Source organism: Leopardus geoffroyi, chromosome B2 (genome assembly GCF_018350155.1).
Source record: "Leopardus geoffroyi isolate Oge1 chromosome B2, O.geoffroyi_Oge1_pat1.0, whole genome shotgun sequence".
NCBI classification, from domain to species: domain Eukaryota; kingdom Metazoa; phylum Chordata; class Mammalia; order Carnivora; family Felidae; genus Leopardus; species Leopardus geoffroyi.
This window is the reverse complement of record NC_059332.1, coordinates 53,534,359-54,657,709: the sequence shown is the minus strand read 5'-3', so window position 1 is coordinate 54,657,709 and position 1,123,351 is coordinate 53,534,359. Positions and strand designations below refer to the sequence as shown.

The following is a 1,123,351-nucleotide window of genomic DNA, read 5'->3' as shown; positions in this document are numbered from 1 at the left end:
TTTAGCTTTACTGAGATATAATGAGCATATAAGATTGTGTAAATTTAGGTGTACAATGTGTTGATTTGATATACTAACATATTGAAGAATGATTGCCACCATAGAGTCAGCTAACATTCTATCATGTCACATGATTATCATTTCATTTCTATTTTGCGGTAAGAACATTTTTTTAATATAATTTCTTTTTTTTAAGTTCATTTATTTTGAGAGAGAGAGAGAGAGCAGAGAAGCGGCATAGAGAGAAGGAGAAAATCTCAAGCAGGCTCTGCCCTACCAGCAAAGAGCCCGACTCAGGGTTCAAACTCACAAACCATGAGATCATAACCTGAGCTGAAATCAAGAGTCGGACACTTAACCGACTGAGCCACCCATGCACCCTGTGGTAAAAACATTTAAGATACACTCTCTTAACAACTTTCAAATAAGTAATACAATATTATTAACTATAATTACCATGCAACACATTAGAGCTCCAAAACTTATTCATTTATAACTGAAAGTTTGTACCCTTTACCAACATTTCTCATTTCCCTCACATGCCTGTCCCTGGTAACCACCATTCTACTGTTTCTGTGTGTTAGGCTTTTTCAGATTCCATGTGTAACTGATATCTTAAAATATTTGTCTTTCTCTAAATGACTTATTTTGCTTAGCATAATGCCCTCATGGTCCACCCCTGTTGTTGAAAATGACAAAATTTCCTTCTTTCTCGTGGCTGAATATTATTGCATTATATGTATGTTTATATTGTCTTTATCCATTCATCCACTGACAAACACTTAGGCTGTTTCAATGTCTTGGCTCTTGTGAATAATACTGCCATGAATATGAAAGTACATATATCTCTTCAAGATACTGTTTTCATTTCGTTTGGATTTATACCCAGAAGTGGGACTGTTAAATCATATGGGACTGTTTTGGGGGAAACCTCCCTATTGTTTTCCATAGTGATTGCACCAATTTATTTTCCCATCAATAGTGCACAAGTCCACATCCTTGCTAACACTCGTTATTTCTTGGTTGTTGTTGTTGTTGTTGTTGTTGTTGTTGTTGTTGTTTTGATGACAGTCATTCTAACAGGTGTGAGTTTTGTAGTTTTAATTTGCATTTTCCTGATGATTAGTGATATTAAACATCTTATCATGTATCTGTTGGCCATTTATATGTCTTCTTTGGAAAAATACCAATTTGGTTCCTCTACCTTTTTTTTTTTATTGGATTTTTTAAGATATCTCTATACCCAACATAGGGCCTGAATTCACAACCTAAAGATCAAGAGTCACATGCTTTACCAACTGAGCCAGTCAGAAGTCCCTGGGCTTTCTTTTTTCTATTGAGTTGTATGAATTCTTTATATAGTTTGGATATTAACTCCACATCAGATATATGGTTTGCAAATATTTTCTCCCATTCTGTAGGTTGCCTTTTCATTTTGTTGATTGTCTCTTTTACTCTGCAGAAGATTTTTATTTTTTTAATTTTTTAAAATGTTTTATTTATTTTTGAGAGAGAGAGAGACAGAGTACAAGCCAGCGAGAGGCAGAGAGAGAGGGAGACAGAATCTGTGAAACAGGCTCCAGGCTCTGAGCTGTCAGCATAGAGCCTGACGTGGGACTCGAACTTGTGAACCGCAAGATCATGACCTGAGCCGAAGTCGGAAGCTTAACCGACTGAGCCACCCAGGCGCCCCTGCAGAAGCTTTTTAAACGTTTTTGTGAGTGTTTATTTAGTTATTTTGAAAGAGAGAGAGAGAGCTTGGGGGGGGGGGCAGAGAAAGAGAGTCCTAAGCAGTATCTGCAGTGTTCGTGCAGTGCCTGACATAGGTCTCCATCTCACAACTGTGCGACCATAATCTGAGCTGAAATCAAGAGCCGGTTGCTTAACCTACTGAGCCACCCAGCACCCCAGAAGCTTTTTAGTTTGATGTAGTCAGAGATTACTTTATTGTTTCTTGGTAAATGCTTGTTGTCTCAAAAACTCACCTTGAATTACAAATAATAATACACAAAAACAATAACCAATTAAGAAAAAGTACTATCAACATTTGACAGATAAATGGTTAGTTTCTTTAATGTAGAAAGGACTCATACATCAATACGCAAAAGACCATCAGCTGAATAGAAACATGGGCAAAGACGACACGTCGAATATGAAAAGAAATACAGGAAAGTGTATTAATATCATACACAATTAAGGAAATGAAATTAAACAATGAGGATATATTTTTCTTGTATCTAGTTGACAAGGATTAACAGCATAACACTACTTAATGTGAGTAAAGCTGTGGGGGAAGAGATATGTAGTTATCCCGTTTTTCACAAATTCTCATTATGACACCTCGCTTGTACAGAAGACCTACATTAGTACATGTTTTCACAACCAAAAGAAGTCCAAAGAGGATTTTGGCTTTTACAAGACAAAACAAAACAAAACAAAACAAAACAAAAGCAAAAACAAAAAGCAAAAGATAAAAATAGAAAATAGCATTGAGTGTTTTGCAGCGGACTGTTATAGTACAAGCAGCGGGCACCTGAGCAGCGAGAGAGGTCCTGCCTAACTCCTTGAGATCCACACCCAGCATCTCAGCATGACTGGCCACAGCGCTGAACTGCGCCTGTGAGCACCTATGCTCTGTGCTCTGTCTCCGTTTATTTTGTGCATCTACTGGCAAGATGTGTTCTAAGATATTGGAAAAACCTAAGAGAAGTTATTGTGGGGGGGCGGGTCTGGGAATGATGAAAAGTTTTTCCATGTAAATTAATGGTAATTGCTTCTTTGCTTGACACCAATTTGACTTAGAGTTTATTTATTTATTTATTTATTAATTTATTTATCTATTTTTAAGTAATCTCTACACCCAATGTGGGGCTTGAACTCATGACCCAGAGATCAAGAGCACCATGCTCTTTTGAGTGAGCAAGCCAGGTGCCCCTGCTTTATGCCATTTTGGCTAAAGTTTTCATAGGACGGCGCTACTTTTAGGAGTGGGCGAAGCCTGGTATGTTGTTGGAAGAGAAATGAAATCAATCCTTTCAGAGAGCAATTTGGCAAAATATATCAAAAGGGTAATCTTGTATTTCCCTTTTTAAAAATTTCATTTACACTATATTCTATAAGGGTCCTTAATAATACAAGTACAGTGAACTCAATTATCTCATACTTTAAGGTCAAATGGATATAGAGTTTGTGAACTGAGCAAAGTATTAAATGCTTTTCTCTCTATCCCAAGTTATAGTTGGTTCCTTCTAAACATACAGGCTTGGGGTGCCTGGGTGGCTCAGTCAGGTTAGGTATCTGACTCTTAGTTTTGGCTCAGGTCATGATCTTATGGTTTGATGAATTTGAGCTCCACATCAGGCTCTGTGCTATTGGGTTGAGATTCACCTTTTCTCCTACCCCTCCTCTGCTCACACTCTCTCAGTCTCTCTCAAAAATACATAAACTTAAAAAAATAAACAGGTTAATTTGGGCGTTATCAAGCCTTCAGAGATTCAGAAATTCTGCTATAAAAAAAATGATAGTCTGTCTTGAATTTCCTCCTAAAATATTTTTCCCTCACGGGACATAATTTAAATGTAGACAGAAAAAAAAAACAAACCCAGAAAGAATGCAGGACAAAACAAGTGTTGCATTGATGATGAATTGGTGATAATTACAAAGACACCTCTGGGTGCTTTTAGGTTGCTTCAGGGCCACATGGCAGGTCCAGATTCTACTCCTCAGATTTATATGTTTAAGAATCGTATTCTACCAGTTCACTCAAGGGATGATTAGGGAACGGGAAACCAATCATCTTCCAAGAAGCTTATTATATACAGAAAGCAGAATGTTAGTCTCATAAGTAGGATATATACCAAGGATGATAACCAGACCTGAAGGTTTCTTCACAAAACATGATCTCTTGCTTAAAAAAGCAGAAGCCTCCATTTCATGCTTCCGTCTTTCTCATTTTTCTTTTTTTCTGAATTTTTTCTTTCTTGTGGGTATGTACATTTAGGAGACCAATTTGCAAGTCAGAAGGCTGCTGAGTAAGCACAAAACTAAAGCAAATAGAATTGGATGCTTTCTGAAAGAATTTCTAGCAAACTGAAGAGAAACAATGAATTGTTCTTACACATGTTACAGGAATTTCTTTCTAAAAATTTGGGCCATGAGTCAAGAATCAGAACACCCTTTCTTTTGTCAAATGAAGGAAAAATACAGGCTCAGATACACAGTTGACTCTTGAACTGCACGGATCCACAGGTCTACTTATACACATTTTTTTATACACAACAGTACAGTACTGTAAATGTATTTTCTCTTCTTTATGATATTTTTTGGAAGTGTATTTGAGAGAGAGTGTGAGCATGCGCGCGTGTGTGCACAAGTGGAGGGGGGCAGAGAGAGGGAGAGAGAGAATGCCAAGCAGGCTCTGTGCTGTCAGCTCAAAGCTTAACATGGGGCTCAATCTCACAAACCATGAGATCATGACATGAGCCAAAATCAAGTGCTAGATGCCTGACTGACTGAGCCACCCAGGGACCCCGAAGTATTTCAGCACTTTGAAGACAGTTTTTGGGACAGTAATCTGCTGTCTTCTGTGTTGGCATCATTGAAATAAACTCTTTCTTGTTTCATCGCCTCTCATCCCTCTGCCTTTGGATTTTGTCAGCTGCGAGTGGCCGATCCTGGTCTGTTTGGAGCCCCTGGGGCCAGGTGCTCTTGCACCCCAGCACCCCAGTTACGCCATGTTATACAAGGGTCAGCTGCAGTGAAACAAAAAACCGGGCCAAATGATTTCCTTTTATCTGCCCCCAAATGATAGCACACATGCTGCTTTTTAAAAATAAAGTAAAGCACTACCAAAAAGAGGGTGAATACCTTTCTTCACTGTGGAAGGAAGTTATGTGGTTGTTTCAAAAGTTGGCAGTGTGTTCCATGATAGGGAGTTATATGCAAAACGACTCCAAAAGCAAAAGGAGCCACAAGACTGAAGAAAAAAGTGGACAAATCCAGCTTGAGAGAAATGGTCTGTTAAGGGGAAGTAGGGACAGAAGCTGTGTCTTTGGCGTCAGGAAGGCAGTAAGATGAGTAGATCGCTGCAACCTCAGCTCCCGTTAGACTTGTTTTGATAGCCTAGAGGCTGGGGAGTATAAATCGGGGACTACCAGGAGGACCACCTCTGAGGAGAATGTTCCGGAATAGGTGTCTTATTTCTAGAGCAGATCAAGGACATTTTGCCCTGAGGGTGTGCTTAAGGGCGTGGTTAACAAAAGGAAAGAAGGTGGTGGTGGTAGTGGGATTGCTGTACCCCAAAAGGCTTCTGGTCACAGAATGCAATGCTTAGAAAGAACTCTCAATGATGTATTTCACAGTGCCTGTGACTTTTAAGGACTGGGATATTTTCTGAAGACCTTAGAATGAGCAAATGGCCTCAGCACCTAGTGTCTACCTTAAAGTGACTTTAACGTAAAATGTTAATTGCTAGCATCCTTTTCCAAACCTTTTAAATAGTTGCTGGTAACTTGCTGAAGCACTCCCATTACTCTATCGTTAGGGCATCTGTTTCTCTGAAAACAAAATGACTGGTGAGGCGAAAGTTTGTCCCACACTGCAGTCATTTAATTAAAAGGTAGATTTATTCAGTTTTAACTGTTACAAATATCATGTATACCATTATAATTCTTTACGTTTTCACCCTAAAATACATAAGCCTACTATATAAGTGACTTTATTTGCTAGTAGAAAGTATTTAAAACCACAGTGGACTCTGAAATGTCCAGTCACCTAACTCCTAGGTAACTATGTTATTTGGCTGTAATAACTTTTATTACAGGGTGCTCCTTTTCTTCTCTCTCTTGAAATATCTATGTTAGGATGTTGGTAAATGTCCCTTAAAAATAAAAACATTAGGGGTGCCTGGGCGGCTCAGTTGATTGAGTGTCTGGTTCATTTTGGCTCAGGACGTGAGACTGATCCCTGCCTCTGGTTCTGAGCTGGGTGTGGAGCCTGCTTAAGATTCTCTCTCTCCCTCTTCCTCTGCCCCTCTCCCCACTCATGCCCCCCTCCTCTAAACAAACAAACAACCCTTTGGATTAAAAGGAAAACTGAACCCCTTATGTATTTTTGTTACTATTAAATAATGCTTTTGTAAATTTGAGTGGAAAACCACCTGTATGTATTGCAATTGGGTTGGAGTTAAAGTTAAGCCCTTGTTTAATTTAAAATATACTACTTAGGGGCGCCTGGGTGGCTCAGTCGGTTAAGCGGCCGGTTTCGGCTCAGGTCATGATCTCGTGGTCCGTGAGTTCGAGCCCCGCGTCAGGCTCTGTGCTGACAGCTCAGAGCCTGGAGCCTGTTTCAGATTCTGTGTCTCCCTCTCTCTGACCCTCCCCTGTTCATGCTCTGTCTCTCCCTGTCTCAAAAATAAATAAATGTTAAAAAAAAATTAAAAAAAATAAAATATACTACTTAATAAAAATTTCACGAAAGATAAATCCAATAATCAAAAAATGAATTTCAAAACTAAAATTTTGTGTAACGTGCATCAACAGTGTGGAACAAAGCAGTAAAAGATATAATGTAACTTTTTTATTAAAAATATTTTTTAATGTTTATTATTTTTGAGAGACAGAAAGAGACAGAGCACAAGCAGGGGAGGGGCAGAGAGAGAGGGAGACACAGAATCCGAAGCAGGCTCCAGGCTCTGAGCTGTCAGCACAGAGCATGACATGGGGCTTGAACTCACGAGCCCTGAGATCATGACCTGAGCTGAAGTTGGACACTTAACTGACTGAGCCACCCAGGTGCTCCTATAATGTAACTTCTTTAAAATTTGGAACAACTTGGGGTGCCTGGGTGGCTCAGGAGGTTAAACTTCTGACTTCACCCCAGATCATGATATTGAGGTCAGTGGGTTTGAGCCCTGTGTTGGGCTCTGTGCTGAGAGCTCAGAGCCTGGAGGCTGCTTTGGATTCTGTGTCTCTCTCTTTCTCCCCACCCTCCACTCATGCTCTGTCTCTCTCTCTCTCTCTCTCAAAAATAAACATTAGAGGGGCGCCTGGGTGGCTCAGTCGGTTAAGCGGCCGACTTCGGCTCGGGTCATGATCTCACGGCCTGTGAGTTCGAGCCCTGCGTCGGGCTCTGTGCTGACAGCTCAAGCCTGGAGTCTGTTTCAGATTCTGTGTCTCCTTCTCTCTGACCCTCCCCCGTTCATGCTCTCTGTCTCAAAAATAAATAAACGTTAAAAAAATTAAAAAAAAATAAATAAACATTAGAAAATTAAAAAAAAATAAAATTCTGAACTTAAAAATTTTCATATTTATCTAATTATTTATTTTAAAAATGTTTATTTATTTTTAGAGAGCGTGAGTGGGATGGGGGGGAGAGAGGAGAGAGAGAATCCCAAGCAGGCTTATGCTCAGAGCACACACCAGCCCGTGGCTCATCTCATGACCATGAGATAATGACCTGAACCAAAATCAGGAGTCAGAAGCTTAACCAAATGAGCCATCTAGGCACCCCTATTTCATGTTTTAGATACTCTGCCAATATTTAGCATAGTGATTTTATTGATAGTGGGGTATTTAATGCAATTTAGTAGCACTGTGGCTTAAATAATTTTGTCTTAGAAATGAAGTTTGTTTTAAAGAAATAAAATAGAGTCTATTTTAAAGAAATGTTGTTTTGAGGCTTTTGTGCTCCACCCTCAAGTAATAAATTTACTTTTCCCTGTGCAAAATAACTGTAGCATTAAAAAATATATAAATAATCTCTACATCCAGCATGGGGCTTGAACTCACAATCCTGAGATCAAGATGCTCCACCGACTAAGCCAGTCAGGAGTCCCCTATTCAAATTTATTTAGCAAGTGCTTTCTATGTTAGCCACCATCCTAAGCACCTTGCATATGGTATCTCATTTAAAGTTCATAACTCACAGGAGCATTATCATCCTGACTTTACAGCTGGGGAGGTCAGGGATATTCTTTCGGCTCTCTGCTGATAAGAGCTGGGGTTAGGAACTCAAGTCTTCCTGCAGCAAAGCTTAAAGCCACTATGTGTGTTCTGTCCCAGGGCTGTATCATCTTCAGACCTGAGGGCTGATGATTACACTTGAATATGTACTTATAATACTCTCTGGATCCAAATTCTAGGTCAGTTTTCCAATGCCAGGTTTTTCAATCTTTTCCGACAGCTTCTGTCAAATTCCTGCACAAATCATGCCCAAATTAGTTGCATATTAAAGTTGGACTAGAGGGGTGCCTGGGTGGCTCAGCCGGTTGTGTCTGACTCTTGATTTTGGCTCAAGTCATGACCTCACGGTTCATGAGATCGAGCCCTACATTGGGTTCTGTGCTGGCAGTGCAGAGCCTACTTGCAATTCCCATTCTCTCTCTCTCTCTCTGCCCCTCCCTCACTTGTATTCTCTCTTTGAAAAATAAACTTAAAAAAAAAAAAGCTGGGCTAGATACTGAAATTGGCCCTCACCAAACAGCTGTGAGTGAATGCCATAGTGATCTGAATGCCAACTACATGCAAGGGAAGCATGTTTGCCACAATGTTTTGTTTGTTTGTTTGTTTGTTTTATTGTTTTTACATAAGCTCTACACCCAGCGTGGGGCTTGAACTCACAAACCCAAGATGAAGAGTTGCATGCTCTAAGGCCTGGTCAGCTGGGCACCCCCAATATTTCAGGTGGGTAATTAAAGATTAGTGTGACCCAGTTCAAGTTGTTTACTCTTTGATCATGATTGAAAGCTTAAGAATGTAGTCATGTCCCTAAACAGAGGTCCATTTCATTTTGCTTGCTTGTTGTGAGTAGATACACACAAGTCCAATTTCACTATTGTCCTTGCCTTTTCTAAAATTCTCAGCTTTTACTTTCATTTTTGTCTTTGAGGAATTTCAAAATCCAGCCTTCAAAAATAGCATTATCACATATGTGTCCTCCACATGTATCAGCATTTCTCTCAGTCATTTGAAAGGGACACATGTATGGATATTTCCTACTTAAAAATCATTGCGTGTAATTGTTTGCCAGATCCTTACTCTGTTCCTTTCAGGGGTTGTTAAATTCTTTCATGCTTTCCAATTGTAACATGTTTAAGCAGAGTTCTGTAATTAATTGGTCATCTCCTTAGAGTGAATTCCAAGCATTTTGAGTTGGAGTGCTAGAGTGAGCTGCATCAATGCAGAGGACCATGTCTGTACTCACTATTGTGTCCCTCTGCATCATACCTCACTTGCTAATGTTCTAGTCACAGGATACCATTCCCATAGAATAGCGTGAATGGTGCCCCCTAGTGGAGGCAGTACTGGTACTGGGAGGGCAGCACAGCTGGAAAACCCAGTTCACATTCATTACTGTTAGCTCTCTCCTTCCTATCCCTCTGAAAGCTTTCAGGATTTTTATTATTTTTTAATGTCAATGATTCCTACATTTAAATACCAGGAGGGACAATTCTACATTTGTCAGACTTTTCACGGGGTGGCAATATCACTCTGTCCTCAGTTGATGCACATTGAATGCTCTCCCGTCAACTCCTTGGCTGGTCCTGCAAGCTGCGCTCTTAGAGCCAGTGTAGGAATAGGGACACTCTACTGGGAAGCAGTCTCATGAAGGATGGAAGCAGGGCTGTCCAAAAACTGTATGCTACATTCAGTAAATGGTAAGAAACGATCTTGCAGTTCATGAGTCTGAACGCCACTTCAGGGTCTGTGCCGACAGCTCAGAGCCTGGAGCCTACTTTGGATTCTGTGTCTCCCTCTCTCTCTGCCCCTCCCCCTCTCAGGCTATGTCTGTCTGTCTCTCAAAAAATGAATAAACATTAAAAAAAAAAAAAAGGAATGGGGCTTTAGGGAATGTATGAATAAAAGACAAATAATATACTCTGAATTCCATTGCAGTCCCAGACTATTATCTATATAAAAGATGACAGGGGTGCCTGGGTGGCTCAGTTGGTTGAGCGCCCGACTTCAGCTCGGGTCATGATCTCACGGCTCGTGAATTTGAGCCCGGTGTTGGGGTCTGTGCTGACAGCTTGGAGCCTGGAGGCTGCTTCGGATTCTGCGTCTCCCTCTCTCTCTGCCCCTCCTCTGCTCATACTCTCCCCCGTCTCTCTTTCTCAAAAGTAAATAAACATTAAAAAATTAAAAAAAAAAAAAAGATGACAGATGAAGGTTAATGTGACTCTTGGTAGTTTCATCATTTAAAAATGAATTGCACTTCTACTCATTCTTATAATAAATAAAAATGTTAAGAATCAACACACTGAGGTCCTTGCCCCTGGAATGTGGCTCAGGCTGGAGATACAGAGGGCTACAGGTGCTGCAGGCCAGGGACTGAGGCAGCCTGGAGATGGCAGACCACAGCTCTTCAAGTCCGTGATAAGGACTGGCCTCCAATGAATCTCCACTACAAAAAAATGGGGAAGAAACAACATGAAGAGCACAAAGGTTGAGGAGGCGGGGCCCAAACATGTGGTAGAAAATGTCCTAGGCTAACATGGAGTGAATGAGTGAATGGGAAGTGGGAGTATCTCCCAGGGTGGAAGGGATTCAAAGATGCTGACAGTCCTTGAGAACTGGAAGAAAACTTGATTCTTGTTTCTTAATTTTCAAAAAGCTGGTAAAGATGGCACAAAAAGAACATCTTTATCTGACAGTGAACCTGATGATAGCAAATGAGAGTCAACTGACAAAATCAAGCGGCTTTGACCACAGTTATCAATGAGAATTAATGTTCCCCATGAAATGGAAAGATTTAAATGAGGCCGACTTAGCAATGGCAATCAAAACCATAATGTTCTCAGATTGTAATTGCTTTTTATGAAGAGAGGCTAATTTGACATTTTTGCCCAGAAAGTGAAGCTCAATATTGTTTGCATTGCAAGCTATAAATATATAAAGCTAATCTGGATCCTGACTCTCTTTCTCCCCCAGCGTGAAAGAATACCTACATTCTCATGAAAATTGAGTTTGATGTATTCATTTTGAAGTAGTATTTGAGGGGGAAGTCGAGGTTTTTGTGTATCCACAACACTAGTTACTTCTAACAAATGAAAGTGTTCTACGGTTGTTTCATTTATCACACATAAAAGAATAATCAATATACAGGTCAACCTTGTTAGTAAACAAAATGCAAACCAAATTCAGGTATTTAGTCTAGTGTCTAATGTTAGAAAAAACAATGCTCGATTCTCGGAAGCTTTTAGTGAAATAGCTACATTTTAATTACTGAAGACAGTATAAATTGATGTAACTCTTATACCAAAAAATTTGGAAATATGTCAGGTCATGAAAATGTATATACCCTTTGACCTGGTAAATTCCACTGCTGGGAACTTATACAAAGAAAATCAAAAACAAAGAAAAAAGGAAAAAGCTCTCTGTATATAAATATGTTGCAGGAATAAGAAACAACCTGGAAACAACCTAAATGCCTAGTTAGGGGAATGGCTAAGTAAATTATACAACTATACGGAATAGAGGTTTTAAAGTTGACAATTAGCAGACTTTATAGCAGCATTTTTTTTAAAAAAAGGCAAGTTACAATACCGCATTTCAATAATGAGTACAAATTGAGAGAAATGATGCATTTGGAAAAAGATGAAGTGGACATAGAGTTGTTCACAGTGGTAAAATCAGGTGAATTCTCTCACACTTTATGCCATGTTTTCACACACAGGAAGAAATATATTCATATTATCAGATGCATAAATCTTAAGTCAAAATTGATTCAGATGTCCAAAAAAGGTGCTTTATGAAAAAGATGGAGGGAAAGCTTCTTATTTTGGGATCCCTTTTAAGCACACTTCTTAGTTAACAGTAGATGTGTAGTAAGTGTGTGTGCTGATTAAGTAAAGAATTTCTAGTCAACCAAATGCCCCATGTGCCCAAGTATCTCCACTCCAGATAAAGCCCAGGAAGGAAACTAATGCTTTTGCCCCAGGCTGAGCACTAACTCTCTCCTATATACTAAGTATTCAACCACAGAATAGTAAAAAAAATATATATTAGGTGCTAGATCCTAATACAAGACAAGAATTCAATCTAAAAATTTCTAGAAAGATAATTAAAATACTTCTAGTTTTAATTATGTTAATCACAAAACTGATGACACTGGGGTATTTTCCTCATCTGAAATAATCAGTATCAAATGTTATGCCTAACATAAAGAACTAGTATTTAACCATTTTTACGTCATTATTTGTAAGTGCTCTTCTGTTTCAAAACTAATTAAATTTGCCTTCAGCATTTTGTTGCAGAGTTTTGGAACCAGCTCCTTTAGAATGCTCTAACAGCTTGATGGCCTTGTCAGAGTTTTCAATATTTCTAAGCAGAGTCTCTAATCTTCTCTTAATTTTCTTCTGATCTTCAAGAGCACAGCCAATCACTATGGACTGAAACTTCTGGTCAACAGGCCCAGATGGCACCTCAGATGAACAAGCACTGTACAGTGACATCAAGTGACTCTTGGCATTTCCCAAATCATCCAGAAACTTACTGACCACCTCATCAATAATCCTGGTGGCATGCTTTAAGGATTCTTGCTGCTGGGGATTTCTAATAGTTTCTACTGAAACTTCAACGGTGAGCGTTCTTCCCATCAAACGGTTTGCTGTCAGATTTAATTCTTCTCTTTCTCCTAAACGTAGAAAGTTTAAAGTATCAATCAATATGAGATATAAATTTATCGATGTTGAGAACACAAAGGCATTCTTTTGTGGCTAAAGCTATTTTCTGTAGTGCCTCTGCTATGAAATTTTTAGAGTAAAAGTTAAAACTATAGCACATAAGATTAACTATGTGTATTACAAAGAGAGGTTGCAGAATACCTTTCCCTTTAAGTCTTTATACATGGGATACCAGATGACTTCTCAAGTGGTCATGTTTGAAAACGTTTGGGCGGGCATGCATTTGTAACTGGGATGGAGATCAAGTCTTAACACAGAGTGAATAGTGAACATAACCAGGGCTTTGTGCTGGGTAGACAAGAGATCAGATACGGTGGATCTCTCCATACGGATGTGCACGTAGGGGAAGAAAAAGAATATTCCCTGTACCTTTCTGAGCTCTTGGCTGAGAAACGTTGTAATAAAAGACAGATTCACAAGAAAAAAAAACCCAGAAATTTATTAATATGTATACTTCAAATATACATCAGAGATTGCCAGGGAAACGGAGATGGTCTAACTCCCTGAGATGGCCTGAGCCACCACCTTAAAAACCATCTTCAGCTAAGGACTAAGATGTTGAGGGAGGTCTTCCCCTCCTGAGGGAGGTTACTAGGAAAAGCAGGATAAACCAGGCTAAGGCTGTTTTGCTGATGTAGTAGGTGATTTCTGCATAGATAAGAGTTTCTTGTGACTTCCAGTCATCCTTCTTTCTGGTACACAGAGTTCCTTACAAATTGTAAATTCCTTTGTAAATTTAAACTTCCCTTATAAAAGAATGACTTCTACTCTGTTTTCAGAGCTTCTCCTGTGTCTGCAGTTTCTCAGAAATAATCAGCTTGAAATAATTCTCATGCCAAGAAGTATACTTTCGGATGACATAGTCTGCACGTGTATCAGAATACAATGACCCAATTTTGGCTGACAAAAACTTAGCCACAGTAGTGGAGAAAAAGCTGGCCTCAGAATGAGACACTGGCTTCATCTTCTCCAGCCAAATTTAAGCAGGCCAGTAGTATAAGTCTTCTAGCACAGAGAGGCAATGGTGGGGAGAGGGGTGTTGGGTCAACATTTCATTATTTATATGAAAAAGTCAGCAATCTTATGTGTGTTCTGTTCTATGACTTCCTTTCTAATTCATGGATCTTTGGCCAGGATGGGGAAAAGACTGGCTAGGTCTTAACCCTGCTGTGCATGTCTAACATTTCAGGGTCTGGAGTTAGATGGCACATTCATGGCACCAGCTGCTGGCCTATTAGCTTGTCCCGGGAAGCACCAGGGCAACCAAATTAGGAAGACCCACTGCTAGTGAAAGGAAATTACAAGTACCCTGTTTCTCCATGGGCAGTCATGCTTTTCGTATGGAAACAATAGCACATTTTTACATTAATGGGGTTTTATCGGGTCCATAATTTATTTCCCCTGCATTTTCTCTCCTTCCTCTCTTTAAGTTACACCTCAACCCCTCCCTTTGTGTCTTCTCTGCTTTTATACTTCAATGGTCCAATAACTTCTGAGGAGCTGAAGTTAGAAGTGTGAGCCTGAGGTCAAAGCCACAGCCTTACTGCTCAGGGCTACCTCTTCTGGAGCTTAGAGGCCTTTTCTACCATTTCCCATCATGTCCCTGAGGTAGGGGGTGGGCCAGAAGGGTGACCTCTGGGTACGTGGCTCTTGTTGTAATAGACTAACAGCTGCAGCTGCTGTCTGCTGCTCACGGGAGATGCCAAAGCCAGGCGTGCTCATCCCTCAAGTCAAGCGAACATGGACACATGTGTATCCCAAATCCCTTCACGGAGTGGAAAAGATGACCTCCCTTCCATGGAAATGCTCTCACCATCGCTGATCTGCCTCATGTCCTGGCTATTCTGGATGCTGTGGATCATCTCCAGGAGGATTTCTTTCTCTTGCTCCACAGCAGTTGCCGCTTCTCTCAAAGCCTCCACCCTGTAGAAATTGGGAAAACAAAAGTTACCATATGGAAGTTTAGTTTTCCTCATCTCTATCATGTGCTCCAAATCCAGTTTCAAGATCACTAGGAGCACCTTTCAAAAATTCTTTATTCCTTTTTAAAAAGTTCTTTAACTTTTCTATTGTTTTAAATCCACCTACCCCACTCCCATTTTCCTCCCTGCTTGTATGGCGACCATTCTGTTCAGTGTTTATCTATTTTGTATTTGTTCTTAACAAAATGTGTATTTGTGTTTTCACCTATTTTCAATTTATATCTCACTCTGTTTCCCCTCAGCATTATTTTATTAAGAACCATCCAGCTTCCTATGTGAACATCTAGTCAGTAGCTTCTGATTGCTGCATATCATATACTTCATGCATATCCAGCTGGTTTTACATCCACTCTCCCAGTGGAGACACCCACCTTATCCCCTCACTTTCCATCACCACAAAAAATGCTTACACGAATACATACCCCCTCATGGACTGAATGAGAATCTCCTGAGGATGTATCCCAGGGCAGGATTGCTGAGACAAGGGTACAATTGTTCTCTGGAATGGCTATGCTAGACCACTGTTCGGAAGCAAGAATTCTTGTCCCCTCAAAGGTCCTTCTAGCTGGACCAAGAATTAAATTGACATGAGACAGATTAAGAGGAGAAAATCAAATATAACAGTGTACATTGGAGGAAATTCCAAAGATGGTCAGGCAAAATGAGGTGTATATGTCATTCTGAATGAAGAAAGAGGGAGTAGGGGTCTGGGACTTCGGACAAAAGGAATATACTTCACAGGGTGAAAAGAAGAGCAGATGTTTGGTAATTAGATGTTTGACTTACCAAAAAGATGGGCCATTCAGATAAAATTTATCTCTGTTTATAACCCTTATTTTGGGAAAGACCCCTAATTTAGATTCTTCTGTGTGGTTAAGGGAGGGGTAAAAGTTTCTCTTGAGCCTGCAGGTTCTCAAGTGCCTTCAGCTCAAAATAACCCACATGCCAAAGTGGCACATTCTGGGGGGCCCTGTCCTGAACTCCTTGACAATATTCCCAGCAGCAAAGCAGAGGAATCCCTGTGTACCCAAAGCCCTACCAATACTCAGCATTTTCCAACTTTCTACTTGTTGCCAGTCTAGTAAGTGTGCAGTGATATGTTCGTACCTAACTTGCATGTCTGTCATTACTAATAATTTTGGACATCTCTTTGTATTCTTGTTAGCTTCTTCATAGCCTGTACCTATTTTCACTTCATTTCATTTTCTTTTTCCCCCTCCCTTGTTTATCTTTTTTAAACAGGGGTTACTGTCCTCTTGTTGATTTGCATGTTCAAGCAATTAATCCCACGTTAGTTAAAGACATTATAATTATCTTCTCCCATCCTATCATACATGAATTTTGTCTGGGATATCCTTCACCGAACAGACATCCTTACTTTGAAGTGATCAAATTCATCTTTTCTTGCTTTTCTTTTGCCTTATGGTTTATGCTTTTGAAGTTTTGCTTCAGGATCTTTCCATCCTAAGTCCTAAGATATTTTCCTATATTTCTATTAACTTTATTGCTTTATCTTTCTCATATTTATGTTTTAGTCCATCTAGAATCCACCTTGTATGTGTTTAGGTAAGGATTTTGCTTTATTTCCTCCAAATAGTGAACCGGCTTCTCCAACATTCTATCCACCAAAAATCTACCTTTCCTCCAATGATTTATAGATTGTCTACTCTTAGAAATCTCTATTTCATTCACTAGTATATTTGTTCTTTTTTAATGTTTTTATTTATTTTTGAAGGAGAGAGACAGAGCATGAGCGGGGGAGGGACAGAGAGAGAGGGAGACACAGAATCCGAAGCAGGCTCCAGGCTCTAAGCTGTCAGCACAGAGCCCGATGCAGGGCTCGAACTCACAAACTGTGAGATCATGACCTGAGCGGAAGTCGGATGCTTAACTGACTGAGCCACCCAGGTGCCCCTACTAGTATATTTGTTCTTACACCAACACCCATTTTTTAAAAAACAGCAACAGCCTGGTAATATGCCTTAATATTTGGCAGAACTAGTCCCCTAATCTTAAATATAACTTAGCTATTTAGACTTTTAATTCTCCATATTAACTCTACAGTAAGTTTATCAGGTTTCTCAAAGAACTGAGATAAATTTGGCATCTTTAGCATACCGCCATTCTATCCAGAAGCATGATGTGTCTTTCCATCTATTCAGATCATCTTCTATCTTCTCTATTTTTATTTTTTTATTATATTTTTAAGATTTTATTTTTGGGGGGCACCTGGGTGGCTCAGTCAGTTAAGTGTCCTGTCTGACTCTTGATTTTTGGCTCAGGTTATGATCTCACAGTTAGTGAGTCCGAGCCTGGCATCAGGTTCTGTGCTGCTGGTGCAGAGCTTGCTTGGGATTCTTGCTCTGCTCAACATGTTCTCTCTCTCTGTCTCTCAAAAAAATAAACTAAAAAAAAAAAAAAAAAAGATTTTATTATTTTAAGTAATCCCCGCACCCAATGGGAGGCTTGAACTCACGACCCTGAGATCAAGAGTCACATGCTCAATTGACCCAGCCAGCCAGGCACCCCTCTTTTATATTCTTAGAGTTTTGAAGTATTCTTTTAAAAATGTTTTAATATATTTTTTAAAGCTTATTTATTTTGAGAGAGAGAGACAGAGAACATGAGCAGGGGAGGGGCAGAGAGACAGGGAGAGAGAAAATCCCAAGCAGGTTCCACACTGTCAGTGCAAACCCTGATTTGGGGCTTTAACTCACAAACCATGACACCATGACCCGAGCCGAAACCAAGAGTCGGACACTTAACCAACTGAGCCACCCAGGTACCCTGAATTTTGAAGTATTCTTAATGGTAGTCTTTGTGGACTCTTCTGAGTGCTTTGATCCTTTGAGGATACTGTTGTTATTGTGAATATTTTAAATTATAATTTCTTGCTGGTTATTGCTGGTTGGAGAAATGCTTTTAGAAGGTTCATCTTGTACTTGGTAAATGATTTATTTATTAATTTTAATAATTTATCGTTTGATTCAGTGATTCGTCTAGATTGGTGGGCATATCATCTGCACAAAATGACAGTTTTAATCTCTTCCTTTTCAATCCTATCAGCTCCTATTTTAATTTATTTTTAGTATTGACTAAAGTCCTCTGTTACTTTATTAAGCAGTGGTGATTAGACAGGGCACCTGTGTCTTTTCCTGAATTTAAAGGAAATGCCTGTTTAGGTTTTTGGTATAAAGACCAGATCAAGCTATAGAAGCACTACTTTTCCTAATTCCCTTGAGTATAAATAAATACACATGCGCTCTTATTACACATACACATGAACACACCCAGTCACCAAAGAACAAGACTGTGGAATTATGAGAACAGAAAAAAAGAAAATCCTGTATGTTTAGGGTGCTTTGTTTTCAGGGCAATTTCTTGCTATACGTTATCCTGTAACTAAGTAAGTTGCCATTTCTGCAAAATGAACAGTGACAGACTTAGATCCTCGGTATTCAGATGGCCTGAGAATCATGAGATCATGAAGATCTAATCTTGATTGCTGCCTTAAGTGGGCACAGAAGGAACAACTTCACTAATGTTTGAACACATGTCCACTCCATATAAGGCTTCCCCTACTCACCCTAACCACACATTTGCCTTTTCCCCAACAGCCATCCACCTGTTAGACCCCAAAATAGCACTGATAGACTATAAAGTCACACGGTCTCTTTGTTCATCAAGATACTAAATATATGTTGAACTTTGTGTTCATAAGAGCCAGAAAAACAAAGAGCTGGTAAGAATCTTATGTGACAAATGTGGCTGGAAAGCACAATAAAACCAATATTCTATAAAACAGCAATAAGGCCAACAGCAGGCCCACTTCCAGCACCATTCATTGCGTACTTCAATATTTTACATTAGCAAACTCTCAGGCAGATAACCTAGGGCCCAGTACATAGAAGAGAGATTGAGTAGGCACTAATATGAAATATTTATGCAAAAAACACAAACCATGACTATACTGTTTAAATGACACAGATGAATCATGTGATTAGTAAATGAGAAGATGCTGAAAGAAGAGATTAATTTTTCAACACTCTTTGAGTTTGTACTCAAATGCACAATGATAGAGAATTAAATGTTACTCTAAAAAGGAAAGCTTCATTTACATCAAGTTATGACAGTAAGTTCATGGAATTGTTAACAAGAAATTGGTTTAAGAGGAGATGCTCTAGAAAAAAACCCCATAAATATAAGGAAGATATTTTGTCATTAAATGAGACCAAATGCAGAAGAAATTATTGTTAATGTTTATTTATTTTTGAAGAAAGACAGCGAGCGAGAGAGCGAGCGTGAGCTGGTGAGGGGCAGAGAGAGAGGAAGACAGACAGGCTCCGTGCTGTTAGCACACAGCCTGACATGGGGCTCAAACCCATGGGCCATGAGATCATGACCTGACTCAAAGTCAGACCTTTAACTGACTGAGCCACTCAGACGCCCCAAATACATTAGACATTAGATGGAACTTTTAAGGGTTGTGGGGTTTTTTGTTGTTGTTGTTGTTTTGTTTTTGTTTTTCTCCCCAAGGCTAGAAATTGCCAGGACATTTTTCCCTGTGATAAACAGACTTCACTTTTAATGGAACCTCTCATATACATTTTTATGTATACTTTTTTCATTTCATAGCAAAGGTAAAATGCATTCTTTAGAATGTAAATATTTCAAGGTTTTTTTTGTTTGTTTTTTTTGGCACCATCGACCTTTCATGTGCAGTTCCCTCTAGCTGAACCTAGACCTCTACTTAAATTTATGTAAGTAATATTTGCACTGTTTGTCAGCTACTGAGATTCTTAAATTCATCTCACATATAAATCTTTCTGTCTACAACCCTTCCATTTAGTTCTAGAAAATTGTTAGTCATAGTATCTTCAAATATTCCCTGTCCTCCATGCTATTATTTTCCTCCGGGACTTTGGTTAGACAAGTGTTGGACCACCTCACTTTACCCTTCAAGTTTTTAAACATCATTTGACAACACTTCTCTTGGCGGAGAAGGGTGGTTCTGTTTTTATTAACAGATCCTAGAAGAGCTACATGTCCAAAATTGGGAAAGAAATCCTCATACCATGGCTGGCCTGGGTTGTACTCCTGGAAAACTCTCTGCATAAAATCACAACTAAGCAGGCTTAACACAAAGAAATTTTAGTCAGAAATTCTTAGGAGGGCGAAACTTGAAGTGCCCACATCCTCCACTAGTGTTCGGGTCTCCTGCACCTCACACATCTCTGCAGCCTAGGTAGCAAAATGATACACTTGTGAGGCCTGACAGCGACTTCACCAGACTGAGGCTACTGTGGATATGTCCACTAACACAGCATTCAGTGAAGCCACAATGGCTTTTCAGTCACACTGTTCAAACCGGCACCGCCGATTACTGGCTGTGTAACCTAAGTTCTCTTTGCCTCAATTTCTTCATTTATGAAATAGGGATAATGAGATGGTGGTTGTGACTGAATGAAGTAAAGCAGGTAAAGAGTTTAACACAGCTAACTGACAGCACTGACTACAACAATTATGTTTATGAGTTACTACATGTCATGTGTCTAGAATTGGTGCTGGTAAACATTAGCTTCATGCTATTTATTACACACTTACCATTATGGACTCAGGCTTATAAATACCAAGAACTTGTGCTTTCATACAAAGGAAGAGAAATGGCAAATGCTCCTATCATGAATTTAGTTGAAATAAATAATTTCTAAAATAGGTTCTTAAAATCATAGTCCATCTCTTATTAAATACTCATATCCAAGAAACAAGTGTTGGTAAGGATGTGGAGAAAAAGGAACCCTTGTGCACCGTTGGCAGGAATGCAAACTGGTGCACACACTGGAAAACAGTATGGAGGTTCCTCAAAAAACCAAAAATGGAATTACCCTATGATCCAGTAATCACACTACTGGGTATTTACCAAAAGAGTACAAAAATGCTGACTTGAAAGGTTATATGCGCTGTTATGTTCATTGCAGCATTATTTATAATAGCCTAATTGTGGAAGTAGCCCTAGTATGCATCAATAGATAAATGAATAAAGCAGATGTGTATATACATATGCACACACATAATGGAATATTATTCAGCCATAAAAAAGAATGAAATCTTGCCATTTGCAACAACACGGGTGGAGCTAGAGTGTATAAGGCTAAGCGAAGTCAGTCAGAGGAAGACAAATAACATATGATTCTATTCATATGTGAAATTTAAGAAACAAAACAAATGAACAAAGGGAAAAAAAAAAGAGAGACAAACAATAAAACAAGACCCTTAATTATAGAGAACAAATTGGCAGTTACCAGAGGGAGGGAGTGGGTGGGATGGGTAAAATAGGTGAAGGGGATTAAGAGAAAACTTATCTTTTTTTTCTTCTTAAGTTTTTTTTTTTAATGTTTATTTTTGAGAGAGAGACAGAGCGTGAGTGGGGGAGGGGCAGAGAGAGAGGGAGACACAGAGTCTGAAGCAGGCTCCAGGCTCTGAGCCTGACGCCGAGCTCGAAACCCACAAACCCTGAGTCAAAGTCAGATGCTTAACCAACTGAGCCACCCAGGTGCTGCTTAAAGATTTTATTTTTAAGTAATCTCTACACCCAATGTGGGGCTCAATCAAGAGTCACATGCTCTACTGAGCCAGCCAGGTGCCCCAAGAGTACACTTACCTTGATGAGCTCTGAGTAATGTATAGAATTGCTGAATCAGGGCACCTGGGTGGCTCAGTCGGTTAAGCGGCTGACTCTTCAGCTCAGGTCTTGATCTCACGGTTTGTGAGTTTGAGCCCCTCCTCGGGCTCTGTGCTGACAGTGTGGGGCCTGCTTGGGATTCTGTCTCCCTCTCTCTTTGCCCCTCCCCCATTTGCTCTCTCAAATAAACTTAAAAATATATATATACTTAAAAAAAAATAAGAATGGCTGCATCACTATATTGCACACCTGAAACTAATATAACACTGTATGTTAACTATATTGGAATTAAAATAAAAAATAAAAATTAAAAAAATACCCTTGTATATAAAGAATGCTACAAGGATTACTTATATTCTAGGCAGCGTAAGATTTTGAGTAAGTTTTCCTAATCATCACCAAAATATGAAAATACACTCACCACTGCAACCCTGCAGTGTGAAGATGGAACTGGTGCTTAGGAGCCTCTCATCAGTACTGCGGCCTTAGGCAAGCCACTCAATCCCTCTGGACTTGGGTTCCCTCATTTCTAAAAGAGATAACATTCTTGTGCCCTCCTCTGCCTCAAAGGGTTTTGTAAGGTTCAAATGACAATGTATATGAGAAGTGCTCTTTTAAATTATAGGCTGTTGTTCAATATTAACTCTGAGGCCACTTGTTTTGTGACTCGTGGGACACTGGCACACCCTAAGAAACTTCAAGCAACAGGAAACTTTCAGCCAAATGATCCATATCACTCCCGGCCCCAACCCTTCATTCTCTGGCTGTCGGGTAAGTCACTGGGCAGGGGAATGACCTACAACGTGACCAGTTTTGGGAAAATTGTGAACAATCTTGCAGTCCTATCAATTTCCCCTCTGCCACTCTCCACAACCCATATCCCAAACATCTTCATTACCATCGAGAGCCTTCTAGGAGCCACTCAATACTTGGCATCAGTAGGTGTTCAGTATTTACTGTATTCAACACCAATTTAAATGTAATTTTTGGGGCACCTGTCTGGCTCAATTGGTGGAGTGTGTGAATCCTGATCTTGGGGTTGTAAATTTAAGCCCCATGATGGGTGTAGAGATTACTTAAAAATAAAATCTTAAAAAAAAAGGGATTTTCACTTCTTTCAGTAAAGTCATATATTCATCCATATACTATTCCTCCATTTTGAAATACTGTAAGCAGCAAGAGTTAGGGGTCCCTGGGCAAAGAAAGACAGACATAGCTTTCTTGATGTAAGAGAAGTCATTTTAGGCCCCAAACCATCTTGTGAAAGAATGTGAGAACAGCCACCATCAGGCCAGGAGACAGTCTAATCATAGTCAGAAAGCAAAGACTGACCTGATGCACACTCCTGAGTTATCTCTGCAGGATTTAAACCCCTTTGAGTACTCAGATCCCAGACCAACTGACACCAGGGAACGGATGCTGCTGACCCTTTCCGGCCCTTGTGACTTTGACTTGGAATCAGTCACCCCATTGCCATGCTGTATTCCCCACTGTGCAAGCCTCTTCCTGAATATGTATGCACCCTTAGCTTAAAACTCCCCCAATCTTGTTGATCTGGGACACACTGCTTGGGAAAGATCCCCCATGCTCTCCTTCACTTGCTGCAAGTAAAACCCTTCCTTTTCCTATTCTTTGCCTTGGTTGTATCTTTTGGCTTGACACCCACCAAGAGGCAAACCCAGCTTCAGGTAACAGTAAGACACATCTAACTTTAAGAGAATTCAGGCATGAATTATTAAGCTCTATTGCCAGTCTTGCTGGGGGACCCTGGACAAGTCATGTATCTTCCTAAGCCTCAATTTCCCATGTGGAGAATGGAGGTAATAGTAACTTCCACAAAGGAACGGGCCCTGGTATACAGAGTCAGTGCTCATTTAATGAATCATTGTTAGCATGTATTATGCATAAATTACAGTGACTTAAAAAAAAGTAACAATAATAAGCAAGGTGTCTTGAGCCACTGATGAATGTAAAAGTCAGATGCCATTTAGAATTGGTCAAAAAACTGGGAGAGAAAGGAATCACCTTTTCAGGAGGAAGCAAAAAAGGAGAGGAGATGGAGTCAAGAAAGAAAGGCCAGTGTCATGGTAAAGTATTAGAAACAAATGGAATTCCTTTAATTTGTAGAATGCTGCCAAACATTTTAAAGCATTTAAAAACTCACATACGCCACCAGTTCATACTCTAGCTCATAAAGCATTCAGCAAATTGTTTTCAGTTTCATATGGAAGACATTTTATCACAAATGACACAATTAGTATGGCTGGGGAAGAGTAAATGCAAGCTTCTAAGTACAAACTACAGTGTTTTATTCTACCTAAAACACTGCCTTATGAGTCATCCTTAATATAAAATTAAACTATTAGAGCAAAATTACCTTGAATATGTTTTCTTTTACAAATAGATCTAGGCATGAGGCTAATTTTTAATAGTGCGGTGCTCTGTGACACTGCTCGTGTGGTTTCAAAGGAACTTTAAAGCATCAGCATTTGCATTTTTATTTTCACTACCTTCTAAAATACTTCCTTAGATCAGTATTACTTTTTATTTTAAGGAAAAAACAAAGCTTACAAAAGGCTAAAATTACTAGATAAGTCCTTAAAATGAGTAATTAGCACATTTTAATCAGTCTTTCTTCCTCAGCTCAAGGGTTAATTAACAAGTTATAATGTAATCACTTGTATACAGTAATCAATTTACATTAATCAAACATTAAGAATGTACTAATACTCAGAACAGAGGCTTTCCTTTAAAGATAAGTACTTGCCTGCTTTTCCACCTACCACACACGAGGTGTTAAGTCAAGTTTGAGGAGAATGACTCAGCTTGAAGAAGGGAAGGGCAAAATCCTCCTCATTCCTTTCAGGAAAAATCGTTTCTGACCAGGAGGGAGAGAGCCCTGAAATAGTTAAGAACTTGCCCTCAAAGTTCTAAATACCTGGGGAGATGTGGGAGTTACTTGTTTTTTTGTTTTGTTTTGTTTTCAGTGTCTTCATTTCCTCATCTTTTATTCATTTATTTTTATGTTTACAATTTTATTTAAATCCAAGTTAGTTAACATACAGCGTAATAATGGTTTCAGGAGGATGTGGGGAGTTACTTGTAGCGCTGCCACATAAAAAGAAGTATTATTCTTCAGAGGGGTATTAAGTAGATTGAAGCTACTGATCAGTCTTGTTCCACTTTCTCCGGGGGCTGAATGCGTCAAGCTCAACCATGGGGAAGCCTTAGTTTTCTTTTGTTCCATTTGTCTCATTCTGAGCCGAACTCTAGAATGTGGTTTTGGCTCCAATTTCCCTATGTGTTGCCATCCATGAAATCATCCTGGAAGGAGAATTTCTCATCTTTTGACTCTTTTCTCAGGATAGTAATAATAATTGCCTCAACTGCTGAGATATACTGTGGTTATGAATGCACTTTGTTGGCAAATAGACACCCCTTCTTATTTTGGTATATAAATCCAGGGAGATAAAGACATACATGCACTGCTTCCTAAAATTTTTGGCTTACATACTTCTTTGCTCCGCCAAAACCTGGTGAAAACTATAGAAAAAAAATTCGGTGTAGTTTCAGGGGTTGCAGAGCCTTAATAAGATTTTCATTTAACTACATCTGCACACAATTGTCACAGTAACTTTGGTGACATAAACGTTTACAAGAAGTACATAAAAGTTTTAATACACTAAGGGAAACAAGTATTTCCAAAATTTATTATAAATTACTTAGAGATTGTACATAAGCATAACTCTGTATTACTTAATAAAATCTTATTCAGTTGAGAAGGAAAAAAAACGGGTGACTATCTTATGCTTTTGGGCCAATGATTAGCACTTTCAAGAAGGTGTCAGTCAGTACAGTCAATGTCTTCTACGTAAAGAGGTACACAAATACTGCGAAACTAACGGAAAGGCTGCATGCAGGGTTAGGAGGAAAACGAAAGCTGCAGGGTCTTATTACACCAAGTACCCAGCCATTGTTCTCCCCGCAGCCCCTCATTTGTCCTACTCCTCCCTACTCCTTGCTATCAGACGGGTCCCTGGATTTTTAGGTTTTTTGCTCTGCTGGGTTTTGGAGCAAAGAAACTGATCACTCACCAGTAAACTGCTGCCGCTCTTAAAAATGAATAATAGGAAAAGAGCAAGTTAAAAAACACTTGGGAAGACCACACACTGGCACTCAGAAGGTTCTAGAAGTTCTGTAGACACGGAGTGTCACAGTCTGTAATCTCAAATAACGCCACTCTAACTTTTACCTTCTCTGGTTTTTCTCCGTTCCCAAACGCTCAGGTCTGTTAACGAGAACGTGGCCACCAATAATGCGCTCACAGGTTCTTAAATCGCATGCGTTCTCTCTCCGACGGAGAGGAAAATCCACCAAGGGCGAGAGAAAACTGCACCATCCCCATGAAGAACAAATCTCAAGCAAGCAACTTCTGTGGCCGCAGCCTGCCCCGGGACCGTGCCGGACCGGCCCGCCGCGCACGGCCTCCGCCCGCAGACCGCCCCGCCGCTCACCTGAGCTCCAGCTGGTCCAGGCTCTCCAGCAGGCGGCTGGAGCGGTCGGCCATGGAGGAGGAGCGGCAGAAGCGCCCCTCGTTGGCTTTCGCGTTGATCTTCGCCTGAGCCATCTGAACCTCCGAGGCGGGGCGGCCAAGAGGTCACCGGCCTCTCCGGCGGCGGCGAGTGGAGAGTCCCGCGGCCGCAGGCGTCGCCGTCACCGCGCGGGGCGCCCGCCTCCCTCTGACGCCCGCGGGGGGCGGCCCGGGAGGATGCGCCGACACCGCCGCCGCCGCGTGGCCAAACAAGGGCAGGCGCGCCGCCCGCTGGGCTCAGGGCTACGGTCCCCGGCGGGGAGCGACTGTGGCTGCGGGAGGGAGCTCGCTGGCCACGGGGCCTCGAGGGTGGGCAGCCAGGGCCCGGGGCCGGAGGAGCAGCCTCCGAGGCACCTGGAGTGGCTGACGAAGGAAGGGGAGGACCTAACTCGATCGCCCCTTCTTGCTCTCCAGACCCGGAAACAACCGAAACCCCAGAGGGGGCTCACAGAACAGCCCTCTACCCCTACCTCTGGGCGCCCCCGACTCTGTGCAGCCTGGATGTAGCCAATTCCCCACACGCCAGGGTACCTAATGGTAGGCTGTGGGTATTACCCAGTGATGGCTTCGCTTAGTTTCTCCCAGCTCTCCTAATTCACGCCCAAACCAAAACCATTAAAATCCTTTGATATGGGGAGAAAAGGTTCCTTTGTGGCACCGATGGCATCTAAGTACGGATCCTTGGCAGTCTGTACTTGCCCGACCCTGTCTCAACATTTCCTTTCCTGAGGTGGAATAAATGAAAGCCTGGATAAAACCACTGAAGCTTACAGAGGGGGGTAAAAAAGGAAAGAAAGAAAAAGCTACCCCATCTTTCTTTGTCTTTCACACCCAATTGATTTAAATCTCCTGTTAAAAAGATACGGCAAGTCACTAGGGCAGACACTATAAAGGTCAGTGAAAGAACAGGACAGGGAATACAAAGATTTATGTACTTAAAAACTTGTGCTTTGCTCCCATCTCATTATAGCTGTCCGCCTCATATTGCAAGGATGAGAATATATATACAGGGCACATTAAATGATAGATAATAACAGTTTAAAGCTGAATTACCACCTTTAATCTGAGATCAAAGACATTTAAATACCTGAACAGAGAGGAGTGCTGTAAGCCTGGATTCCAGTTCCCTCTGAACTCCATCTAAATACTAATAAACTATTGGTGTAGGGGATTATTTGACCTCATTAAATATATTTTGCCATTATCATGACACAAACTTGGAATCCAAAGAGATGTTGTGAATGGTTTGAAAGTCTATCATGGAAGTTTAGAATCATCTTGGACTCTCTCTCTCCTATCCTGTAGATCCAATCCATCAGTACATCCCCTTCCCTTTATTTTTAGAATATACCAATTCTTCTCTCCAATTCCACTGCTACCACCGTGGTCCCAGCCACCATCAGTTCTCACCTGGATTACTCCCAACACCTTCCTGTCTGGTCTTCTCCTCTTGTCTCTGGTGTATATTCTCAATACAGTAATTACAGTAACCCTTCTAAAGGCAGATCACACCATTAATTCTCAGAAACAGGATCTTTCCCTTCTTTATTTTTCCTTCTTTAGTTACCACCATTGGATACACTTGTTTATGATAATGGATAACACTCTATCCAACCCTCTCTTCACCAGTTATGCGAATCATAAAGGAGTGTGGGCTTTGCTTTGCTCACTGGTATATCCCAGTGCTTAGAACAGTCAGTGGCACATGGTAAGTACTCAACAAATACTGTGTGAGGGAATGCATAAAGAAAAATAAATTAATGATGTAATGAAGATAAACATCTTTGTCAATGTTAGAAACATATTTACTTTTGTTTTTTTAATCACTTACTTTTGATAATAATACATATAATTTTCTGTAATACCATCTAATTACCTCTCCTCTTTGTGTCTAAATTAAGTTCAAATTATGAAGTAATTTAAAAATGATTTTTTAATTGCTTAACAAGTAGAAATATAATCAGTGACAATTATTAAATAAAACATTGAACCACCCAATTATCTTTTTTTAATGGTCATGATTAAATATCCCTTTACTGTCATATAAAAAACTTCATTTATTCTTTACCATACACACCACAAAAACTTCTTAACAGAACATCTGTGTGTGGCACCTCTGGCAGAGAGGTGTTGATTTCTCTTTCCCACATCTGCTTCAGCACTCTTCTTTCTGGATCATCCTTTGTGCTCCTCACTATTGAGCAAGCTCCTGGAAAGGTCTTTAAGGTCCAGCTCATGACTACCTCCTAAAGCCTTGCTTGATGACTTTAACATACAAATGAAAAGTACAATGTGGTCATTTTGGAAAAATGACTGGTAAATTCTCAACCTACATGTCTACTTAAAAAAAATAAAAGCAGGTAGGACAGAACTGACATCTTAAGAAATAAAAACACAAATTGTTTCCAATGTAGATTGGGAAGACTATAGTAAACAAAAACAAGCAGTAATTGTATTTTACACTAAAATATCTAGTTGCAAAGAAGAAAATTTTAGCGATGATTTTTTTTTTGTCTTAAAGAAAAAATTTATATTTATAGAAAATGTTAAGTTTTGTATGGAATTACTACTCAAAATTTTTAGGAAAGACATTTCTGGTCATGAAGCATATACACAAAGATACTGTGATAAGCCCTTCTTAGTCTTCTAATTATGTAATGTTTTTTATTATTCACAATGGAGCCTGAACATTTAAAAATTAAATGGGTAATATGAAATGTTCGAGACTGACAATTTAATGATTAATTAAAATGAAGACACTTACAATGAAATAAAAATTTTAAAGGGTTAATTAAGGAATATTACTCCTGAGTAGACCTTTAACATTATTTTTTGAAGATTATGTTTACACAAATATATATAGAAAAAGACTAATATTATTAAAAATACATTTAATTCTATGCAAACATTTTGACATCATTCCCTTTAAATAGTAGATAATACAAGTCACATGATAGTCTAAGCAGGTAAAAGGAATGGAAAGGTTTTTTTTAATAATTTCAAAGAAATTAGGGTTTTGTTTTTTTTTTTAATTCTACAATGTGCTGCCCCAGTTAAAGTAGGAATATACATCTGAGTGAAACCCACTGCTGGTAAAAATTTTAATCTGTTTCCATGATCAGTTTTCATTACTTTCTTCTAATAATCATAAACAAAGATCTCAATGGTATTCTATACTAGTGCCACATAAGAAATGGAATTTACAGAAAAACTGTTCTATGACAGCTTTATTTATATTCATTTTCACTCTAAAAAAATAAACTAGAATCATTGTACAGTACAAATAAAATTGAAGCACTAATGCTATTTGGGAAACATATAAACAATAGTCAAGGGCTTCTCTATTTTTTAATTCTTTTAACCTAAATATATAAATTCAAAGTTGACTGGAAAACTGTGATAACTATATTAGAATACATGATTTATATTTGCATTAACATGTATTCTACTCCTCTGTACATTTTTGCAAAATAGCACAAAAATACAAAGCAAGTATCAGATGCAAAAGCAAAAAAAGCGTGTTTCCAAATACATTTGTACTAACAGATTTCTGGTCTCCTTTAGAAAACAAACTCAAGAATTCATTATTCTGAGTCTCTTCAAGGCCACTTGATGTTGTGTGGTAATATCTTTATAATTACATTTCCTCAAGACTTCTTCTAATAGCTTCTTCTAATTCCACATCTGCATTAAAAGACAATTTTAATATTTAGGGCAGAAAATAAATACATGATTTATATAAATCTCATCAACTACACTTGGGATGATTTAACAGTTTCTTCATAAAATTTGAGTATTTCAAAACAATAAGAATCTGGATATAATCTCAGGCTGAATTATAATAAATATGAGCTTAATAAGGAACTTGCAAGTTATTTCCATTTAGGGACATGGAGGGTCAACAACCTTCTAGAATCACTTGAGGCGATGCATATAAGAGTTGATATAAGCAAAACCACGAAATGCCAAAATCTCAAAGAGATTAAAAATTTAGTTTGCAGTGCCTGGGTGGCTCAGTAGGTTAAGTGTCCAACTTCGGCTCAGGTCATGATCTCACACTTTGTGGGTCCGAGCCTCACATTGGGCTCTGTGCTGACAGCTCAGAGCCTGGAGCCTGCTTTTGGATTCTCTCTCTCTCTCTCTCTCTCTCTCTCTCTCTCTCTCTGCCTCTTGCCTGCTTGTGCTCTCTCTCTCTCAAACATAAACAAACATTAAGGAAAAAAAAAAAAAAAGCTACAGGCTAGTGTATAATGTGTGTTAAGTTAAAGCTAGATTCTAGGTCAGGGAGTTGCCCTAAGATGAATTCAAAGGGATGAGGAAATACAAAGAAAACCCAAGTTGCTTCCTAGCAAAGAAAAACAAGGTGACAACACTTATAAAAAATATGAAAACTTATTATAAAGTTATAGTAATTAAGAGTGTGGTCCAGTTTCTAGAAGATAATTCAAGGGGACAGCGTCAAGACCTTAGTGTAGGGAAATATTTATTAAACAGAATTTAAAAAAATATTATGGAAAACTACGGTAATTTGGAATGTATTAAAATTACTTTTATTCATTAAAAGACACCATTAAATGAGGAGCATGGGTGGATAAATCAATTAAATGTCGACTCTTGATTTTGGCTCAGGTCATGATCTCATGGTTTGTGGGTTTGAGCCCCACGTCTGGCTCTGTGCTGACGGTATGGAGCCTGCTTGGGGTTCTCTCTCCCTCCCTCCCCCTCTTTCTCAAAATACATAAACATTAAAAAAAAAAAGACACAATTAAATGAGTAAAAAGGCAAGACATACAGTGGGAGAAAATATTTACAATACATGGAACTTGTACCCAGAAAGTATTAAAAAATTTTCAACCCTGAAAAATCAATAAAATAATCCACAAGAAAACTGTTAAGAAATTTGAAAAAGCACAAAAGATTATGTCAAAATGGTCAATAACCTTACTCATCAGAAAAATGTAAATTAAAACTACCAAGAAATAACAGTATATATCCATCACTAGCTAAAATTAAAGAGATCAAATAATTTAAATGATTAGTGAAAATGTACATCAATGGGAACTCACATATGCAACACAGGACAAAAGAAAGTGGCACAACCACTTTGGAAAAACAATTTGGCATTACCTTCTGAAGTTGAACACAAGCAATCCCACTCCAAGGTATATATTCCCATAAATGCACACATATGTGTATTAAAAGACATGTATGGGGGCGCCTAGGTGGCTCAGTCGGTTAAGCATCCGACTTCGGCTCAGGTCACGATCTCGCGGTCCATGAGTTCGAGCCCCGCGTCGGGCTCTGTGCTGACTGCTCAGAGCCTGGAGCCTGTTTCAGATTCTGTGTCTCCCTCTCTCTCTGACCCTCCCCTGTTCATGCTCTGTGTCTCTCTGTCTCAAAAATAAATTAACGTTAAAAAAAAAATTAAAAAAAATAAAAATAAAAGACATGTATGAGAACATTCACAGTAGTATTACTTGCAACAGACAAAAAGTACAAAGCAAATGTCTATAAATAGGTGAATTGAGATATATATGTAAAATAGAATATTATTCAGATATTAGGAATGAACAAACAAAAGCTACATGCTAACACCTGGATTAATCTATAAAACAACTCGACTAGAAGACACCTAGACACAGGAACACCTGGGTGGCTCAGTCGGTTTAGCTTCCAACTTCAGCTCAGGTCATGATTTCATGGTTCATGAGTTTGAGCCCCACATTGTGCTTGTTGCTGTCAGCACAGAACGAGCTTTGGCTCCTCTGTCCCCCTCTATCTCCCCCTTCCCCGCTTGTGCACTCTCTCAAAAATAAACATTAAAAAAAAAAAAAAAAGGCACCCACACACAAAAGAATATATAGACTCTGCTTGTGCTGTCCAATATGATGGCCACTGACTCTATGTGGCTATTTATATTTAAATCAATTAAAATTAAATGAGATTTAAGATTCGGTTCGTCAGTTAAGCTACATTTCAAGTGCTTAATAGCCACACATGAATATTAGCAACCATATGGGTGCTGGTATCAAGTATTTTCGTCACAGAAAATTATATTGGACAATGATGATCTGTATGATCCCCTTTAAATAAAGTTCAAAATCGAGCACTACTAAACTAGTATTTCAAGACATGATAGTGGCCACTAACCTTTTTTGGGAAGGAGTGCAGGAGAAGTAACTGGAAGAGAGAAATGAGGGGGACACTTCTAAGGTACTGGTTGTTGTTGAATTACGTTCCCCCCAAACATGTGTCCAAATCCCTAGTACCCAGGAATGTGACCTAATTTGAAAATAGGGTCTTTGCAGATATAATCAATTTAAGATTAGGTCACTAGGGTGAGCCCTAATCCAACATGACTGGCGTCCTTATAAGAAAAAAATACCATGTGAAGACAGACACGCAGGTAGAAGATGGCCACATGATGACAGAGGCAGAGACTGGAGTGATGCATTCATAAACCAAGGAATGCCTATGATTGCCTATAACAACTAAAAGCTAGGAGAGGGACAATGGCCCTGCAGACAACTTGACTTTAGTTTTCTAACCCCTAAAGCTGTGAGACAATAAATCTGTTGTTTTAAGTCATCTAGTTTGTAGTATGTAGTTATGGCAGCCCCAGGAAATTAACATGCTGGTGTTATTCCATTTTTTTAAACTGAGGGACGTAAGATCTTTTGTACAATTTTTGTGTTCATTATACTATACACATTTACACTCAGAGAACCAAACACTGGAGAATACCAGCATCTAAGTTGTGAGGAGAGGATCAGAATTGAAGGGTTTTAGAGTCCTTTTCTTGTTGCAGAGGCAGACAGCATGTAGATATACTTTAGTTTTTAAAATACATGTAAAAATGTGGCAAAATGCCAATATAAGCACAAAAAAATAGAAATAAGGTATATAACTTACAAACCAATTAAAAGAAAACAGAAAACTAAAAATACACAAAAACAATTAAATGTTTCCACTTCTAATAATAGTGGAGTAGTTTATGTTGGATTAGCCCTCTCATAGATAACAATTATGAACTATTTTAAGGCACTGGAGAACAAAAAAATCAGGTAGAAACAGGACAGAAGCCGATCACTGAAAGAAGCAAACTGCACAGGGTTCAATTTTCAGCTTTATGGTTTTATTGCCTCAGGGTATTCCTCAGTCCTTGTAGAACAAGAATAAAACTTAACCCAGGAAGTGAAACTGTGTGGCTTAAGGCATCATAGACAGAGTTTGAATCATAGAAGCTAGAAAGTGGAGCTGGGGAAAGGAAGTTTTGAAAAAAGAAGGGTATTCCAGAAGAAACAAGAAACCAACAGAAGGAGGATCCTCGAAATCTACAAATTCTTAGTTGACTTCTAAACTTTGCATACAAAGGAGACGATCTAAGATTCTGAGTGAAAAACAACAGTTTGGAAGTAAAAGAAGTAAGCAACTTTAGTTACTGCCTGCTGTGGAGGAGGCAGAGGTTGGAGATTAGGTCTATCAGGTAACTGCCTTCAAAAGAAAAAAAAAAAAACAAAATCCAAAGAATCTGCAATGTACATCCACAATATCCATATACATCAAACATCACTTGATTTGCAAGGGGAAAAAGAAATGTAACCCAACAGTCAAGAAAAATAGCCAATTGAAACTAATCCCCAAGATAACTGAGCTGTTGGAATTAGGAGAAAAGAATTTTAGAAAATTTGTATTTTCAAGGATTTAAGGATGAATGCATAGAAAATCTCAACAGAGAAATGGGATCTATGTAAAATCAAAACAACTAGGAGCACCTGGGTGGCTCAGCTGGTTGAGCGTCTGACTCCTGATTTTGGTTCAGGTCATGATCCCAGGATCATGGGATGGAGCCCCACACCATGCTCTGCATTGAGCATGGAGCCTGCTTGGGATTCTCTCTCCCAATCTCTCTCTCTCTCTGCCCTCCTGTCCCCACATCTCAAAAACAATTAACACTTAAAAAAAAAGTTCGTTCCTTGAAAAAGATCAAATAAATCGATAAATTTCAAGTTAGACTGATCAGGAAAGACAGGAAACAAAAATTACCAATATCAGTAACAAATGAGGAAATATCACCACAGATCCTACAGAAATAAAAAGTACATTTGGTGTATTTGACAATTTAGGTAAAATGGACAAATTTCTTGAAAAACACAATTCTCTAAAAACTGACACAAAATTAAACAAAATCTGAACACCTATATATTTTAAAGAAAATAAATCTATTATCAAAAAACTTCCCAGGAAGAAAACTCCAGGCCTAGATAGTTTTACCAGTGAATTCTCTAAAACATTTAAAGAAGAAATAAAATCAGTCTTGGAGTGAATTCAACAAAATGGTGGAGTAAGCAGCTGCAAACACCCATCCTTCCACAGAAACACTGAAACACGCAGAAACCATCAGAAACAACTTTGTCCAAAGTCTGAAAAACATTCAAAGGTTCACAGCAACTAAGCAAACATTAAATCAAGAAAAAGACAACATAAAAACAGTAGGAAAGGGGCACCTGGCTGGCTCAGTTGGTTAAGTGACTCTTGATTTTGGCCCAGATCATGATCTCATGGTCCTGGGATCGAGCCCCAAGTCAGACTCTCAGTTGACAGCATGGAACCTGCTTGGGATTCTGTCTCCCCCACTTTCTCTCTGCCTCTCCTGCCCATGCACATATGCTCTCTCTCAAAATAAGTAATAAATAAACTTAAAAAAGAACCAGGAGGAAAGCCTACTGGTATTTTTACTTGCCCTTTCTTCACCACCTCCTTGACTTGGCAGCAGTCTTGAAAACAACAGAGAATGTTCCTGGTATGGGACTCTGGTCCCTAGTTCCAGATGGAGTACAGTAGAAATTACAAATTACTGTGTTTGTTTGTTTTAGTCTGTCTGGGGGCTCTGGGGGCTACAAAAAGGATGGATACAAGGCATATGTCTCTGTTTTGCCTTGCTCAGAACCCATTTACCAAAAAGCAGCGGGCATTGCTCAAAACATTTTAAGGTGAATAATAATAATAAAAAAAAACACAACAAAACATAGCCTGGAGCAAAAGATTATAGTTGAGACATACAAAAGACTGCCTAATAAACACCTAGAAGGAAAACCCCCAGAAACTTTCTTCGGGAAATTAGGGCATTCAAAAGCACCTGCACATGCCCTAGGACAGGATGCACGCTAAGAAAATACCTGAAAAGACCCTAAGCTTTCACCACTGGCTGATTTGTAGGCCCAGTGCAAGCCTGGCTAAATGCCGAAGAGCTTCAGCACAGAGCCAAACTGCAAACACTAAGAAAGGTTGTTTTGTTTTGTTTTGAGCTTCTGGTAATCAAGGCAGTTTCTGGTAAAACACTAGCTGAACACAAGCTAAAAGAACAGAGATTCAGGAGTGCCTGGTTGGCTCAGTTGGAAGAGCATGTGAGTTTGAGCCCCATGTTGGGTGTGGATACTATTAAAAAAAAAAAAAAAATTAAAAAAATAGAGACTTAGATACTTTGATGACCAGACATGTATTTTTTGCAAAAATACAGTTGATCTTGGAACAACACAAGTTTGAACTGTGTGGGTCCACTTTTATATGGATTTTGATAAATACAAATACAGTACAGCACTATAAATGTATTTTCTCTTCCTTATGGTTTTCTTCATTTTTTTTCTGTAGATTATTTAAGGATATAGTATATAACACATATAACATACAAAATATGTGTTAATTGACAGTTTATGTTATTGGTGAGGCTTCCAGTCAACAGTGGGCTATTAGCAGTTAAGTTTTTGGGGATATAAATTTCTGAATGTGTGTTGGGTGGTGTCAGTGCCCCAACCCGTTGGGTTTAAGGGTCAACTGTAGTTTGGAAAAGCAACCAACCAAACAGACAATTACAACCTTTAATAATAACAGCAAACTGTGGGGAAGAGATATAATCTGATTTCCAGAGGTACTGTAGTATTTGCGTACCCAGTTTTCAACAACAACAAAAACAAAGAATACAAAGAAACAGAAATGTATGACCCATTTGAAGGGGGAAAAAAATGAATTAAACTGTCCCTGAGAAAGCCTAATATTGGACTTCCTGGACAAGGACTTTATATCAATTGTCTTAAATAAGTTCTAAGAGCTAAAGTATATTATGGACAAAGAACTAAAGGAAACCAGGAAAGCAATGTATGAACAAAATGAAGTTATCAATGAAGAGATGGAAATTATGAGAAGCCAGCAAATAGAACTTCTGGAGCTGAAAAGTACAACTGAAATGAAAAATTCATTATAAAAGTTTAACAAATTTAAGCAAACAGAAGAAAAAGAATCAGCAAACTTGAGGGTAGGGCAATGTATCCAGTTTGAAGATCAGAAAGAAAAATGGAGAAAAGCAAGCAGAGGCTAAGAGACCAGTGGAGTACCATCAAATGCAGTAAGGCAGGCATTATGGGAACCCCAGAAGGAGAAAGGGGCAGAAAGAATATTTGAAGAAAGAATATTTGAAGAAATAATGGCAAACAAATAGCCCAAATTTGATGAAAGATATGAACCTATGCATCCAAGAAGCTCAACAAACTCCAGGAAGAAACTGAAAGAGATCCACATTGAGACACATTATAATCAAACTGTCAAAAGCCAAAAACAACAAAAGCAGCAAGAGAGAAGCAATTCATCATGTATAAGAAATTCTCAATAATAAAATTAATAGCTTAATTTTCATCAAACCATGGAGGCCAGAAGGCAGTGAGACAACGTATTTAAAGTGCTGGAAAAAAGACCTATAAACCAAGAATTCTATATCCAGCAAAACTAGTCTTCAAGAATGGAGGAGAAATGAAGACTTTCCCATATAAACAGAAGGTAAGGGAGTTTGTTACTAGCAGACCTGCCTTACAAGAAATGCTAAAGGGAATCCATTTGGTTGAAATGAAAGAACATTAAACAATAATGGAAAGCTATATGAAGAAATAAAGAGAATTTGTGGGAAGTAGGTCTTTGCCTTAATTTCATTCTCTTTGAAAAAGAGGTAATTACTGCAGAATAGGCAAGAACTCAGTAATAGGAGTTAGGATACTTATATATGAATCATGCCCCATCATTTTGAGACGGAGAATCTGGAGGCAAATTACTTAATGTTTAGAAGACTACATTTTTATGTAAAATGAAGAGAATATTCTGACTGTCACAGAGCTGTTGAGATTAGTGTTTTCTTAAACATTAACTGAATTAAAAAATAAACATATTATTCTCTCTTATTCTGTATTTGTTCATTCAACTAGCCACAATGTTTTACTACTTATAATATTAATTATATGATGACTGCTATTAATTGAGAGCTGAGTTTTTAACCAAGGCAGTCTGAATCCAAAGTCTGCACTCTATACCACCATACTATGTAATCCCTACTTCCCCTGTCTGGTATACAAAATAGATTACAGAAGATATTTATGATTGGCATGGGTAGTCAGAGTCTGATACTGGTCTATAGAGAACAGCAGCAAAGAATGAGACAAATCATCATGGGGGTACGTAGTGTGGGTAAGGAAACTACCATTCCTCAAGGCAAAAAGTCACAAGATTTATCCTGCCTTTTGTCACTATTTGTCAGGCAGTTACAATGTTGTGCCGGAAAGAAAAAGAATGAAAAGAGGCTTGAGAAGTTATTTAACCTTTTTTTTTAAGTTTTGCTAATAAGTCTGCACTAAAATACCACTTTGCTTCCATGGTGCAGGGTCAATAAATCACCCACTCTTCTCTCACCCAAATGGCCTTTATCTTTTTTTTTTTTAATTAAAAAAATTTTTTTGAGACATGGGGAGGGGAAGAGAGAGAGGGGGACAGAGGACCCAAAGCGGGCTCTGTGCTGACAATAGCGAGCCCAATGAGGGGCTGGAACTCATGAACCTCGAGATCATGACCTGAGCCGAAGTCAGATGCTCAATCGAGTCACCCAGGCACCCCCAAATGGCCTTAATCTTAATTTCCCTTACTTAGCTTTAGAGAGATGGGTCCTGCTAGCTCTAACATATTCTGAGTTTGTTATAAGTATATTCTTCAACAGGCAATCATTTTAGTGCCAAACACCAAGAGCTAGGTGCTATTGAAAAAAAGACCAACAACAAAACACATGATCCTACTTCTCAAGGGGATAATACACAAGCAGATAAATATGTTTGGTATGGTACAGAGGGAGGCTAGAGGAGGCAGCAGTTAGCTCTCTCTAAAAAGGGTAACTCTAAAAGTAATGACCAAACAACAATGCCTACAAAATGTCAAGTCTCTACGGTTCAACCTAAGAGATGATATTTGAGCTAGTTCTTGTTGGGTGAAAGGGGAAAAAGAAGAGTATCAGAGGAAACTGCAGAGGAGACCAAATTCCTTAACTTAACATGGAACACTGTGGGCTGTCAAACTTATTTATATAAAGCATCAGAAAAAAAACAAACAAACAAACCACGCACATAACACTTTGATTTTTCTTAGAATTAGAGCATTACATTCTTACCTCATATAAGTAGTTTAAAGTTTAAAGTATCTTTTCCTGAATTCTTTAATAGCAATCCTTTTGCCAAACTGAAGAATCACAAAAATGTAAAAACTCTCCAAATCATAAAACAGCCAGAGATAACAAAATGTTAGAAACTCTGGTACACATTGCATTATACATATCTCAGATTTCCTGGGTCAGCTAGGAACCATAAAAACTGTGAAAGCTCCTCAAGGGTGGTTATTTAAAAGTTATAATTTTGTGTGGCATTTTCCATGGGATTAAGTCATGAGTGGAAAATAAAGACTGCCAAGTCTGAACTACTTAGATGCTCAGTGGTGTTTATCTTTTAGTAGTCTTGATAAACAACTAAGGTGGCAGGTTTTTTGTTTTTGTTTTTAAAAAAAATTTTTTTTTCATCGTTTATTTATTTTTGGGACAGAAAGAGACAGAGCATGAACGGGGGAGGGGCAGAGAGAGAGGGAGACACAGAATCGGAAACAGGCTCCAGGCTCTGAGCCATCAGCCCAGAGCCCGACGCGGGGCTCGAACTCACGGACCGCGAGATCGTGACCTGGCTGAAGTCGGACGCTTAACCGACTGCGCCACCCAGGCGCCCCTTGTTTTTGTTTTTAACTCACAAAAATTCTTTCATTTGTTTAACTCATTATTATGTGGCTGCTAAGCAGTGAGCTAGACCTTGAAAAACCATGTTGGGAAAACAAGATGGTCAAAAAAACTTGCTTCCATTTAGGTTGCAGGTTTACTGCCAACTTTATTTAACCACTGAATTTTGGTTATAAGACTAGAGTTTTGATGAATCAAGTCCACTGCCAGACTCAAATTCCTAAACTCCTAATAGCACAGAGTATGCTCTTTTAAAAAAATTTTTTTTTAATGCTTATTTATTTGAGAGAGAGAGAGAGACAGAGAGAGAGAGAGAGAGAGAGAGAGAGAGAGAGCATGAGTGGGGGAGGGGCAGAGAGAGAGGGAGACACAGAATCTGAAATAGGCTCCAGGCTCTGAGCTGTCAGCACAGAGCCCCACGTGGGGCTTGAACTCACAGACTGAGAGATCATGACCTGAGCCAAAGTTGGAGGCTCAACCGACTGAGCCACCCAGGAGCCCCCAGGGTATGCTCTTAAACAATTGCATTATGTGAGAGATCAAGCAAATACACAGAAAATAAATCAGCTGGGCCATTCTATGCTTGTTTAGCCACATTTTCCTCCCTACATTCTAGTCTCCACATTCCCATTCTCAAATCTCCAACAACAAATACTTTATTGGAATATATTAAGACTTCTGTTGTCCTTTAAGGTTAAAGATGTCATTGAAATAGTTAAACTTCTTCAGTGAAGCTTAAACCATTTTCTAAAATCACTGTTTTGTTTTTCCCTATGGTTATTAAAAAGCACAGTCTGTTATGGAAAAACCAAAATAAAAGCATATGACACAATTAAATAGTGGTACAGCCAGGAAACTATTCGATGTGAATAAAAAAGTTCTCTTTAACCTATGGAAGAAAACAGCTTTTCCTTTAAGAGGGAAAGACTTAATTTATAGAAACAGCCCATTCATTAATAATCAGAAGTGCTTGTTTTCATAGTTCCACGTTTAACTTGTAATATTCTTGTTTTTTGACAGAGAGAGAGAGAAGGAGAGAACATGTATGCACAAGGGGGAAAAGTGCAGAAAGAGAGAGAAAGAGAGAATTCCAAGCAGGCTCCGCACTAGTGGAGGATTTGCAGGGCTTGATCCCATGAATCGTGAGACCATGACCCTAGATGAAATCAAGAGTTGGATGCTTAACTGACTGAGCCACCCAGGTGCCCCAAACTTATAATATTCTTAATTTAATACTACTTGAAATAAAGAAAAATTAGAAACCAAAATCTTCTCCTAGCCTAGGGTTAGAAAACTTTTTCTGCAAAGGGTCAGAAAATAATTATTTTAGGCTTTTGTCCTTGATTCAACTTCCGTAAGAAAATGCAAACTCTCAAAAAAAAAAAAAAAAAAAAAAAAAGAGAAAAGAAAAGAAAATGCAAACTCTCCTTTAAACAAGGAAACAATATTTCTGAAACTCAGGGGTAGGAGGTTAATAGGAGGGAATAGGAGTGGATGAAGTGGTAAGAAGGGGAGCAATTAAAAAATACAGATACAGTGAAGTAGGAAAAGGATTAACTCCATTAGGTTACCTTCTGTGGATGTGAATTCTTCTTCTATTGAAGTATTTTTTATACCCAGGTTATCATCACTATCACATTCTGTAAGGCAGAATAAATACAAATATATTTCTGAAACAGTTATTGTGCCATCATTTATGTAGTCTCAAACACTATTATTTTCAATCACTTCTACCATAGCAAAGCTTACTAATTACAATTCATTAGTATTATACCACTTTTCCTATAGGTTTCCTTTTAAAAAATGCTTACCAAATACTACTTAAATAAATCAAGGGGGAAAAAAGGCTAATGAAATTAATTCAATTTCAGCTCTATATTCAAATTATTTGAAAAATTTATTTTAGCACAACTGTTAATGAATATAAAATTCTATGATTAAAAAAACCTAGAAATTAAGAAAAGCTAGTATGCTTGTTTAAATCTAGCAAATAAACTCCCAAGTTTAAGTTACATGAAATCATCTTAAAATTTCTAAAATGATGAGATAAAGTTCTTCTATATTTTGACTATCATGCATCATTGCTATAGAGACCACAGGCTTAAATTAGCAATACTTCTTCATGGCACAAACTCACTTACCTGATGTCTTATATACTTTCATAATGAAAAACCTAAGTCTATATAAAAATGATATGACTGATCAGGTATTGCAAAAGTCACTTAAAATTTGAACCAGTGAGCAAATACTTGATTTATCACTTTAACTACATTTAAATCAATATATACATCATAGTGACTGAATCAGAAATTAAATACCTGAATATAAGTCATATGGACATATTTGCTTTTGTGGAAAATAGGTAAAAACAAATATACATTTAAAAATTTAAGATTTTTAGTATTTATAAATAAAAATCACTATATTTCACTTATATTTCTTTGTTGCAGAAATTTGTTGTAAGCCACCTTTTGCCATTCCAGCAAAAATACTAATGCTGTTTTTATAATCTGTTATGTACACTTACAAACTCAAATATTTCAAGCTATGTTTTAGGGAAATAAAACTTTACATTTACAATCTGAAGAACAACAAATTAAGCCTTAAGACATTAGGAACAATGAGAAAGTACCCAAGGTTTCTGTTATTTCAATTCAAAAGCAATGCCAGTCAAAAGCAGAATGTTTTAACTGGACTAAACAATTCATCATTGCATACAAGGCTTAGGCAAAAGTGTAGGTTTGAATCACAAGGATTAGCATGACACTAGGTTGCAAAAATTAAAAAAGGTTTTCTTTGCCTCAGTCAGCCCCACCTGTAGAACAGAGAAAATCATGAATATTCTTTCCTGTTTTCATTACCTTACAAAGAATTAATTGTATCACATAGATTTTTAGGATGGTGTCCTAACCAACAACCTGTGGATAGTCTCAGTAACAGGCTGAAGAAACAACTGGCAGACTTTTAGAATTAAGTTCAACAATTATTTTATATAATGACTACTGGATAGCATGATGCTACTTCTGTCAGCCACATTTTCATGACATGGGTGAACTTTTATGTTTCATACTTAAGATGGCTTTAAAAATTTGTGTAATTGGGGGGGCGCCTGGGTGGCTCAGTCAAGCGTCCAACTCTTGATTTTGCTCAGGTCACGATCTCATGGTTCCTGAGTTTGAGCCCTGCATCGGACTTTGTGCTGACAGTGTGGAGCCTGCTTGGGATTCTGTCTGCTTCTCTCCCTGTCCCTCCCCGACTTGGTCTCTGTATCTTTCTCAAAATAAATAAAAACTTAAAAATTTTTGTGTAATTGGTATGATTCCATCGATACCAATGATACTTAATGCTTCCTTCCATCCATTCATTCCAAAATGATGACATACACCAAACAGATATGACAAAGTCCTAGGCCCTATGGTACTCAGATTGAACAAAAATTATCTTGAAGCATAGTAAAATCTGCTTTCAGACTGAATTAATTCATAATATCAAGTTCAACCTTGAAAAAATATTCTAGGGAAGTTAATACTTTACATAAAACTCAAAGATGTTTAATTACTAAAGAACTATAAACAACTGAACATACAAAACTATGTTTTTAAAAAGAAAATTTTACATAAATCAATATTCTTCAACTAAACTACAAGATACAGCTAAGTTCTGTTATATAATTAGATCTCTAAGAGCCCATAGAATTCTTTTTTTTTTTAATTATTTAAAGTTTAGTTATTTAGAGAGAGAAAGAGCAAGTGGCGGGGGGGGGGGGGGGGTGCAGAGAGAGAGGGAGAAAGAGAATCCCAAGTGGAGAGATCATGACCTGAGCCAAAATCGAGTTGGAAGCTTCACCCACTGAGCCACCCAGGCACCTCCAGAACCTTTTATATAAGCAATTGTCACCAATGGAGAAAGAAGAAAGAAAGAAAGAAAGAAAGAAAGAGAGAGAGAGAGAGAGAGAGAGAGAGAGAGAGAGAGAGAGAGAAAGAAAGAAAGAAAGAAAGAAAGAAAGAAAGAAAGAAAGAAAGAAAGAAAAAGAAAGAAAAGGTAATGTAGAAATCCAGCCATTATAAAGTATGGCTAAGATAGGGGTTTGTTTTTATGAAAGATATTAGGGAACTTAGAGTGCTGATCACTTTCCTTGGCTGTGTTTGATATATAATCAGCAATACCAAAACTCACAATCAAATCTTTTAATTTTCTGTCCACCCCCATACATCTTCCTAAATGTTATTTTTGTTAAACTCTCATATTTGATATCTTTATACAAACTCTGCAATTGTGTTGTCAACACTACAGCAAAACGTCTTTATCTTTTTCAAGGAGATGGTTAGAGTCAATAATTTGCACTGGATTCGCTACATCATAAAATCAGATATTTGTATCAGTAAAAGGCTCAGCCTTACCAGGAGATACTGATAAAGAGAAAAATACTTGCTGTGTGGCCACCTTTCTGGACCTCCACGAAATGGGATGATCTTAACACATCCTACCTCACAGTGTTGAAAAGGTAATTAAATAACATGTGGAAGTTGTTCTTTAAACATGTTTAAACATATTCAACCACTACAAATATAAAAAGCAGCTAGGAGAGTGGCTGGCACATTGTAGGCCCTCAATAAAGATTAGTTCCTTTTCTCTCCTTAAAAACATTTAAGTGACAAGTTATATTTGCATCTTCGGAATATGAGTCTTGAGTTAGAATGAACATATATTTGGGAATAAAATGTAAAAAAAAAAAAAAAAAAAAAAGGTCTAGAGGAAGAGAAAGTATACCTGGCTCCTCTGATTAGGATTACTAGAAAGGATCCATGTTTCTTGGCAAGTTTTTTTTTCATTTTATTTTTTAAGTATGCTTCACACCCAGCATGGAATCAATGCAGGGCTTGAGCTCACGACCCTGAGATCAAGACCTGAGTAGAGATGAAGAGTTGGACACTTAGGGGCACCTGGGGGGGCTCACTCTTGATTTCAGTCAGTGGACTGACTCTTGATTTCAGCTCATGTCATGATCTCATGGTTCCTGAGATTAAGCCCAGCATTGGGCTCTGTGCCGAGAGCATGGAGCCTGCTTGGGATTCTCTCTTCCCCTCTCTCTGCCTCTCCACTGATGATTTCTCTCTCAAAATAAATAAACATTAAAAACTAAAAGTGCCAGATGCTTAAATAATTGAGCCACCCAGGCATCCCCTGTAAAGTTTTAAATGAGTGAGAACAACTGGGGCGCCTGGGTGGCTCAGTTGGTTGAGCGTCCAACTTTGGCTCAGGTCATGATCTCGTGGTTTGTGGGTTCAAGTCCCATGTCTGAACTGTCAGCTCAGAGCCTGGAGCCTGCTTCAGATTCTGTGTCTCCCCCATCCTCTCTGCTCCTCCCTTGCTTGTGCTCTCTCAAAAATAAATTAATAAACATTTAAAAAAAGTGAGTACAATATAAAATAGAACTGATGAAGGATAAGAGGGCCAAAGGTGTCAAATTAATAGATGTTTTAAAATAGCTCTACAGAGATTTATATATTTATCATAGCTGTAATCAAAATGTAGGTGATTGAATCCTGAGGCTTAGGAGGAGACAGAATTTAATTTACAGGGCAAAAGCCATGCCACGTTCAAATATCAAATTTAGTCTAAAGGGTTATGTTGCCAGAAAGAGTAAATGACTTACTCTAAGTGAGAGACTTTTTTTTTAATATATGAAATTTATTGTCTAATTGGTTTCCATACAACACCCAGTGCTCATCCCAAAAGATGCCCTCTTCAATGCCCATCACCTACCCCCCCCCCCCCATCAACCCTCAGTTTGTTCTCAGTTTTTGAGAGTCTCTTATGCTTTGGCTCTGAGAGATTTTAAAAAGTACCAGTAGTAAAGCTACTTAGCTGTTCCCTCCCTACCAAGCAAAAAAAGTAATATCTTATGGTGAACTGACTTGACATTTATATGTCAAGCCACTCAGACTGTATTTATTTCTATTGTGAAAAATACTTTCTGAAAAAAACCTTCCATTAACTGAAAAACTGGCAAAAACTAAAGATACAACATTGTCACAGATTCTCATGACACTATTCAATAGATTCTTCCTTGTTTATATAGGAAGCTCCAGTTCAGTAATATCACTTTCTGGTCCTAACAATAGAAAATTTCTGAAAAATTATAAAGAAATAACACGTTCAAACTTCTATCATTTGTTTATGCTATGATGGAGATTTACAAAACCTGAAAAATCAGCAAACTGTCTATAAAATAATGACTAATATGAGAGAACTTCTCACTGTATGTTACTTGCAGTATGAACTTTTGTCATATTCTGAAGAGTTTTGTGGGTTAATCAGTAACTGGGAGCCTTGAGACCACAAAGCCCCTGAAATTGTATTTGATATTGCATATACAAGTTTTTTTGTTTTTTGTTTTTAATTTTAGAGCGAAGGGGTGGGGCATCTGGGTGGCTCAGTCAGTTAAGCATCCGACTTTGGCTTGGATCATGATCTCATGGTTTGTGAGTTCGAGCCCCACATCAGGCCTTCTGCTGACAGTGTGGAGCCTGCCTGGGATTCTCTCTCTCCCTCTTTCTCTGCCTCTCCCCATCTTGCACGTGTGTGTGCTCTCTCTCAAACAAACTTAGAGAGAGAGAGAGAGAGAAAGAGAGAGAGAGAAAGAGAGAGAGCATACAAGCAGAGGAGGGACAGAGGGAGAGGGAGAGAGAACCTTAAGCAGCTTCCACCGTCAGTGACTAATCTCTTGTAGGGCTCAATCTCAGGACCCTGAGATCATGACCTGGGCCAAAATTAAGAGTCAGATGCTCAACGAACTGAGCTACCCAGGTGCTCCTATACCTGTTCATTTTTGAGGAAAGAAACATAGCTTTTGTCAGATTTTCAGAAAGGTCCAATGATTTCCACCCCAAACGGTCTTATTTTCAAATCTGAAGATAGGAACACTGTGCTAATAAGCTAGGAGGGAGGAGTTACCCTGGCATTCTTGTGGTAACCAAAAGTACCTTAAAGGCCTAAGAAGAATAACAGTATTTGTGGACACTGAGAAACTTTCTAAATCCCAATACATATCAAATATCATTTTTAAACAAACGCTTTTATTCTGTTTTTCAAAGCCATTTATTAGGAAAGGTGATGGAATAAAGTTATCCAAGGACTGTTCTTTTTCTTATTATAAAGTTCACTACTAGTCAATTTGATGTCTTTAAGCCTTCCATAAAGAAAAAAATTTGTCTTCAACTGAATCTGAACATATTGTGATTCAGTATACCTTATTTTTTTGAATTTTTTTGAATTTTAGAGCTAGCTACGTAAGTATCTTTAAATCTAGGTCTAAATGAAAACTCATGATTGAAGGATTCTACACATCTTTGACCACTTAATTTTAGTAATTTTCATTACTTTTAAAATGTAGTGGCTGTAGCACATGAAAAGATGCATGGGCACCTGAGTGGCTCAGTCGGAAGTGTCTGACTCTTGACTTCCACTTGGGTCATGATCTCATGGCTCATGAGTTCGACCCCCGTGTCAGGCTTTGCGCTGATAGTGCGGAGCTTGCTTGGGACTCTGTCTCCCTCTCTCTCTGCCCCTCCTCTGTGTGTTTGCTCCCTCTCTCTCAAAATAAATAAACTTTAAAAATTTAAAAAAATTAAAAGATGCTCAACATCACTGTTAGGGAAATGGAAATCAAAACCACAATGAGATCCCACTTCATACCAATTAGCATGACTACCATAAAAAACAAACAAAGCCTAGAAAACAACAAGTGTTAGCAGGGATACAGAACACTTGGAACCCTTGTACACTGTTGGTAGGAATGTAAAATGATACAGTCACTATGGCAAACAGTATAAAGTTTCTCAAAAAATTAAAAATAGAATTAGCATATGATCCAGCTATTACACTTCTGGGTATATATTCAAAAGAAATAAAAAGCAAGGTCTTGAAGAGATATTTGTGCATCTATGTTCATAGCAGTTATTCACAACAGCTAAAACATGGATACAATGTAAGCATCCACTGATGGACAAACAGATAAGCAAAAAACAGTCTGTGGGTTCAGCTTTTGGCTTTGTCCAGCAAGGCTGAGGATGGCAGAAAGGATTGCTCAAGATTCCATGCAAGTCAAGAGAGGTGAGAGGGAGGCTTAGGGAAGTCTCTCCAAGCTGCTCTCAAGCTCCCATATTTATTGAGCAGACATTTAGGATAACATTGTGCAATACTCAGTGGGCTACATGCCACTAAGAATGTACAGAAAACGTGCAGAAAAACAAGTTAAGACAGGGTAAAATATTCCATGTGATAACATGGTCTAAGGAATTTGTGAGCATAGGCAGGACCTAACCCCTAGGTATATATTAACAAAGCTTGGCTGCTGTTTTCAGCAAGGCCAGAAAGCAGTTTTCTGCTTTGCAATGTGTTCCCTTATAATTTCTTAACCCAGGACATACCTATTTGATTTCCCACAAAAGTCTATACATACAATGGAATATCATTCAACCTTAAAAAGGAAGGAAATTCTAACATTTGCTATAACCTGGATAAAGCCTGAGGACATTATGCTAAGTGAAACAGGGCAGCCACAAAAAGACAAATGCTGTATGATTTCACCTATATGAAGTACTTAGTCAAAATACTGAAGAATGGTATTTGCCAGGGGTTGGGGAAAGGGGAGTGCGAAGTTACTGTTTAATGGGTATAAAGTTTCAGTTTGCAAGATGAAAAAAGCTCTGAAAATGGATGATGGTGATGGCTGCACAAAATGTAAATGTAGTTAACACCAGTGAATTATATACATACACTTCAGAATGGTTAAGACGGTGAATCTTCCATATATTTTGCCACAATAAAAAATATTAGAAAAAACAAATAAAAAGTAGTGGCTAGGAATCATATTTTTTTCTTATGGTAGTAATAATAAAAATAGCTGCTATTAAATACCCACAGTACTTTATACGCTGTGCTAGACATTTTATACATATCATTAATTCTTACGACTTTATAGATATGAAAAGTGAGGCTCAGAAAAAGTTCAGTAACTTGCCTGAAATCACACAGCAAGGAGGCAGCAAAGTTAGCATTCAAACCAAAGCCCATGCCCTTCTTTTATGCACTGTAGTACAATCTCTGCATTTAATAAAAATTCAGAATAAAGTACACAGGTGCCCTCAAAGAGCAGTAAATTCATAAGAGCACTGATTATGAACGGATTAAAAAAAAACAAAAAAACCACACACCTAGAGCATAAGGGGCACTGAGAGGGGAAAAATCAGAATATAATAACCTATATCTTACCTCCAACCCTAATACACCCATGCAGACCTACTTATATGCAGCTCTCATTCCAAATCAAGTTGGTAAGAAAGGCAAACCGATAATAAGTTTCACGTTGGAAATTACCAAAGAAATGTTTCCCAAATCAGCAGCATAAGAAAAGGGAAAAAAGGTGGTCTAGGGTGGCAGAAGGTAAAAATTTAGGTATTTCACAGGATATTAAGTGGATGTTGTTAAGGACTAGGGACAGGATGGCAAAAAAATAAAAGAAAAAGATTAAAAAAAAAAAAAAAAAGGAGCAGCCAGAGATAGAAAAAGCAAACAGATGAAAACAAAAATTACAGAACAGGAAGATAAAATTCAGTACTAAAGAATGACATAAATGTGCAAAACAGAGTTGATTTTCCTTTAAAGAGCCAAGTTGGGCTAGTCGATTAAAGATTCCTAACTTGGCAGAAGTAAACTGATCCACTGTAATGAGTGATTAGAGCAAAATTTTTCAGAATGGGTTTTCAATCAAAATGTGGCTCCAAAAATGTTGAAAGAAAAAAATACCTAGGCAGACAGCAGAGTTGGAAAATTTAAAGCATATAATAAAGGGGCGCCTGGGTGGCTCAGTCGGTTAAGTGGCCGACTTCGACCCAGGTCATGAACTCACAGTTTGTGGGTTCAAGCCCCGCATCGGGCTCTGTGCTGGCAGCTTACAGTCTGGAGCCCGCTTCAGATTCTGTGTCTCTCTCTCTGCCCCTTCCTTGCTCATGCTCTGTCTCTGTCTCTCAAAAATAAATTAAGTGTTAAAAAAAAAATAAAGCTTATGATAAAAATGCCAAAGATACGTTTTCATTGAGGTCATTCATCAATATCTTCAAATCTTATTCATGACTGGAAGCCATTAGGATATTTAAAAATTATTCTTTTGTTCTTCTATTCACATTTACTTCAGAAATTATGAAAAAAACTCATCTGATTCCCTAGAATTACATCCTTTCTTAAATGCTTGGTAGTGAAAGTGAACATTAGCACATCCTTTCATTGAACAATATCAGAATGTCAGAGAAGAGAGTTTAAGTCCTGCGAATAGGACAGGAAGGTACCTCTTTCAAGGAACTAAACCTCTCTCAGGGCTTCATTTCATCCCTGCCAATCTCTTAAAATGATCTTTTTTTTTTTAAATTGCCATATTATTATTTATTCTTTCTGGTTTAATCTATAAGCAATTAGCTTTCAGAAAAATTGAAGATAAAATTGGAATTTCAGAAATAGGGAAAATCTGGATTCTGAGCTTTGCAAAATTATACTAACATATTTCAAATCATGAATATATATTTTATATACATGAACACAGATTTTATCTATTAGATCAGAAAAGGCTTCAGAAAATTATGAAATCATCCTTTCTCTAAAACACTAAAAAATGAAAGGGAGAAAAGGAAAAAATAAAAAAAGTATGAGAGCATGATGCTTTAGTGAGCAGCCAGTAGTTCACTAGTGGACAGCAGTTTATTGATTTCTCTCAGCAGTGAAGTCTCCTCCTCTTGGGTGGTTTGCACTGTGACTGCAGCTGCGTACCTTTGGTAGTATCAGATATGCTATTTAACAAGGCACACATCATATCTCCCTCTAAATGGTGAGGGTTTAGTATATGTGCTGGCCTCTGAGTCTTCTTAAATTGGTTCTCTAGCTCCAGAAAACCTTGATCTCCTGAGAGGATGGTGAAAGGAATCTGCTTGGGTAGTTGTTCATCTAGACGGCCAGCCTAAGTTGGAACAAAACGTATATGTTGATAAAAATCAGTATTTGAGTTTTAAACCATTACATCTATTTCAGTATGAACACATACCTAGAAAGGTTTATTTATTTATTTTAAGATTTTATTATTTTTTTAAAGTAGTCTCTACACTCAACATGGGGCTCAAAGTCAACCTCGAGATCAAGAGTTGCACACTCCACTAACTGAGCCAGCCAGGCACCCCTAAAAAGGTTTATTTAACTTGTTCTCTAGCTCCCACCAAAGTATGATACAAAGATCTCCTTCATAAATAAAATATAACACATTTAATCAAATGTAAACTGCCACGAATTATAAGATAAGCTATTTTATGTGCCACTAAGAAAGAAAAAAAATACCAAAAGAAGTCAAATAAGAGGCTGGAATGCTACAAGGGTTACACACTTAATCTAAGGATAAATAAGAAATAAATCTGCCATAGAGAGAGGTAAGCAAGGTAATCTGCATAATTCAATCTTAGCACTGAATAGATGGAAAAGAAAATGTTTTGTGGTTTAAAATGTAAGCAGGAGTTAACAAGGTTACAGAGTAAATTCATGTTATCAGTGCGACATGTAAACTGACTTACATTTAAGCAGAGAATTTAATTTAAAATGGGTCTCAGGTTGGTAGTTTCTCTAGGTGACTGGCAGACAGAGAAGCAAATGCAAATTTCACCTAGGCCAACAGTGATTGTTAAGGTGTCTCCCAATTTCAGAGATGTTAAAATGTGAAAGTATCTCAGCATACATCAAATACACTGTCATCTATTGATCATTATTCTATAAATAGTTGAGGGTCTACAATGGGTAGCTGGGAGTCTGCTAGGAATTGGGGAAAGCAGTAAATAAGTATGATATGGGTCCTTGCTCTCATTAGTCATCAGCAGAATCTTATGTGGAAGGTTTTATACAAAAATATAGCACTGAAGAATGCTCCATACTGTCATTACGATTCAAGTGGAAAAAAAAATTCCAAATGGGTCCTAGATTCACATTAGATTTTGAATAAAACAATCACTCACATGCATACATATGGCAAAATCAGCAGCATCTTTTCTTTTACTACAACGAGGATGAAGGAAGAAACATCCAATCCTATTCAGGTAATTATAGATCTTACAGTTGAGTGGAGGCTTCCAGTTGGTGTTTCCTCCTATTATTTTTAGAGAAGGCATAAATGATAGTCAAACAGAGACAAAAAGAGAACTGAACATAGCTACAACTGAAAGCTCTATCAAGAAAAAATACACTAGAAAAAGATTGTTTTAGAGGGCAAGTACTAGATTAGAATGCAGAACTCAGTTCTAGTATAGGCATCACCATCTTGTTGCTTTACAATCTTGGCAAAGTAGGCCACCTTCCCTGCATCTGCCCATTAATCTGAAAACTCATAGGTTATGTTAAGGAAAATCAAAAGTAATTATGTGTAAGGAGTCTCTGACTGGTATAATTCCATATAAATGTAAGCATTAATTTTGTTTTGTTTTGTTTTGTTTTTAACAAATATGTCAAGACTATTCAGTGGATAGAAATGATAGGCAATCAGCAAAGCTAAATTTACTAAAAGGTTGTACTAGAGTATTTATCCAGGTCAGTACGTTTCTTTTTTAATTTTTTTGCGGTCGGTATGTCTCTATCCTAAATCCAGTTCTCCTCTTTGTTTTTGTAAAATTATTTTTAAAATGCTTATTTACTTATTTTGAGAGAGAGAGAGAGAGAGAGTGTGAGGTGCGGGGGAAGGACAGAGAGAATCCCAAGCAGGCAACATGCTGTCAGTGCAGTGCCCAACACAGGGTTCAATCCCACGAACCGTGAGATCATGACCTGAGCTGTCAACTGAGCACCCAGGCACCCCAAATCATCCTCTTATATGCTGTTGCCTATCAAACATAAAGTTTATTGGATGCTCACTATACTAAACTTCTGTAAATCATAGTCATCTCTCTCCCTGTTTGGTCAATGGTTTGTAAAGAAATATTTAGATGAAGTTGCGTATTTATGAACTTCAGTTCAGTAAGGATGAACTGAAGAGGCAATTATGGCAATTTGAAAATCATACTAGTTCTGTAGCCAAGCGGTCCAAGTTCAAAAGCTAACTCTATTATTTATTAGTTTTACACTTTGGAAAAAATAAACTTCTCATGCATCCTGCCTTATGTTTTAAGAAGGAGATAAATATAATAATCAGTAAGCATGGGTTAATACCAAGCATTAGTACCTGGCACATGGTAGGTGCTGAATAAATGTTTTTTCAATATGTATCAAAAGATCCACAAACTTTAGGTCACCAAAGAGAGCTAACATTCACCACAAAGAAATGTAAAGAGAAAAATATTCTGGCAAAGTAGCTACAACGCAAAGTGACAATATTGCAATTATGTTTGTATGTTCTATTCAAGAAGGTTCAAGAGCAATCCTTTTAATGTGGAACATATTCTAATGGAGAAAAGAGGAGAAGGTATCAGATGTTTTCCTTATCAATCATACCTTGAAAGCCCCAGATGAATGTTCCTTGGTTAAGATGCCCTGGTAGATGACCAAAAAAGTTTGACCAGTTATCAAAGTCTACAAAGACTATATGAGTCATGGTTCGCAGATAATCCAAATCTGGAAGTTCAACAACTTCTTCATCTGAAAAGAGAAACATTAACATGAAATTGGTAAGAATTAGCTAAAACGCTTTAATTTCTCAAGTTTAAAAGATACTAGAGAATATGCAAAAATATTAATCTTGAATATTATTAATTTCTATTTAAACCTTTTCATGAGATCCAAACCTATACATGATACAGTATATTTACACCAGATAAAAAATATTCTGAATACTTCCAAAATTTTATTATTCTTTCTATAAATACATGCCATTGATGCTAAGCCTGTCTTTCTCTTTTTAATTAAAAAAAAAAAACAAAAAAAAAAAACAACTGAGGTGGCTCAGTTGGTTGAGCATCCAACTTTGGCTCAGGTCATGATCTCATTGCTTGTGGATTCAAGCCCTGCATTGGGCTCTGTGCTGACAGCTCAGAGCCTGGAGCCTGCTTTGGATTCTGTGTCTTCATCTCTCTCTGCCTCTCCCCCACTTGCATGTACACTGCTCTCTCTCAAAAATAAACATTAAAAATTTTTTTAAAAAATAAAAAAAACCTGTCACACAATTAGTAAGAAATACAGTCCTCAATTTTTTTGCCCATACACATGAATATTGCCTAAAACATGTCTTCTTTGTATGTAGCAGCTAGGCTCTGCCACCAATATGCTGGTCTGAGTCCACAAATCCATGTAACTTACACCTTCCCTGTCACTTCTCTGGCTCTCCTCTCCTGCTAAGCTGTTTCCTGGCAGTAATTGAAATCTGCCGCTACTATAGCTACTGCTGCTGCTGGAACTGCCATAGCCATCTTAGTTTTGTAGATTGGCAAAGTATTGGCCTGTACTACCATAGGGGCCAGAGCTTCTGTCTCTTTTCTCTTTTCATGGGTCCCAAATTTGAAGACTGTTATAACTGCCAAAATCATTATAGCTTCCACCACTTCCAAAATTACTTCCATCATTACCAAATCTGTTATAGCTAAGACTTTCTTTAAAAGTTGTTTATAATAATAAAATATAATAAAATAATAATAAAATAATTGATAATTAAAAAATAATGTACTGGGAGCACTAAAAGACCAAGTTTTAAGGCTGAAAAACCAAAAACTTGCACCATCCATCAAATAAAATTTCAAGGTGGGGCACGTGGGTGGCTCAGTCAGTTAAGCATCCAACTTCGGCTCAGGTCATGATCTCACAGTTTGTGAAAGTTTAAGCCCCAAACTGGGCTCTATGCTGACATCCTGGAGTCTGCTTTGGGTCCTCTGTCCCCCCTCTTTCTGCCCCTCCCCTGCTCATGCTCCCTCACCTCTCAAAAATAACTAAAAACATTTAAAATATATATATTAAAATAAAATTTCAAGGTTACCTGGTAAGAACTTCTCCCCACCAGAATTATGCTCTTTTCCCAATCTAGACTGATTTATTAGTAACCTGCTAGCTATGTGATTAAAAACCCTACATAGCACAAATGAAATAAATGACAACCCTCTACCATAAAGTGGTGCATAATAGGTGCTGGTGGCACATCAGCACCTCCTACCATAAACACATCTTTCTTGGTTCTCTTAAGTTCTTTCTTCTTCCACCATTCTCCAACTCTTGTTCTCCATCTCTTTCACTTCTTTCATAATTTTCTATCTTGATAAGGCCTTAAAGTTTCTAGTGTACCAATGCAAACCTTAACATTTTAAATTATTTTCAAAATGACTAGGTTCTGTTCCATCTAATACAGCCTCCCTCAAATATACTGCACTGCCATCCTCTCCCATTTCCAAGCCACCTATCTTCTTTTATCTTGTCTTAAAATTCTTAGTAATTGTAAGGGCCCCTGGCTAGCTCAGTCAGTGGAGCATGTGACTCTTGATCATGGAGCTGTGAGTTCAAGCCCCACACGGTGTAGAAATTACTAAGGAAAAAAAATTTCTTTTAATTCTTAGTAATTGTAGATTTAGATACTACAATCATCTATCAAACACAGACCGACATAAATTTCCAAAAGTAATCGGGAGAACAAGAGAAAAGCACAAGAGAACATAAAAACAGTGTAATCACTGCTTCACTGTTAAAAGTAGAACTGAATGAGTTGATAGTATGTCATGTAATCATTTCTTACATAAAACATGCCATGACTAAAGATGATGCTAAGATCTACAAATGCTATATACAGCAAGCCTGTATAAACTCAGTAGGTCATAAAAATAGTTTATAAAAAAATTTTAGCCAAAATTTTCACATATCCTCATTGTCCCCTCTCTACACTGTGTAACTTACCAAGAGCTCATATTTATTTAAAAGAATATGGACTTAAAATTATATTCTAACCATGACAAATTATACTTCTAAACAAAATAAAACCATTGTCCTCTTCTAGACTTACTCTTTTTTTTTTAAGTTTATTTATTTATTTTGAGGGGGGAGGGGCAGAGAGAGAGGGCGAGAAAGAATCCAAAGCTCGCTCTGTGTTGACAGCACCTAAGCCACCCAGCACACCTACACTTAGGGAGTCTTATCTAGATTAAGTACAAAGGGATCTATACCTCAATTTTCTCCTTGGTTTCCTGCTACCATTTGTAACTCTACTTCTAATTGCTATTTTAAGTCTAAGTAAAAGCTCTGCTTTCCAGAAAATCATAACAAAAATATATAAATTCTGAAGTGAACATTAAGATTTCTCATAATTACGGAATAAAGCCAAAATATGAGGATGTGGAGAAAAAGGAACCCTCATACACTGTTGGTGGCAATGCAAACTGGTACAGCCACGATGGAAAATATGGAGATTCTTTGAAAAATTAAAAATAGAATTACCATATGATCCAGTAATTCCACTACTAATTACCTGAAGAATATGAAAACACTAATTCAAAAAGATATATGGACCCCTATGTTTACTGCAGTATTTACAATAGCCAACTTATAAATACAACCCAAGTGTCCACGGATAGATGAATGGATAAAGAAGAAGTGGTGTATATATACAATGGAATATTAGCCATAAAAGAGAATGAAATCTTGCCATTTGCAACATGTATGGATCTAGACGGTATAATACTAAGGGAAATAAGTCAGTCAGAGAAAGACAAATACCATACGATTTCACTCATGTGTAATTTAAGAAACCAACCAAACAAAAAAAAGACAAAAATCAGACTCTGAATATAGAAAACTAGTGGTTATCAGAGGGGAGGTGGATGGGGAGGATAAGTGAAATAGGTAAGGGGATTAACAGTACACTTATCATGATAAGCACCGAGTTCTGTATAGAACTGTTCAATCACTATACTGTACACCTGAGATGAATATAACACTATGTTAACTATGCTGGAATAAAAAAACAAGTTTAATTAAATAAAAAAAAAGAATCTGCCAACAACAAAAGAATAAAGTCAAAATATAAACACAAAGAGTTCACTGGATTTATCTTCTTAATGAACCTTCTAAATGATAAGAAGAATCTAAATGTTAAGGATAACATTTATATATATATATATATATATATATATATATATATATACATACATACACATATATATATAAATTTTAAATCTGACTTTCAGAAAGACTATCAATTTTCTTCATCTCTCAAAATTCCCATGCTTCTTATAAAAGAAAAGACAATGTTATCTTAAATACATAGTGTTTAAATCTAATATATACTCTTTGTTCCCTTAAGTTTAGAGTAGTTAAATGAATATTTAAACACTAGTATGTATTCGTATTTAGGAATACATATCCCTCAAAAGTATATGCTATAATGATTACTGTATCATCCCACCATGTTTCTTACTTCAAAACTGAATCATTATTAGCTTTCACAAAAATGATGGCCACAGGTGCACCCGGGTGGCCCATTCGGTGAAATGTCAACCCTTTTTTTTTTTTTAATGTTTGTTTATTTTTGATAGAGGGAGTGAGACTGGGTAGGGCAGAGAGAGAGGAAGACACAGAATCTGAAGCTGGCTCCAGGCTCCGAGCTGTCTGCACACAGAGCCTGATGCGGGGCTTGAACTCATGAACTGTGAGATCATGACCTGAGCTGAAGTTGGACACTCAACCGACTGAGCCACCCAGGTGCCCCAAGTGTCAACTCTTGATTTGGGCTCAGGTCATGATCTCATGGATTAGTGAGATGCAGCCCTGTATTGGGCTCTGCACTGACAGTGCAGGGCCTGCTTGGGATTTTCTCTCTGCCTCCTCCCCGCTTGTGTGGACACTCTCAAAATAAATAAATTTAAAAACAAGGATGGCTACAATACATGTATGCTTCTCTATCAGTATGTGAAATCTGCACAGACATTAGAGTTGTAATGCCATACCTATATTCTGACAGCTTAGGTCATTCTCGGCTCCCTTCTCCATCTCTGAATTTTTTGGATGGCTTACTGCCTGTTTTAGTTTTCTCTCTGGACGTGAGGCACTGGCAGCAAACTTGTACAGGCTTGTTTTCTCAGATCCGAAATGAGCCAGACTGGGTTTCCGTAAAAAGCAGTGTTTTCTATGGAAGTGCTGCTGAGCACTCTCAGGATCGTGAAACACTTTGGTGCAAGTGCCACACTTGATGACATACCGTTGCTCCTCTTCCTCCTCACTCTTTTCTTCTCTGTGCACTTCATGGATGTGAGTATTGATGTCAGTTACATTCTGTGCTGTTGCTGAACACAAGGTGCAGCGAAACCACAGTTTACCTTTATCCAGCATGATTTGGAGACATCTACCATAATCTTCCTTTCTGTTAACTTTACAGATGTAACTCTCACGGCAACCACAGGTTAACAGGTTACTGGTCTCTATTACTGGAAAGTCATTCTCAGTTTTAATTGAAGTTTCAGTTTTTTCTGACACAAACACATAATCTGTGCTGTGGTGCTCCTTATAATGACTTAAAAATGCTTCTTCCACATTAAAGGTAAGATCACAAAGCCCACAGAAGTACTTAACTTTTATCTCATTGTTATGCTCATCTTGGCAATGTCGGTACAGTGTTTCTACCTTGTGAAAAGTCTTTTTGCAATGGGCACAGCTGTATCTATGAAACTGGTGACTTGCTAAAGACATGCAATGCTGTTTTACACAGTCCTGGGAATCAAACATATCTTCACAAATTCGGCACTGCCATTTACCCCTTGGAGGACTATTTGCTGGAGAATGATCAATAATAGTAATAGTTGAAGAAGGATTCTTAGCAGTCAAATTACTCACCAATGTTGCAGAGGATGTTGGCAAAGTTTCACCTTCTACTTCATCCGTCTCATAAAAATATCTGTGTCCATTATGAAATTCAGTCACATGTGCCATGATAGTCTCTTTTCTTGCTAACTCCTTTTTGCATGTCCGACACCAGAAAAGAAAGTTATTTAAATGTGCCCCTCCATGAATCCGGCTCATATGTAAACGGATGACCCCTGAATCTTCACATACCTTTCCACAGACCACACACTTATAACACATTGTGTTTGCTGAGAAAACATGTTTTTCCACTGCATCTTCACTTGGGAATTGTTGATGGCATTCACAAAACCAGGTTTTAACAAATGACTTTTCTTTCTGAACACAAACTGTACCTTCGTGGCTTTTACCTTCTAAATTCATCTTCTTTTTTGGAACAGTGGTGCAATCCTGTGAGTTAGATTCTTGAACAGACATGGTTCTTTTAAGTGATGAAAATTTTGATCGATCTAGCAAGAGATTCAAGTCAGAAGAAGGTTTGTTCCCTTCACTGCTATGGCAATAAAGTAAGACTGATTCTTCCATTGAGGTAATGACTCGGACTTTGTGCCCTGAATTCTGCTTGTGATTTCGGGTACTGGTTTCATCCGCAAAGACTTGGTTGCAATTTGGACAGTAACCTCTTAATACGAATTTTTCTGCAACTTGGGCAATGCTCTTCTCAGCCAAAGCTACAGGACCAGCATTTCGACAACGAACTCTAAATTAGATGAAAAAAACCTCTTTTGTAAGTACTTTCTAAATACAGTATCTCTGCTTTTTATAGGAATTATAAACAATGTATACAAAAAGCACTAAAAGATATTTTTCAATAAAAATGCAGGTTACAGAATAATTTTACCTCAGAGTACCTGAGTATTACCTATATTTTGTCTGTTTCTAATCCATGTACAGAACAGTAAAACTAGAATCAAAGGATCAAAAAAATTCATACAAATATTTGGAAATTGAATCCCTAATCTTTAGAAGTTAAACAACAAATTTCTACTAAATCTATGGGTCAAAGGAGAAATTAAAAGGGAAAAGGGAAAATATTTTTAAATAAATGAAAAAGAAAACAACCTATCAAAATCTAAGGGTAATTCAATGCTTAGAGGAAAACTTATAACTTTAAATGTTTATACAGAAAAAGAAGGTCCAAAGTCAATCTAAGCTTCTACTAGAGGAAGCTAGAAAAACATAAGCAAATTAAACCCAAAGTTTAATTTTTTTAAATGTTTATTTTTATTTTTTTGAGAGACAAAGCATGAATGGGGGAGGGGCAGAGAGAGAGAGAGAGAGAGAGAGAGAGACAGAGACAGACAGACAGACACAGAATCCAAGGCAGGCTCCAGGCTCTGAGCTGTCAGCACAGAGCCCAACATGGGGCTCAAACTCACAAGCCATGAGATCATGACCTGAGCCGAATGCAGACGCTTAACCAACTGAGCCACACAGGTGCCCCATAAACCCAAAGTTTAAACAGCAGAAATCAACAAAGTAAAAAATGGGCAAAAAGCAGAGAATCATCAGTAAAATCAAATGCTGGTGGTTTCAAAGATCAGCAAAAATTTGTTTTGAGACAAATTATAGAAATAAACATAAACGCTAAAAAAACCAAAAAGCTTTAAAAAAGCTGACATTCATAAAAGTTGAAGTAAACAAAACATATTCCTGAAGAATAAGCAAAGGATACTTAGGAAAGAGGATGGACAACCACAAAAGACATAATTAATATGATAGCAAAGTCTAGACTGGGACAGAATATAATCACATATTTCTGACAAAATATTTATATCTAGAATATATCAAGAATTCCAATTCACTATGAAAAAAGCAAACAATCCAATCTTTAAACTAGCAAAAGACTTGAACAGACATTTCACAAAAAAAGATAAGCACATGAGAAAGTGCCCAACATCATTGTTTATCAGGGAAATGCAGATTAAAACCACAAAGAGGCACTCAAAGAACAGCTAAAATGAAAGACTGGCGATACCAAACCTTGGCAAGGATGCAGAGAAACTGTAACTCTCATACCTTGTTGGTACAAACACTTTGGGAAAGTATGTAGTAGTTTCTTATAAAATTAAATATACACTTACTTTTTGATCCAGCAATTCCACTTCTAGATATTAATCCAAGAGGAATGAAAACATATGTCCATAAAAGACTTGTATAAAATATATACAGTGGCTTTATTTATGATAGCTACAAACTTTAAATCCAAATGTCCATCATCAGGAGAATGAATAAACAAATTGTGCTAAGTTCATATAATAAAATACTACTCACCAATAAAGAGGAACAATGTACTAAGCAACATAGGTGTATCTCGCAGATATTAAGACAAATACAAGAGAGTACATACTACATGATTTCAATTACATGAAGTTCTCAAGGAGATGAAGCTAATGCAAGGTGGAAAAAATATCTAGAGCAAGAAGGGTAAGAGGGTGGGAAATGACTGGAAAGGGACACAATGGAACTTTCCACAGACAGGTAACATATTATGATAAAAGCATAGGTTAACAGATGTAGGTATCTATCTGTGATTTTATGTCAAAATCATAAAAGTTAAGATGTGTACACTGTGATTAATTTAATTTGTATTTCAAAAACAAAGAACTTTTAAAAATAATTAAGGGGCTGGGGCGCCTCGGTGGCTCAGTCAGTTAAGCGTCCAATTTCAGTTCAGATCATGATCTCTTAAGTTGTCAGTTTGAGCCTTGCATCAGGCTCTGTGCTGGCAGTGCAGAGCCTGCTTGGGATTCTCTCTCTCTCTCTGCTTCTCCCCTGTTGGTGCACACACACACACTCTCTCTCTCAGATTAAATAAACTTTAAAAAAAATAAGGGGAATAAGGAGCATAAAGATGTATAGAATAAAATGGGTAAATGGAGGTTCGCTAGACTATTCTGCTGACTTCATACAGTTGAAATTTTACATAATAAAACATTAAGAATAAAAATAACAGGTAGAACCAGGATTTGAACTCACGAAATATAACTCAGAACCAGGACTGCTAACCTTAGTAGTTACACTGGGTATATACAGAGTAATTATATTCTACTGCCTTGTTTATTGAGAACATATTTTACTCGAAGGTTTGTGAAAATAATTGTTCTATTTAAATGAATGCAATTTAGTAGATACGAACTTTTAATATATTTTAATGATATAACAGGAAAACAGAGACCTAAGAGACAGAGCACCTAAACAGAAAATATGTACAGACTTTGTTTGGATCATGATTCCAAGAAACCAAATGTAAAACAAAAAACTTTATGAGATAATCAGGGAAATTTTATAACTGATTAGGTATTTGATGCTATTAAAAATACCAGGTTTTTAAGTTGTGATAATGGTATTATAGGATTTTTTTAAAAAAAGGAGTCCGTATCATTTATAGTTATATATAGAAGTATTTACAGATAGAATGGCATGATTTACCGCAAAATAATAACTTGCAGGGGGGTGAGAATATAAATGAACACGACTGCCATGTGTTGCTAAATCCTGAAGCTGGGTAAAAGGTATACTGGGGTTGTACATTGCTTGATAATTTCCATTGCAAAGACAAAAAAAAAAAATCACACTTGATTATTTGATAAATTTGGTCTTTCACTGAAATTTAATTTTCATATATATGTTATACTTTCCATTCCGGTTGACTTAAAAGCAAGTCACACTTAAAGGCAAGTTAACCCACTCCTCCCCCCATACACACACTCTTCACAAACATACAGAGAAAAACACAAATAGAACTGTTGGTTTTACATTCACAGCAGTATCAATATATCCACTTTTTCCACACCTTTAACTTCTCTCATTATGTTAAATTTGATTAATTTCCAGACTAATATATAATCTCATTTTAAAAGCAGAGGAACATGAAATAGAAAAACATCCTATTGAATCCTCCTGCTGGTAAAGAGCTTCTTGGGCAGGATTCCCTTACAGCCCGACTAGACCTGTACAAACCTGAAGTGGGCAGTGAGCTCCATGTGAGAACGTAGTGTCTGGTGGCAGGCCACACACTTAACTTGAAATGGGACATCTTTGCAGAGAGAGATCAGAAGTTTCTTTGCAAAAGATGGAAATGATATTGGCTGTGCTATTCCCTTGTCATCTGAAAGACAAAATACACTATAACTTGCAAAGATTTAAGCAGATAGCAACCCAACCTTCCTCCCCTTTGCCTTTCTCAACATTGGCTGGAATATGTAAAAGATTGTTGTGCTAAAAAAACTAAGAGAAGTCATTTTCCAGCCGTAAGTACAAAGGATGCTGAACTCATGCTCAAAATTTGAACCTTTAATGCAGAGAAACACCCAACTTCCCAGATATTATGGATATATAAAAATTATTATTACATCAAAAATTATTGTTTATATTTATTATATAAAGAAATGTTTTCTTTCCAAGTTTCTCTTCATTTCTCAAAGTAACTAAACCTTACTGCTGGTACAGATCAATGTTGAGAATCTTTTTTGAAAAATAAAAATTAAGACAATCTTTCACTTTGTTTCCAATCCAATGTGAGGATAAGTTACCTCAAGAATTATCTGAGAAGTATGGTAAATCAGCAAAGATTAAAGTACTTTAATAATTTTCAGAACAGAGTATTAACATACCACTCAGTTTAAAATTCTGATGGAAATGATTCTTTCCAGACATATGCTTCAAACACTCATCCTTGCTGCTAAAAAGAAGGAAGCAATTTGGACACGCAAAACACTGAATAATCTGAGGAAGAAGGTTGTTTTTATGTCCATCATCTGCAGCTTCCTAAAATACAAGCAAACCTGTATTACAGACAACTAAAATCAATATTCAATTTTTAAAAATCAACTTTCAAAATTTCTGATTTGGAATATTCTGTACCAGTTTTTAACAAGAGAACTTTTCTTTACTCAGTGTGAACTATGGAATTTTTATCATTAAATTGCCTATGTGGATTAAAAATTTTTTTTCTTAACTCTTGACCATCTTTTTGTGATAATATACAAGTAAATTTGCTTTCTATATATTTTTCTTTTATATACACATCTATATTATGTTAGTGAATAAATGTTTTCATATCACATATACTTTTTCTTCCATTTTGCTTTATTCACTCTACTCTGCAATATAACCTATGTTTATATATATGTATTCTTCCACAAATATCTCCATGCTTAATAATCTACAAAAATATATAGAAATAAACACACAGGGAACTGCCACTGTTTTACCAAATATTGTCATCTTACAGACTCTTCTGCTTCTTAGTTCTCTTATTCCACAATACCTAATGAAAATGCCTAAAAAAATCAACTGGAATACCTCTAATTCATTCTTCTCAATGGTTGCAAAGTTCTCAACTGGTTGTAATCCAGTGTAGGTTTACTAAGACTTAGGTAACTATTCATTACCAGACTTTTTTTTTCTTGCCACTATAAACAACACAATGGTGTTACAAACTGATAAGAACATATACTACACTTGATCTTAGCCAAAAGGCCAAGAAGCAATAACACAACGGTGTTATAAACAACCCTGAATACATATCCTTATTTACAGACGTATTTTTCTCATTATTAGGAGTGGCCCTATTGAGTTAAAAGGTTTATTACTTGAATATTAAAGGATACTGTATGATTGTTTTTCAAATAGGCTCTACCAATTCACACATTCCCTAGCAATGAATGAGCCTGGTACAATAGCTACTATAGATTTTTTTTTTTAATTCATACAATTCTATGGATATTCCATATTCTGTGGATTGCTTACTCATACCCTTTGTCTGATGTTTCAGTTGGTTTTGTTTTCTCCCCTGCCGGTAAACTTGTATCATTTCTTCATTATAAAAATTAACTTTCTGTCTGACGCTCCATTTTGCAAGCATTTTTCAAATATCTATGAATTTTGATGTGGTCACTTTAAAATTTTGATATAGTCAAACAGGTATGTCTTTCTAGGTGTCCACTTGGTTAAGAGGCTCCTCTATCTCAAAATTGAAAATGTTCTAAATATAAAAAAAAATTTTTTTTAAAGTAAACTCTACCTCCAATGCGGGGCTCAAACTCATGACCCCGAGTTTAAGAATCACATGCTTGGGGTACCTGGGTAGCTCAGTCAGTTAAGCATCTGACTTCAGCTCAGGTCATGATCTCATACTTCGTGGGTTTGAGCCCCGTGTCAGGCTCTGTGCTGACAACTCAGAGCCTGGAGCCTGCTTCTGATTTGGTGTTTCCCTCTCTCTCTGCCCCTTCCCTGCTCACGCTCTATCTCAAAAAAAAAAAAAAAAAGAAAAAAAAGAAAAATTTTAAAAGAGTCACATGTTCTACCAACTGAGTCAGCTAGGTGCCCCAAAGCTGAAAATACTTTAAAGTATCTATATTTATGTCTGTGTATGTGTGTTTGTGTATAAATATAATTTGACATCTTGTTAATGGTCCTTAGAGTAATAGCCTTAGAAGTTGTACTGTGTCTTTTTAAATTTACAATCATTAACATTAGGGATATAGAAAGTTTATATAGTGCTAATAAGATGCAACAGAAAGAGGAATAAGAAATTTACATTTATATTGAGCACATGTGAAGAAGCACATTAGGGTTCAAAACGTGCTTTTCCATTTAGTCCTTACGATAGTCCCATGAAGTACTATTTTCATTATTTATAAATGAGAAAACTAAATTTAGTTAAGTCAACACTTCCCTCCAATCAAGTTGTACCCTGGGAAGAGACAAAATAACCATTCAAACAGTCTTATACCTTTGATTAAAAATTCTATGCTCTTTCCACTATACCTTACCCCATTTTAATTTAGTGAGTGCCCTGCAGAAGATCACATCTAAGAAGATAGTTAGAAAGCTCTAAATAAGAGCACTAAAGGCATTTCTTAAACACCAATTTATAAAAATGTCCCTAACGTGAAGAATGCTAACAAAATAATTCTTAGTTCAACTGTGAGTTATAAATGGATTCAATATAAAGCTTGTTTAAAATATTTGCTCAATAGAACAAGAATGTGATCCTACATAAAATTTTATTGAAATATACCAAATGCAAAAGCATAGCATATTAGCTCGTGCAAACTAGGGGAATAAGTGGGAAATAGTTATTCAATTCTTTTCTACCACTATATTTTCAGCTATATTAAAATAAAATGCACCATACACATTTGTGTATCTAAACCAAGTTAAACCACAATAAAATACTACTTTTTACACACTAGGATCTAGGCTAGCTTAAAAGGCACATAAGTGTTGATAAGAATGTGGAAAAATTGGCATCTGCATATATTGCTAGTAAGAAAGTAAAACGGTACAGGGTGCTGGATAACAATTTGGCAGTTCTCCAAACAACTGAACATAAGTATGATATGATCCAACAATTTAACCTGTTAGACAAGTAAAGAAATATTCACACGAAGATTTATACATTTATTTATAGCAACATTATTCACAATAGCCAAAAAGTAGAAATAACTCAAGTGTCCATCAAGTGATGAAATGATAAAGAAAAAGTGGCATATAGCCATATGCTGGAATGTTACTTGGCAATAAAAAGGAATGAAGTACTGATATGCTACAACATGGATGAACCTTGACAACATTATGGTAAATAAAAGAATCTTGTCACAAAAGGCCACATACTTTAAGATTCCATTTATATGAAATGCCCAGAAAAGGCAAAACCATAGTTTACAGGTTGCCTAGGGCTAGGGAGGATGGGCTAACAACAGGGAAAAATAACCTTAAATGATAGGCTGGCCCCTAGGAAGAGAATGAGAAAGAGTGGTTGTGCCTATTGACCCACAAGTGACACTGAGGTACACTGAAGCTTACAATATGTCCTCTACCACCTGCATTAAACGGAAGAAAAGCAGGAAGCTATCTAGTGATATACCACTCATTGAATGGCTTTAATGTTAAAAACCACTAGACATTGGCTACTACTCAAAGTGTGACCCAAGGACAAGAAGCACTGGCATCACCTACAAGCTTGTTAGGAATCTTGAATCCAAGGTCCCACCTCAATTTATTATCAGAACTTGCATTTTACAAGATTCCCAAGTGATTAGTGTATTAAGTTTAAGAAACATTAGCAGAGACAGAAGAAATTGGAGACGAAAGGGAAAGAGGAGGGAAGCAAGGCAAAAAATGCAAATTGTGGTAATTTCATTCTCTTTCACCGAAGAATGCCATCTTTACAAAACAGAATTCACAGGTATACAATCTGCTAGTGACCTCTTCTGGTTGATTTAAGATAGGCAATTATAATTAATGCATACCAGTTTCCTTTAGAGTTCTGGTGACGGACTCTCCAAAGAATAAGCAATAAGGAGCATTTAATGAGAGCTGTTTGTTAAGGCCTAAGTGCTTTAGAAAGAATTATATTTTCTCTCAACATTCTTGCGTGTAAGTATAACAATTTTATTTTAGAGACAAATAAAGCTCAGAGATGTTCCTTAACTTGCTGAGTACATACAGCTAATAAAAGCGACAGTAGAATCCAGGTCTGTCTGGACATCAAAGCCTTTGCTCCATTTTACCATAATGCTTCTCAGAAGGCTAAATATCATAAATTTACTTCCTGGAGACCAGGCAAAACAACATGGAATAAGTAATTCTCAGACAAAAAGGGAACAAATTAATGAAATTTGGGAAAATGCAAATGAGAGTATTAATTAAGGTTAAAATACCTATTCAGATTTACTAAAGAAAAAAGATAAATAATTTGCTCACTAAAATAGACAAAACACTTACAGCCTGGAATAGGGAAAGAGGCTATGAAAGAACTCTAGTTTCGAAAAAGGAAGAATACTAGTCACCAAGTGAAAACACCAAAAAAATTTATGGAACGCAGTCCTCTTGTATCATTTTTCTCTTCTCTCCTTAAACCTTTGTCACAATAGGAAGCCCTGTCATTTCTTTTTGTTTCACTTTAAGGTCTTTATTCTAAATGCCATTACCTAAGCAAAGCCTTTTTTCATCTCAAAGTTAAATTATTGCAAAAGTCACCTAAAGCAGTCTCCTTTCTACACCTATGAATCCACCTTGAACACTGCTACCATCCTAATACCACTCGACCTCTTTGGTATACCTAAGAAAGAGAAGGAATTGGGTTCTAGAATTAAAAGTCCTTCTAACTCTAAAAGGTGTAAAGCATTATTTTCATCATGTCACTGTCCTATTACAATAACCTCTTGCCAGTATTAAGGTTATCACTTGTGTTGGGAGTCCCCCAAATCATCCCCAGGTTTGATGGTTTGCTAGGATTCACAGCACTCAGCATATAGTTGTATTCACAGCTATGATTCATTATAGGTTTTAAGCTATCAGGATATTTAATGTGGTATTGTTTTTAATAACAAAAAAATGAAACAACTGATACATCTAAGAGGAAATTAAATGAACTATAATATATTCATACAGAAGAATACTATTCATTGACTTAAAGTGTATGCATCGATTCAACAAATGTTTAAGCACTCATGTTTACAACACACTGCTTTTCTCTTTTTTTAAGTTTATTTTTGAGAGAGAGAGAGAGAGAGAGAGAGCGAGCACGCATGCATGCAAGGGGGCAGGGAGTGGGACAGAGAAAGAGGAAGAGAGAATCGCAAGCAGGCTCTACACTGTCAGCACAGAGCTGGGGCACGAACTCACTAATCGTGAACTCATGACCTGAGGCAAATCAAGAATCAGACACTTAACCAACTGAGACACCTAGATGCTCCTAACACACTGATTTTCTTAATTACAGAAAAACTCACACACCTGATCTTACATAAAAATATTTATAAGTGTTTTTGATGCAACTGTAAATCATTTTTTCTTAATTTCACTTTCTGCTGCTTCATATTAGGGTATAGAATTGCAACAGATTTCTGTACGTTGATTTTGTATCCTGCTACTTTACTGAATTCATTTATTAGTTCTAGTAGTTTCTTGGAATCTTTAGGGTTTTCTATATATACTATCATGTCACCTGCAAATACTGAAAGTTTTATTTCTTCCCTACCAGTGTGGATCTTTGTTATTTCTTTTTGTTATCCAACTGCTGTGGTTAGGACTTCCAGTACTATGCTGAATAAAAGTGGTGAGAGTGGACATTCTTGTCTTGTTCCTGACCTTAGGGGAAAAGCTCTCAGTTTTTCACCACTGAGTATGATGTTAGCTGTAGGTTTTTCACAAAAGGCCTTTTTTATGTTGAGGTTATGTTCCCTCTAGACCTACTTTGTTGAGGGATTTTATCATGAATGGATATTGTACTCTGTCAAATGCTTTTACTGTATCTATTGAAATGTTTTTTATCCTTTTTCTTATTGATATATCATCATTGATTGTTTTGTGTGTACTGAACCTGCTGCACCAAAACCAATAAAATACCTAGGTATAAACTTAGCCAAAGACGTGAAAGACCTATACTTTGAAAACCATACAACACTGATGAAAGAAATTCAAGATGATGCAAAGAAATGGAAAGATGTTCTATGCTCATGAATAGGAAGAACATATAGTGTTGAGATGTCTATACTACCCAAAGCAATCTACAAATTTAATGCAATCCCTATTAAAATACCAACAGCATTTTTCACAGAACTAGAACAAATAATCGTAAAATTTGTATTGAACCACAAATGACCCTGAATAGTCAAAGCAATCTTGAAAAAGAAAAACAAAACGGGAGGTAACACAATTCCAGACTTCAAGTTATATTACAAAGGTACAGTAATTGTAACAGTGGGGCACAGGCATAAAAATAGACATATTGATCAATGGAACAAAACAGAAAACCCAGAAATAAACCCACAATTATATGGTCAATTAATCTTTGACAAAGGAGAAATGAATAGCCAATGGGAAAAAGATAGTCTCTCAACAAATGGTGCTGGGAAAATTGGAGAGCAACATGGAGAAGAATGGAACTGGGGACACCTGGGTGGCTCAGTTGGTTAAGGGTCCAATTCTTGATTTCAGCTCAGGTCACGATCTCCCAGATCATGAGTTTGAGCCCTATGTCAGGCTCTGTCCTGACAATGTGGAGCCTGTTTGGGATTCTCTTTCTTCCTATCCCTCTATCTCTCTCAAAATAGATAAATAAACATTTAAAAAAATAGAATTAAAAAAAAGAAACGAAACTGGACCACTTTCTTTCACCATACACAAAAACAAACTAAAAATGGATTGAAGACCTAGATGTGAGACCTGAAACCATAAAAATCCTTGAGGAGAGTACAGGCAGTAATCTCTGACACTGGCCATAGCAAGAATTTTTTAGATATTTCTACCAAGGCCAGGGAAATAAAAGCAGAAATAAACTATTGGGGCTTCATCAAAATAAAAAGTTTCTGCACAGCAAAGGAAACAATCAACACAATTAAAAGGAAACCTACTAAATGGGAGAAGACATTTGGAAATGACATATCCGATAAGGGTTAGTATCCAAAATATATAAAGAACTTATACAACTCAGTCAAAAAACAAATCGTCCAATTAAAAAATGGACAGAAGACATGAACAGACATTTCTCCAAAGACATTCAGATGACCAACAGACACATGAAAAGATGCTCAACATCACTCATTATCAGGGAAATGCAAAGCAAAACTATAATGAGATATCACCTCTTATCTGTCAGAATGGCTACAATCAAAAACAAAAGAAACAAGTACTGGCGAGGATGTGGAGAAAAAGGAACCCTTGTGTACCGTTGGTGGAAATGCAAACTGGTGCAGCCACTCTGGAAAACAGTATGGAGGTTCCTTAAAAAGTTAAAAAATAGAACTACTCTGTGATCCAGTAATCGCACCACTGGGTATTTACCCAAAGAACACAAAAACACTAATTCAAAGTGATAATGCACCCATATATTTATAGCAGTATTATTTACAATAGTCCAAGTATCCATCGATTGATGAATGGATAAGGAAGATGTGGTGTATATATACACAATGGAATATTACTCAGCTATAAAAAAGAATGAAATCTTGCCATCTGCAGAGAAAGACAAACACCCGATAAATTCACTCATAGGTATGATTAAGAAACAAAACATGAGCTAAGGGGAAAAAAGAGAGACACAAACCAAGAAACAGACTCTTGACTATAGAGAATAAACAGATGGTTACTAGAGGGGATGAGTGAAATAGGTGATAGGGATTGAAGAGTATACTTGTCATGATGAACACTGAGCGTTCATAAAGTAAAAACTTAAGGGGCACCTGGGTGGCTCAGTTGGTTAAGTGTCCAACTTCGGCTCAGGTCATTATCTCATGGTTCTTAATTTCAAGCCCCACTTTGGGCTCCCTATTGTCAGCACACAGCTGGCTTTGGATCCTTTGTCCCACTCTCTTTTTTTGCCCCTCCTCCACCTGTGCTCTCTCTAAACATTAAAAATTTTTTTTTAAAAATGAAAAAAAATTTTCTCCACAGTGAACATATTGCACAAGTAACATTTTGTAACGTTAATAAGTCATTATAGATATATAATTTCAAATACAGTAAACACACACTACAGAATCATCTATTATACAGATTTGTGTATGCCATGAATCAACCTGTCTCTCTTGAGATTTAACACTTAATGTGAGTTACATAAAACATTTCTTAACACTAGCATTAATAAAGGAATTGTTATTTAATTTACTAGATGGCTCCAACATTTCAACAGGCAGTGAAAGGCAGCAGACTTAAGATTAAAGTTCTAGTTCTCATCATAAGCATCTTGAAGAACGTTAATTCCACAGAGCAACTCCATCAAAGGAAGGGCTTCGATGATAATCTTTAGGAGTGCTGGCTTTCAGTAATGAAGTTTACCTGTCCACAAAAATTTAATGTTCCAATCATTTTACTCTTGACCCTATGTGCACCACTAGTGACTGCAGGCTTAAGAGCAGCAAGAAAACACTTGCATCAAATTCCATGGTTCTCTAGAAAAAATACCTACTCTTAGGACATCCTCTTACCTTAGCAAAAAGATGATCCCTATATTGCTGTTGAGTAACAAAATTTTTGTAACATACTACACAAGCAAAGGAATTGACGAATGGTCCATGTAGTGTAATTGTCGGATCACATGGAGAGTGATCAAACCTACTCGGCAAAAGAGAGGTAGCATTAGAAAAGTCCACATTTTAGGAGCCAAACTATGTTGCTTCATTTGTTAAGCATTTGCTTATTTGTTTACACACACATACACACAACACACTCAGAAATTTATACTCTTCTATTGAAATATTAAAAACGTTCTTCATGTTCAAGAAATATCAAATGACTCCTAAATGCCACACAATCCCTTCAAACAGTGACCAACAGTTAGCTCAAGATTTCATAAAAGTATCTAAGATCCAATAAAATGGATTTAAGCATGTCTTGCCAAACTGGTACAATTCTAGTCTGAAAGTTATAGAGCCATCATCTTTTCCTTTTTGCCTTATTTGCCACAATATTTACTAATAGTTGTAAATGAATCAACAGAATTATAATCTCATGTCAAGATTTCTGGCACACACCTGTTTCCTAAAAATGGCTTTTAATCCTTTTAATGTTCACTTTATTCATTTAATAAGTATGTGTCATTTTAAACTGCCTCAAAGACTTTTAAAAACTCTTTAGATATAGTATGCTACCTAGTTATTTATAGAATGCTGAAGACCGTACAAAAGGCTCTATAGGTAGGTTAATGCATAAGTAGGGTGAGACATCTAGAAATGAAAAAGGTTGTGAGACCCCAAATTCTCAATTTCCATCTTTAACTTTTAGAAGGAGAGATTATGAAGGAAGGAATGTTTAATACCTTTAATACTGCTTTTCCCTGATATTTACTTTCTCAAGCTCTACTATTAAAAAAATTCAGTAAGTTAATAAGATAGGTTTATAAATAGAATATTTATTAATTTTGCTACATTTGGTTTGCTCTTAACATTTCTTTTGTAATACCATATTAGCTTTCTTTAGGCTAAACCAAATATTTGTAAGTGTTTTGTGTCTCTTGAAATTTGCATTTATGGGCTGGATTTCTCTACAACGGATTCAACTGCATATCAGTGTAAAAATCTGTTCAAAATTTTATGAGACATATTAGGATAAATACATACTTAAATGCTACAAGTCTTTAAAGAAAAGAATATAACTAGAGAAATCTGACTTTAGGCCTTCTAGGAAACCTAAGAAATATAAATTTAAAATAACTATCATAAGAGTATAAAACAATTTGTCTGGAATATAAAGCTATGGTTACAATGGCATGAGTGCATCATGCTTTCATCACATGAAATCACTTTGTAACACATTTGCTCTTCAGTATCCACTATGCTGAGTACCACACTCACCTTTTCAAATGTCCTAAGAGAAGGTGTCCATTATCAAATTCCTTGTTACAGTGCATTATGGGACATAAAATTGGTTTCCCAGACACCTGCATCTGGCCTCCTCTTCGGAATGAACTTTTTTTCCCAGAATTAATTGTGCCTGTTTTGAGTCCTGCATTATTGGAATACAAATTCTTAAGTTCCTACTTCAGATATTTGTCCTTTGGACAGGTAACCAAAATTATGGCAAAACAATAAATACTATGAAATAGCATCAACTGGGTGATCCTAATTATAATTAAAAATTTCTTGGCTTTCTAATAAAACATATGATAACCTAAAAATAAATAGTTATTGGGACAAATAAAGCTGTTAACATCTTTTTTTTGTTTTTTAAAGATTTTATTTTTTTAAGTAATTTCTATACCCAATGTAGGGCTCAGACTTCCAACCGGAGATCAAGAGTCACATGCTCTATTGACTCAGCTAGCCAGGTGCCCTTTCTTTTTGTTTTTGAAATAGGTATAGGGATTAAGTTTGTTTGTATGTTTATTATTGCTACAGCCAGTGTGGGTCTTGAACTCAAGACCCTGAGATCAAGAGTCACGTGCTCTGTTGACTGAGCCCGTCAGGAGTCCTGAATGCTGTTAACATCTTTAAGTAACATTCTCTGGGGGAAAAAACTCTATTTTCTTAAGTTCAACAGCCAAGAAATGTCAAACATTAAATACTGATTAGAAAAGCAGTTGCTCCACAGACCCCTACCCTTCTTTCTCATTTATATAAACTGGCAAAGATCTTCTAATTTTTTTTTCTCTTGTAACGATCTTAAACACATTAGAAGATTTAGCTATATTATAAAAGATTGGGGTTCTCTGAAAATTATGTTAAAAAATACAGCTGGGAGAGCAGGGAAGAGTGGAGAGTTCAGGGAGGCAAGGAAAATAAGAGTGGTACTTTCTGAAGAAACCAGCCATTGATCAATGAGTTCCAACCTGGATATCAAATAATGCAGATCTCAGTAATAAATTTACAGAACACAAAGCAGAGATTTACTTATTGTTACTACCTCTTTCCTTTCTATTTATTCTATTTTGTCCCTCTTCTTCTCCTTTCATTTAAAAAAAATATTTTTAAATCTTATTTGAGAGACAGAGAGAGCGAGAAAGTAAGTGCCAGTGGGGGAGGAACAGAGACACAGAGGGAGACACAGAATCCAAAGCAGGCTCTAGACTTCGAGCTATAAGAACTGAGCCTGACACAGGACTTGAACTTAGCATTTGAACTCAAGAACCATTCTTGAGATCATGACCTGAACCGAAGTTGGACACTTAACTGAGCCACCCAGCCACCCCTCTTTTTCTCCTTTCAAAGTTTGCCTATCACTAGTTTCTCTCTTTTTAAAGTAAACTCCATGCCCAAAGAGGAGCTGGAACTCACAACCCCAAGATCAAGAGTCACATGGCTCTACTGAATGAGCAAGCCAAGCACCCCTTTTCATCACTTCTTTTTCTTAATTAATCTTCCTCTATCCTGATCCATTCTTCATCCCCTCTCTTTCTTTATAATCACACAACTCTTGTAGACAAATACCCCTGGCCAAATTTTGTTCCCAGGGAAATTCCGAATGCATGATATATGATGGAAATTTTGTAGTCACACTGTATAAACCATGAAAGGTAAAACTGCCAGGAGGATTCTGACTGTATATCACATGATTATACACAGACGGTTTGATTATTGACTCCCTTTTATAATTATTTGTGGACTGTTTCAATACCTTGAATATTTCATACAATAGAAAACTAAGTTATTTATCTTTATGGCAGATTTAAAGATTTAAACAGCACTTAAAGATTTAAATAGAATGAATTATTCTTTTAACATCATCTAGTTTTAAGATCTAGTTTTAAGATCTCCAAATGGTTATTATACAAACTTAAGGTTTCAACTGCTTTTCTGTTTTAGTCCTCATGGGGGGAAGGCCTCCATTAAAAACTGCCAAAATGCTTATCAGTGTGTTCTGCCAACACTGAACAGCATAGCATTAATCATATTTTAATCTTAAAGAGGCATTAAATGACAATGCATTTTTTTATCCTTAATTTTCTGATGTAGTTGCAATTACGACAGTTTTTATTTACCGTCCATCCACATTCTAGATGTTGCTCCATTTTGATCTTTATTTAACCAAATAAAGGCTCTGGCTAAAAATAATAGCAGAAAACAATCAATTGAAAGAAAATAAGCTTTACTCATGGAAAGGCAAAATACAGAAATTTTTTTTCAAAATACAGAAATTTAAACAACTCTTTTCCTTAAATAGTATAGAGAGTGTTGTTTTGGGGGCGCCTGGGTGGCTCAGTCAGTTGAGCGTCCGACTTCGGCTCAGGTCATGATCTCACAGTCCGTGAGTTCGAGCCCCACGTCGGGCTCTGTGCTGACAGCTCAGAACCTGGAGCCTGTTTCAGATTCTGTGTCTCCATCTCTCTCTGAACCTCCCCCGTTCATGCTCTCTCTCTCTTTGTCTCAAAAATCAATAAAGGTTTGGGGCGCCTGAGTGGCTCAGTCGGTTAAGCGTCCAACTTCAGCCCGGGTCACGATCTCGCGGTCCGTGAGTTCGAGCCCCGCGTCGGGCTCTGGGCTGATGGCTCAGAGCCTGGAGTCTGCTTCCGATTCTGTCTCCCTCTCTCTCTGTCCCTCCCCCGTTCATGCTCTGTCTCTCTCTGTCTCAAAAATAAATAAACGTTAAAAAAAAAAATTAAAAAAAAAAAAAAAAATCAATAAAGGTTAAAAAAATTAAAAAAAAAAAAAAAAGAGAGAGTGTTGTTTTTAACTTATGAAGTATTCAAATGCATACAAACTGGCCTAACTGTAAAGATCTATAAAAGATTAATTTCTAGTAGAGTAATTATAAATAAAGTACTTAAACTACTTTTAATCAAAGAACTGAATTACAAAGCTGGATACTTTGGAATAGATTGAACAAGTCCCTTAGCGCTACTTTAAAGTAGAATCTCACTTTCTGTAATTTAAGAAAACAATGACTCATCTCTGTTTCCCCAGCTATACCCTATCCAAATATCTCAGCACTTTCTAAAGATAATTTCTGGAATAGCATCATACCAAATATAGTCAGTGCTGAAGCAGCTGTTCTAGAAATAGATCCCAAACTTTCATTTCATAGTATTTTTGTAGGGAGCAAGCAAAAAAAAACAAAACCATCATATAAAAAGAGTATAACTAAAGACCTTAAATCCACGCTTAAGCTCATCAGCCACCAATGAATCAGGTGTGACCTGAAGATATATACAACAAGTCTTACCAAGACATGAAGACACAGCTAAATGACTCATTTGTTCCCCCCTGACCTGCTCCGACAGATCCATAAACAGATGCTCATGAATTCATTTTACAAGGAATTAAAATATTGTGCCAACCTGGAGGCTAGGGGTATGCCTAAAAGGGCATATTACCAGGCCAACTAGCATTCTAGACAGGACTTGAAGGTGTTAGATTCACATGAGATAAACTATTTTTAGAGACATCTTATAGATGAAATAGTCCATTTCTCTATCAAAATTACCTAGGAATCTTTCCAAAACTATAGATGTCCTAGAATTATCTCTGGAGATGAAGCCAAGGTATGTATTTAAAAGCTCCCAGGTGACTCTGATGTAGCTAAGGGGAAACCAGTGAACTAAAGTCATTAACTTGCACTAAGAACAGAATGCTTATCAAGAGGAAGTTTTTATTACTCTAAGCCTTACAAAGAACAACCCAAGAGGCAAAATCATTTACCACAATTTCTAAGTATCTTTTGCTAAAGTAGGTCTGGAATGCCAAACAATTCTTTTGCTTAGTTGAATGACAGTCACATTTGGAACTCAAGTCCTAGGCTTCTTTCTGTATTCATATGCAAATGATTATAGCCTGCTTTGGCTAATATTCAACCAGCATTTATTATCTCTATGCTGAGCATTCTTTTTAGACACTCATACAAAAAAGAATTATAAACCTTGGTCTTTGTCCCCAAAGAGTGTGGAGTCTGACAAAGACAGACATGCAAACGTTTCAATTCAAAATAACAGGGTAAAAACCGCACTAGAGAACTTTGGAATTATCTCATCAGTGGTAATCTGATTCAAAGAAAACCCCTCTGAAATCAACTTCAGAATAACAAGATATCTAGGTTCAAGTTGAGTACTGCATGCAGTTATTTCTTTTGTTTGTTTATTTATGTTTAGAGAGAGAGAGACACACACACACACACAGTGAGAGGTGGGGAGGGGCAGAGAGAGAGAATCCCAGGCAGGCTCCACAGTGTCAGCACAGTGTCCAATGTGTGGCTCGAACTCAAGAAACCGTAGGATGACCTGACCCGAGATAAAGAGTCAGATGCTCAACCAACTAAGCCACCCAGGCACCCCTGCATGAGCAGATATTTCTAATGGCTTTTTCAATGAAATCTTCTGTGGATTATATCCACAGCTAAGATTTCTGTGGATATCCCAAGCCTTTAAAAGGCTCACTGTTTTGTCTACAAGACAGGCTAGAAAAGCTGCCATGGTGTGACTGTCCCACTGGCTCTAAAAGATTCCATCAAATTATCTGTTGGGGGGAAAATGTTCCATAGTGACTCTTTCAGGAACCTAAGGTCTGCAAAGAGTGAAGAAGCTACCCAATGCTTTAGATGAGACTCTCATGTGGACACTTCCTTCCAAATATCTATACAGGCTGCATTGATGAATAAATAAATAAAACATGAATTCTTTAGATCTCAGCTTAAAATCCATTTCATTAGAGAAGCCTTTCCTAACCCCAAATAATCCATTAAAAATCCTCCCCAAAACACATGCACTATTCCATGTAACAACTATAAAATAACACGAATAAATACATGAGCAGTATCTAATGAGATCAAGGATGGCCTATTATAATCAAAATACACGTTTGCCAATGTAGAAAGACAAGTGGTAAAGTAGGCCATTATTAATTACTGAAACTAAATTTCAATACTTTATGCACTTACTAGCAACTGAATAATACAGACATAATGCATTAAGGCTTTAGGGAAGCTCAGTAACCTCAGTGTTCCACTCTGATCTCTAAAGAATACCTGGCATTTTTAGCCACTGGTCCACACACAGTCTTGCTGCTTCTGTATCAGAATGTCCTCGAATAAATTCCAATTCCTGTAACCCATGAGCATGCTGAAAATCGATTTTTTCCTAAAGATATTAAGAAGAAAATTAATTAACCTATGATTACTAACCTGGTTTCCTTAAGAAAAAGATTTTAACATACTAGTGATCAGAAAATACTGATTATCCTTTGTCCCTGTAACTCCACATCTGGACATCTATCCCAAAGAGAAAAGTCAAAACAAAGGTTCATGCTCTAAGATACTGATTCCAATGTTATCTGTATTTACACAAAGTTTGCTACAACCTACATCTCCAACAATGGGTACTGTTTAATTATGTATATATATTTTGTGAAAGTCAATTAGAAACATTAATCAAACTTTTTCAGTGAAGTAGGAATGTATTTTTATATCAAGTAGATCACCAAATAGTATTAAACAAACGAGGCCAAATATAAATAAATATTAATTTCAAGCTATATGTAACTACATCTGCTGCAGAGGGGGAACAAATGCTGAAAGTAAATATACAAAATGTCAATGACTATCTCTGGGAATGGAAATATGAATGATTATTTTCATTTTTAAACCAGTATACATTCTTTTCGAATTTTCCACATATGTTCTGAAGTATACAGAAGCCTATTCAATATCTGTTCAGTGAATAGTATTAATAAGAGCAGATATTCATTAGTACTGAGTATATGCCAGTATAAAGCATTTATTACCATCTAGATCTACAACTGGCAAACTTTTTTCATAAAGGGCCGGACCAGTAAATATTTTTAGGTTTTGCAGACCATACAGTCCCTACTGCAACTACTCAACTCTGCATGAAAGCAGCCATAGATAACATGTAAACAAATGGGGATTGCTATGTCCCAACAAAATCTTATTTACAAAAAAAGGTGGCAGGCCAGGACCAACCATGAAATTAGACTTGTGCTTTAGACTGTTAGTTTCTAACTCTTCCTGTATATTACCTGTAAATCTTTTGCATACTGTCTGATCATGCTATATCTAACAATTAACACTTATTGATGACTTATCATGCCATTATTCTAAAAGCATTTTAGATTTTTCACAATAACTTTGTGAGACAGGTACTATTACTGTTTGCATTTTATGATGGGAAAACTGAGGTACACAGAAAGGTCAAATAAATTGCCCACGGATAAATAACAATGACAGGATTTAAACTCTCACAATTTGATTCTAGAATCCATGCACTTAACTAGTATACCATACTGCATCTCAACAAAGTTGTTCTTAAAAAGAAATCACAAAGTCACAAATGCTAGATTTGTAAGAGACAGGCCAGAATAATCAATGGCCTAGTTAGCAATACAACAAGATTTTCTATCAAAAAGTAGAGGAACAGGGAGATTCAAGATTTAAATCTGAAAAAAATCTTCTATACAACATTGTTCAAAGTACAGCCATACAATACTAATTCTCAAAGATGTTAACAAGCATTATATAGAGATTTTAAAAATTCCCTATAATCAAATTAAGTAAGTATAGAAGCAATGGTTTAAATACAAAATTTAAAAGTCTCCTTTAGTGCAGGACTTCCAAAGCCTTCAAGCGTCAATGTCTGTGTGATTTTCCACACAGAGAATATGCAGTATCTCAAGAAATTATCAAATATTTTTTTTCCAAAGTATATCCTGCAGTATTAGTGTTCTGAGTAATATGTTATGGAAAACAAAGCTAGTTCATCCAAAGAAGCAATATGGTAAGCCTCTGATAGAATCCAAAGACGTTTTCTAATGTACAAAATTAAACTACTTATCATAGTTCCTTACAAAAATTTATCACAATAAAAACTCTTAGATTAAGATCAAGTACAACTACATGCCAGCCAACAGTCTATTTATTTTAAATTGTCAAAATTTAAAAATAAACAGATTTTTAAAAAGTTCTGACATTTTTTTATAACAGAATTTGAACTCTCTGGTGATAGTCAATGCTCAAAAAACACTTGTTGGCTGAAGTCATCCCCAAATTACCCACTACTTTTCCTTTGTCATGAAGCTTCTTCCACAAACTTTAGGGTTATACCCCTTTTTGTAAGTCATCTTAACTCTTACAGTATAGCCACAAGCAAAGCTGGTAGCTGGTCAACTAGTCAACACATTATCTCTGAAAGTAATTTATCTAGTGAAGATTTTGAAGTTTATTTACTTTGAGAGAGCACGAGAGCACAGGTGTTTGCACACAAGTAGGAGAGGAGAAGAGAGAACAGGAGAGAAAATCCTAAGCAGGCCCTGCGCTATTAGCACAAAGCTCCATGTGGGGTGTGAACCCATGAACCATGAGATCATGAACTGAGCTGAAACCAAAAGTGGGATGCTTAATCGACTGAGCCACTGAGGTGCCCCAAGATTTTTTAAAATTTCTTTTTAAGTAGGCTCCACACCCAAAGCGGGGCTTGAACTCATGACCCTGAGATCAAGAGTTGCACACTCTACTGACTGACACAGCCAGGTACCCCATATGCAGTGAAGGTTTTAATGAATTTTCTTTTTTTCTATAAAACCACTCCATCACAAAAGATGAACAATTCACCTTAACAGTAAAACATCAATAATTCACAAAGGCCTAAGAATAGTTGAAAGATATTTTCTACTATATCTAGTTTTAGTCAGAGTTATCCACTAAAATTCCTCAACAGTTATTTTTATTTTCGTTTCATTATCTTCCTTTCTGGGTACTTTATTTTTGTTTTCTGTCATCTAGTTAAAACAAAAAAGAAGTTATCTATACAAACCAAATTAAAAAAAATCATGAATGGATAGTAAACAGTGAACTAAAGCATCTGTGTTACTTTCTCCCTTAGAAAATGAAATCTTAGGGGCACCTGGGTGGCTCAGGTCATGATCTCAAGGTTCACGGGTTTGAGCCCCATGTCCAGCTGTGTGCTGACAGCTCAGAGCCTAGAGTCTGCTTTGAAATCTCTGTGTCCCTCTCTCTCTCTCTCTGCCCTCCCCCACTCTCGCTCTCTCTCTCAAAAATAAATAAACATAAAAAAAAAAGAAAGAAAGAAAGAAAAGGAAAATGAAATCTCGGGGCACCTGGGGCTCAGTTGGTTAAGCGTCTGACTCTTGATTTTGGCTCAGGTCATGATCTCATGGTTGGTGGGTTTGAGCTCCATGTTGGCTCCATGCTAGAGCCTGCTTGGGATTCTCTCTGCCTCCCCCTCCCCAAAATAAATAAACTTGGAAAAAAAAATAAATTTTAAGAAAAAAGAAATTTAGATACATTTATTCTTCACAACTGATTAAACAAGAATCTCACAATTTCAAGAAGTTCATTCAATGCTGAGGTAAAGTCTTTAACAGAATAAATCAGCATTTATATGGGTAGAAGCTGAAACCACCCTTGAGAAAAGCACCAATTATCATAGTGCCTATAAGATTCTGAACTCATCACAGACGCTTTATTATCCATATGGGAACACTGCCTGGGAAAAGAAGCTAGCATCATTCAGGAAATCTGTGGAAAAGGACAGCTTGCAAATCACCCCTCTCTCAAGATTTTCCCCATGACCCATAAACAATACATTTAACATAGTTTTGGGGAAAAAAAATCTTCCTTAAAATTGATTATTATTTCTGCCAGGAAAGAAATGATCCTATTTTTTTTTTTTTATATCTCTATGCATTAAACATTTTAAACATACAACTAGAATACTATGCACTAGTTTAATTGGTATTACATTATGAAGTAAAAGTCCCCAAACAAATCTATTTCTAAATGTAAAGAATATTAATTTATTCTATACCAAATTAGGAGATACTAAAATAGAGGCTATAGAAATATACAAATTCCTTTAAGATAACCAATGGACAAGCAATCAAAACACAGATGTTAAAATTATAAAGTCATAGTGCTTATCCCAACCTGGGAGATTATCTCCAACTCTATCCCTACCAAATTAAAGTACAAAGTCTATAAAAGCTAAGTGACCTCCTGAAACCCAAACAAGCAGCAGGCAGTGCCATGATTTCAATTTTTCTTTTTTTTTTTTTTAAAGTAAGCTTTACATCCAATATGGGACTTGAACTCATGACTCTGAAATCAAGAGTTGCATGTTGTAGGAGTGCTTCGGTGGTTCAGGTGGTTAAGGGCCTGACTCCTGATTTCAGCTCAGGTCACAATCTTACAGTTGTGAGATGTAGCCCCACATTAGGCTCTGTGCTGAGCATGGAGCCTGTTTAAGATTCTTTCTTTTGCTTTCCCTCTGCCCTTTTCCCTTACATATGTGTGCTCTGTCACTCTCTCTCTCTCAAAAAAAAAAAAAAAAAAAAAAGAGTTGCATGTTATACTGAGTGAGCCAACCAGGCACCCCTCAATTTCCATTGCCAAAGTCCTAGTATGAAGCTTTATTTACCCAACTCATCAACTTTCTACTCCTAACAGACATTTGTCAGCCCTGAGGGATTCTTTTTTAATTTTTATTAAAAAAAAAAAAATTTTTTTTTTTTTTTTAAGTAAATTCTACCCTCAACGTGGAGCTCAAACTCATGATGCTCACATCAAGAGTCACATGTTCCATCGACTGAGCCAGCCAAGTGCCTCAGTATTGAGGGATTGTTTAAGTAATTCATCCAGGGCCTTCTAAAGCAAGTGAAGAAAAAGATTTACATCATTAGATATTCTAAATTAGGCTTCATTTTCCACATAGCAGCTTTTTGACAAACCTGATTCAAAATTCCTTCCTTTTAGTAATAGATTTAATCTGAAGGGACAGGCTCAAGTTTGAGAAAGCGGTCTGATTCTATTTAGTAGTAAAACCTTTCTTTTAATAGCTTTCTAATAACCTTTCTTTTAATAGCTTACATCTATGAAAGCACCAATAAACTCTTTTCACCCTTGTGATACAGTAATCAGAAACCCTTAATTGCTTATCTGCTGTAAGAAATCCCATGATTTTTAATTCCCAAAAATAAAGCCCAATTTTTTCTCCTGTATACATATATGATCAGAATCTAACAAATTAAAACAGAGATATAAAAAGTTATTATGAATTACTACTAAATTAATGAGCTATCTAGAGTCCATACTGAACTGGATTCAATTACACATTTTTTGATGACAAGTTTCTCTTTACAATTGTATTCTAAACAATTCTATAATTTGGTAAAACACCAACTAAAAACACCAACCACATACCCTGAATGCTCTATTCTTCTCCTCTTTCTGCTGTTTCTCCACTTCGACGTGGCGGGCTAGACGAGCCAGAGTTAAAGCAACTTTATCCTTCTGATGGTCAATATAGTCTTTATGCTTAACATTATCCTATAATTGAAAAAAACATTTTCATTTTTTTTTAACTAACAAAACAAGCCTTGGGATAACGAATCCATTTACCAAAGCGTTATTGTACTAAAGAACCATTTACCTTTTTTTGTAGTTTATTTCTTTGAGTAATCCCTACACGCAACATGGTACTCAAATTCATGACTCTGAGATCAAGAGTCACATGCTCTTCTGAGTGAACCAGCCAGGCACTCAAGAACAATTTACTTTTATCATCAGCAAATTTCTAAGAACATGTCTTGTGTATTCTGTATTTCATGTAGTATTTTATAGGTTAATTATCCACCAACATCTTTCATTTTCTAAAAGTTAGATAAACTAGCTTCTAAGGACAATTTATCATCTTTATTTACTTTATAATCATCTGGATATTGAAGAGTTTGGTGTTGCTTTGTTCTTCTGATCTATAAGGTAATGCCATTAAGCCATTAGTCCACCTCTAAAAGGTCTAACAGTACAAACATCCTTGATTCTGGCTTTTCAGCAATGCCAGAACAATATTTATTTAAGAGAAATTATTGATTAAAAAAATAGATCTAACTTCCAGTTTCCAGTCCAACATGTAAGGAGCTTATAAGCTACCACTTCATTCTGTCAAGTAAAAAGCTGAAAAAACCAAAAGTGAACAACTCTTCTTAGATCCACCAGAGAAGTGAGGTCACAGTATAAATTGGTACTCCAAAAAAGACAGGGGGCAAATACAGAGAATCCCAAGTAAATGGAGCAAAAACCCATGAGTGGAAACCTCAGCAGGAAGCAATAAAGGCAAAAAACCTCAACTGTAACTGATGGATTGCGAGAGGCTCAGTGGGATAAGTCTAAGAGTTAACAACTGCAGGATGACCCAGTCATGGAGAGCCCTCACACTTTTGTGAGTTTACCTCCAAGGAGTTCTACCAGGTTCTCACAGTAAACACTGGAGAAAAATCCCTTCATGCTTCCAGCAGGGGGAGAGGAAAAGTAAACATTTTGAAATATGCCAGAGCATTCTGTTCTTTTTTTTTTTTTATTTTTTTTTTCCAACGTTTATTTATTTTTGGGACAGAGAGAGACAGAGCATGAACGGGGGAGGGGCAGAGAGAGAGGGAGACACAGAATCGGAAACAGGCTCCAGGCTCTGAGCCATCAGCCCAGAGCCCGACGCGGGGCTCGAACTCACGGACCGCGAGATCGTGACCTGGCTGAAGTCGGACGCTTAACCGACTGCGCCACCCAGGCGCCCCTGGAGCATTCTGTTCTTTTTTTTTTTTTTTTTTTTTTTAACGTTTATTTATTTTTGGGACAGAGAGAGACAGAGCATGAACGGGGGAGGGGCAGAGAGAGAGGGAGACACAGAATCGGAAACAGGCTCCAGGCTCTGAGCCATCAGCCCAGAGCCCGACGCGGGGCTCGAACTCACGGACCGCGAGATCGTGACCTGGCTGAAGTCGGACGCTTAACCGACTGCGCCACCCAGGCGCCCCTGGAGCATTCTGTTCTTAACAAGGTCTGCCCTCACCAACAACTATTTTACCAGAAGGTAACCTTGTAGGAGTTTTATCAGAACCTAACCAACCTGGGAAAATGGAAAGACCCAATCTAGCTCCATTTAGCCTTCCACATGAGGGAAAGGGAAATACCCAATTTCAGGCCACACTAGCCATCCTTCCCGATTGAAAGAAGGGAATGAGAAGCACTGCTGAAGGTCACAGTCCAGGGGCAAAGGCTCAACAAGTCAGAGACTTAATCACAGGACTATACAGTGCTACCATGCCCCATTCTTTACTATCACATTATAAAGGCCCATTTACCACAGTTCCTTTTACCTAACACATCTTATCTACCTTTCCACCGAAAATTATAAGGAACACTAAAAGGCAAAAAACACAGTTTGAAGAACCAGAGCAAGCACAGAAAGGCAGACACGGCAAGGATGTTAGAATGATCAGATCAGGAATTCAAAACAACTATGATTAACAACATGAAAGAACAGATGCGTAATGTAAGTAAGAGAGAGAGAAGTCCTAAGAAAGAATCAAAAAGAAATGGTAGAGATCTAATACACTATAAGAGAAATGAAGAATGCCTTTGACAGTGCCCTTAGTAGACTGTACTCTGCCGAGGAAAGAATCTCTGTGCTTGAGAGTACAGCCACAGAAACTCCCAAAACTAAAAAACAAAACAAAGACGGAAAAAAACACAAAATGGAATATCCAAGAATTGTTACAAAAGATGTTACACATACATAAAAAAAGTACGAGGAGAAAGAACAGAAAACTTTATGCAATGACTAAAAATTTCCCCCAATCACTGCCAGACAAACCATAAATCAAGAAATAAAATCCTCTTTGTTCACAGATGACATGATCTTTCTTAAAGAACAACATGCAGGGGCACCTGAGTGGCTCAGTAGGTTAAGCGTCTGACTTTTGATTTTGGCTCAGGTCATGATTTCCCAGTTTCAGAAGTTTGAGCCCTGTATCAGGCTCGGTGCTGCTGGTGTGGTTCCTGCTTGGGATACTCTCTTTTTCCTAATCTCTCTGCCCCTCCCTGCTAGTGCTCTCTCTCAAAATAAATAATTAAAAAAAATAAAAAACGAACACGCAAATATATAGTAGTTAGGGGTGAAGTAACCTGTGTAATTAGATATTTGTAGCAGCTTTATTCATAAATGCCAAAACTTGGAAGCAACCAATATGTGTTTTAGTAGGTGAATGGATAAACTGTGGAACATCCAGATGATAGAATATCAGTGCTGAAAGGAAATGAGTCGACAAAAAAAAAAAAAAAAAAAAAAAGCCATCAGTTTATGAAAGGACATGGAGATTTAAATACATATTACTAAATGAAAGAAGCCGATCTGAAAAGGCTATACATAGTGTATGATTCCAACTATATGACATTCTGGAAAAGGCAAAACTATGGTGATAGTAAAAAAGATCGGTGGTTGCCCAGGGTTGAGGAGAGGGGAGGATGAGCCGGCAGAGTACAGATTTGCAGGGCAGTAAAATTATTCTGTATGATACTATAAAGGGGACACCTGTTATCACAAATTTTTATAAACTCACAGAATGTACGTTAATAGTGAGCCCTAGTAAACTATGAACTTAGTGATAATGATGTGTCACTCTAGGTTCACTCACTATAACAAATGTATCATTATGCTGGGGGATGTTGATAATGAGGGAAGCTGTACATGTGCAGGGGCAGGAGGTATACAGGAAATCTCTGTATCTTCCTCCCAGTTTTGCTGTAAACCTAAAACTTCCCCCCAAAATAAAGTCTATTAAATTTTTTTTCTACTAGAAAGACTGGGTTACTCTGTATCACTCTGTAGGCAAATCAGTCATTTATGTACAACCCAAATTTTATCTACAGTGGGATAGAGTTGCATCATCAACTATGTCAAACATCAAGTGTGACTTTCCAAGTACACAAAAGTTACAGTGAAGTGAGTATACATAAAAAGGTCAAAATGGTATTTTCAATATGAAGCTGCATCTTTGCAACAAGAAATGCTCACAGAATCACTTTGGGTACAAGTAGTTCCAGCTGACTTCTGACCACTTGGCCAGCCTACATATACCCTTGTACCAGGTAATAGATGACATTCTCCTAACTTCACCAAAATATTCTTTTACAAGGCATAGAACAATGCAGCTTATTAGAAAAAGAGTCACAAAAATCTTTATCAGAGCTCTGATCCTTTAGTAAAGACATATTTACCTGTCTTAAAAACAAAAATTTACTCTTTGGGAAGACAAAAATAATACCTCTTTATTTAAAATGTACATACTACCTTGAGAAGGAAATCTAGAGTAGATTCTAAAAGAATTTTTTAATTTAAGGAAGTTAACGATAATCAAACATGGGCCTAGAGTATGTTAGTTTTCCTAACAGATACACTTTTTAGGTTTTAAACTCTAGTAAAAGTTGTGCTTGGAAGGTTAAGTAAACCAAGGTCACATGAACACAAGGTAGACAAGGTATAAATTAGGGTTTACCTATAAAAATATGTTGTTGGACCACAATTCTGGGGACAAAAAGAAGGCCATGTTCTGGATTAAGGTAATTCTAATGCAGGAAGAACTGCCCTTGAATTGATGGTTCACTATCATTTTACTTTTTCCTAGGCCACTACAAAATAACCATTCTGAAATACTTCTGAAGTTATACTCATTCAGGAAGATTTTACATAATATTTATTCTTCTTAAAGTTTCCTTTAAAGCACAATTAAGGATTCTCTGCTTTACATTATAAATTATAAATATACTCTCGGGGCACCTCGGTGGCTGAGTTGGTTTAAGCATCTGACTCTTGGTTTCAGCTCAGGTCATGATCTCATGATTTGCGAGTTCAAGCCCTGATCTGGCTTCACATTAACAGTGTGGAGCCTGCTTGAGATCTCTCCTCTCTCTCTGGCCCTCCCCTGCTTGTGTGCTACCTCAAAATAAATAAATAAATAAACTTAAAATTTTTGAACATATGCTGGGCAGAAAACTAGCTGAAAATTAAAGTCTGAAACAGATTATATATCCAATGGGAAAAATTTTTAGTAATCCATTAGTCACAAAATATAGGTAAGAATTTTACTCCATTCAAACTATACTCATAAGCTAGGAAGATAAATTATTTAGTACCTTTAATCAGCACTTATACATTTGTTTAGATCTCTTCAACCTCATTCTAAAGTTAGTCTCTAGTCCTAGAACATTACCTTTTGGAGAACAAATAAAGACTGTTGGTATTATTGTTTGCTAAAATTATTTTTCCTATATTTAGTTATCAGTAGCCTACGTTAACACTTAATGAACTAGCTGACTATATCAATCAAAAGATTACTTCTGTGATTCCCAGCTAACTCTGATCTGTTTATTTAATCTTTCATGACTTTGAAGGACTCAAAAGACCTAACAGCTCTGATACTGAAAACAAAAGACATTTGAGTTTATTTTCCTTCTTTCCCTCAAAGGGGAAAGTTTCTATTTTCTTCTTAAAAATAAAAAACAAAAACAAACCCCAAGCCCCAAAAACCCCACCTCTGGCTACCTATATTGAAAGCACATAAGTAGATATGAAAGACAATCTGCTAGGAGTAGCTAAAAAGGAATGAATGGCAGCCAGAGAAAGAGTGAACTTCAACTTTGAGACTTCTGCCATTTAAAATGACAAAAATTAATTATATGAGGCAGGGGATGATACTCATATATTTTTCCATCACAACTTAGGTTTGGGGATCACGGTTGCTGGTTTAAGCCAGGCATGAGTAATGGGTTATTTATGAACACACACTCACTCCAGGAAGCCAAATCCTTTGAATTTCCATTTTTAGGGGTTCAAGATGAGGGGCAGCCTCTAGATCTTACTGAATTACATACTTCTATGGTTCTGGGAAAACACATGCACTGGAAAAACAGAGATTACTGATATTAAAACACATACTAGGGATTTTGCCTATTAGGTCGCAGAAGACCTTATTTTGCACAAAAATAGAACAGGTAATTCAAAGAATCAATATGTTCGGAAATATATTTTAACTTATCAGAAAGAAGCAAGGGGAAAAAAACTTACTGCAGGCCACCTTGTTACTGATTCAAAAGCAGAATCAAAACTATAGTGTTATTTGTCAGGAACACGGGCAGAAAGTGAACTCATTTCAGGAAAGACGAAAGTGTATTAAATGTTTCTGTAGAATTAAGATGAAAAGGGGCCACTATATTCTTAGGTGTGGGAGTCTCCACCATTCCACTAGTGACAAAATACTGAATTGTTATTTAACGTGAAGTCACAAAATTCTAGGAGTGTTCTTCTTAGGCCAGATTTGCCAATCTTCCCCAAAGCCTGTAGTATTAATAAGCATTTAGGTCCTTAGAGTTTCTCTACGGTCAGACTTTCAGATATGTAAATTCTCAAGCTAGAAATGGAATTGGCTCTAAAGGTAAGAATGGTAAGAATAAAGACACAGAGAGGATGATGCCACATGAAGAGACTAAGTCACGCAGGGAGAATGTCATGGGAGACAAAGGCAGAAATAGGAGTGATGAAACTGCAAGCCAGGGACTGCCGGCCACCGCTAGAAGTGAGGAGAGAGGTGAGGACCCTTCGCTAGAGTGGTCAGAGAGTGCATGGTCTGGCCAAACTTGGACTTCTAGTCTCCAGAACTGTAAGAGAATAAATATCTGTTGTTTTAAGCCAAAAAGAGAAAACAAAAAGAATAAAATGTTAGCAGCTATAGGATCTTCAGAGCCATCTTTCTTGAAGCACTTGCTGTGCTCACCCTGGATTAACTTCCATATTAGAAACTATTAAAGAATACTACTGAGTCCATGGTTACAGCAAATAATCTGCAAGAAAATGCTACCCACTCAGTTATTTTTTGGGAGAAGAATATGATGGTCTCAAGAGATACACTGGGGAGGGGGAGAGTCTGTTTGCCTCTATTTTAGATCATTCTCTGCATCAGTTTTTCTTCCATACCCTCTCCTCTCCCATTGGGGAAGTTGTGTGGGGTTTTCATAGAATTAAGAAGAAAGTTGTCAAGTCAGAAAATGTTAAAAGGCATATCCTAGTTCAGGGACCATGGAAAAAAATTTATGAAGAATATTGTTTGTTTTTTAATTGGGAACCAGAGGTATGGTTAAAATCCCAGTCTGACACACACAAAAAATCTGTGGGTGATCAGGAGTCGGAAGGTTACAAAATAAGGGACACACTGGGTACAGGAAGAAAAGGTGTTTCAGAACCTCAGAAGCCAGGCTAATATGGCCTCTCTCTGTGATCCTGTTTCTGCTCACCCTGGACACTATGAACTCCTTATATCCTCTGGTATATTCTTTAGATTTTTATCGAAGACTTGGGTTTTATACAAAGCAAATTTGAGTTGTGTCCTAGAAATGGCAGTCAGATTAAGAATACGGGTTAAATCTGAGTACACATATCCATGAAAGTTAAGCACAGACAGGCATACCTCATTTTATTGTGCTTCATAGATACCACGTTTACAAACTGAAGGTTTGTGGCAGCCCTGCATCCAGTAAGTCTATCGATGTGATTTTCCCAACAGTATTTGCTCACTTTATGCCTGTCACATTCTGGTAATTCTTTCAAAATTTCAAAATTTTTCACTATTGTATTTGTTATGCCGATCTGTGATCTTTGATGTTACTACTATAATTGTTTTGGGGTGCCATGAACTACATATAAAGACTGCGTAAACGTTGTCTGACTGCTCCACTGACTGGCCATTCCCTTGTCGCTTTCTTTTTCCTTAGGCCTACTCCCTGAGACCTAAATATTGAAATTAGGCCAATTAATAACCTGATGATAGCCACTAAGTGTCCAGATGAAAGGAGGAGTTGCACAATTTATCACTTTAACAGCTAGAAATGATTAAGCTCTGTGAGGAAAGCATACTGAAAACCATGATAGGCTGAAAGCTTGGCCTCTTGGACCAAAAAGGCAAGTTGTGAATGCAAAGGACAAGTTCTTAAAGGAAATTAAAAGTACTACTCTAGTGAACAAACGAATGATAGGAAAACAAAACAGCCTTATTGCTGACATGAAGACAGTTTTAGTGGTATGGACAGATCAAAGCAACCATAACAAAGTAACCATAACATTCCCTTAAGCCAGAGCCCAATCCAGAGCAAAGCCCTAACTCTCTTCAATTCTGTGAAGGGTTAAGTGAGGAAAAAGAAAAGCTAGTTTGAAGCTAGTTGATTCACAAGGCTTAAAAAGCTGTCTCAGTGAACAGTGAAGTGCAAAGGGAAGCAGCAGGTGGCTACACTAAGCCACAGATTTTCAATGTGGATGAAATAGCCTTCTATTGGAAGGAGATAATATCTAGCACTTTCATAGCTAGAGAGAAGTCAATGCATGGCTTCAAAACTTCCAAGGACAGGCTGACTCTCGTTAGGGGCTAATGCAGCTGGTGACTTTAAGTTGGAATCAACGCTCATTGACCATTCTAAAATCCTAAGGTCCTTAAGAATTATGCTGTTTACTCTGCCTGTGCTTTATAAATGGAATAAGGCCAGGATGATAACACACCTGTTTACATCATGATTTACTGAATTTAAGCATACTGTTGAGACCTACTGCTGAAAAAGAACTCCTTTAAAATATTACTGCTCACTGACAATGCACCTGGTCATCCAAGAGCTCTGTTGGAGATACACAGTGAGATTCATGTTGTTTTTATGCCTGCTAACACAACACACATTCTATAGCCCATGGATTGAGGAACAACTTCAACTTGCAAGTCTTATTATTTGAAAAATTTATTCTGTAAGGCTATAGTTCCATACATAGTGATTCCTCTGAGAGATCTGGGCAAAGAAAATTGAAAACCTTCTGGAAAGATTTACCATTCTAGTGGCCATTAAGAACATTTGTGATTCATGGGAAGAGGTCAAAATATCAATATTAAGAGGAGTTTGGAAGAAATGGATTCCAACCCTCTTGGAGGACATTAAGGGGTTCAAGACTTCCGGGAAAAAGGAAGGAAGTGCAGGTGTGGTGGAAATAGCAATAGAACCGGAATTAGCAAGTAGTAGAGCCTGAGGATGTGACTCAATTTCTGTAATTTCATGATAAAACTTAAATAGATGAGGAGCTCCTTATCAATGAGCAAAGAGATTTCCTGAAATAGAATCTACTCTTGTGAGGATGCTGTGAAGACTGCTGAAATGACAACAAAGGATTCAGAATATTACCCCGCTTAAGAGATTGTTTCTGAAACTTAATCAAAGCAACAAACCTCACTGTAATTTTATATTAATTGCCACAGCCACCACAAACTTCAGCAACCACCAACCTGGTCACTCAGAAGCCATCATCATCGAGGCAAGACGAGAAAAAAGGTTAAAACTCACTGAAAGCTCAGATGATGGTTAGCATTTGTTAGCAATATTTTTAAATTAAGGTATGTATATTTTTTTAGACATACTACTACTGCACACTTAACATCTGTGCTATTGTGGTGGTCTGGAACCAAACCTGCAAAATCTCCAAGGAATGCCTGCACAGGTGAAAGTAAGACTTCTTTTATTTTTGAGGACAAAATGTTTATGTTTTAATGTAGTAGAGTTGAGTTATAGCAAAAATTCCAAGCTAGAAGTAAGGTATAACTTGGGCAGGAAAGGAAGAATCTCTTATGAGATCTAATCCGTAATAATGGGATTCAATGTGTCAACATAACTGGGGGCAGAGGGAAAAGCAAAGCCCGGGATAGGAGTCCCTTATTTTGTCAACTAAGGACATTTTTTTTTTTTTTTTTTAAAGTAGGCTCATGCCCAACGTGGAGCCCAGTGCAGGGCTCAAATTCAGGAACCTGAGATCAAGACCTAAGCTGAGATCAAGAGCTGGACACTTAACTGACTGAACCACCCAGGCACCCCAAGTAAGGGCATTTTAAAGGAACTAATATCAATGGTCACCATTTCTTACGAGTAAAGACACAACCTCAGGCTGATCCTTTAAAATTTCCCTTAATAGTCTCATATTAAACAAATTTAGCCTTGTGAAAAACTAGCTGCACTATCCTGATTTTTCTTTTTGCTACAGGCCAATAACCACCTCAAAATCAGTTCAGTTGAACTTCAAATTAGTTTTGATCATGAACTCACAATCCTGATCATAAAAGATCATGAGGAGTCACATCCAGGGTGACTACTATTTAGACAAAATTTTCACCAAAGTAATTAATACTTTCACTTACTAGTCAAGTTTAATGAGCTAAGATTTCCTGGATACTATTAAAATTTCTAACATTCATGTGAAACATCTATGTGAACTATAAAATCATACAGTATCATTAAATAGGCAAATTAATGACAAAATGGCACAATACCGCCGATCAATGAAGTTATCATCTATATATATTTCAATGTCTTTTTTCCCTAACTTGTATTTAAGTGAAAATAATTTTGTCTTTTGTTAAATAAAATATGTTAAGTAAGATCTAGAAAGCTATAAATCAAATCTTAATAGCAGTCGTTTCTTTCTGTCTGGAGAGTTTTTTTCCCCCCCTTTTTATCTCTATTTCCTAATATTTCTACAGTGAGCACATGTAATAAAATTATTTACAGAATTTCAATTTTTTTTTCAGTAGACTTCACACCCAGTGCAGAGCCCAACATGGGGCTTAAACTCACGACCCTGAGATCAAGATCTGAACCTGATCAAGAGCAGGATACTTAACTGACTGAGCCACACAGGTGCCCCATGAAATTTCAATTTTTAACAAACAAGACAGCATAAAGACAAAAAGAACTGAGGATCTCACTCTTTTGTTTGGGAATGATAGATTTGGTTTAAATTAATCCCTTACAAAAACAGAAGTTTAACATTTATACTTTATAAAGGTAGATGGAAATTCTGTATCTAGAAGCAACATAATCTGTTAGTAAATTGTATTTAACTTTTCTTTTCCTCCAGATTTTTCCCTCTAAGAAATCCAATGACAAGATAACATTATTTTCCAAACCTAACAGAAAAAGATACTAATCATAACTAAGGTAAGTCATATGCAATTCAACAGACTTAAGGGCTATCAGGAAAGTGTATTTTACACAGTTTTGATGTCAAACACCATTACTATTTTAAAGCAAAAAGCAAAATACATGTATGCTTTAAAAAATTATGAAGTACCCATACCCATTTGTACTTTTAAGTGTACTTAAATTATTAAAAGTATATTTAGTCAAATTAAAAATACTAGTTTATTTAGCCTAGACCTGACCGTCCTCTTTTTCTTTTTGGAATATAAAAATAGAAAGCAACATTCTTAACTTTTCCAATGACCAAGGTAATTTCTAAATATACATATTTATTCACAAGAAAGCTAACAATGTCCCAAAAGTAATTTTAACTATAACTTGAATTTCACAGGTGGGTTTTCTTTCAAAATTCATCTACAAATGCCCATTTCTTGGACCATTCACTCAATCCTTCAGTGTATTATAGTTTAAGAAGCCAAGTGCCATATACTTGCCAACTCCCCTTTGGTAGTTAAGAACTGGACTTGGCACTGAATGCTGAGAAAACAGGCTATAATCCATTTAATAAAACTTTTCTAAAGTCTCATGAATAAATGTTTTTAAAATATTAAATACAGGCAGATTTTCCATTTTACTCTTCACTCATCTGCTCACCCAAAAGTTGAGCTTCTTACTGCCATTAAGTCAGTTTTCTAGAAATATTTGCCAAGATTAAGTTAAAGGAAATACAAAATTAAAAGAATAAATCTGCTTTTGTAAAGCATTTTCTAGAAACAATACTGAACAAGGCACGGCTTCACAGAAGAAATTATCATTTTATAATAGTTTGTGGCATTATATCATTTTGAGGCTTTTTTATAATGAGCAACTGACATATTTTAAAATCACCAATCTCTTAAAGCATTTTAGTTGTTGAGTAACTATCAAATTTGGCATTATACAAAATTACTTTTTTAATGGAAATAATGAATATAGCCAATGGAGTGCTCTGTGAAATGGACTAATTCTCACTCCTTACAGGATGATGTAAGCTAGGAGAAAGCACTGTAAAAATAGTTATCCAGAGAGGTGATCACAATAACCCAGTTCCCTATCTGACACACCAAAGGTGCTTTTTTGGCTACAGAAAAGCCAGTAATAAGGAAAGATGAGCTTTGTAGGAGGTGGGGGGGGGGGGAGGGCAGGGGGAAGAAGATTAGGGAGAGGGGATATAGAGAACAATCCAAGGGAGAGGTTTATTTGTTGTTACAGCATCCTTCCTGAATACCAGCTGGCACAAACTAGTCAGAGGGGTGTTAACTGGAGAATGATTATTCTGGCCATTATCCTTATCCTCTATAAGGGATTCCAAGTTTAAAAAAAGCTCAAAGGAGCAATCAAATGCGAAAGTGTAATTAACTTTGTAAATCATATTATCTATCCATCTGACGAATGCAATTAATTTTAAAAGAATTCCTGAAACAACTGCATTATTTAATACAAACTCAAATTCCAAAGCCTGCTTATTACTGCTCATTCTAAAGCCGGGGTCCCCAGTTCGGTCTGAAGTTTGTACTCCCAGAAGTTCTGTTTACCAGTAGCCTCTTCTGCCCAACCTATGGCTCAAACCATACCCCAAAATAACATTTTGAAAAGTAACAATTTTTCTCAAGAATTTTATATTCAAATACAGAGAGAGCAGAAGGGATAAACACAGCAAAGCAGTACAATATTTATTTACCATCTCCAGCAGCAAAGCTTTGGAACCAGGAAACAACCCTTTTATACAAAGCAATCATCTTCCCACCCCCAACTGGTTATTGTTTACAAATACAAAGTACACAGAACATCTGCTTTATATGAGCAAACTTAAAAACATACATACAGATATACCCCATTCTGTAAAGTACTTTATTCATTTAAGAAGGCCAGTAACCACCAAACGTGTTAGGTAAGATTCTTCTTCCTGTATCGTCTTTTCGGTAAATTGCCAGTATCTATACTTATAAAAATCCCTCCTGGGAAGAATGACATTGATTCTCCTTCAGCACAGGACCACAAACAAACAAAAAAACAACTTTGGAACTCAGGAATTTTAAAATATCTCTGAAGCTGCAAAGGGGGAGTTATAGCTTTAACCCTGAGTGCCACTGCTATATCTCTGGCACAGAAAGAAAAAGGATGAATTATGAAAAGAGAAAAGGTGACAAAGTGGCAACAAAATCAAGAAAAGAAACTCCAAACCAGAGAAAAAACAAACAGGAAGTTGACAAAATGTGTTCTGGGTGCTGCTGGAGATACCACTGGCACAAGGTTCACAGGTCTTTCTTCAATACAACACCTCCAAACTCCAATGAAGCAACATTTTTAGAAATATCTTCATTTTCCCCAAATCTACCCTCAAATTATCTATAAACCAACATACAGGGAGATTAGCCACATTTAGCTACACTAAGGACACAATACCAATAGGAGGTCATGAAGTATACAACTGTATACCCATAATGTAACATTCCACTTCAGTGTCATCATCCTGTTCATCTTCAAAGTTGTTCTCTACCGGTGCCTCAGTTCTTTCTCACTACTTGAGCTGTCTATCCCTGGGGCTGGTGGTGCACTGACCAAAAACCCTCCTTTGGCTCAGTTCAGAGAAGAAAAAGAACTGTTCTAGATGTCCACAGGAGACTATGGTACAAAGCGAACTCCAGACAGACTACTTCTATAACCTTACAAGTAACGGCTATACAAACTTGGTACACTTTGAATAAGTAGGAACCAATACATTTTCATGGGTAATTTATCCTTTTTCTTCAGCTGCATCTCAAACTGCGCCCCAAAGGCTGTTCCTTACAATTCTGAAACCAGATGTGATGTTCCACATGCCTTTGTATGCACTGATTCATTTCAATGCCTGGCTCCTGATTCTCCATTAGTCCAACTGGCTCTTCTCTAAGCATGTTCCAAACCCCAGCTCAAGTATTTACTAAGTAAGAAAAGCTTCCTTGATCCCTCTAGATGGCCCTCTCTTTTGTTCCAACCTCATCACAGACAATCCTCTAAACAGGACAATTACATTGTATTGGTATTTGCTTCTCTTAAGAGAATACACCATCTCTTATGAACTCCCAGTACCCCCAGACCTTCCTCAGTGCCTGCCTGCACATAGATATTGATAATGATGATAAAAGTTTGTTGCCAACATAGACACAAAGTGACAAAACAGCATCCATCAAAAACTGTATACACGTACCTACATATCCTAGCTTTTCATTCTACATTCTTTTATTTCTTATCATAAGCATTTCTTAGCTTGCACTTGAGAAAAGCAACTATTTTAAATATACCTTTCAATGACTTAGTCCATTGATGGGTTTGCAATATAGCTTAATGGTTGAGCCTTAAAAAACTGTAAACAAGGGGAACATGATCTGATGACAAGAACTATTACATGCTATTAAATATACATCTTAAATGTACCTGTACTTATACCCAATACCATCCCACAGTTATATCTAGGAACGTGTGTAGAAACAGCACAACTATGAAAGAAATCTATATTTGACTTTTGAGTTTTCAAAGTACTTCTGCGCATTACCTCATTTGAGAGTAGGAAAACTGAGGCTCAGAAAATAAATGACTTGCTAATACTCAGATCAAGGTCTTTGAATTTAAATACCATGTGTGTTGCACCATTCCACCTTTTCCCCTAGCCAATATCCTAAAGATGCCAGCAAAAAAAATAAAATTTAAGTGTGTATCTGAAACAAAATGGATATAACAAAAAAGGTAGGAAAAAAAACCATGACTAAAATGATCAGTGCTGAAAATGAATGGAATACATGAAACAAGCCAATGACCATGCATCAAGAACAATCTTAGTCCCACACAGTGAAATCTCAATGGGAAAACTAAGAGGTTAGGGTTTCTCGTCTGACACATGAAATGACCAGGAATTAGTTAATATAAGACATCAAATACTAAGGGATGAGAGTACAACCATAAACACAAAGTTTAGGGAAGAAAAAGATTAGTGTATGTCAAGTTAGCTCATCAGAAAAGTTAAGACTTTAGTAGAGCCTTGAAAAATACATAGAGGCAGCCTAGTATAATGCTGATTTCAGACTATGGAGGAAGAGTCTATATTCAAAGCTTGGTTTCACCAATTGAGCAAGGTGTTTAATGATGTTTCATTTCCTCATCTGCAAAATCAGAATGAATTTCTTCCTCAAGAACGCCTTGTAACTTCTAGCACACAGCCTAGTAAATGTAAGCTCTATAAATGAAAATTTTCTCCTCTGCTTGCTTCCCAGGTAGGAAGACAATAGTTAGACTCAAGGCTATCAAGGTGCTTTCAAGATCTCAAAATATATTTTTGCTAAATGTAAATAGGAGTTGTTATAAGCCATTAGACAAAGACCAACATGCATGCAACTCTTGCTAAGAATCTAAATGAGGTTAATAAAAAACTGACTAGAACCAAGGCAGAGAGGAATGGGCTGCACACCTAACAGCTGGATATTTAATGTAATTAAATATGTTCAAAAAAATGTAACTGAAAATTTAAGACTATTTAGTGACTTGGAAAATGTTTTCCCCCAATCATCCACATCATTGTTGCCCCACGAATTAAGTGGTATAGATAAAAGGGACCACAAACATGATAGTTCTTATAGCACATTAGTGTTAAATGCACACTAAGTAGTGTAAAACAGCCATCACAGATAAAAGTGGGAGTTAACAAGAGGTCTAACTGTAGCCCTTCAAACTCAATGACGTGATAGAGCTACTCTTATGGGCAATGAAAGAAAACAGAAAACATAGATAGCTCATGGGAAAAAAACAGTATCAAAGTAGGTCTTGTAAGAAGACTACTAACAGAACTCATAATAACACCTGAAGCATTTAAGATCAAAGGAGAAACTTAAAATACCACTAGATATAAAGCATTTACTTTCACTTCTACCAAAGAATATAGTTAGTTAGGATTATTAGAAAACTCAATACAACTTGAGAGATCTCCAAAGTCCTAAAAGAAAGTACAGACAACCTGAGAATTCTTGTTGAATTCTTGACAAGGCATCAGAAAATCCAAGAGACCATTTAAAATAGACAGTTATCTCAATAAAACATGTAAAGCCCTTAAGACCTGGAGAAAACTAGTTAACTTTAAGATACACTATATGTCAGCACTGTTCTATAACTCCATGGTAATGGGCTTAAAATTTTTATGAGAGGATGCAATTAGCCATAAACCACATGTAATAATACATTTGTGTGAAAATTATAAAATGAGAAAATACTACTATTAAATGAGAAAGCATTTAAAACTGATGCAAGTTCAATAGCCAGAAAATAATAGTTCCAGAGACTGGACTGGCTACTTTTAAAAAAAAGGACATTAAAAAAGAAGACTAGAAAATCTCTTACAATAATGCTGAAGGCTTTGTATTTAAGTATACAAAGCCACATCAAAATACTGGCTAGTAATTACTGGTAGAATAAAAAATATAATCTACATCAAAGAGATTAGGGGAAGATCAGACATCCTTCCAGAAAGATGTGTTACATAAGGGAGAAGATCAAATAAAGAATGAAATAACCGATATGATAACATCAAATAAAGAATGAAATAACCGATATGATAACATCAAAAGGACATGGTTGGACTGTGATCACTTCCAGATATATCCCACTGGAAGCAAACATAATTTCCAGTAATAACATAACTCAATGATACCGAACACGACTATAAAGTTTTCATTACTATAAAGTCAAGCAAACAAAAAAGACAAAAATATTACAAAAATATTGTCCCACTAATCAGTAAGAAAAAAAAAGATTTAATAAAACAATATTTCATCATTCATACAGGACGGGAAATTTCATAAAAGAATTTCTTAATGGCTTACAAAACTCTTTATTTCTGGAAAAATAACGAAAAGATTTGCATTCAAAAGCGATCATCAGTTAAATAACTTCCACCTGTATATCTTAAGTGAAAAATGGAAGGATTGGTTTGTGTATCCACAAATGAAAACTATACAGAATGGACCTGGCGAACTGAATGGCATGCATAAGATGTACACAGATATCACAATCCATTATTGGACTAGCCACTAACATTAAGAATGGCAAATTTCAAAAGACGAGGAAACATAAGCAGTGCAAGTCTGGGGCAAGATATGCCTCACGTTAAAGAAAAAAAAAAGTTTTCAATTATTGCAACCTTTATAAACTATTCCTACAAAGACCTAATCCATGATTTCTAACCTTCATCAGAATCCCACTAAATTACTTCCTCAAGAATAGTGAATGCGGCAGTTAAGTCTACTCATCCATGTCATTTAACTCTGTATCCAATTTTATAGCTAGAAGGGATTCTGGATTGTGTCTATTCCAACCTCCTTGTTTTTAGTACCTGAGGTTATCCTGGATGTACTGGACCCTTAAGGACATTATCAATCAGGTCACTTAGGTATCATTCAGTAAATTATTAGTATAGTACTAATGTAACATACTAAATAGTATCCAAGTATCCTGAAAGACTTTATGCTCCCCTCAAAATGTCATTTTGAGGGCTACATAAATAAATGGAATTATTAAGAAGCTGCCACACAGTAAGAAAAAAAAAAGTTTAAATATAATTACATTGATAAGGAAGTTGTCACACCATCTGAAAACAAAGGATAAAGTATCAGGAAATCTGCTTTTCCTAAAGTCCTTGTTTCTTCTTACCAAGCAAACACTTCCACTCATCAAATATAAGTTGTGTTACCATGGCTTAGAACAAGGTTAGATAGACAAATGACTCAATCAGAAAACCTAGAACCTGCAGAAAGAAAACAAAGCTGCCTTAATGCCCAGGAAACTGAGCCAATCATTAATAACTAAAAAGAACTACCATAACATTATTTAAATAAGGGGGAAGGGCATACTCTATAACCTTCTGAAATGGATCAACAGTGCTATAAAGAAAACAAATGAACATTCAGAAGGAGAGTACATTTAGATAGTGCAATTGTACAGATGATGAATAAACTACAAGACTCCAAAAAAAAAAAAAAAAAAAAAAAACTGTATAGAACTCACATAAATACCACTAGCAACATATGCAAGACACCAAAATGTTAAGTTTTAAGCAGGGTGAAATTTAAAAAGGCACTTCATATAACAATGGAAACTGTTTCTCTGTACACAGTAACTGCAAGAAATCATATTGTCTTCACATATATTTTATGTCTAGTTGAGAAAAAACATTTTGAAGAAAAAGGATCATTAGACACATCCCTTTTGAGAATACCAAATCATTAAATTTGCAATTATCCCAAAGCTTCCCGAAAACCTAGAGATATTTAAACAGGTTCACCTAATGGAGTATTTTTGTGGCAGGCTCTGCCCATGGCAGGCACAGTAAGAAAACTTACTATCTAATTGTGAGTTCCATATGCTATTGGGGTTGTCTCCCTACAACAAGTCCCCATTTTTAGTTTTGTAACACCATTATCATTCAAGTATGCCAGAGAAAGATTTTTAAGTAACAAGTTAAGAATACTGTTTCTTCTGCAGTCAAGAGACTGATCTATAGCTAAAAGCTGTTCCCATTTACTGCATTCTGACAATCCCCACTCAACTGCCAAATCCAAATCCCTTTCAGAAGTTACCCAGTCAACAATTCGGGGATTTCTTTTCACTTTTAGGAAAATTGTCTGGAGATGCTTGAGTCTATCAACTGGAGAGTGGTAATGCAATTTTAACTTTACTACTGAGCAACATAAATAACACAAGAAGAGAACACCAATGCTGTTTTATAAAATATTTGAGGAGCTATACAACGTAAATAGAGCTAACACAAGTGAACTGTACACTTAAAAATGGTTAAGATGGTAAATTTTATGTTGTCTTGTCTCTAACCACAATTAAAAACAAAAATTTTAAAAGGAGGCGTGTGTTAAGTGGAAGTGCAAAAGCAGTTTCAGAGAATCCCATCTTCACGTATCATTTTTTGATTTGGATTTTGGAAAGTAAGAGTACCTCAAAAATCATCAAATTTGTAACCCACTATCTGATTCAGGGGAGGAAAGGGGAGAAATGGACAAGTGGGAGATTAAAGTAGCCTTAGCTAACTCGGAACTATGTGTAGCCATATAGAACAGTTCCAAGGTCTCTCTCTCCACTGAATTCAACTGTGACTAGTCCTTTCAAAAAAGAAGCTATATAGTGCCATGTCAAGGGCACATGAGACCACTTAACTGATGTGATACATATCAAACTATAAAAATCTTTATGATTTCTTAGGCCCTTGTGTCTTTCAAGGTAAATGTTAAGTCTAGATATGACCAAATGTGCAAGATCATCTCCTCTATCAAGTCTGTTAAGCTTAATCTACAAATGGAACCAATATAGTACTCTGAAATTATCTGACAAAATAACTTCTTCTAAGTAGGGATTTATGAGTCTTCAACCTCTGTTGCGTCTTCAACAATCAGACAGAGGAAGAAAAGTAGTAAAAAGGGTACTGAATATAGTTACAATGGAGGGGGAATGAGCTTCAACTATTAAAAAGTGGGGCACTAGGGAAAATGTAAATCACCACTGTGCAAGAACTACGGCAGAAATAGAAACCACACGAACCCTAAAAGTTATATTCCACTAACAGTAGATCCAAAATATTTTGACCAAGCAGATGAAAAAATGCAGATGTTTTACAAACTAAGAAGATACAAAATGTTAAGTCTGTTGATAAAAAAATTTTTTTGGGGGGCTGTCAAGCAAATAATACTAGGTGATGGACTCTGACCCCTCAAACTTGACACTTCTTCCATTTTTGAAGTCATGCTGCGAAAACGAGGATCTAAGGACTGGTATACTGCACAGCCACTGCCTTGAGATTAAAAAGATACTGTGGAATATACAATTGAGGTATCTGCTGCCAGTTCCAGAATTGTGAAGAACTATTAATGGAACCAACATGGAGCAAAAAGATAAGTCATCTCTCATGATTAAGAGTCTGACTAGAATAAGGGACCAATAAACCAAGAACATGTTACTGAAGTCTTGATTTCAGACTTTTAAGAAATCATTACTGGATGTTATCGTTTAAACAGATATCCAGAAACAGAACTGCATGAGATGTTCTCTTTACTACATCCATAGTTATACTCTAACACTTAAGGATTCTCAACATCATCTATTTGATGGCATCCCTCTTTATTACAGTAAGAGGACCAGATTGTCAGGCATGTTTGGAATTCTCCTATAAGAGTTCAGATTTGCATGCCTGGATTGTAGAACATCCTTTATTTCCAGGACACTAATGCACATTTCCTTTTTGTGTTTAGAGTGATGAATTATCAAGCTCAAAAAGTTTAACTGTTTAGAAGGTAGGTTTGTTTAAGAAGGTCATCTTGGTGAAAGGCCTAGAATATCCTGAGAGAACACCATGATGGGTCTCACAGCTTGTTTATATGTAAGAGCTTGACAGGTCAAAGACTTAGGCCATGATGATAACAAAGAATTCTCTCACATGTAGCTTTGAGTGGTAATGACACTGTAGCCATCAGTCTCAATACGAACAGTTACTGTGAAAATTGTTAGAGATGTTACAAGAAGGAAAGTCTTTTTCCAGCTGGTGTCCACAGTAGACCTGTAACATCTAGCCATCCTACTGGAAGCAAACTGGATTTGGCAAAATTTGATTTGTATTCCAGTTCTTGACAGAGTTGCACGGTTGATTCTGAAGTCTCAGAGAGCTTGAGAGTAGTATGGACTCTTGAAGAGTCAGATTGTCCTGACATAAACAGAGCACAACAGATTTGTCATTTTGTGAAGATCTGACAAGGTGAAGCCCGAACAAGGAAGCACTGATGACACAAAAATGAAGGATTTGCCTCTGGCATTAGTAAACAGAGACCTAGTAGCAGGTTATTTCCAGGCCCCAGATCTGCTAGTCCTCAGTTTACCAGTAAGATTTTCCTGAGGAACAAATCATTTATATTTTTTTAAGCACAAGAGGATTCAGATTCCTGAGTACCCTCCTCTGAACTTACTTTGGACCAGAAATAATGGGTAAACGTTTGTCCAACCCTACTCAGATGGAAGTCTCTACTGTCACTTGGCCAATAAAACAGAAGTCTCTATTTCAAAAGTCTAGAATTACATGTTAGCTGTGATAATTCCAGACATGCATTTATTTTCTGAGGTGACCTCCTACCTGTAGATCCTGTTTGAGTGGGGAGGAACAAGTAAAATAGTTAGGGTCTTGGATGACTACACTGCTGAATGCAAACAGGTTATTAATTCTTGTACCCATGGCGTTCTGGAGATTCTCCCTTTTTTCTATATCTATAGGGGTGGTTTCGAGGTTTGTACCAATCTCCTTTGGAATATCCTCTATTGTGATAATGTGCTTTCTGATCATGACTATAAAAGTATCGATGTTGGTTATAGTATTTGTTGTGGTCTCTATAATCGTTTTCTTTTATACTGTTTTCTTCTGCAACAACAGCATTTACATCTTGTCCAAAGAGAGAAGTACCATCAAAGGGTAAGTGTGAGATCTTCTCCTGGGTTTTCTTAGTGAGAGATGTAAGTCGGAGCCAGGCTTGTCTTCTGTAGTCTATTGCCATGGCCATAACTCTGACTACAGAATCCATTATGTCCCTAGTAGTACAAAGCTGCCAAAGGCCAGCATCCATACCATCCGATATTATACATCTTGCTTTTCCACGATCAAACTCTGGGTCATGAACCAGATCCTCCATGTCTTCCCAGAGTTTACGCTGATATTGAGTCATATAGGCCATGTAACTAGCAGCTCGGGCTGCAATGGAAGCAGCATGGTAGAATCTACAACCCATGACCTCCATTTCTTTTGAGGTAGAATCTAGAGGAGATGTTGTGCTTCCTCTTTTGCTGTGCTCTAGTGCTTCTACAATAGGGCCCTCGGCTGGTGGATTTGGTTGGAAAGGAGAGGTATCCTTGGCCACAGGATATACTCTGTGCCCCATGAAGGAAGAAGGATGGCAATCAGCAGGGTCTTTAAAAACCTCAGTGGTGGCAATTCTCAGAAGAGGATGCAATGGAGGAACCAAACGTTTCTTAGAGGTCACATAATCAGGTTTCCCTTCACATGATTCTGCTTCAGATTGTAATGTTACTCTCTTTATAACACCTCTTTGTTCCATTCTTTTCAAAAGACCTGTGAAACTAGACTGACTGGGATCAGTTGGCTGCCCTTTGTCATCAGCTGAGGGGGACTTGCAGTCAGCTTCTTCATCAACCGTAGATAAATTTTCATCCTTGGAGGTGGAGATGTCCCACGGAACTGAGGAGTTCTCACTTGGCCTAGAATGATGGAATCTAAAACAGCTCCTAGACTGCAGATCACGTATCACTCGTGACATCTCAGCTACCTGTGTCTGAAGATAAAGGATGGCATCTTGTCCATGCTGTGAAGCTGAAGAAGACTCTACAGGTAAATCCTCCTTGACCTCCGAAGAGGCCAAAGATTCTTGGGGGACCAGAACTGGAGATGAAGGCAGAGTCTGATAATTTTGTGATGGTTTAAGTGTCTCTGTCTCAGAAATCTTAATATCTGAATTATTTTGATCATTTTTCTGGTTCTCCAATGGGTTCTCAACAGAAGAAGGTTGAGAAACTATCCTTTGTGGACTGCTGGTGCAACTCCCAGAGGAGGAGCTGCTGTCTCCAATGGGAAGAGGAACACTGCAGCTAGAGCACATTTCTGGGCGATGATTCTCAGAGGATGGCACCTTAGACTCAGGCATTCTCTGGGTTATCCACATGAACAAGAAAACCAAGGAAGAAAAAAAAATGCTTTTAATATGTTAACTTTCAAGTGCAGAGATGCATGACCAGTAAGTAGAACTCAATTTTTTAAATTATTATAACAACAATGAAAGATGCAATCCACTACAGGTCTGCAAGGGGATCATAGAAGTCAAAGCCACAAGCTTCACTACCCCCAAAACCCAATACCAACTACTGGCAATAATCTGGCACTCTATTAAAAAAGAGAGTAAAAACAAGCCCAGTTCAATTGGTGCCATCTTAGCCTACTGCTCAGTCTTCTGCTAGGACAAGAAGAGGTGGTGAGACTACTGGTGATTAACAATCTTTTTTTTAAAAATCCCATCCAATGTATGTAAGTCAACAAGTAGAAGTTTATAATAGTATAGAGAACTTGGGAAAAGTTCCACTGAAAATCACACACACAAAAATATTTCTCAAAGTCCCCACTGAAGAGTCACTTTTAAGTCCTTTAAAGATTCTTGTTCCCTCTCCATGAATAACATAAATGAATAATGATAAAACTTGCCAGTTGCATAGTCCTACTTTATGGTTTGCAGTTTCCAAGGAGCTTACATAGTATGTATTTGTCACTTCATTTTGTCCTCACAACAACCCTGTGAGGTAGGTATTATTATTTGATAAAGAAATTAAGATTAAAGGCTACTTAATTTATCCAGAGTCACAAAATTACTAAGGAGTAAAGCTCAGGCTAAAACCTAGGCATACTGATTCCAAGTCCAAGTCTCAATCCCTTGTAACATAAAGCAAGAAGTATTCCGGCCAGGAGTCTCCAACCCATCAATCCATCAAGACAATAGCCCATTAATAGAAACTTGGGCTAAGACAAAAGAAAGACAAGGTTGCTACAAAGGGCTCAGCTAGTTTGGTTCTCAGAGTAAGGGAAGTATTAGTTTAAGGGTCAAACCCACAACCAATAAATCACAGGTAAGAGAAAAAAAAAAAAACCCTAAATATTTGAGGAATAGAGAAGGTTAAAAGGAATGACAACTGAAGTACTATACCACCTATAACCCTTCCCCACATTCCATTTTCTAAAGGATCTTCACACATCCTCTCTTCCAAGATAAAACAAACTTTCTGTGGCCACATGGTTCTGGAAGAAAAGGATCCAGTTATACATGGCACCTAAGGAGAGATATGAAAGGAGAAGGGCACAAGGAGCCAAAACACTTGCAGTTTTTATTCCATTTCCCTTTTATCAGATACCATCTTCAAGTTTTAGAACTTTGCTGTATCATGTTATCTTTTCACATTCTCACTGAAAGTAAAAAACAAAACTGGAAGTAGGAGATGTTCTGGGCAAAGGACTCAATGGATACCTTCTATGGCTCATTCTATAGAAATGGGCCATTCACTAAAGTACTACAGCTCCTAAACACAGCCATCATTGATTTGATAATTGTCTTAGACAAGGCCTCTTAAATGACTAAAGTGAAAGAAATGCAAATCAAATATAATGTACTTACATCACTATGGGAGGTGCTAGGCTCTTCATCATCACTGCTGATCAGATCAATGTATTCCAGAACAGGTCTTAATGGTCCTTCCTATGAAAGAATCAAGCAAATTAACAAGTCATGTAGTTATTCAAACTAAACCAGTTACTTAAAACAATCACTTTTTTGTTGGGACTGGCAAGAATTCCTCTAAAGAGGCGGCCTATGGGCGCCAGAAAATAATTAGAACACACACAGAAAAATATTCAGAGTACATGAGTAAGAAATGATATTGGGGCACCTGGGTGGCTCAGTTGGTAAAGTGTCCGACTTCGGCTCAGGTCATTATCTCACACCTCATGAGTTCAGGCCCCACATCAGGATGCTAAGAGCAGCTTGGGGCCTGCTTCAGATCCTCTGTGCACCCCCACCCTTGCCCCTCCCCTGCTTGTTATCTCTCTCTCTCAAAAATAAAAAATAAACATTAAAAAAAAAAACTAGGGGCGCCTGGGTGGCGCAGTCGGTTAGGCGTCCGACTTCAGCCAGGTCACGATCTCGCGGTCCCTGAGTTCGAGCCCCGCGTCGGGCTCTGGGCTGATGGCTCAGAGCCTGGAGCCTGTTTCCGATTCTGTGTCTCCCTCCCTCTCTGCCCCTCCCCCGTTCATGCTCTGTCTCTCTCTGTCCCAAAAATAGATAAACGTTGAAAAAAAATTAAAAAAAAAAAAAAAAAAAACTAATGACAAGATCTAAAAGGAAGAGTTTAAACCTTGGTAGAATATTAAGACAATGTTATTCTTTGGGGAAGGATTATTAATAATAAAGGAATTAGTGCTATAAGGACACAGATATGATTCAATGTTTTTTAGATGGGATGAGTATTAATTACCTGTTAGATAACCACACTCAAAAACATGTGGTTCTTTAACAGCTTGGCTTTATTTCCCACACCTAGAGTCAAACATCAAACCTGATTCTTTTCCATCCTGCTTCCAACCATACTAACTGCATCATATATCAGGCCTTGAATACTAGGCCTAAAAGCCTAGATTTTATTCCATAGGCAAGAGGGAATCAATAAATACTAAGATAAGGAAAACATGAGTACTGTGCTTTAAAATTAATCATGTAGATGAGTATGGAGAGTGGGAAATGCAGGGTAATTAATCAGTCAAATAATGCAAAAAAAACAGCAGCAAAGAGAATAGTGTTGTAGTATATATACAATACATGGATATTAAAAAAGAAAAAAAAGATTGGCTATAAAAAACAAAATTCCAACAATAAAAAGCAATCAAAGAAGTCCCTAAGGTTTCAAGCTTGAACAACCAGCTGGATATATCTGGAATTCAGAAACAGGAAGCCGACACTCTTTTGAACATAATGGGTTGATGTACCAGTGGCACACAAAGTTAACTGGCAGAAACCAGAAATGCAGGGCTGGAATCTGGATGTACAAACATAGCTAGAAATACAGATTTAGGAGGGGTTCCTCTAAAAGACTAAATTGAACTATGATATTGCTAACAAAGAAAACAATGAGGAAAAAGAAGAAATTTAATGAGGCTCTTGAGGAAATGCTGGAATTTTAGGACTCAAGAAGAGCTAAGCAGGTAATCAAAGACTGAAGAAGAATCAGGAATGGATAAATTCAAAAACACTAGAGAATCCTCAAAAAGTTGTCAACGCAAAATGTAGTCAAAAACATGGACAACCAAAAAAACTGCCACTGAAATTGGCAACAAGATTTTTAAATGCCTGAAAACAACTTTCAAGAAAGTAGCAAGCATATATATAAAAGCCAGGCTATAAAATATTAAGTAGAACATCAGGCAATAGAGGCGCCTGGCTGGTCAGTCAATGCAGCATGCGACTCTTATCTTGGGGTTGTAAGTTTGAGCCCCACGTTGGTTGCAGAGATTACCTAAAAATAAAATATTAAAAAAAAAAAAGAGGCAGTAAGGCCATGAGTAAAGAATATTATTTTTAAAATTCTAATATGTTGAGAATAAGAGAAAAGAACACAGGAAGAGAATATAGCTGAGGGAAAGATTTCTTAGGATGCAGAAAGCTGACTGTTGGCAAGCCAAAGCGATCTATTCAGTGGATAAACTAACAGAGAAAGACTAGAGTCAGGACACAGAAGCTAAGATCTTTAAATATCCTCTTCCTTAGAAGAGACATTCCGTCTCAAAGATAACTTGTTTCTCCCTTAGGCTACAACTTCTCCTCAAGCAGAAAATTGCTATCCTTGCAGACAGGTTTTATCTAGGCACTACGATAAAACCAGAGACCAGAACTTCAGGACAGGGATCATGTAATAAGTAATTAAGATTTTTGCCTGAGCTGTAAAAATGGAAGTTTAAAAAAATGTTTTTTATTTTTTTTAAATGTTTACTTTTGAGAAAGAGTGAGAGAGCGAGCATGAGCAGTGAAGGGGCAGACAGAGAGGGAGACACAGAAGCCAAAGCAGGCTCCAGGGTCTTAGCTGTCAGCACAAGCCCGACGCGGGGCTCAAACTCCCGAACCGTGAGATCATGACCTGAGATAAAGTCAGACGCTTAACCAACTAAGCCACCCAGGTACCCCTAAAGATGGGAAGTTTAGAAAAGAGGATACTCTCCAATTATGGTCAACAGAGAAGATTCACCTACCTTTAGACTACAATCTACCACTGTTATTGTCAATGTTATACATTCAATTCAAGGAAGTAGAAGAAATAAAAATATGCTAGCTTCTCCTGTTCTAACACCTTAACTTTGGGCTCTTCAAGAAATGTGCATTAGAAATTGTTATTACATGTCCATAGCAACAGCCCACCAAGAAAGTCTCCAGGTTACCAGAAATACACAGAGGGAGGAGAGCTTCCATAAACAGAGAAAAAAGAGACGAAAGAAGGTAACAGAGTACAAAGCAAAAAGTAGAAGAGGAACCCTCCCCCCCACCAAAACCCCCAAAACCCAGGATAAAGAAAATGGTCACAGATGGGATTTAAAAACAGCTGCAGAAATAGCAGAAAATAGCAGGAGCAGGAAATGATGAAAGAAGACTATTACAAATTTACTGCTAGGGTGAACCATTAGACTGATATGCAACCAACTATTCCTGAACTAGCGAAAAATGACAACTTCATATGATTCACACTAATTAAAAGAGTAAAAACAATCTGGGTAGGAAATCCAAAAATGAGAAAAACCAAGAGTCATTTAGAATATTTATTGATTCACTCAGCAAAATAATTATGGGTTTATACGTGAAAGAATGGTAGATGACGATGACATGTATTTGAGACCACCAAAAAAAGCAGAGGCTGAGTTAAAAAATAAGAGAAGTATCCCCAAGGAAAATATTACTTATATGCACACACTCTAAACTTTAGTTATGGATATGGAAAAAATGCCACCATAACGAACTTAAAGAATCAAAACATTTTAGTATTCCATTAATTTTACTACTCATCAATAACATTTGTCTTTGAGCCCTATACAGGAACTGTACTAAACTTTTCATGTAAATGATTCCATTTAATCCCCAATTACTTTATAAGGTGAAACAGTGAATTATTATTGTTCCATTTAACAAATGAGAAAACTAAGTGAGGTACACCTGATTCTCTAAATATATAACCGGCTGTGTGGTCACTATAATTCTGAGGTTAAGTTCAAAGTATACACACTACATTTTTTTTTTAATTTTATTTTTAAGTAATCACTACATCCAACGTGGGGCTTGAACTCACAACCCTGAGATCAAGAGTCACATGCTCTACTGACTGAGCCAGCCAGGTGACCCTACATGCTTTTTTAAATCAATCCCTTATTACCTAAGTTTTCAAGAGACTTTGTCTTCCTTCAAAAAGAGAAAAAAAGACTTCTTGCTATTGCCCTCAAATCTGAATAACTCATAACGCTAACCAAAAAATAAGTGAATTCCCCATAAGAATGTGTATTATGTCAAGAAACATTTCTTAAAATGTTTACAGTGACTGCCTATGTTCTTAACAAATATAAATGCATGTTGTCCTCCAATTAAAGGCATTTTATTTGAATTTGCTCAATTCATCAACTAGTAAACCATCATTCTCTTCAACCCTTTTGTACCAATAACAAAATCAAAGGATTCTACTCCCGAAGGCCGCACAATTAGGGCCAGGAGCACAGGCACAAACAAAATAGTTTAGTAACACAGCTGAATTAATATTAATATTCTAAGTAAAAAAAAAAAAAAAAAAAAATTTAATGACACAAAAAGCTTTCATTCCTGTTACTAGAAAAATGATTATCATACAAAACCAAACACCAATTACCTACGACAGTTGACCCTTGAAGAACATGAGGGTTTGGGCTATGACCTTCCCTTCCATTACGGAATTGAAAATCTACATACAGCATTTGACTTCCCAAAACATAACTACTAGAAGCCTACTGTTGACTGGAAGCCTTACCAATAACATAAACAGTTGGTTAACATGTATTTTGTATGATGTTATTATATACTGTATTCTTACAATAAAGCCAAAAATATTACAAAAATCATAAAGAAAATACATTTATAGTACTGTAAAAAAAAAACTACATACAAGTGGATCCACGCAGTTCAAACCCACTGTTCAAGGGTCAACTGTAAATGGAAAATAATGTCAATACACTAAGATATGGACTGTAAGAAATGTTGTTTACCCAAGTCTAAAAGAATATGGATTTGAATACCGGTGCAAAACTCTAATCTAAAATTTTAATAATGCATGTGTTTTTTCAATAGATTTCCAGTTACAGGATCAGGGATATAGTTTACTTATGCAATCCTGCCCAGTTCAAAAATTCCAAGTGGTTCCCAACTGCCACTTTTAGTCCACAATTCAAAATCTACACTATCTGGCCCACCCTTTTCTCTTTCACTTTAAAAATTTTTATCCTCCAAAACTACACAGAATCTTCCCTGCTTTCCCATTTTGATGCCTTTCCTTATTTCTTTTCAAAATGCTCTTTTAAATACAAATACTAAATGTTACCTAGGCCAAAAAGGCTTCCTTTATTTTTTTATATAGCAATGGGTACTTTTTATAAAATAACTACTTTCTACAACCATTTACACAGTTCTCATAACCTATATTATCTTCCACATTGAAATACGGGCACTTACAGGTAGGACCTATTTTCAATTAATCTTTTGTAGTTCTAGAGTACTTACTTCATGACTTTGCATATCATGAGCTCCAACATTATTTTTATTTACTGAGCTAATTATAGGTGCAAGACACCCAGTCAAGATACCTTCACATTTGTGCCCATGACTCTTACCTACTGCAGTTTAAGTATTATCACTTGACCTATGTGCTTCAGAAGCTACTGATGAAATTATACCTTGATTTCCTTCACTATTTCCATATGTTCAATGATTCCACATTATACCAATAATCTTGACTTAAACCTAAATCTCATGTGCTATTACCAAGATTATAATAGGTTGCCTTTGTGTCTCAAGTAGCACTGTGAAAAATCATGTCATCAGCTCTTGGCTAAAACCATTTTCTGGGAGTAAATTAACTAAAATATACAAAGTTTCAAAGAAAGACAGAAAGATGGTGGCTGAATAAGGGATCAGAAAAATATTCTCAGTTTTCAAAAGCTTGTGTTAACACCATTTCACTTTTACGAAAGACCTACATTGGTATCAGTTTTCACTAACTGAAGTAAATCTGAAGATTTTCTCTTATACAAAAAAACAAAAAAAAAAGGATGAAAAACAGAAATACTGTACAGCATTTGTTTTGCAGAAAACCATTACAGAGGCAGTGTACACCCCAAGCAGCGAGAGTACCACTGCCAAGCTGCTTCCCTGTGAACTAAACTCAGCATTTCACAGCTTTGGATTATGTCTGTAAACATCTGTACTTTATCTCAATTTATTTTGGACATCCATTAGCAAGATGTGTTTTAAGGTATCAGAAAAGCCAAAAAGAGGTTATTTTGGGGTTCTGGAAATGCTGAAAATTTTTCCATATAAGTAAATGGTAACTGCTTCTTTGCTTTAGACCCTCTTAGCTTATAAAGTTTTCATAGGTTTCAAATGTTTCTACTTTACAATAACTGGGAGTGGCGGAGATACACCTGTATTATTAAACTAAACAGAAAATGAGAGCAAAATCCTTAAATAAAAAGTTTTTGCTATGGTAACATTCTGTTTGAGATCACCCAGGTATTGGCTTTGCAAAAATCAAACAGTACACTTATAAACCGTGTAGTTCTCTGTACGTATATTTCAACATAATTTAAATGAAAGGGATTTATTATCCTTATTATTTCTTTCCTTCAGCACACTGTTTGGTTTCAGGCTCTATATTTTGCAAACCCCTGAAAGACTGCTGTGCCACCATGTGATCAAAGACGGGAAAATTAGATTAATGAGCGTGAATTAAGAAATCCAAGCCAGAGTAAATCAAGAAGCAACATTACAATGCCATTTTTGTATCTGAAGAAATATTAAGCAGAGAACAATTTGTTATCTTTACTGGATGAGCATCACCTAAAGGAGTCAAGGATAAGATTAGTTTACAGAGAGAAATAGAAGGCTCTATCTCAATTTATTTTAAAATAGAATTAAGTTATCATTAATTATCATTTAAGTGTTATCACTAAAAATGTAGAAGCAATGTTTTTCATAGATCTCTTCTAAAACTGTAATTGTGCTTAATACATATCATTCACTTCTCCATTTGGAACTATCAGAACTTTGAACCTGTATTTGCCAACAGGGATAAATACAAGGTGTTGTATCAAGCTGCACACACAATACATTATATTTTTTAATTTTTTAAAATGTTTATTTAGTTTTGAGAGAGAGAGAGAGAGAGAGAGAGAGAGCATGAACAGAGGAGGGAAAGAGAGAGAGGGAGACAAAGAATCTGAAGCAGGCTCCAGGCTCCTTGCTGTCAGCACAGAGCCCGACGTGGGGCTTGAACTCACAAGCCATGAGATCATGACTTGAGCCGAAGTTGGATGCTCAAACAACTGAGCCACCCAGGCGCCCCTGCACTACATATTTTTTATTCTTGACGCAAAGATGTAAGATATTCTCTACATTTAAAATTAAAAGAATATTTTTTAAAAGTTTTTTTTTTAATGTTTTATTTGTGAGAGAGTGAGTGAGCACTTGCAGGGGTGGGGCAGAGAGAGAGGGAGACATAGAATTTGAAGAAGGCTCCAGGCTCTGAGCTGTCAGCACAGAGCTTGACATGGGGCTTGAACCCATGAACCGTGAGATCATGACCTCAGCTGAAGTCGGATGCTTAACCAATAAACCACCCAAGGGCCCCTAAAATTAAAACAATATTTCAAAAATAAAGAGTATTTTAAACTTCAGCTTAATACATTATTATGCTTAAGTTACATACATGCTATACCATAATTTATTCCACAAGTACCAAAAAGTTTTTCAAATCTTATTTTTATAAATTCCATCTATGATTCTCAACCCAACACCCATAGTTTATAAAGAAGTATATCATTCTTTCATATACACAAATATCAAGATGAATATTCTCCAAAACCAATATTCAGGAACAACCTGAAATATTTGTCCTAAGAAGCCATAGAATCCTGTTACCAACATACTTCAGTCCACTGTTAGGGCACCTGGGTGGCTCAGCTGGTTGAGCATCCAACTTTTGATTTCGGTTCAGGTCATGATCTCAAAATTCATGAGATCGAGCCCTGCATTGAGCTCTGAGCTGACAGCACAGAGCCTGCTTAGCATTCTCTCTCTGCCCCTTTCCCTGCTCCCATGCTCTCTCTCAAAATACTAAATAAACACTTAAAAAAAAAAAAAAAAAAAGAAAGAAAAAGAAAAAGTACATCTGAAACTAATTTAACACTATGTTAACCACACTAGAATTAAAATAAAAGGACAAAGGGCACCTGGGTGGCTCAGGTGGTTAAACATCTGACTCTTGATTTTGGCTCAGGTCATGATTCCACAGTTTGTGAGATCAAGCCCCACACCAGGCTCTGTGCTGATAGGGTGGAGCCTGCTTGGGATTCTCTTTCTCTCTCTCTGCCCCTCCCCCTGTTGCATGCTAACCTGCACTCTCTCTCTCACTCTGAAAATAAATAAAAGGAAAAAGTACCACATGCACTAGCAATGGTGAAGACAGCCAAAAAAATGATCTCGTGAAAGACTCCTCAATAAACCAATTAAAGACAATACAAAAATGGTTTCACCACAATGGCCCTAACGTTGGGGTATGTAGAGGATATCATTTAATAACCAGCTTTACAAACTGTCCCAAACCAACAAACATAAAAACACTACAATCTATTAAGAAAAACTATACACGTTTAACAGCAAACCTCAAATAACTACAGTATTCAGAAAATGGTTTAGAGTAGAAGTATTCTCTAGCTAACTATGATACCACTTTAAGCTGAGCCTTTGCAACTCTTGACAGTTTTGGGTGAAAATCATCTCCAAATACGTCATAACCCCCACTCTGCCTAAACCAAGGCTTTACAAACTGTGGTTCAGAGATTCATATGTCCTTTCATCTTTCCAAAACGAAGACTCCTAGGTCCCACCTACAAATTCTGAGTCAGTGGGTATGGAAGGGTGAGGCCCCGGAATCCGCACATGTACGCTTGGTAATGCTTAAAGACCACTGACCCGAAGGGACGAAATTCTGAAAACTATGTGTGTTCCTCGTGATGCAGGGATCTCCACATGAACATCAACTCCTGCACTATGCTGTAACAAACACCATGATCTCACAGGTCAGGGAAGTCTTCAAGCTAGTCGCCTTCATGTTATGCAGCTACATAACGCTCAGATTTTGAGTTCTTGCAAGCCTTCTTGTTCTCTGTCTCCTTCCTCATCATCACCTGTCCTCTCTCCCTCGCCTGCATCGTCATCTGTTACAGGACAACCTTGTCCCTCTTGGAAACACGCCTAGACTAAGCATTAAAACAGCGCTAAGTAAACGCACGAGAAGCGTGATGGAGTGAGCACCACGGACTTTCGGCAGTGGCAGTCTTTGTGACGGCTACTGCAGCTGCTCAGAGGCCTCTTTGGGTAAATTTCCTAATCCTACGCCACGCTCCCCGGTGTCTAGTACCTATCAGACGTTCATACACAGCTGCTCAATGAGGAGTGGACAGGTGCAGTACAATCACATAATGGCTTACCACGCGCAGTCTTGGAACTCTAGGAAAAACCCGAATGTCGTTGCTACTTACACTAACAAACTGAATGTCATCTTCATTTTCATCCGTTGTTGACTCAGATGCCTCGGGCCCAGCTGGAGGGACAGATTCTATTATCTATAAAAATAAGCCAAAACACGCTTATCTATACAGCCACGTACTTGGTGGAAGAGACTTTCCCAAAAGGAACGAAAAAGAGAGCTTTTTAAAACAACGAGCTCTTGAGGAAACCTAACAGCACAACTGCATGCAAATCCGACTAAGAACAGAACTCCATGGAGTCGCGTTCTGCCTCTGCAGACGCCGAGCCATGGGGAGCGGACGCCGAAAACGACTCCCCAGCCCCTGCGAATTCCCCTATCTGCTCAAGGAGGAGGGATGCGCGCTCACCGCCGAAGAGCGATCCTGTCTCAAAATGTCGCTCTCGCGGGCAGAGCGGCGACAACAGGGAGCACCGGGGCCGGCGTAGGGGACCGGGGGCGGCCGGGCGGCCATTGTTACCGCTGGGTCGTCGTTAGGACCCGCACCAGGCCCGAACGCTGGGCTCGGCCCGAGACGCCGAGGCTTTCGCCCCGCAGGCGCACAGCAGGCCGCACACTCAACAAAACACAAAGCCCTTTCGCGGCGCGGCTGAGAACGCCGCGGCCCGACGCTCCACCACTCACCTCCGACCCCGGGTCTCCCATTTCTCCGACGGCCTAACTGACAGCACCACCGCTACTGCGGTCTCCGCCGCCACCGCCGCCGTCGCAGCTGTCCCCGCCGCCACCGCCGCCACGACTTCCCTTCCCGCCCAGCACCGCTTCGCGCCGCCGTGACCCGCCCCTGCGTGAGCGCCGACGCCGCCGACGCCACCGACGCCGCGGGCGGAAAGAGGTGCAAAACCGCTTCAAAAGGAGGAGCGGCCGGCTCTGGCCCGCTATCCCCCGGAGTCTCTTTCGCACAGTCCCGGCCTGCCTTCTCCGCGCCGCGCAGGAACCTGGGAGTTGTAGTTCTAGTGCCGCCCGAGACCGTCCCGGCGTCAGTAGCAAACCGCGGAAAAGGACTCCAAAGCATGGCGCACACATTTTGCCACGCTGACGTCAGCTGCAGCTTTGCGGAGCCGGGGGCGGGCTAGGTTCTGTTTCATGGTGAAGGGCAGGAACAGAGATGTGGAGGTGTGTTTGCAATTGGGTATTATATGGGTGTGGAATCGAAGCTCACCGGTGTCAGTTTTGGCCTAATGGCGGATGATGGGGATTAAATTCTCATATTCCTTTTTTATTTTTGTATTTTTTGCGGTGGGCCCGAAATGTAAAGGTGTAGTTGAATTTTGAGATAAAGAAATCCGAGGTGTCTTTATGTTACTCACCTGTTCCCTAGCTTCATTCTCTCAGCCATAGCATGTGTTAATACACCGAGTAGGCAAATTGAGGACCAGAGTTCCAGTCTCCAGGTTGGCCTGAAGAAAACTGGCGAAGCAAGAGTCCAGGGAGCCGAGGCCTAGCTAACTATCATTAAGCTCTAGACCAGTGAAAACATGCGCTGTTGAAAGATATTCTCAGAGTATTACCTTACTAAAATAGCTTACTTTTTTTTTTCAGCGTTCATACTCAAAAAGCAGTCTTTAAAATAGTTGACTCATGTTTACTTGTGTGGTTTTTCTCACTTTAATGTCATACAAAACTGTCCGGCTTTTTTTTTTTTTTTTTTTTTCTACACCAACAATTTTGAAAAGAACTTTTGAAGTCGGAAAATTCTTTTAAATTTTCAGATGCCTGTTTTTGCCTATGTCCAAACCTAGCTGATTATTTATGCCTATGATAATTATTCTTGGTATTTGTTATTTTCTGCTTTTCCAGCAAGTGCTTTATGACTTCATTTGCTTTTCTGCCTAAGTTTGAAAATTCTTGAAAAAATTGAGAATAAAAGACTGATTACAGGTAGGAGTTAATGGGTAAAACTATTGGAAAACGAGCTTTCTCTGGCTGGAGCTCCCAAATTCTCATGTTCTTCAATTCAGTTGTCAATGCAAGGCTTTATCCTTAGGACATATCTTAGTCTGTAGGAAAATATGTATGCAAAATATTATTTATGACAGGTTTGTAATAGAAAAATTGTAAAACATTTAAATGTCTAGTGACTGGAAAATGAAATGGTTAAACTTTGGGATGTATTCTGCCAATATAATTCTATAGTGTTTTCATCTCCGTTGAAAATGTGTAGCTAAAATTTCTAAAATCCTGTTTTTCAAAAATGCAAGATAAGTAATATGATAAGAACCATGTCAACTGCCAAGAAAACCATGCCTGAATTAGGAAAACTACTTAATCAACAGTAATTTTCTCTGGGTAGCTAGACTATGTGTTTTTAAGAAAATCCTTTGCAACACACTAACAGAAGATTAGAGATATGCCTGTGGTTACCACAAAACCAGGTTTATTTAGCTTAGTGTAGCAAAGGAGAAGAAACCACAAAGTTTAGGAGTCTCTCAATCTGAGGAAATTAAGAGATTGGTTTGCGTGATGTTAAGGCCACCGTGTGAAGTAGGGACTGATTAGATTTGGAAGAAGCAGAGTTATTTCCTGAATGGTTCAGTGTTCAAAATGGAGACTTTTTAACTATGGGGAAATGTTTTCTGTGTGGCTATTTTTTTTATGTTTTACTTGGGCCGTGGATCCATTATTTTGCTTTATGAGTTTAGATTGGGGAGGGAGCCTACCACTGGTTTTGGTAACTCCTCTAATTTAGTTCTCTTAGACTGTATCCTAAACAACATAATAGATTTTTTAGATCTAGATGAGTGACATTATTTTGATACTATTCTTTCTTTCTTTTGGTGGAGAATATTCGTATTTTATTAGTTTTTATTGAGGCAAAAAGCACATAACATGAGCTCTACCCCGTTAACGAAGTGTATAATACAGAATTAAGCATAAGCGGTGTCTAGAACTTGCTCATCCTGCATAACTGAAACTGTAAACCCCAGTGAACAGCAAATCCCCGCTCTCATTCTCTCCAGCCCTTGGGCAACACCATTCTACTTTCTGTTTCTATGAGCTTGACTACTTTAGGTACCTCGTGTAAGTGGAATTGTGCCATATTTGTCCTTCTGTGACTGGCTTATTTCACTTAGCATCATGTCCTCAAAGTTCATTCATGTTAGATAGACCACATAACAGAATTTCCTTTTTTACGGCTTCATGATATTCCACGGTGTATGTAAATCTCCTTTTCTTTACCCTTTGATCTGTGGATGGGCAGTTAGGTAATGTCCACACTCCACACTGTCTATTGAGAATAATGCTGCAGGTAACATGGGAATGCAAATCTCTCTTTGAGATTCTGATTTCAAATCATTGGGTAAATGACTGGAAGTAGGATTGCTAGATCATATTTTTTTGTTTTTTATATAATGGTCATTCTGTTAAGAGGTGATATCTCATTGTGGTTTTGATCTACATGTCCTTGATGATTGATGTTGAGCATTTTTTCATATACCTGTTGGCCATTTGTAGGTCTTCTTTGGAGAAATATTTTCTTAAGTCCTTTGCGCATTTTATTTTTATCATTTTTTTAAGTTGATGAAATATCATTTTTAAATTTACATCCAAATTAGTTAGCATATAGTGCAACAATGATTTCAGGAGTAGATTCCTTAGTGCTCCTTACCCCTTTAGCCCATCCCCCCTCCCACAACCCCTCCAGTAACCCTCAGTTTGTTCTCCATATTTATGAGTCTCTTCTGTTTTGTCCCCCTCCCTGTTTTTATATTATTTTTGTTTCCCTTCCCTTATGTTCATCTGTTTTGTCTCATAAAGTCCTCATATGAGTGAAGTCATACGATTTTTGTCTTTCTCTAATTTCACTTAGCCTAATACCTTATCTCCAGTTCCATCCACGTAGTTGCAAATGGCAAGATTTCATTCTTTTTGATTGCCGAGTAATATTCCACTGTATATATACCACATCTTCTTTATCCATTCATCTATAAATGGACATTTGGGCTCTTTCCATACTTTGGCTATTGTTGATAGTGCTGCTAGAAACATGGGGGTGCACGTGTCCCTTTGAAACAGCACACCTTTATCCCTTGGATAAATGCCTAGTAGTGCAATTGCTGGGACGTAGGGTAGTTCTATTTCTAGTTTTTTGAGGAACCGACATACTGTTTTCCTGAGTGGCTGCACCAGCTTGCATTCCCATGATACTATTCTTTAAACTCACAATTTAACAAAGAAGTTTAAGCTTCAACTTTAGTTTTGATCAGTTTTTTGTTGTTGTTGTTGTTTTTTTAAAGAGCACAAGCAGGGCAGGGGCAGGGAGAGATGGGGACAGGGGATCTGAAGCTGGCTCTGTGCTGACAGCAGAGAGCCTGGTGTGGGGCTCAAACTCACAAACTGTGGGATCATGACCTGAGCTGAAACCACGAGTTGGACGTTTAACCGACTGAGCCACCCAGGTACCCCTGTTTTCATCAGTTTTCTATTGACTTGCCTTTTTTGTTGAATGATTATTTATAAATCATCTGTCTGAATATTGGCTGCACAGCAGCATTTAAGATTCTGGAGACCTAGTTCTTAACTAAGAGAATGCCACCAAGAGGCAAATTAAATGCATTAAAAGGCTCAAACCCTCATTGAGCATTATACAATATTTTCATAAGTCTGAAAAAAGGGGAAGTATCATGTGCCTGTAATTTACTTAAAGAGCATTCAATTTGGGCCAAAGAATTCATGTATACACAGAACCAAATCTTACTATACTTTAGTAAAAGCACAAATACTTCTAATGCAATTCTATTATTAAGACCATATTTGGTTTTGATTAAATGCTCTGGTTTTAAGACCTGGCAACTACAATGGTCTCTTCAACAAATGCTAATAAATAAATGGATTTATAGGCATTTATTCCAAAACAGAATTTTCTTCAGGGAAGAAGATGGCTCTTAGAATAATACAGAACCAGTTGACATAATCATTTCCTGGGAGTTATGGGATCAGAACAAAAAGCATTTGGTTCTGAAAAGAGTATAAAAGACTAGCCCATAGGTCTCTAAGTGCAACTTCTTTTTTCCTGTCAGGTCTAGAATTCTGTACAAGTGTTGCACATAAGGAAAAGAAGCCTGTTGGAGCACAGAACAAAAGAGGGTTTTTCATTTCTATGGTTCATTCAGAAGTACAAGCCACTTTTTTCATTAAAGTAAGCTGTAATTATTACTTCTTTAAAATGTAGACATTTCCCCCTTCAAGCAATGATGTATTTGCCTGTATGAGGAAACTGGGGAGAGTAGTTTTTGGTGCCATTATTACACATTTTGAGTAATTTGCAAAACTTCCTACCCCTCTGTAGGACTATTTGAAGGACATTTTTCACTGTGTTTGCATCATAGTGACATTATTCCTCCATGTAAAGCCAGTGAACAAAACTTTCAATGGTTCAGCTTGTAGTGGGTCACAATGGTTTTGAAAACACCACAGACAACCAGAAGTATTAAAATTGTTTTTTATTCAATAAAGGAATTGGTCTTGTTGCACAGCATAAGTGTAGATATAATTGTTAACAATCTTGCTAGCCAGTCATAAGTATTAAGATCTCTCTAACTTCTATGATAATGTACATGTTAGAATAGTTGTCAAAGTCTATTTACCAAAGAGAAACTGTGGAGGAATTGAAGGCATTTTTAATATTTGTTTCTTCACACAAGCTAAAGGAGAATGAAAAATCCTAAACAGGAGCAAGATATCTCTGTATGATTTCACACTTAAAGAAAAACTGCAGGAAAAATATTTGTTTTATCATATTGTCTACACACAGAGAGACCTATGTATACACATATACTTTTCTAAATCATCAATTTTATCATATTGTCTACACACAGAGAGACCTATGTATACACATATACTTTTCTAAATCATCAAAGAGCAGGTTGCATGTATCATGCCTCCTTACACCTTAATGTTCCAGTGGGTGTTTCTTAAGAATCAAGGATTTTCTTTGACATAACCATAGTACTTGTTTTAGTATGCTTGGGCTGCTATTAATAATTTACTACAGAATGGGTGGCTTAAATAACAAACATTTATTAGTCTTGATTGGGAGGTTGGGAAGTCCAAGATATATATCTTATATCTTTACAGGATGGAAAACAGCTCTCTAGGGTCTTCTTATATGGACCCTAATCCCATCATGAGGGCTCCACCCTCAAGACCTATTACCTCCCCAAGGTCCCATCTCCAAATACCATCCATTGGAAATTAGGGTTTCAACATAAGAATTCTGGGGGACACAAAAACATGCAGTCCAAAAAAGTAGTAATATTAAAAGCTGGAAATTTAACATTTCTATGATACTGTTTTTTTTTTTTTCTAATCTATAGTCTTTATCACATTATATCAATTGTCTACTCCAGGATCATGTAATGCATTGAGTTGTTATGTGTGTATTTTTCTTTAATTTGGAGCACTTTTTCAGCCTTTGTTTTTCATGCTATTGATGTTTTTGAAGTACAAACGTCCAGTGTCGTATAAAATGTTCTTCAATTTTGGTTTTTCATATGTTTCCTTACTGTTAGATTCAAGTTTTGCATTACCAGACAAAATACTGTAAGTGATGTTGAAGTGTTTTAGATTACTGCATCTAGAAGCACATGATGGTTAACTGCCCCTCATTGAGGATATTAATTTTAATCATCTGTTCGAGGTGTTATCCAGTATTATCCCTTAAAACTAATAAGCAATCTGTGAGGGTATACTTTCAGACCACATAAACTTATTCCTTTATAGAGAGCATATTCTGATTATATCAACCTTTACTATGATCGTTACAAAATGATAATGTCCCAACTCTACAGTCTTTCAACTTTTTTTTAGTTGGCAATTTTTCTATAAGGAAGAGTCTTGCCTCCTCTCTTTTTAAAAATTTTAATTATGAATTCATTGATTTCCTTAAAAAAATACTTTTCATGGTTAAGTCGGTTAAGTGTCTGACTTTGGCTCAGGTCATGATCTCGTGGTTCATGGGTTTGAGCTCTGCGTCAGGCTCTGTGCTGACAGCTCAGAGCCTGGAGCCTGCTCTGGATTCTGTTTGTGTGTGTGTGTGTGTGTGTGTGTGTGTGTGTGTGTGTGTGTCTCTCTCTCTCTCTCTCTCTCTGTCTCTGCCCCTCCCCCACTCACACTGTCTTTGTCTCTCAAAAATGAATAAACGTTAAAAAAAATTTCATTACATGATTTCTTGATGTTTGTACACAGAGTACAGATACTCAGAATCATGTCAAGAGCCTTCCTTGCATGTTACCTGGTGATCACTTTGTAGATATTAGGGGTTTAGAATATCAGAGATAATTAACTACTTTTCTTGTCGGTCTACTTTTTCTACTGTAAGACCTATAACACTTGTCTTAGATGTAGTTTAGCCATGCTACATATTTATGTTCTGATTTATTTTCTTTTGAGATAAGTTTAAATTCACATGCACTTGTAAAAAATAATTCATAGTACTTCTGGCATGATCGTGTGAAGGGCTAGGCTGACCTGTTCCCAAAGTGAAACTGGTGAAGATTATATCTAAAAAAACACTTAAAGCCTATGGAAGCAATCCTGAGGACAAACAGCAAATGAAGAAACATCTATTTAAGAAAATCTAGGAAAATTCTGTAACCAAGGGAAGAGTCTGTGGTATTCAAACCAAGATCACTCCCTACCACTCCCCTCCCAGCTCAGTGAGGCAGAGAATCTACTCCAGATTGCTGCAGCCAAAAGCACAGGGCTCCCTCTCTACTCACTAACCCCTAGCTCCTGGTTAGAGAGAGCTCTTTTCCTGGAACGAGCAGGATATCAGCATTTCTCATCTTGTCCCCAGCTACCTGTTGCTGAGGCTATCTCAGGTGAGTGCAGTTGAGAAGTAGTGAGTCTCGTTTTCCGTACAACTGATACTAATGGAATAGAAGTTCTGCCTTGAACACAGCACACTGAGAATACTTAGTCCTTTGTCACCCCTGACTCACCTGGTAAGGCAATGTCTGTGCAAGAAGAGAGAAGACCAGAGGACCTCAGGCTGATGCCCCCATTCCTCCACCAACTGGTTAGCTCCTTGAATGAGATGTCACTAAAAGAGAAGCTTGCCAGTGTCCAGAGCCCTAGTTTAGAAATTTTACCTCAGAGGAGAAGCAAGCTGTGCAACACATGGCTCCCAACCTCTTCACAAAGGAGCTGACTTCATTGCAATGGGTGGTGGTTAACTTCAACCCTACAGATACTTTCAAGAACAGTGGAAATTGTGGTGAAAGGCAATTGGGAGGACATTCAAGATAAACTGTAGGCTGCCTAGTTTTCATGAGAAGCATAGAATAGGATATCTAAGACAACAAAACAAAACAAAAAAAGGTGGACATAGGAAAATCAAAAAAAGGATCTAAATATTTCTGAGGTTCAAAGAACTCCATCTAAATATCATCCATGCCAGCAAAGGTAGTAGTAGCTGCTTAAAACAAGAGAAAAAGAACATGGAAAAATACCATATACCCTCTTCCCGGTTTCCTCAATGTAACATTATTTATTATTCAAAATTGTACTACACTATCACAACCAAGATGTTGACAAGTGATACAGCTAAGATATAAAATCTGTCTGGAGATTCTTCTAGATTTTTTATGTGTAAGGATATTTTGTATGTCTAAGGATTCCTCCTGTTGCCCCTTTCTAGCCATACCCTTTTTCCTCCCAGCTCCAACTCCTCCTTAACCCCTGGCAACCACTAATCTGTTCTCCACTTCTATAATTTTATCATTTCAAGAATGCTATATATATCTATATCTATATATAGAGAGATGATATATAGATATAGATACAGATAGCGCTATATAAATGGAATCACACAATATATAACTTTTGGAATTGGCTTTCTTTTCCACTCAGAATAATTTTCGGGAGGTTCTTCCAGGTCCTTTCATGTAGCAATACTTCATTACTATTTATTGCTCAGTAGTATTGCAAGGTATGGATGTAACACAATTTAACCATTCAAATGTTGAGACATCTGGATTGTTTCCAGCTTTTGGCTGTCACAAATAAAGCTGCTATGAACATTCTGTAAAGATTTTTATGTAAACGTAAGTTTTCACTTCTCTGGGATAAATACCCCTAAGTGCAATAACTGAGTCATATGGTTTAGCCAAACTGTTTTCCAGAGTTGCTGTAACACTTTACATTCCCATCAGCAATATATGAGTGATCAAGTTTCTCCACATTCTTGCTGGTATTTGGTATTGTCACTATTTTTTATTTTAGCCATTTTAAGTGTGTAGTGCTGTCACATTGTAGCTTTAATTTGTATATTACTAATGGTAAATGATATTGATCGTTTTTTCATGTGCTTGCCATCTGTATGTTCTGTGTGTCAAAATGTCTCTTCATGTCTTTTGCCTATTTTCTAACTGGATTTTTTTTTTTTTTTTTTTTTTTTTTTTTTTTTTACTATTGAGTTTGAGACCTCTTTATATAGTCTAGGTACTAGTCTTTCATCATATATGTAGTCTGTAAATATTTTCTCAGACTCTGTAACTTGTCTTTCATCTGTTAACAGTGTATTTCACAGAGCAAAACTTTTAATCCTGATGAAATCCATTTTACCAATTTTTCCTTTTATGGATCATGCTTTTGGTGTTAACTCCAAGAACACTTTGTCAAACATTAGATCCCAAGGATTTTACCCTGGTTTTTCTAAAACTTTTACAGAAACCTTTATAAATTTATAAAAAATAAATTTCTAAATTTCTAAAAATTTTTATAAATCTTTAGAAGTCTATAGAAATTTCACATTTCACATTTTAGTTTATGATCGATTTTGAGTTACTTTTTATAAGGTATGAAGGTTAGGTTGAGGCTCATTTTCTTGGACTATGGATGTCCATTTGCTTCAGCAATATTTGTTGAAAAAGCTATATTTCAGCTTTTTCAGCTATATTTTCAGCTGGAAAAAAAATAGCTGGAGATGTTTGTGTTGGTCTATTTCTAGGTTTTCCATTCTGTTTCATTGAGCTATGTCTATCCCTCTACCAATATCACACAATCTTGATTACTAAGCTTTATAGTAAGTCTTGATATCAAGTAGACTGATTATTCCCGCTTTATTCTTCTTTTCCAAAATTGTTTTAGTTATTCTAGTTCCTTTGCCTTTCCATGTGAATTTTAGAATAATCTTGTCTAAATCTACAAAATTCTTGCTGGGATTTTGATTGGAAGTGCATTAAAGCTGTATATCAGTTTGGTGAGAATTGACATTTTTGCTATATTGAGTACTCCAATCCATGAACACATTTCTCCATTTATTTAGGTCTTCTAGGATTTCTTTCATTTGCACTGTATAGTTTTTAGCATATAATCCTATATTTAAGGTTTTTTGGTAGAAAGATGGTAAACAGTTGTATTTTTACCTTTGGTGTCTATATGATTATTGCTAGTATACAGAAATACAGTTGGGTTTTGTATACTGATCTGGTGTTTGTAACCTTGCTGAACTCACTTATTATTAGTTTTAGCAAGGTTTTCGGTTGGTTTTTGTTGTTGTTGTTTTGTTTTTTTTGAGACTCCTTGGGATTATCTATAAAGTCAATTGTCTGCAAACAGGGACAGTTTTGATTTTTTCCTTTACCATCTGTATGCCTTTTATTTTTTTTCTTGACTCCATGTACTGGCTAGAATGTCCAGAACTAAGTTGAAAAAGTGATGAGAATGGATATCCTCGTCTTGTTCCTAATCTCAGTATTAACTCTTATAGCACTAAGTGTAATGTTAACTATAGGGTTTTTGTGTTTTTTAAAAAACTTTTTAAAATTACGAATAGGCGTTGAATTTTGTTAAATGCCTTTTCGGTGTCAATTGTTTAGTACAATGTGATTTTTCTTCTTAGCCCCATGGGGGAGGAGTGGGTTGAGCACACCTGCTTACAGGCTGATGGGGGAAGAAATCTGAACTCCCTGGTCAGCCTTTGCTGGCATGGATGATGTTTAGATGGAGTTCTTTAGACCTCAGAAATATTTAGATCCTCTTTTTTTAATTTTCTATGTTCATTTTTTTTTTTTTTAAGTAGGCTTCATGCCCAGCACAGAGCCCAATCAAAACCTTAGCTGAAGTCAAATGTCAAACTAACCAACTAAGCCACCCAGGTGCTCCTATCTCCACCTTTTCTAACAAAGCCTTAATTCCTTAGGGACATACTAATAAAAATGCTATTTGGTATAATTCAGGGAAGCCAAGACTTAAATTCTCCAGATTAATTCAAAATTTACCATCAAATATATCTCTCATATGCCCCTCTGAAATGTACAGTTTTGCTCATAAAGTTCCCCAAAGTGTCCAACGTAGTTCTCAATTGCCTTTGGTAAAATTGTGCCATTTAGAAAGATAGGAACATTAGTTATGACAGTAATGAGAAAACATAAAAAGAAGCACGTGCCCATCCCAATGGAGGGCAGACTAACCCATGAAAACTCAGAGAGTGGTTTTTGCACCTTTTGTCTCCATATTCTAACTAATGGCTGACTGTCATTAACTGTAGGCCTGACAACTTGCAGTCCCAGTTCAAACAGGTGAGGATAATCAAGTCAGTTCTAAGCGGCAAGGAAACAATACTTAGGAGAGTTTTTATAAGATTCTGAAAGATGACCCTAGTCAAAGTTTGTGGAAAGGATGACACTCTAACAAGACTTTGTTTTTTAGTCCTTAGGGCTAACTCAAATGGTAGGCTTATCAGCCCTATGCTTTGTCCGCTACTCAAAGATTTTCTTTTACAAAAAACAACACAGAAGACATCAAAATGAAAGATAAAAAGGAAGAGGAGACAATGATACAAGCCAAATTTAACCAAAAGGCAAAATAACACAAATTGATCAGAATCTAACATTTTATTCTTAATCCTAGGAGTAAAAATAAACTTATGTTGAAAGGCACCACGAAAGCTTAAAGCTCAGATTCAGTTATGAAAGTACCACATCATTATGGGCAAATAGATTTCAGGAGTCTCAGATATGCAGAGCTACCATGTTGAAGTTCCTGGTCCATGGTAATAAGGATCTTAACAGAGTCTCTGTGGGACCTCACAACTGCCAAAGCCCACCAATGGAAGATCAACAGTGACATGCCAAAGTAACAATAAGCCAATTATACTTCTCTTGCTACATCAAGGGAGAACCCCTACCTCCCCCAACACAGACACACACCAGGGCAAAGTTTAGGAGAATCATAATTTAAGAAGGTTAGGAAGGGCCTTTGAATGGGTATTAATATTTGTGCTGAGTGGTTTTAATATAGGTCCTAAATTTGAGTAACTGACAGGAATAGGCAGGTTTGGAGAAGCAAGGTTATTTATTGATTGATTCAGGCTTAAAGCAAGATTTTTTTTTTCCTGTATTAGAATATTTATTTTATTTTTTGAAGTTTTTATTTAAAATCCAGGTAGTTAACATACAGTGTAATATCAGTTTCAGGTGTACAATGTAGTGATTTGATTCAACACTTCCATACAACACCCAGTGCTCATCACAGCCAAAGCAAGACTTTTAATTAAAAAAAAAAAAAAAAAAAATGTTTATTTTTAAAGACTTTACTTTGAAGTAATCTCTACACCCAATGTGGAGCTCAAAAACCCAGTCTTGAGATCAAGAGTCACATGCTCCACTGTCTGAGCCAGCCAGGTACCCCAAAGCAAGATTTTTGAACTGGAGGAAGATGTTTCTTATGGCTTTACTTTGGGTCTGTTAATGTGGCCCGAGTTAAGAACTTTAAGGGGATACTTGGGCCTTGAGTCTGTTACTGTAGTTTATGAGTTAAGATCTTCACTGGGTACATAAGCATATTTCTCAATCCCTTAAGTTAGCTTTTGATTCATTTTGGGTTTTCATGTATAAGTACATCTCATTTATTTAGAGGTAATGATTCTGGTAGCCATTATTATCTCAAATACAATAATATCTTGTGATATAACTTTGCTTGGAAAAATTTACATATTTTAAAAATGAAGGCATAGGGGTGCCTGGCTGGCTCAGTCGGTGGAGCATCTGACTCTTGATTTCCGGGTCATGAGTTCAAGCCCCACATTGGGTGTGGAGCCTATTTAAAAATAAAAAATAAATAAAAATAAAAATGAAGACATGGAGGAGTGCCTGGCTAGCTCAGTGGGTACAGCATGCAACTTTTGATCTCAGGGTTGTAGGTTCAAGTACCCACATTGGGTATGAAGATTACTTAAAAATAAAAACTGGGATGCCTGGGTGGCTCAGGTGGTTGAGCGTCTGACTCTTGGTTTTGGCTCGGGTCACGATCTCATGGTTTGTGAGTTTGAAGCCCACGTCTGGCTATGTGCTGATAGCGTGGAGCCTGCTTGGGATTCTCTCTCTCTCTGCCACTTCTGCCCTCTCTCTTTCTCTCTCTCTCAAAATAAATAAACTTTGGGGAAAAAATTTAAAAAAGTAAAATCTTTAAAAATATAAAAACAGAATACAAATGAAGACATGGGTTCCTTTGTACTCTTTTTTTTTTAATTTTTTTTTTAACGTTTATTCATTTTTTGATAGAGAGAGACAGAGCATGAGTGGGGGAGGGGCAGAGAGAGAGGGAGACACAGAATCCAAAGCAGGCTCCAGGCTCCGAACTGACAGCACAGAGCCTGACGCGGGGCTCGAACTCACAGACTGTGAGATCATGACCTGAGCCGAAGTCGGACACCCAACCGACTGAGCCACCCAGGTGCCCCTCCTTTGTACTCTTAATATCCTATGACTTTCAGTTAAAAAGTAAAGAATATGAAGACTACTCACAAGAAAATAAGATGCCTCCTAAACATATAAGAAATGCTTACACTTATCCATAAAGAAACATGTAAAAACTAAAAGTACACATATTTTTCATCTATACATATTGTAAAGATAAAAATTTTAGAATATGCTGTACAAAGCAATGATGTGGGGGAAGAGGCATCCTATAGGATTGCTAGAATTATAAATTTATTAACAAAATGCAATTCGGTAATAAAAAAATGTGTAATACTCTTTTCTAGGAACTTACCCTTCAGATGTATTCACAAATACTTGAAACAGCACATGCACAGGGATACTCTTAGCAGGACTGTTTGTAACAATAAAAAACTGGAAACAACCCAAACATCCAACTCAAAGTGATTTCAAATAAAGTAGGATATACCCATACAGTGGAAACAGTTGCAACCATACAAAATTGGCTATTAGAAATTTGGATTGGGGTGCCTGGTTGGCTCAGTAAGTAGAGCATGAGACATTTAACCTCAGGTAGTGACTTCTAGCCCCACTTTGGGTGTAGAGATTACTTAAAAACAAATTAGGGGGGCGCCTGGGTGGCGCAGTCGGTTAAGCGTCCGACTTCAGCCAGGTCACGATCTCACGGTCCGTGAGTTCGAGCCCCGCTTCAGGCTCTGGGCTGATGGCTCAGAGCCTGGAGCCTGTTTCCGATTCTGTGTCTCCCTTTCTCTCTGCCCCTCCCCCATTCATGCTCTGTCTCTCTCTGTCCCAAAAATAAATAAACGTTGAAAAAAAAAACAAAAAACAAAAAAACAAATTAGGATCGTGGTTATATTTGGGAAATTGTGGTTGAATAGTGCTGGAAGGGGCACAAATGACCTTCTGGGGTGATGGTTACACAAGTATGTCCAATTTGTGAAGATCATCACACTGTACACTTACAGCTAATACATTGTTTTGTATGTATGTTATGCTTCAAGAAAAAAAATTCTAATGAATAAAGCAGTGTTATGTATTTATATGCAATTATCTTTATGTTAACTAAAAAAACACAAAGATCAGAATAGTGTATATAAAATCCTACAATTTGAAAAATATATGGGCATGATTGTACACGCATAGACAATCTAGAAATATAGGAAGGTGATAGGAGTGGTTGCCTCTGGGCCATGTGTTCAATATAAGACATTTTTCAACGTTTATTTATTTTTGGGACAGAGAGAGACAGAGCATGAACGGGGGAGGGGCAGAGAGGGAGGGAGACCAGAACCGGAAACAGGCTCCAGGCTCTGAGCCATCAGCCCAGAGCCTGACGCGGGGCTCGAACTCACGGACCGCGAGATCGTGACCTGGCTGAAGTCGGACACTTAACCGACTGCGCCACCCAGGCGCCCCTATAAGACATTTTTCAATATGGAAGCATTTGGATCTTTAAAATATTTTACTGTGTGCATGTATTACTCATTCAAAATTAATATAATTTATTAATTTAAATAATTTTTGTTAGTTCTCTAGAACCCAAAATAAATTTGTCACTACCTAAAAATTATTCTACTAATCATGGGGGGTATCCTCAGACCTGTCATAGCCTATTTACTTTTTTTTTTTTTAATGTTTATTTATTTTTGAGAGAGAGAGACAGAGACAGAGCACAAGAAGGGTAGGAACAGAGAGAGAGGTGGACACAGAATCCGAAGTAGGGTCCAGGCTCTGAGCTGTCAGCACAGAGCCGGACGTGGGGCCGGAACCCACCAACCGTGAGATCATGACCTGAGCCGAAGTTGGATGTTTAACTGACTGAGCCACCCAGGTGCCCCTAGCCTATTTACTCTTTAATTACATTAAGTGGGTGTAGTGCATTCTTGAGTCCAGGATGATCAGTAGCAGATAACAGAAACAGAGTAGACTTACTACATGTAAGCATACTGAAAGTTATAGGAAAAGAGAACAGCTGGAAAGTGAGTAGACAAAAATTAGAAAAAATGTACATGAAATAACCCACAGAAGTAATACAATCAAGGTCATTTGGTTAAGGAGCAAATGGCTCTAACTATTCAACAACTTTTTTTTTTTTTAACGTTTATTTGAGAGAGAGAGAGAGACAGAGAGAGTGTGTGAGCGTGAGCATGAGAGTGGAGGAGGGGCAGAGAGAGAGGGAGACACAGAATTCTAAGAATGCTCCAGGCCCTGAGCTGTCAGCACAGAGCCCACACGGGGCCTAAACTCACGAACCGTGAGATGGTGACCTGAGCCGAAGTCGGACGCTTAACTGACTGAGCCACCCAGGCGCCCCTCAACCACTTTTGAATTTATGATGTAGCAACTGCTGTTCACATGTTCAACTTAATTCACAATAGAAAAAAATAATGCCAAATAGATTACTTTAAAAATCATGAGGTATAGTCTTCACACCATTCTAGTGTGATCATAAAACAGAATGACATGGGAAGCAAATGATCCTGGAAGTGCTATCAGGATTGTGTGGCAGGTAACTCCAAGGAGCTAGACACAGTTCCTTTCTTTTCCTTTTCCCTCTTTTTCACCTCTGGCTCCTGTCACTCAAATATAAAATGGTCTATTTTTTTTTTTTCCTCTGAGGACAGAGCTTGATTATTTACCACAAAAGCCCCAGATATTAGAATCCCAAATAACTGTCTTCCTTTAATGAAAGTTATGTGCGAGATTTGTGCGTGTATGCACATGTGTGTACTTTCTGGTTCATTGTTGCTTAAAGCAGCAAAAGCAAAATACGAATCAATGGGACATTTGTTAAAGAATGTCTTGTCTCCAGCCAAAACAAGTAACCAGACATAACGCTAAAGACATTCCTATTTAAGAGAGAAAATAAACTTGCCTGTTACTACTACTCCTATGTCTAGAAGTCACAAGCAATGCTCCAAGGAAAAGAATGGAGCAAAAAGCATTAGAAAGAGGAGGTAAAATAACCATTATTTGAAGAAGAAATCTGCCCCCCCCCCCCCAACTTGGAAAACTAATGTGAATCAAAAGGGTAATATGGAGACTTAAAAGGAAAACATATTGGGGCACCTGGGTGGCTCAGCTGGTTAAGTGTCTGATATCAGCTCGGGTCATGGTCTCATAGTTGGGTTTGAGTCCTGCGTCAGGCTTTGTGCTGGCAGCTTGGAGCCTGGAGCCTACCTCAGATTCTGTGTCTCCCTCTCTCTCTGCCCCTCCCCCACTCACATTCTGTCTCTCTCTCAAAAATAAGCATTAAAAAAAATTAAAAAAAGGAAAACATATTAATATCACTATTTTTCTATATAACAATGACCAATTACAAAAATAAAAATAATGTTCCATTTGGAGTAGCAACATATAAAAATATGAAATGCAAAAGAATTAAGTTTATGAGTACATAGGACCTATATTTTAAAAATGCAAATATTTACTAAAGAAAAGAAAAATTATAATTTAAACTGTCCATGTACTTGAATTGGAAGAATCGGTTTTGTAAAGATACAACTTTTTCCCAGATTTGAAAATTACTTAAGTGTAATTCCAGTAAAAGTTCCAAGGGTATTTTTGGGGAAAAGGGAGTTGGGGAAGACCAGATGATTCTAAAACTCATCTAGATTAATAAATTTATGAAAATGTAATAATATTCTTAAAAAGCATTGAGTTATAATTAACTATCAGATGCTATAATTTATAAATCTCTAGTAATTAAGACACTGAAATGGCAGAATTAAAGCATGAATTTATTTTACTTCTCTTCCAATTTTATTCCCTAGATGAATATACAGAAATTATTAAGTCCACAAAAACAGCAACAGAGATTTTTTGGGCACTATCGTTTAGGGAATTAATGTGAATAGGACTGTCTGGGATTTTGAGAGGTTTTATAACACTAATAACTGCCATTTGTAGAATGATTGCTTCAAGTTCAGTGCTCTGTTAGGCACATTACATATGTAACTTCATTTGACTCATACAACAACCTTATGAGGGATTATCTGATATTGTTTCCATTAGACAGTTGAGAAAACTATGGGAGACAGAAAATATAGTAGTAACTTACTTCAAGGGAAGAGGAAGCAAACCAGTTTGCCCCAGAAAACCCAGGAGGGGCTCATAATTGATACCAGATATAATGGATAATGGGGATAAGGTTCCACATATCAAAGAGAGTTTGAGAGACTGCATACAGGAACTATAAATCTCTCCTCCTACACATCTCCACATATCTATTCAGAAGACATTTTCTGCACTTAGTCAAAAGCAGACATTCAGGGCCCAAGGCACTGGGTATAGGTGTGGACATGAGTGAGAGCTGAAAAGGGAATTCACACAAAGTCTGTCATTGAAACACTGTTACTTCCAGTCCCTTTTCTCTGTCCTGTATGTAAAATATTATCAGCCAGGAGTACCAAAAGATCTGGACAGCAATTCAACACCAACCACAAGATTCAGTATCAAACTGATATGAAGGATACCCCCCCCCCCCCAAACAAATGGCTTTCTACCCAGTGACTCATAAGTGAAGCTACCCAGGTAACAGATTAAATATGAAAGAACATCCAGGATTCAAACAGAAAGGCCTTGGAAAAGAAAAGTAAATTTAAGAAAATGAGGAAAAGGGATCTTGAGTGAAACAAATAATGCCTACAAAATAATTTATTAAAATTTTTTCATAAGGATAAAGGAAATCCAGAAATAAAGTATTTTAATAAAAAAGAAACTTATCAGAGAGTAAAAAACAGGTCTTAAAAATTAGAGTTTTAGGGCGCCTGGGTGGCTCAGTCGGTTAAGCGGCCGACTTCGGCTCAGGTCATGATCTCACGGTCCGTGAGTTCGAGACCCGCATCAGGCTCTGTGCTGACAGCTCAGAGGCTGGAGCCTGTTTCAGATTCTGTGTCTCCCTCTCTCTCTGACCCTCCCTCGTTCATGCTCTGTCTCTCTCTGTCTCAAAAATAAATAAAACGTTAAAAAAAAAAAATTAGAGTTTTGACACATTCAAGTTATATAGCCAAGAAATCTCCCAGCTGAGATTTAAAAAAAGCTGAGACTTAAAAGAAAAATTGTACAGAAATGATAGGAGACCTAGAGATTCAGTCCATAATGATTGGACTTCTAGGACAACTGGAATTCCAGAAAGAGATAAAATGAAAAATGGGGAGGAGAACTTTAAAAATTATATAATAAGTAATAAAATAAATTTTCCCAGAATTGAAGAAATGCAAGTATCCAGATTTAAACGGTCCATCATGTGCCCCAAACAATGCATATGAAAAGATACACAACAGGCACATTTTCATCCAATTCTAGTATATAAGAGAAGACAAAAAGAACCTTAAGGAGTATGAGGAAACAGGTTCTGAATAAAAGAGTGAGAATCAGAGTTGCATTAGGCTTCTGAACACTGGATATAACTGGATGTAACTCTATGGTATGAACACATTGGTAACCTAACTTTCTTTCTCCTCCTGAGAAATCAAAGCAACAAGAAAAAATTAGAAACAACAAAATGAAAGAGGATTAAAAAAATATTGCCCCACTTTTTCAGCAAAGAGGTATCAGACAAAATCTGTGGAACCCAAAAGAAAACCAATTAAAATTAAATAGAGGGGTGCCTGGGTGGCTCAGTCAGTTGAGCGTCTTGACTTTGGGTCATGGTCTGGCAGTTCATGGGTTTGAGCCCTGCACTGGGCTCTCCGCTGTCAGTCAGAGCAGAGCCCGCTCTGGATCCTCTGCCCTCTTCTCTTTGCCCCTCCCATCACTTGCACTCTTTCTCAAAAATAAATAAATGTTGAAAAAATAATAAAATTAAACAGAAAATGCAAAGAGAACATCAAGGGACCTCATGAGTAGCAGGCCTCAGAAAGTAGCAGCAAAGCATACTTCCTGAAATGAGAAACTCATCCAGAAATGCAAACGCTATAGCCTATAAATCTAATAACTGAGGAGTAACATAAGCTGAGCTTCAGCAGAAGTCACAAGTTGGGATGCAGAGAAAATGCACAGAGTATCTATCTGAGAGGGCTCCTAACAGCACATCTCAGAAAGATCCAGCAGAATCTTACTCCATGAAGGTCAAGGGCTCATCGGTAAGTGCAAGGGCTCTGTCCTGTTTGCTGCTGCTGGTGAAGGGCCTGGGAATGCAGGGCTGGGAACAGAAATCCTTTCAGACTCAGCTTGGGTCAGAGGACCAAAGGGAGGAAGGCTACACAAAATCTTGTCAGAGGAGCCATGCTGGCTGGAATCTGTGGTCTCTGTGACTGCGAAGAGAGGGCTTCTGAAAGGTCTGATGCCTGGCAGGGAACCCTGGCCCCTCCACCATCCATGAACTCACCTGCAAATAGCCGGACCAGGAAAAACCATGTCATTATAAATTAATGTTGAAGAAAGGCTATGGCAGGACATCAGCACAACGATTGTGTAAGAGAAAATGTGAAAAGAGCTATAAAAATTACAAATGCATCAAAGACATTTACAGGAAAATGATGTCATAGAACAGATGAAAATATTGGCCACACATTCTACCACAAAAGAAGTCTGCAAAATACACATGTAGGAACTCATACATTAGTTTTTCCTTTGGCCCTTTTGCTGCATCTTTTATATTAAGACTGTTCTTTCCTTTTAAAGAACATAAAAATATTCACCAATGTTAATTTTTCTTTTATAGCTTCAATTTTAACTCTTAATTCCATCTTTAATTTTTTTTCTGGAATTTGGTATGAGGTAGGAATGTAACTTACAATTTTTCCATATACCAATTTTATTTGGGGATAGAGAAATGCATATTTCCAAAGTAAACATACCTCATGCTTATCTGGCTACTAAATTCTCTGGCTTGATCAATCACTGATAATTAGGGTAGAACATATGTACAGCTTCTTCAGCAAGTTTTTTGCCCCATGAAGAGAACTAGTGATATTACAGACATCTCCTGGCCTGTCACTATGTCTCTGTGCTCACTGCCAGGGAGGCTGCAGATTCTCCAACAAAATTCAGTTAGATTCAGAACTGAAAATGCCTTGTTTCAGGTACCTATAAAAAGCAAATTTTTAAAAATAGGGCAAATTTATGGCACTGTTTTGTAATACCTTTAATAGTTGTATGTTATTTTTGCATCAACAAGTTTTTTGCTTAAAAATACAAATTGTAAAGAACCATTATTCATAAGGTGAGTTGGGAACTGTATAATTTATTAAGAATTCCAGCATAGGGTCACCTGGATGGCTCAGTCGGTAAAGCGTCTGACTCTTGATTTCAGCTCAGGTCAGGATCTCATGGCCGTGGGACTGAGTCCTATGTCAGGCTCTGCAATGATAGCACAGAGCCTGCTTGGAATTCTCTCCCTTTCTCTCTTTCCCTCTCCTGCTTGCACACACACATGCACTCCCTCTCTCAAAATAAATAAGTAAACAAGATTCATTAGGGAAGTTTAAAAACACGAAGTAAAATGAATCCTCTCTCCCCACACACGCAACATTAAAAAAAAAATTATCAACAATTCTGTCATTCTTCAGGTAACATTTACTGACTCCTTATTAAGTGTCTGGAAACATCCCAAGCCTGCCTTACCTCATTCAAAACTCAAGAAAACCCAATGAGGGGCGCCTGGGTGGCGCAGTCGGTTAAGCGTCCGACTTCAGCCAGGTCACGATCTCGCGGTCCGGGAGTTCGAGCCCCGCGTCAGGCTCTGGGCTGATGGCTCAGAGCCTGGAGCCTGTTTCCGATTCTGTGTCTCCCTCTCTCTCTCTCTGACCCTCCCCCGTTCATGCTCTGTCTCTCTCTGTCCCAAAAATAAATAAACGTTGAAAAAAAAAAAAAAAAGAAAACCCAATGAACTAGGTCAGTGGCAGAATTAGTACAAAGCTAATAGTTTCTATACATGAATACCTTCCAAAAAATGGGCCCTATCAATATCTTCATGTTTATTATGTTTTTGTAAAGTATGTAAAAATGTCTGTTTCTACCATAGTCAGTTAAGACTACTGTCTCTTTCCATTTCAACTGCCCCTTATTTGCATTTTCCCTTCCTGTTGTAGCAGAAGTAGAGGTGGCAGTGGGTATTTCTGAGATTTTGTTAAGGATTGACTGGAAATATTTTTTGTGCTTTGCAATCTCTCTGCCATATCTAATTACATTATTGCTGGCCATCTCCAGTTTGGGATGTCTTCTAAGAATACCCTGAATGTGGCCAATTCAAAAAATATTTAAGACATTCATTCTACAGAAAATTTGAAATGCCATAAAATCTCATAGCTCAGATATATCAAAGAAAGTCAATAGAGGTTTCCTCAAATTTGACAACAATCCTAAAAATGACACTGCATTACTAGTTGAGAGTTGAGAATTTGAAAGAAACCTCTGTGAGCTATCAAAAATAAAAGGCAAATTTCCATCAGCTTATGTTAGAAGATACTCCAAGTTAGTTTCCTGTTCCTCCTATAGAAAATGATAATTACATGGGGCACCTGGGTGGCTCAGTTGGTTGGGTGACCGACTTCAGCTCACGTCATGATCTCGTGGTTCGTGGACTCGAGCCCTGTGTCGGGCTCTGTGCTGACAGCTCGGAGCCTGGAACCAGCTTCGGATTCTGTGTCTGCCTCTCTCTTTGCCCCTCCCCCATTAGCGCACCCTCTCTCTAAAAAACAAACATTAAACAAAATTAAAAAGAAAATTATAATTACAAAGTTGTTAAATGAAGAGAGACTCCGTGAGTATGATTTTCTTGGCCTAAGAAATACTTCAAATTGTATGTAACATGGTAGTCATAATTTTGTGGGGTTTTTTTCTTAAATAGAGCTTGCCAAATTTAGTAAGCAAAACCTACAAAACCTAGAACCATTCATGAAGTTATTATATTATTTTTGTTGAAAGGTTAATAAGTTGAAGTTCAGAGAGATCAATCAACTCTCCAAAGTCATGTAGATATTAAAAGGTGAAATATGACATAAAATCACATTTTCACTCCCCAAAATATTGAATAGAACCATAAGATAGTATTGGTTAACTGTTCATGACAAACTATGTGGCCATGGCAATTTTGTTGGCCTCTGGAAACTTCAGTTTCACTGTGTACAAAAAAAAACAAAAACAAAAACAAAAGAGAGAGACAGATCCCACTAGGTCATCTTTACGTTGCCCTTCAAAACTAGGTCAATGGCATCTACCTTGAACTTAGTAGTGGGTGGAAGGCCCAATCTATCACAGGGTATGCAGTGAGGGTTGCTAGGCTTCCTGCACACATTCAAATTTATAAAAATTTGTTGATTTGTACTAGTATGGTTTTGCTCATAATGAAAATTCGCTCCCCTCCAATAATATATAGGAGTGAATCAGTGTAATTGCACTTAGGTTTCTGTTGAGTTTACCAACCTAGGACAAGAGAGAAACTATAGCTGTATACTACTACTACTGACTACATCATCAAACATGTCTAGACTGTTTTTAGTTTAATTAAAATTTTCTTTTGTGGGGTCTGGATGGCTCAGTCAGTTAAGTGTCTGACTTTGGCTCAGGTCATGATCTCACAGTTCATCGGTTTGGGCCCCGCGTCGGGCTCTGTGCTGACAGCTCAGAGCCTGGAGCCTGCTTCAGATTCTGTCTCCCTCCCTCTCTGCCCCTCCTCTGCTCACACTCTGTTTCTCTTTCCTTGAAAAATAAACATTAAAAAATATATATTTTTTATTCCCTTGGATTTTCTTTCTTGATTTCACAACTTGACAGTTATTTGAGAAGTTATTTTTTCATTTATTTTCTCATGGATTCATCCTTAGAAAATAACTCTAGGGGCACCTGGGTGGTGGCTCAGTTGGTTAAGCATCTGACTTTGGCTCAGGTCCTGATCTTGCATTTCATGAGTTCAAACCCCACGTCGGGCTCTGTGCCGACAGGTCAGATTCTGTGTCTCCCTCTCTCTCTGCCCCTCCCTCGCTTGCACTTGATCTCTGTCTCTGAAGAATAAATAAATGTTTAGAAAAAAAATTTTTTTTTCTTTTGAGATAACCCTAGATTCACATGTAGTTTTAAGAAATAATAGAGATACTATGTATCTTTTCCTCAGTTTTCCCTTGGTGAATCTTATGAAACTATAACACAATATCACAACCAGGATACTGATAGCGATATAATCAAGATGTACAATATTTCCATCAGCACAAGATCCTTAACACTGCCCTTTTATAGACACACTCACTTCCCTCTTATCCTTAACTCCTGGCAACCACTAATCTGTTCTCCATTTTTAAAATTTTGCATTTTGAGAATGTTACACAAATGGAACCCTACATTATGTAATCATTTGAGATTGACTTTTTTTTATTCAGGATAATTATATAGAAATTCATGTATGTTGTTTTAAATAAGTTTGGGATGCCTGGCTTGCTCAGTCTGAAAGTATGCACTTTTGATCTCAGGGTCATGAATTTGAGCCCCACGTTGCGCATAATTTACCTTAAAAAATAATAATAGTTTGTTCCTTTGTGTTGTATAGTATTCTATGCTGCACATGTACCATAGCAATTTGTACATGTAGATATTTGGTTGTTTCAGCACCATTTGTTGAAAAGATTATCCTTTCTTGTTTTTGCTCATATGTTAAAGATCAGTTGATTATATGTTTATGGGTCTATTTCTAGGCTCTCTACTCTGTTCTGCAAATTTGTCTATTCTTTTGCCAATGCTAAACTGTCCTGACTGTCACATAGCAAGTTTTGAAGTCAGGTAGAGTTAATTGTCCAAAATTGTTCTTTTTCTTTAACAGTGTATTAGCTACTCTGGGTTTCTTCTGCCTTTCCATATAAACTTTAGAATCAGTCTGTTGATACCCACAGAATTATCTTGTGGGGATTCTGATTGGGATTACACTGAAACTATAAATAATGCTGGGAAGAACTGATATCTTAACAATACTGAGTCTTGCTATCCATGAACCTGGGATAACTCTCAATATATTTGGGTCTTCTTTGCTTTCTTCCATCAGATTATTATAATTATTCTCATATAGATCTTTTACATATTTTGTTACATTTCTACCTAAATGTTTCTTGTAGACAACATATGGTTGGATCCTGTTGTTTTCTTAAATCTATTCAACAATCTCTTTTAATTGGTATATTTAGAACATTCACATTTATCCAAAGGATACAAAAATGCTGATTTGAAGGGGCACATGCACCCCAATGTTTAACAATAGCCAAATTATGAAAACAGTCCAAATGTCCATGAAGTGATGAATGGATAAAGAAGATGTGGGGCATGTGTGTGTGCGTGTGTGTGTGTGTATACATATATATCTATATGTATACACACACACATATATATGTGTATATATGTATACATACATATATATGTATATAATGGACTATTGGTGATCAAAAAGAATGAAATATTGCCATTTGCAACAACGTGGATGGAACTAAAATGTATTATGCTAAGTGAAATACGTCAGTTAGAGAAAGATAACTATCATATGATTTCACTCATATGTGGAATTTAAGAAAGAAAACAGATGAACATAGGGGAAGGGAAAAATAAGATTAAAACAGAGAAGGAGGCAAACCATAAGAGACTCTTAAAGACAGAGAACAAACTGAGGGTTGTTGGGTGGGGGGATGGGTTAAATGGGTGATGAGCATTAAGGAGAGTACTCGGTTGGACTGAGCACTGGTTATTACACATAAGTGATGAATCACTAAATTCTGTTACTGAATTATACTATATGTTATTATTACACTGTATATTAACTAACTTGGATTTTAAAAAAGAACATTCACATTTAGAGTGATTACTGGTATAGATGGATTAATATATACTACTTTTCTATGTGTTAGCTTGCTCCTTCTTTTCTTTTGTGTTTCAGTCTTTTTTTTTTTTTAAACCTTCTCTGGTTTTAATTGAACATTTTATATAATTCTATTTTATTTCCTCTCTCAGCATCTCAATTATACTTGAAAAAACTTTTAGTGGTTAGGGCACCTAACCTGGCTCAGTTGGTTCAGTGCCTGACTCTTGTTGATTTCAGGTCAGGTCATGATCTCGGGGTTCATGAGATGGAGCCCTGTGTCGGGCTCTGCACTGACAGCATGCAGCCTGCTTGGGATTCTCTCTCTCTCTCAAAATAAATAAACTTTAAAAAAAAAATTTAGTGGTTACTCTAGCATTTGCAACATACATCTACATACAACGAATCCACTTTCAAATAACATTGTTCTGCTTATTTGCCTTTATTGTTACTTACTGTATTTTCTTCCTTTCTAATATTATTCTAAGATTCCTTCTTTAATGGCTTCATTTGTTTATAGAACTTCCTTCAGTCATTCTTTTAGCAAAGCTGCACTGAGTCCAAATTTTCTTAAAGAAGTTTTCCTTCCATCTTGAAAATATTTTGAATTCTTCATTCCTCACGGGTATTTTCTCTGCATATAGCACTCTTTGTGGATAGTTCTTTCAGTACTTGGAAAATGATGTACCACCACCTTCCTGCCTCTTCCATCATTCAAATTATTTCTTCTTATACATAAGGTGTCTTTCTCCCTTAATGCTTTCAAGATTTTTGTCTTTAGGGGCACCCGTGTGGCTCAGTCGGTTGAGCGTCCAACTCCTGATTTTAGCTCAGGTCATGACCTCAAGGTTCATGATTTTGAGCCCCGTGTCAGGCTTTGCGGTGGCAGCACAGAGCCGGCCTGGAATTTTCTCTCTCTCTCTCCCCTCACCTCCCTGTCTCTCAAAACAAATAAACTTAAATACATACACACACACACACACACACACACATATATATACACACACACACATATACACACATGTGTGTATATGTGTATGTGCATATATATATATATATATATATATATATGGAAAGAGATTTTTTCTTTAGTTTTCATAGATTTGATTCTGATATATGTTGTTTGGATTTCTTTGATTTATCCTGTTTAATGTTCTTTTTGCTTTTGTTTTTCTCCTCCCCATAGCCAGCTTCTTGAATTGAGGTTCTGTCTTTGCTCAGTATGGGAAATTTTCAGGCAATATATTTAAGATTGTAATTTTAGGTAATCTCTACCTAACGTGGGGCTCAAACCTACAACCCTGAGATCAAGAGTCGCATGATCAGGGGCGCCTGGGTGGCTCAGTCGGTTGAGGGCCGAACTTTGGCTCAGGTCATGATCTCGCGGTCCGTGAGTTCGAGCCCCGCATCGGGCTCTGTGCTGACAGCTCAGAGCCTGGAGCCTGTTTCAGATTCTGTGTCTCCCTCTCTCTGATCCTCCCCCGTTCATGTTCTGTCTCTCTCTGTCTCAAAAATAAATAAACGTTAAAAAAAAAAAATTAAAAAAAAAAAAAAGAGTCGCATGCTCTGAGCCAGCCAGTCACCCCATCAGCCAACATTTCTTAATACACTCTTTCAGCCCTGCCCTTTCTTCTCCTTCTAGCTCTCTGATGACATGAATATTAGATCCTCTGTCATCCTCAGCCTCTATGGCTGGACTCATTTTTTTTTTTTCCAGTCTATTTTCTGTTGTTCCAATTGGGTAATTTTTGTTCCATCTTCAAGTTCATGGATTCTTTCCTCTGTCTCATCCATTCCAAGCCTATTCATTTAGTTTCTTATTTAGGTTATTGTATTTTTCAGTTTTAAAATCTCCATTTGGTTCTTTATAGCTTCTATTTCTTGGCTGAGACTTCCTGTTTCTGTGCTGAGACATTCTGTTTTCATTTATTTTAAGCTTGCTCTTAATTGCTTGCTTAAGCATTTAATGATGGCTGCTTTAAAATCTTTGTCAGATATTTCTAACATCTCTATCAACTTAGTGTTGCCATCTATTTTTTTTTAAGGTGTTCCTGGTTCTTGGAATGACATGTGATCTTTTATTGAAACCCAGACAGGGATGCCGGGGTGGCTGAGGCAGTTAAGTGTCTGACTCCTGATTTGGACTCAGGTCATGATCTTATGCTGTTAGCGTAGAGCCTGCTTGGAATTCTCTCTCTCCCACTCCCCTGGCTGCACTCTCTCTCAAAACCAACCAACCAACCAACCAACGAACCTAGACATACTGCCATACTGGTTGTTTTGAGATTCTACATCATAAACTTTCTACTTTAGTTGTTCTTCTCGGACACCACTATAGGAGCAGAAAGGGGATGTTGCTGCCATGTACTCCCAGGTGGTGAGGATGTCCAGGCCCCCTAGGTAACTTCTGTAATACCTGAGGTGGTGAGGGAAGGGCTTCTTATACTGGGCAAAGGTAAAAATCATGACTCTCCATTAGGCCTCCCCTGACACATCTCAGTGGGAGATTAGGATTAGGGGTACTTCATTGTAAATTGGCCAGGATAGGAGTCCAGTCTCCCCACTTGGCCTTGGTGGCCTTGAGTGGGAGTGTGGCTACTGTTTTTCCATAGTATTTGCCTGAAATAGAGACGTTATTGTGTAAAATAATACGTTTTGTCTCGCTAGCCTGCCCTTTTCTGATCCTTTGACCATGACAAGGCAGGCATTTTTTTTTTTTTTTTTCTGTCTGCATCCATTGGCATTTCCAGATTGCTAGCTTGTTCAGCTTCTTCAGCCTGAGATATATGAGGCAAACAGAAAACTCCAGAAACTCACCACTCTGTGGTTCTATTGAGTTCTAAGGCCCCTCCCTACCTGGTCTGCCTTCTCTCCATCTTTCAATCTTCTTATGTGTTTATTTATATATAATGTATTCAGGGTTTTTAGTTATACACAGCAGGAGGAACAGGGCAAAGTACATTTCTCCATCCAGGTATTTTTGACTTGTGATTTTACCTAAAATCGATTTCTAGCGGACAGAGGTAGGTATTGCTATTTATTCATTTTGGCAATCTGCCTTATTTATTGGTACGTTTAGACCATTTGTAGTTAATGTAATTATTGCAATGGCTACAATTGTATTTTGTTTATTCTGTTTTTTATTCTTCTGTACCTTTCCCTGCTCTGTTTTTCAATATTTGAATATTTGACAAAGTTCCATCAATTGCTTTTTTAGTTGTAACTCTGATTTTAATTTTATTATTACTAATTTTGTTAATGTTTACTTATTTTTGAAAGGGGGGGAGGGGCAGAGAGAGAGAGAGGGAGACACAGAATCTGTAAAAGGCTCCAGGCTCTGAGCTATCTGCACAGAGCCCGACATGGGGCTTGAACTCAAGAACGGTGAGATCATGACCCAAGCCAAAGTTGGATGCTTCAGTGACTGAGCCACCCAGGCACCCCTAAAATTTTATTTTAGAGAGAGAGCATGCGAGCAGGGGAGAGGGCCATACGAGAGGGTAGAGAAAGAGAAAGAAAGAGAGAGAGAGAGAGAGAGAGAGAGAGAGAGAGAATTCCAAGCAGTTATTGGATTCTTAGTTATTCTAAGTAAGTTAGTTATTCTAAGAATTAAGATGTACATTCTTAACTTTGTTTCTACTTAATTAACATTGTATCATCTCATGTAATACATAGAAACTTTACAACCAAATACTTTCCTATACCATCACCTCCACTTTTTTATGCTCTAGTGTATATGATGAAACAATGTTATAATTTTTGCTGTATTTAATTTTTCTACAAATTTTAAGTAATTAACAATTTTAAGTAATTTGCACACAAACATGGGGCTCAAACTTACAACACCAAGATCAAGAGCTGCATGCTCTACCAACTGAGCCAAGCAGGTGCCCTAATTTTGCTATATCTTAAAGAAATTAACAAGAAAATGGTCTTTTATATCTGCTTATTTACCATTTCTCATGCTTTTTTGTCAAATCTGCACCACTTCTCAAAACTACTTGAACTTAAATACAACCAAAGTATACCACTGTCCCCCTTTGGGGATAAACATATAAATTATATAGTAAGACTGTTCTTGACCTTTCTCATTAACTCATAACAAGTATCATTTGGTACCAATGTGACTGGAAACTAAAACACAAATTTAAGTCATGAAACTGGGCAGTACAGATGAGAAGATGTTTGTGTTTCTGTTTCACATTATCAGTTGCAATTTTTAAAAAATGCTAGATATTGAAATTCTTGCTGAAAATTCTGTCTAAAACTGTTAACATGTCTGAAATATTAAATAAAACAGGCAATGTTTTCAACTCATTTTAAAGAATTACCCCAGTATGTCTTCAAAGTAAATGTGAAATTTTAGTTCATACCAATATGTCTAGTATTAAAAACTGTATTTTATTTCCCTTAGAAGTCCACTGGGAAATAGGAATATTTGGTGAGATAACCAATTCATAAAAATAAATTCATATGTATGAAACTTCATTTACTGAACTTTCCTATGTGCTTGACATTGCTACTAACCAGGATTATAGACTCCTTTTAAGACACTCACTAGTAGGGGACAAAGGCAAAAACATTGCCTTCTTATAAGTGAATCAGAAAGGTTGAACTTCACTATCTTGAAGAAAGTGAGGAACGAGTGAAGGATTTTCAGTAGTAGAGAAATATGGTAACCTAACAGACCGGCTAACCCAACATCCACTCCCCTTTCTCCACTGTCTATATTTACTAAAGAAGCTAGAAAAGGTAGAGGTTCATATTCCAAACCTCTCTTGCAGTGAGAGATGGTCATGTTGACAAAGTTCTTGTCAGTAAAATATAAATCTACTTGAAAAGGCTTCTGGCAAAGCTTTTGATTTCCTGATGACTACACAGGGCTTGCTCCACCCCTTGCCGCCTTGGCTTAACTCCAGCCTGTCTACAACTATGCCAGCCATCCTATAACCTGAAGGGGAAGACCAAAAGCATCCTAGATAACACAGCAATGAGGCTATTGAGTCTGCAGCCATCTCCAGATTTCCTATTCAAGATTATAAACCCATTTAAGTGATTTAAGTTTGGTTTTCTGTTATCTGAGTCTGAATGTTTTTCTAACTAATAAAAATTGTAAGAATAAATGTGTATTTTAGAATGTCCATTCCTGAATTAGTGTGGAGGATGGATTAAGAAAGGGGCAAAATGACTCTGGAAAACAGTGTGGAGGTTCCTCAAAAAATTAAAAATAGGGGCGCCTGGGTGGCGCAGTCGGTTAAGCGTCCGACTTCAGCCAGGTCACGATCTCGCGGTCCGTGAGTTCGAGCCCCGCGTCGGGCTCTGAGCTGATGGCTCAGAGCCTGGAGCCTGTTTCCGATTCTGTGTCTCCCTCTCTCTCTGCCCCTCCCCTGTTCATGCTCTGTCTCTCTCTGTCCCAAAAATAAATAAACGTTGAAAAAAAAATTTTTTTTTAAAAATTAAAAATAGATCTACCCTAGCAATAGCACTGCTAGGAATTTACCCAAGGGATACAGGAGTGCTGAGGCATAGGGGCACTTGTACCTCAATGTTTATAGGACCACCTTCAACAATAGCCAAATTATGGAAAGAGCCTAAATGTCCATCAACTGATGAATGGATAAGGAAATTGTGGTTTATATACACAATGGAATACTACGTGGCAATGAGAAAGAATGAAATATGGCCTTTTGCAGCAACATGGATGGAACTGGAGAGTGTTATGCTAAGTGAAATAAGTCAAACAGAGAAAGACAGATACCATATGTTGTCACTCTTATGTGGATCCTGAGAAACTTAACAGAAGACCACGGGGGAGGGGAAGGAAAAAAAAAAGTTAGAGAGGGAGGGAGGCAAACCATAAGAGACTCTTAAAAACTGAGAATAAACTGAGGGTTGATGGGGGGTGGGAGGGAGGGGAAAGTGGGTGATGGGCATTGAGGAGGGCACCTGTTGGGATGAGCACTGGGTGTTGTATGGAAACCAATTTGACAATAAATTTCATATTAAAAAAAAAAAATAAAAAAAGGAAGGGGCAAAATAAAGGTACTGAGACTTGTTAGGAAGTTATTAAAGAATTCTAAGCAAGAAAAACAAGGGCCTGAACTAAGGTAACTACAGTGGGGATAGTGAAGAAAATATAGATTACAGAGATATTTAAAAGATGTTAGAGATAGGGCAAAATGATGAAATAATTTCAAGTGTCTTCTAAGTTTCTAGTTTGAGCAACAGGATGGATGTTTGTGCTGTTCTCTGAGACCAATATAGTGAAGGTCTGATAAGTTCAGGTTTAGACATACTCAGTTTGAGATACCTATGGGACAAGGTGAAAATGATGAGAAGGAAGTTGACTATGGATCTTGAAGTCAAGAATGAAGTCTGGATTGAAGGAATCCTTACTTGACAGTAACCATCATATAGAGTAGTACTGTCTAACAGAATAATGTAAGCCACATATACAATTATAAAGTAAAAATAAATGGATATTAATTTTAATATTTTATTTACCTCAATATAACCAAAATATTTTTCAACATATTACCAATAATTATTAATGTGATATTATACATGCTAAGTCCTTAAAATCTGATGTGTATTTTACATGTAAAGCACATCTGTGAATCTGAATGCCTTTTTTTATCACAAATACTTAATTTATATATAAATTTCATAAAATTTAGTTGAAAAATAGATTCATATACTCAAATTATTCCAGTTTTCTAATAACTGAAAGAAAATAATATTTTCCAAGAAAATAATTACATCCATAATGAAAAAAATCCCATTCATCTTTTTAAAAAGAATTGATTTGCCTTCAGAGCAAAAGCATACCAATTTGAAGACTGTATTTGTCTAAGTAAATTCGATTAATTTTGGGTCAGCTCAGTACTGTTAACATCGAATTCAGAATTATGGAATAAATTTAAAAGCAAATTAATCAATAAATAAAACATTTTTCAAATTTTCTTACAGTTTACATAGTAAATTACATAACAATGTCAAATACAGTTAAAAGTTTGTGCATACGGACTCATATTAGAAAAATGTGTGGAATTATTTATATTTATTTTTAAAAGTTTCTATTTCAAAATAAATTTTAGTGCTTGTCTAAGTAGGACACAAATAGGCTTTTTCTTTTCCTTGCAGCTTCAAATTTAGATCACTGGGGAGATCTAATTTAGATTCAATGGGGAGAAAACCACCATTTACTCTTTTTTCTTTTAACTTTTTTTTAAAGTAAGTTGTCTAACATGGGGCTTGAATCCATGACCCCCCGATCAAGAGTCACATGCTCTGCCAACTGAGCCAGTCAGGTGCCTCCACCATTTTCTCTTTTTAAGTATTAAATATTTGGCTAGCATTTTTTTGTTGTTAAAGACAATCCTGAACTAGTGTTAACATTACAGTAAGTTTTTACTTCCACAATTCAACCAACTGGCAGAGTACATAAGATCACTAAATTCATTCTTCTAATTCTTTCAGCAATCCTTTAAGCTGATGTTGATTCATAGTGTTTGCACTCATACAATGAATATTTAACTGTATCCATGACACCTTTCATGGAGACCATTTCAGAAAATTGACAACTATCTTCAAAATGTATCATATAGGTAGAATGAACAATAAGGGAAATGTCTCATCTAAAAATTTCAATAAAGTATGACATTTTACCTAACCTGGCTGGAGTACCATTTACTGTGATAGAAGTAATTTTTTTCTCATCTAGTTGAAACTCCTGTGACAAATGTAAAAGATTAAAAAATAGCTACACAGGGGCACCTGGCTGGCTCAGTCAATAGAGGAAGCAACTCTTGATCTTGAGATTGTGAATTCAAGCCCCACATTGGGCACAGAGCTTAAAAACAAAACAAAACAAAACAAAAAGCTACACAAGGGTCATTTTTTTAGGCCACAAATTCAAACTATTGCTTCATAAACGTTTAAGTCCTGTAAGACAAAATGCACTCCAAGTTTCACCTGAGTTGCATCTATTACATAACTCATCCAAAAAAAAGGAATTTTTCAGATTTTAAATCAATTTATCTTTTATATGTAAGAAAGGTCTCGTATTCTATACACAAGTTTGGTTACTTAACTAAGGACTCTGCACTTTCCTAATAAAACATTTTTTAGGCTTTACCTCATAATTTTCTAACACTTTCTATTACTAAATATTTCACTATCTATCCATCTAAAACCAGTTCTATTTCATGTAAAAATTTAAGCTGTTTTATAGCTAGCCAAACTTACAAGCTCAACTCGTTTAAAAATTGATAAAAAAATTTTTTGTTCAACATTTAATTCTGATTTCAAGTAGCTAAATTTCAATTCTTTTTTGACTTTGAAAGATTTCATTCAGTCATTCTGCATTTGCTGAAACAGTCTCAATATTACCCAGTCTACTGTCTTTGTTAAGTAACAGCTTGTTTTCCTCTGCCCACAGCCACTGCAATTACCTTTCATCATGAAATCTGTAACGTACCTTCTTCCATCTTGTTTACTGTTCCAGTTGTAGTACTAGCTTCTGCATCTCTACTTCTTTTTCAGTATGCCTTCATTTTAAATTTAAAAATGTGTTCATATTCATGTCTAAACTAGAAAAATAATTACAATTAAAATAGGTATTTCAATCTAATTACCAGTATGATTTATATAAGTATCACTAGTTCCTGTTGTCTATATAAAATACTCAGATAAAAATGCTATGTTATATCAATTCATAGAAAAAAAGTTATGTGCACTGAATCTGTTGACACCAATTCAGTGATGTGTTTTTATGTAATACTAGACATGACACATGAGTCTGACAGGCACGCTACAAGAATCATAAGCAAGGTAACAAATGTATTTCTAAAAGTTGAGTTTTTAAAATATTTTACACTTTTTTATATTTAATTGAAATTAAAAATTTGCTTAGTCCTACTGAGCTCATTTCAAGTGCTTAATAGCCACACGTGCTAGAGATTACTGTATTAGCACAGATACAGAAATGAGAAAGAGCCAAAAGGTTTGCAATTTTTATTTCATTTTGCATCCATATTATTTCTAGGGCTTAGAACTTGACTGGGTTGTTATTCTTTTGCATCTTAAGTAAAAAGTAAGACAGCAAAAGTGGAAATGGCTGGGTGTTCTGTACAGAATATATATCATGGCCCTCTAGCAGACGTGGGCTAATCTCTAACTATGTAACTCCTAAAAACAATCAACTTTAGCTTTTTGGAGAATGCCTTTTAAACATGTTAATAAAAGTTTAACAATTGACTTTCAAAGAATTTTTTATGTATAAGAGATGCATAGCACACAATTTACAAATGATAAAAACATATACAATACCCTTTATTGTAAGTTCCATATAGCCAACTGATTCTCACAGAAGGCTTTAGCTGATTTTTGCCTAACTCTTTTATCTGTAGCCAACCTATGGTTACAATTTGACCAGGACGTTACAAATGGAGTTGCATCCCAATCTGCTAACTCCTTCCCCAATAAATTTATTGTCATTAAATCTGATATGTGATCTACTGTTAAGCTATTTCTCACCCTTGTACAAATTATATTCATTAAATTGAAACCTCTTTCAGCTTCAGCATTATTGATTGCAATAGTGTTAACTATCTTTTTAGCTTTTTGTATAGCTATAGGAATTGAAACATTGTTTGATTTTATATTATCATGTACAAATTCTCGAAAATCATTCAAATCAATTTCGTATTTTAAAATTTCACATAGATGAAATAATTTTTTTTCACCAGCTATCCATGGTGAAGTTATTTCTTCATAAGGCCATGTAGAAGGTTCTAGCAAGTCAAAATAATTAAAAATACTTTCGTCATGGTTTCTGTCAGATAAAAGACGTAAATGCATGTGTTCAATTATATTTTCTAGTAACATACTCCTTGGAAGAGCATTAAATTCATTGTTTTTATTAAATGGAATATCTTTAAACTTATCTGACTTAATCAAACCCTCAATTTGAGACTCATGCTTTCCAGTACTGATTTTTAAATTTTCCAAAGCTCTTATGGTGCGTTTGATCAATTTTTGTGCTTTGTGAATGTTAGTTGATCTTGACTGTAATGCAGTTGAAAGTAGTGAAAATTCTTCAAGAATGTCAATCATTAAAGCAAGGTCTTGTAAGAAATTAATGTTAGATAATCTCTTTGCCAAACCAGAACAAGAATGAGAAAAATGCATATATAATACAGGATATGCATGCCATACAGCAGTAGTAGCTTGTAAACTACATGCTGTCCATCTTGGTCCCATTACCCGGCCAATTTTAACAATTTCAATTTCAAGATCTTTAGCTACATTTTCTAAAAGCTTGTTTTGATTTTTATTAGACTGGTGATAAATGGAATAAATTTTATCAAGAAATAGTTTAAAATGATTAACTTGTTTTATTTCAGATATTGAATCATCAAGTGACAACTGTAATCGATAATTTAAACAGTTCCAAATAATGATTTTAGGAAAATATTCTAACAACTTTGTAGCTACTCCAGACTTTCTTCCCAGCATTGTATTAGCACCATCAGAACAAAATGCAATTAAATTTGCTTTCAAATATTCATTAGTAAACCCACAATCATTTAAAGTATTCAATAACGTATTGACAATAAACTCTGCTGTGGCGGAGACCAATTCTTTTAAAGCAACGAACAACATAACTGGTGCGGGAGCCGACTGAACTGTGCATTGGAGATAAATCACTAGAGTGCTTTTCTTTGAAACTGTAGATGCCTCATCAATTATGATGCAGATTTTGGCATTCTCTTCTATCATATTCTTAAATATCTTCATTTTAATTTCTTTTGCAATATGTTCTGCTATTCTTCTTGCACTGTATCGTGTATTTAAACAGCTGACCTCTCCATTTTTCTCTTGTAATTCTATTGCCCCCTCAATATCAGACAAAGGTCTATTATGTTTTACTAAACTATAAACTGTATTGAAAACTTTTATGGTAGCATCAATATTTTTATTTTTTTTTTTATGCACTAAATTAGAAATTGAGTCATTAACGGATTCCTTCAACAGATCCTGAATTTTACCATGGGCTTTAGAAACATCGTGTTCCCTAATTTTTTTCCGCAGAGAAGCTTGTCTAGTAGTTTTATTACTGCCATTAGGGGTTACTAAATATGCAATCCATTCCTTGGACACATGGACATGCTTTTCTGCTTTTGATCCCAAATGCCGAACTGTTGAACAATCCTTACATCCTAATTTACCTTCTTTTATTTCAAGCCATTTGTACTGTTCTGTAAACATAAATGCTTGTTTTTCATTCCAACAATCTGGAAGCACAAGATTATCTGTTTCTTCCTTTGATGAACATGATGGATTTTCTTCAATGACTGGTTTTTCAACATATTTGAAATTTGATTCCTCTGACTTAGACAGTCCACAATGATTTCTGTTATCATTTCTTTCTGTGTCTGTTTTCACCTTCTTCACATTTAAAAAATGCAAAAAATCTCCCTGTCGTTTTGGCATTTTAGGGAACAGAATCTGAAAAATAATTTTACATATATAAGTCAAGTTCACGATAACACTTTTTAAGAGTTGATATAAAAGTTTCTGTTAATGGGGGCGGCTGGCTTAGTTAGTTAAGCGTTGATTCTTGATTTCGGCTCAAGTCATGATCTCATAGCTCATGAGTTCAAGCCCTGAGTGGGGGCTCTGTGCTGACAGTGTGAAGCCTGCTTGGGATTCTGTCTCTTTCTCCACCCCTCCCCTGCTCACATGGTCTCTTTCAAAATAAATAAACTTAAAAAAAATTAAATAAAATAACCTGAAGGTGCCTGGGTGGCTCAGTCAGTTAAGTGGCCAGCTCTTGATTTCAGATCAGGTCATGATCTCATGGTCTGTGAGTTCGAGCCCTGTGTCGAGCTCTGCGCTGAGTGTGGAGCTTGCTTGGGATCCTCTCTCTCCACCCCTCCCCCACTTTCTGTGTGTGTGTGTGTGTGTCTCAAAAATAAATATAAATAATAATAAAAACTTACAGGGTGCCTGAGTGGCTCAGTTGGTTAGGTGCCAGACTCTTGGTATAGGCTCAGGTCATGATCTCGTGGTTTTATGAGTTCAAGCCCTGCAATGGGCTCTCCATGGGCAGCGTGGAGCCTGCCTGGGATTCTCTCTCCCTTCCTCTCTCTGTCCCTTCCCTGCTTGTGCTGTCTCTGTTTCTCTCAAATAAATAAACTAAAAAAAAAAACAAAAAACAAAACCCCCAAAAAAAAACTTTAAAAAAGAAAAAAGAGAAAGCACTCTAGGTTGAAGTAACAGAGCCCTATATCTAAAAAACCAAAAATAACCTCATTAAAAAAATTTGTTAATGATTTTAGAAATAAATTTTAAATTACTTACCTTGCCTTTCAGTCTGTACCTATAACTTCAATACGACTTGCTATTTGTTGAAAAATTCACTACCATGTTGTTTTCTTAAGTTTATTTATTGTTTATTTTTTAGTAATCCCTATACCCAGTGCGGGGCTCAAACTGACAACCCTGAGATCAAGTCACATGCTCCTCCAACTGAGCCAGCCAGGCACCCCAGTTTTCAAAATTTTATAACCAATAATGTCATGAAATCTGACTACAAATGTTTATCATCCAACAAAGAAGCTGCTCATATGATTTAAAAACGAGTATAGTTCCAATATGAAAAGTGGTTAACGTTTTCATTTAACGAATAAGGTAAAAAGTGAAAAAAATGAAGATTTATATCAGAGCTCCACTCAGTCACCAATGATATCAACATCTTTGTTGAATCAAAGGAGAGTTTTCAAATAATGCAAGTTTTCCTCAATTGTTCATATTACATACAGTTTAGTAATTTACATTTTTTGGCTTACTCTACATTAACATTTTATCCATCACTTTCTGAAGTTCAGATAATCAATAAATAATTAATCAAGCCCCAATTTTGAGTTTGCTGATTACCGTGGTGTAAATACTCCAATCATGTTGCAGGAGGAGTATGCAATATGGAGTTGTAAAATATTTCTATCATACAGATACAACAGACGTAAATAAATAAAGATATGAGGAGTTTTGAGTATTTACTACCTTAAATGTAGTAATTTATTTCCTTGTAGGTTTATACACTTTAGTTTTTAATAACGGCTATGTTTAACAAATCAGCTCATAAAACTCCTGAAAATCTAACCATCAGTTCTTGCAAGCCAGTTCAAGCCACCTCTAACACATTTTGCACTTGATGACAGAACTGAAAAACCACAGATATAATGTACTTACATCACTATGATAGATGCTAGACTCTTCATCATCACCACAGACCAGATCAATGTATTCAAGAACAGGTTTTGATGGTCCTTCCTAAAAAAGGATTGAGCAAATTCACAAGTCATGAAAACCATTCAAACCAAACTTGCATTTACAATCAATAGGTTTTTGTTGTTGTTGTTGTTGGAATTAGCAAGAATTCCTCCAGAGAGGAAGTCTTGTAGGTGGAACAGAATAATCAGAAACAAAAGCAGCACATGAAAGACTCAGAGGAGATGAAGAAGTAACGATGACAAAACCCAAAGAAAAACTAAATCTACATAGAGGAATAAAACCATGTGGATTCCTTTGAAAATGGGAAGAGTACAGGGATGGTATTAAAAAGACAGAGACAGACTTCATGGTAGTGTATTTTTTAAATGTATGACTTTCAATAATCTTTTAGTTATCTAAGCTCAAAATCGCATAGTTCTTCAATAGCTCTGCTTTATCTTCCACATCCTACACAAGCAAACATGAAGCCCTGATTTTCTCAATTCTTTCTTTACATACATACTACCTGCAACACACATGAGGCCTTAAATACCTGGCTCAAAAACCTAGATTTTATTCTATAGGTAAATGAATCAATCAATAGTGTTGAGATAGGAACAACAATTAGAGCTCTGTTTCAAGATGAGGAAAGTATGAAGTGTGGGAAGACTAGTAACAAGATAATCCAGACAAATAGTAATGTAGTACTGAAATAGAGTGAAGACCAACAATGAGGAAGTACAGTCTTCTGTATATATATTACAGTAAAATTTATAACAAAGGGCTCTTTTTGTACCCCCAAATTTCTATCATTCCTTTCTTTCAGGATATTGTGTTTTTTTAGCTGCACATACATATATATTTATATGGCAGAACACAAAGGAGATGCTCTAATGCAGAATGAAGGCTGGAAAGAAATTTATATGAAAAGACTAAGGAATCCATACTAGAATACATCAAGTGGTAACATACTTTTTTTTTTTATGTTTATTTTTGACAGATTGCAAGCGGGGGAGGGGCTGAGAGAGAGGGGGACAGAGGATCCAAAGCTTGAATGTGGGCCTTGAACTCATCAACTGTGAGATCATGACCTGGGCAGAAAGACACTTAACTGACTGAGCCACCCAGGCACCCCAGTAACATACTTCTTGATAAAAGATATAAAAGGAACACAAAAAAATGTTCTTTTTGTATCTGAAGAATCCTCAAGCAGAGAACCATACCCAGCAGCATTTCATCTTTACTAGATGGTAATACAAAAAACATGAAGAAATAAGCACATCCTGGTGGAGCCCAGCACAGAATGGGGTTACAAAGGGAAGTAAATTCTGTTTCTGAATGTATTTTATTTAATTTTATTATTTTTATTTAAAGAGTTTTTTAAGAGCTTATTTATTTATTTTGAGAGAGAGAACGTGCACACAAGCAGGGGACAGGCAGAATGAGACAGAGAATCCCAAGCAGGCTCAATATTGTCAGCACAGAGCCTAACTTGGGGCTCAATCTCATGAACCGTGAGATCATGACCTGAGCTGAGATTAAGAGTCGGACACCTAACCTACTGAGCCACCCAGGTGCCCCTCTGAATGTATTTTAAAGTAGAATTAAATTAAAAAATAAAGTAGAATTAAAGTATCATTGTTTTGTGTGTGTGTGTGTGTGTGTAACCATTTAAAAGCAACAGAAATATTTTTACCCTCTTTTTTCTTAGATTTTAATGTTATTTATTTTGAGAGAGAGAGAGAGTGTGTGAGCAGAGGAGAGGGGCCTAGGAAGAGAGAGAATCCTAAACAAGCTCCATGCCACCAGCGCAGAGCCCAACATGGGGCTCAAACCATGAACCACATGATCATGACCTGAGCCAAAATCATGAGCTGGACATTCAACCAACCAAGCCACCCACGCATCCCTACTCTCCTTTCTGATACTGCAATTCTACTTAGATCCACATAAGCATACTTCCAAAATACTGCCAGGAATGATATTGTGAATATCACAATAAAGTGGGTCAAATGAATTTTTTGGTTTCCCAGTGCACATAAAAGTTATGTCTATATTATACTGTAGTCTTTTAAGTGTGCAATAGTGTTATGTCTAAAAAATACATACACAGCTTAATTAAAAAATACTTTATTGCTAAAAAATGCTAAACATCATTTGATCTTTCAATGATTTATCACTGATCACAGATCACAACAAAATAATGATGAAAAAGCTTGAAATACTGTGAAAATTACTGAACCATGACAAAGACACAAGAGTGAGCAGATGTTATTGGGAAATTGTGCCAACCGACTTGCTTGACACAGGGTTGCCACAAACCTTCAACTTGTAAAAACCACAGCATTTGTGAGGTGCAATAAAACATGGTATGCCTATATAATTCACTTCTCCTTATGGAGCTGTCAAATATTTGATCAATTTTTGGAAACAAGGCCAAATGATAAGAGGTTCTATCAAGTTGGAGGTACAAAACTCTGGATGCAAAGATACAGGGGCGCCTGGGTGGCTCAGCTGGTTGAGCGTCCGACTTCGGCTCAGATCGTGATCTCACAGCTCGTGAGTTCGAGCTCCACGTCGGGCTCTGTGCGACAGCTCAGAGCCTGGAGCCTGTTTCGGATTCTGTGTCTCCCTCTCGCTCTGTCCCAACTCACTTGCATTCTGTCTCTGTCTCTCTCAAAAATAAACATTAAAAAAAAAATTTTTTTTAAAAAGACACAAAAGATTCTCTGTATTTAAAATTAAATTTAAATTAAGAGTTTTAAACCTCAGTAAGCAACTCAATCAGATAGCAACTCAGTAAGAATTTAGAATATAATACTTTAATCCACAGAGTGTTACATAAACCTGTACCTATTCATTTTTCCAACCTTAACTTTGTAGAGTCCTTCCATTTCTCAAAGGCACGTGTCATATAACATCTATGCCACTCCTAGTTCTGGCTGCACAAAATATCATGAAGATCATGTCCCATTCGCTTTGATTTTTATACCACAGTCAGGAGGAACCAAAATTATTTTTCCTGAAGACCCATGAAATACTCTTTCCAAATACTTTTCAGTACAAAAACAGACACTGTGGCTCTTCAATTTTCATAGTTACATCATTTACTCCACAACACAGGGAAGGCAGAGTTAGCATATAACCTCTCTTTGTACCCCCAAATTTATAAAGTACCAAGTATCAAAAAAAGGGGGAGTACCATGTGTACAATTAATGGGCAAGAATGTCACAGAAATAATCTTGTAAAGAATTTCTTTTTTTTTTTTTTTTAATTAATTTTTTTTTTCAACGTTTATTTATTTTTGGGACAGAGAGAGACAGAGCATGAACGGGGGAGGGGCAGAGAGAGAGGGAGACACAGAATCGGAAACAGGCTCCAGGCTCTGAGCCATCAGCCCAGAGCCTGACGCGGGGCTCGAACTCACGGACCGCGAGATTGTGACCTGGCTGAAGTCGGACGCTTAACCGACTGCGCCACCCAGGCGCCCCTCTTGTAAAGAATTTCTATATGACCCTATAAGAAACAACATGTTAACAACGTTTAAAGATGAGATTTTATTTGATTTAAAAAACAATTTATGAAAAAAAAGTGTGGTTTATCAGGTTGCCCTAAATCTATAGCAATTCAAGAACAAACATACATTAAACAGGCACTCATTTAAAAAAAAAATTATACACCTTTCACAGCAAACCTCAAGTAATTACTGGTTTGGACAAGTTTTTAGGTAGCTAAGATACCACTTTAAGCTGAGCCTTTGCAACTCTTGACAGTTTTGGGTGAAAATCATCTCCAAATACGTCATAACCCCCACTCTGCCTAAACCAAGGCTTTACAAACTGTGGTTCAGAGATTCATATGTCCTTTCATCTTTCCAAAACGAAGACTCCTAGGTCCCACCTACAAATTCTGAGTCAGTGGGTATGGAAGGGTGAGGCCCCGGAATCCGCACATGTACGCTTGGTAATGCTTAAAGACCACTGACCCGAAGGGACGAAATTCTGAAAACTATGTGTGTTCCTCGTGATGCAGGGATCTCCACATGAACATCAACTCCTGCACTATGCTGTAACAAACACCATGATCTCACAGGTCAGGGAAGTCTTCAAGCTAGTCGCCTTCATGTTATGCAGCTACATAACGCTCAGATTTTGAGTTCTTGCAAGCCTTCTTGTTCTCTGTCTCCTTCCTCATCATCACCTGTCCTCTCTCCCTCGCCTGCATCGTCATCTGTTACAGGACAACCTTGTCCCTCTTGGAAACACGCCTAGACTAAGCATTAAAACAGCGCTAAGTAAACGCACGAGAAGCGTGATGGAGTGAGCACCACGGACTTTCGGCAGTGGCAGTCTTTGTGACGGCTACTGCAGCTGCTCAGAGGCCTCTTTGGGTAAATTTCCTAATCCTACGCCACGCTCCCCGGTGTCTAGTACCTATCAGACGTTCATACACAGCTGCTCAATGAGGAGTGGACAGGTGCAGTACAATCACATAATGGCTTACCACGCGCAGTCTTGGAACTCTAGGAAAAACCCGAATGTCGTTGCTACTTACACTAACAAACTGAATGTCATCTTCATTTTCATCCGTTGTTGACTCAGATGCCTCGGGCCCAGCTGGAGGGACAGATTCTATTATCTATAAAAATAAGCCAAAACACGCTTATCTATACAGCCACGTACTTGGTGGAAGAGACTTTCCCAAAAGGAACGAAAAAGAAAGAGCTTTTTAAAACAACGAGCTCTTGAGGAAACCTAACAGCACAACTGCATGCAAATCCGACTAAAAACAGAACTCCATGGAGTCGCGTTCTGCCTCTGCAGACGCCGAGCCATGGGGAGCGGACGCCGAAAACGACTCCCCAGCCCCTGCGAATTCCCCTATCTGCTCAAGGAGGAGGGATGCACGCTCACCGCCGAAGAGCGATCCTGTCTCAAAATGTCGCTCTCGCGGGCAGAGCGGCGACAACAGGGAGCACCGGGGGCGGCAGGGCGGCCATTGTTACCGCTGGGTCGTCGTTCGGACCCGACCAGGCCCGAACGCTGGGCTCGGCCCGAGACGCCGAGGCTTTCGCCCCGCGGGCGCACAGGAGACCGCACACTCAACAAAACACAAAGCCCTTTCGCGGCGCGGCTGAGAACGCCGCGGCCCGACGCTCCACCACTCACCTCCGACCCCGGGTCTCCCATTATCTCCGAAGGCCTAACTGACAGCACCACCGCTGCTGCGATCGCCGCCGCCACGACTTCCCTTCCCGCCCAGCACCGCTTCGCGCCGCCGTTACCCGCCCGTGCGTGGACGGCGCCGCCGCCGCCGCCGCCATCGACGCCACCGACGCCGCGGGCGGAAAGTGGTGCGAAACCGCTTTAAAAGGAGGAGCGGCCGGCTCTGGCCCGCTATCCCCCGGAGTCTCTTTCGCACAGTCCCGGCCTGCCTTCTCCGCGCCGCGCAGGAACCTGGGAGTTGTAGTTCTAGTGCCGCCCGAGACCGTCCCGCGTATATTTGAAAAGTGGAAAGGAACTCTGAGATGTGGCGGTTGCGTTCCTCTAGGCTTTTACGGTACCAAAGTAGTATTAATAGATGGCTTTTCTTTCTTAATCTGTCTCCCTCTCCCCACCTTTCTTCTACTTTTTAATTTTTTTCTTCTCCTCCTCCTCTTTCAATACAAATATCGTTCTAGATAATTTAGATCAGTAGTGTTAAAATGCTCTTTCGTTGTTTGCTCAGATACTTCCTTACTAAATAGTGGCCAACTTTTTTGTTTTCAGTATTTACACATTAACGAATGTGAACAGATACAGTTTATGAAAACATGTGTTAACCGAGAATATACTTTTAAAGCTTTTCCTCCTAGCCCTATCAGACCAAGATCACCTAACCTATCTGTGGTCCCACAAAATCCCCTTTATGATTTTGACAGTGGTCTACAATGCGTGAGGTCACACAGCAGAGGAACTAAGGCATCTCACAAGACAAAGCAATAGAGTAATTAGCAAATTTTTAGGAAGGTAGAGGTAGATGAAATTTAAATGAAACAGTATTTTGATAGGTTCAAAGCCAGTTAGGGCTGTGTGTAAGAGTTCAACGTCACGTCTGGACTACAATTTGGATCCAGAGTCCTGTTAACTTAAAAAGTACAAAATTAACATACATACTAATTGTTGTCCCAGAACCCTCTTATCTGTAGCCTTGCACTTGGTTTGATATGTGGCTTGTTCTCTGTGTGTCAGTGACTAGCCAAGGAAGGGCTATTTCATTCTTACTGATAGATTTTCAAACAACAATGTTGTTACTCTACCAGTTTGGGAACAAATTTTCTCATTGTGTAAATAAGATAGTAGTAGTCACCAAGGTCACCTTGATTCTACAAGTGCAGTATTTCTTTGGGAGAAATACTGTCTGTTAATTTTTCAGCTGACTTTATCTATGTCTGTTATTTATGCCCAGCAGATATTTACTTTCTCATTTGAAGGCTTGTTTTTGCTGGTCTAAAGGAGAACATGGTGTTTGATTACTTACATCCTAGCTAGTATTTGATGAATCTGTTTGCATTTCCACAAAGTGGACTAAAACTGCAGGTGCATTTGTACCAGCTAATTTGGGACTTGCAGATGAAAATTGAGAAAAAGAAACATCTGCCAAGATGATAGACTCAAAAGCTGTATGTAAATTAACCATTTTTAAATCTCTTAAAAGTCTAGGAGAGATTTGCATTTAAACAATTTCTTTAATGTGCTGGTGGGATTTCAGTGGAACAAGTACTTTGAAAGGTTGCAGGTGGGAGTCATTTAGTTACATTCTTGGAAAACAGGCAGTGATTATGTGGCTGGAGCCCAAATATGGTTATGCCTTTCAATAACCATATTGAATTGTTGCAATGGATAGTCTTTTCCATTTTAGATATTCTAATAGGTATGTAGTGATATCCCATTGTGATTTTAATTTGTATTAACCTAATTACTAATAATGTTGAAAATCTTTTTATGCATTCATTTGCCATCCATGTATCTTCATCGGTCTTGTCTGTTAAGATCTTCTGCCCACTCTGTAAATTATTTTGTTGTTACTGAATTTTAAGAGTTGTTTATTTATTCTGGAATCAAGTCCTTTAACACATATGTGATTTCCAAATATTTTCTTCCAGTCTGTGGCTTGATTTTCCATTTCTTAAAATTGTCTTTCAAAGAGAAGTTTTACTTTTGATTGAGTTTAATTTGCCAATTTTTTGCTTTTCTTGATCATGCTTTTGGTGGTATATCTAAGAAATCTTTGCCTAAACAAAGTTACAAATATTTTCATCTTTGTTTCCTTCTAGAAATTTTACCCTTCACACATTTTCAGTAGTCATTCTACTATAAAAAAGTCTTCCCTACTCCCCTACTTTTTGATTTATCTATCCATTATCATGATTCATAGATTTCTATTTTTATTCAATGGGTTATGATTTTTGATTGTTCATTGCTATTACAGAAATAAAGCAATTTTTTCTCTAGCTTTATTGAGGTACGGTAAACAAATAAAACTGTGTATATTTACATGTACATGATGTTTTGATATTATTATACATTGTGAAATGATTGCCACAATTAAGTTAATTAATACATCCATCACAAAAATAGTTACCATTTTTGTGTCTGTGTAGTGAGAACACTTGACATCTACTATCCTGGGGCACGTGGCTGGCTCAGTTGGTACAATGTGTAACTCTTGATCTTGGGGTCGCAAATCCAAGCCCCACATTGGACATGGAGCTTACTTAAAAAAAAAAAAAAGATCTACTCTCAGCAAATTGCAAGTATATAATACATTATTATTATAGTCACCACGCTATACACTAGGTCTCCAGAACTTATTCATAACTGAAAGTTTGTACTCTTGGACCAACATCTCTCCGTTTCCCTCATCCCCACAGTCCCTGGTAATCACCATTCTGCTCTCTGATTCCTTGAGTTCAGCTTTTTTATATTTCACACATGAAATCGTGCAGTATCTTTCTGTGTCTGGCTTATTTAGCTTAGCATAATGTCCTCCTGGTATACCCATGCTGTTGTAAATAGCAGGATTTCCTTTTTTAATTTTAATTTTCGTATCTGTTTATTCTTCTTTAATTTTGAACAGTTTCTCAACCCTTTCCTTTTTTCATGACATTGATATTTTTGAAGAATATGGGCCATTATTTTATAGAATGTTCCTCAGTTTAAGTTTGTCAGTGTTTCCTCATGATCACATGCAGGTTATGTCTCTGACCAGAATACTACATACATGATCTTGTGTTGCTTTTAGGGAATCACATTCAGAGACACATGATATCCATCTGCCCCTTATTGATGATGAAGATTATTGGTGATAATCATCCGGTGAAAGTATTGTCCACTTTCTTCTATTTTTTTCTACTGCATAGTTAGATTTTTCTCCTTGCAGTGTATAATCAATCTGTGGGATAATTCACTGAGAATATGCAAATACTCTTTTCTCATTAAACTTAACACTTTAATATTTTGTACCATCTGATGTTCTTGCCTGATCAATCTTTACTATTATAGTTGTAAATAGTAATTTTCCAACTCTACCACCCTTCCCATATTTTTAATTGGCATTCTGCTATATAATAAAGGGTCTTCCCTTCTCCCTTACTTTTTAATTTATCTATTATCATTATGGATTCATGGATTTCTGTTTTATTCAATGGGTTATAATCCATTACAGTCCTAATATATTTTGATGCCAGTTGGTCCCAAATTTGGCCAGTTGTAGTCCCTTTTGCAGCCTCACATGGCCATCATTCTTTGAGCAGTCCCTTACTTTCTGGCATAACATACCATGTTCTAAGTACATTTGGTACCTTCTCTGCCCCTACCCTGGAATCAGCTATTTCTATAAGAAGCCCCTTTTCCTTTGGTGGGAAATGGTATTTAACCAAGATCTGGGTGTTAGGTGTACTCATTGTCACAGGAACATTTACAAAAGATTCTGACATTTGTTGTAGCTTGGATCAAGGGATGATTTACCGCACACAATCTTTTGTTTACACAGCTAACTTAAAAATTCACATTTTGATCCATTTCTAAAGAAGATGGACATGGTGTGGAAACATCTATATATCCGTTCCAGAATACTGCCTAAAAATTCTTACTGGGTGATACTTTATATCCTCATTGGATTCTCCTTACCTTTGTTTACGGGACTGGATCAATTTCTACTCAATTCTAGAAACTGGGCGGATTTGAGATATAGCCTTAAGAAGATTAATGTAATTACTCCTGCATTTTTTAAAAAGATTTTTGAAAAAGTGTTTATTTATTTAAAAAAAAATTTTTTTAATGTTTATTGATTTTTGAGACAGAGACAGAGCATGAAGGGGGGAGGGTCAGAGAGAGAGAGACACAGAATCTGAAACAGACTCCAGGCTATCAGCTGTCAGCACAGAGCCCAACGCGGGGCTCAAACTCACGGACCATGAGATCATGACCTGAGCTGAAGTTGGCCGCTCAACCAACTGAGCCACCGAGGCGCCCCTTTTTATTTAAGTAATCTCTATACCCAACAAAGGGCTTGAACTCACAATCCTGAGATGAAGAGTTGCATGTTCTTCTGACTGAGCCAGCCAGGTGTGCCCCTGATTACTACAGCATTTTTAAGTATTCTTGAGTTCTATGGTTTTTCAGAACACTTAGGTCATTTTCTGGCATTCTCCAATTCATTTTTTGTAATCAAGTGTTTTTTTCCTTAGGGGCATATTAATAAATGCACTAATTAGTTTAAATCAAGAAGATTGAGATTTTGAGTAGGTAGGAGCACTCAGAATTCCTTCTTAAATGTATCTAATTTTTCCTGAGGTTTTAGAAATTCTTTAAATATGGCTTTCACATCTGCCTTCGTCTTGGTTCAAAATCTACTCTTCATAATTTTAAGTGAAAATTTCAACTTTACAATTACAAGTTCAGGTGGGAAAGGAGATGACCTTTGTGTGTTTAAATGGTAGGTGGAACATAAAAAGAAGAGAGATTGTGTATGTGAATAGAATTGTTTACAGATGCCTGGCTGGCTCAGTCAGTAGAGCATGTGTCTCTTGATCTGGGGGTTACAAGTTTGAGCCCCACGCTGGATGTAGAGATTACTTAAAAAATAATAAAATCTTAAAAAAAAGGAATTGTTTAATCATTATATTGTACATCCGAAACTAATATAACACAGTAGTCAATTATACTTGAATTTAAAAAAAGGAAGGGAGATTGTATAATGAAGTAGAGAAAGGACGCAAGATGAATAGGGAATTCCCAAGAGTGAAACAATACTAAATTTTTCACATTTTTTTCATTAGCTTTAGCCATAGACTCTTTTGGGAAGCAATTCTATTGTCAAGACTAAGCTCTGATTCTTTCTGATGGCAATCAAAGAAGGCTGACCTTCTTGGTTAGGTATTTTGTTACCTTATTGTTCTAAGTCCCTCTGAAAAGGACAATCAGTCATAATTAAAGATTCCCCCAAGATGCCACTGTCGTTCTTGATTATTCTTAGTGAAATTGTGCCATTTGAAAAGATGGCATGGTAAGAACTGTAGTGATGTAATGGAGAGGCAGAGAACCCCATGAGAACTGACCTGGATGAAGCATTGTTTATGGTTTCTGTGTCTCCATATCCTAACTAATGGCTTGCTGTCATTACCACTATGCATGAAAACCTCTGGTCCCAGTTCAGGCATTGAAAATAATCAAGGCAGTTCTCAGAAGCACAAAGATAAGATTAAGGAGTGTTCTTACAAAGTTTTGAAAGATGACCTAAACCAAGTTTGTTCAAAGGATTCCATTATAATGACTTTTTTTATTCTTTATTCTCCACAACTAATTTGAGTGGTGGGCTTACCAAATATATGCCTGCTTTCTCTCTATAGACTTCATAGAGACAAACCAAAACAAAAGCAAAAATTAAACAGGTAAAAAATACAGGCCACTTTTAACAAAAGGACAAAGGATAACAAAACAGAACCCAAAGTTTTATTCTTAGTCCTGGGAATCAAAAATAAATTTAGTGCCAAAGAGCTTAATAAAGCTCAGAGCTTCATTCAGTGTGAAACTTACCTCATTATTATGGGTCAAGTGAATTTGAATGGGTGCAGACCCAAAGATTCTCAAATTTGCCCCCTCTTACCGTATCAAGGAGTGTGGAAACGGGGATCTCAACAGAATCTAGGCAGCACCTTCAGATTGTTAAAACTCTACAACAGAAGAACATCAGTGACCTGCCCGTGTCTTAATAAACCAAGTACATTTAGCTTTCTGCAGTAAGACAGAATGCCCCATAGGCACAGTTTAGAATCATCTTAATCTGGGAAGGTCAGGGAGGACTTTTAAAATGAGTATTGCGGGGTGCCTGGGTGGCTCAGTCAGTTGGTTAAGCAACCAACTCTTAATTTTGGCTCAAGTTGTGATCTCACAGTTTGTAACATCAAGCCCTGTGTTGGGCTCCATGCTGACAGTGTGGAGCCTGCTTGGGATTCCCTCTCTCCCTCTCTCTCTCCCCCCAACCCCTGCTCGCACGAACGCACACTCTCTCTCTCCCAAAATAAATAAATAAACTTAAATATAATGAGTATTAGGTGCGCACAGAGCAGAGTAAATGTCTTTTCTTCTAGGGCAAAATACATACATACGTACATACATACATACATGTATATTCATGCTTGGATCAAGTGCTTGTAGTGGGTGTTTTGTAAAGTAGGGAGCTGGTTAGAATAGGAAGATTGGAAAAAGAAGTTATTTGCTGATTGGTTCAGGGTTCAAAGCCAGATTTTCTTTTCTTTTTTTTTTTAACTGTGGGGAAATATATCCTAAGGTTTCACTTGAGATTTGGGTCAGTTATATAGTGGTTTATGAGTTAAGATGTTACAAGGGGGTTATAAACTCAGTTCTCATTCTCTTAATTTATCTTTTCCCTCACTTTGGATTTTCCTGCATAGGCTGACCACACTTATCTGAAGGTAATGAATCTGGTAAACTTACGTTTCTGAAACACAATACTTGGGCCCTTAACTTCTGGATTAACTTCCACATCTGTAAAATGACAAAAGAGACTCCATGATCCCTTCTAGCTTTTAATGACTTGAGATTTTAAGTAAGTTAACTATGAAAGACTGTTTACAAGAGAAGTAATACAGATGTCCCCTTATACATATATGAATAGAGAGATGCAAACTGAACTATAAGAAGATAGATAGCATCCATCCCCTAACATGTTGTCAGAGACTAACTGAAGGATAAGATGAAAATGCCTATTATCACTTATATTACTTAACATTGTATAAAATACAGTATCTAGGCCTTGAAATATGTGTAAGATCACCCTAGTATCCTCCTCAGTGGGGGAAACTGAAAGCCTTTCCCCTAAGATCAGGAACACGACAGTGTTGGCCACTCTCACCATTGTTGTTCAACATAGTCCAGGAAGTCCTAGCCTCAGCAATCAGAAAACAGTAAGAAATAAAAGGCATTCATATCAGCAAGGAAGAAGTCCAGCTTTCACTCTTTGCAGATGACATGATATGTGGAAAATCTGAAAGACTTCACCAAAAGATTGCTGGAACCAATACATGAATTCAGCAAAGTCACAGGATATAAAATCAATGTACAGAAATCTGTGACATTTCTATCCACCGATAATGAAGTAGCAGAAAGAGAAAACGAGGAATCAATATCATTTACAATTGTGCTCAGAACCATAAGATACCTAGGAATAAACCTAACCAAAGAGGTAAAACTATAGAAAACTTATGAAAGAAATTGAAGACACAAAGAAATGGAAAAAACATTGCATGCTCATGGGTTGGAAGAACAAATATTGTTAAAATGTCTACACTACACAAAGCAATCTACACATTCAGTGCAATCCCTATCAAAGTAACACCGGCATTTTTCACAGAGCTAAAACAAACAATGCTCAAATTTGTATGGAAACAGAAAAGACACCAAATAGCCAAAGTAATGTGGAAAAAGAAAACCAAAGTCACAATTCCGAACTTCAAGCTGTATTACAAAGCTGTAATCATCAAGACAGTATGGTACTGTCACAAGAACAGGCACATAGATCAATGGAACATAGATCAATAGAGAACCCAGAAATGGACCCACAACTGTATGGTAAAATTAACAACTTAGGAAACAACGAATGTTGGTGAGGATGTGGAGAAAGGGGAAACTTCTTACACTTTTGGTGGGAATGCAAACTGGGGCAGCCAGTCTGAAAAACAGTATGTAGTTTTCTCAAAAAGTTAAAAATAGAGCTATTCTACAACCTAGCAAAGGATTTGTATTTATCCAAAGGATACAAAAATACTGATTTGAAGGGGCACATGCATCCCTCTGTTTATAGCAGCAGTATCAACAGTAGCTAAATTATGGAAAGAGCCCAAATGTCCTTGAACTGATGAATGGGTAAAGAAGATGTGGTACATATACATACAATGAAATGTACTCAGCAATCAAAAAGAATGAAATCTTGCCATTTGCAACAATGCGGATAGAACTAGGGTTTGCTATGCTATGTGAAATAAGTCCGTCAGAGAAAGACAAATACCATACGGTTTTAATCATACATGGATTTTAAGAAACAAAACAGATGAACATAGAAGAAGGGAAAGAAAAGTAAGATAGAAACAGAGAGGGAGACAGACTGTAGAGACTCTTAAATACAGAGAAAAAACTGAGGGTTGCTGGAGGGGAGGGGAGTGGGAGATGGGCTAAATGGGTGATGGGCATTAAGCAGAGCATTTGTTGTGATGAGCACTGGGTGTTATATGTAAGTGATGAATCACTAAATTCTCATGAAACCAATACTACACTATATGTTACCTAACTTAAGTAACATATACTACACTATATGTTAACTGACTTAAGTGAAATAAAGTCTTAGAAAAATTTTTTAAAAATATGTGTAGGGGGCGCCTGGGTGGCGCAGTCGGTTAAGCGTCCGACTTCAGCCAGGTCACAATCTCGCGGTCCGTGAGTTCGAGCCCCGCGTCAGGCTCTGGGCTGATGGCTCAGAGCCTGGAGCCTGTTTCCGATTCTGTGTCTCCCTCTCTCTCTGCCCCTCCTCCGTTCATGCTCTGTGTCTCTCTGTCCCAAAAATAAATAAACGTTGGAAAAAAAAAAATGTGTAGGAACTATACGGAAAAAATAAATGTAAGTATATAAATATAATCCCAATAAAAATTACAGCCTTTCTGTTTTTGAGAGTAGAAAGTTGACAGAAGTATTTTAAAAATCATCTAGAGGAAGAAATTTATGATTATTATGAGAATAATCAAGAAATTTGTGAAAAATAATAGTTATTATATTTCACTTTTCTCCTGATTCTTTCCTAAGAAGAATACTTACGGGTGCCTGGATGGCTCAGTTGGTTAAGCATCTGACTTCGGCTCGAGTCATGATCTCACAGTTTGTGGGTTTGAGCCCTGAGTCGGGCTCTGTGCTGACAGCTCAGAGCCTGATGCCTGCTTCGGATTCTGTGTCTCCCTCTCTCTCTGCACCTCCCCTGCTAATGTTCTGTCTCTCTCTCTCTCTCAAAAATAAATAAACATTAAAAAAATTAAAAAAGGATATTTAAAAAATTAATAAATCCCAAAGGACAGCAATGTGAGGAAGAGTTTGGGTGGAAGAAGGGAGGAACATGTGTTATCTCCACCATCATTAATGGAATTATTATAGCCAGGACCATCTGGGACACTGAGAGTTTGTGTAACAGTATTTAATATAATATAAATAATATAGATATCATATCATATATACTTAAGTATACTTTATATTTTATGTATAAATATATACTTTATAATTTATAAATATATAAATTTATAAATTTATATTTTATAATATAATTGTATTTATATTAATTATTAATATTATATTAATTGTATTAATTATATATGTCCTATATATATTTCCCAGAATTAAAAGCTAGAAGTATCCAGATTGAAAAGGACAAGCATGTTTCCTGAACAATGAATAAAAAGAGATGGAGAACAAGACATATTTTCATAAAATTTTAATGTATCAGGGAAAGACAAGGTCAAAAGAACCTCAGGGAAGATGGGAAAGTATATCATGAATAAAAGAATGAGAATTAGAATCCCATTATGCTCTTGATAGGCTAAGGCTGCCAGATTTGTCAAATAAAAATAAAGGACATCTAGTTAAATTTGAATTTAAGATGGATGAGTATTTAGTGTAAGTATATCTTAAATATTGCAAAGGATATACTAAAAAATTTGTTGTTAATCTGATTCAGATTTAACTTGATGAATTTAATTCTTCCAGCAATCCTACAGTGGCAACAATGGATGTAACTCTGGTAAGAACATCCAAGTAAGCCTTATTTACCTTTTCCTTACTGTAAGAAATCAAATAAAGCAACAAGGAGGGAAAAAACCAACACCTGCAAAACACTCTGTCCTGCTATTTTTTTTAAGTTTGTGTATTTATTTTGAGAGAAAGAGAGAAAGAGAGCATATGAGCATGTGCACGCAGGGGATGGGCAGAGAAGGAGGGAGAGGGAATCCTAAGCAGGCTCTGCGCTGTCAGTGCAGAGCCCAACGCAGGGCTCGAACTCCCAAGCTGCCAGATCGTGACCATAGCTGAAACCAAGTTGCTTAACCAACTGAGCCACCCAGGTGCCCTGTCTTGCTATTTTTAGCAAAACAGGCAATGGATGATACCTGCAGAAACCAAGGACTTAAAAGTTGCTATTAAAGGTTAAATTGTGCAGAAAAGGCAAGGACAATCAATGTCAAGGCCCCTTATGAGTAGCAGGCCTCAGAAAGTAGCAGCAAAGCATACTTCCTGAAAAGAGAAACTCATCCAGAAATGCAAACTCTATAGCCTATAAATCTAATAACTGAGGGGTAATGTAAGCTGAGCTTCAGCAGAAATCACAAGTTGGGATGCAGAGAAAATGCACAGAGTTTCTATCTGAGAGGGCTCCTAACAGCACATCTCAGAAAGATCCAGCAGAATCTTACTCCATGAAGGTCAAGGGCTCATCGGTAAGTGCAAGGGCTCTGTCCTGTTTGCTGCTGCTGGTGAAGGGCCTGGAAATGCAGGGCTGGGAACAGAAATCCTTTCAGACTCAGCTTGGGTCAGAGGACCAAAGGGAGGAAGGCTACACAAAATCTTGTCAGAGGAGCCATGCTGGCTGGAATCTGTGGTCTCTGTGACTGCGAAGAGAGGGCTTCTGAAAGGTCTGACGCCTGGCAGGGAACCCTGGCCCCACCACCATCCATGAACTCACCTGCAAATAGCCGGACCAGGAAAAACCATGTCATTATAAATTAATGTTGAAGAAAGTCTATGGCAGGACATCAGCACAACGATTGTGTAAGAGAAAATGTGAAAAGAGCTACAAAAATTACAAATGCATCAAAGACATTTACAGGAAAATGATGCCATAGAACAGATGAAGACACTGACCACACGTTCCATTACAAGGTAAAAATCTTCTTTTTTCTTTTCTTCTTTTTCTTTTTTTCTTTTTTTCTTTTTTATTGTTCCATCTACTAGGTAAAAATCTTAAGGAAACTATCATCTCCATGTAGGAAGACAACAGAAAATCAGCCCAGAAAAAGATTTTTTCCCTGGATTTTATACATTAATAAGAAACAAGCAAATACTGTTTATGTTTTCAATGGGATTTATTTATATTTAAGTAAAAGTAGCAAACGTTAACATAAGTTATTTCCTTTATCCTATTTATTTTGTACGACCACATTTTTATCAAGCAGCATTATGGAATGTTCCCTGGGTCCACAACTCTGAACTTTCCAACTATTATATGCATCCTCTTTTCCAACTTTAAACATGACCTTGTACACTGAAGAAGCATGGCTTGTCATTGCAAAGTTGTCATGTGTGACAACCTGACATCAAAGTAGAAGCCTCTTGATGAAGAATGTTTTATCTTTCATTCATTTAAAAAATGGTATTTTTCTTTTTGTGTGATTATCCATCCCATATGATTTTGTTTTCAATTCTTTTTTCTACTGATACTATGGAATCAAACCAGTTAAAACTAAGGAGTGTAGCAATAAAACCAAGCAAATACATATGATGTAATATCTTATATAGGATATTTTAGATGGTGTTTATGTTTTATATTACACATCTGTATTTAATATACTTTGGGCAATAAAAAGTTAGAAGCATGTAAACAAACAGAAAAATTTTTCTGAAATCAATACATTGTTTCAACAGTCACAAAAACTTGGGTTTCTTTCTTTCCTAGGAGTGCAGTGGAATAGTTTCATATTAAGGTAAAAAGGTCTTGTTGCTTTCACTTTTTTCGGATTCCTGTTTTATACATTTTTAGGTAACAGGGAAGAATAACCCTGTAACTTCATTGCGAAAACACCATTACTTGGTTAGATATGATCATCAAATTTTAGACTAACTTTGCTGTCCTCACATTCATGTACATTGATTATTTACTATTTACTTTTCCAAGCATGCGCTTTTGCTAAAGATCCAAACACTAAACTGGGAAGTCGTTGGCTATAATAAATGTACAGTGACTGATTATTTAGGACAATGACAAATCGTAGGGGTTGAAGTTTTTGTTGCTGTGGTAAGAGCTCTATTGTGTTAAGTTAGCTGTGCAGAGAAGCGTTTGGGGCCAGGAAAATGCATATTTCCAAGAAACCATATTGCATGCTTATTTGACTACTAGAAATTCTCTGGTTTGATGCATCACTGATATTTATGGTGGAATCTACATGCAGCTTCTTCAGCAAGCTTGTTGCTCCATCGAGAGCCAGCGATATTCCAGACATCTCCCAGCCTGTCACCATGTCTCTCTGTGCTCACTGCCAGGGAGGTTGCAGATTCTCCAACAAAATCCAATGTTAGATTCAAAACTGAAGATGTTTTATTTCAGATACCTACAATACCTAGAGACAGCAAATTTCAAAAAAAAACAAATTTATGTTAGAGTTCTTACAGTGCTTTTAACAGTTGTATGAGTTATTGTGCCTACTATAAATTTTTGCCTAAAAATACAAATTGTTAATAGGAACTATTACTACTGAGGTGACTTAGAAATTATTTTATCATCTATTCAGAGAAATTCCAGCATAGACAACAGTTAAAATATTTTACATATGTTTTTATCTCAAATGACTTAAAAAAATCTTTGTATGGGGTAAAATTTCAAATCCACAAAGTAAAATGAACCATCCCCACATACCCATCAATCATCCTAAAAAAATTATCACCAATTCTGTTTGTCATTCTTCAGTAACATTTATTGACTGCTTAAATAGCAGGCAATTCCCCAAATCTGGTTTACCTCTTTCAAAAGTCACAAAAACCAAATGAGCTAGGTTAGAGGCAGAATTACTATAAAGTTAATAAAGATTGCTTGCAGGAGTGCCTTCCAATATGTTCACGTTTATTTATTTTTGTTAAATTTGCAAAAGTTAGATATTTCGACTATAATCAGTTGAGACCACTGCCTTTCCCTTTCAACTGCCCCTTAGCCATATTTTCTCTCTGATTGTAACCATGGGGTGGCAGTGGGTATTTCTGGGATTTTACCACGGATTGACTGGGATATCCTTTTGTGCTTTGTCATGTCTCCGATTTGTAGTTATATTAATGGTGGCCATTCCAGTTTGTAGTATCCTTTAGCAAAAATATGACTATGGTCAATTCAGAGAATGTCTAAGAGGACTCACTCCATAGAAAGCTTGAAATGCCCTGAAATCTTATAGCTCAGGTATCATAGAAATTTAACAGAGGTTTCCCCAAATTTGACAACAATCCTAAAATTTATATTGCTACAAAAGAGTTAAGAATTTGAAAGAAAACTCTTAAAAATGTCAAAAGGAAAAAAAATACATTTTTAATCTACTATACCAGAGGATAGTCTAAATTATTTTTTTATTCTTTCTGTAGAAAAGGCTATTATAAACTTGTCAAATGAAGAGGCAATCAACATGTATGCAACTCAAAAAAAGTAGGACGAAAGTATTATAGAGCTGTTAGTAAAAATATTATATAATTTCCCTTACATTATGTGATATTTGAGAAATTTGTTAACTTTTAAACAGTATGTCATTTTGGGGCGTCTGGCTGGGTCAGTCAGTAGAGCATGCAACTCTTGATCTCGAGGTCATAAGTTTGAGCCCCACTTTGGATGTGGAGCCTCTGTGGAATTTTAGCTGATTGTGTATTCATAATTTTGTATTTCTTAAAGTGAGTTCTCCAAATACTATTAAGCCTTAGGTCCCACAAATCCTGAATCCATTCCTAGGTAGGTAGTATTATTATCCCTGTATAAATTGATATTTAGAGAGTTCAAGTGACTTTCCAAAGGTCACACATTTATTAAGAAGTGGAACAGTCTTCAAAACCAGACTTTCTGACCCTAAAACATATAATTTTATATGTAAACTTGGCTAGCCTATGATACCCAGTTGTTTGTCCAAACACCAGTCCAGATATTGCCATAAAGGTATTTTTTAGATGGGATTAACACTTAAAGCAGTAAATTTTCAGTAAAGCAGATTATCCTCCATGATATGGGTGGGTTTCACCTAGTAAGTTGTAAGCCTTAAGAGAAAAGGCTGAAGTTTTTTGGGGAAGGAGGAATTCTGCCTTCACACTGCCTTTGAACTCAAGACTGCAACATCAACTCTTCCTGGGTCTCTAGCCTGCTAGCCTGTCTTGCAGATTTCAGACTCACCACACCTCACAATTGTGTGTGCCAATTCCTTCAAATGTCTCTTTATATACATCCTATTGGTTCTGTTTCTCTGGAGAACTATGACTAGTGCAATAAGAAATACAAAGGACTATAGTACTACATCCAAATAAAAAGCTTTTGCACGGGGAAGGAAACCATCAACAAAAACAAAAAGGCAACGTACTGAATGGGAGAAGATATTTGCAAATGACATATCTGATAAAGGATTAATATCTAAAATATATAAAGAACTGATACAACTCAACATCAAAAACCAAACCAAACCAAAACAAAACCCAAACAATCCACTTAAAAAAAATGGGCAGAGGACCTGAATGGACAATTTTCCAAAGAAGATATACAGATGGTCAATAAGCACATGAAAAGATTCTCAACATCATTTAATCATCAGAGAAATGCAAATCAAAGCCACGGTGAGACATTCATTATCCTACACATGTCAGAATGACTAAAATCAAAAACACAAGAAAAACAAGCATTGGCAAGGATGTGGAGGAAAAGTAAGCCTCACACGCCATTGGTGGGAATGTAAATTGGTACGGCCACTGTGAAGAAGAGTATGGAGTTTCCTCAAAAAATAAAAAACAGATACCATATGATCCAATAATCTTACTGCTGGGTACTTACCTAAAGAAAATGAAAATAGTAATTTGGAAAGATATATGCTCCTCTGTGTTTACTGAAGCATTATTTGCAATAGCCAAGATAGGGAAGCAACCTAAAAGCCCAATAGACTAATGGATAAGGAAGATATAGTGTGTGTGTGCGCGTGCGCATACGTGCGCGTGCGCACACACACAGGAGTATTATGCAGCCATAAAAAGGATGAAATCATGCCATTTGTGACAACATGGATGGACCTAGAGAATATTATGCTAAGAGAAATGAGTCAGGCTGAGAAACACAAATACCATATGATTTCTCTCATATGTGGAATCTTATGATAAAAAGAATAAACAAAAGCAGAATTATACCTGCAAATACAGAGAACAAACTGATGGTTGCCAGAGGGGAGACTGGGGGGAATGGGCAAAATGGGTGAAGGGGATTGGGAGATACAGGCTTCCAGTTATGGAATGAATAAATATGGAAATAAAAGGCACAGCATAAGGAATATAGTCAATGGTATTGTGATAGTGTCATATGGTTACAGAGGGTAGCTACCCTTAGGGTGAGCATAGCATAATATATAAACTTGTTGAATTGCTATGTTGTACACCTGTAATGTAACATTTTGTGTCTACACTCAAATTTAAAAAATGATTAAGAAAAGGTTCTTCAAAAAATACAAAGAACTATGTGCTCGTGTTGCCTTTCTAATAGTTACTAATCAGATCATCTTGGCAATTCACTTAACTTCATTTTGGCTTTAGTTTCTTTATCTGCAAAGTAAAGAAATCATTTTAGACCAGGATTTCTTAATCTTGGCACGATTCACATTTTGGGTTAGGTAATACTTTGTCATGAGGGGGACTGTCCTATGCTTTGTAGGATGGTTAGCAGCATCTGTGGCTCTGTCCACTAGATGCCAGTAGTATCATCCAGTTGTGACAATGATGTATATCTCCAGACATTTTCAAGTATCTCCTAGCTGGGAGGAAGGGGACGAAAATCCGTCCCATCCTATTTGAGCACTGCTATATTGGATCATCTTTAAGTTATAATAAATGCATATGTAATGTTATTGTGGAGATTATACAGGCTGAGGCAGCTTTGGAAATTTCAGGAGAAGGCTGTTTGATCATTTAGTGGGATGTTATAGAGGCGATATGCTAATATTCTGTAATTCTTATTTGCCTCAGTTCCTATAAGAAAGAAACAAAAAAATGGAGGGAGGCCAGAAAGGTTGGCAACATAAAGCTCTTGGCAAAGCATAAGCTGCAGGCAACTTGAGGGCAGTCATAGGAGTGAGAGAGAATAGATAAAAAGGGAAGAACGGTGGAATTTAGGGCCTATCTTCTCAGAAATAAATCTTATCTGGGAAACAGTTGTTTCGAATCCAAGCCACCAGTGGCAACCTTGCACTCAGTACTGGGTGGAGGGCATGGTCTACCACAGGGCCCGTGGGTGGGGATTGCTGGGTTTTGTGGATGCACAGGAATTTGTAGAAGTCTACATGATTTTGCAGTGCATATTGCCTTGCTAATAGTAATGCAAAGAAAGTTATTTTTCCAAAGAATACTTTTGGGGGTGGGATGAGGAGGGAGTATGGTTTGCCTGAGTAAGTGCAGTCATCTTCAGGCTCCTTCCTGTTAAATGATCAAGAAGAGAAAAACATAGCAGCATTCCACTAGATGGTGCTATATCAGACTTATTCATGAAACATGGCTAAATTAAGTTTGATATGACCCTGTCTTTCCCAGCATGTTTTCTCAGTCCTTTTGAAATGATTTAGATTTAGCTATACTTTAAATGAAAGATACCTGCCAATTAATTTGGATTTAGCTATACTTCAAATGAAAGATACCTGCCAATTAAAAAAAATGTTTCCATTCTAGGGTTAATCTCCACCTCTGATTCAAAACATGCACATTTCCATTCCAAGCAAGTTGTCAACAAAGTGAGGCTCAGGCCCAGAAGGCACCAGAACATGCTGTGTTCTTAGCAAAAGATTTGTTCCTTTTTTCTATTTTAATCATTGCCATAGTCAGGTGATTAATAACAGTACTACTGGGTTGCGAGTACAAGCAAAATTGATATAAAACCCTTTTAGCTTTAATTTCTTTAACACTTTGCTGACTGTTAGTCAGAGTTGAGTTTTGTGCCTACCCTTGGCAGGCTGAGGCATTAAAAAGGCAGAAGTTGGGATATTGAAATACTATGCACAGCTCTAAAATATAATTGTGTGCTCCAAAAGGTAGCCCTATATAGCAGACCCTTGGAGTTCTGGTTACATGGCATTTAGCAAGGGAACTTAGCTACTTGGATAACTGGGTAGCCTCATGTCAAAACAAGCAGTTCTAAGGGCTCATTTAAGCAATTATTTCCCAACTGGGAAGTTGTGGGATTCACAGCCTACTGAAATTTTTCATCAGAAAAAGGATACAAATATCCTATCTTTTATAAATCTGTAAGTCAGTCTACCAGTATGGATGAGCCAAGGGAAGGAACACCCTGCAGTCGTTATAAGTGGTTTTTTGTTTGTTTTGTTTTGTTTTTAAGGAAGAGAAACTATTGTTGACCCTCATCAGAGTGAGGCTTCAGTTATATAGCAAAATAGTAAGGGGCCATGAAAGGCGGTGGGGGTAGTAGTCAGGGTGGAGGATAGGTGGGGAGAATTACTGCATTACACATGGCCCAAATCCCATTTAAAACACGGACAGAAAATAAAGGCAAAATAAAATGGTGTCAAAGGTGGCTCGAGTTAGGCAGAGAACAAGTAAAGTCAAAGTCAAAGATAGAAGTCAAGAAAATGGAAGAAAAACCTGCCCTCATGTATTTCCCATACACCTCTGTTTATCAAAAAATATTAAAAACATAATACTGCATTTTTTTCCCACATATTTTCCATCAAAATAATGGAGAAGAAAGCTGAGCACAAGTGAACCAGCTGGGACACTGGGTTGCTAAAGCAAACACAAAATTCCACTTGAACAGTTTTGCCTAAGGGCAGGGCCTGATCATGAAGTGTATTTCCTTCAAAACTCACTAGCAATAATTCTTTCTCTTAGTATAGTAGAAACATCTTGGTAAAAATCCTTATCAATTACAAACTATAACAACTGATTTAAAGATTTAAAGACAGCGAGAAGCAGAAGGAAGGATGGCAGAGGGGACCCTTCAGGACTTCCAGCCAGTAGCTGGTGCATGAACCACTGTTTGGAGTTATAAGTTCAGTCCCATTGATGTACCTCAGAGATCTCCCTGGGGTCTGTGTCTCCCCTGTTCTAGAGAAACAATTCTTAAATTATCAAGTGTCCCTCCTCTGGCTCCTTTTTACCCCCACTCATAAGTTAACATACATTCTGTGAAAAAAAAAAAAAAAGAAAGAAAAGTTTCTCAGTAAAACACATTTGAAAACCATTCATACTCTATCTCCATTTTAGAGATTTCTGGTGCACTTGGGCATTTTAAAGAGTATAAAATATGCTGAGAAGCTCTGGGAAAGGAAAATCTGTATCTGAACTTAGCATTTCCCAAATTGAAATCCCCTTCCCCATCTTCACCTTCACCCCCACGAATACCTATTAGTGTTTCACAGGCCACTAGTATTCTCTAGAAGAGTGTTCACGGAATGCTACTCCAGGGATAAAAGTATTACATCTTTTGGCCCCATTGAGAGGATTGTGAAGATTGAGCAGACTTACCAAAAGGATCTACTTAATATCCTGAGAGTTCAGATTTTTGCTTAAATTTGGCTTCTTGGTACAGTTGTTTAGCTTTTGCCCTATCATTCTCCTAATTGAAACATCATCTGTGTTGGGAAATAACTGTTTTGTGACTCCTGTAAACAACAACAACAACAAATACACAAAAACACTTTTTGAGGCCTTTGCATCATAAGGTATGAACTGAGATAAAACATCAAACAATTCACATTATACTTTTGTCTCCACTTTGCAAAGGCAGCCCAAACACCCATGAGATATTTAAATAGATGAGTATATAGGCAGGGTTTTCAAAGCAAAGCAAGAGATATGGAAGGTCTATGTCTTCCTATGGTACCACTCAACTTTAACCTTGCTACTTGCTCTTAATTCTAGATCCCCTTGCTCCACAATGTTAGGAATTTATTTTTATCCATTCCCAGCAAACAGTTGAAGCAACTAGATTCTGACTGATCCTTTTGTAGCTAAGAAATGGTATATTAAAATACAGAGAGCTCAGATCCAGTGATTTCCTAAATTTGTTTGATATTTGCAAAAAAAATTATTTGGTAATCTAGATTATTATATTTGAGGAGATTCATTAACTTAAAAACCATAAATAGGAAATTAGTCTCTATTTTTCTAGCATAAAAGGTAAGGGATCTACAACCAAGATAAGAAACAGAAAATAAGATATAAACTGCTACTTGAAATTTTGTTTGAAAGGATTTTGAAAAGCATTTTTCTAAAGCTATGAATTTAAAAAGTTCAAACATGTCACTGAAATAAGATTTAGTTTTATTTTAATGACTGCTTTAATATAAATTTTTTCTGCAAAATATACCATATTTAATAAGAGGTTTAGGCTATCTTGAGATTTTCCTTTCATAGAAAAATAAACAACAAAAAGACCATGAAACAATGACTTAACTTGGAATGATAAAAGAATTTCAAATTAATGTGACAATGTACTACAATTATATTATCACCTATGATTTCTTGAACTTCATTCTGATTCATAGCTGGTTTTACAGCTTTGTCCCTCGAAGTAGAGGACTTTGCGCCCGTCAGGCTGTGTGTGGCCATGTATTCGTTCGTGTAAAGTACTTGCATTAAATCATTAATAAACTTCTGAGGCTTGCTCTTGTTACAACGGGCAATCTGCCATTTTTCAATCTTGAACTAAAAAATACAAAATAATAATTGAACCTGAACAAAGAAAAGGAAAGTATCTGCAGAAATATATTACTGATTGAGTTAAGACACACTAGAAAACACAATTAACGTTCTTTAAGGTGATGAATTTACTTTAAAAAAATTTTTTTTAAGGTTTATTCATTTTTCAGAGACAGAACATGAGCAGAGGAGGGGCAGAGAGAGAGGGAGACACAGAATCTGAAGCAGGCTCCAGGCTCTGAGCTGTCAGCACAGTGCCCGACAAGGGGCTCGAACTCACGGACTGTGAGGTCATGACCCTAGCGGAAGTCAGACACTCAACCGATTGAGCCACACAGGCACCCTGGTGATGAATTTACTTTTAATATGTATTTTACATTTCAGGGGTTCAAGTTCAATGTTATCTTTGATATAACTCCCAATATTTATGTAGTGTTTGTCCCAGAGTACATACAAATTCTTGTATGTGATCTGGATTTGATGGTTTAAGAATGAGTCCCATCCCCAACACGTCCTACTAAATGTGGTAGGCAGAATAATGGCCCACTGAAGATATCCCCATCCCTGGAGTCTGTGAATATGTTACCTTATAAGGGAAAAACAACTTTATAGGCGTGATTAAAGTTAACTACCTTGAGATGAGAAAATTATCCTGGATTATATAGATGGACCCAATTTTATCACAGAGCACTTAGATGCAGAAGAGGGAGGCAGAAGAGTGGATCAGAAAAAAGATGCAGGGGGCACCTGGGTGGCTCAGTCGGTTAAACGTCCAACTCTTGATTTCGGTTCAGGTCACGTGCTGACAGTGCAGAGCCTGCTTGGGATTCTCTCTTTCCCTCTCTCTCTGATGCTCCCCCCACCTCTCAAATATAAATAAATAAATATTAAGAAAAAAATGCAGAAGAAGGAGGACAGAGTGGAAGAGTGAGAGAGGCTTTGCCTGTCATGGTGGAATGGACCACAAACCAAGGAATATGGTTGCCTGTAGAAGTGGGAATGGACTCCAATGTATAGTCAGCAAGAAAACGGGAACCCAGTTCAACAACCACAAGAAACTGAATTCTATGATAACCTAGATGAGCAGGAAACAGATTCTTCCATAGAGCCTCCAGAAAGGAATGCACCTGCTGACTCCTTGATTTTACCACACTTCTGACCTATAGGACTCTGAGATAATGCATTTGTATTATTACAAATCACAAAGTTTGTGGTCTTCTGTTATATAGCAAAAAGAAACTGATATACCAAGATTCAAATATTCTCAATGTTAGATTGGTAGTATTTAATTATTGCTCTGGAAGGCATATTTTCAAAGCTGATACCTCATTCTAATGAAACTCTGTCTTTTCAGCTTCTGTTACTTGATGAAGAGAAATTAGGGAAGTAGGAAAAGAACTATGTTTATTCAGCATGCAGAGGCTGAAATTTACCTTCTCCCAATGATGTAATTTTGTAATCCTTAATGCAAAGTTACCTATCACTGGTTTAAGAGTTTTCTGGTTGGCTCAGTCGGTTAAGCATCTGCCTTTGGCGCAAACCATGATCTCATGGTTTGTGAGTTCAAGCCCTGGATCCAGCTCTGTGCTGACAGCATTGGAGCCTGCTTGGGATTCTCTTTCTCTGCTCCTCCCCCACTTGCATTTCTCTCTCTCTCTCTCTCTCAAAATAAATACATAAACTTAAAAAAAAGAGTTTTCCAGTTTAATAACCTCATCATTGACCACAATTTGACTTTAGTTTTCTAAATTGGATATTTGTGAAACAAATGTTGTTTTGATTTATTGTAAAAAAATTGTTTTATGTAATTGCAGTGTTATGGTCATGACCTAAAGTTACCTAAAGTTATCTGATAAAACAATGATTATTTTGTAGTCTTTTTTTTTTTTAGATTTAATTTTTGAGTAATCTCTATACCCAACACGGTACTCAAACCGAGTCCATGGACCATGGACCGAGCCAGCCAGGAGCTCCATCATTTTGTAGTCTTCTTTTAATTTTTGTATTTACTATATCCCAGAAAAAGAAAGGGCAAGTATTCCAACTCACCTGTTTCTCATCAGTATGATGCTCTTCTTCAGCCTTCAAGGAAATTGGTGAACTGGAATTAGAATTAGAATTACTGCATGTTGAGGCAAATGAATCTGGTGAGGAGTTGTTTGTTGCTCTCCAGAGGGTGGACGCAGATGTAGACATGGTTCCTCCACCCTTAAGTAGGGCCTCTGCCATACCAACCAATTCTTCAAACTGGGTGACTGCCTGTGGTAACACTAAAATGGCAAGAAAAAGTAACAGTTTACAAATACTTTTAATAACAGGGGCATGTATTCTTATTTTTTATCATGGTATACGTATATTATATTGCGTGTATAGAAATAGGTGGGACAAATTGTTAACATTTTCTACTTTTGGAAACTAAGCATGGCAAGAAGAGTGATTGGGACATACTCACTTTTTATTATTTAATTTAACAATGGCTTAATAATAGTAAATCAATTTAAAAACATTTGGTTATTGGGGGTGCCTGGGTGAGTAAGTCAGTTAAGCGTCTGATTCTTGATTTTGGCCCAGGTCATGATCTCATGGTTTGTGGGTTGAAGCGCCGTGTTGGGCTCTGTGTTGACAGTGTGGAGCCAGCTTAGGATTCTCTGTCTCTCCCTTCTCTCTCTGCCTCTCTCTCTCATAAATAAATAAATAAATAAATAAATAAATAAATAAACTTAAAAAAAATATATGCATTACTTCATAACTAAAATAACTAAATGAATTATAAAATAATGAAAATGAATTAAAAAGTTAATTCTTTTTTTCTAATCGTTAATAGTATTATCTGGAAGTTTTAAATCTCATTTGGAGACATTACTGATTCTATTATCAATCACCTTCCCAATATATCAGGCCAATTTAAGTGACCAGTAAAATAAACCATTTCTATTTGAATTTATTAAAATAACATTTCAGTGATGCTTGTGTGTGGTTTTCCAAGGAGTCAAATTTCATCAAATTAATAAAAATCTATTGCCATAATTCAAAACTATGTTTTCACATATTAAAGATGAATTTTGGTAATCAGCTGAATGTTATCTTTGTTCCTTTTTAAATGGAAACTTACACATTCAAAGGTGATCATGTCTCCATGTAAAATGGTCTTCTCTGTTGTTATATCTAGTTTGTTTCCTAAGGACAAATAACATTTTGTTGGAGTTGGAAGACACATTGAACCCTATCTAATTTAGCTTCCACTCTATGGTTGAGGGTACTGGATGTTGGAGAAATAAAAAGACTCTAAAGCATTTTTGGACTTTTCTTAAGCACATTATTAAGCCATAATCTTTAGACCAATATTTGATTTGAAAGCTGAAAACCAGCATATTGATAATATGTACAAATCAATACACCTGGTACCATATTAATAGAAAAATAGTAAAATCTACTAAAGAAAATCTTCTTTTATATTCTTTCAGTTGATATTTACTAAGCATCTCTCATGTGCCAGACACTAATTTAATAAGCATTATTTATTGAGCATTTAATAATAAACATTTATCTAGATTTTACTCTGTTCCAGGCACTATTCTGAGAACTTTACTGATGTTCATTCATTTAATCCTCATTGCTCTCTGAGATAGATATTATCATTACCCCTAGTTTACAGATGAAGACAATTAGGCAGTGAGACAGGTTAAAAAACCCATCCAGGGTCAACCCAGTTAGTGAAAAGAAGACCAAGATTCAAATTCAGACTTAGGCAATTCCATGCCATAAACAACTATGTTATGTAGATTGTCAACATTTGCTAAACACCATATTAAATGCTAAGACTGAGACTGGGAGCAAAACCAAATGTGATCCTGGCCTTTTGGAACTGAGGTGGAGGAAAGAGGGGGAGGAGCACTATTTACCCAACCATGGTGTGGAGTAAGAATTTGGCCTGCTTAAAGAGAGATCTGGCCTCCACCTAACCACCTAGTTCCTGAAAGGTAGCCTGTAAACCCTTGGAATTTCCTGAGTGACAGGAGGCATGTCTTTGTTTTTCAGGGTGAGCCTCTCAGCCCACACCTGATAGTTTATGCTAAGATATATCTCAGCATGTGGACAATCACACCCAATAGTCTTAGTGTAGAAGCAGACCACAGCCAGAAAGCTAGAATAATTTAGAGACTGAGTTCAACATATGCAACCAACCAATCAATCAATCAATCATGCCTACACAATGAACCTTCAATAAAAACTCTGAACATTGGAGTTCCAGTGAGCTTCCTAGATGGACAATACTCCATGCATATTGTAACATATAAATGCTAGGAGGGCAATGCATCCTGAAGACAACAGAAGCTCACATTTGGAAGCCACCCGGACTCTGCCCTATGTGTGTCTTCCAACTTTGGCTGGTTCTAATTTGTATTCTTTTCCTGTAGTTTTCAGTGAGTCGTGAGTTTCTCTAGAAAATTAATGGAGCTGAGGGTGGTTTTGGAAAATGTCTGAGCTTATAGTTGGCATCCGAAGTGTTAGGCAAATGTAGCAGTCTAGAGGGCAGTGCCCTTAACTTTGCAGTTGGGTTAACTTGAGGTACATACAAAGAAATGAAAAATTACAATTGTTAAGTGTCACAAGAGAGGGGCATAATATGTTTAACTCAGCCTGGGGAGGGGAGGCATATGGAGGGCTTCTCTGGGGACATCAAGATTGACCTGAGAGCCAAAGGCTGAGCAGGGATTAAATAGCTGGAGGAAATGAGGAGGTCATCAGAGGCAAAGGAAATGCAAGTTCTATACCTGAGGAACTGTAAGAAGGCAGCTAGAATGTAAAGAGAAAAAGGGAGTTTTCTATAAAGTGAGGTTTGAAGAATATTTACTGATTTTTTCCTAATAATGAAAGTTGGACATGTTCATTGGAATGTAACCTTCTTGTCATTTCTGTGTATCTTCACCCATATTCATGTATTTTCTTTTACATAACTAGGACTGTACTATATACATAGCATTGTGTCATGGTTCTTTTTTCCAATTAAAACTGTAAGTTTAATATTTGCCTATTTCACTAAATCTTCTTGGAAAATATGATCTTTTGAGGTATAATTTACATAGACTCAAAGGCAAGATCCTACACAAATTGTGAGCAGAAATTAAGTAGGTAAAAGGGGATAAGTTTGACAAAGTGATATACCCAGTTAATGGACACCCAACAAGATATAGAACATTTCCATCCATCCAGAAAGTTGTCTCTTGTCCCTTCCGAGTCAATCTCTAGACTTGCCTTAGAGGCAACCACTGATTTGACTTTTTGGTCAGAGATAAGTTTTACCTGTTCTAGAATTACACATAAATGGTTTCAAATGGTATATTCTTAGTTTTTTTGGTCTGACTTTTTTTTTTTGCTCTGCATAATGTTTTGAGATTCATTCATGTTGTTGTATGTATCAGTTATTCATTCCTTTTCATTGCTAATATTTTAATATGTGGATACTCCATAATTAAAGTTTTCATTCACCTGTTGATGGGTTATTTTCCACCTGAAAACATGATTTTAATGGTTCCCTAATATTCTGAGGTATTGATGTTTTATAATGTATTTAAATGCTCCCTTTTTTCAAATTTAGGTTGCTTCCAATTTTTCTTTATTTCAAACAAAACTTTTATGACTTGCCTAGCACATACATCTTCATATGTATCTCTGATCACAACAATGCTACAAATTCCTGAAAGCATAATAATAGGGTCAAAGGTATAAATGTTGTCCAACCTCAACTAATACTTGCTCTTGAGAAAGATTCTTCCAACTTACCCACTAACAATGTAAGAATTCAGCATTTCACTCCAGCATCAACAACAGGTGTTAACCACTAACAATAATCTTCACTATTTAGATAGGTTGAAATGTTAATAAAATTTAAATTGCAATTATTTTATTATTGTGAAGTTAAATATATACTTATTTATTGATTATTTGACCTTCTATGAATTATCTGTTAGACCATGGAATATTAGTTTTTTTTCTTTTTTCTAATGTTTATTTAATTTTTGAGAGAGAGACAGAGACAGAGCATAAGTGCAGGAGGGGCAGATAGAGAGGGAGACACAGAATCTGAAGTAGGCTCTAGGCTCTGAGCTGTCAGCACAGAGCTCAACTTGAGGATTGAACTCATGAACCACAAGACATGATCTGAGCCAAAGTCAGCTGATTAACCGACTGAGCCACCCAGGTGCCCAGTACTTTTTTTTAATGTAATCTCTATGCCCAATGTGGGGCTCAAACTTATGACCCTGAGTTCAAATGTTTCATGTTCTACCACCTGAGCCAGACAGTACTTTTTCTATTTTTGATAATTCAGTTTTTGTGAAGTGCTTATAATTGTGCCTAATGTGTTATAAGCACAGTGTGTTAGCTATTGTTATTTACTCCCTTATATGTTAAGCATTTTAACCTTTTGTCATAAGTTGCAAGCATTTTTCTTAGAGTGTTTATCTTTTAATTTCATGATATTTTGAAAGCATACACACATTTTTAGTTTTTATTGTAAAGTAGCAGTCTTCTTCAGTGTATTATTTATTTTATGCTTAGAAAGTCGTTCACCTTTCAGATCAGTAAAATAGTCATATATTTTGTATAGTTTGAATATTTTTTTACAAATGAGCTTTTTCCACCTGGATATAATTTTTAAACTTCTAATGGATAGTTCTGAACATAAACAAAAATTGTAAACTCCCATATATCCATCCTTCAGTTTCATCTCATAGCCAGTCTTGTTCTCTTTAAACCCCCATCCACTTTCTCTCCATCCCCAAGAATACTTCCAACAAATCATAGGCAGCATCTCATTTATCTGTAAATATTTCCATATGTATCTCTAAAGGCAAGAAAACATATAAACATATATGTTTAAAATATAAAAATATTACATAAATATAAAATAGAAACACAACACCATTGTGACAATCAACAGTTCTTTAATAATGTTAAAAAAAAACTAAGAAATGTCCAAATTTCTCTGATTTTCTCATCACTGTTGTTTTTTTCTTTATTTGAATCAGGATCCAAATAAAGTCCACATGTTATGATTAGTTACTGTCCTTTTATAAACTATAGATTTTTTTCTCTCTCTGTCCTAGTTTTTTCTTTGGAATTTATTAATTGAAGAAATTGGGTTGTAAGTTTTACAGGGTTTCCTGCAGTGGGATTTTGCTGATTGTATCTACAAGTCATGTTTAACTTATTATTCTGTTCCCTGTATTTGCTCTAAATTGGTAATTATATATAAAGTCTTGATAAGATTTAGGTAGTGTTTTAAATTCTATCAGGTAGTGATAGAATGCATGGTTAATGTTTCTTGGGGTGTTAGCTGTCACTGATGGTCACCATTTATATTTCATTACATCATAAGGGGTTGAAAAATGGTGATATTCTAATTCTTCTTCAATTATTGGCTAGAATTCTTGTACAAAGGGAAACTTCCTCCCATCAACTGTTTGGTTATGCTTAGGTTCATTTCATATAATAAATAATGACAGGGCAAATACTTGACTTTTTATCTATATTTGCCAGTTTCCAGATGATCATTAAGTTTTTTCTTTTTTGAATACCATTATGAACTCATGCATTTAAATATACATGATAACCTGTTGCGGGTATCATTATTATTGAAACTCAAATTGTCCCATCTTTGGCCAGTGGGAACCTCTTCTGGTTGGCATGTCTACATAGTCTTTGCTAACTGCCTTGCTTGCTGGTATGACAAGATTTTCATCTATATTTCCTGTTCTAGGCCCCAAAAAGGCTCATTTTTTTTTTTTCTAAATGACAGTTTATTTATTTATTTATTTATTTATTTTATTTTTTATAATATATGAAATTTATTGTCCAAATTGGTTTCCATAAAACACCCAGTGCTCATCCCAAAAGGTGCCCTCCTCAATACCCATCACCCACCCTCTCCTCCCTCCCACCCCCCATCAACCCTCAGTTTGTTCTCAGTTTTTAACAGTCTCTTATGCTTTGGCTCTCTCCCACTCTAACCTCTTTTTTTTTTTTTTTTTTTTTTTTCCTTTTTTCCTCCCCCTCCCCCATGGGTTCCTGTTACGTTTCTCAGGATCCACATAAGAGTGAAACCATATGGTATCTGTCTTTCTCTGTATGGCTTATTTCACTTAGCATCACACTCTCCAGTTCCATCCACGTTGCTACAAAAGGCCATATTTCATTTTTTCTCATTGCCACGTAGTATTCCATTGTGTATATAAACCACAATTTCTTTATCCATTCATCAGTTGATGGACATTTAGGCTCTTTCCATAATTTGGCTATTGTTGAGAGTGCTGCTATGAACATTGGGGTACAAGTGCCCCTATGCATCAGTACTCCTGTATCCCTTGGATAAATTCCCAGCAGTGCTATTGCTGGGTCATAGGGTAGGTCTATTTTTAATTTTCTGAGGAACCTCCACACTGTTTTCCAGAGCGGCTGCACCAATTTGCATTCCCACCAACAGTGCAAGAGGGTTCCCGTTTCTCCACATCCTCGCCAGCATCTATAGTCTCCTGATTTGTTCATTTTGGCCACTCTGACTGGCGTGAGGTGATACCTGAGTGTGGTTTTGATTTGTATTTCCCTGATAAGGAGCGACGCTGAACATCTTTTCATGTGCCTGTTGGCCATCCGGATGTCTTCTTTAGAGAAGTGTCTATACATGTTTTCTGCCCATTTCTTCACTGGGTTATTTGTTTTTCGGGTGTGGAGTTTGGTGAGCTCTTTATAGATTCTGGATACTAGCCCTTTGTCTGATATGTCATTTGCAAATATCTTTTCCCATTCCGTTGGTTGCCTTTTAGTTTTGTTGGTTGTTTCCTTTGCTGTGCAGAAGCTTTTTATCTTCATAAGGTCCCAGTAATTCACTTTTGCTTTTAATTCCCTTGCCTTTGGGGATGTGTCGAGTAAGAGATTGCTACGGCTGAGGTCAGAGAGGTCTTTTCCTGCTTTCTCCTCTAAGGTTTTGATGGTTTCCTGTCTCACATTCAGGTCCTTTATCCATTTTGAGTTTATTTTTGTGAATGGTGTGAGAAAGTGGTCTAGTTTCAACCTTCTGCATGTTGCTGTCCAGTTCTCCCAGCACCATTTGTTAAAGAGGCTGTCTTTTTTCCATTGGATGTTCTTTCCTGCTTTGTCAAAGATGAGTTGACCATACGTTTGTGGGTCTAGATCTGGGGTTTCTATTCTATTCCATTGGTCTATGTGTCTGTTTTTGTGCCAATACCATGCTGTCTTGATGATGACAGCTTTGTAGTAGAGGCTAAAGTCTGGGATTGTGATGCCTCCTGCTTTGGTCTTCTTCTTCAAAATTCCTTTGGCTATTCGGGGCCTTTTGTGGTTCCATATGAATTTTAGGATTGCTTGTTCTAGTTTCGAGAAGAATGCTGGTGCAATTTTGATTGGGATTGCATTGAATGTGTAGATAGCTTTGGGTAGTATTGACATTTTGACAATATTTATTTTTCCAATCCATGAAAAAGGCTCATTTTGTACATTTCCTGTGCAAGTTCTGGAATCAGCCATTTCTCCAAGGAACCCCCCTAGCTCCTTTTAGAAGGAAATGTTATTATAAGACCATATCTAGGTGCTAGAAGGGCTCTTTGCTCTTGAGTTCATGTTTCTAGGCCTATTCAATGAACAAACAGTATTAGAAAATACGTATTATTAATTTTTAAAGATAAATTTCATCATGTGTTTAAACCAGTACTTCCCACTCAAAATTCAGAAGATGGCATTTTTATTTAAACTGTATAGCTATGATTTTAGTGTGCCATATGGTGTGAAATGACCACCTAATTTGAACCTGCCCAACCTTCCCCCCAACACGCACTGGAATATCAAGTTCCCCAGGGCCATTTGTTGAATAATTTATCCTTTTTCTGATTAACTTGCAGGACTTGCTACATAAATTGCCAAGCCCATTGCAAAAATGAAAATGCAGCACTCCTTGTTCAAACCTTTTTAAAAATTTTAATATGGTGACAGCAGAGCTTTTAACCAGTATTTGGGACCTTTCTAAGAGTAGGGTTGTCAGGGACTGTACAGGTCAGGCATCCATGAAGCTGGCCCTGATGATTTGTGATAGTGAACCCTGGAATAGCAAATACTTACACAGCCAGGTTCTGTTCTGAATGCTTCACATGTCACCCAGCTAAGTACTTTTATTATTTCTAGTTTTGAGATGAGGAAACTGAGGCACAGAGCAGTTAAATAACTTGCATATGGTTACACAGCTAGTAGGTGGCAGAGCAGGGGTTTGGACCCAGGTGGTTTGGCCCCTCTAAATCTATACTCTTTACCTTTACGCCATATGGCCTCTAGGATAGTTTCTGTATCACATATAAGGTTCTGTTTGGGGGATATGCATTCTGTTCCACTGATCTGCTGATCTTGCACTAGAAAGTCATTTTTAATAATTGGAAATTTATATGATTTAATGTTGATAGGTTATACACTCATATTCTTTTTCAGAATGGTCTTTATTGATTTTGCCTATTTATTTTCTCAGGTTAACTTTATAATAATCATTGCCAAATTCCCAAAAACAAAACAAAACAAAAAATCATTAGTATTTGTATTGGAATTCCACTCAAAGTACTAGTTATTTGGGGATGAATTGGTATCTTCTCCTCTCATCAATGAATGTGACAAACCTCTCCATTAATTTAGGTTTGTATATTTCTCCAGTGAGGTTTTGGGTTTTTTTGTTTTGTTTTGTTTTTGTTTTTGTTTTTATTTTAGAGAGAGAGAGAGAGAGAGCACAAGCTGGGGATAGGGGTAGAGGGAGAGAGAGAAAGTCTTTAGCAGGCTCCATGTCCAATGCAGAGTCCTGACGCAGGGCCCAATCCCATGACTCTGGGACCATGACTTGAGCTGAAATCAAGAGTTGGACATTCAACCGACTGATCCACCCTGGAGCCCCTCCAGTGATTTTTTAATTTTTCTTCGTTGATCACATACATTTCTTATTAGGGTTGTTAGTAGATATTTTATAGTTGTTTGTAATTAATGTGACTAGATTTTTTTTTTCTTCTAGAAATATAACTGGCAATTTCTGACCTATAAGGAAATTACTGATTAAAAAAAAATGATAGCTGCTAGATTTGAACACCTATCATGTACTCGTTATTGATCAGTTTTTAAGTAAAATAAGGCTCATAATGAATAACAGTAGTCCTCTGCCCTGTCACTCACCTCTCTTGACTAACACTCTTAGAGACCACCAATTCCAATCCATTTACATGCTTCTTCTGGTACTTACCTTCATAGTCTTAAATAATAATATGCATATACAACTATTTACTGTTTTTTTCAGATCCATATAATTCTTTCTTTCTTTCTTTCTTTCTTTCTTTCTTTCTTTCTTTCTTTCGTAAGCTGTACGTGCAATGTGGGGCTTGAACTCATGACCCCAAGATCAAGAGTCACATGATCTATGACTGAGTCAGCCAGGCAACCCAACTTACTGATTTTCAGCTATGTAGTATGACAATATTGCTCTCTTTCAAATCCTCCCCCAGCCACACAGAAACACACACACCTGCTAATCACATGCAAACATGTACACACTCTTCTCATCACCCCAGAATAGTGGTAACACAATTGTTAGTTCAATAGATATTGTGCTTACATTATTATAGTGATGCAAATATTATTCACGATTCCTTTTCTTTAAAACATTTTTTCATAGAGTTAATAATTACATTATTATTATTATTATTATTACTATTATTATTTTACACTATTTCTCTCACTTATACATCTCTAAACTTCCTGTCGGAGGTGTAAAATCCCCTTTCATTATATTTGGATACATCATGTCATTTATCAATTTCATATTTTTCTTGGAGTTCTCTCCCCTGGAGCCCTCCATACCCCTCCATAATCTGGGCTAGCTGCTTCTAGGCCACTGTATACTTGTCATCCTGGAGCTTCCCTTCACTATCATTCTATGGCCCCTCTTTGTCTTTCTCCTGAATTGGACCACCAATTTTCTGGATATCATGTTTTTATTTTTCTAGATTTACTCTCTCATTTGGGAGGAGTGCATCCTCTGTTACCTTTGAAAAAGAAATCATAGGAAGCACATTAGTGAGATTTTATAAGTGTGAAAGTATTATTATTCTACCCTCAAACTTGGCTGATAAATCACTGGGTATAGAAGTCTAGATTTGGAAGGCATTGTATAATTATCTTGGAGCTTCCTTTGTTGTTGGTGAAAAGGCCAATGCTATTCTGATTTCCAGTCCTTAGCCTGGGACATGCTTATTCTCTCTGAAAGCTTTTGGGTCTTCCCTTTACTTCTGGTGTTCTAAAAGTTCACAATGTTATGACTTAGTCAAGTCTTTTTGCTTTTGGTGGTATCTTTTAATCTAAAAGTTTGTGTTAGTCAGTTAGCTTCTCCTTCTTCTTTCATCTTTTAGAATTTTTTGTCTTTGGGGGCACCTGGGTGGCTCAGTCGGTTAAGCAACTGACTTTGGCTCAGGTCATGATCTCGCAGTTCATGAATTAAAGCCTCGCATCTGGATCTGTGCTGACAGCACAGAGCCTAGAGCCTACTTCAGATTCTGTCTCCCTCTCTCTCTCTGCCCCTCCCCTGCTTGCACTCTGTCTCACTCTCTCTCCCTCTCAAAAATAAATAAACATTAAAAAAATTAAGGGGTGCCTGGATGGTTCAGTCTGTTAAGCCTCCAACTTTGGCTCAGGTCATTATCTCACAGTTTGTGGGTTCAAGCCCTGTACTGACAGCACAGAGCCTGGAGTCTGCTTTGGATTCTGTGTCTCCCTCACTCTCTACCACTTCCCCGCTCTTGCTCTCTCTCTCAAAAAGAAATAAAATATTTTTTTTAAATTAAAATAAAAAAGAACTTCTTCTCTTTGAGCATTCGACTTCCAGGACTAATTCTTTATTTTTCCTAATCTTCTCTATTTTCCTTTTCTTGGTCTTCTTACTCTAATATCTACAAGATTTTCTTAACTTTAACTTCCAGACATTTTATTGAATTTCTAGGTTTCTCCCCGCTTGGTCTTTGGATATTCATTTCTTTTCTTTTTCTCCTTTTATTTTAAAAATTATTTTTTAATTTTTTAAAAATGTTTACTTATTTTTGAGAGAGACAGAGACAGAATGCAAGTGGGTTAGGGGCAGAGAGAGAGGGAGACCCAGAATCCAAAGCAGGCTCCAGGCTCTGAGCTGTCAGCACAGAGCCCAATGAGGGGCTCAAACTCATGAACCATGAGATCATAACCTGAGCCAAAGCCAGATGCTTAAGGAACTGAGGCACCCAGGCACCCCTGGGTGGATATTCATTTCTTAAATTACCCTGTTCTTATATCATGTATATTTCTTCTGCTCCCTGAATTATCTGTTTCCTTTGACTTTATTTTTCTCTTAGTTTAGTTTGTTTTGGTCTGTTTTCCATGATAGAAGATTTCCTCAAATAATCACCTTCCCTCAGGTGTGCCCAGTGTCCCTGAGTTCATAGCTCTGGTTCAACCCCTCCTGAGAGAAAACCTCCATCTTTTGCTGTGGTGAAGAGTGGTAGTTGCAGACAGCATGGGAAGAATATGTAACTTTGTGGTCCCAAAGTGTCTTTATGTAGGTCTTTCAGTGACTCCTCCTTTCAGTGACCTCTTCATGTAGGTCTTTTCACACTACCAGCACTATCCTAATCCCTTTCACACGGACAATTCCTAAACCATTTATAGTTCTGTGGTGTGATATGACTTATTTCTTTTTAATTTCTCTACCTCTATCCCCTCCTCACCCCCATCACAGACACTGAGTTTTCAGATTTCTACAGAGTTAGTCACTACTCATCCATCTGTTTTTCAGGTTGTAAAATTTTATTGGTATCTTTTATCTCCTGTGGTCTTCTTTCAGGTTTTCTTGTCATTTCCTTTTATGCATTTTAAGTTTATTTTTAGCAGGATTTCAAGAAAGAAGGGAGAGTCACACATATTTCACTTAAGCTTTATATCATACTTAAAGAAATCTGGGCAAAAGTTAACTAATTTTTTATTCTTCACTGTAATCTCATTAGTTATGAGACTTGAGTTTTTAGTCAATGCTTTCCTTTTTATGGTACACATTCATTTTCTAAAAATAATGACAAAATAAATGGATACCTTCTATACAATAGATGTGTCACCGTTTTCTCTTTTATATCTTCTTTTTTTAGTGTTTATTTGTTTATTTTGAGAAAGGGAGAGGCAGAGAAAGAGGCAGAGAGAGGATCCCAAATAGTCTCAGTGGTATCAGTGCAGCACCCGATGTGGCACTCATTCCACAAACCGTGAGATCACTACCTGAGCCAAAATCAAGAGTCAGGTGCTTAACCAACTAAGCCACCTAGGTGCCCCTTCCTCTTATATCTTATGGTGTTAGTCAGTTGTGGTCCACAAGATAAGTTTCAAATGCTTAACACATACATATATAGCACAAATACATTTGCCATTCTGAATGTCTAAAGTGGCATATATATTCTGCTGTTTTTCTTAGTTAGTAGGCTTTATAAGTTGAAAAAGATCCCTGATTATTAGTTCAGAGAGTTTTAAAGAATTACTGAGCAAAAGATAACCACTTTGCAGTCTGCTCTTACAGGGTAGTTAGATGATCATTGAGAAGTGGATTTCGAGGCTAGCAATATGTAATGTTATGGGTTGAATTGTGTCCCCTCAAAAAAGAAACTTTGGAGTCCTAAACCCCAGTACCTCAGAATGTGACCTTCTTGGGAAGCAGGGTCTTTACAGATGTAATCAAGTTAAATGAGATCATTAGGGTGGGCTCTGATCCAGTATGATTGGTGTCTTTATAAGAAGGGGGACTTTTAAACATGATGAGAGAGAAGCATACAGGGAGAACACCATGTGAAGACTAGCATTATGTGGCCTCAACCCAAGGAACAACCAGAAACTGAGAGAGAACTTACCTGGCACCTTTAGTGGGAGTGTGGCCCTGTTGACACCTTGATTTTGGAATCCTAGCTTCTAGAAGTGGGAGACAACACATTTATGTTGTTTAAGCTACCCAATTTGTGGTACTTTGTTACTAGCAAGCTTATATATGGAGGTTATTGCTGATCAAGAGAAAAGAAGTTACAATAGAAGGAAAAGGAACTAATTGAAGTGGAGCCAGAGACAATAAAAGGGGAAAAACTGAATACAGTGTGTAGTGTCAAGTCATTTAGGGAGTTCTTCCTCTAAAGGGAAGGAGACAAATAGGGTGGAAGGTGGAAAAGCAAAATGCCTGAAAGGGGTTTTGTTTTGTTTTGTTTTTTAAATGGGAGAAATAATGGTATGTCAGATTTTAATGGGAATGATTCATTAGAGGAAGAAAATTTTATCTTGTAGCAGAGAGCAGGGAGAACCTCCAGAGCTCTGTTCTTAGGTAAAAGAAGATGGTATCTGATGCACAGATACTACCTTTGGCCCTACAAGAGGATAGGTCATCATGAACGACAGGAGAGAGTGAAGCATTAAGCATGGGTGCAAGGATAGGGCATCCAGCTGACTCAGTTGGTAGAGCATGGGACTCTTGAGATTGAGGTCATGGATTCAAGCTCCAAGTTGGGCAGAGATCCTTACTTAAAATATAAAATAAATAAATAAATAAAGCATGTGTGCAGGGAGATGACAGTCTCTTTCATATCCTCCAATTTCACAGTGAAGTTGGAAGCAAAGTCATCACCTGAAAGCGAGGATATGGGAGGAGGTATGAGAAATTGGCAGAGAGAGAAGAAAATGAAATGGCATTTGGGAGTATGGGAGAGAGAAAAAACTGGTCATAGTGATTCCTTTCATATACTATTGAGACTCATTTGCTACTCTTTCATTTAGAATTTTCTCATCTAAATGTGTAACAAAGATTGGTCTAATAATTTTCTTTTTGGGCTTTATGTGTCAAGTTCTGGTGTTGATAAAAACAGAGACAATAATAATAATAAATGCCATTACTGACCACCTATCATGTGCTCTGGGGAAAGCATTTCTTCCAATGATCTCTTTTAATCTTCATAGCAGGAAGGACATGACAGATTACCCTCATCCCCATTCTGTAGATAAGAAGATTGAAGGTGGGGCCGAGGGCCCAGGAAAGTGACATGGCCAAAGCTGTATAGCTAATAAGCAGAGATGGGATTCAAACTAAAGTCTATAACTCAAAAATCAATACTTCGAACCAGCAATTTATGCTATGTTTATAAACTAGCTTTTAATCATACTCTAAGTTCTGGAACAGATTAAATAAAAATGAAAATTATCTATTCTTTGAAATTTGCAAAAACCTCACCAGAAAAAAACATTGGTTACAAAAATTCAATATTTAAAGTCGAAAAAATAAAGAGATAATGGCTTGGTGATGCAATAAACATATTGCCGTTTCTATATAAAATTATGAAGTCTTCAATTTAATAAATATACTTAAGAAAGCATGTGAGTCATTACTTTGTAAATCTAGCTCATCACCATGTTCTATCTGTCTCTGATCATTTCTGCCTCCAAAAATATGTGGAACTATCCTCTTTGCATCCGTGCTATCACCCTGGGCTAGGCTGCCATCTTGTTAGTCTGGATGACTGCAGTACTGTTAGAGAGTGGTCCTTCTTCACTTTCTTCCTTGTGTTATTTGCACTCATTTTGTGCAGAAGCCAGAGGGATTTATTTTCAAAATGTTCTGTGTATTTACTGTTTTACAACAAGATGCTGCCTAGCATAGCATATGATTGCCAAATATTCAGCAACACAAAATAGTGCCTAGTGCTGAACTGCAAATGGAAAACATAATTTTTGAAAAATAAATACTTAAATACAATATAAGACCATACAGAAGGCATTATAGCAAGTGGTTTTTAATTTCCAAAGATGGATCTTTCTCATTTATCAGTCTTCAATGGAATGTGATTATTTCTCAATAGTTTGTGATTATTTTCTCAAACCACTTTTCCCAATTCCAAAACTACAATTTAATATATGGGATCTTTAATTCCAGTAATTCTGTAATAGATGATAACAGGCCTCATTTTCTAGTGCTTTCCCTGGCAGAGGGGAATGAGATCAATACATCATAAACACCTTAGTGTATTTGTTCTGTCTTAGTAATCTTTTCTTTCTGGGGCCTACCACAGTGAGTAGCCTCTATTAAATGCTCAGTAAGTATCCACTGAATGTTATTAAGTGAATAAAACATTTGGTATTTTGTAGGAATAATCTAAAATTGTCTAAGCTATAAATTAAAGGCTTCAATAGAGTGCTTAGAAAATCACAGATTTTTTTTAAATGTGATGTTTGATTTTTTTCTCTAAGGTAGTGATTTTCTTTTTCATTCTTGACAGGTGATTTGCAATAATTTTCATTTATCATATATTTTCCCTTTCATCTAAAAATGTCAGTTTTCTCAAAGTTTACCTTGAAGCATGACCAAAGACTGTCGAAGTCGGCTGTTTTCTTTCCGGGTGTTTGTTAGTTTTTGTTTCAGGCTTTTTATTTTCGTGCACAATTCCTCCTTTGACAATTCTGCTAAAGGCTCTTCTTCCTCACTGGAGCTCTCACCAGGCAGAAAGGCATTTCCTGAATATGGGTCTCTCTAAAATACAAGGCAGGCACAACAAAGAAAGCTTCAAAGTGACTTTAATGGTTTATCCCATGTTCTGTGTGCTGAAGGGACCTACAAAACCCTCATCTCCTGGGCATTTCCTGCTACAGATGTCTTACCTAGTGAACTAGCCTCAGCTTTGTCTTCCTCTCTCCAGGAGAGCTCAGAAAAAGGTAAGACATCAAAGTTTCATGCACACATCTCTCACATAGCAAAAATCAGGATTCTGTCTAACTTCAGTGAAGAATATAAAGTAGGAAAATAGTATAACAGAGAAGGATCAACCAGACTGCCACTCAAATATTTGTAACTCATCCCCACCCTCCATTTTTCCCCTACCTCTTCACTCACAGTCTCTCTGTTGAGACTGTTAGAAATTTTGGGGTTTATTGCATCAGAGAAAAGAGAGAGAAGATTCACCTAGAACAAAACATTCATGCTTTCCTTTTAGTTTTAAAAATAATTTTTAAGATCAATAGCAAGACAATACTCTGAAACATACACATTTGAGTTGCAAAACACAGGCTGCGTTGAGACAGAAAAGGATTTCCTCAAATTACCAAATTTGCCTTGGTAATGAATTTATAAAGATCCAAACCTAAAAGGCTGGAGTATAAAGTTTTTAAGAATAAACTTTAGAATATAAGAGATAAAGGTATGACATAAAGAAAGTTTCTGTTGTACAGGAAAGGAAGAGACATTCTGGTGCCAGGAGGAGCCTAGGGAATAAGTAGCTGGAATGGCAGGAAATCAGATTCAAGTGTCTTTGCTCTTCCTGACTCCACTATTTGAGGGGAAGGGAGAAGGATCACGGGGTAAGGGTATATGTTAGAAACATCCAGATAAATGAGGGGCAATCTTAGAGCAACAGGATTGGCTCCTTCCCTCTCAGTGCATTAAAAACTCCCCAAAGAGGCATGATGTCCAGCATTAGCATCATGTCAACATGGTCTTTCTCAGGGTCATAAATCTGAAATGGCCAATATTAGTATCTAGACAGTTGGACCAGAGAGAGCAGCCAGACTCTCCAGAGTTCTTACAAAGCAGCTAGAGAATCCAAATGGTCCCTTTGACCTTGTCAGGAAACAGGTAAGTGCTGAGGAAACTGGTGAAACAGAAATAGTTCAGTGTGTAGACAGAGACACCACACAATTCCAGAACCTTTTAGAAGGTGGCAGTGGGCCCCACTCATGCTAGGGACCAAACAATGCCCACAGTAAGCAAAGAAAACTTTTGCAGACAACTGGACTGAAGGAAGAAAAGGCCAAGATTGAACAGCAGAGCACATGCAACACACATAGGAGACACTCCTTGAAGTGTTAGGCCCTGGGGAATAGGGAACACTGCAGTACAGAGCAATAGAGGACCTCTTCTTTGTAACGTTATTATTGTAAATGGCAAGAGAAGTAGCTGAGTTTTCTAACACAGAGAAACAGACACAGAGAGTTAAACAAAATGAGGAGATGCAAGAATATGTCCCAAATGAAAGAAAAGGAACAAATACTAGCAAGGGACCTAAGCAAAATGGATATGAGTAATATGTCTGATAGAGATTTTAAAGTAATGATAAGGGGTGCCTGGGTGGCTTAGTCAGTTGAGCATCTGACTTTTGATTTCAGCTTAGGTTATGATTCCAGTATTGTAGGATCAAGCCCTGTGTCTGTGCTGAGCATGGAGCCTGCTTGGGATTCTCTCTCTTACTCCTTCTGTCCCTCTCCCCTATGCATGCTCTCTCAATCTCTCTAAAAATAGATAGATAGATAGATAGATAGAGAGATAGATAAAATAATAAAGTAATGATCATAAAGATACTCACTGGACTTGAGAAAAGAGGGCAGGACATCAGTGAGACCTTTAACACAGAGATAAAAAAAACAATCAGATCAAGACCAAAATAATTGAAATTTAAAATACATTTGATGGAATAAATAGCAGTCTAGATGAAGCGAGGAATGAATTAATGACCTGGAAGACAAAGTAATGGAGAGTAACCAAGCTGAGCAAAAACTAATTTTGCTAAGAAAAGCTCATTTTCTTTCCTTCCTTTTGCTCAAATTGAGAATAGTCTTAGGGAACTCAGTGACCCCCTCAAGCATAATACCATTCATGTTATAGAGATCTCAGAGGAAGAAGAGAGAGAAAAGAAGGCAGAAAATTTACTTGAAGAAATAATAGCTGAAAACTTCCCTAATGTGGGGAAGGAAACTGATATCCAGATCCAGAAAGCACAGAGATTCTCCTAAGCCCCCAAATTCAACCCAAGAAGGTCCATACCAAGACACATAGTAATTAAAAAGGCAAAAAGTAATGATAAAGAAAAAAATTTTAAAGCAGCGGGAGAAAGGAAGACAGTTATATACAAGGGAAACTTCATAAGGCTATCAGTGGATTTTTCAGCAGAAACTTTGCAGGACAGCAGGAAGTGGAATGATACATTCAAACTCCTGAAAATAAAAAGCTGTAGCTAAGAAAACTCTATCAGAGAGTATCATACAAAATCGAAGGAGAAATAAAAAGTTTCTCAGACAAAAAATAAAAGAGTTCATAACTACTAAACAAGCCTTCAAGAAATATTCCTTTGAATATAAAGGAAAGACCATAAAGGAGAGTATGAAAAGTAAAATATACAAGAGCAGTAAAATTAAGTGTTTTTGTAAAAACCAGTCAAAGGTATTCATAAAATGAAAGGATGTAGAATATGACACTATATACCTAAAACGTTGGGGAGGAGTAAGAAATGGTTCCAAACTTAAGCAATCATCAACCTAATATAGACTACTCTATGCAGAAGATGTTATATAAAAACCTAGTGGTAACCACAAATAAAAAACCAGGAGATATGCAAGGAATAAAGGAAAGGTATCCAAGTATATCACTAAAGAAAGCCAACAAACCATGAAAGAGAGCAAGAGAAGAAAGGATCAGAGAAAATCTACAGGAACAACTACAAAGAAGTAAAAAAATAAAAGTGACAATAAATACATATCAATTAATCATTACTTTGAATGTAAAGGGACTAAACACTCCAGTCAAAAGACATAGGGTGACAGAATGGATAAAAAACAAGACCCATCTATTTTCTGCCTATAAAAGACTCATTTCAGGGGTGCCTGGGTAGCTCAGTTGGTTAAGCATCTGACTCTTGATATTGGCTGAGGTCATGATCTTGTGGTCATGGGACTGAGGCCCAGTGTTGGCTCCTCCATGCTGGGCTTGGAGCCTGTTTGGGATTCTCTCTTTCCTTCCCTCTCTGCCCCTACTTTGCTCATCCTCTCTCTCTCTCAAAAAATTAAAAAGTCTCTTCTTTAAAAAAAAAGGACACCTGCAGATTGAAAGTGAGGGGATGGAGGGCACCTGGGTGGCTCAGTCAGTTAAGCATCTGACTCTGGCTCAGGTCATGATCTTATGGTTCATGAGTTTGAGTCCCACATCAGGTAAGCTCAAGCTCCACTTCAGGTGAACATGAGCCCCGCTTCAGGTGAGACCCACTTCTCTCTCCCTCTCTCTCTGCCCCTCTGCGCCTCTCTTATACAACAACAACAACAGCAGCAAAGAAAGTGAGGGGATGGAGAAACATTTATCATGCAAATGGATGTCAAAAGAAAGCCAGGGTAGCAATACTTATATAGGACAAAATAGATTTTAAAACAAAAACTGGAACAAGAGACAAAGAGGACACTATACAATAATAATGGGGACAATTCAACAAAAGGATACAACTGTAAATAATTATGCATTCAAGATAAGAACACCCAAATACATAAAACATTTAATAGAAAACATAAAGGAAATAATCAATAGTAATAGAATAATAGTAGGGGACTACTATGGTAACTAATGTAACACCCCACTTATATAATGATGGACAGATCATCCAAACAGAAAATCAATAAGGAAACAGTGGCTTTGAATGACACCCTGGACTAGATGGGTTTAACAGACATATTCAGAACATTCTATTCTAAAATGGCAGTATTCACACTCTTTCCAAGCGCACATAGAATATTCTCCAGAATAGAGCACATATTAGGCCACAAAACAAGTCTCAATAAAATAAAATGAAAATCAAAGTCTCACCATGCATCTTTTCTGACCACAATGCTATGAAACTAGAAATCAACCAAAAGAAAAAATCTGGAAAGAGCACACATACATAGAGGTTAAATAACATACTCCTAAATAATGAATGGGTCAGCTAATAAATAAAAGAAGAAATAAAAAATTACATGAAAACAAGTGAAAATGAAAATGCAATGGTCCAAAATCTTTGGGATGTAGCAAAAGTGGTGTTAAGAGAGAAGTTTATAGCAATACAAGCCTACCTCAAGAAGCAAGAAAAATCTCAAATAAACAACCTAACCTTACATCTAAAGGAGCTAGAAAAGAAGAACAAACAAAACCCCAAATCCAGGAAAAGGAGGGATGTAATAAAGATTAGAGCAGACAACGTCACTCCTCATCAGGGAAATACAAATCAAAACCACACTGAGGTACGACCTCATGCCAGTCAGAGTGGCTAAAATGAACAAATCAGGGGACTATAGATGCTGGAGAGGATGTGGAGAAACGGGAACCCTCTTTCACTGTTGGTGGGAATGCAAACTGATGCAGCCGCCCTGGCAAACAGTGTGGAGGTTCCTCAAAAAATTAAAAATAGATCTACCCTATGACCCAGCAATAGCACTGCTAGGAATTTACCCAAGGGATACAGGAATGCTGATGCATAGGGGCACTTGTACCCCAATGTTTATAGCAGCACTTTCAACAATAGCCAAATTATGGAAAAAGCCTAAATGTCCAGCAGCTGATGAATGGATAAGGAAATTGTGGTTTATATACACAATGGAATACTACTTGGCAATAAGAAAGAATGAAATATGGCCTTTATAGCAACATGGATGGAACTGGAGAGTGTTACGCTAAGTGAAATAAGTCATACAGAGAAAGACAGATACCATATGTTTTCACTCTTATGTGGATCCTGAGAAACTTAACAGAAGACCATGGGGGAGGGGAAGAAAAAAAAAGTTAGAGAGGGAGAGAGCCAAACCATAAAAGACTCTTAAAAACTGAGAATAAACTAAGGGTTGATGGGGGATGGGAGGGAGGGAGGGGTGGGTGATGGGCATTGAGGAGGGCACCTGTTGGGATGAGCACTGAGTGTTGTATGGAAACCAATTTGACAATAAATTTCATATTAAAAAAATTTAAAAAAGAAAGAAAAAAAGGACATCAATGAAAAAAAAAAAAGATTAGAGCAGAAAAAAGTGGTATAGAAACTAAAAAAAACTCCGATAGAACAGATCAATGAAGCCAGGAGCTTGTTCTTTGAAAAGATCAACCAAATTGATAAACCCCTATCTGGACTCATTAAAAAAAAAAAAAAGAGAGAACCCAAATAAACAAAATTACTAATGAGGGGGCACCTGGGTGGTTCGTTTGGTTAAGTGTTCATCTTTGGCTCAGTTCATGATTCTGCGATTCGTGAGTTTGAGCCCCACCTCAGGCTCTGTGCTAATAGCTCAGAGCCTGGAGCCTGCCGCAGATTTTGTGATTGTCCTCACCCTCTGCCCCTCCCCTGCTTGTGCTCTGTGTTTCTGTCTCAAAAATGAATAAACATTTAAAAAATAACTAATTAAAAAGGATAAATATCAACCATTACCACAGAAATAGAAACAAGTGTAATAGATTATGAAAACCTATATGCCAACAAATTGGACAACCTAGAAGAAATGGATAAATTACTAGACACATATAACCTACCAAAGCTAAAGAAAGAATTGGTCTGTTCAGGCAAATTACCAGGAATGAAATTGAATCAGTAATTAAAAACTCCCAAAAAACAAGAGTCCAGGAACAGATGGCTTCACAGGCAAATTCTACCAAACATTTAAAGAAGAGTTTATACCTATTTTTCTCAAACTATTCCAGAAGATGAAGAGGAAAGGAAACATGAAATTCATTCTACAAGGCCAGTATTATCCTGATTCCAAAACCACATAAAGACACCACAGAAAAAGAGAACTACAGGCCAATATCTGTCATGAATCTTCAACAAAATATTAGCAAGCTGAATCCAGTGATACATTAAAAAAGTCATTCACCACAATCAAGTGGGTTTATTCCCAGGATGTAGGAGTGGTTCAATACTTGTGAAACAATCAACATGATACATCACATCAATAAGAGAAAGGATAATAGGATCATTTCAATAGATGCAGAAAAAGCATTTGACAAAGTACAGCATCCATTCATGATAAAAACCCTCTGCAAAATAGATCTAGAGGGTAACCCCAACATAATAAAGGGCTTATATGAAAAACACACATCCAACATCATATTCAATGGTGAAAAACTGACAGCTTTTCTCCTAAGGTCAGGAAAAAGACAAGGATATCTGCTCTCACCACTTTTATTCAACATAGTACTGGAAGTCCTAGCCACAGCAATTGGACAACATAAAAAATTAAAAGGCAACCACATTGGTAAGGAAGAAGTAAAGCTCTCACTATTTGCAGATGACATGATACTATTTATAGAACACTTTCAAGACTACCAAAAAACTACTACAACTGATAAATGAATTCATGAAGTTGCAGGATACAATATCAATGGAGAGAAATCTGTTGCATTCCTGTACACTAATAATGAAGCAGCAAAAAGTAAAATTAAGAAAACAATCCTAGAGGTGGCTGGGTGGCTCAGTCAGTTAAGCATCTGATTCTTAATTTCCACACAGGTCATGATCTCAAGGTTTTGTGGGTTCAAGCCCCATGTCGGGCTGTGTGCTGACAGAGTGGAGTTTTCTTGGGATTCTCCCCCTCTCTCTGCCCCTCCTCCCACTTACATTCTTTCTGTCTCTTTCAAAATAAATAAATAAATATTTATTATTGAGAGACAGAGAAAGACAGGACATGAAAATGGGATGGGCAGAGAGAGGGGGAGACACAGAATCTGAAGCAGGGTCCAAGCTCTGAGCTGTCAGCACAGAGCCTGAAGTGGGGCTCAAACTCACAAACCACAAGATCATGACTTGAGCCGAAGTTGGACCTTAACCCACTGAGCCACCCACGCACCCCTCAAAATAAATCAACTTAAAAAAAAAAAGAGAGGCACCTGGGTGACTCAGTCGGTTGAGCTTCCGACTTCAGCTCAGGTCATGATCTCACGGTTCGTGGTTCAAGCCCCACACGGGGCTTTGTGCTGACAGCTTGGAGCCTGCTTCGGATTCTGTGTCTCCCTCTCTCTCTGGCCTTCCTCCACTCATACTTTGTCTTTTTGTCTTTCAAAAATAAACATTAAAAAAAAAGAGAAAACCATCCCATGTATAATTGCGCCAAAAACAATAAAATACCTAGGTATAAATTTAACCAAAGAAGTAAAAGACCTGTACTCTGAAAACTATAGAACACTGATGAAAGACATTCAAGATGATGCAGACAAATGGAAAGATTCCATGCTCATGGGTTGGAGAAACAAAATATTGTTAAAATGTCCATACTACCCAAAGTAATCTACAGATTTAATGCAATCCCTATCAAAATGCCAAAAGCATTTTTTACAGAACTAGAACAATCCTAAAATCTGTATGGAACCACAAAAGACCTTGAATGGCCAAAGCAATTTTTTTTTTAATGTTTATGTACTTTTGAGTGAGTGCAAACAGGGAAGGGGCAGAGAGAGGGGGACAGAGGATCCTAAGTGAGCTCTGCACTGACAACAGTGTGCCCCATTTGGGGCTCTAACTCATGAACTGCGGGATCATGACCTGAGCTGAAGGCAGACGCTCAACCAACTGAGATACCCAAATGCCCCAAAAGTAATCATGAAAAATAAAAATAAAACTGGAATTATCGCAATTCCAGACTTCAAGTTATTATTACAATGTTTTAGTAATTAAAACAGTATGGTACTGACATTTAAAACTAGACACATGTATCAATGGAATAGAAGAGTAAACCCAGAAATAACCCCTCAGTTATATGGTCAATTAATCTTTGACAAAGGAAGAAAGAATATACGATGGAAAAAAGACCATCTCTTCAACAAATGGTGTTGAAGAAGCCACATGCAAAACAATGAGACTAGGCCACTCATTTTCACCATACACAAAAATAAACTCAAAATTAGATTAAAGATTTAAATGTGAGACCTAAAGCCATAAAAATCCTGGAAGACAGTACAGCCTATAATTTCTCGGACATTGGCCATAGCGACATTTTTTCCTGTGACAAGGGAAATAAAAGCAAAAACAAACTGTCAGGGCTACAAAATAAAAAAGTTTCTGCACAGCGAAAGAAACAGTCAACAAAATGAAAAGGCAGCCTACTAAATGGTAGAAGCCATGTGCAAATGACATATTCAATAATGAGTTAGTATCCAAAATATATAAATAACTTATAGTATAGGAGTGCCTGGCTCAGTTGGTTGAGCACCTGAGTCTTGATTTTGGCTCAGGTCATGATTCCAGGGTCATGGGATTGAACCTTGCGTCGGGCTCCACATTGAACATGTAACCTGCCTAAAATTTGATATATCTCTCTCTCTTCCCCCCTCTGCCCTCTCCCCCACTTGATTTCTCTCTAAAAAAATAATAATAAAAGAAAAAATAATTTATACAACTCAACACCCCCAAAAGAAATAATCCAATTAAAAATGGGCAGAAGACATAAACAGATATTTCTCCAAAGAAGACATACAGATGGCCAATAAACACATGAAAAGATGATCAACATCACTCATCATCAGGGAAATGCAAATCAAAACTACAATGAGATATTACCTCACACCTGCCAGAATGGCTAAAATCAAAAACACTAGAAGCAACAAGTATTGATGAGGATGTGGAGAAAAAGGAACACTTGTGTACCATTGGTAGGAATGCAAACTGGTACAGCCACTGTGGAATCAGTATGGAGTTTCCTGAAAAAATTAAAAACAGAGCTACCCTATAATCCAGTAATCATACTACCGGGTTTTTACCCAAAGCATACAAAAACACTAATCAAAGGGATACATGCATCCCTGTTTACTGTAGGATTATTTACAATAGGCAAATTATGGAAGCCGCTTAAGTGTCCACTGATAGATGAATAAATAAGTAAGATGTGGTATATATACACAACAGAATACTATTCAGGCATAAAAAAGAATGAAATCTTGCCATTTACAATGACATGGATGGAGTTAGTATAATATAAGTCAGTCAGAGAATGACAAATACAATATGATTTCACTCATTTGTGGGATTTAAGAAACAAAACAAACGAGCAAAGGGGAAAAAAAGTGAGAGATAGAAACCAAGAAACAGACTCTTAACTATAGAGAACAAACTGTTGGTTACCAGAGAGGAGGTGAGTGGGGGGATGGGTGAAATCGGTGAAGGAGATTAAAGAGTACACTTATCAAGATGAAAAAAAGAATAAACAAGAGTATGGCAGTGGGTGCCAGGATGGCAAACTTTACCTGCTGTGCCAACAGAACCCTCAAAGGACCTGGAAGTGACTGAAACTAAAAAACTAATAGTTCAAAGCGACTTTTAAAAACTAGGAAACTCTAAATGTAATTCACTGTGAATAAGCAAGTTGAAGCTTTTTTCTTTCTTGTTAAGCAGGGATGGAGAAATGAAAGCCCAGTAGGATCAGTTATAGAAAATACAATTACATTTTTGCATGATTTATAATGTATACATTCAACCTCATTCCTTATTTTATAAATATACAAGTACATGTATATGTGCATGTATTTCATTATTATACATATGCATCTATGTGACATATATAATATATATAAGGCTAATGAAAATTACTATTATCATATGTAGGCAAGTAGCTAATGTACTCACATTAGCTATATAAATCTTAAAGGAAAAAAAATGATGGATTTAGCTAAATAAAAATGAAAGATTTTTTTTGAAAACTGAAGGATGCCATAAATCTATGGAGAGAAATTTGAAAAAAATTAGAATCTGTGGTCTAGTTCTTACCATTTTTAGCAAATTCCTAAAAGAAATAAATGAAATGAGGCAAAAGCAAATCTGTTTGTAAACACCAATGGAAAATATAAAATTACCCCGTTCATGCTCTGTCTCTCTCTGTCCCAAAAATAAATAAACGTTGAAAGGTCATGACTTCTTTAAAAAAAAAAAAAAAGAAAATATAAAATTAATAGACAAATATCAGATTGGGAGAAGATATTTGCAAAAACAAAAACCATAAGAGACAATTTCTTCAGTAGAAATGGTATTTGTGCAAATCGATAAGAATAGAACAGGAAACCCTCTAGAATAGACTAAAAAAACCAACAGAAAAGATAAGAGTCCAATAGAAAAGTGGACAGTGACAGAGACTACTACTTCTCTCCAGGTATGTGTTCTTCCATTTTTCTTAGAGTGATAGGTTTTTACTTGGGCAGGTAGCTGTCAGCTAAAGATTACATTTCCCAGGCTCCTGTGCATCTCAGTGTGGCTATGTGACTAAGTGTCCATCGATAAGATAGAAGTAGAAGCAATGTGTACCACTACTGGATCATGACCTTAAAAGGAACGGGCATGTCTACCACCTGTATTCTTCTTCTGTTGTCAGAGAGGAAGGCATGATGGTGGAAGCTGGAGTAGTCACTTTGGACCCAGAGATAGAGGCTCTGTGTTGAGTAAGGTAGACCAGCAAGATAAGAGAAAGCCCCAACTTTGTGGAGCTGCCATAGTAAGCCTGAACTGCCCTTGTTATGTGAAAGGGAAGTAAACTTCCATCATGTATAAAGCCACTGTTATATTTGGGCCTTGTTACAGCCTTTGAAACATGCATCATAACTAATACAGATTTTGGTACCTAGAAGCAAGATATCCAAAACCTGACATACGTTTGAATCATTTAGAGATCAGGTTGTCGTCCAAAAAAAGCAGAGATATAACGTGTTGGAAAGCTGTTGACTCTTGTCAGACCTTGTGACATATTTGGTAAACCTGTCATCTGGAATACTTTGGAAGGCAGACCAGGTGTTTACTGAGCCTGGAAAAAGAAATGTTGGTGTGTACCAGGGACTTCTTGTCAGTTAACCAGTTTGCAGAGAGGAAGGTTTTCTCTTTCTACCTCCTTTCACCTGAATGTAGCCTACAATCTAAATTTACCAATAATCAGTAATGTTAAATCTTCAAGGTTTGAAAAGCCAATTACTGCCATATCTAAACGCAGGAGGTAAGACTGACCTCGAGGCTTTCTCAAGAGCTTCTCTTGATATCTGTTGAGATCTGTCCCAATGGTAAGTATCAAATTCAGTGTGTTACCTTTGAGCTTATTGTTTCGCATGGCCATTAGATAACTGCCATAAATTGGAGAGAAAAGAGGATGAACACATACCATAATAAAAGAGGAGAGTTTTCAAGCTTATTTATGACCAAATCTCTGGTCCAAGATCTCTGGCTGTAGTTACTAACCATGGAATCAAATAGAAATAAGCAATCTGGAAAGCTATTAACTTTCTGAAGAAAATAAATTGCTAAAGAAATCACAACACTGGCCTGCAAGATCTTGTGACTTTTCTACTTCTCAGTGAACTACTGAATCCCCGAAATCTGCACCAATAAATTGAAGAAAGATGTCATTTTCTCCCATCATTGCCAGAAATATAAAATATGAGTATAAATGTTAAGTGATGGTAGGGAAGTACAAATATAGGAGTCCCTCGTGTGCTGCTTCTGGGCATGTGGACTGATGTGGACATTCTGGAAAGTAATCTTCTTTTTTTTTTTAAATTTTTTTTTTTCAACGTTTATTTTATTTTTGGGACAGAGAGAGACAGAGCATGAACGGGGGAGGGGCAGAGAGAGAGGGAGACACAGAATCGGAAACAGGCTCCAGGCTCCGAGCCATCAGCCCAGAGCCTGACGCGGGGCTCGAACTCCCGGACCGAGAGATCGTGACCTGGCTGAAGTCGGACGCTTAACCGACTGCGCCACCCAGGCGCCCCTGGAAAGTAATCTTCTAATATCTGGTCAAATGAACTAGAAACAAACATATAACTTATAAGCCATAAGTCATCCTTCCTATGCGTTTATTCCAGAGAAACCCTCACATTGTTTCTTAAAAGGACAGGTATGAGGGTATTTTTTTTTTTCATTGTTTGTAGTAGCAAGATGGTGCAGGAAATTTAGGTATTCATCATTGGAGAAAAGGACAATGCAAGTAAAATCTGGTGCTATGCAGTGGTTAGATATGATGAATCAGATGTATAATAGCAATATAGATAAATGTTAAAAACAGTGCTGACTGAAAAATCTGACACAGGTTGAGGTATATATTATACCAATGTAGTACTGGTAAGTAAAGACTGGTACATAGACACAGTGGAATAATATGGAGTTGTGAAAAAGAGAAAGTTCTGGGGCACCTGGTCGCTCAGTTGGTTAGGCATCTGACTTCGGCTCAGGTCATGATCTTGTGGTTCATAAGTTCCAATCCCGCATCAGGCTCTGTGCTTTGGATCCTCTGTCTCCCTCTCTCTCTCTGCCCCTCCCCCACTCTCTCTCTGTCTCAAAAATAAATAAACATTTAAAAAAAAGAGAGAAACTTGTTTATGTACTAGTGGAAAGATCTTCAAAAAACATTAAATAAAGGGCTCAATTACTCATTCTCTCTCTCTGAAAATAAACAGAGGTGCCTGGGTGGCTCAGTCGGTTAAGCATCTGACTTCAGCTCAGGTCATGATCTCACATGGTTCATGGGTTTGAGCACCACGTTGGGCTCTGTGCTGACAGCTCAGAGTCTGGAGCCTACTTGGGATTCTGTGTCTCCCTCTCTCTCTGCCCCTCCCCCACTCATGCTCTGTCCCAAAAATAAATAAACATTAAAAAACTTTAAAATAAATAAACTAAAAAAATAAAGTAAAAAAGCAAAGTACTAAGCAGCATGTCTGGTAAGTTACTTTTTTGTACAAAAGAGGGGATAAAAATATCTATGTTTATATTTGCTTTACTTGAATAAGAAACACTGGAAGAGTAAACAAGAAAGCAATAAATGTGGTTTACCTATAGTGGGTGGATGGGAAGTGGGAACAGGGTGGATGGGAGACAGGGATGTGAGGGAGACTTTTCACAGTTCACCTTAAAAAAATACACACACACACACACACACACACACACACACAAATGTGTGTATGTTTACATATATATATATATATATATATATATATGCCTTTTGATTTTTTTAACTCAGAAAACCTTTATTATTTATTTCGCTTTCTGACTCTTCCTGTGCCCTCAACACTTTCACAACGACTTTCAGCTCCTCAATAAAGAAAGCGCGCTTGATCCTGTCAAGCACACATTTGGCAACGCGGAGCCACCATGGGCCCTGCTGACATGTCTTTTCGTTTTAGAGAACCTCATAAGAACTTTAGGTCTTGTGTCACAGCACAAGCTCCTTAAAGATGGACCGAGCACACTCCACAGGCAAATTTTGGTGATTTGCTAACTTTCTTAGTATAAAGGTAAACAATTCCATTACCAGGGTTTTGGAACAGCCTAGTTTTGCTAGAGTCTGTGTTGTATGCCTATGACAGGTGTCAAATGCCAGACCATCCTGAATGCCCCTAGACACCATCCCCGGAAGACCAAAAAATATTTTAAACTATGAGAATGTATAGTATGAATTTAAAAAATTGTATAAGAATACATGCACATAAACACTACATGTATTATAAAGGCATACACAAATATATATATTGCAAAGATACACAAATAAAAAGATCCAGAATAAACACACTGATGGATTGTCCAAAGCATAAGAGGAGTATGGGAGTGGGGAATTCCAATCAAAAAGGAATAAACGAATAAAAATAAAAAAGGATCCTAGACCAAACCAGTGATGAACGTGGGCCACAAATTGTAGTTACAAAAAAAAAGAAACTGAATCCTAAAGAGAGATCTCAATTTCTTCAGTACTTTTTGAGAGGAAAAATAGTTTCTGACAGTTTGCTCCTCTTTCATTTCCCAGAATATGAGGGGAAGTTTGAACAATGGCATAATTGGTCATACTTATATGGAAGGAGGTAAAATGACTTTTGAGTAAGTTTTTCACTCAACTTGTTCAACATCACAAAGAGAACAGGGCATTTTATTCCCTTAGTTGAATAAAGAATTAAAGGGAAGCATAAGTTAATAGAAGATGGGAAAGTACTAACTCATACATTATGCAAAGAATTATGGAATTGTGCTGGAGCTAGATACAAAAATGACATTGAGGTAACAGAACACCAACCTGTCCTTTATCCATATCACTATTTGCATTCTCTGAGTCCATTGTCTCTGTCCTTTTCCTCTTTCCTTTTCTAAGAGCTTGGGTATTGGTAATGTCATCTGTTTGCAAGATCTTCTGCATTTTCTCAAGTAGTTATCAAATATTTTCTGAAATTGTAGGAAGAGGGAGTGCCCATGTAGATGATGCTATTCTGGACGTAGCCCCAACATCAATGTTTTTCCTTAAAAACAAAAACAAAAAGGGATACATAATATATTTAGCAACTATATGTTTCATAATGGCACTAGCCACTCAAGTAGTACTTTTACTAAATGCTTCTTATCTTTCTCCCACTGACCAATTTATTACACATTTTCATTTGATTCAAAAGTCTTTCAATTTCATCATCACGAGGCTGTCATGTTTCCGTGATGTGACTGATATGCAGTGAGCTGTCACTTATAAAATGAAATAATGTAAGAAAAATTTCCATTTTTCCACGTTTTTTCTTGTCAGTCAGTTATGAGGAGTCTAAAAACCAACGTAGAAACATTATAAATTTATGCAAACAGTATTGCACAGGATGAAGTTGTAAAAGGCATTAATAATAGCAGATTTCATCAAGATCAAAATATTCCAAAGGAAATCAATAAGAATTGCTTAAAGGTTTTTTCTTTTCCTGAAAACCTAGAGTTTTGACGTGGAATATTTTCCTTGGTGTAACTTTAAGAACTGTACCATAAAGAATGGAAGAAAAATATATCTCAAAGGCAAAAATACATTTCAAAAAAAATTTTGAGGGATAATCATTTTTTAAAACCTGATAAAGCAGATGATAATTCTTAGGTAGAACAGGGTTGAAGTGTTCAAATTTAATTTTTGCTATACACAGATGATACGGTACATTTGGTCTTAGCATCCTTATTACTTGCATATATTGGTTTATTTCTATGAAAAGATATTTAATTATAAATAATAAAACTTTAACTACAGAAGGAAGTGAACTCAAAGGGACTTCAAGAAATATGTACACTGTTGAGCAGAAGGTAATATATGCTCCTTACCAAATCACACTAAATAATCCTTTTATAATAAATATGGTACTTGTACCTACTTTAAGAGAAATTCATCATTCTCTACTCCAAGTGTGAAATAATATGTGGGATGGTCTTGCCAAAATTGCTTATTGTGACTCTTTGAAAACTTACTTTGTGTTTTCAAATATATGAAGAATTCTTAAGCTCACACATGGGACTGGGCTATCATATCTGAGCCACAAATATCAGAGATCTTATCTAGCATCAAGCTTTATTAACAATTTCAATTATACAAGCAATCAAGAGGCACAGGTCAAGTAGGGTGCACTCTAGGGCATTTTGTTGGCTTTGTAGGTCCTCTCTTTTCAGATCACATAGGTACTCTGTGGTCTAGAATAAGTGAGGCCTCTACATGAGGTTTGAGGGTCATCTCACACAGTGAGGAGTGTTTAGGTTGTGACACATCACCATTTTATAACCTCAGAGTTCTATACCTTGCGTGACCTTTTCCAGGAAGTTATAAAGCCATAGATTCTAGGTATGTTTGCCATAAGCAATCCTAAATCAAGGATATACAATTAAGAGCATTCCATAGATAAAAGTTCCACTGCTAGCAAATATCATTAAACCATTTACCAGGAGCAAGTTTGACAAATATTTTCTGTTAAACGGGTCACATAGTTTAGGTTTTGCAGGTCAAGAGGCAAAATCGAGGATATTATGTAGTTCTTATATAGCAAAAGGAAAATAAATTTTCACAAAATTTTTATTCACAAAATTGAAAATATACTAATGATAATTGAATACAACTTTTTGCATGACAATTCTAATGAGAATAGAATTTTTAAAACTAAGATCTTGTTTAATTGGGGTTCAAAGTTTTCCTTACCATCAAAATCATTTGCAGGTGTTCACTGTTAATGCTGACCTGCAATGAGATTTTATAAATTCCAGATCTGAAAATGTCTTTTACACCAATAGTTGCTGTCATATGCCGATATTAATCCATGAGTTTGTAATTTTCTTAATAGAGGTAAAATTCACTATTTTAATCATTTCAATTGTATGTTCACTGGTTTTTTAGTATACTCACAATATTGCACAATTATGCTAGGGAAAGATAGGATTCGGTAGGCAGAGAGGGAAAGGTTACAACCTGAGGTCCCTGAGTGGGGAAAAACACATTTTAAAACATTTCTTCTGGGAATGTCTGACCTCAAGCAAATTCCCTCAGCTGTAAGGTTCCTCTTAAGAATGTAACAGATACCACCGACTCCCCCTTCAGGTTGCCCTAAGGAATTTGACAATGACAATACCTAACTAAAGGGCTCCTGGGTGGCTCAGTCAGTTAAGCATCCAACTCTTGATTTCGGCTCAGGTCATGATCTCACAGTTCAATGGGTTTGAGCCCTGTATTAGGCTCTGTTCTGACAGTAAGGAGCCTCCTTGGCATTCTCTCTCCATCTCTCTGCTTGGGATGCTCTCTCTCTTCTCTTTCTGCCCCTCACCAGCTCCCTTTTGCACTCCTCTCTCTCAAAAATAAATAAACAAAATACCTAATACAAAATGCCTAACTAAAATAAATAAACCATAAAACTTATGTTATATGAAGGATGGTATAACCATAATCTGACTCCTCACACAATGAAGTCGAGCCAATCAGGAATGAACAACCCACCACCTAGTTATCATGCCATTAAGGGTAGAACCTGAAAAGGAACAAGGGAGAAAGGAAAAGGGAGGTGACCAAAACCTTATAAAACAAGGGACCTATAGTAAGCAAGGGACTATAGTGGGAGGGTATTCACTTTCAAATGTCCCCTCTCTGCAAAGAGAGCTTTCATAATATTCTTATTTATACTTATATAGGTAAGATACTCTTAGTTAGGATGTTCTTAATCTTATACTCTAATAAACTTTTGCCTACTGTTCATTTTATTTTGTGTCTACTTCTTCATTCTTTGAAGCAGCAAGAAAACAAATCCCGGGTATTGAGTTAAAAAAATCATGTAACACAATCATCCCCAAGATAGTTCATACCTCCCAATATAAGCAAATAATTTTAATTGAGGATATTCATCTCCTAGTAGACTTAAAAAAATTTTTTTTTAATGTTTATTTATTTCTGAGACAGAGAGAGACAGAGCGTGAGTGGGGGAAGGGCAGAGAGAGAGGGAGACATGGAATCTGAAGCAGGCTCCAGGCTCCCAGCTGTCCACACAGCGCCCGACGCGGGGCTTGAACTCATGAACTGTGAGATCATGACCTGAGCCGAAGTTGGTCACTCAACCGACTGAGCCACCCAGGTGCCCCTCTTAGTAGACTTTTATAGAATTCTACTAAATTCTTTTGATATTTGCCTTTAGTGTGTGACTCCATTGCAACAATTAATTACTTCCAATTAAAGGTTAGGTGGAAGCTCCTCGTTGCACAGTTAAATGTATTTTGAAATAGGTTTTTGCATTTCTTTGCATTTTCTTTGCATTCATTGAAGTCTGAGACACAATACTGGAACTGTAATTTGAACTGGAAAATTACATCTGGTGTAAATCTGAATGGGGATGAACATCTCAATTCTTGTTTTAACTTATGGCAGCAGGGGAAGTGTATAAAGTAGCTGGAGACATTACTTATGAGTGACATATTTGTTGTTATTGAAATGACTTTACCTGAGTGTAAGTTTTGGATATAAGTACATGTTTTGTCTTGCAATTTTCTCTTGTAGTTTATTAACAAATTCATTAAGAAACATTAAGTCTGCAGCAAAAGCTAATTTCCATTAGCCATTCAGGATTCCAAAAGCCATTCAGCCTTCCATAGGAGTGGTTGAGGGCAGTTCTCATTCACAAAAAATTTCAGTCTTGGCCCTGAATCTAAACATTTGCAGTGAAACTTCACCATTGCTAAGGTTACTGAAATGCTGTACAGCAGGGCAAGTTAGAATATTCAACTTCTACTTCTGAAAAAATTCATGGAACTGATGATGGCCAAGTCCACAAGAATGAAATTCACCATTGACACTATTCGTTCAATAATGATAATGATATTTTCAGAAATTGCAAAATGATCTTAAAATTATAAGAAAATGCAAGAGATTGGGAATGGCCAAAACAATCTTGAAAAAGAAGAAACTTGGAATATGCTCACTTTCCAATTATAAATCTTACTACAAAGCTACAGTAATCAAGACAGTGTGGTACTGGGGCACCTGAGTGGCTCAGTCGGTTGAGCATTCATCTGACTCCTGGTTTCAGCTCAGGTCATAATCTCACAGTTTCATGGGTTTGAGCATTGGGTCAGGCTCCACGCTGACAGTGTGGAGCCTGCTTGGGATTCTCTGTCTCCCTCTCTCTCTGCCCCTCCCCTATTCATGCCGTCTCTTTCTTAAAGTAAATAAACTCAAAAAAAAAAAGTGTGGTACTGGCATAAGGATGGACATATAAATCATTAGAGTAGAATTGAGAATCCTGAAATAAACCTTTTACATCTATGGTCAATTGATTTTTGACAAGGAGGCAAAGACAATTAAATGTGGGAAGAAGAGTCTTTGCAGCAAAAGGTACTGGAACAACTAAAAATTCATATGCAAAAGAGCGCATCTTACCTCACACAATACACACAAATTAATTCAAAATTTACATTTAGATCATAGACCTAAAGGTAAGAACTAAAACTATAAACTCTTAGTAGCAAACACAGGAGTAAATTTTGTGATCTTGGGTTAACCAATGATTTTATAAATATGAAAACAAAACCATTATCTTCACCATCTTGATGAGACCATCAAGAAAGTAAAAAAGGCAACCCATGCAATGGAAGAAAATATTTGAAAATAGATCTCATAAGGGGCTTGTATACAGGATACATAAATAACTCTTACAATGCATTTATAAAGAGACAATCCAGTTTTTTAAATGGGCAAAGGATTTAAACAGGCATCACTTCAATGAATATATACAAATAGCCAATAATCACACAAAAAAGATGCCCAATGTCATTAATCATTACAGAAATGCTCATAAAAACTATGATGAGATGTCCCTTCATACCCACTAAGATGGCTATAATAAAGACAGCAAATAATAAGTGTTGGAAATTGGAACCCTTATACACTGCTCGTGGGATTGCAAAATGGTGCAGGCATTTTGGAAAAGTCTGGCAATTCCCCCCAAATTTAAACATTGAGTCATCCTGTAACACATCAATTCTACTCCTAAGTATATACCCAAGAGAAATAAAAAACATATATCCATACAAAAACTTGTATCCAAATGTGCATAGCTATATTATTCATAATAGCTAAAAAGTAAAAAACAAAAAACAAATGTCTATCAACTTATGAAGAAATAGATAAAATGTAGCATATCCCTAGAGTGAAATATTATTAGGCAATAAGAAATAAAGTTCTGATGCTGCAACATGTATGACCCCTGGAAACATGCAAAGTAGAAGACACCAGTCACAAAAGATCACACATTATGTGATTCCATTTATATGAAATCTCAAGAATAGTCAAATTTATAGGGACAGAAAATAGATTAATGGGTTCTTAGGGATAAGAGATTGTGGCAAGGAAGGAGATATGATTGCTAATGCATATAAGAATACCTTTTCATGTAGAAAGAACAAAAATGTTTCTTAAAAATTGGATTGTGGTGATGGTTGTGCAGCTCTGTGAATATACAAATAATATTGAATTGTAAACTTCAATTGGGTAAATTGTAAGGTATGTAAATAATATTTTAATAAAGCTATCTTAAAAAGCATGGAATATGTTCAAAATATTTTCTGTGAAGTACCTGCTGATAAATTATACAATGAATGACAGTAGCTTTAAACACCTTATATTTTCACAAGTTTTGTAAATATTTCCAGTGAAACCTTTTTCTGCTGCACACACATTTCTACCACCATCAATTGTAACACATCTTAGTAGATTCCACTTCAGGTTGTACTGAATCATTGTTTTCCCAGCCTCTTTGAAAATATTCTCTCCTGTGGTTGTTTCACAAAGAGTATTTATAGAGGCTAATTTGTCAGTCACTCTAAATTCAGCAATTCCTCCCAAATAAACAAGAACTGAGCAATATCAATAGCATCTGTTGAAATCATCAAGTGCCAAGAAAAACTCAGTCATTGCCTTGTTTTTATTTTTATTTTTTTAAATTAAAACAATTTTTTTTTGAGAGAGAGAGAGAGAAAGAGAGAGAGCATGAGTGGGGGAGGGGCAGAGAGAGAGGGAGACACAGAATCCGAACCAGGCTCCAAGCTGTCAACACAGAGCCTGACGCTGGGCTTGAACTCACGGACCGCGAGATTATGACCTGAGCCAAAGTTGGACACCCAACCAACTAAGCCACCCAGGAGCACCTTATTTGCCTTGTTTTTAAATTGATTATGTTGTCCCCAATGTTCTCAGTTCTTTGAACAACTGTTTTTTGCTGAAAGTCTAATGGTCTTAAGTAAGTTTAATTTCTGGGCACATGTCTTCAGCTACTGGCATGACCTGTAAATGGTTTTCCTTGCCTGGCTATCAAATGAACCACTCAGAAACTAATTTTGTTGCATTTTCACTTCATTTTGTTTCATTTGATTGTTTAGTAAGCTTTATGCCAAATGTGGGGCTTAAACTCATGACCCCAAGACCAAGAGCTGCATGTTCTATTGACTGAACCAGACAGGAACCCCCCATTTCTTACTTTTGTGAAGAAATTCTACTGGGATGAGATATTTCATTTTACATTTTCTAATTTTTCTGACTGTTGCTGTCTTGTGAATTGTGAATATTGGGAAGAATGCTTAGTTTGGTAACGTTGACATATATCATGTTCTTTTAGCACACCTATGGTGTCACTGTATCATAAATGCAATGCTTTGCCCAATATGATGAAACACCTCTCTGCTTTAAAAGCATGAAACACCTGGGGGGGCTGCTGGGTGCCTCACTTGGTTAAGTGTCTGATTTGGGCTCAGGTCATGTTCTCATGGTTCCTAAGTTCAAGCCCCTCCTCTGGCTCACTGCTGTCAGATCCTCTGTCTCCCTTTCTCTTTGCTTCTCCCCCACTCATTCTCCCCACCCCCCTCAAAAATAAATAAGCATTTAAAAAAAAGCATGTAATAATTGGGGCGCCTGGTCAGTTAAGCATCAGATTCTTGATTTCTGCTCAGGTCATGATCTCACAGTGGTTAGATTAAGCACTGCTTAGGGCTCTGCACTGAGTGTGGAGCTTGCTTAAGCTTCTCTCTCTTCTTCTCCCTCTGTCCTTCCACCACTTGTTCTCTCTCTCTCTCTCTCTCTCTCTCTCTGTCTCTCAAAAAGAAAAAAACCTGAAATGCAGTTTTCTCTCTTTTTCTTTTTTGACATGATTGTCATGCACTGGTAATAAAAAATAAATAAAATAAAATGCCTTGGTATGACAATATGCATGACACTAAAACACTGTGAAGTTATTGTAACTGCATTACTGTGATTTGTGGGGTACTGAGCAGCAGTACAAAGTGATGAGATTGCCTCGTATAGTTTCTGTCACAACAACTCAACTCTGTCCTCATAGCATGAAAGCAGCCATTATAATACGTAAACATGTAAGTGTGGATATGTTCCAATAAAACTATTTGTGAACACTGAAACTTTAATTTTATATGATTTTCACATATTATGATATGTTATGCTTATCTTGATTTTTTTAAACGATGTAAAAATGTAAAAAGCATTCTTAGCTTACAGGGTGCACAAAAATATGTGGCGAGCAGATGAGCATTAGTTTGCTGAACGCCATAGGGGTTCAGTTACAGTATTTAAATGCAGTTTAAACTGTGTTACCTGCTTTCTTTTCTTCCATCTTCACTTCTTTTCTTTTCTTTTTTTTTTTTTATTTTTAAAAAATTTTTTTTCAACGTTTATTTATTTTTGGGACAGCGAGAGACAGAGCATGAACGGGGGAGGGGCAGAGAGAGAGGGAGACACAGAATCGGAAACAGGCTCCAGGCTCTGAGCCATCAGCCCAGAGCCTGATGCGGGGCTCGAACTCACGGACCGCGAGATCGTGACCTGGCTGAAGTCGGACGCTTAACCGACTGCGCCACCCAGGCGCCCCTTCACTTCTTTTCTTGTAGAACAAGCCAGCTGCTTTAACTTTTCTCTCCTCAGTGCCTTACTTCACTGTACATTATTACTAATAAATTAAGATCAGTACTTTAGAGACATAATACGTACATAGAAGATCCTACGGCAAATCGTTATTATTTGATAAAACTGAATTTTGCCAGATATAACTGATACAGACCTGTTAAGTATCATTTAGTGATGGTAACGGATGTCAGACTCCGAGGTCACTGGGGTTGAGGATAACTTCAGGGTGGAGGGAGGGGGAATGGGGAGTTACTGTTTAATGGGTATAGACTTTCAGTTTTGCAAGATGAAGAGTTCTGGAGATGGATGGTGGTGATGATCACACGACAATGTGAATGTACTTAATGCCTCTGAATTATACACCTTAAAATGGTTAAGATGGTAAAGTTTATGTTATGTGTTGTAAACACAATAAGAAAATTGGAGAAAATTAGTTTACAAAAACGTTGCTTTTGTAATAACCCTACCTGTAATAAAATTTTCTCCTGCTAATATGATTTTTTTATATATAATTTATTGTCAAATTGGTTTCCATGCAACACCCAGTGCTCATCCCAACAGGTGCCCTCCTCAATGCCCATCACCCACTTTCCCCTCTCCCCCACCCCCCATCAACCCTCAGTTTGTTCTCAGTTTTTAAGAGTCTCTTATAGTTTGCCTCCTTCCCTCTCTGTAACTTTTGTCCCCCCTTCCCCTCCCCCCTGGTCTTCTGTTAAGTTTCTCAGGATCCACATAAGAGTAAAAACATATGGTATTTGTCTTTCTCTGTCTGACTTATTTCACTTAGCATAATACTCTCCAGTTCCATCCACATTGCTACAAATGGCCAGATTTCATTTGTTCTCATTGCCAAGTAGTATTCCATTGTATATATAAACCACATCTTTTTATCCATTTGTCAGTTGATGGAAATTTAGGCTCTTTCCATAATTTGGCTATTGTTGAGAGTGCTGCTATAAACATTGGGGTACAAGTACCCCTATGCCTCAGCACTCCCGTATCCCTTGGGTAAATTCCTAGCAGTGCTATTGCTGGGTCATAAGGTAGATCTATTTTTAATTTTTTGAGGAACCTCCACACTGTTTTCCAGGGTGGCTGCAGCAGTTTGCATTCCCACCAACAGTGCAAGAGGTTTCCCATTTCTCGACATCCTGTCCAGCATCTATAGTTTCCTGATTTGTTCATTTTAGCCACTCTGGTGTGAAGTGATATCTCAGTGTGGTTTTGATTTGTATTTCCCTGATGAGGAGCGACATTGAGCATCTTTTCATGTGCCTGTTGGCCACCTGGATGTCTTCTTTAGAAAAGTGTTTATTCATGTTTTCTGCCCATTTCTTCACTGCATTATCTGTTTTTCAGGTGTGGAGTTTGGTGAGTTCTTTATAGATTTTAGATACTAGCCCTTTATCCGATATGCCATTTACAAATATCTTTTTCCATTCCATCAATTGCCTTTTAGTTTTGTTGATTGTTTCCTTTGCAGCGCAGAAGCTTTTTATCTTGATGACGTCCCAATAGTTCATTTTTGCTTTTAATTCCCTTGCCTTTGGAGATGTGTCAAGTAAGAAATTGCTGCGGCTGAGGTCAGAGAGGTTTTCTCCTGCTTTCTCCTTTAAGGTTTTGATGGTTTCCTGTCTCACATTCAGGTCCTTTATCCATTTTGAGTTTATTTTTGTGAATGGTGTGAGAAAGTGGTCTAGTTTCAATCTTCTGCATGTTGCTGTCCAGTTCTCCCAGCACCATTTGTTAAAGAGACTGTCTTTTTTCCATTGGATGTTCTTTCCTGCTTTGTCAAAGATGAGTTGGCCATACGTTTGTGGGTCTAGTTCTGGGGTTTCTATTCTATTCCATTGGTCTATGTGTCTGTTTTTGTGCCAATACCATGCTGTCTTGATGATGACAGCTTTGTAGTAGAGGCTAAAGTCTGGGATTGTGATGCCTCCTGCTTTGGTCTTCTTCTTCAAAATTCCTTTGGCTATTCGGGGCCTTTTGTGGTTCCATATGAATTTTAGGATTGCTTGTTCTAGCTTCGAGAAGAATGCTGGTGCAATTTTGATTGGGATTGCATTGAATGTGTAGATAGCTTTGGGTAGTATTGACATTTTGACAATATTTATTCTTCCAATCCATGAGCAGGGAATGTCTTTCCATCTTTATATCTTCTTCAATTACCTTCATAGGCTTTCTATAGTTTTCAGCATACAGATCTTTTACATCTTTGGTTAGATTTATTCCTAGGTATTTTATGCTTCTTGGTGCAATTGTGAATGGGATCAGTTTCTTTATTTGTCTTTCTGTTGCTTCATTGTTAGTGTATAAGAATGCAACTGATTTCTGTACATTGATTTTGTATCCTGCAACTTTGCTGAATTCATGTATCAGTTCTAGCAGACTTTTGGTGGAGTGTATCGGTAATATGATTTAGTTAAAGAGTAAATCCTCAAGTTTCCTCAAAAACACACAATTCTTTCAAGACCAACCAGAAGGGACATATCAAACCTCTTTTAGAATGACTACTTTTCAGGAGACTTCAGGCCAATATTCTGTTACACCATCTACAAACAGATGATTCAATGTTTATATTACCTGCCAATTAGCAAGTTCAGAAGGAATATTGCAAATTTGGTATTAAACACTCTTAGTTCCTGATAGTAGAAGATTCACCTAGTAGTTATCTACCCTTCTTTATTTTTTATTTTTTGCTAGAAGAAATCATTTCATTAATTCCCTAGATAGTACATGTAGAATGTGAAGTTAAACATAAGCACAGCCATGAGTACACCTATGATATGTGGTTGGTTGAACAATATAAGTCAGCGGCTTTCAACCTTTTTTGGAGGCTTTACATTTTGTTCTGGGAAACAAACACACAAAATTAAAAGAAAATTTCATGAAACATTCTCACCCTTACTATATGTTATACACTCTCTCCATTTCTAGTCTATTTACTATATTGTTTTATTTTTAAAAGTGCTGATCATAGCGTATTAAATTGATTTCACAGCTCACTAATAGGTTATAGCTCATAGTATGAAAAACAATGTTTTAAGCAACATCCAAATTATGAAAAACATACTATCTACAAAATGAGACATAGAGAAAGGGTAGCTTTATAACTAAAGAAAGCAAATGAAGTTAATAAAAATATAAACTCTTAATGCATTTAGGTTTACTTTTAATAAGTTGCTATAGTTAATATCGGAATTCAAAAGGCAAAAGCCCACCTCTGAAATTGTAATAAACAAAAGTCACCAAATTTAGGAAAAATAGATGAATATCAAAATATAAGTCAATGTAATTCTCATTGGCCTTTGAATCGCAATATAAATTCTCTATTATGAACTGAATAAAAAATGTGAAAGGCAAGTATAGCACTATAGTAAAGCCTAGTTGCCCTTGCATAATTTTCAAAAGTTTCAGATTGTTTTCTATACATATCAGTTTTGGAATGTTCAGACATAAAATGTCCTTTGCACTACCCAGGTCAGAATACAGGCTGAAGAGTTCCCTCTAAATGAGTTCCAAAGTGCCAAGAAAATGGTGCCAACATAATTCTAAATATTCACAGGTCAGTTTAATGTTCTCTGTGAAATGGGCTCCCAGTTTCAACTCAGCCTCTAGTAAAGTGGGACATAGGGGAGGAACATCCATAGTATTTTTAGAAAATTATATATATGCTAGAGGAAGAGAAATCAAGATCAGAATGGCTTCTCCTGCAATACCCACAACACTCTATGAGCAAAACTGGGGCTTGTATGACTTTCTCATCAAAGTGCTCTTGATTTCTGCATAGAAATTACTAGGTTGTACTAATGTCCAATAGGGAGCTTTTCAACTCACTCTTTTTACTCCTTCCATTTCCAAAGAACATCTAACCCATTTTCAATTTCCAAGTTATTCCAGCAATATCCTGATTAAAAAGATGATCAATATACTTTAGGATGATTCAGCAACACAGCCAAACTATAATGACATTACTTAGACTAGACTGAAGACTACGTGTGAGCCTAGGAAATGTAAAATATGTTTGAAGGACTATATACCTGAAACATTTTTAACTTTCCATGATGGGAAAAGAAAAAGACAATCTTACAGGCCCAGGGTTTGCAGAAATACTTTTAATAAAACTAATTTAACTAGTAAGCAGTGATACCATGCAATGGCATCTATGTAATCACTATCTAGGAAAGGAATTAATTTTGGTCACCCTACTGCCCTATATGACATCCTACCCTATATGACATTTCTCCAATCCTGTCTCCTTCATTTAATAACAATAAAAATACAGCTAACATTTACTGAGTGCTTACTATACATAAGGTACTGTGCTAGCATTTTACCTCTACTAGCTCATTTAATTCTCATAGTAGTTCTCTAGGATATGTACAATTATAATTCATACTTGACAGATGAGGAAACTGGGTTTCTAGTGGACCCTGACAACCACTCCTAATTGCTAACTCGTAAGCAGGCTAAAGAAGGTCTCCAGAGCGAGAACTTAGAAACTAATCATCAAATCACCTTGCAAAAGATTCCGTTAACTCCAGTAACTAGGTTTTTCGCTTTCTTCGCTTGACTAAGTCCCTTAAAGTGTCCTCCTTGCTGAAGTTTCTGCTTTGTAGTCCCATTCCCTGAGAGACAAGTCTTGACCTGCTTCTTAGGACTGCAGTCCTGCTCAGACACAAGTTCTGGAGGCCCTCCCTTTATCCCTCCATCTCCCTTCTCTAGCCATCTCTATTCTGCTGCCTAATTAGGAAGCTGACCTGTTTGGGCTTCTTATCCTCTTCCCAGTTGGATTTAGCCAGTGGGGTGTCCAAGCAGGAGATCAAAGGGAAGGAGGACAAAGAGTCAAAGAGAATTTAACCTCTTGCCTCCTTTCTTATGGGGTCATCTCAGACTTTTATAGTAGCTTTGTCTATATGATCTTCTCCTTTCATATTGGAATACCATTTCTTTTCCTTTCCCTTTGAGCCTATGTCTGTAAACATTTCCATTATGACTAACCCTGGGGTACAGCATTGTTCCTCTTGGTTTCCCCACACCCAGCTGTTATGGTCTGAATGGGTGCCCTCCACATACACTCTCCCCCCACCCAAATTTGTATTTTGAAATCCTACCCCACTCAGGTCACGGTATCAGGTGATGGGGCCTTTGGGAGGTGATTAGGTTATGATGAGGGAGCACTCCTGAATGGAATTAGTGCTCTCATATAAAAGGCTTCAGAGAGATCCTTATCCCTTCTACCAAGTGAGAAGTCAGCAGTTTGCAGCTTGGAAGAGGGTCTCACTAGAACCTGACCATGTTGGCCCTCTGATCTTGGACTTCCAGCCTCCAGAAGTTGGAGAAATAAATTTCCATTGTCTCTGTAAGTTACCCAGTCTCTGGTATTCTGTTATAGCAGCCTGAATGGACTGACAGTAGCCATCCACATTAGCTTCATCATCTATACTAGAGTTTCTCTGTTTCTCTTGATCTGGCAAGAGAGCCAGATGCTAAATTATCCAGCTTTTGTCTTACCTGAAGTTAGATAGCTTACTTTCATCTTAATGTGTTTAGGAAGAAGACTTTTATAGCAGAGAGGTATTAGCACAGAAACCAGAGACTGGGAATGGTGGAAGACAATCTTTACCTCCTCTACAATGTTACTTATCCCTATCAATTGTCTATGAAAAGCTTGTAGCCATGCATGGAGTTATTTGAAAGCCTGCACAAGAAAGTATATGCAAAACTTAAAAGGACTCTGGACAAGGCTTCCTGTCATTCCAGGGCCTCCAAAATCTCTAGGAAACATCAGTTTTTGTGAGAAGTTGTGGCTATTTTTCTGTTACCATCTTCCCTGCACCCCCACCAACCCTTGGTATTTATGTGACTTTTTCCCATTTATCAGAAACAGATGCAGAGTTAAGCATAAAGGAAAGTAAATCAATTAAAAGTTATATTTTAGAATAACTGTAAGTCATGTAAATCATCTTCCATTTCACATTTTTTTGATTAATGCAGAACATTCTATTCATCTTGAAAGTTGAGGGCAAGATGAGATCATTATGCTTTTTACTTCAAGTAATCATATTCTAGAACATTAAATTTTAGAACAATTTCTAAAATTCACAAAATATAATAATTCTGATGCAAGAATAAATGTCTATGCATAAAAATCAGGAGTGATTCAACTTTCAAATATTAATTTATCATATCAATTATAACATGAAAGGACAAAGTAATTTCTCTTTGAAATATCTGCCCCATTATACCCTATATTAATATCATATATTAATGAAATAACTGGTTAGCATTTACAATGTCTCTATTAATTTTTTACTTTTATGGTCTCAAAAGTTGAGGTCTAAACATAATTAATATGCTGAGTCACATACTTGAGATAATTTACTTAATAAATCACCTTAAGTGGTTTGCCCCCTCATCTGCTACCAATAACTTTCTCATCCTAATATTTTTTCATACCACGTTAAAGCAACATTAAAATTAAAAAAATGATCACCTACATTTCACACTTTTTATTAAGTTATTTCCCTACCTCCTATGTATAGGTCATTAGAAAAATGCATTCATCTGTCTTTACAACTTATAGTATTTTTCTATCAATAAATTCATAGAATGATAAAGAGGGAAGGAAATATAAAGGGCCATGTCATCTCTGTTACTTGTATTGCCAAACCTGGGTGTGGGCAGCCATAGGGCAAGTCAGGACTAGGAAGTTAGTTAAGGGTGGAGAATGCAAGTATTGATCAAAGAAGGAAGCCCAAGGAAATGGAATGGCTCTACTCAATCCAGCTAAAGTCTAGAGAGCTATATAAAAGCAAGGAAGGGTAGATGGGTACAGTGAATTCAAAGTGTGGAAGTCAACTTCAAGGTTCAAGAGTGTCAAAGATTGAGAGGAACAGGGGGCTCAATGGTGGTGGCATTTTGGGACAATGTTGTGAATCCAGGATTCTGAATTCCAGTAGAGAAATTGCTCAAACAGCCAAGGGGGGACAGAACCTCAGGAAGATGTTCATCCTATTCCCCCTCACAGCAAGAGGGGGAAGACTAAACATCCTCCTACCAAAGGATAGAAAGCTGACTGAAATACCTTTTTCTGTTTTTTTTTTTTTTTTTTTTTGGTAGAGGTAAAGTTTTGCTACGTATGTCATTTGAGAGAGTTTTCCAGTCTGAATATCTTCTAAATATATTAGATAATAAAGCAGTGTCACATAAGCAGTCACAAACACAGGACCTAGAATCAATCAAACTGTCTGGATCCATAACCATAGATCCAATACTTACTAACCATGTCACATGACTGTGCCTGTCTCCCCATCTGTGAAAAGGTGATAATAACAGTATTATGTCTCATAACACCATTATGAGACTATATGTTAGGTATATTAATAGCATATTTATTAATTTATTTATTTAGTTTAGTTTATTAATAGTAGCATTTTAATTCTTTTTTTTTTTTTTTTTTTTTTTTCAACGTTTATTTATTTTTGGGACAGAGAGAGACAGAGCATGAACGGGGGAGGGGCAGAGAGAGAGGGAGACACAGAATCGGAAACAGGCTCCAGGCTCTGAGCCATCAGCCCAGAGCCTGATGCGGGGCTCGAACTCACGGACCGCGAGATCGTGACCTGGCTGAAGTCGGACGCTTAACCGACTGCGCCACCCAGGCGCCCCATTAATTCTTAATTGAAGGAAAAAGACCCAGATCCTCTTCATACAGCTTAGATTACACATATAGTGTGTGTGTATTTCGTGAGTGGTGGCTTACAAGGGGCAGCAGTGGGGGAGGCATTAAGAAACATAGTTAATTAACTTGGATGCCTATGAACTATATGAGACAAACCACAATCTTACTTAAAAGTATAAAGAAAAATTATTAGACCAACCCCCCCCCCCTTTTTAAGTAGGCTCCACAGCCAATGTGGGGCTTAAACTCAAGACCCAAGAGTCACATGCTCCACCCACTGAGCCAAACAGGTGCCCCTTTTATGAAAGACAGAAAGATGGTCTCTAATAGAGGCCCTTTTCCAAAGTGGGACTCTGCTTGGCCCCCCAAGCCTGTTTAGCTTCCTGGAGGTGCTGATTTGAATTTACCCAATGATGGGGCAATGAAATGGTAATTTTCAATAAAAGAAGTCTTGCTAGACTGAAGGATAGAGGAAGTACTCTAGGAAAATCCCTAAAGGGGAGGAGAAGATCTCTTGTGTGCTGGGAAACAGCTGATATACTGCTGGAGTATCTGGCTGGCCCTCATTGATCTGAGTTGGGTTAGCCTAAGGACAGTCAGATGAGAGAAAGGGTGGCTTCCCAAACCTAACTGGGAGGAATTCCTTCAGGGGAGGGGCTGCAGTGGGCAGGGAGGCAGTGTAAATGAAAAGCATGCAACAGAAACCATATGGTTTTTGAAGTGCTGGAGAATCATGGCACTTGCTGGCTGTGTGATCTTGGTGGAAATTCTGTTCTCTATGCCTGAAGGTCCTTATCTATAAAATACAGATGAGTAGTACCTATCCATTGTTGCTGTGAAGATTAAATGAGTAAATGTATGTAAAGAAACATTTAGCAGAAGTATTAGCTACTTACTAAAACAACTTGGTTGTCCACCTCAGGACAGCCATTCAGTAATGCAAAAGTCCAGGACATGTTGTCTCATGCCCTTTGAGTGAGAGGGACAGATGAATAAGATTGGACCAACCAACTCCCAGGGTGCTGCTGGTGGTGTCTCTTAATCCAGGCACTGAAACCCAGACTTCAACAGCTCACAGAAGGCAGACCACCAGGGGGTCTGGTACACTAACTGCAGTCCTATCGTGTCTTCTCAAGGTGGATTCCTGCCTTGTTTCAAATGGACACAGAAAGCAATTGTGCTTACTTGCAAAGAATAGTGCCTACTAGACTCAGAGCGGGCTGGGACACTTAAGTAAGTAATGGCATCAGTTCAAAGTCTGTGTGGAACACATAAATGTTGTGTCACTAAACCCTTCACAGTCTAGAGGGTCAGAAGGGAACCTGGAGGAAATAGAACCAGCCAGACTGAGAGATCAGAACACCCCTGGAAACTGGGCCTGTCCACTGGAATGAGAAAGTCAAATGGTGAAATAACCAGCCTCGTGATTTGGCAGAATGGGATCACAGTGATGAGACATTGGGGCCAAGTGTTCTGAAAATATGGTGATGTTGGGGGGGGCAGGGGAGTCAAAGTTCATAAGCATGGCAAATGTGGGAAGCTAGACGTATGAGTAGATGGAGCTGAGTGCTTGGTATGGACAGGCAGTCTTCTATACCAAATGAAGGATTATCCTTATTGGATTGAGGGCCCCAGTTACCAAGTTTCCACAGAAGGAAGAATGTTGAAAAGCCTCAAAGATTGTGGGTTGAGGCAGGATTTAGTAAGAGTAATTGCTACATTCACCAGGATGTCTAGGAGTAGTTTTGGGGAGCTGGATACTAAGTCCTTCTGCCTTTCTTTTAAGCCTTAAGACTATGGAGATCCTTGCAGACCCTGAGCTCAGAACTAAATTTTAGGACCAGTGTTTTTGGCTCAGAATAGACTTATCTATCCAAACATCTAGCTATAAATTGGGATACTTAACTGGCCTGAAGACAGCTCAGGAATCAAGTTAGCCCTTCTTTCCATGATAGAGGTCTATGGAAGTGGTCCTAGATAGTTAACCCAGTTCCCTATCAGTGTTAGAACTGGCATCTCAATGAAAATTACCTTAGGGAACTCACTTGCCTCTTTCCTAACCTGTTCAAAGTTGTAAGAGGACAGGAAACTCACAGCAGATCATGTCCAGTTAGTCTCAGGGTGGACAGCATTTGCCTGCATTTGGGAGATGTCCCTGAAATTTTATAGGTTAGAGTTGAGAGTTTCCTCAACTCATCCTAGACTGACAGTGTTTATGACACTTCTCCCAGTCTCAGAGGAGGTACTTAGGTGATGCTAATGTCGATGAAACGAGAGAATCATTTGATACTGCAGAAACGTGGTATCTGTATGGTTCTGATGATTCTCTCTCTCTCCCTCCCTCTCTCTTCCTTCCTCTCTCCCCTCCCTCCCCTTCTTCCCTCCCTTCCTTCCTTTCTCTTTCTATCTCTCATCTCTTTCTCCTTAATAACTCTTTAAGAACCTGATGAAAACTATGGATCATGGTCCCTAAAAGGGACCCACATTTTTATGCATAATTTCAGGACCCTAGAAGTCTGTTTATGAATTCTAAATTAAGAACTTCTGCAGCAGATAGGACCAGCAAGAACAGGCTTTAGTTTCTTGGCTTTCTTCATTGAAATGCAAACTTTACTATATTCTAATACGGTGTGTTTGCTGTTTTGTTTCCCTATTTTACTCCAGAAGGTGTGTCGAGGTTAATCAAGACATTTTAAGATATACTTTTCTTTCTGTTCTAGATCTGTGGGATGTCATTATATTGGGATAATTTCAATAACCTGTGGAATTGTGTGTCACTGAAAACAGTTTTTCTAATCATCAGTTACTCATTAAAGTTCTCTGTTCTTCTAGAGTGTATTACGCTACATGAAATAAGTCAGTCAGAGAAAGATAAGTATCATATGATTCACGCATATGTGGAATTTAAGAAATGAAACAGATGAACATAGGGGAAGGAAAGGAAAAATAAGATAAAAAGTGAAGGAGGCAAACCCTAAGAGACTCTTAAATACAGAGAACAAACTGAGGGTTGCTGGAGGGGAGGTGGGTGGGGGATGGGCTAAATGGGTGATGGGCATTAAGGAGGGCACTTGTTTGGATGAGCACTGGGTGTTATATGTAAGTGATGAATCATTAAATTCTACTCCTGAAACCAATACTACATTATATGTTAACTAGCTTGGATTTAAATAAAATTTAAAAATAAAAAAAAAAATGAAAAAAAAAGTTCTCTGTTCTTCTTGGGATATTTGTTACCTCGGCTTAGTGACATTATTCTTTCAGGCTATCAGCATGCTGATAATTAGCATATAAATCTATTAGCACAAAATATTTAATGCAAAAAGGCTACAAAATATTATTATAAGAAATGGAGGAAATTTAGCTGGAAATGTTGCTATCATTTCATTAAGATAATACGGGATTTTATGCAGAAACATTAGTCAAGATTTTATTCATCTCAAGGCACCTGGGTGGCTCAGTTGGTTAAGTGACCTACTTCGGCTCAGGTCATGATCTCATGGTTCCTGAGTTTGAGCCCTGTGTCAGGCTCTGTGCTGACAGCTCAGAGCCTGGAGCCTGCTTTAGATTCTGTGTCTCCCTCTCTCTCTCTGTCCTTCCCTCACTATCTCTCCCTCCCTCCCCCCCTCCCTCTCTTTCTCTGTCTCAAAAATAAATAACATTTGAAAAGATTTTATCATTGCATATTTACTATGCAACTATAAACCTCCTATCTTTTTTTCTTCTTTCACTTGAGAATGCAGTACAAATGCTTGTAACTTATATGACAAGCCTTACCTTGGAACTCGAAGGCACTAACTTCAGCTTTCAAACTTGCTTTGTAAATTGCCCTTACTTAGAAATGGTGGAAATATTTTACACTCTCTGAATAGTAATGAACAATGCTGCTCAGTGATTTATAACTCTAAGAGCTTTATAATTTAATTTATGAACTGCTCTCAAATTTTCCATTGGCAGTTCATACAACTATGAGTAAATTTTCTGGCCAAATGACTTAGTATTTTGCTGCATGACTAATCCCACACTCAATGTTAGAAACTACATAAATGAATTCTATTTGCTTGTGGATAATAAATGATTACTTTCCAAAAACTGTCTGCAAAGCATTCTAGAGTAGATGAATTCAATTACACTGACATTTTTAAAAAAACTCTCAGACTCCGTAGACTTTTTTTTGAGAAATCTGTAATGTTCACAAAAAATAACTTTCCCCCCATGCCCCAACAGCATTATTCTAGATTCTGTAACCCACAGGACAATAAATCCTAATTAGTCTCTAAAATTCCTAAAATGTCACAAGAACAATTTGGAATGATTCACTTGAAATATTTTCTCTTACAATGATGCCTGTAAGTTATTTCAAAAGTTTTTATTATGGCAAGATGAGTCCTTTCCCATGTACTGAAAATAATATTTGATATTACTGCAAATAATAATTTTTCCTTCATAAACACAAATTTTAAAGAGACATCCACCCACATGATGGCTCCCTTGATTCTGGTGGCTAGAAATTGCCTCCAAGATTACATTAGATGATGTAGGTTCTTCTAGATAATGAAGCTCCTTTACCTTTCAACACAAGAACATGTGCTTTGTTGGCACAGGTCTTGGTCTCACTCTGTCATGAAAAGCCATTTGTGAATAAATAGGTGATACAACACATTGCCTCAGATACCTCTCAATTTTCCTTTTATGTCATTTAAATTCTTTTTTTAATTTTAAAAAATGTTTATTTATTTTTGAGAGAGAGAGAGAGCACGCACAGGAAGGGGAAGGGCAGAGAGAGAGGGAGACACAGAACCCAAAGCAGGCTCCAGGCTCTGAGCTGTCAGCACAGAGCCCCACATGGGGCTCAGACCCACAAACTGTGAGATTATAACTTGAGCCTAAGTCAGACACTCACTGACTGAGCCACCAAGGCTCTCCTATGCCACTTAAATTCTGAGAGTAAAAAGCTTCGCCAGTCCAAACTCAATATGATCCATTTCTAAAACTTTGTTGCTAGAGCCATTCTTACCTACACTTTTTGTTTCCAAAGGGGTCATATTTTTATGTAGTGTCATTGTGTGATTATCAGTTGGGTAATACACTCACTTCCATTTAAGTTGTAATAAAAGCTTACAGATAACCTGGGCTACATTCCAAGACATTCCTTATCTTTGTCTAAAAAAAAATCACTCTCCTAGTTTGAGTGTTAGTAGTCAGGGATGGTGGGGAGGAGACCATGGGCAGGGAGCCATCCTAATGAGTCAGGGTGAGTGTTAACTGCAGAGTCAAAAGCAGCTGGAGAGCAGAAAGAACCCATGGGGGTGGGGGTGGGGAGAAGACTGCAGGTAAGTTAAAACAAACAGCTAAACCACACCTGGCCAGAAGAATGCCTTCTTCCCTCCTCTCTTTAACTCTCAATTTCCCCTCCCTCTGTTGGTTCCATTTCTCAGGTTCCCTGGAAACTTTTTTAGGTACCCCTATCCTGACCAAAAAAAACAAAACAGAAACAAAACAAAAAACAAACAAAAACCAAAAAAAACATTACTCAGGCTTTAATCCAGCTCTCTCTACTTGTCCCTTTTAGATGAATTAACTTTTAGAGTTAGAATTTAAGTTTTCTGGTTAAATTTCTCCAAAGATTGTGGACAGAGGTTCTCTACTGTTTTCACCTCCTACTCCCTCTTCAACATGTTGATGTTTGGTTTTAACCTCTCCCACCACAATGATTCAGTACTCTGGAAGGTCACCTCATCACCAGTCCTCAGTCCTTGCACACCTTCCCCTCCCATTTGTGCCTCTGTTCTAGTGTGCCACTAAATTGGAACACTTCCTACTCTGGCTTCCGTGGACTTGCCTTCTGCTGTCCTCTGCAGTCCACAAATGAAAGTTGTCTCCAAAGTTCTGGTTCCAAAGTTCTGGTTTCCTAGTTTCTCTTCCTTAGTCATTTTGTCCATCATGACCTCAACTATAATTCATGTTCATGACTCCCAGTCTGTCTCCGGTTCTGACTTTTCTACCCATGTTTCCGTGGGCTTGTTGGATAATTTTACATGGACATTCTGGTGCCTCTATCTCAATGGGTCTAAGATTCAGTTTGTCCTCTTTTCCTACAGAACTGTCCTACCACCCTAGCTCAAAGGTTGAGTCATCTTCATTCCTCCTTTTCTCTAAGTTGGTCACCACAAAGCTTAGGGTGGAGCCTCCTTTTCTTCCTGATGCTTCTCCTGACCCATGAATTAGGAATTTGTGCCACAACTTCCCATCTCTTAGAGAAGTACCACAGAGCTTCTATCTTTATTAAAGTCCGTTACTCACTCTTACTTTGGGAGGCAAATGACTCAGTGATGGGGGAAGTTGAGGAGGGCCTTCCAGTTGATATATGAAAGGTCCCCTTCTCACATATGGTCCTGTCTCTTGTTCACTAATGCTGCAAACCTCATGAGTGGGAGAGTGTCATGCTCTTTTTGGCCTCTGGTCTCCTGGTAAGAAGTAGAATCCTAGTGCCCTAGCGTTGGGAAGGCCTGTAGTTCTTCAGCTGTGACCGGATGGGTGTGCAGAGTTAGGAGAAAAGAAATAAGATATCTCATTTTGGCCTTGAATCTAAGCCATGTTCTTCAATCTGACTTTACTCTGAATAAAGTTAATATTTTTGTTTCCTTTTGGTTCCTCATGTGTGTTCTCAATCCAATTTGGCTGAGAATCCAAAGGGAAGAAGGGCTGCGTGATAGGTCATCTTCTACATTCCTGACACCAAACACTCCTATTTTTATCAACTCATTTGTCTTCTCTTGGGTAACCGTGCTAACTCACTATCATAAAAAGTCAAAATATTATATACACTTTTCCATCTTGATTGCTCATTTCTTCATATGAAACATTGACCAAGGACCTTCCGCCTCCATTCCTACCGCCAAACCTTAATCTTTTTGTGACTTTGATACAATGTCAATTATTCTTTGTAATGAAAACCTAGCAGAAAGAAAATATACGAATTCTATTAAATTAACTTCCAAAAAGGATTGATTGGCTAATTTAATATTTATTAAATTCCACAATGCATTAGCATTACATAAACACACAGAAAGAAGCAATTAATAACATGCCATTATTTGGAGATGGAAATGATAAATTAGCAACAAATCAGAAAACAATGGAACCTAAATACTAAATTCTATCAATGATCTGGTTTCCTTATTATTAGTATCCTTGAGGTAACTGATGTAAAGAACAGACACAAATGCATCTAAAAAGAAATATCTATAATCCTACTGCACGCAGTTAAAGCATTTGTCTGCCAGAGAGATAAATGATGTTCTTGTGTATACTTGAAACTTATAAATGGCTGCAGCAAGACACAGGATGATAACAATTGTGCTAAAGTAATAGCTCAGAAAACCATAATTGCTATTTAGTTGCTTTTTGTTGTTAAAAATGCAGAGTTTGGAGCAAATTGGTTACTATGCTGTGTTTGTGGTCTTAGACATGTTTCAAGGATATTTAGACCATTTTAGCTCACTCACAAATTTTAGTCAGTGAGAAGTATCAAAGTAAAACTGACCTTTCTAAATTCTATTAGTCATTTCTCCCAATGTTTGCAAAAGGTTAGTTCATTTTTGTTGTTGTTTTAAATTACTCTACCGGGCCACTGGGAGTCAATGCAGTAAAGAATTCTTCCTTTCCTGATGTGCCACACATTGTGGACAGTCTTCAATACTCCTGCACAATGGACAGGAGTACAATCTCTCACTGCAGTGGGCTGCGGTAGCAGGAGACCTTTGAGCAATGTGAACATGAGGCTATCCTACCTGTCAGACCGCGAATGCCAGGGGCCTCTGAAGCCTATCCTGACTTGTAGTATATAGCCTATTCTCTGACGTTCAACATTCCCATATACAGCATCTTATACAGCATCTGCAAGCAAGGTCCTTGCATCTTCAAACCCAAAAGACCGAATGTGATACAACATGTCAACAACTTGACTGTTTATTTTGTTTTAGGAAACATGTTGTACATAAGAACATTTAATCCGTGGTTTCCCACGTTTATGAATCTGGCATTTAGGAAATGCATTAGCCAATGCCTTTTGGAATTTCCTTTAATGCTTACACATGGTAACGTGTTCTAGGCCTTAAGAACATCAATGGTTAAGCTTTTATGCAGAGTTGCACTCTTGATTTTGTATAGTTAGAAAACAATACTGATTTTAAATTCCTACACGCAAATAAAACTTAAGTATTGTCATCTATTCTTTGAATGCTTTTCAGAATTTTACAAATTACTTTTCTATGACAATTTCTTCAGTGTCTCAAATGTTCCAAAGTAAGAGTCCACCTTTGTAGTTATTAGAAACTCCACAAATGCAGTAATATATTACTTTATGTCACTATAATTGCAGTTGCCTTATGCGGGTAAATAAAACAAAACAAGTTAAAAACAGCCCCCCACAGGAAACGCCTGCATTGCCTAGGGTGCAGCTTAACGCGGTATAGGGAGCGCTGGGCCTGCCAAGGCCAACCGATGCCGCAGACTGCAGCCGCAGCGGCGTCCGGGCCAGGTGGCGGTGGCTGTCCGCAGAAAGGCACACTGCAGCGCTCCCGCCACACCTTCTGCGTTGGCATTGCACCAGCGACCACTGTAAAATCTCCCGGCATCAACAATATACTTTTTGCTGGTTATGAAGAAAGGGGAGGGGGCCGGAGGGAATGTGTTCATTTTGAGTGTGACAGATCATTATTTCCTCACACTCCCTGAAATATTTCTCCTCAAAATATTTGCAAGCCAATCTCCAACTTCCTTTATCTGCCAGGTCCCTAAATCTTAAATTGCCTCTCTCTCCAAACGCACTAGATGAGTCAGGGCTTGACGGTAAATGCATGGAAGTGCCCGTTTCTCGGCTGCGAAATAGCACCTAGATTGGGGGTGTCACAGTTCACGTCTGCAGACCGGAGCGTTCTACCGGGGAGCGCTCCCACTTTAGAGAGGCTTGGAGAGGGTGGGCCTCCCGTTCTTGGAAAACCCCAATTCCCAGGGAAGGCCCTTCCCGGCATTCACGCTTCAGCGTGCGAGGAACCCCCCGCAAGCAATAGCTCACCCGGCTGCATCCTCCAAAGCCCCAACCTCGGGGCGGGGCGCGGGGAGGTGGGAGGTGGGGGTAGCACCGCCTGCAGGCTCCCGCCAGCGCCTCACGGTTTTCCCCCTGGCTCCTTGGCGCCCCCTGTCGCCGGGCTCCCCAGCAGTTCGGCCCAGGGAGGCTGGATAGGTGGAAGCCCCAGGTGTCGGGGAGCGGAGAGGCGCGCGATCTGTGCACCCGCGGACCGCGTGGACTGGCGGGCGGCCCCGCGGGAGGGCGCTGGGCGCTCAGGCCCGGGCGCAGCCCGCGGCCGCCGCCGAAGCCGCCGCAGCCATGTCCGCGCGCCCGCGTTGCCGCAGCCCGGCCGTGATGTCATCAGACGAGCCCCCGCCGCGGCGCCCCATTCCCGCCCCCCGCGGGCCGCCGCCGCCGCCGCCGCCCGGGCGCCGAGTCCCCGCCCCGACCCACGTGCGCCCGGCTTGTGGGATGCCGAGGCCGGCGGCGGCCGCAAGACGATGCGCGGGACCCGGGTGGCCGCGGCGGCAGTGCTGCTCCTCCCAGCCCGCCGCGTCCCTGGCGGGGCTGCGCCCGGGGGCTGCGCACGGACGGGGGCGGGGGCGCCTGGGGAGAGAGGGGGGAGGCTCCCCGCCGCCAAGTCCCTGCCTCGTCGCCGTCTGCTGAGTCATGGCAAGCGCTCCCCGCAGCCCTGGATCACTCGCATAGCGCGGCTGGCGCGGGGTGCGCAGCCATTGGGCTGGGCGCGGGGCCGCGAGCGCCGGGCATGACGCGCTGAGCCGCGCTCGCCCGTGCCCGCCGCTCCGTGGTGCGCCCGGCGCGGGTGCCTGTGCCGCCGCCCTCCAGCCCCGCCGCCGAGCCGCCCCCGCCTCGCCCGCACCATGATCGCCGCGGCTTTCCTCGTCTTGCTGAGACCCTACAGCATCCAATGTGCCCTCTTCCTCTTGTTGCTTCTGCTGGGCACCATCGCCACCATCGTCTTCTTCTGCTGCTGGCACCGCAGGCTCCAGAAAGGGAGGCATCCGATGAAATCGGTCTTTTCGGGTCGTTCAAGGAGCCGAGGTAAGACACGCCGCGACGGCTTTCTTTCGGGCTAGGAGGAACATTTAAGCCGATTTGGAGAGTGAAGCGGGGTTCTCTCTCCCTTCAGCGCTGCGGTCCCTACCCCCATCGCTGCCCACTTCGCAAGCTGAGTACGTTTATGTATATAACGTTCTTTGCTTGCCCTTTTTGCCCTCACCGCCTTCCTCCGGTCTCTGTTGGGATACCCACGGTGATGCCCAGAGCTGGGAGGGGAGGAGGCACCGACGCCAGTTCTTAGCGGCAGTTTGCTAGAGCCCTAAGGGTAATTGGAGCGGAATCCGGGGCTGCGGCAGCCTCCCTCCACCCATCCATCGCTGGAGCTTAGGGGTAAGAAAGTAAGGCACGGAGAGTTCGGGGCTCCCCAACTCTCCCAGAACTTTCCCTGAAACTTCTCGCGGAGAACTCACCTAGAGATCGATGGCCTAGTAACCTCCCCGCCCTATAGTATGTCCCCACTGAATTTAAGGCGTCCGGGATGTGTCTTCCCGACCCTTGTCCCTCAGGTAAGTCCTTAGTAACTCGGCAGGTGAAGAGCAAGGACTTAAATGAAGTCTCGTTTTTCTCTTTTCTCCCCAGATGCTGTTATGAGATCCCACCACTTTCGTTCTGAGGTAATTTATTTAGCGCGCACGCTCAAGGTCAGAAGAAGTTCTCTTTCCTGAGTACCAATATTAATCATATGCGTGTTAAGAAACCAGCAGGGCATTGAATGGCGAGCATGCTGCCCCCAAGCCTAAAGTGACGTTTCTTTTTAAGCGATTCCCCACCGTTGGTGCCCGCCGAACCGGCGGTGTTAGCGGATTTCTTGTGTGGTGGAGCCACTGTACCGGAGGGAGAAAGACGGCCCTTAAAAGCGCTACAGACCTTAGGAAACTTCGCCACGGGGTGGATCTCAGTTTCGTTTACAATATGTAATTTGCGGGTGGAAGCTGTCTGGGTGCTGTGAGCTGGCTGTGGTGGTTCCCTTGGAGAGCCAACGACAGAGGGGAGCTCTTAGGAGGTTGGTGCAGAGTAATTTGATCCATATGCATTTCATTTTAGTCTTTCCAGTGTACATTCTTACTCACTCATAAAGCTGCCCATGTTTTATTCGGGCCATCTGATGCTTTTTGCAAAGGACGGTGGTTGTGATCCGGCCTTCTCTGATCCCGTGCGCTGGTCTTTGCTCTCCGAATGCGGACCATCCCTACGTGAGCAGGTGATGTGGGTGCAGTGATTAGGTGGGGCTGTTATAGGACCAGCCCCACTGAAGGTAGGACAAAACAAAAAGCACAAGCTCTCCCAGGCCCAGCATTCCTTTATGAATTTCCAGGCCAACCCCCTACTTAGTGTGAGACAATTTTCCCTCTTTTTAGGAGAGTTTCACACAGCCAGGCTTGGAGGTTACCAGTAACAATGCTTGCTGTGGTTTACTCATTTTAGCAAAGACTTGGTAGTTAGACACCCTCCATTTACTTGCTATTTACCTGAGACGTTATTTCACATTTCGTTTCACTAGTTAATCAGATGTTTTATTGCACCATAGATGTTTTCTTGGACTCTGGTTGCTTGAAAGCTTTAATTGAATTATTACAACATCAATATAATGTTGCACAGTGAGTAATCCCACTGCATGTAGCCCTGGAGGGTGGGTGAGAACTCTCTTCTCAATTTAGGATACTTAAGAGAATAAATTTACCAGTCAGATAATCTAGAGGTTCCATTTCTGTCTTTTCACTAACTAGCTGTGTGGTTCTGGAAAACTCTCTTAACTTCTCAGCATCTCAGTTTCCCCATCTGTAAAATAGTACCTTGCAGGGTTACAGTGGGAGGGGAAATTTACAAGTAATTATGTAAAAAAAACCAAAACAAAACCAAAAAACAACCCACTTAGCTCATAGTAAATATTCAGTAATGGATAGCTACCATTACAGGTTATAAAATTGAATTTAAAAATGTGTAAAAATAGGGGCGCCTGGGTGGCGCAGTCGGTTAAGCGTCCGACTTCAGCCAGGTCACGATCTCGCGGTCCTTGAGTTCGAGCCCCGCGTCAGGCTCTGGGCTGATGGCTCAGAGCCTGGAGCCTGTTTCCGATTCTGTGTCTCCCTCTCTCTCTGCCCCTCTCCCGTTCATGCTCTGTCTCTCTCTGTCTCAAAAATAAATAAAAAACGTTGAAAAAAAATGTGTAAAAATAAAAATCTTTGCACAATTTAAATGAAGTCTTAATTCAACTAATTAATTCAAACTTAAAGGAAACAACATAAACTCCCTGTTATGAAGCAACATTTTTGAATATCTGCTTAATTAAATAGAATAACTCATTTAGATGTGACAAAAATAAATAATGGTCAGGGTGCAAACATCAAAATTTAGGATTTTTATTTTAAGAAGAGATTACCAGCTCCATACAAATAAGTGATAGAACCAAAATAATCTTGTTATGAATTACTTTATTTACCATTAGGCATTTTAGCTAAAACACAAATGAAAAAATGCGATAGGACTATGTCTTGTTTAGTTATCTCTCAGTTAAGCATTTATCCTGTGCTTGCATTTGGTTAGGAAAGCTGGGGACAGTTGTTTAATGCTTTAACTCATTTCACACAATTCCTAATCCAATTTGACATCTTGTCTATACTTCATATTTGCCTAATCTGCTAGCATATGAACTCTTTGAGGACATGAACCATGTCTCTCCTTTTAGGGCTGTATCCCTACTGCCTGGTATATAGTGGGTTCTTAATAAATATTTATTGAATGAATAAAAAATTTTCTCAGTGTGTGCCAGTTCTCATAAATTGGCAAATAGAACCCAGAGTTGGGCAGAAAAAAAAAAATGCACATTCTCAGGATATTGCTTGGAATTCAACATTTGCTGAATCTCTTTCCAGCTTTTAAAATTGCCCTGGAGTTTGCATTAAAAATGTAAGTCACTAATTATAACAAAATGAATTTGGTTAGAATGTTTTTTTCTCAGGAAATTAAATACAGTATTAGCTTAATTTGTTGATGGGCTATCTGTGTGTCTTTCTGTACCAAGTTTCTTTGGTAAACTATTCAAAGAAAGTTATGTGAACATCCCAAGTGCATGAGAGTGCCACATTTTTTCACTGATTTATGCTTACCACAAATAAAACATTTTCCTTTAAGGAAAACATTGGGAATTATTTTTTTTTTTACTCCTTTTTTATCAAAATGCCATTTCTTGCAGGATTTTCTCCTTGAGAAATACCTCTGAATTTTTTGGATTCCAGCTTTTCAAAAAATTAGAATTTGAGTAGCATAATGGATATTCTTGTTGCTTTTTAGCAGTAGCTGCTGCAAAATATTTCTCAAAGAAAATGTTTTGAGTGTTTGACCAGTCATAATCATACTGAACTAAGAACTTAGTGCCTTCTTCATTCCAATCTCAATAAGTAGATAATTCACTTTCAGCATTTCCATTGTGGTCAAATAAGGAAAATGAGTTTAGGATATGCTGACTCATTTGGAAATGTGAAAGAGCTTTGGGAAAGCCCGTGAACATGTGAAGAAGTTTGTTAGCCCTGTGCTGCTTTGCTTGGCAGAGGTTATTGCTTCTGCTACCTACATGCTCAGGAAGGAGTCCAACTGGACAGGAAATTTCAGGATGTTCCTTCCCAGATAGTCATACTTGTCCAGAGGGGAAAACCATGGCATCAAGACCCACTTTGCTTTATGAAGAAAGTCACATCCCTCACCCGAGGAGCTCCAGCTTTGTTTTTCTCACAAAGTATATAATAAACAAATTTCTTCAACAGGAAGTTAATTTCTTCCTCATGAAGCTACAACTAAATAACATAGATGTTTATAAGATGTTTTGGAAGTGTAACCATCTACCAACACTTGCAAATTCATCTTTACTGGCTTAATAGTCCTCTAAATTTTTCTTATTGAGAGAGAGAGAGAGAGAGAGAGAGCTCAAGTGGAGAAGGGACAGAGAGAGGGGGACAGAGGATCTGAAGCAGGCTCTGCGCTGATAGCAGTGAACCTGATGTGGGGCTTGAACTGATGAACTAGAAGATCATGACCTCAGCTGAAGTCAGATGCTCAACTGACTGAGGCATCCAGATGCCCCAACAGTCCTCTAAATTTTAACAATAGTATATGAAAATGTGAAATTATTAAACCAGCCAGCAAGGTCTGAACACTATAACTCCAACTTACCGACAGATATAAAGACCCAATTAGATAGAAATGTGTGTTTTATGTCTGAATATAAAGAACTTGTGTAGTTTTTGTTTTCATAGCAAATGAAGAGAAGTGATTTCACATTGAAGTAGGACACAGTTTAGAAACCCAAGCATTCAATCTGAACATCTAAGAAGTGTACTTTTCCTGAGGATTTATAATGTTTTATGCTGTGACTTTACACAATGGTTAACTGTTACACTGGATTCCTGTGGTAAAAATCAGGCAGTGACAATCCTGATTTTAAGGAAATTTCAGAAAGTGATATGGGTAATTGAGGTACCATGAGATTTCAAGAAAGAGCCTTGGGAGTACTTCAATAGGATGAAGACAATTATAATGCCCTTTGAGAATACCCGGAGTGAACAGTGGTAAATGATCCCTATTCATCAGCTCAGTGGAATAAGGGGAGCCTTGTTTCATATAAGGAAGGGGACAAGTGTGTTGTGTGTCTATCAGGATTTGAGTAAATATCCTCACTTCCCGTTTCAGGTTAAGGAACCAAAAGAGTTAACTCAAGCTAAGCAGTTCTCAAAGAGTCACATAGCAAGATAAGGACTGAGTAAGACAAGAACTCCCTGGCTACATTTTGTCTGCCCTATGGTGTTTAACTGTGTCACTCATAGCTCAGAGAATAATATGCTCAACATTCTCAATGAAAGAGACAAGCTAAATTGAGTGAATTTCTTACAAAGCTGAATTAGGTAAATCCTTTAGACTTCCAATGATCATCCAAGTTATCGTAGATGAAAGGATAGTCCACACAAACTCTCTTGGCCTCATTATGTTCTCAGAGTGTTCCTTTAACAAACTGTGCAAGAATAGTCAGCAAAATAACCATATTTCATAGCTTCTCGTTAAACTTGTGTATTTCATTGAGAATTACCCAATTTAGTGAATTAGAGAAAGTGATAGTTTATTATTTAGCTCTCTTTTAAATTGGATTATCTTTATAAATAAATTCTTTGCTTAGAACTAAATTCTAGGTCTAAATTAATTTATACTAATTAAATCAGTCATAAATTGAAGTCTACACATGATATGGTATTAATTTAGCTTCACTCAGTTATTTTCAAAATAAATACATTTACATTTTTGTTCTGTACAAAGTGTGACGTTAGAGAGTAGGGCTAACCGAAGGTCTGAGGTATAGCCCTGTCCTTGACGATTGCTTCTAGGTCATTTCCAATATCAGTGCTGAAATTGTATAGTTGCTGGTTTCTTCTGTTACGGTAACTGAACTGCTGTGCTGTTTCCAACTATGAATCACAAATGTGGCAAGAGCATCAAAGGCTAGGGTGTACAAGTACAGCCAATACGTTTGTAAAAAAAGACAAATTCACCCTGTTCACAGAGCTTTATTATGCCAGAGTCACCACTACCATATAATTTACCCTTATATTAGCTACATGGCAACCAAACAGAATGCTAAAAGAAAAAAGAAGGAGAAAGAATAGAAACCCATTTTTCCCCCTTGCAATCCAAGCCAGTTAAATGCATCTAGATAAAAGTTGTACCAAAAGCTTTTCCAGAGAAGTTTGAATGTGTCTCTAATCTTAAGGCTCAAGAGTGACTCTTTTTTGAGATTTGGATTACAAAATAGAACTAGGCTAACAACAAGTATTGGTTTAAAGAAAGGAAGGTAAGTGTAGAGTTTAAAATCCTGATTTGGGGTTCCAGCTGTGCCACTAACTGGGTGATCTTGGTCAAGTCTCTTAGTATCTCTGAGACTTAGACTTGGTGTTCACTGGTAACATGAAGATGATATCTGAAGCCCCTCCAGAAGTAATAGGCCATGTTTCTGCTATGTGCAAAGCATCATGCTAAAAAGGCATCATGGAAAACATGATTCCTGCCTTCTAGGAGATTAAGGCAGATGAAGATAAAGATATAATTAACAAAAATACCAAGGAACAAATTATGTATAGAAAAGGAATGGTTGGAATCGTCCTGGTGAAATGACTGCTTCTAGCTAGGGTGATCAGAAAGGCCTTGCAGGAGGCGGTGATATTTACACTGAAGCATTCAGGTTGGGTAGTATCTGGCAAGACAGAGAGGAAATGAGAGCAATCCCCCAGCAGAACACGTGAGGATAGGCAAAGATTTAGGAAGGCATGTGCCTCTTTTCAGAGCTCAGAATATGCTAATATGATTAGAAAAAAGTGTTCCTGAGATTGCAAAAAGAAGTGTAGAGGTAGAAATATAAGTGGATGCCAGCTACAGTAACAATATTTTTTGCATACTACTTGACAGTTAGCAAAGGACATTGACATAACATTATTTTGTTTGAACACTTTAGGAAGGCACCTGCTATGAGCCCTCTCAAGAGAAGCAAAAAAATCACTTTTTGATTTCTTTCCCAGCAACTATAGCAAAACAGCCCTATCACTGTTTTTTTTGTTTTTTTTGTTTTTGTATGCTCAGGGAGAATGGAGAGTCATGTCCACTGCTGCAGAGGGCCTGGGAAAATGAGTGGGTATGGGCTTTTCTATCACCCAGAAGCTGCACTTTTGCAGGATAACACGTTTTTCAGGTCCAGTGCTCAAGTATCACTGGGTTGTATCTTAACTGCAGATACCATATGTCCGGGAATTTGTGACATCCTACTCATATGTTCAGTGTGGTCATTACAAATCCTAATGCCAAGTATAATAAATTTGCAGGTAATTTGTTATGTACAAGCCCATTTTGAACAGCTTTTGAAATATATTACAGTTTTTTAAAGTATTCAAAATATGTCTCTGCTTTTAAACTTCTTCCTTGCAAATATGTCTCCCATAGGAATTATTCTAAGTGTTTATGTTTATGTCCTCCTTAAATCCTCAAGCCTACTCCTTCACCCTCGGCCTGTGACTTTTGTCTCCTCCTAACTCACAGAGAATATCAGTGCCATCAAGCAATAAACTTTTTGGCTCCTACAAACAAAGTATATCTTAAACTTTCCTCCTAGTCCGATAGACAACCCATCTGTCCTCCTTTCTAGTATTTCATGCTTATGTGGTGAGTTCCTTTTCTTCCTAGCTCTTGGGGGATGTTGGTCCATGAATCATCCCCTCCTCTGTTAACTTCTTTTGCTTCCCCTTTGTAGGCTCCTTTCCTTAACACATCAGGATCATTTGTACTGCCTTTTTTGTTTTTAAGTTTATTTATTTATTTTGAGGGAGAGAGAGAGAGCATGAGCGAGGGTGGGGGGGCGGAGGACAGAGAGAGAGAGAGAGAGAGAGAGAGATCACCCCAAGCAGGCTTCATGCTTGGCACAAGGGAGTCCGGCACTGGGCTTGATCTCATGAACCATGAGATCATGACCTGAGCTGAAATCAAGAGGCAGTCACTTAAGTGACTGAGCCACCCAGGAGCCCCTGTGTTGCCTTTTGAAAACAATACAAACCTCCCTATACCACCAGCTCTTCTCTTGGCAAGAAACATTTCCTGAAAAAGATTCTTTGTCACCTTCTGTTCCTCACCTCTCATTTATTCCTCAACTTTGTGTAATCTGGCTTCTGCCACTGCTACTAAAAATCACTTACTCTTGGGGCACCTGCGTAGTTCAGTTGGTTAAGCATCTGACTCTTGATTTTGGCTCAGGTCATAATCTCACGGTCATGATATCACAGTCATGAGATAGAGCCCCTGCATTGGGCTCTGTGTGCTGAGCATGGAGCCTGCTTGGGATTCTCTCTCTACCTCTCTCTCTGCCCCTCCCCTGCTCATGCTCTCTTTCTCCCTCAAAATAAATAAATAATAATAAAATAATAATAAAAAAATAAATAAACAAAAAATATCACTCATTGTTAGCTCATCAGTGATTTCCAAATTGTTAAATATTTCAGCCAGTGGGTTTTAGTGTATCTGCAAGGTTATGCGACCATCACACAGTTTACTTTTAGAACACTTTTATTACCCTCAGAAGAAACTCCATACCTGTAAGCAGTCACTCCCCACTCCCCCTTCCTAGTTCCATCCCCAGCCCTAAGCCACAACTAACCTACTTTTTTATCTTAATAGATGTGTGGGGCCTTAGTTTTGCCTGCCCTATTCAAACTCTCCTTGCAGGATCTAGCCATACTTACTGTTCTAGTTTACTTACATATAATGGTTACTCTGAAATCTGTACCTCAAATTCAGACTTCACTCTTGACCTCCAGATACAGACAGTCAATGACTTTTCCCTCATTTTCACATGGAGGTACCATAGGTATCTCAAACTGAACAGTGAACTCATCAGTCCCAAACCCTAACTGCCACTGTTTTGAAGAGTGGCACTACCCTCACCCCTACCCTCTGCAGCTGCTCAAACTAGAAATCTGGAAGATATGACAGATCCCTTCCTGTCTATCCTGTCCTCTTTTAAATCTCTCTGGAGTCTATGCCTCCTTTACTACATCCACTATGGTTACCTTAGTTCAGTCCCTACAATAAGCCTCCAGAGCAGCCTCCCTGCCTCCTCATCCCCAGTCCATACACACTAATTTAATAAGGATCATTCTCAAATACAAATTCTTAAATTTTTTTTTAGTCAGGGAGACAATCTTATTCAAGTAATCCCAACATAAAAATGGATTATTAATAAACAGGGATTTGTATTCTCTCATAGCAAGAAGTCTGGAGATGCTGCAGCCTTTGCTTGAGCTTCATGGTTGCAGGATGGCTAGCATGGCTCCAGACATCATGGCCAAATTCAAGGAAGGGAGAGGAAGGGACAGGAAGGATGTTCATCAGGATCAAAATTTTTGCCAGAAGCCTTTCACATTAAGTTTTTTCTTACACTTCACAGGTCAGAACTGCGTCAGAGTCCATCTGAAAGGAAAGCTTGGGATATGAGCTTTTATTTTTCCTAGTTTCTGTAGTAGAGGTAGTCAAGGGAGGAAGGTTGGATAAGCCATATTCCTCTTCTATTTAATATCTTTCAGTGGCTTCCCACTTCCTTCAAGGTAATTCAACTTTTTTTTAGGTTTATTTTTTATTTTTAAGTAATCTCTGCACCCAGTGTGGCTCTTGAGCTTACAGTCCTGAGATCAAGAGTTGCATATTCCACAGACTGAGCCAGCTAGGAGCCCCAAGTTCGACTTTCTTTATTTCTTTTTTTTAAATTGTTATTTATTTTTGAGACACACACACACACACACACACACACAGACACACACACACAATCTGAAGCAGTCTCCAGGCTCCACACTGTCAGCACAGAGCCCAACATGGGGCTCGAACTCATGAACTGTGAGATCGTGACCTGAGCTGAAATCAGATGGTTAACCGACTGAGCCACCCAGGTGCCTCCCAAGTTCAACTTTCTTAATATAACATCAAAATGATCCCTATACTGATGTCCTTGTGATAGTTCTATTCTAACCATTTGTCTACAGTTACAATTCTTGAAACAGACCATGACCTTTTAGGATTATTGTTTTTGTCCGTATTATTTCCAGCTGAGAAAGCGTCTCTTTCTCTTCCATTCCTCTCATTGCCCACTCACTGCCAATAAAAACAAAAATACTCAGGCACGAAAGGCTAACTTCTGACTTTCCTTAAAAATTTAGTTCATAAGTCATTGCTTTGAGAAACTTTCCTAGCTCCCTCTTCATAATAGTAACTGAGGTTTTTTTGTTTGTCTCTTCTGCAAGATTTTGAGTATCTTGAGGGTAGTGTTAAGTCCGTAGTTCTTAGCTCACTGTCTGGCACAGAATAAAGCTCAGTAAATGTTTGCTAAATGATTGAATATTTGATGTTTTCTAAAGTCAGTTTAACTCTCAGTTTTCATGGATTCTGTAACTTTCCAAATATTCCTGTTTGGAATATTTGGAATATTTCCAAATATTCTTGTATTTCCAAATATTCATTTTACTTCAAGAGAAATATATGGTTTTCAGTTTTTTAAATGATTTTCATTTTTTATTTCAGATAGTTATGCCTTAGTTAACATCGTGTGTTTACTTTGAAAATACAGATTCAGGCACTTTTAAAAATGAATTGAAAATATTCCCTGACATTTTTGTTTGTTATTGAAGGGATTTGCATACTTTGATATGGGAGTTTTGAACAAAAATTTTAAAATTTAATGTTTTTACTCCAATTTATAGAATGAAAAGTCAATGTAAGTATATTCTGAATTGTCTTGTAATCAATATACCTTATCACCAGTATTATCACTCAGTTCCAGTGCCTGAATTTTATGTTTTGTTTATAATCACATTTGTGTCAAGTGGTATTGTTTTTTTTTTTTTTTAACATTTATTTATTTTCAAGAGACGCAGAGCATGAGTGGGGAAGAGGCAGAGAGAGAGGGAGACACAGAATCCAAAGCAGGCTCCAGGCTCTGAGCTGTCAGCACAGAGCCCAACACGGGGCTCGAACCCACGAACTGTGAGATCACGACCTGAGCCGAAGTCGGCTGCCCAACCGACTGAGCCACCTAGGTACCCCTCAGGTTGTATTGTTTTAACTGTCATGATCTTAAGGGAAAAGATTAGGGCAGTTTTAATGTGTAATTTATGTGTTCATGCCACATGAGGGCCAAATGTGGTTTGGTAATCTCTGCTCAACTAATTTTGAGAAATGTGGTGCTAAATTTGAATAAAGAGCATCAGATCAGAAATACCAAATATATAATACTATTTCATTCCTCTTAATTTCTTTGAAATACATTGTTTAGAGCACAAATTGTAACATTGTATTGTGGGATGTATGATGTATATATAGAGATTTGACAATATAGTATAGACCAGTACAGGGGAGTAAGTGGACTCCCTATATGATTGTAACATTTCTACATTTTATATTAAGGGGCATATTAACTCTAAGTAGAGTGAAAAGTTAAGAATGCACATTATAATTCACAGAATAGCCAATAAAAAACAATGCAAATCTGATAGATAAACCCAAATTGAATCCTAAAAGATATCCAAATGATCCAAAGAAGGAAGGAGTGAAGAAACAAAGGAACAAAAAAACAGAGAGGACAGGCTGAAAATAAAATATAAAATGTTAGACCTAAATCCATATTAATAGTTGCATTAAATATTAGTGGGCTAAACACTCCAACTAAGAGACAGATTATCAGAATGGATACATGGTAAGATCTGATTGTATGCTGTTTATAAGAGATTTACTTAAAGACCCAGTTAGATTGAGAGTGAATGGATGGAAAAAATAAATGATGCATATGATAATGAAAAGAACGTCACAGTGGCCATATTAATATCAGATGAAATAGGTATCAAGGCAAATAGAGATAAGTAAAGAGGGATGTTCCATAATGATAAAAGGGCTAAATGTTCTGGGAGACATAATCATGTATGTATCTAATAATAGAGCCTCAAAATACATGGAGTAAAAATTAGCAAATTTAGAGGTAATTTTAGGGGCACCTGGCTGGCTCAGTCAGTAGAGCATGTGACTCTTGATCTCAGGGTTATAAGTTCAAGCCCCATGGTGGGTGTAGAGATTACTTAAATAAAATCTTAAAAAAATATAGAGGGAGAAATAGACAATTTTGTAATCATGCTTGATGATTTTAACATTCTTTTCTCAGCAATTGATGGAATATGCATAGAGTAAATCAATAGAAATATAGGTGATGTTACTAACCCCATCAACTATCATTAACTAACTGATACTTATAGAACATCATACTCACATGACTCATTCACAAAGGCAGACTATATTCTGGGCCATAAAATATTTGGAACTAAATGGTAATGAAAACACAACGTCTCAAAATAGTGGGATGCAGCCAAAGCAGTGCTTAGAGGAAAACATATAGCTTTAACTGCTTATATTAGAAAAGAAGAAAGATATAAAATCTTAACAAATTTTCAATTTTAAGTAGCTAAGGGATAAAAAGGACAAAGTAAACACAAGGTAAGTAGAAGGAAGGAAATAATAAAGAGCAGACATGGATGAAATAGAGAAAAAACATACAACAGAGAAAATAAAGTTGGTTCTTTGAAAATATCAACAAAGTATTTAAATGTCTAGCTAGACTGATCAAAAGAAAAACAAAAATCACTGTTGTGATACATGGAAGAGAGTTTGTAACTATAGAACCCACAGACATTAAAAGACTAAGAGAATATTCTATACAATTTTATTCTACACAACTTGACAATGAAGATGAAATGGACAAATGTCTATATATAGCCTTCAGTTTTCCATCCTGAGCATATTTCATTATGTCTTAGAACTGCTGTAACTCCCAGATCTTGAATTCTGAAATATCTCTGATTACACAACCTCCTTTCTCTGTACTTCATCACATATTCCTGATGAGTTTCTTCCTTACCTTCATCAAGACCTCTGGTCTCAGTCTCTCCTAACTTTCAGCCTATCTGACTTAACTTCACTTGCCCTTCTGCTCAGTACAGACCCTTAGCTGACGGTATAAAGAAGTTTTTACTGTTATTCTCACTTTGCTCTTGCAGTGACTTGCTCTGCCACCAGTGACTTTGACAATTCCCAGACCTGAGTCAATCTCATTGACCCCTTTTCTATTTCTGTGCCTAGGAGGTAGAGGTTGACAGTTTGGGCTGTGCCTGGCTGGGCAGTGGTTCTGGTCTGAGTCAGGCTTGGCTCATTGCAGCCAGAACTCCTGTGTCTTTGGTCTGCCTCAGGCACATTCAGTTTTCCTCGACAGGTCTCTCCTCTTCCAGTAAGGCAACCCAAGTTGGTTCACTTGTGGCTAGATTTGGGTTCCAGATGTGGAATAAGCGAAGCCTCTTGAGGTCTAGGCTCTGAACATATGTAGTGCCTCTGTTCACACATTATTTTGGCCACAGCAGGTCACAGGGAGTGGGGGAAATAAGAGTCCTGATGCAGAGAATTGTGGTCACATTTGCAATCTACCATAGGTAATCTTTTGATTTCTCTCTGGTTTGCTTGTGTACTACACTCCTCAAAGCACTCATTTTAAGGTTTTTCTGTTGTTTTCCCTGGACAGCCGATTCCAATATCTCAGATTTCATATATATGTAAATTACTTCCACCTGAAATTTCTAGCCCTGGCTTAATTTTTCAACATTTTTTGACATATAATTTCCAGTTTTAGAATATTTTCCATCACCTCAAAAAGATTTCTCATGCCTGTTTGCATTTAATTCCTTTTCTCACCTCTCACCCTATAGTGGTTCTTTTTTTTTTTTAATGTTTATTTTTGAGAGAGACAGAGAGAGAGAGAGATGCAGAGAGAGAAGGGGACGAGGGATCTGAAGCAGATTCTGCACTGACAGCAGTGAGACTGACGCGGGGCTCAAACTCATGAACCTCAAGATCACGACCTGAGCTAAAGTTGGACACTCAATCAACAGAGCCACCTAGGCTCCCCAACCCACCCCTCACCCCATAAAACCTCTGATCTACTTTCAGTATCTATAGATTTGCCTTTTCTGGACATTGAATATAAGTAGAATCATATAACATGTAGTCTTTTTGCCTCTGGCGTCTTTCATGTAGCTTAATGTTTTTGAGGTTCATCCATGTTGTAGCATATTTTAGTACTTTGTTGTTCATTTTTGTTGCTGATTAGCATTCCATTCTATGAATATACCACACTTTGTTTATCCATTCACCGGTTAATGGATATTGAATTCCCCCCGCTCAGTTTTTAGCTGTTTATAAATAATGCTGCTATGAATATTTGCTTAAAATCTTTGTGTGGACATATGTTTTCATTTATCTTAGGTAGATACCTAGGAGTAGAATTGCTTATTTATACGATAAAGTTATGTTTAATTTTTAAAGAAATTGTCAAACTGTTTTCCAAAGTGGCTATACAATTTAATATTCTCACCAGCAATGTATGAGGGTTCTAGTATCTTCACATCCTTGGCAGTACTTATTATTGTCTGCCTTTTTAATTTTAGCCATTCTAGTGGGTCTGAAGTGGTATTCTACAAATTTAATTTGCGTTTCCCTGATGACTAATGATTTTGAGCATGTTTTCATGTTCATATGGTTCAAATCTTTGGCCATTTTTATTTTATTTTACATTATTTTTTAAAGTGTATTTATTCATTTTGAGAGACAGAGAGAGAGAGAGAGAGAGAGAGAGTGAGAGCAGAGGAGGGGTAGAGAGAGAGGGAGAGAGAATCCCAAGGAGAGAATTCCAATCCCATGTGGTGGGATCATGACCTGAACCAAAATCAAGAATTGGACGCTCAACTGTCTGAGCCACCCAGGCACCCTGGCCATTTTAATTTTTATTATTTTATTAAAATACTGAGTATTTCACCTGTATTTTTTTGTCTCCCACCATTTCCATTTTTCTGACCACCACTACTACAATATCCTGTTGTAACATTCCATACATACTTAAAACCAAGCAAAGCATGGACTTCCATCTTTAAAAATTAAACAGGCATTTTGGGGGTGCCTGAATAGCTCAGTCAGTTAGGTATCCAACTCTTGATCTTGGCTCGGGTCTTGATCTCAGGGTTGTAGGTTCAGGACCCGCGTTGGCCTCTGCACTGGGTGCGAAACCTACTTAAAAAAATATTAAACAGGCATTTTGGACAACACAGTCTTGGCAATAGAACCTGGACTACATTTATCAAACATAGTAGGGAAAGTTTTCACTCTGCATCATAAAAAGGACAGCCAGATAGAAACTTTCACAGCAGTGAAATAAGATGGGAGAATTTTAACAATGGTTTAGTTTATTAAAAAGAGACTTCCTGGGGCATCTGGGTGGCTCAGTCAGTTAAGCGTCCCACTTTGGCTCAGGTCATGATCTTGCGGTCTGTGGGTTCGAGCCCTGTGTTGGGCTCTGTGCTGACGGCTCAGAGCCTGGAGACTGCTTCGGATTCTGTGTCTCCCTCTCTGTCTCTGCCCCTCCCCCGCTCATGCTCTGTCTCTCTCTCTCTGTCAAAAATAAATAAACATTTAAAAAAATATTTAAAAAGAGACTTCCTCAGGGGCGCCTGGGTGACTCCGTCAGTTAAGGGGCTGGCTTTGGCTCAGGTTATGATCTCACGGATCTTGAGTTGAGTTCGAGCCCAGCATCAGGCTGCTGTCAGAACAAAGCCTGCTTCAGATCCTCTGTTACCACTTCTCTCAGCCCCTCACTGGCTAGTGCTCACCCTCTCTCAAAAATAAATAAACATTAAGAAAAATAGATTTCCTACAGTGCCAGAGATCTTGAATATGCCACCTGGCCAGTCATCCAAAGCAATTCTTCTCATAATTGATGACTTTGGCTTCCACTTTGGGAAGATAACCACCTTTTTCTGAACTTATTTGCATTTTGCATTATTTAATGTCTTCTATGGAAGTAGGTCCTTTCTGTGTTTTAAGGTTTTTTTTTTCTTGTTTTTTTGAAGGATTCTTAACCTTTTTTTAAAAAAAAAATTTTTTTTTAATGTTTATTTATTTTTGAGACAGAGAGAGACAGAGCATGAATGGGGGAGGGTCAGAGAGAGGGAGACACAGAATCTGAAACAGGCTCCAGGCTCTGAGCTGGCAGCACAGAGCCTGACGCGGGGCTCGAACTCATGGACCATGAGATCATGACCTGAGCCGAAGTCGGACGCTTAACCGACTGAGCCACCCAGGCGCCCCTCTTAACCTTTTGATCTTGGTATTAATGGTCTTGAGTTTTTTCATTCTTGGTTTGATTTCTGTGCATTTTTGGCTGGAATATTTCATATAGATTTCTTTACTGGGGTTTTCCCTTTAGCTCTCTCATCAAAATCATCATCATTATCATCATCTTCCTCCTCCTCTCCATCATATCATCATCTTCATTAGCAACAAGTTTTACCTTTTTCTGTGGAACTTTACTACCACTTCCAGGGGCACATCGCTTTCCAGGTATATTTAGGAGTTTCACATCTTCCTCCTCTTCATCTTCTGACTGTGCATCTTCCTACATAGTACTAAATGCTATCCACAGAAATGCACAGCCTTGAATCACAGACCACAGGTGGTGTTATGCCAAAGCACCCAAAGGAAATCATTGACTGTACAGACATTTTCAAAGTTGTCAGTGTTACTGTAATTGGGCTGCCTTCATAATTCATTGTCTCTGTCTCAACATTGTACAATTCATCTTTTTTTTTAGACTGAAGATCAGATATATTTATTATCACATACATATAAATTAATGAAACATACCAATGAAAAGGTAAAAGGCTATATAGGATTTAACAAAAAATAATGAACAATGGGTTATGTCCTACATATAAGAATCAAACATTTATATAATGTTCTCAAAATAAATCAATTGTGTAGAGGAACAGATTAATGACTTAACTTGATTTTATTATTTATTTAATGTTTATTTTTTGTGAGAGAGAGAGAGACAGCACATGAGCGGGGGAGGGGCAGAGAGAGAGGCAGACACAGATCTGAAGCAGGCTCTGACAGCTCAGAGCCTGACACGGTGCTGGAACCTACAAACTGTGAGATCATAACCTGAACCAAAGTCAGATGCTTAACTGATTGAGCCATCCAAGTGTCCTTTATTTTTTATTTTTAAGTAGGCATAATGCCAAGCACGGAGCCCAGTGCCAGGCTTGAACTCATGACCCTGAGGTCAAGATCTGAGCTGAGATCAAGAGTCAGACGCTTAATCGACTGAGCCACCCAGGTGCCTGTTAATTTGATTTTTTTAAATTGAAAGACAATTGACATACAACATATTAATTTCAGGTGTACAACATAATGATTCAATATTTATATATATTGTGAAATGATCACCATAATAAGTCTAATTAACATCCATCACCACACATAGTTACAAAGTTTTTTTCTTATGATGAAAACTTTTAAGATTCACTGTCAGAGCAACTTTCAAATATACCATACAGTATTATCAACCATAGTCCCCAGGTTGTGTATGACTTCTCCTTGGCTTATTTATTTTACAACTGTAAGTTTGCATCTTTTGACCCCTTCCCATATTTTGCTTATCCTCCACTCCTCCTCCTCTGGTAACCACAATCTGTTCTCTGTGTTTATGAGTTTGATCTTTTGTTTCGTTTTGTTATAGATTCCACATATAAATGGGATTATAGGTACAAGAAAAGAAAGCTCTCTGTTCAGATCTGCCTATTTTTTAATTGGGTTGTTTTCTTTCTCTTGAGTTCTTTGAGTTCTTTATATATTTTGGATATTAATGCCTTATCAAATACATGATTGTACAGTTCATCTTTGCCCTGGTCCCTAAACTGACCATTCTTAAAGATAACTGGTGTTCATTTTCATCATTATCCATCTTAAACTGATAATTTTTGTCGGCTTGTAGTTCATACCTGGAAAGATAGTTCTGGGGCTTCAGTCCATACGCAGGTAGGAGAGAAGGTGGGTGGAGATAAAGGACTGCTGCTCCAGAGAATAGCCACACAGGGTAGACTCATACCAGGGCTGATCTTTGCCCATTTTTAAGCTGGGTTCTGTGTCTTCTTGTAAGAGTTCTTTATATAATCTGGATATAAGTCCTTTAACAGACATAAAATTTGTGAATGTTTTCTTATGGTCTGTGGTTTGTCTTTTCATTTATTTAGTGCTACCTTTTTAAGTGTAAAATTTTAATTTTTTTGTTAAGTCTAATTTATCAATTATTTTCCTTTATGATATCATATCTAAGAACTCTTTGCCTCCTAGAGTCATGAAAATTTTCTGTTATTTTTTTTCTGGAAATTTTAGAGCTTTGATTCTTACATGTAGTCTCTGATCCATTTAGAATTTTTATTTTATATGAATTATTGATATTCTTTTATAGGAATTTTTAAAAATTTTTTTTAACGTTTATTTATTTTTGAGACAGGGAGAGACAGAGCATGAACGGAGGAGGGTCAGAGAGAGAGGGAGACACAGAATATGAAACAGGCTCCAGGCTCTGAGCTGTCAGCACAGAGCCTGACGCTGGGCTCGAACCCACGGACCGCGAGATCATGATCTGAGCCGATGTCGGACTCTTAACCGACTGAGCCACCCAGGTGCCCCAATTGATATTCTTTTAAATATTAGTAGAGTTCATCTGTGAAGCCATGTGAGGCTGGTGTTTTCTCTGTGGGTCTATTTTAAGTTATCAATTTAAAATTAAATATTCAATTTCTTTACTTTTTATATGCCTACTCAAATTTTCTATTTCTTCTTGAGTCCGTTTGATCATTTGTATCTTTGTAGGAATTTGTTCTTTTCATCTAAATTGTCTAATTTGTTGGCTTAATAGTATTCCCCTTTAGTTCTTTGTCTTTCTGTATAGTTGGCAGTGCTTTCAGATTTCTTTTTTCTTCTATCTGGTCACAAAGTTGGGGCTTTCATTAAAAAGTGTGTGTTCTGTTGCACACTTCTGTGACTATGCCTGCATCCAGGGCTAAATGGCAGGAAGACAGAGAGAATATAAAGTGGTGAGAATTGACCCCACTCTCTTGGGATCAGAGAGGAAGGTTTCCTTCCTAAGAGTTTTAGTTCCTATTCTTTTGGGACTTCTAATGTCATTGCCAGTGGGATTGCTTGAGGGCTGGAAGTTAGGAGAAAAAATGGGGGAGATTTTTGCACTCCCTTCCTCACTCTGCAAGTCAGAATAAGGGGTCTTCTCTTGGAGTTCTCTCTGTCTGATCCTCAGTACCTAGCTCTGGGTTTCAGGGTGTGCGGCTGCATTGCATTCAGTCTGGGGAATACTGGAGACGAAAAATGGCAAACTCATGATTAGTTTGGTGATACTTCGAGTTCTGGCAGTTTTACTTCAAGTTCCTTGTTACTAGTTGCTTTTCAGAATCCTCAGATAGCTAGTTGCTCTGTGCATTCTGTTCAGTTATATAGTTGTGTTCAAGGGGAGACATATGCTTATTCTACTTTACTGTACTCAAAACCCTGATATGTTTTTAATTTGTCTATCCTCCTTCCACCTTAAGCCTGTTGCTTTTCTCCCTTTTATTTATTTGTTTTTTGGAAAATCTTGTAGAATTTTGCCATCTAAAATGAAGCGTGTATTGCTATGTATAACTCATGTAACACTGCAGATTCCATTTATTTAATCATTATACAGAATTTTTAGTAACTTAACTTTAATATGTTTTCATTTGGAAAAGTTTCTTTTCTTTTCTGATCAATCTCATCATTCTCCAGATTGATGTGTTCTCTAGATTTCCTTCTAATTTCCGGAAACGAAATAGACTGAGATTAAAGAACACCCCTCAGATTTTGGAGAAAACAATATACATTTTATCATGTTATTGAAGTTATTTACACAGAGAATAGAATTCTCACATTAAGAATTAGGCAGTACCATTAACAAGCTTTAAGTAACTAACTGGCCAACTCTGGAGAATCATTAACAAACGTTAAATCAGTAAATTCCTGCCACTACCCATTCTGCAGTGAACTGTATGGAGGAGGAAGCAGACATTTTCAGGCATTTCAGACGGATGTAGAGTGTAGCTAACTGCCTTTTGTTTTAAAAGCTGCTAAAGGGCATCCCCAAGGAATCCCAAATATATTTGAGAAGATTTGGTGAAACTATCTAGTTTTTGTTTGTTTGTTTGTTTGAGTTCCTTTATTTTGAAGGAGAGAGCAAGTGGAGGGGAGGGACAGGGGAGAGAATCCCAAGCAGGCTTCACACTGTCAGCACAGAGCCCAATTCTCCTGTGAACCGTGAGATCATGACCTGAGCTGAAATCAAGAGATGGATGCTTAACCAACTGAGCCATTCAGGCGCCCCAAAACTGTCTGGCTTTTCAAAAGTGATGTAATATAACAGAAATTTGCAATGAAAAAAGAAACTTAAAAGTTTAATAATTAATTTAAAATCATGAGGTCTGTTTCTACTGTTCTGAAGTCCTCTTGTGGGATGTCAACTTCTGAGGGACATTGTAAGAATCTGATGAATTCTATGGTCTATATCTCCAGAAATGTTAGGGATACATAGACATATACGTTTGCATATACTTTGAAGTGACTAAGGAGGCCTTTTTAATGCTCATGTGTGAATTCCTAGGGCAGAGATAGATTCCAGTTAAGAAATCCTGCAGTATTGGGGCACCTGGGTGGCGTAGTCAGTTGCGTGTCTAGACTCGTGACCCCAGGGTTGTGGGATCTAGCCCTGTGTGGGTTCCATGCTGAGTGTGGAGCCTACTTAAGATTCTTTGTCTCTTTCCCTCTGCCCCCTCCCCTTGCTTGTGCTTGCTCTCTCTAAAAAAAAATAATAATTAAAAAAAGAAAAAAAAGAAGTCCTGCACTAAGATAACCAGGTATCTTTGTCTAGTTAGGGTTGGGATCATTTTCAAAAATCTCTGCCAGGTAGAAATGTGTCCTGGGTAATGCCTTTGGCAGGGTGAAGTGAGTTGAGCTTTAATTCCCACTATGGTTCAGGTGTGAGATGTTGTAGATAACTTCCTGTATATTATCAGTAATGCTTGGAGAGATAGTAATTCATAAAGTTATTCTCAATCTATAGTGTACAACTGGAAATTCTAGCTCACATCTTTTACTTACAGCATGGACGCTGATGTGCTCCAAGTTTGTTTAACAGTGAAGACATACATATTCAGGGAATATAAGGGGCTACAAAAACTCCCTGGGGCAATGTGTCTCTGCTGTCTTTACCATGCTGCAGTAATAGGGCTGCAGAAGTCAAGTGGTATAGTGGAAATGATCCCAACTTAGTTGTTAAAAGACCTAAGGACAGGGGCGCCTGGGTGGCTCAGTCGGTTAAGTGTCTGACTTTGGCTTAGGTCATGATCTCACAGCTTGTGAGTTTGAGCCCCGAGTCGGGCTCTGTGCTGACAGCCTGGAGCCTGGAGCCTGCTGCGGATTCTGTGTCTCCCTCTCTCTGCCCCTACCCTGCTTGTGCTCTCTGTCTCTCATAAACGAACAAATGTTTAAAAAAATAAAAAAGACCTAAGGACAAGTCCCATTCTTTAGCTTCCCTAGCATAAATCACTTAATATTGCCAACGCTTACTTTCTTCTTTGGTAAACCAGAAATAGTAATAACTGTTCTTTTTGCAGGATATCCTGAGGATCCATGAAAATAGTACATGTATGTGATTTTTTAAAATCTATAAACCTATCGATTGAAACATAAAGAGACACATAGCTGTGATGAATGGAAACTTCATTCATTCACCCTGCATTTTTTCATTAGCAAGTACCTACAAATCTAACATGCATAGGGAATTTTTTTACTTCCTTATACTCCTGGATGGAAATATGGCCCTACTATCTCTCAGATACTTTTTAGAATCTGTCCATCTTGTATAGTAAAAATAGAATAAAAGGATGCTTAGTGTTAGAGAATGAGGAAGTCAAACGATCTATGTAATATTTGAGTTGAAGAAAATCAGTAATCAAGTAGTTTATATTAGCTCTTAAATTGATAGTCAAAAAGATCAGGGTGATTTTAGGCTTTCCTGGAAATAGTGAGATCTTATCCTGCCCCACATCCTGGGTCAGAGATGGGGAAATGATAATAGCTGCCATTTCCTGAGAGCTTTCCTATCTTTACATATGTTCTATCTCATTTAATCATCACTTGCCTAAGGTCCTACAGAGGTTGTTCTAAGTTGAAATTCCAACTCTGGTCCTTTTACCTGCATAGTCCATGCTCATAGCTACCCATCAGAGGAATGGGGCTGAATTAGAGCAAGCTGAACTGGCATTTTTCTCTTCTAAGATTCATAGGGATCAATGTTAATTCACATTTTTTAACCTTGAAAGCTCAGAGCAACCTTTGAGCTTGCTCTTTAGGACTTACAGACGGTGATAACTGCCGTCTGAAAACAAGATGGGATTCAGATGGGATCAAGTTTTAGCTTTAAGAAATATGGATCTCTGAGCTCCATTTATTAATTTTTTAAATTATTAAATGAGTGAATTTACAATATTTAATCTATTTTCTGAGAGGTCGTTTTCAAGCATATTGGAATTTAAATTTCTGAGTTATTAGAATATATGAAGCAATATGATTACTTTAACTTGTAAATATAGTGCATTTTGTCCATTATTATTAGAAAGAAAAATGTGCTGGTGTTTTCCACAGGTGCAGTCAGATGCAGACTGAGGGGCTGAATTCCCCCTTGGTCTGCTCTTTTAGCTGTAGTCTGCTGGTTACAATACTGATGTGGCAGAACAGAAGAAACCAAAGGCTGAATTTTAAATAACATCCTTAGTTGTTTAGACTCTCTTAAAATATTTAGAATATCTAGCTATATGTCTGAATCATATGCTGTACTGGGTGGGAGGTAAAATTAGGAAATTTTGGCTGGCTACTGCTACATTATAATTTCTCTAGAAACCTCAAGAAAATAATGGACTCAAGCATGCCTTGAGCTGTTCTCTGAGAAACTATGGCAACAGGCCTTTTAATTAAAGCTGAACTAGTGTGTGTAGCTTAGAAAAACAGATAGTGCCAAACTGATAGCAAGAGTGTATGGGAATAATCCAGGAAACTAAAAAAAAAATTCTTTTTAGATATATTTGGTAATTCTTTGTTATCTATATTGTTCAAAGAAATAGTAGGAAAAAAAAAGAAACAGTAGGAAAGTCTTTTAGTGGATGTCAATATTTGGCCTTTGAATATCCTGTATTGATTTTCTGTAAGCAAATATAGTTTCCTAATTATGCTTTTTAAGGTTAGTATTCAAATTATGTTTCCTGAGTGCAGGTTAACTGACCTTGGAAGGGCCAGCCTGGAGGCATCCTCCTTTGCAAGGGCAACCAACCCGGGATAGTCAAAAAGGATGATCTTTCCATTTTGATAACGGAGACTATATGTGTGCCACAGTGAGACAGCTCGTGGGCTGTTGATCAACAAATTAGTAAACTAGCCTCCAGCTGAGATGAACCATTTACAGCCAACATGCTAGAGTTTGTAAACTCAGAGCATACCAAAAAGTAGTTAAAAAACCCCAAAAAGTAAATGGAAGTCAAGAGTTGCCATTTTTCTAGGATCAAAATATGTGTTATTCTCATAACTCCCAGTGATGGAGAGATTTTATCACCTTCTTTGCCATGGAAAGTTTGAGTTTATGTCTATTGCTTTGATATCCCACCTGATTAGTGCTCCCATTCACTCTTAAAAATGTATGTTGTTTGGAGCATAAATTGTAAATCACTCGGTAAGGGCAATAACAGAGAAGATGAGCCTCTAATGAAATAAAATGCAATGGTGACAAATGTAAAGTTCATAAGCCAGAGACAGTGTAGGAACTGGCTCTTAAAATAGTCTGTTATCCAGTCTCCTTGGTTCTGGCTTGCAGTTTACCTTTTATTGTACTGTTAGCAGAGTTAGCTAGTATAGTATAGTATAGTATAGTATAGCTAGTAACAGTATAATCAGATCTGATCTTCCACACTTTTTGCTTAATGGCTTCCCATTGCTTACAGTATACCCTTTCTCAGTCTCAGCTCCACCCTACCTCTAATGCGTACATTACCTAAACACAAACAAGGCCCAGCTGTTCAATGTTCCCTGTCCTCCTCTGTGTGTTCCTACTTTTCCCAGTGCCGGAATTCCTCTACTCTTTGTGTGTGTGTAGCGAACTCCTACTCATACTTAAAAACGAGGACTGAACATCACCTTTTTCCTTCCTTTATCTCACAATCCCCACTTAATTCTCTCAAACATTCTCCTCTGTGGGACTAGGTGTAGGGATTTACACATCTGTCTTCCTAAGGCAGGTGCTATGTACAGTTGACCCTTGATGCAGGGGTTGGGACATCAACCCCCACAGCAGTTGAAAATCCACGTATAACTTTTGGCTCCCCCCAAAAACTTAACTACTAATAGCCTACTGTTGACCGGAAGCCTTACCAATAAAATAAATAGTTGATTAACACATATTTTGTATGTTATATGTATTATATACTGTATCCTTATAGTAACATAGAAAAAATGTTATTAAGAAAACTCAAGAAAGAGAAAATGCATTTATAGTACTGTGCTGTATATAAAAAACAAAACAAAATTGTATGACCTGTCAGAATGGCTAAAATCAACAACTCAAGAAACAACAGGTGTTGGCGAGGATGTGGAGGAGGGGGGAAACCTCTTGTACTGTTGGTGGGTGTGGTCACTATGGAAAACAATATGGATGTTCCTCAGAAAGTTAAAAGTAGAACTACCCTATGGTCCAGCAAAGGCACTATCAGGTATTTACCCAAAGAATATAAAAATACTAAGTCTAAGGGATACATGCACCCTGATGTTTATAGCAGCATTATTACAGTAGCTAACTTATGGAAACAGCCCAAGTGTCCATGGATTGACGGGTGAATACAGAAGATGTGGTATATACACAATGGAATATTACTCAGCCATAAAAAAGTACAGAATCTTGCCATTTGCAACAACATGCATGGAGCTAGAGAGTATTATGTTAAGCAACATAAGTCAGTCAGAGAAAGACAAATACCATATGATTTCACTCATATGTGCAATTTAAGAAACAAAACAAATGAACAAAGGGGGAAAAAAGGAGAGAGGGACGCAAGCCAAGAAACAGACTCTTGGGGCACCTGGGTGGCTTCTTCGGTTGAGTGTCCTACTTCAGCTCAGCTCATGCTCTCGTGGTTCATGAGTTTGAGCCTTGCGTCGGGCTCTGTGCTAACAGCTTGGAGCCTGGAGCCTGCCTCAGATTCTGTGTCTCCCTTTTTCTGTGCTCCTCCTTCGCTTGTGCTCTGTCTCTGTCTCTCTCAAAAAAAAAAAAAAAAAAAAAAAAACATTAAAAAAAGAAGAAGAGGAAACAGACTCTTAGCTATACAGAACAAACTGGTGGTTACTAGAGGGGAAGGAAGGGGAGGAATGGGTGAAATAGGTGATGGGGATTCAGGAGTGCACTTGTGATGAGCCCTGGGGGTTGTATGGAAGTGTTTAAATCTCTGTATTGTATACCTGAAACTAACATTACCCTGTGTTAACTAACTGGAATTTAAATAAAAATGTAAAAAAGAAAAATCTGCGTGTGGACCTGCGCTGTTCAAACCTATGTTATTCAAGGGTCAACTGTAGTTTTTATCTTGTCTCCACAGCCTTGTGTGGCGTGTGGCACAGAATGGGTACTTACTATTTGTTGAATATTTGATGTTTGGTAAATATTTGATGAATGGATGAGTGGGCTTAAGTGGGTAAAGTAATTGGAGTCACTGGGGCATATTTGAGAAAACACAGAGTAGTTGAAATTTGGTTCTGCTGTTTTCCCTCTTCCCTTTTTCTCATTCTTCTGCTCCTCCAGGTGTCTGTTTCTTGGCTTCTCGGAACACTTTCTTCAGGGTCTCACCTGGGCTTGCCTTACCCCTGAATTCCCCTCAGCTTCTAAAATCCCTTTTGCCTTTCTTCCCCAAACTTCTATCTTCACCTCCCATCAGAATGTCATTTCCATACTGAAGAATGCAGCTGGATATAATTAGAGGATAATCACTTCAGCTTAATTCATTCCAGGTTATAAAAGACTGACAGGGAGACAGCAGGAAGTGTCTGATATTTGAATTCCACAATAGAAAGGCTTGCTTTGTCTGTTCAGATTTCTGACTGTGTATAACCTTCCCTTTCATATAGTATATTAATGCCATCGCTAAACAGGTTTTCATGCCAGGGTTTCGGATTATGTCATTCAATCTTGACAAAGGAATATTTTGAGAAAGGCCTGACTGTAACCAGTTTCAGCAATATTAATGTCTTTGTTCAGCAGCATTTGTGCAATTATTTGGATATTTTACTGCTTTTTTTGGTATTTTTTTATATACATGAACGAACATTGGAAATACTAATGATGGTGATAAGGAAATTAAGTTTTATTCAGCTAATGAACTTCAGGCAAAGATATAAAAAAATCATGTGAGGCAAGAGTTGATTCTTAATCTCAAATGGATGCTCACCAATTTTAACCCTCCGTGTAGTCTTTTATTATTTGGGAAAAAAAAAGCAAAAGTAAGGAAAATGTATGGAATTCTGGAACTCTACTTCAAAATTGTATACAAAAGGGGAGCTATAACTAAGGATTTTTTAATTTTATATTTTGGTTTCCAGGCCAGAAACCTAAGTCTCTCAGTGTGACTTTGCACATTTTATTTCTTCTGTGTTTTCAAAAAACCGTTCGGTACAATTGAGGGGCCACCTGTAAAAGGGAAGGAGATATGCTTGGGTTTCCTTCAAGCTGCCCCTTCAACGTTGTTAGCTCTTGCTTTAAATCCTTCTAGCAGCTGAAATCTAGCTAATCGATACCTTTGCTGCAACTACTTTAGTAGATCCCCAAATCAGAGCCCTGCAAAAGCAGGATATGACACAGGCCCCTGGACTGGGTACTGAGATTTATGAGATGAGGCCAGAGGTTCTGAAACCATCATCACTTCCCTTCCCTGTTTTCCTCATCCATCCAGGAACCACCAGAGCCTGGAGGGCAGTTTACTCTGGGCCACGAATTCTGAAGGGCTCGGTCTTACTAGAAGAGTGAATTCAACTGACTGAGAGAGGCCTTTCTGTCAGAAGCTTAAGTGGAATAAAATCAGATTGAATAAGACCTACCCTTGCCTTTGTGGAACTCTCTTTCCTCCCTTCATCTTATAGTGATGTATCATTCGCGGAGAAATTTGTCATTCACTGAAGTTAGTGTTCATGTTTTCTTTTTTCTCTTCTTTGGCTATACCTGCATTTTCCTGAGAGTTGCTATACTTGTGCATAGAATCAAAGGGTAAATGGGGTTTGTTGTTGTTTGTTTTTTCTGGCTTTGCACATGGGATTTTAGTAATGGGACTAGGAGAATGGAAAAAAGTAACCGGAAAAACTTTTTGTATGCTGGTATCTCTTCTCTGTAGAACTTAAAGATTTAGTTAGGCAGTATTTGTGGTTATTGCCTATTTGTTTTAATTTTTGTTTTATTTTTGCATGTAAAACATTCACATGATTCAAAAATTAAAACATAAAATAAAAATACATCAGTGAGAATTCTTATGCCATTCTTGTTCCTCATATATAAGGAAATCTTAGATTACCACTGTTCTAAGTTTATTGTGAATCCTTTATTATTTTTCTTTTTACAAGGAAATAAATATATATTTTGTTTTTCTCCTTTTTCATATGCATAGTAATGTGCTGTATTCACTGTTGTGCATCTTGTTTTATCCACTTAATGTATCTTGGAGAACTTTCTATAGAGAGTGCTTTAATTTTTTTTTATAGGTGCATAGCATCCCCTTTGATACAAATATAATTTAGTTAATCATCCCCTATTTATGACATTTGGGAATTTTCTAATCTTTTATTACAAACCATGCTTAAATATAAAACACATTTCACATGTGTGCAAATGTTGTCTGTAAGATGAACCCCCAGAAGGAGAATTATGGTGTCAAAGATTTATGTATTTCAATTTTGATAAATACTATCATTTGGCCTTCCATAATGGTTTGTCTTAATTACTGATGCTTCATAATATGTCCTCTCTTATTGGGATGTTCTTTTACTTGGCTATTTTTTTTTAAGTTTATTTATTTATTTTTAGAGAGAGAGAGACAGAAAGAGAGAGAAAGAGAGGTGGGGAAAGGCAGAGAGAGAGAGGAAGAAAGAGAATCCCAAGCAGGCTCTGTGCTGTCAGTGCAGTGCTGGGCTCGATCTCAGTAACCATGAGATCATGACCTGAGTGGAGATTAAAAGTTGGATACTTAACCAAATGAGCCACCTAGGCACCCTTTGCATAGCTGTTTTTATTTTTTCCTGTTTTATATGAATATTAGAACAACGTTGTCTAATTCTAAGAGAAAGATTAGTATTTTTATAGAGATCATGTTAAATGTAAATTTTGTTATAGGAGAACTGAGTCTTTGTGATCTTGAGTTTTCCCATCTAATAATTGGTATGCTTTTCTATTTTAATTTATTTTTTAATTAATTTATTTCGAGAGAGAGAGAGCACGAGTGGGAGAGGGGCAGAGAGAGAGGGAGAAAGAGAGAATTCCAAGCAGGTTCTATGATGTCAATGCAGAGCCTGACACAGGGCTTGAACTCACGAACTCTGAGTTCATGACCTGAGCTGAGATCAAGAGTGGGATGCGCAACTGACTGAGCCACCCAGGTGCCCCTATGCTTTTCTATTTTAAACTCTTCTTTTGTGGAAGAGTCTTTTTCATGTATTTTCCCCACATTTCTTGTTAAGATTATTTCCAGTATTTTATCTTTTCGGTTGTGATTAAAAGTGGGTCTTTTTTTCATTATATCTTCTGTTTGTAGTTTCTATATATGAAAACTATTGGTTTCATTATCTTAACCTTATAGTCTGCTTACTTACCTATTTCACTGTTTGTAATACAGTGGAATCACTGTAGATTCAGTGGAATCTTTTGTGTTTTCCAGGTATACAGACATATCATCGGGGGTGCTGTCTGGCTCAGTCAGTAGAATGTGTGGCTTTTGATCTCAGGGCTGAGCCTCCTTGGGTGTAGAGATTACTTAAAAATAAAATCTTATAGTATATGTGCTGCCGAAGTGAGCACTAAAAATAAAATCTTAACAAAAAACCCCACAAAACCCCCAAACATATCACCTGCAAGTAGAGATTATTGTACATTCTCTTTTCCTATTGTGAATTTATTATTTCATTGGTATGTGTGGACATCCAGGAAAATGTTAAATAGTAGTAATGACAGTAGGTATCCTTTTCCAGTGCCTGACTTTACTGACGATATCTTTGGTATTTCCCTGGTAAGCATAAGCTGGGTATTGGGTTTAAATAAATACATTTTATTACGTTTCAGGACCATCCATCTGTGCTGGTAATTTATTCTCTGTTCTTTCAGCTCCACCTTGACCTTACATACTATAGTCCCTGGAGTTGGGGTCCGGGACTCTGCAGGCTACTTTTCTCAGATGCCTTTGACAGCTGCTTCCTATTGGGATCTGTCAATAGGGGGCACTAGAGGGAGTCTGGAAGTTGGGAGGAGGGAGAAGCACTTCCTGTCTCTTGTTGTTGCTGTCAGAGGTGCCCTTTAGTAAAGGTAGTTCACCTCAGACCTCCAGCTTTTTCTCAGGAATGCCAGAACCAGCTTCATCACCTCCCCTCATAGGTATCAGCCGAAGCCAGGCAGTGATCCCTCTTCAGAGGAATGAGCCCCAACTGAGAGGCACTTTCCTCCTCTGAGCCCCTGAGGAACTAATGGCCCCTGAACAATGTGCCCCTTTCACCCTCTGAGCTCCAGCTTTGTGGAGCCTCTCCTTTGAGCGCCCACATTCATGTAACCTAATCTCTTCCCACCCTCACCCCAACTAATGGGTGGCAGCTGCATTTATTATGTCTGGGTTAGCTCAGTGTCCTCCTTTTGCTCTTCCAGTCCTCCAACACCTGTTTCACCAATTCCCTTTATTCAGTCCCCTCTGTTGAGCTTGCTGATGAGCTGATGAGCTGATGAGCTTTCTGCTTTCCTGAAAGGACCCAGTCTGTGACTCATCTATTCCTGTCTTACTGAATGTTTTGATCCAGATTGTTTTCCGAATCCTTTGCCCCAGTGCTTTTTCTGTGCCAATGGGGATGATTGTGTGGTTTTTCTTTATAGACCTATGAAATATAATAATGGATTTTTCTAACTAACACTGGACTCTTCTTGAATTTCTCTAGTAAGTTCCCCTTCATCATGTGTTCTTTCACTGGGCTGATCCTTCTTGATGATATTTTCATTATGATTTTTGCATTAATCTTTATACATGAGATTGGTCTGAGGTTTTCTCTTTTTGGGTAGCCTATGTCAAGGTTCTATTTCAATGCTGTATTTGCTTCATAAAAGTTTTAGGTTTCCCATTTTTTTTTTTCTGAACTCTGGAACAGTTCCTATAGCATTTTACATCAGCCTTTACAAGTTTCTGTTGTTTGGTGGCATCCCTTTAGGAGATTCCCTGATACTGGTGCTAGTTTGGTATCATATACTAGGAGATTATTTTATTAAATTAATCCAGAATGACTCAAAAAATGATGTTTGATGCTCCATTAGCTGGTCTGGTTGAGAAAAGCTGGTCCAAACCAAACTGAAATAGGCAGTGTGTCTCTGGTGCCCTTTAATCCCATAATTATTGTACTATGTCTTTAAGTAATTCTGCCTCTTACCTGCTCCTCTTTTCCATCCTATTCTGATGCCAATGCCTGCTGAGGTTACCTACTCTGAACTGATACAGTTTTTGTTATATGACCCTGCATATATCACATATTTGCATTTTAATAACAGAATCATAAATATGTTCATGACAGAATCTTGGGTGCTGGTAGTTTATGTTTTGTGTCTCTTGTGTCTTCTGTTTTAAGTTCTCCAAGTGCACTTACATCTGAGGTGAGACATAACTGTACTGGGTTGAGGAGAGTGTATCTTCCCACTGACTCAGTTAAATAGGTTTAATAAACTTAGCACTCAGAAACCTGAGGGGGGTCTCTAGCCTTCTTTTAAAAAAATTCCAAAAACATCAGGGTCACCTTGGAGTGAATAAGGGAAAAATGGAAGAATGCCTTATTTAAATTTCTGATCCCATCTCTAGATTCGTGGCTCATCATTTATTTTCAGTGCTGTTATGCATCCTCCTTTCTCTGACCAGTGGCCATTTTCTTGCCCTTGACCTTGTTGACTGCTTTGCTGTGACCCTGGCTTTTCTTACACAGTGGATTCTCCCCTCCTCCCGCCATGAGCAGACCACCTCCTCCATTGCCCCATAATGTCTCCTGAGCATACTTCTTTATGTCCCCTTCATTGCATCACTTGTTTTTAAGTCTGTGTTCTCCTTTGGACTGGTTGTTCCTGAGGCTGCATTGTGTCTATTCATTTTTGTTTTCAGTGTTTAGTACAGTGCTGCACACATAGGAGGGTTCAAAAAATATTGGTTGAATTATTGAATGAATAAAGCCCAAGTAAAAGTGGAGAAAAAAGAAAAATAAATGGCGAATGGCTACATGACTTCAGTACTATGTGCTAGATGCTAAAAGGTGGGTCCTGAGTAATCTACTTGCACTGTATGAAAAGTAAGCATAATGCTTTCATTCAGAGTGGATTTAACTTGTATTTGATTTACGCTTACAGTGCAGATGCTTTTCTGGCAACACACCTTTCTAAATCTGCTTCCTCAGAAGGTGTATATCAGAATAAATCAGAAAGACAGTTTTCAAGGCTATGGAAGTCTAAAAATCCTCTGGTAGCTTTATAATAATCCACCTTTTGTATCAGAAAATTTGTGTTTATTTTCCCTGCATCAGGAAATTTGGTCCTGCTTCAGGAAATGATAGTAGAGATAAGAGAATGAACGGGAATAATAAGAGATGCTAAAAATAGATCCCCTGGGAGATTGAGATGACCTGAAAGCAGAGGATTAAGTTGAGGGGTTTGAGGGAAATTAAAGCTCTTTCCATGGTGCCTCCACCTGGAAAGTATAAATATAGAGCATGGGATTATGTTTAGCTTGAATGTTTTTCCATCTTGAGCAGCTAGAAAAATTTTAATTGGCAATCTGTGTTTGGATGACAACGGGAGGATTTAGACTTCTTTGGACCCACTTTAGCTACAGAAGTTATTCATGAATATATAAATATTGTTACCCTTATCTTACTGCTGCACTGATGCTACCTGCCCAAGGTAGACCTTAATGTACTTAGGTATTCTTTATTCTTTATCTCTAGGTAGATATTTTATGTTTTAGTTTTCTCTTTCTTATCAGTGTACTAAATTATGTTTAGTTATGCTGAATTGTGTAGGGAGAGTGGGACAGTTTTGGAGAAAATTTACATATATGTGCTTACCATTGAATTACATTAAGAGTTAAAATTAATCTTTGTAAAGAGTTTAGCATTACCCCCAAATAAGGAAAAATTATTTGACAGGGATGGTATAAATTCGCTGATTTTATAACCTTACTTCAGAAGTGTTTATTCCTTTTGGTGAGACAGTTTGGTTTTATCAACTGTGATATAAGAAGGCTGATTCTTACCTCTAAATCAGTATGAGTGCCTTCATTCCTATCCCACAGAGTTAGTTTCTGTCTTCCTTTAGGGAGTGGGGAATGTGAGTGGAGGAGAGAAACCAAGGGGACTCTATCTTATGGTTTCTCCAGCTGGAGTGTCCTTCCCAGGGAAATGTGCCTCCTCTCCAAAAGGTACACAATGTGGAGACCACTGCTGCTGCCTTTACCTGAAATAAATGCACACTGGATCCCAGTAAAAGTTTTACCAGTGTAGGGTTTAGGTGAATGCTCCAAAACTGTGGGGGTGGTGAAGGGAAGGGCCAGGGCTGTGTCAAGGTCAGGCCAGAACTCTTGGCCCAGGCTGTTCTGTCTCTTATTCTTTAACTCTTCTGTTTTTCTTCTTGGTCTCTCTACATCCTAAGCAGAGGAATTTTCTCTTGTTTCTCTGTGCTAGACTTTGCATCCTGCTCCTTCCCACCTCCCACCACTAGGGTGAAGGTCGGTCCCTTTCTCCTTTTCTGCCATCTCTGAGAAGGGTAGGTGAACTTTGACTTGTGACTGTTGGCTTTGCCAATCTCTGCAGGATCTAGATGGGAAAGTAACATCCTTCCTATTTAATGCTATTTTGACTATGTATTTTTGTGACCTGTTGCCCCAGCATGACTATGCTAAGACAACTTTTTAAATTAGCCAACCATTAAGGTGCCCAAATCAGTGATCCCTATGAAAAAAAAAAAAAAAAAAAAAAAAAAACAAAACAAAAAGCCAAAAAACAGGCACAACTATGTTAGCCAATTCAATCAAAGTTTGGCCTGAAATAGAATATTGTAATCCATACCTTCTCCTACCTCATAAAATTAAATAAACATTTTTTTTTTTTTTAAGCAAGCATTTGTACTTTAAACTCAAATGACCACATCCAGTACTTGGTAGCTTCTTTGCGTGTGTTTCCCACAATGCTCGTGGATATGTAGTTTTCACTCCTTTATTGGAAGTATTCTAACCACAAAAGGGGTAAGCAAGGTCAAGTCCCTTTCCATCTTGCAAGAACATTGCCTCTCATTTTAGCTTACCTTTTTTTTTTATTAAAAAAATTTTTTTATACTATGAATGAGAAGTTATTTAGGAACATTTTAGGGTACACAGGTGAAATGAGAGAACTTTCTTGCATTGTGGAAACAGCTTATACTTCTGATGGCTAAATTAAAATAAGGGACATGTTTAAAAATGAGAAAAGATGATTTTGTACATTTGGTGCTAAAAATGTCTTCCTCTCTAGATATGTTTAATTTATTGCTTTCATCAAATATCCTCCACCATAAAAGAATATTATTAAAAACCTTAGATGGCCAAAGCTGAGATGAAATAATATAAATTATGTCAGCCATCCTCTTAAAGCATGTTGACCTTAAAAAAAAAAGCCAGCTCTTTTACCAGCAAAATAAACTTTTTTGGGGAATAGCAGAGAATGGCATTTCAGGACAAGCAAACCATAGCAAGTCTAGAGAACAGGAGAGAGGGGCTTGCTTTTATAGGGGAAAGAAGGAAGCTGGAGGGGCTATTATGGCTTCTCACTGGCTTAATGTGGCAGTTTCCCATTGGCTGGGCTGTTGCTGGGCAAGTTATTCCTTCTTACTGCTGGGATAGGTTAAGTAAGCTTTCTCCTGTTGAGGTATGCTTCTTAAGGTGGGTAGTAGTGCATGAGAACTCTCCTTTCAGGGTTTCTCAACTCCATTTTTAATGAAATTTCCTTTATTTATTTTCACATTTCTCCCTTTGATCAAGATCTTTACTTGAAAGCATTGCTTGCTGATCAAGAGTTGGGGTTTTTGTATTTAGTGGTTTCGAACACTAAAGTGATTTCATCCCTTAGTGCCAAGAAGGACTTTTCTTCATTGTTATGTCCCAATTGCAGGGAAATTGTGCAGACTGAAATCACTGAGGTCACATTTCAGTAACAGGGAAGGGTAGAAGGGAGAATTCTCAGGCATTTCCCATCTGAGGTTTGTATCTTAAGCGTTTGAGATCATCTTGAAGCACCAAGCTAACATCACCGTATTGGGCATGTCATTTTTACAAAAGTTTGACAGTCAACAGGTATAAAGCTTAAAAACGATAATACAGAACAGGATAAAGAGCAGACATTCTGCAGGGAACTATCCTAGCTTAAAGGAGTCTTTTCTAAAAGCCTTGCAAAGTGGAGTTAGCTCGTTTACATTTCCCTTAGATGCAGGGGAACAGATAGAAGACTGAGGGATCTCCAACATCATGAGCAGATCAGAATTCTTGGTGACAGATCCAGTAGACAGAACGGTTTCTCCCTTTTGTGATAGATTGGGCTAAGAAAGAGAGGGAAGAAATAAAGTAAAATGCAATAGTGAGAAAAAAAGTATACATGCTTGTTCCAGTCATCTTGGGAAAATGGTCTCTTTCAGCTATTAACCTGCTTCAATTCCTGGAAATCTTTATTTTCAGGTCACCACTTGGTGTGCAGGTCCAGTTAGGGTTTGGTGCTTTCTTTAGATGTGACACATGGATCCAAGAGGCTTTTCCTTGGGGTTTGGCAGCACAAGCATTGGTTCCTTTGCAACATGGTTGAGAAGAGTCTTTGTGAAGATATCTTTTCCAATAGCTGAAATCTCCAGGCTGCAATCTGTGATGTTGTTGGTCTTTGTCTCCAGGGAACATGCTTTTGAGAGACTGTTCTGCTAAAGTATGGTTATTCTCAATAGAAACAAATAGAAGTATATCCCTCTTAACCAGCTATGGGTCAGAAGAAGCATGACCCAAGTGCATTGGGCATCCTGTGATTATCTCAAAGGGTGAGAGTTTATGGGTTCCAAAAATGGTAGACCTGAGATTCAGAAGGACTAATGGCATTGCTTTTGGCTAGCTTATTTGGAGAGTCTACAGATTTTGCCGGTTGAGTCTTAATGCTGTAGTGTGTTCTACTAACCCTGAGGATTGAGAATGAAAGTAAGACTGGCCAAATGGCACAGGCTTGTTGAAGCATTTGGCTGGTGAAGTGAATTCCCTGGTTATGAAGTTTCAGGGGCATTCCCCAGGTAGAAGTGATATTTTAAAACATACAAGCCATTGCCAAGACATATTTATATCCATGAGACAGGGGAAGGTGTATAAAATCCATCTGCCAAACCTCAAATAGTTTATTGGGAAATTTAAGGTGTCCGGGGGCAGTGAGGACAGGGTTTCTTGAATTGTATTTCGGGCAGGAGGTGGTAAGCAAAGTAGGCACTCTTTGTGGCCTTAATATTTCCCCAACCAGTATTGGTTCATAAAGGTTATCATTTCATCAGTAGACCAATGATTCAATGTCTATTTAGTAGTCAGTAATGGAAATTTTAGTCTCTGGTGGGCCTGGATTATTATTTGGTCCAAGTTTTCTTTCTTTCTTTCTTTCTTTCTTTCTTTCTTTCTTTCTTTCTTTCTTTCTCTCATTCATCAAACCAATGGTTATTAGCTTTCCAATGTTGTTTTTCCTTCCTTGGGCTGATTATTGGATATCTGTAGTTGGTTCTTCTACATTATCATTTGGGGGAGCATCCTTTAGGATCAGGACAGAGATATGGTCATTGATTCCTTTGAGAACAGAGTTCTCTGTGGAAATATCTATTAGGTTGTTTCCTTTAGCCTCTAAAGAATCAAATTTGGAATGCCCAGGGACCTTGATAATAGCTAATAATTCCTGGACATAAAGGCCATTTTGAATTTTGTCCCCACTGGAAGAGAGGAAGCCTCACTGTTTCCCATAGTATTCCAAAGTGATGAGCTACTCCAAAGCATGCCTGCTTCAGAAGGAATTGCAGTAGTATGCTCAGAATAATATTTATCATTTTCGTGTTTTAAATAAGAACTTTTGGTAAGCCATGAAAAGTTAGCATTATCAGGAGGCAATTTGTCAGATTAAGGCAGTCATGAGGATCATTATTGGCAAAAGAGGGAAGAAGGTTGGCAGGGTTTTCAGGAGGGAAAAGAAGAAAGAAAGTTAATGTTCAAGGGCAGGGGTATTTAACATTCTTTCCTTTAAGGCTTTAAGGCTATGTCATCCTGATCTTCCCAAATGATAGTGTCAGGTTTGTTTTTTTTCCCAAAACTTCATTTTGGGAAGTTCATGATGCCATAATCTAAATGGCATCTTGGGAAAGTGCCATTCCTGGAAATGACTTTGAGATCATGTGCCACAAATATCAAATCTGAGTTTGAGGAAACTGAAATTTTTCCTTGGATTCTTTGTGTACCTTTAAGTTTTAACATTGGCGCACCAGGCTCAGTTGGTTGAGATTCTGACTTCAGCTCAGGTCATGATCTCACTGTTTGTGAGTTTGAGCCCCAGACCGGGCTTGCTGCTATCGGCGCAGAGCCCACTTCAGATCCTCTGTCCCCTCTCTCTTTGCCCCTTCTCCGCTCACACACACTCTCTCTCAAAAATAAATAAAACATTTTTAAAAAGTTTTGGGGTGCTTGGGTGGTTTGGTTGATTAAACAGCCGACTCTTGATTTCAACTAAGGTCATGATCTCTTGGTTCATGAGATCAAGCCCTGCATTGGGTTCCATGCTAACAGTGTGGAGACTGCTTGGGATTCTCTCTCTTTCTCCTGTCCCCCTCCCTCCACCCCTCCTCTGCCTGCACTCTTACTTTCTCAAAAATAAATAAATAAACTTAAAAGAAAAAGTTTTAACAAGTGGATACTGTCTTCTTGTGAAGGGGTCTGAGCATCTAAGTCAGTCTTTAAAGGCTGGGAGAAATATGAAGGACTTTTTTCCCTCCCAAATAAAGACAAAGAGATATTGGCTGCCTTATCCTTAGGGATGGTAAGAAAGGTGCTACATAAATTAATTACAGTGAAAAATTTGCTTTCAGTGGGGATGTATGCTGACAAAGTATGGGCATTTGGAATAATAGGGTGACAAGGGATACTAGTACAGAGGATAATAAGGCCCCGAGCCTTATAATCTGTTGTAGGCTTTATGCCTTATGGCTGATCCAATAGGGACAAATAGTATCTTTAAAGTTAGGTGTAGTGTTGTCAGGAGTAGAACACACAAAATATGTTTAAAGGTCATTTGATTCACCTGCTTGGCTATTTTGGTTCTTGGTATCAAATTCTAGAATTACCTCTTTCAGGAGGAAGAAATTCTGGCATGATACTTCCCTAAGAAATCTTGTCCCAATAAATGAACAGGGGCAGAGGAGCTAAGAACTGTTTTAGTACTCGGAGGCAGGGGCTTTTTAATGGCAGTGAGGCTGAACACCTAGAGTGTAGCTCTGGTGTTGATAAGATTCATTCCCCATCCAGAGAGTTGTTTCTCTAAGCGGAGTAAGAGGAGGGATTGAGAAAAGCTCCTGTGGTTGCTCAGGGCCCCATCATTGGGAGGGCACTGGAAAGACTGGGTAGAGGGCTGAAGGGACTTGGTGTGCTTGAGTTTTGTAACAATCCTTTTTCCAGTGTCCTGGCTTTTTGCAGTAATGAAAAAGGCAGGAGAGATTTGGTTTTGTTTAGGGGCTTCCATTTGTTGGAGCTGAAAATTAAGGGTTTTAGTGGTCTTCCTTTTAGTTGAATCACCTAGGGTGTGGGCGAGCTGATTTACTAAATTAAAAAGCTGGAGTGGAGATGGTTTACCATTCCATCCCAGTCCTTTTAACTAGAAGAGGAAGGTCCTGGTTCAGCATATTGATGAACATAGAATTGAAGGCTACCTGAATGGATTTGACATCTATAGGAAGGCCAGATTTTTTCTTGAAAACTCTTTCCTTAAAAACAACAGCTATAATAATAGTAATAATAATTCAAGGGCTTATTGACTTTTTTTGTTTATTTATTTTTTGAGAGAGAGAGTCAGAGAGCCAGCAGGGGAAGGTCAGAGAGAGAGACGGAGAGAGAATCCCAAGCAGGCACCGCATTGTCAGCACAGAGCCCTACGTGGGGCTTGAACTCACAAACTGTGAGATCATGACCCAAGCCGAATACAAGAATCAGACGCTTAACCGACTGAGCCACCCAGGCACTCCTCATTGACTTTTTTCTTAATGGCCAGAGTATTTTATTTTATTTATTTTTTTTTAGTTTTAATTTATTTTGGGAGAGAGAGTACAAGCTGGGACGTTGGGCAGAGAGAGGAAGAGAGAGAATCCCAGGAAGTTCTGCACTGATAGTGCAGGGTTCAACGTGAAGCTTGAAACTACAAACCATGAGATCATGACTTGAACCGAAATCAAAAATCGGACGCCCAACCAACTGAGCCACCCAGGTGCACCTCATTGACTCTTATTCCAATGAACAGGTTTTGAGAAAGCCCTAGGGATTGCCAGGTGAAGTCATTTAGTGATTGCCTGAGCCTCATTATATAACAAGGCAGGGGATTGGGTTCCTATCTGCAATTCCAGAGATTTTTCAGCATCAACCCAATTATCTGTTTTCATCCAGTTGGTGGGCTTGACCTTCACCAAGGAGCATGTGAACCATCTGGGTAGAAATCTGAGAAACCTGCATGTAAGTTTGAAACACTATATCAAATTCCTCAGCAAATCTGTGGGGATCCTTAGTTACTTTGGGAAATCTTTCACTATGGCTCATAGTTCAGGCTTAGTCCGGGGGACATGGGTTTCGTGTTGTTGGGTCAGCCTCTAATAACTGGACTAAACTCTATTTAGTCTTGGGTTATTAGTATTTTAACTCACTGCCAGCGTTTTGGTAGGGTTTTATTTGGAATCTCTTTATCTTCAGATGTTAGATTGGTCTACAGTTGCTTCTCTTGGATGTATCAAGGTTTATTTTTAGGCTGTGGTAGCATCTTAAAATGAATTAAGACATTTTTCATCTTATTCTGTTTCTTGGAATACTTTGAGTAATAATTATCTGTTGTAAGCTTAGATAGAACTTGATGATGCATGCATAGCCCTTTCCAACTCCTGGAAATGGCAGTGCTAACTGAGTCAGTGCTGTTGGGATGTGTTTCCTGCCAGTGTGAGTTGGCAATCATTCCCCTCTTCTCTTCAGATTCTGTGGAATGAACTATTTGTCTTAGCCATTCTTCTAGCTATAGTTCATCAAAGTGTTGGTCACTTTTTCTGTCAAGGATCTCCATAAAGTTGCAGTTAGTTTCAAATCTTTGTTTCCTATTTTTGCAGTCATTTCTTTGAGGTTGCCTTGAGCCATTGTGAAACTCACATTTTGTTGCTCAGTGTATCCTGCTTCCTTTGTTTCTCTTTGGCATACAGGGCTAGAGCTATCACTGGCACACTTTTTCGTCAATAATTGTGAATCAAAAATTTTAGCCAGAACTCTAATTAAAAACAGGCTAGAGTGGAGTAATCATTACATGTTGCAGCATATGCTCGATATACAACAACATGCTCTTTGGAGGATTTGTGGTAAAGGGCACTCGTATTTGTTAGCTTGGAGTCCATTTATTGTCTGAGAGCTATGCTGGCATACAGCATATGGGAAACACAGGAATTTTAATTGTTAATGGCAATAGGAACTTATATGTGTATTTTTAAAGGGATTATATATGATAATAATTTCCTTAAATACATACATACACATATATATGTATAAAGGGATATATATAGATGTATATGCATATTATATATGTAATATATAAATATATAATATATAGCATTATATAATTGTATTATGTAATATACAATATGATATTGTGTGTTATATTGTATGTTATATATTACATAATATATGCATATATATAGAAAGGGATATATAAGATATATGATATAATTATATATAATATAATGTACATATAGATGTATGTGACTATATTTTTGAGGAAATTAATTCAGAAACAAACTGTAGTATAATAATTCGGTGCTGTGTAGTTGGCATTAAATGGGGGCTATGTGTGTAATATCTTTGTGCCTAGAACCATTTTTCATGTTAGAGCTTTCTTTTACCCTCTTTAGTACCTTCTATGATTACTGGTCCATTTAGAGTTCTTCCTCTTTTATATGTTAAAGACAAATACACAAATAATTGAAGTCCTTTTCTATGAGCAATCCTCAGTTTTGATTGTATATACCACCAGTAAAATATCAGCATGCACATTCAACATATATATGTATTTATTTCTAAATTATATACTATATCCCCATATTAATTTATTATAACAAATTTCACTCTGAGAAAAATTTAGTTAAACGTGTTTAACCTTAAAAAAAAATCTTTGCTTAACACTATGATTTAGAAATTCAAATATTATTTTAAGCTCCATTTATTTTGATATTTGGTTTTAGCCATTGTCATAGCTGTAAAAGATAACTTAAAAAAAGATTCAAGTGGAAAAAGTGCATTGATGACTGCTCTTACAATTATGGCAGTTTTCAACTTTCATTCATTGATTATGCAAAATTATTTAAAAATAAAATTTGGTAGTAAATTTTCATATTTCTTGTCAGTTGGTTTGTTATGAACTAATCTGAAGGAATTGATTTTATATATTTTTTTATTAAAAAAATTTTTTTAACGTTTATTTACTTTTGACAGAGAGAGAGACAGAGACAGAGACAGAGAGAGACAGAGCATGAGCGGGGGAGGGGCAGAGAGAGAGGGAGACACAGAATCTGAAGCAGGCTCCAGGCTCTGAGCTGTTGGCACAGAGCCGGACATGGAGCTGGAACTCACAGACCGCGAGACCATGACCTGAAATTGGACGCTCAACTGACTGAGCCACCTAGCCATGCCTAATTTTATATTTTTAAACAGGATTCTAAAACTCACTGAAAATTTTTATTTGGGTGGTTTTTAAACTGACTAAAGAACTCTTTTCAAATTTTAAAATCTTTAAAATTAGCTTTTCTAGATAATGAATTTACTTTTTTTTAGGGGAACAAAATCATATGTTAGTAGAAATATATTCAAATACCCATTTTCAAAACACCCTTTTCAATCCACAAATTTAAAAAACCAATTACTTTCCTGCTAATTATTCAACCATCACTTTTATTTGTTTGGTTTATTTGAAAATATCTGCTACTGATGGTCTCTTGTCACCACTGAAAGTTAGCAATTTGGGAATTTTGGACTTCTTGTCTTTCTATAATATAAAGCAGCATAATTTATTTCTATATTTGACAACTCGTTTAAGTGCCTTTAAAGATAATCAAACTCTGTGGTACATAAATTTTTTACACTCACTTTTATAGTAAAGACTGTGAATTTTTCCTCCAATTTCAATCTTCCCCTATTTTTGTAATACAAATACTCTATACTTATGAGTGGGCATATGGTGAAACAGCTAGAGCCTCCATTTCTCAGCCTCTCTGGCAGTACTGTTAAGTTCTGTCCAATTGGATATAAGTGAAAGTGATGTATGAACATTCTAGGTCAAGTCCTTAAAACAAGCTGCTTGTCTCCACAGTCCCTTTCTTTCTTTCCATGCTTGGAAAGGAATTGTGTGGTATGTCAAATGTATGGACAAGGAATACCTGAGGGGAAGGTAGAGCAGTGATAGGATAGAATCCTGGCTCCTTATATGACCTCATGGCTCCGAGCCACCTATCAACTGTGAACTGGCCACAAGAAAAACGAATTTCTATCTTGTTTGAATCACTGTAGTTTTGGATCTATTTGTTATAGTAGTTGGTCTGTATTTTACTATATTTTTTATTTCATTAGAATGCAGTATAAAGAGTATATTTGTATTGTTTTTATGAACAATTTATATTTATGTATGTATCATTATAAAAAAAACACACTGACTCAAGTACAACAGATTGTTCAGATACATATCCAAATATATGTAGAGGTTTAGTAAATGATAAAAATGGCATTTGAAACATTTATTTATTAAAAATTTTTAAAAAATATTTATTTATTTCTGAGACAGAGACAGACAGAGCATGAGTGGGGGAGAGACAGAGAGAGAAGGAAACAGAATCAGAAGCAGACTCCAGGCTCTGAGCTGTCAGCACAGAGCCCGACACAGGGCTCGAACTCACAAACCGTGAGATCATGACCTGAGCCGAAGTCGGTCGCTCAACCGACTGAGCCACCCAGGCACCCCTGAAACATTTCTTTAAAGGTTTATTTATTTATTTTGAGAGAGAAAGAGAGCATGCAAGTGGGAGAGGGGGAGAGAGGGAGAGAGAGAGAATCTTAAGTAGGTTCTGTGCTGTCCGTGCGGAGTCCAGCATGGGCCTTGATCCCATGAACTGTAAGATTATGACTTGAGCCGAAATCAAGAGTCAGATGCTTAACCAACTGAGCCACCCAGGTGCTCCCGAAAATGGCATTTTAAATCAAGAGGGATGGAATGATATGATAGTTCTTGAAGCTGGGTGGTGGGTACTTAAAGTTCTTTATTCTCTTTTACCTTCTTTTTTATATTCTGAAATTTTTTATAATAAAAAATGAACACATTTAAAAAATAATGGTAGAAATGGTTGTACATTTTTAAGTTGTTTTTTTTTTTTATGTTTTGTTTATTTTTGAGAGAGACAGAGCGCGAACAGAGGAGGGGCAGAGAGAGAGGGAGACACAGTATCTGAAGCTGGTTCCAGGCTCCCAGCTATGAGCACAGAGCCTGACACAGGGCTCAAGCTCACGAACCGTGAGATTATGACCTAAGCCAGAGTTGGATGCTTAACCGACTGAGCTACTCAAGCGCCTCAAAATGGTTCTACATTTTTGGAGACAAATCTGGTAGTATCTTTGCAATGTGATTTTTCTGAGGCCTGGCCATTCCATTTCTTTCTTTAAAAAAATATATTTTGAAAGAGAGAGAGCGCAAGTGCACGTGGGGGAGGGGCAGAGAAAGAGAGAGAGACAGACAGAGGGAGAGAGAGAATCCCAAGTGTTGATGGTGCAGACCCCAATGAGGGACTTGATCCAATGGACTGTGAGATCATGACCTGAGCCAAAATCAAGAGTTGGACAAGATGCTTAACTGACTGAGCCACCCAGGCACTCCCTGGCAATTCCATTTCTAAGTAGAGATGTAGTTAAAGATACAGAAGTGTCTTGTTGATTGCACTGTTTATAATAGAAACAAACAGAAATACCCCAAATTTTAATCAGAATAGTTAAAGTATGGCATACCCATATACTAGAAAATCAGTTGTTAAAAATAATGTACTATCTGTATAATTTTGTTTTCGTGTTTGTTTGTTTTTTAATTTATTTTTGAGAGAGACAGAGTATGAGCAGAGAGGGGCAGAGAGAGAGAGGGACACAGAATCCGAAGCAGGCTCCAGGCTCCGAGCTGTCAGCACAGAGTCCGAAGTGGGGCTCAAACTCACAAATTGTGAGATCATGACCTGAGCCGAAGTCAGACGCTTAACAGACTGAGCCACCCAGGTGCCCCTGTATAATTTTAAAATCTATATCTATGTTATTGTTAAATGAAAAGAGCAAGGTATAAAACAATATATATGTATATATAGCAAGATCCTATTTCTTTTAAAACTTTTTTGTACATCTGTAGGTATCTCTGCAAGCATAGGGACAAAATCAGGATGCTATTTACTAACTTTGCAGTTATTACTCTGGAGGGATGTGTTTGGAGATACAAAACAGGCACATTCATTTATTTATATAGTTCAGAAAGAATGTGGTATGAACTCTTTTTGGTAGGTTCAGGTTTCCAATTTGTTCTTTTCTGAAATTTTTAGGCAAATGCATCTTTGAAAAAGGAAGATCAAACCCAAAACATATTAAGAATATACTTGTGCCATATCTATAAGTAGGAACAAAGAAGGATACAAAGGGAAATGAAGCATGCCCCTGCCTTTATATCCAGGAATGCATTTTAGATAAGTCAAACTGTAATAAATACTGTGAAAAAGCCACATTGAAATAAACACCACTCAAATCAATCAACTGGGAAAAGTCCACAGGATCATATGATCTAGGTTAAAAAGTTGATAGCTCTTGCCCGAATAACTGCAAGAGAGAGTAATACAATCTCTTTAAAGCTTTTAGCTACTATATCACCTTGGGAAAAAGGTGACCTCTAACAGATTTTTGCTGATGTCCATGTGATAGATGTCAAAGACAGAGCAGAAATAAGCAGTAAAAGATGTCATAGCTACCCTTGAAATGGACTAGCCACAAACATTTCTCACAATCCTCTGATTAACTGTCTTTGTTTGGACTTTGGTCCTGTTAGCTCTCTCTGCTCCTTCTTCTCTTTCTCTTTACTTAGTATAAATTATCAGAAGATTTTAGGTCATGAAACTTTTTTTTTTTTTTCTTGCTGATAAGTATGTCTTGAGAGTAAGCAGATTTTGAGAGGGCATGTGCTGCCAGAAAAGCATTAAAGACTTGAACACAGACCAAATACACATTCAATTAGTATCATCAGGGCAAAGGTTCAGCTTTCAGACTGGGGGCAGAAATGGCCAGTCCTTCCTGTTCTGTGCATCCTCAGTGGGGACAGTTTCTGAGACTTGTCTGATCAGAGCGGTGTTTGCTGGAAGCCTCTGCCCATGCTGTTTTTAGGCTTGCTTCACAGGCGTTGTGCCTGAGGCTTGCTGCTGGTGAGCTTGGCAAGCATCCATCTTGCCACTTCTTGCTTGGGGGCTCAGTAAATGACTATCCCACTTTACTGTTTTAGTCTGTAGCTTACCATTGGGACTTGAAATCCTGCCCTGAACTCAAACCCAAAAGCCCAAATAGCTTTTGTTAACTTTATACATTGTCAGGGTTGATGTTCAAAATTCAAAATATTTAACAACCTGTAGAAAGTAGGCATTGACTAATCAGAACATTTGACAGCTGAAGGGCTAATGCCTTTTATTTGCTAGATCCTGGGCAGGGTCAAGAGTGCAGTGTGAGGCTCCTGGGTGGCTCAGTTGGTTAAGCAATTGACTCCTGATATGAGCTCAGGTCACGATCTCACAGTTCTCGGTTCTATCCCCCCGTCGGGCTCTGTGCTGACATGTGGAGCCTGCTTGGGATTCTTTCTCTCCCTTTTTCTCTGCCCATCCCCCACTCATTCTCTCCCTCCTTCCCTCCCTCCCTCTCTCTCCCCCCCCCCCCAAATAAATAAAGTTAAAAAAAAAAAAGTTCAGTGTGGAAGGGAGGCTGACAACAGTGAGGACGCTTATGGGTCTTGGGGCCTTTACCCATTATGGCTACCCAGGTCCTCTGCCTGAATCAGTCACCTAGTGCCTGCTGAACTTTTGAGTATTTGATGCCTGAAGCTCTCACGGTTGTGCCAAACCACTGGCTCTTGTCTGTTCCATACTCATAACTCTGACCAGGTCTGGCTTGCTGCTTGCCCCCATTACCTGTCTGCCCCTCAATCTAGTGAGACTCTATTCATCTTGTGGCTGAATTGGCCTGAGTCATGATAGAATCAGCCTCAACTTAGGAATTTCTCAAACAATACTTTATTAGGATTGTTGTTGGATTTTAAGACTAAGCTATTACTTGAGAATAGCTGGTTGGGGATGATGCTATTGATGTAGCTGTAGTTGTAACATTGGTTTAACCACCCATTCTAACTTGGTATAGAGTGTTAGCTGTTCAGCTTGCATATACGGTTAGGTCTTCATTTTGTCCTTTCTTGGGTCTTGAATTGTTTCTGATTCACAGTCTGATAAATTAACTCCATATTCTTAAAGGCTTTGATTTTACAATGGTATTCAGGATGTCTTTGAAGACTTAGTGACCATGTCAGGACTTTGTTAGGACTTTGCTGTGACCTGTTGCAAATTAGCACACTTTTCCTCCCTTCTTTGTCTCTTGTTTTCTTTCCTTCCTTCCCTATTTTCACCCTTTTCCTTCTCCCCCATTTTCTCCTGCACTTATGGGCTGCACAGCCTCACCCATCTCTCTTGCCTTTCCTCCAGTGCTTTTCCCATGGCTCCCTTTTTCTCTCCCCATGCCCCTTTACACTGCTTTCTTTCTTATGATTGGTCTTGTGGCCTTTGCTTGGTGTGAGTAATGGTCTTTGCATGGTGTGGATACCATTTCAGAAGTCTTGCTGTTTGGGGGGGGGGGCGCCTCAGTGGTGGCTTAGTCAGTTAAGCCTCCAGCTTCAGCTCAGATCATGATCTCTCGTTGATGAATTCAAGCCCCACATCGGGCTCTCTGCTGTCAGCACAGAGCCTGCTTTGGATCCTCTGACCCCCTCTCTGTACCCCTCCTCTGCTCATACTCTATCTCTCTCTCTCTCTCTCTCAAAAATAAATAAACACTAAAAAATAATAAAAAAAAGAAATCTTGCTGTTTGGGTGGTATCTGGCTTCTTAGCATTTGCAACTGGGAAGTTGTAAACACCTCTTAAAACATGATTCCTTGTTTTATATTTCCTTGCTTCTTATCTTGAAAAGGACATTGTCTCTGACATAATCATGTTTTAAACTGTGACTCTTTTTGTTTTGTAGACATGCTGTTAGTGATGATGTCTCTGAGTAGGTAGCTCAGAAAAGAGCTGCATGCAAACAGATTGTGCTCACATTTAAAGAATCATCTGTAGGACCTCTTGATCTGCAATTATGAAGGCTAGGTTATGATTTGCTGGTTGCTCTGCTATTTATAGAGCCTGTCATTGCGCATGACCGTCTGTGCCCAGGGCTGGAGCCTCGTTGCCAAGAGGCGCTGAGCTGAGCTCTGGCTGCAGCGAGAGCAGATTGCTCTGACTGCTCCTGTTTCCCAGGCAGCCTTCCCCACTTGCCCTCCTTAGCTTTGAGTGGAGCTTCAGCTTCTCTCTAGGACTCTGTCTGCTCCCTGCTTCACTTCCCAATGACTGCTGCTTCTGCATCGTGTTGCTACACTGATGTATATACACTGCCTGATATTTTGCTGTTACTCTCATTTTTTGTATTGATAGATTTTCTGTCTTCTGGGAAGCTCTTTATTGCTGATTCTTTGTTTTCAGTGAGTGTTAAATATGGCTCATAAGTTATCGATGGCACTGTTTAGGAAATCAGTCTCATGTTTGTTGCACGTCAGCTTCCTAGGGAGAGACTTGGAGATGGAGATTATATGCAGGGGATTGACTGGGGAGTGCCCTTGGGAACAACACTTAAAGGGATGGAGGGAAGCAGGATGGTCAGAGAGAGAAGTAGGATTGTGATGCATGTGCAACAGAGGCCTCAGCTGATCCCACAAGTTCTGCAGCTGAGAGGCCCTTCAGAAATGTCCCTAATTGAGGCGAGCACTCACCTTTCCACTGACCAGCATTGGCCCTTGGAGAGGGGCGTTGACTCTAGCTAAGCTGCTAGCTTTCAAGCTGAGGGCAAGCTGTTTCCACCATGGGATTCTGCTAAAAGCCAGGATCTACCATGACTCCTGGCACCTGGGGAAATAGGCATCTGGCTCACAAATGTGGGATTTGGGTGGTGTCCCACAGCATCCTTTAAAATGTTCTTCTTATAGTTCCGCTATGGTGGATGCAGTTTCTACCCTACTTCTAACTTGATTTTAATAACTAGTGCAAGGCAGGTTTCATACTCTGAGAGTCTCTTAAAAGTTAAGATACTTATTTTCTTCTTACGGTTTATTTTGGTAAAAAACATGATGTTGATGAATCCTAAGAGAAAAATGAGTATAGGCCAGTTTCAACAGAATAAGCCTTGCCTTACTGGATTGCCATTGCCCACAAAATTCACTGTCACTCTGTGCTGATGGCTTTATCTCTAAAAACTAAAGCAGGAGGTGGGAATGCTGAAGGATTGAAACCTGTTGTACCAAAAACAGCTGGGTTGATAAACTTGTATAAACCTTTTGTTTGATAGTTATAATACTGATATAAAAAATATCAGGGAATAGTTATAATCTTTATTAGAAAGATAATGCAAATGCCTCCTTGGGTAGTATTGTTTATATGTTTGATGAAACAACATAACAGATGTTGTTTAATCTGCATGTGAAACCACAAGCAGATGGGGTAGACATGGCTGCCAGAGGGAAATTAGACGGACCTTATATTTCACAGACCAGGTTGTTGATGGAGAGCACAGATTAGCAGACTAAAACACCGAGTCAAAATTACTTTTTTCTCTGTGTTAGAAGCAGAATGCTTAAGACCCTATAGGATATGGTAGAGCAGGGGTTGGCAGAGTTTTTCTGCAAAACCCCAAATAATAAAGATTTTTGACTTTGAGGCCATATGAACTCTTTTGCAACTATTCACCTCTGCTTTTGTAGCACAGAAGTAGCCATAAACAATACATACATGAATGGGCATGGCAGTATTCCAATCAAACTGTGCAGAAAAAGTGGGTCAGATTTGGCCATAATTTGTCACCCCTGATAGAGAACATGGGTCAGGTTGCCTGGGTTTCAACCCTAGGGTAGATACTAAATGTCCATTTTCTTATCTGTAAAATGGGCATCACAATAGTATTTACCTCCTAGGCGTATTATAAGAAATAATGAGATCATGCATACACAGTGTCTGACAAATAGGAAGTGCTCTATGACTATAAATTATTATTATTTATGTAACTGTAAAGAAAGTTGGAAAAAAAAGAATTGAAGTTGGATGTAGTTTACAGCTGAACGATGTTGGGAAAAAGTTAAATAAATGGGGCTCAAATTATGTTTAACTATGTAATAAGAGTAAATGGAAGTCTTCTGGCCTGAGTTTACCCTGAGAGATGTGGTTGGTAAGGCTCATGTTGCCAGAGACAAGAGCTAGACCCCTTCTACAGGACTTGCAAAGGAGGTGGCTCTAAAATGGGTTTTGCCGCTAGTGCTGTGGCAGTTTGCTGTTCCTCACCAAGATCTGTGCTCTCTTTTTCTGGGCACATGACCTAAATACATTTTTTACTTTTCTTTGCAGTTAAGTGATGGCCATGTTACTGAGTTCTAGTTAATGAAATGTAAGGAGAAATGATGTGTGCCATTTATAGGCCTGGACCTTTGCAACCCTCCCACACAATCCTGGTTCTTTCTCCACAAACTAGCAGAGTGGAGAGGACGTTGTGGATCTAGAGTCACAACATGGAAGGTGCCTCGTGCCCTAAATGACTCTCTGGAGCAGAGCACTTATCCTGCTTGCTGATCTGTGAGTGAAACAAACTTTTATTGTGTTGGTGTACTGAGATTTGGTGTCGCTTGCCTTGACAGTTAGCCTACACTTCAATTTATGATCACCCATCACCAGTTTTGAGCTAAATGGATAAAGGCTGAGGATCAAGTTATGAAAGGTTAGAGCAGCTATTAATAGAACCTTCTGTGATAGTGGAAAAGTTCTATCTGCATCATCTGGTACCACTAGCCACATGTATATTGAACAATTGTAATGTGGCTAGTATGCCTGAGAAACTGAATTTGTAGTTTAATTTTAATTAAAATTTACATGCAAATAGCCACATGTGGCCAGTAGCTAGTGTATTGGGTGGCTCAGGATTAGAGTCTGGAAAATTGCTTAGCAGTGCACCCATGTCTCGCCCTAAGCCCTCTTAAGCCTAGTGAGAGTGAATTTAGGGAGACCATGGGGAGAGCTTGACTTGTGTCCTCAGAGTGTATGTGCCAAGGCTGGTGCCAGACCACATGGGATGATTTCAAAGATTGTGGCTGGCGGGATGCTCTAATGATGGAGTGAGCAGAGTTGGCTGCATTGGGAATAGCCTACTTTCCCAGAATGTGTTGGGGCAAAGGATGCATGAGAATTTCTTACGGATCTCTTGGGAAAAAGAGCCTAGAGTCACTTTAAACTCTGTGTAAGAGGAAACCAGGAAGAGTGATATGACCTCATTGAAATGGCACTGGTTTTGTGACTAGAAGTGGCTAGAAGACTTTTTAAAAAAAAATTTTTTTTTTCGACATTTTATTTATTTTTGGGACAGAGAGAGACAGAGCATGAACGGGGGAGGGGCAGAGAGAGAGAGGGAGACACAGAACCAGAAACAGGCTCCAGGCTCTGAGCCATCAGCCCAGAGCCCGACGCGGGGCTCGAACTCACGGTCCGCGAGATCGTGACCTGGCTGAAGTCGGACGCTTAACCGACTGCGCCACCCAGGTGCCCCGAAGACTTTTTAATTATCTGAGAATGACCAGAAAAATTATAGAGTCCATTCAAAATTTTGCGTAGCATTGGGAGAAAACTAACTCTTCATCGTGGATTTGAAAGACAGCAGGGAGAAAGAATATAGTTGTTTTCTGAGTGTACCCTATGATCCCTGCTTAGGTTAATCTAACAGTTATAATTAAAAAGCACTTTAAGCTCCTTACAGGAGACGTATTTCCAATAGTTTTAACCTCAAAGTCTCCTTTTATTCTCTTCCCTGCCCCAACCATGGAGGCCATGTTTTGTGTCTTAGGCTCATTTGGGTGCAGAATCAGAGACCAACTGTATTTTAGGGTATGTTGTAAGGATGTATGTGTCATTTAGTGGAATTTAAGAAAAAGATTCATAGTTGATGCTGGCTTCGAGGGATGCGTGGAGAGCTGGTGGTGGTTTCAAGGCCTCACTCCTCCCTGTAGTGAATAACAAAGGTGGGGCTCAGAACTACTCCATTGGCTTCAGCTTTTCCTTCTGTTATCAACTGATTGTTCTCTCCTCACCATGGTTTCTATGCCCCATTCCTGTCAGCCTAGACAAGAGCCACAGAGTTTCTATCAGGCTTCTACAACCTTGTGACCCAAGGTTAGCTCTGCAGATTAACAGCATTAGAAGCTTGGAAGCTTGTTAGAAACTCAGAATCTCAGGTCCCACAATCTATATTTTAATAAGAATATAGGGGCTCCTTGGTGACTCAGTCTGTTGATTCTTGGTTTTGGCTCAGGTCATGATCCTGGGGTTGTGGAATCGAGCCCTCAGTCAGGCTTCACACTGAGCATGGAGCCTACTTAAGATTCTCTTTCTCTCTTCCTCTGCCCCTTGCCCCCCTCTCTCTCTAAACTAAAAGAAAAGAAAAATAAATTAAAAAGTAAGAATCCTAGGCTATGCATGTACATATTAGAGTTTCATCACTTGTCTACAAATGATTTTTTTTTTTTCAGTTTTAACTTCTGTGCTAAGTGGTCCAGGCTCTTGGTATTTCTCTCTCAAACTCTAAGGAGAGGTACACAGCTCAAGTATCAAGACCCAGCAACCATGACCGAGAGGGGTGGGATGCCATGGTACAAAACATGCTTTCCCAGGCAGCATGTGGGTGGGGCATGGGTCCAAGAAGGGTATGATTGACATCTGTAAGATATTTTAAAAGATTTCTGTTTACAAAACTGCATTTAAGTTAGAATTCACTTGCAATTAGAAAAATTATCAACGTTCTCTGTCCCCAACCAGAGCTTCTGATTAGCAGGAACTAATAACCAGTTGATAGCATATAGTCAGTATAAAAGAAACACTACAGTGCTAATCTGGGAAACCTTATCTAAAATAAGTGTTCAATTCCTTAGACTTTTTAAAGATTAGAAACTGACTTCTTGCTATCACCAGACCTCTAGAAACTATCTATGCCAAAGAATGATTATTAGAAAATAAGACTTTAAAAAGGTAATATTTTGCCCCATTATCCCTTATTTGTTAGAGAATACATTCTCTGAAAACAAAAATGTAGCTCTAGATATATTATTTCTTACCCAGCTGATAGAGTGGCCATTCTTTCTTTCTTTTTTTTTTTTTTTTGAGTGTTCACTATTTTTTCTTTTTCTTTTCTTTTCTTTTCTTTTCTTATTTTCTTTTATTATTTTTAAATTAACATCCAAGTTAGTTAACATATAGTGCAACAATGATGTCAGAGGTAGATTCCTTAGTGCCCCTTACCCATTTAGCCCATCCCCCCTCCCACAACCCCTCCAGTAACCCTCTGTTTGTTCTCCATATTTAAGAGTCTCTTATGTTTTGTCCCCCTCCCTGTTTTTATATTATTTTTGCTTCCTTTCCCTTGTGTTCATCTGTTCTGTGTCTTAAAGTCCTCATATGAGTGAAGTCATATGATATTTGTCTTTCTCTGATTAATTTCGCTTAGCATAGTACCCTCTAGTTCCATCCACATAGCTGCAAGTGGCAAGATTTCATTCTTTTTGATTGCTGAGTAATACTCCATTGTATATATATATATATATACCACATCTTCTTTATCCATTCATCCATCACTGGACATTTGGGCTCTTTCCATACTTTGGCTATTGTTGATAGTGCTGCTATAAACATTGGGTTGCATATGCGCCTTTGAAATAGCATACCTGTATCCCTTGGATAAATACCTAGTAGTGCAATTGCTGGGTCGTAGGGTAGTTCTATTTTTAATTTTTTGAGGAACCTCCAGACCGTTTTCCAGAGTGGCTGCACCAGTTTGCATTCCCACCAGCAATGCAAAAGAGATCCTCTTTCTCTGCATCCTCACCAACATGTGTTGTTGCCTGAATTGTTAATGTTAGCCATGGTCATTCTTTTAACGTAGGATTATTAAAACCACAAATGACAAAGTTGCTTTAATCCTGACGGTCCTACTGCACATAGTACAATAAGGAACAGTGTTATCATGACCAGCATCGCTCACTGATGATACAGCAAGGGGCAGGAGCTGGTATTAGAGCAGGGATTCTCAGAGTATAGTCATGGGATGGCAGCATCAGCACTACCTGAGGATGTGTTAGACATGCAAATTCTCAGGGCACCTGGGTGGCTCAGTTGGTTAAACTTCTGACTTCGGCTCAGGTCATGATCTCATGGTTTGTGGGTTTGAGCCCTGCATCGGGCTCTGTGCTGACAGCTCAGAGCCTGGAGCCTGCTTCAGATTCTGTGTTTTCCTCTTTCTCTACCCCTTCCCTACTCTCTCTCTCTCTCTCTCATTCTCTCTAAAAAATAAACAAACAAACAAACAAACAAACAAAAAAAAAGAAATGCAAATTCTCAGCCCCCATCCCAGATTTACTGAATTGGAAGATCCAGGGGTGGGGACCAGCACTTGGTGTTTTAATCAGTTCCTGGTGGTTCTGATTGTTGATAAAGTTTAAGAACCACTGAATTAGGGTAATGCAAGCTTCCATAGCAAATATACACTTTAATAGCTCAAACAGAGTAGAAATATGTTTGTCATTCATTTAAGGGTGTAGTGGGCGAACAGTTTGGCAAAGTGGCTTCCTCCACGCAGGTATTCAGGTATGATAAAGTCACTACTGTCTTCAATATGTGACTTTCAAATCTGCTCTGAAGGTCATCTCAGCCCAAAGAGAAGAGCATGGAGAAATGGCTGTGGGAAGTATTCATGGGCTAGTTCCAGAAGTGGCATAAATTGGGGTGCTTGGATGGCTTAGTCAGTTAAGTGTTCAACTCTTGATCTCATCTGAGGTCTTTATCTCAGAGTCGTGAGTTCAAGCCCTGCATTGAGCTCCTTTCTGGGTGTGAAGTCTACTTAAAAAACAACAGCATACAGGGTGCTTGGGTGGCTCAGTTGGTTATGCGTCCGACTTCAGCTCAGGTCATGATCTCGCAGTTTGAGGGTTTGAGCCCCACGTCAGGCTCTGTGCTGACAGCTCAGAGCCTGGAGCCTAGTTTGGATTCTATATCTCCCTCTCTGTCTACCCCTCTCCTGCTCATCCTCTGTCTCTCTCTGTCTCTCAAAAATAAATAAATGTTAAAAAAAAATTAAAAAAGGCATACATTACTTATGTTCATATTTCATTGGCTAGAACTTATTTCTACCTGCTGGTTCTACTTAAGTGCAAGGGAGGCTGGGAAATGTCCACCTTAGCTTGTGCCCAGGAAAAAGAGGTAAGCATGGGTTTTGGTGAGCAGCTAACATATAACAGTATTTGTCATAAACTCATTTCTGAGATTTTCTCTATTCTGGACCCATTTTATGCCATAAACCTCTTTGGCAGTCTAGTGAAGCCCAGGGACTCAGTTTCAGAATGTTTTAAATGCATGACATTGTGTGTGTGTGTGTGTGTATGTGTGTGTGTAATTATAAAGGGATCCAATTATATTGAAAGATCATTATAAATTATTAACAGTTTGGACAGAGCAGTATATGTACTTCTTTATTAATGAATTAAATAATAAGTTTTAGTGGCAGGTATGTTGACTACTGTGGTTTTGAAGTAATGATGATTATAAATGGTATTTCAAATACCTGCAGTGACTATAATTAAATATGTAAATATATTTGATTCATTTTGGTGGCAAAAGTCACCAATACTGCTAATAGTATCAGGTTTATAGCCTACATTCACAATTGAGTGATATGGCAAATTTCAAGTAGCAGTCAGTGAAAGTAAAGACATGATTTTTCCCTATCCAAGTAAATAAGTTGTCCTCTTGATTTGCCTAGAATTTTATCCATGGACCCAAGAACTTCTGCTATACACTTTATTTCTAGCTTGAATGAAGAGAATCAAAGAGTTTTTATGAGGAATTACTATATACTTTATGAAAATATACTTTATGAATATATACTTTATGAAAATATCAGCTTATTGAGTATCATAATATTTGTATATGGTCAATTTGTATCATGTATACTTAGCTAACATATAGTGCAATATCGGTTTAGGAGTAGAATTCAGTGATTCATCACTTACATACAACACCCAGTGCTCATCACAACTAGTGCCCTCCTTAATACCTATCTCTCATTTTTAACCCATACCCCACCCACTCCCTAACATCAACCCTCAGTTTGTTCTCTATCATTAAGAGTCTTTTGTGGTTTGTTTCCCTCTCTCCTCTTTCCTCTCCTTCTGTTTTTTTTTAATGTTTATTTTTGAGACAGCGCAAGCAGGGGAGGGGCAGAGAGAGGGAGACAGAGGATCCAAAGTGGGCTCTGTGCTGACAGCAGTGAACCTGAAGTGGGGCTTGACCTCACGAACTGTGAGATCATGATCTGAGTCAAAGTTGGTCGCTCAACCAACTGAACCACTCATGTGCCCCTCATCTGTTTTGTTTCTTAAATTCCACATGAGTGAAATCATATGGTATTTGTCTTTCTCGTCTAACTCACCTCGCTTAACATATTACCTTTTAGCTCTATCCACATTGTTGTGACTGGCAAGATTTCATTATTTTTGATGGCCGAGTAATATTCCACATGTGTACCACATCTTCTTTATCCATTCATCAGTTGATGCTAGGGCTCTCTCCACACTTTGACTATTGTTGATAATGCTGCTATAGACATTGGGGTGCATTAATCCTTTGAATCTGTATTTTTGTATCCTTTGGGCAAATACTTAATAGTGCAATTGCTGGATTCTAGGGTAGTTCTATTTTTAGTTTTTTGGGGAACCTCCACACTGTTCTCCGTAGTGGCTGCACCGCTTTGCATTTCCACCAACAGTGCAATAGAGTTCCCCTTTCTCCATATCATTACCAACACCTGTTGTTTCTTGTGGTGTTAATTTTAGCTATTCTGACAGGTGTAAGGTGGTATCTCATTGAGTTTTGATTTACATTTCCTTGATGATGAGTGAGGTGGAGCATCTTTTCATGTGTCTGTTTGCCATCTGGATGTCATCTTTGGAAAAGTGTCTGTTCATGTCTTTTGCCCATTTCATAACTGGGTTATTTGTTTTTTGGGTGTTAAGTTTCATAAGTTCCTTATAGTATTTTGGATACTAACTCCATATCAGATTTGTCTTTTGCAAATATCTTCTCCAGTCAGTAGTCTGCCTTTTAAGTTTCATTGGTTGTTTCCTTTGCTTTTTATCTTGATGAAGTCCTAATAGTCCTAATAGTTGTTTGATTTTGTTTCCCTTGCCTTTGGAGATATGTATAGTAAGAAGTTGCTCAGGCTGAGGTCAAAGAGGTTGCTGCCTTTGTTCTCCTCTAGGATTTTGATGGTTTTCCTGACTCACATTTAGGTCTTTGATTCATTGTGAACTTATTTTTGTGTATGGTGTAAGAAAGTGGTCCAGGTTCATTCTTCGGCATGTTGCTGTCCAGTTTTCCAACACCATTTGTTGAAGAGGCTTTTTTCTATTGGATATTCTTTCCTGCTTTGTTGAAGATTAGTTGACTGTATAGTTGTGGGACCGTTTCTGGGTTTTCTATTCTGCTCCATTGATCTATGTCTTTTTTTTTTTTTTTTGTGCCAGTACCCTGCTGTCTTGATGACTATAGCTTTGTAATATAGCTTGAAATCTGGGATCATGTTGCCTCCAGTTTTGTTTTTCTTTTTCAGGATTGTTTTGGTTATTCAGGGTCTTTTGTGGTTCCATACACATTTTATGACTGTTTGTTTAGCTCTGTGAAAAATGCTGGTGGTATTCTGATAGAGATTGCATTAAATGTGTAGATTGCTTTGGGTAGTATAGACATTTTAACAATATTTGTTCTTCAAGTCCATGAGCATGGAATGCTTTTCTATTTCCTTGTGTTCTCTTCAGTTTCTTTCATAAGGGTTCTCTAGTTTTCAGAGTACAGATCTTTTACCTCTTTCATTAGGTTTAGGTATCTAGGTATCTTATTGTTTTTGGTACAATTGCAAACAGGATCAATTCCTTGATTTCTTTTTCTGCTGCTTCATTGTTGGTGTATAGAAATGCAACAGATTTCTGTGCATTGATTTTATATTCTGCGACTTTGTTGAATTCATGTATCGGTTTTAGCAATTTTTTGGTGGAGTCTTTTGGGTTTTCTGTATAGAGTATCATGTCATCTGCAAACACTGAGGGTTTGACTTCTTCCTTGCTGATTTGGATGCCTTTTATTTTCTTTTGTTGTCTGATTGCTGAGGCTAAGACTTCCAGTAGTATGTTAAATAGTAATGGTGAGAGTGTACATCCTTGTCTTGTTTCTGACCAGAGAGGAATGGCTGTCAGGTTTTCCTCATTGAGGATGCTATTTGTTGTGGGTCTTTCGTATATGACCTTTATGATGTCGAGGTATGTTCCATTTATCCCTACTTTGTTACAGGTTTTTATTAAGAATGGATGGTGTAATTTGTCAAATGCTTTTTCAGCATCTATTGATTGGCAAGATCATGTGGCTCTTTTCCCTTCTTTATTAATGCAGTGTATCACGTTGATTGATTAGTGAATATTGAACCAGCCCTGCAGCCCAGGAATAAGTCCCACTTGATCATGGTGAATAATTCTTCTAATGTCTTGTTGAATTCGATTTGCTAACATTTTATTGAGTTTTTTTGTATCTATGTTCATTGGGGATATTGGCCTATGATTCTCCTTTTTAGTGGGGTCTTGATTTTGGAATCAAGGTAATGCTGGCTTCATAACCATTTCCTTTGATTACTATTTTTTGGAACAGTTTGAGAAGAATAAACCAAATTCATTTTGAACCAGCCCTTCGTTTTCATTGATCTGTTCTACTGATTTTTTGTTTCTTTGTTTCTGTATCATTTATTTCTGCTCCAGCCTTTATTTAGGCTTTCTTTGCTGTTTCTTTTCTAGCTCCTTTAGGTATAAGGTTAGGTTGTGTAATTAGAACCTTTTTTACTTCTTGAGGTAGGCCTGAATTGCAATATACTTCCCTCTTAGGGCTACCTCTGCTGCATCCCAAAGGGTTTTCACTGTTTTTTCATTTTCATTTGCTTCCATGTATTTTTTTAAAATTGTTCTTTAACTTCCTGGTTAACCCATTCATTCTTTAGTAGGATGTTCTTTAACCTTCAAGTATTTGTGGTCTTTCCAAATTTTTTCTTGTGGTTGACTTTAAGTTTCATAGCACTGTGGTCTGAAAATATGCATGGTATGATCTCAGTCTTTTTGTACTTGTTGAGGGCTGACTTGTGACCCAGTATGTGACCTCTTCTGAAGAATGTTCCATGTGCACTGGAAAAGAATGTGTATTCGGCTGCTTTAGGATGGAATGTTCTGAATACATCTGTTAAGTCCATCTGCTCCAGTGTGTCATTCAAAGTCATTGTTTCCTTGTTGATTTTCTGATTAGATGATCTGCCCATTGCTGTAAGTGGGGTGTTAAAGTACCCTACTATTATTGTATGGTTATCAATGAGTTTCTTTATGTTTGTTATTTATTGTTTTACATATTTAGGGGCAAGTTGGGGGCATATATATTTACAATTGTTAGACCTTCTTGGATAGACCCCTTTATTATGATATGGTACCCTTTTTCATCTCTTGTTACAGTCTTTGGTTTAAAATCTAGTTTTTCTGATATAAGTATGGCTACTCCAGATTTCTTTTGACATCCATTAGCACTGATAGATGGTTCTCCATTCCCTTCTTTTCAATCTTCAGGTGTATTTAAGACTAAAATGAGTCTTTTGTGGGCAGCATATAAATGGATCTTGGTTTTTTATCCATTCTGATACCCTATATCTTTTGATTGGAGCATTTAGTCCATATACATTCAGAGTGATTATTGATGGATACGAATTTAGTGCCATTGTGTTACCTGTAGAATTGGTGTTTCTGGTGTTGTTCTCTGGTCTTTTCTAGTCTTTGTTGCTTTGGTCTTTTTTTTTTTCTTCCCTTCATAAAGAGTCCCCCTTAAAATTTCTTGCAGGGTGTTGTAGTGGTCACAAACTCCTTTAGTTTTTGTCTGGGAAAGTCTTTATCTCTCCTATTCTGAATGATAGCCTCCCTGGGTAAATAATTCTTGGCTGCGTATTTTTTCCATTCAGCACATAGAATATTTCCTACCACTCCTTTCTGGCTTGCCATGTTTCTGTGACAGATCTGCTATGAATCTGATATGTCTTTTCCTTGTAGGTTAAGGACTTTTTTCCCTTGCTGCTCTCAGGATTCTTTCCTTGTCAGCGTATTTTGTGAATTTGACTATGATATGCCTTGATGATGATCTGCTTTTGTTGAGTTTAATGAGGGTTCTCTGTGCTTCTTGGATTTTTATGTGTGTGTCCTTCCCCAGATTAGGGAAGTTTTCAGCTATAATTTGTTTGAATAAACCTTCTGCCCCCTTTTCTCTTTTAATCCTCTGGGACTCCTATAATACAAATGTTACTATGTTTTAGTATGTCACTGAGTTCTCTAAGTCTGCCTTCGTGGTCCATAACCTTTGTTTCCTCTTCATTTCAGCTTCATTATTTTCCATAATTTTATCTTCTATATCACTGATTTGCTCCTCTGCATCATCCACCCTCATTTTTACGGCCTCCATTTGGGATTGCACCTCAGTTATATAATTTTTAATTTTGGCCTGACTAGATACTAGTTAATTTATCTCTGCAGCAAAGGATTCTCTAGTGTCTTCTATGCTTTTTTCAAGCCCAGTCAATATCCTTACAATTTTTGTTTTAAATTCTAGTTCAGGCAGCTTATTTAAATCTGCACTGATTGAATTTCTGGCTGTCATTTCTTCCCGTTCTTTCTTTTGGGGTGAATCCCTCTGTCTTGTTATTTTGGAGAGAAAGAATAAGAAAAATAGAATAAAACCAAATAAAAATTTAAAAATCAAAGAAAAAAAATTAAAAATAAAATGAAATATGTATCAGAAGCTAAATCCTAGGTATGTTTTGGGTGCTTGTTATGAGAAGCTTGACAGAAAAGAGGTAGAAAGAAAGAAAGAAAATAAAAGAAAATAAAAAGAAAATTAAAAAATTAAAAAAATTGCTCTTTCTGTATCAAACAAGCAAACAAAACAAACAAAAATAAAGATAAAAACAAAAAAACCCAAAAAGAAACAAACAAAAAACCCAAAGGAAGCTAGATCCTATTTCCCCTAGAACTGAAGCTTTGCAGCACTCTATCATCAATACACTTGGTATGCATGAGGGGTTTGTGCTGGTCTTCAGGGAGAGGGGTCTGCTGCTCTGATTATTATGTGCAATTGCTCTTTGGAGGGTGCAAGGGGGTGGGGCTTGGTGTAGCAGCTCCCTTCTCCACTAGGTGACGCTGTTTAGCTCACTGAGGTGGATCAAGCTAGGGGGCAGGAGAGAAAACGGCTTCACCCAGTTCTCTGGTCTTGGGAGTGGGAAATGGGTGGCCACCCCTGTTAGGTAAGCCCTCACAGCTGGGAAACAGTGACTTCACCTCTGTTTCTAGTTTCAGTCAGATCCCTGCCTTCATCCTGTGTCTGAGCTTTCCACCTGCCAGATGGTGCAGGACTCCTGTGTTTTAACTCAGGCACAGCTGTGTGTCAAAACCCCACACTTTAGAGACCCCCATGGCATGGACCCACACTGATCTTCTGGGGGAGGGTCTCTGCATTGTGTTGGGTGTTGGCTTGTTGCAGAAGACGGCTGCGCGACCATGCAGTGGTTTGGATTTTATGATAAATTGCACCACAGAGCTGGCACTAGGGATTGCTGCCCTCAGCTGGTGTGTTTGTACCTGTACTGGTGAATGGGACAGTTGGATGTCGGCTGCAGGGTCCTTTGCTGGTGGAGAGGCTGTATCGCCTCTACCAAATGTACTCAAAGCAGGGCAACCGCTTCTCCCTGTGTGACCCTGGGGATACAGAGCACTGCTCAGCTCCCCTGGGGGTGAAACTGGCAATGTCACAGACCTTCCAAATGTTGGAATCTGAACTCCGCTGTTTATAGAAAACTGGTGATATTGTAACCCTCTCCTTTTTCCTTGTCAAAGGTTTTGGGGAATAGTTTTCTCGTGCAGTCCCTCCCCTGAGTGTGTTTTGCTCTTCCCACCACCTCCATGCTTTTTCTCTCTTTGTTCCCTGTCACTGTCCCTACCATGGTCAGGGCTCCCTCCTCTGGCTGCTCTTTTCTCCCACAAACTCTGCAGTTTCTGTCTTCCATGGGTCTTTCTTCTGGTTTGTAGATATGCAGTTTTGTTCTCTAAGACCACCAATAGATTTCTTGGCTGTTAAGAATGATTTGATATTTATCTATCTGTGTTCGAGGGAGGGGACAAGCTTCTTACCTCCCGCCCCTCAAAAGAAATTCTATTTAAAAATTTTTAATGTTTATTTTATTTTTGAGAGAGAGAGAGAGAAGAGAGGGAGAGAGAGAGAGAGAAGAGAGGGAGAGAGAGAGAGAGAGAGAAGAGAGGGAGAGAGAGAGAGAGAAAAGAGGGAGAGAGAGAGAGAGAGCACAGGTGCGGGAGGGGCAGAGACAGGGAGACATAGAATCTGAAGCAGGCTCCAGGGTCCGTGCTGTCATCAGAGAGAGCCCGATGTGGGGCTTGAACTCACAAACCATGAGATCACGACCTGAGCCAAAGTCGGGTGCCCAACTGACTGAGCCACCCAGGTGCCCCGAAAACAATTCTATTTAAATGCTCAGTGATTCAATGTGTTAAGTTTCCATTTGTTCAGTTGCTTCATCAGTAAACTAGATGGTAGTTTGATCTTATCCAACAATAATTCTCACCTGAAAATGTTAACTTTTTCAATTTCTTCTTCACTTATCTAAATTGTTTACAGACCTTTTTTTGTTTTAATCAACCTGCATATATTTCTGAGCACTTCCTTGGTGCTTAGTCCTGAGAATATATGTAGAACACTATCTCTGAATGCATTACTACCCTATATATAATCTGTGCTTCATAGCAGAATGCTAAGGGCACTGGTGTTGAGTTGGAATTGGATAGACCTGAATTATGATCTGGGCTTTTCTAAGAAATTGCAAGTTTTTGCCTTATGTAGATTACTTAGCCCTGATAAGCCTCAGTTTGCTTGCTTAAGAAAGGCATATCATAGGCTTATCACCTAAGTGGTGTTAGTAAATTATTACTGTTAATGTGTCCTCCTTTTTTATGCCAGTCTACACAACTAAACTGGGTTAGTTAGAATACTCAGCCTTCAAGGGAAAGAGCTAACCATCTAAAAGCATAACAGAAGAGTATACACTGGGGTTTTTTGTTTGCAGGCAACAGAATCTGATGTAAACCAAAAGAGAATTTATTACAAATACATGATTAAACTCACAGGCAAGACTGAATGATTGGAACAGATTAAACCAGGCAGCTTCAGAAGGTCTTTGGCATAGTCACTAGACTGATGAATTCCTACTGATTTTTTTTCAGGCTTTACATCCCTCAATTTAATATTCATTGTCCAAGCAGAGAAACTTTACTTGGTTGAGCCTTGGCCATGTGTCTACCTATTAACCGTATAGGTCATTAAGAGGCAAAATCTAGAGTGGGCTGTGGAGCATTCTGTATCAAGACTGCATCTCTTGAGAAGTTGTTACCCAAAAGGTGCTGATAAATTGGGGTAGTCTAAAAATGGCAGACATTCACTGCTGAGAGACTTCCAAGTGTTTATCACCTACTGGTTAAAGTGTATCCAGGCAAGATCAAGTGAGTAGACAAAAATGGACTTTATACTGACACCATCACGTCCTGTTAACATCTGTAAAAAACCTGCTGTTTTAAAATATCTTTTATTTTATTAATAAAATAGTATTTTTCAGAGTATTTAGGACAAGCAAATCTAATAAACGTACAATCCTAGAATCCCAGGAAAACCATTAGGGTGATTGCCCAGTGATGACTCCATGTTGTTTATATGTTTGTAGTCATAACTGTGACCTAATTATGTGTGAATTGCTGCTGCAACGTCTAGGAAAGGATATAGTAATAATAATGGTGATAATTTTTTGACTTACTGTATTATTTGTACTGTTGTGAGTACCTAATATAGATTATCTCATTTAAGCACCATCAAACTCCATGAGAGAGTTATTATTATATGTATTTGACAGATGAAGAAATGGAGACACAGAAGTAATTTGCATACCTACTCAGTGACACAGCTTATATTCAAACCCAGATAGTTTGACTCACTAGGGAGTAAATGCTCTGAATTCTCTGGAGAAAAGAACTCTCCCCTAATGATTAAGGGTGATTGGTCTCTCAGCCGTGCCTCATGTGTGGCAGTCAGTAGTGCACACCTGTGGTGTGATTCATTTTCCTGTTTACATCTGATTAATAACATACTTTTGTTTTCAAGAATATCTTGTATTCATGCAAGTGAAATACATAATAATCATAGCAACACTTACGTATCACTATATGCCAGACGCTCTTTTTTTTTTTAAATATATGAAATTTATTGTCAAATTGGTTTCCATACAACACCCAGTGCTCGTCCCAAAAGGTGCCCTCCTCAATACCCATCACCCACCCTCCCCTCCCTCCCACCCCCCTTCAGCCCTCAGTTTGTTCGCAGTTTTTAAGAGTCTCTTATGCTTTGGCTCTCTCCCACTCTAACCTCTTTTTTTTTTCCTTCCCCTCCCCAATGGGTTTCTGTTAAGTTTCTCAGGATCCACATAAGAGTGAAAATATATGGTATCTGTCTTTCTCTGTATGGCTTATTTCACTTAGCATCACACTCTCCAGTTCCGTCCACGTTGCTACAAAGGGCTATATTTCGTTCTTTCTCATTGCCACATAGTACTCCATTGTGTATATAAACCACAATTTCTTTATCCATTCATCAGTTGATGGACATTTAGGCTCTTTCCATAATTTGGCTATTGTTGAGAGTGCTGCTATAAACATTGGGGTACAAGTGCCCGTATGCATCAGTACTCCTGTATCCCTTGGGTAGATTCCTAGCAGTGCTACTGCTGGGTCATAGGGTAGGTCTATTTTTAATTTTTTGAGGAACCTCTACACTGTTTTCCAGAGCGGCTGCACCAGTTTGCATTCCCACCAACAGTGCAAGAGGGTTCCCATTTCTCCACATCCTCTCCAGCATCTATAGTCTCCTGATGTGTTCATTTTGGCCACTCTGACTGCCAGATGCTCTTCTAAGCACATATGTTAATTCATTTGTTCTTCTCAACAGCCCTATGAAATAAACTCTAGTTTTAATCACTATTTTACAGATGAAGAAATGGCTAAGTAACTCTCGAAAATCGCACAACTAGGAAGTGACAGAGGCAGTATTTGAACACAGAGAGTCTGGCTGGTGTCTGTGTACTGTATACTGTAGTGCTTATAAAGAGTTATTTAAAAATAGTGCAAGTGTATTTGGCTATAATAGAAATCACATGGTGGTGCTCAGATCTTTGAAATAATGTGAAGGTGTAAATAAAATTATGAAGTTTATGGAAGGATGCTTTAAACTTTTTAAAAAATTTTTATTATCACAAATAATATGATACCTTAAATACCCTCATACTTGTTAGAATTTCTCTAGAGTAGATACAGGGATGCAGGTTTATTGGATTATTGCTGTCTGGAATGACTGCACCAACGTCCAACATATTGAGTTTTTTTTTTTTATTAAAGTTTACTTATTTATTTTGGGAGAGACAGAGAAAGTGTGAGTGGGGAAGGGGCAAAGAGAGAGGGGGAGAGAGAGAGAGAATCCCAAGTAGGCTCTGTATGGTCAGTGAAGAGCCTGAGGTGGGACTTGAACTCATGAAATCATGAGATCATGACCTGAGCCCAAATCAAGAATCTGATGTTTAACCAATGGAGCCACCCAGGCACCCCTGCAACTACATGTTTTTTCTTAAACTTTTTTTGAGGGCATCTCATTAAGGGAGTTTTATGGTGCTTTTTTCCCAAGTGTTTTTAGAATTTGTAGGCCAGCAAGAAGTATTGGTAATAATACAGGTTAAACAAAATTTGGTTGCTTATTACTCATAGAAACATAAGAGAAGGAGGATCTACATTCTTACCAAAGAAATATACTCACTCACCCTCTATGACAGAAGTTAGTGTATTAGCAAGTACTTTGTTAATTCTACCAGTGCACTCATTTCTGAACCAGATTGCAGCGGATCTGGAGGTTAGTGCCACCTTGTGGTGAGACTGAGCTCTGACTCCTAAAGGTTCTCAATCTTCAAAGCACAGAAAAATTACCAGAGGAGCTTGTTAAAAACAGAAATTCTTTGTGCACTTGAAACTAATGTAAGGTTGTGTGTCAGCTATACGTCAATAAAAATAAAAATAAAAGAGAAGGAGAATGACCAAAAAAAAAAAAAAAAACCCAAACCAAAAACTGATGCTCTTGGCCTCACCCCTGCAGAGTCTAATTCAGAAAGAAGAAAGGAGAGGGGAGAGAGAGCATGTGCGTGTGTTCCTGTGTGTGCCGGGGTGGGGGTTGGGGGGAAGATGTCCATGAACTTGCATATTTAAAAGGCAGCTTGCGTGATTGTTGGTTCTGTTTGGTCCTAATTCTGATCTAGAAGGCATTTTAGTGATTGGCCCAGCTCCCTCTTTGTAATCCTCCTCTCTCCTAGCTGCTGTAGTATCTCTTGGATTATGTGAGAACTGTAGCGATCTTCTGGGACTATTTTGGACACAAGAGGACCCAGCTGAGCTTGCACACAGAGAAGGGATGGGAACTGGCTAATGTGTTTTGCCAACTCCATTTGCATCTTCTCCTTATTGATTTTTGATGACCTCAGTGCTTCTTTTGACTCTGTGGGTCACACCCTACTTTTGTCTTTTTTCTCCTTGTTCATGTCCTTCAGTTTGGTATTCGGGGTCTCCATAATCAGACCTCAGATCTTCTCCCATGTCTCTCACCAGGAATCCCCCATAATTAGCCTTTCATACTGCTTCTTCTCCTAAAAATCTTACCCTCCATCTTTTATGCTTTTACTGCAGTCTTTAAGTAGTTTTTATAAATCTTTTAAAAATCAGAAGACCTGCAACCCTCCTTGAAGCATTTAGCACCCCCTACACTCTGGTCTCCCACCATACTTTGTGCATAGCTTACTTATATGGTCCTCCTGGTACATCATGAAATAGTGTTTCCTATTGCTGCATAAATATGTTATCCATCCATCCATCCATCCATCATTTTACTTATTCATTCATTCCTTATGTTGTTTTCCTTGCCTGGAACGTAAATTCTATTCATTCTTCAGATGCCACCCACACAACTAAGCCAAATATAGACTATCTTCAGCTTCATTCATTGATTCCTCCTCTGAGATCTGCTAGCACTGAGTGTCCTCAGTTGCCTACTTTAACTCTTAATTATACATGCCAATGTATACATGCACTTCTGTTCTTCAGTAAATTGTAAGCTACATGAGGACAGAGACTATTTTATGTAATTCTTTGGTATTTTCCAACATTCTATATTCCCAGATGCATAATATGGTTTAGCTAAACTTGTACTCTTTGCTTTACTGCATTGCCTCCATTTAGTTTTAAATCTTTATGGTGTTTTATAATGATGTTTTATATTCCTGCTTTCTTACCTTCAGAGTCTGCTCTCAGGAATATAGAGTAACACTTGGCCATGTAACAGTATTCAGTCCTGCTCGTATGCCATGCTTCATGCCTGAATGGAAAGAAATATCCTTTTTCACATGCAGTCTGACTTATATACACAAAAGGAAATCAGTGTGCTCACTTGCTAGTTTTTTTTAAACTGAATTAAAAGCATTTCTTTTTTTTTAATGTTTATTTGTTTATCTTGAGAGAGGGGGTAGGGGCAGAGAGAGGGAGGGAGAGAATCCCAAGCACACTCCTCACCGTCAGTGTGGAGCCCAATGCGGGGCTTGATCCCATGAACCGTGAGATCATGACCTGAAATGAAATCAAGAGTCAGATGCTTAACTGACTGAGCCACCCACTTGCCCCTAAAAGCATTTCTTAACATAGAGTAACTCTGGGCCCTGAGACCCTGAGGTGCTTGACAGAATACACAACGTTGCAGGTTGAGCCTCCTTCTACATATATACTCCCTTTGGGAATGTAAATGACCTCCTTGAGCTTGGTGACTTTTGGAGCCCTTTGTGTAACTAGCCCCAGAGGATCACCAAACTAACTCAATACAAATCTGGATTTGTTTGGGTTTGTTTTCTGCCACAGGGATTCAGAGCAAGCCCTCGGCATCTTAGAAGACGCGCTGCTGCGGCCGCAGCTGCTCGCCTGGAAGAGGCCAAACCTGTGGTGGAAGTTCACCATCAGAGTGAGCAAGAAATTTCAGTGAGGAAACGAAGAATCAAGAAAAATAGCCGAGTCCAGCCAGAATTCTATCACTCCGTTCAAGGTGCTTCAACCCGAAGGCCTGTAAGTAGAGAACTTTTAGAAGATTATTAAATACATGGCGTGATTGTTCTTTGAGAAAATTGCCAGAATAACTAATCAGAGTACTGTCTTGTCATCCTCAGCAAGTGCTATGAACCCATACGAATTCCAGGGAGTGTGATTTCACAGAAAGCACTGGGCCGGAGAGTTGTCAAAGAGGCCAGAGTTGATCACTGCAGATGGAGTGATTTAAAAACTGGTGGATATTGAGCCCCATTAGAGCCAGGGTCTAGATTTAGAGCAGGCACCACAGAGTCAACAGGCTGAGGTTCAATAATGACAGGGTCGGAGTTGGTGAAGAGGGGCAGCAGCCAACCTAGTATCAGCAAAGGAGAAGCAGTGCAGGGAAAGGTGGGGCTCCTCTCCAGGAGGAGGCTCTTGGGCCACTCAGGCCTGTGCTGCTCTCTGCAGCCAGCCAGGGTGATGGTAAGGGTGCTAGCCTTCTCTGGTTTGGTCTTCATTTGGGTCCATGACAGCAGGCAGCGTTGTCCTCTTCTAACTAAGTGCTCTGCATCTCTGTTGGCTGCAGTGCTACCTTATCTGGGAAAAGCCCTCACCTGGGAGCCGGTCTCCACCTGTTGACCCCATTGTTCTATGTGCGCTGATATTTTTTCTTGGTTCAGGTTCTCACACGTGGACTTTTGACCAAGGCTGTGGCAGTCAAGGATTTGGGGCTTAGAAATACCACATGAAAACTTTGTAAAAAATATTTCATAACTGCAATAGTTTTACATTGCTTTAGCATTTAGAAGAAGTTTCCCTGTGGTTCGCTTTTATGTTGGGGGGAGCCTATTTTTGTCGTTCCTTATGCCAACCTAGGGGAACCATCAAGATTTGACTTGTTAATAAGTTTTTGTACATTATTGAAGTGGAACTGCCCTTCTGTGGAGGTAACTGCATCGTGGGCACATGCGGAGATTGCTAGAAGGCCGGGAGAATGTCTGACTCAGTGAGCAGGCCAACAATGATGGCAAGAAGCTAAGTTCCTTTACAGAAAAGGTCCTGTTTGTCTTTAAACAATTGTAAAATAAGCACATATTTAGAAATGAGAGTCTTCTTTTCATGATTTAGTGAAACAAGCTATTAGGTATCTATGTGGTATCTAATATGAAGTGGTAGGAAAATTTATTCACTCTCAACAAATATAAGCTTGTTTATTTGGAAATAAGGGATACACAGTTATTTATTTATTCAAATAAATAATTATTTGAATAACCAACAGTTACTTATTTTAATGTTTACTTATTTCTGAGAGAGAGAGAGAGAGAGAGCGAGCAGTGGAGGGGCAAGGGAGGGAGATAGGATCTGAAATGGGCCCCACGCTGACAGCACAGAGCCCGGTGCATTGCAGCGCTCAAACTCATGAACCACAAGTTCATGACCTGAGCCTAAGTAGGATGCTTGACCGACTGAGCCACCTGGGTGACCTGAATAACTAACAGTTATTGAGGGCTTACTGTATAATAGGACTCACTTGACAGCCCTATCAAGTAGATGTTGTTATTATTTGCATATTATGGGTAATGAAACTGTGGCTCAAAGAGGATAAATAACATGCCTACATTTACCTAGCTGTTTGCAGCAGAGTCTAGGATTTGGATCTAGGCAGCCCACTTCTGGAACCCAAGCACTTACCTCTCCAGTCTGCCACCTTGCTATAGTGCATGGTCTCTAGGAACGCACAGCTGAGTCCATGGCCAGCATGCAAGCAAGTAAATATGATGCATGTCTGTGTTACGAAAATGCTATTGTAGAGTTAAGGACAAGGTACCATGGAAGCATGTTGAGCATCTTGGAGGGCCAGCAATATTTACAGAGAAGCAGACACCTGAGATGAATCCTGACAGAGGAGTTTGTATCTCTGATGAGAAGCACATGTACAAAAGCACAGAGCTGTGACAAGGTGTGGCGTCCTCAGGGAACAGCTGGAGGTGGTGCTGGTGGATGAGACTGGTTGGGTCAGGCAGGGCCAGATCATCAAGGGATTGTATATTATGCTAAACAGTTGGGTTTATCTTCTGTGATGGGGATCTGTTGAAGGTAGGAAATAGGCACATTGATTCTCTTGACCGGAATATAGTGAATTCTTTGTTGCTTCTAATCTCAGATTTCAGGTTCAGGTTGGGTAAGTGAGTATCATCACAGTTTTGAAACCCTCAACCACCATTATTCTCTCATGAGCACTGTACATAACTGCCTTTGGTAATAAGACCTATTCCTCTGTGACTTTTTTTTTTTAAATGTTTATTTATTTTTGAGACAGAGAGAGAGAGACAGAGAGACAGTGCAAACAGGGAAGGGGCAGAGAGAGAGGGAGACACAGAATCCAAAGCAGACTCTAGGCTCTGAGCTCTCAGCATGGAGCCTGATGTGGGACTTGAACTCACGAACCCTGAGATCTTGACCTGAGCCAAAGTCGGATGTTTAACCGACTGAGCCACCTGGGTGCCCCAGCTCTGTGACTTTGAAATTGGCATCCATTTTGTCCTTGAATGCCTGTCTTCCCTCTTAAGACTGACCCATGATCAAGCAACTTGTTCAGAAAAGGCTTTTCCAGTCCTTCCTATCACAGTGAGATACCTTTTGTTTTGATCCTCAGCATTTTGTACAGATCTCCTGCGTAGCAATTATCTAAGTGAAAAATGCAGGCATGGGGCACCTGGCTGGCTGAGTCAGTGGAGCATGTGACTCTTGATCTCGGGGTTGTGAGTTTGAGCCTCACTCTGGGTGCAGAAATTACTTAAAAATAAAAATCCTAAAAGAAAAAGTCAGCCTCTGTAGTAAGAGGGACATGGGTTCAAGTTCTTCTCTGTGTACCTGGCAGGAAACAGGTAGCACGTAAGATAATTTAACTGAAGAGAATTTAATGAAAGGACTGTTTACAGAGGTGTGGGCAGGGCTAAGTGCATCACTAACCTTCCGGTGGAGCCTGCCTACCTAGTATTCCTAGCCTGAAGAGGTGGCAGATGGCACTGGTCTTCCTGCATCCTGGTAAGAATTGCTGGGGCCATGAAAGAACCTTTCATAGGAACTGGGATGGAGGAGTGAAGTCACAGCCAGAATTCAGTGAGTCAGGAAGGGAGCAGGGCGTGTGTATATAGGTTGTAGGTTTCCATTGACCTACCCTAACTAGAAGCCAGAGGGCAAAGGGGCTTGGATGATTCGAAGTACAGAGATCATCGTCCCAAAGAGAGAGCAAGGGAGACGTGGGCAGAGAGTCTGAGAGGGGTCAGGGACAGTGGAAAATAAAAACAAAAAACAAAAAGCGTATTAGGTAATCTTTGCCAGGTTGTTTAACTCTCTGTGAGACTCAGATTTCTTATTGTAAAGTGTAGCTACCTCAGTGAGTTGTGAGGATGAACTGAACTGACACATGGAAATACATGGCACAATGACCTGCTTAGAATAAAGAAAAATTGGTAATGTCTTCTCTTCCTTTCCTTTCCTACACCTTGACTTATTTGGGGGCTATGTCATCTGTCTAGAATATCTCCTGGAGAATGGCATCTGAATGCATTTTAATGAATACATGAATGAGTGATATTTATATATGACATATAGCTTATGCAATATAGGAATTCAGAGAACAGAGAGCGTCCACACCCCGCCTAGGGTGGTCATGGGATAACTGTTTCACAGATTGGGCTTTAAAATATTGGCAGGACCCCTGCGTGGTTCATTCGGTTAAGTATCTGACTTCGGCTCAGGTCATGATCTCACGGTTTGTGAGTTCGAGCTCTGTGTCAGGCTCTGCGCTGACATCTCGGAGCCTAGAGCCTGCTTCAGATTCTGTGTCTCTCTCCCTTTCTCTACCCCTCCCCTACTTGTGCTTTGTCTCTCTCTCTCTCTCTCTCTCTCTCTCTCTCTCTCAAAAATAAATAAACATTAGGGGCGCCTGGGTGGCGCAGTCGGTTAAGCGTCCGACTTCAGCCAGGTCACGATCTCGCGGTCCGTGAGTTCGAGCCCCGCGTCGGGCTCTGGGCTGATGGCTCAGAGCCTGGAGCCTGCTTCCGATTCTGTGTCTCCCTCTCTCTCTGCCCCTCCCCCGTTCATGCTCTGTCTCTCTCTGTCCCAAAAGTAAATAAACGTTGAAAAAAAAAAAATAAATAAACATTAAACAAAATAAAATATTGGCAGGAATTGACTAAGCAGCAGAAGTTAGGTGTGATACGTGGAATTACTAAAAGTACTGAGAACCGTTGGACTGGATTTGGGGATTTATATGAGAGAAATATAAGGTAGAGCTGGAAAAGAGGCTGGGGCCAGAACATTCTAGATAGCCGCTGTGTTTAAACTCCATTTTTTGTGCTTGTGGAGGTCTAACTAGAAGAGGTATGATTAAAGCACAATTTTAGGAAGATTAAACATGAGCGGGGTAAGTCTGTGGGGAGCAGGACAGGGGTCAGGTAAGTACTGTAGTACTGTACGTATAATTAGGGCCTGGACTTGGGTCTAACAGGTGATGCTATGCTGGCATCTGGTGATCACTGCTTCTGGGGAATCAGATGATGACCTTGACTCTCACTTCTTCAGAAGGAATTGGAAGGGAGAGAGATGAGAGGCAGGAAATAGCAGTGGAAGCTACTTGGTTGTTTAGGGCAAAAAAAAAAAGAAAATTCTGGAGAGGGTTCTTTGGGGGCAGGTAAAGCTCACCTCCCCCCTCTATCTGCAGCTCCTAGGGTAGCTTCATTTAAAAAACTTTTTTAATGTTTATTTATTTTGAGAGAGAGTATGCACAAGCCAGGGAGGGGCAGAGAGGGAGAGAGAGAATCCCAAGCAGACTCCTCACTGTCAGCGCAGAGCCCAACATGGGGCTCAAACCCACGAACTATGAGATCATGACCTGAGCCAAAATCAAGAGTTGGACACTTAACTGTCTGAGCCACCCAGGCACCTCTCTAGGGTCGTTTTAGAGATTGGAAATTGTCAGAGTTGGTGAGGAGGCTGTTGGTATCTTATGTCACATGATTCCTGTTCAACCTTCTGGAAACTTAGGGCCTCTGCTGACATGTCCATGTTTTTATTACCATATGTGGACTTGAGCTAAGGCCTTGTGCCCTCTTCTGGATTTGGTTATAGGTGCAGTCAGTAGTTCTTGCTAGAGCCACCCTATTCAACATGTGCCCAAAGCCTGCCTTTTCTAGTTAACACATTTGGAGAAAGTCATGGGTTGCCATCAAGTCAACTCTGATTGTATCTTGGAGATGGAATAAAAATAAATCAGCTGTGGTGATTCAGGATTATTTCAATGACTTTATATGAAGCACTCTAGGCATTTCTAGTAGCCATCTGAATAATAAACAGCCCTAACAGTGAGAAAGCCTGAAATAGGATGTGGCTGTGAAGGATGATGTGGAAATATTGGGGTTCAGAGCAAATGGTAAAGAAAGAAATCTTGAGACGTCTTTGGTGCAAAGAGGTGGTTTTATTAAAGCATGGGGACAGGACCCGTGGGCAGAAAGAACTGCACTGGGGTTGTGAGGAGCAATTGATTATATACTTTCAAGTTGGGAGGGGGTTAGGGATAGCGTAAGTCTCTTAGGAATTTTGGAAGCAAGGTTTCCAGGACCTTGAGGGGGCTAGCTATTGTTAGGAAGAGGTGGGTCATTTATTACTGTCTAGTAAAACCTCAGTCAAGAGATCCTTCAGATGTATATCAGTGGGCCATATGCTTAGAGGATGATTGCTAACATACATCTTGGGGGTTTGAGATAAAGAAAGTTTCCAAAGGTATTTTTATATATTAAAGGAGACTTACAGGATCCTGGAGGTTAGGATAATATTAAGCTAAGATTGCCTTTTGCCCTTAGCAAAGTATTAACATCGAGGCACTTGAGTTCTTAAAAGAAGGTCACTCTGCCTGTCTCAAGGACTCATCAATGGGCTGTAAGTTGTAAGGAAATTTAAAAGTTGTAAGGAAAGTTTTTATTTTGCCTTTGATTCCCACATCAAAGGAGATGGATCAGAAAATGTGACAGTACAGTTTCAACCTGCATTGGGACCAGCCCCTTGATGAAGTAGGCCACAGGCCACATGGAATACATTATACTTTTGTATCCTTGGCTTCTCTAACCTATTTTTCTGATTCTATAATTAAAAAAATTTTTTTAAATGTTTATTTTTGAGAGAGATGGACACAGTAAAACCAGGGGAGGGACAGAGAGAGAGGGAGACACAGAATCTGAAGCAGGCTCCAGGCTCTGAGCTGTCAGCACAGAGCCCGACGCAGGGCTCGAACTCATAAACTGAGACTACGACCTGAGCCGAAGTTGGACACCTAACCGATTGAGCCTCCCAGGTGCCCCTCTGAATCTATAATTTATACTCAAATGTGCCTATATGAATTTGTAATAGAGATCACTAATATAAACTTAATTAATAATATATGTGCATTTTATTTCACACCTTTGGAATGTTTCTAAGAGTGAGTTAGCTAAAAATTTATCCAGATTTTTCTCTTAGTTAAATATGTCTTGGGACTTATGTTAAGACATGTCACTGGAATACTTAGGAATTTTCCACCACTTTGGAGCAGGAAAGATACTTAGCACCAGATCTCCATTTGTCCTTTAGTATTTTGACATTAGAAAACTTTTGTGTTGGAATCCTAGAGTTTTAAACCTCCTTTTCATCATGATAACACACAATAGCAAGAGCTCTCACATTTATGGCACGTTTACCATGAGTGCACACTTACTACCACGTGGGCAACAGTGGGCATTGTTCTCCTGTGTTTCCCTGTTTTTTCTCGCTTAATCTTCCCAGCTGTTCTCTGGGGTAGGTGCTCACTTTCCAGAAGGGAAAACTTATCAAGGTCACACAACTGGTAGATAACAGAAATAAGATTTAAGCCTAAACACCCTGACTGGACAATGGAGAAATTCACATGATCATATTTTTAGTGCTAGATGTTTATCCTAAGGAACCCTCCTCATGTATTTTAATCACTTTGAGTCTCAGTTTTCCTACCTGCACAGGTGGTAGAAATGGTATCAAACCGTAGATAAACTCCAAACCTCATTTTCGCCATGCATTTTATTGAATCTCCCTTTTTGTGGTAGGGAGTAGTAAGAGTCTTTCTGCCTCTTGTCCTCTCATAGGAACCCGTTAATGTATAACAACACTCAGCCCCAGGAGGTATTTATGTGTTTGTGTTGGGGGTGGGATGAGGGGAAATGAAAATTTTACAGCACTTGCAAATAATCAGGCACACTGAGTCCATTCTTGTTACATTTCGCTGCTTCTCATTTTTCGTACACTACAACAACATCGCCTCCGTTTCCTTGTGACTTAAAATTTCTGAGACTTCCTCCCGGAGGTGCAAGAATATCTGATTAAAAATTGCTGGTGTTCCCAGGTCCCAGCCCAAGCTGTAGCTTGCTCCCCCTGCTGGCAAAACTTTGGCCCATGAGGCTTGCACGGCAAGTAACTGAATTATTGAGCCTGATAATATTGCAGGATTTCTTTTACCACAATACCCGGGATTCGTTGTCTCGCCACTTTGAAGAATGAAGAGGTGGACACAAAATGAGCAGCAGGGCAAAAGTTTATTAGAATATAAGATTAGGAAAGAAGAATAGTAGGAACGCTTTCTTTCAGAGAGGGGACATTCAAAAGTGAATGCCGGAGGACTCTAGGCAAGGGTCCTTGTTTTATACGGTGCTGGTGAGCCCTCCCTCTTCTTGCCTTCCTCCCTGTTCCTTCTCAGGTTCTACCCTTATTGGCTGGATAGCTTGAGGGGCTGGGTTATCCATTCGTGATTGGCTCGTTTCCAGTATATGAAGGGTGGTCTATGGCCATTCTTAGGTCTTGTGTCAAATTCCAGAGGTGAAACCTGAGGGGGAGTAGGAAAGGTCTGTTACATTATTAAGAGGAACCTTATGCCTGAGAGGTCTTGCTGTGGTCAGACACTCCCAGCATTTTTCAAAAATAGGTGTTTTTCCCCACCTGGGGACCTCAGGCCCTAATCTTTCCCTTTCTGCCTACTGACTCCTGTATTGTCCTATCATAATAATTTTGGCTCAGGAGTTAGATGGCAGGTGGGCTTAGCACAGACGATTGGTGGTCTGGGTTTCTAAAATGGTGATCACTGAAGAAGAAGCAGGTTTGGGCTGATGGGTGGAAATCAAATTTCTGATTTGGATATGTTAAGTTAGAAAATATCTATTAGATATCCTAGTGTCTGAATTTCATGGAAAACCTGAGCCTGGATTGGGGGTCATGAGTACAGAAACGTTACCAAATTCATGAGACTGGATGGGATGACCCAAAAAGTGAATGTTGATGGAGAGGAGACTTGAGGACTGAGCCTTGGGGTTCTCCAGTATTGAGAGGTTGGGAAGAGGACTAAGGTTCATTTATAACTTCTAACTCTTCCTCAGAAATAGATGTAGGGGCGCCTGGCTAGCTCAGTTGGGAGAGCATGTGATTCTTGATCTTGGGGTTGTGAGCTCGAGTCCCAGATGTGGTGTAGAGATTACTTAAATAAAAAAAATTTTAGAAAGGGGGCACCTGGGTGGCTTAGTCAGTTAAGTGTCTAAGCATCTGACTCTTGATTTGGGCTCAGCTCATGATCTCACAAGCCCCATATTGGGCTCCTCACTGGTAGCAGGGAGCCTGCTTGGGATTCTCTCTCTCCCTCTCTCTCTCTCTCTGCTCCTCCCCTGCTTGTGCGCAGGCATGTGCTACATTCTGTGTCTCAAAATAAATTAAAAAACATTTAAAAAAGTACTTAAAAAAAAAAAAGAAATACAGATACAGAGAAAAGATTGGTAGTTGCCAGAGATGGGAGGTAGGAGATTAAAAAAAAGTACACACATCTGAATACAAGTGTTATTTTCAGTGACACAGAAAAGTGAATCTTTGTGATATATACACACACATAAGAAATACAGATACCTTAAGGAGAGATGGGTTTAGGGCCCTTGAATTTCATTTAAGGATATTCATTTTTGGCCAAGAAAAGGCAACTCAGGTAGAAACTAGAGAAGGTAGCAGAAAAGGATTTCCCAAACCTACTGATTATTCTTTCCTGTTCTTTCTCCTACTAAACTGCTTCCTTGACTTCAGCCTTCTGTTGTTGGATTCTGGTTTCCAGCCTTGGGGAAATTTTCTGCTTTTCTGATTGCAGTTCAGGTTATTTTAAGGCTGCAAAATATTTTGGAACATTGCATGGTTTTCATTTAAAAAAAAAATAGTGTTAACAGGATTTCAGGTCATCTTTGTAGTAGGGAGCTTGCTGCAGTGTGGAAAAGATTAACCACACATCCTTGATCTCACTGAAAATATAGTAGGATGTTTCCCTGTTCCTTTCCTGCTTAAATTATTAAATGGTCTTCCTTTTCCTTTTCAAATATGTGGGACCAGGCAGCTTTATTTGCATAACCTCAGGACACTTCCCTTTCTGTGGAAGGCTTGACTATACAGCTTATACCTTACTTTGCCTTAATTAATTGGCAAGTATGAAGCTTCTAAAGGAAATGTTTGTTTTCTTTTTCTCTTTGGAGTTCTAGAGAGTGAATTGAATTAATAAAGTCAAATTTCTTTTGCTAACTGCCTCAAAAGGATTTTTTGAATTATGCCCATGCAACTTACTGAGTCTGCTATATATTGCTAAGCCTCCCTTATGGTATCTTACAAAAGATTTTATGTACTATAAATTTGCTAACAACAGGTGAAAGAATAATTAGCACACAGAAGCATGCCAGGTAGGTGGACTATGTTGAATGAACAGTGCTCATACAGGTAGAGTTTAATTTCTCAAAGAATTCATGAAACCAAGATTAACTTGGTGAAGGGATTCATGGGCTTTGCTTGGAGAAGAATAAGTGTATCTTTCTAACTCGTGATTCTTTCCTAGGTCAGCATTTTGACGACATCAAGGGCTGTTGCCATTCCGTTTAAATCTTTCTTGTACTCTGGGTCATCTGTTCAATTCTTTAAGCTCAAGCAAAGGACATTTGAAGAAAACTCAAGTGTCAGAGTCTCTGTTAGATAGCCACTTAAACTTTCCGAGTTTTCATGAACAACTGTGGATCAAAGGACTGAAAAGAAAGCCCCTTCAAAGATGGTCTAGTTTATTACTTCTAACCAGAACAATCTTTAAATTGTGCTGGGAATGTGGGTGGGGATAAATTCCTTTATTTTAAAGGACACACTCCAGTAGCTTCCTTTGGCATTTAAAAGCCCTCTTTGCCTGAGGTGACTCCTTGATCTTTGTCCTCAATCCCATGGGTTACAATAGAAGATCCTTCCCTGTTTGTATTGTTTGTAGAGAGAGTGAAGGTAGGCCCACCTGCTACTGTGTTACTATCAGCCCTTGTGGAATCAAAATGTTTTGAGGGGATCTTAGAGTTTAGCTGATTCAAAGGTTCTCCTAATGCAAGATTCTCCTTTGCTCCAGTCCTTTGAATGATAAGATCTTCCATTGTTAGATACCTCTAAAGTAACAACTTAATGTACTTGGAATCAAAAAGCTGTTCGTTTTCTAGGCTCATGGTTACATCTCTCTGGACCTTTTCTCTTTTTCTCAACTTTTCTACATATCACTTTCATTGCACTCCTCCAGACCATCTCCTGGTGAGTGACAAGGATCTGTTTGATTTCTCTCAGTAGTGTGCCCCCCTCCTCACCCCCCCCCTGGGTGTGAAGTGATAAGTGTGGTTCAGGAAAATCAAACTATAGAAATTGAACATAAGCAAAGAGAGCTTAGTTTGTGCCTTGGGAAAAGAGAGGTCAGTTCTGGAAATGAAAGTAATGTTTCTGGAAAATTATTGTTTTGCAGTAGCACTTTGTCGGTAAGTAGTACTTCATATTTTTTAAAAGCATGTTCATATTCATTAGCTCATTTAATCTGAACAATCAATTTATGCATTGAGTAGGGAATATGTTAACCGAATCTGACAAAACTGAGCCTCAAAGAGTAATGGACTGACCCAAAGTCATAGGTCTAAATAGAAGCAGATGTCCCTTATCCCTGTAATCTGTTTGGGTGAGCTCTAACTCAGATAACACCTGAGGAATTAGGTGAGAAATTTCAGGGACAAGACTATAGATTCCAGTAGATTGTAGGAATTAATCATTTTCTCTACCTGATTCACTCCTAGGGCGTATTAGTTATATATTTTTGAGAGCCTGCTCAGTCTGCATTGTCTGTACCGGCTATCCTAGGGCACCAATGCATTGGCAGGTCTGCCTTAGACTAATAGTACCTAGTTCGTGCCTCAGCCTTCACACATCCTGCTCAACTATCATATGGTAATGTAGGCAATTGACTCTGCTGCTAGGGAATATCACTGACTTATCAGCATTGACCTCCACTGTGTGCAGCTCAGTGTCACTACGATGAATGAAGATTAGATACATAATTTAATCTGGTGTTAAAAATTAGGTTGAAATATTCTTGTGCATTGTTACTGGAAATGTAAAATGGTGCAGCTACTATGGAGAACAGTATGGCAGTTCCTCAAAAAATTTAAAATAGACTTACCATAGGATCCAGCAATCCCACTTATGGATATATAACCAAAAGAATTGAAAGTAGGGTCTCAAAGAGATACGTTTATACCCATGTTCATGGTAGCATTATTTATACTAGTGAAAAGGTGGAAGCAACCCAAGTGTCCATTGACAGACGAATAAATTAACAAAATGTGATATATATGTACAGCTGACCCTTGAACAACGGGTTTGAACTGCACAGGTCTTCTTATATGTGGATTATTTTCAATAAATACATGGGGAATTTTTTTGGTGGTTTTTGACAATTTGAAAAAAATTTGCAGACAAACCTATAGCCTAGAAATACGGAAAAAAAATAAGAAAAGTTAGGTATTATTGTAAGAATACCTTATATGGTAGGTACAACATATAAAATATATGTTAACTAACTGTTTCTTATTGGTAAGGTTTCTGGTCAACAATTGGTTATTAGTAGTTAAGTTTTTGGGGAGTCAAAAGTTATACATGAATTTTGATTGCGTGGGAGGTTGGTGCCCCTAACTCCTGTGTTGTTCAAGGATCAACTGTACAATGGAATATTAGCCTTCAAAAGGAAGGAAATTCTGATATGTGCTGCAATATAGGTGAACCTTGCAGGCATTATACTATATGAAAAAAGCCAGTCAGGAAAAAGAATCCATACTGTATGATTACACTTCTATGAAGTACCTAGAGTAGTGAAATCATAGTGATGGAAAGTAGAATGGCGATTACCCGGGGCTGAAGGGAAGAGAGAATGGGGAGTTGTTTAATCAGTATAGAGTTTTAGTTTTGCAAGATGAAAAGGTTTCTGGAGGTGGATGGTGTTGATGGTTGCACCACAGTGTGAATGTACCTAAAACTGCTGAACTGTACCCTAAAAAAGGTTAAGATGAAAAATTTCTTGTGTGGTGTGTTTTACTACAGTTAAAAAAGAAATTTAGTTTAGGGGCGGCTGGGTGGCTCAGTCAATTAAGCATCCGACTTTGGCTTGGTTCGAACCCCATGTCGGGCGATGTGCTGACAGCTCAGAGCCTGGAGCCTGCTTTGGAGTCTGTGTCTCCCTGTCTCTCTCTCTGCCCCCTCTCCCCCTTATACTCTGTCTCCCTCTCTCTCAAAAATAAATAAACATTAAAAAAAAAAAGAAATTGAGTTTAAACAGCAACTGCAGGCAAAGAGGCAGAAGAATTACAATAAAAGTTAATGGAATAAGGACTTGAATGATAGGAACATCAGAGGAGATATACATTTAGCTTATTTTAAATAAAATTATCACGAAGTAGGAGAGACACAAGGTAATAAGAGGTAATCATAAGTAGCAAATGCTCGGAAAAGGACTTAATTGCTAATGGGAGGATATGTCCTTGTAGGCACAGTGTGGGCATGACTGTGGATCGAGTATCAGGTGGCAAGACATATTTCATATAAGTGAAGTGACAGTTGGTAGCATTACTCTTAAAAAAAAGAGAAACTACTTAGAATGTAAATTCTTAGTTGAGGTTTTAAAGGCTACTGTATGATCATTTGCATATGAATTAAAACATATTAGAATAAGCAATATTGATCTAAAACAATGTAAACCTGATATTAATTTCAAAGATTGTATTCTTTCATGATTGACTGATGTTCTGTATTGATAAACTTGAGAAGCTTTATTTAGCAAATAGCTATGTTGATGTTGTTCATTGGGAGAGGGAAGAGATGCAGGTATCATAACATCAGAGAAGTAAACCCTTATAATCCTAAAATTGAATTGGAAATATCAGTTTGAACTCATAATGAATTTTTTCATTAAAAAAAAGTATTTCCTGGCTCCGTCCACTGAACAGGTCTAGAGACAATGACTAATCCAGTAGTAATGCCATATTATAGTTTCCTAAAGTCATTTCTTATGTAAACAAACTAATGGTAGGGTTTTTCAAGCAGATCCTGAGGAGGGGACATCCTTGTGAAAGTGATTTATTGAAGGACAGCTCTCAGGAGGAGAATAAAGAAAGCAGGACAGGCCAGAGAACAAAAGCTAATAAGCAAGGACAAAGGCTTGGCGGCAAACTAGTTACAACCTGGTCCTGTATTAGAATTTGGCACACAAATTGCACTCCAGAATTAGTCTCAACTGGAAGTGACCCTTTAGTCCCCCACTTCAGTTAGCCACTGGCCATTGGCCACCAAGGTGGAAGTGGGAGGAAGCTGAGTTTAGCCCAGGGGAGTTCTTTGAAGAAGGAGCAGCTGTGAGCCATTAGCAGTCAGCACCAGCTGCAGCTGGGAGTGTACTGGCTGGGTGGAGGGGATCCAGTTGGGGCATCCTCAGCAGCCTTGGAGAAATGGCTGATGCAGATTTGGAGCAAGAAATATAGAGTGAAAGTGGCACGTCCTGTCAAATCAGAAAGCAAGGAAGCATCCAAGATTACTGAGGTCTTGTCAGAAGGACCAGGAGTAAACTTGGAGAGGTTCCTACTGCCTGATCAATAAGAATAATGATCACAGTGGATTGACACACATCAGTATATTTAGAATCCATGAATATATGATATAAAAAAACCCCCACCTGATTAATGACCTTTGGAGAATGCTAAATGAACCAAGTCATTTTTCTGAAAAATGGTAAAGGGAAAGGAATCAAGCATTATCTGGTCTTGGCTATAAGAATTATTCTATACAGTAAATCAGATAGCTGTTGAGGGAAGAAAGCATGATGAAATTCCAGTGTCACCATTTTGCAGACCCTAATGAAATAATGAACTGAAACATTGATCAGCATTGACTGCTAACCCCAACAATACACATTAGGTGCCTTATATAACCCTTAAGATTAATATTCTTGTGAAAAACATTGAACCTACACCAGATCAAACTACTATTTCTAATTAAAGACTTACACAAAATAAAGAGGACAGAGGAATATGTTGAACAATTTGCTGAAGATACAGTTAGTAAAATCCAGATTGTGGGAAACCTTAGGATGAACACTCTGATTTCTTCAAGAAACAAATTGTAAGAAAAAAAAAAAAGCAGGAGGGGTAATCTATAGATTAAAAGAGATTTAAGAGACCTATCAACTAAATGTAATGTATAGGCCTTGTTTGGATAAACAAACCACAAGTAAAAGAAGAATTCTTGAGAAAATTGGGGACTAATGAGATATTTGATGGTATTAGGAAATTTTTATTAATGTTTGAGATTGGTAATGGTATTACAATTTTGTTAAAAGTAGTCCATATCTTTTAGAGAGATGCACTAAAATAGTAATGAAATATTAAGATCTCTGGGATTCACTGGGAATCCAATGGGGTGGAGGAGGAAAGGTATGTAGGAATATAATCCCAACAGCACTGACCAAAACTTGTATTGATGAAGGTGGACAATGTGTAAATGGTAGTACTTTATACTACCAAATTTAAGACATTAAAAAAAATGAAACACTTATTTGTGTGAAATTTATATCATCACCACTTGGCTTTATTATGTCTGTCTTGTGACTTTTGTTTTCCATAGAGTGAGCCTAAAGTTTTGTTAATAACATTTCCAAATTTTAGATAATTTACTATTAGAAGGTTTTTAGAAAGACAGAAGGGGGAAATATTCCTATGGCCATCTTTTGAGGCTTTTTATTTCTTTTTTCTTTTAACAAAGGACTATTGCTTATTTGTCAGCTTTTTTTTGCTCAGAAAATTTTATAATAGCATGTTGGTGAATGGTGTAAAAGTGTGCTATTATTTAAAACTTGAATAAATAATGTAAAACAGGTGAAGAATTATATAGGCATATTCTTTCATTTTAATATCTAAAAACTGATTTTGTCTGAGATTGCTGTTTTCATTCTTCGTAGATTTATTGATATGAAAATAGAATCATTATTAAAACAAAACTGACTCAAAAGGCAACATTACTTGACTTTGTCTGGCTGAAACTTAAAGTGATACCTCATCTTAAAATTTTTTCTTGGTAAACAGAATTCTTCTTTTGCAGTATTACCTTCTTCCAGCAAATTGTACTTCTATCTTCTTATAGAGCTCATGAAATTTTGATGATGGTGGAAATGCAAGCTATTGAACTGCCTAATCGATTTTAGTTAATCTTTAATATTGACATTGCATTCCATTATGTGACTTTCTGTTCAGGAGATGGTTTTCCTGAAGTAGATTCTTTACTTTCAGTTGCTGCTCATACTTTTATTTTTCTGTTGTTTAAATCGAGAGGCAAGCTGATGATTTACACATTTCTAGTTCTGTTTAAAGCTTACTTAAGAAAGCTTGAAACTATTTTAATTAGGATGCTTTAGAATTATCTGTGAATTTTACTTATATATTAGCCCTATTAGAAGTATAGAGCATGGATAATTGAGAAAAGATTATAATTTTTAGCTGCTGTGCTAAATGCAAAAAAAATAATGACTCTGTTCAGTTTTGCAGAAACTGGACAGCTAGGCATGGATCTTTAAGAAGCAATGGGTCCTTGGGGCATCTGGGTGGCTCAGTCGGTTAAGCGTCTGACTTCGGCTCAGGTCATGATCTCACAGTTCATGGGTTTGAGCCCCGTGTGGGGCTCTGTGCTGACAGCTTGGAGCCTGGAGCCTGCTTCGAATTCTGTGTCTCCCTCTCTCTCTGTTCCTCCCCTGTTCATGCTCTGTCTCTCTCTCTCCTTCAAAAATAAGTAAAAACGTTAAAAAATTAAAAAAAAAAAGTAGCATGGGTCCTTATAGGGCATGTGCTTTCATGCTATCAATTTTTATCACCTGCAGAAAAATTATTTTTAAATACCTAGCATAAGTGTTGAAAATGAGCTCCTTTTTCTTAGCTATCAGAGTAACCATGTCCCTTGGACTGTGGTTATAATCAGTTGTGACATATCAGTTTCAGCCTTTCCTGCATTCCAAGAAGGTTAAACATTATTTAGTATGATTCTTTGTCCCAGGAGTTCAGAAGGGCAAAAGTCATACATTCAGCATTCAAGCTGACCATATACTTTAAAGTGGAGCGTCATGTGTTCGTTCAGCTCTTTGGAGTTTAAAGAAGAGATGTTAAAGAGTCATTAGTCAAGATTCTTGGCACCACGTTCCATCCTTTTGCTTGGTCCTATTTCGTTTCATTTCCTTTCATTTCGTTTTGTTTCCTTTCCTTTCCTTTCCTTTCCTTTCCTTTCCTTTTTCCTTTCCTTTCCTTCTTTCTCTTTCTTTCTTTCTCTTTCTTTCTTTCTCTTTCTTTCTCTCTTTTTCTTTTTCTTTCCATTTCTTTCTTTCTTTGTCTCTGTGAAACAGCATGTTAGTCTCCCATTTAATAAAGTGTGAACGATAGTCAGACTTGATTTCTTCCACTGATGACAAATTAGAGAAATTTGTGATTTTCACCAATAAAGAAAAACCACCTGGATTAAATATATCTGATTGGTGATGTCCTTTTGAGTTGTGCTATTTTTAGGAGTCTATTTTTTAGGAGTGAAAGACAGTATGGTTGGAGAGTTTAGAATTCTGTGGCCCATGGCCTACTCCTAAAAACTTAGATGGTTCATTTTGTAATATACATATAAACTCGTGGTTTGAAGGTGGGAGCTGGGGTGGGAAGATGAGTAAATGGGATATCAGATATTGTCTGATTCTTTAAAAAAAATTTTTTTTTTTAATGTGTATTTATTTTTGAGAGAGACAGAGCATGAGCAGGGGAGAGTCAGAGAGAGCGGGAGACACAGATTGTGAAGCAGGCTCCAGGCTCTGAGCTGTCAGCATAGAGCCCAATGTGGGGCTTGAACCCACAAGCCATGAGATCATGACCTGAGCTGAAGTTGGACACTTAACCGACTGAGCCACCCAGGTGCCCCAACATTGTCTGATTCTTTTGGCAGTTACTTAGTGTTTGCTTTATATTCTCAGTTATTTTTGCTGGTTCTTTTTATTTCCCTAGGTATATATAACTTTGAGTAAGAGGCGTTTTTATTACAAGGCACTGTAGAAGTATTTCATTAGTTGATTTTTTAAAATATCTCTAATTGAAGAGCCAGATAAGTCAAAAAATAGAATTGCACCGCTTTCTTAGAAGCGTACTAAAATTATTTTTCCAAAGTAATTTCTTTGTAGTAGCTCTGTCTCATGTTTTGACTTTAATAATGAGAAGAATTATGTTCCCCGAGGAGAAAGAGACTGTGCTCTGTGTTCTAACCCTTAGCCCTAGGGCATTGTGGAATTTCAATAAATTTTTAATAATGAATCTCTGGTCTACTTTTTTTCCAGAATAGTTATGTTTAGCCATCATGGAATAGGAGAAAGTCGTACGGTGAGAAATCAGACTGAAGAGGAATAGAAGAAAGGGAAGTCATAGGCTCAATTATTGTGGCAAATACCAGGTTGGATTGTATTTTATACATCCAAAACAACTGTTCTTGATACTCTTTTGAAAGTTATTTCTCATGGGAACAGAAATTAAAATCTTTTTATGTTACATGCTATAAGAGCACCTGGTTTATTAATGGGTTGGGCCCAACTTATTTTGCTTGGGCTAAGACTTAACCTTTCTGCAAATATAAACATTATGATGGAGTGGCTAAGAGTGCGTATTCTGGAACCACACAGTCTATGTGAGAGTAAATTCTGGCTTTAGCACATATTACCTCAGTGCCTTTGGGTACTGTGAGTTATTTAGCTTCACTGTGGCTCAGATTCCTCAACTATAGAATCGGGGTCATAACTTCATAATGTTATTGTGCTAATTCATCTTTTTAAGGTGCTCAAAACAGTACTTGGCAGATAGTGGGTGTTATATCTGTTTACTATTATTACTTACATAGAACCTAGGTATGGAATAAGGTTCTAGATGTGTTGGAGATATGGAGGTGAATAACATAAGGTCTCTGACTTTAAGGATATTATAATCTTATGGAAGGGGACAAACAGATGGTTACCATGTAGTGTGATAGAAGGTGTTCTAAGAGAATATTAGAGAGTCACTTATTTCAGAATAGGAAGTTCAGAGAAGGCTTCCTGGAGGAAGTGTGGTACTGAGCCGAGTATTGAAGCACTGTTGAAGAAATAGGGGAAAGCCTTCCAAGCAGAGGGAGCAGCATGTCCTGAAGGAACAGTATGAGAGAGCTCTGCTCCTTTTGGGGAACTAGAAATAGTTCCTAACGAAGCAGGTAGAGAGTTCGAGGCTGGAAATGGGTAAGGTCACAAAGGGCCCTGTTTGCCCTGCTAAAAAATTTGAACCTTTATCTTTTGGCATTGAAGGCCCTAAGGACAGTGAGTAAGGGAGGGTTATGACGAAAATTCCTGTTTAGAAAGATTAGTGCCAATGTACCAGTTGGATTGGAAGGCTACAGGGTTAGAGTCAGGAAGACTAATACTTTGGTCCAAGTAAGAAATGATTAGGGCTTGAATTGAGATAGTAATAATGTAGGTGAAAAGAGGAATTAATTTGAGAGCCATAAAGGATTAGATTAAATATAACTTGGTAACAAATAATATGTGGGATGAGGAAAAAAGAAAAATCTTTTAGTTGGTGTCTAGCTTTAGCAAATGGGTAGATTCTGGAGTCTCACTAAAGTGGGAAGAAAGCAAGATGAGAGGAACAGGGTGTGGTGTAGGGGAGGGGAAAGATATGTTGGATTCTGTATGTGTGGTATATGAGGGTTAAATGGTGGAAGAGGAATCCATCAGGATGAAACAAACAGAAGACACAACCAGAGAAGAAAACCAGAGGAGAATGGTGTCACAGAAGCCAAGAGAAGACTGAATTCCAAGAAAGGAGTGGTAATGATGTAAAATATTGCCAAGGAATTAAGAAGGGTGAAGACTGAATTTGTGTTCTGAATTTTAAGCAGCAACAAAGAGGACATAAGTGTTTTTGAGGGGAGAACATTTTAGATGTATAATGTTGGGCAGAAACTAGATTTCAGCGTATTAAACGAGTATCTGGGACTTTTGATTTCAAGGTGGCAAGTAGATGGATTTCAATTCCTGATTCTTCTTGCAAGATTGCTCCAAAATAACAAGGAGAACAAGAAACTGAGAGACAAAGTCAGTCTTTGAGGAAAGTGAGAGACATTTGTAACCTTGAACCACAGTACGTGAATATGAAAGCAAATGGAGAAATGTAAATGACTTAGCCAAGGTTATGTACCTAACCTCTGTTAGGTACAGAGAATCTAACTATTGCCCCCTTCTGAGCACCCGAAACATGGTTAGGAATAGGAATCACCTTGTTTTGTTTCAGGTGGAAATGAGGTGAGGACCACAAATAGGCACTGTTTGAAAGTCTCCATAAGGAGCATTTTGACTAGGCACGTTTTTTATTCATTCAGACACCTTCTTCCTCACTCCTACAGGAGATGAAAAGTATAATTTCTGAAGAAATTCGGTCAGAGAGACTATGGATTTGGGAATAACAGGCATTAAAGAGGCAGGAGTGAGATGTGGGGTGTGTAAATGTGATAAGACTTCTACACCTCAGGAACTTCACTCCCCTCCAAAATGCCAGCATCCAGGCTCATAGTTCCTAGGCAGGAGACTGGAAGACCCTTCTCTGAAGAAATCAAACCACCCTGAAGAAGGCAGATTTTAATGGGTATCCTATGAAAAAGTCAACTGCTATCTTATTGCTTGGTAATGAATCCTACCAGTTGACAGATTTCATCAAATCATGCTTTGGCCAAGCCCACTAGTTGGACAAACCTAAATCATGTTTCCAGAGTTTTCAGTGAGTTTTTTAGTATCTCAGTCCTGAATGTGAATGGGTGGCTAATCATCACCAGATATCGAAGAAAGCCTCCAACATAAAGGAGAGAAAACAAAAACCCCAGACTAATAAAAAGAGGAACTCAGAGGAGATAGTGATAATATAGAGAGATGAAGAAAATTCTTTTTTTTTTTTTAAATTTTTTTTTTCAACGTTTATTTATTTTTGGGACAGAGAGAGACAGAGCATGAACGGGGGAGGGGCAGAGAGAGAGGGAGACACAGAATCGGAAACAGGCTCCAGGCTCTGAGCCATCAGCCCAGAGCCCGACGTGGGGCTCGAACTCACAGACCGCGAGATCGTGACCTGGCTGAAGTCAGACGCTTAACCGACTGCGCCACCCAGGCGCCCCAAGAGATGAAGAAAATTCTTAACATCTTTGAAAGAGTAAGAGGTTATATCTATTTAAATATAATTAAAGAATTAAAAACATGACCCTCCATAAATATAAACTGAGCATGTATTAAAGATTTTATTCAACTTATTAATGAATTAATGCAGGAGCCTGTTAGATAATAAGGTAAATTCAGAGGAGAGTCTGAAGGAGATATATAATTAGTCAAGACTGCAGAAGTAAATTTGCTAATAGATGCAAAACAGATTAATATTTTACTGGTGAGGGGCGCCTGGGTGGCTCAGTCGGTTGAGCGTCCGACTTCAGCTCAGGTCACTATCTCAAGGTCTGTGAGTTCGAGCCCCACGTCGGGCTCTGGGCTGATGGCTCAGAGCCTGGAGCCTGCTTCGGATTCTGTGTCTCCCTCTCTCTCTGCCCCTCCCCCGTTCATGCTCTGTCTCTCTCTGTCTCAAAAATAAATAAATGTTAAAAAAAAAATAAAAAAAAAATAAAAAAAAATATTTTACTGGTGAATAATATGTAATATTGGGGTTGTCATTTTTGCTGGGTGGAAATTAAATCAATTGGATCATTGGACAAAATTCATTTGCATTGCTATGGACAAGAATCATTTGTTTAAGGGGCGCTTGGGTGACTCAGTCGGTTGAGCATCTGACTTCGGCTCAGGTTATGATCTCAGGGTTTGTGAGTTCCAGCCCTGTCTCAGACTCTGTGCTGACAGCTTAGAACCTGGAGCCTGCTTTGGACTCTGTCTCCCTCTCTCTCTGCCCCTTTCCCGCTCACGCTCTGTCTCTGTCTCTGTCTCTCTTAAAACTAAATAAACATTAAAAATTTTTAAAAAATAATAATATGTTTTATTACAAGTTACCTTTACTCTTACAGGGTTATAAATAGCTTGATCTAGTGGTTCTCAAAGTAGTCCAGAAGCACAGAATCACCGGGGAGCTTGTTCTTTGTTCTGATCAACTGAATCAGAAATTCTGAGAGCAGAGTCTGGCAGACATTTTAGCAAGCCCTCCAAGTGCTACTGATTGATACATTATTAAGTGGGACAACCACTGGTTTAGTCAATAAAGTCAATCAAAGGTGCCCACCCCTATAGAATTAGATCATTCCCTGAGGGTTTGCTAGGCAGCACTCAACGCTCCATTGAAAGAACACCTAATATGCTCTTTTGCCCATTTCCAAGTCTTGAGCAGTTTTTCATGAGACATGCATGAAATGAAAACAATATGTAATTAAAAAATAATAAGGAGCAAAGCATAGCAAAGAGTTCTTGGAAGTTAAAAATGAGGGGTGTCTGGGTGCTCAGTTGGTTGAGCATCCGACTTTTGATTTTGACTTGGTTCATGATCCCAGGGTCTTGGGATCAAGCTCCATGTCAGGTTCTGCAGAATGTGGAGCCTGTTTAAGATTCTCTCTCTCTCTCTCTCTCTCTATCTCTCTCTCTCTCTCTCTCTTTCTCTGTCTCTCACTCCCCCCTTCCCCCACCACTTGCATGCTCTCTCTCCCTAATATAAAAAAGGAAGAAACTAAAAATGATAGCACACCCACTCTCTTGAAGTTTATAGTTAATGAAATCTTTCAGAAAGTAGACAGACAATTGGAGAGAAAAGATAACTTTATCGAATGGTTCCAGATTGTCCCACATCTGAAAAAAGAAAGAAGAGGAAAATAGTGAGGAGAAAATTATCAAAGAAATAAAACAACAACGAAGGTCTCAAAACTGAAGGATGTGAGTCTTTAGATTAAAAGGACCTACAAATGGGGGTGCCTGGCTGACTTAGTTGAACATGTGACTCTTGATCTCAGAGTCATGAGTTTGAGCCCCACATTGGGTGTAAAGATTAATTAAATAAATAAATAAACTTAAAAAAAGACCTACTGAGTACCTAACACAATGAATGAATAAAAGACATTATGCTAAGGCATTTCAGTGTATGATTGCAGGACACTAGGGATAATAAGATAATCCTATAGAAGCTGAGAGGAAGAGGGAGGGATCAAGGGAGGGGAGAGGGGAAGGAGAAGGGAAGGAAGGTAGAAGGGAAGAAGACCTCACACAGAATGACTTAAAATGGGTATATTTATTGTATATAAACTATTCCTCGGAGCTGACTTAAAAGAGAATGAGGAAACAGAGTGTTATTGGACTTTAGAAAAATATCAGGAGCTTTAAGACAGTGGAGAATTGCTCTTAAAATTCTGAGAGAAAATGACTTCCAATCCAGAAAGTTAAGCCCAAGCTGTCAATAAAATGTGAGGATCAAGACATTGTCACATTTGCAGGGATTCGCAAAATTTATATCAGGTGAATCTTTTCTTACTTGACTGGTAGAAGATCTGTTCTCTCAGATGACATAATAAAACACGAAAGAAAAAGATGTGGGATCTAAGAAACTGGGGATTAACACAGGAAGGAGGTGAAGAGAATCTGTAGGATGGTATAGAAGATGGTCCCAAACTCTTATCTGTGTCGCAGAGGTAGGTAACAACTGGCTGAGATGAGAGGATGGGAAGTCTCCTGAAGAGATTTTTACAGGAATGACAGAGGGTCAGATTTGGCCATATGGAAAATCTGCACTGAGACGAGTTGTACATAGCTCTTGGTATGTGTCAGAAAGCATAGTCAGAGCGGCAGGCGAACAGCGTCTTTCTGGGATGGGTGTTGAGGATGGCAGTCCAGGGGGAGACCTGGCACATCTTTGAAGCCAGTGTGGCTGCAGGTGAAAAAGATGCCAAATTAGGGCATTGCCTGCTCTCCTACCTCAGCCTGGCCACTGTCTTCCTGGATGGCAGAGGAATTGGGTTCATTGGGTCTAGGCGAGTCTCCTCTGGGCATCATCCTCCAGTGCTGATGGGGCAGTTCTGCTGTGATGCCCTCACCAGGTCCCCTGTAGTTTCCCTGAGCCTCGCTAGTGTCTGGTTGGGCCTGATCCTTCCCTTCCCCATCCTGCTTTGGTACGCCATCACCTGAGCTGGGGCCCTGGAGCAAATCTTAAAGACAAACTGGAAATCATAGAGATTAAAATAAAGAAAATAGAAATAAATGAGGCAATTATTAACTGTAAGAAAAATGGAAGTTTGAATAAGCAAGGAAATTTAATCATGATATGCACTAGATTAAACCGTGAATAATATCAACATGAAATCAATCATGAAATCACTGAATGTGGATTTAAGCAAAATTTATGTAAGAAAGGTATAAGTTGTCTACTATGGTAGGAACTCAGTAGATAATACCTAAAACTAATGAATCTAGGGGTGCCTGGGTGGCTCAGTTGGTTAAGTGTCCGACTCTTGATTTCGGCTCATGTCATGATCTCACAGTTCCTGAGATCAAGCCCCGAGTCAGGCTCTGCACTGTCAGCATGGAACCTGCTTGGGATTCTCTCTCTCTCCCTCTCTGCCTCTTCCCTGTTCTCTTTCTCAAAATAAATGAATAAAACTTAAAAAAAATAAAATTAATGAATCTAGAGATACCACTTTGTGCATATTGTTCTACAAACATGTAGAACTAAAAGACAAATGTGGTAAGAACCAAAGATTTGGAAGTGGTTACATCTAGGAAGAGAGGGAGGAGAGCCCAAGACCACCATTTTTGTGTATAACCTGTTTATTGATTAGAATAGAAAGAGAAATCAAACTTATTCCTTCTTCCCAATATCCATTTAAATCACCATCTGCTTCTATGGAAAAATGTAAGACAGGTTTCACAACTTATTTGCAAAAGTGGAAAACCCCTGGGTTTCTTTCAAACATTAAAGATTTTAGCACAGTCTAGTAATAGCATAACCCCAGTCTGGTCTTGTGCATGATCACAACTCCTATTTGAAGTTAATATTCCTCTTTTCCCTCAGCCTGAGCCAGAATTGGGAAATGGCAAAGGACATAGTTGGCTTCTCTTTTCCTTCTTCATTTTCTCCCGTACTGTCCAGTTGTTGCTCCTGACTGTTCTAGGATTGGCCCAAGGAGAAGAGGGGACAAGACTAGGTTTGCACAGCCTATGTAGTTAAGATCTGGCATCGGTACACTCTGCCTGTGTTGCAGTTCCCTTCATTGTGGGAAATATCTTTACTTCGCTTGTGTATTCTCCCTTGGCCCCCTGAGCTTCTGATAATTCACCTCCTCTATTTGGTCCCTTCTTCCATCCACAAAGTCCTTTTGGATAGGATCCCCTTGAATAGGAATCTAAATTAGGTTCCTCTCCCTTGGGACCCATGTTACGTCCCCAAAAAGCTTGTGCCTTTTTCTGTCAGGATGGGCAGCTCAATCCCAGGCAGCTTTTTCACTCCAGCCACAGTCTTCACCTTTAGACTCTCTTGGTGAGAGTTATATTGTAGTCTTATATTCTGTAACCCCAGGGAGACATGTTTAGTCCTTCAGGAGATCTCCTTGTACTCTTTCTTATTATAAGGTGTAGGGTAAGCACACCAACTCCTTTTCCAGGAGGCAATGCTCAAGGCATCACTAGCTTCCTCCAAGGCAATTTCTCTTGGTTTCTGGCTTTGTCCGCTCTCTTGGAGTGGATGATGGACTCTTGTTGCTCTGATTCATATTACAGTGACTTAACATGGCTTTCATAGATGCTCTAGCAAAATACTTTTCACACACTTGTGGGGAAGGATTTTTGTTTTTTAATTTTCAATACATTGAAGATCGACATATGGTCCTTTAATGCATGACTGATTGTCAGCTTATGTCACGGGTGACTTACCACATGAATTCAGCAGCGCCTGAAATGATCTGTTCAACAAGGCAAGTCTACTGACCATTTGTATTTGCCGAGCAATGTCAAATTATTGAAAAAGTTTGTAAATATTCTCAATTTCTGTATTTACCTTGTAGCAAACTACTAAAATAGTTCTCAGACTGGCATCATCCCATGGGAATATTTTTAGTTGTGCTGTTCTAGCATTTTTCTTTAGGATCCTTTTAGGATTGTAGGATAGGGGTCCTTATGTATCATTGCTGGCCTTTGGGGCATCAGCTAACACAGAACAAAAAGTTCTAGTTTAATATCTTATTACAATTATAATGTATCTTCATTAATCCCACTAAATATATTTTACTACATGTCTGCTCTGTGACACAGATCTTATAAAAATAGAGTATGTATTCTAAAAAGGGGAGAAAGATAAATAGCTAAATATACACTATGTTAGGAAATGATAAATAGTATGAAAAAAAGGCTTGAGGTAAGCGGGGGGAAAGACGGGGGTAGAATGGTGGGCTGAAAAGTTTTATATTGCATGCTCAAGGAACATTTTTTTTTTTTTAATTTTTTTTTCAACGTTTATTTATTTTTGGGACAGAGAGAGACAGAGCATGAACGGGGGAGGGGCAGAGAGAGAGGGAGACACAGAATCAGAAACAGGCTCCAGGCTCTGAGCCATCAGCCCAGAGCCCGACGCGGGGCTCGAACTCACGGACCGCGAGATCGTGACCTGGCTGAAGTCGGACGCTTAACCGACTGCGCCACCCAGGCGCCCCTCAAGGAACATTTTTTGATAAAGTTACATTTCATCAGAGATTTGTATTAGTGACAGAAGCATATATCTGCATAAAAGGCTTTTAAGCCAAATACTTTTTAATGTTATTTGCTTCCTAGATTATGGGCCTGTCTTACTTTGATAAAGATGAAAGTAAATTTAAAAATGAATGGGGAAAATGAATGGGAGATGAGGACATGGAGAGAGCATTTGTAGATTACCTAAGGAGGGAATGAGGAATTTAAACGGTAAGCTAGGGGAGGATGTAGGATTCAGAAAGTTCTTTCTTAAGATGGGAGACATCTGAGATGTTTTGGTAAGAGGAAAGGGAGGCCTTCTTTGGGCCTACACAGAATGAAGGTGGAGGTAAGAGCAGAAATAGAGACATTTTGGGATTGATGGAGGTTGTTAAATAGGAACAGTGCTGACGGCCTAATTTGACATTAGAAATTTGTACACTTGTCAGGGGATCAAACTGACTGGTTGAATAATATTTTCAAAGCAGGTTTTTGCAGTTTAGGATCAGGAGTTAAGGTGAACATTTTGGTTGATACAACATGGAGGATGGAATTGATAGCCCTAGAAAAGGTGGCTAGGATATTGATGTCAAGAGAATGCTTGAAATGATACACCAGGAGATGAGGAAGATGAAGAAGAACAGGAAATCATAAGGGCAGTAATGGATCTGATGATGAACAAAGAGGGTTGGAGGTCTGATTAACCTGAAAAGTGCAGAGAAAATTAGCCAGAAATTTGAGGTCATCTTGTTGGATTGGAATGAGAAGTTTCAGAGTTGGTTCAGTTCCAGTGATGTCATCCAGAATGGGGCCATGGGTCAGAAGAGGAGAGAAGGTGAAGATTATTTGAGTTCAGAAGGTTAGGAACTTTTATGATCGAGGTGTTAGATGGCTCATCCAAATGATGTGGAAATCTTCCTGGATGATGATTACACTCAATGTGGTGATGAAGCATTGAGTCAGATGCCAAAGTCCTTAGTGAATGAGGAGGTGTGGCCAAAGGTTGGACAATTCAGAAAGGAGAAGGGAGTGGCATTGGATGATACTGGGATGTAAGAGAGGGGCAGGCTTTTGATGGGATACACGGGAAAAGGAGCAGCCTCTGGTAGAGGAATGCAGGGATGCCGAGAGTGGGCGCTTAATAAGTGATTAAGGTAAGGCAAGCAGTGGAATTGGTATTTTTCTGTGAGAAGGTGGAGTTTGTTGACTGTGAAATGGAGGTTCCAAAGGGCATCTAGAAAAGTTGACAGGGAGGGCAGTGGTGGAGGAGGTATAGATAGGCGGATGATAGTCTTTGAGAGGACAGTTGCCCATGGGGCTTGAATTTGAGGCAGTAGCCAACGATGGCAGAAGTGAGTGAGTTCACCTGTACAGAGATGTCAGCGGCTTGAGAAATGGACCTCAGTGAAGTCATCTACACCAAAGATCTTCAGCCTTGGTGCAGACCAGAAGGCCAGGTGGTCTGTCCCTTAGATTCTAGTCTGTTCGTAGTCTGACAGACTTAAATACATTATTGGTTCTAAAAAGGTTTGGAGCTTGAACTTAAACAGTCTTAAATTAAGTGACTGCAAAATAAATCACTATTTCAACAGGCAGCTGTAATTCAACGTTTATATAATTGTACGTAAATGAAATTTAAAATCAATTCAAAAAGTTATTTTAGCAAAATTTATGGAAATAAAGCTCTTTCAAACATTTGATGAAAAAATATGTAAAATGTATCTAATTGTAAGTCTGATGTGATATGGGAAGAACTTCTAAAACAGTCATAGGCCTGTAAACATCTCAAAACATCTCTGGCTTGGTTTCTAAATATAAGCTCCGTGAGGAGTTGTTCAGAAGGTGTTAGTAAAGATAGGAAGGGGATCCACTAATCTGAGGAATCGTCTCTCTCAAACACGTTAATTTTGGTATCTGCCTTTGGTGATTTGGAGGCTTAATTTATTTCTTTGAGATCTTTTCAATGTCATGTGATTTGCAGTGGGGGTGGGTGGTGAGAAAGGTTAGAAAGGGCAGGTATTCTTCAGGCTCATGTAGGAAAGGATAAAGAACTAGGAGTTTTAAGACCTAGATTTAAGCTAGAACAATCACTTTATCTCTTTGAGCTGTAGTTTTCTTAGATGTAGAATGAGAACAACAGCAATATATATACCTCATAGGATTGTTGCAAAGAGTCAGCAAGATAATATTTTGACAATATGAGCTATAAAATGCCTCACAAATGTAGTTATGATTGACAGGGTTTTGGGTGGCATGATGGTAATAAAGAGGGGTAAAAAGAAAGTAAGATGACTAATACCTGACACCCTCTTATCACTGGCTGCATGCCTGGCCTGGTTTGCCTTTCTGTCTATCCATCTATCATCTATCTATCTATCTATCTGGTACCTACAACCCATCGTTCAAAACAAAAGCTAGGATCTTGGCTAAGATCTCATCTCTGTCTAACCATATGGTCTCTCCAGCCACCTGACTGTCAGTACTCAAGGTAGCCATCATTCAGAAATATTTATATCATTCTCTTGTGTGCCTTTTCAGAGTTTATTGCCTCTCTACGTATTCTTAAATAATTCATATTTAAAATATTTGGGTGTTTTTAACTTAATAAGAAAGATGACCATACCTTATGTAATTATTTGGAATGCACTTTCACTTAATATTGCGTTGCCAGTGTTCAGCCATGCTGTTGCATGCCATTGCAGTGTATTCATTTCGACTTTTGTGTGAATGTGCCAGTTTGTTCATTTACTCTTGTAGATGGGCATTTGTTCCCAGGCCTTTACTTATTTCAGTGCTACTCTGCGTTTTCTGGCATATGCCATTTACACTGCATGTGTAGGTTTTTCTTGGATATATGCTTAGCGGAAGTGCTACATCACAGGGCATACATGAAAGTTAAACAGTGAAATGATGTCAGACTGGTTTTCAGAGTATTTGTACCACTTATACTTCCATCTACCATGGGTAAGCGAGCAGGAGTAGTCTTGATATTAGACTTGAAACATTTTTGCCAACTGAATTCATGTAATGTGTTATCTCACTGTGGGTTTGATTTGCTTTACTCTGATCAGTAATGATGCCAAATATCTTTTCATATGCTTAGTAGCCATATACGTTTCCTCTCCTGCAAAATGTCCATTTCATTTGCCCCTTTCCCATTTGGTTGCTAATGTTCCTCTTATCGATTTGCGGGAGTTCTTTATATATTTCTGTCCACTGGGTTTTAACTTAAATTATTATATTTTTCATTGCTTTGTTCTTTTTGGTAATTTCTTATACCTAACTCCTATTTTTAATGTCTTTTCTACTTTCTTTATGTGGATAAAATACACTTGTTTTATATTTAGTGTCTGATAATATACCTGAAGTTTTTGTCTATGGGTTTGTGTCTGTATGTTGTTCTTGTAGTCCCACCAGTGGGGCCTTGTCTCATTATGCTTTGCAGCTTTTATTTACTTATTTACATTTATTTATTTATTCATTTATTTATTTTAAAATATTTACTTTTGAGAGAGAGAGAGAGAGAGAGAGAGAGAGAAAACACGTGCAAGCAAGGGAGGGGCAGAGAGAAAGGGAGACAGAGGATCCAAAGCAGGCTCTGTGCTCTCAGCAGGGCTCAAACTCATGAACCATGAGATCATGACCTGAGCTGAAGCTGGACCCTCAACCGATTGAGCCACCCAAGAGCCCTGTTTTGCAACTTAAAAAAAATTGAGGTACAATTGACATACAACATTATATTGGTTTCAGTTGTACAACATAATGAGTCATTATTTGTGTATATTACAAAATTATCGCCACAGTAAGTCTAGTTTAAACCCCCCTCCCCTACTTCCAGAGTGACATTTTTTTGTGTGATTAAAGCTTTTAAGATTTTTTTCTTAGCAACTTTTTCAAAATATGCAATACTATATTAGTAACTATAGTTGCCACGCTTTATATTACATCAACATGACTTACTTTATAACTGGAAGTTTGTACCTTTTGACTCCATTCACCCATTTCACTCATCCCACCTATCCCGGCTTTGCAACTTTTTACCATGAGCTTTCCTCTGCTGGAATTTTGTGGGAGTTTTAGAGTCCTGGATTGAAGGTACGTTTCTCCAGAGAGGATCTTCTTTTATTTTTGCCAGGCTTTAGTAACTGTGGGAAATCTAAAAGTAAACTTTTAGTGTCAGAGTTTTTCATACTGCCTAGGTGCTGTAGTTGGCCCCAAAACACACATGAGAACCAGCTTGCGGTTGTGAAAATGTTTTTCCTACTGTGTCCGGCCTCAGGCCTCAGACAGACAAGTGTCCTTGCTCTCTGAGGGTATTTTGTTTAGTATTTCTAATTCATACTTCCCCTGGCTTTATTTGTGAGTGTTCTGATCAGACTGCCTTTCTTCTTTGTCTTCTGTCCTTGCCCTTGGTCATCAAAGTGAACCTTTAGGCCTCCCAGATCAGTGTGTCATCTCTGTTTTTGTGTTTTTGCTTCTTCATCTCTCTGGCTTCTGAGGGTTTCCTTAACTTTCCTGCCACCTCACTGATGCATTAAGATATATATATTGTTATTTTATCCAGCATTTTAATGTATTGTATAGTAGGAAGGCATGTTAGGATGCCAAGTTTGCAATATGTCTGGGAAACCCTCGTCTTATTTTTCTGACTAAATGGGTTCCCCTAAATGGGTTCTCTTAGGTCAGAGCTGTGGGTACCCCAAAGTTCTAGCTTCTGTCCCTAGAGCCATCAAGAGTTAAAAAAGCTGATCATTACAGTTCATTCTCCCCCCACCTCTGGCCAGGGGGTCAAGATGTGACTTTTAGCATTTCTAGTATAATTTCATTTCTATGGAGGGCTGTGCAGTACACTGTGCAGAAGCCAGCTGCTTCTCATCTCTTATCCTTCAAGCAGATGACACAGCACCTTCATTTCCTGCAGACAGTAGAATTCATGCTCATATAGGGTATTGAGAAATACTCTAGTGACTTACTGATTTTCAAGTGTCCAATTTCATATTGACAAATACATATTTGTCATTTCAGTTAAGCCAAATCAACTTTTTAATGGTATAATGTTTTGTTACAGTTGAACATAAGACGTCAAATAGAGAAAATATTTCTGACAAAAAAATCCAGATAAATGAATGAAATAGCAATTATGGCCATCAATTTATTTTATTTCTTAATTTTATGTACTGTTTTTGGTAACTAACAACTTTAAAAAAATGCTGTAGTCCAAAATACACTTTTTTGAGGGACGGATGAGTTATGGGATTAGGAGAGGATATTTTTTGTTTTCTTTTTTCTTCTTTTTTTAATGTTTATGTATTATTTCGAAAGAGAGAGGGGAGAGTATGAGGAGGGGAAGGGCAGAGAGAGAGGGAGAGGGAGAATCCCAAGCAGGCTCCCTACTGTTAGCGCAGAGCCCAACATAGGGCTCGATCTCATGAACCATGAGATCATGACCTGACCTGAAATCAAGAATCAGATGCTTAACTGACTGAGCCACCCAGGCGCCCCTATTTTCTTTCTTATATGTGATACTCGGTATATGCTATCTCTAATCCACTAGATTTTAAACTTAGTTCAGGATAAATTTATTATATAAACAGGCTGTGTATAAGTTTGAAGGTAAAACTTTAGAGATATTGGAATTTGGGCATTAAAAACACTTTAGAGATGATGGATCCATGGACAATTTAGAAATCTCAAGTCATCCAGCCTGAGTTGTCACTTTAAGGAATCAAGGCTCAGAAAAATGACCCAAGATGCCACACATCATATGTCCTGAAACCTTCAGAGTCACAACTGGAAAGAGGACCTCTAGGTTGAATACTTTTATGCTATATTATTTCCCTGTTTATATGCCATGGTGAGCTAAGCTTGTCAAGTTTTTTTTATTTCTATAAATTAAAAACATGAATATTTACATGTTTTATAAAATGAACTGACTCCCTCCCCATGTTTACAATTAATTTAGAAAACCTAGACATTTCATGTTAAAAAAAAAACTAATAATCTTCAGAATTTATGGAAGTATTAAGCAGGCAACAGAGATTTCTTAAGTGTATTTCTAGAATACATGTAATCTCCATGACTCCAGGCAAACTTGTCTGTTTATTAGAGAAAAGAATGAGGAAGTCTGAGATGTAGACATTTCAGGATACTAGGGAAGTGAAAGCTATAGCTTCTTCTGAAACAAGAACACTGCTTTTTATAAACAAATGACTACCATTGTTTCCTGTTTTAAATTGTCTCCTGTTTGGAGACATTATCAGCTCTGTGGTTCCAGAGATAACCATAAATAAGTGAAACTGTGCAAGAAAAGAAGTTATAAAGACACAGACATTTTATGATGGCAGCATTTTTATTGTTGCTCGTTAAGGACAGTAACAGTGGCTGGCATTTCTTTTTTTTTTTTTTTAAATTTTTTTTAACTTTTTTTTAAATTTATTTTTGAGACAGAGAGAGACAGAGCATGAACGGGGGAGGGTCAGAGAGAGGGAGACACAGAATCTGAAACAGTCTCCAGGCTCTGAGCTGTCAGCACAGAGCCCAACGCGGGGTTCGAATCCACGGACCGCGAGATCATGACCTGAGCCGAAGTCAGCTGCTCAACCAACTGAGCCACCCAGGTGCCCCTGGCATTTCTTAAGCACTTCCTGTGAGCCAGGCACCGTGCTAGGCAATGGGCAGTAGCTCACTTAATCCTAACAGCAACTCTAGGAGTAGATTTTCTTTATACATTACAGAACCCAAACTTAAAAGGGTTAAGTCCAATAGTCACATAGCCAATCAGTGGTGAAGTTGGACCAGGAGACATTGTTCTGTCAGACTCGAGACCTCAGTTCTTTATTTTCCCTCCTATAAGTCTGTGTTTTTTACAAGCCTGTCACAAGGAGAGGAACACTGAAGAGTGAATCTATAATGGGAGAATTTCAGACATTATGGCACCAGTTTTGATAGATCTTCTGACTCCATCGGATCACATGAAAGATTATGTTCTCACTGGAGAATGAGGAAGGCAGGTGAGAAGATAAGGCCATCATCTGCTTCTATGACTCTGCAAAGAAGTGATGATGAGGCTCTACTCTGAACTAGGGAAACAGAGGAGCGGATTGTTGCATTTAAATGAAAACATGTGCCCTACACAGTATTTCCCTTGAGTAGTATTCTGAATTAGGGCCAGACTGTATTTCTGCTAGTATAGAGACTAGTTTGGCTCACTGCATCTCTGTACTGTGATAGACTGGCTCTAGGAAAAATTATGAGGTAGGCAAAGGTTAACTTGCTTTACCTCTAAGAGTGCCAGTGTTCCCTCTTCCTCTTCCTCTTCCTCTTTGTTTGTTTGTTTCTTCCTTTCTTTTTCTTTTTTGAGAGAGAGAGAGAAAGAGAGAGAGAGAGTGAGCATGTGAGTGAGGGGCAGAGACAGAGAGAATCTCAGGAGGGGCAGAGGGGGAGAGAGAGAGAGAGAGAGAGAGAGAGACAGGAGCAGGATTTACCTAAAGTGGGGTTTGTGTTTACCTGGAGCAGGGCTTGTGTTCACCCAAAGTGGGGTTCGAACTCACCTGACGTGGGACTCGAACTCATGAACCACGAGATCATGACCTGAGTTGAAGTCAGATGCTTAACAATTGAGCCACCCATGCTCCCCCTCTTCCTTTTATCAGAATATTTCTTCAGGGGGTGCCTGGGTGCCTCAGGCGACTAAGCATCTGACTCTTGATTTTGTGTGCTCTCTTTCTCAAAATAAATAAACTTAAAAAATTAAAAAACAATATTTCTATAGGATGTAGTCCGATGACCTTATTCACACTAAAGTATAAATGACTGATACCACTTACTGTTTTCTATCTATGAGAAGTTTGATTAGAAATAAAAAGCTTTAAACCCAAAGGATGATTCATTGTTACTGGAAATTTAGGCATCAGTGTGTAGGTGATATGAAAGGGGGTAAAGTTTTTTTCAGGGTGATATCACCAAGATGATGACATAGGTCATTCCTGACTTTGCTTCCCGTCACAAGAAGAACAACTAACATATAGTCTAGAACAAGACATCCCTGAGAGGATCCTAGAATACAGGGTTGAGGTTGAAGCCCCCCTACACCTCAGAGACCAAGACAGACACATTAGGAAAGTAAGAGAAGCGGCTACTCTGTGACTGCACTGCCTCTCTCCCAGGTCAGTGCAGTACCATGTAGATTGGTCTGCCCTGAGCCTGTGGTCTCTCCAGGGGGAGAAGAGAACCCAGGGGGACAACCAGCCTCTCCCAGCATTGTGGGTCATTTTGTAGGAGTGCCTACTCTGATCTTGCACTGCAGAGACTGCAGGGGAATCTGCATCTACTAGGAATCTGACTGATGGAGAATGGGGAAGGGTTTGCCTCAATTAGCACACGAATCTTAGCACACTGACCTTATAGTAGTGCCTGAGTAGTAATCCCAACCAGCAGTTTTGTTAATCTGCAGAACCAAGTTGGACATGTACTCTGACCAGGGAACTTGGCGGAGTGCAGATCTGCCTGATTGAGTTCCTCACATGAGGCGTTTTTCCAGTCCTAGAGCTCAGTTGGCACATGTCCAGGCAAGGTGCTGAGCCACCCCACCCACTGTGGAGAGTGCCTTCCAGCTCCATCTGCCTGGAAGGGCTAGCAACAACTCCTGGAAGCTGTGTAGCCCAGTGGCACTCAAGCCAAGAAGTGGGCTAGCAGAGCAGATTATCCTCAGAGCAAAGCCAGTACTGGTTATGGAGCGTTCTTGTGCTACTGCACAGGTAGGGAGATTAATTCATAGCCAAGATTGAGGGTAGTTCTCAGCCCCTGCTACCTGGAGAGCTTATTTGGGAAATTGAGAGGAGCCCAGAGTGGCCCTGTCCCCTCCTGCTCAGGCAAGGGAGCTGAGACTGTCTGATTCAGATTCTCAAATGAAGTTTTGCTGGCTCTAGAGCCCAGTTTGCTCACACCCAGGCAAGGTGCTGAGTCACAGCTTCACTCACTTGGAGAGAGAATTTCTGTCTCATCGGATCAGAAGGGCTGGAGACAGCTCTTGGAAACTCTGTAGGCCAGTGGCACTTGAACTGAGAGAAAGGCACACAGAGCCAATGGTTTGCAGAGCAAAGCTAGTGGCCCTGTTCAGCTAGGGAACTTGGGGTGCAGGTCAGCTTGAGTTAAGATAACAAAGAGCTTTACTGATTTTCAAGTGGCTTCCCCTGCAGTGCCTGGGCAGGGAATTGAATTCATAGTCCCGTTCATGCCTGTCTGACCATGGAACCTAACCAGAGCGTTTGGGAGCTGTGAAGCCCATATAGCAGTCCCATGGCTTTCCTTGTCTACAGAGTGAAACCAGTGGCCTCACTTGACCATGGAATTCAGTGCCCACCCAGGCCTGATCTGGGCTCCCAATTAGTGGCACAGACCCTGGGTTCTGGCCTGCTACTCTGTAAGGGCAAAGAAGTCAATTCATAGCCTTATCCATTACTGAATACAGTCTCCAGTCCTGACCATCTAGCAAGCCTCACCAGAGAAGTCAGGCAACTGCGGAGCCCATCCTACAGCCTCACTTGGGGACGGAACCAAGCCAGCAGTCCTAGCCAACTGTTCGCAGCCAGTGGCACATTCTCCCATTCCCATCATCATAGCTTGAACGGTTGCCTTGCCCCAAAATAGACCATAATAGTAGGTCTCTTCTGTCCAAAGACATTACCAGCAGACACACCCAGAAACCCAAACTGAGCTGACTGGTGAAGTACTGTCTCTCCCAAAGCAAATCTACAAAGTCTGAAAGAAGAGCCTCATTATTCAAATATTCCAATGTAATGGATGAAGGATCATGAAAAATTAAGTAAATATGATACCACCAATGGAAACTAATAAAACTTTAATAACTGACCCTAAAGAAATGGAGATTTATGGGATGCCTGTTGGTATGGGGTATCTGGCTCAGAAGGTAGAGCGTGTAACTCTTGATCTCAGGGTTGTGAGTTCAAGTCCTATGTTGGCATAGAACTTACTTAAAAAGTAAATAAATAAAAATGTGAAAAAATGGAGATTTATGAACTGTCAAAGAATTTAGAATAATCCTCTTAAGGAAGTTTAGTGAGCTACAAGAAAATACAGATAGATAACTACATGAAACAAGGAAAACTGCACAAGCAAAATAAGTTTGATGGAAATAGCAACCATCAAAATAAAAAAACAAAAACCATAGAAATCTTAGAGTTGAAAAGTTAAAAAAAACTGAACAGAACAATTCAATAGAGAGTTTCAAAAGTAGATGCAGACTATGCAGAAAAAGAATTACCCAGTTAAAGGAGAAAAAGAAAAGAGTGAAGAAAGCTGACTGGAATTATAGGACACAGTGAAAATAAACAATATTTGCATTATGGGAATTCCAGAAGAGAAAGGGAAATGGGCAGAAAATATATTTAAAGCAACAATACCTGAAAACTTCTCAAATCTGGGGAGAGAAATGGACAAACAGATCTACAAGGCCCAAACAACTCAAATAGATTGAACCTGAATAGGGCTACACTGAGACACATTATAATTAAATGGTCAAAAGTCAAAGAAAGAATTTTATGAGCAGCAAGAGAAAAGAGAGAAGTTACATGCAAAGGAACTCCCATAAGATAATTGGTGGATTTCTCAACAGAAACTTTTTAGGCCAGGAGAGAATGGGATCACATATGCAAAATATTGAAAGAAAATAACTATCAACCAAGAATTCTGTTCTGAAGATGTCCTTCAGAAATGAGGAAGGAGAAAGACTTTCCCAAACAAACAAAAGGTGAGGATGTTCATGGCTGCTAGACTGCCTTACAAGAAATGGTAAAGGGAGCTCTTTGAAGGGAAGTAAAAGAATGCTAATTAACATAAAAACACAAAAAGGTTATATAAATCTCACTATAATGGTAAATATATAGTCATAGTTAGATTCTGCAACATGGTAGTGTAATGGTACGTAACTCACAATTTTAGCTTAAAAGGAAGAAAAATAAAAATAGCAAAAGTATCTATAAATACAATAATTTGTTATTAGTTACATGATATAAAAAGCAGGTCAGTTGTAAAGCAATAACTTAAAATGTGAGGGAGAGAAGGAGTAAAAGTGTTGAGTATATGAATTCTATTGTAAGTTGGTATCAGTTTAAAATAGCGTGTTGCAAATTTAAGATGTTTTTATGTAAGCCTTAGGGTAACCAGGAGGGGAAATTTTATAATAATTAGACAAAAGAATATGGTAAAGAAATCAAAGTATACCAATACCAAAAGATACGATCACACATACAAAACGACAGCAGGATAAGAAACCAGGAACAATGGATCTATGAAATAAGACAGCCAGAAAATAATTAACAAGAAGGCAATGGTAGTGGTATCTTGTCTGACCTAAATGGCAGGAAATCTATATAGATTTCAATAACAGGAAGTCGGTAATAAGAGGAAAATTGGAAAGCTCACAAACACATGTTAAACAACACTTTTTTGAACAATCAAGGGATCAAAGAAGAAATTAAAGGATAATTAAAAAGTTTCTTGAAGACTGAACCCATGTGCTCACCACTCAAGTCTTTCCATCCGGGAACACCCATGACTGTGACCATGTGTTCAGTGATAAGGGTAATGGCCGCCAATGTCACAGAATCGGTGTGGTACAGCCCTTATTCTCTGAACACAGGGCAAGTGCACTAGAAATCAGCACTTAAAAGACAGCTGAATGCCCCCTAGATGATGGAGACTGGAGAATGCACCCTTAATGACTCATGCGTGAGAAAATCCAATGCAGGTTGTGAAATATTTAGACCTGAACAGCCCAGTGCCCACCTGTGGGAGGCAGCCAGAGCACCTCCGGGAGGACAAGAGGAGAGACAAGCTGGAGAGATGTCAGACACACAGGGGCAATGCAGCCGCAGCGAGACTGCTGCGTTTCAAACCAGCGGGTAAACATAGAACCCCCTCTCTCTGATCCATTCTGGCTGGTATTCCCCTTGCACCAGTTAAATCTTTGAAATATCCCCCTGACTAGAGGAAACTTCCTTTTCCCAAACGTATTTAAAAACAAAAGGGATGTAAAATAAAATGACTTCAGTACCCAGCCCTAGGAGGGAAAAAAGGCAAATCTAAAGGAAGCAGAAGGAAGGAAATAACAAAGAGCAGAAATGGGGAAACAGAATCCTATGGATCAATAGGGAGGATCAGTGAGACAAAACTGGGCAAAATCGGCACACCACTGAGGACGACAGGCAACCCTGCTTTCCTTTTCGTAGCAAACTCCCTGCTGAGAGGCGTGTCTCACCATCCTGAGCCTGCATCCCGCACTGTGCTGCAAGGTCACTAAGTTTGAGCCAATGAGATGAGACTAAGACTGTGAGCTCCGCCCCAAGGGCAGAGTCACAGGGACTCAGTCACGTGCTAGGGGATGGGCAGCAGGACCCAGTGATCCAGGGGAGAGGTGGATACCTGGCTTATTGAAGCCCCTGCATTTCTGTCACAGCAGCTTAGCATCTTCTCTAAAAAAATAGCAAAGCTGTGGAAGGCATAAATAACAGCAAACTGCAATCCCAGGGCATTAAAAAACACCAGGGATACAGTGTGGTTTATGATCAGAATACCTCGTCATGTGTCTGGATGTGTTAAGAGAAAAGGGAGGAGGAAAAACTCCTGTGATCTTTTTAATGAAAAACCGAAAAAACATTCTAAAAAAAAATCAGTATTTGTTCATGATTAAGAACCGCCCCCCCCCCCCGCCCCAAACTCTCAATAAATTAGGAAGAGGAAAACTTCTTAACCTGATGTGGCTCATCTGGCTTTTGTTCTAGTGTCTGTAGTGCTTTCCTGAAGCTGAAAGCCTTTTCCAGACTTCCCTGTGACCTGGGTTACAGCCCAGCAGTGCGCAGAGGTAGAACTTCCAGGTGGCAATGCCTGGAGGAAGTGGGGCAGGCAGGGGGAGCAGATTTTGGGGAGAGTACAATGACTAGTATCCTGGTTCTTCAGGGGCAGCTGTACCACATTTGTACACAGTTTTGTGTCTTCACCTAAACATTGTTAATAAACTTCTGTTTACCAAAAAAAAAAAAAAAAAAAAAAAAAGTTTCTTGAGACCAACAGAAATGGAAACACAACACACCAAACCTTAGAGGATGCAGCAAAAGCAGTTCTAAGGGGGAAGTCCATAGCAATAAAAGCCTGCATTAAGAAGCAAGAACGCTCCTAAATAAACAATCTAACTTGATGCCTTAGGGAGCTTGAAGAAGAAAAAAAATGATCCCAAAGTTAGCAGAAGAAAAAAAAATAATAAAGAGTGGAGCAAAAATAAATGAAATATGAGAGAGAAAAACAATAGAAAAAATTTACCAAACTCAGGGTTGGTTCTTTGAAAAGGTAAACAAAACTGACAAACCTTTAGCTAGACTTACCAAGGAAAAGAGGGAAGGCGTAAATCAACAAAATTATATATTAAAAAGTACACATTACAACTACACCTCAGAAATCCAAAGGATCATAAGATGCTAGTATGAACAACTATATGCAAGGAACTGGACAACATATAAGAAGTGGAAAAATACTTAGAAACATACACCTTACCAAGACTGAATCAGGAAGAAAGAGAAGTATCAATAGACCAAATACTAGTAAGGAGATTAAATCAGTAATAAAAAATCTCCCAATGAAGAAAAGCTCAGTACCAGATGCCTTCACTGCTAAATTTCAGCAGATATTTATTTTTTATTTTTAAAAAAGTTTTTAATGTTTGTTTTTGAGAGAAAGAGACAGAGTGTGAGTGGGGGAGGGGCAGAGAGAGAGAGAGAGGGCGACACAGAATCAGAAGCAGGCTCCAGGCTCAGAGCTGTCAGCACAGAGCCTCACATTGGACTGGAACCCACTAACTGTAGATCATGACCTGAGCCGAAGTTGGACACTCAACTGACTGAGCCACCCAGGGGCCCATAAGCAGACATTTCAAGGAGGATTAACACAAATCTATCTTAAACTCTTCCAAAAAATGGAAGGGGGGGGGGTTGAAAACAATCCCAAACTCCTGTTTCAAGGCCAGAATAATCCTGATATCAATACCAGAAAAATACACTACTAGAAAGGAGATCTACGAGCCAGTATTCCTGGTGAATCTAGATGCAAACATTCTTAATAAAATAACAGCAAACTGAATACAGCACATTAAGAGGATCATTCACTATGACCAAGTGGGATTTATCCCTGGGATGCAAGGATGCTTCAACATACACAAATTAATTATTGTGATAAATCACAGTAATAGGATGAAAGAAAAGAATTATATGATCATCTCAATGGATGCAGAAAAAGCATTTGACAAAATTCAGTATCTGTTCATGATAAAAAGGTCTTAACAAATTAGGCATAGAAAGAACATATCTCAACATAATAAAGGCTATATATGTAACATACTCAGTGGTAAAAGGATGAAAACTCTTCCTCTAAGATCAGGAATAATACAGGGTGACCACTCTCACCACTTGCATTCAACATAGTACTGGTAGTCTTTGCTAGAGCAGTTACTCAAGGGATAAAAAAAAGGTATCAGAATCAGAAAGGAAGAATTAAATTGTCTTTATTTGCAGACAACATAATTTTATGTATAGAAAATCCTAAAGACTCAACCAAAAAATGGTTAAATGTAATCAATGATTTCAGTAAAATTTCAGGGTACAAAATTAACATACATAAATAAGTAGCATTTCTATATATTAACAACAAAATTTCTGAAAAAGAAATTGATCCCATTTACAATAGCATCAAACATAATAAAACAGGAATAAATTTAAGGAGGTGAAAGATCTCTACGTTGAAAATCGTAAGACATTGAGGAAAGAAATCAGAGTAGACAAATAAATGGAAAGGTATCCTGTGTTCATGGATTTGAAGAATTAATATTGTTAAAACATCAATACTGTTTTTATAGAAGTAGAAAAAACACTTCTAAAATTTATATGGAGCCACAAAAGACCCTAAATATCTAAAGCAAACCTGGGAAAGAAAAGCAAAGCAGTATGTATCACACCTCCTGATTTCAAGCTATAGTATAAAGCTATAGTAATCAAAACAGTATGGTAGTGGCCTAAAACAGACGTTTAGACAAGTGGAACAGAATAGAGAGCTTATAAATAAACCTACGCATATACAGTCAACTAATATTTTACAAGGGAGCCAAGAATACTAAGTGAAGATGGGGCACCTGGGTGTCTTACTTAGATGGTTAAGTGTCTGACTCTTGATCTCAGCTCAGGTCTTGATCTCAGAGTTGTGAGTTCGAGCCCGAACTGCATTGGACTCCATGCTGGGTGTGGAGCCTACTTAAAATACAGCAGCAGCAGCAACAACAACAACAACAACAACAACAACAACAAAAACAAACTCAGTGGAGAAAGGATAGTCTCTTTAATAAGTTGTGCTGGATATTTATATGTAAATTGGATATTTACATTTAAAGAATGAAACTGGACCCATATCTTACACCATTCACAAAAATTAACTCAAAATGGATTAAAGATTTAAATGTAAGATGTGAAACAATGAAACTCCTGGAAGTAAACACAGGAAAAAAACTCCTTGACATGGGTCTTGGTAATGATTTTTTGGATATGACACCTAAAGCACAAACAACAAAATAAAAATAATCAAGTGGGACTACATCAAACTAGTAAGCTTCTGCACAGCAAAATAAACCATCAACAAAGTAAAAACAACTTATGGACTGGGAAAAACTATTTGCAGACCATATATCTCATAAGGAGTAAATATCCAAAACATGTAAATACTACAACTTAATTGCAAAATGTAACAACCTCCAGTAACAAAAAACCTCCCCTAAAACTTGCCCCTCCAAAAAAATCCCTAACAACACAAAAATTAAAACCAAACCCCTCCCCCATATAGCCCAATTAAGAAACAGGCAAAGGATCTGAATTGACATTTCTCCAAAAAAGATATACAGAAAGCTAACAGGTACGTGAAAAGATGCTCAACATCACTAGTCAGCAGAGAAATGCTAATTAAAACCACAATGAGGTGTCACCTCAGGCCTGTTAGAATGGCCGTCATCAAAAAGATCAGAGATGATAAAGGCTGGTGTGGATGTGGAGGAAGGGAACACTTGGGTACTGTTAGTGGGATTGTAAATTGGTACAGCTGCTATGGAAAACAGTATGGGGGATCCTCAAAAAATTAAAAATACAACTACCATATGATCCAACAATTCTACTTCTGGGAATATATCCAAAAGTAATGAAAATACTAACTCAAAAAAAAAAAAAAGGTATCTGCACCTCTGTGTTCCTAGCAGTGCTATTTATAATAGCTAAGGCATCAAAATGAACTAAATGTCCACTGATGGATGAATGGATTAAGAAATTATGGTATGAATATATAATGGAATATTATTCATCCATAAAAATGAGGAAATCCTACCATTTGTGACAACATGGATGGGCCTTGAAGGCATTATGCTAAGTGAAATAAGTCAGAGAAAAACAAATACTGTATGATCTCAGTTATATGTGGAATCTAAACACACACATAAACACAGCAAAAAACTCTAACTCAGGGGCGCCTGGGTGGCTTAGTTGGTTAAGCGCCTGACTTGGCTCAGGTCATGATCTCATGGTTCGTGGGTTCGAGCCTCACCTCAGGCTCACTAATGTCAGCCTGTCAGCACAGAGCCTAGAGCCTGCTTCAGATTCTGTATCTCCCTCTCTTTCTGCCCCTCCCCTGCTCATGCTCTGTCTCCCTATGTCTCTCAAAAATGAAAAAAAAAAAAGTTAAAAAACAAAATTTAAGGGGCGCCTGGGTGACTTGGTCGGTTGGGCAGCCCACTTCGGCTCAGATCATGATCTCGCGGTCCGTGAGTTCGAGCCCCACGTCAGGCTCTGGGCTGACAGCTCAGAGCCTGGAGCCTGTTTCGGATTCTGTGTCTCCCTCTCCCTCTGCCCCTCCCCTGTTCATGCTCTGTCTCTCTCTGTCGCAAAGATAAATAAACGTTAAAATTTTTTTTTAATTAAAAAGAAAACAAAAAACCCAAACTCAGAAAAATACATCAGGCTTATGGCTACCAGAGGTGGTAGGTGGAGGGAGGGGAAATTGGAGGAAGATGGTCAAAAGTTGCAAATTTCAATTATAAGATAAATAAATACTAGGGATATAATATACAACATGATGACTATAGCTAACACTGCCGTATGATATATAGAAAAGTTTAAGAAAGTAAATTCTATGAGTTCTTATCAGAAGGAGACAATTTCCTCCCCTTTATTCTTTATTTCTTTTTATTGTATCTGTTTGAGTTTTTAAAAAATGTTTATTTATTTTTGAGAGAGAGAAATACACAGTGCAAGTGTGGGAGGGGCAGAGAGAGAGGGAGACACAGAATGCGAAGCAGGCTCCAGGCTCTGAGTTGTAAGCACAAAGCTGGACACGGGGCTTGAACTGCTGAAGTCCTAAGTTGGATGCTTAACTGAGCCACCCAGATGGTCCTATTATATCTGTATGAGAAGATGGATGTTGAATCTATTGTGGTAGTCATTTCACACTATCTGATAATCAAAGCATCATGCTGTATGCTTTAAACATATACAGTGATGAATGTAAATTATTTCTCAATAATGCTGGAAATTTTTTTCAAGTCCTCAAAATGGTATACTTTTTGGTAATATAACTATAATCATTGCTATTCTAAGTACTCTTTACTTTGTTTTCATTTTATCTTTTCCTCTTAGAGTGAAATGCTGTAAAATATATTGAGTGTTATGTGCTAGGCAGACATCATATTAGATGCTTTACATACATTATCTCATTTTTTAGGAAATGTTTATTTATTTTTGAGAGAGAGCTAGAAAGCACATGTGTCAGTGCATGGGTGAGGGGCAGAAAGAGAGGGACAGAGAGAATCCCAAGCTGGCTCTGTCCTGTCAAATGAGGAGCCTGATAATGGGGCTAGAACTCAGGAACCATGAGATCATGACCTGAGCTGAAACCAAGAGTTGGATACTTAACCAAGTGAGCCATCCAGACTCCCCCATTATCTCATTTTATACTGCCTAACATTAGTGAGGAAGATATGATTATCCACATTAAGAATCTGGGAAAGTTGGAGAAGTTAAATAACTTTCTAATGGTAGTATGGGTGGTGAATAGTAGAGTTGGAAGAACCATTGTAGCCTTCTGACCTGGCCTGATAAAAGTTCTGTATTGTTTTTCTTTCCATTAAAGTGTAAAATGTGAATTATACCATGTGTTTCTAGTTCCCTGAAATGCAGGAAAGGTGATTTATAAAACTCTGAGAAAGTAATATTGAAGCCAGTTGTATTACTTAGGGTTCTCCAGAGAAATGGAGCCAATAGGACAGATATACATACAGATTTATTCTAAGGAATTGGCTCATGTGTTTGTGGGGCTGGCAAATCCAAAATCTGTAGGAGAGTTTGACAGGATAGAAATTCAGATAAGAGTTGATGTTACAGGCTGGAAACTCAGGCAAGTTTCCTGTGTTGTAGTCTTGAGGAAAATTCCTTCATTTACAGGAAACCTTAGTCTTTGCTCTTAGGGCCTACAACTGCATTGCTGAGGCTGACCCACACCCATGATCTGGCCAAGTTGATATATAAAATTAACCACCACACCAATAAACAATGATTTTCGCTGAACAGACTTTTGAAGATACCTGGATTCTTCACTGCCAACTTTCCAGCTGGTTCCTGTGCTGTGGATACATACACAGGACCAGTGCAGGGGGAAATGAAGTAGGGCACAAGGGAACAGCTCTCTGTTTATTCCGTAGTGTGCATGCGTTTCTGCTAGAATTCATCATAGTGTTTTCTGGATGTGGAGCAAGCAAGTGTATTCCCTTCTACTATGGTTCTAGAGTACTTCAAGGTAGCCTTAAAAAGAAAAATGATGCTGGAGGAAGAAGAAGGAGGAGGAGGCAGCTGCTGTGGTGATTTTGTTGGTGGGCTGTGTGTGTGTGTGTGTGTGTGTGTGTGTGTGCATGCGTGAGAGAGAGAGAGGGGAGGGGAGAGGGAGGCAGACAGATAGATACTCAGGACATTTGTAGCCCTAGTTGACAGAGCTTCCTCTTTGATTCTGTACTCACATGAGAACCAGCTACTGAAGCTGAGCTACAAGCCAGTGGATCCATTCAACAGATAGTCATGAGGGGCCCACTCCCAAGAACTGGAATTCTAAAGTAAATATGAAACAGTCATGCTCATGCAGGGAGTGTGAATCTATAAACTCTGGTGTAAGATACATCACTTTCTCTCTCTCTCTCTCTCTTTTTTACATCTCAACTTAGGTTTTGACTCCCATTCTCCCATTATGCTGGGTTGGATGGTCCTTGCTTCATCCATCTTGGAGTTGTGTTAATGTTCTGGGTTCTTAGAAGATGCCAAAGTGTCAATGAATAGGAAAGAATATTTGTGACTCTAGGTTATGCTGACATACCCCCTGTGATGTGGCTGCCCCTTTGGGCCCTTTAGGCTGTTTCTGGGTTACTCTCCGGACACAGGGATCTTTTGAAAGGTGCACCATAGAGTTGGTACCCCTAGACATACCAGGCAGCCATGTCTGTATGGTTTATCTTCTCAGATTCAAGAAGTCCCCTGCTCCAGGAGCCACAGATGTTCCTTGTAGCCCAAGTGGGCCTCTTTTTAGGCTGGGGCAAGTCCTTTTCTCCAGAACTTTCTACCCTTTTCTATGCCCTAGTCTCAACAGCCAAGTGTTCTTGCAGGCTGTTTCTGCTGCTTGCCCTGACACATAGCTTCCCCTAGGGATAAAGCAAAGAAGGGACAGGCCCAGATTACCTTCTGAAAGAGACATCTATTACAAAAAGATGAAGTCTGAGGTAGCCCTTAGTGCAGATGTAGGGGCTTTGAACCACACAATTGTTCCAAGTGTGGTTCAGAGTGTTCTCAGAGTGGGATGTACAGTGCATCTTTGGGAAAGCCCAAATACTACTTAAGGGCAAATGGAATGTACTTGGCATTTATTCCCCAGAGGAGAGGCTGCAGTTGGACTGGACTGCCATCATCCAGCATGAAACATCCCAGCTGGGCAGAGTTTTCCACCAAGTCAGCTCAGAGGCATTGGGCCTCCTATGTTCAGTCAGTGATCCATGGTTCCAATCAGATGTGGCTTATGGTAGCAGGATCATCTTCACTTAACACATTGGGATCAAGCCCTGTTTTTCTCAGAAAGGGACAGTGGAAGTGCCAAGCACTTAAAATGTCATGTACTTGGTTTCAGTGCAATAGTAAGGCTCCTTTTTTAAATTAAAAAGTAATTTTTCCACTTAATTTAAGCAGTAACTATTTGAAGTGAGAGAATAACTCTGTAAAAGCTATTATCAAAAGCAATTTTCTGAAGTCTCATTAATGAAGACAGGTAATGAAAATGAAGGTATAAAGACAACCCTGCTTATGTTTCTACAGGGAAGAATTGAATACCTATAATTGCTTTTTCTTTTAATACTAATGTGTTTGTCTAAGTTTTTGTTGTTGTTTCCAACAATGGAGACAATGAATTTAAAAGAAAAAAAGAGGAATGGAAAGATACAAGGACATCTCAAAGAACTGAAGGTTCAACAACCAAGCTTAGGATGGATAGAAAGGATAGATATGGGAACTACATGAACCTTGTGTGCTGAGAGCTGTTACTTACGTGACCTAATTCCAGTAACTTCCAGTCTCTGTCTCTGTTTGTTGCTTCAAATTCCCTGAAATGACAAATCATGTTGGCTTAACTGGAGTTAGTCATATACCTCTGGATCATGCCAATGTGATTAGCTAACATCACTTAATGCTAAAATTTACTTAATGCTTTCTCCATGTTGGGCATTGCTATAAGCAATTTTCATGTATTATTTATTCTGCTCCAACAACCTTATGTCTTATGCACTGTTACATTTCCCATTTCTCAGATGAGAGAACCAAAGCCCAAAGAGGCCAAACAGTTTTCCCAAGGTCCTTTAGCTTTTACCCAGCATTCAGTCTTTGGTGTGATATGCACATATCTTGAACTTTATGACTAGTCAGCATAGATAGTAGTTGGGGTTTGGTCTTTGCAAATGTCCTGTGCTTATATCTTAGGGCCCCACATGTGTGATCATAGCCCACATCTTTTTAAAAGAAGCCAGAGTTCTGTACTGGCTATTGAGAGTATTTGGAATCCAAACCTCTTCCATGACCTAGACAAAGGTAGGAGAAACATTTGGTAGCAGATTTGACCATGGGGAGGGGCAGGAGCGAACAATAGTGGGAGTCAGCAGCAGTAGCAATGGGTGGGTGGGCCTGCCAAGTTCATGGAGATCATGAGTCAGCATTTACCAAGGCATACAGTTCACTTCCATTTCCTGGGCATTTGAAATGTTAACCAGACTTCTTGGGAATAGAGCAGAATGAGATCAGCACTTGGATGTCAGCAGGAACATAGAGTCCTCTGTTTCTGTTTGACACTAATTTAACTGAGATATTTTGATAACCCTTTCCTTTGTTTTGTCCCCTCTTTTCTGGTTTTCTTCTTACTGTTTTTTAAACTGCCATCCCCTTCCTAAAAAATTTTAAATGTTTATTTATTTTGAGAGAGTGAAAGAGTGTGCACTAGCAGGGGAGGAGCAGAGAGAGAGAGAGAGAGAGAGAGAGAGAGAGAGAGAGAGAGAATTCCAAGAATCCCAATACCAATCCCAAGAGAATCTGTGCTGATAGCGCAGAACCCAGTGTGGGGCTCAGTCTCACAAACCATGAGAACATGGCCTGAGCCGAAATCAGGAGTTGGAGGCTTTAGCAACAGAGCCATCCAGGCGCCCCTAAATGGTCATCCTCTTTTTATTGATTACCATTATTATCCCCTACTTTCCTCACCTCTGTGGTTTACTTTCTGAATGCAACAGTATCACCCATACTTTCATTTATGCCTTAATTTATGCTGGATCCTATGCCAGGCATCATAAGTAAATGAAGTGGGCCAGGTACGGACTGTGTCAGACTAGAAAGCACATGTCCTTTCTGAAAAGGGGAAATACTATTAGGCTCAAAGCTCCACATCTTAATTTTCTTATAAAACTCCCAGTTTTTAAATGTCTGTCATTAGTTTTAAAAAATGAGTAGGCCAGTCACAATGCATCTGTAGGATGGCTGTATCAGCAGTTGACAGTTTTGGATATGATACTGTTGGATGAACGAGGCAGGTACAAAATGCTTGCATCTCCATCGTGGCTTCTAAAGAGACTATAGATGCAGTAAACTGTTTCCTGACTCAGCATCTCTCTCCCAATTGACTTTATATTATTAATCGTATCTTTATGTACACATTTACGTTATCTTATGGAAGAGATATTTTTCAGCCTAACACATTAAGATGATAATATTTAAATGTAAGTTGGCTATTTTATAACCTCTGCTCTGCCAGTTAGATTTTAAGCTCCTCCAAGGCAGGAGCCGATGTGTACTTCAGACATATTTATTTTTAAGATTTTTATTTTTAAGTAATCTTTACACCCAACATGGGGCTCAAACTCACAACCCTGAGATCAAGAGTTGAATGCTCCACTGACCAAGCCAGCCACGTGCCCCTACTTAAGACATATTTTTAATTGATTGATATAAATAAGTAGCCATTTAAAATATAAGATTATGTATTCTCTAGTTAAAGAGATGCTTTTGGCATTTGAGTTTGTCTTCCTAATGTGTTTCTGTTATGTGGGGCTATTTTCAGTGTTGCATTTACTTTTTCTTTAGGCAAATTATTGGAAATGTCCTTTGTCAGTTTGGAAAGACTACCTACAGGTCCTCAAATGCAGACTGGTTTTGATGTCTCTATTTCTATAATTTTAATATCACCAAATTAAGCAGGACTTGCAAAAAAGTCTGTGCTATTTTTAAAAGATTTTTATAATTTTAGAAAACTTTCATATTTTGATACCTAATATAATTTTTCTTTTATTTGTAATCCTTTTGGGGGGGGTGATTGGGGCAGTGTCAGAACACCTAGGACCAAAGAATCTTAGAGTTGGGAGAGACCAGAGTAAACTCAGTGTTCCCCTCAGCACAGACTTGGTCCCTTGCAGTAGGAAGGTGCTCAGTATCATACAAAGCAGTCTTTCCCAATTTTTTTTTCGAATTAAAAAAAATTTTTTATTTATTTATTTTTGAGAGAGAGAACGGGAAAACACAAACAGGCGAGGGTCAGAGAGAGAGGGAGACAGAATCTGAAGCAGGCTTCAGGCTCTGAGCTGTCAGTGCGGAGCCTGATGTGGGGCTTGAACCCATGAACTGTGAGATTATGACCTGAGTCAAAGTCGGATACTTAACCGACTGAGCCACCCAGGTGCTCCAAGTCCTTTCCACTTTTAAGGGTTGTTTATTTTTGTATGGTTTTTCTTTGTGAACTGACAACTGTCTCTGATCATTTCTGTCCTTTGGGCTTAGTACTGAGCACAGAACAAGTCTACTTATTTTGAGCTCCCCAAATAAATGGTAAGACCTCTGAGGGCTGTATGTTAAGATGTTCCTCCCAGTGCCTAAGACACATTTTAGGGCATTTAACAACACATGGTGAGAGCACAGGCTTTGGGGTCAAAGGACCCAGATGGAAATCCTGGCTCTAATTTGTACTGATGGAATGACTGTGGACAAGTTACTTAGCGTCTCCAAACATCTGTTTCTTTCTTGGGTTGCAGTGAGTATTAAATAAGATATGAAAGAAAATGCTTAGTATTTTTCCTGACTATGGTCATTCAATAAATGATGTGTGTAGTTAGAACATGATGGTTATACTGAAAGGAAGGAAGTCTTGGAGAATATTTTAGTACGAGGCCAAGACTGCCTAGAATCTCAGCCATACTCCTCCCAGAAATGAGTCTTTGATGCTTATCTTGTAGAGCTTCCTACACAGCTAGAGGAAAATGATGTGTGAGCTCAGTTTCCCCAGAAACATAATATCAAGGAACACTCTTTTTTTGTTTTTATTTTTTTTAACATTTATTCATTTTTTTGAGAGACAGAGCATGAGTTGGGGAGGGGCAGAGAGAGAGGGAGACACAGAATCCCGAGCAGGCTCCAGGCTCTGAACTACAGCACAGAGCCCAATGTGGGGCTCGAACTCACGGACCATGAAATCATGACCTGAGCTGAAGTCAGACGCTCAACCGAGCCACCCAGGTGCCCCCCATGGAACACTTTTAATGCACAATCTTTCTAGGAAGAATTTGTGTCCTGAATTCCAGTGTTCTTCTTTCAGAGGCTGATGAACTCGCCCTGTCCACCTAAAAGAAACCTTTGAATTCCTTAACTCTTTGCCCAAAGCCTCCTCCATGGAGTGAGATCCAAGAGCCTTCTAGCTTCCCTTCCTTCTGACCTCTCTTTCCCCCTAACTCCACCTAGGCTCTTCTTCCCCTTTCAGTTAAGGGCTCCTGCAAATGTCCCCTAAAAGGAGAGAGTGGGAGATAGCTGATGTCTCGTCAAAGCAGAAGCTCCCTCCCTCTTACTGTTTAAAAGTGGTTTCCAGTTGAGAGGCTAATTAAAAACTATTTATTTGATGAGATATACTGAATTGTTCAAATAGGTTTTAAAAAAATTTAAAACAAGCACATAGTCTCCACAGTTTATCATAATTCATTTGGTTTTCAAGGGTTTAAATACACTCTTATATTTTCCTTAACTGTTTTCATCAACATCTGTTTATTTGTGGTAGAGATTGTTTTCTCTAGGATCTGTAATATCAGATAATGGGCCCTTGCTTTTTTGACTTGTTTCCCAATAAAAAACTAGCATACAAGTTGTTTTGGGCCTTACTATATATTTACCTAATCAATGGGATTTTAAACAAAATTAGATCTTCATGATTTTAATTTAATTTAATTAATTTAATTTAATTTTATCATTATTATTTTTAATATGGGGCTTGAACTCATGATCCTGAGATCAAGACCTGACCTGATATCACGAGTCGGACGCTTAACCAACTGAGCCACCCAGGTACCCCAGATCTTCACGTTTTTCAAGTTTTGATGTCTTTTATTTTGTTTATATAAAATTTTTTTAAAAATGTGATTTTGAGGGGCACCTGGGTGGCGCAGTCGGTTAAGCGTCTGACTTCAGCCAGGTCACGATCTCGCGGTCCGTGAGTTCGAGCCCCGCGTCGGGCTCTGGGCTGATGGCTCAGAGCCTGGAGCCTGTTTCCGATTCTGTGTCTCCCTCTCTCTCTGCCCCTCCCCCGTTCATGCTCTGTCTCTCTCTGTCCCAAAGATAAACGTTGAAAAAAAAAAAAAAAAAAAGAAAAAAACATGTGATTTTGAACCAACTTTGTGTTCACTGGATTGTATATTAAACGAATACTGGTGAAGTCTCTTTTATATCCTTTCATCTAAAACTATACTTAGGACTAAGGCAAGCACATCAGCTTTCTCTGGTGTCTTGTTGATTTAGGCTACTGCTTTGGTGCTTCTCAAAGTGTATATCAAGAAATACTATGAAAAATTACTGAGATGGACACTATCACTGTGCACTTGCAGTCCAGGGATCTCGATGTTGTGAGAACAGGCCTAGATTAAGAAACACTCAGAGAAACCGAGAAAGGTCTTACTTATGTGTCCACCCCTGTCCCCCACCCAACTCTTCATTTTGAAAATATTCAAATGTGTAGAAAAGTTGAAAGAGTAGTATTGTGAATACTCATTATTTTTTATGTTCATTTTTTTAGTGTATTTATTTTGAGAGAGAGAGAGAGAGAGAGAGAGAGAGAGAGAGAGAGAGAGAATGCCTGTGCATGAGCAGGGGAGGGACAGATAACCTGTTGGGCCATAACCTATTGCTATATTTACCAGTTCTCTCGTTTTTTTTTTTTTTTTAAACAATTGAAAATAAGTGCAGACATCAAGAGTTTCTTCACCCTGGAAGATAAGGATAAAGTGTCCCAGGATAAGGCACTTTCCTATACAATCACAATATCATTATCACATCTTAGAAAATAAACAATAATTTCCCAATATTATCTAATAAACAATCCATAATCCATGTTCAAATGTTCCCAGTTGTCCCTAACATATTCTTTTTAGCTTAAAACAAAAGTATAGAATCTCATCAAGGTTCACAAATTTGTTAGTATGCTTCATTAATTTTAATTTTAATTTTATTTTTAAAATTTTTAATGTTTATTTTTATTTTTGAGAGAAAGAGAGACATAGCATGAGCAGGGGAGGGGCAGAGAGAGGAGACACAGAATCCGAAGCAGGCTCCAGGCTCTGAGCTGTCAGCACAGAGCCCAACACGGGGCTCAAACCCATGAACCGTGAGATCATGACCTGAGCCGAAGTCAGACACTTAGCTCACTGAGCCACCCAGGCGCCCCTGCTGTATTTATTTTTAAATTTATAACATGCTCTGTTTGTTTGGTGTGTATATTTCTCAACATTGACCATTATGAAGAGTACAGAAGAGTTATTTTATAGAATGCCCCACAATCTAATTGTTTATGTGTTTTAGTTTTTAACCTTTTGGTAAACTTTTGGAAATATATTTGCAGAAGTGTGCATAAAATATAGGTATGCAGGTTTGTGGAAGTCACCTGTCCAGTCTCTGGGACCCTAAAAGTCTGGCTCTTTTACAAACCCTTATCTCTGCACTTGTTTCTCCATTGCATTTAGAGAATGCCTAGTGCAGAGACAACTTCCTGGCATTTTCCTGCGGATCAGGGTGCTAAGACTGGGCGGCTTCCAATTTAGGCAGTTCCATTGTACTTATCTCAGATCCCCCACCGGGGTTTCAATTAGAGAAGTTATTGTTTAGATCCCCTTCTAAAAATGTTGCATTCTCTAATTATCTTGGCTTTAAGACATTTGGGTTGTTTTTATACCATGTGAATGCACTGGCTGTTAGGAAAGTCATTTTAGAGTTTTGGTGATCTAATTCAATTGTTAAGACTGCCTTAATAACTAGGTTGTAATAAGACATAATACAGGGTGTTTAGATTTCTCACAACCTGGTGTTTTTGGTTAGAGACCCAACATCAGTCCTGAAGTGGTTCACAGTCCTTTATTAAAAAAAAAAAAAAAAAAGGCCAAATGTTAAAAATATTATGACCCAGGCCAATATTTGTCTTTACCCTCCTAATTACCCTTTCTTCTTCTTCTGCACAGTCCACAGTGCTTTCCTATTTCTTTTGTACTCAACATGAATGCCAAATGGTGATGACAGACGATGGTGTAAATTGGGGTCCTTAACCTGGAGTCAGTGTGTCAGTGAACTCCATAAAATCATGTGCAAAGTTTGTGTATATTTGCCCATGTGTTCTGTTCTGGAGAGATGTTCCCATAGATTTCTTCAGCTTTTCAGGGGTGCCTGTGAGCCCCAAATGGTTAAAAACACTGGCTAACTAGTTACTTCTTCTCAGGGCCTTTGCTATTTTCTCTGACTCTTGGCATAGTAGCTTTCTTTTTAGTGATATTTTTGTGTACTTGTTTTGAATTTAAAAATTATAAGGAATAAAATGAAGTCCATTTATTTATATTAGTCAACATTCTGAGAAACCATTGTTTATACACTGGTAAATAGTTATCTATCTACCTATCTTCTGTTTACCAATTTATCAATCACCTATCTATCTATTTATCTATCCGTCTACACACACACACACACACACACACACACACACACACACACACAGACACACACACTTTTTAAAAGGAATCCTAGTGTAGATAGGTAACGTTTTTGTTTAATTGCTGCAGTGTAGTTCATTAGTTCATTGTATGAATATACTGTAATTATCAAATCTCTTATTCATGGACATAGATGTTTATATTTTAATAGGAATCAAACCTTAGGCAATAAGAGATAAGATCTTGGGGCTTTTGCTGGTCACAAGAGCCCTCTTCCTTTGTCTAATCTCTGCAAACTCCACATCAAACGTGAGGCTATGGATTTGGGGCCAGAAAACAGGTTAGCTCTTTCGAAAAGAAACTGTATTCTTTTTTTTTTTTTTAGTTTAATCATTTTATTTTGAGAGAGACAGAGAGAGAGTGTGCGCATGAGTTGGGGAGGGGCAGAGGAAGAGGGAGAAAGAGAATCCCAAGCAGGCTCCATGCTATTAGTGCAGAGCCCAATGCGGGGCTCAATCTCATGAACTGTGAGATCATGACCAGAGCCAAAATCAAGAGCTGAACGCTTAACTGACAGAGCCATCCAGGCACCCCAGGAACTGTATTCTTACACTCTTCCCTCCAGTCTCCAAGATACTGACATGAATCAAATCATTTCAAATCAATAAAGAATATAACAGTTTTATAGGATTGATTACCTTCAAAGCAGCTTCATTTAAATCCATTTTCAATTTTCAAGGTTCAAATGGGCCTAATTTTGTATAGTTCACTTACATTTTTAAAAGTGTTTATGGAAATCATTGTGTAAAAAACCTTAATATGTTCTTAAAATGCTTTTGTTATATAGCTTGGGAGACTTTACCAAAGAGAAATATGCATGATTTCCCTTGGTCTGTGTATCTGTGTCTATATTTTCATATGATACATTGCTGAAAGAAGTGTTGCTGATGGTCTTTTCTTCCTTTTCTCTCTTATCTGTTTACCAGTGACACTACCAGATTAGAAGCTGCCCCAGTCAACACCCTTGGGTCCAGGGGTAGTAACTGTTCCCATCTGGCTACGTGTGATTAATGGTGTTTATGTCATGGCATAAATCACATTTTGCTGTTCAATCAGCTGAGACTCTGGCCATTAAAAAAAATTACTCTATCTACAAAAATCAATAACCAGTGGTTTTTGGAAAGGAGCAGTTCTTTAACAGTTACTCCCTAAGTCTGTCTGTAAAGATAAACAATCAAATTACTATAGTCAGTGAAATTGTGCGGGCAACAGCAAGAAATATAATCTCGCAGATAAGGGATGACCTTAAGTAAGGACTGGTAGGAAGCCATTTTAAGGAAGACAAGGCAACCAAAGAAACCCAATACTCTTTTGAAAGTCTTTAAGAATGTCACCCTTTTCCACAGATGTAGCCAATAACACGACATCAGAGAGTGCAAGATGAATTTTCAGAAAAGCATGGAAAATAAATTAGGTTGATAATGGCATTCTGTGACTGACTTAATACCCACTCACAACTCTCTGTGGACTCTAGCAACAATTTAGAAAATCAATTTTATTTATTTACCTCATATTTGCCTCATACATTATTGCCATGAGGAAAACACACAAAAATCTAAATAAATAAATTAGCCAAGGTGATGACATTTCAGGTAAAATAAAATGGAGACCACTTCTTTGGGAAAGAATAGGGCGCAAGATAAATCTTAGACACTTTACTTGCTGGGAAATATTATGTGTACTTTTAAAATGGTGGTGTTGACCATGTGTAGCAACATGCCTGAATAGACGGAGGCAAGATTAATAGTCCTGATTCACTTATAGTTTGCTTCACAGGCCGTGAGTGAGTGCTTTGGGATGTTGCTCACACAGCCTGTTTTGCTGCAGTCGCCACTGCTTTTGTGAGCAGCTCAGTGTTTTTGCTCAAATTGGAGTATGCCTCACTGATTCCGGTCTGCAACTTGCTTCTTAGGAGTCTGTGACTGCAAGATCCATTTCAGGAATTTGAGTTGCACCAGTTTGCCATCTTTACAACGAGCCTTACTTTTTTAGCAAGTGGAATTCTAAATGGGAAAGTACAGATTCCCCCTCGGTACTTTATTTATATCACTGTTCGCAGCACAGATAACATCCTTATTTCCACAGCAAGCCAGCAGCTCTCTAAATAATCACAAACCTACCTCAGTAAAGAAGGCAGGAATAATATCTCGTGCCTTTTCCCTGTGTGGAAGACAGAACCTTTTGATGCAAGATATGATCCTGCAGATTTGTTCCTGCTGGACGAAGGGAGGACTAACCTTCAGGCAAAGTGCTTTGGTAGAAGCATCCTGTTTCTCATTTCACTGTGTAATGACCAGGAGCTGAGAAGAGCTGTTTCCTGTCACTGAGCTGCATCATCCTCATTTACATTATTGGCAGCTGTTACTTTGCTAGAAGTTTAAATTATCTGAAGAACTCTCAACTGAGTTCAGATGTTTGTTTATTGGATCTGTCTTGGGCTTCTGAAAACAGTCTTTTGTGTTCTCCCCAGTCTTAAGAAAAGCTCTTCTCAGAATCTGTCCTTCCTCCCTCCTTGCTCCTTTCTGGGAACCTGCTTCAATCTCATGAAGAAAATTAAGTAAAGAGGACAAGGGGCTTACAACTCGTCAGAAAGGAGACTCCAGTTGTGAGGCGACTTGAAACGGAAAGGAATTGGGACTCAACATCCTGCATTTGTGCTTTGTTTTTGAAACTTCGAGTTAGTTGCATTAATGAATTCACCAGCAGTCTAGTAATGGAAAATGTTTCTCCTGTCCTGCTGGGGGAGCCAGATACTATAGATTTGTAACAGGAAGGCTGTTGATTCTGGCTTCATTGTTGGGCCAGTCATTTGTGAGCCGGTGGCCGGACCGCAGGCCACACACTTCTGTGCAAATCTCCTATGTATTGGGACCGCCTGGGTTTTGTTTCTGCCGTCCGAGGCACGGCCAAGAAAAGATGGTGAGCCCTGGGTTTCATTTCTTGTTTGTGTTTCCCCTCAGCATTGAGGATGGTGCAGGATGCCAGACTCAGTTTGGGGGCAGGGAGGGGACTGTTGAAAGCGATGAGCATATGTGAGTGTTTTGCTATTAATGCTTTTTTCTGTGTCATCCTCTGTAGAGTTCCGGGAACGCGTCCTATCGCTGCTCTATGTCTTCCTCTGCGGATTTTTCTGATGAAGATGATTTCAGCCAGAAATCTGGCTCGGCATCTCCAGCGCCGGGAGACACCTTACCCTGGAATTTGCCTAAACATGAGAGATCAAAAAGAAAGATTCACGGGGGCTCGGTGCTGGACCCCGCTGAGAGGGCAGTGCTTAGGATAGCAGGTAAGCGCATCCGGGGAGAGGATGGAGCCTAGAGAGAGTTGCGAAATTCACCCTCTACCCCCTGGGGCCGGGCCGTAGCTGGGAGCTGCTGATGCACCGGGCGGGCGTAGATTGGTGCTGTAGGTGGGGGAGGAGGATGACCATGTTTACTTTATGCCCGATTTATATCGAGAAAGCAGTTTGCCCAGCCTGCTGGTGACTAAGCTGTTTGGCCTTGTCTTCGGGTTGGATGAATTGATACCTTTGAAATGCAAGGGGATATTTACAGACATCTGCATTAAACTTTCCTATTTACACGCTGTAGCTACTGTGACATTCTGAAAGTATTAACTTATGTGATTCCTAGTGCATTTGCTAGAAGCTGTGAGAAAGCTGCCTTCTTTTCCATTTTTGCCCAGGGACACTGAGCTACGCAGATTTAACTGGGGTAGATTCCTGGCTTTTGGTACCCAGGATTGTAGAGGGTACTTCAGCAACTTGGATGCCATTTTTTTTTTTTTTTAAATGTAGCATCTCTGTCAGCATCATGTGTCCATAGCAGCTTTCTGTCTCTGGTGCTTTTCAGGGCTTAGCCATCATGCATTCCTGATTAATTAATTTATGGGAGGTGCCAACATTTCTGTTCTGTTACCGGTGTTCCCTTGCATTGGCTGTAAAAGTCGAACCAGAAGGGATGGCTTGTTTTACCCAGCTGAAAGCTGAGAACACTGAGGAAACCAGTCCTCCCAACCTTGCAGTGCTAGTGTGGTTCTCTCTTCTGTGTTCTGTGCATGAGACTTGCTTCCTGGGGTGATTGTTTCTCAATTCCCTCAATAATTCCCTCTCTCTCTCAGAAATGGTATAAGTCTTTTAGGGCTCTTGCAAAGGCCAAAGGTCAGGCTTTTTCCAGAGCTAGTTTCTGCAGTCAGTGGATCTGGCCTTCTTTCCTCTCCACTCCTGGGGTGGGGGTGCCCACCCAGTTTCTTTTGCCTCCCACTATAATGCAAAGTTGGTACTCTATCTTCCTCTGAGGGGGCTGGTGGGGAATAGTCCAGATCCCAGCCACCACAGCAGCTGAGACTCCCCCTATGGTCCCCCCAGTGGGATTTTCTGATTACGGGAAAAACAAACAGCGCCCAGCCAGCCATTCTGTAGTCTGGGTTTCTGGGGCAACAGCCTTGAGCTTCTTCTGTCTGTTGTGAGATGCTGGCTGGTCTCTTCCAGGCCTTTGAGAGGAGGGGTGGAGCCGGGAAAGGGTAGGAGGAGGGAGGATCTAGGAGGGAGACTGTTCTGGAGCCAAGTGAGAGTGAACAGGGGTGGCTTGGGGGAGCTGGGACAGACCTAGCTCTCACCGCCTTCCTCAAGTACTAAAAAATGTTTAGTCACTGAGGCCTGACTCCTTGTACCTCCCCTCTTTTCCCCCAACTACATGCAGGTCCAGGGCATGGAGAAGAGGAGACGGTGACTCCACCCTATCTTTGGCTGTGCAGAAAGGGAAGATAGGTGAAAAGAGGGTACTGAGAGAAGTTGTTGGGTCTTTGTGGAAAGCCTGGCCCATCAGAACAGGATACCTGTGTTCTGTGCATTTTTGTGGAAGGAACAGGTGCTTTTGGCTCGAGGGTTTTGATAGTGGTGGCAGAAGTGGATATTTTGCTTTCATTAGTGCAGGAAGGGGTTATGGGAGCAGGACGGATCAGGTGTTTGTCAGGGGGAATGACATTATATAAGCTGAGGAAGACAACTAGGCAGGAAGTCAGGAGAAGTTGGGGAGACTGTCATTGTACCCTGCAGATGGGGAAGAAATGGAAGAATTGGCAGTTCTGGTGGGATGCAGTGGGCAAGTAGCTGCTGATGTTGGTACACTGCAGACTCTTTGAGGGCAGGAGCCATGTCTTAACTCGTAAAATGTTTGTTGAGTTATTTGTGGGGATTGCTGTGAAGTTAGTGGTTATTAATGCACTTGAGACTTCCAAGTTACATACTTAAAAAAATTTCTTTTAATGTTTACTTATTTTTGAGAGAGAGAGACAGAGTGTGAGCAGGGGAGGGGCAGAGAGAGGAGACAGAATCCGAAGCAGGCTCCAGGCTCTGAGCTGTTAGCACAGAGCCTGATGCAGGGCTCGAACCCATAGACCATGAGATCATGACCTGAGCTGAAGTCAGACACTCAACAGACTGAGCTATCCCAGGTACCCCTCAAGTTACATACTTTTAAGATATTAATCAAAAAGAAAACAAAATTATGAATAGAATAAGCAGCCCTACTATGGAAATGTGCTACTGTATTTAAAATAAATATTGGTAAGTTGCTGTTTTCTACACAAATCACAATAATCATACCTTGGGAGCAGAGACTTGGAGGCCGGTCTTCAAATATCTGTTTAATAATAATGTGGCTAAAATATGAAATTCAGATATATTATGTGTTAAATACACTGCTGATCACCCCCATGTGAAGATAAGATCACTGCTGATCACCCCGTGTGAAGATAAGTGGAGGGAATTTGATGCTGTGGAGTTTGAAAACATACTATTAAAAGATTTTGACTCTTAACTTTATTAGACATTTTCAGTCTGCCCAAAACTCACCCCGTCTTTGAAATTCATCCCTAGTAAGACATGGGATGAGGTTCAGAAATGGTATGAGGCTGTCAATAGTGTTCATTACCTAGTAATAAAGGAGTTGAAAGTCCAATATTTTTATTTGTTTTTAAGATCACAAAGATAGAATTGAACATGAAAATGCCTAGAGTCAAAAAGACCATATGGTCTGTGGGATACCTTAATTAATTCACATTTAATAAAAATTTTATTGAGTCCTGGAATAAAATGAAGAAAAGCACATACTGTTGCCTTTAAGGAAGTTTTTGTTCAGTATGATGACTGGATGTGTTGTCAGATACTTACAACACGGTGTGAGAGATAAGCTGTAATGACTATAAGTACCTAATATGAAAAGAATCTAGAGGAGAGTCTAACTAGCTTGGACAGAGAGGGAAGGTTCCTGAGAGGCTTCTGGGGGGAAGTGCCACTTGAGGTGAGATTTGAAGAGCTTGATGGAAATAGAGGGAACGGGAACACCACTTCAGAGGGATGGTACCACAAGAACAAAGGTAGGGAGATGTGTTTAAATGGAAACTTTAAGGCAATCTAGAAATCAGAGTTAAGTGCTAAAAAAAAGTGGGAAAATATGATAAATGGAAACTTCAAGTAATATGCGTAGTAAAGCATGGAGTTTGGTAGGGAATAGCAGAAATTATAGAGGAGCTTGTGTGCAGTGTTGAGGAGATTGGACTATTTGTGTTGTAAGGGGTGGGGGAATTCTTGGAAGATTTTTCAGCAGTGCAGTGACATAATCATCAGGTTCACATTTTGCAGAATCTTATTGGTGCTGGTGTCGCATGTCTGACACTTTATGATTTTAAAAGTGCTTTTGCACTTGTTGTAGTTCTCTCATTTTAAAATCTGAGACTGTATACCTTTCCTTTCTCTCACAGGGTCAATGTGAGAATAAGATGACGAAGTGTGAGGAATGGGGCTTTGTAATATCCATTGTATAAATGGCTTTTACATAAGAACAATATAGATCTGCTGTTCTTAGTTACAGGGTTCCCAGTAAGTTGGGTGTTTTAGTATTGAAGTGCCCATAAAGGTACATGGTTTGTTGGTGACAGTGCTGTTTTAAAATAGGGATTTTTGTCCCATGTAAATTCTTTGAAGTGGGAATTGAAGGATCTAAGCAGAGTCAGACTTTGGACTCAGGTAAACTTGGATTTTGATTCTCCCTCTATCATTAGTCAGTTGTGTTTTCTTCAGCAATTTCCTGAATTTTTCTCAGCTCCATTTTCTTTATCAAAGGGGGTTATAGCTGTGGTGAGTAAATAAAGTAGTGAATGTAAAACCTTTTGTGAATTCCTTGGCACATGGCAAATGCTGTATAAATGAGTTGTTGATGGCCAGATGCTCTTAGAAGCAGTTACTACATTATCTCATTTAGTCTCCCAACAACCTTATGAAGTAGGTATAATTATTTTCTCCATTTTCCAGTGCGGAAACCTGCTGAGACTTAGGAAGAGAGACTCTTCCTAAGATTATACAACTAGGAAGTGGTGGATCTATGATCTGAATTCAAACATTCTTGACTCCAGAGGCCAGCCTCTTAACTGCTGTGCTTAACTGCTGCTTCCATATGGAATAGACTATTATTATTAGCAGGTTGACCCAATATTACCATTCCAAGCATGCATGGGGCAAAGGCTGTTTTTACAGAAAAGCCCAAATGCTGCTGCTGTTCATTTTGACTGGTTCCTTAAACAGAGAGTTAAAATCAATTAAGAGAGCACTGATTATATTCACAAAACGGAGTGCTACTGGGTTTCAGTCTTTGATGAAGACTCAGACTGTACCCTCAATGACCCTACTCATTGTGAAGGACACAAAACAGTTTTGAGGGATCTGTGTACCTGTATGGTCTATAAATGGAATGAGTCTCAGGGATCTAATTGCTAACTCTTTCATTTTAAGAAGGTGTCACAAATAACGCATGTGTATTACTTCATGCACTAATGTGTACATAAACACATACCAAGTTGCAAGAAAACTAGTGATCCTAAGTGCTTGGTGGGACATGGGCTCAAACTCAGATTATAAGCCAGTGGTCAGGGTAGAAAGGCGAGATACGGTTTTGCTTTGTTTGGAATAACAAAAGTAGGCCAGTTGCTCAGGAGAATTAAGGAAATAAAGATTTCCAGTTATAACTCAAATAAGTCTTGTTCGAGAGCATATAGTTTTTCAGTGAGTACTCATTCCCATCTAAGAGTTAATGGAAAATGTTCCAGATTCGCAACACTGAAAGGGAAAGGAAAAAAATATCATCAAGGACAAAAGGTCAGTACATATGAAGGGAAGAAATAGGGAAGGAAGATGTGGGCAAAAGGTGAAGCTGTCATAAGTCAGATGGTCAACAATGAGTTGATTTATCTATTAATAGTAGCTAACACGTATAAAGCCACAACTTTATAAGGTAGGCACTATTATCCCATTTTACTGATGGAGAAATTCTGAGAGGATAAGGAACTTGGCCGCGTCACACAGAAAGGAGGCAGGATGCCATCCAAGGCAGCCAGACTTCAATCAGTACTCTTAAACACATCCATTTACATGATCTGAGTACCCACTGGTTCCACCAATGGACCCTTAAAACTCACCACTTTAGTATATGACATGCCAAAGTTAAGAGAATTGTATCCATTTTACTCAAATTCAGTGGATACCAGTACTGTGTGGAATGAATAATGGGTAGAGAGAAGAAGGGAGGGGACACAGTAGCCTGGGGGCGTTGTGAACTGACCTGGCTGTGGCCGCTTCCTAGGAGCCCAGCGGCAGATGCGCCGACAGGCTCTGGGGGGCGGAAGGGAGGGACCGAGGGCTGGTCCGCCGGCTGCGCAAGCGCAGTAGCTTCCAGGCTGTCAGGCCCTGACGCGCAGGGCCACCTGCAGAGGCCACGCCGCCCCGCCCCCGAGATGTGCCCAGAGCAGGGACCCCCCCTCGCCCCCCCCACCCGGCCCCGTCCCGTGCTGCTACCACTGAGTGACCTGAGTCCCTCTATGCCATAAGCTGGGTTGAAGTGTATTTTCCACTCTCCTCCGCGTCACCCCTTCCCCGGGGAGAACTGCAGACTGCTCAGCGAGGGGTTGAGGGGGTGGGTGGGGGGGTATCCTGCGCTCGTCAGTGACCGCGATCTGCGGCTTTGTTTCCCAGGCACCTGTTGTGGGTCCCAAATAGAAACCTCACCCTTGGGGATCCGGGCTGGCCGGCCAGTGTCCGGGGGTGGGCGTGCTTGGCAGCAAGACCGACCTAGGTGGGCGGGCCGGGGAGGGGGCCACGGGGCGCCCGGCGCTGCCTGGGAGGGAGGGGCCGAGCCGCGCCGGGGTCGGAGCCTAGCCAGCCTGGGCGCTGACCGCCGCGCTTGCCCCCTCCCTTCCGCCCTCCGCCCTCCCCCCTCCCTTTCTCCGGGGGCGCGGGCGAGTGTCTGCGGCGCGGCGGCCAGGAAATGCCGCAGATGCGCCGCGCAGCATCCCGGGCGGAGGCAGCGCGCCAGTCCTCTCGCACCGCCGCCGCGGCCTCGGCCCGGCCCGGAGCAGGCACCCATCGCAGGGCCAGGGTGGCGACCGCGTTGGCCGAAGAGGGTCCCGGCGCCTGCCGCCCTTCGCCTGTCCCCACCGTGCTCCAGGCTCCTCCGCGTGGTGTGGCGCTGCTTGTCGCCGCCCCCGGGCTTGTCGAGATTTGCTGTTGCTGAAACCTGAGAGGGACTCTGGCTCCCCGGAGCGGCGGCTTGGCACCCGCAGCCCGCCAGGGGGCCTGGGCGTTTCCTCTGCCGGCTCCGGCGCCCACCACCCCCTCGCGCCCCGGGCTCTGCGTCTCCGGCTTCAGTGCTCTCCACCAGCGTGCCGCTCCTTCCGCTTTTCCAGTTCCCTAGGCAGCGTCTTGCTGACTCCCGGGGTTAGGAGGGGGAAAGGGGAATTGGCCAGTCATCGCTTAGATAAACTTCGGCATGGCGGGGTACCTCTCGCCAGCTGCTTACCTGTACGTGGAGGAGCAGGAGTACCTCCAGGCCTATGAGGATGTCCTGGAGAGGTACAAAGGTATGTGGTACCCGGTGCTTGGGCTGCGGGGCTTGGCACGCACCAGCCGGGTAACCGTTATCTTTGCTTAACCAGAGCCACTACGGCTTGGGCATAGGTAAACAGGTGTCTGGATCAGTCTTGGGAATGGACCAGGTCTTTTTGGAAGGGATTCAGTAACCCTGACTCACAGAAGGGTGGTGGGGTGGGCGATGGTCTGGAGACGCCCTTTGATAGGCTGTGGCGTGGGGGGAAGGGGTTTGGGTTCTGAGCACATTGCATTTTTCTTTCCCTTGTAAAAGCTGTTAAGTACTATGCATAATCATAATTCTTCCTGGGAGGGTGGGTACCGATTAATTCTCCATAGAATTACTAAGGCATTGCTGCTCTTGCTTTGCATGGGGTATTGGTTAACCCTATACAAAAGGTTCTGGGGTTCTTAAATAGATGGGCTGTTTCACCACTGAGTGCATCACCAAATCATTTTTCTTAGAACGATTTTATTTGAAAAAAGTTTATGGTTGGTGACTATATACCTATTCTTATGTGTCATAAAAATTATTTGATTGTGATGGATGAAAGACTTAAGTCAGCGACTCTTGTAAATTTAAATATAAAGCAATATATTTTGAGGTTTTTTTTTTTTTTTCCTATACATTATGTTGGGGAAATTCTGTGCCAACCTGATAAATTTTTCATATTTTAGTATTGTTTACTTCGATCTTAAAGTGCACCATCTCCTCTTAAAGGGTCTTTTTGTCTCTGGAAATCATTTTTCAGTGCGTACAGAGACACAGTAAGGAGACCGAAACACTGCACACCCAAGGCTAGCTCACAGAGTCTTAATATATTAATAGTGAATAGTGGTCTGATTCATATCTTGGATTCAAATGGCTTTAGATCTTTCGAATATTGGCTTTAGGCTCAATTTCTGTAATTTGAGTGGGCATTATATGGTTAAAAATGGCCCGCATTAATAGTTTTCTATTAGTAGAAAGTATAAATATAAAATACTGAATTGAATACTTAAATTCCAAATCTCCAAAAATCTCAAAACCCACCCAGTAATATGTTTTATCTCTTTCTAGAATGTGTTTTATTATTGACATTCTTTTAATCCACGTAGAATTTTGTAAACAGCACCATCAGAATTCCTTTGTGCCAAGACTCTATTGTGTATAATACTGCCACTGAGCAAATGCAGTGGTATTTTAGGCGAAAGCACATTGGTAGCATTTATGTCTGTGTATGTGTGTAATATTCTCATGTTTATGTCTTTCTTAATCAGTTGTCTCCAGAACGTTAAAAATGAGAAACATTGCAATATAGACTAGTAAACCTTATTGAAGACACACACCTGTGCTCTTTAAAATCCCAAAGAAAAAAGTTGAAAAGTTCTAAAGCATATACATTTTATACTTTCGAAAAAAATTATAACCATATGAATTTTTGTCTCGAGTTTTGCCTCAGTGATATGTGGCTGTTTTCAGGTGACTTTGAAAACAGTAACTGAAGTGCTGATTAGACGACTTGTCTTGCAGAAGCAGACATTATTGAAAAGCTTGTTTCTATTTGCCTTTGGAAATAAAAGAAAATTAAAGATCTGAAGGCCATTGCAGTTTTCATGACACTTCATTTTAATTATGACCTAATGATCAGTATTGCACTTAGGCATACACTTTTTCAAACACGTCCAAAATTTCACAGAAAAAAGTGAGGATTGTTTCCTTCATTTTCTTTGTGGTTTTAAAATGCTTAGGTCATCAATTTGTACTTGGCTTTATAGATGTTCTATGTTTCATTTAGTTTTGTAAAGGAAAGTAAGAGTATTGGTTAGTGTATCGTATGAAAGACTGGAGACCTGGAAAACTCATTGTTTCCCAATGTGTTTTGAAGCCAGTTATGATTTCCCATCAGTATCCAATACGATGACTTCACTATAGTGCTTATGATCCCAATGACTTGCTGTGGGGGCTGATCTAATCAGGAAAGAATTGTAGGCTTTGAATAGGGAGTGTCAGTTCACTAAACTTTCAAAGTACAGTTGCTCATTTTCTGAAATCATGCATTGTTCAAACATCTCGCATTCCCATTTGAACTTAAGAGAGGTTATTTTGACTTTTATTTCTGACAAAGTTCCTTGGTTACAGAATGAGTTTGCATTCAGCTAGTGTATTATCAGGTTGCCAAGTTATCATATGCCCCAGCTGTTGAATAGTGTAAGTGGTGGAGTCAGCTGGAACAAATTCAAAATTTGTCTGTTGTCAGAAACGTAGAGTTGTAATAATCTATACTGTCAGCAATTATGAGTACTGGGTTTAGGAGCTGAGAGTTTTGTCAGGCTTAGTCCTCAGATGGCCTTGCAAGGACTTCCAACCTAGTCCTTTGTAGAAAACCCAGTAGTGGCAAGTGAGTGAGTGAGCCCTAGTTACTTACGGTGTGGCCTATTCTCTTGTCTTGCTTTGGTCCGTTACTTCTGAGTAAAAATAGGCAACTGTTTGCTGAATTAGAATAACACAGAGCTATTTGCTGCAGAGAGGAGTGCAGTGCTCTGATTCATATTGTAGTCCTCTTATAAAACATACAGTCAGAATATTCAGGGCATCCAATTAAAAAAACATCACATTACTTCAGCTAACAGCACAGTCAGGGGGAGTAAAGGCATTTATTTACAAATAAAACATATTTACTTATTGTTTATGCTAGAAATTGCCCATGTCAGTGGCTTTCTTTAATATTTATTAGCTTATCTACTGTATTTACCATGTAATACAAAACATGTTTAGTAGCTTAGCATAAAAGGACAGAATAATCCCTCTTTTTTTTTTTTCTGGTCAGTGTAAGGAAACTAACCTGTATACTATTATACTTAATTATATGTTTTTATATTATTCATACTAATTAGCTGTCACTTTAATCCGTGAAATTCTGCTAGTTAGCTCTGTCATTGGAAGCTTTAATTTTCTCAATGTTGTTACTTTTTGAAAAGGATGTTAAATGTGAAAAATGACATCATTAAGATGAACCCAGCAAATCTTATTTTATACAGTTTAGACTTAAAAAGAAGGTAGTTTATTTTGGTGCAACCAAATGAATGTCTTCCCATTGATCTGGAAATTAATTATCCCCACACAACTGTAAAAAAATGCTTCACTATCATTCTCTTTGAAAGCTGCATGCCAGATTTGTTACTTGTAAAAATCGTCTTTGATTACTTAGGAAAAAAAGGAAAAAAAATTTGTTTTTCGTGAAAACTTTGAGTAATTGCTTCAGTCCCTTCTCTCAGGGCTATGTAATTCTGCTTATGTGCTTGGTGACTGAGAATCACTGCACCTGTAGTTTTCATTTCAAGTTCAGTTTTATGGCCTGCATAGATGTGTGGTTGGCAAAAATCCTGTCCTTTTGCTGTGTAAACTACTCTGGTGCCATCTGATTTGAAAGTTGGAGTGTAAAGGTTTCCAGGAACTTTCCTTCCCTTCATACTGTGTAGTCTTTGATGATCTTGCTCAGTGGTTTTCACTTGGATTCCAGGATGCTGCAAAAACTTGATTTCACATTTCACCTGCTCATGCTCTGCTCACAGGTTAATGTAATAGTTGTGTAATAGTGAACTTCAACTGTGCTGCATCGTGATAGTATTATATTGTAGCTAGTTATAACAGTATTAGTCTTGGTTTTTTCTTTTCCTTTAATGAATGAAATAGGCTTAATCTGGTAGTAAGTGTTAGGATTGTATTTGATTGTTTGTAACAGAAAACAGATGATAGTGTTTCTTTGTATCAGGTACTGAGAGGTCATGGTAGGCAGGTAGGCAGACCAGGGTTGAAGGATACCTCGATTTGCCAACAGGACCTGGACTTCTATATTGCTGCTTAGCCACTTGTGTATCATGTGGTCATTCTGTCATCACAAGATGGCTGCTCCTTCTCTATCCCTTGTGTCTTACTTCCACATGGAGGAAGAAGTGCAAGGACAAAGGACAAAAGGTGCAAACTAGTTGAGTTGGCCTCCTTTTAAAGAGTTTTTTTAGAAGCCCACTTAGCAACTTTCACTAGTATCTCCTTCAGGGGAACTATTAAAATGGTCACTGCTATCTGCATAGCAGACTAGGAAAGTACCCGCTTGAACACAGTTGAACTTGTGTTGGTTTAAAGGATAAGAAAAAAATGGATATAGAGTTTGCAACCAGCAGGGTCTGGCACACAGACGGAAAAGTATCTGCCCTGAAATTCAAAACTTAAAGTTTAGGCACATGTTAACGACCATAACACAATATATTTGACTTTGCTAAAATTTAAGAGAATATCTGAGAGCTCTGCTGAAATCTTTGAGGATTTTCAAAATGACACAGTTGAATGTTTTATAATGTTACAACATGGATTTGAAAGTAATTTCAAATTGGCCAAATAATTTATTCATTGCCTCCTACCATAAGGAACACTATCAGTCTAGGAATGTAAGCAGTTATTAGATATTGTTAGTGAATTTAACATTGAACCCAAAATATCAGACTGATGCTCCTTTGGTTTCTTTTGTTTTGACTTAGACTTTTGTAGATTTCTCAACATTTATTTACCTAGGGACTTTTAAAAAAGCTTTATGCTTTTGAAAGTTTTTTTATTTGAGCAATGTGGAGATGCTTATTATCTGGCTCAGTGGTGATGTTTTAGGTAAAAAATGACATGTAAGGAGAGGCAGTGGGAACAATTTATTGTCTTACAGTTAATCTGTAGCCAGGCAAAGAAACTTCAGTGTTTCTGCGTTTGGGTCATGTGTGCCCAGGAGCCTGGCTCTGGAGAGCTGGACTGTTTGACCAAAGTGTCTTCATGAGATTGAAGATTGTAAAAACATCCGAAGCTATAGAGGTGACAGAAAGATGGAGAGTATCAAGGCTGTTGGGTGTTCCTTTCTGTTTTAGCTCTACAACTGAGTATAAAAATGTGTAAGATTATCTGACCGTTTGTCTGATGAACGAATTGAGTGAGAGGATTTGTAGTTTAGAATATTTAGTATTTCTTATTAATTAAAAAGAAACTCGGGTGCTTCTGTTACATGGGACTTTTCTTTTGAAAAGAAAGGCTTTTGTGTCCATTTCTCAGCTCTTAGTAAACTAGGAAATCACATGCTACTTACTTCCAAAAAGGAATTTCAGGCAGCTATCTGCTGAAATACATCATTATTTCTATAACAGATCGAATAAGGATTTATTTATTTTTTGGTTTATTTCTTTTTTTATTAAAATTTTTTTTAAACGTTCACTTTTGAGAGACAGAGTGTGAGTGGGGGGAGGGGCAGAGATACAGAATCTGAAGAAGGCTCCAGGCTCTGAGCTGTCAGCGCAGAGTCTGACATGGGGCTCGAACTCACGATCTGAACTGAAGTCGGATGCTTAACTGACTGAGCCATCCAGGTGCCCCATTTGTTAGTTTATTTCTTTAATGCAATTTTATTTGCTGTTATTTTTCAATCTACTATTATCTCTTTCAGAAGAGGAAGCAAATAATTCTGCTTGCGTTGGATGTTGTACTTATGGTCGAAAGGGATTTTACTCTGTGAGGTGAAGGTGCCAGGGAGGAAAGCTCCAAGAGGAAAGACTAGTGTGACCATTCCATTTCATTACTATAACCATAGAATCCATTTTGAGCATTTGGCTAAAGTGCACAATAAGTTTTTGAGATGCAAGTGTGTAGAGGTTGTAGGAAAATGGAAGTGGGTGAATATGGAGGGTTACGTTGGGGCAGATGGAAAGGGTGTTGAATGCCTCACTGAGGATCAGGTTTGGGCTTTATTTTGTAGGTAGGGAAGGGAACCCTAATGATCTTCAGTAGAATGTTACCAGTGAGAATAGCTTTTAGAGAGATAACTTTGGTGACAGTAGGGAGATAGGCCGCTGTACAATTATGGTGGTTGGAATGGAAGGCTGATTCAAGAGAAATTATAGAAGTTGACAGGATGGCTGACTGGTTGGTTCTGTGTATGGGACTGGGAAGGGGTGCAGCAACTTTCATTGTTGAAGTTACATTTGAAGAAGCCTGGAGCGTTTTCTTTTTAATTTGTGTAAAAAAAAAATGTGTAGTGTGTTAATTAGAAAGTATCTTTTTGAAACAATTTTTTTTTTTAAAGTTTATTTATCTTGAGAGAGGAGAGAAGAGTGTGAGTGAGCGGCGGAGGGGCAGAGGGAGAAAGAGAGAGAGAGAGAGAGAGAATATCCCAAGCAGGGTCCATGTGTGGACAGTGTAAAAGCACCATGCAGGGCTCGATCCCATGACCCTGGGATCATGACCTGAGCTGAAATCAAGAGTTGGTTGCTTAACCAACTGAGCCACCTGGGTGCCCCTGAAACAATTAAAAAAAAATGTTCGTTTGTTTTTGAGAGAGAGTGAGACTGCAAGGGAGGGTCAGAGAGGGAGACAGAGGGTCTGAAAGCGAGTTCTGCACTGAGAGCAGAGAGCCCGATGCAGGGGCTGTAACTCATGAAACTGTGAGATCCTGACGTGAGCTGAAGTTGGATGCTTAATCGACTGAGTCACCCAGGTGACCCAAAACAAATTTTTAATATAAATGATTATTAGACCTTCTTTGGTAATGAAATGGTATGAATGCTGTTTTGCTTGACTTTGGAAATACAGCAAGTAGTGTGACCTAGAAAACTGGAATGTTCCATTTAATGTAAGGCTCCTGAAGTAATGACTTATCAATCTTGTTGGAATACTCTGAGCAGGATTTGTAGTATCTTAGAGCAGTGAATTTGTTTTCTTTAAGCAAATAAAATTACTGGTTTAAGATCCTTTGTAGAAATAACTGTAAGTTATTAAAAACAAATCTTTCAATATATTTCAGTAATTTGTAGTGTTTGGTTTTATTTCAGAAAGTCTTTTTTTTCCCTCCTATGTAAACTTCAGATTTGTAGTCAATTTTGTTTGGTAGATAAGAAGTGCAGTAGTTACATGATCTTGTAAGTTCTAAGCCATCCTTTAATTTATGGGTGAAGCTTTTAATTTCTAACTGAAAATAGTAAAAATAATAGCTACCATTTATATGCTTACCTACTTATATGCCAGACAGTGCTGGGTATTGCGAATGAATTATATATGTATAATTTCTAATTCTCATAACTCTTTCATCTTCGCTACAACTACCGCCATTTTGCCCATATGGAAATTGAAGCTTAGAGAAGTTAATTTTCCTAAGATCATACTGGTGTAAATGGTGGCCATGGCATTTGAACGTAAAGTGTATATTTGACATACTATATATTTTGAGTTTCATTCCATTGGTAAATGTTGCAGAAGTTGTTTTTATGAAAAAATTTTTATTAGGATTGTGATTTTGATTAATACTACAACTGCTTGGGATGTGTTAAATGGATGCATGACATTAAAATTAATAGCTTAAAAATTGATAGAGATTTATTTCAATTCAAGTGTTAAATAGACTTTGGAGATTGAACTGTTATATATCTTAGCTGGATTATAAATTCTAATTATTAGATATCCATGAAAGGAAAATAAAATTTTAAGATGAGCATTTTCAGTGTGTATTTAGGTTGAGATTTTGAAAAGAATTAAGTTTTGTAAATGTCACCAATGAATGTGGCCGCTTTGATACATGCCTGAAATGTTTCCTGGAAAGAATCGTCAAAGCGAATTGACAAAGTCTTGATTTTTCTCTAGTGGGTGAAAATATTTCCCAGTGAATCCTGGTATTAAAGACATTTTACAAAGATACTATTGTCTCAGTGAATTAAAACGTGCCCTTATTTGCAGTGTTACAGTTCTCCATGCTGGCCATGCCAGTGTGACTGTATGCATTCTTGATTCTTGGCATGGAATACTACTACTTGGTGGCTTATTTTGTCCTACCTTTATTAACCTGGTGAGGTCTGATGCATCAAGTCTACCTCACTGGCTCAGTGAAGGTGGGATAAAGTAGTACATATGAAGTATTCTGAGCAGCAGAGATTACATAGATGACTCAAGTCCTCTGGCTCCTCCTAGGCCAGTAGCTTTTATTTTATTTTATTTTTTATTTTATTTTATTTTATTTTATTGAGTGAATAGACTACTTTGAAAGTACTTTTAATTCATAGAAAAATTGGGCAGAAAGTACAGAGAGTTCCCATATACTCCTTCCTCGCCCCTTACTGTTTCCCCTTTTGATATCTTGCATTGGTGTGGTACTTTTGTTATAATTGATAAACCAATATTGATGTATTATTATTAAGATCCATAGTTTAGATTAGGGTTCACTAATGCATGTATCATGTGTCTACCATTACAGTATCATACAGAATTGTTTCACTGCCCCCAAATACTCTGCATTCTACCTATTCTCCTTCATCCCTGAATCTCTGGCAGCTACCGATCTTTTTAGTCTTCATAGTTTGCCTTTTCTAGAAGTTCTCTAGTTGGAATCATGTATTTTGTAGCCTTTTCACAGTGGATTCTTTCACTTGGTAATAGGCAATTAAGGTTCCTCCATGTCCCTTCATGGCTTAATAGCTCATTTCTTTTTATTGCTGACTAATATTCCATTATTTGGATGTACCGCAGTTTATCCACTCATCTATTGAGGACATCTTTCTTGCTTTCAGCTTTTGTCAGTTATGAATAAAACTGCTATAAACATTTGTGAGCTGGGTTTTATATGGACAGAAGTTTCCAACTCATTTGGGTAAATTCCTAGTAGTACAGCTATTGGATCGTATGGTAAGGCTTTGTTATCTTATAATAAACTGCTAAACGGTCTTCCAAAGTGGCTGTAGCCTTTTGCATTTCCACCAGCAATGAATGAGTGTTCCTGTTGCACTGCATCCTCACCAGCATTTGGTGTTGTCAGTGTTTTGGATTTTAATCATTCTAAAAGGTGTGAAATGGTTTTGAATTGTTTTAATTTGCAGTTCCCTAATGACACATGATGTGGAACATCTTTTCATATGGTTATTTGCCATCTTTACTCTTTTGGTGTGGTGTCTATTCGGGCCTTTTGCCCACTTTTTAATTGGATTGTTTGTCTTATTGTTGAGTTTTAAGAATTCTTTGTATGTTTTAAATAATGGTCTTTTAGTAGATATGTGTTTTGCAAATGGCTAGTGACTTTTTATACAGTTGCCTCCTTTTGACACTTATAAACCATTGCATATTATAGATATTATTTAAATAAATAAGGCCCTGATTATTTCCTTTCATATGGTCATGTTGTTTTTAACTACTATTTTGTTTTGGGTACATGCATTAAATATTGTAGCTACTTCAGAGGATTGCATGTGGTGTCTCAGAGTTCAGCTATCTGACAGTTTGCTCAGTTATCTGCATATGCTGCTGCTACGATTCAGGTATCCAGTTGGTTGGCAGCTATGATGCTTTATAGCACTTGAGTCTAAAATTAGTTGAACTGTTCTATTTTAAGGATAAACTGCAGTTAGTAGTCCATGTCCTGCAAAACATATGAAAGTTCAACTCTTAGGATATTGGATTACTTATTTAAAATGTGATCAGAAGTAGGGTTACATAGATAATTGTTAGCTTTAGTTGTTTAGCAAGTTTTTGTTGTGGCGATTTGATTATAGCCTGGGTGTAAAGCTATATGTATGTAATATCTAAGAACACAAAGTTTTACTCTTGTCCCTTAAACTGAAGACAGTGCCTTTAACTAAGTGATCATGTTTGAGTTTTAAAATCATGTGAGTTAAGAGGTAGAACAAGATTACCTGATTTTTCTTTCAGCGTATTTTAGAAGAGCCACAGACTGTGAACATTGATGAATGCTGGAACACCATCGACTACCTTTGCTAGGGGAAAGAGGTGAATGATAAAAGAAATATTTGGCGGTTCATTTTATGATCTTCCCCACCCCCCTGACCAAAGTTTGTTTGTTTCTTTGTTTATTTATTTATTTATTTATTTTGAGAGAGACAGAGAGACAGAGCAGGGGAGGCACGGAGAGAGAGGAAGAGGGAGAGAATCCCAAGCAGACTCCATGGAGTCAGCGCAGAGACCAATGTGGGGCTCGAACTCACAAACAGTGAGATCAAGACCTGAGCCGAAATCAAGAGTTGGATGCTTAACCGACTGAGCCACCCAGGCACGGATGGAATATGTGGTTTAATTCTAAATATTTGTTGATCATATGCTTTAAAAATGTGCAGAGGAACTAGGGTCTGCAGAAGGAAGAGGAACATAGGACTACAGGACTGTAGCCTCCCAAAGACACAGTTTTGGTGAGGAAGGTGGACCAGCTCTACGCATTATAAGTGAGTGCCACAAAAGAGGAGTAATGTGAACATTCCAGGGTTTTACTAGCCGAGTTGGCTATTTGAGGAAAGCAGAATTTCAGTAAGGGGAGGAGACTTGGTGTTGTTTGTGAGGGGTGGATGGCATCAGCAGAGGGCTTTCTCCACCTTACCATTTCATCTGGGCAGTATGACCTGGTGTTTCATTCACTCTGCAATTGTAGGAAAATATTATCAGAATGATTTATTCAATACTGAAAATTTTTTTTTTACATTTATTTATTTTTGAGAGACAGAGTGAGACAGAGCATGAGCAGGGGAGGGCAGAGAGAGAAGGAGACACAGAATCTGAAGCAGCCTCCAGGCTCTGAGCAAGCAGTCAGCACAGAGCCTGATGCGGGGCTTGAACCCCTGAACCGTGAGATCATGACCTGAGCTGAAGTCAAACGCTCATCCCACTGAGCCACTCAGGTGCCCCTGTTTAATCAATACTTTAAACCATACATTTCATTTTTAGGTATCAGTGTTAAGTCAAAAATTTTATCTTCTATGTTTAAGGACTCTACTAATATCACACATATTATCAAATCTAAGGACTTAGTAGTGAGAAATAATTCTAAGGTGTGGCTCAGCAAATGTAAAGGTTGAATGAGATACTCTTAACATGGTGTAGGAAACTCTGAATTAGGCTGATGACCATAATAACTATAGTACTTTATGTGTTTGTAGTATCTTTATGTGTTTGATATAATATGATTCATATAACAATTCTCTCAGACAAGTAACATAAAAGCCAGTGCCCTTATTTTATAGCCAAGGAAAACAGGTTCCTATGATTGCATTGATTCAGTGGCTGACTGGAGACTAGAATCTTGATTCTCTGATAGCTGGTCAGGAAGAGCACTCTACTATAGACAATTATGGCCCATCTTTATATACGAAGTTATTAATAATATAGATTATGAGTAATGTATCTGATAAGAGGTGAATATTCTTTGTTTGAGTGAATAGCCATTGAATATGTGCTGGGATTGGTACATGCCCATGTTTAGGAAGGAGAGAAGTATGGTTTACTTCTTTTTTTTTTTTTTTAAAGTTTATTTATTTTGAAAGAGAAAGAAAGTGTGAGTGGGGGATGGACAGAGAGAGAGAGAGAGAGAGAGACTGACAGACAGACAGACAGAGAATCCCAAGTGGACTCTGCACTGTTATCATGGAGCCTGATGTGGGGTTTGAACCATGGGATGATGACTTGAGCTGAAGTTGTATGTTTAACAGACTGAGCCACCCAGGCACCCTGGTTTACTTTTTATGTAATGTAGATTTGGGCTCTCCATAATCCATAAGCTTTTATTTTTAACATGGTTTTGGTCTATCCATAATCCATCAATTTTAGTGATAAATTCTATTCCTGACTGTTGAGGATTTAGTTACTTGAGGGAAAAATTCTGTTATCCTTTATTTCCATCGTTAATAGAAGCAACTCTTAAAATTACAGGGTTTAACATTTAGGCGGAAAAACTGTCCTATTCACTAAAGGGTGTAATTTCTGTATTACTCAATGGAAAAGGAAGAAATGTGTAAGTACTTGGGGGAATGTGAGAAGAAAAATCTGATACAAACTCGCTAACATTTTTGGAAAATAAGGAAATATACAAAATATGAATAAAAATAATATGTAGTTCTGTTATTCAAATATGTAATGTTCTGACATATTTCTTTATTTTTTTTTTCATTTCTCTTTTCTCCTTAATATAGAACATTTAAGAATTTGGGCCACTGTGTGTAAAGCTCTGTATCCTGCTTATCATTCACTTAATATATCATGGCATTTTCTAATGCCATTAAATATTATTTCAAAACATTTTTAATGACTGATTTGTGTATTCCATTATGTAGTGGGATAAACAGTGTCATGAAGGCAGTTTTGTATCCTGGTGGATTTTGGTTAATATTATTGCAGTGATATCTTTTGACCTAATTACAAACTTCAGAAATAAAAGTTTTCAAGATAATAAAGAAATCATAGATTATATAAGCCACTTAACAATGAACTACTTCTAAGGAAGTGCCTAATTCATGATTGAGTGGATTCTTGAGTTTTATATCTAACTTAAAAATTCTAATTACTCTGAGTTTTAGAAATTCAACAATAAAGAAAGCAATGACTAATAATCAGTTTTCCATTCCTGAATCTTATGATAACTAACTAGATTTGGATGGGTTTATAAATTAAAATAAATGATTGCCAAGGTTTCTTATCATCCTATAATACTTGCTTTAATGAATTGATACATCATTTATTCATTTAGAAAATACTTATTCTGTGTTTTTGTGTGCCAACAAGTATGTTAGATCCTTAAGTGATAGATACAAGAAAGTTAGTGATCTTTTATGTTTTTGTTGAGTTGTGAATGTTTCACTTTATACTGGTATGATCTGTCCATTTATCCTTGACATCACTTTCTGACATATTTTCCATTTATTGTTTATGGCATCTGTCTCATTTTTAATTTTTGAAATGATTACCATATTCATGATTTTTGTTTTTTTCAGAAACTATTACTGATTCTTTTTGAAACTTTTTTTTTTTTTAAGTAGGCACCAAGCCCAATGTGGGGCTTGAACTCACAACCCCAAGATTAAGAGTTGCATACTCTACTGACTGAGCCGGCCAGGCACCCCTGAAAACCTTTTTTAAATGCCTTCAGGGTTTTTGATATAGTTTGAAAATCATTGATTGCATGTGTATTTCATTTCCTTGTGCTTAGTCTTCAAGACTGTATTGTTTATTAATGGTACTGAATTAACCAGTGCTTTGGAGGATTAGGTTTATCTGTAACACTGATTGGTGTAGAACTTTGAAAGAAATTCATATTTTTAAAAGTTTTTTCATTCTCATCACATGCATTAATGATATGTAAACTTGGTGACTTCAGATGTGTGCAAATGAGCTCTTTTTGGAAGTTTTAAGATTGTCATCGGTTCTGTCACTATGCACTGTTCTTACATGTCTAGGTCTGTGTTTCTTTTGGGTTTACTTAAATGATAACCGTACGTGATTTTGAGGAAAGGCCTAAAGTGTTGTTTCCTTCAAGCTTCCTTCTCCATCTCTGGTTGAACGGCAGATTTCTTTCATGGTACTTAGTATTCTTTAGTAATGAATGTGAGCAAATAGTTCCTGGCTGGCCTTTTTTTGAGTCTGAGATGGAGCTACAGCCTCAGGATTATGGATTGTCATGTTTAGTTTTGAAGCTCCTTCATTCTGGGGGATTGCTCATGCCCATGCTTTTTAGATTTGTTTTTCCCTTCCATTGTTCTCCCCTACCTCCCAAAGGAACAGAGCTATTGGAGACTTCTGTATCTAACCCTGACTGTACTTTCCTACCTGCCTGCCTTTGAGAAGTACATGGCTTATGGTTGATGTATGGAAAAGATAGAAACATTGAGTGTGCTCACTTTCTGTCCTTTCATTTTACACTCGAGAAAACTGAAGTCCAGGGAAGTGGGACCAGCAAAGGGTAAAGTGAGATCTAATTTGGGGTCTCCTGATTTCTGGTTCTCCACATTGCTTGGTCTCCTTCTTTACTTACTGGTAGATAGAAGGGATGCTTTCATTGGGTATATCTAAGTCACTTAATGAAAAAGCCATGGCTGGCTAGGGAATTAGTAAGGAAATGAGTGGAGAAAGTCAGGCAATAGCAGAAGTCATAATGACCGTGTTATTCTAGACATGCAGCAAGAAGAATGCTGAGTTTTCAGTGATGGATTTGATGTGTTTTTTTTTTAAGTTTTTATTTAAGTAATCTCTACACCCAGTGTGGGGCTCGAACTCACAACCCCGAGATCAAGAGTCACCTGCTCCATGAACTGAGCCAACCAGGTGTCCCTGATGTTTGTATATTTTAGGGTCCCGTGTTAGGTCAGTAATGCAGCAGGCTCATCAGTGTTCTGGGGCTCTAAGAAATAGATTGGGCTTAATATAAATTGGAATTATAATATGCAATTAAAATATTCCTCCATGTTGAAAGGTCCAGTGACAATTTGGCTGCAGCTTTTTGCTCAGTATGTAGATTTGGCTGTTTCCTAGTTAACTATCAGATGCAGGCTCCAGGAAGGTGGTATGTGGGTCACTGAGCACACCCATACTTTACCCCTTCCCTGTGGCCTGCATTCTGAGGATTGGGTGGAATCATACCCTTCCCTTCTGCTGTGGACCAGGACTGAAGAGGAGAATATGATGGTATGTGGCCTGAATTCTAATACATTTAGAAGGTAGGTAGGAGTGGCAGTGGAAGGGATGGAAAGTTTGCTCACAACTCAAATAGGCCTGTGGTGTGTGTGTGAGGCAGGGCTGTGGAGAGGGAAAGAGTAGAGAAAAAAGGAGAGGGAGGTTAGCTCTTGGTATTTCTAGGAAGTTGGGAGATAGGGGTTTTTAGATGAATGGTGGCCTGACTCCATTCCTCATCTTTTACCCCCAACTCTCTTCCCTGCTCGTATACATTTCTTCTGAGGGTCCCAGTCTCCTCAGTTCCTTCTATGATAACAGCAGGTAAGTATATGGTTGGGAAGGATGTGATTTGGAAAGTGTATTTCCAATAGGAACACCCCTATTGTATGTATTTATGAAACTTTTAGAAAATAGATCCAATGTTATATATTTTAATTATTCTAGATTAACTACAAAGTGTCAGTATATATTATACATCAATAATTTTGTTTACCGTTTTTTAAATTAAAAATATATCTCATCTTTATTTAAACAGCATTTTTAAGAGAAAATGTGTTATAAGTTGGTTGTTTGGAACTTGTAAGTAAATTTCTATAGCCCTGCTCATTGGTTAACTGAAGATAACTGGCAAATTTTTGACAGTGGGCAAGTCTGTGGAGAAGTTTAAGGATTTTAGAAAACAAGAAATACTATATATTTTTAAAGTTAGTAATGACTTGGACTCCTGTCATCATCTTCCAAAAGCATTTAGCATAGTGTAACGTCCAGTACTAGCAAGAATGTAGGGAAACACTACTCTCATGCATGCTTATAACGTGATTTGCTGCCATCTTTGGGGAGGGGAGGTTGCTGCTGAAGACACATTTACTCTTTGACCCACCACAATTTTAGGATCTTTGTGGCAGGTAAAACTCAAGATATTGAATATGACATTATTTATGATAGCGAAATACTGAAAACAACCTGAATGACTCTCAGTAGGGGATAGTTGAATAAAATTTGATATTTCTATGTTAAACTAATAAAGAATATGAGTGAGGTCTCTAAGTATTTCCCTGTAACATTTCTCTGATATATTTTTTAAGAAAATTAAAAGACAGAAGACTGATACGTATGGCATTTTTATAAAAAAAGAAAAAATCTGTATTAAAGCATAGAACTATAAAAGATAGGAACCAAACTGTTAAAAATAGTCAACTCCAAGGGGTGAGATTTTATTTTTCAATCTCTGTAGTTAACAATTGAAAAAAGTATCTGTTACTTTTGTAATAAATATAAATACCACCACAAATAAAGTGGAAAGTTTAAAAGAAGAAAATTATTAAATATTTGCTTGTATATGATGAAACAGTGCTGGTTTTTGAGAAAAGATTCATCCATGGGATCTTGATAGGTATAATTTATAAGCAACATTGTGGGTATTAAGTGACATTGCCTTAATAGACCATCTGGCACTTTCATAAACAATTTACAGACTTATGGTTTGTGTGGTTGTTTATGGCTGAGGTGGTTCATTATGACCTCAGCTATCATTTTCATCATTTGATTTGATTGTACACTTGCAGGCTGTCTTCTTAGGCAGAATCCACTGGGGCGAGAAGGCCCTGACTTGAGTAGGGCAGAGAAATGTAATAATGGTCTCTAAGAAGTGGGGTCCTTAGCCAGAGTTCCTGTTTGTTTTTAATCTCATTTAATTTTTCATTCATTTATTTAATAATATTGGGGCCCGTGATATACACAAAGATGAAAATGGTGATGTTGCTTTCCTTAGGAAATCTCAGTCTATAAGGGAAAACCAGCAAGATGAAATCTGGAACAATTAAGGTGCAATATATTCAGTAGGAAAAAGTATCTTATGAGGAACTTTGTATGCTCTTTACCTGGTGAAGCTAGTATGCCCTATATTCCTTAGCTTGTTTCATCTAGTTTTATTTCTCTAACAAGTAGGAATAAAGAAGTTATGGTAGAGCCCCATTATAGCACAGTTTCTTTTTCTTTGGATTGGAATATAAGCTAACCCCATCGTTATAATATACTTACTCTAGTCTAACCTGATAGTAAACAATGATATGGAAATACAATGGGGAGATTAAGGAAAACAAAATGCATATTTGTTTATAAGATCATCAAATAAGGGAATATTGTAAACTCTTGAGGTTTGCAAAACTAAGTTGGGAAACTGTGGAAAATATTTTTTTTAATTTAAGTCTTTTAAATCTTTCCAGTGCTTATCATGATATTTGGCGTATTTTAGATACTCACTAATTATTTTGTTTTTTAAATTGTTGAATGAATGAATTTCCACTGAGGGTTTTGACCTTAAAATTTTCCATATTCAGTTTCTTAACCTAACTAACTAGAGTTACTAGCTTCAGGTTTATTACTCTTTTCTTTTACAGTGTCTAATTTACTGTTAATCCAACCAAGTGTATTTTTTATCTCTATTAAGTTCAGTTTGGGTCTTTTTAAATTTCTTCTGTGTCTTTTAATATGCTTTCCTCTATCTTTTTTAACATATGAAGTGTATTAATAGCTATTTTAATATCTTTGTCTACTACTTCTATTATTTGTTCTGGATCTGTTTCTTTGATTACTTTTCCTCATTATAGGTTTTACTTCCCAGCTTTATTACATGCTTGGTAATTTTTTTTTTTAATTTTTTTTTTTCAACGTTTATTTATTTTTGGGACAGAGAGAGACAGAGCATGAACGGGGGGAGGGGCAGAGAGAGAGGGAGACACAGACTCGGAAACAGGCTCCAGGCTCTGAGCCATCAGCCCAGAGCCTGACGTGGGGCTCGAACTCCCGGACCGCGAGATTGTGACCTGGCTGAAGTCGGACGCTCAACCGACTGCGCCACCCAGGCGCCCCTGGTAATTTTTTATATAGATGCCAATTTATTTTTTTTCTTTTTACAAAGTGTTTGTTTATTTTGAGAGAATGAGAGAGAGTGCAAGTGGGGGAGGGGCAGAGAGAGAGGGAGAGAAAGAATCCCAGGCAGGCTTCCTTCTGTCAGTGCAGAGCCTGACACAGGGCTTGATCTTACAAACTGTGAGATGACTTGAGCCAAAATCAGGAGTCAGGTGCTTAATCGACTGAATCACCCAGGCGCTCCACGTGCTGAAATTTTTAATGTGTTATTTTAAGTGTTTCTCAGTTTTGTTTTGGGATATAGTTAAATATTTAGAATGAAGCAATCTTGTCAAGGGTTGTTTTTAAGGTTTTGTTAGACAGGACCAGAGCAGGCTTTAGTGTAGGGTTGATTTTCCCCACTACAGAGGCAATACCATTTTGTGTTCTGCCTGTTGCTTTCTGATGGTTCTTTACCTGATCTCTGTTAGTTTCCTTATGTATAGTGTACACAATAGTCAGGTAAAGATACAATTGCTTGCGTATCTCTAGAGTTTGCTCTTGTGCAGTTTTTTCTGGTTCTCTGCCTTTCAAATTCTGGTTGTCTTAACCTCTTCAGATTAACCCTTGTCTCCTCAACTGAGGGAGACTACTGGCTCTCTTCTCTTCCCATCTCTAGCTGTACCCCCCCCCCCCCGATACACACACACACACACACACACACACACACACACACACACACTGTAGCCTGGGAACTCATCTAGGCAGTAAGCTGGGGTGATAGCAGGGCTCACCTTGTTTTGTTTCCCTTTTCTCAAAGATCATTGTCATCTGTTCTGCCTACTGCCTAATGTTCAAAAGTTGTGGTTTCATAAATTTTATCTCTCTTTTTAATGTTTTTTTTTAAATGTTTGTTTGTTTTTGAGAGAGAGACAGAGCATGAGCAGGGGAGGGGCAGAGAGAGAGGGACACACACAATCTGAAGCAGGCTCCGAGCTGTCAGCACAGAACCTGACGCGGGGCTCAAACTCATGGACCATGAGATCATGACCTGAGCTGAAGCTGGGCGCTTAACTGACAGAGCCACCCAGGTGCCCCTTATCTCTCTTTTTAAAGGCAAAAATAGTTTTGTAAAGTGGGAAAGTAAATCCGGCCCCTGTTACTTTATGATGCTCAGAAGTCGAAGGTCCTCCTTTTCTCTTTAAGGCTCATGTGCATTTAAATTTTGTATTGATTTTTTAAAATTATAATTAGATAGACTATAGAAATGTAGACTTAAATCTTCAAGGTCTTTTATATAAAATTTATCCATGTTTATTAAGTTCTTTCTGTTTGATGGAAGTTCTGGAACTCAGCTTTGTGAAGGGTACAGAAAGGAAAAAAGTATGGTCTTTGTTCATGCATTTGCCTTTGTGTTGGTATAACCCTAAAAATGTAAAAGTTGGTAGCTGGAAGATTAAGATGGGATACATAACATTTCTATATTTTCACATTAAATGTAAATGTTTCTGTTTATGTGGAATTTAAATTTGAGTCAGCTTAATAAAACTATGTTACCATAGTAGGCCAGGCAGAGAGGAAAGATTCTTTAATAGTGACAGCACATTTGTTCAGAACAGTAGATCAGAATCATAGAGCTGAGATTGTGTAATTTAGCTCTTGCATTTTATGTCTGAGAATTAAGCTCAGAAATATTAAGCTCATACAACTAGTTAGCACCAGAGTTGGAACTGGAGCCCAGATATTCTGATTTCTAGATTAATGCTTTCTCTACTTAATCAAGCTGCCCTGAGAGAGTCATTGTGCTACTTAAGCACCCAGATAGATGCATGTGCTGTACTTCCCCTTCTCTTTGGTCCTGACCAAGTAGGGTAAGTCTCAAGGGCCCAGCCAACCTGTTTCCTTGGCAAGCTCCATTCTGTAAACATTGCCACACTTTTAACATAACTTGAAACATTTAGTTGGTCTCTTTGAACACATTATGTGTGCATTTATCGCATTAGGGCCTAACATATGACATGCAATGGGCAGTTGAGTACTTGACTGTTAGTTTGAAAGTTAATATTTGTGTTTCAGTTAGACTGACTGTGGGCTTGTTGATATTGACTTGAGTTGCTAAGTAATGTCAGAAGGTCAAAACAATTTTAAGAGATGTGTGGACTATATCTGATGACAGTTTGGCACTTAACTTTTATCTCCTTAAGGTGGCCTTCATAGTGAATCATGGCAGATTAGACTTGTTATTTTTAAAGAATACTGAATCTCTCTTGCTTTGGTAGACAGAAAAAGTGAGGCCCCTGTCTGGTGCAGTTATAGACAAAGGTATGTGGTCTTTTAGGGACACAGTTTTGAAAAGGAACCTGAGCTTGGCAATCAAGTTTGCATACATAGTACCAACAGGGATAAGAAATAGACTAGTGATAACTAACATTTTGATTTGTCACCCTTTTTTTCCTGTGAAAAAGAAATTAAAGATGACTTACTATAATAATCGCTCGAATAACAGGCAGTGGTGTACTGATAAATATTTGACAACCAGTTAAAAAAAAAGACTTGATTTATAGCATTTGCTCTTTTCTATAGTATAAATACTTTGACCGTGGTCGATTTCAAGCTACCTAGTTGACACCACTGACTGCCCCCAGTGACACCACAGATTGAAAAGAGCTGCGCGGTAACACGCTACGTATGGTGGATGCAATAGATGCACATGAGTGCAAGATCATAGATAATGGTAACGTAGTCAATTAGTGATGAGTTTTGAATATTTATTATTTTTTAATTTATTTTTTGTTAATGTAGTTTATTCAAATGTAGTTTAAGTGTAGCTTTATGTAATTTAATTTTTAATGAAGTCTATATTTAAAAATTGGCTAACAAAATCCTGAAAATTCAACAGTCAGCTCTCACTCAAGCTGTTATGAGTTGGCACTAATATACTACTGAAAATAGGTAATACTTAGTGAGCACATATCTGCTGGGCATAGTCTAAGTGTTTTTTGTGCATTACATCAGCCTCAAAGTAAGCATATGAATTAGGTGCTTGAATTATCTCCATTTTGCAGTAAAGTTGAGGCAGATAGAGGTCAAATAACATGCCCAAATACAAGTTGGCAAAAATGGCAGAGCTGGGATTTAAAACTAGGCCACCTGTCTCAAAAGCCTGTGCTCTTAACCATCTTGCAAACTATCTCTTGAGAATAAAGATACTCTCTATTTTTTTTTTTTTTTTAAGTTTTACTTATCTTGAGAGACAGAGTGCATGAACCAGCGGGGGTGAGAGGAAATCCCAAGCAGACTCTGCACTGTCAGTGTGGAGGCCCATGTGGGGTGCAGACTCACGAACTGGGAGATCATGACCTGAGCCGAAACCAAGAGTTGGATGCTTACCTGACTGAGCCACTCAGGTGCCCCAAGTGTAAAGATATTCTTGAATGTGAGGCAGTAGTAAGTATGATAAATTTTAAGTAAATTACTCATGCTTCAGAATTATCTTTTGACTTGTTTAATTGCTTAGATTTTATTTGCATTTTTTTTATGACAAAGTACTACTATCCTTACTATATGGTATGTTTATATAAATAAATATGTTTATTTAAATCAACAAGAAAAGAGATACTCTTTTCAGCAGAAAAACAGACCAGAGACTTCAATAGGCAGTTCATAAAGACTAACAATGGCTTGTAAACATTGAAGGCAAGGACAGTATCTATTTTGTTCATCACAATAGTAACCCAACCCTTGCAGAGTGCCTGACACACAGCGGGGCTCCATAAATACTATTTTAGCACCTGTTAATTTTTGACGTGTCTTAATGAAGCACATATAAAGATTTCTTGACCTTTTGCATATATAAAGCTGTTTCCTAATGTTGCCTTAAAGAATTGACATTTTTTAAAAAGGCACTTCTGATTATATTGTTAGAGACATTATTACAAAACCCTAAGTTCAAATAAGGATGAAGAGGCCCAATAAATTATTTTTTCCTTAATTATAATTAAGAATCAATATATGCTGTGTTATAGAATTTCAGTAAGTAAAACTGATACTTCTAAATTTATGAGACATAGTGGAATTATAAGAAATTGCTGTATAATTCCTAGAACCTTTAAGTTAGAAGTAGTAATGTGTTACTTCATTGAGCTGTTTTTCTGAAGACCTTTTTGACGAATGTATAGTCTCCCCTGGATGGTTAAGTGACTAATGCTTCACTCTGCGGTGTTCCCCAGTTGTCCATCTCTTCCTTCTCTCTGGTCAATGTTGTTTTGGCCATTTCAGAGCTCACTTGTACTTCTGGTGGATGTTGTGAATTATTTTCAGGAATGATGAAGCATATCAGAATAACGTTTTTGGTGCTGACAGATGAATTCTGGAGATTAGGAATGTGAGACTTCTGAACTGGTTTGAACGAAATGTTTTTGTTGTGTTGATATACATGTCATCTAGGATTTGCTGTAGTATATCATTCTGAAGATGGAAAAGGCAATAAGGGGGGGAGTAGAAGAGGAAAAGAGACAAATATTAATTGGATGATGACCCAGGGTCAGATCCAGTGCTAAGTGTGTACATATATTATCATTGAACTAAAAGCTTTCTTTTATTCAGCAGCTGGAAAAAGATTGGGGGAGGTGGTGGAGAACTGGTTCCTTTAGAAAATGTGCAATTCACTAAAAGGTGGTGATATTGCTCTGTGTAGGTGGTTATACATCAGAGTACTTGAAACCCTTGGGATTAGGACCCTTCTCTGTATTCCAGAAACATCCCAAATAAGGTTGGCCAGATTATCAGGTTGCTTTGTTTTTGGCAGAGTTATATTAATTTACTCTGAATTTTTAGGTTGATCACCATATCTGCTTGACAGTACAGTATATCAAATTAAAAAGGAAAATTATTTGTTAAATGTAGTTCATCTGGGAGATGACACTCTCTTCATGGGACTCATGAAGGGTGGGGCACAAGCTGAAGTAAAAAGGGTATTTAATATTGAAAAGGTTAATGACTCTTGCCCCATTTGGTTTGTCTTGTGACTTCTCATGGTGCTACAGAATGATACGTTAAAAGATAAAAACATTCATGTTAATGTCTCCTTTGCTGAACCTTTAGGAGGCAGAAACCTTGCTCTCCTCCTCTTTCCTTCCTCTGGCCCTTCCTTTCATAATAGCATGATTCTTGTTATTAAAAAAAAAAAATTGACAATTTGCCCTGGAAGGAAGTTGTATTAGTTTCCTTCTGCTCTATATCATCACAATTGTACTAGCTTAAATAATACAGATTTGGTATCCTACAGTTCTAGAGGTCAGAAGTCCAAAATAGGTCTTAGAGGTTAAAATCAGACTGTCAGCAAAACTATTCTTCTAGATGTTGTAGGGGAGAGAATCTGTTTCCTTGCCTTTTCTGGCTTCTAGAAAGTGCCCTCATTCTGTGGCTCATGGCCACATCACTTACACTTCTGTTTCTTTGTCACATCTTCTCTTACTCTGATCTTCCTGCTTTCTTCTTATGAAGACTCTTGTGATTATATTGGACCTAGCTGGATGATCCAGGATAGTCTCTTTACCTTAGGATCCTTAACTTAATCACAATGGCACTGTCCCTTTTGCCATGTAAAGTAAGGTATTTACAGGTTCTGCAAGATTAAGATGTGGGTATTATTGGGGGACTTTTATTCTGCCTGCCACAGAAAGTTTTAGAAGTTTCTGGTAAAATACCAGATAGCATAACTTTTCCTATATTAGTTGATCATAATGGAGACCAGAGGTGATGTCCACTAACCTTTAGAAAAATCATCATGATTACCTTTAACACAAAAATATTTAATAAAAATAAAATATGATAAGTTTGGCTAATTTGTATTATGCTGTTTTGAGTAAGAATGGGGGCAAATAGTCAAAGGAAATATGACTTCATTTCTTGCCATAGAGGTTAGTAATAAAATACTGTTGCTATTGAAAAAAAAAATAAAACCGAATGTTTATCTCACAGTACTTCATCAAAAGTCTCATTTTCTCAAATTGTTTTTCGGATATCCAACCTGCAATATAAACTATATAATTTGTTTTCTTCTGAAAAGAAAAATAAAATCAAATGTCCCTTAGATTCACTTGGAAAGGCTATGCTGTTTTCTCAGTTGGTTTAAACTGTGAAGTTGCCTTTAAAAATAAATTCTTCATCCAAGGAAATGATTAGATCAGTAAGGTTACCTGAAGAGAAGTATCTTTAGAAAGGGAGATGCCAAAGTGAAAAGTAATAGTCCTCTTTGAAATTTTCTTATAAGTACTTTTTAGGCGGCGGCGGCGGCGGCTGCTTCTTCTTCTTCTTCTTCTTCTTCTTCTTCTTCTTCTTCTTCTTCTTTTGTTTTCTTATTGTTTTTCAGTATCTATTTAATTCCTTTTTTTTTTTCTAGTGGCTTAAAACAACACCCATTTTTTGTCTCAATTTCCATGGGTCAGAAGTCCAGACATTGCTTGGTGATGAGTTCTCTGCACAGGATCTCACAAGGCTGAATTTGTACTTGGTTTTTAGAACAGAGTGGAATTAGAAGTAAGCAGAGACCACAAAGATCTTGGTAGGACAGAATTAAAATAATTTTATATGAACATTATTTCTGACAAGCTACACTGTATATATAGTGTAAAGACCTTGGAGAGTATATAAAAAAGCAAAAAAGAAGTGTTTGGTTACAACAGCTTCCAGAGCGCCTGGGTGGCTCAGTCCATTCAGTGTCCGACTTCAGCTCAGATCATGATCTAATGGTTCTTGAGTTCGAGCCCTGAGTCAGAGTCTGTGCTGACGGGTTGGAGCCTGCTTCGGATTCTGTGTCTCCCTCTCTCTGCCCCCCCCCCCGCCCTTTCTGTCTCCCCAAAATGAATAAACCTTAAAAAGTTTCTTGGGTGCCTGGGTGGCTCAGTTGGTTAAGCGTCCAGCTCTTGATTTCAGCTCAGGTCATGATCTCATGGTTCATGGATCCAGCCCTGTCTTGGGCTCTGCGCTAACAGTGTGGAGCCTGCTTGGGATTCTCTCTCCCGTTCTCTATCTGTCTGTCTCCCACCCCTCAAAAATAAATAAATAAACTTAAAATAAAAAGTTTCTCTTTCTACTTAAAATATATGAAATTTGAAATTAAGGGAGACATAGATTGATCGGGCTTGGACCTTTGAGCCTCATTGAGTGTTTCCTGCTTACTGTCACCACCACAGCCCTGCAAGAGAATAGGGGATTCCTTTCATACTGTTTTTTCATAGATAAGGTCTGTTAATAATCTGCCAGGATGCTTATAATGAGCAAGCAGAGCAATTACAGTAGAGTGCTATTGCTATGCAGTTGAACCATAGGCCTATAATAATACTTGAGGGATGAAGATAAGTTTCTTTACACATGCCATAGCTCTTGGGTGCCTGGCTAACTGTGTACTTGCCTGAGTCTATAAATGGTGCAGCCTCCTCTCCTTGAAAGTGGGACATGTATAATAAAGGAGCTGTAGAAACACAGGTCTCCCTGTTCTTCTGAGGGAGTATCAAATGACTTTTTGCATTAGGTTGATTTTTATAGGAAGCTGAAAAATACCAGGTAAGCAGTTTCCCAAGGTTTGTAAATTTTTGTCAGTTCATTAACACCTTACACCCTGTGACTTTGGGTTCATCTCATGCTATGGAACCGAATTCATTAAATAGGGGTATAAAACTGGAACTAAGCCAGCAGTCAGGGAGAGAGGGGTGGGACTGTGACGTTAATGAGATTGGGGGCATATTCCTTTGTGTTATTTATTTTCCTACCTTAAAGTTGTCCTTTGGTCAAAACGCAGGGATTCCTTGTATAGACATTTTATTGTTAGAAACCCCTAAGTTCTTATGTAAAGCAGAGGAAGAAAGGAAAGTTAAATAAATTATTCAGTCTTAACTTTGTTCAGATCTGGGGAATGTGGCCATAAACTTCCACTGTTTTATTATCAAATACCTAAGTTATATGGAATAATTACTGTGGCCTAAATGTCGGTATCTATCTAAATTTAGCAGATATTTGTAAGAGTAGATTATACTACATTTTATATAATTTTGCAGAGTATTTTTTATTGAAATATAATTGAAAATACTGTTTGGGCCATCACTGGTTGAAGTGTTTAAATTGGAAAAAGTGGGAAATCAGATGTTTACAATATTTTATAATTTACTTTCAGGATTAGCTGTTTAGTTTAACCTCATTTGCATTCCTGTTGTCCTCTGAAATGGCCTCAAGCTCCACATTTGGGAGAGCAGAGGTGCTGGGATTTAGGCTTCAGAGGTATCTTCTCCCCTTTGTGGTGATCGTTTTTAAAGGCACATGCACAGACCTTTCACCCAGTTCTCAAAGTGGAACACTTCCACCGTCCTATAAAAATTTCCTGAATTGGTCAAACTTCTTTGGCAAACTCATGCCGGGTAAATACCGTGCTTAATTAATTTGGCCAGCATAGACACCCTCTACTAAAGATGTCTTGTCCTGTGAAAATGTAATGAGTATTAAACACACCAATTTTAGCTTTGAATTTTTATACCTTGGTGTAATGGGTAAAACTATGGCTAAGATAAAAACAAGTCATATATGTTATAAGGGGCTGTGTGCATTGGCCTTATTTGTGGATACATTTTCTATTCTACCTTATTCTCCTCTCCACCTGTCCCTTTTACGCCAGCATTTCTACGCCATTCTTTACTGGCCAGGTACTGTTGTAAATGCTTTATGTATGTTAAGTTAATCCGCATAACGGCCCCAGGAGCTCATTTTACAGATGAGGAGATGGGTGCACAGAGAGGGTAAGTGACTTACCCAAGATGACACAGGAATTGTAGTGAGCAGCAGGGCTGTGATTCCAGTGCAGGCTCTTTGCCTATGGAGTCTGTACTCGTCATCTCCCACCTGCACTACGCTGTCTTTACCACAGTCCCATTTCTCATTTATGGTATCTGGCTGTAATCTTACAAGTAACTTCAGATCATCTTTGCAACGTACATGGTGAATGTACCAGTGAACAAATAGTAAAACCCTTTAGCATGTGCTTTGCCTCTGACTATTTTTGTTCAATAATATTTTGATTGAGCAATTATACTTCTAAAATATCATGAGACACCTTGACCAAAATATATTTCTAGAATCAGCTTTGGAGTCCAGTCCTCTCCTCAGCTGGCAAATGTCTTAAGAGAATTTTTTGATCTTTCTATTGTACAGTGCAATTAGGTTTTCTTTCTCTGAAAGCACAGCTGTAACTATTGTTGTGACAAATGTTGTTGGAGAAAACTGCTGTGTTGCAAACAGGGTTGAAGAGATAGGCTTCAATTAAGTGTTTTCTTTGGTCTGTCGTAGACTTAATAGGAGGTCAAATCCTGCTCTGAAGGACTGTTAGCAGCAGGTGCTATTTCTGTCACCAGGATGGTCTCTGCTGATTTTTAATTCACTGACATCCCCAAATAGAAGCATTCTGTCATTCTCTCAATCCTTCGATTTGTGGAAGGATTTTGATCAAAGAGTGCTTTTTGCTTTTTATTTTTTTAGTGAGACACCACATCATATTTCATATAGAAAAACCTTGTGTAATAATAAAAATAAAATAGCTTATTTTCTTTGCTCATTTTTCACATACTTGAACATTATACTTTAAAAATGAAGTCCTATAGAAGCATACTCTCCCTATATAAACCTATTCATTTGTATAATACATAATAATGAGTAATTTCATTTGTGTGTTGGTACCATCGCAGTTATTGCATTCATATTCTTAAATCATTTTCTCTTTGGGAATCAACTTATTTTGAATTGATACAAAAAGCATGTTTATGCTCAGTGATTTTTTTTAAGTTTATTTTGAGAGAGAGAGGAGGGGGGAGGGGCAGAGAGAGAATCACAAGCAGGTTCCGTGCTATCAGCGCAGAGTTGATGTGGGGCTGGAACTCACAAACCGTGAGATCATGACTTGAAATCCAGAGTTGGATGCTTAACCAACTGAGCCACCCAGGTTCCTCTAGGTTCAGTAGTTTTTAAAAATGAGTAGTGAAAGATACTTATTTCATTTATTCTACTTGTAATCTGGTAAAAGATTGGTTGATAGAGGATAAAAGAACTGAAATTTTTTTAGTATTTGTAGTTCATTTAGGCAAATATATTAAGTAGCATAAGAATTAAATATATTAAAACAGAATTTTAAAAATATTTGTTTCTTAAATGAGTGGCTTGAATGAGTATAGTTATAGCAAGGGTTGTGTAAATATCTGTTATTCTCAGTTTTGAAGATAAACATGTGATTCTTTCAATTCACTGTTAAAGGCAGAATTTGAGTTTTTGATAATGTGTCATATTTAAAACATTAATCCACTTTATTTAGCATAAATGTTTTAGAATATTAAAAGTTGTTTTTTGGCAAGTAGATATTAGTTTAGATTTGCCCTTTGAAAAATTTTGCATTTTATAGGACCTACCTCAGTATATTTTCTCCTTTTGTGGAATACAGTTTATGTTTCAAGTTTATGTTTTCTTCTACTTTTTAGACTTTTTTTCTGAAAAAAATTTAATTAGGCTTATTGGTAAATTCTCATCTTAATTAGGATTAGTTATGATCTTTTTCTTAAGCAGGTAAAACATTAAAAAAGTAAATTTTTTAAAAGACTAGAAATAGTTTCAAACAAGCAGTTGAAAAGCCAAATATAAAATTAAATAACCTGTTAAAAAGATATGCCTCCCACATCTGCTGAGAATTTTTGTTAGACTTCAGTCATTTGCCATAATCATTAAGCAGTGCAGCATGTTTGTTGTTTGCTTACCCAGGAGTTCATGTTCCGCATCGCATCCATTTGTAGACAAGTGAATGTTTTCTTCTGTTTTCAGCACAGCCTTGACATTGACATCTCAGATTCTGACTTGTCCAAAAGGAGAAAGATCAGGTCACTTACTATGTTTACCTGGCAAAAGGGAAAATGAAGTTGACACACAGTTTCATTATCAGCTTGTAGAACACCCCTCCCCCCCCCCCATTTAAAATGAACAGTCAGTATCTAATTAACAAATGGATTTGTTTCAAAGTTTCTTTTTAGATAGGATTTTAGTACCACATAGCATGTTTCCTTAATTGATACTCTAGGAAGCCAAGGTGTCTTTTGGTTTTACAACATCCTGTGGTTTCTGTGGGAAGAGTACATCCCCTAGTTCCTTTCAGAAAAATCAAACACCTGGATATAGCATGGGGAGAGAGCTGGCTTTTCTCTGGATCCCTCCCTTGGGTCAGCTAAGATTTGGCTTCCTGTTTTATACCCCACCAGGGGCCTAATACTTCCTGCTTATCCCCCAGGTTGGGGCTTTCCCCCACGATGACAGCGCTGCCCCCAGCAGCTGCAGGGGAAGTCTGGACAGGGTCCCTTGTAAAGCTGAGGCTTTCCAGCCTGAGGGGGGCCTGCGTCCTTATACTTTTTAATGAAGACAATATGATGTAGCAGTAGGAATGAAATGTGGGGTCAGGAAGTACTTGGAGTTGACCTGAAATGGCTATTTCTTCACTGTAAGACCTTGGGTAAATCTCTTAACTTTTTGTTGTTGTTGTTGTTGTGGTAGTAGTTTAGCATATCTGGTGAGTGGATTTTCTTGTTACTTTTGCTTTTATTTAAAAAATTTTTTTTAATGTTTACTTATTTTTGAAGGAGAGAGAGAGTGTGAGCATGGGGAGGGGATGGGGTGGAGGTGGGGGACCGAGAGAGAGGGAGACACAGAATCTGAAGCAGGCCCTGAGCTGTCAGCACAGATCCTGGCACGAGGCTTGAACTCACCGACCTTGAGATCATGACCTGAGCTGAAGTCTGGCGCTTAACTGACTGAGCCATTCAGGTGCTGCCCCTGTACTAGGTTACTTTTAATGTTCTTTCCTGCTTTAACATTATATGCAATGATCATATATTTCTGAACGGGGATTACAAATGATTAGGTTCTTAAAAGATAGGAAAATAATTTTTTACATAGACCACACAAACATTTACCCATCACTGAATGCAAATTAGGATGTTTAGAGTTGCATAATTATGAATAACTGGCATTATAATCTGTTACTAATAAGATGCCACAGTGTCTGGTGGGCAAAATCATGTTGCATAGAAATATGATGTTAATATTACATATGTTTTTAGCAGACATACACATTTTAGCTGCTTACTGAATATATAGGTTGTCATTCTTTTATTTTATTCAACCTAACATTAAGTACAACTGGGAGACACACATACAAAAGTAAATTAATATTGATAAATAAAAATGGTATATTTTAAATTCCTAAAAAATTGCAAAATTTAATGGTTCATGAAATTTGTTATGTGAAAAGGAAGCAAAAAAAAGATTTTAAAAATTAAAAAAAATTTTTTAAATTTATTTTTGAGAGAGAAAGAGAGACAGAGTGTGAGCAGGGGAGAGGCAGAGAGAGAGGGAGACACAGAATCTGAAGCAGGCTCCACAGAGCTGTCAGCACAGAGCTTGACGTGGGGCTAGAACTCTTGAACTGTGGGATCATGACCTGAGCCGAAGTCAGACACTTACCCGACTGAGCCATCCAGGTGCCCCTGGAAAAAAGATTTTTAAAAGTTAAAGTCTTGGAATTGAAAGTCTATCTAAAATCTGTCTCTTTTCTAGGCTTAGTTCAGGGTGGTAGACCTAACTGAGGCTTTCAGAATCTGCCACCAAGTGAGTCAGCACTGGGAACATTTACTGTGATTTTACCAGCTGTCCAAGTGGAAGATGGGAGGTTGTGTTAACTGTGTGCTGACACCAACCAACAGTCAATTTATATTTTAATTATTTGCATTTTTTTTTTCTTTCTTTCTTTTAAAAATTTTTAATGCTTACTTTTGGGAGAGAGAGACAGAGTGCGAGTGGGAGAGGGGCAGAGAGAGAGGGAGACACAGAATCCCAAGCAGGCTCCAGGCTCTGAGCTGTCAGCACAGAGCCCGACACAGGACTTGAATTCACAAACCGTGAGATCATCACCTGAGCTGAAGTTGGATGCTTAACTGACTGAGCCATCCAGGCACCCCTGCAATTTTTCTTTCAAGTAGAGCTATGAAGATAGTATACTGGAAGCTCTAGTTTGTTGGGTTTCTGATGTTTTATTACGTAATAAATTAATTAAAGGGGGGCAATATTTTAAAATTTAATTTATGCTACTACCCAAATGGCTAGGTTGTGCAACAGGTTTGTTTAATATAGAATTGAAAGATCCCTAGACTCCTTTCAGACTGCACCCTCAGACCTCCATGGGAAAAGATGCATGGAGCCATCCAGAAGTTATGCTTCACTCAGGGAGGGGCAGATGAGGTTTGTTCCCTGAGGCCAGCCCCATTCCAGGAATACTTGTGACTGATGGGACTGACTTGGAGGAGGGGAGATTGAGGGAATTTGGGGTGGGATGGTATCATGGAGCTTAAAGGAGAGCATAAAGGAGCAAATCTAGGAGGCAAAAGTGGGATTAGTGCCTTTCAAGAGAGGGTGCGGAGATTTGGGCCAATAGCGTGGGTAGTCCTCACACACTCCTGCCTCCCAGCTGTTCCCTTTGCCATCAGATGCTGAGTGATTTGACATCACAGGCAGCCACAGAGGATGGTGGGCAATAGAGAAGGCTACACAGCGCTATGGGATCCACATTGCAGTCTGGCATCTGCTTCATGTTAGGCCTCATGCAACAAATTTGCCTACTAACCATTATTCAGAAATTACCGAAATCCTTATCACTGACTAATAAACACAGACTACCAGCAGGTGGTAGAAAATGTCCAGTTTCTATTATTAGATTGTGCTCCATCTGCTAATTGTAAAAATATCAGTGGTTCTTTTTTTTTAAACCTCTCAAATGAAGCATACTAAGGGAAAATGTACGGTAGAATATTTTTTTTTTACTGGTTATGTGAAATGAGCTTAATTAGAGTAGCATTAATAAATAGAATGATGTTTCATGCTGATTCTCGTAACCACTAGTCCATAGTCCATAGTTTTCTATGTTAAACAAATGCTGGTTAGATGCAGTTGTGTATAATTTCATTATTTAATTTAGGAAATGATTACAAGATATTAGGTAAATGGTGGGCCATTTTTTTTCCTACTTGTCCATTATGAATGGACTTATCTTGTCCATTATCCTATATGATAATGGCAAACCTGCATTGTAAGGGTTTTTTTTCCTCAACTATATCAGATTTTGGTAACTTATGACTGGTTTTCTTTGTTTTTATTTCAAACAGTTCATTTCTCTTTGTTCTTTTTGTTCTCAGACTTGCTGGAGCATTTAGCATCAAAGTCAACTATTACATATCTTTGTTCTTAGGATATTGACACTGACGTATTTAAGAGTAAGGGGAAATCATGCCTGTAACTTTCTCTCAAATGGTTTAAAAATTTTATACACACACATACACACGTGTATTTATAGATATAGATTAGGTAGATAGGTATAGCTATAGATAGGAGACAAAGAAAATATGGTAAAATGTTAACACTTACGGGAATGTGAGTATACAGAAATTCTTTTATTATTTTTGCAACTTTTCTGTAAATGTGAAGTAATTTAAAAAAGAGTTGGGATGCCTGGGTGGCTCAAACTCTTGATTTCAGCTCAGGTCATGATTCCAGGGTCATGGGATTGAGCCCTGCATTGGGCTCCACGTTGAGTGTGGAGCCTGCTTGACATTCTCTCTCTGCCCCTCTCACTTGTGCTCTCTCTAAAACTAAAAAAGATAATAATTTTAAAATGTATTTAAAATTAACCATTTCAGTAGACTGAAGCAAAATGTATCTTTGGGGGAAAAAAATCAGTGTAGGAAATTTCAGTTGATTTCTTAGAGCACCAGCTTGCAAAAGTACTGTTCATTATAGATAAAAAATATATAGGAGACTTTACTGGGGTTTGAATGGGTAGTTTGGCAGTCATTGGGGTGTTACTTGGGTGAAGTTGCTGTAGCCCACGATTTGGGTTTTAGTTTTTTTAGGTGTAGAGACTACAGCCTTGTCTCCACTCAGGAAGACTGACCCGTTCCAGGTAAATGCACTCTCAGGACACTGATGTATAAACCAGGATGTCAGTTTATTAACATCCAGTGGAAAGAATGCAGTTGCCAAGTGGATTGGATATTCTTGCTAGATCGAAGACTAGTGCATTACCCCTCTCCCCGGAGAAAAGCTACAGGAAAAGCCATGGTGTATATGGAAGTGGGGATGACATGACCATTTTGAAGAGCAAATTTTTTTTTATTTTGATGAAATCCACTTTTTCTGTTTTTTTTTTTTCTTGTGTGGTTCATGCTTTTCATGTCCTATTTAAGAAGTTTTTGCCTAACCCAAGATCATAAAGATTTTTAGGATCACAAAACTTGGAAAAAAATTAACATTAAATATTGCTGGGAAAATTAGTGCACAGATAAGAAGTAAAACGGGAATATAGAGAACGTTAAGGTAGAAACCAAAATTTAATTTTACCTGCAAAAATATAGTAGCAAAAGTTGTTTATTCTACTAGTTATGAATCAGGCATGGGGAAAAAGTATTTTTATTTGTCAGGGTCTACTGATAATTATTATCATTAGATTAAAAGGCTTGCTCTAATAAGATCTGTAGAGGGTCTGTATTTGGTTTAATACAGTTATGATCCTCTCCTTTGTGAAAATGTATTTACTGGAGTTACTTCAGTGTGGTTATTAGGTACTATGCCTTCTGTGTTAATGTTTCTTGAGAAATGTACTATTGCAGTGGGTTTCAGGGAAATAAGTATTTAACTTTCTCAAATTTTAATTGTCAGGAGACACTGATAATATATTTTAAAGCCCCAGGATGTTGGGAATTTTTTTGGAGTAAGCAATACAATATTTCAAGTATCTTGTTTTTAAATTGGTATATTTATGAGAAATTTCAGTGCTGCCAAAACACTTATCTCTGTTTTCTGTGTAACTAGGGCCAAAACTACCTTAAAGTATTTTTTTTTTAACATTTATTTTTCATGTTGTTTAATGACCCATTTTTGCAGAACTGAATTTGAAAGTAATTGCAATAACCTGATGTTGAGAATTTGGAAATTTTCTAAATCCTTCAGATTGCAGAGTCACAGATGATCTATATCTGGTTACCATCCATTTAATCTTTAAGATAAAAAATAATTAGAGTTAGAGCCCTTGGCATGTTTTGCTACTTAATTACTGAGTATACATATATTAGTGTAGCCTGTGTCTTGATAACTTAATTTCATGAATGAAATCTAATTTAAAGATGTTCAGATTCATGCACTGAAGAAAACAACTTAATTGTAATAACTTGAAGATTGAATTTGGTCATGTGTTAGATACTCAAGACTTTAGGAGATTCCGTGAAATGGGATCACGGCCCTTGGCTTCAGCCCTTTGTGTTCATGTGATGGGAAAACCTTGCCTTGTTTCCTACACCATGATCCCCACTTTAGGAGAGTCGGTTACAAAGAAATTGTATCTGTGTTGTCCAGATTCCCCATGAACCACAGAAATTCCTGTGGCACTGCATGCTAGGGAGTTGTCTTAAAACTTTAATAGGAGGGTGACATCTTGGAATACTGTTAAACAATGTTTGAGCACTTGCTGTGTTAGAAGGAATGTGGACTTGCTGGCCAGCTTGGTCTGCTTGTAAGATCCATATTAGGGGCTGTATGAGATGGATTCTCTTCTCATAGCTTTCTGATGGGAAAGGGAGTTCTGCCACTGGTTGTCAGGAAAATGGTTGGTGGAGATTCGATAATTATATCAAGAGAAAATGGCAGTGATGAATATAAATAAAAGATGGTAGCACTCAGATTCAGTCCAAGACTATCTTATACATCCTTTATTATATTTTGCAGTCTCCTGAACACTTAAGAGACTGAAGGTATATTTAAGCAGTAGTGTTGCTATTATAGAGATTGAGGGAATTTTTAAAAAGCCTCCTTTAGAAAGCAAAGCAAGGTATCAACTAAGACTATAGGATGAATTTTAAAAGTAATTTCCAAAGGAATAGGCTATTTCCAAATAGTTAATGTCATTGTCCATGTTTTAAAGTCAATGGTAAATATGCCATAGTATTTTAAGAGCTCAAGGGTTTTTATGACCTCGCTCTGCCAGTGTACCTAAGTTTTACTTTTCTTACCTGCAAAATATGGATAATATCCACTTACCGGAGTTTTTGAGGATGAAATGAGATGATGTATGTAAAGCAATTAGCTTAGGGCTTAGCACATAGTAAAAACACCCCCAAATGGCAGCTATTATTGCATAGATTTTCATGTCAGCTACAGTATTTTGGATCATTTGCCAGTATTGTACTGTATGATATTCTTACTATGCCTTGGACCTTCCTAAGTATAATGATTTTCCTCTTTTCAAACTGAATTTTGACCTTTTCAAAAGTCTGGAATTCACTGAAGACAAGGAAATATCCAATACTCCATGAATGGTGATGTTTATATTGGCTTGGCTGGAGGCCAGGTGGCAAACAGCATTCAAAAGCAGACATAAATTTTTTTCTTTAGACGAGGCCACATGGTGCTCTTTCCCTGCATCAGGCTCCCATGGATATCAATGGGTGTTATGTGTGTAGAGCAAGGGAAAGGTCTTGCTCCTAAAAAGTAGAGCAATGTGCTATCTGAGATAAGTTAGTATGTTCCCATGAGCTCATGTGTGTCCTAAAAGATGTCTTTGTCTTGAGGTCCTTAGGGTCTGGCTAGCAGTGAAGAGCCAATATTTGGTATATTTTTCAGTGGTTGAGTTCTGAGTGTGTCAAAAATCTAGTGGTATTAAAGTCCGAACAAAAATATTTATCAAAATCTTACATGCCTCTACTTTGTTTAAGTGATATTTGCTGAATTTGTTCCTCTTACCAAATTTAAATGATTTATTTAAATATCTTTTCCCAAGAGTTTTAAGACAAATGGTACTTGAATCCATAAATTTAAGAACCTTTTTGCTCATAGTCTATGGACATCAGGAAATGTAATCCTTATATTTCTCATTATAATGTCATTGAGTTCATGTCATGATTCCTTGTACTTAGAATGCTGTTTTCAAACCTGTCTTCTGATTATTCCTGAAATATAAAATATAAACAGATTAATGAAAACACAATAAGTAAAACTGAGAGTAGTGTTAAGAAAGTAGAAATCAGCAGGGTGCCTGGGTGGTTTAGTCGGTTAAGCATCTGACTTAGGCTCAGGTCATGATCTCGCCGTTTGTGAGTTCGAGCCCTGGGTCCGTCAGGCTCTGTGTAACAGCTCAGAGCCTACAGCCTGCCTCGGATTCTGTGTCTCCTTCTCTCTCTGCCCCTCCCCTGCTCGTGCTCGCTTGCTTGCTCTCTCGCTCTTTCTCAAAAACAAAAATAAAGACATTAAAAAATAAAAAAAAAAAACGAAATTAGGAATCAGCTTTAGTTTCTCCCTTAAGGTTTATTATGTGACATGTCCTTAAGATTAGAACACTTAGTAAGTTTCATGTCATTTCTTTTCACTCATCGTTATGATTCTTTTTCCCAAGAGTTTTTCAACAATTTTATATGTAGAAACCCTTTATGAATATGTCAAGAGTCTTTGGTTTTTCCATGTAGTTACAAAGATGAAGTTGCATGTTCTAGGGGAAAAGGAGGGTATTAGTTTTTTGTTAAGTTTATTTATTTATTTTTTTAGAGAGATGGTGAGAACGTGCATGCAAGTAGGGGAGGGGCAGAGAGAGAGAGGGAGAGAGAATCCCAAGTAGGCTGGGCACCATCAGCGCAGAGCCCGATGTTGAGCTTGAACTCATGAACTGTGAGATCATGACCTGAGATCATAACCTGAATTAGGTGTTTAACCAACTGAGCCACCCTGGCACCCCAGGAGGGTTTTAATTTTTATCTGAACGTTTTGTAAGAGGAGAACATTTCTGATCCGTGTCTAGCTTGTGAATAATACATATTAAGCAAATACATACTCCTGATATAGAAAACAAAGTTTTAAGGGCCTTTTTGTATCATTATTTTATTAGATCTTCTCAGTAATGGTATTTTTTCACTTTACAGCAAAGTAAACGGAGTCTCAGTAAAATGATTTGCTTAAGTGTAGCAATTGACATTCCTTAAACAAGCTTCTCCCAAGTATAACTGAAAAATAGCCCTTGAGATGGGGAGATGGGACAACCAAAAAAATGCATTGTTTCACTCTGGATGTGGTCCTGGAGCAAAAAGAGGACTTTATGAAAAAACTAGTGAAATCTGAATGAAGTCTGGAGTTCAATTTTTAGAAAATGTGTAAAGAGTTAAAATTCTTTGGGGGCACACAGGACAAAATTTCTGAAGACAACTGAGCAGATGAAAATCTTGCATGTGTACAAGTAGATACAAGAGGTTTTTTCAAATCCTGTTGCTTTTAATAGAGAAACTTTGGAAATAACCTAAATGCCTGTCAATATTATAATGGATAAATAAGTGATTTTATAATTGGGCAGTGAGTACTACTATATATCAATTAGAAAAATGAGCTAGAATTGTATCAACAGACTTAACTTTTAAAGTTAATTTCAGTGAGTATAGCAAACTATTAAAAAAAACCCTTTTTTTGGAATATGTTTTTAAATACATTCTTTATTTAAACATGATAATATACGCACATGGTTACAAAATCAAACAGTACAGAAGGATTTGTAATGAAAATGAATAGTTTGAGCTCTGGAGTTCTTCCCTTTTCTTCCCTTGTCCTTAAATGCCATTTGGAATCATGTTTTAGTTTTTCTGGTGGCTACTTACATGTCTCCAAATGAAATGTTTATATTGTTATTTTAAAAAATATGCTGTCTATAGACATGTTCTATTTTTGTTGTGACAGATGAAGATGTACCTTGCTTATAGACTGCTTTTGTTTTTTATAATTTAGTCTTATTTTTTATTGGATCCATTTTTAATTTTTTTTTTCAACGTTTATTTATTTTTGGGACAGAGAGAGACAGAGCATGAACGGGGGAGGGGCAGAGAGAGAGGGAGACACAGAATCAGAAACAGGCTCCAGGCTCTGAGCCATCAGCCCAGAGCCCGACGCGGGGCTCGAACTCGCGGACCGCGAGATTGTGACCTGGCTGAAGTCGGACGCTTAACCGACTGCGCCACCCAGGCGCCCCAATTGGATCCATTTTTAAATGGATCATTCTTGTAATTTAAAAGTGAAATAGTTCTATAAAACTTATTACAAGAACCAGCAGTCCCTTCCATAACCATTTATAACCATAACCCCAACTACTGTTTGCACCTAGAGGCAAGTACTGTAGACTTTTGTCTGTTTTGGAATTTGAATTGTATCATTAAATAATAGATTTTTAGATTGCCTTATTGTTTTTTTGTTTTATGCATTGTATATTGGATTCTTTCCGTGGAGGGTGAGCATTTAACCCACTCCACCCTCTTCTGCCATCAGACACATCACACTCCCAATCCTGTCCTCCAGTGTAGTTGTGTCGTTCTTTTGTTCAGATCATTGTTGTGTGTTCACATTATTGTTTAGTAAATGCTGTTTACACTGAGGGCACCGAGTAAAATATGATGACTTTTCTTTTCTTGTACAACTTCTTGTGTTCTCTGGAGTTAATAATTATCTTTCTTCTTTGCTTAGTTTTCTAGGGACTTATCACAAATCCATCCCCAGATTGTCCCCAGTTGTTAAAATTTTCTCTCAGTATGTTCAAATAAATGAGGTATTTTATCTTTTTGTTTACTGTCCTCACAGAATTGTGGGAATCCATTCTGGATTGGTTGCCCTCTATCTCTGGGGCACGTATCCATCATTCTGGGGATACCATTTGCCTGCCCCTGTGTTAGTTCCTTGTTTGCTGCCTTCCATTCCTTCCTCTTCCTTGGTTTACAGCCTTCTTTTGGTGAACTACCTTTGTAAGTAGTATCCTGAGGAAAGATGCAGGGAACATAATCTTGTGAGACCTCAGTGTTCTGGAAAAGTTTTTGGTATGTGCTTACACTTAATTGCTACTGTCTAGATTCAGAATAAATTTTCCTTCAGAATTTTGAAAGTGCTGACATGTTATCTTTTGGACTTTTCATTATTGCTGTTAAAAAAGTCTCAAAATTGTTCGCCCTCCTTCTCTCTCTCTGTTTTTCCTTAGCTTCAGGGCAAATTTAGGATGGTGGTTCGCAGTCCTGGCTGCACTTTAGAATCATTTGGGAACTTAAACCAAATCTTAGTATGAGAGATTTTGAGGTAGTTGTTCTGGATGGGAGCCAAAACACGGTAATTCAAATATGCAGGTAAAGCTCCTTAGGTAATTCACATATGCAGCCAAGGCTGAGAACTACTATTTCAAGATCTTTTTCTCCAATATGCTAAAATTTCATGATGATATGTTGTGATGTGGGTCTCTTTTCATCCATCGAGCTACACACTTGATTGTCCCGTCAATATGGAGACTTACATCCTTTAATTTTGGGAAGTTGTTTTTTCACATTAGAGTACTTAACAATTAAAGTATTTTTATTTGAAGTACAATGAGTTAGCATTAAGGCAGGTATCTTGGATATCTGTACTTCAGGTGGATCTCTTAGAAGACCCATTCAAGGAAATTCACTTAATCCACCTTACAGAAGCCCATATCCTTCACATACTGATGGAAACACTGGCAGTACATATTGAGGCTGTATTTCTGGATCAGATTGTGCTAGTTTGAGCAGACACAGTAAGAGCGAGATCCCTGGCCAGATATCCTCGGATGGCCCCAACAGAGCTTCTGATGACCCATCTTGCAGTCTCAGATGCAACAAGGCAAAAGGAATTTTGGGAAGTTTTTTATTTCCTTTTCTCAAGTTCCCCTGTTGTATTGTTTGTAGGTCCTCTGCTTGTGTCTTTTATTTTCTGTAGTTTATTCCTGTTGTTTTGGTTTCTAAGTGATTTCCTCAGTTTGACCTTTCAATCCTTCCACTGAAATTTTTTGTTTCTGTTCTTCTTTTCCAAGAATTCATTTTTTATGGACTTCCATTCTCCCCCTGACTCCGATCTTTATTGAGATAAAATTGACATATATCCTTGTGTAAGTTTAAGTTATACAATGTGATGATTTGATATATGTACATATTGTGAAGTGATTACCACAATAAGGTTAGTTAATACATCCTTCAGTTCACATAGTTAGCATGTTCTTTTTTGTGATGACAACATTTAAAATTTACTCATTTAGCAACCTTCAAGTATGAAATATAGCATTAGCTATAGCCACCATGCTGCTTACTCATTTTTCTATTGAAAGTTTGTAACCTTTTGACCAATATCTCCCCATTTCCTCAACCCCCTGGCAACCATTCAGTCTACTCGCTGTTTCTGTTGAGTTAGGTTCTTTTCTTCTTTTCTTTTTTAAATGTTTTTATTTATTTTTGAGACAGAGAGAGACAGAGCATGACTGGGGGAGGGGCAGAGAAAGAGGGGGACACAGAATCTGAAACAGGCTCCAGGCTCTGAGCTGTCAGCACAGAGCCCGACACGGGCCTCGAACCCACGGACGGTGAGATCATGACCTGAGCCGAAGTCCAAGTCAGACGCTCAACTGACTGAGCTACCCAGGTGCCCCGAGTTAGGTTATTTTAGACTCCACATATAAGTAAGATCATACATTTGTGTTTCCCTGCCTTATTTTACTTGGCATAATGCTCTCAAGGTTCATACGTGTTGTTGCAAATGGCGCTCAACCCAATGACCCTGGGATCACATCCTGAGACGAAATCAAGAGTCGGATACACAACTGACTGAACCACCCAGGCACCCCTGCTCTAAGTTAATTTTTAAAAATCTATTACTTGTTTTAGTCCCCTCCTTTAACATTCAAAGCTTTCCTCAGAAGTTTTCCTTGGCTGCCTGCTTACTCATGTTTAAAAGCTGACTCTGGCTGTGTGATAGACTTGTCAGTCTTAGCCTTTACTGTGGAATAATCTGCCTGGGCCATTGTGCTGCGGGGAACCTTGCTATCAGTGTCTCAAGGTCCTCTGTCACGGGCTGGTCAGATTCCGCAGAGAATAATGCTTTCAACTCCAGCTGAAGGAACTGAGTGGGCAGGAGATGGTTGGAAGCTGTTCGTTTTTAGTATATGAACTCATACTTAGTCTCCTGTCTTATCTGTGTCTCGTCATGCAGATTAGAGACCCTGTCTCTGTTTCACTCTCTCCAGACAATAAATCTCGCATTTTGGGGGTTGGGAAATCATCTGAGGGAGGTAAATCTGCTTCTTACACCTTGCCCATCTGTTTCAAGTCCCACCTCCACCGTAATTTCCAAGGTTACCTGGTACCATGAATTTCTGGTGTGGTTTTTGGGAGTTTCAAGGTATGAATCAGGTTCGTTCTCTCAGCTTTCCTCAGGACTGGCTTAGGATTCAGTTCTCTGTTAGTTCAGGTACCACCAGTTCGTTTGCTTTCTAGCTCCCAAATTTTTTTTTTTTTAACAATTTCTTCTCCTTTCTCCTTGTTTTTGGGGTGTATCCTACAAACAGATCCAATTACTGTCAGTGTAATGTGTTTTCAGCAGAGAGGGGAGGTAAGCTGTTAGTTCAATTTGACCTATTCAATCAGAAACAAGTAATGTGATTGTAAATGAAATATAAAGAGATAGTGAAAGGCTTTAGACTGTCATAATGATTCCATTTTGCATGTCAACTCTGAATTTCAGATTACTTGGTATATGTAATGTCTGCAGAGGTCTGGCAATAGCTGGTGTTTGCTGTTCTTTGGTGGAAGATCATGCTGTAATTAGTAGGACTGAAAGTTAAATTTGGAAAAGTTATTTAAAGTCTTCTGCTGCAATGCAGGTTGACAGCCTGTATTAAAATAAAATGTTTAGTTTAGAAACCTTAAAAACACTGTGTGGTTTCAAAAAATTAAAAAAAAAAAGGGGGGGCGCCTGGGTGGCTCAGTCGGTTAGGCGTCTGACTTCAGCTCACGTCATGATCTTGCTGTCTGTGAGTTCAGGCCCGCGTAGGGCTCTGTGCTGACAGCTCATAGCCTGGAGCATGTTTTGGAGTTTGTGTCTCCCTCTCTCTCTCTGCCCCTCCCCCGCTCATGCTCTGTCTCTGAAAAATGAATAAACCTTAAAAAAAATTTTAAAAAACAAAACAACAAAAACACTGTGAAGTTTCAACGAAAGAGCTTGAATTATTGTCCTTAAATCAGTCATTGACTATATTAGGATTTTTAAATATTCTCTTTTCTCAATCTCATGTGTACCTCAGCCAGATGTCACAAAGAATACTCATAGATTACAACTCCTATCTATTTTTTCATTGTACATTTAAAGTATAGACTCTATAATGTAATAGTTCATTTTAAGACCTTTAGGGAATTGGTACAGGATCTTAAGGAACTTTTAATAAATACAATTTTGGGGGGGGCATTTTACTTATTATTACTTCTCTGTCAGGGGCAATGTGTACATTCTTCACTGCATATTTGTTCAAGTTTAGAAAGCAGGTCCTTTTTTTCTTTTTAAATATATGAAATTTATTGTCAAATTGGTTTCCATACAACACCTAGTGCTCATCCCAAAAGATGCCCTCTTCAGTACCCATCACCCACCCCACCCCCCTCCCATCCCCATCAGCCCTCAGTTTGTTCTCAGTTTTTTAGAGTCTCTTATGCTTTGGCTCTCTCCCACTCTAACCTCTCTCTCTTTTTTTTTTTTTTTTTCTTCCCCTCCCCCATGGGTTCCTGTTAAGTTTCTCAGGATCCACCTAAGAGTGAAAACATACGGTATCTGTCTTTCTCTGTATGGCTTATTTCACTTAGCATAACACTCTCCATTTCCATCCACGTTGCTGCAAAAGGCCATATTTCATTCTTTCTCATTGCCATGTAGTATTCTGTTGTGTATATACACCACAATTTCTTTATCCATCCATCAGTGGATGGACATGTAGGCTCTTTCCATAATTTGGCTATTGTTGAGAGTGCTGCTATAAACATTGGGGTACAAGTGCCTCTATGCATCAGTACTCCTGTATCCCTTGGGTAAATTCCTAGCAGTGCTACTGCTGGGTCATAGGGTAGGTCTATTTTTAATTTTCTGAGGAACCTCCACACTGTTTTCCAGAGCGGCTGCACCAGTTTGCATTCCCACCAACAGTGCAAGAGGGTTCCCATTTCTCCACGTCCTCTCCAGTATCTATAGTCTCCTGATTTGTTCATTTTGTCCACTCTGACTGGCGTGAGGTGATACTGAGTGTGGTTTTGATTTGTATTTCCCTGGTGAGGAGCGACGTTGAGCATCTTTTCATGTGCCTGTTGGCCATCTGGATGTCTTCTTTAGAGAAGTGTCTTTTCATGTTTTCTGTCCATTTCTTCACTGGGGTATTTGTTTTTCGGGTGTGGAGTTTGGTGAGCTCTTTATAGATTTTGGACTAGCTCTTTGTCCGATACGTCATTTGCAAATATCTTTTCCCATTCCGTTGGTTGCCTTTTAGTTTTGTTGATTGTTTCCTTTGCTGTGCAGAACCTTAGAAAGCAGGTCTTAAATCACAATGTATTTGCTGAAATGAGAATAAGCTAGATTTTTAATGTTTACACTAACCAGAAACCTTTTTTCTTTTTGCAAATGGTTTTTTTTTTAAGTTTATTTATTTATTTTGAGAGAGAGAGAGAGGGAGAGAAAGAGAATCCCAAGCAGGCTCTGCACTGTCATCGCAGAGCCTGATGTGGGGCTTGAGCTTATGAACCATGAGATCATAACCTGAGCTGAAATCGAGTCAGATGCTTAACCAACCGAGGCACCCCTGCAAATATTTGTCTCCTCTTCAAAGCATAGTGTTCTATCTCTGAACCTCTTTTGGTTGTTAGAATTCTTTGTGGGTAGATTGCTTTCCCTCCATTGTTTTATTTTGAAAAACTTAAAATCTGTAGAAAAATTGAAAGAATGTATACTGTGTATACCCTTCACCTAGGTTTACTGATTGCTAACATTTTGGTGTGCTGTCTCCTTATTTTTAATTTTTATTGAATCATTAAAAATTAAATTCATATGTCATGATACTTTGTCCCCAAATAATTATGTATGTATTCAGAATAAGGACATTCTGTTACCTAATTGTGATACCATTTTCATCCCTAAGAAACTTGTCTATAATCTTATTTCCTAGATTTCTCCAACCTTTAGCTACCTAATTCTTTTCTATTCCTCCGGACTCCCAAGATCTAAATAAGGATCATATGTTGTATTGGTTAGTGTATATCTTTAGTCTCATTTATTCTAGAAAAGGTGCCTTCTTATCAATTGCCTTAGAATGTCCCACAGTCTGTTTTTTTTTTTTTTTTTTTTAATCATTTCCTCATGTTTGGATTCAGGTTAAACATTTTTCACACAAATGTTGTAGAGGTGATAGGGTGTATTTCTTACTGGATTATATCAGGAGATACATGCCGGTATATCCCATTAAATCTGATCACTTAATTAAGGTGTTATCTGCCAGGTCTCCATTGTAATAATATCCTTTTTGGGTACTTTTTCTCTCTTATAATTAATGCATTATCTGTGAGTAGTTTGTACATATCCTCTTCCCCAGTAGCTTTTTACCCAATGATTAGGATCCTTGATCCTTGCCTGATTCAATTATCTAATAGTAAAAATTTCTTTCTCATTTATTAGCTGGCATTCTTCTGTAAAGAATAGCTTTCCTTTGTCCCCTGTTGCCCCTGCCCCACTCCCTGTTTTTTTGTTTTTAAACTTCACTGTTGACTTATGTTTTCTTTTTTTATTCAGTGTGTTAGAATCCATTGCCATTGCTATTCTTTTGATGCTTGAATTGTCCAAAGTTGAACTAGTGGGAGTTCCTTGAAGCTGACTTCTGTGTCTTTTTGCTACGTTCTTATTAATCTTTAAGCATTTCTTTGCTTTCTGGAATAACAAGATGTTTCAAGCTCACTTTGTGCTTTCCCTGCCCCAGATCCGGAATCAATTATTTCTCTAAGGAGTTCTAGTTTATTTCAACAGGGCTTTGTATTTCATAATCAAGATCTGGACACTAGATGTGCTTAATGCTGCCTGGTCATCATTGTTTCTAGGTCCTTTTAATAGAAATAGTTAGGATATAGATGTCTATTTTACAAATCATAAATTTATTACTGATACTCACTATTCAAATCTAATACCATGGGACCCTTTACCTTCTCCCATTTCTTCATGCTTCCCAGCAACATTCATATGTTTCCCCAATTGCTGTCTCCTACAACATATATAAAATAGTGCATCAGTTACTGCACCTTATTCTTACCAATTTTACTTGGTTTCAGGGAACAGAGATTTCACTCAGACTACTGGAAAAGGATTAAAGGATAAAGGATTTAGTGTGAAGGTACATTGTGGCCTTGGATATAAGGCAGCCTTTGGCTTGTTCTCTTGGCCTAGAATGGTTTTTCTTGTTCATTCTAGGTGTCTCTGCTTCTTATCTCTCACCTTAAACTTTCCCAAGTGTGGAAGAATTTATTAGGTTGATTATTACTCGCTAATAAGTACCATTCCTGTTGGGCAGCTTCTGACCAAAGTACCTTTGGTACTATGGGCCAAGGGCAGGGAAATGGGCATTTCTTTTGTTGAAAGCATCTGGCTGCTTTCTTTTGTTTGGTCTTTGTAATCTTTGGGTACATTTAGGTTTCTTGGGCTAGTACAAACCTATTTTTATTATTTTATTTTTTAATGCAGTTACCGACTCCTTCACCCAGGGATATGGTTAATGCTATGTTTTAAGCTCATGAGTAATTTAGAAAATAAGGTAATGAAACATGTTTTGTTTCTAACTTGCCAACTAGCACAATGTAGTTTCTTTCTGAACAAATTAAAGTAAATACACAGGGCAGATATATTTAGTTACTGATGACATATTCTTAGACGTAGCCCAAAAAGAGGACAAAGGTGTGTGTTCTCTGTAGATTTCTAAATGAGAAAGTGTCCAAAGTGTGTAAACTTGATGTTCTGAGAATAATGGTTTTTATCTGCTGTAGGTGTTAGTGACAGAATTAACAAGAGAATTTGTAAGATGTAGCATAAAATAGTGAAAAGACTATAAGCTTTAAATTTTATAGACTTATTTTCCAAGTTTGGTGTGGCTTATTCAAATTTTTTGACATTGGGGGGCACCTGGGTGGCTCAGTCGGTTGAGTGTCCGACTGCGGCTCAGGTCATGATCTCACGGTTTGTGGGTTTGAGCCCTGCATCGGGTCTTGGGCTGACAGCTCAGGGCCTGACGCCTGCTTTGGATTCTGTGTCTCCCTCTCTCTCTGCCCCTCCCCCACTCATGCTCTGTCTCTCTCTGCCTCTCAAAAATAAAGAAACGTAGTAAAATTAATACAATTTTGTGACATTGGGTAAATGACTAATGCATTCTGAACCTTATTTTTTTCTCTTTTGTAAAACGGGCATCATAGCACCTACTGTCTGTCATAGTAGATAGTAAGTATAAGTGAGAAATCATAGGGATTGGACAAAAAAAAAATATTTTTATTTTAACCTTCTGGCAAGTCAGAGATAACCAGCTCTGGAGAAATAATGGATTCCCAATGTTAGTAAGTGAAAGCATGGCCAGGAAGAGTAACAGGACAGTCTCCAAGAAGTGTGATCTGAACACCCACGGAGCAGCCTGTGCATACGGAGAAATGAGGGAGTGTCTCTAGCTGGAGGTGGACTGCTGGAACTCCATCTGGTAGAGGCTGAAGCCTGATACCTTTTGAGGTCAGGCAAGGAAGAGTTCCTGTTCCCGGTAGTGACTCAGTGATTCCATGCTCAATATGAGAACTCTGGGGGCTGAGAGGTGGAAGGGATAGACTTTCCTGTCTCTTTCTCTACCATCCCTCACCCCCTGCCTCTGTAGGGTGAAGTTGTAAGCCATATAAAGTGGAATTATCTGCTCTTCTTAATAAAATAATTGGAATTCTTTGTGCCAAGGACTCCTAATAAAGGATTTTACTGTGTTTATAAATATTTGTAAATAAGCACAGTATTTTACATAGCAGCCCTAGTCATAATAGCTAGGAGTTGGAAGCAACCCAGATGTCCATTGATGGGCGAGTGGATAAACAAAATGTTGTTTGTACATGCAGTAGACTATTATTCAGCCTTAACAAGGTAGGAAATTCTGACACATTGTGCAGCATAAGTGGGTCTTGAGGACATTATGCTAAGTGAAATAAGCCAGTCACAAAAAGACAAATACTGTATGATAACACTTATATGTAGTATCTACACTAGTCAAATTCATAGAAACAGAAAGTAGAATGGCAGTTTCCAGGGATGGCAGGTGGAGGTGGAGGTGGGGGCAGAACAGAATGGTTGTTTAATTGGTACAGAGTTTCAGTTTTGCAAGATGAAGAAGTTCTGGAGATTGGTTGTGCAACAATGGGAGTATACTTAATACTAATGAACTCATAGTTAAAAATGGTTAAGATGGTAGTTACACAGTTTTTTTTAACCATAGCAATAAATAAATAAGCACAGTATTTAAACAGATACTGCTTATATAATAGAGATGTATTTGTGTGCTGTGTGTATGTATATATGTATACATATACACGCAGATAGATACATTTCTATATATGTATGGTTATAAAATACAAATATTTAAAAATTAGATCTAAATGTGTTTCATGTTGTGCTATTTCAAATAATATCTCTGCTAATACTAAAAATGATATAGTCTTTTTGCAGGATAATGTATTTTTTCATGTTGACTGAAATTTCACTTGTAAGAATTTATTATAAGGGAAAATAAGCGTACACAAAGGGCTAACAAGGGTGTCGTTTATAGCACTGTATATAATAATGATAAAAAGTTGGGAACAAGTATAATTGTTTAATATTGGGGAATTGGTTAAATAGATTATGGTGCATCCATCATCTAACTGAAACAGAGTGTTATAGAAATGTATATTCATGTTGAAAAATACCTGGATGCTGTTAATACTTGAAAAAAAGTAGATTCTGTGTCTAAATGACAGAACTCAAATTTCTTAACTCTGCATTCTTCTCCATAGTCCCTATACAGAGAAAGTTTCTCTTGATTTTGCAAATAATCTCCAGTCCTTTTTTCAAGAGCTAGATACCAACTAATAGTGTATCTTGCACAATTATTTCATATGCTTTTGCTTCTCAAAATATTTGATGATGAAGAGTTTAATAGAGCATTTCTCTTTGTAACTGTCAAAATTTAAATGTTTAGAGTTTGGTTTTTTTTTAAAAAAAAATTTTTTTTTTCAATGTTTATTTATTTTTGGGACAGAGAGAGACAGAGCATGAACGGGGGAGGGGCAGAGAGAGAGGGAGACACAGAATCGGAAACAGGCTCCAGGCTCTGAGCCATCAGCCCAGAGCCTGACGCGGGGCTCGAACTCACGGACCGCGAGATCGTGACCTGGCTGAAGTGGGACGCTTAACCGACTGCGCCACCCAGGCGCCCCTAGAGTTTTGTTTTTAAGAGAGTGTGTATTTCATGAAAGTTGTGTCTTTTTTCTTTCCTAATATTGATTTTATCAAGTTAATATTGTACTCACTTGTACAAAGGAAGCTATTAAACCATTCCAATTTAGAATTCCTTAATAGCCATGCTTCTTTTTTTCTTTTTTAAAAACAAAATCTGGCATTTATTGAATCATTAATAATCCCTAAGTATGATGTTCAAAAAAACCCCCCATGAGTAATTAGTATTCTTCTCTTTGATTTTAATTCTGAAATGTTGGAAGTCTAATGTTATCTTTTGTGGTGTATGTTACAGTGTTTCACGTTTTTCCATGCTAACCCTGGTGAGAATTGTAGCCTGTCTTAGATAATGAAGTACTTCAGTTCATAAAATACCTCAAGCTATTTTGTATCATTTCTCCAGCGTCTAGGAATGCAAAATATTTAGTCTAGTTTGTTTTAGAGATCCTGTACTTCCAAGTCAAGTCTTGGTTTAAGTGGCCTTGGTTAAATTACTATATCTCCCTGAGCATCAATTTATTTATCTGAAGTAAAAGCAAAGATGGTAAAAATGCACATACTTAATTTTTGTTAATAGAATATTGTTCATTCCACGGGCATTTACCTTAGGGAAGTTTCACTATACATGCTCAGATGCAGAGTCCCCTGTGCTATCTCAGACTCTGGTAGCTTAAACACCCTGGTGCCTCATGCCCCTCATTTATAAGATGGAAGTAGTAATTGTACCTGCATCATAGTTATTGTGAGATGAAATGAGTTATTACATGTAGATTGCTTGGAATACTGCCTGGCACATGGTAACTCAATAAATTCATTGAGTGTTACTGTTAACTGTCTTTGTTCAGACTCTGATGACATTTTCTAATTCAAAACTCAACACTTCAATAAGTTAAAATCTACAAATTGGTAGATAATTTTTACTATGCAGTAAATCATGGTTTCAGGGAAATTGCACTCTGCCTAGTGATGAACTTAGATTCGGCTTTTTAGGCAACTAATTTCCCATTTTAGTAGACTAAGATCATAAGAAGTGCAAGATTCCTCATAGTGAGGATTTCTGTCTGACCTTGGAGTTGAGAATTAAGGCTATTTTCTCATGAATATAATGATACCCATAAAATATTTCTGAACCCATTTTCTCAGCCATCTGTGGTTATGGCAGTTGCTGTCTGATCTTCTAGGGTATGAGTTTTAAAAAGGCACGGGACACACATCCAAGTGACGAGTGATTTTCTTTCTCATTATTGATGGACCTTTGCTATCAATGCATGGGACACTTCATTATTCTTAGGGACATCTTGGGTTAAAATAGACTGGAATGTTAGGAGCATGATTTCAAGGGGAGGGATAATCAGGAACTCTAGGGCTTGGAGATGAACACGGAGATCAACAAGTAGGTCTTTGGCTTTCACTGTGGACTGATCGGGAACTTAAACACCGGAACAAGGTCAGACAAGATCAGTGTTCAATTCTGAAGAAACCAGGTTTCCTATCTGCTAGTAGAACAAGCACACATTGGTCAAATGTGAGGGATCTTTAAAAAATGGGGTGAACATGAAAATTATAAGGGCTACCTCTTGTCACAATCTTAAGGCTTGGAGGTGGGGGAATGAATCATGTCCTGGAAGCAGACTCTTGTTTAGTTTTGTTTTTACAGAATTTGAGATGCGCGTGCGTGTGCGCGCGCACGCACGCACGCACACACACACACACACACACACTTATTTCACTCATGTATGATAGGTACTGAGGTGGGTCTCAAGGATGAGAAGGTGATTTCTCAGAGAGTTAGCTCTAACACAGTGATAGGGTTATAGAGTGATAATGTTGATATGTGAATATAGATAGATTGATGTAGGGGCCTATAGATGCTCAGCTTCCTTCAACTAAGGAAACTAAGTAAGAACAAAATAAAAAATAAGGAAGACTTTGGGCTCCAGCAGGCTCTCAAATCTGTAATCTGTTTGTTATATTCCTGCCTCAATTCTGCACAGTGATACTGCCCTGGACAATTGTGTTTTATTTTTGTGTTCGAAATTCATGGTGTTGATTAGGGGAGACAGAGATAAGTGAAAATCTCCCATTTCCTTGGAATCCAGTTCCTTGGAATCCAAGTACTTCTTAGATCTATTCAAACTTTGCGTGTGTACATACATAGAATAAATTTGCAACAATGGAATACTGAAGCCAAGGGATATGCATATTTAAATTTTGTTAGGCTTTCTTTTGCATTTTTTAGTATTTCATAGAGTACCTAACATGATGCAACTAAATACATGTTGGTTGTTTCACTCTTTTCTTGTGGAGGGGGATGCTTATTCCTCATTCCTGTGATGGAGAGTCCATTAGTGTAGTACTTATACCTTCCTGCACCTTTTCAGGAGAGCAGAGGGGATTTAATCTGATGGGTGAGCTTGAAGTGAGGAAGCAGGCGTATGTGGACCACTACTTCTTCCTCTGTCTCTTATGAACAAGCTGCCCATAGCTCAGCCTGTTCCACCATGCCGTAAGTTTTATAGGGACATGCTGTTCCATCTGCAGGGTACCATGCTGCCTGTGACTGGGACAGCAAGTCTGTTCAGTTATGAGTCTCAGTATTTGGACACTACCTCCTTGTCTGTAGTAAGTAATGTTCTCCAATTTAGGTTTTATTGGCAATAAAGCTGAAGTTTTGGTCTCCTATTTGCTTTCTTCTCCTATCTTATCCACATATCTAAATTGTTTCTCTTAAGATTTATCTCTTTTATCCATTTTATCTCATTTCTCAATTGGTTCCGAGTTTGGGCAGGAAGCAGGGCTTCCTATTTGTTGCATCTCAAGACAAAAATGGCTTGTATTTCTTTGTTTATACTTCCTTGCATTTCTGAGTTTAACTACATGCCGTTTAGTATTTGCATAGAGAAAGCAGGGTTAATTCAAGTAAAGTGTTAGGAACCACTACCGAGGAAAGAACAGTAAGTAGTACGGATAGGCATTTTCATCTCAGCATGGAGATGAGCAACATTCATTCTTAATTTCTAGTAAATTAGTTTGTAAGACATAATAAGCCCTGTTAGGGTGCCCAAACTTGCATATGTACTCCACTAGTGTAATTGTTAAAATTTTCAAATCAAGCTGTCGTAGTGTCTGTCTCCTCAAAACTCTCTTTCTGTTTGGTATGTAGAAGACCTTCAAGTCTTGATTTGACTGTGGTTTTTAAGTAGACCATTTGTGTTGTAATGCTATACACAATAAAATCCCTAGGTGTGATAAAGGAGGTTTGGTGAGCAAGACATTTTTTTTAAAGATTTAAAAAATAAAAATGAATAACTTAGGTGTAGAATTGGTCTATTTAAAAAATATTTTTAGTAGGAAGCTTAGGTCCAGAGTCTTGTTTTTCTCAGAACATTTTTCAAAATATGCAACCTCTTTGAAGTTTTTAAAAAATTTAAAAGAACTTTTTAGAAGTTTTTAAATTGTAGAAAATTTGTAGGACAGTGCAGATAGTTCCTGAATACCCTGTGCCCAGTTTTCCCTGTTGTTAGCGTCTTATGGTAGTATGCACATTTGTCACAGCTAACTGACTAACACTCGTACATACTACCTTTAATTAAACTCCATACTTGAGTTGGATTTCATTGGTTTTTCCTTAATATCCTTTTTCGATTCCAGGATCCTATCCAGGATACCACATTATATTTAGTTGTTATCTCTTTAGTTTCCTCTGGGCTGTGACATTTTCTTAGACTTTACAAGTGTTTTTGTTTGTTTGTTTTGTTTTTGTTTTTAAGATTTATTTATTTATTTATAAATTTAAATTCAAGTTAGTTAACATACAGTGTAATCTTGTTTTCAGGAGTAGAACCCAGTGATTCATCTCTTACATATGACACCCAGCGCTCATCCCAACAGGTGCCCTCCTTAATGCTCATCACCCTTGTAGCCCATCCTGCTACCCACCTCCTCTCCAGCAACCCTTCATTTGTTCTCTGTATTTAAGAGTCTTTTATGGTTTGCCTCCCTTTCTGTTTTTATCTTATTTTTCCTTCCCTTCCCTTCCCTTATGTTCATCTGTTGTGTTTCTCAGATTCCACATACGAGTGAAATCACGATATCTGTCTTTCTCTGACTTATTTCGCTTGGTGTAATATGCTCTAGTTCCGTCCACGTTGTTGCAAATGGCAAGATTTCATTCTTTTCATTGTCCAGGAGTATTCTATTATATATATATATATATATATATATATATATATATATATATACACACACACACACACACACACACACACACACACATACATACATACACACACTACCTCTTCTTTATCCATTCTTTATCCATCATGGACATTTGTGCTCTTTCCATAATTTGGCTCTTGTTGATAGCTTTGCTATAAACACTGGGGTGCATGTGCCCTTTCAAATCAGCATTTTTGTATCCTTTGGATAAATACCTAGTAGCGCAGTTGCTGGGTTGTAGGGTAGTTGTATCTTGATGACCTTGACAGTTCAAGGAGTACTCTTTGGATATTTTGTAGAATGTCCTTCAATTTGTATTTGTCTGATGTCCTTTTTGTGGTTTGGAATTACAGGGTTTTGCAAGAAGGACCACAGAGGTGAAGTGCCCTTCTTAACTCATCATATCAAGGGCATATGCTTTCAACTTGACTTTCTGTGGTGTTAATCTTGATTACCTCTCTGAGGTCATGTTTGCTAGGTTTCTTCTTTCCCTCATCTTTACATACCCTGTTCCTTGGAAGCAAGTTACTAAGTGCAGCCTGTACACATGGGATGAGGAATTAAGCTTCACATCCTTGAGAGAGGACTATCTACATAAACTGTTTGGGGTTCTTCTTTGAGGAAAATTTTTCTCCCCCATTTATCTCTTTATTCCTTTAGTCACTTATATCAATGTGGACTTGTGGATGTTTATTTTATACTTTGGCTGTAATCCAATACTCTTTTACTTGTCTTGTTTTTCAAAGTATTCCAGCATTGGTCATTAGATGCTCTTGCAGGCTGGTTCCTGTGTGTCTTTTTTTGTTTTTAAAAATTTTTAAAAATGTTCACTTATTATTTTGAGAGAGAGAGAGAGAAAGAGAGAGAGAGAGCGAGTGTGTGGGCAGGGGACGGGCAGAGAGAGAGGGAGAGAGAGAATCCTAAGCAGGCTCTGCCCTGTCAGTGCAGAGCCCAATGTGGGACTTGATCCCATAAGCTGTGAGATCATGACCTGAGCCGAAATCAAGAGTCTGATGCTCAATTGACTGAGCCACCCAGGTGGCCCCTGTGTGTTTTTGACGTGCCCCTGTTGCTTTGTTTTTTGAGCACTTCCTTACTTTTCTGCCATTACAAGATGGAACTCATTGGGTGGCAGACAGCTCTTGCAGTCATCTCAAGGCTCGGTGGGGGCCAGAGACAGTCTGCTTCTGGGCTCTCTCATGTGCTTTTGGCTGGACTCAGTTCTTTGCTTGCTGTTGGCCAGAAGCCACAACATGCTCACATCATGGCAGCTTGCTTTCCTTAGAGCCAGAGATCCAAGAGCAATGGTGAGAGAGTGGGCACCGGAGGGTAAGACTCTTTTGTTTATAACCAAATCTTGGACCGTATGCAGTTGGTCACACAGGCAGCCCTGGTACAGTGTGAGACGAGACTACATAAGGGTGTGAATAACAGAAGATATGGATTATTGGGAGTCATCCTGGAGGCTGGAGTCATCCCCAGTGACTTTGAGTGGACCTAACTATAGGCCAGCCTTTCTGAGGGAACTGGCTCATATTTGAAAAGTTATTGTAGGGCCACCTATAATAAAGTTACTTGTAATTCTGATTGTTCTGTTGTACTAATTGACTCTCATTGTTTACTGTGGATAGACTCATAAATTCAAATATAATTAAAATTGTTAAAGATCATATAGTATATCCCTCAATTTTATGACTTTTTTTAGAATTGAGATTCTGAAAGGTAATGCCTTGATCAGAATCACATGGCTAATCAGTTGCAGTTCAAGGAACAGATTGAAGGTATTTGACTCACAGTGGAGTGCTGTTTCCACCGTGCAGGCTCCTCCCCTGTGCTCTGCTAGTACAGAGAGTGTCATTGCAGTAAAAATGTCAGTTTAAGAGACTTATTCTCATGGCTTTGCTAATAAATAACTAATTTTCTATCTTATTTTCTATCACATGAAATATTTTCATCACATGAAATAATTTTCTATCACATGAAATTCTTATTTTCTTATTTTCTATCACATGAAATTCTTATTTTCTTATTTTCTATCACATGAAATAATTCAGGTGTTATATTGAAAATTTGCTCTATATTTTTTAATGCATAAATTTGACATTTGATTTTACCAAATGATAAAGTGCGTATGTAACAGAAATTGGCTTTAAAAAGTCTAAAATTATATCTACTTTAAACGTTGAGATTTTGATAGGTCAGCTTTTTTCACAGACTTAATATTTATTTAATTCTTTAAATTGAAAATTTTTAAATTATAATTTATTGTCAAATTGGTTTCCATACAACACCACCCAGTGCTCATCCGAACAGGTGCCCTCCTCAATGCCCATCACCCACTTTCCCCTCCCCCCCCCCCATCAGCCCTCAGTTTGTTCTCAGTATTTAAGAGCAGACTTAATATTTAAAACAGCCTGGACCCCACATAGTAGGGTGTAACTCCTCACTGTTCCCATTGCGGTTTCTTTTTCAGAGTGAATTTTGTTAGTGACACTGTTAATCTTCTGTTTTCTCACCTGCAGTATTAACACTTTACATAGAAGTCAGTGTCCTAGTGTCTTGGAAACCATAGGGCAAGTCTAGCAGTCTTGCAATGGGGTTTTTCTCCAGGTTAGAAGTTTTTAAACTGAGGTTAAAAGTCAGGTACTCCATACATTTGAGGTAAAAGTTTGCCTTCATGTACATGTACTGTGTATATTTGGAAGAAATTTGACAGGTTTTATCACGTTCTTAAAGGGACCTATGATCCCTAAACTATTAGTGGCTCCCATTTACATGTTGCAGTTTGGTTCTGTAGGTGTGATTAGTATGTGCAGTTTGTGTTCATGGCAGGCAGTATACAGATATTTCTCGTTCTTTGGATAGGAAAATGGAATCTTAGCATTTTGCCCATAAGTACTCAAAAACAGAACATACACCTGACTGTTTTGATCCAGGTTTTTGTACTCATTTGGTGATTATTTGTACATTTAGAATGGTTGGAAGTAATAATTTTTATTGTTTAATGGTTTACAAACATTTTAATAGTCTACATTCAACACAGAAAATTATAGTGTCTCCTTAAATGACACCACATTCTTTAACTATTACATTACAGACAGAGTCAGAATGTCAGTTGGACAACTGCTCTTTGCAGACAATTTTAGTCACATACCAGTGCGAGGATTAGCATTAGCTTAAATTGGGGACCCTTTGTGAAAGAATTTATGAACTTCTAAAGTAATACCCAGTTTTCTTAGGTAATGTTTATAATTCTATTCCCTTTCGAAGAGATTCTATTATCTAACAGGAATGTAGTTAAGATATCTCCTGATAATTGTGTGGTCACAGAGTTATTTTAAATGATAAGCTATTTTGGGATGTGGTAGCTCTAAGACCTGTGTGTAAATTGTCCAGAAGAGATACTTTTATAAATAGCGCTTTCCCTTTCTCAAACTCCTACCTTACCCCTTGATAATTTAGTTTCCTGGCTGGTTATTTGTTTACATTTTTAAAGGCAGCAGGCATGCGAGTCACATGTTAAAGGGTGTAGCAAAAACAAGTCTGGGGAAAATTCTAGTTCGTCTTGTGAAACACTAATTACTTTCCAGGACTCAAATAAAGAGACCATGGCAGAGTTGTGTTCTATAAGCAGTCGACCTGAGCCCTGAGCTCTGGGCAGATGTGTAGAATAAAATAGGGCATCTCACACTCTGGGTTTTAATCTGTTAAGAGAGTTTGCAGTTAGGAACAGTTGTGGTATTTTTTGATTGAGTTAGGTTGATTTTCATCTGAACCACTGAGTTATGTTTATTGAATCACTTTGAAACTTTGACAGTTTGAAGATAACATACAGTGTAGAAATTATATCATACTTTATGGTGTAATGCCAAGACCATGAGGCTTTGAAGTCAGTTGGGTTTTGAAAGCCCAGCTATGCTATTTTTAAGCTGGGGCCTTTCATTATTTAACTTGTCTAAACCTCAGTTTATAACTTTATAAATTTATAACTTCCTGGTTACTATTACATTACTTAACTTCTTTATGTGCTTTTGAGCAATTTAACGTGAGCACAGACATTGATGAAATCATATAGGCAAAACTATAATTGGAATAGGTGCTCTGAAGGGCCGATTCACAGAGCAATGAGAAAATATAATGGGGTTCGATGGAAGGAAATAAGCAAAAGAATATTGAAAGTAACTCTTTAGCTGACGTTTTGGTATAATTGTATTGCTTTCCTTAGACATGGTTTTTGATGTTTTATTTCTGCTTGTATTATCCTTTTTCTGTGTGTCATCTTAACTCCTTTTTGGAAGTGGGCAGGATATGTATAATGTAATGAGAGAATAAGGATTTTGAGGGTAGGAATAATTATTTGTAGAACAGTTTTAAGTTTATAAAAAATTGGCCATAAACTATAGAGTTCCCATATACCCCTTCTTTCCCATAGTTTTCCTTCTTGTTAAATTAACATTTTGCATTAATATGGTACATTGATTACAATTAATGAACCTATATTGATACATTATTATTAACTAAAATCCATAGTTTACATTGGGTTGTTGTACTGTTTTTTGGGTTTTGACAAATGTGTAATGTGTATTATCTACCTTTATTGTATCATACAGATGAATTTCACTGCCCTAAAAATAAAATGATCCACTTGTTTATTCCCTCTTTTCCGCCCTTTCCTTAGCCTCTGGAAACCACTGATCTTTTACTGTTACTGCAGTTTTTGCTTTTTCTAATAGTTGGAATCCTACAGTATGTAGCCTTTTCATATTAGCTTCTTTCACTTAGCAGTATGCTATTAAGGTTCCTCCATATCTTTTTGTGGCTTAATAGCTCATATTTTCTTTTTCTTTATTTTTTTGTTAACAGTAAAAAATTAAAAAAAATAAATTTATACCCCCTTTACCCATTTTTTATTAACACTGAATATTCTATTGTATGGATGTACCATAGTTTATCCATTCATCTATTGAAGGACATCTTGCATGCTTCCAATTTTTGTCAATTATGAATAAAGCTGCTGTAAACATCAATTTGCAGATTGTTGTATGGACATAAGTTTTCAGTTCATTTGAGTAAATATCTATGAGGGTGTTAATGGATTATACGGTAAGACTGTGTTTAGCTTTGTAAGAAACCGAACTGACTTCCAAAGTGGCTGTACTGTTTTCCATTTTTGTCAGCAATGAATGAGAGTTTCTGTTGCTTGATGTCCTTGTCAGCATTTGATGTTGTCGGTTGTTTTAGATTTTGGTCATTTGGGTGTTTAGTGGTATTTTATTGTTGTTTGTTTTTGCAATTGTCTAATGATGTAAAATGTAGAACATCTTCTCATATGCTTATTTGCCATTTGTATATATTCTTTGGTGAGGTGTCTTCAGATCTTTTGCCCTCTTTTCAGTTAGGTTGTTTGTTTTCTTATTTTTGTTGAGTGAGCTTTTTAAAAATTTATTTATTTTGAAGGAGAGCGAGAGTGCTCTCATGCACGTGCACAAGTGGAAGAGGGGCAGAAGGAGAGAGAGAATTGCCAGCAGGCTCTGGGTTCTGCACTCCTCACCGAGTGTGACATGGGGCTTGATCCATGACCGTGAGATCATGACCTGAGCTGAAATCAACAGCTGGACACCCAACTGATTGAGCCACCCAGGTGCCCCCTTATCGTTGAGCTTTAAGTGTTCTTTGTATAGTTTAGATAATAGTCCTTTTTCAGATATGTGTTTTGCAAGTATTTTCTTTTGATCTGTAGCTTATGTTTTCATTTGCTGAGCAGTGTCTATTGCAGAACAGAAGTTCTTAATTTTAGTAAAGTCCAATTTATTATTTCTCTTTCATGGAGTGTGTTATTGCTATTGTATTTAAAAAGTCACCACCAAATACAAGACCACCTAGATTTTTTTGTGTTATCTTGTGAAGTTTTATAGTTGTACATTTTACATTTCAGCCTGTGATCCATTTTGAGTTAATTTCTGTGAAAGGTCTGTGCCTCGATTCATTTTTCTTTACATGTGACTGTCCAGTTGTTCCAGCACCATTTGTTGAAAAGATTATCCTTTCTCTGTTGAATTGCCTTTGCTTCTTTGTCAAAGATCATTTGGCTATATTTGTGTTGGTCTATTTCTGGGCTCTCTATTCTTTTCCATTGATCTCTTTGTTCTTTTGCCAATACCACACTGTCTTGATTACTGTAGCTTTATAGTAAATCTTGAAATTGAGTAGTATCAGTCCTCCTACTTTATTATCCTTCAGTATTGTGTTGGCTATTCTAGATGGGATTAATTTTTCTACCCCAGGGATAAGCACTTGATAAGTATTCTGTCTTGGAAAATCTCCCCCCACTCCCGATATAAAAGCTATAGGGATCTTTTAAAACATAAGTCGGATCTGTTATTCTTCTCCCGAAATTCCTCCAGTGGCATCTCATATCAGGAAGAGTCAAATTAAAGGTCCTTGAAATGACTTATGTCGTCCTTCAGTAGCCAGCTTTTCTGTTACCTCTCTGACCTCATCTCTTAATGTTCTCTCCCTCCAATCTCTTCCTTCTGGACACAGTGGCCTTCTTGATCTTGCTTGAATACACCAGGCACACTCTGTCTTAGGGCCTTTGCAATGTCCATTGCCTCTGCCTTGAATGTCATTCTCCCAGATATTTGCCTGGCTGAGTCTATCTCTTTCAAGTCTTATTTAAGTGCGTGCTCTACCACTGAGCTACACCCCCTCCTTTTCAAGTCTTATTTAAATGTCTGCCATCTTCCCAGTGAGGACTCTCAGATCATTTTATTTGAACTTACACTTACCTCCTTCCCTGCTCTGACCCTATACACTCTTAATCTTTCTTGACCTTCTCTGCTTGTTTCCGTAGCTATCATCACTTTTACCATCGGATATATTTACTTGTTATGTTTATTGTTATTGCTCATTGTCTCTCTTTTTCTGCTAGAATTTAGTTCCAAATGGCAGGGCTCTTTGTGTCCCCAGCTCATAAAACATAGCAGGTTTTTAATAAATATTAATTTTCAACAATGAATGATGAAAGAATGATTTGGTGACTGATAGGGCATTAATTGTGTGAAAGGATGCTTGGTGCCCAGTCATTTGATCTTACCTGATCCTTAAACCTAGGGACTTATAAGATGAAGTCAGTATTTAAACCAAACTAAAATAGTGTTTGAGAAAATTTATTGATTACTGACAAGGTGCAGCTGCTTGTGGTGGTAATAATAGGTTTTCCTTACTGTGTTATTTATGAGTGGCCTAAGGGCATCAGCCACGTTAAAATAGAAGAGAAACCACCGACTCAGTAGATTTCCAGAACACTAGTAGTCCACTTGTGCTTCTCGATTAAGAGATTTGGGATTCCCCTGTATAATCTGGACTATTAAAGGTGCTACAACAATTGCAGAGAAAGGCCTTCTATGTCTGAGATGGGAGATGGAAAGTTGTAGAAAGCTGGCAATGCTTGATAGCCAGGATTTCAAAGCTAGATCTCCGCCTGGTTGGTACCCGGCACACAGTAGGTACTCAATGAGTGTTTGTTGAAGGAATGATTGTAAGAGACATTGTCAGTGAATGAGTGACATTTGTGATGTGAAAAGGTCATGAAACATGGGTCAATGATTCCCAGGCACTTTTGTTTTATAAGAAAATGCTCTTCATACCTTATCATAGAAATTGCATTGTTTTTGACTTAAAGATTCAGGCCAGTAAGCTTTAACAAAATGTGCGGCCATGTTTTGGTTAACATATCTTTGAGAAACGAGGTTCAGCTTCCACAGTTAGCTTAGGTGGATTGGGGTTCTTCGTCCCATGAAATTGTGGTGTAAGAAGTTGTGCGTGTGCACAGCTGAGTGAGACAAATAGTTTCACTTAGATTTTCTTTGCCCACATACAGTTCATGTAAATGCAGTGAACCCCAAATCAAATTTGCCAAGTCTTGAGAGGAAATGTTATTCAGGTGTTTTTAGAATATTTAGAGTGTAGATATTTTTCAAAGGAACTGATGGGTTTTCTCTTGCTTAGGAAGGTTGAAGAGGAGGCAGTTGTAACTCCGCTCCTGGAAAGTTTGCTTCTGGTAGTTTGTCAGGGACCAAGGATTTTATTCTCATTCAGATCCTTGGAGGTTTTTCCAGACACTAGTAATTCTTTAACTTGGGTCTGCTTGGTGGGCCTCAAGCTGTCAGATAACTGTAATTTATACTTCCCCACCATCATCACGTCCCCACTCTCTAGGCATATTGGTTTCTGCTGCCTCTCATTACCTGTGCCTCAAAACTCAGACCCAAAATCAGTCTTGCATATCTTGACTTTTGCATGTACCTTTATTCTGTTACGTGGCCCTGTATGGTGTCTTGGCATGCTTGTGTTTCCTATGTTATTTCTGCCGAATGGTTGATCAGAATTCATTCCTTTTCTTGGTAGATTCAGTTCTTACCTAACATCTTCCTGCAGTGACTTCTTACCATATTTGTACAAATAATGTACCATAATTCTTACCAAATTCATGATTTGAAAATAATTAAGTCCTCAATTACTGATTTTCATGTCCACTTCTATTGAAACTAAAAATACTTTGCAGCATAAAATTAGGGGAGAAAAGACATCTTCAGAGATATGAAAGTAGTGAAAGAGGTTGTAGAGGCTTTGCTTTTAACAATCTCATTGAAAATGGGTGTTTCTGTGGTGACCTTCACTAGCATGATGAGCATTTGTATAAGAGAATAAGACAGTAGAACATACAGGTCATGGAATCTTAGAGGTCATAGACTGTAGTCCAGTAATCTTATAGGTGATGAAACCGGGCCCAGTGAATAAGCTGTCCCTGCTCATATAGCCAGCTAGTGGCAGGCAATCGTGTGTAGATTTGGGGTCTGAAACTGATGCTTCTTCCTTTGCCTACCTCCTTTTTAACACCCTTCCTAACATCTTTTTCCTAACTTTCTCCCTTCTTTACAGAACTATTTGAATATCATCTCTGTGCTTATTGCTAGAACTATAAAGATAAATGAAACAAGGTCATTCTTCCATATAGTACCACAAATAGTGAGGTAGCTGGACTTGAAAAAAGAGGCCTGACCTGCAGCTAGGGGATCTCAGGCTGCTAGTGCAGATGGGGCATCAAAGGCCAACCAGCATGTGAATGGGGCACTAAAAGTTACAGAATATTGACAGAGACCAAAGGAAGTAGAAGAAAGGGCTGCCAGCCTGAATAGCAAATGTTAATTGCTGTTAAAGTAGTTGGACCAAAAATAGTCTTGGAAAATGTGCTTGTTGCTTTGCTTGTTGGTGACTTGCATTTTTCAGTTTAGCCACTGGAGAGCGCAGGAAAACTGGGCAGTGACGTTCAGAGAGTCCTGTCCAGGTGGAAGTGGTCCAACCAGATAGGTGTCTTTCTCAAAGCATCTGGGATTGTATGTGGCATGTGTACCTGCGTGTATGCACACTGGGAAGAGGTTTAGGTTATTAGGAAGGAAACTCAGGGATGGGTGTTTAGATTTGGGCTGGAGACTTCTTAGAATTGAAGTGTAACTACTGTTAGGTTGATTATTAACCTGTAAATTTGTGGTGTTCAATTACGTTAGACAGATACTTCCATGCTAGATAGCAAAAATATTTGCAAACGTTAGGTTAACTGTGTACTTAATCTGAGTACATTCTTGAAGGTAAAAAATACAGATGACAAGAAAAAGCACTGGAGTTCCTTGTTAGGTTGAACCTATATTTCTGGGGGTAAATGGTAGATGACCCCTTTGCTTTTATTCTCTCTCTCTCTCCCCCTTTCTTTCTCTGTTTCTCAATTAATTGATGAAAGAGGAAAGCTAGAGACTTGATCCAAGCAGAGAGCAGAAGCATTTTCATATACTAGGCAAATGATCAGATAAATGAGGCATAAATTAATGCTTATGGTAATATGCCTGGTATATGTAAGGAGAAAATTAGAAAATATGGCCATAGATGCCATATCCCTAAGGATAAACAAGGAGGAACTACTTTCTGTAAATGTGTTATTTTCATAAATTTGTTTTAGCTATGGTACAGAGTACATAGTGGGTGTTAAAATAAGTGCTTGTTGAATGACTACAATAAACTAATCAAGAAAAAGAAATCACTTTTTTTTGGTTTTGACCTAAAAATATGTAAGAGGTAAAAAAAAAAAAAAAAAGAGGTAAGGAGAAAATAGTTGTGTAACTATTTTACAGTGTTTTGTTAAGTAGACATTTATCGCATGACTTGCTATTATTACTTGTCTTTTTTAAAGGTTATTTTTGTTTTTTAAAAAAAGCTTATTTATTTTGAGAAAGAGAGAGAGAGAGAGAGAGAGACAGAGAGAGAGAATCCCAATCTAACAGTGCAGAGCCTGATGTAGGGCTCGAATTCACAAACCATGAGATCATGACCTGAGCCGAAATCAAGAGTTGGACGCTTAACTGACTGGGCACCCAGGTGCTCTGTTATTGCTTGTCTCTTGAATGAAACTGTGAGTGACATTGAAGGAAGGGGAACAAAGTAGTTAAGGCGGGATTTCTGTCTTTAAAGAAGTGTAATCAGGAGAGGGATATGGACGTGCACACATACATAGTATGAGGGGATGTGGTGTGAACTGTGAGTGGAGATAAGTGTATTAAAAGTTTGCAGATGGCACTCTTGTGCTAGAGTCTGGAGGAGTAGGTTTTAAAGCCCATCTCTGTTGGGGCTAGGAGAAGGCGGGCAGGCCACACAACATGGTTTCTAAGGCTCCTTTTTACTTTTGAATTATGTGAGTCTGTTTTAAAATTTCTACACTATTGCTCAAGGTTGACATCTGTGCCACGAGTAGGTAGAATACTGTTAAGTAATAGAAATAAATTGCTTTTGTGGTTTTGGATGCTCAGCTGTAAGGTGCATTAAATAATAGCACATGAATACTGAAAGCAAAAGCTTTGTTCATGTTCATAAATCAAGATTCCGTATGTAATTATTGGGTAAAAAATGATTTTGGTGGAAGATCTTATTTTTTGATTTGATGTGTCATTGAGTGAAAACCTGATTAATCCTTTTCTGAGTTTGTCAGAAGGAAGTGTAAGCACAGTTGTAGGATTCAAGGTTAGGTTTTTCATAGGTTTTTAACCTGGGGTTAACATGTCAGGACCCTAATCCAGGCATGCATGAATCTTTTAGGGTGAAGCCTAGCCATCTGTATTTTTAAAAAACTGTACAAATAATTGTTTCCAGTTTTATTAAGATAAAATCGGCATATAACATCGTGTAAGTTTAAGGAGGGCAATGTGTTGATTTTATATACTTACATACTATATGGTTATAAATGCATTTGGTGCCAGGGTGATTGTGCATACAAGCAAGTATCATGTTTGCCCTAGACTCTTGCCAGATTGCGATACTACTTGCAGGGCATCTTCCGATCAGTATCTGACAGCTACATTAGATCTACATGTGCAGTTGGAATTCTCATTTAGTAATTGACCAGGGAGAAGCCATTGAAAGAGTGTGTTGCCAGTAGGGACCATGTCAACCTCTTCGTCTCCCCCTGCCTCCAAGAAAGGTTGTGATTTACGGAAATGGAGTATTTCTTTTAAAAATTTTTTGCCTCTCTGTAACAACATTTTAGGCAGGAAGAGTGTGTTGCTAATGTTATGACGGTGAAAGATCTTGTGATTTGGAGAATGTGAATGAAAGAGGATATTGGAATTCTTTGTACTATTTTTGTAACTTTTTTGTAAGTCCCATTATTTCAAAACAAAAAACTAAAAAATTGTAAATATAATATCTATAAGTAGGTTTGTAATATACAGTGATTGTCTTCATGGATTATGATGGATTTTACTTGCATTTAGGGAACGTTTCTATCTTTGTGTTTTAAAAACAAGAGTCTGTCACTTTTTCTTTTTTCTTTTTTTAAATTTTTTTTAATGTTTATTTATTTTTGAGACAGAGACAGAGCATGAATGGGGCAGGGTCAGAGAGAGGGAGACACAGAATCTGAAACAGGCTCCAGGCTCTGAGCTGTCAGCACAGAGCCCGACGCGGGGCTTGAACTCACTGACCGCGAGATCATGACATGAGCCGAAGTCGGCCGCTTAACCGACTGAGCCACCCAGGTGCCCCTGTCACTTTTTCTATATAAGAAATTAGGACAGAGTTGGTGGTCCTATATGTACTGAACTCATCAATACATCCTTTTTCTGCAGTATTATTTGGAAGTGTCATCCTTCTATAGTCAAAAATCTCATTTTAACCATGATTATTCTATGTCTTAATTTCTTATGTAAGGAACATGTTTACAGAGAACTAACTACCCCCTAGTTTTTTTTTTTTTTTTTTTGTAATTGCTTTATTGAGATAGAATTCACATACCGTGTAATTCACCCAGTTAAAGTGGTTTTTAGAATATTCACAGAATTGTGCAACCATTACCATAGTCAAATTTAGAATATTTTTTTTATCACATTGAAAAGAAACCTCATACCCTTTAGCAGTCATGCCCTATTTTCTCTATCTGCCCCAATGCTAAGGCAGCGCATAAGGCATACTTTCTGTCCTTATGGTTTTGCCTATTCTAGCCATTTCAAGTAAATGGAATTCTGTAATACGGGATCTTGTGTAACTGGCTTCTTTCTTTATTTTTTCTACCTTTTTTTCTATGGAAAAGGACAGAATGGTTCTCATGGCCTAACTATTATCACTGTGGCTGCTATAAGGGTTGGTCCTTCAGTGAAAGACTGTTGATGTGATGGGAACACCAGGGATCCAGGAAGGCCTGGTTTATGGACAGCATTGGGATGTGATGCTCCCTGTATGTAGGAGAACCATCTTGTGATTTCATTAGTCACCTTGAAATCATTATAATTGATTTATTTTTTTCCTTAAAAAGATAGTTGTAGATGTGGCAATGAGAAAGAATGAAATATGGCCCTTTGTAGCAACGTGGATGGAACTGGAGAGTGTTACGCTAAGTGAAACAAGCCATACAGAGAAAGACAGATACCATGTTTTCACTGTTATGTGGATCCTGAGAAACTTAACAGAAACCCATGGGGGAGGGGAAGATAAAAAAAAAAAAAAGAGGTTAGAGTGGGAGAGAGCCAAAGCATAAGAGACTCTTAAAAACTGAGAATAAACTGAGAGTTGATCGGGGGTGGGAGGGAGGGAAGGGTGGGTGATGGGTAGTGAGGAAGGCACCTTTTGGGATGAGCACTGGGTGTTGTATGGAAACCAATTTGACAATAAATTTCATATTTATTGAAAAAAAAAGATAGTTGTAGCTTATACTGTTTATTTACCTGGTAGATAGATTTTGGATTAATTTATATTTGAATTCTATTTTTGTGGTTCTGTTTGCAGAGTTTATGTGGTGTTTATGTGGTACATTTTCATTGAAAATTTTTATGTTTAAGTTTTGAGAATTACCATTCACTTGATTTTTTTCTGTTAAAGTAAGGTTCCTTTTGAATCTATTCTTATTGAAAGGAATATTCAAGGCCATAATCTGTAGCCATTTTCCAACTCCTTCTAGGTACTCAGCCAGGAAGATGGCTAGAGGCTAGTATGACTTCTCTTGTAATGTGGCTTCTGGCATCCTTATTGTCATCTTTTCTTAATCTTCCCTACTTCAGAGATTCAAAGCCAGTGATGGTAGCTTTCTGGTTGAGCCAAGAGCCATGAAGTGCTTGTTTTCTTGCTTGTTTTCTTGCTTGTTTTCTCTGTCTTTCTTTCTTTCTTTCTTTCTTTCTTTCTTTCTTTCTTTCTTTCTTTCATGTTAATTTTATTTTTATTTTGAGAGGGAGAAAACGAGAGAGAGTGTGAGTGTGTGTGTATGCAAACAGGGGAGGGGCAGAGAGGGAGGGAGAGAATCCCAAGCAGGTTCTGCACTGTCAGCATAGAGCCTGACATGGGGCTTGATCCCACGAACTGTGAGATCATGACCTGAGCCAAAATCAAGAGTCAGAGGATGCTCAACTGGCTGAGCCACCGAGGTGCTCCTGAATACTTGATTTCTTAAAAAAAAAAAATCCTACTTGAATACGAAAAATTTAGTAATTTAAAACATTGTAATATTATTTAAGAAGGCAAACACAAAAATATCAAAACTATGGTACATACCTTTTTTTTTTTTAATTTTTTTTCAACATTTATTTATTTTTGGGACAGAGAGAGACAGAGCATGAACGGGGGAGGGGCAGAGAGAGAGGGAGACACAGAATCGGAAACAGGCTCCAGGCTCTGAGCCATCAGCCCAGAGCCCGACTCGGGGCTCGAACTCACGGACCGCGAGATCGTGACCTGGCTGAAGTCGGACGCTTAACCGACTGCGCCACCCAGGTGCCCCGGTACATACCTTTTTGATATGTAGGGTCCCTTGTCTTCTTAAAAAGAGAGTGAGTTGTTCCTTTGAGGATCTTCTTTTGTGCAAAATAAAAGGTATGTTTATCAGTTACCCTGTCCTGTGCTTCTGCAGGCTTAAGGAGTGATTTTGTAGTCTTTTGTCACTTTTCAGTAGTCAGTCCATCAGCAGTTCTCAGAAGATACTATAATCCTAGTTTGTTTCTTTATTGCTGGCTTTTTATGTTATGGATGTTCTTTCAGCATCTAGAAGTAAAAGAAGCTCCTATTGTTCTTGGACTCTGAAAATTGTTAAACCTATATATTGTTGCTATCAATCATCAGCTTCCAAGTTAGGAAAGCAACACAAATTTGTTGTAACAAGCAGACCAATCAATACAAAGTTGTTTTCCTCTCTCCCCATTCTGCCTTTCCCACAGTAACTAGTATTTTTTTTAATGTTTATTTTGAGAGAGAGAAAGAGCAAACACAAGTATGGGAGGGGCAGAGAGAGAGAGAGAGAGAGAGAGAGAGAGAGAGAGAGGAGAGAGAGAATCTCAAGTAGGTTCTGTGCTGTCAGTGCAGAGCCCAATGCAGGGCTCGAGCTCACGAACTCTGAGATCATGACCTGAGCTGAAATCAAAAGTCAGAGGCTGAACTGACTGAGCCACCTAGGTGCCTCTCCTGCAGTAACTAGTATTAACAGTTTGTTGTACATTCTTCCCTTCTTTTGTCATAAAATGTGTGAAACTATGTATTCACATTTTTATGTTTTCCATTTATAGGTACTTATTTATTATTATTTTTTGAAACAAGATTACACCCTTTCTGCAGAGTATTTTTTTAACTTATCACATATAGGGAAAAGGTAAAGCCAATATATTATTTGCTAAATGGCAAAAAATCTTTTAGTTTTTTTCCTCAAGTTTTGTCAAGTTTTCCTCTAGCAATTAGCATCTGGTTTACCAGAGAGATTTACTGACTATAAAGCAAAGAATTTATACCAGAACTGAAAAACTAAAATATAAGATGAATTTAGACTAGAAAATCCAACTGTTTTACTTGTTATGTGCAGAATAGAGCATCTTTTTCCCTATCAAGCTTTTCCTGTGTTCTCTCTGTCTGAAAACATGGCTTATGAAAATCTAGAGATTTAGAAATACACAGCTTTCCTTCTTAATCCCCACCCCCTTTTTTGTCTGGCAGCTACCTCATCCTGGAAAGTTTTAGGAACCAACTCAATATTTGGAAACTTGAAATAAAGCGAAAGTATTAAGTGTTTATGTGTATGAACTTGTACCTATACCTGAGAGTAAACAAATATTTAATATAAGAAAGATTCTCTTTACAGAAATAGTTTAGCTTTTATTTTTATTCTTTTTCCTGTGTATCAAGTTTATTTCACTTACTCTATTTAAAAAATTAAATTACATCTAAGTTAGCATATAGTGCAATAATGATTTCAGGAGTAGATTCCAGTGATTCATCCCTTATGTCTAACACCCAGTGCTCATCCCAACAAGTGTCTTGAAATAGTTTCGCTTCAAAATGAAAAAATGAATGACAGAGTTGGAATGCTACTATTCTATGCCTACTGTATTCAAGGCAATGATCATTAATGGCTGCTACAAAAAAAGAGACAGCCAGATTTTATGTGTTTGACTCTTATCAGTTAGCTAGATCTAACTTCTGATTCATAGCAAACGTTAGGAATGTGTTAACTGGTACATTGAGGGTGCAATCACCAAAATTCCAACTGGGAAACCATAGGACAAATCATCTGCCCACTTCAACAAATAAATTGCAGGGAAATAGAGAAGGAGGGGACCTATAGATTGAAAGAGAGTAAGGAGGCATATCAGGCAGCTGCAATGTATTTAAGTCACTGAGATCCTACACCAAACAAAAATATGTTGAACTTTTATTTCATGATATTAAGGAAGATTTTACTGTTTGGAGGCACATGCTGAAATATTCATGGATGACATGATATGCTGTCTGAGAGTTACTTTAAAATAATTCATGGTGGGAAGGAGTGGGTATAGATATACAGATGGATATAGATGGACCAAGGCTGTCTGTGAGTCGATAATTGTTTAAGTTCTGTGATGGATCCATGGCAGTTTATTGTGCTCTTCTCAATATTTTAAAATAATTCTTCTGTAACAAAAGCTCCTTTAAAAAAGTAATGTTCATACATTTCCTAGGGAGCTAAATATATAGAGATCCATCTTGCAGGTGAGGTATCCTTTAAATAGGTAATAGACTTATGTTTCATAAACCACAAACCCCGTTCTTAATGTCACTTGCTAAATATAGGAGGAAACCTGTGAGAAAGATGAACCCCAAGCCCTGTTGGAAAAAACACTGTTAGCATTGCTTGACTGCCATGCCGTCTCCAGTGTGCTCCAGGAGACAGCACTGACATGGACCCGTTAGGGACCATGCCAGTCTGCAGATGAAACAGCATTCTGTTGGTCCTGCCTGTGATTGACAGACAAAGACAGTATAGAGAATACAGATCTGTCAGCCTTCTCTTGGGGATATAGTCTGTGTCATCCAGCAACAGCAGCACACGAAATGGTCTAGTCACAGTGCCATTCTATCAAAGGGAACCTGTGGTTTTTCTATTTCAGTGAATGTTGCCTGTATTCTCTGTTTACTGGAACCCCAGCACAGTCTGATACATTTTGCAAGTGAGATGGAATATTTTGTGATCTGGAAAGGAGGCTGTGGAGACATTAGGTGGTCTGCATAGTCATTTAGTGAGTTAGTGGTCCTTGAACTGAAGTGGATCTAACATACACTGAATATCTGCCTTGTGCCGGGTACTGTATTTAATCCTTGTGACATTTCTTGGCAGTTGGTTCCATTTCACAGACCTATGTGACTAAGGCTCAGGGAGAGCAAGTAGCTTCCCTCAGATCATGCAGCTGGACCTGACTTGTAGGACTTCATTTTAACTTAACCTGTTTCAAAAACCTTTATTTTTCTGAATTCTGCATTCATGGATTTTGGTATTAAATATTCTCCTCTAGATGCATATTTACATATTTGCATCTAAGCAATATTTCAAAGCAATCTGTGGTTTTAAGTGTATTTTGAAATCATCAGACTTGTACAGTTTATTAATTAGAATGCTCTCAAAGTTTGTTTCCTTTTTTTTTGTTTTGAGGGGAATGAAGGAACCAGTGATCCTTTTACATGCTTTGTTTTGAGAGGATTTGAGGATGTGGAAATTCTGTTGTTTGTTAATTAAAAAAAAAATAAAAGGATAATGATATATCCAGTGTATATTAAATGATTAGAATATGAAATGATCCTGTAAAACTGTTAAATTCTCTTTGCTTAGTTATAAATGCATGACAAGAAAGGCAGGTGGAATGAGTGCTTTACTCGGCCTAGAGTAGGGTCTTTGGGGGAGTAGCTGTGATATGAAAGGCTTCGGGGCCCATTCAGTCACATTTGCACAGTGCATGCATCTGGAACTCATTGTTTTTCAGGCTGCAGTTTCTTGGCTATGTCAGCATCTTTATTGTCTGGGCTCAGAAACCCCATAATGCACCAAACCAGAAAGGGAAGTGGGAAGCATGCTAATGACTGGATTGTAGTGTATTAGGGGTTTCTAATTTTCATTAATATTGACTGAAGAAGATATGCCGACAGCTGATAATAGAAAATGAATTGTAACTACAGGGTCATTTTCGTAGGTGTAAAATTAGTTTTTTGAGATAGACATTACTGCTAATTGTGTTTGATCTGTTTCTAAATATTGGGGTGCATAGTATTTCTTTAAAATTTTACTGCAGAGGCCCACAATTAACAGTGGCTCAAAAAATGATCACTTTTAATTCCACTTTAGTGGGGGAGTCCAGGCTGGTAAGCAGCTCAGGCCCATGAGTTTGGCCAGGGCTAGTATGATACTCAGGGTCGCAGATCGTGGTGGTGGTAAAACATGTGTTTAGTTTCTTAGCTGCTTTTCCCATTGAAAGGTTGTGGAGTCGTTGCCTTCTCCTCTCGAATCTGGTTGGACACTTGACTCAGAACCAATAGAATGTGGGGTTAGTGATGCGACGTGACTTCCTGAAGTTAGGTCAGGAAAGGTGATACAGCTTCTGCCTTGTCTGGGACACTTGCTTTTGAAGCCCTGAGTTACTACAAAAGCAGTTTGACTACCCTGAGGTCGTTATTCTGTGAGGCCAGTATGGAGGCTGCCTATGAGTGATCTGGCTGACTGCCCCAAATAAGGTCCCCTACAGTTGTGAAGATGCTGCCGAATGATTCTAGCCCCCCAACTGCCAGGCATTCTATCTGTTGAGTTTTACCAGCTGAGGCTCAGACACTGTGGAACAGAGACAAGATGTCCCGTTGTACTGGGTTTGAATTTCTGACCTATAGAATTCCTCGGGATAATGAAATGATTATCTTACATAGTTAAGCTTTGGAGTGGTTTGTTACACAGCAGTAGTAACTGGAACAAGGTTCCTTCTATCATTTTGCTTTGCCATCCTACATTGTTACCCTCACATGGTTCTTAGATGCTTTGCCACTGCATCTGTATTCCAGCCATCTGGACGGAGGAAATACAGAAAAGGGCACTGCCTTTCTCTTTAAGGGTACTCCCTAGACACAGCGCAGTCATTTCTCACATTCACTGGCCAGAACTCAGCCAGGACATAGCCATCTCTAACTCGAGGAAGACTGGGAAATGTATATTTCTTCCCAGTGACCATGCATCTAGCTGAAAATTAGGGGATCTGTTTGAGAGAGGATACATGGTATACATGATTATACGAATTCTTTACTTTGTACTTTATAAGTGCTATCTATTTCTCTTCTCTGAAATTTTCCATTTTAAAGGACTCAGTAGCAGTTTGCTGGAAAACACTGTATTTGGTTAGGATGAGAATCAGTTTAATAATAACCCTATTTTGCAAATTAAAACAACACTGACTTAAAATGAAGTTTACTTCTCTATCATGTGAAGAAAGTACATCAGGAATTAGTCCAGGGCTGGCTAAGCTCTGTCTCATCAGTGCTGATTAATACAAATGCTCATGAATACCACCATCATCAGCGACTTAGAGTCCTTTTACCTTGTTCCTGAAACAGCCGCGTGGTCTGAGATGACTGCGTGGACTTCTTCCATCAGTTTGGCTTCCCAGCCTGTAGAGAGGAGGAAAGAGGGAAGAAGGCATAAGGAGTTCACCAGGCCCTGGCAGGTGCCATACGAGTTGCCATATGATACTTGTGCTTTTATTTCATTGGTCAGAATTTTATCATTTGGCCACTCTTGCCGAAAGTAAAGCTGGGGAAGTATAGTTTTTATTTGAGGCAACCATGTGACCCCATTAAGATCAGGATTTCTCTTACTAGGGATTATGGCGAGAGTCATCAACAGTTTTTGCTACGCACTGTTAATTTGAAAAGAACCATTTAGTTTGCCGGAACTTGGGCCACCTTACATGGTGCAGCATAGACAGAAAATGGTTAGAAAATGCACAGTAAGCTTACGAATGTTTTGATTTACATCTGTGTTCACATATGACTTGTAGCCATTCCTTCCTTATTATTATAAACACTTGGATTTGTAAGGACATCTGATGTTTACTAGCAGATGGCACACATCTGTATACAGACTGTCACTGTTTTAGCTTAAATTCTTAAAGCCTTTCCTGAAAAAGAACAATCCCATCTCTAGTATAGACATAATGGGGCTGTCATCGTTTCTCAGTAATGCAAAGTTGCATTGTTTCAGGTTCCACTTTTCTAAAGGTGTAGTTCTACTCCATCATGGGGTTTTCCCCCCCTTTGTTTTACACTTGAAATAGTCTGAAAGGATATATTAGCCATTATTGATGCAAGACCGAACTAGCTTCGAGTCAGTGATTCATCCCCATACCACATACAGTTGCTTACAGAACTTTTGTCTTAATACCCCTTCTGAGAAAATAGCATCACTCTTCGTTGTGCTCTGTGTAAAGCAGATTTTCTGCCCTCTTGCGGTAGGGTTGAAAGATTTAATTCATGATTAAACTTGGAAATGCCAAGAAAAAATTTTCTTTAACTTTATAACGTCTCTGGCCGTCTTCATGAATTCTACCATTTCTGATTAGTCGAGAAAATTACTATAGTTGAATCTGTTGTAAAGCTTAGTCTGATGTGGTCTTTTGAACAATCTCTGTTGTTCTGACTCTCCTGGATAAAAATGCTTATTAGTTCTAGGGAGTAGTCTCTCTCCTTTTCTCTTTGGGCACCTATAAGTAGAGATGTGGCTTCTGCAACCTTGCCTTTATGGGGAAACAAGGTACCCATACTTAACCAGGGTCTTTATCTTCCTTATTATTACCTCTGCCTTCTGGGCGATGCCTCTTCTTGCCTGATGCCTGGCACCACCAATTCCCAACTCAGCAAACAGTGAACTGGGGCCCATTCTTGTGGCTTTGTCTGTGCCCATCATTTACTTGACTTCACCTTGGTTTGTTGGTGCTACCAAGTGTCTAAAGTCTGGCTGGGATCTTCAGTTGTTCCTGACTCACATGATCTGCTCTCCAGCCCTTGAGATACAGAGCCTCTTTTTCTTGCCAGGGATGACCCCTGTGGCCAGTGCCCCAGCCAGACTCACAGGTACTCCTGTGTCTGGTCTATTCTAAGTAGAACCACAGATGGCCCCCTTCACAGGGTACCCAATACAGAGCAGGGCTAAGAGCCCCTTCTGCCTTCCACATCACTCATTAATGTGAATGAACCTCTTTCTCTCAGGGCCAAAGGCTGGGCCTAGAAAATTGGTCTAGCCTCTTTATCTTCTCTCCCACAATATACCTGTTTCATATCCCACATTTCCCTGTATCAAATATTCCTTTCAACTAGTCCTGTGGCTCTGCTGTTACAACTGGAAGGGGGGGTATCTTTTCTATGCTGGAGGAGAATTCTGTGAGCCACATGAGGTCCCTGATTAAAAGGAGGTAGGGATAGGGGAAAGAATAAAGCAATTTGTCAAACTCTGTCTAGATAAACAGAGAGCATGGCTAGCAAAGTTATACAGTGTTGCTTAATGATCCTATTTTGTAAGTCAGAAGTGATTATTCATCTCTCTGTAGCATTTCTGTAACTTTTTAAAAAAGTTTATTTATTTTGAGGTGGGGGTGGGCCCAAGAGAGGAGAGAGAGAATTCCAAGCGGGCTCTGTGCTGCAGTGCCCCATGCAGATCTTGATCCCATGAACCCTGAGATCATAACCTGAGTGGAAACCAGGAACTGGATACTTAACTGACTGAACCACTCAGGCACCCCTCTGTAACCTTTTTTTTTTTTTTAAAGACTGATGAACACTTTATGCCAAAAGGCAAACGAAGATGTGTAAGTGATTTTCAAAATGTTATCTTATTACACTTGCTTTTAAGGTGTGTGAAAATTTTAGTCTTTTTAAATTTGACATCATTGAAATCCGTGTCTTTGCTGGACTTACATAGTTTACAGGACTATGGGACTTTGTAATCCAAAGACCTGTGTTCAAGTCCTACTTACCACTTAGGTGATGCTGGATAAATCACTCTCATCTATTAGTACCTTGGTTTTTTCATCTTTAAATGTGAATAAGTATCTTCCTCATCAAATGTATGTGAATGTAAAGTGGGATGATCATGTGAAAGCACTCTGCAGACTCTGGAGTACAGCATGATTTTACATATACTAGTTTCCTCATCTCACATTATGCTCATCCCCTTTTGTGTACTTCTGCTCTAGTTCCTTGTACCAAGTGTGTACGGCTTCTCCTACCTTCCGCAAGTCTGTCATGAGTGCTCAAGATTACACTGGTCCTGTGCTCTCAGTTCCTGTGCTACGTGGGGTCAAGAAGCTTCCTATTTTGTGTCAAATAGTTAGATTTCTTTGATGGTAGAAGCTATATTTTATATACTTCTATCATATCTCATAATATCCCTGTATTGCATGTTCCTTTCAGCAATCCACTCCACTTCTTCTAGAACATGCCCTCCTGGGTATTTTCTCTAGTCCTGGGATACATTTTGAAGCTGGAAAAAAAATAGGCATTGGGTGGCATTACCACAAGCCAGTGAAATAGAAAAGATAATCCAATTATATTTACTTTTATAATCCAGTTTCCTGTCTGATCCATTTCTGATTCTGAAAAGTACCTAACCTCTAAATAACTTATAGTTAGCTGAAATTATCCAGGACTTATGAAATAAAGAACATATGTTTTAATTTCAATACTTTATATGTAGTTTGACTGTTAGAAAATATTTTTAGGTCTTAGAGGGGCACCTGGGTGGCTTGGTTGGTTGAGCATCCAACTCTCAGCTCAGGTCATGATCCCAGGGTCGTGGGATCGAGCCCCGTGTTGGGGCTCAGGTCATGATACCAGGATCATGGGATGGAGCCCCATGTTGCTCAGCATGGAGCTTAAGATTCTCTCTCTCCCTCTGCTCCTCTCCCACACTTGTGCATACTCTCTCTGTCTCTCCCCCTCTTAAAAAAAAAAATATATATATATATGTGTATATATATATGTGTACATATATATATGTATATATATATGTGTACATATATATATGTATATATATATGTGTACATATATATATGTATATATATATGTGTACATATATATATGTATATGTATATGTCTTAGAAATTTATCTTGGAACTCTGATGTCATTTCTTTTATTACACTAAAATATTCATGGCTCAGTTTGTTTGAATCCAGAGCTAATATGTGTAACATTTTGATTTTGGTGGTCATATTTACATAGCTCTTTGGTCTTCTCAAGGGCTATGTCTACAGTTGCTATAATTAAGCCATTTTAGATTTAGTTAATAAATCTTAGTTAGCTAATATATATTCATGAGGCTGCCAGGAGAGTGGAACTGGTGATAAAGGAGATGGTCTGACTGAACACATGTACTCTGAAGGCCCTGTGGTAGACGACATGCTAAAGTAAATTAAGTCTGGATTTCTTAGTTAAGAGCATAGACTCTAAAAAGAATGAGTTGTGCACACCCCATCTGCAGAAACAAAATTAAAAAATGTGCAAAGTCAGATAAAAATGTACCTTTAGTATGAGTGTCAGTGTATTTTGTTTACACTTTTTAAAAGGTCATTATCTGCAAAAGGTCATTATTTCCTCTGCTGAATTAATTTCCTTTAAAGGGTTTCACTTCATAAAAGTTGTTATGCTCCTACCAGAGGTCAGTTGGAGTAGCATGTATCACTATATAATACTTTAATTTCTTTCTCATCCCTTTTACTAAAACAGTCTTAATTTCTTTTGTAAGATCAGTAGTATTTAAGTGGATTTGTGAAATGGTTTATGTAAACAGAAAGGTCTGTTTTAAAGTTTTTTTTTAAATTTGTTTATGAGAGAGAGAGAGGGAACGCGCGAGAGTCAGCATGTGCACGTGAGCAGGTGAGGGGCAGAGAGAAAGAGAATCTCAGTCAGGCTCCGCACCCATCAGCATGGAGCCTGACCTCATGAACAATGAGATCATGACCTGAGCTGAAACCAAGAGTTGGATACTTACCTAACTGAGCCACCCAGGTGCCCCAACAGGAAGTTCTGTTTTAAGAAGCATTACTATCGTCTTTGCCCCAGGGTAAAGCTAGGGAGCCTTTAACTGGCTATGCTGTTGCATCATTACTGTAACTGGACCATCAGGCTTGTTTCTTTAGGGTATCAATAACCTATGAACAAGTATCTAGTTGAATCTGTAGCCATGATAAATTTTCCGTTGCTGCTTCCAAACCTCATTTTGTTAACTTGTGCTCATTCTTTTCATATCTTCCTTAAAAATCTTCTCCTGAGAAAATCGGTTAACTTAATTCAAAAACGGGTTACCAGAGATCTCATTGATAAATCTGCAGTCACTGAAGTAGTGTCAGATTAGCAGAAGCCATCAAGGATGCTTCTGATGTATTGCCGTCACTTAGATTCCTGTAAATGTTTGAGATGAGTGTACTAAAATCCATCAGACAGCATTAAGAGGAGCTACTATTTTATGCTGAGCATTCTCTTAGCTGCATAGCATTCATTATTCTTTTTTTTTCCAGAATCTCTACAAGTCTTTGAAATGGGTGGTATTTTCTCCATTTTACAGATAAAATAACTCTTAGGGAGTTTTACTAACTTGTTCCTGCCCACAGAGTTAGTAGCAGAGTGGGGATTTGAGGCCAGGTCTTTCTGCCTTCAAAGTTGGTGTGTTCTATACTGCCTCACTGAGGCTGAAAGGAAAACACTTCATTTTGAAAGTTCTGTTTACTGTTCTCCGTTGCCTTGCTGATGGAGTTCCCCATTCCTTAGCATATCTTTACAGACCTTTTAATTGGGTCTAACCATCCATGATTCTTCCAGATGCATCACATACTTTATCCATGCCTATTCACCTTTAATTCTCTCATAAATTTGCCTTCTCTCCCTTATCTATTTTCTTTGCATACCCTATTCATTCTTCCCTTATACTCTCCACCTTCCCTGCCCCCTACATTAAAAACACACAAATATAAATCTAAGGGTTGAAACAAAACAGATAAAACTCAGCATTATGCATAGTGGCATAAATTGCTGTCATATTGGAAAGCCCCCAACATCCATCAGGGGTGAATGAATAAACATCCATTTAATGAAATACCTCTTTGTGATCACAAGGAACAAATCACCACAACATGGAGGAATCTAAAAAAATATTATGCTTAGTGAAAGAAGCTGGACTCAGATAGGATCTATTTATATGACATTTTAGAAAAAGCAAAACTAATCTATAAGTGATAGAAATCAGATGACTTGGGTGCAGGGATGTGACAGTGACTGCAAAGCACCACAAGGGAGATGGAAATGTTATATATCTTGTTTTGGGTGCTGGGTATAGGATGCAAACAATTGTCAAAACTCCGAACTGAATGAACACTTAATATTTACTTGTTTTATTTTATTAGTTAAACCTCAATTTAAAAAAATTGGCTAAGAGGTGCCTGAGTGGCTCATTCGGTTAAGTGATTCTTGATTGTGTCTCAGGTCATGATCTCATGTTTCATGAGTTCAAGCCCCGCATCTGGCTCTGCGCTGACAGTATGGAACCTGCTTGAGATTCTCTTTCTCCCTCTCCCATCCCCCCAATAAATAAATAACCTTAAAAAAATCATTTAAAAAATAAAAAGTAAAAAGTCGACTAAGCTCATTTGCACAGTTCTATCATAGCTTCTCATGTGGTTTCGCAGTTTGGCTTCCCAATCTCTTTCCCGCTGGATCAAGGCAATTTGTATGACTCATTCATTCCATTTTGTATTGCCCATGCGTAGCACTCGCCTGGCACTTAGTTGGTTCTCAAGAGATGCTTGTTGAGCTAATGGAATGCTATCTTCTGAGGAAAGCATGGCCCATTAAAAGAAAAAAAAAAAGACTGGGTTTGGAAATAGTAGGAGCTTTAGTGAGATGTTTAATACTTAGGGACATGTAAATCTAAGCTTTGTAGGAGATACAATTCAAGCCATTGCTAATTTAGTTATAGAGATTTGTATATTAAAAATGGAGACTGAATTTGTATATTTTAATCTTTGAGTCTTTTAGGCACTAGGTGTCAGTTGATGTCTGAGGTTTAAACTAACAATTTCTCTATGCCCTCCCTCCACTTTTTCTTTTGGAATAAGTTTGGTCTAAAGCAGATCCCTGAGTCACACCTCTGGGCTTAGGGGCCTTGAAAGTACTTGATTATTGACATAAATTTTAGTTACAAGTTCCATTTAAGTAGCCAGGCAGAAGTTGCTGAATGCTCAGTTGGTTTATAGCTAATGGACCACATGGTGGTGCCCTCTTCTCTGAGGGAACCTGGTAGCTGGTCTCCTGGGAAAAATTCCTTTGTATTTTAAATGGCTGAGTCTGGTAGTTCAGAAGTAGCTACACATTTTCAGAATGATACCAGTAGCAGTGAGGAAGGCAAGGCATAAGACATTTAAAAAAGTTGTAGAAATTGAGGAGGTCTCAAAAATCTCACAAGAATACCTGCTGTGCAACCCTCCCTTACAATTGTAATATGTGTGTGTGTGTGTGTGTGTGTGTATACACACACACACACACACACACATAAGTGTATAAATGTATATATACATACATGTGTGTATATATATATACATACATATGTATATATATATATTTATTTCTTGAAGAAACAAATATATATATTTATTTCTTAAAGAAGAATTGGAAGAAAATATATTGATGTTGTAAATAGACATTTTCATGTCACTGAAACTCTTAAGTATAATTTATTTAGTGAATGCATAATCATTGTGTGGCTATGCCATAAATGATTGGATCATTTTTCTATCCTTGGATATTTAGATTATTTTACATTTTTTCTATTAATAGGTAATAATAATACCTTAAAAATATTGAATATTATCAGACAAAAATTGTACTTAATGTTGAAATGAATATTTTCTTATATAAGTGGTATTCTGAATTTTGGATTTTCTAGACTGTATCCCAGAGGAAGTATAGAATCAGAGTTATGAGTCTGACCTTGAACAGATTACTTCTCATTGCCTCCATTTCCTCATCTGTAAATTAAGAATAATAATAGACCTCCACTGTGAAGATATAAAATGTTTAGGACAGGGCCTGGCACACAGTAAGTATTCTAGAAATGTCAAGCATTGTATTTACTATGTCAGAACACATGAATGTTACCAACATTTTAAAAGCTTCTTTATTAGTATTGCCAAATTGCCACTAGAATTTCCCACCAGCACTACCCCAGGGTGCCTATTTTTACCACAAAGAATTAGCAAAACTTCCTTATATGCATCTGTTATTATTGGCACATCATTATTCAGTTTCTCCTTTGCTCTGCTAGCCCTGATTTTCGTTATATCATTTATTAACTCATTAATACATGTGGAAACAGAAAAAAACTGCAGTATCTATTCTTTTCTTACATATGTATTCTTTTTTTCTTCCTTTTAGGGGACTAGAGTGTGACATGTTACTTTCTTATGAAGATAGTTAGGAGAGTCATGGAATTTGAAAGTTTGAGATCACTGTTCTAATAGTAGAAAATAAAGGAGCATAGAATATTTTAAAAGTTGCTGGAAGGATATCTGAGAAGAGTATCCACTTCTTCAAAATTTTATGTTCAAGGAAAAAAAGCAGGTGGACAGGACAAGAGTCCTATAGAAAGTTGCGGTGTGGAAAGGTGATGTTCTCTAGGGGGTAATTTAGGGAGAAGCTCTTTTCTCCTGTCACTTCAGTCAGAGCTATTTCATCTCCATCCTTTTTACCTGTTGTGTTCTGGGTAAGCTTTGGTTGGCAGAGTGCATCTCTGGCTAAAACAAGTTTGAAGATCCTTTTCCCCCCAAGAGGAATTAAGCCTCAGGGAGAAGTCTCCTGGCACTCCAGAAGCTTATTAGTATGTGCGTCTTTCCGTTTGCTCATCTGTGCTCATGGGTGCGGCTGTGGGGGGGGGGGCACAGGGAGGAGAGGGTGGGAGAGGTGCACTGTGGTGCCACCACAGCCCTTCTAGGATGAATTTAGGTCACTGGCTGCGTGGTTTCTGAAGCCCACTGGGGCATGTGTGGTGATGGTATAACTGAAACAGTTGTCCAACATGCTGAAAACTACATTTAAACACAAAACTTTGGGTGGGAGATAATTTTATTATAAAACAAGCCCTGGCTGAAACTTTTTTCCAGTGGTTCAGAGTAGTTGTCTTGGGTGTTCCCTACTCTTTATTCCTGCTGTTGACTCACTCCATGACTGGCCTTGTTGTATCAAAGGAGTGAATAGTATTGTGCCTGTGAATCACCCTCTAGTTTCCTTTGACTTGAGAAATGTAGCCTCACGACCTGAAAAAATACTCAAATCCATGTTCAAAGTAAAAGAGATCACAACTGTATAAAAGAAGTTACTAAGACTTCTAGATGTCAATTATACCTCTGTTTAAAGAAAAAAGAATTGTAGGTCACTCTCTTTCATGGAGAATGAAATTTGTTAGATGAATATTAGACCATATATTAAGTTATATTTGGTTTTGTTCCTTGGGCTACTGTGACATGTTCATGGTATCAGCCAATACTTATCAAGAAAGACTGATTATATTCAAGGTAAACAGAATAAGAATGTTCTATTGTGCAATAACCCACTGTCTATTACCATAGAGAGATAGGAACTCCCAAGTTTTTTTTTGTCCCTTGCATTGATTTACTCTGTCACCTTGAGAAGAATTAAGGATTTCTCTCTTTCGTTTTCTAGTTCGCTATATAGAGAAATTTTATGCAGTTTATTTACTGGAGGGATAGTTTCTTCAATAACTGAGGGCATTTTATTTTGTTCTTTTTCTGGAATTGGTATGATAAGAAATTAAAGCGCCTATTTGTCTTAAGTCCCTTTCTAGGTTCCTTGATTCTAGAGAGTATAGGGGTTTGAGTCACTCTATGTCTTATTTGTAGTAGTAAAAAGTAGAAAGAGCATTCGAAATTCTGGGTCAAATCCCAGCTCTGCTGCTTCCTTGTTTAGAGAAACCTTGGACTGGTTTAAATTCTTTGATATGTACTTATTTTTAACGAGTAAAATGGAGGTCCTGGTACACAAATACAGTAGTAGTTGTGAGATGATGTGAAATTCTGTAGTGCATGCCATGGTAACTTTGACTTGAATTTGACACTTGACATTTGTTGTAGGTGCTTAATACATATTTGCTAATTGAATTAAAATGATTAAGAATCCGTAGTATTTGTTGAGGTCTACTCTATCATATTTATACTATTCTCATCTTACTTAGTGCTTATATTAATACTATGTACTTGGTATGTAGTAATGTACGTGATGACAGTCACTCAATTTTATAGATGAGGAAACTTGAGTTAACACACGTTAAACCATTTTCCCAATCTGAAGGTGTTAGTGTTGATGCCAGGATTTGGACTCATGTTTGTGTAGGTCTTTTATCCTTGTCTTCATAGCCTACCAAATGGAGCAGATAGTGAAGTATATAGAGGGAAATTACTTTTATTATTTTATGTTTTAAAGTCTAGAGGCACCTAATTACTTAATGAACTTACATGGGCACTCTTTTTCTCTCTCTCAAAATAAATAAACATTAAAAAAACGGGGGTGGCTCAGTTGGTTAAGCGTCCGACTCTTGATTTCAGCTCAGGTCATGATCTCACTGTTTGTGAGTTCAAGCCCCATGTTGGGCTCTTCGCTGGCTGCATGGAGCCTGCTTGGGATTCTTTCTCTCCTCCTCTCTCTGTCCATCCCCACCACCCCCCCCTTCAAATAAATAAATAAACATAAAAAAAACCTTACATAGGCATATATTGTGTAAATAAGGTATTGGTTGGGACAGAAAAAAACATAAAGGAAAGAAGAAATATTCTTTCAGAAACTAACAAATACAATCTGAAAGGAATTTGAGACACTGTATGCATTAATTATAATTTGTTGATTGTATTTTTCTCTGGGCTATTGGAGATCTTTGACAATTTTTGAGGATATCTTGTATTAATTTGAATTTTAAGTGAGTGGTTCTGTTTTTCCTTCCATATGGTAGTTACAATTGTAAAAGTTTTCAAAACTAAGGACTTTAAAACCCCACATGATCTCAGGTATTCATAATCTTGGTGAATTTTCTCATATATAAATAATGTGGAAATGATGTTTCTTTGTTTTGTCAATTTATATAATAACTATGTACTTTGGGCTATGAATTTTTTTTTCTTGAGAGAGAGAGAGAGAGGGAGAGAGAGCATGCACTCATAGGAGGGAGGAGCAGAGGGAAGGGGAGAGAATCTGAAACAGGCTCCATGCTCAGTACCAAGCCCTATGTGGAGCTTGAGCTCACAACCATGATATCTTGACCTGAACCAAAATCAATAGTCAGATGCTTAACTAACTGAGCCACCAGCCACCCCTGGGATATTATTAACCAGACCTTTGAATCTGAAAGAAAGGCAAAGATTGAAAACTCTAAAAGAACTCTAATTTCCTTAAGTTATGTAACACAGATAAAGAATTGCAGAAACTATCTACCTTTGGGGAGCCTGGCTGGCTCAGTCAGTAGAACATGTGACTCTCAGTCTCAGGGTCGTGAGTTAAAGCCCCACATTAGAGATGGAGCCTACAAAAAAAAAAAGAAAAAGAAAAAAGAAAAAAACCTTTCTACCCTTAACTGTGACTCAGAATGACAGCAGTTAGACCATATACAATTCTTAAATGTTCTAGTGGTGTAACTATAATTAGTTCTTTACGTGTGAGCATTTAGTGTGCTCAAGTAGGAGAAATTAGGTTAAAATCAGATTGTCGGTGTTTTATATCCCAGTTCTTGGCCAGTTATGAGAACAGATACCAATAAATCCGTCAGAGCAGAACCCAATACTTTTTTGTTCCTAGCCACTGTAATGTGGATCTGATACTGTGGATCCTCACCCCGCAGCCACTGCGCTGGCAGGGAAGTAGGGGATTTGATCATTGATTGTGGGGAGTGGTGATAGCAGGAGAGGGGATATACCAAAAAGCATTTGTGTGGAGAGATTGATGGCCTCTATTGTTCTACATCTATGCCTCAGCTTACTTAGCACATTCTATCCTTGTCCTGTTTTTGGATTCCTGGCAAAGGAGAGCAGAACAATTCCTATATTTTGTTCTGTGGCAATTAAACTTCAAACAAGGACGCCCTCTGAGCATGGTAATTTCTGAGTATATTCTCAGTTATTGATTCTCCTTGCAGAGACTTTCTACAGTGTCATCACTTTGTATCCCAGCCTGGGCAATCATCCTCTGAAAAGACATCACCAATTGAGCCTCGGCTTCTTCTCCCAACCTCTTACGCACCTTTCTCCTTCCCATCCCCCTCCCTTTTCTCTTCCCCTCTCTCTCCTGCTCTCCCTTTCCTTCTGCAGCCAGCAGCCTAAGAGCAACCCAGCCATACCTGAAGTGTTTAGCTCCATCTTCAGATCTGAGTAGGGGTAGTCTGGCCCATGTCTTAGTTTTTTTTCTGTATCTTCTATAGAGTCTGCCAGAGTGTTGGATACATAAATGAATAAAAGAATTTGAAACACCTTTTTTTCTCATAGTTATTATTCATGTTTTCCTTGTGGAAGATTCAAACACTCAGTATAGAAATATGAAGAATGAAATAGGCAGTATATCACACTGATTTCCACTCCTTCCAGCTTCCACCCTCTTCTGATGACATTGCTCTTTCCAACTTGATGGGCATCTTATACACACACACACACACACACACACACACATATTTGTTCAGTATTTTGCTTTTTTTTCTTGGAATCTTTTTCATGTCACTATGTGCAAGGTTTCCATTATTAATATTCTGTAGGATGGGTATCATATAATGCATTCATCTAGCCTCCTATTGATTGACATTTAAATAGTTTCAAATATTTTGCTATAGTAAACATCCTGGTATGCTAATCATTTATAAGCACATATTGCTTTAAATTTCCAACAAGTGGACTTGTTGGTTCAGGAAGTTATATGCATTTTAATTTATAATGTATACTGACAAATTTTCATCAAAAAAGTTTTTGCCAGTACATACTTTCACCAATGTTGTTTGGGACTACCAGTTTCTCTGCATTAGTTATTATTATAAATTTATGCTGTTATGAAATCATTTGATTCACATGCATTTCCTAATTAGAAGGGTGGTTGAACATTTCCCCATGTCTTTTTTTTTAAGTTTTTTAATTTTTTAAGTAATCTCTACACCCATCATGGGGCTTGACCTCATGACCCCAGAGATCAAGAGTTGCATGCTCCACCAACTGAGCCGGCCAGGCGCCCCTCTCTGTGTTTTTATTTGCCATTTGCATTCCTTCTTTTTCAAATTGTATGTTCAAATCATTTGTAATTGGAAAGGGGCTGTCTTTTTTATTAATGATTAATAGAAATTATTCATATATTTTGGATATTCTTGGTGTATTCTACATATGTAGCATATATTTTCTCTCAGTTATGCTTTCTTTTAAGCATCATTTATAGTGTCACTGTTATATCAGTACTTTGTCAAATTTGTCTGCCTTTTTAAAAAAAAATTAATGTTTATTTATTTTTGAAAGAGAGAGACCGAGCATGAGTGGGGGAGGAGCAGAGAGCTAGGGAGACAGAATCTGAAGCAGGGTCCAGGCTCTGAGCTGTCAGCACAGAGCGACTTGGGGCTCAAACTCACAAACTGCAAGATCATGATCTGAGCTGCAGTCAGACGCTTAACTGACTGAGCTTCTCAGTTGCCCCTTGTCTGCCTCTATGTGTTCATTTTTTCCCAGGGGTTTTGTAACTTGTTTTGTGACACTTTTCCTACTCAACTATTTTTAAAACACAATTTTCTGTATTTTCTTCTGATGGTTTCATTTGTTTAAATAATTTTCTCACTGTCAGGATACCTGGCTGGCTCAGTTGGTAGAGCATGTGATTCTTGATTTTGGGGTTCTAAGTTTAAGCCCTCATTACTTAAAAATAAGATCTTTTTGGGGCGCCTGGGTGACGCAGTCGGTTAAGCGTCCGACTTCAGCCAGGTCACGATCTCGCGGTCCATGAGTTCGAGCCCCGCGTCGGGCTCTGGGCTGATGGCTCAGAGCCTGGAGCCTGTTTCCGATTCTGTGTCTCCCTCTCTCTCTGCCCCTCCCCCGTTCATGCTCTGTCTCTCTCTGTCCCAAAAATAAATAAACTTTAAAAAAAAAAAAAATAAGATCTTTTTTATAGTCGCCTGGGTGGCTCAGTTAGTTAAGCGTCTGACTTTGGCTCAGGTCCTGATCTTGGGGCTTGTGAGTTTGAGCCCCACATCGGGCTCTGTGCTGACAGCTCAGAGCCTGGAGCCTACTTAAGATTCTGCCTCTGGCTTTCTCTGCTCATGTGCACACACACACTCTCTCTCTCTCTCTCAAATATAAATGTTAAAAAAATCTTTTTAAAAATAAAATCATAAAACATTTTTTCTCATTTTCATTTCTAATATTGTAAAATTTCTTCATATACTGCCAGATAGTATAACTCTTTGAGATGCGTTGTCAGTGCTTATCTTGAAATATCTCCTCTTTAAGCTATCTTCATTTTGTTGGCAGAAGGATTAAGGATTTTTGAAAATGTAAAGGACTTCTATATGAAGATTGTAATTTAGATATTCCAATAACCCTTTTTTAAATGTGGTTTTTAGTCATACTTACTAAGTAGCTCAGAAGCAGTAGACTAATTATGCTCTCATCAAGGAGGGACTGCAGCAGAAAATAATGTCAATTTCATTTAGATTCAGATCTAAAAAATAATAGTTGTAAAAAACGAAAGCTGAGAAATCCATCAGCATTGGGAATTTAAATTTAAAGTAATATGAAAGTAATTAGAACAGAGGCAGAACAGTGCTTATTATTGGGAGATCAGGTATAGGCTTGAAGTTTATGAGATTTTGCAGTAGTGACTAAGCTAAGAACTTACAGGGAATAATATTGGTATGCTTTCACCCATGGAGTCCTCCACTGTTTTGTAAAGTGTGTGTGTGTGTGTGTGTGTGTGTGTGTGTGTGTGTGTGTGTGTTTTAAGATGAATAATTTCATGGCATGATTTTGGTGAAATTTTCCAAATAAGTATCTTGCTTTTTAACAAAACAGGGACGGGGGCAGATGTTGTGGCTAAGGTCAGAAATGTTAAGTATCTTCCTGTAGGTCTGTAGTCCTAAGTCTGTGGTCACACAGAACAGTGGGGGAAAGTTGGATTAGTAGTAGCTCTATACTCATATAAACCATAATGATATTTCTCTGGGAATATTTGGTAAGATTTTTCAACTAAAATGGGAATAAGGACTCCCTTCCTCTTACCATTTCACCTACAACCTCCAGTCAACAGCTGATATTGGCTAGGGCCACTGTAGGTGAGGGTCACATCAAGTGGGCAAGGGAGTTGTTAGGAGAATGAGGGGCAGAGCCCCTAGGTGATGATTGGGTGCAGGCTGTCTGATCACAGGGCCATAGGTGGGACTGGGTAGAGGGAGGGGTGGTGATGTGCATCAGGTCTGATCCATTTTTACCTAGCTCCCTGGTCATCAACTGTACATTATCATCAGTTTCAGGAGCTGGTCTCCCCACTGATTCCAACTATTTATTCCAGCCAGTTTTCCTTCTATCATGAGAAATGTTAGAGCTTTTGCCTTGCTATTTTCACTGTATTATACTGCAGAGCTATTTCTGGGCAGTGGTGGGGAAACTGACTAGACCCATCCCCTTATTTCTCCCTCCCCCAACTTTTTTCCACATGACTCAACACTTCATCTTTTCTTTCTTTTTTTAAAGGTAGAGCGTTTTGCAAAGTATTGTCCAATCTTCTTTTGAAATTCACATCTGAACCTTATTTATTAATAAACAGAAAACTCATCCTTCCCCTAAATTCTGATGTGACTTCTTGGTAAAGCATTGTGATTAGCCTTCCTGTACTCTTGAGAATGACTTACCTGCAGAAGGCGAATTCCATCTTTTGTGTATCTTCACCACTGAGGAATTGTCCAAGGCTCATTTTTTACTTTTTGTTGTTAACTTATTAAGAAGTTAGCATTTTGTTTTGCAGGTGTGAAATTATAATATTGAATGTGCTTTTGCAAATTGCATCCTCTTCCTACCCCTTACCTTAGTAACTGTATGATCCTGGGCAAGTTGTTGAACCTCTAAGCTTCTGTTTCTTCCTTTGTAAGTAGGCATAATCTCAAAGAATTGTTGTGAGGATAATATGCAGTATATATATGTGTATTGTATGTATGTTGCTGAGAATAATACCTGGCAAATAGTAAGTGCTTCCACATTGCTACTATTAAAATCCTCTTTCAGTGAAATGGGTAGGCTCAGGTTATTCTATAGGGGAGACAGAGGCTTTAATAAATCAAAGACAATTCAAAAGGGAGAGAAAGGAAGTGAAGAATACTAAGTAGATACTTTAAGCTTTTCTGTAGAAATTGATATTTTTTCATTTATGATATATTGAGAATAAAGTTAAAGATCATATATGGATAATTTCAAAGCATATTGGCAACTGTTATATTTGCAGTTTCTTTTCCCGTGGCATAAGCAAATTTGCTAGCTCTCTTATTGCTGAAAATAACTAGTGATCTTTTTGTTATTGTTTGTTGTTTTTGAGTTATGGTTTGTACAGTTTCTATTCACGTAGATCTGTTTGTTTAATGTTTCAGACAACATCAGAGTCTTGAAGATGCTTGGTTTGTTGCCTCTTTGAACAGGGGTTCTCATTCCTTCTCTCTTTTTAAAATTTTATTTCTTTATTTATTTTAGTAATTTCTGCAGCCAGTGTGGAGCTCGCACTCAGGACCAGCCAGGGACCCCAGGGGTTCTCACCTCTTGACATTTTTTCATTCATCCTCTGAAGTGAAGATCTCATAAATCTGAGGGGAGACCCCTTGTTTTTCTTGCATTATTAGATTAGGGGTTCTGTTGTTTGATAACATAGAAAAGAAGTGGGTTTTGGAATCAGATTTAAGATCCCACTTAGGCTGTGGAATCTTAGGCTGGTTTCTTAATCTCCCAAACCTTGGGTGTGTGTGTGTGTGTGTATTTTTTAGGTTTATTTATCGGGGTGTCTGAGTGGCTCAGTTGGTTGAGCGTCAGACTCTTGGTTTTGGCTCACGTCATGATTTTGTGGTTTCATGGGTTCAAGCCCTGTGTTGGGCTCTGCACTGGCAGTGTGGAGCCTGCTTGGGATTCTCTCTCTGCCCCTCTCTCTGCCCCTCCCCCACTTTTGCTGTCTCTCAAAATAAATAAATAAACTTAAGTTTAATAATAAGTTAGGTTAAGTTTATTTGTTTTGAGAGAGAGAGAGAGAGCACAAGTGGAGGAGGGGCAGAGAGAGAGGGAGAGAGAGAATCCTAAGCAGGCTCCGCACTGTCAGTGAAGAGCCCAATACAGGACTTGAACTCACACTGTGAGATCATGACCTGAGACAAAGCTGGACACCCAACCAACTGAGCTACCCAGGTGCCCCAGTTTTCTGCCTTTAAAATGAAGAGGTACCATCCAGCTCAAAGAATTGTGATTGAAGTGAAAATATTTGTGAAATGTACACAAATTCTTGCTGTTGGAATCCCCCCTGAAGGATATGTATCTAGCATATAAAGTTGAGCTTTCTAAATCACCTTCATAGCATGGATTTCAGGGATGAGTTAAACAAGTTAGGCTGGGTGTTGTCTTTTATTCCAGGGGAATTCTGCCTGGGGTGTTAGAGAATGTGATGAGCTAGTTCAGCAGTGAAATGTAACATCCTATTGGTTTGCCTTATTGAAAAAAACTTAGGAAATCAAAACTCTGTTTTTAAATTAAGGGACTTCATGTGAACAGCTTAAAATTAAAAGGAAAAATAGATAATTAAGCTTTTTAAAAAATAATAGTTGTATATATTCTGTACAAAATAGTGCAGGAGGCTGGCTTTGCTCATGTTTGTTTAAAAGGGGGAGTTGACTAGTTTTCAGCTTGCAAGTGGGAGTGTCTAGTCAGTGTTTTTCTTTCTACATAGAAAGTTAACAGGACTCTGACACATCAGAGTTTGTACGAAAAGCTTAGGGAACTGTTGGACACATTTCTCGCAGAATGATGGGGCAGCTCATGAAAAATGATCAAGACTGGAACGCCAGGCTGGTGGGGCTGATGTGCTGTATGGGTTAGTAGTCTCACCTGTAATACCACTTTCATGTTTGCAGAACTGAGAAAGGAAAGTTGCATTCCCTATGTTGGTTCGTGTGGCGGGAGTTTAGCAGACTGTGGGGCACCCTTCAGAAATCTGGCCAGGCTCACATAACCACTTCCGAGTCTCCCTGGAGAGATTTTTCACCATATTGTTGTCATAGGATATGTGTTTAAATAATATTAATATTTACTTTACATGTGATACTAAGTGGATTTAATTTTGATTGGATTTTACTGAAAACCAGGCAATGTAGTTTGTAATAATAATCCGTGCTCTTTTTGCACGTTTATTTGTGTTTTTCCAAATTCTCTTATTCTTCGTGTTCTGTGTCATTACATATTTTCAGCCAGGTTGTACTTTTTTAATGTGATTGTAGATGTATATTTTTACTTAGTACTTACTCTATAAATGAAATAGTTTTCCAGTAGAGGAATATTATAAAAATTCATTCAGAAAAATAACTGGATAGTCTGTAAAACCAGTAAAATCAGTTAAAATCTCAGGAAAGGTTTTCCTTTTTTGTTGTCATAGTAACATTGCCCTAAATATAAATCTCAAAGTTAGACATCCCTTACTGAAGTGAAATAAAGAAGCATTATGAGACTTGTAATTGGAAAATTAGATGGTGTAATCTGGAATACTCCCTTTTGAAATAACTCCCTTTTGAAATAACTCCCTTTTGAAATAATGCCTATGGAAAGTGGCAAATCACATTCTCCCCAGACTTAAATTATTCTCTGATTGTAAGTTGCTTTCCAGAGGAAAGTTGAGGCCCTTAAAGTTGACATTACCTCTTTCCTCATTATTGTAGCACTGTGGGAGGCTTCTAGCATTTAAAAGAACTTGATATACTTGAATGGGAGTCATCTAGGTTTATTAGGGTTTGAAACAAAAGATTTAGGTTTGTTACTGGTAGAAAACGGTATCAGAACCTACAAATTGTGTGTGTTACTTAGCTTAAACCTTCTCCCCTTATGCATGTACTTTAGTTGTGAGTCATAATCCCCAGGTATTACCTCAGCATTACTTGCCAGATATTTAGCTTCCATCTTACATTTTCAGCAGTGTTTTTGAGTTCCTAGCAAAAACCACCACAACCAAACCTGAGCAGTCAAAATAGCCTTTTTAGAGTTATGTATTATTTAAGTGAATCTCTTGTCTGTACTGGGAGGTAAATTGTTTGATTAAATCACCATTCTTGATAGATCATGTAGATAAGGAATTAATCAACATACGATTAGTTTTTAGAACATGTTCTACTTATTCACATTCCTTAAAATATAGGACCATTTTTTATTAATTTAGAAAATAAGAAATATATTTTATTAACCATTATGTGCCAAGAGGAGAAGAGTTTATATAATGTGTATAATGTTAAATTTGATGATAGTAAATTTGTTAGAGTTTGTGTTATAACATGACGATTCAATAAATTAATAAAATTTTGGAGTAGAGTTACAGAAATGCCTTAATTCCATATTCTGTAACGTGATATGGAAGCTGTCTATTCTTCAATGATGAAGATTTTTAATTAATAATTCATGTTAATGTTTTTCTTGATGATTTAACATTAGGGTCCTAGATTATTAATTGGATAGGAATAATGCGGATATTGCTAAGAAGTGATTTTTCTTTTTCCCATACTGTGTTTTCTTTTTCCTGGAGGCTTGGAAAAGCACTGCCGAAAAGGTGATATGAGTGCTAGACTTTGGTGCAGGGGTTCTGTTGTTTTCATTCACTTGTCCAAAGTTCACTGGCATAGCAGGGCTAGATTCCTCAGCACCCAGTCTGTGACTGAGTTGTGTTCAGCACTTCCATTTGAAAGTTGACAGCATGTTGGGATAGTGGAAGCAACTCTGAAGGGAATCATAACACGTGGGTTTTAACACATAGCTGGCTTCTGTCTTGCTAATCTACTTGTCCTCCTTCAAGCTCCATTTGATTGCCCTGGGAAGGGTTGGTCTTTCTCTCAGCTGTGCTTGCTTACATGGTGAGTGCCACATCATTTGCTCAGTTAGTATGTTCATCACATTGCCTTCATGCCAGGTGCCTTATCTAGATGATGTCCTCCAGAGAGCAAGGGCCAGTGCTCTGTCAGCATGGTGGTCCAAGTACCACTCTGACACTGGGCTCATCATATGGCCTGATAGATGTTGGAATGAATGAGTAAATGAAAGATATATAGAATCTACATTTTAATCGTAAGTAGGACTAATAGGTTGCTTCTTTTTCTTTGGTCTTGCCTTATGTACTAGTAATTTAGGTTCATTCTGAACTCATTAGTAATGGCAAGGTTGAAAGACATTTAAAACACCATTATGCTTCATTTGCTTATTGTATGCAAGGATTTATGTATGTAAATAATTACATATTATTATCTTGAACTCGATTGTGCTTTTTGAAACATAATTCCCATTATGGGCATATTTATTTGTTAAGTGCATAAAAACATTTTGGCGTCTACTGTGGGGTAGGCAAAGGTGAGTGAGGTATAGATGATACCCCAAAAGGGCCAACGGAAGAATTAATACATATTTTGTGAATGATTATGTTGGTTAACAATTATTGATAGCATTGGTCATAAGGAGAGTCATACCTAGAGATTTTACATTGAGAATTAGTGTTTTCATTTTCTCTGAATAAATATCCAGAAGTGGAATAGCTAGATAATGGGGTAGTTCTATTTTTAATTTTTTTTTTTGAGGTATCTCCATACTGTTTTCCATAATGGCTGTACCAATTTATATTCCCACCAGCAGAGCATGAGAGTTCCCTTTTCTCCACATTCCCTCCCACACTTGTTATTTCTTGTCTTTTTGATAACAGCCATTTTAAATAGGTGTGCAGTGATATCTTATTGTGGTTTTGATTTGCATTTCTCAGACAATTTGTGATGTTGAATGTCTTTTCATTTGCTTTTGGTTATCTGTGAATTCTACCAAACATTCAAAGATTTAATAGCTATTCTCAAATTATTTCTAAAAATTGAAGGGGAGGGAACATTTCCCAAACTCATTTTATAAGGCCAGCATTACATGGATACCAAAACGGAGATTAGGATACCACAAAAAAGAAAATTACAGGCCAATATCACTGATGAACTTAGATGCAAAATTGCTCAACAAAATATTAACAAACCGAATTCAACAATACGTTAAAAGGATCATACATCATAATCAAGTGGGATTTATTCTGAGGATGCAAAGATGGTTCAACATTTGCAAATCAGTCAAAATGAGGGGTGTAAGGGTGGCTTGGTTGAGTGTATGACTCTTGATTTCAGCTCAGGTCATGATCCCAGGGTCACGAGATCGAGCCCTGTGTTGGGCTCCATGCTGAGCGTAAAGACTGCTTAAGATTCTCTCTCTCCCTTTCCTTCTACCTATCCCCCAACTCTCTCTCTCTCTCCAAAAAAAATCAAAATGGTACACCACATTAATAAAATGAAGGATAAAAATTATATTATCTCAATATTTGAGAAAAAGCATTTGACAGTTTTCAGCATCCATTATGATAAAAAGTAAAGTGGGTATAAAGGGAACATACCACAATATAATAAAGGCTACATATGCCAAACCCACAGCTAACATACTCAACAGTGAAAGCTGTATGGTCTTGGACTTTTGTTTGTTGGGACTGTTTTTGGTTACTGATTCAGTCATCTTACTGATAATTTTTCTATTCAGATTTTCTATTTCTTTATGATTCGTTCTTGGAAAATTGTATGTTTTTTTGGGAATTTATCCATTCTAGGTTTAATTTGTTGGTATATAATTTGTTCATAGTAATCTCTTAATGATTCTTTGTATTTTCTTTGGTATCAGTTACAACTTCTCTTTCATTTCTAATTTTATTTATTTGAACTCTCTTTTTTTCTGGGTAAGTCTAGGTAAAGTTTGTCAACTTTATCTTTTTAAAGAGCCAGCTCTTAATTTCATTGATCCTTTTTATTGTTTTTTTGTTTTTGTTTTTTTTTAGTCTCTATTTTATGTATAGATGATCCCTGACATATTATGGTTCAATTTAGAATTTTTCAACTTTACTATAGTGTGAAAGTGATATGCATTCAGTAGGAACCATACTTTGAATTTTGGTCTTTTTCTTTAAATTTTTTTTTTCAACGTTTATTTATTTTTTTTTGGGACAGAGAGAGACAGAGCATGAACGGGGGAGGGGCAGAGAGAGAGGGAGACACAGAATCGGAAACAGGCTCCAGGCTCCGAGCCATCAGCCCAGAGCCTGACGCGGGGCTCGAACTCACGGACCGCGAGATCGTGACCTGGCTGAAGTTGGACGCTCAACCGACTGCGCCACCCAGGCGCCCCTGGTCTTTTTCTTTAAAAAAAAAATCTTTTTTTAATGTTTATCTTTGAGAGAGAGAGAGAGAGAAAGAATGAATATGAATGGGAGAGGAGCAGAGAGAGAGGGAGACACAGAATCTGAGGCAGGCTCCAGGCTCTGAGCTGTCAGCACAGAGTCCAACGCGGGGCTTGAACACATGAACCGCAGGATCATGACCAGAGCTGAAGTCAGACCCTCAACTGACTGAGTCACTCTCTCAGTTTGGTCTTTTTCTGAGGTTGTGATAGGTGGTACAATACTCTCTCATGATGCTGGGCAGTGTCAGTTGCAGCTCTCAATCAGGCATGTGATCACAAAGGTAAACAACTGATATACTTAAAACCATTATGTTTCTTGTTTCAGTACAGTATTCAATAAATCACATGATGAATCAGCACTTATTATAAAATAGGCTTTGTGTTAGTTGATTTTGCCCAACAGTAGGCTAAGAAGTGTTCTGAGCATGTTTAAGGTAAGCTAAGCTAAGCTAAGCTTGGTATTACATAGGTTTTGGCATAATATATACATAATCAACCTATGATATTTTCAATTTCTGATGGGGTTATCAGGATATAACCCCATTATAAGTTGAGGAAGTATTTTCCACTCTGATCTTTATTATTTTCTGCCTTCTAACTTTGGGCTTTGTTTGCTTTTAGTTTTTGGTTCCTTTAGGTGTAAAGTTAGATTATTTGAACTTTTCATTGTTTCTTGAGACAGTCCTATATTTCTGTGAACTTCCCTCTTAGAACTGCTTTTGCTATGGGGCGCCTGGGTGGCTCTGTCGGTTGAGTGTCTGACTTTGGCTCAGGTCATGATCTCGCAGTCTGTGAGTTCGAACACCATGTCAGGCTCTGTGCTCACAGGCCTGGAGCCTGCTTCAGATTCTGTGTCTCCCTCTCTCTCTGTGCCTCCCCTGCTCATGCTCTTTCTCTGTCTCAAAAATAAATTAAAAAAAAAACAACATTAAAAAAAACCTGCTTTTGCTGTATCCCACATATTTTGGAATGTTGTATTTCCATTTTCTTTTGTCTCAAGGTATTTTTTGATTACCCCTTTGATTTATTTTTTAGTTGACCTATTGGTTGGTAGCATGTTTTTTTTTTTTTTTTCAACATTTATTTATTTTTGGGACAGAGAGAGACAGAGCATGAACGGGGGAGGGGCAGAGACAGGGAGACACAGAATCGGAAACAGGCTCCAGGCTCTGAGCCATCAGCCCAGAGCCCGACGCGGGGCTCGAACTCACGGACCGCGAGATCGTGACCTGGCTGAAGTCGGATGCTTAACCGACTGCGCCACCCAGGCGCCCCGGTAGCATGTTGTTTAAGCTCCATGTACTTATGGTTTTTCCACTTTTGTTCTTGTAATTAATTGCTAGTTTCATACCATTGTGGTCAAAGAAGATGCTTGACATGATTTTAATCTTAAGTTTATTGAGACTTGTTTTTTGGTCTAATATTTGATCTATCCTGGAGAATGTTCCATGTGTACTTCAGGAGAATGTGTATTCTGCTGCTTTTGGATAGAGTATTCTGTATATATGTATTACATCTATCTGGTCTACTGTATCAATTAAGGCTAGTGTTTCCTTATTAATTTTCTGTCTGGATGATCCATCCATTGATATTAGTGGGGTGTTAAAGTCCCATACTACTACTGTATTGCTTTCAATTTCTCCCTTTAGGTCTTTTTAATATTTGCTTTATATATTTAGATGCTTCTATGTTGGGTGCATAAATATTTTAAGTTTTACATCCTTTTGTCGGATGGACCTTTTATCATTATGTAATGTCCTTCTTTGTCTCTTGTATAGTCTTTGTTTTAAAGTCTAGTTTATCTGATGTAAGTATAGCCATAGCAGCTTTTTTTGTTTCTATTTGGATAGAGTATGTTTTCCATACCTTCACTTTCAGTTTGTGTGTGTCCTTAGATCTGAAGTGAGTCTCTTGTATGCAATGTATAGATAAGTCTTGTTTTTTAAATCCATTCAGCCGCTCTGTGTCTTTTGATTGGAGAATTTAGCCCATTTACATTTATTTATTATTATTTTTTTATATCTCTCCTTTTATTTATTTTTTTTCAATATATGAAATTTATTGTCAAATTGGTTTCCATACAACACCCAGTGCTCATCCCAAAAGGTGCCCTCCTCAATACCCATCACCCACCCTCCCCTCCCTCCCACCCCCCATCAACCCTCAGTTTGTTCTCAGTTTTTAACAGTCTCTTATGCTTTGGCTCTCTCCCACTCTAACCTCTCTCTCTTTTTTTTTTTCCTTCCCCTCCCCCATGGGATTCTGTTAAGTTTCTCAAGATCCACATAAGAGTGAAACCATATGGTATCTGTCTTTCTCTGTATGGCTTATTTCACTTAGCATCACACTCTCCAGTTCCATCCACGTTGCTACAAAAGGCCATATTTCATTCTTTCTCATTGCCACGTAGTACTCCATTGTGTATATAAACCACAATTTCTTTATCCATTCATCAGTTGATGGACATTTATAGCCCATTTACATTTAAATCTATAATTGATAGGTATATACTTCCTGTCATTTTGTTCATTGTTTTCTGGCTATTTTCATAGTTCCCCTGTATTCCTTTCATCTTTTGCTTTCTTACCTTGTAATTTGATGACTTTTGTTTAGTGTTATGTTTAGTTTCCTTTGTCATTATCTTTTGTGTATCCACTCTAGGTTTTTGCTTTGTGGTTACCATGAGGTTCAGCTATTTCATTCTTATATATAACAGTCTTATCAATTTTACGTTGATAGTAAAATTTGAGGACATTCTCAAAATTGTACCTTTTTACTCCCCCCCCCATGTTTTGTGTTCTTGATGCCATATTTTACATATTTTGTCCCTTAACTTGCTATTGTAGTTATTGTTAATTTTACTACTTTTATCTTTTAACCTTCATACTAGATATATGAGTGGTAAATCCACTACCTTTATTATATATTTGCTTTCTCAGTGCAATTTTTACTTTCATATGTTTTCTTCTTGCCATTTAGTGCCTTTTCAGCTTGAAGAAGTTTCTTGGAAGGACAGTTCAGTGGTGATGAATACCTTTAGCCTTTGACTCTCTAGAAAACTCTTTGTCTCTTTGAATTCTGAACGATAAACTTGCTGGGTAGAGTATTCTTGGTTGGAAGTTTTTTCCTTTTTTCCTTTCTTTTGAATATATCATGCCACTCCCTTCTGGCCCACAATGTTTCTGCTGAAAAATCAGCTTATAGGCTTACGGGATTTCCCTTGTATGTAGCAAGTTGTCTTTATCTTGCTGCTTTTAAGATTCTATCTTTTTCTTTAACTTTTGACATTTTAATTATAATGTCTTTTGGTGTGGGTTTCTTTGGATTCATCTTGTTTGGGATTTTCTGTACTTCCTCGACCTGGATGTCTCCTTCCTTCCTTAGGTTAGGGAAATTTTCAGCCATTATTTCTTCAAAAAAGTCTTTTGCCCTTTTCTCTCTTTCTTTCTCTCTCTCCTCCTTCTGGGATTCCTATAATGTAAATGTTTCTGCTTGATGTTGTTTTATAGGTCCCTTAAGCTGTCTCCCCTTTAAAAATTATTATTTTTTCTTTTTTGCTTTTGTGTTTGGGTGAGTTCCACTGCCCTGTTTTCCAGGTCACTGATCTCTTCTTCTGCTTCGTCTAATTTGCTTTTGAACCCCTCTGATGTGTTTTTTAGTTCAGTTGTTTTATTCATCAGCTCTATAACTTCTATTTGGTATATTCTTATATATATATGTTTTTATCTTTGTTGAAGTTCATCTGTTCTCTCAAGTTCTGTATCTTAATGACCATTACTCAGACTTTTATCAGGTAAGTTACTTATCTCCATTTCATTAAGGTTTTTTCCTGGGGTCTTACCTTGTTCTTTTGCTTGGGAGATACTCCTCAGTTTTCTCATTTTGCTTGTCTCTCTGTGTTCATTTCTGTGTATCAGGCAAATCACCTACCTCTCCCAGTCTTGAAGGAGTGGTTTTGTATAGGCAATGAACTTTATCATTCAACCTTGCCCTACCTCTTGGTTGTCTCTCAAACCTTTGTGATTATTCAAGCAGCCTACTTTATTCTTGACAGGTCTCAGTTATTGAGATTGTGCGAATTCCTCTCAGTGTTTCAAAGGGAGTAATCTCAGCCAGCATTTATTTTCCAGCTCATTGGAAACCAGACCCTGAGGCAGGTCTGGCATACCTTTTAAAGTATGCAAATATATACAGTCCTGTGGGACCACGTCATAACTTCTGCTGGGCTTGCAGACCACATGATTTAGAGATGTCCTTTTGGCAATAGTTGCAAAACTCAGGGCTCCAGATAAGTGTATAAGCTCCTGTCTGGGAGGTACCTGTGAGCTGTAGCAAGGCAGAGGGAGAGTGCAGAGATGCGTCTTCCAGACTATATTATCTGAGAACTCCTCTGTGGTTTACAGCCCTATGGTAAACCTGAAGCCTGCCCCTCTGGCTAATGCTCCAAGAACAGTAAATAGGCATTTTTCACAGGAAGACTGGGGGCGTGTTTCAGTCTAATATTTGTGCTTTGCCCTGGGGGTGGTAGCTTGCCAGAAACTATCTCTTCTGTTGTTTTAGTTTCATGGAGCCCAGCAATGCAGTCCACACTGGCCACCAGAGACAAGTGCTTAAGGGGTCACTCCTGTGTGTACTGTGTGTGCCCACTGGCTTTGGCAGAGTCAAAGGGGAGCCTAGGGCTGGGGCTAGCCCACAACCTTCAGCAGTGCTTTGGGGGAGCCTGGGGTGGTATAAGTCTGCCTGCCGGCTGAAGTGGAGCTGGGCCACAGGGCACTTGGCTGCCTCAGTTGGAAGAGCGACTCTTGATCTCAGAGTTGTGGTTTTGAGCCTCATGTTGGATGTAGAGATTACTAAAAAAAAAAAAAAAAAAAAAAAAAAAAACAACTTAAGTAGCTGAAGTGGGGCTGTAGTGGGGGGAGGATGGTGAGGGGGGTACAGAGAAGTTGTGTGGGAGTTGGGCAAGCCCAGTAGGATGAGCAAGATGAGGGAGCCCAAAAATTGTGCCTGCCAATACTGGTGCTAGCAAACTGGTGTGAGAGTAAAAAAAATGACACTTAGTACCTCCATATCCAGAGAAATTTTCAGTATGCCCCTGCACCTCCAGCAGAAGCTTTAAGATGAGCTAATGAATCTTCTCATGTGGTCTAGGTGCATTTTTAAATTGCTGCTTTTGTGCTGAGTGACTGGGTGAGTGAGTCCTTTAAGGGTAGACTTTCTCTGTTTCCCACAGCCTTTTGGGTCTCTTGGATATAAGCCCTGTTATTTTTTAAAGTCATATGTCTTGGGGGCACATTTCTCTGGTGCAGGTTCCAAAGGTTGTGATGTCTGATGTGGGACACAGATATTTTGCCAGGCAGAGAGATGCTCCATATTTGTGAGATCTCTGCTGGTTGTGGGTCATTGCACCAGCGAAACCGTGTCTCTGCCTCTCCTACCTGTCTCAGTGTGGTTCTTTTGTCCTTTGTTGTAGAGGAGATGTTCAGCTAGTTTTCAGGTCCCTTTCAGAGGGAATTCATCTACATATGGCTGTAGATTTGGTGTGTCAGTAAGAGAAGGTGAATTTAGGATGTTGCTACACAGCTATCTGAATCCAATCCCCTTAACAATGTCCATAAATACTTTTAATAAATAGAACAAAATTTTCAAAGGCACTTGTGTTCCATTAAAATAGTTTAAGGACACTCAGGGATGAAGAATGAGGAGGAAGAGAGTGAGACATAGCCTACCCCTAGGGAAAGAATAGAGAGCTTCAAACTGTGGCAGAGAAGGAGAGAAGACCACCAAGGAAGAAGAAAGTACTATCCCAGATGCATAAAGGAGGAAGAATGGAAACGAGTATGTAGGGAATTGCTGCCTAGAACCAGGAAGGAAGAAGGTAGTGTAGTTTTGAATGTCAGTTCTGGGTGTTGGAAGATTATGGTTCTCTTTTGAAATAATTATTGAAGAACCACAATATTCGAGTGCTCTTTCTCTTTAAATCACAAGAAGCCATCCCTCACCCTTCTGTGTACCATGTCTGTGTTAACCAGGGTGTATCATACTGAGGATCTAGTTGGGGTGTTCTTTTTTACCACACAATTCAAAACTGGGAGTCTAGGAGAAAAGCAGTGTGGTTAGTCATTAAACCAGAGTTTATTTCAGCCAACGGACCTGAATGTAATTATCACAGTTTTAAATATTTTGTTGAATATTCATGGTTTAACCTCTCTTAAATCTTGTTTTCCTCTTTTGTGAGATGGGAATGACACTACCTGCTCTTCCCTCTTTTAGCTGGAAGACCAGATGGGATGTAATATGTGGTCAAGTGCTTTGTGAAGTTCAATGCAAGGGCTCACCTGAAGGTAGTAAGGTTTTTGTTACACAACTTCCTGGTTGTGGTAGTTGTGATGGAGTCTATGCAAAAGAAAGTGCAGAGGGGTTTGTTTAATGGAGTAGCACTGGCAAATACAACACTGGGCAGAGACCAGTCTGACAGATGGATCTCTAACCTTCTTACAGATAGCTGTAAGTTGCCAAAATTTAACAGGAAAATTCAAATGTACTAACCGGTATTTTTTGAGTACCTTTCATAATCACAGTTGAAGTCATAGTTTTTACCAACCTCATTTTATATCTTTTTTTCCCCCTTCCAGATGAACGGGACAAAGTTCAAAAGAAAACGTTTACAAAATGGATAAATCAGCATCTCATGAAGGTCAGTTTATTATTTTCACATCTTGGAATTGTTTTGGTTACTTTAATTTATTGTGCAGTAATGTATAACTCTGAAGCATTGCTTTTCTTTTTTTTTTTTTAATTTTTTTTAATGTTTATTTTTCTTTGAGAGAGAGAGTGACACAGTGCAAGTGGGGGAGGGGCAGAGAGAGAAGGAGACACAGAATCTGAAGCAGGCTCCAGCCTCTGAGCTGTCAGCACAGAGCCTGATGCAGGGCTCAAACTCACAAACTGTGAGATCATGACCTGAGGCGAACTTAGATGCTTAACTGACTGAGCCACCCAGGCACCCCTAGCTTTTCTTTTTTTAAATTTTTTAAAATGTTTATTTATTTTTGAGGGAGAGAGACAGACAGACAGACAGAGTGCAGGCAGGGGAGGAGCAGAGATAGAGGGAGACACAGAATCCAAAGCAGACTCCAGCCTCTGAGCTATAAGCACAGAGGTTCGAACTCACGAATACAAGATCATGACCTGAGCCAAAGTTGGAGGCTTAACCACCTGAGCCACACAGGTGCCCCTGAAGCATAGCATTTCAATACCAACTTGAAAGTTTAAATTCCAGGGCATTTCACATGCATTTTAGGCATCTGTGATTATCTGGTGTGTGGCCTGTAGGTAATGATGAAGGTGAGAAAATAAGTACCCAGTGATTATAGTGCATTCTGTGATGTTAGGAAAACCTATTATTATTGGACTTAAAAAAAATCTCAGCAGTTTAAGAAGTATGTAAATATTTATGTGTTAGGGCATGGAAAAACTGTAATTCTCCAGTAAGATTTTTTTCTCTCTCAAGATTCAGACCAAGTTCTGGCCTCAGATTTATGTGGATGGCAGACAGTTACTTATATGAGAATAAAGGTGGATTGTAGAGACTGAAGTCTAGACTTATTTTTCTTCTTTTTTTTTTTTAATTTTTTTTAACGTTTATTTATTTTTGAGACAGAGAGAGACAGAGCATGAACGGGGGAGGGTCAGAGAGAGGGAGACACAGAATCCGAAACAGGTTCCAGGCTCCGAGCTATCAGCACAGAGCCCGACGCGAGGCGCGAACTCACGGACCGCGAGATCATGACCTGAGCCGAAGTCGGCCGCTCAACCGACTGAACCACCCAGGCGCCCTTATTTTTCTTCTTGTACTTAGTATGACATTGATATTGGCTTAATGTCTGTGTTTCTCTGTGTAGTAAATAGTTGTGGTTCTCAAGTTAATATTTATTTGTGTGCTATGGGACACTTTGAGGATCTGATATAGGCTCTCCAGAAAAATACACATGCACACAAAATTTGCATACAGTTTCATGGAGTTATTGGATCCCACCCTATAAATCTCAGCTAAAGCACCTGTGTAACTTCGCAATGAACTATTAGTCACTTTTTTCCCCTCTTACAGACAGTCCTAAAGTTGGAAACAGGTAATGTTTTAAGTGTGAGAGTTAGAAAGAGTTCTCTCACAAAAAAAACAAACAAACAAACAAAAAAAACCACATTATTTTGAATGTGGTTACATTCTTAAAGCTACTCTACTAATCGTATTTAAAGCATCGTGTAGCAAAGTAGTACCAATAATGTACTAGCATCTAATAGCCTTCTATAAAAGTGATTCTTATTTCAAGGGACATATCAAAATTACCTGAGGGATGTTGTAGTCCCCTCTGTCTCACTACCCATTGACAAAATTCTTTCCCCAAATTCTGATATGTCCTTCAGGGAGGCCATGTCACCCACTCTCCAACTGAGAATTTCTATAAAAAAAAAAAAAAAAGAGAGAGAGAGAGAATAAGTTCTGTTGTTGATGGGAGCTGAATCCTTTGATGTGTTGGCAAGAGATAAGGGGTTGAGACATTCTGCTTTATGATGGTTTTGTTAGGAAATATATTGTGAATACTAACAAAAAATACCAGCCGTGTACCTACCCTCTTTCAAGCTTTTGTCTAATCACACACAAAGTGTGAGTGGGACTCTTCCACAGGCTGGGGCATAGGTGGGCTGATTATGAGGTTAAGGGTATGGAACTTTGGAGCTGAAGACTCTGACAAGATTTCCCCATTTCTGAGGTGAATCCAAGGGAAGCAAAGTTTTTGATGAAGACGTTCCCTTTTGGTGCTGATGCCCTAGCAACCTTTGTAGCTGTGGCTGTGTAGGGGTGGGCATGTCACTGGGCACAGAGGGTTGTCCTACGTCTTCTGGATCATAGCTGCTATACTTCCAGGTTGGTAATCACGTTACAACTGCTGGCAGTGGATGCCAAAGAGAAGTAGAAGTAGAAACACAGGCCCCATAGGAACCATAGCACAGGCCCTAGATAGGTATTTATTGAGGGTCTACTGTGTGCCAGGCGTGTTGGATCAGACCATTCATTTTATAAGTAGTTCATAAATTGAATGGTTGAGTAGAAGGAGACTTCCATTGCTAGAAATGTCAAAACACCATTCGAGCTGCTAGAGGACAAAGGCTGTATTATTTACTCCTAGGACCCATCGCAGTGTTTGGCAAGAGTATTCTCACTGTGTGTAATATATGTTGTATACATTAGATCATTTAATTCTTCTAGCAGCTGCCCAAGGTGGTTTAATTTAGTGGTTATACACACATAGCCTTCAGAATCAGACAGCAAAGGTTCAAAGCCTGATTTACCTGGAATATGTGACCTGGTTTTGTTTTGTTTTGTTTTGTTTTGTTTTGTTTTGTTTTGTTTTGTTTTGTGTTTAAATAAAATGACAGATCTCAAGATTTGAGGTTTACTTTTGCTGCAACACAGTAAAAATGGGGAAAATATGTTATTTTTATGTGCAATAGCTATTAGATAGATGCCAATCCAACTGATGAGGGTTGCAGTCAGATTAGTTTATTTGTTTTTGGGGTTTTTTTGGAGTATGTTATAGGGTCAGAATTTAAAATTAACTCTTATTAAATGAGAATTCATTTTAGGGAGTGGGGGAAAGTCAGACTACATAGACTTGGCTAACTACCACTGTCAGTTACTTACATTCTTGTTCTGATTTGGCCTAGTATCAGCTCAAAGTAGTCTTCCCTTATAATCTTAAGAATTGTGCACTGAGATTTCTGGCACAAAACTCAAATATGTGAGAACATAGTTTTTTAATCTTTAATTCTTTTATATCTGAAGTTACAGCTTTAACCTCAAGTGAAGAAAAATAATCCAATATCCTAAAACTTCTAGAGGCATCAGGCTATTAAGGTTTGTTTTGTTGTTAGATAACCAGAGAAAGGGCAGCCTTCATGAGAACTTTTCCATGTTTCATTCAAGCAGTGGTTGAGGAATGTTGCACTATGTTGTCAGCCTCTTTTGTCTCACTAAAAAAAAAAAGAAAAAAGAAAAAAGATGCTGGATGCTTTTGCTCTAGGTAGCCATTTGGTTGTAATCCAATTAGTGGGAAATATAACATAAGTATATGAATTTTAAGTAAAAATTTTCATATTTGAAAGTAGTATTTTTTCTGTACTGATTTTTTTTATATTCTTCACTTGAAATATTGAACATCTTCAAGGGAGAAACAGAGAAAGGAGAGTAGCAGGTCCCATATATTTTTTGCCTTACCATATTCCTTTTCAGTGAATGAGAAGTATGTTATTTATAGAGTTTGCAATAAAATGGGATCATGGGAAAGGAGGACCACGACAAAGCGGTCAATAAAGTAAAAATGGGTAAGGAGAGAAAAAACTGGGAATGAAATCATTTAGATAATCGAATAATTCTACATGCCTTCTTTATGTTTTGTCACTTTTAACTGTAGTCACAAGTAGTCCTTAAACCATGGGGAAGGGAGGAAAATTACAGGAAAGGGGGAATTATAGGAAAAAAAGAGAGAAGGAGAGGCGAGGGAGGTGGTTAAAGGGGGAAGAGAGGGCAGGAATGGCTGTTTTGTGCACTAAGAGTGCTCTCTCACAGCCCCAGAGTTGTGCCTCGGGATGGCTCTGTGGGGCCCAGGGTCTGGAGACCCTGCCCTTGGCTCAGCTGCCTGAGAGTGCTAATTCCAGCTAGGAATTATTCTCCATCTTCTGAAATAATTCTTACAAAGTTTGCCTTTTCTAAGTTATTGTTTTATTTATTTTAATTTATTTTATTTTACCCTGTTCTCTCCACCACAGTTTTGCCTCCAGGGAGAACTGTCCTTGGGAGTTCTGCTTGTTTGGGCAGTGAGGTGATTGAGAGGTTTAGTCCCAGAACAGACTTTCCTTTACTGAGTTTTTCTTCTCAGGTGATAATTTATATATTCTGGTAACTTAGATGAAATTGTCTTTGAAAGAATAATGTCTCCTTCAAAGTTGCTAGTCTGTGACATGTAAGCCAAAGATGGGAGGCAAGAGAGGTTAGACAGACGGGGTTGTGTCCAGGCTTTGCAGTTTATTATTTGTGTGACCTTAACCTTCTTAGGTTCTCATCTGTAAAATGGTGGTGGTGATAGATTAGTGTGAGGAGTTAAAGGAGATAATCCATTTAAGCATAAAGCATGATAACTGGCACATTGTATAAGTTGCCTCTGGAACCCTTCTGCCTCCCTCATCCAAGTCCCTTTCCTTGCCTCAAGTACTTTCCCTTTTAGTTTATTCATTTTAGAAAAAGCTGGAGTTTAGGTTCAGAATCTGTTGAGGAGATAGATTGACTTATTGCCTTCTTGCCTTAGAATCCTGCTGGGACACTGAAGAATTACTTATTTGAGGTAGTCCTGTTAGCTGTACCCTCTTCTCCTCCCTATACCCTGCGCCCCAGTCATCTATGGGTTGATCTTGGGGCTCACAGGTCTTTTTTATTCTTCTTTTTCCTCTTCTCCCACACACTCTCCTCACAGAAAGGGAATCAGTGAAGACCCACCATACTTCTGAAAGGTTGGCCATTTTTATTCCTCAGTTGTGATTTCACTTAGATTCACAACTGGAGGGCATCTTCCACATCCTCCAATTTACTTCCTTCATTTACAGAAGGGAAAGCTTGCCACACCAACTTTTACTGGGAGAGCTGCACCGGAAGTGCTGAGATGAGAATACAAATTAGAATGAGGGGCTGTGTCCGGTGTTTGTTTTCCGTGTGCAGTGTGAGATGTTGCAGATCTGCCAGCAGGTCCCCCTTGGCTATGAGGTTGTGTTTACTTTTTTCTACCTATAGTTTTAACTACTTGTAATTACTCCCTGTGATTTAAGAAGTTATGGTTTATGCAGCTGCAAAATAGCATATGCCCAGTGCTTAGGGGATGATTCTGGCATGGTCAGTTTTTAAAAGTTTATATGACTGAGAAAGGTAAACACTGTAAAGTTTATAAATGATTGATTGAGTTACTATTATATCCATGTGTATAAACATTTTTTTCCTTAAAATATTTGGTTAGGATTTTTTTTTTTGGAGAAAAAAAAACTATATTAAAAAAATAGCCTTGATTTATATTCATCATAGCTAAAATTACCTTTTAAAGTAAATAGATTGCTTAATTAAAACTTCCATTTGCTGTGAACAAGATGACTCTGGCATTTTTCTAAATATATTTAAATTTTAGTGTTCTGGTATTTCAGTTGTAGGACTAAGCCTGTCCTTAAACTGATTGTTCTGGCAAGAGTGTTTTCCTTTTGAGTCATTATTTTTCAGAATACTTTTATTAAGGGGCGCGTGGGTAGCTCAGTCGGTTGAGTGTCTGACTTCAGCTCAGGTCATGATCTCATACTCCGTGAGTTCGAGCCCCGCATCGGTCTCTGTGCTGACAGCTCAGAGCCTGGAGCCTGCTTCAGATTCTGTATCTCCCCCTCTCTCTGCCCTGCCCCTGCTCATGCTCTGTCTCTCTCTCTCTCTGTCTCAAAAAAAAAAAAAAAAAAAAAGAAATAAAAAAAAGAATACTTTTATTAAAATCCAGTTGACACATTCAAGTCTGTTTCCTCTGTAAGTCTCTTCACACCCTGAGTAGACTGGATTGTTTACCTTGCAAATTGGATATTGAGGTAAACTACTGGTTTAGGTAACATTTATGTATTGTTCTTAGCATAATTTTAATTATAGTATTAAAAAACATGAGCTGGTTGTTATCAAAAATGTTTGTGACTTCACTTAGCTAAATTTTACCCAGAGAGTTGTTCTAAAACATAAAATTGATGACAGTCTTCTATTACTTACAATATTTTTTATGTCCATTTTACCTATGGAAGTTTATAAATTAGAGGATCTTCTATCACTTTTTAGTTTTTTTGTGATCACATGCAATTCTGTCTTGCTGTCTAGAAATCAACAAGCCCATAGTATAAGAAATAGCACCTAAGGTTTAAATACCCGTGATTTAACTTTTGCCTTACTCTGGTGAAAACAAGAAGCAATGAAGCCATTTTTTTGTTTGTTTATTGTTTATTTATTTATTTTTAGAGAGAGAGAATGCATGTGTATGTGTGCCTGTGAGATAGGGAGGGGCAGAGAGAGAGGGAGAGAGAAAATACCAAGCAGGCTCTGAGCTGTCAGCGCAGAGCCCAACCAGGAGCTTGATCTCATAATTTATGAGATCATGACCTGAGACAAAATAGTTGGATGCTTAACTGACTGATCCACCAAGAGGGCCCAATTTTCTGAAATACTTTAACAGTTATCAAAGTTCAGAAGATTCTCTTTAATTGTTGACTTGGACCCAGAATTAGCATTTGAGCCGTGGCTGAGAGGCTGCATTAAAGAGGAATAATTGAAGGGGCTGAACAATTTTTAGAACGTTGGAATCTGAAGACGTCCTTACAAGGGGCTTTCCTTACCTTGGATCCATCTAACTGGCAGTTTATAGTAGAGATAGATTCCTCAGTACTGGTTAGCTATACTGTAAGTTTATTCCTTAACGTTGTATAATAGAATATTTGGTCTGAATTTTAATTTATTGATATATAAATGCATTTGGAGCGGAAGAGGCCCCGGGTTCCAATATTGCACCACACCCTATTTGGTATTAACCTGCTTGGTTGCCACATGGGAGACACCCAATTGACTATCTGATTTTTGTCTCTGTTCCATCATATCTTTGGAACTCTTCATTTACTCATAGCATGGATATTCTTTGCCCACATTTTAAAGTCAACGACTTCATGGCTACACTGAATCAATTACACCATTCTTTATTTTCTGATTTAGTGGCTGGAAGGAAATGTAAATCCTCATGCTGAGAACATAGTGATAGCGTTCAGAGAATAGAGAAAAAGCTCTAATTTGCTCCGTGTTCTTGACCATCACATTCTTCTTGAGTGATTTTATATCTGTGGGCACAGATGAGATGGGAGAATATTTGAAGCATTGACTTCATAAAGGGTAATGATAAATACACTTTCTGAAAGTATAAGACAGTGCTTTGGTTCTTAGAATCTGTAAATAAGATATATTTTTTAAAGATCTTAGACTTATATGAGTGGTTCTTAAACTCTAGCTCCATCAGACTCACTTGGAGGGCTTGTTACAATAGATTACTGGGCCTTACCTGAGAGTTTCTGATTCACTAGACTGGGGATAAGGCCTAAAAATTTCCATTCTAACAAGTTCCAGGAATTTGTGTTTCTAATAAAATGCTGATGCTGGTAATTTGGGGGCATATTTTGAGAACCCCTGTCATAGACAAATGGATAAATATTTCAATAACCATCAGTTTTATTATAACCAGCAAATATTCTAATATGGTTTACAAAATAATAGCAATGTTTTTAAGTTTATTTATTTTGAGAGAGGGAAGGAGGGAGTGTGTGAGCCAGGGAGGGTCAGAGAAAGGGAGAATCCCAGCGAAGAGCGTGACGTGGAGCTTGATCTCATGAACTGTGAGATCATGACCTGAGCTAAAATCAAGAGTCAGATGCTTAACCAACTGAGCCACCCAGGTACCCCAATAGCTGTGTTTTTTTTGTATGCTAGGTACTTTACAATTTTAAGGCCAATATTTAATAATAGCTGCTAATAGTACTTGAGAGGTAACCATGTGCCAGGATCTGTCACTCTCATGTCTTAGTGTATTTAATTCTCACAACTATTCTTATAGTCTGGCCTGATAATTTTTATCCCCATGTTATAGATGGTGAAACTGATGCACAGGGAATTTCCATAATTTTCCAAGGTCATGCACCTAGTAATTTTTTGGACTGTGTGGAAACTAAGGCTACGAGAGCTTATATAATTTTCCATAGGTTAGACAACAGTCTAAAGGGGAAGTGAAAAATGCATTCCAATCTGCCTCACTACAGATCTTTTGCTGTCTTGATTACACTGAATTCTTAAGGATGAATTTAGAGTTGCATGATTAAAGCTGAAAGAGAAGCTGAGCTTGACATTTGTCTGATTTCTTTACAAATATGACTTGACATTTAAATTATTTCTGTTGTGATATAAGAGATTAACAGTGTAGGTAGAGAGGAAGGTTTAAAAGCTTTTTGGGGAAATGTCTGGTTAAAGGCCCAATGTGTAGAATTGAGAAGTAAGTCAGGACTTACAAATGTGAAGAGATCATTGATTTCAAGATAGTAAGAGATGTATGGAAGAGTATGAAATGGTTCCATGTAGATGAATATAGCTTGGGATTGAGAAATTCCGAATGTCTTCTCATCATGAAGAAGAATGATACCTTGGTGATAAATTCCTCATCAAGAAAAAAGTTCAGATTAACACTATGTTTGCTTTCAACTTTGCTGTAACTTTAGTATAATAAGAGCTGCATTTGAAATACAGTTTAGGAACTATTCTGTTTTCAGGCAACTATTTTATTTTTTAAAGTAAGCTCTATGCCCATTGTGGGGCTTGAACTCAGGACCCTGAGATCAAGAGTCACGTGTTCTTCCAGTGGAGCCAACCAGGTGCCCCCATTGAGCTATTTTGTTGGAGATAGTAAGTATCTCCATATGTGTAAAACCATTAAACATTTAAACCATTAAAGTTAGGCAGGGCAGCATAGGATAAAGTGTGCCAGGAGTGGCAAAGTGTAAGGGTTTTAAGAGATTAGATATGGGAGGCTTGGGGTGCCTCTGAGTAGTCAGAGACTGTGTCAGGAGGAGGAAATGGACTTAAGCTGGGTGCAGAGGAGAGGGTGGCAGGGGCGGGGGAGCACAGTGCCTGTGAGGTAGTGGATTGCTAGGATTTGCTGGAAGGAGATCAGATTGGATAGTAAATAATGAAGCCAGGTAAGAAACAGATGTGAATGGTTAGCCAACAATGTTAGAAGTTTTTGAGGACAAGAGTGTCATAATGTAACTGGCATTTTAGGGAGAATCTTGCATTTCATACACAGGCTTTAAGGAAGTAAGTGTGGCTATTGTGAATTTTATGACATGATTGATTGTGTGTTCACATAATAACTCCATATTGTAATGAGCATACAGAGCGATGACTACTGGCTTACCCCAGGGGACTCTTAATTTAATAAATCTGCTTTGTAGCAGATAGTTGAAGTCAAAGAAGGCCCGCTGTTCAGACCTGTAGAGGGGAAGAATACCCAGTGTAATAGATCAAGAAAGCTAGATCTCTAGTCTTATCAAAAAGGCAAAATTTGACAGTGAAAGATGTAAAGTTCTGTTTCAAAGATTGACATGTTCATCTGTATGATACAGAAGGTCTGGTATAGAAGTAATTCATGTGACAAGACCTAGGGGGGTTGTTGACCTCAGATTTATAACAGTGGTGTACCTGAATGCAGTCTTAATAGAATTAGGCTGTCTTAATAGAGCTGAGAGTATATAGCTCTTTTGTACTGTTTGCTGATTGGGCCATATCTAGGGTATTTTTTGTTTAGTTCATGGCAGTGCATTTTAAGAGACAGTAAAAGGGAAAGTCTATAAGGAGGAAGTCATGATGTTGACGGCATGGAAACCATCTCTTGGAGGAGGAATGATAGAAACAATGGGAAAGTTAGTTTTGAGAAGACAGGATCAGGAGAAATGTGATGGGTGTTTTCAGATATTGGTAGAACAGTCCTGTAAGAAAGAGTACAGTTTTCGTTTTTTTTTAAATCTAAAAAGAGGATAGCTGGATAATTTCAGATTTGAAGATTTTTAAACTGGGTGTAAAAAAGTATCTGCAAACGGCCTCAGTGCCTAGTAATAGATAGTCAAGAAAGTGTTTTGATCTCAGGGTATATTTTTATAGTTTCCTATGGCTGCTCTAACAAGTTACACAAACTTGGTGACTTATAACAATAGAGCCTATTCCCTCACAGTTCTGGTGGTTAGAAGCCTGAAATCAGTTTAACTGGGCTGAAATCGAGGTGCTAACAAAGCCGTGCTCCCTTCAGAGGCTCTAGGGAGGAATCTGTTCTTTACTTCTTTCAGCCTCTATTGGTTGCTGGTATTCCCTGTCTTGTGGTCACATTATTCTCATCTGCCTCTGTGGTCACATTGCCTCCTTCTGTTCAGTGTTATCCTCTTTGCCTCTCTTTGCATAAGGACACTTAGAGTTAGGTCCCACTGGGATAATCCAGGATCACCTCCCCATCACAAAATTCTTAGCACATTTGTACAGACTCATCTCCAAATAAGGCAATATTCACAGTTTCCAGGGATTAGGACCTGGTTTCTTTCGGGTCCCCACTCAGCCTAATGCATGTATGGACAACTCTAACTCTCTGATGTGCAATTAACCATGGTTTCACTCCCTAGCCAGTAATAAATTTCCACCAGAATCTCATGGGGATTTAGTTAGAGTCTATCAGAGATGGATTAGAAATGATTAGTATTTTGATTGGAGGTTGAACTAGGTGGTATCTAATATCCTTTTCAAGACCAGGAAGACATATTCAAATGACTTAGATGACAGGTTATGTGAAGTACTAATTAATAGGGATAGATCAGAGATTTATTTTTATATTTTAAGCTATTTGTTTGGAAATAATTTTACATTTTAAAAAGTTGCAAAAATAAAAATAGGACAATGATCACTGTAAGCTGTTTACCCAGACTGACCTCTTACCAACATTTACCCTCTTTGCTGTATCATTCCCCAGACATTGTGCATATGTGTGTATGTATGTAAGTGTATATCTATACTTTTAAAATCTGAACAGTTTGAAGGTAATTTATATAGACCATGGCCCTTTGCCCCTAAATATTTAAGTATCCATTTCCCAAGAATAGGCGTATTCTCTTTCATGGTTATCAACTTCTTACATTTACATTGGTATGATACTTTAATATATTGTTTACATGCAAGTTTTGTTGCTTGATCTTTTTGCACCATTTTCCTTCCTGGGTAGGATCCACTTCATGGTTAGGTATTGAATTAATGAATGAACAAATTAATTAATTAATCCATCCCTCTGCAAATATTTATTACTTATTTATTTTTATTTAAATTCAAGTTAGTTAACATATAGTGTAGTCTTGGCTTCAAGAGTAGAATCCAGTCATTCATCTCTTACATATGACACCCAGTGCTCATTCCAACAAGTGCCCTCCTTAATGCCCATCACCCATTCCCCACCCACCTCCCTTCCAGCAACCCTCAGTTTGTTCTCTGTATTTTAGAGTCTCTTATGGTTTGCTTCCCTCTCTGTTTTTATCTTATTTTTCCTTCTCTTCCCTTATGGTCATCTGTCTTGATTCTTAAATTCCACCTCTGAGTGAAGTCGTATGATATGTATCTTTCTTGGACTGACTAATTTCACTCAGTGTGATATCCTCTAGTTCCATCCACATTGTTGTAAATGGCAAGATTTCATTCTTTTTCATTGCCAAGTAGTATTCCATTATATACACACACACACACACACACACACACACACACACACACACACACCACATCTTCTTTATCCATTCATCAGTTGATGGACATTTGGGATCTTTCCGTATTTTGGCTATTGTTAATAGTGCTGCTGTAAACACTGGGATGCATGTGCCCCTTTGAATCAGCATTTTTGTATCCTTTGGATAAATACCTAGTAGTAGTTAAATCATCAGATGTTGGCAAGGATACAGAGAAAGGGTAACCTTTTTGCACTGTTGGTAGGAATGCAAACTGGTGCAGCCACTCTGGAAAACAGTATGGAGGTTCCTCAAAAAATTAAAAATTGAACTACCCTAGGTACTGCATTTAGTTGGCATGTCTCTTTAATCTGTTCTGGGAACAGTTGTACAGCCATTTTACAGACTTCTATGACATGAACATTTTTGAAGAATACAGAACAGTGGTTTATTGGGATAGAATGGAAGATGAATTAATAGCAAAATGCCTTTTGAACTTAAAGTTACTTTATGACAAGAAGACAAGCTTTTTTCCTGTGAGAGTCATTTAAACACTTACAAGTGATTTTAGTGTTTGTCGAGAATATAGTGGACTACCTTTTCAAATTAAGGACACCAAATTTTGCTCAGTAATTTCATCAGATGATTTTAATTCTATCTTGTGATCAATAGCAATTTTCCTTCTTTTTGACTTCTTTATTCATTATTATCATTATTCTGTCACCATCGCTACCTTTTATTGAATGCTTACCATGTGCCAGATCCTGGACTGGATACATAACATACATGATCTGATTTAATCCTTGTTTTTACCAGTGAGGAAACAGGTGCTCGGGGAGGCTAAGTTATCCACCCAGCATGAAGTAGGTAGGATGTGTCAGGACTGAGCTTTTTAGTCTGTCTCTACAGAAAAACTTTGTCCTACCACTACATCATGCCACAACAGAATGACACAAAATTAAGGAATGATTAAGAAGAACTGAAGATAGAGAAGTAAGGGAAAAAAGCAATATGTTGGGATCCATTGCACTTTACTTGGTTCTGATTTCTCTCAGCCATATCCCTATATACTTTAAGTCTTTGCTATTATGGCTTGGCCTCTTCACATGACCATAAATTTTTATTTGCATTCTTCCCTAATCAATATACTTTACAAGAATTTGGAGATACAGATAAAATTGTACAAAGAAGCCAAGCAGCATTCCTGAAAGTAGTTGTTTTACTTGGAGGAAGGGTATTGACTCAGGCATTTTTGAAGGAGAAAAAAATTGCACTTTGATTAGTGGAGCTAACATTCTTTTTTTTTTTTTTTAATTTTTGAGTTTATTTTGAGAGAGAGGGAGCGAGAGTGGGGGAAGGGCAGAGAGAAAGAGAGAGAGAGAGAGAAGAAACAGAATCCCAAGCAGACTCCACACTGTGAGTATAGAGCCTGATGTGGGACTCGAACTCACACATTGCAAGACTATGACCTGAGCCGATGTTGGACACTTAACTGACTAAGCCACCCTGGTGCCCCAGTGATGCTAACATTCTAAATCATATTGTATGGGCCTTGACATCAGAAGAAGTGTATGCATTCTGTAGTAGGTAGATTAAAGCAGAAGATTTGTTTTATTTGGTACTAGACTGTAAGCTGCATGAGGACAGAGCTGTGTCTGTCTTAGGAAATAGTGTGTCCCTGGAATCTAGTATAGTGTCTGTTACACTGCTGTTTTCCTCAGACCATACTGAGGAATTTGGTTGCTTAATGAATGAATGTAAAGCCAAATGAAACTTTCTCCCAGTTTATAGTATAGTATAGTATAATATAGTATAGTATAGTAACTACTATGATGGGGAAAGTGAAAAGATTGCTTTGGGTAGGAATGAGATAAAAGTTAGCTGGAGGAGGGGCGCCTGGGTGGCTCAGTCGGTTAAGCGGCCAACTTCGGCTCAGGTCATGATCTCACGGTCCGTGAGTTCGAGCCCCGCGTTGGGCTCTGTGCTGACAGCTCAGAGCCTGGAGCCTGTTTCGGATTCTGTGTCTCCCTCTCTCTGACCCTTCCCCGTTCATGCTCTGTTTCTCTCTGTCTCAAAAATAAATAAACGTTAAAAAAATTAAAAAAAAAAAGTTAGCTGGAGGAAAAATAAATTTATGATGACTTTCTTCTTTTAAAGCTAAAAAGATCTGTTTCATTGTAGGTGTAAAAACTGAGGTTCCAAACAGGTCATGATTAGCAGGGCCAGACTTTCCGTGTTCTGACAGCTTTTCATGTTATTTCCACTGTGTAATTCAGTTTTTCTATTTGTGGCTATGAATACCCATATTCATAGATGAGATTAATTTATCTAAAAGTACTAATTAGTTTTGCTATACTTATCCACTATTTTCATTAATTCAGAATTTAGAAGAATATTGGCTAGAGCTAGATAGCTTGGAAATTCTTAATATATTAATAAAATTAGTAGATTCTCTGCAGACTTACTGCATGTAAGGGAGAAAAAACCCTTTTTAACTTCTCTCCTTCTAGATTTTTGGTTGGACTGTACAATAAAAAATAGTTTAACAAGAGAAAAGCATACAAATGTATTTAATAAAAGTTTTGGGATACAGAAGCTTTCATATGGAAATGAAGGCCAGAAAAAATGATTAAGCCTGAGTGTTTCTATATGAGATTTGATGAAGAGTGGAAAGTCATAGAAAAATGTGATAGCACAAAAGGGTATGAGCTAAGGGTAATAAACTGATGGGAAACTTAGCAAGGCTTAGTTGTTCAGTACATTTCAGTGTCCCTTTGTCTTTAGAGATAAGGATGCTGGTACAGGGAGGGGACCTCTCACATGAAGGTCTTATGACCTGCTTCAGGGAAGAAGATGTGGGGAGTCAGAAAATCCTTCCAAGACTTGGTGTTTTCCAAATCCCTTCACTGTAAAACATTCAGTATGCTAAAGTGCTGTATTTTGGGGTCATGTGCCCTGACCTCATCATGCAGATGTAGTTAAGTTTCTATGTAGGTCTGAGATACTCCTTTGCATAGAATGCAAGAAAGCCCTGTTTCCAGGCCCTAATCAGCGTTTGCTGTAACTGCAGATCCAAGGGAGAATTCAGAAACTAGTTATCAAAGGGGCTGACAGAGCAAGACAAGTAGCAAAGGAGATAGAAGTCAGTAATCAGAAAGGGTTCAGAATTTGAGATAATTTGATAATGAAAGTGGTCAGGGTGTCAAAGGTAGTAGTGGGTCAAGTTCGACTGTTCCATACACTAGAACTATTTGATCTTAATGTAATATAAAATAAATTTCTGCTTTCTGAAAAAGGGAAAGAGGGGTGACTTCAGAGGGAAATTGTTGGAGCTGGGAAAACTATTGCATACTTCTGTTGCTTATATGCCCGATGGCACTGAACTATTGATTTACTCTGCTAATATGTTCTTACATTGATGTTTGTGTCAAGAATTTCTTATCAGAATTGTTCAGGTACTCTTCTTTGTCATTCAGTAAAACTCCATGGAAATACACTACTGATTTTCAAATAAAATTTAGGGGGACCATGGTATTCATTAAAACATCAGTTTTTGAGGGGTGCCTGGGTGCCCCTCAATTGGTTAAGCATCTGACTTCAGTTCAGGTCATGATCTCACAGTTCTTGGTTCAAGCCCCGTGTCGGGTTCTGTGCTGACAGCTCAGAGCCTGGAACCTGCTATGGATTCTGTGTCTTCCTCTCTCTCTGCCCCTTCCCCACTCACACTCTCAAAAATAAATAAAAATTAAAAAAAAAATAGGTCAGTTTTTGACTCTACATTTGTACAGAATACTTAACATATGAATGGGGACTTTTATAAGTCATTTTTAGAGAACTGCATTTCCCAAATGGCTAAAATATGTGGTAATGCTGCTTGTTCTCAGGCTAGCCCACTAGATCTTATTGGATTCATGTCCTGTTTTACAGATGTTAAGAGCTCAAGTCCTGACATCAAGGAGACTTAATACACTAGAGGAGAAAGAGGTCTCCTTCCCTCACCCCCAAATAGGTTTAAGCTTAAACCTCACTCTAAATCTTTATTCCTTAGAATCACCCTCTTTTTTTTTTTTTTTTTTTTTCCTAACCCCAGGCCCCAGTGCATGTATGTATCCTCCTAAGGCACTGTTTTTCAGAGTGTTCATGTTCCATCTTGGACTCTCAGCGCAGTTGGTCTCAGTTAGGGTCAGGAGGGAAGCCTGCTGGGAAAGACTGGTGGGAGCCTAATTCACCACAGCCCACGAATGGTAGAGCCCTCTGGCCATCCTGCTGGAAGGTAAATCCCTGGTAGGGTTTCAGACAGATTCAAGAAAAAAAGTTAGTTGTAGGTAGGAGGCCAGGATGGAAGTAAGTTGGTCATGACTGGAGTGTGCCTTGGCTTAGTTTTTCTAGCCTATACCTACTTTTTATAGCATCTTTCATCACTGTCCTTTAGAATCCAGGGAAGGTGGTATATAGTGTAGTGGCTGAGAGCACAGGCTTTCAGCTGAGCTGCTTAGACTCACATCTTCCCTTGACTATTTACTAGAGATGTGGCCATGAGTTTTCCTATGCTTTTGTTGGCTCATCTGTAAAACAGAGAGAATAGCGTATCTTTCTATCTATAGATTTTTAAGATCATCATAAAACTTCAGGTTTGTCCTGTCTTCTATAGCAGTGGTTAAAATGGTCCTGATGTTTGCATTTTCATGGGATTGAGTCCTAATGTTGCCTATATATTGAAAAGAGGACACTGCCTAAAATGTACAGCTGTGGTGGGTTTATAGTAATATTAAAATAATGGATACCAGTTAAATGGTGAATTCTAAATAAAGAATGTATTTTTCATGGTCTGGCAAAGCCTCCCTTTAACACCTTTTTTTTTCCCCCTACCATGGGCATGACAGTTTGAGGTGAGATGCTATGAGTGTTTGGCAGCTAAATGTATTATTTATGGGCCATCACATCACTGATTGAGTTTGCCTAGATGAAGTAGTTCACAGAGCCAGAAACACAACACAGCTTGTGTTTGCTTGAGCAGAGAATCTGACGCTTATGTTTTCTGTAAGAGCACTGGCAGCTTTCTAGTATTTCTTAAACAAACAAACAAAAAGCCCCCCCCCCCCCAGTATGTTAAAATCTCCAAAAAGGAGTACTACCTGCTGAATTCTTGAACAGTGTATAAATCCCATTTCTTAGATATAAGTACAGTTATACCAGAAAGATAAATATTGTTGCTCTGACAAGTTCTAAAAGTAGAAATGTTTCCTGTAGATCTGCTGTCCTGAGTTAATGAGTTTTGGTCCTATCCTTTTATTTCACAATTTGTTACTGTTCCTCTTAATCGTAAAAAATAAAACTGCAGGTTATTTTATCAGCAAAAATGGGTTTATTCAGGAATAGCAGAGAAGTGTAATATGGTACAAGCAAGCTTCTTAAAAACAACAACAACAAAAAACATAGGCAAAACCATAGGCAAGTCCAGAGAACAGAGGAGAGGAGCACTATTTTATAGTGGAAAGGGATGAGTTGGGAGGGCTGTTATAAACAAAAAGTCCCTTGGAGTCAACTGGGAGTTGCAAGTACAGTGGCTTTTCATTGGTTGAGTTGTGATGGTTTCTCATTGGCTGGGCTGTTTGTTGCTTGTTGCTGGGGGAAGAGGAAACCTTTTCTTTCTCCTGCTGGGAGAGTAAAGCAGTAGTAAGAGTAATATTGGCTTGCAAGGTATGTCTCTTCCTGTTGGGTCTGCAGTTGATCACGAGTATCAGGGTGTGACAGGTCTCCTTTTTGGTCTCTTAACTCCATTTTAGTGAGGTTTCCTTTTATTAATTTTCACAGTCCCAAATGTTTTAAACATTTAATTTTTATTTTATATCAACTTCAACTTAAGAAGCTGTTTGCAGACACTTTGATTTTATTTAAGTTAAGGAAGAAAAATTCAGCTGACTAAATTTGAAGATCTAATTGGCTTTATTAAGCAGTTCATGGATTGGCAGCATCCCATCTAGCAAGTAGAGGGGAGCTCTAAGGAGTCATATTAAATAGAAAGTTTTTATAGGAAGGAGAGTGGGGCAAGGAAGTTATTAGCAAAAGAAAAGATTATTCCAGGCAGGGTCACCTTCCCTTAGGGGGAAGGACTGGGGGTTCTCATTAGGTGGATTACCTCATCTTCCTTTGGGGGGATATCAAAGGCTTTTGTGACAGATTACCTCATTGGTGCTGACCAGAAAATTCCTGACTGACCAGTTAAGATTTCATTTGTGCGGGAGGGTGAAATTGCAATTAGGTTAGATATTAAGCCCCAGTATTGTGACTTTGCCTGGCTCAAGTGGCTCCATCTTGGGTCTGTGGCTTTCTTTTTAACACTGAGCATTGTATATAGTAGAGTAATTTTAATGTTTAATCCAGGTCATTAAGTTCCACACTTTTTTCTTGTAAAAACTTAATTTCTTATTGATACTTTTAATGCTGAATTTAAAAATTAATTTTCCAGAGTTGACAAGATCAGATAAAAACTTTTTTTTTTTTCTTTTTTTTTTTTTTTTTTTGCAGAGGAGCAGCATTTTTCAAATCAGGTTCCCAGGAACACCAGTGTGATGGTGTGAGATGTCCTGGTGGAAAAAAAAAAAAAGTTTCCATTGCCAAAAGAATTTGGAAAGCAGCATTCCCTGGTTGAAGAGATTTATGGTATAGATTAGCATATTAAAGACCGAGAACTTCTGTGGTAAAGAACCCTGTTTAATTCAGTGTGTCACAAATTCACTTGGTCATGGATTCTTTTTATCAAAGAGTATCTACTAACATCCCTTTGGGAGATCCTACAGGAGTTTTAAAGTGACTGCTTTTAAGCAAATGTAATTAATTTTAATTTAATTAGAATCCGGATTTGGACAGGATCTAGTTAATTTGGTTGTCATTGCAGGAATATTTTCTCACAGCCTTTCTTATGGGTCACTGATTTTCTAATTAATGGACAACTTATACTTTTGGTTCACTTGGGTTGTAACTGAGCTGTTTTTTTCATTGTCTAAAATTCGCTTATTGTGACTTCAACTCATTTATCTTGGGCCAGCCCTCCAGAATGATAGAAACTATATACGGCAGCTCTTAAATATCTGAAGAAACTATTTTGTCCCTTTTTAGAAAACTTTTCTTGTCAAATTCTATCATTTCCTTTATTAAAAAAATTTTTTTAACGTTTATTCATTTTTGAGAGACAGAGAAAGACAGAGTGCGAGGTGGGGAGGGGCAGAGAGAGAGGGAGACACAGAATCCGAAGCAGGCTCCAGGCTCTGAGCTGTCAGCACAGAGTCTGACGCGGGGCTCGAACTCAAGGACCGCGAGATCATGACCTGAGCCGAAGTCGGACGCTTAACCGACCGAGCCACCCAGGCGCCTCTCCTTTATTTTATTTCTATGTGATGCAATTTTTATTTCATACATATCTTTTTCTAGCATATTCTTTTTTGGTTTTCTCCATTTGAAATATTTAAGACTCTTGAGTTGAAGGCAGAAAATGAATTGAAGGAAGTCTACCAGGTAACCAGTTATACAGGAAAAGCATGGGCTACTGTTATCCATAGAGCCCAAGTCTGTTTTTATCATCCAACTCCCTTTCACCTCTCCACCTTAGTACATATTGAGCTGTTTGCCTATTTACTTATCTTTTCTTTCTTTCTTTCTTTCTTTCTTTCTTTCTTTCTTTCTTTCTTTCTTTCTTTCTTTCTTTCTTTCTTTCTATTCCATTGTGGAATAGCTCCTTTAGTCTTAACTGTTTTCCAGTTTTTCTGCAAAGACATGTATTGCTTTTATTATTAGAAAAGAGCAAGTTTTATAAAAACCGTTGCTTCAACTCTTAACTTGCTACAGCAAGAGAAGGCAATTGAATGATTCATCTTCTTTCCTAGAGTGAGGGACTGATAATGATTAAGGGGCTGCTTGCTAGTCCTAAAGGTGTTTGTGTTTCAACCTGGAACTCTTGGTGGGGGAGGGCTTAGAGGTGTACTGCCTCAGGGCCAAATCTGGCCACAGCCTATTTTTTGGTACCGTGAATGAGGTTAAGAATTGTTTTTACATTTTTAAAGAATTGAAAACAAAAGAAAAATAATATTTTGGGACACATGAATATTGTATGAAATTTCAAATTTGGTGTTTATAAATAAAGTTGTATTTTAAAAAAAATTTTTCAATGTTTATTTTTTGAGAGAGAGAGAGAGAGAGAGAGAGAGACAGAGTGTGAGCAGGGGAGGGGCAGAGAGAGAGGGAGATACAGAACAACAAGCTGGTTCCAGGCTCCACGCTGTCAGCACAGAGACATGGGGCTTGGGCTCACAAACTGAGTTCATGACCTCAGTCCAAGTCAGATGCTTAACTGACTGAGCCACCTAGGTGCCCCTATAAATAAACTTGTATTGACTCCAGCTGCTACCATTCACTTTTGTGTTATCACATCATATGACCCTTAAAACCAAAAATATTTACTATTTGGTTTTTGTAAGAAAAGTTTCTTGATTCTGATGGATGGAATGGTTTTACATATATTTTAGGAAAGGTTTTGTGTATATTCACTTTAGTGATGAGATATGACATCTTGTGTTTCCCTGAATCCCTTTATGAAGGTAGCATTCCTTTCCTATATGTAAGGCTAGCTATGGTTCTGTGAATGTGATTTTATACCATAACTGCTTTTCTGAATGAGCTTCCCTCTTTGGTTTATTTTAAAATACGGCGTTGAAAAGGCCAGCTCAGTATAATGCTTTATTAAAGCAAAATTTTATTTCTGTGATTATCCTCTTTGAGTCAAGACAGTCACGGAGGATAATATGCATTGCAGATGCCACTTCAAGTAGCAAGTTCAATGAACAATGCTGATAGAGTGGATGAAATGTTTCTTCTATCACTTAAATTAGAGGTTTCCTACTAGATTAGTAGGTAAGCCATTATGATTATTGTATTTGCTTTTTGCTCTTTTAATATATACCTCCTTTCTGGCATAAGGGTTTTATAGTGATTGGCATTGACAGCTTTTCCAGCTTTATTAGTACTATGATCCGCCCTTTTATTTAATTAGTAATTGATTATATTTATAACAATTTTTCAGTATGTACAAGTCACGCTCTTTTTAAAATGTATCTTAGCTGAGTATACTGATGCATTAGAACAGTCTAACATCCTGTCCTATGTTCTGGGCACTATTATTAATTCTTGTTGAATTGTTGTGAGTATAAACATTTCTCATGTGCAAATGTTGCTGCCATTCATTAACTTGAAGGAAGTGTGATCAAAATATTTTTAAGAACATATTTCCTTGAGGTATAATTTACACGCAGTATTCATTGGTTTTAATTGTATGATTGAACTATTTTTAATTGAATGATTAAAAAACCTTTTTTTTTTTTTAATGTTTAGTTTTGAGAGAGAAAGAGTGTTGAGTAGGGAAGGGGCAGAGAAAGGGAGACACAGAATCTGAAGCAGGCTCCAGGCTCTGAGTTACAGAACCCGACTTGGGGCTCAAACTCACCAACCTTGAGACCATGACCTGAGCCAAAGTCGGACGCTTAACCGACTGAGCCACCCAGGTGCCCTTTTAATTGAATAATTTTTAATAAACACAGAATTGTGCAGCTCTCACCACAAGCAAAATTTTACATTTCCATCACCCCAAAAAGAAACCTGTAACTATCTGCCCTGTGCACCCCACTCCCCCTGGCCCTAGGCAACCACTGATCTATTTTCTATCAATAAGATTCACATTTCCTGGATATTTCACAAAAATAGAATGTGTCCTTTCTCTGGCTTCTTGCACTTAGCACAATGTGTTTGAGGTTCACCATGTTGTAGCATGTATCTTCATTCCTTTTTGTTGTCAAGTAGTATTTCCATTCTAAGGATGTGTTACATTTTGTTTATTCATCTAAAAGTTGAGTGGCATTTGGATTGTTTCCACTTGGCTATTATGAATAATGCTGCTGTAAACATAAACATGCAAGTCTTTGTATGGTTATGTTTTTTCACTTCTTTTGGATATTTATTTAGGAATGGAATTGCTGGATCATATGGTAAATCTAGTTTAACATTTTAGGGAATGCCAAACTGTTTTCTAGAGTTGCACCATTTTATATTTCCCCTAGCCATGTGGGGGCAGGGGTGGGGCTTCCAATTTCTCTAAATCTTTTCCAGTGCTTACTGACTTACTTTTTGATTTTAGCTATCCCAGTGGGTACAAAATGCTCTCTCATGTGATAGTGATTTGTATTTCTCTAATGATGTTGAGCCTCTTTTCACACGTTGATTGCTCATTTGTGTATCTTCTTTGGCAAAATATCTATTCAGATCTTTGACTATTTTTAAATTGGGTTGTGTGTCCTTTTATTATTGGGTTTTCTTTTACCACTTATGCCCTTGGTGCTATATATAGGTAATTTTTGCCTAACCCAAGGTCAGAAAGATTTGCTCTTATGTTTTCTTCTAGCAATTGTATAGTTTTTAGCTCTCACATTTTGGTCTCTGATCCATTTTGAGGAAAAGGTTCTTTTTGCATGTGGATATTGAATTTCTCAGTATCATTTTGTAAAGATTCATCACAGAATTGCTCTTCTGCTCTTTCTTTTGTCAAAAGCCATAAATATGTGGGTCTCTTTCAGGACTTTATTATGTTTCAGTGATCTTTATGTCTATTTTTATTTAAAACATTTTGTTATAAGATTAATTATTAAGTTCTGATAACCTGATTTATCAGAACACCAAACTAATTTAGATGGGTTCAGGAAAATACTTAGACGGTTGGCATGCCAAAATGAACATTTCTCCTCTGTGTGTTAATCATTCAGCAGCATTTATTTAGCTCCAACTGTGTGATAGGACATGAAGCTAGGTACTAACTCTCATAGATGCCATGATAAGCCCTGGGAGCAAAGACAGATCCCTTGCTAGGAAATGGCCCAATGGAGTTCTTGAATCTGTTTTCTCAGTTGCTCTTTTCTTCCTGTAACTGGGCAGGCATTCAAGGGCCCACAGCTGAGGGCATGCCTACATTCACAAGCAAAGTGCAAATGACTAATCTTTTATTTATTGAACAAACCGTCTTTGAATGTTTACTATATGAAAAGTACCGTGCAAAGCATGCCACATTTACAATGAGGACCTAAGACAGGGCCCTGTCATTTTAAGGGGCTTATGTTTGAGTACATCATGTACATAAAACGATTCTATAAGGAAAATGATTACTGGTGTCCTGGAATAAACCATGGAATATATGAACATAGAAGAGAAGCCTTCTTAGTCTGGGTGGCATTACAGGTTGACCTGGAAGGGAAAAGTAAGATTTCAATAGCCAGAAGAGGAGGGGGAGCAGAGAAGCATTTTAGGTTGGAGGGAATACCATGAGTATAAGTGGAGAGAGATGACAGGGGTAGTTTCAAGAATGTGACCTCAAGCATTCAGTTTAAAAAAAATTTTTTTTTTAACATTTATTCATTTTTGAAAGAGACAGAATACAAGTGGGGGAGGGGCAGAGAGAGAGGGAGACACAGAATCTGAAGCAGGCTCCAGGCTCTGAGCTGTCAGCACAGAGCTCACCATGGGGCTCAAACTCACGAACTGTGAGATCATAACCTGAGCTGAAGTTGGACGTCTAACTGACTGAGTCACTCAGGTACCCCAAGCATTCAGTTTTCTTTTCACATTCTCTTCTCCTTTGGGATTAGGAGGAGCGCTCTATTGTTCAGGCACTGGCCTATATGTCTTGCACCATATCCACAGCTGTGTCCTGTGGTTCACCTTTGCACATGTGGTCTCTGATTTGCTAGGTGTTACTTAGCTCAAGCCTACTCTTGGTGAGTCTTGTCAGTTCAAAAGAGAGAGTGCTCAGAACTGAGGCTGGAGAGAAAATCACTCACACTTAGATTTGAGGCTCCAGTATGAGGCATAAATACAGCATCTCCTCTGGTCGTGAACAGCTGGGAGGATTAGCCGTTGAGTATTTGTGGTGCACAGGCCTTGGTTGAGTAAATGGAATCTGGAAATTTGGCAAAATTGTAATGTCATTTAAGAAGTGAATCAACTTGAAGAAATTAAAGACATCTTTGAGAGTTTTAATCTTCCTACAGAAGGTATAATTCTGTTACAGGGATTACTTTTAACAACAGTTAATAGAACCTCTGTCAAAAAATTTTTATTAGGTGACTAATAGAATAAAGCTGTGTTTGTAACTCTGTTCAAAATTGCCAGTTTCCTAAATATGTTTTTCAGTGTTTTTATTTTGGAAATATACATCATGGTAATGGGGAGTTGGAATTTCATCTGGATTTAAAGAAGCTTTTTTTAACAGGGAAGAGGTGTTAAGCATCAGCATGGATTGTAGCAAAGATAGAGGAATCTCATCATCTAGAAGTATCTTTAAAAATAGTTTCATTGTTCATCTCCCTGTGACAGTTGTCTTGGTCATAATCCAGGGTTATTTCAAAGGTTTAATGTAGAGGATACAACCAGTTGTTCTCAGTGGTTTGTCAGGACTCAAGGAAATGGGCTTATGTTTAAAGAAGAGTGAATTAATTTATGTATAAAGTATGAGAGAGTGTCAGAGTATTGTAAAGGCCTTAAAACTATAAAATATGGGGTGCCTGGGTGGCTCAGTCAGTTAAGTGTCTGACTTTTGGTTTTGATTGGGGTCATGATCTCATGGTTCGTGGGTTCAAGCCCCACGTCAGGCTCTGTGCTAACAGCACGGAGCCTGCTTGGGATTCTCTCTCCTTCTCTCTCTCTCTCTGTCTCTCCCCTGCTTGCTTGCTCTCTCTTTCAAAACAAATAAATAGACATTAAAAAAAAAACTATGAAAGAAGCTACTGAGAGACCCCATAGATTTTCCAGCCCTTGATACTTAAAAAGAGATGAAGCTACCACTTGTGTGATGGCCTCCCTTGGTAGTCTCTTGCCCAGTGCTCTGAAAGGGAAGTAGCCGGGGTGCTGGGACCAGGAGATATCTGCACTTGCCGGCTCCACCTTCCCTGGCCCCTTCTCCACAGGTGGATTTGATTACTTGCCTAGCACTCCCCCTTCTCTATGAGGGCCTTGCTTCCTCCCCAGCCTAGAGCCTGACTCCTATTGCAAGCCTTCCAGCAAGTGGCTCACTGTTTGCTTGAGGACTGGCAGAAGCATGCTGGACATCATCCATGAAGTAAGATGAAGTTCCTTTTTGAAGGCTTAGCCGATTCTCCGTTTTTTGTGTGTATGCTGAGATAGTACCTATTTTTTTCTATAAGCAACGGTGTTGTAAAAGGTATTTTCTTAATTTTTATTAGTTTTAAAATTCCAGTATAGTTACCATACAGTGTTATATTCATTTCAGGCATACAGTGTAGTGATTCAGTAATTCTGTACATTACCCAGTGCTCATCAAGATGAATGTACTCTTTGATCCCCATCACCTATTTCACCCATGCCCCACCCATCTCCCCTCTGGTACCATCTCTGTGTTCTCTATAGTTGAGAGTCTGTTCTTTGCTTTGTCTCTTGTTTTCTTTGTTTCTTAAATTCCAAATATGAGTGAAATCATATGGTATTTGTCTTTCTCTGCTGACTTATTTCACTTAGCATTATACTGTCTTTTTCCATCCATGTTGTTGCAGATGGCAAGATTTCATTCTTTTTATGGATGAGTAGTAAGTAGTATTCCATTTTGTGTGTGTGTGTGTGTGTGTGTGTGTGTGTGTGTGTGTATACATACACCACATGTTCTTTATCCATTTATCTATCAATGGACACTTGGGCTCATCCATAATTTGCCTATTATAAATAATGCTGCAGAAAACATAGGGGTGCATATGTCTTTTTGAATTAGTGTTTTGTATTCTTTGGGTAAATACCCAGTAGTTCACTGGATTATATGGTAATTCTATTTTTAATTTTTTGAGGAACTTCTGTATTGTTTTCTACAGTGGCTGAACCAGTTTTCATCCCCAAAAGTGCATGAGGGTTCTTTTTTCTTTACCTCTTCAGTACTTGTTGTTTCTTGCGTTTTTGATTTTAGCCATTCTGACATGTGTGCAGTGATAACTCATTATGGTTTTGATTTGCATTTCCCTGATGATGAGTCTTTTCAGCGTCTTTTCATGTGTCTCTTGGCCATCTGTATGTCTTCTTTGGAAATGTCTGTTCATGTCTTCTGCCCACTTTTAATTGGATTACTTTTGGGGGGGCATTGAGTTATATAATTTCTTTATATATTTTGGATACTAACTCTTTATCAGATATACCATTTGCAGATATCTTCAGCCATTTAGTAGCTTGCCTTTGAGTTTTGTTGATGCTTTCATTTGCTGTGCAGAAGCTTTTTATTTTGATGTAGTGTCAATAGTTTATTTTCACTTTTCTTTTTCCTGCCTGAGGAGACAGATCTAGAAAAATGTTACTATGGCCAGTGTCAGAAAAATTACTGGCTGTGCTTTCTTCTTGAATTTTTATGGTTTCAGTGTCTCACATTTAAGTCCTTAAATCCATTTTGAGTTTATTTTTGTGTATGGTGTAAGAAAGTGGTCCAGTTGTAAAAGGTATTTTAAATGGTGCCACAAAGAGAGAGGACAGTTCTTTTTTGGGGACAAGTATCTACTTAATTGTTGAATTACTGTGTAACATGTCAGCCATTGACACTCTATAGGGCATCTGACAAATGCCCCAAAGGAGATAATTCAACTCAAAAGTATTCAGTAAGCAGGTGCCATAACAAGCACTTTAATCAGAATTGTGAAGTAGCTGACATTTTTATTTGTCACTTTTCTATATCTCTTTCTTGGACTCTTCTGTCCCCACTCACCAGCTACCCAGAGTTCTCCTGCTGCCTTCTTAGTGTTAAAAGCTCTTACTCTGGAATCCTACCATGCCCTGCACTGCAGTGCTTCCTTCAGACTCTCTGCCCACCCCCCTCCTCCCAAAAAAGTTATGCCATCTCATCATCAACCATGTAAGGTTTCTCTGAAATTGATAATGGGTGTTAAGAAGAAAATCAGTCAGATGAAGTGACTTGGCGTTAAGGGGCGAATGACTGATAGGTTTCTGTATTCCAGGAGCTGTCTTCATTTTCATATGGGAACTGAATATATTTACCTGAATGCATCACCATTTTCTAGTAACTAATCTGATCCTGACTTATGATACCGGTGTAACCTTCCCAGAGTCCTTAAGTGGGGATTTATTGAGGAAATGCACATTTTGTGAACTAGTTGTAAATTTTGGTCATGACTGTAATTTAAATAAAAGGAATTAACAATTTAAAAGAATTTACATGATTTTTACTGAAAAATATGCACAATTCTGTTTCAAACTTTTTCATTTGAAACTAGAATTTGAAAATACAGTGGAATCTTTCAAAATGTTGGTGGTGAAGGGTAGGACTTTGATGCTGTAGTTACAGACCATCTAGGTTAAATAGGCTTAATTTATGTCTAGTTATGTTTTTTAGGAGTTGGCACATATGAACTCATGTAGTACCTAGCTATTATAATAGTATTCTGCTCAGCTGTCATGATTTGTCTTATTAAATTATTGTTGTCACACATTTACATCAAAATTTAGTTTCTAATGAAAAAAAATTTAGTCTCATTGACTAGCTTATTAATTATTCATTAGAAGTATTGTGATTATAGCCCTCCCCACTTTGGCCAGCCTTTTCTTTCTTTTGCCCAAATTGTGAGAATGTGAACCAGAAAGAGGTGAGTATAAAAATGCCAGTGATGAGGCGTGTCTGGCTGGCTCAGTTGGTAGAGCAAGCAACTCTTGATCTGGGATTTGTGAGTCCAAGTCCTGTGTTGAATGTAGAGTTTAAAACAAAAATGCTAGTGATTGGTTCCTTCTCTTTAACTTATGTTATTATTGAGAGCTGCTCTTGATAGAATAGCTTTTACCGTGATTTTTTTCAAGTCATAAATGGTTTAAAGAAAGATATATGTAAGTAATGAGCTAGGAGGATACTTGAAAAACTTCTAAAAGGTGATATCCATATCCTCCTGCCAAACGTCATTAGATTTTACCCTTGGTGACAGAATACTGGACAGAAACATCCTTTAAATCTCAGCTAAAATAGTGCACCCCATCCTTCCTTTCCCTACTCCATTTAAAGACTACGTGGAATGGATAATGCTGGTTTCTTTATAAATCAGTGTTCATTGGTCTGACATTATAGTACAGAGGTTGTCTAGCTCACATCTTTAATAAAAATTAACTCCAAAAAAAAAAAAACAAAACAGTGGACAGATGCAAAAAAGTAAGTAGAGTAACTGATTTTTGAATTCATTTTTCTCTTTCAGTGACATTATTTGTAATTGCTCAGCACAAGAACTATACAACTCTGCAAGTGATCAAAGATCTGCAGGCTAATGGGGAAATACACACAAAAATAAATTTTCCCCCATCTTCCCTTAGAGGGAAGAACTAGAAGGAAATGTAGAGGATTCAAACCCAGACTAAACCAAACCAGAACCAACTATCCCAAACCCAAAACAGATTTTTATGGAAAATAGTTGCACGCTTGCAAAATTTAAAAAATTGAAGGAGCCTTTTGAAAAGATTCCTATGATAATAGTGAAACTGTGCAAAGAGAATATAAAAAATATGTAGGTGAAGACTAAACTGTTTCCAAATCTTAAAAGTGTTTATTAGTAAAATAAATGCTTTTATTTTATTTAACCATCTAATGTTCTACCTTTTAGTGAAAGACTAGAGAAGACCTTTTTGCTTTTGTTTTTTAAATTGATCATAGATTATAAACCTGAAAGTTTAAAAGAGAAATCTTCTTTGTCAAAGAACTTACTGGCTCCAAAATAAAGAAGACAGATTATTTGTACTGCCCAGGATCAACATTGATTTGCTTTAAATGCTTCCTTATTTTATTCATTAATACCTTAAGATTTATGATAAATATCTTTATAGTTTTATAAAACAGTAAAGAATATGAATTAAGTATGGCCTTAATGCTGACCTAATATATTTACTAAAAAAAAAGCATGACACCCCTTTTATTATAGCAGACAAGGATATTTCCCCATTATACTTGCTCGCACCAATTTAGAATTTATAGTAATTTAAGTAGAATGTAAACTGTAGCTTTTATTCTTTCACAATTCTTGAAGAAATAGTACTGGAGCAAAGAAAACTGTTCAGATAAAGCAACTAACTGATGCAGGCAGGCTGGTCCGAGGACCCAGAGGGGTCCCTGTGGGACCAGCCAAGAGGATCTTTGGCTTCTCACAGGATGGAAATCAAACAAGAGCCATGTTGGGGCACCTGGTGGCTCAGTAGGTTAAGTGTCTGACTTCAGCTCAGGTCATGATCTCACGGTTTGTGAGTTCGAGCCCCAAGTCAGGCTCTGTGCTGACAGCTCAGAGCCTGGAGCCTGCTTCGGATTCTGTGTCTCTGTCTCTCTCTGCCCCTCCCCCACTGTCTGTCTGTCTGTCTGTCTGTCTCTCTCTCTCTCTCTCTCACAAATAAATAAACATTAGGGGCACCTGGATGGCTCAGTCGGTTAAGCGGCCGACTTTGGCTCAGGTCATGATTTTGCGGTCCGTGAGTTTGAGCCCTGCGTCGGGCTCTGTGCTGACTGCTCAGAACTTGGAGCCTGTTTCAGATTCTGTGTCTCCCTCTCTCTGACTCTCCCCCATTCGTGCTCTGTCTCTCTCTGTCTCAAAAATAAATAAATGTTAAAAAAAATTTTTTTAAATAAATAAACATTAAAAAAAATTAAAAAACAAAACAAAACAAAACAAAACAAAAAAAAAAAAACAAGAGCCGTGAGCTGACAGGAAAGAAGAGCCGAGTTTATTGACGACATAGAGTAGCTACAGACAATGGTGTCTAGGAGACTCAGGAAAAGGAGCATGAGTCTCATCTTTGCTTAGGGGTCTGGAGTTTTTGTTTTTTAAAGATTTTATTTTTGAGTAATCTCTATACCCAACGCAGGGCTCAAACCTACAACCCAGAAATCAAGAGTGGCATGTTCCAATGCCTGAGCTGTCCAGACACCCCAGGGGGAGGGGGTCTGGAGTGTTTAATTGAGGTCGGTGGTCTGGTGTACATGTTCTCTCAGGCATCCAGGAACTTGTCCAACTAGGATGAGTGCTCAAGTGTCCTCCATAAGTCACTAATGCTCTGGAGCCAGGGGTCTTGACATCAAGGTGTTTGGAGTCAGTGGTCTTGGAGAACATTCATGACAACCTAGCTGGTCACTCCTTAGATGTTATCTATTGGTTGGAAGACTCCAAAGAAATCATTAACTCCTTGTCCTTTATTAGGAGGATATACATTAAAGCGTGTGTAAGAGGGGCGTGTAGGGTCTTAGCAAGAACAGAAGCATGAAAAGAAGCAAAGGAAAAAAAAGCCATCTCTTTCTTTCGTGGGGTCCCTTTGGTTTTCCTGTCTCATAATTACCCAAGAATATATATTGTTTTTAAACATATCTGTGTATTTTAAAAGCATTAGATACTCATCACTAGTTAGTAAGGTAATATATTGATAGATTAATTTAATTTAATTTAATTTAATTTTATGTTTGCTCCTCTTCCCTATTTTTATTTTTTGAACTAGAATTTCTAAGGATCTCTCCCAAGAGAATGTGGTAGCCTATTTTTCATGAGTGTATTGGTTTGAAGTAAAAAAAAAATTGCATTGAAAAACATTTTAATTCATAGTTTTCACTGAAGCTGACTGGCCCTCTTCTCTTCACTCAATTAGTAGGCTGTGAGGCGATCTTATATGGGACAAGCCTTCTTTTATTATTTATGTTCCTTCCTAAAGATAGCTAGTTGTTTTCCAGAATACTGTATCCTTTGGATGTAGGACTTCTTTAAGAGAGGACTTTGGATGCTTCTTGTGGCTGCTGTTGGGCCCCCTGCTGTGCTGGGATGTGTGCATTTTACCCAAGATTTACTGATAGAATGCTCCCTCTGCTTTTTTCTGAGAGACCTTTCCTCATTATTGTGTATAGATTTGACCCTCAATAGCTTTATCTGTGATTAGGGTTTAAGATAATACTTTATTTTACTTTATTTTTTACTCAAGATAATACTTTACAAGGAAGCTTTTATATTGGTCAGAGATACTGAGTCCTTGTTCTGCTTAAGAGACTTCTGTGGTTCTCTTTGCTCAGGAAAGGTCTGAGCTTCTTCCCAAAGTGGCATGCAAAGCTGTCACACCGGGTCTCCCAGCCCACCTTTCCCCACCTCACCTTCTGCCTCTCCTTTCACTCATTTCACAGGCTGCTTTCCTTCCTTGGAGCTCACAACACAGTTGTGTGCATGTTTGCCTGGTTGTCTTTGTTCTTGCTCTTCCCTCCTCTTGGAACATTAAGCTCTTTTCTCCATTTCTGTCACCTCAGTCTGAAGGCTTCGAGAGGCGGCACTCTCTTATTATTCATCTTTGTACCCTTACAAGTTAAATGACACCCGGGCATGTAATGGACGCTCAGTACAGATTTAGTGACCTGAACCGAACTACAGCTACATGGTAACTTTAAGTTTAAATGGGGGAAGTAACATTGTGGAATTTTCCTAGATTAACAACAACCGCTACAAAATCAGACTTTTAAAAAAGGCAGTCTTAAACGTATTTAAATGAACAGCTAGATGATGATCTTATCTTCAAAGTTGTATTTGACTTAGGCAACAACAAACCAAACATTCAAAAGTTAACAAATTTTCAGAGTGGGGTTTTTGGTTATTTAAGCCATTTAGATGATGTAAATCTGGCGGAATATATACATATGTATCTTAAAAATGAATTGCAGTATTGCTTATGTCATCATCACTATCGCCTTGTTTATAATCTCTCTCCTTGTGTGCCCTCCCCACCATTTTGTACTTTATTTTCCTTCCTTAGGATACTCTTCTTAAGCAAAGGATTAGTGCCCTCTAGGGGTGAACTGCAGATGCAATGCAGTGCGCACCTTTTAAAAAGCACTGCAAATTCTAGAATTGTATGAAATACAGAAAATGATGCTTCATCCTCATTACGTAATTCAAGTTATATAATTTAATCCCAGAGTATCTCAGACTGCTTTCACTTTGCTCATCACTTCCCGTAGCACGATTTATTCAGACAGTTTTTTTGCCCCACGGGGGAAAATTTCCAAAATGAGAAGAAAGAACGTTTTATTAAAAATTGAAGCAGGAGGTTAAGACTGCTGGCAGTTAGTATAGTCATCTGTGAAGGAAAGTTACCAGGCCAAATGCCTATGACTCAGGCTTAGGACAAAATAAAAAGCTTTTCTGTGTCAGTTTAACTATTTAATTCCTTTTTTTCTTTATAAATTGGTCACTAGATCAGCTATTTCTAGAGAATCCCAATTATTTCCACTCATCTCATCCACAACCACTCATTCCCCATAATGCAGATTTGCTGACTTTTAATAGTTGATTAACATTTTATTTCATCCCATTCTTTGGTGGTCAGGAAAATGAGCAAATACAAGCACTTGAACACAGACAACCTCAGGTGCCTAGGAATAGTTCATTGTATATGTATTTGTATTTATTATTATTACTATTATTATTATTACTATTATTATTATAACTCCTTTTTTTTCTTAAGATTTTATTTTTAAGTAATCTGTACACCCAAGGTAGGACTTGAACATACAACCCTGAGATCGAGTCCTATGCTCTTCTGAATGAGCCAGCCAACTGTCCCTGTATTTATTATTGTTAATAACGGTAACATTTGCTTGACATAGCATGATAAAGATGATGATAATGGTATCTCTTGCAGTTGTGTAGCATTTTTTATATGTAGTATTTACGTGAACCTTCAGAATAATCACTTGAGGCAGGAAAAATAGGCAGTATAGCCTCAGGATTTTTTCAAGTATTACAGAAATTAAATTAGTTTATTTCTGTATTCTCTCCTAAAATTCTTAAGAAATTAAGCCATAAGACTTAAGGACAGCTTTCCATTTTACCATTTTCAGATCACAGAATTTTTGTTCTCTGGTTTAGACTAGAGGCCTGTGTGCAAAGTTTTATTTTGAAGATGAGAAAATTGAGGCCTAGAGAGGATAGGCAGCTGGTGCTAGTTCATGAGACCCGTGGCAGAAGCAAGACTAAAATGCAGGTTTCCTCATTCTTTTTTCCCTTATTACATGCTTTCTTTTTTCCTGACTTGGTTTTGCATGGCATCATATTATTATTATCCTTCTCTACACATATGTAACTTAATTTTTCTTTACTGTTGGCATATATGTGATGATGAAAAATGGCACCTGATTTTGGAAATTGTCCCTGATGTCAGAAAGAAGGTTTAGTTTGATTTGGCAAAAAGCAAGTTGTGAAATTGCCTTCCTATGAAATAAGTGTTCAGAATCACACTTCATCTTTAACTCTCTGAGAGTGAGAATGACAAAGGAAGTGGATGTGGATTGAAATGTGGCTTTGGCAGTGCGTGGGCGGGTCCAGTGGACCAGAGAGCATGGAATTCTCAGCACTATGTGTTAGTTCCTGTCATGGCAGGCCACATCCTGATCGTGCGCTGAGAATGTCAGACCTGTACGATAAAGTCATTTATTTTGAGAGATTAAGCCAGGATGAGGAACTACATAGTATTATTTATATAAATGGGATCTCTTTTAGGTTCAGGCTCTTTTAGAGTTAGGCTGCCTTCTCGTTACACTGGAGATGCACAGGGAAGTACTTAGATCAAGATGCATTGATGTGCAGAAATTGATAAGCATAACTCTTCTGCCTTGTTTTTAAGTAGGTCCTTAGTCTTGTAAATTAAATTCATAGTTTGGAATGGGACTAAGGGAATGCTTACAGTGCTCCAATGAGTGAGTAGAAAAGTAAGCATTAGGGGTGCTGGGTGACTGTCAGTTGAGCTTTCGACTCTTGGTTTTGGCTCAGGTCATGATGTCATGTTTTGTGCGTCAGGCACTGCTGCCAGTGTGGAGTCTGCTTGGGATTCTCTCTCTCTCAAAAGAATTAAATAAACTTAAAAAAATTAAAAAAAGAAAAGTATTAGTACTCATTTCTCTAGGTTGCTTATTTGCATGCATATGTGTCATGCGTGTGGTAGATGTGTTCCTGAAAATATTCTTGAAAATTGATTCATCTCTGAAATATAATTGAGACCTTGAGGGGATTGTCATTTAATGGTATCCCAAATGGAAGGGATAATCACTTTATTACTTTTTTGGATATTTACAGATTTTCTAAATTAGAACTGCCTAAAATATGTTATGCTCTTTTTTTTTTTTTTTTTAGGAAACTAAAACATTTTTTAAACTATATTTTACTGTTGCATTGTTATCTTGTGACACCAAAGATTCAACTGATATTTCTCAGGAATTAGGAAATCAAAATAAAATGTCAGTCTGTGAAGATGGGGACACTTGTTTTAAAGTAATTTGACTCACTTTCAGTGTTACTGGACATTTTATAGGTACTATTGATATTAGCAGTTATTTAGAGCTGTTGAGCCTACATTTAATACTTACATTATTTGTGGCTAATGATCCCTAGATAGGTAGTCAAATATTGAAAAGTTCTGTGATTTAGGCAAAAACACATAGGAATTAGTAAGTTTAATATGAAACAAGGGAATTTTTCTTCATTAATAAAAAGTATTTTCTGACACAGATAAACTGCAAAATATGTATGTAGTCAACTAAGATAATAAAATGTAATAGTATTTGAAGTTTTTTAGGATGAAAACTTAACCATCAAAAGTTTGTTTCCAGTTTACTTTAGCCCTTGCTTGTTATGTATTCAGATAGTTTTGATCATAGTTTAGATCTTGTTATTATTTTGTGCTGTATATTCACTTGACATTTTGGAAATGCAGAGAAGTTTGACTTATATGTACAAAACCTTTGAGAGTTTACCACACCAACTGGCAAGCATATAGGGCTTGTGCCCTATGTGTGATGTAGGTGGGATTCTGGTCTCTGCCTCTGGGCCACTTCCTTGACTCTTTTAATGAGGTCAACACAAAGTAATGCAGCCTGGAATCACTAAAAGGTGAGAAAATGGAAACATGCCAACCCGCTGTGGAACAGCCATCTTAATAGCCTGCTTTGACATTTGTCTCTCTAGCACAAACCTTAGAGCAGGCCAAGTATTTACAGGAGATATCCCTACTTGGCAGACTGAACAAAGCTTTTGGGAAATCTTTGGTGTTTTGTGCTCTAAAGTCACAAGCTTAAATCAGGCCTGTGGAATGGAGGAAGAAAGTATTATAGATTAGGTGTTAACTTTGTGATAGTGTTAATGTGGTTATAAAAACCCCCTGTCACAAGAAGATTTATGTTGTGCACAGGATGGTTTGGGCAGAGGTCTTCTAACTTGACATACGTGAATTAAAAATTTTTTTGAAATAAATATAGAGACTAAGGAAATTTCAAAAATAGTAAGAATGTAGTCTCATGGGCCCTTCACCTAGCTTATATTTCTGGAATTTTAAAGTATGGAACGTGTATATCTGGCCTCCTGGATCTAGTGGCACAAAGAATAGGAAGAAAGACCAGCTCGGGTTAGGGGGAGGGGTGAAAACTTGCTTGTCTTGCTAAGGTGGCTCTGGCTGTTATATCAGGAATCATGAATAAGGTTATTGCCATTGCCTGTATTTAAAAAATTGTAACCCTATGTAGTTGTCCAAGCTTATTTATAGTAACTCTAGTATGTTAAAAAGATAACAATTTTGTTTGTCTTTAGGAATTACTGATATGAAATTTACTTTTTTTAGTTTTTTTTTAATTCAAATTTAGTTTTTAAGTAATGAGAAAATCAAAGTGAAAATATTGCTGCAAGAATGAACACTGTATGAGGAATGTTTCCTACTTGTCCTTGTTCTTGTTTTAGTGTTAAAGATGATCTACATTCTAGACCCAAAAGTTAAATTGCTTTTCTTTGTGTAGGTTCGAAAACATGTGAATGATCTCTATGAAGACTTAAGGGATGGACACAATTTAATCTCTCTTTTAGAGGTTCTTTCGGGAGATACCTTGGTAAGTTTTAAATTTCCTAATTTAGTTTGAAGAACATGTAATGCTGTCTACGTAAGGACCAGTGTGTTGTTGGTAGAGACTGTTCAGATTTTTGCAACATTCGCCTTTAGAGCTGTGAATTCTGCCTGAAAAAAAGAGTTCTGGTTAGATTCCTGATCATTTTCAGACTTCAAGTGATGTGAATTTGGGAGATTGAAGCCCTTTGACTACTTTGCTTATGTAATCAGTTCTATAATAAAACTACTATTTTTGTTCTTCTTTTTTTACCTTTGGGTTTTTTTGCTTAGCAGAGGTTGGATGCATAATATAACCACATATTAAAAGACTCACAAATAGCAAGGAAATAAACATTGCTTTCTGGAAAATGGTCTAACCCATTCCACAGGTGTCATTTCCTTTTTTGTGAACATTACTTCCCCTTCTTGGTTACTTGTTCTCCTTCATTATGTTCTGTTCATGCTCTTCTTTTCATTTCTGGTCTGTCTTGTGTCTTTGCTGTCCTATCTTCTGTCTGTTATATTCATTAGCCAAGGGAGCGAGATTTTTTGAAGACCTTACGATTGGTGAGTGCAACAGAAGCATGCGAATATGAACAGCATGAGGATGTGGAGGATGAGGATAAGGGGGTAGGTGTCGGCCCCCATAACTCGACTAACCTAGCCATTACAGTGCGGTGAGCGCTAACGTGATAGGGAAGTAACCCATGGGTTCGGGCTCCTTTTTAGAAAATTATAGAAAGGACCAAAACCCATAGTGAGGTAGATGTGTGTGTACCAAAAAAATTAGACAAAGGAAATATTTTCTCTTTAAATTTATTTAGACATTACTGTGCAGTGCATGGTAATTGAACATATGTGATTGAATTATATGATGCCATTTTAGCTAAAGAATTTTATATGCATTTTATATAAATGTGGAAATCTTGACAACTAGCCTGATAATTTTTATGCAAATTTGTTCCATTTCTGCAATTTATATTTCAAATGTGGCAACTATTGCTTTATTTGAAGGGACTTATGGAAATTTATTTCCTATTTAAGTTTATGCTTTAAATCATACTGGCAATAGGTATTTGATGGACATTATTTATGTATTTTCTATGTCTTATTTTTATTTAGAAGGGGGGAAAGTTTTAAAATCTGGATTCCTGGTAGAACCTATATAACTGTTTCATCTTCATGACACTTAGTTGACTTCAGCCCACCTTTGCAAGACAGATAATGCTTCTTTTGTCATCTACATCCCAAGTGCCCCTGATTTGGAAATTATGCTTTTTTTTTTGGATCCATTGGGTGAATTTACCAGCATTATTTCTACCTGTTTATATAGAACCTATTTTTCCATTCTGTACTCTGCTGTCTTTTCATTATGGTGCCTTGGCTCTCAATATTCATATTTGAGAAGCTAAGCTGTCAGTGTTTTTTTCTTTTCTTCCTTTTGGGAGATTTTATGTGAAAAATTTCAACTCCATTCTTTGTATTTTTGTTAAGCATCTTCTCAGCTCTATCTCCTTATGTTTTCCGTCTGCTAACTTATTACATTTCTCAAGGAAAACGGCACCAACGAAAAGAATTATGGATTGCCAGTTTTCCTGAGATCATAAACAGTCATGTCCATCCCTAAGCAGTAAAACTATTAGAGTCCAACTGATTTTGTGAAAAAGCTAAAATAAAATAAAGAGGAAATATATGGCTTTAATTGCTTTTTTCTCTTCCTCTATCATGGCTAAGTAAGACTCCATCTTTCTCCTTCTTGGTGATTTTTATACTAACTGCATGCTACTTTACCTCATTTTCATTAACATGCCATACATATGTAGTTATAAAAACCCGCTTGACAATAGACTTTATTAAGAAGGCAAAATGGGGAATGGTATTTAATTCTTTCTGTGCATCCAAAGCTAATAAACTGTAGGCTAGAATTGTAGTATAATGACTATAAAAAGTCTGTATGTTCTGTGACATTTTTTCTTTTCCTTTTGTTTAAATAAAGCAAAATGGAATAAAGCATATGTTTAAATAAAACATTTGGAGAAATCCCTATTTGTTTAAATTCAATTTCAAATAATACAAAACAATTAAGTGTTTAATGTAATTTAATTTAATTTTAATTTAAAAAATCTAATGGGTTTACCCAAATATTAAGTCCTGTTTTGATATGTTAAGATGAGCATAAAGTATATTTATAGAGTATACATCATAAGTGTATTTAGCATGGTCAGTGGTATCAGAAACTGTAGTGTTTTTTATACCCTGCATTTTTCTATTCTTAGCCCAGAGAAAAAGGTCGGATGCGTTTTCACAGACTACAGAATGTACAAATTGCACTTGACTATTTGAAAAGACGCCAGGTATGATGTTTTTCAAAGACTATAATCATATACACATATGTGATGGAGTACATCTAGATAGGAACATGTCAGGGGATGAAACGGTTAAATTTGTCAATTATAATGTTTAAATTTGTGCTTTTGAGAGACAAATATTTAAAAATATGTTCAAACATTTGCTCCAAAGAAAAGGAAGTTAATAGTAGGTGTAAGCCCACAGGAATTATAAGTGGCTGCATTTCCATCTGAATAAGAGCTACTGATTTTCCTTCTGTTAGAATTGGAATGCTTTGCCTAGGAAGTTAATGACCTTTTAGTAGCAAGAGAATGTTAAGAATGCCTATGAAAAGTTCTTAGTAGTGGGGCAATACTTTATTATTTATACTTAGTATATACAATTATTTTTATAAAAAATAGTTGATGGACTACTTTCAAAAACTTAGTGTAAGCATTTTTAATACTTAGTGGTACGATAATATTTTTTTTTTTTATAAATAATATTGGGTAATTAAAAGGAGTTAAAAATAAAACAACAACCTCCAACTAACTTGAGGTTTTAGAAGCAGTCATGGTTAAAGAATGAAAACCATATTGGATATGATCGTGATTTGGTGGCATTGTGGTATTATAGTGGTATAAGCCAAAATATTGGTAATTTTTCAAATAGTAGAGAAAAGGAAAGAAAGAAAATCAGGGGAATGGAAAATTACTGCGAACAATGAGAAATCAGAGGTGGCAGCGATTTAGCGTGTTAATGGAATAAGGAAAAAAGGAAGGGAGGAAAACGGGGAGAGGTAAACACCATTTTTTTATTCATTTAGTTTATTAACATTACAGTGATTTATTTAAACTCAGATAAACACTGCGTGCTTAAATATGTTAAATGTTACTTTTATTTACCTTATTATTCTTTCTTAAAAAATATTTTTGAGGTTTATTTATTTGGAAAGAGCGAGAGAGTACAAGTGGGGGTGGGGGCCATAGAGGAGAGACAGAATCCCAAGCAGGCTCCGCACCATCAGCGCAGAGCAGGATGAGAGGCTAGAATTCAAACTGTGAGATCATGCCCTGAGTTGAGATCAAGAGGCAGATGCTTAACCAACTGAGCTGCCCAGGCACTCCTATTTACCTTATTATTCTTAATTCTAGTGGAAGTTTTCATAAGGACTGATGGTTGATTATGTTTCCTTGTCTGAAGTGTTTTTGTCAGTGTTTTGTCCAGAAAGTGAGATGTTAGTTATTATTGTGTTTGATTCATGATATTTAATTATTTTTATCCAGGATATAAATGATAGGTATCATTACTATATTTGTTTACCTGAAAATGCATAATTTGATAGTTAATAAGCTTTAAGTCTAAGTATTATTGTTTGTTTTTATTTTTATTTTTATTTTTCATATTTGAGCAGCCTTCCAAATATCCAGTGACTTATATATTTATTTATCTTGGTAACAATTTATGGTAGATAAATGGAAAAAAGATGCTAGTTTTTTTTTTTTTTAATTTTTTCCCACTTTGTGACAGAAGTATGAGAAAGTTGTTAAACTATTTTATGGTTCAGAACAGTATCTTAATGGTTAGAGCAAAATAAAGCTTATTTTCAAGTGATAAAATTGTGTCTAATTTTAAAATCTCAAGTATTGAAGAATTCTCAACTTCAGTAGTATTTTTCAGTTGGAAAGTGATTACTTATAATACTTGTTTTAGAAGAAAAACCAGAGTAACGCCTTTTTTTTTCCTTTGTGGTGACTCTTATAATTTGCAATCTAAAGTGAGTAGAGATAAGGGAGTAAGACAATATTTTGAGGATTTACTGGTACTTAGATCAATTTTTTTCTTTGTGTTATATAGAATTGATTTTATGTAGGTAAATATAACTTATGTGCTGGTTTGAAAAAGTTTGCTTTATTTCTTCTTTCCATATAACACAGGTGAAATTAGTGAATATTAGAAATGATGACATAACAGATGGAAATCCCAAGTTGACTTTGGGATTAATATGGACAATAATTTTGCACTTTCAGGTAAGCTTAATTTTTCTTAGTTATCATTTCTTTTAGCCTCTCATTGCTGATTTTCAAGTGGTTCATATGAAGAATAAATTATGCACTTACATCCTATGGAAGAAAATAAATTTCAGGCTTCTTAAAAAGTACATTTCAATTTTTCCTTTCAAGTAACATACTGCCTGTGAACCTTGCACCCTGTTTCCTGGTATTGATGAGCTTAAATATTCTAAGATGCTTGTAATCCTGTTGTGGAAAACTGGCGTCTATGCTCTGGAGCCCAAATATGTATGGTGAAGACAGGAGTTTGGATATAAAGAGGAACAATAGCTTTGTTGCTTTGCTGGGCAAAGAAGACTGCAGCAGGCTAAGGCCCTCAAAATACAAGCCCACCTGGAGGAAGGGGCTCCAGGATTTTATAGGGAAATAGAGAATCCAGCTGGTTTCCACAGGAATTGTGTACCTACTACTAGCCAAGTTCATCGTGTTTTCTAGGTGGCTCTGGGTTCCTGAAGCAAAAGGCTAAGAAGGGAGGAAGGGAGGTTTACGGAAGAGAGGAAGAAGGTTACTTAGTTTAAAATTGAACCTCCCTGAAGCATTAATGCAGCCATTTTGATTTTAACTTCTGCTTTTAAGCGGTTTCAGTCTCAATGTTGGAAGACACAGATTCTTTTTATGGAATGCAGACTCATTTCTTTTATTTATTGGATAGTATTACTTGATTTAGATACATAAAAATTTTATGATTCAATCCTTAGAATGGTTTTTATTGGTATTACGGTTTCTCAGCTATGCAAACTCCTTTTTCCTGTTGATAGACACTAGATGGCAGTATAAATCTCATAACGGTATCTCCTGAATTGGAAGAATCTGTATTTTGTGTAGACCTGTACTTTCTCAAATTGGATTTGAGGAGAGTCAATGCAGATTTGTTAACTATGATTTATATAAAAAATCTGTGCTCATTGAGGGCTTATTTTGACTTTTTAGTTTTTCTTTTTTTGAAAAAAAAACAATCTTTATTTGATTTAAGGTGAATCCTAACTCTGGAACTTGCTTTAGTTTATGAACCATTTTCCTGCTGATGCATATTCTTTGTGCAGCCCAGAGCCTGACCCATAGTAGGCATGTGGCAAGTCATACTGAATGACTGCTGTTCAGTTGGACCTTAAAGGAGGAAGAGGTAGCTTGCCAGCTTCAGGAAGGAGCTGGGGTTTGGAACCAAATCACAGGAGGAATAATACTTATTTCTTAATTTGTGCAAGTTTTATTGGGATTTAAGATTTGTAAGGGAATAGTGGGAAATAGTGTACCTGAGGCTCATTTGGGAGCAGGATAAATGTGACAGGTATGGAGAGCTATAGGAATTAAAGTCTAGGTAGTCCCAGCACCTGAACAGGCAGGTGAACAAAATTACAGCGGTAGGAAATTGGAGAAGACCCAGGTGACTAGGTGTCACCAGCCCGACTACAGGGTAGCTAATACAGGTGAATGTTCCCACAGTGTGGGGGTATTGCTGTCAGGGTGATCCAGTAGCAGGAACTGGAGGCAAGACCCTAAAGATCTGAGGGTCCCAATTATTAGAGCACTCCTGCCTTAGGGGATTAGGGGACTGAGCACTAAACCACAGCAAGGATTTGGGCACAGAGCCAAGACCTTGTTTCTAGAATTGGGTAAAGGCTAAGTAGAACTGCCTGAAAAGCACATTTCATGTGTAGTTCCACAGCATTCTCAGTGATCCTTTAATTATTATTATTATTATTTTTAAAATTCTTTTAAATGTTTATTTTTGAGGGAGAGAGAGTATGAGCAAGGGAAGGGCAGAGGGAGAGGGAGACACAGAATCTGAAGCAGGCTCTAGGCTCTGAGCTGTCAGCACAGAGCCCAACACAGGGTTCGAACTCACAAACCGTGAGATCTTGACCTGAGCCGAAGTCGGACACTTAACTGACTGAGCCACCCAGGTGCCCCTGGGGATCCTTTAATTAGCCCTCAGTGGATCAGGTCCCACAACTTTTAGTAGGGTAGAGACTGCAGGAACCCCACATGGGAAGACAAAATGCCTGTTGGAGCAGGGAGCCAATCCCATCATTACCCACACAGTTGGGGAACAGGCTGTGGCTGGAGTTTGAATGTCAGAGTAAGAGCGCTGTGAGGCAGTAGGAAGCCACCCAGACTGTGGTGGGAGGCAGCACTAAGTGTCACCATTAACTCTTACTTATGGCAGTTGATTACATTGGGTGCATCACTTAACCCTTCTGAACCTGAAAAATAATGTTTTTAGGAAACTAAATCTATCAATTCTACATGAAATAAATTGAAATGAGTAGAGTCTGTAGTTAGGGAGACAAAAGCTAAGAAGCCGAGGTGGTGATCTCAGAGTAGAGTGATAAAGGTCAGGACTCAGATGGGGATGAAAATGGAATCCAAGGGATGGCATTTTGAAAGAAGAAAAGAATGGGCTTAGCAACAGAGCACAGAGAATGAAGAAGAGGGATTAAGGCTGACTCTGAACCATTGCGCCTGACAGATAAAACAAACAAGAAACCAGTAGATGACTGAGAGAAACAAGAGTGATGGTCAGGGGAGAATGAATGGCCTCCCGGGTGGGTTTGATGGTGTGGCGGGCATCCTGTGCATCTGTGCAGTGAGCAGTTTGGGAAGTTGGCTACAGGTGACACACTTGGAGTTATCAGTATAAAAGTGTTGGAGAGAGGGATCTCCAGAGGATTTGAGAGAATCCTCTTGAATACATGAAGAGCTAAGGACAGAAGTTTAGGGAAGGCCCATGATTTGGGATGCAGGAGGAAGAAATTCCATCTGGGGAAACAGAAAAGGAACGTTTGGAGAGATAGATGAAAACAACAAGAAAATCTAGTATTGCTGAAGCCAGGGGAAGAGAGTTTCAATTATAAAGGAATGATGAGCAGTATGAAATAAGAAAATGAAGACTAAGCCATAGTTTTGTCTAGAAGGAAGACTTTGGAGACCTTGGAGAAAACATTCCCAAGCGACTGGAGACCTTGGAGAAAACATTTCCCAAGCAGAAACCAGAAAATGTAGGACCAAAATGTGAGAAAATGGTTGGGAATTAGAATCAGTCTATATAGACCCTTAAGTTTGAAGAGATATAAAGCAAAATCTCATTCAAAAAAGAATTATATACTGGGGAGCCTGGGTGGCTCAGTTGGTTAAGCGTCCAACTCTATTTCGGCTCAGGTCGTGATCTCACAGTTCGTGGGTTTGAGCCCTGCATCGGGCTCTGCACTGGCAGCACAGAGCCTGCTTGAGATTCCCTCTCTCCCCTTCTCTCTGCCCCTCCCTTGCTTGTGCTCCCACATGCTCACTCTCTGTCTCTCTCTCAAAAATAAATAAATAAACTTTTTAAAAAAGAATTCTGTATTAAGAAACTCTGCATTTTGTCATTGGGAGAAAAAGGAAGACCAGCCACAGAAGTACTTCTAATATAATCCTAATGGTCCTGTGGCATGTATTATGAGTTCCAGTGTATTTTAGGACCTGAACTACAGCATATTAAATTAAATTATCACCAATATTTAAAAATTAGACCCAGATCTGTTTAAAGTGGAATGCAACAATGTTTTGGTAAAACAAAAATATTTCTTCTTATTTGAATGAAAGAACTTTTCATAGTACTTTGATAATTTAAGATTAGAATGATTCTCTGATTATGCCAAGATAAAAGGCTATTTACAGCAGTGGTGATCATCCTCACTCCAAGTGAGTTTTGGTTGTTTTTGGTTGTTTGTTTTGTCTCTATACTTTGCATAAATAAGGGAAGTAACTTTAAAAGATCAATTAGTTATTAAAAATATATTTATTACCAGTATCACAAGTTGAATCTCTTTTCCAGGCAGGCTGTCTGAAGATAAGCATTATCAACACAGTAATCCTCTATCAATAGTTACCATATGCTAGATTCAGAGATACTAAGATAATGAAGTATGTTGTTCTATCTGTTGGGACAATGTTCATAAATCTATTGGTGATGAGTCCAATGCAATATAAATAAAAATGGGGATGCAGAGGAGGGAGTGTTGTGGTAGGATCAGCAAGGTGTTAGAGAGTAAGGGAAATTTTTACTGATATTAGAGCTAGACTTTGCAGGACAAATGCTAGCTTCCAGGCAGAGACTAAAGTTGGGCCATTTCTGGGAGAGGGGGCAGTTGCTCAGACTGGCAGGGCTAGAAGGAATGGCGGATGGGATGCACATCACTGGTTGGTTGTGCCTTTATCTTGCCAGTACAGACTCTAGCCATTATACTTTTAAATTCTCGTGAATAATGTTCCAGTGCCAATGAAGACATTGAAAATCAAATTAAAAATAAACCTACATCTGAGCCTTTATTTTTGCCGGTTTGTCTCCTAGGATACTCAGTTTTGCCGTTGGAGATTGTTTCATTATCTCTTTGAATCATTAAGGAAAGCCTCATCACACAGGCCTATTGACAAGTATCAGCAACATTGCTAACTTGACTATTTAATTGGATATTCTTATTTAGAAAAGTATAATGAGTTCCATCTTCTGATCAGTCTACCTAGAGAATGGCAATTATTTTTTTTTCTAATGAGTCAGATGATAATCTGCTTATGTGTAAGTCCAGTCATGCCATACTAATTTTCTTTTTACCACATCTGTGACTCAGTTTTAGAAATATGCACACCTTAGATAATCAGGCTCCATACTGATTTACTATTTTTACAGCAAGACCCTAGTAAAATTGCATAATATTTAACTAGGGTACAATTACAAAAGTTATATATGAAGTTTAACTGCCTTCCTACATGTAAAAGAAACACATTCATGTGTTTCTTTTGGCTAAACATTTTATGCTTTAAATCATAAAATTTATCAATTTGCTTATGTGAAAATACTAATGATCACATAAGGAAAATGGCTTGGAAATTGGTGTCATATGAAAATGTAATATGAAAAATATTAGAAACTATTTTATAAGATTTTAGAAATAATTTTAATTGATATTTTTAGGAATTTAGCATTTATTATCTCTCCTTCAGCTATTGAATCATCCTGTTGGTTTTTTTTTAATGGCTGATGTTTTTAAAAAGTCTGAGTATAATTTACATAGATTTTTGAGCCTTTTTTTTTTTTTGGCAAGTACCAAAATTAGTTGTTTTTTCTTAAGAAAAAAATTATATGGTAGAGACTCTCTGAAACTAAATTTGAAAGACATTTTGTTAAATTACTCCTGTATTTGCTTTTTGTTTGCTCTCAGATTTGTTGAACCACCAGTAGTTTCAAAGGTTAATGCAAACTTTGGTAGCGTAACTGCATTTCTGAAAATCGAAAGTTAGAGTGAGGGTCAGAGTCTTCTCGTGTGATAAAGCTGAGGTTTGCCTTGAAAGCTCAGCAGCGTTGTAATTTTACCGTGAACACTAATGTTTGTCTAAAAGGATTGGTGGCCAGAAATAAGCCACGGTGTCTAATGAGACACAGGGACCCAGCTGGGCAAGATGCCATGGCATTTCTTGCGTGTGTTTTTCTCATAAGCAAAATGGCTTCATGCTGAAGAGGATGGTTCCAAAGTCTGAGGAATTAGAGGTCAGAGTGGGACTTTCAGACTTAATGCAGAAGGTCGAGGTAAGCCCTGGATTTTGAAATGAGTGAATCTGTGGAACTGTGATTTCCTGCAAATCAAATGGGGAATGTCTGCAGATGTGTAAGAGCTGAGAAAGAAGAACAGTATTTAGATCCTGCCAAAACTCCTTTGAGCCCTGAAAAATACTCTCCCAGAAGAAAATATTTCAGGAGAAAACCGGTCAAGACAACTGTAGGTGACACAGACTCAGTAGAGCCAAGCCAGGACAATGAAGACAAGAGGGAGAGCAGTGTTCAGCTATCAAGAGAACAGCCTGCTTTTTCACTCAGGGGACTGGTGCGGGAGGGATCTGCCGCCCCAAACCTCACACCGGAAAGTGGTATTCGGCAAGAGGGGACAGAAGTTGTAGTTGATGATAAGAAACAGAAACTTGTGCCGAGTACCGTGAGCATTCGGTCTTACCATGTGGACACCTCTCCTACTGATGACCGTGAAACAGAAGTAAAAGTTAGTGATCTGGACGAAAGGATTCCAGAAAAGAACAGCACTCCATATTGTGCAAAGAGGAAGGAACATTTAGATGCTGTCAACAGGAGAGAAATAACATTCCAAAGGAAAACTGAAGTTTTCTCTTTACGAAAGGCAGCCAGCTTAAGTTCCATTCACTATGGTACAGAGAGATCTTCTGAAAAAAGTGGGCTTTCTGAAGACCAATCAAAAAATTATAGCAGTGTTCAAGAAATGCATAACACTGAGAGATTCTGCCCTCGTGAAATAAACAATTTTCACTTTGAAAAAAAGAGATGTCATTCCCTCTGTACTATTGGGTTCTCTGCTTCCAAGGGCACAGATGGAAATGAGGTAAGTGAAACGCAGAGTCTGAGTTGCAGGTGTAAATAAGTACTCCTGGTGCTTATAATCCAAGGGAGGTTCTGTCATTTGTCGGTTTTAAATTATTTTCATATTAGCTTGTGTGGAAGTTGGAGAGTTCTTGGTGCATTTTATTGTCTGTAATCTTAGGTTTGGTTATTGTGATTTTTATTTTCTGTGATTTCCACATTCTTTGATCACACTTTAAACCCCTATACATTTTTGTTGTCGTCGGAAGACTTAAAAAAGCTTCATTGAAAGAGAATGCACATCTTCTGAAGTTCTCTAGTTCACATCTCTTGACTTTTCCTGTGGAATAGCTTTTGGAAACTTGTAGGCAAAATTGAATCAGAAAACAGTCATGAGAAGACAATAGCCTCATGACAAATGTAGACAGAATACAATACAGTTATCGGTCAGTGCTGGCTTGCTAATTGAGAAGTTTGGAAAAGTCAGTTCTAGTTCTCTATCGGTTTTCATGCATAGGAACACTCATATACTTGCTTTAAGTTTGTGTGTGTGTGTGTGTGTGTGTGTGTGTGTGTGTGTGTGTGTTGGGATGGGTAGCACGGAGGAAATCACCCAAATCTTTTGTCTCTGTTACATGAGTTGTTCCTCAGCCCCCATCTAAAATCAGAAATCATTTAGGCAGCATGTCATAGGAATTTCAGTATGACACCATCTGGCAGGAAGTTGAGATCTTTATTCCTAACACTGATATTTAGCTTCAGATGAGTTATTTCTCTGGGGTTTTCACTTGTCTTTAAAACGTAAACATAAGCTCAAAATGTATATTTACTTACATTTAAATGTAAGTAAAATTGGGGCGCCTGGGTGGCGCAGTCGGTTAAGCGTCCAACTTCAGCCAGGTCACGATCTCGCGGTCCGTGAGTTCGAGCCCCGCATCAGGCTCTGGGCTGATGGCTCAGAGCCTGGAGCCTGTTTCCGATTCTGTGTCTCCCTCTCTCTCTGCCCCTCCCCCATTCATGCTCTGTCTCTCTCTGTCCCAAAAATAAATAAACATTGAAAAAAAAAATTAAAAAAAAATGTAAGTAAAATTTATTTACTTGCTTGAGACATGTGTTACCCAAAACAGCCTCTACATGTTACTAGTTGGAATTTGATGGCTTTTTCTTTAAGCTACTTCTAACTTTGTCTTTTTACACAAACTCTGGACATAAATGGGATATGTGATGATAAACAGTCTTGGCAAGGTCAGCAGAGATCATTGGCACAGTGATAGAATCAAGTTTTATGAGGGTCAGTGTGCATGATCATTTTGGGCCTTAGCTGCTGAATTCGCTGAAGATGTTTTTGTTTACATACATCACCACACCTTGCCAATATTATGTCATCCCTTAATATTTACAGTTTTCAGTGGTTACCTTTCGAAAAGAAAGCATATAGTCCATGTAAGCACGAAAAGAAACGACTTAGCTGTTCCGTGTTTACTAATGCAACCTCTTGCTTTGCTTCATGTTTTCTAGGTGTTTCTTTTTTGTATAATTTGGCTTCTTGTAAGCCTTAAAATTTTTTCAATTTTGGACATTCTTAAAATCAAAGTCTGTTTCCTAAGTGCTGCACAGACCTTCTTTTCCCCCCCTTGTATTATCCTCATGCCAAGGATTTTACCTTTCTAATTGGAATATTTTTGAAGATTTTTGAAACTTCAATGGTAAATATATGTGAAAAGAAGGTGCACACCTGCCAGTTAGATTTGTTAAATAATTGTGATGTGGAAGTACTTACCAAATCGTTACATCTTTTGGGGTGAAAACTGAATGGGATAGTCATTGTCTGAGGAGTTTGATGTCTTATTTTCCTGCAGTCCAGAAAAAGACTCTTCATTCTGGGGCTTACAAAGTGTCAGAACCGACAGCTTAAGTAACTTCTCTTAGGACATTCTTCCTGTCACCTTTTGAGGTGTTTGATTCTGTTTACTTAATTACCTTGGTTAGAACTATTTATCTTGCATTGGACTCTACTTTTTTTTTTTTTTAATCTTTTTAAATCTTTATTTATTTTTGAGAGAGACAGAGACAGAGTGCCAGCAGGGAAGGAACAGAGAGAGAGGGAGACACAGAATCCAAAGCATGCTCCAGGCTCTGAGCTGTCAGCACAGAGCCTGACGTGGGGCTTGAACTCATGAACTGTGAGATCACGACCTGAGCTGGAGTCAGACGCTCAACCAACTGAGCCACCCAGACGCCCCAGACTCCCCAGACTCTACTTTTTTTGTTGGAGAATCAAATGCAAATGAGAGCCCTCAACCCCTTTATTAGCATTACAGCTCAGAAATGACTGGTTAGCTAGCATTCCTTTTATTTAATCCTTCAGGATCTTTTTCATATCTTCCCTATTGATTCCACTCTTTCTCTTGGTGATTTGTCTGCAGGATTGAGGTTGATGACTTCTAAGTTAGCTTCCAAGTAGAATAGTGTACGGTTCTCTGAACTTTTATTAAACCTCGACTTAGTGCAGGCCTCTGACTTTAACTTCCCTGGTCCTATGAAATTTATCATTCTTAGTATAGGTGACTGGCCTACCTCCCCTTTAAATCCTTGCTATCCTATGCTGACCTAGAATGCTCCTTCAGGCGCAGGGGTTCTGTGGAGGTGGCTCAGCCAGCCGCTGTTTGAGTGCCTACCAAATAAAATCTCAGAGTCATGTTACATCTTGCCTCTGATCAGGAGTTGAAAATAAAAAAAAGGAGTATCTTAGATTTGTGTATTGCTTTGGAATTAGAAAAAGGATTTTAGAAACATTGTGGCTTTTGATTATCCTGACAACTGTATGAATAGGCAAAATTGACAGTTCTTCTTTTGTAGAATGAAGAATTCAAAATTAAGGTTAAATAATGTCCTTAAAGGCAGCACAGTAAATGGCAGTAGCTGAGTTGAGCTGCTCAGCAACCTACTTAGATTAATTGTCAAAGTGCTGAAGGATATTGCTGTGAGGTCAGAGCAGGGGTTGATGTTTATAGGAGTTGATGTTCATCTGTGAAGGATGAGTGTTATAAACAGTGGTGGAAAAGGCAGATCATGTTTGGGAACAGAGAGGAATGAGCTCATTGCAGTCACCTTCAGGGATTTATTTGTCTAAGACTTACATGCTTCCTGTACCTTGTGACAAGGTCTCCTACCTTTATCCTTGAGCTTTTCCCGCAAAGCTTTCTTATTCCTCTAGTTTCACAAATCCCACCTCTTTCTAGTCTTGTTACATTGATCTCAGCAAAGATGGCTGTCTTCTCTGTTTATAGGCCATTGAATCTCTAACTGACCACATGTAAGTGTCACCTGAGGGCCTGGGGTCACCTGCGTGGCTTAGTCCATTTAGCGTCCAACTTCAGCTCGTGGTTTGTGGGTTCAAGCCTTGCATCAGGCTCTGTGCTGACAGTTTGGAGCCTGCTTCAGATTCTGTGTCTCCCTCTGTCTCTGCCCCTCCCCTGCTCACACACTCTCTCTCTCTCAAAAATAAATAAAATGTTTAAAAAATTGAAAAAACAAACAGGTGCCTGGATGTCACCCCTGTGATTCTAATGTAATAGATAAGGGTACAGCTCCACAGATGATTCTAATGCCCAAGACCATGGATAGGAAGGTCCCTATGCTTCTTATTTCTACAGCAGTGCTTCTCCAAGTGTAACTCCAGGGTTGCAGTAGAATTATCTGGAATGTTTATGGGAAGCACCTTACCCCTGAGTTAACTTGATCAGAGTATCTTTTAGTGGAGCATAAGAGAACGTGGCATATGTTTTAGACACATGCTTCTTAAAAGCATGTTTCCGGGTGCCTGGGTGGCTCAGTCGGCTAAGTGTCCAACTTCAGCTCAGGTCATGACCTCGTGGCTTGTGAGTTCAAGCCCCGCGTCGAGCCCTGTGCTGACAGCTCACAGCCTGGATCCTGCTTCGGATTCTGTGTCTCCCTCTCTTGCTCTACCCCTCTCCCGCTCAAGCTCTGTTTTTCTGTCTCTCAAAAATAAATAAATGTTAAAAAACATTAAAAAAAAAAGCATGTTTCTTAAAAATGCTAAATTTTGGGAACCAGCATCACCCTAGCTTAGCATTTGCATCTTGTTCTCTTCTCAATGTAGTTTTTCTTTTTTCTTTTCTTTTCTTTTCCTTTGTTGTAATATTTATTTATTTTTGGGAGAGTATTAGTGGGGGAGGGCCAGAGAAAGGGGGACAGAGGATCCGAAGCAGGCGCTGTGCTGACAGGCTGACAGCAGTGAGTCCGATATGGGGCTCAAACTCATGAACTGCCAGATCATGACTTGAGCTGAAGTCGGATGCTTAATTGACTGAGCCACCCAGGTGCCCCTCAATGTGGGTTTTCTGATAAGCAGTGCGGATTTTGGGCCCAGGAGGCAGGAGGTCTGAGTTCTAGTCAGCCTTTGCCCCAGAGAGCTGTACGACTTGGACTTTTTAAATTTCTTTAAGCTCAGTTTCATTTCCTAGAAGAGGAGAATATTGGACTAAATCATGAAACTGCTATTAATAATAATGGTATTTGTTGAGTCCTACTATATGCCAGACACTCCACTGTTGTGATATTTAATCTTCAGAGCAAGCCTATGGAATGGTTCTATTTTTAGCTCCATTTTACAGAGGAGGAAACTGAGCCTTAGGAAAGGTAAATAACTTGCTTTGGTCACTCAACCAGTAAGTGGAACAGCTTGACCCACATATTTTTACCAAGCTGAACTCTTAACCTGATACAAGTTACCTACCTTTTCCTGTATACCTCTCTTTCACTTTTAAATATCTATGAATTCATGTATGTAACTGCGTACCTTTTTGTTTGTTTACTGTTTTCACCCTTTCCTCCATCTCTCTCTTCTTTTATTTCTCTGTCAAGCACTTATTATGTACCTGTTATATATTGAACCAAAACGAGGCACTTTGAGAGTAATAAAACATAGCTCTTTTCTGCGTGGAGTATATCCCATTGTTTGTGTAGAACAAATGACAGGGACCATGACTGTAAACTTAGTCACCTGGAAGTTAGGCCTCTGGGATGGTAATCATGAAGAACTTTAACTTCCCACCAAACTGCGTAGCCACATATTAACTAATGAAAGCCAAACTCTTCCTATGTTCCTTTTCATCTTTTGGTGAATTGCCAACGTATAGTTCAGTAACCAAGGAAAGAAGCCAAGGAGAGAGGATGAGAAATAAGGAGTGTGGATATTGTACAAATTATATTATCAGTCTCTAAATAATGAAGAGTTTAATTTTTAATTAACTTTCATATTTTAAAACTTAAAAAAATTGAGAACCACCTCAAAATGTTAGAAGAATATATTAATGTTCAAACTTGCTGAAATATAATTATTTGATATTATTTTCTTTGGCCAAGTCTTTTATGAATCTTAGACTCCAGAATTCTTTATTAGAATTCAAGCACTAGGAAGAATCTAAATGCTTTTCCTTTTATATGATAGCTTTGGTCTACTAATTTTGAAAACAAAGGTAATTTGGTTTACAGTTGACTAACTCATTCCTTCCTGAACTATTTCATCTTTTAAAATGAGAAGGCATTTATTAATTTTTAAAAATGTTTACCATTGTTAGTTGTTACTTGGATTTCATAACCAGTTTCTGAAAATTTAGTTATGAAATAGTTGCATAGAATTTGGGTCTTTTTCAGTATTACAATGCTTTGATCTTTTCAGTTAAATGAAGGACGTGCAAAAATTTAAAGCCTTTGCTGTACAAGGAGAATAGTTATATTTTCCCTCTTATTTGATTAAGAAATAAATGAGCATTTCCTAAATTTAAAGCATTAGTACTTGAACTTTATCAACTTTTTGCTTTTGTCCTTTATTTAACTCTTCCTTTTAGGGAGACCATTACAGCCAGATAGAATTTTCAAAATATTTGTGCCATCTTTGCTGTTAAAAATATTTTGTGGAGCATTTTCACACATTTTTGAAACTTGGAAGCACTGACTAAAAATGTGTTGATTACATTTGTTTCTGCCAAAATAGTTAAAACATCTTTGAAGAGGTTGTCTTTGGAAGCAAACATCTTGGCTTGGAAATATTTGCCTGTGTTGACAAACTCAATATGGGATTTGCTTTTGTCTGACTACATTGTCGAGTAGTGTGAATCAAAGAGTTTATGCAATAGTCCCCACCTGGTGCACAGTTACCTCTGCTCACTGGGGGCAGGTGCTGTTCTGAACCCTGTGTGTTTTTTGTTTTAGGCTCTCAACATCTCCATAAGGAGATACTTTACATGGGAAGAAACTGAGGCCCAGAAAGGCCACAGGGCTAGTATGTGGTGGGGTCCGGAATTGAACACAGGTCACAACCTTCCACGGCTCTGTGCCAGTCTTCCTCTCATTGTTACACTTTTACTCGTGAAACAATTATGTTAAGAAATTCTGGAGGTAGAAGAATTTTGAGGTCCATTTTTTCCAACGTGCAGCTTTCATTCTTCTTCATACCAGAACTCTCTCAAATAGAATATAACCTCTTTTATTTTAACAAATATATGAAGGAATTGAATTTCCTTTGATACCACTCTTGTGTCCAACCCTCTGAAACCAATAGTTGTTTTATGTTGTGCAAGGAAGAACATTTGATTAGCTATCATTTCTATATTTACTGTGTCCATTAAATCAGTTTTTGCTTTTACAAAATGAGATGGTTCACTGGTAGGCACAGCTTTTTCTGGAATGTTTTAAGGAGTCAGTACAGATTTGGGGTGGCAGAGGAAAGGGAACTTATGAAATCTTGAATCAGAAGACTAAAATTTAACCCAGTCTTATTTTCCCCATCTGTGAAACAGGGTGGTGTGTTTTGAGCATTAAATGAGGTAATATATGTGAAAAGGACTTACTTAACTTCTGGTTAAGTACTTGATAACTTCTATCTTATTAGTGTCTTCTGCTGCTGTGGAAAAGAGGAAACATCTTGTAACCATCTGCTGAGTAGAAAAGCTATATGTTTTCCAAATTCGTAACAGAGCATTTCTTTCGTTCCTATGGACATGAGGCATTATGCATAAGCAGAGTAGGCTGTCTCCTTCTGTCTCCCCAACTCTACTCATCCTCTCACTATATTTTAAGCAAATATTTACTGAATACCTATCATTTGTCAGACAGTATATTCATCTAACTCTGTAATTAGTTAAAAATTTTGTCAACCTGTCGGAATAGAAATAACCCCTGGGATGAGCCAATTCTTGGAGCTCATATTGGTTATGGACACCTTAGTACATGTACATTTCAGAGACATTATTGTTAGTAGTTCTGGTATGAGAGTAGAAGAGAGCATGATGCCAGGGGGAAATCTACCATTCTGTGGGGGAAATGCTGTCAGTTAAGGTGTTGTGTTTAGTGAGGAAAATTGCTGTGAACCCTGACCCTCAGTTTATGTCAGAGATCCAAGGGTGTAGCTTCCTCTGAAAATGTGTAGAATTTTATGTATCAGCTACTTTGCCAGGATAGAGACTGAGAAGCTCCGGTGAAAAGGGTCTTGACTTCAGGGGTTAAGGCAAAGGTAGAGGGTGCTCTTTCGTGACCTATGTGTGGACAGGCATTTTCCCAGCAGAAGGCACACTGAAAGCAAGCACCCACTGTGGCTACTGACCCAGAGAAAAAATTAGTGGGAATTGTAAGGATAGATTTCTTTTGTAAATGTGAAGGAGAAACTTCTTGCAGATTCTAAATTGGAATTTAGAAGACCCAAGTCCACACCCTAGGCCTTCTACTAGCATGGGAGATGCTGGTCAAGTCACTTCACTTCTTGTAGCCTCAGCTTGCTCACAAGTGAAACGAGGGAATCCTCCAAGTGCCTTTGGGTACTTTCAGCTTGAGTTCCCCTGATTCCTTAATCCTTAAGTATAGTTATAGCTTTCTCTAAGCTAAATATCTTAGTTCTTTTTACTTCAGAGATGTTGCCTTTCCCATGTTACACATAAGTTATTTAAGTAGTAAATTTGATTAAGCTTTTTAATCTTTTCAACAAATTGCAGTTATTAAAAAAATAAAAAAATAAATGTTGCATGATTTGCCTTGTATAGAAGAATGAAACACGTGCATTTTTTTTTAAAGTGAATCTTTTAGGGAGTATCCGACTCAGCTTTGCAGTTTGGCTGTTCTTGTGTTCTTAGTGCATGCCAGAACCATGACAACATCTGTAAAAAATAGGGTGTTCCTATCTCCCAGTTGTCTGGTGGCATTGACTTTGCTCAGAGGACTTTCACATATATGGCCTCAGCTGACCAGCACAGTGAGGCTGTTGCAATTCAGTTAGCAGTAAGTGGGTCATCTAGTAATAAGCTGTGAATAAAATCAGAGTGTGCTATGAGATGGGTTATGTTGGCTTGTTTTCTTTTATTGGAAAGGCATTTTGAGGTAGTCTGTTGTGTCAAGTTTATGGAATTGTTTTAGAAAAATGATTTAGATGAAGCTCAGTTTCACTGCTTAATGTTGGGTTCTCACTGAGTAGTCTCTGGGCTTGAGCTTGCTGCTGGGTACTTTTGTGCAGTAGTCAGGGCATTCTATTATTATTGGAAAGTGAGCTTAATTGGAAACGTTTTACTTTTCTAAAATGACAAGTCTTACATGACATGACATGTTAAAACTCACTCATCTCAAATGAAAACATGAAACATGTTTCTGATCTTGCATTATATATTCCCTCCCTCCACTTATTCAGCAGATATTGAGCACCTAATCTGTGTCATGTTAGGCAGAGTATGAGGAGAATGTTCCAAAGGGAGTAGTAGCTTGAACAGAGGACCCTAGGAGAGAGGGAGCATGTGGTTCACATTGTTCAAAGTTCAGATGGTTCGATCATAGAATAGGAAGGAGATGGCTTGAGTCTAGAGAGAGCAGCCAGGGGCACCTGGGTGGCTCAGTCGGTTGGGTGTCCGACTTCGGCTGAGGTCGTGATCTCACAGTTTGTGGGTTCGAGCCCCGCGTCGGGCCCTGTGCTGACAGATCAGAGCCTGGAGCCTGCTTCGAATCCTGTGCCTCCCTCTCTCTCTGCCCCTCCCCCACTCGCACTCTGTCTCTATCTCTCAAAAATGAATCAACGTTAAAAAATTTTTTTTAGAGAGAGCAGCCAAAACTGAACTGGAATACTGTGGCTGTGGAGTCAGGAACAACCTGAAATGGCATTTGAAAGTAAGCCAAGACTTGGTGCAATGAGACTAGTTAGGAGACTATTACTAATCCAGACACTGAGGCTTAGTTCCAGAAGGAGGTGGAAGCTCGCTTGAGCCCAGTATTATTCCAGGTGTCTCATGACTGTGTCTTAAAGGATGTCCTTAGTATTGACATTGGAGACTAGAGGTGATGGTCCAGACCAAGGATAGGAATTATTGCCACTTGATAGTTTGTAGTGGGAAAAGAGAGAAAACAGGGAATATAAGACCCTCCTCTCCCCTAGAAACAGTCTTGGGACAGCTAATATATCCATGTTACTGATGCTCGTGTCTTTTCCTTAGGGATGTGGGAAGCTAGCAGATGCATGAGTTTGAGTGGCACAATGAGTCAACACCCATGGGGAGGTTTCAGGAGCATTGGAGCAACTCATGCTTTTATGTTTTGAGAATTCCAACACTGGATTCTTTGGTTCCATTTGCAGAAGCAAACAGTCCATTTGTTGTTGGGTGTGTATTGTGTCTCTAAGCTGTTTGGTGAGACTGTGGTTCACATTTCCTGATGGTGCTCTATGAGGCATTTGGTCAGATGTGCACTATGAAACAAAGCTCATCCCTGAGCAGGCACATGCCTGGTTCTACCGCAGTTAGAACTGTGTGAATTTGGGTCAGGCTTTCTTTCTTGTGTTTGAATAATGTCTGCACCTTTTCCCCCTCCCCTGCCCAGAGACTTCTCCTAAAGCCCCTTGGACCTTCTTTTAGTTCCATTTATTAATGTTTCAATCATTGTATGTTGTCTCAGCTCTGCCAAGAGGAAGAAGGGAAATTATGTAGTAAAATCTTAGTGTTGAGTGTAAGGGTAGAGGTGATGTGGGAATAAGGGATGTGAATGTAGGAAAGAGTATGAGGGTTTTTGTTTTGTTGGTAGCATTTTTTTTAGGCTGAGGTTTTTGGTTTTTTAATTTCAGTTTTTGATCTTATATGGAGTGAAAAGAAAAAAAAACAGATATAGTGACTTTTTTATTTTCAAGGCTCAGGATCCTGAACTATGAAAATGACTTCATATACTTGGTATCTGGATTCTTTTTTAATGCCCTAAATGGTTTAAAATAATTTTGCTAAAATATATAGCCAGCAGGCATATTTTTAATTCAAATGGGTTCGGGACTTCCTATCCAAATGGTTAGATTTTTCTGAGATTTACCAGTAGGAACAATACTTTTAGAATCCACATTTGGAGAACCCACTGTCTAATAACATGACCATGCCATTTTTGAGAATGCCTTATGTTGTGTATTTTTAAAGCTTGGAACTGTTCTCTGTAAACCAGCTTTTGTCAGGGCTCTGGAAAATACTTGCTCTTCACATAAAAACCTTGTAGATTTCCAAATTTCGGTTTGGACTGTCCTCTTGGAAGAGGAATACACATAAATAGAGTGGTGGTAGACGGCCAATTACCCTTTCTTGCTCTGGCCGTGTCACGGCACAACCACATTCTTGACTTTATGGGAAGGAAATAACATTTCCTCTGTAATTCAAGTGAAAACTACTTACTGAAATTTCACATTTAAAAGCAGATAAGCCAGAAAAAAAGTCAGTGAAGTTGCTTAGTTGAAAAATTAAGGAAAATAAGCAGAAAGAATTATTTTGATTATGGGTAAAGTGGAAAGCCAGACCAAAACTTGACAGTTCATACGAACTTCAAATTTCCAGTAGTGAGACTCAGTTCTAGAAGAAGGTGGAAGTTTTGCTGAACCCCGTACCATTATAGATTTATCATAATTTTGTCTTAAAAGATACTGTAAGATTGACATTGGCATTCACTTGGACTTGGGATATAAAGACATTTTAATTCAAACATGTCAACCTCCTCCCAACATACTCTTCCTTGAACTTGGAGAATACTAGATTTAGGTTATTTTTACACAGTGCCAAAATAAGTTTTTTTGGAAAATGTTGCCAAATATGTCATTTTTACTGTGTAAATAGTAAGCAAAAACCTACAAAAAATGGTTGAGTGACATTTTTATGGGTGCATCAGTTTTTTTGCTTGGAGTTTGCACAGTGTAGGTAATAAAGCCTCTCCTTCCTGTGTGGGACCTTGACGTATATGCTAAAGCAGAAGTGATCAAGGGTATCCTGGTTGCCTGAATGAAATAATTTAAATTCCAGAGGTGCCTAACTCAATCACAAAGATATATGCTCATGGGCATTTACTGTCCATTATGTGCCAAGCAGTGACAGAGTTAAGACGCTGTAATGCTAAAATGAATAAGACATTGTCATTTTGTGTACGTTTGCTCACATATTAGAGGGACAGAAGATATATCAACAGATGATAACAATACACAACACGTGCTATTACAGTAGTGTGTGTATGCGCCGCTGTGGAAGCAGAGAGGATGGTGGGACATCTCTCACAGACCCTGGAGATTGAATCAGCTGGGGCTTCTTCAAAGAGATGGATGAGTGAAGGGGTTGAGTGGGATGGCAGCTGGTGAGGGCATTCTGTAGGTAAGTAGTAGCATATATAAATGCATAGTGTCCTGTGGAAATGTATTGTTCTTGAAGGAACAAGAAGTGGTTCAGTGGGGCTGGAGTATGAGGAATTTTTGGGGGTGTGTGTTGAAGGGGAGGGAGGAGAGAAGAGGCTGCATAGGACTGTGTGACCAATTGAAGATAGGTACAGATGGAGATAAAGGCATCGAGGATGACTTCAGCGTTTTTGATTTCGGAGCAGCTGGGTAAATGATGGGGCCATCCTTTGAGCTACAGATACGGAAGGAAGAGTGAGATGGAGAAAGAGAAATTCAGCTTTCTCTATAGTGGGTTTGAAGAGGTTGTGAGATAAAGCACAGTGAAGCCAGGTAGATGCAAGTTCAGGTGTTACTTCTACCCGTTAGTAGTTTGTGTGCACTTGAGCAGGTCACATAACCACTTTATGCTTCATTATCATTTGTAAAATGAGATTGTATCTTATGATGATGAGATGATATTTGGGAAGTGCTTCAACACACTGGCTCACTGAAGTGCTCAATACATGATTAGTTTTACTATTTTGACAGAAGTGTTCATTAGGGAGTTAGAATTTATGGGTCTTATGTTCAGGGGTAAGTTTTGGGAGCAACATGGGGATCCCAGAGTCATTGGTATGAGGGGGGAAGTTGAAACCATTGTAGAAGGTGAGATTGTACAGGGGGCGTGAGAAGAAGCGGGGGTGCTGAGGACTGAGCCCGGGGAATAGCACTAAAGGAAGGGTAGCAGTGGAGCCTCTACTGCAAACTGAGAACAAATGGCCAAGGATGCAGGAGGAAAACCAGGAAGGAGTGACATCAGGAAAGTCAGGGAGGAAGATTGCCAGTGACAGATGCCTCAGACAGATCAGGAGTGGAGAATGGACAGATTGGAAAGCAACCCTTGAGCTCTTCTCTCTGATGTTTTTCTGTCATTAAATTGCAGGCTCCATGAGGTGGTTGTATGACCAACTCCTCGTAGTGGTACTAACAGACATTTGTGAGTGCTTATTGATTAAGTGAGTTTATGGAAGAGGAGGTCATAGATGATTGCTCACAATATCTTTCAGCTCTTCAGGTACCATGTGACCTCCCTCCTTTTGTGCTTACAACTTGCTCTGTTACATTTTACCATCTGATTTCCTTTTTCTCCTGGGAAAATCGAGTCACGAGCAGGAAGCTCCCTCACTTTCTTGTCTGGTCACCACTACTTAGTTTTAGTGGAGTGATTGGGATGGAAGCCACATCACAGCAGGTTGAAGAGTAAAGATAATAGGGCTAAAAAATACAAAAATAAAGTCTATTTAAAAAACATGAAAATTACAAAGGGTTTTTTTTTGTTCAGTTGCTTTACTGGAAGAGAGACAGTGATAAGAAAAGAGGGAATTGAGTTTATAAGTCTTGTTTATTTTTATTTGTTTTAGGATGGAAGAGATGGGCATTGTCAGTGTGGAGCCTGATGTGGGGCTCAAACTCATGAACTGTGAGATCATGACCTGAACCGACATCAGGAGTCAGATGCTTAACTGGCTGAGCCACCCAGGCACCCTGAGATGGGCATTTTTAAACACTGAGAGCCAAGACCCAGATGTGGAGGGGATGACTGATAGAGTGAGAATTCCCCAGGAGACAGGAGGTGGAAGGATTCTGAGCATATGAGAAAAGCAGGTCACGCAAAAGCCAAGTTTGTTGGTAGCAGGGCAGGGCAGTGAGGGAGTTCTTACTCAAGTTGCTATTTTCTCGATAAAGAAGGAGATTAAAAAGTGAACGCTAAACGTAAATAAGGAAGTAGTACGGTAGGGAATTTCACGCAAATGGTAAAGAATATTGAAAGAGAGATTGTGAGGGATAGAAAAACGGGCCAATTAGGACACCGAGAAAAAGTGCCAGGTTTCTTAGCGTGCTTAGCTGAGTTGCAGACCTGGAACCTGTGGTGGCAGCAGTCCACATGGAACTGCAGTTTTCTAGTAGAGCTTTATAGCATAGGGAAGAGTAGGGGAGACGTGCAGCTGACTTGGCCAGGATTGGGGTTTGGCTGGGGGCTTGCAGGACAAGGAGAAGGCTGTGAGGGAGTTGAGGAAGTTGGTTCAAGTGGTGGATCACGTGTTGCAGGCCAGCTAGAGAAAGAGGTGAAGATAGAAGAGGGCTCATAGAATGGATCATAATGAGGCGTATCAAGCAATGTGAAATGTCAATGAAGCCAGATAAGTGGTTTTTACCTAGGGTTGGGGAATGAAAGTGGTAGAAGAACAGGAAGTCACTATCGGAAGTTAAATATCGGAGGCCGACTAGTTCTGGTGTAAGATGATGAGGTCCAGGACATAGCAATAGATGTGTGAATGGATGAAGTGGAGAGAAGAAGGACTGTGAGGATGTGGCACAGCATGGAGCCAGGTACACACGGAGCCAGGTGTCAGATCTTTGGGGGATGCAGGAATCTTTTTTTTTTTTTAATTTAAATTTTAGTTAGTGTACAGTGCAGTGCTGTTTTCAGGAGCAGAATCGAGTGATTCGCTTACATACAGCACCCAGTACTCCTTACAAGTGCCCTCCTTAATGCCCATCACCCATCTAGCGCATCTCCCACCCACAGGGATCATTTTTAAGGAGAAGAAGGTGGTGATATAAGAGTGAGTGGCCTACAGTGTAAAAGTGAGGTCTTCGTACCTATGGGTCACGGTTTGAAAACTATCGTTTTTGCATCACTGGGGGATTAGAATATGCTTGCCCTGCCTGGTGGTATGTGGGACTTGCCGGAGGTGAGAGGGACAGACCAAGTTCAGTAAAATAGTAGAGGCAGTAAAGGTACTGAAGTTTTAGGAGCCTTTGTTTACCCTGGAATAGATATTTCTGGAAAGCTTGAGAGTGGTGGCAAGCTGGGTCAGGAGAGATGAGACAGGGATGAAATACAGGCTCAGGAGGCTCAGTGACAGGAAGAGCTCGAATTTGGGTGGTAGCCAGCAATGACCTGGATGTGAGGCATGAGGGCTTCAAGTTTCCAAAAGGAACTCTGGTGTAAAGGATTTTGTTTGCTTTAGGTGCTAGCTGACAGATTGTTGGTGAGAAACTTTAAGTGGCAAATACTACTAATAAAATTGTGGTGGGAGAAGCTAACATTTGTATGCCAGGCACTGTGCTAAGCATTTGATGTGGATTTACTTTACTGAATCTTTAGAACCACTCAAAAGAGGTAGAAATTCTGTCATAATTTAAGTTTTTTAAATGAGGAAAACGGATTTTAGATGATGTGGATGGCTCTGGGTTGTGGTCCCGTTTACTCTTATAGCTGGAATTTGAACCCAGGCAGCATGAATGGAAACCTTCTCTGGTCTCCATATTGACTTCAGGATCTGAAAGGAGGAAGCTTGATTACTTCCTAGAACCACACCTGACCTTTCACTGAGGGAGGGTTCAGACTGTTGTGCTGAATGCATAGATTTTAAATCAGGGGTCGTCAATGACAACTGCAGTCATAAATTTTAGAGTTTAATTTATTTTTCATTTTGGTTTTGATTGCACAGTATCATGAAAAGTTTGATATACTCAAGAGAGGTAGTAGTTAATGGTAACAGGACATGTTAAAAAATACCTTGAGTTTCCCTATAGGAATAATACTCAGGTAATTGGAAATGGCAGGAAAAGCTGAAAATGAGTCAGTGTGTTAGTAGTCTTTAATTATGTTAAAGTTTGGTTCATAATATTTGAATATACATTTGAAAATCACAGCTTTTTAAATAGTGTATGCATGTGTAATAACCTGAAGTAGTGTGTGGGAGTAACAATCTGAAATTCATCCTTTGGAAATTTATTTAATTAGACTATACTGCTTTCTCCTGGTTGATATTTAGACCATTTTTCGACCTCAGAACTCCCCCTTTAATATCCTTCCTGGGATAAAATGCTGAGCAGCACTTGAACCTATTAAACTTACCTTGTAGTTGAAATTTACTGACTTCCCTTGTGAATAGATAATTCAGTGACTGGACTGGCATGGAACGTTCTTGACCAGCAGAAAATAGTCCCCCGCCTTTCCAACTCTCTCCCTTTTCTTTATTTAGTTGTGATTACCACCCACGGAGCTCCCTTGTGGTAAGGGTTCCCAGAAGCAGTTGATTTTATAATTTGTAAAGACTAAGAGAAGCCTCTTGTGAGATTTTGCCGGGAGGCATAACTTTCTTGTTTATAGTTTCCTAGATTTGTTTCTCTGAACCCTTGTTTTTGTAAATGTTGATTTGCTTGAGGCAACAAATTTAAAAACTTTTTACTTCTCAGGGCACCTGGGTGGCTCAACTGGTTGAGTGTCCAACTCCTGATTTCAGCTCAGGTCATGATCTCATGGTTTGTGAGTTCGAGGCCTGCGTTGGGCTCTGTGCTGACAGTGGGTAGCCTGGTTGGGATGCTCTCTCTCCCTCTCTGCCCCTTCCCCACTTGTCACTCATGCTCTCTCTCTCTCTCTCAAAATGAATAAACATTAAAAAAAAAAAACTTTTTACTTCTCTTTACAGTAGGAGAATTGGGAGAATAATAAAGCCAAATTTTTGCTTCTCCCTTTGTAAAAAAGAATAATAATAACCATAACAGTAAAGTTGCTGACATTACACTGTGTTCGTGTTGAATTCTCATGACATAGCGTAATAACTATTACCATCATTATTTTACAAGTCAGAGGATGGTTTTGAAACAGTTGAGTAACTTGAACATAAATGGTGGAGATGGAATTTAAACTCCTGGGATGTACTAGAAGGGCTCTCTAGCATAATTTCAGATCAGGGTATCAGTTGGAAGTTGGGGGTGGAATAACATTGGTGATTTTTCTGCTCTTTATTTCCCCACATTAAAAAAAAAAGGAATTTGTCCTGTATATACTATATAATGTGTTCATGCATGCACATAGTTCTTTTAATGCTGTGGAGATTAGCACAGGTTCTTAGAAAAGATGATTAAATTGAGACCATGAGCTCATATTTATTTCTTTTTTTGTTATAAAAATAATTAATTAATTTAGATCGAGCAAGGGAGGGGCAGAGGAAGAGGGGGAGAGAGAGAGTCCCAAGAAGGCTCCACACTGTCAGCACAGAGCTTGACAGGGGCTCAAACTCATGAATCGTGAGATCATGACCTGAGCCAAACTCAAGAGTTGAACGCTTAACCAACTGAGCCACCCAGGCACACCCTGAGCTCATCTTTCAAATCATTTCTCAAGGAGCATGTCTCATACTGTGGCTGAGAGCAAGCTCTGCAGGGCATGGAGATCTATGCAGAATATTGGAGAAAGAGTGTGTGTGGCTCCCGCCATCATGTCCAGGTGGTGGTGTTAGAGGCTGCCAGGCCTGGCGTGGGCTTTTGCTGCTGCAGCCTGCACCAGGTTCCTGGTTGGCCTGGCCTCCGGCTCTTGTGGCAGCTGGGAGGAATAAAGGGCTTCCTGTCTGAGCCTAGCACTGCTGCATGTCAAAGGCTTTCTTCAGTCTGGGACTGTAAAATTTTCTACTTTCAGTTCTTTGACTCTGGCTCTTCTGACCTCTGACTTCTGTGTTGTATTTACAGTCTCTGGGCAAGACTAGATTGACGAGAGTCTTAAACATGATCTGCTTCTCCCTCCTACCTCCTCATTTTATAGATGAGGAAGTTGACTCACAGACATGAAATGTATTATTCAAAGCTGTGGGAGTAGTGGCCAGAACTAGAAGCCAACCTCATGACTTGAGTGATTTTTTTCCTGTTACAAAATGACTTGTGCCTCCCTATATATTGCTTCCAATTCTTTATTTACTCTTCCTGATCCTGGCTTCCCGCCTGTCTTTCTTGATCCCTTGGCTTTCATCCTGCACTGATGGAGGGAACAGTTGTTTCTTGGTGTTAATCCCAGCTTTGGAATCACTGCGTGACCCCTGGTAAAGTCACTTTGTGCCTTAATGTCATTATCAGCAGATTAAGTAGGACCCTTGTTAGAGAGGTTCTTAAGAAAATGTCAATCATGTGAACTGGTGACCTGTTTTATTTAGTGAAAGAGACTTTTAGAAAATTAAATAAAAATGAACAAAGTATAGGGAAAAAAATCAGTTAATAAAGGTATCCTGTTGAGTAAACCGAGAAACGACTCATGAGAAAATTAAAGAGACTTTAGGTCAAATTGTTATGTAATGTAGTTAATTGGGGAAGGTACTAGTTTCCTTCTTTGTTCTTTACACAGAATACCTGTCAGATCAAATCCTGCTCTGCAGGTGGTAATATAGAATAGTTTGTAGGTTTTACTTTGGATCCATTTGAACTTGGCAAAACCTTTGGTTGGATTATTTTACAGATCTGATTAGTAAAGAGGAATGTAGAATTCTCAGTGCTGTGACATTTTGGCATAATAAAAAAAAATTAGGTGCTTAGGTTAAATCCTCCTTTTCTATCTATGAACCTCTTTGAAACTCAGTTTTCCTGTATGTAAAATGGGAAAAATACATTTAGCTTTCCAGTGAGAGTTATGAGGACTAAGTAAAATAACACTAATGAAGTGCTTGGTACATAGTAGTTTCTCAGTCTAAGCTGGCTTTCTTCCTGATATTTTAACACTTTCTGTTGTGTTTAGATATCTGATATCCATGTTACTGGAGAGTCAGAGGATATGTCTGCGAAGGAGAGATTGCTACTGTGGACACAGCAGGCAACAGAGGGTTATGCTGGAATACGGTGTGAAAATTTCACTACCTGCTGGAGAGATGGAAAACTATTTAATGCCATCATTCATAAATACAGGTATGGAAATTTGTGGGGTCTGTTTTCTTAGACAAATATGAGAAGTGTTTCTTCCATTTCCAGATTTTAAAATAACCTTTTATTATTATAGAAGCAATACATGTGCATGGCAGAAAGTTAGAAAATACAGACCAAGTACAAGTAGAAACATCAGATTCTTACCACTGCGAGATCATCGCTCTAAGCTTGGTGCATACACACAGACCACAGAGCTATATCATATCTTTGGATTTTGCTAGTAACTTGGAAGGCAGTAAGCTCTGATATATAGAGTCTTCAAGTGGATGAGCATGATTGTACAAATGGAGAACTGGTGAGTTGTAGGGTAAGGGTTTAGTTCAGACTTAGAGCTCACACATGTCCAAATTACAGTCTCCTACACTGGTTACTCTGATGAGTAGCTGGGTTCAAAAGAGGACAACTTTGGGGTCGTAAACAGTTTTCTGGATGAGAATTATTAACAACTGAATCCCAGTTAACACTGACATAGCACTTACTATAAAGTGCCAGACACCATCCTAAGCAGTTTTTACATATATTGATTTATTCTTACAGCATCCCTATATCATCGTTCCCAGTTACCATACAAAAACTGAGGCACTGAGTAAATACTTGCTTGCAGTCACACAGAGCAAGTGGCAGCTTTGAGATTCAGACCTGGGGCCTCTGGCTTTTGACTCTATGCTTTTAATGTCTTCTAAGGAGCTAGAGCCCCAGAAAATATTTATTGAAAAAAATACGTGTGTTGATCTCAGTAACTTTTCTTAGTTTTGAAAAAATTATATCATATTGTTGAAGAATGTCTTCCTAAGTAGAGTAAGCTTAAGCTATAGCTCATTGGACTAACAAATTTATTTGATAAAAATAATAATTATATAGAATAGTTAATATTTTGATAACTTTCTACATGTGGGGCATTCTGTTCATTGTTTTCCATATGTTGTCCCATTCAAATCTCCTAACAGTCCCACAAAACAGGAACTGTTATTATCCCACTTTTGCAGAGGAGGAACCTTGGGTTTGCCAAGGTCTCGCTGCTAATACATCATAGAGCTGAGATTTTAATCTCGGTTTGCTTGATTTAAAATCCCATTCTCCCCATCTGTCTCCCTTCTCTTTCTTTTTTCTTTTCACTCCCCCGAGGACCTTACTCTCTTTCCCTCTTTTTTTTACAAAGGGGAGAGATCTTTTTCTCGTTCCCTCTTTTTTATTTTGGGAATTTTAACATCAATCAAACTGTAATGAATCTCCCATGCATCCGCACCCAGAGCCCCTTTATAACACTGTAATAGTCTGCTTCTTTATGGAACGACATTTCAGTAGAGGTAGGTATAGTTTGCCTGATTAATAAGAAAAATCAGAATCAACTCGCCTACACTTGTTGAAAATAAAGTACCAGATCTCCTTAAGTAACACAGTGCCAAGAGGGTTTAGTCGGTACAGACACTGCTGTCATCATACTGCACTTCTATGTGACTTAAAACATGAGGCCATCAGAAGGCTGCATAATTGGATATATTTTATACCTGGGATGGTAAGATCTTGGCCTTTAAATAAAAATATTTGGATTGTTATACCTGAAGGATTTACGTCATGATGTACCTTTGAGTGTGTGCTCTTTTCTCTTTGAAGTGTTTTAAGTAGAAGCAAAGCATTTAGAAGCCAGCTATTATTCTAAAATAATTGACTTTTAAAAACAATGGTCTCCAGACATTGTCTCTTCAATACTTGTGAAAGAGTATAAGTACAAATTAGTATATACGTGCTGTGTGTTTTTCTCCTACATATGTGTCAGAAATGCTGAAATTTCCTGGGGAAGTTTAATATTATAGAGCTCATATTGCTTTAGGAGAGAATTTGGATCTTTTGAATATTATTTGCTTTGAACTTTTAATTTGACAGAGTGATCGTTTTAGAAAATTGTTTAGCTTTACTGGAGCACCTGGCTGGCTTACTCACTGGAGCATGTGACTCTTGATCTTGGGGTTGTGAGTTCAAGCCCCACGTTGGGTGTAAAGATTACTTAAAATCTTTTTTTTTTTTTTTTTTTTTTAAAGAGAAGAGGGGCATCTGGGTGGCTCATTTGGTTAAGCATCTGACTTCTGACTTTGGCTCAGGTCATGATCTCATGGTTCTTGGGATCGAGCCCCATGTCGGGCTCCACACTGGCGGTTTGGAGCCTGCTTGGGATTCTCTCTCCCTCTCTCTCTCTGCCCCTCCCCTGCTCTCACATGTGCATACGTGCGTGTGCGTGCTCTCTCTGTCTCTCTCTCTCAAAATAAATAAACTTAAAAGAAAAAGAATTGTTTAGTTTTTTTTTTTAATTTTTTTTTTCAACGTTTGTTTATTTTTGGGACAGAGAGAGACAGAGCATGAACGGGGGAGGGGCAGAGAGAGAGGGAGACACAGAATCGGAAACAGGCTCCAGGCTCTGAGCCATCAGCCCAGAGCCTGACGCGGGGCTCGAACTCCCGGACCGCGAGATCGTGACCTGGCTGAAGTCGGACGCTTAACCGACTGCACCACCCAGGCGCCCCAAGAATTGTTTAGTTTTAACTTTGAACTTTGATGTCCTAGTTGGCTTTGTTTTCCCTTATTAGAATTCATGGTAGAAATACCGAGTATCAGGTTTAAGTGCTCACAAGATTTCTTTGTTGCTTATGTTCATCATCATGTGCCTCATAAAATACTACTGTGGCCTTTTTCACTGGAAGAAAGTGTTCATGTGTAGAACTGTTTTTAGCTAAAAAGTACTCGGGCTTTTCTTTTTACTTAAAAAATGATCGAGTACTTTTCTTCTAGCATGTGTAAGAAATGGATGAGGTGGAACTACACATAGTTTTCACTGTTGAATGCTTTAAAATACTCTAAAGGGGAAAGAGAAAGTTATAAACAATTGAAATATCACCGTAAGAAGATTTTTGGATATTGGACAGCAATAATCACATTTAGAGAGTAGTGTCTAATTTATAGTTGTTTTTACTTGATAATTATTCCCCTAAATTTTGTGATGTATTTGGACTTGCTGTGGAAACATATCCGTTTAATTGGGTTTGGGGGTCTATTTCTAGATTAAAAGTTGTTTTTTATATATGAGTTTCATTTGACTTATGTAATAAAAATGATCTGAGGTGGTACATGGATTTGGTTTCTACTTAAATACCAAGCCTAACTGTATGGAATACTCGGTTGAGAAGGATCTTGACAGGGAGTGAGGGCTTAGCAGGAAAGAACCTTGAGATTCCTGGAGTGGATGGGCGGAGGATTGTGGTGCCACTCATGAAGCAAGTTTACACGCCCCAGAGAGAATATGAAATATTTCTCTGGGGATTGCAAGGAAAGTGGATACTCTTTGTCATTTCAACTATTTTTTTAAAGGTTTTATTTATTTATTTTGAGAGAGAGAGAGAGAGAGAGAGAGCACTAGCATGAGTGGGTGAAGGACAGAGAGACAGAGAGAGAGAGATGATCTCAAGTGGGCTCCACATACAGGCCTCAATCTCTTGAACCATGAGATCTTGACCTGAGCCGAAATCAAAGAGTTGGACGCTTAACCTACTGCGTCACCCAGGTGCTTCCTATGCCCCGTATTTGTCATTTAAAAATAAACAAGTATTAATTGTAGTAAATGATCTGGTCAGATTTTTGTGTACACATCTCCTGAAGATTTAGAAATATTGATCTGAAATGGGGACAGAATAATAGCACCCTTCAGATTTTGTATTGCTGTCAATACTGTCAAAACTTAAGTACATTAATTTGGATTGCCTAGCATAATTTTATTAGTGTTCCCACATAGAATATGACTTATGAAGTGGAGAGAATGTTTGTTAACCCCAGTAAGCAGTACTCGACTAACATGAAATAAAAAAGAAATTTTTATAGTAAGAGTAACTTAGAGACATTACACAATAAAAACCATCCCTGAAGTTAAAAAGAAAGTAACTGTTGCATAGAAGGCACCCAAGAAATATGTGTGGACTGTTGACCATGTATCAATTTCTGTGTTAGCTGTTTTTATATATGGTAGCTTTTAAAATGATCACAGTCCAGGGGCGCCTGGGTGGCGCAGTCGGTTAAGCGGCCGACTTCAGCCAGGTCACGATCTCGCGGTCCGGGAGTTCGAGCCCCGCGTCAGGCTCTGGGCTGATGGCTCAGAGCCTGGAGCCTATTTCCGATTCTGTGTCTCCCTCTCTCTTTGCCCCTCCCCCGTTCATGCTCTGTCTCTCTCTGTCCCAAAAATAAATAAACGTTGAAAAAAAATTTTTAAAAAAATAAATAAAAAAAAAAAAATAAAATGATCACAGTCCTGTGAAATAGATGACACTATTTCCATTTTTATCTGTGTATTAAATGATCACATTATTAAATTACTGAAGAAACTGGGGCTCAAAAGGGAAACTAATGTACTCGACATACCTTTTAAATGATGGAGGTGACAGCTCAGGAGTCTCAAGTCCTCATATGCTTCTGTGTAACTACTTACCATAATACCCTGCAGGTAAACTAGATGTCCAGAAACGGAACTGTTGACCTGAGCAACTGTGCTAGGGCAGTGTTGAAAACTCATGATATTCAGCAAAGATACATGAGAATTCTCGATGAATTTAAGAAATGTCTACATGAATAGTATATATATAAATGCCAACTAAGATCTTTGTCCCTCGTAAGAAATTAGTGAGGGACATCAGTCACATAACTTAGAATTAGCCGTCAGTGAAAATGGCATTAGCAGCAACTCATAATGTGAGGAAAATTGTAGATAATAAGAGAACATTAAAACACTCAGCATAAGTGAGAGCAAAACCACAAATGAACTGTTCTGCAGTTTTGGGTATGTCATATTATCCCCAAGAAGGTGAAGAGCCTGGATTATGCAATGGGTAATAAGAATGATAAAGTACTATGATATAGTGGAAGAGATTACAAAGGATAGCTCTTATAGGTTCTACTTAAATAGGTCATTGATTCAGATGGTAACCATGATTATTGCTTATCGTTGTGAGCATGGTGTAATATATAGAATTATGGGATCACTATGTTGTATGCCTGAAACTAATACAACATTGTATGTCAACTATCCATCAATTAAAAATAAAATAAATAAATTTTTAGGAAATTCTGTTCCTGATTCCTTCTAGGAAATTCTGTTCTATTTTAGGAAATTCTGTTCCCGATTCCTTCTAGGAACGTCTGTTTGTTGTGTTCAGTTTTCAGTGGAAAGAATTCAAATAATAAAACTACCACATATCTGTACTAGTTTGTACTTGTTTTGTTTGTATAGTTTAAATTTTCTTGAAAGCGTATTAAAATCTTTTCACTGAAAACCACAGCTGGTAAGAGATCTTAGGTAAATAAGCCTCACTCTTGCCCCTAACCTTGGTTTTCATTCAAAAGAATAACAAGGTAGACTGGATGTGATGGACTTAGATCAAAAGGATGTCACAAAAGCCTCTGATGAGTAAGTAGCTTATGAGCAAGAGAAGTAGAGTTAACTGAGAATCAACAGCCTCTGGGATTCTAAACTGCAGTAGATTAATCATTCTCCTAGAGTTTGGATACAAAGGACTAAAATTCCCATTAGTAACACATGTTCTCCATAGTAGGTGTTACAGTCAGACCGTTCAGCTGATTTTTCTGTGCTCTCATTTAAGAGCGTGCTCAGTTATCACAGTAAAACTGATTTTGTTTTTCTTTTTGAGAGAAATAAAGCTCTGGTTTCTAGCTTGACATTCAGCCCCTGACTTGTCCTACTTTATCAGTCACTGCATGCAGATAACTGCCCCAGAACATTGATGAAAGCCAAGTTCCCAAACAGCAGCACTCACTGTGAAAACATGTCTGCCTGAGCAGGCATGAACATGAATGTGCGCCCACAGGCCACAAAGAACAGGGCAACATGTGCGGTAGAGCCAGGTGAAAACCTAAGGTGGTAGGATGGAAAGGTACGAATATGTCACGACTCACATGGTAGAGGGGTGGTGTGTTTGGCAGAGAGATTATTTCTGCTTAATAGTTTCTGTTTGTCCTAGTCTTGTTTTTAGTTTATGCCATTCACTGGTTTGAATTTCCTTTTGAGGCCCTTGACATTCTTTTCACAAGCATGTTTTACATACATTACGTAACCAAGGAGGACTCCACTTTCTTAGGATAGATTGTGTTCAGGAGCACGCCATTTAAATATTTTCTAATCAGGCAGCCAGAAGCTTTTCACTTGTCTGAGTGTGTAGTTGGATAGCAATTATTTTGTTCATTGTTTGCATTTTGAATTAGAACTTAATGGGACCATCATATTTCATTACATTAAATGTTTAAAGATGCTGTAATTGGGAAGATTAGACTGTAAGGCTGTGGTCAGAATCATCATGTTTAATAGTCTGACCTGGAGGCCTGTGATTAAGCCGCATGCTTGGATTCAGTCACACCTTACAAGCTGAACTGGATTGGACTGGTTTAATACTGGGAGGAGGCCCTTTAGGGTTTGAAATGTTCCCATAGGAAGTTGGATTAGTGTTGATGAGGGGATTTTTTTCCCTTCAGAACCAGGTCTGCCCTTAGGCTGCAGAACCCAGAAGTCTGAGGGTGTGTGTATGTGTGTGCGCATACACACAGGTATGGTCTCTGGTGTGTGTGTGTGGCCATGGGCTAGGCAAAGACACAGAGCCCCGAAGGTTATAATTTTTGGAAAAGTCACAAGTATTTCAGTTTTTGAGGCAAAATCAAATTGCTTATTTGCCTTACCAGATAAACTCAACACAGTTGAATTCTGAGAGCTCACCGTGAAAGCCTGGTAAATTTTATAGTAGGTTCTCCTGTAGGTATTTCTTGCCACAACCCTACTTTAACTTGCATCTGTGACTTTTATATAAAAAAAAAATAGCAACTAACAAAATGTAATACATTAACATAGTAAAATACTCAAATAGAATAAAGGCGAATGCATTGAAATGTGATCTCTTTCCCCAGATACCCAGTCCCCTTCCCTAGAGACAACTGTTCAGTTTCTTTCATAGTCTTCCAGAAATGTTCTGTGCATATACAAACACCTGTTTTGGGGCAGGGTGGGGGGAGGGTCAGCTTGTTGAGGTATAATTTACATAAGCACCGAATCTTGAACATTATTATAATCTTTTCTAAAACACAGTTGAGAGAATGGCATATATGTTATTTCACATTTTTCTTTCTCCTTAATTTATTTTGGATGTCTTTCCATATCAGCAGAAATGGGTTTACCTTATTCTTTTAAAATGCTACAGAGTGTTCTGATGTATGGATGTAACATTATTTAATAGTATTGTATTGATGGACTTTACATTTTTTTGCTATTAAAAAGTGTTGTATTGGACTTTGTATGTGTGTTTTGCAGATGTGTGAGTGTGTTGGTTTGACAAGTTCCTAGAAGTAGAATTTCTAGGTCGAGGGGTAATGCATTTAAAGTTTTAAGACCTATATCTGAATTGTCTGCTAGAAGAGTTGCACTGAAATACCCTTCTGTACTGTTTCCCCTCCATGATGCCTTTAATTAAGAAACATTCCATTATTTGTTAATGACATCCTAGCAGATATTAAACCCCATTCATTTTTTTCTATTCTTCTTTTAAGTTTGTTTATTCATTTTGAGAGAGAACGCGAGCATGCAAGTGTGCACAGGTGGGTGTGGGACAGAGAGAGAGGGAGAGAGAATCCCAGCAGTGCCTGACACAAGACTCGAACTCATGAACCATGAATGAGATCATGACCTGAGCTGAAATCAAGAGTCAGACACTCTACTGACTGAGCCAGCCAGGTGCCCTCTCTTCTTTTTTAATTTACCCTTTTATTCATACAATTTTTTTTCAGCTTTTAAGGTATGTGCCAGAGCTGAAATTGCAGGCTTGTGTTTCCCTCTGGTGTGCAAGCTATTAGTCTAAACATGTATGTGTTGAGAGTTTAGGGGAAAATGACCAAGTAAGTTGGCAAATTTGAGAGTGATGTGATCATTTAAGACGTTAGAATGCCAGCAGTGGGGGTGGTCTTGAGGTAACATACAAGAGAATGTGGGCCACAATGCCAGAGGTTTGGGAAGTATGTAATAAACATCAGATTCCTTCCCTTCCTGCTGCCCACCCACTAATAACAGGGCACGTGACCGTAAAGCACAAGAGAAGCTGGGCTTTGCTGAAATACTCCCCTTACTTTGAAACTTGACATATGCTTCCTTCGTCCTGGCTCCCTTTGGCATTTTTTTACCTTTCTCTAACACTAAGATTTCTCTTATGTTGCAAGAGTAGCTGACATATCTTCTATCCATCTATTTTTCTTTGATAGGTCCATCTGTTTTGTTGCAATATGTCTTTATTTTGACTCATTTTCAGATTCCTGTTCCTATGTTATTTTGTGATATGAAGTGGTTTAATAGTTTCTATCAGACTAAAAAGTAAGTTTATCCCTCTTTTGGAGGCATATTTATCCCCTAGAGAGTAAGATTTACTTAAGTTCACTAAAATATGGGTATTGAAAGAATTAGGTCTCTATCAAAATCAATGCTATTCTCTGTGTTTGTTAAAGTGTATGAGGCTGTTATGGGGTTAATTGTTCTTTGTGAATTGAGACTTGTAACTCCTTAGGTATCTTTTAATTTCCATTGGTAGGTTCCAGTCTTGAAGTACTAACAAAACTCGCTGTAAATCATAGCATTTTTCATACTTTGCTTTCTGTCTTGTTGGCAGAGAGTTACTTTATAGAAAAAAATAGGAAGAAAATTTGAAATAAATTGAGGCATCTAGTTCTGAGAAAGGGAAAATTACCTTCATGGCTTTGTTTCCTTCTACAATACGTGCCCAAATAGGAGCATAAAGGAATATATACACCCATTTACAAAAATATGGGTGGGTCTCTTGCGTGTTCATCTTTATTTGCTGTCCCTTTTTTTTTTTTTTTTCCGCTGAGGGGAGGGGGCTGAGGGGAGATACTTTTTGTACCAATAAGAACAGTAAAAACATGCTAAGCCTGAACATGATTTAATCCAAACAGTCATCTATGGGAATTTGTTATGGTAACTACTGAACTGCCATAGGATAAGTGAGGCATATTGAATACATATTGTTACTGTGTGATCTATCAGAGAACAAATGTTGAGTAACATATGTGGCTTCATGCATCTGTGTGTGAGTAGGTGCGTCGTGTTCTGGAGTACAGACGTTTTGAGACTGATTTCTAGGTAAATGGAGGTTTTGGGTTTTTTTTTTTTTTATTTCCACATAATTTCCTTTCAATTCCTTGCATGCTGCTGAGTACATACTAGTTTTCCAGCAAAGCCTGAGCCTGTGCGCGCCCAGCTACCTGCTTTGTCTGTGCATGTACTCAAGCAGTGAAGCGTACCAGGAAAAGTCATATGCAGATGATCAGTTTCACTGTGACTTCATGCTTACCAGCTTCAACTGGTTCTGATCAGCAGTCTTTTCCTATCTGTGTTAATTCACACCTTCTCTCACTCATACTGCCTTTTCTCCCCTTACTATCAGCTGATGATCTGCACTCCTGCTCTCAGAGAATACTGACACCAGCAAGTGAAATGTCTTTCTCTTTGCTACCAAAGATACAGACCTGACTTCGTTTGCATCCATCCCAGCCCATCTTTGCTCCTGTTTGACAGACGAATTCCTCCTCCACCTCTCCAAGGCCTGTATCCCTCCTCCCGTGCTCTGGATCCCATCTCTACCGTTGCCTCAGAAAACTTCTTTCTCATTACACTAAACCTTTCTCCCTCAACAGATCTTTCTCCTTGAATTTTAAGCACGCTGAAGCCTCTTGGCTAATAAAACAACAACAAAAAATTCCTCTCTTAACTCCATGCTTTTTTCCCATCTACTGCCTCACATCATTCCTTTCCTTAAAGGCCAGACTTGTCAAAAGAATTGTCTGTACCCTCCATTTACATTTCTTTACTCCATATTTATTCCTCACCTCACTTCTTCTGGCCTCTGGCCCCATAATCCACCAAAACTCTTCTAGGGTCAAGAGTGTCTTCCATGTGGCTAAATCCAATGGGTCATTTTCAGGCCTCATTTTTCTCCTCTGTATTTGACCCTACTGACCATTCTTTTCTTCTTGAAATACTGGTCTTTTTTCTTTGGTTTTTATGGCTCCACACCGCCCTGGTTTTCCTCCTGTTTCTTGGGCTCTTCCTGCTCAGATCTATTTGTAGACTCAGCCACAAGGCCAGTACATGTTGGGAGTTTTTGGGGGGTTGCCTGTTGACTTTCTTTTCTCTCTGTGTTGACTCCCATCCATGCCCACACCCCTAAGTTCTGTGGATTTGACCTTCGAAATATCTCCTGCCCTGTCTGCTTCTCTCCATTGCTGCCACATTCTTTTGCAGTCACTATGGTTCCCTACAGGCTTCTGTGGGAATACTTTCAACCCTTGAGATTTCTTCTGCATCTAACCTCAGATCTGATCATTTAGTCCTGTCACCTCCTTAATGCATTTCAGTGCATTAGTTCTTAGAAAAATATTCAAAATCCTTTAAGAAGTTCATGAGATTTGGGGCCTCTGGGTGGCTCAGTCAGTTAAGCGTCTGACTTCAGCTCAGGTCATGGTCTCATGGCTCATGAGTTCAAGCCCGGCATTGGGCTCTGTGCTGACACCTCAGAGCCTGCCTCGGATCCTCTTCTTCCCTGTCTCTCTGCCCCTTCCCTGTGCACACGTGTGTGCACATGTTCTCTCTCAAAAATAAACATTAAAAAAAAAGTTCATGAGATTCTGCATCATCTCTGCCCCTGCGTCCTTCCAGTCATCTCTCACCATGTGTCCCCCTGATGTTGGCTCCCATCCCAGGCAGTGGTCTCCTTGTTCTCACGTGGCCTCCAGGCCTGAACATGTGCAGGCTTTTCCCCCTCTGCCTTGGTGCTCAGGGTGTTCTTTCCAACCAGGTTTTCTCCTGGTTTACTCCTGAACTCCCTTTAGAGCTCTGAGCTCTTCGTATGCCCAGTGCCTGTATTCTTAGTGCCTCTCTGCCCAGCACATAGTAGGTGCTTATTAAATGTTGGGTGAATGAATGAACTTGCTAGTTTGTTGACTGGGAAGAATTATTTAGAATTAGTATTACCGAAGTGCCAAGTTAGGCCTTCTGTGACATTTTCATTACATTGGTTACATGCCAGTGGATGCTTTTTAATAACCCGTGCATGTAGTGGTTTATATTTAGTTTCACAGGTACTTTCACATGAATCTTCTCTTGAGACCTTGGACAAATCAGTTGGCTTCTTCAGACCTAAAATGGCTTTCTTCCACTGCCACACAAATCTCAAGACACTCCCTGGAATTCCAGACGATTCTTATAGTTCCTGATTTTCTGTAATCCTTGATTTTCATTTTTTTGTAGGAGAAATGACAAACCTGAGACACGGGTTTCTGGATGCATGTTCACAGTCAGAGAACAAGTTAGGACTAAGTCACAGGACACCTGAGTCACAGCCCTGTTACTTCTTTCTATCTTGGTAGAGCCTTTTCGCTCAAATATGTAAAAATGGTCCTTTAAATTTTTTTTAAAGTTTGAAAAACTGTGGTAAAATATACGTAACATTTACCATTTGGTATGTTAATACACTGTTGCTAAACCATCACCGCCATCCATCTCCAGAACTCTTCTCCCACCCCCCAAACGCTGGCAATAACCATTCTACTTTCTGGTTTTTTGTGTGAGAAAGAAAATTAGTGCTCAGTGTCCTTTCACATGATCAGATATCTCCTATCGCGAAGTTTATATAAGTGGTTTTTATTTCAATGAAACAATCTATCACCAAATGCTGTCTTCGTCAGCTACCTCGTTTTACAGTCTATTCCAGAGTTGGGCCAATATGAAATGTGACTCCGCCCCATTCCCTCCAATCCTAAACGTGTTCTTTTCCTCTTGATTTAAGCAATAAAAATCAGCACTGGAAAAGAGGGAAAAGGCTTGCTGTCTCCTACTGAGAGTCTAAGGCAGTAGGCATGTTTGTGTTTGTGTCTGCTTTGTGTATGTCTTGTTACATAATTATCTGATAGTGTTATGGATTTTTTTTTTTTTGCCAGTGCAGAATATGGATGATTTTGAAAGAAAATGAGAAATGTATTAGAGGCAAGAAGGATTTTAAAATGATTTAGTTCCCAGACTTGCCTGATAAGAATCACCCTGGGGGAAGGGGAGAACCTTGTTAAAATACAGATAACCAGGCCTTTCTCTATATTCTCTCAGTCTGGAGTAGGGCCTACCACCATTCCAAGTGTGGAAAACATTGTTACAGTATATATTGATGAGTACTGTTTGGGTGACAGTCTGGAATTACATCTTATTTCATACAGTTTATTTTTCTGGATATGCCAGCATGCACAGACACACTCTCTTGTGTTTCTTGTAATACCATCATCATTATCACTTTCCCCACCAGCAGAAGCATAAATTCTTCTCTGTTTTCTTTATCTTGATTTTTCAGCTTCATATCGGATGTTACGATTTAATTAGATTTCAGTTTATAATGCCAGCACGGCGCAGCACGTTGCTCAGACTTTGTAGAGAGATACACCTGGGTTCAAATCCTGACTGCCCTTGTCAGCTTGCATTCTTGAAATTACTTAATCTCTTAAAGTTTAAATTGTTTCATCTGTAAATTCAGAGTGATAATTATACTTTTTGAAACTCTGTAATTTATCCCTTGCTTGTTGTTTTCACTGCATGTCTGTTTTCAGATTGTTTTTAGCAGAGAAAGCCTTTAGGAAACCTTAAGATGTGTGTCTGTTTAGTTCATGGAGAAGTTAATGGCATTGTGTTCTGTCCCATGTGGATTTTGATAAGGGTGTGAAATCCTGATTGGAAGCTATCGATGGTAGCTTTATCTGTAGAAATTAACAAAAAGAAAAGGAACAAACCTAGGAATCAGGAATTTGAACCAGGTGCCAGATGGTACCTTCCAGTCCTCAAAGCTATTCATTTCTTTATAGTTTATTCATTTTTCAAATATTCGTGTGCCGAGCATCATGCTAGATATTGAAGATACAAACATGGCTAAAACAAGGTCTGCCTTCAGGCAGCCTGCTGTCCATTGTGAGAGACAAGTGCAGAGTTAGAATGAATTGTGGCAAATACACACATGAGGATAGTAGACAGCATCTGGGAATGTAGAAAAGCAAGACTTACAGGAAGAATCTGAGTTGATCAGGTCGTGTCATGTATGGGGGTGAGGTATGCAGTGGACATTTGTTGAGCAAAGGAAAGAGACAAAAACCCGATGCGTTTTTGCTTTGAGAAATGGACTCTGCTCGTTTCTCTTTCTGTCGTGATTCCTAAATGGGAAAATTTCTCAAGAGGGTTCAGATCCTGGATAGCCAAAACTTACATCTATACCCACACAGTAAATAATGATTGAATGCCAATTGAGAGCCAACACAACCCAGTAAACCCTATGAATTTAAATAAATTTTGCATACTTTGAAAAAAACATCCTGATTTGGATTCTGACTACTAATGTTAGATCTATCCTTGCAGCCATTATCATACTTTTGGTTCAGAATTTGTTAATCTTGTGTCTGCACTAATGCTGTCTTCTCTTAGCTAACTTTTATCAGTGTCCCTTCAAGGATGTTCCAATGGCCATTTCTCAGTCTAAGTATTCTGACTTGGTTTCATGTTCCTTATAGTTGAGCATTTCAGTGTTTGGCATGATGTAATGTGGAAGTCTTAGGTAGTGTCTTGTGCTAATCTTTAGCCATTTGTAATACTGCATAAGTCAAATTTTCTCTCAGAATCCTATCTAATTCTCATGTGAGCTAATATAATAATAAAGAATTTGAGGACTGAAAAGTTACTTTGGGGTGTCTGTACCAAAAAATATCTTACATGGTTTTAATGTTCTGTTAGTTTGGCTATATATTAATGTGGGTGGCAACATATATAAAATATATGTCTGTCTATATATGTGTCTTGTGTGTGTGTGTGTGTATGTATATGTGTGTGTATATGTGTATATAAATATAAACATAAATAAAAATGCCCATATACATGTATATATGCCTGCAGTTTTGTATGTATGTGTGTGTGTGTGTGTGTGTATGTATGTGTATAGCCTATTGTATAATTTTTTTGTTTAGAGAGAATGCTCTTTTAACATGGGTGTTATATGAAAGATAAACATTACTTTTATCCCAAATTATTTTGTATTATGACAGTAGCCACTTTGAGACCTTTTGGTCCTATATTTTTAAACAAATTAAGGGCACTAAGCATGCATACAAGTGCTTTGCACTTTTGGCTTTGCTTTCAGTTTCATCTTATGGTCTTATCTTGATTTTATACTCACACTATATAATTTGTGGTATCTTCTTTTTTTTAAATTTGTTTTATGTTTGTTTATTTTTGAGAGACAGAGCACACGAGTGGGGGAGGGGCAAAGAGAGGGGGACAAAGGATCCACAGCAGGCTCGGTGCTGACAGCAGAGAGCCCAGTGCTGGGTTCAGAACTCATGAAGCATGAGATGGTGACCTGAGTTAGATGTTTAACCAACTGACCCACCCAGGTGCCCCTACTTTGTGGTATCTTCTTGTGTTTTTCTTTGTAAGCTGTTTTTAATCATTTATGGAAAAAAAGTAGGATAAAAATGTATGTTTTTTAAAAGTGCTATCTGTGAACATTGAGTCATTCAGAAAAGATTATATTATTCCAGAATAATGACACAAGTTAAGAGTTAGGATGGCCCTTTTCCCATAAAAGACTAACATATATTACTTTCAGTGGTAGAGTATTACATTATATGATTTTGAAAGGTTTGAAGAAAATAGGGAAACTAGAAAAATTAATGCAATATAGGAACATGGTTGTTGCCTTGTACCTGTTTACAATGTAGTGTAGACTTGGGTTAGTCAAACCTAAGATGGGAATGAAATTTCCTATTAAAGTTCCACAAAAAGGAGATCTTAAGCTGGAATGAAACCTTTGGAATGAAAATACAAACCTGTAGGTGGAAAATAGCTAAAGTTTTAAAAGGTTATATGATCCCAGTGAGCCTGTAAAGAAGAAGAAAGATAGGTCACAACACAAGCCTCTTCTGGAAGCTCCAGACACCTAGAGGAAAGGCAGAGTAGAAGACTGAAAATGACTGAATGGTTAGGAGATGAGTTTGGGGAGGGATAGGATTTTGAAAACGTTCAGGCTGTTCGTTTCTCATAGTGGTTTTACAATTTTTTTCTTTTTTTTTTTTTTTATTAATTTTGTCTACTGCAGTCTTTTAATAGAGGAATGTCACTTCGTTTTTTTGTTCCATTAAAGTGTTAAATATCATGATAAAAGAGGTGACTTATCTCAACTCAGTGTATTATACAGCTGCCTTTGTGCTGAAATGACTATGTCATTCTGAAGGAAGTTTTATGTTTTATTCTCTTAGTCAAAAACTTGGTTCTTCAATGACTTTATTCATTCCCTCTGGGATTACTCACTGTTTACTTTCTTGCTAATGGCAGGGTTCGTATAACAACATGCCCTTTCTTGTTGGGAGATTTGGCAAACCCAGAAAGGCTGGTTTTTATTTCTTCAAAATGTGTGAACTTTATGGAAGCAAAACAGTTTTTTGAACTTTAGATATTTGTTTTTGTCTAGACCTAAATTCACCTGTTTAGTAATCTTGAAGTTGGCAGATTCTTCAAAATACTTCTTTGGGAGTAAAAAAAATACTATTTTTAGAGGTATGTCACTTACCGCTATTGTTGTCAGTAGATTTATTGTTCCTATAATAAATGTAGGATCACTTTTAAGTAATCATGTTGGTGCATATGAAAAACGTTAACGAATTTGCTAATAATTTCCCGGGAAATACCGGGAAATAATTACCCGGGTAGGTACGTCATGGCGGCTACATTTCAAGGTTCTGAACACTTTGAAAGTTCTGTAAAACTGTAAATAGATTTCTTTGAGGTCTTGTCTCTTATCAGATAAAAAGAAGACTACAAATTGTTGTTTACCTTCCTAAGATTGAGAGTTTTTCATGTAAACAGCTTTCCAAGTAGTATTCAAATTAATTTGCATTTCAGTCTTTCTCCATGACCTCTGAGCCCTCCCACTCATTCTGCAGTTCCCAGATGACTTTTCTGAGCAAACCAGAATGTCTGTGGGACATTGTTAAGAGCCAGCCTTAGAACTTGATAAGAGTGGGTTCTTAACACAGTGATTTTGAGGGTGGGTACCACTCTTTTTGAGCTTTACTGTTTCCACATTTGTTTTTGCATTCTTTTAATGCTTTGCTTTTGAGATGAACATTTCCTGACTGGCTTTTGGCCTTGTGTTAAGTTTCCAACTACCACATTTTACCGCTATCTATGCAAGGAGTATTTGGAAAGTCTTTCCCTTTTCCTGTCTTGTATATAGACAGAGATAGCTTTAAAGTATCCCTGTGGGTTAGTGAAACATGCAAGTCTCACAAAATAGAAAGGGTTGAAGTCTGGTGTATGAGTGTGTGTGTGCGTGTGTGTGTGTGCGTGCTTGCACCTGTGTGCATGTACACCGGCATGCACATTAGATGCTTGTGAAGATGTAAACTAGTGCTTATTTTAGTCTTTCATTTATGATTCAAATTACTAATTAGCCAACCTACTTACCAACTTACTGCTAGATATTTGTTGTCTGCTAATTCTTTGTCATTCTTTGTCTCAGCAGAAGGATAAAATACAAAAGTTTATTAATACATGGTTCTTGCTGACTTAGAGTTAGCTGGTTGTGAGAAGCAAGATGTGCATGCACATTAAATAGTGAATTAATAGGGCAGGGAAGCGTATGATTATTCTGAGGGCCAAAGTGACAAGCACAGGCCCAGGAGTGTGTAAAGAGTTCAGGCAGCAGAGAGAAAAATGAAGGTTGGGAAGATGAGTGAAGGCTTCACAAAGGATGATAGTGCTCGCAAAGATAAGTCGACAGCAATCATAGCACATGGCATCCTGTCCACTGGGTGATGGATGCCAAGGAAGCAGCATTGAATTCATCATAAACGTTTGTGTTTGGGGAGAAACTGAGAGGATGCTAGTTGGATTGGAAGGATGCTGTTGGAATAGTAGAGTTTACGATTATGAGGAATTTGTAGACTTTGTTGAAAGTTATCAACTTTTTATAATTTCCTTGCTACACTTGGTTTTGGCACACAAAAGTTTTCTTTTTTTTTATTGGGAGAGAGAGAGAAAAAGCACATGCAGGGGGAGGGGCGGAGAGAGAGAATCTTTTTTTTTTTAAGCTTATTTATTTATTTTGAGAGAGTACACAAGCAAGTGAGGGAGGGGCAGAGAGAATCCCAAGCAGGCTCTGTACTGCCAACTCAGAGCCTGATGTGGGGCTTAAACTCAAGAACCGTGAGATCATGGCCCAGGAGTTGGACCCTCAATTGACTGAGCCATCCAGGCACCCCAGCACACAAAAGTTTCTGAGAAAAGTAAGCATTGTTAAATATTTGATGAAAATCTCTGTATTTCAACATAGGCTTAGTATTAGTATTTGCAGAGATGGTATGTAAATAGATAAACAGGTTCGTGTAATGTTGAATTAGCACGTGAGAAAACTTAACTGATTGCAGTGAATTTTTTCCTAGGCCGGACCTGATAGACATGAATACTGTTGCTGTTCAAAGCAACCTTGCAAATTTAGAGCACGCTTTTTATGTAGCAGAAAAAATTGGAGTTATAAGACTTCTGGATCCTGAAGGTGAGTTGTTCTGACTAGATGTAGACTGGCATGAAAGTCTGGTCAGAAGTAATCTGTCAACATTTTGAAATAATTTATGTGGCTGCTTTTAGATGTTGATGTCTCCTCACCTGATGAAAAATCAGTAATAACTTATGTGTCATCTCTCTATGATGCATTTCCCAAAGTCCCTGAAGGTGGCGAAGGCATTGGTGCAAATGTGAGTATTGACTTTTCCCTACTAGAAGCTGCGGATTCAGTAATGACCAATTAATGACCAGTTAACTGAATTCTTTGATAGAGCTTTTTACAGTATTTAAATGTGAGATATTCTTTAAAGAATTTGAGTTAAGATGCTATTTAATGAATCAGTACTGTTTGCATTTTGATGACACTATTCTACCATTATGATTAAAGTATAACTCAAAAAAATTTGTTCTGTGTCATAAAGTAAGCTGTTTAGAGTTACATATAATTTTATAATTAAAAGCTCTAAAGCACCGAATTTTGGAGTTTTTCCTTTTTAACTTGCTGCTGTTTTATATTTGCTCTGTTTGATGTCCTTCTGTATCTGCAGAATATCTCACCCCTGAGATCACTTTCAATGTTACTAATTCTCATAATCTCATGAAATAAGTTGGCTAGGAATTGTTTTTCTGATTTAAAGGTGATTATCTAGAGGAAGGTTATTTGATTTTGTCAAATTAACAAGCTACTTCATAAGCAGAGTGAAGTGTGGTACAGAGAGCTTTGGGCTCCTCATTTGTCCACTGTTTCCCAAACATTTGTGTAATTCAGTTCAACGGTGCATTTTGTAGTGGTCATACGAACACATATGGAAGCATTTCTGGAAGAGAACAGGAAACCATCAGTTGTGCGTTAGAGGATGAGCCCCTTCACCCTGGACTTCTCACCCTTTCCCTTGCAGATACCTTTATTCCTAATTTACTTAGAAGATTTTGGAGCTCATCTTTTTCACCTCGGTGTGCTTTTGTTTCTGGACTTACTTCCATTCTCTTCTCCCTGTTCTTTCTCTCAGAGGTGTATCGTCTTCTGATCCCTGAGTAACTTGCTCTCCTGCTCATCCTTTACTGTGATGTCCGCCAACAGTTGAGTGTTGAGCGTTGCTTGAGAATGTTTCTCGTGGCCATTCCTTGCCTTATCTTCTCCCTGCCTTCACCCCGTTCCTGCCTCGTACTCCTTACTAGGATGACAGCTTTTCTACACTTTTCTGCCTCTGTTTTATTTCTCTTCCCATCAGCACTGCACACGGTCACCAGATTGGTCTTCCTAAAACCTGATGTCTTTGGCTTGAAAACGTTCAGTGATTACATATAGCTTGTTAGGTGAAGTCCAGCCTAGATACTCTGACATTGAAAATTCTACATACCTCCTTTTTTAGCTACAGTGTTTCAACACAGGCTGTTTGCTGGTAGTCAGGGCATTTCTAGTTCAGAGTCCTACTCACTTGGGGCTCCCTATCTTTTATCTCTTCCTCCCCCCTGCCCCCAACACTTACTGGTTGTTGCAGAACTGCTCAAGGACTTCTCTCCCAAGAATACCTTGGTGATTGTTTTGAGGCACATATATAATGACCTGATTCTTATCTCAGCCTTTATCATATACTACCTGTTTCAGTTATTTCAGCACTTAATTAACTACTGCTTTTCATTTTGCTTAACTGTTTATGACTCTCCTGCCTCCCTATCTAGACAGTAACTCTTTGATAAAAGGTATTATGTCTTAAAGTATTAAATTTTTTTTTTTAATTTTTTTTTTCAACGTGTATTTATTTTTGGGACAGAGAGAGACAGAGCATGAACGGGGGAGGGGCAGAGAGAGAGGGAGACACAGAATCGGAAACAGGCTCCAGGCTCTGAGCCATCAGCCCAGAGCCTGACGCGGGGCTCGAACTCCCGGACCGCGAGATCGTGACCTGGCTGAAGTCGGACGCTTAACCGACTGCGCCACCCAGGCGCCCCAAAGTATTAAATTCTTATTACAACACATAGTATAATGCTTTGAATGTAATAAGCACTTGTCAAATACTTTTAATTCAACAGAGCAGGTGACAGCCTTCCAGTTTCTTTCCATTTTTATAAAAGGTTTGCTTAATGAGTAATCCTACCACATACATTTTCTATAATTTTTATTCCTGTCTGCTTTCCTGCATACTCTATAGACCACTGAGTTCAGGTATACAGTGGATTTAGATCTAGAAAGGTTGGAGGACATAGCAGCTAACTTGGCTTGTGCACGCTCTTACTCCCTCATTGTGGGTGCCTGGAAAACCCCAAAATGATCACAGTGTTTCTTCCTGCTGCATTTGGATGCAGCCTCAGAAGCCATCTTAACATAGTGCCCCAGGCAGCCACCATGTCTGGATCAGAAGTGACACTCATTAGGTCAGTCTTCGTTGTCAGATGTTGGTGGCATGTTTTCACAACTCTTTATGTGGGGCTGTGTGAAAAGTGAGAAAACAATGAGCTGGTTCTGACTGACCAGCTTAAGGACATATACATTCACAGAATGACCTTTGACTAAATTGTGTTAGATATGAATGTTATTATTTGCAGACATGGATCTTGTCTGTCATTTTATTGTTCCAGGATGTTGAAGTCAAATGGATTGAATACCAGAATATGGTGAACTACCTCATTCAGTGGATTAGACACCATGTGACCACAATGTCTGAGAGAACATTTCCTAATAATCCCGTAGAACTCAAGGTCTGTGTCACTGTAGAAGTTACAAAGGATTGGGCTTGATTATTAAACTTTTAACGTTTATTTATTTTTGGGACAGAGAGAGACAGAGCATGAATGGGGGAGGGGCAGAGAGAGAGGGAGACACAGAATCGGAAACATGATTATTAAACTTTTAAATAATGTTATAATAGTTCCATAATTTCAGAAGTTCAAGAAAAATTTCCCTTGGCAAGCCACTAATAAATAGGCAGTTTTTAAATTTATTCATCTCCCATTACTCAAAGAAAATGGAGGTAAACGTTAATAATGAAAACATAATAGCAATAACACCTTAAAGAAATTTATAGTCCCTTAGCTTTGAATTGTTGGGAGTTAAAAGATATAATTTGAGAGACCCTGGAACTGACATTGCCAAATTGCTTTTGGTGCATGGGGAATGCTTGGAACCCACCATATTCAGGCAGGAAGGGCTCTGGGAAGCTGGTACAAGTTTAACCATGGTTGGGATTGTGCTTGTGGTTAAACCTTGTTAAAAACTCCTGTAGAGGTTTCTTTTTGTAAAGCAAGAAGCACATACTCTATTTCACCATGAAATGAGAAACACATACCTGACTTCCATTTCATAAGACATTTGCTGCTACCTAAAAACAGGTCCAACTCTTTGAGGCAAAGACACCCTAGAAATATAAAAGAATTATAGATATGTAAAATTACTGATGAGTATCATCTCATTTTGTATATTTGGATTTGTAATAACAAAGTAATCTGCTTTATTTTAAGAAACGGATAATGTGAATATTAACAATAAAGTCTTAATTCCTTGAATTATAGGCTTTGTTTTTTGATCAAACTGGAATTGCAAAAACTGTAATAACCCAGGGTGGGCCCTGTTAAAATTATTCATCGTGTTCATGCATCCGTACAGAACATCTGTGGAACAGTTTTTATTCACATTGCCATGGGGAGTTTGTCCTTGGCGTGAAGTTACTTGGCATGTGTTGATATGATGCTTTTTAAGTGTCCTGAAGTTGTTTGTGTGATGTCTCCCTTTGTGGATGCAAAACTTCCCAGGGCCAGAAAGATGTCCCCCTTCTTTCACCACATCTACCAGGAATGGTGGTTAGCACATAACATAATGGCATCCTGAGCTTATTTTCTAGTGGGTGTCCTGAAACATTGCATTTTGAGTTCAAAGCAATTTGCAGATTTGAGGTTCAGCTTATTTCCAAGTGGGTTCCTATTGTCCAGACACTTGGGTAAATTTGTATTGGCTTCTGATTAATGCAAATTCTTAAGGTTTTGGAAGAAATTTGAGTGGCTACACAGATTATTTGCTGGTGCCTAGGACAGCACATGATACATAGACGAAAACATCATGGGGAAATGCCAGTAATTTCATTAACCAGTAAAACGTTGAATGGAATCCTTCAGAAATCCTGCCTGAAGATTTATACGGAATTTTTTAAGAAAAACAACATGAATGAAAATGAAATAATTTGTATATACTTATTAATGTGGATATGTTTTATCTATATAATTTTTATGAAGGTCCTTTTTAATATTATATTTAAGATATTTTCAAATTAGTATCTACAAAGTAGATAATTGAATTATGTAGTTGAAACTTCTATAATAATAGCTGCAACAAATAACATCTATGTTTGTTTATTAAAAGATCTGTTTAACTTGGCTAACAAGTTAAAGTACTATAATGGAGCATGGGGTCATTTTACTGGGACACTGGAATCAAGATTTAGCCCTATCTATATGATAAGAATTCTGTTTTCGAGGATAGATCCATAATACAGAAGAGAACATTTTTTTCCTTTTGGGAATTGCATCAGATTATTTTTCTAAAAACCGAAAGCTAAAGGGCAGCATTTGGAAAGTGAATCTTTTAAAAGATATGTTTTCTTGTTTGTATGATGAGAGATTTTTAGTTAGAACCATATTAAACTCTGCCATGGCTTATTATTATCCAGATCCCTGCATGGCACATGTTAAATCACGACGCACATCACTAATTACACCCTTGTCAAATCTTGCGTTCTGCAACCTAGTCACCAACTAGCTGGGAATCAGTATTGTCCTTGAGTGTCAGTTTTATAAAGCAATTCCACTGAATGCATATAGCATAGTAAGTGAGATTTGAAGTGGTACACTGTGCGGTAATGAAAATAGGTCTTTGAAGTTTGGGCCTTCATTTATTTTCCCTTTCATTCTAGGCACTTTATAATCAGTATTTACAGTTTAAAGAAACAGAAATTCCACCAAAGGAGACAGAAAAATCAAAAATTAAACGCCTATATAAATTATTAGAGGTAAGTAGGAATTTCCTTTGTATTGTCAAGCGTAAATCTTTTTTTTTTTTTTTTTTTACATCCTTGCTTCATACTACATTTTTTTGTTTTCTCAAGATTTGGATAGAATTTGGACGCATCAAACTACTTCAAGGTTATCATCCAAATGACATAGAAAAAGAGTGGGGGAAACTCATTATTGCCATGCTCGAGAGAGAGAAGGCACTTCGACCAGAAGTAGAAAGGTAGGCCTGGGGATGTTTTCTGCCATGGGTATCAAGTTGGGCACGGGGAGGTGTCTCTTTGTTCTCATAGGAAGAACTTAAGTTTTGGAGCCAGGCAGGCCTAGGACCAACATTTATATTTTCATTTCCTTTGCTGCATGACCTTGGATAAGTCACTTAGTCTTTCTGATTCTCCCGTTTTCTTATCCGGAAACTCATCCAAGAGATGTGAAGAGTAAATCAGTGAAGTAATGTTCAAATAGGACATGCTAGGCTGGGTTGGTGTGTGAAGTCTCCTCTAATAATCTAAATTACCTGTGGGCATTTCCCATATATTTAAGTCATCAGGGCCTGGATCCATTTGCAGGTCAACAGTTAATTTACTTCGTTTTTTATTATATTTTTGCCAAGGCCGTCCTTCCGTGGGGCAATGGAAGCCAGATTCGAGTCTGTCTCCATTTAAAGGGCAGCGAAGTGGCCTCTAGAGAACACTCAGGATATGCTGGTTCATATTCCTACTTCCACAAACGCAGTTATTCCATGAAATCATCACCGACTCTTTATCATTCTCTCTCTCCCATTCTCTCTCTCCCAGTGCCTGGGAAAGCACTGCTTAGTCCTTAGGAGATATTTGTCGAGTGGATTTGCCTCCATTATAGTACTTCCCTCACAGCCTGTCCTATGTATGGCATTGGGGAAGGGAGCTCCGTAGGGGCTGACCCTCACAGTATAGGCCTGTGTGGTCCGGTGCACCTCTCTGGCCTTCTCACTCCACACCCTTCTTGCTCCCTACCCTGTGGCCACACTGGCTGCCTCTCAGGAGCCCTGATGTGCCAAGGTCCCGCCCTCCTCCATACACAGGATCTTTGCACCATCTGTTCCTTTGGCAGGGAAGTGTCTTTCATCCTCCATGTCTCTCTTCACTCCTGATCAATCTCAGATCCCGGCTCCAGTGTTACTTCCTCACGAAACTTCCCGTGGTCTCCCACGCTGGTTCAGATGTCTTGGTTATAACTCTCATATTTACATGTATTGTTCTTTCATATCACAGTTGTAATTTTATATTTATTTCTGTGATCATTTGAGTCAGGGCTGCCTGTTCACAGTTATGAGCCCCAGGAATGTGGAGACAGACTTGGTTTTGCTGTCTTTTGTGTTGCCAGTGCTTAATGCATTGCCTGGGACACAGGGAGTGCCTAGTGTACTCAAGTTCTTTGTGTTCCACACATGACTCCCGCGTTGTTGAAATAGGAAAGAATAACGCCTTGAAGATATGAGAGCAAGGCTAACGTGTCAGTCATTTATGAAAATACTGATTACACTTCTGTTAAAGTATAATATTCTATCTGCATAACTGGATCTAGACCCAAAATAAGCTTGAAATACCCAGGATGAACCTTTTATGGAGGAGATAATTGTGGGTGATTAAAATTATACACTAAACTAATCATCAGAAGTAATGGAAAAGTATGTCTCAGAAAGGATAACGGAGTAGATTTTTAGTTGTCAGAATAGTAACCGGATTTTAATGCAGTGGTTGAGTTCAAGGTCCAGGAGCTAGTCAATCCTGGATTAGATTTTTAGCTTAACTTGCAAGCAGTGTAATCTTAGACAAGTTCATTAACCTCTCTAAGCCTCAGTTTCCTTATTTGTAAACAGGATGTAATAGTACCTACCACATTTGGTGCTTATAAGTATGTGATGAGGTCATGCATATGAAATGATCAGTTAATTTCCTGGCACATAATAATTGCTTAATAAATGCTAATGCTGCTGTTATTATTTCAAGCTTTTCTGCTTACTAACTATATTTGATATGATACTCTCAAATTTCCCCTTTCTTGCCATCTGAAAAGAAAAATAGCTACCTTTAGAGTGGAGAAGCAACAGTTTTGCTTTGTAGTGTTGGGTATATGAACATACTCTAGGAGCTTGGTTGGATAAACGCCTTCATTTTTCTTGATGCAAGTTTTTTGGCATTAACTATTAACTGCAAGTAATAACCATGTGCAGTGAGAGTGTGTAAAAGGTAAATGAGAAGTAACCAATGTTCTTTTGCCATGTAATAACCTATAGAAAGGAAAAACAAGCACAGACAAGTTGAATTTGCAAGCATTGCACTGATATTGTTCTACTTTAGTGCTTTGGCATTCTTTCTTTCTTTCTTTTTCTTTTCTTTTTTTTTTTTTTAAAGTTTATTCATTTATTTTGAGAGAGAGAAAGCATGAGTCAGGGAGGCACAGAGAGACAGAGAGGGAGAGAATCCCAAGCAGGCTCCACACTGTCAGCATGACATGGGGTTCGAACCCACAAACCGTGAGATTGTGACCTGAGCCGAAGTCTGACGTTTAATAACTGAGCCACCCAGGCTCCCATACTGCTTTGGCTTTTAAAAATATAAAGTAACAGTAGTAAGATTAAGTAACGTTCTTGAGAGCACATCATGTGAAAAAAGGCAAATGGATAATTTTCCAGTTAATTTAATCTAATAAACAAATGACATAGAGGTTAAAATGGAAATGTACTTTGTTTCTCATCAAACTCACTTGTTTACATGTGCTTATAAGTACCAGCTTTTAGCCAGGAGAGACAGACCTGGCCCTTTACAAAAGTCAGGCTGTGATTGAATATTTGTATTTTTAAGCTGGTGATTGGTATTGCCTGAATAACCTTTACAATTGTACCTGGGCTTCAGTGAGAGGCACCTGAGTTGTTTTTTAGGTGACTGCAACTGGATGACTCTTGATGAAAATATTTGGCAAATATTTTTCAGTGACGCCCTGATGAGCCTGCCTTGTCCATACTTGTAGAGTTTTCATGCAGGCTACAAAAGGCAAACCTCAGCTAGCAAACGCATGGCTTTAGGCGAGATTCTTTTGAATGGTTACCAGCACATTATTTGCTGTATGTTGAATATGCAAGTTGGAGCGTATTTAAGGAGCTATTAAAGCTGTAACATTTAGCTGTGGTTTTCACCGTTAGAAGTAGAGCTTTCAGCAGACCTTCTACTTTTTAGTCTACTTTTAATGGTCAAAGAAAGAACATTGTTTCAGGAACAAAAATGCACAGTAGTAGTTACAGCTACCGTAGCAGTGATTCTGTGTTTAGTAACACTACTAGCACTCGAACCAGTCTTGATTCAAATGAAAACTTTCTCTCGGTTAATTGTGGTCCAACTCTGATCAACTCCTGCATTAGCTTCGGCAATGAATCCTTTGATGGACACAGGTATGGAATCATCGTTGTAGGATTGTGTTTTGCTTTTGGTGGGGAATTATTTTTCAGGGGCGGTAAACTCTGTACTTCAAAGGGCAAGGCTTTAATTTATTTTGTCCCTTCTTGTAGGTTGGAAATGTTGCAGCAGATTGCCAACCGAGTTCAAAGGGACAGTGTCATCTGTGAAGACAAACTGATACTTGCCCGAAACGCTCTCCAGTCTGTAAGTTAATTTTAGGAGCCATTGGGATTATGGTGGAGGGGTCTGTACCTTTGGATGAAATAAAATTTTTCTGTAACATTTAGTTGATTCTTGGTATTGTCTTCTACTGAAACTTAAAGTTTGTTAAAGATTGTGATCACTGTTTGCCCTCTTGAGGAAGAGTGAGCAAAGAGAAAGCATATTTTTGAACCAAAAGGGAAAACAGAGAAGACCTAATAAGTAGCTTTGCATTCCAGTATTTTGAGTTTCATATTTGAGGCTAGTTTGGAAACTTGTTTCATAGAATTAATATTGAGTTCTTTTAAAATACAGGATTCTAAAAGATTAGAATCAGGAGTACAGTTTCAGAATGAAGCAGAAATTGCCGGGTATATACTTGAATGTGAGAACCTTTTACGCCAGCATGTAATCGATGTACAGATTCTTATTGATGGAAAATACTACCAGGCAGATCAGTTGGTACAGAGGTAAGATTGCTACGTACTCATACCTTATCCTTTTGTGTAATCACTTCATGGGCACTTGTGTTGGGAATGCAGAATGTGGCAGTTTTATGAAATACATTTCTTATGCTCTTTTCAGTTGAAAATGTGTGTTGCCTTAATTCAGATGTATTTTGAGATGTTAAATAGGTATTTGTTTTTCAAAGATAAGTAATAGAAAAATACTTTATAGCACATACAATATGGAATACTGCAGTAATATACTTACGGTTAAAATAGTTGTATGACATTTGAAAAAGGGAAAATATAAGAAAGTATCCTTTATAACTGATTTTTTAAGTTATCGATTTATCCTATCATGAAAATGTTTATAACAAAATGTTGAAAAAAAATGTATAAAATTCTGTGTCTCTGAGGAGTGGGTTTAGGGGTAGGGAATGGAACCCTTTCAGGTTGTAGACTGTATATATTATATATAATATACATATATATATATATATGAGATACATATTAAGCAAAAATTGTAAATGATGCTTTGACCCAGTAATTTCACTTCTAGGAATTTGTAATAATTTTAAATATAGAAAATATATAAATAAATAAAGAAAAAAGTTTTTTGTTCATGTCAGAAATCTTTTATAATAACAAAATTTGGAAATATCCTACATGTCAAATAATAGAATGATGCCATTGTAATGCAGTAATTATGTTCACTAGAAAGACTATGTGATAATATGGAAAGTGCTTATTGCACAAATTCAGTGAAAAATATTGTGATGCCAAATTTTGTCAGTATGATTATAAGGACTTTTTTTTTTTTTTTTTTTTTGAGAGAGAGAGTGAGCACGTGCAAGTGGGGAGAGGGGCAAAGGGAGAGAGTGAGAGAGATTTTTAAGCAGGTTCCACACCCAGCATGGAGCCTGTCGCAGGGCTCAATCTGAAGACTGTGAGATCATGACCTGAGCCAAAAGCAAGTCAGACTTTTAACTGACTGAGCCACCCAGGTGCCCCATGATTTTTTTTTAAATAGACTATTTTTTGGAGCAGTTCAGGTTTACAGAAAAATTGATTGGAAAATACAGGATTTCCTTATGCCCCTTTATACACACCTTTCCCAATTAGTAATATCTTGAATTAGTGTGATTCTGTTGTTATAATTGATGAGCCAGTAATTGATACATTACTGTTAACTGACTAATGTCCATAGTTGGCATTAGAGTTCACACTTTGTGAAAAATGCCTTTTGCATTATAGTTTATGTCTTCTGATGTTCTTTCCAGGGTTGCAAAACTCCGCGATGAAATTATGGCCTTAAGGAATGAATGTTCCTCGGTGTACAGCAAAGGGCGCATGCTGACGACGGAACAGACAAAACTCATGATATCAGGAATTACTCAAAGTTTAAACTCAGGATTTGCACAGACCGTAAACCCCAGTCTGCACTCAGGGCTGACCCAGGGTTTAACGCCTTCCCTGACCCCTTCTAGTGTGACATCAGGCCTGTCATCAGGTCTGACTTCCCGTCTGACTCCATCTGTCACTCCAGCTTATACACCTGGTTTCCCATCAGGAGGATTAGTTCCAAGTTTCAGTTCAGGAGTAGAGGCCAATTCATTACAAACTCTGAAATTGATGCAGATCCGAAAGCCCCTTCTAAAGTCTTCTTTGCTGGATCAGAATTTAACAGAAGAGGAAATCAACATGAAATTTGTTCAAGATCTTTTGAATTGGGTTGATGAGATGCAGGTAAAAAAATGTTTACCTGAAAGTTTTAGTCTTTAGTCTTTATTGCTCTTAGTTTCTTTTTTTAAATCTAGTATCTTTCTGTTTAAAGGTGCAGCTGGACCGCACTGAATGGGGATCAGATTTGCCAAGTGTTGAAAGCCATTTAGAGAATCATAAAAACGTTCACCGAGCTATTGAAGAATTTGAATCTAGCCTTAAAGAAGCTAAAATCAGTGAGGTATATGAATTTAAAATCTGTATATATTTCATTTTAGTTAGCTATTGTTTTGCTCTTTTTTTTTATAAAGAGCCTATAACAAAATAATAGATACAGTGAGTATGAGTCAGAATTCCTTAGGATCCCTAAGCTTGATGTCTTTTTATCCCATGTTATAGATCCAAATGACGGCACCTCTTAAACTAACTTATGCAGAAAAGTTACACCGATTAGAGAGTCAGTATGCAAAACTCCTGGTAAGTTGTGTTTTTTTGTTTTGTTTTGTTTTGTTTTGTTTTTACTTTCTGTTTCCCTTATCTCTATCTGGCAAAGACATGATTCTTAACAATGATTTTTCTTATGAAGAATACATCCAGGAATCAGGAACGGCACCTTGATACACTCCATAATTTTGTAACTCGTGCAACTAATGAACTTATTTGGTTGAATGAAAAAGAAGAGGAGGAAGTTGCCTATGACTGGAGTGAAAGAAATAACAACATAGCTCGGAAAAAAGATTACCATGCTGTGAGTATGGCCTTTGTCATTGAATGCCAAGGTTGTATATCAGGTGTAGATCTTTTTCTAACCTCACTTCTTCATTCTTTGTTAAATTAGGAACTAATGAGAGAACTTGATCAAAAGGAAGAAAATATTAAATCAGTTCAGGAGATAGCAGAGCAGCTACTTGCGGAAAATCACCCAGCCAGACTGACAATTGAGGTAAGTCAGGAAGCGTAACGGTCATGGTCGAATATTGACATTTGATAGTCACTCTTTAGATTCTTTTATTGCTGATAAATTCAGAAATACAAACTATCAAACTTTTAATACAATGTGACTTAAAAATAATGTTTCTGACCAATCATAGTGCTTCTTGCCTTTATTTTATTTATTTATTTATTTTTAATTTTTTTTTTCAACGTTTATTTATTTTTGGGACAGAGAGAGACAGAGCATGAATGGGGGAGGTGCAGAGAGAGAGGGAGACACAGAATCGGAAACAGGCTCCAGGCTCCGAGCCATCAGCCCAGAGCCCGATGCGGGGCTCGAACTCACGGACCGCGAGATCGTGACCTGGCTGAAGTCGGACGCTTAACCGACTGCGCCACCCAGGCGCCCCTCTTGCCTTTAGCTCTCTTGCTTTTTCTGTGTAACTCACCTGTCGCTTAGAATAAAGGTACCTTTGTCAACTCCCATGGCTAAAGGGATGTATTATAGTAAATATGAAGGCTCTTTTTTTATTCCTCCCTGATACTGTGGTATTGTGCAAGCCATGTAACCAGACTTAGCCTCCTATCCAAAATGGGGGCGATCCTCTAACCCATAGCATTGTAGTAAGATGAGGCAAATAATGTACTCTTACTACTTAGTACAGCTCTGGTTACATATGTTCCCAGGAAGTATTTACAATTATTATTTAACTTAGTAATTTTATTCACAATCTAGTTTTGTGAGGTATATTGGAACAACAGTCTGTGAAAGCCACATGGCATAGTGCACACATTTCACATCCAGAAATGGAGAAGTGGTGTGGGATTTATCAGGTTTCCTGTGCGGTAGTGGTAGTGTGTTTACTTTTTAGTCCTAATATGTACTAGTTAGAGTTAGTGACTTTCTAAAAGTAAAGGGGTGTCATATAAGAGAGACATTCATCAAACATGGACAAATGTAGTATATTGCCAGAGGGAAAAGATGGAGCTGTGCTTAAAATGTGACATGCTTCAAACTCTCACAGGTGAGGAGAGGAATCTGATAGTCTTTGTTCACTGAAATTGCCACAAAACAAAAGATTAGTGAAAATTTAGGCCTCAATAGGAAGTTTTGGGAATGTTATATTTGACCTGCTTCATAGAAAAATGGAGTCTTAGGGCACCTGGGTGGCTCAGTCAGTTAAGCGTCTGACTTTGGCTCAGGTCATGATCTCACAGTTTGTGGGTTCGAGCTCCGCGTTGGGCTCTATGCTGACAGCTCAGAGCCTGCTTCAAATTCTGTGCTTCCCTCTATCTCTCTCCTTTTTCCTCGTTTGTGCTCTGTCTCTTTCTCTCAAAAATAAATAAATAAGCAAACATTAAAAACAAAAAAAAATCAGAGTCTTGCATGCAGATGAAATGCCAATTAAAGAGCCAGTTAAAGAGCTTGAAGAGTAGTGGGAAGCACTAGGGAAAGCACTTTAGAATAACGAAGGATTTGGATATACTTTTGTATGATACTAAAAATAGAGTATTCTTCAAGGTAGAGATGAAACTGTTAGGAAATATGATTACAGGCTAAGAATTTTAATGGGATTGGATAATGTGAATGTGAACCTGATTACTTTTATGTAGAAATGCTAATCTAATTAAAAATTTCTTGAGGGATAAAATTAAGCTTGAGTCATCTTTATGATTCTATTGGCCTATCCAATGTCTTGTGGGCACATGGGTAATATTTAGTTAATTATCAACACTTCTTCATATGTTATGTGAAAAAATAAACTAATAATCTAACAACTCACAATGATATGTCTTTTATAGCCAATTTGCTCAAAGTAGCTTAATTTGAGGGTGCAGGTAATATGACTGTGATATGTTGCCAGATTTCCATTCCTACACCGTATATTCCATTCAGAAAGCCTGCCTGAGCATAGCTCAGCAGAAATAACTTTTTCCAGAAGGGGAAGCGTGACAGGCTTACTTAAGAGTCATTAAAGTATCTAGATCGCCCTCTTCTGGAAGTCAGTGAATTGCATCTTAAATATGAAAGGGTGTTTTATGCTTTCTTTATGAAGTAGGTGTTCTGTTACCTTTTTGCTCTCACAAGAGATTCACTTTATATTAAAAATTCAAGTGAAAATATTTGTAATAAAAATTCCTAGTACTATAATAATTATAGTTCCAGAATTACAGAAATAAAGGATTGCCCTCTCTCTTCTTCACTCTTGCCAAACCTCTCTGGCAAAAACAAATATGTAAGTCATCCCCCTGACCCCAAGAACTGCTGGCCTAGTTTTAGAAACAAAAACAAGTGAAAACTACAGAACCATCTATTTTTATGTGCATTTTTAAATATTTATTTTAGATTTAATGTAAATTTAGATTTAGATTTTTAGGACTGGCTTTGTGCAAGTGAGAGCTCTTGTATTAGAGGGATATTTCACTACCCTAATTTTCAGGTCTTGCTCTGTTAAAATGATCTCATCACCTATTTCGATAGCAGAGTTTCTAATCCTTTAAAAGCTTTGTCGTATGTATATGTCATTCCTCTTCAGCCATTCACAATGGCTGTGATTTTTATCTTCAAGGCCTATCGAGCGGCAATGCAGACACAATGGAGCTGGGTCTTACAGCTGTGCCAGTGTGTGGAGCAGCATGTCAAGGAAAACACCGCGTATTTCGAGGTATATGAATGGGATCACAGCGTGATTTGGGCCGATTTACAGAAAGCATCTCCCTATTTATTAAGGACATGTATGTAATGTGCAGGGGAATGAAACTGAAATATTTTCTTTGTAGGATATATGGGAAAAATGTCCTATAGGATAGACTGAAGCATTGTATTAAGGAGGAAATCCTTTAAAAGCCTTTTAAAATGTCAGAAAGTCTTTATTTTATAAATGCCTTTTACAAGGAAATATTTCATTATAAAGAGTCATTACAAAGAGCTCTTTTTTTTTTATTCTTCAGGAATTTTAAAATACTGGAATTTCACTCCTACTCATAAATTATTTGGACCCTCAAGTAAAACAAAGCTTTAGCCAGAATAATATAGGGGCAAAGCACAACACAGATATAAGCTTTAGACACTTAGCATTTACTGACAATCATCCAAATTCAACAGTGGTTGTTTGGGTAAAGGAGGAATGTGACTATTAAGTTGTCTTGTGATTTTATTCATGAGGGGTCCACGGGGCTCTGGTACTTGGACTTGACAACTCTGTGCTTGACTGGCATTGAATAAACTTGAGCTGCTGGTTTTCATCTTTCTATAGTTTTTCAATGATGCCAAAGAAGCTACTGATTACTTGAAGAATCTCAAGGACGCCATTCAGCGGAAGTACAGCTGTGACAGATCAAGCAGCATTCACAAACTGGAAGACCTGGTTCAGGAGTCAATGGTACCAGTGCAAGAACCTGTGCATTTCATCAGTCATGTGAATCAGGAGTAGATTAGCATTTCATCATATTGTTATGTGTGCAGAACTTTATATTTTATTGGTACTGTTGGTATTTCATTTGATCAGGCATTTAAACATTCAGTTTTATTGTGTTTTGGTAACAATTACAACAAAATGTTTTTTATGTGATTGCCTTTATATTTTAAATACATGTTTTGATAGTGGTGTGTGTGTGTTTGTGTGTGTTTAGTCATGCACTTCACAAATAACTGTAAGCACTTTGTATATGGTAGACACTATTTTAAGTACTGGAGATAGAGCAGTGAAGAAAAGAGACAAGAATCCCCACATTCCTGGTGCTTCTGTGCGAGAGGGGGAGCAGGCAGTAAACATGGTAAATGAGTAAAATATAGGTAGCATAGTGGTAAATGCTAAAGAGGAAAAAAAAACATCACATAAAGACAAGGGAAGAGAGGTGCCAGAGGGGGCGGGGAGGGCTTGAATGTTTAAACCAGGTGGTCAGAGACTTTTGTGATGAAATTTTGTTTGTGTAAAGCCCTAAAAGAAGAGAGAGTACAAGTCTTTTATTTTTCAATATCTGTCTTATGTATTACTTAGGAAGAGAAAGAAGAACTTTTACAGTATAAAAGCACAGTAGCAAGCCTGATGGGGAGAGCAAAAACAATAATTCAGCTGAAGCCGAGGAATCCTGACTGTCCACTCAAAACTTCTATTCCAATCAAAGCTATCTGTGACTACAGACAAATTGAGGTATTGTAGAAGTAGACCAATTTCTGGCACTATTCTTGTATTTCTTAATTTATTTTAAAGTTTATTTATTTGAGAGAGAGAGAGGGTGAGCAGGGGAGGGGCAGAGGGGAATACCAAGCAGGCTCCGTGCTGTCAGTGCAGAGTGCAACTTGGGGCTTGAACCCATGAACCGTGAGATCGTGACCTGAGCTGAAATCAGAAGTCAGATGCTTAACCATCTGAGCCACCCAGGTTCCCCTATTCTTAATATTTTAAAAATGAGGTCATATTGCTTGTTCTCGTGGTAGAGTTTTCTACCTCAAAAAACAAACAAACAAAAAATCCCAAGATTGGGTATGATAAAGGATTAGTTGATAGTGACCTCATTGCGTTATTCCTTTCTTCATTTAAAACCAGATAACCATTTACAAAGATGATGAATGTGTTTTGGCCAACAATTCTCACCGTGCGAAATGGAAGGTCATCAGCCCCACTGGGAATGAGGCTATGGTCCCGTCTGTGTGCTTCACAGTCCCTCCACCAAACAAAGAAGCAGTTGACTTTGCAAACAGGTGTGTATGTGTTCACTAAACACATAGAACTGGGTTTGTAGGCTCTCTGAAGGTTGAAGAAACAATCAATACTTTGTCAAGGCCCATAGGATCAGAAGGATCTAGAACTAGTAAACACGGGATAGTTCACAAACAGAAAAATTGTAGCATGTTTTCAGAGGGAGTGAAAAGAATTAAGTGTTTGTTTGTTTTTCATATTTTTCAGAATTGAGCAACAGTATCAGAATGTCCTGACTCTTTGGCATGAGTCTCACATAAACATGAAGAGTGTAGTGTCCTGGCATTATCTCATCAATGAAATTGATAGAATTCGAGCTAGCAATGTGGCTTCAGTAAGTATAAATCTACACATCAGCCTGATCTGTCCAAAAATGTGGGGCACATTAGCACGAGGGGTGGAATTTTGTTTTTGTTATAGGATAGGATGGAGCCCAGCAGGTCCATGCTAATATTCATCCATTTAATGATTATTTGTTACATACCTGCTGTATACAGGCACTTTGTAAGAATTGGGGAAATCTGGAGATCACATTTCATTCAGTGCTTAATACATTTTGATAAGGAGACAGGGTATAGTGTTTGAACTTATGGGATAATTTGATTTCATTTTTTGATGTTTTATAATCTTGTTTTTCCTCATCTGTTAAAACTCAAAAATGTTAATTAAGAATAACATTAATTTCAAATGGTTCTTCTATTTATGGCTATCAATATGAACTGATGTGTACCAGGAGACCCTAACTTAAGAACTATCCTGTTTAAATTTAGCTCTTAGTACCATAATCACTTGATTACATGGATCATTGGTCTTCCTTAGATAAAGACAATGTTACCTGGTGAACATCAACAAGTTCTGAGTAACCTGCAGTCTCGTTTTGAAGATTTTCTGGAAGATAGCCAGGAATCCCAAATATTTTCAGGCTCAGATATAACGCAACTGGAAAAGGAGGTTAATGTATGTAAGCAGTATTATCAAGAACTTCTTAAATCAGCAGAAAGAGGTAAAGCATGGGAATCTTTATCTTTTTTTCCCTCCATAGGTGTTTAGATCAGGCTATTCTCTGCTGTCAGTGGGAATCTTGATCTTAGGAGTGTTACATTACCCAACCTATGATAGATAGGCACAGTGCTACCTATCAGACATAGAAATTAAAAGTATGTTTGTGGTAGGAAGATACAAGAGAGGTTCATTTATTTCTAAATGATCAACTAATTAAAAAATGCCAACCAAATAATATGACAAATGGTGAATTCTTAACACATCTGCTTTTCAGCATTTCCTTTCTTTTTTTTTTTTTTTAATTTTAAAAATTTTTATTTATTTTTGAGAGAGACAGAGACAGGGCACAAACAGGGGAGGGGCAGAGAGAGAGGGAGACACAGAATCCAAAGCAGGCTCCGGACTCTGAGCTGTCAGCACAGAGCCCAACGTGGCGGTTGAACCCACAGGCCGTGAGATCATGACCTGAGCCAACGTCAGGCACTTAACACACTGAGCCACCCAGGCACCCTCCAGTATTGTCACTATTTTCTAATGCAATGTTCCGAACGATCTTTTAGTTTCAGTCATTTTTCTATGTACCGAATCTGGATTTTTTTTTTTTTTTTTGAAGACTTTATCTTTTGGAGCAGTTTTAGATTCATAGTAAAATTGAGAGGAAGGTACAGAGAGTTCCCATAATCCAAACTGGATTTTATACAGGGGTTAGAGGAAAAGGTTGTGTCTAGTTAACTTCTGTTAAATATATATTTTATTCTGAAATCTTTTGATATTACCTAGAGACAAAAGAATTTATTGGTAACCTATTAAAATTTTTTTTAAAACATTAACAAATTCTTTACCTACCTTTCATTTTTAAGTATTTTTAATTTAAAAAATTAATCTGCAGCTAATATAATTCACATTTTTGTGATCATAAAACAGCATGATATATTTACTTTCCTTGGACATCATATCAGAAATTGGCAGGGCACCTGGGTGGCTCATTCAGTTAAGCATCTGACTTTGACTCAGGTCATGATCTCACAGTTCTTGGGTCTGAGCCCTGCATCAGCTCCGTGCTGACAGCTCGGAGCCGGGAGCCTGCTTCAGATTCTGTGTCTCCCTCTCTCTCTGTCCCTTCCCCACTTGTGTACTCTCACTCTCTCTCTTTCAAAAATAAATAAAACATTAAAAAATAAATCAGAAATTGGCACTTTTGGGGAAATATTATTAACTGTTCATAAACTGTGATGTCCACTGTTTCGAGATTTATATCTTTAGGGTGAGATTTTGGTGAATGCCTGGTAACAGTGGTTCAACCAGCTATGTCCCAGTAGTAGTAACACTGCCACATTAGGATACGAACAGCAGCATCCAGAAGACAGAAAACAAGGTATTTTCTAAACGTTACATTTACGTTCACAGAGGAGCAAGAGGAATCTGTGTATAACCTATACATCTCTGAAGTTCGAAACATTAGACTTCGGTTAGAGAGTTGCGAAGATCGGTTGATTAGACAGATCCGCACTCCACTGGAAAGAGATGATTTGCATGAAAGTGTGTTCAGAATCACTGAGCAGGAGGTGAGATTCGTAAATGTGTTGGGACAGAATTAAGGTAAATTATTGTCTCGGTGACCTTCACTGTCAAACTCCGGTGACTTCATATGCTCAGCTTTGCCCACTGGTCACGTTGTGAGATCTGATTATGTGTTTATTTCTTATTGTGAAGCAGGATTCTGTAATTCAGTTCTATATTTGACTCCGGTAAATGTAGAAATGTGTACCCTCTTACTGGACTTGTCATAGTGAAAGTCATCATATGTTTATTGACCACCTGCTGAATGCAGAAGCACGGAGTTAGGTATTCGTGCCCAAGGAGATGGGCAGTAAGGGAATTACTGATTATGAGACTTGAATGCTGTGGCTTACTTTCCATGATAAAGAAAAAGTAAAGAATATGTAGCTTTTTAAGTCAGTGATTATAATGTAAATTGTGTGTTTTTAAACTGTTTTAGGAAAGATGCCCCATCTGGAGTGACAGCCCAATACCTATGTTTATTCTCTGTTTTATAGAAACTAAAGAAAGAGCTGGAGCGACTTAAAGATGATTTGGGAACAATCACAAATAAATGTGAAGAATTTTTCAGTCAAGCAGCAACCTCTGCATCAGTGCCCACCTTACGGTCTGAGCTCGGTGTGGTCATTCAGAACATGAACCAAGTCTATTCTATGTCTTCCACTTACATAGATAAGTATGTAATCTCTGTCTTTTTATTTATTTTTATTTTTTTACAGTTTATTTTGAGAGAGAGAGAGAGAGTGTGAGTGGGGGAGGGGCAGAGAGAGGGGGAGAGAGAGAATCCCAAGCAGGCTCCATGCTGCCAGCACAGAGCCCAGTGTTGGGCTCAAATCCACAAAACCGTGAGGTCATGACGTAAGAAGAAACCAAGAGTCGGATACCCAACCTACTGAGCCACCCAGGCACCCCTGTAACCACTGTCTTAATATAAATTTGCTTCATGGGGTGCCTGGGTGGCTCAGTCAGTTGAGTGACCGACTTCGGCTCAGGTCATGATCTCATGGTTTGTGAGTTCGAGCTACACGTTGGGCTCTGTGCTGACAGCTCAGAGCCTGAAGCCTGTTTCAGATTCTGTGTCTCCCTCTCTCTCTGCTCCTCCCCAACTCATGCTCTGTCTCTCTCTGTCTCAGAAATAAATAAACATTAAAAAAATTTTTTTAAAAATTTGCTTCATACAACTGTCCTATATACACATGCTGTTCATTTAAAACATTCATCTTTATTAAAGTAAATACTCCCTTTTTTGTTTTAATAACAAATGTACTAAATATTTCCATGGATTTATTATGCTTCATATTGAAAGGAAATGTGCCTCAGATTAGAGCATATGTGGACAGGTGTTCCCACATTTTGCCCATAGTTTTAATCCCACATCTGTTGGAGCCCATAGTATTTTTTCCTCTAGAGTTTGGTCTAAATAAGGTTTGAAAGAAGACCACCTTATGTTGCAGTCTCTTGCAAAAGAGCATTTGCAGGGCAGGGCATGAGAGCACATGCCCTCCATTAAGAAGAGAGTTAGTTGAATGTTGATCTCGTAGTAAATGTCTCAGTGCTGCAAGATGAAGAACAGCTGTATCGTGCGTCATTATGGTGCATCAGGACTGTGTTATTGGAAAATAAACATTTACTAATAGGAAGCTGTTGTTGCATTCTCTTTTTTAGACTGAAAACTGTTAATTTGGTGTTGAAAAACACTCAAGCAGCGGAAGCCCTGGTAAAACTCTATGAAACTAAACTGTGTGAAGAGGAAGCAGTTATAGCTGACAAGAATAATATTGAGAATCTAATAAGTACCTTAAAGGTATGTGTCTCACTTCTGGCTCTTTTATAAGGTCATACTTTATTTCTCCAGCACCTGGATCTTCAAACATTAAGTAAATAACTTAATTTGAATATATTTATATTCATTTCATTTCATATCTCTCTATAGCCATACCTTAGCATAAATGAGTCATTTTTAGTTTGTGGATAGTTTTTCTCATTTGAAATTTGCATCTTTTTGATAATAGCTTTTTATAATCAATTCATGTGAGCAAAAGGAGTTGAAGCTAAAAATTATATTATTTTTAGTAGATTCTCTTGCTGAAAGAGGCAGTTAAGACATTAAGGATGTAAGTAGAGGAGTTAATTCAAGAAGGGAAGTAGACAGGTAATTGTACTCGTCTGTATTGATATTTCTATGTATAAAGCATGAGTATAAAATTATTGTGAAGGAGTAAAGAATGGTCTCTTTGATTTTTAATGCAAGTATTCACTTTTAACCAATGAGATTAGTAGATACTTAAGAAATAGTCTTGCTTAATTTTGTTTTATTGATATGCAAATTATTTTAGGCTGAACTTTATAAAATTGCTTTTTTTAAAGATCAAAGTGCAGTCAGATATTGATAATTTCATGTGGTTCAAACTAATATTTTTGTTTATGAAAGATAGTCTTTATTTTATTTTATATCAGTCATTTGTACATAAATTGTAAAATTAGGTAAAGAGTGTGTTTGCCTAGTGAGTGGTTGACACATTTTTATAACTTTCACCCATTAATGTATTTTAGCAATGGAGGTCTGAAGTAGATGAAAAGAGAGAGGTATTCCATGCATTAGAGGATGAGTTGCAGAAAGCTAAAGCCATCAGTGATGAAATGTTTAAAACCTATAAAGAACGGGACCTTGATTTTGACTGGCACAAAGAAAAAGCAGACCAATTAGTTGAAAGGTGGCAAAATATTCACGTTCAGATTGACAACAGGTTAGTATCCTCTTGTGTTCAGTTTCAGCACAGATGTAGTGTTTATCCTTGTGTTCTAGTAAAATCTAAAGTTACCAGGTTTTTTATTTTTTAAATTTTTTTTTCAACGTTTATTTATTTTTGGGACAGAGAGAGACAGAGCATGAACGGGGGAGGGTCAGAGAGAGAGGGAGACACAGAATCGGAAACAGGCTCCAGGCTCTGAGCCATCAGCCCAGAGCCCGACGTGGGGCTCGAACTCACGGACCGCGAGATCGTGACCTGGCTGAAGTCGGACGCTTAACCGACTGCGCCACCCAGGCGCCCCGTAAAGTTACTAGGTTTTTTAAAACTTCATATATAGTTAATTTCACAGAGTTACTTTCCATATATAGTTAATTTGATTAATTGCAAGGGCTCTATCTAATTATATTTCTTTTTGTTTTGGTGGACTTTAGCAAGACAGTTAACTTCAAAATAAATGTTTTTCAACTCTTTTAATTAAAAAATGTTTTCAATGTTTATTTTGAGAGAGAGAGTGTGAGAGAAGGAGAGTAGGGGAGTGGCAGAGAGTGGGAGAGAGAGAGAGAAAGAGAGAGAGAGAATCCTAATCAAGCTCCATACTGGCAGCAGAGAGACCGATGTGGGGCTCAAACTCATGAACCCTGAGATTATGACCTGAGCCAAAATCAAGAATTGGATGCTTAACCATCTGAGCCACCCAGGAGCCCCTTAACTCTGTTTTGTTAAAACTGCTGATGTATTCTGGCATTTGTATAGTAAATCTACTTGTCTTTTCTGAAGGAAAAAAATATAGTTCTATGAGTAATTACCAATGTACAATATTCAAATAGCCAAGACTTAGTAAGAACATGGATCATGTGTTTGAGAGGGCTGTATGAATCAATCTACACCTAAGAAGTGTAAAGCGATTGTAATGACCTGATGTTCATTTTAATTTAGGTTACAAGAAAGTTGAAATCATTCACCCAGTGACTGAAGTAAAAAAGTGAAAGCAAATGGGATGGTTTTAGGGCTCATCTTAAAGGAAATCAAGTCCTGTCCTTTATCATTCATTGTAATGTTTATATTAATGCCAATAAAGTGCTTTTATAATACAGGGCCATTCTTGAGAAGTAAAATTATGTCCAAATATATGTTATCTAATTTCTGTAAAATATGTGTTATGCAGTAAATGTTTAATGTAGTAGTCTTAAAATCATAGAAACTGAGGTTTGTTTGTTTTTTTTCTCACACTTCCTAGAAAGCACTCTCTGAGTCCATGTTGAACCATCCATTGAAATACTTTGTCATTATTTCAAAAGAGAACTGCCATTGGATGCAAGCTTTGGGTATTTAAGATATGCCAATTGATAATAATTATGGTTAAGTTTCCAATTTTCTTGATTTTTAGCTTTAGTCTGTTGGGCTTGAACCTAGAAAAATCAGAACTACTAAGTTGTACAACCCCAGGACAAAATGTTTATATTCAACCTAAGCCAGTATGGAGTGAGTCCCTTGGAGATAGGCCTTGAATTCTTTACACTTATCCCTATTGTTGTACCTAGTGCATTGTGTGTCTCACTATACCTTGCACTCTCTTAAGGGATACTGTTGGAAACTATGAGTATCTTGTTTTTATTCTCTTAGGTTACGGGACTTAGAAGGCATTGGCAAATCACTGAAGTACTATAGAGATACTTATCACCCTTTAGATGATTGGATCCAGCAAGTTGAAACTACCCAGAGAAAAATTCAGGAAAATCAGCCTGAAAATAGTAAAACTCTAGCCACACAGTTGAATCAACAGAAGGTATGTAAAAACAGTTCCTTATACTAAGGTTGTGCCTGCATTTGGTGAGTCATGACCCTTATCTTCCTTTACCTTGTTAAAAGAAAAAGCCAGCAACTATCTGGAGGAAGGTAAGGAGTAAATCATAAACACTAAAATCCTATAGTCCAAACTTACATCCATCACGTACTTTGATTTCTTGGAAGTCATTTTTGAAAATATAAGGCATTAGAAAATAGCATGTTGGGACAGTGTTCAAATGTAATCATTTACTCATAAGTATGGTCATTTAATCATTAGTATGGAAATCTCTTTGGCACTTTGGTGGCCACAATAGTTTTGCAGTATCTTAAATAAATAAAAATGGCTAGTGTCTGTAGAAAATTAAACAGCCACGTTTGACAGAGAATTGAATTCTTTGAGATTTCTGTTCCATCTTGAGGGGACAATAGTGTCCAGTTCCACTTTGATCAGGAATGGGAGGGGGGGCAAGGCCTTCAAGTCCACTTTTGGATAATTCCTGAGGAGTTTAGTAATTTTTGCTTTGGAAGCCCCCTGAGGCTGGGTCACTTATGTGGCTTAATCCAGAAGTTTGTAATTTCCCTCACTACATACTAAGCACAAAGGACTAAAGAGCTTTATTATTAAAGGGTATGGTTATTTCTTAGTTCCTGAGCATTTTAGTAGTTAAATAGCATAGAGTTCCTTGTTCTCTTTCTTCTAAACTCTATGTGTTTATAGATGCTGGTGTCCGAAATAGAAATGAAACAGAGCAAAATGGATGAGTGTCAAAAATATGCAGAACAGTACTCAACTACAGTGAAGGTAAGAAGATTCAGTTACTTGCATCAAGTTCAATGTTCAGGTATGTGATTCAACAAAATACTGAAGAAAAAAAAAACCTCTGCAAATAATTTCACTGTGTTAAAAAGTAAAAACAGAGAATCTTCATTTGAACCCTGTGACACTTACCTAATAATTCTTTATGACACGTGAGGCACACGTCAGCCTTGGGTTCATTCATTTTCTCCCAATCACACACGACACCCCGGAATAAATGCATAGCTCTGAAATTGTTTTTTTTTTTTTTTTTTATCATTTTGTGCATGTTTGTGTATGTTCTGTCTCTCTCTTTCTCTCTCTCTGTCTGTCTCTCTCTTCTTTACTATTGCTAGAATATTCCCTGGAAGAGCTTGGCTTTCTTAGGAGACAGTTCCCATGTGTTTTGAAGCTGTTGACAATGCCTGGGCTTTAGCCATCAGACCTACTCTTCCATTGCCCAGCCAGAGGAAAGGGAGGCTGAATATAACTAGCATATTGTAACTAAATGTTCCCATGAACTTCTAAAGAGACCTAGGAAACTTTTCTGATCACCCTAAGTGTTTCTTATTTTTATTACCACCTTGGAAACATTCCAGGATTAGATAGATTCCTAAAAGTGTAGTTTTGCAGTAATTTCGTAATGTTGCTCAGTGAAACTAGGTTCCATTTCTCTGTATCGAGTCACTGAGTCACTGTAGAATGAAGTGTTAATGCTTTGCTTTAAATAATTTAGTCTTATTGACTCCATTATACAGGACTATGAATTACAAACAATGACCTACCGGGCCATGGTAGATTCACAACAAAAATCTCCAGTGAAACGCCGAAGAATGCAGAGCTCAGCAGATCTTATTATTCAAGAGGTAGTAAAAGCATGAAAGAAGGGAGGGGACATAAAAGAGAGAAACACTACTGAAAGAATTATAATTATCTATTTGTATTGTAGTAGAATATATATAATAGGAAATGTACCATTTTAACCATTTTTAAGTGTGCAGTTCGGTGGCACTCAGTATATTCACAGTGTTTTGCAAACATGACCACTGCCCGTTTCCAGAACTTTTTTCCTTGTCCTAAAAAAGAAACTCTCTACCTAAAACAATACATTTTATTAAGGGTTCTAGAAAATCCTTCGAAAAGCTTTATTCCAAGATTAAGTATTAATTACAGAGAATTTTAAATGTACTTCATCATTACATTTAGAGGAGAATTATCATGTAGTATGGTTTGCACAGCAGTAAGAAGCTCATTCCTGCCTACTTACCACTATTGGGCAGTTGTGTATTTTACTGTCACAAAGCCTAGTTAATGTTATAATTATTAATCAACATTCATTAAACTCACTTAGAGCCACTGGAGATTGTGTTTTTATTATTTATTTCATTATTTGCAGTTCATGGACCTAAGGACCCGATATACTGCTCTGGTCACCCTCATGACACAATATATTAAATTTGCTGGTGATTCATTAAAGAGGCTGGAAGAGGAGGAGGTAACCATTAACTATGAACAGCTAACTAAAAGGAACTATAATATTTTTGGGAAAACAAAAAAAAAAGTGTACATGGTTGAGAAGTAATTATTTAATTAGAAAATCACAACGAGAAAGAATAGAGGCCTAAGATTTTTTGGTTTGTTTCTAAGATTCTCTCAAATAGGGAAGACATTGTTGATCTTCACTCTAAGATGCTAATATTATTAGAGTAATGGCTCTATTTAAATTATGGAATGTTGGTAGTTTGGCAGAACTTTTTAAATTTTTTCTCACATTTGAGAAGTATACTTCTTTGAAGTATAGTTACTACTGTTAAAATGTCTACAGAAATACTACTTAAACACATTTCTCTTAAGCATTTTAAAGTGATTTACATCTTTAAGGATTTAAAACATAAAATCAATTAATTTAGAAGAAACAGGTTTTTGCACAAAATGATACTGCTTTTTAAGAATTGTGGAGGTTTTTATTTTGGTTTTTCCTAAAGATCTATGGTGAATGGTAAAAAGACTAAGTACCATTCTAATTTGGAGGATTTCTGTGTTTTTATTCTACATTCACAAAATATATTCAGAAGTAGAGCAAGCAGTTGATGAAAATACATTGTCATAAAAGGCTGTTGTATCTAATTTTGAAGGGATAATGCTATGCTTTATTATCTTAATATGTTTTCTATGCCTAACCTCAGAACAGACAAAAATAGTAGACAGAATGCTAAAGTAAATAAATTGCGAGGCATTAGCTGTTTTAAATTAGGCTGTTGATAGTTCTGAAGATGATTATACTTAATGTTAACACTTCTTATAATGAGAGAATGTAAATGGTAGTGAATGTCTAATAGATGTTACTTTATTTTCTACTATTTTAGTCTGTTCAGAGTTAACAGTTTTCTGCAACTAATTCACTAACGTAGCTAATTGCAAGTCTTTATAACTAGATTTCTTTGCACTTAGAAAGGAGAACCAGAATATTTGTGACCAAATAATCAGTATACATCTCTCATCAGTGAAAGAACATCTATAATTTTTTTTTACCTTTTTAGATTTTGAGAGATATGATTCCACTTAAAATGATATGTAGATCTTTTAGATTGCATATTTAGTAGTTAAATGTAAGTCCTTTTCCTTTCTTAATAGTGTATATGTGATTTGCACATACATGAGCCACTTTGCTTAGTTTATCTGATGAGGTATAATACTAGAAGTTGATAGAACAAAAAAATATTTCAGAAAGCCTGAGATAATATGCAAATTAGGCTTGTCATCTTTTGAAATGTAAAAGATTCGTATTGGATTGAAAGTCAAAACAATAGAATTTATGGAGGACCATGCAGGGACTGTAACCCAAAATAGATAGAACACATTCCTGATTAAAAATTCACCAATAAAGGATCATATTAATGCAGTGTCTTATAAAAGATACGTAGTTCGGTTTTCAGACCCAGGAAACAGTCTGCAAAGACCTACATTGGATGTCTTGGTCTGATAGCAGAATTTTTTAAATAATAAACATAAAATTAAAGAGGGATACAAGTTAATTTCCAAAGATGAAACCCAATTAAAGAAATGTTAGTGGAGTATAATGGGTATTAGATGGATAAAGAGATTTTCTAATCTGTGTTGAGAGGAAAACATATCAAGCATTAATTGATGGGATTAAAGGACAGCATGTCCTTTCTGACTTTTCATTTTTCTAACCTCAGAACATGACAGAAGAAAAAAACAGCTCAAAACCTCTTAGCAACAGCTAAGTTTTAAAAGATTTTGATAAGGAATTGAGATGAAAAAAAAAAACAAAACAGAAATTACCTCAAAAAACTGAAAATTTGATATTTAAGCAGATAGCATGATTCAGTGTCACCAGTTGATCCTGATAACAAAATAAAATAGAGCACTAATTTTTGCAGGTTGTGATGGGATTTGTTTTTATATTCATATTCTTATTAGGAGAAACCATATTTAGGCTAGCAGGAAACAACTGATATTCTTGTCAAAATTACTGGGGATCAAAAATTAGAAGACGTGGTATAAGATGTGTGGTCTATGATGTAAATTAAATTCTTAAAATTCACCAAAGCCTCTCAAAGAAAAAAAAATATGCTACCTAGAATAATTTCACTACTCCTGTTTAAATTGTTTCTAATTATGATAATTTTGAGTTAGTGATATGAAACTAATAGTCTTATGGTATTAATAAAGAGAAATTAAATTGGAATTATATACTAGCCCTGATCATGTAGTCCTGTAGTCAATGCAGAATGTATTCCTCTTAGCTGAGACTGATTCTTCTATCATTTGAAAAATAATTTTTTTTATTCTATACATTGGAGCTGACTCCCTAATTATATTTTTAAAAACATTTGTATTTAACAAATATCTTTATATTTATGGAGTATCTAAAGGTACTTGTCAAGGTGGATTCATATGAGACATGTCATTAACAACAACAACAAAATCTGTGAGTATATGAAGCACATCTTTTCTAAAGGGACTATAGCTGCCTTTGCATTAGCAACTCTGATTATTATAATTGTCATAATATGGCAATTATAAACAAATAAGGAATTTGGCTTGAGAAATTACAAGTTTTTATATAATTTTCCTCCTTCCCCATGTTAGGTATTATTTCTTGTTTTGACTCTTTAAAGTAGTACCAAAACTCCATATTTCGTTTCTTTAACCATAAAACAGAGAGATGTAAATATCATTTTAAATTTCCATTGGGTGACATATTGAAAACTAAATTTTTAATTGTCATTCGGTTCCTTTATGTTCTTAGCTTGTAGGACTAAGTTGTGAGTGAAAGCTGAAAGGGCGCCGTTGTGAGTCTTACTTCCCACTTTGTCACTCACCTGCTGTGAGGGTTTTCAAAAGTATTTGACCTCCCTGCACCTCAGTGTCCTCATCTGTAAAAGGTTGGGGTCATGCTGTATGTTTTGTGAGGTCCCTCCTTTCTTTCTGTAAAATCTTGAGCCTACCTAATTTTTAAAATGAAATTGTTCTTGAGAGACAAGAAAAGATTCTTTGGGTTAGCAAACCTGACATGAAGGATTTTTTTTTCGCTTTTCCCATTGCCAGCTTTCTGAAGCTTCCTCTCTGGAAGGTAGTGGTGGTGGTGGTGGTGGTGGTGCTTGTTCTGCGATTTGTTTCCCTTGTTTTTATAAGTACTTTTATGAGCATCGCTTCAGGTTTTTGTGGATAAATTTGAATAGAACACTTTGACACTTTTAAACATCTCTCGTAGATTAAAAAGTGTAAGGAGACTTCTGAACATGGGGCATATTCAGATCTGCTTCAGCGTCAAAAGGCAACAATGATTGAGAATAGCAAACTTACGGGAAAGATAAGTGAATTGGAGAGAATGGTAGCTGAACTAAAGAAGCAGAAGTCTCGAGCAGAGGAAGAACTTCCAAAGGTCAAGGAGGCTGCAGAAAATGAATTGAGAAAGCAGCAGAGAAACGTAGAAGACATTGCTCTGCAGAAAATCAGGGCCGAGAGTGAGGCCAAGCAGTACCGCAGGGAGCTGGAGACCATTGTGAGGGAGAAGGAGGCTGCAGAACGGGAGCTGGAGCGGGTGCGAAGGCTCACCCTGGAGGCCGAGGCCAAGAGGGCAGCAGTGGAAGAAAACCTCCTGAACTTCCGGAACCAGTTAGAGGAGAACACCTTCACCAGGAGGACCCTGGAAGATCATCTTAAAAGAAAAGATTCGAGTCTCAATGACCTGGAACAACAAAAAAATAAATTGATGGAAGAATTGAGAAGAAAGAGAGACAACGAGGAGGAACTCTTGAAGCTGATAAAGCAGATGGAAAAAGACCTAACATTTCAAAAACAGATAGCAGAGGAACAGTTGAAAGAAAAGCAGAAAATTGAACGGGAGGCGAGAAGAAGAATAACTGAAATGCAGTATTCGTGTAGAGAAAACACGTCGCCTGCCTGTGCAGTCGCCCAGGCTACGTCATACAGGGGAACAGCAGACAAACAGAAAACAGAAGAACTCAAACAGCAGGTAGATGAGCTAACTGTCGCCAATAGAAAGGCCGAAAAAGACGTGAGAGAGCTGAAGTACGAACTCAGTGCCCTTCAGCTTGAAAAAACTTCATCTGAGGAAAAGGCTCGTTTGCTAAAAGAAAAACTGGATGAAACAAATAATACGCTGAAGTGCCTGAAGTTAGAGTTGGAAAGGAAGGATCAGGTGGAGGAAGGGTATTCTCAACAGCTCAGAGAACTTAGTAGGCAGTTGAACCAAACCACAGACAAAGCTGAAGAAGTTTTGCAGGAAGCTAATGATCTTAAGAAAATAAAGCACAATTATGAACTGGAATTAGAATGTCTTCAACAGGAAAAAGGGAAGCTGCAAAGAGAAGTAGACAGGATCACCAGGACCCGTGCTGTAGCAGAGAGAGATATTCAGCATTTAAATTCACAAGTGAATTCTCTTCAGGCTGAGAAGGAATCCTCTAATGAAAGAGTACGATTCTGCCAGAGAAAGTCGGATCATCTAAAAGAACAGTTTGAGAAAAGCCATGCACAGTTGCTCCAAAACATTAAAGCTGAAAAAGAAAATAATGATAAGATCGAGAAGCTTAATGAAGAATTGAAGAAAAGTAATGAGTGTGCAGAAACGCTAAAACAAAAGGTCGATGAGCTCACGAGGCAGAATAATGAAACCAAGTTAATGATGCAGAGAATTCAGGCCGAATCGGCGAACGTGGTTTTAGAGAAACAGGCTATCCAGCAAAGATGTGAGGCCCTGAAAATTCAGGCAGATGGTTTTAGAGATCAGCTACGCAACACAAACGAACACTTGCATAAGCAGACAAAAACAGAACAGGATTTCCATAGAAAAATTAAATGCCTCGAAGAAGACCTGGCCAAGAGTCAAAATTTAGTCAGTGAATTTAAGCAAAAGTGTGACCAGCAGAACATTATCATCCAGAATACCGAGAAGGAGGTTAGAAACCTGAGTGCAGAGCTGACCGCTTCCAAAGAGGAGAAGCGACGAGGGGAGCAGAAGGTACAGCTGCAGCAGGCTCAGGTGCAGGAGTTAAATAACAGGTTGAAACAGGTACAAGACGAGCTGCACTTAAAGACCATAGAGGAGCAGATGACCCACAGAAAGATGCTTCTGTTTCAGGAGGAATCTGACAAGTTCAAACGCTCAGCAGAGGAGTTTCGGAAAAAGATGGAAAAGTTAATGGACTCCAAAGTTATCACTGAAAAGGATATCTCAGGCATCCAGCTTGACTTTGTGTCTCTCCAGCAAGAAAACTGCAGGGCTCAAGAGAACGCCAAGTTGTGTGAGACAAATATTAGAGAACTTGAAAGACAGCTTCAGCAGTATCGTGAGCAAATGCAACGAGGGCAGAATGTGGAAGCAAATCATTACCAAAAGTGCCGGAAACTTGAAGATGAGCTGGTAGCCCAGAAACGTGAAGTTGAACGCCTGAAGCAAAAGATGGATCAACAGATAAAGGAACACGAGCATCAGTTAGTTTTGCTCCAGTGTGAAATCCAAAAAAAGAACCCAGCCAAAGACTGTACCTTCAAACCGGATTTTGAGATGGCAGTAAAGGAGTGTCAGCACACCGGAGAACTGTCCTCTAGGAACACGGGGCAGCTTCACCCAGCGACCAGATCTCCATTGCTGAGAAGGACGCGAGAGTCACAGCAATCAGAGGAAAAATGGCAACATCGGGTTGTTGACCAGATACCAAAGGAAGTCCAATTCTGGCCATCAGGGGCACCGCTTGAGAAAGAGAAAAGCCAGCAGTGTTACTCTGAGTATTTTTCGCAGACAAGCACTGAATTACAGATAACTTTCGATGAGGCAAACCCTATTACAAAACTGTCAGAAATCGAGAAGATAAGAGATGAAGCTCTGTACAATTCCAGGCCACTGGTTAGGTATCAGGATGACAAATGTGCAATGGACCTGGCGAAGCTTTTGGCCCCCTTAGAGGTATACTCTGGATTCTGAGACCTTATCAGCTACCTCATGTCAAGTTTCCTCTTGTGTTTTCTTTCTCTGCTACACTAAATTTTTTAATAACATTGAGCAAGATTGGCCCTTTGTAGTTCTGGCAGAAACTAATGCTATCATTTTCTAGTGATTGACTTGAATCTTTACTACAAATTATCATTCTTTAGTTTTTAAATGTTTGAGATCAAATACACAGATGTAATAGTTATACTGTGACATCTATGGTATTATATTCCGATGGACATTTTTTTCTTGAATGTTTATTTTGAGAAAGAGAGCAAGTGCACACATGCGTGAGCAGGGGAGGGGCAGAGAGAGAGGGGGAGAGAGAGAATCTCAAGCAGGCTTCATGCTATCAGCACAGAGTCGGCCCCAGGGCTCAGCCTCTGGAACCATGGGGTCATGACCTGAGCTGAAACCAAGAGTCGGACGACTGAGCCACGCAGGCACCCCTGAAGAATGTTTTTTTGTTTGTTTTAAAAGCTAGGAAAACCAAGAAGTTCACTTTAATTTCTAACAGTTTCTGGGGACACATTTCATCTTTTTTAAACATTTCATTTTTTTAAGATTTTATTTTTAAGTAATCTCTATACCCAGTGTGGGGCTCGAACTTAAAACCCCAAGATCAAGAGTCACACACTCTACTGACTGAGCCAGCCAGGTGTCCCTAAACATACCATTTTAACACCTTTATTGTCATCCAGGTAAACCTCACACTCTCAAAATAATATTACTTGTCCCTGAACCCTCTTTGTTTTGAAAATTTTCTTCTCTTTACTTATTTTTGTTATTGTAGGAAGTATATTTGGATTAAGGATGGGTAAAGTGACGTCACGTTCTTTAGATGGCCTTTAACGTCTCATGAATTCCTGTTACAGATAGCTAAGAGCAAGCAGTATGATATGCACACAGAAGTCACCACATTAAAACAAGAAAAGAACCCAGGTCCCAGTGCTGAAGAATGGACGCTGGAAGGGTGCAGAGCATCCGGTGGACTCCAGAGAGAGTTTATTAAGAAAGGCTCAGAACGAGAGACCTTCCAGAATTTGGATGGCGATCACGTGTGTTCAGTTAGGGACGATGAATTTAAATTCCAAGGTCTCCGGCACACTGTGACCGCCAGGCAGTTGGTTGAAGCTAAGCTTCTGGACATGAAAACAGTAGAGCAGCTGCGACTTGGTCTCAAGACCGTTGGCGAAGTTCAGAAAACTCTTAGCAAGTTTTTGACGAGAGCCACCTCAATTGCAGGGCTTTATCTAGAATCCACAAAAGAAAAGATTTCATTTGCCTCGGCAGCCAAGAACATCATAATAGACAAAATGATGGCTTTAGCATTTTTAGAAGCTCAAGCCGCAACAGGCTTTATCATCAATCCCATTTCAGGTCAGACCTACTCTGTTGAAGATGCGATCCTTGAAGGAGTTATTGACCCCGAATTCAAAATTAGGCTCCTTGAGGCAGAGAAGGCAGCCCTGGGGTATTCATATTCTTCTAAGACATTGTCAGTGTTCCAAGCTATGGAAAATAGAATGCTTGACAGACAAAAAGGTAAACATATGTTGGAGGCCCAGATTGCCAGTGGGGGCGTCATTGACCCTGTGAGAGGCATCCGCGTTCCTCCCGAAGTTGCTGTGCAGCAAGGCTTGTTAAATAATGCCATCCTCCAATTTTTACACGAGCCATCCAGCAACACGAGAGTTTTTCCTAATCCCAATAACAAGCAAGCTCTCTATTACTCAGAACTACTGCGGATGTGTGTGTTTGATGTAGATTGCCAGTGCTTTCTGTTTCCCTTCGGGGAGAGGAGCATTTCCAATCTCAATGTAGGGAAGACCCATAGGATTTCTGTAGTAGATATTAAAACAGGAGCAGAACTGACTGCATATGAGGCTTTCCGGAGAAACCTAATTGACAAAAGTACCTATCTTGAGCTTTCAGGGCAACAGTATCAGTGGAAGGAAGCCACGTTTTTTGAATCTTATGGGCATCCTTCTCATATGCTGACCGATACTAAAACAGGATTACAGTTCAATATCAATGAGGCTATCGAGCAGGGAACAGTTGACAAAGCCTTGGTCAAAAAGTACCAGGAAGGGCTCATCACACTTACAGAACTTGCCGACTCCCTGCTGAGCCGGCTGGTTCCCAAGAAGGATTTGCACAGTCCTATTGCGGGGTACTGGCTGACCACTACTGGGGAAAGGATCTCTGTCCTAAAGGCCTCCCGCAGAAATTTGGTCGACCGGATTACTGCCCTCAGATGCCTTGAAGCCCAAGTCAGCACAGGGGGCATAATTGATCCTCTCACCGGCAAAAAGTACCGAGTGGCGGAAGCTTTGCACAGAGGCCTTGTTGATGAGGGGTTTGCCCAGCAGCTGCGACAGTGTGACTTAGTAATCACGGGGATCGGCCATCCCGTCACTAACAAAGTGATGTCAGTGGCGGAGGCTGTGAATGCAAATATCATCAGTAAGGAAATGGGAATGAGATGTTTGGAATTCCAGTACTTGACTGGGGGGTTGATAGAGCCCCAGGTTCATTCCCGGCTGTCACTAGAAGAGGCTCTGCAAGTGGGTATTATAGATGTTTTCATTGCTACGAAACTCAAAGATCAAAAGTCCCATGTCAGAAATATAATATGCCCTCAAACAAAAAGAAAGTTGACATACAAAGAAGCTTTAGAAAAAGCTGATTTTGATTTCCACACAGGACTTAAACTCTTAGAAGTATCTGAACCTTTAATGACGGGAATTTCTAGCCTTTACTATTCTTCGTAATAGCACGTGTTTAAGTAACTGTGCATGGGGGTGATGCTGTCTACTTCATATCTGTCCAGAGCATGACGACATGAGTTAAATAGACAGTCTAGCAACTATGTCACATACTCAAAAGGGCTGTTTATTTCTTGAGGGCTGGAAATGGCTGACTGTTCAGAAGAGAGAATAATTTTTAAATTGAGAGTCACAAAATATTTACTCTTCTTCAAAATGGTTTCCTTTGGCTTTTAGGTTAGTCTTGTCTACCGCCCCCCCCCCCACAAAAAGGTATTTTATCTAGAATATGGGGTAAACTTGATGAACTCCAGCAAGTTCATAGCATCCTTTCTTCAGAATTCCTCGTCACTGAATAGATCCAGCCTGAGGTTAGGGCTCCCATTTGTTAAAATCCATTACACTCATTGAAAAAGCACCTCAAAAAGCACCATAGAATCAAAGAGAAAGATGTAAATTTGTTGCCACATCCCTGAAGCTATTGTGTTTCAGATGGCCTTGAAAAGTGAAAAAGTTTTTAATTTTTCTGTACATTGTAACTTTCTTTACATATTAAATGTTTACCACAATCTCCCATTTCCAGGTGGACTCTGTAATTAGAAGTAACATTGTGTGTTGGAAAAGGGGGAAAGATTTTTCTTCATTCTGTGTATTTTTCATATGTGTGTACACATTCACTCCTCTTTCAGCTTTCACTTGTTTGATACTTTTCTGTGAAGACAATTGTGATTGTAATGCAAATGCAAAGGCAGCAGCAATTCAAAGATCTTCTAGTGCTTCATGAATAAAATTGAGTTTATTTGTCATATTGGTAGACCAGCTGGGAGTTTAGACTGATGATTGTAGAATGTCACAGCTTCCTTTGCCACCATAAACATTTTGGAAGTACATCTGCTATGTGATGTGATAAACATGGTTAAGGAAATGAATAAAATACTCAGTAACCTGGTGTGATGAAAAAATATTTCTACATTCTTGTTTTCTGCGGAGAGGTCAGTTTCATAGCTCAATCATTTACTGGGATATATTTTTTTTTTTTTACCACTCACACTTGTCAGAAGTCACTGGAAGAAGAAAAGAAAGAACATGTTGAAAAAGCCAAAGAATTACAGAAATGGGTATCAAATATCACCAAGACATTGAGAGATGACGAGAAGGCTGGAAAATCTTCCTTCTCTAAGCAAAAGGTATTCACTGAGGTTCTGGTTTAATCATAATAATGGTAGAATTTACTGAGTTGAAGCAAACTAAAAAAACCACTTTAGTTCTTTACCTTAATTTTCCCCAATTTTATAGGCAATTACAATGATGGCCCGAGAGGTTAAACTTGCCCAAGGAATTACAGTATGCAGCAGAAGAGGTATCTCTGATTCCAAAGCCTGAACTACATCTATTAGTCTTACTATTAGTGCTTCTTCTAATGGTTAGATCTGCTTCTTGATTATAGTGAAGAGAGTCGCTAAGGAGCAGAGTCATCCTATTTTGTGCCCAGATTAAATCCATGCACTCCTTATCATAAAGATGTGGTCTCGTTCTCACAAAGGTTAACAAAAAGGTTCAGGAACAACGAATACAAACTAGGACATCAACATTTTTGAGGATTTAATCTAGCTGTGCTTTGTATTTTACAAAGAAGCGTTCTCTAGTCAGTCACTGGAAATTCTAGATTATTTCCCTCACCTAAATGAATTCTTCTGTGCTGTGGGCTGTATTCTCCAGCTGCTCAGCACTAGTTGGATAGCTGCAGCTTGTGAGATGTTAGTGCTCCGTGATGGCCGTTGGAAGGTGCTACTTGAATCTCTCAGGGCATCAATAGCTAAGGTCCAGTGTTGATGATGCTGGCCTTGACACCGGAATTGAGGGTGTATTTAAAAAAAAAAATAAGTTTCCACTAAGTTAAGCAGCATTTTTCTCAACTTGCCCTCCTGCCGCTGCCTGACCCTAGGAAATGATGGGGCTCTCATTAGCTTCCTCTTCTAGCTTTGCATCAGTGTTCAGTTGTCATCAGTTGAAACAGACATTATTGACATAATTAAATAGAAAACTTCAGTGTCTTGTCTAATTTTGCCTGTGATATGAGGGCAGATGTAACTTATCTGGGGTTCCCCTTAGAGAAGTATATAGACCCAAGTATATACTTGGATTAGTATTCAACTGAAATAAAGCCATATTAGCTCATAGTCTTACATACTGCATTTGATATTAGTGTGGAAGAAACCAGAAGTTGGCAAGCAATTACATTTGGTGTCTGAAACCCCAAACCATCAAAGCAACTTTATACAAATATTTAGCTTAAACTATTTTCTCCTTTTCCCCCCATCAGAGAAAGAACTAAAATATGAACGTAAACCTTAGCAAGGATTTCTTGGGGGAACAAGTTTCTTTTGAGAAATGTGGATGATAAACGTTGGTATTTTCTTATTCTGCACTTTTAAATTGCCCAAAACTTCACTAAATTCGTTTTACTAGATCTAGTAGACACTTTTTAAATGCAGATCATGCCCTAAATCCTACATCTCTAATAAAGATTGCCTTTGTGTCAAGTGAAATTTAAGAAAATTTGATGTGAGTAATAAATGTGTGTGTTAAAAATCAGTGTGGCCTCATGATTACCTGTAATCATGAAAAAAAACAGACTTTAAGTTGACTTTGTTCTGAATAGAGTACATTGGGAGAAAATAGACTTTTCATTGCCCATCATTTCCTCTCATTTCTGCTTGTTTAAAAGAGTGGCAGTCCCATTTCTGAAAGTATTCAGAAGTAATACACTGCGTAATTGGGAAAAAATGTTACAACTTCTTGCTTTTCCCTAAACAGATACATTTTATTCCTCTGTCATAGATGAATTTTGCAAAGTTTAGAAATCGAAAATATTTAATCTTGGTTTGCATATCTACAGATTAATGCTTTCACCATAATTTTTTCAAAAAGAGCAGGGTATACAAGAGCATGGGAGAAAGAAGACACTCTTTTGGAGTAGTATTCCACGTTCATGTATCTTTTTGATGTAAGGATGATGTTGGGCCAGTGGAAAATCTCTGGCCACTTGGGATGTTAAGGCAACCTTTATTCACTGTTGGGCTGTGACAAATGCGACAACCATATGATGTAGTAGTATTATTGCCTATGAAAATGATGACATTATGATTAGAGAGAGAGAGACCCTAATTGGCATTCTAAATAAAGTAGTCTTCTTATTCAGGCCTGTACACTGGTAATCACTGATCGGTTATTGACTTGTGCCACCCAGAAAGTAGTCCATTCATTTGGATCTTAATTAAAACTTGATTAATGTTTAAAAATTCCTATTTTCTAGTCTTGGTGAGGGGGAGAGTTTGAGCATGTTTTCTTAACCTTGCAGATTTCCAGTGAAGAAATATCAACCAAGAAGGAACAATTATCTGAAGCACTTCAAACCATGCAGCTGTTTTTGGCAAAACATGGAGACAAGTATGTTCGTTTTTATTAGCTCTTTTATTCAACATAGAGAAGTGATGTTAATGTTCAACAGAGCAAAAGCTGATAAATTTTAATTGAGATTTAAAAAATGGAAGTCAGTTAGAAATTTACTTAATATAATAACATGCAACTATAAACTTAGCAATTTAATTGTCACTTTTAGTCACGTCTAGTGTTTACCAAAACCCTGAAATGTACCTATTATTCCCAGATATTAGTGAGAAGAAAATGAGTTCAGGGAGATTAAAGATCAGTAGCTAGTGAGTAGTAAAGATTCTAAGGCAAGAGTAATTCTAAGTAGTATTCTCTGTGACTTTACTTTTCGGAAAATGTGTGTGGATATATTGTTCACTTTCTTTGCTGAGACTTGCAGCAACCTGATTTTCCATAGTTTGGTCCCACTTTTTCCAAAAGAGCACTTCATTTATTTCAGCTAGTGCCTCAGGCAGGGAAGAAAACTACCCTTTTCTTAAATCCTTTTTGGGGCTGTCCCCAGGATCATTCCACAATGACTTTGTATTGTACCTTAGAGAATCAGGTTAATCTCCTTGTAAATTTTTTATCTTTATTCATACTTCAGCCTGAACAAGTTTCATCTTGAGTAATGGTATCTTTCTGTCCCATTTCTGTGTTGGAACTAACAGGATATTTCCCTCTGTCGGATAACAGCAGTTGTTATTTTAGAAATGTGTATATGCTGGAGAAGTGCTGATCTATTAATTCATATCCTTTCCTCCAGTCTGTTTCTCAGGCAAGAGAAGGATTCCTGGATGTGTAAGGGCCATTCTTAATTTTCATACACAGTCATTCTGAGACTTGAGCAACCTGTATCTGAGGGTTTATTTTATGACCACGTGCTTATTTAGAAAAGGATTCTACTTTGCAAAATCATTGAGCCTAATATGTCGTCTTCTTCACTTGAAGCCTTGCATTCCTTTTTTCATACTTTCTGGTTATTTTAGAATGACAGATGAAGAAAGAAATGAATTGGAAAAACAAGTGAAATCTCTTCAAGAAAGTTATAATTCATTCTTCAGTGAATCTCTGAAGCAACTACAAGAATCACAAACCTTAGGAGATACAAAGGTAGAGGAGAAGGTAATATAATTTTTTTAAAACACGATGCTCTTTCAAGATTCTTAGCTTTACTGCATGGTTGTAGAAATATATGTCAATGAGGAAGAAATGACCTTGAATTTGTGTACATGGAAAAAACATGGATGGAATTTATCTAACTATTTAGAGATCTCAGTGTTGTGTATTAAATGCAGTCCTACACTTGCCGTCATCAGTTTCTGTGACATCTTAATCTCCGCCTTGCATGGTAAAAGAAAAGAATCATTCATTTTCTAACTCTTCTTTCTTTAAAAGCCATTCGTCTGCTATATTAGGTATTTTACTATGTATAAAGTAACCTTGAGTCATCTCTAAAGATGACATTGGAGTGTTAGGAACTTTTTTGATTTTTAGAGATAACCATGAGATTTATTTGAGCGAAACTGGGCCATTTGCCATAGTGAGGATGCCCTAGCATCTTCTTACAATGTAACAGAAATCGCTTAAAATTTGGCCTGTCCTTAAACTTTTGAACCGTGACAATACCTATTCACAATTTGCAACACAATATTCAGTATCGAAAAAGTTATCTTTATATTCAATTTTCTTACTCCCTGGAATACTTTACACACTACTTGTCACATTTTGGGGGTATATAACAATTTTTCTGGTTCATTTTTACTGTCTGCGAACAAGGTCTGTATGCTGTAAACATCAATAGCATGGGGTTTGATACTCTCTTTCATGTCAGTCGACTAATCTCACCCAGTTGCAGAGAGCATGATTTGCCTTCTTAGGTATGTGTTCTGTTTTCTCACTATCATCATTTACTCTCTTGTGTCCTCACTAACCTTGTTAATGTACACAATATTAAGTTTTCAATTCACAGATGCATGTTGTTTTCAAAGCTTTTATCACATCCTGTGCTGTTGAATAGATCACTGACATAGATCACTTGTGCATTTGAGCTGCCTAACATTCACAGCATTGCTGCGCCTTGGTAAGTAGAGGATTTTCATGTTGAAGTGTATTATTTATTAAAAAAAAATGCCAACTAAGTTTCATAAAATTCTGCCCACCCTTGGCTCACACACTGACCTGAGAATTTTGTATTTTCCTTTCAGCTGGCTAAAGTGATTGCAGGCACCATTGATGTGACAACTGGAGAAGTCCTGTCTGTCTTTCAGGCAGTTTTAAGAGGACTTATTGACTATGACACAGGAATCAGGTTGCTTGAGACACAGCTGATGATTTCTGGTCTGATTTCACCAGAATTAAGAAAATGTTTTGACCTTCAAGATGCCGAAAGTCATGGCCTTATTGATGAACAAGTTTTATGCCAACTCAAAGAACTAAATCAAGCAAAGGAGATCATTTCCACCATGTCATCTACCACAATTCCAGTGCTGGACGCTTTGGCTCAAGGCATGATATCAGAATCTATGGCCATCAGAGTGCTTGAGATACTACTTTCCACTGGCTTTCTAGTTATTCCAGCCACCGGAGTACAGCTGACCCTACAGAAGGCTTTCCAACAGAACTTGGTTTCTTCAGCGTTATTTTCTAAAGTCCTGGAGAGGCAAAATATGTGTAAGGATCTTATTGACCCCTGCACCACTGAGAAGGTGTCTTTAGTAGATATTATACAGAGAAGTATTTTACAGGAAAACACTGGGATGCGGCTTCTACCTGTGAGACCACAAGAAGGAGGTAGAATAACATTAAAATGTGGAAGAAACATAAGCATTTTAAGGGCGGCCCATGAAGGTCTCATAGACCGGGAAACCATGTTTAGGTTATTAGGCGCACAGCTGCTTTCTGGAGGTCTGATCAATTGCAATTCTGGTCAGAGAATGACTGTTGAAGAAGCTTTGATGGAAGGGGTGATTGACAGAGACACGGCTAACAGTATTCTCACATATCAGGTTCAAACAGGTGGAATCATCCACTCAAATCCTGCTAAACGTTTAACCGTGGATGAAGCAGTCCAGTGTGATCTCATAACTTCGAGCAGTGCTCTTTTGGTACTAGAGGCTCAGCGAGGCTATGTGGGACTCATCTGGCCTCACTCTGGTGAAATATTTCCTACATCTTCTTCCTTGCAGCAAGAATTGATTACAAATGAATTGGCATACAAAATCCTGAATGGCAGGCAGAAAATAGCTGCTCTTTATATTCCAGAAACTTCTCAAGTCATTGGTTTGGATGTTGCTAAGCAGCTGGGAATTATAGATAATAACACGGCATCGATTTTAAAAAGTATAATACTGCCTGATAAAATGCCAGATTTGGGAGATTTAGAAGCTTGTAAAAATGCCAGAAGATGGCTCTCTTTTTGTAAATTCCAACCATCCACAGTCCATGATTACAGGCAAGAAGAGGATGTTTTTGATGGAGAAGAGCCAGTGGCAACTCAGAGCTCGGAACAAACTAAAAAATTATTCCTGTCTTATTTGATGATAAATAGCTATATGGATGCAAACACAGGGCAGAGGCTTTTGTTATACGATGGAGACTTGAATGAAGCTGTTGGTATGCTACTGGAAGGCTCTAGTGCCGAGTTTGAGGACACACCCGTAAAAGAATGTCTTGATGTCTTAGGACTCCCTGGTGTATTTCTGAATAATGCTCCAAGTAGAGGAAGGGATAACAGTGTAGCTTCACTGACTAGTTTTGATAAATGTTATTGCAGAGAACCTAAGTGTAAAGAAATCCCTGAGGAGAGAAAGAATGCCGTAGATGAAGAGTTTAATGAAATGGGAAATAACATTACCAGTAGTGAGTTTCATCAGTCAGAAAACCTGGCAAATGTAATAGCAACTGATCATAAAGTTAAGAATTCATCCAGTGTGCGTGTTCCCAATTCTGTATCGTGTTTAACACAGCCTGGACTTGTACCAGTTAGCATGCTTAGACAAGACTCTGAAAACAAAAACTGTGAAAATCAAAGTCAAGTTGGAATAAATGAAGATGCAGATGAATGTAGTCATTCTAAACATACTCAAAACTTTGCAAGTGACTCGATAAGAAATCCCATTATGAAATCAAAAACTAGTAGAACCAGTGATTTGAATGAAAAAGAGAATGAAGATAATATAAGCAGGGATTTGACAACCTTTGACTATTCTCCCAGGCTGAGTGCCTTGCTAAGTCATGATAAACTGAGGAATGATCAGGAAAGTCTTAATGATTTACATACCACAGAGAGCCATGGAAACAAATGTAAAGACTCTACTTTGTCATTCAGTGACCAAACCATGTTATCGGGTCAAAGAATGGGAGAAAAGTTTCAAGACCAGTTTCTGGGAATCGCAGCTATCAATATCAGTTTACAGGGAGAACACTGTCAACAAAATCCTTTAAATATAGGTAACAGTGATCCTCAGGTACCATCTCACAATGATCAATATAATTCAGATATTTATGGTGAGGATGAAGAACCGCACGCTGCTTCTCAGCAGAAACCTGAAGATGGGAAAAATGAGTCCCAAGTGGAAGAGTACTCCTGTGCCACAACTCCACAGGGTGACACTGATAATGCCAACCCATCTCGTATCTGTGGTACATCGCTGCTTGAAGAAACTATCTGCGCCGGTGACTATGAGACGTCACTGCTGGATGATCAGCACAGTGTGACAGAAACAGACACAGATAGTGATGATGATTTTTATGATACCCCCTTGTTTGAAGACGACGACCATGATTCTCTGCTTCTTGAAGGTGATGATTGTGATTGTCTACAGCCTGAGGACTATGCCACACTGCAAGAGGAAAATGATGGGGCTGCTCCTCCTGGTGATGTTTTTTATGATGTTTCAAAAGAGATTGAAAATTCTGTGGTGACCCAGGGAGCACTGGTTGATAGCTTAAGTGTGAGGGAGGACACACGGTCTCCTCAGGGTTTTCTCACAGGTACTGAGAAAGCTGAATTCGATTCTGGTGAAAGAGTACGCTCAAATTCAGCTGACTCAGACAAGGACAATGGACAGTTGCTGGAAACTGTATCAGAAAGTGAAAGTGCAAATAACCTTGAAGGTGATGAGTGTGACTCATTGGCTGATTATGAAATTGTAGAGGGAAAAGAGAGCTTCAGTGCTTCTCTAACATTTGATGACACTGGGTGTTGGAGAAGGAGACAAAAAGAACATATAGCTGAACAAGAATTTAAATCTGATACTGAGCATTTAGATTCTGTGCAAAGTGAAGAAAGTTATGGGTATTATGTATGTGACAGTAATGATCAGGATGATGATGACGATTCTGATGATGATGATGGTGACAGTGAAGAAGGAGTAGAAGGTGAAAATGAAAAGCCCCCATACCAAGATGAGGGTATGAATAGCCAGCTGCTTGCCACCACAGTAAGTGAAAAGGAAAACGGTCGTGAAAATCAAAGTGTTACTAAAGTAATTATCCCGGATAAAGCGCACAACTACAGTTGTTCAGAAAAACAGCAAAGTGTAAATGTTTTACAACTAGAATCAACTAGTAAAAATAGCTTAGTTACTGAAAGAATCAACCTTCCAGAATATACACCCGAGGCTGTTGGAAAAAGCAAAGAAGACCTGTTGAATCATGACATGGCTCTTAAGGATATATTGCTGACTATCACTAAAGACACTGAATCAGAAAACACCTCTGGCTCTGTAGGTGTTTTAAATAATACTAATGCCTGTTCGACTTCTGAAGTAGATAAGGATCCCATGAATGTAAAGTTTCAGTTGATTCAAGAGCCAGAGTCTACTGACCCTGTGAAAGGTGGAGATCAGTATTTTGAGAATGTGACAGTTCAAGACTCCTCTCCTTTTGATAAAATCATTTGTCCTGAGCCTGATTTAACAGGAAAACCTGCCGAGGAAAGCCATTTGTCATCCATAGCCTGTGTAAGTGCCAAAGATCATCAAGTACCTGAAAGAGGCCTAGTTAAAAAGAATGGTGACGAAAATGGTATACTAATAGAAGATGAAACATATGTTCATAAAATGTGCTCAGGTAAAGGAGATGTGCTTAGAGAAGGGCTAGAAGAAGAGAGTAGGTCTCTCAGACCTCTGCCTGGTGAAAGTACAAGGAAGAATCTTGATTTAGTGAATGATCAATTTCCATTTCCACCAGTCACAGATAGTGAAGAACATAATGTGAAAGGAAGCCTGAAAAAAACAACTGTAACTCTTGCAGATGAACCACAGAATCTACAAACAGTGGTCAGCAAAAGTCCTGTTCAGTTTGAGAATCTTGAAGAGAGATTTGAATCCTCAGTTTCCAAAGTGATCAGTGATGACATTCTTTCAGACATTCCATTGTCTGAAGGGAATACAGATACTGAGAAAGATTCATTCACTGATGGACCTGACAAAGAATCTGACCTGTTCACGTATTTAAAACATTGTGCCAAAGATGTAAAAGCAAAAGATGTATTGAAACCAAATGGAGATATACCAAGCTGTGTTCTAATGGCTTCCCCTGCTGTGAAAGAAGACATACAGTTCGGAATAAATAATGCAAAAGAGAAGACAGCTCTTACCCAGGAAGTCTCACCTCTAAATGAGACGGCCCAACAGAATGATCTTTGTAGTAACAAAAGTACCTCAGAAGGGGGAACAAAAGTTGGTCACTTCACACCAGAAAGGAATGAAAGCACACTTTCAATCTTTCCTCTTAAAAACCTGGAAGACTTTGGGGAAAATACTGATTTTGTGTCACCAGAACTCTGCACAAATGTGATAAGAAATTATAACTCCAGTAACCTTTTAAGCACGGACTACTTATTTTCAGAAATTCACGGTAAGATGGAAGCAATTGAGCAACAGCAGCAAAAAGAACAAGCTTTGTCTCTAGGACTCCAAGAAAAGGAGGTTCACATTCCTGAGTCATCTCAAGTATTTGTTGAGGATGTAGAAAGTAGATTGGAAGAAGGTCCTATGAATCCTCAAGAAGTTGGAGAATCTCCAGTCTGTTCAGACACTGAAATTTTAATTCAAAGCTTAATTAAAAGGGTAAACACATTACAGTTGGCAAAAGAAGCATCTAGTGTGCCCAGTGATTCTAAAATTGGTGACTGTTCTAGAGTTTCCCCCATGAATAACTCACCAGAACTAAAAGCAGAGAGTAGAGATGATCCATTCTGTATTGCCAATCTTAAGTCTGAGTTTCTCCTTAATATACTTAAGCAGAATGAGTATAGCCAGAAAATTACTGGAGCATTTGAATTGATGAAAGAATTAACCCAGATGGAGTATGAGCTCGAGAAAAGAGGTATTACATCCAAAGTACTTCCATTGCAACTTGAAAATATTTTCTATAAGCTGCTCGCTGACACATATTCAGAGAAAGTAGAACAGGTCAGAGACCTGAATCAAAAATCATCCACTGCTTCTGAGGTTGTGGATGAAAAGTCACACATTCTTGATGATCTTAAAGGTGAAGAAGGAAACCACTGTTCCTGTAATTTACAAAACCTAAAAGATACAGGACTTGAAAACCCGACTGCGTGTGCATCGGCATTGCCGAGCGATGAGAAGCTGGGGGAGCTATGCAATGATATCCCAGAACATCTGGAAAGTATTTCAGGGTCAAAACGAGTGACTTCAGGAGATAGCTCAATGGAACAAGTAAGTTGATATTACATTTCAAATGGCAGTAGCTGCATGAAGCATTTGGGAATAATCCCATTTATTTTATTTGCTTTGAAAAACTATGTAAAGGCTATTGATTTAACATGTCCAAATTTGTGTTTAGTTTTCCAGTGAGTTACAGCAGTGTTTACAGCACACATCAAAAATGCACGAGTATTTGGCTTTACTTCAAGATATGAAGCCCCCGTTAGACAACCAGGAGTCTCTGGATAATAATCTGGAAACATTGAGGAACCAACTTAAACAGTTAGAGGTGAGAACTGTCTGCTGCCTATTATGAATGGTAGTCAGCTGGTGTTAATTTGGAAAAAATAAGCATTGTGCTTATTTTATTTATTATATTCTAAATATGTAATATGCTACATATGCTATTACATATGTGCTATTACATATAAAATAATAGTTATATTTGTGTTTCTCACTGAATAGTTCTGGGATATATATTTTTTGCAGACATTTGAATTGGGATTGGCTCCAATTGCTGTTATTTTAAGAAAAGACATGAAGTTGGCAGAAGAGTTTTTAAACTCCCTTCCCAGTGACTTCCCCAGAGAACAGCTTGAGGAATTGAGTCTAGGCCACCAAAGTTTGCGGACTGCTTTCTCTTCCCTCAGCAGTGTGTCTTCAGAAAGGATGAAATGCGTCACGCGCGCGATTGACTCTGAAATGGTAGGCATTGAAACTGTTCACGCTGAGTCAGATTTTGAGTCTTGAAGAGAATTTTGATTGTTTGAAAATTTAGTCATAAGATGAAGTCTTTTATTTTCATACTATTAGCCCTTGAAACAGAACCATTTTTTGTAGGAATTCAAAATTTGGGGATTGACAGAAATGAACACGCAATTTTATTTTCTAGTCTAAACTAGCAGTTTCCCATGAAGAGTTTCTGCAGAAACTTGAGTTGTTCTCACATTGGATATCAGAGAAGAGCAAATCTGTGAAGGATATTGAGATTGTGAATGTTCAAGATACTGAACATGTGAAGAAAAGTTTGGAACTTCTCAAGGCAAGTATCAAAATAAATGAGATGAAGTTCACTGAAAAACCTCCAGATTAAAAAAAATTCTTTTAATGTTTATTTTTGAGAGAGAGAGAGAGAGAGAGAGCGAGCATGAGCAGGGGAGGGGCAGAGAGAGAGGGAGACACAGAATCTGAAGCAGGCTCCAGGCTCTGAACTGTCAGCACAGAGCCCCACTTGAGCTCACAAACTGTGAGATCATGACCTGATCCGAGGTCAGATGTTCAACCAACTGAGCCACCCAGGCACCCCCACTTTGTAAAAAAAATTTTTTTTTCTAAAAACTTCTGGATTTAAGATAATAAATGTGTAGGGGCACCTGGGTGGCTCAGTCAGTTGAGCATCCAACTCTGGATTTTGACTCAGGTCATGATGTTACAGTTTGTGAGTTCGAGCCCTGTGTCGGCCTCTGCACTGACAGTGTGGAGCCTGCTTGGGATTCTCTCTCTCCCTCTCTCTGCTCCTCCTTCCCCCACCACTCAAAATAAGTAAATAAACATTAAAAAACTTAAAAAATAAATAACAAATGTGTAGAACAAAACATGACTGCTAAATCTAAAATGATTATTTCCTTTCTTTGTCTCTAGAAGATGTTTGTGTCACACACGTTTATGGTTATAGACACAACTGTAAAATAATCACAACTTTGTGGATGTCTTTCTGATGCTGTTCCAACTGCCTTACCACTCTCTTATCACCACTTACATCTTGAAATTTGTATTTATTTATTAGTCACATAAATATATAATAGTTAAATTATTCTTATAAATGCATCATATTCAAGTAGTATTTATGTACTGGTCACTTTTGTCATGGCTTTTTTTCTCCCCAAGTTCTTAATTTGAATGGCATCCCTCATGAATGATGCTTAGGCTCCTGGCCGGTGAGTCAGAAAACTGAAATTCTAACTCATTGAATTTATGTTTCAAATTCCCCATTGGCTTTTTTATGAGCAACATAAATACATGGATATTGTAAATATTAGCAAATAATATTTTAATGTTGATTTCCCCCTTTAATGTGCCATGTATATGTAAGTTGGGTCTTTGTTTTTTGTTGAGTTACATTTTAAATGTAATGTGGCAGGCAAGATTAAAATGTTCTTACAGGTGTTGTCTTTCCATATAATATTAATTACCATAGTACTGAAATAATTTTATCATTGCTGTCTGTTACTAGGTGATGAATAGATTTTTGACTAAACAAATCATGAAAAATGTCAATAAAACCTTCAGTCCATGATATAAGAAACGTATTTAAAAAATATTATTGCTGTAAACTTTATATTATGGCTTAGCTCCCTTTTGTACCTTGTACTGTTTTGTTCACAGAATGTGTTAAAAGACCTTGGACCTACCAAAGTGCAGCTGGAGACCACAGCTTTTGATGTACAGTTCTTCATTTCGGAATATGCACAAGACCTGTCTCCCAACCAAAGCAAACAACTGCTGAGGCTGTTAAATACAACTCAGAAGTGTTTTCTTGATGTACAGGAATCAGTAACTACCCAGGTGGAACGTTTAGAGACTCAGTTACAGCTAGAACAAGATCTTGATGATCAGAAGGTTTGCCTTTCTTTGTCGAGTTGGCATTCTTTGTTTTTAGTTCTTCCGTGCGAAACCTGTAATGAGGATACCTAAGGATCATGGTGTAATATGCAAGATTTTCTGGAAAGGCAGTTAATGGAGAGGGTTAATGTAGAGATCCTGGAGTATACAACAATATTGTTTTCCATAATAATGCTATAGTTAATTTTGATTTTTTGTGACTCCTTGAAACTACTGTTTTCAAGTGGGAGTCTTGATTTTTTTTTTTTCCGTGTAGTAGGAAATATGGAAGTACTCAGAAATTTCGATAAATTGATGAACATATGGATAAAGAAGGTTACGGTGTCTTCTTCCTCTGGGAGGCAGTATGGCACAGCAGTGCAAAGTGTGGGCTGTGGAGCCAGACTGCTTAGTGCGTCCCAGCTGCACCCAGACGGGTGTGATCTAGGGCAAGCCGCTCAACCACCATTTTCTCAGTGATAAACTGGAAATAATCACTGTGCTTACCTGGGTAGGATTGTGAGCATCGATAAAAGAATGAATATAAAATACTTAGTGCTTGCCTGGTATGTGTTAGGCTCCTAGGAAACATGATCAGTGGCTATCAGATGAATAACTAGTGTATGAGTAATAGGAAAGTGAAAAATGCAAGTATTAGTATTGACTTACTAAATTCATCTCTTAGTTTAGTGAATTATATTAGAATACTACATCTAATAACAATAATGAGCAAATGGGTGGGAATGGAATTAGGCGTAGTGGTTAAGTAAAAATATTGCATGCAAATGCTTTTATTATTTCTTGAAGCGCCTAGGTTTTGTCTCTAGCATGATAACCTATATACACATATTAAGTATGTTCACAGACAAATCACAACTAACTTCTGTTTTGATATCCTTTTGCAGAATTAATTGTGTGTATCGCAGGTTTCAAGAGCTTAAGAAAATGGAATGTTTCTTCCTGTCGGTCAGAGGTTCCATCTCTTACACATATGCATGGCCAGTATTCTGCTGAGCAGTTTCATCCACACATCTCCTCCTTTGTATATGGGACATGCTTTCGTTTTCTGTGTCACCTTGCTCAATTTGTTACCCCACTGCTATCATGTTTACAGCATACTCAGAAAATCTTGCAAGATATGTTCTGATTTTTCTATTAGAACTTGCAAAGTGTGTTCTAATTAGGAGTAATCACAATAGTTCACGTGCACACATTTAAGATGCTTTGATTTTGCCCCGCTTTAGATCATGGCAGAGCGTCAGCAGGAGTACAAAGAGAAACTCCAAGGGATATGTGATCTCCTCACCCAAACTGAAAACCGCCTGATCGGTCACCAAGAAGCCTTTGTGATTGGAGATGGAACGGTCGAGTTGAAGGAGTACCAGTCCAAGCAGGAGGTAAAATTTGGTTTTGCATCAGCAGGTCTATGTTGCTGTTAAGTTTGATTGCTATTATTACCAAATCGTTTTAGCTTTTCTGAGCCAAGACATACTTAGATGGCTCCAGGCTTGAGCTTTAAACTTTATACTAAGAGTTACATTTCCATTTCAAGAAAGCCAAGTAATTTTCTTGACTGGTTTTGGTGAGATACTCAGGGAAGGAGATACAAAAGGAGGTTGCTAATGGAAATACCTTGTGTGAGGAGTTAAAACTTGGATCTATTTAAGCCCAGCTCATTCACTTGCACATCAGGTGAAATAGCCATTTATTTGGGCTCGTTCTCTTTCTTAACGCCTTCTTATTCCTTTCCTCTTTCTCTACAATTTGTTCCTTTTCAGTGAACAAACAGTGATGGCATGTAAAGATATAATTTATATTGGTATCAGGAGAAAGAACACTCTCATTGTAACTAGTTAGCTCTTGGTTCAAATCCCAGACTCTTCCACACTGTTAGCTTTATAACCAAATCTGTTCGAGCCTCAGTTTCTTCATCGGTCACACTTCATTGATTTTAAGAGTTAAGTAAATACTGTGTGTTAATTAAGTGACTAGCACAGTTAATGTCACATAGTATTGGCTTAATAACTAGTATCTCTTTCAGTTCAAATGCTTCTGTTTTTGCAAGTTTTATTTATTTATTTTGAAAGAGAGAGAGAGCATGAGCAGGGAAGGGGCACAGAGAGGGAGAGAGAATCCCAAGCAGGCTCCATTCTGTCAGTGTGGAGCCTGATATAGGGCTTGAACTCTCAACCCATGAGATCATGATCAAATACTTCTTAGAATAATTTGATGAGGCTGAAATTAAAAATATGAAAAAATAATATGAAAGTTCAAACGGTGTAATATGAAGAACGAAAATGCAAAGTAAAGGAGGAAGAGAAGAATAAAAATTCCATAAAGAAATCTAGACTGAGAGGAGCTGTAACAGCTGGGGCAAAGAAGCAAACATTGCATTTTAGAGAGCTTTGGGGTTTAGAACTTAATGTTAGTTCACTGGGAGAACTACTTTGTTTTTATCCTGAGTAGAGATATATATTAAAATAAATGTAGGGGCACCTGGGTGGCTCAGTCGTCTGACTCTTGATTTTGGCTCAGGTCATGCTCTCATGGTTCGTGAGTTCGAGCCCCACGTTGGGCTCAGTGCTGACAGTGTGGAGCCTGCTTGGGATTCTCTCTATTCCTCTCTCTCTGCTCCTCCCTGGCTCAGGCATGCACGTGTGCGGGCACTCCCTCTCTTACTCACTGAAAAATAAATAAACTTAAAAAAATGTTTAGAAATTGAATAAATAATATTACCATGTATTTAAAAGCTCTTATAAATGTGCTCACATGATGTAAGAATACCTGGTGTGTGCAAATTTGTATAGATTATATTATTAAATTCATTATTTTCAGTGTTTTATAAACCATATCCCTTTGTGAAATATGAAAATCTGACACCTTTCTTTAATGCTGTTTGAGATTTCGAATTATGTTAAATATTGTGATTTAAGTAACCAGCTCAAATCGACTATATTTTGTCAAACTCTGTATGCTAGATTCTCCTTGCTCACACCCTCTTTTGGAATTACAACTCTGGAAGAATTAAATAGGTAATCATTTAATAAGATTTTTTTTTGTTTTGTGTTATAAGGAATTACAGAAAGATATGCAAGGAAGTGCACAGGCTTTGGCAGAAATAGTGAAAAATACAGAGAACTTCTTGAAAGAGAATGGTGAAAAGCTGTCACAAGAAGATAAGGCTTTGATTGAGCAGAAACTTAATGAAGCCAAGTTAAAGTGTGAACAGCTTAATCTAAAGGCAGAACAGTCAAAAAAGGAGCTGGATAAAGTTGTGACAACAGCAATCAAAGAAGAAACTGAAAAGGTCTTTATTCAAATATATGGTACACTGTTGCTTTGTTGAAAACGATTAGTGTAACAGCCACTTGAATTTTTAAGTGTTCCCAGGCAGCAGTAAGCAATGCTGAGCACCAGAGACTAGAATTCTGGGTTTCCAGTTATGTAATTGACCAAATACTACAGAAGCTTAAAGAATTGGCTTTGTTTAACTTTAAAAAAAAAAAAAATTTAAGTGGGATTCTAAGACTTTCTACTTGGGAAATACATGAGGACTTATCAATTGTAGTTAAAATTTTTAAGGACAGTGGAAACTTCCAAGTAATTGGAAGTAATTGCCTGTTGCTCTAAGGTTTAATTTCACTGCATTCAGTTTTCAGTGTGTGTCAGCTTTTAGTATACCCACTCTAAAGGTAAATGATCTTAAAACTAGTGCCTCAGCCTGCATTCAGAATACCTACTGTGAACTTTCTCTGCCCAGGTTGCAGCTGTGAAGCAGCTGGAAGAGAGCAAAACCAAAATAGAAAACCTTTTAGACTGGCTGTCAAATGTGGACAAAGATTCAGAAAGGGCAGGGATGAGACAGAGACAGGTAATTGAACAGAACGGGACTCATTTTCAAGAAGGTGATGGCAAGTCAGCGATTGGAGAAGAGGATGAAGTTAATGGTAACTTGTTGGAAACTGATGTTGATGGACAAGTTGGAACCACTGAGGAGAATCTGAACCAGCAATACCAGAAAGTTAAGGTTGGTTATTTTAAACATAGAGATATTGTCAAATTCTGTTTTTCAGGTCAGTTAAAGAGAGGAGCACCTGAGTTATCTTTCAAAGCCTTAATGACCAGGGCATCTGGGTGGTTCAGTCAGTTAAGCATCTGACTTTTTTTTTTGTTTTGTTTTAATGTTTATTTATTCTTGACAGAGACAGAGCATGAGTGGGGGAGGGGCTGAGAGAGAGGGAGACACAGAATCTGAAGCAGGCTCCAGGCTCCCAGCTGTCAGCACAGAGCCCGACGCAGGGCTTGAATCCACGAAGCACGACATCATGACCTGAGCCGAAGTTGGATGCTCAACCCACTGAGCCAAGGCGCCCCAAGCGTCCGACTCTTGATTTCAGCTCAGGGCATGATCTCAGTTAGTGAGATCAAGCCCCACATCGGGCTCTGCACTGACAGCGTGGAGCCTGCTTAGGATTCTCTCCCCCTCTCTTTCTGCCCCTCCCACTACCCTGCTCTCATGTTCATTCTCTCTCTCAAAATAAATAAACATTAAAAAAAACTTAATGACCATTAAGAGTAAAGTCCCATTTTCTAGGTTCATCATGTCAAATGTAAGTTACTGTGAGAATTCTAAGTAACTCAAAAACAATGAGAAATCATTAGCTATGGCATTCTTCTAAGTGAAGCGACTTCTAAGGAATTGATAGAAGTAATAATAAGCTGATACTTATAGAGCAGTTATGGTGGGCCAAGTACTCTTCTTAGCTCTTTCCATCTCAACACATTTAGTCCACCCAGCTCCCTCTGAGGCTACATCCTACTCGTGATTCACAGGTAGAGAGACTGTAACTTTACAGAAGAAGTCACTTGCCCAAGTTTATATATCTAGTGAGGGCTGGAGTTTGGATTTAAAACTAGGCCATGAGCTCAGTTGCTGTGCTAAGTTCTACTCCATATTTGCAGACCAGCTCGCTGTGCACTCTTGAGCTCTCTCACGTTCTCCCTGAGCCTTGGCTCATCTCTATAGTCAAGGGCATTGCTGAGAAGAGGAATGAAAAGCCTTTTAAAAATTTGTGGTGTGAGTGTGAATTGAAGTGAACAGTAATGCTACCACAGGACCAAAGGCAACTTTGGAAAAACCTTTTTCACAGCGTCACACAATTGATCATTTTATTTCTGCATTTGGGTTTTGTAGTCAGATGACTGGACTTTGAGGCACTTTTGCAGTTTTGTGTGTTTTCCTCTATGTCCTTGTCTCTTGTAGTCTTTGGAATAGAATGCTGTCCGGGAGGTTTTTATATTACAGGAAATCTAAGTTAAACCAGAAGAAAAGTGGAAGTATTTATTATATTTATGGTTTCTGGGGGCTCTTACAGAACCTTGCTATAATTATTTCTTAAAATGAAAAACTTAATGAATTCCTTTAGGAATGCCTTATGAGTCCATTACATAACAGTCAGGAAAGGTTAGTAACTTGACACAAGGAGTGAAAAATACGGGTGGGTGGATTGAGACATAAAGATGTTTCACTGCGTGAGGTTTGCCTTCTGATCTTTTTGCTTCTAAGAATATGGACTCTGAAAGTGCTGTAGGAATTCCTGATGTCCTGGCAGAGTGGAGAGATAGCCCCAGTGCCTGTTTCTAGCTCTTTCTAGTTTGTGCCACGTGTCGTCAGCCATGGTATTTCTTCCTTCAGCCCGAGTTGCCTCACCTTAAAAGGAAGGGGATGGATCAGAAATTTCTAAGGTGTTCTGTATGTCTAACTTACTATGTTCAGAAGACCCACTGGAGAATAGTATGTGGTTCCATTTCAAATGCCAAAGACACAGTCTGTGGGAGAAATGTTCTTCAGACACAAATATTTATCTTGTGCCCACAGTGTGGCAGGCGTTGTTACGGATAGTGAGAATACAAGTAGTTCGCTGCTGACTAGTGTGGGATCAGACTTGAAAGTGAACAGTTGCCCTACAGCGGTGCTTCTTGGTCCTGTCTACTTCACAGCATATAGTTATTCTTATTTAGCCCTTGTTGCCAACACTGCTCTAGGTGCTTGGGATTCCCCAGTGAGCAAATGAAATTCCCTGTCATGGTGTTTGCATACTGGGAGAGTGAGGATGATAGGTCAGACAACAAATACCTAAATGTTATGCAATATGGGATGTTAGAAAGTGGTGAGGTTTTGCTGAGTTGGGTACAGGTGGGTGAGCGTGGGGTTGGGAGCCACTCTTCAGCATTAAATAGGATCATCTGAGTAGGCTGCATGAGAGGATGAGATCTGTGTGAAGACATAGAGAGGACATATCAGAGGGGAAGGGGGTTGCGAGGCAGATACCTGCGGGAAGAACCATTTGGTGAGAACAGCCAGAGGAAAAGGTCCTAACATGCCTAACAAGGTGAGGGAAGAGGTAGGATTTGAGAGACTGGCGTGCCTCAAGTAGGGTGGGAGACAGCCAAGCAGTAAAAGAGCTTGGCGTTAATGTTACCAGGCCCTTTGACTCCCTGTAAACCATTATGAGAAATGTGGAAAATGACCCAAAAGGATTCTTCTCCTTTTTGCCACATTTATATGGCATATTGCGGGGAATGGAAGAAGCTGCTATGGCTGGAGAGAAAGGGACTCCAGTGTATTTTAACCCCTGGTACGTGCCAGGCTCATCAGCAGGTATTCCACATGTGTGACCTCATGTACTCCTTTCAGCAAACCCATGACGTGCAGGGGTAATTGTCTCCATTCTCCCCATGCAGGAAGCTGAGGGCCAGAGAAGCAAGGTAGCTCCAGCATTCTCGTTGATCTCATTGGGCTCCTCTGAATGTGTATTGTTCTCGCTTAATTGTTGTCCTGGGATTTTTATAGCTTTAAAAGGAACAAATTCTCTTTTTCCTATGTATGTGTCTTTTCAGGATCATTTCTTAATTAAAATATTGTATTTATCTGCTCAGTGATTAGCTGAAGACATTAGCAGTCCCTTTAAGGTGATTGTGAGGAAGCAGTGAGTAAATTGAGATCATACTGTAGATGTTTGTTTTAGACGTGGAAGAGAAATTCATTACATTTTTTCCAAACTTCTCAAAAACAGTACTTGTCCTATGTGATCATCTAAGTACTTTCTAGAGAAGATTGGGAAACCTCCTCAGAAGTAAGGTTAGGGTGGTCAGAGCATGCTCTTCTGAAATGCACCAGTACACGGGACACACTGTGTACCTTGACAAGGTTAATGAGAAGCAAGTCTGTCAGTCCTGGGTTCCTGACACCTCAGTGTCACCCCATCGCCGCTCTGACCTTACGGCTGATTTGTTTTCACGCAGGCCCAACATGAGAAGATCGTCTCTCAGCACCAAGCAGTCCTCATGGCCACTCAGTCTGCACAAGCCTTGCTTGAGAAACAGGGTCACTATCTCTCTCCTGAGGAAAAAGAGAAACTGCAGAAAAACATGAAGGAACTGAAAACACATTATGAGACCGCACTGGCCGAGTCGGAGAAGAAAATGAAATTAACGCATTCTCTGCAGGAAGAATTAGAAAAGTTCGATGCAGATTATAGCGAGTTTGAACACTGGCTGCAGCAGTCAGAACAAGAACTGGAAAACCTGGAAGCAGGTGCTGACGACCTCAGTGGTTTAATGACCAAACTGAAACGGCAGAAGAGTTTCTCAGAAGACGTCATTTCTCACAAAGGGGACTTGAGGTACATCACAATTTCTGGAAACAGAGTGTTAGAAGCGGCCAAATCTTGCAGCAGGAGAAGCGGCAGTAGCAAGGCTGACCAGAACAATATCGATACTTCTGCAACCCACAGAGAAGTCCAGAGCAAATTGGATCATGCTACCGATCGCTTCAGGTCTCTCTACTCGAAGGTAATTTCATTTTTAAGGGAAGATCAGACTATGACTAGAGTTTTCACGCTGTCCCTCTTAACTTTTGTTTTGGAATTAGAGGCGAGAAATCTAAGAACTGAAGCAGAGGAAATAAGGTGGTTTCATCCTCATTCCGTCTTTCTTATGCATGTGCTTTACTTCCGCAAATGTGTTTAAAGGTTAGGAGCCTAAAGTTATACCTAGTTAGTGTTTTGAGATGCATTTTCCAGGCAGCCTGAACTCTAGAATGCCAGCATCCGATTTGACCACCAGGTGGCGTATATGTTTTGGTTCCGAGCCCAAAGCGTGGCTTGCTAATTTGCTTGCTAATTTGCATCTCTCAGGCTTGGGAGGTGACGTTTCATCTCAGATAATTCCCTTCACATATATGACTCTTGTTTGTTTTGCAGATATCTTTGATCAGTGCACTATTTTAATACTTAATGGCTAACAGACTGTTTCAGCTTCTTCTTGTGGACAAGCAGAAGAGTTCTGTTTAAAAACAAAACAATACGAAGAACATTTCCCTGTTTATAGTATAAGCTGAACACACTGGCCAAGTTGCACAGATGGTTTGAAGAGCATCATTGATTATTGGCCTTTGCTTCATTCTGATCTAGATTATTTGCCCTCCTTGTGCAACATCAGTCTTGTGTAACATATGAGTGATTTATTATAAGCACTTTGAAAACCTTTCCATCAAATACATGGCTGTACACATGGTGTTTAAAACTCCTTGGGAATGTGCCCTGGTAGATTAGCCTCCTCTGGTGATTGATTCCTAAATCCTTTGTTCCGGGGTAAGACCCGGATCTTGTAAATATGTTTTTGAATTGGTATAAATCTAGAACTACCTCTTTGTTTTTATTGTTACTCTTTGAAGATGCTTCTGCATGTAAAAGAGAAAATCTTAGTCCTGTAGGTTTCACTAACTTTGGCTGAAGTCTGGTGTTTTCCAGGTTGCATTACTCATAGGTCCTAAGGTTTTTAATACATGCGAAGATAGTGGGATTTTAATCCCCCATGCTTTTTTTCTTCTGATTTATTTATTTATTTATTTATTTATTTATTTATTTATTTATTTTTTAGTGCAATGTCCTCGGGAATAATCTTAAAGACTTGGTGGATAAATATCAACACTATGAAGATGCCTCATGTGGACTTCTTTCTGGGCTCCAAGCCTGTGAGGTCACAGCAAGCAAACACTTATCTGAACCTATTGCTGTGGACCCTAAAAATCTGCAAAGGCAATTAGAAGAGACCAAGGTAAGAGAGAGAGCAAGAAAGAAAGAAAAAAGTGAGAGATCAACCCTTCTGTCGTCTTACTGAAAGCCATCCGTCTCCCCACACTTGTGTGATGGTTTCACATAGGAAAGGGGAATAAAGTATGGGAAAAGTACTTGTCTTTCTAAAGGGAGGTGCAACTCTAATTCACCATCCAGTTCAGTTCTCTTTCTAATAAGATTGTTTTTTCCACTGTTGTTTAACTGTTGGATGTTGCTGTTATGGCTGACATCCCACTGCTCCCTCCTCCCTAAAGAAAAACCACTATTGCCCTGGCCGCTTACTTATCTTTACACTTCTTTATTTTGTTCATTGCAAGTAAGTTCCATGAAGGTAGGTGTGTTTTCCTCCGTTTTGCTCACTGCTACCTCCCCAGCACCTAGAAGAGTACGTGGCCCAAAGTGGGTACTCAGTAAATACTTGTTCAGGAATGAACAGGTGAAAAGGAAGAATGGATGTCACTGTGCCATCTGGGGTCTGAGGGCCAGGACTGGTGTTCCTATTGAGTATCCCTCTAATTCTTAGAGACATAAACTTCAGTTGTTACCTAGCACAGTTCTCAAAAAGTCTACCTGCTCTTCAAAAAATACAGGCTTGGTGTCAGACTGAATAATTGAAGTCTCGGAATACCCGCAATGGAAGAGTATCTTCAATTTAATGCGTATATTATTTATTTTTCAAAAAAAATTAAGTTTATTTATTTATTTTGAGAAAGAGAAAGAGTGCACAAACAAGGGAGGGCGAGAGAGAGAATCCCAAACAGGCTTCTTGCTGTCAGCACAGAGCCCAAAATGGGACTTGAACTCACGAACTGGGAGATCATGACCTGGGCTGACATCAAGAGCTGGAGGCTCAACCGACTGAGCACTTGTGCAACCGAAAGCCTATTTTAAAATCTTAATGTAGTGAGATAACTTTTGAAGTGTTTTACTCCTGTTCCATGTGACTGATAATTTTGAATTTGAAAGTTTCATTTCATAAATCTGTTCTGTCTTTTCTTTTAGCAGGTGGGTAGCAGTCACTTATTGCTGATGTAGCTAGAAAGTAAACACAGTATTGCCACTTAAACAACTACAGTTCAGAGTTTAGTTGCCTCTGTTAGTTACAGAATAAAAAAAATCATTATTATTGTGCTATTACAAGGAAAACAGGTACTGTAACGTTAGTTACTGCCTGAGACTGGCAGCTTCTGCCTGGAGGTCATACCAGAGTGAAATGTGGCAGGTTAAGGCCAAGGCAGAGAGATGGGGATGGGAAGCACGGGATGAAAGGAGGGAGGTGAGGTGCCCGGAGGAGAGGAGAGTGGAGGGTGCTGCTTCTGTCTTTACTCAGGGTCACATTAGGCACCCGGGAGAGGTCCAGTTCCAGGTCAGAATCCCTGCAGTGGTGCTGCCTCCCAGGGGTTGTTTCCTTCCTTTAGATGTGGATTATCAGTCCTGGACCTCTTTGCTTTTACCCTTTCTTTTTTTCTTTCCCACGAGCACTGGAACAAATCTGCCTTAATTAAGTTTTCAGGTCACACTTGATTACGTGTCAAAGGACAGTATGGCTCAGTGGGTTGAGCATCTGACTTCAACTTACATCATGATCTCACAGTTCATGAGGTCAAGTCCCACATCGGGCTCTGTGCTGACAGCTCAGAGCCTGGAGCCTGCAGCCTGCTTCGGATTCTGTGTCTCCCTCTTTCTGCCCCTCCCCTGCTCATGCTCTCTCAAAATGAAATAAAACATTAAAAAAAAGTTAGGTGCGTTTAGTATAGGAAAGTATATAAAATACAACACATTTCAAGTTAGGTCTCTATCAGGAAACTGATTACATACTATATGAAAGTAATTTTTTTATAACTGGAGCAAAAAGAGAAAGAAAAACCCCAAAGAGTGCTATGGCATTTAAGTTAAACAGATACATGGATTAATTCTAAAACAGGAAAACTTACTTGGTATGTGCTATGGAAGAAGATTCTTTCAGTCACAAGGCAGCCAAAGAAATAGTAAAGAGGAGAGCAATGTCTCAAAGGGGGATAAATTCTAATTAAGCCACAGCATAATTTAAAAAATTAAATGTGCAACTGAAGTTGTTCTTGGCATACGTTCATATTTTCCTCACAGATGATCTCAGCATGTAGCAAGGATAAATTTTTATGAGCGTTGGGTAGTCTCCATTTCTTTCATTTTTATTAACATGTAAAATTATTTTTCTTTAACAGTAATATAAACACATAAGACTACCACATTTTGTTTTGTCTACATTTGCAATGCTAACATATTCTATTGGGCAGATAATGTGATTTGGGGGTACCCAAGTCGGTTCATGTGAAATAATTCTCCCAATAGCACATTGTCATTATCATTATTATTCAAATGACTGTTAGCTGAGTTGTCTGCACTCTGATACCACTGAGCTGTAATGACCTCCTCAGGATCGGCTTCCAGGAAAATCCATGGACCAAACAAAATTTTTGTCCCATCTGAGGCACAGAAAGACAGGATTTGGGGACCAGCTGAGAGGCCTGGGTTTGGGAGCAGGTGTGGAGCTAGGTCATGCTGCCTGGCAGTCTCCACCCTGCAGCCTTGCCTTGATCTCAGGGATAGTGTCAAGTCAGGAATCTTCTATGAGTTGGTCAAGTGCCCTTTACAGATTTCACACTTCTCTGGTCCAGGCAAGGGGCCCAAGGTCATAATCTTTCAGTATTTCCGGTCATAGATGCTCTTTCATGTTTTAATGTCATTGAGATCCATTAAAAACTACATATGGTACCCTTTTGACTATTTTAATTTGCAGTTGTATTCTAAAGTAGTATTGTAAACCACTGCTATCACCAAGTTATAACCCAATACATGTTGGGAATTAAAAACTGTTGACTCTCTTAAACATAATTATGCAGAGAAAAGACGTGGGATGTTTTGAAAAGGAGAGGGGAAGAAAAAAAATGCTTCTTTTGTAATCCATTTCTAAGTTTTAGGATGTTTAGTAGGGCCATCTTTGGTATTGGATGTTTTTGTAGAACTTTGACATATATTTATTTGGTAGACATTTATGTGCTAGGCCCACTGTAAGATTTTGTGAAGACACAGATGTTGAAACCCTGATTCTCCCCTTGGAGAGCGCACATTCTAAAAAAATCTGTTTTTGGAGGTATCCATAACCTTATTCCATCTCTTAAATAAGCATGCAATGCAAGTAAGCTGTGTCTTAGATTTCAGTCTGGTTCTAGGTAAAGTTCCTGTCTTGAGGAATTTTTTATACCTTCTATAACTAAACATCTGGAAGAATTTTCTAGACAGACCCACTCTGACACAGATTCTTTGGCTTCTTGGGACAATGTTAGGATCTGGTATACAGATCACAAATCACATGTTGGCCACAGCTTAGTGGGCCTTTTGACATATATGTACTGCCCATATGTCATTTAAGTTTTCTTGAATATAAAAATTAGTGGAGGAAATAGTTGTGATTGGCTATAGGCATTTGCTTTAGTCTGAAATGAAGGCTGAAACAGAAGAGGATCTTTCTGGATCTTATACTTGATATTTTTATTTATTTTCATTCATTTACTTATTCTAGAAATGTTATATGCCAGACATTGTGTAGGCAGTGATAAAAGGAAGCTGAATGGAATGAATTCCTAGTTTTCAAGGAAGTTACAGTTTAAAAGAAGAGACAAACCCAGTAATATTCACAGGGCATTTATGGGAGAACCTGCAGGGAGTACTTAGAACTAGGGCTGACGAGAAAGGTAGGAGGGTTACCAGCTGACTATGAAAGGGTGAATAAGAGGCCAGGCTCAGGATAACAGGGAGGGGTAGGTTGCATGAGAAGGTTAGTATGTAGGGATGTTAAACATTGGGTCCAGCTTGAGCAAAGTAGCTGTGTTGTTGGACATTTCTGGAACAGGAGGTGGAAGATGATATTGAAGGTAGAATTAAGGAATAGATTTCATTGGACCTTTTAGAGTATACTCCAGTCTGTCTTTTTTATGAAGGCACTGGGAAGCTACTGAAAGATTTTAAAGAGAGGAGTGATCTAGTCAGTATATATTTTAGATAGAACACATTGGGGAGGCTATATCAGGGAAGACACTGGAGACAGCACAGTTAGGATGCTTTTTTGAGTTGAGTGAGAGATTATCCTGCAGTGATCCAGAAATACAGAACAGAGGTCTGATTAAAGAAAAAACAGAAACACCGTTAAGCAGGTAAAATTGTCAGGGCCTGGTGGTGGATTTGCATGTGGAAAGGAGGGTTGAGGGAGAGTCTAGGAGGAGCCTCAGAGTTACTGCTTGGATCACCTGATGCAACACCAGGAGAAGTGCAGGTGTAGGGGATGAGATGATGAGTTCAGATTTAGTGTTTTGAGTCTGTGGTGACTGTTTACACCCAGATGGAAATGATCAAGAGCCAGTTGGAAACCTGGGCCCACGGCCAGGGATGAGTTCATCTACAGTTGGACATAGGGGAATTTGAATTTGAAATCCGAATGTGAGACTGGAAGAGGACCTTGACTAGCTTCAGTGAAATGAAAGCCAAGCATGGGGCCCATGTGGACAGTGGCCCATTTGGACACAGCTACGTCAGAGGGGTTAGGAATGCTGGGCCAAACTTCTGGAAGACTTATCTGTGGTTCTTGCCTCTACTTCTCTCTTTGTCCTAGCTGTTGAGCTGCATCTGCTTAGAGAAATGGGGACTTCTCTTCAGATTCAAGGTTATAGTATCCTTTCTAAATCAGATGACATTAATAACATTTTCCACTTTCTGTCTTCCTGTAACCTTTGGGGACAGAATTGTTCCAGGCCGATTTCCATCTCCTTGATGATAGGTTTTTTGTGTTTGTTTTTTTCCCTTCTCATCACTTACATAGAACTCTCTGTGATTCCTTATGGCCTTCTTCTCCAGTGTTTTCCTGCTTTCTTCTCTAGCAGTCTCACCATGGGTCTTGACTTCTAGTGCTTTATGTCTAGTTCCAGCCTGTGTTCAGAGTCAACTCCCTTTCCAACTTCACTGTTTTTTTTTAATTCTTTTTTTAATGTTTATTTATTTTGAGAGAGTGTGCAAGTGGGGAAGGGGCAGAGAGATAGGAAGAATCCCAAGCAGGCTCTGCATCATCAGTGCAGAGCCTGATGGAAGGCTGGATCCCACAAACTGCAAGATCAAACTGCTTGATCCCACAAACTGCAAAAAATCAAGAGTCAGATGATTAACCGACTGAGCCACCCTGACACCCTTGGGATTTTTCCTATATGAGGGTCCTAAGAGTACTTTGAAGTCATAAATTCCCAGACTCTCCTTTGCTCCCACTTTCGCTTACGAATTCCATTAATTACCTAGGCCCAAAAACTCTGGATATTTCTCTTGTCTTTTCTCTCCTGCCCCCTCAAGCAGTGATGTCTGATAGAACATTCTGTGATGGTGGACATATTCTGTAATCTCTGCATTGTGGTAACCACTCCTCACCCTTGGCTACTTAGTGCTTGAAATGTGGCTGGTGCATCTGAGGAATTAAATTTTTAATTTTGTTTGATTTCAATTAATTTTAAATTTAAAAAGCCCCATGTAGTTAGTGGCTATCATATGACACAGCACAGTGTTAGATAACCAGTTATCAAGTGCTGTGGTCCCTCCCCTACTCCATCACCAGTTCTACCTTCCCAGTCCAGAACGCGGCCTCTCAACTGCTTAAGTTGCCCCTAACTGGTGTCTCTCCCTCATTTCTTACCCATTTAGTTTATCCCACACAGTGCTACAAATTTAGCCTTCTCTTAAGACAGCTCTGAGCATGTCAGTCCCTATTCAAAAGCCCTGAATAACTTTCCATTGCTGCAGGGTAAAATGTAAACTCCTTAGCAGACATTTGAAGCCTTCCCGGTCCTGGTACTGTTTATTCACCCATACACATTCTCTAACTGGTTGGGACCCTCCCCTTCTCCTAGGATGTTTCTGTCCCCATCTGTCCCTCTGCAGGGAGCTATTATCCCTCTCCACTCCTGCATGCCTCAATCTACGTTTTCTTCAGGACTTACCTCAGTCTCACCACCATGGAGGTGGATGTCAGTTCCCTTCCCAGTTATTCCTCTTCTCAGTTTCCAGTAGCACTTAACACTTTCTGACTGTAAGATCCCTGTGGGTGAGCTTTGTGTCTGGTTTGTTTGGGTTTTTTTTTTTTTTTTTTTTTTTTGGATCTTCACAAACATAGCAAGATATTTTGGATTTGTTAGATGTTAAGTAACTTTTGTTGAATAAACAGATATAAACATGATTTTGTATTGAAATGGAAATCCCTAATTGTTTCCTTACTTGGAGTCAGAGTCCCAAAGGTTTTTTGTCAGGTTGATTTTGTTGTTGTTTTCTGGTGGTTAGTGAGGGTATCCTCTGAAGTCTCAAAGTGGGGACCCAAGGGGATCTCAGGCTAGAGGTAGAGGGTTGCAAGATCGAGAATCAGGCCAAGTATCATGAACATATGCTCAAGGGTTAATTTCAAGACTGAATTTGTATTATCCTGACTGGTTGATATCTTTGCTAACACCACTTCATAACTGGCCTTACTCTAAGGACTCTGGAGTAAGTTTGTAATGATGAAGAGATTATTCTGTCCAATTTAACTTTATCTTACTGTAAGCAATTTTTTTATACTGGAAATATACTATTTAGTCCTACTGAGTATAACTGAGGCATTCAATCCTCCAGGCTCTGCAAGGGCAGATATCAAATCAGCAGGTGGCTGTAGAGAAACTGAAAAAAACGGCCGAAGTCCTTTTAGATGCCAGAGGATCTTTACTTCCAGCCAAGAATGATATCCAGAAAACACTGGGTGAGTATTGATTTCCTTGTTCACTTTCTCCCGGGTAAATCCTAAATGAAGATATTCTGATATGGAGAACACGTTCACTAGTGTATATTGTGTTGTTTATGGCCTTTCACTGTGAAATGGTGCTTCTCAATCTGGGAAGAGGCATGGCTTTTCTCGGCACGTATATTGGGAGTGGGGGTTGTATTCTTTGAGAGGAGTATTTTTAAAGTTTAGTTTTATTTTTAGAAAATGTAACAAAAACTCTATGTAATATTCACCACAGGAAGTAGAACTTCAGATTCTTTTGGTTGATGGCATTGGGCAGAGCTAGCCTCTAATCCTGTAGCCAAAAGAGACTCCCTGGAGGGGTCTGTCTTTGTTGAAAGCAGGAGCGTGGGGCTAAGAGATGTGCTTTAAACCAACATTTCCAGCTCTCCATTTTCTAGAAGCCTTTGAGGGGTCTCACAGGGTTCCAGTTGCCCCAGTTCTTTGGTGATACTAGAAACTTGTATCCAGTTGGTGCTTTTGTGCCCTCTCAGAGTCAAGATTTCTTAAGAAAAGAGCTATTGCATGTTATTCTTCGTATCCACTCATAATGTTTAGTTTATAGTAAATGCACAGTGGGGGTATCGATAAATGCTTGCTGTCTTACTGTATGTTTTGCTTTGACTTTGCTGCTTTTCATATTATTTAATGTGTGGTTTCAGGTTATTATATATTTCTACATGTGAAATAGAAAACTTAACGTTTTGTACGATAATTGGACCTGTGTTTTCACATCAAAGAAAGTGTGAATTAAAATCTGAGCAGAAATTTTAGATGAAGAGAAGGACGAAACTTTGCTTTTCTAAAACTGCTCTGTAGAAGGAAAACTTTTTTTTACATTCTTAAAGATGTCTAAACTTCTTTGATCATGCACCTCTATCAAATAATTTTCAGCATACACCCTCATATATGCATGTGTATTTATAAGTTATGTACACGTTACTGTCTTATCACATTACGTGTATTATAATTATAAAATACAAAAACGTAACATTTTAAAGTATAAGGTAAAAAATATGAACGGAAGGTCTAACATTTTGTTCCTATATGCCAGTGTACCATTTTGACATCCCACATTTGCAACCAACTGCTTTAAAGACTTGGGCACAGAGATTTGGAGAGGAAAGAAAGACTTTGTTATATGTGTTGCTGTTATTTGCAGAGGCATTTTGACATTTTTCCCACTGTTAATTGTACATAGACTCATTTTTATTAGCTTAAAACTCCACATATTACACATTATTTTAAGACTTAAAACTTTTATGTGGTATAAATTTCTAGGAATGTGTGAAAATATATTTAAGATAGAGAGGAATTTCTCTAAGATCTATGTGACCTCTAAGAAAACCAACCGCTTAAAAAATTAATATTCTTACAGTAGATTTCATTTTGTCACTTTTTATAAAACAATATTCACTTAGTAAAAGCAAGAATTGACTTCAGTGACAGTATTTGATCACTAAGAAATATGAAAATAGTAACATTCGAGATGTGTTAATTTTATTAAAATAGCTGACTTTGTGTGGGATGTCCCTTAGCAAGGCTAAACAGATTGCCTACGTTACCCTGCTGATGCACAGAATTGCCCATTTGAGAAGCAGTTCACCTGGTAATCAATCACTACCTGCAATTCAGAGTATCTTCTCTTGTGACTTTCAAAGCAGGGCTTGTATTTGAACTTGCTGCTTGTTTTGTCTGCTGATAGAATCTTGGGGCATATTCAGTGCACTCCCCTATGCCCCCCACCCCACTCCACCTCCACATTCTCAGGGCTTCATTGTGTTCTGTGGCAGAAGCATGATTGTCTCTTTAAATTAAATTTAACCTCTCAATTTAGTGAAAATTTGTCAAACTGTTTTCTCATTATATATTAAAACAATCAAAGGGAAATATTGCTTACATAGATTATGTTCCATGGACCAAACACAACGTGTAAAATATTTCACTTTTAGAGAGGGGTTTCAGGTCAAAGTTTTCTGCTAACTGCACATACAATGTATCCAACTAAAGCATTCAGAAGTAATTAAAATATGTTTCAAATTATTGTACAGTGAGTGACAAATTGATGATTATTCCAGAGAGAGATTAATACATTTAAAATCATTGTTCTTTGAACTTTTTTTGGTCTGCAGTACAGAATGTAGGATGTTAAAATATAGAACTTTATATTTGAGTGAAAAATTGGCTAGAATGGGCTGTTTTTTTAGCATCTTAATTGAAAAGAAAGTTAATCTCATCTGAGATAGGTCAAGCTGTTAACATTTATTTTTCCCTTTTGTCTGCTATCAAACTTTTCAAATACATTCTATTTATATTTTAGAAGCATAACCTCAACCCTCTTTATTTTAAGTGAATTTTCATTATCTGTTTTCTGATTATATTTATTTTCTCATGTTTGGATCTGTCAATTTCTGTGCATTTGAGTACTTTGCTTAGGGTGTGAAGGATGACAAAAGCTTAATTGTGTGTGTGTGTGTGTGAGAGAGAGAGAGAGAGAGAGAGAGAGAGAGGGAGGGAGAGAGACGGAGAATGCATATGTGTACATGGGAGAGATAACTTTTTATATGTGAGGGTTAATTCTTGATAAATCTTTTTATAGCTGTGTATTGTTTCTTGAGAATAGCTGTATCTGACTGTCACCTTTTCCCCCCCATATAGTTACCAAGTATGGCTAATTTGAAATGTCAGGTTGAGAACCAATATTTATTCCAAACATCAGCAGTTTAGACCACTTAACATTCTCTGCGACAGTTCAAATATTTATGCATCCAAAAATCTCTTTTCAAATGCAGATGGCATATATTTGAACTATTTTTTAAGAAATAATTCTTTTTTTTATATTCCACTGAGATGCTTTCCTTCTTTTTTTAAGTTTTTAGATGGTGCTCTGATTATGTATTTTGAATTTATCATTTAAACTTTTTCCTTTTTCCAATTTTGGTATGGAAGTTCTGTGACTCGCCTTAGTGTATTTTTGAAAAGGAATAGGTCAAAGAGAACTTCATGGTTAACATTTCCTGATCTCTTTGGACTAGATGACATTGTTGGGAGATATGATGATCTGTCCAAGTCTGTTAATGAACGAAATGAAAAACTCCAGATAACCTTGACCCGCTCACTGAGTGTGCAGGATGGCCTGGATGAAATGCTGGACTGGATGGGAAGTGTGGAAAGTTCTCTGAAAGAACAAGGTCAAGTGCCCTTAAACTCTGCTGCTCTTCAGGATGTGATCAGTAAAAACATTGTAAGTGACATTTAAAAAGAAAAAAAAAAACACTTTTAGATGAAAAAAAAATGTTTAAAAAGTCCCAAGAAGGGGTAGATTTAAGATCAATTTAAGGATATAGAAAAAGGGGTTTCCTGAGTATAACTGGACAGTATTGCTTGCACCAAAACACATGTGTCAGAACAGTTTTTCTGTGAAGAAGTATAGAGAGAGCTTTGTATACTTTTTCATGAGTGTAATTCATTTCAGAGGGCTTACACATACATGAGCCCTATCGTGTGTATCACAGCTTCAGCCAGCTGCACATGAGGTTAATCAGATCAATCTTGTTGTTGTCTAGCCTTTTAAAAATGAGGACCATGGATAATCCCGGGGCTCCATTAGATCCCAGGGGCTGCTGAGTAGCAGCCGCCTCCTGCCTTGCTCAGGCAACTTGCCAGCTGTTCTCCAGTCTCTCTTGAAGAGATTTGGGATTGTGTTCCTCCAGGGACAGATCAGACTTGTCAGTCAGTTCCAACGTTAACTTGCCTCAGTCACAGGTGGTTCAAGCTCATGTTGTTATGAATAGTGATGTTTTTAACACTCTGTGATACTATTTGTAAACATCATTGTGAAGCATACGCATTATTTGGTTCATTTCAGATGTTGGAACAGGATATTGCAGGTCGTCAGAGCAGTATAAATGCCATGAATGAAAAAGTGAAGAAATTTATGGAGACCTCAGACCCATCCACTGCATCCTCACTGCAGGCCAAGATGAAAGACTTGTCTGCTCGGTTTTCAGAAGCTAGTCATAAACACAAAGAAAAACTGGCCAAGATGGAGGAGCTCAAAACCAAAGTAGAACTCTTTGAGAACCTCTCAGAAAAGCTCCAAACGTTTTTAGAAACAAAAACTCAGGCTCTTACCGACACAGATGTGCCAGGAAAAGACGTTAGTGAATTGTCTCAATATATGCAGGTGTGTCTTCCTTAATAATCACGAGGTTAATCAAGTATATTAACATTTAAGACCAGCTCATACATGTATTAGCGGAATTATAATTAACGATCATCATTAATGCTGATAGATTGCTGATAGATTAATTGGTGATAGATTGGTAAGGATCTGTGCTTCCCTCCTTTAAAAATCCCAAACCCCATCTTCTCCTTAACATGTTTTGCTCATTGATTAGAAATGAACACCATGTCTCACATACACAGTTTGCACATATTAAAGATCTTAAAAGTACCTTATATGCCAGAACCCACAAAGAGACAGAGTATGAAGAGTACGTTTTTAAATTAAATAAATTTACTATGTTCTCTTTCAAACAGCCTACTGCATGTTTATTCATATTTAGAGTACTGACTACAGGCGGGATCATTCTTCTGTGAAATTCTGAGGAGAGCCATTCTGGCTCCATACATACCTCTTGGTAGATAGAATGCCATCTGAAAATCTGGCAGTATCTTCTATTGATTAAATATCTAAATCCTTTGTAGGAATCAACTTCTGAATTCTTAGAACATAAGAAAGATCTTGAAGTTTTACACAGTCTTTTGAAGGAGATATCCAGCCATGGCTTGCCAGGTGATAAGGCTCTGGTTTTTGAAAAAACAAATAATTTGTCAAAGAAATTCAAGGAAATGGAGCATACCATCAAACAAAAGTAAGCACCCCTTAAGAAATTGGATTTTAGTCTACTTGACACTTAAAGAATGAATTATTTTTCTTTGCTTATGTCAATACCTGAAATAAAATTTGAAAATAAGCATAGGACTACTTTGTAAGTGCTTTTATATTGATAACATTTTTTTTTTTTGCGATTAAAATCAAGTGCATTTTTGTTAAAATATTTAGGAAGGAAATTTGGTACTTTTTCCTAAAAGTAGAGAGTATTATGAAGAAAAATAGTGGTGGTGGTGTTTTACTGAAAATAATCTAAAGTCACTATAGTCTCTGAAGCTTTTGGCGAATAGCACATTTTATTTGCAAAAGCAGAAATAACCTTGAAAGATAGCTCATGGCTCATTGCTTTTTGGGCTCAATTCAGAAGCTATGCGCAATTTTAAAATAATTCTTGATGGCCTTTTTTAAAACGTAAAATAGTTTACCTTTTAAAGAGTTGTAGAAAGAAATGATTCCGTGAATAAATAAGAAACGAGAAAATGAACCTAAGTTGAGCTAAAAAGCTGTGCTTTTTAGAAATAAACCTTGTGGCTAGACTTTTACATATTTCTGATCTCATGTTAGTTTGGAATATACATTTGGTTTTGCTAAAGAACCCACAAAGATGGAAAACACTTATCTTTTACCTATACTTAATTTCTTCAGGATCCTCTACCTAAAACTTTTGAGTGCTATTATCTATACTATTTCCAGAGCTACATTTTCCATCTTGTCACATAATATTTAATTCACATTGCACGGAAGTAATATTCTTTTTCCTAGGTCAACTCTAGGTTTTTTTCTTCCTTCAGAATGGTCCAGTTTTAAGACCATGTAGTCATCAGTAATTAGTCCAGCTTCAGTGGACTCTTCTATGTTGCTATTCCACATACATGCACATGCGCACATGCCATCCATAGGTCATCATCCATGTACCAAATGGGACTGTCCTCACAGCTGTTCCTTGCTGGGCATGTGCCCTCCCTCCAAGGTGCTTAGTGTACAGAAAGATCCTAGAGTTCATTGGGGAGCGTTCTGAGGATCTGTGGGGGAGGTGGTCGTTAACATTCTTGTAACCAGGTCTCACCTCATGTTTGGAGAGTTTGGAGAGAACTGTACTCTCTGAGGCACCTGGTTTATCCATCCACTGGAAGGACTGTAGTGTCGTATAGAAACCGCTAGATGGCAGGATGTTTTACTCATGTCAGTGATGTGTAAATGTTTCCCTGCCCGTTCTGTGCCTGCTGGCATTAAGCACCATATAAAGTGGACAGATCAAAGTTTGCTGAATCTAAATAATGTTAAAACTGTTTATATAGCCTTAGAGTTTATGTAGCATTATAGAGTGCCATTACCATATGGGTTACAGATTTCTTAACTGCTCCTATCTTTTTCTGTGGAGTGTGCCTGAGGAATAAAGTAGTTATTTAGCTGATTTCACTTGGATCTATGACACCTTTCCTCTTCTTATCAAGGGTTAGAGAGTGCATAGGGGAATATTTTTTTCTTAATAGTAAGCTTTATACAAGAATAATAATTTATTTATTAGTAATTATTTCTTTGGAGTATTTTCTGTCGGAGCCTTAAATTCTTCAATAATTTTTGTTATCTAGAAAAGAAGCTGTATCTTCTTGTCAAGAACAGTTGGATGCTTTCCAAGTCCTTGTTAAGTCATTGAAGTCATGGATAGAAGAAACAACAGAAAGAGTTCCTATTGTGCAGCCTTCTTTTGGTGCAGAGGATTTAGGAAAATCTTTGGAAGAAACTAAGGTGAATCATTATCTAATACTAATTCTTACTTGCCTGTGTGAGTCATGAGAGGTTAAAAGACTATTAGTGGTTTCCTTTTATCTAATATCATATTAAGTTAGATCCTCATTTATGTTCGGTATATTTTGGTGATACTTGGAAGTCATAACATAGCTCTGATCCTTTTGAGGAAGAACACAAACTTTGACTTAATTTGATTTTTGAAAGATATTTATTAGTGGCTGCCTGTTCTAGTACCCAAGTTTACTTCCCCATCAAATCTCTACTTAGCTTTTTTATACCATTTCTCATAACGTTATGTAAAAGACCCTGCTCTTCAACTCAGCAATTAACTCTAGCTCAGATACATCACTGTAACCAGTATTTGAATCCCTAGTACAAATAGTGTACAAGTCTTGTCAACTGATTCAAATCATAAAACTTATGACCAGTTACAGCAGTTATCCCAACTCCCAACTTTGTGGAGATGTATATTTTTAAAAATTCATTGAAATTTTGATGATTAAAACTCACTATTAAATAGGATTCTGAATTCCCATTTTTAAAAAAATCATTTCTAGTACCTTTCTTCTTATAATTTGGCCACTACTGAGTATAGTCTTGAGACTGGCAGTTGACAGTTACTTTGGAATCCATGGCAGCTAGAAATAGCCTGACTTCCACTGTGGCTAGGAGCAGAATGCAGGATGGACCATACCTCACTTCTCACTGCTAACAGTGTTAACAGTCACCTGGGCATGGTGCCTTTTTTTCTATCCGTGCCCCCATGAATCAGGACCCACAGTCATCATTGCTTTAAGATATGTTAAAGAAATTGAATTATAATGTGTAACTTTGAAACTATTATGAAGACTGGAAAATAATGTGTTTTCATATCTGAAGAAATTACAAGAGAAGTGGAGTTCAAAAACACCAGAGATTCAGAAAGTAAACAACAGTGGGATCTCACTATGTAACCTAATCAGTGCTGTCACTACCCCTGCAAAGGCAATAGCAGCGGTCAAATCAGGTATGTGCTTTACTTACATCCGTGGAGAAACCCCTAAGAATTGGGTCTGACCCTGTTACTTTCATTTACTTTAGTTTTTAAATTGATGCATAAAGTAAACACAAAAGAAAAGTGACAAGAAAGATGGCATGTATATGCATGCACCAAAAGTATGCTCCCCATATGGAGGAGTATCTGTAATGAGTCAAATTTCAGATCCCTCTTCTGGTCATTTTCTTAGAGGCTCCAGTTGAAATGTAGCCAGATTGATACGTAAGAATAGGGAGCTTTAGATTGGGGAAGAGGAAAGAGCAGATTCTAATTTGTTTTTTTTACCGTAATTAATGGAGATGCTCAAATCCTCTTTGAAATATTTGATAAATGAGTCTGGTCTCCTGGGAAAGGTGAGGTGAAAGAAAGAAGCAGTTCTTTTGTGTAGGGTGAATCTCTCCTTTTTTAAAAAATTAAAGTCCCATCTAGGGGCTTCTGGGTGGCCCATTCGGTTAAGTGACCAACTCTTGGTTTTGGTTTAGGTCGTGATCTCAGGGTTCGTGGGTTCAAGCCCCGTGTCTGCTCTGCACTGATGGCGGGGCATGCTTGGGATTCTCGCTCTCCCTCTCTCTCTCTGCCCCTCCTCTGCTTGGGGTGTCTCTGTTTCTCTCAACAAGATAAATAATAAAATAAAAAAATAAAAAATTCCCATCTCCTTTAGCATCTACTTTGTTTTGTACAGAAAACAACTATAGCATATCTAAATTGCAGTCATGACTGAGCCACTTAACACAAGGGGAGAGTCATGTGTAAGTAATAATTCTACAGTCCATTTAAGTTGTGGATATGCTTTAAGTTTAAATTTTTTTTTTAATGTTTATTCATTTTTGAGAGACAGAGACAGAGCATCAATGGGGAAGGGGCAGAGACAGGGAGACACAGAATCTGAAGCAGGCTCCAGGCTCTGAGCTGTCAGCACAGAGTCCGACACGGGGCTCAAACTCACCAACTGTGAGATACGACCTGAGCTGAAGTCGGATGCTCAACCGACAGAGCCACCCAGGCGCCCCAATAGTTTAAAACATATTTATGTTGTTAAAATTGGTGTGTTTTTTTTTTTTTTAATACAAGAACAGATGGAGGCAAATCTTGTATCTTTATTCTGAGAATCTCTGAGTATCCTTTGTGGTTTATCTGTCCCTCCCAGCCCCCTAGCTGCCCCTCTTGTGAGACCGATGTTCCCCCTGGGCCTCTCTCAACCATTTATTCCGCTCTATTAACCCCATTTAAGGGCCCACTTATGTTATATATGGTGTGATGACCTCTCCTTTCTCTTCTAATCACATTTCCTGAAATGTCAAGTGTTTTGTTTGGCTTTGTTTTTAGAAAAGGAATTCTATTGTGTTTTTAGTTCTTCAGGTCCACTTTGTATTTGCAATAGGTACAAAAAAAAAAAAAGTTTTTTTCCTACTCTTGATAACTAACAAGCACGGTAGGAATCATTTTTGAGCATCATCAGGATATGTTCACTTTCAACCAAAATGTCAATGTGTGATTTTTTTTAAAGAGATCAAACTTAGATTAAGATTTAGATATTGAAATATTATTGTTTTAATCTTGTTCTCATGTGTCTAGTGTTTTAGATAGGAAGCCAATGCAAACTCACATGAGAAAGTCTAATTCAGTATTTTAATACTCTGCTTATGAAAAAGGAACCAAGGCTAGATGTTTATATAATTAGAGAGGAATAATAATTACTACTTACTGAGTAGTTCCTATTTGCTAGGCAGTCAGTTAACTGTCTTGAATACCTACAGTGTTCTTGCATTTAAATTAGATATTATTATCCCCACCCGTTTGGTTGGGGTGGTGATTAATTTGTCCAGTCACCCAGCTAGTAATTAGTGGGGCTGGGATTTAAATTCAGGTGACTCATACGCTGAAGCCCAGGCATTTCTAACCACTGTGCTCTTCTCTCTCTGTGTTGACATAATGTGGGTTTTAGTAATAGGGTTTGTGTGTTTGTTTTACTTTTAACTTTTCATGTCTTTGTACCTCATTCTGTTTCCATTAAACCCATAATAACACTGTGTAACTGTACCAGACAATTTTCAAATTTTTAAGTAAGGATTTGTCTGTCAGTCACTTATGCTTCATGCAACACACTTACATAGTGAGCAACTTTTGAGCTTCAAGGACATTATCACTAAAATTTAGCAATAAAGCAATTTTATCACAAAATTGTTTTATAATTAATACTTAATGATTACTGTATTAATCTAAAGTTATTGACACTAGTATTTAAAGTGATCATGTTACCTTACCACTTTAAGAATGAATTTTATAGACAAGAAAGTTTCTTAAAATTTTCGACCTTTATTTGATTTAGAAATTGAATCAGTGGTCTACATTTTCAAATAGTAATAACATTTGTAAATGACTACTGTTTATGGGGTTTGAGTTAATGCAGTCTACTGTTAACGTGTAGAAATACTATTGAAATCTATGACTACTTCAGTGTTAATAATTTTGCAGGTGGAATAATAAATGGTGAAGGAGCAGCCACAGATACTCAAGAAATTTTGGCAAATAAAGGTGAATAGTAACTTTAAGTGCTTATTGATTACAGTAACTTTGTTTTTGTTTTTGTTTTATTTTTTATTTTTTTTAATGTTCATTTATTTTTGAGACAGAGTGAGACAGAGCATGAATGGGGGAGGGTCAGAGAGAGAGGGAGACACAGAATCCGAAACAGGCTCCAGGCTGTGAGCGGTCAGCACAGAGCCCGACGCGGGGGTTGAACTCACAGACCGCGAGATCATGACCTGAGCTGAAGTTGGACGCTTAACCGACTGAGCCACCCAGGCGCCCCTTGTTTTTGTTTTTGAGAAAAAATCTTTAGAGATGAACAGTAGTTATATTGAAATTTCAACCTTGACTTAAAATAATTATTTATTATCATAGTCATTTGCCATCAGTATCATATTAATATAACATTCCATGCAATTTTGTTCATCTGAAGTTAGTGAAACCTGGTAGTTCAGTTTGGTATTTGGTTATGTTCCTTTTTTCTGGTTAAGTAATTTAAGATATTTTGTTACTTGGAATAACATTCTTTGAGCTATTTCCTTGAGCTTGATTTCTAAGAAATTAATATATAGCATTTTATGGTTTTTGGTATTATGCAATGTACCTAAATTGTTTGTTATTAAATAGTATTATAATTCTAAAAAAATACTTTTAGAAATATTAACCCTTTAGTTCTAAAAATTCTATGACTTTATCATGGTAGGCTTAATATAGAGAAAATACAAGGGAATAACATGTAAAGCAAACTTATTTCTAGAGTTCTAACTCTAAACTGTCTTGAAAATGTGTCCATCTGATTTTATTTTATTTTATTTTTTTACTTTTAGGGTTAACATCCATTAAAAAGGATATGACTGACATAAGCCATGGTTATGAAGATCTTGGCCTCTTACTTAAGGACAAAATATCTGAACTGAATAGCAAACTCTCCAAATTGCAAAAGGCTCAGGAAGAATCAAGTGCAATGATGCAGTGGCTACAGAAGATGAATAAAACTGCAACAAAATGGCATCAGGCACCTACACCTACAGATGCGGAAGCTGTGAAGACTCAAGTTGAGCAGAACAAGGTATATTCTGTGGATATATTTATTGAAGACCTAAAAAAGAACAGACTAGCATTCAGATGGGACCCTCAGGACCCCTATTGTGATTTCTAGCTCTATAACCTTCAGCAAATAATTTACCAGTTTTGTTTCATATGTTTTTCTGTAGAAAGTGATGATAATAGGAATCTGTTTTACACACAGGCATTACAAAGATGAGTGAACTGTTTGGGGTAACTTTGCCACCTTTCTTTGTTTTTTTTTTTAAAGATTTTATTTTTAGGAGTGCCTGGGTGGCTCAGTCGGTTAAGTGTCTGACTTTGGCCCAGGTCATGATCTCATGGTTAGTGGGTTCGAGCCCCATGTCAGGCTCTGTGCTGACAGCTCATGGAGCCTGGAGCCTGCTTCAGATTCTGTGTCTCCTTCTTTCTCTGACCCTCCCCCACCCACACTCTGTCTCTCTGTCTTTCAAAAAATAAAACGTTAAAGATTTTATTGTTACGTAATCTCTACAGCTAACATAGGACTTAAACCTACAATCTACAATGATCACGAGTCGTATGCTCTACTGACTAAGCCCACCAGATGCCCCAGCTTTGCCACCTTTAAATCATGTTAAGTCTGGGATTTTAACCAGTCAACTATTAGAAAAGATTTATGTAGGTGTATTAGGGATTTGTCCTGTCCAGCATAAAATAGGGTAGCTTATGCTTTCCCTTTCTTCAATAGATGGTATTTCTTTCTGCAACTGTCAAGATGGGGGAAATGACTTTTTGTGGCGGTTATGGCAAAAATGTCTACAGATGTGATTACCTATATCTGAGTTCTATAATGTGTTATCCAGAAAAGCATTGACTCACCAGTAGATTCTCAAACCTGGCAGCTTTTATCCAGACTGATTTTCTTCTCAGTTACAATATGGATGCCATCTTCCTTTTTTCCAAAGGGATTTGTTTGAGGATAATAAGAAATCACTCCTAGGTACTAGGGTCTAGAGTAATTTTCTCCACATAAAATGGAGTAATTTTCTCCACAGTAGTGTTCCTCTTTGGGATTCCTTTATCAGATAGTTGAAGATTGGTTAAGAAGAGGAAAGGAGAATAATTATCTGCTGAATTCTGGTCCTCACTCATTTCAGCACCTAATAGTAGATATTTTCGTCTGTTGTAATTGTGTTTTTGTCTTTTGATATTGACATACTTTAACACAGTTTTTTTTCCTTTTGTTAGTCATTTGAGGCAGAACTGAAGCAAAATGTAAACAAAGTGCAGGAGTTGAAAGACAAATTGACAGAGCTGTTGGAGGAGAACCCAGATACTCCTGAGGCCCCCAAATGGAAACAGATGTTGACAGAAATTGGTATGTTATGTTACTTAAACCAGAGTCCACCGATAGAAAGAAGCACAATTATTTTTTAATCACAGTCTTTATCAGAAAAAAATTTATCCAACAGCCTCAGTTTACTTTTGAATTTGCCTTAATGTTTCGTGTTTAAAATGTTGCATATTTAAAAATACTATTTCAAATTAGATTGTACTGAGACTTGGCATATCTTGTATTTTTCTTGCTAAACACCATAACTAAGTTTATTTTTATGAAGAGGGTAGATACTGGGAAATAAAATGCTGTGCACTGAGTAACATGTTTTCATTACTGGTTTTTACTTGATTTTTGGTGTTTCTATTCTTTTATAATTTATTATATTTTAGTTTAAATATTCCTTACATGTGTATATGTGTGTGTGTATGTATTATGTACACACACACATATATATATATATATACACACGTACATACATACACACATATATATTCCCTTTGGTCTGGAAAAGACAAACTCCCTTCTCCTTCATGAAGTTCCTTCTGGGACTCGTTTGGCCCCTACTGTGTGTTCTTCTCTTCCCCTATCAGGGTTAAAAAGTAGCTCCCTACAGAAATCTAGTGATTTTCACTCTTTATCTAGAGTTATCCTCCCATCTCTATCCTGTCCCCATAGAAACGGTTTCTCCTAAACAAGGAACTTCCTTCACAAGCTCTATTATCTTATCACCCCATTTCACTATTATAATGATAAGGAAAATGCGCGTAAGACAATGGTACTAATTTTCCCTACTTCATAGTATTGTTTGGAGAACTCAATGAATTAATGTGTGTACGGCTCAGACAAGCTAAACCTGGCACATAATAACTGCTGTGTGTTTACTATGATTATAATAAGAATTCTTTTACTTTCAATTGTTCCATTATGTTTAGCTAAATATTGTCCTTCCATTAGAGTCAGATATGCTATGATAAATTTAGAAATCTGTAAATATGTTTTAGTTTCAAAAGTTATTTTAAGGGATCTTAATGTTCAAAGCTATATTTAGTCCAACTATAGACTCCTATTGCATTATAACTAATTTGTCCCTAATTCAGTGGCTGTCACCTGGGGTATCAGAGTTACTTAGGACAGTATTATCAAGATATTTGAGAATAGGAGTGAGAGTAAGAAATGCATATTTCAAAAAATCTTCCCGATAAGATTTTGATATTTCTCCCTCCCAATTCATTATTTGAATTGCATTATTTTGTTGTCAGATTATATTTGATTGGAATATGCCATATAGAATGATGCTATTAGGTGAGGTTTTCGGGACTGGGTTCTATTAAAAACAGCCATTTATTGTACTGCGCTAGATGAAAAAATCTGTCAGGTCAACTAATCATGCCCATCAGTAACTGTTTATTGAGTGACTAATGTGTTCAAATGCTGGTCAATAACTCTTGGCCTCAGAGAGCATACTGTGTGAGGGTGGGAACAGCTTGAAAGCCTTCCTGGCAGAGAAATCTAGTAGAATTGTGATGAAGGACAGAGCTGGGGTATACAGAGAGGAGATAGGGCTGTGTTAGGTATGGGGCTTATGTAAGCAGAAGCCTGTTTGGATGATAATGGTAGGATAAATAGGGCTAGGTTAGAGGTTTCATCTCAGACTGCATACCCTCTACTGTTAGTAGATTAGGGTCAGTTTGTGGGAGGCCTTGAATGTGAGGCTGAAGTCTTCCGATTTTATCATCTAGGTGGTGAGGAGTTAGTTATGGAAGGATATGAGCACAGAAATGACATATTTAAGTGATTTTTTAAGGGAAATTATTTTTGAACCAAATTGGTTGCAGCTGGGATACCCTAATTACAAGGAAACCCGTGGTAAGACTAGTAGTCTAGGACTATAGTTCTCAAAGGTGTGGTCCTGGGAGCAACAGCATCAGTGTCACCTGGGAACTTTCCAGAAATGCAGAATTTCAGCCCCCACTTCAGACCTCCTGAATTGTAAATTTTAGGGATGGGGCCGAGCAACCTGTATCCCTCCAGGTCATTCTAATGCAGCTGGGGTTTGAGAAACACTAGTCTAGGCACACCATGATGAGGACCAAAATGGAGTTAGGACACTAGGAATGTAAAGGATGGGTTTCAGGTTTTATGATCAAGGATATAGGAGTTCGGAGAGTCATGAAAGAACATTCTGAATTATTGTTTCTCAGTGACGTGGAAGAGAGAATAACCTTTCAAAGTAATCTAAAATCGGAAAAATCTGCCAGTTTCGATAGGAATAAAAAGTGATTTTTTTTTATGTTAAGTGTGAAGGGTTGGTGAGATTTCCTAGTGTAACTTTCAAGCAGCTGGTTGTCAGTGGTGATTTAAATAAAATAGAATGGGCGTGGATATACAAACGTGGGAGTCATTTGCCCAGAATTGATCATTGAAGATTTCCTATTAAAGGAAAGAATTAATGTTCATTGTTCTAGTAGGGCAGTTATTGTTGAATAAACAGACTGTATAGGACCTCTAGAAGAAATGAGGATCTCTGGATGCTGTTTGCTTAAAGGAATATTCCATATTATTCTACATTATCTTCTAGGGTCAGATTCAAATTTATTTTTCATGTACTTCGGTTGATACCCAGCACCAGCATCATAAAATCTGTATCATTAAATGCCATTAACCCTTAGAGTCGGCTTTAATCGACTGTGTAAGAAGAGTTACAAAGATGCAATGATAGCCACCTATGTATCATTCTGAGTCCTATCCTGCAGTCTTCATACATGTAGTGATGTTAATGTATGAAAACCAAACACCTCTTTTATTTTTTATCTTTTTCTTTTAGATTCTAAGTGGCAAGAACTCAATCAATTAACAGTTGATAGACAACAAAAACTGGAAGAATCCTCTAATAATCTAACCCAATTCCAGACTGTAGAGGCTCAGTTAAAACAGTGGCTTGTGGAAAAAGAACTGATGGTCAGTGTTCTTGGGCCCTTGTCAATTGACCCAAATATGCTAAACACACAAAGGCAGCAGGTGCAGGTGAGTGTTACATGACTTGACTTAATAAGACAAGTGTTTTCATTATAAATACATTAGCTGTGGACAGTATGTGCTTAAACTGCCTTGAAGTGTATTTGTCATGTTTCAGATGCCCATAAGATAACATCCTGAGGTTAGTGGGGAAACCCCCAGGGAACCAAAGCCAGGAGGCAGCAGTCTCCTGAGCCCATGAGTGTGTCAAGTCCCTTGATCATTTAAGTCATATTGTGGTTTGTGCAGACCCTGTTAAAAAGGGCCTTCTTTGAAATATTAATGTGATTGTATAAGTAATTACATTTTTTATGAGAAGCTGGTATATGCTTTTTATTGTTTAGAAATTGCTCCTTTGAGGTTTTATTCATTTTGATTGTGGTAGAAGATAATGAAACTTGTAAAACTCATGCAGTGCAGCCCTGAGGGGTGGAAAGACAGAATAAGAAGAGGAGAAAGAGTAAGCAAAACAGAGAGGGAACCTTGAAACAGAGCGGGTTAGACCAGTCTAATTACAAAGTGGATAAATCCACAAGGAGAAAAAAAATACATGAAATTTAAGTCAGAGAGGGGCGCCTGGGTGGCGCAGTCGGTTAAGCGTCCGACTTCAGCCAGGTCACGATCTCGCGGTCCGTGAGTTCGAGCCCCGCGTCAGGCCCTGGGCTGATGGCTCAGAGCCTGGAGCCTGTTTCCTATTCTGTGTCTCCCTCTCTCTCTGCCCCTCCCCCGTTCATGCTCTGTCTCTCTCTGTCCCAAAAATAAATAAACGTTGAAAAAAAAAAATTAAAAAAAAAAAAAAAAAAAAAGAAATTTAAGTCAGAGAGAAAAAGCTCCATTGTGGTTCCAGTTAGATTTCCTCCTGTGTATGTAGTGGTATTAGAGCCGTGTGGCTAATCCTATACTTTTGAAAACGCAAATCAGTCTTGGTAGTTTAGAGTCAACATGTCCTAGTCCATATATGTTCTTACCCTGAAGATAGTGAAAACCAAAGATATAAATAAATATTTGGCAGAAATAATTGCCCCTAGTCTTGGTAGTCTCCCTAAGATAGATAAAATATTATACTACAATTTAGGGGGTGCCTGGGTGGCTCAGTTGCTTAAGTGTCTGACTCTTGTTTTTGGCTCAGGTCATGATATCACATTTTGTAGGGTCAAACCCCACATCAGGCTCTGTGCTGATAGCACGGAGCCTGCTAGGTATTTTCTCTCTCTCTCTCTCTCTCTCTCTCTCTCTCTGCCCCTCCGCCCAGCCACCCCTCCCCACTGGCTCACACACATGCATGCACACTGTCTCAAAATAATAAACATTTAAAACCTTAATATAAAAAGGAAATTTTTAGATCATTCATTTTAGAACGAGAGTCAGTGTTGAGCCTGCACATTCTGAGCAACATGATTTTTTTTTAAATTTTTTTTTTTTCAACGTTTATTTATTTTTGGGACAGAGAGAGACAGAGCATGAACGGGGGAGGGGCAGAGAGAGAGGGAGACACAGAATCGGAAACAGGCTCCAGGCCCTGAGCCATCAGCCCAGAGCCTGACGCGGGGCTCGAACTCCCGGACCGCGAGATCGTGACCTGGCTGAAGTCGGACGCCTAACCGACTGCGCCACCCAGGCGCCCCTGAGCAACATGATTTATTGGCTAAAATTTTTATATAGAGTATAAATGTCAATAATCTTATATTTAAAAGAGCTTTTATAAATCAATGCACCACGAGTTAATGTATTCTAACATTGTTATCACTGAACATTTCCTTTGGTGTAAAATGCTATAGAGCATTTAAAATATCCTACCAAGAGACAACTACAAGTAGGAAAATACAAATTTGGTGTTTGTGTGATATGAACTTGTCCAATAGCAGTGCTTGTCTTTGTATATGAAAATTTGTACATGGGTTTTTGTTCATTTTGCCCAGACTGCTATATTTACTCTCTTTTCCCCTTTGAGGGATATTATTTTAGACAAAATGTTATCTCTGTGAAGCACCACTGCTCTTTGGATTAATTCAAGATAATTGCACTGCCCTTGAAATAAAAGCTAGGAAAACAGGAACTAAAAAACAAAAGTAAAAACTAGATAAGTAAATACCATTTATGTCTGTTTAGAAACTCAAAGCTCTGTTTTCCATAATTATCCACTAACTTGTATGTTTATTTACCCTTGTTACCTCTTTGCCTTAGATCCTGCTGCAAGAATTTGATACTCGGAAGCCTCAATATGAGCAGCTAACTGCAGCTGGTCAGAGCATTTTGAGCAGACCTGGTGAACACCCCTCTTTCCATGGGATTGTGAAAGAGCAACTGGCAGCTGTGACCGAAAAGTGGGACAGCCTAACAGGACAATTGAGTGACAGATGTGACTGGATCGACCAAGCCATTATTAAGAGCACCCAGTATCAAAGCCTGCTGAGAAGCCTTTCTGATAAACTGAGTGACTTGGATAATAAACTCATCACCAGTACGGCCGTGAGCACGCACCCTGATGCCATGAACCAGCAGTTGGAAGCAGCCCAAAAAATGAAGCAGGAACTGGAGCAGGAAATGAAACAGATAAAGGTGGCCCAGGCCCTCTGTGAGGATTTGTCAGCACTGGTTAAAGAAGAGTACTTGAAAGCAGAACTGAGTAGGCAACTAGAAGGCATCATAAAGTCATTTAAGGATATTGAACAAAAAACAGGTTCGTCTGTCTTCTTTTAATACATATATTTCCTGGAAATAGAGATCAAGTATTGCCTGCTCTGTATTTCCAAGCTGTTGCCAGGAAGCTAGGACCCTAAAGAGAGTCTGCCCTCACTGAAATTGTAGATGGAGAAGGGGCCACTCACATGAGCACAGAGAGTCATTCTGTGTTCACGTGCAGATGCAGCATGGGGGAAATTCTGCACACATAATTGGCAAAAATCCCTTGAATGAATGCCTGTTGAAATTTCAGATATTTCAACCTGGTTTTTAAAAGATATAAATGTTTGGGGCACCTGGGTGGCTCAGTCAGTTCAACATCCGACTTCAGCTCAGATCATGATCTCACAGTTGGTGAGTTCAAGCCCCGCGTCAGGCTCTGTGCTGACAGCTCAGAGCCTGGAGCCTGCTTCAGATTCTGCGTCTCCCTCTCTCTCTGCCCACTGCTCTGCTCACATTCTGTCTCTGTCTCTGTCTCTCAAAAAGTGAATAAACATTAAAAAAAAATAAAAAATAAGTAAAATAAGGTAAAAGATCTAAACGTTTTTGTCTTGTGACAGTTTCACTGCATCAGAGAAACAGATGGATACAGTTATTAAAAAGGCTTTGTGTCATTTTCTCATCTACAGTTACTTTGTTTCATTCTGCCACAGACAGCTTTTCTAAAGAAATGTGTGAAAGAGAAGCATTTGGCACTATGTTTCTCTCTCACCTACTGTGGCCATAATTCTGTGACAGATGAGCCAGGATGTGTCAGAAGCAGTGGTAGTGAGTTACTGCACGTTAGAATGGCCTGCATTTGGCTGCTATCTTTGTTCTGTTTGAAAGTAACACTGAATGCCTTGCACCTAGTAAATACTCAGTTTATACTTTTTTAATTGATTGGATTTATTTATTGATCATAGCAGCCGTTTCAGATTTACTCCTTTATTTTGACAGGATATTGGTAATGAATATTAGCTAGTGTGTTGGTGATTATTCCTGTTACGACCACTTTTATGTGACAGGCAGTAAGCTAAGAACTTTACATGTGCTGTCATTTAATCGCCACAATAGCTTCTATTGATTTTGCCAATTTACATTTGGGGAAATGAGGCTCGGAGGTTTAGTCATCTGTCCAGGGTCTTCCAGCATTTTGAGAGGCCAGGCTGGAACCCTAACCCCTGTAGTCCCCAGGTGCTCCGTAGTGCCCCTATGACAGGTACAAATCACGGAAGTGGAAAAGTCAGATTTTACAGGAGGTGAATTATTTATCAGAATAACGTGAACTCTGAACAGTTATCACTTCCTCGTACTGGAATGGAGTTGGCTCCAGGATCTAGCCTTGACAGCCTCTGTTCTTCCTGTGGTGCTCCCCTCCTGCTCCTCCTCAGCCTCCATGTTGGACTTGAGCTCACTTGTAGTTCTTACAGTTAGTGCTAACAGGCTTTCCTTTTAGCCAGTTCTGTACGTTTATTTGGTGGTCTTTTGGCTTTTCGCAGACAGAATTACATTTTGATGAAAAATAAACATGTCTGTGATTTCATTTTTAGAGAATCATGTTCAGCACCTTCAGTCAGCCTGTGCGAGCTCTCACCAATTTCAGCAAATGTCTCGAGATTTTCAGGCTTGGCTGGATACAAAGAAAGAAGAGCAAAACAAGTGTCCCCCCATATCAGCCAAACTCGATGTCTTGGAGTCCTTAATTAAAGATCAGAAAGACTTTAGTAAAACTTTGTCTGCTCAGGCTAATATTTATGAAAAAACCATTGCAGAAGGTGAAAATCTCTTGTTAAAAACACAAGGGTCTGAGAAGGCAGCCTTACAGTTACAACTTAACTCAATTAAAACCAACTGGGATGGATTTAATAAGCAGGTGAAAGAACGGGAAGACAGGGTAAAAGATTCACTGGAAAAAGCCCTCAAGTACAGAGCGCATGTAGAGACTCTCCGGCCATGGATAGACCAATGTCAAAATAACCTGGAGGAAATAAAATTTTGCTTGGATCCTGCTGAAACAGAGAATTCTGTTGCCAAGTTACAGTCTCTGCAGAAGGAAATGAACCAACACTTCGGGATGGTAGAACTGCTGAACAATGCAGCCAATAGCTTGCTCAGTGTCTGTGAGGTAGATAAAGAGGCTGTTACAGATGAGAATAAATCACTGATCCAGAAAGTAGACATGGTCACCGAGCAACTTCACAGTAAGAAGTTCTCTCTGGAGAACATGGCCCAGAAGTTTAAAGAATTTCAAGAAGTTTCCAAAGAAGCTAAAAGGCAGCTTCAGTGTGCAAAGGAGCAGCTAGATGTCTATGATTCCTTAGGACCCCAGGCCTACAGTAACAAATACCTGACTGTGTTGCAGACTCAGCAGAAGACCCTTCAGACCTTGAAACATCAGGTAGATTTGGTCAAAGGGCTTGCACAAGACCTTGTGGTAGAAGCTTCAGACTCAAAGGGAACCTCTGATGTTTTATTACAAGCAGAAACCTTAGCTCAAGAACATAGTACATTGAGTCAACAGGTTGATGAAAGGTGTTCATTCTTAGAAACCAAGCTTCAGGGCATTGGGCATTTCCAGAATACCATCCGAGAAATGTTTTCTCAGTTTGCAGAGTTCGATGATGAACTAGATAGTATGGCCCCAGTGGGGAGAGATGTAGAAACATTGCAAAAGCAAAAGGAGGATATCAAAGCCTTTCTGAAGAAACTAGAAGCCCTCATAGCAAGCAACGACAATGCTAATAAAACCTGCAAGAGGATGCTGGCCATGGAAGAAACCTCTCCTGATCTTGTTGGAATCAAAAGGGACTTGGAAGCTTTAAGCAAACAATGCAACAAGTTACTGGACCGAGCACAAGCCCGAGAAGAGCAAGTTGAAGGGACGGTTGAGCGTCTTGAAGAATTCTACAGCAAACTGAAGGAATTCTCTACTCTGCTTCAGAAGGCTGAAGAACATGAAGAGTCTCAAGGCCCTGTTGGTATGGAAACAGAGACCATTAACCAACAGCTTAATGTGTTCAAGGTAGGGAATTCTTCATTTTTATATTTAAAAAAATTTTAATTTTCACTTTTAAAGAGAATTTTTATTTCATATCTTTGTTTTTTATTTTTATTAGAAAAATAAATTTTTATTATTTTTCGTTACTAAAATAAATTTATAATTGGTATCAGAAGGAGATTGCCTATTTTGTAGAACCTTCTAATATGGCTGTCATGTAGCGAGCGTTTGAGCCTGAAGGACCATGTTATGGGGGTAACATCCAGGCATGTGGGGACTTGCAAGCTTACTAGGGATTTGGGCCCTCATGGAATAAAACCTGAGATAGTATCAAGAGGTCAAAGGGTACTTGAAAAGTTTTAGGCAAGCCTGAAACTAACATTTTAGAGTCTGCGTCTGATGTCATTTACAACTGACATCTGGAGTGAGCAAAGCCATGTTTTGAACTCTGCTGCAGAGGCCAGCGTATAACACAAAAAGCTTGTTCTCTTCATGTTTGTCTCCCAGCATTTTGTTTAGATGGTGAATTATAGTCTGTTCCTGCTCTTTCCCTTTTTATAGTCTTCTTATCCTTCTTAATTTAATTTCTTTTGTAAACTTTTTCTTCCAGAAGTTCATATTTGTAAAAGCAGAGTGGAGTTCCATGTTGTAATCCTGGTTTTATAAAACAAAGATCTTGGGCTCACACTCCAGAGGATTAGGAAAAAAAAAATATTTTTGATTGGACTGCAAGCTCCTCCGTGCCAAGAAACATCTGCCACTTGATGGCACTGAGTGATGCTTAATAAATGGAACATTAGATAAAAATGGTGGGCGGCATTCAGTGTCATTGGTTTTGACCTCATTTATGACAGTATGAGTGAGAGTTGCATCTCCACAGTGGACAAAGACAGGTTCAACCCTGCACCGAGGAGGTCCTAAGTATTAAGACTGCATGGGACCTATATCAGTCTTTGGGGTTGGTGTGGGTCTTGTTCTATTCATGAGGTATGTTTTGCTTTGCAGTAAAGACCAGTATGACGGTAAGTCCCACCACTAGCACATAAAGGATAAAACAAGGTCAAATGAAAATAGAGCTTGCAAAACTATAAATTATTTCCCATGAGAAATGAATATGAATCAGATGGACTATCATATTCTACATTGTTATACTTGGCATAGTGTTTCCTTTGCTCATCTTTAATAACGCTATTTAGGTGACTGACTTTTGAAAACTAACTTCTTGTTATGGTCATTTGGTATTTATAAAATATATTTAAGGCCTGGTTCCTTCAGGGCTTAAAAATCTGTGATTCTGTGTAGATCTTGATTTCTGAAGGTGAAGGAAGTGTTAACCTTAAAAAATAAAACTGGCAGGTACTTTACCGTCAAAAGGTAGACTTACTTGAGAATAGCAGAGAATTGCGATGGGGGACAAGCATGCCGGGACAAAACCATAGGCAAGTCTGGAGAACAAAGGAGAGAAACATTGTTTTATGGAGGAAGGCTAGAAGTAGAGAAGGCTGTTGTCAACAAAAAGTCTATTGGAGTAAACTGGGGTTTGAAAGTGTAGCGGCTTCTCACTGGCTGACTTGTTCTGTCTCTCCTTGGCTGGACTGTTGTGGGGATCGGGGTGGAGGGGTAAGTCCTTCCTTCTGCCTGCCCTGCGGTAGAGTAGTATCCACCTGCGAGGTCTGATTCTTCCTGTGGGATTTGCAATTGAGGACTGAGTGGTAGGACATGAGAGCTCCCCCTGCTGAACTTCCCATTTTAGTGAGGTTTCCCTTAATTTAATTTTCAGAAAAGCTACCTTACAGTTGATTTGACTTCCCTAATTACTCTGTCAAACTTTCCTATTTCTGCTTTGCCAAATAGAGATTTCCTATGAGAGAATTCACTCTCAGAAAAACAACGTTCTGGGGCACCTGGGCAGCTCAGTCAGCTAAACGGCCAACTCTTGATTTCTGCTCAGGTCATGATCTCAGGGTTCACGGGATTGAGCCCCATGTTGGGCTCTGCACTGACAGTATGGAGCCTGCTTGGGATTCTCTGTCTCCTTCTCCTACTGCCCTTCCCCTGCTTGTGCTGTATTTCTCGCCCTCGCCCTCGCCCTCTCCCTCTCCCTCTCCCTCTCCCTCGCCCTCGCCCTGTCCCTCTCTCCCTCTCTCAAAATAAATAAATAAACTTTAAAAAAATAATAAAAAATAAAATGTTCTGTGGCCATTGCAGCGTCAAAGGTCTGGGGGAGAGCTTGGTAAGTGAGTCCCTTGGAGTTTTCTATAGAACCCTGACAAAATCTGAATGCTTAAATGACAGTAATCAAGTAGTCTTCTTCCTAATGAAATCGAAGCATGTTCAGTGCTTTTGTGAAACCTATCATTTCTCTGGATTTTTCTGTGAATTTGTGTAGGAAAAAGGCCTTCATTTCTCTTTACAACTTCAACTACTGGTAAGAAAATGGGCAAAAGTAATAATATTGGTGCTGCTGCTTGTCGATACCTCCTTCTTTGTGTTCCCAAGCATGAATACAGTGAAAAAATGGGCTCTCCATGCAGAGAATTCTTTTGAAAGTAAGAAAAAGCAAGGCAGGACGAGCACTCTCACCACTGCACGGAAAGTGTTTTGCAAACTGAAGAGCAGTAAAGCATCATTACCATTAATGTTACAGAGATTGTTCTGTTTGATTGTGAAGAGAAATAAAGTGGTCACTTCTTCTAAAATAAACCACTTAGCATGCTGTGTTGTCTCTTTTCTGATTACTTTGGAAGCAGTTGATTGATTTTAATGAAATTTAGTAATAAAGAACATCTTGACGTAACTTCAGTGTCTTGAGACCTAGGGACTCAAAAAGAAGCTTCCAAGTGGACAAATCACCTGCATTTAATATATTTCAGCAACAGAGGGGAAAAAATAACAAGAATGTTGTTGTGGTAAATAACACATGTGGCATACAGTCACTAATTCTGTTTATTTGTATATGTATGTTTTTTAAAAAGCAGTTACAAGCAGTTAACATTTACGGAGGGCTTAGTATGTGTTAAACGTTATTCTAAATCCTGTCTTTAGTTCTGTTAACAGTCCTGAAACATGGATGCTATCATTATGATCCCCATCTTGTGTAAGGAAGCTGAGAGCCAGGGGTTAGGTGACCTTCCCAAGGTCACCCAGGTAGTAAGTATCACAGCTTGGATGTTTTGGTGGAAATAATGCAGAACACTGTGTCAGTTTGACTCATCATGATGCATCTGATACTTTCTCTGGGAAATTTTGAGTCATCTCTTCTGTAGCCTAATTTGGGTGAGCTAAGTAACCATTGTCCATTTCGAACCAAAAACACCAGGAATACTTACTTGATGAAAGTGTTTTATAAAACCGGCTGTGGTGAGAAACATGAAATAACTGTGTGTGAACCTGGCTTAGAACCTGATGCGTGGATGCTGTAATGACGTCACCAATGATGCAGTGATGACGGTGACCACCACCACCGCGGTGGAAACAGAACCAAACAGTTCATTGTCTTCCTGATGGTGTCTCTCTTGATTAAGTTGGCCAATTAATCTGTGTACAATTCAGATTCTAATTTAGTTTTCCTTGGACAGTTAGGCTTTGGTTGAACATTAGTTTTGACATACTATTTTAGGAAAATTAAAACAAGTAGAATAATCTGTATCAAGTGAAAAACTAATAGTTTGCTAAAAATAGCTATTAGTTTTTATGATTTCTAAAAATAGAAGAGAACTGAAGTACTGGGTCTATTTTTATTATAGACTTTGAAATGTAATTTAGTTTGACATTACTCTATCTGGTAGCTTTAGTTGAACCCAATCATGGATAAAATCTTATAACAATTTTCCATAATAGCAAGTTTGGAATATGATTGAAACTTAGTAGCTATCACCCAGTTACTCAGTAGGAGGTGTCTTCTATTCACTGGGAGGGTAATGGATTATTTAAACTAGATAAGGCAGACCTCTCTGCTTCCATTTTTTTTTTTCCTAAAAATTATCCTAAGAAATAGCAGCTAATATCCTTGAAAGTTCAAAATTAATTCATGTTTAAGATACCAACCCAAACATAATAATTAAAAACAAATGCTATTCTCAACCAAATGTCCTAATTCACTGTCAGTGAAAGCTATTCCAAGTCTTTGAAAATATTACCTTTTGTGTTAGCTTGAAGTCTTTAAACTATTTTGATTGTGTGAGTTCTGTTTACCATATGTTTTCTAACTTCTAAATATTAGTCATTGGACTAAAATGTATGCAGTGTGAGGTTTTTTCTATTACTGTTGATAACTAAAGTATCATTTTTCTACTTATACTTCTCTATATTACATTAAATTCTATGCACACTGTCATCGATTCCTAGGCAGAAAGGGAAAAATTCCCTTTGGTGTTCCCCCATTCCTACCTCCTGGTAAAGATTAATAGCCTAAGATTATCTTCAAGTCTAAATGACGTTATTAAGTAATATTAATATTTCCACATTTTTATTTATCAAAGACACATGTAACCTACTCGCATACAAGGAACATGTCCCAGCAGTTCCTGTGATGTCATCAACAGCCAGTCAGATCTTCTGATCATCCTGAAGTAATCACTATCACTGTATTGAATAGATTTAACTTCAGTGAAGATCAAAGAAACTTGATGTTTCAGTAAGCATATACACCCTTCACACCTCTATCTAGGCCATGGTAAAATGTTTTACCTCAGAACCTGTTTACTGTTTATTTTGGCCACTCTGTTGCTGCCCCAAATTGTCATTCAGTTTGTCCCCACAAATGAACATGTCACCAGTACAAAGCTCTCTAACCCAATTTCTTTTTATTTTCAAAATTAAAATAGTACTACATAGAGCAAAGAATTTTTTTAATGTTTGTTTTAAAGAGAGAGAGAGACTGTGCACATGCGCTAGTCGGGGAGGGAAAGGGGGGGAGACAGAGGTTCCAAAGAGGATCCTATGTTGACAGCAGCAGGCCCTATGTGGGGCTCAAACCCATGAACTGTGAGATCATGACCTGAGCCCAAGTTGGATGCTTAACCGACCGAGCCACCCAGGTGCCCCCCAAATTTTTAAAAAAAAATTATTTATTTTGAGAGAAAGAGAGAAATGGGCAGAGAGAGAGAGAGAGAGAGAGAGAGAGAGAGAGAGAGAATCCCCAGCAGGCTCCACACTGTCAGTACAGAACCCGATGTGAGGTTCGAACTCACAAACCATGAAGTGATGACCTGAATTGAAATCAAGAGTCTGACACTTAACCTGAGCCATCCAGATGTCCTGGGAGCAGAGAATTTTTAAGCCAAGCTGAAACCATAGAACACCTGCCTAATTTGCTGTGATACATGTTCTCTGGTCCAGGTAAAGTCATTGTTTAACCCAGGTGTCTTCATTTGGATAGTGGGTGAGCTACAATGCCAGTTATCGTGAGACAAGTGAAACCAGGCAGTTTGAGCCTTATTTGTAAATAGTATTGCTGAAATAAATCACTTTCCAAATATCTTCCTAAGATATTTATGAAATGATCCTAAAACAACGTCTGTGATGTCACCATATTTTTAAAGATAAGATTATCCAAAGATACGCTTTAACACAGTGGATTTTAAAGAGGGTGCCCGTGTTGTTATGTAGAGGTCCAGGACAAATCGTTCCCCATTTTTGTTGAGAACAGGAGGATATTAAATAAGGTTGTTGCATAAGAAGTTTTTCTTAGGGAAAAAAATTCTTACTTGACTGGATTTCTGTTAATTAGAGTATATTAGCAAGGCACTTGCACGATGCTTTTCCCTCTAGTATTTTTAAAAATGAAAATGTTCTCACTATAGAAACCATAACTTGATGCATAGACCTTATGGGAAGATCACATCATTTAATCAGCTATATCAACATGGAATTTAAGATTTTAGGAAGAAGGAATATCATACATGCTGGGTAAGAGAGAAATCCTACCCAAGCAGAGACCACCATAATCATGCCACAAAGAGCTGGCGCTGATCTGTGTGCTATCAGTAATCCCTCATATTCTCCTGTGAGAATATGACATAGCATAACACAGGGGTGCCCTCCTTCATACATCAAACACAAGAATGTACTGTACTCAAAGGAGTGACTAAAGGGAAGTTGGCACTGTGTGTTCTCTTTCTGCTTTTTGCTAACTAATGCTGTCACTCTTTATGCTGCGTGGTCCTCTCTTCTCTTGCTTCAATTAAGATTGGGGAATTATAGTAGGTTGTTCTGATGGCAGTTTTAGCCAGAGATTTTATAAGGCAGGGTAGGGATGGGGATTCTTTTTTTTCTTTTTTCTTTTTTTTTTTTTTTTTTTGGTTGTTTTGATGTTAACGGGGTAAACCTGTATCACCATTTTAAAGCAATCCCCCAAGAGCACAAAACTGCAGCTTCTACTGTCATTATCATAGGCGTCCCTTTAGATAAAAGGTGTTCTACATAATTTATTAATGTGGAAAGTTGCTTAAAGGTGCGTGTGTGTCTTTGTGCATGTGAGACAGAGTTTGCTTTGTGGCTATAAAATTACACATTGGTTTCCTGTTAAGAAAAGTTTGACCTGTAAATGTTTTATAAATGGTTGTCTCCGTCTACAGTCGTTCATAAAACAATGTCTCACAGAGGTAAATGCTGTGATTGTAAGTTAAGGGAAGAGCTTTTGGAGCTGTCCAGGAACCAGAATACCCTGAGAAAATCTCTGTGCTCACATATCCTGTTCCTCACTTGCCTTTAATCACCTTAATTTTAAGACTACTTTATTTCTTTGGTAGTGTTTTAGTATGAAAAGTGTTTTCAGGTTTTGTTTGGTTTTTGGTTTTCTGAAGGAAGTTGAAGGGGATCATTAACAGGTGCATTGGTTTTGCTTATTGGATGGCTTAAAAAAAGAACTTTACCTTTTAGAAGTTACAGTGCACATATGCATATATTTCAATTAATAATGTTACATATAGAATCATTTTATGTTAGGTAGAATTTTTTTATCCACTGTCATCTGAAAACCATATTGAAGATAGAAGAAAAACAGTATTTCCGTAACTCATAGGAAAAATAGCAAGTGCCGATTAAAGCTATTAGCTAACATTCACATCAAGATAAATTCCCGTCAAGATCAAACAGTAAATCTGTTAAGTGTTTCTAAAGTTATCTCCTTTGTGGTGGGGTCTGCATATCCTACTTTATTTTAAATATAAACTATTTCCACTGAAATAAATAGCTATTGCATATCCATCTGATAAATACCCTCAAAAATCCTTTAGTCATTTATGTGAAGAAGTTTATTAGTTTGAAAACTAAAAACATGGGTTCTTTCAGTTTTCATTATCTAGTGGTGCATCTGTTTGAGAAAGAACAGAATTTGTTGCTCCTAAGGCTTATTTTTGTATCACGGCAAAAAACAAAAAAACCCCAACAGATCACATGTTTCTTGTTTGCCTTCTGATCCAGATTTCAGTAGCAAGCCATTGGGCCGGGAAAATACTTCTGTCAGTTTTCATGGATAATAATTGCATTTACTCACACATTTTCTACTTACTGCACATTGAGTTTCTTAATATCGCCAGTCTTTCAGCTCTAAAAACTCCATGTATCGGTTGATAAAATTAGCCTTTAGCTTTTCTATGAAATGGATTGTTGCACTTAATTCTAAGAGTTTTCAGTAATTATTCTTTTCAGAGACTTAATTTAACTTTAGAAAAATAAAATGAGAACGTGGTTCTACTTTGCTCATTTTTCAGTTGGAATTTGTGTGCTTTTCCAAAATCATCTGCCTTTAGAAGATACTTTAGCTAGATCACATCTAGTAGGCAACATAAAGTAAGTAAAGTCACATTTGGGGAACATTTAACATTATGACTTTTGTATATATGAAATAACAGTGTTGACTATTTTTCAGAAAAACTTTGCTTTTTTTATTCATTGTGTATTTCTCTCTTATGAAAATGTGAGAGATCTAGATATAATGATTAATATTTAACAGTTTAATATATCTTAATTTTGTTAGTATCAGAAACTTTAACATTTAAAGTATCTGTAAACAGGGGCCCCCCGGGTGGCTCAGTCAGTTGAGGGTTTGACTTTGGCTCAGGTCATGATCCCACAGCTTGTGAGTTGAAGCCCTGCATCAGGCTCTGTGCTGACAGCTCAGAGCCGGGAGCCTGCTTCAGATTCTGTGTCTCCCTCTCTCTCTGCCCCATACCCACTCATGCTCTGTCTCTCTCTGGCTTAAAAATAATAAAACATTTTTTTAAAAGTAAAAAAAAAAAAAAAGTAGCTGTAAATAAATCAGATTTGGGAGGAAGAGATAAACCAGTCTAGTTTTGCTCTAAATGTAAGAGTTCTTTAGTTATCCAGATAGATTTTTGGAATGTGATTTTAAGTAACAAAGGTATATCTATATATCCATATCTTTATAAACACATGTAGGTATGTATATAATTGTCATAAATACCAGTATAACATTAATAGTTCAAATTTTAACTTGAAACAGAATTATTAGGCTCATCATTTATAGGATTAGTTGAAATTAGTTTAATAAAACAGGAAATCTGTTATTAAATAAATGGCATGTACTTAAACATAATCACCAAAGAGCATTTTTCCACAGCACTCCTTACTTCCAAACTGTATATTGTACCCATTTTCCCATCCGTATTCTCCACTGTACCGTAAATTGTATAAGGACGGGGGTGCTGCATCTCTGCAGGACAGGGGTGTCCTTGTATAAGGACTTGTATAAGGACAGGGGTGTGCACCAGTGTTTTGCCAGTGTTTACTGTGGTGTTTGATAGATAGCACTTTTTGATGATGCTTGTATTTATGAACAAATTATATATGTAGTTTAAAAGTGTAGTTTAAAAAAATACACTAGCCACCTCAACTGTGAAGGTTACATTTTGCTTTTCTTAGCATTATGTAAAGCCAAAATAATATTGTGCTAATAATTCAGAGTTAGAGTTTAAGGTGATTTGGGGCCATTTTTGGGAAAAGTTCTTTGAGGATCTCAGAATGTTTAGGGAAAGGTACTCATCCACATTTCATGGAAAATTTAATATTAATATTACCATGAATACACAGCTTTCCAGTCTTACATATCAGTACAGTGACAGTTGGGAGTAAAACCCGTGGTTTCTTCTAATTCTCAGCCTAGTTCCCAATCTACTGTTCAAACAGGGAAACCGTGTGCACTTTTTTAAAAATCTTATTAGTATCTCACAATAGCCTCTGTGCTTAAGTACCATAGGATTTAGTGCTTGTTGAAATATTTCACTTCTTGACTATGAAAAATGGGCATTGATACTGTGATATTGATAGGTGTTTTTATACATATTTTTCTTTATAGATGGCTATATGTGTGTGTGTGTGTATATGTATATATTTTGTTTTTTTCCCCAACCTAATGATAGCCACATACTGAATTGCATCAAATAATTGTTGAATGGGTGTTATTACATGCAGAGTTCCGGTTACAGATAGATTTTTTAAAAGATTTAATACTTAAGTTTATAAAAATAATTTTGGAACAATACTTCATATTTGGAATAATAATTTTGTTATTATTAAAAGTACAAAAGTTCCCTGCCACATCATTTATGTTCAAATGATGATTGTTTTGTGAGAGTGAGAAAAAACAATCTACCTTTATTTGTAACTCTGCTACTTCTGGTAATGTTGCTTATTTTGTAAACTAAAGAATAGATTTTATAATATTTAATTAAAAGTATTAATTTTTCTTACAGAGGTTAAGGGTTTTCTTGCTGAATTTATTTTCAGTGTTTTCAAAGAGCGTTCAATAGATAACAATCTGTGGAAGTGATTTTGTTTATTGAATATCCAGAGTTACTGACTGCCCTTGATCTTTGCCTGGGCCTTGCATTAAGCTCCAGGGGACTGTGTGGGGTTATTAGTAACTACTGATATTCATGGCAGCGGTGCTCAGGGCCGTGCCCACAGGAATAATTTGCTCTGGAGAACAGTTAGACTTGAACTTGGGCTTTTAAAAGGAATGACTCAACATTGGATCCAAAGTGATCCGCACTTTGCATCGCAAATGCTACTTTAAGGGTGTGCAACTGCAGCATATGAGGGTGTGGTTTCAGCCGAAAGGTGGTGACCTGTGTAGTCCCTTTCTTCTTACCTCCCCCCCCCTCCCCCGCTATTTAATATTCAAATGAGCGCCGTGACCGGCGTTGACGAAAGGATACCTTCGGGGAGCCCCTGGTGTCAGGTTCTGCCTCTGCAAGCCCTTCGGATCTCTCCCCATGTTGAACTCCGTAGTTGGTGGGATTTCGAGGATCTCTGAACTCGAGCCGCCCCTCTCCCCAGCTCCATGACTGGGTCTGATGTGCGCTGATGTCACCACCGAGCTATTGCATTGCAGCCGCTCAGCCTCTAGGTACCTCCCCCTGAAACAGCCCGCCGGCTCCCGAGAGGGGGCCAGGAGTCAAAGAAAAGATGACGGCGAAGTTAAGTCGCGGGAGGGCGTAGCAGCGAAGAGAGGGAGCTGCATGCCCGGAGCGCTGCTCTGCGAAGGGACGAAGCAGCTGTTGCTTGAAGAGAGAGGGCGTTGCTGGAAGCGCCCTGGCTTGGGAGGATGCCTCCCGGGGACCGTACTGCCCTAAGGAGCTGGGGACCGCGCAGGACGTCCCTGCTGGAGTTCCTTTTCTGCCTCCTCCACCGGCCACCTCTGCCTCTCTCCAGCTGTAGCTAAAATGAAAGCCAAACCGCGGCCACAATTGGTCAATTTCAAAGGTTAGAGTAGACTTGGTTTTGAGCTGAATGTGAATTACGCTGCTTGTGCCTTAGAGGAAACCCGGAGCTCTTCTTTGCTACAGTTTCCTCAGGTGGAATAAGCCTTAAGGAAGATCAGATAAGACTCTTTGGAAATGACTTTCTTTTTTCTTTCTTTCTTTTTTTTCTTTTTTTTAAAGGGGAGTTTATAGCACACCATGTTTTCTAACTGTTTACTTTAAACGGTTGCTGGATTGTCCTGGCTTGGCTGTCCAAAAGTCTATTTTTTTCCTTTGGGTAGCCTCGAAGAAGCTTAATATGGGAAGAAAAACTGCCTTTTGAATCAAGATTATTTATAGCTACACCCAAAAAAAGTAAAAGAAAAATTTAACTTTCTTAACAGCATTCGACAACGTATTTTTCGCTGAGGATTTGTTTTTGTGCCTTGACCTGAACAATACATGGTCCCTGTGTTTGTCTTTTAAGTTTCTGAAGCATGGTTTATTTATAAAGGAGATGGAGTTTTGCAAGCCTTCTTTAAGTGGATTACAGTTAACCAGAGTTCTGCCGATATTAACATTCAGCCTAGCCTGTTAAAATGCTTGCTCATTTGGAAATTTTAACCTGGAAATCTCAGATGCAAAATTAGACTAAAAAGGGAAATGGACTGACAGTGGAATGTTTTGAGTGTTTGAGCCACTGTTAAGTGTGTGTGTGTGTGTGTGTTTGTTTTCTGTGTTTTGGAGTATGTGAAAGGGAACCTGGGGGGATAAGGGAAGGGGGGAGGAAGGAGATTTCTGTTCTTTGTTCTCAATGCACTTTATTTTTTTAAGAATCATTTTAAAAACAACCAGGTAAAAGGATAGTTGCATTTAAGACTGATGCACTGATGACCTTAAACACCTCCTGTATCACAACCTATATTGTTTGAGCGTGTCTTTATGCTGACGACACTTCATAGTGCTGTCCAGAAGTATACTTTTTTGAAAGATGCTTTACCTTATTTCTTATTTTCTGTGTCAAGAGCTGCAATATTTGTTTTAGTTGTCTACAAAATGGGGAAGCCACTCAGCAGACCAGACTGTTTACGTCAGAATCCCCCATGTGTAGGGAAAGGTGAAGAAGAGGAGGACCTAAATATCGAAGACTGTTATGTCCCACAGCGGTCAATCTATGATACTGTTAGGCTGAATGAACAGATAGACTCTGGTTCAAAGGGTAGCCTCTCTTCCAGGCATTTTACAGATCGGACTTTACCCTACAGTCACAGAACACTGGATGTTAGTTCTCTATGCTCTAACGGTGCCCTTGCTTCTTCCAGTGTATTTGAGCTGAGAGGTCGTGAAGCTAACAAACTAGATGAAAAGATGATCTTTGATGCGCTCAAACTAAATAGTGATATCATTCGAACCACCGGATTACCCAAAGCCAAGTCCCATGCAGAAAAGAAAGAACATAGACGGTCATGGCGAATGTTTGTCCCAGCCAATTTTATGGATTATGCAAACAAAAGTGAAAGCTCTTTTGTTGAACCTACTGATATGTCAGATGCTGTTCCCAAGGCCAGCAAGTGCAGATGGGGTACTAATTCTCTAACGTCGGAGGAGGATGACTCTGGTTTATGTAGCCCTCCAGCAGAGAGGGAAGAAAAACAGGGCATTTTAACTGGAGACCAGTCACGAATTAGAAGCTTATCTTCAGCTGAAGATATTCATATGGCAGAGCAATACAGGCCATTTTTTTCTGTTTATTCCATTAGTGAGCAGAAAATCCCATTGCTTTCATGTAGAAGTGCCCACCCTGATGAAAATTTCAAAATGATTTTGCATGATGTTCCTCCACTAGATGAAACAAAAGGTGCAAATGGTCAAAGGGAAATCCATGGTGAAAATTGCTTTCTGCAGAATGATTTAGAAGAGAGCACTGTAAAGTGTGATCCATTGATTATGTCAGGAGATGGGGAAAGCCAGTGTATTTCTAACACTGGAGAAGAATGGAAAACCTATGGATCAGAAGAATCCCAAATCACGGCACAAAGTGGGAAATTTCTGGAAAATTCTGAGGATTTACATCTCTCTCTCACAGATGTGGAGGGAAACGATGCAGATTGTGGTCGCACAAGTTTAGTAAAAAATGTGACCGTGTTGACACCAGATGATTCGGAAGAATCCAACGTTGCATCTAAAGAGGCAGTGGAGGTGCCCCTTTATTCCCGGGAGATGGAGGTGGTCCAAATAAAGTGTTCCCCGAAATTCATACCAGTAAGAAAGCAAGCAGCTTCCAGAAAAGCAAGGGCCCAGGCAGGAATATTGGACACAGTCTGTAATGGCTTTCAGTCAGCTCAGGTAATTAATGGGGAATGTGAGACTGCAATGCCGGGCGTTTGTGGTTCCTTTTTAAAGTGGTCACTAGTGTTTCTAATAATGATCAAATCCAGTCTTTTATTTTGGGAGTTTGCCTAATACCCCACAAGATGCCAGGTATTGATAAGGTGATCATTGTAACAACTTAATTAGGGACCTTTTTTTAAGAATGATTATTCCCAGCTGTTTAGATTCCTACTGTTGCTTGTGCAGGTGCTGGGCTGTTCCCTTGCATTTAGAGTGCTTCCACTGTGAGTTTATGTGAACATGAGGCTTTCACACAAATTGTGGTTTAAGACTCTGCCATTTAAGGGTAGTTCTGTTGTATTTATTAAGGTTGAGCAGGCCTAGTCATGAAGGTACAAACACACAGTATTCTCTTGTTGTGGTCTGCGAAGTAGGCTACTCAAATTAAGGACATTTAAAATGTGCTGAAAATCAGAATTCTGTCAGTAGCTCTGGACATGGAAGCAGAGAAGCTGTGCTGTATTTTGCAGTCATTATAGCTGCTAACTTTTTGTGAGCGGTGAAGGAGGTAAGAAAGTAAAGGGTGCAGCCTTGTAATAAGTAGAGGCTGTTTGTCAAGCCTGTAATTTTTTTCTTCCCACTCGGATTGAAGTTCAGCTATTTTGGTATTTTTACAAAGCTCTTCTGGTAAACTTTGCCTCAGAGGTAATTTTATTTTATTTTAAGCTTTGTGTTTGTGTACTTATGGGTTAGATTAGGGGGAAAGTCTCTCTTCATAGGTATTTGTTACCACTGAGAGATAAGGAATTTGGACAGTATCAGAAACGTTCCTCTTCGCAGCCTATGAAGTCATTGCTCTAGGCAGCGTTGCCCGTTGCCCTTTCCTTCAGCTTGCGTGAGACGACATACTAGTTTAAAAGCTTAAAACTACTTTTTTTTTAATGTAAAGGATTTTGCAGTCTATTTGTAGGAAGTAATTGAGCCCTTAGGAATATACAGATTCCTTAGTAGTTTTCTTCTTTAACCCTTAGTATATTTTTTGTAGCACTTCAGAAAATTACGACTCACCCAGACCTACTCTGATATGCAGCCTTAAAATTGATTTCTTTAAAACCAAGATCAGGGGTTAAGGCAATTTACTAGAATGTTATCTTAGGTTTTTTTGCCCTGAGAATTATCTGACAGGAAATGTAGAACTTTTCCCTGAATCCTTCCTTACCAGACAAGTTCCTGGAATTAAGAATGCAGCAGTTTTCTTACTGTCCCTCCTCCTTTTTTGTAAGTAGTAAAACCTCTCCAGAGCTCTTAGTTCCTAGAAGTAGTTAACTTAGAAAGTGGTATAGAAAAGAAGTAGCATCTCAGTTTCAAATTCTGTTTTTACCACCTTGCCACAAAATTATGAAAACTTTTTTTTTTCCTCAGTGATTTGAGGAGTTCTTATTTCTTTGGTTATGTGTAATTGACTTTTTATATTCAGCACTGCTGTATAGAAACAATTAGCCAGTATGGAAATTGTCTATAAGGATTTTATATACAAGAAGGAACTCGGGCTTTTAGCAGAGAGACTTCTAAGGGAAATGATCATTTATTTGTTTGCTATTCCTAAATTTACTCATACATGCAATAACACAGAACTATCTTGTGCGCCATGCCTTAGGCCAGAGTCTAGACGGTTTTTCTTGTAGCCTCTCCATTATTTTCCATACTGTGTAAAATTATTTTCCATACTACCTCTGTAATTTTTTAAGTATTATTTTGTTACTTGCCTTTTTAATGTTTCCATATATTCTGTTAACTGTTCATTTACTTGGACTATTGGTATATTATATGGTGCCCTGTGGTGTAATGACTCAAACCCCAAACTCGGTCGTGTCTTAGTATCTAGCTGAAACTTCCCTTCTTTGGTTAAATTCATCTCTTTTTCTTTATGGAATCCTTTAAGTCCTGTATTTTAAACATTTGTATGTCTATGAAAGAGTTAACTAACGTATTCTCTTTTGTGGAGTTAATGCCATCCACTCCGAGATGTAAATACAATTTTTCTGTACTGACGCATTCGGCAAGTAATTATTAGGTACATATTACATGCTAGGTACTGCGGTAAGTCCAGGACATAGAATGACTATAAGCAAGACAACTTTCTGCTTTCATGGAACTTGCATTTTACTCTAATACATGAGATTTGTTTGCCAGTTACAGGCACTGGAGGACTGTTAGTTGGATGAGACTGAGAGTCAGAAGGGAGGGCATGGGAAAATGGTTGCCGGTGCAGGGGGTGACCATAGAGTCATTGGAGTTGCTTTGCTGGCCATGTGTGTGAGCATGTCTGTGGGGTGAGGTCTCTGTGCCCTTGCAAGTCCTTTGGCATCTCACTAGGCATTGAGGGGGCTGGATGGGTAAGGATCTATTCTATTTACTATGCCTGCCTAAGTCTTTTCTCTTTTCCTAACTCTGTATTTGGGCTCCTCTGGCAAGCTATCAATTGGCCTCTCGGCTCATCTCATCGTCTTGTCAGTTATCTTCTTTCCCAGTTTGAGTCTCAAACTTCAGTTGTCAGCTAGCAGCAGTTATCCTTAGAGGAGCTTGTAAGGGTCCATGCCCAGGACCCATCTTGGGCCCATCTTACCATTTTGCCCCTTTGCATTTTCCATACTGTTTTTACTAGAGTTATATTGGAATGATAGAAAATATCTGGTTTATGCTAATGAAGCAGTAGAGAGAGGACACAAACTCTTTTCTTGGTTTTATAGGTAATCTGATTAAAGGTACTTAGAATATCATTCTTTAAAATTCCTGAGTTGTTTTGATAATACGAATTTATATTAAGTTTAGTTTCTTACTGTTACTCATAAGGTAGCTGTCACATATGAATAGCCAACAAAAATTCTTTTTAACTCTGATAACCGATACTCGATCATTGAACAAATGTTTGTATTTGGTGGTTGATTAGATAAGGTAACTTATATAAATGATTGCTCTTCCAACTGCAGGTATTCCAAAAAGAAGAGATCGAACCTTTGCAGGTTAAACAGCAAGATGTGAACTGGTTAGGTCAGGGCCTTATTCAGAGTGCTGCTAAAAGCACCAGCACCCAGGGTTTGGAGCATGACCTGGATGATGTCAACGCACGGTGGAAGACTCTCAATAAGAAGGTAATTTTTCCATTCCCTTCATTGTCATTTCTGTTGATTATTATTCTCTAGCATTTGTTGTGACTCGTCATATTTATAGTAGCTAAACTTCCCTAAACATGCCTACCTTTTTATGTTGCTGTCAACTCGGCAGCCCAACCTCAGATGCCCACAGGGCTTCAGTGGGCAGCATAAATGAAACAAGTAAGCTGGGTGAAATAGGACCTCTCCCTGCCATTAACTTGACTTTCATAGAGGCCCAGTAGTGCCAGGGTGATGGCAGGCGGCACGTGATTCATGACCTGGTGTTGAGCGAGCACATGCACCTTCAAAGGTACAGCCGGTACTTAGCTCCAGCAAATCATTCCATGTAGGGATCTAGGTTCACTGTTGCCAGATAGTCTGCTTATTTTCAAAGGAACCTGAAAATCTCACTTTTTCTGTGAAGCCTAATTTTCAAATGTCAGCAACTAATTTTACATTGTATAATAGGTCACGCTGTGCAAGTGAAAGCCACTGTGTCTCTCTTTCAGTCCTGGACTAAGGGTTTACCACCCTCACTATAGACTATTAACTCTAAATGGCATTTCATTTATGAGATGTAGATCCCACTTTTTTCTAAATGCCCACGAAGGAAAACACTGGAAGACAATGCTCTGGTGTCTTAAGGAGATCATGCTGAAACACAATGGCAGCCCTTTGCATGACGTAAATTATCAGGACATTGTTAGGAGACGACTGTGCTTATCTGGGGGTGGTGGTTTTTGTTCTTGTAGTTTTCTGTGCTTTGAGATCTTAGGCAATTGTGGCCAGATCTCAGAACTACGTTTATCATTCTTTAAAGTCTGATTCGTACTGTAGTGCTCTTCAAACACAATTGGAATGGAGTGTCAGGTGCAAATATATTCAATAGTGCTTAAAACATCTTGCCAACTACTTTTTCAGTCCTGAAGGAAAAGATCTGTGAGAAGGGCAATAGGATATCTCTGTGTAGGACACAGAGACTCCATTTACTAGAATACAAAGGGTCCGGTTTGTCCAAAAAGCCTGTAGGACTTAGAGCTAGCAGAATTTAATTGGATACTTCACAGGCAATTTTCCTAGCAAAATAAAAACCTGTTTCTCTCTACTATAAGTTTTTTTAATGTAGTCTTTTAAAATATTCATCAGTAGGAAATAAAATATGAAGTCAAAGGATAATAATAAAAATGACTAAGACATTGTTTCTTTCGGTAATCTTAAAATATTTGAATTATTCATTGCTAATCATAAATGTACTGGGTATTTCCAAAGTCTCAAAGATTTCATCTTTTACATTACCGTTTGGGATGGTAACCTTTTCTTCCTGGCTTACTGCTAAATTTTGACTCCTTTCCACCATAGTCCTGGCCACTGTCAGTGCTTTGGGCAGATTTTAAGTGAAAAGGAGAAGAAAAAGCATTTTTTAATGTGTGTTTATATGTTCTTTTGAGAGATGGAGGGGGAGAGGCAGTGAGAGAGGGAGGCCGAACCCCAAGCAGGCTCCATGCTTTCAGCACAGAGCCCACTGTGGGGCTCGAACCCACAAACCGTGAGATCATTACCTGAGTTGAGACCAAGAGTCAGAGGCTTAACCAACCAAGCCACCCAGATGCCCTGGAAAAGAAAATTTGTGACCAGATGGGCAGATGAGCATGAACAGTGGTGGCTGGTGGGCAAACTGCATTTTCTGTGAAGCCAGTAAATAAGCTGTCGCCACGGAAACTCTGCAGGTAGCTCAGCGGGCAGCCCAGCTGCAGGAGGCACTGCTGCACTGTGGGCGCTTCCAGGACGCCCTGGAGTCCCTGCTCAGCTGGATGGCAGACACTGAGGAGCTTGTGGCCAACCAGAAGCCCCCATCAGCCGAGTTCAAAGTGGTGAAGGCCCAGATACAAGAGCAAAAAGTAAGTTCGTGATACTTCTGTATTGTGTTTCATGTCCCATCATAACCATGAGAGTAAAGATTTACCTTGTGACTCTCTGTAGTGATAGGATATTCTAGTTGACTGGTTGTTGATGCTCTAGGTATTATTTTTTAGTCATTCAACAAATATATACTCAACATCTGCCAGGTTTCAGACTTTGTTTCAGCTGCTGGCAGTGATCCCTGAACAGAAAAGATGCAAGTTCCTCACTGAGTTTAAGGTTTAGTGGACAGGGAGGAAGAGGGAGAGACTGTAAACAAAGTAAGTACATGGTGGTAAGTTAGCAAGTGATAAATAAAGCAGGGGTGGGAGATAAGAAGTAGGAAGTGACAGAGCAAGGATGGACAGGAAGTGCTGGAGTGGAGTCTGGGGGTGGGTATGTATGCAGTTTCCAGTAGAGTCGTCAAGGAAGATTTCACTCACTGAAAAGGTAACTTGGGTGGAAATGTCGTCATTCCCTTACATAGCAGATTGATCTGTATGAAATTGCCTTTTTTTTTTTTAAAAAAAAGTATAGTTGACACACAATGTAACATTAGTTTCAAGTGTACAATACAGTGTGATTCAACAAGTTTATATGTTACGCTATGTTCCCCAAAAGTGGAGGTACCGTGTATCACCATACAATGCTTTTACAGTTCTATTGACTATATTCCCCATGCTGGCCTTTTATCCCTGTGACTTACTCATTCCATAAGTAGCACCCTGTATTTCTCACTCCTTTTTTTTTTATACATTAAATACAGGCCATTTCTTGTGGCTCAGCCTGTACGAAAGAAGCAAATATTTGATTCATATATGCTAAAGAATGTGTTGTGTCTTTTGACACTACTAATACAGGACCAAGTTGGAAAGAAAGACACACTTGCTGAAGGGATGATAACATACCAAAAAAACCATTTTGTGCTCCAGATGGTGATGGTCAGTTAGGACGTATTTAGTGACATTTTCAGTACTAATTTGTCAGCCATGACTTGAAATGGCACATGGGAGGGGCCTAGCACACAGCACATTGGTAAGGTTTTTCCCATGTGGAATCTTAAAAAGAAAGGAATGGATTAAGAGCCTTAATTTAGTTTTGACATTCAGTACTATTTCTAAAAATTCTTTGAGGACTCTAGTATGTTGGGAATTAACCTATTAGAAATAGATTTGGAGATAAGGATTAAAGAAACATAAACATAAAAAATGATTTTTAAATAGTATGTAATTCATAATATGTAATAAAGTAATAAAGAATAAGAATGTAATAAAGTAATAAGGATGTATAATATTATATATGGCAATATAGTTGCTACCATTCGCTATTTAATTTAAACCTTTGTTATTCTCCCAAAGTTAATGAACTATGTTTAACCAACAAGACCTATTTGTGGATTTTGCTTTCTTAATTGCTAGAGGCTTTGCTATTAAAGTTTATCAGAAGTAATCCACTTAATGAGTTCTCTCTACTGCCTCAATCACCTGTGGTTCGTTGATTTTCTAATGACTCTAACCTGTGTCAAGAGAGTTTGCGTTTCTTCCTCTTCTTTTTAAACATGTTGGTTCCTCTTACCACCTGATTTGGCGGTCTCAAAGTGAAAGGGAGAGGGTGCTGTCTTAGCTTGTTACCTCTAGGTAACTGTACATTTCTTTAATCCTTAATTATCCATCAGGGTCAGAATAAGGAATCAGTGAAGTATTTAGCGTTTTACGTACCTGTGACTTCCTCACTGCTCTTGACCAGTGCCTATGCATAGCACTTGCTCATGAAATAATTGTTTTGATTAGATGAGAGCAAAGTAATCCTGGGTTCTGGCCACTTCTTTCAAACATTCCATTCTGAGTTTTTTGAAATGCTTCTTAGAATTAAATTGCATTTTTTTTTCTGCCACTAAATCCTGAAATACTAGTCTTATTTAGCCAGCTTTGGGGGATTTCTGACTTGTTCCATTCCCTGTTCATTTTGGACATGATACTTGAAGTCTCTTTTTTAGTTTCTGTCCTAATGAAGGATTGTAGGAGCTAGTCCCACCTAGTAAAGGGAGGCCAGAGTCTCTAGATTTAGCATCACTGGCTTGTGAAGTTGGTCTGAGTCTCAACTTCCCTCTCTATAATGATTTAACATGGGGAGAGGTTTTGAAAACAGTAATGATTTATAATATCTTAAGCTTGTCTCAAAAGGACATGATTGTTGAATGTTTAAGGTATTCCCATTTCTTTACAGTAATGGGAATTTTGCGCTTTCTGTGCAGTGGGCTTATACTGAAGCAGCACCTTCTACCCTATTATCTTATATTAAAAATTAATAGTGAATGGCTTAGCGGGCTTATCAATATTAGTTTTATCTGCTATGAAAAGCCCCCGTCACAGCGTCTGACACAATAGTAATGAATCACTAAACAAAATGAGCCATTTTTAAAATCCTACTTCTTTTTATGTGAATCTATGCAGAATATGTATTTTGTCACATATCAAAAGTACTTAGACCGTGTTTTCCATTCTGATGACACAATTATTTCTTTGTCCCTCCCGCCTCCCCTTTTGCTTCTGGTATTTAATGTTCTGTGTCAAGCTTCTCCAAAGATTGCTGGATGACCGCAAATCGACTGTGGAGGTAATCAAACGTGAAGGAGAAAAAATTGCTGCAACAGCAGAACCTGCAGACAAAGCAAAGATTCTGAAGCAGCTGAGTCTCTTGGACAGTAGATGGGAGGCATTGCTTAATAAAGCTGAAACACGGTAACTTACATACTTCCGGTCTTTTGAAGAAGTAGCAAAGTCTTTAATTACTGATGTTTTGGATTTTGATATTGCTTTTCTTCAAACTGTCATTTTCCCATGTTTGTCATGTATGTGAACAGGTAGCAAGGGCTGTGGTGCCGCTCTCCTCCCTCCTCCCTTGGTGAGGTCTTGTAGTCACCAGATACATCTCAACACTTGGTTTTATAAAAATAATTCCCTCAGGAGTAATTCATGTATTTATTAATAACGCAGTTACTGCCTGCCCACTGTGCATCAGGCATAGAGCTAGGCCTTGGGCTTTAGAGGTGAGCTGGACAGATCATTTCTGTCCTCAGGGTACAGTCAGTGTTTTATAGCCATTGAAAAGTAATGACAAATGTGATATTTCAGAGCAAAAATATAGAGTGCTATGGAAGCATGTAATGGGCTTTTGCACTCAACATGTTTCTTGATTACATTTTTTTTTTCATTCTCCATGTTGGGATCACATTGACCTGTGTTGAGTAGTAGCTGCACTGGAGTGTAACCACAGCCACATAGACTGGGTGGGTTGAAACTAGACGAACCACTGAACAGAATGATTATCTCCATAAATTGCTACCTTCTTTGGAACTACAATGGTGAAGAGAAGAGGATTTGTCTAATCTTGAATACTGGAGTAGAATTAATTATAGTTTATAGTTGTATGACCGTAGAATGAGATGCTCCTAAGGAGGCTAAAAGCTTCATGTCCTTTAGTCGCGTTTCGGGAGATTATTCCATTTGTGGAATTACCAGGACATTGTACCCTGACTGCCATGAGAGATACTCTCAGTACTTTTTAAAAATAAATGAATTAATGAAATGAATTAATGTCTAGATCCCTGCTTTACTACCACAATGGCTTTCTTTTCCTAAACCTTCCTCACAGTGGTATTAAATAGAAGGATAGTGGTCATATTATGATTTATATGCTGATTAATGAAGTCACTCACAATTTAAGTCACAGTAAACTAAATATGGTCACAAAATAGTTTATTTTCACTGATTCTAGATGATTGGATATTTGAATTTAGAAAAAAAGAATGTGGAGGATCTGGGTAGCTGAGTTGGTTGAGTGTCCAATTCTTGATTTCGTCTCAGGTCATGATCCCAGGGTCATGGGATTGAGCCCTGCATTGGGCTCTGTGCTGAGCATGGAGCCTGCTGGAGATCTCTCTCTCTCTCTCTCTCTCTCTCTCTCTCTCTCTCTTACATGCTTACATGTGTGTGTTCTCTGTCTCTAAAATAAAATTTTTAAAAAAGGAAAAAAAGAATTTTAGTAATAATTTAGAAGTCAAAAATAATTATATTCATTTTTTTAAAGATCAAATATGTTTCATCTGAAAGTTTTAAGAGATATATAAATGTGTAGTTTATGATATACACAGAAATTATATTCAGTAGCATGTGCCAATTTTCCAGAATTCCCTTGGTCTCCATAGAAAGCAAATTTCTTAAATCATGCAATTCCCTAAGAATTATGCATGATAAAAAGTTATGACAACCACTCTTGGTCCCAGGATCTGGTACTGAGTCAGGTACTCTGTATAGAGACGGGCACAATCTCTTGCCCTAGGTAAAAACTGAGGGTGGCGGAAGGTCGGTTTTCAGTTACATGGTACCATCTTAACTGAAGAACTAATGTGTTTTTTAAGAGCATTTCAAACTATATAAAAGTGTATTCAAATAAGTAAAAGTCTAAAGAAATCCTTTTTCATGATATTTTAATCCATAAAATATTAAGTGTTGCTTTTGGGAAATATACCTGACACTGTACTTTTTTTTTTTTTGGCGGGGGTTGGGAGGGAATAGACCCGACACACTACTTGAGAAGGAGTCACTATTCATTCCACTATGCGGGGAGCTACAGATGGTCTTCAAAATTTGAATCCAATTTTGACCAGTTGATTAAGGAAGTCACAGTAACTGGTGCTCTGATTGAAGTTAATTAATATATAACACACTTAAAACAGAGGCTTGGCACAGCATATGTGTTCAATAAGTTTTTTTTTATTGTCATCATTGTCATTATTATTGCTGCTATTGTTATTATGACATTACTATTATTATTATTACATAGCTATTATTGTAACCAGATTTCTTAAGAGTTTCATAAGATTTAGCTGCTTGGGATTGGCCTGTGCTTCACCTTTAATTTTATTTAATAGGATAGCTATTTTAGCATGTCCTTTAAATGTGACAGATCTTAATTTTAACCTTAGTTGTTTTCCACAAAAAAATGTTTAGAATGCAGGAGCTTGAGTAAAGAAGTTTGTTGACTATTTCACACATTCTTCATCCCTAAATGACCTTTATCTTGGCACATTTATAGGAATCGTCAGTTGGAAGGTATCTCAGTGGTAGCACAGCAATTTCATGAAACCCTAGAACCATTGAATGAGTGGCTTACAACCATAGAAAAGAAGCTGGCGAACTGTGAGCCCATAGGAACCCAAGCGTCTAAACTTGAGGAACAAATTGCACAGCACAAAGTAAGATAACCATTGCACGTTAGTAAGATTCAGTTTTCCATTTCCTTTGTGGTTTTATGTCATAAATTTGAGTTATGTACTGTTGTGTTATGCATAATTGTAAACTAAGCCCATTTCAAATGTCATTCTTTCATTTGATTTATGTTTTCATTTTTATTTGTCCATCCTTTTTGTTTCTCTTTTCTTAAACTTTATTTTAGGCCTTAGAAGATGACATCATCAATCACAATAAACATTTACACCAGGCTGTTAGCATTGGCCAATCCTTAAAGGTTTTGAGCTCCAGGGAGGATAAAGATATGGTGCAAAGTAAACTAGACTCCTCTCAAGTGTGGTACATTGAGATTCAAGAGAAAAGTCACAGCAGGTCTGAGCTCCTCCAGCAGGCCTTATGTAATGCTAAGATTTTTGGGGAAGATGAAGTTGAGCTGATGAATTGGCTGAATGAAGTGCATGACAAACTGAGCAAGCTCTCAGTCCAGGATTACAGCCCTGAGGGGTTATGGAAGCAGCAGTCTGAACTTCGGGTATTTTTATTTCTTTTTTCTTTTCTTTTCTTTTCTTTTGTTTTTTCATTTCACTTGTCATTATTTTCTAAGTCTTTCTCATTTCTGGATTATTTTATGTTCTTATGATTTAGGGGAATTGCTATACCCAAAAAAAGACTTTGCGTGTATATACAGATTACTTCTAATGGAGTCACTTTAAAAAGAGATTGAATTTATCCAATAGCCAGATTCCCCCCTTTCCTTTGCTATTTTATTGTTGTACATGAAGACTCATAATGAACAGGTAGTCCAATATCTTCACAAAGTCTGTTTTCTGAAAAGGAGAGAGCGTGTGAATTAGGGTAGATGAACATGGGCCATGGTGGTTTAAAGAGAAGGCGAAAATAAGGGAACAGGGATTAATAGTTGAAAATGGGAGGTGTCTACTTAAATCTCTATGAAACACAGAGTTCTCTAAGATTAACCAAAGCTAACTGTGATTTTTTCCCCCCCCAACATAAAAACCGTACCTGTGTCTTAGGTTCTGCAAGAGGACATCCTACTCAGAAAACAAAATGTAGATCAGGCATTACTAAATGGTTTAGAACTACTGAAACAAACAACAGGTGAGAATCTTTCAAATCAGATCATCATGCAATTAGCATTTTTGCATTGCTTTCTAAATATTTTAGGGATAAGAGAAAAACAAAATCCTTTATAATTCTGAGGCCACTCCAAGACTTCATTCTGCAGAATTCTTTGAAGACTGATCCAAGGGGGTTTTGGGATATGAGCTCACTTTTTTTCTCATGATCTCACTTGAGTTCCTAATGGAAGTTGTGTGTATTACTCATAGCACATAGCAGGGTTACATTCATTTTCCACTTGCGGGAGGCAGTTGTTCTGCATGAGTACGCAGGTTGTAGACCAGTTTTTAAAATTTTAAGATAGTTTGCGTTCAGTGACAAATTCTCTGGCTATACACACACTTCATTTCTCCATGCTTACACTTACTAAGAAAACAGATACAGACTAACTCGTTTTAGTAATTCCTTTGGCCACAGGAAAGTTTCACTGTACCTGTGTCCAGTTACCATCTGTATTGAAGTATGGGCCAGTAACATTCATTGTGAGTTGCGAGGGGTTCACTATAGTATCTAGAACCTTGAACCAGGAGTCTGAAGCCCAGGATGCAATTTCTCTGGGTGTCTGAAAATGAGGTAGAGGAGAGCGAGGACCTACTGGAATAGTGCAGATGAGTTTATTATTTTTAATATATACACATTCACATCCCATACACATGTACCACGTACACACATGCGCACACATTTGCACACGTACATATGCACATGCCAGACGCTGGTCTAAACGCTTTGCAACTATAAACTTGTTGAATTTTTATCACAACTTTATGAGGTAGATTCTTTCATCCCTGTGTGATAATGAGTAAACCAAGGGCACAAAGAGGTTAAGGATCTTGTGCATGGTAACGAGTGGCAAAGTCAGTGTTGGAACCCAAGCGGTTTTTAGCTCCTGTGCTTGAAGTCTGAAAACACCATATAGTTAGTTGTGAAGGTGGTGCCTTCCCATAACTGCAGGCACTGTAGCCCTTTCCGGTTTTATATTGGCATTTTCAGAGCTGTTTAGATTTGCCAGAAATCCCGGGAAGGATTAAAACCTAGAAAAACGCTTCGCTTGGGTCAGATCATGTTTGGAAAAATGTCTCTCCTCCCTCCCCTCCCTGAGAAAATCTCATCAGTGTACAATAATATCTGAAGAAACCCTCCCTCTAGCTTTTCTTTGCTTTCTGGAGATATAACACGCCTTTGAAATTTTAGGTGATGAAGTTTTAATCATTCAAGATAAATTGGAAGCCATTAAAGCAAGGTACAAAGACATTACTAAATTAAGCACGGATGTAGCCAAGACCTTGGAGCAGGCACTGCAGCTTGCCAGGCGCCTGCACTCCACACGTGAAGAGCTCTGCACCTGGCTGGACAAAGTGGAGGTGGAATTACTTTCATACGAAACTCAGGTTCTGACGGGAGAAGCAGCAAGCCAAGCCCAAGCGAGACAAAAAGTAGGCTTTTATTTACGCATTTTCGATCCATTTGTTACCGTTTAGGGTGATAGTCTCGTGTCGTTACTAATATGCTGAAGGATGCCTTGATGGGGACCCAATAGAAATTGGCAGGAGATCAATTGTGTAACATTTCGAAGAGCCCAGAGATGAAAGCCCTGCATTTATAATTTGTTTCCAGAGTCTTATGGTTGGGAGTGTAGTTTATTACACAAGAGACAGAATGATGAAAACAGAAAGAAAAAAAAAAGTCATTGTTTCAGAGATACACATAATTTGCTTAGAACAACAATATTTATGTAAGATAGATGTGTAGCATGAGGTAGCTTTTCTACTTATATTGCAGAAGTAGTATTCTGTCATGCTGTTTTCTTTTCAGAGATAGCCTCTGTTTTATCATCCCTGAAGTATGATCACATGTGGGTGGAAGGGAGCCGGCGAGGTCAGGCTCACTGAGCCTGTAATGATTCAACAGGGATGATTTAAAGCCACTACGTTCTCATTTTGAGGGTCACTTAGTTCTGGCTTGGACTTTACTCTTTGTATTACTTTCCTAGTACCTGATTACTTAGAGGTTACCAGAAAGCAAAGAATAATACATGTGAACTTGCTTGGCTTTGATTCCCGAATTTTAAACATTTATATTAAAGTTCAAAGATAAAATCTTTGCCGTGTTGACAAGTGAATTGTTCTTTGGAACTCCTCAGGAAACACTTTTCCTTTTTACAAAATAGCTCTAAATAGCAAAGGTGTCTAGAACTTAACTGAAACTCAGGGACCAATGCCTGGCATAATTGACCTGCAAAGGATGTTAGCCCCGAGGACAGTTAAAGGAAAAGCCTGTTCTAACTCTTAAGCATTACCCACAGATTTGTATCTTTTCTGAATTCTGTTTTCAGGAACTGAAAAAGGAAGCTAAGGACAGCAAAGCCTTATTGGACTCCCTTAACGAAGTGAGCAGTGCTTTACTGGAGTTGGTACCCTGGAGGGCGAGGGAAGGACTGGAAAAAATGGTGGCCGAGGACAATGACCGCTACCGATTAGTGAGCGACACCATCACTCAAAAGGTGGAGGAGATCGATGCGGCCATTCTGAGATCACAGCAGGTAGGGACAAGCGGTTTGTTGTCTAGGCAATAAATTTCCCCCAGTGGTTCTCAGAGCCTTTACCTGAACAAAGATTTCTATTAATAGTGTTTCCATTCATTTGTTATGCTTCAAAAATGAAAGGAGGGATTTGAAAAGATTTTGGGTTACTTCGACATCTGAGTGCGAGGCAGGGCAAGGCTAATCTGTACATTGTTAACAGCCATCTGCCTCATTGTAGCCCAGATTTATACCCTTACCAAATCGGTCACTGGGAAGATCAGCCCTGCTTTCCAAACAAAGTGCTTTTCACTTACATATATGTGAATTGCTAATGCTAATTTTATCCCTTGGCTAAGTCTAATCTGTATGTGAGTAAATATTTTGAGTTATCACATAAGTCCACACTGACTATTCATTTACATACAGCAATGGCAAAGAGAGGCTGTGTTCTTTCTAAAAAGAAACAGTCGTGTTGGTGATGTCGTGTTTTTTCTCAACTGAAGGGTGGGGGGGGGGGCGGCGGGAAGGGTTGTTTCTGACCTGTCTGTGACTCATGCAGAGTTTAGAGTTCCAGAGAGTTTTGTAGGCACCCAGCCCTCACCACAGCTCCCTCAGAAAACTCTGGGTGATGAGTGGGGTCCTGGAAATAGAAATTTATAATATGTGTTTTGATTAACTTTTATTGACTATCTCGGACTATTTACATTAAGTCATCAGACTCTTACTGCAGACCTTCTGTGACAGGATTAGTGGCTATTGCAGGGTACTTCAGAGCAGAGCTCTGGAAGGCACATAACTAAGCCTTTACTAATACATGCTGAACACCAGAGCCACAAACCAAGCAGATTGTGTGGGAGCATCCAACATTAATTTCCTAAGGTTGCTGTAAAAGTGTAATTTATATAGTTCTCTATTATAATTTATGTGGCATAATGCCTCACTCCTCATTTCAGGGCCATGCTCTAGAATCACAAAAGCTGATGAAATACAATGATAGCGGAAGGCCTGCCTTAGAAATTTTTGTGAGGGAGAGCATTCATGCCTGAGGAATGTATTTGCATGACTTCAGTTTTCAAAGTTCGGCACAATCTGTATGCCTCATTATTACAGGAGGATAAATGCATTTATCTGTGAAGTTTATTCAACTGTATGAAAACACTGGATTTTTTTCCCCAAAACTTATATCCACATTTCAGAATTGGCACTGAAGATTTCCCTAAATAGCAAGACTACTATTCTGTACTCTTGGAGTACGATTTTTCTTGAGAGGTTGACTGTGGGTGGTTAGTTCAGTGAAATAAGAGCCTAAAAAGGGCAAGATGACAGGTTGAGCTTGTATTTTTTTTAATGTTTATTTATTTTTGAGAGAGAGACTGTGAGTGGAGGAGGGGCAGAAAGAGAGAGACACAGTCATTATAGAAAATTTTAAGATTTTCTGAAAGAATACAGGAAAAACTCATGGAAGAAATAGTGTGTAAATAATATGATCTCTATCCTTCCAGTCTTCCTTCTGAGAGAGGAAGACCTAGTGTCTTACTACCAATAAGTCATACAGCTAATGCTAATGCCATTGATATTTTCTGGTTGTTCACATGTTTCTAAACTCATAATTTTCAAGTTTATAAAGGAGCTAATTTATGACTGAAGTCATTTCATAACTTTGCTCACTTATAAATACTTGGAATTAGCACCAGAGTACAGTTTGGCACTAAAATATTTGTTTTCTGTTTTCACAATAATAATTCGTCTCTGCAGTATAGAAGAGATGGTGCAAAAATATCTGGAGACTCGGATGTTAGCCACACATTTTGTACTGTTTTAAGGTGTATAAACAGACCAAGCACCATTCTGTGTCTCTTCTCCATCTAAAACAATGGACGTGATCTGACCTCCATCCCATCTTCTCAGACATACCTATAGTCACATACAATTTGTTTTATTAACGGCTACTCCTTTCCAGGTCCCTACCTTCAACATACCCACACCCACAAGTTGACAGGGTAGGACGTATGTCTTGAACACGAAGTGGTAATTTTTACATTTATAGATTTGATGCTTTGTTTCTTAATAACCTGGCTAAATTAGATCTTAAATAACTGAATGTTTTGTTTCCAAGTAAATTTCTATTAAGATGTTTCACCTTTTGCCCAGCATTAAGGCTGTTTGTATACAGATCTACCTCCTGTATAATGTTATAACCTGCTTTTTGGAATTCAAGAAAAGCATAGGGACTTTGTGAGTCAGGTCACTGTTGCAGAGTATATTGGCTTCCAAACATCGATGGGAAAGATGTCTAGGAGTGCCTGGGTGGCTCAGTCAATTAAGCAACTGACTTTTGATCTCAGCTCGGGTCTTGATCTCAGGGTCGTGAGTTTAAGCCCCGTGTTGGAGCCCACTTAAAAAAAAAAAAAAGAAAAAAAAAGATATCCAAGAAAACATAGAAAAGAATTAGTTTGAAAACGACAGGGAAGGGAGCATGCAGATGTCTCAGTAATTGGCATGACTTTGTAACCACCCTGTTTAAACATAGTTTTTAGAAAAGTTCTGATTTGATGTGGTTAGATTTTTTATGGTTATCCTATATGATAGTAACAGTTTTGAGAATATGTGTCACTGAATTTTGAAATCATGGAGGAGGCCTATGACAGAACCCTTTATAAATTTGAGTAGTATTTATTGCTGTTTGAAAAATCATCAAACTGCCTCTATTATGGACAAATGAGTGAGGACTGTTTGCATCTGACTCTACAGATTGGCAAGCATTGACGTTCTGAAGAGAGTATGCTTTTTTATAAGAATTAGGCCCATTCATTACTTTTAGGAAATATCTGAGGAGAACAAGGCAGCTTTAGTAAACAGTGATGGTGAGCTTTATAAACAAAACGAAACAGGTCTCTCCTTCTCACAGTACATGCCATCATCTGAGTTAGAAACTGTACATATTTTTGCCTGTTAAACCTGCACGAAGTAGCGTCTTTTTGTTGCTTTCTTTTTGTTGCTTTCTTTCTCTAATTGCAAATTGAACCAAATGAGCAATGTGGAAATAGGGGGAGGCACTTTCGCTTAAAAGATGTGCAGACTTATAGCCTGAATTCACACCATTGTGATTGTTTTAACCTCAGAGAAGTTCATTGTCCTTTGCCTCATATTAATATGCACAATTGTCAGAAGTTGCTAAAATGTGTGTATTTCACGGGGTCTGGGAATCCCAGACACTCTTCAACAGTTCTAATTGCTCGGCTTGAGTGGCCATAATGACCCTTTTATATTAAAGGCACGTAGGTTGGTGATTTGGGTGCAATTAAAATAAGCAACTCATCAGGTCATTAGGAATCAGCCTTGGAAAAAAAATAACACCTGTTTGTTTCTTTTAAAGAACTAGTAGGAAACCTCCCCCACGGAAGTGAGATTAGTTTAGACCCTCCAGGTGTTGGGGGTGGGAAAATATGGGCTGTGTTATGAATAATGCAAAGCAAAATGGAAGGAAATGCTAATCAAGGAAAAGTGATAAGATCCTCAGCCGGGGGAAGGGAGTAAAAGGATGTCCTTGAAGTTAAGGTTCACTTATCATTTTGCCTTTGTTAAGCCTCTATTTCCACTTAAAAGAAACCCTCTAGATAAACACAAAAGTAGTTTGTCAGAGACTGGAGAAATGTTTAAGAAGTTAAAACCTACTATTTATTGACGGTTGTGGTATATGAGCCATTTTTGGTGAAATTGCATGCATATTTTGAGTTCACGAAGCCCGAACTGTATAGGAGCACCAGTGATAGGGCAACTAGCAATGCAGTCTCTGGGATCAGACCACCTTGGTTTGAGTCTCAGCTCCAACAGTTACTAGCTGGGTAAGCCCTGGTAAGTCAGGTAACTTTTCTCTACTTCAGTTTTCTCAACTGTAAATGGAGTAGATGGTAATACCCAGATGATGCAGTTGTTGTCAGGATTAGAGAAGATACTGCATGTGAAGCACTTAGTGTGTTCAGTAAAATGCTGGCCATTATTGTTTTAGAGCGTTTTTCAGGAATAGAGATAGCCAATTAAAATGTCTTTCACTATTAGGGTGCCTGGCTGGCTCAGTTGGTGGAGTGTGCGACTCAATCTCAGAGTTCTGAGTTTGAGCCCCACGTTGGGTGTAGAGATTACTTAAAAAATAAAATCTTTAGGGGTGCCTGGGTGGCTCAGTTAAGCACCCGACTTTGGCTTAGGTCATGATCTCATGGTTCGTGGATTTAAGCCCCACATGGAGCTCTGTGTTGACAGCTCAGAGCCTGGAGCCTGCTTTGGATTCTGTGTCTCCTCTCTCTCTGCCCCTCCTCTGCTTGTGCTGTGTCTCTCTCTGTTTCTCAAAAATAAATAAACATTAAAAAAAATTTTTTTTAAATAAATAAAATCTTAAATGTCTTTCACAGTCTTGTTGGAAATTTCTGAAATACTGGTTCTACTATAGTAAGAGTTATAGTAGGTCAGTGGTTAGATTCCACTGATAAAACCTAGTAGAATATTTCCTAGAATGCAATTATGGACGGTAATATTATCTACAATTTATTTGAAGTCAATTTCTGCTACTTGAGTGAGCAGTAAACAAGTTTATTAGAATTTGGTCTAATAAACTGGTTCTCCATATTGTTCACATTGTAAAATAAGCAGCCTTTATGGTCTATTAGAAATGTACACATATAGTCATTCGAAAGTTTATAGGTGTAAATAAAATGCCTTGCTTCCCTGTAAATTGCTTAATGAAGACCCTGGGGCTATTCCATTTGTTGCTAAACAATAAATATTTGCTAATTTAATTAAAAAAATCTCAAAAGACAGGAGGGAAATTTCTGCTTGCAGTCTTGTTTTCTTTTAGCAGAGCAAATATTTGCCTTGGTTGAAGAAACAGTGTTTTAGTTTCAGCTTTCCATTTTGGCAACTTAGATGGTATCCCCATACTATTTTTCACTGGATTCTTTTTTTTTTTTTTTTAAGAGAAAGAGAAATAGATTTAAACTAATATTAACACTAACAGGCTGACTTTATTTACTAGGACTGTCATATAAGTGCTGAAAATTGCCTGATCACAAACAAGCGGGGTGGTTTGTCACTTTGTTTTTTCAGGGACCAGTAGAGGAAAAAAGTCATTACTGTTAAATTTTATTCAGATATCTTGCAGCACTTGCACTCAGGTACAAAGGCCTGGACTGTTCTGCCCAGTTTCACATTCGTTAAGGGAATCACGTAATAAAGTTTTACCTTGAAGTTTCATTGTATATATCTTGAAAGTGAATAATCTAACTATGAAGGCTCTTCTACTTGTTTTTCATGAGGATTTCTTTTTTCTACATTGAAGCTCCTGAATTAGTTGAAATTTTTTCCTTTCCTTTTCTTTTTTTTAAATTTTTTACTTTTAAGTAATCTCTACCCCCAACATGGGGCTCAAACTTGAAACCCCGAGATCAAGAGCCACACGGTCCACTGACTGAGGTAGCTAGCCAGGTGCCTTGAAATGTTTTCTTTTCTTTTCTTTTTTCTTTTCTTTTCCTTTCCTTTCCTTTCCTTTCCTTTCCTTTCCTTTCCTTTCCTTTCCTTTCCTTTCCTTTCCTTTCCTTTTCCTTTCCTTTCCTTTCCTTTCCTTTCCTTTCCTTTCTTTTCTTTTCTTTTCTTTTCTTTTCTTTTCTTTTCTTTTCTTTTTTCTTTTCTTTTCTTTTCCTTTCTTTTCTTTTCTTTTTCACATTGGTGAATAATTGCTAATGAGTAGTTCCGTTTGAAACTAACATCATAAAAATTACTGAACCAGATTAAGATACAATTTTTCATATGGTCTTTCATATGGATTCTTTTCTGGAAGCCACATTGTTCTGGTTTGTCCCAGTAGCAGAAAAAGTAATGAATCAATGAAAAAAAAAAATTTATTAACACTACTGTCTGCAAACCAGGAGCCTTTTCAATAAGTTTTATGAAAAATGTGGCTTCGCTAAAAAAATAATGTATAAAGTTATGGGAAATACAGGAAAAATGAGTAATTCTGTTTGAATGTATAAATGTACACACAGTCATTTTAGAAGTACTGCCCTTATAAAGGAGCTCACCCCACTCTGTGGACTAAAACTCTGAATTTCTGTCTAGAACAAGTTCAGCATATCATTGTTCCTCTTAAATGTATGACACTTGAAGGACAGCCCAATGTGGCAAATGTGTTCCAATCTGCTGTCCAGACAGTATGTTAGTCTTAAAGCAGCCTGATTTTGCATCGTGTTTGTTTCTTTGTTTGTTTGTTTGGGTAGGTATTGGTTTCTATCAGATTTTATTCAGACAGCAGTTTAGAGGTTGTTAAGGAAAGGTCTGTTAAGCCCTATCTCCTCCTTCATATCCTTATGCAATTGAGTTTTTTGTTTTGTTTTTTTGTTTTTTTGTTTTTTTTTTACACCTCTATTGTATTCCTGGCTGGGACCCATTATTTACATGATTGCTAAATTTTTCTTCTATCTGAACCATTGACTAAAAGAAACTGACCTGCAAATAGCGTCAGTATTTATTTACTCATTCATTATTTGGCAAAGGTGAAAACAAGTGGGTTCATGATATATAGGAAAAAACTATAATAATTTATAATATTATTAAGTATTTTTCACTTCTATAATTTGTTATTCTTTCTTTGTGAGATTGAAAGTGTAACATTACTCTTAATCAGTGCTATTCAAGTCTGTGCCAGGTTACTGCTGGCAGATTATTTCCTTGTAATTAAGGGAAGTCCACTGATACGCTTGGAAAATATTCTTTAAAAATAAATTGTACCCCATGGTGATGAGGGTACAGAAAAACTTTCCTTGTGGCTGTATAAATCAGTATATCCTACCTGAAGGGCAGTTTGGCAGTATATTATCTAAAAGGAAAATGTGAACTGGAGCTCACACAGAGGTTATCCACACAGACCTTTTGTTGTTGTTGTTTTTAATTAACTTTTATTAAGATACTTGTAGATTTCACATGCAATTGTAAGAAATAAGATAGAGACAGTCACATTGTACCCTTTACCCATTTTCCCCAGTGGTGATGTTTTGCAAAAGTATAGTACAGTATCACAGGCAGGATGTTGATGTTGATGCAGTCAGATACAGAACATTTCATCACCGTAGGACTACCTCATGTCTCCCTTTTATAGCCTCCCACCTCTGCTCCCTCCTTAACTCCTGGCAACCAGAAGTTATATCTGCATTTCTGTAATTTTATCATTGTTTAAAATATTTGAGGGTTTTTTTTTCTACAATCTCTTTCTCTTCTCCTTCTGAGACTCCAACAACAGGAATGTTAGATCTTGTATTATAGTTCCACAGGTCCCTGAGGCTCTATTGATTTTTTTTTTCCTCCAGTCTGTTTTCTATTATTCAGCTTGGGTAATTTCTGTTGTTGTGTCTTTTGCTTCACTGATTCTTTCCTCTGTGCCCTTCATTGATCTCATTCTCTGACCTTATTTGTCATTATATATTTAAGTTCTAAAATTTCCATTTGGTTCTTTATATATCCTCTTTGCTGAGGATTTTTGTTGCTAAGGCCTTCTGATTTTTCACATTCATTTCAGTGGTGTTTAAATGTTTCAGTTGCTCATTAAAGCATTTTTATCATTGTTCCTTGAAAATTTTTGTCAGACAGTACTAACATTTCTGTCATCTAGGTATCGGCATCCATTGATGATCTTTCTTTAGTTCAGTTGGAGGCCTTGGTTCTTGCTGCTAACTTAGGAGTTTTGGGTCGTAATTAAACTTTCCGTTTGGACTGGCCTCCTCAGGCACCACTCTGGCAGAAGAAGCTGGGGGTACTGCCGGGTGCAAGCAGAGGTCTACGTTCCCCACTCAGCCTCTTGTGACACCTGACGGGTGCTCCTCATCTCTGCCGGCTGGGAGTAGGGATTAGACCTCCAGCTGTCGGAGCAGTCTTTTCCAGCAGCTCGGTGAAGGTGGCTACATTAACCACAGAGCCGTGGTGAAAATCCTGACTCTCCACTAGGCCTTCTCTGAACCACCCCGGAGGAGATAGGGAGGGGCAATTCATGACTGCTTGTGGGGGCTCCCCACATGATCTCCACTGATACTGTGGGCAGGAGCTTTGTTACTGGCCAGTGGCACCAAAAGTTGCATCTCCCTACTTGGCCTTCTCTGACATCACCCTGGCAACAGTGCCAGCACCTTGATATGTAGGCTCATGAGCATGAAAATGTAGGCCTTCCTTGGCATGAGTGTGGGTGAGACCACAGCCTTTTTTCCTGTGGAGTCTAGACAGAGTGGTTATTGTTTAAAAGTTCTGTGTCTTGCTAGGATGCCCCTTTCCTGGTCATCTGGCTGAGGGGGCAGACTTCTCTTGGGGTTTTGTCTGTGCCTCTTGGTGTTTCCGGGTTCCATTTTCTCCAGTGTCCAGTCTAGGACGTGTGAGGCAAGAAGAAAACCCAGAGAATTCACCACTGTGTTGTTCCCCGGGCGCCAAGGTCCACAGCAGTTGTGCTGTCTTCTGTCTCCTTTCACAATCTTATGTGTGTTTCGTATGTAACGTGGGCGTGTATGTAACGCCCAGGGATTTGTAGGTGTGCTTACGAGGAACGGGGAAAGCACATCTCCGTCTTCCCGTGAGTCTGCATTGTGTCGCAGAGTGTTTTAGAAGTATGAATTATTTTCTAACCTAGTATCTTATCTCTACTCTTCTCTCTCGTCACTTATATATCCCCTGCTCTCATCTAGATTTCCAGATTCTCTTGAAAAATTTAAAGTTCTGGCAGTACTGTAACTGAGTGCTTGCAATGTCTGTTTCCCATTAAATCTTGCAACTAAGGCCAATGTTAGTTACCATTTACCATTGGTGCTTGTGGGAGCACTTTGCTCATTTATTGATACCTGCTTGGTCCTAGAAGGCATCGGGTTCTGTCTCATGCAAGGTAATGAAGAAGTTCATGCTCTTTGACTTGGTAGTTAACTTCTAGGAATCTACCCTGAAGAACTAATTGAAGATGCCAGCAGAGATTTATATTTATTACAGGTCTGTTTATATAATAGCAAAAAATGCAGTGTGCCTAAATGAAAATACCCACGTATGCTAGAATACAATGATGTTATTTAAAATTCACATTTCAAAGAATATGACATAGGAAATGTTCATAATAAATGAAAGAGCAGGATATGAAACTGTTTATACAGTATTATTCCAGACTTTTATAAATCTTTTTCAACTTCTGGAATAAAATTCACTAAAATACCAACAGTATTAACTCCAGGTTTTAATTTTCTTCTGTATATTTTTCTGTACTTTATGAATTTCTACCATGAATTATTGTTAAGATCAGGAAAATAAAACCTCGTAAAATATTTAAGAATGCTCTTGGAAGTGAATTATTAAATGAGATATAAAAAATTTTACATGAGACATTTGCAGGTATACTCTACATACACAATCGTACTTTGCACATACATTTATACACACATAGTATGATAAATGGGAATATTTCATGAGTTTTGCTAGGAATCTTATACGTCAGTAGCGGAGTGCTGTCTGCATATCATATGGATTAAAGTGATGAATGCAGTGATTGAAAGATGATACCCACTTTCTTAGCTGTTTAATTTGGATAGTACTCTTATGGAGGAAATTCTTATAACAACCAAAAAGAAGGTAACAGACTTAGCTATCCCAGAATAATTAATGCCATGTTACAGATTCAATGTGTTTTAAGAGCGTGTGTTTAATTATTCTGTGGGAACTTCTCCTTTATAACTTGAGTCATTACCATGAATTATTTCAGGATGCCATGAAGAGATAAGCTCAAATTTTCCACTTGTGTAATTAGGATATTTTAAAAAATCTTAGGTAGGTATTTTTCTGGCACCAGTTACAGGAACTTACTGACCTAATTATTCATCTTCTGTTTAGTTTGACCAAGCAGCTGATGCTGAATTATCCTGGATTACTGAAACCGAAAAGAAATTGATGTCTCTGGGTGACATCAGGCTTGAGCAAGACCAGACCTCTGCTCAGCTGCAGCTTCAAAAGGTGAAGAAGTACATTTCCAGTTATATCAAAATTGCTTGTTAACGTGCTCCAATCTAGAACGTGGGATTGCATGATTTACTTTACAAGACCCTTCTAGTGTAACTTGGTATTTTTAACTACTTTGCCTGATTGTTTTCATTTTAGTCACACAGCCTCTCTCTCTCTCTCTTTTTATCTTTATTCTGGTAAATCACAGAAATTCACCATGGAGATTTTGAGACACAAGGATATTATTGATGAGCTTGTGAAATCTGGACATAAAATCATGACCACATGCAGTGAAGAGGAAAAGCAATCAATGAAGGTATAATCTTGTCTGTGTGGCTGCTGCTGAGACCCTCAAATAAATGGCATGCATTGAGTGCTCAGTCCTAGAGCAGCACATTTTCTTTATCCACAGCTGCCATTTGGACATCTGAATCATGAGATTTAAATAAGGCATTTTTTCAAACTTACAGAGTAAAAGTAAAAGGAATATTCCTTAAGGGAATCACCCTGGGGACACTTTTTTAAATAGACACTAAAGCTATTAAAATTTGCATCCTTGAATAACTGGCACACGTTAAACATTCAGTTAATGTTAGCTGTATTATTGCCATTATTATCGGTATAAATTATCACTCTATATGTCACCTGTTGTCTGTATGCTTCAAAATATTTGGTTCTCTTTAATGCTGAAATCCATTCTGTATAAAATTTTGGTAAGCTGTACAGGAAAAAAATGAGCTGAATAATTAAGAAAGCATCTGGTTTCTAGACTTCTTTTTTTTTTTTTTAATATATGAAATTTATTGTCAAGTTGGTTTCCATACAACACCCAGTGCTCCTCCCAAAAGGTGCCCTCCTCAATACCCATCACCCATCCTCCCATCCCTCCCACCCCCCATCAACCCTCAGTTTGTTCTCAGTTTTTAACAGTCTCTTATGTTTTGGCTCTCTCTCCCACTCTAACCTCTTTTTTTTTCCTTCCCCTCCCCCATGGGTTTCTGTTAAGTTTCTCAGGATCCACCTAAGAGTGAAACCATATGGTATCTGTCTTTCTCTGTATGGCTTATTTCACTTAGCATCACACTCTCCAGTTCCATCCACGTTGCTACAAAAGGCCATATTTCATTCTTTCTCATTGCCACGTAGTATTCCATTGTGTATATAAACCACAATTTCTTTATCCATTCATCGCCCCGAATGGTTTCTAGACTTCTAATGATCCTTTAAATTGATGGAAAACCAGTCACAAGTAAAAATGTTTAGTTCAATTCATATTCAGACATCTCAGCAGACTAAAGAAATTAATGTATACTAATGCTTCTGATAGGAAACTATCCCATAGCAAAAAAAAAAAAAAAATATGCAAATGTCTATGCCTAAGATTACACTTTAAATAGTATGCATTGGTTTCAAGGTGTACCCTGGACAAAGTAATAGAATGTAACTATATATTGATACTACTTTTATTTATTCTGGCAATTTACTTATTTATAATTTAATCTTTCCTTTATTATTTTTATAAAGACTGACATGAAAAATAGAGATCATCATGAAATATTTTCTGTGTCATTCTGTGGTTTATTAGATTCCTGTTGTGCTTTATCTTCTGCTATTAGTTTATGATGTAAATTTATACCGTAATCTAGATCACTATGATCACCCCATAAAATACAGTGTATAGTATAATGTTCTACTCTGATTCTAATATATGCAATTAATTTTGCTAGCAATTCCTCTTATAACTTCACTTATGAGAGGGAGTCTTTACTTTTGGCCAGAAAGTAATGTTAATGTCGCTAGACTCATATGAGACTTGTTTTCTAGCCCAGAAGGCCTATAAGACCTAGAAGGATAGTTGAAGAATTTGGCTTATTATGTTTGGAGAGCTCATTGTCTTTTTCATAAAAACCTGAATCTGTTTATTTATTCATATTTTGGGTTTTGTCACCTAATATTTCTGACGGGGGGAGGGGGGGTGCTTGTTCTCTGTCATTAAATCCCATGATTTTTGATGACAATATAAAAACCTGTTGTGTGGATATATCTTGATCTCCAGTTGTACTTTTATGGTTCCACATTTTTGCTATTTTTTACATATATATGTGAAAGGTTTTTTTGTTGTGGTAAGGTACAACATTAGCATAGAAGGGATTATTATTCAGCCTTAAAAAGGAAGGAAATCGTGCCTTGTGCAAAAATATGGGTGAACCTGAAGGATCTTTATTTTTCTTTTTAAGATTTTATTTTTAAGTGATCTCTACACTCAACGTTAGGCTCCAACTTATAACCCCGAGATGAGGAGTCAGATGCTATACTGACCAAGCCAGCGAGGAGCCCCCAAAGGGTCTTTTTAAATTTAAAATGAATGTTTATACATAGAAATAGTTACAATCTAAATACGTTTTAAAATTTTTAATTAATTTATTTATTATTGAGAGCAAGAGCATGAGCATGTGAGCAGGGGAGGAGCAGAGAGAGGGAAAGACAGAATCCTAAGCAGGCTCCACACTGTTAGCACAGAACCTGATGCAGGGCTTCATCTCACGAACTGGGAGATTATGACCTGAGCCGAAGTCAAGAGTTGGATGATTAACCAACTGAGCCACCCAGGCGCCCCTAATCTAAATAGGTTTTAATGATTTTTTTCGTTTAACATACATCTGTGAGTGCCTGCTTTGCACTAAGCATATAGTGCTAGAAAAAACATTCTGGAGTATATGTGCTGTTTGGCCTGTTTAGCCAGCTAAGCACATTTCATTATCTTATTTTCTAGAAAAAACTGGACAAGGTGTTGAAGAACTATGATGCCATCTGCCAGATAAACTCAGAGAGGTATCTACAGCTAGAACGAGCACAGTCCCTGGTTAACCAGTTCTGGGAAACATATGAAGAACTTTGGCCATGGCTGACAGAAACACAAAGAATCATCTCTCAGCTTCCTGCCCCAGCCCTCGAATATGAAACTCTAAGACAACAGCAGGAAGAGCACCGGGTAAGCTGGGGATTAAAGAGAATGTTGTATTCCCCATTGAAAGAGAACCACGATGGTTATGCTGTTTTTCTAGTATATGTGCTGCCAAAGTGAGCACTGGGATGGTGTTTTTTAAATGCAGTTAGATGTTTTACATTATTTTGGGGGGGTTTAGCAATATTGTATTCTGGTCTGCACAGTTGCTTACCTCGTATTGCTCACCTGTTTTCCAGGGTTACAGTGAGAAAGACTCATATGGGGAGGCCACATTGTGTATGTCATTAATTACATCCCAGCTTTCCTAGAATAGTATGAAGTGTAAGCCATCCTGGTGCAAAAGCAAAGTGCTCGTTTTTAAATGTTAGCGAAATAAGCTTTTTGAAGTACTTTGAATTGATGCATGTTGAATTGCTTTTAATTTACATATGTTGACTAAGTTTTATACTTAATATGTATTGGTTGGAGACATCTAGAATATAAGCAAATAGTAGAAATACATCAAAGCGGCATCATACAGACAAGGCCATTGAGCTTGGAGGAAATTGACAATATGACAGCGTGTCAAAACACAAATAATGTAAAAGCTAAGTGAATGAGAAGGGAGAATGCTAAAGGTGCAAAGACAAGTTGTTTCCCCCTTTTTTTTTTAACCTTATGTGCATGGAACTCTTTTGATGTTTGTTTTTGCTCCTATAAGCATATACGATTAAGCTAGAGAGTATATTTCCATCTACAAATATATCATGTTTTAAACATAAATAAAATGGCATTATGAAGCCCTGATTTCAGCAGCTACTTAAATATTAACATGGCTTAAAATTTTGCAAGGGTTTGAATGAGAGAGAGGGTTCAAGACTGTCAGAAAAACTCTGGAGTTGTTGCTGTCATGGATGTGTGAACCTAGTTGCTGTCTCCCCGATCTATACAAATGTACTCTGAGATTAATCATGTGTGTGTGCAAGTGTGCGCATGTGTGTGTGCACGCACACAGGAAGAGTTTAACTCAGTGGTGTATTACATCATTGTTTGAAGAATGTGCCACCCTTATTTTGTTTGTTTACTTTTTTAATGTACTGGCACTGAAGAATATCCCTAAGCGTTTGTTTAGAAGGGCTTTAGTCAACACTTTAATGCAAAATGGAATTTTTAAGTTCTATCTAAAGCAGCAGGAGAAAGACCTAGAAATTATGTAGAATTGAATTTAATTTTGGTATAAAGGTTTATTCGTGGCAGAAATCCTGATGCCTATCCACTGAATAAGTTTTAATATAAAATGTTAACGTGGATTTCTTCAATTCTGAGGTGAGATTTGAGCAGCTGTGTTTCTGTCATAACATCAAATAATGGAATGAGATTATTATTGAATTATTACTGAATTTCAGAGTGGAATTAGTTTTCTCTTTTTAGCATAATCTTTCAGCTCTCAAATGTACAGTTTTATGTATAAAGGAACTACAAAACTTTGTAGCTGAGTCTTCAAATTATTCAACTAAATTATTCATAATATTTACAGCCTTGTAGAACAGCCTTTCTTCTGCAGCTCCACAGCCTTATCCTCTGCTGTATTGGTTTGGGAAGATCTTCTAGTTCATTCTGATCAGGAATGAAAAATGGCTCCAAGAACCAGTTATTATATGGTAGATACATTGAGGTCACACTCATTATCTCCATTGTGACTCGACCCTTATGACAGTATGTTGCCAAGAATCATTTTGTTACATATGAGGCAGAAGACATCACCCATTGGGCCCTTTCTCCACACACACACCCAAGTAGGCATCTGATAGTACCAGATGTTTAAAAAAGGAATGGTCTGAATAAGGGTCATCTCAGTACTTCCCAAACTAAGGAGTTTCACAGTGGTGCTACACAAATGAGATCTACCTAGATGCTAGGCAACTGGGGACATCTCAGCAGAGATCTCTCATTTTTTTACCTGAGAGTCTCTTGATAACTCAGAGTATAAACTTGATTTACCAACATGCCTTGTAGAGTACTGAAACCAGAACATGTGTAACACATTGCTTTTTTGTGAGATTGTTTATTAGCTGTTACTACCATTATTACCTCCATTCCTTAAGGCAGCATGAATAGATGATCTCATAATATGAAACAAAAATAAGAAAATCTCAGCCTGGACCACTCAGGAGCTAGATCACAGACATCCTTATGAGCAGCATGTTAGATTAGGACCAACCCCTTCTTTTTCTTTTAATGGAATTTATGTCTATTTAGCTGTTTTTTAAGAGTTTGGAGACCATCTTCAGAAAAACTTCAAAAATAGCATTGTATTAAAAAATATATCATTGTAAATTAAAAAAAATAGAAAATAAAATTAAAAATAAATAAATAAAATAAAGGATTTAAACCTTAAAAAAAATACATCATTGTTAATGATATGCCAATTTCCTTAATAATTTTCAAAATCATTTATATGACTGATTTTAGTGAGCACTTTCAATAAGTATCTAGATATGTGGCTATCTTGGCGATTCTTCTTGATGAATGATAGAAATTAAAATGTTTACAGGAGAAGATTGGTAGCTTTTCTCCAGACTGTCTTTCCTGAATATAATATCTCTCAGAGAAGTTTTTGTTAGGGGCTAGGTAGCAAATAATTTGGAGGTATACCTTCTGGTGAGGACAAGAAGCTTCTGATTAAGGATCCTAATCACTACTGTGGTACAAATGGAAGGCTCCTCAATGCTGCAGGGAGGCTAGCCTAAGAGAGACCTGGAAGCAAAGATGGATGTAGCTTTGGATCTGGTCCATGAACCACTGCTCAGTGGAGGCTCTGGGTTCTATGGAGTAATAGATATTCTCGATTTATTTGTCTTCCTAGAAGGAATGGGGCTCCATTACACACCCACTTATTGGCATAAATATCATTGTATCCCTTGATTAGATGACATTATGGAAAATATTTCATGTGTCATATATTTTTCTTTAAACACACCTTACCAATAATGCTCAGTATACAGACATGTCTGATAGATTGATTACCCTGTAGCCTTTAACGTTTTAAAATACAGATGGATTTATTCATATGTGTATATTATAGGTATCACATATATACATATAATGGAGTCATACTTAGGTATATGTAATGTAACCTTTATATACACATTTTATATTGGTTTAAATATATACATAACTACAATGCCTTATGGCCTTATATCCTCTTAACTTTTTCTCTTGGCATTATGTCTGCCTTCTGCTGAACTTCTTTCCTTTTCTTTCCTTCCCTTTCTTCCTTCCTCCCTTTTAAAGAATTTTTGCATATATCATGAGTGTACGGAAAGGGACACCGAGAGTTATGGCTTAATCTCTATAGGTTGGGGACATAGTGAGTTCATAATTCTTTATGTAATATGACCCTTGTCAGAGTGTGTACTGCTCTTGATAGGAAATGCATAATGAACTGGGATTCATGATTTCACTCAACGAGCAGTTTTGTACGTACTCTTAAAGAGACTTTGACGTGACCAGACTATTGTTTATTCTTTGTGTCAGGGGCATCTCTTGCTGGCAAGGAGCAGTATGAGCCGTCCTGTGTTAAATGCCTTGTGATGGGAAGGGTGTTTGGAGTTTCTTGCCAGCTGGATGCATTGGGCATGTAGACAGCTGTAATATGGAAGTGTGACCCTGAGATACTGAGAAGCTGTTTGGTTTGTTATAGCAACTGCGAGAGTTGATAGCCGAACACAAGCCTCATATAGATAAGATGAACAAAACTGGGCCACAGTTACTGGAATTGAGCCCAGGGGAAGGCTTTTCTATCCAAGAGAAGTACGTGGCAGCTGACACCCTTTACAGTCAAATTAAAGAAGATGTCAAAAAGCGAGCCGTGGCATTGGATGAAGCTATTTCTCAATCTACTCAGGTAATCATTTATACCAGAAATATGACTGAGTTCGTTTAAATGGCAGAGCATGGAAAAACATTTTCTTGGATCTCCTGATTAAATTTGAACCAGAATTATTTCACTACATTAAATCTGAGTACTGATGTTTTTGCCTCTCAAAAGGGGTATTTGCTCGGTCCAATCCTTATATTTCTCTCTGCCTGCTTGCAGATAAAATACAAAATAATTTTCAATGCCTTAAAAAATACAACTGACGTCACTGTTCAAATATTTAATTAAGTGTCCATCTAAAGTAGAATGGAGTATTTGCCACTGGGAGAGCTAAAAGAAAAGTGCTATTATCATTATTAATGAGACACTCCCATGAAGGCAATAAGAAGAAAGACTGTGTAGACTGAATTAGAAGGAAACAATATAGAGTTGGAAATTCATGTTTTTCTTTTTTTGAAAATACCTGTTTTCAAGAAGTTGAATTGGAAATTACCTACAGATTTTCCATCTGCACAGTTGGGCTTTTGTTATTATATACACTGACAGTGGAGTGGGCCATTTTTCGTAATCCTGAATGATGATTCTTTTAAAACTGAGGAGAGTGTAAAATCCATGACTGAACAAGGTTTTATGACTTTGCTTTATTGCCCATGGTACCTTTGCAAACAAAACTTTAAAATTCTTTCATGAATCTGATTATGTGTTTGACCATGAGTGGAGCTCAAACTTCTGTTCTGTCAGGGAGGTTTTTGGTCTCATTTTTTAACATTTTTCAATTCAGAAAATTTAGAACTTAAGAAATTCATGTATTCTAATAAAAAATGTTCTTGAATCTTACATTTAATAATATAACGTTTTTAGGATGTCAAAATAATGAGTATAGGTGAATAAAACAGTTTTGATAGAAAAACACAGCTTATTGGGCTTAATTTTTAAAATTAATTTGAATTATGATAAAATGAGGCAACAGGTAAAATGCTGATGTCAGCTAGTCCAATTATATATTAACGTATGCTGTTTCTTTCTTTTTTTAACGTATACTGTTTCTTAACGAATACACTAATTTGGGTAGATATGTTAACAAAGTAGCTGAGATTTAATTCTTGATTGTGACATTAACTATATGGGTTTTTTTTTTTGTTTTCATTTAAATATGACATTTGATATCACAGGTCTTTTCCCCATAAATGACCCCTTTGATTCACTTCTAGTTCCATGACAAGATAGACCAGATCCTTGAGAGCCTGGAACGCATCGTGGAGCGTTTGAGGCAGCCGCCTTCGATCTCAGCTGAGGTAGAGAAGATTAAGGAGCAGATCAGTGAGAATAAGAATGTGTCAGTAGACATGGAGAAGCTACAACCATTGTATGAAACACTTAAAAAGCGGGGAGAGGAAATGATTGCGAGATCTGAGGGCACTGACAAAGACATATCTGCCAAAGGTAATAATTTCAGAATAGGGTAAAATAATTCTAAATAATTCTAAACATTTAGAGTTGTCCTGGTGTTTACGGATGGTCCAATTGCATAACAAAATGCCAGAGTTTAGAAAAGGTACTACCATTGGGGTTGAAGAGCTATGTACAAAAATCCCTTGTTAATGTTTTTCTGTGTTACAAAGTGTGCCATTATGCAAAAGCCATGTGTTCTTTGGGACTTCTAAACCAGTTTTTTAAAGCATGATGCTAAGGGACAAATCTAGGTTTTGTTTTTGTTTTTTTTCTCATTACTAATTACACACTACTTTTTATAATGCGTACAACAGACTGAGTATCCTGTAGCCACAGAAATGGCAACCACGACCTTAGCCAGCCATCTTAAAGATAAGAGCTGGGGGTCAAAAGGAAGAGTACATACATGGATTAGTGGAAGTTTATAAGGTTACTCTAGAAACAAGCCCAAAATACATATCCTACATTGTTATATTCCTGAGACTGAACAGACATCAGTATTTTTGATTTGGAGAGCTTAAGTGGTTATTTCATTTTCTTTGGAATGAAGGTCAGCCTTGGTGAACTTCAAACTTGGTAAACTTAGGTCTAGTCTGAGCTCACTTACCCTTGAGTGTCTACTTTTGTCAGAAAGAGCCTTGGTTCAGGAGGAGTAGGATACCCTGAGAGCTTGCATTTGTCTAGAATATGCTATATTGGGCCTAGTGATACTCACTAGACTGTGGTCAACTAAAATTGGGTCCAGTTTTAGATACTTAGCAAATTGAATCACTGTTTCTGTGTAAACTAAAACATTCTGCTTTATTGCTTAAATGAGGCTAACATATTGCCTTTTTGATACTATTTTGTGCCATAGCTGTTCAGGATAAGCTTGACCAAATGGTTTTCATTTGGGAGAACATACACACACTTGTGGAAGAAAGGGAAGCCAAACTACTGGATGTAATGGAATTAGCAGAAAAGTTCTGGTGTGATCACATGTCATTGGTCGTAACCACTAAAGATACACAAGATTTCATCCGGGATCTGGAGGATCCTGGAATTGATCCCTCAGTAGTAAAACAGCAGCAAGAAGCAGCAGAGGTAAGCAGAAAATCTCCTTTAAAGTTAAAAAAAAAAAAAAAAAAGTAAGTTGTAATGAAACTTGGATTCCCTTGGTAAATATTTGGAATTACTCTATTACAGTTTATATTTGGTTCCAAAAGTAGAATGCATAGTGATATAGTAGGAAATAGATTATACCCACGTATTTCACTGAGAGAGTATGTATTTTTAAAGTTTCCCTTCATCTCAACTCCTCCTGCCTTATTTCAGGCCCTTGTTCCCTCCGTTTTTGGCTTCTGAAGTAATCCATAGTGGTATCCCTACCTGCAGAGTCTTTTTCCTTGCCCGACTTCCAACCTTGTCCTCTCTCTAGATCTACTCTTACCGTATCGCCACTCAAAACCACTCGGAGGCATCCACTGCCTACAGAATGAAATCCAGACACCCGATAGTAGTGTCCTGGCCTTTTACATCCCAGCATAGCCCATGACTGTGTTCTCAAAGCCATTTGGTTGAGTGCTGCTCCTTTATTAGAAAGTGGCTTCCCCTGACACTGCAGTGTGCTCTTTCTAGTCTCTGTTATCTTTGCGGATTAGTTACCTCACCCTCGTATGTTCCTACCACTCTTCTGGCAAATCCCACTCAAACTTCAAGGGTCATTTGGGTTGCAAGCCTTCATGAAAAATCTTTTCTTGCATACTTAGGAAAGTTTGTCTGTGTTCTCATAATGCTGTCCTCATGCAAAGGACTCTACACATAGTATAACTTTTTGATTATATCTCTCTTTTTCCTAATGGACTTTGATCCCCTTGAGTGGAATAGCCCTATTTTTATTTATATCCCCAATGCCTAGTTTGGGCTTGGTTTATGCTTATTAAATGTTTCTTGAGTGAATAAATATATTTAACCAAGAAGATTAAAGCAAAAGTAGTACACTGCATTTTTCTCCTATTTTTTTTTTGTAGTTTATAAGTCCTAGGGAAATGACATAATAAGCTAGATTATCTTAAATCTACTAACATTGTTAATTTGTTAGAAGTTTTTGAACTCGTGCTTTACTTTTGCTTATTTTATTTAAGTTCTACTCTTAGCAACTTTAAAATATACAATGCAGTATTATTAACCACAGTCACCAAGCTGTACATTGCTTCCCATGACTTCTTTTTTAACCAATGGAAGTTTATACCTTTTGACCCCCTTCACCCATTTCTTCCACCCACATCCCCTGCCTTTGGCAACCACCTATCTGTTCTCTGTATCTGCAAACTTGGTTTGGTTGTGTGCATAGGGATAGGAGTACTTTAGATTTTTTTTTTTTTTTGTAGATTACTTAACCTTTATTTGAAATGTTTATTGCCAGGGCATCTGGGTGGCATGCTCACTTGAGCGTCTGACTCCTGATTGCAGTTCGACTCATGAACCCAGCGTTCGTGAGTTCGAGCCTCACATCTGGCTCTGCACTGACAGTACAGAGCCTGCTTGGAATTCTTTCTCTCTCCCTCTCTCTGCCTCTCCCCTGCTCATGCTCTCTTTTCTCTCAAAATAGATTAAAAAAAAACTTGAAAAAAATAAAGAAAAATATAAATGTATATTGCCTAAACTATTTTGTTTCAAAAACAAAATATATCTCTATACTTTTCATTGTTATTGATATTTAAAGGAGCTTGTTCTGGTATTTGTTACGTAGAATTCTTTAAATATTGTTTTTAGAATAAACATGTTTATTACAAAGGATGCTGTTTTTCTTTAAAATATTTCTTCTTTCTTATTCAAAAAATTGATCGCAGAAAGTTAGAAAAGAAGAAGAAAATAAAATTGATCATAATCCCACTTCCTAGAAATAACTATAATTAATGTCTCTGTGTCCATCTTTTTAGTTCCCGTGTTTTTGCTTAAAACTCTCAGGCTGTCATTTCTTATTCTAGGCCATTAAGGAAGAAATTGATGGACTACAGGAAGAGCTGGATATAGTTGTCAATCTGGGTTCTGAACTCATTGCTGCATGTGGGGAACCTGATAAACCCATTGTCAAGAAGAGTATAGATGAGGTACAGCTAGTGTATTTCCTACTCTCATCAAAATGCTTTTTTAAAAAAATTGTTTAAAGCATATTTGGAAGAAATAGTTGCAAACTTAATAAATGACACTAAAAGAGTTCTGATATTTATATTGTAGTTAAATTCAGCCTGGGATTCTCTGAATAAGGCTTGGAAAGACCGGGTGGACAAACTTGAGGAGGCAATGCAGGCTGCCGTTCAGTACCAGGATGGACTACAGGTAAGGGCGTTCCGGCGTGTCTCCTGGCAGGAGAATCGGGCTGACTGACGCGTGCGGATTTACACATTGACACCACCCCAGCACCGCAGATACGTGTGCAGTAGGCTCACCTACTTCTGTATGTTTTGCCTTTTGGAAGGTATTTCTGACACTGGATAGATGTATAGATTTATGCACACATCTCACTACATTTTTATACACACAGTGCAATTCACTTTGAAAAGAAAAATTTTGATTTTTGGAAAATGTTAATGGTTCCACACCAGATAGTGAAATGAGAGCTGAATCGGAGTTCTCTTCTAAAGTTGAGTGGAGTAAGATGAAAGGAGTAAACACTATCTAAAAATATCCCTGAGTTTAACTAAAGTCAGAAGTAAAAGAGATTTGATTTGAAGCCAGTGTTCCCCGTTGAACTAAAATAGATTTCTGTTTCATTAGGTCATAATCTGTTGTGTAAAATGTTTTTCTTCCTTTCCATCCACGTAATTCCTTTTCACGGTTGTTTTTCACACCCCTTAACAGTTCTCATTCAGTTTATTAACCATGTTTTAAAGTTTCCCTTTTCATATGAAAAATTGTCTTGTTGGTGGAGGCCAGCTCAGGGACATTTCTCTCCTTACCTTCTTCAGCTTTATTCCATTTCCTAACAGGCTGGCCAGTGTTGAATCTGTTAACCCTCCTACCGTATGGAAAAAGCCCTTCTGAATATTTCCATAACACCAAGTGAATATTATTTTTAAAGCTCAGATGAGAACATCTTTTCCTTTTTATTATGCCATTCCATTTCTATATTTGTAAAAGTAAATATCAGAAGCCAGGCTTCATGCCAGTTGAAAGTGTTTTGAACTTTGGAAATATATGAAAAAATTCACCACAAATAATATCTTATATAACTTTCCTCCTTCCCCCACTTTTTAACCAAAGAGTTAAATGATTGGTTAGGTTTCAGTGGCCAGGAACTAACTAATCAGGCTCCAGCCCTCAGTTTGTGGGAGCAGGTCATGATTTGTATGTATTATTAATAAATGACTGAGTTGTGCCCTCTTCCGTGGCTGGAGATGGCACTGCCACCATTTGCAGCCTTTTGACCTCAGGAGCCATTAGCCACAGAGGTCACTGGCTAGGTGCTATGACTTTCCTTTTTTTAAAATTTTAATGTTTATTTATTTATTTGTTTTTGAGAGATAGAGAGAGAGGGAGGGAGAATGCAAGTGGGGGAGGGCAGAGAGAGAAAGGGACACAGAGAATCCCAAGCAGGCTCCATGCCGTCATTGCAGAGCCTGATGTGGGGCACAAATCCACGAACCATGAGATCATGACCTGAGCATGAAATCAAGAGGGAGGCTTAACCAGCCAAGCTACCCAGGTGCCCCGAGGCACCTTAACTTTTACTCTCTCATTACCCCTGCTAGACAGACAAGGCCCATTATAGGTTAGGAGCATCATCTGCGGGAATGAAGGGCCACTTGATTTATTAAATAGCTGAGATTGGCTAGAATGAGATGTTGAAAGGTCCAGAAGCTCTAGGCATTTCAGGGTTTGACTGTAAACTAAAAAAAAAAAAAAAAATATATATATATATATATATATATATATGTTTTTATTAATTGAAGAGCTAAAGGTATGCATGGGGTTCATTAATTTATCGGAGATTGTATTTTTATGTTCTTTATTCATGCGACTCTTGACACAAATTTATTTTACATAACTGAAGTATTAACATTTTGATTGTGAAACTGGTTTAATATAGCATAATTACATAATAAGCAGCTTATAAGTTCTCATTAAATATATATATATATATATATATATATATATATGTGTATATATATATATATTTTCCCAGGTTACTGCTTAAGTTATTGGGTTTATTAGTGATAAATGCAAATAACAGATAGTTTCCAAGATTCTTCCTCCTACTATATGGTCTGGCAACTTCATTAAAGTCCAGAATAATTTTGTGCATTCAGTATCTGAAAGAAATGTGAGTTGTGCCTTCCTAAAATGTTTATATTACATAAAAAGAACAGGAAAAATAGATTCTGTAGTCTATGTTGTAATTCAGAATCATGGTCATAATATTAATTGTGGTATGTGCAGGATTTTTATGGTAATCTAAATAATGTGTAAGGCTTTAGCTGGGCCAAATATTTTACTCAAGTGCTAAACAATAAACTTCTTGCTTTATTGGAAAAAACAGATGGCTTTGAAATCTTTTTCTTTCAATATATTTACATAATCTTCCTCTTAGAATTCTCTATGCTTATGTCTATTTCATGTGATTGAATTTATAAAACTTTTTCAAATGCACTTTTTTGAAAGTTGTTAATATTCTAAGATTCCATTCAGAAAAGAATTTCCTTTGCAAAGTTGGTTGCAGAATTGAAGGTTCTATCTATTGCATATTTGGGACAACTTTTTCATCATATTGTTCCTTTTACTTATTTAGGTGAACCATCTTAATTTGTAAAATAGGCTCATTCCATAATATCTGTATAGATTTATGATTGTACTTTTCTGTAGCACTTGGGATGTTATAGCAATTTCAGATGTACTAATAACTCATGGGCTAATGTGTTTTTCAGGCAATATTTGACTGGGTAGATATTGCAGGTGGTAAATTAGCTTCAATGTCACCAATTGGAACAGATCTTGAAACTGTCAAGCAGCAGATTGAAGAGCTAAAGGTATGTGTGCGGTTCATTAATTTATCAGAGATTGTATTTTTATGTTCTTTATTCCTGGGACTCTTGACACAAATTTATTTTACATAGCTAAAGTATTAACATTTTGATTGTGAAACTAGTTTAATATAGCATAATTACATAATAAGCAGCATATAAGTTCTCATTAAATGATACAAAATACTAGTTTTCTTCTTCTTAAATCAATACCTATTCATTATAGAAAAGTCAGAAAATGATAACCAAAAAGGTGGCTTTTGAAAAGCTACCCAAAAATGTTACATACAACTTCTCTTAAGATTTGATCTGTAGCCTTTCAGAAATCCTTATGCTGGGAGCACACTGAAGAGGGGAAGGGGGTGGGAGGGTGTGGGTGTATACTTTATACACATGTAGCTCATACTGTAAGGATTTTTATAACTTTATTATTCAATGGTGTATCATTGTCCTCGATACACATATAACATTTTTGTTTTTTTCAGTGGGTCAGAGTAATCCATTTAGTCTAACAGGCTGAAGAAACATCCTTGGTATAATAGTGTTTCCCAAAATGTTTGTTTTGTAAAAATGTTTATTGTTTTCTATCTGCTTTCCTCTGTAATTTTTACTTTCGTGGTTCTTGATCTCCAGCTGTGTAAGTGGCTGGACTGTTTCCTCTTTGAATTCCTCTGTGCTGATGATCATTTATCCAAGTGGGATCAGCTGTTTCCATCCTAATTTCAAGTCCCCATCCAAAGAGACATCATGCCATTTTCAATGAACTCTACTAGATGTTTATATACATTTATTATCTGGCTTTAAAATTATAGCATTTTCATCTCTATGTGTGATATAGAATATTTCATTTAGAAATTATTACTGTTGCCATTATTAGATTGTGTTTTATTTTCTTTACCTTTATGTGGGTCATGTAGTAAGCACATGATATATACTTTTTGTACATTTACATGTGTACATTTTTTTTTGATATTTGCGTATATCTCAGTAGTTTTCATGCAGCAGGCTGCTTACGAGTGCTGTCTCTGAGATTCGGTTGTCTTGAGATTACATCCCAGTGCATTCACTTACTTAGCCAAAGGACCTCGGGACAGTTCTCTAACTGGTCTCACTTTTGTGTCCTTAACTTGAATTGAGAATAAAATTATTTTCTTTATAAGTTTGTTAGAACAAAGAAAGTGTTCATGATACCTTAGTTATTATTTTTTAATTATTATTTTCATGTTTGAAAAAAATTAAGGGACTATTTAGTCATTAATAACGTACTACTTAATGATTTACTATTACAGATAAAAAATAAATATTTTGTGAAGGACAGTTTCCTCCTACAAGCAACCATTTGCTAACCTGTGTTGGTTGCCAAAGCCAAGATCATTAAATACGTGTTAGTGAGCGCTGGGAGAAAAATAATGTTATTCTGAGTCAGCAGTAGGTTAGGCATAGGAATAACTGAATATCAACGAACACAGCACAGCTACAGAAAACATAAAATGTTCAGTGGATGCACTGTTTCTGAGCAGGAAATAAATGTTAATCTGGGTTTCTTAGAGATTTTTTTGGGAGGGGTTCATATAGGTCAGTGTATCAAAGCTCATTTATTGAATATAATAGGCATTGGAATAAGGTTAACCTGGAAATACCTTAAATTTGTACTATTGAGAACAAAAGTGAGATGTCAAAATTATAAATAGAAATATCTTTCCAGCATTTATAAAACATTGAATAAAGAAAGTATATTTCTCTCATCTTTTTTTATTTGTAATTCTTTTGTGTTAGATTTTATTCCTCTTCATCTCCCTGGCCATAGTAAATATGAATTAGAATAAATATTGAATCCATAGAATTTTTATTGTTTAAAGTTTTGATTTAGAACACATTTTCCTTGTGTATCTCCTTTTTTAAAAAATAGCAATTCAAATCAGAGGCCTACCAACAACAGATAGAAATGGAGAGACTAAATCATCAAGCAGAGCTTTTGCTGAAGAAAGTAACAGAAGAGAGCGACAAACACACTGTTCAAGACCCATTGATGGAGCTGAAATTGATATGGGATAGTCTGGATGAAAGAATTATCAACAGACAGGTAAACACCAAGACTTTTGTTAGGAAGTTAGAGAAGTTCAGGTAAAATCATTATTAAAAAATAAAATAGGTGATTAAGCACATAAACTTTTGAAGCCCCTACATAAATTCTTATTTTATTAGAACTCTTCCTGCTTCTCAACATGCCATTTTTAACCACAAGGAACGTCAAACGTAAAATGTAGGGTATAATTGGGCTTCATTGGATATGCTTACAGAATTACACAGTGTGCAACAATTGATTTTTCTTTTTTGCTCTTGTTATTTTTATAAATGTATGTCATTCATGATATCGAATTCATATGGATTTTCTTCCTCTCCACTGTTTCTGTAGCATAAGCTAGAAGGTGCTCTGTTAGCACTGGGCCAGTTCCAGCATGCCCTGGATGAGCTGCTTGCCTGGCTGACACACACTGAGGGCCTGCTGAGTGAACAGAAGCCTGTGGGAGGAGACCCTAAGGCCATTGAAATTGAACTCGCCAAGCACCATGTATGTAGCTGTGATTGCGTGTTGTGTTTCTTCTCTGTGCGTTTCTAATGTCATCAGAGTTTTGTTTTGGTATGTTTCCTCTTTATGTGTTTTTCAAGTTGATGATGATAGCTCAGGTTCATATTTGACATTTGTAACTGAAGGCTAAACTCCTTAAAACCCACTTTTTAAAAGATTATAAACAATTTTTTTTTCCTCATTGTTCAGGGCAGTTATCCAAAACGGCAAGGATGGGAAACTTCTGGCTAAATTTCCAGGCTGCGTGGCAGATATTGGTTTAAATCCCTGATTATCCCTGTCACTGGATTGACATAGCCTAGTTTTAAAAGTGGTTGGGGATACCCTAAAAAAGTCATAGGCTCAAAATGTTGTTCCGCTGCAGGCTGTGTGTATGTTTTTCCTCTGGTCGCCCTTAGCGCCATGTGTGTGTCACCTGCTGTGTGTTTGGCATATCTAACATCTTTCTGCTTGCCTGTGCATCTCTCACTCTGTGGAGGTTTGTTCTTTAGTCTCCGTGTCTCCCTGACTTCTCATTGGCTTTCTGTGTCTTAGTCCTTTTCTTTCTGAATTGGTTTTAAACAATATTTATTATGTTTAAAAGGGTTTTTATATGTCCTGAACATGATGGATAGCTTTAAATTAGAAATTAAATTAAATTAAAAATTTTAATAATATTTTGAGGTACATACACAACAACTTTATGTTGTCATCTTTGTGATACTTGATTGACAATTCTTTTTTTTTTTAAGTTTTTTTTTTTTTTTTTTTTTATATATTTTAGACTATTTTTGAGACAGAGCCAGAGAGAGAGCAGGGGAGGGGCAGAGAGAGAAGGAGAGAGAGAATCCTAAGTAGGCTCCACACTGTCAGTGCAGAGGCCGATGCGGGGCTCCAACCCACAGACAGTGAGATCGTGATCTGAGCTGAAATCAAGAGTCAGATGCTCAACCGACTCAGCCACCCAGGTGCCCATTGTTGTCACGTTTGTGGCCCTTGGTTGACAAATCTTAATAGAAAATACCCTATCTCTGTACAACCTGGAGGGTTTAGGGAGGAGGAAAGCATGGAGCTCAACACAGTGGGCCCCAAACTGATAGCCCGAGGCATCTTCAAGGCTTAGATGATATCCAGCCTAGGTAGGTCATCAGAGCAGAACTTGTGGGGGGTTGAGAGCAGAATTCTAGTTTATTACGATAAAGTTCATTTGACTAAAAACATAAATCCTGAAACGCAGTTGTTAGAATCTTTGTGCAAATGACCAAAGCCATTGACTTGGCCAGGAGAAGTGAGATAAATGATTTTTTTTTCAGATGAAAAGAAAATTCCCTATCTCTTAAGTCAATAGGCTTAATGAATAAAAGGTGATGCTTGGTCGAGTTTATCCTGACGGTCCAGTCTTTCATAGAACTTGAGCATTCACATTAATAAGGCATCTTACCTAAGGTTATGTCGTAAATTCTGACCTTAAATAAGTTTTCCTTGATTATCAAAGAGAAAATGTTTAATAATTTTTTTCATTTTAAAATGAAAGGTGAGTTTTTGGCACTTTACTATCATGATAAAGAGTTTTTTAGTATTCTTGCTGTAGTTTTCCTTCTTTCATACTTTTCCCCACAGTAACCATACCCTAATTTAAATTTCTCTCCCTCTCTTACCTGGTTCTGTCTTATTTATGATCATTGCCTAGCCATATCTAACTGCCCAGCAGTTAGGACCTATTTTGTATCAATATTTTTTATTATTTAATGTCTATTTTATACCTTTCTAAGAATAGTAATGACTGGTCAGACTGACTCTGCATAAAAAAAAAATATGTTTATTCCAACTTAGCAGTTGTCCTTAAATGCAACATACATCAGTGACAGGAATTTTTGTAGAGTCCAGTAGAGGTGGGACACTGAGACACCACGATCCAGTTATTTTGGCCGGGCATGAGGTAGGGATCTTTTATTTCTGTTTATCTACCTTTGAGCAGTTAGAGATATGTCCTCCCTTCTTCTTCCATTTTTCAAAGGTCACAAGTTAAAGGGCTTAAAATCACTAGCACAGTTGCTGGAGGAAGGGAGGGAATGTTTCCTCAGTTGATTTTATAGCCTTTAACTTCCTTAACAGGTGCCTCAGAGAATGAGTGCATATCGTCAGAAAAACAGTTATCACAGATGATTAGTGCTCTTCACTAAAAATCCCCCTGTTCTGGATTTCCCTCCAGATGTGGGATGCCTTATGTAGGATGATACATGATGTTTCTTTTCTCTCTTGTTGTTAACCCTGAGTCAGTGAATCTAGGGAAAGATTACCATTGGCCCTTACTAACATGAGAGGAAGGTTTCTTCTGGTTTCCAAAAACATAACTGCGGTTTTCTTGAAATGATTCCTAACCTCTATTTGTTCTTTTTTTTAAATTTTTTCTAATGTTTATTTATTTTTGAGAGAGAGAGAGAGAGAGAGGCAGACAGAGTGTGAGCTGGGGAAAAGGCAGAGAGAGGGAGACGCAGAATCCAAAGCAGGCTCTAGGCTCTGAGCTGCCAGCACAAAGCCCGAAGAGAGGCTCGAACCCGTAAGCTGCGAAATCATGACCTGAGCTGAAGTAGGATGCTTAACTGACTGAGCCACCCCAAATAGGTGCCCCAGCTCTGTTTGTTCTTTAAAGTGCAATTCTTTTCAGTGTAATTTCTGGGTTTTTTAGCCTTGTGGTTGCTTTTTGCACTTAACATTCTTGTCCCATGTTAGCACATTTAAGCATTATTGGTCTATTCTGATATTTTCACTGTACATAAGGAAGGTGTTATTTATTGGAATCTGTAGTGAACACTTCAAATGTGCATTTTCTTGTAAAGGAACAGCTACACTTTTGATTGCTGGGCTTGAGTATTCCTGTTGTCCAGTGAAATCTCTTTTCCTGTACTGTCAGGGCATCATAAGATTCCTGTCTACTTAGCAGTTAATTGTAGCATCTTTCCAATGAGAGAAGCTTGAAGAATAGTCTGTGGTAATTTTTTTTTTTTCCTCTTAGAGTGTTAATTGTAAAGCATGGCATTATCTAAGAGTGTAATAATTTTGTATTTGAAAATGGATATATAGAAATCAAAATATTTTTCAAGTTATTTACTTAAGACATGAAAATTAAGTTCAATCAAAATGATTTTGAATCAAATGAAAACTTTCATAACCTTTTCATTAAAATCTCTAGATACTTAATGTCCTCAATATAAGGTTATTCTAATGGGAAGAACTAGCAAAATGTTCTTTGATAATCATTTCAAGGTAGACTAAAGGTATATCCAGGAAAGCTGCAAAGTTAAGGGAAAAGAAGTCCACCATTTGAACACTTTTTTAGTATTAAAACTTTCTGTAGACAATGGTTTTGTTCCCAAATGTTCTATCTTCAGCAAATAAAACAGTTGCATTAAAAGCACTGTTAACATGTTATGAGCTAGCAAACATAGTGTTCTCTTCATATTTTCAGGTGCTTCAAAATGATGTACTAGCCCATCAGTCCACAGTGGAAGCTGTTAACAAAGCAGGAAATGATCTAATTGCATCAAGTGCAGGAGAAGAAGCAAGCAACCTTCAGAACAAGCTAGAGATTCTAAATCAACGATGGCAAAATGTTTTGGAAAAAACAGAACAAAGGAAGCAGCAGCTGGATGGTGCCTTGCGCCAGGTGAATAAGAGAGTAGATTCTCAGCCTTTCATGGCCTTCCAGACCAAAATAGTATGGAATTCTTTCATTGGTTTGCAGACCCTGTTTAATTTGTGTACCGTAGGAGAGGAGTAAAAATAAGTGGGATAAAGAACGCAGCAGATGAGAAGGCAGCCCTCTGGCTCTTAGTGTAATAGTCTTATCCGCCAGAGCTCTCACCATGAAGAAAGGCAAGGCAAATCCACTTGGACCTGCCTGTTGTTAAGAACGCAGAGAGAGGCTTAGCAGGCCAGGCTCCTTCAGACATTGTTTTCTCCTTAAAAGTGACAATGTGTTTATGGCCCAGACTTAAAATTCTGTATCACTCCAGGCCAAAGGGTTCCATGGTGAGATTGAGGATTTGCAGCAGTGGCTGACGGACACGGAGCGTCATCTGTTAGCCTCCAAACCTCTGGGGGGGTTACCGGAAACAGCCAGGGAGCAGCTTAATGCCCACCTGGTAAGTATATTATTTCCTACAGCTCTAGCCTCAGATAAGAAAGACACTGACCATTTTGTGTGGGTCCTGGTGACCAATAAATTGTGGGAGAAAGTTTAAAGGATATACAGTTTTATAGCAGAAATCTTTATGTGTAAGTGCTGGAAACACCATTTATTGATTAAATTTTTCAAGTCGGAACTTATTCTTTATTTCAGAGATGAGTGTGCCAGAAGTACCTAGAAGTCTAGGTATTTTTTAGAAGCTAATTTGCACCATAAAATGATGAACTTGTATGGATAGTAATAAAACGTTGTGTAAATTATAAACTGTTGTACCTTCAGTGAAAAGAAAAATCCCGAAAGCCGTCAGAATTGACTTAAAAATTATTGGTATAAGCATGATACTCCCGTCTAGTTTCATGGAAGGCTGGAAAATATATTCTTGTTCTGTTCAACAGTGACTTGTTTATTTGTTTTACTTTCTTAAGTTTATTTATTTTGAGTGAGTGAGAGAGACAGAGAGAGACAGAGAGAGAGAGAGAGAAAGTGTGTGTGTGTGTGTGTGTGTGTGTGTGTGAGAGAGAGAGAGAGAGAGAGAGAGGGAGAGAGAGATAGAGATAGAATGGGGGAGGGGCAGAGAGAGAGGGAGACAGAATCTCAAGCTGGCTTTGCACCCTCAGTGCAGAGCCTCACGGTGGGGCTCAAACTTGGAGACTTTGAGATCATGACCTGAGCCGAAAACAGGAGTCAGAGGTTTAACCGACTGAACCACCCAGGCACCCCTGTTTGTTTTAATGGTGATAGGGCTGTATCTTCAACTTCACACCTATATGAGCTGTGAACAAGGGGAGGCTTCTGTTTAGTTCATTGTCCAGTGGGAACATTGTGCCTATGGGCTGTTCCCACCCAGATTCTGTGGCACTGTCCACTCTTAAAAGAGGAAAAAATAATGAAACTTGAGACTCTGGCTTTCTTTCACAGAAATGGAGACTGACAAATTGAATTTAGACTTTGATTTATTGGCATTTCCTATTCATTTACATTATAATTCAGGTTTAGAAGTTTTAAGATAAAACAGTCTGTTTCATATTTTGAAAACTAATCCTCTTTTATACTTGTGAATTTGCATCAGAAAGTTTTTTTTTAATATTCAAATGCTGACAATTAGTATCTTGAGAAATAAGAGTAGATATGCTTGGGGATTGGGCAAAAGAAATGGGCCATTATACATCCAAGCCTGTATTCTTTATCAGATGTCCAACGTTGTTGTGAGAGCTTATTGAAACCACACTTGGTTGTAAATAATTTTGAATTTGGGGATTTGGATAGGAAGTAACCATCATACAGGTGTTGTGGAGAACTGGTCTTAAGTTTTTACATGAATGTAACTCTTGTTTTGATATTAAATTCTGAATTTGTTTTCATAATTTTTTTGTATTCTCTGTAGAAGAAACACATTGCATTCCAGTTGAAAGCTTTAAAGATGTTATAAATGAGAGTAATATTCATAGTATCCCGAATTTGTCTTTTGTGATTCCAAAGTCCGAACAATCAACTTAAAATATCTTACTGTATTGAGCCTTCACTTTCTATTCGTTGTGTGCCTTCTGAGCACAGAAATAAACTATCCCAAAAATTATTATAGCCACTGTCATAGTCTGAGGTGAGACTTAGAAAGCCCATGTTACAGAGAAGGAAAACAAGGCTCAGAGAAGTTAATCACTTGCTCGAGGTCACCGAGCTGATTGGTTACTGCACAGTGAAACCTTTCTTGATAACATAAAAGTTACTTACCAACTTTACCATGCTGGACTGAACTGATAATGATAGCACCATTTCTGAGATTTCTGGCAGACGGATATGTCTACAGGCTTAGGTGTTGTTTTAATATAGTGAAATATTTGAATGTGTCACAGTTATTCTGTATGTTAGATAAAGGTGACTATATGATGAGGGGCTTGGGATTGATGACCTGGGAAAGGAACTCTTAGATTTTATTCTCTTAAAAATGATTTAACTTGGGGGGATATCTCAATGTAGGAAATCTGTGCTGCCTTTGATGTTAAAGAAGAAACATACAAAAGTCTGATGCAGAAAGGCCAGCAGATGCTTGCAAGATGCCCCAAATCTGCAGAGACAATTGACCAAGACATAAATAACTTGAAAGAAAAATGGGAATCGGTGGAAACCAAACTCAATGAAAGGAAAGTATGTGCTTTAATTAATGTAATAGAATGAATGTTTTATTTCACGAGATTTACTTAATCTCTGAGTAGAATTAGCAGTGGAACTTTTAATGACCCCATGTTTAAATTTTCTTTGTATACATTTGGAGGTATCATGGGGTCAATTGAAAATAGTATTCTCTTTCACACAGGAAGATAGAGTTAAAGCAGTCTGTTCCAACACAGATCATAGATCAAGTGTTTCTAGGTGTATTTTTAAATTTGTGAACCACTCGAATTCTGGATTGTTAAATAATTCTAATCACAGTTACTTATGTATATAGTGGGAAGGGAAAGAGGGAGTCAAGAGAGTGAGATGATTGTGTATATAATAAGCACTTCCATGACAAAAGTCCATGAAAAGGGATTAAAAATATCACTGTTTAATGCTATAAGAATAATGATAGGCGAGGAATACTAGATTGTATTCCCTCACTGACAGACCATAATGTATATATATTTCACATCATTTTGACCCCCCAGATTAATCATGTGAATGTCAAGTTTTCTTTTTATATAAAGATATAAAAGACATCTGTTTAGTAATTGCATTCTGTGGTTCATTGACCTCAAACCACAATTTTAGTGTATATCAGATTATTTTTAGCTGCAGGGAGATCTTTTCACTATACTAAAAGGGGTTTGGTTTGCCATTATTTTAGTGAAGGCCCATTACACTCATAAACTGTTTAGGTAATACAGAAATACAGATTAGGTATAAAGAAAGGGTGGATGGGAAGGAAATCTGCTAGAGAGTGGTTAAACTGGGGGGAAGACACTTAACTATCATCAAATACTAAATGATCTGCCTTTGCAGACTAAACTGGAAGAGGCCCTCAACTTGGCAATGGAGTTCCATAATTCCCTCCAAGACTTCATCAACTGGCTAACCCAGGCTGAACAGACCCTAAATGTAGCTTCTCGGCCAAGTCTTATCTTGGACACAGTCTTGTTTCAAATCGATGAACACAAGGTATGATGTAACTCAGATGGATAGTATTCTTATTTCAGACCTTTTTAGACCACAGACTGTTTTCATGTCAGAAGTATGAATTTGGTAGTTTAGAAACTTTATTTTGTCCTTTAAAATGGTTTCAGCTTATGACACCAGAAGCACTTATAAAACAGAACAGTTTTTCATGTGTTTCTAATTCCACCCTTCTTTTTGGGAAAGGTCTTCGCCAATGAAGTAAATTCTCACCGTGAGCAGATAATAGAGCTGGACAAAACTGGGACCCACCTGAAGTATTTCAGTCAGAAACAAGACGTTGTCCTAATTAAGAATCTACTGATCAGTGTACAAAGTCGGTGGGAAAAAGTGGTTCAGCGGTTAGTAGAAAGAGGGAGATCTTTGGATGATGCAAGGAAAAGAGCCAAGCAGGTAAACCTTTCTAAACTAGTCAATAAATCAGTTCTAGGTATTGAAATATATATGATGACATTCAAGTACTTTTATCGTAGGCTGTATTGGTTGTAACAATCATGGCACAGGGCACAGACCCGAAAAGGGCCCAAGTTTCAATGATAACATCATGTTTTGCCCTAGCACCTTCTGGACCTGGGGACTAATCTTGAAAAGACTGATTATAGCTTGGCTTCATAGACCCACTCTTACTAAGATCCAAAAAGAGGCTCAAGTTTTTTGTTACTGGGTTTGTTTGTTTTTTTCCTTTGTGCTTGCAATCTCCACTCTCATAGCTGGAGTAAGTCATCAGACTTTAGTATATTGCTACCTTGTGTTTAGTCCTAAGCCAGACTTTGTCCACAAACTCTGAGGGCTGAGAGGCAGACACCAGCCCTCCAGACAGCTTCCTGAAAGGGCTGATTCTGTGTCTAAGCTGCTCGGTACTCCTCACCTTTCTGAATCTTTACGCTTGTTGACAAGCTCTCATTTCTTCTCTGGTATTTTGATACAGTTCCACCCTGCTTTTATTTTTTTATTTTTTATTTTTTATTTTTTTCAATGTATGAAGTTTATTGTCAAATTGGTTTCCATACAACACCCAGTGCTCATCCCAAAAGGTGCCCTCCTCAATACCCATCACCCACCCTCCCCTCCCTCCCACCCCCCATCAACCCTCAGTTCTCAGTTTTTAAGAGTCTTTTATGCTTTGGCTCTCTTCCACTCTAACCTCTTTTTTTTTTCCTTCCCCTCCCCCATGGGTTTCTGTTAAGTTTCTCAGGATCCACATAAGAGTGAAACCATATGGTATCTGTCTTTCTCTGTATGGCTTATTTCACTTAGCATCACACTCTCCAGTTCCATCCACATTGCTACAAAGGGCCATATTTCATTCTTTCTCATTGCCATGTAGTACTCCATTGTGTATATAAACCACAATTTCTTTATTCATTCATCAGTTGATGGACATTTAGGCTCTTTCCGTAATTTGGCTATTGTTGAGAGTGCTGCTATAAACATTGGGGTACAAGTGCCCCTACGCATCAGTACTCCTATATCCCTTGGGTAAATTCCTGGCAGTGCTATTGCTGTCCACCCTGCTTTTAAATGAATTGTTTGAACCTTTTAAGGCTTCTTTTTTCCTTTTTCTTTTCATCTAGAGAATCTCACGGGTCTCACAAGAACTCCCCTAACTCTCTTCACCTACTATTAATATGCCATTCTTAGGCTAAACACAAAAAAGAAGTAGAATTATGTGTCTCTCTACTCTGGGAGAGAGATGTGCCCACCTTGTTTGGCAACTATCTTTGAATTTTACTAGAAACTCTTTGTAACGTTGAGGCTGAATTTTATGAGTCTTTTTGCCCCATTCAGTTCCATGTTTCTGTAATTGGTATTGGACTCCATTCTTCTGGGGATCCAGGCTCAGTTGGGTGATGTAAAAGATGTCTGGGAGTCAAATGTTTCTGTGAATAATGCTCTCAGAATAAATTTGTTAAAAGCTTAGAAATGACAAATTGCATTGTTGTAGGATTACATGCCATATTATTTCTTTTTTTGAGTGGGATGTATGATGCGTTCAATGTTATCAGTGAGATTGTGGAATAGAATCGGTCTCTTCTTGTTTTTATGAGACAGTATTGATAAGCCTGACATTCTTCTCTGCACCGAGCAGTGTCCTCGGTAGTATGGGCATTTCTTGAGTTATGAACATCTAATTTATAGAAGTCTTTCTCCTTTCTCCATGTTGTCAATTTTATTTTCTCATTTGGCTTAATCTGTGAATTTTCTACTGCTTTTAGGTACAAAAGTATGGCATTTCTTGTATTTATGTGGCTTAAAAATAGTTTTTAAAGCAGGACCAGTCTTAGAACCTGTGCGTTTGTATCATTAAACTTACCGTCTGTTATAGCCTATATTAATTGTGGTAAGACCACCAAACACTGCGACTATTTCTTTATTTCTCATTATCCTACTTTCTTAGTTTGGGGCTCAGATGTTGATCATAGTTCTCTGACTTTGGCGGTTTATATACCTCTTCTGGCCTCTTTATTTTTGTATTTAAATTAATTGGAGTTGTGGGAAGGAGAGGTCAGGAGAGCTGGTTTGTGATGAGGTGATCTCAGCGGGCGCTGTCAGCTTTGTGATCCCGTGCTCTTATTGTGCTGATTGTTAAATGTCTTCTTGTTATTTCTTTATTAGTGTGCTTTGATATAAAGCAGATTTTATTTTGATTACTTCTGTTTTTGTTATGTATCTGTTCACTTAAGTTTATTATGAGAAATAATTTATAACCAATTTCACAATTTGGGATCCAAAAATAGTACCCGCTAGTTCTCTGTGATAAACAGAAAAGAGACTGTGGCTGAAGCCAAGTATACACAGCACTAGAATATTGCAAAATCATGGAGGCCAAAGAGAATTCTATTTTGTTAGAATTCAAGTGCTGTGGGTGCTCTTACATATAAAACCAGTAAGTGAGGCCCAGGCGTTAAGTTGAGGATTTTGGTAGTAGCAGTAAAGGTACTGAATGCCTTTTGTATTAAATAGGAATGTTATGGACTTCTATTGTTGTTATTCTTTTACTTTTTAAGGCGAGCTTATTAATTTTATCCTTTGTCTTTCCCTTTTTGTTCCTATTCCTTAACATGGGAATTAAACACCTTAGAAGTAAACCTAGATCTGTCAGTGACAGCAGTGGGCAAATCAAATTCTCTTGAGAGTTTACATTAATTGCTAAGCAGAAGGAAAGGGAGGGAAGTTCTCCCTGGTGTTCCCTGTTTCTAGGCTCATTTCTATTTTTGTTAAAGTTTATATGTTTCAATGAGTTACAACAAAGTGACTGTGGGGGCCCGACCACAGAAGCCAAGAGTTAGTAAGACATGACGAATCCAATAAAGCTACTACTTTCTTCTTTTTTAGGGGAAATTTGAATTAAGTATTTTAAACATTTTTATTAATACTAATTCCTATTTTGTTTATTTTATTTTTTTAATGTTTATTATATTTGAGAGAGAGACAGAGAGAGAGCAAGCAGGGAAGGGGCAGAGAGAGGGAGACACAGAATCTGAAGCAGACTCCAGGCTCTGAGCTGTCAGCACAGAGCCCGACGCAGGGCTTGAACTCACAGACCGCGAGATCATGACCTGAGCTGTAGTAGCCGCCCAACTGACTGAGCCACGCAGGCGCCCCTATTAATTTCTATTTTAAAAATATAGGGAGCATACCAGGAAATTCTCTGGATTGAGATGTGTATTTCTTTTACAGTTCCATGAAGCTTGGAGTAAACTTATGGAGTGGCTAGAGGAGTCAGAGAAGTCTTTGGATTCTGAACTGGAAATTGCCAATGATCCAGACAAGATAAAAACACAGCTTGCACAGCATAAGGTGGGTCTATAATTAGGAATAGCATATATGTCATTCTGTATCTCAAGATCACCTTTTAAATCCTTACTTGGTTGTGTATTTATTCATCACTAGAAAAAAAAAAAAGGTGTCCTCTGTGGACCTCTGTTAAATTTAAAACCAGCTGCCCATCACATTAGTCAAGTAGCAATAGTATCTTTACTCTCTGCTGACCATCCCACCATCATTCTACGATTGCTGTTAACAAAAAATATACAAAATTAAAGCTGGCAGTGTTCTACAATCTAGAACTTAAAAGATTGAGAGGGGGTCAAGTGTTGGCGTCTCAATTTTTCACTTATCTGTCTTATCTTGTAATTTCTTTCATAGACCAAATGCTATGCAGAAGATAATTTTATAGCAAAAAGTAATATAAATTTTGCCGTATAGATTCTTTCAAACAGTTATGTGGGGAAAATTGGTTGCCTCTGCACAAACTGGTGTATATGAAATTCTATCCTTATCCTCAAAGACATAGAGTCAGTGGCTTCCTTATGTAGACTAGAAGATGCAGAAACATATTATTTTATATTTTCTACCTTTTATATTCCTACTACATTGCATTCAAAGAACATCCCCCCCCCCCCATCTTTCTCAACTCTTTTGAATTTGGGTCTGTCATTCTGGTTATAAAGTGATCATCAGCCTTCAGGGTGAGTGCAGTAGGTAAAAGGAGAGTGGTTCCTGCAAAACCTATAAAGTTTTAAGCATCTATCTATCTATCTATCTAACTATCATCTATTATTGCTTGACACATGATAATTTTTTGAAAGCTGGAAAAAATGGGGTGATGTAAGGTTTATCATCATCAGAAAATTCTAGCCATCATATTCATACCGATTGATAGTTTCCATGCTGGTTGTTAAGTCACCTTGGGAGGTCACGATCCTAGGATGACAGAAAGAAGCTGTTCTTTGACTAGATGAGGGCGTGTGAGTGGCTCATTCTGCTGGCACCCTCTACCTGTGAGCTGCCACCATGTTCAGTACTGAGAGCAGAGTGAGGGGGAGCAGCACCTTCCTTCCTTCCCCTGATGGAGAAACGAGAGCCTCCTTCTCAAAATACACTGCCTGTTTGAACTTGAACATAGATATCATGTCATGGAGTCTTAGGAAAGTATATTGTGTGTTTAAGTTGGAGAATCCTAGAAATAAGAATACGTGAGGAACCCTTCTAGATCCTCTCTTTTTCCTGGTGTGACTTGTTACCAAAGTCAGCATTTGTCTGAGATAAGGGTACAAGGGTACCCTTGTCTGAGATAAGGGTAACAAGGCACATGAAGCCAATTTTAAAGTAAGTATTTTCTTTCCTCTTTTGGCTATTTTTCTGTCTTTAAAGAGTGTTCATCTATCCTGTATTCAGCTGTAACATTTTTTTATGCATCTGCTCTTTTGAGGAAAATTTTTTCAATGCCATGATTCTAAAACTAATATTCTATTTAGAATAACAAGAAAAAATAATAATTACAGAAAGCACACTTTAGAAATAGCGTGGTATTATAATAGTGTTTATTGCTAAAAAAAATCCCAAATGTAGTGGCCTCCTATTATAAGACCAAGTAAATATCTTAGTCATATTAAGACACCTAAAGTGTCTGGGCTTTAAAGGCAATAAAAATGCATTAGGTAATGGTAACCAAGATTATTTTAGAAAATTATACATTTGCATAGCATTTTACTCTCTAAGGTGATTCTAATGTGCTACCAGGAGTTAAAATCACTGTGTTAGTGTTTCCATAATATATTATGAGCTTGTAACATGCCCATTAAGTTGACCTTCCTTCCTTCACATCTCTGAGATTGTATATGCAATAGCAGTGGTCTCATTCTTGCTATTACATACTTACAAACACACACAAAATGTAAGATGATAATGAGAGAGGCCTGCAAAGACAGTATCCCTACTTTAGAAAAGCTTTTAATTGAGTTGTGTAGACAGATTATATAATCCATCTTTCCCACACATAGAAATTTTCATACACAAACATGCAGATTAACAATGTAAAAAATAGGAAAGTATAGATGTCACATTAGCAATATAGCTATTTGATACTGGAAAAGTAATCTGTAGATCTTGAGAGACGTTCGTAGGGCATCATAGAGTTGGGGAGGAGGGGTATAGGCTTGCCAAGGGGTGTGAATTGAAGGGGCAGTAGGTCGGAACATAGGAATCTCGAGATGTGGTTCTTATTTGCCCCTCACCCTGGCTCACAGATGAAATTATACGTATCATCATTGTAAACATCCAAAATGTGTGACAGCAGATCTAGTTGACCAAAACAAAATGAAACAAAACAAAAAAACCAAAAACCCACAAAAAAAAAAACAAAACCTGTAGTAAATTTACACGTTATGAGTCACTCTGTGTCCACATAGACCTTTATTTAGTTACTCATTGAGTGTTAACTACTTTTTCCTCTCTAAAATCTTGGGTTTCTCAATAACAGATTAGCAATTCCATTTTATTATAACTAGTATACTATTTGTGGTTTATAGCTATGAAAGATTCAAGATTTGTTGTGCTTTGAAATCACTTTCTTCATAATAGTAGGCTTCTGGGAAAAATAAGTTCTTCAGTTTGAAAATGTAAGGATTCTTTTCCACCCTGGTGTGTTCCTGTGTAGACAACAGCACTACACCATCTGACCTGTTTGCTGATGTCTTCCTCTGTTTAGATTCCTTTTATTAGGGATGCCTTTTGTGATGTCTGTTACCTATTTAATAGTCCTAAGTAGAAATGCACATTGTTTTCCTGTTAAATATATAGGAGTTTCAGAAATCACTCGGAGCCAAGCATTCTGTCTATGACACCACCAACAGAACGGGACGTTCTCTGAAGGAGAAAACCTCCCTGGCTGATGACAACCTGAAACTGGATGACATGCTGAGTGAACTCAGAGACAAATGGGATACCATCTGTGGAAAATCTGTGGAAAGGTAAAATGTTCTTTAAGGCAGTTTGGTTACCTTGTAGGCTTCTTTCAAACATACAGTAGTGATGCTTTGTGGGAACTTTCTAGGAACCTAAATACCTCCTTTAAGAAGTTGTTTCTTCTCTCTAATGCCCCACTTACACAGTATCTGCACGGAGAAGGCTTTGTTGTTCATTTTTACTTATTTTTAACTCCTCAGTTCACTCAAAAGTGGTATCATTCTCTAAGCATATTATCTGATACCTGACTTGCCGTTGTTTTCCATAAGCTAATTTCCATGTAACTACTGGGGTGGTCTCTTTAAAAAATAAGTTTGATCTTATCATTTCCCTTCCTCATACCTTTTAGGAACTTCTTATACCTTGAGTGTGAGCCAAAACACAGGCTCCTTTATGTGTCGTGCAAGGTCCTACCAATCTGACCCCAGTGTTCGCTTCCAACTTCCATCTACTCCTTCCCAGTCTTCTTTCTCATTACACTTGAACCAGTTGAAATATGTAGTAGTAGAAGAATTCAAATATCTTAGAAATGTTTTCAAATATTTCATAGATCCATAGTCTAATTACTTTTGTCAGTATCAAGATTGAATGGAATATTATATTCTAATAATAAAATTATATTAGAAAAGGAAATTAAAATATATTCTAAAGAATATATGGAAGGAATATAGAAATTTGGGGGTTGGGTTTTAAAAAGCTTTAAAACCTGGGGCACCTGGGTGACTCAGTCGGTTAAGTGCCTGACTCTTGATTTCAGCTCAGGTCATGATCTCATGGTTCACTAGATCGAGCCTCTGGTCCAGCTCTGCATTGACAGCATAGAGCCTGTTTGGGATTCTCTTTCTCCCCTGCCTACTCGTGCTCTCCTTCTTTCTCAAAATAAATAAATAAACATTAAAAAAAATATTTAAAACCTTCAATGTCAAAAGGTTATCTGCTTTTTTACTAAGTCATATAAATGACTTCATGGCAGAGAGATACGTGAATACAAGGGGATGAAGATGGGGCAGGCTAGGACTATAGACAACATTTGGCAGATTGAGGGATGATGAAAATGTTCAGTTTCTTGATCATGATGATAGTTACATGAGTCTATACATGTGTTAAAATTCATAGAACTGTACACCCAGAAAAGTTAAGCTTACTGTATGATAATTTAAAATATAAAAAAAAATTTAGGGGTGCCTAGAAGGCTTAGTCGGTTCAACATCTGACTCTCGATTTTGGCTCAGGTCATGATCTCATGGTTTGTGCGTTCAAGCCCTGCATTGGGCTCTGTGCTGGCAGCATGGAGCCTGCTTGGGATTCTTTCTCTCCCTCTTTCTCTGCCCCTCTCCATTCATGCATGTTCTCTCTCAAAATAAATAAATAAACATTGAAACAATATATTAAAAAATTTTAAGGCATATTTTTTTACGAAGAAACCAAAGGGCTATTGATTTCTAGAGGTGATGATGAGGGAATTTTCTGAGAACACATGCTATGTATTTAAGGAATAAAAAAGAAAATTTGAGAAAAGTTTTGTTATTTTCTAAGGAAAGCAAAGAAACAGCAGTGAGTACCAATATATTATTTTTTCTTTGAGTACTCTCAACCTTCATAAATGGATTTTAGATTTTCAGATATGTAGGGTGGCTTTTTTGTTGCTCACATTGATTTTTCCACCTTCTTCCTCAGACAAAACAAACTGGAGGAAGCCCTGTTATTTTCTGGACAATTCACCGATGCCTTGCAGGCCCTCATTGATTGGCTGTATAGAGTTGAACCCCAGCTGGCAGAAGACCAGCCTGTCCATGGAGACATTGATTTAGTGATGAATCTGATCGATAATCACAAGGTATCATTATCTGGGACATTTTATTTATCTCATTTGATTATCATGAGTATAGAAGAAAATGTAACCCCTTAACTCAGCCTTTTAAAAACTAGAGACTGCATATCATACTACATACCAGTCTTTAATAATGTTATATGTGTACGTATGAGCAGAATCAGGAAGCCAACTTTAAAAGTGAGTCAGAAAAGGTACTTTATCAGTGAGATACTTTTTTTTTCTTTTTTCAACTTCCAAATCTAAAACCTTTTAGAACTTAGAAAATGATTTTATTCTCTGGTGCTTCATGTTCCAAGAATGTTTTACAGTCTTTCATTATTCGTGGAAAGAATTATGGAATATAATTTAAAATTCTTCATTCATTTACCCGGAACGTGGTCATTGCATAAGTGTATGGATTTGTAACATGATCTCTGGGGTCAAGACAGGCTGCTTTTTTGTTTTTAAAAACTGTTTTAAACTTGCCCCTTTAACTGCAGCAATTGATGAGATATCAGTATACGCTGTGAGGGACTTGATTATTACTTCAGAAAAGCGGTTTCTTGCAACCCTCCTGAAGGGTATTCAAAATTTTTGTGCCGGTAAAAAGGAATGTACAAGACATCCAGCTGATACGGAGTGTAAGGTCCTAAATTATGGTAAAATGTTGTATTACAACCTAAAGAACCTTGAAAACAACCTCGCGGGCACAGTACTAACGTGGAGTGGTGGTATCAGAGTAGACTTTATATACAGGTATCATACAGCACTGTGTGTGAATCCGTGTTGTGTTTCTTTCTCTTCATTATTTTTGAGTTCAGGAGATTCATTTCCTTTTAAAATGTTTTCTTTATATTTCCCTAGCTATCCTGTTTTGATCTTACCTATTCCTTTTTAAATGGTTGGTCCTTTCAGCATATTTATTTCCCCTCTCCTGGTTCTGTTATCTCATTATATCTATAAAAGAGTGTTACATTTGAATATTATCAAAAAATCAAAGAATAAATGAAGGACAGGGATCAGGCCTACAGAAATCAAAAATTTTAAGTTTTGTTACTTGCCTGTATTGAAACAAATGTTTTGTGCATGATTAATATAAACTTTTTTATGCCCTGGCATTCATTCAATGAGTAATGAATAGTGTAATGTTACTTTTTACATAAATGCCATTTGTATAAACTCACTGTCTAAACATTTACTCCCTTCGGCACTTGCCAGGTTTTTTTTATATATTAAAGGTCATCAAGAATGAGTTAATCATTCAGCATTAGTAATGCAATTGGAAGGCTCAGGCTTAAGTATACAAAGTACATTGGAAAGTCTTCTCAGAACTATTGGACTCGTCCTATCACAAACAGATTGTATAGACACTGTATTTCCTATGCCTGTGTATGGATGTGTGTCTCTGTGTGTCTGTCTGTCTATCTGCAGGCACATCTCATTGAACACTATCAGAGTGAAATCAAGCAAAGAATTCATCACACTATGTTTGGTTTGTTTTAGATGGACTCCTTTTTATGAATGATTTGATTGTCAGAATAGAAACTCATGGATATAGCCAAAATTATAAAGTGTGATTAGTGATACTCATTTGTGACCATGTTTTAGAAAAATAAGTTAACTTTATTCTATACGTAACATTAGTTACTTGAAAGATCTAGCTGCATGTACAGAATTTTGGATCAGAAATGAAGTACCCTGGGCTCATTTCTTGGATTACGTCTGTGGTCAAAGGAAGCCAGTTCAACTCCTGGCACCTCAGAGTTCATCAAAATTAGGCAAGGGGTGGGGGAAACTTTTCTTCCAAAATGACAAAGATTTAAGCCTCTAAAGTTTGACATTCTAGGTTAGCTCTCAGGATACTGTGAAAGTTGAAGCCATGCTACAGAGAAGAAGACTGCATGTCAAGTCCCTGTACGATTCCCTGCCATTACCTCCAAAACCCCCATGTGACAGCCCAGGACTGCTTAGTTATTTGTTAGTCTGTTAGATATGTTTATTAACTAAGAGTAATGAGGTAGCCAGCACATTCTAGGCACTTAGAGTAATGATTTGAGAGGAGCTGGGATGCCATACTAAAGAATCGTAGAAAAAAAAAGAATTTGATTCTTTTGTGTAAACCGAAATAAAGAATAGCTGCCATTATTTAAATCCAATGTGTCATTTTAAAAAATCAGGTTTGTTCACTCAGGAGAATGTTACAAGATTGAAGAGATTTATACAAGACTGTGTTATTAACAGTGCTCTGGTGGGAGCAGTGTGCCACGACTCAGCTTCTAAAGATTCTGTGAAAAGTATGTGTCATTAAGCTGTAGGTCTTAGAGATTGGTACATGATGTCATGTGTACGTATATTCCAAGCAGTGTCTTTTACTGGCTTGATTTTATAATTAAAAATTAATTTTTCTAAAAACATGGTCTTTTAGGCTTTCCAGAAAGAACTGGGCAAGAGGACCAGCAGCGTGCAGGCCCTGAAGCGCTCGGCACGAGAGCTCATAGAGGGCAGCCGAGACGACTCCTCCTGGGTCAAGGTCCAGATGCAGGAACTAAGCACACGCTGGGAGACTGTGTGTGCACTTTCTATATCAAAGCAGACCCGATTGGAAGCAGCCCTGCGTCAGGTAAATGTCATGCAAATTGCATCTGGACATAGTGAGAAAGGTTTCGAAGCCTCAACGAGAACTGCTCTTGGGAGGAACTGTTCCGTTCCCCCTTTTCTTAAGTGGGACAATCATGAGAAGGAGATTCTTAGAGCATCCTTGCCTTGGTCTTCCTGACAAGAATTTAAATTACTCACAGAGGAAGTTGCCTCATCTTTACGTAAAAGTGCTGCTCTATTAATTTTTCAGCTTCAGTGTGCAATGGGCTGCCCTGTATCTAAAATCAGATTGTTCAAATGGTGAATTAATCTTCATATAGGCCTCTGTGATATATTAGAGGTATTACATTTGTAAAATGTAGTAGCACCATATATCTTTATCTTTTTAATGGGAATAATGCATATCATTAATCAGTTTAAGACTTTTTTTCACTGAGAAGAGAAATCTATACTAACAAGCATATTTGGGGATCTTATTTGCGGTGTGTGTGTGTGTGTGTGTGTGTGTGTGTGTGTGTGTGTGTGTGAACTATTAGGCAGAGGAATTTCACTCAGTGGTGCATGCCCTCCTGGAGTGGCTGGCCGAGGCGGAGCAAACCCTTCGTTTCCATGGCGCTCTCCCAGATGATGAGGATGCTCTTCGGACTCTCATTGATCAGCATAAAGTGAGTTATATAGATGCTAAGTAAAACTAAATGAGAAAATCAAGTAGACCCAGGATCATAAATATCAAATACATGAATATTTCCCTCCCTGAGAGAAGTAATTAAAGATATTGGTACAGTTGAGAATTTACCTGTGTCCTCCTGGCTTACATAGGTATGTTCCCATGCCCCTACATATGTATAGCTATCTTTTCATGGTTTCTTTATGAAGAGGGTGGTTATTCTAAAATCAGGGAATTTTCTAGGGAGTTATTTGGCTTCTAACCAAAACTGGCCGATTTCATTGCACTTGTGTGTGCATTTCAAAGACGAAACTTCCGTAATGAGCGTTTGGCATTTATAAATTTATTTATAATGCATTAGAATTGTAAGTTAATAATTTTGACCTTTGTAAGTAAGACAAGTAACTTAATAACTTGTTCAAATTTTATTTTTAAATCTCTGTCAATTCTGGTTTTAATTGAGATCCACTTAAATTCTTTTGAGAAGTAGCCTGTAGTATAAATTATAAATTAAAAATGAATTCTGTAAGTAGATGCACTATTGAATAGTTAACCAAAGTAAAAATCTGGCCACTGAGTTTTCAGGTCATCCTGTATTTTGTAACTGCGTAGAAGTAGCAAAACCCTTAAGAGAGTGGTCCAGATACATGTTAACACATGTTTTTTGTTTGTTTGTTTTTTTAACCCTTGACTTTAAAGAATTAGGAATTTGCAATGCTAACACTCAATGCAGTATTGATGTCAACATTTCCATTTAAAAGTTCTGTTTAACACCACAGAATAAGCTTATCTTTCATGGTCAAGTTGGAAATACATCATGAGTTCTGGTGTCACATGGATTCCATCATTTGTGGAGACTGCTTACAGTGATTACTGATGGATTGCCTAACCTATAGCAATGAAATCTTGCCTTGTCATTAACAAAAGTGATGCGAGCTTGTCTAACATTATCTGGAAGAATGAAATGCTACATAAACCATTTAAATTTGAGGCAGAATATAGGAGTAGGAAAATTGCAGCAAATTTATTGTGGATTTTTGATTCAATTCAATGTTTTGAAAATCTCTTATATTACTCTTGGCTGACCATCAGCCAGCATCGAGTTCCACTAACATACTTTGGTCTTAGAATAGCCTCTTGGAGTGCAGGCTGCATGTCTGACACCTTACAGAAAGGAGCCTCGTGGTGGTATCTCCACCCTCACAGCAGGAAGGAACCCCCAGAAACACCAGGAGGCAGGTATTGAGAGCAGAGGTAGTGTTGTGGGGTTTTTTGTTTGTTTGTTTGTTTGTTTTTTACAACAAATTATCTTTATAAATATTTAATTAATTAATTAATTAATTTATTTATTTATTTAATATATTTATTTTAGTGAGAGACTGAGAGCAAGCAGGGCAGGGGCAGGTCCTAAGCAGGCTCCCCACTGCCAGCATGGAGCTCTAACTCATGAACCATGAGATCATGACCTGAGCTGAAATAGAGTTGGATGCTTAACCTGTTGAGCCACCCAGGCACCCCAATATTTTTAAATAGTGTAAAATTACATGTAATTTTATAAAAGTGGTGCTTAGTAATAATAATTTGCAGTAGCATCATCCATTCTTTCTGATCTCCTGCTTCCTTCACACTCTGACCAAATAAAAGTAAAACAGAGTATTTAAATTCTTAGCTCCAGGACTAGAGGCTTCTCGGTATAGTCCACTCTGTAAAACTGGCAAGCTTTCCCAGGTGAGCACTAACCACTTAGCACTCAGGGTTGGAAGAGCACAGAATGCAAGCAGGGAGTTGCTAGTCCAGTCGACAGCATTCTGGGCAGGACTCTGGCTCTGCTAGGTTAGGAGTGATGTAAAAGTACGTGGTCAGGTCACCTGTCCTTGGAAGAGCACAGCTGTTGTTGACCTCTTCCAGTAGGTCAACCTGTTACTGACCTGTTACCTTTTTCCCAGTAAAGTTTTTGTTTTCCTTCCAGTTAAGTGGATCTATATTGGGGAAAATTAAAATACTTTTAAAAGTAGGTCATGGTATTTAAAAAGTAGGTCATGTTAATGGAGTACATTGTTAATCAAGCCTTGATGCCACAGCAGGAAAAATGTGTAAATAAAAGTGAAAAAAAAAAAAGCATTTATTCAGTCACAAAGACTCACAAATGAATAAGACACAGCCTTCTGATCCTGTGGACCTTAATATCCAGTAGATATCTATATGAACAGGTTAGTTTAGCAAAATACCAGAGTAGGAGCTATGTGACAGCTTCACAGACCTGGAAAACAAGACACTGTAGGAAACACATTTTCAAATCATCACCTTGATCACATGGCATGAGTAGTACTGATCGTCAACTGTGTCTGCAGCCCTTTGTCAGCCTGACTGAGGGATTGGGTGCTAGTAGATGCCTGATATTCATTATGGGGTTTTGGAAGCATGTGACCCTTTTTAAGGCAGAGGTGCTCATTTGTAACCACACTTTCAGAGTTCTGTGACCCATGTGTCTATGAATTACAGTTCAGATGGTGTAAAGTACAGGTATATGTGTAAGACATTTGCCAAAAGGTGATTCAAAAGCTTCTCGAAGCCTTTTAAGGTTTATTCACCCCTCCAGGGCAGAGAATGGCTGTTACTAGCCTCTGAAAGGGACTCTTCTCACACAGGCTGTCTGGTGATCAGGCCCCCAGCACCTCTAGCCTCTCCCTGACTCCTTCCTGCTAGACATTTGGGCCCCCTCACCCCAAATATTTATCATTTCTTGTTGAGCCTTCTCTCTTCCATGGCACTTTTTTGGTACATATCCCTATAATTCCTGGCACAGTTCATGCTATTTTAAATATACAACTTTCTTGTCTTCTTTGTTAGAACATATTTTTTTGCAATCAGTATTATTTCTGTCTGTGCTATTACTGTGTCTCTTGGTCCTGTTCTCCATTAATATAATATATCCAGATCTAGAAGAATGTATTTTTTGTGTAACATACTTTGTAAAGCAGGAGATGTCACCCTATCCTCGAACTTTGAAATACTTGTTAGAAAGTACTTCATTTCCCATTTTTGTCCCTTCTCTCTTAATACCCCAATTAGTGAATTTATTCCAGCTGTGAATAAACCAATTGAAGTTCTTCTTTATTTAACTCTGACAGTCACATACACATCCCTGGAGTTTTGTTTTCAGCCAGTGCCAACAGTTAATCGAAGTCTTTCTTTCTGCTGTAGGAATTCATGAAGAAACTAGAAGAAAAAAGAGCCGCACTGAATAAAGCTACCAGCATGGGAGATGCTGTTTTGGCCATGTGCCATCCTGACTCCATCACCACCATTAAGCACTGGATAACCATCATCCGGGCCAGGTTTGAGGAGGTCAGTGTGTCTGAGGTCATCATTAGAGCAGCAACAGCTTTGAGAATGAGGGTGTGGAGACTTGGGGCAACTGCGATACATTTATGACCGTGGGAACATGAGGCCTCTGCAAAGAAAAATGCTCTTTAAAATACCTTCCAGTGTGCATTACCTGTCTCTGAAGTCCATTTTTACTTTTAAAAGTTGAAATAGTTTTGCAGCTATGCCCCTGCAACATGGAAAGGCAAATATTTGGTTCACTGTATTACTTTCTGTCCCACTTACACACTGTCTCTGTTGGATAAGCCAGCACTTGAATTGTATTTCAGACGAGCGTATGCTTGTGGAATGAAGTGCATGCATGAACTAAATTCTGTATCTTACGATTTTAGCTATTTTTATTTCTGCTCAGTGCTACATGGAATAAGCATACCTGATCCTTCAGAGAATGCATGTTTGAATTTTTTAACGTTTGTTTGTTTATTTATTTATTTTAACATTTATTTATTTTTGAGAGACAGAGAGAGGCAGAGCATGAGCAGGGGAGGGGGAGAGAGAGAGAGAGAGAGAGAGAGAGAGAGAGAGAGGGAGACACAGAATCTGAAGTAGGCTCCAGGCTCTCAGTTGTTTATTAGCACAGAGCCCAACACGCGGCTCGAACTCACGAACTGCACCACCATGACCTGAGCTAAAGTCAGACACTCAACCGACTGAGCCACCCAGGTGCCCCAATGTTTCTTTTTGGGAGAGAGAGAGAGCACGAGCAGGGGAGGGGCAGGTGGAGAGGGGGTCCTGAGGATCCATAGTGGTCTCTGTGCTGACAGTAGTGAGCCTGATGCAGGACTCGAACCCATGAATCGCAAGATCATGATCTCAGCCCAAGTTGGACACTTAACCGACTGACCCACCCAGGCGCCCCCAGCAAGTGCATATTTGAACTTAAATTAGAAAACAAGAGGAAACCTGGGATGTGTATGACATCCATCTCTGCAAGCTGGCTCTTGGTACCACGGATGGGATATAGAAAGACTGGAAGTATTATGAGTCCGGCCCAGGATGATCCCAATTTACATTTAAATTTTGTGGCTTTTATATCAATTAAATAATTAAGATGAAAGAAATTCAGGGAAATTTTTTTTTTCCCCAACAGGTGTTGGCCTGGGCGAAGCAGCATCAACAGAGATTAGCAAGTGCTCTGGCTGGGCTCATTGCTAAACAGGAATTGTTGGAAGCTTTGCTGGCTTGGCTGCAATGGGCTGAAACCACGTTGAGTGATAAGGACAAGGAAGTCATCCCCCAGGAAATCGAAGAGGTGAAAGCCCTCATTGCAGAGCACCAGGTAAAATAAATCTCATCCTAACCCCTGGTTCTTTATTTCACCACCATACTGCTCAAAAGATTGCTTTGTGCTTGTTACCTTCATGTCCTCGAGTCGTTCCTCCTGGGTTTCTAATTCCTTACCTTTATTTTCAGCTCTGTCCCCATCCTGTTCTCTCTTTCGGCGATCTCCCTTCTTTATTGCTCCCTGCTTGTGTATTCCACTGTCTGGTGCTGAGCATCTCCCATGATGTCCACCAATACACCAGTATTTCAAATATATCCTGTCTACAAGGGAGTGCATCATCTTGTTAAGAAAAAAAAAAAAAAAAAAAAAGCTACTGCTCTATCCTAATCTGTTTTAAACTTTGAAATGATGGGCGTCACATTAACGCTGACTTATTTGTTTGCTTGTTAGTCTGTTTAATATACATTATTAAAGGTCAGCTTAGTTGGCTAAGAGTTAACATCGCTATTATATCTTAATGGAGGTATGAGCCATCCATGTCCAAAATGGCCCTGAAGTGCCTCACGCCATGTTCTCTGTGATGAGAGCTCTTCCATGTGACAGACACTCCAGAAATGTGTTACTCCACTTTTCACTTTTATCCCCCTCCTCTTTTTTTCACCCCTTTTCACCACAATCTGTGCCTTTGCCACATATTCCAGATATTGGGATATGTAAGTCAGTAAGCCTAAGGAGATGAGATAAGAAATGGCAAGATAGTCAAACCTGTTAAATGGAAACTTTAACCTGAATAACTTTTATCTGCCTTGGCATAGCATATATGTTAACAGGACTATTTAAAATATATCCACATTGAATGTGGATGCTTTACATCACTGTACATCAGAGCCATCTTAAATATTTCAAATATGTAAGTGAAATGTGCTACAAAGAAGTTCTAAGCACCAACCCAGTTAACTAGTTGCTTTGCAGATAAATGCTCACTTTAAGATTCTTCAGAAAGAGCTTGGGCTGATACCCAGGCAGATTATGTGTGGTCTTCAAACTAAAACAAATTACTGTTACAATGCTGAAATTACTTAACAGGTATCACATTTTATATTCTTTACATATGAGTAAATGCTTTGTTATGTGGGCTTACATTTTTTCCCCCAAAGATGCAACATGTTTATTCCTTTTTCCAGAAATAATAGCATGGTCCTTTTATCCTTTTGTTTTTAGTTCACTTCTAAAGATAGTTTTCTCCGGTATACTTGTATTTAATTGACATTGACATTTCAGACCTTCATGGAGGAAATGACCAGAAAACAACCTGATGTGGATAAAGTTACCAAGACCTACAAGAGGAGGGCAGCTGATCCTGCCTCATTACAGTCCCATATTCCAGTCCTGGATAAGGGACGAGCAGGAAGTAAGCAGTGGCTAATTTCTTTAATTATTATTGTTTATTATTTTTTCTTTTTAGAGAGAAAGAATGCAAGGAGGGGAGAGGGGCAGAGGGAGAGAGAAAGTATCCTAAGCAGGATCCACACTCAACACAGAGCCTGACATGGGGGTCGATCCCACAACCCTGGGATCATGACCTGAGCTGAAAGCAAGAGTTGGACACCCATCCTGCTGAGCCATACAGGCGCCCCCTAATTTCTTTAAAATGAATATGGTTAAGCAAGGAAGTTAGTTTTGAATTGTCGTTTGAAATTTTAGAACAATTGGTGATTCTGTGAGCTCTCTATCATAAAAGGTTTCCTTGAAAGAATACGTGGGCTCAAATACTGTAGCAACTTATTTAAAAATAAAGAAAAAGATATATCCAGGCCTCTGTGTGTAAATTTATTTGCTTGAAGGGTATCTTTTAGATTAGTTAGAAGAAACTGGAAAAAATTTGCAACAAGAACAGAAATCATCATCTCCATTTGCTTTCGTTATATAACTAGCCCTAAGATGGAATATAACAGAAATAACCATGACTTGGGTAAAGTTCATGACCTAACTATTCATTGGTGACCAGCAGTCCAATAGATTTTGCCCATGTTCATATGACTTCAGGTTCTATTTACTTCTCAGACTATCTTGACTCCACAAAAGAGTGTCAAAAGTGACACTTAAAACAATAATAGCTGGTTTGGAGAAGATTTAAAATAAGCAAAATTTATCTCTGAATAGTGGTATATTTGATGTATTTCTGAATAGTGCCTTAATTAAAAAAATGGTTTCAGATCTTTTAGTTACTGTATTGCACAAGGGGGCAAGGTAACAATGTGATTAAGAACTCTGGAGACAGACTCCTTGGCTCTTCTCACGACTTACCAACTAGGGAGATATAACCTTAGACAAGTTACTTAAACTCTGTCTGAGCCTCAATTTACTCATCTGTATAAGGGAATAATTATAACTTCATTGGATTCTGGTAACAATTAAATGAGCTGATGTGTGTGAGGTGGTTAGCATACTTCTTGGCATGTTAGTTAAATGCTCAATAAATATTAGCTATTGATAACTCTAATAGGAGTTAGGAACTCTGGGCATTTCCCAGCTTGGACACTCACTTCCTGAATGACTTTAGGCCAGTAGTTTTTCTAGGCCACATTTAATCAGGTAGATGAGGAAAATGCATTGAGACATTTGTTCTGTGACATTATAAAAACTTGTGAAAAATAGCCAGAAAAGAGGGAGAAAACTTTAGTAAGGCAGTAAGATTGCACGGGAAACATGCAATCTCAGCGGGGAATGGATTTGGATGAACGCTGAGATTTTACACACACTTAGATATTTGATTGGAATTTGTAAAGTATCTTGCTCTGACTCTAATGAATGGCCAGTGTCTCCTGCCCTCACCTGCCCTCCTTTCAGCCTTTTTTTCTAAGAAGGGCAGCTGAGTTTGTGTAGCTTATTCTAAGATAAGTCTCACTGTCCTGGGAGATCTCTTTTATCATCCCTTAACAAGAGAGAAGATCACAAGGTAATTCATTGTCATTGAAATGGCATGGATTTTAAGCTGGAAAATGCTTTTAAACATAATTTTATAAGAGATCATTCCAGTATTTAAATGCCCTTGTCAAGATATGTTTCTCTAATTTATACAAAAGATCCTTGGTAAGTAAAACAGATTTGGACTTGAACATTATGCATCATCTAAATAGGATATTTCTAAATAATTAAGGTGATTCAGTCTTAGCTGGGAACGATAAAGGCCCGGCCTTAACATATTTCAGAACCCTGGAAACTGCCCTCCTAACTAAAGTTGTATTTTAACAGGAAAGCGCTTCCCAGCATCAAGCTTATATCCCTCTGGATCACAGACACAAATCGAAACCAAGAATCCCAGGGTCAACTTGTTGGTGAGCAAATGGCAGCAAGTTTGGCTCCTCGCACTGGAAAGAAGGAGGAAGCTTAATGATGCCTTGGACAGACTGGAAGAGGTTAGAAAACTCATACATTCTGCACCCCTGATATATGGGATATGGGTTTAGGGAATCAGTATAATAAAAAATTACAATTGACCCTTGAACAACATGAGCGTTAGAGGCACCAACACCCTTCCACACACTGCATAGTCAAAAATCTACATATAACGTTTGACTCCCCCAAAACTTAACTGCTTAATAGCCTACTGTTGACCAGAATCCTTACTGATAACAATCAATTAACACAAATTTTGTATATTTGTTATATACTGTGTTCTTACAATCAAATACGCTAGAAGAGGGGAAATGTTATTGAGAAAATCACAAGAAAAAAATCACAAGGAAGAGAAAATACGTCTTTTTTTTTATTTTGTAAAAAACCTGCACGTAAGTGGATCCACACAATTCAAACCCATGTTGTTCAAGGGTCAAACTATAATGTTTAAACATAAGCAGAAGCTGACTCCTTAAGAAAAGGAATCAGATCCAGCTTAGGGCGCCTGGGTGGCTCAGTCAGTTGAGCATTCGACTCTTGATTTTGGCTCAGGTCATAATCTCATGGTTCATGAGTTCAAGCGCCATGTTGGGCTCTGTGCTGGTGGCATGGAGCCTGCTTGGGATTCTCTCTCTCCCTTTCCTCTGCCCCTCCCCTGCTCTCTCGCGCTCTCTCTCTCTCTCTCTCTCTCTATCTCTCAAATAAAATTTTTTAAAAAATTCAAAAGAAAAGATCCAGCTTGACATGTTTGCTTGGTATTACCTGGAAAATGTAACCGTTTATAGTTCATATATTTTCATTATTTATATTCTGTGATCTGAGATTTAGAGTTTCAGATTCTGAAACTGGGAAATTTTTAGAAGCCTAAAGGAGGTAGAATGACAAATAGCAGAGAGAGAACAGAGGTAAGTGCTACCACGTTGGGCCTGGTGCTCAGTGGGCAGAGAACTTTCTAGAGGTGTTATTACTTTGGGGCATGATCACATTGGCATGATCAGAAATTTTCAGTTTGAGGGTGCCTGGGGGGCTCAGTTGGTTGAGCATCCAGCTCTTGATCTTGGCCCAGGTCTTGATCTCACAATTCGTGAGTTCAAGCCCCACATTGGGCTCTGCACTGACAGCACAGAGTCTGCTTGGGATTCTCTCTCTCTCTCCCCCTCTCTCTGCCCCTCCCCAGCTTGTGTTCTCTCTGTCTCTGTCTCTGTCTTTATCTCTCTCTCAAAATAAATAAATAAAAACTTAAAAAAATTTTTTTTTCAGTTTGACTTTTTGAGGAACTTTTATATGTAAAGAAAAGCCAGTGACACTAGTGAAATTACAGGAAAAATGTTTCTGAGTTCTCTGTGCAAGATCATACCTTTGTTTGAAGTGGGAAAGATAGGTGCTTTATCTAGAAGACAAAAATATTAAAATATTAAAAATAACTTTATTCATAGAGTGTAAGATATAATTTGAGCACTGAATTAACCAAAATACATTTTGTCCTTTCCAGCTGAGGGAATTTGCTAACTTTGATTTTGATATCTGGCGCAAAAAATACATGAGATGGATGAATCATAAGAAATCTCGAGTGATGGACTTCTTCAGGAGAATTGATAAAGATCAGGACGGGAAAATAACCCGACAAGAATTTATTGATGGAATTCTTTCCTCAAGTAAGTCCCAACAGGGGTGACTGTAAATGATGTAATTTTTAAAGAAAATAAGCACCGTTTAAACTTGTGTTACCAATAAAGCATCGCCTTTAAACTTGGCTGTGAAGTCACAGCCCTCAGTGAAAAGTGCCCTTGGTAAAATTCATGGGTTTGGATTCAGGCACACTTGTAATTGTGTAACCACAATTAGTATATTCCTTGTTCCACTGCAGCTGTGTCCTCTTTAGGATAATAAACTTAATAATACTTGATTCTTAGATTGTTTGGCCTGACATATAATGGGAAATCAATAAACGCAAGTCAGTCTCTTCCCTTTTTTTGTTCTAATTGACATTCTGATCATTGTCATTAGTAGGAAATTAGAACTCTTTAAAAATTCTTAAGGTATTTGTCACTTTATTGGTAGTTTAGTCATATGGATATGCCTTCTCTGGAAGATGTTACTGGAAGTAATTCTTAAAGGAAATTTAATACAATCATATGAATGTGTATATTCATATGTATAAAATCCATATATTCCTTAAGTAAAGTGGTAGTTGAACCATATGAAACTTACTAATATGAAACAGTTTTTGAACTAGAAAAATAGCAGTTTCAAGTGATTCACCCTGGTGTAGTCATTAAAGATAAATGTAGGTCCTATACACTGCTTTCGTTTGTTTCGATGTCAATCGGCTTCTTAAAAGGATTTTAATATATTTGATGACCCTGATAATTTAACTGGCAGCATTAAGATCAAAATAATACAATCAAGAATGTCTTGAGGCAGAATTAACATGTTATACCTCTTCCTTTTTTTTTTTAAAGCTTAAATCTTTTTGTCAAATGTTACTGTAAATAGCTAGGTTTTTAAAAACTTTCATTGGGAATGTAGTATGGCTTATTCTGAGAGTATCCTAATTATCATTCATACGTGGAATCTAAATACAGAGTTAAACTCAGAGTGGAAAAGTGGTTGCCAGGGTCTGGGGGTGGGGGTGAGGGGAAATAGGGAGAGTCTGGTACAAGAGTACAGTCTTTCACCGTATGGTGAGTGAGGTCTGAGGTTCTAAAGTATAATGTGGTGACTATAGTTGATAATACTGTACTGTGCCATTGAAATTTTCTAAGTGAGTAGAACTTAAGTTTTCAGAAAAACAAAACAAAACAAAAAGATAAATATGTGAGGTGATGGATGTGTTAACTAACTTGATGGGAGGAATCCTTTCACAGTGTGTACGTGTATCAAATCATCACAATATACACTTTTCATTGTCTTACAATTTTGTCAGTTATACCTCAGTAATGCTACTTACTATTATCTGAAAATTTTAGAGTTTCCAACCAGCCGCCTGGAGATGAGCGCAGTTGCAGACATCTTTGACCGAGACGGTGATGGATACATTGACTACTATGAGTTCGTAGCGGCCCTTCATCCGAATAAAGACGCATATAAACCTGTCACTGACGCCGACAAAATCGAGGATGAGGTATCATTATCTTTCCGCCACCTGCAACAACATCTTGTGCTGCCAGGATATCCTGCACAACCCATGCAGCCGTTTTATTTATTTCATTTTGAGTTGTCCTGTCAAGGTTTTAAGGATTCCGCAGTGTGTAATAACATTAAAGTGGACATTTCATTGTTCTTTTTGGCAGGTGACAAGACAAGTAGCTAAGTGTAAATGTGCAAAACGATTTCAAGTTGAACAGATCGGAGATAACAAATACAGGGTAAGTCTGCAAAATAACGGTTTAGTTCTCTTGAAGGAGAAAAATTGAAATTTGTATGCAATTTGATCTGCATTGCTTTCCAGGAATGCTAATTACTTTTACCTCACATCACAATATAGTGGTCTATAAAATTCCAACTTTTGTCATTTTACATTCTATAAACATAGCCTGCATTTTGTAAATTAGGACATATCTTTGACATGTACGTTACTTTTAAGGAGGAAAACACATCTCACATACTCAGTTGGTTCGTGTGACTTATAATATATTTTATTATGACTACAGGTAAGTTTTCATATTTCTAGTAACAAAGCTATTCCAAGCCAGAACCATGAAGTTAAAAATGTTGACTCATTTTTAGAAAAGTGAAAAAAGAGGCCATGTTTTCCACTTGTACAGTTATTTTTCCTCTCATTCGAAGTCTCAAAAGCTCAGTCCGCCTTCTTCAGAACAATTATTTGAAGACTAATGTGACTTTGTCACTCCTCTCTCTTTTTTTTCTTTGTTTTGGGATATCTCTTATATGTAGTAGCTAGACAGGAAATGTGCTGAGTTTCCCTAATACAGTTTGTTACTTACGAATGAAATTTTTTTAAATTTTAATTTGTATATTTCCACATTGGAAAATATTCATCTACATATTTGAATTTCTAACCTAAATTTGAAACCCAAAGCTTTTCAAAAAAACTTGTATAGGAAATTTTCTGCCTGTTTGGTTTGAAGTCTGAACACATGGGTACCTGCACATTTCTAAACTAGGTACTGTATCCAGGAGCCCCGAGTGTGAACGATTGTGTGTGTGTGTGTATGCGTGTGTGTGTGTGTGTTCTAGAGTCATATAGAAAGTTTCCTATTGAACTAATTGTGTCTTTCTTCCATTTTTCATTTTTTTTTATCAGTTCTTCCTGGGAAATCAGGTATAAACCAGTGGAATGTATTCTCAAGTTCCCAATGATTTTTTTTTTAACTTTAATTCATAGCCATTAAAGCTTGCCATGGCCAATCTTTCCCATGCTGTTGCCCTAGCTACTACATTGTTGGTTGGCGTGGTGTTTCTGTAAATGCTGTAAGGATCCTTGATCCAGGATTCCTTTTTGCAGTGTGTCTTAAATGAGGAGATTACTTTTAAGCAAACCAGATAATAAATTTTAGCTTGACTGGTCACAGTGTTGCAAATGCAATTTTTAATTCCAGTTTATAATAATATGTTATATGTATTTTATGCAAATACTCATTGGAACACAAATTTGATTCTGCACACATCTCTACACTGTATTTAACCATTGAGGTCACATGGTCTACAGTAGCTAGAGAAGGACGAGCGTCAGGCACTGACGTGGGAAGACAGAGAAGTGAGAAGTCTCCCTGGCACTCAGCCACAAGTAATGTGTTCTCTCCAAAGCAGCTATTGTCCTATTTGTCCTAAATCATCAATTTTAGGGATTTGCATTTTCCAAGTAGAAATTTCAACTCTGGAGGTTTTAACTGGTATCATTCATTTTGAGGACATGTATCTCCCATATGAAATCTTAAACCACGCTTTATCCCATTTTGACTTCACATTGAAGTCCGTATAAACTGTCCAGTGACACTGTGTCATGATCACAAGTTTTAGAACTAAAGATAAGAGAAATTGTGTTTTGATTTAAACAAAGGAGAAGAGTTCTTCCCTGTATGCTTTTGGAAAGAAGCATACTATTTGTAATACCTGACCATATCATATTAGATATTCCTCTGCCTCTCAGTTGTTAAGCCATATTGTAGCTTAAGTTTCAAATTCCCTCTTACTCCCATTTATTGCAAGCACATATTTTTTTTCAAATAGAAATTTTCAGGTCCTTCGAATTGATGTCTTTAAAACTTGGCATTAAGTATAATATATAAAAAGTTACTGTCCTGTTCATTTATTATTATTTTCTGAGTTAGCAATTGGGGTAGTATTTTTTATTTGTGGAAAGGATGAGAAAAATGCTCACTTTAAATGGTTTTATTTACTGAAAACACAAAGAGCAACATTAATCTATTTTTTTCTTACATCACGATTTGGCTGTTAGGAAAATTAGAGACATTCTGAAGGCAATGTTATTGTCTAGAAAATACATTCTCAAAATAAAAATTTATATTTATTAGACTTGAAATATCTCTATAAAATAGTAATTCTCCTTTTGTTTTGAACATAATCTTGGATTGAAAGTATCTTGTCTAATTATCTGGTTTCTTAAGGGTAATTTTCTTTAAATCCCTTCCTTTTCCTTTGCTTATTAGCAGCACCAAATTTTTTTCTAACAAAATAAATATATATTTTAATTTCAAAATTTTAATTTACATTTCAGGAACCGGTTCAATTATAAGAGAGTTTAAATCTCAAGGCTTGAAAATGGACTACTTTAGAAATAGCAATATAAAAAGGGTTGATGTAAAACGCATGAGTTCCTGCTGGTGCATTTTACATGCTTTCCAGGTCCTTTTGAGTTTCAGGGTCATGGGTTGGCTTTGTTTTAGGTTCTATTCCTGAAACTCAATGTTAAAGCATATTGAAAAGCAGCAGATTGTTTTCTATTTAAAGTGAAGTTTTCTGTTTACCCATCATGAGTCCAGACAAATAGTCAAAGTCACAATTGCATCTTACCTGCCTTTAAAAGAAACTATGTTTACTTGACTGTTCATTTTGCTATGGTATCTGTTGAGTTGGCAACCATGAAAATCAGTATGGTGATTTTTACAAGCTGAACATGAGCCTATTAGAAATGATTTCAAAGTATAAAATTATTTCTCATGGGCTTTCAAAACAAATCTTAGGATCAAAAACTATCTGTACTCTAGACGGTTATTCCAGACTTGCAGAATTTGTAGCATATCCAAGTGATTGGAAATCCATTGAAAGGGTAAGAACACAAATGTGTATTAGTGTCAGTAATTATGGTACAAACAGCTTTAAGACAAAGCCTTTTAGATTCGAAAGCTGTATCACTAATAATGTGTCACTGGCTGTTCTAATATTACAGTAATCCAAAATGGCACACTAATCCAGCCTTTGACAGATTGGTTTACCAGATCATTAGTGATCCAGAAATTTTAGTTGACTGTGAAATTTTTGCTGGTCATGTTCATTTACTGCTTTATCTCTCTAAAGTCAAAACTGCTCTTAGGGAATACCGAATGAGCTTATGGAGATTATTCCTGCAGATTTCAGTGGAAAATAGTTTTAGTATAAGAGAAAGTTTTAATGAAGAAGAATCAGAGTTTACTAAACTTTCTTTAGAATCTTATTTTGTATAAGCCCTGGCAGGTGGGCCAGTGCTTATTTTGATGTTGTGTTTAATTTCTAGAAACATCTTTCAATTACTGCCTTACTAATGTTTCTATCATAAAGAAAATTCATTTCTGGAACAAAGCTTCAATATTACACTTGATAACCTTGGTAGCTTTTTTCAAACTGTTTCCTTTGGGCTAAATCAGCATGCAGCAGTCTAACGCAGATCATTTCAAACCCCTTTTTATGAGATTTTACTAATCGCTGTGAACTAAGCAAGAAATTTAAGTTGGTTGCTTAAGCTACTGCAGATTGCATATCATCCTTAGGTGTTTAGCCTTACTGTTGACAATTAGAGGTTCTGTCTTTCATCTTCACAGTTTGGGGACTCCCAGCAGCTGAGGCTCGTTCGAATCCTACGAAGTACCGTAATGGTTCGTGTTGGAGGCGGATGGATGGCGCTTGATGAGTTCTTGGTGAAAAATGATCCTTGCAGGGGTAAGGAGATGCTATGTTATGATAATAATACCATGAAAGTATACCAATTTTGTATTACTTCCCAGCATCAAAAACATGCTGGGTCTAATTTTGGTTATTTATTACGGTAATGAACATTTCACATTGGTCTCTGTCAGCCTAAAGTTCCCAAAGAACTTTCGGCAATCATGTAAACCATGTTCTTCTCATTTTTTTTCTTACTTCTTCTGGATAATTATGAGAGTGATAGACAGGAAATACTAGAGTAGATGTATTCATTTTTTAATGAAATGCTCCCATATGCAATTTTCAAAGTCAGTAATTACATCAACTAGGGAAAAGAGTTCATCTGTCATTAAATAGCAAAGTAAAATGAAAGGAAACCGAGGTGAAGAAGACTGAACATGCTGGATGGTAAAAGTTTAAAAGTGAAAGTTTTTTTTTCCTTTACATTGGGGGAAGGTAAGGAAAGTAATACCTAAACATTTAAAAATTAATTATCAACTGCTAACTTGACGCTTACTTGGAAGCTGTAGGTTAGCACATTAAAAATATAAACATATGCTACTATATAGCTCACTCCATATCTACCAGCCACAGAGTCCTTGATTATCTTTTAATTTTCCTTATCTTTCAGATCCCATAGTCGATTTTGGAATTCTTAACTGATTTACCTTACAAATGGTCATTTGATTGCAGTTTCTAGTTAGGTCCCCTTTACTTAGTAGGTCCATTTTTCTTTGAAAAAAGGAAACAATAAAATTCTGTGATTTTCTTTAACCTGTGAGCTCATTTTACTCCTCTTAAACAAACAACCACAAATGTTTGTGCTGATACTGATAGGCTACCCTGCGGGAGGCCGGGGTTCTTCCAGTGGGGCCTGTTTGTTAATTTAGTGCTGGCACCTGGATGCACAGGTGTATCAGAGTGAGCCCTGCTCTGCCAAGGGCACCTTCGATCCGCATACAACCCTACAGGTAGCTCTGCTCTCTGCAAGTCACAGATACACCCCAAAAAGGGGCAAAATAACAAAAACTCCCTTTCTTAGTAAATGCAGCCTGAAGTAATGTACCTTCATTTATGAAACAAAGAAATGAGAATGTGTAGCATCCTGTCGAGTTGCTTAGAGAGGCTGTTGTGGCTGCGGCCAAGTCTTCCAAATAGGTTTTTCTTATGGAGTCAAATCTCAGAGTGCTTCTTTTCCTGATGCAACTTTTCTTCTAAAATGTGTGCTAAAAGCCGGATCTGAGCACCCTTTGCATATTCAACTACTGTACTTTGTTTCTTCTCTTGCTAACAGTATTCTTTAATGTGATTGGTATCCTGTGTCATTTTTTCTAGTTCATCATCATGGGAGTAAAATGTTACGTTCGGAATCAAACTCTTCAATTACTACTACTCAGCCTACTATAGGTTGGCAACCCCTCTCTTTGCCTCTCCCCTCTTACCTTTTCTCTTTCCTACTTTTACATTCTCGCTTTAATCATTTGTTTTAAGATAACACGCTTCATCCATCGCGTATGGCTTAACTCATATCCAACTGAGCTGGTGCTTCCAAATTTAAATTCTGAACCGTTGACACACTTCCGGTGTGTTGCACACGTAGGTGTTCTGTAAGTGATCAAACACATGCTAACACGTTGCTCATTGGGTTCTTGTGGAGTGTTCTCCGTGTGCATATGTGTTTGTATGAGTGTTGCATCACTGATTATCTCCTATCCTTGGGTCTGGTGTTTGTTATTTGCATGTTGGTTAAACAGACTTTTTGGAGGCATAAAAAAAAATACTAGTTGCCTCATTTAAGTGAAGAACCTGAGAGTTTATATGTTGTCATCATAATTAACAAGCCATCTCTCATTCTGTGTAATTCTATTGTTTAATTAATTCCAGTGTTAAAAAACTGGCATTCTCCTTACCTCAGTAGTACATGCAAAAGACACAGTCCCCGCCTTACTGGCTTGTCTTCTCAGTGTGCAGAAAGGGCGATGAAACCATGTGGGCATCAGTAGCTGGTGGATTAACAATATTTTAGCATGAGCTTTCCATTTTCATGCTGACTCTTTCTTTAATAGTGGTTATTCTTGCTGGTGTCTAGTGTTAGAATAAACACACTATTTTTTTTTTCTTTCCCAAACTTACTTGTATCCAAAAGGAATGCATTGTAAAGGAATGCATTTAACTTTTTGTTATGCTGAGTTGGAGTTGGCATGGCAAAAAGATGTTCTTGAAATCCTCAACTTAATCTGTGGTGCCAGCTGGTTGTTCTTCCCGTAAATTGATTGAGCATCTCTTTTTTTTTCCCCCTTCCTCTTTTGCTTGTGTACCTCGTTGTGTGCCACGTAATCCAGCCAAAGGAAGGACAAACATGGAACTTCGGGAGAAGTTCATTTTAGCAGATGGTGCCAGTCAGGGTATGGCAGCCTTCCGGCCCCGGGGCCGAAGATCGCGGCCTTCGTCACGAGGAGCTTCACCCAACCGCTCAACGTCTGTGTCCAGTCAGGCTGGCCAGGCGGCCTCTCCACAGGTCCCTGCCACCAGCACACCCAAGGTAAGACTCAGCTGGGAAAGGTTGTCTTTCTCCCATGCAGTCACTGTCTCCGGTATACTTTTGAATGTTTTGGGACCCCAGCATTTGAAGGACCTGTCTTCTCCATTTGTATCCCTTCTCACAATATGATGCACGAAGGATTTAAAAACATGTATCTACATATGTGCTTTTGCCTTGTGGCCCATATGGAGACTGTCGATTTAGGGGCTTTGGTTACCTTTCAGATTGCTTTTTCTTTTTAAATAAAGCTTTATTTTTTTATTTTATTTTTTTGATGTATATAATTTGCCATCCAATCTTTCCACTTATTTTTAATTGTTATCATTCTTACTGTGAAACATTACTCTGCTATGAATATCTCTTTCTGTGGTTTGTTTTTTATCTACTGTCCTTTACATTTGATTTGCCATTGTTCCATACAGATTCTCCATCCTTTAACACGCAATTATGGTAAACCTTGGTTGACAAACAGCAAAATGTCAACTCCTTGTAAACCAGCAGAGTGCTCAGACTTTTCCGTGCCGTCTGCAGAGGTATCGTAAGGCCCAGATTCTAGTCTAACAGTCTTCTTTAACTGAAACTGTCACCCACTAACATTGCTTTACCTCTCCCTTAACACATGCACTTTTGATAATACCACGTCTTTTTACAGACTTCTATAAAATAATAAACAACTCCGCATTTCTGGGAAGACATGAGAGTGTCTTTTCTCTCTTGGGAGAGTGAAATACAGGAGATTATATTAGACTTATGTCAAGTTTCTGTTAGAGCTCATGGTATGCTTGTGCTTCTAGACATTATTTGGGCAAGAAATGCAACAATACCCCTTCAGGTGAGAGTGAGAGGCAATGTCATTTACAAGTATTTGCTTAAAAGAATATTTATTAAGTGTAGACTGTGAGTAAGGTCCTTCCAAATGTATGCTACATTTATTTCTGCACAAGAACACTGGGTGGGTAAGACATAAAAGCCTTTTAGTTTTCAGTGGCGGGGGGGTGGCTTAGGTATGAAAAAAGTTATCTGGCATTTTCAATAGGTATGTGTCTTTATTAGACTTTAAGGATTATTATTTAAGTGTGCTTCAGCTTTTTATATGGCAGGATTTATGGAGATAAGATATTTAGGTCATGTAAAATGTGCCCAATTAGCTCATATATCAGACCATTTCATTCAAGTGAAAATCAACCAAATATATTTGAAAGAAAGTTCTCTGTAAAATGACACACACATAGGTATCAAATGATCACATACTTGATTAGAGGTACAATAATTGGGGTGATGTCCCTAAATAACTTTGCTTGAAATAAAGTCCAGGACCCTTTTATGAAAGTGATATATAGTACCTGTAAAAAGCCCTGTATGCTTTTCAAAACACTTTCTAATCTATTATTTAATCCTCACATCAGTAGTAAGAGGTAAGCAGAGAAAATTTCATTACTCTCATGATTCAAAATGTCATTACTGGTAATGGTAGAATTGAGGCAGAAACAATCCATTCTTCAATTCTTCCTCATTCCCTGACCCTTCATTTCCACCCTGTCACTTATGGTGAATTTAGTGTAACAAAAACTGAGAACAGTTCAAGAGGCCTCAAGCAACATATATGTTTTAAATATTTAGGGCTATGCTGCTATGTTCCAATTTTTTTAAAACTAGAGATTCCCCCAGATTAGAGTTTAAGTATGTTAACTACTATAAAACTATGTTTCGTTTCAAATAGCCTCATTAGACAAAACAACCAAAGAGAGAAAACAACTAAGGTATATACCTCTATGGAGGGGTCTGTGAGAATCCTAGGTAGGGTTGGTGACCCTAAAATAAGAGCAGTCAAGGCCTTCCGAGAAGAATGATTTTACATGGCAATGAATTCTGCCACCTTGGGTGATATGTTTCATAATTTGGGGGTCCTCACTCTTTTGTGGGTTGTCAAGATTCTTTTAAACTTAGGAATTTAACTAGATGAAAGTTGTCAGATCTTGGGCAGATCACTGCCCTCCTCAGGCCCTCATTTTTCACATTTGCCAAGAAAGTTGTGATTAGGGGAATGTAAGGATTAATTATCCTTACATGGATGAAAGTATTTTGAAAAGTTAAGGTTTTTTTTAATGTTTATTTTGAGAGAGAGCGAGTAGGGGAGGGGCAGATAGAGAATCCCAAGCAGGCTCTGCACTGTCAACATGGAGCCCATCACAGGGCTCAGTTCACAATCTGTGAGATCATGACCTGAGCCAAAATCAGGAGTCTGATGCTGAACCTACTGAGCCACCCAGGCGCCCTGAAGAGTTAAGTTATATACGTATACAAATCACATATTAATTCTGTCCTTAAATGTATGTATAGAATACATATGTAAATGAATTTTGAATATTACATTTATATTAAATTGCAACTCTAATATATCAAAATGTCTTACATACACTTCATTACACATTTACAACTAATATGAGAAAAACTAATTTTTAAAAAAAATGGACACATGGGGTGCCTGGATGGCTCAGTTGGTTGAGCGTCCGACTCTTGATTTCAGCTCAGGTCATGATTCCAGGGTCATGGGATCAAGCCCCACATTGGACTCTGCACTAAGCAGGGAGCCTGCTTAAGATTCTCTCTCCCTTTGCCCCTCCTGCCCACTCATGTTTGCTCACTCTGTTTTTAGAAAAAAAATTTTTATTTAAAAAATGCCCATATACACCTGTTGGGATGAGCACTGGGTGTTGTATGGAAACCAATTTGACAATAAATTTCATATTAAAATAAACAAATAAAAATAAATAAAAATAAAAAATGCCCACATAATTTGTACAGGTTCATTTTCTCTGAGCAGCTCCCTGTGAGTTCATTGAGGCAAGTGACCTCCCTTATACTTCATGGGAGATTTGCTTATTTTGTTAACTTTGGGGAAATTTTCAGAATGTTGTAGTGGTCTGGAAAAAATGCAGTGATTTTAGGCTTATAATAAAATCTCATGGTTGTGATTGCTTTAGGCATTCTCTGTGAACTCCTATAAGAATTTTTAAAGAATTTTCCCTAAGTGTTGCCCACGTGTCTCCTGCATAAAGACCATAGAAGGAAATGAAAGTAGATGAAGTGATGTGGTACCAAGTTGTAAAATGTCACTGCCTCTTTTTTGCAGTTAAGTTTGTTTAAATGAAGACTGTTGAGGCATCATTTACTTATTGTTCTGTCAGTTTATTTCTGGCTGGTTCCCTAAAAGCATTGGAGGCACCAGAATATCCAAGCACAGCTTTTTCAGAGTCCCATTCTCTCTCTGTACCATGCACTCCCAACCTTTCTGGCAAGACTCTTCTAACTCCATAATGTTCACTGACAACCTGAAAGATACTAATGTGCTCACGGTTTAATTTGCCTTTTTTTTTCCCTTGCTATCCTTTGGGGAGCTCTATTTCTGTGTTTTCTCTTCCATATGAATTCCTTTTTAACTCAGGGAGGGAATAAGGAATGAGTGGGAAGAAGCAAGTGGAGAGAACCCCATGCCACGTCTAATTGAAAAGCCTCTCCCACTCCCCCTCCTGAGGAGGCCCAGTGCAGGGGCTTCCACCAATCTATAACGTGGTGTCAGTGGAATATTGTGGAACAGGAACGATTTCTTGAAATGTCCTTTCACTGATTAAATACAGGGAACACCAATACAAGGAAGCAAGCTTCGACTTCCAGGATATTTATCAGGGAAAGGCTTCCACTCTGGGGACGACAGTGGCTTGATAACCACCGCAGCCGCCAGAGTCCGAACACAGTTTGCTGGTAAGTGTGATGTGGCTCTTTCTGTGATAGCTTTTTGCGGTATGATCTGAAGGTGAAAGTTCCTGTTCTTCTTCATGGTGGATGAAATAACAAATTGACAGTGCTGTATTCTTTCAAAATGACACATAGCCCTGTCCTCCAACAACGGTAGGGGATAAATGACAAGAAAATCCCTTTTGGAAAGTACCAAAGGAAGATGAGCATAAAAAAAACTAGAGCAGTATCCTACCCCTTTACGCTGGAAGCTCTTGGCTCTTCTGTCTGCTTACAAGTTGCCTGGGCTCCTTTTTGGGTGGTTGGAAAAACCCAACTGGACTGGGCCTTACACCCGTGCTAGTCTTGCTTCTTCACAGAATAGTGAACCTGGTCCCTGGGGTTGTGGGCTCAGCAAGCATGAAGTTTCTTTAAAATTTCAAGACTTCTCTTTTAAATTCCTCTGTGCTTCCAATTACTTATCCTCGGGTAAAGCGTTTGCCCCATGTCTGCCCTGCACACATCCCTAGGTACACATGTTAAACTTTGGAAAGCATAATGTTAAATTCTAGGTATATTCCTAATATCTGTTTGTAGGAAATGGAATCCTGTCTAAGCCCAAACCTACCTTTTGTCTGTAAGCCTACCGTTTTGTATATTACATCGACTTAGAGTGAGGCTACCGACCCTAGTGGAATGCAGAAAGGCCACGAATCCACAAGTGTCTGCTGAGTGCCTGCTAGGTGACAAGAAAATGTGTTGAGATTAAAGGTGGCATTAGGTTTCAAGAATGTGTTGTCGATGGACCCGGGAATGAGGGTGGTTCAACTCCGTTCCTCTCTCCTCAGATCCCAAGAAGACTCCCAGCCGACCAGGAAGCCGAGCCGGAAGCAAAGCTGGCAGCAGGGCCAGCAGCCGCCGAGGCAGTGATGCGTCAGACTTTGACATTTCGGAAATCCAGTCTGTGTGCTCAGACGTGGAGACTGTCCCCCAGACACACAGGCCTACGCCCCGAGCAGGTTCTCGGCCCTCCACAGCCAAGCCTTCCAAAATCCCCACGCCCCAGAGGAAATCACCTGCCAGCAAATTGGACAAGTCCTCAAAGAGATAGTGCAATTGGTTCCACCGCGGCCCTTCCTTGAGCGTTTATTATTTAAGTTTGAAAGATGTAAAATATGATGTAGAAATTATTGTGAAATAATTGCAAGGAGTTGAGTTTAAAATTCTGCAGATGGCCTTATTTGTGTATTTGTCTTCTTATTTTATCTGTATAATTTCTTGTCAGATATTCTGGGGGTTAAAGTCACATCATATGTGAGGGGGAGGAAAGAGTCTAACATGCACTAACATTTCCGCACTGTAAGGTGTGGAGCACACACTAGAATCGGTGACTGTACCTACAGGTAAGTCCTCATCCTCTCTGACAGCCACAGCACGACAGCTGCGACTAACGTTAAGGATACCTCATGACATTTTCTTGCTTTTGTAGACACTCTGAGAAGCCAAAAGACACACACCGGGGATACATTTTGAGATCATTAAAATGTAAACTAAAAGGGGGAGGGCAGACAGACGAACACAACCACGTACAGTTCTTTAAGCAGTGTCTGACAGAGAACTCACAGGAAGTTACTTTAGGCACTTGCCAGTGCTATGACATTCGAGAACCTTACAGCATTTCTGTGCCATCGCTTCACATGAGGCCAGAGGCGTCCCGGATATTAGACCTATTATACTGTAAGAATATAATTATAAAGTGCATTCATATAAATGTGAGGTTTTCTTTTGCTTGAGTGGACAGTAGCACCTGTATCATTGAACTCATTTTGTATCAAAGCAATTTTGCTTGCAGAAAGCTATGAAATAAAACATGTCCCTTAACTACATTGCTATGGAATTAATTTTTTTCCCCAGGGAAAATCCGTGTATTTTTTTATGAGCAATATCAATTTGGAGTGACCAAAAGATACTTAAAAATGGGTTTATTTTGATTTCTCATCTGAAATAATCATGTTCTGGTATTATATCTATATTTAATAAATATATACATTTTAATTTATTATGTATACTCACATACTATAGAAAGATATTAGTATGCATTTAATAAAACCTATTCACTTGAACATGTGGAATACCTGATTATTTAAAGAACTTTTTCTATCGTTTGTTTGTTTTGAATAAAGGTTGTACGTCTGATGTATTTTTACTAATAGTGTGACGGTAAGTTTGGGGGGCATCAAAACACAGGGACACAATAAGGTATGTACTAAGAATGACATTAACATATATTCAGTATTCTACAAATATTTTTAGTACCAACCGTGTGCAAGCTCCTGTGTTCCCCTGAGGCTGCAGGTTCCTTGCTATCTTCTATTCAGGGGGAAAACAGTTCATCAACAAGCAAATCACTCAAATCACTAAAAAACGTGAATTAAAACCAGGGGATGTGTGACAGGGTGCTGATTTTATTATTAAGGCAATATAGTGATATTTTTCTGGCCTGTGTACATTTAAAAATCGAGTGATCAAATTTTCCTAAATACAAAAAATGGCCGTTAGAAGAATGGCCAATCCTGATTAGGGCGTGACAGGTTATGACTCCCCCCAGAACTCCGTAAATTTATCTCAGCAAATGTTGTTGAGGCTCAAGGGGATAGTATTATGTTTTCCCTGCTTGGCCTTGTTCACAGAGGCCAACAGAGAAGGGCCTGGAGTCTCCACTGACAGAAATTAGGTGCCGCTTTTAAGTGATAGTAATTCCTTTTCTCTCCAAGCATGGGTCTCAGGTGGGAGTCCTTGATGGAAAAGGGTAATCCTAACCTAACAGATCACGTGTTGTCATTCATGCATTTATAAACGTGTCATCCGAGAAAGCAGTGGGAATTGTCCTTATTCCTTCGGTGATTTGCGTGTGATCACATTTCTACTTCAAAGACAAATTTAAGGGAATGTTTTTTATCTCAGCCTCTTTGAATGCCACCCCTGTTAAAGACCTGGGGATTTTGCTCTCTCTCTCTCTCTCTTTTTTATAAGTTAAATAAGCTTTTGAAGAAAGACAAGTGGCTTAAAATACTTCAGAGAATTCTCAAGGAACTGCTCCTAGTTATCAGCAGTTGCCCTCATGGGGAGCTTTTCAAACTTTGATGCCTGATCTTTGTTTCCTTTTGAACTAATCCTTGACCCACAGGTTGACTTCTGAAGAGTCCTCCCATAAATTTCAGGGAATGTAGCAGACACACCTCTTTCCCTACACACACACACCTTCTTCCTTTTCCTTGTCTCTTTTTTCATTTTTCTCTCTTTTTCTTTAACAAACATGACATTGAGGGGCGCCTGGGTGGCTCAGTCGGTTAAGCATCTGACTTCAGCTCAGGTCACGATCTCGCGGTCCGTGAGTTCGAGCCCCACATTGGGCTCTGGGCTGATGGCTCAGAGCCTGGAGCCTGCTTCCCATTCCGTGTCTCCCTCTCTCTCTGCCCCTCCCCCGTTCATGCTCTGTCTCTCTCTGTCTCAAAAATAAATAAACTTAAAAAAAAAAAAAAAAACATGACATTGAAATAAATCTCAACTCTAAAAATCTTTTTTTTTTAATATTTATTTTTGAGAGAGACAGCGCAAGTGAGGGAGGGGTAGAGAGAGAGGGAGACAATCTGAAGCAGGATCCAGGCTCTGAGCTGTCAGCACAGAGTTTTTGTGGGGCTTAAACTCCTGAACCACGAGATCATGACCTGAGCCGAAGTCGGACACTTAATGGACTGAGCCACCCAGGTGCCCCATCAACTCTAAAAATCTTAAAAGTTTGGTTCTGTTAAAAGATAAATGAATTTTTAAAAAATATTTATGTATTTTGAGAGCATGAGTGAGGGAGGGGCAGAGAGAGAGAAAGAATCCCCAGTAGGTTCCCAGCTGTCAGTGCAGAGCCCGACGTAAGGCTCGATCTCAGGAGCCATGAGATCCTGACCTGAGCTGAAACCAAGAGTCAGACGCTTAGCTAACTGAGCCACTCAGGTGCCACAAACTGAGGAATTTTTATAAAACTTTTAGGAGTTTTATAAAACCTTTAGGAGTTTTGTGGTGCCTGGGTGGCTTAGTTGGTTAAGTGTCTGACTCTTGATTTCTGCTCAGGTTACTATCTCACGGTCTGTGAGTTCAAGCCCTGTGTCAGCCTCTGCGTTGACAGTGTGGAGCCTGCTTGGGATTCTCTCTCTCCCTCTCTCTCTCTGCTCCCCCACTTGGGCACTCTCGCTCTCAGAAATAAACATTTTAAAAACATTGTAGGGGTTTATTTGAGCAAAAATCTATTGGAATCAGCACCAAACTGGAAGTGGTTGGGAGTGCTCCACTGACAGGAGCTCGGGAGAGATAGAGAGTAGACAAAAGCGAGGAAGGAAGGAAAGGAAGGAAATTATTGATTGACTATAGCTTAAGCCCTAGTTGGCCGTTTGTAATTGGTTGTCCTTGGTATTTTGATTTTTAATTTTTTTTTCATGTTTTATTTATTTTTGAGAGACAGAAACAGCATGAGTGGAGGGAGGGGCAGAGAGAGAGGGAGACACAGAACTCAAAGTGGGGTCCAGGCTCTGAGCTGTCAGCACAGAGCCCAACGTGGGGCCCAAACCCATGAACGGTGAGATCATGACCTGAGCCAAAGCCAGACTTAACTAACTGAGCCACCTGGGCATCCCAAGGTATTTTGATTTTTAACGTTGAGGCATTTACAGGCTTAAACTTTGGTTTGCTAAGTTAGGCCATTACGACATTAGAGCCACCTTGGCCTAAAGGTCTCCTTGTTTAAATACCAGCTCTTAAGCACTAGGGAACCATGGAGTAGCTTTTTTGTCTTAAAAAATCAAAACTACTAGTTCTGATGTACTGCTACCTTGTTTTGAAATAATGGAGCATCCTCTTTGATTTCAGTGCAGAACTAGATGGGCCTGGCCAAATATCAGGTCTGGTTCCCTTTATGGCACATGCTGGTGGAAGGGCTTGGGTGGTGCCCTGTGACTGTCAGGAATTGACCTGTAAAGCTGAAAAGGAGGAGAGACTAGGAAAGGATGTTGCTCCCCGCCCCCCCGCCTTTTTTTTATCCTTGTAAAACTTGCTTTCAGCATTTATAGGGGAAACTGTAATGTAGTGCAATGCTTTACTCCTTTTTTGACAAGATGCTTTGAAATGCATGTGCTTTATTGTCAATTGGGTGAGCAGATAACCACCCAACAGTACAAGTGCCCGAGCTGTTGTGTGTGTTTATCTGATGACACTCCACTTGGCCGTGACTTACCTTTGGGGGTCCCACAAAGAAGGCAAGGATGGACACTTTGTCTTTAAGTACTTTAATAAGTTCCCTTCAGTCATGTTAGGGATTGACTTCATGCTTATCAAAATCTACTGGGAAGAGAATAGAGTCATGGGTAACACGTTTGTGCAAGAAATAGTTCATATGACGGAAATCTGACAACCTGCCGAATTCTAAAACTTGGGTTGATTTTATGTAATTTCAGAGCCTATGGAAATGTTGGTTATCTAGTTAGGATGAAGGATGACAAAAACAGGGAATTCTTTCCGCTTCCAACATGCTAAGACTATATGCAAAGCAAAATGTGTTCAAAGGGATTTTGTATTGTTTTACCACACTTCTCTTACACTCCATTATTTGAAATTAAAAGACTCCATAGGATATGAGAATAAAATAGAGATTAAGAAGCTTTCAAAAGTTATCCTCACCTAAAAACAAACCATTCGTTTAGAATATTAGTAAAATATAACTACTTTTACCCCAGGGCAAAGACTAGGATATTTAGTTCCCAGGGCCTATTCCATGCCCGTAGTCTCCAGCCATCTTTGATGGCATGTTTCTATCAATAAAAGTTTTTTGAGCAAACCCTTCCAATATATGCATGTTAATTTCTTCCAAGGTATTTTTTGCATGTATTTTATCATTAGCTAATTTTGCAAGGCTCAACATAATCTTAGAGTATGATCTATCTTTAACAACATCAATACAGGTATATGTATATATTTGAAATAGACAACGTAAATGTTCGGGAAGGTTAGTTTCCTCCTCTTTCTTTTAAACAAAATGGAATTCGAAATAGATATCTTATTTTCCCACATCCCTGCGGTCACCTTGTGTACAACCTGCTTTAGAGATCACTGTTCTACACTATTTTCTTCTGCCACTACTCACCCATTTTTCCACAGGGTAGAAGTATGTTCTACAGTTCCTTTCTCCTCTGCTCCTAGTTAAGCAAAGATACATGCCTTTGCTAGTGGTTATCTGTGGTTGTAGCCCTGCTTAGCTAGTCTCCAAAAATTCAGGGTTGGGGAGGGGGAGGAACACATCAATATTTCCAAAACCACGGTTTCCTTCTGGCCCTTGTTACCTCTCACCTGTCTTACTACAACCAGTGCCTGTTTATTGCCTTACTTCCCATGTGTTCTCCAGACATCATCATGTTGGAGAATTTGGCCTCATGGGGAAGGACATGCCTTTTTGAGGTGAAGAAAGAGTGATTAAAATGGGATAAGAGAAGTTAAGGGAGTTACCCTGCACTGGCTTATTTCTCTCAGCAAATTAGAAAGTACAGTGTCCTGCCTGGGGCTAAGGAAAAGGTTATAGGTTAAGGTTTTGGAGTTGAGCCGAGAAGATTCAAAGTAGCTGAGACCATGGGTTTATAGTTACCCTGATCTACAGGGTGCAACGTAGTATAGGAACAGAGGGGACAGAAGGTTAATCTACAGCTGGGCTCCTTCCAGTCAGGTTCAACAGGAAGAGCAAAGGGTTTGAGCAATGGAAGGAAACAGAGGGCAGAGGCTGGGTTTTTACCTCAGAATCAGGTTGCAGGATTCCCACAGGAAAGAGTTTGGGAGGAAGGCACACCACGAGTGGAGTTTGGATCAGGGCGGTAGGAGGCTAGAGCAGTACGAATGAGCACACAGGAGCACATGTATGACCACGAGTGATTTATATTTGGGGCATTGTCTAAGGGTTACATGAATGTGAATTTTGGTGGCCTCAGTATTTTGTTAAAAATTAGTCTCAGCTCTTCCACATCTTGATTTTTATTGTGCTTATGGCAGAATCTGCATGTAGAACACAATAATAGTCACCTCCTAGATTTGAGGAATGGGTGGAAGATACTGCCTTTCAACTGAGCTAGGTCGTGCTTCAAAGCCCCAAGTAGGCTGGTGTGTGTTGGTGTGTGTGTGCATAGCTGTGGCTTTTTAAGAAGGCAAAGTCTCTGGCCTCAGGAGTGTAGTATGTTGATACATACTTTTTAGATCTGGCTGTAGGCAAGAATTAAAAATGAACTGCCATAAAGACTAGGTTTCTGAAAGAAGCAAGATGGCCTTTCAGAAGGAGGACTGACCAGAACATAACATAACATAGTTGTGTTTTTAATTACTAGTGTAGAAAAGTTTGTTTCAAAAATAAGCAGTTGTGGAAATATGATCTGGTCAACAATTTAGTCACAATATGCCTATTTGGGAATTGACCAGTCAATTCAGGGAAATAGAATAGGTTTGAAGCAATGTCTTCAGATATAAACCATATAGTATCCCATCATGGGGGGGCCTGAGTGGCTCAGTCTGTTAAGCGTCCGACTTCGGCTCAGGTCATAATTTCATGGCTCGTGAGTTCGAGCCCCATATTGGGCTCTGTGCTGACAGATCACAGCCTGGAGCCTGCTTCACATTCTGTCTCCATCCCTCTCTCTCTCTGCTCTTTCCCTGCTCATTCTCTCTCTCTCTCTCTCTCTCTCTCAAATATAAATAAACATTAAAAACATTTACAGTATCTCATCAGTGATTAATTTGGAGTTGTTTCTCCTGGGAAATCTTTTGCTTCTTCAGATACTTGATTATGCCCATATTGATTCTTTTAGTCTTAACATTTGTATGTCAACTTTGGTCTGTAAAGCTCTTAACATAAATAAATATCTTACTGAGGTTCTCAACCAGTCATTGAAATAGGAGATAAGTATTATTTGCATTTAATGAATAATTTGAATGAAGCTAGAAGGGGGGTTGTTTTTCCGAGCTTACACAGCTAGAACATGAGTAGATAAATATTTTCATACTGAGACCAATAGTCATTCCACTACACGTCACCATTATGTCAGGGCCTACACATTCTTTTCTAAAGATGGCACCTTCATAAAGAAGACATGATCGTGACCTCTCTCAGGAAGCCACACCACATCTGGATTTTCCAGAGCAGCAAACTTCATCTTAAGATAATTGGAGTGTTGGAAATGTCTTGTGTTCCATAACTAGACTAATTTTCCATTGTTTCATGTCTCATCAAATTATCTAGTTCCAAAAAAAGTAGCAACCTTTTAAAATTGGCTTGCTGAGGAAGATGGTCTGTTTTGAGATAGCTAATATTTAACATCCCTTTTCCCTCCAACCACTGCAAGATGCGTAAAATGTTTCCCTGTAAAGTTGATTCATCGCTTAGTTACCAGAGCCCTGATTCTTCTTGCTGCCAGGTAAGTAATCTAAATGCCTTACCTGAATTAAACTTTTGAATATTCTGCCTTTTGTTTAAATTCATTGAAAATATATGTGGATAAATATCGTAACTCTTCATTCACCATGTTATGGTATAGTATTTTCAAGGCAAGTGTTTTTCAAAAATTAACTTCAGGTGTGGAAACATATATAATGTGACCTAAACAAAAAAATATCTAATTAAGGTATGTAAGAAATGATGTACATTCAGATTTTTCTGCTTCATTTTTTACTTAGTTTGACAATAGGGCTTTACAAGGTGGTCCTAGGCATTTATCCTGGATCTATCACTTAAATATATTTCAGATTATGTTGGTACTTTCACGCATATGTTCTTTTGCCCATCTGGCTCTCACCCTACTCTGAAAATGCATCTTTTAAATGTCAGTTTATATAAAAGTGTCAGAATCCTTTGCTTTTGTCAAACTGTGTATAAAAGGTAGTTAATTCAGTGAATAATTTTATTTAGTACAATCCTTTGATTTATATTGACTGCATTTTGGAAGTGGGATTCTTACACATTTAGTGATATGTTTCATTATCAACTTCTATTATAAAGCTATGTTTGTTAACTGTAGAAAGTTTAGAAAATGCACAAAGGTACAAAGAGGAAAATAAAATTGCTAATCACCCCACTACTCAGAATAAGTCACTGATAAATTTTGTAGGTAGTTGTTATTTTGTTTAAAATTTTTGAAGTCATATTGTACTCTCTGGTTGGTATCCTTAGTTACATACTTAAACTAAAAAAAGTCAAAGACGCTTGAGTTGTTTATCTGTATTTTAGTCTTTAGAAGTAGAAATAGAATGCTACTATTCTATTTTGCTTTCCTTTTCTGGACAATGATTTCCCAAAAACTGGGTGATTTCAAACAATATATCTCAGAGTTTCTGTGACCAAGAATCTGTATGAGTCTTAACTGGCTCCTCTGCTTTCATGATCTCTTATGAGACTACGGTCAAGGTTCCCACTGGGGCCTCATTCATCAGTGTCATAGTTGATTTGGGACATGATCCACTCTCAAGTTCACTCATTGGTTGGTTAGTTTGTTGTCAAGTTAACTCATAGACTGTTGGACTAAGGGACTCTGTTCCTCGCTAGCTGCCAGGCTAGAGGCCACCCTCAGTTCCTTGCCATGTGTGCCCCTCCAACACAACAGCTTGTTTCATCAAAGTATGCAAGCTAAAAAGGCCAATAAAGTCCAACAAGATGAAGTCACACTCTCCATGACCTAAGCACAGAAATGACATCCTATCTACTTTTGCCATACGTTATTAGAAACAAATCACTAGGTCCAGCCCACACTCAAGAGCATGACTACCAGGAGGCAGGGATCACTGAAGGCCATCTTTGAAGGCTGCCTACCATCATACTAAATCATAAAAGCTGTATTCTAATCTCTTGACCCACTTATGTAATGAAGAAACAGGTTTTAAAATCTCTAAAAAAATCTCAAAGTCCTTTTCATCACACGTGAAGAGTATGACATATCAAAATTCAATTGCCGATTCAACATAGTCTAGTTTGGAAGAGGAATGTTTCTCCAAAGCTTCACTTTCTTAAAAAGTGTCATATTGGGAAATAAATAAGACAATCATCCAGGCAAAGATTGTTTATCCCAGGCCACAGGAGTGTTATCTGACATTTTCAACAACAAAAACAGGGTAGAGTACAAATGGACATGAGTGGCTCCCTAATAGGGACAATGGAGAGGCACTGGGAAGTTAATGAACATTCTTCAAATACAATGAGAGGATTGATGGAGTGAAGACTCTAGGCTGGCAACTCACTAGAACCCACCTCACCCCTTGGTTAAATGTTGCCTTGCCTCAATTTCCTTCTTCTTAATTCCCCTTCCTTTGTAACTCTGGAGGCTCTAGGTTGCTGTTCTATGGATACATTAGATTTGCTCTACTGGAGAACACCCAATGTTCATGGCTGGGAATATGTGCTTGTCACTGGCACCTAAATGTTCCTCTGCTGGCCTAGAGCTCCAAGGAATTAACTAGTTGGTCGTAGTTAGTATCTCGTTCAAATTTTTTTTCCAAGGGATCTTACATTTGCAGCGTATGCATTTTAAAAGACACATACTCTTTTGTGAAGCAGGGGAAAGTTTGGCAAAAGATAAAACATGCTCTTATGGGCCCTCCCTCCTTGTATACATGTCTCAGTGTGGTTTGACATTTGCTTGGTGCCAGTAGGATCACTTTCATATTCAGAGGAATGGCTTCATAGCATTGTCTAGAAAACCGAAGTGCACAAAACACCTCAAGAGCAGGCACAGTTTTGTGAACTTCAAACCAATGTTTATCCAAGAAATGTCATGTAGAATGAAGCAACACTAGAGTTTTTCACAGTAGGTATACGCCAGCTTGCCTCTGAGTTATTGTTAACCCAGAGACAATCCAGATAGCACTTTTCATACCAAACACATACATTGGTTTTCAGGGGACAGAGCTATTCTTTAGTTTTTATTACTTCTATTACTTTTTATTACTTCTATTACTTTTTTTTTCTTTTAGCTCTTTAATTATACCTTATCATGTCATGCCATTTTAGGCATATCACACAGGTTTTTAATGCAAGCGTAAGAAAATGTTTTGGTTGGGGTCTTTCAATATATCAAGGCACAAGAAATGTCCTTGGACTCTCTGGATCTCTGAAGACATAGCTCATATAGCTAGTGTCTGATGATTAAACTTTTCCTACATGTACATGTTCCAGAACAACTGGATCAATAGACCCAAGCAAGCTCCATCCTCTCCCCTAGCTGCTGTACCAATTCCCCTAGCTGCTGCTTTTCTAGGGAAAAGCTAAAAGAATATTAGAGCCGTTTTGGAGTTTGACTCCTCCCACCCTCACAAGGCTGTTGGCAGATAGCAGTGGTATGAAAGGAATGGGGAGTGAGCTGAGGCTCTGAGAATTACATGCTCAAAATCACCTAGTTAATAAGTAGAAGAATCCATGTTTACTAGCCAGTTCTGGTTGAACCCAAAGCCCATCTATTATACCAAGCTACTGTGTGAGTGGTTATTTCTTGGCGTTATTGTTCGTGTCCTGGCCCACATCTTATTAATCAGTTTCTTGCTTTATCTGTTCTTTTTTTTTAATTTTTTTTTTCAACGTTTATTTATTTTTGGGACAGAGAGAGATAGAGCATGAACGGGGGAGGGTCAGAGAGAGAGGGAGACACAGAATCGGAAACAGGCTCCAGGCTCTGAGCCATCAGCCCAGAGCCTGACGCGGGGCTCGAACTCACGGACCGCGAGATCGTGACCTGGCTGAAGTCGGACACTTAACCGACTGCGCCACCCAGGCGCCCCCTATCTGTTCTTAATTTGAGTACTTTAGCAACTTAAAAAAAAAAAAAAAAAAAAACTAAACTAAAAACATATTATTCCCCATCCTGCTTCTCCTGCCAACAAAAAAGTAAAACATTTTAAAAAACAGAATTCACCTGGTTCATACAAACATTAATCACCTGACAGCTAAATGTGGGGAAAGATTAGAAAGAGAAAGGCAAAAAGAGAGAGAGAGAAAGGCAGAAAACGACAATTGGGAAGCAACAAGGAATGTGGTCCTTTTACACTATGATGTATATTCAAAATGCACAATTTGTGCTCAGCTTTGCAAGGAAATCCTTAGCTTTAGAGGATAATATATAAACGTGTTTAGGATTAAGCTGAATTATGGCTCCAACTGGATGGAACAGTCCATCTTCTGTGCCAAGGATCAGTGATCTTGGCTTATAGCTGCCTCTTCTCTTTGGTATGTCGGGCTTAGGTCTCTTAAGATCAAGGATGGCCTTTGGAGAGAAGTCCCTTTTCTTCCCCACTGCCAGATAGAAAGCTGTTCCAAACCTATATATAGAACTTTAAATGCCAGAACTGAACTATGTGACGTGTATCTACTAACAGATTTGTGGACAAATATTAAGGAAAAATGATCACCTGATTCTAGAACACATGTTTGAAAATGCAAAATAAAGCTGATCTACTTTTCTACTAAGCTCAGAATATTGCAAAGACCTGTTATCATCTTTATTACCTCCCTTGTATGGCCTCCCTGTTAGGTAGATACACTAGAGTGATTAGCCATCTGGTCACGCATGTCTGTTAATTGACCTGAATGTTAGTTACCAAGCAACTGGTGGTAAGAAAAACCCCTTCCCTCTGATATACTGCAACACAGAAGGAATCTCTTTTAGCTTTAAACCTAAAATTCCTCAGTCATCCTGCCTCAAAGCTTGAGTTTCTAAATCACAAAATATTTTTAAAAACAAATATATAGATTAAAAAAAAGAATGTCGCTTTGTGACCAATGACAACAAAAAAGTAAATATATGGTGGATAAATATTTAGAAGAGTACAAAAACAATCTGGATATGCTAGATTTCCACCTACAAATCAAAGCTACAATTTAGCAAGTTTTATAAATTTAGGAACAAAGAAACCAAATGCAAAATATAAGAAATTTATCCATAGCATATAGAGGAACAAAAAGTGGTTGTAACTGAGTAACTAACAGCTCTGTGGAAGTCAGTTGTGATGTTTCAAATGATCTCGAGCTTTATTACTGGAAATATAAGGCCCAGCACAAGAGAGGAGAAAGTCCTGCTTCACTGTGGCACGTCTTAACGTGGGCAGCTTCAGGTAAGGGACTAGGATACAGCATAGAACCCTATTGGAAAAGGCTGTAATAATATGGAGGAATAAGAGTTTATATTGTGTGCTTAATATAAATTCCTTCAAGTTAATTATTCCAAAGAAATTTCTTTCTGCAGGAGAATCTGCACAGTTTGTATGCTAATTACTTTGATTATAACAGATCAGTGAAATCATAGTTAATAGGTTACTTAGCACAACTTTGATGGAAAAATTCACTTAAATTATTACATGGACTGACAACAATTGTTTTCCAACAACTAACATTTATTCTCTATGATGAATATAGTCTCTCAAGATCACAGTTATTGTAGTTCAGAAATAACTATTGACACCTGTGAATACTATGCAGCTGCTCTTTGTACTTTTGAGACAACAGACCTAGGAGCCAGTGTCATGATGACTGGATACAGAATATAGAGAAAGTAATCATCAGTTAAGCATCCTCTAACTGTTCTAAACATTCTCTAACTGATATCCCCCTTCATCCTCCAGGACAGGTTAACAGCAATCTTAGTGTTTTACCCTAGTGAAAACAGTCTTCTCTAAATTTCCATTAACATTACTCGGAATTGTGGCTGATTCCAACCATCACTTTGACTAGCCTGAACGATATTATTTGGGGCTTTTAAGAGCTGCAATAATAACGGTTTCCCTGTAAGGCAGGTAATATTATCTCATTTTGGAGATGGAAAACAGAGGTTAAAGAAACTGCCCAAGGTCACAAAGTAACAAAACTCAACCTAAGCTGTCTGACTTTAGTGCTTCCTCAGCTTTCTTTAAATATCTGAAGGACCACCAATGGGTAGAAGACAGATTTTTATTTCATTATGAGAAAGAATTTTTATTCATTTAACTATTCTAAGGTGGCTGCCTTGGGAGTAGAGTTGTTATATAAGATATAGGACATCAGCTAAATTTGAATTGCAGATAACGATGAAAATTTTTAGTCTGAGTCCCAAACATGGCATAGGATGTTCTTATATTAAATATTACTAATTGTTTATCTGAAATTCAGAGTTAACTGAGCACCTTCCATTCTTATTTGCTGAATCTGGTTACCCTGCTTGGGAAACGTTATGTTTCCAGGTGCTGGTGGTTAAAAACATGTATGATCACATGCAGACGTGTTTTTGAGGCTGTGAGGGGCAGAAGAAGCAGAGGTGGGGTGTTTTGGAGAGTGGAATCCAGATTTCATCATCTTCATGGGCTAGGGGTTGGGGAGGAACAGAATGACTTTACAGTTTATGGCTTTGAGGAACAATAGCTTTTTATGGTCTTTCCATTTTCTCTGTTTCTTGTTCCTTTGGCAGGATCATCTCACTGCTGTCCAGCCCCTGGTAGGTACAGGGGACAGTGGAGATATGAAAGAGAACATTTTGCTCCTTATTGATATTTCTTGAACTGATTGGTGGTGGAGATCCTTGGAAATATATTTATATGGAGGGTTGTGTTCCTACCACGAATTCTGGAATTTTCACCACCAAGATGCAGTATCAAGTATATTTTCTGTTTTGTTCCCTAAGGATAAAACACTGGGAGTATTCCTCTTAGAGGTAGGGATTAGAATAGTTCTGGCAGACTCTCCAAATCACATAAGTAGATAAGTTATAAGTTGGCCTTACTTTGAAGTTGATGAAACCATTGCTTTGGAAACATTTCTTAATGTTTCTGAATGAAACCCTTTAGGACAATTCTTCCTTAATGGACATCTTCTAGCCCATGGTATTAAAGACTTGTCACATGAAACCTTTAAGTAGCTTCATGCTAATAATTGACAAATAATGGAAGTTCAACTGGGGCCCCTTTCAAATTTGGTTCTCCCACGCAATGTAATCTGTTTACTGGAAACAGTTGTTAAGACTGTAAAAACAATCTCTGTCTGGGTGCCAGAACAGAATGCAGGCTGCCCAAGGCATAAAAACTCAGTTGTGCATATGCGCGGAGGTAGCAATATTTCTATAGATGTATTTTTAGGTTAAAATTATGAGAAATACTTGAAAACTCCCCTAGAGAGGTGAAACCAGAGCCATAACTTCTTGGGGGGAACAGCTATACAAGAAATATGCCCAGTTTTATAAAATGTTCTCATTATTTCAACTGGTGGAAGCCTGCCTTACCTAAAAATAAGATTCTGTTAAGGCACCTTACCAAAAGCAAAACTGAAAAAGCATGACAATCCAAGAGATGAGTTTTTAAATTATAATTTTAGAGTGGGAAAAGCCTTTCTAAGCAAGATACAAAATATAAGAATCATGAAGGAAAGACAGACAAACACCTGCTCACCACAAAAACTACCACAGAGTCAAAAGACAAATTGGGGAAAATATTATAATGGCAAAGGCTAAAATGTTCTTAATGGACCAGAAAATACAATTCACATTCGAATATAAATGGCTGGGGCATCTGGGTGGCTCAGTTCATTAAGTGTCCAACTCTTGACTTCGGCTCAGGTCTTCAGGCTCTGCACTGACAGCACAGAGTCTCCTTGGGATTCTCTCTCTCCCTCTCTTTCTACCCCGTCCCCGTTAACATGAACACACTCTAAATAAATAAATAGATACATAAATATGAATATAAATGGCTAACTCTACTCAAATATAAGAGTTATGAGATCACATTCTCCCCTAGTAGTTTGGCAAATATAGAAAAGTCTGATTGTATACAGTGCTGGCAAGAACATGATAGAACAGACCCTCAAAATGCACTGTTGCTGAGAGTGAAAATTGAATGGCCTCTTTAGGAGACAATTTGGCAATATCCATCAGTATCTTAAATGCACGTATACTTTGACCTAACAATACTGGTTCTGGAAATGTATCCAACAAGAATGTGTGCTACACGGGACAGTTTTCCAGGAAAAATAATATTCCCCTAACCAGACCCACTTTGCTTTGCCAACCAAAGACCAAAGTGATGAATTAGCATTGCCTGGGTGTAGAAGGAGAGGGAAATAGAGAAGATATCCGTGGTTTCAAGCCTGCCGGGATGCTGGTCAAGCTGAGCTGGGGTCCAGAGTGAGTGTACAGTTTGTAAACTGAGTCTCCACAGAGAAAGCTGGTGCATCAAGGTGTTAGTTGGGGACACGACATTTCAGTATGGGGAGAGAGGACTCGATGTACATTAACTTCTTTCGCAAAGAGTAGCATTTGAGACACTCCAGGATTCTTCCTCTTTGAATGTAGCTTATTTAGCTTACAGCTTATTTTTTGCTCTTTCCCCTTTGAGTCCTATGTTCTCTGCTCCTCCAGGGTGACATGGCCTTCACTCCCTCCTGGGACTGTGGTTCCCTTCAGATGTAATATGCAGCTCAGTGGGAACATTTCCAGGCCCTAATCCCATGGATTCCTCCATCCTCAGCAAGATGCTGGGCCTCATGCAGCTGTGGGCAGGCTGGCACTCCCCTGCCTCCAGCTCTGCAATTCTCACGCCTTTGCATGCTGTCTCCTAGGAGAGTTTCCCTTTAATCTCACATTCGTCTCAGCCAAAGACAAATGGGTACCACAGACACTTGGAAGAAAGCCACCGTTGATGTGTCTATTAAATATTAGGCCCCAAGAGGCCCACAGAGGATCAACCCTTGCTCCACTGCCTCTTCTCTGTCTTTGGCTTTGCCCGTCCTTAGATTTATTATTTTAACAATTTAATTTTTAATAGGCCATACATTTACTTGACTCAAAACTATTACAACGGTGTCACAAGAAGTCTGTCTCTCTTCCCTTCATCCCATTTTATTCATTTTGTTTATTTTCCCACTGGTTCTTGGTATGAATACAAGTACATACACATATACACACGCACACACACACATACGCACACACAGAAATATGTATACACACAAATACAGCAAGAAATAAGAGATTATGCGAACTTTCATTCCTCTTCCTTGGCCAAAAGTATTTGCATCATAATATAAACAATACTACACCTTGCTTTTTCTAACCTAAAAATATCTGGTTACATATAATTTTTATTTTTCACTGTGGCAAAATACACGTAATCCAAAATTTACCATTTTAACCAGGTAATCATACAAGTTGGTCTTTTTAAGACTAGGTTATTTCACTTAGCATAATGTCCTCAACGTTCATCCATGTTGCAGCATGTGTCAGAATGTCCTTCGCTTTTTATGGCGGAACAATATTCTACTGTGTGTACAGACCACATTTCGTTCATCCGTTCATCCATCAACGGGCATTTGGATTGTTTCCACCTTTGGGTTATTGTGAATAACGCTGCTATGGATGTACATATATCTCTCCAAAGCCCTGCTTTCAATTTTTATTTTTTGAGTATATCCCTAGAAGTGAAATTGCTGGGTCATGCAGTACTAGTTTTAATTTTCTGAGAAACCTCCATACTGTCCTCCGAAGCTGCTGCACCTTTTGCATTCCCTCCTGCAGTGCGCAAGAGTACCCATTTCTCCACATGCTTGCCAACACTTTTGTTTTGTTTGTTTTTGATAGTAGCCATCGTAATGGGGGCAGGGTGATATCTCCTTGTAGTTTTGATTTGCACTTCCCCAATGGCTAGTGGTCCCGAGCATCTTTTCATGTGCTTGTTGGCCATTTTGTCTCATCTTTTAACTAGTCTAGACCTTGAGTAACTTACCAGATTTAATAGCAACAGAATCACTGGGCCCCTCTACTAACTACATCTTTCTCTGTAGTAGTGGGATATTCCATAAAGTTTCGTTTCCCTACTCCTTTCAGCTGCCTGTGTAAAATCTTCATCTGCTTCTGAGGCTGGTTCTTGCCTGTCTCCACTAGCTGTGATCCAGTCTGACACAGTCCTTGAGATTCTGCAGTAAGCGGGCACCACAGTGAGGAAGAGATGAAGTCAGCCAGTTCTGGGTCCCCTGAGAACCTCCATTGTTTAAGCAAACCCCATGGACCTAGATTTTTACTTCTGAGACCTAGATCTCTTCTTATCTGCTGCTTCCCATCTGCCAGGTCTCACTTGTACCTGGTATGTTTCCTTGGAGATGATCAATACTTCCACCTTCCCCAACTAACTTTTTTTTTAACGTTTTATTTAATTTTGAGAGAGAGAGAGGGACAGAGTGTGAGCAGGGGAAGGGAGAGGGAGACACAGAATCCGAAGACACAGGCTCCAGGCTCCGAGCTATCAGCACAGAGCCCAATGCGGGGCTCCAACTCACCAACTGTGAGATCATGACTTGAGCTGAAGTCGGACGCTTAACTGACGGAGTCACCCAGGCACCCTATCCCCGCAACTGACTCTTGAATATGAAACTCACCTAATGCTCCAAATAACATGTGCTGATCTTCTCAAACTTTCTTTCTCAAATCTTGCTCAAATCAGTGGTTCTCAGTTTTGGTTGCACATTGGACTCAGCTGGGGAGATTTTTAAACAACTGAGGGCTGGGTTCCACCCCCAGAGGCTTCTACTTAATTGGCTCCATTGCAGCCCGGGCATTGGAATGCTAATGTACAGAGTCAAGGTTGAGAACTACTGACCTAAATTTTACAAAAAAAATTAATTAATCTTATTAATGAATGTTATTAATAAATCTTAATAGTTCTCTGTCTCTTGGTAGTATCCTAGATTGGGCTGTCCCTATGGAAGTTATCATAGTTAGCTCTCTGAGGTTTTACCCTCTGTTAATTATTTTTTGCATCCCAGGCTTCTCCTATGATCTAATCACTCAAGGATCTTAATTCCATTTGTGAAAGGAGTATGCCCCTTTCATCTTTTCCAATCTCTCTAGCCTGCCAGTAGAAGAAAATATCTTCTCTACCCCACCCTGGAACCCCTTCTACAAGCAGGAAGACACAGTGGCAAATATTAGGTCCAAGACTTGTTAGAAAACCCTTGGGAGTCTGATTTCTATGATTCCAGAATTCTACTAGAAGCCACTTATTTATAGGGCACCTGATTGGCTCAGCTGGTTAAGTACCCGACTTAGGCTCAGGTCGTGATCTCACAGTTCGTGAGTTTGAGCCCCATGTTGGGCTCTGCTGCTCAGAGACTGGAGCCTGCTTCAGATTCTGTGTGTCCCTCTCTCTCTGCCCCTCCCCTGTTCATGCTCTGTCCCTTTCTCTCTCTAAAAAAATAAACATTAAAAAATTTAAAAAGAAGAAAATGCTACTTATTTCTGAATATACTGAGCTGGCATCTGCTGTTAGAGACACATGTGCAGCTGGGAAGGCAAGAAACCTCTGAGTCCAGCAGAAAAATGGCAGAAATAATACAGAAAGAAGATTGGCAATCTGAATGATTTGAAACTAAGTTGACTCATCTCTCTTTGGAAACTTCAGAATTTTTGCTTTTAGATGAATTCGTGTGATTCCTCTCAGGTGTACCACCTCTAGAATCTGTGATTCCTGGAACTTTCATTCCTTAAACTCAAGATGTCATCGAGAGTCATCCAATTATTCTGCTATGAAAAGGTAAGCACAGTTCATTTTGACGCTATATTAATTAGGGTGTGTGTTGTCTGCTTACTGGTCAGAGCCAGGGGGAAGACCTCTTATCCAAAGCACCTTCTCCTGTTGAGTCATGGTATCTGACTCTCCTGGTGGTATCTGAGTGTGGTTTTGGTTTGTATTTCCTTGATGAGGAGTGATGTTGAGCATCTTTTCATGTGCCTGTTGGCCATCAGGATGTCTTCTTTAGAGAAGTGTCTATTCATGTCTTCTGCCCATTTCTTCACTGGATTATTTGTTTTTCGGGTGTGGAGTTTGGTGAGTTCTTTTGGATACTAGCCCTTGTCCGATATGTCATTTGCAAATATCTTTTCCCATACTGTCGGTTGCCTTTTAGTTTTGTTGATGGTTTCCTTTGCAGTGCAGAAGCTTTTTATCTTGATGAGGTCCCAATAGTTCATTTTTGCTTTTAATTCCCTTGCCTTTGGGGATGTGTCAAGTAAGAAATTGCTGAGACTGAGGTCAGAGAGATTTTTTTCCTGCTTTCCCCTCTAGGGTTTTGATGGTTTCCTGTCTCTCATTCAGGTCCTTCATACATTTTGAGTTTATTTCTGTGAATGGTGTAAGAAAGTGGTCTAGTTTCATTCTTCTGCATGTTGCTGTCCAGTTCTCCCAGCACCATTTGTTAAAGAGACTGTCTTTTTTCCATTGGATATTCTTTCCTGCTTTGTCAAAGTTTAGTTGGCCATACATTTGTGGGTCCAATTCTGGAGTCTCTATTGTATTCCATGGTCTATGTGTCTGTTTTTGTGCCAATACCATGCTGTCTTGATGATTACAGCTTTGTAGTAGAGGCTAAAGTCTGGGATTGTGATGCCTCCCACTTTGGTTTTCTTCTTCAATATTACTTTGGCTATTCAGGGTCTTTTGTGGTTCCATACAAATTTTAGGATTGCTTGTTCTAGCATCAAGAAGAATGCTGGTGCAATTTTGATTGGGATTGCATTGAATGTGTAGATTGCTTTGGGTAGTATTGACATTTTAACAATATTTATTCTTCCAATCCATGAGCACGGAATGTTTTTCCATTTCTTTATATCTTCTTCAATTTCCTTCATAAACTTTCTATGGTTTTTAGCATACAGATCTTTTACATCTTTGGTTAGGTTTATTCCTAGGTATTTTATACTTCTTGGTGCAATTGTGAATGGGATCAGTGTTTTTATTTGTCTTTCTGTTGCTTCATTATTAGTATATAAGAATGCAACTGATTTCTGTACGTTCATTTTGTATCCTGCGACTTTGCTGAATTCATGTATCAGTTCTAGCAGACTTTTGGTGGAGTCTATCGGGTTTTCCATGTATAATATCATGTCATCTGCAAAAAAATGAAAGCTTGACTCATCTTTGCCAATTTTGATGCCTTTGATTTCCTTTTGTTGTCTGATCTAGCACTTCCAACACTATGTGAAACAACAGCAGTGAGAGTGGACATCCCTGTCGTGTTCCTGATCTCGGGGGGAAAACTCTCAGTTTTCCCCCATTAAGGATGATATTAGCTGTGGGCTTTTCATAAATGGCTTTTATGATGTTTAAGTATGTTCCTTCTATCCTGACTTTCTCGAGGGTTTTTATTAAGAAAGGATGCTGAATTTTGTCAAATGCTTTTTATGCATCGATTGACAGGATCATATGGTTTTTACTTTTCTTTTATTAATGCGATGTATCACATTGATTGATTTGTGAATGTTGAACCAGCCCTGCATCCCAGGAATGAATCCCACTTGATCATGGTGAATAATTCTTTTTATAGGCTGTTGAATTCAATTTGCTAGTATCTTATTGAGAATTTTTGCATCCATATTCATCAGGGATATTGGCCTGTAGTTCTCTTTTTTTGCTGGGTCTCTATTTGGTTTAGGAATCAAAGTAATGCTGGCTTCATAGAATGAGTCTGGAAGTTTTCCTTCCCTTTCTATTTTTTTGGAACAGCTTGAGAAAGATGGGTATTATCTCTGCTTTAAATGTCTGGTAGAGTTCCCCTGGGAAGCCATCTGGTCCTAGACTTTTATTTGTTGGGAGATATTTGGTAACTGATTCAATTTCTTCACTGCTTATGGGTCTGTTCAACTTTTCTATTTCTTCCTGTTTGAGTTTTGGAAGTGTGTGGGTGCTTAGGAATTTGTCCATTTCTTCCAGGTTGTCCATTTTGTTGGCATATAATTTTTCATAGTATTCCCTGATAATTGCTTGTATTTCTGAGAGATTGGTTGTAGTAATTCCATTTTCATTCATGATTTTATCTATTTGGGTCATCTCCCTTTTCTTTTTTGGAAGCCTGGCTAGAGGTTTATCAATTTTGTTTATTTTTTCAAAAAACCAACTCTTGGTTTCATTGACCTGCTCTACAGTTTTTTTAGAATTATTTAGTTTATTTCTGCTCTGATCTTTATTATTTCTCTTCTTCTGCTGGGTTTGGGGTGTCTTTGCTGTTCTGCTTCTATTTCCTTTAGGTGTGCTGTTAGATTTTGTATTTGGGATTTTTCTTGTTTCTTGAGATAGGCCTGGATTGCAATGTATTTTCCTCTCAGGACTGCCTTTGCTGCATCCCAAAGTGTTTGGATTGGTGTATTTTCATTTTCATTCGTTTCCATATATTTTTTAATTTCTTCTCTAATTGCCTGGTTGACCCATTCATTCTTTAGTAGGGTGTTCTTTAACCTCCATGCTTTTGGAGACTTTCCAGACTTTTTCCTGTGGTTGATTTCAACTTTCATAGCATTGTGGTCTGAAAGTGTGCATGGTATGATTTCAATTCTTGTATACTTATGAAGGGCTGTTTTGTGACCCAGTATGTGATCTATCTTGGAGAATGTTCCATGTGCACTTGAGAAAAAAGTATATTCTGTTGCTTTGGATTGCAGAGTTCTAAATATATCTGTCAAGTCCATCTGTTCCAATGTATCATTCAGGGCCCTTGTTTCTTTATTGATCCTGTGTCTAGATGATCTATCCATTACTGTAAGTGGTGTATTAAAGTCCCCTGCAATTACCACATTCTTATCAATAAGGTTGCCTATGTTTGTGATTAATTGCTTTATATATTTGGGGGTTCCTGTATTTGGCACATAGACATTTGTAATTGTTAGCTCTTCCTGATGGATAGACCCTGTAATTATTATATAACGCCCTTCTTCATCTCTTGTTATGGCCTTTAATTTATAGTCTAGTTTGTCTGATGTGAGTATGGCTTTTCCAGCTTTCTTTTGACTTCCAGTAGCATGATAGATAGTTCTCCATCCCCTCACTTTCATTCTGAAGGTGTCCTCAGGTCTAAACTGAGTCTCTTGTAGACAGCAAATAGATGGGTCTTGTTTTTTTATCCATTCTGATGCCCTATGTCTTTTGGTTGGAGCATTTAGTCCATTTACATTCAGTATTATTATAGAAAGATATGGGTTTAGAGTCATTGTGATGTCTGTAGGTTTCATGCTTGTAGTGATATCTCTGGCACTTTGTGGTCCTTGTAACATTTCACTCACAAAATCCCCCTTAGGGTCTCTTGTAGGGCTGGTTTAGTGGTGACGAATTCCTTCAGTTTTTGTTTGTTTGGGAAAACCTTTATCTCTGCTTCTATTCTGAATGGCAGACTTGCTGGATAAAGGATTCTTGGCTTCATATTTTTTTTCTGTTCATCACATTGAAGATTTCCTGCCATTCACTTCTGGCCTGCCAAGTTTCAGTAGATAGGTCTGTCACTAATCTTATTGGCCTCCCTTTATATGTTAGAGCATGCTTATCCCTAGCTGCTTTCAGAATTTTCTCTTTATCCTTGTATTTGCCAGTTTCACTATGATATGCCATGCAGAAGATTGATTCAAGTTACATCTGAAGGGAGTTCTTTGTGCCTTTTGGGTTTCAATGCCTTTTCCCTTCCCTAGATCAAGGAAGTTCTCAGCTATGATTTGTTCAAATACACCTTCAGCCCCTTTCTCTCTCTCTTCCTCTTCTGGAATTCCTATTATATGGATATTGTTGCGTTTGATTGCATCACTTAGTTCTCTAATTCTCCCCTCATACTCCTGGATTTTTTTATCTCTCTTTTTCTCAGTTTCCTCTTTTTCCATAATTTTGTCTTCTAATTCAACTATTCTCTCCTCTGCCTCTTCAATCTGAGCTGTGGTTGTCTCCATTTTATTTTGCACCTCATTTATAGCAGTTTTTAGCTCCTCATGACTATTTCTTAGTCCCTTGATCTCTGTAGCAATAGATTGTCTCATGTCCTCTATACTTTTTTCAAGCCCAGCGATTAATTTTATGACTATTATTCTAAATTCTTGTTCCGTTATATTGCTTAAATCATTTTTGATCAATTCGTTAGCTGTCTCTACTTCCTGGAGTTTCTTTTGAGGAAAATTCTTCTGTTTCATCATTTTGGGTAGTTCCTGCAGTGGTTCCAAACTGCAGGACACTTCCCCTGTGCTGTCTGGAGTAACTTGTGTTGGAGGGCGGGGCTGAAGTCAGACCTGATGTTTGTCCCCAGGCCACCACTGAGGCCACAGTCAGACTGGTGTGTACCTTATCTTCCCCTCTCCCAGGGGCAGGACTCACTGTGGAGTGGTATGGCCCCTGTCTGGGCTACTTGCACACTGCCAGGCTTGTGGTGCTACTTCGACGGGATCTGGCATATTAGCCAGGGTGGATCCGCAAGGTGCACAGGGGTGGGAGGGGCAGGCTTAGCTCACTTTGCCATCAGTAGTCCCCTGTGGGAGGGGCCCTGCAGCACTGGGAGGGAGGCTGACCCGTCAGAGGGATGGATCCACAGAAGCACAGAGTTGGGTGTTTGTGTGGTGCAAGCAAGTTCGGTGAACTGGTTCCCTTTGGAATTTTTGCTGGGGGATGGGAGAGGGAGATGGCGCTTCACAGTGCCTTTGTTTCCCGCCAAGCTGAGCTCTGTCTTCCAGGGCTCAACACCTCTCTCTGCTGGTGTCCTCTTGCCCTCCCGCTCTCTGAGCAGAGCTGTTGACTTATAACATTCCAGATGTTAAGTCTTGCTGGCTGTCAGAACACACTCCGTCCAGCCCCTCTGCTTTTGCAAGTCTGACTTGGTGGCTCTCCCTTGCCGGGGGGCCTGCCCCTCCACTGCCCCGGCTCCCTCCCACCAGTCTGTATGGCACGCACCACCCTCCGCCCTTCCTACCCTCTTCCATGGGCCTCTTGTCTGCACTTGGCTCTGGAGACTCCGTTCTGCTAGTCTTCTGGCAGTTTTCTGGGTTATTTAGGAAGATGTGGGTGGAATCTAAGCAATCAGCAGGACGAGGTGAGCTCAGCGTCCTCCTATGCCGCCATCTGCTCCAGTAATCCTGTCCTTGCTTTAATTCCAACAGCAGCACTGGTTCCATGTTGTTTGAGCCACACAAGGACAGAAGGTGTCATGATAGACAAGCCTCTAGGCAATGAGTCATCGGGTCAGATCTCTCTCAGGAGTCAGAGGTGAGTGTGCTCAGCACAAAACTGCAATCAATCAGGATGCAGTTAACATGCTAAGTGGAGCCCTTCCTTTCCCTGGAAGGAGTAAAGGACTGTCTAGTTGCCAGTCTCTGCCAGGCCTTTAAGAGGCCCTTGTCTCAGGCTGTTTGGGCTGTTGTACCAAGTTACCACAGACTGGGTGCCTTAAGCAGCAGACTCTTGTTTCTCACAATTCTGAAAGCCACAAAGGGTTCTTGGTGATGGCCTGTTCCTGGTTTGCAGACGGCAGCATCCTTGCATCTTCACCTGGTGGAGAGCAGAGAGGCAAGCTCTCTTGTGCCTCTTCTGAGAGGGCACTAATCCCATCATAAAAGCCACACTCTCATGACTTAATTTCCTCCCAAAGGCCCCATCTCTGAATACCATCACTGGGGTTAGGATTTCAACATATGAATTTGGGAAGGACACAAACATGGGGTCTGTAACAGCTCTTCTCAGGGTTCTAATGTTAGTGTTGAGGAATCCTATTGATGAGCTTATCCACTGCTGTCCATCTGCCAGCCTGCCTGTCTGCTCCAGGATCCATCATCCTTGTGCCCAGTGGACACCCCCAACAATTCAGATTAACATACTCAACTGCTCATCCCAGACACTGAGTTTCTGCCTCCTGCCGAGCTCCTTCCCAGGTCACATTGCTGCATGTGATTCCTTGGTACCTGCCTCATTTTAGTGAGTCAGCTCAGGCCCAGGCCCCAGCCCTGCCCTGGCCTCACCCTGTAGGTGCACATGTTCATGCCTGACCTTGGTGATGATGAAGAGCAGCAACATGGGGCAAGGCTTAAGATTCAGGTTCAAATGATTTTCTGCCACCTGCTATCTGTGAGACCTTCCCAACCCTTTTATTTTCCTCAGGTGTAAAACTGAGAAAAAACAGTAATTACCTAGTAGGATTGCTACGATGTTTAAATGAGATAATCCACATAAAGCCCTTGGCACATTGTCAGTGCTCAATAAATGCAATAAATGTTATCTGCATTGTTTCAGTTGCAAGAAAAATAACCAAGTCAGTCTAGCTCTAGAAACAATAGGGCTTCTTGAAAGGCTACAGAAGAATTTCATAGAACCTAGTTTCTATTGCAGTAAGGACAGATGGGTGTCCAGGAACTGGGAAATCATAGAATCTCCAACATCCATTTTTCTTTTTTCCTTTTAATAACAGAACCCTAGCATTGAGGTGAACTCATGGCCTTCCAGCAAAAGATAATATTTTCTAGACACTCTTGCAACTGGGTGTGGCCATGTGACCAACTTCTGGTTTGATGTGGAAGTGTTGTATGCAACTTTGTGACCCTAAGGGGGCATGTTCCTTACTCCATCCTTCTTCTGATGGATGTATATGGTAGAGAGCTATTTTGGACCATGCAACCCTAAGGATGAGGCCACAAACTCCAAGGAGCCTATGTCCCCAGCAATGAGGTTTTGCTATATCAAGTGTGGACAATTTTTTTTTTTTTTTAATTTTTTTTTTTTCAACGTTTATCTATTTTTGGGACAGAGAGAGACAGAGCATGAACGGGGGAGGGGCAGAGAGAGAGGGAGACACAGAATCGGAAACAGGCTCCAGGCTCTGAGCCATCAGCCCAGAGCCCGACGCGGGGCTCGAACTCACGGACCGCGAGATCGCGACCTGGCTGAAGTCGGACGCCCAACCGACTGCGCCACCCAGGCGCCCCTAGTGTGGACAATTTTTGTTCCAACTATTACCTGGGAGAGAAAAACAAAATCTTCTATCTAATTTAAGCCATTTTATTTTTGTCTTTATTGTGGTGGTTGAACCTGTGTCATAATAGATAAATCCCTTGCTCTCATTGGCTTATGGAACTATGGCTTCCCTTGACCCAAAATAAATACTACCTTGACCCAAAATAAATAAAGTGCAGGCACTCAAAATTGTATATTCCATTTCCAAATTCCAACAAGAAGGAATCTGATTGGCCAAGCTTGGGACTGATATTCAGCCTGTCCCTGTCATCTATGGTTTTGGGGTGTAGTGAGAGAGGAGGAGGGTCTTGTGGTGTAGCTACCCTATACAAAGACCATCAATGTTGCAGTTTTATTAATAATAGAATATGAATTGTTTCTGGAATGGTAAATTGCTTCCGTTAAGTTGTTAGTTTAAAAAGTTATAATTATTGGAGCACCTGGTGGCTCAGTCGGTTGAGCGCCTGGCTTCGGCTCAGGTCATGATCTCTCGGTTTATGAGTTCGAGCCCCACGTTGGGCTCTGTGCTGTCTGCATGGAGCCTGCTTCGGATCCTCTGTTTCCCTCCTCTTTCTGTCCCTCCCATGTTCATACTCTCTCAAAAATAAATAAATAAATATTAAAAAAATTTTAAGTTATAACTATTAGTAACAGAATATGGGTGTTAAGATAATTATTGGCCTTCCTAAAACCCTAAGATATAATGCATATGTCCAGAAAACAAACTTTTGGTAATGTAACAACAACAACAACAACAACAACAACAAAGCTTCTAGGATATGTTGTAGATCAGAAAAGATTGAAGACAAATCCCCAGAATCTTCTACTTGTGTAAGATAGTATTATAACCACTGGATAATACACATTCTGCACAAATAAAAAAAAACTCAAATCATTAAAACATACTTCAATTGTGTTTACTTACTGAATTGACAAAGTCCAAAAGTATTCCTATAGATTTTATAAATATTTTTAGCCTAAATTAACTAGAATTAGCCAGAAAAAACAATATGTTCAGGAAAATTTAAGTTACTCAAGATTTTGCTGTCTGTGAAATTTTTTAGCTGTGATATTATCAAAGTGATTTTTATGCTAATGTAAGTAAACTGGGTGCTGTAGGTACGTTTGGCTCCCATAACTTCACACTTAAGTTTAAATGTCATTCCTAACCTCTGATCAGTATCAGAGGACAGTGTGAGATTACTGGGGATATGGTCTCTGAGATTCTCCTTGTCTTTAGCTGTGGAGCCATTTCATTTCCATCAGGCCTATACAGTAGCATTTCCAAATGTGTGTTCTGTAGACCACTGGGACCCACATACACCGCAAGAAAAGTGAAGTTCCATTGTAAAATAAATTTGGAAAATATGCTGTAAGTTATAGATCCCTCTTAGAGGGGCATAATGCCATACATAACGAAGGCTCTGAGACATCCTGCTGAAATGAAATGGGTAACATCTGTTGAGCATTGTTTAATCCTGTGTTTCCCCCGAGTTTCACATTTGGGAAAATGCTGTGAATATGTATATATTAGCATTGGGTGCAACAGATGCAATAATGAGGTCACGGATAGAATTGTAAGAACCAGAGGTCAAAGTAGCATAATCAGAGATGAGGTTGCCCAAGAAAGATATGATACTCATGCTTTTAAGCTGGGAAGGGCTACAGATATGTTTAAACAGAGCAAAAGGTGTGAAGAGATATGTACATATTAGTCTTTATCAACAGATATGCCCAGGCCTGAAAACAGCCATTTGTATACTTTGTCATTTACAAGGCAATACATATGTATGTAAACTTTTACTCAATCCTCATATTAAACCCATAAAAATAAGTGTTACTCTATTTTGGAAATGAGAAAGCTGAATGTTAGAGTGGATGGTGATCGGCCCTTCAGGGGAACAGACACACTGCAAAGGAAAAATGAAGCCAGGATCCTTGGGCGTGCGGGTCGGGGTGGGGGTGGGGGTGGGGGAAGTGTATATTCAAATAAGTTTGGAGAGGCACAATAGACCATTGAACATTCTAAAATATTGTCACAAACAATCCATTTACCTTCAATTTCACTTGGCATTTGTCAAACTTACTTGCCTGCAAGACATGTTTTAAAGTTATTTTTCCATATTAATTTCCTATCAACTTTCTGTGGAATATACTTTGAAAATGGCTGCTCATTATCACCAGCATTGGTTCCATACTGGCTAAAGATAAGAATCATCATGGCTGTAGCCCTCCCATGATTCATGGCTTGTTAGTCAGGCTACATGACAGAAATCGACGAGGATTCCTGGAACTGGATTCAAGTTTACTTTTGTGGGTTCTAGAAAGAACACCCTTGCTATGTAACTAGTATCAACCTGATTCCCCTCCCCACAGCAATCTGCCTGAATTACGTGAATGTGACTTTGCTCACAGGGTTTTTCTGTTGTGAGTCCTTTCCAAAAATTGAGCCAGGTTGACGCCTGCCACGGATTGCTTAAAGTATTTGGAACCTTATATACCTTCTGAAAAATAAATGGGAAGCTTGGGCCAAACTTTAAAAATGAATATTCCAGATGAAAACAAACTGATAACCATACCCAGATGTTAATTCAGTGAATACATCTCATGTGGTGCCATTGTAATGGCACATTCCAAGTTTTTGGTGGGCCAAAGTGCGGAATGCTTACAGTCTCCCAGACTCCAGTTAAAAGCCACATGTCCTTTGTTGGGGAAGTCCTGCTTCTTTCAGTTGCCATATTTAATTAGACCAGTCTCCAAGCAGTCTATGAACAGTCATTATAAACACATTGAAGGATAATTCCAGGAAAGGTACCTAACAGCATACCGTGAAAATGCAAAGACAAAAAGGCATAGAAGCCACAGACTTCACCCTGGAAGCAGGTTTTGGTGGGGAGGAAAAGTTAATCCCACTTCACTTTTCCTTGATTCAAATTTTCCTTTAATTCATATTCATCCTAAGTGACTAACTGAACAGAAGAGGGAGTAACTTCTAAGGAATATTTACATGTCTGATCTTTTGAGTTTTTTCCCCCCAGCTTTATTGAGATATAATTTATATAATAGCATTGTGTGAGTTTAAGGTATACAATGTGTTCATTTGATACACTTACATATTGCAAGATAATCACCACAGTAGAATTAGTTAACATTTCCATCACATCACACAATTGTCTTTGTATGTATGTGCATATGGTGAGAACAATTAAGATTCACTCTTAGCAACTTTCAGTAAAAAATACAGTATTGTTAACTGTAATCATCATGCTGTACATTAGATCTCCAGAATTTATTCATTGACATATAAAATTGTAGAAGTTTAAGGTATTCAGTGTGATGGTTTGAAGCATGTATATACTGCAAAATGTTTTCCATGATAAGTTTTTTTAACACATCTATCACCTCATATTTGGTTGTTATGGCGAGAACATTAAGATTCTACTGTCAGAGCAACTTCCAAGTATAAAATACAGTATTGTTAGCTACAGTGACCATGCTGTACCTTAGATCCCTGAAATTTATTCATCTTATAACTAGAAGTATATACCCATTAACCAACATCTCTACATTTCCTCAGTCCCTTGGCCCTTGGCAACTACCATCCAACTCTCTGTTTTTATGAGTTCAGTGTTTCTTAGATTCCACATGTGAGTGAGATCATACGGTATTGTCTTTCTCTGTCTGACTTATGTCACTTAGCATAATTACCCTCAAGATTTATCCATCTTATCACAAATGGCAGGATTTCCTTCTTTCTCATGGCTGAATAATATGCAATTATGTGTATGTCTATACATCTGTATCTATCTCACATCTTTATCCATTCATCTGTTGATAGACACTTCGATTATTTCTATATCTTGGCTATTGTGAATAATGCTGCAATAAACATGGGAGTGCAGATTTCTCTTTGAGATAGTGGTTTCATTTCCTGTGTATATATATATATATATATATACCTAGAGCTGGGATTGCTGGAGCATATGGTAGTTCTATTTTTAATTTTTGGATACTGTTTTTCGTAGTGTCTATACCAATTTACATTCCTACCAACAGTGCACCAGTGTTCCCTTTTCTCCACACTCCATTTCTCTGGCCATTTTTTAATTTAATTTAATTTTTTGTTTCTGAAAGCAAGTTCTGTTTAAGTAGGGGGTTAAATACATTACATAACATTAAAACTGAAGAAAAGTTAAATAAAAAACCAGCGTGTTACTTCACATGACATCGGGTTGCTTTTGCTAGTAAGTTGCAAGGTCTACAGCCAGCTACATGACTGATACATCAGTTTGAAATTTGTTCCCTTGTCAAAAGTTTAACTCTGATAGAAGGTTGGCCTCACATTCTGGTGTTTGGATGTCAATTAGCTACGGATATGACTGGTCAAAAAAACCTTGGTGGCAAGCCAGATGTCCTATCACACTTCACTAGAGAGAAGATGGTGACTCTAAGCCCTGTCTACAGCAGGTCGGAGACACCAGGGATCTTTCTTTGACTACCAAGGACTCCCTCTAGCAGCACGACTGCCACCGACGTCTTACCTCATCCTGTCCTCCCAGCTCTGCTGTGGGCTGTTCGGGTGGTGACATTCTCTTAGGTCAGGAAACTCTGAAGAGGGAGAGCTGATGAGCTTCTGGCCAGATGTAGCCTGCTGTGATCTTGGGGCTCTGGGCTTGACTGAAACATCACATTACTGCTTGGTTTCAGGCCAGATACTGCCAGACGCCTACTGCTTGACCTCTGTTTAAATGAGGGACTTCAAGACTAGACAGCATGGCTCTTTTCAGTTTATCGGATGAAGGAGTTACACTAGTCCAAGTTAAAAGCAGACCCCAAATGGTTACATTATACAAGCTGTGAGGTTTTCAAACTTATGACGTGGGATAGAAGGGAAATTCTACTCATTGCAAGGAAATCCTCACTTAAGCTTCAGTGAGCCAAACGCACTTAAAACCCATGAAACTTCAGCTGGTCGTCCTTAGCCAGTCCAATCTCTGTGAGGGAGGAACTGGCATATATACTTGTACTGGTCTCCCAGTAGCTGAATTACTTCTCCATATTCTGGAAGCTCACTTATAGTACCATTGCAGGCAAATTTCTTCTTAAATGCTTTCATTAGTTTCTTTTTATTTATTTTTTTATTTTTTTAAGTTTATTCATTTTTGAGAGACAGAGAGAGACAGAGCGTGAGTGGGGGAGGGACGGAGGAAAAGGGAGGCACAGAATCTGAAGCAGACTCCAGGCTCCAAGCAGTCAGCACAGAGCCTGATGCGGGCCTTGAACTCACAGACCGCAAGATCATGACCTGAGCCAAAGTTGGTGGCTCAACCGACTGAGCCACCCAGGCACCCCACTAGTTTCTTTTTATCATAATCCTTAGTGATCCCTTAGACAGTACTAGGGGTCTTCCTGTTGTTGCTCTGTTGAATTCCTTTTTAATATAGATTTTTGAATGTTTATTTATTTATTGAGAAAGAGACACACAGAGAGAGAATTCCAAGTGGGCTCCACACCCAGTGCAGAGCTGACAAGTGGCTCTATCCCAGGACCTTAAGATCATGACCTGAGCTGAAATCAAGTCGGTGTCTTACCTGACTGAGCTACCCAGGCACCCCTCTCTGTTGAATTCTGAGGATATAATCCTCAGTGCCAGTAGGAAGCAGATCATCACCCTTACTTGTATCAGTAAAGGGATCAAAAGAGTGAAGGTTTTGGATAGTGGATATTCTATAGGATTCCTTTTCCTCAGTGGAAACAGTGGAAGAATGGTGGGAGAAGGTGGGCGTGGGGATGGAGCCTTGGGAAGCAAAAGGCTCAAGGAGGAGGCTTCTGAGTCCTTGTTGAGCAGTGACTCTGTGACTGGGTCTTTGACCATTTTTTAATTGGTCAGTTTGTTTTTGCTTTGGAGTTGTTTGAGTTCCTTACATATTTTAGAAATGAACCACTTATTAGGTATATGATTAACAAATATCTTCCACCCTTTCTCTGACCCTCTGTAGGTTGCTTTTTCATTTTGTTGATTAGTTCTTTTGCTGTCCAGAAACTTCGTAGTTTGATGTAGTTCCACTCGTTGTTGCTTTTGTTGCTTATGATTTGGTGTCATATCAAAACAATTATTGCTAAGACCAATGTCAGTAGCTTTTTTCCTATATTCTTCCAGGCATTACAGTTTAAGGTCTTAGCTTTCATTTTCGTAAGGTTGTTGAAGATAAGGGTCCAATTTCATTCTTTTGCATGTGAACACCCAGTTTTTCCAACACCATTTACTGAGGAAACTAGCCTTTCTCTGTTGAATATTCTTGCTTCCCTTGTCAAGTATTATGCAAGTGTTTATTTCTGGGCTCTCAATTCTGGTTTTTAAGTCTATGTATCTGTGTTTATGCCAGTACCATACATATGTTTTGATTACTATAGCTTTTTAGTACAGTTTGAAATCAGGAAATGTGATACCTCCAGATTTGTTCTTCTTTCTCAGGATTGCATTGTCTTTTTGAGGTCTTTGGTCCCATATGTATTTTAGGATCACTATTTCTATTTCTGTGAAAACTACCATTGGAATTTCCATAGGGATTACACTAAATTTGTAGATTGCTTTTGTTAGTATGGGCATTTTTTTTTAATATATGAAATTTATTGTCAAATTGGCTTCCATACAACACCCAGTGCTCATCCCAAAAGATGCAGTATGGGCATTTTTTAAAAGTAGCCCTTGCACCAGTGCAGAGCCCGACATGGGGCCCGAACCCATGACCCTGAGATCAAGACCTGAACTGAGATCAAGAGTCGGATGCTTGGGGCGCCTGGGTGGCGCAGTCGGTTAAGCGTCCGACTTCAGCCAGGTCACGATCTCGCGGTCCGTGAGTTCGAGCCCCGCGTCGGGCTCTGGGCTGATGGCTCAGAGCCTGGAGCCTGTTTCAGATTCTGTGTCTCCCTCTCTCTCTGCCCCTCCCCCGTTCATGCTCTGTCTCTCTCTGTCCCAAAAATAAATAAACATTGAAAAGAGTCGGATGCTTAACTGACTGAGCCACTCAGGTGCCCTGGTAGCATGGACATTTTAACAATGTTAATTCTTCTGATCCATGAACATGTGATATCTTTCCATTTATTTGTGTCTTCTTCAATTTCTTTCATTAATGTCTAATATTTTTTGTCTTATAGTTCCTCTCTTAAATTTATTCATAAGTACTGTATTCCTTTTGGTGCTATTGTAAATGGGATTGTTTTCATTATTTCTTTTTCAGAGAGTTCACTGTTAGTGTATAGAAATGCAACTGACTTTTATATGTTCATATTATATCCTGAAACTTTACTGAATTTCTTTAGTCTAACAGTTTTTTTTTGGTGGAGGTTTTTAGGGTTTTTCTTTCTGCACAGATTATGTCATCAGCAAAGATGATTTTATGTCTTCCTTTCTTATTCTGATTTGGGCACACTGAAAGCTGGAGGCCTGCAGCCATGGCCTCAGGGTCTTGGCACTGGTGCACACACTGCATTATAGGCCGGTGATTAGACTTGGTCAGCAGGGTGCAGGTGCACAGCTAGTTGCAAGCAAGCCCAGGAGGGGAGGCCAGTGACATGAGAGGCCTACATCCAGGCCCAGGAGCAGCTGCAAGGGCTTTGGCTCTCCGTCGTGCCCCTGTAGCTGCAGGATCTCCCCACTGGCACGTATACAGCAGAGGAGACTGGTGATGGGATTCAGGGCAAGGGTGTGCAGGTGCACAGCCAGAGCGGCTAGCTTCAAGCATGCACTTGTGAGTGAGGGCCTGCTATAGGGACTGTAGCCTTGCCTTTTGTACTTCTACAGCTGCAGAGGCTGGGGGTTGCTAGTGGGGATTCTAGGCTCTGCTGGGGGTGGGCAGGCTAGGAATTGGAGAGGAATCAGGTGGCTGGAAAGTACCTGTGAGATGAAAACCCTGTAAAATCTGCAGGCGACGTACAGCGACTGTGCTTGTCATTGAGTTTTTCAGTGGCAAAAGCTGCTGGGCTCCTTGGCAAAGCAGGTCACTGGGAACCTCCTGGTGCATGGCTGATACTGGTAGCCCTTGCTCTTCCTTATTCCCGACTGTCTCTCTACATCTAGCTTTGCCGGTGTCTAGGTGGAGTGAGGTAGAAGCTGGTATCTGGAAAGCCTGTAGAAGCTGGTTGATCATCTGCTTTTCCTTTCCCAGCAAGAGAACTTTCTCTAGCTAGCGCATTTCCTCTCCAGAATAGAACAGTGCTGGCCTTGGGGTGTGGGGTGGGAGGTTGTGAAATGATGTAGGATGAATGGAGCTGTTCTTCCTTCCCTTTAAATGCAGTTATTCTCAATGTTTTTGTTCTACGGTGTTGCTGAGGTTTCTAAAATGGACTTCTGAGCTCCCCCAGAGTTATTCTGGTTTGTGGATAGCTATGTAATTGTTGATCTTTGTGGAAGGCAGAGGCTGAGGTCTCCTACTGCACTGTCATGGTGTCACCACCTAAATGTTTTCTTTTTCTCAAGTTTATTTATGTATGTATGTATGTATGTTTGTATGTATGTATTTTGAGAGAAAGAGCAAGCAGGAGACGGACAGAGAGAGAGAGAGAGAGGGAGAGAGAGAGAGAGAGAGAGAGAGAGAATCCCAAGCAGGCTCTGCACTGTCAGTGCACAGCCCAATGTAGTACTCAAACCCACAATGAGATCATGACCTGAGCTGAAGTCGGAAGCTCAATCGACTGAGCCACCCAGGCACCCACTAAATGTTTTAAAATAAAAATCCATAGGGACACTTGGGTGGCTCAGTTGGTTAAGCATCTGACTTCAGCTCAGGTCATGATCTCCCGGTTGGTGAGTTCAACCCCTGCATTGGGCTCTGTGCCGACAGCTCAGAGCCTGGAGTCTGCTTCGGATTCTATGTCTCTCTCTCTCTGCCCGTCCTCAGTTCATCCTCTATCTCTCTTTCAAAAATAAATAAGCGTTAAAAAATCCATAGATCTATAATTTCTTTCTGTTCTTTTCAGCTCTTGTCTCACATTCATAGTTGACAAAGATAGGATGTCACTTTATTACAAATTCTCTCAACTTCTGAAAGTCTCAGTTTTTTCACACTCAAAATAAGAAGATTAGATGCATGTAAGGCCCCTTTGTTCTTTAATTTTGGTGCACTTTCTGGCCCACAGTGAGTACTGGATAAGCATTTGTTAAATAATTCTGGATATTCAGCCACATACACTGACCCCTACCAAACACAATATTCTGCCATCTAGCAGACCCATGTTAATACTGTGGTTCCACAATTTATTAGTTCTGTGAACTTGAGCAAATTGTCCTTTCCAAGTCTTTGTGGCCATTCTATGATATGGATTAAAATATGCCCACTCCATTAGGTTAGTAGAGCATGAGGTGAGGCAGCCTCCATAGCCCTCAGTTGAACGCCTGTTACAGAGCAAGCATGCAACTATTATTATCTTAACAGGCACTAATAAGAAATCATTATCACTAACTGTAGTTCTATGGGAATTTCCTAAGAGCCTCTGTAAGAATAGTTCTCATTATGGGTGCTTGTCAGCCTCGCTTGGCATCCATTACCCTGGGCAATGTGTTCACAGTCAGAAAGTTCTGATATTTCCATGTTCCTAGTTTCTAGAGAGTCTCTTGCCTATTATGAATCCTCTGACTTCTTCACTTCTCCTCGCCGTCTCTGCCCCATCATCATCCACGAGCCCCTGTGCATCTCATTCTCGCTAGCTTTGCATCCTGCCCTTTCCTAATGTTAGCACTCACTTACTCTCCTGGCTCTGTCACTCTTCTCAGGCTCTTTCACTGAGCCTGGGTTGCTTCCTTCCCTGGGAAGCGATATGGAAAATGTGGATAAGTAAGAAACATATATGCTTCAGACTAGATCTTCTTCAAAGAGCAATACTAAGACAAATAGTTAACATTTCAACAAAATTTATGGAAGTAGGAGTCAGTGGGATCATATTTTTAAAGTGCTGAAGGGGGGCAAAAAACCCCTGCCAACCTAAAGTTCTATATTCTGAAAAAAATCCTTCAAAAATTATGACAAATTAAAGACATTTTCGGACAATTAAAAGTTGAGCAAAGTTGTAACTAGCAGAACTTGAATACAAGAAATCTTAAAGGAAATTATTCAGAGTAAAAGAAAATGATCCCAAGGATCTTCAGGAAGAAGATCTCCAGGAAGGGTAACTGAGGGTAAATGTGGGAAAAAAATATTTGCAACTTAAAGCAGCAATACTATTAATGTCTTATAGGGTTTATAACATTTGTGAGAGAAAAATATTCAAAAGCAACAGCACAAAACCAGGAAAAAGGTACATGGGGTTAAACTGTTTTGCACTGTTGACAAAGTGGTGAAAGTACTGATTTAAGGTAGATTGTAGTCAAGAGTGAGATGCATATTAGAATCTTTAGAGTAACCACTAAAAGAATAATATGATAATGCTTAATTAAAAGCCAACAGAAAAGATAAGGTAGATTACTGAAAATACTTGATTAAACAGAAGTTTAGAAAGCAGGAAAAAGGAGTTAAAAACAAGAAGGTTAAACAGAAACAAAAAGCAGTATAGTAAACTTATGCTATTGGTATAATAGTAATTACATTAGTTAGTAATTAAAATTGTTAGTTATTACATTAAACATTAGTGGACTAAATACTATGATTAAGAGACCAAAATTGGTAGACCAGATTTAAAAAGTTATCCCAAATATTTTGTGTTTGTAATTTACACATTAAATATAAGGACCTAGATAGGGTGGAAGTAAAAGGATGGTAAAGATATACTAACACTAACCAAGGGAAAGCTGGTACAGCTATGACTCTCCAAGTACATTTAAGGCAAGGTAACTAGGGATAGAAAGAGGGATATTTCATAATAATGCAAGGGTCAGTTCAGTAGGAAATCATAATTCTAAATGTGTATGTATCTAATAATATACACTTAAAATATATGAAACAAAAATAAAAGAACTATATAAATACACAATCATAAGTGTAGATTTAAAAATACCTCCCTCAGCAGCTGATAAAAGACGACAAAAAAATCAGTATTCCCAAACTGTAGCATACATGATACTAAAGTCAGAACCAAAACAGAACATATGCTGGAACAAAAACCAAGTTTCTTTTCTTCTTAAAAATTTTTAATGTTTGTTTGTTTGTTTGTTTTGAGAGAGAGATAGCATGAGGAGGGGAGGGGCAGAAAGAGAGGGAGACACAGAATTTGAAGCAGGCTCCAGGTTCTGAGCTGTCAGCACAGAGCCCGATATAGGGCTCGAACCCACAAACTATAAGATCATGACCTGAGCCGAAGTCCAACGCTTAATCAACTGAGCCACCAAGGTGCCCCCGAAACCAAATTTCAACCAATTAGAAAGGATTACAATAATACACAATATATTCTCTGATCAAAGTGGAGTTAAACTAGAAGCAAAAACAGAAATATAGATGCTGTCTTCAAAACCAGAACGATAGATTTCAGCAGAACAAAGATCTCCAATTGTTTAGAAATTAGGCAACATATTTCTACTTAGCTCATGAGTCAAAGAAGAAATCACAGTAAAAAGTAAGAAAATATTTTGAAGGGGTTCCTGGGTGGCTCAGTCAGTCAACCATCTGACTTTGACTCAGGTCATGATCTCCCGGTTCACGAGTTCGAGCCCCGCGTTAGACTCTGTGTTAACAGCTCAGCTCGGAGCCTGCAGCCTGCTTCAGATTCTGTGTCTTCCTCTCTCTCTGCCACTCTCCCACTTGTGCTCTGTCTCTCTCTCTCTCAAATATAAACATTAAAAAAATTTAAAAAAATATTTTGAAGTGAATGATACTGAAAATATGGCATATCAAAACATGCCAAATGTAGCTAAAGCAGTGCTTAGATCTATTGCTTTAAATAAAATATTAGAAAAAAAGAAAGGTTGAAAATTAACGATCTAAGCTTCTGTTTATCAAAAGTATTTGATTAAAAATAGCAAATTAAACCCAACGATAGTAAAAGAAACAAAACCATAAAGACAAAAGTAGCATCAGTAAAATAGAAAGCAATTATAAACAGAGAAAATCAACAAAATTAAGTTGTTTCTCTGGGGGCACCTTTGTGGCTCAGTTGTTTGAGCATCCAACTCTTGATTTCAGCTTAGGTCATGATCCCAGAGTTATGGGATTGAGCCCAGTATCAGGCTCCACACTCCGTTAAGTAAGATTCTCTCTCTCTCTCCCTCTGCCCCTCTCCCCTCGCATGTGTGTGTGCTGTCTCTAAAATAAAAATAAAAATAAAAATAAAAATAAAAATAAAAATAAAAATAAAAATCCAAGCAAAGTATTGTTTATTTTTCTTTTGGTAGAAATGTACAAGTTGAATTTAAAATTTGTTGCACCTGGATGTGTCAGTCTGTTAAGTGTCTGACTTCAGCTCAAGTCATGATCTCACCATTTATAGTTTGAGCCCCATACTAGGCTTTGTGCTGACAGCTCAGAGCCTGGAGCCTGCTTTGGATTCTGTGTCTCCCTCTCTCTCTGCCCCTCCCCTGCTCTCTCTCTTTCTCTTTGTCTCCCTCTCTCTCAAAAGTAAATAAACATTAAAAAATAAATAAATAAAATGTTTATGGAAATGCCTAGAATCCTAAGACAATTTGAAGAACAGAATTGGAAGACTTGTACACCACCAAATTTTAAAACTTATGAAATTATAAAACCATAAAACTACCATAATTAATTCAGTATGGTACTAACAAAGGATAATCAAATATACCAAAGGAACACAGAAAGCCTATTAGAAAGTCCAGAAACAGACCCTCGCGTAGAGGTCAACTGGTTTATAATAAAGGTACCTCTGCAACTCAGGGGGGAAATGACAGTGTTTTCAATAAATAGTAATGAATGAATTGGATTATAAAATAACTTGCCCCGTAGTTCATTATATACACACAAAAATGTATTTGAAATGAATCATAGACTTAAGCATGAAAAGGAAAACAATAAAGCTCTCAGAAAGAAAAACATAGAAAGGTATCTTTTTACGAAGTTCAAGAACTCACAAAACTGCTTGAGAGTGATGGAAGTTGGAGAGTGGCTTAATCCCCTTTTGGGATTAAGAAGGGGCAAATGGACCCTCCAGGATGCTAGAAATGTTCCTTCTAGCTCTGGATCTGGTGGTTTGGAACAGTTATGCATCTGTAAAATGCGTCGTGCCGTACACTTGGATTGGGGCGCTTTATTCAATAAAAAGTAGAAATAAAAATTAACAGATGTATCAAAGAAGAAATCTCGATGGAAATGAGAAAACATTTCAATATTTGTTCTCCTCTTCCCACCTCCCACTCTTGTGCCCCAGCCCCAGGTGAACCTTTGTCAGTTCCTTTTCTCCATATTGACTAAAACGCTTTCAAAAAGCATTTAAAGAACTAAATCTACGTTTCTGTGAGACTTCTCTTATAACTCTAAATAAACTTGGAAAAAGTTCTCAGATAATCTAGTGACTTGTCAAAAGCTCAAATTTGTGTTAACACTGATGAGGGAGCTCCGTGAGTCAAATATTGACATCAGGGTTGCAGTTGGATGGCTCAGGAGGTTAAACATCAGACCCTTGATCTTAGCTCAGCTCCTGACCTCAGGGTCGTGAGTTCAAGCCCCACATTGGGCTCCATGCTGGATGTGAAGCCTACTTAAAAAAAAATAAATAAAACAAATATTGACATCAAACCAAAGCAAAACCACTTGGGAGTTTAATCACGGTCACATATTCTGGGAGTAATGCCGTCACTATGCTAGGCCCAGGGAAATCCGTAACAATGAGATGAAGCTTCTTTCTCCAAGGGATTCACGCTCTACTTAGAATAACTGAGATTTCTATAGTTCTTCTTGTGTGCAAGGAATTATCCTCAATGCTTTGCCTGCAAGTGAATTCATTTCATTCCTCCAGGGACCCCATGAAATGGGTTAGCCCTCATTTTACAGATGACAAAACTAAGGTACTGAGAGGTTAAGTATATCTAGATCACACAGCTAAGACATGGTGGAGCGGGATTTGAACACAAACATCCTGGTGCTATTCCATGTATTTTACCCCCTTTGTCCTATAGGAGAATGAATGCTTCCTGTCCCTTAGGGTTGAGTGAGTGTATTTCGGGGAAAGGACCCCTCTTTGGAATTCCTTAAAAGCCCAAGAGCAGCCTACACCCAGAGCTGTGCAGCCAGGAAAGGGGTTGTCATGTCATTCCTGTGGAGGCCTGGTCTGCAGGAGGTGGCCTCTGCATCTGTATTTAGTCTCTAAAATAGAATGGGTATTCCTGAACCAGGCATCCTGTCCACCTCAGGTTTGGAAGGAATGTTTTATCTTACATGAAGCAGTTTCTCATTCTAGAACCTCAGCTCTGTGGCACGCAAGGAGGGCTAACTAGCAGATTTTCCTAAGAGAATTTCTGGGGAAGGCTAGAAATTGAATCTTCCTCCTTCCGGCACACCAGCACCACTGACAGCATTTGCAAAATTCCCAGTAATTAGATTAATTTGCCAACACTGCAGATTAAAGGATATTTTAAACTTGATTTTATCTTACTGCATATGCTTTGTTTACTTCCTTATCAGTGCTGTGGCTTAATTTATTTTTTTCAATTTTACACAGGCCTTTCTTTTCCTTGAGAAGTCTGGGAGGTACCTCAAATGAGAGCTTTTTGTTCATCTCTGATTCTTAAAAATTGAGTTATATTTGCCATACAACCTTGTGTTAGTTTGAGGTGTATGACATATAGATTTGATACATTTATGTTACAGTATGATTACCATTGTAGCATGACCTAACATGCCTATCACATCATAAAATTATCATTTTTTCTAGTGTTGGGAAAAATGAAGATCTATTCTCTTAGCAAGTTAAATGTTTATAATACAGTTCTGTTGTCTACAATCACTGTACCGTGTATTAGTTTTCCAAGACTTATTTATCTGCTAGTTGACTCTTTGATTCTTGGATACAGGATTTTTTCTTTACATTTTTGTACAAGGTTTCTTAACCTCAGCACTATCAACATTTGGGGCAATAGAACTCTTTGTTTTTGGGGCCGTCCTGTCCTGTGCTTGGTAGGATGTTTAGCGGCATCCCTGGGTTCTAGTCACCTGATGCCAGGATCACCTACACCCCCAGTCGTGACACCAAAAATGTCTCCAGACAGTGTCACCTGGGGAAGGGCAAGTCAACCTAGATTGGACACTGCGTTAGTCACTGGTTCGCAACTGCAAGGCAGCCAAGTACAGTTAGTTATAAAGTTCCAGACATTGTGTGTCTATGTAACCAACCCCAGTGCAAATGGTGGTCATCTACAAGCATCTCCCACTGGGTTGTGTGAGTTCTCAAGGGCACAGACTCATGTAGCTTCTAGCTCTGGGCCTGACACAGAGTCTGCAGAAGATTTTTGTTGGATGAATGAAATAAGTCAGTGATGACTCCATAAAAATTCCTTTTAATGCTATGAATTTGAGGCAACTGGATGTCAGATAAACCAAATGCTGTGACTGGCCTATGTAATTAAAACAATTTTTTTTAATGTTTGTTTTTGAGAGAGAGAGATAGAGGGAGAGGGACAGAGAGAGAAAGAGAGACAGAGTGTGAGCTGGGGAGGGGCAGAGAGAGAGGGAGACACAGAATCTGAAGCAGGCTCCAGGCTCTGAGCTGTCAGCACAGAGCCGGATGCAGGGCTCGAACTCACGAACTGCGAGATCATGACCTCACCCGAAGTCGGATATTTAACTGACTGAGCCAACCAGGTGCCCCATGGCCTGTGTAATTTTACACTAAATTGATCGCTTTGCATTCATGCAGTTGTATATTCTTTCATTCTTTGACTCAGCAAACACTTATTGTGATCTCGCTATATGTAGGCAGGTTGGTCCAATGGTTCATGGCATGGGCACTGGTGCTGAATTGCCTGGGTCAAGCCCTGTCCCTGCTACTTGGTTTTGTGACCCCAGGCAAGTTTACTGATGTCTGTGCTATAGAACATACCATATGGAGTTATTATAAGGATTCAGTAACTTAATACATGCTAAGTGCTTAGACTATTCCCAGACACTTAGTAAGTGCCATATGTGTTTGCTATCATTATGCCCTCACTGGAAAGGTAAAAAAAGGTAAAAAGGTAAAATATGTGCATCAGAATTGCTCTAATTTGGGGCAGAATGTATTATGTATTATAAGAGAGTTCAAACCCATCTTTGTGTGGAGAGTGGAGAAAACAGAGATGGCCTCATGACAGAGAAGACATTTGAGCTGCGTCTTCAAACGTGCGTGAGTAGAATAGAGCGTCAAGCAAGAGGGGCTTTCAGTAGGAGGCAACGGGGGAGCAGAGTTGTGGGGACACGTGAAGGGAATCCTGGTGGTGCTCTTGAATTGGCGTGTGGGGAGGTGGTGGAAAATGATTCTGGTAACCCAGGGTAGGGTTTGGCTGAAGGGCTGCACATGAAATTCAGTCTGCTCCTCATGGCACAGCAGTGAAAGGGCTGAAACCAGTGGGTTTCAGGTCCCACTTTCATTACTGATTAGCTATGTCCTAGGCATGTCGTGAAACTTCTCGAAGCCTCAGACTGTAACCTCAAAATGGGAAAAATAATGCCTACCTCACGGAATTGTTGTGGGAATTAATGCAAGCAATGAATATAAAGGGCTTAGTACAGTGCCTGTAATCAGCATTCATTATTATTCTGGGAGAAATGGAAAAGATAAGAAAGAGGGAAGTGCCAGAAGTGTGCTGGAAGAGAGAATGCTGGCCGACTTACACTGGGTCCCTTACAGGCTTTGACAATGACAGAGCCAGGAGGTAATGGCTAGATAAGGCTGGATGACATTTACTTGATGAGGGACTTCCCCATGCTACGCAGCACTGCATACAGAGATAAAGTAAGTAGGGTCCAACCACGGCCCTCCTGGAAACCACATTGCAGTAGGGGAGACCAGACCATTAAGAAATGGTGGCAGTCTGATGTTGTAGGCCATCCTGTCTCTCCTTCTGAGAGTGCCTTAGTGGATATAAACACAAGAAGTGGGGGTGGGGCTAGGAGAAGGGCTGGGATGTGGGCAAAAACTAGGCACCCTTAGGCCAACTGTTAAATGAAATTGTATAATGCCCTGTTGTCATATGGCACAGTCACTGTGGGGGTTGGGGGTGGGCATTGAAAACACAGACTAGCAACACCAGCACATAATTAAAAGAAACTGAAATCTTTCCTATCATCTCTCTCAAAAGACTAAGTTGTTTTGTTTTAAGAGAGCAAACAGGAGAGAAAGGAGTGTGCTTTCATAAAGCACAGGAAAACTTGAAACTTCTTTTCCCTTATATTATTCATATCCAAGTTCTCTACCTACTACAACAGCTGCAAAGTCTCCTCTCACTTCAGACTCATCTCCAAGATTGGCTACTCTAAACCTAATTGATGTAGAAGCCCTCTTTTCCCTCCCCCATCTGCCCTGGCTCAACTATCATGTGGGTTGGCTTCACCTTCCATGAGCTTTCAATTGCTATTGGCTCTCCCACTCTCTACATTTTGTGCAATCAGCAGCCCAGAGCTCATCAAGCCAGTCAGCATCTTTGCTACTTGGGAGTGTAAAATAAGAAGAGAAGTATGCCTAGAATCCTCCTTAGAGAGAGACACAGGGAAAGAGCCTACAAATATACATTGAGTATTAGTTTTTGATCCTGTTTTTTTTTTTTAAATTAATATTTATTTGTTTTTGAAAGAGAAAGTGAGACAGAGTGTGAATGGGGGAGGGGCAGAGAGAGAAGGAGACACAGAATCCAAAGCAGGCTCCAAGCTCCGAGCTGTCAGCACAGAGCCTGACACGGGGCTCGAACTCCTGGGGCTTGAACTTGCGGACCATGAGATCATGACTTGAGCTGAAGTCTGATGCTTAACTGGTGGAGCCACCCCAGGTGCCCCTGGAGATCCTTTTAAATGATCCTCATTTCAACCTTTGTCCTATAAATAGAGAGTTCAGTGGTGCTATTTTCTTAGTTTAATGAGATTCACCCCACGAGGTATCTAGTTTTTCATGGAGCATCTTACCTATTTTTAATTTTTTTTTTTCAACGTTTATTTATTTTTGGGACAGAGAGAGACAGAGCATGAACGGGGAGGGGCAGAGAGAGAGGGAGACACAGAATCGGAAACAGGCTCCAGGCTCTGAGCCATCAGCCCAGAGCCCGACGCGGGGCTCGAACTCACAGACCGCGAGATCGTGACCTGGCTGAAGTCGGACGCTTAACCGACTGCGCCACCCAGGCGCCCCACCTATTTTTAATTTTTAAAAGCCTTTCCAAAACGTGATAAACTGTCTTCCTGGGCCTCGCCACAGTTTGCCTGCAGACACAATTTCATGGCTTACTGGGTAAATTTGTGGTCGGCTGGAAAATAAATGAATTGCTTGTGGAGGAACTCGTTTTTCAGGGCCTGTCCATTGAAGAAAGCTGTGTGACTTTTCTGTCACCTTGGGCACTCTGACCTGACTAACTGCTACACAGAGTTCATTTTCATCTGTCATCTCAGCCCATCTCCCTTGGAGTCGAATACTTATTTGTAAAATTTTCCTTCTGCACGTACTTTGTTTATGATATGGATCCTTTAAACACCAAGGCTGCCAACTCAATTCTCCTCAGCATATGGTCGTCCTTTAACAAAAATACACAATTACGCTTTCCACAAATAGACGGTAATTGGGTGGTGTGCACGGAATGGCTCTTGACCTCCTCTTGAACTCTATGACCAGTGTGACTTGCGTGTCTCAGCCAAGGTTACCTCGCAAGGCTCTGTTATTCTGGGATTCCTGGTTGCTGGAGGAAAATGGTTTTGAGCACGTCTCAGTGCCTCTGTGACCTCGGGTCTCTGGAGGATATTTCGCCACACGTGGTCCTCTCCAGAGTTCGAAAGCCTCCCTGGACCCGTGGGTGCACTTATGAGACAGAGGGCAACAAAGGCTTTTAAGCTTTTTTATATGCTTTTAGTATTGAAGGATGCTGGATACTTTTGCCCCTTTAAAAAAATTTTTTTTAGTGTTTATTTATTTTTGAGAAAGAGAGAGACAGAGTGTGAGCAGGGGGTGGGGCCAGACAGAGAGAGAGAGGGAGACAGAATCCGAAGCAGGGTCCAGGCTCTGAGCTGTCAGCACAAGGCACAATATGAGGCCCAAACCCACGAACCATGAAATCATGACCTGAGCCACTTAACCGACGGAGCCACCCAGGCACCCCTGCATCTTTTAAATAACGGACTAAGAAGATTTCATAAATCTCTTGTTGTTCATCTTTTTACCAAGAAGTCTATCCCACGTGACACCAGATGATTGTCTCTGGCTTCTTAGTGAGATTCCTTTCTAAAACTGTAAGGATTGCCATTGTAACCAGGTCCTTGATGAATAATACCGCAGGTCAGAGCTGCTTGACACACGTACTTGGCTTTCTAGGGCCCTTTGGGGTTTGTAACTAAAGCTGGAGCTTACGCAGCATGCGGCTTTCAGGGCCAATGGAAAAGAGCCTACAGGCAGCCGAAGTAGGAGACAGTCTGGGTCTTCAGTGTGAAGATGACAGACTGAACATGCAAAGGGACAAGGGTCCGACCACCTATAAAGATAGAACTTTGACCCACAATCTGTGGTGACCTCCAGGAGGCCAGATGACAGCTCTAACTTCCCCACAGGTGGGAAGAGGTTCTGACAGTCCCTGAGGAGGCAGCAAGACTCTGCTCAGTTTCCCATCGTGTCCACCTGTAACTGCCAGAGCCAGCTACGGATAAGGAAGAGCGTTCTCCTGTGAGGCCTTATGGAAGGGACGGTTGCAGCACAGAGGCTTCTGTAAACATAGACATGATCTGTTCTTGAAGCATCCTGGGAAAAGCCTATTGCCCAGCCTTGAAAGAGATGCCTTTAGACTAAAATGCTTCCCCCCAAAAGTTCCTTTATATTATCCAGCAGGGTCAGTCTAAAGAAGTAATAATGCTAACTAACCATGATGCCATTGCACCGGGTGAGATGTCTTAGTCACTAAAGTGAGCCTGGGAGAGGGAACCTCTAGGTGCCCTTGGCCTTGTCCTGGCTCCCCGGGGGGGGGGGGGGGACTTCCCCTCTACCTAGGACTGTCATTGCAACCTTGTCCTTCCCCCAATAAAAGGAGCAGCCTATGTCCAGTATTATCAGAACCTGTTTTCCCATTTACCCTGTTTACCCATAGTAGCAGGTGGTTAGGCTTATGCCTAGTGGCTGTTATATTACCTACTTGATTTCTGTTACCCAAGTCAAATGTATTCAAACATGACGTAGAAACAGTCCTCTATCGGTGGCTGTCTAATGTTATGGTATGTAGGATGGACTGGATATGACAAACCCCAGGATGAAGGAGATCAGGCCCAGCCAGGTTCCTTGTCAGTCACTCTGGGGAAGGAGGTGATTACCAACCAGCCTTGCACCTTAGACCAGTTACTTCTCTGGACCTTAGTTCTCTCATCTTTAAATCTGGTGAATAATAGTTACACATTGTAGTTATCTAATGCTCATTATTTCTCAGGCACTGTTTTAAGGATATCATATACCTGTTGACTTACTGAGACGTCACAACAATTTTGACTTCAGGCTCATTACTTCATTTCTCCAAGATTGTGCATGTGAGTGCGCGTGTGTGCGTGCGTGTGTGTGTGTATGCTTTAATCTGGAAAATATAGATAATTTTAACAACATCTAAGAATTGATGTAAATATTCAAGTGAAAATAAATGTAATAGGTCCTACACATAGTGAATCTGTGTGTGATAAATGGATATGAGAAGTACTGTGATGTTCATTGTTCTTTGTTGGATTTATGGTATATGGAAAACCCACTCTCTCACTTGAGAAATACATCAAAGGAGCCTGATTTTTTTCCTTAATGAATTAATAAACTTTCTTCATAATGTTAAGCAGTGCCCTATCTCAGTGTATTAGGTTTGGGGTCTTGCTCCTTCAACTAATTATTTAAATCGCCTTCTATAATGAAACACAGAAAAACTAAGCTATTTGCCATTGATGGGCCCATAACTAAATGGATATATGTAAAACAGTTACATCGTGTTTCTGAGGACATAAGTACCACGAGGACAGGGGTTTTGTCCATTTCTTTTTCCCACTGCTGTATTCCCAGTGTTTAGAATAGCTCCTGGCACCTCGTAGACAATAAATACTTACTGAATGAATGAATGAGACAGGAAACACGAATGCATGCCCTTTTATCTTTGTAGAATTGCTCTAAGCAGAGCTATAAGAAGCTTAAGCTTGTTATTTTTTTACCAAATGAAATAATGCAAATGAATGAATGAATGCTCTTTGTCAAATGAATGCCCGTTAAAGAGTTTTGAAAACTATAAAGCACTACAGAAGTAGAGGCTATACTTTGATTTCCTGCTGGGGAGGTGGTTGGGGAAAAAATTTCTATAGGAAACAATATCGGGCTTTCTAAGTTTGTTCGGAGTTTATTTAAAGAAAATGCATGTAAGCAATAACTAGAGCACTGGATTCTATTTGAAAATTGAAAAGCGTCCAAGAAGTAAAATGTGAAGAAAGTCTGGCTTCTCTGATAGTTTGCTGGGTGTGTGGCAGATGTGTATGTAATTCTGCATAATTGTTTTTCCACCAAAAGCCAATACTAATCTTTTAACAGCTTCTTACCACATTAGACTCAGTCTTTCACTTTCTATCAATTCCATCTGAAGAGTCAATTTTGTCTGTTTGAAAAAAAAAACCAAAAAAACCAGAATGACGCTCACCCAGATGTTCCGGGAGGTGCAGGGAGCTTGTGGGATCAGCGTCCTCTATTCCTCACTCGATGTGTTGAGTGCTATCCTTGCAACAGGCTGGAGCCCATGGCAATGTGACACTACCTTTGACTCTTGGGCCTCTACTCCATGTTTACAGTTCATTTAAAAAAAAACCTTGTTGTCTGTGCAAGTTGGGGAGACCTCGCTCTCTGTAGACACCTCTACAGTGTTCAGGAGCCTATTCATACAAGTGTGAGTTGTATATTTTAATGCTGATAATATACAACTGGTGATGAAGTTGTTTTTTGCCCCTATCCATTGGTAATTTTAAAATACGATTTATTTAGAAGGAAAACATTTCAAACAAACTATATTAAGTTCCCTTGGCTGAGGAGAACTATATCCTTGCGTTACATTTGCTATTGTTTTTTCATTTTATCCCTCCCTATTTTATCCTTATTTCTATGATTTCTAGATAGTTCTTTGTTTTAAGAATTGTCACTTTTTTCTTCAAACCCCCAACATGAATGGGTTATTGCCCACAAGATCACTCTGTCATTATAATTTAGTTTCCAAGCTTTTCCCAAAGATATACCTTAAGATCTTTTCAGGAAACCCGGCCTATTTCAGGTGGCATTGAGGGAAATTTTATGAGTGTTCTGGTCTGGATATTTCTCCTTTTGATCTTTTTAAACTACTTATTATATCCGGAGAGTGGGAATTATGAGAATATTAGCAAGGAAAAAAGCAGAGACCAAAAGGAATATCTTCTGGGTGAAGGTCCTCTGGATTTTATCCTCTGAATACGTTAGCCTGCTGTCTGCTGAAAGGGTCAGAAAAACCGCACCCAATTCCCTGGAACAATAAGGGATTCATTAATTCAAATTACAGGATGTCTTGAAGGAGGGCAGGTTTCAGGCATAACCTATTAGGCTCTGTCTTTGCTTCTGTGTGACCCCCTTGGCCCTACCAGCCACTGAGAATCAGCTTTATCTTTGAGCTGGTAATGAGAGGTGACAACAATCCTCAGTATCCCTTCCAGACAGGACAATGTTCCCAGAGAAAGCACGGATCTTTTTTGTTCTTTTTGCGTTTCTTCTTAAGACCATATCTTTCCCATGTGGCCTCCAGAGGACCTCTCTTGGTGAGTGAGTGGCCAAAATTGCATCACAGGACTAGTCCTAAGCCAATCAACAGCAATGGGGATGAGATTGCCATGGAAGGTTGGTGAAGCCTTTGGCTTTTTGGAGGAAGCAAGTAACTCAGATGCAAACAGGGTTTAGTCTAAGCAACTAAGAGCTTCAGCTATAACCTTGTAGGGCAATCAAGGAAAGAGTCTTGAAAGACAAGAAATGTAAATGGAGTTCTTGACTTGTTCCAGGTATATGTGGATGGGTCCAAAAAACACAAAGCAGTCTCTTAAATATTTGAAGTAAAGAAGAATTAGGCAAGACTCTGAGGCATTGGGATTACAGACCTGAAGTAGATTTATATTTTTGGTCATGCCATCCAGGAGAATGTTCTAACTCTAAAGTTTGATAGACCCATCCATCTTCCAGTTAGCAAACCAGTAAATAAGACAAGTAGGGGAAAACTTTGGTGGTTAGTAAGTGTTAATGACTTTAGTGTAAATAGAGCTTCTGACTGACTTATTGAAACATTTCATCTACTTTTCTAATTGCCGTTCCTCACTATTTAAAAAGTATTGTTAAATAGTCCCTTTCAAACTGTCCTGTTGCGGGTAGTGAAATAGGTCAGTGAAAAAAATCTGATAGAATAAAAAACGCACTTTTAGTTTGCTTCTCATTAAGGCCGAGTGTGCTGGTGAGGCGCACTGGTGAGCTGGTGTGTTTGGGTTCTGACCCATGATTCTGATAGTCATGGTGATTATAGGTAGTGGAGCCTCTTAAAGACTTCTTCTCTAAACTGCTACTAGTTAAGTGCTGAACTATTTGATATGTCTTTTATCATGTCCATATGATTCATTGCATGTGATTAACATATACCTTTTTTCCAAATTTTACTCTTAATTCTCATTAAAAAAATTTTTTTAGATTCTTTGTTTATTTTCATTTCATATGGAAAACATATAAGGCAAGCCTCATAACTGATAGTGAAAAATAACTGTATCAAATATTCCTGTTCATGAGGCCCTTTTTTGGAAAGAGCAAAGAAACGGAGAGGGCTTTGGTGAAATTCAATTGAACAAAGGCCCAAATATGGAAAATGAGTACTTTCTGAGGTAGCTTTTTATGATTTAAAAAGAAAAATGGAGAGGAGAAGATAGCTTTGCAATTGACCAGTTCTAAAAAGGCTAAAAAATAAAGAAGGCTTCTTTTCTTTTGTGTGAGCATCTGGCAAAATCTTACTAATTTCTTTCAGGTAGGGAGGCCTGCCAACATGAATAAAAGAGCAACTTAAATTTTCTTCTGCATTTTGTAACTAATGTTATTTGGCATCCTTTTAATTTGGCAACGGGCTGCATGTGAATCACAGATTACTAAAGGGGGTGATTGGCATTAAGTCTTACTCAACAGATAGTCATTGTACAACTGTGAAAACTCACTGGTTCAAAGACTCTGCAAACTAGTACTTTACCTCAGGCTTCTTCACTTAGTTTTTCTTTTCTTTTTTTTCTGTGCATGTCTTCTATAACATGTTTCAAAAACCCTAAAATGGACCCAAATGACACAAAATCTGGAAAATACGCTTTCTTAGCCAATTCTGGTTTGCCTCAGTAGTTGTTTTGAAAACTTTCTATGCTAAGTGCAAACATTCATATACCAAATTCCATGGGGCCTTCATCATTTTTAATGCGAAAAGAATCTGTTTTTGGTTTCTTTAATCTTTTATGGCCAAATTGGGTCCAGAAGATGAAACCGTGGACCTACACTTTCCAACTAAACAAAGCATTGCAAATAGACAGGAAATGTGTGGAGATCCTGTGCAATCAAATCTCCAAAGTATGCTTTCTTTTGTTTTGAAACAAAGAGATCTATTTAATATGCGAGAGAAACACCGCCCTCTAGTCTTAAAACCACTGAGAGAAGGAAGTAATTTCAGAGGCTTAAAGTCTGGTGTTATTTGAGATCTACTTGGAACAGTAGACCTGTATGGGAGATGTAATGGCTCACCTCTTGCTTGTGATCACAGCCACTTTTGTAAATGCCACTCAGGTGAGTAAAAAAACCATTTTCATGTGGCCCATTTCAAGGCTTTGACATTATATGAGCGTATTTATTATTTTCTCTGAAATAAGGGTTCTTAAATTGTGATATGTGGATATCCAGAAGATTTATGAATGAGCTTCAGGAAGTCTGTGAACTTTCTGGAATTTTGAGTTCACTTTTCTGGGTAGAGAGATCTTGATTCACAACAGATTTTGAAAGGAGTCACTGATCGTCCTCAAAAGTTAATGACCACTTCTTAAAGACTTATATTCAAGATATTTTGAGCCTGTGTTTTAAGATTTTTCTTTCCCTGTGTAGATTTAAATACTGAATAGTAGCTAGAATTAAGTGAGTTCTGACTATATATGTATACTTTTATATTTCTCATAAAAATTATATATATATTTTAAAGTTTATTTATTTTGAGAGAAAGAGGAGAGCATGTGTGTGAGTGGGGGAGGGCAAGAGAGAGGGATAGAGAGAGAGAGAGAGAGAGAGAGAGAGAGAATCCCGAGCAGGCTCCATGCTGTCAGCACAGAGCTGCATGCAGGGCTCGATCCCAAGAACCGTAAAATCATGACCTGAGCTGAAATCAAAAGTTGGTTGCTTAACCAACTGGGCCACCCAAAATTTTGGCCCCCCAAATTTTATATATATATATATATATTTTTTAAATTTTTTTAACGTTTATTTATTTTTGAGACAGAGAGAGACAGAGCATGAACAGGGGAGGATCAGAGAAAGGGAGACAGAATCCGAAACAGGCTCCAGGCTCTGAGCTGTCAGCACAGAGCCCCACGCGGGGCTCAAACTCACGGACCGTGAGATCATGACCTGAGCCGAAGTCGGTCGCTTAACCGACTGAGCCACCCAGGCGCCCCCCAAATTTTATATTTTAATCCAAGTTATATTTTCAGACTCAAACAGTTCCACAATGTTTATTATAAAAATATAGCACTCCTCACCTTAATTTCTACTTCACAAAGGCAAACATTTTCAACTTTCTTAGCTATTTCTTTTGGAGTTTGCCTCCATCTTTCTAAACAACATAACTAGGGGCACCCCTCTCTACCCCTCCTCTGATTGCTGTCTCTCTCTCTCTCTCAGAATAAATAAATAAACCTAAAACTTTTTTTTGAAAAATATAACTATATTGAGAGTTTTGGTTTATGCAGTGTTAGCTATTTTCTAGTGACGTCTCCTTTGCAGAAGAGGATGGAGTTCTCATAGCTCCCTCTCCAATAGGCCTAGGGTATTGCAGATGTTACAAATACAAGTATTCACACACTCACACAACTTCCCCTCTCCCAGCCCCCCCATGTATTTATATAATAATAGTTCAGTATACATTGCTTATATGATTATTCTCATATAAAACTTACTAACCGCTAAGTCACCTAATGTACTATTACATTTCTTATTTTGTATAACTTTATTTTCTCTTGGAGCTAATCATTTTTTAAATTGAAGTATGATTAATTAATACATTATATTATATTAGTTCGGGTATAAAGCATAGTGATTTGACATTCCTATACACTACTCAGTGTGCTCACCACGATAAGTGTAGTCACCATCTGTCACCATACATTATTATAATAGTACCAACTATATTCCCTAGGCTGTCCTTTTCATCTCTGTGACTCATTTATTTTATAGCTGGAAGTTTGTACCTCTCAATCATTTTATCTATTTTGCCCCTCCCTCTGGCAACTACCAGTGTGTTCTCTGTATTTAAGAGTCATTTTTTGTTGTTTCTTTTGCTTTGTTTTCGGAGTCCACATAATCGTTTTTGTAGTGTTCAAGAAAAATACTCCCAAAATATTTTTTTGCTGTGTTTTTTCTTTAAAAAATTTATTTATTTATTTATTTATTTTGAGAGAGAGTGCACACATGCACGCAAGTGGGGGAGGGGCAGAGAGAGAGGGAGAGAGAGACTCCCAAGCAAAGCCTGACATAGGGCTCAAACCCATGAATCATGAGATCAAGACTTGAGCCAAAATCAAGAGTTCAAAGCTCAACCAACTGAGCCCCCCAGGCCCCCCATTTGCTGTGTTTTTTTTCTTATTTATTCTCAGACTGTCCTCCAGAGACATAGATCTCTTAAAAGGTGGTTGCCTATCAGGTTGTCCGTCACTGTCACCTGTTCTTGGAGGATAGCTCCTGGAGCCTTGGGTCCCTATGGCTCTCTTCTGGGCCTATTGTCCTTGGGTTTGCTTTCAGCATCACCTTGGACTCTTTTCATCTCTCTTCTGGTTGGATCACCTGCTTAATGGATTTATACTTCTCTTTTTCTTGGTTTGCTCCTTCATTTTCTTAGAACATATTCTTTGATAACTTCCCAAGAAAGTTTGCATGAATAATGAATGTTTTGAGAGCTTGCATGTTCCAAAATGTCTTAATCCTACCCTCACAATTGATTGATAATTTGACTTATTATAGAATTCTAGGTTGGAAATTATTTTCTCTCAGAATTTTTGAAAATATCTAAGCCATATTATTTTATTGAAAATAATTAGTTTGGTGGATATAATTATTATGTAAAACAAGTATTTATATAGTACATTTTTATGGGTAGAAATTAGTAATATCTTTGTAAAATAACATATAAGATATAAGTGAAATCATTTTTCTAATTTTAGGCAGTAAAAAAAAAGTGATTTAAAATGTGTAGATTTTCCCTACCCCTACAAACATTATTAAATGTTAACTTCTGCTGAGTAACAATTTTATTAAATGTCACAGGGTTTAGTTTATAAGTGGCAATTTATAAATACTGTTTTAAGACAGTTTTCTTTAGTATAATTAACAAATATCAAAATAACTAAAATAACTGATCTTTTAAAAAATTTTATTTGAGAGAGAGAGAACACATGAACAGGAGGAGGGACAGAGGGAGAGAGAGAGAGAGAGAGAGAGAGAGAGAGAGAGAGAGAAAATCTCAAGCAGGTTCCACACTTGGCACAGAGCCCGACATGGGGCTCTATCCTACAACCCTGAGATCATGACTTGACCCCAATTCAACAGTCAGATGCTCAGCAGACTGAGCCACCCAGGAGTCCTGAGATAACTGATCTTCTTCTTCTTCTTTTAAATATTTATTTATTTTTGAGATTGAGAGAGAGACAGAGACAGAGACAGAGACAAAGCATGAGCATGAGCAGGGGAAGGGCAGAGGGAGAGGGAGAAGGAGACAGAATCCGAAGCAGGATCCAAGCTCTGAGCTGTCAGCACAGAGCCTGACTCAGGGCTCAAACTCATGAACCATGAGATCATAACCTGAACCAAAGTTGGACGTTTAACTGACTGAGCCACCCAGGCACCCATGAAATAAGCGGTCTTCTATGCAGTGTACCAAAGTCATAGGATACTTTCTGTTGGTAAGAATGTGTGAAACATTTGTGAAACAAATGTAACATTTTAATCATGTTCCTAAAGGTAAATGATAAAATTATTCCTTAAAAACAAACCATATTCCATTTGACCTTTCATAGTTATTCAGTGGTAAAGATACAGAGTTAGGGAGAAACTTGATTATTTTTGAAGTAACATCTCTTCAATACTCATATTTTTAACTGATTTTTTTTCTTGTGACCAAATATAAAACAAAAATCTTACCTCATCCTTAATTAAACTTAAATTAAACTTTTTTTCAATCCTTAAACTTCTTTTCAATCTCTGTATCTCCAATTAATGAAAGTGAAAATACAAATAAACCAACGCCCCCTGCTGTCTTTCTTCCCATTCTTTTTTTTTTTTTAATATATCCATTTTGATTTGAGTCAGGAAAAATGTTGAGAAAGAGCAAACACTTTGAATAAGTCTCATGTTAAGGTACTATAGTAAGACATTAAAAAGGAAAAAATGACCATTAAGGCCGCACTTTGAACACAATTGGTGAAAAATGAGTAGCTTTGACACTTGGCAGCCATTTATCATCAGCTTGAGCTAGCATTGATTTCAAATATATTCCTGTACATCATATGGAGAAATGTGTATTACCCAAAATTAAAGGGATGGGAATGGGTGACAACGGATGAGACGATCTAAATATAGCATAGCCATTATTACTAATCACATTCCATCAGAAAACTATTCCCTAAGGAAACAATTAAAATTCAGAAGGCCTGGAACGTATGAGGACTCCATTTGGCCAAAGCCACTAAAGAATTCTGGGTTTGGAATCTCAAAGACTCATCCCAGATAAACTTGATGTCTGTTGCTGAGGCTGATCTTTAAAATGGTTTTTGAACAGGTCTAATTAAGGCTTTTAAAATTATTTTTAGGGGTACCTGGGTGACTCAGTTGGTTAAACCATCCAACTCTTGGTTTCAGCTCAGGTTGTGACCCAAGGGTCCTGGGATAGAGTCCTGCCTCGGGCTCTGAGCTGACAGCACAGAACCTGCTTAAGATTCTCTCAGCCCCTCTCCTCCCCCCAAATAAATAAATTAAACATAAATAAAATAAAATAAAATAAAATAAAATAAAATAAAAATCTTTAAAAAGAGAACATTATTTTCGAATTTAGTTAGGAAAAAAAAACTTACTGACTCTTATTTTGTAGGTGAGAATCTTAACTTAAAATCCAACAGCTGGAAATTACAGGCTATTTTACTCTGTAGCACAATGTAACCAAGATTAACTTTCTAGGGATAAATATTTGAGAAGACTACAAGTAAAAATAAAAATGGCTTATAATGAGTTTGCTGCAATTACTTTTACTGTTAGTTATTTGGCATCAGAATCTAGAAGACTTTAAAAAATTACCCTCCAGAAGTCTCTTTTTTTTTCCCTAAAAGCTCTTTAAGTATATTGTTTTTCACTGTTTTGCTTGGTAAGGAGATAAATGTATAGTTAAATCATCTGGTTCAAATGGTAGCAGCAAACTGGTTTTAGGTGTTATGCTCACACATATACAGCAAGAACAAAGTGGGAGACTTGAAGCTGGACTGCATGCTGAGCAATGTACTCATTGTTGGCCCCATCAGCTCATCTTTGTGTCAATAGATAGGAGTCCTACCACTCAAAAGTATCTTAGATAAAAAGGAATTTTTCCTTGATACACATCAGTAGTCTTAATCAATGACTCACTAGTTAGGCCTGTTGATCTCAAAGAAATTTATTATTAATGGTACTTGCTAAGCAGTCATTGAAAACTGATTCCAACATTAGTGGTTAAAAAGGAAGGAAAATGAAAATAGGCATTCACAGCATGCATAAAAACCACAACAATGACAATGTTAATGTACTTTTTAGGAAAAGTTACAACAAAGATAAAACCACAATAAAATTTCATAGGAACTTAGGATGAGTATTCTTCCAACAATCTCAGAAAAACATACAACCAAATTCCTGCTCTGGCGTGTTGTCTTACACAGGTGCTCACAGGCACTGCCATCGCCATGTGTGGCCTGCGTGCATGTGATTCAGGTGCATTCATCTTTTGCACGAGACAAGCATTTCCGGCAAGGTGCAGTCTTATATTTACATCCTTACTTTACACTTTTTTGTTGTTTCTCTTAAGCCTTTTCAAATGAATGTTTCCGTAGGGAAGGCTGGGATTACCCCTCAAGATCTGCAAGTGAATGATGAGTGTCATCCTCAGCCACAGTCATTATGTTCTGGAGTCTTCATGCCCACAAAGCCCCATGGAGAGAGATGAAGTCTAACCCTTCATCATTCATTTCCATCAATCAACTGGATCCTACCACAAAAATTGGAATCCTAGACTTGAGAGAACACAGTCTGATCTTTAAACTCTTCATCTTCATCTGATTCTTATTCAGGTAAGTGATAAACTTTCAAAAACAGTGACAAGTTTGATGTCATGTTTTTAACTTTCATCAATAATCCATGTCTTCAATTGCTGTTTCATCTGAATAAGGTTGCTAGCTTTTGCAATGACAGGTACAATAATTCACCTGAATGTGTATTATCTTCATAAACTTAGCTTCTGAGGATTCAAGTTCGTGCTCAAAAAGTGAAGTAGAGTAAAAACAACATTGCACTGTGTTCTCTGTGATATGACCACTGATTCAAACCATTTTTATCATGCAGAGATCATTCAAACTGCTCATCAATGTAAGAGATACCAAAACAGACTCTGTGGTTGATTGCTCATCATGTCTTGGTGTAACCACTGCTCTAAGTCACAGTTTGACTCTCTGTCTCTCTCTTTAGCTTAACCCCTTGAGCATCACTTTGAACAGTTTTTCAACTCTCTTTGTTCTCCAACTCAAAATAATTTTACATAGGTGAGTCAAGAATAGGCTGTCTATGAATGTGGATTTTTAATCATTACTATGAATTCAGAATGCATTTTCACTAGATTCAGTTGGGAAGATTGCAAATCCAAAATAGTTAAGAATTTCTGGATTAGTAAATTGAGTAGGATGCTTGAACGCCTTTAATGATGTTTGGCTAATCAGCACATAAGACAAAGAGTAGATGCCAACTGATTAAGCTGCAGACTGCACACAGCATCATCACTCACGGTCACATCTTCACAATATTTTAAATAACAACTCTATTGAGGTATAATTCACACACCATAAAATTAATCTACTTAAAGTACACAGTCGAGTGGTTTTTAGTATATCCACAGAATTTTGCAATCACTACCACCATCTAATTCCTGAGTATTTTTGCTACCCTCAGGAGAAACCTTGAATCATTTGTAGTCATCTCCCACGTCCCAAGTCCCTAGCAACCGCAAATCATCTTTCTGTTTGTGTACATTTGCCTATTCTGGGCATTTCATATAAATGGTATTATATAATAAGTTCTTTCTGTGACTGGCTTCTTTCATTTAGCATAATGCTTTAAAGGTTCATTCATATAGTAATATCAATGCTTCTTTCCTTTTTATGGCTAAATAAAATCCCTTTGTAAGAATATAACAGCTTTTCTTATTCATTTATCAGTTAATGAACCTTTGGATTGTTTCCATTTTTTGGCTGTTATAAATAATGCTGTTGGGGTGTCTGGGTGGCTCAGTCGGTTAAGTGTCCAACTCTTGACTTTGGCTCAGGTCATGATCTCATGGTTTGTAGGATCAAGACCTGTATCATACTCTACGTTGACAGCACAGAGCCTGCTTGGGATTCTCTTTCTTTCCCTCTCTCTCTCTGCCCCTCCCCTGCTTGTGCTGCTCTCATTCTCTCTCAAAATAAATAAATAAACATTAAATAAAAAAATAATGTTGCTATGGACATTTGCATAATACATTTTTATGTGGATGAATGTCCTCTATTCTTTTGCATATATACCTAGGAGCAGAATTGCAGGTCATATGGTAACTCTATGTTTAACAGTTTGAGGAACTACCAAACTGTTTTCCAAAGGAGCTGCACCAGTTTACAATCCTGCCAATGATGTATGAGGGTTCCAACTTCTCCACAGCCTTGTGAATACTTGTTATTGTTTGTCTTTTTTTTTTTTTTTTTATAGCTGTCCTAGTGGATGTGAAGTGGTATCTCAGTGTTTTGATTCGCATCCCCCAGTGATTAATGATGTTGGGTATCTTTTCATGTGCCTACTGGAAATTTGTGTATTTTTTTTTTTTGGAGAAATGCCTATTCAAATTTTTTGCTGATAACTTAATTGGTTATTTGTCTTTTTATTGGTGAATTGTAAAATTTCTTTTAATATTTTATATACAAGTCTCTTGTTAGTTATATGATTACAGATACTTTCTCCCATATTTTCAGTTGTTTCCACAGAATTTTGAAGGCACTTTTTCATTGTCTGATATCAGGTTTAGTATTTAGTAGTCCAGTGCCTTTATAATTCTTGGTCTTTTTTACAGCACCTATTCTCTCTCCCCTCCCCCTTTCTCTCAGCTTTTAGGACTTTCATTTTGTCTCCAGTACATACTAATTTCTGGATAATACACGTTAATGATAGTAATAAAAACCCATTGTGTTTGAAATAAATATTTTATTATAGTAATTTCCAAATATAATAAAAAGTAAAGAGAATACTGTAATGAATACTTGCATACAATGTTGTTTAATCATATAGATTAAATAATTATAAACATTTTCCAGGCTTACATCAACCATCCCTTTTTAAAATTTTTTTTGGGAATATTTTAAAGATAATACAAGGCATCTATTATTTCACCCATAAATCCTTCAATATGCATCTCTAAGAGATAATTTTTTAAACATACTTATGATGTCATTATTACCTCTGTAAAAATACATAATAATGCCTTAATATTATCTAGTTTTCCATTTATGGTCACATTTCTTCTATTGCTCAAACATTTTACTTACAACTGGATAACATAGTTTATTCAATCATTCTCCTATTGATAGACATCTGGATTGTTTTCAGCATTTTGTTATTACACAAATTACTGTATAACAAATATCCCTGTGCATATGTCATTTGGCATATTTGCAAGTATCTCTTTTGGATAGAGTCCTAGAGTGGGATTGCTTGGTCTAATGGTAAATACATATATATTTTGTATGATATAGCCCAATATCTTTACATGAGTGTTGTGTAATTTTGGATTCCCTTGGTGCAAACATTAATCTTGAAACACATGTCTTTTGGTTCTGGGAAATTTATTGAATTCTTTCTTTGATTATTTCTTTGCTCTTATCTTACTTTTTAGAATTCTCAGAATTGGGGTATTTTCCCTTTTATTCCAATCCTTCAATTTTGTTATCTTTTGTCTTCTATTTTCCATCTTCTTGGGTTTCCCTTGTATTTTCTGGGAGAAATTTTTCTACTTTATCTTCAAACCTGTCTAATAGATTCTATTTCCAGCTGTTGTATTTTAATATTCAAGAGCACTTTAGTTTGTTTTCTAACTCCTCTCTTTTATAGGCTTCTGTTAGTGTTTTTCAACTTATTTTCATTCTGTCATGTATTCAACAAATAGTGAGCACCCATTATTATGTCCCAGGTATTTTTCTAGGCTCTGCATAACTGGCAGTGAATAAACAGATAAAATCTCTGTGCTCGGGGAGCTCAAACCCAAAAACATATTTAATGTGTCAGTTAGGTAGTTATAAGTCCATGAAAAAAAACAAAGCAGAGGAAAGGGAAGACGAGAGTCCCTGGAAGAGGGGCTGCAGGGTTACATGGGAGAGTCGGGAAAGGCTTCAATGATGAGGTGATATGTGTGAACAGACTAGAAAGAAGTGAGAGAGTAAGATGTGGTACGGGGAAGAGCTTTTCAGGCAGAGGAAATGAAAAGTATAAAGGCCTGGAGGCAGGAATATGGAAAGTTTAGGGAAAACCAAGGAGACTAGTGTGTCCAGAGCCCTTAAGGGAGAGAGAAACCAGAGATGAAGTCAGAAAGGAAACAGGGGTGGAGATCACAGAGGATTCTGAGCAGAGGAAAGTCATGATCTGACTTATACTTTTAAAATATCATTCTGGCTGCCCCATGGAGAATGGGCAACAGGAGGGCCATAGTGAAAGAAGGAATAGTTGGGAGGCTTTTGCAATAATACAGGTGAGAGGTAATGGTAACTCAGACTTGACTAATTGAGTAAGAAGTGGCCAGATTCTGAACAAGAGTTCACTATTGAGGGTTCAAGAATGAATCCAAGGTGTTAGGACCAAGTACAGAAAGAGTGTTGTTGCCATTTATAATTATGAGGGTGATATAAGGAGAGCCAGGTTGGGAGGGAAATTTAAAATTTCAGTTCTAATCATGTTCAATTTGAGATAAAATTAGAAAGCCAAGTTCATTTATGAAGAAGTCAGTTGGATATAAGAGGTTTCAAAACAAAAGTCTGGGCTAGAGATATAAATTAGTAGTGCAATGTCTCATGATATTTAATGAAAAGGAAAGAAAAGAGCTCCAAGAACTGAGTTTCAGTCTACTCCAACATTCAGAGTTTGGGAAGGTGAGGAAAAACCAGCACAGGAGGCTGGTTATGCTTGGTTGGCCTAGCAAGAGGAAAACTGAGAGAGAGTATTATCCTAGAAACCAAGAGAAGAAAGTGTTTCTGGAGGGAAGAAGGAATTAACTATATCAAATACTGCTGTAAAATTGAGTAAAATGAAAACTGAGGATTAACCTTTGCACTGACATAGAAAAATTCATTCTGACTGAGTGATAAGGGCCAAGATCTGATTGTAATGGAATCAAGGGGGAATAAAACAGAGGAACTGGGTACAGGTACTATAGATGTTCTTTTGTGGGTTTCACTGAAAGGGTGGCAGAATAATGCAGTGATAGCTAGAGATAGATATGAGTTCAAGTATAGTATCTTTTGTCCTCCTCCTCTTCCTTCTTTTTTTAAAATTATTTATTTTTGAGAGAGAGAGAGAGAGAAAGAGAGAGAGACATAATCTGAAGCAGGATCTAGGCTCTGAGCTGCCAGCACAGAATCTGATATGGGGCTTGAACCCACGAACCGCTAGATCATGACCTGAGCTGAAGTCAGCCACTTCACCAACTGAGCCACCCAAGTGTCCCTCTCCTCCTCCTTCTTAATTGCGGTACCAATAGGAATGATCTACCTGAGAAGGAAAATTGATGGATGCAGTATCAGGGAGAGGGCAACTATATTCCATCTGTTCTTGAGAAGGTGGGGGTAATGGTGGAATCCAGTAAACAGTGAAGGTGCTGGTCTTGAACTAGAGCTAGGACCACTCATTCAATTTTAATGGGAATAAAGGCAGAGTGTAAAAGTACAGATGCAGGGTAGACTAGGAGATTTGGTGATAGTAGCATGTAGAAGTTCTCTTCGGACTATGTCTATTTTTATTGTTTTTTATGTTTATTTTTGAGAGAGAGACAGAGAGAATGTGTGTGAGGGCAGGGAAAGGGCAGAGATAGAGGGAGACAGAGGATCTGAAGTGGGCTCTGTGCTGACAGCAGAGAGCCTGGGGTGGGGCTCGAATTCACACACCATGACCTGAGCTGAAGTCAGATGCTTAACTGACTGGGTCACCAGGCACCTCTAACCATGTCTATTTATTTGGTGAAATAAGAAGCAAGGGCATCAACTGAAGGTAAGGATGGTGATGGAGATGTTGAGGATTGAGGACAAAGGAGAAGGCATAAAATACTAATCTAGGAAAGCAGGAGTGAAAAAGGAAGAAGAAAGTATTTTGGTGCTGCAGATCAGTCCTGAAGGCCCATGTGGGGTTATTGATCACAAATTAAAAGTAAGGTCAGTTAGCATGGCTGCCCGATTTTTTTCCAGCCATGTTCAACTGCAAAGGTGCCTATGTGGAGTAGGTGGAACTGGACTTGGCCAAGAGGGCTTGGTAAAATGGAAGAGCAGATCACATATGCAAAGTAGTAATGAAGGACTCTGGGAGCAGGTGGGCTGGAGAAAGGATCATTGGAAGAGGGCAATTCAAGGAAGTGAGCAGACAAGATATTGGATTGGTCATCTACATGTTGACATTGCCAGGTGTTCTAACTGAAGCAGTGTAGAAGAAAGTGACCACAAGTTAGATGCCAGAATGGTCATGGAATGAGAAGCAACCCAGAGATATAGAGAAACCTAATAAAGATGGTAGATAATGGAGTGTGTATAACTGAGCTTCAGAGGAACTGAGGGGTTAGGAGGATGAACAGATAGAAATGGAAATGGTGATGAGAAGCAGAAGGGTGACCCTTCTTTCCTCCAGGCTCTTTGGTGTGTGGGATGTGGGAGACAAGCAGCCACCACTTGCATTGGGCATATAGGAAGCTATGGCTTTAGGATAAGCCTTTTCTTTTCGAGAACCAGAAAATGATGGGAATTTTCAGAAAAGAAGTAGAGAAGGGAGGATTGAGTGATTGCTATGATTGAGTTTGTATTTGATCCTATGTTCTAGAGGTCACAGTAGATGTTTAAGGCTTGGAAAGAGTACAATTGGGCCAGTTTAGGGGAATACAAAACCATTGGGCTGAGATTCTAGTATTGCTGCTTTTCTCAGTTATGAAGGACCCCAGACTCAGGCCTAACGGTAGTGAAATGTGGGAGGGGGACAGTTTCTGCCATGAGCACACAGAACTTTGTGGAACCATCCTATAGCAGTATGGAAGATGGTGTCAATGGGAACATGTAGAGCCTCTTGAAAAGGGGATGTTCTTAGATGGAACATGAGAAACTCTGAGGGAGCCCTGTTCACTCAAGTTAATGGTGCTGTGTAGGTCAGGAAAGAGGCAGAGTCACTGGGAGGGGATGGAACTCTGTTCTCTTAGCAGTGTCTCCTCCTATCTCTTTTCCGTCAAATATCATTTATTTTTTTCTCTTTTATTTATTTTTATTATTATTTAATGTTATTACTTACTTACTTATTTACATCCAAGTTATTTAGCATATAGTGCAATAATGATTTCAGGAGTAGATTCCAGTGATTCATCCCCTATGTATAACACCCAGTGCTCATCCCAACAAGTGTCTTTCTTAATGCTCCTTCCCCATTTAGCCCATCCCCCCACCCGCAACACCTCCAACAATCCTCAGTTTGTTCTCTGTATTTAAGAGTCTCTTACATTTTGTCCCCTCCTTGTTTTTATATTATTTTTGCTTCCCTTCCTTCTGTTCATCTGTTTTGTATCTTAAATTACACATATGAGTGAAGTCATATGATATTTGTCTTTCTCTGACTAATTTCTGTTAGCATAATACCCTCTAGTTCCATCCATGTAGTTGCAAATGGCAAGACTTCATTCTTTTTGACTGCCAAGTAATACTCCATTGTATAGATACACCACATCTTCATCTATGCATCTGTCGATGGACATCCTCAAATATCATTTATAGTGAAGCTTTTTGTTGTTTTTAATATGTTCCCTATATTGTCCGTGTTCCTCAAGATTCCTTATTCATGTTTGTTTGTTTTGAATTTTGTTTCTTGAAACTGAAGCAGAAATATAAATGGAGACCCACATGCTATACCTGTGTAAACATAAAAACTTTAAGTAAAGCTAACAAAGTGTTAATAAAGTATGTTCAATTCTTCTACCTCAACAACTATATATTCATAATAACCTGGAAATCCAGGACCAAATTTATGGTGGTAATCCTAATATAAAAATGTATCAAATCAATATCTTTCACACGTTAAGGTCACACAATGTTATATGTTAACTATATCTGTATTAAAAAAATCAAATTTAAAAATCTTTGGGAGAAGGGAGCTGGGAATTCACTTCTTAGTATAGATCTATACTAAGGCCCACATGTTTTCAGAACTCTATTCCTACACTTAGCAATGCCTGGGGTGCCAATATTCATTCTCCTTCCTCTCACCTCTCCAGTGACTACACCTCCAGTCTTCTACCTGAGTGCTGTAAGGTTAGTCTCCATGCTACTCTGGCTTGGAAGGCAGGTCCGGACATCTCTCTACTCCTCTGCCTAACTTTTATCAGATTCTTCTGCTTTTGGACCCACCTGAACTCCACTGGGTGCTTCTAACCTCTCATCCATTCTGCTTTGATTTGACTTGCTTCTGGGTCCTGTGTCCACTGCTGGCCAAGTTTTCACCTTTCCAAAATCATGTCCATCTGCTTTCCAGCTTCGAAAATCCTTTTGCTGTCATCTCTTCTTCGATTCTGTTTCTACTAGTGAGTTTTTGCTTGAAAAATTTTGCTGTGATTTTGGTAGACTTTGGAAGATGAGATAAATATGCCACTTTAACTGAAATTATTAACCCTTCTGTTTCATTGGTGCTGGTCTTCTTAGCATTGTGATGACTATATAGCAAGGTACTGTATTGGTGCATACAATGATAACAGTGACAGCATACTGTCTGGGAAGAGAAATGTTTGGAGTCCATATTTCAACACAGTGCAAGTTTTCAAATATTTCTCACTGACCTGATTTGCTGACTGAATCATTTGGTTTATTTGAACACAGTAGATGAATAAGAAGACTCAAGAGTCAGATCCGGTTTGTGAGGATGCCTGATTCTCCAAACTATCTAGGGAGTGTAATGGATATTTATTTTGTGTATCTGCCCATAAAACACCACTATTTTCTGGCAGTCAGTTTGATTTTTCCACCGAGAACTACCCCTCCCCAACTCTCAGTCCAAGTATTTGTGTGAGCCTGGATCTGGGAGCTACACACAACCTGGCTTGTTCAATGAGTACACTCTCTGGCTATAGTGGTTGATTCAGGGAGATCACCTAATCCAAATCAGTCCAGTGTGGTACAGTCTCACTGTGGTCATTGAGCTGGCAGACTTTATAGCCAAAGGTGCTACTGGCCATCCTGTCCCATAGAGACATGCCTGTGCAAGAATGAAGGAAAGGAGAAGAGAGATTGAGATTGAGGCCTAATGATGTTACTTATTGCTAGAGCCCCTAGGTTTAAGGTAGCTTGTGTTGGGTTTCTGCTTTGTACAACCACAGAGGTCATAACTATATTAGAATATTAACAATCTTGGATGTGGTGTGTGTGTGTGTGTGTGAGAGAGAGAGAGAGAGAGAGAAAGAGAGGTCCAAAGAAATCATGGATCCTTCTCACTTTCTTAAATATAAATATAATGCCATGGTGTTCATAGAAATAAGTAAAGCTAAGTTGTTCATGTGAATATGGACTTTTTAATGTGTGAATAAAACAAAAAAGCACGATGCTAGAGGTATGACTCTTTGAAAAAGTTCTTCTCAAAGTCTTTGAAGATGATTTCATCTAATGCTAACAGCTCACAGGGGAATTTCAGAGGTTAAGAAAAAGTGAACATTACATGATTCTACCAGATGTGGGATAAAGGAATAATTTTAGAATTTAAATAACTAAAAAGTGCCTCTGGTGTGCTTCTAATGTTTCAGTATATGCAAATTAGATTTTATATAATGCATCTCATAATATGGCCAACAATGGAGTGAAATTGAGCTTTAATTGAAAGCAGAGCTAGAGGAAAGCTGGGGTTGGGAAGCACAATTTCCAGTTCCAACAAAAGCCATTTACACTGCATATGAAAAATGGGCCATAATTTTAAACAAAATCAGAAATAGATCAATAGGAAGGAATCCATTCCAATGTTGGAAGCATATTGAGAGACACAGGATGAAATCCTATATATTTGGTAATTATTTAAATATAAGTAAGAGAAATTATGATACAGAATTTTAAAAATTGTCCATAGCAAAGCAGTTCATGGGAAAAGAAGTGGAATAATGCTAGACTGAGAAGCACAATTGATATAAAATACTATTACACCACACGTCCCTTTGGCATGGATCTGTGTTCCTAAGTTATTTTTAGATTGCATTTTTTTTCAGTTTTTGCATTACATATCAGCTTAGAATTGTAATCCAAGCAAACATTACACTGAGACCTAATTATAGGACTATAGAAATCTTCCCCCATACATTACCCATACATTACCAAACGCCTATTTATAACAGTTCCTTTCATCCAGTAAGTCATGCTAGACTCTCAAGAAAATATTTTAAGACCTACCAAAAGACAAAATACAGTTTAAAGAGACAGAACAAGCATCAGAACCAGACTCAGATATGGCAAAGATGATGGAATGATCACAGTGGGAATTAAAAAACCAAACAAACCTGTGATTAATATGCAAAGAGTGCTAATGGGTAAAGTAGACAGCATGTAAGATCAGGAGAATGTGAGCAGAGACATGGAGATTCTAAGAAAGAACCAAAAAGCATGGTAGTGACAAAAAACAAACAAACACGCAAACAAACACGAACAGGAACAGAGAATACCTTTAACAGGGTTATTACTAGATTGGGCATAGCTGAGGAAAGAATCTCAGAGCTTGAGGATATATCAATAGAATGCCTAAAACCCAAAAAGCAAAGAGAACAAATATCGAGAAAAAGAGAACAGAATATCCAAGAACTGTGGGCCAAGTACGAAAGGTGTAGCATATGCATCATGGGTACAGAGGAGAACAGAGAAAAAGACGGAAGAAATATTTGAAACAATAATGACTGAGAATTTGTCCAAATTGTCAGACACAAAACCACAGATCCAGGAAACTCAGTGAACATCAAGCAGGATAAATACAAAACAAATAAACAAAAAACTACAAACACCCCCAAAACTATAACTAGACATATCATTTGCAAATTATAGAAAAGCAAATATTAATAAGGAAAGATCCTGAAAGAAGCCAGAGGGAAAATACTTTATCTATATAACAAGAAAGATAAAAATTACATTTGACTTCTCGGAAATGATACAAATAAGAAGAAACTGGACTAAAATATTTAAAAAGCTGAGAGAAAAACCCCTCAACCTAGAATTCTGTGAAATTATCCTTTAAGAGTGTAAGAGAAATAAAGACTTCCTTAGACAAACAAAAACTGAGGGAATTTATTGCCAGTAGACTTGCCTTGCAAGAAATATTAAAAGTTATTTAGAAAGAAGAAAAGTGACATAGATCAGGAACTTGCGATTCTGAAGGAAGAGATTCAAAGAAGGAATAAGCGAAAGTAAACTAAAAACTTATTTTTCTTATTCTTAAATGATCTAACAGATAACAGTTTTTTTCAAATAATAATAACAATGAAACACAAGCTGATTCTTTGAAAAGATAAGCAAAATTGATATACCTCCAGTCAAGCTAATCAAGAAAAAAGGAGAGAGACAACACAAATTACAGTCCTATATCTACTAAAGAAATTGAATCAAGAATTAATAATTTTTAAAGCAGAAAGCACTAGTCTCAGGTGGGTTACCCGGTGAATTCTACCAAACATTTAAGGAAGAAATTATGCCAAATCTCTACAATTTCTTTCAGATGATATAAGCACAGGGCATATTTCTTAACTCATTCTATGAGGCCAACATTACTCTAATATCAAAACCAGACAAAGGAATTACAAAAAAAGAAGACTACAGACCAATATCTCTCATGAACACAGATGCAAACATCCTCAGTAAAATATTAGTGAATCAAACCCAGCAATGTATATAAATAATTACATGCCAAATCCAGGTGGGATTTATCCCATGTATGCAAAGCTGGTTCATCACTGAAAAGTCAATTAATGTAACCCATCACATCAACAGGATAAGAAAAATCATATGATCATATCAATAGATTTAGAAAAAGCATATGACAAAATCCAATACCCATTCATAATAAAAACAGCTAACTTGGAATAAAGGGGTATTTTGTCAATTTGATAAAGAATATCTACAAAAATCCTAGAGCTACTGTTACATTTAAAGGTGAGAAACTCAAAGCTTTCTCTCTAATATTAGGGATAAGACAAGGGTGTCTGCTCTTACCACTGCTTTTCAATAGTACACTGGAAATGCTAGCTAATACAATAAGACAAGGAAAAGTAGTAAAATGTATATAAACTAGGAGGAAAAAATGAAACTGTTTGCAGATGATATGATTGTAGAGAAAATCTGAAAGAATCAACAAAAATCCTGAAACTAATAATTGATTATAGCATGTTTACCATTATGTAAAGTCAATTCCTTTCCTTTATACCAGCAATGAACAAGTGAAATTTGGAATGAAAAACGCAGTACCATTTACATTAACATTCCAAAATATAACATACTTAGGTATAAATCAAACAAAATATGTATAAGATTGTATGAGGAAAACTACAAAACTTTGATGAAAGAAATTAGAAGAACTAAATAAATGCAGATATATCCCATGTTTGTGGATAGGAAATCTCAGTATTGTCAAGGTGTACATTCTTTCCAACTTGATCTATAGATTCAATGCATTCCCAATCAAAATTCCATCACATTATTATGTAGAGATCAATAAACTTATTCTAAAGTTCATATGAGTAGACAAAAGACTCAGAACAGCCAACACAATATTGAGAGACAAGAACAAAGTTGGGGAACTGACATTACTGACTTCAAAAATTAGTAGAAAGCTATAGTGATCAAGACAGTGTAGACAGTGTAGTATTGGTGAAAGAATAGACAGAGAGATCAACGGAATAAAATAGAAAGCTCAGAAATAGACCCCCAAAAATAAGCCAAGTGATCTTTGACAAAGAAGCAATGGGAATATGATGGAGAAAAAAATAGGCTTCTCATAAAATGGACCTAAACAACTAAATGGTTATCATTGCATTAATCTAGACGCAGAAGATACACCCTTCATAAACATTAACTCAAAATGGCTCACAGACCTAAATGTAAAATGCAAAACTACAAAACTTTGAGAAGATAACAGAAAACCTGGATGACCTCGGGTTTAGAGAAGACTTTTTAGATACAACACCAAAGGTATGATCTATGAAAAAAATAATCAATAATTTGGATTTCATCAAAATTACAAATTTCTGATTCGGAAAAGACACTGTCAAATGAATAAAAAGAGAAGTCACAGATTGGGAGAAAATATTTGCAAAAGACACATTTGAAAAGGACTGTTATCCAAAATATGCAAAGAAGTCTTAACTCAACAGTAAAGACTTAACTTACTGTTACTTAACTCAACAGTAAAAAAACAAAGAAACTAAAAAATGGCCAATGTCCTTGACAAAAGAAGATATATACAGATGACAAATAAGCATATGAAAAGATGCCCCACATCATATATCATCAGGGACATGCAAATTAAAATAACAAGGAGATACCACAACAGATCTATTAGAATGGCCTAAATCCAGGACACTGACAACACCAAATGCTTCTGAGGGTGTGAAGCAACAGGAACTCTTACTCATCACTGGTGGAAATGCAAAATAATTAACCACTTTAAAAAATAGTTTGGTGGTGTTTTACAAAATTAAACATAGGCTTATTATACAGCAATCATACTCTTTGGTATCTAGCCAAGTAAGATGAGAATTTATGTTCACACAAAAACCTGTACACAGATATTTACAGCAGCTTTATTCATAACTGCCAAAACTTGGAAGCAACCAATATGTCCCTCAGTAGGTGACAGATAAATAAACTGTGGTCCACCCGGGCAATGGAATGTTTTTAGTGCTAGAAAGAAATGAGCTATCAGGCCATAAAAAGACACGGAGGAAACTTTAATACCTATTACCAAGTGAAAGAAGCCAATCTGAAAAGGCTACATACTGTTTGATTCCAATTATATGACATTCTGGAAGAGGTGAACCTATGGAAACAGTAAAAAGATCAGTGTTTGCCAGGGGCTACCAGGGAGAGAAGGAGAATAGGCAGAACACAGATAATTTTTAGGGCAGTAAAACTATGTGTTTAATACTATAATGGATATATGTCATTGTACTTTGAAAATACTCTGTATGTTTTTATAATGATATACATTATTATACATTTTCCAAAACCATAGATTGTGCAACACCAAGAGTGAACCCTAATGTAAACTATGGACCCTGAAAATGATGTGTCAGTATAGGTACATGGATTGTAACAAAGGTGCCACTTTTGTAGGGGATGCTGATAGTCGGAAAGCTATATATGTGTGGCGACAGGGGGTATATAGGAAATCTGTGTCTTCTGCTGAATTTTGTTCTGAATCTAAAACTCTTCTGAAAAATAGAGTCTACTAAAAAAAAACTAGGACATTTTTTCAGTAGTTATTCAAAACTTTAAAAATATGTATTCCTTTCACCCAGAAATTCTATGTTCATGAATGTATTCAAAATAAATAGAGACTTCTGTTCTAGGGTGTTAATCATGGAGTTATTGATACAACAATAGTCTAGTATCTATTGATTAACTGGCAATTGATTACATAAGTTATGATACACCCACAGTACGACCCTTAAAATTGTACTGTGAAAATAATCATTGATATAGGAAGGCACTCATGACTTGCTAAATTCATTTAGCCAACAAATGTTTATTGTCATGGAAAGTATGCATTTTCTTTAATAGGTATATTTCAAGAATGAGATGGGCTATATAATGTCACACAGAAGAAATAGATGATTCGTGTCAAAAGATTTTCTTAACCTTTCTCAGAAGTGGCTCACCCTTCTCTATTTATTGATTCAACCATCCATTTAGTTGCTAAGTTCCCCTGGGGGGTTAAAACATGTTCAGACACTCTTTGATACTTCCTCCAAGAAGGTGGATTGCAGTTTGTGCTCCCCATAAATATGGCTTGGCTTGAGTGACTTGTTTTAAAGAAATAGAATGTGGTGGAGGCAATGCTACATTTTTCTAAGGCTAAGTCATAGAAGGTGATATTATCCACCCGCAGCTGTACACAAGCCTTGGGAACCCTAAGTTGGCATGTACTAAACCCTGCCTACCCAAAGCTACCATGCTGGAGGGGCACCTGGGTGGCTCAGTCAGGTAAGCATCCGACTTTGGCTCAGGTTATGATCTCACTGGTCATGAGTTTGAGCCCCCACGTTGGGCTCTCTGGTGTCAGCACAGAGCCCACTTGAAGTCCTCTGTCCCCTTCTCTCTCTGCCCCTCCCCTGCTCGTGCTCTCTCTCCCTCTCTCAAAAAGAAATAAACATTAAAAAAAAGTTACCATTCTGGGGACACCATGAGGACAGAGCACATAGAAAACAAGAGATGCCCAAGGACAACCAGCTGTCCAGCTCAGCTCTTCCAGGCTAGGCACCAGGTTTACATAAGAGAGAGTCTTCAGATGATGCCAGTCCTAGTCGCTAAGCTGCCTGGCTGACACAGGGTAGAGGAAAGATAAGCTGTCCCCATCAAGCCCTGCACAAACTGTGAGCTTCTAGATTTGTGAGAAAAATAAAGGTGGCTGTTTTTAAAGCCCCTAAGTTTGGAGGAAGTTTGTTGTACAGACTTAGATAACTGGAACCAACCTTACCTGTCAGCCAGGTTACAAATGTATGTACAAAAGTATACAAAGATACGGTTTATCTCTCTCTCTCCATCATGAAAAGACACTAGAAGTACATCAAATAAAAATATGTTGGTAGGATAATATTTAGGTGGTGGAATTATGCAGAGCTTTTGGCTACTCCTTTTGTTATTTTCTATAACATACAGATGATCTGAAATCAGTAATATAGTTATTAGAGGGTAAATCAATAAAGGAATAGCCAGACAAATAAGTAGGGAAGAACAAATGACTTCTGGAAAGGCCGTGACAATTGTTTTAACACTAATCATTGGCTAAAGGATGACACATATCCCCTCTCATTCTTGTTATGTGCTTATTAAAATGCATCTTCTGTGACAGTCACAGTGTGCTGAACTCTCAGGCTTCATAGACGCTGCATTCACAACCTAGGACACGTGACCTGAGAGGAGAGAGACACAACTCCTGGTGGCCGCCCAGTAATTTGTACCCACCAGAGCCACCATCAATTCTATTTCTATTAATACTCATGTATCTAAAAAAATAAATGGCTGGACAGTCTCTGGGTTCTGGGTATTTATAATTATGCTCTTTATCCTTCATATAATGACTCATGGAAAAGCTCAGATGCATGTTTTATTTACACCAGCATAAGCTGATCATTGATCATTGGTCAATGTGCTAGTGGCAGAAGAAGATTGCTGGGAAGATAATAATTAGTCTTCCCTATACACATTTTAGATGCTCCTTGCACAAAGGGGAAAATATGAAAATAGCTATACGGGCTGTGATCGTACAGAGTGTTTGGTGGGTGATGACATTTGCTTTCTATTTGCACGTCAAATACGGCTGTCAAACATGTTAGGGAAGCTGGTCTTAGTAAAAAATAATTAACGTTTTCATCCCCAGGGAAAGACGTCATGGACACATAGGCCTAGATTTGGTCTGAAAACATCAGGCAGTTCACGTGGTAACCTGTGAAAGTATGTTGTGTATTATTACAATGTCAGGATGAGAGCAAAACCTAGACAAACAAGCATATAAAATTTATCTTGCTTTCAGAACCCTGGAATATGTTCATTTTAATAACGTTTGAGGTAAGGGTAAGCTGGTTTCCCAGCCCAGCTATAAATAGCTTGTTCTTTAGTCCAAATTCAAGCTGCAAAAGGTCTTCAGGCATCCTCCAACCAGCTGTGCCCAACCTCTTGACATCACAGCAATATTTTTTCTCCCTTTTATTTCCTTCTATTGTGAAAATGTTGGCTGTAGTGTGACATCAAATGACTTGGGGAATGAAAGAATTCACTTTCACTTATTTAGTGATTAGTGTGTGCCAGACACTAAGCGTTATGCACTTATTAAAGCCTTATTAATTTTCACAATGGCCCTGGGAGGTATTATCCTCATTTTGTAGTTGAGAAAACTAGAGCAAAGAGAGAACACCGCCCAAGATCAGCCGGCTAGTATGCAACAGAGCTGGGTTGTAAAGATAGAAATAATAAATATGCTATCATATTTTCAGCACTAATTATGTAGAAGGCTCTGTGCTAAATGTGTATTAAGAAAAATTATCCAAAACTTGGAAATAAGGCAAAATGATGACTGCATGTCTTACCATGCTGTAATATTGTCTGACAGGACCATTCAAGGATTATCTAATTGTCTAGGAATACATCTTTGTTTGACTTTCTATTTACTCTTGGTGCAGGCCCAGATGGAATCAGATGAAAATTTCTAGCAGACTGATACATTTCAAATAATTTTTAAATGGTAGAGATGCAAATAATTTCTATGGAAAAGATAACTTCAGTTTTGTTACTCTATAAGATAGTAACTGGTTTTCTAAATCATTTAACAATCTTATTCCAACACTTTCTTTCATTTTATTATGTGTACGAGCCTCTCCCATACCCCTTTGAATCAGCTTTGTCATTCTGCTGGCTTCTTCACTAATGAGTTAAATAACTCTTTGTCTCATGTTCACTATAAGTTTGGAAGATAGTCCTGTCTTTAATGTTTTGAGAAATATACTGTTTAACTCCCACAAAATCCTGTGAGGTAGACAATGTTGTTTTCTCTGTTATACAAAGAACCTGAGGATAGAAGAAGTCAAATAATCAGCCCATGATTTCACCTTAATAAGGAAAGTTGCTGGAACATAGACCTAGGGCTGCCTGATTCCACAGACTATGTTTGAATCAATGTATTCATCTTTCTGTTTGAGTCATTGAGGTCAGGGTCTTGTTCTATTTACTTATATAAAAAAAAAGGCTGTTGTAATGGACACTTAGTAAATATACGTACCAAAATATATTACAGAAATAATCTCAAACCTTATTGGAATAAGATGGAATACAAAACTTTAAAAAGCTAATATTCTGGGAAATCATCCAACTCCAGATGTGATCTGTAGATACTACTTTGAAACCCTCATTTCTTTTTTTTTTTAATTTTTAATGTTTATTTATTTTTGAGAGAGACAGAGTGTCAGTGGGGGAGGAGCAGAGACAGAGGAAGACACAGAATCTGAAGCAGGCTCAAGGCTCTGAGCTGTCAGCACAGAGCCCCATGTGGGGCTTGAAATCACAAACTGCGAGATCATGACCTAAGCCGAAGCTGATGCTTAACTGACTGAGCCACCCAGGCGTCCCTGAAATTCTCAGTTCTGCTAAAGGCTTAAGATATTCTAAATGTTAGAATTTTCTTTAAAATTATTTGGAGTTGGGAAAGTTAGTCATATTCAGGATAATATTTTTACTAAGATAATGTTCTTATGTAGTTCCTATTAAGGGTAAGAACTATTGGGCCGCTAAGTCCTAGCTTGAAGTCCTTGCTGTTGACTTCAGACTAGTGACAATCTCTCTAATTAGAAAACGAGGATGCTTTCTCTTCTTTTTATTTCCCATCCTTTAATTTTCCTGGCTAGGCTGTTGTTCTCTTCCTACTGCTTTTGAACATGTAACTGGTTGTCCATTATATTACTATTCTCAGATTCCCTATAGTAGAATCATCTGAAGTGCTATCAAAAATTCAGATGCCTGAGTTTTACCTCAATTGTTTTGAATCAGAATGACTAGAGCCAGGAATCTGAATTTTTAACTAATCTCTAGGTGATTCTTATATAAACACAATAACTGGTTTGGTTAAAATTCTGAAGATCTGCATTCTAGTCCTTCATTTTCTAAACAAACTACTGCTCAATTCTGAGTTTAAATTTTCTTGTTTATTTAAAACAGGAATAATGGCATTTGCCTTACAGATAGTGGATAGTTGCAGCATGACTCCAAAGATGCTGACCAAACTTCCATGAAATTTGGTAGAGACAAAGTCCTGAAATCTCTCAGGAAGGAGTAATTGGGGGTCAAGCTTGGGTCAGTTCAGAAAGGCAGAACCAAATTGCTGGGTTTAGGAAAAGAACCTACAGGAAGTTATAGATGAACTATTCTTATAGAAATCTGCTAGAGGGATTCAACAGACTACTTTGCTGGTAGGAGAAAAAAAAATCAACAGACTTGAATCTAGATTAATAGAGATTATACAATCTGAGAAACAGAAAAAAATGATGAAAAATGAAGTCTCAGAAAATGTGAGATAGCATTAGTTGCATAATTAATGCTTAATTATGGGATTAATATAATAGGGATCCTAGAAGAAAAGAAGAGAGAAGAGTCAGATAAAACTCGGAAGGAAATAATGGCTGAAATTTTCCAAGTTTGATAAAGCAAAACAAAAAAAAAAAATATTAGCTTACTCTTCAAAAAGCTCAGTGAACTCCAGGAAAGTTAAACACAAAGGTATCAACACTCAGATACATCATAGTCAAAGAGAAAGAGAAAATCTTGAAAGCAGCAAGAGAAAAATGACTCTATGTGTACAAGTGAATCCCAATAAGGTTATGGCTATTTTTTTTTGTCAGAAGCAGTGGAATCTGGAAGAATGTGGGATAACATGTTAATGTAAAGAAAGAAAAACTTTTCCATCCAAGAGTCCTATACCTGGGAAAACTATCTTTCAAAAATGAAGGCAAAATAAAGAATTTCCAGATAAACAAAAAATGAGATAATTCCTTGCTAGCAGACTTAGCTTATAAGAAATACTGAAGGAAGTTCTTAATGATGAAAAGAAATTAAAACAGAGAGTAATTTGAATTCATATAAAAAAACAAGGTGTGCTGGTAAAGGTAATTATGCAGGTAGCTATAAAAGAAAGTATAATTACTTTGGTGAACCTATAACATATAGGTGTAATATATTTGACAAGAACACAAAGAAGCAGGAGAGGAAAGTAAACTACTGGATTAAGAAAATGAAATCAGATGGTAACTCAAATCCCCATGTAGAAATAAAGAGAACCAGAAGTGGTAAATAAAACAATTAATATAAAAAAACTCTATAAATAGGGGCACCTGGGTGGCTTAGTCAGTTAAGCATCTTGACTTTTGCTTTCGGCTCGGGTCATGATCTCAAGGTTTACGAGTTCAAGCCCTGTGTCAGGCTCTGGGCTGACAGTGGGGAACCTGCTTGGGATTCTCTCTCCTTTACTCTCTGCCCCTTCCCCATTCATGTGCTCTCTCTCTCTCAAAATAAATAAATAAACTTAAAAAAAAAACCCTCTATACGGGCACCTGGGTGGCTCAGTCAGTTCAGCGTCCGACTTCGGCTCAGGTCATGATCTCATGGCTCGTGAGTTCGAGCCCCACATCACGCTCTGTGCTGACAGCTTAGAGCCTGGAGCTTGCTTCGGATTCTGTGTCTCCCTCTCTCTCTGTCCCTCCTCCACTCATGCTCTGTCTCTCTCTGTCTCTGTCAAAAATAAATAAACATTAAAAAAATTTAAAACAAAGAAAAATAACCCTCTATAAATAGATTTTTCCCCTTTTATCTCTTAGACATAAGATTGTACAAAATAATAACAATAACACTGTAATCTTTGGGTTTGTAACATACATAGCTTTAATATTCCCAACAATAATAACACAAAAATTAGGAGATGGGAATAGGGTTATACTAGAGCAATGTTTCTACATATTATAGGAATTGAGTTAGTGTAAATCTGAAGTAGATTCTAACAAGTTATTATTGATTCTAGAGCAAACACTAAAAAAAATCACTCAAAAATAATCCAAAAATTATTAAAGGATAAAATCATACACAAGAAAATGTGTATTTACTACAGAGAAACACAGTATAGGAAAAAACAGAAGAACACAAATGACATAAGACATATAGAAACTTTAAAGTAAAATAAGATATCAATCCAACTATATCAATAATAATATTAAATGTGAAGAAATAAAACAATCCAATTAAAAGGTGGTGACTGTCAGACTGATATAAAACAAGATCCAACTATCTGTCATCTTCAAGATTCATGCTTTAGTTTCAAAGATACAACTAGGTGGAAATTAAAAGATGGTGTGAATTTTTTTGGACACCAGATCTGTGTTGATTTTCCACACCAATTCAATTCTCTCACATCAACTGGATGTCTAACAATTCAGTCCTATTCTGATGCTATCTACCTGGTGTTAGTGTCAGACCCCACAGTTGAAAGGGCTTAGTCCCATAAGACTGTCTCCACTTCAAACACCAACTCTAAATGGGATTCCCAAGCAACCCACACTTCTTCCCAAATGACAACAAATTTGGGGGTTCCAACGACAAGCACCCCACTACCTCAGGTCTGGTACTTCACTAGAACAACTTACAGAGTTCAAGAAAGTGTACTAGTTACTGTTCCAGTTGATTATAAAGGATACGAATGAACCACTAGATGAAGAGGTACACAGAGTACGGTCCGGGAGGGTTTCAAGCACAGGAGCCTCTGTTCTTCATGGAGTCAGAGTGCACACCCTCCTGGCACATGGATGTGCATACCAACTCAGAAGCTCTCCAAGCCCCATGATTTAAGTTGTTTTTTTAAATCATTTATTTATTTTTGAGAGACAGGGTGTGAGTAGGGAGGGGCAGAGACAGAAAATCTGAAGCAGACTCCAGGCTCTGAGCTGTCAGCATAGATCCCGACCCGGGGCTCGAATCCACAAACTATGAGATCATGATTTGAGCAGAAGTTGGATGCTTAACCAACTGAGCCACCCAGGAACCCTTAGCATTTTTTTAATGGGGATTTCATTCTGTAGTCCTGGCTGATTAAATCATCAGCCATCAGATAATTGGCTTCAATCTCCAACTCCTCTTCCCTCCCCAGAGATTGGAGGTTAGGGCGGGAGGTTCCAACACTCTAATCAATGGTTGGTTTTTCTGGCATTCTTAAGCTATTTATGCCCCTGCCCCTCTCCCCACCTGAATCATCATCTCATTAACATACAAAAGACAGTAAATTTCAAGGGTTTTAGGAGTTCTGTGCCAGGGACTTGGGATAAAGACCAAATATGTATTTTTTATTACACCACAGATGGAAAAATATATTCCATGCAAGCGGCAACCATAAGAGAACTGAAGTATCTATATTAAGATGAGAAAAATAGACTTTAAGATGGAAAATATTACTAGAGACAAAGAGGAACATTTTCTAGTTCCCTAATATCCTGCACAAAGGGATTGGTGGATGGGAAGAAAAGGAGGATCAGAAGTTATAATGCTTGCTTACCCCCATAGGACTGGGTCAGGACCTGAGGCAGGCCTTAAACCCAGCAGAGCCCATGGGGGTGAAAATGTTCCTGGTATATGAGCTGTGGGAGACAACACCAGGGGAAGATGTTTTCTCTAATTCCTTTCGTCACAAACCTCACAGTTTAACCTTTAACTTTTGTTATGGCCTCTCTATGAACCCTCAGTGGAAACGGTTTTATGATCAGGTTGAATACTAGAAAAATGTACATTTTATATCCTATTAGGAATAAGATTGAGAGAATATAAATTACTCGGTAAGATGGTAATTCAATTTAATGGTTGAATGGAATGTGTGCCTCCAAGGTGACTAAGCTCAGAGAAAGAAGTGATGAATAATTGTGAATAAATGGGAGAAAAGCACTTGAGAAAATGAAAGATGTTTTAATATAGCTTATGAAGGGCAAAATCTTCCATTCTCTTTCTGTCTTAATGACCTAGTGATAATAAAACTAAAGGATTCATCAGTCTTTGAAAAAAGACAGTGTTACAGTGATTGTGTGGGTTTTAGCACAGAATCTCATGTGTCCGATTCAGCACAAACTGTTTTGATTTGGCATTAGCAGACATAATAATATTATCACTTTTACCTTTTACAAATGGGTACAGTTCTTGCTTGTTGGGATTATGCCACTTAAATTTATTTATGGATTTGATTCATTCCTAAATTTTTAAGAGAAGGCTTGTATAAAAAACAACATTCTGTTGATTCATTTATAGCTTTGAAGAACTGTTCTTAATAAAACTGTTTGGGATCTAATCAAATCAGGTCTAAGTTTTAAAATGTGCCAACTTGAGTATGTTTTTGTAAGAATAGAGAAAGCCAGATCTCAAATTAAGAGAATTGTAAATTATAAAATCTGTTAGTCCTTATGTAACTGTGCCCTTATTATCAGGGAATTATGCTATTTTAGAATAAAAATTCTATGCCTTTAATTGGGAATTGGAGCATTGACATATTTGCATTTGGTAGATCTTAAAAGGTAATCTCCATTAGAATTCATATTCCCCTTTTGATAGGGTAATAGACTTTATCAGAGTGATAAATCCTTGGCTCTTGAATTGTGGAATGTTGTCTAGAACACAATGACTGATATTTAGAGGATACCTTGGTTTAGATTAATTATTTAAATTAATTAACAATTAAATTTTAAATAATTAAATTGTTTCCACTTAAATTTTATCCTGTCTCATCTGTTCCTGCAATGGAGAAGGACCTATTTTTATAAGCAGTTAATATATGTGTGCAACATCAATTTTGAGAAGCCCTGAGTAAATTTCACCTCATAAACCTCTTTGATATTTGCAAGGTAAAGTCATTCTGAGATAGAATGTTCACTGGGCAGCACTCCGTGTCATATGGCCCACCGTTTTGTTTTACAGAAGAGGATAGTAAGGGCAATTTGACTTCTCCCTGTCCTCCAACCCCCGCTTAACTGGTCTCTAAATTCTGATAATTTTACTTTCTAAATATTTCTCCAATTTATTTTTCCTTCTCTTTCCCTATTCTCATCTTTTATTCCTTGCCTCACCAGATTTCATCTGGAAAACTCGTTTTCCAAACTGCTTTTCACGTTCTTTTAAATCTATCTTTCACACAACTTCCAAATTCAGTTATTTAAAACAAATTTTGAGAAGATACCCACAGGACCTGGGTGGCTCAGTTGATTGAATGTCTGACTCTTGATTTCGGTGCAGGTCATGTTCCTGGGGTTGTAGGTCGGGCTCTGTGCTGACAGTGCAGATCCTGCTTGGGATTCTCTGTCTCCTGTCTCCCTCTCTCTCTCTCTCTCTCTCTGCCCCTCTCCTGCTCATGCTTGCACTCTTTCTCTGTCTTAAAACTAAATAAATAAACTTAAAAAAAAAAAAAAGAAAAGATACTCAGTATCAATAGTCTTTAAGGAAATGCGAATCAAAACCACAATAACACCACCTCACACCTGCTAGGTTAGCTATAATACGTACACACACACACACACACACACACACACAAACCAACAAAAAAAGAAATTAACAAGCGTTGGCAAGGATGTGGGGAGATTGGAACCCTCATATGTTGTTGGTGGGAAGGTGAGATGGTGAAGATACTGTGGAAAACAGGTTGGCAGTTTCTTAACATGTTAAACATAGAGTTACCATGTGACCCAGCAATTCTGCTCCCTAGTATGTATGCAAAAGAACTGAAAACAGGCACTCAAAGAAACACTTGTACACAAATGTTTACAGTAGCACTACTCATATTAGCTAAAAGTGCAAACAACCTAAATGTTCATCAAAGGGTGAATGGATAGACAATGTGGCATAGTCATAGAATGGAATATTATTCAGCCATAAAAAAGGAATGAAATACTGATAGATGCTACAGCATGCATGAACCTCAAAAACATGCTAAGTGAAAGAAGACAAACACAAAAGGTCGCATATTATATGATTCCATGTGTATGAAATATCCAGAACAGGTAAATCTATAGAGGCAGAGAACAGATTGCTCGTTACCAGAAGCTAGAGCTGGGGGAAGTGATTGATTTGTGGGTCTGGAATTTCCTTTTGAGGTGACTAGAATGTTCTAAACTTGGTATACATTGTGGTTGCACCATATTGTGAGTGTACTAAATGTCACTGATTTGTATACTTTAAAATGGTTAATTTTATGTCACATGAATTTCACCTCTCTAAAAAAAGTCTGCGAGAATGTGAGGACTGGCTTGCTTTTGCTAACTTTAAAGATGGAGGAAGGAGGTCATAAACTAAACAATGTGGCCAGCTTCTAGAAGCTGGAAAAGACAAGGAAATGGATTCTCCTCTGGAGCTTCTAGAAGGGAACTCAGGTCTGCCCACACCTCGAATTTAGCCCAGTGAGACCTGTGTCTCTGACCTGCAGAACTATAAGATAATAAATTTGTGTTAAGTTGCTTAAAAAAACAAAAAAGCAAACCTAAGCATACAACTTCTTCCACCAAAGGTTTTCTAGGGTATTAGGAGCCAATACAAGCTTCACTGGGATTTGATTCCTGCCAGCCTCTCCAGGGTCCTCATACATCACTTCTATTGCTGGTGTTGCCTCCTTAGCGCCAACCTTTTAGCATCCTTGACCTGCATGTCACCTACTCCTGCAAGACTCAGCTCAGACTGCTCCCCTCCAGGCCATGTTAAGTTCCCTTCCTTGGTGCTCACCTAGCATCTCAGGCACATCTCTGTCCTTGCAATGACACCCTTTGGCTTATTTGCCGACTATGTGCAACTTGAGGTCAAGGCATGTCTTTAAGCCCCAAGACCTATATCACACTCTCTCCAAATTCCTGCAGTGAATAGGCCTATAAAAGTTCGCTGAATGCATAAATGGAAAAATCATTTCCAGAGAGGTGAAATGGTTTATAGGAAATGATTAACGAAGTAGGGAGTGAGTCTTCTCCCCAGGCTGGTGCTGTTATGAGCTGCCTAATCACATTCAGCAAGAACTTGTCTGTAATTGTATCAGATATTTCTACTCAGGACCTGTTGTTTGGGAACCAGGATAATTTAGGAAAATATTACTTTTTCTCTCTGTATTTTCCCTTTCCCATTTCCCCAAGTGTAACCAATCCTTTTGATGTTCCTTTGGCTTAGAGAAAGTTTTTGTTATTGGGCCGGAAGCAGAAGTTGTCTGTGACACACTTCTCTTCCGGGCTTTTGTTTTCCTAAAGCCTCAGTTCTGACAAGTTTATGCTAAGCTCTTTGAAGGACAATCAGAGGAGAAGAGCTTTTTTTCCCTTAGATCAAGTCAGAAGGTCAAAGTGGGGTGCAAGTGGTCATTGTACCTGAGGCATCATCCACACTCCTGGTGCAGGAGCAGAGATGCCTGTTCAGGGAAGCAGTGTGGGCTCGATGATGAGGACATCAGGGGCACCTGAGAGACACTGACCATTACCGGTCTTTCCCCCAATTTCCATGCTACCTAGCCTTTTGGATTCTGGTGTGACTGTAGGTCAAGAAGGAGGTTGGGAGAGATGGATTCCACACAAATGAGCCGGAAAAGGGCTAGGAGTTACATTTAGTTTAATCTAAGGAAAAAATATTTTAAAATGGGTATTTCTTACATCTTTGACTTTATAGACTAAAATTCATACTCACTTAAAAATGGATGAATAGGGGCGCCTGGGTGGCTCAGTCGGTTGAGTGTCCAACTTCAGCTCAGTCATGATCTTATGGGAGTTTGAGCCCCACATCGGGCTTGCTGCTGTCAGTGTGGAGCCTGCTTCAAATCCTCTGTCTCTCTCTCTCTCTCTGCCCCTCCTCTGCTGGTGCTCTCTATCTCAAAAACAAATAAGCATTAAAAAATGGATAAGTAAAAATGTCGAACTATGGGGAGGTGGTCTGAAAGATTCCCTTACTCTCTAAAATCTCTTCTGGCAACCGGCTTCAGTGTCTGAGATGATCACTTTTCAACTTTTTAAAAGTTATTATTGTAATAAAGTTCCTGATGGAGGCAACAGGGTAGGCTGGAAGGACTGTTAAATAGGACGCCAAAGACCTGGGCAGTTTCCCAAAAGTACTGGGCAAGATTATGAAGGAAGTAGATTGCCTTCAAAGTTACCCTTTGGGGGGTGGTGCTTCTTCATCCCCCTTCCTCTGCTCAGCTCCAGAATAAGCTCAGGATTGTCAGGTTTGTTCTGCCCTTATCAAAATCTGTGAGGGGAATGTGGACGTGTTTCAGGAGACCTGCTCTGCCTCTGATGTATCTGAGGGAGAAATGAATGTGACATCAAATCATTACCAGACATTGACACTACAACAGGAAGTAGTTGATTGGATCATCCAGTCATCTTCTCCAAGGGAACAGAAGTCAGAGGCAAGGTTTTGATTAACTGGGAGGAGGAGGAAGTTGCTCGAAAGATTAGGACTGTGGGTGCTATTGAGGTAGGGGTGGGGGACAGTGTGGGGAAATGTGTGGCTGCACACATGCTGTTCAGAACCAGCATGAAAACACCAGGCCCCAAGTCAAGGACAGGCAGGGTTTTAGTTGGGCTGGCCTAACAAAATATCACAGACTTGAACAACAGACATTTATATTCTTATAGTTCTGGAGGATGGAAGTCCAAAATCAGGGTGCCAGTATGGTCAGGTTCTGGTGAGACCTCCCCTCATGGCTTGCAGATGGCCACCTTCTCCATGTGGGGTACATGGCCTTTTTTGAGTGCATGTGGGTGGAGAGAGAGCCAGAGTGAAAGAGCTCTTTCTCTTCTTATAAGGCCACCAATCCTCTTGGATTAGGACCTTACCCTTATGACCTCATTTAACCTTAATTCCCTCCTAAAAGCCCCATCTCCAAATATAGTCACATTGGAGATTAGGGCTTCAATATATGAATTTTGTGTTGGCTGGAGATGGGGACACAGTTCATCCTGGTGCAGGAAGAGAGAGAAGGGGGCTGGGGGGAGCAGAGAACCTATTTCCCAACTTCACCTCTGATGATGCCTGCTTCTTCATAAAGTGGTTTTCTTTAAAAAGACAACAACAAAATCACCTGATTTGTCTACAGAATTGTGGGGCTATGGAGACAATACAATTCTTTTGTTCCATATGAAAGACAAGTATATGTTGGAATGACTAGTGGTTACTTAGGAGGGAGGACTTGGGCATTTCCAGTGCAGTTCCAGGGCACTTAAACTACACTTGCCAGATTAATCACCAAAATAAAAAAATTCAGTGGTGCAACTGTACAGGTCATACATAGTAAAGCTCGCCAGCTCTGACAGGTATGGTCTGCTTGCCGCCCTAGTGGTGATAAACTTGACCAAGTATCAAATCAGGTGATTTTATTTAGTCTCCTTTTACAGTTCTGTATGCATGTCATCAAGAATTATTTGCATGTAGGTCACAGATTCATATCTGTTGCTGAAGCCAAATTACTGGCAGAGAGGACAATGGACAAGGAGAAGCTTTCGCATGGTGTCATTGTGTAAGGGTGTTGCTATCAGAGTCTGAAAATCAGCCATTGCCTGAGATTTGACAAGTGGAGGGGCTAGAAGTGTGACTTACAATTTGGAATCAGTTTGTCACTTTCAGCTTCATTTAAATACGACTTGTGGACTCTCTTAGCTGGTAATTGACCAAATAGTCCTCATTTTGCTAGAAGGTAGGTCTTCATTCTTTTGGAAATGATCCCAGTCAAAATTGATTAAAGGGAAAGTTTTATTATAATTGCCCAAAGTAACTTTTGTAGCTTATGTTGGATGAAAGTTAATGTGACCTCCAAAGTATAACAATATTCCTACTGCAAATTTTGTAGAAATGGAAGTGACCATTTTCATGCATTTCTTTGTAACTGAAGCCATGGGCTCATGCCATCCCCAAGTAAATATTTCAAGGATAAAGTGAAAGAGCACTCCTGGGAATCTAATTGCTTCCCTTTGAAGTAGTAGACATATAATCTTTCTTTTCCTCTGTATCAGGTAGGCTTTATTTGAGTGGATGGAGAGATATCTTGTTTCTGCTCGGGCAGAGCTCCACAGACCAGATGGCAGGTAACACCTGGATTCAGGTGTTTATTCCACTCATTCTTCTTTTTCTTCTAAACAAGTCACAATAGCTAGAGATGTATAGTAAACAAAACTTCATGAATATGACTACATGAAAAAAAAACATATATCCTTGCCAAAGAAACCAAACTAAATGACAAATGACAGGCTGAGCACAATAATTACAGCTTATATCACAGACAGAGGGTTCACTTCCCAAGTGGTTATCATTATTTACATTAGTCTTATGTTCTATAAAGTCACTGTAAATACTGAATTAGCAAATGCTGAACCATTCTCTTAGGGGAAATTCAGGAGTACTTTCCTGTTAGCTTTGGTCACATTTTTGTCAACCAGTCCATACATAACCTCGTTCTATGCATGTTTCTGTGTAAAGACACCTTGTGTAATATAACCAATAGCACTATAACTTGTGCCTGCACGGAGCTTATCAACCATACATATATTCTCAGTAAAACCCATCGTAACCCTCTTGCTTCTAGAAAGACTAGGCAGAGCTTCAGCACTGTGGTTAGAGGGCCATTTAAAACAGCCAAATTACCAACAAAAACTCAAAAATGTGAAAAATGCGATGTGAAGTAGACCATGAAAAGGATACTTGTTTACAGAATGGAAGCTGAAACAAGAAGGCAGAGCATGGCCTTGTTTGACCTTGTTTGACCTTGATTGCCTGGGAGCAGGCACGTTGGGTGACTCACACTTTTCACCTCTCTGTGCTTATCTGAGAATGACCACAAAAGCACTGCAAATATTGACTTGGGGATTACAAATGCATTTTCGTAAGTGGGTGAATTTGCAAATATGGAATTCATGAATAATGAGGACCTAGTGTATATAGGTAAAAAGAGTTTATTAAAATCAGTAAGAAAAAAAAAACAACTGCCTAGTTGAAAAATGAACGGGCAAAGGCAATGAATAGACAGATCTCAGAACAGGAAACACAAATGGCTCCTGAGTATGTACAAAGATTCTTGATCTCCCTCAGATTAAGAGAAATGCCAATTAATTTAAAATTATCAGATGTCATTTTATTTTATTTATTTATTAAAAAAATTTTTTTTAACGTTTATTTATTTTTGAGACAGAGCAAGACAGAGCATGAACGGGGGAGGGTCAGAGAGAGGGAGACACAGAATCTGAAACAGGCTCCAGGCTCTGAGCTGTCAGCACAGAGCCCGACGCGGGGCTCGAACTCACGGACCGCGAGATCATGACCTGAGCCGAAGTCGGCCGCTTAACCGACTGAGCCACCCAGGCGCCCCCAGATGTCATTTTAAAACCTATCAGACTAGTGTAGATAAAAATTTTGTTAGGGGTACCTGGGTGGCTCAGTTGGTCAGCAAAAAGCATCCGGATTTCTGCTCAGGTCATGATGTCACAGTTCATGAAATTGATCCCAGGTTGGGCTCTGCACTGACAGTGAGGAGGAGTCTTCTTGGGATTCTCTCCCTCTCTCTCCTTCTCTGCCCTTCCCCCACTTGCACTCTCTGTTTCTCTCTCAAAATAAATAAAATGTAAAGAAAAGTAAGTTTTGTCAGAGTGCCATTTCAGAGAGGTTGTGAGGAAATCGGCACTCATATTTTGCCTGTGGGAGTGTAAAATGATATGATATTAAATAGTAAGTCACATGCCCTTTCACTTAGCAATCCCACTCCCAGGAATTCATTCTATAGATGTATTCATTTCTCTGCAAAATGACGTACATATGATGTTATTTACTGCAGCAATATTTATAAAAGCATGAGTCTTAATAACAAGCTACACGTCCGTCAGGAACTCTCTGGTTAAAGAAATAATGATACATCAAGACTATGAAATATCATGCAGCTTTATAAGAGAATGAGACAGCTCACTGAGATACTGAATTAAAAAAGTATGCAGTATGTTACCACTGCGTGTGCTTGCGTGTGTGTGCTTGTGTGTGTGTGTGTGTTTACTGCCCAAATGACATTCAAAGTTTAGCATTCTTCTAATTTCCAGTTTATTTTATTTTAGCCAAGGTCATATCTACTGTTATTTGATCACATCTTGGTACTGGAGGATACTAGAGCATTCCCTCCACCCTCGCCGTCCCCTCCTCCTCTAAATTTAACAGGTTCTTTGTATGAATATAAATTTCAGGGAAGGAGAGTAGGTGGGGAGAAGGGAGGAAACTGATGAGTACACATTATTTTGCCTTAGCCTAATTATCTATATATTATCTAACTTCATCTATATCTTATCTATATTTAATTTTCTTCCTGCTAGTGGACACCACACAGTCCTCCCCATGGGTCTTTAATTATAAAAAATTTAGGTCATGCGTCATCCCCCTCCATCTTCAGAGTATTTCCATGTACCCCTCCATTTTTTCTCTGACTATTCACAATCTCCTAAGACTCCTATCCTATTTCAGTGCCTCACATCAGATTTCCATGACCCTTAACTTATTGAAAAAATTGAGGCCATAAGGTATAAAATGTCTGAACTTGTTCTCCATCTCTGAGACTTATCTACACATCCGCTCATCCTTACTTTCTTCCCCTCTTCTACATGAGGGATGAAGGCCCTCATATTCAAGTTCAACGTTCGGGAGCCCGCCTCTCCTTGGCCTGTTGTAGGGTGAAACTCTTCCTCTCTATTGAGATATTTCTCTCTGCATAGAATGATTCTCATGTTTCTCCCATTACAAAAAACAATCACCCCCTTCCCCTGTTCCTTCTCTGGTTACTGTCGAATCTTAGTCTACCTTCTTTTCTAATCCGGGGTGCCTAAACACAAGTCTCTACATTCTGCCTCCGTGTCCTCTTCTTCCTTTTCACTGTGGATTCCCAGGCAGCTGGTGTCCACAGTCCCACTGTTTGGAAATTTCTCTGACCAAGGTGGTAACTGTCTCCTCAAATGTTGCAGCCAATAGATAAGCTTCAGTCATTATGCTACAGGTCTTTTCTTAGAATCATACTGACAACCAGTCAGCTCTTTCCCCTTAAAAGCCCTACTCCTGACACTTGAGTGACATCTCTCCACTGGCTTATTCCTCCTTCTTGATTGCTCCTTTTCAGTTGCCATGCTCCCTTTTATCCATTAAACACCCATGTCCTGGAGAATGCATCAGCTGCCCACAGAATTTCTCAACATTTTTTTTTTCTTTAATCACTTTTGTGGAGGTATAAGTTTTGTACAACAAGTAATGTCCTCTTGAAGTATCCAATCCAATGACTTTTGACAAATGCATACAACACATGAGTCCACTACTACAATCCAGACACAGAATAATTCCATCATACTCAAAGTTTTCTTTTCCGTCTATCTTGGTCTGATTCGTGACTCCAGCAACCAATGAAATCTTTGTTTTGTCACTACAGATTAGTTTGCCATTCCTAGAACTTTATATAAATAGAATCATACACTGTGGCCTCTTTTGTTTCTGGCTACTTTCATGCAGCGTAATGTTTTGATTCATAGTGTTTTTGTGTATATCAGTGGTTGGCTTCTTTTTGTTGCAGAGAACTACTTCATTGTATGGATATATCATATTTTATGTATCCATTCATGTTTTCAAAACCCTGTTTGATATTTTTCACCAAGTCCTGTTCTTAGTGCCACCTGCTAATTTGTTTCATGTCCTTCAATCTAAATTTCACTCATCTTTTGTCATTTATGTGGATATATAGTTTCACTATACGCTACAAGAAAAACAATATATGATTGAAAGTTTATAAAGGACATGTATATTTAAGTGGAATTATTTAGGATTTTTTAAAGTTTTGAGTTCTTAATGATTTCTTTCTCAAAAGAAATTGCTTCTAATCAAGAATGTAATCTTTTCCTCAGGAGGTCACTTTTATCTCTGGGCCATTTTGTCACCTGGATGACAGCAATGATGAGATCTCTGTAGAAATGTATGCTGACATTTAAGTGGAGCAGAACTTTTCTGACAAGGCACTTCCTTGCTTAAAGAAACATTATCTCAAATTTACAGGGACTTCAGTTATAAAAGTTGGTGACCTCAGTCTGTCTTCCCCATTTGAAATTTAGCTCTTTGAGGCTTTTGTTAGTTTTTTAAAAATTATAATCAAGAGTCTCTTCTCACCTGTTATTTCCTGAACCACTTTATCTACTTTCCTAGTTTTATTGTCTACCTACCTGTGAGGAATTCCTAAACTTCCATCTCCAAAAATGAAACATTGGCCCTCATTCACATATTTGACATCTCTACTTGGATGCAATGTAAGAACATGTCTGGACTGAATGTAACACATCTACTACCCTCATCCCAATTCTGCTTGTTCCCTTGCCTTTGAATCTATCCATTCCCCCACCCCCCACCCCCCACCCCCTACCCTAGGCTGCCTGTGGTCAGTCATTGGGTCTTTCAGAGAATGTTTTCATTTTGTGTCAGTCACAGACCCAGCAGGAAACTGATGGCGATGCTCAACTGATGTAACTAAGGGGTATAAACACCACTGTGTAAAGGGACCTGTTTACTCTATGGGGATTGATTTAGGGAAACCAATAAGGGATGGAGCAGTGCACTAGGGCTAGAACAGAAGACAGTACCTTCCACCCCGGCCATGAAAGGGCCTGGGGAAGGGGCAGTGAGCAGAACCCAGCACAAGTAGCCACATAGAGACGACTTCCTGATGGGGGCTGTGGTCTTGCTGGGAGAGAAGCAGGAAAGTAAAATTTCAGACCTCACTCACTTTCTTCCTACTTTTCTATCTTCTGCTGGTGCCTCCCACTGGCTGAACCCAACTGGAAGCCAGCAGAGAACTGATAGATGCAGTCCACATGGCTCAGACTTCTCGGTCAGTGAACAAAGCAGGGAAGCATGGAGAGTGGATCTGGAAAGCCAAATGGAAAATATCCCACACAGACTCCTTCTGCAGGGACTCGGCATACAGCTGTTACTATTTATATTAGGGTTTTGCTGACCTTGATGCAATTTCGTACATGTTCCCCCCTCTCATTCTCTAACATTCTTTCTATCCTATTCCCTCTGGCCCTGCTTTTCTCTCACTTTTCTTCTAAACTGGCTTTCTGCCTTCGGCTGAGTCCTACTTCCCAAGAGTTCTGGCAACATGTAAGAGTCTACTCAGCATGTGGTGGGGCTCCTGCTCTCTGGGGTGCAGCGACACTATGTAATGATTGCAGCTGGGTTTTTTTCCCTCAGTGAAGCCTGGTTTCCTGGCAAACGTCCACCAGGAGAATCATCTTCCCATAGACTAAAGAATCTCACCACATTCTAGGTGACCAGAAATGGGGAGAGAGTTAAAAGAGAGCAGGGTGGGGATTTTGTTTAGAAGTGATTTCCTAATTATGTCTAGATGTTATTGAAAATATGTTCTACAAACTTTCCAAGGCCTAGAGAGAAGAAAACATAGTTTATCTTATTTTGAGAAAATCCATACACAAGGTCCCTCCTACTTCTCCTATTCCTTGCCTTTTTTACTTTACGGTATCCTATTTTATTCTTCTGAAGAGGTAAACAAGATTTGTTCTTTCAATTCTTGGTAGTTTGGTGTTTGTCAGTTTTAAAAGACTGGTCAATGAGCAGGGAAAATTCTATATAACAGGAAAGGGTTTATCACAGACATCTATTTCCTTTGGGGAGAGTTTACCTCCTCCATTCTGTAAGATCCTTGTGAGGTTGTCTTTCATGAGGTCCATTGTCCTTGGCCACAGACATGGACATTTCACACAGGTTAAGCCAATCTTAGAGTCCCATTCTTCTAGCAACATGATTGGGGTAGAAGTGGGTATGTGATCCCCAAAAGATTGATAGGAATCCTTGCCTGGATTGATATACACTCTTTTTTAAAAAAAAATTTTTTTTTCAACGTTTATTTATTTTTGGGACAGAGAGAGACAGAGCATGAACGGGGGAGGGTCAGAGAGAAGGAGACACAGAATCGGAAACAGGCTCCAGGCTCTGAGCCATCATGAGCCATCAGCCCAGAGCCTGACGCGGGGCTCGAACTCACGGACCGTGAGATCGTGACCTGGCTGAAGTCGGACGCTTAACCGACTGCGCCACCCAGGCGCCCCCCCAAAAAAAATTTTTTTTTCAACTTTTATTTATTTTTGGGACAGAGAGAGACAGAGCATGAACGGGGGAGGGTCAGAGAGAAGGAGACACAGAATCGGAAACAGGCTCCAGGCTCTGAGCCATCAGCCCAGAGCCTGACGCGGGGCTCGAACTCACGGACCGCGAGATCATGACCTGGCTGAAGTCAGACGCTTAACCGACTGCGCCACCCAGGCGCCCCATGGTATACACTCTTAAAGAACCTCCTTTTCAAGTGGAGTTAAACTGAGTCAGTGTGAATCTGGGGCAGCTGTTTGCAGTCAGGTTCTTATGTGCAAGCAATAGAAACCCATTCTGGATGATTTAAGTAGAAATATGTTTGTGGATAGCAGAAGGAATCCCTGGGATGGCCAGAGAATTAGATGCTTTGTTCAAAAACCAGAATTATGGTCCCATATTGCCTCAGGATGGGTCCAGCAAGGACAGCATTGCCATCATAGCTGAGCACAAAATCCTCCAGGTTCTAGAGCTGACACTATGAGAACAGGACCCTAGAAACCACCACAATGTGGCCACCAGTGTCCCAGGAACATGAGCTTGTCAGGGAGGCCCTCAGATTGTTTTTTCTCTTTTTTTTCCCTTTGCTCTTTCTTTGCTTTATCTGTGTCTGGTTCCAAATTAAGGATGGCTGTGTTTGACTGGTGTCGTCTGGGTTACATGTCTGAACCCCAGCTGCAAAGCAGTTTGGGAAGACAAGCATCTGACATTTGCAGCTTCCGCAATGGGAGAGCACGTGTCCCACCAAGACTTATGAGGTTGGAAATTCCCTAAGCAGAGAGAGGAGTTCCAGATGCTGCAGAACAAAAGAATGACCAACACCATTACAATAACTACCTTTGCTAGTCATTGGAGAACAGGTCTGCAGAAGTAAGCCAACATAGAGAAGGAAGAAAAGCCAAGAAGTGAAGAAACAGACAAAACCCAGACGATATTATTGAAGCCTCTGAATCTAGATGTGCCTGAGCCTTTAAAAAAAAAAACAACTCTGGCCTATTTATGTAAGCTGATAAATTCCCCTTTTGGCTTAAGTTACAAACTCCCTTTTAGTTGAGCATCTGTCACTTGTAAACAAGAGACTCCTGCCTTTTATGGTGCTGCTTTCATTATTGTTGAAATCATATTCTTGTTTCTTTATTGGGGCATTTTTACTGAGTTTCCTCTGCCAATACTTTCTGAATACTCTTGGTGTGTTGGCACATGGACAAACCAGGGTGAGGAGGGAGAGAACCACCACGCCCATTGGCCAACCTTATAGATTGGGCCTTATCCTCAGATAAAATTCCCCAGATTTTCTCTAATTTTGCTTCTTTCTCCTGTGTTTGAAAAAATATTGTTTCCAGTTGTAGAGACTCTGAGAGCCAGTGTCCAACTGCAGGGTCCAGGTGTCTATTTTGATTATTTCTAAAATTTTTTGGTTTTGTACAGGGATCCATTTGTAAGCACAGGATCAAGGGTTGAATCTTTCCTTTCCAGGAATTGGCATACCTGGAACCCTGTGGAATTAGTTTTCTGGTGTAAGACACATCCCAAGGATTTATTCTTTGGAGGGATGAATACCTTGGAGCTGTCCTCTCAGTCCTCAGGGCAGGCAGGACATGTATAGCCTTGACCCCCTTGGCTCTCTGGTCTCTGTCTTTCATGGGCTCACCCTGGACATGAGGGGGCTTATCTCAGCTTCACAGAGCAGGGTTTTGGCGATGGATGATGGACACTACTTCCTGCTTGCCTTATATCTTTCCTTCTTTGATGGCGCAGGGGGCTGAGGCCTTTGGGGCTTTAGCCCAAGGGAAATGAGTAAGAGGTCAGGAATTTCTGAAATGGAAAAACGGGAAGTCTAATGTCTTCTTAGCATCCAAAGAGGTACTCATTGCTCCTGAATGGCTGAGACACTCCTATGGAGACCTTGGTTCTCTTAGCTGGTCTCAGTGGGAGGCTGGACTGTAGATTTTGCATGGCTCCAGCACATTTTGGGTTGGTGAGAACCGGCCCTTCAACCTAATTGTCCTCTCCTAGGGAACCAGGATAAATTCCAGGCTACCAAGTGGGGGCAAACCAGTAGAAGAGGAAAGGATGTTCAGGGTGGCTGGGTAAGTCTAGGTTGGAGCTAATCTCTCTTTATCTAGTAGACCCTAAATGGATGGGGCACCTGGCCCCGGACATGTCTGTGAGCTGATAAGATGTTCATCCTCGGGATGCAGCAGGTTGAACATGATGCTTTGTCATCCAGCTGAGCTGAAGCCAAATAACTCTTAAGACATACCTCATCTTACACTATCTTGGTGTATACCATTAGACTGTAAATCCTCTCCTGCACTGGGACTTGCAGTGAATCTACTGAGTAAATAGCAGAGGCTGAAGAATTCCACGATGATACATTTTTACATTTTCAAACATGGTTGGCATTTAACTTCTCTTGAGGTTTCTAGACTCTGGAATATATCATACTTGTTGACTAGATTTCCCTTTGAACCTGGAGGTTTTCAGCAGACATGAGTAACTGGTGAGCAGAGGCTGTGGTCAGCATATGGTGTAGATCCCGAAGGAAGTGAAAGCAGATTTGTTCAATGACTATTCAATTCTTTAAGGCATTTCCTTTTCCCATAAAAAAAAATCTACATTAACCTGATTTGGAATATGTAAATAAGCCACCTCCTTCCTCTTATTTTCATCTGTTGCTCTGCAAAATCCATTCTTCCTCTGGAAATGGAAGGAACTGATGTAATTGCTCTGTGTGGAAGACAATGAAGAGCTGTGGGAGCCTTGCCAAGTATATTTCCTGCCAGGGCTGCTCCTTCACTCAGTTTAATTATGAGCGATTGTTTGGGCTGCGATGTGAAGAAATATTAGAGAATGGAAAAAAAGAAGAACAGAGCTCAGAATATTCTGCTGCAACTGATTCATGTTTTGGCAAGAACTCTTAACTAGATTTTATGCTTTAGCCTTGTGACGGTATCGCAAGGAGCAACCTTGCCATATAAGCACATAAAGCCCAATTCTACGGTTTATTTTGAAAAGGTCTGAGTAAAAGCATTTGAAAAATGTAGGAATAACATCAGCCATCGGGTAAAGTTCTGCGTTAATCATGTAGCGGTGCCCTCATCCGAGGGACCAAAGTTATTTTAAATGGGATGTTAGCACTCCCTGTATTTAGCTGCTGTGTCTGTCAAATTTTACTGCTTAGTTTTCATATAGTTGACAAACCTCACATTTTACAGAAAGATTCTGATTAGTTCTCACTGTATGTGCTCAAGGAGGGACCTAAAGCTGGGGGAAGTTGAACCCTGGGAAGAAGGCTGGGAACAGAGATTTTTTGTTCAGATCTGGGTCTGAATCAGGCAGTTCTGAGCAGAAGTATCCTCAAGTGGCTGCTCCTGAGAGAGTGAAATCAGACTCCAAGGGGGGAAAAGGAGGCATTTGTGGTTTCTGTCTTTGGATCAATAAAGTAAAAGACAAATACAGAAAAGATAAAAAGAAATCTATTTTTTTAAAGAAATTTAAAATAGTCTAGAATCCCATAACCTGTAGATAAAATCCTGTGAGACTTCAAGTCATTTTCTATGCATATATGTACACATAAGCATATATTTTTGAATACATTAGTCTCTCCATTATCTGTGGTTTCACATTCTGCAGTTTCAGCTACCTGCTACGTCACAACGCCCACGTCATTGACGTCATTGATGTCCGGTCATCCCTCACGTGGGCATGTTATACTCACATCATCACAGGAAGAGTGAGCGCAGTACAATAGGGTATTTTGAGTGTGAGAGAGAGACCACATTCACATGACTCTTGTCACACTATATTGTTATACTTGTTCTATTTTATTGTTAGTTGTTGTTAATCTCTTACTAATTTATAATTAAATGTTGTCACAGTTATGTATATATAGGAAAAGGTATAGTATACAAACGTGTCAGTACTACCCACAGATTCAGGCATCCACTGGGGGTCTTGGAAGGTATCCCCCTCTGGTAATGGTGGGGGGACTGCTGTAATTACAAACCTTCAGCACAACTGTTTTGTAATATACTTTTTCATGAGCATTTTTCTTGCATTTAATTCACAGGACACACATGTTTGTGCCTGGCAAAGATTACATCTAACATCTCTACAATCACTCTGAATATTAGATGGTTCTGCATAAATCTGTATTATGGTTGTTTTAATTTGTGTTTATTTGAGTATCATTGAGGTGGAGCTTTATTTTCCAGATTTATGGACGTTTATGTAATTCGTGACCTTTGTTCACAGGGCATGGAATTTATCCTAAATGATTTGAATGATCTCTCTCTGTTAAACCTATAACTCCTTTTATCAAACCTTGCAAAAAGATTTCACAGTTGTTTACCTTCTTACTTTGTTCAGGATTTTTTTTTTAATGGAAAGATTTATGTTCTTGTGCAGTCACATACACCAGGTTTTTTTTTCTTTTCTTTATGTTTTCTTCTGCTGCTTTTATGCCCAGAAAAGCCTCTGGGCCCCAAGATCAAATACTTTCACCCGTGTTTCCTCCCACTTCTTTCATGGATGCAATTTTACATTTAACTCCCTCATACATCTGGAATTTCTTTTGCTGTGTGTTGTGCAGGATGGTTTTTGATGGTCTAAGCATTTGCTGAGTCTTCTATTTTGAATTCATTTGTCTCTTCTCATACCATTACCACAGTGATTGAACTATTGTAACTTCATTGTATGACTTCATATGTGAGGGTAAGACTTCCTTCTTTTTCACTAGTGCTTCAGAATTTGCTTGGCTATTTGTGCCAGTTTAGTTTTTGTGATAAATTTTAGAATCATTTTGTCAAATTGTCTTTGGAAAATGTTCCAATTCGGGAACATAACGTTTCTCTCCATTTACTTAAATAGGCTTTTATATTCTTCCTTGATATTTTGTAGTTTTCCTCACAGGTAGTCTGTGAAAAGAATAGCTTAATTTAGTGCTTAAAAAAATCAGCTTTGGATGAAAATAAGACACACTAGCTGGTAATTCCCGTTCTGATATTTTCTGAGCACTTGTAGAATACAGACTTATTTTTAATATCTGAATAATATAAAATCAGTAATACCAAAATATTTTTCTCCTTATCAAATACGTTCAATAAGATCAGATATTCAAAGCATTCTACAATTTCGTATGTATTTACTGGAAAATTTCAATAAGCTTTCTCCTTGTGGTCTTGCATATGTAATCAGAAAGTGAAAACGGTCATTCTATTAACTGATTATTCCTTCTCTACAACGTCATCAATGATTAAAATACTTTTTTTTTTTACTTAATGGGATGTTTTCAATTGAACAAAGGGATTAGCTAATAAAGATGACTAAAGCAATTGTATTTTGATATTCAGCGAAAGGCAGATATTCTGGATTCATACCTAGGATTTATTTGCAGTGACTTCTAAGCAGTCTGTACTCAACCTAGTTCGTTTCCAAAGATGGAAGAAAATACTGTGCTGCCCATTTTACAGATAGAGTCTTAGCAAGGACTGAGACTGTCTCTTATAGTAGAGAAATTATGTTGACATTTTTCTACCGAGATAGTTAAGATTAAATGAAATGGATGGCACACCAGCACATATTTGCAAACTGCTGTGGAGGACTGAAAATTAGAGACCATTGAGAATTTCTCTTCCTCAGTGCTATTGCGAGGAGGAACAGGAAATGCCCTGAGTGACACTTGCTGACAGGGAATTAATGGTAGGAAGTGACCTTGAAGCTTTGCTCCCAAGAAATATAAACGGACTTTCCCTGGCAGCTGAAAGCAGATAATTCTGAAACCAGGGAAGTGTAAATGAATTTTAATGGGAGTGAGAAGAAGAGAGTGTGGAGTGAGGACCAGGTTCCAACTATGACCAACTGGAATTTTAATCAAGCTACAAAGCGGTCACTGCCTGGCATGTCACTTCTGCACTCTTAACCAAGCTTTTCTTTCAGCTACAGAAAAACCAAACTGTTCAGTATTTAGTTTTCTCCACTGCCATGAGTCAGGTTGTGCATTTCATTATTCATCTAAAATCGTTATGGAAAATGCCATTTTATCTCTTCCTGATTAATCCACGTACCTAAAGAACATACCTTTAAAGTCTGTAGCTGTAGAGCTTTAAAATTTTATTTTTGTCTAGTCCATGAATAACAAATTATAGATCAATAAATGAGGGAATAATTTAAAAGGGTGAGATTATTCTAGAATGATTTATTTATCTTAATTCTTAGAATCATTTATGAAATACAGAAATACAAATATGCTGCAAATACCATTCCCAGTTCCACCTTACTGAGTCAAAGGACAGATTGCTGAATAATTTCTGACTGGAGTGTTGAGATGACTACAAATTTGAAATGCTTGACTTCATTATGTAGTGTTTTAACTAAAGCAATTGTACTCAAATGCTTATGGGTATGTATGATGAACCTTTAAGAATTATTTCACTTCTGGGGCACCTGGGTGACTCAGTTGGTTAAGGGTCTGGCTCTTGGTTTTGGCTCAGGTCAAAAACTCACGGTTTGGGAGTTCAAGCTCCACACTGTCAGTGTGGAACCTGCTTGGGATTCTCTTTCTCTCTCCTTCTCTCTGTTCCTCCTTTGCTCACTTTCTCTCTCTAAATAAAAAAAATAAATAAATAAAAGTTAAAAAAAAGAATTATTTCACTTCCAAGGAATAGAAAACTGGATAAATGGACTTAAATAATGAGTATATTTATTATTTCATGTAACAAGACGTCCAGAAGTAGATGCTCTAGAGCAGGCTAATTCATTCATCTAGTTACTTTCTCTCTGCTCTGGTATTTTCAGGGTATTGTAAGAGACTATTATCTCCCCTCCTTGTCTCAAAGTATCATTTCAGACACAAAATTATCCTGTAGAAAATGTGACTGTTTTTTCTTACTTCTGTTTGATTTTTTAGATGGAGGAAATTTTTTCCAGAAGTCCCCAGAAGACTTCCCCTCACATTTCATTGGCCAGATCTGGGCCACATGCCCACTCCTACACTAATCACTGGCAAGGGAAATAAAATGACCTTTGTGGGTTTAGACTAATCAGGTTTACACTCTGAGTCATATGGGGAAGGGATGAGCAAACAAACAAAATTAGGATTCTATCAGCAGCAATGAAGAAGGAGACATTAGAGACTGATTTCCCCATCTATCATACATACAATCAGTGAATAATGGCATTTTCAATCAGTTCTAAATATTTTAATATCGATTCAACTAAAAGGGAAAGCTACTAAATTTACATATTTCTGATGTGCCATTAAACTTTGTAAGATCCTATAGACCTCATATATTCTTGAAATTTTAAACTTCTTTTTAATTTTTTTTTATTTTTTAACTATTTATTTTGAGAGAGAGAGAGGGAGGGAGGGAGGGAGAGAATGTGAGTTGGGGAGGGGCAGAGAGAGAGGGAGAGAGAGAATTCCAAGCAGGCTGTGTGCTGACAGCTACTCAGGACCAAATCCCATGAACCATGAGATCATGACCTGAGCTGAAATCAAGAGTCAGATGCTTAACCAACTGAGCCATCCAGGTGCCCTGAAATTTTAAACTTCTGATCTAGATGTAACTTTGAGGAGATTATATTTTAAGTAAATGAGGGTGGGGTGTATACAGGTGTGTTCTTAATAGTAAAAAGAACACCCCAAGAACTTAGAAATGCCATTAGTCTTGCATGGTTGACTATCTCTCTCTCTCAACACAAATTGGCCCAGTGAGAATTAAATCTCTTACAAGCTATTGCTTCATCAGTTGCTAAAATCATTCTGCTTTTTCTTGCCATAAAACAATTTTCCACTCGTGGTACTGTGGGAACACTCATCTGGAAGAAACCTGCATTTGTCCTTTTGAGAGATGTTGGCCTAGAGTTCAAACCAAATCCCATCAACCTAATTGATCCTGCCACATGGCCTCAGGAGTGAAGAATTCTCCCTTTGTGCACAACCTGACAGAGGGGCAGAGTTCCACAAAATATATTGCTTGCACAAAAAGACAGAAATATGACTTTAGATGACATCCTCCTCCCGGTTAGCTGCTTTTTTGGCACTGTCTGGGCATACATTTGGATGTTGCTGCATTCAACAACAAAACAAAACAAAACAAAACAAAACAAAACAAAACAAAACAAAACAAAACAAAATAAAACCAACATATTTCTTTTCAAATGGGAGCAGCCCATTCTCATTCCTGATACTCAGCTTCTGAGAATTGACATGATCTCAACCAGACACTCGTAAGATTTTCCTGTTGTAAGACTTGGCCATCAAAGCTAAAAGCCTGTTCCTGTACAGGTCCACTGGTCTCCCCAATTTGCAGAAAGGTGTCATGGGATGAATGTGAGCACTGAACAGGCTCAGCTTTGTCAAGGCTGTGCCATCATCAAGGTTTTGTCTGGTGAGCCAGGTCTTCTTACCTTTTAGTCTTGTTTCCATTCCCATGTTTCCTCCTGCTGCAGCTTCTTCTTTTTTTTAAAAAAAAATTTTAAATTAATGTTTTATTTATTTTTGAGAGAGAGAGAGAGAGACAGAGCACCAGCGTGGGGGAGGGGGGGAGAGAGAGGGAAACACAGGATCTGAAGCAGGCTTCAGGCTCTGAGCTGTCAGCACAGAACCTGACACAGGGCTCAAACCCACGAACTGTGAGATCATGACCTGAGCCAAAGTTGGACGCTTAACTGACTGAGCCACCCAGGTACCTCCTCCTGCTACAGCTTCGGTATCTGCAGCCTTTCTAATTTTTTTAAACCCCTTTCCTCCTATCAAAATGTGATTTCAGAAAAGGAATCCAATAAACTCAATAATATACATTGAGTTCCATAAATTCCATAAGGTTAGAGACACATTTGCATTCATCCTTTCCTTGACTTTTCAAGTGAGACAAATCTCTAAATCAAAGGATTCATCTCTAATGGTGACATTTTCTTTTTTTCTTTTCTTTTTTTCTTCTTTCTTTCTTTTTTTTGAGACAGCGAGTGAGCGTGCAAGCAGGGGAGGGGCAGAGAGAGAGAATCTTAAGCTGGCGCCATGCTCAGCATGGAGCCTGATGCAGGGCTCAGTTTTACAACCATGAGATCATGATCTGAGTTGAAATCGAGAAGAGGATGCTTAACCAACTGGGCTACCTAGGCGCCTCTAATTGTGACATTTTAGTCTTCAGTAAAAGCTAGTAAGAAAGGTTCTCTTCTTTTTTTAAATTTTTTTTAACGTTATTTTATTTTTGAGACAGAGAGAGACAGAGCATGAACAGGGGAGGAGCAGAGAGAGAGGGAGACACAGAATCTGAAACAGGCTTCAGGCTCTGAGCTGTCAGCACAGAGCCCGACACGGGGCTCGAACTCACGGACCGTGAGATCATGACCTGAGCCGAAGTCGGATGCTTAACCGACCAAATCACCCAGGCGCCCCAGAAAGGTTCTCTTCTATTCCTAGTTTTCTTTTCTTTTCTTTTCTTTTCTCTTCTCTTTTTCTTCCTTCCTTCCTTTCTGCCTTCCTTCCTTCCTTCCTTCCTTCCTTCCTTCCTTCCTTCCTTCCTTTGGAGGGGCTGTTGAAATTCTTCATGGGGACTTTAAAATCCCATGTACTGAGATGGGTTCCTACTTTAAGAGAAGAATGTAGTGAAATGAAAAGAGACTTGGAAAGAAATAATTGTTACAGAGGATGTAGAAGTTCAGAGTCAAATCCATGAAATGAATGAACTGTTCAGTGGCAAACCAGCTCACCACCCTCCCCATCTGTGAGGCTTTAGCATACGAGGATTGTGAGAACATTTTACTGCCACATTGGAACTCATGGTTTTATAACCTTGGGTGGTCTTCTGGCCTTAAGGAAATAGATAAACTATTGGGAATAAAACTGAGATTAGGAATATTTTAGAAAATCCTAAACACTATATTTGTATCATACCTATAGCCAAAGCAGGGGCGAGACAGCTTACATTAACACATCTCAAGCAGCAAACTAGCAAAACCACTAAAACAAGAGGGTGGGAAAAAGGACTCAAGAACCAAGAAGTTAAAGGGTAAGAGTGGTTTTAAATATCAAGCTATTTAAATGAGTTTAATATTAAACTATTCTTTGGAGCATAAATGTCAGGTTAGCACTGACCTTAGAATCAAGAGACAGTTAAGGGGTACACAGGTCTCTTTATCTTCCTTGTCCATTCAGTAGGAGAGAGAGAGAGGGAGAGAGAGAGAGAAGAATCCTAGCTTTCATCTCAGGAAGGAATCTATCATGTAGGCTTTTATATGGGGAACACTGAACAATAAAGAAGATAAATTATTACTGATGAGTCATTTTGGTCAAGTACAGATAGCTATTTAAAATTATTAGAGATTTGAGAATCTCTAATAATAGATTGGGGGAAGGCTTGTGGTGAGCTGTCATTGTTTTTTTCCTGATGAATTTGACTCCTGACTGTTTAATGTTCCTGAGATTAAAGGATGTATTCGAATCTATTTTAGGAACCTCAAAAATTGTTTTCTGGAATTGTTACCTATGAAACAATGTTTTAGATAATATGAGCATCCCAGCATCCGCTCTTGGGGAAAGAATTTTACACAACACCCCAGGGCTTTTAGAGAATTCAATTTTCCAGCGACTCAGAAACAAAAATGGAACCAAAATACTTTCTTGAAACCTGTATAGTCCCTCTTGTATAAGCCTGAAAAGTGCCCCAATCATAGCTATGGTAAATGATTATGCCTTCTGTGAGAGAGGGCAGGCTGCTTGAATTTCTGAATCCTTTTTTTCTGGGCTCTTTAAAGAGTGAGATATCATCTAGCAAACTGGGTAGAATAAGATCAGAGCTGTTTTTGCCATGTAATCTTTACTCATGGCAAAGCAAATTGTAGCCCTAAAGCCATCCAAGAGAAAATGAAAGGCACCCAGTTTGGCTGTCTGAGAACCAGGCAAGGCTTGTGATGGGAAAAACAGCACAGCACAAAGCTCTTTTCACCAGCTGCTTGTGTGATTCAGATGGTTAGCTATGGATGGAGATAAGTTGGATTTATGGGAGGGGTCTCCCCAAAGGGTCTAGCACACAATCCCCTCTCCTAGTCAAACAGGAAAGCTCATTCATCTGTTAACAACATCCAGGAGAAAATAGCCCTTGAAGATGGTATCTGTGTAAAAGCATTGTGTGCTAGTAAAAGAAACTACTTGTTTCCATGGAGGTGGGGGATCATTGAGGCTTCTAATTCTTGTCTGCCTCTTTTCTGAAAGGTTGCTGCTTAGATTCTCTCATTTACAGCACCTGACACTGCTACTTCTGCCAGGGTCCATTAGTAATGTCTCGATGACTCCCTTTGCCAATTAGAAAGAATTTAACATTAATGAGGGTCTGGGACACTAAAGAACTCATCCTTGCCAATTCAAAGGACAGCTGAGAGAGACACATACTCTGTCAAAGATGTAGATATTTGTTTTTTTTCATTCTAATAAAATCACACAACACTCATTATGCTCATAATGCATTTATCCTGGCAGCCAACCTATTGAGAGCTTGTTGATTACATCAGCCATCAAATCTGATGTTCAATACAAACTCCGACTTAGTCCAGGTCAGCTCAGTTCAAATTATCTGCCCTGTCTAGTAATTTTTTTCCCACTGGTACAATTATTGTTTCCAGTTGTCACCTATTAGCAATACAGGCACAACTTTTAGATCAGAGGTTCTCATCTGGAGAAAGCATAGTCCCTCCAGGGGTGTTTAAAAATGTGTGGAGGCGCTTTGGATTATCCCAATCAGATTTTAGTGGGCAGGTATCAGGAATGCTGAACACCCTGAAACATGGAAGACTGCCTCACCCAAAATGTGTAAGGTGAGTACAAGTTGATAAATATTACCTCATGTCTACCTCTCACACTCAGGTAGGTTTCTCCCAGGATTCACTTATTTCCATCTGAAGCAAATCTTCTGAAACACACAACCAGCTGGTAATGCCACAGGTGACCAAATTTAAAATAACTCCCACAGTGAACTGTGATACAGCAGAGACTCTCTGGTACAAAGCCACATGACTTGTATTTAAGTTTCTCTCTAACATTTACCAGAAGTGTGACTTGTGCTAACCTTCTTAACTTCTGCAAGCCTCAGTTTCTATATCAGCAAAATGAAGGTATAAAAGCTTATCTTACACAGCTATGAGCATTAAAATAGATGGTAAGTGTGTGATCCCAAGATACCTATGATGTCTGTATGGCCTGGTCCTTCTGCTATCTGGGACAGTGACTTAGTAAAAAGAGGCTTAAGCCTTGTCCCCAGAAGGTCGTGGAAGTGAGTCCTCACTCTCCCAAAGCATGCTTTCATTTATTAGTTTAATTTGTTTCTCCATGCAGGTCTACACATAGTAGGTGTCAGCCATTCCTGCTTCATGAAGGAATGCCTCAGAGAAATTATTGAGCCACTGCTAGTCTCCTGTGGCCTTTGATCATACCTGGCCCTGACAGAGATTCAGAGTAGAAACATTTCATAGAACTTGAGATAGAGGTATAGCTGTAGTGAGCCCTTGGGACTCAAGGGACAATGTAGGGCGGGGTGAGGTTCAAGCCTGTTCTGTCATGTGGAAGAATCACAAAGCTTCCCAATAGGAAGACTTACACTGAAACCAGGGAAGGTTGCTGGGTCCTTCATGGAAGGGCTAGGAAGCTGGGGGGGCTGGGAGGTAGAAGTGGTGAGGGTGGATCCTTGCTTATAAAAATCAGCAGGAATGGGAGATGCAGGGCCTTAATATAGAGAAAAGTGTCTTCATTGTGATGAGGGAGCAGAAGGCAAGCTGACACCCTGCAACCTGTTCCCCCCCCCCCCCACCAGCCCCCCTCCAGGATGTGTGACATTCCTCAGGCACTCTTGGCTGCCCAGAAACAAAGGTAAAGGGAAAACCAATGGTTAACTGATAGAGATCACAGTCATGCAGGGCAGGAGTCTCCATCAGTTTACAGATGTCTTAGTAAATTACAAGAAAAAGGCAATCTTATCAATAGCCTAATTTCCAGAGACATATAGACTCAGTTTTCTGGAGTCCCAACCTTACCCTCCCCTCCATACTGATGTGGGGAGCAAAGAAAGAAATGGCAGGTAAAATGAAAATTTTTTAGAACCTGCAGCCCATTGACAAATACTTCAGGCAAATACAGAGTATAACATTTCTTCAGGAAACCCCTCCTGTCTTAATGTTGATGGCTTGCTAGAGGAAAAACAACTTTAGCTTGACAATAGCAAGGCCTCAGATATCTTCTGAGTGCTCTTTAGCATATGAAAGTCCTTCTGGAGGCATCTGTTTTGCCTTTACTTCCCCCAACTCCATAGTATATAACCAGTCACTCTTCACAACCCTATTGCAGCTCTTTCTGCCCATGGCCCTGTCGCCATGCTTTAATAACACCACCTTTTTGCACCAAAGACATCTCAAGAATTCTTTCTTGGCCATCAGCTCTGGACCCCCACTACTCCAAAACCCCATCAGTAGTGGGTGAGAGAGGAGGAACATTCCTTCAAGGACAGACCCCAGATGGGATGCCAGTAGTGAAAGCCAAACCTGGCCACCATTAAACACAGGGCCATTTGAGTAAATTTAGTAAAAAATCCCAATACTGTAACCATTCAGTCTTTTAGAGAGCTATTACTTATATTTCATAAATATAAATTTATACTTATTTATAAATAATTATAAATATGGGCTTGGATATGGGTGTATTTATAACCAGGGGATCCCAAATTATTGGCTTGATTAAAATGACAAAATAACTCTTAATCATTGTATTTAAAATTATAAAATGATACATATTTATTGTAAAATATTTAGAAAACAGAGATCAGCAAAATAAGAAAATTTAAAGCACTCATAGTTCCACCACACAGAGATAATCATGACTAACATTTTGGTGAATTTCCTTCATATGTTATTACTGTTATAAGTTTTTAAAATAAAACACTGAGATCACAGTTTACATACTTTTTTCTTCTTTCACTTGCAAGACTATCTTTTGAGTTTGGCTGAATTCGCTACTTGTCAGTGTTCCCTCATCTGGTAAAATCAGGTGGGGCCTCGGTTGGTGTGTGAGGCGTTGGATGGGTCATGGGACAGGTTCACCGGGGTTTCCAGGGGCAAGCGCTCATTGTGTTCCATTAACCTAGAGACCTGATTCATATCCTCTCAGTGACCAGGAAGGTGGTTGTTCTTGCTGGGAGGCCAAATGGCCAGTGAGCCAAAGGAAAAGGTTCTGTCTGCTTGAAAACAATGCCCAATATCCTTGTAAATGACCCAAGGGCACTCTGAGCTTGGCTTTCTTGCAAGGGCTATAGTAGAAGTGGGACTTTTGGAGTTTTCAAAAAGATATCAGTTGTCTTTGTGTTGTTTATATTGTAGAAAAGCACATACACACACACACACACACACACACAAACACACACCCCATAAAAAATCCTACAAATCAGCAATTGCTGTTAACTTTTTAATTTTTATGCTTTAGCCTTCTGTTCTTAATATAAATGAATCCTGGCAACCAGAGATGAACATTGTTAGCATTTCGGTGTCACTAAAAAAAAAAAAAAGTGTGATCATTCTGTTTTGCAGCTTCCTTTTCTCCCTGTGATTAAACTAGTATGAGCATTTTCCCCAAGCCACTGTATGATCTATGTCATTTCAAATGGATACCTGATAGTCCAATGATATATCACAATTATGAAAAATAATATCCTATCATTGAACATTTAGTCTATTTCCAACTTTGGACTTGTTTTAAAAAATGTTTATCACATTAAAAATAAAGTTAAGCAAATAACTGTGCAACCTGCAATCAAAATCATGACTAATCAATGCCCTGGTTATTCATGTAGGAGACAGAGCATGAACTGGGAGAAACTCAGAAGATGGACATTTCCCCTGGCTCTGTTTTGAAGGATGTAGTGTAGTCTAACCCTCTTATTTTACACTGTGGGAATCATGAGTCGGCAAAGCTAAACTACCTGTCTCAATCACATAATGAGCAAATAATAGAAACTACAGGTTTCTGACTTCCTGTCTTGTGCCCTTTATCTGATTAAGATTTAAATTCATATTATTATAATTAAAAATTAAATAAGAGAAGAAAAAGGTGGGGGTTGCTGCTAATAATTCCAGCATTCTCTCTACCTGAGGCTTATAGAAATAGGTTTTGTTATTCAAATGTACCCATTTAGTTCCCAGGAATGGTGCCCTGGGTATTTGCTCTCTTCAACTGATACCATTTTTATTTTAAAGCTTTTCAGTCAATGCCTTTTAAAATCGTGCTGCCAACTTTTTGCCAAGACATTTTCTTTTACCTGTTGCTCTTGCATGTTGCATCTCCTGCTGTCTTAGTTTTGTGACAAATAAGCTCACTGACCCAATCAAAGGAGGGATGTGAAGACTTGGAGCACTGTGAAGTGAGGCTTTAATCGACATTCTTGCAAGAGCCGGTGTCTGACAACAGACACACTCAGGGCAATTGCAGCAGACAATTTATCTCCTAGTGGAAAGTCCCTCCCCTGATTCCTCATTGGCTGAGTAGTACAGAGGTTACAGCTTTTCAGGGGTTGCCTATGCCCAGGTAAGGCAAACAGTAGTCTGATTGGAACAAATGTCCATTTCCTGAGGTGACCCAGAGACTTTCAGTCCCTCCTTTGTTCTTTGGCGCATGCTCATTGAAAGCCCAGGAAAATAAGCCCCCATTAGTCGGAGAGGGGAAGAAGAACCAGGAAGTGAAATGTCTAAGGGTTTGGGACTCCATTATGTGGGATGGGGAGTTCATATATATTTCCAATAGGTTGTAAACCCAGTGTTAACTAGACAGCACAGCTTTTATTTGGTATTTCGGAAAATGAATCATCTCCCTTACCTCTCACAGTTTCTATTTCTGTGAACTCTTGTGGCCCCATCGCTTCTATTAGTTCTCAGGTTCACAACACTTACGGTGGCAGGGATTTTTTTTTTTCTTTTTTAACAAAAGGGCCTTTTCATGTCTTTCATCAGGTTTGCAATAATCTCACGCTCATCCCTGGTCTGTAGCATCTGTTCTCCCTGATGTTGCAATTTTGAATTCCGCTATTGTAACCTGCAGAGTGGTCCACGTTGCCACACCAGTGTGAAGCCGAAACAGATGCCGTGGCACAATGCAACCAGCTTTATTCCCTTTCTGTGCATGGAGCACACACCCTCCTGGCCCTCCCTGGTCGCTTTTATTAGTCTCTGCCCTCTGCTTTCTCATCACCATTGTGTTTAGAAGGACTTCTAATTCCAGGAGAATGATTTAAAATCCTATGAAAAAGAATCAGTGCTACAATACCACTGTCTGTCATTCTTTTTAGGATAATCAATAGGCATTCTTTGTTTTGTGGTTATTTATTTGCAGCACAAATAAGATTATGCAGCGGTGTTCCGGACACATCATATCTCGCTAGTTTATTGTCCCTCAGTTTGCAACGACTTTATACTTAAAGAGAATCTCAAATTAGATTAAGGAATACATTTCATTTCCTTTGATGTAAGACTCGGATGAGACTTCAGAGGCGCCAGCAATTCTCCTTTGTCTTGCTTTTCAGACTCACATAATAGAACATCAATCTTGCAAAGAATCCTTCTGCCAAAATCACCCAGTTTAATTTAATATGCTACTTGCTTAAGACTGGAAGTCTTTATCTTTCATCCTGCATTAATATGTCAATCTTTTCTTTTAAGTTTATTTATTTTTGAGAGAGAGAGAAATAGAGAGTGAGTGGGGGAGGGGCAAAGAGAGAGGGAGAAAGAGAATCCCCAGCAAGCTCTGTGCTGTCAATGCAAAGCCTGTTGCGGGGCTCGAACTCACGAACTGGGAGATCATGACCTGAGCCAAAACCAAGAGTCAGACGCTAAACCCACTGAACCACCCAGGTGCCCCTAATGTGTCAATCTTAAGCACTACTAAAAAATGGGAATATTACTCATATGGAGAACTTTCGGAGTGTGCTCAGACATAACTTTTAGGAAAATCAATGGCAAATGTCCGAATACCTCTTATTTCCAAGTTTAAAAAATGCAATTCATTAACTGATATAATAAAAGGCTCACAAGAAAACAACAGCCTCATTCCATGATCCAACTTGGTGAATGAAAAACTGAAGGAAAGGTATTATGAGATGCTTTGCTGCCCTCTGATGGTTAATCATCTCAACAACACAGACATGGCTCAGAGGTTCATTTTGAAGAGGCCAATCTCCAAGCTTTATAGAACAGGAAACAGAGCAGGTGGGGCCCTGTGACTGGTCCAGACTACAGGGAACAAAATCCTGTTGGGGTTCAACTGCAAGCATTCATATTAAGGTTACTGGATGTTTTTATACATATATTGTAGTGTATATTATTATATGATGTGATATACATTTGAACTAGTTTTTAGAAAATACCTATTATCAGAAAAATTCTACTACAGAATAATTTTGATGCCAAAGGAGTGATATATTCTATGCTTTTTTTTTTAACATTTATTTATTTTTGAGATAGAGAGAGACAGAGCATGAACGGGGGAGGGTCAGAGAGAGAGAGGGAGACACAGAATCTGAAACAGGCTCCAGGCTCTAAGCTGTCAGCACAGAGCCCGACACGGGGCTCAAATTCACGGACCGCAAGATCATGACCTGAGCCGAAGTCAGAAGCTTAACCGACTGAGCCACCCAGGCGCCCCATTCTATGCTAACTTTTGACAGAAAGTTACATTTGGGGACTGAATTCATCATTAAAATTCTTGTTAAATTTTGGGAAAGTTTTAAGAAACATTATTTAGTGTATTGTAGGTAGAAAGCTTAACACTGAAAGAATACAAAATATGCTTTGCTTTAGGTAAACACCTATTACATGGAAGTCATGTCTTTGAGAAGGGAAAACGCTTCACATTTTACTGTTTGTATAGAACAAAAGTTCCACATACATTCCTCTATGTCTTTTTATCCATTTGGCCATAACAGGTATTTTCATACAATTAAAAATATCAACAAATGTGACTTCTTTTCCCAGAACATTTGGAGATTTTAGATCTTTTCTTTTCTTCTTTAATTTATATTCTTTGAGTATCTCTTCTAACGTGGGGCCATGTTTGGGGGAATTCTATACTCAGAAGCTGTTCCTTTCTTCTGAATTCCTTTATATTCCATTGAGATTTAACCAAAAGTACTAGAAGCTTAACAATGTACAGGATTGTTATAGGTGTGCAAGCCAGTGGGTGAGTGTGGCTTTAATTTCTAATTCTCTTGCTCTGCCTGCCTCCTGATGCTGTTGGACTGTCTGCTACATGGACAAGATAACTAGGGAAAGAGTGTAACAGAGAATACGATTGAAATTACACTTTGGAGTTAAGTTATTTGAGGATGCAAATTCAACATGAAATCAATAGCTTAGAGAGGACTTTGATGGTTAAGCTATTATATAGCATCATCTGTATCACACCTGATTTGGGAGATTTTTTTTTTTACAGAATAAATTTGTATTCTCAAATGTTGCCTCTCGATTTGACCAGATTTGACAACTATGAAATCCTAGCAACAACATCTACAGTTTGTTGATAACCAGCTAGGTGTGAACCATGGTATTGGCCTTCTCTGTGTTGTATTCCCTCAAATCTAAAACAAATGTGATGTACACCATCATTTTATGCATCACTAAGGAAGAAAAAGTGTGCAGTTAAACATACAATTTTTGTTGTATACATATTGCAAGAACTATTTTGGACTTAGCTAAATGTTGTTCTTTTTTATTACTGATCACCCTTGCGCATATACAAGAAGCAAAGTACAAATTCAGTTGGTTAAGGAATCCCTGAAAGATTGTTGTTGTTGTTTTGTTTGTTTGCTTTGTTTTGTTTTTGCATTCAGACTCTATTGAATCCCTTTTTGTTTCAGAGTTGTTGAGATTCTTGTTTCTCTACCCAACATTTTCTTTGTTACCTGTGAGAATGTGGGTGACACAGCTTTCCTTAGAAGATGCTTCCCTATGACCTCTGGGATTTCTTTCCACACCAATGACACCTTTTCTGCAAGGTTTGGTGTGGTGCTTCCTTTAAGTATCAGCAGAGGGTTTTCAGACAACAACCAGGACCCACACTCCTTCCTCAGATGATTCTGGAATGGTCTGTTTGCTGAAAGCTGAAGAGTTGCCAGTCATGTCACCGGGGTCAACAATACGTTAGTGCAGGGGCAGGCGATGACAGCTAGACTGTGGCTGCTCCCTCCTGGTGGGGAGTTAGATGCTAGAGATTTTAAGATACATTCCCATTCTTGAGATGCTCAGATGCAGAGGAACTGTACTTTTCCAAATCAGTGAAGTACTGTGTATGACCCTTTAATCTTTATTATAACCCCCTGAGGTAGGTATTGCCTTCTCTGATTGACAGATCATTCAGGCAAACTACAGCACCGAGGGGAGATTCAAGATTACAGAAAGCCGACTTCATAAGAACTATGGCTAGTCCTTTCATAAGTAGCTGGAAGAAATGAAAAGTGATCATACCCATTCATGTTACCTGGCATCAGGTACCCTATTTATAAGGAAACCAGTTTATTATGTATGGCATGTTCAGAGAACCCAGAAAGCATTTCAGAGGGTACTGCAGAATTTGGTGCAAGTGGCCTTTGGCTGCGATTTCTGAGAAACAAATGGAGGCATTCCATAATATTTCTGCACCATACCCCAAACCAGAATCACTGATGCTGCCATGATGATGTTTCAGGATTGTGAAAATTGGGCTGTTGACGTTATTTTTGTAAATGGGCAGCAGGACTCCTCCATGGAGAAATTTTAATCATCTACAGCAAAGGCACAATAGCCTCTTCAGAGGGAAGTGGTTCACAGCAGGACTTGGTGGCCAAGGGATTCATCCTACAGAAACAAGAATGTGTCAACATATTTCCCAAGGCATGATCCAAGGAACTGCTTGAGGAATTTAAGTTGCAAGCAGGCTGTCAACATTTGGCCACAAAGGATACCTTTTATGAGGAAATCACATTGTTATTCCATAAGGCAGTCATTATTTTACGTTGGCTGCATTTCATGCAGCACACCCCTCTATGGTTATTATGAAGACATTGGGTAGAAACGATAATTTTTTGCCCCCTGTGGGACATTTGGCACTGTCTGTGGACATTTTTTATTTGTATGGCCGCTGCTGGTGGTGGTGCGACCAGCATCTAGTGGGTAGAGGCCAAGAATGCTGCTAAATATCCTATGAGTCACAGGACGGCCCCCCTACAACTGAGAATTATCAGCCCCACAAGTGTCAGTAGTGCTGAGGTTGAGATTCCCTGGTCTAGCCCCACCATTGTCCTTCAGTCCCCACAGTAGCATGGCTTCTGGAAAGCTTTTTTTTTTTTAATTTTATTATTATTTAAAAAAAATTTATATCCAAATTAGTTAGCATATAGTGCAACAATGATTTCAGGAGTAGATTCCTTAGTGCCCCTTACCCATTTAGCCCATCCTCCCTCCCACAACCCCTCCAGCAACCCTCAGTTTGTTCTCCATGTTTATGAGTCTCTTAGGTTTTGTCCCCCTCCCTGTTTTTATATTATTTTTGTTTCCCTACCCTTATGTTCATCTGTTTTGTCTCTTAAAGTCCTCATATGAGTGAAGTCATATGATTTTTGTCTTTCTCTGACTGACTAATTTCACTCACTTAGCATAATACCCTCCAGTTCCATCCACGTAGTTGCAAATGGCAAGATTTCATTCTTTTTAATTGCCGAGTAATACTCCATTGTGTGTGTGTGTGTGTGTGTGTGTATATATATATATATATATATATATATATATATATATATACACCCCATCTTCTTTATCCATTCATCCATCGATGGACATTTGGGCTCTTTCCATACTTTGGCTATTGTTGATAGTGCTGCTAGAAACATGGGGGTGCATGTGTCCTTCAAAACAGCACACCTGTATCCCTTGGATAAACGCCTAGTAGTGCAATTGCTGGGTCATAGGGTAGTTCTATTTTTGATTTTTTGAGGAACCTCCATACTGTTTTCCAGAGTGGCTGCACCAGCTTGCATTGCCACCAGCAATGCAAAAGAGATCCTCTTTCTCTGCATCCTTGCCAGCATCTGTTGTTGCCTGAGTTGTTAATGTTAGCCACTCTGACAGGTGTGAGGTGGTATCTCATTGTGGTTTTGATTTGTATTTCCCTGATGATGAGTGATGTTGAGCATTTTTTCATGTGTTGGTTGGCCATCTGGATGTCTTCTTTGGAGAAATGTCTATTCATGTCTTTTGCCCATTTCTTCACTGAATTATTTGTTGTTTGGGTGTTGAGTTCTAGAAGTTCTTTATAGATTTTGGATACTAACCCTTTATCTGATATGTCATTTGCAAATATCTTCTCCCATTCTATCGGTTGCCTTTTAGTTTTGCTGAGTGTTTCCTTCGCTGTGCAGAAGCTTTTTATTTTGATGAGGTCTGAATAGTTCATTTTTGCTTTTGTTTCCCTTGCCTCTGGAGACGTGTTGAGTAGGAAGTTGCTGTGGCCAAGATCAAAGAGGTTTTTGCCTGCTTTTTCCTCAAGGATTTTGATGGCTTCCTGTCTTACATTGAGGTCTTTTATCCATTTTGAGTTTATTTTTGTGTATTGTGTAAGAAAGTGGTCCAGGTTAATTCTTCTGCATGTCGCTGTCCAGTTTTCCCAGCACCACTTGCTGAAGAGACTGTCTTTATTCCATTGGATATTCTTTCCTGCTTTTTCAAAGATTAGTTGGCCATACATGTATGCGTCCATTTCTGGGTTCTCTATTTTGTTCCATTGATCTGAGTGTCTGTTTTGGTGCTAGTACCATACTGTCTTGATGATTACAGCTTTGTAGTATAGCTTGAAGTCTGGGATTGTGATGCCTCCTGCTTTGGTTTTCTTTTTTGAGATTGTTTTTGCTATTCGGGGTCTTTTCTGGTTCCATACAAATTTTAGGATTATTTGTTATAGCTCTGTGAAGAGTGCTGGTGTTACTTTGATAGGGATTGCATTGAATATGTAGATTGCTTTGGGTAGTATCGACATTTTAACAATATTTGTTCTTCCTATCCAGGAGCATGGAATCTTTTTCCATTTTTTTGTGTCTTCTTCAATTTCTTTCGTAAGGTTTCTATAGTTTTCAGTGTATAGTTTTTCACCTCTTTGGTTAGATTTATTCCTAGGTATTTTATGGTTTTTTTGAGCAACTGTAAATGGGATCGATTTCCTTGATTCTCTTTCTGTCGCTTCATTGTTGGTGTATAGGAATGCAACCGATTTCTGTGCATTGATTTTATAACCTGCAACTTTGCTGAATTCATGAATTAATTCTAGCAGTTTTTTGGTGGAATCTTTTGGGTTTTCCATATAAAGTATCATGTCATCTGCGAAGAGTGAAAGTTTGACCTCCTCCTGGCCGATTTGGATGCCTTTTATTTCTTTGTGTTGTCTGATTGCAGAGGCTAAGACTTCCAATACTATGTTGAATAACAGTGGTGAGGGTGACATCCCTGTTTTGTTCCTGACCTTAGGGGGAAAGCTCTCCTTTTTTCAACATTGAGGATGATATTAGTGTTGGGTCATTCATATATGGCTTTTATGATCTCAAGGTATGCTCCTTCTATCCCTACTTTCTTGAGGGTTTTTTTTCAAGAAAAGATGCTGTATTTTGTCAAATGCTTTCTCTGCATCTGTTGAGAGGATCATGTGGTTCTTGTCCTTTCTTTTATTGATGTGATGAATCATGTTAATTGTTTTGCAGATATTGAACCAGCCCTGCATCCCAGGTATAAATCCCACTTGGCCATGGTGAATAATTTTTTTAATGTATTGTTGGATCCGGTTGGCTAATATCTTGTTGAGGATTTTTGCATCCATGTTCATCAGGGAAATTGGTCTATAGTTCTCCTTTTTAGTGGGGTCTTTGGTTTTGGAATCAAGGTAATTCTGGCTTCCTAGAATGAGTTTGGAAGTTCTTCTTCCATTTCTATTTTTTTGGAACACCTTCAAGAGAACAGGTGTTAACTCTTCCTTCAGTGTTTGGTGGAAATCTCCTGGAAAGCCATCTGGCCCTGGATTCTTGTTTTTTTTTTTTTTTTAATTTTTTTTTTCAACGTTTATTTATTTTTGGGACAGAGAGAGACAGAGCATGAACGGGGGAGGGGCAGAGAGAGAGGGAGACACAGAATCGGAAACAGGCTCCAGGCTCTGAGCCATCAGCCCAGAGCCCGACGCAGGGCTCGAACTCACGGACCGCGAGATCGTGACCTGGCTGAAGTCGGACGCTCAACCGACTGCGCCACCCAGGTGCCCCTGGATTCTTGTTTTTTGGGAGATTTTTGATTACCAGCTCGATTTCCTTATTGGTTATGGGTCTGTTCAAATTTTCTATTTCTTCCTGTTTCAGTTTTGGTAGTGTATATGTTTCTAGGAATTTTTCCATTTCTTCCAGATTGCCTATTTTATTGGCATATAATTGCTCATAATATTCTGTTATTATTGTTTTTATTTCTGCTGTGTTGGTTGTGATCTCTCCTCTTTCATTCTTGATTTTATTTATTTGGGTCCTTTCCTTTTTCTTTTGAACAAACTGGCTAGTGGTTTATCAATTTTGTTAATTCTTTCAAAGAACCAGCTTCTGATTTCATTGATGTGTTCTAGTGTTTTTTGGTTTTTTGGTTTTTTGGTTTCAATAGCATTGATTTCTGCTCTAATCTTTATTATTTCCTGTCTTCTTCTGTTTTTGGGGTTTATTTGCTGTTCTTTTTCCAGCTCCTTAAGGTGTAAGGTTAGGTTGTGTATCTGAGATATTTTTTCCTTCTTTAGGAAGGCCTGGATTGCTATATACTTTCCTCTTATGACCGCCTTTGCTGCAATCCAGAGGGTTGTGGTGTTATCATTTTCATTGGCTTCCATATACTTTTTAATTTCCTCTTGAACTTCTTGGTTATCCCATTCATTCTTTAGTAGGATGTTCTTCAGTCTCCAGGTATTTGTTACCTTTCCGATTTTTTTCTTGTGGCTGATTTCGAGTTTCATAGCATTGTGGTCTGAAAATATGCATGGTATGATCTTGATCTTTTTGTACTTGCTGAGTGCTGATTTGTGTCCCAGTATATGGTCTGTTCTGGAGAACGTTCCATGTACACTGGAGAAGAACGTATATTCTGCTGCTTTAGGATAAAATGTTCTGAATATATCTGTTATGTCTATCTGGTCCAGTGTGTCATTCAAAGCCATTGTTTCCTTGTTGACTTTTTGGTTAGACAATGTGTCCATTGCTGTGAGTGAGGTGTTGAAGTCTCCTACTATTATGGTATTGGTATCGATGAGTTTCTTCATGTTTGTGATTAATTGATTTATATATTTGGGTGCTCTCACATTTGGCGCATAAATGTTTATAGTTGTTAGGTTTTCTTGGTGGATAGACCCCTTGATTATGATATAATGCCCTCCTGCATCTCTTGATACAGTTTTTATTTTAAAGTCTAGATTTTCTGATATAAGTATGGCTACTCTGTCTTTCTTTTGTTGACCATTAGCATGATAGATGGTTTTCCATCCCCTTACTTTCAATCTGAAGGTGTCTTTAGGTCTAAAGTGGGTCTCTTGTAAACACCATATAGATGGATATTGTTTTCTTATCCATTCTGTTACCCTATGTCTTTTGAGTATTGATTGGAGCATTGATTGGAGCATTGATTGGAGAATTGAGTCCATTGATGTTTAGAGTGAGTACTGAAAGATATGAATTTATTGTCATTATGTTTCTTGTAGAGTTGGAGTTTCTGGTGGTGTTCTCTGGTCCTTTCTAATCTTTGTTCCTTTTCATATATATATATTTTTTTTCATCTTTTCTCCCCTCAGAGGGTCCCCCTTAAAACTTCTTGCAGGGCTGGTTTAGTGGTCACAAACTCCTTTAATTTTTGTTTGTCTGGGAAACTTTTTATCTCTCCTTCTATTTTGAATGCCAGCCTTGCTGGATAAAGAATTCTTGGCTGCATATTTTTCTGATTCATCACATTGAATATATCCTGCCACTCCTTTCTAGCCTGCCAAGTTTCTGTGGATAGGCCTGTTGCAAACCTGATCTGTCTTCCCTTGTAGGTTAGGGACTTTTTTTCCCTTGCTGCGTTCATGATTCTCTCCTTGCCTGAGTATTTTGTGAATTTGACTATGATATGCCTTGTTGATGGTCAATTTTTGTTGAATCTAATGGGGGTCCTCTGTGCTTCCTGGATTTTGATGTCTATGTTTTTCCCCAGGTTAGGAAAGTTTTCTGCTATGATTTGCTCACATAACCCTTCTACCCCTATTTCTCTTTCTTCCTCTTCTGGGACCCCTATGATTCTGATGTTGTTCCTTTTTAATGAGTCACTGATTTCTCTAATTCTTAAAGCGAGCTCTTTTGCCTTAATCTCCCTCTTTTTTTCTGCTGCATTCTCTATAAGTTTGTCCTCTATATCGCTGATTCTCTGTTCTGCCTCATCCATCCTTGCCGCCACGGCATCCATTCATGACTGCAGCTCAGTTTTGCATTTTTTATTTCATTCTGACTAGTTTTTACTTCTTTTATCTCTGCAGAAAGGGATTCTGATCTATTTTAGACTCCAGCTAGTATTCTTACTATTGTGATTCTAAATTCTGGTCCAGACATCTTGCTTGTATCTGTGTTGGGTATCCCTGGCTGTCGTTTCTTCATGCTCTTTCTTTTGGGTGAATTCTTTTGTTTTGTCATTTTGAAGAGAGAAAAGGAATTAATGAGGTAGAAAAATTAAAATTAAAAGAATTATAATTAAAAAATATTAAATTAAGAAATTAATTTACACATACACACACACAATCAAATAAATGATGCTAGATCCTAGGTGTGTTCTGGTCTGGGTGTTGAAAGTGGTTTGACAGATTAGAGAGAAAAAAGTGTGGGGAAGGAAATCATTTGAGAACTTGAAAAAACGAATACACTGAAGTAGACTAAAATGAGACGATAGGAGTAAAATAGAATTTGAAAAAATTTACACAAAAGTAAGGAATATGGTAGAAAAAATTAAAGAAAAATATTTTTAATAAAAATTAAAAATAAAAATGAATTTTTTCTCTTTCTGTATTCAAAAAAAGAAAAGAGAAAAAAGAGAGGAAAAAAAGGAAATCGTTTGAAAATTTGAAAAATGAATACTATAGTAGAGTAAAATAAAATGATGGAAGTAAAATAGAATTTTAAAAAATTTACATAAAAGTAAAAATATAGTAAAAAAATTAAAGAAAATATTTTTAATAAAAATTGAAAATAAAAAGGATTTTTTTCTTTCTGTATTCAAGAAAAAGAAGTGAAAAAGAGAAAAAAAAAAAGAAAATTGAATAGATAGACCTGCTATCAGATTGAAATAGGACTGAAATTACTTCGTTTTCCCCTAGAAGTTAGACTATGAAGTGCTTTATAGTCCATAAACTAAGCAGGCAGTGAGTCTTGTGTTCTTGAAGAGTGAGGTTGGCCCAGTTGGGCAGGGCTTAGTGTAACGGCTCCATTCTCCACTAGATGGCGCTGCTAGCCTACTGGGGTGGAGTGTTGTGGTGCTTTTAGGTGTGTATGTGCATGCACGGGAGCAGTGAAAATGGCGTTACCCAGCTACCCAGTCTCTAGTATCGGAACTCTGTTCTCCCCGATCAGCAATTGTGTATCTGTCCTCTGTCGTCAGCTTTCGTCCACTCCCCAGTTCTTCACTGTCCGTGACCAAGCCCCAGGCAGTACCTCTCTCCTGAGTTTTGTCTCAGATGCGACTGTTTTCCATGACCCTTTACTTCTGAAGGATTATGGCTTTGACCCGTTCAGCTCCTATGCAGGAGGGTCTCACCGAGCAATGGCCAAATGTCGGCTGCACCCAGGAACGCCTGCTAGATCCTGCTGCTGCTGCCGGTGCCCTGAGACTGTGGCCAGGTGCCAATCTGCCTAAGAAAGTTCGCGAGATAGTGTAGCAGCAGCATTTCAGGGATTATGAAAATCACAACACACATCTGGCACCAGGCTTCACCCTTAACGACCTTGTTCTAGCACCAGCGAATGTGGCTGTTTTCTGGGGTCTGCTTGGACCAGGTGGCTTCAACAGTCTCTACCAAATGTCCTTCCAGCAGTGGAACTGCTTTTCCCCGTGTGGCCCAAGAACCTCCTGGATCCCAGTCTGTTCCTGGGGATTCGCCCTTCCTACCAGAGCACCACCAGGTATTGAGCTGCTGAGTTGCAGACTTTGCACCCCCCTTGTTTACAGTCTTAATGGAATTTAAACCGTCTCCTTTCTCCTTTCTCCCTTTTTAGTTTAGTCCCTGTGGCTGTTTCCAATTTTCCTCTTTCTCTCCAGCTGCTTTTGGGGAGGCTGCTTTTTCCGTATTCCACCCCGCCACCCCCATCTCTGTCCTCTGCCCACAAAAGCAGCTCCCTGCCCTCTGTGGCTTCTAGCTCCCCAAGTTCACCTCTCCACACCACAGACCTGCTGAATTCTGTGGTTCAGGTTGTGCAGATTGTTGTGTTAATCATCCAATCAGTTTTCTAGGTATGCAGGATGGTTTAGTGTTGGGCTGGCTGTATTTCATGGACATGAGACACACAAAAAACTTCCATGCTGTTCTGCCATCTTGGCTCCTCCCCTGGAAAGCTTTTCTGGGTGCCTCTTCCATGGGCTGCATAGTGCCCTGTGCTCACTACCTTCACAGAGCGTATCACTCTGTTCTGAAGTCAACTGCATTTTTGTACCTTTCTTCACATTATCCTTTAAGCATCTTGAGGGTGGGGTGACTATGGCATTGCGCCTGATTACATTAAATTATTACAAATGAATGATAGCTATCAATTAGAGCTAGGTTTCACAAAATAAAGAATCCCAGGAAAAGTTGAAATATCCAACTTTAGCAAGGCTAGAGATATAGCTGGAGTTCAGGAAGAGTTCAGGAATAGCAAAAGCTGACAAAGCTCTCACCCTTTCTCTTTCTCTGTTCCTCTCTCTATGTGACCATTAGTCTCCTACATGGGAAAATGTGGCCATGGATAGTTACTGAGTTTTTAGTCTTATGACTGCCTCCCTTGAAGAGGAATAGGGCACCTTTCTCTGGGTCTCAAATTCAAAAGTCTAAGGAATTTTGTAGGTTTCACTCATTGGCTGCCTTGGATCAGTTGTCCACCCTGAGCTATTCAATTGTGGATCAAGCTAAGAGCAGGAACAGTTTCTACAAAACGAAGACTACTGGGCAGACAAAACATAGGTGTCTACTACACCTGGTAGATACTCAGTGATTATCCATTCAGTGAATGACTATTGAAAAGCCCAGAGGAATATAATGTGTGCCAACATATTAGAATAACCCCCAAGGACCTCTAATTTTGATAGGAGATGAAATTTCTAAGAGGTGGCATGGTTGTCTGGGAATCCTGAAATTGAGGGAAAACTTCCATTGTTGGTGTTCTTTGGCCCCAGATGGCTAAAACCTGACTTAAATGAGCTTACCCATAACAGAAACTTTTTGGTTCCTGTAACTCTGAAGTCTGGAGATAGATCAAGCTACAGTCATGATTAGATTCTGGATCTCAAACAATCTTATACCCTCTTTGCTTAGCCTAATTCTGTATGCAGACTTTCTCCATATTTTGGAAAAGAAGGACACGGGAAGCCCTAGACTCACATCTTACCAGTTTAGCCATGAAAAAGAGAATGGTCTCATATGCTAATATCTGAAAAGATTCCAAGTGACTCTTTTTGGGGTTTGGGTCCAATATTGATCAATTTCTGTGGTTAAGTGCATAGGGATGTCTAACTGGTGCATCTGCATCTCATGAACACTCTTGTGATATACACTGAGTTTGTAGCCACATGGAATCAAGAAGTCAAAGAGGAGTTTCTTTAAAATTTTTTTAATGTTTATTAATTTTTGAGTGACAGAGAGAGAGAGAGAGAGAGAGAGACAGAGCATGATTGGAGAAGGGCAGAGAGAGAAGGAGACACAGAATCTGAAGCAGGCTCCAGGCTCCGAGCTGTCAGCTCAGAGCCTGATGTGGGGCTCAAACTCATGGACTGTGAGATCATGATGACGTGAGCTGAAGTGGATAGTTAACTGACTGAGCCACCCAGGCGCCCCAAGGAAGAGTTTCTTTAAGGTGCTAGAAGTCATGATAGAAAGACAGATACAGCTATCACAGTTCACTGCATTGCTCTACTGCTTTTCACTCACATGACTTTGGAGAAAGAAACTTAAAAAATCTGAGGTCCTTATTCAAATAAAATATAAAGACTGCTTACTAAATATGAATAATAACCATAAAATTATAGACATTTTATTTAGTAAATACTTAGTCTTGCAATTAATTGCCAGGGGCTTTGGCTTTGACCTACTCTTTTGAGATAATGGTGCCTTGCTGCTAATTAGCCAAGAGAGGAGGGAGATTACTACACAGACCCTTGTGTTTCCTTTCTCCTCCTCGGCTTCTGCGCTTTTCCTCTTCCGCTCTTTGAAAGTTCAAATTTGGTGCCAAAGCCCTCAAGCTGGGGGCTTGTACATTTAGGAACTTCATCAGTGTTATTTTTTTTTTTAAATAATTGTAATACATAAGATGAGAAAAGGCCTTTATATTAAATAGAACATTCAAGTACAATGGTCCCTTGGGGCCCATCCCCCTGCTCAACAACCATCAACTCTTGGTTTATACTGCATCATTCATAATGGCACCCTCTTTGCACATCTTTACCAATCATCCCAAAGCAAATTTTTTTTTCTGAATTTCACGTGTGTCTCTGAGAGATAAAGACACTTTAAAAGAAAATCACAATGCCATTATCATGCCTGAAAAAAGAGCAATAGTTTTTAAATAACATCAAATAGGCCACAAGGTTTACATTTCTTTGATTGTCTCATTCATGCATGTTTATTTATTTGTATTATTAATTTATTTATCTTTTAAATTTTTTGAGGGGGGAGTTATGACTCATTTAAGGTCCAGGCATTACAATTGGTTGACAGGACTCTTAAGTCTCATTTAATCTATAGGCTTCCCTTTTCATCTTTCTTTTATTCCTTGTATTTTTTTCATTGAAAAACTGGTTACTTGTCCTGTAGAGTTGCCCATAGTCTGGATTTTGCTGATTGAATCCCTGTGTTGTTGTTTAATGAGCTTCTCTGGCTGCTGTGGTTCTGGAGATTGGCAGCTGTATTTAGAGGGCTGATCAGATTCAGGTTCAGTCCCCTGAACAAGACCATTCCTGTAGGTGGTGGCAAATACTCCCATCATGAGGCACGTAATGACTGCTTGTCTTTCTTTTTGTGATCTTAGTAACCATTGTTCCATTAATTTATTGGGGATTGCAAAGTGATGACAGTTTAGTTCTATCATCCCTTATAATTGATTAACTGGAGTGATCTATAAAGAGAAATCTCATTACCAACTCCTCACTCCTTCTGAGGTTTAATTTGTATAGGAATGGTAGAATTCAGGCCTGATTCTTTCTTTTTACTTGAAGTAATGAATTGGTTTTCCATCATTATCCAGGGTGATCAGTGAGAACTGCTTTTTATTAGCATGGACTTTACATGTTAGATATGTTCTATTCCACTGTATTGATTCTTCTTCTTATCCTTAACACTTAATTTAAGTTGTCCTATATGTGGTCAGTGGAAATCTATATGAGTTAGGTCCTGAGTCTTTTTTTTTAGTCTTGTCTTGTAGTATCAATACATGTATTGATTTTATCCCTTAATTTTTAAAATGTGATTTTAATTATAGTAGAACATATACACAGAAAAATGCATAATTCATGAGTGTAACAGCTCAAATTTTCATGAGGTGAACACACCTATAAGCCTGATGCCCATACCAAGAAACAGAAAATTACCTGCATGTCTTGGCCCTTCCTGGTCATTACCCCTTCAAAAACAACTGCTATCTGACTCTTAGCTCCAATAGATTCATTTTGCCTGTTTTTGACTTTGTGTAAATGAAATCATGCAGTGTGTTCTTTTTTATGTTTTTATTTTTTTATTTCAACATTTGTTTGTGAAATACATCTATGTTCTTGTATGCGGAAATAGTTTATTCATTTTCTACCATCAGATGTTGGGCCTCTTGGATAGACTCTCTACCTTTTCAATTCTTTTTCTCTTGCACATTTAAAAGTTTTGGTTCTAATTTTTGGTAGATTTTCTCAAACTTATGTTCAGGTTTTCTTCTGTTCCCTGCATTGTCTCTTTTTGCTCAAAGTTACTTCTTTCCTGATTATTTTGGTCCTTACCTTTTATTTAATAGCTTTCCTGAGATGATTTGTAACTGGTTATTCATATTTACATGTAAAGACTAAATAGCCCTTTGGAAACAACTGTGGGATAACTGGATGGAAACCCACATTTTTATTTGGGAGAACTCCAAATGTTGCGGTTCTGATTACTTAATTGCTTCATAACAAACCACTCCAAACATAGGTGTCTACCTAGTGGCAAAAACAAAACAAAACAAAAAAACAAGAATACTTAAATGTTATTGTTGCCTCTCATGATTCTGGGGATTGAGTGGACTCAAATAGGTGGTTCTCCTCCACTGGCTCTCATAAGATTGCTGTCAGAGTGTGTGGAGCTGGGGTCCTCTGGAAGCTTCTGTATTCACATAGCTGGCTCCTGGGCTAGGAAGACTCAAATAGCTGGAGAAAAGAACTCCTGGGGCTCTTCAGGCATTTCTCTATCTTGCTGTGGTCTCTCCAGTGTGGCAGCTACAGAGTAGATAGACATTTTACACAGAACCTCAGGGTTCCAAAGGCATGTGTCTCAAGATGGAGGGTGAGATGAAAGCTGTAGGAATGTTCTCTTCTGACCTAGTCTGGGAAATCTTGCAGCGTCACTTCTATAACATTGTAGTCACTATGAGGGAGCCACTAAGGAAGCCCATGGTCAAAGAGAAGGAAATTGAGGGGTGCCTGGGTGGCGCAGTCGGTTAAGCGTCCGACTTCAGCCAGGTCACGATCTCGCGGTCCGTGAGTTCGAGCCCCGCGTCGGGCTCTGGGCTGATGGCTCAGAGCCTGGAGCCCGTTTCCGATTCTGTGTCTCCCTCTCTCTCTGCCCCTCCCCCGTTCATGCTCTGTCTCTCTCTGTCCCAAAAATAAATAAACGTTGAAAAAAAAATAAAAAAAAAAAAGAGAGAAGGAAATTGGACTCCACTTCTCGATGGGATAAATGCTAAATAATCTGTAGACATGTTTTACCGCCACTGAAGTTGATATCTTCAGGTCTTTTCTTTAGGGTTCTTGGGTTCTTCCTAAGATGAAATATCTAGTCTACTGTTGAGGATGGGAGATAAGTCAATGCTTGATAAGCCTCTCTGTTTGTATTCTTAGACCAGGGTGCAGAGAGAAAGGAGATTGCAATTTTCTGGTGGGAATGTCCATGGTTTAGTATGCAGATTTTAATTTAATCCTCCCTTTCATCAACTGCATTTTTTCCTTAGTCCTATTTTCTTAATTTAAATTCCTTGGGAGCTCTGGTTTCCTGCTGGGTAGAGCAAGGGAGTCCAACTGCTCCTTGTAAACCCTTTCAACATATCTTCATTTTCAGAGGCACACCTGTCCACTTTTGTGATATATGGTGGCTGCAGTACTTGAGTCACCAATACTGGTGTCCTGGATATGTTCTGTTTTTCTGTCTGAATTTACTTTCCATCCCTCTCTGTTCTGCCTCGGACTTTGGGATACTGACCATATAGAGTACATGAAGGGGCTCCTTTCCATATTGCTTCCAGCATCAGTAATGGTGCTCTGCTGAGCCATATTAGAGCTCCATACAAAAGGAAAAATTAATAATACTGATTCTGTCTTTAGTTAAAATTTTTATATTTTGTCCATCATGGAAGTTTTTGCATCAATTTTGACTTTTTAAGATATTGTGTTAAAATATCATTTATCTTGATCACTGAGTCTTTTGGTCCTGCTCTCCTTTAAATTTTGCACCCAAAGCAAATATTTCATTTACCTCACCCTAGTCCCACCTCTGACTTTCAGAATATTATGTGGCAAGACTCTGTGTCCTGTTAAAATCATCTGGAGAATGTCTTTTTTTTTTTTTTTTTTTTTTTTTGCTTTATTTTGTTTTACGAGGCAGTGAGCCCATGAGGTTCAGACTGCCAATTCTGTCTCACCTTCTTTCAGTGGTGGTTCCAATGTCAGCACAGACTTCAAAGGCTTTGCCATGCTTTGGGGTCTCTGCTCTTGGCCACCCAGGGTTAGTCTGGAACTGGGTTATAGTTTATCTCATAACTCAGTTCTTAAGGCCCTCTCCTGAGGGAGATCACAGGACTTGTGTCAATTCATATACAGAATTAGGGAACCCCTTTCTGAGATTTCAGCCATACTCCCCAGCTCCAGGTCCTGGTTACTGATTCCTCTATCCAGAAAAATGAGGCTTCCTCTGAGTTTCAGCCTCCTGTGTGTTGTGCAGTTACAGTGAATGGGCCTGCCCTATGGAGAAGCTGTAAGAGGTAAGAGAAAGGGAAAAATAATGTGAATTTATCCCCTTCTCTTTTGATAGTCAGGACCTTTTTTCTTGTATCTCTCTTAACATTAGTCACTTTACGGCAAAAATACTTACCACTTTCTTCTGCAGTGGCCTCCGGGGAATACAATAAAGAACCCAAAAGAGAATTCGGCAGAGCTACCAAAGTCATATAGAACATAAGCTCTTTGCACCAGTTTGGGCGTCTAATTATAGATTCTAATATGTAGAATCTGTAGTACCTGCTAGGTTATAAGCTCATGCCTGGCATGAGCCAGGCACATGGCACAAGGCTTTAACACACAGCACAGGGTTGGACACAGAGTAGGTGTTAAATAAATACTGGTTAAATGTTCCCTTGACAGATTTCACCATAACCATTTGAAATTTGACTACAGAAAATTGTATTTCCAAAGTTTTAAAATAATGAGCCAACGTTGCATCAGGCAAGTGTTCCTACTGTCAAAGACAGAAACCTGGGGCCTCTGTGGGTTGCTGAAGGAATGGGCTAAGCTGAGGCTGGGGTGTCTTGTTGGGTTTGGGGGTTTAGCCATCACTGCCATCTTGGCTCTGCAGTGTCTCCTCTCTAGTCCAAAGCCCCAGGTTACTAACTGGTAGAAAGCAGTCCCAAATGGTTGTGAGTCTTTGAAAACAGTTCTGGTACATACCCAATAATATTTATATCCTCTTCTTCTAGATTACTAATTAAATTAAGTCATCTGGAGGAGAGATGTTAGAACTTTAAGTCCTTTGACACAGGTTCAGAAAACAAAAGCAAACTGAAAAATCACTGATATTCTTGAATATTTCCCTGAAATGTATTTTAGCTTGCCTTTTCTTTATTTTTTCAGTACTCACCGCTTAATGCCTTAATGTTGTGAGAGACAACACACAATACCCTTTGAGGAATAAAAAGAAACACTTATTTAAAAAGCTAAAAAGAGGGGCCCTGAGTGGCTCAGTTGGTTAAGCATCCCACTCTTGGTTTCAGTTCATGTCATGATCTCATGGTTTGTGAATTCGAGCCCTGCATCAGGCTCTGCACAGACTTGGGATTCTTTCCCTCCCTCTCCTCTTGCTCCGTTTCTGCTTCTCCCTCTGTCTCTCAAAAAAAAAAAAAAAAAAAAAAAAAAAAAAAAAAAAAAAAGCTAAAAAGGCATTTCTCTGCTCTTCTCTTACCATTAGGTAACATTCTCTTGGAGGATGAAACATCTAAGCCCTGGTTGTAACACAAGTGCCCTGAGAGGTTGCCAACCCTTCCTCACCTCTCCTTCATGTGGCTCTTTCCACCTGCCCAGGCTTTTTCAGGCTTTCATCTGGGGCAGTCTCATTCCTGCTGAGCAGGCAGCAGGTCATGTGACCCTCAGCACACACTCCCCACTCCAAGTTTGGAGTGGACCCGAAGTGCATACTTGATCATTGCTGGCCAGTTAGATTCCTTCTCCTTATAATTTTGAGTTGGGACCAAGATTTGAATTGGCTAGGCTTACATGCTGATGTGGACTCTAATGTGAAACTGCCATTTTGAGCAGACCTCTGGGGACATGTGACTAATTAGTAAGGAAGTGTGTTGACCTACACTGTGGAAAGAAAGGGGGAATGTAGAAAGGATCTGACAAAGGATCCATGTCAGTGCCTGAGAAAGATGGAGACAGAATCCTGCTTGGTTCCTATTGGTGTCCCAGGCCCCTGTACAGGCCATTGGTGTTTCTGCCCTTGGATTCCGGCAGATACCCTAATTCCTTAGGATAAAACCTCTTTTAGGACCAACTCGAGTGGACTTCTGGATTTTTTTCTTTTAACAACAAAATGCTTCTTGATTAAAATAAAAAAAGAATGAAATATAAGGTAAATAATAATAATGGAAAAGAAGAAATGGCAAATAATTCTGGCTGGTTAATTCAAAAGACAGGAATGTTATTTTATATTTTCTCTAAATTATTGCTATACTCCTCCTCCCCAGATTTTTAAGCAGAAAAGTTCAAAATCACTGCTCTGAAATTTTGAATTATTTTCTTTCTGATCGATGATTTTTAAAAGTTGATCACTTTGGTGATAGCCTTAGCATCTCCAATTTCTTTGGTAAAAAACCACTTGCTGGTAAGAATGCAACTTGAGATAATTATGGCTTTGCATGCTGAGTTTGTTTTCTAAAGGTTATTTTGATTTATGGTGACTCAACCCCTCAGTCTATGTGGTTAACTTTTTGGGGGTGGGAAAAGGTCTTCATGGATTCCCAAACTCTGTCTACAAAAAGCATGAAATTTAAGGAACTCTAGTTTCATTTCTTATCTCAATTCATTTTGCTCTCTCTGGGGTATTTAGTCTAAAGGTGCCTGGGAAGAAAGCATTTGTCTCACTAAACTGGTAATTATCAGTGTAGTGGGTTATTTTCAAGGCTTGTTTGATTCCTAGACAAGGATTAAAAGAATGCCTTTTTAATTTCTCTTAATCAGAGTCAATTCTCTGCTTTTTTCTCTGGTTTAGGGACATTTTTCCCCTGAGGGAACATTCTATAAAGGAAAAGTCTATTTTCCTTTCCTCTGTAAGTGATAAGGACAAGTGTAGCATTTTTATCTTCTGATTTAGCCATTCTAAACTTCCACATTGAATTTTTATCCCCCACCTTGTTCTATTTTTTGAAATTGAGTGAAAACACCAAATCCTTTTGTCTTTCTGAGTTTCATAGATGACGTGAAAATTTTTATAGTAAATTCTGACAAGAAAAGTTCACAAAAGGAGAAACTTATAAGGCTATAAAGGGCCACCTCCCTGTCTTCCCAAAGGACGGAAATTTCCCTCTTTTCTAATCCTAAAGTGTCTGGAGGGAGGCTGGCCCAGTCTGAATTATAAAGGAGAATAAATTTGTCTTCTCTGTTTCCCTAACGTTTCTGACTGAGATTCATGGCTATTTTCAGTGCTCAACTCTTTCTGGTCTCCTAGCAAGTTGTCTCTCCCTGCTGGCCTCTTTTACTGCCCTGAGTTCCAACCAGCTCACCTGCTAGGATTACAGACCAACCTCTCCCTCCTTATCTTCATTATTCCTTATCTTACTTTGGCTGGAAGAATTTCCCATGACTGAAGCAAGGGCTCCCAGAGTGGTTATGTGAAAAGTGTTTGTGGGGGCAGGAGTGGGGGTATTGGGGAAAGTGAAATGGAAATGAGGGAGATGGAAGGTGGGGTGTGCCCTGAGCTGCATCCCATATATCACCTTAAAACTCCTCACCTTGCCCCTCACAGTTATATGCCTTAGTTCCTTTTTCAATATGACCGCCTTCTCTTCTGGGCTCAGCTTCTTATGAGAAGAAAGCAGGTTTCTCCAACTGCCCTTCTTATATGCTAAAGAACATGAGCCCCAGTAAGCACTCAGTAAACAGCTGTTCAATAAATGAAGAGAATCCTCTCTTTTACTCTAATCATGACATCTATATAGCACTATAACACTAGTCCCGACTACTCTTTTATGGAATGATGTGGGCCACAGTAGGTGAATGAATGGATAAATGAGAAAAATGAAAGGAATATGGGGATGATATTTTGAAAATGTTATTTGAGAACACTTTTGTAAACTATAGGGTTTGAAGGCAGATGAATTGACTATAGCACAACCCCATCACAAAGGAGAGGGAGAAGTAGGAGAACAGGGCAAAGAGGTCAGACAGGAATGATTTGGCTTTCTCTTGAGGGATGAACCTTGACATGGGGCTGAGTAGGGGGCAGCAGGGAACACCCAGAAAGGTTAGGAAATGCCTGGTGTGGGACTTACTCAAAGCTTCTCAAATGCTTCATAGGAGAATCCCAAGCCATGTAGGTATTGTGTTCAACATGATGCTGAGCATGGGGCTGCTCTGGTGATACTTTAAGAATATCTGAAGAATCTAAGTTGATGAGCCAGAAATAAGTCCTCAAAGCCCATATTTCTCCAGTTTGGTGCAGCAAAGGCAGCTGAGAATTTTTGGGACCCAAGAGGGATGCAGATGTGGTGACAGGACTGGTTGACTAAATAGGGCTGAGGTTGGGATGAGGAGCTTGCTGAGTGTAGAAACCTCTTGCAAGAGGCTCTGGCAGGGACCAGAGAGTGCTACAGTGAGTGGCCGTGGCATCCTAATACCCAAAGGACTAGATTCTCAGTGGGCAACAGACCAGCAAAGACCTTGGGTGTGGTTCTTGTCTGAAACCCCACTGCCTGCTGCTCTGAAGACAGGAACATCTTCCCCTCCATCCAGCCACAACACTGGGAAGGCAGAAATAGCCCTCACTGGGGATTGGACCTTTGAGTTGAATTCATATTCTCTCCAAATCAATTTGGACCAACATACATTGTTTTAAGCTGGAAGGTATCAAGTTATATTTAATTGTTATTTGTATGTTTCTGCTGCCAGTGAAAGTAGGAACAACAGGGCAAGATGAGATGGTTATAGATAATAAAGTTATATGTCTTACGTGTCTGGTTTGTTGTATGTAAATTTTTGAGGTGACACAAAGAATACAAAAGATGAACTCAAATATTGACCAAGTAGATCTAATAATTTCTCATTACTATTTCATAAAACTACAGTGGGATAGTACTCATCAATGATAAAGTAAATGCTGATACATACAACAATCTGAATGAAATGCAAAAACAATGAACAAAAGAAGCCAGGCCCAAAAGAGTGCATATAATTTGTTAATATGAACTTGGGGAATGGGAAAAGTAATTGATATGATAGAAGTCAGAATAGTGATAATTGTGGTTATTGACTGGAAGGGCATGAGGAAACTTTTTGGGGTGATGGGTATGTTCTACATCTAGATCTGGGTGGTAGATAAATAGATGTATACATATGTAAAATTCCACTGAGTTGTCCACATAAGAGTTGCATATTTTATTGTATATAAATTACAAATAAAAGTGCTTTTATAAAAAAGGTAGGGGGTAAATGAAGAAAAGCAGTCCTACTCATTTTTCACCCAAAGATTAAGTTAAATTGTCAGAATACAAAGCCAAGTGTTGAAAAGTGAATGGTGCCATATAAAAATATATGTGGTGCTTAAGTTTGCCAGAGGTTGACTCAGTCAGGCTCCTGGAATAGTTGAGAGAAGACAGAGATTTAGACATGAGCAATGAGGAAAATGTGTTTTCACCAAAAAGCCCCTTGGGCTTCCTCTGACAGCTTCTTTCTCTCCCTTGGAAATTTTTAGATGCATTATGTTACCACAGCATTTTTCCAAAACTCTCCTTCTGGAATTGATTTGTCTAAAGACATACTGGCTTCTTTAAAATCAAAACTAAGCTGTCAACACATCTTAATGGCATTTTTTGGAGAGAAGATTGGTGGTGTAAGTGGCCCTGGAAGACACAGAAATCATGCATGCATATGTTCTGAGTCTTTAGGAAGGTTGCTTGTTTTTGTTGTGGTGTAGTGGGAAGACTGTGTTGGTTTTGACATGAAAAAGATGTGAGGTCAGCTTCCAACTTCACTATTTCCTATCTGGGTGATCTTGGGAAAGTGGCTTGTTCTTTCAGTACCTTTGTTTCTTTACCTGTAAAAAGGATATAATATCTCTTTCACAGATTGGGGTATGAAGATTAGATTAGATCATGTATTGGTGCTTGGCATAGGATAGGCTCCCTATAGATGAGTACTCATTATTATTATTGCTATTATAAAATTACAAACAGTCACCTACCCAGATATCATCCTCATCAGTCACGGACCTTAGTTCGTACGCTTCTGTTCTTTTAGAGTTCTCTTCCTCTTTCCAATCTCAACCCAAACGCTATCTGCCTCAAATCATATTCTGCCTTTTGTCTCCTTTGTTACCTTATAAGGCTCTTAAAGGAAGAGTCTTTTCTGTTCACCAGTGTGCCCCACAGAGGGGTGAGCTCAGTGGTATATGGGAAAACACCTGATGTTTGTTAACCTGAAGGATTTGTTAAAAATACAAAGGTTTTAGTAGAGAAAATATATACTATTAACATATTTGCAATGGTTTACACAGTAACCTCTATCAGTTTATTGTATCAACTGCTTATGAACTTCCAGAGAGTTAGGAAGAGGATATTACAACAAGTACCTTATGGGTGAGATGGTAGTGCCTGGGCACTTTCAAGAGTTCGGCTGATACTGAGCCTGTTGTACTAGTTATCTATTGCTGCGTAAAAATCTCTCCAAAACTCAACGGCTTAACACAACAATAAATCATTTATTATCTCTCACAGGCAATGAAGAGTCGAGAGTTTACAAGCAGCTTGGCTGAGTGGTTCTGACTTGAGGTTCCTCGTGGAATTACAGGTAGGTGTCAGATGGTGCTACAGTCATTGGAAAGCTTGGCTGGAGCTCAAGGTTCCACTTCAGGGGGCTTATGGTTATCAAGTTAGTCCCAGATGTTGTGGGAGACGTCAGTGCCTCTCCATGTGGGCCTCTCTACAGGGTGGCTTAATGTCCTCACAGCACGGCCACTGACATCCCAGAGTTGGCAATTCAAGAAGCCAAGCAGGAGCTACAGTGCCTTTGTGTAGCATTGGAAGTCATGCAATGTGACTTCTGCCACATTCTATTGGTCACACAAACCTACCCTGACTCAGTGTGAAAGCAGGGCATGTGCTGGGCATGTGAAAGCACGATGCAAGGGCATGAATACCATGAGGTGAATATTGTTGGAACCAGTTTGGAAGTAGGTACCACATTCTGGCACTAGGGACTAGGTAGAACCTATTCTATATGCTTCCTGCAGGATGGTGAGTTGTACTACATTTGTCTCCACTGAAAGAAGTGCTTTGTTGTGTAGCTGTGGAGATTTTCTTGGCATTTGAGTATGCGTGCCCTCTTGAGTTGTATAACAAAGTAGCCCACTGGAAGGCCCTTAGAAGGCCTGCTTTAGAGAGACTTTTGGACCGGAATAAGGGGACTAGAAATTTAAAAACCAAAGGACAATGTTAGAAAATACCCTCCTATGGAGCAATCTTTCTGAGGGAGGATTTTTTTGTACTTGTACACAGCTTTATCCCCAGAGTCAGAACAGTGCCTGACATATGATCAATGCTCAAAAAATATATGTGGATAAATAAATGCATGAGTTTGAAACCTGTTTAATAACTGATGTCTAGTACAACTTGTCATAAGAAAACTGTAGGAACCTTAGTCTGTTATGTAAATATACATATGATTTATGATGAGACATTGTTAATCATTAATGTTTAGAAAAGGTTGTTTTGTAGTTAGATGAGTGTTACTTGAAATATTACCTAAAATATCTGAAACTTAGTTTTATAAAATTATTTTATATGGCATTTTCTTGTGAAACATCTCTTTTCTTTTTTCTTATTTGTAAATCATTGTCATGGGGAAATAATAGGAAATTGGAAATGCTCTTGGAAACACTGATTCTGGAAATAGAGTTTTTTGTATTTTGATTATTACAGTAAGTTGTAAGTGACTGTTACTATTATATGATGGCAGGCACACTGTAGGAAAATGTCCTTGGTGAAATATGTAAGATAATGAATTTAGTTGCTCTATCTCTATGATATTGAATAATGTATTTTATTTGAATAACTAGCCACAAAAATAGAATGTAGTAGGGGCACCTAGGTGGCTAAGTTGGTTAAGCAACTGGCTCTTGATTTTGAGTCAAGTCATGATCTCATAGTTCATGAGTTCCTGCGTCAGAGTCTGTGCTGATAGTGTAGAGCCTGTTGGGGATTCTCTCTTTCTGCATCCCCCCCCCCACCCCTTCCCTGGTCATGTGCACATGTGCGTGCACACTCTCTCAAAATAAATAAATAAACTTAAAAAAAAGAATGTAGAAAAACTCTGAAGGTAAATTTGAACTCTGAAATTGGGGTTGCTCTTCACAATAAAAACTGGCTGAAATCAACAGTCAAATACCATTATCCACCACTCTCAACTTCCCACTGGTTTATCATCAACGGTTATTGTGAAAATGACTTTGCTCCTAAAGTGGAGGGAGGCATCTGAGAGAGGCTGAGGTAACCTTCACGTCCATTCCAGGAAATGTATAAAGAGCCATGGGCAAAAGCAGATAAACAATGCTCCCCTAACCAGAAAGAATAATGTGTTGTCAAAAATAGAGCTAAGTTTCAGCATTTAAGTTGTGATGGAAGTTGACAGTTTTTGCTTCCATATGCAAGAAAAATGCAATTTTTAAAAGCTTGTCATGAATTATTATGAGGCGTTCTGGAGGTTATTACAATGACAGACTGGAAAGTTAGGGGGTTCTCGGGCAATGGGACTAGAGTGGCAAGTCTAATTTGTACTGGGGAACAGCTGCTCCTTAGGACAGAAAGCAACATATATTGTGGATCTTTTCAGAGATCAGATACAGACACTCAGTTGCTTATCAAAGTCCTGCCTTGTCTCTTTGGGTGGCCCCAGTGGTGGTTACTTTGAAAGGAAATGCTTCCTGTTAGCCTTGGAGACGTTTTATAGGTGGGTCCGTAGGAATGTGGAAATATCACTTTCCTGGGGTTGTCTTGAGAAACAGCCCAAAGTTCTGTTCATATACAGGTAATGGAGTCCCTCCCTTAGCAATTTCCACCTTAAAATTTAAATTGATTTTATCAGCTATGAGTTGTTGGCAATGGGTCCTACAGCACTTAGCTCTAGGGGAGTCTCTTTCTGCTGAGGAACTGACTGGGGTCCCAGGAAATTTCTGGTTGGACATGTTCTGCAGGATTCCTGCCCCCAAATGCTGAGAACTGACAACAGAAGACCCCATTAGCCCAGAATTTTCAGTTGGTGTGTTGGCAAAAGTATACGTGTGCAAGAAAGAAGGTCCAGATTTTGCTTCCACTAGTCTTAATAATTTGCACAGTGACTTGAGCTTTACAGTTTCTTTCTGTGTCTCCATTTCTCTTTCCATTAAAAGGAGATAATTTTAATTTTAAATTGCTGCTTTCCAGTTCCAGTATGTTCTAGCCAAGCCCCTGTAGGCAAAACACATTTGAGTGTTTTCCCATCTCTAAAATGGAAATAGAAATGACATATAAGCCAGATGGTAAAATTCTAATATATGTGAAAGCATGTTATAAAGCATAAAGCAAGGTATACAAATTGATTTTGTCTTGTCAGTGTAAAATCCAGGTGGTTAGCACATAGGCAGGTCAGCTGCCCTCTTCCTAGGGGATTCCTTTGCTCACTTACATGGAGTCGGAGTTAACTGCAGTGTGGATGACTGAGTTTCCTCCTCAGGCCAATGGGATTTGTGAAAGAAGAAATAATATGAAATAATATATTAGAATGAATTGAAGTAAAATAACAAACTCTTGTGTGGTCTAGATGGAATTCAATTATGCCATAATAGTAATCCAGGATATTTACGGCTCTTTTCTAATACAAACCATGTATATGCATGTCTGGAATCAAACATTAATTTTTCCTAAAGTTTGCCTGCTCCTGATTTATCTCCTTCCCCAAGGTACAGAAAAAAACATGTTATTCCTTTTCTTATTTTCGTATGCAAAAACTAGAACCACGGATGAGAATGTATATGCAGAACTTCCAAACCAGAGTTCAGCATAACTTTGTTTAGCATTAAATACACCCAGTCACTCACTGTTTGGAACTCAGTCATGTAGCAATTGGAATAGGGAAAGGAAAATGACCAGTTTAAAAGCCAGTGACTGTTAATGACACTTCAGGTGGAGAAATGAGCATTCAAGTGGATGTGAGACTAACTTTACATTGGTCTGGACTAGATTGAATTAAAAAGAATTCCAGTATAATTAACATATAGTGTTATATTAGTTTCAGGTGTACAATATAGTGATTCACCAATTCTTTACATTACTCAGTGCTCATCACAAATGTGCTCACAACCCCCTTCACTTATTTCACCCATCCCCTCTCTCCCTCACCTTCCCTCTGGTAACCATCAGTGTGTTCTCTATACTTAAGACTTTGTTTTTTGTTGATGTTGTTGCTTTTTTCTTTCCTTGTTTTGTTTCTTTTTTTTTAAGCTTATTTATTTATTTATTTTGAGAGAGAGAGAGGGAGAGAGAGAGAGGGAGAGCAAGCAAGAGCATGAGCAAGGGAGAGGCAGAGAGAGGGGGAGAGAGACAGAATCCCAAGCAGGCCCTGTGCTGTCAGCATAGAGCCCGATGCAGGTCTTGATCTCACAAATAATGAGATCATGACCTGAGCTGAGATCAAGAGTCAGACACTTAACTGACTGAGCCACCCAGGCACCCCACTTTGTTTTGTCTCTTAAATGAGTGAAATCATATGGTATTTGTCTTTCTCTGGCTTATTTCATTTATCATTATACCCTCTAGATCCATCCATGTTGTTGCAAATGGCAAGATTTAATTTGTTTTTATGGTTGAAAAATATTGCATTGTATATAAATACATCTTTTTTATCCATTCATCTATTGATGGATACTTAGATTGCTTTCATAACTTGGCTATTGTAAATAATACTGCAAAAAACATATAGGTGCATATATCTTTTTGAATTAGTGTTTTCTTATTCTTTGAGTAAATATTCAGTGGTGGAATTAGTGGATCATATGGTAATTCTATTTCTAATTTTTTTGAGGAAACTCCATACTCTTTCCCGCAGTGACTGCACCAGTTTGCACCCCCCAACAATGTATGAGGGTTCCTTTACCTCCACATCCTCATCAACACTCATTGTGTCTTGTGTTTTTGATTTTAGTCATTCTGACAGGTGTGAGGGGATATCTCATGGTGGTTTTGATTTGCATTCCCCTGATTATTAGTGATTTTGAGCATATTCCATGGGTCTGTTGCCTATCTGTTTGTCTTCTTTGGAGAATGTCTGTTCATGTCTTCTGCCCAATTTTAATTGAATTATTAGGTTTTTATTTGTATGGTTTTGAGTTGTATAAGTACTTTATATATTTTGGATACTAACCCTTTATTGGATATGTCATTTGCAAATATTTTTGTAGATGGGACTTTTAATTTTAATACCTGCAAATGACCCCAAATCAATGGAATATCTCCAAAACGAAGTTAAAAGGGTTTGCTATAGCACATTGTGATGGCAGCACATGAAGAGAAGGAAAACCATTTCTGTGTGTATTCCACTGTATTTAGACATATCAGTAAGCTGGTTACATGTGCATTATCTCAATTTATCCTCACTACATTTCATAGACATTAAAACTGAGGCCTAAGAGGCCCAAGATTACATGGCATGGAATGGAATGTGTGGTTCCAGAGCTGAGACCGTAATCAGAAACCTGGATTGGTGGTTGAGAGCAGGAATTAGGAGTCACAAAGGTAAAGATTCTTAGTATGTTATAACATTTTCATGTCAGCCAAGGACTGTTTATGGGCAGGATGCCTTACAGAAATTATTTATTTTCAGGGGAATATATCCTTTCACTGTCCAGCCTGGGAGGGTGGAAATGAGAACTAGAAGATCTTGGAACATCCCAGGGCTTCATTGAAGGTAGTAGTTATTATTGCTATTGTTATTTTTATTATGTAGTGGAGCCCTTGTGAAACCCGTTGGAAATAATAGCAAAGAGGTTCATTGCCCAGGAAATTTTTAAAACTCAGGTCATACGATATTGTCATGTCCACTCATAGTTGTTATGCTGGCTGATAGAGAAAAACATCTAGGAAAAATGCATTGGTAGAGCATGTTTGGAAGAGAGAAAGAAGTGTGACAATATTTTGGAAGAGTAAGCTGAGGTCTAGCTAAGAACAATTCCATGAAACAAGGGTGGCAAAGGAGGATTCATGGAGACTGAAATGTGGAAAAAGGCATAGAAAGTATTTACTTAGTCAAAACAAAGCAGCTGGTTTTGCCAAAATAACTGGATGGAAAATGATCTACCCATTGTTTTGGACTAGACAGTACCAAATAACTGCTTTGACAGATTTCTTTCTCCCAGTACATTGACCAACATTTTGGCATTGAGTAGACACTACTTAAATCACAGGGCAGAGAGAGGGACCAAGGGGGATCATTTGCAGATACTGGGTCTAGCTAACAATAATGGCGGTAACTTGAATTTGTATAATTCCTTAAAAAGTATTTTCACATAAGTGATCTCATTTGTTTGAGACTGATCTCAGTTTGTGTTTTTGGGTAATTCCCTGTTACATAGCCTTAAGGCAAAAGTGGTTACTGGGAAAAATAGTTGATCTTGGAAATTTATATAATCTCTAAGGCTGGTCTTTCTTCAGGGCTCTGAGGGGAAAATATCTTTAATATCAGAATATTTTCTTTTCATCCATTTGTCCTTGTGCCACTTTAATTACAACTCACAAAGTGAATAGTATCCACATAGACCAAGTAGATAAAGAAAATTGGAAACTTTTCATATTTTCTCTCGTAGCTAGAGAGGCAGTATAGAGAATCAGACTCTCCAGGTTTGAACCCAGCCTTTATCTCTTTCTAAATGTGTGAATATGGGCAAGTTAGACAGCTGCCTTGTGCCTCACTGTTCTTATCTTAAAATGATATGAATTAAAATGATGTCATGGGGTATTCCATTGGCTCTCAAACTTTAGTGGCATCAGAATCACCTGGAGGACCAGTCAGTAGATGGGGGGAAGGGACAGAGAATTTACAGTCCTAACAAGTCCTCAGATGAGACTTGATGTACTTTGAGAATTTTGGGGGTATTCTATGAGTTAATTGTGTAACCAAAGTGCAGAGAACTCAGAATACTACAAGAGTTCAATAAACATTAGTTGTTGTTATTCCTCTTGTCCTCCTCGTCCTCATCACCGTCGCTGTCATTACCATTGTCATCAAATAAATGATAGTGAATTGAGTCAATAGCAAGGCAGTCCCCAAGTTCTCCCAGCTAAAATAATAAAATTTACACAAAGTAGAGGCATTTTTCAAGATTCCTGAGCAATTACCAACGAAGAAACTAAACTGGTATCCATGGCAGGTCTCCCTGTGGGCGGCTCAGCCTGGCTTACCCATACAGCTGTGGAAATAAACCCAGACAATTAGATGAGAAAAGTAAAGGCTGTTTATATGACTCTTTATATGTTTATATGACTACCTTATTATAGCAAGGTAGTCAGCCACCACTTGTGTTTTGGCAGACTCGAAGGCAAACAGAAGAGTAGAATAGCCAAATCGTAGGAAAAAAGTAAGACTTCTGGTATGCCCTGATTGGAGGCTGTTTGCAGGGGAAAGTGGAAGGCAGGCTATGTAGAATTGGGGAATTCTGTGTGATTGGTTAGGGTGCATATTTGGTTTTCTCTGGTTGGTCCTAATTTTGATGCTGTCAGTTATTAATCAAGTCCTGATCATTTGGGGATAATTGTTAGAGAGTTATTGTTCAGCTTCCTGGATTGTCACCAGAGATGGCAATCTGACTTCCCACACATTTGACTCATAGCAGGCAGGCTTCCTGGGTTGTTTAATGCAGATAAGGAGTTGATTTCCTGTTTAATGCAGATAACCTGTAGATTACTTCAGGTTGTGGGTCAAATTTCAATGTTTATATATGGTCTGGCTATTGTCTATTTTTATATTCAGTCTCTCATAGTGCAGGGACAATCCACAGGGAGAAGTTCTGGCTACATTGACTAGGGATCCAACCCATGTGGCACTTATAATTATTATTACAGCTCACACATTGGCTTTCTTCTGCATCAGTTACTTGTGATCCTAGCTAGTGTTAGTCTCTCTAAGGAAATGACTTACTCTTGGCACACTATCAAATCAAGACTTACCAAAACAAAGGAATAGATTCTATAGTTTACTAAGTCATAAGCTAATGCCACTTGACAAGCTTCTTGTTGGCCATGCAGCCATTCTTTCACAGGCAACAACCCAACTTCATTGTCATTTATGTTTAACTTATGACTGTCTTGCTCCATACAGCTGCTTTAAGCCACCACACCAGGGTCTAGAAGTAATGACACTTATAACTCAAAATTATTGTGTTTTGTATGTCAGGCTAAAAAGTGTACAAAAGTGCTTTACATACATCATTTCACTTAATCTACATAGCAATGCTGTAAGGTGGTAAATGATTCAATTGCTCATTTCAAACATGTATGTGAGGTGGGCTTCCGCCACACCAAAAGACAATTCTAGGGACCCTAGATGGGTGTTCTGCAATTTAACTCATTCTGACTCTACCTACTCCGAGATAATGTCATATCCCACAGGTTAAGGGGTCAGTCCTACGTATCTGCCTCCCCCGCCCCACTTGAGATTCTAGTCACAAGCCCAGGTTGTTACCCATACTTTTGACTGGCTCTAAATCAGAGGCACCCATGACTCCCTCCTGAGGTTCTATTCATTTGCTAAAGTAGCTCATGAAACTCAGAGAAACATTTTACTTACTCAATTACTGTTCATTAAAAAAAAGAGGATGTAACTCAGGAACAACCAGATAAAAGAGATGCATAGAGTGAGGTATGGGGAAAGGGTGCAGAGCTTCCCTGCCCTTTCTAAACATACTACTCCCCAGAACCTCCATGTGTTCATCAACCGGAAAGTTTTCCAAACACCCTCCTTTTGAGTTTTTATGGAGGTCTCATTACAGAGGCATGATTGATCACATCATTGACCATTGGTGGTTGATTCAATCTCCAGCCCCTTTGCACTCCCTGAAACTCAGAGGGGTAGGATTGAAAGTTCCAACCCTCTAATCACATGGTTGGTTTTCCTGGCAACCAGCCCCCTCTTTAGGTGATTGCCAAAAGCCACCTCATTAACTTAACAAAAGACACCTATATCTTTCTATGCACCTGGGAAATTACAAAGATTTTAGGAGCTTTGTGCCAGCTGGGGATGAAGACCAAATCTCTGGAAACAGGGATGAAGACCAAACAGATCACAATGTCACTGGTGGGTGATAGATATGTTCCTTATCTTGAATGGGTGATGGCTTCATAGGTGTATGTGTTTGTCAAAATTTATCAAATTGCACACTTGAAACTTGTGCAGTTGATTGTATGTCAGTGATAACTCCATAACACTCTTTCAAAACATTAAAAAATGAAACCATAAGTTGGAGGAAAACATGGCAATTTCTTATCTCTGAGTGGGAAGACCTTCTTAAACATAAGTGCAAAAAAAGTACCATAAAATGAAGAAAAGTTTAAAGAATTAAACTACATGAAAATCTAAAACATATTAAGGAAAACACAATAGAATGAAAATTAAAGGGCACATGACAAATTGGTAAAATATTGACCAACATGTCCTTGCAATTTTTAAAGTATAAAGAATTTTTACAGAGAAATCAGATGACTAAGAACATGCCAATTGATTAATGAGCAAAGGACATAAATAAGCAATTTGGAAAAGGAGGACTACAAATGGTGAAGAAACATCTAGAAATGTTTAGGCTTTTAACTGACTTCCTCCATGCCCATCTCCTTACCTACAGCCCTGTAACTTGAGTAGTGCTCATAGAACCAGAGAACAGGGAGGGTGGTGCTCATAATTAAAATTGAGCAGGGTGACGATGTCACTCTCTACTTTGTAAACTCATATGGTAAATTCACTTTTAAAAACTGATATAATTTAGTGTTGACAATGGCGATAGAGGAAAAAAAAACACCACCTCATACTGTCCCACTAATGGAAGGCCAGGCATGCAGCCCATTTGGAGGACAGGTTGGTGGCATGTATTACAAGCCCTCATATTTTGAGTTAGAAATTCCACACTAGTAATACATCCTAAGAAAATAACTCCAATTTAGAAAAAAATGTTTTACCCAATCCCAATTCACAGCTAAGTTTGATAACTAAAGGCTGTTTTGAATATCCCACCATCTTACTGATTATCTACAATAGCTCTTCCCAGCCTGGAGCTTGTGTTCTAAAACTCAAGGGGTAATTACTACCCAAATGTTACTTTTCTTTATGATTTACATAGTTAGATAAAGACTATATTTACTATTAACTTATTCTTTTTTTGTGGTTCAGAAATATTAACACTGTACCTTCTGTGTCCATTTGCAAGTAGTTTTATTTCTACAATGCAGCAGTTAATTTGGTTTCTACTAAAAGTCCAGCTTAATAATTTCCAAATTTACTTGGAATGATTTCAAATAAACTCCAAATTATTTCCAAATAATTTTAAATTTTAATGTTTACATTTTAAATTTAAATCCATGAATTACATTTTCTTAAATATGAATGGTATATTTTGAGATCAATATATGCTTATATTCAGAGAATTGAGTTTCTTTGTACAATATAGCAAACCAAATATAGTTCTAGACTTCCAGTGGTTTTAAGATATAATAGGTTATATTGAACAGAATACTTTAAGAAAAAGCAGATCATAATTTTTATTTTTATGAAATTATTTTGCCATGTGGTGTTTGATTGTCAAATGAGACAATCAATGAGAAGTTTCATCGGTAAGATTCTTTAAAGATTCTTTCCTTGAAGAAAATTAATTTTGTGGTATCTTTGCCATGCTGAAATTACAGACGTCTAGATTATCCTATGAATCACTGGCCTATATGTGAAACTTTTATTAAGCTTAGCTCAGGAAACTGGGACCACATGCCACACCTATGATAAAACAGAAGGAGACTAGTTGAGATTCATCCAAAAGTTTTATGCGTTCCGAGTTTGTCATTGCATTAACTACATCTGTGACTTAAGTTTGTGGTATTACTTAGGTATATTGCTACATAAACAACTTTTGTTGAGTGCGTGTTCTCAGCTGCATACAGAGAACTTATTTCCTGACAAACAACCCTTTTCATTTCCTCTCACCTCTGAACTAAACTGTTGTAAATGTAGAGGGAAAAAAATCAGTTTATATTATTCAGGCAGTAATATTAAATATCAAGAGAGGAAATGGTCCAATGTGGTTATACAGATTTGGCTTTTGACTAGTTACTAATGTGAACTACTTTTCCTGACTGCCTCCACGCTGACTTCCTCCATGCCCATCTCCTTCCCTACAGCCCTGTGACTCTGGTAGAGCTCACAGAACCAGGGAACCGGGGAGGGTGGTGCTCATAATTATCAGATGTGTGAGAGTGTGAGTGTATGACTATATGCACACAAAATATTAAGAAGTTAGTTTTTACAGTTAAAGAATCCTTAAACTTGAAATGGCAGTAGATACATGTCATATAATAATCATAATGATAATAGCTATTATGTTTGAGCCTGTGCTATTTGCCTCATGCTATTGTAAGCAATTTGTGAATAGATACTGCTTTTCCCATTTTAAAGATGAGAGAACTGAGATTACAGAGGTTATATCACTTGCTCTAGGTCATTCAGCTATAGTACGTAGGTGGCCAAGCTGGGATTTGAATCCAAGTTTCCTCTGGTCCTAAACCCAGGCTCTGAACTATATGGCCTTTCCTTTTCAAAACTGTATCCATGAAGCAGGAGGCTTGCTGCTGGGGGAAGATTTGGATTCATCAGGCCAAGTGATCATGGAGCAGCAGACTGTGAGCTCAGTTAGTAGAATTTGCTGATTAGAATTTTTCTCCCTACTTACCACTTGATAGTATGCTTTTCAGTTATATATTTTAAAATAGTAGATGTAAAACATACAGTACTGGTAGAGTTCCATTATTTAAAGTTTATTTATTTATTTATTTTGAGAGAGAGAGAGAGAGAGAGAGAGAGACAGCATGCAGAGGGGAAGGGGAAGAGAGAGAGGTAGAGGCAGAATCCCAAGCAGACTTTGCTGCTAGCATAGAGCCTGACATGGGGCTCAAACCCACGAACTGTGAGATCATGACCTGAGTCAAGATCAAGAGTTGGACACTCAACCGACTGAGCCACCACGGCACACCGGTAGAGTCCCATATTTACAAAGAATTACAGAGAATATCTCGAAAGAATTTGGGAATCCTTTAAGGAAATAATTCCAAACATTGATAGTTATCAGTTCTTCCAGGTGAGTTTTGTAGATAAGATCTAAAGTGTTTCTACCTTTGACATGGTTCCAAATGTATAGGTTTCATCAAACTGAAAGAGGTTTGGTCTTTCTGTGACTCACATTAATGCTTTAATAGTGACTTATTAATTCAACAATATTTCCTTGGCTTTGGGGATTTTGTGGAAAACATAACAAGCAGAATCTCTACTTGATTTTTTTTTCCAGTTCAATTACCGCTCTTGAGATTGGGAACATGACTTAAAACTAATGGGAAATGAAGAGACAATTATACACTGGCTTTAGGAGTACAAAAGCTATTGAGTCTTATACCTAGAATTCAGTATGAATACTATCATATCAAATTTGAACTGGGATAGATTTTAAAATATGTAAGAATTTTTTAATGAAAAGAACTTGTACTTTGAAAATAGTTGACCTTAAAACTATTTGCGGCTGTCACTATAAAGACAAGTTTATGTACTTGGTTTATATAATGACCAATTTATTTTGACTTATGTAATTAAAGATCTGAGAAATAATTAAAGAATCTGGAAGAAAGGGAGTAAAATGTGAGCCTCTTAAAACAGAAACATTTAAAATGTTCCTAAAGGCAAAATATGAGCTACAGTTTGCATCAGAATGTCAAGTGTCTGCAGCTAATTAATCAACTAATTATTTTCCATATTTGATGTCGCAAGTTGGAAGATAAGGGAGTAAAGGTGAGTTTTCACTTGTGGAAGATAAAGAGGGGCATTTTGCAAATTGTGATACTGAGCTGAGCTTAATCTGTGTGGACAAAGACGTGCACTGTCTTTCTAGATGAGAAGTTATTAAACCTCATGGTCACACTGGGCAGTCTGCAGAGAATTAAAGATCTAATAAGAAAATGTTCAGATCTTTGGCAGAGGAAGAGGTTGTGACCTTTGGAAAGCAAGTCTGCTTAACTTAGACAAAGCAAGATTTAAAGACATTATACAGTTAGGGCTGTTAGAAAAGATGACTCATATTAATTCTTCACTCGCATTCTAGAAACCATGTGATTATGAGTCATAGAAAATGAATTTTTGAATTAATGATGTGAATATAACCAGAATGTGGGTTGGACAAATTTATATATTGTAACAACTACTAGGTTGCTTCCAAGTCATATTTGCGTGTAAAATGAGAAAATGTGCTTTTTATTTTTTTTATTTATTTATTTTTTCAACGTTTATTTATTTTTGGGACAGAGAGAGACAGAGCATGAACGGGGGAGGGGCAGAGAGAGAGGGAGACACAGAATCGGAAACAGGCTCCAGGCTCTGAGCCATCAGCCCAGAGCCCGACGCGGGGCTCGAACCCACGGACCGTGAGATCGTGACCTGGCTGAAGTCGGACGCTTAACCGACTGCGCCACCCAGGCGCCCCTGTGCTTTTTTATTTTAAAGCAGGTAGTAAATGACCCAACTCCCGATTGTGCAGTGGACAGCCTGACCCCCCGTTTATGGGTTTTTACTGTGTCTTTTTTATATTCCTTAAGATTGCAAATTGGTTCCTAATTACCAACTTCCCTCTTCTCAACACGACTCCTCAGCTGCAGGTGCTGCTTTGTGACCAGGCCTTGTGCTAAGTGTATTATGTGGATGATTGTTCATTGTTCCTCATAACAATCCTAGGAGAGAAGCATTGTGATCATCTCCATTTACAGTTTTTAAATGTTTATTTCTGAGAGGAGGGAGGGGCAGAGAGAGAGAGAGAAAGAGAAAGAGAGAGGGAGAGAGAGAGGATCTGAAGCAGGCTCTGCACTGACAGCAGAGAGCCTGACGAGGGGCTCGAATTCATGATCCACAAGATCATGACCTGAGCCAAAGTCAGATGCTTAACTCACTGAGCCACCCAGACGCCCATCTCCATTTACATTTTGAAGAAACTGAAGCTCTGAGGACAGTAGCTGGCCCAAGAGTATCTAGTTACTAACTGGGAAAGTCAGGATTTGAGTTCAGGCCTGTTGGATTTGTCGAGTTCATACCTTCAACCATATTCCAAGGTGGGCATAATTCTCTGAAATTATCCAAGTGCCTCATTGACTTCAGACCACCCCTGTCCCCTTGGACTCTTCTACTGGGGGACTTATAGCCACTGACCTGTTACCTGATATTTGTTCTTTACCATGGATAGGCTTCTGGAGACATGCTCATTTCCTTATTTTTGAACCTGTTACTTCAGTTTCTTCCATTCCTTAGGTGGAACTGTGTTATTCTATTGTTGAAATTCACTGCAGACCATGTGGCATGAGTCTCATATTTTTATTTGCTTTTAATGAAATTAGATAACAATTTTTTATTTCTACCCAATGTATTCCCAAATTTCTGAAATCCAGAGTTCCTCTAAAACCAAGCTGTCCGTGTTTTAAAATATTTACAGAGCTTCAGAACATTTGAAGAAAATATGTAATATTAGGAGGCTCACAAAAATAAAATCAAAGTAATTAAGTTTTATATCATCTACTGCAAATTAGAATGTTTAACTTGATCATATTGGTTTATGTAGAAAGGAAAAAAAATCCATGCTGAAGATGCATGCATTTCCACAAACCATTTCCCAAGTATGTAACTAGAATGGAAGAAATTCCCATTTTCCATTAAGATTTCCCTCTATCAAGCCCAGGTGTCCGGTGCAAGTAACTTTTGGAGATAGTTTTAGATTTTTCTGTCTAGTCTCAATTAAGACTAAATCACTCCTCTATTGATTACCATTGTTCCCGATCGAGTCAAGATAGAAATTTATGTTTTTAACTGAACAGATGAGTTGAATTAATAGTTATTTTATTAAAGGTCTTTCAGAATTTCCTAACTTAAAATAGTTACTTTGCTAGCAATAAATGTCTTGAAATATTGTTAGAATCGTTTCAACTGATCACCACGTAACATTGTTAACCAGGGAGAAAGACAGGGCTGTCTTTTTGATTTGTGACGCAATATCACTGAATTGCAGTTAGATTAGTTTTTAGAATCTTTCCTCTGGCAAAGTTTGAGAGCCTAGTGAAATGAGGAAGAGGGTAGTTTTATGTAAGAGAAAACAACAGGTAAGCTAGGACCCATGTTGCAGCTACTTTTTGAGAGGGAGAATTATGATTATCTTGTTGCTTCTAACTCAGTATGTTTTTCTAATTTCTCAGGTTTGAATTAACATATGTGAATTATAAAGTATATTTTTAATATAATAAATTTAATCTAAATAAAGAATCCATTATTAAAAAAAACTGCCTTAGATTCCTTTCAGATAGATCAAAAGATTTCAATGCTTAATTATCTTTTCATTTTGTATATATACGCTTAACTAAAATGTATGAAGAGCTTTGATAATGGAAGATAACATATCTAATCAAATATTACATCAAAATAGAATCATGTGTTTCTCCCAGTTTGCTCTTGCCTTGTATTAAAATTCGTAGTCAGTCATCACAACTAATGCTAATTAAATATCTGTTGGAAGAATGACACAGTCATCTAGAGGGTCTCAATTTTTATATTACTATGATAGAAGTGGATGCAATTTCATGGCTGTCCAGATGTGGTGGGACATCTGGTTCTGTCTCATTTTCCCTTAATCAGGTGTAGGGGTGGGTCTGTCTTCCATGCTGCTGCCATTTTCCTGTCCAGGTGTCTAGGGCCATGTCATGTTCAGGGCCAGTGAATGGAGAGATTGTCCTCCTAGGGGAGTACTAAGCAATGTGTTAGCTCTAGGAACTGGATGCTATTTGGGCTAACAGAGACCACCTAAACAAGTTCATGATTATTTGATCTCTGAGAGTTTCTCTTTAACCCAGTCAATGTTCAGTCCCTACTGCTTTGAGGAAAGTGTAAAGCAGGAAACAAAGGTGGTAACTTCTTGGAGGGACTCAGCTTCAAACTAGCAAAGCAAGCTTTTCCTGTCCCTAGACTAGATAAAAGAGATAACAGGCTAGTATACAGGGGACACCACCTAGAATGGAGAAGAGTGAGGAAAACATAGACAAACACCAAATCAGTGCCCAATTACTCTTTTCACTAAGGTCCGGTGAGCAGCCTGAATATTGCCCTGGCTTGTCTAGTAGGAATGGCCCTCATTTGTGCCTCAACACATTGATTAGGATTTACCTGGCACCTTGGGTTAAATATAAACATTGGCAAAAATCAAGTCTTTCATCTATTGCCAACAACAGAGAATTAAGGGATAACTATAACCAATATTCTTGGTAAATTTAGGGATTCTAAGAATCAGAGATAGAAACTGCTAGAATTTACTTGGGACACTTCGGAACAGTAGTATAGTGTTTGTGAAGAACTGTGAAAAGTCAAGCTCACAAGTTAGCCTGCCACAGTTTTGATGATGGCAGAAGGCACAACTTCTGACTCAGAGACAAAGGAGTTTATTACTCACAGCACAGCAAGCAGCATGTTTGTGTGAGTTCTGTGTGCCCAACATTCCACTGGGCCAATGTGTTGGGTTTAGATTTGTGCCTATACATGTGGTAGGTTTCATTACAGAAGAGAAACAGTGAACTTAGGGAATCCAATTTTTAAAAAATGACCAGCAAGCATGCCTTCCCTTTGTTCTGGAGGTGGATTCCATCTCTAATTTCTAGGACTGATCAGTATATAAATACCCATGGAAATATAGCCTGGAGCAAAACCAGTTAGTGCCTCTGCTCATAAAATGTGTAGAAATGTGAGAGACCCATGAATAATTGATTCCTAACTATATTCTGATGAAGATGGTGGGTTTGTGTGTGTGTGTGTGTGTGTGTGTGTGTGTTGTTTTTTTAAGATTTTATTTGTTTTTAAAGTAATCTCTATGCCAAACGTGGGGCTTGAACCCAAAGCCCCGAGATAAAGAGTTGCATATGCTCCACTGACTGAGCCCACCAGGCACCCTGAAGGTCACGCTTAATTTGAAGTTTTACAATTTTTACCAGTTCTGTACTCCCAGTGGATGAGCCATTGCATGTAGTGTCTGTGAATTTGGTTTCCTTGTCTGCAAAATTTAGTGTTCATTCAGCTAATACATATTAAATGCTCCTGTGTCCAGGCACTGTGGAATAAAAGCAATAATTAAACCAGACAAAAATCCCTCTCCTATGGAGTTTACATTTTACTGGTGTGTATCAATAATTTAAAAAATTTAGAAGATGCTAGGGGCATTCTGGGTGTCTCAGTCAGTTTAGCATCCGACTCTTGGTTTCAGCTCAGGTCATGATCCCAGCCAGAGTCATGGGATGGAACACTGTGTTGGGTTCTGTGCTGACTGTGGAGCCTGCTTGAGATTCTCTCTCTCTCTCTCTCTCTCTCTCTCTCTCTCTCTCTCTCTTTCTCTCTCTCTTCCCTGTGCCCCTGTCCTCTGCTCATGCTCTTACTCTCTCTCTCTCTCTCTCCAATAAAAAAAAATTCAGAAGATGCTAATGCTCTGGGAAAAAAAATAAAACAAAGCAGAGAAGGGGGAAAGAGAATCCTGGGTGGAGTGATGGGAGAGAGCTCATTGTTGTTTTAGAAAAATTTGTTAGGCTTTTCTGATAAGGTGACAATTGAGCAGAAGTCTAGAAGAAGTGAAGGTATAAGCCACGTGGATATTAAAGGAAAGAGATTTCCAGGTAAAGGAAACATAATGTGAAACCCTGAGACAGGTCCTGATTAGTGAGTTGTAGAAATAGCAAAGAGGCCTGTGGCTAGAGTGGAGGGAGAGAGAGGAAGAAGCAGGAGATAGTGTTAGAGAGTTATGTGTGTGTGTGTGTGTATGTGTGTGTAGTTTCAGACAAGTACAAACAATTCCAAGAGGTTTTATTGAAAACTAGGCCCAAGAGGGGCACCTGGGTGGTTCAGTCAGTTGAGTGTCTGACTTCGGCTCTGGCCATGATCTCACAGCCTGTGGGTTTGATCCCCATGTTGGGCTTCTGTGCTGACAGCTCAGAGCCTGGAGCCTGCTTTGGACTCTGTGTCTCCCTCTCTCTCTGCCCCTCCCCTGCTCACACTCTGTCTTTCTCTCCTTCAAAAATAAATAAACATTAAAATATTTTTAAATAAATTAAACCAAAAAGAAAGAAAAATAGGCCCAAGAAGTGCGATAGTAGCTAGTAGGATCGATACTAAATATATACTTTTTGAAGATAAGAGTGTTTACAGCATGTTTGTATGTTGATGAGAATAATCCATTAGAGAAGGAAAAATCACTGATGTCAGAAAAGGTATGGTGGAGAAGGTAAGAGGGAAAGGATCTGGTGTACGCATGGGAAGACTGGTCTTATTTAGATATAAGATTAACTATAATAGGAATAAAGGCAGAGGACATGGGCACAGGTGCAGGATAAGTGGGTGGTGGTGGTTGTAAGAGAGCATGGAAGTTTTCTCTTGATAGTTTTTTCCTCCTGAAATAGTAATCGGAAGTATGGTTGTCAGTTGAGAGTAAGGAGGCAGATGAAGGTTTGAAGGTTTGAAGACCCAACATTTATGAGGAAGAGTCTAGGGGAATGGAAGAGAAAATGTACTAGCAAGTTGTTGGATTTGCAGGTATTACAAAGTGCTAGTGGACACATATTTGACTTACGACCCATCAAGGTGGTTGAATATTCGTTTTTAGTCACAGGTACAGGGTTAGATATGACTTCACAGGTACAGGGTTAGGATTAGGCAGAGTTGGATTTAACCAGAGTGACCGTTGAACGAGGAGAATCTAATGAAGAAGGAATGTGACTTGAGGCTCTAGACAAGAGTCTAATTATAATGATGGACCATGGATGTAGAAGAGCATGGATGATGAAGACAGCAGGGATCAGTGAAAAGTATTATTAAGAGATTGAGAATCTGTTGTCTTTGAAGTGTTTTGGAGGGCAGAAGAACTAGAGGGATTGAGCTGGGGAGGTAAGAGGTAGTGGTAGAAAAATTCAAATTTGAAATTGAGATCATGGAGAGGTTCATATTTGTCATGGCAAATCTGCCAGTGATATGACCATGCAGGTAGGTAACTGAGATCGCATGAAGGGCACAGTCAACTATGGAGAGAAGGGAGATCGAGGGACTGAGGGTCTGGAATATTGGAATAATCACCTACATGGATCTCGAAATTGCTAGAAGTTACAACAGGAGAAACTGCTGTACAAGGAATTAAAATCCTCACACAGTGAGGAGGACTCACCCAGGGGTCTGCAGCTGGTTGCAACAAGGAGGCATTGTGGTAGTATGGAGGTTGCAGCACAAAGCCATAATGTTATGGGGAGAATTAAAGACATGGACGCTTATCAAATGGGTTGCACAGCACCAGGTGCATGGTAAAGGTCAGTAAGTCATCTTTGAACTTGTAGTTTTAGTTCTGACATGGAAAGAGCTCATAAGTCATCACTCTCATCCTTACAAGAAAAAAAAGCTGAATAAACTAAAAATCATTGACTTTTCATGACCCATCAGAGAACTGAGCTTGTGGAGCAAACTGCCACCCTGAGATGTGGAGAGAGGCGAATTCAGACATTCACAGGTGGATTGAGATAGGTGGATTGAGACAGTCACAGCCGAGATTTGCTTAACGGGAGTAGAAGCCACTAGAGCCATAAACTGGTAGGGACATTTGAATGATAATTTTGATGAATTGCTAGAGGTTGAGTGTGGACCAGCATGATAGTGAGAAACTCCAGGAGGCTGTGTCTTCAAATCCTACATGACACTTCTGGAGAAGTAATATGCCTCAATGACTAGAACAGGCTTACAATTTGGATATTTGCAACACACTCTGCTGCTCAAAAACATCTCAGTATTCATATAAAACTATAATTCTTTTATAAAAATAAGAATAATCTGTTTGAAAATGTATATTTTTGTTTTTTTTTTGAAAGAGAGAGAGAGAGAGAGAGAGAGAGAGAGAGAGAGAGAGAGAACTTGAGCAGGGGAGGGGTAGAAAGAGAGAGAACATCAAACAGGCTCTATGCCCAGAGCAGGGCTAGATCTCAGGGCCCTAAGATCATGACCTGAGCTAAAATCAAGAGCTGGATGCTCAACTGCTCAACTGACTGAGCCACCCAGGTGCCCCCCAAACGTGTATTTTTAATTGTAGTTTTTCTTAGCAAGCATGTAACAAACTTATGACTCCTTTGTAGTTCAAGGACATGTTTGTGTTATTGCAATATAGTAACAATTAAGTACCATGTACAAAAAGAAAATCAGTTAGCAATGACATTACAATTACTGTAAGGTGTGCTTTTAAGCTCCCTTTTCAGGGGAAGGAAAAAGGACCCAATTAGCCTAACTCAGGTAATTGAAAAAATCTATGTGTAAAAATAAAGGAAGGCAAATACAGAGGGAAGAGAAGGGAAAGAGGAAGAGAGAGAGGAGGGAGGGAGAGAGGAAGGGAGGAAGAAGAGGAGAGAAATCTCAAAGGAAGTGAGGAACAGCTTCTAGAAAACAGGAAATGTAATTTGGAAATGAGAAAGATTCAAGATTCAACCTGGATCTAAAGATCAGCGTTTCTAGTGGCCACTCAGCAGCAGGCATCCAAGATCATCAGTCTTTACTTTCTTCTCATGTATATATTCCTGCAATCAACTGACTGATTCTCTCCATAGGTCTAAATTTAAATTTCAGAGTGAGAGAAACTTACCTCATAGCTGGTTGGTCAAGCTATGGGTTATCTGTTTTTGTGGGATCCAATCAAGGGGAGGAAGTTAGGCCTGCAGGCCCGGGAGGGCTGTCACAGGCAGAGGACACAGGCACCCTGTTCAGGGAATAGGTCAGGGTGCCTTCATGAGGCAATATCCTTTAAAAGGAGCTGAATGTAGCCGTACTGTACTGTATGGTCAGACACCTAGATAAAAAGGAAAGAATCCATTATTGGGATTGATATTCATGCATTTGCCTTGTTTATAATCAGTCCAAGTGTCTAAATTTATCATGCTGGTATTAAATAATTCCCAGTTGCATTGATTTTTTAAAATTTTTATTCTTTTAGTTTGGTTTCTGTCTTTGCAGTGACATCCCATAATAATGGCAGTGCTCAGGCATTCAATTACATCATGTTTACAGGTGATCCACCATAGGATAAAATGCCAAGGTACAAAAGAATCTATGTTACTGTATTGCCCTCTAGTGGTATGCTCTTGGGTTAACGGTCACTGTTCTGCCATATGTAGAAAGCAACATTGTGCACTAATTAAAAGGTATAAAGGAAACTCTTTGCTTCTGTTCTACTTAGAGCATGCATTGCATAAGAGCCATAATATCACAGTCTCTGCCTATTTCTTACCATGGAAAATCACAAACTAGGCTTATCAAACTCTAATAGACAATTCGAGTTGGAGACTATGGAAACCTTAGTTTTGAAACTTAGAAACTTTTTGGCATTGTTAGAATTATATAACATTAGGAATGGAACAAAATTTAAGACCATTAAATCCAACCCAGTCATTTTACATTTGAGAAAACCAGCTTCAAGAGGTAAATATATTACCCAAGGTGCTGCAGATGATTTACAGTAGAACTGAGCCTAGAATCCAAGTTTCCTGCCTCCCAGGCAGGGAATCTTCTTTCACACTTTCACAACTCACATGTTGCAGTTACATTTATTCAATGGGGGGAGGGCTCAAGGTCCTTGATGTTATTTAAAAAAAATGTGTCATATCTTGAAAAGGAAAATTAATGCATGGGTTATTTTAAGGAAGGAAGGATATATGCTCTTTCTCTTTTAGGAAAATAATACAATTTTAAAAACCTTATTCTCTTTATTAATTCCATAGCATTATTTCTGGGCAAAGCAGGAGAGAAGGGAAAATAGGCTGGGCAAGGTAGAGGCAAGGGGGGGAGGGTATACAGGAATACCTCTATCCATGTTTCTGTCCTCAGGTGCTTATTCTTATTCAAAGAATGTGTTGTGAGGGAGGGTGACTTGACTGGAATATCCATTCCCTTCTTATCAGTGATCCGAATGGCTATGCTATGGACTGAATTGTGTTCCCCACCAAATTCACATGCTGAAGCCCTAACCTCCAGTGTGACTATATTTGGAGACAGAGCCTATAAGGAGGTAATTAGGGTTAAGTGAGGTCATAGGGTGGGTCCCTAATCTGATAGAACTATCTTCTTATATGAACAGGAAGAGAGAGAGGGAGAGAGAGAGAGAAAGAGAGATAGAGAGGGAGATCTGTCTCTCCACTATGCAAGGACATATCCAAAAGACGCTATCTATAATCCTGGATGTGTTCTCACTAGAACCTGACCATACTGACACCTTGCTATCATTATTTCATTTTAACTTTGAAAATTTTGGAAACTAAGGATCAGAGAGTAACTCACCACCCTTGTAAGTGGTGGAACAAGAAATCAAATCAAGCTTTGTGTGATTCTGAAACCCAAAATCATTCCAGCCCATTGTACTTTGGCCACGTTAGTTTCCTACCAGCTGCGTTAAAGACATGTGTCATTTGGCCAGTCTTCCTAGTGTAGGAGGCTGTGAACCCAGCGTCTTTACTGACTTCTCTGATGCTTTTGCCACTCTGGACTATACCTTCCTTATAAACCTCTCTTCCCTTGTTTTCTTTGATACCAATCTCTATTGGCTATCTTTCTTCCTAACTAACCCTTCCTTGTCCCTCAAGGACATGCTTTTGTCCCTTTATGTACCTTAGTGGCATTGATGTGTCCCAAATGGTGTTTGTCATTGTTATTTTTGGCAACCTCATGTCTTATGCGTTATTGTATTTTTTACTATCAGTCATATTCTTTGACTTTCCCAGTAGTTTTCTCTTTCTTTCTTTTTGTCTTGAAGTTTCTCTTGAACTTCAGATCCATGTAGCAAGCATCTGCTGGGTATTTCTATCTGAATCTCTGACAGATACTTCAAAGCAAATTATAAATCTGAACTTAGAAGTTTTCATTCAATGAATGTTCTTACTCAAACTCATCACTCCCTAACAAATACCAACATCCTCTTAATCACCCAAACAAGAAAACTGAGGGCCAGTCTCAATTCTTTCTTCTACTCCTTCTCCAATCAGTCATCAAAATCTATGTTTTATCATCAAAATAATCACAGACTCCATCCCTTCTCTCTTTCACAACTGCCATTACTCTAGTTGACGAGGTTTCATTGCTTGTTCGCATTAACCTTGTAACTCATCTTTCTGCTTCCATTATTTATCCACTTAAATCTTTCATACTACAGCTAGACTGAATAATCTAAAATGCAAATATGAATGGTTGCAAAAGAGAAGTTCAGTCTTTAAAACAAGGTCCTTGTAATCTAGATTCTGCTTTTCCTTCCAGCCTCATCTGCAGTCACTTTTACAGCATATTCCAGGTTTGCTTAATTTTTTATAGTTTCCTGTTCACAAAATTTTGTTGTCAGTTCATTATGTTCTTTATTCTGTCCATAACTCTTAAGTGCTCACCCTCACTCAGCAAGAATGATGCATATCATGACTCATTTTTTTTTTTCAGGACATAGTTAAGGTGTCATCCCCACCAAGAAGACTTCCTGATATCACATTAGGCTACATGTCTTTCCTCTATGCTCACACAGAGTCCTGAACATTCCTCTGCCGTTGATGATGCCACTGTAGTTACATGTCTGTCTTATTTGCTCCTCAATGGAAGTGGAGTCAGGAATCAGCCGAGCATTTAATGAGTCCTCACAAGTGTTTGTTAAGCTGAAGTTTTCTAAGGGCAAGTTTTTTTTTTTTCAGTCAGAGCCTTCAGTTTCAATATCTTGTGGTTCACTAATTATTTTTACAGATCTATATCTATATCTATATCTATACATACAGATATGCATTTGTGATTTTAAATCAAAATGATTAGTTATATAATATGATGACTTATATACATATATGCCCATGTATATGTCTGTATATATGTATAACGTATACATTTACACAGCTATAACCATGTTAGTTAGCTGCTGTCTTTCAAAGTAGAGTAAAACTCTTTTATAAATTTGTAGAGCCATACTGTGGATCCACTTGAAGGAAACTTACCTTATTGAGATCTAACCCTTTCATGAAAATAAGGAATGTAATTTTTCTTTACCCCAACTACGAAGGGTTCTAGCAGCCTTCCCAATGTTCTTTCTTCTTTTCATTGTTTATCGGAGAAAGGACTAGAAAAGGCATTAAAATGCATGGGGTGGCAATGCAGGGGCCCAAGTGACTCACTGCCAAGGGGCTATGATCTGGACCGCTCCCATCATTATCCCAGGAACACATGTTTTCTAACAAATGCTCTAATCTAACAACTCATATCCTGGAACTGGTCTCTGCTCACTAATCCAAGAATTGTATTCTCTGGTTTATTCTTTTTACTCACGATCTTTGTACGTTTGTCTTGGCCAGGAAAAGAGTCATTGTATTCTTTAGAGCTAGAGTTTGATGGGCTAGCACAAAGAGTTTTGAAAGTTTTCTCCTTATCCAAATGGTGTCTTTTAAAATACATTGGTAGGAAACAGAGTCAATACGATTGTATTAACTTTGTTTTTTTTTTTAAATTTTTATTTATTTTTGAGAGAGAGCGAGTGAGGCAGGGGCAGAGAGAGAGAGAGGGAGATAGAGGATCTGAACTGGGCTCTGTGCTGATAGCAGAGAGCACAAGGTGGGGCAAAAACTCACAAACTGTGAAATCGTGACCCGAGCTGAAGTTGGAACTTTAACCAGCTAAGCCACCCTGGTGTCCCTATGTTGTGTTAACTTTGTAAGGTAACAGTAACAAGACTTACTGTGGTAACAATTTCACCATGTACACAAATGTTGAATCACTATGTTGTACACCTGAACGTAGTATAGTATTCTATGTCATTTATACCTCAATACATTTTAAAAAATGCATTGGCATTTCATTGCTAAACCCGTACTCTATCTTTTAAAAGATAGCTGAGCAGGGGCACAAGCCATGCAGCCAGTCCCTGGAAAAATGTCCTTTTGCCCGTCATCTCCAGCATGCTTGTTCTCAACATGGTCTAACAATGTGAGACTTTGACATTTACACTGGCAGCTGGACGTCAGCTCTCACTTGGCTAAGCCATCTCTCCCAAGTGCCAAGTCCTATAAAGGTACACACAACTAAATTCGAACTTTATTCTTTTCATCTCCTCTTGCCTGGAGCAATTGTGTGATTGATTAATCTAACATTAATTAAAAGACATTATCCTTAAAAAAACCCATAAGTGATAGTTGTTTATTATTCCTGTTATCTTGTTCAGTTGCGACATCTGAGCCAGGTATTATAACTCACGTTTTAATGTTTATTTATTTTTGGAAGAGAGAGACACGCACACAGAGTGTGAGTGGGCAAGGGGCAGAGAGAGAGAGGGAGACACAGAATCTGAAGCAGGCTCCAGGCTCCAAGCTATCAGCACAGAGCCTGAAGCAGGGCCCTAACTCACAAACCTTGAGATCATGACCTGAGCCGAAGTTGGATGTTTGACTGAGCCACCCAGGTGCCCCTAAAACCCATGTTTTAAATGTCTATTCCTAAAGTATGCTCATGGACCAAATAGTCAAATAGATTTCTGGTGAAAGGAAAAAAGATTAACATATATATTAATAGAAATATGTTTATATACTGTGTTTTAAATATTCTATAACATTATAAATATTAGTAAATATGTAATTATATGTAACATATATATTCAAATATATATTTATATTAAATATATAAATGTATTAATGAATACATATTTCTTCATTTGTTCTGGACATACTCCTTGGCATTAGATGGTAAGGCTTTTGCTATGAGACTTTTTTTTTTCACCAGTACCATATTTTATTTATTTATTATTTATTTATTTTTTCAATATATAAAATTTATTGTCAAATTGGTTTCCATACAACACCCAGTGCTCATCCCAAAAAGTGCCCTCCTCAATACCCATCACCCACGCTCCCCTCCCTCCCACCCCCGATCAACCCTCAGTTTGTTCTCAGTTTTTAAGAGTCTCTTATGATTTGGCTCTCTCCCACTCTAACCTCTTTTTTTTTTTTTCCTTCCCCTCCCCCATGGGTTTCTGTTAAGTTTCTCAGGATCTGCATAAGAGTGAAAACATATGATATCTGTCTTTCTCTGTTTGACTTATTTTACTTAGCATCACACTCTCCAGTTCCATCCACATTGCTACAAAGGGCCATATTTCATTCTTTCTCATTGCCACATAGTACTCCATTGTGTATATAAACCACAATTTCTTTATCCACTCATCAGTTGATGGACATTTAGGCTCTTTCCATAATCTGGCTATTGTTGAGAGTGCTGCTATAAACATTGGGGTACAAGTGCCCCTATTTTTGCTATAAGACTTAACTAGCTAGACATGTTATTTTGGCAGCAATTATGTATTTGTAAATGGCCTCCAAGTAACTTTTATGAGAATAAAAAGAAAGCCCTTTCCAATACTAGTACTTATATTTAAATAAAATTATTGCTCAGTGATAGTCCTATTAAAGAGTTACCTGGAGAACACTAAAAATACTGATACTCAAACTCGCCTAGAGATTCTGGTTCAGTTTATTTGGAAGGGCTTGAGCATTAGTATTTTTAAAAACTCCCCAGTGCATTCCATTGTGCAGCCAGGATTGATAATAAAAGACTGAGCACAATTAATAACCAATCGAAAGTCAGATGGAAGCCTCTGCATTTGCCATGTTCCTGTGCCCACCACCCTGGCTAAGATAATATATCAGAAGCATAGCATATCCCAGGGGAATAACAGAAATTGTTGTCATTTTTAAGAATCCTAAGTCAGGCTGCCCAATAGAATTCTCTATAATGAGGGAAATGTTCCATATCTATCTTGTCAAACAGAGTACCCATCAGCCATGTGTAGCTATTGAGCACTTGACATGTCGCTAAGGCAACTGAGAAACTGAATATACATTTTTTTAAATTCTTTTTTCCCCAAATTTTTATTTAAATTCTAGTTAGTTAACATACAGTGCGGTATTGGTTCCAGTAGAATTCAGTGATTCATCACTTAGATACAACACCCAGTGCTCATCCCAACAAATGCCCTCTTTAATACTCATCATCCATTTATTTAAAAAATTCTTTTCTTTTAACCTTTATTTATTTTTGAGAGAGAGACAGACAGACAGAACATGAGCAGGGGAGGAACAGAGAAGGAGACACAGAATCCGAAGCAGGCTCCAGTCTCTGAGCTGTCAGCACAGAGCCCGACGCGGGGCTCGAACACACAAACTGTGAGATCATGCCCTGAGCCCAAGTCAGACGCTTAACTGACTGAGCCACCCAAGCGCCCCAAAACTCATCACCCATTTAGCCCATCCCCCACCTACCTCCCTCCATCAACCCTCAGTTTGTTCTCCATCGTTAAAAGTCTCTTATTTTTTGTTCCCCCCTTTTTTCCTTCCCACAAATTCATCTGTTTCTTAAATTCCGTATGAATGAAATCATATGGTTTTTGCCTTTCTCTGACTAACTTATTTCATTTAGCATAATACACTCTAGCTCCATCCATGTGATTACAAATGGCAAGATTTAATTCTTTTTGACATCTGAGTAATATTCTGTTCTGTATACATACCACATCTTTTTATTAATCAGTTAATTAATTAGTTAAATTTTAATTTTTTTATACTCAAGTTAGGTAACATAAAGTGTAGTCTTGGCTTTGGGAGTAGAATCCAGTGATTCATCACTTACATATATAACATCCAGGGCTTATCCCAACAAGTGCCCTCCTTAATGCCCATCACTCATTTCCACTTTTTCCACCCCATCAACCCTCAATTTGTTCTCTGTACTTGTGAGTCTCTTATGGTTTGCCTCTCTCTCTGCTTTTATTTTATTTTTCCTTCCCTTCCCTTATGATCATATCTGTTAAGTTTCTCAAATTCTACATATGAGTGAAATCATGTGATATTTGTCTTTCTCCGACTGGCTTATTTAGCTTAGCATGATACCCTCCAGTTGTTACAAATGGCAAGATTTCATTCTTTTTCATCACTGAGTAGTGTATATATATATATATATATATATATATATATATATATGTCACATGATGATATATATATGTCCACTGATGAATGGATTATGAAGATGTGGTGTGTGTATATTTACATATATATAAATATATTAATATATTAACATTTATATTATATATATAATACACCACATCTTCATAATCTGTTCATCAGTCAATGGACATTTGGGCTCTTTCCACAGTTTGGCTATTGTTGATAATGCTGCTATAAACATTGGGGTGCACGTACCCCTTTGAATATATATTTTTGTATCCTTTTGGTAAATACCTAGTAGAGCAATTGCTGAATCATAGGGTAGTTCTATTTTTAACTTTTTGAAGAACTTCCATACTATTCTCCAGAGTGGCTGCAACTATTTGCATTCCCACCATGAGTGCAAGAGTGTTCTCCTTTCTCTGCATCCTTACCAAATCCTGTTGTTTCTTATGTTACTTTTAGCCGTTCTGATAGGTGTGAGGTGGTATCTCATCATGATATTGGTTTGTATTTCCTTGATGATAAGTGATGTTGAGCATTTTTTCATGTCTAATGGCCATTGGGATGTCTTCTTTAGAAAAATATCTTCATGTCTTCTGCCTATTTCTTAACTGGATTATCTCTTTGTGGGTGTTGAGTTTGATAAGTATTTTATAGACTTTGGATACTAACGCTGTATATAATATGTCATTTGCAAATATCTTCTCCTATTCTGTAGGCTGCCTTTTAGTTTTGTTGATTGTTTCCTTCACTGTGCAGAAGACTTTTATCTTTAAGTCCCAATAGTTCATTTTTGCTCGTTTCCCTTGCCTCTGGCAACATGTCTAGTAAGAAGTTGCTCAAGCTGAGGTCAAAGATGTTGCTGCCTGTGTTCTCCTCAAGGATTTTGATAATTTCCTGTCTCACATTTCAGTCTTTCATCCATTTTGAATTTATTTTTGTGTATTGTGTAAGAATGTGGTCCAGTTTCATTCTTCTGCATGTTGCTGTCCAGTTTTCCTAGCACCATTTGTTGAAGAGACTGTCTTTTTTCCATTGGATATTCTTTCCTGCTTTGTTGAAGATTAGTTGACCACATAGTTGTGGATCCATTTCTGGATTTTCTATTTCTTCTATTGATCTATGAGTCTGTTTTTGTGCCAGTACCATATGGTCTTGATGAATATAGCTTTGTCATAGAGCTTGAAGTCCAGAATCATGATGCCTCCAGCTTTCCTTTTGTTTTTCAGGATTGCTTTGGCTATTCAGGGTCTACTGTGGTTCCATAGAAATTTTAGGATTATTTGTTCTAACCCTGTGAAAAATGCTGGTAGTATCTTGATAGGGATTGCATTAAATACAGATTGCTTTGAGAAATATAGACATTTTAACAATGTTTGTTTTTCCAATCCATGAGCATGGAATGTTTTTCCATTTCTTTGTGTCATCTTCAATTCCTGTCATAAGTGTTCTATAGTTTTCAGAGTACAGATCTTTTACCTCTTGGTTAGGTTTATTCTTATGTATCTTGTGTTTTTTGGTGTAATTATAAATGGGATCGATTCCTTGATTTCTTAGTCTGCTGCTTCATTATTGGTGTATAGAAATGCAACAGATTTCTGTACGTTGATTTTATATCTTGTGACTTTGCTGAATTCATGTAATAGTTCTAGCACTTTTTTAGTATAGTCTTTTGGGATTCCTATATAGAATATCATGCCATCTGCAGATAGTGAATTTTTAACTTCTTCCTTGCCAATTTGGATGCCTTTTATTTCTTATTGTTGTTTGACTGCTGAGACTAAGACTTCCAGTACTATGTTAAATAGTAATGGTGTCAGTGGACATCCCTATCTTGTTCCTGACTGTAGAGGAAAAGCTCTCAGTTTTTCCCAATTGAGGATAATATTAACTGTGGGTCTTTCATATATGGCCGTTATGATATTGAAGTATATTCGCTCTATCTCTACTTTGTTGAGGATTTTTATCAAGAATGAATGCTGTATTTTGTCAAATGCTTTTTCTACATCTATTGACAGCATCGTATGGTTTTTATCCTTTCTTTATTAATGTGGTGTATCATGTTGATTGATTTGTGAATACTGAAACACCCCTGTAGCCCAGGAATGAATCCCACTTGATTGTGATGAATAATTCTTTTAATGTATTGTTGGATTCGATTTGCTAGTGTCTTGTTGAGAATATTTGTATCCATGTTCATCAGGGACATTGGCCTGTGCTTCTCCTTTTTAGTGGGTTCTTTGTCTCGTTTTGGAATCAAGGTAATGCTGACTTCATAGAATGAGTTTGGAAGTTTTCCTTCCATATCTTTTTTTAAAAAACACTTGAAAAGAGTAGGTATTAACTCTTCCTTACATGTCTGGTAGAATTACCCTGGGAAGGAATCTGGACCTGGACTTTTGTTTGTTGGGAGATTTTTGATTACTGATTCAATTTCTTTTCTGATTATGGGTCTGTTCAAATTTTCTGTTTCTTCCTGTTTCAGTGTTGGTAGTTTGTATGTTTCTAGGAATTTGTCCATTTCTTCCAGATTGCCCAGTTTGTTGGCATATAACTTTTCCTAATATTCTTTTATAATTGTTTGTATTTCTGTGGTGTTGGTTGTGATTGCTTATCTTTCATTTATGACTTAATTTATTTGGGTCCTTTCTTTTTTCTTTTTGATAAGTCTGGCTAGGGGTTTATCGATTTTGTTAATTCTTTCAACGAACCAGTTCTTAGTTTTGTTGATCTGTTCTACTGGTTTGTTGTTGTTGTTATTGTTTCTATACCATTTATTTCTGCTCTCACCTTTATTATTTCCCTTCTTCTGTTGACTTTAGGCTTCATTTGCTATTCCTCTTCTAGCTCCCTTAGATGTAAGGTTAGGTTGTGTATTTGAGACTTTTCTTGCTTTTTGAGTTAGGCCTGTATTGCAATATACTTCCCTCTTAGGACTATCTTTGCTACATTCCAAAGGTTTTGGACTATCATGTTTTCATTTTCATTTGCTTCTATATACTTTTTAATTTCTTCATTAATTTCCTAGTTAATTAATTCGTTCTTTAGTAGGATGTTTTTTAACCTCCATGTATTTGTGGTCTTTCCAAATTTTTTCTTGTGACTGACTTCATGTTTCATAGCATTGTAGTCTGAAAATATGCATGGTATTATCTCAATCCTTTTGTACTTATTGAGGGCTGATTTGTGACCCTCAAATGTGTTCTATGTGCATTTGAGAAGAATTTGTATTCTGCTTCTTTAGGATGAAATGTTTTTACTATATCTGTTAAGTCCATCTGGTCCAATGTGTCATTCAAAGCCATTGTTTCCTTATTGATTTTATGCTTAGATCATATGTCCCTTACTGTTATTGAATTATTATCAATGAGTTTCTTTATACTTGTTATTAATTGATTTATATATTTGGGTGTCCAAGTTGGGGACATATATATTTATAATGTAATATCTTGATGGATAGACCCCTTAATTATGATGTAATGCCCTTCTTCATCTCTTGTTACAGTCTTTTGTTTAAAATCTAGTTTGTCTGATATAAGTATGGTTACTCCAGCTTTCTTTTGATGTCCATTAGCATGATAGATGGCTCTTCATCCCTTCAATTTCAATTTGGTGGCATCTTTGGGTCTAAAATGAGTCTCTTGTAGGCAGCAGATAGATGGGTCTTTTTATTTTTTATTTTATCCATTCTGATAGCCTTTGTCTTATGATTGGAGAATTTTTTCCATTTATATTCAGAGTGATTATTGAAAGATATGAATTTAGTGCCTTTGTGTGGCCTGTAAGTTGTTTCTGATCATGTTCTCTGTTCCTTTGTAATCTATTGCTTTTAGTCTTTTTTCCCCCCACTTAAAGAGTCCCCTTTAATAATTCTTGCAAGGCTGGTTTAGTGGTCACAAACTCCTTTCGTTTTTATTTGTCTGGGAAACTCTTTATCTTTCCTTCTATTCTGAATGACAGTCTTGTTGGATAAAGTACTCTTGACTGCATATTTTTCTCATTCAGCACATTGAATTTATCATGCCACTCCCTTCTGACCTATCAAGTTTCTGTGGATAGGTCTGCTGTGAACTTTATCTGTCTTCCCTTGTAGGTTAAGGATTTTTTTTTCTTGCTGCTTTCAGGAGTTTCTTCTTGTCTAAGTATTTTGTGAATTTGACTATGTCTTCATGATGGCTGACTTCTGTTGAATTTAATGGAAGTTCTCTGTGCTTCTTGGATTTTGATGTCTGTTTCCTTCCCCAGATTAGGGAAGTCTTCAGCAAAATTTGCTCTAATAAAACTGCCCCTTTTTCTCGCTTTTCATCTTCTGGGACTTTCATGATATGAATGTTATTACATTTTAAGGAGTTGCTGAGTTCTCTAAGTCTACATTCATGATCCAATACCTTTATTTCCCTCTTCCTTCCAGCTTCATTTTTTCTCATAATTTTATCTTCTACATCATTGATTTATTCCTGTGATTCATCCATCTTTGTTGTCCTGGCATTCATTTAGGTTTGCATCTCAGTTATAGTGTTTTTTATTTTGGCCTGACTAGTTTTTTTTTTCTTTTTTTGATCTCTGCAGTAAGGGATTCTCTATTGTCTTCTATGCTTTTCTTTTTTTCAAGCCCAGGTAGTGTCTTTATAATTGTTTTAAATTCTAGTTCAGGCATCTTATTTATATCTGTATTGATTAAATCCCTGGCCATTACTTCTTCCTGTTCTTTCTTTTGGGGTGAATTCCTCCACTTGTCATTTTGTCAAGGACACTCTTTTTGTTTTATTTTGTTTTGTTTGTGGTTGCTCCTGAGAGTGATAGCTATATTAAAAAGAGGTCCAAAAAAAAAAAAAAAAAAAAAAAAAGAAGGAAAGGGAAGCTAAATCCTAGGTCTGTTTTGGTCTGCTTGTTAAAAGAGGATAGATCCAAAAAATTGTAAAAAATAAAGAATAAAATAAAATAAAATTTAAAAGTTGCTTTTTCTGTATCCCATAAAAAAATACAAAAACAAAGGAAGCTAGATCCTGTTACCCCTAGAGCTGAAGATTTTCAGCACCTATGATCCTTCAACTTGGGGCATATGAAAGGTTTGTGCTGTCTTTGGTGGAGTGGGGCCTCCTGAGCTGATTCTCAAAGGATTTGACCTAGTAGAGATGCACCTGCAGGGCGCAGGTGTAAGCAGCTCTAACCTCCACTTGGCATTGCTGTTTTGCTTACAGAAGTTGGTCAGTGTTGTGGACGGAAATGGCTTGGCTGTCTCTCATATCTGTCTTGGGAGTGAGGACAGTGTGCCTGCCACTCCTCAGGAAGCCCTCACAGAAGAGCAAACAATCATCCCCCCTTGTAGCTGGCTTCCACCAGATCCCTGCCTTCACCTTGCCTGCCTCTGAGCTGTCTGCCTGCCAGATGGCACAGCACCCCTGTATTTTATCTCAGGTGCAGCTGGGTTTCAAAACTCCAAACTTCGGAGACCCCCATGGCATGGACCCACTCTGATCCTGTGGAGGAGGGTCTTGCTGCACAAACAGTGTTTGTTTGTCCCAGAAAATGGTCATAAGACCAAGCAGCAGCTTTGATTTTATGACAAAGTGCAAAAGAAAGTTGGCACCAAGGCTTACTGCTTTGAACCAGCATCCCTGTTCCTATGCCAGTGAACAAGGCAGCTCAATGGTGTCCACTGGGTCTTTTGTCCCTGAAGAGGCTGTGCCATCACTCCCAAATGCAGTCCAAGAAGAGGAACTGTTTGTCCACCTGTGACCCATGGGATCCTCAGACCATGCTGCCTGCTCCAGGGTCTCTGCCTTTCTTCCCCACCAGAGCATCATGAATCCTGCCAGGTATGACATTGGTGATGGTGCAGAACTCTACAACTTCAGACTTTGAGTTCTGTTGCTTATAAAAACTTACAATGGTCACCCCCTCTCCTTTTCCCAGTCATTGGTTTTGGGGAAGTTTTTCTTGTACAATTCCCTGTGCATGTTTTCACTCTTATTCTCTCTCTTGCTCCTTTCTCCGTGACCAGGGCTCCCTCCCCTCTGCAGCACCTGCAGCTCTTTTCTCCCCCAAATCCACTCTCCGCAGTGCCTACTTTCCATGAAGTGGTCATTTTTCTACTGTGGACATGCTGTTTGTTCTCTCAGTTCTCAGATTGATTTCTTGTGTTTGAGGGACGAGGCAAGCTTAGGGTCCCCCTATTTCTATGCCATCTTAAATCCTCTAAAATTTTTATTTTTAGTTCTAGTTTAAATTTAGTCACATGTATTTAGTGACTACTGTACTAGACAGTACAGATCTAAAGGATGCAGAAGTGAGATCTGTTATATTTCCATTTAATCTCCTCCAGAAAACTGTTCCTGATGTCTCTAGTCAGAAGTAATTTTGTTCCTATCTGTCTGTTTCCTATTTCTGCTGTAACAAATTACCCCCAAACTTAGTGACTTAAAAACATAAAGTGGCTTAAAGGAACATAAATCAAGTTCTGAAGGTCTCAAGTTTCTGGAGGTCAGGACTCTAAAATGGGTATTATGAGGCTAAAACCAAAGCATTAGAAGGATTGTGCTTTATGAATCAATCTGTTTCCTTACCTTTGCCAGCTTCCAGAAGTCACCTGCATTCCTTGGCTTGTGGGTCCTTCCATCTTTAAAGCCAACAGCATAGCATCTTCAAATCTCTGACATTTCTGTATTCCTCTCACTTATAATGACCTTTTTTATTACAGTGTGTTAATCTGGATAATCCAGATAATCTCCTCATCTCAAAATCCTTAATTTAATGTCACCTTCAGAGTATATTTTATTATGTAAGGTAACATATTCACAGGTTTGGGGGATTAAGACGTAAGCATTCTGAAGGAGCCATTATTCAGCCCACTGTAGTATTGTACTTATTCTGCTTGGTCTTACAGTTTCCCATGTGCTTTTCTGAGTCCTTTTCTATGAGCAGCAAATGAGCCTTAGTATAATTCCTAGGTTAAAACTGTGGCCTGCACACTATAGGTGCTCAAAATATATTTGTTGGAATGAGTTGGTTAAGGTTAAAAAAAGAAGAGAGAGTAGTTGATAGATGCTGACTGAGTGAATAAAGCATCTAGGGGAGTCCTGATGCAGCAAATTAATTTTGAGCATCTGCATGGATTAAATATTCACCAATCAATCAACCCATGGAACAGATTTGGGGGCAGTGCTTATCAGTTGCCAATCAAATACAGACTGAATAATTGTACCCTGGTCTGTTCACTTTAGCTCAGTGTGTTTTGAGCTAAGAAGAAAGCAATGGGAAGCCAAACCTGTTTGTGTAATTCTCTAGGAAATAAAAAGAAAAAAAGGTAGAATGATAATTATTAGCTTATGTTTGATGAATATACTCCAAAACGTCGCCAGCACATTTTAAGATTAATACATTATTTGATAAAGGAAGCTAGTGTATAAAAATCTATGATTATTTTATTAAACATTTATATTTAATGAGTGAATAATTTACTGTAGTTTGGTTTTTTTAAAAAGATATTTCAGGATAAAAAATGCCTAGTTTAATTATTTATAAATTAAACATTTAGTGTAACAGACTAATATTTTTTCTACAAAAATTTAAACGTACACAAAAGTTGAAAGGATCATATAACAGACCCCATGTACCCATCACCCATGTTAAACAACTATCATCCCATGACATATAGTATTGTTTAATCTGTACTCTATTCCCCACTCCCTATCCCCACCTTCACCCCCAACCCTGATTATTTTCAAGCAAATTCCAGAACCATATCATTTTATTCATTAATTTAATCATTTATAAACACATTTGGGCAGATTTGTTCATGAATTTCCTCATATTCATGTTGGCTTCCTGCACACTTTGGCGGCTCCATAATCTTTCTGATAATTTACTACCTTTTCTTTACCTTATGTGGAGTTTTGTTCTGAAGGACAAAATATAACAACTAAATATGGAAAATGCTAAGCTGGCCAGATTTGTTTAATTTTCCTATTACTTCGATTCATATTTTAGAAAATAGCTTACAATGTGGAAATATATATGAGAATGCAAGTAAAATTAAAACAATATTTGGATATTTTGGGAGTAGAGAAAGGGGGTCTCTTAACCACAGGGGAAATATGAGTTAATATGAGTGGAAACCTCCAAACTCTACTCTTCTTATTTAAGGAGCATATTCAATAATGTTAAGGTAAGACATATATTACTCAGTTTAAGAGGAGCTTAGAGAAAGATCAGGATTAGGGGACATTCTGAGGGAAAATTTTTCATAGGCATAATTAAGTGAAGCCTACACTAGAACTGAGATAAAAGATGTTGTTGAAGATGAAAGTCTAATCAGAAAACATTAAGCCATATAAAATATGGTTTCATAAAATATGAAAATATGAAATGTTTCTTTGGGAACTAAAATACTATCTTCTCATATTTGTCTATATACAGTGATTATAAGCGATATTCCTCAATGTATTAAATATATTAACAAAAGTATGCATTATCAGATTTGGCTGGGCTGGAGGAGGATGATAATTTTATTATTTTAAAATTATATGTCATTAACCCGTGTGATATATCTTTTTTTTTTAATTTTTTTTTCAACTTTTATTTATTTTTGGGGGACAGAGAGAGACAGAGCATGAACGGGGGGAGGGGCAGAGAGAGAGGGAGACACAGAATCGGAACCAGGCTCCAGGCTCTGAGCCATCAGCCCAGAGCCTGACGCGGGGCTCGAACTCACGGACCGCGAGATCGTGACCTGGCTGAAGTCGGACGCTTAACTGACTGCGCCACCCAGGCGCCCCAACCCGTGTGATATATCTTTATGCATTTCTATCTTTCTGTATTTCTTTCTGTCCTCCCCCCCTTTTTTTTTTTGGTCTTTACCAGGAACCATTCAGTGAATCTGAGTCACAGTATTTTATCTATGAATATACAAGTTAAATATTTGGAGGAATAAACAAAATCAATTTCTAATTTTCCAAATCCAGATTTAGCATTCTAAAATTTATCGAGCTGAAATTCCCTGTTGTGCCACTGTTCTAAAGAAGAAAGTTTCTGTGGGCCTGTTCCTTTTGTGGGCTCAAAGATTTTTAGCTGAACAGAATCTATGAAATGATCGAATTCAGCTCCATATTTGGAGCTGGAGGTCTGTGGATCAAATGAATTGCTAAAGGTAACACAGCTAAAAGTGCCAGTTCAGTGCTCACTTAGCAGCACAGATACTAAAATTGGAACTGTAAAGAAGATTAGCATGGTCCTGCATGAGGATAACCTAGAAATTTGTGAAGCATTCCATCAAGAAAAAAAAAAAGTGTCAGGTCAGAGAAATGTAAGCAACTTTCTTGCCTTCCACATTGATGATCCCCTCCCAGATATTACAAAATACGAAGTTTTTAAATTTTTTATTTTTGTTTTATTTAAACATTCTTTTTTAAGTTTATTTATTTTTGAGAGAGAGAGACAGAGAGTGTGTGTGCATGTGAGTTGGGTAGGGGCACACAGAGAGAATCCCAAGTAGGCTTTGCACTGTCAGCACAGAACCTGATGAGGGGCTCACAATCTATGAGATCATGACCTGAGCCAAAGTCAAGAGTTGGCCACTTAACCAACTGAGTCACCCGGGTGCCCCAAAGATGACGTTATTTTTATCTCCAATGGCACATGAATAAAACTATTTTATTCTTTTACTTAGGACGGTATAGAAATCTGTACTTTAATAATATGGCCTTGAATGCAAGTCGTTTCAAGGAGTTATGTGATTTTAAGGTTTCTTCAAGCTCTACGATGATGAATTTCTTTTTAAAAATTTTTATTTTGTGGGCGCCTGGGTGACTCAGTCGGTTAAGTGTCTGACTTCAGCTCAGGTCATGATCTCACAGTTCATGGGTTCTAGCCCTGCGTTGGGCTTTGTGCTGACAGCTCGGAGACTAGAGCCTGCTTCAGATTCTGTGTCTCCCTCTCTCTCTCTCTCTGCCCCTTCTCGGCTTGTGCTATCTCTTTCTCTCTCAAAAATAAATAAATAAAAATTTAAAATTTAAAATTTATATTTATTTTATTTTTGAGAGAGAGAGAGAGGGAGAGAGAGAACACAAGTGGGGGGAGAGGGGTAGAGGTAGAGAGAGGAAATCGTAAGCCCTGAGCATGGAGCCTAACATGGGGCTTGATCCCACTTCCCTGGGATCATGACCTGAACCGAAATCAAGAGTCGGACACTCAACCGACTGAGCCACCCAAATGCCCCAAAGATGATGAATTTCTAAGAAGAGGTTCTGGGTTGCATTTTTAAAATTGAATACTATGTTTTTGCATAAACTAATGCTATAAAACTATAAATGCTATAAAACTATAGTGCCAAATATTTCTGAAAGAGCAAATGTAAATGCAAAGACGAAAGGGTTAGTTGTCTGCTTCTGGTCTCTGTGATTGATGTCCGTGAAGTTATGGTATGTTGATACCTGTGCTGTAGCAAAAGAGTTCTTATAACAGCAACCTCCCCACACCCCCAACTTCTTCTCTAAAGACTTCCTTTACCTCCTTTACTTAATTAAAACTTGGTTCACACTCAGATATCACCTCACGCCAGTCAGAGTGGCCAAAATGAACAAATCAGGAGACTATAGATGCTGGCGAGGATGTGGAGAAACAGGAACCCTCTTGCGCTGTTGGTGGGAATGCAAATTGGTACAGCCACTCTGGAAAACAGTGTGGAGGTTCCTCAAAAAATTAAAGATAGACCTACCCTATGACCCAGCAATAGCACTGCTAGGAATTTACCCAAGGGATACAGGAGTACTGATGCATAGGGGCACTTGTACCCCAATGTTTATAGCAGCACTCTCAACAATAGCCAAATTATGGAAAGAGCCGAAATGTCCAGCAACTGATGAATGGATAAAGAAATTGTGGTTTCTATACACAATGGAGTACTATGTGGCAATGAGAAAGAATGAAATATGGCCCTTTGTAGCAACATGGATGGAACTGGAGAGTGTGATGCTAAGTGAAATAAGCCATACAGAGAAAGACAGATACCATATGGTTTCACTCTTATGTGGATCCTGAGAAACTTAACAGAAACCCATGGGGGAGGGGAAGGAGAAAAAAAGAGGTTAGAGTGGGAGAGAGCCAAAGCATAAGAGACTCTTAAAAACTGAGAATAAACTGAGGGTTGATGGGGGGTGGGAGGGAGAGGAGGGTGGGTGATGGGTATTGAGGAGGGCACATTTTGGGATGAGCACTGGGTGTTGTATGGAAACCAATTTGACAATAAACTTCATATATTGAAAAAAAAATAAAAATAAAATAAAATAAAATAAAATAAAATAAAATAAAATAAAATAAAACTTGGTTCTACCTTGAATTATATCACCTACCAACCAACCCCTTAGACTCAGGGCTAAGGGTGGAATGGTATCCCTCACTCTCCATTACTATTTTCACACCATTTCTCCTTCTACCTCAGACCATATATCCAGCTTCCAATTGCACATATGGGTTTTCTATAGGCATAATAAAACCAACTGCTTTTAACTCTCATCCCTCTGCCATCCCACTGTCCAATCTATTCCATGTCCTATGCTCACTCTCCCACAGAAAGACACCCTAAGTTTATAACTGTCCAAGACAGACACCTGGGAACAATACTTGGCCCTTCCCTACCTCACCCAATTAAAAGTCAATTCCTGTTGATACTACCAGTTAAATACATCTCTAGTCTGTTGCTATTCTCCAAACTTGTGGACTTGCATTAGTTCTACTCACCATCATCTCTTTCATGAATTGTGGCCACAGCCTCCCTTGCCATTAGACTTGGCCCCTTCTAATCTGTCTGTGTTTGATAACAACCGTGTGCAAGTTATTTTTTTCTTTTAGCATTCATATTGCTTCCATAATATAAAATGAATGTCATGAAAACCAAAAAATTGGCTCACACGAACACAACTTTTGAGTGTTTGAGCCAGATATTCTTATTCTTTACTAGGATTTCACTTACTTCCATTTGCCCCTTTTGCAGGTCTGGAGATATGTGTACCCCTGAAGAATGCACACTGCAGAATTGAGGCCTAACCGAGGGTAAAATAATAGAAGGCTCCCAACTTTTAAACCCCAACTGTAACATAATGTTCAGCTGTTCAAAGGACACATTCTGAGTCATAGCAGTGGTATTTAGAGGCCATCAGTCTACAGCATTGTGACCTTTTGAGAACCATAACTTCATTGTGTATAACTTGTTCCTATTTCCCAATATCTCATTTTATCGTCATTATAAATCATGTTTGTTTCTTGAGGACTTTATTTTTCAGGTTGCCATAAATAAAAAACTAAGTTATCCTTTGGAGTTATACCAACCAGTTGCCCATGAAGTCAAATAAAAAGAAATTACAGTCAATGAAAGAACATAGTAAATAACTATTCTTGACCATTCTTTTCAAATATTAGAATTATTTGACAACATGACAGAATATTTTTTTTCAACGTTTATTTATTTTTTTTGGGACAGAGAGAGACAGAGCATGAACGGGGGAGGGGCAGAGAGAGAGGGAGACACAGAATCGGAAACAGGCTCCAGGCTCTGAGCCATCAGCCCAGAGCCCGACGCGGGGCTCGAACTCACGGACCGCGAGATCGTGACCTGGCTGAAGTCGGACACTTAACCAACTGCGCCACCCAGGCGCCCCAACATGACAGAATATTAAGCAAAGTAAAAATATGTATGTTGGCTCACATACAGGGACCTGCCCATCTTTGTAAGGCCAGATGGCTACTAACCAAGTTTTAAGGTCAGTGAAAAGCAATCTCAGGTTTCACCTTATTTAAGCTGAAGAGAATAAACAAAACAATGGATAACTAGAAGGAAATTCTGAGATACGAAGGTTTTGGGGGGAATTTACTGAGATGACTTTGAAGGGTAGAAAATGATAGAAACTAGTTTTCACTTGTGCAAGATTATATTCATTCTGCATAACTCAGGTTCATTGTAAACTTGATCTGTACTCAGTCATTTTTCTACCCATGTATATTGTCATTTCAACTTGTTTTTAATTCCCCCCTCTTTAAAAATCAGAAAATATCTGAGATCCATATTGGATCTCTATGGGAGGTTAGCAATTTAATATAGTAGTAGGCTGTATTATCAAGCTGCAACAAGAGTTCTGTTGACTGTGAAAATTCAAGAAATGAGTACATGCTCAAAGGGGTCTTAGATATCTCATGGATGGTAATAGCTAAGGTTGAGCCTTCTTTGGATTGCTAGATAAGTCAGTAATTTTGGAAATATATCCTCACTTTGATAAAACATATCATACTTTCATTCCTGTAATCTGTTTCTTGTATTTAATGCCTGTGGTAAAGCATTTCTTAAGTGTTCTATGGACACTTATGAATTACTTTTGTGAGGATAAAATGTAAGAGTAGTTTATTGTTCTAGAGAGCTCTTCTTGGTGGTTAGTATTGTGGGAATTTCACATGAAGTTTTCAATCTGGCCATCCATGTGGTGGTATATTCTTTCCCAAGTGTTGGTTTACCATAACAGAAACAGTCCAGATATTGTCTCAAGGAGAAGTTTGGCATAATGTACAGTGTATCTGTAAACAATCCAGAGCCAATGATAAAAATTATAAAATTGCTTTGGATGTTTATTGCACATGGCACCTATGATTGTATTGAGAAAATTAGAGGGAACATAATAGTAGTTTAAAAATATTATTATATGTGTTGAGGTAATTGGAGACATAGCTAAGTGTCATAGGCAAAAATTTAAAATCATTAGTATACATAATGGTTTAAAGAAGTGATTTTGACCAAGAAAATTGGAGGGTTATTTTGCTTAAATATAGTTTTCATTCAAGACTGGAAAATGCCATTGCTACTTATCTACACCCACTGGAAGTTATTTGGATTATCATTTTTTTTCTTCATTTAAAAATATGATGTATGTTGGACATACTCTTATTTTAGAAGTTTTAGGTTAGAAAAGGAAATATGATATATTTCCCACCATGCTTTAAGACAGATATTACTGAGTTTAATGCTGAAACATACTAATATTAATTAAAGTAAATCAAGATCTCAGCAAACTGAGAATAGAACATCTTTAACTTGATAAAAAATCTATGAAAAATCTACAGCTAAAAATCATACTTAGTGGTGAGGAATTAGATACTTTCTCACTAAGCTCAGGAGTAAGGCAAGGATGTCTCACCACTCCTATTTAACATTGTGCTGTAAGTCCTTGTTAATCCAGTAGGTCCAAAAAGAAAGAAAGAAAGAAAGAAAGAAAGAAAGAAAGAAAGAAAGAAAGAAAGAAAGAAAGAAAGGAAGAAAGAAAGAAAGGATACCATTTAGGAAGGAAGAAACAAAAATGTTTTGATTCATAGATGATAGGACTGTCTATGTAGAAAATCCTAAAGAATAACAAAACAATTTCCAGAACTAATAAGGAATTATAACAAGTTTATAAGATGCATAGTTAATACACAAAAGGCAGTTACTTTCCTATATAACAGCAATGAACAATTGGAATTTGAAATTGAAAACACAGTACCGTTTACATGAGTACAAAAAAAAAGAAAAGAAAAATAGGTATAACAAGATATATCTAACATCTATATGAGGAAAACTGTAAAACTGTGATGAACAAAAACAAAAAGAGATTTAAATAAATAGATATTCTATACACATGGATTGGGAAACTCAATATTGTTGTCTGCTTTTCCTGAGTTGATCTATAGATCCAGTGCAAGGCCACTGGACATCCTAGCAAGTTATTTTGTAGATATTGATAAACTGATGATAATGTTTATATAAAAAGGCTAAAGGCCCAGGATAGCCAGTCATATATTGAAGGAAATAAACAAAGTTGGAGGATTAACACATCTGAACTTCAGAATTTACTATGAAGCGTCAAGTATACTCAAATAAATAAATAATTTTTTTGAACATTTATTTATTTTTGAGACAGAGAGAGAGAGAGAAGAGCATGAGTGGGGGAGGGGCAGAGAGAGAGGGAGTCACAGAATCTGAAGCAGGCTCCAGGCTCCGAGCTGTCCGCACAGAGCCTGATGTGTAGCTTGAACCCACCAACCATAAGATCATGACCTGAGCCGAAGTCGGTCGCTTAACCGACTGAGCCACCCAGGCGCCCGTACTCAAATTAATTAATTAATTAATTACAAAAAGATGTACTATAAAGCTATAATAATCAAGACAGTGTGGTGTTGATGAAAGAATAGAAAACACGTAAGTGAAACAGAGAGCCCAGAAATCAACTCACACAAATATAGTCAATTGATCCTTGACATAGACAATTCCATGGAGAAAGGATATTTTTCACAAATGGTGCTGGAACAATTGTATGTCCACATATGGAAAAAAGAAAAGATTCTAGACACAGAGTTTCATAAAAATTAACTCAAAATGGATCATAGGCCTAGAGGTAAAATGAAAAGCTATAAAACGTCCAAAAGATAATGGCCATACATTTGTAGGTCCAATCCTGGGTTCTCTATTCTATTCTATTTGTCTATATGTCTGTTTTTGTGCCAATACCATACTGTCTTGATGATTACAGCTTTGTAGTAGAGGTAAAGTCTGGGATTATGATGCGTCCCACTTTGGTTTTCTTTAAAAAGAACTCTTAAAACTCAGTAAAAAAAATAATCCAATTTTAAAAATGAGAAGAAGATCTGAACAGACACTTTAACAAAGAAGATAAACAGGGAGATGCCGATATCATTTGTCATTTGGGAAATTGCCAATTAAAACAATGAGATACCACTATATACCGATCGGAATGGCTAAAATCCAAAACACATAACACCAAATGCTGGTGAGGATAGGAAGTGACAGGTGATGTGAATGCAAAATGATACAGCCTCCTTGATAGGTAGTTTGGCAGTTCCTTAGAAAATTAAACATGCTGTTATATGATTCAGCGATTGTGCTCCTCAGTATTTACACAAACGAGTTGAAAATTTATGTCTACATATAAACCTGCACGTGAACACTTACAGCAGCTTTTGTCATAGTTACCAAAACTTAGAAGCACTAAGAAGTCCTTTAGTAGATGAATGTATATATAAACTGTGGTATATCCAGACAATAGAATATTATTTAGTGATAGGAATAAATGAGCTATCAAGCTGCAATAAAGACATAGAAATGCATATTGCTAAGAAAAAGAAACTAATATAAAAATGTTGTGTATTACATAATTACAACCATATGACATTCTGGAAAAGGAAAGCTGTGGAGACAGAACAAGGATATTCATTTAGTGTAACTGAAGCTTCACATAATTTAACAACCCCCCCCCTCCTTAATGTCTAAAATATATAAGGAACTCCTACAACTCCATAGCAGAAACAAAACAAAACAAATGGAACCTATGGAATGGGAAAAAATATTTACAAATCATATATCTGATATGCATTATTTCTCAACCCTTTACAAACTCTTGTGCTGTGGATTATTAATTGATTTTTCATTTTGACTGAAAAGGCAAAAAATGTTAAGCCCTCACACGTTGCAGCGAACTCATAAAGGAAGCAGAAAATTGCTACTTAATTTAATCTTGCCTTTTTGTACGATTCAACATCAAAATGCAATTGTAATGATAGCCTTATTTAGTTTAGTAAAGTGAAGATAGGAGTTTGGAATGATTTTGATTGGTAGAGTAACGAAATAATTTGGGTCCAGTTCTGGTTCAACTAAATTGCCATTTCAAATCAATTTTCTGGTCTTATTTTAATTGAGTTTGACTCACCACATGCAGTTTTTGCCATATGCACTTTGCAATGAACCAGGATAAATTCCAAAAGGAGCTGGTGCATCTCAGCTGTTATAGTTCAAGTTCAGTTGAAACATAACACGATAAAAACCTTTCTCCCTTTTCATGATAGTTTCTAATGCCTGAAATCATTTTTGCATAATTAGCTAACTGCTTGGAAATTGTCATGTAACTTTTTATTTACTTTAATGAAATTTAAAAATCAAATAGCTTTCATGTGTTTTCTCTATCTCCTTAAACTTTTCTTAATGTTTCTTAAATTTCTGTGATTTTTTTTTTTTTTTTTTACTCAAGAGCAGGATTTCTATAATATGCTTGCTAGCAATTGAGTCAGAGTTGCCTAAGGATATGAAATTTTCAGAAGCGTCTTTATCTATAATCTCATATTTTATTTCATTAATTATCAAAAATCATTAATAAATTCATAAGATGATTTAAAACTGGGGTTCCCCCCCTTTTAATGTAAGACATCTGGCCTTCTAGTTTCTACATAGTAAATACATGATTATTAGGAATTACAATTTTTTGTTGTTCTTTGAAGAATGTCACATAATATTTTATCAGCATATTTACTCATCAATTTACTCATCCACATTCAGAATAATCCCTAAATTTCACACGGATTGTCTTAAAGAACTTAAAAATCTCAGAATCCATGGTTGATAAAATATGTGAGAAAAATAACCCTATACACAAACAAAACAATCTCATAAAATAAAATATTTTGGCAAGCCTGCAACAAATGTGAACCTTTGAATCAAAATACTTGACACTTTTTGTGTTACTTGATTTTTTTTACTTCATGCGAAAGTTGAAAGAGAATTTATAATGTTTGAACATAAAAACTGAACATGTACCTATATATGGAACTCTGATCTTCTTAGTGTATTTTGGAACTATGAAGAATCTTCCTACATTTGAAAAAAAAGTCATTTTGTTTTCATTCACACTTTCATATGAGCTGTGTTCTCACTATAAAAGCATACTATAAATTTCCATTTATGTAAAATTGAATATGTGTGCATATGTTGTTTACACTTGCCCACATGTGTGAATATATTCCATTTAAAATAACTTTCTAATGCATTTATTAAAAAGATTGGCAGTTTTTAGGAGCGATTATACTTCAGCTTTAAATAAATTCAAAACGCTAGACTTCACAATTGAAGTCCAAGCATAAGAATTAAGGATGTCCCCTGGGTGGCAGAAGCGTACCAGGAACGTTCACAAATGAACCCCCTATTCTGGGAACGTGCTGGCTATGCCAAGGTGATACTATGGAGAACATGCTGATGCTCTGGAGGAGGACGTTTGGGGACCAGTTATGTTCTTCAGCTGCGTCCGTGTGTGGGCACTGAGCCGCCATGCTTTCCCACCTGGTATCTCTTGTGGTGAACAAGGCACATTTGCCAGATGCCTGGTGGAGTGAGACACTCCAGCCTCTTTCCCGGAGAGAAGCTGAGGAGCTGTGTGGTAAAGAAATACTCAGTTCTCAGACTTACTGGTCCCCTGGTGAGTTAAAGGACCCAGAATCTCCTTGAGGGCTCTTGTTGTGTTGATATTAATTGCACACTTGAAGTTTTTGGATTTTACTTAGCCATTTAAGGAAGTACTAAGAAACAAAAGAATGCCGACTTGCTTTTGCTTGTAATACTTTGAACTAGAAGGGGAAAAAACAGAGAGGGAAATACTGAGTTTTTAAGAGAACACAGAGCCTGAATTCATTTCTTTCTCCCTTGACATATGAGACAATAAGACGTATAAAACCACAATAGTACACCATTGGCATTGTGATTATTTGCAAGTAGGGGGTTGCCGCCAAGCTACTGACTAACTTGTAACTTGTTTAAGGTAACTTGTTTACAAGTCAGGATTGATAAAAGAAGTGACAGACTCTGCAGCAGGATTTCCTACACCTTGATGTGCATGGGAACCCCCTGGGGATCTTGCTAAAATGCAGATTCTGAATCAGTGGATGTGCCTTTGTTAAACTATTGTCCCTCAACTCCAAACCCACACTTTCAAGCTCCCCTTGCTGTTGCAAGGGCTGGACTCTGCAAACCACATTTATGCTTTGCCAGCTGGCTCCATGCTAGATAGACTTTTCCAGTTGGGGCACTAGAGGGAGACTGCAGAGCTGGAGGAGGGAGAAAGGATCTGCCTACTTGCTGCCCCTGTGAACATCACCTCAGCAGTGCTTCTCCCATCTGGGAGCAGCGCGTCCTTCCTGTGGCAATTTTCAGTTTTTCCAGCCTTCTCAAGATGAACTTCATTGTACCCTTCAGAGACCCCAGCAATGGCCATGCAACTCCCCTGTCAGAGGTTTCAACCTCTTTCCTGTATTTCCCTAAGCTTAAAGGCAGTCACTGCTTTCTGCAGTTGTTATCTCCCTAATATAGTTGACCTTTATTTTTACTCTTTCAATTACCTACTTAACAACTTTAATAATTTAATGAACAATTAAAAACTTTTTTTTGATTTAAGTGTAGACGCCATACACTATTATATTAGTTTCAGGTATACAACACAGTGCTTCAATGTTTATATACATTATGAAGTGATCACCACTAAATCTAGCTAAATCATACACAGTTGCCACAATATTAACTAAATTTCCTATGCTTTACATTACATCCCTGTGATTTAATTATTTTATAACTGGAAGTTTCTACCTTTTCATCTTTCCTTATTTTGCCTGTTCCCACACTCTCCTACCCTCTGTAGGAGGGTTCTCTGTGTCTATAGGTCTGTTTCTATTTCGTTTGTTCATTTGTTTTGTTTTTTAGATTCTGCATTTGAATGAAATCATATGGTATTTTTCTGTCTGATTTATTTCACTTAGCATAATATCCCCTAGATCCACCCATGTTGTTGCAAATGGCAAGATTTTATTCTTTTTTATGGCTGAGTGATATTCCATTGTGTGTGTGTGTGTGTGTGTGTGTGTGTGTATACTACCCTTTATCTATCCACTCATCTATTGATAGGTACTTCGATAGGTTGGCTATTGTAAGTAATGCGATGAACAAAGGGGTGCAAATATCTTTTCAAATTAGTGTTTTCTTTTTGTTCTTACACCATATAAAAAAATAAACTCAAAAATCATTTTGGTGTAAGAAAGTGGTTCAATTTCATTGTTTTGCATGTAGTTGTCCAGGTTTCCCAGCATCATTCACTAAAGAGACTGTCTTCCCCCTTGTATATTCTTGCCTCCTTTGTCAAAATTAGTTGACCATGTAAGCGTGGGTTTCTCTCTGGGCTCTCTCTATTCCATTCTATTGATCCATGTGTCTGTTTTGGTGCCAGTACCATACTGTTTTGATCGCTGTAGTTTTGTAGTATAGCTTGAAATCAGGGAGTATCGTACCTCCAGCTTTTATTCTCCCTTTTCAGGATCGCTTTTGCTGTTCAGGTTTTTTGTGTTTCCATACAAAGTTTTGGATTACTTGTTCTACCTCTGTGAAAAATGCCACTGATCTTTTGATAGGGATTGTATTGATTCCGTGGATTGCTTTGGGTAATATGGACATTTTCACAATATTAATTCTTCCAAACCATGAGCATGGCATATCTTTTCAGTTATTTGTGTCATCTTCAATTTCTTTCATTATTATCTTCTAGTTTTCAGAGCATAGGTCTTTCACTTCCTTGGTTAAATTGATCCTTAGATATTTTATTCTTTGATAAGTTGTAAATGGGATTGTTTTCTTAGTTTCTCTTTCCGGTAGTTCATTATTAGTACATAGAAATACAAATCTATTATATATAATCTATATATTAATTTTATATTGTGTGATTTTACTGAATTCATTTATTAGTTCGAGTAGTTTTTTTTGGTGGGGGGTTTTTCTATACATGGTATCATGCCATCTGCAAACAGTGACAGTTTTACTTCTTTTCCAATTTGGATGCCTATATTTCTTTTTCTTATCTGCTTGCTGGTGGCTTGGACGTCCAACACTATGTTGAATAAAAATGGCGAGAGTGGGAATCTTTGTTTTATTCATGATTTTAGAGGAAAAGTGTTTAGCTTTTCACTGTTGAATATGATTTTAGCTGTGGGTTTATCATATCTGACATTTATTGAGTTTTTATCACAAATATTGAATTTTATCAAATGCTTTTTCTGCATCTATTGAGATGATCATATGATTTATGATATTCGCCATTCTTTTTGTGAATGTGGTGGATCATGTTGATTGATTTGCAGATACTGAACCATCCATCCTTGTATCCCTGGAATGAACCTCACTTGACTGTGGTATATGATCCTTTCTTAATGTGGTTTTGAATTCAGTTTGCTAATATTTTGTTGAGGATTTTTGCATCTGTGTTCGTCAGGGATATTGGCCTGTAATTTTCTTTTCTTTTTTTTTATTTTTTTGTGGTGTTTTTGTCTGGTTTTGGTATCAGAGCAATGCTAGCCTCATAGAATGAGTTTGGGAGCCTTCCTTTCTTTATCCATTTTTTGAAATAGTTTGAGAAGGATAGGTATTAACTCTTTAAATGTTTGGTAGAATTCACGTGTGAAGCCATCTGGTTCTGAACTTCTGTTTGTCGGAAATTTTTGAATACTGATTCAATTTTATTAATAGGGATAAATCCATTCAGATTTTCTATTCCTGATTCAATCTTAGTAGATTGCATGTTTCTGGGAATTTATACATTTCTTTTGGGTTGTCTTATTTGTTGGTATATAATTATTTGTAGTAGTCTTTTATGATCCTTTGTATTTCTGTGGTATCGGTTGTAATCTCTCTTTGATTTCTGATTTTGTTTATTTGGGCCCTCTCTCTCTTTTTCTTTTTTCTTTTTAAGTTTATTTATTTATTTTTGAGAGAGAGAGAGACAAAAAAGAATGAGTGGGAGAGGGGCGGGGGTGGGGCGGAGAGAGAGAGAATCCCAAGTAGGCTCTGCACTGTCAGCACAGTACCTGATGCAGGGCTCGAGCTCATGAAGCGTGAAATCATGACCTGAGCTGAAATCAAGAGTCACACACTTAACTGACTGAGTCATCCAGGCCCCCCCTTTTTTTTTTTCTTAATGAATCTTCCTGAAGATTTATCAATTTTGCTTATCTTTTCAAAGAACTACCTCTTAGTTTCCTTGATCTTTTTACTTATTTATTGAGACTTTATTTCCTCTGGGTGTGATGGGGCAGGGAACTGCTTGAGAAGTGCCCTGGCTGGGGTAGGCAGGTTGAGCAGGGTGAGTGTGCAGGGGAACCCCAGGGCAGAGCCAATGGTGCTGGCACAGCACGTGGACAGTATCAGAAATGGCTCCCACCAGTGCCAGGCCAGGTAGGTGGAAGGGGAGTAAAAAAAAGAGATGCCTGCCAGTCCTTCCATCAGACAATATTCTAACAGATCCCTGCCCCTTTGGCATATGCCCTAAAATTTGTCAGTGATTCGCCTTCAAGTGTAACCACGGTACTTTTCAAACTGCTGCCTCTGCACTGGGACTTAGAGTGAGTAAGATTGTACTTGTGCCCTTGGAGAGCAAAGTCTTGGTTTCCTGCTGCTCTCCAGCTCTCCTGGACAAAAGACCTGCTCGTTTAAGTCAGACCTTAGGGGGTCTCTTCTTCCTGGTACAGGTCCCCTGGGCTGGAGAACCCAATGCTGGGCTCAGACCCCTCATTTGTCAGGGAGGGTCTCTATGATTGTGATAGCCGTCTCATTTGCAGGTTGCTGCTCCAGCGATGTGCATCCTGATTAGACTGTGTCTCTGCCTCTCCTGCCCATCTCAGTGTGAGTTTTCTTTATGTCCTTAGTTGTGTGTGAAGTCTTTTCTGTTAATCTCCAGTTATCAGAGATACTCGTTCTGCAAATAGTTGTAGTTCTGGTTTGTCTGCGGGAGGAGATGAGCTTGGCATCTTCCCACTCTGCTATCCTCATCTTGTTTCCAGTTAACAATTCTTTATATGAAATTCTCACTTTTTAAATAATTGGTGTGGTTTCTGTCTCCTGTCTGGACTCTGTCTTGAGTCTGAGTCTCAGGTAGAGCCTGAGATTCTCCATTTCTCCCAAGGTAATGCCCAGCTGCTGGTCCAAAGACCACAGTGTTAATAGTGAGCAGCTAGAGAAGTGATTCTCAACATTTGGCTGCATATGGGAATCACTTGAGTGCTTTTGGAAACTACTGATGACTAGATGCCACCCTGAATGAGTCTGACTTGATTAATTTGAAGTGTGGTCTAAGCCTTGGGTTTTTGAAAGTCTTTCTAAGTTATTCTAACATGCAACCATAGCTGAGGACCTTTGTTCTAAAGTGGAGGTTCTTAACCAGGGGCAATTTTGCACCCCCGATTGGGATATTTTTGATTCTCACAATTGGTGGGGGATGCTAATGGCATCTTGTGGGGAGAGGGCAGGGATGCTACTAAGCATCCTATAATGCACAGACAGTCCCCTACAACAAAGGATTGTTTCACTCAAGATATTAATAGTACCGAGGTTGAAAAATCCTGATCTAAAAGATGTGCCAAGGTCAACCAAATTCATCTCTTCATCTATTTGCTCATTTATTTGCTCATTCAGATATATTTACTGAGCATCTACTGTGGGCTTATCTAGGTGTCAGAGACTATTAAAAGATTTGTGAGCCACATATTTTCAGATAACCTTAGGAGAGAAAAGATAGTCCTATAAGGTGCTTGCTGGGTAAAGATGCCTGCTTTGTCACTTATTTTAGGTCCTGAATTTAGCCTCATATATTCAAGGTCTGAATATTAGAGTGTAGACATTGTAGGAGGGCATTATTCTTCCCACTGCCTGGCCACAATGTAAAAGAGTTTGAAAAATACTGCTTTATGATAAAACATTCTGCTTCAAGTATATCAAGTAGCCTTGAAAGGCTTAGATGTAGTTGTAGATCAGGTTTAATGTCATGTCTCATGTGTATTTGAGCCTCAATCCGAGGATCGTGTTTGGTTTCTGTTAACATGCAAATCCATTCACAGGCCTGAAATGGCCTCAATAATTCTGCCACTTTCTATTCATTATTTCCCTAAGAACAATTAGTATGATACTGTAACATGGAACACTAAAGTCAAATCAGCATTATCTTTAAACACGTAAAAGCCAAAAAGCAAACAAAACAAGGCTGCTCTTTTCAGAAAAGAAAATCTAAACTTCCTGCTCCTCAGATTATTCCATCTCTCTCTATGAACATTCCTTTCATCTCCAGTCTTATTTTATATAGAACTTGATGAGATTATGAACCTTATCAAACTTGTATTCCCCTTTACAAAAGTGCGTGTGCTCCAGGATCATGAGCTTTGAGCATCCCTATAATTTTATGAGAAAAGTAGGGGTTTTTCACAGTTTTCAGTTGGGAAAAACAAGATATGAAGTTATATAAAGAAGGTCAAATGATTAGTAAATTTAGACATACCAATGTAGAAAATTATGTAAACGTTTTGAGTTAACTTGTATTTGTTGAGTACTTCATGTGGGCTCAGCTCAGTGCCAAGTGCTGTGGAAATTTACAAGTAGAGGACATGGTACCAGCCTCATGGAACTTAGACTTTTGTTTGGGAGGTAAAATAAGAGTGTGCATACATGTGCATTTGTGTACATGTGCATATGTGTGGATATGGATATGTGCAGCTATGTATGAGTAGCATATGTGTGTTTTTTTTCAAGTATGTTAGTATGTATCTGTGTGTATGTGTACACAGACACGTGCAAGTATGTTTTTGTGTCCCTCTGTGTGTATGGACATATGCATGTATGTGCACACTTATCCTTGTGTGTACATATGTTAGTGCGTGTGCGTGTGTATGTGTAACTGAACTTCAGTGGCAGCAGAGTGCTCAAATGCATGCACTTTTGAATCAAACTGACCTCTCCTCAACCCGTCTTTTATGGATATCCTCTTCTCTAACTTGTTTTGAGTATGTCCTATTTAAACTTTGCATGAAATCATACCTGGGCATAGTTAATTAGCCTAAACACTAGGATGATTTCTGATTGGCCAGTTAATTAGGACTTATCAAGGGAGACTTTAAGTCCTTTGCTCTTTTTGACTTTTATGTTTCCTGAAACAGATTGAGCTAGTGGAAATCCACATTTAATTAACTGCCGGTATGAAAGCCTGAGGGGAAAGGCAAAAAAAAAAAAAAAAAAAAAAATTAGTATTGCCATTCCCTTTTCATGTGAGAGCCCAGAGGGGAAGAATGTGTATGGCAGGAAGAAAAGAGTAAGCAAACCATGTTTGGGAGATTAGCAAACTTTATTACAAATAGTGCCTTTAGGAGAAGGTGGGCTGAGGAGGAGAGAGGGGTTGGAAGGGGAGGGAGCACGGCCCTGAAGGAAGGGTTTAAAGAGTGGGAACAGCCTTTGGATTTTACTCAATAGAGAACAGGGAGCCTCAGGAGTTTTCAGTTAAATACCATATCATGCGAGTACTCAAGAAGACTTTACACTAATTTAATAGATGTCACCTTTTTGTCACATGTTTCCTTCTTATCCTAACCAAAAGGAAATGAGGTTTCTACTTCCCATGTAAATATTCTTTTGTGAAGTCATTGTACTTACATTTTAAATGTATGAACTGCTTGTGTTGTGTGAGATGGACTGTTCAGAACAAACACTATCCTTAGAGTTGTATCCTAGAGACAGTTGGATTTTAAGATCCTTTCCAGATCTAAAATATACAAAGTTAGTATAATGTTAAAAAGAAGTTAAGTGCCTGACACCTTAGCTAATTGACACTCTTAAAGAAGAGCGATTTAAGACAGTGATTAAGGGCTGGAAATCCCTAGTGATGATTTCAGTGAATTAAAACACAATTTTATTGAGTTTTTATTCTAAGCCAAGCTATATGCTAGATGTTGAATGGGCAGGAAGAAGGAGACAAAGGAGGTCAGATATGAAAATTAATAATGCCTCGCACATAAAGGCACATAGTAAATACCCATTGGATGAAGGAATGAATGAATGGACAAGTCCCTGTTATTTATTGATTCAATTTGTGGGAGATGGTAAGGGGTGGTGCTAGGGGGACAGACACAAAAATAGAAATGAACAGAGACCAGATAAGTGATTCCCCACATTTGGCGGCACATTCAAATTACCTGGGAACTTTAAAAATTTCTAATGACCAGATGCCTCTCTAAATCTGACTTGGTTTGAAGGCAAAGAGAAGGGGAGAAGGGAAAAACGTGACCATAGACCCAGGAACTTGGAAAAACAAGGCATATTATGGAGCAGGATGAGTGTTTTGGAGTAGGTAAATTGTAGGGTAGACAGATTTTAGCCAGAAGATGGAACTTCTGGGCAGACTATAAACAGGTTGATGGAGTTCAATTCCTGAAACACCTGGCTTGGCACTGAGAGCTAAAGAATTATGGCCACTCTTGTTGCTTTTACTGTTTGAGGTCTCTTTGTCTCTGTCTCTCCTTCTCTCTCTTTCTCTCTCTCTCTAGCTGAGGAGGTTTTGTGTGCGTGTGTGCATGTGTGCGTGTGTGTGCGTGTGTGTGTGTGTCCCTGCTCTGCCTTCCTGAGACTATATCTCTTTTATTGGAATTTTTGAGTTAAGGCATACTCCTCAGCAAGGCTTCTTTATTTAAAACATTGGTTCCTGGGGCGCCTGGGTGGCGCAGTCGGTTAAGCGTCCGACTTCAGCCAGGTCACGATCTCGCGGTCCGTGAGTTCGAGCCCCGCGTCGGGCTCTGGGCTGATGGCTCAGAGCCTGGAGCCTGTTTCCGATTCTGTGTCTCCCTCTCTCTCTGCCCCTCCCCGGTTCATGCTCTGTCTCTCTCTGTCTCAAAAATAAACGTTTAAAAAAAAAAAAATTTAAAACATTGGTTCCTGCTACAAATGGCTGCTCACATTTTTCTATGGCTTTCATTCGTCTTTTGGAGACTGGCCTTCTTTCCTTATTTGTGGTCCCCTCACACACCAACAATCATACCTGTTTTTCTATCACTGAGCAACACTGACAGAAATGGTGTTGGTCTATGTCTTCCTGTAAAAAATTAGTACATGTTCATTGTAAATACTTTTAAAATATAGGAAAGTTAGAGAAGAAAATAAGAATTATTCATAATAGAGCTCTTACACTTTTAGCATCTTGGTATATTCTAAGCATGCATTTGGTTCATGCCTATACTTCTTTGTGAAGTTGGAGATGGCTTCCCAGTGAGTTTTTATTCTCCCTCTTTAATTTTTTTTCTTGTAACTTTGAATTATGAGAATTTCTCTACATGATTAAATATTTGTTAAAAAACATTTTAATGACTTATATTGCTCCAACCAATGGGTTCATAATGATTTTTTACTATGGTAAAAATTGGACTTTGTTTTTTTTTCAGTTTTGTGAATAGTATGACACTGAGAACATTGCACATAAATCTTTAGGCACGTTCTGACTTCCCTGGGACATATACTTAAAAGGAGGATTTTATTGGGCTAAGGCTTTTATCTTTGACGATCTTTTATAAAGATTGCTAAATTATTTTTCAAAAAATTTGAGCATATTCAATGAATGTTAGAGTACATTGTTTATAATGGATTGAAATAGAAGTTTCTCCTGACCTACATGGAAAATTTTCTAAATGAGATTCATCCATAAAACAACATCTTTGCTGAGAAAGCCATGGGAAGAAAGTTCACATGAGTAGGCTATTATGTAGCCTGGTAAGTGGATACAGCATATTCTTATTTTTTTATAGTGATGAAGGGGATTATTGACATAAATAATTTTTAAGAACCAGAGTTCATTAACTCAGTGGCCCTGTAGTAGGTTTGCAACATGGTTTGGGATGACAAGGAGTCTTATTTACTGTATAAGGAAGGATCATCTTTGTTGGAGGAACATAATCCATCATCTGGGTAACTTGTGTACAGATGATAGCCTTCTTTGCAAGATGGTTAACATCAACGTACACATTTCTGGGGAAACATCCATGTACACATTTCTGGGGAAACCCTCCTATATTGAAACTTGTGTGAGCTAAACAAGTGTCTGGATCTGGTTTACATAATTGAGCATGTAATCAATGCATCTGGAAGAAGTCCACATGCCGCTCAAGGCTCTGCATTCTGGTCTGAGCACAGAGGAGCGTTTCCCATCGTAAGCTGGACACACTTTGAACCATTTATATCAGGTATCTGGCATCCAGGGGTCTTCTCATGTTTCATAATAATAGAACAATAGAAAAATGGCTCTATTCTTTGTAACTTTGTTTGTGATTTTCTTTTTTTTTTCTCTGGGAACATTTGTTCTAAACTTATTTTCTCTTATTCTAGAAAGACCATGTGTGTAAGAGATGATAAAATCTTATTTTAAAATGAAACTTACCACCAACGCCCAATAGGAGCTAATGTCTCTCCAGCTTAAAATTTTCCAATTTTTTTTTTCTTCTTTCTTTCAGGGTTCCATGAAAATCTTCATTGCTACCTATAATTGTAATACAGTTTTGATGGCAACCAGTACTAAGTCTTTCTGAAGCGCTTCTCTAATCTGGGAACACAGACTTTTTGTGTGTGACCCCAATCAACAGTTGCTTATTTGGCATTCCTGGAACTATAATTTGAAGGCACCAGGGCTTTTAGAATTCCTCCAAAAATACTTAGAATGGAAACTTACCACTTAGAAAACAGCAATTCTAAAAACCCACTCACGTCATCTTCCAAAACAACAGTGAAATTATTCCATTTTAAAGATTTTCTAAGAGTTTCTAGAATTCAATAGTTCTCCTTTTTGAACTCCCAGATTATTTTTTCCCCATACCCACTTATGACACTTGACCTTTTCTTGGAGTATTGGAGTTATTTAATTATAGACTTTATCTGCCAAGTCTAGGTGCCATCTGATTCACACCTGTGCTCAGCCTCCCACATATTCATGATCAATTGATACAAGGAGTGGGTACTTCTTTTATTTCTTAATTTTTCTGTTTGAGATCTGGAGGCAAGCACACTCACCTCATAGGCCTTGGAAGTGCCACTCCAAGTTAGCAGCATGAAGTTAACAGGGATAAAGAAGGAGACAGATAAGTTAACAGAGCACTGGTAAAGCATTCTCTTGGCCCATGATGAGGAAGAGTATCAGCAGAGCTGGAAATTTTACTTTTTTTTTTTTTTTTAATTTTTTTTTTCAACGTTTATTTATTTTTGGGACAGAGAGAGACAGAGCATGAATGGGGGAGGGGCAGAGAGAGAGGGAGACACAGAATCGGAAACAGGCTCCAGGCTCTGAGCCATCAGCCCAGAGTCTGACGCGGGGCTCGAACTCCCGGACCGCGAGATCGTGACCTGGCTGAAGTCGGACGCTTAACCGACTGTGCCACCCAGGCGCCCCGGAAATTTTACTTTTATAAAATTCTGAAAGTATTCTTGAAGTCTAGAGCTCACATAGCAAGTGCTTGTTTAGGTCGATGATGATCATGTTGGTGGTGGTTGGGGGTGAAGTTTCTTTTTTCCATATCACACTAATTTAAAAAAAAACCTTTTTTAGTATACTCCCATAGCATTTACCATGTGTGCATTAAATGATAAATGACTTTGTAAATTGTAACTTTGTCATTGTTATTTGGTATTGTGACTATCCTTTAAAAGGTCACTCTCTTCAAAGACATATAAAAGCTCCCATTTTCTTTCTTTCTGACAGATTGTGGTCCTGTGTCTGAAGCCTCCCCATCTGGGAGCATCTGGGATATAGAAGCTGCAGGGAATACGGAAGGCAGGGCTGTTGAGCTATGATGACTGTGGGAAAGTCTGGTGTAAAGGAATGAACATTCTTGCCTTGTGGGTCAGACAGACTTAGGTAAGTTATTTCACCCTTCTGAGCCTCAGTTTCCTCACACGTAGAATGGTGATCGTAAAATCGTTCATATGCAAGGTCATGTGTATTAAGTTCCTGGCCTGGTCACAGAATGTACAAGCTACACATGTTTCTAGCCTGCTTTCTTTCCTGCCTGCAGCCTTTGATTGGGCTTCTCTGACTGCCCTCCGCACAGCATAGTATAATCACCTGCTGGACTGGGGAGGCTTTGAGGGGCAGGGATAGTGTCTTGTTTGTTTTTCCCCTCCAGTGACTGGTTCAGTGCCTTGGAGACTGGAGGCTCCATGAGGGACAGCTACACTGAGCTGTGTCCAACTGTGCAAAAGAATCCACGATAATAGCAGGAATTTGGAGAAGAGTTGAGACACTTGGAGGGAAGTAGAATAAAGCAATAATAGCCTGGTTCTGTGCCACCTATTCAAACTTACCTCTTGATGGTTTGGGGCTTAGTCAATACCTGTTGAGTGAATGATATTAATAAGAAAATGTGTAAATGAGTCCCACAGGAAAGGTATGTGGAATTGAGATTAGCTGACCTAGCCAAGGACCTGGCCCATACTAGACACTGGATAAATATTCACCGAATCAATGAAAAAGTAATTAAGCAAATGAAAGACATGCATGGATGGTAACTCATGGATAGTAGTTAAGTAAAATAGATTATTTGGAAGGTAATGGATGTAATGGAAGATGGTACCCACATTATCTGTGTGTGTTTGTATTCATGTAGGACAAAGGAGGTAAGTGGAGGGACGAGAAGGTGTGTTCAAATGAACATCTGAGGGATTGAATGATTTATCAGGCTTAGTTTCCTTTCATTGCTATTAAACACTAATTTAATTACTGGGGGAGGTTGGTGGTCTTAGAGACAGAAGAGAAATTCTCATCTGATTCATACAGCCAAAATATAAAACTATCTGACCTTGGTGGACAGAAGTCACCTCCATGCTCTTACTAACACCTTTTTCTGGTTCATCTCTTGCTCGCGGACAGTATTGTTCACAGGCATAACCTAACACTCATAAAAGAACCCCCTTTGATATTGTAAAGCAATTAAATGAACACAGCTTTTATTTTGCACCTGAGGTTTGTGAATCACCCTTAAGTATTTCCAGTATTTTTCCTGCACGACCCTGGAGTTATCAAATCTGGCAATAGGAACAGGATGGTTCTCAGGAGGGCTGCCTCAGAGAGGAGTGGCTCTTGCTTGGCTGCCAGGAGACAGGCACTCCCGGCCCCTGCTGTTGCTATCAGAGATTCCAGGAACTGCAGGGGGCCCAAGCAAAGACGTGGCAGCCAGCTCTGCTACACACAAGTCCCCAGTCCATGGCAGCCTCCTTCCGCGGCCACTGATTCCTAGCTCAAGCTAGGCAACTTCATTCTCGTGCATGAGCATAGTTTATGTAAAGACTAGGAGATTAGAGTTTTTTTTTATTACTATTTCAGGAGAGAGGGTGTTCATGGTGGTGGAAGTCTTCAGGTGTTTAGGAAGGTGTTTAAGGAGGTCTGTGGAGGGTCCTAGCGCAGTGGCCATTCTTCACCAGGCATTGGTGTGATGTGGGGAAGCTGCTGCCATTCCTGAGCCTCAGTTTTTTCATTTAGATTATGACCATGCACCTCTTCAGCCACAAGGAACAGGACCTTATTGTCCTAGAGATTAGCGAAAACAGATTTGAACAGGCTTTGTAAAATGCACCATGGTGTATACATACACGAATGTGTAGTTTATATCCTGCATATCTGGAGGAGGGGGAAAAGGGAATGGGGAGAGGGAAGCCTCTCAGGCTATTATTAGGAGTTTGGCTCATTGTAGGGAATGTTGGCGGTGCAGTGTTTATAGACTCCTGGGTAGGCAACACATAATGAGAGCACGAGAGGACAAAAATGACATTCTTATAAAAAAAGGCTTCTTTTCCTTTCCATCTCCAACCCCCTACTGTCATACCTCCTGCTCCCTTTTGGCTTTTACGTAGGGTTGTGTCAGCTGGAATGCTTTTTGAGATCATTAAGTGTAACCCCCAGGCAGTTATTTTACAGTTTTTCAAACATCCCATGGTTATTTTAGCCTATTCACATACGCTGAATAAGACGGATCTAATGCTCAAGGGAGAGGAGAGTGGTGGTAGGAATTCTTATGGGGAAAGGAAGATGAAAGGTTCTGGTGCTTGTTTAATTCTGTGCTTGCCAAATAGAAAATATACAAAAAGAAAATTGCAATGTAAATAGCACAGAGTGTCCAGAATTGTTTTGAAATAAATCCAGGTTTAAAGGACATAATTTGCCACTTTGAACATATTATTCCATGCTCCAACAAATAAAAGATGCTCAGAGCTCTTTAATTTTGGCCAGTATTAAAAAAAAAAAAACTTATGGAAATTAACCAATGATAATTTGAGTCAGATCTCTGTTGCCTTTGTATAATTAGCACAAATATCATTTATTTGTCAGGAGTGTAAATATGTCTTGCTTTATTAGCCACTTCCCATCTCTTCTGAATTCACAAACTAATATTGGCATTGTTATAGTTCACATGCTTATCTGTAGTTTATTGAGTATTTTCTGGTTTTAACAAAGATACTTAATACCTGAAATGACTTATGCAAAATGTGATGAAAATGGTATGTGGGTTTCTAAGATCAAGGAGTTTTAATACATTTTAAGAATCTGCTACACATTAGTGTGGTAATATTAATAAAAATTACTAGTGTATATGGTAAACATTATAAATACATAGCAGTAATAAGAAAAATATCTTTTGATTAAATGAGAATACCTGTTGGAGCTATGCTACCTGTGGTAACAAACAAGTCAGCAAAGGTATCATGGAGCAAGAATTACAGAGGATAATTTCTCACTCACAGAATGTACAAAATGGGGAATCTTGATTGACAGCAGGCTCTCCTCCAAACTGTGGTTGGAGAATGAGGTTTCGTCCATCTTGGAGCTCTCCCCTCTTTAACAGTGTTTTTCAGGTTGCTGGGATCATCTCCTTTGAATCAATGAGAAGAGAGAGTATGGAGGACCATGCACCAGAGACTTCTGTGGACCAGGAACAATCCATTAGTGGGACCTCCAGCTGTGTCCCTAGAAGAGGAGGAAGCAGATTTGCTGAAGAGTTAGACAGTCTCTGGGGCACTGGCACATTGTTAGCTTTCAATGACATGGCTACTAATATTATTATATTGAATGTCAATGTACAGCTCTTATAACCCCTTTTTATTTTAGGTGATATGAGAGATAATTTGTGTGTGTGTGTGTGTGTGTGTGTGTGTGTGAATGTGTGCTGTATTGAGACTCATGATTAGTAATTTAGATCTCTATTTGGAAGGGGAATTGAAGAAGGTGTTTGTTATCTGTTCCTTACATTAAAGTCAAGTTTAAATTAACCGGATTTTAAAGTTAATTATGTACATTCAGCCTGAGCTGTATGCTGTAGAAAATATATTGATGCAACTTAGTCAATACATTCTGTTAATAGTTAACTGAACAAAGGAAAAGAATGGTAAAATTGTTTTCTTTTCTTGAACACAGTTTGAGGTAGATAATCTTTGTCAAACACATTATCTAAAGAATAAAAATGATTCTTAAAATGAGATTAGTAAAGCACTTTAAATGTCCTTCCCCCCATTTCCTTTAGATGCTATTAATGAAAATATTATATGTAAGTAGAAACTTCCTTATTCATCTATCATTTATTATCTATCTATCTATCATTCTATCTATCATTCTATCGTTCTATCTATTATCTATCTATCATCTATCTATCTATCTATCTCTAAATGAATCCTACCCGAAAAGATTTAGGTACTTAGTTACTTTTCTTTCAAAGGAGAGCAGCCATTCTAGCATAACTAGAGATAATGCATTGCAGCGAGAACAGGAGTTAGCAAGTTTTCTGTAAGATGGCAGGTAGTAAATATTTTAGCCTTTGTATGCCATACAGTCTCTGTCACAACTACTCAACTGTGCTGTTTTTGTGTGAAAGCCCCTGTTGACAATATGTAAACAAATCACTGGGGTTGTCCTTGATAAAGTTTTATTCACAAACACAGGCAGTAGCCTGGATTTCGTCCATGCACTGCATTTTTCTGACTCCTGGTCTAGAATGTTCAGTACTTTCTAAAAAGCGTACATTTTCTAATTTTATATTGGATGTTTATGTTATTTATGAAGCTAATTTCTCTCTACAGAGTTGGAAATATTACTGTCAGTTTGATTTTTGATGGCAAGAATAACCATGACCTAAGATAGCATTGACTAAATTCACTGTCCTTTGTCATTGGCATTAATGAAGCTATAAATCATAATTGTGTTGGCAATTTTTGTTAGATAACAGCCCTATAAAAGTGATTGGTTATTCAGAGTAAAATTGCTTTATTAAAAGCACTTGGAGACAGGCTTTAGTAACTGCTAAGAAAGAATTCATAAGGCTTTCGTCTTTCAGGAAAGTTTAGTTGGTGTGTATTTGCTTACTTTTTCTTCTCATTGGTAGATGGAATTTAATTTTTATATCTCACAAACTTTACACTTATAAGACTCCAACTAGCATACAGAATTTTATTTAATGTTTTCAAACTGTCTAGGAGAGGGTTTTTTCCTAAAATGTCATCAGCAAGTAGAGTGAAATATAAAAAGCAACCCTGTGCACCCTGCAGAAGCACATAAAGAGGTCTAATTAAATGACACAGATGGAAGCAGGCCCCCTGTTCACTGAATTAAGATGACACGATCTGTCACATATGGGAACTATGGGATATAGAGTCTTCTTTAAGTATAGGGATTTGGAAATCTGATACCTCCCACATTTGTTTATGTAACAAGTGTTTTTGAAGTAGAGTTTAGACCCACTTTGCACTGGGGGTGGGGAGTACAATTGTTTGTTCTTGGATCAGGCTGTTCTGGTAGGTGGAGTAGGGAGGAGAGAACGGAAAAGGACAGTGTCTCTTTCTTGGTTGGCTCTGTTACAGTCCTTGAGCTGTTAGTTCCTGTTTTTTTTTTTTTTTTTTTTTTTTTCTTTTGGACTAACACTGACTAACCTTTAGTGACACATATGCAAAAAGCATCCAAATTCTGGCTCTTCATGAAGAACTTGCATGCATTCTATTACCTCTTCCAACTCCCCACTTAGCATCTGCCCTGGCAGTCCCCTCCAGAGCCTCTTTTGTCTGGGATCCCCATCAAGAGTTGTGGGACATCCACTTGACCCATGGCAAACCCACACATTGCTGATTTTTCCAAGTTGCCTGTGGACTGCTTCACTGCCAGCCCTGTCTCAGCCTTGGCATCTCACTCCAACTGTCCTCTCCTCTTGCTCAAATAAGCACAATGCGCAAATCCACAAGACCTCTGTGTAAGCAGATATCTGCCATGGACTGAGACGCCAGTCTCCCCTTGTGTAAGCATCTCAGTTCTCTGAGTGATTCTCTTCTAGTTTGTCCCTCACTGGATTGCAAGAGGTACCTTTCCTTCTCTATGTGTAAAGAAGGGAAAAAAACCTCATCAAGAACTACTGATGGCTCCTGGGCAGCAAGAAAGTCCCATTCAGCAACCTCCTTCAGTGTCTTGTGCTAGGCAAATGGTGACAGTGAAGGATAAAAGTGGATAGATTAGAAATATTGAGGAGATAATATTTATAGGACTTGGTGATTAGATTATATTTGATTAGACATAGGGTTAAAGGAGAAGGGGATGAGAAAGGAAAGCATTAGAGTAGGATCAGGTTGAGAGTTCATGTATTACAAATTCAGTTTTTGATAAGTTGAGTTCTAGGTGCTAGGTGGGCATTCAGATGTCAATGTCACATGGGCAATTAGTTACATGTACAGGGGACCTTTGAACAACATGGATTTGAACTGTGCGAGTCCACTTATATTTTTCTAGTATATTTTTTACTTATATTTTTTCAATAAATACAGTAAAGTACTCTAAATGTATTTTCTCTTCCTTATGATGTTCTTAACATTTTCTTTCCTCTAGCTTACTTTACCATAAGAATATAGTATATAATACATATAACATACACACTATAATCTAATTGGCTATTTATATTATTGGTAAGCTTCTGGCCAACAAGAAGTTTTGGGGGAGCTAAAAGTTACAAACAGATTTTTAAGTGTGTGGGGGTTGGCCTCCTGAACCCCACCTCATTCAAGGCTCAGCTGTACATTAGCAGCCAAGTCTTGAGGCAGATATAACTTTGCAAGTCTTATGAAGAAAATCTTCTAGGGAACCGGGATAGGATGAAAAAGAAGAAAGTGTCTAAGATTGGTCCTTGAGGAATTCTGACACTTAATGGTTGGGGGATAGTAATAAGCATTCCAAGGAGACTGAGAAAAAGCAGCCATAGAAGTAGAAGGAAAACAAGGCGATGGCTTCCAAGGTACACAAGATATTTAAGTTGAAGGCAAGTGGTGGGATTCGGAGTCAGTGGCAGAAGGGTGACTTGTGGATTATTCTATTTATGTTGCTCCTACTGATGCATGAAGCCATTAACCAAATGGAAATACAAATGAAAATGGAAGCATTATGAAACTCTTGTGAATTTATTTGGAATGTTCATGCTGCTAAATAAAAATTTATTTCAGCAATTTGCTTCCCATGTGTGTTATAATCAGTTCCAGAGAGACTTCATTTATCACAAAGACAATGCTTTATGTGTCACAAGGAAAACATTATAAACTAAAGAGTTTCCCATAAGGGAATATAATTTCATTCTTTATAGATTTTTTAAGAAGTTTGTGTGTGTGTGTGCGTGTGCGTTTCTCTTTCTAAAGCCAATGTTATCATTTGTTCTTTCTGCTAAGATTTCCTTTATAAAAAAAATATTTATTTATTTATTTATTTGAGAGAGAGATAGAGAAAAGTGAGGAAGGAGCAGAGAGAGAAGGAGAGAGAATCCCAAGCAGGCTCTGTGCTTGTCAGCTAAGAGCCCAATGTGGCGCTCAACCTCACCAACTGTGAGATCATGACCTGAGCCGAAGAGTTGGATGCTGAACTGAAATCGAGAGTCGGGGATAAAGCATTTCTTGCTTTCATGGAGTTTGCCTTCTTGTAGCAGTGTAGTAGTTGAGACTACATGTTCTGGGGTCACTTTTCTTGGTTTTGCATCCAGGCACTCCTTTCTTCTAATATTTCTTATAGTATCTCTTATGCTCTATGCTGAGTGAATGCTCAAATATCAGGAAAATGTTTAAATAACTGCCTAAATTGTAGGAAGCGTATTATAAAAAGAATGTTAAACAGCTGTTTTCCATTTCTCCTGATAGAAAACAAGAACACAGCTTCATCTTTAGCCATAGAGATGTGGGTAACAACAAAATGGAACCTTTGCCTAGAACAGAGTGAACAATGGTGGGTTCCTGGAGTACAGACTAAAACATGGCTTAAATGAACCATGATTTGGAGATATTATGGGGCACACTTTTGACTTCCTTGGCTGTGGGCATTGTTACAAGTGGAAATGTCTTTTGGAATGTACAGTTTTGAATTTCTCTCTGACTTAAGCATCTTGTGATTGAATATGGTGAGGCTTCCACAATTCAATACCAATGTACTTTTTAAGCCTTATTTCCTACCACTCCCTTATTTCAACCTTCCATTTCAGTATGGAAGCCAAATATGGCTTTTGTGCTACTGGGTCAAACTTTTTTCTAGATCTTTAAAAAATCTAGCACAGATGTCACTTCTGCCATGGAACCTTCCACAGCACCCCAATAAAATATAATCTCTCTTTCCTACTGATCTCTTTAACTTTTCCTGAAATACCACTTATTTAAGCCTAAACGTATTCATTCACTCAGTAAATATTCACTATGTTTACTATGTGTCAGACTATATTTGTGATGGGTTCTGGGGAGAAAGCATTTCTTGCTTTCGTGGAGTTTGCATTCTTGTAGCAGTGTAGTGGTTGAGACCACATGTTCTGGGGCCACATTTCCTGGTTTGTATCCTGGTTAGTTTCTAGCTGTGTAATCTTGTTTAATTGTTATATTTCTGTGCATTAATTGCTTTAGCTGAAAGCTGAAATAAATCACAACTACCTGAACCCAATGTTTTTGGCATGGGTTTGTCTACTACCCCAGACCCACATTTTCACCTTGTTTTCTAGCTGGAGCAGTCCTTGTAACTGCTTGTCTGGAAGCCAGGCTGCAGCTACTAGATCTAGTGTCTACGGAAACACTACTTCCAGTCTAATTGGAGACTGGGATGAACTTTTCAGAGAATAGTACTTTTCTGTCTCTCTCAGTATCTCTTGATTTCCTGTGAGCACCTAGCATGTCACAAAACCATGGCCAGCTCTGTGTGCCAGTTCCTTATATGTCTTCCCTGTCCTTCCTGCCCCTTTGGCCTCTTCTTAGGCTCCAGTGCTTCTGGGATTGCCCACTGAATAGAAGACTAGCATATACATTTTTATCTTAGGCTCTGTTTTCTAGGGAGCTTGGGCTGCAATACCACCTCATTGGCTTATTGGGAGGATTAAATGGAAAGTGCTCAGAACAGTCCCTGGTGGAGAGTAGAAAATAAATGCTAGCTATTATTTTGTGACAAAAGCAAATGAGAACACAGTAGAGGGTCTAGGTTGAAAGAAGGAAGGTTATTTAAGGATTCTTGGAAGAAATGCTGTTTAAGCCAAGACCTGAAGGTTGAGCAGCCAAATGTAGGATTTGGCAGTGGGGTGCATTTGTGGTGAATATGCCAGGCAGAAGGAGCCTTATGTTTCCAAGCCTGGGGTTAAGAAAGAGCCTAGGTTTGAGTAACCAGATACATTAATAACTAAAATTCATATCTGTTGTATTCATTTGTAGTTATTTATATATGTGTGTCTAGCAGAGACAGTAAGGTTTATCAAATACTCTACTTTCTTCCTTATCTTTCCCAATCCTCTTGCAGTTCTGGATAATGAAATGTGAAGGAAATGACATGAGTCACTCCTGGGCTGAGGCAGGGTAAAGTCTACATTCTTCCTCCACGATAGTGACCAGAGACCACATGTTCCAGAGAGATGGGATACAACATGATAAAGCTGCTATCACTAAGTTTCTTGAGTAATTCCCTAGGTAAAGCAGAGGGTCCTGCTGGCCTGCCTGTGGTGAGAATAAGAAATAATTCTTTGTTGAATAATGCCACCAGAATTTGGGACTGGTTTGTTATTGCAGCATAACTTAGTTTAACCTGACTAAAATACAATGATTAATCTTCCCGACTGCAGTGTTAGCTTCTGGATTAGAGCCATGCCTAGGGTGAGGCAAGAGAGATGCCTGTGGTACAAAATTGAAGGAGGCACTTCCTTTCAGGTTTATGCAAATGGGTGACATTATGACCAAAGCAGATTAAGTGAGAGGGAAAGTGTGGGAGAAGAGGTCTGAGAGGTTATAACTTCAAAGACCATCGGAAGATCTTTGGATTTTTAGTGGAATTATATTTTTTAAAGATCTAATTGGCTTTATTAAATGATTCATGAATCAGGCAGCATCCCATCTTGCAAGAGGAGAGGTGCTCCCTGTAGTGGAATTATGGTTAACTCCTTATTTGCTATAAAATAAGGCAAGAAAACCAAAAGACAAAGGAGTTCATTTAGACAGTGAAAATTTGCTTTTATTATTTAAGGCAAAATTGTACTCCAAAAACAGTCTTCTTTGGGAAGAAAGTTATCTTCCATTTCCACTTTCTAAAGAAACTTCACTCAAGTTACACATTGCCTGTAATGTTTAACAGTACCTCACAACGTTCTTTTGGGTTAAATCCATGGTTATAGAAGAATCACTCCTTCAGGTTTTGAGTCATTTCTTGAAGGAGGATAAAAAATAATTCAACTTGAGCCTAGGTTCCTAAATAATATTCTCCTGTGAAACCAGACTCATTATTTGGTTAAAACCTTCTGCCTTTTCCCTGTTGTTGAATTTGAAACATGCTGTGTATGTGCGTGGTGGAGTGGCAGTGGGTCACTCCTGCTGGGTTAGAATCCAAATGTTAACGTGAGAAAGAATGTCATGCTTTTCCCCCTTGATAAAGAGACTTATCTGAAAATTTCCAGAAAAAATCCAGAATACCATAATGTAGCCTGGAAACCAATAAATACTGAACTGGCCATATATTTCTTTAAGCTCTAGTTATATGGGGCACGTATTTACAATCTAAAATAATAGGTTTCATGAAGGCTGTTGTAACCTGAAGCAATATTTTATTCTGTATGCTTTGTAGACTGGCTGTAGAAATTTGCTTTTGGAAAAAGTAGATGTTTTTCTAAGAAGCTATTAATTGAATTAAAGGTTAATGCAGAACTCCCTGGTGATTGGACATTTGAAAGATATTGCCAAAAGAGAAACAATGAGATGCATTCAGAGAAGACTGTATATTGGATGTGCTCAATTCTTAGAAAAATAAATGTGGGAACATCTAATCTCATCACAGTTGGATACATATGTTTTTGCAAATGGAATGTAATTTTCTAAAAATGTCAGCTGTGTATGTCTCATGGATACTGAAAACATATGCTAATTTTTGGCAGAAGCCAAGGAAAGCTATGGTGCTTTTAATTTAAATTTAAATACACAGTTGGTGAGTGAGCACTCAGTAATGATGGGAATGCACTAGAGTGATAGCACATGTGGCGAGGAATCAGAGAGATTGATAGAAAGAGAAGCAGCAAGTGGAGAAGGAGGGAGTTGAAGGCACTCAGTAGTCTAAGTAGAAATGCAAATGGCGGCAGTGCTAGGGCAGCCAGGACAATATGGTGGAACCTGGGCCAGAATGGGCCAGATTTAGAGTCTGAGACCATCACCATCCAATGCAGAATGATTTGAGGGATGCTAAGCATATTAGTTTCCCCACCTCCACTTTCCCAATCAGCTCTTCTATTAGCCAGGTCAGGGTATCTCCAAGAGTGTTCCTTGGGAACACTGCTTCTGCTGGATGTTTTTGATATTTATGTGTTTCTATTAAAACAAAGTACAGAGGCAGGGAGGGGGCAATACAGAGGGAAGTCACAAATAAATTTGGGGTACAATGAATTACACAAGTTAAGTGGGTTACCTTTACTTTTGGACTTTGCAAAGCCTTTAAAAGCCATTATATTTATGAATATATATTATGAATCATGAGTCTCAAAAATAGAATACTGTAAGCAGCATCTCTCAAAATGATCTGAACACAGATCTTATTTTCCCCCCTGCAATATCTCCTAAGACAAGTGTTTGTGAAATACACTTGGGAAATGCTGGCTCAGATGCCTGAAATTTGTCCGTCAGCTAATTATTCAATTGAGTTAAGATATTAAGATTCCAACCCCCCTTTTAAAATAAATATAAAGATATTTCTGGAGGTCCTACAGAATGAGTCCTTATCTAGTATGTACACCACAGCACTGACACAGCAGGTGACAGGCTGCTTGTTAACTGACCAGGAGCCAATAGCAGGTGAGCAAGAGATGAGGGAATGGGGTGCGTGCAGGTGGACTTTGAATGGCAAGCCTCGGAGGTTAGAGAAAGTATATTGGAGATGCAGACAGAGGGAAGTAGTTGGAGGATTTTTAATGCCAGGACGGGGAGCTGGGGCAGCATGCACTTGCTGAGTAGCTGGGGAGAGCTGAAGGGTATGCAGGGCTGGGAAGGGAATGAAAAGGTAAAGGAGACACCCTGACTTTGAAGCTAAGATCTAGTATAATTTAAAATAATTTAAAAATTTAATATAATTGAAAAAATGATATGCCCTTAAAAATAAATGAATTGAGAGCTTCTATTTACACAAACGGTGTTGTTTAAATGTTATTGCTGAAAAAGAGTGCAAGCTTTGTCAAGAATTTCAGAAAGTCCAAAGTTTCTGAGTAATGTTTAAAGAATGAGAAAAAAATGAATCCTTTTAGCCAAAAAAGTTGTTCTTAAAATATCATTTTAATCATGGAATTACATATGCTTATTGTGGGAAATCCAAAAAAATACAAAATAAAGAATGAAAGAAAAATTATACATATCACCCATAATGTCTCAATCTAGAAATAGCTACAATAAATCTTTTAGCATATTATCTTCCAGTCTCTCCTTTGTCTCCTTTTTCCACCCTCCCCACCTCCCTACCAAATTGTATAATTTTGGCTGATAGTAAACATGAACATATAATTTTAATGAGGATACTATAATTTAATCAATCAGTTGGAAAATCTGGCCTGTTACCTGTTTTTGTAAAATCCATGAGCTAAGGATGGTTTTATATTTTTAAATATTTAAGATAATCAAAACAATAATATTTAATGCTATTTGAAAATTACATGAATTCAAATTTCAGTGTCCATTAGTAAAGTTTTATTAGAACCCAGCCACACTCACTTACTTACTATTGTCTGTGCTGTTTTCACATCAACGATGCAGAGTGGTAATTGTGACAGAGACAGCATGGTCTACAAAGCTTAAAATATTTCCTATGTGGGCTTTTATAGAAAATGTTTGCTGACCTTTCATTTAACCAATCCACAATTTGGGCGTATATTTGTTTTTTTTTTAATCTTTTCCCCATTATAAATAATGTTTTAACTGATATCTTTGGGCACAAATCTTTGCCTACTTTTCTGATTATTCTATTTGGGTATTTTCCTAAAAACAAAATTACTGTGTCAAAGGGTATGAATATTTTAAGGCCTCTGATGCATAATGCCAAATTTCTTTCCAGAAAGCTCAAACTAAGTTCTTTTCCCACCAGAAGCATAAGAGAGTTACAAAGATTTTCTTTTTGGCAATACAATCTGTATCCTACCCCACCTTAAACTATTTTAAGTTCAATAATAAAACAGTGTTAATCAAGTCCAACCTTGCTAGTTATGAGGATTTGCTGAGGGGGGGGGGATAAGTTTCATATGCTCTATATTTTTATCTCTCCTTTCAATACAGCCCTGAATCATGCAGCCTCTGCTCTTGATACATCCTGTTGTGAGACCTCATTGCACTTGCTTACTCCTCAGTCATTGTAAATAAAAGTATGTAATGGAGAAATACCTACCTATAGTATGAGAAATATGATTCATCCAAGTTTGTACCTGATTCTGTATAAATTGGAGATGAGGGTTGCTTTGCCTATCTACAGGAATTTACTTGTATTTTGAATGACTGATCTTAGACTTAACATTACAAATTCTTTTTTTTATATGAAATTTATTGTCTAATTGGTTTCCATACAACACCCAGTGCTCATCCCAACAGGTGCCCTCCTCAATGCCCATTACCCACTTTCCCTCCTCTCCTCCCCATGAACCCTCAGTTTATTCTCAGTATTTAAGAGTCTCTTATGGTTTTCTCCTTCCCTCTCTATAACTTCCCCCCCCCTTCTCCTCCCCCCAGGTCTTCTGTTGAGTTTCTCAGGATCCACATATGAGTGAAAACATATGGTATCTGTCTTTCTCTGCCTGACTTATTTCACTTGGCATAACACTCTCCAGTTCCATCCATGTTGCTACAAATGGCCAGATTTCATTCTTTCTCATTGCCAAGTAGTATTCCATTGTGTATATAAACCACATCTTCTGTATCCATTCGTCAGTTGACGGACATTTAGGCTCTTTCCATAATTTAGCTGTTGTTGAGGTGCTGCTGTAAACATTGGGGTACAAGTGCCCCTATGCATCAGCATTCCTGTATCCCTTGGGTAAATTCCTAGCAGTGCTATTGCTGGGTCATAGGGTAGATCTATTTTTAATTTTTTGAGGAACCTCCACACTGTTTTCCAGAGTGGCTGCACCAATTTGCATTCCCACCAACAGTGCAAGAGGGTTCCTGTTTCTCCACATCCTCCCCAGCATCTATAGTTTCCTGATTTTTTCATTTTAGCCACTCTGACTGGCGTGAGGTAGTATCTGAGTGTGGTTTTTGATTTGTATTTCCCTGATGACGAACAACGTTGAGCATCTTTTCATGTGCCTGTCGGCCATCTGGATGTCTTCTTTAGAGAAGTGTCTATTCATGTTTTCTGTCCATTTCTTCACTGGATTATTTGTTTTTTGGGTGTGGAGTTTGGGGAGCTCTTTATAGATTTTGGATACTAGCCCTCTGTCCGATATGTCATTTGCAAATATCTTTTCCCATTCTGTCAGTTGCCTTTTAGTTTTGTTGATGGTTTCCTTTGCAGTGCAGAAGCTTTTTATCTTGATGAGGTCCCAATAGTTCATTTTTGCTTTTAATTTCCTTGCCTTTGGGGATTTGTCAAGTAAGTAATTGCTGTGGCTGAGGTCAGAGAGGTTTTTTTCCTGCTTTCTCCTCTAGAGTTTTGACGGTTTCCTGTCTCTCATTCAGGTCCTTCATACATTTTGAGTTTATTTCTGTGAATGGTGTAAGAAAGTGGTCTAGTTTCATTCTTCTGCATGTTGTGTCCAGTTCTCCCAGCACCATTTGTTAAAGAGACTGTCTTTTTTCCATTGGCTATTCTTTCCTGCTTTGCCAAAGATTAGTTGGCCATACTTTTGTGGGTCCAATTCTGGGGTCTCTATTCCATTGGTCTATGTGTCTGTTTTTGTGCCAATACCATGCTGTCTTGATGATTACAGCTTTGTAGTAGAGGGTAAAATCTGGGATTGTGATGCCTTCCACTTTGGTTTTCTTGTTCAATACTACTTTGGCTATTCGGGGTCTTTTGTGGTTCCATACAAATTTTAGGATTGCTTGTTCTAGCTTCGAGAAGAATGCTGGTGCAATTTTGATTGGGATTGCCTTGAATGTGTAGATAGCTTTGGGTAGTATTGACACATTTTAACAGTATTTATTTCAGTCCATGAGCATGGAATGTTTTTCCATTTCTTTGTATCTTCTTCAATTTCCTTCATAAGCTTTCTATAGTTTTCAGCATAGAGATCTTTTATATCTTTGGTTAGGTTTATTCCTAGGTATTTTATGATTCTTGGTGCAATTGTGAATGGGATCAGTTTCTTTATTTGTTTTTCTGTTGCTTCATTATTAGTGGATAAGAATGCAACTGATTTCTGTACATTAATTTTCTGTCGCGACTTTACTGAATTCATGTATCAGTTCTAGCAGACTTTTGGTGGAGTCTGTTGGGTTTTCCATGTATAATATCATGTCATCTGCAAAAAATGAAAGCTTGACTCATCTTTGCCAATTTTGATGCCTTTGATTTCCTTTTGTTGTCTGATTGCTGATGCTAGCACTTCCAACACTATGTTAAGCAACAGTGTTGAGAGTGAACATCCCTGTCATGTTCCTGATCTCAAGGGGAAAGCTCTCAGTTTTCTCCCATTGAGGATGATATTAGCTGTGGGCTTTTCATAAATGGTTTTTATGATGTTTAAGTATGTTCCTTCTATCCCGACTTTCTCGAGGGTTTTTATTTAGAAAGAATGCTGAATTTTGTCAAATGCTTTTTCTGCATTGATTGACAGGATCATATGGTTCTTATCTTTTCTTTTATAATGTGATGTATCACGTTGATTGATTTGTGAATATTGAACCAGCCCTGCAGCCCAGGCATGAATCCCACTTGATCATGGTGAATAATTCTTTTTATATGCTGTTGAATTCGATTTGATAATATCTTGTTGAGAATTTTTGCATCCATATTCATCAGGGATATTGGCCTGTATTTCTCTTTTTTTGTTGGGTCTCTGTCTGGTTTGGGAATCAAAGTAATGCTGGCTTCATAGAATGAGTCTGGAAGTTTTCCTTCCCTTTCTATTTTTTGGAACAGCTTAAGAAGGATAGGTATTATCTCTGCTTTAAATGTCTGGTAGAATTCCCCAGGGAAGCCATCTGGTCCTGGACTGTTATTTGTTGGGAGATTTTTGATAACTGATTCAATTTCTTCTCTGGTTATGGGTGTGTTCAACTTTTCTCTTTCTTCCTATTTGAGTTTTGGAAGTGTGTGGGTGCTTAGGAATTTGTCCATTTCTTCCAGGTTGTCCATTTTGTTGGCATATAATTTTTCATAGTATTCCCTGACAATTGCTTGTATTTCTGAGGTATTGGTTGTAGTAATTCCATTTTCATTCATTATTTTATCTATTTGGGTCCTCTCCCTTTTCTTTCTGAGAAGTCTGGCTAAAGGTTTATCAAATTTGTGTATTTTTTCAAAAACCAACTCTTGGTTTCATTGATCTGCTCTACTGTTTTTTTTTTTTTTTTGATTGTATATTGTTTATTTCTGCTCTGATCTTTATTATTTCTCTTCTTCTGTGGGGTTTAGGGTGTCTTTGCTGTTCTGCTTGTATTTCCTTTGAGTGTGCTGTTGGATTTTGTATTTGGGATTTTTCTTGTTTCTTGAGATAGGCCTAGATTGCAATGTATTTTCCTCTCAGGACTGCCTTCGCTGCATCCCAAAGCGTTTGGATTGTTGTGTTTTCATTTTCATTCGTTTCCATGTATTTTTAAATTTCTTCTCTAATTGCCTGGTTGACCTATTCATTCTTTAGTAAGATGTTATTTAACCTCCATGTTTTTGGAGGTTTTCCAGACTTTTTCCTGTGGTTGATTTCAAGTTTCATAGCATTGTGGTTTGAAAGTGTGCATGGTATGATCTCAATTCTTTTATACTTATGAAGGGCTGTTTTGTGACCCAGTATGTGATCTATCTTGGAGAATGTTCCATGTACACTCGAGAAGAAAGTATATTCTGTTGATTTGCGTTGCAGAGTTCTAAATATATCTGTCAAGTCCATCTGATCCAATGTATCATTCAGGGCCCTTGTTTATTTATTGATTCTCTGTCTAGATGTTCTATCCATTGCTATAAGTGGAGTACTAAAGTCTCCTGCAATTACCACATTCTTATCAATAAGGTTGTTTATGTTTGTGATTGTTTTATATGTTTGGGGGCCTCCAAATTCGGTGCATAGACATTTATAATTGTTAGCTCTTCCTGATGGATAGACCCTGTAATTATATAATGCCCTTCTTCATCTCTTGTTACGACCTTTAAAGTCTAGTTTGTCTGATATAAGTATGACTACTCCAGCTTTCTTTTGACTTCCAGTAGCGTAATAGATGGTTCTCCATCCCCTCACTTTCAATCTGAAGGTGTCCTCAAGTCTAAAATGAGTCTCTTGTAGACAGCAAATAGATGGGTCTTGTTTTTTTAATCCATTCTGATACCCTGTGTCTTTTGGTTGGAGCATTTAGTCCATTTACATTCAGTGTTATTATTGAAAGATATGGGTTTAGAGGCATTGTGATATCTGTAGGTTTCATGCTTGTAGTGGTGTCTCTGGTACTTTGTGGTCCTTGCAACATTTCACTCACAGAGTCCCCCTTAGGATCTGTTGTAGGGCTGGTTTAGTGGTGATGAATTCCTTCAGGTTTTGTTTGTTTGGGAAAACCCTTATCTCTCCTTCTATTCTGAATGGCAGACTTGCTGGATAAAGGATTCTCGGCTGCACATTTTTTCTGTTCGTCACATTGAAGATTTCTTGCCATTCATTTCTGGCCTGCCAAGTTTCATTAGATAGGTCTGCTACTACCCTTTTGTGTCTACCTTTGTATGTTAAGGCCTGTTTATCCCTAGCTGCTTTCAGAATTTTCTCTGTATCCTTGTATTTTGCCAGTTTCACTATGATATGTCATGCAGAAGATCAAGTTACGTCTGAAGGGAGTTCTCTATGCCTCTTGGATTTCAATGTCTGTTTCCTTCTCCAGATCAGGGAAGTTCTCAGCTATGATTTGTTCAAATATACCTTCAGCCCTTTCTCTCTCTTCCTCTTCTGGAATTCCTATGATATGGATATTGTTCTGTTTGATTGCATCACTTAGTTCTCTAATTCTCCCCTCGTACTCCTGGATTTTTTATCTCTCTTTTTCTCAGCTTCCTCTTTTTCCATAATTTTATCTTCTAATTCATCTGTTCTATCCTCTGCCTCTTCAATCCACGCTGTGGCCACCTCCATTTTATTATGAACCTCATTTATAGCATTTTTAACATTAAAATTCTAACTGAACCTGCCCACACTTATTTCTCCATCAATTGATCAATATATCTACCTCCTGATGGGGAAGCACTATTAGTTTCACTCTCATGTGAGACTAAAAAGCATATAGCTTTGCCCTTGAAAAGGGCCATAAAACCCTCATTTTAATGTTATTTGGTTGGTGGAATGAGAAAATAGATATTTAGGGTTCAAAATCTTAAGTCTAGATTTTACTCATCCTTAGTATGAAACTAATTTATATCATGGAGGATATAGTTTTGAATCTCTTTTTCTTTGAAGCTTTACTTCTGGCACTACATAAAAGTGATGTCTTGATTCTGATTCTGACTATTTACTTGTTACGTTTTCAAGGATCTAATTTGACACTAAAAATTTTCATTTTTTTCTATTCATAGGAAAAATATATTTCTTTTAAGTAAGAAACTTTTAGGGACACTAGACATGAAAGTGCAGGAAGGAAGATTCATTCTGCTAGTATTTGAAGAGAAAACACAATGGATGCCTATGAAATGAATATTTTCCATCTCTGTCCACATTCCTATATCCACCAGAGATAAAGGGGGTAGATCAGAAGCCCTGGAAGTCATCCTCAGACTAAGCTTTCCAGATCCTTAAAGAAGAGCAGGGCAAGTGTAACTAGGGTGGAAAAGTGATATGAGACCATTGAATTAGCTTTAATTTTAGCCTGGTCTTAGGCTGCTTGGCGTCGAGAGAACTTCATGTTTATTCAGCAACTATTTAATGGGTTAAAGTGCCTCCTAAAAATACTCCAGAGTCCTGTAACTTGTCCTTACAAAAAATAATCAGAAAAACTTATAGGGAGACTCTATAATCCTAATGTCCTTATAATTCATCAATCACTAGATGAGAACCTTGGGTGAGGATCTTTTAGCTGAGCCAAGCAGACCTCTCAGAATTGTCACAGTTCACGTTTGCGGAAAGTGTATAGCGATTGTGATTACCCTGTGTATCACATCTCTCAGAGCCCAGCTATGGTGAGAAATGGGCTGGGATTCTCTTTAAACCTTTGTTGTTTTCCTTTTTTTTTTTTTTTTTTTTAATCAGGTACATTGTGGCTTTTTCAAATTCAGGCTCAAAGGCTTTATCAAAGTTGAGCTCCTGAAATGCCTGAGGGGAAAGCCACATCTCTCCTGTACACAGATTCTAGCAGATGAATCTGCTACAGAAGAGGGACTGCTCTTTTGAATAACTTGGCATTTCTGCAAGGTGGGCAGACAGCCAAGCCAAGGCATTCATCCCCACCCTTTGCTGCTTCACTGAGGCTTCCTGAGTATGCTTTTGGCCAGGGAAAAACCTTGGCAGAGCGAGAGGGAGATATTTCTCTCCCTGTTCCTTTACAACAAGATGTCAGGCAGGCAGGTGGCCTAATTTATGATGGCAAGTTCTAGAGATTGCATCTAATGAAAAGAGTCATGTATGTCTTTAAGAAAAGATTAGTTTTACAGGGCTCTGTGCAGTTAGACTGGGGCAAAATCTATCTAGACACTAAGTACACATACATTCTCCCTTTTAAGAACAACAATCAGTCTAGAAGGTTAGAAAAGAAAGATATTATACCCAGAATTGAAAAAGAGAGTAATGAATCTAGAATACAGTTTGTTCAATTGGCTCTGATTTAGAGAACATGAGAAGTAGGAAAACAAAATGCAGGTTATAATGTCTGATTAGGACTATAGCTTGCCTGTCCCACAGAGGTTCAAGCACTTTAGATCTGGGAAGGGACCATAGGTATCATTTCATCAACATCCTAATTTCTCATAAGGCATATGATGAAATCTCTCTTAAATCTGGTCAAAGTGACTTATATAAAAACAAAGTATTGGGAATTAAACAGAACTGAAATGTAAGGGAATGAGTATGAGCCATTTACCTGGGGGAAAATGTAAGTTGGATAATAAATGACTTATTATGACAGAAAAAAATCTAGGATTATTAACATGAATTGGGAAATTAAACAGTATAGGGTTATCTCTCTTTTTTATTTATGTATGTATTTATTTATTTTAAAATAGGAAGAGAACACAAGTGGGGGGGGTGGGCAGAAAGAGAGGGAGAGAGAGAGAATCCCAAGCGCGCCCCACACTGTCAGCACAGAGCCTGCCGTGAGGCTTCACCTCATGAACCGTGAGATCATAACCTGAGCTACAATCAAGAGTCAGAGATGCTTAACTGACTGGGCTGAGACACCCAGGTGCCCTGGATTGTCTTTTCTTTTTAAAGCAAGCAGCACATTGTAGGATGTCTTCTCCAAGTGGTTATCACTGATAATTCCCTGTATGAACTATTTATTATTCAGGGTCCTATGAAACCCTTGAAGCAATCTCAGAGTGATGCTAAGCAAACCCTCAGGGGAATCAAATATGACCTTTAAGAAAAGTTAAAGAAACAGGATTTCTAGAAAATACAAAATTTTTAGAAAAATACATTAAACAACTTCAGTATCTTCAAATATTTCTCATTCTACCCCCCCTCCCCACACACACACATGCACACTCACACATCCATTGGAACTTGAAACACTAATTTGATATATATCACTGCCAACTTCAAAGTTAATGGGAAGTGAGCTCTCTCTCTCTCTCTCTCTCTCTTTTAATCTATCCCAGCCCATTACTAACCATGTCTATAAGGAATTCAGGGACTTGTGGAATCCTTGTGGACAGGCCTCTATTTCCAATTAAAAAAAAAAGTTTATTTATTTATTTTTGAGAGAGAAAGAAAGAGAGAGAGAGAGAGAGCACAGTGGGAGAGGGTCAGAGAGAGAGGGAGACAGAGAATCCAAAGCAGACTCCGTGTGCAGGGCTCCAACTCATGAACCATGAGATCATGACCTGAGCCAAAGTCAGATGCTTAATTGGCTGAGCCACCCAGGCACCCTTCTATTTCCAACTTTTAACTGTAACTCAAAGGAACACCAGTACTGAATATGTACTTTCACTTTAGATACAAAATTTCAATCATTAGTAAATTAACCAACAAAGAATTTATCTTCCTTTTACTTTTGATGATGCCTGTATATAAATGACTTCACCACAAAAGCCAATCGCCTCTTCCATCTTGACAGTAACAACCATAATGAAGCATCTTTTGAAGAGTTTCTGTGGAAAGGGGTCTAACAAGAAATCATTGCCACAGCTGGCTGGAAATAGGGTAGTTACTCATTTCTGTTATGGTTTAAATCTAGGGAAGTTGAATTTGCCTTTTAGCCCTAAAATAAAAATGTAAGAAATGTGACCCAAACCTTGGGGAATGTGAATTCATTCAGTGTTCTCTTGGCTAGAAGAACTTGGGACTCTGAATGAAAAAAAGAGAAGCTATGAAATGGAATAATTAACTCTTTCTGACTGCACTTTTGGTGTATTTGTACTTTTTTGCAACTTTACCTGCTGATTTAGGTGTCTCACATTTCAATCTGAGAACTTTCCCTTGGAAATAATAACTGTAGGTCATCCAACAAAATTAGAATATGAGTCAAATTATCTTGAGCTTTTATGTACATTTGTTAGTTTGAAAACCTGTTTGTTTATTTATTTATTTATTTATTTATTTATTTATTTATTTATTTTGAGAGGGAGAAAGAGTGGGAGAGGGGCAGAGAGAGAGGGAGACAGAGAATCCCAGGTAGACTCCATGCTGTCAGCTCAGAGCCCGGTGTAGTACTCAATCTCACCAATCCTAGATCTTGACCTGAGCAGAAATCAAGAGTTGGACACTTAACTGCTGAGCCAGGTGCCCTGGGATCTTGGAGTTTTAAAGGGAATAAAAATATTCATTTTTGATGTCAAGCTCTAATATTAAGCAATGATATTTAGCATTTCAAGCTATAAATTTAAGAAGGATTTAAGATACAAAATGATTTTTTCATGTATAACAAAACATGGTATTTATTAACTAATTTATTTTTTTATTTAAATTCAATTTAGTTAACATATAGTAAGTACTGGTTTCAGAAGTAGGATATAGTGATTCCTCACTTGCATACAACATCCAGAGCTCATCCCAACAAGCGACCCCTTTTATAAAAGCTCATCACCCATTTAGTCTATCACCTCACCTACCTTGCCTCCAGCAACCCTCGTTTTCTTGTCTGTATTTAAGGGTCTCTTATGGTTTGCTTCCCTCTCTATTTTTATCTTATTTTTCCTTCCCTTCCCCCATGTTCATCTGTTGTTTCTTAAATTCCACATGTGAACGAAATCATATATTTGTCTTTCTCTGACAAGTTTATTTCACTTAGCATAATACACTCTAGTTCCATCTACATTGTTGCCAATGGCAAGATTTCATTCTTTTAGATTGCCTAGTAATATTCCATTGTGTGTGTGTATATATATATATATATATATACATACATACATACATTGTGTGTATATATATATATATATATACATACATACATACATTGTGTGTATATATATACACACACACACACACATCTACTTTATCCATTCATCAGTCGATGGACTTTTGGGCTCTTTGCTTAATTTCACTATTGTTGATAGTGCTGCTATGAACAGTGGGGTGCATGTGCCTCTTCTAGTCAGCATTTTTGTATTCTTTGGATAAATACCTAGTAATAGACACTAAATGATTTTATATTGACATTCTGTTTTCTTAAGGCTCTTTCAGCTTTGAGTGTTCAGTTTAGGACTCTTCTCACTGAGAGTAACAGAAACCCAATTCAAATTGGTTTAAACAAAAGAGGGATTTATTGACTTAAGGGAAAAAAATCTAGAAGTAGGACTAGGTTCAGTAATGGCTGGATATAGATATTCAACTGATATCTTTTGATTGTACTTTCTTCCTGTGTTTCTGTTGATGTCTGTGTTGTTTCCATTCTCAGTTATAGTCTTCTAGGAAGATTCAGACTTACATGGTCCCTAAGGTTCAAAATCCAAGAAAAACAACAAAAACTCCTCTTTCCCTCCCTTCCACAATTCCAGAGAGATCTCTGCCTGGCCTAATTTGGGTCATTTGTCCATCCCCAAACCAGTCTGTGTAGATGATTTCGTCCGTGGATTGAGTGGTCCAGTAATGTTATCATGGGGGCCAAAACTAGGGACCATTAGAATCATTACTGAAAAATCATGGACCTTTGGGATGTGAAGTATTTTCCAGTTATTTCCACGGTAGGGCTATTATATGCCATACCTACTTAGAATACAATCAGTGTATATTAATCCTTTGGATTTAACCATCAAAGTGTGTGTATGATACAAGAATGTAGGTGTTGAAAGGAATAGAAAGTAGTCTCTATAGTTGGTTCTGAAAAAGTCCTAAGGAAATAGCATAGCTTTCCTTTCTCCATAGTAGCTGTTTTATTTTGTCTTGCACACACAGCACTCATTCCTTCTTTTTATGGTACCAGGCATCCTGATTTCCTTTGTGGATTTCTTCTTCCCCATGGTAGGCAGTTTTAGTAGGCCAGTAAAATTAGATGCCTTGTTCTTTCCTAATCTAACGGGTTGACTGATGACCCAACCTAGGCCAATAAAATTCACTATCTTTATACATTGAGTAGATTAATATATGAATGGGAAAAGTAGCTCATTTCTACCACCAGTGGTATCCTTTTAAACATGCTAAATAGTTCTGTTATCTGTGATTTCATCTGGTTCTTCTTTTCCTAATGTAGTTTTCCAGACCTTCTGTGACCTACTCATATATTTCAAAAGGATTCATTTTCTGTGTAGATTGGAAATAGTTTCTGTGCTTGTAACCAGAAAGCCCTAATTGATACAGAAATTGGGGCCAGAAGTAGGGTGATACAAGTCACAATGCTTAAAATGTATAATTATCTAGGCAAGGGAGGATGGAGGGTGGAAAAGATGCTATGCGGGGCCAGGAAGTTGGCCACCATTATTATGCAATAGGAGGAAAGGTTGTTAAGCTGTAGCCTGTAGTAAACTGGGATTCAGACCATTTGAGTCTTTCAGAAACACAGAAGGTAAATGTGAAGGTATTGATGTTTTGGGGATATATTTTAGTGGACACTGGAAGAAATTGACACGTGAGCTAAAACTCATTTCAAAAACAGGAAAAGTTGGGTGAAAGAAAGCCTTTTTATAGTCACTGAATGCAGCCTATAAAATGAAATGGCATAAAGCCTGGTGCTCTGGGGACTTGGGTAGTTGGAAAAGCCAAGTTCTCTGGCCAATGATAAAGCTTGTAGGATCAACAGTAGGAAGGTAGGAACCACAGAAGGAAATAAGAAGCCTACTCTCCAGGACCCTTGCATGTACCTCTTGTTATGAAGTGTCTGATTGTCAGAGGGGATAATGACATTTATTGCAAAAATGTAGTTGGCTCTTGTTTGGAGTCAAAGGTCAGACTGGACAAGACTCTCCACCCCACATTCCTGTTGATAATTGCTTAAATGGAGGCTAGGAGATGGTCAGAACACTGAAACTACTTTCCGGAAACTGGAATCCTCAGTAGATGTTTAGATTCAAGGACATGACTCGATAAGTTAATGACCTTTAGTTTCTAGCCTCGGGAATTGAAAGAAGCCTCCTAGAGTTTAAAGGAAGTTGTCTTCTCAGATAGACCTCAACCTTGGCAACAATGTCCTTTGATCAGTGATCAAAGGAGATGCTCCTGGGAGAGAATTAGCAGCTACTAGTGTGCTGACCAGGACACCTACTTCTCTTCCGTGGAACAGTCTTGGCTGTTCCTGTTTAGCAGGATATATTGACAGTAGGGGTGGTGTATATTTTATTCTCTATCTCTTTTTTTTTTTTAACCAAATCGGGGGTCTTTATTGAAGTTACTTGTTCTCTCTCTAATATTGATATTGGTTAATTTTATCACTTAGTCATGGTTGTTGGACCATGTAAACCTGACCAAGAAAAATGCACATCTTGGATTTGGAGCTGCATGTCTGATGAGGTTTTGGATTCTCTTCACTTGGGAAAAAACTTTATTTGGACATACACCTGAACAGCAAAAGGTGTAAATGTGGTGAACATTTGTTGCTTTTTAATATCCCCTTCTCTCAGGTTTGTTTCCTCTTTTTTAGTTAACAGAGCCCTGATTCTATCTGAAGAAATGCCATCTCCCTCTTCCAGTCTGTGGGCCCTGGGTCGGCTCCGCTCCTGACTCCTAGGATGGAGCATGTGACCTAAGCCTCTTCATTTAGCACCCTGGATAGTCCTCACATGGAAACTGCCTCAAGGTTGGCCACCTGGTCAAGCAATTTCCTCATGACTTTGGGAACTACTTAAGTCCACACTGCATTTGAAGGAGTGCTACTGGGTACAGCTGATTTTATGGTCAGGTTGATCAGACAATGCTTAGTTTCTGGTTGTCAGCTGGTGTACTAGGATCAGATGTTTCTCCACCACTGGCTTCGGGTCTGTCAGATCCCCAGATGAGGGAGTGGGCTTAGAACCCAAGCCAGGCTAACTGGACTCTCTCTCTGGACTTTGGGTCTTAGGCAGAGTGCTGCATGAGCAGGAAGAATAGACACAGTTTGTTTTCTCATGCTGTGTTGCCTTTACCGGACTGTTGGGCAGTAATCGCTGCACAAATCTTGGCCCGACCAGTCTGTCTTTGTCTGAGCCTGATTCTCCAGGCTTCCTATCATTTCTGTGGCCACTATCTTTCTAATACATTCCTTTGCTGTTGAACTCATCCAGAGTTGCTTTCTGTGATGTGCATCGCCAAGACTGTCAGGTAATTCACCTTTTCCTTTTCAAGCTGCCTATCGTACTTCTCACTCCCTTCATGCCTGCCTTTGACTTAAAGGGTAAGACTGGCTTGGGATGATCCTGCCTGCAATCCGAGAGAGAGTATTGGAGAACTGCTGCCTTTGTGAATGGTGCATTAACTGAGGGTGATTTTAGCTACTTCTGAAGGAAGACAGGGGCTTGTTTGGTTCACAGCTCTATCCCAAAAGACTAGCCTGATGCTTGGAACAACATCAGTGCATTCAGTGTATATACACTCATGTTATTCTCCCTTGGTCTTGTCACATTAGCCAATTTGTTCATTCAATAAATATTTGTTTATTGTTCACATGGGAATATAATGGTGAGCAATACAGATATGACACTTGCTTCTCAATGGTACTTTTAGTTGTCGCTGTGTGGCTCAGCTGTGGTAGATTGGTTAAATATGTTTTAGCTGTTGCAAATTTGAGATTTTAAAATGCAATAATATAGGCTTATTCTTCTGGAGAACAGGAAAAATTATTGGCTTGAGCAGGATTAAGCCCTGAATAGTCAGGGCAGAAGGCATTTCTAAGAGAGCAGTATATCAATTATAGGCAATCTTTTTGTAACACAGTTCCTTCTATATCCATATTCTGGGTTTGGATGGGGCCAAGATGAGATAAAGGGGACTGTAAAGGAAATGAAGGATTTTTTTGGTCTCTTCTGTTCTGGTTTTGGGATCTATGACTAAGCTCTCTGTTACCAAGGAGGAAGAGGCTATATTATAGATTTGATACAATAATGTCCTAAAACAAAAATTGGGAAATTTTATTTGGCAAGCATGTTCTGTTTTCTAAATTTTAAATTTACATGTTTATGGACAAGTCTTAAAGTGTTTAATAGATAATAAGTTTATTAAACAAATAAAAATTAAATAATAAATATTTTTTTAAGTTTACTTATTTATTGACAGAGAGTGAGAGAGAGAGAGAGAGAACGAGCTGGGGAGGGGCAGAAAGAGAGGGAGTCTGAGGATCTGAAGCAGGCTTTGTGCTGTCAGCATGCCAGGCTCGAACTCACGAACTGCAAGATCATGATCTGAGCTGAAGTCGGATGCTTAACTGACTGAGCCACCCAGGGGCCCCAATAAATAAGGTATTTATTGAGGAATACAATAATTTATTTTTAATATCTAATTAATATTATGTGAGAAAATAGCCCAGGGAATTCAGACTTTGCTAGAATATCTGGGCTTATGGTCACCGTATTCGTTTTCTATTGTCACATAACAAATTCTCCAAAACTTAGCAGCTTAAAATGACACAAATGCATTATTTCAGAGTTTCTGAAAGCCAGAAGTCTGGGCACGGAGGGTTCGAGGCAGCGGAAGTTAAGTATGGCTAGTGTTTCAAGGATAAGGGGGTGAGAAGGTGGAGAGGAAGCGGCAAGTCCTAAGTGTGGAGAAAAGTCGTGGAGACACGTTAAGCAATTCAGAGCTTAAGAGCAAAGGAAAACCATGTTAGTGTTTTAATCAGGAGAGGGTCATATTTACTTTAGAGTGAAGACTGAGGCAAAGTCCTAACTTGAGCAATTGGATGACTGGTGGTGACTTTGAGAAAGGCAAGAAGGCAGAGAGGAGTAGCAGGTTTCTAAAGAGGAAAACAAAGATAATAAACTCAGGCTTGACCACATTTTATTTGAAGTGCTTGTCATTCATACAAATAAAGATGTCCAGCTAAAAGTTGGAGAAAGAGACGTGGGTTGGAGATGTAGACATGGGAATACATGGAAAGCTTTTAACCATTTAATACATGAAAAGCAGAGGGTCATGCTTTGAGAATCTAAGTCATTGAACATGTCCCCAGATAATTACAGCTATATATATATGTATACACACACACACACACACACACACACACACACACACACAGCTGCTATCCATGTCTCCTTATTGGGAAATTGTTATGTTTTCATTGATATGACCTAGGAAGAAACATATTTGCATACCAATGGACTATAACATGAATGTATAAATGAATGAGTGAAGAAATGCAGACAATGACAATTCTCCCAAGATGTTTGTATCTGACCTGAATTTAGGATTCAGTTATCGAAGGAAGGCATTTCTTTGTGAACATTCTCCCCTGGAGATAAATTAGTTCACACATTCATTCAGCTGATATTTACTGAGCACCTACTATGTTCCAAGTATTGTTGTAGATGCAGAAAGTGAGGCACAAAACCAATTCTCGCTCATAGAGCTTACCTTGAGATGGATGCAAAACAAAAGAACAAATAACACAATTTCGAAGAGTGGTGAGTAATCTGTTGAAAATAAAGTGGGGTTGGGGAATGTGAATGGTTGTGTGAATTTCATTTGGCTATAGTGTTCAGGAAGGACTGTCTGGAAGAGGCATGTGATACCTGAATGAAGAGAAGCAGGAACTGAAAAACACACTGGTGGCAAGCAGGCCACATGGGGGTGGGGAAGCAGTGTGAGAAGTGGGTAGAGTGACAGGTGAGGGGGGTAAAGGGAGCCAGGGCACAATGGAATTCTAAACACAGGACAGTGAAAGAACTTTCTTGCGCTCTGTGAGTAATGGACAGAACAAATGAGTATTCCTTTATTGTCACACAGGCAGTCACCTTGTTCCAGGACTTCCTGTAACTTTTGGGTCCGCAAAGGCAACAACCGCCTACCTATGTGAAAGTGAACTCCCCTCAAGGGTTCTGGTAGCTGTTACCTTAGGTCAAAGACAGGTACAACAGTCAGCTGCAGGGCGGAGCAGGGTGACTAACCCTGGCGACCCCTGGGGGCCGTTCTCAAGGGCCAAGAGAGGCAGGCCACCTCTGATGAATGCAGGCGACGCTCCCCAGGTCCTCGCTCTCTTGGTGCTTTTGCCCTCTCACCCTCTGAAAGTCGCCTTTAACCTTCCCGCTTCCCGGGCAGTCCCTCAGTCCGCCCCTCCAGTCGTCTACTTTCCGGTCCTGGCAGGATTTTAACTGAGCGTGTTTCTACCAGGGTTCCACTAGTTTGGAGATCGCGATCCAAAACCCACCCTCTGGCCTTGCCCACCGGAAAGGGGGCGGGTGGGGAGCGCGAACCTTATCTCCCGGGCTCCGCCTCCAGGGGGCTGAGAGCAGGCTTCACAGCCGCGGCGCTCGGCACTGGTCGCTGCGGGGAGACGGGGCTCGGGGCGGAGGGCAGCAAGCCCTCTTCGGCCCAGATTCTGCCCGGGTTGGGGCAGGTCACTCCCTGGGACGCCCCCGAACCCTTGGTGCAACACGCAGCTGGTTGCGACGCCACCCCGACCCTGGACGCTGCGCCAGGTAAGGTGACACTGCCTTCTCCCCTCTCCCTGCTGGCCCTCCAGGGGGGCTGCAGCCTGACGTTTTGGTTGGCCTGAGGGTACAGTTTGTCCCTGCGCTGAAACGGTTGGTGAACTGAGAGGTAAGTCCCGCACCCAGGCTGGAGGCTGGGATGTCAGGGTTTTTCTTGCAAAGTTACTGAGTGCTAACGAATCACGGGAGGTTCGCTGGGTGCTGATTTCTGCCTCGAGGTGTTTGGCCCCGAGAACGAATGCTGTGCGGTGAGGTACACCCTAAGCCCAACGTCCCCCTTGGAAGAGGCGGTGGCGTCCACACGTGGCGCGCCGGGAGCGTGGGTGAACGCGCAGGACGCTGCCCAGAGGCTCTTGAAGATTCCTGCACTGTACGCGCGCGTGGGGGAGCTTCACAAACTTGGTGCTTGAGCAGGACCCCAGGCCAATTAAATCAGAGTCTCTAGGAGTGGGGCTTGGGGCATCCACATTAAAACAACAACAACAACAACAACAAAGCAAAACAAACAAACCCCAACTCTTTTCAGGTGATTTCCACGTGGAATAGTTTGGAAACCAGTGAGTTAAAGCAGTGGTTCTCAAAGTGTAAATCTCTGGCCAGCAGCAGGAGCCTCACCTGGGAACTTGAAGGGACACTTTAGGGCACAGACTGAAACTCTCAAAGTAGGGCCTAGCTCTCTGTGGTGTTTGACTCCTCCAGGTGATGCTAGCATTTGCTTACTTTTGAGAACTGTTGGGTTGGATTTCAGTTAAGGGCAAACACCTGCAGATTCCCCTCCACAGAAGGAGAAGGAAACCATACTTTTCGGAAAATCCGAGGTATGCATTGGTAGGGTTTTACCCATATTGAAAAAAAAAAAATCATACTGGGAACTTTGGAGAATCCTAAAAAGGGTATAGAGACTTAGCTATCATCTTGAGCAATTTTGACATAGTGGAATTTGCATACTTTAGGGGAGAATAGGAATTTTTAGTTCTTAGAGTTGAAATGAAGCCAAAGAAGAAATGTACATAGGAGTTTTCTAGTTGTAATAACATGAATCTTTGGCTCCCAGCGACGAGATTCCAGATCATCCCTGTCATCAGTGTACATTACAGGACTTTTTTTTTTTTTTTTTTTTTTTTTTTTTAAAGCAGTTGGAGGTTTAAGGAATTTATGCCAGTTCTCCAGAGTGAAAAGGAATTCAGCATTGCAGGTCTCTGGATTATCTGAAGTGGTTCCTTTTTTCTTTTAATAGAGGTCTGAGATTTCAAAATTTTGGCTGAAAAGATTCCAGCTGTTTCTAAGTCATTAGTACAGAAATAGAATGACTTTGCAAATAAGCTTAAATGGATTAGAAAATCTGACATTGGATTAAAAAGCTAGAATAGGCATGACTCCAGCCCCAGCACATGTGTGGTGTGGTGAACACAGTGCTAACTGTAGCAAGACATCCTGTACAGAGAACGTTTATTTTCCAAGCTGGTATTTGCTGTGCCAGTTTGTGACTGTAGTATATAGGCTTGTTAAGGGACAGGTACCGAGCTTGCGTTTAGAGAACTGGGGAAAATACAGGTAGTGGTTACGAACAGGAGGCTTTGAGGCTCAAGTCTCAGGTTCAAAATGTGCTCTTCTGCTTCCCTGTGCTCTGGGAGGGTTGCATAACTTTTCTGAGCCTCACTTTCCTCATCTGTAAAATGGGGACTGTAGTAGTACAATAATGCATACTTTTAATTCTCACATTGTTGTCAAAGTTAAATGAAATAATACTAAAGTGTTTAAAATAGTAAATATTTGTTAGCTTGAAATACACACACCACACTCAAACTAAGAAAAAACCTAATCCCCAAATACTTTTTGAAATGAAAAATATGTTGATAACGTAATTAGATTTTGTATTCACATGTCAACCTAACCCTTAGAATTTACAGTATTTGCTTTTTACCAGAATGTGAACACAGGAATATTTTCAAATTATTTTTGTAATATTACTGCATGTTTTTAATGGAACTTTCTAGAATTTTTTTTTTTTTTTTTTTTACTTGATTAGCTTCAGATCAACTAGTCTTTATTCACTGTGGTGAAGTATCTCAACATCTGGTGGATTTTATAATCTATTAACATTCACATTTAAATAGTCTTGAACTCTGGCCCTCCACAGCATCATTCCTTACAAAAGAAAATTCAGATGGTAAAAAAGCATCTAAAAGTGGCATGCTGTGGCGTTCAAGAGAACCAGTTGAGAAGTACCATCTGGTGTTTCTTAAGTATTTAAAAAACTTTCTTTTAATGTTTATTTTTGAGATAGAGCGTGAGTGGGGGAGGGGCAGAGAGAAAGGAAGACCGAATCTGAAGCAGACTCCAGACTCTGAGCTGTCAGCACAGAGCCCAACACGGGGCTTGAACTCCATGAACTGTGAGATCATGACCTGAGCCGAAGTTGGACTCTCACCTGACTGAGCCACCCAGGCGCCCCTGGTGTTTAAGTACTTGTGAGTGAGAATAGAATGAAACCTTATCCAGTTACATCAAGGTTTGTTCAAGACAATATCAGGGAAAGCAAAATGAGGACACAGCAAGGACAGGCCTAAACTGGCAAAAAGGGGAGGTGAGGTAATTTAAGAATCCTTTTCCTCCTGAACTGCAATAACTTCAGAATGCTTCAAACTACATACACAAAAAGCAATTCTTTGCTCGGTATTTGATTGGAACTGATCTGGACCAAAAAGTTCTCATGGAAAAATAGGGTATCAATTCCAAAAAGGATGCCAGATTATTCTGTACCTGGAAATTAATCTTGATTATCCTTTGATTTCAGGGATAAAGCGAATATTAGATTTTGAACTTAAAGTGCCTTTATCTTGCATCTTTGACTGCAAGAGGTTATACTATTACTGTGTCTAATGAGCTTTCTTTGTGACCTTAAAGGTACTTATGGGCAAGTTGCACCTTTTGTGCTCATTCTCAGCTCTTAGAAGTCCCCTTGTGACTTTTGAGTCAGCTCTGTGGCTAGGCCTTTCCTGTTCTTTTAGCCCTTAGAAGTGGCTCTGAGGGTGTGGATGATAACCCTTGGGGTGGCTCTGAGGGTGTGGCCAGCGTCTGCTTTATTACTCCACCCTCACACCTAACTAACAATACCTGCCTATTACGAATCTTATGTTTCTTCTGGAAGACTAAACTGTAATGGAGGTTCCAGCACATAAGCATCTTAGTAACTCCTTCATTTGCGAAATCACGTCTTTATTAGGATACTTTTGAAATTACAATTGAATGTTATTCAATTGAATATAGTTAGAACTTAATGTTGGTAAATGTCATTACAATTTCATAGAAGTACAGTGTTCTGTTTCACTCATTATGAGATGAGAAGTAGCTGTGGGGGTGGGAGGAGAGATCAGAAGCACATCTCTTGATGGGGAAAATGAAGGGCATGTGGAAGAAAATTCAAACTTCCAGTAATCAAATTATGTGTTCTGGATAATTTATCTGAAGAGCCAAGAGAGCCTGTGATGTCACAATTTGCAGTGACAGGATGTGGCAGCACTGCTTGTGGTAAGTGGCCAATTAGGAATGATCAATGCTGCAATGCCCCCATGGTGATTTTAGGATTCTCAACTTTTAGGCATAAGGACTGGAGCAGAGATCCTCTTTGAGAGGCTAGCTTAATTGCATTTGATTTACATAACCTGGCTCACTTAGAGAAGGGTTTTGATGAGAGTTACCTGGCATTCATTTACTTGGTTTCAGGGGCCTATTTTGTTCCAAAGTGGTTGGTTTTACTATGAAGGCCAATCTTGAAAGTCTTGTGAGTAAAACACATCACTGGAATGGATCCATGTTTTACTTTGTATTTATTATCTTTGGATTATATTTCTTAGCATGCAGTAGTAATTCTTTAGCTAGATTCATTATCATTCTTGTGAGAAACAAAGGAGGAATGTTTATTCCTGGCACGTGGTCGGGTCTCACTCAGAGAATCAGACATGGAGGCCGAGTTCCCTAACTTTCTTCTCCATCTTATGATTGAGGACACTGTTCCGCCATGCTGCCTAGCCACTTATTAGTTGTTTGAACTTGGATAAGTTATATACCTTTATTTTTTGCATCTGTTTCCTCATTAGTAAAATTGGGGAAACACTATCTCCCTCAGCAGGGTTGTATGGAGTAAATGAGCTAGCATATATAAACCTGACTCTTAGTAAATGCTTAATAAGAATTTACTGTTATTTTGTCTTGGAATTAATAAATGGTTTAAGTGGCAGCTCTGTTTTCTGTTTTTACCTCTGAAAATTGGATCCTAAGAAAAAAATAGTATAGGTTATGTTCATGTGATGGCTTTTCTGTATTAAATAGTGGGAGAATTTGTTTCATAATAAGTGAAGTACTTCAAGTTTCTCAGAAAATAATACAACATTTTGAATACCATTTCTAAAAGTTCCCAGATGCTTTTGCTGCTGGCCAAAGACCACACTTTGAGAATCCCTGCTTTAACCCACTGGTTCCCAGGCTTGACTGCACGTTGGTATCACCTGAGGAGAGTTTTTTAGAATTTTGGTGCCCAAGCTGATTTAAAAAATAATCAGTTGGGTTAATGTACTGTGAAAAGGAGTAATCATGTTCTTAACATGTTCTGTAACATCACACATTAATATCCGTGGGATTCCCAGGTACTCATAGAATTTTTAGAATGCTAAAGGGTATTATAATTTTTGTAATATAAAGAGGAAATGGAGGCTTGGAGGCATCATTCTTGGTGAAAGCCTCATGTATAGCACTGGATAACAAATCAGATTTCCTGTGTTCTACTCAGTACATTTTTCATTCAACTACTTTGCCTTCTGAAAAGTCAGATGATGTGACAAAGGCACATAATCCAAGATCGAGAATGCTTTTGGAATGCTACAGATCTACCCATCCCACTTAACTAGTTTGCGTTCAGAGTTATTTATTCAAAAGATTTTCTTAATGAAAACCACAGAAAACAATATGTCCACAATGCCAAGCTAATAAATTTATAGCTGTCAGTTGGGAAAAGGACTTTTTTCCTACTAGGTTTGTCTTTTCTAATGATTCAATTTAGTTTTTTCTCTTTGTTGTTTCTTTGGCATTTTGGTTTTCACTAATGAAAAAACTCAGAGATATCTTTGAAAATTTCAGGAAACGTTGACAATTTTCTCAAGTCCAAGTTTAGTGACCTTCTGGGAATCCTGCCAGTTGCTTGTGTTTGATTCAGTGTTTAGTTTTTGTTTTGATTTGTGTGTGTTGTTTTGATCTAGGTCAATTCAGCCATGATTGCAAAGTTATGCTATTTGTTAACTGTTTTTAAAGTTATCGGTGGCAAGAAGAAAAGATAAAGGACCAACAATTTTTTTTTAAACCCAAAGTAAAAGGAAGTTCTAGTGAAGTTTGAGCTTTTAGAAAGTTGTTCTAAAAATATTCTTTGGAAATTTAGTTTTTAAATGTTTTGTTACACTGTTGGGGCAAATATAAACACCAGAATATAGGTGTCATATTGTTATAACTTTCAAATCCATAGATGATTCAATGATTGAAACAACTTTTGAAATACTTTCAAAAATACAAAATCCTATTATATATGTATTTTGCTACTTTATTAGGAAGAGACAGTTTGATTCCACTTTGTGGAATATGTCTAGGCCTGTGTTTTCCAGTAGTATGCAGAATTAAATAGAATATTAAGACAGGAACATTCTTTGTAAGTGTTCAGCCAGTCATCAAATAATGATCAAGTGCTCACCCTGTGCTTGGCTATCCTAGGGGGATTCTTAGAAGTTGCTAAGTTCAGTTTAGTAAGTCTATAAATAGCCAATTGGCAGTTTTCTTTCTTTCTCCTTTCTTTCTTTCTTTCTTTCTTTCTTTCTTTCTTTCTTTCTTTCTTCTTTCTTTCTTTCTTTCTTTCGTGGGAAACTCCCTTCAATTTATTATATAAAAATAACATTTTGTAAATTTCTATAAGTGAAAAAAATGCATAATGCAAAAATAGTTCTGATTTAAATTTAGAATAATCAGTCACTGCCTGATGTGTCCCTTAGTTTCTTCAACCATTTTTGACTGACAATTGACATGCTACCATGTATCAATCTTTAGAAAGGGTTGAATATGATTTGAAGGGTATCTTGGCAAGAAGGGAGAGTTGATTCTAGAGAGAGGCACTGTGGAGAAGATTAACACCTAGGGTCCTGAGAATGTATGCACTTCACCGCTTTCTGGAGACATTTCCCTTTGCCTTGGGAAGTCTGCCTTTTCTCCGTTTTATAGCTCCTTTGACAGTTCTGTTCAAAACACTTGTGAGCTAGCACCTTTGGACTAAGGTTTGAAATGAGAAAGAGTGAAATAAAAACTGGGGGAAGCAGGGATGACACGGTCACTGTCTTCACTAGAATGGTATAGGTAGAGTTCCTACTTGGGTTTCTTTGGAATGAGGAGGGAGCAGATGTGAAAAGAAGAGGCAGGGTTCATATTCTTGCAGGGAATTGGAGTCACCTGGAACCTAATTCAAAGTCTATTTAATGGAAGCAAGCAGGTGAGTAGTAGGTAGTGGACCAAGTAGGTACCTACTGCCTAAGTTATGTGTCATTTCTATACTGCCATTTAAACAGTAATAGTAATACTTACACGTCAAATACTAAATCAATAAATGCTCTTACTATTCCCAAGAAGGCCCTAGACCAGGAAATGGGAAACCTGGATTCTCATCCCAGCCTGCCACCAACTCCCTGAAAGCTAGTAGCTTGGAAGAGCCTACGGTAAGGGACAGCTGGGCAGGTGTGATTGTAAAGTCTTTCATTTCGCTCTTTGTATGTTTTTACATACTAAAACACCGTTTGAGGCCGTATGGGGCATGTAAAGAATTTCAGCGTAGGACATCTATGTATAGAGTTTAAGTTAATGTGGGATAGAATCCTTTAGGAAATTAGTCTACTGGGAAATGTAGAATGCATTTCTAAAATTTCTATGAACATGCTTTTTCAGTGTTCACTGAAGATGGACAACAGTGGACGAGGAATAATGAGATAACAGATCTTTTTATTTCAAGAAAATTGTAAATGCCTTTTCATGATGGCTAAACAAAATTTTCTTTGGCCTCCATGTGGGGATTATATTTAAAGAATTGGTCTTGTCAACACTTGAAAACATTTTTTTTTCCTGATTCTGAATTATGGGTTTGTGGGGGAAATCAGGTTTATATGAGTAATGAAATTATATTTTTGAGCTCTGAATTGCCTGTTTCTCAAAACGTTAACAGTTGTGTTTGGTTGGTAGAATGGTATTTTCTTTCTGCTTTTCTGTGTTTTGTCTATTTTTTAATATACGTGTGTTACTTTTATAATGCAAAAATGAATGCCTAATGACTTATAGATGGAAACACTTGAAATTGTAATTTGGAATTCTCATACAAATGAGAGATGATATTACAGTGTGATTAGTTTATGTTCTTGTAATTCATAAAGTACATACTGTGCCACATATGCTTTTAAAAACAAGACACAGACGGTAAAGCATGGCTTTACTACGAATTACAGATGGTAAAGCATGGCTAAAATGACAAAGAATGTTTTTGTAACAGCAGAATATCCGTTTATTGCTCCTTGTGAAGGCCCAAAGAATATTCTGTGTTCTAAGATGTTGAGGGCATGTAAGATAATTGCTGAGATCATGGGTGTTGTGTAGTCGTGTCCCTGACACCTAGCACCTGTGTGACCTTGTGCTTGGTATTTAACTTTGTAAAGCTTAATTTGCCCTTCTGTCAAGTCAGGAGCATAGGACCTACTTCCTAGTGTGGTCAGGAGGGTTAAATGGAATAATTCAAATAAACACCTCAGCATAGTGCCTGGCAGATAAAAAGTACTCAAGTTAGCTCAAATTTGTTATACTAAGTATAGTATTCTCCCTGCTTCTCAGCTTTATCACACTTGGGACTTGGATATCTATCTTTTGGAAGACATGTTACTAATTTCGATGAAAGTATCCTCTGTACAACCTGGGTCATGAAGAGGCACATGTAGATTTTTGCCATTGTCCATGTTGGGTTGGGGGAGAGGAAAGTGTGGATGCAGGGGATGGAGTCTCCTGAAGCTGGCAGTGCACTAGCAGCAGTAACAGAGGCCTTTGAGAGCAACACCTTGTGACTGTGAGTATTGATCTAGAGTCTGCAAGACTGTCCTTCTTTGCTAGATGGCACAGTCCCAGAAGGTCACTGTGGTGGTTTCATGGGGTTGAGGGTATCCTCAGGTCTTGTTTGCAGCTAGAGGTGGTTTGTGACGAGCTCCTGGATTTAGCAATTGCAGAGATCTCTTTGGTCAGGGCCATAGATAGCCCATTATCACAGCTTTGTGAAAATTAGAAGACAACCATTGCAATGGGCAGGTGTAGCCCTGGATTTGAGTATCCATTTGCTTTGTCAGCCAGGTGCCTTTGTACTGTTGCAGCCTGGACTTCAGTGCATTTGTATAGGAATGCATTAATCCATCCACACAGAAAATATATTTTTTACTTCTTTCTGTAGTTTAAACTAGATCTTATTGATGTAGCAATAAATGAGACATGATCCCTGTCCTCAAAGACTCATATTCTCTTAGCAAATTTCCCATGGATGCTTTGGACATCACATCACAAAGCCCCTCACCCTGTTTTATTGCTGCTTACAGTAGGGTCCTTTAAGAAGGTTGTTTTATTTGCATTCGTGTATTAATTGCCCCCACTAGACCTGTTAGTCTGAATGTTTACTATTAGCATCTGTAGTTGGATCTATGTTCTCAGAACCGTGGTGAGTTCTACATATATGATTTACATAAGTTTCTACAAAATATTTGGACTTAATACCTAGTCTATTAAATGAAAAGCCAAACCAAAAAAAAAAAAAAAAGCCCAGAAAACAAAAACAAAAAAAAAAAAACATGATTAATTGAATTCAACCGACTGAGGCCTGACAGAGGAAAGTTAGGGAGGCACTGGGAGATCAGAATCAATTATTTTTAGGCTATCCATGTCAGAACCCTGGAAGAAAATGTGAATATTTTTGATCTTTTTTTTTCAATATATGAAGTTTATTTTCAAATTTGTTTCCATACAACACCCAGTGCTCATCCCAAAAGGTGCCCTCCTCAATACCCATCACCCACCCTCCCCTCCCTCCCACCCCCCATCAATCCTCAGTTCTCAGTTTTTAAGAGTCTCTTATGCTTTGGCTCTCTTCCACTCTAACCTCTTTTTTTTTTTTTTTTTTGAAAATGTGAATATTTTTGATCTTTAATTCATTTTAAATCAATTAAATGAATGGCCATTACCGATATAGAATAGTTAAAGCCATTTTGTGCATCTATGTTTCCTTAACTATACCTCTAAATATTTTTAATTTTTAGCTGGGTAGTGTAATTTCACATTGGACAATTTTTGGCCAGACGTATTACATTATTAAATACTAAGTTTGGGTAATGCAGTGTTTGTGCATTTAAACATTTTGGATATGGCTGCCAAGCTGAATCTGAAATTTCCCTTCTAGTAACCTGCCATGTTTCTGAACTTTGACCCTAAAGCAGCCTAAGTAAGACTAGAGAAACAAAGATAATTTTACATTTTCAAACTTAATTTAAGTACTAATGACTTAAAAAATAAATGTGTGTACACTTTCTACTTCATCTTGTCTTCCAGTTTATCTTCAAAGATGAGCATTTATCATCAAGTGAGCTGTAGGAGAAAGTTTTTACTGTTTATTTCATTGTTTTTGTACTTCGAATTCTTAGAAAGGCTGGTCTAGCCAGTATCCTAAGGAATCCACTTATACACTGTACTGTTTCCAGACCTTAGTGACGAGGACATGTAGCCTTGCTTCTCTTGAGTGCAAGACTTTGCTAATCTTTATTACTCTAGACTCTAAAGAACTATATGTTTTGATTTTTCTCTCTTAAAAATCTTCTGGGGTTTCTGTTTTCTCAGAGCCATCTATCGGTATGTTCTAAGGTAAAAGGAGAAAGGAACAAGGTGTATTTTATTACCTGCAAAATCCACAAGAATGGGTTTCAGTTTCTGTATCCGTGATTCTCACTAGGGAGTTGGGAAGTTTTAAATGGAAAAATGCAGCAATTTTGATATATCAAGGGGAAGGGGAGATATAGAAACTCCCGAGGAAACCATTCCTGTGTATTTCATTATTTTCACAACAAGGACATGTTGCTGATTATAAAAACATTGACTATGTGCTATATGAAGAGGAAAAAAACCCAACAATAACCCAAAACAAGAGAAGTGATGAGTCAACAAGTTTAATTTCAGTGGCTTCCAGGGCACCTAATAGATTGACGTTGATCATGACCCCAGGTTGCTTATGATACCATTTAGAGATGGACTATTTCAAGTATAATTTTTAGGGGGCAAAATAAAACTGTAATGGAGCTCTAAATGGTCTAATACTGGTGGTAGGCACTGTGGACGGTGTGGTCTGTTTTTATCATGATGTGCTTCATAGAACCTGCTTCTAGAAGCATGGTGCAGTTTGGATAAATGATTCAGTTTAGATACACACCCCAGTCAACATACATCATAGGTTTGGAAATTATCTTAAAAATAATTGTTTACAGTATAAATGCTGTTGATATCAGTAATGCTTATCCCTGTAGTGTACCTACTGAGTATTGTCCAATTCCAGACACGTCTAGTAATGGGAAATTTTCAGTTTGAGGGACATCTCCATTTATTAAAAACTTTTTAAAATTAAACTGAAAACTTCCTTCCTGGAGTTTCCAGGCACTGGTCCTAATTCCGTACTCTGGGAGTGACAGGGAGAATCTTAATTTCTTTTCCACGTGGCAGCCTTGCCAGTATTTGAAGACAACTTATGAGAAGTAAGGGAGATGATTCATTTTCAGAAATACAAATAAAAGCTGAGCCGTCTAGTTAACAGTAGATTTACAACCTATTGGAAATATGTATGAATTGCCCCCTATCCCTTGGCGTCCCAAACCCCTGGATACTGCACTTCTGGTTCTTCTTCCCCTCTCCCTTTTGCGGGATTATTTTCATGAGCTTTGCAATGAGCATGTGCCAGAGCTGAAGTGTCTGTGTCACCTCAGGGAATGTACACTTGTTCCAGTCAGACTACTTTTTGCCTTATGTGGGCACAGGCCATGTCTGGGTAAGGCTGTAACCTCTGTAGTACTCAGTCAATGAGGAATCAGGGGAGGGACTTGCATGCTGGGAGATAAGTTGTCTGCTGTAACTGCCCAGAGTGTGCCTGTCCCTCAGACATCCACTCTTGCAACAATGGTGATAAAAGCCTGGCTTGGCTGTGCTCCAAGTCTCTGTGTCCCTCCTTTGATTGGGTTGACGGGCTTATTTCTAACAAAGTGAAACATCAGATTTCCGACACTGCTTCTTTTTTGTAGTTGTTTGCAGTTACATCTCCAGTCTCCTCAGCCTTGTCTAGACACATTTGAAGCTTGATTCTATCTGACCATTGGTTGCTGAATAGAAAGGGTGTAGCCCAAGAGCAAACTAATTGTTGGCAGCCAGTTTACAATAATGACTTCAGTTTACCATTAGCTAAGACCTTTTAGTCTATTTGGACCTCCAGCTGTGAGGCCAACAGATTCCTACTGAGCCTTCTACACTCCAGATTTTGGAGCCCAGGATTTTTTTGTGTTTCTTTTGAATTTTGTCTTGTGGCAGTTGGTCCATTATTTATCCAGGTGTGATCTTTTTAAATCCAAAGTCTTTTATTCATTCATCCAGAGGTCTTTCTTAGCTCTGCTTTGTTTGGAATTTTCATTTTCAGGTCATCAGTGCTCTTACCCAAATTACAGTAACCAATTAACTGGAAGTGGCAGAACTCTAAACACCATCACCAGAAACCTTCTACCATGTTGGCATTAGGTGTTACTCTCCGTTGGGGAGCCATTTTGTTTTATATTAAGCTTAGATTTAATTTGTTTTCATTTTTGTAATCTCTTGAGCACAGTATTCTTCTGATGTCACCTTAGTACTCCCATCAAAGAAGTACAGGTGAGTTTGATTTGAAGTATTCTTGGAACTTAACACATGTTGTAGGTGGGTTTCTTGTAAGCAGCATGCAGGAGGACCTTAAAAAAAAAAACACCTACAATTTGAAACCTCTAAATGCTAAATACTAAATTTAACCCATTAAACGTTTTATGATTGCTAAAATGTTTGGACTCTTTCTTTCTTTGCATTTTCCTTTGTTTTCTGTTTTTATCATGCTTTCTTGTTCTTGATTATAATTATTACTGTTATTTTTTCTGTCTTTGTTTGGAATTAAATTTGTTTCCTTTTCTTCCCTTACCAGTTATCTCTGGAAATTATATTCCTGTTTATATAATAATAGTTATCATTCTATTTCTTTATATAAATTAAAGCATATTTTCCTACTAATAGCTAGTTAGTATCTGTTCCCCTCCCTTAGATAACTTATCTTATGTACATGATTTCTATCATCTTGACCACCCTCCATCTCCCACTCCCCACCAGCTACCAGTTTGAGAGCTTGTATTTCTAGCACATTATTAATTTTTTTTCAGTAATAATTTTAGACAGAAGTTTAACCTGGAGGAATGTTAGGGGTAGGGGGTAAATCCTTTTAAGTGAAAAAAAAATTACATCTTACAACTAGCTCTTAATTTTGTTTATCCCCTAGTAATTTTTTTTGGAGAGAGCAAATAAGTATCCTCTCTACTTCCTCTCTCCCCCACCCCATAAAAACACTTAAGATTTTTTTCTTTATCCTTTGAATTATGATATTTCACCAGTATGTGTCTAAAAGAGGTCTTTTTCCCCCCACATTCAAGCAATTTGTAACTTGTGAGACCTGAAGATTCAGGTCTTTATTTAGCTCTGAAAGCATTTCTTCCATTATTTCTTCATATGTCTTTTAATTTTTTTCCTTCTGAAAATTCTTTTTTAATATTTTATAAAATTAGTGTCCTTTTGCATTGTAACTTGGTAGAATTCTTTCACTTGATTTTCTGTTTCACTCCTTTCCTCTTCAGTTATCTCAGGTATCTCTCAATATATTAATGTCCATAGTCAAATATTCTCACATATACTTTTGAATATATTAAGTACATTTAAGCCAGTTGTCTTTTGACTGTACTAACTCTTTCTATGGGTGTTAGTTACTATATTTTCTATTTTTGTGTCTTCCTCTATGATGATGATAGTTTTTTTTTTTTTTTTTTAAATTTTTTTTTTTCAACGTTTATTTATTTTTGGGACAGAGAGAGACAGAGCATGAACGGGGGAGGGGCAGAGAGAGAGGGAGACACAGAATCGGAAGCAGGCTCCAGGCTCTGAGCCATCAGCCCAGAGCCTGACGCGGGGCTCGAACTCACGGACCGTGAGATCGTGACCTGGCTGAAGTCGGACGCTTAACCGACTGCGCCACCCAGGCGCCCCTGATGATGATAGTTTTTATTGAATATTTGTTCATATCTTTGTGTTTTTGATTTTGTATTTACTACCATATGGATTTTTTGTCCCGTTTCCCATAGCTTGCCCCTAATGATTGTGGAGTTGGGCATTGTAATCTCTTCTGGACACGGCTTTTTCCTGTTTCTCTCTGGTTTTGCTAGTGGGGAATTTACCTGAAATTGCTTTGCCAATCCAGTCTAAGAGCCCATACTCAGGGCTTCCTGTGGATACAAATGGAAAAGAGTTGAATAATGTCCAACAGGCCATTTGTTCTTCCTCATTCGTGCAAATCACTTCCTACTCTATCTCTTTCTGGGAACTTTTCCTCCTCCTGCTCTGAGAATACTTTTTCTTTTAGCTCTGAGTAATATGTTTCCTCTGACCTTCGCAGCAGTATAGGGCATGGAGTTGTGAAGACATCATGTTCAGTGCTAATCCGACAATATTCTAAAACACCTGTAATTGTTGAAAGGAGAAGAACTCATTTTGGTACCTGCTTTACTACTTCTGCTATGAAATGAATATTTTGGACCAAACAATATGTGGACAGCCATAATTGTTCCTTTGGGACACTGGTTAATATGACTTCAGGGATCTTGTTTGCAATTTCTTCTGAACAACATTTGGATGATGTACGAAAATAAGAGCATCTCCTTTTGGATAAAGTCTGACATACTGTAATTCTGAGACTGCACTTGGCACTTGCTAGAGAAATGTCAGTTTTCCAGCATGAACAAAGTCCAGTGCAGCTGTTTCTGCTTTAGACCATTGAATTTGAAAATCTCTATGAGAGAATGGAACCAACCAAGTTCAGAGTGAGCAGTGAGTTATGAGAGTTTCCCAAGTCATGAGTATCTTGCATTGTAGGGGGAAATTATATAGTAATAATACGATCTTGAGTTTGTGTGTTGTGATCCCTGTTAGGGCTCCTTTCTGCAAGAATTTTTATAAATATTTAATGACAGCGTCACCTCCTATAATTCATTCTCTTTAACACACTAGTCTTATATAGCAGGGGTTTAAAAATACTGTTTTAAACATAGCATACTCTTCTCAATTCCAAGATGTGAACCAAAATATTTACAAACTAAACTGTTTTCTAGTTCTCTTGGGTTGGTTTTTTCCTAGGATAGTTTCATTATTTACTCAGTTTGAAGTACACTATTGCCAATTTCTAGAGTGCCAGGAATTGTTTTATTCAAATAGAAGAATAAAACACATTCCAATGCCCAACTGTATATTTTCCCAAACTCTCGACCATTTAAGAAGATCTGTACTACTTGTTTCTTGCCACCCAGTTGAAAGATAATCCAGATTTGATCCAAATTTGACTAGTATGTCAATTTTGCTGTCATTGTGTGTGTGTTGGGGGAGAACAATGTAAAATAGTTTAAGAAATTATACATTTGGGGTTCAAAACCAAACTATAAGCACTTAGTTGGATTTGTATAGTGCTTTACATTTGTTTAAAAGGAGGAGGATTTCCAAGGAGCTGCTTTTTGTCTGATAACCATAAAAAGAGTAACTATCACAAAAAGAGAATGATCAGAATGATACTGTGCTTGTCTTTGGAGCTCTCTGAATGTAAAAGAAATGCTATGGGTATGGTAATTTTGATTACAAGATGTTAATTTATAGAAAATTCATAATAGTAGATCCAGTTTGGAATAATGGCAAGAGATGACCTTTTGTTTTGTTTTGTTTTGTTTTGTTTTGTTTTGGTTTAAAGAAGCTAATTATTAATCTTGTATTTAATGGAATAAATAATTAGGTAAGTTATTTAAGAGAGTAGGACTGCAGAAAATTTAAAGTGGAAGAGATCCTCACTCTTTCCTCACCTCCTGGTCTTAAAGAGGAGCTACTGACATCCTGCTGAGCTTGCTTTCTTGCTCAGATTCTTGTAGTGTCTTAGAGGCCTTGCTGGGATGTGGAGGGTCCAGCTGCCAGTACAATCCTCTTTTCCCCACACCTAGCTGCATAAGGCCAGGAAGGAACAGAGTATTATGATTCATCATTTTTAAACAAGTTACTGTTACTAAACTGAATATAATGCTTCCTCAATTAACAAATGCAGGATGTTCATCATTTTTCCATACCAGAGCTTCCTTTTATATGGTAAAAAATTGCACACTAGTTTATTTTTGAGGATGGTCTTTTCATTTTCCATTCTTTTAAATGCACTGAGTCATGTTTTATTTGGTTCTCTTGAATGTCAGGACGGTAGATTGTATTAGCTCCCGTTGGCTCTTTTTTTCCCTCAGGAAGCCTCTCTGGCATATCTAATTAAGTGGCAGTGGAGCCATTTGGGAGGTAAAAGAAGCTTGTACTACATGAGGCATTTCGTTATTCTTGGCGGTTTAACCAGTATTTTCTCTGTAGAAACAGAAGGATGGCTTTGGAACTGGTAGTGCTGTGAAGGGGAGGTAGGAAAAAGTATGGGAGGGTATTTGGGGGGAAGCATTGAAAATAATGACTGGTTGAAGCTCATGCATTTACATAAGCATTTATAAATATTTCCCATGGATGGAAGAAAGAGTAATAGAAGGATTCATTTTGGAAATGAGAAATTTGAAATTAAATGGACAAACATTGTACTTTCCCCAAAAACAAACATATGGAGTATGCATATTTCAAATTTGTATCTCCTTAGTTGAAGATAAAAAGTGGAATATTGAAAATTGGGAATATTAAGTCTGTGACCAGAGTTACGTACAATAGGTATTTTACCGTTTTGAAATGTGGATTCTCCCCTTAAACATCAAAACATAAGTAAGCCTGATAATCATTCATGATAATGTTTTAGAAGTTAATACGCATACAAAGTAAAAAAGTTTTATTACCATTCTCTTGGTCAAGAATGCCATTTAAATTAATATAAGATTGTGTATATTCCTAACAAACCAATAAAGTGAGGATCTGTATAATTTAGGGAAATGTTTTGAAACTTGAAATTTTTTATTTTAGGAGAAATTAAAAGTAATGAAACTAATACTCTTAGAAGGTGCTAACAACGTAAGTTACTTCATACTGTTTCTTAATTTATTACTGAGAGAGCATTATACCAAAGAAAAGGTAAAAATTGGACTTAGTTCTTTGAGATGGATACCATGGAGGAAGAACAAGTTTTCCCAATCATTCATGGTAGTCCAAGAATATAGGATTAAGAAGAGCCTGGTATGGAAATTGTTATGTTTCTGTCTACGTGGCTATGTTTCTATCTACGTTATGTTTCTGTCTACCCACAGAATGATGACTTTGAAAATGTTTTCACATGACCCACAGGAATATATTTTACATTGTGACATATCTGGCAATGCATTCATTCTCTCTCTCTCTCTCTCTCTCTCTCTCTCTCTCTCTCTCTCTCAAAAAAAAAATCCATAGGTTTTTTTTGGGGGCTGATGAATTTCTAGTTGTATATGATCATTATTAGCTCTGTTAATAAATAGATTTCAGGTTCATGGTAGGTTTACATCTCCTAGCCCTATGTTCATTCTGGCCAGTGAGTTTGATGGAAATTGACTAGTGTTTCTGGACTGGCACATATAATTGCCAGTTTGAGACATGTTAGAGCTCTTTACTTCTGCCATGGCAAGTGACCATATTCCTCAGATTGGGTTTTAAAATGAGGAATGTGGAACAGAGCCCCTAGCCAGCCCAGGGTGGACATATCATAGGAGCAAAAAGTAAACTTTTGTTGTTACAAGGCACTACAAGTTTTGGAAATCTTTGCTATTTAGCATGGCCTAACATCTCCTGATTGGTAGGGAATAATTATGTTTCTTCTAGTGGTGGGAGAGAGCCTTTTTAAAAAAATACTAACTTTGCCTAAAAACATATACCAGTTTAAAAACAAGTTTATTTCTGGTTTTAAAACAATATGTTCTTTATAAAAATTTTGGAAAACATGAGAAAACAATGCAAAAATTACATATTTGTAATGCCCCTGCCTGGAGGTAACAATTTTTGACAGTTCTATGTGAAAAATATTTTTATAATTAGCTTACTATATAGTTTTGTATTTTGCTTTTTCTCTTTTTTTTTTAATGTCCTTAACTATTCTTGGAATGCATGAATATGCCTCTGTAATGCTCCATCGTATAAATGAACCAGCATTTATTTAGTTAATCTTGTACTGTTACATGTTTAAGTTTAGTTCAATACAAAGAATTTTAATGGATGAAAATCTCAGCCTTTGGCATTCAAAAGCAGATAGTAAGCCAGAGTAGGATCCATATCCATTCACTCTGCTTAGCATCAGTTTTATCTCCCATTACTCTACTCCTGGGACATGGTGAGTTCGTACACTCTGCTGCCAAGTAAACAATTCCATATGTACATACCACATATGAAACTTATACTTAATTTTCCTGAAAACTGATAAGGTTTTAATTTTCTCTCCTATATCCCCCAGCAAACAAATTGGGTTTTCCTTCTTGAGTTCTTTCTTTCAGGAAAGAACATTGCAATCTATTAGATGCATAAGCCAGAGCTGGGGTCATTCTCATTTCTCCTCTCCACACTGATATAATCAGTCAAACTTGGCCTGTTTTTGCTCCTGAATATCTCTCACCTCTATTCTTATTCCCTCTGTTGTGCATCAGGCCCTTACTGCCTCTGTGGCCCATCTGATTTCCCATGCGTCATTCTCCCTTTTGAAGCCATAGTGAGCTTTGTAAAATGTGAGACAGAATATGTCACTCCCTGCGTCAAAATCCCTCTGGAATCCTAGAATGAGCTTTACAGATGATAGGGATCCTTCTTTACTTGATACTGAAGGCGCTTCATGATTTGTTTCCTAAGTACCCACCCCATCCTTGTCATTCATTTCTCTCACCACCTGCTATGAACTGAATGTGTCTTAAGGATGGCTCTGATATGATAGGAGTAGTGTTCTTATAAGAAGAGACACCGGAGAACTCACCCTCCTCCCTCTCCCCTCCACCCCTGCTCCCCACAGACGAGGTCTAGGGAAGACGTAGCCAGCAAGATGGCGCCCACCTGTAGTGAGGTCTCACCAGAATCCAAATATACTGGCATTCTGATCCCAGATTTCCAATATCCAGAACTGTGAGAGAATGAATGCCTGTTGTTTAACCCACCTGGGCTATGGTATTTTGTTATGGCAGCCCAAGCTGACTAAGATACTGCCTCCCATACATACCCCACAGGTACTTCACTCCGGGCACCTTTACTTAAGAAATATTGTTTTGCTGAGCACATCTCGCTCTTTGATGTTTCCAGGCATAACCAGGTACTGTCTTCTTATCTTCCCAAGAAGATAAAATCCCTGATTCTGCTTAGGGTACAAGCCAAACTCTACCTCATCTTGGAAAACTTTCCTGTCTCCTCTCTGCCAGGCGGATTTAGGTATTGATTTCTCTGAGCTCCTCTTGCACCTTGCCCGTACCTTCATTAACATCTTTGCTTCTCTGTGGTAACTGCATGTTTGAGGTCTTTCCACCAAACCCTATGCTTTTTGAGGCCTTTATCTATGCTTTTTCATCTTTGTGTCCTCAGTGCTTAGCATATTGCCTGAAGAATAGTAGGTGCTCATAAATATTGTTGAGTGAATAGACAGATAACAGTGGTAATTATTCATTTATTAACTTGTATCTCTTGAAGATTTTTTTCCTCTCTCTTACAATCTAAACAACCAAGCTTCATGTATTCCTTTTATCAAAACCAGCTGTCAAGACAGGATTCAAAATTCATTTACACTGAAGTATAAATAACTGATAACAGTTTATGTCTCCCAAGAGAATTTCCATTTTAACAGGGATGGAATTATTTTTTCTTATTTGTAATTTTTTTTAAAGTTTATTTATTTATTTTGAGAGAGAGAGAGAAAGATTGAGAGAGAGCAAGCGCACATGAGCAGGGGAGGGGCAGAGCGAGAGGGAGAAAGAGAGAATGCCAAGCAGTTTCCACACGGGCAGTAAGAAGCCCAACATTGGGCTCGATTTCACCAACTGTGAGATCATGACCTGAGCTGATATCAAGAGTAGGACGCTTAACAAACTGAGCCACTGAGGCACCTCAGGAATTCTTAATTTAAAGAAATAAATTTTGGTGGGATTTCGGGTTTAACAAGCATATGAGATTGGTTTTAATTGGAGGTGGAGCGGAGTTGAAGAAGTTTTCTCTGCTCAAGTTCAAACTTCAGAGCTTTGCTTTAGACCAGGCCTATTCCCTGCTGGCTCATAGAATGAACTGGCATGTCAGATTACACAGCAAATTCATTATTGTTTCTATTGCTCAGCATGGATCATATGAACTTCACATCTGGTAAGCCTTTGCACATAAGATGTGCATCTGCCAAGAATTGTGGTTTCCTAGCGCATCCCACTGACTCTGAGTCAGGGTCACAAACCAGCATCACAGAGTTTTGGTGGTCTGGAACTGCATTCTGCATTTAGTTCTTGAGAAAGAGTTGTTCTCTTAATTTCTTTGAAGAGCCTCCATGTCACCATTATAGGCTTGAAAAAGCACTTGGGTGATTCCAAGTCCATTCAACTGTTGGTGGCCTCCCCCTACTTAAAAAAAAAAAAAATCTCCACAGTATTTTCTCAATGGCCCATTTTCATGTCTGGTAAGTCTCATCAAAAGTTTCATTCTCAAACTAATTTAAATCTTGCCTAATTTAGTTTTGTCACCTTGTTTGGTTCTTTGTGGAAGTGAGGAGCATCTGATTTTCATATAAACTGCAATACTGGAGTTACTAAGCAGTACATTGTCCCATAAAAGCAAAGCAAACCAAAGAACACCATCACAAAAACAATTCAAGTTAAATTCAGTTAGGAAAATGGGGTTTCCTGAATACAGTGTGACTAAAACCAGATCAGCTAGTTAGCAGGTTTGCTGGTGAGACTGGAAGTCTGACATTTTGGTGTATTTAAATTTTTTTTTTCAACGTTTATTTATTTTTGGGACAGAGAGAGACAGAGCATGAATGGGGGAGGGGCAGAGAGAGAGGGAGACACAGAATCGGAAACAGGCTCCAGGCTCTGAGCCATCAGCCCAGAGCCTGATGTGGGGCTCGAACTCGCGGACCGCGAGATCGTGACCTGGCTGAAGTCGGACGCTTAACCGACTGCGCCACCCAGGCGCCCCATTTTGGTGTATTTATATGGTCAACATCCCCAGTGAATTCTGTCCTGAAAATCCAGGTAACATTAATATAATTGAAGAACTAGTTCATTTTATATAGTTTTAATTCAGAAAGCATTTAAAAAACATTCGATGGTAGTTTCATTTCCCTCCACTATCATGAACGAGACGGGCAAATGCTTATCTCTCAAAAAGTGTAATCATTTAATTGATCTGTGTAAATTAAATGATAGGGGGCATTTGGTAAGAAGTTACCTTTCTCTAATTCCTAGAAAGATAAATTACATTCCTGTTATGCTAGGTGAGGAAATTAAAGTGACTTACCTTGGTATATATTCTTGATTGTAAAAGCTACCAGGTTAGGGAATCCACTATCGCTAAGAGTGTCATGAATGCATTAACCACTGGTAACGTTTCTAATGTAGGGTTTAAAAATGTAAAATTCAAGACCTATGGATTCTTTGAACAATTTTGTTTGGTGTTTGTACTCTATAAACAAATTCTATTTAGTATTTGTACTTTGTTGATTCTTGGGAAAAGTATTTGAAATAAGCTGAAGAAATCTCAAAATCGCATTGTAACTTCTATAAATACATTTTAGAGATTTACGATTAAAAAAGGCAAGATGCTCTCTTAATGATTAATATATTTAAAAAGTAAAGGCCATAAACAGACACATGGAAAGATGCTCAACATCGATTATCATCAGGGAAATACAAATCAAAACCGCAATGAGGGGTGCCTGGGTGGCGCAGTCGGTTAAGCGTCCGACTTCAGCCAGGTCACGATCTCGCGGTCCGTGAGTTCGAGCCCCGCGTCGGGCTCTGGGCTGATGGCTCAGAGCCTGGAGCCTGTTTCCGATTCTGTGTCTCCCTCTCTCTCTGCCCCTCCCCCGTTCATGCTCTGTCTCTCTCTGTCCCAAAAATAAATAAACGTTGGAAAAAAAAAAAAACAAAAAAACAAAACCGCAATGAGATCTCACCTTACACCTGTCAGAATGGCTAAAATGAACAACTCAGGAAACAACAGATGTTGGTGAGGTTGTGGAGAAAGGGGAACCCTGTTGCACTGTTGGTGGGAATGCAACCTGAGTGCAGCCACTTTGGAAAACAGCATGGAGGTTCCTCAAAAAATTAAAAATAGAACTTCCCTACAACCCACCAATTGCACTGCCAGGAATTTATCCAAAGGATACAAAATTGATGATTCAAAGGGGCACATGCATCCCAATGTTTATTAACAATAGCCAGATTATGGAAAGAGTCCAAAAGTCCAGTAAGTGATGAATGGATTAAGAAGATGTGGTTATATATATACAAAGGAATACTACTCATTAATGAAAAAGATGAAATCTTGCCATTTCCAACAACATGGATGGAACTGGAGGGTATTATGCTAAGTGAAATAAGTAAGAGAAGGACAGATCTATAATTTTACTCATATGTGGAATTTGAGAAACTGAACAGATGAACATAGGGGAAGGGAAAGAAGAACCATACAAGACTCTTAAATGTGGAGAACAAACTGAGGGTTGATAGAGGAGTAGGTGGATGGAGAGGTGGGTTAAATGGATGATGGGCATTAAGGAGGGCATTTTTGAGGGAAGAGCACTGGGTGTCATATGTAAGAGATGAATCCCTGGGTTCTACTCCTAAAGCCAAGACTGCACTGTACGTTAACTAACTTGAGAATAAAAAAAAAGAATGTAAAGGCCATAATATATTTAAAAATTTCAAAATTTTGCCTGTGAGTCATATCACTGACACATCCTTGCCAGTTGAAGTCCTTTTCTTTAAAATGATATTTTTGTGCCAATATCCTGACCAAATTCTTTTATGATGTAGGTTATTTTCATTGAGTCCCTAAAAACAGCACCTCCTTTGTCCAGGAAGAAGCTGAAAATTTACTCAAGTGGCAACCTTTATGCAGTCAAATGCCAGGTCACTGCTGTCAGAGTAGGTGTTGGTTGCTGTCATTCCACCAATTAATCTAGGTTTCCTCTGTACTTGAGCAGAGAACTTAGCTGTGAAAATTTTCAAGTTTACTTATTATGAACCAGTGGCAACCACTAAATGTGAAACAAAAGAGTCTCAGAAGTGTTGAGTCAATGCCTCACTCAGCAGCAGGTGTTCTGAATTAGGGATGATCAGTCGGTCTAGTGCTTAGTTTCTTGATAGCTCAGGGTCTCAAAGTGACTTAAATGGCCATTTCATACAGAGGAAATTGTTTGCTTTAATGGAAGCCTTATTGTAACTTGCATAATGTGAAAGGAAAATGGAACACTTTAAGGGTTTTGTGGGAAAAAAATTTAAATTGTGGCTTCGAAGGAGTCAGTGGTGTTTAGACTAATTTAGTGGTTAGAGTGATTTTATTTTTAGAATTTTGAGAAAAGGGAAATCTCTTCCTGATTTTTTTTTTTCCTGGAGGTTTGGGGATTTTGTCTTTCTTTTCCTGTTTATTGTCTTAAGTGTTTTTTTTTTTTTTATGTTACAATTTATATTGCATGGTATCTTACTCAAGAGCCTCGCTGTTCTCTGTCATCATCAGTATTGAAAAAGCTAGGAAAAGTGGTTGGTGGGATTTGGTTCACTGGCTGTGATAGTTAAAGCAGTACTTTTTGTTAACTGCGTTTAAATAATGCAGTTACACAGAATCAGATACTATCCAACTGTAATATTTCAGCATGGTTGTCCAAGTGAAATCTAATACCATTATTTTCATCAAATGGCTCATATTGATTTTTTTTTTTTTTTGCAGTAAGGGTAAAATAGAGCAATGTCAGGAAAACAAAAGCCTCATAGTGTCACTGTTTTACTTTTTTTAAAGTTTATTTACTTATTTTGAGAGAGAGAGAGAGAGAGAGAGAGAGAATATCCCACGCAGGCTCTGTGTTGTCAATGCAGAGCTCTATGCAGGGCTCCACCTCACAAACTAAGATCATGACCTGAGCTGAGATCAAGATTTGGACACTTAACCAACTGAGCCACCTAGACACCCCAAGATTGGGACTTCAGTAGTCACCTATTGAAATGAAGAAGGTAGGTGTCAGAATAGAAAATATTAAAATAATCAGTATTTTTTGTTTTAATTGTGTCTAACATGAAGTATAGACTATAACATATACTTTTGCTAAGGAAAATTGTAAATCTACATGATAAATCATGGAGTTCAGTTATACATGGTGATTTGGCCTCTTCATTTAATGTTTACAATTCCTGTGCCTCTTCTGTGTTTGTTTATATCAAGAACTGTGAAGGTTCTGAGATTTTACCCTACTTGAGATCTAACAAGTTAGTCTGACACAGTTTTAGGCAGAGTGGAGACTCTTGGGTCAGAGATAAAGGACTTTATTACTCACAACACTGCAGACAGCACGAGCTTCATGTCTACCTGGGTTCTTCTTGACCATGAAAATCCCATGAGAGCAGTGTGGAGGGACCCAGGTGGATACTGGAATACGCAGTGGTTTAGGTCACAGCTGAGGAATTTTGAACTTAAGAAATCCCTGTTATTTAAAGGGTGCTAGTAGACTTGTCCAACATTTGTGCTGGAGGGAGAAATCATCTTTACTGAGTCAGGAAACAAGTCTGGCCTTATCTCAGGAGGGAGACGCTATCCATCTCCCAAGGCTGTTTGGGATTTCTCCCGCAATCTTTGGAAATAGTCTAGAACAACAGCTGATTCAAGAGGGTGCAGAAATACCATGTAGAATTGTCTTGTAACACTTTACAATAGAAAAATCAATTAAAATGCAAAATTTTATATTTATTTACATATCAGCTAATCAAGAGGAGGTGTGGTGCACTTTGTTACTCTGGCAATAGCTAACGGCATTACATTCCCGAGCATCTTTGATTTAAGGGTAGTTTACCATGAGTGCATTGTGCAAATACAGTTTTACACTGTTTAAAATTTTTATATAATTTTTGATCTTAGAATTACTCCTTCACTGGTGTAAGACCAATGTAATAACTTTCCTTATCACCAGAAACCATTTACTGCTGGCATCCAGGAAATTTTAATGTACTTTATTGGCCACCATATATAGAAAATGACGTAAATCTAATACCTACATTTTTAGAAGAATTCCGTATATTTTTAATTTTTTAAATGTAATGATTTACTTACCTGGAAAAGCAAACAACTCAGTATTTCTGCAAAGCATGGTATAGAGTGAAGAATATTGCTTAGGCATCAAAATAAAGCATGAATAGAAATGTGAGATAAGAGAGTATAGACCTTTTCCTTCATATTGTCTTCATGGAGGACACTTTTACTCTTCAGTGGAAATGAAAAGATATGATCTAGACAATAAAGAATCAAAGAATACAGGAAAAAATATGGTACTGTCCTCCATTCTATTGATATTATTGTCAGTCACTAGCAGCTGTTCTTCAGATGAACACAGCTAATACATGGACTGATAATCATAGAAAGTGATATTGGTAGGACTCCTGCATATCTCAGAAGTGAGTGGCCTCGTGTAGTTTGTCCAGGGATTGCAAAAGTTTTTTATTCTGAATAGACCAAGGATATCTCTTCCGTCTTCCCAATATGTACCTTTTCAGCATTTAACAGAACATAAATATATGAACCATTCACATGTGATCTCTTTGGTGTGAGAGCAGAAATGTAAAGGACACAGAATTAACCCACTTGGCTACCATTGCCAAAGTCATCAAGGAGGTTTAGTTTTTTGGGATCTGGGTGTTCTGATCTGTGTGATCCACTTTGAAATTCTCTTAACACCTCCTGGGGAGCCCCTGTTTTTGAAGAATATGAGCTTAAACTGAATGAAAATATATCCAATTGACAATCACATGAAAATCCTCTAGACTGAAAGCCAAAGAATCTTTTTGTACATGATTTTTTCTGAGCCTTAAATGTAACCAGATGAACTTTCTTTTTGTACTGTGCTACTCAACTGATTTAAATGAATGATTTGTCTTCTAGTAGGAAATCTGCATTTCATCATAGAGATGGATTACATGCCTTAAACTTTACTCCCCAGAGAAGCGGTACTTCTTTATCTTTGAATGCACTAAAGACTCAAGATTATGTAACAATTTCATTATAGGTATGAGATTTTAGAACTTTGCAGAGGTATGGATTGAGAAACATGAAAAATATAACCACCATTATCATGTGAGTGAGTGGAATATAATAAAAATCCTCATAGAGAACATTATAGTCTTTTACAATTAGTTTTCTGTGAACACAGAATAAAATAGTAGGAGAATGCTTCCAATTTTAAAAGAATTTTGTTCATGACCAAAGAGTAAAAAGCAGGGGTGCCTGGCTCAGTTGATAGAGCATGAGAGTCTCGATCTTGGGGTTGTGAGTTTGAGCCCCATGTTGAGGGTAGAGGTTACTTAAAAAAGTTAAAAGCAAATATAAGCAAGCCATGAATTGTGTGTGGTGAGTTTCTTTATTTGCCTGATAATTTTTGGGGGGGGCAGAAATATCTCCTATTATAAGAACATTTGATTCTGAACTAGAAGAAAATCCTGGAAACACTGATGGTAAAAGAATAGACTTTATGTCACATCTGAAACTGAAGGGCTATCCAATAAGCTTAAATCTTTTTAATATTGTAAACTGATGCTTTTATTTTTATCTTAATGCCTTATTCTTTGGGTGAAGGACTATAAATAAGGTGGTTGATTTCTACTATGAAATCTAAGACTTAACCAAGTTCAAAAGCAGTTTTATTAAGTCTTCTAACTGCCAATCATTGAGGCAAGCCTCTTTTGACTAAATTTGTGATCTTCAATGGCATTGATTTTATTCTCTGGTCATGTCTGGGAACATTTTTGATTGTTACAACTGGAAGAGGGTACTACTGTCATCTTGTGGGGTGGAGCTCTGGGATTCTGCAAACATCCTAAAATGCACAGGATAGACCCCATGATAGTCATCTGGTCCCAAATGTCAACCTAAGTTGAGAAGCCCTGAGCTAAGTACACAGTAGTGCATTTAATGCAAAAAGAAGAACTGGACCTACAGAATATCACTTAACAAGAGAGGTTTTTGCCTCAAGACTAGCACTGAATTGTAATAGGAAGCAGAGGTCATATGACCTCAGAGGGATTTCCTTAAGACTTCCGGCTCTGCCTTTGTGTGACTACTTTCCTTTAAATCTCTCTAAGCCTCACTGCCCTATTGTCAAGTAGAGCTAATGGTATGGTTGCTACTTCAAGGGCTTACAGGATTAAATGAAATTATGTAATTGTTGAATCTATTGCCTGGTTCGTATAGGATCTCAATAAAAGTTAGCTGTTATTCAGGATACTATCAGGAAGAACCCTGTAGCATTTAAGAGATAGCAAATTTTCTGTTTTTGGGTGAGTTCAAGCAGAGTGTGGACAACATTTTGGGTTTCATCTGACTCTATAATAAGTGTTCAAATGTTATTCTCTTTCTTAGTTATAAAAACCATTCCTAAATAAAACATAAAATGACTGATGGTCTTCCTTGAGTCTTGAGTAAGTAAGAAATAGATAAGGTTGACATCAGGTAGGTATAGGTAGCACTGATATCACTCAGTGATATTAAATTTGCTTTGTGTTTTGATATTGAGGCATTGACTCTAACTTTTCTTTCATAATGTTCCCTTAGTTCCCTCTGCTAACCAGTATTAGTTAATTGCTTGGATTCAGTTAGGCTATTTTCTGTGTTTCTGTAGCATCAAAATTCTTTGTACGTATATTGTGTGCCCTTTTCCTGATAGAAGCCATAGCTGGCTTGCTATTTATCTCTCCATCTAACATGACATTTATTAAGCACCTCCTGTATTCCAGGTGCCATGCAATGTGCTAGGCACGTATTATATCATTTGAAAGGCATGTAATAAATAATCAGTGAATGAATGAACATATAATTAACCATAAAAACAGTATTATTTGAGCTTCTACTATGTATTATGCAGTAATACTGTTATTATTAAAAATAAAAAAAAGTGTCTACCCTATAAAAGCTCTTAGTTTTTTGAAGAAGCAAGATGCATTTATCATAAACTTCTTCTACGTAGTTAAGTGCTTTGATGACTACATCTTCATAATACCTCAGTGCTTATCAGGCATTCAATAAATCAGGTACTCAGTAAATGCTTAAAAATCACTATTTCAGTGGATCACATTCAGTGAATAGAGAAACAAAATTATCATCGCAACAGAAGTCAGCTATTTGACAAAATACTATTTTAACTGTGTAACTAAATGGAATTTATCTTGATGATACCACAAAGGATACATATGGTTCACTAAAGCAGTAGATACAGTAGATGTCATTTTTGCTAATTACATTTCTGCAAACCAAATCAGGTTTTTAAATTTTAAATCATCTGAATTTGTAAGAGGTTTCACCACTTTGGTTTTACCATTACTCACCCCACATAAATTGGTGAAAATTTTGCAAATTTTCAGTGCAAAATTATAATGGGGACAGCCTCCTTCCTCTAGAATAATTTTTCTCTGTGAACCTAATCACCGATTTCGTCAGAGTACTTAACGTACATACTAATCAGTTGAAACTTTTTTTCCTTCCTGCTTTCTGTGGGCAGAGAGAAATACTAAGATTGTGTCTGAGATAAAGACAGCACCCTTTAGTTTTACTTCCGAATATAAAATGAATCCAAGATTTAAAAAGTGTGAAGTAGTAAATACCAGTTCAGAAATCCCAGAGAGATGTGTTCAATATATTATAATATATTCAACACAAAGAGAGGAGACATAAAACCTACTCCAAGAATTAAAAGGCATTTCAAGAATTTATGCAATAGGCCCTCATTTCACACAAGGTAAACAGGTACTATTTTAAAGTGGTGCTCATGTGATGGGAACTACAGAGTACTTACTGTATATTGGGTATTTTCTCTGCAATGGAAATGAATGAGGGACATGTTTTATTTCCATCTAAGTGGGAGCTGTTCCTTGTAGATGTACTGCAGTGACAACCCACGTAGTGGTCTCATTATGGAGTTAAGGAAAAGCCCATGACTTTAAGAAGTGTTGGGAAGTGTATTAAGAACAAAATAATGATATGGTAAACAACTTCCATGAAGTTACTCATGATGGTTTTCTTACACTTTATTTTTACAAAGTGAACTATTTTTATGCCTTGGAGTAATGTTAGAGACCAGTTAGGAGTAGAAGACCCCTGAATGTTCATATTCATCAAGTATGTTTTCTCTGCTTTGAAAGCAAAGTACTTTAGAAAAGTTTGAGGACCTTCCTGATATTTTATATCAAGCTAGTGTTGTGTTAAGTGTTTTAATGCATTCCTCTTTGAAGAAAAAGGTAGTAAGTTGTGTTCAGATAGTTTTATCATACAGATCAAGGAACGGGTTATCTTCTCAGTTGGGGACGTAGAATTTTTAATAGCGTGTTTCACGTGTCACAGTATGTGAAATGCTTGAGCCTCCATGATCACATGTAGTCCTCATGACATTGATATTTAATAGAGTGGGCTTCCGATCTCCGTACACATGTTGTGGCCTGCAGCTGTCAGAGGGGCCCAGTGATGAGGAGAATTGTGCATCTGCAGCTTTGCAGAGCTGGGGCTGGAGTGGGATTGTGTCTTACTACGTGTTAAAGAGTGGGTGGAGCTGTTTTGAGGTTCCTGGGATATCTTCTATCTGTGGATAGAAGCCTTCTTTGTGCTTAAGCCATGGGCTGACAACTGTAGGTTGCTTCTAGAGCAATAACATTAAACCTTCTCCCAGGTAAGGGAGGCAGTATGTTAGATTGGGGAGAACATTGTTTTGGGAACCACTGGACCTTGGTGCTGATACTGGCTCTGTCATTGCATTTGAAATTGGTTAGAATATTTAAGCTCACTGAGCTCCAGCTTTTTTTTTTTTAATTTTTAAAAATTTTTTAATGTTCATTCATTTTTGAAAGAGGGAGAGAGAGAGAGAGAGAGAGACAGAGCATCAATGTGGGAGGGGCAGAAAGAGAGAAGGAGACACAGAATCTGAAAGCAAGCCCCAGACTCTGAGCTGTCAGCACAGAGCCCGATGCAGGGCTTGAAATCACGAGCCATGAGATCATGACCCGAGCCGAAATTGGACACTTAACACCGACTGAGCCACCCAGGTACCCCACTGAGCTCCAGCTTCTTATCTGTTGGTAAGAACAGACAGTGAAACAGGGTTGGAAGGACTTTCTGGTACCTTTCAGTCAATAAGTCCATTTTTCTTAAGGGCCATTCCCTTTATTTTTCTTTTAGTAGGAAGTGTCTTATTTGTTGATGGCATTTAATGCATGCTATACTGAGTCTCAGAGAAAAGTCAATCCTTAGTTGACACTGCTATGGAGCCCACAGTTGGGCTGGATTTCTGTTCTAATCTGGTGATTGAGTTAACTGAGATAAAAGCTTGACTTAATTGGTAGTTTGGCTTCAGATGACCAAATAGTGGGACTCTACCAAATTATGTCTTCTGTTTACTGGCCAAATTATTCAGACAGAGGATACCATTCAGCAAAACTCGTAACATGTTCTTTCGTAGAAATCTTATTTTAATTAAAAAGCTAACATCATACTTCTATCACATTTGAGAATATTTTGAAACTTGATATATTTCTTCTACTTTTGAAACTTGATATATTTTATAATTACCACTAAACTCTACACTTAAAAAGTTTCTTAAAAATATGGACTGGCCACATATTTTTTTATAAGAATTCACACATTTGAAGAATATGCATATCACTGAAGTTGCTTTGGAAAATGTAATTAGGACTTACATATATTATATAAATATACAAATTTATTTTCTCATGTACTTGATTTTCAGAAAGAAATGACTAATTCATCTTGTTATTTAAATATGAAGAATGTTGAGTCAGAGGTCCTCGAATTTTTTCATTGTTTCTTTAAAAAATATAAATGTGTAGAAAAATGCAGCTTAGTCCTCATGTGTTAAGTTTTGCCCTGAGTAAAAAGACACATGTTAAGAAAAGTATAGCTCTAAGACTCTACAGGTTGTTAGGGACAGGAATTGAACTGGAATCTTGCCATGGTCAGAGGCATTGAATAATGCTGACATAGTATTGGCTGTATATAACTATTGAGGCTCTCACGTCTGTGTGAGGCTGACTGTAATCAAGAGGTCTGTTGATGATTCCAATGGGTATTACTTGGATAACAGAATAGAGCAGGGGAGAGGACGGAATTCTCAGCATTTCTTTGAGTCATCCTAGTGTGGATTGGGCTTTGAATGACATCCTTGGCCAAAAAGAAATTTATGTGTGTGCGAATAGGGGATGGATATCTTTTTGTTGTTTTTCCTTTTGGTTCTATCACCTTTTGGCTCTACTCGGTTCACAATTTCAAAGCTAAAATATGAATTTTCTAAAAATAAGCTCTTCTCCAAAAACAATATTGTTGGTCTTCTGTGGGGGGTTGGATGGTCTCTGGACTGGTTTGGTTAGTTGGTTGGTTGGAACATAGCTACTAGGGTAGCAGTAGGTCCTGTGTGCCAGTTGACTTTTAGTGTTCCACAGTGGCATTCTGTACACTTCGTCCTAGCCAATCGTTCCACTGTTGTGTGACCCCAAAGGAAGTCATCTCAGAAAATGCAGATGAATTAGCATCACTCTATCATTGTGAAAAAAAAATACCTTACAGTGGTGGGTGAGCCATCAATGTAATTAACTGATTGCCTATAATATGTAAAGCATAGTGTGGCTTGGGGGAATTGGTGGTTTTAAACTCTGTGTCTGGGAACTCGCTAGTCAGGCAACTAAGAGATACACATTTGCACGTGAATGTATATTACCTTACAGGAAAGTGATGGATGCCTGCTTAAAATTTGCATGTAATCTACAGTATTTAGGACAGAATGGGGAATTCTTTTCAACTAGAGCAATCAGTTGTTTTTCCACTCATGTATGCGTTGTATTTTATATATATATTATATCTATATATTATACATATTATATATGTATGTATTTTATATGTATGTATTATATATAGTTTTTTTAAATAAATTTAAGGAAGAGTGAAAAAAATTACTGAGTTTTGACTTCTTATAATGCGTGAGAGACTTTATAAGGTGCTTTTATGCCATTTTATTTAGCATTCACAATAACCCTTCAAGGTACATAGGGTAGACTTCTCACTTTAAAAGAAGAGGACAGTAAGATTCTGAGAGATGAAGAAACTTGTTTTAAGTCACACAGTAAGTGTAAGTAAGTAAGTGGTAGATGAAGGATTTAAATCTGTTTAAGTAAAAGCCTATGATCTTTTAGCAGTCTGTGCAGGAAATTACAGAAATGCCTAGATATGGACAAATCTTCAGAAATGTTTCCATCTTGATCTATAGGTAATTGCACTGCCAGGTCAGGATGGTGGACACTTCTGCACATTGAGGTTGTGGAACAGGAATGGGGGGCCCCAAGAGAGTACAGGTGTAGCTTAAGTAGCAGCACCACTCTTTGAAAACTAGAAATCTGGGTTAAGTGAACATGTAGGAGGAGGGATAGTGGCCACCCAAACTCCTAGAATCACTTAATGTCATACAAGTGTTTATGCCCAGTTCTTTACTGGCAAAAAACATGTCTCTGTGAACTGAAAGCTGGTAGGAAACAAGGCTGACATTCAGCAATGGATGTCTGTGTATAGGTATCTATCCCCCATTTAATGAGTTTCTAATATATGATCGCACTCTGAAACACATTTTGGTGGAGGAAGATGGACATGTATATAAGCAGTTGTTACATCAAAGGTTCTCTGAAGTTCTGGTGTGAGGCAGAATCCTACGTCCCTCCGAGAGTGGGAAAGATGTCATTATGGAAGGTAGCACACAGATTGTGATGTTTAGCAGGAGTGGATAATTCTTGAATGTTAGGTGGGGACTAAATCATGAAAGGGCTTATTTGAGGAGGGCTAGAGCTGAGTCCTGAAGGCAATAGGAAGCCATTAAGGGATTTTAATATTGTTAAATTTAAACATTTAATTAAATATTAAAAATTAGAGAATATTTTAAACATAGATAATATAAACACCAATGAACCCATCACTCATGTTTGTTTCAGATATTTCTGTATTAAACTTTTTAAAAAATGTTTGTTTATTTTTGAGATAGGACAGAGTGCAAATGGGCGAGGGGTAGAGAGAGAGAGGGAGACACAGAATCTGAAGCGGGCTCCAGGTTCTAAGCTGTCAGCACAGAGCTTGACATGGCTTGAACCCATGAACCGCGAGATCATGACCTGAGCCACCCAGGTGCCCCAGTCCTGTATTTTTTTAAGTAATACATTTTCAGATAAACAGCTAGAGATCTATCTTCATGCCTTTCATTTCTTCAAGCCCAGAAATGATTGCTGTTTGAAGGTTGCTGTGTTATTTCCAGGTATATATTTGTACTTACTCTATACTTATGTACCCCCAAACAACATATATTGTTATTGTGTAAAGTTTAACATTTATGTAGATGGCATTATACTGTTTATTTCCTCTGGGAACTTACTGATTTCACTTATATTGGCACACATAGCCCTAGAACATCCATTTTTACTGTCTTGAAATAAGTGTTCACCCTCTTATTGATGGACAATTAGGCCGTTTCCATTTTTTTCTGGTTACACATAATGCTGCAGTGATATATATGTCTCCTTGATAAGTGTACTTTTGTACATAGTTATATTTTTCACAGGGTACTCCTTGAAATAAAATCATGAGATTATAGCATATGCTTTTTTCAACTTTACTAAGCATTGTAAATTGCTCTTCAAAATAGCTGTACTAGTGTATTCTCATTTTTAGGAGTATGAATTGCTATTTTCCTATATCCTCTTTAACTTTTGTTAACATATTTTTATGGGTGTGAATAGTATTTTGTACTATTTTGTATTTTTCAATTATGAAGATTGCTCATATTTTCATTATAGACATCTAGGATTCCTCTTGAGTGTCTCATTCACAATCTTTACCTATTGTCTTATTGGATTATTTCTATTTTTTCTTCTGAATGGAGGCATCAATATCCAAGGGATCAATGTTTGGTTGGAAGTGCACCTGGCAGATATTTTATTGCAGGTTAGGTTTGTCTTTTAACTTTATGATGTCATTTGTTATGAAAATATAAATTTCCTCATCTGTTGTTAAGAGGGTATCCTGTATATTCTTCTAAGAGTTCTGAAGTGTTGCTTTATACATTTAGGTCTTTAATCCATCTGTACTTGGCTTTGGTATATGGTGTCACTAGGGGTACAATTTTATCTATAATTCCCCTCCCCCATATGATTGCTAGTTATCATAGAACATTTATTCAATAGTCCATCTCTTCAGAACTCATTTGTAATGCTGCTTCTCTTTTGTAACAATTTCTTATATGTAGGTAGATTTGTTTCTAGGGCCATAATTTATTGATACCCACTGTTTTGGACTAAACTTTTGTCAATACTGAGTCTTTATAAATATTGCAATTTTAAAATAAAATTTGATATCTGGTAGTATAAATCTATTCCTCCGTATTTTTCTTTCTCAAAGTGGCTACTTTTGGCCTGTTTCCCCCTCATTTGATTTTTTTTTTTATCAACTTTTCAACTTGTACACCCACAATCAAACACAAAACACCAGGGTTTTGATGAGAATTACATTAAATGTTTAGATTAATTTGAGGGAAAATCTGTTACCTTTTTGATATTAAGTCCTGTCATGAACACATTATTTTCCCTATATTTAAAACTTTTTGTCCTTCAATTATAGTTTTGTTCTAGTCTCCCTAGACATGCCATTATTTTTACTGCCATTGTGAATGATCTCAGAATGTAATTTTTGAAATTTTTTGCTGCTAGAGTAAATGGAATGGTATTTGATTTTTAAAAGTGTAGTTTTATATTCAGCATCTTTCTTAAAATATGTTATTGCTAATTATTTTAATGTAGATTTTTAAATTTAGATATTTTCCCTAAGAATATTGGTAATTTTATTCATTTCTCAATCTTATACCTTATTTTTGTCATCTTCTTAGATAGTGTTTATTACAGAGCTAAATAAAAGTGGTGATTGCAGCATCCTTGTATTATTTCTGGCTTTATTCAAGGAGAATTCTTCTAACATTTCACCATTAATTATTATGTTTACAAAGATTTTTGGTTTTATCATACTAAAAAACTGTTTACTTTCATATAGTAAATAGTATTGTGTATTTCAAGGTAATGAGTGTGTGTTGAAATTATCAAATATTTCTTCTGCATCTATTTCACTAGTTTGGATGGGTATGGAATCATAAAGCCCCAGCCTCTGAATATGGTGGTGGGTTTAGAGCAAATAGATAGAACCTTGGGGATTTTGTTATTAGTTGTGAGAGGGGATGGACAGAAAACAGCTTTTGCAAGACACACATGATGCTGATTTAGGATAGCGGGGTAAATGGTAGGGTCATTTCTTGAATAGGGAATAGAGAATAGCCATTTTTTACGAGTAGATTTTGAGCTCACTTTAAGAATTGTTGAAACGGAGATGTATATTGGTTGTTTAAAAGTTGATGTTCTGCAGAGTTTTGAATATAATTATTTAAAAGTCGACTTTTGGGGCACCTGGGTGGCTCAGTCGATTAAGCATCTGACTTCTGGTCAGCTTATGATCTCGTGGTTTGTGGGTTCTAGCCCCGCATCGGGCTCTCTGCTGTCAGCACAGAGCCTGCTTTGGATCCTCTGTCTACTTCTTTGTCTGCCCCCATGCTCTCAAAAATAAATAAATTAAAAAAAATAGAAATGGACTCTTGAATGCAAGAGTTAAGTATGCCCTGGAGATAAACATTTGTGATGTGGTGATATCAAAGTGGAAGCTAAAGCTGTAGGGGAGGATGAAGTTCTTCAGTGAGAGTTTGAAGAATTAGAAAAGCAGAGGCTCTGGCTAAACCCCAGGAACCTAATCACATAAAGGTTAATATAGGAGGGACTCTAAGAGAAGTCTGAGAATAAGTCACTCCTAGGGAACGTGGTGTCAAGGAAGAGTTAGGGGAAAAATTCCAATAAAAAGAAAAAGCCATCTATATAAGCCAAATGCAGGGGAGGTTAAGAGAGATGGTTAGAAAGAGTTGACTTAATTTGGCCCTTAGGAAATCACTGGTGCCTTTAAACAGGAGTGCTTGAGTCAGACACTGGATTGTAGTGGGATCACACTTTAGCAGGAAGTGAGGGATTGGAGGAAAAAAAATGAAGACCTCTCTCTCTCATGAAGCTTGGCAATGAAGGCAAGGAGAGAAAGGAACATGCAAGTAAAAGAATCAAGGGAAGCATAATCTGTTAAGAACTAGTTGTAAGTTTCCCAGTTGCGGAATTGTCATATGAATGATGCATAGGAGGTTAAGCTTTAGTTGAATGTGATTGTGGGATAGTTACTGGATGTTGGGAAAAGCTGATCAAGGTTGTATGACTGGACAGTTTGAATTCAGAGTTGGTCAGGTATATGTTTGCCTTTTGGCTCTTGTTGTGTCTAAAGGGCTTGAGATCACGCAAAAGAAATCCATATGAAACAAATTCAAAGGCTAGAGCTAATCCTTGTATAACAGTGAGGTCCTTAAAGAAGGGTAAAACCTTTAGTAAGTGTAAAACATAATTTAAATGTTTAAATGTAAAATGTTTAAAAATATTTTAAAGATATTACTATAAAACATAAATACTTTGATGCCTTATTTGGCTTAACAGCCATATGCCAATAATCAGCTGGATCTCTAGTTTGGAAAAAAATAATCTAAAAAAAAACCCCAAAACAAACGTAGCCTTGCCTGTTTGGAATCGGATGTTGGGTCTATTTTGGTTATCATGATTCAGTAAATGCTATTAAACCCACAGACTCTGCTAGTCTGTAATAGAGGAAGTTCTTGTCCCTGTTCTTGCTCCAACATTAGAATCAAAAGACAACCATATTCTAGATTCTGTTTATTCTGGCACAACTTAGTTCATTGGATTTGTTTCCAATTTAAATGATATCTTTGCCAGGTGAAGTTGGCAACAATTAAAGAAATTAAAAATACGTGTTTAATCTAATGAGATCCTTTCCGTGTATTTAGCTATCATTTGAAAATTACTTTATGATAGTATGGATAAATTTTTCAAGTTGCCAAATTTATTTTTATAGTTAAAATTAGCCAAAATTGCCAACTTAAGTTGGGCTGCAACAAACCAATTTAGGGTTTCCATGGAAACATGATTTCATCCCATCTATGAAAACCCATTTTGTTTTTTCTTCTTTATCATGGAACTTGAATCTCTACAATGTTTTTCCTGTGATTTCCTGCTCCAAGAAAAAGAAAACAGGTTTCCAATTAGACAAATATTCACATTTGCCCATTAAAGTTTAACCCCAAGGGACGTTTTCATTTAGGGAGATAAACAATGGTCATAGACTACAATCTTTCCTATTTAGTTATGACAGTGACTATGTGTTTTTGTTATTTTTGTTTTGTATTTTTAAATACTTTGGCCAACCTCCAGTCACAATTATTCCAAGTTATGTTAAAATTACTTCATACTTCTAATATTCTTGTTACTGAGTGTGTAGCTGATTTAAAAATCTTCAGCGAAAGAGCTGTGACATTCTTCTTCATTTTTATTTTCTCTCCATGCCTACCCCAAAGCCTGACACAAACTGGTTCTCAATAAGTATGTATTGAGTCCATGATGCCACAAATATTTCATTGCCTTCTGTGGGCTTAGAATTATTAAGGGCTCTGTGGAATTCAAAAGACATATATAAGATACTTTCCTGTTTGTGACTGGGCATCTAGTGAGGGTAAAGGATGAAATGTAAGTCCTTGCTGCGATTTAACCTCACACAAGCCAGACCTTTGCTATATCATTTAATCTTTATAAGAGTCCTAGAAGGGCTGTGGTATCATACTCATTTTTCAGATGAAAAAACTATGGCTCAGCAAGAGTTGAGAACTTTCCCAGTGATTAGTGACCATGGTTTGAATCCTTGTCTTGCATGGACAAGTACACTTACTCACTGGGGAGACCATTCTTCTACACATAAATCCATTAGTGAAGTAGTTGATGTGATTGGTTCTGAGGAGTTTAGACAAGGAAGAGTTATGTGGATGAGAACAATAATATAAATGAAAGCTCTCTGTACTACATGATGAATTTCTGTAAATCTCACCAACACTATGTGTTTGTTTCTTATCCAGTGAAATAAAATGTCTTGGCTCTTAAACTTGTTTCTTAAATGTCTGTGATTTGGTTTTTTTAATCATTTTTCTTAAGTTTATTTATTATTGTTTTTTTAATAAATTTTTTAACATTTATTTATTTTTGAGACAGAGAGAGACAGAGCATGAACGGGGGAGGGTCAGAGAGAGAGAGGGAGACACAGAATCTGAAACAGGCTCCAGGCTCTGAGCTGTCAGCACAGAGCCCGATGCGGGACTTGAACTCACGGACCGGGAGATCATGACCTGGGCTGAAGTCGGACGCTCAACCGACTGAGCCACCCAGGCGCCCCTTAAGTTTACTTATTTTGAGAGAGAGACAAAGAGAGTGATGGGAGAGGGGAGAGAGAGAATCCCAAACAGGTTCCAGTGCTGTCAGCGTGGAGCCTCATGTGGGACTTGAACCCAGAAACTGTGAGATCATGACCTGAGCTGAAACCAAGAGTCAGATGCTTAACCAACTAAGCCAACCAGGTGCCCTTATGATTTTTTTTTAAAGCAGGTTACACAATGGTGTAATTATACTTTTGTTAAAAACAAAACAAAACATCAAGACTTCATGTAAATTGATTTTGCTGATTATCACAGACTGACTGGTCAACCTTTTTCTTTTCATGGAAAAGAAAACCAAGTCCCAGGGAGCAGTCCCAGCTGATTTCTTCCTTTCTCTCTTGCTTAAATTCATATGATATAGCAGAATCAGGCCTAATACAATCTTGCAAAACCCAGTCTAATATTTTCTAAGCCACATAATGCTTGCACTCCTTGATTTTTAGCAGATAGATACACGTCATTAATGGATAAAAATAGTTCTAATAATTTTTGAGAATATAACTTTCTCCTGCTTCGCTAAGCTATTACAGAAACATCTTACTGTGGAAACCATGCATTTCACATCCTGTACAAAATATTCTTAAAGATCACTGAGAACTTTAAGTATATTATTAAATTAGATGATAATGATGCTTTGTATCTATCCTTTGGCTGTTTTTTGGTACCTTTTTCTTGGCGATATTTTGTTTCTTTGTCAATGACTCTAAATTTTACTTTTTACCCAGGTTTTCTCTTGTTAGACAGGTCTAATACATGTGTCCTAATTTCCTGTCTGACCTTTAGCAGCATTAGTGATCCTTGCCTAGATCCATTATTTCATGAGACATTGCAAAATGTGATTTTCTTTTTTTTATTTTTTATTTTGAGAGAGAGAACGAGAATGCACAAGTTAGGGAGAGGGGTGAGGGGGGGAGACAGAGACGGAGAGGGAAAGGGAAAGAGAATCTCAAGCAGGCTCCATGCTCAGTGCAGAGCCTCGCGTGGGGGTTGATCCCACGCCCCTGGGATCACAACTTGAGCCAAAATTAAGAGTCGGTCGCTCAACTGACAGAGCCACCCAGGTGCCTTGCAAAATGTGATTTTCTAATTCTGTTATTCTCCTGGCATTTATTAACTGTTGCTTCATCAACTGTTTTATTACCCTGAAGTATCACAGATGTAGGAAAAGAAAATTCTTGTCTTTCTTTACTTGTATACTAGCAACCTCCAAAGGTGACCTATGGTGTTTTTTGTATTTATCATTATGAACTCATAGGTTTATCAAATTGTCTTGCTTCATTCCACTGTATTATTATTTTTAACAATCAGATGCTTTCATTGCTACCCAGTAGGAGCCCCTCAATTTAGTTCTCTGGTCCTTTTGATCTAATCCCAGTAGTTTTTGAGACTTCCTTGTTGTAATGACAAGATTTCTGTCGTTATAGATCTGGAATCTGCTGTTTTCCCAAAGAGCCCTGGTTCCTTTTAATGGAAAATGGTATTTAGAAACCATAATTGGGATGAACATAAAATGTTCATTTCCACCTGTTTCCTTTACCCTGGCTCCTCTTTTGTTTATACCATATATTTTGTATTTATTATCCCATATTGCTATTTAACTTTGCCTATGGTTATGTTTTATTTTCTAAGTAGGCAGACAGGGGACATGCATGACTAGAACTCACACCTCATGACTTGTTATCCAGCATTCTTTTTGGTGTAACATGGATGAATTGGAAGATTAAGTTGCTGGAGAATAATTTGACCTGAGTTAGAGGTTGAAAAATTTTCTTAGCTATCTCTTTGGAAATTGATGTCTTTACCTTTGTAATAATTTGTTTTAAAAACTAGAGGTGAATTAAAAGAATTAAAATTAGGCTAATATATGTTAATATGAGAGGAATTTAGGGATAGAAAAAAAGGCTACATTTTAAGCATAGCTTAAATTACCGACAGAATCCTATGGCCTGATTTCAGTGGATTTGCTGGCATAGGCAAATAAAATATACTGTGCTCCATGTTCCTTGGCTGTCTTTTACTGGCCTCAATTTGAATGCCTGCACAGATGTGTATATTTTGTTGCTTGAGTATTCAGAAGCTCCTATGGCCAGATGGAGTTTTAAACCACTCCACCAAACTACAGACAACCGAGTTACTGCACTTCACTTTGTCTTGTGTGGGTTTAATGGATGCTGTGTAATGTACAAATGAATTGCGAAAGTAGTCACCCACTCTGCAGCAGGAAGGTAAACTCTACAAGGTATAACATAGTATCTTTGAATTTGTTAGTCTATCTGTGAAATGGGGATTTATAATTACCCATCTGCCCTACCACACTAGATTGTTGTTTAGAGAAATATAACCAATGTCATTTTTTAGATATCCACAAATTGTTACACACAATCAAGGTAGCATTGATTAGTTATTTATTTTGGGGGGGGGCTTGCTTGGATCTGTGAAATGGCAAATGTTATAACCATAGTTCTGTTGTTTTAATAACTCAGACTCTAGACCAAACTCTACATACATCCATATGTATATAGGTGAATTATTTCTTAATTTGTTTTCTGCTTTGCCAGCATTTTGCCCTTTTAAAGTCTATCTGTCCCACTTAATGCTTCTTTCTATAATAATGTCAGAAATCTAGAACACAATAGATGTGTGTGTGTATGTGTGCATGAAAGTGTGAGGACTGCCATTTGTTTCTCCACCTTTTCCTGTTTTACAACGTAGTTTAAAGGCAGAGCCTATAAATAAGCCTGAGTGTTAGTGTCCCAGGAGGGGACTATTTTTAGTCTTCAGTTTTATGTGAAGGTTTTATAGCCGAGCACAGCAACCAGATTTTGAGATGGCATCTTTCCTGACAGTCCCTTATTTTGAAAGCTTGTATTACATTCCTGATGGCTCCTCCTGCTGATTCCCATGCCTTTACCACTGACCCACTGCAAGAAACATTAACTGCAAGGAGACAAGAGACACAGAATTTGCTTTCATTTGTATCCACTGTTCTCACAGATTTACTCACAAGTAGTTACTTTGATTTTAATAAAATGTTAGGGACTGTGACAGTGAAGTGTGATACAACACAGAGGGTAAAGAAATGGAAGAGAAGTGAAAAGTAAAAAAGGATAATAATTGATCTTTGTCTTGCTTTCTCTGAGAATCAAGTGTTAAAATTTATAGAGCTCTTGGGGTGCCTGGGCGGCTCAGTCGGTTAAGCATCCAACTCTTGATTTTTGTCTCAGGTCATGCTCTCAAGGTTCGCGAGTTCAAACCCTGTGTTGGGCTCTGTGCTGACAGTGTGGATCCTGTTTGAGATTCTCTCTCTGCCCCTCTTCCCACTTGTGTGCACACACCTGCACGTGCTCTCTCAATAAATAAGCTTTAAAGCTCTTTGATTTGGGAAGTGGGATGATATACTAAATGTGACAAAAACTTGATCATGATGCACCTATCCTTAAAACCCTCCATTGGATTCACTTGGCATTTAGGGAAGATAGTCCTAAATTTAACATACTGCGTGTAGGCCTTGGTACATCATTTTAGTCCGGCCATTTTTTCTCTTGCTCTTACACTCATGCTTCACTGACCTTTGTTCTGTTCACGGAACAAACCAAACTTCTCCATCTGCAAAAGGGAAGGTTTATCTTCAGTTCCGGGCAAGGATGGCTCCTTAACATTACTCAGCTGTCAGCTCAAATGGCATCTTTCTAGAGGCCTGTTTGGACTTCTAAATCTACAAGAGCCCTTCCTCTCCTGGCCCCAAGTTACATGTTACTATTTGTATTTCTTCATAGCATTTACCACTATGTGAAATTATCTCACTAAGTTACTTCTTTAGCCTCTGGAACAGGAACTGCATGAAAACAGATCCCTTATCTAGTTTGGTCACTGCTGAATTCCCAGACCTATCTGTCACATAATAGGCACGTATTAACTGTTTATTGTTGAATGAAAATAGTCAAGAATTCTAGGTGAGAGAACCTGAGTTTAAGTGTTGGGTCTGTTGTTGATTAGAGCTCATGTGACAGGCAAGCCATGGTACCTAAACAAACCTTATTTTCTTCAACACTTCCCAAGATTAAATGAAGTGCTGTAGCCTCAACCATTGTAAACTACACATTTTCATTGTCACAAGAATGTGAGGTCAGAGAATATGGATCATTATTTCTGTAGTTGAAAGGAAGATTATGGATCATCAATTTCCTTTTTTTTTTTTTGAACATTATGGGAAAGATATTAAGGTAAAGTTAGTGGCAGTGTTAAATCTATACCCTGGATTACATGGTGTGCATTTAGCCTAATGCATATCCACATTAACAGGTGAACTCAGTTTAATTCCTACATTCTGCTGGATCAAGAATTATTCCTATAGCATTAAAAGGTTAAATGTTTCCAAGACATACCAAGACATTCCAAGACATTGTTTCCAGGATTTTCCATGTTTAAGGGTGGCATATGACCACTCTTTGAGTAGCAAATTTTGAGACATATTTGCTTGAAGAGATTCTCTGAGTAATGCTTTCCAATTTGGGGTTGCTAGCTAACTTCTCTACCAGAGAAGAACTGTAGGAGTTTAAAATTTTTTTCCTTATTTATCATATTTTGTATTACCTTACATCAGAATTTCTGGAACTTTGGTATACAGTAGCATATGGATATGGGAAACTTTTTATTTTTAATGTTTGTTCCCTTGGTCTATAGTCTGAAGCTAGTGGGTAGGGCTAGGGCATCCATATGTTTAACAAACTCCCCAGGTGATTGACGTAAATGCTAACAGGGATATGTCTCAGTTTATATGCATTGCACTTAAGCATATGTACAATGAAATAGTTATAAAACATATTTATGAAACATTCCAGTTATGTTTGTTATGTTTCAAAGGCCAAATAATATGACTGTAACATGTATTTAATGCCCTTTTTATATCATCTACTTTAATAGCTGTCTATCTAGAATTGAATAAAATTAGACAATTAACTTTAGCCCAGGAATTCTGAAGGAATTAGATACTACATAAAAATAGTAAGGATGATTTTGGTAGAGGAGCAGAATAACTTAACTTTGATGCTTTTGGGGTGGAATTCAGTCAATATTTATTAGCATAACTTATTACCATAAAATAGTACATCCTGGTGATGACTCACCAAAAATGCTTCTCATTGACATTTTTCGACCTTTATAGCTCTTTGTCCAGAGGGGCCAGCCTAATTTGAAAAATGACAGCAATGATGTTGGATTGTTTCTCACTGAGGTATAATTTATATACAACAAATTATATAATTATCAAGCCATAAGTTTAATGGGCTTAGATAAATTTATACACCAGAATAACGTCACTGCAAGTGTAGATGTTTCTATGACCCAGTTTACTTATGCCACTTTCCAATTGAATTCTTTTTTTTTAAGTGTTTTTATGAATTTATTTTTGAGAGAGAGAGAGAGAGAAAGAAAGAGTTCAAGAGAGAAGGAACAAAGAGAATTCCAAGACCACTCAGAGCCCAGTGTGGGTCTTGATCTCATGAACCGTGAGATCATGACCTGAGCCAAAATCAGGAGTCATACACTTACCCGACTGAGCCAACCAGGTGCCCCTCCAGTTGAATTCTTTCATCTAAGTCAAATGTTTCCTGATTTCTAGAACCATGGGTAGGTTTTGTGATTTAGGACTTCGCATAACTGGAATCATGCTTTATGTATTCTTTTGTGTTTGGCTTTTTTCATTACACAGAACAAATCTAAAATTTGTTCATGTGTTGGTTATAACAATAGTTCACTTTATTGTCATTGCTGTTGTGTTATTTCCTTATGTGAATATACCACACAACTTGTTTGTTTGTTCTCATGTTGATAGCACTTGAGTTACTTTTAGTTTGGGACAGTTATGAATAAAACTACTATAAACATCCTTAAAGTCTTTTTGTAGGCACATGTTTTCATTTCTTTAGGTTTTATACCTAGCAGAGGAATTGTTGGTCATAGCTTAACTTTTCTAAGAGACTGAACCTAACAGTTCTCTAAAGTGGTTATTTCATTTTCCACTCTCACCAACAATGTATGAGGTCCAATTTTTCCACATAGTCTCAAAAAAACATTTGATACTGTCAATTTTAAATTTTAGCTATTTTAGTGGGTGTGAAATGTTACTTTATTGTGGTTTTAACATTTATTTCCCTGATGACTAATGATGAGTTCTATTTAATAGGTTTATTGGCCATTTCTGTATCTGTCTATGTAATGTATCTGTTCAAGAATTTTACCCGTTATTAAAAAAAATGGATTGTTTTCCTTTTTTAAAAAAATGTTTATTTTTGAGAGAAAGAGAGAGAGAGAGAGACAGGGAATATGCAGGGGAGGGGCAGAAAGTGAGGGAGTGAGGGAGACAGATGATCGATGTGGGGCTTGAACTCAGAACTGTGAGATGATGACCTGAACTGAAGTCAGATGCTTAACTGACTGAGCCACCCAGGCACCCCAGATTATTTTCCCTTTTATTGTTGATTTTTAGGTTTTTTTTTGCCAGTAAATTATTTTATTTTTAAAAAATATTTTTATTTTTATTTGTTGAACTATGATTGACACAAATATCTTGTTAGTTTTAGGTGTATCACAGTGATTCAATATTATACATTACAAAATGATCCTCACAATAAGTGTAGCTACCATCTGTCACCAGACATGGTTATTACTGTACTACTGACTATATTTCCTGTATTGTTATATCCTCATGACTTACTCATTTTGTAACTGGAAGTTTGTACCTCTTAATCCTCTTCTCCTGTTACCCCAGCCCTTCAACCCAACCCCTGTATGGCTTTCAGCAGTTTGCTTCCTATGTCTCTCAGTCTATTTCTGTTTTCCTTGTTTATTTGTTTTGTTTCTTATATTCCACATATGAAGGCAATAATATGGTATTTGTCTTGTTCTGACTGACTTATTTCACCTAGCATAATACCCTGTAGGTCTATCCAAGTCATCACAGATGGCAAGATTTTATTTTATTTTTTTATGGCTGAGTAATACTGTAGAAGTTTAAAAAATATATGTATTCTGGATATGGGTCACTTTTCTTGAGTACTGTGAATATTAAGGGTGTTTTTTGAGGAACAGAAGTGTTTATTTTGGCGAAATCGAATGTATCCATGTTTAAAGTTGCTAGTGGTTTTTGTGTCCTAAGAAAATTTGCCTAATCCTGAGGTCATGAAAATATTCTCTTAAGTTTTCTTTTAGAAGCTTTATAGTTTTAGCTTTTACATTTAGGTCTATGCTTTATCTAATTTCTGTATGCAGGATGAGATGGTTCATTTTATTGTGTTTGTCCAGTTGATCCAGCACCATTTAGTGAAGAGACTCTTATTCACTTACCTTGACACTTTTATTGAAAATCAATTGACCATGTAAGTGTGGATCTGTTTTTTTTTAAGTAATTTTTTTAATGTTTATTTATTTTTGAGAGAGACAGAGTATGAGCGGGAGAGGGCAGAGAGAGAGAGAGAGGGGTACACAGAATCAGAAGCAGGATCCAGGCTCTGAACTGTGAGCACAAAGCCTGACATGGGGCTTGAACCCATGAACTGTGAGATGACTTGAGCTGAAGTCAGACGCTTAACCAACTGAGACGTGTGGGTCTGTTTTTGGACTCTACTGGGTTCCATTCTGTATGGTTATCCTTATACCAAGAGCACACTTTCTTGATTTTGGAGCTTTCTAGTAAGTCAGAATCAAGTAGTATAAATTCTCTTAATTTTGTTCTTCTTAATCAAGATGGTTCTTTGATGAAAATTGTTCTTCATTTAAGATGGTTTTTCTAATTCAAAATCATTTGAATTTTATATAATTTTAGAATAAGTTCATCACTTTGTTTTAAAAATATGCTGGAATTTTAATTGGGATTGTGTTGAATTTATAGGTCAGTTTAAGAAGGATGGACATGTAACCAAGACTGAGTCTTTTAATTGATGAATATAGATTCTTTATTTGCTTTTTTTAATTGCTCTCAACAATGTATTATATTTTTTAGGGTAGAGGTCTTTCACATTTTTCATTAGGTTTAGGATGCTTCTGATACTATTAAATAGAGGATTACATTTCCCCTTTCCCCCCAATTTTATTACTAGTATATAAACTTAAAAAAACCCTACTACCCTTGTTTCTTGTGGCCTTGCCAAATTGACATATTCAACTAATGTCTTGGTAGATTTCAAAAAGTTTTCTATGGAAAAATCATATCTATAAATACAGTTTTATTTCTTTATAGGCTTTATATCTTTTATTTTCATTTTGAGTATGACAGTGGCTAGGACTTCCTGTACGGTTTTGAATAGAAGTGTATTCACATTTTGAATAGAAGTGAGAAGAGTGTATATTATGCTGCTGTTAGGTGTTCTGTAAATGTCAGTGAGGTGAAGTTGGTTGATATTTTTGAAACCTGTACAATCATTAATTTTTTTGTCTAATTCAATGATTACTGAAATGTGAGCATTAAAATGTCACATTTTTATTTGAATTAAAAAAAAATTTTAATGTTTATTTTTTTTGAGAGAACGAGAGTGAACAGAGGGGAGGGGCAGAGAGAGAGAGGGAGACACAGAATCTGAAGCAGGTTCCAGTCTCTGAGCTGTCAACACAGAGCCCGACGCAGGGCTTGAATTCATGGACTGCAAGATCATGACCTGAGCCGAAGTTGGCCGCTTAACTGACTGAGCCACCCAGGCGCCCCTGAATTATTTTTTGACATATTTTTCATGGCAAGCATTTCAGTTTGTATCTTTTTTTTAACGTTTCCATCTCTCTTCTGAAATTTCCCATATTTTTGCCCATTGTTGTTTGTCTTACTCATTAGATCCTTTAACATATTTATGATAGCCATTTTACATCATCTCTGGATGTGCTTATACTGAGTATTTTAATCCTGATCAAAAATCAGATTTTTCTTGCTTCTCACATCTTGGGAGACCCTTGGGAAATTTCTTTCAGCTTGTCAGTATGATTTCCAGCCTTTTGTATTTACAAGTTCTGTTTTTCTCTCTTGTCCTTTCTTTGGCTTTCTGCTTTTTTTTTTTTTTTTTTTTTTTAAGCTTATTTATTTTGAGAGAGAGAGAGAGAGAGTGCGCGCAGGAGAGCAAGAGAATCCCAAGCAGACTCCGCACTGTCAGCACACAACTCCATGTGATGTGGGGCTGGAACCCATGAACTGTGAGATCATGACCTGAGCCTCAGTCAGATACTTAACTGACTGAGTCACCCAGGTGCCCCAGCTTTCTGCTTTTTGAATTCTCTTTCTTTCTCCACTGTAGTTAAGAACTGGCATGTCTCCAAGGGATTTCTGTTGAGTTCTGTTGCTTCACACCCCCCCCCCCCCAGCATGCCAAAGATTTGCGTTTGAGGAATTCCCTGGATACCTGAACAGGGAGAGGAAGGTAGATCTCTCTTGTTGTTCCGTGTTGTTCTCAATTTTCTCTGTAGTACTTGTCTGTTCCATGTACTCTGTTAAGACTCATGGGCAAGTATTGCTGACTAGGGGCATACTCTTTCTGTGTCTGGGACCCTCCTGAAGAGGATTCCCTTTCTGCTAGGGATGAAATCAGCCCAGAATCTCTTCTATCGTATAAAGGATTGCTAACTTTTGAAATTTTAATTTAAGTTTCTTTAAATCCTGTCTTTCCCAGTGGGTATAAAAGACTATAGTTGTGTAGTTTATCTGGCGTTGGTGGGAATGATAGTGCCTTGCAACTTTCCACATTCTAACCAGAAGTGAAGTCCTTGGACTAACTTAGAAGACGTATTAAGGTCATATAACTGAGTGTTTATGAATCAAATAAAATAGCTCTTAATGCTCAAAAAAATTAAAATCCGCTCGCTTTATTATGTAAATATTTTTACCAGATGCCCTTTAAGTGTTTCTTAAATGCAAATCCATTTTTAAAAGAAAAATGTTTGCTCCCAGTGAGATAATACAAAGAATGTGATAAGGCTCTACAGGCTATGCTGGAAGAAGGAATTCTAGTAAATATTTTGAGCAAAGCCCAAAGTTTTAGAAAAGTTTATACCTTTTCAAGATAGTTATGAATTAAAAGACTTACAGTTTTCCTCAGCTCCTATTCATTGTCCTCTTGCATAACACATTTAGAATATGGTTATTTCTGGGGCGCCTGGGTGGCTCAGTGAGTTAAGCATCAGACTTCAGCTCAGGTCATGATCTAGCAGTTCACGAGTTCAAGCCCCACGTCAGATTCTGTGTTGAGAGTTTGGAACCTGGAGCCTGCTTCGGATTCTGTGTCTCCCTCTCTCTCTCTCTCTGCCCCTTCCCTGCTCATGTTCTCTCTCTAAAAAATAAATAAACATTAAAAAATATGGCTATTTTGGACATGTAAATTATTCTAAGGCTACTAAAAACTGTACTCCAGCTGGATATTACAATGAAAAAATCTAGACTTTTAATAATGACTAGCTATTTGTCTTTATTTTTCTAATATAGTTAACTTTCCTTTTTTCTCTCTCTCTCTCTTTTTAGGAATCCTAAAACCAAAATATTAGAACGAAAGAAGAAACATGGCTCACCATAATATGTTTCTTTGGATAGTTTCGGTCCTGCTTCTTCAGAATTCTGTATTAGCTGAAGATGGGGAAATAAGATCAAGTAAGAACTATCAGCATTTTTGTTATCAACAAATCGATTGTAGAAATCAAATTAGTGGAGCTCAAGCAATTCTTTTAAGGACCTTATTCTTACTGTCTTTAATGTTGTAATGCCCTAAAATAAAATGAATTGCTGTGTTATGTATTAACTGAGAGGAAAAACTTCTATCAGCGGTAATTTTGAGAAAATTCTGTGGTAATTGTTTATTTTACCCATCAGGCTTTGGAATAAATGGTCTCATATTGAGTTCATGCTCAGCCATTTATGAGGTTAGTGATGTGAAGACGAAGTATCTACCTCATAGGATGATTATCAGGACCATCCTATGAAGTTACCTTATAGAGATAATGAGATAATCCACGTAAACAGGATAATGCATTTTAATGGCTTAGCACAGTGACATCTGAGTAAATGGTGATTATTATTCTGATTGCCTGTAGGAGAGCTTGCATTAGAGAAGGAGGGTTATGTTAATTGCTGTTCTGCTACCCAGGCCATTATTTATAGATATCATGCTTTTTTAAAAAAAAACTTTGCTTATAATCATATTTGAAAACTCATAGACACCCTACTGTAAATTAATTATGGTTTCTCTAACACTTAAATCATATGGTTTGACAACTTGCTAAAAATTTATTAAAACAATAATAAATTTAATGTTTATATAACACTTTTATAGGTTAATCAACCCAAGCACTATAGAAGGTAGATATGCTTTGGTTTTTTGGGTGGGAAAAGAGATTCAGCAAAATTTAAGGGGCTTACCTAATGTCACACAGCTGATTAGTGCCATAACTAGTATTAGAACTATGCCTTTGCTCTTTAGTCCATTTTTTTTTCCCCCGGTGACACTGGTAATTCATCTCTCTAAGGAAGAAGTCTCTTGGAGTGGTATTTTGCCTAGCTTTTATAAACGGCAATACTTGCTTTTGTACCCATGTTCTTGGCTCACCTGGCAGTTGTGAAATATATGCTCCGTGGCTCTGGAAAGGGGTATGAAGGGCCAAGAACAACCTGGTTAGAGTTTATAAATACTGAATCAAGTGGCACACAGACACTAGCAGGTCTAGACAATGAGTCTCATAGCATTGAGGAAGGACAACTCTAAAGAACTCTGTAAACATAACTTGCCTGTCCTTTTGTGTCTCGAATGAAAGCAGATGTCTGTAATCCCAGTCCAGCTTTCAAAAAACCCCAGAAGAATTGCATTCCCTTGGGTTAGAAAATTCGCCTCTGGGGCAGAATTCCATTTCTGCTGTCCCTAACCTGAACCCTGGCTGTGGTCACCATGGCAGAGGATGTTGGAATAGAGTCCCTCAGGCTTTTTTGGACTTCCCCACCACCTTAAGAGTGGCATCATAATCATGGTTACAGTTTTGAGATAAATCTATGTTTTGGCATTGAAAAAAGTTTTTGGGAGGGGGGAAGTAATTTCTTGACTGCATGTTCACCTGACAATAGTGTTTGTTTTTGCTGGTTACTGTGTTGGGTGAGTTAATTTTAAAATTGTGGCATCTTCCTGTGAGCCCTGTCATCATCCTAGATATGGAAGTAGACAAAGATGAGGAAAAGAATGGAAAGGAAAGCAGAGAGAGATTGATTGATTGATTGATTGATTGATTGACTTTACTCCTAAGGAGATATGAAAATGCAAATACTAATTGTCAGTAAACATTGCTTTTTCCTTCACGACTGTCCTTTGCAATTGTGATATCTCATTTGCAGTGTCTATGGAAAATAAACCATTATAACTTTAAATTGGGCATCTGATCACTACTTAAGGGAGACCATTGATTTGAGTAAAAACACAAGACTTGCAACAAAATTTGTTGTCATATTACCTTGACTCATCTCATTCTCTTCCAACTTACCATCTCCAGGGATATGTGACCTTTATCATATGGGCCATAAACAGTAGTATTTTTGTTGCTTTGCAGAAGTGAGAGAAAGAGAAAGCAAGTATGGCTGTTCAGCATGCTCTGTTTCCATTTCAAACTATTGGAATTACTTAAATGAACCAGTTTGTCTTTTGGGCAGTGTTTGACTCTTATCTCTGGGCCTTGGCACTTGCTGTCCCCTCTTACTAGGAGGTCCTCCTCTTCACCTGGCTACAGCTCTCCTTTCAGACCTCAGACTCCCAGTCAGCTTTCCCACAATATCTACCCTGGTTTTCCACAGTTAGGTTGCTACCCCCTCCTAAATGTTCTCAGAATACTTTGTACTTTCCCTAAGCAGCCAGTTGTCTGTCTTACTAGACTTTGATATCTATTCGAGATATCTTATGTATCTTTGAAGCTGGTACCTAGCAGGATATCAAGCACAGAGTAGGTATTTAATATATATAGACTGAAAGAATGAAATAGGGTTGGAGGCATGTTGTGCAGTGTGGAAAAGACCAGTAAGATTTTTTCCCCCACAACTGCTTAGAACTTGTCTAAGTGTAACTTATACCAACGGTAGTTTTTTATTTTCCTTAATAGAAATGTAAGGTGTGCTGATCACATGTGTTTCCTGGCATCTTGAAACGAGAATCCTTATCGCTCTGGAGAAATAAATAGCTTTATACTTTTGAACATAGATTCACTTAGCGCAAGTATATTATTGGCTGACAATGAGATATTGGACCTGCATTGGTGATCTCAGTTCATTAAGCTTTTATTAACTATATTAAAGAATATGGATCTTTTTTGACTAGTTGAATCCTGAAGTTGGCAGAAAGTTTCTTTTTAAATTTCTTTCCCTTATTCGTTGGTTTATTTTATTATTGTAAATACTTCAGGTTATCGGTAAACGAACCATATTTCATTGATAACTTAATGCTACTAGTGTATAGCTGAAAATAATTTATTTGCTTATTTTTGTGTTTTCATTTATTGGGTGGGGAAATAGAGTAAAATGGTGCTTTATGGTAATACCTGCCCATACAAAGAGATATCTAGATATCATGTCATATACATCATGTCTTTTTTATTCCCTACTTTTAAAGCTCCGTCATTAATCCTTAAATTAAGATAAAAGAATTAAAAATGTCAACAAAAATAATAGCCCTCAGAAAGAATTTTCATGAGCTAGGCGGTATATCTTATTTAATCCCACATAGCTCCAGTGAACTGGTTACTTTAAAAAAATTTTAAGCTTTATTGAGGTATAATGGACATAGGAAATAGTAAGATATTTGAAGTGTACCTCATGGTGATTTGATATACATGTATGTTGTGAAAGGATCTCCCTCCCCCAGTTGGTTACTTAAAAATCATGCAGTAAAAACTGCCTATGCTTTGCTTTTTATACAGCAAATGTGCTCTGATGGTTTTCTTTTTCACTTAGGTTGTCGTACGGCTCCAACAGATTTAGTTTTCATCTTAGATGGCTCTTACAGTGTTGGTCCAGAAAACTTTGAAATAGTGAAAAAATGGCTTGTCAATATCACAAAAAATTTTGACATAGGACCAAAGTTTATTCAGGTTGGAGTGGTCCAGTATAGTGACTATCCTGTATTGGAAATTCCCCTTGGAAGCCACAATTCAGGAGAGAACTTGATGGCCGCAATGGACTCCATACACTACCTGGGTGGAAACACAAGGACCGGAAAGGCCATCCAGTTTGCTCTTGATTACCTTTTTGCCAAGTCCTCACGGTTTCTGACTAAGATAGCAGTGGTACTTACGGATGGTAAATCTCAAGATGAAGTTAAGGATGCAGCAGAAGCAGCAAGAGACAGTAAAATCACTTTATTTGCTATTGGTGTTGGCTCAGAAACAGAGGATGCAGAACTTAGAGCTATCGCCAATAAGCCTTCATCTACTTACGTGTTTTATGTGGAAGACTATATTGCAATATCCAAAATAAGGGAAGTGATGAAGCAGAAACTTTGTGAAGGTAAGCCTTAATAGAATCTGGAAACAATTAATAATTGCATTTTCTAACATTTTAGTATAACCTGTGCTTATTATACCAGTGTAGTTATATTTAATGTCAAATTATCTATGATGTTAGAACTGAAATGAACGCTTAGTTTTGTGTTTCATTTATTCTGGATAAAATTACTTGAAAAAAATCTACAGTTGGAAAATGTCATACTTTGTTATATTTGTTGCTTTTTGTTTTTGATCACAATATGTGTGTTGTAGAGATGGTAGAAATAAAGACACATAAACAATATGAAGAGGGGTGCCTGGGTAGCTCAGTTGTTAAACATCCAACTCAGGCTCAGGTCATGATCTCACGATTTGTGGGTGCAAGCCCCACATGAGGCTCTGCACTGACAGTGTGGAGCCTGCCTGGGATTCTCGCTCTCTCCTTCTCTCTCTGCCCCTCCCCCAGTTCACGCTCGCTCGCTCTCTCTCTCTCTCTCAAAATAAATAAACTAAAAAAAATATGAATCCATGTGGGGTGCCTGGGTGGCTCAGTTGGTTAAGTGTCCGACTCTTGATTTTAGCTCAGGTCATGATCTCATGGTTCATGAGATGGAATCTGCATCTGGCTCTGTGCTGACACTGCAGAGCCTGCTTGGGATTCTCTCCCTTTCTCTCTCTGCTTGTCCCCAGCTCTCTCTCTCAAAGTAAATAAATGAACCTAAAAAAAAAAAAAAAAAAAAAAAAGATCAAGAATATGTATAAATCACACATGATCATTATTACTCCTGTTAATGAGTTTTTGTCTTTTTCATTCCAGTCTTTCTCTTTTATTTCAGCGTGTCTGAGAATTTATTCATGTGCCTAAATGAGAATAATATTGTATATATTATTTCATACTCTATTTTCTTATTATTTTATATTCTATTACTGTGTGTATAATTTTCATCCTCTATTAATGTGAAAGCAGACAATCTCAGTCTCCTAAGATGATTTATTGAATAATTTTTCTATTTTTGCATGTTTAGTTTTTTTTTTTGTTTTTATTTAAATTCTAGTTAGCTAACATACAGTGTAATATTAGTTCCAGGTGTAAAATTTAGTGATTCACCACTTACGTACAATACCTAGTGCTTATCACAACAAGTGCCCTCCTTAATACCCATCACCCATTTAGCTCATCTCCCCACCCACCTCCCTCCAGTAACCATCAGTTTATTCTCTACAGTTAAGAGTCTGTTTCTTGGTTTGCCTCTCTGTTCCTCCTGTATTCATCTGTTTCGTTAAATTCCTCCTATGAGTGGAATCGTATGGTATTTGTCTTTCTCTGACTTATTTCACTTAGCGTATACCCTCTAGCTCCATCCGTGTTGTTGCAAATGGCAAGATTTCATTCTTTTCTGATGGCTGAGTAATGTTCCATTGTATGTATGTATGTGTATATGTCTGTGTGTATGGATAAAGAAGATACATCTTCTTTATCCACTCATCAGTTGATGGTGTTTAGTTCATTTCTAAGTTTTTCTACTATAAATAACAGTGAATATTCTTGTACAGAATTCTGAATGAGAATCTCTCATTTCTTCCAAAAACAAAGGTCAAATTACTAATATTATTAAAGCTCTGGAAAAATGTTAAAAATTGCACTTGAGAGAGACTTAAATTTCTATGGTTAGTGAGAGAACATTTGAAAATATAGTACTTATCAGTCAGTTATTTTTATATCATTCCATGAAATCTAACTTTGTGTTTATGATAACTCCGTGGAAATGGAAAAGTTTGTATTTTTAGTAAACATTAATGCTTTTAGGATATACACATGCTTCTGTTCATATTACTTAGGGGGAAAGTAATTTGTATCTTTTATTTTTAATATTATAGTCATTTAATATACAATATACCTAAAAATAATATTTGTGTAACATGGAAAGGCTTTTTTTGCCCCCAGTTTACCTACAAAATCTTCAAAAATAGGTTGGTTAACATTTCATAGAAATATTTCTAGGGGCGCCTGGGTGGCTTGGTCGGTTAAGCGTCCGACTTCAGCTCAGGTCATGATCTCATGGTCCGTGAGTTTGAGCCCCGCGTCGGGCTCTGTGCTGACAGCTCAGAGCCTGGAGCCTGTTTCAGATTCTGTGTCTCCCTCTCTCTGACCCTCCGCCGTTCATGCTCTGTCTCTCTCTGTCTCAAAAATAAATAAACGTTAAAACAAAATTTTAGAAATATTTCTAAATGATTGTGGCTTAGAAAAAGTTTCATTTCTCTTTTTTCTTCAAATTTGTTTTGGGTATATAGTACAGAAAAAACATTTAATCATTTTTTTTATATTATTTAAGAAGGTATAGAAATTAAGCATTTTATTTAATCAAACTTTTAAAAAGGTACTGTATCAAGTAGAAAAGGTCATCACAGGGTTTTTTTTTTTTTTTTTTTTAATGTCTCTAACAGTTAGACTGTGTTGACTTTTGTCATCTTGAACAGAACAGAGGGGTGTAGATTTGTTTCCCAGTTGTATTGAGAAATAATTTGACATACATAGATGTTTAAATGCTTTGTCATATTAGAATTAGAATTCTGTGGTTTTGAAGCTAGGTATATATTATTATTAAAATAGACTTTTCATGGTGATATTTTACTATTTTGTATCCTAAAATAAAATTTGATTAAATATGTATTTGTACTACTTCAGAGATTTTTTGTAGATAGGTATTTTGGTAAATGTATTCTATTTAAAAAATTCTAATTACACATGAAAGAGTAGCTGTGCTTAAAAGGGGTAAAAAATTCTTTTTACAGACTGGAAATGTCCAGTCTGTAAAAACAAAAAAAAATTAAATTGGAAATCTTGCCAAAAATCTCTTCATGCACACTCAAAGAAAGAATGTAAGTAATGTCTGTGTCTATTCAGTTCACAAACATGCTGTACAATAGCCATCTTTGAAAATGTGGTTTTTTGAAATTGTACTTAGGGCAGTATATGAGCTTCTTTGAACTTGACTTTTTAATAACTGTATTAAACTATGATTAATGCATTGCTGTAATCATGTAATTTGTATTTGAATCATTTGACAGTTTCCTTTTTTTTGACAAATGGTTAAATTTTACCTTGAGGTGCTTATCATATAGGATTACCATTTCCTAATATTGTTCACCTTTATACTCTTGCTGTGATTTGATCCACATTGAGCAAAATATTATTCACCTCTTTGTTCTCACATGGATTATTTCATCTTCATAGACTACCATTTCCCTGAAGGTGCATTCTGCAATACATTCCTTATTTCAGGATGATCTTTTTATAATAGGCAATGATTTCTTTCTTTATCTGAGAGTCCAATTTTTTTCTTTTATTCCTATTCTTTTTTTATTGTTGTAAAAAACCAATAAGATCTAATCTCTTAAACATTTTTTTTTTTTTTAAATTTTTTTTTTTCAACGTTTATTTATTTTTGGGACAGAGAGAGACAGAGCATGAACGGGGGAGGGGCAGAGAGAGAGGGAGACACAGAATCGGAAACAGGCTCCAGGCTCTGAGCCATCAGCCCAGAGCCTGACGCGGGGCTCGAACTCCCGGACCGTGAGATCGTGACCTGGCTGAAGTCGGACGCTTAACCGACTGAGCCACCCAGGCGCCCCTCTCTTAAACATTTTAAGTGTATACTACAGTATTGTTAACTACAAGCACAGTGTCATACTGTAGATGTCTAGAACTTTTTCATATTTCGTGACTGAAACTTTGTGCCCATTGAACAGCCACTCCCCATTTCCTTCTTCCTCCCACTCTCGCAGCCCACCATTATACTTTCTGTTGTAAGGAGTTTGACTCCTTTAGATATTTCATAAAGGTGGAATTATTCCGTGTTTGTTCTTCTGTGTCTGGCTTTTGGGATTTTGATAGAGATGCATCACTTTGGGTGATAGGGAAATTTTTACAATATTAAGTTTTCCAATCTGTGAACGTGAGATGTTTCTATCGTTGGTGATTTCTTCAATTTCTTGTAGCAGTGCTTTGTCATTTTCAGCATTCAAGTCTTTCACCTCCTTAGTTAAGTTTATTCATTAGTATTTGATTACTTTTGCTTCTCTGCTAGTACTTTCAATATTAAGTTGAATAGAAGTGGCAAGAGTGGGCATCCTTGTCTTGTTCCTGATCTTTTTTTTTTCCATTTGAAATTTATTTTATTTTTTTTTCAATATATGAAATTTATTGTCCAATTGGTTTCCATACAACACCCAGTGCTCATCCCAAAAGGTGCCCTCCTCAATACCCATCACCCACCCTCCCCTCCTTCCCACCCCCCATCAACCCTCAGTTTGTTCTCAGTTTTTAAGAGTCTCTTATGCTTTGGCTCTCTCCCACTCTAACCTCTTTTGTCTTATTCTTGATCTTAAAGGAAGAACTTTTAGTTTTTCACCATTGATTATGATGTTAACGGTGGGCTTTTCATATACGACCTTTATTATGTTGAGGTAAATTCCTTCTTTTTTTATTTTGTGTTTTATTTTTGAGAGAGAGAGAGACAGCGTGAGCACGGGAGGGACAGAGAGAGAGGGAGAGAGAGAATCCCAAGCAGACTCTGCTCTGTCAGCACAGAACCTGATGCAGGGCTCCATCTCACCAAACTGTGAGATCATGACCTGACCAGAAACTCAGAGTCAGATGCATAACTGACTGAGTCACCCAGGCGTCCTGGTAAATTCCTTCTTAATTTGTTGAGCGTTTTTGTCACGAAAGAAGGGTGAATTTTGTCAGATGTTTTTTCTGCATATATTGAGATGATCACGTAACTTTTATGCTTTATTAATGCGGTGTATCACATTAATTTCTTAGGTTAAATCATTTTTGCATCTCAAGGATGCTGTTGAATTCATTTTGTTAGTATTTTGTGTAGGATTTTAGCATCTGTATTCATGAGGAATATGGACCTTTAGTTTGCTTGTAGTGTCTTTATCTGGCTTTTGTATCAGGGCAATGCTGGCCTCATTAAAAAAAAAAAAAAAGTTTAGAAGTATTTCCTCCTCTCCAGTTTTTTTAAGAGTTTGAGAGGGATTGGCATTAATTCCTTAAGTGTTTGTTTGAATTCACCAGTGAAGACACTGGTCCTGGGCTTTTCTTTGTTGGGAGATTTTTGATTACTGATTTAATATCCTGACTAGTTACAAGTCTTTTTCTGCTCTAATCTTAATTATTTTAAAGATTATTAAAATAGATTATTTCCTTCCTCCTCTTAATTTTGGGCTTAGTTCTTCTAGTTTTTGATGAATAAAGTTAGGTTATTTATTTGAGATCTTTATTCCTTTCTAATGTATGTTTTTATCACTATAAATTTCCTTCTTAGTACTGATTTTGCCACATCTCAAAAGTTTTGGTATGTTGTATTTTAGTTATTGTTTGTCTCAAGATATTTTCTAATTTCTTTTTTGATTCGTTTTTTGACTCAAGAGCATGTTGTTTAATTTCCACATATTTGTGAATTTTCCATTTTTCCTCCTATCATTAATTTCTAATTTTTATTCTGTTGTGATTGGAGGATGTACTTGGTATGATTTCGGTCTTCTTAAATTTGTTAAGACATTTTTTGACCTAACATGTGATCTGTTTTGGAGCATGTTTCATTTGCACTTGAGAAGAATGTGTATTCTGCTGATATGTGGTGGAATGTTGTGTATATGTCTGTTAGCTCCTTTTGGTCTATAGTATTGTTCAAGTCCTGTGTTCCCTTTTCGATCTTCTGTCTGGATGTTGTGTTTATTATTGGAAGTGGCCTATTGAAATCCTTACTATGACTGTGTTTTCTGTGTCTATTATTTTTCTCTTCAGTTCTGCCAGCGTTTGCTTTAGATACCTGGGTGGCATTATCCTGGGTGCCTATATATTTGTAATTGTTATGTCTTGTTGGTGAATTGACTCCTTTATCATTATATCATGTCCTTCTTTGTGTCATTTGAATTTTTGACCTAAAGTCTGTTTTGTCTAAGTATTGCCACCTTTGCTGTATTTTGGTTACTATTTGCACAGAGTATCTTTTTCTACCCCTATACTTTTAGCTTGTGTGTCTCCACAGTCCTAAAGTATATGTCTTATAGACAGTACATAGTTGGATCTTGTTTTTTTCCATTCAGCAATTTATTTGGGAATTTAATCCATTTACATCTGAAATAGCAAGAGGGAAAGATTTAATATCACCATTTTGTTAATTGTTTTCAGTCATATGTTTTTTGGTACCTTCTTTTCTTTCTTTCTGTCTTTGTCTTTCGTTGACTTTTTTTTTTTTTTTTTTTTGGTAGTGACATATTTTGATGTTTTTCTTATTTTTTTAATGTATCTTGTATAGGTATTTCCTTTGTGGTTACCATGGGGCTTATGTAAAATATCATGTAGTTATAGCAATCTATTTTAAGCTGATAACTTATTAACTTAATTTCATTCACATATACTCTACATTTTTGCTTCTCCCTGCCCCCCTCACACTTTGTCATTGGTGTTATAAATTACAACATCTTATATTGATATGTGTGTGTACACTGTATTAGCATATTTTTACAGTTACGGTTATTGTTTATACTTTTCTTAAACTTCTATTTCAGAGTTTAAAAGAGGCTTACATACCTTGGTTACAGTATTATGGTACTCTGAATTTGTCTATATATTTACTTTAACCAGTAAGTTTTATATTTTGCAATACTTTTGTGTTGTTTAATGTTTTTAAATTTCAACTTAAAGGACTTTCTTAATATTTCTTATAATGTCAATCTGGTGGTGATGAACTCCCTCAGGCTTTTTTTAATCTGGGAAGTTGTTTATTTCTCTTGTGTTTTTGAAGAACATTTTTGCCAGATATAGTATTTTCATTTGGCAGTATTTTTCTTTAAGCAAACACTTTGAGTATATATCATCCCATTCCTTTGTGGCCGGAAAGTTTTCTACTGACAAATCTGCCAATAGTCATGGGGTGGGGGGGCTACCCTTGTATATAACAAGTTGCTTCTCATGCTGCTTTCTAAATTCTCTCTCTCTCTCTCTCTCTCGTGACAATTTGATTATAATATGTCTTGATGTGGATTTCTTTGAGTTCTTAAATTTGGATGTACATTTCATTTCCTATATTTGAGAAGTTTTTGGTTATTACTTTAACTAAATCCTATCTCTTTCTCTCCTGAAACTCCCATAACATGTATTTGGTATATTTAATGGTGTCCCAGAAGTCATTTAGGCTTTCTTCAATCTTTCTCAATCTTTGAAATTTTTGTTCCTCTGCTCCAATAGTTTCAAATGACCTATCCTTAAGTTTTCCCATTCTTTTTGTCTGCTTGGTCAAGTCTGATTTGGAGCCTCTCCAGTTCTTTCCCCCCAACCCCCCCCCCCCCCCCCGTTCAATTACTGCATTCTTCAGCTTTAAGATTTCTTTTTGGTTCTCCTTTATATTTTATACCTCTGTTGGTATTCTCATTTTGTTTATGCCATCATTTTGTTGAGCTCATAGGGCATCTTTATGATGATTTTTTTGAATTCTTTGTCAGATAATACACCTCCGTTTCTTTAGGGTTGCTTCTGGAGAGTTATTCTATTCCTTTGATAGGATCATGTTTCCCTGTTTCTTTGTGTATCTTACAGCTTTGTTTTGGGATCCACACGTTTAAAAAAAATGGTCATCCCTGTCAATCTTTACCAGTTGTCTTTGTACAGGGGAAGTCCCTCATCAGTTAGTTTGTCTAGAGATTTGAGGGAATCTCTGAAGCCTTTTTGTGGAGGGATGCCATTTCTTTGGGATTGAGTGAGAAATTTCTTAATTAGAGAGGCTTGCTATTTTTTTCCCCAGGAGCTCATAATCTCTCACTCCCTTTAGTATTTAAGTTTTCTCTCTCTTTAAGTTTTCTAGTTCTGTAACCATAAGCTTCCCCACCTTGTTCCCAGTGGGCATTAGGCATCCAAAGTATTTTGGTTCCCTGTCATCATGCTTAGGCAAGAGCAGTATCATTTCCTCAGGTAGCCCTTGGAAAAGCTAGAGTGCTGGATACATGCTCCACTATTTTCTCTTTCTCCGGAGGGAGAAGATTCCAGTTGTATGTTTCTCTTGATCATGCTGAGCCATGCTAGCCACAAAAAGCTCCCTCCTCCAACCTGCAACTGACTCTTCTTTGTTTTCAGCAGTTTCCAGGCATCTAAATGATTCTGGTTCCGTCAGTGCTCTAAATGAGGTGAGACTAAAACCTGTCTCTTGGGAAGCCCCCTGGAAGCATGCTTCACTCTTCTTTTTTCCACCCAAGGACAATATAAGCTAGGGCTTTCTCTCCTGGCACTTACTTGTACAGGCTTGGGGGAGGGAATGTTGTGGGTACAGTTAATTACTCATATTACTTGTTTCAATGAGGCTGTTCTTAGCTTTGTGTTCACTTGGGATATTTCAACTTCGCAACCCAAATATGGAGTTTTCATAAAGGTATTTTTGTCTGTATATTATTGTTAAATCAGTGTGTCATTGGGGGAATGTGGGCTGGGACTTCCTATTCCTCCATCTTGCTGACATCACTCACTCTTCTGTTTCTTTGAGTAAATCAGGTTCCTTATGTGTCTTTAAGAGCATCCAGCAGCCTGTGGCTTGAATTACTCGGTTTTAGGACCCATGTTTTAATTTAGGTATGTTGAGCTTGACTATGCACAGGTTCAGGTAAAGAATAGTCTCTCAAAAACTACTTGTGTATTCTTACTGTTCTGTTTCCTGCCATCTTGTCTTTTGGATGATGCGGGAAATTTATTTTTTAGGAGAGTATATTATGTTGACTTGCTCAAATGGGGCCAAAGGCCAGATGTCAGAAGATAATTAACTATGCATCTTCAGCCTTATCTTCTTTGAGTGAGTCAGTGAGAAAGAGAGACAGATAGACAGAAAGAGAGGGTGAGTGCCTGCTTGAGTGGAACTTTGGTATCTTACATGCGATAAAACTTAGAGGCTCTTCTCCTGCCAGTTCTTTCTACCATAATGCAGTTTAACTTGGAATGATGTTTAGGACTTCTGAATTTCTTTTCCTCCCATCAAAAGCTGCTCATACTTTGTATAACTGCTCTTTGCTTAGAGATTGTTGGATCTAATTCAAGCCTTACAGCACTTTGCAATAGTAGCCTAGTGCATTGCCTTATCCTACTTCTATAATTCTACCTGTATTTCATTAGAAGTCACAAAGGGTAAGGACACACATATCAACAATCATGGCCAGAACAACTGAGATATTTTTGGAGGTGGCCAGTATTTTAGCTTTCACGATTTTATAACATGTATGTGATTAACTTCTCTGCTGTCTTATAAAACTGACTGACTTACATTCTTCCTCTTTACTATTGGTATACATATAGTATGAATTTCTGACCACTGAAGTTAGGCAGGAAGAAATGGGGGATGGGAGGTGGGATAAAGTTTCATGGATAGGAAAGGATTGAGTATAATATTCCATAAAATCTCAACAAACATCAGGGGAATCACTTTGTATTCTATCTGTAGATGGAAAGGATTTGAATCTAATCTGAGTTGAAGGGAACTTACATTGTGAGGGACTTAGGGTATATCCCAAAATAAGAATTTTCCATTTAATTGGAGAGGCAAGAGCTATGTTTGCTACAAATAAAGAAACACAGTAAGCTTATAGTTTACTTGAGAATTGATATTTGATTATTCATTGGAAAAGTAGAATGATGATGGCATGATTTAGAAAATTGACAAATTATGGCATACAGATCTTGTTGTTAGTGTTTATGATTAGATCTAGATGCAGTTGTATGAGTTAATTATGACTAGGAAAGGAATGAAAGGCAAAATATTCAGAATAATTTTCATTAGGAGTGTTTAAAGCTTGTACGGATAGCCCATTCTCCCCCTCTTTTCTCTCTTTGAAATATCATGTATAATCTCTGTCCCCTAATTATGTATTTCATTTTCATAACACCTCCTTCCTTTTAAAGTAGCAGCAGACATGCTGGTAGAGATAAAAAAATTGGTACAACAACTTGGGAAAAGCTTGTGGCATCGTCTGCTAGAGTAAAGCATATAGATCCCCTATGAAACAACAGTTCTACTCCCAGATATATGACAACGAGAAATAAGTTCATATATTTACCAAAAAGCATCTGCAAGAATTTCCATAACAGCTTTATTAAAAATAGTCAAAAACTGTAAACAACTCAAATGATCGCCCACATAAAAGTGGATCGATACATCATAATACACTATAATTCATACAGTGGCATACTACACAGCAACAAAAAAAGAACAAGTCACCGTTAGGTGCAACAACATGGATAATCCCACAGATGTTTGTTGAGCAAGCAAAGCCAAGTAAAAGAGTATACTCTATGGTTTATTTATATTAAGTTCAAGAATGGACAAAACTAATCAATGATAGAAATCCTAACATTGGTGGCCTCCGGTCATGGTGGTTATTGTCTGTGAAGGAACTTGAGGTAACTTTTGATGGTGTTAGATGTGTTCTTTGTCTTGTCTGGGTACTAGTTATATAAGCATGTAAATATGTGCCGGTTGATGTGCAGTTGAAATTAGGGCATTTTATTGAATGTAGATTGTACCTTAATAAAAACATTTTTAAAAACTCCATACAGGGGCGCCTGGGTGGGGCAGTCGGTTGAGCGTCCGACTTCAGCCAGGTCACGATCTCGCGGTCCGTGAGTTCGAGCCCTGCGTCGGGCTCTGGGCTGATGGCTCAGAGCCTGGAGCCTGTTTCCGATTCTGTGTCTCCCTCTCTCTCTGCCCCTCCCCCGTTCATGCTCTGTCTCTCTCTGTCCCAAAAATAAATGTTGAAAAAAAAAATAAAAAATAAAAACTCCATACAATGTCTGTTAAAGTAAAGCACTGTCTGCTGATTTTTTTTCTATAGACCTGAGGCTGTATGATTATATGGTGCTCCAGCCCAGTCTCTGGAGTCAAACTCAGGTCTAGGTTTGATTCATAACTTTGTCAACATCACTTTCTTGAAGTGTGATCTTGAGTTAAGTAACGACTCTAACTTTGGTGATAAAGGTCATGTTTTATGAACATTAATATCCATGTATAGGAGGAACATTAGGGACATGTTAAGATGGTTAAGGAAAAAAAAAGCAATGGTGTGTATGTTAAAATGATACATAACTGCAATATCTTACAAAAGCTCTGCCAAATTAAAAATGAAACAAGGAGTAAAGAATGAGGTAAAGGAATTATACACATACTATTGTCTGGGTGTGTAAAGGCAAAACACATTACCCTTTCTCCATCTATAGTATTCAAGCAGGAATAACCAAGAAAATTCATTACATTACATAATCAGTGCTTTTACAATGAAAAATGGCAAAACCAGATGAGTTATTTGTATAATTTTTTTTTAAATTTTTTTTAACATTTATTTATTTTTGAGACAGAGACAGAGCATGAACGGGGGAGGGTCAGAGAGAGAGGGAGACACAGAATCTGAAACAGGCTCCAGGCTCTGAGCGGTCAGCACAGAGCCCGACGTGGGGCTCGAACTCACGGACCGCGAGATCGTGACCTGAGCCGAAGTCGGACGCTTAACCGGCTGAGCCACCCAGGCGCCCCATGTATAATTTTGTAAGACTTTAAAATTGTACTTTCTTAACTATTTATTAAGCCAAAAATGATTTTTACTTTTTGTATTTTTCTTATTGTTAAAAATAATATATTCTATGATCAGTGAGGCTACTTAATGGTGCAAAAGATTCTGACTTGTCTGGTTGGTGCACAAGTTATACTAAAGAGTAATAAGAGTCTCTTGTTCTCATTGATTTACCGCTGAAATCTGTACTTACTGTCAGCCATGCATCTGGCAGACATCTTCCTTAGATGAGAACTGTTGACTCTAACCTAGATTTCAAGGCAGTGGGATTACTTGATGGTGAAGGAGAATGAAATTATTCAATCTGTAATGAGAAAAGAAATTGTGTGATGATGGGGCTACCTTCTTTCTTACTTAACTAATCTTTGGTAAGAGGCTCTGTGCTTCCATAATTTATTTTGATTTTGTGATTTTGTTATATTTATTATTATTTGCTATTATATTACTATGTTATATTAATTATTAATACTATAATTAATATATTAAATATATTATTATATTTTTAATATGTGATTTAGTACCTTGTTACTAAATTGAAACAATGGTGACTGTACTTTCTTTTAATGAACCTGTACATGATATTAAAGTACATGATATAATAGACATTCAGAAAGGCAAATGTATTAAATTGCCTCTGAATACCATTGAGGGGTGTGTATCAATTGGACATATACTCATGTTTGCCTTATCATTAAAACCAAGTTCAATCCGGGAAGTCTTAAGAAGTTGGCTTGCACAGATCTGCACCAGAGGCCTCAAAGGCAACTCTATTTTATTGGACTATCAGGTGTGGATCAGTAAAATTACTTTTGGTTTCTGACCACAGATCTTGATAGAATTCCTTTGTTCTGAATAAAATATTTGACTTCTGGAGAGGGGCAACGTATAAATAATGTGGCAATGTGGAATTAGATTAAATAGGCACTTAGAAAGTAGGCCAGATATATTTTGGAATAATGTATTCATTAGTGTTCCTATGATGTTAACTTATAGGTGGAAAAGTATAGCTGGAATTTGTTCTAGTTAGACTCAAGACATAGGTTTTGTGTCCTTGTCTGTGGCAGAATTTTAAATAAAACATGTTTTTATGACCTTGGTAAGACTGTATTATATTACTAAGCCCTGAGATTTAATAGAAAAGCAAATTTTTTTTCTGTGTTCTATGGATCATTTAAAAATTTTTTGATTTGAGTATAATTTTAAGGCCAGGTGTACAACATAGTGTTGGAAAAGTTTATACATTATGTTATGCTCACCACAAGTGTATCTACCATCGGCCATTATATGACACTATTAAAACATGATCAGCTATGTCTCCCACTCCCCTTTACCTGTATTGACCATCTCCCTACCTCCCTCTACTCTGGCAATCATCGATTTGTCCTCTGTAATTACAGGTCTGATTCTGTCTTTTGTCTATTTCTTCATTTTATTTTACTTAATTTTTTTAGATTCCACATGTAAGTGAAATCATGTGGCATTTGTCTTTCTTTGACCTAATTCCCTTAGCATACTACTCTTTAGGTCCATCTATGTTGTTGCAAATGGCATGATCTCATCCTTTCTTATGGCTCTGTAATATTCATGTGTGTGTGTGTGTGTGTGTGTGTGCGCGCGCGCGTGTGTGTGTGTGTGCGTGTGTCACATTTTCCTTATCCATTCATCTATCAGCAGACATTTAGGTTGCTTTGATATCTTGGCTATTGTAAACAATGCTACAACAATCATAGGGATGCATCTAATCTTTTTGAATTCATATTTTTGTTTTTGGGGGGGGGGGGTAACTACCCAGTAGCAGAATTATTGGATCATATGGCATTTTGATTTTTAATTTTTTGAGTCACCTCCGTACTATTTGACATAGTGGCTGTACAATTTACCTTGTCCTCTACACTGTTCCTTACCAACACTTGTTATTTCTTGTCTTTTTGATTTTAGCCATTCTGACAGGTGTAAGTTGATATCTCATTGTGCTTTTGATTTGTCTTTCCCTGATGATCAGTGATCTTTTCATGTCTTTGTATGTCTTCTTTAGAAAAAAATGTCCATTCATGTCCTTTGTCCGTTTTTTAATTGGTTTGTTTTTTTGGTATTGAGTTTTATAAGTTCTGTGTAAATTTTGGATATTAACCCCTTTTATTGTATATATCATTTGCAAATATCTTCTCCCATTCTAAAGTAAAGTGGATTAAAGTTCTAAATGTGAGACTTGAAGCCACAAAATTGCCAGAAGAGAATATAGTCAGTGATATCTCTGATATCAGCTCTAGCAACATTTTTCTAGATAATTATCCCCAAAGGCAAGAGAAAGAAAAGCAAAAATAAGCCATCCAAACTGAAAAGCAGACATTGCTGGACCCTAGTGTTTAAAATAAATAGAATAATCTTTGCTCATGCCAGAAAGCATTCCTATTCTGAATACTCTGAACATATAAGTGTAAAATGAAATTGAAACTGTGTAGTTGGTATAGGAAATCATTTGTGAAGTTAGGTCTTCTGTTTTGTTTACCCTTGTTCCTGAATGCATTCCTTTAAAATAACTTGGTATGTCTAGATTGTTCTAATTACTTATTGTGGGTGTTATAACAGGCTCCCAACCCAGTCTCTCTTAGCATTTGACTTGCCTCGTGTTTAGAATGATAAGTTCCACGTTTCAGTACTTGTTTCCAGTTTCCATACTTCTCTCTAGATGTGGTTTATATACTTATGCATATATTCCTTTTTTCTACACAATGGGGGAAATTATTTCCCTAGGTTTCCGCTGAAGTTTGTGCAGAACTGTTGGTTGTTCCATACATAAAATAATTGCTCCATCTATAAAACGTAGCATTTTATGTATGGAAGCTTCTTTTACCAGTTTCCTATAACTAGGTATATACAAACATAATACTGGTATCGGAGCATCTCAACTACCTTTTTTTTCAGTTCCCATGTATTAAGATATCTTACTGTTCTCCTTACAGGTGAACAAATTGGGAAGAAAAATTACCTTCAAGAAAATATAGTTGGTTAAATACATTTTTCCTAATAAGATGTGCTAGGTAGCAATGAAAACATGGCTGTATGGTACATTCTTGATTTCACAAGCCATGCTACACTGTTCCCCCATGAAATTGTGGGGATTACAATACAGTGTAAAGGACTTTGTTATAGCAAAAGCATGAACACAGTAATTGCTTTATCCCCTGCACTTATGGGCCATTTTGGAGTCACAAAGCACTTTCACATACATCACATTCGATCCTCAGACAATCCCTGTGAAGGAGATCATTGTTCCCTCTTCACAGATGATAATCCAGAGGTTCAGGAGAGGTTAAGAGAGAGGCTTAAGTCTAAAGCTAAGGTTCTTGTTTGAAGTCTGAGATCTTTATCTAACATCTTAGAATTTCTCATTTGTAAAGCAAATCAAAGGAGTAATTCAGATCTAAATATTCTTATGATGTAATGTTTCACACATTTTCTTTCCAGCTGACCTTCTTTCTTTTGTAGTTTTAAATCAAATGCGTCTGAAATGAGGCTTCATATATTGTTCTGCATACCTCCCCCCACCGCCTGCCAAAAAAGAACCCCTGCATCATGACAGGAATTATTTAATTTGATTTATTTATGATTTAAACTCTAGAATATAGTGTTATTAGGAACACATTCCCTGCTGTTCATGTTTTCATTGGGAGTAACTTCAACTAGACTGACTCTTCTGACCTCTCTCATCCCTTTCTAGCTCCTTACCTGTGAATGAGAAAATGAGTTTTCAGATTAGTGAGTTTGTTAAACGTCACTGGTCGTGGTTGGCAGTGTGCCTTCGGTTTTCTTCTCCTTGAGTCAGTGAGCCTGGGGAGCTAGTGTATTCTGGCTTCCTCTCTAGACCACGTATGAGCTTAATGGGCAGACCCTGCTTCTGAGGTGGGAGAGGGAGTAAGTGAGCCCTGCGTTGCTGGGATGGTGTGGGCGTTAATCATGGTGTGCAGTCTCACGAAGCTCACTGGATCAACGTGTTTGCCTCATTCCTGTATCTCCCCATAAGTTAGCTCCAAGCTTACCAGAGAAAGAAGGTTGTAATTCATTGGGTCACTTCAAAACTTAAGACCCGAAGAGAAAAATGTCCCTCCTTTTCCAGGAATACTTTTTATTTTATTTCTATCAAACCTTTATTTTATTTCCAGTATTCTATGGTGTAAGTTATGACTGTATGTGTTAGGCTCATAAAATCCATCTCATTACTTTTTATTGTATTGTAAATATGATACTTTTCCCTCTTCTTAATGTTGTGTAAGAATGATTGTTTTAAAGTATGTTTAGTGGAGTTCTTGTTTTATTTTGTTAGCTGCTCTATAAAATGTAAGCAGTCATGCTCAATATGTATGTTATATGAGGACTTTGGAAGAATCTGAAAATACTGCAACATATCTACAGAACAGCTTAATTGCATTCAACCATGTAAAATTTTCCACGTAATTTTAGGTGCTAGTTTCTCAGCAAAAAGCATGCCATATTTTTATAACATATAGACGATTGTATAATAGAAATCTTAATGATTTTTCTTAAGGAAATAGTCTTTATTTATAAATATGATTAATGTAATAATATAGTTAATAATAGGTGAGATAATAGCTTCATTTTGAGTACTTTCATGAACAGAAAAGACCCACAGTTTTTTCCAGAGTAATAGAAACAATGTGCTTTGAACTGTGGAATTATTAACTGCTTAAACTGGAAAGAATATCAAGAACGACACCTACTTTTTTTTTTACCCCTCAAATGCTGTGAATGCAAGAATGGAATCTTAGAGTTCATCTCCTAGATCCAAGAAATTTAGAATTCTGCAAGGTCATGTGACAAATTAACACCAAATACTGGATGAGAATCGTGAATGCCATTCCAGTCTTCTCCTACCCCACTGGTATCAGGTTGCTTCATGTTCAAAATAGTGAAGTAAAAACATCAACATGGTGTTGTTCTTAAAACGGTACATTAGCAAGTGTTTCTTTTATATTTCTGTTTTACTTTTATCCCTTTTTAGGGGGAAAAAGACTTTTGAGACTTCGAATGCCAAAATCACTCCTGCATATTTTTTCAGACAATGCATTTACATCCATTTGTGTGCATATGCAGATTTTATTATTTTCTCTAATATTTCTCCTTTGACAATTTTTCTTTGTCGAAGTAATCTGTGACTAATTAACGTTTACTGCTTTTGCTTTGGATTTGTAGAATCTGTTTGTCCAACACGAATTCCAGTGGCAGCTCGCGATGAGAAAGGGTTTGATATTCTTTTAGGCTTGGGAGTAAAGAAAAAGGTTAAGAAAAGAATCCCACTTTCACCAACAAAGATAAAAGGATATGAAGTAACATCTAAAGTTGACTTATCAGAATTCACAAGGTAAACATTATGACATTATGTGTTGATCTGACTTCTTTTTTTTTTTTTTTTTTTTTTGGTATGTCTGTAGATATGTTGAGAATTCTTTAAGCTTATGCATATTCTTCTTTTTCTAGCAATGTTTTCCCAGAAGGTCTTCCTCCATCATATGTATTTGTCTCCACTCAGAGATTTAAGGTCAAGAAAATGTGGGATTTATGGAGAATTTTAACCATTGACGGAAGGCCACAAATAGCAGTTACCTTAAATGGTGTGGATAAAACATTACTGTTTACAACAACCAGCATAATTAATGGCTCACAGGTGGTCACCTTTGCTGACTCCCAAGTTAAGGTAAATATGCCTGAGTATGAGTATAGTGGTATTCATGGTGGTATTAGCAGGTTTGTGTGTGTTTGGAGGAAGGGAGCCATAATTTTAACACGGCTGAAAGGATACTGACTTCATAATTTAATGTTGCTTTACTGAATAAAAGCAACAGATGAAGGAAATTTGTTTCTTTTTTTTTTTAATTTTTCAATATTTATTTATATTTGAGAGAGAGAGAGAGAGACAGAGTGCGAGCAGGGAAGGGGCAGAGAGATGGAGACAGAATCCAAAGCAGGCTCTAGGGCTCTGAGCTGTGAGACATCAGGACTGGAACTCATGAGGAGTGAGATCATGACTTGAGCCGAGGTTGGACTCTCAACCTACTGAGCCACCCAGGTGCCCTGAAGGAAAATTATTTCTTAAATGGGATTAAGGGGTGGGGCTAACTCACATTTTTTGAGTGCCTACTACTAGATGCCCTGAACGCGTAATTATAATATCCACCCAAGGAAGAAGGTATTGCTGTCATTGTACAGACAGAAAAAAAATGCAGGGATATTAAATCCCACCTCAAAATAACACAGCTAGTAAATGGTGACATCAGGAATTGAAGTTAAGTCTTGTCAGTTTCAAAGTCTGGTTGGTTATTCTTACATTACCATGTCCTACAAAATGCTGAGATAAAGACATTTGTTAGAACATCAAATACAGGTAGATAATGGGTAAAGAATTCACAATTATTGGGAGGGCATTTTGTTTCCCTAGAAGGAAGCTATATTTAATAAAATTGATAAACTAAAAATAAAAGTTTATTTTCCAAGTCAAATATGTTCAGAATACAGATGTAGTGATAAAAACAGTTATGTTTTGGTCATTATTATAATTATGGTAGTCTAACACTATATTGTATAATTTAGGAAGTGTACAAGGTTGTATATGAAATTATGCATCTATGCAATTTCATATGGTAAGCAGATTAAATTTTTAAAAACTTTATTTTTATTAAAGGTGAATTGCTAGGTTCTATAAGAAATCACAAATGAATAAGGCATATTTCATACCTCGAAGGAACTTATATATAATGGAAGATTGAAGGTCTCTGATATCTAATAGGAGTACTAAGTATTAGTGGAGTGTAGAGGGAAAGGTAGATTCTTTTTTTTTTTTTTTTTTCAACGTTTATTTATTTTTGGGACAGAGAGAGACAGAGCATGAACGGGGGAGGGGCAGAGAGAGAGGGAGACACAGAATCGGAAACAGGCTCCAGACTCTGAGCCATCAGCCCAGAGCCCGACGCGGGGCTCGAACTCACCGACCGCGAGATCGTGACCTGGCTGAAGTCGGACACTTAACCGACTGCGCCACCCAGGCGCCCCAGGAAAGGTAGATTCTAATACAAAATGTGGACAAGACTTATTAATGAGCTGCTTTTTGGATGGGACTTTGAAGAATGAATAGGATTTTGATGAAGAGAGCTAAGGATATGTAAGTCAGTGGTTCAGTATTGAGTAATCATGTATAATAAAATGCAGGGTTTTTATTTAAAGGGTAGAAAGTGGTGCCCCCTGTGTTTGGAGTATAAGATACATGAAAGAAAGAGCTAACAAGGTGTGAACTCAATTTATGGGGACCTGGAAACCATACACAGGGTTTTAGACTCATTCAGTGGATGACAGGATTCCATCTAAAAGCCTTTAATAGGTGTGCCATGGTCAAAGCAGCTGGCTCTCTTCCTTTTGCTTTCACAAAGAATACTTACATTTCTTTCCTGGAATTGGCATAGGTCCTGGGAATCCGGAAATTAATAAGGTGTGGTATCTTCTCTTGATGAAATTCTAGTGAGAGAGATTAATGGTAGTAGAGGTATGAAGAATGGCTTAGAGAGAGCAGGATTAGAGATGTGTTTGAAAATTATTTAGATAAAGCAAGATATCCATGAACCTAAACGATGGTAGTGAGAATGGAAAGGGAGAAGTGAATTTGAGTCAAAAGACATATTTGGTAGAACTTTGCGTCTGGTTATTATTAGAACTGAGGGGAGGGCAAGAGGTAAAGACACTTGTTGCAGTTTAGAAACTGAAGATATTATTATCTGAGGGAAACTGAAAGGAAGAAAGTTTTGGGGATAGTTCAAGTTCATTTTGCTTACACATTCTCTCAGTCTGATTGTGAAATATCCTGGTAAAATTATACTAGCCAGGATTAGAATTGCAGGTCCCATATGTAGGAATGAGGTCCAGGCTGTTGATGTAGATATGGGAATTATTCCATCGAAGTAATAATTGTCCTGTAGAAGTGGGTAAGATAATCAAAGGGGAGAATGAAAAAGGTCAATGACAAACCTGTGGAGAATGACCTCATCAAAGGGCAGGTGAGGAAGAGGAGCCTTTGAAGAAACAGAATAAGCAAATGGAGAAAAAGAAACGAAGATGATCAAGATGGTTTGAATCATGGAAGTTGAATGAGGATATCAAGGAAGATGGACTCGGTAAGGGTGCAAAGTTGCAATGAAGTAAATAGGATGAAGAATGGGAGAAGCCATTTGGATTCAGACATAAGGAACTTTTTTTGTGACCTTGAAGGAATTGCTTCAGGAAATTGATACATCTACTAATATGTAATGAATATGTAATGGAAAATGGGGATTAATTAATTAGTAGCGTTTAAGGTCCCGCTTGGGTCAAGGTGAATTAGTATATGGTACAGACCGTCTGTGTGGTATGGATTTATGGTTGGCAGCGAAGGAATGGGAACAAAGAAAATGAAAGATGGTTAGCATTTTGTTCATGAATGTTCCATACTTTCTTCCTATAGACATTATTTGATGAAGGCTGGCATCAAATTCGTCTCTTAGTAACAGAACAAGATGTAACTCTGTATATCGATGATCAACAGATTGAAAACAAGCCCTTACATCCAGTTTTAGGGATCTTCATCAGCGGGCAAACTCAAATTGGAAAGTATTCTGGGAAAGAAGAAACCGTTCAGGTAGATGAACAATGATTTGCTTTTTGCATTGTATAAAGTGGAGCTCTTGCTGTCCTTTGTGGTAGTATTTATGACATTTAACTGCATTTGACTTAATTATTAATTACTTTAAGACATTTAAAATGTATTCAGTTTATTAGTGGGATTTTGTATTTGAGTGTGTATTAAAATGCAAAGTTAGACTTAATAGATTTTATAGGAATTCTTAGAAAAATGTTCCCCTGGGTTAAGGGTAGAATTCTACATTCTTAGGAAACATTAATTTCATATTTCCCAGGAGATAACGAATTTGGAAAAGAAAATGTAAGATTGGAGCTGTGAGTAGGGGCTATAAAATTTGTTTGCAGCTGTGAGGATACAATAAGATGAATGCATCTTGGTGTTCTTTCTTCTTAAAACTAATTTTTGATATTTTTGAAATATTTTTGAAGCTGGAGTATCTATCTGTGGTTTGAGAAGTGTGTGTATAAAAAGATAGCCATTTCTTGAAAAATGCTTTGTTTGAAAAGGTGTGTCTTTCCCACTGTGTTTCTATTAAGACTGTGACATCCAAATTATGCACATGGTCTCTCTGTGTTAATGTTACATGTCAAATTGTAGTAAGTGTTTAAATAGAAACAGGTGTTTGGCCTACTCATCACATAACACTCCATGCCATCAACTAAGTGTCTGAAACGAAAGATGACTTCTTAAGCCGACTCTATTGTAATCAGAAATGTTGCAGAGATTTAGGATAAACACAGAAAGCCTGGGAAAGCTTTTAAGTGTCCTAGGAAATGCTCTGTAGACTAGCTCTTAATACAGAGATAATAATAAAAGCTTCACTGGGTTCCTGAAGGACATCAGAGATTTGTTTTTAGTGCTAGAGTTTTTGTTACGAATTATGTTGCATCACATCTTTAAACTGTATCTTAGGTATTCAGATTTAGTGTTTTTATGTTTTAGCTGAGTGCTAAACCTTACATAACAGCTAATGTATTTGGGTTGCTTTTATTAAGCTATTAGCTTGTGCCTCAATTTTAACTTGAGTGGGTTTTGTTCCTAGTTTGATGTCCAGAAGTTGCGAATCTACTGTGACCCAGAACAGAACAACAGAGAGACGGCATGCGAGATTCCTGGATTTGTGAGTAGGATGGATTATTTTCCCCCAAGTGTTGCTTCAGTACTTTCAGAGCAATAAACAAATGATAATGTGTGAGCCTTAATTAAATATACAGCGTTAATTTGTTTGTTAATTGTCAGTGCAAATAAAGTTACATTGATTAAAACATATTTCATAATTGAAATAAAATTATAATGTATCTCTGTACACATAGGAATGGAAGAGCACAAGGAAGTATTTTTTACACATCTCAGCGTGTGATATTTCCAGTACTCAAGTGAAGCAGGGCTGGGCCTGCTCTAGAAAAACATAGGATTCTTTGTCTGAATATGTAGAGTGTAAATACATTTCTATATTTCATTAAATGTGTGGACAGAATACCCCACACAGCACAATTCTGAAGAATAGGAAGTGATTCATTTTCCTGTTCATCAGCACGTTTTCTCAAACCATAAGGAATATATAGGTTTCTTTTTGTTGTTGTTACCTAAGTAAGATTTTCTTGTTTCTAGGTTATAAGCCACTTTCTATTTATGTAGCTATATTCATTAATGTGTTAGGAGGAAATAATTATAAGCTAAAATATTAGTCTGATTATATATGTCTGCTCCTAGTGTGTGTGTGTGTAATCAATCCCTCTCTCCTTGGACCTATATGTATGTGTGTGTGTGTGTGTGTGTGTGTGTATACACACATATATATATACACACATATATATTTGCTTATGTATATATATATACATATATACACATATATATATTTGTAATGCAAATAAGGCAGAATATTGTAAAAGTTTCCAGTGACATTTGAGCTCATGCTATAGTTCTTTTAGTTTGTAAAGTCATACTGTCATAATCTCCTTTTTTCCTATCAAACTGAATAATCTGCAAATCCACATGTTCTGAAAACTTGAGGATGTGGAGCAGTGCCTATGAAGGATCTATAATAAAATCCAACATGGAACCTTTTAGAAATAATTCATTCTTGGTCTTTTAGATAGGTAGTTGTTTAAACACCGTAACTTTTATTTTAGATATTTATAGCTTAGAATATGAATCTCTAATCTCTCCTAAAAGTACTAATAAGTGATTGCATCTGAGAGTCCATCTTATATACTTACTTGTTGATATTTCTTCATCGATGTGATGGCCATTACCATTACCCTCCCACATCATGAAAGCCCAGGATTAAATGGTGGATTCTCAGTCCTCACAGCCACTGTTGTGTGTTTTTGTCTCTTCCCTTCCTCTGAGGTGTGAGTTCATGAGGCTTGTTTGCCCTTTGCATCTTATTCCCACTTTCTTATCTTCTGATTGAATTTATTATTGTTTGGAAAGATTATTAACCTATTTAAAATCATGTGTTATTCACTGAGGAACAGATTGTCGAGTGAGAAGTTCTCCTAAAGTAAAAGGCATAAAATTTAATGCGTGGAATTTGTGACTTTCTCAGATGTGTTTTGGCTTTTTCCTCTGGTTCTTAAATGACTTCCAGAAAGTTCGAGGGGGCATAGTACTTTTGCTCCTGAGTGGCCATTATACCAAGCTGCTTTGGCATTTTCGTTTACTCCTTTCACTCGTCATTGTTGTTCATTTCCTTACTTTATCCTACTGTAAATGTTGTCATAACATGTATAAATAGGTACTTTTTTTAAGGATAGTTGCAAGCAAATGTTTTAACTCTTGCTGGTTCCAGTACTTCATGTATCTGGAACCTGGACAATGAAATATCTGTAAATTAGGAAGAAAATTTAGAAAAAATTAAAAGCATCTTTTAAAACCCATTTGTTCTTCCTTTTCTTTCAGAATGGTGAGGTAGGCCTGGAAACTATTATTCTCCTTAAGGTAGTATTTGTACTGTGGGACTGTTTAGCTTGCTTCCATCAACTGTGAGTATATTAGACAAATAGAACTCATTTTTTATGTCATTGGAGTGTATTTCGTTTTCATAGCTTTTTGTGATTCAGAATTTCGTATTGGATTGGTCTGAATAAAATTGGAAAGTCAGTGTGAGATACCTTTACCATTTCGCACAGACATGCAGGTGCATACACATACCTGTGTACACATGCATATGTATGTGTCTTCCCATATTTTTTTTTTTTTTATTTTATTAAAAAAAATTTTTTTTTTCAACGTTTATTTATTTTGGGGACAGAGAGAGACAGAGCATGAACGGGGGAGGGGCAGAGAGAGAGGGAGACACAGAATCGGAAACAGGCTCCAGGCTCTGAGCCATCAGCCCAGAGCCCGACGCGGGGCTCGAACTCACGGACCGCGAGATCGTGACCTGGCTGAAGTCGGACGCCTAACCGACTGCGCCACCCAGGCGCCCCCCCACATTTGTTGTTTATTTCCATTTCTGTCTTTGCAGTGCCTCAACGGTCCCAGTGATGTAGGCTCTACTCCAGCTCCCTGTGTTTGTCCTCCGGGAAAGCCAGGACTGCAAGGCCCCAAAGTGAGTACTGCCTAACATGCGTTTCTTGTTAAAACCCACAAACAAAAGAGCTGAGCAAATGTGCAAAAATCCTAGGCACCGCTGACCCTTTATTGAAATTTCTACCTAGTGTCTTAGAACAGTTTAAAACCTGAATTTTAGTGATTTTTTTAAAAAAGCATATCCTAATCTGTAAGTGCCTTTGAACCTAGAACTGATTCCCCTGGCCCACAGTAAAGTGAGGGAACTTTATTAGTTTGTTTGCTGGTTTATCTGGTTCCCTCCCACCACCCTCAAAGACTGCTGCCAGATACCAAGAACCATACCTCCTTACAATCTAATAAAAAATGAAGAAAGGGCATTTGTTGAGATGTGTTCGAAATTCTCAGTTTGTCAAAATGACTTCCAGATAGGGGGTGCCTGAGTGGCTCAGTTGGTTAAATGTCCAACCTCAGCTCAGGTCAAGATCTCACGGTTTGTGAGTTCAAGCCCCGCATCAGGCTCTGTGCTGACAGCTCAGAGCCTGGAGCTTGCTTCAGATTCTCTCTCTGTCTCTCTCTCTCTCTCTCTCTCTCTTTCTCTTTCTTTCTTTCTGCCCCTCCCCCACTCACACGTTTTCTCTCTGTGTCTCTCTCAAAAATAAACATTAGAAAACTTTTTTAAAAAATAAAAAGAAATGACTTTCAGATAGAAAAATGAAGTAGAAATATTAAAATTGACTTCAACATTATGTTTGATGTCTAATTCTAAAAAACAGGCATATAGAGATTTATTAATTTTACTTAATTATGTGATAATCACTTTGGGGGTGTAGGTCTATTAGTGATACTCATATATGCACATCTTCCAGTTGCATATATTGATTTGTGTATGTATATATGTTAATTGTGTGTATGTGTATATAAACATTTACATATTTGTGTATTACACATTTTTATGTGATTGGAGCCATGATGTGCATACTATTTCTCAACTAGTTACTTTTTATATAACTAAATATTTTGAACATGTTTCTATGCTATTAAATATGAATGATTAAGTGTAAGTTAATACTTACTGTGGCATCACTTAGACCCAGCCTGATACTGAGACGTTAAGTGGTTTGTCTACTCTATGTGAATCTTATTCATTTAATAGTATTTTACAGTATCACTTAAATAAAAATGATGTCTAACTTGGAAGCAGGTATGACTCCCTAGCCAAAAAGAGTGTTTTGTGTATTGATCATTTATTGCCTGAGGTGACCAAGCAATAAATATGAATTATGATGTTCATTTCGATGGAATTTCCTTAAGTGTTTTAGTCACCATCACTGAAAATTTTAGATTTTAAACTGCTCATCTGATTTAATTCTTCCTATCTTTTATGCATGTTTCTCCTGTCCATTTTTATGTGATAGCTCATGACACACTCCAGGCCTAGCATTAAAATCAAGAAACAAATATAATTTAACAAATAAAAGTACACATTCATTATTTTATTTAAAGAAAATCTATTTAGTTTGGAATTTGACTTCAGTATATTATAATCAATTTATTATTATAAAGTATTTTTAAATGGCATTTAGGTAAGTTAATCTAAGTGTTCTTCCTTTTAAAGTTTATTTATTTATTTTGGGGGGGGTGAATGAGTGGGGAAGGGCAGAGAAAGAGAATCCCAAGCTGGCTTTGTGCTGTCGGTGCAGAGCCCCACACAGGGCTTATATGTATATGTATATGTGTATGTATATACATATATGTATACGTATATACATATATACATACATATATGCATATATACATATATGCATACATATATACATACATATATATATATAAATTCAATTTGAAATATTATACATAAGAATTATTTGATCTGTAAGATATATAATATGGAAATGAGAGTCCCATTATGTCTGACCTCTCAAAGCCCAGAGTGCTTTCCTGACTCCCAGGGAGGTTCTGGCCACCCCTAGGGTATCTTAAGGTTTGTCTTCTCTTGGGGAGACATCAGATGCCTCTGATGCTTTCTGAATCTTTATTAGTGATCTGTTAGGTGTCTTGAAGTGACATCAGTTTTTATTCACATGAGTTTCTATAGCAAAGTTCCAGAGCACCCTTTGTCTTATCTGGTAAAGCCTCTGATATCCAGTGTTTCCAAGTTCCATGTGTTACTCATGTTCATTTTCTTAGTCATAATCTCACACTATTGCCACCTACTACTTTAAGTGAAATTGCAGTTTTCCACCAATCTTCAAGTTGGCGTGCCTTCTCGATCTGCTTTCCATTTTCTTCAGAAAATCTGGCAGGAGAACAGGAACACACACATACTCTTCCATCCTTTTAGGGCTCTTTCCCCTGGAGGTGGTTCCTAGCCCACATCAGGGACCTGCATGTGAAAAACAGAATCCCTAGCAACACTCTGAGTTGTATTTCCTTTAGAGAATTTCTGGCTTGGGGAATTAATAGGGTTTTAATTAGATCAGCACAACTGGAACTAAAACAGATGAAGTGTTTTTACTTATAGATTGAACTGAGACTTAATGGGCATTTTTGTTAGATGCTCTCTGGAAAGTTTTGTAGATAACCATCAAATAGAGTTACCTGTGAAAAACAGATCTAGTATTCCTGCTAACCAGAAATAGATTTCTGGGAGCTGATAGTTGAGTCCTGAGACTGAAACTGAGGTGAAATTCTTGTGTGGGTAGGTGGGTAAATGCTTATTCTAGGATAAAGAAAGTAATCTGTTTAGAATTCTCTGAGTTTCCAAAAGATAGGACAACCCTATTGGAAAACTAGGTCAAATTAACTGTGGTAGCCTGTACTTAGACTTACCATGGCATTATAACTCTATAAAAAGCATAGAAATATGTCTGTTACTGGATTGCGAGTTCCTTAAAGAATAGCTAATTCATTTTGCATTCTTAATGTCAAATATAGGGAGGGTCCAATAAACCTGTTGGAATAATTTTTCTACGCAAGCACTTTACATTTAATAAAAACTAAATTCTCCTTTGAAATTCCAGTGTCTAACAGTGCTTAATGATGGTAGTTTTTTAATTTAATGAATTATGAAATCATTGAACAAATAAGATTCACCACTCTTCCCAGTTGACTTGTGTGGGATGGAATGCCTTTGTTGTGCTATGGGAGATCCATTCAATCCCCAGTTTACAAACACCCCCTTTCAAAAGACCTTTGTGATTGGCAGGTTCTCTCTCCACTTGAGTAGTCATAGGAACGTTTGTGGGGGCAGACTCCCACATTTGATCTAACCTTGATATTAGAGCTATTAGTTCAGAAGTGGAAAGAAGGCGTTTTGTCCTCTTTTTAGGAAGGAGCAATTTCTTACTAATCCTTTCCTCTGAAATTACTGCCTCCCCCTCTCCAGCTGTATCTATCTCTATTGACTTCCTTTGTTTCACCCTCATCAGTCCACTGATTAGGGATTTCTTTGAGCTATCAAAGTATCCTCTGTTTAAAATACAAAAGCCTTTGGAAAATTTCAGGGGCCACCGGGCATTCACATTTTTATGTAGATTTCCCCAGACTAAGTGGATTCCTTCTAGCCTGTGAGTGGGTGTTTGAGTTTTGAGGGAGGGAAGAGGTTGGTTTGGGAGGAGGGAATGGGTCGTAGGTCAGGACTCCTGCAAGTCTTCAGGGGAGCATGAAAGCACAAGGATTTTTGAGAAAAGGGCTTGAATACCTGGGATGTGGCCTAGGTGAAGGGCTCCAAAGACCTTTGTTTCAGATGAGCAACTTAAACTATTAGCTTGCTTCTGCAAGCACAACTGTTTCTTACTTTAATTATTCATATTTACACGACTTGAGAGGCCAGATGCAGAGATGTTTTAGCTTAGTCCATGACATTTCCACTCCTGTCAACAACTCAAAAATCCTGTGGCACGAGTTCAGTTCAACATACGTAAGTATTGCTTTTCAGCTGAACACATAGTTTCTAAAATTCAAAATGTGCAAATGTTTCAACTAAATTAGAAGAAACTGGATTGGGAATTTAGTCACAGTTGTACAATAGGCCCTACGTCTCATGTAATGTATTTGGAAATTGTTTTCCATGTTAAGTTTCTTAGCAGTCCCCAGGTCTGGTTCTAATCAGTGTATGCGTTTTAATGTGGGTAGGGACAGTGGTGTTTAGGAGCATGGACTCTGGGCCTGCATGGGCTGAGTTCAAGTGACATCTTCACTACTGCTGTGTGACCTTAAGCAAGTGACCTACCCCTCCGGGCCTCAGTTGTCCTATACAGAAAATGGGAATAATGAAATTACTTGTGTCATGGGATTATTAAAAGGATTAAGTAATTTAACATATGTGAATCTCTTACAGCAGTGTGTAGCATATAATTAACAAAGGTTAAGCATCAGCTTTTATTACAGTAATACAATTGAATTTTTATTCTGATTGGTTGTCTCTCCAAAATTAGTGTTTTACTTTATTCTCCCAATTTTATGGAAACAACACCAACCCTTCCTGAGTTTTTGCAAATAAATAGTAGGGCAATTGTCAAAATAGCCAGTAAAACCTGCCAGAAATAATAGAACCTGAAAAAGAGATTATTTTCCCTCTTGGGGCCCGTTCACCAGTGTTATGGTCCTTACAAAGTCACATTGGATTTATCTTGTGAGTGATTTTTTTTTTTGTCTTGAAACCTAGTTTTTATTTATTTAAAATGTTAAGTATGTTTTGTACTTTTATGCAGCATTAAACCACAAATCTCATTTCTTCTTATCCCAAACCTGTATTTATTTCAGCTTTGTCATAAAAAATAAACCCTCTAAGATCCTTTTAATATCCTAGATTTTGCTGATGATTAATATGCTGCAAATAAAGAGGGTCACTAACAGGAAATTTGACTTAAGTCAATTGGTAGGGTCATGTTGGTGGCTCATTTGGTTAAGTGTCTGATTTAGGCTCAGGTCATGATCTCATAGTTCATGGTTTTGAGCCCCTTCTCTTGCTCTGAGCTGACATTGCGGAGCCTGCTTGGGATTCTCTCTCCTTCTCTTTCTGCCTCTCCCTTGTTTGTGCTCTCTCTCTCTCAAAAATAAATAAACTTAAAAAAAGTTTAAAATAAATCAACTGGCAAATAGTTCTTGAATCTCTACTTGATAGCATTTTCAACCCCTGCCTCTTCTGCCAAAAAAGGAAGAGTTTGCACAAAGTCTGAATTCAAATGATAAATGCAGACTAATCAAGGAAAAACTGGAAGAATTCTACTTAAGAATAAGGAAACAGTTAAGAGCTGCTATCGTATTTCAAAGGAAAAAGACATCAAGTAAAAAGGAATAATTGATTCTTTTTTTTAAAATGTTTTCAAGAGAGAGAGGAGAGCAAGGGACAGGCAGAGGGAGAGATAGGGAGACATAGAATCCGAAGCAGGCTCTAGGATCTGAGCTGTCAGCACAGAGCCTGATGTGGGACTCGAACTTGGGAACTGTGAGATCATGACCTGAGCCAAAGTTGGACGCTTAACTGACTGAACCACCCAGGCGCCCCTTAAAAATAATTTTTTTTTTAGTGTTTATTTTCAAGAGAGAGAGAGTGAGAGAACAGGGGAGGAATAATTGATTCTTAAGTGGATAAGGAAGGGAAACTTCTTGCCAAGAGAAAAAAAAATGGAATGTGTTGAAAGACCTCAGGTCCAATCTGAACATGGATAAAGGATGGCAGGGAGGCCAGAGATGAAGGTGGATCCTCTCATAATAAGAACAGTAAAACTCAGGGCGCCTGGGTGGCTCAGTCAGTTAAGAGTCGCATTCTTGCTTTCTGCTCAGGTCATGATCTCGTGGTCATGGGATTGATCCCCATGTAGGGCTCCACGCTGAGCATGGAGACTGTTTAAGATTATTTCTCTCTCTCCCTCTGCCTCTCTCCCCTACTCATTCTCTTTCTCTCTCTCTAAAATTAAAAAAAAAAAAAATAAAAAGAAAACGCTAACTACCTAGATAGAACCAGAGTGTTACTCCTTAATGGAAGTCCTTGGGTTAGAATTATAAATTCTGTCTCTTCAGGAAGACATTACATGTTTCAGCATTAATTTTCTCCCTGGATTTATAGCTACTCTTTCTCTCTTTTAAAAATGACATTTCCATTTTTCTTAGCCTTTCCTTGTGCTGTGCCTCGTGGGCAGCTCCTAAGTGAAAAGCCCATCCCTCCTTCATTGGCCACTTAATAGAGTTCACATAGTTCTTTCCATTTTTCCTGTTCCATTTTTCAGGAACAAATCTCCCTAACCAGTAGCCTGAAGTAGTATTTCAGACTAGCAGATCTGGCTCTGTGAAAGTACCCTTAGTATTGGTGTTTAGTTAACTTACAATTATTGGGGTCCTGTGTGAATGATTTCTTAAATAATTAATTATTGAACTGAAATCAGTTGTCTTACCTCTAGGCAGGAGTTTACTGATAGTATATGTTTTTAAGCAAGATGCCCCATGTGGATCTCATGGACTCAGTAATAGATTAATACATTAATTTTGAAGTATTTCTTAGAATTAAATTATACAACTCCCTTACCTCACAAAAAACATTCCCTTTTTTATGGGTGGTGACCATCTGAATGCCATTGGGCAACATACTAGAGTTCCATAAAATGTGCCTGGGTGAATTGTCATATTGTAGGGAATAGTGTTCTTTGGACATCCTTGGATTGTGAGGGCAAAGGTCATTTCTTCATTTCTAGGTATTAAATGTGTTAAAGACTGTGGGGGTTGGGCAGATTTATTTGGCTTGGCCATGCTCTCATGTAAATATTCAGATTTAAAAATTTTAACATTATTAAAGAGACACATTGACTGGAATAAAAGAAATGAGTGTCATACAGCTTTAAACTTGAGTCCCATGTGTAAGATCATAGAGCCTGTGGACTTAAAAAAAAAATTGTGAATTGAATTATGACATTATAGGTCATTGATATCTGTAGTATAACATTTACAATAAAGATTGTAGACTTACAAATGAAAGATGGCTATTATTGAAACCATATTTGCTATGACACTTAATTTGTTTAGAATTCTAAAAATGTCCTGCCATAAATACTGACATTTTACATTAGTGAAAAGTATCTCACTTGTTATACCTGATATACTCACAGAAATAAATCCTTGAAAATTTTGCATAATAAAAAGCCTTTATTTGGTAAATTGGGTGTTTAAAATATGGCATTTTTCTAACCCTATTTTGGGACTTATGTTTTTTTTTTTTTTTTTTTTTTTTTTTTTTTTTTTTTTTAACATACAGAGAGGTACAAATAATGGAATTGGTTTGAACCTTGAAGGGGTCTGATTGCATCATTATGGTTGGTCGTTTTGTACTGAGGATTTTTTTTCCTTTCTAGGGTGAACCTGGACAGCCTGGGAACCCCGGCTACCCTGGACAATCTGGTCAAGATGGTAAGCCTGTGAGTACTGAAAGCTTAGTCATCTCCAGTACTGGGATTATGTCAAAGTAAAAACTGCACTGGGTAAAGTTAAACAGGCAAGGAAGACTTTATTGAAGACTGTTGTAATAGGGAGAGAGATTGACCTCTACTCAGTGAAACAAAGGAAGGGTTCTTGCGTGCTGGCCTGAGCTAGTGAAAAAGTACTGGAGAACTTTAGGTGGGTGATCAATGGGGTGGCAGGAATTGAGTTATCCTGAGTTTGGCAGATGTTTTCCTGTGTGATTAGGGCAACTGTCTTTGGTAATTGGCACTTCTCAAAGTTAGGGTCCTACCCTCCCTCAGAGACTGGAAGATCTGGGTACTTCCCTTTCTTGATGAGTGTATTTCAAAGGGATGGCTCCTAGGTCCTTGAGAAAGACGTTCGTTGCTAGTTGCAAAACTGACAAGAAATTTTGAAAAGGTTTGCCACTCAGAGGGTCAGAGAAAGTGACAAATTTTCTAGAATATAAATGCTCTAAGAAGAGGGAGATTAGGAGCCGAGGGTCAGGAAGAAGGCTGTCTGAAGTTTAGTTAAGCTGAGGGGAACATTAAGCCTGGTTGGGTCAATAGGATCAGCTTTCCAGTCACTTTTTAGGTGCATTATCCCCAAATTGCATGCATCTTTGTTACATTTAAAAAGTTGTCTAGTGAGTATCGATGCATAGCTAGGTTCAGAAATCTTTTTGTCTTTTTCCTTCATGTCTATGGCAGTTTTCAAGTTGAAGATCTTTTTAAAAGTGATATTTTCCTAAGAACATACGTGCACTGGAATATATTGACTAAAAAAATAGTATTTTGTAAGTTTCAAGAAAACTGTAGGGAGATTTTTGAATTAAGGAAACATAAAGCAAATCCACTTTAAAGCATTCTAGGCAAATATTTTCAGATAGCTCAGCTGTCAACATGTTTATAACAGCAAATAAACATGAGGAATTTGCTTTTAAATGTTAGATAATTGTCATCCAAAGTATCTCTTTATCATGAAACATTAACTTCTTGCATGAAGGATGGGAAGGTGTGTATTGTGAGTCAGTAATATTTAAGGAATGAAGGAACCACAGCCTAATGTTAGACTATCACTATCCCAACCATCAGGATAGAGGAGCTTGTTAGTTCCTGAGAGAGGTTTGCTGACAAATTCAATACAGAAATATAGCCAACTTTTGAAGAAGTAGTGATGTGCTGGGGTCTCATACGCCAGTTTTGTGTGGGGAAATGGTACACAGGTGAGCCTCTCTGGAGAGAGATTGTTGGAGAAGGGAGTTGGAAGAGGTCACAAAATGGTGATGCACTAAAGCTGTAGAGAGCTGAGGAGCTGCTGGGTGGCTGGGGTGGTGCTGCTCAACTGACACACTGGGATGCATTCTAAGTGTGATGACAATGCATTTGGGAATTTTGAGATAGGAAGTAACTTGACCTGGCTTATGTTTTAGAAAGATAAATATGAATATTATGTGGAGAGTAGATTATATAGGGCAAGAGTGGAAACAGGAGATGTGTGGGAGGTTATTTCAAGATTCTAAGGGAGAAGTAAGACTGGCTTGGACGGTTTGACGTGGTGAAAGGGAAGTTAAGTGGTCATATTCTGGATTTTTTTTTTTAATGTAAAGCTGACCAGAATTGCTGTCAAATTAGGTGTGAGGCATGAGAGAAAGAGTCGAGGAAGGCTCCGAGGATCTTTGTGTGAACAGCTTACTGAGCTGGACAGCCCTGGGAGAGAATGCCTTGTTGCTCCTAGGATGCCCATGGTGCTTGCTAGGATATTAGAGGAATCTTGAGTTCAGGGATGTGAGTTCAGGGAATGAAAATACACAGTTGGGACTCCTTCGTTTGTAGATTTATCTATATCAAGCCACCAGAGTGGATGCGATCATTTAGAGAGTAATCACAGATTAGAGAAGAGAAGAAGGCAGTGGACTGAGCCTTGGGCTGTCTTTAGAGGAAAAAGGGGAGGAAGATGCAGCCAAGGAAATTGGGAAAGAAAGGCCAATGAAGTAGGAGGAGAATCAGCAGGGGGTGGCATCCCCAGAAGCCAGGGGAGAAAAGCATTTTGAGAAAGGAGTGCTCAGTTGGGTCACTGTTGCTAAGAAGTTTTGAAAAATGAGCTCTATGCCTAGTCCATTGAATTTGCTAGATGGAGGTATTGGGGCCCTTGATAAATGGGGTTTAGGGAAGGTGGGTATAAAAGCTGGATTGAAATGGGTTCAAGAGAAAGTGTGAAGTAAAATGATGGCTGAATATAGATGCTTTTTCTGAGGGGTAGAATGAGGAACAGATGAATGGAGCAGTTGCATGGTTAGGATGTGGGATAAAAGGAGGGTTTTTTTAAAAGATGGGAGAGAGGTGCCTGGGTGGCTTAGTTAGGCCTGCGACTCTTGATTTCTCCTCAGGTCATAATGTCACAGTCTGTGGGATTCTCCCTCCCTCCCTCTCTCTATGCCCCTCCCCCAACTTATGCACCTGAGTGTTCTCTGTCTCTGTGTCTCTCTCTCAAAATAAAAAAAACTAAGAGATGGGACATGTTGTAACATGTTTTTATGATGATGAAAATGAGGCAGAGGGGGAAAATATCCGTGATTTGGGCGATAATGGATGTTTTCAGGAAGAAAACCCTTAGGTAGGTGGGAGGACATTGGTATATAGCATGGGCATTTGAATCTTCCTGTGCCGTTGTAGGCCAAGCTGGTAAGTACAGAAGTAGCTTGGTAGCGATTTGTGGGAAAGAAGGTGAAAAATGTATCATCAGACATTTGAATTGAATGAAACAAATAGGTTCTTAATCTAACATCTCCTCTTTGCTTTTAGCCTCATCTCCTGTAACATGGCAACATTTTCCTTGGAGTTTCTTATATCCCACCTGTTCTCACTTCTTAACTTAAAATGTCATGTGACTTGGTGGCATTCCTCACTGTGACTCCCGCATCCCAGTAATGGTGCTGCCTGAGGCCCTGTGTGAACTCTTCCCTAATCACACTGGGTGGTGGGATGCCCTGGAGACCCTTTCCTGGGCCCTACTCTGTCTGGGTACTGGTAGCTGTGGTGCTTTCCCCCTCCGACGCAGATACACTTGACATGCTGAAATGTCATCTGCTGGCACCTCGTAATGACACAGAGCTCCTCTGAGAGCACTACTAAATTATTCAGTAATAATAATTTAGTATAACAATTAATTATAATATTAATTAGTTATATAATTATAAATATTAGTTATATAAGTACTTATATTAATATATTAGTAATATTAGTATATGTAATATATTAATATACATGGATACATATTAATGTATATTAATATATTATTGTAATAATATATTACTATATAATTAATATATGTTAACAATATAAATTCAATAATATAGATAATATATATAAATTATAACTATATATAATTGTATTAAATTATAATATAATTATATTAAATTAGTTATAGAATTAATATTGTATAATGATAATTTAGTATAAGTTATTCAATATATCGAGGTGAGTGCTGAGCAAGCTTTTCACAGGCTATCAGCTCTAGTTTGCTTTTTTTTTTCTTATTAAATATTTTGTCACGAATGAAGTACTGGAAACTAGTTGCAATAAGCCTGATCTAATAATCATGGATATTGCTTTATGACTTTTATCTAAGCTATAATGGATTTATTATGTCATCTCATTGAGTACATATGTATGTGTTTGTATGTGTATATGACTTTATGTATAGTTATAGGGATAGGTACATAGTACCTGATATTAGAGGTTAGATGGTATTAGAGAATATCTGATGTTAGAGAAAAGACAGAATAATGTCCACATCCTAATCTCTAAGACCTGTAAATGTATTGATTAGGAACTCCGCACACATGATTAAATCAAGGATCTTGAGATGTAAAGATTATCCTGTGGAAATTTATCTGAGTGGCCGGTATAATCACAACGATCCGTATAGGAGGGAGGTAGGGGTGTCAGAGTCAGGGGAGGAGATGTCATGACAGAAGCAGAGATCAGGGTGAGGTGTCCATGTCCAAGGAATATTGGTAGCATCCAGAAGCTGGTAAACAGAAAGAGCACTTTTCCCCCTAGAACCTTTAGAGGGAATGCAGGCCCGCTGACATGATGAGTTTAGCTCCCTAAAGCCATGTTGGACTTCTGACCTACAGAACTACAAGTGTGTGTTGCTTTAAGCCATTATGTTTGGGGTAATTCGTTACAGCAGCAGTAAGAAACGGTTTCTCTAATGTTAATCTGTTTACCCAAAGGTACAGCTTTTCCTAAATCTTTCCTTTTCCCTGTAGGAAGTCTGTAGGAGATAGGAGTTGGGGCAGGAAGAGAAAGTGAGTCTGGGAGCCAGAACAGCTGAAGGTCATTAGTGTGTGTCCAGGGCCAGTGCACAGCGGGAGTGGGAAGGTGTGGGTGGAGTCTCTGGCTGGCGATTGAAGCCATCTGGACCAAGGAAAGTTGGATGGAACAATTCGAAGGGAATTCTGCTTTGTTTGGATTTGATTCTGTGCAATCCCCTTCAATAAGCAGCTTGAATCTCTTTCACATAACCAGGCCAAGTCAACTAAAGCTTTAAATAGGAATTATTCCATTCTGGAGAAATACTGATTTTCATAAGGAAAATGCCTTCAAACAAAATGAAAGAGCGATTTTCAAATTCTTCCCCTCCTTTCTCGATTTCTATCAGCAGTGTCTGAGCATATTACTATTTTGCTATTCTATCATTATATAGAGAGAAGCAGGGGAAATATTTCTATATCCTGCTAGGTAGTTCAGAGTAGTGCTATTAGTAAAGACATTATACTGTTATGACATTGATTTTTTTTTGAAAGAAGGCCTACTATAAAAATATATAGGACTGTTTTATGATTTTGTAGTAGTGTTTGTTTCTGTCTGTTTTCTGTCATTATTAAGTACTCTTCATGAACTAAAGTACTTTATGAAACCAAAGCCCTTGCTGGCTGTTGGAGAGATCTGAGGCTGTTTTGCCCTCTGTTTTGCTTTTAAAAATTGCTTTGGTTTCATGGGCCTCGGTTTCTTCATCTGGAAAATGAGAAGATGGTGCCAGATGAGGCCCATGTTCTGTCCAATGTTGATTTTCTAAGATTCCATGAAGACCATCACATTTACTGAGAGAGAAAGGTAAGCTAGAATAAACTGTCAAAATCTGGAGTTGGTTTTCTGTATTATTGGCTTAAGTGATTCAGGAATATTGATAGCACAGTGCTACCAATAGAAGAATAGATTGGTCAATGAGCCACACTCCATGATGCAGCACCCCTCTTTGTCCCCACCCCACCCCTTCATTGTACCCCTGTGTCATCTAGAGATTCCAGAAAGTGGCTAGCTGTCTATGGAGGGTTCAACTTTACAGAAGTAGTCAACACACATGGGGAATTTCAAAGTTATCTGACTTGATCAAACTACAAATACGAGGGATGGGGCAGGTTAGTAGGAGATGAATTTGTGTACATAGGAGGGAGAAAGGAGGGGAGATCAAATAGGGTTCTTCAGGCCATTGTGATGACTTTGGCTTTCAGTTGAAGTGAACTGAGGAACCACTGGAGGATTTAAGTAAAGGACTGATGTGATGTAACTTACTTACAAACAAAAGTACTCTAACTTCTGAGTTGAGAATAGATTTTAGGGAGATGAGGGCACAAGCAGGATCAGTTAGGAGGCTCTTAAAATAACCCAGGAGTAAGACGATGGCAGCTAGCATCAGGATAGTAAGTAAGTAGTGAGGCAAAGAGAACTGATGACTTTCTGGGGGTATTTTGAAGTTAGAGCTGATGGGATTTGATGATGTACCCTGCCTGAGTTTGAGGGAGAGAAGTCAAAGGAGACTCCAGTGAGATATGGAAGGATGGATATGGAAACTAGGGCAAGGGAAATTAAGAGTTTGGTTTAGGATATATTAAATTTTATCAGATGGTCAAGTAGAATTTTTTTAAAGATTATTTTTGGGGTGCCTGGCTGGCTCAGTCATTAAGCATCCAACTCTTGATCTCAGGTCTTGAATTCAAGCGCTATGTTGGGCTCTGAGCTGGCTGTGAAGCCTACTTGAAGGAAAAAAAAGATTAAAAAAAATTTTTTAAAGTAATCTCTACATCCAGCTTGGGGCTTGAATCCACAACCCTAAGGTCAAGAGTCGCGTGCTTAACTGATTGATCCAGCCAGCTGCCCCTGTTCAAGTACAAATTTTAAGTGGTAGTTGAATATAGAAGTCTGACAGTCAGAGTGATTTTCCTCTTGTCCTTTTCTATAGGAGTTATAGTATGTTTCATGTTGATTAGTAAGAGCTTCCTATGCACTAAGAGAATCAATTCTTTGACATCTATGTTGTAAATGTTGCTTTTAATTATTTATTTGGTTTATAGTTTTGTTTTAATTTTTAGTAATGTAAAATTTTCTCACAATTAAATGTTCTGTTATTTCTTCCAGTGGTTTTTTTTTTTTGAACATTACTGTATTCATTTACTGTGTTATGATTTTTGAGAATTTTTAATTCTTGATTTCACTTTTGGAATTTATTTTGGCATTTGGGGTGACATGGAGATCCAAAAAGATTTAGCGAACTTGGAGAATGGCTGTTCTAATGTAGTGAAATTCAACCCAAATAAACGTATGGCTCTTACTTGTCTGGGATGTGTTATTTAAATTTAACGGTGGTGAAAAGGGATTTGTAATGGGGTTGCCTGAAAGGCTGATGCAATACTTGGCATTGTTAGTAAATATATAATGTCTATATTAAGAGAGATGACAGTCCTGCTTTTGAAGTGTTAGATTTGGTTTAGGATACTCTGGGGAATTGTAGAATTTGGATTTGACTTACAAGAGAGAGATGGGGAGAGAGTGAAAACTCAGAAGAATGTCTGTCAGGGAGAATTGACTGTACCTCAGGTGTAATCCAAACAAGAGGTGCTGTTTTAAAATTAGTCGAGAATGATGGTAGAGAATGGAAGGAAAGGGAAGAAATCTGGCAGTTACGCTTGCAGAGTAAGCATGACAGGAGGTGAATAATTAGTAGTAGAACAATAAGACCCATGAGACAAGTTTTTATGTTTTCCTCAGACTCATAACATGGTGCCAGTTGTGGACTCAACAGTTTAAGAGCTGTGGGCAATTTGGGGCTGAGTGCCATGAAGATTAAGGCCTGGAAAATGGGGTACGTGAGGTTATAAGCCAAAGGAATGGCTGTTACTTAGCTTAGAAAAGAGAATTGTAAGAAGAGGCTTACTGAAATGTGTATCCAATACACATTTAGAGAAAACTATTTCTACCTGAGCTCTTACTTCACCTCAGTTTGGATTCCTTTAGCAAAAAGGTTTATTGTCTCACTGTCTCCCCGTACTATAAAATACACGCACACGCATGATCAAACCCCTCGTGAGAGTCTTACTAGTAAACTAAAATTTGGACCACTTGCCTCAAATGAACTATCTTCCACTTGGGCAGTTTATCTCCCTTTTGTAAAATAAAATGTGATTTAAAATTTTTCTGTAAAGCTTTCCTAGACAAAGCTTGGTCCACTAGCTAATTCATTTTTCTCGAACACACCCCTTATGTAAATCTCCTGTATGGATCTCTCCATGTTTTCCTCATGGGCCTCTTAAGTACATTACTTATTTTTTTTTTTATATTATGGATAGTATATACAATAATGATGTGTGTGTAGATATTATATAGAAATGTTACTTATCTGTTTTTTTAAATTTTTTTTTAATGTTTATTTATTTTTGAGACAGAGAGAGAGCATGAACAGGGGAGGGGCAGAGAGAGAGGGAGACACAGAATCTGAAACAGGCTCCAGGCTCTGAGCTGTCAGCACAGAGCCCAATGCGGGGCTCAAACTCACGGACCGCAAAATCACGACCTGAGCCAAAGTCGGACGCTTAACCGACTGAGCCACCCAGGTGCCCCATTACTGGTCTGTTTAAATTCTTGAAGGAATTGATTGATAACACAACTAGCATGTGTGATTTTAAAGATAAATTTATGCTTATATTTTGTATTGTTTTGATTGTAATCTGTATGAATGCAGGGCTGTTTCTGCCATTATTTTAGAGCCATCAGTAGTAGTGACTGGTTGGGTACCATAAACATTTATATGTTTGTTTTCTTATTCATTCTTTCATTCATCCATTCATATACCTGATATTGATTGGGTATTTACTTTGCTCTTGGCACTGTTATAGTTTGGGGAGATATTCAATGAACAAAAAAGACAAAACCTGCCATTTTGAAGCTCACATTCCGCTAGGGAGGGGCAACAATAATGAATATACAATAATAATAATAATAATAATAAGTGATATCAGATTGTGGTAATTACTATGGGAAAAATATAGCAGAACAGAAAGAGAATGAGGCTAGTTATTGGTCACTTCTCTTTGAATAGAAAATGTTACTATTAGAAATTTAGGTTAGGAAGTAAGAACTATTAAAGATGCTATTGGTTACCTTAAAAAGTTGCATGTTCTCCTTTTGTTTTTTTAAATGTTTACTTATTTTGAGAGAGAGAGCAAGAGCACGAGTGAGCAGGAGAGTGGCAGAGAGAGAGGGAGAGACAGAATCCCAAGCAGACTCCACAGTCAGCACCAAGCTCGATTCAGGGCTTGAACTCATGAACTGTGAAATCATGACCTGAGCCAAAGTTAAGAGTCAGACCTTAACCGACTGAGCCATCCAGCAACACTGTACATTTTCCTTTTGAAATAAGCTTAGTATAACTTCAAGTGCAGTCATACTCAGGGAATGAGGCAGTTTACCTAAGCTTAATTAAGTTTTGTGAATCTGAGAACCAAGCTGCATCTATAGAGGTTGTCAAAGGTAGGCAGTATTTTTCTTTTATGTGCTTAGCTCAAGGCAAAATATCATAGGAAAGCAGGTGATGTGTTCCATATTTGTCACTCATCCACTCTTAAGGGTGGGAGAATTAGATATAGATTAAATTTCATTTATAGTAAATGTAGTCTGCTTTGAGTAGAAATTTTGTCCCCCAACAAAAGTCTATAGCTTCCCATTGTCAAATGTAAATTTTTTATGTTAGTCCACAAAAATACGTTAAAAAAATTGTGGTATTATTTGGCAACCAAATAATAGTATTTTACTCCAGATTCCCCCAGTTAGTGATACATTATCTGCCATCCACTGCACAAATCAGAAACCTGGGCATCATATTATAACTTGAGATTCCTGACATCCTGTAGCTCATCATCAGGTTGAATTAAATACAACTTGAATGGACTCAGGTTCTACCTACCATTATCTCTCTCCTGCAGGAACCTCCCACTTGGTCTTTCTGCTTCTCCCTGCCACTTATAATTGTTATCTCCATAGTGTAGCAAGCAAGCTTCTCAGAGCTCCAGTCTGATTGTGTGACCCTCTGGTATAGTGGATTGGTTAAAGACCAAAAACCTTCATGGAGCGCCTGGGTGGCTCAGTTGGTTAAGTGTCCGACTTTGGATTAGGTCATGATCTCACGGTTCGTGGGTTCAAGCCCCACATTGGGCTGTGTGCTGACAGTTCAGAGGCTGGAGCCTGCTTTGGATTCTGTGTCTCCCTCTCTTTCTGCCCCTCCCCTGCTCACACACTCTCTCTCTCTCTCTCAAAAATAAATATTTAAAAAAAATCCTTCATAAGACCCACAGGCTGTGCATGAAAGCTGCAGTCTACTGGTCCAGTCTTGTTTGCAGCATGCTTCCCCATGTGCTGTCTCTTTTGTCTCCATGGATATGTCTCATCTTGTCATGCTTCATGGCACATTTTGAAGGGCTTCCTCTTCTGCACTGCGCTTCCTTTAGTGTTCCTTTGAGCTTGTCTCTTCAGAAAGCTTCCCTGACTATCTACTCTTCACCTCCCATAGCATTCCAGTTCTTTCTTAGATCTTAGCTCGGGTTTAATTTTATATATATTAATGAGATGTATTGGTCAAGTAATTTGAGCAGTCAGTTAAAGCATATAAACTACTGGACTGGTAGTTCAATTAGGTGGCAAATGAGTTGAGTTTCTACATTACCTACACATGAAAAGACAGATTTATGAATATTTTTTGAATTTAGTTGTGTTGAGCTATAAAGTGTGCTGGTGGCAAGAAGAATCCACAGTGGATATTAAAAATATACACTTGATTTAGGTTACTTAGTTACCATGGCTGTATACTTAAGAGTATCTGTGGGAATTTTGGAAAACTTTGAAGAAAATTAATGTAATAGAATAAACTTTGAATCACATTCTTACATTTCAGAAAGAAGAGTGACATCCAAAATGATTTCTCTGTATTTTATTTTCATTTTTAGAGTTTAGAGCACTGAAAGAAAATTGATTACTCTATCCTCCTCACTACTTGAGAAGATCTGTATGTTTATATTGGCAGAATATTTTATGGCCTGATCAGAATTGGGCTCAGAAGAGATTGTGACCCTTGCACATTTGCTGATTTTATTTCCTTAATTTCCATTTCAATGCTATACATCTTTCCTGGAGCATTATAACTATGAATCATGGAAGGAAATTAAGTTGATTCTGTATTCTTCAACCCTACAATTTGGCAGTGAGAATATTTTTTTCCTAAAAAATGACTCATTTACAAAAAGACTTTCTGTGAACGTGGAAAAGACTTTACTGTCAGAAATCTTGCACATGGCTGTAGGGTGGATATTTGGACCTGCTAATAATTGCAAAATGGCAAAATTAGTGTCGAACAGTATTGATCAAAGATCATGTGAAATTTGCACACCCACCTGAAAACACAGAAGCCTGTGTGTTCAGAACAATAAAAACTCAGCGAGCTATATGGAACGCTTATCATTTTTTCTGTTTCAGGCCATTTTCCTTGTTCAAGTGTACCCTGCTATGAGTCAACCAGTGTTTAGTTCTTGCTCCTCTTGGAAATTGTTGTGTGTTGTAATATTCCTCCCTGTTAACCTTTATTTTCCTGATTTTTAGTCCAAATTTCATTTTTCTGAATTTCATCCAATTTCTTCTGGTGGTTTACCCTGGGATCCCCCAGCTTGGATGTGGTTTTGATTTTTCTTAATTTTGTTACTAATCATGCTTCCTCTAGCTTTTAAAATCATCTTTGAATTTCTTTATATAACTAAGTTTTCTAGAATGCCTCTCACCGTAAGTTAAAAAAAAATCCCACATCAACTTGGTTCTCATATTGTGGGAAGCATTTGTTATTTTTTGTATTGCAATTCTTCAAAAGACAAAACAAACGGGGCCATTATAAAATACACTGAAGCCTTGTTCACATGTTCACCATTAGATCTATATGAATGTTGCAAAAGAGTTAAATCGTGATGATGACTGGATCTGCCATTCCTCATGTGCTAGTGGTGCCACACATTTTGCAGAAGTGTTCTCATGGTTTTGTACAATAGCCATTGAATCTGAAGAACATAAAAAGAAAAACTCACATTTGAGTTTTTAGCATCTGCCAGGCATTTTCACCTGTGACTCCGTTTGTTTCTTTTCAGAAGTGAAGTGGGCACTGTTATCCTGGTTTGTGGTAAGAAACTGACACTTAGCTAGGCAAAGTTAGTCAAAATCCTGTAGAAAGTAAAGGGAGGAGCAAAAATTCAGCCCAAGGTCTTCCAATTTCAAGATTCATTGTCTTTCCACTTTATTGAGTTGCCTCCCAGGATTTGGGGATATGATCACTCGGCCTGAGGTCACATTATGAGTCAGAGGTGAGCTGGGAACACAGTCTGGGGCATCTCCACATTGCTTTAATCCATTAAAATGTGATGTGTCTTCTCTAACAAATGGATCATATTAATTTATTTCGAAGAAGAGAACAGCTTTTGATCTTCTACAAAAGATTCGTTTTGTAAAAAAAGTAATAAAGCAGATAGGACATTTGGCTTAACTTTTGAAAAAATGTGAAAAAAAATAATTCATTACAGTGAACTTTGCAGATGACCGGCCATTTTGATAAATAGCCAATCTCCATGGTAACATTCTTTTGAGGAATTTTATGAACATTCATATTCTTTGGGCACTCAGAATTCTAAACAATTTAAAAGCAGCCTGGCAAATATGCTTTTTTGAATCTGATTAATTATCCTAGAATCATAAGATCAGATCTACCATGAAGCATTTTCTGATAATAGAGTGTTCCCACTGTATCAACTAACGAATAACTTTGGGCAAGTTATTTAATCTTATGTGCCTCAGATTCCTCATCTGAAAATAAGGATAATACAGCACCTACATTAATTAAAGGGCGATTGTGAGGGTTACATGAATTAAGTGAAGTACTTAATCTGGACTCTGGTGAATTCTGTATAAATCATTGCTATTATTGTTTCTCCCGATTACGGCAGCCTGTTGTAAATCCTATCAGACTGTCCAGAGAAGTGCATACAGGTTTTTGAAGGATCTGGAGGCATCCTAAGTGGCAGCAGTTATAAGTAACCTAACTCTCTTGGGCATGTGCTACCAGTGACAGAGTTGAAATTGAATTCCAGACCTATCTGACTGCAAAGTGGTTGAAGGAAAGAGATTCAGTGGTCACTAGAGTGGTAGAGATAAGAGGCTGAGCAAACGGTGTGAATTGACTTTGTTCTTTCTTCCTGCCATTCTTGGGAACACGAACCACATGGCATGACTAAAACTTGAATTTACTACCGGTAGTGGCCCAAACATAACCTCGTTCCTTCGGGAAAGGGATTTTTCACACTTTATGACATGAAGGTAAATTCTTCCAAAGTTTGATTAACCCAAAATGCCAAATGCTCTGTTCAATGCTGCAAATAAAGAAATGAATTGGACTGGGTTTCCCATATCAAGGGGGCACATAATCCCATGACACTTGAGACAGTGGCCACCCAGAGAGCATATGTTGGGCTTGAAAGCTGCAGGTTGTTTAATATGGAGCGTGGAAAGGTTTGTTATGAGACTCACTGGTGAAGCAAAATGACGAGTGACTCACTCACTGGTGAAGCAAAATGTTTAAGGATTGGGCACAGGGATTCAAGAGGAGAATTTGTTGAGAAATCTTGGAGGAAGCATGATGATACACTCTGATAAACTCTGAAGAACTGAAAGAGTATGAAGGAAAGGATCATGCTTGGTGGTAGGAATTATATAGTCTATCATTTGGAGAGTGAGAGCATTTTACAGAATAAAAAATGTGAGTGAATGTAAAGGGAGAAAACCAATAAGACTGATGTTGCTGAGACAACTATTATTGTTATTAGTATTGTTAGACCTAGCAAAGAATAGTAAAAGGAATATTTGAAAATGGGAGTGGTAAAGCAGGGAATTTTGCTATCTCTAAAATCATAGCTAAAAATGTGCTGACAAGTGAGTGGGTGATTACAAAAAGCAGCCGTAAATAGCCACATGGAAATGAAGCTTTTGGATTTAACGATGAAGATGTAATTGGAAACACTAATGACATCTGTTTTAATATTGTTGACAACAGAAAGCTATATCCAAACAGTAAGACCCGAGAGAGATGGGATCTGAATAAGAACGTGAAATGTGTTTGCAGGTGCCAGGTGGTCTAAGTCAACGTGACATTGACCTAGGGAAACCTAGACAAATGTTGAGGGCCTGCAAGTTTGTTCTGGAGTTTAATTGCCATGTGCTGAGTGAAGAATGAATAGTTTGCCTTGTTGAAACAGTTGTGCTGTTTTGCCAAAGGCCCGGTTTCTGGAGGGATATGTAAGAAGCAGTGGAGACCAAAGTGACCCTTGCCTCAACAGACAGCCCAGCCTTGGGAGGTGGGGGAGACATGTCACAGCCATGCTCATGGATAACATCAGCAGCTTTCTAAAATGAGCAGTCCAAAGGCTGTTAAAAACTTACTCTGAGGAATAACATTTATCAAGTCTTAATTTATTCCAAGGATTAACTCAAATGGCCATTAATCAGGTGGTTTCAAAATGTAGTCCATTTGTATAATCCTCCAATCTTATGTGTTTTTCTCTCGAATATGTTAAATACGTTTCTTTGTGCAAAACATTTTTTTTGGGGGGGGAGCTGTGAACATTGGCTCTGTTTTTGCAAATCCAAAGCTTCCTTTTAATTGAAGAATTTTTGTTTATTAATCTAGAGATATTTGAGACCTTTTCCCTAAAGACTGGAGGATATTAATTCCTTATTCAGCATTTGAAACTTTGTTATTTTTGTTTCTTAAACAGTCACCAAGTGAAGTCTTAAGTGTAAGACATTCCAGACAAGAGTGAATCCTGGATTCCTGCTCTTAGTGAGTATGATGAAATATTAATTATTTTGTGTTTACTTTTCTTTAGGGATATCAAGGAATTGCAGGATCACCAGGTGTCCCAGGATCCCCTGGCATACAAGTATGTGATTCATAGATACACATTGTAGAATTATCGTTTCTAGTGAACCCACAACATAACTAACCGGATTTTATTTTGTGCTTGATTTAGGGAGTTCAAGGACTACCAGGTTACAAAGGAGAACCAGGGAGAGATGGTGAAAAGGTAAATGCACACAAACAAAAATGTGTCCAGTCATTTTGGTCATTCAAGGAAGACAAAGGATGTTACCTATGACGACTCCCATTCAGTAGTGTTCACCTTGGTGAATTGCAAGATATGTGGGCTCAGAAATTTGTCAGTGGTCATTGGCTAATAAAGCTCACAGCAGGTTTTTGTCACTAGATGAAATTGGTTGTAACTAGATGACCACTGTCAGATGGAACAGGTATTGGCATTGCCCTGATGCCATGTTCTCTCCTTGTGGTTAAACTCTGAGGGGGGGATTACCTTCTTAGAAGGGAGAGAACTATGTGAATGGAATATGTTCCTGTTAGCCACAGATAGCCCAATTCTAATATGTCCCTCTCCTTAATAGATACCTATCTGGTGCTTCTTTCATAGGTTTATTGAGGATCAAATGAGACAATATAATGTGTGAAAAATATTTAGTATGTTTCCTGGTGCAGGGCCTGCCTTTCTCTCTCTCTCTCTCTCTCTCTCTCTCTCTGCACAAGTGGGGGAGAGGGAGAGATAGAATCCTCAGTAGGCTTCACACTCACCAAGGAGCCTGACGTGGGGCTCGATCTCACGACCTGATCTCATGACCTGAGACGAAATCAAGAGTCGGACACTTACCCAACTGAGCCACCTAGGTGCTCTGGTACAGGGTCTTGCTTAAATAAACAGTTGTTTTTGTACTGTTCTGTTTTGTTCATCCAAGTAGCATGGTTGCAGTTGGGATGTAGCATGGGGTAGGTTGGCATATGTCATGGGCATAACATGGGTTGAAACAATCCCAAGGGCAAATAGGAGGTTTAGTGGCCGGAAAAGATGGAATAGGTCAGGGCAGCTTTATAATCTGGGGAGAGTTAAAGGACAGAGCGCAACAGTAGCAGTCAATAAAATTCCTGAAGAAGAAGTGTAAAATCCTCCTGTCTTCTATGTGGCCTCTATGAATCTTTTTAGCCACTGAGAAATCTCTGCCTATCTTAAACAATGGAGGTATATATTAAGAGGTGATAGGGAGCATGTCTTATACTTTCATGCTGTGGCAATGTTGAGAGGGATAGCTTGACCTCTGCCAGGTGAATGGGGGATTCCACTGAGATCATGCAGATACCTGTTCTGAGGAGTCCATGTGGCAGACACCTCACTTATATTCTGGTTTACAGGATCACTGCTGTTTTTTTAACATTGTCACAATTAGTCTGATTTGGGGATGGCAGGGAGGTAATGAAAGTGTGAGTATATGAATGAATATATCTATGGATGAATGCATAAATTTGTCTTTTTCCCTTGGGTTTTAGAAACCAGATATAAAAAGGAGGGTGTTTTTTATTCATCTTAAAAGAATTGAAGTAAAGTGCCTGTTTGAAGGTAGAAGAATAGCAATAATTTGATTAGTCACATCTTTAACTGCTCTGTTGGATGGGGTCATGGTACTGTCTTCAACATAGATGGGCATGAGTTTTACAAAGTCATACATTCTCTTGAATAAAATAAGATGAGTGAAGATGATGTGAAGGTCTCTGTTTTCAGTTCAGTAATAATTCCACTCAAGAGTTGCTTGTTTTCTGAAATTTGTTGTTTGGGTATAAAGTCTGATCTGACACAGTCCCTGTGGGCCTGAGATCACCGTGTGCTGTGCCATCTAAATTTCCTCCTCACATTCCTTGTGGCTTCAGAGTGTTCTTTATCTAGAGTTGCAGTAAATGAATAAGTTAAAGACTTTTCCTTGGTTCTTCCTCTAGAATATAGTTCCTTAATTTTCAGAAATAGGAAGGTTGAAAAATAGACCCTGAGATGACTTTGACTTGTGGTGGTACAGGACATTTTTTCCAGGCATCACATAGCATCTTCTGAGAGATTGTTCCACACAACACTGTTCTCCATTAGGATATTTTCCCAGAATCATTTCCATTTTGTGGATTTCTTCTGAGAACTCCCATAGTAGGAATTTCCACTTAAGATAATTAAAACTACATGCACTTTCTTGCTGGCTTTAGCATTTGTTGCTCACATATCAGACAGTAGAGTGTGTATAGATTTTGCAGGTCCCCCCCCCCCCCACTGATTTGTAAAGTTAAAAAGGAGCACCAGTTCACCAAATGGTCTTCAATTGGTAACTCATTTTATAATATGTTTTGAAGCTATTCTTTGGAATTTAAGAAAAAGTACTTCAAAACACTTCCTCAACTTTAAGGAGACCCATGTATTTAAATCATAGGGAGAAATATATTTTGTTAAAACTTATATTAAGTTGTGTTGATGGGATGATACATATTTATGGGTTTTTGAGTCGAGTATGAAACTTTCTATGGAAAATTCAATTCTCAACACATGGGAGATAGTAATTTATTTTTTTTAACCTATCTAAACTTGGTACAAACTCATCACTTCGTTTTTCTGGATTTAAGAAATAAGTTAATTATATCTAAGGTCTCATTATGGAGTGAATTACACATTTTGCTTAATTTCCTCTTTAGATCATTTAACATTGAAATTGTCCCTTCAAGACTTTACTTTCCCATTGTCCTTAGTGTCCATACAAGAGTATAATGTGATGAATGAGATTTCCTTATTTCAAATCAATCCCTTACTTTCATGATTGCACTTCCAAAGTCAAAAGATTAAGTGGTATTACAGTGATTTATATGGTTAATTATAATTAGAGAGTGCCTATATACATGTGGAGAGAACAGAATAAAGGACCAACTTAGTATATATTAGTGGTTTTACTTCTTACAATGTCTGAAGACAAAAAAAAAAAAGAATGTTTAAAAAATTAAAACAAAGCCAAGAGTGACATGAGAGGGAGAAATAGAATTGGCTTAGTGAAGTTGCCACTTTTTTCTTCTTTCTCAGAAAAGGAGGGTAATCAAACTGTGTAGCTTTCTGATAACACCACCACCCAAGGCCCAAATACTGGTGTGCTCATGGCCAAGGTTGGAGGGGGGTGAGGGTGGGAGGCTTAAAGCAGGTATGGGTTTATAGACTGGGCTCTGAATTAAGACTGCTTAACTCCCTAGCCATGCTTCTTAATCTATTTAAACCTGGATTTCAAAATCCGGAAAGTAAGTGCTATTGTATTTCTTCATAGTTTTGTTGTGAAGGTTAAATAGGCTATGCATGTACTTGGCCAAAATTAAACACCTATAAATTAGTGATGATAAAGATGATGTCAATGACTGTCTACCCTCTTACTTGTGTATGTGTCTAAATTTTGCCCTCTTTCCTGTTAATATGGATGAACTGTCCATAATGTCCAGTCCTCCTCTTATGTTCTGGATCCTATCCTTCTCCATTACTTTGTGTTATTGATTAGCCCTTCTCTGCTATGTCATGGTTTTTTTCCTTCTTATTAATTTTTTACCAATAGCCTAAAGGCTGACCCATCTAAAACCAACCAAACTGAACCCCCTCCTCTACCATATAGTCTCCTTTAGTTACCACCCCATTTCTCCTTTCCATTATAGTAGAAACACCCTAGAAAAGTTTGCCTTTATTTTCTCTGCACTTTCTTACTTCCCTTTCTCCCTTTAATTCACTCTAGTACGATTTCCACCCCACACTTCTGCTGTGTATTTAGATTAGTATCTACCATCTTTGAAATCCAGTGGTCATTGTTTTCCAATGATCTCTGCTTATCTTGCTGTATGTCCCAGCAGCATTTGACACAACAGACTTTTCCCTTCTTCTGGGAACAATTTGTTCTCTTGGCTTCTAAGATAGCACATTTCCCTAGATTTTCTCTTGCCTTCATTGGTTACCTTTTCACTGTTGACTTGTCTTCTATATTCATTCCCTAAATGTTGGAGTGTTGCCGACTGAGTTCAGTCCTATGCCCTTCCTCTCCTTCCTTAATGAGTCCATTTATTGTAATATTATTAAATATAAACCTTAATGAATATAAATTTATTTGTTAACTATATAAACATATTTGTGATAAGTATATCAATAGCAATATATTTATGTGATCAGTGTTATAGTTAATAAAATAAAAATATTAGATAGACATGCATACGCATGATGTTTTCTTTTTTTTCTTTATTTAAAAAAATTTTAATGTTTATTTATTTTTGAGAGAGAGCATGAGCTGGGGAGGGGAAGAGAGAGAGGGAGACACAGGATCCGAAATAGCTCCAGGCTTCAGCACAGAGCCCGACACAGGGCTTGAACTCACAAACTGTGAGATCATGACCTGAACTGAAGATGGATGCTCAACTGACTGAGCCACCCAGGTGCCCCACACATTCTGTTTTCTAATAAAATACTTTACTTCATCTGAATATGAAGAAACTGGAATTGTTAAAACCAGGGATTTTCAGAAAAAACTTGTATTTTTTATGGATGGTGTGGTACCACATTTTCCTTCTACATCCTTTTCTTAGAGGCTTTTCTTCCAAAACAGCAGCACTAATTGTGCCTTCCTTAAATATGCTCTGAAGTCAGGTTTTGTTAAGTGCCTCTTGTGTACATAGGGTGCTGACCTGTGTGTGCCCAGGTGTTTATTACTTCTGTGGATACTTTTACAACGTCTTGATTGTTCTCTGGTCTTGCAGCTTCTTTTCTTTTAAGCCTTTATAATGGATTCAGCATCTCAGTTTACTAAAAAGAATCATTAATTCCAGGTCCCGCCTCATTTGTTGCCTGCAATGCCTTTTTCTGTCCCATTTTGTTTTTTTCTACTGGCCTCCCTTGAGAAACTTGAAACTTACATTTAATTTTTACAGAGTGCTTCATATTTTGTTGGTTCTAAATGCCATTTGTCATCTTCTCTTTTGGGTGTACTCTGTGGTCACTAAGAAGCTATGACAGTGCCTCTGTAGTAGGAGCTCACGAACCTACCTTTTTTCTAGGCCTGACCAGTTCAGTCATGATCTCCAAACCCAAGGGGATTGCCCATTGCTGTATTAAAGAGAGGAAACATTTTAGCAGATTTAAACAATTTACAGTAAATCATTATTGCCTGAGCCTCCCATTTGTTTTTATGGGAGAGAACAAAGAACAACCCGAGATATATAAGGCTTCTGATGTATTGAGTGCTTGAAGGCGTTCATTGTTGTGTGTACACTTTTTCTGTTTTATTTTTAGACATGTTTTGTATCGATATTATCCATATGCATTTCTTATCACATGAAATCCTCCCAAAAAGCCCTATGAAGTTACTAGAGTAAGCCGTACTATGCCGATTTTATATTAATTGTGAAGTAGGTGATTCCTACTTAACAGCTGGGATGACTGAAGAATGAAGAACTTAAATCATTTGTCTAAAGTTACTCAAGAATCAGGGGGTTGAAATAAAATGTCTTGATTTTAGTCTGTTTTTTTTGTTGTTATTGTTGTTTGTTTTTTGCATTGGCCAGAATAGTTTTGAACCATGTGACTTGTTCATTTCTCACCCTATTGCCTGCACTGTGAAGAGAATTCCTGAATGCCTGTCAGTAGCCATGCAGATAGGTGGATGGGGGAACTGGATGAAAGAGATTAGATCGTACCGATTGTGCCATGAGAGACGACTCCTGTTTCTCCATCTCTCTCACAAGTGAAGGGAGATTGTTCACTCTAGATCATAGATTATCAGACTTTTAAGTTGTGAGCTCTTTGCAATAAAAGACTTTTGGGCATGTAGTTCCATGTACATCTATGAACTATGTGCCTATGCTACTGAACAAAGCATTATATGCATTAAAAACACATGCATACACTGAAAAGTTTTTGAAGAATGAGGCTTTTAAAATAATAGTTTTCATATTCTCTTAATGCACATAAATAATCTTGACTTTGAAAACAATATGATTCTAGATCAGATTATGGGATGGACAAGCTCATCAAAGCCATGTTCATGAGTCATGAGAGTTTTGGAAGCAACCTGTGGAATTGGAACCATCTTACTGTAAATCTTGGCATACTCTTAGAATCTACTCTCTTGTAAGCTCGGGTGCAATCAGGACTGTGACTCCTCAAAATAATTATTTTATTGGAATATTTTTGGAAGACTCAAAAGTATTTACCATATTTTAGAAAATGAAAATATTTTGCATATTCATCAAATTATCATTAATTAGAAGCACAGCTTAGGATATAGTAGTAGAGCTCTGCTCTGACAGCATGAAGCCTACTTGGGATTCTCTCTCTCCCTTTTCCTCTGCCCTTCCCCCACTGGTGCTTGTTCTTTCTCAAAAAGAAGAAAAAAGTTTCATGCTCAAAATCTCTATAAGTTACAGGGGAGTTAACAATTCATGAAAGAAACTGTAGGCAGAAGGTTAATCACAGCTATATATTTTACGGGCTGTACTTATCCACTGTAAGAAATCTCTAAATTAGGGATGTTCTGGTTCCTAATATGTTGCTCTGTGTGTGTGTGTGTGTGTGTGTGTGTGTGTGTGTGTGTGTGTGTATGTATTAACAACACTGGAATGAACATCTTTGTATATATTTCTCATATCCCAGTATTTTTTTTCTGAGAATATCCATAGGAAAACATCCTGGAACTGGAATTTATTACAGGATCAAAGGATTAAATGCATAATTAAACTTTGATACAAATTGCCTATTTAACTTGTAGTAGGTTTGTACCTCCCAGCAAGTGTGTGAAAATGTGTTTCCTCACACTCTGTTTTACAATTTATTTATTTAGAGAAAACACATGCATGGGGGAGGGGCAGAAAGAGAGAGGGAGAGAGAGAATCCCATGCAGGCTCTGTGCTGTCAGTGCAGAGCCTTATGTATAGGGGCTGGATCTCACATGTATAGGGGCTGAGAGATCATGACCTGAGATGAAATCAGGAGTCAGACACTTAATGAACTGAGCCACCCAGGTGCCCCATCTTTCTTCAAACTCTTCAAATTCAAACTGAATTTCATTAAGGTGTTTAACTGTCATCAGTACAAGTTATAAATGGTATTGGTCTGATTTGCATTTTTGTATTAGTAATTAAGGTAGAGTACTTTGTCATGGACATTTTGTTACTACTTTGTAATATGCTTTTTAGTCATATCTTTTTTTTTTTTTTTTTTTTTTTTTTTTGCTTTCTACTGGGATGTTGATTTTTTTAAAAGCTGATTGCTACTTACAGTTGATAAATTGTATGAAAATATTTTTTCCTGGTTTATATTATGTATTTTGGCTTTTGGAATCTCAGCCACACATAAAATTTAAATATTTATGTAGGTAGAGATATTTTTTTCTCTCCTTATGTTTGTGTCTATATAGAAGGATTCCACATTATAACATTTTGAATATATATTTAGACCTTGTTAATTTATATTTTAATCTTTAAAATTTTGTTGTTTCGAGTAAAGGTAGATGAGCAGTCATATTTTTCCCTCTCTTTTCCTAAATGGATATCCAATTGCCACAACATTTATGGAATATCACTTTTTTCTCCATTTATTTGAAAACTCATCATTATTACTAAATTTCCATTTTCATTTGGGTCTGGTGTTTTTGGCTTTCCATTCTGTTCCACTTATCTGTCTACATCCTCTCCAACACCAAATTGTTCTTAATTGTTGTCACTTCATAATATGATTTAATATTGGCAGTCCTAGTACTTCCTCATTATTCTTCTTCATCAAAATTTTCCTGGCTATACTTGCATGCTTATTTTTTCCAGATAAAGCTCAATATCTTTCCTTCAGTATTTTAGAAATTCCTATTCATGTTTTAATTAGGATTCCTTTGAATTTATGGATTAATTACAGAATCATTGACATAATTTCAATATTGAGTTTTCCTATTTAAGATTATGACTTATTTAATTTTTTATTTTCAATCTTGAAACTTAATAAAATATTAGAGTTTTTCCATAGTGGTCCTAAACATTATTCAGGTTTATATCTTAGAATTGTTATGTCCTTTTTTCTATTATAAATGGAACCTTTTTTTTAATATACTTTCATTTTGGTTAGTATTTATATATAAAAACCTTTTTATATATTACCTTTTTAAAGCAGCAATTAGCTGAATTAGTGATTTAGGGTGTTAGGTATATTGGTGTATTAGATGTATAATCATACCTAACGATGATTTGTTTTCTTCCTTCTAGTTTTTAATCTTGATTTGTTCTGTATTTTGTCTAAATTCAGTGGCTAGTCACAACTGGCTAGAAAAACATTAAAAATGGTGATGTTGGGTGACTGTTTTTCTTAAAGTTTCAAACAGTTGTGGAGTCTTTTATGGTTTAGGGCTTCTTTGATAGTACAACTCTGTCAACAGCAGATGAATATTTCCAGTTTTCTATCTTTGGCTTTTGATTCCAGCCAATAGCAGCATCCACAGTCCTTGCTTTAGTCATGGCCCTCTCTGCATTAATTAATTAACTACTGATAATTAATGATAGATGACTTGAATTTATCAGACATCCATTATACTCTTAGGCTTTTTTTTTTTTTTTCTCGAGCCATTCTGTCCAGCCTGAAGGAATTTATTGGACCCACTTTCACTGATTCAGAACATTTAAGAATAGTGTTTATGGCCACCCCCTTGATTTGATTCTTCACAGAGGCTATTTTAATTGAATTTCTTTTAAAGGTCCTCTCCAGTTTCAATTTTTACCTATTAGCGATGAGAACAAAGTTGTATCTTACAATCTCCATGTTTTTGGACTTGGTCTATTGCTTTTCATTACTACTTGCAAATTGGCTGATTCTTTTCTGAGCTGCTTTCTTTTACAGGGTCTTTCAAATATAGCCAATACCAATCATTTCATGATACTAACATTCTGTTTTCTTAATTCTTTGCCTCTAGCTCTAAGTTAATTTGATGTATTATTTACCTTTGCAAGTATTGCAAAATTTTTTATCAAATATTTACCATTATATTAAACGAATTGCCATTTTCTAAACATAAACTAATTTTTTTCATTACTCAAGGCCAATGCCATATATATTATTTAATATTGTTTTTGGCAGACTCCTTTTCCTACTATACCAACTTTTGTATTAATTAGCTTAGATTACAGTAGCAGATGACCAAACAAGAGCATTTATTTGTCTTTTGCATTTATTTGCATTTATTTGTCTTTTGCATTACATGCCCATTGTGGATAGATTTTGGCTTGACTTTACCACTTCTTTGCAACCACTTACATTAAACCATGGGCATAATTAGGTGAACAATATGGGTTTGAACTGCATATATGCACTTAAACATGGATTTCTTTTTCAGTAAATATCGTATAATATTATAAACCTATTTCCTCTTATTTTCTTCATGGTTTCTTTTTTCTAGTTTACTTCATTTTAAGAATTCAGTATATAATACACATACAAAATATGCATTAATCGATTGTTTATGTTATTTGTAAGGCTCCTGGTTAACAGTAGGCTATTAGTAGTTAAATTTTCAGAGTCAGAACTTATGTGTGGATTTTCAACCGCATGGCAGTTGGTCCCCCAGCCTCTGCATTGTTCAGAGGTTAACTGCAGTGTGGATGGGTAACACTTTGTGTTCAGTATTTTGTAGATTGTGTCAATATTCCTCAACCATTTCCTCACTACATTTCTCTCCTCTGTCTCCTCTCCCCTCTTAACTGCTATGTGTTAACATGTATGCTTTGCCTTTTTATTTTACTTAAAAACTCTTGCTTGTACATGTGAGGGTAGCTTTGTCCAGATTTTCAATTTTTTCACCCAAATGTCGGTGAATGCTGCTGGTCTTTTCATTTCATCTGAGATTTGTTTGTTATCTCTGGTAAATTAAAGTTTGAAGATTATGTCTTCTATAACCTGTAACCAGAGAATGGAAGTCTTAGTTGGGACTTTGTCCAGTCTTAATAGGGAATCCTAATTTTCCCCATTTCTTCTGTATTTTTATCAAGTATTTATTATCCCCCTAAATTCCATTTTATCAAGAGTGTAACTTAGTCTATCCTGACCATCAAGGAGTTGTTTCAGCTCAGTCAAGAGCTAGCTCAGGTAGTCTTTAATCTTTTCTCTCTATAGAAACGGTTACTACTCCTACCTGCCCCAAGCATAAAGGAAAAAAAAAAATTTTTTTTCCAAAAGGTAGTTTTGGTTCTTGAATTAGGAGTCTACATATACATGGTAGGGGAAAGAAATACCCAAATACTCAGTTTTCTTGTTGTTTCTCTTGGTTTCCCCCTAAATTTATTTTTTTTTTCTTTTATTCCTTGGTTAAATTGTTGGATTTTAGGACTAATAAGCTCTGGAATGTGTGGACTTTTAGTGGATCTTCTCTCTCTCTCTCTCTCTCACTCTGTCTCTCTCTCACACACACACAGATTGTTTTTAATCTTTACTGGAAAATTTAAGTAGTGAAGGGAAAGCTATTACCCATGAGAAAACACTCTTTACAAGCCAAAAAAAAAAATCTTCCTGTTTAGACCAGAAACAGACCCTGAAATGCAGTGATGTAAATGAGAAAGAAGTTTATTTTTCTCATGTAGTCAGTTTATGTACTTATTCAAGGACTCAAGTTTTTCCTTCTTATTGGTCTAGTCTCCTTGAGAATGTTGTTCTCTTCTACACAGTCAAGGCTGTATCACTGGTCACTGTCTTACCTGCATTGTAATCTGATGGGAAGGGAGAAAGAGAAGTCATAACAATAACTTTATTTTTAATCAATTATGTGGAAGTTGCATGTCATAGCCCCCCACACATTCTGCCAGCAAGAACTTAGTTATGTGGCCATTCCTAACTGCAAAGAAGACTGGGAAATACAGTCACTAGTTAGGAAGCTATGTGCCCAGATAAAAATGTTCTCTTGGTAGTATAAGGCGAATAGATTTTTGGATATAACCATTAGCTAGTATACTTTTTGTATCAGATACACTTACAAAGTAAAGGATCCAAATGTAATACAGATGGATCTGAAATATAATGTAACTTTTGTTTTTTATTTTCCATCAATTATTATGGGAGACGATAAGGGAATTCCTGGACTTTCAGCCCTGGCTCCTTCTCTGTAAAAATTTATTTTATAATGGCTCTCATTCTTTCACTAATGGAAAATAAAGGAATATTTCTGTGGAAATAGATCTGTTGTTAAAATTAAGGCTGCTTTTTTTTAATTAAGGCCAATATTGTATTAGTCTAGACAGATAAGTACATTCCCAGATTTTCCTGCAATTAACCAGAGTGGATAAGGAATGAAATTGGTTCAGAATAAAACAGGATAAGTCTGAATGAATATTGGGGCCCTACACAAGAAGTCATAGTGACCCTGTCCAGGAGGTTTAAAGCCTCCTGGTGGAAAGTGTCCATGGGAATAATTGGAATGGGAATAATTGGAATGGGAATAATGGGAATAATTGGAAATGATACCATGTACGTACTTTTTCAACTTGTATCTTCCTTCTTTGGTGTCTGTCCTGCTGTCTCCTGTAACAGTGGACTGTTGTGAACCTATCTCCTACAGGGCAAGGTGCTCTGGATATTACTATTGAAGTATCAATAAGTCACTAAGGCTTCTTGATGAAGATGAAGGGTAGAACATACACATTTTCTCTATTTCTTAAACTCCCACGAAGACCCAAGGAAGCTCAATCTTAAAATAGAAAGAGATACGATTCATTTGAGAGAGAATCCTGTTTGTGTGTGTGCACACACATACATGTGCACACATGCATGCAGGTACCCCAAAAGCTTAGGAAATGGTAATAGAAAGTATTCTTGAAAATAGAGGTGGATTGAAGGTAGAGCTAAAAATGAAAACATGGTTGAATATTCCTTTAAGAACAGTGAGATCCTGCTATCCCTTCCTCACCTCTGTGTAGTTAAGTGAATTTCCCTTCTACCGTGGTAGGACTTGAAAGTTTATTATCTGGGGAGGATAAGACTGAGGGTTTCTAGACTGGAAAGAAAAGGTGGAGATGTACAAAACTATAGGCAAAGAAGATCTTTCTATGGGGAATCCGCTGATATCCAGAGCTGTTTAGTGAAATGACCTAACCACACCATGTATAGAGAATCTCAATGAACAGTACTCAGTGAGAGCTTATCATCAGCTTCCAGGTGAACTGACCACCAGGAACCAGAAAATATCTTAGGAAAATTAAAGATACCAAAAAGTCTAAAGAAACCGACAAAAGACGTGTGAAGAAGACTTGGAAAAATGGTCATTAATGCCCTCAGAGATGCAGAACTCCTGATAGATCCTGCTTCAGCTGAGCTCCTTGATAGGACACACTGCGTCTTCAGGGCCAACACAGAGATAGTCCTGTAGCACGTGATCCACTTGTACACCACATTCCAGATCCTTGGTCCTGACACTCCTTGTACAGACCACCCCAGGCCCATTCCCACGGTCTGCAGGCCTCTTTCTTGTCTCTGTCTTGCTGAGGGCCTTCTAACACAGTATGCTTAGAGGTAGCCGAGGGAAGGTTGTTTATGTGAAATGTGGATGGAGTTGGGTGTGTGGTCTGAGTCCACATGTGTAAGCATGGGGTCATTATGAATGAAAAGTCTTCCATAGTGCTTAGCATAATGGATGATTATAGACCACATCCATGCTTAATATTATACAGTTTTACATTGTAACACACCCTAACCAAAAGGAAGATCCTACAAGCATTCCAAGAGGGAAAACACTACAACCACCTCCCCAAAACATGCCATATACAAATGATCAGAATCGGAAAGGCTTCAAACATCTCACTGGTGACACTGATATCAAAAAGAGACTGGAGCAGGGCCTTCAGACGTCTGAAAGAAAAATCTAAGCCATACTTTTATATGTGAATTAATTAATTACTTAAGTGAATATGATAAAGTTATTTTCAGAAATTTAAGGTTTCAAAACATTGTCTCCCATAAATTCCTTTTGAGGAAGCTATTGAATGATGTATTCTCCTAACAAGGGAATAAATACAGATAGAACAGCAAATGTATATTGAAACAAATGAGAAGGCTGTAGGAAGGACAAAGAATATAAAATTTGCAATGTATGTGATTCTGTTTTGAAGTGATCTTGACAATTGGAGATAGATTGGAGTTCAATATTACAAAAAGTTTATAGGAAACTAGGTTTCCAAAACAGGTTATTGTTAACAGCAGGTAAAACAAACATTTGGTCAGGAAAAGGCAAGCAATCAACATATTGATGGCTTAGTTGTGAATCTTAATATAAGAAACGCTGACTATTGATTTAACCAAAGCTTTAATAGAAAGTTAAGGGGATCTCTGCTTCTTACAAGTGGAGATGGGGAGAGGATGTTGGATGGTATGAGAGGCTGATTCTCTTCTTTCACAGAGGAAGGTCAGTAGATAAGCCTAGAAACTGAAACTATGGTAACAGTGTGACCACGTGATTTGAGCTTATAGAGATATGGAAGCTTAGAATAAAAAAAGAGCGGCCTTGGGAGGGTTTTAAAACACTCTAATAACTAGGTTACTCTTTAAAATATGTGAATAAATAATTTTCTTAAAAATTAAGATTTAAGTTTCAAAAATGTTTTTTTTTTTTTTATTTAAGTGCAGCTGACACACAACATTGCATTAGTTTCAGGCGTACAGTATAGTGATTCAGTGTCTCTTTATGTTATATTGCACTCCCCACAAAGGTGGCTACCATCTGCCATACTACAATGTTATTACAATCTCATCGACTCTATTCCCCATACAGTGCTTTTTATTTGCTTGACTTATTCATTATATAACTGGAAACCTGTATCTCCTACTCCCCTTCACCCATTTTGACCCTCCTTCCACTGCTGTTCCTTCTGGCAACTATCAGTTTGTTCTCTGTGTTTATAGATCTGATTCTGCTTTTTGTTTGTGTATTCATTTGTTTTGGATTTAGGTTCCACATATGGTATTTGTCTTTCTCAGTTTGACTTATTTCACTTAGCATAACACCCTCTAGGTCCATCCATATTACTGAAAGGTCCAAATAGCATTTTTCTTACATCTGCATAATATTCCATTATATATGCAAGTATATATACATATCACATTTCTTTATTCATTTATCAGTGGACACTTGGGCTGCTCCCGTATCTTGGCTATTGTAAATAATGCTGCAGTAAATGTAGGAAGCCATATATCTTTGAATTAGTGCTTTGGAATTTTTTGTGGAAATACCTAGTAGTGGCATTTGGATTATATAGTATTTCTATTTTTAATTTTTGAGGAAACTCCATACCGTTTTCCACCGTGGGTGCACCAGTTTTCTTTTTCACTACATCTTTGTCAATACTTGTTACTTCTTTTTGATTTTAGCCATTTTGACAGGTGTGAGGTGATACCTCATTGTGGTTTTGATTTGCATTTTTTGGATGATGACTGACATCAAGTGTCTTTTTATGTGTCTGTTGGCCCTTTGTATGTCTTCTTTTGAAAAATGTCTGTTCAGGTCCTCTGCCCATTTTAAAATCAGATTTTTTTTTTTTTTTTTTTTGGTGTTGGGTTGTAGAAGTTCTTTATATTTTATTTTATTTTTAAATATTTTTTAATGTTAATTTATTTTTGAGAGAGACAGACAAAGCATGAGTGGGAGAGGGGCAGAGAGCAAGGGAGACAGAATCCAAAGCAGGTATGGTACTGGCACAAAAACAAACACATAGATCAATACAACAAAATAGTCCAGAAATAAACCCACACTTACATGGTCAATTAATCTATAACAAAGGAAGTAAGGCTATACAACAGGGAAAAGACAGTTTGTTCAATTGATGGTGAAAACCGGTCAGTTACATGCAAAAAGATGAAACTGGAACACTTTCTAACACCGTACACAACGTGTCGAGGGTGTATTCAATGGAGTGATCTTTTTTTTTTTTTAATGTTTATTTATTTTTGAGACAGAGAGGGGCAAAGTGCAAGCAGGGGAGGAGCAGAGAGAGAGGGAGACACAGAATCCAAAACAGGCTCCAGGCTCTGTGCTGACAGCTCAGAGCCTGACTCAGGGCTCAAACTCACAAACCCGTGAGATCATGACCTGAGCCGAAGTCGGATGCTTAACTGACCGAGCCACCCAGCTGCCCTAAATTCTTTATATTTTAAAAATATTAAACCCTTATTGGATATATCATTTACAAATGTCTTCTCCCATTCAGTAGGTTGTCTTCTTGTTCTATTGATAATCTCCTTTGCTGTGCAAAAGCTTTTTATTTTGATGTCCCAAAAGTTAATTTTTGCTTTCATTTCCTTTGCTTTAGCAGACATATCCAGAAAAATGTTGTGATGGCCAATATCAGAGAAAATACTGCCCTGTTGTCTTCTAGGATTTTTGTGGTTTTGGGTCTCACATTTAGGTCTTAAGTCCCTTTGAGTTGATTTTTGTGTATGGTGTTAGAAAGTGTTCCACTTTTATCCTTTTGCATGTAACTGACCAGTTTCCACCATCAATTGAAGAAACTGTCTTTTCCCTGTTGTATAGTCTTCCTTCCTTTGTTACAGATTAATTGACCATGTAAGTGTGGGTTTATTTCTGGACTCTCTATTCTGTTGTATTGATCTATGTGTTTGTTTTTGTGCCAGTACCGTACTGTTTTGATTACTGCAACTTTGCGGGGGATCTTTAAATTTGGAATTATGATACCTCCAGCTTTGTTCTTTGTCAAGATTTCTTTGACTATTTGGGATCTTTTGCGGTTCCATGCAAATTTTAGCATTATTTTTTTCTAGTTCTATAAAAAGTTCTGATGGTATTTTGATAGGGATTAAATTGAATTACAGTTTTCAGAGTATAGGTTTTTTACTTCCTTGGTTACATTTATACCTAGGTATTTCCGTTTTTTGGGTGCAATTGAGAATGAGATTCTTAATTTCTCTTCCTGCTGTTTCATTATTAGTGTGTAGAAATGCTACTGATTTCTGGGTATTAATTTTGTATCCTGCAACTTTAGTGAATTCATGTATTACTTCTAATAGATTTTGGCTGTTTCCCCCAAATTTTGGAACATCATGTTTTCATTTTCATTTGTCTCCATGCTTTTTGATTTAACCAAGGAGGTGAAAGACCTTTACTCTGAAAACTGTGAAACACTTGATGAAAGAAATTGAAAATGACACAAATGGAAAGATATTTTATACTCAAGGATTAGAAGAATTAATGTTCAGATTCCCACACTACCCAAAACAATCAACAGATTCAGTGCAATCCCTATCAAAATACCAACAGCATTTTCCACAGAACGGAGCAAATTCACCTAGTCTCAAAATACTTTCCTTATTTGCTCATAAAGGAAACTTTGATAAATGAGGATTGATCTTTCATAGACATATGGTTTTAACGTATGTATGCGTATGGAAGATTTTTCTTCCAGTAGACTTTAACCAGGGTGAAGTTAAAGAATGTATGATGACATTTTTTTAGGCTGATGTATTTTCTTTCATTAATTTTACTTTTATTTTCAGGGTGACCGTGGACTTCCTGGTTTTCCTGGGCTTCATGGAATGCCAGGATTAAAGGTTGAAAAAATCTAGTCTTAATATTCACCACATCATATTTTATTTTGAATTTAAAGTTACTTATGCTACAAATGTGTTATAAATAAATCCTCATGTGTAAATGAAAGTATATTAAAATAAATGGGTTACTATCATAGTGTACAGAAAGCTTTTACAAATTTTCTTTGCAATTTCCAGACACAAATTTTATGGTATTTAAACATCGATGAGTAAAGTTTACCATATGGAAATTTTTTTTAAGTTTGTTTATTTTTGAGAGAGAGCGTGTGCATGAGACGGGTGGGGGGGTGTGGAGGGGTAGAGAGCAAGAGAATCCCAAGCAGGGTCTGTGCAGAGCCAGATGTGGGGCTCGAACCCATGAACCGAACCGTGAGATCATGACTTGAGCCAAAACCAAGAGCTGGAAGCTTAACCGACTGAGCCACCCCAGCACCGCTCTATGGAAATTCTTTTAATTATAAGCCGTGAACCGTAGGTCCTATTTTGGTACCATCTGTCCTTATTTTTCCTTGTTTTTTTTCATAAAGCCTTAAACATAGGGCTTTTGTAAACCTTAAATTATTTTATATTATGTTGACATATTAAACCTTGTTTATAATTGGTTTTGCTTTTTTTCTTTAATCTGTAAAGGACGTGTTTTCATACTTTTAAAAAATTCACTATTTTAATTCCAGTTAGTTAACATACCGTGTTATATTAGTTTAAGGTGTATGATATAGTGATTCAGCAAGCAATATACTACTCAGTGTTCATCATAATAAGTGTACTGTTAATCCCCTTCACTTGTTTCGCTCATCCGCCCCTGCCTCTGGCCAACTTCCCCTCTGATATGCTTTATTTTAAATGAGTACCCTCAGTTAAAGTTATTTTTCTTCCAACAAGAACATTTTTTACTAGAAGCATACTTCAAATTACATGGTTTGAAAAGATATATATATAAAACCACTTTCCATCCAAGAAAAATAGAATATACATTTTCTTCAAGTACCCACAGAAGAATCACTTGGTTAAATCACATAAAAAGGGACATAACAAATACTGGAATTAAAATTAAAAATTTAATAAAAAACACAACCCAATATTTATATTTTGCCTTTTAGGGTGAAATGGGCCCCAAAGGAGATAAAGGATCAACTGGATTTTATGGCAAAAAGGGAAGTATGGATTGTAAAACAAAGTATCTATATGGAACTTTGAATGTCATGGAAATGCAAAACTTGAATCTTTCCCAGCCACCATTTCAGCAATTAGCTTTGTTCATCTTTCTCAGGAGATTTATTTAGAATAATGAAAAACCCTAAAAATAACTGGTTTAGGTGTACACTGTGTTAATGATTATTCTGAATTTTTAAAGTATTTATGGAGAACGATTCCTTGGGAGAAGTAGTAACAGCATGTCCCTGGAGAATCAATGTTACGGGCCTTCTGATTTCTTCACGTTGAAGGAAGATTATATTCTCTTCATATTGTGTTTAAAATACACTGCTTTTTAATTTTGCGAGATGTGGTTTCTGTATTTAGATGCTTATAATAATCCTGCATTCACCCTAATTTTGATGTCTTTATGTTGTGTCCACTGGCCTGGTAAAATAATGCTTTGCCAAAAGTCATAGAGCCAACACAAGCTATAGTTCCATGAATTCTGTCATTACATAAAGAGTTTCACTTACTTTTTAACTTAAGTTTGAGTTGCAATTTAAAAATCATTGTTGTACCTCCTCTGAGGATGGTGTCTAGAGACATTCACAGCAGTCCAACTGCCATCATAGGCTATTCTACAATACAGCCTCTAGCAAAATGAGGCTGTCCAGAATGCCTGATAATAGGATTGTTTACCTTACAACCACCAAAGTTGGGAAAGCACCAACATCTGCGTGTGTGTGCCCAGGCAAACATCAGAGTTTGTGCTGTGAGACCTAAAGTTCTTATGAATTTGCCTCAAATGAAAAAAACATGTTAGAAGGGCCCATGGTGGTTCCATGTGTGCTAAATGTGCCCATGCCAAAGTCAAGCCTGCTTTCTTTATTGAGGAGCAGAAAATCTTTGAGGAAGTGTTGAAGGCACAAGCACAGAGTCAGAAAGCTAAACAAACAAACAAAATGAAGCTTTTCTGAGTAATAAAAACAAAAAAAATAAAAATAAAAGTTTTGCATGGATTTTTTTTTTAAGTATTTATTTTTAATACAGGGTGCAAAAGGTGAAAAGGGAAATGCTGGTTTTCCTGGCCTTCCTGGACGTGCTGTGAGTTTGACAGAAAAAGTTTTTGAGTATTTTACTTAAAAATTATCTTATACTCTCTTTCTTTAGAAATAAAAATTAGTGCAAAAATATATTAAAATACATGTATTTATTTTTTAGGGAGAACCAGGAAGACATGGAAAGGATGGACTAATGGGTAGTCCTGGTTACAAGGTATTTACATTAAAAAAAAAATTCTGTAACTTGTGAGTGAACATTTGAAAAATGTACTGACATTTAACTTTTTACATTATGACATTGGTATAAAGTAATGAGCTAAAAGTTGTTTTACTGTAATTGAAAAATGAAGTAAGTTTCTTGGGAGTCTGTTGTGAATTCTTATGTCTTGGAAATAAAATCCTTGGATATTTGAAAGTTGAACTTCTTTGATAAGCCATTGAAACTGAATTTGTTTGGTGGGTTAGAGGCAGAGGTACATAGCTCTTAGCTCCCAAAGGATTGAAGTTTTGGGTGGGAGGTAGGAAGACCTCATCCTTAACCTTAACAACTTTATCAATTCTGTGGTGTCAGTATGGGAGAAATAAAGCAAGAGGTACTGGGAAGTCAGTCGTTCACCAACCCTGAAAAAGTCAATGGCTCTGAAAAACACGATGGTGGGTTAGCACCGTCTTACTGTTACATAAATGGTTGATTGGTTAATTATCAAATAGGAATGGGCTTTCTGTGCTATAGCTTGTTAAATGAAAAGATATCAGTGATGTGTATATATTTAAGTCCATGTATCTGGAATATGCTAACAGCCCACATCATTGTTCTGCTATAAGTTTCTTGAATACTTAAGGAGAGGATTTGTGTAATCCATCAACCAATGAGGCTGCTCAGAAATCCAGGTCAAACTTGCTCAGAAATCCAGTCCATATTTTCTTTGTCCACCATTGTTTTCTTTTCCTTTGGACAAACTGTTCATTTATTTGCCTAAGTATTATGTAAGTTACCCAAATATCCATGATTCTTAAAGATTATAAATAGTGCTTCCTGAATGTAAAATATTGGGGCTCATTTTTTTAATTTATTTTTTTTTAACATTTATTTATTTTTGAAAGACAGAGACCGAGCATGAGCATGGGAGGGACAGAAAGAGAGGGAGACACAGAATCTGAAGCAGCTCCAAGCTCTGAACTGTCAGCACAGAGCCCGACAGGAGTCTCAAACTCACAAATAATGAGATCATGACCTGAGGTGAAGTCAGACACTTAATCAACTGAGCCACCCAGATGCCCCTGGGGCTTAGTTTTAAGGGTTCAATCATGTGTTGTTAATTATATTTCAGTGATTCTGTATTTTATTTCCCATTTGTTAATTAAACAGATATTTATTGATGTTTATTAGGTGCTATATGTACAGAAGGGAACATAACTATATCAGCCCTTATTTTTGTGGAGTGTATAATCTAGTCTCTATTAAGGAACACAGATTTTTCTCTTTAACTTCAAATTTTGCATTCATCTAATTTAATTTTCCTTTGTCTTCTGTTATCAAAAGCCCATGTGCCACAAGAAATGAGATTATGGTTTTCTGGGGTAGTTAAGTCTGGAGAATAGAACTGAATGCGATTTCCACCCCTCAGTGACGTTTTCTAATCAACTGTATGTCTTTTGGCAAATTTTTTGACCTTCAGTTTTCTCCATTTAAAATATGGGATAAATATTACTTACATAGATTGGTATGGTGTAGGGACTGAGAAAGATAGAGCACCCAGCATAGTACCTGTCAGAGAATGTATTCAATAAGGAATTAGTTTCTTTGTACATTTTTTGATTGGAGCTTTGCATGAAGATCCCTTTTGGAGCCTAAAAAAAAAAAAAAAAAAAAAAAAAAAACTTTATTGAGGTATGATTGAGATGCAAAAACTGTACATATTTCATATATACAACTTGGTGAGTTTGTAGATAAGTATATACTCATGAAACCATCACCACAGTCAATGCCATAAACATATGTCACCTCCAAAAATTTCCTCCCTATTTATTTATTATTATTGTTATTTTTGTGATGACAACACTTAATATAAGGTCTACCTTGTTAGGTGATTTCAAAGTTTACAATACAGCATTGTTAACTCTGGGCATTAAGCTGTACAGTAGATATCTAGGACTTACTCATTTTGTATAATTGAAACTTTGTACCCTTTGACCAGTCTTCTCTCTCTCTCCCTCTCTCCATCCCTGGGAAACCACCATTCTATTTTCTGCTTCTATGAGTTTGTTTGGGATTCTCCATATAAGTGGGATCATATAGTATTTGTCACTATGTGTCTGGCTTTTGCTTAGCATTGTCTTCTGGGTTCATCCATGTTGTAACAAATGACAAGATTTCCTTCTTTTTTTGAGGATGAACCATATTTCTGTGTCTGTGTCTGTATATCTTATCTGTATCTATCTAGATATCACAGTTTATTCGTTCAACTAGTGCACATTTAAGTTATTTAATGTCTTGATTATTGTGAATAATGCTGCAATGGACATGGCATTACAGATGTGTCTTCGATACCCTTATTTCCATTCCTTTGGATATATACCCAGAAGTGAGATTGTCATATTACATGATAGTTATCGTTTTACTTTTTTGAGGAACTTCTATACTTTTTTTCCTTAGTGGCTGCATCAATTTACATTTCCACTAACAGTTTACAAGGCTTCCTAAGACTTGTTACTTTAATTTTTTTTGTTGTTTTTAGTAATAGCCTCTAATGGATTTGAAGTGATGTTTCATTGTGGTTTTGATTTGCATTTCCCTGTTGATTAGTGATGTTGAGCACTTTTACATATACTTGGTCATTTGTATGTTGTTTTACAGAAATGACCTTTCAGTTCCTTTGCCCATCTTTAAATAGGGGTGTTATTACCGCTGTTGAGTTGTAGGAGTTCCTTCTGTATTTTGGACATTAATCCTTTATCAGATATATGGTTTGCAAATGTTTACTCCCATTCTTTGGGTTGCCTTTTCATTTTGTTGATGACTTTCTTGTTTGTGCAGAAGCTTTTTGGTTTGATGTAATCCCACTTGACTAATTTTGCTTTTGTTGCCTATGCTTTTGGTTCCTGGATCGAACATACACATTTTAGGATTCTTTTTTCTATTTATATAAAAATTTCCATTGGGATTTTGATAGGGATTGAACTGAATCTGTAGGTCATTTGTGGTAATGGATGTTTTAACAATAAAAAATATTCCAGTCCATGAACTAGAGATGACTTTCATTTATTTGTTTATTCCTTAATTTCTTTCATTAATTAAAATTAAATTAAATTAAATTAAATTAATTAAATTAATTAAAACTATAGTTTTTAGTGTATAAGTCTTGCTCCTTTTTGGTTTAGTTTATTTCAAAGTATTTTATTATTTTTATGCTGTTATAAATATGATGTTTTCTTAATTTTCTTTTTGTATAGTTTGCTGTTAGTGTATAAAAATGCAATTGAGTTTTATATGTTGATTTTGTATCCTGCAACCTTATTGAATTTATTAGTTTGAACAGTTTTTTTGTGGAGTCTTTAGGTTTTCCTATATATGGGATTATGTCATCTATAAACAGAGACAGTTTTACTTCTTTTTCCAATTTCGATGTTTTTTTCTTTCTTTTTCTTGCCTAATTTCCCTAACTATTCTAGTACTATGTTGAAAAGAAGTGGTAAGAGTGTGCATCTTTGTGTTGTTCCTGATCATAAAGGAAAAGCTTTCAGTTTTTCATCATTAAATACGATGTTCACTGTGAGTTTTTCATACATGCGATCTTTATTAAGTTCCTTCTGTACCTAGTTTGTTGAGAGTTTTGATGATGAAATGATGTTGAATTTTGTCAAATGTTTTTTCTGCATTTCTTGATCATGTGATTTTTATCTTTATTCTGGTAATGTGGTGTATCACACTGATTTGCATATACTGCCATCTTTGTATCCCAGGGATAAATCTCACTTAGTGATGATGTATGATCCTTTCAATGTGCTGTTGAATTCAGTTTGCTACTATTTGTTGGGGACTTTTGCATGCACCTTCATCAAGGATATTGTGGTTTTCTTTCCTTGTGGTGTTTTGTCTGGCTTTAGTAGCAGGCTAATACGAGCCTCATAAAATGATTTGGAAGTGTCCTCTCTTCTATTTCTTGGAACATTTTAAGAAGGATTCATATTTAAATGTTTAGTAGAATTTACCTGTGAAGTCTATGGTCCTGGGACTTTATTTATTGCAAGATTTTTGATTACTCATTCAGTCTCCTCATTTGTTTTTGGTCTGTTCGGTCTTTCTCTTTCTTCTTATATCACTTTTGGCAGGTTTTGTGTTTCTAGGAATTTATCCATTTATTTTAGTATGTCCAATTTTTTTTTGCATACAATTATTCATAATAGTCCCTCGTGATCTTTTTCATTTCTGTGGCATCAATTGTAATGTCTCCTCTTTTGTTTCTGACTTTATTTGAGTCTTCTCTCTTTTTTCTTTGTCTAGATAACTAAGGATTTGTCCATATTTTATATCTTTTTAAAAAATCATCTCTGGCTTTGTCTATTTTTTTATTTTTTGTATTCTATATTTTATTTATTTTTGTTCAAATGTTAATCATTTCCTTCCTCCAGCTAACTTTGGGCTTCTTTTATTTTTTTTTTGAGTTTATTGCCCTTTTTGATATTAATCTGGGTAGCATGATTGCATGCATATACCCCCAAGTGTAAACTATAGTTCAGTTTTTAACAGCTTTATTTATGAATAAACCACACATTATATAGTTTACCTATTTAACTTATTGTACACACAATTCAGTGGTTTTTAGTATACTTAGAGTTATTAAATTGTCACTTCAGTCTAATTTTAGAACATTTTAATCACCTCAAAAAGAAACCCTATACTCATTAGTGGTCTCTTCCAATTTCCTCCCAGCCACTACCCCTCTACTTTCAGCCCTATGGAACCTCTAATGTACTTTCTGTCTCTATGGATTTTCCTGTTATGAATATTTGCTAGGGAATTTGGCAGTATGTGGCCTTTTGTGGCTAACTTCTTACACTTAACAGAACATTTTCAAGTTCTTTCTGTGTTTTGGCCTATACAGTACTTTATTCATTTTTATTGATGATATTTCCTATTTATTCACTCATTGGTTGATGAATATTTGGGTTTAACTTATTAAGAAACTACCAAACTACTAAGCTTCAGTATATTTTTTAGTTTGGAATAATTCTAGATTTATACAAAAGTTGCAAGTAACAGTATACAGAGTTCCCTTACACACTCTGTCCATTTTCTCCTGATGTTAACATATTGCTATGGTACATTTGTCAAAAGTAAGACATCAATATTGACACATTGCTATAAGTTAAACTCCATACTTTATTTGGATTTTATTCATATGTCTTTTTTCTATTCCATGATCTAATTGAGGATATTCCACATTGCATTGTTTTGTTATGTCTCCTTAGTCTCTTCTAATCAATGATAATTTATCAGCCTTTTCTCGTTTTTCATGACTTGGACAATTTTGAAGAGCTTTGATTACGTATTTTGTAGAATATCACTCAATGTGGGTTTTTCTGATAGTTTCTTCATGATTAGGCTGTAACTGTAAGTATTTTATTTTTTATTTTTTATTTATGGTTTTGGTGGGAAGGGAAGAATAACACAAAGGTGAAGTGTCCTACTCATCAGAGAGTATATATGCTATCCACTTGACTAATCATTGATGATATTAACTTTGATCATTTGGTTATGGTAGTGTTTGTCAGGTTTCTTCACTGTGAAGTTACTGCTTTTTTCCTTTTACATGCTTTACGGAATTGAGTTACTATGTCCAGTTCCTACTCATGATAGGACAGAGGGGCTGAGATTAAAATTTCAACTCACAGAGGGGAGAGTATGTACATATCTTTACATTTATTAGAGGAGAGTTCTGGTTGTAACAATATTGAGTTCTTTCAGTCCATGAACATGGTATATCATTCCACCTAGATGGTCTTTCTTTAATATATCTCAGAAATGTTTTGTAGTTTTCAGCATGCAGATCTTGTATGTGATTTTGTTAAATTCATATGCAAAAATTTTATTTTGTTAAATGCTCTTGTGAATAGATTTTTAAAAATTTTCTCTTGCTAACATGAAAATACGATGGTTGGTATGTTGATTATATACCCTTTTTAAGTTTGAGGAAGATTTTAATTACTAATTAAATTCTTTTACTAAATATTGGGATACTTAGTGTTTTTCTTCCTTCTTGGGTAAGTTTTGCTAATTTGTGTCTTTGAAGGAATTTGTTCATTTCATTTTCAATTTGTTGGCATATTTTATTTATAATATTGCATTATTCTTGTCTGTTTAATTAACTAATTTTATGAAGTTTGAAATTTTAATTCCAGTATAGTTAACATACAGTGTTACATTGTTTCAGGTATACAAGATAGTGATTCAACACATCTATGCGTTACTCAATGCTCATCATGAAAAGTATACTCTTTAATCCCCATTACCTGTTTCATCCAGTCCCACACCTACCTCCCCTAGGGTAATACATCAGTTCTCAAAAGTTACAAGTGTTGGGGTGCCTGAGTGGCTATGTCATTTGAATGTCCGACTCGATTTTGGCTTGGGTCATGATCCCAGGGTTGTGGGATCAACCCCTCTATCAGGCTCTGTGCTGAGCACGGAGCTTGCTTAAGATTCGCTCTCCTCTCTCTCTGTCTCTCTTTCTTTCTCTCTCCCCCTCCAAAATAAATAAATAAATAAATAAATAAATAAGTAAGTAAGTAAGTAAGTAAATAAAAAACAAGCAAGCAATTTTTAATAAATAAATACTTTATTTTTAGAGAGAGAATAGGAGAGGGGCAGGGCGGGCTGGTAGGGAGAATCTTAACCAAGCTCCATGCTCAACTTGGAGCCCAACAGAGGGGTTGATCCCACAACCCTGGAACCATGGGATCGTGACCTGGGCCAAAATCAGGAGTTGGATGCTCCCCAGGCACCCCACAAATCTTTAAAATAAAAGATGTTTCTTGGTTTGTTTCTCTCTTTTTTTCCTTTGCTCATTTGTTTCTTAAATTCCACATATGAGTGAAATGATATGGTATTTTTCTCTGACATTTTGTTTAGCGTTATACTCTCTGGCTTCACCCGTGTTGTTGCAAATGGCAGATTTCATTCTTTTTTGTGGCTGAATAATAGTCTGTTGTATGTATATGCCATCTCTTCTTTATCCATTCATCTATAGATGGACACTTGGTATGTTCAAAATTTGGCTATTGTAAATAATGCTTCAGTAAACCTAGGGGTGCATGTATACCTTTGAATTAGTGTTTTTGTACTTTTTAGGTAAATATCCTATTGCGTATTGCAATTATGTATCATAGGGTAGTTCCATTTTTAACTTTTTGAGGAACCTCCTCACTGTTTTCCATAGTGGTGTTATCAGTTGACACTCCTACCAAAATTGCGTGAGGGTTCCTTTTTCTTTAAAAAATTTTTTTTAATGTTTGTTTATTTTTTAGAGAAAGAAAGAGCATGAGTGGGGGAGGGGCAGAAAGAGGGGAGATATAGAATCTGAAGCAAGCTCCAGGCTCTGAGCTGTCAGCACAGAGCCTGATGTGGGGCTTGAACTCATGATACATGAGATCATGACCTGATCCAAAGTCAGATGCCCAACCTACTGAGCCACCCTGGCACCCCAAGCGTTTCTTGTTCTCTACATCCTCTCCAACACTCGTTTCTTTTATTTTCTATTTTAGCCTTTCTGATAGGTGTGAGGTAATATTTTATTGTAGTTTTGATTTGCATTCTCTGGTGATAAGTGATGATAAGCATCTTTTCATGTGTGTGTTGGTATCTGTATGTCTTCTTTGGGAAAATGTCTATTCATGTTTTCTGTCCATTTTTAAATTAGATTATTTGTTATTTGGTTGTTGAGTTGTATAAATTCTTTATATATTCTGGATTCTAAGTCTCTGTAGAGTTGTCATTTGCAAATATCTTCTCCCATTCAGTAGGTTGTCTTTTAGTTTTGTTGATGGTCAGCACAGAACCTTTATTTAAAATTATTTTTAACATTTATCATTTATTTATTTTTTGAGAGGGAGGGGCAGAGAGAGAGGGAGTCACAGATTCTGAAGCAGGCTACAGGCTTCGAGCTGTTAGCACACAGTCTGACGTGGGGCTCGAACCTGTGAACTGTGAGATCATGGCCTGAGCTGAAGTCGGATGCTTAAACAACTGAGCTACCCAGGCGCCCTGAGAAGCTTTTTATTTTGATGTACTCCCAGTAGTTTATTTTTGCTTTTGTTTCCCTTGCCTCAGAGGACATATCTAGAAAAAAAGTAGCTATGGTTGATGTCAGAGAAATTACTGCCTCTGTTCTCTTTAAGGATATTTATAATTTCAGATCTAACTTTAGGTACTAAATCCATTTTGAATTTTTTTAAAGTTTATTTTTTTGAGAGAGAGGGAGAGTGAGTGCGCCCGCATGTGTATGGGAGAAAGTGGGGGAGGAGAAGTGAGGTAGAGGGAGAGAGAGAGAATCTGAAGCAGGGTTCACACAATCAGTTTAGAGCAATATGTGGGGCTTGAACCCATGAACTGTGAGATCATGACCAGAGCCAAAGTCAGACCCTTAACCAACTGAGTCATCCAGGCACTCCACCATTTTGATGTCATCTTTGTTTTTGGTGTAAGCCAGCAGTCCAGTTCCATTCTTTTACATGTTGCTGTCCAATTCTCTCAACATCAGTTGCTGAAGAGACTTTTTCCCATTGTGTATTCTTTGCCGTTTTGTCAAATATCAATTGACCATGTAAATGTGGGCTTCTTTTTGGGTTTTCTGTTCCCTTGATCTATGTGCCTATTTTGGTGTCATATTCTTGTCCTTTTTTTTTTTTTTTTTTTTTTTTCAACGTTTATTTATTTTTGGGACAGAGAGAGACAGAGCATGAACGGGGGAGGGGCAGAGAGTGAGGGAGACACAGAATCGGAAACAGGCTCCAGGCTCTGAGCCATCAGCCCAGAGCCCGACGCGGGGCTCGAACTCACGGACCACGAGATCGTGACCTGGCTGAAGTCGGACGCTTAACCAACTGCGCCACCCAGGCGCCCCATATTCTTGTCCTTTTAATGTAGGATTTTTTAATGTGCTCTCATTCCTGATATTTTGTAATAACTTAACACAGTTACAGTTGAATTCATGCACCACAGGGTTTTTCCTCATTTTCTCCTTTGTCATCTTGGCCTGATGCTTTTTGTGTTGAATCGTTTCGTGATAACTTTCTCTTATTTCTTACATGGAAACTGGTTAAGTTGAGCACTGTATCTCTAATAGGGTCAATAATAGTAAACTTCATTCTTGTAGGAAATGAGCGATTCCATCTAGATTTTTCAAAGGACTTGTATAAAATTGTGCAAATTCCTCTATAGTTTTTATTTTTTTTTTTATTTATTTTTTAAAAAATTTTTTTTTTCAACGTTTATTTATTTTTGGGACAGAGAGAGACAGAGCATGAACGGGGGAGGGCAGAGAGAGAGAGAGACACAGAATCGGAAACAGGCTCCAGGCTCTGAGCCATCAGCCCAGAGCCCGACGCAGGGCTCGAACTCATGGACCGCGAGATCATGACCAGGCTGAAGTCGGACGCTTAACCGACTGCGCCACCCAGGCGCCCCATCCTCTATAGTTTTTAAAAAGTTCTTGGTTTCAGTAATTTGTCTCTCTTTGTTACTTGTTTGAATATTTGTGCTTTCATTTTCTACTGTGTTTTTTTTGTTTTGTTGTTTTTTTGTTTTTGCTTGATTATATGAGATTGTGGTTTTTCTATTTGTGTTTTTTTTTTTCACAGAACCAACATTGTAATTTAATTATTAACTTCACTGATTTTTCCAGTTCTGGTTTTTTGTGTGTTTTTTGTTTTTGTTTTTTTTGTTTTGTTTTTTGTTTTGTTATTACATTTATACTACTTCCTAGCTTCTTTCTTTTTTCTTATATTTTTCTAGGTTTTACAATTGGGAATTGAATTCATTTATTTTAATTCTTTTCCTATTTTTTGCTTCCAGTATTTAAATTATACGTATTCTTTTTGATTATTGCTTCAATTGTATTCCCTTGATATTAATGTGCAGTGTTTTCTCATTAATGCTACTTTTAGAGGGGCACCTGGGCGGGTCAGTCACTTAGGTCTTGATTTCAACTCAGGTCATAATCTCAGTGTCATCAGATCAAACCCCGTGTGAGGCTCTGTGCTGAGCATGGAGCCTCCTTGGGATTCTCTTCCTCTCTCTCTGCCCCTCCCCTGCTCTAATATTTATAAGCTATTTTCCACTCTTTGCCCACCTTTGTTTCAAATCTGCAATTAAATATATTCAGGGTTCATCCCTAGGTATATTTATCAGTTATAGTCATCATTGTGGTTTATAGAAGCTGCTTCTATAGTGTATTTCTTAGGAAATGCTTGTGAATACAGTGTTCTCTGAATTCTTATGTCTTAACATATTTTCTATATTCTTGTTAGTTGAATGACAATTTAGCTGTCACTGTCTTGTCACTGACATTATAAGCTCTTGTCTCACTGTTTTTCTTTGAGTGTCTTTGAGATGTTCCTCCACTGCTGTCATGTATGTTGCTGGTAGCAACCTAATTATATTTCTTTTGTAAGTGGCTTCAGGTTTTTTTTTTTTTTGTATGGTAACCCAGAGGGTTAAAAAAAACCAAAACAACAACAACAACAACAACAACAAAACACCTTTATGTGTAAAGTCTGATAGCATAGCTTGTCCCAGAATTAAGAATTTATTGCCCCAGAATCCTTATAATAAATAGATCCAGGACTTCTTTTAATTTTGGAGTATTCTCTTGGATTGTAGTTTTTTAAATTTTTTAAAATGTTTATTCATTTTTTCAGACAGAGAGAAAGAGACACAACACAAGTGGGGGAGGGGCAGAGAGAGGGAGACACAGAATCTGAAGCAGGCTCCAGGCTCTGAGCTGTCAGCACAGAACCCGATGTAGGGCTCAAACCCACAAACCACGAGATCATGACCTGAGCTGAAGTCGGATGCTTAACCGACTGAGCCACCCCAGCGTGCCCCTTGAATTATAGTTTTAAATTTTTTTTTTCAACGTTTATTTATTTTTGGGACAGAGAGAGACAGAGCATGAACGGGGGAGGGGCAGAGAGAGAGGGAGACACAGAATCGGAAACAGGCTCCAGGCTCTGAGCCATCAGCCCAGAGCCCGACGCGGGGCTCGAACTCACGGACCGCGAGATCGTGACCTGGCTGAAGTCGGACGCTTAACCGACTGCGCCACCCAGGCGCCCCGGATTATAGTTTTAAATAGAAGTTCTATTACATTATTTTGATTTATATTTTAAGGACTCTAATTTTGGATGTGTTGCGACTTCTTTGACTCTGTTCTCTCCTTCTGACCCTTATTATCTTTTTAAAAAACTCATTTTTATTGGGTACGTTTAGTTTTTTTCCCCCTCAGTATCTTTAAAAATATTAAATCTATTCTCCCTTGTTTTCAGGTAATTTAATCGTAATATCTGAGATTATTTTGTGTTGTCATTTTTTTTCCTTACATCTGAAAATGCTTGTGTAACATTAATCCAGGTTATAGCATTTGTTGCAGTTTTTTTTTCTGCTTCATGTTTATTTTTGTATGAGGGAAATTGACTGAAAAGTTTGGGTTCTTATTTTCTGTTTTTCATTTAGTAGTTTTGTTTGAATATTGTCTGCAGATTCTTCTCAATTTGAAATGTTTTATGTGTATTTGGACCTACAGTAATAGGGGTGTAGAAGTTTGAGCAGCTTACTAGGCTTCTTAATTCTAGAGCATCTCCTTTTTATGTATAGTGAAGTTAGCTTTTTATTTAATTATTCTTAATTATTTATCAGAGTGGGGGACAGGGGCAGAGGGAGAGAGAGAATCTTTTTTAGTGGTTGTTTATTTTGAGAGAGCGTGAGTGAGGGGCAGAGAGAGAGGGGAACAGAGGATCTGAAGCAGACTTTGCACTGTCAGCAGCAAGCCTGATGTGGGGCTCAAACTCGTAAACCATGGCATCATGACCTGAGCTGAAGTTGGATGCTCAAGAGACTGAGCCACCTAGGTGCCCCTCGATGTTTATTTAATCAATGGAATTAATTATTGGGATAGGTTAAGTATGCCTTCGGTTGGGGAGGTGAAAAAATGAGAAGTATAATGTGTGCATTTAATTATAATGTGGCACATTTAAGAGTACATGTCCAGCAAGTAGTTAAATACTGATAACTGTCTCATTTGCAGAGGGGAAGGAATGGGAGAGTGAACGGAATTGGAAGGGACTATCTTAGGTTGTGGGAAAGAGACCCTTTCACTGTAAAAAAAAAAAAAAAAAAAAAAAAAAAAAAAAAAAAAAAAAGGAAAGAAGGAAGAAATGAAGGATGGAAGAAGGAGGGGGAGGAAGAAAAGAAGAAGAAGAAAAAAGAATGGGTGGATGTAAATTCAGGACAGTTGGTTTGGTGGCAAGATGTCTAACTTCTCTTTCCTCTAAGGAAGTGTAAATTATCACCTGTTGAGAGGCAGGGAAAAGGGAATTTCTGTTGATTAAAGAACTTTTAGCTCTGTGGAGAATGTGGTACAGAAGAGATTAAGAAAATATAGAAGCTGCTTTGAAGTGTAGTTGAAGCTGGAAGTTATCATCTGGTCAACAGTGGTACTATATTTCCCCTCCCATTGCTATACTTAGAAGCCCAAGAGTGGGTCTGAGGAGGCTTTCCGTTTGATTAACTCAATATTGAGGTTTGCATAAGCAAGTGCTGTGCTTGAACAGTGAGGCAAAGGGATAAGAATCTCAGTTAGCAATTGAAATACTGAAAAATGGCGTCGAAACTGGATCTGGAGAGAAGTGAACACAGGACAGGACACATGATAACAGACACAATTTATGGATACTTCCTACATGCCTGGCTCTTTTCCCAGCATTGTATATGCATTCTCCCATTAAACTCAAAAGTCATTGAACTACAAGTGGAAAAAAGAAATTATCCTCTTAGAGATGAGGCAACTAAAGAATGAGGAGATTAATAATGTGTCCTAGATCATGTAGCCATAATTTAATAACCACTGAAAATGTCTTTCACCAAATTGTTGAAAAATCATGTTATAGCCAAATAATCTTTCTCCAATATAGGAAATGATGATGGAACTATGACCTCTACTATTTTTGTGGTATTTTAACTAGATTAAAATATTGACCATCTTTTTAAAAATACTCATGTCTTCTAAATGATAATGCTAAGCCATAGCAGTACAAATATGAAAATACCATATTATTTGAAAAAAGTGAAGCCTAAAACGAATCATAAGGTAAAGGATTGTTGAAACCCCAACTTTTTGATGACAATGAAATAGCAAACTTTCATGAATCTTCCCTTCTGTGTCTTGAGATGTGCAAGGTACTTTCACAAAGCCTCTTAATTTGTTTTCTTAATAAAAGAATCTTGGGAGTTGGGAGTATTAATGCCACTTAGCCATTATGGTCAGATTAATACAGATTAATTAATTTATCCAGAAGTGCGGTCATTTACATGGCAGGGCTAGAATTCCAAGCCTAGTTTGTGTGATTCCCCTCTATGCATGATGGGTCCCAAACTTCTTGTCTATTTATTTGGTAACCTGGGAGAAGCTTCCCTAGTCTTATATCTTCAGTATATCCTTTGGTATGGTAGAGATTTGTTTACAAACTAAGAATAAACCATGAATTAAGATCAAAGTCAAAGTATTTAGTAACAAAGTAAGGAACTTCCTCAAAATTATATTTTAGTGGTCACACACCTGATTTTGAGGGTTGCTATGACCACAAACTAAATTATTCTCCATTATTTTAATTTTTTTTTGTGGGTAAGTACCAGTGACCACAGCATGAAATACACATACAATGCAAGTTTTACGTATCTGTTTTTGGTTAAATTTCCTTCTTAAAAATAGCTGCTTTTTGTGGAATAAATCGTCGTTGACATTAGCTGTAGAAATCGGATTTAGGGATAATGTTTAGCATAGCATCTTTTCAGTTATTTTATATCAAATAAGAAGTTAATAATAGAATGCAAAATGATAGATTAGAGCTAGGGGCATTTGTTTTCCACCAGCCAAACAAATTAGCATGTGTCAGGTTCTCCAGGTCATGAAAGCAATCAGATGATCAGGTTACGTCACAATACTGCACTTCACAGGTTAGTTGTGTACTGCATTTAATTATTTTATGGAGAATGGCTCCAAAGAAATCATCCTTCATCTCCCAATGAAACGTTATTCAGAGAATCAAGAGCATACTTCTAGGTAAAGATTATTTGTCATTGTCTTATGATAACCAAACTCTGTAATTTCACAACAGTGCTGTGCATAAATGTTTCTCCCCATTTCCTTTATCCTCTTGGATTCAAGTATTTAAGAATAAATAGCCAAGTCCTTCTTCCTTCATATGCTCTTTAGTTGTTTGTAAAGAAGGGGACATAAAGCTTTACATGTAGTCATGCGTTTCATTCAGCACAATTCTAAATATTGTAGGTGATAAAACACTCATGTAGATATGTTCCTTGCCTTCAAAGAATGTACAACTCAGGAAAACAACACTTCCATATACAAGATACCTGTTGAACAGCATAGCCATCATAAAACTCAGTGCCAAGTGTAAAACTGTACAGTGTCATTATAGTTCACACAGAGAGGTGTTGGTAAGCGAAACCAAGGATGTATAAGTCTCTTGAGATGTGGGCTAGAGCAGTGGTCCCAGTGGCCACCGTCCAGCACTTTCTGGGAACTTGTTGGAAATGCCAATTCCTGACATCTACCCCACACCTATTGAATCAGAAACTCTGGGGTGAAGTCCACAATTTTCAGTCTAACAAATTCTCCAGGAGATTCTGTTGCAGCTAGTATGAAAATCACTGCTGTAGATAATAAAATAGTGATATTTTGTTCATATGATGATGTATCATTATGTTTAAGAAGTAGGAATAGAAAGAAAATAAATCCTCAAATAATTTGGGGACTTAATTATTGATAATCCTTGATGATGATTAGTAAGCTTTTAAAAAACCCTCTGCTAATTAGAATAAAAAAATAAGATGAAGTCTTCAGAGTAGTAAAAGGAGACAGTTTTTTTGTCAGCTAAAGTAGTCATGTAATTCCAGATTACTTGTTTCTCCTATTTGACAACTGCCCTCCTCCCTTTATATACAGAAGATCTAAACTACAGATTTGCTTAGCAAGTCACATATGACAGTACCTGGAGGTATGGGAAGGTAAGTGGCCTAATGATTTAAAGATACACCATGTCCCTCACATCATCAGAGTCAGCTGGGTGTGTTAAAACCGACTGCTGGGCTCCACCATCCAGAGCTGCTGATTTGTTAGGTCTGAAATGTTGTGTTTTGAAGTTCCCACATGAAGTGAGGCTGAGCTGGCTGATGTGGGGGAATGAATCGTCCTGTTAATCTTAATGTTGAGTTTAGATGTAGTCATTGTAGGATTTCTCTGTTTTATTAAGTCCTGACAAATCCCTTTTCTTTAATTTTTCAGACTTGGTAACCTATAGCTTTTAAACTTAGTGGATCCTACATATATCCTTGTTTCTCTGATATTTTCATTAGCTTTTCTGTAGAACCATCAGGCCAGCAGCACTCCCCCTCCCATTGTGGTTAATTTACAGGAAACATCATTCTTTGCTCCCTCTGTCATCACTTGTCAGCTGGTGTTTGTAAATAAAATTGGAACAGATGAAATATTTGGCTTTCGCTGGTATTTCACTGTGCCTATGAAATGCAAGAATTCATAAAAGTGGGAGAACACTGGTTACATAAAGTGAGACGGTTGAGTTTTTTTTCTAAGTGCTGATTATGTTAGCCAGGTTCTTCGTTTTGTGGTTCGTTTTTTACAGTTTTGGGAGATTCGTTAGAATCTGAAACGCTGGAAAACAATGTTGGCATATGCAGCGGTACGTGTATTCTGAGACTCTTTACCCTTAGATCTGTTTCCACTCAGGCATTTGAAGCATTTACAAGAAAAATGCTTTTGTTTTACTTTCTTGCTCTCATGTAGAATGAAATGTTTTTTCTGGTGTGAAGGAAAGTGTGGCATAATTGCAGAGAACTTTGCTTGTTATGATGCAACATTTGGCTGAACAGAAAACAAAATATGGCTCCTAATGACTGTTAGGTTTCAGAAAGCCTAAATGTTTGAGGGTGTGTCTGTCTGTGTCTGTGTGTGTATTTTAGGAGGCTTCTCCCCCACTACCCCTTATTTGTGTCTCGGCAGTTTAATAGCTGTATTCATCTGTAAATGTTACATATTTTATGAATAAATTCAGCTAATATTTATAAGCAGAGTGTCAGATACTTTTGTATACACTGGAATTTTGGGAAAAAGTTTGAGGATGCTAAAAGGTGGATGTAAAATAAGATGCTTAAATAATTTGAACATAGTAATTTAAAGGCATAAAACTGAAAACTAGGATAGTTTTTATAGCTACCTAAAAATAAGCATTTTAAACATATAAAATGTTTGTTTTAAATAGGTAGATACTATGGGGCGCCTGGGTGGCTCAGTTGGTTAAGTGTCTGACTTCAGCCCAGGTCATGATCTCATAGTTTGTGGGTTCAAGCCCTGCGTCCGGCTCTGTGCTGACAGCTCAGAGCCTGGAGCCTGCTTCAGATTCTGTGTCTCCCTCTCTCTCTGCCCCTCTGCCACTCATGCTCTGTGTCTCTCAAAGATAAATAAACATTAAAATTTTTTTTTAAATAGGTAGATACTAAATGAAAGTGCCAAGTAATTTCAAGTAATAGCCTATAAATCCATTTAATGAAGGCTTTATTTGTTTTTAAAATGCAACTGTTGCTTGCAAGGTCAAATTAGAATGATCAGTTCTTATAGATCCAAAAGAATGTTCCAATTCATTGGGTCCAGTACAACAGAATGATCATTTTTAAAGTAAAAAGGAAGATAAAAATATGAAAGGATTCATTTCACCCTCTTGGTCTTTTTCTAGATTGTCTATATTTTGGAAATTTGTTCTTCTGTTGAAATCCTATCATTGTTTCGCCAAATTACAACGAAAATCTCCTTGGAATTTCTATTGAAATTGTATTAAATTTTGATTAATTTGGAGACATCTGACATCCTTATGCTATGAAGACTTTATAGCTTCAAAAATATGAAAGAGATTTTCTATCCATAAGGAGGATATGTATCTCCTTTTATTTAGGCTTTTTACCTAATTCGTTAATAGAGATCTATAATTATACATTAAAAATCTTGTATTCTTGTTAGAAGTTTTCTTAGTCAAAGTTTTGTTTGCTATTTTATTATCTATTTAATTTATTTTTTAATTGAAGTACAGGTGACACACAGTGTTATAGACAGTTTCAGGTATACAACATAATGATTCAACAATTCTGTATATTATGCTGTACTCACTGTAAGTACAGTTGCTGTCACCATGCAGCATTATTAATAATCTGGAAGTAATTTTTATGTTTGTATCTAATGTGCTTTAATACTCACTAATATATATTTGTTGTATAAGCTTGTCTGAAAATAGAATTCTCTCTTTTCTTTTTTTATCTTTAAAAGGGAGAAGTGGGACCTCCAGGTGCTCCAGGTCAGGATGGATCACGGGGAGAGCCTGTGAGTATCTTCTTAATTGTGTTCCAAAAGATGAGGTTTGTTTCCTGTTGTGAAATCCTCTGAGTGCTCCTTTCCGATGCCCTGTTCTTGTTCAGTAACTTTCAGTCTGAGATGTCGTAACGTCTCTTTATGGAACACTGTAAAATAGTGAACTCTTTAGTCCTTTTTGCAAAACAGGAAGAATGTTGCCAGCAGACAGTTCCCGTGCAGTATGAATTATGATCACAAGTACTCGCGCCTGTGCAAACAAATGGCTAATACGAACAACAGGGTCTGTTGCTGACCCTTTAGTCAGTGTCACCTTGTCACTGGTTCGCTGTTTTGTAGTCTGCTTTCTGGGATCATGCGTTCAATAAGAATTGGGGTAAGAGACATATGATGGAGAAAGTACCGATTCTGAATCCTCAATATATGTGTCGTTAGCAAGTGCACCAGGGGACTCAATTTCACTTACAGTCTCCCCCGCCTTTTATTCCTACAACTCCTGGCCGACATTGGCCAACATTTAAAGATCAGCAGGTCTCATTTTATTCGTCAAAGTTACTTATTGTTAGGGAATTTGCAGTTTGTTTTGGGGATAACTAGATTAAGAAATTTAAAAATCGCCAAGATATATTGCAGTTTATCACAGCATGTTCACGCGAGCCCTCAGAGTCTAAATACTGGACAGAAGAGGGAGAGAGGAATCATTAAAGCCTCTTACATGGACAGACTGAACTCCTCTTAGGATGCCGCAATCAGATATTGATTAACTTCTCATCTTGTGTATTATAATGCATTAGGGCAAGTTCTCTACACAGCTACTGCCTTCAAGGAACTTATAATCTAGTAAAAAAATAAAAATGATGCAAATCCTTGCCAACCTGTGGCAGTTTTTAGTAAATGCCAAGTAGGGATTTAACATGGAATCTGAAGGCCAGGGCTTAAAGATAGTTTCTGCCACACTCCAGCTGTGCAAGCTTGGCTAAATCAGTTTGCCTCTTTGAAAACTTTTCTCCTTATCTGTGAAGTGTGCATCCTTAACCATACCTACTTTGCTGTGTTGTTGGGAGGCTTACATAGGAAACATGAAAAAAAAAATGTGAGAACATTGCACACATGCATGGAGTTATCTCAAGTGCAGAAGCAGTATGGAAAGGGAATCTTGTATCATGAGAAATATTTACGAAGGATTTGGGGCTAGATTTTATCTTGAAAGGGTGACTGGGAAAGAAAGGAAGACAAGAGGGAGAAAGAATATTAGTAAAGGCACACAGGCTGGGATGGTTAAGTGTGTGCCCAAGAAATGATGAAATGATTTTTTTTTTTTTTTTTTTTTTTTTACTGTTTATTGAGAGAAAAGAAGAGAGAGAAAGAGAATCCCCAGCAGGCTCCACAATGTTAGTGCAGAGCCTGATGCAGGGCTCAATCTCAGGAACCATGAGATAGTGACCTGAGTGGAAACCAAGAGTGGATGCTTAACCGACTGAGCCACCCAGTGCCCCATGATGAATTGATCTTAATGAGGTCCTGAGGCTGCACTGATAGGTCCTTACTGGGTGGTAGGAAGTGAAGTTGGGAAGTTGGATAGAATCATAATATGGAGATCCTCAACTCCAATTTGGGAGAGAAGTAATTCGGGAAGTAAACTTTTTTCACTTGCCATGGAAGTGACATGAGAAAACAAGAGTAATGTGATATAAAATAGTGCTTTAGAGGCAACTATGAGCTCCTGATAGATTCAGGATGGATTGAAAAGAGAAGAGACTAGAATCAAGACATCAATTTGCTAACTATTTTGACAGACTGGGCATGGGCAAAATAAGGCCTCAGGGTGTGAATTGGAATGGAATGTGAGCACCGGATGTCTGACTCATAATTTTTATTATTAAGGAAGAATTCTAGGACTTGGTAACTGGATATGAGAGTGGGTATGTTTATTTGTTCTTATTTCAAACAATATAAAGTGTGTGTGTGTGTGTATGTATGCACGTGTGTGAGCACATGTGCATGCATGTACATGAACACGGGCAGGACAAGGGAAGACAGGTGAGAGAGAGAAAGTTCAAATGGAAGAGGAGAGGGAAATAAGAGACAACTGAAATGAAAAACAGGTTATAATTGGAGTTGATTGTGTTTTAAGTCTTTGAGTCAGTTATTTGGAATTTGTGACTCTTTTCCCACAGAAACAATGTTAGAAAGGGTAGACTGACCAAGTGTAAATGTGAGCAATTATGCAGTGTGAGCGGCATATATTTACTTTAAAAATAATACTGTTGGGATCCTGTTAATTAAGCCAGATAGGATAAATAGGAAATTAGGGGCCCTCAGGGGCTCTTTTCCTCTCCCAAGGATGCCTGTTCCTTACAGCAGCCAGCAGCAGATGCCCATCTGTGTTTTCTTGTGCCCTGCCTGCTCCCACTTTGTTCAAGATTTACCTTCATCTAGAACTTTTGCACTAGGATAAAATTCTATCCCAGGCAACATGGATGGCCCTTCGGATTTAAACCTTTTCTTTCTTTGCTCCCTTCCTGTTTTCACTGTGTTCCCAGAATGTATACGGCATTGGTTTTAGTGAGAGAAACACCGGGACTGCCCATGGAGCCGTACAGACTCACAGAGGAGGTAGACAGTAAAGGGATAAAGAAACAAAAGCTAATTACAAAGTTCCAAGGCAATCAAGGTGCTGGGGCAGGGAATCATGGTAGTGGGACGGTGGAAGTATCTGGAATGTAATCTCTTCTAAACCAGCGACATAGAAGACTGGGAGTTACCAAGTGTAACTCTTTGGACTCTCTCCAGTTCTGTCCCACCAGATCAGGGAAGGCAAGAACGGCCCCTACCCCTCCTCTCCCTCTCTTTCTCTTTCCTGCAAACCTCTGGAGAAGAAGCCAGGATTCCCAGGCCAGAAGACATATTCTCTTAGGAAAGCAATTAATAGATTAAGCATCTAAAATTGGCCCACGTTATCTGGATAGAATTCTTGTGATGTGTATTATTTTACAATAAAGAATGTAATTACAAATTATTCCCTTCCTTTGGCTATTAATGAAAACTTGGTTGTTAGAAGTAACATCCTGGGAAGATTGATCTTTACCATTTGTGGAAAAGCTTTGAAAACAGGAGAAAATGAAAGTTTTTATATTTGGTAATGAAAACAAATGAATATTCTTCCATTGCATGTGGATGTGGGTTGTATGTATTTATAATGAATGATTTAGCCCCGCTAAAAAGGACATGGTCACTTTGTTTTATAATGTGGCAGCCAAAAATTAATGGAGCTTAAATGGGAAGGGCAGAAGCTCTTAGAAAAATGCTTTAAAGCTAATTAAACACAGCTTGTAGCAGCCAGATCATGGTTCATCCCTGTAAGCAGATTGATAAATATGAACCCTAACTCCTGGAATTCAAATTGAGGACAAAGGCTATATTTCATTGGGAAAAGATTATATTGTCTAAAGTATAATTACATTCAAATGCCCATATTTGTATTTTAAAGTCTAGTATAGGCCAATTCTAATGGTGATTTAGTCCCAAAGGTGATTTACTTTCTAAATGCCAAATTATACATACTTAACTTCAACCCAGGTGACCAGATACTCAGTTCTAACACTTGCTGGACTTATTATAATTGGTTTCAACCACGGAATGCTCCGTTTAAGGATTATAGTCTGATCATTCATTGTGCCAGACATTATACTATTCCAGGAGAACGTGAAGATCAATTTGTGAGGGCCCTGCCCTCAAACAGTCACACGAGCCAGTAGATAGTTTAGTAGAAATGTTAAGGAGGTAGGCACATGGGGTCTTGCAAAGTTGAAGAAGATGTGTGTAACACTACATGAGTTTGGGATCATCACTTGGCCCAATTCATTCTTCTTTTCTTTTTAATAATAGCATTATTGAGATATAATTCACATACTCTACTGTACAATTCACTTGTTTAAAGCACATAGAGGGGCGCCTGGGTGGCTCAGTCGGTTGCGCATCCGACTTCAGCTCAGGTCACGATCTCACAGTCCATGAGTTCGAGCCCCGCGTCGGGCTCTGGGCTGATGGCTCAGAGCCTGGAGCCTCCTTCCGATTCTGTGTCTCCCTCTCTCTCTGCCCCTCCCCCGTTCATGCTCTGTCTCTGTCTCAAAAATAAATAAACGTTAAAAAAAATTTAAAAAAATAATAAATAAAGCACATAGAGATACATTCCTAAACAAGCTGGTCTCTTGGCCAAATCCTGGAAGATTAATAGGAGTTGTCTAGTTGTTTGGCCTGGTAAGGCAGGAACCTGTAGCATATTCCACAGTGTCAAAGCAAAAGAAATCATGATACTTTACGAAAAGCTGACACTAGTTCAGGCTGCTTAGGATACATGAAAAGGATAGGATAGAAATAGAAGATGAGGTTGTGGGGGTGGGTAGCAGCCAAATCCAAAAGGGCCCCATAGGTCTGTGCTGTTCTCCCTTAAATCTGACAGCAGTGGGATCTTTTCAAAGGTTTTGAGTAGGCTAGTGAGTTGATCAGAGTTAGAAAGTTTAAAATTTTTTTAATGTTTATTTTTGAGAAAGAGAGAGTGTGAGAGAGAGGTAGACACAGAATCTGAGGCAGGCTCCAGGCTCTGAGCTGTCAGCACAGAGCCCTTTGCAGGGCTTGAACTCGCAAACTGTGAGATCACGACCTGAGCCAAAGTCAGACACTGAACCAGCTGAGCCAGCCAGGTGCCCCAAATTCAGAAAGTTTTAGAGAGGTGACTCTGACAGCAGAAAAGAGAATAGATAAAGGTGAGCTGAGGTAGAGGAAAGAGCCTTGCAGCTGTCTAGCTGGGCTGTGCCCCAGTACAACTAGGGCATGAACATTTAGAGTGGGAGGGAGTGAGGTGGGACTGGTTTGAAATGAACTGAAAGGTGGACCAGCAGGGTTCGAGGATCAATTGCATGTGTTACTTAATGATGAAAAAGGATGACTCTCAAAGTTCTGCATGGATGATAGCACAGGGAGGCCAAACAATAAATGGGAAAGAGAGCAGGGAGAGTAAGTTTGTACTGGGGGAGATGATCATACGATATTTTCACATGGGACTTGCTGGATAATAACAAAGACATTTAAATAGGTGTCCTGTGCTTTGGGTAATGAGAAAAGAATAGACATGTACAAATGGAGGCTAATACAATTCCATTAAGAGATAGTGGGTCAGATTCAAAGAAATTATAGGCGGATTTTGTGAATAGGGTGTACTAGGTTGAAAATGCCCCCCCCCAAGATAATCAGACCCTCTAATGCCTGAAACCGGTAAATGTTATCTTACTTGAATGAAGGGCCTTTGCAGATGTGATTAAACTAGGATATGGTGATGGAGAAACAATCCTGGATTGTCTGAGGGGTAGCTGATACAAGTTCAAAGGTGCTGAGAGCAGAATTAAAGTCAGAGGCAGAGGTGAGAACGTGGTGGCTGAGGTGGGAATGATACAGCTACAAGTCAAGGAATGCTGACAGCTACCAGAAGTTGGAAGAGATGAAGAATGGATTCTCCCCTAGAGCTTCTGGGGGGAACACAACCCTGTTAAGCTCTGGACTTCAGACTTCTGGCCTCCAGAAGTGTGAGAGAATGAAATTCTTTTGTTTCAAATGACCACGTTCGTGGTGACTTTTTTTTTACAGCAGCCACAGGGCAGTAGTACACGGGGGCTTGTTATCAAATCATTTGTGGAATGGACCCGTGTCAAAAGGCATGTGAGCACATGCTGATACCTATCACACACTTAGTAGTAGCACATGTATCGATTAAAACCATTTGGGATTAAAGCACATAGGTAAACAAGTTTCAGTGACAGTTTGTTTAAAAGCAAGGCTCCCCAGCCACAGATATCTTCTGATTTAGAAATTTTGCTAAACTGTCAAGTGTTTTTAAAACCTTAATGCATCAACTTCTCATTTTTCTATTTTTGTGTCATTCAATTTGGTAACTTTTGGCCCATAGGTCTTGCACGGTTGAAACAGTTTAAATGATAATTAATGTGTTATATATATAAACTGTGTAAAATGTATATGGATTTAAACATAGTTTAAAAAAATTGATACTATATGAATGTGTATGTATAAAAAATAATCTGCATGGTAAACATACAGTTTAATCCTGTTTTGGTTACTTGGCTTATTTTTTCCCCAGATTGGTTTTTGATGTCTGTTATGTTCCATTTTTTATCTGTATTTTATTTTCTCCCCTGAGCATGCCATTGTTTTTGTAATACATTATAAAAAAAATTGAGGTCTGGATTGTGAGTGGCTTACAGTGTTTCCTTTCTGTTCTGTTTTTAAAATATGTTAAGCTTGTCAGATGACATTTTCATTTTTGTGCCGAGGAATAGAGAACAATCAGATTGCTTCAAGGAATCCTCATGTGTTTTCACAAATCACTCTGATTTTATTTTGGGCAGTTAAGTGGATGGGATGACAGGGCACCGACACACCAAATTCAATTAGTTGAAAAACAAAAACTGGAAACATCCATATTTGACCAAATGAACTTTTAGGGCAAATCATCATGTTGACCAGCTACTTTCCCATGGCCCATTGTTGGTGGCCAAATTATCTGTGGTGTCAACATTTCCACTGCTTCTTTGTCATAGCTGTTCTTGTCCTGCTGCTCAATCCTGATGACATGCTGTATTTAGGGTAACATTTTTCCTCAGACGGTCTGAGGCGTTTGCTCGCTACTTCTCTCCTGATCAGCCAGCCCCTTGTGGCTCATGGCGAAGATGTGTAAGCAGGGCCTGGACTCCACTCTTTGAGCCAAGATCCCTGGAGCTCCATGAGGATGAGAGAAAGGATGGCACTTTTTCTGGAGCTATGGAGGTGAGCACACGTTTCTAAAATAAGGATGTGTTAAGCCTTTTTTATTCTGGAAATGTTCGCTGTATCATTTTTCTAGGAATGAAGATGTGGTGTTTCCTGTACTATATATTCGAGGACATTGGCTCATAGAGGTTTCTGTTTCCTTTCCTCATGTCTTTCGAAAATTTCTAAACCCCCATGTTGTGCTTGTGTGTATGGTGTAATGTTAGCTGCGGAACTGGTCCAAGTCATCATGTACTTAAGAGACGAGTAGGTGTTTTGTTTAATTGCCTTTTCTCTGGTGTGGTAATTTGACTTGTCATTTTTCTGCTTATAAGCCAAAGACATCCATAAACTTCTTGGGACAAAGTTAATGTCAAAAGGCTATGGTGGTTTCCCATGTGGAATAATTCACTTTATTATATTAGCAATGTGGAGGTATCCTTATTGACCTACTTGACTGTATTTTTTAATTTATATTGAGAAGGAAGAAATTATTAGGAAGAGAAAAACCCAAGTTCTGTTTTTGTTCCTATTTGATTGGCATTTGAGTAACAAGCTTTTTAAAATATTCTGTAGAGATTTGTAACATCTTTTTCCCACTCTTCTTTCAGGCACCAGGAAGGACACATCCTTGTTATGTGTTGAGTGAAACAAGCTTAACCCGATGTTTCCTGAGAATTTCACATGGCATTTCTTAGTATCAAGGCAGCTGGCATTTAACAACTTAGAATATTCGAAAAATTGAATTGTATTTATTATTGTAATAATCCCCTGCTGATTCCAGAGTGGGTTATGTTTTAAAACCTGATTGAGAGTAAACCCTTAGAATGAATTTTGAAGTTGGTTTTATCTAAATTAAATAATGTATAAGTCTGATTTATCTGCAGGAGTGATTAACTTTGTTCGGTGATATCTGTAGTTTTTTGGTTTCCCAAAATAAGGCCTTTGGCTTTGTAGTGACTATGAAAATATTGTATCTGTTTCTTTAAACATAAAAAACAAATAGCCCATTATCTGTATAAATTAGTTAATAAAATCCCACTAGATTTAACAAAGGATTCACTTAATTCTTTCCATTATAAATGATTCCACTGGCAGAGTAAACCAGGCCACCATCAAACAACTTTAATAAAGTGACTTTATGGATTTTAAATTTGGGGGCTCTGTGTTTATGGTACTGATCATTTTTCTGTTGTTCTGAAGAAATCTTTTAAATATGTTCATTGTAAAATTATTGATCAGCATTAAAATGGATTTATTTCAGTCTTTCTCTTGTTTGTTTCCTTATAATTCAAAAAGGCTTTATCGATTTCTGAAATGACAAGAGCGTTGAATGTAATTGAACCTAGGAAATGACGTGTGATTAGTTCTTAGAATGGTTAACATATAATATGGGTAAATAGAATCTTCATGTTGCTTACATAGGCTCACTTCTCACTGACATGGGGATTGATTACATCCACCTCTGGAGAATGGGTGACAGGAAGCTTACATCACCATATGTACAGGATATTTAGTCTAGGTTTCAAAGCTTTCAAGACTTTGACTTTAAAATTATGTTCTTTAGTCATACAGGGGCTGGGGTTGTTTTGTATACTTTTAATCTTGTTATAAGGTATCATATGATACTTTTGAATTAGTCCAAATACATTCTCCATTTTCAAAGCATGAAACTACAGAATTAACAGTGTTGTTTAAGACAAGGCATATTTATTTTAATACTGGATTCATGATCCATATTAGTGGCTATTTTAGCAGACAAAATGAGAATGTTTTCCATTCGTTCTATTTTCACAAGTGTGGAAACTAATACATTGTTGATGTGATGTGGAGTGCACACTTTGGTAACTAGATTATTTCATTCTAAACAGCTCTTTATATTTTAAGAAATATTTTCAAAATGCTTGAGTGTGGTTACCACATTGAATACTAGACAAATGTTTGATGTCCCTGAGAACATCAGAAAATCATTTATATTCTCAGTATGTTAGGGTGTGTAAAATACATATGGGGAATATCTGAGAAAGAGCACTTAAAAATACTTGTTTATACCAATGTGCATTTTTATTTTTGATGATGAGGTAAGCTCCTAATAATTAATTGATTGCCAATAGTTCTAGGTACTTAGATGGTTTATAAAAATGATTTCTATAATTTTGAATACTGAGGTGTTCTATTGTTTGAAATGTATGCTTAGTTAAGTCATAGCTGCTTTGCTGTTTTAATTTTGGTTCCTTAAAAATGTGTGGCTTTGAAATGCTTTTGGCATAGATAGATAATTCAGGGGTTGTAGGGGAAAAACCCAAGGTATGTTTTAACAAAAAAGTGTATGAATCATGAGTAGACTAGTATTTATGAATATATTCTAGAAGTCATGTAGTACCCTAATGGTTCAATCCAATGTAAATTATCAAATAATATTGGAATATTAATTTCTTTTAATAGTTTTATTAGAACATAGGGACTAGGATTTTTCAGTGAAGATCTCTTGCGGGTGAAGTATAAAGACTGATTTGATAAACTAATACTAAAATCAGGGCTAAAGAGTTTTATGATCTATCAGTTTTAAAAACAATGAATAATTTCTTTGTTGTGATAGAATTTTCTTTCTGCTGGCTACATAAAAAGAGTGCACTTAACTGATGGATTTAGGTGGAATATGGAGAACTTCTGAACAATGGATTTTAAGAATGGAATGACTAATCACACAAAATGGGAAACCACCATTAGAGAACGTTAGAATTGTTGCAGATTCTTTTTTTTTTTTTTAATTTTTAGTGTTTATTTTTGAGAGAGAGAGAGAGACAGAGAGCACAAGTGGGGGAGGGGCAGAGAGAGAGAGAGAATAAGAGAGAATCTTAAGCAGGCTTCAGGCTCTAGCTGTCAGCACAGAACCTGATGGTGGGGCTCAAACTCATGAGCCATGATATCATGACCTGAGCCAGAGTCAGACACTTAACCAACTGAGCCACCTAGTTGTCCTGAATTGTTGCAGATTCTTATTGAGATGTGGAGTCAGGTGTTAATATTTGCTAGCAATCACAGAATGTACAATACTGTATCCAGTGGCTTTAGATGGAACAATTGTTCTCCAGTTAGGAGAAATAGAAAATTTACTCAATAAACATATTGTACAAAGGTTTATATGAAAAGCCTGTGGTAGGTTAAGACTCTTAAATGCCATTAAAGGCAAATGAAGTTAATCATGAAAGGCTGAGTATTAAGAATTTTGATGAAGGTTAAAAATTGGTGGGGAAATGATCTATAGTTGTTTTTGACCAGAGAGACATAACATGGATTATAAGAATATTTAATTGGTAGATAATCATAAATAAAAAAACTCTTTGATGACTATTCTAGCTTAACACCCCAATGCAAATAACGTTCAAGAGTCTTTTTTTTTTTTTTTCAGTACATGTAGAGCAGTGTTTCTCCAGCTCTGATCCAGAGTACCTTAACCAGAATCTCCAGAGATGGTTATTAAAATTCCATTTCTTGGCCCATTCCAGTCCTAATGTATCAGAATTAGGAACTGAAACCAAGGAAACTGCATTTTTAATGGCTATCTTATGTGTGTCTGATAAAAAAAAAAAAAAAAGAAAACTAGTGATATTAAAGACTATGATACAGGTTAATCAAAATAAAGAAATATGAAGGTAGTAGAAAGACAAAGTTACCTACTCCAGAAGAAAAATTAATTTTAGTGACATTAGTAAATGAAAATGGAATTATTATCTTATTATCTACCTCATTATTTTTTAAGGTTCTATGTGCTTTAATATCTTTCTCTGACTAAATAAATTTCAATATTGCCATGAATAATAATATGAAATTATATTTCCAAATGGATTCAGTATTCTTGGTGTATTTAAAATCATTTATAGCTTTTTGACAAAACTTCAGAAGCAAATCTGTCTTGGAAAATAGAGATAAATCTACATGCAATTGAATAAGACTAAAGTTATTTATATGAAGATAGATAAATCCTCACAAAGATAGGAATTTGGTCACTTAAATTTATTTTGTTATAACTTGAATGAAACTTGTGGGTTATTAATTATCCTAGATATTTGCTTTGAAGATGTTTATAGTCTTTAAAAAAACAATTTTTAGACCTGATGTGTTACCATTTTTATTTAGAAAAGTTCTGTTACTTCTGTTACAGAGAAATGGAAGAAATGGTGAGGAAGAAATGCCAAATTCCTTTATTTTTTTTTCAAGGAAATTGCTTCTTAAACACAGTATTTATTATTCTTCCCTAGATGGGAAGACTGAGGCCTTTGTCTAACAGTATGTCTTTAGCAATGTGTGAAAAGTTATCTGTGAGAATAACCTACCAAAGTGTGAAAACTAAGCTAACATGTTACCCTCTCAGGTCACAGCAGTGAGTCAATCTCTGAGGTTGCACTGTACTTCTTGTTATTTTAGTGTTTTTTTTTTTTTAATTATTTATATTGAGAGGGAGAGAGACAGAGTACATGGGGTAGGGGTAGAGAGAGAGAGGAGAAAGAACCTCAAGAAGGCTCCATGCTGTCAAGACAGAGCCCAATGTGGGGCTGGGTCCTAAGCTGAAATCAAGAGTCAGATACCCAAATGACTCAACCACCCAGGCACCCCTATGGGTGGGTGGGTGTGTGTGTGTGTGTGTGTGCGCGCGCGTGTGTGCGGGTGTGTGTGTGTGTGTGTGTGTGTGTGTGTGTGTGTTTAGCCCAATAGCCACAACCATTAGAATCTTTACTTTTTTATTTTGAAAAATAAATATTTAGCAGTTGTTTATTGAATGACTTAAATGTGAGGGGAAATATATTTTTTTCTGAGAAAGTTTTGAAATGTAAAACTGTGGACAAACTTTTATTACTTATTGTACATTTAAAAAAAATGTTAGAGAGTATGAGTGGGAGGAGGGGCAGAGAGAGGAGAGCGAGAATCCCAAGCAGGCTCTGAGCTGTCTGTGCAGAGCCCAATGTGGGGCTCAATCTCACTAACCATGAGATCATGACCTGAGCTGAAATCAAGAGTTGGATGCTTAACTGATTGAGCCACCTAGATGCCTCTATTTATTGTACATTTTATTTTATTTATATTTATGTATTATTCATTTTTATATACCTTAACTTCTCTGAAATAGGCAAAAAAATATAGAAGTTGTGTTGTAAATTTCAAAATCTGCCTTCATTTACCCAAATTCCATCCCCATGCCCAGAGATAAGGATCGTTATTCATTTATTAAGATTCTTTCCAAACTTGTGTATACAAATGCATAAACAGAACACATACACATTTTTAAGATAAAAAGTCATGTCTGTTGAAATTTTATTTCACTTCACAGTATTATAAATGTTTTGCCATATCTGGATATTAGAGAATATAAAGTCTATCTTGTTTATAGCATGGATGATGTATTTCATCTAACTTCTCCTATTGATGTTATATATATTCCCATATACTATGCAATATTTTGGGGAAGGATGCATTCCTGTAAGTGGAATCGCTACTTCTAAATATAGCTTATGCCTTTATTACTGATTTTAAGCAGAAATGTCTAGTGTTTCACCAAGTATGATGTTTGCAATCGGTTTCCAATGGATTGAGATTTAGGTTTACCAAGTTCTAGTCTTAGGTTCTTAAGAATTTTTAGTAATGCGTGATAAATTGTGTAAAATTCACTTTCAGTACTTTTTAGATGATTTTTGTATTGTTCTTCCTTTAAACTATTAATAACTTACGTGAATGTATCATATGGGCATAGTTCTTAATGTTGAACATTCATTCCATCCTGAAACAAGCCCTGTTAATTCTCTGCTTTTCTAATGCGCTGCTATATTTGGTTTACTAACATTATAGTAAATCCATTTGCATTTGTATTCAATTAGATGAGCTTGGAGGTTTCTTTTTTAGGTATTATTCTTGACTGGATTTGTTATTAGGGTATGGTGGCTCATAATTTGAACTTCAATGATCTCCATCTTCATACCCTGGAGACATTTAAATAAATTAGAAACTATCTGGTCCTTGGATTTAAATTTTTTTTTTCAACGTTTATTTATTTGTTTTTTGGGACAGAGAGAGACAGAGCATGAACGGGGGGGGGGGGGGCAGAGAGAGAGGGAGACACAGAATCGGAAACAGGTTCCAGGCTCTGAGCCATCAGCCCAGAGCCTGACGCGGGGCTCGAACTCACGGACCGCGAGATCGTGACCTGGCTGAAGTCGGACGCTTAACCGACTGCGCCACCCAGGCACCCCTGGTCCTTGGATTTTAGGTAATATTTCTGTGGTAGGCAAAATAATAACTCTCTTCCTCCCCCTGAGAGATATCTGCATCCTAGTTTCCAGGACATTTACCTCACATTGTAAAGGGATTTTGCAGTTGTGATTTAAGTTCATTGACCTTGAGATGGAGATATTATCCTGGATTATCTGAGTGGGCTCAGTCTAATCCCAAATAATTAGAAGTGGAAGAAGATGGTTGAGAAACGGGTCAAAAAGATTCAACTCCAGAAGGACTTGACCAGCCAGTTGCGGCTGTTGAAGATGGAGGAAGGGGACCATGATCCAAGGATTGTGGTAACTTCTAGAAGCTGGGAATGGTCTTTAGTTTATAGTTAGCAAGAAAACAGAACACTTTGTTTGTTTCCCCCATCCCCCTGAACTACAGGGAATTGAATTGTGCCAGTAACCTGAATGAGCAGGAAATGATTTTTTTTACTACAGATTCCAGAAAGGAGTGCAGCCTTGACAAATCCTTGAATTTAGCCCGGTGAGACCCATGCATTACTTATGGCCTACAGAACCTTAAGAGAATATGTTAATGTTCTTTTAAGCCACTAAATGTGTGTAATTTGTCATGAGTCAATAGAAAACATAATTTCCTTTAAGTTTTTTCCTTTTAGTGAATGCTTTTTAGTGTACTATCTCCTTTTTCAGTATGAAAATAGGGACTTACATTTTATAAGCAGAGCAAAATTCACAGTGGGCTGAGTTGCACAATAAATATGATTTGGTGTGACAATACATGCATGTTTAAAAAATAGGTTATAAGTGAAAGATACATGGACAACTAATTAGATGTAATTTTCATATAATTGGTTTTTATTTTATTTTATTTTATTTTATTTTATTTTATTTTATTTTTATTTCATTTGTTTTCATCATCAAACTAGTTTCACCTTTGATGTTAAAATTTTTTTTGGTGACTTCTATCATATGAAAAATTTTAAAGAGTAATTCAGTTTCTCTAAAAAGTGTATAAATTCTAAGCAACTGAGTTGACTTTGAAAAATTCATTTTCTTTTTTTCCTTACTGAGAAATTCATCACACTTTGAGTTGTACGGTGAAGCTCCATGTACCAAAAAATATGGTCTATATTTTTTAGGTTCTCAGAGGATCATAAATTCTAAAGCAGAAAAAAGTTTTGGAACTACTTTCAAATAGAATTGAATGTGTCTCTATGTATACATTCATTTTAACTCACTAATATATTTCACGTGCATGATATCACTTGCTAATAATGTAAAGGGACAGGTTATTCTTCTGGATTCCTGGGTTCAGGGTGGTTATGTAACCTTCCCATGATGTGGGTAGTGCAGAGACCGTCCCTGAGTCTCTGAAACCTGTCCCCCTTCTCTTCTGAGTTTTTAGGTATGTTAATTTGTTAAACATTTGTCTCTTTTTTGTGTTGTCCCTCAAAATGATACTTGTACAATAACAAAGTTGTTTAGAATATCTTTTCAGCCTTTAAAAAATGTAGAGGGGTGCCCAGATGGCTCAGTCAGTTGAGCGTCCATCGGCTCAGGTCATGATCTCCCGGTCATGGGATCGAGCCCTAAGTTAGGCTCTATATTCAGCATGGAACCTGCTTAGGATTCTTTCTTCTCTTCCTCTTCTCATTCTCTGCTTGCTTGAGTGTGCGCTCTCTCTCTCTCTCTCTCTCTCTCTGCGTCTCAAAATAAATATACTGTTTAAAAAAACATAGAAATGCTTTTAGATGTCAAAGAAAAATGCCTGTAACATTAAGCAACTTTGTATGGGGCTCCCAGATCACTTTTTCCTTCTGATAATATCCCTGTTAACTTTTTATGTCAAACTGGTGACATTTTCTGTTGTATATAAACATGAGTATCCCAGAAATATTTACCAAAGCATTTTTCTGTTGAAATGACTTATCTTTGGATACTTTGGGTCCAGTCCCATGTGGGTCCTGATCTGTAGGCTAGGGAAGAATAAATTCATCCAATGTTACTCAGATTACTTTTTTCCCCTTGATGATTAAAGGCAGTTGTAAAACTGTGTTAAAGTATTCAGGGACATAGTAAAGCTGGTGATTTCCTTATTATGGGTTTATTGCAAGTATTTATATATTGGTTTCTTTTAGGTTTGGCAGCTATGTTTGTGAGTTACTTGTCTTTAGACTTCTCTTACCACAGAATAATCTTTCGTACATCATTCATAGTGGTCTGTCAGTTAGTGTGGAATTTTATAAAAGGATTGAAAACCATGAGGATCAGCTGAAAATATATTTGAAACTTTTGGTTATATTTTTTTGTGAAACAATCGTGATGAACTACATATAAATGTTTAAAAAGCAAAAGTCCTAAAGTTAGCCAAACAGGAAAAGGCGCAGTTAATGGATGAGGGGCAATACCATCTTGGCACCCCCAAGGGGAAGCCTTAGATTGCTGGAATCAATCATGGGTATACTGGGAGATTTTGGAAACAAAGGTAGAGAAAGGTGGAAAGACAAAAAAACAAAACAAAACAAAAACCCAACAACACAACAAACAAACAAAACATCCTGCATTGGAGAAGGAGGACGAAGTTTGAGACATGGGAGAGAATTGACTTCATCTATTTCACAACTTTCAAAGGTCAGGGAGGAGCTGTGAAAAGACAGTCATGAAGATGTATTCATTAATGTGCAGCATTGAGCTGAGCACTTGTGAGAGTTCATATAATGTACCAACTCTGTGATGCAGATCCCATTACTTTCATCATATAAAAAATGGGGATACTAAGATTCCACAGTTTAAATAACAGGCCTGGAGTCCATCAGCCACCAGATAATGGGCTGGCTGACTTCATTGTCAAAATTTGTAACTGCTTCCACTGTGCTTTTTAATAATCATAATAATCATTGTGATTTTTTGTAGCTAATAAGAACAATACTTTCAACATAGGTGCTTTTCCTTCATGAATCTTTAGGAACAAACACATCACTTCTTGATGTAATAGAAAACATAACATGCTTCTAATATATTGATAATTGTATATTAAATATCTCTACCACTCTACAAATTTTGAAAAATACCATTAATGGGGGTGCCTGGATGGCTCAGTCGATTAGGCGTCTGACTTGATTTCAGCTCAGGTCATGATCTCACAGTTTGTGAGTTCCAGCCCTGCACTGGACACTGTGCTGACAGCTCCGAGCCTTCTTGGGATTCTCTGTCTCCCTCTTTGTCTGCCCCTCCCCTGCTCATGTGTGCATGCATGCACACTCTCTAAATAAATAAAAACTTCTGAAAAACACCATTAACAGGTTAGATTTGTTTTTACTACACTGAAAATATTGCATTACTTACAGGCAGCTTGGATCCAAGATGCTCTGATTTCAGGGGTAAGGTAAATGCATTCATGGGACGTGAGAAAGTATCAAGTGATGTTTTATCTTTTCCAAGTAATGTATCATGGACACCTTTCTTCTTTGTAAAGTAGTCTTTAGGAAATAAGGGCCAAGCTTTTTATTCTAAAATATGTATTTCCATTCTTAATTACTTTTTTGTTATACATCAATGGTTTAATGGTTACAGAGAAGCTTTTAGAACATTTTTTTAATGTCTACATTTTTTCACCACAACATTATGCAGGATTTTCCAGTTGACTTTCTGCTCTTGCTCAAACCCAAACTGAAATCACAGAAGGGGGGGGGGGGAATATGCCCCTTTACTCTTACCAAATAAAATGCTTGTTTCTGTCTTTATTTACACATTATCACAGTTGCCTGAATCCAGAACCACACAGGCCAAAAGTGAAACATAAAATAGTTTGCTTGGAAAACATTTATTGTATGAAGTAATTGTTACTAAATACTTTGGATCAGCAAACTGCTAAATTTCAAGTGGTTTTGAATAATATTTCTGCTAGTGTAAAATTGGCAAAATTTAGTGAATTTCAATAAGTGGAAGCCCAGGAAAATAAAATATAGGAGAATTTTATTAACTAATATAGCTCTGATTGGTTTCAGTTCTGGTTAGTCTGTCAACAGTCTTGTATTCTAGGCATGCTCATGGTATTATGTTAGTTTTGCCAAGAATTGCTTTCATAAATCAGGTTTACATTTTCTTTTTTAATGTTATGTAGTTTTACATATTTTTGGTTGATATTTGTAAAGTAAGAGTTCTTGGCATAGTTGGGCATAAAATACATGACTTCATATCTCTGAAATATATTTTAATGTTTTACTAACATGTTAAGCAGACAATAGGAAAAAGAATTGTTTTTTCAGATCTGGAATCCCCCCAGAATACCCTCAATATCTGATATGCTGAAATAACATTTGAGGCTCTATTCAAATATAGACCAAGTTTAGTATTATATATTTAGATAATAAGATGTCAAATCGGATCCAGAAAATGCATTGTGGGGGCTCTCAAGGCTTCTGGGAGGTGGAGGCCAGGGTGCCTGGGTGTAACTCCGATTTTCCTCCACAGTGAGGATGTAGCCTTTCTGACCCTGAAATTGGCTTCAGAAACAGGAGTAGGGGTAGGATATCTGTAACTGATTCATACTGATATTGATTGTGTGAGGGCATAGAGACTTGAATAGTGATGAAACTAAACAATAAAGGGCACCATGCAGCGAGATATTCAGTTCCTCAGGTCTGACAGTATCATGAGCAATTGCACAACCCCTTTAAGGATTCGTGGGGCTAAAGGACACTGAATGGCCACAGCTGCACCTCTTTCATTATAGAACAATGTATGGGCATCTTGTATCTGATAAGAGTTTACAGATTTTATTTAAATTCAGAAATTAGTCTAAACCTATAGTGGGTTTGTGCATATGTGTATTTGAATGGGAGCTGATTACAGATGGTTTCATGCCAAATTATGGTCTATTGAAATGGAGGCCTTTATTTTAAACAATATTAGTCTTAACTGATTACATTAAGAATATGTATTTCCCACCTTGGAAAGATATAATTCATATCATTTTATGTTCTTTATACATACAAGTCAAATATTTTAATTTTACTTTATGTTTTAAGGTACACCATGCTCATATTTTATAACGTCACTTTAAAATGTATGCGGTTTTATGTCATTTTCTAGTGAGTATGTTTTTAAAGGTTTGTGTTTTCAACTAGACTACAAGCCCTTGGTTGATGGTCATTGCTCAGATACATCTTTTCTCTGCAAAGGGTATGGTGCTGTGGCAAAATAAATGGAGCCAAATAGAATCAAATTGAATTCCAATTTATGATTCAAGTTCAGATTTTAAAACTAGAACTGTATGCATGTGTCTTGCACTATAATTGTGGCTAACACATTGACCAGTATTGTGCTAATAAAATCAAGATGTGAAAATCAAGTAAATGGCCGATTCTCCCTGGAATAGAAGATAATTTGATCTCATTGACAGTGGCCTCTCCACCACCTGCCTGGCTTTTCTGAGGAGTACTGCTGTTCTTCGAAAGCCCTGATGATGCAGAGGGCTTTCATTTTTTTTTTTTTTTTTTTTTAAGAATAACTCTGATTTTTTTTTTTTTTCAACGTTTATTTTTTTGGGGACAGAGAGAGACAGAGCATGAACGGGGGAGGGGCAGAGAGAGAGGGAGACACAGAATCAGAAGCAGGCTCCAGACTCTGAGCCATCAGCCCAGAGCCCGACGCGGGGCTCGAACTCACGGACCGCGAGATCGTGACCTGGCTGAAGTCGGACGCTCAACCGACTGCGCCACCCAGGCGCCCCGAGGGCTTTCAAAGAAATACCGATGGGGCCCAATTTCCTGGTCTTTCAAGTTCCTTTTCCTGCCCGAGTCTGTCTACGTAGATATATACATACAAATGTTACTTATTTCAACTGCAGTGTCATCAAGAAAGGAGCTAAGAGAAATGAATAAAAATGAAAATTGATTAGTACCATCACTGTTTGCTTTGGGTGGTGAAAGATTATTTTGGTAAATTCATTGACTGTAGAATTGCTTTCTGGTTAACAAATGTGCTGTTATTTTCAAATGTATACAATGAGCATTAATATTCTCTGAAACTTGCTAGAACTTGTACATGTGGATTGTACATGTGAAAGAGCTCTCTGTATTTCTTTCTCAAATGTGATCTGCATATTCTTCATGATTGTGTCAGTAAGGAAATCATTAGGACAAAGATTGATGTATTTCATACAAGAAATTAGGTTTCTGGGTTTTTCAAGGCTCAATTTGGAGGATATTGGTTAGTCTTGTTAGTTTTTAATTATGGTTGTGAGACAGTGGGCGCCTTTGGAACTGTTGTACTGAATCTGAACTCCTATGATGTGATAGTTTTTCTTGCATTATTCATTTTAAATAATACAGGAATATGTTCAAATGAAATATCCTTCTTATTTTATCACTTATGTTGGTCTCAAAGAAAAATCAAGTTAATTAATACCCTCATAAGCTTTTCTTTCTGAAAGCCTTTATTTAAAACTTTAAATATCAGTGGATGTTCATATAATAATGAATTTCATAAATATTCTCTTTTCCAAAATTGGATTATTATCAGTAGCAGTATTATAGTGTAAGTGGATGATACAGGTTTGAAATTATGCATTATTTACCAATTAAAAATCTGATTAGGACTTAATCTTCTTTAATGATACAGTCTGTCTCTCAATCAATCAATCTCTCTTTCTCTCTCTCTATATATATAGTTTTGTTTTTTAATTAAGATTCTACTTTATTACTTTTTAGGGACTACCAGGATTTCCTGGAAATCAAGGATTAATGGGACAAAAGGTGAGTATTAATGAAAGTTGAAAGAGTTGGGCCTCGATCTGTTTATTAAAAGTGCAAAGTGTTGATATCTTCACATAGAATGCATTTTTACCACATTAGTGGCAATAGTTAATCGTTGAAATATGATATAATTTCAGAAAGTATTATTTGTCCTTATAATTAGTTTTTGTTTTGTTCTATACGGATAATATTAATTTGGATTTATACATATTCTTTCTGTTTTACTTGGTTACTTTTCTATCTTGTGCTCTTAGACCAGCCTTTTGGGATAATTTTCCTGTTTTCTGAACTATTTCTTTAGCATTTCTTTGAGTACAGATATCTTGGTAACAAACTTTCAGATTTATCTAATTCTAAATATGTTTATTTTACTCTTGCTTTTGAGAGATAATTTTGTAGGGTATACAACTCAGAGTTGATGATTATTTTCACTTAACGTGTTGAGGATTTTCTTCCATTGTCTCCTGACTGCCATTATTAACTATGAAACATCTGCTCTCATTCTAAGTATTGTTCTTTTGTAAGTGATCTGTCCCTTTCTTTGGGATTCTTTTAAGGTATTTTATTTGTTTTTTTGTTTTTTTGGTCTAAAACTCATTACAGTATATCTAGATACACAGCCTCTTTAGTCGTCCTGGGGAGAATTCAGTTTGATCCTGGCTGTGTGGTATTGTTTCCATTAACTCTAGGAAACATCATCCATTATCTCCAAATTACAATTCTTCCAATTTTATTCCTTCCTTCTGGAATTACAGTTAGAGAAATTTTATTCCTTCTCATATTGCCCTCCATGTTTCTAAAGAGTATCTTATTTTTATATCTTTGATTCTTACATTCTGGTTAAGTTTTTTTGATATTTTGCCCAATTATTCTTCCTTTACTGTGTCTAATCTGTTATTTAAGCAGTTGATTAAAAAAATACTTTTCTAAAAGTTTAAATTTTTAATAACATCTTTTTATTCTTGATAGCCTCTTGTTTCATTTGCAGTCCTAATAGTCTTTCATGATTCCGTTATTTAATTAGTAAAGATCTCATGTATTGTTCTTAATTCTGTTTTAACAATTCCACCAAATGCCCTTTGTTATTTCTGTTAACTCTCAGTCTTGTGGCTTGCTGCTTCCTCTTTCTTGTTGAATATGAGCTCATTGCTTCATGTTAATTGGCATGGGTTCTGTCAGCCTAATTGGGGCATGGGGAGCTGCCTCCTGTTGGTTGCCATGGGTACCATGTCAGCCCCCTTTAAGAGTCCTGGGTCATCATAGGTATTAAAGATTCCTGCCCTCTTCCCACTGTTAACCCACCGTTCAGTTTCCCAAGAGCTGAACATACATTCTAGATGCCTCTGGCCTTTTCTTGGCTTCTGCATCTTGACCTCTGGCAAGATTTCTGCATTGTTCAGAATCCTCTTAATCATAGCCCCAACCCAGAGTGTATTTAATTAAAATAAGGGATCTTTGAAGACTTCACCCATTTCTTGAAAGACCAGAACTCCCTCACAGAAGATGTTCTTTCCAGAGTTGGTTGTTGTTTTTTGTTGTTGTTTGTTTGTTTGTTGTTTTTTTATGTTCAAGATTCAGACTCCCTTGGAGTACCTAGTTAGCTTGTAGGGTATAGAAATCTGAGAAATTGAAGTAAAAATGCTATTATTCTCTATCCTATTTTTTTATTAATTTATGTTAACTGTCATACTTCTTAATCTATGATAAATAAGAATTTTTTTCATGTGACTTTTACCCCCTCTTGTCTCTCCTCACCAATTCTGTGTGAACTTCCAGATCTTCCTTTCAAACAATGACAGTATCACTCATGATTTTCTAATAAAAATATTTGACTTAGTGATTCCATAGACCCTTGGCTCAGGTCTTTAAGATACCATGTACCATGTTTTTTACACTCTGTTGCTTCTGTTTTACAGTAGAGAAAGGGGAAGCAGTTGGGCTGATTGGTATTGTATTTTTATTCTATAATGCTTTGGTAGGAAATTCATTGAAATCAACTGATAATTTACAATTTTAAATTTGATCTGTATTTGATTTTTAGGGAGAAATTGGGCCTCAAGGACCACTAGGAAAAAAAGGAGCTCCAGGGATTCCTGTAGGTTAATGTCATTATTATCAGGATATATGAAATATAGTTATTATGTGCCATTTCTAATATTTTGCACCCTATGCTATGAATTAGTGTATTTTACATTTTACAGGTGAAATAATATACTAAATTGATAGCAAAGCATAATAGCGATGACATGGTATTTTCAATATGACCATACTGAGATTATGTTTCCTGATGATATTAATTGAATATGTTTTGCTCATCACATTTCCTTGGCTATATTTAAGAGAAAGCAATGTTTTTTTAATATTTGTTTTGGTATTTAAGGTAGAATCCAGAGGTGCCTGGGTGGCTCAGCTGGTTAAGCATCCCAACTCTTGATTTTGGCTCAGGTCATGATCTCATGGTTGTGAGATAGAGCCCTGTGTCAGGCTCCACACTAAGCATGGAGCCTGCTTGGGATTCATTCTCTCTCTCTCTCTCCCTTCATTACTTGTGTTTTCTCTCTCTCTAAATAAACACTTAAAAAATAAAGTAGACTCCAAATTAAATCAGTTCCTTGTTGCTAGTTGTTGTTTTATTTTGAGTCATATGGCTAGTTAAAAATATGACTATTTTGTAACTTGAAGAGAGATTGTTATATTCAGAGAGTTTATTAGATTGTCACTCTTTCAGAATATCGTTTAAGAAAATAGAAATTGGAAGTAAAGTTGACCAGGATAACATCTATAAAGAAACCTAATTCTTAATTACTTTTAAATTTATTTATTTTTGAGAGAGAAACAGCATGAGTGGGGGAGGAGCAGAGAGAGAGAGGGACACAGAATCTGAAGCAGGCTCCAGGTTTTGAGCTGGCAGCACAGAGCTCAACGTGGGGCTCCAACCCAGGAACCCTGAGATGATGACCTGAGCCGAAGTTGAATACTTAACCAATTGAGCCACCCAGGCACCCCAAGAAACCTAATTCTTAGTCATCATGACATAAGGAAGAAAGTAAGAATGTAAAAAAAAAATGAACTTTCCTTTACATTTGTCTTTTGCTAGCTCTCCATGAATTTTTGCTATTTGTAGGTTATTTGATTAACCACGTTAAGAGGTCTTTGCTGGCCTTCAGGCTATCTTGCATAGTTAGATTTTTTATTATACTTTATTGAAGGAAGTAAAACTCTTGAAACTTCCACTTAAAAATATAGGGTATGATGGGACGTGATGGCTCACCGGGTCAGCCTGGAACACCAGGATCTAAGGTAAATAAAATGAAATTAATAAGAACACTTTGTGCAAAATTACCATTTGTGTGCCTCAGCAAAACTTTCAATTATACTGATTTTAAGTGTGGTTTTAATTCTATGACCAGTCATTTGTAAGAATGAAACCTTAGACAAAATGAATTGTATAAAGTAGGCTAATGTAATGCAGGTCTTGTTTAAGCTGGAAAAAGTCCAGAGTCTCTCACTACTTGACCCTCTTCTCCTTTATTGTCATCTCACGGGCACTGAGGATTATGTGGAGTTCTGTGGAGTTTCATGTCAAACCCCACCAATATAGAGGATTAGTGGTTTTGATTGAGGATGACTTTTGCCAATTTCTGAGTCCTCTTCTTGATATTTTTATTTAGTAGAATGTATATGGAGTTTTTATTGTAAAATGCCTTTTAGTGGGTTTTATTAGGCATTCTCTCCTTCAGGACTGTGGGTAAAATAGTGTATTATCTTTACTTTCATCTTTAAAAAATGTCAGGCAAACCTGACATATATATTCAGGATATCAGGTTAGGTTATTTTCAAGATAGAATTGCAACTCCAAATACCATGGTTTGACCATTTTCTAGGTGTATAGAATCCTGTGCTAAGAGAACTATTTTTTTTTCTTGGTTTACTAGAAGGGTCAAATCAAGTACATTCTGGCTAGACTCAAACTATTCTCAACTATTTAATGATTAGAGAATGTAGGACAACCTTCCAAAGGAAATGATGGAATTGCTGTTTTAGAAGCATTGACCCTCTAACTAGACAATGTTGCACGGAAATAGACCCTGGCATGCAGAATGAGTAGATGAGTAGACAGCCTAATCTATTCTACTTTTAATTTCTAAATTACTTAGAGAAAGAAATAGGATAAAACATCATGGGGAAAGTATCTGCCCTTTCACCAATGGTAGACCCTCGTGAATGTTTGGAGTGTGGAGTCCTGATAGTAGTAAGTGTGCACAGAGTTGGTATAAAACCCTTGAGTGACTGGGCCTGCCAAGTGGAGATTCTCCATAATTTCTCAAAGTCATTTTCTAAGAAGATGCTGAGTAGTTGTATATTTCTTAAGTAACTGGGATACGATGGATCCCCCAGGGTGTTCTGGATGCTCTAATTCTTAAGAATTCAACCTAAGATTTCATCAGCCACTTCACATTGTTAGCTCACACTGAGCAGGAGGTCAATTAAATCTACTGGAACTTCTGTAAAAGGTTTTATAACAATACTTTGTGTTATCTGCCATTTGAGTAGATTCTGCTGATATGGCTGGGAAGGCAAGTGGCTGTTTCCAGAATCACTTTGTTTATTTTGACATGAATTACTAAGAAGTTTGTTTCCTCTCATCTTGTACTTGTGCAATTATTTTGTTAAAAATAGATTGGAAGTGTTAAAATCCTACCTTTTAAATATAATCTTTTCAGTGAAACACTTCAAATTCTCCTCATGTATTATGTTAGCTCAGGTGTTCTGCAAATGGCCAGATAGTAAATATTTGAATCTTTGAGGGCCATATAGTTGCTGTTGCAACTACTCAACTCTGCTGTTGCAATACAAAAGCAGCAGTGGACAAACAGGGATGTGCCTGTTTCTGGCAAAACTTTATTTACAAAAGCCTGCATTAGGCTGGAGTCAGCCCATCAGCTGTAGGTTACTTACCTATGTGTTACTTTATCCCTGCCTATTTTGTCAACTAATATGTTTGTGAACTATGCCTTATCAGTTACTATGAATTCTAGAGTGGGACCAAAAAAACAAAGCTGTATTAAACAGGGCAAAGATGAGGCTGAAACTTTGTGGTAGATCTTTAGAAAACTTCTAATTTGGTTTATAATACCTTTTTAAAAAATAGCTACTGAACCATACTATATTCCAGTTTTTAAAATTATTATCTAAATGACATTAGGATAGGTAACATAATCAAGTCATGTGACTTGAAACAAGTTGTCACCTCTGGATTTCTGCTGAATCACTTGTAAAATTAGATATTTTAAGGAACCAATGCTCCACGGCTTAATAACGTTGTTATGTGCTCAATGCTTAATGAAGTCCAAATATTGTGTTCATATGTTTCTCAACATGAGCAACCTAGAAAACTTTTCAAAAGCTGAAAATGCAGTTGGTTACCTTAATTATTAGTGTACCCAGTTTGGTTCTGGCTTTTGCCAGAACCAGGTTGGGATTTTAGGTATCAGAATGTGTATGAAAACCAACCTTTGACAGCCTCTCCTATTAGCCAGCAGACATATTCTCTGTATATCCCACCCTTTTTATAATTTTGTATTCTTTGTCAAATTGGTCTTGTCCTTCAAACTTTTGTTGGAAAGGACTTCACTTAAATCCTGACAAAGAACACAAAGTTTTCTTTTCATATATGCATGCATGTGTGTGTGTGTATACACACACACACACACAATTTATACATTTATACATATATATGTAATACATATATATGTAATACATATATATATAATACATATATATGTAATACATATATATATATATATACATATATATATATATATATATTAAAGCCACTGTACGTTTGAATCTAATTTTCTTTCCTTCAATTGCACACCGAAGGTGAGTCATCCTGAGAAAGTGACACAGGGAAATATGAAGATTCTCAATGTATAGGATGTTGTCAAAATCCATGGCTCTGGCCTGTGCGGTATGGAGACCGAGCTAATTAGCACTGGTGCCTGAGGATTTGAATTTCTTCCCTTACTTGGAGCTTCTAGATTTAAAACGCAGTTTTGGAAAGCTTTATAAATGTGCAGACCCATTCCTTGCTTACAAGAGTTTTTTCTTAATAAATAGGCTTAACCTACAGAGTCTGTGTTTCAAACAGGTGGAAAGTTGGAAATATAAAAATTATTTATAAGATGTTCCCTTAAGTGTCTATATTAGATATATTATGACTTTTTTTTTTTTAACTCAAATGGTTTGATGCATTGACAGGGAAATAAAGGTGAACCTGGACTTCAAGGGATGCCTGGGGCTTTTGGGCTAAAGGTAATTATCATTTGATACATTTGGAAATACTTTCAAAATATTGTAAGTCCCCTTTATTATTTGATGAGATTACCACATGTATCCCTCAAGAAAAGTTACATGAAATTAAGGATTACCTCTATCACAGAGTTCTCATTCGGGAAAGAAAATGGACAATGGGGGGTTTCATTTGTTTTGGGGACACTTTCTCACAGTTTAGGTAAAAAAGACAAAATATATTTTGGCTTGATTTTCCTAGAAATGGTAAAAGCCCTATGCTTATATGAACCTACTCTTTGGTTCAGAGAATATCCCTGTCTTCTGTAACTGAAAGGAAGTGTGTATGACTCTCACAAGTGATGCTATTCCTTTGTTTACTGCTTGATGGGACTTCAGTGTGGGGACTCAGAGCTGCTTATACCAGTTTCCTCCAAACCAAATAATTGATGTTTATTTCAATAGGATTTTTAATTCTTTTCAAGCCTTTAGCAATCTAGAGTAGTAATCAATAGCTCAGGAGTGGGCCTAGTTAAGTAAAGAGGGCAAAACTGTTTCCACAAAAGAGAGTAGGCTTTAGTTAATGTGATAGAGTTTGGGACTAATGGTAAAACTCAAACCAAAAACCATGAGGCAAATTCAAGTTTGCGTCCCCTGTCTTACAGACATTACCTAAATGTCATTGATAATTCGTCACTATATACTTTCAGAAAATGTTCTTACTTAAGACTTTTAAGGAATCTTTATTCCATGAAGGAAATAATCCCTGTGGGATGATGCAGAGTAGAAAAATTGGGATAAGTCGTGGAATATTCCCTGTACTGAAAACAACTCAAGAATTTACTTCTAAGAAAATACTTTTCCCTGTGTATGAAGAACCAACATAAGTGTGCATATGATTTAACTACAAAGACATTCACCCCCATATTGTTTATAAAAATAAACATTGTGAAAACCAATTGTAACAATAGGCATTTTATTAAAGATGATAAATCACTACAGTTAAGTACTATTCTGTAATTTAAAATTATGTTTGAAAAACATAATGGCATAGAAAGAATATCACAATATTCGTATGTCTTGGTGAAAGACATAAATTAGGCCTTATGTAGCGAGAAAACCTTAGTAACTGAATTGTGTATTGTGTGTTTGTGAGAAAATATGTAACAAAATAAAAACAATGAATAATGAGATTTTCAGCAATTTTAGTACTGTTTCCTCACCAGTTTTTTAACAATAAAATAGGTTCTTTAAAGTAGCAGTATGAGAATAAGCAGTCTCAAGGAGGAAGAGAAAGTGTTAGCAAACAAAACGAGATACCTGTGTTTATTATCACTGCTTTACTATTTATTGTTGAAGCTATAAAATAAAGATGAAAAATACGTATAACATTTTAAAATCTATGCTATCAGAATTATTTTAACTTACAAAGATAGGAAAAGGTACAAGAAGTTTTGTTGGGACTCCCATAGACTTTTCATTCTTTACTATTTCTGCAATGATAACTAAAGGTCAACAAACTTTGTAACCATCAGTTATACATTTGGGATTTATGTAGAGATAAAAACAGTGGTGTCTTTCATAAGCAATAGGTCTGCAATCTTTATGTAATTTCTATGTTACTTAGGGAGAACCAGGAGTAGTAGGTCCCCCAGGAGAACCGGGATACCTGGGTTTGCCGGGAGTTCAAGGAAAAAAGGTATGCATTGTTTAGGTGATATAATTAACTTTTTTCTTTTTTTTTTTTTTTTTTAAGTTTATTTATTTATTTATATAGAGAGACAGAAACAGCACAAGTCAGGTAGGGGAAGAGAGAGAGAGGGAGAGAATCCCAAGCGGGCTTCGTGTTGCCAGCATAGAGCCCGATAAGGGGCTTGAACCCATGAAATTTCAAGATCATGACCCGAGAGGAAACAAAGAGTGGGTTGCTTAACCGACTGAGCCACCTAGGTGCCCCAGGATAAAATTAACTTTTAATCAGCTATTAGCACGTAAGTCTTCCTTTTGTGAAAGTAGCACAATTTGGACTGACTGTACTTTTAATGACCTTTATATTTGGTATATGTGTAATATGATCAACCGCATGCCCATAGCTGTGTCTCATCTTTCACATTCCTGCATGGGTATTGTCTCCTAGATGAAGGCCTTGGATGAGGCATGCAGCTCAGAAAATATAAACATTCTATTAAGTAAAGCCTGTAAATTCAGATTGTTTTGCAGTCGGTCCAAGTGAGTCAAGACTATTTTAGGAAAAGTATTCAATGTCTGGCACTCTTACTAAAATGTGAATATTACTCTTATCAAAACTGGGACAAAGGTCTAAAATAGTAAAAACTACACCCAGAACACTTGACTATGCAGTTCCTATTTATGAAAGATTATATTGCATAGAATTTCATTTGAAATTAAGGAGTTTAAAATACAAATCATGTATTCTGATATAAAATGTTTTGGTGAGGTAAGAGAGCAACATTTTAGATTCATATTCTCTCTCTCTCCTCAAAAAGGAACCGTGAAGCTGTATCTACATAAATAGTATTTGTTTGGTGGTTTTAAGCAACAACTGACAGCCCGTTTGCCAAAGAAGTTCATGCCACTGCAAATATATACGTTTCAGTCTAAAAGTAAATATGTTGACTTTGATTCTGGAAAAGATACAACCTCTTACATCTTCACCTTTATATCCCTTGCTGTTTTGGTTTTGCTACCATTTCATTTTTCTGTTTCTCATGTATCATGCACTTGGCCCCTAGGTTATTATAACCAGTATGATCATTGACCATTTTGTTCCAGTGAGCATTAGGCAACACTTGCTGAGACAGGGATGACCCTCAGGGCAGCAATTAAGTGTCAGAACCTTGGTGAATATTACATAAACCTACTGGGACTATATGTTGAGGTTTTGAGAAATTTCTTGTTCAAAACTTGCCCTTTAAAAGAACACCTGTATTTTGTTGGCTGTAACACAAAACTCTTAATGTTTAGAGAGCATGGTGAGGGAGGAAAGAAATTTGGAAACATTGTCGAAGTTCATCTGAGGGCAAGTGCGTATCTTTCCTAATTTGCAGATTCATGATCTAAGAACAAGGACATTGAACTTAGTTGGTCTGGAAGGTTTACTCTAGCTGAAAAGTCCCAGGAATATTTATATTATGGAATATGGATTTTACCCCCAAAATTCATTTTTGAAGTGTATGTTTTCAAAAATACCATTTCAATATTATATTCTGCTTCATTGTTTCCTATAAATTTGTGGCTACTACTAGCTCAATGGAAGATTTTTCAGTGGATTTTGTAAAACAATTGCTGAAATGAGTTTTCTCATGTTTGTTTGCTAAACCTCAGATTGTGATCAATATAGACAAGTTTTCTTATTTCTGGTAAACTAGAAATTATAATAATTTTTCCTTTGAAATGTAAGAGCACAAGAATGTATTCACTTAGAACATTTTGACATAATATGATTTTTCTCCTTTTGGAGTCTGCTTCTGCATATAAGGCACTTGTGGAATTTGTAGGAGACCATATATATTTCTTTCCTGCAGAAAAATATGTTTACTTGAAAGGATACAGAATATCCTAGATTATGATAGACATTAAACTGCCTTTTTGCAGGGCGACAAAGGAAGTCAAGGTGAAAAAGGCATTCAGGTATGTTGCTGGCTTTTTTAAAATTTTTGCTTGGCAATAAAATCAGGGCTTTGTTCTTTTTAGTTGTAGCGTGGTTTTTCTGGCTCCTTCCTGCTTCACCATCAGTATCTAATTGTTAAGTCTCAGCTTTCTTCTTTTCTTCTAAACTTTTCGCACAACATCAGATCTCCTTTTAAGATTATTCTCTATTTTACTGTTGTAGAAACTTGGAAATCAAATGATTCAACCAAACATATGTAGATTGTATTACATACTTCTAGTATGTTTATTTGAAATATTACATATCTATATTATGTATGTTTCCAGAAATGATTTGAATGGCTTATGGCACAAATAAATGTGATAAGATTTTATATTTAACACCAAATATAAAACATGTTCAAACTAATAATTGGAAGCAGAATTATACTAAAAAATTAAATCAGGTTGAGGAAATCTAGGGTGATTTAGAAAGGATATTTCATTTGGGTGTGTTACCACAAGGGCAAAGTGTTCTAGGATTTCTGGAGGCATAAAAGGAGATTACAAATTGAAGTAATAGTAGAGTGAACATCTGCTGAGGTCTCAGTGTCAACAATTGTTTTTTAGCTGTTGATTCAGTACCTTTTACTAAAGATACTCAAGTATTATTATGATTTCTGTAATTTTGAAATTAGGAGTGAGGTAGATTTTAAGCAAGTGTCTGTGAACTCTAGACCCACATATTCCGGTTTCCCTCTTGGTACTGAGTTTGAATGTGTCATGTGCACACATCAAAAGGTCCAAAACAGAGCTTATCACCTTTCCCCATAAACCAGCTCCTACTCTATTCTTGGTCATGGTAATTGGTAGACCCATGAAATGATCTCAGGGAAAAAGGCTTGAAAGCCGTCCTAAAACTCAGTCTCTTCTCTCTTCACAGGTAGTTTCACATCTAAATCTCTCTAAACTTGGCCCCTTCTCCCTGTCCGCACTGTCCTACTCTTTTCTTGTCATGGGTCTCAGGTTACCAGTGTCCTCCCCGCTTCCTCTCATGCTCCTACCAGCGTGCAATAACTAAGCTACACATCCACTTAGGAATCCTTCTGTGGTGCCCCACACATTTCAAGATAAAGTCTGTTCCATGAATTGCTTCCTGACTTGACTATTTTGGCTCTCTTTTACTTATCCCTAAAGCCTACACTTAAGGTTGAGTAGTTTTCCCCACCCTGTAGGATGCACCTCTCTCAGATGCCCCCTCCTCTGTCCCCATAGTATCCAGCCCAGAGGCTTAATTTTGCATTTTCATCATTCTTGATTTAATGACTTAACTTTACCACCACCCAGTAAGCAACTTGATGATGCCAGTTTTTGTTCCAGTGCCCCTACGAACCAGCAAATAGGTATCATTCAATAAATATTGGGAATTCACTTAAGTAAATAAATGAATAAATCAACAGTGCTAGAGTGATTTAAAATTTAGGCAACTAGATAAGTCACTGTTTTATTATCTGGGTATATGTTTTCCCAGAAACTGCTAATTATCTTGCCCCACATGGGGATGAGGTAGTACTTTCGGGGTTAGTACCACGCATTATATATGATGGATATCCACAAGTATGTTTTAAATGGACAAATGTGTTTATACCTTTGTTAATTTTCCTCTCTTCTTATTTGTCCTGATTTAAAGATCTTCATTCAAAATATTTTTGCAGTATTTTTTAAATTGAAGTATAATTGACATATAACAGTATATAGTTGACCCTTGAACAATGCAGGTTTGAGCTCCTCAGTTCCACTTACATGCAGATTTTTTTCGATAAATACAGTATTGTAAATGTATTTCTCTTCCTTATGATTTTAACATTCCCTTTTCTCTAACTTGTAAGAATATACAATATAATACATATACAAAATATATGTTAATTTATATGATTAGTAAGGCTTCTGGTCGACAGTGGGCTATTAGTAGTTAAATTTAGGGGGAGTCAAAAGTCATCCACAGATTTTTGACTTTGAGGGAGGTGGTGCCCGTCACCCTACCATCGTTCAAGGGTCAGCTGTATTGCAGGTGTACAACATAATGATTCAAATTTGTATACACTGTGAAATGATCACCATCATGTGTCTAGTTACCATCTATCACCATACATAGTGACAACGTTTTTTCTTCTTTTGATGAGAATTTTTAAGAATTACTCTTAGCAACTTTCACATACACATTATGGTATTATCAACTACAGTAACCATGCTGTACACGCATCCCCATGACTTTTGTTTTATAGCAGGAAGTTTGTATCTTTTGACCTCTTTCACCTATCTCACCCTCCCCTCCCTCCTGGCAAACATTATTCTGTTCTGCGTATCTGTGAGCTTGAGTTTTTTGTTTTGTCTTGTTTGGTTGTTTTGTTTTGTCACACTCCGCATGTAAGTGAAATCATACAGTATTTGTCTATCTCTGTCTGACTCATTTCACTTAGCTTAGTGCCCTCAAGTCCCATCCATGTTGTTACAAAAGGCAAGATTCCTTTTATTTTTTGTGTATGAGTAGTATTCCACGTTTGTAATATATTTTTCATCTTTAAAAACTCCTTTAAAGATGTCTTCTTATCTTTGCATGTACATAATCAAGACTAAACACAATTATGTCATTGAAATTAATAACATATCCATAACCATTGGATTTTTAAATTATTTTTCACGTTGTTAATATTAGGGTTGACTCTCTTTTTTTCTTCCTCCAAGAGACTAACTTCTTTATCTCTTACATCATTTTGCATATTTGCATCACTGCTTTTTGAGACCTTTCTTCTTGACACCAGTGTTATACATAGTTTGTGTCTTATATGAGATGGCATTATATGTGTGCAAGCTAATCAATGATGTTTATTAAATTTTAAAGGGTCAAAAGGGAGAAAATGGAAGACAAGGGATTCCAGGGTCACAGGTATTTTTGTTTTCTTTGATGGACAATGGAATAATGAACCACATAACTGGATGGTGTTGGGAGAGGATTATTTGCAAATGGAAACGAGTGGGGAGAAGGGTAGATAGATGGTAGTGCTCATTCTTAGCAACTGAGGAAGAAAATGCCAGATGGTGGTGGTGATAATGGTTTGCTTTAATCATATGTTTTGTGTTTTCATTTTCCTATACTGATTGGTGACTATGAAACTTGCTTCTCCATGCTTTTTTCTCTTCAAGTAAATGGCTAAAGGTAGACAATTCCACTTACTTCCTGCAATAGTTATTGGCCAAAGGCAGCCGTACAATGACAGTATCTCCATATTTACTATTCACTCTTTATTTTTTTCTTGAAATGGGAGTAGTGGAAGCCTATAAGTAGTGGAAGAATATTCTTGTTTCCCTCTTGTGTGTTCAGAGATACAATTTCCTACACTAGAGACTTTTTCAAATGTTACCTTCAGTGAGATTGCCATGTGGCACGTAAGTACAGTCACAGCCAAATTGGACCAAAAGTGCCATAAAAGTGATTTGTATGTAATGGTAGCTTGTTTGCTGCTGCACTGCCAGTAGTTAAGCTCAGATCCAACTTGGTCCACACTGAAAGGACAGACTGTACATATGATCCCCTCATGGGATAGACCTCTTTCGAATGTGACATTCAAGACAGATTCAGTAATTACACTGGTTCTGGAGATAGGCGGATAAAACTGTGAGTGATGTCTTCAAGGACAGGGGTCTCTATGTCCCTCGCCTGGAGATACCGGAGACCATTGGAGAGAGGTGTAAAAGCATGTGGTCACAGGGTTGTCTGTAAGATAGGATGGAAGGTGAGTGCTAGATATTCAAAAGAGTTGAGAATTTAGAAGCCAACAGCAAGAGCAAAAGAGGAGAAAGACGAAGTTTGTCTGTCTACATCTATGCTCAGTAAAATGTGTCTTTTAATTTTATTGCTCTTCCACTTAGATCCACTTGATGACATGACCAGCATTGACCCCATTCTCCTCCCTGGCAGCACAGACTGACCCCCTAGGTTTCTCTTAAGTCAATCACACAGTATCTATAAACCGCTCTTCTCATAGGACAACCTTAACTTCCTCGTCCATTCAACCTCCACAACCCAGGCCCTTCACCAGAAATTCTTACAGGAACTTTCTGAGAAGAAGGCTATTTCCTGTGGAATCTGAGCTCACAACTTAGCTAGCTCACTGGCTTACAGATAACACTCTCTTCACACTTCCCTAAACATGTTTAGTTTTTTTTCCCTCACTTCTCAAGGGAAATAGTGGTCGGCCACCCTAGGGCAGGGTTTGGGCTTCCTAGAAAACTTCTGCCCAAGATTTGTTGGATGCTGGTGTTCTCACCACCGGCAACTGAGCCCTAATGGAGTACCTGGGGGTCAAAGCAACTGTTGCTTCTCAGCAGCTGAATAGCTGTCCCAAGTTGTTTAAGTAAACATTATTAGTTACCTGTCATCCTACAAAGGGCTGCAAGTGTGCGATTTCTTGGCCTTCATGTTGGGTTCCTCTCATGAAACCATCCCAGTGGATTCTCAGATAACCGGTGTTTTCAGTTGCAGCTCTAACTCAGTTCTAGTCCTGAGAACTTCCTATTCTGTGTTTCCTCTTACACAAGCTCCAGTTGTAGGGTTATGTCTGGGAGGGAACACCTCAGCATTTCTGCAGAAACTTCAATATTTAAAGAACAATCTTGAAGTGTTTTACTCACTAATATATTTTTACATGAAAACTTAGTGTTTTTATGCTCTTGTTTTAATTTGAGAGTATGCCTCTTTTTGTGCCATACTCTGATTTTACCCCATTTGTCTTCCCTTTTGTCCAATCTGGGTATCCATGTTTAAGGGACCTAGAAATAAAGCAAAATAAATATGCAAATTCAAGTTTCATTGTGTGAAATGTCATGTGCTAAATTTTATAGTGAATTGCAGAACTCTGACTTTTAATTTGAAACTTGAATAATGAAATCCTACCTGTGTGTGTGCAAGCTCTACCCTTTCCCAGAACTGATATCAGGTGATTTTGGAGCCAAAGCGTACAATGAATTTCAAAAATGGGAAATTTTCATGCCTTTCCTGAAAGCTCTTATCATCTATAATTTGCCATTGTAATGAATATGTGAGAGATGAGTGGGAAATCATTTAATAGAACCATCCAGATGTATTCAGTGATTCTAACGGTGAATGAGTTTCATGCGTGAGCTCCCCAGTGTGTATAATATCACTTGGGAAGAATACCATATTATACATCACACTGCTTTTCTAATCTCTGAATTGCCAGTAGTGAGTGGTTTAGGCATAGGACAAATGGGTATTTTCTTCCCTGTTAATCGCCTTTAATGGCATCTTTGCTTTATTCCATCTTTTATTAATAGTACTCAATTGAAATTTAATTTTAAGAACATAAACTTGGGAAAATGGAATACTTATCTTAATCACCAAATAAAAGAATAAACATACCTTATATTACCTGATTGAGTTTAATTTACATTAAAATAGCAACATATTTAAAATCCAGAATAGAACTGAAATAGAATTCACATAGAATCCCATTCTAACCTACATATTTGACCTGCAGCATATAAAAATATTCATATCTAAGAATGAAACAGTGACATAAATTAACAATTTTATATTATCCAGTTAGCATATCACCTAGTCATTAGCCTCCTTTAAAAAGGCAGAGAGAGTATCATGTGTAATTCTTTCACTAATTGTATCAGTACTTTTCAGATTGAAAAGTAAAGTTTGATTAAATGTGTGGTAACAGGTGCACACCATGCTAATAGTACTGTACCTTGCAGATTTATTATGTTTTTTTTTCTCCTATTAATTTTCAAAGGGAATTCAAGGTCATCATGGTGCAAAAGGCGAGGTATGTTTCTTCATGTATTATGCTCTCTCTTCAGTCCATACTGCTTCAGTTTTCAGTGCTGAATAAATCTAGCTTTGGCAGAAAATGCCTTTCACATTCTTCAGTAGTTCTTTAATAGTGATTTTCAGAATATGTAGATTTGTTGAATTAGGTGTGAAATGTTGCATATTTGTGAATATTATTGGTTCTTCATCTGTATTAGGAGCTAAGTTTTTTTGTGCAAAAATTTAACGAAGAATATTGTGTTTCTGTATTTGTCTCTCTAGAATGTAATCTCTTTAAGAACAAGACTGTGGCACGTTTGTTGTTTCTCTAGTGCTACATGTATCGCCTACACAATATGTTGAATAAATTGAGGAGATTTGTGGGGTTGGATGGATGGGTGGATGGATGGATAAATGGCAGTTTAATATGATATGAAAATTCCCCTCTGATCAATAACAGCATTTCACAGCTGTTCTCTATATAATGTACTTTATATATATGTATGTATATGTTCATATTCATATCCTTAAGGACTTTTATGATGCAGTTATACCTTCTGAAATATTGAAAGAGAACTTTTGAAGATTTCTTCTGATTTTAGAGAGGTGAAAAGGGAGAGCCTGGCATCAGAGGTGCCACTGGACCAAAAGGAGAGTCTGGGGTGGACGGCCTGATGGGGCCTATGGGTCCCCAGGGGCAGCCGGGCGAAACAGGTCCTCAAGGACCTCCAGGATTGGATGGAAAGCCTGTATGTATTCTCCTTCTTTCCAATTTCTCATGTTTTCATTGCTTTTTACTTGGTATGTACATGTTATAACCCACTAATAATTTGATGCAGGGAAGAGAATTTTCAGAACAGTTTATTCGACAAGTTTGCACCGATGTATTAAGAGGTAAGTCTCAAACAGAGATTTTAATAACTTTTTTAAAATTGGTAAAATAATACTAATTATTGGTAGAAATTATAAAATATATAAGATTAGAAGAAAATAAAGGAAATTTATAAACTCCTGTTTTTTTCCCTAGATGAGTAATTTTTTAAAAATGAAAATAATATGTACTCTTTTATAATCCTTTTAATAAAACAATTTATCATTATTTCACCACGAATTAAATTTTCTGACATAATTCTGATAATGTAATTCATAAATATGGATGTCTATAATTTACACAATTTATTTTTTGGGGGGTGCTTTCACTCCCCCCCCCCCATTTTAAGTGATTGTAATAATAAAATGATTGCATAGAACAGAGTATTTCCACAGTTAAATTCCTAGAAGTGAAGTTGTTGGTCAAGAGATGGGCATCTATACATTGTGAAAAAAGTGGTTAGTGATTTTACCAATGCCTATTTAAACTTAAGGGGTGGGGCTTCTTTGTTTTTAAGCTCAGCTACCAGTCTTACTTCAGAGTGGAAGAATTCAAAATTGTGATCATTGCCAGTCTCAACATGGTTCTCCTGGTATTCCTGGGCCACCGGGTCCCATAGGCCCAGAAGGTCCTCGAGGATTTCCTGGTTTGCCAGGAAGAGATGGTGTTCCTGGATTAGTGGGTGCTCCTGGACGTCCAGGTGCCAGAGGATTAAAAGGTGCTGAACTTGTGTACATATTTTGTATTCGCTTTCTAAATTGATTTAATAGGCAAGGGTTCATCTTTGGTTTTATGATGCCAAAAATCTTTTTGTATCCCTGAGTCTTTAAATAATTTGTCAGGGTGCCTGGGTGGCTCAGTCAGTTGAGTGTCTGACTCTTGATTTTTGTCTCATGTCATGGTCCCAGGGTTGTGGGATTGAGCCCCACATCAGGCTCCATGCTGAGCATGGGTCTTGCTTAAGATTCTCTCCCCCCTCTTTTTCTCTCTCTCTGTCTCTGTTTCTCTCCATCTCTTTTTCTCTCCCTTCCCCTCCCTCTGCCCCTCTCCCCTGCTTGTTCTCTATCTCTAAAAAATAAAATAATTTTTCAACTAGTTAAAAAGCAATTCTGTTTTCTTAAAGCAATATTCTAAAGCAGAGAAAAATTAAAGTTTGAAGCTTGTGAAGTTACAAATTAGAAATTATTGATAGTGCACTTAGAGATTTTGCCCGAGTCTTTGATAAGAAGGTCTTTAAATAGAAAATCACACTTTCCTTTATTTTGACTCCAGTAACTTCTGTTACCTTAAGAATTTTTCTATTATAGGAAAAATTATATTTTGCCACCAAACTTCTTTAATAGCCCACAACTTACTTATCATTGTCTTTGAATGTTTATGTGAAATGTCAGTTGATAATTCTTTCCTTTTTATTTAGTATTATGTGAACAATTGAGATGTTCAATCAAAGTAATAAACAACTATGAATAACACAAGGGTTAATAATCCCAAACCATTTTCCTTTTCAATATTTCAATATTAGATCCTTCTAGATCACTGATAATCTTAGAAATTTTTGCTTCAAAAATTCTGTCTCCCATTAGTAATAATAAGTAAGTGGCAAGCTTTTTTAAAAAAGATTTTTCTTTTTTTGTTAAAAAAAATTAAATTTGTATTTATTTTGAGAGAGAGAATCCCAAGAAGTCTCCATGCATCAGTGCAGAGCCAGATGTGGGGCTTGAACCCATAAACCTTGAGATCTTAACCTGTGCTGAAATCAGGAGTTGGACGCTCAACTGAGCTACTCAGGCGCCCCAAAATTTATTTTTCTTCCAATGTGTATATTAACAGCTTTGAAAGAAGCAATCTAGCAGGATGTGATTTTATAGGAAAAGTAAGCTTATTCCCATCTTTGACACTCTGCAGGCCTACCAGGAAGAAACGGGGCAAAGGGGAACCAAGGGTTTGGGTACCCTGGAGAACAAGGTCCTCCTGGTCCCCCAGGTAAGAACTGGTACATGCTCGTAAGTGTTGCTGCACATTTGACTTTAAGAAAATCTGCATAAATCTATGTCAAAAAATTTGAAATCAAGACATTTGTTTCCTTTTTTGAATGATTCACATTGAACATATTGAGCTCTACTAGAATTTTCTTCCTCCAGCTTATTGATCAGTCATCCGGATTTTCTCTTGTTTATCATTTGGATGCCTTAGAAGACTAGTCCTTAGAATAGTTCTGGAATGGTTTTAGTCACCCAAGCTTATCTAGTGTATATCAGTGTTCGCTCTTTATGATTCTCAGGGAAGCAGAACACCTGCAGTGGTGGACCCGTAGGGCAGCCTTGGCGAGCTGTGTTATTTTAACTTCGTCAGGCCTCCATTTCCTCATTGGTGAAATGGTGATGAGATGTTGCCTGCATCATGACATTATTGTAAAATGATATGAATTAATACATGTGCTTTTGGAACAGTGTGTAACAATCATGTTTTCAGTAAATGGGTGCTATTACTGTTATTTTAGATGTTAGAACATCGTGAGGCTTTTGCGGGGATGAAAGGATTCAAAAGTCTTCATGTAAAATGCTTGGAACAGTATCTACAGTTGTAGTTAAATGCTGACTAAATGTCTCTTAGTGGTAGCAGCAGGAATTATTAGTAGTAGAGAGTGCCTCAACCTATGCTGCTCCATTTCACACCCTGAATATTTTTTGTTACTTTCAGTCATCACCTTTCACATAATATCCTGTTAACTCTCCTTCCTTTGAGCATGCTAATTGAGCTAATTAGGCTGTGGTTCTCAAATTAGTGCTGTAACACCTTTGTGTGTATAATGATCACAATTACGCCATGGTAATAGCACTGTATTTAAATATGGAAACCTAAAAACGTGTGTAATGAAAAATCATTTTACTGCAAAAATGGCACAAAAGGGACTTCAGTAGAGTTGTAGAGTTTTAGCTTCCTCATCTCTCACTTGCTAATTTATAATAATTGGCAGAAGATATGCTGGAAGGAAGAAATAAGTTTGGACAACCCACCAATTAAAATATTAGAATGTTAGCTCAGTGTCTTAATCAGCAGGGTGGTTGCTATATTGATATAGCTTAGCCTGGTTTTATAAAAATTACTGATCATTTCTCCATAGTCTTCTAAATGGAAGGTATATAGAATTAGCAAGAGAGTACTTCTCTTCTCACATTAGTGCAAATATGTAAAACTTTTAGGATTTGTTTTTTTTTCCCATTTCCATTTCTTACAGAATCACCTATATCATCATCAAAAACCAAAACTCCTCTGTTCATATATTGATCATGTCCCTTCTTAGGTCCAGAGGGTCCTCCTGGAATAAGCAAAGAAGGTCCTCCAGGAGACCCAGGTCTCCCAGGCAAAGATGGAGATCATGGAAAACCTGGAATCCAAGGACAACCAGGCCCCCCTGGAATCTGCGATCCATCGCTATGTTTTAGTGTAATTGTTGGAAGAGATCCATTTAGAAAAGGACCAAACTATTAGTGTCTGATGCCTCATTCAGCAACCTAGGCGTGGTGCTTTTCTTTTATGGTCTTTTACATCTCAGGAAGATAATAACATAATCCCTTGAAAAGAAACTAAAGTACCTCGGTGTTTTTATTATTACTTTTTCTTAAGGAAAAATATATGAAAGGTCACATATACTGATTTTAAAGGCTCCTCAGTAATTCAGAGCCTTTGGATTAGTAGCATTAACTAAATCTCAAGGGTGTCTTATAAGTCCATTTATTTTAATCAAAGTTGAATTATATATATATAAAAAAAAAACAACACCATTGCCTGTTAGCCAGTCAATTTCAGTCACTGTGAAATATTTCACATTCAGCCTCCATGCAGCAGAGTATTTGAGTTCAATTTCATGTCTGTGTGAATTTCATGTTTCATATCTCATAGCACATGCTTGTACATTAGCCAAAACATGTGTCTGGTCATTGGAAATAACATCAGGGCTGATATTCAGCTAGGACAGACTGTATTGCCATTCCAGTCATTTACTCCAGCATCTGTGCTTGGTGGGTAGGGACAACGGGCTGCTAGTTGTTCAGTGTTTTGAATGTCACCTCTGTATGAGAGTAACATGTTTCTTAAGTACATTTGCAAATTCTCAAATTTGATTAATGAGTATGCTAAGAAAGACTATTGGTTCCAATGGGAATGGTCCAAATTATATAACATTAAAAACATTTTGGAAAACAGTTTCATTGTACCTGGTGTTGTCAAAGGAAATGATGGTTCAGAATAAAAGACTTTATTCTTCATACTTGCTTAGCAATTGGAATGTTTGTTGGATGCCTTCATTTTCCATTTCATTTATTACATATGTATGGTCCTATATGTTAACTTTCATTGTAGCAAAGCTAATGGGAATAAATGCTCTAGTTGAGTGGAAAGGTAACTCCACAGATTCTAGTATGTCTTGATATTTTTAGCAGACTTTAAAACATTACAAACAGTCTTTGTGTACTGTACTTACTGCCTTTGTAAGGAACATATTTGAGATATTTTATCCTAATCATGCTCTAAATTTTGTTACATGCTTGTTATTCAAAGTTCAATAAAGTGTTGTACAGGCCTGATTGCAGTGTTTTATTTTTTTTTAAATACATGATTTTACCTGATTGTTGAGTGTAGTATCCGTATCACATGGTCATTGTTTGCAATGGTTATACTTTATTGAATTATTTACCCTATTCTTGAAAAGCTCAATCATCTGAAATAAGAACTTAGACATTCATTTGGTATATTACGCACACAAATGGGTGCAGCACCTGCTTCCTGGAGTGACTGTTGATCAGCATTTAGTTTAACTGAGATGTCATCCTGCCACTT

At 38.0% G+C, this 1,123,351-nt stretch overlaps 6 protein-coding genes, 2 long non-coding RNA genes, 1 other non-coding gene and 4 pseudogenes across 54 annotated transcripts; 3 read left to right on the top strand and 10 right to left on the bottom strand.

Annotated features, from left to right (window-relative positions):
* Window positions 1-2,046: 2,046 nt before the first annotated feature.
* On the bottom strand, window positions 2,047-26,176 carry BAG2 (BAG cochaperone 2). The gene is made up of 3 exons (XM_045498642.1): window positions 25,861-26,176; window positions 14,496-14,605; window positions 2,047-12,633 (listed from the first exon to the last, which is right to left on the bottom strand). The coding sequence occupies exons 1-3, from the start codon at window positions 25,971-25,973 to the stop codon at window positions 12,221-12,223; spliced, it is 636 nt and encodes a 211-aa protein (XP_045354598.1). The 5' UTR covers window positions 25,974-26,176; the 3' UTR covers window positions 2,047-12,220.
* Window positions 26,177-27,455: 1,279 nt separating this feature from the next.
* Window positions 27,456-116,608, bottom strand: ZNF451 (zinc finger protein 451). 11 transcript variants are annotated; one of them, XM_045498631.1, is made up of 16 exons: window positions 116,203-116,482; window positions 115,571-115,654; window positions 106,377-106,457; window positions 82,474-82,599; window positions 77,269-77,380; window positions 72,171-72,321; window positions 70,806-70,932; window positions 62,481-62,634; window positions 61,828-61,975; window positions 56,955-58,564; window positions 52,534-52,677; window positions 51,069-51,199; window positions 49,846-50,032; window positions 40,593-40,661; window positions 32,088-32,117; window positions 27,456-29,621 (listed from the first exon to the last, which is right to left on the bottom strand). In XM_045498631.1, the coding sequence occupies exons 1-16, from the start codon at window positions 116,221-116,223 to the stop codon at window positions 29,575-29,577; spliced, it is 3,222 nt and encodes a 1,073-aa protein (XP_045354587.1). In that variant the 5' UTR covers window positions 116,224-116,482; the 3' UTR covers window positions 27,456-29,574. The 11 variants fall into 11 exon arrangements, 10 of the variants coding, with proteins under 10 accessions (XP_045354587.1, XP_045354588.1, XP_045354590.1 ...); XM_045498633.1 differs by lacking the exon at window positions 27,456-29,621 and adding an exon at window positions 31,284-31,327; XR_006717290.1 differs by lacking the exon at window positions 49,846-50,032.
* Window positions 63,226-63,360, bottom strand: LOC123610088 (annotated as a pseudogene).
* A 4,399-nt stretch (window positions 116,609-121,007) lies between the features above and the next one.
* Window positions 121,008-122,519, bottom strand: LOC123608548. The gene is made up of 2 exons (XR_006717289.1): window positions 121,404-122,519; window positions 121,008-121,339 (listed from the first exon to the last, which is right to left on the bottom strand). It is a non-coding gene; the product is annotated as an uncharacterized LOC123608548 (long non-coding RNA).
* A 10,463-nt stretch (window positions 122,520-132,982) lies between these two features.
* LOC123608547 lies at window positions 132,983-136,527 on the bottom strand. The gene is made up of 2 exons (XR_006717288.1): window positions 136,480-136,527; window positions 132,983-136,295 (listed from the first exon to the last, which is right to left on the bottom strand). It is a non-coding gene; the product is annotated as an uncharacterized LOC123608547 (long non-coding RNA).
* A 10,994-nt stretch (window positions 136,528-147,521) lies between these two features.
* On the bottom strand, window positions 147,522-159,966 carry KIAA1586 (KIAA1586 ortholog). 3 transcript variants are annotated; one of them, XM_045498627.1, is made up of 4 exons: window positions 159,487-159,966; window positions 158,873-158,956; window positions 154,297-154,377; window positions 147,522-152,550 (listed from the first exon to the last, which is right to left on the bottom strand). In XM_045498627.1, exons 1-4 carry the CDS (start codon window positions 159,505-159,507, stop codon window positions 150,373-150,375), a joined length of 2,364 nt encoding a protein of 787 aa, XP_045354583.1. In that variant the 5' UTR covers window positions 159,508-159,966; the 3' UTR covers window positions 147,522-150,372. The 3 variants fall into 3 exon arrangements, with proteins under 3 accessions (XP_045354583.1, XP_045354584.1, XP_045354585.1); XM_045498628.1 differs by lacking the exon at window positions 159,487-159,966 and adding an exon at window positions 159,232-159,293 and having other exon boundaries at window positions 150,040-152,550; XM_045498629.1 differs by lacking the exons at window positions 154,297-154,377; window positions 158,873-158,956; window positions 159,487-159,966 and adding an exon at window positions 153,045-153,090 and having other exon boundaries at window positions 150,040-152,550.
* Window positions 159,967-170,974: 11,008 nt separating this feature from the next.
* On the bottom strand, window positions 170,975-236,427 carry BEND6 (BEN domain containing 6). Of its 2 annotated transcripts, XM_045498625.1 has the most exons (8): window positions 236,328-236,427; window positions 211,414-211,633; window positions 198,975-199,010; window positions 196,972-197,149; window positions 181,594-181,814; window positions 179,358-179,550; window positions 178,369-178,505; window positions 170,975-172,244 (listed from the first exon to the last, which is right to left on the bottom strand). In XM_045498625.1, exons 2-7 carry the CDS (start codon window positions 211,531-211,533, stop codon window positions 178,378-178,380), a joined length of 876 nt encoding a protein of 291 aa, XP_045354581.1. In that variant the 5' UTR covers window positions 211,534-211,633; window positions 236,328-236,427; the 3' UTR covers window positions 170,975-172,244; window positions 178,369-178,377. The 2 variants fall into 2 exon arrangements, with proteins under 2 accessions (XP_045354581.1, XP_045354582.1); XM_045498626.1 differs by lacking the exon at window positions 198,975-199,010.
* A 329-nt stretch (window positions 236,428-236,756) lies between these two features.
* DST (dystonin) lies at window positions 236,757-732,455 on the top strand. 31 transcript variants are annotated; one of them, XM_045498594.1, is made up of 104 exons: window positions 236,757-237,383; window positions 237,981-238,015; window positions 304,007-304,207; window positions 361,027-361,234; window positions 467,816-467,877; window positions 503,440-503,529; window positions 504,057-504,155; window positions 505,802-505,879; window positions 507,791-507,883; window positions 532,523-532,689; window positions 550,270-550,382; window positions 550,475-550,581; window positions 552,971-553,090; window positions 555,295-555,390; window positions 555,487-555,614; window positions 558,939-559,032; window positions 559,345-559,499; window positions 560,756-561,221; window positions 561,310-561,438; window positions 561,597-561,674; window positions 561,784-561,945; window positions 562,036-562,140; window positions 564,701-564,796; window positions 565,388-565,513; window positions 566,132-566,284; window positions 566,681-566,835; window positions 567,041-567,167; window positions 567,653-567,836; window positions 569,243-569,400; window positions 569,893-570,071; window positions 571,061-571,199; window positions 571,949-572,142; window positions 573,772-573,934; window positions 574,655-574,738; window positions 575,491-575,598; window positions 576,129-576,227; window positions 586,042-586,170; window positions 588,345-588,433; window positions 589,405-589,540; window positions 590,623-596,106; window positions 596,234-596,383; window positions 596,584-596,799; window positions 596,987-597,136; window positions 598,480-598,713; window positions 599,940-600,092; window positions 601,769-602,002; window positions 602,456-602,722; window positions 606,001-606,549; window positions 607,639-607,815; window positions 614,514-614,637; window positions 617,697-617,905; window positions 618,530-618,847; window positions 619,372-619,538; window positions 621,151-621,307; window positions 622,190-622,316; window positions 624,822-624,881; window positions 625,703-625,944; window positions 627,150-627,279; window positions 630,065-630,264; window positions 632,440-632,935; window positions 634,470-635,941; window positions 651,945-652,106; window positions 653,837-654,007; window positions 656,583-656,749; window positions 659,106-659,265; window positions 659,466-659,792; window positions 660,295-660,379; window positions 661,592-661,833; window positions 662,733-662,939; window positions 672,816-672,935; window positions 673,132-673,239; window positions 675,697-675,915; window positions 679,574-679,777; window positions 680,962-681,193; window positions 682,059-682,285; window positions 684,172-684,294; window positions 684,422-684,523; window positions 687,109-687,210; window positions 689,114-689,287; window positions 689,621-689,776; window positions 693,243-693,440; window positions 693,790-693,918; window positions 695,940-696,107; window positions 696,942-697,097; window positions 697,299-697,505; window positions 700,794-700,913; window positions 703,698-703,867; window positions 705,540-705,699; window positions 708,101-708,295; window positions 708,810-708,938; window positions 712,145-712,288; window positions 713,418-713,606; window positions 714,834-714,963; window positions 716,808-716,971; window positions 718,444-718,606; window positions 719,921-720,075; window positions 720,245-720,319; window positions 721,219-721,236; window positions 723,953-724,070; window positions 725,391-725,462; window positions 726,398-726,597; window positions 727,020-727,130; window positions 730,236-730,359; window positions 731,181-732,455. In XM_045498594.1, exons 1-104 carry the CDS (start codon window positions 237,203-237,205, stop codon window positions 731,441-731,443), a joined length of 23,448 nt encoding a protein of 7,815 aa, XP_045354550.1. In that variant the 5' UTR covers window positions 236,757-237,202; the 3' UTR covers window positions 731,444-732,455. The 31 variants fall into 31 exon arrangements, with proteins under 31 accessions (XP_045354550.1, XP_045354552.1, XP_045354548.1 ...); XM_045498596.1 differs by having other exon boundaries at window positions 237,981-238,042; window positions 504,057-504,092; XM_045498592.1 differs by having other exon boundaries at window positions 237,981-238,042.
* LOC123609360 lies at window positions 252,571-284,186 on the bottom strand (annotated as a pseudogene).
* On the bottom strand, window positions 406,610-406,983 carry LOC123608544 (annotated as a pseudogene).
* Window positions 732,456-761,905: 29,450 nt separating the features above from the next.
* LOC123609902 lies at window positions 761,906-764,876 on the bottom strand (annotated as a pseudogene).
* Window positions 764,877-898,357: 133,481 nt separating this feature from the next.
* On the top strand, window positions 898,358-898,460 carry LOC123610040. The gene has a single exon (XR_006718070.1). It is a non-coding gene; the product is annotated as a U6 spliceosomal RNA (small nuclear RNA).
* Window positions 898,461-947,152: 48,692 nt separating this feature from the next.
* COL21A1 (collagen type XXI alpha 1 chain) lies at window positions 947,153-1,123,098 on the top strand. 3 transcript variants are annotated; one of them, XM_045498590.1, is made up of 31 exons: window positions 947,154-947,651; window positions 994,965-995,082; window positions 996,177-996,302; window positions 999,630-1,000,181; window positions 1,016,984-1,017,152; window positions 1,017,269-1,017,485; window positions 1,020,276-1,020,449; window positions 1,021,495-1,021,572; window positions 1,023,357-1,023,365; window positions 1,023,925-1,024,008; window positions 1,031,318-1,031,380; window positions 1,045,651-1,045,704; window positions 1,045,795-1,045,848; window positions 1,062,169-1,062,222; window positions 1,063,323-1,063,376; window positions 1,064,410-1,064,463; window positions 1,064,581-1,064,634; window positions 1,082,048-1,082,101; window positions 1,101,858-1,101,902; window positions 1,103,944-1,103,997; window positions 1,105,149-1,105,202; window positions 1,108,164-1,108,217; window positions 1,109,821-1,109,892; window positions 1,111,809-1,111,844; window positions 1,114,705-1,114,749; window positions 1,117,625-1,117,657; window positions 1,118,244-1,118,390; window positions 1,118,481-1,118,535; window positions 1,119,030-1,119,230; window positions 1,120,418-1,120,495; window positions 1,121,817-1,123,098. In XM_045498590.1, the coding sequence occupies exons 3-31, from the start codon at window positions 996,215-996,217 to the stop codon at window positions 1,122,002-1,122,004; spliced, it is 2,874 nt and encodes a 957-aa protein (XP_045354546.1). In that variant the 5' UTR covers window positions 947,154-947,651; window positions 994,965-995,082; window positions 996,177-996,214; the 3' UTR covers window positions 1,122,005-1,123,098. The 3 variants fall into 3 exon arrangements, with proteins under 3 accessions (XP_045354547.1, XP_045354546.1, XP_045354545.1); XM_045498589.1 differs by lacking the exon at window positions 994,965-995,082 and having other exon boundaries at window positions 947,155-947,646; XM_045498591.1 differs by lacking the exons at window positions 994,965-995,082; window positions 1,023,357-1,023,365 and having other exon boundaries at window positions 947,153-947,646.
* The last annotated feature ends 253 nt before the right edge of the window (window positions 1,123,099-1,123,351 follow it).

Excerpts from the sequence above, each read along its gene's own strand:
- BAG2 (XM_045498642.1), bottom strand. The coding sequence starts at position 25,973 with ATGGCTCAGGCGAAGATCAACGCGAAAGCCAACGAGGGGCGCTTCTGC. Across the intron at positions 14,606-25,860 it reads CTGGACCAGCTGGAGCTCAG|GGTGGAGGCTTTGAGAGAAG; the intron begins GTGAGCGGCGGG and ends CAATTTCTACAG. Across the intron at positions 12,634-14,495 it reads CATGAGGCAGATCAGCGATG|GAGAAAGAGAAGAATTAAAT; the intron begins GTGAGAGCATTT and ends TTCTACGTTTAG.
- ZNF451 (XM_045498631.1), bottom strand. The coding sequence starts at position 116,223 with ATGGGAGACCCGGGGTCGGAG. Across the intron at positions 72,322-77,268 it reads CCAGTGGCTAAAAATGCCAG|GACTCAAAACAGGCACAATT; the intron begins GTATTCTTTAGA and ends CCAATAATGCAG. Across the intron at positions 50,033-51,068 it reads ATTTTGCCATATGTATGCAT|GCTGGCCGTCTAGATGAACA; the intron begins GTGAGTGATTGT and ends GTTCCAACTTAG.
- KIAA1586 (XM_045498627.1), bottom strand. The coding sequence starts at position 159,507 with ATGGGAGACCCGGGGTCGGAG. Across the intron at positions 154,378-158,872 it reads ATGACATTCAGTTTGTTAGT|GAAGGACCATCAAAACCTGT; the intron begins GTAAGTAGCAAC and ends ATCCTTTTTTAG. Across the intron at positions 152,551-154,296 it reads CTAGCATCTATCATAGTGAT|ATTCTGTTCCCTAAAATGCC; the intron begins GTAAGTACATTA and ends ATTATTTTTCAG.
- BEND6 (XM_045498625.1), bottom strand. The coding sequence starts at position 211,533 with ATGCAGAAGATCTTGCAAACAGATGACATTACCAATACCCAAGCTCTT. Across the intron at positions 199,011-211,413 it reads GTGATATGGATAAAGGACAG|GTCTCACTGATGTCCTGCCC; the intron begins GTTGGTGTTCTG and ends TCTGTGTTAAAG. Across the intron at positions 197,150-198,974 it reads GCCCTCTTTTCTCAAGTCCA|AGAGACCCATATTCAGGAAA; the intron begins GTGAGTATCTTT and ends CTTGTATTTTAG.
- DST (XM_045498592.1), top strand. The coding sequence starts at position 237,203 with ATGATCGCCGCGGCTTTCCTCGTCTTGCTGAGACCCTACAGCATCCAA. Across the intron at positions 566,285-566,680 it reads GTGACTACAGACAAATTGAG|ATAACCATTTACAAAGATGA; the intron begins GTATTGTAGAAG and ends ATTTAAAACCAG. Across the intron at positions 712,289-713,417 it reads TCCGGGCCAGGTTTGAGGAG|GTGTTGGCCTGGGCGAAGCA; the intron begins GTCAGTGTGTCT and ends TTTCCCCAACAG.
- COL21A1 (XM_045498590.1), top strand. The coding sequence starts at position 996,215 with ATGGCTCACCATAATATGTTTCTTTGGATAGTTTCGGTCCTGCTTCTT. Across the intron at positions 1,024,009-1,031,317 it reads CAGGACTGCAAGGCCCCAAA|GGTGAACCTGGACAGCCTGG; the intron begins GTGAGTACTGCC and ends TTTCCTTTCTAG. Across the intron at positions 1,119,231-1,120,417 it reads AGGTGCCAGAGGATTAAAAG|GCCTACCAGGAAGAAACGGG; the intron begins GTGCTGAACTTG and ends GACACTCTGCAG.